At 40.6% G+C, this 1,153,433-nt stretch overlaps 10 protein-coding genes and 2 long non-coding RNA genes across 24 annotated transcripts; 7 read left to right on the top strand and 5 right to left on the bottom strand.

Moving 5' to 3' along the window:
* The first annotated feature begins 50,546 nt into the window (after window positions 1–50,546).
* On the top strand, window positions 50,547–57,957 carry ZBTB18 (zinc finger and BTB domain containing 18). 8 transcript variants are annotated; one of them, XM_061471129.1, is made up of 3 exons: window positions 50,547–50,683; window positions 52,066–52,149; window positions 54,211–57,957. In XM_061471129.1, the coding sequence occupies exons 2-3, from the start codon at window positions 52,137–52,139 to the stop codon at window positions 55,791–55,793; spliced, it is 1,596 nt and encodes a 531-aa protein (XP_061327113.1). In that variant the 5' UTR covers window positions 50,547–50,683; window positions 52,066–52,136; the 3' UTR covers window positions 55,794–57,957. The 8 variants fall into 8 exon arrangements, with proteins under 8 accessions (XP_061327113.1, XP_061327116.1, XP_061327118.1 ...); XM_061471134.1 differs by lacking the exon at window positions 52,066–52,149 and adding an exon at window positions 53,593–53,723 and having other exon boundaries at window positions 50,561–50,683; XM_061471131.1 differs by lacking the exon at window positions 50,547–50,683 and adding an exon at window positions 51,393–51,411.
* A 41,632-nt stretch (window positions 57,958–99,589) lies between these two features.
* Window positions 99,590–103,461, top strand: LOC133278675 (uncharacterized). Of its 3 annotated transcripts, none has more exons than XR_009746638.1 (2): window positions 99,590–99,995; window positions 101,924–103,461. It is a non-coding gene; the product is annotated as an uncharacterized LOC133278675 (long non-coding RNA). The 3 variants fall into 3 exon arrangements; XR_009746639.1 differs by having other exon boundaries at window positions 99,590–100,248; XR_009746637.1 differs by lacking the exon at window positions 99,590–99,995 and adding an exon at window positions 101,002–101,660.
* Window positions 103,462–167,303: 63,842 nt separating this feature from the next.
* ADSS2 (adenylosuccinate synthase 2) lies at window positions 167,304–203,561 on the bottom strand. Its single transcript, XM_061471128.1, has 13 exons — window positions 203,233–203,561; window positions 186,050–186,152; window positions 183,578–183,646; window positions 182,798–182,848; window positions 180,584–180,650; window positions 179,332–179,439; window positions 178,953–179,034; window positions 177,639–177,765; window positions 174,811–174,965; window positions 174,261–174,385; window positions 173,104–173,201; window positions 168,858–169,007; window positions 167,304–168,084 (listed from the first exon to the last, which is right to left on the bottom strand). Exons 1-13 carry the CDS (start codon window positions 203,398–203,400, stop codon window positions 168,032–168,034), a joined length of 1,356 nt encoding a protein of 451 aa, XP_061327112.1. The 5' UTR covers window positions 203,401–203,561; the 3' UTR covers window positions 167,304–168,031.
* Window positions 203,562–227,938: 24,377 nt separating this feature from the next.
* Window positions 227,939–242,897, top strand: DESI2 (desumoylating isopeptidase 2). Its single transcript, XM_061471127.1, has 5 exons — window positions 227,939–228,206; window positions 235,069–235,141; window positions 236,979–237,072; window positions 237,732–237,873; window positions 239,286–242,897. Exons 1-5 carry the CDS (start codon window positions 228,168–228,170, stop codon window positions 239,517–239,519), a joined length of 582 nt encoding a protein of 193 aa, XP_061327111.1. The 5' UTR covers window positions 227,939–228,167; the 3' UTR covers window positions 239,520–242,897.
* Window positions 242,898–260,874: 17,977 nt separating this feature from the next.
* Window positions 260,875–265,825, top strand: LOC133278412 (cytochrome c oxidase assembly protein COX20, mitochondrial). Its single transcript, XM_061471126.1, has 4 exons — window positions 260,875–261,091; window positions 263,742–263,856; window positions 264,001–264,064; window positions 264,652–265,825. The coding sequence occupies exons 1-4, from the start codon at window positions 261,059–261,061 to the stop codon at window positions 264,791–264,793; spliced, it is 354 nt and encodes a 117-aa protein (XP_061327110.1). The 5' UTR covers window positions 260,875–261,058; the 3' UTR covers window positions 264,794–265,825.
* A 10,406-nt stretch (window positions 265,826–276,231) lies between these two features.
* Window positions 276,232–289,769, bottom strand: HNRNPU (heterogeneous nuclear ribonucleoprotein U). The gene is made up of 14 exons (XM_061471125.1): window positions 288,807–289,769; window positions 287,742–287,853; window positions 287,551–287,624; window positions 285,191–285,330; window positions 283,520–283,619; window positions 282,316–282,428; window positions 281,641–281,904; window positions 281,308–281,427; window positions 280,690–280,818; window positions 280,159–280,327; window positions 279,386–279,625; window positions 278,762–278,964; window positions 277,749–277,820; window positions 276,232–277,354 (listed from the first exon to the last, which is right to left on the bottom strand). The coding sequence occupies exons 1-14, from the start codon at window positions 289,528–289,530 to the stop codon at window positions 277,301–277,303; spliced, it is 2,514 nt and encodes an 837-aa protein (XP_061327109.1). The 5' UTR covers window positions 289,531–289,769; the 3' UTR covers window positions 276,232–277,300.
* A 23,797-nt stretch (window positions 289,770–313,566) lies between these two features.
* EFCAB2 (EF-hand calcium binding domain 2) lies at window positions 313,567–351,234 on the top strand. Of its 2 annotated transcripts, XM_061471123.1 has the most exons (7): window positions 313,586–315,083; window positions 335,334–335,418; window positions 342,746–342,818; window positions 347,486–347,568; window positions 349,375–349,417; window positions 349,517–349,583; window positions 350,598–351,234. In XM_061471123.1, the coding sequence occupies exons 1-7, from the start codon at window positions 314,696–314,698 to the stop codon at window positions 350,711–350,713; spliced, it is 855 nt and encodes a 284-aa protein (XP_061327107.1). In that variant the 5' UTR covers window positions 313,586–314,695; the 3' UTR covers window positions 350,714–351,234. The 2 variants fall into 2 exon arrangements, with proteins under 2 accessions (XP_061327108.1, XP_061327107.1); XM_061471124.1 differs by lacking the exon at window positions 349,375–349,417 and having other exon boundaries at window positions 313,567–315,083; window positions 350,598–350,669.
* Window positions 351,235–372,807: 21,573 nt separating this feature from the next.
* Window positions 372,808–662,109, top strand: KIF26B (kinesin family member 26B). Its single transcript, XM_061471121.1, has 15 exons — window positions 372,808–373,108; window positions 373,355–373,756; window positions 466,012–466,545; window positions 493,350–493,516; window positions 556,201–556,384; window positions 599,278–599,484; window positions 600,883–600,976; window positions 603,843–604,105; window positions 606,981–607,164; window positions 611,760–611,919; window positions 639,039–639,201; window positions 640,328–643,757; window positions 656,937–657,139; window positions 658,524–658,674; window positions 660,245–662,109. Exons 1-15 carry the CDS (start codon window positions 373,046–373,048, stop codon window positions 660,391–660,393), a joined length of 6,354 nt encoding a protein of 2,117 aa, XP_061327105.1. The 5' UTR covers window positions 372,808–373,045; the 3' UTR covers window positions 660,394–662,109.
* On the bottom strand, window positions 620,009–667,194 carry LOC133278409 (uncharacterized). The gene is made up of 4 exons (XR_009746547.1): window positions 667,073–667,194; window positions 639,054–639,174; window positions 630,642–630,817; window positions 620,009–620,763 (listed from the first exon to the last, which is right to left on the bottom strand). It is a non-coding gene; the product is annotated as an uncharacterized LOC133278409 (long non-coding RNA).
* Window positions 667,195–680,695: 13,501 nt separating this feature from the next.
* SMYD3 (SET and MYND domain containing 3) lies at window positions 680,696–1,084,369 on the bottom strand. 3 transcript variants are annotated; one of them, XM_061471118.1, is made up of 12 exons: window positions 1,084,159–1,084,362; window positions 1,041,219–1,041,282; window positions 1,034,092–1,034,199; window positions 1,032,950–1,033,007; window positions 1,029,441–1,029,577; window positions 768,948–769,015; window positions 766,415–766,517; window positions 757,618–757,728; window positions 732,180–732,267; window positions 728,937–729,111; window positions 687,967–688,075; window positions 680,696–681,290 (listed from the first exon to the last, which is right to left on the bottom strand). In XM_061471118.1, exons 1-12 carry the CDS (start codon window positions 1,084,320–1,084,322, stop codon window positions 681,189–681,191), a joined length of 1,287 nt encoding a protein of 428 aa, XP_061327102.1. In that variant the 5' UTR covers window positions 1,084,323–1,084,362; the 3' UTR covers window positions 680,696–681,188. The 3 variants fall into 3 exon arrangements, with proteins under 3 accessions (XP_061327102.1, XP_061327103.1, XP_061327104.1); XM_061471119.1 differs by lacking the exon at window positions 687,967–688,075 and having other exon boundaries at window positions 1,084,159–1,084,369; XM_061471120.1 differs by lacking the exons at window positions 1,029,441–1,029,577; window positions 1,032,950–1,033,007; window positions 1,034,092–1,034,199; window positions 1,041,219–1,041,282; window positions 1,084,159–1,084,362 and adding an exon at window positions 886,609–886,731.
* A 6,845-nt stretch (window positions 1,084,370–1,091,214) lies between these two features.
* Window positions 1,091,215–1,101,186, bottom strand: TFB2M (transcription factor B2, mitochondrial). The gene is made up of 8 exons (XM_061471116.1): window positions 1,100,748–1,101,186; window positions 1,099,695–1,099,783; window positions 1,098,688–1,098,841; window positions 1,098,145–1,098,293; window positions 1,096,907–1,096,996; window positions 1,094,781–1,094,843; window positions 1,093,845–1,093,996; window positions 1,091,215–1,092,191 (listed from the first exon to the last, which is right to left on the bottom strand). Exons 1-8 carry the CDS (start codon window positions 1,101,070–1,101,072, stop codon window positions 1,092,005–1,092,007), a joined length of 1,209 nt encoding a protein of 402 aa, XP_061327100.1. The 5' UTR covers window positions 1,101,073–1,101,186; the 3' UTR covers window positions 1,091,215–1,092,004.
* Window positions 1,101,187–1,116,788: 15,602 nt separating this feature from the next.
* Window positions 1,116,789–1,152,991, top strand: CNST (consortin, connexin sorting protein). The gene is made up of 10 exons (XM_061471117.1): window positions 1,116,789–1,117,222; window positions 1,123,265–1,123,470; window positions 1,127,955–1,127,985; window positions 1,130,494–1,130,580; window positions 1,131,036–1,131,150; window positions 1,133,611–1,133,632; window positions 1,133,805–1,133,901; window positions 1,138,701–1,139,572; window positions 1,147,119–1,147,254; window positions 1,148,845–1,152,991. Exons 1-10 carry the CDS (start codon window positions 1,116,838–1,116,840, stop codon window positions 1,149,048–1,149,050), a joined length of 2,157 nt encoding a protein of 718 aa, XP_061327101.1. The 5' UTR covers window positions 1,116,789–1,116,837; the 3' UTR covers window positions 1,149,051–1,152,991.
* Window positions 1,152,992–1,153,433: the final 442 nt, after the last annotated feature.

Genomic DNA, 1,153,433 nt, shown 5'->3' with positions numbered 1-1,153,433 from the left:
CATCCAAAATACTGGCTGTGTTTACACTGTAACTGAAGCACTGTGACTAAGGACCCTCTTGAAGGTAAGGGCACCCCAATGGCAAGCACCTGGCACTGCTGTGGACTGGACTGAAGGCCCTCTGAACCCAGTTCAGCCTCTGGCAGATCTCATCTGCCTTCCAGGTCAGCTGGTGGAGCATGATTACACCCCAGGAAGCACCACAGAGCAAGGTGGGATTCTCAAGGTTTTCCTCAGTATAAGATGGGGACAGCCTGGTAGGTGCTAGGCATTTCAGTTCTGCAGGTGGCCCAGCTTGCCTCCAGGGAACAGCACAGAAACCAGACACAGGAGAGTCTAGTCTGCCTGCCTGCAAAGATTCTTCAAATCACTGATAATAAGCAAAATGATCAATACCAAGTTAAAGAAATTGCTGCACTTCCCAAAAAGCCTATTGTTTCCAAGGATGTCATTGTGATAGTAATTTTCCTCTAGCAGAGCTATGCAAAGGCAGATTATATTTGTTTGGCATCTGCTAAATTTCTAGCAAATTGAGTCTGAACTTGGAGCTACTAAAAGAAGGGTTTGCACCATTACCCCTTCCTCTGCACCTGTGCTACAATAACATCTCCTGCTACAGCCAACAAGGCCCTTGAAACAGAGAGGTCAGCAGAAGTAAAGGCAGAAAATGTTATGTTGTCTCCACTGCAACAAGAGAGGTGGGAGCAGTATTTCTGCAAAGGAAAGTCAAATGATAAGCTAGCAATCCAGTTTATAAATACTAAAATGGTACCTGTGATCATGTCTTTTAATGCCATTTCCCTATGGAGAAATGAGGAACTCTCTCCAGTTCACTGACATAGTCGGTCCTATGAAACTTCCTTTCTTATGTCCCCTTCATGATTCTTCCATGTTCTCTTTACCTTCTCATCAGATGACAAGCTGTGAGCTTTCCTGGTCAAACCCTGAGCCTCTAAAGATGCAAGACTTCTGCCAGCATTTCTCCATACCTCACTCTCTTTCTTGCCATCCCTGCCCACTCAGGCTTTGTTTTTCTTAAAGATTGATTAGATATCGCTCCTGATGTGAACTTTTTGAACAATATGGAGTACCATCTAGTGGTCCCTATGGGGGAGAAGAAGCAGCATTCAACACAAATTACAGGATATTTCCTATGGTAGAGAATAGTCTAATTTACGTTAAGCTTCCAAGAGGATCATGATTATTGGTAAATGACAACATTTTTGAAATTTCATAGGAAACAGCATAGTGTATGTCAAGCAACATTTCAAGGAAACTCCTACTTTTAAAACCCAGGTGACACAACTGGGATTCCAAACACAGTCACTGCAATTATTTTCCTTTATTTGTTGTTCAAGTTACAAGTTTTATTGAAGCTGGTGCTTGCACATTAAAATCCTTTTTAAAAAAGTGGAAATCTGAAGAACAAGGTATAATATTTTAAATGCATATGACAAAAATAGAACAAATTTGATGTATTTTTCAAAAACTGGCATCTTAAATATAACCATAAATATGCACTTCTGACCCAATCTTTCTTCCATTTCAGAAAATATCATCCTTATATAATATGAACAGCATGAGTCCTATGTACCATGACTACCCCACTAATAAAGTGATCAAGGACTTTAAACTCCATTTGACTTGCGCTGGTCTTCTGCATGGGGATAGCTTTCTCTTGACATTACGTAATTACATACAGCTTCAGCGTTTCAGCCTTCAGAAATGTCTTTGGTGATGAATAGTTTTGATGTCAGAATCTTTCTTGATCTTCCATGAGCTTTTTATCACAAAGCCAACGTTTAATTCAGGAGATAAAGTCTCTTCTCCAGAACTGTACAAAAGCATGTATTTGAATGGATTAAGGAATTAAATAACTCTCTCTGGTTATGCCTTTATTAGGCAAACACACCTTTGATTCTCTTCTTACTTGAAGAGGACCCAACACTAGCACTGAATGTGTGATGCCATATACCTTACTTTATTTAAGTGAAGAACTCAAACTTATTCCATATTTGCACCCTTAGAGATGCTGCCCATCCCCACAGTTAAAATACTTTGAAGAAGTGATTTGGATGTGGCTACAAATTTGTGCTTTAAATGTTGACAGGCCTCTCCTCTCACCTCCACACTTGTTCTTCTATTATCAATCACCTTCTCTCACAGTTTGACGCTGGGGGTTATGAAGGGCAAAACACAACAATCAGCATAACTCAAGCTGCACAGGAGGTTCTAATGACCCACTTAGCGCTGGCAGGCATTATACTGAACCAAATGTGAGTAAAAAGCAACAGGGTGAAAACAAACACAGGCATTTTTATGATTTATTATTTTCATGATTTTTATTCATCATTCTGGCCTATGATATACCTTTTAAAATAACGGCCTTTTAGAAGAGCATTTTCTAAACCACCTTTTCTTTCTATTTCATCCTGCAGTGAATATACTTCTGTTTTTACGTGACCTATCAGGATGATAAAATTCAAGAGTAGCTGGTTTATCATCATGATTTAATTGTGAAGTCAAACCGAAAACAAAGGATGAGAGTCCTTAGTTTCACACAAAACAACTGTAGTGCTTTGCAAAGAAGAGGGATAATCAGGCAAAGCACATTAATAATCTCCCAAAGGCAGTAAAAGCTTTGTCACCAATTTGTAAAGGTACAGAAAATACTTGACCCTGAATTCAATATACCTGTGACCATGCTCCGCTGATCTCTAAATAGTAAAAACCTGCAGCTATGACACTACAAAGAGATCTGTTGGTTTTACACTTACTTATTGTTTTTCATTTCAGTTTATAGGAGCTTCAAGGGTTGAAAGTATAGAAAAATAAATAAATGCACATGAATTTAAGCAGACACCTCGTGCAAAAATTGAGTTATGCTCATAAATTGAGTTATGCCAGTATCTAAAACATAAAATAAATTGGATGTCCAAAGGGAGCTCATGGGTCTTGGGAGGGACTGTACCATGCACAGCTTAGAAAATCCAAGCCCTAATAAGTATATATTAAACTCTAATGAGCTATTGGATTGGCATTTATTGAGTACTGAGAAAGATAAATACGAACAGATTTGTCTGAGTTCTTGTTTAAGACAAATTATAATTATCCACAGTGAAAAACTTTAAAATAGTTTTTAAAGCTTCCCCAAATTGAAAATAACAAAATCTAAAATCAGAGAATAAAGCATCTGGGAAAGCATACTTTGAGGTGGTCATTATCTGTAAATGAATGTATATATACATGAACAAATAAATAGGACATGCACAGATAAAAAAACAACAGAAAAGAAATAAAATAAAGCATATATAAGTTTAATTTTATTGTTTTGTGTAGTTTGAACTGGAAGTCATAATGACTGTAGGCAAAATGAACAAAAAATCACGTTATATACTTTCTAGTCCTTGAAATCGAAGACACCGTATCTGAGAATGCTGTAAGTTTACAGAGACATGTGAAGAGCACAGGGAAACTTTCACTTGACTTGTTTCTACTCTGAGAAATTTCACTTTATTTACATGCAAAGGAATGACAAAATAAATATTATCAGTAACAGTTTTAATGAAATGCATCTTATTTAGGTAACATTAATGCATTAACAATCTCTCTAAATATTGGCAAAAGCAGTGAAATTAAATGAAAACAGTTAGAAGGATTTTTCTCTTCACCGTGACCTGACATAAGACAATTAGGGAAGGAAGATAAACTTTTTATTAGAAATACAGAGCAGATGCTTGTAGAGTGTGAACCTTCTTGCACTGTCTTTTTAGTTTTTTTGTTTTTCATTGCTTTATTAGACTACCAATAAAGTAAGAATGGAATAAATCTGCTTGATTTCAACCAGACATTATCTTTCCTTGTCAACCTCCGCCATGGTGTCCAATGAGTGTGGCTTTGAAGTATTCTTCCAGCATAAAAAACTTTTCAGGGCTAAAAGTGCATTTTGAAACACGTAAGAAACCAGTGGAAGCTACAAGTTGACTACTGGAGGAATGAGAGATCCAACCAGTATTTGTGAGTTTACCACCTCAAAGAAATGGGAGATTCAGTCAGGATTACTGAAGCCCAAGTGGCTGTGTACAAAACACAGGCAACGCTGCCTGACCCGTGGCCTGAAAGAGGGAGGGCACATTGCTCAAGGCTCCACTTCTTTCCAGTGACCTTCTAACAACAGTTCTGTTCTGAAATCATTTCTATCTCTTGCAATTTCGCGCTTTAGCTGTATTTGACACAAAATGCCAAGTACCGTGACTGAGATTTACTCATGCTTGCAAACATTGCTTTTATTTGCATTGACCAAATCCCCTTGGGCATCTCTTATTTTGTCTGTAACAGGACAAAGTACAGTCATAAATATTCATGCTGCTGAAAGGTATTCCAAGATGGAAAGAGTAGTACATAAGACCCCAAACAGCCCCATCCATGTTTTCCAATTGCCTTTGGTTGTGCCATCTCTCACATTGAAAAGATAATTCAATCTTTTGCTCCTTGGTTCCTGCTTAATGAGACTGCCAACAGGAGCATGCCAGTGATGGTGATTTGCTTTAACATGTGGACACTTGTCCAATGGAAATGCCATGAAATCACCAGCACATTTTACATAAGCCACTGAACAGTCATCAGCGAGTAGGAAAAGGATGCTGCGACATGATCAGTAAATAAGTAGGTGAAATTCTGTCTTGTCTGTAGAGATGTTGGAAGTGAAATCTGCTGCACAGCTTGCGGGTTTATATGAACAGTTTGCTAATTAGAGTTGTATAAAATGACAATTTTTCAAGAAAATTTCCACCCTTCATAGCAGCCCAGTGTGAAATCTGATATTTTTTGAAAACCCAACAAATGAGCTATTCTCGTATTTTTTAAAAAGTTTCTACAGGCAATCCAATACCACTGCTGAATGCTGCAAATTTTCAGTACCACCTAAATGGGTTTTTTTGCTGCATAGATATTCGCTGGGTTTTGGCACCCTTCAGCTGCTTTCCTCCTCTTTCCCCTGCCTATTTCTGTTGCCCACCAGGATAATAAGAAAAGTGTCAGGAGAGCTCACATAAACTCACTGTCATTTTTAAAGCTGCAAGTAATGACATTCGTTAAATGAATGCAATAAAAACTAAATATAACAAATTGGGTTCATTCTTTTCAAAAGCCTGCAAGAAAAGAATCCTTTCCAGGCACACCCATTGGGCTTTTCATGTGCAGAGTTTCCTGTGGAAATTCCTTTTTTAAGGAATTCTTATGGAGGATTTTAAAGAAGATCCTTCTGTCTTTGTTACCATCACCCAGATGAAACCAGAAAGATGCAAAAAAGCTGAGAAAGAACAGGAGCTGTATAAAATTCTTCAATTGAATCTCAGTTCCGATTGCATTCCTTTTCCATCGCTCTGTTGAGCTCTGCTGAGAATTTCCCTGTGGAGGCAACCAGAGTAGGACAGTCTCTTGATGAAGCATCCCTCTTCATAGGCAGAGCTGCCAAGAGTGGATGAGGACCATTTTTGACCTTTGGCCAGATCCAAGATCAGGCCAGCCAGAGAAGCTAATTGGGATGAAGTACACTGCTTTTGCCAGTGTGCAAACCCTCCCTCTAAGTGAATCTGGATAACCTCTCTGTTGAAAGAATGGAAAAGAAAATATTTTTAATTTTTTAATTCTTCATAATTTCAATTCTTTTATTTATTTATAAAATGCTATTGAAAAAGAAAAAAAGGAAAAAGATATCTGAATATGATTTATGCCCAGTGAACTCAAGACCTGGACTTTAATGGGCTCTGGCTTGTGCTGCCTACAAACACAGTAGTAAAGAGACAATCATCTGGGGGTGTGTGAAAGTGTGCACATTCATGTTAGTGTTATTGGTAGCAGCGGCAAGGAGCAAAGGGAGTATTTTTAAATAGCTAGTACTCCACAATGCCAGGTTTTAAGATACAGACCTCTCAGCCTACAAGCCATACAAGCTAACCTCAAGCTAAACTGGGAGCTGTTCTGTATTTCTAGTCTTGTTTGGGGGTTTTGGTTTGTTGTTTTTTTTTTGGTGGGGGGAGAGTTTGTTTGGTGGGTTTTGGTTTTGGTGATTTTCTTTGTTGTTGTTGGTTTTTGGGGGAGGGTTGTTTTGTTGCGGGTTTTTTTGGTTTTGTTTTCTTTTAATAAATAAAAGTGACCTACATTTGCCAGCTAGGTGTCAAACAGAGTTATCAAAAGGTCAGCTGTGCTGCCTGGGACAAAAAGAGGGAGATCCATTTAATTCAAGAAGTCTTGAAAAGGGAAGAAGCAATGGCATTAGGGAAAAAAGAGTGTAAGTCTCTTCAGGACACAACTGAAAGCTGATAATATCCTTCAGGGCTCGCTACAGTTCCTTCTCTTAAAAGAAAGGCTCGTTCTCCATCTCCCTGGCCTCCAAAACTTCTTTCTTTTTAAAGTGAAACATGGAAAGAACCCTGTATGTGACCCATCATCGAGGGCAGCGTGAAACAGTGGGGGTAACAAGCCCTTCTTCATGTCCCTGCCATTAGGAAACAGGTCAAAGGGGCTAGTGAAGATGCCACCCGAGACACCCAGTGGGATGGTGCTGCTGGCAAGAAGGACTACCTGTGCTGCTGAAGCCAACAGTGGGAACCAGTAAGGAGATAATCACCTCCTGCCACCACACAGCAACCATCACCAAACACAGCCAGTGCCACAGAGCAAACCCAGGACCTGCAATAAACACTGAAAGGCCAGTGGAAGGCCAACGGAGCAGGAGAGAGAAGTTACTTCACCTTCTGGGCTGTGAGATAATCTCCTGGATGGCTGCAGAAAGCAGAAAGTGTGACAGAAAGAGGCAAAAAATGCCCCAGAGTTCCTAGCTAACCTGACTTGGAGGAAAAAAGATCCTTTGTGCCTGGGACAAAATCTTTTCATCTCAGCTGTTGAGGAAGACAACCTCAGAGATGTTTCCCAAGGCCTCCTCCATAGGTCCTTCTAAGGAGGCAGGGGTGGGCTGAAGCCCATGCATTGCTTCACAGCAGTGCAGTGATGGGATAGCCTACACAGATGACCATGAAGCAGAGAAAGGATTATTTGGTTATTACTGTCAGATGGTGTTTTGCAGCAGTCAGAGTGAAACCCAGGGACACACTATTGTAAACACCATAGAAATAAATAGTTCCCATCTCGAGGCATTTGCTGTATGAGTAAAGACAACGCCTGGCAGGTGGCCGCCAACCACAATGGCAGAGCTCACAGAGCAGGGGACGAGGTGTCCTCCAGTTGCACAGTTTGGAAATCCAAGGAATTTCTGAAGTAATGAATCACAGATTTCAGCCAGAGTTTTGCCTGAGAAGCTGCAGGAGCTTTCTTAATTAGAAATCTGTCCCTCTCATTGGCTGCCAATTCAGTTACCCAAAGCAGAAGCAGAAAACCTTTCTTATTTGCTCCCACTGTTTTCTCTCCCATGGAAGAAAGGGACAGATCAGGCAGGACTACAGTTTGGAGCCCTTGCATGCAGTAACCTCCTGGAGCACAAGGAGCTTTCAAGATGAGATTCATTGTGACAGCTGCAGGACAAGACCGAAGCTGTCCACAACATCACTGGAATCCTCTCCCTCATGGGTCTCTGCTGCCAGTGGAATAGATCCCTGGCACGCACTTCTCTGGGGCACTGCTGGACCTCCAGCCTCCTTCTGTGTCTCCTGCCTTTCTCTCCATTAAATGACTCTTTCCCTTCTGCCTCAGTCCCCTTTCCAAAATTAACTGAGTCACTACTTTTTAATCTCTACCTTCCTTTGACATGGAGCTGTCAGCTCTGCTCACTTCAATAGCTCAGAGCGGCAGACTGAGTTTACGCAAAGACGTTTTCTGGCTCCCCACATGGCAGAGCTGCATCTCCCCGATGCCACACTGCTGTCTGAGGTGGGGAGGAGTAATTCTGCCATTGTGAGAGTGCGAATGGGACCGTGGTGACACATCCAACACTGCAGGCCCAGGATGCCAGGATGCCACTTATGGCTCCCAAGCTGTCCAGCGTGCTTGCACCTATATGGGGCCATAGGTGCTGACTGAGCCCAGTTCATTGCACACATCAACTCACAGGTTGGACCATGGTGTCAAGAGTTCATGCTGGAGCTATTGGATCAGAGCTGGGATCCACAGGGACCAGGTCTGGGCTTGTCCCTTATGCTGAACAAGCACCATGCAATCACGGTCGCCTGCAGACCTCAGGTCAGCACAGTACAACATCTATGTCCTACTTACATTTTATTGTGAAAGCTATTTTGAGCAGTATTAGACAGGGATGCAAACCCTGGGCTTGCTCTCTTATGCAGCAACAAACTTTATTTTGAGGTACTTAGCAGTGGCAAATTTTGACTTTCCCTACTGACCCAGAGCATCATATCCCAGAGGATGTGATGCGCACAGAAGTCCCATCACCTTCAGTGAACCCAGATGTGGCCAAGGACACAAAGTGGGACAGTCGTTTGAGTAAATGATGAATCCAAATAAATAGTGACTCATGGATTTGGCTTTCCAATATTATGTCATTACTGAAGCACAGAAAAGGCAGACCACATGTAACCCAGATCAGTACAGGTTAGACTTGCCAGTAGAAAAGCTATAGAGACCAGGTGCAGCCATAAGGTGGTTGTGCAGGGCCAGTGGCAGCACAACAGCTCCCTCTCTCCTGAGCAGGACAGTTGTAGGGAGAACAGATCTTTAGCAGAGCCCTGGTAAACATGCCCATGGTCAATACTTATCTACAGCTTTGCTTTCCTCTGTCCCTTGCAGCTTATCATACTCACTACAGCTAAACTGACATCAGATGGGTTTCTCCTGGTGAACACTGGTGGACTAGGGTATACCCTGTCAGTATACCAATGGATGGACATTTTTTACTGTAAGCATGGGGATTATTTACAGCCTGAATACCATGACCCTTACCTTTTTCTGTTCATTTCTCTGCAACTACAGCCTCTACAGGAAAAATATAATCTTGTAATGAAGACAGAACTTGTATCATTGTGCACAATTCAATAAAATCAGAATAATTTTGACCAAGCACGCGATGACAAACAAAGTTCTGTTTATGGTGAGATAGATGTAAAGCAGTTGTAGTGGTGATTTAGAATTGATTCGATCTAAGTGCATCTCAAAAAACTGTGAAATAGAATCTACCAGCTAAAACTAATGAGCACAAAACTACATTGATTTGGCCCAGGGTGGACAAATAGAACATCTGGCATATTTGGCACCGATGACACAGCTGGCATTGTTGGACCCGTTTCTGCAGAAGGTACAGATGCAGAAATGGGAGAATTGGTACAAACAGTGCAGATGGAACAGTTGGAACAGATGACAGTGGGCAGAGCTGGCGATGCTGGCACAGGTGTCATAACCTCAACAGCTGGCACAAGTTGTGACAATCCTGGGATTTCTTAGTGCAAGGCACATGTTCATTTTGGCTTTGGCTGCAGAGAGATAAGAGCATTTTATAATTAGTAAATGTGCCATTTAAAAAGGAACTTTTTTTCCCATCCTTAAGGACATCCACCTCCAACTGTTACAGCCTGGAATGTGGAGCATTTCTGCAAATTACAATTTCCCAGAGAAAGCTACAATTGATAAATACAGATTTAATATAAGGTAATTAGACATTTTTATTCTCATATAGATAATAATCATGAATAGGATTTCTTCACAAGAGGTTTGATAAAATACATGGTCAGATCTGTAGCCTGCTCATGGAGATTAAAACAAGCTTTGTCTTAAAGCCAAGGCTTGTTTACCACCAAATTGGTGGCTATATTTTCCAAAAGTCCAATGCTTCGCAATAAAACAGAGTTAGATAGAAGCCACCAGGAAGAGCAGGGTACTGGGTAAGCACTGCAGAAATGGTTAACTGTTTGGCCGAAAAATGAACCATAACTAGGGCAAGAGTGAAAAAAAACTGAGAAGCCATGATATTGCCTTTTCTTTAGCAATGTGGCTTTGTTAACTGTTACTGAAAATACCACCAGTCAGAATCTGATTTTCATCTGAGACAGCAAATACCTTGATCTCCCTCGAGTCCTTACTCCGCGAGTAGCTGTAACAAGGCAGGATCCTTTGATTCCCATGTAAGATACGCAATGAGATGAAGCTGCTTGCCAAGAATTTAAAACAGAAATTAATTCCTTGTTTTATTTCAGCTGTTAAATGCTGTGGAGAGCAGACAGGAAGTAAATCATGCTGAACTCTGGGGCCTGATCCTGCAAAACCTTATTCATGGTTGTCTTCAATAGCAGCACAAGCCCGCAATGGATGGGCTTGCAGGATTCGGCTTCCCTTTTCAGAAGACTTACACCCTGCAGAGACCTTACTTGTTGGATATATTTCTGAACGCACCTTTTATCATGCTGCTTGCACAAAACCAGTTTTCACCAACCTGATTTCACTGCACAAAGAGACCGTTAGTTGGTATTTTTAGTACATTGAATTCACAGGGAAGAGAATTAAAAAAACCCAAACCCAGAAGGACAAAACCCATGACAAACTAAGAAAAATACTGAATTGAAAAATATTTAACAGATTACAAAACCCACAAATGAGTACGTACTGGCGCGGCTGGAGAGGTTTTTAGTACTCAGCCATTTTAAGCAATTCTTTGTCCTCTGTTTAGCCATGTGCTCCCCTACCTTGTACTGTACGGTGCAAATCCACTAGTTAGTCAGCCACACTTGATATTAAGTGGTAACTACAATTTAAACCCCCATAAAACAAAAAAGGAAATAGTTTGGAGTAGAGGAAATCGAAGGTGGGTTGCTCAGCTGCAGTCACAGATATGCCACAAGGAATGGTGGTATTCAAAGCAAAATTCTAATTTCTTGACCCTCCATTTCAAGCATGGATAGGTATCAGTCCTGGTGGATTGCTACAAAACTCAGCGTGTAAACATCCATAAAATTAGGAGTAGGTCCCTTATACTGGCGTAGCTGCAATGACTTTTCCAGGCTGCCCATCTGAAGAGCCGACCCTGGGAATTTAAAACAGGTCTATTTCCTTCAAGCCAATTTCTCCTGGTTTCCTGGACATGGCCACACAGGCAGCATCACTGCCTCATCCTGGAGGGGACGAGGAGCACCCTACAGCTGATCACATAGCCATCCCTTCATCAATGTCAGCTGGCACTAGCCAGTTACTGCCATGCACTCCCGTGCATGAGCAGCGGATCCACAGCAGGAGCCAACCTGAATGCTTGACATGAGAGAAAGGGGACAAGGACTTTGCCTGGGATGCTGCCTTTCTGCTCTCTTGGCTTCTTGAGGAGAAATGAACATGTGGTTTCCTGTGTTTTGTGAGTGCTTTGCTCTCTGACTTGTATTTAATAGCTGTCTGCACACCCAGCACTTCATAACCTATGGATGCCTCATGAAAACATTCCTGTCTTGCTTCTGGCTGCAAGCTTTTATGACATGCTTTAATGCCCCTTCAAACAGTTGTTGCACATGCTGGCTCACTGCTGTCCCCCGAGAGCTACCACCGGGGTGTGATATTCCAGCTGGGGTGGCAACTGGGGGAGGGAGGCTGCCAATCCCCCTTTGTAAGCTGGCAGACACATCCTAAAGGAAATTTCTATCAACCTTGGGGTGAGCTTCCTGCTCCTGGTGTGTCCTGCAGTAAAATGCTGCCATTTGCTCAGGGAAACAAGGTAATGATGGACAACTTTTTTTTTTCCTCTGCTTTGTATATGCAGTGGATGTCCCTTCATGATACACAGCGACCTTTTACTTTTGTGTTAGGTGTTGCATTTTAATTCAGTCTTCCCAAATTTCTGACTTGAGACCACCATGTTCTAAACAGATCAAAGCCTACTCATAAAATTATCTCCTATGCACTCTTTTTATTCCACTTACACCTTCAAAATAAAGGTCACGTGGGATTTAATTACTGTTTATGATGGGTGCCGCCTCTCTGCACATAGACTGTATTTCTCCCATCCCCCCAGAAAGGAAGCCTGTCAATCATTCTCAAGATGCTGCTCAGTCATCACAGCTCAACATTTTCTCTTATCTCAACGTTCTGTGATTGAGGATCAGCTCCCCAGCAGATATGAATCATTACATCTTCTCCAAAGTCAACAGAACTCTTCTGATTGCCATATTGAGGATCTGGCCTTGTATAAAATGGCAGCAACATCTACATGAAATTGATTTTGGAAGCAGAAGTGCAATTTTTCTAATATGATTAAAGCACACGCTGTTGCAACAGCAGGTACAGGTTGGACATTGAGTTAGTAAATAATGAGTAATGGCCCTTTGTATGCACACTCACTGGCTGATCATTCCCTCCTCTACCTTATCCACACGCTGCCCACTGTGAATGGTGTGTTCTCCCAGTACCATGTAAATCTGGTTGTCTGAGTACTGGTTTAGAAGCAAGCCTAATCCACCACAGACTTCTTGTGTAACCTGGAGCAAGTCTTTTGTGTCCCTGATATTCCTGGTGTGAGAACCTGGGAAAACATCCAAATCCCCAGGTCTTGCTAGGTACCTCAACCCACTGGGACCCACCGATACCCACTCATCCTCTCATCTTTGCTGCACTTCTGCAAAACAGAAGCCCAGGTGTGGGGGGGACAGGGAGCTATGGTGTGCCCTGGCCCACCATAGGTTGACCCTGCCTGTCTCAACAGCCATGGAGACCATCTTTCCAATGTCAAAAAAAACCCACAAACAGCTTTTATTGAACCATCAAAATAGCTCCACTGGGTAACACTGTCACCTTATTACTTCTATCTCTTCCTCATACCTTTGCAATACTAACACCTGGAATAAAAGGAATAGTGTCCTCATTTACTGCCATGAAGTGCCCAGGGCCTTGGAGTCGCTGTAGTTGCAGTAAGCATAACAGTCACCAACCAATCATGATCAGAGTGGCACTAGTTTTTGCTGTCATTCTATACCTTACCTTGAATCGATTCCTATATTGATGGCATTAATCCAGCTTTCTAAATGAATTTTTAACCTGATTTCTGTTCATTGAAATGATGAGCACTCTTTCATTTAGTGGTGAAACTTCTTTGTCACTATATCAGAAGATTGTCTATTTTTCCCCACCACCACCACTATTTTATGCAGATCTTAAATTCAAATCTGGACAAGGCTGTTGCAGGCTCTGATCCAAAACTCAATTAGGTCAATGAAATTCTCTCCTTCGGCTCTGAATCAGGGTATTTTCAAGATTACCTGCTCCCCACATTATTTCCCCAGGACTGGTCAAGAGACTTAGGCTGCATGATGGGGATCTTCTTGGGGGCCTGGAGGGAGGAATGTGGCTCACTTAGTCCAACATTAATCTAGAGTATTCGGACTTCCATCCAGAGGTGCTTCTGGCTTTCTGTCTGAACAGTTTATTCCCAAATTCTGGAAGTTCCTTGCTAGCCTTGCTTTCAGAGCAGTCTTCAAGTGTGAATCAGAGAGGAAGGTCTGCCTCTTTCCTTGCCTTGGGTACTCAGTGAGGTCTATTATCAGAGCACACGCACACACAAATAACTTCCAGCAGCGAGTTGCATCACTGGAGTTAGCACTACGCAAATGCCCAGGAAACAAATGCTGATGCCTTTATACTGCGCAAATCTGACTCCAGAAATTGCCTCAAAGACTTCACTGGTGCTGTTTGCTGAGCAAAGTACTGTTCTTCTGCATGCTATCAAAATACAGCCCTAAGTGCTTTCCTGGACCAGGGCCCAATACCTGTACATTTGTCTTGGAAGATAATGTAAGTAATGATACATAGGGCTGGGTGAGAGTCATCTCATTACATTGACTGCTTTTTCTTGGCTACTGCAGATTTTCTCATGTGGCTGTGGCTAAGGGAGGACAAATGTCTCTGCAGGTTCTGTCTATGGGATTTACTGGGCTTTGCACACTCAAAAACTGCACAGTATTTTTTCCAGTCTAGACTGGACCTTCCTTTCCCATCAAATATGAAATTTCAGCATTGGGTCTGCCCAGAAGAACCACATGTCCTGGCTCTTCAGAGGTCTAGTTCTGTCATGAGACAGTACATGCAATCACTATGGGAAAGACAGCCTCATTTTTGTCTCAGTGTTGGAACATCTTTGCCATCTTAAGCCTGTGAGACCAGCCTCCACTTTCATTCTAGGTGGCCCTTTTCACTTGTAACCTGAGAACACAAACTTGTGAAGTGCAAAGCCAGGTCCAGCACTCTGTCGCTCTTTTCAGATCCAAGGCACTGTATTTCATTTCTGTTGATGAGCCTGGCAGGGTTTGCACAGCCTCACCTCCCCAGACCCCGCAGAGGAACCTCCTCCAATGGGGAAATGCACTCACTGTTACAAACAGCAGCGTAGTGCATGAGAAAAGCTGATGATGCTTGTTTTGCCTCGCTGGGATATCCTTTTCTTCACTTTCTGGTACATAGCATACCAGGATCTTGGTTGAAGCACAGTTTATTGAGATTTCTGGCATTGATACAGCTGAATTATGTTTAATTCAGCTCTACAGCCACAAACCCTCAGTGCTGCAGGGTTGCACATGCCTTCTTTTCGCTGCCTTCCAGTAAGTTTCTGTATTCTTTGGTCTTTTCATCTGCAATGCTCACTTAAAAGCAGCTGATGTTCAGCATGAAAATTATTAGAACAATCTCTTTGGGGCTACTCATCGTTGGCATTTTGGTACCTGTCCCCTCAGTAGAGTTGCGTCTTACTCGTGTTTTCATGTGTTCCTGTATTTTTAAAGCATTTTTAGTCTGAAGTGGGGTCCTGATTTCGGGCCCAGTACTTGTGCAATGCAGGTTGCACAGTTACTACTAAGAATACTAATAATACTAATTAATAACATGCTGCTGAAGGGGAAATGAGTTCCACACACACCATCAGGATTAGAAAATGGGACCTCTCGTTTTCCTGTGGCTGCGGTGATTTTGTAGCCATAACAAGCATAAAAGAGTAGGATTTCTGGAAGGGAAAACTAAGAAAAAAAATAAGTGGGGCACACAGAGAGTCTAGAATTTACCAGAAGAGTCTAGGGGGAAGCCTCGTGTGGTCTGACAGAAAATACCTGGCAATTACAATGTTTTGAGGGAGAGGGAGATGGAGGAGAAGAGGGAACGAGACAAGAAAAAGGAAAAAAAGGGAACAGAAAGGGAAAGTGAAAGGGGAAAACCAGGAAAAGCAGCTTGCTCCCAAAGAGATGTTTTACACCAGCTTTTGCAGGGTTACTCTTTGAAACCAACGAGATTGACTGATCAAGGAGACAGCTGTCCATTTCCCAGGACTGCGATCCAGAAGCTGGCAGTTTAAGAAACCAAAGGTTAAAGGGAAGCAAGCGCTTGGATAAGGAGGAGAAGGAACAGCTGTCTCCTATGTGGGAGGTGATCAGCACATAAAAATGTTCCGCGAAGGGGCACAACACCAGCACCTGGCAGGGGCAGATCAGCCTAATCCCAGCCAGCAGCTGGCCGCACGCATCGCCCCGTGCCCTGGGGAGGACCTGCTGCGGTCGGGGTGTCCCCGTGCTACTGACCACGAAATTTAAAAGGCATTTGTGGCCCTCTCAATGGGCCCATAGACTCATTTGCCCCTGCAGCCTGAAGCCCTGAGGTTTCCCTGTCTACATGAGCTATTCCTACCGTCTTTCACTGTGTGAGTAGAGATCACAGCGTTCAGCTTTGTCATACCTTTGGGTAATTATGTAAATAGAACATCTAATTCACTTCTGTCATAACCACCCACTAATCAGTATGTGTGCCAGTCTTGGAGATACAATTTGTGAGACTGGAGGACAAATGAAGGGACAAGGCTGCAGTCACTATCCAACTGTCTCATTCTTCCACACATGCCGGTTGTGCATCATTTGCTTGTGGTACAGGACATACACTTACGTCCACTGCCTTGGCAACAGTTTTGATTTGCACCACCATTGAATCTGCATGAGAAAATACATAATTATGTGGTCTGATATCTTCAGATACCTTATCAGCCAAGGTTTTAAGGTTCCGAAACACCAGGAGACAAGAATTGCACTGAAAAGGCATTTTGTCCCAATTAACACTTACCTATCATCCCTGCCTGTTTTCACAGAACAGGAGCTTTCTTCCAAGCTTCCATGTGTGATCGTATCCAGTGCTGTACCTTGACTCTGTATTCAGCAAACTTGACAAAAACCTGTGCACCAATCCCAGACTTTCATAGCAGTCTGCGCATATTACACATACACACACAATCTCCAGAGCCCTCACTGAGTTTATGTAATGCTTTCCTTCATCACACACTGAAACCACAGAGATGTCTCCTATGAGACATCTTCCCTCACGGAGGATAATGAAGATGAGATTTTGTAGGAAAAAGTAAGGGGTTTCCGTTGACCCAGCTGAAGTACCCAGGGCAGTCATCCACTAGGCAGCAACAAAAAAAAAATAACAAAGTAGTGTCTGTGCAGTTTCTGTTACTTACAATATATAGGAAAAAATATAGTCAAAACCTGATTTTTTTTCTAGATCTGGTTGAGCTTAGAGTGTAATAAGTAGCTGGAGAAAAGCTCAGCAAGTCTGATATGGCTGTTATTGAAGAAAAGCCAGTACAGAACCTCGTGATTTGTCGAGGCAATTCTGTATCCATAACCAATGCCATCATGCTGGCAGGCATGTTTTTTGTTAGGCTGTCACATCTACGTCAGTTCAGAAGTGGTGTCAGATATTGCCACAACAAATTCTCTTGTTATAAAAAATCGGGGTGCATATTTTTATAACATTAATATATAATACATAAAATGGTTGGAATTCATACCAGTTGGCACTCGGTATAAGAGTCTTGTTTTGGCTGATATATACAGCATATTGGGAGAGGAGGAAATTTGCTTTCTTTGCAAACACGATGACTTTCCACAAATCAGAATTCTTCTCCTCCTGTTGAATATTGCGGGGGCTTTTCACAATTGAGCGGAACAAATTTAGGGCTGTAAGTAATTGAGAGTTGGCTGCTTGCACACAGGAAAAAAGGAAGACAAACAAAATGTCACAGTGATTATTTTTATCGCTGCAAAGTGTGTGAAATTAATTTATGAAAGCAACATTTTTGCCCTTTTGAAAGTATACGTGCACAAGTTAGAAGTCTGGGTGGTTCTCTCCAGGCTACCAGGGAAGCAAAACATGTACTGTATATCTGCCCTTTAATCTAGCAGATCTTTATTTGAAGATCTGGCTGTGCATCATGTTTCTGTATCTGTGCTTCTGCCAAGTGCAGAACCAGATTTGGTTCTTAGATATACTGGTTCAAAGCTGGAGGAATCTCACTGGCTTCAGCATACACTGCTGAAGGAGAAGTGGGCATCCTCTCCATTTTACCCCAACCTTTTCTGTCCACAGGGATGTCCCTGCCTACGTGCAGTTTTCCTTCTTAGGTATTAATTATTTTAGTTATTATTAGGTATCATGTCTGTGGTTGGACAGATAGGAAGAAATGAGGTGACGCTCATGGGAGTTGAAGCCCATGAGCTTTACCTCTTGAGCCCCTGCCTGCTCATTCCTGGTGTAAGATGATTCACTTTACCTAGTCACTCCACTTTGATAAAGCTGTGAAAGCAGAATTGTTGCCCAGTAATATGTCAGCACATTATATTGCCAGTCATCTTGTTAAACCATCTTAGCCAAGGTCATTAGGAGGATTCAGGGATCAAACTAAGCAAAACAGCCCAAAGTAGCAGAAAGGTCAGTCTATATGAGTTTGGTCTATGTAACTGTAACGCTGGTTATCTGGGGAAGGAAGTGCTCTGAAAGCCAGTTTTTACAGCATGAAACCCAGAAACTACAGAAAACGGTGAGAAGCAAGGAAGCTGCTTGCTGGGACCACTGAGCTTCCTTCTGTCCTCCTCGGAGAATGCCCCCAGCTTCTGCCAGCTTTAAATGCTCCTTCAGGGGTTACCCTCATAATAATGTAGCCTTTTAAGGTCAAACACAAGTAGAACTGTTAGTGGAGAGATTGTAGTTTGGCTTTTTAAACGGCAGATTCTCTGTCACAGGGGAGGGTGGGAGAAGGGATTGCATTTTTTGGTGAAGCTCAAACAGTTCACCTCACAGAGAGAATGCCAGATGTGCTCCTCTGGGGAAGACAAACTAAACCACAGTGCAAAGGGTGATCCAGCATTATACCCCTCTTCTTCCTCTTTCTCCTACCCCATCTGCTCCTCAGGTTTGCTCAATTATTTTCTCTTGTCCTTAAAGTTTCCTGCAGTCACTTGTCTTTCTCTAGAGCTATTCAGGGGTTCAACCTTCCCCGACCCCTTGGCAAATCTTTTTAATTATTCCTACCCTGCCCCTAATGATATCAGTTACTCATTCACGTCACTTGTAAAAGAGTGCCCCGAACTCTGCAGAAATGCTGTTGTGTGTTTTGATGTACAGGTACAGATACTGGTGCCTCTAATGCTGTTTAGCTGGTGGGGAATCTCAACAGAAAATTTTGTAATAGGCTTGGGTATGTAAGTGCGTGTGTGTGTGTACATACATCACCTAAGGTTTAAGAAAGCAATGCCATACAAACCCAGAAGAGCAGAGAGCATTCATTGTCCATAAAATGCTATCAAGCTGAGAATGTTTAGTTGTTGTATGATGGAAAACAGCAAAGTGGGCGTTATTTTGTAAAGGACCTTGTAGCTTCCTCCTGCTTGCCCCTTTTCAGGCTTACCCTGTCACTGTGGTGTGAGCTCAGCGACAGTAAGGGAAACCTCCAATAAGAGCTACTATCCAGGCATCCTGTGCCTTCTCTGCCAGGGTGTAATGGCTTTTCCATGGTGACCCATGGATCACCATGCTGGGCTTGGCTCTAGCATGGGCAGCACTTGCACTTTGTGCGTAAGGGAAATGAGACTCAAAGATTTCACTGAAGGCTGTGAAGTTCTGGTACGGATGAACCAACTGTCCCCATGCTAAGAGCATAGTCTGTTTGAACAGTGGGGTAAGGGGCATAAGATGGACCCAAAGGCAGCATCAGCTGCAGGCAAGCAAAGGAAATGGTGATCACCAAGCTGCTAGAGAGCAGCCTTAATTACTCGCAAGATCCAGGAGCTGCAGTTGCCAGCAGTTAGAAACTCAGAGAGATGGGGATGGGGTGGGGACAGATAAGAACTGCCAATCCTGCATACTACAGATGACAAAGAAACACTGCTCTACACGGTGACCTTCAGATCCCCTCCCTCAGTCAAGCTAGAGCTTCCTCCATGAGTAACTCTACCAAGATCAATTCACTGACCAAGCTGTTATTCCAAGTGATTCAGGGGATCAGAAGCCAGGCCATTGGGAGGTCAGTATTACCATTTATTCATGCTTGTGTCAGAAAGCCTTCTTGCCCTTGATATTTTAAGAAAGCATGAGGGCAGCTTTACGGGAGTATTGTTCATCTTTCAGGGCTGCTGGTTGGAGAGCTGCTCCTGTATCAGCACTGTCACTGACTTGGTTACTTTTCCTAAGCCTTTTGCATGCTCATTCCACCACTGGTAAAGTGAAAACACCAATACTTGCCCATCTGCTCTATCAATAGCACAAGAAACAGTAAAAACATGAGAACTGTAACATAAATCCAAGTCTTCATGTGAAAGCTTTGTAAACATTAGCTATTACTCTCTAAAAAGATTACCCAAAGAAATGCAATCCAAGTGCTAACAGGGACAAATCGATCTAGGCATGGAGATTATTCAAAGTTTCCTAAGATTTTCTAAATATGGCCAAAATGGGGAGTTTTGTTACCAGTTTGCTGTCGTAACTAAGAGTCTATTGAGCAATAAAATGCAGAAAGTTCTTGCCAGGAACAACCACCAGTTACTTTGGGGAATCAGATGAGGAAGTGGGTGCCCTGGAAGCACTGCTGCATGTCATGGCGTTTGATCAAAGCAGGTTGTAACGCTTCTGCTTGATCAAATGACAGCTTCAACAGAAAGCAATCAACAAAGCAGGAGAGACAACCAGGATAGATTTCTGTATTTGTTATTTCTTTTTCATATTTGTTATTTCTTTCTTGTTTATTTTTGAAAGCAAGGGGTTGAGAAAGCCTTTAAAATAAAATGGACTTGGTGGTGTGGTTTCTGAACTGTAGTTTAGATTTTGGCTTCTTGTTTCCCAGGTAAATCAGTGAATTCTCTCTTCACCATTCCTTCAGCTAAAGGCATCTCCAAAACATACCAGGGAAAGAGATGCTCCTGAAATAAGGCAACCCATGACTAGCAACATGTTTCCAAATATAACACCCCTATCGTCTTAATTATGTTATTATGGTGGCCAATTTGGAATGCAATGGGAAAGCTTTTGGAGGTTTTCCATGCCAGATTCCCTGTCTTGAGCATAGAGTAAGCTTAGTTTGCTCATTATAACTAGGGCCCTTCCAGCCATCATGCAGCTTCCAGCCAGCATGGGTGTGATGTTGGTGTTCCGATGGGCATGACCTCATCTCACCTAACGCCACATATTTCTTCCAAGGTGAACCAACCTTCACATTTCTGGATGTGAGCAGCATGTAAACCAGTTTATGCCAATGCCATGGATCGTCTAACAACAGGGGAAATGTATCAGAAGAAATAATTATGAGTCATCTCAATAATAATTGAAGTTGAAATATTGAAAGCAGTTATATACATGTGAACCTATGTATGATTTGGGGTTGTTTGGTTTTCTGGTCGGGCTTTTTTCGCCCCATAAAAAATGCAATTTAACTTATCCTTCACAAATGAGCCTATTACACTCTTTCAGAGCCCAAACCCTGCCATCCTTACTTAGAAGACCTCTGTCTGGTTCCAAGTTTCCACCTAACCCAAGCTGCCAGTTGTTCTCCACAGGTATTTTTGTGCTCCACACAAACTGGGGTTATAACACAGAGTAATATATGGACTGATACTTTATTTTGGGTCTGGCTACCACTTTGAAGAATTAAACTATGAGGAAAAGTAAGGCCACAGACCTTAATTTTGCAAATATTGTGCACCTAAAGCCATTACTACCTCTTGGCTGCTTGCCACCACTCACGGCCTTGGGATCACCCCAAGCTGGCTCTATGAAGAGTTAGTCACATCGACTGAAACCACATTTACCACTTATTTGTGCTCACTTAATGCCTGGGGAGAAGGAGGAGTACCAGCTTTCCCATGCCATGTAGAAGAAAGGTGGAAGCAACCAGCAAGGACCTTTTGCAAGGTAAATGGGTGTCTGTGGTCTCCTCACTATTGGTAACCTCATCTTTAGTAGGCACACAGCTTCCACAAGTGGAAGGTTAGTCTCCAACTGAAAACAGTGGGGAAGATCAGGCTCTTAGTTTGATATGTTCAATTTGTCACCATGATTAAGACCTCTCTCAAAAGAATCTGAAGAGTTTTGCCCCAAGGTAATAAACTTAATAGACACACTTAAAAATGTCCACAATCACTGAAAGTACTTTTAACTGAAACAGGGGATTTTTACTGCAGAAAATAAGGATAATGTTATGAAAGCTGCTGAAGAATATATAAAATGTATGATGACGTTTGTTTGTTGGTTTTTTTTGAAGTGGTGTTTGTCTACCTACAGTTGCAGCTATGTCCTTCAGAATACACAATGTAATGCGTTGTTGCAGGAGCCCTGATACTTCAATTATTTTAGAGCAGTTATGTCAGAATGAAAGGAAAAAAAAACCTTCTCAGTGCTTTACATTTAAAAACTACTGGCATGACATGTGCTAATTCATTAAAAAAAATCTCATTCATCAAAACAATTCATTTTTTGTTTGAAGAGGCTGAATAAACAATTTCTTACAGATTTAATCCTGGCAGCCTTTCTAGCGACAAGTGGCTCCAGTTCATGTACAAGCACCACAGTGTCCTTAAGTATCGAGCACAAATTGGGTATATAAAGGACATTTAGTGATCACCTCTGCATAACTGCCCACCATTCCCACCCGCTTTTTTCTCCTCCTTTTTTCATTATTCTTCTGTTGTGGCAAATGCCATTAAAATCTTGAGTTTATCAGAACATTCTGAGAAACATCTGGGTTGGATCTTTTCTTTTCTTTCCCCTGCCAATGATGGGCTGACATGGCACCAAACGTTGTCCTGAATCAGCAGTAGACTCTGTACTTTCAAAAAAGGTCACAGAATAGTGCTGGAACAGTGAACAGCAGCTTGCAAATGTGCTTACTGTAGAGTTCACTCTTGTGAAAATAGAGGAAAACTTACAATATTTTCAGTACTTTGAAATGTATACATTTATTTTGATTATTATTTCCTTTTTCAATCACCCAGAAGCCATAAAGGCAAAATCTTCATACACTGTAGCATTAAACAGCTACACGGTTGTATGGCAAAAAAAAAAGAACATTAAAAGTAGGAGAACACCTAGTCCACTTGTCCTGAAGTAGTCAGGCAGTTGGATGAGACAATCATTGCAGGTGCTTTCCACCTGAACTACTCTAGCTCTCTTTTAAGTCACTTGGTTCATCTCTGAGCCAGGTCCACTCAATCCAAGAAGAACCGCTTCTCACACTAAGTGGCTGTTTCCATACTCTGAACTTCTGAATGGGTTCCTCAGTTCGGCACTGCTTGGCTACTCACTGCACCATCTTTCAGGACAATTTTGACTTGAAACTGCTATGAATAAATGGCAACCTCTTACACATGCAATATGTTTCTTTGCTGATATAGTCATGCTACCGTTTCAGGAACAAACATAAATTTTTCCTGGGTTTTGTGGGAGCAAGTTTTGAAGAGCAACAGCTTTGATGCAGTGGGCACCTGGGCTGTCTTCCTTTTGGTGCACTAGACGTAACCCCATTCACCCTCAAATTCCATACGCAATACCCAGTTCCATCTGCGAAAAACAGACTATTCCATGGTAACAGGGCCAACACAGGGAGAAGCAAGGAGACCTGGCCTACTTGATTAGTAGTATTCACAATGAAATGGAGCCAGCAGAGGCCAAAATAGAAAGTCAGCTTATTTAATCTAACTAGAGCCAGGAAAAAAAAACTAAATCTCTTCTTTCATATTGCAGTCTACTTTTAAGGCTTGTCCATTAACAGTGATCTTTTTTCATCTTGTCAGATATATTTTCTCAGCATGGGAAAATACAAGTGTTCTTCATACCCATCTTAATAGTCAATTTTCATCAGAAGATTCCACGTAGCAGCTTATGATAACACTGATAAATAAAAATGTAAACCTTTCAGTGTTATCCTTCACTTAATTTTCCCCTCACAGACCAGGATTCAAGGCTTTTCCAATTAGAAAAATATCAGCTTAAATATGGGTTTGCCAACAGCAGCAAAAATTAGGTTACAATTTCAAGAATTAAAATAATTTTCCTACAAACCACATGCATAAGTAAGATTTTTTCTAAACTTCCCCATATGTCCCCACTGCACATGTCCTTAAAGCTGCATCACCTTGAGCTGAGCAGCTGATGCTTGTATTAATCAGTACTTCCAACTATAATTCTCATCTTTAAGAAGAAATATCACCCATTTTAATGGGAACAGATTGAAAAAACAAGTAACAACAAAAAAGAAAACCCTTGAAAAAGCTCAGCTCTGCCCCTCCTGGGTATGCTCTAAGCTTAGATACCCTCCTCTCCTCTTCCAAGTGCACACAAGGAAAGAAAGGAGCTGGCAGTTACCAGGTGATTTACAGAAAATAAAATCAATACGTGACAGTTTCAACAGGCTTATAAAAACATTTAGTTGCGTATGTTCAAATGAAAGCCCACGCGGGGTTTTTGGGTTGGGCGGATTGGTTTTTCCATGAAAGTCATTTAAAGCTGATGGTTGGAGCCACTTTTATTCTTTAATTAAAGCTTAATGCTGGTAGAAGGCAGGGAGGACTCTGCCAGCCTGATAAAAGTAGTATGGGTGAGTCTGTCTGAAAGACACTCATCCCAGCATGCAAGCTGTGTGCACCACACAGTCTGTGCACACATTGGGTAGTTGTCACCATTACACTGCCATTAATCTCACATGGGGAAAACCCTCGGGACTGATTTTGATGTTAGTCTCCAACAGTCTTCAGACAGGAAATTAACCAGGGGAAAAAAGAACAGCAAAGTGACCAAGGCAGAAAGGGGAATGGAGGCAAGCAGTCCAAGTTCTTACACCTGGGAAGAAAAGGCATAAGCTTTAGATCGTGCTTTACAGACTCATGGCACAAAAACATATTTTCAGAGAGTACTGATGGGTGACTGGCTGCAGCACAAGAGCACAACTCTTGGGAAAAGTGAATGTTAGAAGAGAGACTTGACCAATCTGCCTCCAGACACTTCTCTTTTCATGGTCCCCAGTAGGAGGATATACACGTCACATCTTCTAGCGGATCTGCAAACAGAAGGTAAGGAAGGCTTTGGAGGATTGTTTTCATTGAGTATTAGAAGGACATTTATAATGCATTCTTCCACTTCTTCCATCAATGGAGCCCTTCCACCATTTCGGAATTAAAAATGGGTCCTGCATCCAGATGGGGTAAGTTTTGCATTCCTGTGTTTCCTCATCTCTTTTGTCTCTGCCATTTCTCCTCAGAGCAGGCTCAATTCCTTCTTATCTCTCTCATAGCCAGCTTTGCACACAACATTTCTTCTTCCACCTTGCATCTTTTTGTCCTCCTCCTCTTCTACTCTGAAGTTTCCCCTTCAACCCCAGCTTCCTTTCTGTCTCACCTCTCCTTCCCCCATCTCCCACATCCTCTGCACAGTCCCCAGCTCCTGCTGTTGCTGCAAGATCAAGTGGTGCTGGAAAACACCCTCCTCTGCCATGGGAGGAGGTGGCAGGTTTAGGAGGGCTGGTGGGCCCTGGAGGGATTTGAAGCAGTGACTCCTGCACAGCTGCCTGTGGGTGCAGAGAGACCCAGCACCATGGATCTGTACTCCCTTTGCGTTTGGAAGATTTTTGGGAGTAATAGTGGGAGGACTTAATTCCTTAGGAAACATCTGTTGCCATATAATATTGGAATAGAGCAGCAAAAAGGGAAGCTCCTCACCTCAAATTGTGTCACTTTAAAAGCTGCCACTCCCAGTTTTTGCAGCAAAACAAAGAAGGTCTTGTTGGGGTAGTGGGCACCACTTCCCCTGCAGCTGGTGCTGGAGGTGGAATAGCTTTCCTTGCCAGTTGTGGGCTACTTCACAGATGTCCTTTTGTTCCCCTTTCACACTAGCCACAATTTCCTCTTAAACTTTAATCCTCTCTCCGTTTCTAATGTATGCAAATATATGCCAAAAATCAAGTCATGGATACAAGACAGAGCAAGTTATTGGGGTGGGGGTGGGAGGGAGGGAGACGAGGAGGCAGTGGAATTTCTTTGTTAGTACAAATGTTTCCAGGATCAAAACTGTTTAGAAAAATATCTGAAAGAAAAGAGTGAAGCGCCTTTATTATCCGTGCTAACCTGGGGGAACAGCTGAATTTTCTATACTGCAGAGTTTACATGAAAAGGGCTCTCACAGCAAGGAAGAAAACCTCTGCTTGTCCTCCCCATATGCCTGGTTTCAGCCAATGTGCCCATGGAGGAGGGACTTTCCCCCTCCTGGGATTCCTCAGGATTCCCATTTTGGCTCCTCCTTGTCCCAGGCCAGTAGCATGCCTCGTGTCCCATGGCTGCTCAAGTCACACGAGCAGCTGCTTGGAGGAACTAGCTCTCTAAGGACACAGATACACATGGTCATCTCCACAAACAGATGAAGAGCATGGATAAATGCCTGAAACAGAAGTAAAAAAAAAATCCAAATATGAAAAAATCCAAAATAAGTAAAAAATCCAAAGCAAAAAAAAAAAAAAAATCTAAATAAGTAAAAAAAAAATAAATCCAAAGCAAAAACCAAGCAAACAAAGAAAGAAGCATGAATTGCTACTCAAGCGGTGGTGTGTCTGAAGGCCAGGTCAGTGATGTAGGAGCAGGTCAAGAGATGACTGGTTCCATCACCGACTGCCACTACCTTGAGTAGTTCATGTACCTCCTAACTTCCCAGAATGTAAACCAAAAATTTGGGCACTGGAAACTGTGAAGTACTTGAAGATCTATTCAGAAAAATTAGGAGATTTTTGTTTTATCAACCCTGAGGGAACTAAAAGGAAAACAATTCTGTTGGATGCCTGTAATTTCCAGCTTTCCACCTTCTGAATGGAAACAGTTTCCTAATGCCCCCAGCATCCCAGCCAAAATTGCTGCCACCCTAAGCTGGGGGCAAACCAGGTGCACTGAAAGAATTTCTGTCTCCTCATCTTTCTGCAGTGCTTAGTTTTCCTCACAAACCAGAAATCTAAGGTAACTGCTGAGATGTGAGGCTCTTGGAAAGAAACTTCCTTTCCAGTTCACACACATCTACTATGTTCTTTGTCTCCCGCTTCCCTCTGTCCTCCTCACCTTTCTCTCACCTCCTTCAGTTCCTTTGGTTGACCTCATCTCCATTTCTGCCAATACGTTCTACTGTTTTATTATCTACTAGAGTCTTCCTCTTCCCCTCAGTCCCTTAAGTCCTCCACATTTGTGAATATCACATAAAAGAAAACCCCTGTGCAACCTAAGTTGTAATTTTGAAAACCTCTGTAGTAACCTTTTGATAGAAAGGGATCTTTTGGCCCCAGAAACACTGGGTTATACTAAAGAATATGGAAGAAGAGGGGGAGGTGGAAAGCCTGGTTTAAATTGGGTTGCTCATTGGTTCAAACTGGAAAACATACATCAGAACATCTCTCTGATTCCTTTGTGCAGAATTTTGCATGGTGGAGGAGTTCTGTATGAAATGATGCACACCTATATGGAGAAACGCATGTGTCCAAACAAGAAACAATGCTGTTGTGGTCTCACTGGGTGGTAGGTGTTACCCACTCGTTTCATCACATATCTTAGACAAAAGGCACAGACATACCTTGTGGATACAAAACTAAAATGATGCTTTTAAAAAAACTACAGATACAAAATATGCTTCAGAAAATGATAACCAAGGGAAAGGGTCCAAGTCTGACAGTGAATGCCAGATCTTGGGGGAAAACTGCCAGGAATTAAAAAAATAAGACCAAGACTGTTAATCTGTTTCAAGTACATGTGTCTCTAAGTATTGATTTGCTGGTGTTTAAGACCTCTCCAATATCATACACTATGTAACTTCTGATTTTGGGTCACTCACTTGTTCTGAGTGACCTGTTTGTCAGAAAATGTTTTTGAGGTAGACCAGAGTAGTAAGACAGGCATGGTTGCTGTTTTGTGTGTTCCTAACGTCTGCACTGATGTTCTCCCAATACTTTTAGGCACTAATGGCAGTCTGAAGAATTGTAATATTACCTGGTCTTACAGAAACTATCTTCACTCTATTCAGGGAGGAAAACTATGGACCCAAGACTTCCATAAAGAAGCCTAAAAAAGAGTTTACTAAAGGCTTGATAGCTGCAAAGGTCCACCTGAGCTGCATTTGCATAAAACCACCATAAATAAAGCCAAGACCCAGCAAATAGATGTTCTGATCTTCAAACCCACTCCGGACAGACTTCAAAATCTTGAGTGAGATTTCTGGTGCTTGGTCAAAAATCTCTAGGCCTAATTCTTCTTTGGAAGACCAACTCCAGACCCCTGTCTAAAACCCAGGAAACAACTCTGAAGAAACAAAGATACATGGAGTAGATACTGATGCTATATATTCTTGAAGGGCAGATGAGTAGTTTCTAAGGTACCTGTTGCATGAAGTTTATGATCAGTTAACTGCATTCATTAGTGGTGCTCCTTAGCCATGGATCTGTTCTGCAGACCAGAGAGAGATGACTGCAGAGGGACTTATGCAGACACATAGAGCAAGGTGTAGAGTTCAAGCTATAGGCACAGTTACACATGTGTGCCTGCTGTTCTAAAACTTCTGCCACTTGACCCACGCAGAATATTTTTAAACTTTATTTTTTGGCTGATAAGTATTTCAATTTTGTTTTTTGCTGAGAGAACCTCTTTTTTTATTTTATTTTTCAGCAGGAAGGCAAATCATCTTTGAATACTGCCAAATATAACAAACATCTACAGATGGGTTGGTCTGCAGCTGGAGGCTTTAACTTTGTAGTATTTATTTGAAATATCAAAGCCAGCAGAGCAAGGCTAAAACATAGTGGGCACAATTCACAGTGTTTTGGCTCTTGAGCAAATAGCAGTTGAACTTAGAGGTTGGGTTTTTTCTTTCCTGCTGAAATGGAATTTATGCAGATGTGCTTTGCACTAAATTCATTAACAATTACATCCTGGTGCGGTTTTCACATTTTTGTAAGCGATCTGCATAAGCACTAATTAGATCTAAAACAATGTTACTGTGCAAATTACAGTGCTGATTGTTCAAGTCGCCTTACATTCTGCATCTGCTTTGCGATGATGATAACATAGGTGCATGCAGTACAAATGCCAGCTTTTTATATTTAGTGGGATGATTTATTTAAAAGATAGCATTGAACAGATAATGCTGCAGTTTAAATTTCTCAGAGCTGTTTTTAGGTAATATTGTAAAATAAAATAAATACTAATGCTAATAAGTTGCACGAACTAATTGCCATTTCATTAGTCAAGAGTGATCTTCTCTGAGGCACATCCACATTCCATTTGGCAACAAGTACCAATTGGGTATAGCTCAATGAAAGCAGCGCTTTGCAAAGATTGCATTCTCATTTGAATGAGGAAAGGAGGAGAGAGAATCTCTCAAATCTATTGCTTCAAACCATGGAAATTAAATCATTGACTCACTTATTCAACTTCAGTTACAAATAACGCGTAGTGGTGAAAGGTCACTGGGAATGTAATCTATTTTTAAGGAAACACTAGTACTTGAGTATCTTGGTTCCCACTCTGTCTTTAATGCCCCAAAGTGTGTTAAGACAGCATCAAGCTTTAAAACCACTTTAAAGACAAATTCAGTCATGGTACTGCTCTCCTTATTAATTTTAATGTGGGTTGAAAAAGTGGTATGATAGGATGGGGTCTGAGATGTCACGATGACATTCATATATGTGATGAATGATACTGGCGGCCCAAATTCACTTTCAGGAGGACTCATCCATAAAGATGTTCTTGCCTACCAACGAGTCATATCTTCACTCAGGATACTAACCAAGCACATAGACATGCTGGTGGTGTCCTGGTAAGCACGTCTCCTCCAGCCTTCCCACAGGTGGAAGTAGTGCCAAGAGATCAGTGCATGTGTGTGAATGCAAGGCCACCATACTCACACTGAGTGCCTTAATCATCATTTTCAGAGAAAGCAACTGTTCTCCCCGCATCAGCTGAAGCCTTTGGGAAGGGCAGGGTAATCTGCAAGAAATTTTCCAGTTTAGCTCCCTTACAAAAGAGGTCAGGAGGAAACTATGTTTGAGGGGAAGAAAGGGTTTCTCAGCACAGCTACTAGAGCACAAAGGATGTCTCCTCTCACTGGGCTCTCTACAGCTGTGAAGGGAAAATAGAGTAAATGGAAAGCACAAGGTCTTAGTTTTTGTGGTAAATACTGGAGGAATATCGGCAGCCCAAGAGAACCACCTGCAGGGGTTGAGACAGGAGTTAAGCTATCTTTCCCTGGGAAAGCCACATGCTAGAAGTAGCACATCTACTAAAGCCTAACGATTTTCCTGGTTCCCTATTTACTTCTGCTTAAGCATTTCTGTTCATCAATCCACTCCCGCTCTTCTTGAACAGAACAGCTTAATTTTGATCTAACGCATAGATTCATGCACATTGCATAAGGAACGATAAAGTACATGAGGACTCTTCTGCCTGGAAAAGAAGGGGAGATTACAAGAATCTAAAAAAATGAGTTGCATAAAGAGGGTGAATAGGGATGGATTCTTTATTGTGTCTTCTGACACAAGAACTACACTGTCAGATGTCACATCCAAAATACATGAAAGAAGATTCACCACCTTGACACAGGATGTGGTTTAGCTAGAGATGGTCAGGCACAGCAGGCTGAAAGTTTATGCAGGCTGAAGAAGGAACTGGAAAAATTGGCTGAAGAAAAGAAAATCCACCAAGGACAGTTAAACACCAAGACACCACCTCTGGTTCAGGTCACTGAGTTGCAGATAGCTGGAGGCTGGGGGGAGACTGTTGTGGGGGGACGTTTCACTACATGCTTCTCTTGCTCTTACAGTCTTCCCACAACATATTTTGCTCACTGCTGAGTGCAGAATATGTGACTAGATGGACACTTGATCTGACACAGCATGGCTCATGTCCTTCATACCCTCTGTTCATACCACTGAACTTGCACTACGGAACTTCAGCTACTGAACTTCAAACAATTACTGCACATAGTGACTTCTGTCTCACCTCTACAGAAGAATACTTGATGCATAAAAAGCAACAATAGCCTATTCCAAATACTTCTGTTAGATACATTGCTCAGCAGCTATCCTCTGCTATGTTTCCCTTATGGAGATGGAGAGAGGGAAGGTCCTGTCCTGGACACCAAGTTAGGCAGGGTTCTGGAGTGCAGATCTAATGAAGGGACCTCAGGGGAGCACCTCCCTCTTCATTGATCAGAAAGTCTTGGGAGCCTGTCCTTATCAAATGAAAGTTAACATTCATGAATAGCTTTCTGTTTTATAATCACATCTCTCTTAAATGCCTAAATCCTGCAGACTTTCATGAGCAGGGCTATCAACACACCTAATCTCTTTTGGTTTAAGCTCTGCAGTCACTCAGATGCAAATCTTATAAGCGGGTTTGAAATAAAAAAGGAAGTTGCAATAATATTTAAAATAAAATTAAATATAGTAGCATACTTCAACAGTAGGCACTTTTCTGCTTTTATAAATGCACATTAATCTCCCAAATTTAATTAAGCCAATCTGAGGACATGATGAAAGGGTTCTTTAGCATAAAATTCCTTGAAGTTTCTAGAAAAGAGTGAGGTATATAACTCTGAATAAGGGAATCCCACAAGATTTCTCTGTGCTGAAATTAAAGTGCAAGCGCTTACCTCAAGGATGCTATTTCCATCATCTCCAGGGTATTATTAGCTTCTGCAGCACATGCCGCTATGGGTTACACTGCATTGCCCACACAGGCCGAAAGGACAGAGAAAGAGAGAGGAGCCAAATAAGCTGTAGGAATCTGTTGAAGTAAAGGCTGGGGGCATGTGCATCGTCGTCTCTCTCCCCCCATGCACTGGAGGACATTTTTACTGTGTGGTCTCACCTCCTACCTTAAACACAAGCCAGCTATTCTTTCCTTCTTTTCACAATTTACACCAGGTCAGCTCTAGCAGAGGTGGGAGCCAGATCCTGGTTTCTCACATGGCACATTTAGCCACTTTTTCTAGCTCTGAGACTCCAGCAGCTGCTTTCCTTTAATCAAGAAGAGACTTGGGAGTCTGGTTCTCCAGAACGTTATTGATGCATTGCCAAATACTTGCGGAATCTATCACTTAATTCTCTGTCAGATTCTCTTCAGTAGCTGGCCTACATAAAATACATTAGTCGTTTCCCTAAGTAGTATTTATCTGATAAGATAACTGGAAGTTTGTGTTTTAAATCTGCATGATGACATGCGCTCTTGTCTTCTTTTTGGTTTTCCTTTTTTTAAACCCTCCTGCTTACATAATGAAATAGCATCCTTCACACAATTTTTGCCACTAACCCCATGCAAATCTATGAATTGGCTAGGTGGGGAGAACTGAAGCCGGTTGCAGTTTGGTCTTTTGTCATGTGTTTCGACTGCTGGTGTCACACTTTGACAAACCTGAAAGGTGAGAAGCAGATTCCTTCCTGCTACATGGGGCACGTTTATGCTCAGAGACTCTTGCCATTACTCCTAACTGGTGTAGGTAAAATATACTGATTTCTGGAGGATCATCCTAGCTCAGGAAATCTTCAGCATTGGGGTGCTTTCACCAGCTCCCTGGAAAAATCCAGTTATTACCATCAAGCAGCGACAGTGTGCACATATTGCGGGGTGGCAGAACTCTTGTGTCATGAATGTAATACAGAAACATTTGCCTCCAGCTCAGACACATTCTGTCAGAGCATCCTCGATGCATCTCTCCCGAGGAGTCAGATCTGACACTTGGGATGGCTGGCTGTCTACTCATCCACCCACTTCTTCTCAGGGTTTCTCCTTGCCTAGCAGGAGTGGGTACAGGGTTCACCGAGAACCCTGAAAGTAGGCTATTAAGTGACCTAGATTATTGCACGGGGGGGTTCTATTTCTGTGCTTCTCGGCCTATGTGCTTATGTTAGTTGCTTTGTCTCTAGAGCAGCCTCTACCCAGCAGGAAATCTGGTAGGGGGAGTGGAAGATGTATTAGGGAGAGCAGCAGGCTGTCTAGAGAGAGGAGAGATGATGATGGTGAATAAAAATAATGGACCTGACGAATAACTGGAATACAAAAAATGCAGTTGAAATCCTTTCTTATGTTTGTGGCTTAACATGTGTCAGTTGGCACATTAACAGTAGCATATGGGTTGCTCTGATGTGAGTTACTGCATACAGTATGTTATGTTCAGGCCTAAAATGTGTAATTCTTTTGGATTAGTGTTGGCAGATTTCAGTGTGCAGCGTACAGTAAATGTTCATAAATTTAATATATTTATAAGCTTTTCTGTGGAGCTCATTGCCGTCTGATCCGAGATCCTCCCAAGTAGCTTTGCAGAACACAGCACTGGTAACTGGAAACTCCTTTATCGAGGTAGAGGATGTCACAGCGAGTCTGCTGCAGGACTGAGGGCACAGCCCACACCATCTCCCAAGTCCTAGCCGGGTGACCTAAACCACTTGTTCTCTCTTCTTGAGGTTCCTACAGGGAAACCCCCATCTCACTGAAGAAAACATAGGTTTGCTGGTAAGCTGGTGGCAGGTAATGTAGATTTAGTGCTTTCCACCATGCCCTTCCTCTGGATGCTACAGTTTAAACCAAGCACCTTCCAGATAACTTCCTTGCAGCTCATCTCGCCATTCCTACAAAACCCAGTCAGATCACAGAGGATGCTGTCTGAGAGTGTCATTTGTTTATGGAGCACATCAACAAATAAGCAGCCTCCACACAAGCTCTGTCCTACAGGACAGGAGTCAGTGTTTCTCCAGAAGTGTCCAGGTTAGATCCTGCTTCCTGGCTCCCACCCCACTGAGGGGTGGTGAGTGGCAGGGCAAGGGTGCAATCACCTGCCCCAACCCACCCTGAAGCCGAGTAAGGCCTCAGAGAAAGAAACAGCAATGTTCCAGTATCTAATGCTTTTGAAATAAAGGCAAATAATGTACCTCTTTAAAGCTGATTTCAGTGGAATCTCTCTGCTCCTAGCTTTCCCTGATACTATTGCTAACCCCATACTTTTGGTGAAGTGGGAAAGCTCTGTCTGTGTCCATTTCCCAGAGGTCTTTGTCACATCAGCAGAAGGCTTAAGTATCATCAGGAGAACAAAATCCTTGTCAGGGAATATCTTGAAAGCATAACACTATTGCTCAGCATTGCAAAATGTTTGTTCATTTGGCTGGGGCAAGGAATATTTCCTAGAGATGTGCATAATGTTTTTTCAGTCTCTTGATAAATTGGTCAAATTGACTTCTGTGCTTGGAAAAACTATATGACTCCACATTGAACTAGCTACTAGTAGGGACTGATACAAGAAACTTTTTCGTGTTTCAATGTGTACCATTGCATCATGGTACTTCCAGCATTTTATGACAACTAGACACAAAATAAGACCCACCAGTGGAAAAAAAGGCTGGAAATAATTTTTGTTAGTAAGAAAATGCGACCTAACAATGAAAAGCAACCACACAAATCTCCATGAAAATCTAAAATCAAATGTTCTGTCCTGGCTTCAGGCCATAGTCCAGCCTCCCCACTAAGTGCTGCCTTAACGGATTTGAGCTCCCTGTGTCACATGAGAGACCTGGAAGGTTTCCCCAGCCTGCCCTGGTGCCAGGCACCTAAGTCCAGAACAGCTGGAGACTGAGGAGCATAAGCAGAGGGAAATGAATGGTAAATCTGCAGAGGCATCCCTCCACATCATCCCCACTGCAGGGGACGCCCACACACAGGGGTTGCAACTGGCACCCAGCCCCTGAGGGTGGCCCAGGTTAGGCTGGATGTTGATCTGCCCATTGGGCATCTGCCCATTTTCAGGATCCCCAGGACTAGGAGCAGGCCAACATGCAGTATCTGCAGCTGCACCTATGGAGCAAGCACAGCCCTGAGGCAGTGCGGTAAGTATATAAGACAAAAAGAAACCCAAAACAAATCAGCTTCTGAAAACTGGGGAGAAAATGCTGTGTGAGATCCATATTTTCAGTACTGATTTGAATCCTGTACATCAGACATGAAGATGTCACTGGAGAAAGTTATGCAGCTTGACAGCCTGCTTGCTTTCCCCAGTACTTTGGGGTTCTGCAGTTTGCTTATTTTTCTTTACAGTGATGAAATGCATACTCTACCATTTTTCCTTCCTGAAGCCTACTTGTACCTGTTCATCCTCAAAGCCTCACTGTGACTGCCTCAACAGCTCTAAAGACAGATTTCTCAGTTTTGGTTGTTATCTTCGCCTTTGTTTTAGGGTTTGTTGTTTTGGGGTTGGTTTGGTTTGTTGTTTTTTTTTGTTGTTGTTGTTGCTTGTTCTTTTTTTAAAGTACTGGCAATGAGATTTTAACAATGAAAACTCACGTTTTCTTGTTTGTTTTTTTTTTTTAAGAAGGAAAAAGGGTGGGTTTTTTTTGTTTGTTTTTGTTTTTTATTACTAGTAGGAAATTAAACCTACTTATCCATAACAAGACAGGCAAACATGCAGCCAATAACTGACATAAATAGTGTTGACAAGGACCAGTTTTAAGTCCACAGCCCACCAGCTAGGTCTTACTCCCCTTCAAGCATGAACCAAACTACAGTATCTCCAAGGAATTGGGTTCTGGCAGAGTGAGATGGAAGGGGAGAAGAAACATTACCCCAAAACAACCAAGTGCTACTGAAAGAATAAGGTGTTCCTGAAGAGCATGTTCTGCATAACAAGGCATAAGATGGCTTTATTAAGCAGGGAGCAAACTCCAGCTTTCCTCCTTCCTTGAAGGAAGGGAGAGGCAGGGCACAGTGAAGGTGAATGGGGAAACCAGGGAAGCATGTCTGTGGGGCAGCTCATCCTTGCCTGGATGCAGGAACGACACTGACTCCCCTGGGCTGAGGAAGCTTTTGTTCATTATTCTTTTTGCTTGCTTTGCCTAGTTTGGTTATTCCCCAGGCAAATATACCTTTCTGCCTGTTGACGTGATTTGTTCCTGCTTGGTTATCTCCTCATCCAACACCCACAGTATCCTTAGGAGTGGGTAAAAGCTGCTGGGAATGCAGGAACCAGCTCCAGCACCCTTTTGGGAGCCAAGATGCACACAGCTACCTGGAAATGGCCAGATACTGCTTTCTGATAGTTAGTCTTGCTGCTGTTCATCCCTTTGTGGATTTAAATAATGCTAGCTAGATCCTGACAGCCACCCAAAGCAGCATGGTGTATCTGCAGTGAAACTGCAAGCATAATGAGTTGGCATCTGTTCTCATTACCTAGTTTTCACCTTACCTCCAGCATGAGGCTTCACTTGCTCCCCTCTGATGGCATTTGCTAAGCTCACCTCTTCCATCACAGAATCATGGAATCATAAAATACTTTGGGTTGGAAGGGACCTTAAAGGTCATCCAGTTCCAAGGCCCCTGCAATGGGCAGGGACACCTTCCACTAGACCAGGTTGCTCAAAGCCCTGCCCAACTTAGCCTTGAACACTGCCAGGGACGGGGCAGCCACAGCTTCTCTGGGCAACCTGTTCTCACTGGATTAGAAAATGAAACCTATCCAGGCAGGGACTGAGCTCACTAGGCACAGGGCTGGCACATGCTGCCACACTGGACAGCACTAAACACCCTTGCACTGGACCCCTTTAGCTCTAGGAAGAAGCTGTGAAGACGGCACCCGAAAGCCTCTGCACATCTACAAACCCACTCTTCAAGCAGTGTTAGGTAAAAGGATGACACGCAATGCTAACAACTGCGGTCTACTCTCACATTCACCCGAGTGTGCTGGAAGGGCTCTTCTCATTTCTCGTAGTTGCATCACTTCCTCAGTCTTTCATATGAGTTCACAATGTGACATAGGAGGAAAACACTCCAGTGACACCAAATCCAGAACAGACCAGATAAACTGCTGGTGGTTCTGCAGTACACTCCAGTAACCAAACGTACATAACTGAGGCTAAACATCAAAGAGTCGATAAACCTGAGAAGAATCTACCTACAACTGCTCACAGGCTTCAAAGGCCTAATTTTGGGGGGAAATACTAAAAAGAAAAGTGGAAAACTGCTATGCATCAATCAAATTTAGGGCATAAACCTGCTAACGTTTGAAAACTATATGGGCAAGAGAAAAAGAAACTGGGAAGCTTGACTCAGCAACCTAGATTGGGCAAAACAGTCAAAATGGAATAATCAGCCACTTGCAGTAGGAAGGATGGAAAGGGATGAGAGGATTTGATACATCTTTCTGGCTCTATTTTATTACTCAAATAGTAGAAAATCAAATTAAGTTATTGCTAAAGTAGCTATTTGAATTACAATGTTCTGTTCCCATTACTTCTGGCTTTTCAGAAGTTTTCTCTCTGGACTGAAACTTGTGCTGAGCATTAAACCAAAGAAATGTGTTTGTTTGAAAACTTGAGCAAGCCCTCTTTTTTTTCAGTCAAGAGAATGGAGTAAAATGGGCACTTTTGCTGGTACATATATACACGCACCCATTCTGAAAGCAGTTGAAATGGCAAGTAAAAAGGTATTCTGATGTGCAAGCATAGCAGCATTTTCATGTGTGGGTGTGTCTACGGAGAAAAGAAAGCGCTGTGTGCCTGCTTAAAGATCCCAGGTGTCGCACCAGGTATACTTGCAGGGAATTAAAACGTTGCCAGGAGATGTGTGTGGATATATTGTGGAAGAAAGGGTAACCATTTTTATGGGATGATTTCCCATATGTAGGGGAATGGGTAGCACTGGCACAGAAGACTTGAGTGTCAGATGAGGCTCATGAAGCACATGTATGTTCAGAGGCATATGGGCACATTCACAGAGCAGAGTAAGTGTTTGTGGATGAGGATGCAAAATGTACAGTTATTGCTTATGGTATTGTGGTCTCAGGATTTTAGCCTTTAAGAACTCAGGCAGGGCTTTTCTGTCTTTGTTTTCCCCTTCCCTTAAGAGAAGGGAAGAAACTTGGGTCAATTTGTGATGAGGTAAGGGAACAGATTAAGTTTGCAGTGGGCTGTCTCTCCCCTCCTTTTCTCCTGAGTGGCATAAAAAGGAGCCTCCATATTCCTCTCCCACATGCTGTCCTGAATTTCTCTCCTTTCCTCAACACTTAACTTTTTTCTTGGAATGCCTTTACGTGCCAGATGACAGTGAGTTACTGTGCTAATTGCTTTATTCTTCAATAAGGACATTTACTATACCAAACTCCTACAATACTTATGTGTAAATTAGAATTTGGCCTTGGAACAGCCCTCTTTCAACAATTTAAAAGCTTTCTTGAATGGATAGCTTTATAGATTTAAAAGGCTTTGCCTTGGATAGATTTATTTTTCCCCTTTTCTTTCTTCTCTTCAGCATTACTGGCCTTATGTGCCCTTAGCAGCCAAGAGAAGACTAATAAGTCTCACCAAACTGCTTTTGTTTATTAATAAATGTGCATTCAGATCTATTCCACAACACAGAATTATGGAGCCCCGTGTACAAATTCCCTTCTCTAAATAACAGGGGTCTTCAAATGCATAAGCTGAAATTTTAGACTAATGTTTATCAACCTGTGAGCTATGCTGAACAGGGCTGCAGCTGCATGGTGAACACTGAGAGCCACAGGGAGTAAAAGAGGAACTCACCACTTAGTTCTTTTTGCCCAGAGAAGAAATGATAATTTTAGTTATACTTTGCTCGCTTGCAACAATAAAAACAAAACGAAGCCACAGAAGAAAACTGTCATGTTACACCCCTTCCATCTGGCCTGTGCTACACACCCACATATCCCGTCATTCTACAAATTAATCTTTCACACATTTTTTAACAAAAAAAAAGTGTTAATGTTATAGAAGAGAAAATAAGGTAAACAGAGAGCTGTGTAAAAATACATTAACATTAAAATATGGTGGCAGTTATGGATTTTCTTAATTGAATAGGAGAGTAAATATTCACATCAAATCAATGCCAATGGCATGCAAATTAAAGCTACATTAGGGCAGCCTTGATATAGGCATTACCATTTTTGACACTTCTGTGATTTAAAATAATGCGCAGACTTTGTTCGTTAATTTTTTCCTCCCTTCTTTATGTTATTTTTGAGTGGGTAATTTGCCATTACAGAGCAAAATCCTTCTCCTGTGCCCTCTTATGTTACACTACCTCGTCTTCTTCTCCTGCCACAAAGGCTTAGTGAGCACTGGCTCAGTTTCATCTAAGGTTAACACTGAAGCCCCCCATTTGTGGCAAAACAGACCTCTGTGAGCAGCTGCCTTCAGGTCATACTTGGCCCCAGCACATAGCCAAACAACCTGTTGAAAGAGTATGAGGAAAAGTGCCTGGTTCACTGCACCCGGTCCTACAGGCATCCCCCTCTCCTGTTTCGTACCTACATCTCTCCTAGGTCTTTTTTCCACCTCCCGTTCAAGAAATGCTTTAAAAAAAAAGAGAACAAAAGGGAGTGCCCCAGCACCCCAAGGAGGAGAAACCTGGCAGGGGCTCTTAGAAGCTTTATGGCTCCAGAGGTGAAAGTAGGAGGTATGAAACTCACTGCCTGGCATAGAAAAGAACTCCACTGGGTAGGAAAGTGGGACTGATGGAGCTATATGGGACAGAGAGGAAGGAGTACGCAGTCGATGTGATGCCAGCAGCTGACGCGTACAAGTTGTACCGTGGTGTGGTTTATGCAGATATTTCCTCCTGGACGACCAGAGGGAAGTTTAACCCCTACCCTGTGTGGCAGCAGCACTGTCATACGTGTTCAGCCTGTGCTCCCATAGCACTTTGTTTTCTTTGGAAGCATTTTTCAGTCCTGGCACTTTTTCAGTCCTCATCAATCACTAATGCTTCTGCATGCTGTCTCCATATTTTATGAAGATGGTCCACAATTACACCAGCATGCCCCCAAGAAGAAGCTACACGCACAGACAAGCTAATACAGCAAGAGCCAGCTCGCGCCTTGAAGTCCTCTCCTCACAGGACCAAAGAGTGGTCAGATGGCCTGAAGAAAGCAATTGTAGGAAAAAAACAAAGAGCAACACTATATCCCCAATTTCACTGTTCACCCCCTTTCATACAGACTGAGGAGGTGACTCTAGCTTCTTCTATAGTGTATATACACAGCTAAAAGCTCTAAAGCTTAACAAAGAATTGATGGAAAGAAAACTTTGCATTTTTCTAAACACAAAGTCCCAATAAAAAGGTCTGTACTGGAACTCGTGCATCTGAAACCTATACAAAGCTAAGAGCCAGCATTCAGATTTTCTTTCTGCTGTTCAATACATTTCAGGAAAATCAGGTACAAATTAACTGCAGGGTCACACTACAAGTGTTAGCTGGAGGTTGCTCATCAGGGTCTACACAAAAGGTAAGAAGGGCTCCTGGCTGCAGCAAGGACAGCAAAACTGCCACCGCTTAGCAAGTTCTAGCAAAAAAGACAGTCTGTGAACCTCTGCTTCAGAAGGCGTTATGCTAAACTGGGTGACCAGCAAGATTAGGCCACATGAGTCTGTGAGGAGCCTTTTCTGCTTTGGTCTGGTGAGCCTTGTCTCATTCACCAAGGCTGATGTGACTGGGAAGAGGGGGCATAGGGGTTGTAGAGGGCTGTGAATATACGTTTTCAGTTTCAGTGAGCACCTTGCACCAAAGCAGGGAGTTCAGAAGATGCTCTCGAGGTTTCTCCAGGCACTGAAGACTATGTTTCTATACATTAACTGATTTCTTTCCCTTTACTGCTCAATTTCCTCTAGCCTTAGCTTTATCTCAGACTCCCATTCTCCTTTTGTTTCTCCTCAGGTCTTCTTTCCACCTCCTTCCCTTGGCTTTTTCTGTTTTGTATTTTTTTTAATTCCCCACGCATTCTCAGGTGGGCAAGGGTGCTGTCTGGGGGCTTTTCTTTCTCTATTACAGAGAAATGAGGGGATTTCAGAGTTAGGAAGCCAGGATACTGAGTTGTTATAGCTGCCTGACACCTATTTACTGCCTGGGAAAAAAAAAACACCTCACAGCGCATCTCTGCTTTTCAATCTTAAGAGCTGAGATGTTAAATGCCAACTGCAAAGGCGGTTGGTTGTAATAGTTAATGTTTGTGCAACACTTCACATATCTAACCATTGTATCCGATCTTCACCACGAGAAACATGCAGAGCTGCTGCTACTGCCACCCAGACGGTCTCTGAGCGTGATGATTAATGAGCTCACAGCCCTATTTTGCTGTTGAAGTTAATGTTGCTTCCTGAGGGCAACACGCCTGATGAGAGAATTTGCAGCAGTCCATACGCTATATTGATTCAAAATGCCACTGTATGTTTTAATTAGCTTTAACCATTAAAAAGTGGAGCTGGAAATGAAAATGGCACATATGCTTCTGCAGCACGTATCTGCACCAGGAAGGTGAGCATTAGACCCAGTTATCGACCCGTATGCTGAACCGCCACTGGCGGTTAAAACCCATCTTTGTGGCAGTTAATACATTTCCATGGTTTTTCCTTTTGTTAGCTTTATGACAAATATCCACTTACATCTATTTTCAAGCCTTGAGGAATGTATTTTTTTCACCCACCCACGCTATCTTTTGAGAGTTCTAACATGCTAGAAACTTTAATTTTGCAGAGTTGTGATTTAAGAGCTAACGTGAGGGAGTGGGCTCTGTTGAGAAAGTGGTGTGCTAGGATGAAAGGCTGCACCATGACCCCTCCTTTGCACCACCAAACACTTTCTGTGAAGTCATTGATACAGTGCTCATTATTTCCTAACCTGTATTGTACTTATCTGTCAGCATCTGAATTGCAAAGGTCTGGCTGAAGCGATCTCCTGATCAGTAGCAGTCATTTTTGAGAACTCATGGAGGACAAGGTGGGTATCTTATCCTACAAAGAGGATGAAAAAAGAAATATGGGCCAGTTATCAAACTTGATTTCTCAGAAAATACATGAACAAATAACTAAACACTTCAAAACTACTAGAAGACAACAAGGAGATGGACATCAGTCCACACTGATTTATCACAAATAAAGCATGTTAAACAAATTCAGTTCCAGTCTGAGACAGGTTAAGAGGCCTTGAGAGAAGGGGAGGTAATCAAAACTGTGTCTTGCCTCCAGCCAGGCTGTTCACCTTGCCCTACCTGAGGCTCCTGTGACCAAACCAGAGAACAAGTTTAAGGCCAAACTAACCAGTGGTGGCCGAAAAGCCACATGCAAGGGATCACTACCAAAAATTCACTGCCAAACTGAAGGGCTACACTGAGTTCAGTTCTCTAGGTAGCTATTTGCTACAACTCTTTCTTTCATTGATGATACAGATAAATAGATTAGAACTACAACTGTTAAACTTTCAGATGACATCAGCTTGGAATGAACTGCAAGCACACTAGAGGAAAGATTGCAGTTCAGAATGGTCCTGGCAGAGCAGAAAATGGTCTGAAAGAGCTGGGTGCATGGCAGATAGGAGGAAAACAAGATTTTCTGCCTCAGAAGGAACTGGGTAAGTGCAGGATCCACAGCAAGGGCATGGGCAAGAAAGATGTGAACCAACTAGAAGATGAAAGACCTATAAAGGAACGTGTAGGGTTGTTTAACCTAAAGAAGACAAGGTATGATGGCTGGCCTTCAGTACACAAGCCATTAGGGTACAAAAGAAATGAACTCTTCTGCATGGCCACTCTGGGTAGGACAGGAAGTAACAAGCTTCTTACAATAACACTTGCAAAAGACACCAGGAAAAACACATGTCTGTAAAGCCTTATGGAGTTGTTGGGAAGGATTGCCTTTGTAGAGGTATCCTTCACTGGAGATTTCTGAGAACAGGACAGATCAGTGTTTCTCAGAAACAGCCCAGATACAGATGATCCTGACAGCGATCCAGGCAGGGAGATGAACTAAGTGATCTCTTGAAATTCATTCAATCTTTCTTGGTTTTAATTTCTATGTTACCCACGGGAGGTACAGAAATACTTTGTGCCTCAACTCCACCATGAAACTCCAACTTCTGTGAAACAGAAGTATCAGGGGCCAAATTAAACAAATCAATGAAAATTACTTACATTGAGCTTGGCTGTCTCAAACTGGTTAATCACTTGGGGTTTGCAACTCACACAATTTATCATCTGTGCCTGGTTTATCACCAAAAGCACATATTCGCCAATTACAGTGTGGAGAAAATCAGATATTATGGTCATGACTGAACGCTCCTAAATGCATTTAAAGCTTTACAGACTAGTTATAATGTATATTTAAAGTTCTTGAAACCAGCAAAAGATCAGATTGAGGAAGGAGAGAAAGATGGTAGAACAGTGACACTGTGCAAGTTAGTTTAAATAAAGAATCTTATCAAATCCACTGACTAGTTGTTCACATCTGTCCAAATATAACTTATGCCATATGTCCTACTATATAAGTCAGCTTGGAGGCAGGACACTTCCCTAAGCAATTCACTTCCTGAGTCTGCTCTATCTTCTGGAGAATAGAGAGGGGGGAAAAATGATACATCTCAGAAAAATCTGAGAAACAAACAAAATAACCTTCTAAAAGCCTCTGGGAAATAAAAATCTTTACCTTAACCATATGGTTAGCTGAATCTTTTGTCTTTTTTGTGTATGAGGAAGAGTAATCACAGAAATGCTGTTCTTACCATAAGCTGCCTTTGAGGAAACCAGATACCTCAGTTTTATTTCACCTTTTCAGCCTGCCAAAGTGGTAAATATTCACCTCACTAACCATCCTCCCATCATGAACCACATCTCACAGCTGCAGCCTCTCTGGTCAGACTTCCAGGTATGGCCAGTTAAGCCCTCTACCATTTACAGGTCTGCTCCCTCAGCAGCAGGCAGGGGAGGAGGACCAGCCCTGCCCAGACATGGCGCTCCCCAGTGAAATTCATCCCAATGGGAGCTTTCAGCTGGTAGTTTCGGATAAAAATATCGGCATCAAAATCCCCTTTCAGATACCAGAAGCCTCCTTATGGCTCTAAGAGTTTAATTTTCATTTAAACATCAATAAATAGAGACATAAGGGTTTAAGATGAATTATGTAAGCCCGTTAGCCATAGCCATTACACTCTGCCACAAAAATGAGCTGCTGTTCTCACTTTATTTTATGGGCTCACTGTAGTCTGTTGTTATTGTAGCTGACAAATAAAAATCAGCAAACCATGTAGATGAAAATATACTCTTTTATGCTTTCATAGTCTTAGGATAAACTGGTATGTGCAGTTTTAGAGGAGGGGTTTTTCTGCAGTCTGTAGTGTTATGCCCCTGTCCTGGAAGGCTCTAAAAGCGGAGAGCAGCAGTGGCTTCTCTGTGAAGACCCTTCTGTCAACTGCTCTCACATCTCCAGCTGCAGCACTGTCACAAGCTCACAGGCAAGGAAATACACAATAGCTTCCTGAAGGTATGAAGAAAGGGTGGATTACGGGTCCTTTCATAAAACTGGAAAGTTCCCTTGCTTCAAGAATAACAGACTTTCCACCTAACTTCTCTGCAGCCCCCCCATTCCCTGACAGGAGCACACACCCCATGATTTGCTCTGAGCCGTGTGTTTCCTGAGGGTCTGTCACCCAGCAAACGTGCCAAGACAGAAAGCCACGCGAAGTAATCGTGACAGGGAACAGCAGCTGAAGCTGAGTGGTAAAAGCATATGACTGCACAGAAATACCTGGGACAAAATGTAAACCAGTACATGGAGAGAGGGAAAAAGAAGAGCTAAGAGGGAACCAAGTCAGGAATAGGTCTTAGCCATGCAATGTAAAAAATGGGACTGCACGCATGGATTAATGCACTTTCAAGCTAATTACAGCAGAGCACAGCAACTGTATTGATAGTAGAATACTGAGAATATGAGCCCGTGGACTAACATGTAACATTTAGCCCATAACTTTTCCACCCAGAACTGAGATTCAAAGATTGTCTTCTTCACCTTTGCAATGTCTTGTCTCTTTTGTCTGTCTCGGTTTATTTTCGTAGTCACATTCACTGGTGATAACATTTTATATTTTGTGCTTCCTAGTGGGAGCTATGCTGGATGCTGACACCCACTCTTGTGCAGAGAGTTTTGCATATTTTTTTCTTCTTCCACCCGTTTTACACAAGATGGTAACATATGGCCTGGGGTGATTAAATGATTTAGTGAATGAACTGAGCAGAAAGAGCAGGCTGATTGGAAGAAGACAGCTTCTGTTTAGGCATAAATGTCTTTGTAATCTGTAATGATAGGGAAAAAATTACAGAAAAAGCATAAGAATTTAATTAGGTTTTGGTTAAATATTTCATTTTTCAGGTCTGCTTTAAATATAGTGAAATAATAGTAAAGCAGCAGCTAATACTTATTTTGTTTCTATAGCATATCCTTGTAGAAGGGGCACCCCCTAAATGTACAGAGATGCGTACACCCACACACAGCATGTAAAGAAAGAAAAATTCAGCAAATGGTTTTGTAAAACTAAGTTGGCACTTTATTCCTTCATTTCTGAGCATGGCAGAGCTTGGTGCTGGCCACCACACTGCCTGAAAAGGCTTCACATCTCCCAGCTTTCTCAGAATTACTCTGACCGCAACACCCAGTCACAACAATGGGACCTCAGCAGGACCCAGAGAAGGTTTTGTGGAAGGAAGGTCATTTGGGTATCTTCTGAGCAGTCCCACCCAATATACCTCTGCCATTGCAGGGGCTCAGGGGACAAATTAACAACCACTCTGGCTCTCTTCCTTTAGGGGCATCATGACCTGTGTCTCTTATCTTTTTGAAATCTAGGTTTTGCATTTGTAATATATGTTTAGCGATATACTTGTGTGATCTCGTGCACACAGTGTAGGACATGGTAGTCCAGGGTTGAGGGAGACCAGAATCCAGCAGGCAGGTGTTCCTAGGCTAGAAATTAGAAGCCAATTCCTCTGTATCTAAAACAAGCAATTTTTCAACAGAAAACATCTCTATTCTAATTTCAGTGACAGTGTGCACATCATTAATACTCAAACAAATCCAGCTGGATTCTGTTTCACGTCTCCACCCATGAGGCCAGTTCCATTCTTTATCATTAGGTTTTTACACAGAGCCTTGAAATTGTCTTGGGACATCACAAAGAAATTACTGATCTCAGTAACTATCCCTGTGTGAAGCAGAAAATGTAGCTTAAAGCTAGAAAAATCTCCGTTTCGGAAAAGGACAGCTGTACCCAAAGAGAGTGTATCAGTGGTGCCTGTCCTCAGCTTGCAGCATGAATGCTAGCAGCCACCTTGGTGATAAACCTTGGGTCCTGGCACTCCTTCTCCTTTATGTGATAGTATTTGAGAGGAGAGAGAAAATTTTGGCCCATGTGCTAAGAAAAGCTCTTCACTGAGCACATCCTGGTGGCTTACCCAGCATAGCTTGGGCTGATAAGAATTACTGATCCAGTCAGACTCTGGCACAATAAGATGCACATTTAGCCAATTCATGCAAAGGCTGTATTATATTATCTTGGCACTTCCTCAGCACTGGTTCCCCAGAGACAAAACTCAGTTCCATGGTGACATCAGCTGAACCTCAAGTGTGATGGCAGCTCCAGAAACTATTTATCTTTTAATTTTTCTGAAAACCAGACTTCCATTAATTAAATTTCACTGCAATTAGAAAAAAAAAATCTAAATTTTAAAAAGTAAAGAAAAAAATCAAGAGTGCCACGATCACAAGTCCTAATTTTCACATCTCTGGGATACATAACCCTGGAGGTATTTATTGCTGTACCTCCAGTCCTATGAGTCAAAGCATTCTGGGAGAGTGTTAATTTACCAAGGGGGTATCCACTTTCCATTGCCCTACCAATAAAAACAGTGTGACAGTATCTGGTCCAAAATAACCTGTTGAGCATAAACCTGGGATATTTGATGAGCACTTTCCATTGTCTATTTCTTTTTTTCTATGGAGAACAAAACAGATGGTATGTATGGTAGTCATTACAGCAGTGCTCTACAAGTTGAAGAAAATGTAGAAAATTGGGTTATAGCAGGTGTAAGAAGTATTAAAGGGCAAAGTTTCACCTGATTCCATGGCATAGCTGTGTCATGCTAACAATCTAAACCTACGGCTCTGGACCCAAATACTACACAGGCACTTCTGACCTTTGTCAGCTCTGGCTTTTATGTGGGACTGTCCTCAAGAAGAGTTTCCAAGAGCATATAGCACCATTCAAGCTCCAGAAACAAATGCACCAAACACATTTTGAGGCTTGCAGGCAAAGCTGGCTTGCTATGTATTAATCGATCTTGAGCAGCACCAACCAACACCGGGAGATTCACCACACAAACCATTTTAGAGAAGTTGCCAAGAAGACTCAACGTTCTCAGATCAGAAGTGAGCAGAGATGCTCTACCAGAGCTGCAGGCGTTCCTGTAGCACCATACTGCAACGTCAGCATTGGTTATGAGCCAAAGGCCTTCAGGCTTGCTTGTTGCCTGGAGGATATAAATGAAAGTCAGCAGGTGCAAAGGTGCAAGAAGTGCAAAATTGCATCATGTCTTTCCAAACTGTGTTTGTGCAGTAAATGAGACTCATTTCTTTCCACGCTATATAGAGAACATTTTTATTTTCTTTGGCTTATGAATGTTTAGTTCAATTTTCATGTGTGTTCTCTGCGGAACCTTGGGATGCCCCAGGTGATTTATAAATATGTGTAGAGACCAGGTGTATTGCCAGATGTTTATGTCCCTTTACAACAAGGCTTCACCATCCCTTCCAATGGAATGCTAGTCTTACGTTATTTTTTTTCTAACAGATGATCAACTGGACTACAGGGTATTTGTGAGTTTTCCCCATGAGGGATTTTTTCTTAGTTCACTTTTCTATCATCTTGTTTCTATATTTAAAATAATGCTAAGTCTTTAAACCCCTCTATGTACTCTTAAAAAAATTAGAGCTCCTTTCATATAAAAAAAAAAATATCACAGACAAATGTCAACAGCTCCAGGTTGGTTTAAATCAATGAAGTCAGACTCACTGCCAAAAAAGATTTTTAATCTTAAAGCGTTACCTACACTCACTTTTTTTCTGTTCCGCTCCATTTCCTATTTAGAAGTAGTAAAAAAAAGTTTTATTGTAATAGCTGTATAAACTGTAATTGTAGATCATTCTCTTAAATATAACTATAGTAAAAAATAACCTGTAGCTCTGAGGGCAAACCAGTCTGAAGAGGCAAAAAGAACTGAGTGATTTGGCCAAGATCATATAGTCAAATGATAGTATGGAAAAGAAAATACAACCTGATCTAAATAGCAGTCAGCCCTGTAAAGACTAGGTGAGGGGCTGTAAGATTTTTCTCAGTACATCTTACAAGGAGAAGCATATGTGCATTAGGGGGAAATAATAAGTGAACAGAACATACAAACAGTAATGCCCCATGAAATTTTATTTTAAGATTATTTTTAAATTCCAGGTCCTGTAAAAGTCTATAGGGTACTGAGAAAGCTCATTTGCTACATGTCCTCTGTAGCAAATAAATTCTCTGCATTTTTTTACATTAAGCAGCCTCGTTTTTCACAGAGTTTTGTATCATGAGAATGACTAAACTGCCTCCCTCGGTAAAGCTGCACTTGTATAAGTAAGTATTGACAAACTGAGGTCTTAGTAACCGACCCCGAGCAGTTGGTGAGATGGCTTATACTAGGAAGCATGAGGCAGGATGCAGTTTAGAGATCTAGGACAACACAGTTAATGTAATATATTACGGCACATTCACTGGCAGTTCAATATATATATAACAGCAAAAGTCATTTGTGAGTTTTAGATTAAAAAAAAAACAAACTTCAGAACTATTTTCAACAGTATTTCGTATCAAAATGCTTTCAACATTTATTTTTGCAATTGAAAGAAAAAAGCAGTTTAGCAGTTATAGGGAAGATGCTCAAGAAATGATGGGCAGCAGGGAAGAGAGTACTGATTTTTCTCAGATGAAGTGATTATTAGCACTAAGGAGACAGGAAACATGAGGAGTCAGCATCTTAGCTGCTCTGTCTTGAAGAGGACAAAACCCCATCTTGTTCCAGGTGTAATGAAATACGGAACACAATGCCAATGGGGAAAAAAAAATAAAAAAGGGAAAAATGCAACTTACAGATGGAATTGTATCAATATCAAAGAAGTACTGAAATACTTTGAGGTTAATAATTAAAAGATCCCACACCAGGTCTGTATGAACAATCAGTTCACCAAAGGATGGAGAGAAAGTCGTTTCTTTTGTATATATATATTTATATATGTATGTATGTAATGCTTGAAGCATATGGACACCTATAGCTAGATGCTAGCTGCTGTGTGATATACATAGCAGTGCTCTCAGATAAATTAGGCACAACTAGAATTCAGTATGTTTCTTTATAACGGTTTCATATTGCTGAAGGAGAATAAGTACATGCCTTCAGCTTTTATATCTACTCAATCAGTTATTAAAACATAACTGAGCTCTTTAAACTCCTGAGACTCTGCTGGTGAGCACTGTTTCCTTCAAAACACTTCTCGGTGTTGACTGTTTACCTGGAAATGAAGGGGAGATGGGGAAATACCCAACTTCTTGGATTAGTCTTTTCCTAAGGAAGACCTTAGCTCTTCAGGCCCAGCTCCCACTGCCCCACCCCGACCCATCACTAAGCCGTGGCATTCTCTAGAGGTGTTGACCTCAATCTGCCGGGGAACAACCGTGAGGTCTGGAGAGCTCTTTGTATGCACAGGTGCTGCCCTTCCCACGGCCGCCCAGGAGCGGGCAGGCCTGGGCACTTACATCCCAAAGGATGCTGGTCTCCTGGCGCTGCTCCCGGTAACCTGCCTGGCCGCTGCGGGAAGCACAAAGAAACGCAATACTAGAGGTGGAAACTCTAACCTGGGGCAGGGCAATTCATTAAGAGAAGCCAGAGCACGCTCTCATCACACTCCTGTTACAAATTCACAACTGGCCTGTGCCAACCAGGGAGAGAAGCTACAACACTAACTACGAGATTACAAAGGTGAATTTATTCACGTGCATGAGGTGCCCCAGCCAAACTGAGCGCACCCCAGGGATTTTTCTTCAGGGGTTTTATACAAAGGTATGATATGAATCACCCACCTACCTACTAATGCGCATTTCTAATTGCCCAATCATAAATGTGGCAGGGCAAAGCAACAATGGGTTTGTGTATCTTGCAACAGCAGGACCTATCAGCATTCTGGTGGCTTATCTGTTAATCCAGATGTTTCTGCTGTCAACTTCTGCAAGGTTATCAGGCATCAGCAACTTGTGCTTCTCCTAGATACGGATCCCTCAGTGAATTTTGTGAAGAGTGGCTTTATCTTAGTCCATTACTTGCTCCTCTTAGTAGGGGCAGGTGATGGATCTTAGGTCTTGAGATAACAACACAGCAATTATACGCTATTATACTGATGTTCTTGACTCCTAATGAATGCTTGGTCTCAGCTATTTAATTCACACTGCCCATCCCAAACTGCCCGAGGTAGCACAGCAATCCCAGCTGCCCGGCCGTGTGGCAGGACGGGGTTCGGCAGTTTCCCGAGGGTGGGCAGGCGGGCTGCCCCAGCCAGGCCGGGCACGCTCACACACTACTGCACCTCTCACAGCCTGTCCCGGCACAGGTGGCCCCACTACCGACATGGCCAGGCACGGGAGCAGGGGCACACCAAAGCCTTGAGGCCCCACGCCCAGAGTAGGGCAGCCAGGACAGACCGTCCAAGCCCGGCCGCTACCGCACCTGCTGCCCGCCACCCTCCGCCGTCCCACCATGCACCGCGCCAACTACCCCCCCCCCCCCCGACACCCTCCAGCAACCGGCGCGAGGCCTCAACCCTCGCGCGCCCTCGGCAGCAAAGCCCCGCCCCCTCCGGGCCCGCCCTCTCCATCCGCCCCACCCTCGGCCCCGCCCCTTCCCCGGGCTCGCCGGGGCCCCGCCCCCTTCCGCCTCGCCGCCCCCCTCTCCCCGCCGGGTCACGCCCCCTTGCCTCGCCGCGCGCTGCGATTGGCTTTCGCGGGCCGGCCTCCTCCACTCAGCGCCCGCCGCTGCCCGTCACTCATCGGCGGGGCGCCGCGCCGGTTGGCGGCGGCGGCGGCGCGGGCGGGCCGGGCTGTCAGTCAGGGAGCGGAGTCCGAAGTGGGGAGCGGGGAGGGGGTGAACATCTGTCTGCCGCAGCCCGGGCCCGGCTGTGCCGCCGCTGCCGCCGTGCGTGCGCCCGCCCGCCCGTGCTGCGTGCGCCCGGCGCCCCCGCCCGCCCGCTCTCCCCTGGGCCCCCGCCCCTCCCCCCTCCCGCCCGGCCCCGGGCTCCGCGCCGTCTCCGGCCGTCGGTGCCATGGGGAGCCGCTGAGCTCGGGGCCCGCTTCGCTCCGCCGGCTGCCCCGCTCGCTCCTCAGCTGCCGGCAGGGGGGAGGCCGGGGGGCGGCGGCAAGCGGGCGCGGGGGGCGGGCGGGGGGAGGGCGGGAGGGGGGTGAGACGCGATCCCGGAGCGGCAAGTGAGCGAAGAGGAGCCGGCGGGCGGCGGCGGGAGCGCGGGGACTTCGGGCCGCCGGGGAGTGTGAGTCCCGCAGCCCCCATCCCCACACACCCGCCGGGCCGGGGCCGGGGCCGGTGCGGCCCCGCGGGGCGGGCGGAGTTGTCGGCGGGTCCGGTGGGGGGGTGGGCGCAGCCGGGCGGGGGGGCGGGGGCAGCCCTCACCGGGTGGCGAGACCGGCCGCCCCGGCGCCGCTCCCGGTTACTTTTCTTTTGTTGCCGCTGTGACCCGGGGGCGGCTTTTCCTGCGCGCCGGGCAGCTGCTTCCTTCCCTGCGGGGCGGCCGCCGGCGCTCACTGCCACGGGCGGGGGTGGTGGCGGCGCTGCCCGGCAGGACCAGGCCACCGTGGGCGGCGGGGGCCGGCCGGCCGGCCCCGGTCCGAGGTGCCGGGCAGAGGTGGGGGTGGCCCCGGCGGAAAGTTGCCGTCGCCCTGTGGGGATGGGGGGGGGGGGGGGGGGGGGCCGGGCCCGCAGGGAACTTGCTGTGCGCCGCGGGGCCGCGCCTCCCCTCACGGCCCGGCTCGGCCTGGCCCGGCGCGTCCTGGGGGACGGCGGGCAGGTAAACCATACGGCTCGGTAGACGCGAGTGTCACCGGAGGGGCCGGGGGAGGCCGAGGGGCACGGCGAGTCCCGGGCGGCTGGCGGTGGGGGAGACGGGTCTGCCGGAACCTTCGGGGCTGGGGCCGGCGTCCCGGTGCCACTGCAGGCAAGTAAATGACAACCCGACTCCAGCCGGGGAAGAGCAATTTTGGGGTGAGCTGAAGGCGCGGAATAGAGCCCCGGGCAGGTTAGCCACCTCGCTGCTGTGGCTGAGCCGAGTTGGAGAGCTCGGTGTCACTTACGGTGTCTAAACGTAGAAACTGAAAGGACCGGCGGCGCGGCGGGGAGCTGTGGCTGGAGTACATCGGTTCGGCTAATGCCTGCTTTTGGCTGAACCCCCGGGCTCAGTAAAACCGAGCTTTTTGGGTTTCTCGGTAACCCCGTGGCTGGGGTACGCTGTCAGCGTGTAAAGCGGTCCTCCAACTTAAGGCAGAAGTGTTGCTATGCTGCAAATACAGTAGAGCCCCATATGTTTAGGATTTTCTTTTTTTTTTTTCTTTCCCTCCCTGTTAGAAAGTTTGAAAAAAAGAGACTTTGAAGTATTTTGTTTATACTAACAGAAGAGAAAAGTTCTCCTAAGAAAAAGCTGGTGGCAGGAGTGTAGAGGAGTAGCATATGGCATTAAAAGGAGCACAGCTGGAGGTAGCATTTCCATCTGAACATGATGTCAGAGCAGCTGACAGCCTGCCATCCCTCAGCCTTTTATTCTAACACACAGACAGGGAGTTAGTGTGTGCAGATCTGTGTGTGGAGAAGGTATCTCATTCCTCTCTAACATCATCTCCACTTTGCATCTGTCTCTCCTAGTCTGCTTTTTTTCCACCGATCTAACAGACCTGGAGCCAGCAAGACTCAGAGGAAAGGACTTAATCAGGTTTATGTGTACTAAAGGTAGGAGTAGCAATAGATTAGATACAGCATATTTCTGTTTTGGTGTGTTGTTTATTGAATTTCAGAAAAAAATCACATTACTTTTCTAACCAAGTACAGGGGTAATATATGAAATTGAGTATTAAATAGATGAGTGAACTTAGTCAAAAGGCTTGGACTGCAGTTGGAGAGTATCAGTTCTTGGGCACGTTGTTAGCATTAACTTTAATGTATATTGTGAGAATGTCTTGGTTTGGAAGAAGGAGAGAGCAGGTTCATTCTTCATTTCTGAGACCAAAACTGCACTGGATTTAGGGGCAAGCCTAACGAGAGTTCTGCTTTATGTTCTTGTGTTGCAGCTTTTAAATGACTTTACAGGGGTTTTAGTGAAATACACAAAAATGTGTTTTTTTTAAAAAAACAGGACTGTTCTGGCTGAAATGTGTTTGTGGGGAAGTCTTTGATTAAACTTCACGGTTAAATATCCTGCAGCTCAGAGCCATGGTAGTGTACAGCTGTAGTGCTTCTGAAAGATAGAAATCACTTATGTGTTTAGAAACTTTTGTACCCAGGAGAATGGCTTGACTGGTTTCCTCTTTTCTCTCTCGCGTGTAGCACTTGCAATCTTTTATTCCAGCATAACAATAATTATTTGAAGGAGTTTTTGTATTTGCGACTAATTTAGAACTTGTAGATTTGAGCTGCCTGAATTGGCCAGACAGCTGTAATCGCACTCCTCTATTCTTAATCTCTTTATCTGGGCAGCAGCTGCCATATGGCCACAGTCAGCTGGATCAGATGTTTATAAGCTTCCTTCTTCGTCCCTCTCTGTCCTTTCAGCCTCCTAATTTGATCACAGCTACCTTGTGAGCTGCCCTCCAATCTTTATTTTTAGCCCTCTTAAGGATTAGGATTGATGTTGGCTGTGGGGCACTTAAAGTGATTGTATTGTAAATCTTCGTGCTTTACTCTAGCAATGGTATTTTGCAGAAGATAGTAGGGGTTGTGTTGTAAGTTTTAGTACATCTTGGTTTGTGAGGGAAGAGGATTTTTCAATAATATCTACCAGCCTAGAGAGCCAGGATCTGCTTAAGGTGGTTTGGGAGACCATTGCTATCAATCACAGAAGAATAGATTAGACAGTTTTTTAGGAGATTTTACTTTCCATTTGAGTTTTGACTTCTCTGCTTCTTGTTTATTTTTTCTTTCTCATCAAGGAAGCTGAATAGAAAAATGCTTGGGTAAGGACAGTTCTTGGGATACTGATTGTAAATATGCACACAGGCTCATGTTGAATGACTTTTTTTTTTTCAAGTTTGATACTGCAGACTCTGCCCGGTGTGGGAGGGGAGGGAGATTTCTGTCCTTCTGCACAGGGAAGTGGTGCTCGCTGGCTTTCTGGATGTTAGTTTTCTTTTGTAAATTCTGCGTGTTGGCAAAACCTGTTCATGTTCTATTGTACAGTGTGGAGAAGGCTCAAAACCTGAAACTGTGCTTACTGCAAGAAGAAAACCATGCAAACTGAATTTCTAAAAACCTCAATTTTGCTGTTACTGTATACTGACACCCATAAATAATTTTTATACTTCATGAATGTTAGACCTTCAGATTTGGGTATATTGGCATTTCCTCATGCGCAATCTTTTCCTTTTGCTACAATTTGACTTTAAAAAGAAGGTTGATCTGATTTTTTTTTTTCTTTGCCCTCTGTGATCTCTCAAACTTAGTGCTAAAAAAAAAATGCAGATTTTTTTGGGGGTCTCCCTCCTAGGGATGCAGTCTGAAGGAAGTTTCCCAAAAAAAAAAACCAAACTGAACAGATTTTATGAACACCCATGATACTTTAAAAAAAAAATTACAAATGTACCTATGCGCTTATTTACCACGGAAGGGGAGTCCGAACTTCGGTGGTTGATCGGGGAAAGAGTTGCCATCATACATGCGTGTTAAATAATCTTTGTATGGTGTCAGTACCAGAATTCTGGCAATATAAAGGCGAGGTTTTTGGAGTGGAATAACTTGGATTCGTAAGTTCCATGATTCCGACCCACATTTAATTTTTAAAAATCTCATTGCTTATAGGTTATGAAGACAGTATGGAGTTTCCTGACCACAGTAGACATTTGCTACAGTGTCTGAGTGAGCAGAGACATCAGGGTTTTCTTTGTGATTGCACTGTTCTGGTAGGAGATGCCCAGTTCCGAGCACACAGAGCTGTACTGGCTTCATGCAGCATGTATTTCCACCTCTTTTACAAGGACCAGCTGGACAAAAGGGACATTGTTCATCTGAACAGCGACATTGTTACAGCCCCAGCTTTCGCTCTCCTGCTTGAATTCATGTACGAAGGAAAGCTCCAGTTCAAAGACTTGCCCATTGAAGACGTGCTAGCAGCTGCCAGTTATCTCCACATGTATGACATTGTCAAAGTCTGCAAAAAGAAGCTGAAAGAGAAAGCAACCACGGAGGCAGACAGTACAAAAAAGGAGGAAGACGCTTCAAGTTGTTCAGACAAAGTGGAGAGCCTCTCTGACGGCAGCAGCCACATGCCAGGAGACTTGCCCAGCGATGAAGACGATGGAGAAGATGAAAAATTGAACATCCTGCCTAGCAAAAGGGACTTGGCGGCGGAGCCTGGGAACATGTGGATGAGATTGCCCTCAGACTCAGCAGGCATTCCCCAGACTGGCGGAGAGGCAGAGACGCACGCAGCAGCAGCTGGAAAAACAGTAGCCAGCCCCTGCAGCTCAACAGAGTCTTTGTCCCAGAGGTCTGTCACCTCCGTGAGGGATTCAGCAGATGTTGACTGTGTGCTGGACCTGTCTGTCAAGTCCAGCCTTTCAGGAGTTGAAAACTTGAACAGTTCTTATTTCTCTTCACAGGACATGCTTAGAAGCAGCCTGGTTCAGGTGAAGGTGGAGAAAGAGGCTTCCTGTGATGAGAGTGATGTTGGCACTAATGACTATGATATGGAACATAGCACTGTGAAAGAAAGTGTGAGCACTAATAACAGGGTACAGTACGAGCCGGCCCACCTGGCTCCGATGAGGGAAGATTCGGTCTTGAGGGAGCTAGATAGAGAGGACAAGGCAAGCGATGACGAAATGATAACTCCAGAGAATGAAAGAGTCCAGGTGGAAGGCAACATGGACAGCAGCTTGCTCCCTTATGTGTCAAACATACTTAGCCCCGCTGGCCAAATTTTCATGTGTCCTCTCTGCAACAAGGTCTTTCCTAGCCCCCACATCCTGCAGATCCATTTAAGCACGCACTTTCGAGAGCAGGACGGGATCCGCAGCAAGCCTGCTACCGATGTCAATGTCCCGACCTGCTCATTGTGTGGTAAGACTTTTTCTTGCATGTACACCTTGAAACGTCATGAGAGGACTCATTCAGGTGAAAAGCCCTACACTTGCACCCAGTGTGGGAAGAGCTTCCAGTACTCCCACAACCTGAGCCGCCACGCAGTGGTTCACACGCGGGAGAAGCCTCATGCTTGTAAGTGGTGTGAACGCAGGTTCACGCAGTCCGGAGACCTTTACAGACACATTCGGAAGTTTCACTGTGAGTTGGTGAACTCATTGTCTGTCAAAAGCGAAGCACTGAGCTTACCTACTGTCAGAGACTGGACCTTAGAAGATAGCTCACAAGAACTTTGGAAATAAAATTTTTATATATATAAATAATATATATATAAATCTATATAGTTGTGGTACAGTCTAAAAGCAATCTTGTTTCCTTGAACTGAAAGTTTGGCTATTAGCTTGTTTTTTGCACTTTAAGGCAGCATGAATATTTCGCTAATTTAGCACTCCAGTAAAAATGAACTGTAGAGGTAATCCGACAAAGTCACAAATTACAGAGCATATTTTTCCCCCTTTTTGGAATAGAAGCCAGCGGATACTTTACTTCTAAGGGATCTCCAATTCAAAAAATTTGGACGTGGCTTTATTCTCCCCAAAACATTGCATTCTTTTATAAGCTCTCGATCTTTCTCCTCTTTAAAATCTGAATGTAGAAATCCTCTCCCAATTTTGTCAGTTCCTTTACATTTCTATAATTGCATGAGTCCTTTCTAGCTGTTGGAAACCTGAATGCTTTTAGACCCAAATGGAAAATTTCTGAAATGCTGGATTATCTATTTTTAAACAAGTGGTTGACTTAAAACTTATTATGGCAACTTCTGGATTTCTGACAGTTCCCACTGGAAAAAAAAAAAAAAGAAAAAAGAAAAGAAAAAAAAAACCACAAACAAACAGAAAAACAAAAAATGACAAAACAAAAAAAAAGGCAACAAAAACATAAAACAAAAACCCTGAGAGTACACTGGGATCACTGGGACTCTGTCTTACGTGAAGGTTTGCTTGGGATGAAAAAGGATATTGCAGCTTCAGCAGTGATGAACTGTGTGTTTAAAAAATGTGAATTACTGTTATTGTATACTGTAATTGATTACATGGGCCGGGGGGAGGTATCAAAGAACTTGGCAGGTTGTGTTGATGCTCTTAGTTGAGTCTTGAAAAGTAAATATTAACGCTACAGAAATGCATGATTTTCAGTATATTTTTGTCTTTGTTTGCATTGTATAACTTTAACGAGTGAGTTGAAAATTATTTAATTTCCTTAGGAAAAAACCCGACACCGTTGAAAATGCCAGTGTTACGAAGAAGAGAAATGCACTGTTTTTATTTTATCTAATTTAAATTTACTTTCCCACTGTTTTTAAGTTGAGAAGAACTTAAGCTGCGAGTCGCCGATTTAGCTGCGTTAACAAGGAAAAAAAACCCACAAAAAACCCCACAAAAATACTGAATGTTTACAACCAGGCTTCGAGATTTGCATGTGTGGTGTGCATTTACTAACCCCAGCCCCTCCTAATTGCACAGACCCCACGCCAGCTCCAGCTGAGGTGCGTCCATTTCCCCAGATGAGCATTCGTAGGATTCCTGCTGCACCGCTCCACCACAATAGGTCGTTCTTTTTCCCCCCCCCCCGCGTTGAAAAGAGGCTGTGGACTGAAAAAAAGAAAAAAATTTAAAAAAGGAAAAAAAAAGAAGAAAAAGCCCTGGGCTGAAAGGCCTGGGCAGGCCTGAGTGACAGGGGGGCCGGGGGAGGGCAGGGGAAGGACTATGCGTATCCAAGCAGCAGAGACTGCAGCCTGACGTGTGGTTTTAATGACCAACACGCAGGTCAAAAGCATTTTGCACAGTGTTTGTTTTCCTGTCTTGCACTTACAAATAAGGTCTATGGGAGTAGCATGGAAAACGTTTGCTGTTTTTCCCTTTTTTTTTTTTTCCCCTTTTTTTTCTCTGCTTTTGTTTAAAATTTGATCGCCTTAACTACTGTAAACATAGCCTATTTTTGTGCTTAAGATACTGAATGGAAAACTCCATTGTGTATTGCTGGACTGTTTTGGAAATATTTGGTCAAATGTGTGTTAATTTGGCTGTAATGGCATTTAAAACAAAACAAAAAAAAAGCTGTGAAAATGGCCTTGGAGCGTTATCTTTAGTTACTTGAATAGTTTCTAGGTTTTAAAACTACATTCTTTTCTTAAGTTAGAGAAGACAATCAGTGTCTGAGGAAAATGGACTTTCTCTTGGATTTTTTTGTGGTCCTCGTGAGTGATTGCTTTTTTCCTTTCCTTAGTTTCACATTCTTCTTTTGTTCTAAAACTTAGACTGACATCTAGCTTTGACAATCATAGTATGTTTTATTTTCCTGAGGGGGGAATAACTTATAATGCTGTTTAGTTTTGTACTATTGGTGTGTTGGTGAATTTTTAAACTGTGTGCTAACTGCAATAAATTATATGAACTGAGAAATCAATTCCCTTGTCTTTTTTCCCTCTTTTAAATTATAGTCACGGAGTATTTTTTATAATGTGTAACTTTATTACTTTTGTACAGACTTCTATTGCTAACTGTGTATGGAATATGTTTTCAGTATGCTTTTGAGCACTTTGTTGCTAACGTACATATTTACATCTCACTTAACATTTTAAAAAAAAATTAAATGCTTGTGTTTTGAAAGCATTTCTGTGTGTGCAGCTCTCGATCTTTCTGTAGAGGTATTTTTTTGTTAGTTTTTTCTTCCCCAAAGACTTTTGCAGAAGCAGTCTATTAAAATCCAGACAGTTTGCTACCATGCAAATATCTAGGCAGACACACAATTCCTTTTCTGGGCTTAATTTCACCCTAAGGATCTCTCTTGGGCTCACTCTTTTGTATTCAGTCTCTATCAGAACAGCAGAGCAGAAGGCAACAACTTAATCTGAAGCACTGGCCGCGTGCTGACTGGCCGTCAGTGTTACAGTAGGCAGTGAAAATGCCCAAAATACTGGTAATACATCAAAACTCTCTGGCCTACAGAGGGAAATTGAAATAATCCTGAGTCTGTTTGGGGATTTCTCTTATAGCCTAAACATTTCTTTAAAAAAATAAAATGAAGCTTGCCGAAACCTTTGAAAAAGACCTGGGTTAGTTGCTTGCTGGAGTATATACCCAGAATTCTTGTTTGAGGCTGCTCTATCCTAGGAACAAGCACTGCAGAGCCCAATGGGAATATGAAAGTAGAGCTAAATTAGAAGTCTGGAACAGAGACAGCAGGACTAATTTGAAAGGGAAAAAAATATCTTAATTTAAACATTTCATTACATTTGTCATCTGCTGAGGTACAGCTGAAGTTGTGCCTTGACCAAGTGAATCTCGGTACCTAATGGTATTCTGCTAATCTTCCTGCCTTTACAGTAACTTGTACTTAGCCAAAATTTTCTTTTTTACTGTTTTATTCTTTATAACAATTTTCAATCATTTGCTGTGTTTGGGGTTGGGGTTTCTTGCATTATTAGAGAGATTTTGAAAACATTTCCTTTTGTCAACTTCAGCGTCTTCCACCGTGTAGATTTCTCTTTTTGTAGCAGCAGACCTTTTCTGCAGGCTTTCATATGGTGGAATATTATGTGTAGTTAAGATGGTTTAAAGTATCGTCAAGACTGTGAAACGGCTAATACTGCAGTTCTGCAATCCGTGCAGCTGATGAGCTCTGGATGTGGCTCTAGGCAGATTCACCATTTGTTCTCCAACATTAAGATTTTCAAGGACTGTAGGTTCCCAAATGAAACTAGACTTAGAAAAAGCCCTTCTTCAGAAGGGTAACAGAAAACATAACTTAGCCATTAACAACATTAAAGGACAATTCAAAATATCCTTTATGCTTTTGGGTTTTATCTAGATGGTCTATACATGTGCAGCACATACTTGCTCATGGCTATCAAAGTGTTTCTTCAATGAAAAGATGAAGCATACTCCTGTGTGTTGCTTCTCTCCATCAAATTTAATGTACTGACATATCTAACTATATCTAGCTGTAACTTTTTTCTTTTTTTTTTTTCTTAATACAGTCCCTCGATAACAAAGCATGAGAGAACATCTTATTTGTCTTTTTTTGTGATAACAAAATCCTCACCGTTCATGTTTCCATGATGGTTGAAGGCAAATTGCGGGATTGGAAACGGTGCGCTCTAAACTCCACAGGTTCAGAAGACTTTCTCTGACCAGTCATCACGTTTTAGCTCTGAGTCCTTCTAGCCCAAGACTCACAGGAAGAATGCTAAATACATCATTCAGCATTTTTTCTAACCGCTGCCTGTCATAGCTTAATATTCTTTAATTATGAATTATTTCTCTAAACTCAAGCTTAGGGAGTTTGATCTAACAAGAGACTTTTGGATCTGGTATAGCATTATACAGACCGCCTACTTACTGAGACCTTTGTGTGCTTTAGGTGCAATTTGAAGAAGAACTTGGTAGGAGTTTAAACTTTCTGGCAAAGGAAGGGAAAGGTTCCTCATTGCTTTTCCTGCTTTCCTGCTCTCCTGAATGAGGGTAAAAGCGAATACCAAACAATCCCATATAGTTTTGCTAAGCCTAAGTGGAGCCAGCATATCCCTTCAGAACCCTCATTGCCTTGCAGGAAGCCTAAATAAAAATTGAAAATCAATTCGCAAAGGGCCAGATTCCCTTTTCCCCCTCTGTTACCGCATTCCAGCAGCCGTGTGGACTCACCTCCTCGGGAAGGACACCACCGTTTCCTCTCCCTGGCACAGCGTACCCTCTGCTTTCCTTCTGCGAATAATGGATCAAGTGAACTGTCAGTGGTGGTCTGACTTTCCCCCTCCCCTCAATTAATTCTACAATAATCAAATATTCTAACTTTTTAATGGACTTCTGATGTATAACTTCTAAAATGCGTTTTTCCAGCCTACTTCCAAAAACAAAACCCTGAGCCGCCCATTTTATTATCAATGATAGCACAGCAGTCAGTAGCTGAGGAGAACTTGGAGAGAAAAAAATTCTACCTACTGTCTTCCCTCACTTTGGAGCAATACAAATTTCCTCAGAAATAAGGTGAAATTTGTGTCAAGTCTGCAAAAATACCCCCAAATTAGAAAACAGATTCCAGAGTGTTGTCATGTAGTCTTGCATAGCAGGGTTCTCAAACTTGTACATTATTAACACTGTTTGTCCGTGTGATTTCCAAACTGAAATATTTCAAGAGAGCATGGTCTTTTATTCAAGAAACCTAATCAAAGCCTGAACATTTTTTTTACTGGGATGGTAAACTTGAATCTTAACAGAACTGTTTCATATTTTTAAAGGTAGGAAAAAGTAATGCACAAATATTCCGTGCTCTTTTAAAATAATCTAGTTCAGGAATCCTTGCTTAAATCTATCGTGCCTCACTCGTATTTTAATCATGTCATTAAGTGTGGTGAGTTTCGTAATAAAGAATATTTTCTAGATGGTAAGAGAGGAGTTTCTTTATTTGTATAAATGCTTTTAGGCAGAATGTGGAAATGTTCCCTTTTGCCGGCAAGTGAAGATAATCACAGGAAGAAGAGCCCTGCTTATTAAAACCTACAGCCAGCAGCTCCTGCTAGTGTGATAAAATTCAGCTAAACCTGTTAATAGGTCTTATAGATGAGAGATTATGTCCTTTTTAGAAAGATTATCCATTTTAGTCTCGTAGGCTAAAAAAGAAGCATTACTTTTAACCAGTTGTCAAACCAAAACGCTCTTGGTGCAAATAACACACAGCTTGCCCAGCTCTGCCAGAGCAGGAGAGGGGTAAGTCTTATGCAGTGAGACAGCTCTAACGCCCGAGGTGGTGCAGGCTTCACTGCGAGAGTGACGGCAGACGCTGCAGAGGTTTGGGGTGAAAATCATATTTGTTTGTAAAAAAAACAAACTTCAGGGATTTTTTTCAAAAAAAAGAAGAATCTGTGTTTGACTTGGAGTATTTCTCTTACATTGGAGTTTCTTGGGTGAGTTGATTTTTTTTAGGTTAGCAGACCTTGCCTAGGTTGCCTTCTTATAATCTTCAGGTTCATTTTGCTTTCTGCCTTTCATTTTTCTTTCTTTAGAAGACTGTCAGTGCTCTACTACACCATCATCTTCATGCAGAACATACACAAGTTTCATTCTTGATAACTCCTTAACATTAACTATTTGTAGCAGGGGCCACAAGTGCTCACCCTTGTGCAAAAACACTGCCCTGGCTGGGGCAAACCTGGTGCCTCTCCTGTACCATGGCTGTTATCTTGGGGCCAACTTTTCTTTGCTTTCTGAGATTTTACAGCCTACCTCTAACAAGCTTTTGCTTGGGGCTACAAGGGAGAACATGTGCATTCTAGCCTTGGAGTTGAAATTTCCATGTGATTGGGGCTTTTGGGATTGCAGGAAACAAATAAATGATTAATTGCAAAATACAGCTGGTGATTATTTTTTAGGATGTTTTACTGTGCAGCATTTTGGTATTTCTTACACTCGGTGTTGCACTTTAAAATACATATCGTGTATGAACATATGTGAGTGCATGTGAGGAAGTAGTTTAAAATAACTTGCTAATTTTTATTTAGGTGTGCATCGGAATCACAGCCTCACTTATTCCTTAAGGATCTCTAGAAGACGCGTTTAGTGTTCGTATGTAGCAGCCAACATGACGTGGTCTTGTGCAACCTATTGCTTGTGATTCCTGCAGTTATCAGCACTAATCTGAGCACCAAGAAGGAATTTTTCATGCCAGATAGGGATTTACACAGCACATCCCCAGCCATTACAACCCAGTGCATGAAACTCAGCTTTAAATTACTAAAATATTTAGAGAGCAAGTTCTACGTACATCATGACTTCCGAAAGGATTCAACTGGCAAAGCAATATGTTACTGCCTCAGTACTACGGGAGGTATATTAAAAGGCTTAACTGTCTCAAAACAGCTCTATGGCATGGTATATGCTGTATCTGGATGTAAATCTAGATAGGGATTTAAATATTTCTTTCACAGCCTTCCTGAAATACATTTTGGTTAAGTCTTATTTACAGCTATTAGGAAAATAAAAACTAGCCTCGATGCTACATTTTAGGCTTTTGTCAAATTGTCTTCAATTTTAGCATTAAAGCTACTTTTTATAAACTTTTGGATGCGTTCCCAATATACATTTTACGATTTTAAAAATGTACTTTATCTATAAATAAAACCCCTTGAAACTGATAGAGGTTTATCATACAAGATATGATTTATTTTCAACTGCATTTGCCACGTACTCACACTTAGTAAGGAAGGATTCATGTCGAGATAATTTTGGAAATTCATACCAAGATAAAATATAGTTAAAATCTTAATGAACCGTATCGTATCTTCATAGGCTATAGCTACCAGGTCTTCATTTTCCATAGCTTATTCTCTTTTTAAAGAAGTTTGACTGGCACTGTCTATCCAGAATCTGATTTCTGTTCGTAGATTTTCAGGCTTATATATATGACAGCTTGAAAACACTATAAATACCGGTATTTCATTATTTTGAGATGACTGAGTGACTTCTACAAACGATCTGTGTCATAATGAGCTGAGGCTAGCTAGGCAATTCTTACGTTTTGGAGAAAAGGAGAGTCGTACATCTCTCTATTAATTACGGGGATGTAATTTAATGAACACGTGAATGCTGGGCTCCCTGTTGACGGGCTGACCAACATACCTCTGCAAGTGCTGGATAGCTCACTGCGACTCATTTCCGGGGATTTCTCAAGACTGCTACTCTATTCTTAAAAGGCTCCCGAGACACAAGGTGAATGCAGAGTTGTGTTTGGCTCAGTTCAGTGTGATAAACATAAATGTGTTTCTTTTTTGTTAAGGATTGGGAAGTCTCACAGAGAGAATGCTTTCCAAAAACTGAGGATGAAAAATGGCATAAAGCAGTATTTCACTTAGGAAGTTTGTTATTCTTAGCCGAAATTCGCATCAAGAAACCCATGCATTTTAAAATCTCATCGAGAAGACCTTTTGAAGCCCGTAGCCAGCAGTTGAAGAATTAGAGTAGATCAAGTTTTTTTCTTTTTTCATTTTTTTTTTTCAACAAAATGGTAAGTTTATTGTGCTCTTTCATTCTCTCTAATATATAAAATGAAGTTTGCAGCTTGGAGGAAAAAAGTGGGATTCCTGCCGAGCAGAGAAAATACAGCAGAGCCATTTTCACTTTCCAGCCTGAGGGCATTGTGTCAGGGTGAGGGTATGAGGAAACACTGGGCCATCTGTAGGGCCAAGCTGGATGGTTCCCCACTCTTTGGCCAGCAGCCTTGCTGGAGGTGAGCACCTTGTGGCAAACACAACTTTCATACCCAGGGAACAGCAGGTTTGTAGGCACGCTGCTGCAAGAGGGGTTGGAAATGACTGAAGTGCTGCTTCTGGAAAGATGTTGGATAACGCGGAGTGATTCAAACAAGGCACTAAAATAACAGCAGGGAATGGAGATGGGAGCACTCGTGGCCTGCCCTGGGTCAAGGGATGTGCACGTCACAGAAGTACCCGATGATGTGAGCTGACTTTAAAGTGTTATGCTCTGAACTAACATTGTCACTGAACGGTCTGGAGCTGGCTGTTTGGATGCTGTATTGCAATGCTATTTTTAAAATGTATATAATGAATGTAAGGGTCTGATCTCTCAGCCATTCTTTGTGGAATATGAGCCTGAGGGCTTGAGGGGATGTTAACATTTGGGACCTACCTGGCGTGAGTCACTCTCAAGACAGTGAGTAGATGACTAGCACCCATCCTAATGTTAGCCTTCTATTTTAGGTTGATGCTCTTCAGATTCCGGGCTCCCCCACACAAAAGCACGACCATTTAATGTGTTGGGTTTTTTTTTAACAAGAGCCCTTATAGGTCCTACAGTCTCTCGTGGCTGAGCCAGATTCCTCTGGTCCAAAACTGCCCTTTAATTCAGGGCAGGCAAAATTTTGCTGTTGGAAATACCCAGCTCCTTTGGGTGGCTGTTGCTACTTCCAGAACAGGGTAGGAGTATGTCTGGGGCAGAAAAAAAGCTATTTACAAAGACATCAGCTCAGCATGTATTGCTAAAATTTAATATCAGTGCTCACCTTTGGAAAGGATCTTATCTCCGGTCTTATCTCCTTTTATTTAGAAGAAGGAGGAGGAGCCTGTGCTTTGGGCTGTGGTGAGGAGAGGGAACATCTGTAAATGATGGCTTTTCTTTTTTTTTTTTTTTAGGAGAGGGATAAGCACATTGTTAAAAGAATGAAGGAAATTACAGAAAAATGAGGTTTAAGGGAAAGCACATGTTGAAAGACAGAGCGCATTAATCAGGCTGTGGGACTGGGAGGTATAAAGCCTCTTTTCTACACCACTTTGATTCTTATTAAGGACAAAAAGCATTATGAGGTTTTTTCCTTTTCTTTGCTGGCTCTTAGGAAGGAAGCAATATAGCACGGCAAGGTTGTGAGCCTCACTCCTGGTGCAGCTCTGGAGGATGGAGCATTTTTCATTCATCTCAAAGTCTGCTTTTCTTTCTTTTTTTTTCTTTTTTTGAACAAAGAAAGTCTCCTCCTCATGACTTTACAGATGGCAGAACCCCAGTTTTGAAGCCCACGCTTGAAGTCTCATGATTGGGTCAGTGTGAGACCTCACCCATGAAGCAGAGGTCCCTGGCTTTCCCCTGCTCCCCTCCTGAATGAGGCAAAGAGGATGGGGAGCCCGTGGCTTGGTAAACTGATGTGGCTCTTTCAAAGCCACTGAACTCATTGAAGAAGGATGAAGAAACAAAAAAGAAGTTTAAGTGAAAGTCATGTTTATCCTGGGGCTGGATGTAAGGTTTGATATTTCAGAGTGTTTTCACCACATTTTCTGTGCTACCTCTCCAGCCCCTTTGTACACCATGTTTGATGCCTGATGTTAAGCTTGGCTCTGTGCCTTTCTGCTGTCGGCTGATCTGAGCTGCACGTGTTCTCCCAGAGATATTTGTTGGTGAGAGAAAACAATTTTCAAGTCCTCTGGAGAACACTGGAGGTGTATGGTTAAATAAAAGTTCATCCCTGGGATCTGGGCAGAAGTTAAACTAATTATGGAAGCGTTCACTCCACCACAAATCCTCCTGAGGTACTTGCTGGTCTTCAGTGGGCTCTTGCTGGAACCCCTGGTTTGCATCCATGCTATTTATATAGAAAAATAGGAAGGGGCTAATGACTTCATCTGTAGCATTTCCCGGGTTATATGGATACTCCTGTCACTGCCACACTTCGTTCCCACCCCCCAGCCCCATTTTCCCGAGGAGACCATTTTACCATCCTGGGCTCACACCACGGATGAGGCTTTCGCCCGTCGCACCGCTCGGAAGTGGGCTGTGAATTTCGGCAGTCGGCGCAGGCTGGTGCCTGTCAAGCATCTTGTTAGCACAGCATCCGCAAGACAACTACTCTGAGAAGTACAGCCGGGGGGTTGGAAATCACTGCAAACCCCCCACATGTTTTTAAACACAGCTCTTGTGTGTGGCTGGTGGTGGGGTGAGGAGAAGGAGGGAACAGAGAGGGAAGTGGAGCCTCCTAAAATTGGGGTTTGCTTTCTGTTGCAGCGCTGTGGGAAGCCTTGCTGCTGCCTGAGCCCGTAGCAGCTGTGCAGGGCAGGGGTTGTCATGGCCCAGCACAACAGAGGCTGGTGGCATCTTAATGACCCTGTCACTCTCCCACAGGCAGGGAGAGGGAAGTGCTCTCGGCCCCATGGGGTGGCAGCAGCACGGGGAGGTTCATTCGCCTTTCCCAGCCCTTTGGTGCAGGACGGGCATGCTGCAGTGCAGGTGCTGGGTGGTTTGGCCCCTGGTACCACGGGGCTTTGCTGCACCACAGCCATGTGGTATATTTCTCTGGGCCATGTGCTGCTCCTGGGCGAAGGCTCCCCCTCCACATCCAAACACCAGGTCCTAACCTACACCTCGGTTAAAGAGAAGGACACAGCAGCCTTCATCTTGTTATTTGCTTGGGTTTTGTGGCATACTTTAATATTTTGAAGCTCTTGCCTGCTGATGGTCTCAGAGCGATTTTGGGCTCCCATCGTCCATCCTCCTGCGGCCTCGGCTTAGGCACATTTGCGAGGCAACCAGCACCACAAAAACATCCGAGTGAGATCTATTTTTCCTTCTCCTTTGTTGCTTAATGGATGACTCAACTTTCTTTTGTGACTGGATAGCTTTAATTTATAGTTTTTAGGCGAGCGATCGTTCCTCTCATTATTTCGGGTTAAATATTCTTATTTGTTGATTATTTAATAGCTTGTTTGGATAAAGATGGAAAAAAAAAAAAACAGCTTGGTGCCATAGACTGAGTCCAAAAGAAATTAACTGCTCTGCTGCACATATTGGAGCAGGGAGTTTGTGGAGAATGCAGCCCCACTAATGGACTGGCAAACTGATAAAGGCTTTAAAGATTCCATATAACCCCACGCTGCCTCGTTTTATTAATTAACTCTCCTTGCTTTGTAGCAAGGTTGTCCTGGCTATGCAATAAATGAGCGAAAGGGCTGGCCACTATACGTTAGACATCATTTTACGCTTACCTTTTTGGAGAGTTAGGGTTTGCGGGGGTTTTGGGGTGGGGTTTTTATTTCCACACATCCTTCTTCTGCCGGGGTTTTTCTCTGGGTGGGAGTGGGGAACAAGTTGAGGGATTGCATCCGTGGCCCCTCGGTGGCAATGCTGTGGCCAGGGCACTGGGACGTTTGAGCTCCCGCGCCTGAGGTTGGCACATAACCCATGGGCAGAGGGGAAAACAGGGTGCTTGGGGTACCTGGGAGGCGACTGCAGTTGTTATAGCAAGGGCAGGGAAAAGAGCTGCAAAAGCCAAGGCTCCGCACCCAGTCGTGGTAAGCGATCGTTCGCAAACAATGATTGACTTCTCAGTTCTGCGTCCTGGAGAACAGGCGCTGTTTTGATGGACTGCTTTATTTAATCACTGTTTAGCTGGAGAACGGCTCCGCTAAGGCATTAAATATTTCCATGAGAAAAAGGTCATTGGGATTTAAGTTTCTAAATGATTCACTAAATATTAAAGCTGATTTTATTTTTGCTGCATTCATTTTCTAATATTGCCTCTCTATGTTTTCCTTTCTAGGACGTACAGATTATTGCAAAACCTGTCAACCAGAAAGGGGCAATAGCTGAGACAGAAATGATTGGTTTCTTTATTTCTGTAAATGTGTGTGATTTGTGGGACAAAGTTCAGCGATGTATCACACCATCCACTCTCTGTCTGGACCGATGCAGGGTTTTTTGTGGTGTTTTTTTATGGTGTGGGTTTTTTTTTTCTAAAACATTACTTCTTGGCAAACTAGATATGCAAATGCCAGAATACACTAAAACCACATTTAATTGGACCCACTTGCCAACTTCTTGAACACAGCTTGGATTATTTCACTGGAGGCTGCTTCTGTTAAAAGATGGGGGAGGAGGAAGTGGCATATTGACAGGGCTTCAGATAATTTCTTTTCCACTAGAAGTACAACGATGCCATGAGCCAAGTTTGGAAGTATTTTACTATGTTTAATAATAATTATTATTAAAGGATATTGTAAACATATGCATTTAAGTGGAACGTAATGGGAATACAATCATGTCACTGATTTAGCTTTGGATTAACTTTCAACTCTTTTTTGAGGGGTAACCAGCTCCCACAGTAACTGGAACCTGTGTGGCGCTGTGAAATGCTGCTTTAGCAAGAGGACGTGTATCCTTCTCCCTGCCTAAATGAGCTGATTAAAAATACTCATTCTTTTAGAAGATCTGTGAAATTTTCATCTCTGATTTGCAATTAATTAAATATAAACTGTATAATAGGATTAAAACTACAAGGTTTATGGAGTTCCCAGAAATTTCAAGTTTATGTGTGGATGCACATGTTATACTTCGGTATTTCAAAGAGAAATAGGAAACCTCTATAAATTATTGCCCTAATAACACTGATGCTGTGAAAAACTAATAAAAGGGGGTTGAAATCTCTTTCCAGGGCCCATTTGGTATGCTGATGGCCACCTGCAAATGTGGGTGAGCTGCAGGGCCACAATAACTGTGTTACTGGTGCTGGTGGAAGCCAGGAGCCTGGATAAGGGCAAGAGACACAAACGGTTTTGGGGGCTCAGTGCAAACTTTGCCCTGAGGTGACAGGAGCGGCCCTGGGGTGCTGCGGCCATGCTGCTGACAGCAATTTAATGGGTGCCCTTCTGGCCTCTGTGACTAATTAAGCCTGACGCACCCGGGCAAGAAAGGCGCTTTGTTTCCACCTTTACCCCTACGGGAAGGGAAGCCTCCGGCAGAGGCAGGCTGCTGCCCTGCCCGCCCTTCCCGCTGCCGTGGCTGGGCAGGGATGCTCTCAGCCTCCCTTGTGCCGAACTTCTCACGGCGACGGCACAGCTCCCGGTTCTCCCCAGCCGGTAACTTACAGTGCCGGCCGGCGGGCGGGAGCTGCGGGCGCTCCCCCTCCGGCGCGGTGCCCTGTCCCGCTGGGACGTGTGGCTGGCCCTTGGCACCGCACCAGGGCTGGATGAACAGGAGGGAGCGGGAGGCGAGACAAACAAACAAACATTTCTCCGCGCCTGCAAGTTGTCGGAGATGTCGGTCCCGGCTGCTGTTTCCCGGGGCAGCCGCAGCTTCTTTCTGCAGAGCCATCTCCCATTTAAGGGGGTTTGTGCTCCTTTTCATTCCCATTTGGGATCTGGGGCAGCAAATTGGATGTGGCGGGGTGAAGCGAGGACAGGAGCAGAGTGGTCCTCGCAGCACGGCATGCGCAGCATCAGGGGGTGACCCCCATCTATCCCCTTTAGCAAACGCTACCTCTCCAAGCAGAGCTCACTCCCGAGTATAAAATGTGGTTTTCCCATCTACGCGGGTTTGGGGAAAAAAAAAAATAACCTCACATAATGGTGGCACTGCAATTAGGGAAGAGGCGTCACTTCAGATAATGAGCATCTTTTTAAGGTACTTATGCAATCTGAAAAATCGTGGCTGGGCTGGATGTTCTTTAATCTTGCCATCCACCCAAAGCAAATCTGCAAAAGAGGGAATTTATTGTCATTAGAGGAATTCTTTCAGCTATCAGAAGAGAGAACAATTTCTTTGTCATTAGCAAAATCCCTGGCTTTCCTTCGGCACATAAACAGTTTACACGATGCGGTTTTAAAATGTGCTTTTCTGTAAGCCTTCGCAGGAGTCTGAATTGTGAACATTTCAACGTTTGGATGTAAAATCTGGGATCTCAATTTAGCCTTCTGTAAATGCAAGGATGAAGGGCAAAGCACAGATCTGGGCATGAATTTTTAAATTAAGGGTATTCAGTTTCACAGTTTTAGGATGGCACCTATATGCAGTCGACAACCAAGATGTCTGAGCAGCTCACAGTCTGGAGTTTATTCTTAAATAGTCTGTGAGGCCTGGATTGCCTATTGTCCCTCGTACATAAGGTTCGGAGATGCATTGGCCCAGGCTACACCAGCAAAACTTCTCCATGCAAACCTGGCAAGCGGTGGCAGCAAAAAAGGACTGAAATAGTTCATGTCCCTCCTCACCATACCCAGGCTAATCACAGCCTAACGGGGCTGCATTTAGAAGGGTAAAACATTCTTCCCCTGGGTTAGAGCATTACACTTGGGGTGCAGGGTTTTTAAGGATGTCCGAAAAAAAGCTGTCGCCTGCTGCATGGGCTGTGATTGTGTTTGGGTGGTGGAGTTGTGCTGGCAAGCCCTTTCTAGGGCACTCAGAGCCAAAGAGACCAAGTGACCATTCCAAGCCTTGAGGGAAGCCAGTGCCAGGAAAGAAATTGCATCATGGCCCCTTGTGCTCATGCTCAGTGTCCCAGGCACTGAACCGTCCCCTCTTTAGCCCTAACTCTGCTTAAAAACAGCAAAGGGGTGGTGTTCAAGCAGAGACTTGTACTAGAGCTCAATGATCAGACCCCAGAGAAGAAATCAAAACCTTTCAACACAATACAAATCAGTTGCCTTAACATAAAGATGAGCCTAAGCCAGTGACTGTGGCTATCTGTGGCCAGTAAAAGTGAATGCAATTTGTTTTAATTAATAGAGAAGTCTTGTTTTGAAAAGAGCAAATGTGTTTATAAGATGGCTCTGGAGGACTGGTGTGTGAGGAAGGTGGAGATACTTGGTATGAGTTGGAGGAGGGGCTAAGAGAAGTGGGAAATAAATCCACTGGTGTGTGAAATGTAAAAAGAGCCAGGTCGAGGCTCTCACGGAGATGAAATGATACCAGGGACATTTTATACTGGAGCTGCATGGAAGGCAGGATGGGTTACACTGTGCAGGAGCTGGAGGACAGGCATGCAGGAAACCTCCTGGGTTTGGATGAATTTGGTCAGATACCGATCTGAACATTAGGGTCAGGAGGAACAACCGGAGGGTGATGAATGTGCATCCTCATTGCAGGGGGCACAACCCCTCATGGTTGCCTTTAGGACTAAAGGGGGTGAGATGTGAACTTTTTCAGGAACTGCATGATAGAAAAGACCAGGAGGGCCTCCGGGACAGGCCCTTCAGCATCTGCAATGTTCAGACTGGGCCGGGGAGAGTCAGTATCGCGAGCAGGAAGGGGTCAGTGAAGCGCTGCTGCAGTCCTGCTACAATCAATGTCTGACCACTGTGCTGTGGTGCGTGTCCAGGTAAAGTCACATTCACAACAGCTTTACTTTTCTACCTGTGTGTAACGCCGAAACCCGTCAGGTCCAGCAATAGCTGTTGAGCAGCTGAGGACGCGACAGATGACTCGTTTCTTTCTGGCCCAGGCGTGCTGAGCTGCTGTAAATCTTGTGGGGCAGGAGGCGCTCTCCCCGGCCTCTCAGGAGACCTGCTGTCCCAGCAGCCCCACAGAGCGGTGACTGCGACACAACCTGTGCCCAAGGCAGGACCCAGTGAGCCTGAGCTGCAGACCCAGGCCAGCTCTGCAACACCCACGGTCCTCAGCACCGGTTGCTAATTAGGCTGCTGTGACCAGCCGAGTTGTGGAGGCAGATGTGCCAACACGGAGTCACAGATCACAGGAGGGTTCAGGTTCAAAGCGCCCTCTGGAAGTCATCTGGTCCAACCCGCTGCTCAGGCAGGGACACCTGAGCAGGCTGCTCAGGACCACGTCCAGACAGCTTTTGAGTATCTCAAATTGCAAACATTACGCAAGACAGACGTCATTCTGCTTGGCCAGCTTTCTTTCTCTACAGAGAGCTGAGTTTTTGCATGGGACCAGAAATGAGTTCCCTCCACCTGCGTTGAACCCTGAGTTAGTGGAAGTCCAGTACCAGCAGGGACCAGCTGCCCACCTTCACACCACGGTATCTCCCGCACTGCTTATGAGGGGCCGTCGATAGCTCTTCTAACACCATGAGGCAACAGCTTTGCACTGCAGACACCTAACATCTGCAGGGCTGAAGCAGTTTTGGAAACATCTGAAGACACAGCAGCTCTTAGATATGAAGGCGATATTTCAGCAGGGGCAGTGGCCAGTTTGCCTTCTTTTAAATGAGCTGTGATCCAGGGTAATGGCAAGACACCTCCAAGTTGCAAACACGGCTGGGGAATGTTATCTGCCTTTTAAAGAGCTGAACAAAGTTGCTGTTTTCAATAAAATTGAGTTTGAACCAAACGTGAAAGCTGGAGGTCAAATCTGACTTGAAAGCAACACTCGCAACCCCTGATTAAGAAAGGTGGTCAGATAACATTTGAGAAGTCAAAATCTGAGCCAGATTTTTTAAACTGCAGGCAGATTTCAAAGGCTGGGTCATTACAGAACGTGAGATTTCTGTGAATCAGCATGTTACATGGTCTGATGTATTGAGACTCAAACAAATGTTAGACATATGGGAAGACCTCTATATAATGAGAGATGTGAAAAACAGGATGACTGTTTAATTTAGAAATAGGATAAGGAAGAGGGGCACATTAGAGGTATCTAAGGCAGTGAATAGCACAGCAGAGATAAGCCTATGCTTCTGTTCATTCTGTACGAGACTGTAATTTCTATTTACTTACACATGATCGGCACTAGAAATCTTTTTCCAAGCGTGGGTAACATACCACTGGAATTCTGTGCCACAAGGTACACATCCTTGGAAGAGCATGAAAAGGTTACAGAAAGAAAAAAAAAAAAGTATGTTTTTATGGACGTTAAGCTATAAACCATGCTTTAGGAAGGAAGCCAACCAAAGGTTGGAAAGAAATATCCCCCATGGGCCAAATGTTTCCCAAACTGCCCAATATGGGATTCTTGTACCTTGCTCTCCAGGACCTGTGGCTGTCAGCAAGAGCAGAAAGGGAGGTAGGCTATTGATCTGCCCGGTGGTCTGAAAAATCATTATGCTTTTCCAGTAATAACTGCATCCCAGATGTCCTTCTGCACTGGGGAAAGAGCCGCTCGACGCTTGGCCTAAGGGGACCAGACACGCAACTCCCAGGGCCCCAGCAAACATGGAGCAACCAGTGGCTAGAACAACCCTCCTGCCCTGGAGGCTGCATTTGGAGTGGCTTGAAAAGAGACTAGGGACTGCCAAGTGTATGCTGGCACTTAAAGTGGTGGCCACCCGATGGCATTTCCCATGCCTGGTTTGGCTGGTCCGACCTCATGGTGGCACCTGCTGAGGGGCTTAGGTGGGTTTCACCCACAACCTGAAAGTTTTGGTGGGTTTTGGACAATGCTACACTAATTCTTAGCATCCTTTGAAAGGCTGGTAAGGACCAGCTCTCTCACTCACAAGTGGGAACGCATTTGGCCTCCTCCTTGCTGGATGGGAACTGTGTTAGGAGCCAGGCTGGCTCCATGAGACTGGTTTTCTGGGAGAAAAAGCAACGTGGCAAGAAACGTATGTGCCCGGACCAAATGGCAGAAAACTTATGGTAAAGCCCCTGCATATAATCTATATTCTAATTAATACTCTGCATCGTCTAATCAACAGAAATCTTCTGGCACACACAGTCCAGTTTGCAAACTACTCATCAGAGAGGCTTTTCTAGCCTCTCCACAGATCAGGGTAATTAAGCAAAGCTGCTGGAGGGGCTTCCCTCTCCAGCTCCTTGAATACTGGGAAGGAGGAACAGCGCTTGAAAAACCCAGGCAACCTCTGGCAACCTCCCTCAGCCCTGGAAGGCTCTCTGGAACAGAAAGGGGGGGAAATTGCCTTCCTTTGCTGCTGCTGTTGAGCTGGTCTCGCTCCCGTTGTCCCAGTGCCAGTGCTGAAAGCCCATCCTGCTTCCCTCGCGTCGAGCGTACTGTCCGTTCTAGAGCAGATGCAAAGGCGGCAGCAGGACCGCTCAACTTCAGAGCCTCTCCAGCAGCCTCCGAAGTAGAAGAGCACAGCTCTCCTCACAATATGCTGTGGGGGAGGAGGAAGGAAGGACTTTGGCCCTGTTTGCTTGTGCTAATTGATGGCTTCTGTTGCAGCTATTCACACTTTTAAAAAATGGTAACAAGTCTACTGATTTAGAAGCAAAGAATAAAAACCCAGCAGCCTCCCCAGTGCGCCGGGTGCAGACAAAGCTGTGTTCAAGTGGTGCAGCGAGCAGCTGGGCAGCAGGAATGACCCACCTGCAGGTGCTGAGCTCTGCACAGATGTGCTAAAATCCCCCAATATGCTGTTTTTTGCTGGGATATGCAGAGACAACATCCTCTGCAGTGGTGGGCTTGTGAGTCAGGTCTCAGCCTCAGTGCTGGCCTGATTTCTGGCTTCACCTCTGCCTCATCTTGCTCAGCTGCTCCTTTATAAAATGAGTTTTGTGTCTTCAGACTTTAGTGCTTTCTGGGTGAGCAACATCTTTCTCGATGCAGCCTTCTCCCCGTATGCTGGGTCTCTGTGCTGGCATGGACAGGAGCCTGGGAGCCATTTGGAGAATGGCTCTCCATCCCCACATTCTTTTCCTTGCAGGCAGACATTGTCTTCTCCTGCTGGGAGAGCACTGTACCTTGCTTAGCAGTTTACATGGTAAGTCTATATTGCAAGTCGGAGGTGTGATCACAACATGCCTGGGTGAAACCCTGCTTGCTTTAATTTAGCTAGCTGAGATATTAATTTTGGAGGAAGAGGCAGCAGTATGCACTTTGGAGCCTATGGTCTGGGTGGGCTTGCAGAGCCTGCGGTGTTTCAGCTTCCCTGGCATCGGTACGCAGGCAGCTAGACGGAGCGAGCTGGGATGTGTGAATAAGCAGCTCGGCAAGAGACGACGGCACTGAGTGGAGAGAGCTGGGCTCCAGCCACGCGCCAGGGATGTGGCGCGCTGAGCGGGGCGAAGCCTGGGCGTTCAGCAGAGCGCTGCCACCAGCAGCTCCCCTCCGTCGTGGGCAGCCGCTACATCCCAGGGAACTGCTACCTGCAGTAGCTATCAGGAGCTACCAGGACCCTGGCTGCCTAGGTCAGTAATGCTGCTTTAAGGAAGGCAGAGGTGGTTCTCATGAGGAATTTATCTCTGTCAGAGAGGCCTCCAGAACCCCGCTGAGGTGAGTGAGCTGCTGCCAGCTGTTAGTGGGTGCCTCTGCAGAGGCTGGGGAAAAAGACAAGCAGCGTCTTCCCACCCTACTTCCCTAGACACAGCCCTCAGCAGCATCCACACAGCGGCCTTCGCCTCTTCTCACAGCCCTCCGCACACTCCTGGTGATTCACATCTGGGTGTACTCAGCCTGGTAATTCCTTTTTCTGAGAAGGTCACCCAAAATACGTGTTTAACAGAAGCGTTCTCTATTTTTAACATAGAGAAACCTCATAAAAAGTCAGAAGACTAATGCAAAATAATAAATGAGATATTTAGTCATAGGTCTCCATCATATTCACATTATAAAAAGCTCAGAAATGATTTCTACTTGTGAGATAAGACTTAATTGTAAATCATGGGAAATGGTGAGATATATATCGCCTGGAGCGGGGTGGTAAACATATTTCTGGGTCTGGAGGGAGAAAATAAAGCAAAGTGTGTGCTGAAACCAGGGTGGGCCCTGAGCACATTTAAACCAAAGTGCATTTCAGCTCAGGCAGTGGCTGCCGTTGTCTAGAGAAGGACCACCAGCTTTCTGCTGGAGGCTCTTTCTTCTTAGCTATATTGAGGGGCACTTTTCCACCGTGATTTCATGGTACCCAAGGCTTTGTTACTGGTTTCTTCCGAGGAAGCTTCTTTTATTCCAGCTTAAGCTGTTCCTTAAGCAGCATGAGACCAGCTCACAACTTAAATGGCAAATGCACGGCAGTAACTTTCCTAGCTGCAGAAGGTGATATAGACAAATCTGTTGCTGATACCAGCAAGCACTGAGCTGAGCCCCTGTTTCTCATTTGGAGTGCATTGCTGTGTCTCCTCTGACATGTTTCTTCATAGCACTGAAAAAGAGGCACTTGGAGAAACAGCTTTTCTACTTGGAGAAAGCTTTGACTCCAGGGTTGTAAATCAAGTGCTGTAGTAAGTAATCAGCAGAACTCAAAAAGCTTACATGTTTTTCCAATGCAGAAAGAGGAAAGATCAATTTATTTAAAGTAGCAGAAACTGATTTTTCACTTGGTTAACCTGTTAGCCCACTCCTATAAGATGACACCTGGGTAGGACAAACTCTTGGATTTCTTGTGCATTTATTTTGTGGGTTTCAACCATCCAGTCAAGTCAGGACTGCTGGTGGAGTGGGCAGTGGTGGTACTGCTTGAGCTTCTCCTGCCAGCTGCCCACCCCGATACTCAGCCACCAGGGCTCAGCAGATCATGCTGTGACTATGGCTCCCCTTCCGTCTGATGGCTGGAGTGAGGAAACAGTCCACTTTAGTTGGTCCCCTGCTTACCCAGTGATTCAAACAAGGAGGAAACAGCAACAGCTTGGAAAGGGGGGAAACCCCAGCCTGGGAGAAAACAGCTCTCCTGGTGCTGAAAGCAAATAGGATGAGGAGAAGAGAAAGAAGCTGTTGGGTTGTGCCTAGCCACAGAGAGGCTCGAGAGTCTGCCTGATTGAAAGCTTTAAAGGTGATAAAAAGTAGACACTTCTCAGACCTTTTACCCTACTTTTCCAGGGTAGTTTGCTGTTCTTCACACGCTGCTTCATGCTGCAGTTTTCAGCGGGTTCACATATATAATATTTCACAACTGAAACAGTACATCATAGTTTAGGGCACGTTTAAAGCTCCATGTTTATGATACAATCCGTCTGCCTTCGAACATTTGGGAAATTTTAACACTGGAATGGCTCTAACCTAGCCATGTCCACCCGAACACCTAAGCAGTGCTGCAGAACTGCATCCCCCCTTGCCACCCTCCTGCCTCCCTTCTCCCAGGCTTACCCGGCTCCAGACAACGTTGCCTTGTGATGCACATAACTTTTTCACTAACTGGAAATAGGAATCTTGCTCTATCCATTAGTTACTGTATATGCAGTTTGTATATATAATATTTATATTTTTTCCCCAAAGTTGTGAAATATATAAAATATAATTCCTCTAGCTGAGAGCTCATCATTCCCATGACAAGGTGCAATCAATAAATTATGCACCACTTGTGGTTATTCTGCATGTCAACTCATATTTCCATGTCGCTGTCCTGACTGTTACTGAGTGTTTGTGTTGTTGTACCTTTCCACCTCCTCAGTGTTGATTTAGGAGTTATTATTCTGGGCTCATAGTAACTGCAAGAAAATCAAGTTCCAAGTGTTTCTGCCAAAAGAAGGAAATGAAATGAGCAAGTCAACAGAAAATTCCACTTGTCAAACACCATTTGCTTACGACTATGGCTTTGTTACGGAAACTTGTGTTCGGACAAGTTGCCCGAAGGAACCAACTCGGCTTTGCGGCGGGTAACCCCTGTGCCCGGCGAGGACTCTTGGTCGTGACAGCTGTGGTCCTCAAATGAGCGAACAGGAAAAAAACCAAAGCCACTTCTGACACTTACAAATTATATCTCCTGAATAATGCATGACGCATCCAGATTGGCTACAGGAGGGGGAACGGGGGGGATGCTTTTTCAATGGACAACCAGACGGATAAGGATTGTATTATAAGAAGAGTTTGACATACCAAGAAGGGAAAAAAAAAGCAGAAAAAAAGCCCAAGTACTCGCACACACTTTGAGATTGACTGTCAAATCATTTCACATCTGTACCTAAAGCAAACAGACATAATGCTAACAGCTTGCTGGAGCTCAGAAATGCCACCCACTAATCAGTCCACCTGTGGAATTCTCAGTCCATCTTGCAAGTCGTGTACCCGATTGCCAAGACGCCTGACAAGAAAATGTATATTAAAACGTTGAGTAAGACTGGAAATACAATGTGGTGTAGTATAAACAGAATGCACTCGCTGGGCAGGGAAGCAGAGATGCCTTTCAATTCCTCTTGCTGTGACCCGGTGCTGCTCGCTCCTGCCTTTGATGGTGCTGAGTGGTGGGGATGGCTCACCAACCGAAAGGCACATTCACCTCCCGTGCAAAACTGTGTTTCCCTCTGCTTTTGTGCAAAATAAAATCAATAAATACATACATAAACACCCCCAAACTCCCCAAAGCCTCCGTCCCTCTTGTCCCGCTTAATTACTTCTCTTTTTTTTTTGCACATGAGTATAATTAACAATTGCTTAAATATAAGGCGTTGGTGAGATAAGGCTCAGCAAAAAAAAAAAATTAGTGAGAAATAATCTCTCCTGCATAATGAATGCGCCCTTCGGGGTAAGACAAAGAGGTAATTCAAAGGAATGGTTTGTTGAGATGGTGCGTTGCGGGAGCACAATTCTTGCAGGCTAAATTACATCAAGGATTACAGCGCCGGATTGCCAGTCGCTATTTAACGTGCTGGCAAAATGATCATTTTGCTCTTTTCATCTCCAAAAGAAATATAAAGGAATGAAAGGAGAAAGTTTACTGGGATTGTAAGAGGAGGCAAGAAGGGCTGGGGAATGCCCCGGGGAGGATAATTATTCTGTACAAGGCACCATCAGAAGGTTACGGGGTTTGTGGTGTAGCGGGAGGTAGCGTGGCACAATTAGATGCTTTAGATACTCTTTTCTATACATCCCGAGCTTTTACATTTGCACAGTAGCCGTTTTCTGTCGTTGAGTACAAAATGCTATTTTAACATCTGTTCTTTTAAGGCTATTTACTCTGGGAAGGCAGTGTGTTTTGCCATAAATTTAGGTCATTAATTTGTATCTGTTCTTTGTTTATTTAAGAAACAGGACAAAAGGGCAGCTGCCGAAACATTTGGCTGTGCCGAGGGGTAGTGGGCTCGGCACGCTGGAGTTGTGCGCATAACCAGCTTGAGTTTGTATCCGCAGCTAGAGGACAGAACTTTATGGGAAGCCTTTGCCAAGGCATGTGGTGCTCCCCGCTCTGCAGCAGCACTGCTCTCCTCATTACCTGCTTTTGGAGGGGTGGCACGGGGGGGGGGGGACGGACATGGGACATGGATGGGGGCCACATGGTGAGGGCAAAGCAAAAACCTAGAGAGCTGCATGGGAACACTGGTGTTGCAACTGTTTTTAGGAGAGGCTTTTACTGCCTTGAGTCAAAGGGATGCAGTTGGCTACCGAAGGTAACACGCTACAAGCAAGTCTGACCTATTTAATTAGACAATTATAAACAGAAGCACAATAATACCTAGTAAATTGACTGGTAACAGCATTTTATGCTCTTAAATTGGTCATTAAGTGCTGAATAATTTCTGGGGTATTATTGATATTATGAAGCATTAAGAGAGGGTTTATTTATTCTTGTAAGCCTAATGGACTCAAACAAATGGAATGTGTTTGAAAAGGTCATTTTTTGCTTGTTGATTCTGTGGCATCTTCTAATCAGTTTAATCAGATCAAACAGAAACAACCACACATGTATCTTGAAGCACCTTCTGTTTCCAGCTTCCCATTAGAAACAAATGGGTGTATCTCTGAGAGCCCAAAATTACCAGCTAAGCATGAAAAGCCCAAGCTCACAGTTAAAGTCAAAGGCTGATGAAGAAGTGCTGGTGTGCACACTGACTTGCACACAGTTCCTGCAGGCTAGCTGGGATCCAACTGTCTGCTGCTCAGTGGGCATGGTGTTTTACTTCTCCCCTGAGCCCATGGGAACCAGGGAAGAGATACATTAAATAAGGCCCAACTCAACAGGAGAAATATCACTACAGTGTGGCACTGAGTACGTCGTTTAGGTCTGGTCTGGCTTCTGCTGCAGACAACAGTTGGTCTCATGGCAGCAGCATCAGACCCAATTTGCAGAACTGGTCCCCAAACCCAGACTCAGTATATTCTTCATTGACACTGATCTTTAGAAAAGAAAATTAAAGGCAGTACTTCTGACAGTTCAAAGTATGTCTTGTTGCCATTTGTGTTCGGTGAAGAATTTCTCTGATCTTCACTGGGTCTTTAGATGCAGTAAATCTTCAAGTGCTTCGGGTGCCCAGACACACATGGCAGCTCCCAAGGGCAGATTTTTAAACCAGTTTAGGCTTTTACTTCTTTAATCAGTGGGAAGGAGCACCTAAATGTCTTTATAAATCTGACTCTGAATCATGCACCACTGAGGAACGTAGTATTTAGCAAAATCCCAGTGTAACTATTATAAAAGGGATGAAACCAAAAGTGCCTTACAGAAGTGTTTGGAGTTAATCCAGCAGTTTGCAGCAGATCCACCATTTTAAATAAGACTGAGCAACACTTTTTCATTTGCTCATCTTAAAACCTTATTCTTAACCATGGTTTGACTACTGACCTCTTAACACCAAGGTGCTCCTGATTGCCACAAGACTCATGCCTCTTTTCTGCTCTTCCTGATCACACTACAGCCCAGCCTTTAGAAGATCTTTCTTCCCATATGCCCATAGGGCAGGTCCTTCTGGCTCCTTTAGCTACTACATCCTTTCAAGGCTCCAGCCATGTTCATTCCAGATGTGGAGGTCACTCAGGAGAGGTGCGGTGGGAGCCAAAAGGAAGCAGACTTGACTGGGGGAAGAAGCCTGGAAAGCAAGCTGGCAGCTGTGAAGAATAAGTGGTGGAGGACTCTGGTTAACAGCAAACAACAGGGGCGAGCAGCCCAGGTGAAGCCTATAGAAGCAAATAGCAGAGGAAGGGACAAGTTGGAGGGCTGAAAGCCATCGGGCTCAGGGGAGCTGATACCTTAGTTTGGTCCTTAGTGGACCTTGATGTCCACCACAGACCTTAGTGTGTGCTCCTGCCCTGCCCCAGCCACCACAACCAGGAGGGACATGAAGCTCCACGCAGGCCTGGAGCCCAAAGCAGTGACTACTCAGGTCCAGGAGCTGGGCTGCTGCTGGCACTGGCTGTGAGCGGTAGCTCGTCCAGCACAGAAATCTGCAGCAGCATGGGCTTTACAATGTGATGAAGAAACAGTGAAAATTAAATTCATCCAAGACCATTTCTGGTGTGAAAGAGGAAGAAGGAAGAGGGAGATGGGAGCTTCTGCTAGGGTTTTACACTCTAAAGCAAAGGCAGCCCATATGGGTAGTGGAAAGGTGTTCTATTGTTCCCCAGCCATTGCTGGCAGAGACTATGCAAACTCGTGTCATAAAATCAGACTCCTCAGCAGACCACTGGGCAGATCAGTCATATGAAATTGTACAGATTTCGATATATAAAAGTTTGTGGCGGAGGTGCCAGCTCTGCAGTCTTGGGATTTTGGAGGGCTTCTTACCACACACGTGCTCCAGAACAGACCATCTATGTGGGACAGCTCATTTGTATCTGTCTGGGTAATTTGATAAAACAGAGAAAGAGGCAAAACAGATCAGAGAGAGAAGAATAAATGAACAGTCCAGGGAATCAAACAAAAATTGTCCAACCTTTGTGAAATCAGGACCCTCAGGAACATGCAAGTGTTCCGTGAAAGATGTGGACAATTGTAGTCATATGTTTTAAATTTAATTTTCACAAAGAAAAATTATTTCCCTATCGAATAATGCGACATATTGCGAGCGTAAGCTATTCCGTCGCTATAATTTAAAGGGTAAAGCCTACAGCTCTTGCTCATTCCTTACTCAAGCACTCCTACTTACTTGTGGATAAAGAAGAGCTTTAGAAAGTGAATTAAATGGTGCACGGGTGAGAAGAGGACTTAGGTCCAGATCCGGGAAACAAATGGCATGTACTATGTGAGGTTTTGGCCTTGTTTTTTTTTAAAGAATAGGCTGTTCCATTTGAAACATGTCAAAAGTTCCTTGTGTCTTTCTATGCTTTCTTCAGGTACAGTGAAAACCAGCAGCTGGAATGGGAAGATGAAACGCCTGGACAAAACTGTCTAATTCTCCATTCAAAAGCAACAGGTGGTTTGCTGAAGATGGCAGAGGCAGCCCTCTGCTAGCTGGGAGCTCATTTACTGGTTATTACATTCAAGAAAGCAATGTGCTTTGCACATGTAACCTCTCTGCACTTTAACATCCCCATCTGTAAAATAGGAGCAGCAAAATGCAATACTCAACTTTCTGAAGCACTGTGGGCTCTTCAGATGAAAACGTTGTACATCTGCATGTGCACACTGAAATATACACATGTGTATGTGCAAATACACACATGAGATTTTTTCTGAATGACAACATGCATTACATTCTTCATCTTTAATACAATTGTATTTATATTCCAGTTCCTGGTTTACTCACGTCATCCCCATACAAATACTCCTTTCTGCCTAGGTCCTTTCCAACCCTAACTATTCTATGATTCTGTGTTTCTATGATTCTATATCTCACCATCTTTTCTAGATCATTTTAAATGACTGAAATGTCTGAGTAGATTATTCATTACATTCAAAAGTCATTGTCTCTTTGATTGCAAAACTTAAAAATGCCTGGTTGGAAAATGCTTTAAGGAAGAAAGATTATAGAACAGCAAGAAATACCAATTTTCTTAATTTCTGTGTCATTCTGATTACAAATCACTGTTACAGAAGAGATACACTAGCAGGAAGCAACCTGCCCTTTTTCTTTTCTGCTAACACTGAGCTTTTTCACAGGAGCATCAGGAGATTATTCTGTAGGAGCTATTTCATGTTTTCTTACCATTTTAAATTGATTTAATCATATTTGAAGAAGGGTCCCCTCCTCTATTTACATACCCAGCTCCCTCTGAAACAAGAGTAAATTTGGCTAGCTGCTTTGGGAATAGGTCATGCTCCTACGTAATTATTTTTTTTTCCCTTCAAACTAGTGTATTTTTCATCAACGACACTTCACAACAGGGAAGAACGGGTGTCAGGTTTCAGTCTCATATGTTCTGTAATTTTACATTCTGTGGCAATGCCCACGGTGCTGGAATAATTTGAAACAGAACTACAATCTTTCCAAGTTTTGTAGAATAAATGTTTAGAATTGGTAAGAGTTTTGAAATGCAAATGTCAAGATTTTTTTTCAAACAGCATGTGATTAATTCTTAAAGTACTAACAATGCTTGCCTGTGCATGGGATTAGTGATGGGGATGGAGATAAGATACCTGCAGGTAAAGGGAATGCGGGTGCAATTTTGGCCAGTGAACCTGCAGTGCTCATTATTTAAAAGCAAAGACCCAGCTCTCTGAGAGAGGGACGTTGAGTCTTGCTAGTTAAGGGATGTCCCCATGCTCCTGAGCTCCCCAGCAATATGCTTCCCAGGACCACCACTATAAACCCAGCTCTGCCTGACTCCATGGGTTGAATCCTACAGGTGGGGAGTCCACAGACACCAGCCTGGCATGGGTCTGCCCAGGAGGACAGAGACCCAGAGACCATCTTACTGCTAAATTCCAAGTCAAATGGGGTTGTTGCCAGGAGAACCACCACGGTACCACCTTCAGCCAGGGCTGTGGAAGGAAGGGGAGGCATAGGCAAGGTGAGGTCACACCTTGTTAAGAGCTGTGACTCACCCCATTGCAGATGATCTCAGTGATGGGTGAATTGCTATTTAGGGTCTTCATTCATATGAAGAGTAGAGAGGCCTCAACCTTCCCCCCTTCCTCAATTAGTAGCGCTGCTGATACCTACAAACTGCCTCACATGGTCTGGGCCAAGAGAATCCAGCATTGAACTAATGACTTTCCTACCTGGTAGACTTGAGGAGAATCACCACGTAGGCAGGGAGCTTCATAGCCCTTGCCCTGCCTGCAGTGGCCTGCAATTCACTCCCCAGCACCACCTGGATTTGCTTACCAAGACTCCATGAAAAGGAGTCCCCTGGCCCCAGCTGCCTTGTGGGTGGACAGGAAAGCAAGATAAGGACTGGTGACACACAGACTGCACACAGTAGAAAGAGGGGAGATGACATATGAAAGGCAATAAGACTTCCTGGGTATGAAACACTGGAGGAGAACCCCTGCTATCCATGTGTTGTGCGAGGTCCAACCGCAGGACTGGAAGGCCATGTTCTAACATAGAGAATACCCAGCAAGTTCAGAGCTGGAAGCCTGAGGAGCAACCAAAACTGGTGCCAGGGATCACAAGAGGCTTCAAGCTCCTTTTTAGCCAGACTGCTGCCATCAGTCTTTACAGGGTGCAAGGAGTCATGGACATGGCTTTCATGCCTGCACTCCATTTAACTTTCCTTCCTTCTCCTTCCTTTTACTACAACAAAAGAAAGTCTCTCTCCTACTGTTGTTCAAATACTCCCGCTATGGTTTTGGGAGCAGCTGCCGCTCCAAAGACTACCCTGTTACATCTTCTTGACAAGAGTCTCCAAATGCTCTCCAAACACCATTTGCTTGCGATACCCAAGTAACCTGAGCAGTTGTGCTCTTTAGAGACACTGCTGGGAAGCTTGCTCTCCTGAGAGACCACAGCAGGCTGTCAGACAAAAAGAGTGGGGAACCCGCCAGTTCCTCCACCATGCCAAAACTTCTTCCCATTCCTGTTCCCTCTCCCATCCCTCACACCTGGGGATCAGGCTTAAAACAGGGACAGGCTGGAGTTTGAAAACTTGCACCTGGCCCTCCCATTTGGGTTTGCAGAAATTTGCATATGAATTTCCACCAAGTGTTGTGGGATTTAGAATTTGTTTTAATACTAATTCTATTTTAGCCTGACAGTTTCTCCACTTGCTACGGCTGTAAGAAAAGGAAAAGTCTACGGGGGCAAGCAGAAATGTGACATTTTCTGCTTTCTTCCTAATGTTTAAATAAAAACATCCCATCATGTCAATGCAGACAGCAAGCTAGGGATAGGTCTTGCTAATCCACCCAGTTGTACTGGCTGCTCGGAGTATTGACTCTCAAGGTTGGGGCTGGAGTCCCTTCTTTGTAATCGACCTGCTACATAACACTAAGCTTGGCTCTGCCTAAACATCTCTGCTTGGAGATGATGCCAGTTAGTGCAGCTTTTAAATACAGAGATCACCATCTGTAAATATAACATTTGCCATCTGAAGACTTCAAAAAACCTTTTTATTTCTTGTGAAGAGTGTTTAGTGTAAGAATAAAGAGATATATTAAAGCTAATTTGGTATTATTATCTACAAGCACTAGCTTAAATGAATAATCTTATAAACTGCCAGCAGTTTACTTTATTGAAATCCACTGCAAATGTGCTTCAACCCATGATACCTAATACAGTATTTTTTTCCCCATGATTAAGTTGGAAATGGTAAATATCGTATTTTTAGGTCTTTCAATTTGTTATATGGGGATTTTTCTTGATTACTTTCTTGGTATTTGCAAGGGCTTTTCAGGAGTAAAGAGTCTGTCTTTCTGATTGTAAAAAGAAAACAGTTCATGTGACATGAAGCTTTGTCGAATGCATGAAAAAGCTGCCTGGATTAATTACTTTGCTTTTGCTCACATTGAAAGCAAAATCAGTGATTTCAACTGTTTCTTTAAAGTACAAAGGGGGGGGGAAGGGGTTTCAAATATAATAATGCTGTAATTCTATGACATTCTATGACTACAATGTCATAGAACAGGATTTAACCAAAACAAGGAGGTGTTCTAACTGTAACTACAGACATTACTTCAATGGAGACATTTTCAGGAGTACAGATTATTTCCACCATAATGTAAGTGCAGCATAATTTAAATTAATATAAAAGATTCTTTGGGGAGTTATATTTTTTAATTGCAATTACACAATGAATATTTGATACCTATATTTGGCATATAATGAGGATTAAAATTATATTCCCCAAACAGAGGTTTAATAACAACGTAAACTACCAAGAACTTCATTAAAGGGGCTGAGGGATTAGAAATGAGATTTAAAGGTGGCCAAGGGGAAATTCAGAAACTTCAAACACCTCTCCTAATATAAATTGCAATATTTAATATAAAACATGAAGAATTGATGCTGCCTCAGTCAAAGTGCTAAAACGCTGCCTTTGAAACCAAGCTGCCTCCAACTGAAACCCCCATAGTTAAAGATGCTGCCCTCACCTCAAGGACTGGTGTGCTAAAAGCCCAGCTCTGGTCTCTGCCCCCTGCAGCTAGGCTCCCGCCTGCAGCTTGGGAGCACACAGGAAGGAAGGATCGTGGTGGCATTGGTGCTGCCAGGCATCCCCGCCAAGGCTGGGGATTGCACTGCAGACCTTCATGGCATAAGCCTCTACAGCTTTCACTAAAGAGCATGTCTCTTGGGTTGAGAACAGGAGCAGACTTGTACTTTGCAGCGCAGCCGTACAGCAGGATGTGCAATGCTCACTGACCTGTGGGGTATTATGTTTTATCCAGTGCATTTGCATTTGCTCCTTCTCCCTGAGCCAGCTGTGAGCTGAAAGCCTGCTCTGACCCAACAGCAATGCTACCTGCCCAGGGTAGAAAGCCCAGCCACGACCTCTTCATCTCCAAAAGGGTCCTGTGTACATTAGATTGTGCAAAGGTTCAAAACACTCTCTAGGATAGGAAAGCACAACATATATTCTGCCTCACCCTATTTTACAGAGGTAGTTGTAATGCCTATGGCACCGGTGCTGAGGTTGGGGCAGGTAGCTGGATGGTCTTCATGTTTTATTCACATATTTCAGTCATTGAGTGAAGAGCCAAGGTTTTCAAAAAAGAATCCTCACACAAGGCTCCTCGGTCAGGCTTTGGGTATCTAGACAGGTACTGGAAAGCACAAAATAATTGGCAAATTCTCTTAAGGTTCAGCAGCCTCCCCAGACTCAGGCTACATATTCTTATAAATACGTCTGCACACAAAAGCCCAGTGTCAGGCGCCTTCTTCTGCCCATCTCAGGTAAAACAGACGGGGCAGCTCACCTCCTTCCAACACAAAAAGCCTTCTCTAGCACACACTGAGGACTCCTGCACAGCACCGTGAGCCCATGGCGCACACATTCCCACCTGCCTAAATCCCATCCTGCAGCAGGAGGTCCCCCTCCAGGTATTTCATGCCAGGCGCAGTCTTACAGTAAATAATTACTCCCAGACCCAAATGCAGCCAAGGTGTCTCACAGATTGCTCCCTTCTTCTCTGACAAAGGCTTTGAGGCAGCTCACATCCCTTGAACACATTTTCTACCACATAAAGAAGTCTAAATACATGCCTGCCTTTTCATGAGCAGACAGTGTTATTTCCAGCTGCAGCAGTTTGCGTCACTTGACTAAGATATATATACACATCTATACATCTATATGTATAGATGTGTGTATGCATGTGAGTACATACACATGATGTATATAGATGTATATAGACCTGTATGTCTGAGTGTGTGTGAATCTGTGTGCATTCACCTGGCATGTTCGGCAGAGGAGGCAATTCAGAGTGCGCATCCATACTAGCTTGGCAAACAGCATCATCTGGGTGCTGTCTGTAATGTTTCACATCTAGAAATGAATGATATACCTGCAAAGTGCAAAGTAGTGCCTCCTCAGCTCCAATTGCTTTTGTTTTTACTTCTTCATTAATCATCTCCCACAGATATGTGGGAGGAGATTCTGATGATGAATATGTGTTAAATAATTTGCAAGCATTCATTTTCTTGTCCTGGTTTTCCAACATAGCAAACTGGCATAAATATTGGCAAAATTTCCTTCAATCCTCCAAGGGATCCATGCCTTGCTCTCCATCCTGAGTCCTAATCTCTCTAATATGTTGTTGGGTCAGCTATCTAAGATGGAGGGCACACATCCATTCCTGACTCATTTTCATTCTCTTTCCCTTTCACTAACACTGGCTTTGACAGGAGAATTGCCCCTTCCCTCTCTGCTCATCAGATAAATCTGCATCCCCACTCTACACAGAGAGGAGAATGGATGGAGTAGCTAGATTTTTTGGACACAAAGTGGTACCTTTGCAGGTCCCTAATTCACCCTTCCAAGTCTCATAATTGCCAACAGAGGTCTTTTTTCTTTCTCATAATGTACAAAATGATCTGCCCTTTTATGATTGCCTTGAGAATATCCCACAAAGCTGACGGTGAGGGAGCAGATGCCTCATTCAATTCCAAATAGAAGGAAATCTGTTGTCTCAAATAATCCCTAAATTCAGACACTTTCAGCCAGCTATTACCAAGAGACCACATTTTAAGAGCAGATGTGTTATTAAGGCTGAGAAATGTTATGAGTACTTCGTGATCTGACAAATGAATTCAGGCTATCCAGCATTCCAACATTTGATCTTTTAATAACTCAAAAAATGAAATGGAAACCACTGGGAGGGGAGGGGGGGTTCCTTCCACAAGATACTGACCTGGAATTCTAGGGTTCGCTTACATTTTCTAGAGAATATTGCCAGTGGAGATTTGGGCACTTGCTACCTACACCAATACCGGCATTTCTTCCCTGGGACGGCTAGACCTCTGCCTTACAAGTTAATCTCATGTTTTTGCTGCCCAGTGCTGTACATCCCCCCAAGTGAAAAGGTTCATTTGGATACAGCAGCATTTAGAGGCTACTAAAAAGGCGAGTCTGGTTCTCATCTCCCTTAGGCCTGTGTGACTGCACTGCCTGCCACGAAGCACTTCTGCTTCACACATGTATAAGGGAGGTTTGACACGGGGCTGGGGTCGTGCCCAGGGGGCATGAACAGTCCGTAGGTTTGCCTCGCCAATGTTACAGCTAACTCGTGTCTCATCCGGCAGTGCATACAAATCGTTGTAACTGCCTTTAAGTGGAGGTCTGTGGAAACCACTCATTTTCTCTCCTGCCATCAAGTTCCTCCCTCCAGCTGATGCTTGAGCCGGTGTCCTCAGGGGCAAATGGAGCATAAGTGGGTAGCAGCCTAGGAGCAAGCAGCGCTCAGCCCTGCACGATGTGAACGTCAGGGAGCAAATGTGTACAAGAAGGGCAGGAAGGCACAGCAGTAGGAGGTGCTGGGGCACTGCTGTCTAGACAGCAACCAAATGAGCAGTCTGGGGGTGCAGAGGAGCCTATGTAGTTGTTTACCTAGCTGCAGCAACTTACCTTGCTCGCTACTGGTGCTGCCCATGGGACAGCTTGCTGTGGGTTGCTTGGCTCCAGGCTGTCACCAGGAGTGCTTTGTCCTACTCCCAGACACAAAAGTGAGGAAGTCTCCCTCACCACCACCCAGCTGCTGGGTTTCATGGCATTGACTTCATAGGTTCCCCCTTCCCCTCTTGTGTCATTTGAGCTTCCAGTGCTGTATAGCTCCTATCTGAGGAAACAAGTAAGCTGCGACATACTGAGCCTTCCCAGCACCCACAAACTCTCTTCTCCTATTTGTGCATCTCCAAGACAATGAAAAACTCTGCTGCTTTTGAAATTTTCTCCAACTCTGCCTGGGTCACTCTATAGAGGAGGGCAAGTACATGCCACCATTCACAGTGTGCAGACCAGGAGAACACAGCACTGAGAGGGTTAGTCATTTCTCCAAGAAAGAAGTACCAGTCAGAAGTCAGAGGCACTGTTGCATCACCTGGATTATTACACTCATGCTCCACAAAACCCCAAAATACGCAGTCCTTTCCCATCACATGTCCTGGGCTACACGCACCTCTAGATACTTGCAATGAGAAATCCTTGAAGATAATAACAGACAAATCCCTGCAAAAAAGAATTCCAGTTAGATACTGCATTGCCAGGGACCAGCCCTAGAGCAGGAAAGCTACAGATAAAGCTTTCAAAGATGCCTAAGGGACACAGGTGCTCAGACTGAAAACTCTTTGGTGCACTTCTGGGATTCCTGCTCAGCATTCCCACAGAAAATCTTTCAGGTTTTCCTCAATAACCACTTCATTGTTTGCTATTAGCTTTGACACTGGCAGATTTGGGGTTGGAGAAGGGGCCACATGACCCAAATGAAGCAGCGCTGCAATAATCCCAGGGAGACTTTAGGAGTGTCTTGCAGCACCCCCATCTCTAGTAAGCTGGATTTGCCACTACCGGCAGCAAGAACATGCTGCATTGGTCCAGGAACCAAAGCCAAATGCTGCTCAGACATGCCATCTGTAAAAAATAATGATACCCTCCTCCCCACCATTCTGGGATTTTTACTCCAGTTCGGTCATTCTGACCTTTTCTGAGTAGAGAAAGCCTCCTGCCTCTAAGGAGGTTTGCTCAAAAGCGTATTTTGACATCTTTTACTTCTGAGCAGAAAAAGAAGCAGCCTGCATAGAAACCTAGTTTTCCTCACTCAGATGTACCACATTTTAAATTCAGAAACAAAGAGATGCACATGGGTAAGTGAAAGCACATCTTGCAGAGATCATCCGAGAGCTCCTACATCTATCAGGCTACTACCATAAGCACAACTTGCCGTCCACTCCATCTGAGGGAAGAAATGAGAAATTACGAGGGTCACTGAGCACTCCGTATATCTCCAAGTGCTGCAGTTATTTAACGAGCCGGCTATTGTAGCGGTGACACCAGGAGCAGGGCTGTGCTCCTCAGTGGGCTCCACACGCTCCGCTGCCTGCGCACTGAGGTGGCTCGGCCACCACAGGGAGGACGAGTTAGCAACCCCCCCCCAAACCAAGACTGTTTCCCGACAGCCGGGGCTGGGGTGTTATCTTCATGTTTGTGATTCTTTTTCACAGGAAGATTGCAATGTGTGGGGTTTTTTTCTTTCTTTTTAAATGCACATTTAGTCTGAGCAGTAATGCAGGAGATCTGAGGTGCTAATATATGATGTGAGGAAGGACTGAAGTCTCCTGGAGGGGGGGGGTCTTTTTGGCAATGACTTGCCTCAGTGAGAGATTTGAATGAGGAATGCTACGTGCACTGAAAATCACTCACAGGACACATGAACACAGAGGTGAAAGCTTGGGGGGTGGTGGTGGGAGCTTCCCTTCTTCATGAGGGTGCTCCCCTCATGTCCCTTTTTTCCCCTTCCCTAGCGTACTTGTCCCATCTGGATTTCTCCATTTCCCTCTTTTCAGCAGCCGTGTGATGCTTCCCCAGCAAATTCTTGTGTGGGTCAGACCTGCTGGTACACATGGTGCTGCAGGAACAGGACTGGCACGTTTCCAGGTCATATCTAAAACGGATGAGGTTTAATGTGTGCATGAGAGGCTGGATTCGTGGGTAGAGGTTAGAAAAGCTATGATTTTCCAAACTGGATTCCTTACTCCTCAGGACAAGCAGTGATGCCAGGTTTTCTGCTGCAGACATAACCATCATGCCTTTGGCACAAGCAGCCCCACCAGGTTGCACCAGCTGTAAATCAGTTACTAAAATAAATAGCAGTACTAGTTAAATTAGTTATTTCTGTTCAGAAAATGAAGATGAATTAACAAAACCAGATCAAATACTGAAAAAAACTGACATTTCAAATTAAGATTTCAATTTAAGATTTTTTTAAGTCAAGATTTTGAAATGGAAAGTAAAGGTTTTTAAAAAGCAAGCAATAGACATTTAAAAAAACGAGTGAGCCCCCACATGCTAACTCCCCTATATTGTACCATAATAAAATACATCTCTGTGATCACAGATGATTCCATCAGGACTGGTACGATAGGTGCCCTTATAGCATGCATATACTCTGTTTACAACATGAAAGATCAAAATCTTTCTAATTGTTTTGGTGTTTATAAATGCTAGACTGCTTGCTCAGAATTTGTTTAAAAGGTAAAATCAGGACAGTGGTTTAATTGCAAGATAGTATATTTGACAAAGGGAAGTTGCTTTCGGTGTGGTACAGAATGCTCAGAGGTATCTGGATAGGCCTGAGAAAGGGATTTGTGGAAAGGACATGTCTAGTCAGTAGGCTTAAATTTGCTGCTCAGCATGTTCAATAGTATCACAGAATCACAAAATGCTTGCATCAGAGGAGACCTCTGGAGGTCATCTTGTCCAACCCCCACTGGCTCAAGCAGCCCAGCACAATGTCCAGACAGCTTCTGAGTATCTCTAAGGATGGAGGCTTCACCACCTCACTGTGCAACCTGTGCCAGTGCTTAAGGATCACCTCCATAGTGAAAAAGTGCTTCCTGATGTTCAGACAGAACCTCCTCAGTTCCAGTTTGTGCCCACTGGCTGTGTTCCTGTCACTGGACACCACTGAAAATAGCCTGGCTCCATCTTTTTTACACCCTCCCTTCACATTCTTGTACACATTGATGAGAACCCCCTCTGAGCCTTCTCTTCTCCCGGCTGAACTGCCCTAGCTCTTTCAGCTTTTTCTCGTAAGAGAGAGATAGGAGAGATGCTCCCAATCCTTAATCATCTTTGTGGCCATTTACTTGACTGTCTCCAATAACTCCATCTCTCTATTACACTGAGGACCTGAACACAGCACTCCAGGTGTGGCCTTACAGGCACTGAGTAGAAAGGAAGGATCACCTCTCCTGACCTCACGGCAGCACTCCTCATGATATCCTCAGCCACCTTTGCTGCAGGGGCATGCCGCTGGCTCATGTTCAACTTGGTGTTAGCCAGATACCCCAGGTCCTTTTCTGCAAAGCTACTTTCTTGCTGGTCAGCCCACGTATGACACATGTGGCATGTTGTGGAGTGCAAATCTAGGAGGCAGTTTGCTGTAATTGGAAGAGTTTTCTCAGCCGAAATGTACCATGGTATCTTGAACTGGTAGTGTCCTCAGCACTAGGTACACAGGGTCACTGCTCTCTGTAGTGATATATAGGGCATACTGCCATCAGCAGTGAGCAGAGTTAAGGTTCAGAGAGTTCTGAGGCTGAACCTTTTGAGTATAATTTGAAATATCTTAAAAACTTTGTCTTAGCTTAGAATTTCCAAACTGAATATGAAATAGACTCAACATAGGAGACTTTTTTTTTCCTTATAGTACATATCTGCATTTACAGCCCAAGTGTGTTAATTAAGCATTTGATATACAATTTTTTAGGGATTCCTTCCTCTACATTTTCTTCAAAAATCTCTTGGTAAATCTTGCCTGTGAAGGGAGAACGTCATTATTCTGAGCAAAAAAAAAAAAAAGGGAAAAAAGTCTGTTCTGTGCATAGCTTATGTGTTCAGCAGGAGTTTATTTGTGTCGGTTACGATCACAGAAGGAGTGCTGGGTGATAAATATGTCCAAGCCTTCAGTGGCTGATCTTTGTCAGTGCTGTAATGCTATATGGCACTAATGCTGTATTGTTAAAGCATCTGGATTTTCCCATGGACAGTGTTTCTTCAACTGCGAACTCCAAGTTACGCAAACCCCATGGCCACTTGTTTCCGCGTGTAGCAAGATTTGTCTACTTTAAGGTACACTTAGGGCATATATTCTCCTGAAATTTCAAATTTCAGTGTCACTACAGTACCATGAAAAGTCAGAGTGGCAGTCACTGCCAAAAGTCAGTGGGCAAGAAGGCCAGTATAAATAAGGTTTCTAACCCTTAGGGCAACAAAAAATTTAGATAAGGTATCAGAAAGAAGCATAGCCTTACTTTAAAATGTTCATGCTGTCAGGAAAGCAGGCTGTCTTGACACTATTTTTAAAAGCACAGCAAAACACCTAGGAAAAGAGTAAATCTATAAACCCCTAAACCTATGATTGTTCAGGTCAGTCATTTTAGGTTAGATGATGCCATGGGGATAGAAATTGCTCTTTTACCAGCAATCTAAGTACATTGTCATCTACAGAGAATTTACTGTCTCTCCATAATAATATCCCATTTCTAGAAATACACTTATCTCTTCAAAACAATCAGTTGCAAATTTGAATATAACCAAATTCTGTAGGGAAACATTTTAGCTATGCATATTTTCCAGCATTGTTCCCTTCTCTCTTTCTCTTCATTGCTGTTGGTGATGGGCGATTTGGTGTAAAACCATACCAGGCAGCAGGACCTTTCCGCACTTTACCGAGGTCTTCTTATTACGCTGGCTTTGCACCTTTTTTTGTGTGAAGAGGAGAACTTGCCTTCGCAGCCTTGCATGCAGAAAGGCCTGTCTACAGCAAATCAAGTTACAATTTGGAGCCACATTCTGCTTTCCATGTTTGCATAAAACTCCCACTGACATGAATAAGAGTTCTGTGTATATCATGCTGTGTAATAAATAGCATTCAAAACAGAACCTATGCAAAGCTTTCTCACTGTTTTGGGCTACCGATTTATCCTTGTATTTACAGAATATTGATGTAAGCAGATGCCCAAACTGCCTGTCATTTTTAAAATATGCAGAGATGACTGGTGCAGTGGCTACTGACTACAAAACCACCGCAAACTCTCTGCGGCTGTGGTGGTGCCGGCCCCTCTGCTCCACTCCTCCAGGCCACAGCAAAAGATGCCCTCGCACTGACTCAGCTCCATGCACACAGGCACAGTCACCCGCTTGGCAAATGATGTGCGGCTGAGCTCACCCTTGCCTTTACTGGCACATCAACGTCCTCACAGCTATGTTGTCTCTAGGTTGGGGACGGGGGAGGAGAAAGAAACACAACTCCTGATCCAGCAGGTTTTATGTGGAGGGGCTTTGTACAGCTCTGTCTGCCTGTTGAAAGGAGCAGATCGTTTCTGATCCTTCAGGCTGTGAACCAAGAGGAGAGCAGCAGCTTCCACAGGGATCAGAGACACAGCAGAGCGGTTCCCTCATCCACAACCTGTAGACTTCTGACTTCCTTATTTCTAGCATCAGAGGGAATACTTTCCTCTCCTTTTTTCCATCTACCACATCCTCTCAAAGTTTCTAGGTTTTAATAAAGCAATTGACAAATAACATCAACACTGCATAAATCAAACACTAAATATTTATGTGCCGTGTAAATCTCAGGGAATTCTGTCATCTTTTGTCTACCTGTTTCAGTGCCTCAGCGTGCTCATTACTCGTGCTAAGGGGGCTGGGGAGGAAATGAGTAACTACGCTGGTTACAACTGCAACTTTCCTCAGTGAAGGTCTAATGCAAACATAATGAGAAGTGTGTGGGGCACACCAGATTTATCTATGGAGATCGTCATCAGCAAGCACTGCACTTGGAAATGTAGGGATGTCTCTGCTCAGTATGATACCCTGTTTCCTGATTTTTTGTGAATATTATCCTTTGATTAAAGCTCTCCCCAGTGGGTTTTGCCCTGGGGCATGAGCACATTCCAGTCACTGCTCTCCCCTCCAGGAGGCCAGCATACCCTCCAGCTCATTGCTGGCACCTTCCAGTGCAGTGTCTCCCATGGGGGATGCTGGTCCTGGCCGTTCTGGTCCTGCCTGCCCTGCTGGGCAGTGGCAGGGGAGCAGAGGACAGGGCAGGACTGCTCTTCCTGGCTGTGACCCACCCCTAGAACAGAAGAACTGAGAAACATTATTCAGCCCAGCCTCAGGCAGCAGCTCATTGACTAGTGTCCTCCAACACTTGACTTCTTCCAAGCCAGCAAAATAGCTCTGTGCCTGCAGCCCATGTGTGTCTGTGTGTGTGCTTGCATGCCTGGGTGCATGCAAATAAGCTTTCCAAAAGCACCCTGTCCTTACTGAGTGTGCTTTGGAGGCGTGCCACTCCACAAATATTGGAAAAGCCCTGTGGAGCTATTTTATTTTATTTTTGAGCATTGCTAATAGATGACGACACGTTTCCACCCTTTGCAATTTTCCACAGATGATTTCTACATTATTTCGTGTTGCTTCTAAAACCATTTAATAGGAGTTCTACAGCGCTCGGCCATCTTGTGATGGAAAATAAGTGGTTCTGCTGCACTGGAGAAGCCAGAGGAGACGAGTCTCAGAAAGGTATCTGAATGCACGCTTTGTATTGAGGGAGAAAAGTCACTGAGAGAAGAGTAAAAAAATGTAGTCAGTAAAACAGAAATTAAAATTCAGTTCTCTGCCCAGGAAATGCCACTTCCAAGTCAATGAAGTCCTGGCTATACAACGTCCACAGCAAGGCACCAAGTGGTAACACCCTGCATCATGAGAGGACAGATACAGCAACACAGTTGTAATGCTGTCATTGGTGGCACTTAAATTTTAAGAGCGGGACCCTTTCAGTTAGTGCCTGCTGAGTGATAACGGGCCCGTAGGTGTCTGCACAAAACTGGTTCCCATAAAACTTTTCAATTTTTGAAATTATTCTCTTTTAGCTATCTTGGATGTGGTAATCCATTTTGGAGCCAAGGAGGCACTCCTGTGCATTTCCATGAAAATAAGTCACTGTTTGGATGTTTACTCAGAAGAGGATGAAAAATATTTAGTGATTTTTTACACCTCACTTATTGATCATACAGCAAAGAAGTCTGACATTTGTGAGGTGTGCTTGTGGAATGAAAAATAGCAAACTCCCAGTGTTCTTTTTTGGTTTGTAACTTTGATTTTGGTTTGTGAAAGTAAAAGCATGGTATCTATTTCCATTGTGTATTTTAATGTGAAGTGTTAACCTTACAAGATCTTTTAGGATGCGTGAAAATCCGGTTTAACTTGTAAACAACAGGGAAAGACAGACACATACCAAAACCGAAAGGGAATGATAATAATGTTTACAAGTGATTTGGGGTTGCTGTTCATTATAAAAACTGCCCACAGCTTTGTATTACAAGACCATGGTTTTGGCAGCTTACAGCTGTGCCAAACGTTAATGATTTGAAGTTAAGTTTACCATATTGTTCAGGTTGATTGATTGTTTTTTTTTGGTTGGGTTTGGGGTTTTTGAGTTGGGTTTTTTGTTTTTTTGTTTGGTTGCTTTTTTGTTGTTGTTTTTTTAAATTTCTGATTGATCAGCTTTAGCCTTTCCAAGAATGAGGTTTGGAAAAATATGTTGTTTTGACCAAATTTAAATGTTCTGACAACTTTTTCTTAGAATCATTGTAGCATTCCCATGCTTTGAAGCAAGGCTTGAAATCTGGCAGGGGATTGGCCTCAACTTCGGGAATATGCCTTGCACCATCTTTCTGAAAGGCCACCTAATTTGGCCAACACATGCTTTGGGGGGGGGGGGGGGGGGGGGGGGAATCTCACTTGATAGTTGCTCAGTGGAAACTCTATAGATGTTAACAGATAAAGCCCCCAAGAATGCCACTGTCATGGAGCACGCTCCATCTCATCATTAACTCCAAGAGACAATGGAGACTGAACATGTACCTGTCCCTGAAATAACAGAGCACACCCGAGGCCAGCACTGTGGGATAGAAGGCAGTGTTTCCCTGTAATAGCTACTCTAGGTAGAGTTAGAGCCAGCACTGAGAAGAGGGGCCGTATCTGTAGTCTACCTGTAAGATACTCTCAGGTTATGTTATTGCTGTGGACCTGCAAACATGTCCAAGTTCTTGTATGGGTTATTCATCAGGTTGCCACTCACCCAGCTTCCAGAGGGGTGGGCAGAAGCTCTGTCAAGGTCTCTGATGAATCAGGACTGCAGATCACAAAACCTTGAGTACTTTCTGCTCAGTCAGGGACACTCATGGTAAGGGTTGTTCAAGTTGGAGGCTTAAAATGCAGAGAAGATCACAACTGGAATAAATAGGAAAGGGATGGAAAGACTGCAGCAAGGGGCCTGTTAACACTGGAGCTAGGAGAGCAAAACCTGTTGGGATTAGCTGGACAAGTAGGCTGGGAAAGGGAGCCAGGGCAGGAAGCAACAGTAATGGAGTGAACACAGAAGAGGTTCTGTGAGCAGACAACGGGATCATCTGTGGAGCTGGGGCAGGAGGAAGCCTGGATCACAGGGGATGATCAGACTGGAGGTGGAGAATAGGACTGGGAAAAGGAAGACAAATGTGGTAAGGAAGTAGTTATAGAAGATGGCCTAGGAACAAGAAGTAAAAGTGCCAGAGTGGTGATGAAGACGAGCACCAGAACGGGACAAAAAGCTCAGGAAAGCTTGACTAGGCCTGTTGGCCAGTATGAGAAAAAAGGTATAAAACAGAGAGCAAGCTATCAAGGAGGGACGGAGTCTAGTGAGAAAGTCTAGAAGGAAAGAGAAACAGGAAGGCAAGAATAGGGAGCAGAGGGGCTGGGGCATAAATCATTTAGAGGGCAGGAAACAGAACTGGCCAAAGTATGAAGAGGAATGGGGCAGACCAACTGTGATCAGCAGAGTGCATTTCTCAATGACTTTCCTACAGCATCTGTAAAGAACTGTACTGTTATGGGGCATCCCAATGGATTTCCAATTTGGATAAATGTCTTCACAGGAGAGCACTGTAGATGAGACTCCTTTAACACAAGAGACATGGCAGCCAACATGAAGGAATTCCAGTCTGAACTTTCTTATGATGTGTGAAGATCAATGGACTGGAAGTTGGTGGCTGCTTAGGGACATTTTTTGTGACCTGACTGTACTCACTACACCAAAACCAGTATTCCCTGTGTACTACAGGGACATATACTTGACACTTGAGAAAGGCTAATACCTCAGGGTGATAAGAAGCATGAGGAAAACTGGAAGTAAAAGTTTGCAATGACACCAAGAAGGGTGTGTAAGAATACTCAAGTCATTATATGATCAACAGGTCAAGCTTTCACAATTACAAAAAGGGGCAAATTTGTCTGAGAACTTCCCCTGCATGTGAGGCAGAGAAGAGCCATCCCTTAGAGGAAAAAGTGCAAATGGAAGGGCAAGAGAGACCAAACAAGAGGCATTATATCTTATCAAGTTATAATCTCTTCCCCACCATTATTTCTGGGAAAAAAATTGTATACAAAGGAAGTCCCATGAGGCTCCAGAAGATCCTACATGATGTAAGTCAAATCATGGAAAGTATATTTGCCACAGTGGATACTAAGATTGCCTACTACAGTCTTTTGTGTAGAAGTCCTGAGCATGCAGGTGGCATCCCACGTGTGGAGCACAGAAAGCCCAGGAGCCCCACAGGTGTCACATCAAAGAACTGGACCCTTTTCATTATCCTGTGCAATCCAACATCTATAAACAGGAATAATTCCACCTTCCCATCTCCATAAGGTGTTGTGAAAACAAAGCCCAGCGGTACAACAGTGGTAAGTACACCAGAAGAGCCAGCAGGAAAGTGAATCCTCCATCTTCACATCGAGGTCTGAACAGTGTACAGTGAACAAGACACAGGGTCTTGTGCTGAGCACAGACCCAATATAAATAGCTGCTCATTAAGCAAGCACCACCTGCTCCATGAGCTGGAGGAGGCAGGGGTTCTGGGGGACAAGCAGTGCAGGATTATGCTCATGTAATTAAAGACTGCCATAATGTGCGTATGCACAGAGGGGCCAAACTGAAGCTCCACGAGCCAGCCTAGCAGTGGCCTTTTCTAGCTTCTCAGTGCTTGATTTTCCACCCTTAGTAATGAACTTCCACTGCAGTTTGTGTGTGTAACATCCTTACGTAGTCTTTGGTGAGGGACCAAAGCTGATGTGGCATTGTGGAACTAAGAGGAACCTCCTTTAATTGCCTCTGAGACATCACTGGTGTGAAGCAAGACAAAATGTGGTAGAGGAAGTAGACAAAAAGAACTACAAGACCCCTCATATTCTACAATACATCCAGGAAGTGAGGAAGTGAGAAGAAAAGGAGAAATAAGAAATGACAAATGTGATGTTTACGTGAAAAATGCAAACAACCCCCTGTTTGTCTCCCTAAGACCCCAAACTTCGTGGAAGTTTGCCTTCCGATCCTGGTTCCAGCTCTGTGACTCAAGCTTCACTCTCTAGATCTGCAGTTTATCTTCCTATTTATCTCTAAGACAATTTCTGAGTCCTATATGAGTCATCAGTGGGTTTTATATAGAAACCAAAGAAGGTTCTTCCAGTCTCTCAGTAAGATATGCCGTGCTGCCAGGGAAGCACTTTCGGTTGTTCTGACGAGCAATTGTAACTGCTCTGAATTGCCAGAAATACTGTCTGCAGAGCAAAAGGATCATCCGCCATCTAAATCCAAACGGGTTTATAATGCAATCTTTGTGTCGCCTGAATGCGCTGATCCCACCTTGCAATCACCAATATTAAGCTTGCAAACTGGCCAGATCCCAGTGGGTATAATTTTCAGGCTGGCTAACTCAGAGAGTTCGACTGATGCCACTCAGGGGCTCGGAGCCAGCGGAGGGGAGGGGGCAGCGTGTGACACACGGGAAGGGGTCTGAGTCAGGGCTCCCGAGAGCAAGGAGACCTGCCTCCTCTCTCCTTCCTGCTTCTGGAAGCCACTCCTCGCAAGCCGGGTCCTCTGCTGACAGCCACCTACCCTGCAGTTAGGTCCTGTCCTTTCTCAGCTGAGACAGGAGGGACAGGTGGCCCGTGCCGGAAGCAGTGGCTGCGGCACAGGAGCAGGGGGCGATCCTGGTCGAGAGCCCAGAGCTGCCGTGTGACAAACAGGAGGCCAGGTATTAACAGGTGGGTGAGAAGACAGGGCCTGGCTGCCTGCTTGGGGAAGCGGCCGTTTTAAAACCAAGGCAGCAAGGATCACAGGGAGAGCGTGCACGGTGGGGAGGGCATATTTCGAAGAGGAGGAGGAAGGAGCTGTTTTGGAATTGGGTGTAAAGCCATTTGTTTGGAGGGATGCCAGGGTAACAGTAGGTGCCCAGAACAAACGCGCACAGCCATTGCAGCACTCAGCGCCCGCATGCTCGTCCTTCGCAGTACCTAAGTAGGTCAGCCCATTTCTTCAACCTTTCCTCTTCCCTTTCTCACTTGCTCTCTTTGTGGGAGGTGGCGGTGGCGGTAGCAGAGGGGCTACACCCGTTTTCACTGATTTCCAACACTGTCTACGTGTGAACAAGAGAAGCGGAGAGAAGCTAAAGCTGCTTTCTTATTAACAGCTGGTGACAGTCCCTTTACACAGTGCGTGTTGCATTTCTTAGCCGAGGTAGAAAGGAATGAAAGAGGAAGGCGGTTATTTAAAGTTTAACATTACAGATGAATTACAAGGATATTCTGAGGCTCACAGTCCCCCTCAGCAACTCTGTGAGCCCCGAGGCTGGCCTCGCCACACCTTTGCAAGCAACTATTTTAGGCAAGTGTGCTCATCGGGTTCGGGAGGACGACAGCTCCAAGTAATTCTGGGATGCAGGTTTCGCACCACAGGATGCCAGCGGGATCCAGTGAAGGTTATGGACTGTCTAGCCTGAACTCCATCTGTGCCCTGAAGTTTCCTCTTGGCTGGGCACCACTGAAGGACCAGAAGCAGCCAGTAGGAAGCAGTAGGCACAGGGGCTCATGGGGAATTCAAGCCATCTGAACGTGGCACTCAGTTTTTTAAGACAACGTTTTTTAAACGCTGTGAACATATTGCACCCAATTATAATTGTATTATGTACTCCAAGCATACCTCCTCCCAGCTATGGAGGGGCAAATCCAACGTACATACAAGTGCTCTGTGTTCTCCTAGGTAGCTTCTCCCAGCCTGTGTAGCGTGATAGTATTTGTGTGCCTCCCAGTAGGGCACTGAACTGTGTGGCTAACATCTGCCACGTGCTGTTTGTTCTGTCCTCCTCTCCCAAGGAAGGAGGTGAGTGTACTGGAGCATCTTGGTTTTGTGGCACATTTGTTCAGCTTTTGCTTTCCCTGCATGCAGAGCCATGTATTTGCATTAGCGAAAGTAAGGGCACAGAAATGTGTCCTGCAATTGAAAATGCCTTTATTTCAGTAAGGGGAATTACGGGTAATTAAGTCAAATTAAAAAGGGAAGGGAGACTTGATTTTCTTTATTCTCAGCATACTCTGTTTGACAAATGGGTCTTAACCACAGATGACAGTATTAGCTTCAGCCTCTCAGACAAGGAAATCTTGGCTGCTATTCCCTCTGCCCATTTATCTACGATAAATTTAAAGACACATGTTCCCCCTTCCTAAACAAACACTCTTCAACTCTTTCATTTATCTAACAGTAGAATATGCTTGAAATCTTTTTATCTGTGTCCCCTTTCCCTTTCTTTGAATGGGCAGCCTTCTACACTATACCCTCCATGGACCTTGCCAAACACTACCAATCTCTGTACACAGCTCTGTTCTGTGGCAGTTTGGGTCTGCAAACTGAAATGTCATTTCTTGAGTCTAGAGGTAATGTCCTATGCACTGGGCGTGTGTGTTTTTTCAGCTCTTACATTTTGATATTTTTTTATCCAAGTCAACTTTTCGGACATTTTCTCACTATCAGTATAAAAACAAAACATACCCATATCACTGTTAACAATAAGTTGATTTATACTTTTTCCATGTGTGTTTTGAGGCAACCTTATTCTAAAGGGTTACAGTGAAAATTCCTTTGTTTTAAGCTGCAGTAAAATGCTCAGTTTCTTATAATCTTTGCCACTGCCTTACAGGTGCTCTGTCTCATCCTACACTTGCTGGCTTGGTGTTATGACAAAAAGGAAACACAGGTTCACAAAAGCATTACAGGAAACAAATAATGCCTTTAATCCTGGAAGTGTTTAGCCCAGCGGCAGCAAAGCTGAGACTTTCCTGACCTCCATCATAGTGCTCCAAAGAGGGTCAGGATACAGCCTGCGCTGATGGAGCCTGGATTTGGAATGCTTTGGAGATGTGCGCTGGTGAGATCTGTTCTACATCTCTGAGGTCCAGCATGGCATGTAGCATTTCTGTGCATTCAACAGCCATTAAAAGACTCAGTCCCCAAGGTTTGCAAGAATGTGAGACTGAAGTTACTTCTTTATGACTGTTCTTTCAATGTTAAAATGCTTTTAGAGGAGGAAAAATGCAGCAATAACAGGGAATAACTGAACATCAGGACAGGGAAATGCCAAGTGCACTTTATAGTTAAGCTGGGGCTGATGGAGGACTTTCAGCTGAGCCTGGCTGCAGGCATGCTGCAGGGTGGTGAGATGGGCTCCTGAAGTGGCCTCACAGCTCTGGGACAGGCCTTCATTGCTGGACAACCCCCTTGCCCTCCATGGCCTTCCAACCCGGCCTTGCACCCTGCTGTGCCCTGCTGCCCGGCAGCCTGCCTGCTGCTCCTGCTGAGGGCAAGAATCAGCACGGCTCTTCCCTGCCTCCCCCTAGACATGTTTGTCTTAAATACAACGTTTTTTCCCTTGGGCTGCCACAGATTTTCCACCCCTTCAGCCAGCCAACGGCTGGCAAGTGACATTCATTAGCGGCCATGAGGAAGGTCGTGTCTCCCAGTGCCTGGCCTTTCTGGTGAGGGAGGCAGGCAGCCGCTTTGCGTAAAATGCCAAACAACCTTCCTTGTTTTCCTTGGTTGCCAGGGTAGGAATCGACATTGTCCCCAGCGGAGCACAAGGACTCCCCGTGACATGGCGGGGACAATGGGAAGGTATGTTTTCTTGACCTGCTGCAGGAAATCCTGTGCGTCTTGCCGGGGAACACAGCATTTTCCTGCCCTGTCTGTGGCCGGGCTGCAGCTCCAGGGGCCCACAGCAGCCTGCTTGAATGTGCATGTTTTGAACCTCTCTTAAATTTTAACAGAATCAGCCCCGTTTGGTGCCCAGGCAGACTTGGGTGCTGTGAAGCTGAGGCTGGTGCACTGCAGCGGTACTGGGTGCTGGTAGGGAGGCAGCCTCATCCCTCTGGGGTTGAGGGGATGGGGCATGCCAAAAACAGCGCTGAGCTTTGCTGCTATTACCTGGTGCCAGTTGTAGGGGCGATGCTGTCTCTCCTGCCTGGAGCTGAGCCGATCGTTTCCACTCTGCATTACTGCTGCTGTTGATTAACTGGTTTTGATTTTTTTAAGGAACAATTCAGAAAGTGACGCATTACTTCTGCCTGTGGACAGAGGGAACAGCTGAAACGTGGGAGTCCAGACTACAGCTGTGTGACTACAGCTTTAAAAAAAACCAACCAAAACCACATATTTTAGTGAATAAAAACTACTGATTCCCTCTGCTGGTGTTATGGACCTTACTTACTTACCAGGGCTGTGGTGGCTGTAGTCACCACATCGTGAAAGAAAAAGTGAGACAGGTAGGAAAAGCCATGACCTCTTCACAACTGGGGGTGTTTATACCACAGCAGTCACCCTGCCTCTCCTCCTTCCTCTGCTCCACCCCTACATCTGTATTTTCTTGTCTTCTCTTGGTCATTACTTAGGGTCCTGTCATGCTAAGCAGCCTGACTGCCACAGATGATTGCATGCATCATGGGAATGGCGTCACTGCTAGATAATAAATATTCACACAGATCAGTTAATTTCAGAAGGGCTTCTGCAGCCATTTGGAAAAGCCTCATACTCTACAGACCCGTCAAATGTCAGGGAATGTGGATAATGTCTGAACAGGAAAAAATAGAACAATTTTTTTTTCCTATGGTGGCCATGCACAGAGACAATGCCATTAAGGCTGGATAACAGACCCATTAGAGAACATCATTAGCCATGACTCCTAATAACCTGTTTCCTGATAAATCTGGGGTAACATTTTCACATGTTTCTCCTTTTTTTTGCCCTAATTCCTTGCCAGGCAGCTATGAACAGGGCATGCCCATGCACTTAATGCACCCTATGTGCAAAATTCATGCTGCAAAATGGCTGCATTTGTTAGACAATTCATTTGCAAAAGCTATTGGGGGTGGCTGGAAGCCTCCTTCTACCTTTCCCCTTTTTCCCTTCAGAAAAAATGCAGGAAGAGCAACATGTTCTGGAAACATTTGTGCCGGAATCGTGTGATTCCTTGCACTTCCAGAATCACCTCCCTTACACAAGTGCCTGCGGTGAATATATGCCATTAGAGCATGAGGGACACTTCCTTGCCTACATGCTGTCTCCTGGCAGCAGTGCAACAGGGCAGCTACCACAAGCATAAGCTTATCATTAATCTGTGGATCAGGGACACATACAGACACAGGCTGCTCGAGAAGGAGCATGCATGTTAGCAGGACCTCACGTAAACAGCTCCACAAAACAGATGTGATACGCAACGTGCCACTGGACCTCAGCATGGGCAAGTTTCCTCCTGCCCCAGGTAGGGCTGGCTTCTGGTCCCATGGTCAGTGGAAAAGGAAACGTGTGTTGCATTCCTGGAAATCAGACTTTAAACCTAGCAGCTAGAGGGTGAGAGAACACAGGAATCAGGACTTCCCTCAAGCATTTCCACTGGCATGGTGTACAGGGGTACATCCTTTGACATATCAACATCTAACCATCTACTTCTCCAACTGTCCTTCCTACTGACACTGCACCCATCCCTGTACCCAGGAGATGAAGGGGCTCTGGGAAGAAATGTTTGCACAAGGAATGCACACATATGTTGGGGTAGAGTTAAAAATGCTGAAAGACTTTGTTACATGGCTTTTTGCCCTCCATCTGGTGGTTCCTTCCCTCTCTATATTTTTTCACTTGCTCTCTTTCCTCATCTGTCCTTTGTCTCCCTCTTCACTGTGTGTCTGTCTTTGTGTCCTGTCCTGCTGGCCCTTGTCCTCCCTTTCCCTTCTCAGCTCTTCTGCCTTCTTCTAAGATCTTGTAGCTTCTTCTGAGATCCCGTAGCTTCTTCCTAGTGCTTGGAAAATGAATAAAAACCCTGCAATCTCAACAGGAAAAGAAACAAAGCAGTTGCGATAAGCAACTTGCCTCCTTGGGAGCAGTCTGACCAATGAGTTATTCCCAGGGCTTTTGAAAATGACAACAGGCATCATCTGTCTTTACTATTGCTGCTGTTGTGTTCTTTGCAGCAATGCTTACCAGCCAGTGGAGAATGGGGCCCCCTTATGCTTGGTGCTGCATAAATCATTTTCTTTAGCCTGGAGAAAAAAGAGAAAAAAACAAAAAATCACTAAAGAAGGTGAATGTGTGATTCAAGGATTTACTGCTCAGATTGCTTTGGGGGTCTTTTATTCTTCACCCTTTCCTGTGTTTCTCTCCCAGGCTACCTCTCCTGCTGGCCTAGCCCTTCACACCGCCCCATCACTGTCGCTCTTATGTCTGGTGGCCCCCGTCTGATTTACCTTCCATTCATTTTGTCCCTTCTTTGTCCACCCTCATGTTTCTTTTGCTGTCACTTACTCCCTCTTCTGTGTGGCCAGAATCCTCTGATTGCCTTCTCCATTCGGCAATACTGGGTAGCTTTTCATCACCTTGCTGGTGGAATCAAGAGATGCAAAATATTCAGTGTGAGGTAGACACTGAATGGTTAAAACTTGGCAAAGTTATAGAAAACTGAAAACAGGCTCTCCTAGCAGAAAGTGTCAGGTACCACCAGCTCCAGCTAAATTAAATTCTGTCCCTGTAGTGTGTATGCACAGAGACATTTATATTCATATTTTTAACAGCCTTCTAAACTCTGCAGTTCACTGACAAACCCTTCATGAAGCTATCATTCCTTTTTTAACACCTGAACTTTAAAATGTCACATATAGCATTTAAAAGGACAGGCAAATAACCAAGGAAACATCCTAGCATGCATTTTACTTCCTCTCCTTATGGTTGATCTAAAGTCCGTGGAAATCAATGGCAGCCTTTCCATCTAGTTCAGCAGAGTTTGCATCCAGTAGGTTGGTTCCTCCTAAAATTTCAGATGAAAAAGACCCCACACAAATGTGGGTTTTTTGAGTTTCCTTTTACTCATGTATCTGGCAAGACTGATGTGCTGTCAAATGATCTTTTCAGTGCTAAATATACACCATTAACTACTAATAAAAAAAACAGGCTTTAAAAAATCATCTCTTTTTGGCATCTGTACAGAGCATTCCATTTGATCTCACAAGATGTATGGTTTGCACTAGGATTGCAGTCACAGTTTTCTTGTTAAAGCTGTCAACCGTTCCAGTGTCTATCTTTACAATGCAATTCAAACCTTGGTTAGGAAAATAGGCATTTTTGCTTGAACTATGATAGAAAGATCCTTTGCCAGCCCTTTTCTGTATCCATTCGCAGGCTACAGCTCCTGTTAAAACTGGGTTGCAGTGTGAAAACACGGGAAGGAAGAGTCTGATCCATTCTGTTTGAGGCACTTCCTCCGAGTGGCAGAGATACTGTGGACATTAAATTCTTCCTTAAACATGCAAATTTTTGGAAAAACATTTCATTAGAACCATTTACAAGGCAAGGCTTCTCTGTCTTACTTGCTAAGAGTTATAAAGGTAGCACCAGGGCAGAACATTGCCTTTTGACTCTCTTAAAACCAGCAGAGAAATTCTCCTGAACATTAGGTGGTTTGCCATAGCATTACATTGGTATCCAATTGGAATCGTCAGCAAGATTTGTTAATGGCATGGGAGAGGCGGAATCAAATTGATCATTGTTTTCTTGTGAAAACTCATCATCCTCTAAAGGCAAATGCCTGGAACATTTTTGACAAGCCAGTGTAAATCTTCAGTCAATATTGCATGAATCGACTTTAATGTAATGACATAAAGCAAAGGGAGAATACAGGTACTGCGCAAACATATGTCTTCTAATGCTTAGGCACAATGGGGAGCCCCCTTATCTGCTTCCATAATGCGCCTTATTATGCTTAAGTAATGGGTATTAGAAGCCAAGCAGTATGTTACATCTCCTCCTACATGGTACATTCCCATACTGCCTAGATACATATGAATCCTGCATGTCACATGTCATTACATTTTCTGAGACTATATCTCCATCCATGCTAAAAATACACGGAGAGAGAGAGAACTTGAGTGTAAGCAACAGATACTTCTGCACAGACCCTTGGCAATACCAAAGACTGAGAGATTTATACATGTGTTTATTATTCACCATTGTCTGAAGCATTTGTGAAGATAACCTGCCCTAGGGGTTTTCACAGCAAGCACCTGCTGGGTGCCTGCACCCATCCATTTCCAAGCTGGATACACTCAAAGCAAAGCCCTTTCCACCTGCCTTTTCATCTACATGGTGGCCTGATTTTTTTCTGAAGTGCTTAGTTACAGAGCCATTCCCATAAAAATAACTCCAGAGCTATCCATAAATACTCTCGCTCAGAAATCCCAAGCAGTGAACAAATCTGTGAAACTCGTGACCTGCTGGTGTCCCGCTCCTCTGCTATCGAAATACAGGGATCGCAGAGCCCAGAGCCTGCTCTGGGGAAGAGCCAGCTTTCAGCAGCCTCTGTTCTGCCACCTCTCTCTTCTCCTAGCAAGGGTCCCTGCTGCAGGGCCACCCACCAACAGCACTGGGCGGCCTCCAGGAGCCCATGTTGTGATTGGGATGCAAGGCAGACTTTTTGGACCAGACCCTGCTTCTCTCCCCCTGGAAAACAGGGAAATCATTAGTGGCCTAAAGCCTTGCTCTAGTGACTTTGGCGCTGGTGCTCCGGAGTTGGATTTGGTCTTAAGTACAAGAGACAGGGGAGGAGCAATGGTCCCTGGTGACATGTGTCAGGCAGGAACATGGCACATGCTTGAAGTACCCCGGGTGTCCCGGGCTTTTGCACTTCTGCGTGAACAGCCGAATGGGCAGACCCCTCCTGCTCGGCTGCAGCAGATGGAGCGGCGAGGCAGGCTGCGTGTCTGCAGGGCTGGGCAGTGGAGCTGTGCTCTCAAGCTCCAACTAATGAAGCTGATTTGATGAGCTGATTATTCTTGTGTATTAGTGCGTCGCTGACATGGTGCTCCACTCTGTACCAGACACAGAAGGAAGGGTACAACACGGGCCCCCTATCGAGCTTTCCACCTAGGTGAATGGACCAGACGATCCAGAAACACAGGTTTCTGGGTGATGATGAGGAGGAGACGGAGCCCTTCTTTGTAACAGAGCGCTGCAGCTTTCTGAGCTGGAATGTAGCGGCATTCCTAATTTAGATACTCTGGTTGAATTTTAAGTGGAAGGGAACAAAACATTTGAAAAGCTGTCCCTGTTCTCTCAGCAGGGAGACTTCGAGAATTTTCTGGGCTGGGGGAAGAAATGCTGGCACAAAACCAGCCGGAGTTTTCCCAGGTAGAGATGTGGTTCCTGGAAGCAAGCAGGGGTTTTCTAGATGGGATGGATAAAAACAAAGAGGGCTTGGTTATCAGGAGGTGATTCATGATGGGAAGGATAATGATGAATAGGTGTTATGACAACAACTGCTCTGCAGCTGTAGCTCTCTCCTCCGCCACAGACTGCCAAAAATTCACCAGCTTCCTCCTGGGACCTTCTAATAGCAGTAAACAAGACTTGACAATGTCCAACACAGAAGGTACGTGACTGTTGACCTCCTCATGGCAGGAGAAAATTGGCTAAATAACATCAAGATGTGGAATTGCAGGTACCTGTTAGGTCTCTGGGATTTTGCAGACAGCAAAACATCCCCCAGACAACTTTATTCCTGGTTCACATAAGCCATTAATTATGTTAATAATGTTTCTACCTGTGCAGTTTCTCCAATTTTAGCTCAATATTCCTCCTTCAGAATGCAGGAAAGTGCCCTCTGGGAGCACAGGAATGGCTTTCTTTACATTTTTGTTCATTTCCACTGCAAATTGAACAAGAGCAAACCCCGACAGAGTTTCTTCTCAGGCAGAGTGGCAGTTCTGCTCTTGCTGAATCATCTGTGACAATGATTAGGCAAGAACACAAGAATAAACATTCCTTGGCAGCTAGGCTTCCATCTCCCCTGCAAAGTATCAACCCCACCATTTAGAGATCAGCAGCAGAGTTTGAAAAATACTGTGCTAGGTGGCTTGTTCTGTGCTTGGCACAAAGAATAAGCTGTACCAAACAGGGCGAAGCTCAGCACAGTCCAGAGGAGGAACCAGCTAGACACTAGTGATCAGGTGCTCCAGCAGAGCTACTCTGTAGTCTCCACTATGGTATCTGGATGCGTGCAGAGTAAACAAGAGAGATTGGCTAGAGGGTCCAGTGTGAGGCTGAAAGCATACAGAACTCTCCTGGGAAGCAGGGCTGACATATGATCACGTTGCTCATAATATTGATGCATTCGTATATATCTGAATATCTTTCCAGATTCCCTTACTTCAAGTGCCTTATTCATGCAAATCCCACGCTTCACCCGATCCGGGAGGTTTGTACTCGTCAGCTCCTCAGCTCTGTCATTCCTCATTACAACAGTCACCTATGAGAATAGGTAGAGAAACAAAAGGCCAGATGCACAGCTGCACAGATGAGTGGAGCACACTGTAACAAAGGAGAGCAACTCTCTTTGGACTTAACTAACATGTGTGAACTTGCTTGGCTGTTTGTAATCCCATTTCTTGCTCCCTGTTCTCACAGCTATGCTGAATTTAAACATACAGCATTTTCCAGCCAGAATTGTCCTCTTCTTCATATGATAAGGCCTACTGAATCTGTATATTGAGGCATTAAGAAGAGTGGGGATTCAGGGATAAGGAAGGACAAAGGGGAAGGAGAAGTGAGGACTTTGAGTCAAAATCACTGAGTTCTTTTCTCAGTTCTACCAGAAATTTCTTGCACACTGTTGGCACCTGCCACTTCGGCTGCAGCATCTCTCAAATGGGGACACCAGGCAGCCCACACCATGAGGTCTTGCTGTGTGTCCTTGATGCGTGTCCTTGATGCATGTTTGTGAGTTTCTGAGATTCCACTTAGGCTAGCACCATAGGCAAGCTTTAACTAACTAGGCAGAAAATGAGGCAGAGGCTCTGAGATCTGGAAACATCAGTCTGAGGATTCATGCTTGGCAAAGAATGTCAGTACTATTGCCAAGCGTATTCTGCTGAACTTTCTGTGAGGTTACTCTTCTTGTTTCTGCACAACAGCAAACATCCTAAGAGGCATGAAAAACCACTGCCATATACCTGCACCACATTTCCACTGAAAACCAAAATACTCATTGACTAACATTCCAAAGAAGTCCTGGGATGGTGCAAGGAGTGGGAAGTTCTAGGACCAAAATCAAGGGAAAATTCCAATTTCCAACTCTATTTTCAATCGCTTCCGGAGTCATTGTAGATCCTGTGGCTTTATAGCTGGAAAGTTGTGTTGCACAGAAAGTCTGAGTTTCCCACACAGAATCTGCAAACCAGCATCTCCTTCATGGCAGAGAGTCACAGGAGACCTTTCCTTGTGCCTTGGAAAGCTGAGATGAGGAGGAGAAGCTCAGACAGGAGATGACACCAGCTGTCCAGGCACCCCTCTGCTCTGTAGTAGGATGGGATCGGTTTGGGCATGCACCTGGTTGCACAGCTTCATAGTGCACGCTTTTCTGGCTCTCTTACCTCCAGCAGCGTAAATCTGGATTACACAGATAGTCCTCCGGCTCAAGAGCTCTGCTGCCAGTCCTGAGCTATTGGCCCAGCACAGGAGCTGTATGGGGGAGCCACAGCTGCAGAGCACGTTTTCTACAGAGCCAAGGTCTCAACATACCTGTGAGCTGCTCCAGGAGCTCCTGCTCTGCTCAGCTTCCTGCCACAAACTGTGTGATCATCAGTCTCGTGGTGATTTTGGTAAGATGCTTCATGAGCCAGGGAAACTGCCTGCCTGCTCCGTGTCTGTGCTGTTGTGACCGTGTAGGGCCCCACATTTTGAAGCTGAGCAGAAAGTGATAGATAGCTCCAGAAGACGCTCTTATCTGAGGTTTTTGAAGTGTCTTCTTAAATAGCTGCTTTCCAGTCTGTCTCTCTATTGACTACATAGGTTACCTAAGCTATGTTTCTGGGAAGTGTCGCAAGTCTCCTCCCAAATCTTTGGTAAGATAAAACCAGGCCTGAATGTGCAATAACCTCCACAGCGGTAAATAAACTGTGTGTGCTGTGTCTGCCTCCTTGTTCCTTCAGCTGTGCCTTTCTGTTTGCCATGCATCTCTCTTCCCCTCATTCTCCCTCTTTAGCTCCTTTCTTTTCCCCATCTCTTTTTTTTAGGGATAAATACATAGCTCCCCGTCTTTTATGAAGTGGTTACACAACACCTAGAACAGCTCCCAGACACACCATGCTCTGGTCCATGCTGGAGACCTCTGAGTGCTCCCGCAGTGCCTTAAATCTGACCATACAGAAGCACCTGTTACCAACTGCTCGCTCTGAGTCAGCTTCCTCCACCATCGTGTGCATGCAAATTAAACATATTTTTCTGCACAGGCTATGGAGAATAACATGAGTGCTTATTTTCTCATCCATGCTGTAGCTGTCTTCTTGGTAAAACACGGAAAGTTAAAAACCATAATAAGCATGTTCACTTTAAAGGACTACTGAAGGAATAGCTAATGGGTAAACGAGGCATTTCTTGGCTGTGAAGGTGACACCTTTCCGTGACTTCCCATGATGAAAGCTTTGGGAGTGATGGGCTAGTATGGTGGCACATTAATGTGAACAGCCTCTCTCAGCTGCACATTTTGTGACAGGATCTGAAGAGTGCAGAATTAAAAATATATTCGTTATCAACTGCTTTTTGGATGAGTTTCTTAATACAATAAGACTTAAAGGCAAGCTGTAGGGTGCTGTGAAATCTACAGATATTCATGAAACAGTGAGCAAACCTAAAGGGCTGCGTTTTTTGAATGTGACTTAGCAGAGTTACAAACCAGAAAAGATCTGCATTGATATTATTGCTTTGAAGTCTTGTTGCTTACCTAAATCTTGAGTCAAACTGTTTCTGATGTGGGAGTTGGATGGAAGAAAATTCCCCTACCCCTGTTTGCACCCCCTGTGCCCTGTGCTAGAGCTGAAGTGTTAGTGAGAGTTGCCAAGAAAATGCAGGGCAGTGTTTTGGGATGGAGGGGCAGAAACTTAAGCCAGGACACCTGGGGGATGCTCTGATCCATCCCGTGCACCTCCTTGGCAGGGTGAACCCACATATCAGGAATGTACTTGTGCCTCATCTTTCCTCCTCTTCTTCATTCCTCCAAAACCCAAGTTTTGTCTTTAGGGCACAACCAAGCTCTAGAACAGTTTACTCTGACACAATAATTCTGAATATTGGGGGTTTTCCTAGGAGAAGGGAGTAAACACAATGGAGCATGAAGGAGACTACAGCTCAAGTGGGGCAGATGCTTGTGTAAGAGAAGTTTAACACTGGAGAGGTGGCTAGGAAGGGGATAGAGTAAATCATTTCCCTTCCTCAGAAAATTAAGCATATGCAAAGAGTAGCAGACAGTGACTATGGGAAAACCTGTCAGAACAAAGTAGCACTCTTCCATTCTCTCCTACCTACAGACACAACCAAGTGCACAAGAATGGGGTTAGGGCTTGTTCATTAATAGTCTGGCTGCTGTTTGTCAGAGGCAACAGTTGAAATGTCCGTGCACAATTCCTACTTTAGCATGTGCTAAAAATGACAATGGAATCCAGTTGCAATGGCCCCACTGAGAACTGTCGTTCTAAGTCACAGTCATAAAACTACTGGTGGGTGGTCTTCATCTCTGCTTGTCCTCATTATCATGTCATTGTGTTTCTGTGGCCCACTGCACCATGGCACTCCCTGCATTTTTAAAGCATTTCATTGACGGGGCAGTTTGACATTCATATTTATATGCCCTTGTTGTATTGCAGTGGTTTTTCCTATTCTTGCGATCAGAGCCTTTTGTGAAATGGTGCGAGGAAGATGTGTATTCAAATCTTGGCCCAAAGAATTGGGTATTGTCAGGAAATAAGAGAAAGTATTGAGGATTTAAACATCCTGGACCCTCTCCTGCTGCTGTGGAACATAATGGAATGTTTTTTCTTGCCAGGGACTGAAAGCAAGGCTGTGGAAGAGGTCAGATGGGCAGCACATACCTGGTTTGGGGTTCAAGAGCAAAGTTACCAGGTTACAATGTTAACAGGAGGCAGTCTGCTCCCCATCCTCCTCCACCAGGAGTGGACAACAAAGCTCCCATTGACTCCAACACCAGAAAGTCCAAGCCCCAATAATATCTCTTTTATTTCCCAATTCTTGATTAATGTGCAAGTCAAAAGCTAAGCAAAGCCTATATACAGCTCAGTGACTGGGCAAAGCTTGAGCAGTAAAAGCAAAACGTTGCTTTTATTGACCAAGTAAAAGCAAAACCTGTGGAAAATAAAAACAAGAGACAGATTACACAGTAGAAAAGGGCGAAAAAGAAAACAACCCAACAACAAATTATTGAAACCTGGAGATGTAATTCAGCTGTTTTACTTGCACTCTTGGCTAATGGCTCCTCTGCTTCAGGAGCTGGACAAGAGCAGAGGATTTGTTCCTCCTCTCATTCCTGGGGCGGGATGGCTTGGGGGCACAGACTTGGTGCATGCTGGGCTGCCTTGCTCTAGCTGGAAAGCACAGTAAAATGGGCAGGCACAGGGGGCACGTAGGGCTTCTGCCATTTTGCGGGGCCAACATGTGCATAGCTGGCTTGCTGTGTGGCAAATACCCTGGTTCTGCATACATCAGGCTGCACTACATGGCTCTTCTGACTTTCCAAGTTTTGCTTGTTCCAGGCACATAAAGGAGCAGCTGCTGCTCATGTGTGCATGCGTTGTTGCCCAGTGAGGAGTTGAGGATGTGTCTTGGCAAATGGCAAGAGCCTTAAGTTTGCAGGTAAAATGCCACAAAAGAGAAATTAGAAGATAGGCCCAACTGAAAACATAGGAAGGTGTTTGTTTAAATGCTCCACGGATGACTCTTCAAAGCTGGGCAAAGCACAGCTGGCAAATCAAACTAAAGAATGAATAAAATATATTACATGGGCTTTCTCCAAATTTTCCTTAAAACAATTACTGTGGACAAGAAGTCAAAGGTCTGTCTTCAGCCCAAAGACCAATCTACTCCAGAAGCTCTCCTTCCTGGAGTATAGATTTCAAACCTGGCCACTTTCTCAAACCATTCGTGAGAATGCCAGTTTGGTAGAAGAGCACGTAGCCCCACGAGATCATAATTCCTTTCTTAGCCCAGAGAACAGGACCATGCAAGAAGGTGTGCAGGCATCTCACATTCCTCTTCCAACATGCCTCAATCCTGATCTGTAAGCTTTCAGAGCAGAATTTGTCCCCTGTGCTCATTCAGTCCTTGGCCTCAGCTAGTAGTGCCAAAACCGAGAGTGATGAGAGCCAAGTGGGATGACAGCTTTTGTGCTGTGCTCCTTGGCCCACTAGAAACTGGACAGCGAGACAGCAATAAAGATGACTTTCTCAACCATTGTGCCTAGATCCACAGCAAACCACCAGCAGCAATAACAATCCTATTCTTTTATGCTGATATAAATGACCTGAGATGAAGAGGCGGCTCTGGACATGCAGAGTGGGCCAGTATGCATTTCTGTGGAGCATCTCTGACATCCTCTAAACTCAGGACAGGAGATCCCTGCCTAACCCTCCTCTATGAGACAGGAGCTGTGCACAACAGAGCTAGCAACAAGCAATACTATTTGTTTAAATATTATTTGCCATGGCTGTAGCTCTTCTGTTGGTGAATGACTGATGAACCAGCTGGAACTGCATTGAGCATATTTGTTAACTTTTTGGTATATTTTTGCTTTTAGCTGTCAATGGTTTAGACTCACGATTTTCTTCTTGTGCCATATTTATGAGCTGTTTGAGTTGACAGTTTCCTATTTGCCATTCACCCCTTGTAGTGTTGAGCTGATCACCTAAACCACACAGTACCCCTTCTGTTTCCCTCTGACTCAGTGAAACTTGTCAAAGAGAACAGTAAACAAGGAAATACCATGAAAACATGTAAACATTTGTGGGGTTTATATGAATAAAGATATTACAAAGAGTAACCAACCACTCCAACAATAGTATAGTCAACCCTCACTTCCCTAAGGAAATATCCAGAAAATACAGCATGGTATGAGAATTCAAATGGAATTGAAGCAAAAATTCACTAATCCTGTTTTTCAGCACTTAACCTGCTCTATTGTTTGGTCCCACAGTCTTTGGACATGTTCTAGTCTTTCCTGGAAACAACTGTAGCTTGTATTTTTAATGCTAGTGTGTGATTTCCCCATGAATTCTCTTACTACTAATGCAGGAGAGGGGAGAGGTTCACATTAAGGAGCCTAACTGGTTGTTTGGTTATTATTTTGACCTGTGAAGTGTGCTTTTACCCTCCAAAAAAAGAAATTAACTTTAGACAAGGTTCTGACCTACATGCAAAAAAAAAAGATTTGACATTTGAAACTTATTAAGCGCTTTAATTTAAAAGGCAAGTAATTTCATCATCTGCATGTAGCTTCCTCCCATGCTTGGAGCTGCACAGGTGCTCAAGGCCTTCACCAACCCAGGAGCATCACTCATTTTAAAGGTGAATCACTTCACCAAAAACAACTGTAAAAGAGAATCTGTAACAATTTTGTTGTGATTTAACTTTTTCCCCCATGTTGCTAACAAGAAAAAGAGGGGGAGGAGAAAAGTGTCAGCCATTAGAGCAATGTATTTGACACTTGATTCATTTAAGAAAGGCTGCAAGAACACAAGATTGTAAGGAAGATTGTTACAAAGGATTGAGAAAAGATGAATCTTGGAAGAGATTGCACAAGAAAGATCGTTATAAATCACGTGCAGACTGTCTACAGACCGCAGGGAAATAAGGAAAGAAACGTTTTTCCTAAATACAGAAGAGACAGGTTTAAAAAAGGAAGCAAGGGATACCAGAACACTGCTGCTTTGAATGTTGCGTTACGTTTAGTTGGATTTCATGTAACACTGTGTCACTGACGTGACTCCTTCAGTGCATACATAGGGATAAAAGTTTGTGCGCTGGTATTTTACACTGCATATAGAAAGAGAAAAATAGAAATACCCTTTTGAAAAAGCGGTGTTGTTTTTTTTCACTTTAATTTTCTTTTGTCACCTTTGGTACTGGAACTTCTGCTTGTGGATCCTCTTGTAATTAGGGGAGGGTTTGCTGTGCATCGTCCTCAGTGCCTGGCTGGCTGCTCTGCTCACTTAGAAGCACTCAGCAGGGAAACAGGGTCATGTTGGGAATCATCACGGACAGCTGTGACGCAGCATTGCCCAGGATCCAGCATTACCAAGAGGGCTCATCGTAGGTGGGGGAAGTGCCCAGGTCCCCAGTCACCATCACCTATGTTACCTTATGTACACTCTGCTAGGGAGCCAACAAGCTCATTACGCTCCCCTGCTCCCCACAGCCCCATCCCACCCACTCCTCGGGGAGGCCAGGACCTCACACCTCCCCTGGCTCAGTGGGAATGTTGCTTCCCAAAAAATTAAGCTACTTCAAAGGCACCCATCCTGTGACTGAAAGCAGCCGTTCCTGGTCCGGCCAGCGTGTGGAGGTGCACACACTGGGTCTCAGGGTCCAGAAAGGTTCCTTCCAAAATGCTAGGAGTCACATCGTGTTTTGAAGGCTTAATTTGGTAATTGGGCAGCCCCCCCGGCCATCTGTGCCGAGCAGTATCTGCACTTGCTGGCTGGGCAGCGGCACTTGGCTCCCCCCTGACAACAGCCTGACACCTCTGATTAGGGAGCACAGCCTCCCCAGCCCCTGCTCTCCCCCCCATCCTCTCCAGGGGGAGGCAGCTCCTGCCAGGGGCTGTTTGGGTGCCCAAATGTGGGCAGAAGGGTGGCCAAACCGGGTCTCACCAGCAACACCCCTAACACAGGAGGAGTTGATAGCAGGTGCTGAAGCAGGAGATGGGTACGGTGCTTCCCTGCTGCACCTTTCCAGCCCTCAAGGGTCTGCAGGTCGGGGAAGCAGGCAGGCTGTGTTCACAGCCACAGCTCCCTCCGTGGCCACTGAGTCTCTGATTTCAAAGCTTTTCCTCCAGGCCTAGGTACTGTTCTTCTAAGTGGCTCCAAAACGGTATTGAACCTCAGGGTCCAGAAACATCAGCAAGAAGTATTTTTATTGTCATGCAGATGGTTTTGGACATATGCTTGATGTTAGATTGTCACATCTTCAAATGATTCCCCCTTGAAAGAAGGGAAGGCCAGTGTGGGAATGCCTAGGTGGTCTGAAAAAACCTGTGGTGCTGTTTTGATACCAGTGGCAGCATTGCATTTCATTCTAGGAGGAATATTCATGGCTAAGCTCTAAGCCTCTTATTTATAATGGAAATACTGATAGATCCAGATCCATTTACAGATGCTATTATAATGTTTCATCCTGGGGAGGGGAAGGGGAAGGGAAACAGCCTCCTTCCCCTTTCATTTTAAATATCAGTACACTCTGATATTGGTTTCATGAAGCATTTGGATGGGTCCTTATTCACAAATGAATAAAAATGAGTAAAGTCCTCAGAATCAAAGGTAAGCCAAAACTGGCACCCATAAGCACAAGGCAACCCAGAGAGCCCATCTGCAGCCAAACCATGCAGCAGACCCAGACACAGCTTAAAGGCTGGCAACAAGACCGCCTGCAGAATCTGCCAAGGAGCCAGATGCTGTTGCTTCCCAAGCTTGGCATGAGGGTTCCTGATTGCCATCCAACAAAGAGGAAAAAGAGGAATGATATAATGTGGTGGGATAAAACACATCCCACCTCAACCTCCTTTATTGCTCATTGAAAAAAAAACGTGGAAGATACGATTGGAAATGTATCATTGTTTTCAGAAATACATACATTAGCCACAACAATGGCCTTGCCAAATGGGAAAAGTAGGAGCTATTTAAATGTATGTGCCATTTTCAAAAAAAATTAAATCTTCATATGCTGTGTTTTGGGTATGGATGTCTTTGTGTCTTTTGTTAACTGCTACAGTGATAACCACTGAAATGAATACAAGTGTGGCAAAAAAAGCTTCCAGTTTTTTACAGTAATATTTCAAAATCCCTTGTCTCGGCACAGCTGTCTAGATCAGATAGATCATGGTGATGGTTACCGAATGTAAAGAAGCCAGGTTTGTAAAACGGGGTGCAGAGGCATAGAAAAAGGAAGCTGTAAATAAAGATGGGGTCTGAGACAGACATAATGAAACAAAAAAAAATCAAGGCGTTATACAGATAAGGACTCTGCTTCTTCCATGGCTGCAGAGCTCTGTGTTGATGTTACTTGATTTCATTGGCATTGCACCTGAGGAAATTGGAGTAACACTGTGAAGGATTTAGCCCAGGCAAAATAAAAAGGAGTCTGTGCACCTGAGGATATATAAAGCCATGAGGGCACCAGCACGTTTGGCAGTGGAAAGGACAAAGGGAAATAAATAGAAAAATGTATATAAAATAATGTGCAGCAAGTAGGTAAAAGGAAGATGTAAAAAAGTGATGCAAAAGAAGAAATAAGAAAATACTGGTAGAGTTACCTGAGCAATAACAGCTGTTATTATTACTCGTATCATCATCATATCATATTTTGGAAAATGCCAGGTGCTTCCATAAATGATATTTCAGGGCAGCTCAAACATATTTGCAAATTCAAGTCAATTTTGCCAGAGACTTTCAGCTGAAAGAAATACATCAGAACATGGTAGACAAACCAGTGCTGTAATTTCCATTGCTAGCTGTTTTAGCATAGTCAAAAGCCTGTTAAAAAGGGAAGGCTTCCTATAAAAACAAGGACAAGGGATCCCCTTTTATTCAGTAGTGGTTAGAGAAGTCGCTGAGGACAGGAAGACTTGACTTCAATTAAACCTGTAGTCCTGCGTCCAGGGTGTTGTATGAACAGGGCTGTGGTGTGGCTTCACGTCTCTTCTGGTCACAGGAGAATACTGAATATTAAACCTGAGCCCTCCACATCAACAGAACTGCTCTGGCTGCTACGATACTGGCTCACAGGAGCACTTTGCTACCATTCTGCCATCCCAGCTTTTACATCCCTTAGCTTTCATTACTATTTTTATTGTAATCATTTTACTGTGATTGTTTTGGCTTAGGAAGATGTTTCATTTTCTTTACCTGAATCAAAACACTTTTAGATTTTCTTTTTTTTTTTAATTCTTGTCTGGTTTTGGTCAGTCTCACTCATTTTAATTTTTTTTATCAAATCCAATTATTCATACTTTTAATGCACACATTCAATAACCCAATTAGTTGCAGAGTCCTTGCAACATTTCCAACGGGTTAAGTTGAAAATACTTGGTGAAATAGGAGGTATGGAAATATGTTTATTGTAAAGAAAGAATACAAAATAGTGAGAAGTATATTGTAAACTGTTACATACTTAAAGATATAAGATTGCTTTTGGTGCATCTTTCTGAGTTTCGAACACATTTATATTTACAAAGCTATATGTGATATTTATATTTATCACTATAGGTGGTAAATTTATTGTATGAGTAAAATGCCCGGTGTTAGAATTCTAGTGGCAAACACATTTACTCACTGGGAACTGAAGAAATGCAATTCCATGAGAAGGTGTATCTGAAATGGTTTCTCTAACCTTTGCAAGCCACTGCGAGACGATTCCTTTTCTGGACCAGAACATTGAGGACTAGTAATAAGGAAGGCTTCAGTTTGAAAAGCTGCTCTGTGTTCTTATAGCTGACCACTCCAAAGTATGTGGCCTGAAAAGTATGTACTGTGATACACTTCAGATACGCTTTCTTCTCTGCTGGGATCAATATAACTCTCTTCTTCAGGGACAACATTGCCTACTGTGGTAAAATCATATCACATTATAGAACGAATTACAGTATTACAGAAAACACAGGTCCTAATGAGCACTGAAGACAATAAGAAGCTTTGCCCCAGATTTTCTATTCTGAAATCCTGCTTTGTTATATCCTACCTTGGCTGAACATTCACCACTTGAGATAAAATTTTCCATTACGCTTGGTTGTCTCAGGCTGATCATTACAGTTCTTGTTTTGCTAAGTTTTAGTTAAAAAAGCTCCTTCCTTAAATATGGCCCTTTGCTCATGTGAAGTGAGTTCCTACATTAATTGACTGACTTAGGACTTCTGTTCTTTCATGGAAGAATAGGGAACAAACATCATCCCTCTGTGATTTGATAACAATGTGGTGGGTGTATCATGCCACTGGCTCTGACCATGTTACAGCTTTGAAGAAAGCAGGTTGGCTCTGTCCAGCAGACATGGGCTGGAGGCAAGCACTGAAATGATCTGGACAGACCTGAGCAGACGTCACTTTGGGGTGGTGTGCCTACATCCTGCTCCCTCACCCTTGCTGCCCCTGCATGCTGCTGCTACCTGCAACCCCTGCCCCTTTCCCACTTTGGGGACGGGGATCCACCTCCCCAGGCTCCAGCCCTACACTGAAGCGTGTTGAGGCTGCCCAGTCAAACACTGGCTTTCATGACATGAGCATTTGCACTCCTCCAGGTGCCTCAATCTCTGCATGGGGCTCACAGTGACCACCCAGCTGCTGCACTGAGCATAGTCCCTGGGGGTCAGGGAACAGGTCCCTGTCTGTCTCCTACATCTCGGAAGAAGTTGCAAAGGGTGGTTGTGCAGGTCCTGAGCCCAGTCCCCAGGCCTCCCTGAGACAGTCTGCTGCTTCACCCCAGCAAGAGTTCTTGGGTGCCAGTGCAGGTCCCTACACCAAGAGCTTGCTGGCCAGTGGAGCACCTGGGGAGCTGGTGCCCACCAGAGACAGCTGTGCTGGAGAGGCTGGTGAGCCAGCAGGATGGGCAGCAAGTGGCAGGACAGCACCCGAGAGGCCCCATGCCCACTAGCAGAGGGGAAAGTAGGTTCTGAACAGCTTCCCTGGAAGCTGAACAGGAGCCAGGGCTCCAGCCAGGGTGGAATGGCCAGGGCAGGCAGGCAGACAGCCCAGCATCCCAGGAGGCTTCCTTGCCTCTCTTTGCCCATGCCTTTTGCTCCATCCAGTGGTAATGAGCCACTATGGAGCTTTGAGGAAGAGGCCGAGGGGCACAGGGTGCCTCAGACACCCTGCCTGCATGTCCTGCAGCCCCTCAAAAGGATGCCCTCGCTTGCCCCAGCTCCTCCCCAGATGCTGTGCAGCCATCACCCCGCAGAGACCAGCTGGCTCAGGACTCCAGCACCTCTCTGGCTGCAAGACACCATCACTGCCTTACAGCCCCAGCTGCTGAGGAGGCAGCAGCAGATAGGGACCCTTGTCTTTGGGTACCGGTAGTGCTTCACAGACAAACCGCTGCCTGTCTGGAGTGGGGATGGTGAGGAAGGGTTGGCTGATTTCCCCATCGCTTCTGGGAAGAGGGAGAGCAATGGGGGTTGAGGCAGGACGGCCCCTTCACTTCAGTCTGAGCCCAAGGGGAGTGTTGGCTGCTGAAGTGATCCCTCAGCCCCCAGTTTCCAGCCATACCCAAAGCAAAGGCAGCCTAAAGGGTCTCCTGACTACAGCAAGATCAGCTCCTCCTCCAAGGGCAGCATTGAGCCCCCTGTGGTTTGTTTGGGATTTTCTTTTTTACCTTTTTTTTTTTTGCTTTAGACATTCATGTCTATGTTGTCAACACGTGAACCAGAAATCCTGCCTTCTCACAATCACCTGGGTGGCGCCTGAAAGAAATGAGCATTGTCGCAGCAGCAGGGACCCGGCGGTGAGGAGCGAGAACCATCAACACCCCCTCCCCGTTCTGTCATTCTGCCCTTTCTTACCTGCGGTGTTTCGGTGCCACAGGATAAAAATAAATAAAAGCAAGTCCTTCCACTTCCTCGGAGCGGAGCTGGTATGGCAGTAGCTCACTGGATGAGAGCAGCTCAGACCTGAAACGCTTTCTTCTCTGTTGGGATCACAGCTTGAGCGTAGGCTTGTTGTGTCGGAATGGGCCTACTGTACCCAAACATCTGAGCTTTCTCCAGCTCCTAGAGGAACATTTTATACTCATTATACATGCAGCAGAATTTCAAAATATGTCCCTGGGACCAGAATGCAGGAGGAGGACATTAAAGGTTAGGAGGTAGTAGGGGAAAAGCAAAAGGAATGAGTAATCTGGAGTTGCCTGATAACCCTTCGAGGCTTAGCCAAAATTAAGAATATCGAGCTGTCGTGAAAGGAGGAGATGAGCTACTTGACGTATTGTTAACAAAGAGAGGCTTTTATTGCTTTAGGTACCTTTTAGAAGTGAAAAGCAAAGGATCAGCTCCAGCTCGCAGGTTTCAAAATGTTATGATCTAAGCGCAGAATTCATCACTGCCACTACTAAGAGATCATACATCCTGGAGTGTCATGAGCCATCCGTGATTTGTGTCATTGCAGAGGATGATAAATCACTGCTAAAGACATAACAAGCAGCATCATCTCTGCAACACAATAGATCATGATGCATCAAGATCTTTGCTAAAATATTATTTACAGTTAGCAGGGGCTTGGAACGGCAAAGCAGAAGCTGATATTAATCTTCCCTGCATTGTGCCTTTGTGCACGCTAAGGGACCTGCCCTGGGAAAAATGGGATCTGTAACATTCACTGATATAATAACCACTGGTTGTATACACTGGGGCTGAGAGGGATTAAATATATATATATGTACGCATGGATTTATGGATAAAAAGAGCGACGTCGAGAGTAAGTGAAGTCCCATTCTTCAGAGCATCGAGAACTTGGTGATTATACTGTTTAAAGCCCATCTGTAAATGCAGACATATAAAGGTCTCTGTTCCTTACAGCAACGCTAAGGTGAGAATTTAGTCATAAAGCTTAAGGGGAAAAGGGACTTAGTGGTTTTCATAAAAGGTCTGGAAAAGGCTTTTTCCAGCTCTCCCCTTATACACATGCAAAAACTTAAACAAATTAAGCTTCATTCCCAAAACTAGTTTAGGAATCACTTTAAGGGAGGTTCTAAATTAAAAACAATGCTGCTGACATAATTAATGTTTTCTGGCATCTGCCTTAAAAATAAAATTATCAGAAAAAAAACAATAATCCCAAAATTCCCCAAAACCCAAACCCAGACAACTCAAACTTCTGAAAACTGCTACCAGCTATTTTTATAGGAGAGTCTCTGGAAACAGACTGTCACTCTGTCAATCCAGACAAGTGTTTCTGAGGCACTGGGGACTGTGAGTTATTTCTCTTTCTTATGCAGGACATTGCTGATTTAGGTCACATCAACAGGACTAACAGTTCCATTTAAAGAAATGCTGAGATGGGTAGAAAGCTGGAAGGAAATCTGCATTTGCAAGCTGCTGATGACCTTTTTGACAACAAAAAGCCCATAACGCTTTACAAGAGTCTGCCCAGCTCCAGCACTGCTCTTTCAGTGCAGGAATTATCCACCTCCTGCCATCCTAAAGACAAAAGACACAAGTAAAGTGCCTTTCAGTTTTATATCAGTTACTCATCCTGTGTTCATGATGTGAAGCTGAACAGTCCCACAGACTTTGAGTTAAATCACTGCCAGAACCTCTTAGGCTCCCTCTCGCGCACCCTTTGGTGAGTGCATCTCTGATGAGGCATGTGAGCGGGGATGTGCTCCCAGGACATCTGGGCAGCAAGCCACCTACCTGTGGGCTCCAAATATTGCCATCAACTGTATTTCACTTGAACTCTTCTTTCCTGTTTAGATGATCGTCAAAACTGGGGAGGGGAATAAGGAGGAGCCATGGGCACTTTACTGGAATATACACAGGCATTCCCAGATTTCCCATCCTCCTCTTTAATTGGATATTGTCCCTCATTAATGACTCTGTCAGAGCCTGTAAAGTACTAATTGTCTGGGGTTCCTCTCTCCTGCCCTCCTCTCTCCCCTCCCAGAGATGAGTCTTTTGTTCAAGTTTAATTCCTGTTCCTCTCACTGAGATGGGCAGCCCATCCAACCTTTGTTCCACCAGAGCACTCAGAGACTGGCATCACCTCCCTAGGATGGTGTTTTAGGATAAGGGAAAGACCCAAAACCTCCTGCCTGCTCCATTATCAGTCACTAAAGCCTGGCTATGCTGATGCCCTCACCATAGTCCAGCATAGCAGTGAGCCTGTTGCCCCTTCTACACCCCCAGAGCTCCTGTTCACATCTTGGGCAGGTGGAATCCCAGAAGGAGGGTCAGAAGTCATCTAAGCCTTTCAGAAAAAGCAGACAGCCGGTGGGTATTTGCTGCATGTTGCCTCCATTTATCTTTTAAGGGGCTCATGTTCTTTCAAAGCAAAACAGCTAATCCCAGAACACCAAACAAACAAACACACAAAACTTAATTTAAGCACCTATTAATCAAGGACTGACAAGAATTGCTGAATTGTTTTGCATTGCTGACTGCCTTGGTAAGATTTTGACTGGGTTTTGGCATTTTTCTGACTGGGTACCTTGTTAGGATATTTTAGGATAAAGCATGAATGCCGGTAAGGTTTCCACTGGGGCCAGCAAATCCCCTGGCATGATTTTGGGTGTGATAGCCTGTTTTAACTTATGGCCTACTTGCTCGGGGCCAGCATGCATTCCTGCCATTGTCTCCCTGGTTGCTCTGGAGATGCTCATCCCCAACGCTCGCCTACATTAGGATACAACGCAGCCAGGAGCCATGGGGCTGTGACCCCCAGATCTGGAGGAACCCCCGCTAGGTCTGTCCATCCCCTCAGGTCTGTCCATCCCCTCAGCCCTGCCCCGACATTGCAGGCGCTCAGGGAGATGGGCAGCCTCTCTCTTAGACCTTGTCTGGGATTTCTGCCATGCCTGTGGAGCACAGCCCTTCTGTCCCAGTTGCTTTTGTGATGGGGATGCTGAAGCCCAAGCCTGGGCTGTGTGGGCAGGCAGGGGGGCTTTTGCTGGTATCTTCTGCACAGCTGAAGTGCACTACCTGTTGCCTGCTGTCCTGTGGACCTGCTAGCAGGAATCACAGCTATGCTGCCTGTGTGTACTTTTTCCCTTCCCTATAGCTCTCCTGTTACTGCAGCCACAGGCTGACTTGTTACTGCCTGTAGTCAGCACAGGGCAATACAGACCTTGGTAATACACAGAAAACACCAGTGCGCCTTTTCACCACTGCTACCCAGGGAAACCTCGCTTTCCAATAAGCATCAGATGACTTGAAGGTTATTCTTCAGGAAGATTCTCCATAGTGGAAATTACTACTTCAAAAAATATCAAACCTTTAAAAAAACCCCAAACCCCCAAAACCCCCAACACAGAATTGTAGTTCTGCTAGCCAATCTGAATGGGTTAAGGTGATGGTGAGCTATTTGTCTGAGCAGCTACAGGCTCATCGAGTGAGCCTGAAGTGGTTCAGTGTCCAGGTCATCCCAGGACAGCGACAAGGCAAAGGCAAATGACCTGGCTCCCGACTGGAGGCCACACATTTCAGGCTGGTGTGTCTGTTGGGGAGGTCCTGCCGGTGCCTCATGGCTATCCCTCCATTCCACCTCAGCCAAGGTCAGCCCTGCCTTGGCTACAGGCACAACCTGCCACAGTCCTTGGTTTCCAGACCCAGCACGGCTCCTGCCCTGGCTGCCGGCTGCCAGGTCTGTGCTCCATGCCTGGTGTCAAAATGGGTCTCATGGGTCTTCCTCCTCCCCTCCAGCCCCTGGCCATGGTGTAACACCACATCCAGAGCACTTGCAGCCCCTTGGGCTTTGTCCCATGCTTCCTGGGGTCTGTTTGCTCCCTGAAAGCTAGTTCTTAGGATGCTGATATCTGGGCTGACCATTCTGCTTTTGCCTGATTCAGATGTGGAGACAGCTTATTTTCTTGAAGACAACAGAGGGGAAGGCAGACCTTCATCTCACATACACCAACACCACCTCAGTAGCAGTTTAGGAGAGAAACAGTTACAGGGCTTTGTAGTACCTGGAGCAGGAGAGTTAGCGTTCCCTGCTCTCATCCTGAGAAATATAGGACAGCAGAGACTACGTGGTGGTGAGAAGCTCTGCTATAAGGTCTGACCCATTTTTGTCCTCTAAAAGCAATATAACATCTGCTCTCAGTATTTCTGTGTGCCATTTCAGAAATATCTCTGGAAAAGCACTGCTAATTCATGCCCTATCCACTCTCACATTGTATTATTGCAGCCTCTAGTTTATATATGCTTGGGGATGGATTTTTATATAAACTAAAACTTCCTCAGAGGGTTATCTTGGGGATAAATTCAGCAGCAGAATGGATCTATACCTGCAGTTAAATCTCAGATTGGTCCAGCTGTCCTGCAGAGCCTGCTGTGAATGAGCAGGAATAAATGTTAGTTCTCTGTGCTGAGGCATCCCTAAAAAGCAGGAGCTTTTTAGAGGCTCTTGGGACTTTGCTTCTGGAGGCAGTGAGGAGAAAGGGCTTGGAAAGACATCTCTCCACAGCTATCCAGCCAGTGAAGGCAGCAGACAAGCCAGACCTGCTGGCTTGGTGTGTTAAGGGATGGAGAGGTGATGGAGATCCCAGAGGTTGCAGCTCCCAGGTTCCCTGTGCTTTAGTGTCAGGACATGGAAATGATGAACAGAAATCCCTGTGGTTAGCCACTAACGGAGTCCCTTTATCAGTGCACAGTCTAGGGGCAGAGGGGCTTGGCTCCGTTTATCAGGGTGCCTTTCATGCTCTAGAAGACAGTAAAGTCCCTGTGGAGACAGCAAAATCCCTCTGTGCCTGAGGTCTGGGAGACCTGATGGCTCCTGGAGGTCCCAGCCACTGCTGAAACTCTTCCCCCATCCATGAGCAAGAAGGCTTTGTTCTGCAGACATTATGTGCCAATAAATATTCCTCTAATCTGAAAGCCATCAAAAATGCTGGCTCCACTTGTTTTAGAGTCCATCTTTGACCTTTACTGCTGTGAAATACATCTAGTGTTATTCCACCAGAGACTATAAAACATCTGGCCTGACTGAGCACCAAATAGCTGGAATTTTCTACCCATTTCAGTCTGTGGCATTGACCCCAAATGACAATTTATCTGCACCATTTCTGAGTCCCCTGTAACCCATGGGGCCTGAGAAGCTGGGAGCAGCATCAATCCACCAAGCAAACCCAGCCTGCATTTGGGCAAATGGAGAATAACTGATTTTGAAGGAAGAAGACTGGTCTTACATAGCAGCAGTTGTCAAGACAAGGCAATGAGAGAAGGATGTCTGCCCTTTCACACACCCTACCCACGCCCAGCATTGCTGCTGGCTGGCAAAGCAACGGGAAAAGGCAGAAGCAATGTGGTTAGCCAGGCAGGGTGACACCAGTTCCCTCCTCAGAGGCTGGGTGTTGCTGCCACCATGGCTGTGTGCCTGCGCCTCCAAACCCCTAAAGGCCTTGAGCAGCGGGGAAAAGAGACAGGTGCAGGGAAGTCCTGGTTTCGGCTGGGATAGAATCAGTTTTCTTCTAGTAGCTGGTGCAGAGCTGTGTTTTGGCTTTAGTCTGGGAACAGTGCTGACAACACACCGATGTTTTAGTTGTTGCTCAGTAGCGCTTACCCTGATCAAGGACATTCAGTCTCTCGTGCTCTGCCAGTGAGAAGAGGCACAAGAAGCCGGGAGGAAGCAGAGCCAGGACACCTGACCCAAACTAGCCAAAAGGGTATTCTGTACCATAGAACACCATGCTCAGTATAGAAACTGGGGGGAGTTACCCAGAAGGCCCAGGTCACTGCTTGGGTCAGGCTGGGTATCAGTCAGGTGTTCATCGCCATTGTTTGTTGGAGGTTTTTTAGTTTCATATTGATCTCTCTCTTTATTCTTTTCCTTTTCATTATTATTACTATTAGCAGTACATTGTACTTTGCTTTTTAATTACTGAACTGTTCTTACCTTAGCCCATGGGTTTTCATTTTTTGCTGATTCTCTTCCCCATCCCACTGGGCTGGGGGGTATTAGTGAGAGGCTCTGGTACTTAGCCACCAGCTGGGGTTAAACCACGACACAGGGCTATTGACTCCCACAGCCACATGGCCAAAAGCAGTGACTTTTGGCAGGTCTGGAAGCAGAGGTGAGAAAAGCCTCCTGCGTGTCGGCAGGTGGACTCCGCTGCTGCGGTGCTGCACTTGCTGCAGCTGCAAAACGGGCTCCACTGCCTCGGCTCAGGGTTGCCCCCAAAACCTGCAGTCTGCCAGGGTTGAGAGGTGGTGCCTAGCCCCATGCCCTGGTTTCTGACTTCGTCCCTCCTCATGTCTCTTCTCCACAGACCTGGTGCTGCTGGCTCGTGAGGATGGAGAGGACTGGACATCCTTCCCAGGTGATTTTCTTGGAGAGCAAACAACACCTGACCTTGTGTCTCCTTTGGTGGCCTGTCAGGAAGGTCAGCTGCTCAGTGGCGGTTTTGGTGATGGGAACCATAGCGGCAAGGCATCACAGTATCTTCAACCCCACATCCAACTCCTGTGTTTTCTGCTACAGATGAACAGGCAAAAGACCTCCCAGGCAGGGAGGGGGGCCCTGCTCCACCAGAATTTGGATTTTTCACTGTCAGCCAAGCAGAGGATCCAAACTCCAACAATGAGCTCCCTGCTCCAGACAGAAAACATTTATAACCTCTCCAAGCCGAGCTCTGGCAGTGCAATGCAAACTGTGAGATCCACAAGCTAATGACCTTGAAAGTATCCATTTATCTTGGCCTTTCCCCTCAGCTTGAGATGCCACAGAAAATGCGAGGCTTGCTTTCTTCTTTCCTTTTTTTTTTTACCTTTTCCCTTTTGAGCAGCAGGGATGAATATTCAGGGAATGCAGGCAACGTGGAAACTGCTCGGTTTCACCTCTCTGGTTGGAGCTCAACGCTGAGACCCCAGTGGAAGCCGAGAACCAGGGGCAATCATTCCTCCCATCCCTGGTATGTATGCCAGGATAGCAGTCTGTGGGGAGAGAACATCAGTGCTCTGCCTCCATTACCTGACTGCTCCACACTGGCAGCCTCTTCATTAATCTTCATCAATAAACATTATTTATAACCAACAAAACCCAGCCCTTTGAGCTCATTCTTCTTACCCGCTAAAGGCAGCTCATAGCTTGGTGTGATATGACAACGTGAACTATATTAAAATCTAGGCAACAGGTTAGAAATGTCCCTGGAATGAATGGAGCTTGTGCATAGTAAATAATATTCACTCAGGGAGAGCAGTGACTCCCCAGAGGGTTTTACTTTTCAGTCAGTGTCTGTTTTCTATGCATTACCACTGTATAGAAACCACTCATTGGCACAGCAGGGTGCTCCTTTACCCATGGAATATACAACTTGGGTGTAAAATAAAATCCCACTTCATTTCCTTTGGTGTTCAGTACAGACAGCTTAAAGTGAACAGGGAAGTCACACAAAGCAGCCAGCGACAGACATGGGCCGAGCTGCTATTAAGAGATATCCTTCTACTCACAAGATGTTTTCTGACTGCCGCACGTTTTATTCCTCTTACAGATGTGGTGGGACTCAACCACTTTGTCTGCAGATATCCTCCGGTGCACAGCCCGACCTGGCTGCTGCTCTGCACCTGCTCCAGCACCTGCGGGCTGGGACCTGCCGCTCACCTTTGTTCTCAGCCAGGATTGTGGGCTGTCTGCTGGGACCTGCACTTGGGCTCCAGAGAGAATTTGCTGGCTGCTGTCTTGAAGCTGTAGAAGCAAGCACCAGCTCGTGTTTCCATTTTAGGCATAGACGCAACGTACGTCTTTGCTTACTGGACACTCTGCGATGCAATCCAGCCTCAGGGATTCTTGGCTTCCCTCCGGGTTTTGATGACTTCATAAATGGTGGTGTTGCGCTGAAGGGGTCTGCAGCAGTCATCTCCTCACTCACTGCCAGTGGGATAGAGACTCATACGGAGACTTAGGGAATAGAATTTTTATTCCAGCAGATGCACCCAGCAAGGTGAGTGCTGCACTCACTGCACACCCCTAGCTGCCCACACCAAGCACCCCAAATCACTGGGTAAGGCCTCAATTCAGCCGCATACTTCAGCATCAGCTTCAAGTGAGCAATTAAGTTCGTCAGGTGTTAGGGAAGTACTTCAGGGGACTGCTTGCACAGCCAGCTCATATTTAGCTTGAATAGAGCTATTGGAGCCTGTCTGCTTTAAAAGTACCTTTATGATATGCAGGTTTAATTATTTCTTTAAAAACAAAAATCCACTCACAGAAAAGGAAATGCCAAAGCCTTTTCAAAGCTCGTTAACACAGTGAATAAGAAGCCAGAGTTGATTTACATAACAGAGATATACATACGTATGCATGTATACGTGCATGTACATTTGCATGAAAAGCATTTGCAAAGCATTCTAAAAATAGTAGACATTTCAGAGGTTTTGGGCAAGTAAATCTTTACATGCTTTTCTGTTTTATTGCTTCCTTCCAAATTAATAGTTTAAATTCAAATCCAGTCCTCCTGTCCTGTGCAGTCTGCAAACCAGCAAACCACTGGTTTCCCTACAAACATCTCTCTCTAATTGTTCCATTGCAGAAGCAGCAGAGAACACCCAGTGCCACAGGGATGAAGGTCAGTAAAGGAGAGATGTCTTTGTCTCTAATCCGGCAGTTCTCCTAAAATAAAATTTACCCCTTAATTTGGAGGGCAATTTTCCTCCGAGGAAGGTAGGAAAATGATAATTGTTCCCTGCAAAACACACACTATTTTGATATGAAAATGTTTGGAGGTTTGAGGTATCTAAGCAGAAATAGGATGAGGTTAGACACCAGCTCTTGTGAACTGTGTGCTCCAAATACTTAAAATGATGCTTAACCTAAAGCTTAAGCATACCCTCACCAACTTGGGTGGTGTGGCTCTCATACTTCACGCTAAGTGTATGCTTAACTGCTCCTCTGGGTCATTGCCCCAGTTAGCACACCAAGATCTAATTTTATTCTCAGTTACAGCTGTGTAAGACTATATTAAGCAAATCACTTTGTACCAGTAAAAAATTTAGATTAAGATTTGGCTCAGGATAGAAAGAGAGAGCTCAACACAGAAAAGGGTATCTTTTTGCTGGATGCTGCTGCCTCTGTTACATATGTTCATATAATGACAGCTCTTTGTCCTCTTAAAGCATCTCTGTTCCAACCTGTTCTCACTCAGACCAGACTTTCTAATTCCTTCTCCAGACAGTCTCTCAGCAGAAAGTGTTTGCACACCAGTAAGATAATGCAGTGCCCAAGGATCCCCCAATTTCTAAACTAAAGCCCATGAGCTAAAATCTACACAAACCCATAGGTAAAAGGCATGTCTGTGATTTAAACCTGCTCCTGTGTCCATGAGTAAACACATATGGATGTCACTGTAATCTCTATTTCTTCATCCTTCCCTTCTCCATCAAGCCATTTAGACCCTGATCCTGGTGCTTTATGGCACCAGTTAACATTACTCAGAAGTAAAGCCCACTGACTTGATTTTATCTTGGGTGTGTTCTCATGGTTTAGGGAAACACTCCTGTTAGATGAGTTACACTAAATTATCCACTTACAGCTAAACATGTGCTTTGGTGTTTTCCTGAACAAGATGATCTTAAGTATGAACTCATGATTATGTCTGGGTACCTTGTTCACCCAAGATGCAACCAGCTTGAAAGACCAGCCCTTACTGTGTTCCCCAGTACAAGCAGCTGCCTTCTGCACACTGGCTTCAAATGCTTCACATGCGGCTTGATCTGCAAAAATCAGCTAATGCTAACATGTATGGTTTGCCTGTCATTTGCACCTTTAAAAATCAGGATTAAATCCAGCAGAGATCAGTAAGGGGAAGCAAGAGGCCAGCCAGTTCACTAGTCCCAGCTTTCCTGCTTGCTGGGAGCCACAGCAGGACAGGAAGATCCCCTTGGTACAGCAAGATCATGAGGTTGGGCCAAGGGCCCCAGAAGGCTTGGGGCTGGCTTTGGCCAAGCATCCAGAAGCTGATACGTGCGATGCAGTGTCAAACAGATCCCACCGCGGCTGAGAGGAGATGAATGCACAAGTCAAAGCTGACACGTGGTTTACCCCAATCTCTAGCAGCAGCCACTCTGGTTTTTAGAAATACAATTTCGTCTGCGTACAAGGAAAGTAGGAAAAGGCAGCACGGACAGAGGCACACTTCGAGGCGAACAAAGCACAGCTCTTGTTTGAAGCACTGGCAGGAGCCCAGCATCTTTCAGGGCCAGGCACTGGGGTCATTCCTGTCTGGCTGTCCCTGCCCAGGGAGGACAAGGAGCTTTGAGTTTTATTAATTGTGGTTATTTATTCTGTTAGTGGCTTGCTTTTCTCCTTTTTTTCCCTTTCTTTGCAATTGGCGGTAGTGGCTGTGCTGTGCAATGCAAGCCAGAGGGTTTGTAGAATTACTGGTAGGACAGCGTCGATTTGGCAAGCCAAAAGTTTGAAGAAAAATTCATGCATGCAGGCTCCTAAATATGGATCTACATGGTTATTTTCAGCCAGAGTCTTGCACATCTATAGTTCTGGGTTAGAAAACAGAAGCCCCAGGTGAAACGCATTTGGAGGGTCTCTGCCATCTCGTGCAAAGGGAGACCCTCGTCACAAAATCATCTGTATGACCTACTTGCTTCTCCCCACTAAGGAATTGTCCAGGACTCATGTAACAACTTCAAACTCAGGCACATTCCTCGAGCTGTGTGAGGAAGCTTGCACATTGCCTGACCACATTATATCTGCCTCTAGGCAGTGTTATCACTCCTTCCCTTCCATATGCTTAAGCAGAATTTTTACAAAAATAAATGAAATACATATGTACATTATGCAAAGAGTGTTCTTGAGCCGTGCTATATTTGGTTTTGCATGATACGTATCCAGCGTGTAGACCATTGGCACTCGGTTTTTAACTGTTAGAGATAAGCAGAGTCACAGTAAGCTATAAAAGAGTGTAAAATATGCAGGGCCTGATTCTCCGGCTCACGGAGGCCCCTTTACATCATGCTGGCACCGTGCTGGAGTCTAAAAGCAAGCGCACATGTGACTGGAATCCACTTTCAGGCCCTTTTATACTGCCAAAAGAGCTTAAAGTTGCCTGAATTCAAATGAGACTCAGATGCTTGTAGTACAAGCCGGTAGCCGTCATTAAAAGCTTCGTTAATACTGGTGCCCCTCTGCCCCTCAGCACCAGGGCATGGGGAGCCACCAGAAGATGGGGGAGCACAGTCTGTGTGTCCATCCCTGAGTGGATGCGGTTTTCCCAGGACTGGGCACAGCGGGATGAGTCTGGTGGCAGGGATATGTGGGGACAGGCAGGGGGGGGCAGGTGGGCAGCCAGGTAGGGAGGAGTACATGGGGCTGAGCGCCCTGCTTCTCCCAGCTGGTTCCCTGCTCAACTGGGATCCGCACCGCCTGTGTCTCCCTTTTCACGGCTGGTTTTCCTCCCTACAAAGAGCTGACACAGAACAAGCTGCATGTACAAGCGCAGGTACACCCGCCCTCGGTTTTAATCATTCAGCGCCAGCCAAAGAGGGAGGGACAGGAGCGCTGTGCCACCTTCCCGCGTTCCCGATGGTGGCTGCCTCCACCGTGGCCCAGGTTGGATCCAGCCATCCTCCGTGCAGCTCTGGCTCCACGTGTCTCACCCCGGGGCCCAGACGCAGCCACTTGTGCAGCCAGGAGGGAAAACAGAGCTGCTGGCTCGTGACTGGCGCACAGATCACCAGTTCATGGCTCCCTCCTGTGAAAAGAAGTTTGCTTGCGTTTAACGTGCTGGGAGAAAGGTTTTTTTTCCCCCCTTTTTTTCCCTTTCCCAATCCCCAAAGTCACATGGCCAGACTATTTTAAACATTCCTGGCTATTCCCCCATGCACCAGCTCCTTTGGCTGGCACTGGGGTATTCTCAAAGCTCGGGTAGGAGAGTAAACTCTGCATGTATAATTTATCCATTGTAAAGGATGCAAAATCTACTGGGAACAGGAGGGGATAAGAAAGAGCGAAGACACTTGTGGATGCCAAGAATTCCAAGTGCCAGACCTTGCTAGCGCTCTTCCAAAATGGAGGGTCCTACACGGCTCCCGTGTAGCTAGAGCTGAGCCTAGCCTTGCCTGCTGTGTTGAGATTTGGCAGGCTGCAGCTCGCCATTGTTGCGAGCTCTCATCCAGGCAGCAGTGCCAAGCCTCCCCTCCGGCTGCAGCCCTTCCAGCGCCGCACGCTAATCCCCCAGTATCTGCCTCTCCCAGATCCAGCAGGGGCACCCTTTGGAGCTGGGGACAGACAGTCCTCTCCTCAGAGACCACTTCCCTGACAAGGTTCATGAAGCCCTTTTGGTTCACCATAACAAATTGAAGCTATCAACATAGCAGAAACGTTACAAATAAGCAGGGGGGAAACACGAAATTTTATTCCTGGACTAACCCAAGGGACTTTTCGAAGTGGGCAGTGATGCGAAATGGGGTTGCTGAGACAAGGGGATGGGATGGGATTCCACTGGCTCAAGCAGAGCTTCGCTCACCCTGTGCAGCAAAGCAGAGTGGCTCGGCACTGGCCCTCTCACCAGCGAAAGCGGGGGGTTGCACAGTAAAGCCAAACTTCTTTCAATGGGCTAAGAAAATTGTGGCTGTTCAGCCTGGATAAGAGAAGGCTGCATGGAGACCTCATAGCAGCCTTCCAGTATCTGAAGGGGGCCTATAGGGATGCTGGGGCGGGACTCTTCATCAGGGACTGTAGTGATAGGAGAAGGGGTAATGGGTTAAAATGGGTTAAGAAAGATCTAGGTTAGGCATAAGGACAAAATTCCTCCCTGTGAGGGTGGTGAGGCACTGGCACAGGTTGCTCAGAGAAGCTGTGGCTGCCCCATTCCTGGCAGTGTTCAAGGCCAGGCTGGAGGGGACCCTGAGCAACCAGGTCTAGTGGGAGGTGCCCCTACCCATGGCAGGGGGTTGGAACTGGGTGAGCTTTAAGGTCCTTTCCAACACTAACCATTCTGTTTCTGTGATTCTCAGGCTATTTTTAAGGTTTGCATTTTCTCCCCTATTAGCCTGCCTGAGTGGTGGAAGCTTGTAGGTCATTTGTTTTGCCCAGCTGCCCCTTGGAGTTGAGGCGAACACTGTGAGAATTGGAGCAACACCATGGATACAGCCAGTGAGGGCTGTTTGTTCCAGCATCCCCAGCAAGACTAACTCAGCAGCACTGCACCACCAAGCAGCCCCACAACACTTTAGCCCCTGTCCCTTTTGGTGGCCACCTGCATGGCCAGCACAGGAGCCAGCTGCCTCTTACCCTTGGTGGTGGCACCCTAGCCCCTCAGAGCCCTTATGCTCTTTTTTAATGCTGGGATTGAATTGGAGTTTGCAAACCATGGATTTTGCAGAAGAATGAAGCTCTGGATACTGCCCCTGTACCCTTGCTGCCATCCCAAAGAAATCCCTGGGGAAGGGTTGCAACAATGAAGATGGCCCCTGACTCCATCCAGAAGCAAAACTGGACCCGAGGCACTTGGCTGTCTGTCCTCTTCACATGGTGCCACAGACACCCGGGGACTCTGTGCCTCACACAGGTCACTGCAGGGCCTCCTGCCAGCCTCGTTGTCTTACCATGCGTCTCGGAAAGCTTTGGTCTCTGCTGAGTCGCTTCAGAGGTTGCACTTGCTGTGGGGGTCAGTATTTCTGGACTGCACACATCTGCCCTGTCCTTACTGGGGAGGCAAGGAAGAAAATGTTTCTTTATTGTCTTCTGTCACTTTGATAACCAGCAGTACGTCTATGAAACAAGCAGAGCAGTGCCTCTGATACTAAACTCTGTAGTAACTCATTCTAGTCCAGTTTCCAGCAGGACAGAAAAAGGGGCTTAGAAATTAAAAGCAAGCAAACAAACCCTTCTCCTAGAGAAAAGCAAACAAAAGCAATCTGAATGTATCAAACAGCCCTCTTGAAGGAAGGCAATCTGTATCCTTCAGGGAGGGCAAAGCGCTATCACTACACAGCCTGGCTGAACCCTTAATTGCAGGCTGTCAGGTACCATACATCTCCAAACTTTCTGACGTGCAGGGGGGTGGTGTGATGGGAATAGCTAACAAACATCACAGGCTGGGAAGAGCAATGGAAATATGATCTATGAGTGCTCAGCTCAGCACTAGAGTATTTCTGTGCAGTCAGGTTGAGATGCAGTGATGTGCGGGACATTAGCAGAGTGAGGACGTCCTGCAGGAGATACAGTGTGTTCACAGCTAAGGCAAGCTGTTTCATCAAACAGGAGCCAACCAACCAACCTTAAGTTCCTTTGTAATTTCCATTATTAGCTTGTGAGAAATCAGAAAGCTCCAACAGCCTCTTTAAAGAGAGGAGTAACCAATGAAATTACAAATGAGACCAGTCTAGAGAAACACACCTTTGCTTGATGAGTTGACGGAAGCCAACTGAGAACCTTCTTATGCAGAAAACAGATAATAAATGCCATTTTGAGAGGCTTCCCCAGGTGTTGGCTAAAGTCGAGTCTGCAGTGGGAGCTACTGAAATCTCTGTTGTAACTGGTTTTATACAATTTATACAAGCTGCACTTCAGAGAAAAAGCTGCACTGAGAGTCCCATTAATATAATGACTGATGGTAAAAACAGTGCGCACAGAGAGGGGAACCGCTCTCAAAGGGCAGCTTTAAATCGTGTGCTGCGTGATTTGGTGAGGGCAGCCTCACCTATGCGGAGCCAGCTGGCTTATGGAAATGCGTCCCACTGCAGGGGTGTGATGGGTTTTGTCCAGGCAAGATGGGGCAGGTGGGACAGACAGCCCTCCAAAGCAGGGACCCCACTGTCACCAGGGACACCCCCCCAAGCAGGCCTGCGCAACCTGGCTTGACAAAATACGCAAAGAGGGATGGGGGCAGGACTCGCTGGAAAGGGGGAAGTTTCTGCAGAAGCCCATCACAGAGGATAGGCCTGGTGACTGCAATCACAGCAGCAGCTGCAGGGAGGTCCTTGGCCAAAGCCCTTGCCACCCTCCAGGAATCTGCACTGCCCCAGAGCCCTGCAGAGCTGGAGCCAACGTGGGGCTGGAAAGCCAGGCATCCTCATCATTGTCATCTTCTCGGGATGCAAATACAGCACATGTTCATTCCCAAATGCACAAGAGGAATATTTACTGATTGCAAAGCCTTTTTGTGCAGTGTTTGACTGACAGTTTGTAATTTCCATTTAGTGACACACTGTTATTCAGATTTCCTGTGTTACTAATATGCCTTTAAAAAAAAATAATTGCTTTTAACTATAACTTTGTATAACAGTTAGCTATTATTTTTTTTATTTTAGCAATTCTATGCTGTTCCTTGCTTCTAGGCAATATTCTCTACAACCCACTTCCCCTTCTGCTAGTGTGTATGTGTCTATGTAACACGAACACTGATATTTCCAGACACATCACAATCAATGTGGAATGTCAAAGGTTGGAAAGAAACCACAAAGACCAACACTCCTGTTGGGTGTCCACGGAAGACTTCACAGCATCTCGCCCCTTACTAGTGGATTTCCAGCTCCACTTATATGTGTGTGCAAATGTACATATGTGTGCAACCCCACACATAACCCTCACAAACATTAATTTCTTTAGAAATACACTTGTGTTAGTTTTGTTCCCTTCTGAACTGGTTGGGCACAACCTCGTGAGCCTCTGAATTTAGGGATTGGGACATTTAAGAAAATACTTCTTCACAATGACATTAACATTTCTCTTGCTCTCCCAGGTCATTAAGCCCCTTCTCGCTAGTGACCAAAGCACCAAAAGTCACTAATCAGTACTGGAGTTTAACTTTTCCTTTTGCACCAAAACAGAGGACATGATCATTTTGTACCTAGGCAACCACCAACCTTTATTTCCATTAACAATTTTTCTATCATCTCTCAAGGTGGCATCTGATTCAGGACCCCTCCAGGATGGCAGCAGGAGTTAGGAAATGGTCTTTTCCAATACTGAGACCATGGCATTTATCCATGCCTCCACCATGGGCACATTAGGAGCGGACCTCCTGCAGAGGCTTTCCCCACACTGGTGGTTGTACTCAGCCATAGCCACGCAGGGTCAGTTCAGCAGTGCCTGTGGGGCTGATGGTGATCACCTGGTTTGCAAGGCAGCAGCCACCATGTCCAGCCCCAGGCCCCCCATGGCAGTGCAATCCAGCCCCATGGATCTTTTGGGGCAGGGTTTGCTGCCTTCCTTCGGCTCCCCAGCACGCTGCCTCCCTCGCTGTGCTCCAAGCAAGGAGGCAGACACCTCTCCCCTTTCATCCCTTGGCTGGGGGCAGCCGGACAGCTGGCAGGGACCGGACGGGCACCTGCGTGCCCGACGCATCCAGATGTGCCTGTGGCACACCATCCATCTGCAGCACTTCTCATGCGCTGCCGCCAGTTGCTCTCCCCGGGGCCGTCTGGGAAAGGAGCCGGGCAGGGGGAGGGAGGGAGCCACAGCAAAACACGCAAACAACTCTTTCCTCCTAATTGATTTCTTCCTGTCATTTGCTCACACCGGGGCAGGGCTCACAGCTCCGGCAGCCCCAGGATGCGCAGCCTGGTGGGGCCAGGCAGTGCTTGGACGCTCACTCCAGGGCCTGGGGCTGTGCCGCGGTGGCAGGACATCCCCGGTAGCTCCTTCCAGGTTGGCGAGGGCTTCCTGCATGGATAATATGGCCAAGGCCCTGCTGCTGGCTACCCACCGCTTTGCATGGCTCAGGCACACAGGAATTTGCTGTGTGTTTTGTTTTCCCTGCCTTGCCCTGCTTTATACCTGGGACAGGAGATGCCAAGAGCAAAACTCTCCCCGGCCTTGCAGAGACCAGGGCTGTGCTCTGGGAGGGCAGGAGGGGGAGAAGGGGACCATAGATCCTCTGAATTAATTTTGGAGTATCACCAGCTGGAAACTGAGACCTACATCACTTTCCTCATCTTCAAAGTCTCTACCCGTGATAACAGCTTAGCAGGAAATGAAACAGCATTTGAGCAGGAGTGTGCTCTTGGGGATTTGGTGGAAAAACCTTTTGTGACACAGTTGAAGGCATCACAGAACCACCTCAGCTGCTCTTCACTTGCTAACATAGCCCCAGTGGCTCCTCAGCTGCTCTGAGCATGCCATCCCAGGCCATCCAGCCCTGCTTCTGCATGACCTGCCCCACCGGATGAAAAACAAGGGGAGGGTTTGAAAGACCCGATTGAAAAAGAAACTTACAAAAAGTAAACCTAAAGAAATACCAGCCAGGAAAGGGGTTGCCCTTGGTTACCTTGGTTAGCGTGAAGCATCACATGCCCAGAGTGAGGCCCAACCTCTGGCAAAGCAGCCAACTCCCCTTGGGGAGCTGGGGGTCCCTGACCCACTGCCTGGCACACATGAGGCTCTCTCAGCATGTGGCTCCCAGGGTAGCCACTCTCTGAACATGCAACTCTCTCTTGGGCACACATCCAGGCAGCCACACCGAGCCCGCAGAGAAAGAAGAACACTCCCAGCAAAGTGCAAGATGCAAACACCTTGGTGGGAACCCAGGCAAGCAGTCACAGCACGTACTGGCAGTGTGGCCATGGCCTTGCTTAACCCCGCTTGGAGCAAGGCTGGATGGTAATTAAAGAAACGCTGGGTGCCAGTGAAGCTGGCGATGCTGCTGGTGCATCTGCATCAGTTCAGTGGCTGGAGATTTCATAAAGAAAGCCTCAGCTGCTTCCCTGCCTTTGCCACAGCAGAAGGGCTCACCCATTGCTGCCATGACCCACCATCCCATCGCCCGCCATCCACCAGGCCACAGCAAGGAGACTGCAGGCACAAGGTCCCTGGGAAGGATAGCTGGGAACAGCCAGAGCAGCACCTATGAAGCTGTTTCTCCCCTAAAGGGAAATCTCAAATGCTCAGTGGTTTTCCACAAACGTATCCATCACCCAAAACCTGCACCCTGCTTCTGCTTTTGCTTTGCAATTGAGCAGCAGGAAAGTTCCTCCTCCTTTCACCACTGCCCTGAATGGAAAGCTTCCTTCCCCCATGTTCTCTGCTGAACTTCCCAAATGACCTATACTTTTTTTCCCTTTTCTTTAAATACATGCCCCAGTGGTCTCATGTGGGTCAAACGTGAGCCCGCTGGCGCCCATGTCATCACACTCCCAGCTCAGCGCATCCTTCTCCTCATCATCATGCAGAGCGTAATTTTCACCTGTTATTGAAAATTCAATATTGGGTGCTTTTAATTCCAGAGATTTCGATTTTTCAATAAAAAAGTGAAAATGAATCTCGACGGGATTGCAGCAGAAATGTTGCAAATGAGCTGGTCACATAAGGGAGAGAGGGAAGGAAAACAGGGAGGAAGAGAAGGGCAGAGTGAAGGAGACAAATACACAGAGACATCCCTTCCAGGAAAGGGCTTAAATAATTCAGGTGAGAAATATGACCATCAGCAGAGATGCAGGATTTGGGCTGCCCTGCACAAAGCAGCAGAAAATAGTGCTGCTTGCTCACTGCCCTGTCAGTTGGCTGGACCATATCCCACTGCCACAGCATCACTGATCACGCTGTTTACTTCAGTGCTCATGCACCGACAGCTCAGTTTAGGCCACCCGTGTGTCAAGACCCCCCAGATTTTGTAGTCATTCTATAAAGTGTCTATAGGTCTGTGTCAATGTCATCCTTATTAAATCAAATGGGACTTTTCCCTCAGGGTTAATTGGATTGGTTAAAACAACAGAGAAGTGGTGTTTGAAAAAAAAAAAAAAAAATCCAAAGTTTAATGTGGACCTGTTTTCCCTATTAATTCTAATAAAATAGCTTATATTAAATATTGACTCCTTTTTGGTCTTCTGTGTAGCTGGAAATCTCACTGGATGAAGGGCTTGGTGCTTGTCCTTGTTAGCCATGAGGACATGTTACTTTTGTCTCCTAATTCTAGTGCTTTACTGGAGACCTGTCATCTGCCCATGTCAACATCTGAAGTCTCTGAGCTTTGTGTGTACAAGCAGCCATCAGATTGCACATAGCAAGGTTAAATCAAGGCTGACCATCTTTTGGCTTTCCCTATTGCAGATCCCTTTTTCTGATAGCGCTGCACAACCCCATTCCTCCTCCCAGACACCCACCCCTGCCTCCCTCCCTGCCTCCCTTCCTGCCTCCCTTCCTCCACCCATCGCTCCATGCTGTCGCTCCATGGAGTCACCTGGGCAGCGGCTCCTGCGGGTGCCTCCCCCGGGCTCACATCCAAGCTCGCTCTCTGCTGCTTGCAGATTCTTTCTGCATAACATCTCTGAGATATGGCCTTCCTTACCCATCTGTACAGCTAAAACTCTTGTCAAGACTCTCAGCATTTCACATCTCAATTACTGTAAAATCCTTCTCCTTGCTTGGCAAATGCAGCCTCAACCAGCGCTTCCTACTCCATCTCCCTGCCCAGCCACTGCCGTACCCGCCAACCACAGCTTAAAATCATTTATGCTCGAAAGGATCACACACAAACACCTCCTGTGAGTAATTTTTTTCTTGCTGGTGATCACAAAACAGCAGTAAAGGTAGAGGCTCCCACCTGGATGCGATTTTACAGATGCAGCCCTCAACATTAGAAACGGCAAGCAGGAGCCAACTTACACATCTCACCATCACACTGAGACAAAATAATGCACCTGTGGCCAGACTGGGCCATGAAGTCTCACTGCTTTTAGTTCCCCCTCACAATGCTGTTAGGGCACCGACTCTACCTCAGAAACCCCACATCCCTCGCTTGTCAGTATGAGCATGCAGCATCCCCCAGTGCTGACCTGTCTCCAGCCCGACAAGTTCATGCTTTTTGCTGAGCAGAAGTTGCACCAGCCCTGTTGCTGTAATGGTGTGTCTAATACTCACAAACCCTTTCCTGTTCCTCTGTACATGCTCATCTTCCCAGAGCGTCTTTGCTTCTTCCTTTCCCTCCTGCTGCTTCTCTCTTCCCCTTCATCTCCCCTCCACCCTCTGAGAAAGCGTGGAACTGGCTCCCACATTTTGCTCCTGTTTATTCTCAGGTCTGCGTGGCTCTTACTTTGTGTTTTCTATTAAGAAGATGACAGCAAACTAAGAGTTTAAACAAATTTGGCTTTAGGTGCTTTAATGAAAAATTAACAGGTTTAATACTGGCTTCACCATCAAAAGAACATTAATGTTTAATATTTAAACAACACGTCTTCACAATAATTCCACCACATTTCACATAGAGAACCCACAGTAAATGCCTGGGGTAAGGCAATTAAAAAAAACCAAACTGTAATGTTATTTATTATTTTAACCCTTCATTGACTGTCTTTCCCAGTTTACACAATGCTCTTTTACAACAAAACTTGAGACATTTTTTAATGACATTTTCCACTCTCCTCTCTCTGCCATCGCAAAAGGTAAGGATATTAGATTTCAGAGCATAGTCCTGGCTCCTTAAGCCTTTTCAAGGCAGAGGATATGAAAATGTTATGCAAACGAGTTGCCCTTTAAATGTATCTTTAGGTAAAAAAATAAAATGCAACAGGATCTCACTGAAGAATGATTGAGTTGACATTTCATCTTCAGCCTGTGCTGCACAGGTAGAGGTCTCAAAGAAAAGCTTCAAATGATACAGAGTGCCTCCAACATTCACAAATTGGTGACATCTCCCCACATTACTGTACTCAAGGGATTTCTCACTTTAAAATTGAACTCTGCCTTTCAGTGTGGGCACAGTATCACCCTGCCCTGGTCTGGACTTCCCATGCCCAGGGGCACCCTCCTGGGGAAGCACAAATCCTCCAGGAGTGCCAACTCTGGGGCAGATGTTGGTGGTGAGTCTTGGCCTCAGGAGGAGCTGTGAGCTTGTTCTCGCTTTGCTTTCACTCCAGCTGATGGCCAAGAGTTCTGTAGGCTCTTTATGAATAAGCTTTTGAGTACAGAGGCCTCTCCCTGATACAACACAAACAACTTGGAATAAATCCCACCTCACCAAGGAGGAAACATTGGTTACCTTGTACTGCCCAGGTCAGCTTCAGGATCCTTTTGCACATAAAATGAGAGTGATTTCTTAAACTGAGAGCATTTAATTGGAGAAAGGATTCTCACTTCAGTAGATCTCCATCCATAAAAAAGCATGATCCAGCTGGATAGTAAGAAAACAAATTATATGCACTATAATACAGAGGAAAGGAACTACAATACTTCCAGATGCGCATTATAGGAAAATAATTACATAGCAGCCCTGGTAGGAGACATCATGGTTGAAGTAGATAAATAACATAGTTCTGTTGATGTGAACCCAGAAATAAAGCAGAGGAGGAAAGCACTCAAATGTCATCAAAGTCATCAAAGAAGTTATGTGTCTGCCTTGATCGTGCTTCCATAAAGTTTCTGGGTCATCTGTCCATGCAGTTTTCCTGCTTTCAAATCTAAATTCTGTAGCACAACTATTAGACAGAAAGAGATGGACAGCTGAAACAGGATGCAGACAAGGCTCCTCAGGCCAAGATGAGAAACATCTCCTGAAGATGCTGATTAAAATGTCTCACTGCACTTTAAGCAGTAAATACACCACTAGAAAAAGCTCTGGAGTTAGCTTTCCTCAGTCTGAGTTGGAAACCCTGCATGAACTCCCCCTGGGGGAGTAGGGCTATCCTGTACACCATGAGGTCATGCGCTGGGGTGTTTTGATTCCCTGGGTATAAGATGTAATTGGGATCAAGAATGTTCTTCTAAGAACTGCTACATCCAGGCAGTCATGCAGTATGTATGCTGAAGATTAATGTTGGTTTCAATCATCAGTCTTACTGGTGCAGCTCGGAGAACCATTTGTATGGAGCCTAATAGCTTCCAGGTGTCACTCCCAAAGTCCTGATGCCCCAGCACAGCTGGAGACTTAAGGATGGCTGCCATGTACCCTCAGCTTCAGTGAGCCTGCAAGCAGTCTAACACAAAGACGATATCCTCCAGTCCTCTTCTTTGCAGCATTATTCTTTATTCAACTGCCTTTTGGGGTCTGCAGCCTTCTGGGATACCCTGAAGTTTTCCACAGGCAGGGAGTATTTTCTTGTGCTCTTCTTCCTGTCAGTTACTGTGTCCTCAGCTCCCAGTGGAACTGGTTTCTCTCCCTGCAGATGGGCTGAAGGGCCCTGGCTGGGGGCCATGTCAGCAGGATGCAAGGAAGCACCCTGCTCAGATCACAGTCAAGCAGAGAACATGCTGTCCTGTTATTATGCAGTTGTGCATGGCGCAGCACAGAGGGTCCTGCAATTCAAACTGCAGCCACAATTCAAATCGCAAGCAAAATGAAAGTATTTTTCAAGGGGAACCAGTGACATACAAACCCTGTGTGTAATATGGCTAATTCCACTTTCCTTCACTAACGTTTCCTCCCCTGGTAATCACTGCCTCATCTGGAACGTCTTCGGTGAGAGGAAAGCCTCGTCTCGGGGCCCTCAGAAGGGCAATGTGGGGACACACTGTGATGCTCAAGAAACTCGCTTCCAGGCTGAACAGCAGTTTTGTAACAGGTTCAGATCCTCACCGGTCTGTATCACATTCAGCAGCAGTGTTACAAGTGCAAGATAAAGCCTCTTAACTCAGCTTTCTCACTTGTTTCCAGAAATTTTCACTGGTGGCAAGTACTAGGAGAGGGAGATGCTGCTTCCCTGCAGGGGCAGGTGATACCTGCTAGTTTAGGACTGTTTCCATTAGCATACGGGGCCAGGAAAATGTCAAACCAGAAAGGAGAAGAGGAATGGCCTCAGATGCACTCGCTGAACTACTCCGGTAGGAAACACATTTACTTCATTCAATTGCTTGTCACAGATTTTTTGTGTTGGTGCCATACACAAATACGTACTCAGAGCCAATTTTTGCACACTCTTGCAGGCCCTTCTCCCCAGGTACAGAAACCTGGACCTGGTGTCAGTCCGCGATGTGAGTAAACAGGGTTTGATCCAAGAACTTTTTACCATGATGTAAGTTTGCAAAGAGCTTCACATGAAAGCCTACATTGTTTTGAAGTGCTAGACATTTTCCTGCTCTGAAGTTTCTAACAGGGAACTTCTGCTGGGTTTTGGATTCAGGTCTTGTCGGTTCCCTGGCTGCCAAAATGACTTTTGTGAGGCAGATAAAACTTGGAATAGATCTAGTTCAACCTTTGCAGCCAGCTCCTACGCCTATGAAGTTTCTGAAACAAAACCCAGAGTCTCTGGGGGAAAAAAAAAAAAAAAATGAAAGAAAGAAAAAACCACCTCCTGTACTCTCGATTGTCGTTCAGCTCTCACTCAGGTTTTACAGTCCCGACTCATCACGGCCCGAAAATCGGCCGGTAAATTCCCTTTCAAACCGGTCATTGCTCTGATTTCCCTTTCCCCTGCTAAGGTGCGGGCGCTGGCACGGCGTGTGCACTGCGTGCCGCTAACAAAGGAACAAAGCGGAGGGGCAGGAACCGGGAGCGATGTGCAGCCGCTCCAGCTGACCTGAGCGTTTAGCGGACCTCTCCATTCACCCAGGGGCAGGACGCTCGCGTGTGTCGCGGGGACGCCGGCTGGAAAATCACCTCGTATGAGGTGAAAAAGAAAGGGAAACAGCCCGGGGACATTCACGCCTCGGGTGTCAGCCTGCTCTGAATACCCCGCTCAGCCCCCGCTCCCCTGCCCCGGTCCCCGCTGTCCGCGCTCTGCTGCCAGCGGCGGTGTCGGCGGGGCTTGGCCCGGCCAGGCCCGGCCCGGCCCGGCCCTGCTCGGCTCGGCTCGCCGAGGGGGCCCCGGCGGGGCGGTGGCTCTGCCCCGGCCGGGGAGGGGAAGGCGGTGGCTCTGGCTCTGGCTCTGTCGAGCCGCCCCCCGGCACCCGCCCGCCTCAGCGCCCGGCGCGGCACCGCCCAACCGTGAGCGGCGGGAGACCCCTAGCGTCCGCCCGCGCGCAGCCCCGCGCCGCCGCCGGGCTCCACCTGTCGCCCGCCGCTGACACAGGGGCCGCTGGGGTGCTGGTGCCGGGCCACGGCCCGGAGCCCTGCGGTGGGGTCCCCAGGGGCAGCCGCGGGGACGGCCCTGAGCGTTGGGGCCTTTACCCTCGACAGGAAAGGACCGTGTGCGACTGTGAGCCCCCGGGGCGTCTCCTCTGCTCCCGCTGCCGCCTCCGGCACCCAGCTCTGCGCAAGCGATCGGAGCTCCCTGGGCTCTCCCTGCCCGCCGTGCAAAGGCAAGCCCTTAGCGCCTTGGCGAATCGTCATGAGGGGCCAAGGACAACGGGGATGAGCCTCTGTGTCCAACACCTTTCTCGGGGCAAGGAGAGTGTGTGGATGCCCAAGGCTGTGACACACCACGCATGTCTCTGGCGCAAGAGTGGGAGAGTCTGTGGTTGGGCGCTGCTGTCACTGTGCAAAACTTCTAACACTTAGCCAGTGTCCAAAAGCAAAAGCCATACTGGCACCTGCAGCGGGCAGCTGCTGGGAGGAGCTCTGGAGGCCTCTTGGCTTTTCCTCTGTGGTTTGATAACATCACCTGTGGCCATGGACCTCCCTGTCCCCATCCCTGAACCTGTCCCTGTCTATGTCCCCATCTCTGACCCTGCTCCCTGCCGCATCCTCCCCTCGGCCTCATCCCATGCTCACAGGGCTGCATGCAAAACAGCAGGAGAGCAAAAGCTCAAGGGGTTTCATTCAAGGAAAACCAAAAAGTGGCCTTAAAGAGCAGAAAGGCTGGGTTGGTGTAACTCTGCACAGGGACTGCAGAGGTGATGCTGCAGTAACCGTCCCGCTCCCTTTGTCTGGCACATCTCACTACACCATGCAAGCACAAGCACATCTTTTCCCAAAGCTCAGCCCAAGTCCAGGCCTCTCAGCCCATGGCATGGGATGTGCATACCGCTTCACACTGAGCCCCCACCAGTCATCAGCCACTTCCAGACCACCAGCAAGGCCAGCCTCACCCAAAAACACAGCTTTGCAAGAACAGAACGTGGCATTGTGGTTGTTTGCTCTAGAAATGAGAAGATGAAGGGAGGACATGGTAGCGAGGAAAGAAAGAGGCAATTTACCATGCCAGCTGCAAGCAGAGGAGGAAGCAGCACACACAGACAGCAGCAAGGGAGAGTGCCGTGTGGAGAGGTGCTGCTTCTTGGCTCAGCAAGCAGGCATTTGATGTGCTCGCCCTTTTCCTGGGAAAGGGCTTTTAAACACGACCTATTTGGAGGAAACATGCTCTTGGTTCCCCTGCCTTTCACACGGGTCGGCAGCAGTGGTTTGGGCACGCACTTACCTCTGGACAGCACCTGAGACGCATTTCCCTCTTGAGCGAGCAAGCAAGGAGGTTTGGTGGTTATCCTGGGGCCCCTCAAAGTCTGTGCGTTTTTGCTCTGGGAGCCTGAGCAAAGCAGCAGCCAGGCAGACCCCACAAATTGCCTGGGCAAAACCACCAGCAGAGCTGCAGAGCCAGCAGCAGCCACAGTGCCAGTGCCAGAGCCATTGCCCAGCCAGGCACTCGGCTTCCAAAGCCACCGGGCTCCACTGCAAGGCTGCTCTGAGCAGGCGCCGTCCCGCTGCCCCTCCTGCACCCCCCACAGTCCAGACCTGGCCTCTGCCACCTCCACCCAAAATCACTGCCCACAGTGACCGCCTCCTGAGCTCAGCCTGAGGGCAGTGTGTGCCCTCCAAGGAAACCCTCCCAGGCAGCTGCTGAGCACAGGGTGAAAGCACCACACCTATTTCTGGGTGTTTATGGGCTCTTTTATCTCTCTTGTCCTTCCTCATTCTCTACCTGTCTGCTGAAACACCCAACGCTTCAATAAAGCTCCTTCAGTTTCCTGCTCTTTGTCTCCTCTCGTTTGATCTCCAGGATGCAGATGCCGATGTACCAATACATGGATTACTCTGTATTTTTTTGTGTGTGAAGGAAAACTGTAAAAACTTCACCTACAATTCAAAGAGGGCTCAACTTCTTTTCCCGCTGTAGGAAGTAGTGTTTGTCTTGCCCTGCTCGTTTTTTCTTGGAAGCCTAGATGGATGACAGAGGAGTTTGTCAGACTGAGACAGAGGAGGAAAAAAGCAGGTGAAAATTGATTTGCAAGGAAGTTACTTAATCATATCTTTGTACATTTGGTTGTGCCTCGAGCTTTTGTTTTATATCTGTGTATCTTGTATATTTGGGAGATGCTTGAGAGACGCAACAGCCCTGTTGATACATCAATTAAGGACCAAGCTGACAAGAGCCAAGCTCTCTGAGGTACCTGACGTGCTCTCAGAGATGAGAATCAACATCCCTTGAAAAGGAACCTCAGAGGGAAAACAAATGTCATGACCAGGATTTCTTGTTTAGTTTTACCTAGAAAAATAAAAAATGTTTTTCCTAGCAACTGCGTGTCATGAGCAAATGAAGCAACGGTGTCTTTTTTTTCCCCAAAAACAGGCAAAGAAGAGCTGAAAAACCTAAGTACAGAGGAGGAGAAACAGAGTTGTGCATGCCAATGCCATTGCAATCTGATCAATGTCTCCACAATTACACAGAAAGATGCAGACATGCACACGTGGCCCCTCTGAGCCAAGCCCCACAGCCCTACAGGTTGTACAGAACCCTCGTGTCCATCCTGCCATGGCACCCACAGTGCTCTCAGCCTGAAAGACATCATTTTAAACACAAGGCAGCATGATGCCTTCTGCAGATTAAAGCTGCTGAAGGCTCTTTGGGGATGGGTATATGCTGGCAGTCCTGGGGCAATGTCCATCAACTCCTGCAAGGGAACTGTCAATGAGCAGGCAGGGGCATTGTGTGCAGGAGCACACTTGTGGCAAGGCCTATAGACTGTCCCCAAACCAACAGCGAAACACCTGGGAGGCCCCATCAGCTGGGCCATGGAGGAGTCACAATCGAGGAGACAGAGGTGCAGCTGGTACATGGGTACCAGGAGATGAGACAGCTGAGGGCATTGCAAGAGGATGTAACCAAGACATGATCTCAACACCAGTGCCATGACCCAAAAAGTTCGTGTGGGAGACTGCATGAATTGGAAGAAGAAAATAGGTTGCTGAAGGGCTGATCCATGCAAAGTTACCACTTCCGGTTCTACGCTTGAGCTACGAGGAGCTGCTTAGGGGAAGCATCATAAGGTAAGTACTTGCTGCCTGTCTCCTGCCCTTGGGGGCACAGGCAGGAGAGCCGCATGGACCACCCTGCTCAAGCACAGCCTCCTCCTGGCTGGGGATCACACCGCCTTCCAAACCTTGGTCAGGAGGAGAGGGGAAACTCTGCTGCTTGAGACAAACCGAGCCAGACTGCAGGGGAGATGGCAGCAGGTGAGGCTCAGTCTGCGTCGTGAGGGGATGCTGGGCTCCTCGTTAGCTCCACGTTTTCCTTCCCTCTCCCTGCTGGTGTGAGAAAACGCACACTGCATTTGTTCAGCTGCCAGGAGTATGGCAGCTCAAGCACCATCTTGTTAGCTTTGCTGTGTGTCTTTTCCCACAGCATTGCTTTAAATAATGAAGGGAGTCATGATCCACCAGCTGGATTAGACGTTATGAACTTAACTGGCTCAAATCCAATGGTGATATATTTGGTCTCATTATTTTATGCACAAATGCCACAAAACAGCACAAGATTTTTTATTTTTTTCCTAAATACTCTTTTTCTTTTAGCACTGACATTTCTCTTATTTGCATTAAGATTTGCAGTGAACAGTCTGTGCCAGACCAAAGTTGTCAGATACTTCTGCTTTTATGGGTGGTTTGTTCCAGGAAATCATGGTTGGAAATTGTATCCCCAGCCTCAGAGGTGGGACAGTGAGCATTCCCAGGGTGGGGAACATCTCGCATTCTGGGACCTGCTGTGTGAAGAAATGGGGAAAGTGGTGAATGCATCATGGTGCCATGGCCAGGGTGGTTCAGGGAAAGGGAAATCAAGATCCTCATGTGATCTGACTTTTAGCAGCCCTCTGAGCTATAGTTTCCCCAGCTGCATGGGGAAGATAGTAATATTCAGCCTGCTTTATAAAGTACTCAGAGGCTTATGAGACTTTCATCAAGCGGAGAGCTTGATGGAAGTGGTGGGAAGCTCTCTGACCTGCACCCATGCTCTTGCTGTTTCCAGTGGAGATACCCAGCAAGGTGCGTGGAGGGTGAGGGATGTGATGCAACAGGGAAGCAGCCATGCTTGATGTGGAGTGCAAGACCTTCTATCCCCTGCAGAGGGAAAATCAGCTTCCCTGTCATGTGGGAGACAGACACAGGGAAGGTTTTGCAAAGGAGGGCAGCTAACTACCTGCAAAAGCCAGATTTACCAGGGGGATCAGAGGTGTGAGGTTTGTAAAAAATGCTTTGAGCACAGAAAGATTAGAGGGGAGAAGCCTTCACTGTGGATACTTTGAGCTTGCAGCAGTACATATCCAACAGAGTTTGGCCCTTCCTGGGAAGCATGAAATTGCCTCGGACCAGGCTCAACATGTCCTGCTATTCTAGCAAAGCAAAATAAAAAATGCACAAAGAGATGGGAGCCACCTGGGTAATGCCCATCAGCTCAAAATGATGAATTCTTAGTGAGGAAAGTGCAAGAAACAAGGGTCTTGTCTGTGGTGATTTACCTAGACATCCTGGCAAGACTGTGCCATTTTACAATTCAATTCAGCCTTCAACCAACACATTCCTGATGTGCTTCTGGAACTAGTCAATGTCTGCTCTGGGTATTTCATCTAACAACCCAGAGAGAAAGGGAGATTAGAGAGGCAGAAACCTACAGCATATTGGGGAAAAAGTCTTTTTCCCTTTTGTTTTGTGTTTCATATAGTCTCGGGCCAGTATGTGCCATTGTGCTGAGTCTGCTATTGGAAGTAGTTGCTGAAAAGTCAAGACCAAGTTTGGGAGCATCTGCAAAAGACATGAACGCAATGAATCCAAAAAGCAAAATCAGGCTTTCCCCATTTTGTTCTTCATTAAGCAGAGAAAAAGAAGAGAGTGCTCCATGTATTCAGCCATTCAAATGCAATGTACTCACATACTGTCTGGGTGAGCCCAAGCATCGCTCTGCAAATATTGACAGTCTCTTCATTTAAGTAAGAGCTCTCAGAGTCTAATTTTAAGTGCTCATTTTGTGTATGCCTCAAAAAAAGTCATGCAATTAGGGGAGAAACAAGCCCGAGCGTGGCTGGTGTCTCCAAGCACCTCACCCTATGCCACAAAGCACCTACCTATGACATGGTTGCACTGTCTCTATTGTCAGAGCTAAGCATCCTCCCAAAGAGTTCAGCTCCCACATGGATGTTTTAATCTTTCAATGAATCCAGTTATTTAAAGTGAAGCTTAAAAGTGCATTTTTTTTTCTTTTCTTTTCTTTTGCTAGTATTTCAGTCTTTAGCATTTGTGGGGGCATTTTACAGCCTCATCAAAACGCCTGCAGGACTCGAGAGCTCTTCTCAAGGTGGTAAGCACCATTCCCAGGCACTTCACAGACTGAAATGACATATTTGGATCTCCTGAATTCACAGTGGAAAAGCTCCCAGCTCTGGGGCAATATGCAGTAACTATGTGATTGCCTACAGCTTAATAATATTACAGGAAAACTCAAGGTAGGAAGGAGATAAATGCCTCTTGCTTGCAATTTAGTCAGGAAACGGGATTTAGGAAGCTGGAGTGTATTTACACCCACTGCCCCTACTCACCTTGAATGTGCTCAAGAGGTGGGTGTTAGTCCTGCAAAAAGCAGTGCTGGATGTTTAACAGTCACCGGTGGCTGGGATTTTGACTCCACATCATTTGCAGGCAGTTCAATAAAAGAAAGGCTAGTGAGCTTGCTCTGCTGGGATGATCCCTAACCCCATGGCTCCCGATGTAAAGCACAGGCCATCTGTGCGTTAAGATGGCCCTCTCTCTTTTCCTGGGCTGCAGAAATGAGAAACAATAATGAGATCTTCTAGCTGAAAGGACATAGGGCCAATGCTTACTCCTTAATGCAATTACTTGAGGCAATGGGCAAAGGTTTCAGGAACATTTTAAAGCAGATAATCAATACAGAGGCTGAGTAGCCATGATGGGGTTCACAGCTAAACAGATAAGGTGTCGCATCACGTTTGACCTATTTCACAGCATAAGCATCACTTCTGCCCCAGTTGTCTCAAAAGATGACACTGGATACTGCTACCACTGTAGAACAAGAGGTAAGCATCACAGTCTTCAACTGAGGTGTTAAATGGGCTCCATCAAAGGTTAAATTAGCAATCCCCAGTGTAATTCCTTTGTAATATTTCTTTAATATTGAAAAAAAGAATGGGCCAACAGTAGTGCAGGGCAGGCTGTCAGCGGGATCCTGGCTTTCATATACTCACTGGCACACCCAGCCAGCATCAAGCTCATTTAGGTCCCTCTCTGACAGCCTCACCAGTATGGGAGAATGAGACAGCACATCCCATTCCCGCCCTCCCACTATTGCTAAATGCAGGACCCTGTCACCCTGCCAGGCTGGAGCAGGCAGGCACAACACTGCAGCAGCACAGTCATTCCAATGCACCTTGCAAAATGAGCCCATGCTACTGGAAAATCAAAGCCATGCTGATCAGCAGGTGTTTGTATGTTACAGGTCCTGCCCCAAAGAGATGTGTTGGCTCACAAGCCGCCTGTCCCACCACCTATGGGAGTTCAGCCCCCAATGCCATTACATACCAAAGGGAAGAAGTTGCTAGACTAGGAGATGCTTGCCAGTATCCTATAAAAGCATTGCACTGGAGGTATAAGGCCACTATGTTGAGGAAACAGTAGGCAATGAGGACCTGGTGCAGGTGAATCTGGGCAAAAAGGCAAAAGCAGCCTCAAAGAACACTTTTCCAGGCCGTCCCAGTTCCTGAATATCTGGCATCCCCATATGTGACTACCTGCAGTTCTGCATGGTTCACTGTATAGCACATGGCTGCTATATTGTTCTTGTTCCTGATGAGGGTATAGATCAGGGTGAAATCCAGGTGCATGCAACAATGGGACCATCCCTGACATGGCACAAAGTGTTTGTCACCACTGGGAGTCCATGTACCAGTAATTTCTTCCTTGAGAAGCCAATCTTACACTATCATTACAGGATCCCTTGCTTCAGGGCAGCAATAGAGCCTGAACCAGGATACTTAAAAATAGAGGCAGCAATTTGTATCCCTCTTTTAATGCACAGAGTCAGGTCCCTGCATGCTGGTTTGAAACATGAATGATGTGTCTTGGATCCATGTGTGGTGTTTAGAGGTCTCTGCTCCCTGTATTTCTGGCCAGGAACAAAGGCATTTTGGATATATGCCATTTCAGCTCTATATAAGATTCATAGCCAGTGGGGCTGGAAGTGCCTCGAGAGGACTTCCAGTCCATTTCAGCCCCTCACACATCAAGAATGGTGAAGATGGCAGGAAGAAGCTCCGCCTGCTTTGGGTTTGTGCAGCTCTCAGTCCCCTTTCCTGTGTGGCACCTGGCTAATACTGCACTGGAGCTCCCTTGGGTCTGTGTTTTCTGACCTGCAAGGACTGAATGTCTTTGAGACCATCACCCTCATCAAGTTGGTCAGAAAGTCTGGCAGTCATCTGGAGGGAGCTAACAGGGTGATCATCTAGGCCTTATTTCTATGTGGAACAAGGCTAAAGAAAACCCCACAGATTCAAATTTAGAGGCCTCTTTCAGCCTTAGAGGGTCATTTTGCCTGTCATCCCCAATACAGCCAGTTGGTGCTCTCGCCCTCTTGCTCACACAAGTGTACCAGACACCAAGACTCTCCAAGCACTGTCTCCCAGCACCAGAATAGCCTCAGTATTCAGACTTCCTCCCCAGCCATCATGAGTCTCCAAGGGGGACCATCATCTTATTTTACAGTTACAGACTAATTCAATCTAGTTTTCAAGTTGCTTCCCATTTCTGGGTCCCTTCCCTTTGCTGCCACAACCAGAAGGCCAGACAGGTTTCTTTGGGGTGGGAGCTGTCTTCTTGCACCCTTTGCACGTTTGCTCCTGCTTCTGCCTCGCTGATCCCCCTCCAGCACAGAGCTATTATCCTGGCATTTTTCTTTTCTGTGATAAGGGCAGCATATGTCTGGATCTGCAATTACAAGTTGTTATCTTTGTGAATCGCCAAGAAAAGAATACTCTTTGATCCAACCCATGTGTTGCTTCTCTCCGCTGGTGCCAGAGCGTATGATTTGAACAAGGCACCCAGCTTACCTCTGTAGAGGAGAGCTCTGCTCTAAGTTACACTCGTGCATCATGCACTTAGCGTCATGCAGTGCTGCTCCGCTTTCTCTCTTGAGGTGTTAAAACAGATCCAGTATCATCCTCCTCGGCATTCTTGGTACTGCAGCGCAGCCCCTCCTGCGGCAGGGGGGGCTTGTCCATGGTGTTAGGAGAGGTGGGGTAGCAACAGCTCCAGGTATGAGCGGACAGCTCCTGGCGCCCGCGCTGCGGAGCTGCAGGACTGCTGTGCCGGGGTGAGCCTCTACCAGCCGTTTTCCCACAGCCGCTGTTTGCGTCAAGCCACTTGCTCTGTTATCTTCCAGGGGAATGATTCTCTGTTTTCCCCAGCTGAAGAACGTTAATGCCATTAAAATAATAAGAGATTTAGAGCATCCCTTTGTTTATACAGTAACATGCCACAGTGACAGGCACAATATAAATAGCTCAACACGGAGATAACCAAACACTTTGGCTGATGAAAACCCCCCAGCATTTTTCCCATTCCAAATTCTTTAGAGTAATCTGATTTGACCTCCAGCACAATGCATACTCTAATGATGCCTGAATAATGACTAGGCAAGGAATTAACTCCCACGGTGAGTTAATGCACTCACTTTCACCCAGAAGACCTAGGCTCAAATCCTAAATAAATCAAATGGATTTGGTGATCTCATTCCAGTTCCTCACGGTCCTTTGTTCACACCCTGGTATTCCACAGACTAGGGGGGCCACTGCCTGCCTCCTGCAGAGAGGGGCCAGCATTTGGGTAGCAGAGATGGTGTGGGCCAGAGGGGAGGTGCATTAGCACAAACCAGCAAACCCCTCTAATCCAGGGATCTCAGCTGCTGGAAACAACATGGGTATGCTAGGGTAGAGAAGGCTTTCACAGACTGACAGCCTTAGCACACCACCTCCTGGGCATCAGTCGTTTGCTGCTGTCAAACACCTTGATGTCAAAAAACCCACCAGTTTTAACTGTGTAATAGATGCTCGAATATAAACTGCCTCAGTGTGATCAACAGCAGATTTGTCTCTCCGGGTTTATGAGTGGAGGAGCAAACATAACTCACCTAGCCTGTGGCAGGGTTGAGGGAGGTCTTCGGTACGTGACTGTGCCGACAGCGTTTTCTGTGTCCTGTGAAGCTGGCAGCGTCAGTAGGGTGGGATGAAACCCTGCACCTATCAAACAGGGAAGCTGGAGAACAAACAGACACATTCTGGTGTCTGCTACTTCCTGCATTTCTTTTGTGCTCGCTGCTAAGGACACTGGGACAGCAATGGGAACCTTTAAGTGGCATTTCCAAATCCTGTTACCAAAAGCTGGATGCCTGGCACCCATACTGGAGCCCGCAGATTACATCAGTGGAAGCTGAAATGCTTGGTGGCTATGAAAATAACATCAGTCCTGCCTAGATGCTCTGCTCTGGTTAAACAAATTGAAAAGCTGCTTTGTTTTTATCTATGTTTTTGTTTAATTCCTCCTGCTAAGACCATACCCAAAGCACAGCCAGCAAAACCACTGACAAGTCCTGTGGAAATAACTGAGTCAGGATATTCTACTATTTTACCTTTCAAATGTGGGCAGCAAAATGTAAATGTCAGTGAAACAAAGGGCATGTATCCATGCAAATGTAACTGGTATTAAAAACACCATGTGGGTAGTGCTCCATCCCAAAGAACACAGAAAAAGAAATGTACTTCAAGTTTTCCATGAAGCCTCATTCAGCACGTAAATTGACAAGGGCTGAGTGCTTTTCAAGAGATTAATATGGACAAGCTTTAACAAGTTTCAACTGTGTTTTTCCTCTCCTCACAGTGCCATTGACTGCAATCCAGAGGCCCTCAGCATGATGTGAAGATAGCTTGTGACAGCTGAGTAGCAGTGGTTGGTGAAATTCTGGTTGCACCAGCATCCATGAGAGCTTGTGCCATCATTTAAATTGCGATGGGGTGTCATCCCATCTCCCAAGTTCCTGATGTGCACATTAATAAGCCAGTCTTTTTTTTTATACTTCATGGCACTGAAATAGTTCGGGTTTCAATTACGAAACGGAGAAGCATTGCTGGTACTGAGCAGGATACCCTTCCTGTGCTGGCTTGAAAGCTTTGCTTCAGGTGTGAAACATACATGAAATAAACATATGGGTCAAGTCAATGCAGCCGATTTATGGAGCCCAAATGATCTCTATCAACTTCAACAAACGCAGTCCTTAGCCTTTGTTGCATCAATCCTATTTATTAGCAGTGGCTAAAGGTGTATGTGTGTGTGTACGTGTGTGTGATGGCTCCTTCCAAGCTGCAATTCTGCAATAAGTGCCTTCTAGTCTTAGCTCCTTATTTGTGAGCTGTACCTGGGGCACAGATGGTGTGAGCTAAGGTTAAGCAAACTTCCTGATCCCGGTGGGTAAGATGAGGCACAGAGGGATAACATGTCCAGGCAGAGCTGGTGTTGCGGAGAAGAGCTGAAAGGAGGACCAGCACCCTACCTACTAAGCACCCATGGTTCTTGCCTTACAAGAACAGGGCACCTCATGCTCTCTCCAGGTATGGAAAACCACATCCATCACATCACAGCTGTCTGCCCTAAACCAGCACAGCCAGTCACCAAGTACTGGCTGCAGGCAGGACACAGGAACAGGCAACAAATGAGGTTGATAGCCAGCAAGCCTTTGTCCCATGCCCCCAGGGGCAGGGCATCGCACCCCAGGAGTCACACATGCTGCGCTGTTTCTGCTTCCTCTGTTTACACACACAGATTTAAAGCATCTCCTCCAGTTTCTCCACAAATTGCTGCATTCAGATGAAGTGGCAGCTGCTGTAATTAAGACACAGTTAATTACATATCCTCTTAATTGCAATGATAGGATTTTGTCAATTTGGTAAATAAGAATTGTTAGGTTTCTTCCGGCAAGTGCAGCCTCAGCACAGCTCAGATGTGGCTCCCTTTGTCTCCCAGCAAACAGGGAGCTGCCTGGTGCTGGGCTGTGATGGGATGGCAGCTCTCAGGTGGTAAAGGTGCTTGCTTTTGGCTTGCTGGCAAACTTCATCTCTCTGGCTGCCTCTGTCCAAAAGCCTTTGCAGAGAGCTGTGTCTGAAGTGTGATATTTAGCATGAACTTCAATGCAAGTGCAAGCTGGGAAACTGTGGGAGAAGGGGTTAAACTGACAGTAAAGTAGCAGGCCTTCTCAATTCTTTTCTTTCTTTAAGGAGAAAAAGAGATAATGAGTTGGATTTCTTAGAATAAGGAATGAAATCTCCCACTCATCTGCTATTGGGTACAGACCACGGCCATAAGCAGGACCAGTGTGACAGCAAAGGGTCTTTCAAATTCCAGCTCTGTCCTCAGGAATGACTATAAGAAGAACAGAATAATGGAATCATAGAATGACTTCGTTTGGAAGGGACCTTCAAAGGCCATCCAGTCCAACACCCCTGCAATGAGCAGGGATGTTTTCAACTAGATCAGGCTGCCCAGAACCACATCCAAACATTGCAGGTTTATTTTATTCACTTCTGTCCAGTGTCCTCCCATACTGACTGCTGAATCTGAGCTGCTCTTTCTCTTGTAACCCACCAAATGAGCAAAGCCCAGGGCCAGCTAGGGCATGTGCCCTCTGCCACATCTTTCTGCCTCTCACCTCCTGTGCAGCCGCACTGCTTGCAGGCTGCTCTCCCAGGGACAAGCCTCCACCTGCGCCAAGATTACCGGGTTGACACAACCCAGTTGTCTGAGAGAGAAGATGGGGAGGGAGAAGGGATGCAAAACACCAGGACTGAACCCTGCCGTCATCACCTGTGTCTGGATGGGAGCTGATCTAGGCTCCCACAGAGGTGGCTGGAGCCGAGAGCAAGCAGGGTGGTCAACCTGAATAAAGCTCGTCTTTCCATCCTGCTGTGGAGGCAGTTTGGTACAGAGCTGAGCGAGAGAGAACATATGTGATACATATATGTCCTTTTTGGAACCGCTTTCCAGTGATTCAGTACACAGAGCTGTCATCCATGTTAATTAATGAATTGTGGTTGGCTGAACAAGTATGCTCAGCCTGTTCTCACACAAATTACTGGCACAAAAAACCATCTGATTAAAGATTACCTAAAATCACCTTAGACTTAACCATTAGTTATGCTTAAGTGATGATTAGCTAGAAATCAATGAAAACATTGTGTTTGCCTCCTAATTCTTTATCCAACAGGCAAACTCAATGTTTCTCCCCATGGGAAGCAGCAATCACCACCTCCAGGCTTTGGCAGGGACCTGATGCTGGTTCAGGTGAGGTTACAGGTTGTGGTTGGGCGTCATCCCTTCCCCAGGGGCACCTCTGCTGCTTCACGCACTCTTTGCTGGGCGCATCAACTTACTGAACCCACAGGCACCTCTTTGCCTATTTTTCTCTGGTTCGTTTTCTGCCTGTTTACCAAGGCAAACTAGTTTGGCACCAGGCTCAGCAACCACAAGTGAAGACCAGGATGTTTTCTTGACAGTATTAGCAAGCTGTTGCTATCAGCTCAAACAGTGACACGTCCAGACTTGCAGGAGGACTTGCATAAGCAAATGAAGAAATGTGGTCCAGAAAAAACTGCTTTGGGGCAGGTGCAGAATTGGCCAGGGGGGAAATCATAGCCTGGAAAGGGTTCATGATTGAAACAAGAAGATGTGTTCAGTGAACAGGTCCTGCTCCCATACAACTAAAATTCCTCTTTGGTGAAGTCAGTGATGGGATAGAGTGTACCTAGTAAACATGTAGGTGGTGCAAAGCTGAGAGGAACCAAAAGCACAGCAGAAAACAGGATGAGATTTCCAAACTGTTTCAACAAATTGGAGAAATTGTCTGAGAAAAACAGGCTGCAGTGCAGGAAGGCTGCGGGCAAGGTTCAACATGTAAGCAAAAGAAAATAAATACATAGAGCAAACACAAAGTGGACAGAAATATGAATCAGCAAAGCTATGCCATTGGAAAGATGGGAACTACCAAACTAGAATCCATAGCTAGATTTTTGATGCAGGTACATGTCATTCATCCCTTCCACTCAGCAATTCTCACATCAGTGAACAAACTGTGACCATTTTCAGGTCCCAGCTCCACAGCGCCAGAGAAAAAAAACTCATGCTTGGAGACTCTAACATGACCTCCAAGCAGAGCTTCAGAGAACTGATCAGCCAGAAGGCAAAACCAACTGGCACATAGCAAATACCCACAGTATTGCTGCAGAGAAAATGGGAATGATCTGTCCTCCCTATCGATAGCAAATAGATGACCAAATAGCAAGATTAAACTGCAGCAGGAGGGATCTGAGCGGATGGTAGGGAAAGCTTTCTAAGGGTGAAACACTAGTGCAGACCATTGGGCAGGCTGTGAATTCTCAAGGTAGGAGGTTAGGCAAGTGTCTGTCAGGATCACCAAAGGTAGAGACCCTTCTCCCACCCCAGGCCCCACAGACTTAAGGCCCCTCATGGTCCTTCCTGGCTCCAGAGGTCTGTATCTCAGGAGCAAGCAAAGCTCTTCTTTCTTCCCTGCCCCACCTCATCTTTCCTGAAGCCTCCCTGTCTCAGTGCCAAGATGTAGGTCATATGACAGAAGGGTGCATAAAAAAAATCCACACTCAAATTACGCCTACGTTTCTAATTCCAGAAATGTTAGAGAAAGCTTTACCTTCTGTCTACAGCAAGGAAGATGTACTGGAGAGCAAGTCCAATAAAAGATCAGAGAAAGGTCTACCCTTGAAGACCCAACCCTGGACTCCCTTCTGTGTCACATCTTTTTATGTATTTTCTCACCCTTTGACTTTCTTCATGCTTCACCACTGTTAGGAGATGCTCCTGCACTCAAGATCTTGGAAGTAACCTGAGGAGAATGCAACCTGAGGATGAGCACACTACAGTCTAATTTACTAAAGTGCTGCAGCATGCAGAATGGTGGCTCAGGTGTGCGGGGGCACATTTTCCAAGTGATTTGCTGACAGATTAGCTTTTCCCTTCCCCTTCCTAGTTCTTAAGTTTCCTTAGATCCCCATCTTCAGTACATCACCACTCCACTGATTGCGTACAGTCACCTGCAACATTGCTGGCATATTGGCTAAAACATCACTCAAAAATCCACTTTTAGGACTGACATAGGCAAGGGGCACTCCCAATACCAGCAAGGGAAGGGGAATCATTGCAAATCCAGGCATAGTGAAGTAGAGGAACTTGCTTACACCAGCTTAGCAAGAGAAAGGGGGATCAAGCAGCCAGCCCCCACAACTGTGCCTGCAGGCTTTGCCTTTCCTGACCTTCATTCCATGAATTATTTAAGTCTGTGACCTCACTGCATGAGCCAGGAAAGGTAAGCTCACATTGCCGCCTCAGTCTTTGCCCACTCTGTAAGCAGAAATACCACTTAAATAAGCTTTAGTGGTACGGGCTTCCTCAGTTTGCAAAAGCAGAACGGATTTCACCCTGAAGATAACCCTTTTTCAGTGTGTTAAGTTTGACTAGCTTCAAGAACAGGATTAGGGTATTTTTCAATGGATTACTATTATTTAAGACAAGCAGGTAGATTACAGATGGTCCTGCAATTTTAATTGTATGGCTGTAGCATTTGGATGAACTGCTTTTTCTTTGCCACAGCCTCCCTGCAGGCCCCTATACGAACTATTTAACATTCATCTTAGGCTCTCTCCTTCCTACCGGGCTTTACATCCCTTGTCTGTCAAGATGAAAGCCACTTCAGTTCACAGCATGATGAGTTTTTTTAATACATCAGGTGTCAGAAGTTTCCGAGCCTTGAGGAACTAAAGTTTTACGTGCAAAGTTACAAGAGAAAGATGTAACCTGGGCATTCAAACAGCAATTCTATAAAATACTCCTGGCTGTATCCAGGACAAAAGATAAATTCTGACATGAGGACCTGCCTCCAAAGTGTACACCAGGTAAGGAACCCAAGGTCTGGAAGAAAGCTTGTCAATTCTATGAGACACAGTTGCTATTGGCACTATCTCAGGTAGCTGGGTTGGCAACCCGAATACATGATTCCTGCTGGAGGAAGGGATATGCAATGTCCTTCATTTCCCAAAGATGACAGATGAGGAACACTTCCCAATGAAGCCACGTTAAGGGTAAACAGGAGATGAAGAATCACCCCCAAGGAAGAGCTGGGGAGAGGAGAGGAATCTCTGTTGGTGCTGCTGACTATGATGAGGACAACAGTTGTGCAGAACTGGCTGACAGGGATATGGAAATGTTGGTAAATATAACAGTGATTCTCAACAGCTCATATTGTGTGTGAGTGTTGGAGTTGTCACTTTTGTATGTTGTATAGCTACATTTTCCAAGATTGACTGAAATTATCTAAAGCATGAAAATACATTCTTTTGTAGACTGAATTGGATATGGAGTTTTTACATCTTGGATATGGAGTTTTTACATTGTGCTCTACAACTAAGTGGAAGATGCAACGGTCTTGCTTTTAGAAAAGAAAAATACCAAACTGTGGATGTGTTCAAGGAGTTTCTAATGTGGCTGTGTCATGATACTGTTCAAATCGACAGCTTGAGTAAGATCTCTGGTAAGGACCCATTTTAACATCAATCTCCTAAAGCTGCAATATTAATTCATACTCCAGTGAAGCAGCTGCCATGGAGTGGCCAAAACATAATTCATCAACTCTGATAGGCAACAAAATACAGAAAACATCTACTTTGTTTTCCAAATACTGGTGAGTCAGTGTTTTATATACTGCAGCCAAATTTCATTCCTTGGGAGCTAAAATTATTACTTAATTGTGACAAATGAAGAGACCATCAGAACACTGATGTAATGAATCAGTCTGCAAAGAAATTGTTTTGAGTCACAGAAGAGCATGCTGCCATCCTGAATTATAAAATGCCGTTTAAATCCGGTTCTTGTGTTTGCTTTTGCTCCAAGATTTGCCACTAATATTGTGCAACACATTCTAGAAACTCCCATAGCTCTGCAAAATTTAACCTTTTGTGGAACTTTTATGTGCATAGGTTGGTTCTATTCTTCCTGAGGGATCCCCAATAGGTATGTTATTCCGCAGAGAACTTTGTGATCAAGTGGAGATTAATACATTCAAGCCTGTTAGTTTAGCAGCTCCTTAACAAAATCTCTCAGACATTTACATCGTTCTTCGTATGAACTGGGCATGTCATACTCCACAAAGAAACTAAGGGAGTTTATAGATCCTGCACCAATCTTGCCACCAGGACGAGGCTCTTGAATCACACAGCACACATTATTCACACAGGTCAGTGCTCAAGACCCTTAGCATTTCAGAAGGGTACATGGAGGGGTGTGTGGAGAAGAGTAGCCAGGTTTGATTTCTTAAATAGAAATAATAGAAAAGGTGCTTTCACCTGCAGGAACTCACATTTTTTCAGAAGATGCATGATTTTGTCTTTTGTCAATGTCATTCCCTTATTCACTTGCAAACTCTGACCTGAGACAAAAATAGTTCTTCCATAACTGCCATACTGAAAAAAATTGATCTTCCACAGCTTGAGTGGGATTCCTGCTCTCTCGTCTCCTGCTTGTACCTTCACTACCTTCTATCTGCTTGCTGCATCAGCTCAGTTGTTCATCCTGGAAAGGACGTCTGTAGTTTCCATCCCAGGCAGCTGGGACAGGCCTATGAGATACATGCATCCAGAGGAGTTCCAGGGCAAGCTGTGGATTAAGCCTCTCTCTTTTTCACCTACTGTGTGCAACGCTGCAATGGCTTCTAATGATTTTTGATGATTTTGGCCTAAAAGAGGAATAACAGAGGATTCAGGCAGAGTAAACCAAAACTACATCCAGAAGTTTTTGGCCATACCAGGAGTGCTGGTGTGGCCAAAATACCTGAATGTATTGCGTATATAAGAAGCTAGAAGGGAAACTGTAAAGAAAAAGCTGGGTTCCCCCCCACCTCAAGGAAGTCTGTTGTATCGCATATCAACTTCAAAATATACTTATTTTCTAAAAAAAACCCTAAATTAAACATCATAGGCTATTTTTGCTGGGAAGTCAAGGCTCTAAAAATTCTAGCAATATTGAACTAATGCAGTTAGTTGCTTGACTGCAAGAGACACAGCTCTTATCGTGCTAATTACAAGTCAGATGGAGCCAATCGAACAATACTGAATTATTAAGGTCTTACTGTACATTCTCAGGCTGTTAATATCTGTTAGATTACCACTGCATTATACTGAGTGCTCATTTCAGCAGGAGATTAGAAGGTACGTTTATAATGCTGGCTACCCTTTGGGTGGATCATGGTATTTACATACCATATGTCAGCATGAGATTACAGAATGATTTATGCTTTCTCCCTAGACCTTTCAGCAAACTGCAACCGGCTCCAGTAAACTACAAAGCTGAAGCTCCATTTCATCCTGACTTTGACAATTCAGCTCTCAGGAATTCTGTGCCTTTTCCAAAAATAACAAAGACAACCACTAGCCACTGTCACAGTCAAACTTCTTATGAACCAGCATTTGACTTGCCATATTTCAACACAAGTAACCCATGCTGGTTTTCCTGCTGAGAGGGGTGCAGAAGATGAACTAGGGAGGTTTGCTCTGCTGTAAACACAAGTCCTAAACTGCAGAGAGAAAAGAAGCAAACAATCATCTCTTCTTCCAAAATTGAGCTGCCACCTACCCCCCAAAGCCATACCCTCTCTCCACTATCAACACTGGGGTACCCCAGTTCCCTCTGTAATATGCAGAAAACAACCAAGACATAGGAACAGGTAAACTAGTTGTAGTTGTGCAAATCATTACCCAAGAATACTCAAACACGCTCTAGGTAATGCCAGCAGTGAGCTAACAAGTACCTAGATGTATGCACAAATTGCTTCACCACTGACAAAAACTAGTGTAAGAAATTACATTTAATAGCTCTAAAGTGGCACTCAAGAACAACTGGATTTAACTCAACATTATCACTTTAAAGGTGAATGAAAGATATTTGAGTGTCTATTTATTGCAAAGTATTTTGACGATGGCATATCAAACAAGCTGTAAGCTCAGACCAGTGAAGAATGGCTTCAAACTTTTAAGTCTCTGCAAATAATGCATCACCTGTCTGTGTATGTACAGCAGCCTGCCATAAGTAGCTAAAGCTGTCATGCACCAAAAGAAATGTGTTTGATAACTACACCACTAGGTTTATTCAGGTTCACTGTTTTGGAGAAACAGCATGGGTGGGAGACAATACACCAGAATGAGCTGTCCCTTATCTTCTTTCCCAGCTACTTCACCTTTTACTTTTTCTAAACCAGCCAAACCTTTGATTATGTTTCATTAAGGGAGCTGGCTGTGACAGCAAAAGGAAACTATGATCTTCTATTTGAAAGCAGATTTCCAGGATGATGACAGATGAAAGCAGCTGTCATGCATTACATCAACATTATCTGTCTGCCACTTTATCTGAAGGTTTTGTCCATCAGCTGCATGCCAAAACCCAATTACACGTGGAAGACAAATGGAAAGGCTAAGCAGCATAAGTATCCCTCACTTCCCCTCCTACTTACTTAATAAAGGAGGCTCACTAAACCATAGGGACATAAGGGCTATTAAATGACACAGTACAGCACAAGCCTAGGAGAACCAGTCTCATAAATATTTCAGTGGCAGCAAGAATGGCGTGAGATCAAAATACCTTGTCTGTCATCAGCCTTGTCAGGTGTAACAGGTGTCTGTGCCTCCTGAAAACATCCCATTAGCAGGAGGGGACACTTGGAGAAGAATCAGTTTCAGTGTCCTATGCTGCCATCCTCTCCCCTGATATGCTACCAACATGTATTCATGTGTCCCCTTCAGAGAGGAACGGAATATATAGGAAAGGCCTGAGAAATACATGCTTATCATTGAAGTACAAAGGTTTTTCCTTTTACTACAGTTTACTACTAGTCTGTGACAGTAGTAGCAAAAGCCTTTTGCCAATGAGCACGGCAATTCCTCTGAGGCCAAAGGGCTCCTGACTAATGAAAGGTGTGTAGGGGTAGAAGAACAGTGAGTTTTGTCTAGAGGAAAAAACAAGTGCCTTCAAAGCACTTTGTCCCTGCTAAACACACAGCTGGTGGTAAGAGCATGAGGCTGTTGTTCTCTTCTTCCTCCTTGCTTCCACAGTTGAACACAGCACGGTTTCAAGAGTAGGGCATACAGTGCTTGAAACAGCCTCTGTAACTTCTCGTATTTGTCTTCTCTACAACATTCAGGTTGGTGATAACACACCCCAACCTATTTCCCTATCCATACAAATGAAATGAGGGATAGAAAAAGTAGCATTTGAGAAGGGGGGAATTTGGTAGGATATAACCATTCTATAACCATTCTTTGACACCAGGAAGTGTTTGTGCACCAGGATTCACTCCAGGAAAACTAAGGCAAAACTGGCATTCAGAGATAATACAATATGCTTTACAGGTGCCAAGTTCAACCACCTGAAATGTAAAGTGAAAAGTTCTTCACTCCAGGTCATGAGAGTGAATACACATCAACAGATCCTCGACCCCACATTATCTGGACAAGTACTGGTAGAACGGTTTCAATGTTCCAGGCCTGCACCTGAGTGGAAGGAGCAAATCAAAAACTCATTGAACTTAAAAGAAGGCAAAAGAACATAAATCACGCTTGCATGCAAGACAATTCTGGCTTGTTTCTTAACTGCACAAATAGTTCATATCACTTTAAGCTACAGCTGTATTGCTTAGAAATCCTGCTGCATCTGGGAATATGAATTCCTCAACCTAAAAACAAAAGCGGTTTGTACAATGGAGCTGCAACAGTGGAAGAATTAAAACAGGCCTTGAACTTGAAGGCATCTGCCTGGCAGAGGTGACATGCAACTACATAGCAAGCCCACATTTATTCACTCACTGTAGAAGAAAAGCATGTCCTCATTTATTTACTCACTCCCTGAGACAGCTAAGCCCCCAGTCCTTGGGTGGTAGTTTCACTGACAGCAGAAATTCCCTTGGTGCCTCCTCCTACAGCTACAGGAAGACAAGAATATTTAGTAATTATTACCTACTGTTCATATTGCAAAGTCAATTCCCTCCATCGCCTAGAAAAGAGTAATTATTTTTTCTTCTCCAATATGAGCATTGGAATTGATGTTTCACAGTTATATCCCTCCTTCTGCTTATCAGGAAATTAGGAAGATGTTTCTTCAGTTCAGCTAGGGAGAGATGGTATGGTTCTCTCCTGGACGGCAAGGCTGACAGCAAAACTAGAACCTCATCCCCTCCAGAAAAAAATGACCATGAAGGTGTTTCCTAATGCTGAGGAGAATGATCTTTACTTGCAATATTGATACGAAGGTCTCCCAAAAGTATTTGCCAATTTTCCAGCATTCTGCAATATCCTCCTCTTTTCACATATTACACCCCCTTCTAACTGCTCTGTCACATGCAAACAATTAGATTGAAAATGCTCCTTAAATATTTGGAAAGAGTTTTAAAACATTTTATCCTTTAACCCTCCTGTTCCTTCCCTGTTGATAAGCCATTTTATTTCATGTCAATTGAGAACATAAACATTGCGCTGAACACCTCAACAGCAGCAATAATCCAAATCTATTTCATTTCAGGCAACATCTGGTTATCCAAGACATTCTCTGAAAGGCCTCTTTTATGTTGCCTTAAAAGTTTATTATATTCAAATGCACAGCCGAAATCTACTAAACTAAATCCAAAACTACTGCCCCACCCTAACACAAGCTTGGTTTTAGGAAACAAATTATGTTTTATTTTAAGCAAAAAGGAAGCACATGAATACCACAGTATAGCGTGTAAAAACAAAGTCATTATCAAAAAATGTGGAAAAGGAGTATGCAATTATTGGGCTGTTGCCGAAAGAAATCGGATTCTTTGGAATATATAATAATGGTTATAAATTAATCCTAGAATATTTCTCAACACTAATAAGCCAAAATATGTCAAATGTCAAGGTGAATGCTTGTTATATTCCCTTTCCCCAAAGCAAATACATTGAATAGTTTAAATGTTATTTCTGAAGCATCTCCAATTTATAATTACGAAAGTGTCTGTGCTTTGCCAGCTCTCCAGAGAAAGATCTTCTATTGGCTACACAGAAAGGAATTTAAAAGGGCATCAAAATGTTAGACTTCTCACCAAATGTAAATATAACCTCGTTTAATTAGGGAAACAGTTTGAGATATGCGCTTGGGAAGAAGAGAAGTAACATTATAAAACATTTAACTCAAAATCAGAATGGTTCTTTAATAATTGCAAACGACCTTTTTACAATATCGGTTTTCCAACTTTCTGGGCACACTTCCTGGTAAACACTTGAGTCCTCTGCGAGTTACAAAGAGTAAGTTTTCTGTGTTACACAGCTAAAAAAACCTGGACATTCTTAACAACTTGGCATCACATCTTTTTTTAAAAAAAACAGATCACACAATAATTTAGACAGCACTTATAGCATTATAAAATCAGAACCCCCCTCTTTAATCACTCACAAGAGCAGCCATTAAGAATACAACAGCTGTAGGAATACAAATAATGAGGATGTAAAACTATCTGTGCAAAACTGCATTATTTTTACTGTCTAAAATCTCAGGGAAGTAACACCGCTGAAAGCAGAGAGAGGATAACAAAGACAAAGTCATGAAAGTAATGCCGCCTTAGATTTTCAAACAGGAATTACATTATGAAGTAGGTATTAGGTGAAGAAAAAAAATCCGATGGCACCTTGAACAACAATGACAAGTGTCCTGGAAATTGCAGCTGAACAAGAACTGATACAGGTTCATGTTAAAGTCTCTTTCAGGAGTAGCGACTGATTTGGGGATATCAACTCTAGCATTTCTTTCCATGCAAAAATCTATCTTTCCAACATCTTTGCTTTGCGGGCTACTAATGCATTTAAGAATGAGCAGTCTTTTGAGGAGTGTGCTTTCTTCCATGCATTTGAAATCTTTAAAATAGCTGGATCATTGATTCCCTGGACTTCCCTACTCCAATCCATTTAACTGCAGGAGAGAAAAGCAAACTTACAGTAAGTAATACAAAGCAAGATCGGATTGCATCTTAAAATACAAACTTATCTTCTTAAGTGCTTAAGGTTTTAAATATCATAGCCTGAAGATAAACACAGCATATACCATTAGCACATTAAGAAATTATAACTATAGCTATTGTCCTTAAAGAAAGAATGCATTCATTAGTAACTTAGAAAAGCAAGAACAGACTTGAATGTCTTGAAGCTGCCATAACAAGTAAATCAGTTTACAGATCATAGGAAAAAAAAAAGACACATAGAAACTGTCATAAAAGTAAAGATACGCATCATCTCCTAACTCCCAGCTTTGGATGTAACCACAAGATCATGTTTATTAAAAAGCATAAAGAGAAATTGTTAGTTTAGCACCTCTTAACTGTTACATACATTTAATCCAGTTAATATACCAGTGGTCCCACTGACTTTCTAACTGCAGCAGAACTAAACCCCTATTATAACCAATGTGAAAAACACTGAAGTTATTAGAATCTCAGTTGAACAAGAACTACAGTATAAGCCAAAGAAAGAATGCATATTGAAACTTTTGAAATTTTTCAATTCAACAGCAAAAGAGATAGATAAAAAGAAGTAAGCCAATAACTGTTAGTATCACCAGGTACATCAGCGTAAGCACAGCTACAAACTAATTTTCAATATTTTGTATGTTCATTAGGACGAAGTAAAAAGTAGGTTTCATGGAGCAGGAAAAAAAACCAAACCACCACCAAAACCTTTTTTACTCACCAGGAACACCCAGCTCCATTTCTATGAAGCGAACGTAGTTCTGTGCATTTACAGGCAGCTCGTCAAACGTCCTCGCATTTGATATGTCTGTATCCCATCCTGGGAGTGTCTCATACTGGACCTCTACTTTATTTAAGACTTCCTGGTTGGCTGAGAAGCAAACAGAAACAAAAACCATTATGTCCACAAAGTTCACGTTTTCTAAACACCTAACTGTAAAGCTTTTTATTCTTTTGTTATATAAAAAGGTTTACTTATAAGATAATACCACAACTGAAGGTACTGAAGTGCCCTTTTTTGTTAATGTGCGCAGAGGGGGAAAAAAAAAAATAATCCAGTTAACTGCCTGGACTTCAGACTTCCGGAATTCCAGGACCCACATTCACATGCATGTATTTTGCTCAAACCACAGTCTTTTCAGGTCAGAAAACAACTTTTCAGGAAAAGCACTTCCCCAAAATGTTGATTTACTCCCTCACGCTCTCAAACAAACACCAAAATCCAATTCCCTCTTCATAAGGGAACTTGGTGATGTGAAAGCAAACTTAGCCACAGGCTTGTGAAGTATCAGGCACTTAAAGTGTATTTTAAAATGGCATAGGAGTATGCTCTTTACTAAGCAAACATATTCATAAGATGTAATTTATACAGAGTAGACTTCTGATGCCTGCAGACCTTTTGCCCCAAAACCACACAACAAATTTTTCAACCAGTGTAGAGTCCCATATGATACATCAGTATCTCTTCCAGTTACTTCTCAGAATAGAAGCAATGAGTACATTCCATTTTGTCTTTCATACAGTAACTTGCTACAGGGCTGTCCAGCAACTCTGAATCCTGTGATGATTTCAATTACCGGAAAAGATGCACACAGTTCTGGAATTGAATCATTCCAGTAATTATCTGAACATTAATCTTGGAATGACACTAGGCAGTGAAACAGAAGCCTTAAGCCTGAAAATGGTCAAAATACATTTATAACAACAAATGGAAGGTGTCAGACATTCTTGCCTTTCTGAAAAAGACAGGGTTCTGCCCAAGGCACTGTAATTAATGTTATGTAGGCTCCATATCTCGGATCAAGTCACTCTTGCAAAGGCAGCTAATCAACCTGACCAAGGGGTTTAGGTGCAAGAGGCACAGTAGAGGTGCAAATATGAAACCATAGCTAATCCCCTGAGGAGTGTGTGTGTAGCCAACAAACTCATGCTCAGCATATTGAATATTTTGTCCTGGAGCAGTAAGAGTTCAATAGTAACAATGCTGTAAGGAGAGCCTCTATGAACTAGGCATTTTGAGTAAAGGTGAAAGAGGACTATGCTTTACTGACTTCAAAGCCTGTAACAGTGAGAAAATTCACTATTTTTGGACTAAAGTGTTCACACGTTAAGGCAAATGATCCTGCATCAATACTTTTTGCAATTAGGACAAACAGACAGGCATATTAAGGATGTTGGGCGCAGAGTCCAAGGATAAGTGTTTACTTTAATACCATCAACAACCAAGGTGGTGTCTGCTATCCAGGTGATGTCTAAAATAGAACAGCTATATTCAAAGTGCAAAACCACAAACTAATGTCTGGGCAATGCAGATGGTCTTGAATAAGACTCTAGCCTCCCTCCTTCTAAGAGCGAAAGTGACTGAACATCTGATCTCAGTCATTTTGACTTTGCAGCCTTCCTGATGAGGCTAGCTAAGAGATAGCTGAAAGCACTTAGGACTGAATGGTCTCATCTTGTCTACAATCTTCCATTACTCTGAATTAGTTCAATTCCTTGCCTCCCCAAAAGAGAGGTAGAAAAAGAAGGGACAAATTTCTTGATGTTTCAAATGATTCTCTCATTTTGCTCCATCAACTGTGACAAAAGATGATGTGAGGTAAAGATAAGCCATAAACTGCTTTCAGTGTAATAACAGATGTATTCACCATCTAGATTTCTCTCAGTTCTTCCATTAGGGGATTTATCTTTCAGGCTTTCTGGAATATTCCTCATTAACAGCTGAATTAGATAACAAAGAGAACAGATATCATTGTATCTTGCAGTCTGGTACTATAATTTCTAGAGGGAATGATGTGCTGTCATTACGTCCAACTCAAAAAGAATAGCTGAAATTTGGAATCTGCAAGAGAAAGATTCTCCGTCAATTTCCAGAAACTGAACATAAGAATAGTCATATAGGTCAGACCAAAGGTGCCTCTAGAACAGTGTCCTAGCTCTTTAATCTACAGTGGATGCTCAGAGAAAGAGCACAAGAGAGAAAAAAGCTTTCCAAACCCTGTTTCCTAAGGATCTGTGGTTTTTTTTGTCTGTCCATGGTGAGGTCAACTGATGCCTGAACTTGGACAGGAGGCATTAGCAGAACTAGACCATGGCTTTTACATTCCTTCCAAACTGATTAGCTCAGAGCTCGCAGGGACTTTTATCTTTCATAATCTCCTATGACTGAACAGAAATGGAGATATCTGCCAGCTCCCTAGCAAAAGACTGCAGCCTCAATGATGCAAACTGAAGTCAGCCGTAAATTTAACAAGACATTTTCAGTTCTTAACAAGAGATTATGAAATGCCCATAGAAATCTAAGATAAAAAAAACAAAACCAAAACCAAACAAACAAAACCACAAAAAACAAACCAAACAAAAACCCTCCCAAAATCCAACAAAAAAACCAACAAAGAAAACAAACATGGAGTTGTAACAAGATTCTGATCCCATCAGAGAGACTCAATTAAAAATCACTTAAGTCTTAATACTGGAAAATATGGCCACCTGTTTGCACCATCTTTAACAATGGACTGCCAGAGAAGGTCCTCCTGGCTTGAGAACAAGACAATCCAAAGAGCCCTCAGGTTAGATGACAAGGCTATAGATGAAGCACTTACTGAGTAATTCTCAACTGAAATGCACCATCTCCATTATGTTCAAAGGCCATCTAAAGCACACACAAATTTTCTTAATATTTTGAAAAGGGCATCAATCAGGAAATATCTGAGTCTTAAAATGGGAAAACACTCCTTGGTTTAGTGCAAGATGAGTACTAAACTTCCTGAGTCAAAGGTCATGCCATATGCATTCAAACTGTAACTGACACATTTGTCTGAAGATACTGGAGGGTAGATCAATTTCAGAACTCTCCCAAGCACATGGAGGGTTTTTTGTTAATTCCTTATGAATTTCTCTAACAGATATGTGCTATTTACAAGGACTGCTGGCAGATCACTGCTGTTCCTTTACACGTAATTACATCTTTATTTTACATAAATCCTCTTGTGAGTTGCATCCCATTACTACAGCTGATCTCCTCACCCACAATAAGTTCTCTGCTGATGATATTGTATGAAAATTTGCAACCTGTGACCAACCAACCTGAAACCCTGAGGTAACAGTTAGAATGGAAACCAGCACCCGTGCACACATTGGAAAAATCAGAAAGCCCAATCCTTGGTATGTTAGTTAATGCTCTTTTTTTTCCTGGAGTACCTCTACTATAGCAAACTGAAAATCCATGAAAACAGTGTTTGGTGACATTTGAATACTTTAACATGCAGGTACATTTTTCAGGTAAAAATGATCAGTAAAATGACCATTGTCCTCCTCAGGAGTTACAGTTTCTGTCATGCTAAGCTGAGGTATGTCAGTCCTGCATTAGAAAGTAGTCTTCCTTTCATCTAAACTAACTGCTCATTTCCTCCTCCACCCCTCTTTCCTCTTTTCTATTGCATAGGTATAACGGGTTTTTGGCTGCTTTGTAAACTATTAAAGGAAACTGAACTGTCAGATGAATAACCCAAGGAGAGAAAAACCTGGCTTTTCAACTGGATCAGATCTCTCATGTGGTTCACCACACGCTTAAAAGAAGATTTGTTCTGCTAGAAGAGGGGATGAATACAGTAGTGGGAATAAGACACGGGGACACTGGATTTAGAGTGTGAAATAAGCTTCCAAATTAGCTTGAAGGTAATGCAGGCTGTATTAAAAGAAAGAGATAAAACCATAACAGCATTTACGTTTAAGAGGCTTTATATAGCACTTTGCATCTTTTAGTAGACAAATGACAGGATTTGGTACAGGTGTCTTTTTGAGTGAGAGTACAGGTGTGGTACAGCGTGTTTCTGGTGCATCTGGGAACACATTAATGGCTTGATGCTGAAGCAACACATTCCCGCTATAACTTTTACAAGACAAATGCATTTAAGTATCAAATTACATTTCACCAAAATCTAAAATTGTTAAACAAGCAGTCTTACCAGGAAAATGAGGTATGATTTCACCATCTAGTTTGTACGCAACACCAATTTTGATTTCTGGAAATACATCCAAGATATCCAATTTGGTAAGTGCCAATCTATAAAGAAACATTACTCCAGTTAAAGAAGTTCAACAGCTTTCAACTCTCATCGCACTGTAAAAATACCAAAAGAAAAATTGTTTCCTGCACATTGCAATAAACTCCCTTTCCCTAGAAAAACAGCTTGTTTGGCATTAATCAATTTATCTGGTGTGACTTAAAAAAGGGCGAAAAAAAAATAAAAGAAGAAAACTTTAAGCAGCCTTTTTTTTTAATCTAGTCCTTAAGGAAAATGGCACAATTCAAAGAACAGCTATTCACCAATTAAAATGACTGGTCTATAGATTTAAGTGTTAGAATTTTAATTGAACAGAGTGCTGCCAAGATACTTGATGACCAGTCATTTGAGATGGTTTCATAGCATGATGCCTGTTGATGTCTGTTGCTGTCCTCTGCCAAATGTTCCTATCCTACAGTGAAGGCAGAAAATAATCAAACACTGGCTCTGTAAATACCTGGCTGCATCCTATTTTAAATAAAAAATACAAAGGACAAGAAAAACACAGAGTTAAGTAAAGAATGCATTTACAGTCTGATCTACTAGGAATTTCATACCGGTTTTGTTTCAGATATGTATTTTTCATTATAATTAAAATCTCAAATTCATATCCAAATATTCTGTTTCCAAACACATACAGCTGAAGATACTGATAGGTTCCCATCTGTCTTACTTTGAAAACAAACTAACCCCACTCCACAAAGGACATCAGGTTTTAAGGCCCTTGCAAAGTATTTGGTTTGGTGTGTGGCAGAGCCTGGGGTCACTTGAAGCTAAGTACTAAGATCTGTAGGGGCTTCTTGGATCACTTTAAGTAGGAAATAATGATGTACTACAAGTAAAAGGAAAGAAGAATTTACAGACATGAAAATGTCAAATATAGAAACATTTAATACTAGGAAAAACTAGGGACAGTTAATTTATCAAAATATCAAAACAATCAACAAATCAACACTAACAGTCTGAATGTGACTAACTAGGCTATCTACCATTTACAATAATCTGTAGCATTTCATTATTTTATGTCAAGTTACCAGCAAAGTATCAAAACAACTCACGCAGTAAATCCATTAATCATGTAGGCATATCGGAGTAACACAAGGTCCAGCCAGCCACATCTTCTCTTTCTACCAGTGGTCACACCAAACTCTTTACCTCTTGCTTGCAGCAACTCTCCAATTTCCTAACAAAGAGTAATACTACTACATGAGCTTTTTTGAAATTAATATTTGCAATACATGATGCAGGTGCACACTTACCATCTTACAATACTGTAAATTACTTTTAAAGTTCTTCCCCAATTTTTTCACAAAGTTGTCCACTGCGATGAAAACAAGAAATGCAAAATGCTACTTCTAATTCAAGAATATGCTATTTGAGCCAGTCTCTCAAAATTTGTCCCTGATCCAGCTTTCTATTCCACAAGAAGGTCTGAGAAAATGGCAATCAGATCTGGCAGTCCTGTAAACTCAGTCTAGAATCAGAAGAGTAAGACATCCAAGTACACCACCATCTACTTGCATTTAACCAGTAACACTGACTTAACAGACAGACACACCAAGTTATTTCACCCAGTTATAGGCCACAGCCAGGGCTGATAATACTCACATTATCTTGTTCTGTAGGAAAGGCACCAATTCCAACTCTTGTTGTATATGCTTTCACAACTCCATACACTTCCCCAACATTCTGTGGTGGCATGCCCAGGCCTGTACACACACCTCCAACCGTACAGTTTGATGAAGTCACAAAAGGGTATGTGCCTATTAAAACAAAACAAAACAAATTTTAAAAACTTACTAAAATACTGGTTTTAAACTCTTTTGGGGTTTTGGCTTTCGTTTGTTCGTTGGGTTTTTTTTTTAAGTATATCTAACCTGATACGGAACAGTACTTGCAGTGCACTTACCTGAACACTAAAAAAACAAAACACACAATAAATGTATTTTGCAGTCAAGAACATATTTAACCATCTCTTAGCCCTGTAGGTACACTGTCTGATCCTTCTTTATTGAAAAAGGCAGAAATACTTCCACTTATTTCAACCGATACAGAGGCCAGAAGTCGACTGCATAACTATTCTGAATAAACTGGTCAGCATATTATAAGGATCAGAAATTGTAAAGAAACGTGTAATTCTAAAAAGAACCATTTTGATTACACAATCAAGTAAAAAAAGTAGTGGTTTGGTTTTGTTTGTTTTTTTTCCCTTCTTTTATATACCTATATATTTATTTTTCTATAAATAAATAAATAGATGATTCCTGGAATATAGTCTAGTTCATTAGTAGTGAGCTTGTCACTAGAGTTCCATATTCAGAGCTCACCTAATAAGCAGCCTGCATGGCAAAGAGGAAAGAGTTAAACACCTCAAAAACCTGAGGTATACACCTTTTTAAAAGTATTTTTTCTTAAATGAAACAATAAAAAAAAAAATTTTTAAAGTAAAAGTAGGGTGGGTTTTTTTATGCCAGTCCTTGGTTGCATTGAATTGCTTCAGCCACGAAGTAACTGCATGTAAATCAGAAAGTCTACCTTATGTTCCAGACTCTTTTTTTTGTTTGTTTTCTCTTGGTATAAGAGTCAGGGATGGGTGAAGAAGGAACAGCCAAGACAAAAGGAACTAAAAGCAATACAGACAACTTTAAAATGTAAAAATTCTTCAGAGACTCTTCAGTGAGGTTTTGCTGACTAGCTTCAGGTATCTCTAGCTTATCTCAAATCTCTCAAGAGAAAAACACAGGGTTAGAGGTGATACCTAACAGCAGTTTGCAAACAGTAATTAGTCTTTATCTTTCTTAGGACACAGTAGTTGAGCTTTTCTTTACTGACAGGTAAATACAGCTAGTGAATGTCAGTAAGACAACTCTTGCCGATTTTCAGCACTCAGCCTGGTATACTGATGTCTGTCCAACCCTAATGATCCTGTGATTCTGTGTTTATCCTCACTAAGTGTTAAAAACCACAAAAGATCACACCCACCCACCACACCTACAGCCTCAGGCACACCCACATGGAGCTTCCTTACTCACTCCAGAGAAGCTGGATGGGCTGCAAGGCTGGGTGAAGGTTTACCATCTTCACTGCCAACAGGCACACATTCGTAAAAGTCACTTCAGTGCTAAGGCTTCTGTGCACCAACGCACAGGAAATAGCCTCATTCAGAATGATCAATAATCAAATTTGCCATTGTTAAATTTTTTGGCTAGGACATTTCTATTATTATCCCATGTATCTACTCCACTTGTAATTATCTGCCTAAAGAGAGCAAAATATTCTGTGTGGGTCTCACAGCACAAGCAGGAGAAAATAAGTGACCCAAACAACACTATGCATATTGTAGACATACCTGATGGGTTTCAGACTGTTTTCTATACTTATATGAAATCTAAAACTCTCACCACTTACAAAAAAACATCTTCCCCTACAGTTTTCTGCAAATATCTCACTTTTGCATCAAGCATTTCCCTGTGACAGGGAAGACTTCTTATTTTTATTTACTAAAAAAGGAGATTTCTTCCAATACTCGAAAACTTGATACTCACAGTGACTAGTTTTAAACATATATTCCTCTTAAAAGAGGACGTATTCAAACTCTGTGTTTGAAAATGCCCTATTATGAGAACTCCTATCAGTTGACAGCAGAGTGCATGCCAATGTTGTATTTGTTTGACAGTAGTCCTTACAGACTTCAATTTCAGGCTTAAGCATCTTTCCAACAACAGAATAAGGATGTGCTAACAAGGCTAGTGAAACTGCAGAAAAACATGACAAAATGCAGGAGGCCATCATACTGGCTGCTTATGAGTACACAGAGGTATAATAATTTATCTGTCCTTAGAATACAGTAACAATCCTATTAAAAAAAAACCTGCTTCTATCAAGAGGCTTCTAAATTTATCATTAAAATCACAGTATTTTAGAAAAACTACACCATTTATAACTTCAAATTTATTGGGATAATCTTTTCATTCTTGCCTCATTAGCAATCCAGATTCCTTACATCGTGAAAGTGAAAAAATGTTATATAAAGGGGTTAAAAAAAGCCTCCACAAGCTGATTCTTCAAAATTTTGTATATATACTCTGCCTCTCAAAGCTCTCAATTTTTCTTACGTGTTTTCCATAGATGTAGTATACTGTAACTGTGAGTTATTTCATATGAAACTTACAGACACTGAAGTAACAGTATACTACTTAAGAAAAGTCGCCCAATCTTTACTGTCATTCAAATAGTTAATATTGGGAGAGTCTAAAGCTTTTTGAAAGAATGAAAAATTCCCCTCTAATTATTTGCTAGTCATAGAGAGAGTACTGTTCTTCAAAAATATAAACCCCTTCTGTCATAAGAACAGCTATGCAGAAAATAATTTTTAGTGTTTCTCTTTCACAACATAAGTATATAGCAACAAGTTTCTCAATAAAGGTTACACCTACCAAAATCTATGTCCAGCAGTGCTGCATTTGCACCTTCTACTAATATCTTCTTTGGTGGTCCATGTAAAGCCTCATACATGAAATAAACACCATCCTTCACCATTGGTTTTATTTTTTCCATGAAGCCCTAAATAATATAAAACACAATTGCACAGTGTAATTTCATTATGATAAAACCAGTCAGAGTACAAGTGCTATTGCTTCCTCATAACAATGCTCTTACTCCTTTTGAAAAGAAAATGAAGAAAGGCTAAATATGCCATTACATGTGAACAGAGGAAGAATTTACACATTTATGCTCCTCCTAGGAGGAAAGAAAGAAAAAAAAAAGGGGGGGGGGGGAGGAAAAAAAAAAAGGGGGGGGGTAAAGAAAAAATAACAAAGCAAAATTAAAACTTTTGAAATGCTTTAGAAATATTCAAGCTTGAGTACAATCACAACACTGTACTGTACTTGGTATTTCATTTCCAAGCGTTTGAAATTTCTCCCCAAAAACTAGCATGTAAGGAGTGCTGGCAACCTAAAGCACACAATCGTAAAGCAGCATTAATTTGTGATGTATATATCACATACCTGTGTATATATAAATATATATATGCACAGATATGTTTGTAAGTGAAAATAGAAGGTTATCTATTGGAATTTAGGGTCAAATGCCAGAATGCCACTGAGTAGCTGTATCTAAGAAGCCAGGTAAACACTTGGTACACAGCCTTTTCCCCTGTACGAACATACGGAAGTTCTCATGCAAACAATTCACTCCACATGAAATAAAACACTTTGCATTCAGAATTTAATCAAATGCATTAGCATAAAACAAATGCTAATTGCAAAGTCCTGAACCTACAAATGCATACTATGTTTCCACCCTAACAACAAACTTCAGATATTCTTTAATGTGTATTAGGTAAACTATAATCCATTACAAACCACCCAAAACTCTAACTGTTTTTTAGGTCTACGTATTGACAAAAAAATACAACTCTAGTGCAATAGGTATTATTTAAAGTAAACCAAACTTAAGTACTAAGAACTCCCAAGCAAGTGGAAGTCAAAACCAACTCTCCCTATATGAACCTTCTACTTAAAAGTTAGTAGTATCTGTCTTGAAACCGAGTCTTGACATGCTGCATAAAACAGGGTGAAAAGTGTCTTTAAAGCAACTAGCAGACTCCTTAAAATTGATACATACCAGTTTCCCATGTTATATGTTTTAACTCCTCACACAAGCATGAATATCAGTCACCAAGAAGTTTACGTATCAAGTAACTGCACACAGTGATTGTATCATTTAACAGATAGAAGCAGGCTTACCTTGAGCTTTTTCAATTCCCCATCAATATCTATCTCTAAGGTAGGATAAATCGCCTTATACTGATTGGCTAACACTTTGAACCTGGAAGGCAAAAATGCTTCACTAAGGTTTTTTGTTTGTTTTCCTCCTCAAGCCCGCACCAACCTTAGGTTTTACTGGTTACACATCTACAACTATTTGGTGGTAAAACGATTTTCAACAATAAAATATTTTAATAAATATAAATAATTTAACAAAATTATGAATAAGATTATATTCGTATTTTAGAATAAATTTTAATCAAAAAAGTAACAGCAGTCAGGTGTAACTGCTTATCCAGGATACTACCCAGAAAACGAAAACTGTGTTTACAATTGTGCATTACAATACAGAAATTACCTCTCTGAAAAGTCATCAAAATCAGCAACAAGATCACACATTCTGAGTCCACTTCGAGCTGCTTTTGAAGAATATACTGGACCAATTCCTTTTTTGGTAGTTCCCAAACTTTCGAAAGATAACAACAGGAGTTATTTTTGATATAAAACTAAGGTGCTTTTTCTTTAAAGCTAATACATCTTTGGCATAAAATGAAATGCTGTTACACATACTGGCCAATAAACAAAACAAAACACCGTCTATTCTTCCATATATATATATATGTATATGTATATATGTATGTTCTTTCTGTTTACTCTTTAATTCCTAAAATAACAGGTAATGAGACAGCTGGTACAACTCAGTCGAGTGTGAAAATGACCCAGTGGAAAAATAACTGACAAGTTATCACTTGACAGCAACCTATGTGAAACGAGATATGCCCAAATCAGATACTCTCTTAAAGATTATTGTCAGGGATGATACCTCTTAGACGTCTCAGCGAGGAAGACTGAACTGCTTTTCATCCACACAGACAAATTTCCAACAAAGATTCAGTTTACTGGTATCTCAGAAGGTTACAGTGATACATGAGTTTCCAGCTGTAGACATGTCACACCGATAATTCTACCAGCTTTTTCCCCATCCCAAGAACTAACATACTACATGGAAATCACAAGTTAGAAACATAGGTGCTAGTTTCTAGAAGTTTCAAAACCTTCAGAAAGTCAGTAGCAGCATGTAGTAGAAAATGTGAACATTTACATGCACTTCTGACAATCACAGGATTACAGGATGGTTTTGGTTGGAAGTGACCTTAAAGATCACCCAGTTCAAATCCCCCTGCCATAGGCAGGGACTCCTTCCCCTAGACTACATTGCTCAAAGCCCTGGCCAATCTGGCTGGACAATGAAGCATCACAAGATACCAAACTGGTCATATCAGACCTTACAGTTATTTGGAGACGATAATGGGGCCCTTTAATCTTCATAACCAGAAATATATTTTTACACAAGGAAATACCTCCAGGAAACAACATATCAGGAAGCAGGAACCATTTTTACAAAGGAATTAGGAATTTCTTTGTAAGGCAAAATCCCAAGACACAACCCTTTCATTCAGGATATAATCTTTTGGTAGCCACGCTGGGGGACAGAAGGGTAATAAATGATCCCTGCTAAAACTCTATGACAAACAATAACAGAAACCCAGTGTAATAAGTCATATGTTTGTACTAAGTCATCCCATGTTTGACAAAATAAAACTACCTACTTTTTTCCTGCTTGTTCTTGCCTCTGTTGTTCTTGGATGCCATCAGCAGCTTGGTGGAAATCAAATACTAAGAAAATAAGAACAGCTTAAGTAGAAAATTCATGTGAAGGAAATTACTGTACCAGCAATGATTTCTTCAACCAACATTAGCCCTGTTTATCAATGTAGAAAACAAAAATACACACACTGCAGATGCAAATAAAAAGTTTTTTCTTCTCTTTTTCAGGTTACATTTTTTCCACAGGAAAGAGTTCTGAAGTTCTGTTTTTTTTTTAAATTGTTTATTTGGTAGAATACTTGCAGACTGTGTATACATTTCCCACAGAATAACTAAGTCATTTCAGTTTTGTAGTGGCCCCAAAGAATGTATGGACAACAGACAGAAAACATGCAGCTGAAAAAAAAACCCCAAAAAAGCAGGTTATAGTAAAAAGCATCGCACTTCTAGAATTTGAAGTGGGATCATTAAGTTCACATTCTCACTCATTCTACAGATTTCTTAATGACAACATCAATTAAAATACACTTGGAAATACAAAAGCTCCCAATAACATGTTATGTAAACAGAAGTCATCTTTACAAGCCCTAATTATTTTAAGGCATTACATATCATTAGTGACAAAGATTATGCAAAGTATGCCTTGCACCAGTTCTTTGGCTTCCATGAATGAAAAAAAAAAACCAAACCCTGTAAACAAATGACAAGACTCATGTCAAATATAAGCAGGTTGGCAGAAGCCACCTTATTTTCCTTAAGTACTATCTCCCAAAAGTTAAACAACTAGTCTACACATTACACAGGAAAGACTGAAAACTTGCAAGAAACAGACACATTTAACAAGTACTCTAGTCTCTTTAGAACAAGCATGGCATTCCATCTTTGCCTTACCAATTCATTTTTGTGTTTATTTCCACATATCCCCATAATTTAAAACACCAAATTAACCCCAGAAGCTTGACCCTATTTTTGGTTGATCTTCGTGTTACAGACTTTCACAGATACCTAACACCCATTTTAGAGAAGGCATATTTATTGAGGCAACATGTCCAAACCATTATCTAAATCGAAGCATTCTGAAAATTCACTTATGTTAAGAAGTTGAACAATTATGAGTGATAGTCAGTTACTGGCCCTTCTTACTTAGGACCTGTTTAGCTATGAAAACTTCACAGCATTGCCACTGCAATCTAACCATTGCAGAACATCCTTTCTAATAATCCAGTAATTTCCAAGTAATTCACCTACAGTGATTCTACTCCCAGGAAGGATTTTAGTAAGTTAGGAACAGTCTCTCAGCTACTTAAAACCCAGCAGTTACTCAAAACTGAAAACATATTTATTCTGAAATAATATGTCCACACACTAAGCTGTTCCAATTATTTTTTTTAAATGACAAATCCTTTTTTCCAGTGTTACAAGCTTTTAGCTGAGAAAGACCTAAAATGTTTGCAGCTTCAGAAGATGACTACCAGACCAGCAATAAGTCCATTTCCTAATACACACAGTTACCTAACTATTAAGTTACAATATCTAAAGATCTAATTTAAAGGATGAATTTATGTAATAAAGATGTCCTAAGAGTGATAAAGGAAGAGCCTCTGGAGCTCTGTGTTGGTGGTTTGGCTCCAGGCTCTAACTGTAGAGTTTTCTGGAACACAGGCTGGAACCAACACTAGTGATGAGCTCCCTGCAGGAGGGCAGCAGCTACGCTCTCCATCCCTATAGAGTCCTTCCCATAAACTCTCCTTTCTTAAGTATGTAGCAATTTACTTGGCAGGGAGCCGGTTAGTTTTGAAGTCATGCCCAGACACATGGCTTCCCAGCAGAAAAGTTGCTATAAGCAATGCTGCTGCACCAGAGAGGTAAATGAATCCTTCAGTCAACTAACTTCTGAACTGCTTCTTGACTACTCTGCATCTCTAATCATTAGTCTGGAAAGTGAACCTGCTTTCCTGACTAAGTTATGCTTATGGAATAGGATTAAACAGTCATTAGAATATAAACCCGGGAGGGTCCCAAGTGGTGAATTATTTTTCTCTAGGATCTTCAAGAAACCAAAGCAGCATATGGAGACTTAATCCAAAGAAAGTACATACCTATACAAAGAGATGGCTAAAAATTGTCATGCTTTTACTGCCAGGGAAAGGCCAGAGGAAACACAGATTAACAAAAACACAAATCAACAAAAAACCAAACCACAAACAGACACTTACCAATGTGAGCTCTGTCAGAAATTATTAGTCTCTTTTCCCAGCCTTCCAGCCCTTAGAAGACAAAATTAAATAGTTCAAATGAGTTCATTTTTGTCTTCTGATGTGTAAAGGATAAATACTTCTCATGTTTAATCTTCAGTCAATCTGTTTAAAGATTGAGCAATGACATCCCAGAGGAAAAAAAACCCAAACATTTCAGTAATTAAAACTTGGCATTAGCCTATAAAGCTGAAAGTCAGGTTTATTCTGAGAGAGAATTCTAGCTATTCTACTAGTTCCTCGATTTCAGTAATCAACTAACAGCCTGTTAGTTTTTTAGTCATCTAGACTACTGATTTACCTTACTTCTAGTAGGCTGCTGCCAAGCACAGCCATAGACATGACAGAAAGCATCTAAAAACCAAGCTCTGAATCAAGAAGTGATTACCACAGCACTTGTTTACATTAATATGAATCAAACTGTACACTAAGGTAAAGAGGTAAACCGACTATGAACAGGTGACACTGTTCATACAACACTTTAACAAGTTGTTTCACTTCTTAAATTCACTGTTTTAAGAAAAGAAAAATGTCTGCAGATAATGCATATTTAGAACATGTTCTCTTCTGAAACTGTACAGCAACTCCTTCTGTCTGTCTTCCCATAAGGGTCCCTCCACAGCAGCTGAATGGAGTTCTGGAAAAACACACTGTACGTAATCTCTGCAGAGGCATCCTCTACCTAAATCTTTTGAGGAGCCCATGAACTCTTTTAAGAGTAATATCTTAAAATTTTCTCACCTTTTCCTTTCTTTAAGTTTTTTTCAGCTTCTTCAAAGAGTCCTGGCAAATGAATTACGACACCATTTCCTGAAGAAAACCATTAACAAAATCTATCAAATCATGTTGAGCATGAAAGAAGATATTCCAAACAATTCAAAGACACTTCAGGTTCTGTATGCAGAGTATTTTATTAAACTTTCAAGACATTGCAATTTTTACTCTTAGGAATTTTAGAAGACTGATTTAACCTAAACTGTGTATTTTTAACTACCTGCATTGAATCTTTTTAATAAACTCAACAAACTTTCTGTTTAGATCAGGACAAACAGTAACAGCATTGTGGGACAGTCCAGAATGCAACTTCCTCTTCCTCGTATCTAAAATTAACGTCCCTCTTTGTACTTCATTTTAATAACCCTATTGTTTTTTTCAAAAGCTTAGCACATTTCTATCATCATTATAAACACTAGCATCCCCTCGGGCACTATTCTGCTGTAAATAGACACAGACTATTCCGTATATAGAGTTGGGGTTGTTAACAGCCTAGCAAAAATAACATAGGAAAAATCCATCTAAAAACCAAGCTTGCTTTCCTACAGCTATCACACTGCTTAGAAAAATATAGGTTATACAATTAACTAGCTTTTACAATTAAATAACTAGCATCACTGATACCAAAGAAAGAGCATTTCCATATAGTGAAACTAAACCATCTTAAACTCAAACCAAACTCAGTAGATCCAAAACTATTAGCGTAACAACATCTGGCTAAAGAATGAAGGGACCTGCCATTTGAAACTGCTGCCATACTGCGTAAAATGCTTTTATGCATGTGGAATTAAAGCCAAAATATGCAGTATTTAAGACTTCTTCTATGGACTATAAGCTTCATGGCACAGTCCTGCTCAATAGTAATAATCTATTATAATGGAACTATAATAGGGAACCTATAAATCCTTTCCCTAAGTGGAATCCTAAGCCAGATAATTTTTTTTCCAAAAGAGACTTTAAACAAGGCAGACCTAAAGGAAGCTAGAACAACAAACTTCAAAACAGACAAGACCAAGAGACAGCAAATACAGACAAGAGTATTTGTAAAAAGCTCTCTCCTGCCTACTGTACTTTTAAAAGATGGGGTCTCTCCTACTCAGCTCTGAGTTCACTAACAAAACATGGCAAATGGGCATCCTCTTTTTACTGATTAAGAGCAATAACCTATTAAAGAAACATACTACAGTAACACATCAAAAGAGACTACTACAATCATCTGCCATGCCCTCAAAGCTAGAAGTAATTCAGATGCCAACCTCCCCTTCATCAAAGGGAATATATTTACATGCCCAATAGTTCAATTTCTGTACAAGTATTAGGCAGGTCAAGTTGATCCAGAACTATCCCACTACCAAGTCACAAGAAAAGAGGCAAGTAAGAAGTTAAAGCTGACTGTAAGTATACAGTCACTACAAGGTGGACCCAAGAATTCAGCGAGGACTGTTTATTAATCAAGTAAGTAGTGACAGAGGCTCTTTAGTTGCTATGCTATTTAGCAAACTGTCAATGACCAATTACTCCCGGTACACATACAAAGCTGAGAGACAAGACTACGGGTTCAGAGCAATCAGGAAGAAGTAACAGGAAGAGCTTGGCAATAAAGTCCTGATTTGGAGAAGTACACTATGTAAGGGACAGGAGTTCTGGGTATCAGAAAAGCAGGATGAAGTGCTGATAGGTCGTAGCCTTCAGTGACCCAGAGACTCACCTGATATGCAAACAAGCACATGCATTGTTACAACATTGTGTAGACATGGTTTATATTTACCTTCATTTTTGAAGGAAATTTTGAGGGCTACACAACACTGTTAAGTACATTGGTCATACATATGTAATCCAAAAAAAAAAACCAAACCAAACCAAACCACAAAAACACATAGGATAGGAAACAGGATACCAAGAGAGGGAGGTAGGTAAGTAGGCTTGTAGACAAGACAATCTAAACCTCCTTTTCATATCACAGATCCTGACAACAGAGTACTACCACTGCCTTCAACCTTCTAATAAACTCTCCCAAAAGGACTTCTTGGTAAGAACTACATAGTGCAGTCTTTTTTTGAGCATTCATTTCACAATCTAATGGGAAAGGGAGGAAAGTTCTATGCTTCAAATAGTACTTTGAGTTACGTAGCAGGGCTGAAGATTAAAACAGAAGGGAGGAATTCTGAGAATAAAAGAAATAACTGGTGGAGAAAATAAGAGGGAATGGGAGAATAAAGATTAATACTGGGCAGGTATCTGTATACAATGATAGGCCAGGTAAAAAGAAACCTCTGTAATCTAAACTTCACAATTGAGTTAAGACAGTATTAAGATAGTAGAGCAGTTCAGGTCAATGACAATTTGAGGTAGAAAAAAAAAATCCTTATCCTGTAATTCTTCCAAGAAGAAGTCTGTAACTACAGTGCTGTCTATTGTTTTTAGAGATACCTCACTTACCAATGAATGCAGTGACTTTTGGATTGATGATGCCACTTGGCAGAAGATGAAAGTCATACTCCACAGAATCCACAACAACTGTATGTCCTGCATTATTGCCTCCCTAAGGAAAAAAAAAGATAAAAAAGGAAAAAAAGCAGTGTTGTTAATTTTTGATATTAAAGACAAATGAAAGAACATCTCAGTATAGAAATGGAATAAACTGGTTCCAGCTCCAATTCTGCAGCTTTCACTTTTGTTATTGACAAAAGATCTTTCACAGATCTCCTTCTCCCAGAAAATCAGCTCAACTTGTTTTGTCAAACTCAACAACTTCAACATCAGTATTATTTGTCATACAGACTTTGGACCTTATTTTGGTTCATAAAAAGTACAAAAGTTTGGAGTAAGATTAAAATGTTCCTAAAAATTCTCAGAAGCATAAACAGTCTAGAACAAGCAAACATTTCTAAAAGCTATCATCAGTTTTACTAGCTTCCTATTAGTTATGGAGAGTAAATATTAAAAGTCCCAGCAAAAAAAAAAAAAAAAAAAAAACCACCCCCAAACCACCAGCTATTGGGAAAGATAAGTCTAGCTGTTTGACAACATGCAGGCTTGTTATTCTGAATTTTGGGTTGGGACTTTTGCGTGTTTTTCTATGACTAATAACCAGCAAATAACCATTCTATACCTCCTCAGCAATGAGAGGTCTGTAGTAGTACAAGTCACTTATATCTGTAACATGGTGTTCAGGATTAAATCTAGAGGCAACTAAGACAACTGTGGTTTTGTAAGTCACAGAAAACCATTTACACCAAAATAACACTTAACATTTCTAGTCTTTTTCATTACCACAAAGAGAGTATTATGACAGTGTTAAACTGCAAAATACAGGAAGAAACCTGTGACCAAGTCTTAAAGAGAGTCAAGAGAGGCTTACGAAAATAAAGATTACAAAACAGTTACCAAATTTCCCCAGTTGTTTGTTGTACTTTTGTTGTACTTTTTTGTTGTTGTACTTTTACACTCTCTTGTGACCAAGTCATTTGTGTAAGACAAGGCTACAGACAAAATGATTCTGTCTGTGACAACTACAGGAACATCCTTTACAGGCACCTTGCACCAGAAATAAACAAACTGCTTCACAGATTCCTTAAAGGAAAGCCTTCTAATCTAAGCCTTCTTTCAGCACAAGGCAAACTGAAGAAAGGCATTATATGAGAAGAATTAAAAAGAAACTACATGAAATACTAATCTATGGAATTATAAATCTGAAATATTTCTAAATAACTGTAACAGGAGATCTGTTTTTAAGCAATGGACTCAACAGCTACTCACTACTTCTGCAACGCTTACAAAAGCATGAATGCAATACATAAAGCTATATATCTGACATTACAAATAAAGAATATTCCTGGATATCAAATACTTGTGCCAGTATATAAACAAACACACCACAGGTAAAAGCCTAATCTCAGTGAAGTTAGCAGTGAAAATTCTGGTAACTTCAGCTTCATTTATGTGAAGACTTACACCCAGTTCCACATCCTCCTGAAACAGAGGGAAGACTAACAAACCTTCACCCAACAAACAAATGTCGAAATCTAACAAAAGTTTTAGTAATTTAATAAATTAGTAATATAATTTGGAGCTTTTCCATGTAGTGAACAGTACTCTGAAGAAGTTGTAAGGATCGCCGGATGCAGATGGTTTTCACTGCAAATGATCTAACTTAATGACAGAATGCCAAATTTTCAATTCACAACATGGGAAACTTATTGAATGCATAAATATAGCAAGCCTTTCAAGTTTATTTTTAAAAGAAAATAATAAATGTTCAGGAATAACCTTCCTCCTCCCATCCTTTCTACTCAACAGCAGCTACTAAGGAAGATAATTTAGCGGTCTACCAACTCTACAGTCATACCTGATTAAAAAGGATGTTAACTAGCTACATTAGCACACAGATTATTTACAACTATTTTTGAAATGCAATGCTGATACTCCAGGGCTACTGCAAGTTATTCAAAGATTAGAACAACTAAGTTATACACATACATAAAATATACAAGCTTTTTTCCAGTTAGAGAAGACACTGGTTTTCTACTCAGTGTTTGAGAACCTAAACAAAACCTTTCTTGGAGAAGAAAAATAGCTATGTACTAAGGTAGTATTTACAGTCAAGTAAATCTGCTGAAAGTGGTAGTTATCTTCTTCCTCATCAGGTTCCTTCAAATTATTTCTTTCTACTAGATGGTAATATAAGTCTAGACAAATTAAACATGAGCAATGAAATGCTTTAAATGAAAATTCAATAAGTAAGTCTAAGTACAACACTGAAGTAGTAGTAATTTACAAATGGGAAGACTAGTCCAAAGTCCCCCACTGCAGCATAAATAAACTGGAGTAACCCATAAGCAACACTAAGATTAGTCAATGACTATTCAGTTTAAATCCCCTATTAACTGGATTTAATTTTCTGGTTTGCTTCTAAATTCATTTGGAAAAAATGGAAAAAAAAAAGTTCTCTAGCATCATAAATGTCAAATAAAAAGAATGAAAACTTGTCCATTGCAGAGATCAGAGATCATGATTAACACTTAATTCTTAGTCTCATAAGGTTTGTAAAGCTACCTAAAGTTCAGTGGCCATGTCTGCTTAAGTAAAGCACGTAGTATGCAGACTCGGACTCTTTAATCATGACAACATAGCTGCTGGGTTTTGGTGGTGTCAAGACTTCTCTGTTGTGCTGCTGAGTGACACCAAGGTGTGTTGGTTCCATGCTCACTAATAAATACCCCATGTCCAACAGAATAAAAAATGGCACCTTTGAAAAACTTGAACTACATGCACAGCACAGTTCATCTAGAAGCAAGCTAGTTATATATACATCTGCATGTTTACTGTGAGCAGTTACACTCCAAGTGATTTTGCTAGAGACCTACGAGGAAACTTGACATCACTTGCGAACTGTCAGTTGAACATACTTTTAGGCCACACTTAGACCTCAAACTTTCCAAATGCTTCTTTTCAGACTCAAATTTGAATCTCAGAACTTAGTTGTTTATAATATTATGATGCCTATGACATGAAAAGGTGCTGTTGATAGCAGCTGTCTGGTAGAACATTAAGACAGACCCACCCTGCTTAGGACGTCATTCTGTCAAAACGCGTAACTTTGAGAAATATTTTTAATTTCAAACCATATTTTAGGAGAGCATTAAACCAAGAGCATTTCATGAATTCAGTTTTCAAAATTCTGCTACTGATTTATAGGTAAAGTGTACCATAACCACAGAAGTGCATAGTTCGCAGTTGGGAATCCTAATACATTAAAAGAATGGTCCACACTGCACACTTAGGGTGAACTAGCAGTAAAGTGTACACATGTTGTGTGCTCTGACATTGCACAACACAGGTTCGATAAACAATTCTAATTATAGAAACCTCTATTTGGAGTTCTAGCGGTGGCAGGGTGAAGGGGTGGGCTGTTGTTGTTGTTAGGTTATAGGATGAGTTTGGTTTAGGTTTTTCTTCCTCCTCCAGAAATAGATGATAACGCCAACATTTTTGTGCTGTAGGCAACTATTGCCTCTGGGCATAATTCAAGGTATGAACTGATGAATTCACTCCTGACTACTTCAGTGCCTTCCATCCAGATTTCTCACTCCTCCTCCCTCATCACACTACACCAAAACAGAGATCAGTTAGGTCAAGGTAACACTCCTTTGAGTCAATTGTTTAAACATTATTAATGGAGAACTGTGGAATTTATTTTCACTATTAAACAAAGTTCATGCTCAAATGTATAAAGCTTTGCCAGAGGGAAATTAACATACACAAGCAATTTTGAGGCTGGCCATACTCCCCAATTAACTAAATATAGTCTACCATATAGAAACATAGAACACTTAGGGCTGGAAAGGACCTTAAGATCATCTAGTTCCAACCCCCCTGCCATAGGCAGGGACACTTCACACTAAACCATATCACCCAAGGCTCTGTCCAACCTGGCCTTGAACACCACCAGGGATGGGGCATTCTCAACTTCCCTGGGCAACCCATTCCAGTGCCTCACCACCCTCACAATAAAGAACCTCCTCCTTATATCCAATCTAAACTTCCCCTGTTTAAGTTTTAACCTGTTACCCCTTATCCTATCACTACAGTCTCTAATGAAGAGTCCCTCTCCAGCATCCCTTAGGCCCCCTTCAGATACTGGAAGGCTGCAATGAGGTCTCCACAGAGTCTTTTCTTCTCCAGAATGAACAGCCCCAACTTTCTCAGCCTATCTTCATACGGGAGGTGCTCCCTGATCATCCTCATGGCCCTCCTCTGGACTTGTTCCAACAGTTCCATGTCCTTTGCGTGTTGAGAACACCAGAACTGCACACAATACTCCAAGTGAGGTCTCACAAGAGCAGAGTAAAGGGGCAGGATCACCTCCTTCAACCTGGTGGTTATGCTTCTTCTGATGCAGCCCAGCATACGGTTGGCTTTCTGGGCTGCGAGCACACACTGAAGCCGGCTCATGTTCATTTTCTCATTGACCAACACCCCCAAGTCCTTCTCCGCAGGGCTGCTCTGAATCTCTTCTCTGCCCAACCTGTAGCTGTGCCTGGGATTGCTCGGACCCAGGAGCAGGACCTGGCACTTGTCATGGTTAAACTTCATGAGGTTGGCATCAGCCCACCTCACAAGTGTATCAAGGTCCCTCTGGATGGCATTCCTTCCCTCCAGGGTATCAACCGAACCACACAGCTTGGTGTCATCAGCAAACTTGCTGAGGGTGCACTCAATCCCACTGTCCATGTCAGCACAAAGATGTTGAACAAGACAGGTCCCAACACCGATCCCTGAGGGACACCATTCGTTACTGGTCTCCAGTCAACCTGCAGTTTGGGTACCGATCTCGGTACCCAAACTACAGGCTCTCTCCCAGTCATGTGAAAACTGAAACACCTTACCTTAGGCCAACACAGAGAGAGTGGCCAAGTTCATGGCAAGACCAAAAAATGCTTTTGCTCAGTCTGGAATACACTATTTGGATGTAACAAGAGGGTGGAGGACTTTAAAAACAAACAAAAACAAAAAAAAGAAAACAAACCCTGACACTATTTTCTTTGAGTGCTTCCTAAAAATATTTTTGTGATTTTTTTTTCACTGCTGCATTCTCCATGTTACAATATCAGCTACAGTATTGTAAACCTTTAGATCTGCCAGAACATCAGAATCAGAATTTTGAACCCGAGACTGTCTCTCTTAAAAGTAATTTAAGAAACTTTTTCATTCTCCACCCTAGACCTCCTATCTCCGACAGTTTCAACAGATATTAAGGAAAAAAAAAATTATAATTTTAAAAATAGTTATAATAATTAAAAAGCCCACCAACACTGAACCAGAACATGGTTTGGGTTGGAAGGAACCGTAAAGCTCATCCAGCGCCAATCCCCCTGCCATGGGCAGGGACACCTTCCACTAGACCAGGTTTCTCAAAGCCCCATCCAGCCTGGCCTTATCACCCTCATAGTAAATCATAATACCCTAAACATTTATCACTTAATTCTGATTTTTATCCTAACAACAACTGTGTATATAGTTGTTTATATAGTGAACTATGGTATTTTCTTAAGCGTATATTTATCACAGAGGAGACAGTGTTTTCTGTACACATAAAAACCCCTGCACACATCTTTCAAGACACACAGCAGAATTCTTACACTGCGTGAGCTTCTCATTTCAACAGACACAATCTAGAATACCACAACATTTTTTATTCCATGTCTTCTCATCCTGCAAATCACGCCAAAAGGTATCTGTTAGTTACTCGAAAATTTTCTTAACACAAAGGACACAAAGGTAGACAACAAACACAACAGAAAACCAAAGGCTGTATGCATCCCATAGCATTCCAATACTGTGAACTGGAAGCATATTGTTAGAAAGTATTAGGAAACAAAAATCAGTTTCTTATTAATATTACATCAGAGACTAAGCTTTTAATAAATATAATATGCATAATGCTTATTTTTTGCTAATTTAACACTACGATATCTCTCTAGATTAGGTTATTACAAGGCTATTTAGGTAAAAATATAAATGATCTTCTCCCTTTAGTTCTAATAAAGCACACTCAGAAGAGAGAGCACTATTAAAAACAAAACCAACCAACCACACAAACAAAAAGACAAAACTATTTTTGTTATGGGGTTTTGTTTGTTTGTTTTTCTTTATATTAGAACACAGCCTCTGGACTTGAGCTCATTTCATCACAGAAAACTGAGTGTGTGGGAAAAATGCTAAACATGCCTTGTTAGAGAATAGGACATAAACCAGACTCTCCATCTAGCAACAAAGCAGCTACCCAAAACTAAGTCCAACAGGAACCAGTAACAGCATCCCTATCAAGAGGCTAACACAGGCTTACTACTTTGGAAGTCCTAATCATACCCTGCTTAGATACAGCACCACTTTTTTGTGCATGTCTCTCAAGGAACAGCATTGCTGTTTTAGCATACTCTTAGGTTTCCAAAGTTGGATTTTCAGAAAGCATCAGTCTTCTTTGCACTGTATTTTGAGGTAGACTAAAAAAAAAAAGTTAAAAGCATTCAGTTTGTTCTGTCTCCTTTACTTGCACTGTTTTTTCTCCTCTTATCTTTCAACCCAGTATTTGGAACAGCTCTCTCTCGTCTCCCTAATGATTCTTTGGTGACCGAGATCAGCCTTTCAGCAGCCCAGAGCTTTACAAAATTACAATGTCAAATTGTCTCACTAATTGAATTTCTCCAACTTTTCAACTGTCAGGAGCATGAATTTCATAATACAAAGTAATACAAATACATTGTTGTCCTTCCTTTTGATTTTTCTTTGTAGTCAATACCTAGTCCCACTGTTGTTGCTCGAGACTTCGAGACAACACACCAAAGTTAGGGTGGTTGGTTTCACGGTTGGACTCAGTCTCCAGTTTTCAGGTTATCAGTTGCTGTCTACACCGCTGCCAGCAATGCTGGAGGAGTAACTGGCATCAGATGACGCCAAATATTTGTGCGGATAACAGGGTAAAACACGAGCTGACTCAAACTGAAAGGAGAACAAAAACCAGCTATTTTTTCCCCCTCAACAACATCAGTTCAAACAATTCATGAAATCATGAAGTCAGGCATCTTAAAAATCATTAATCATAGCCTTGATGCAAAAACCAAACCATAACACCTTCAACCATAAAAGTTTCCTGGTACTCTTTATTTTAAGAGTTGTTGGTTTGGATTTTGGGGGGGGGGGGGGGGGGGGGTGTTGTTTGGTTATTGTTTTGCTGTGGTTTGTTTTCTTTTTAAAGTCCTCTACATGTCGAGTACAAAACGGTGACAACTGGACTGGAGTGAAAACATTTCTTTCCATTTATTTGGAGACAGTGTGTGAAAGTCATAATGAATAATTACCATGAACCTATGCTGTGTGTCCCAACATGGGAAGGACATGGACCTGCTGGAGCAAGGCCATAGGGCCACGAAAATAATCAGAAGCTGGAGCACCTCCTCTCCTATGAGAACAGGCCGAGAGCTAGGCTTGTTCAGCTTGGGGAAGGCTCCGGGGAAGACTTTAGAGCAGCTTCCAGTGCCTAAAGGGGGCCTACAAGAGGGCTGGAGAGGGACCTTTTACAGGGGCAGGTAGGGAGAGGACAAGGGGGAATGGTTTTAAACTGAAAGAGGAAAGATTTCAATTAGACATTAGGAAAAAATTCTTTACTGTGAGGGTGGTGAGACACTGGCACAGGTTGCCTAAAGAAGCTGTGGCTGCCCCATCCCTGGCAGTGTTCAACACCATGCTGGACAGGGCTTGGAGCAACCTCATCTAGTGGAAGGTGTTCCTGCTCATGGCAGGGGGTTGGAACGAGATGATCTTTAAGGGCCGTACCAGTCCAAACCATTCTATGATTCCAGATATGGATTTAGTTTGGGGACTTCTTAATTTGATGCTTTGATGGATGAACAATTTAAAATCCTTTTAAGACACAGTAGCCTTTTTAACCCTTTCATGATCCTTACAGTATTAATTATACTGATATTTTGAAGTATTTTAAGTAATTAAGTGGGATAGTGAAGTAAGATCAGGCACAAGATTATTACTTATCTATAATATTTTAAGCAAAACCTGCTGTTGTAAGATGACTAAATGCCTAAGCTCTTAGAAAGGGCATTATTCCAATTTTAGTGGTGTGAAAAAGCCTATAACCCCTAATACTAGCTGGTAATCTTGAAATACCCAAGCTATGTAACATGTTGAACAGCTAAGTCTACAGGACCTGACAGGAAGGGGCATACTAATAGGGAAATTATCACACAAGTACTGTTAGAATGACAGCAATCCCGATAACAAAACCTGCTTTCTAGAAGCCTTATTCTAAAAAACATTACCTATAAAATTACCAGGTTTGAAATATCCCTTTTAGAGAGGTAAACTGCTCAAAATACTATTTTTTAAAAAGCAAACAAAACAAAAAAGGATTTTTCTTCAGCTTCCTAATGATTAGGTAGCCTAAAAATCCTTCTCAGTGTAAGCACCACACCCAAGAATCTGCATCCATATATTCAACTCAGATAGGCTGGTCAGTACTATGCACAAAACAAGATACTATTCTAAAACGTACCTATCCTGGCAAATGTGAACAGAATCAGTTACATGTACACTGAGGGGACATAAGATAGCGAAGGCAGCTGCAAGCATTGCTCATCTGGAGGCCATTTGATAAACATTCTTAGGAAACACCCTTTTGCAATAGTTTTGAATGCCTGAAAATACTAATTTCAAAGGAAAAAAGTCATTATCTGCTAGTTGACAGTTTAGTGGAAACAAGTTTGAAAATTCAATGAATCGAACAAGTGATTCCTGCTAGCCAAAACCCTCTGTGAAAGCACTGGAAGGCATTATTTACCACAAAAAAATACACTCATGCATATGACACAAAGACACCAGTTACCACAATACTGTACCATCCATGTTCCTGAGACTATCACTGGAAAATATACTGAAGACTAATCAATAGTATCAAAGAGGACTGCATTTTAAACATACTGCCTGAACAGCATTTCTAATAACACATCAATACTGATTTTAAGGTAATCATTTCAGCACTTCCCCCATCTAAGCAAAACGGCTTATTTTCTCCTGCATCCTATAGCTTTTAAATATCTTAACTGCCAGCTAAAGCATTCTGCATAAAGAACAAAACAGAACTAGCAGCAATATTAATGCAAGTACCTGACTAAAGTGTTTTGATTTTTTTTTCTTGTAGCTCTGAAGACTAAAACCATTTTTAGAAGTGTAACTCTTAGAAAGGTTTACTCTGCAGCCAAACTGGTAAACTCAAAACCATGTATGAACAACCCCAAAGCAAGACAAGTCTTCTCACTTTGAACCTTCCTGTAGCACAAGAGCTCTTTGGCTTATGTTCTGTCCCTGCAGAACAGCTTTCAAATCATGTATGAAACATGGAAAAAGAGCATTCATAACACTTAACAGCAATTTTTCTTCTGGAATTACATTGTTCTACTAGTCAAAAGCCCCAGAGGGAGCATGCATGTATTGAGCTGGTTCACTGGACAAATAAGAACCCATCTTTTTTGGAGTTACAGCAGAGACTTGATAATTTCATAAAGTTAATTTGATATAATAGTAATGACTTATGTCTGTCTTCAGAAAGTCTAATCGAGGACTACTTCACCAACCATTTTGTATCATGACTTTTACTGTCAGTATTAAAGGGAGATGCTCTTTTTAGACCAAAAGGTATTTTCTTGAATTAAAATACCACAAAGAAGTTATTGGGTAAGACTTCAGGTATACAGTCCTTAACCAGCCACCACCAAAACTCAGCTAACAGAACACTGAAGTTGAAACAACCCCTATATGGGTGGTTTTTTTGGGTTTTGCTAAATATGAAAGTACAACCAGAATGTTTCCTAAGAAGTCATTTATTTAAGAGTAACTTATTTGGCCTACCATGAATATACTTAAACAATATTAATGTTTATCAAGGACATAAAAATTATCAAAGCAGGAGTTACAAGTTCCAGTATGTTTTATACCCCTGCTTGCTAAGTTCAGAGCTGATGAGAAGCTAAGAGAAGCCAACAATTAAGGAAGCATGGAATCTCATCTTCCAAAAAGACTCTGAAAATTATATACAGCCATACTCAAATGCTTATAGAGAAATCCCAAACCAGACCCTTTTCCTATGGTGAGTTTGCTCAGAAAAGTTCCATGCTCCTGCATTTGCAGCCAAGCTCACTGATTTACCTGAAAAGCATGCAAAGGACTTGACTGCTTGTCCTTCCAGTTTAAGCAGAAGGATCTGCAGTTCTTCCATCTTCCTGGCACATGGGACCCTTCCAGGAAAAATGTACACTTAATATATCCATCGTTCTCTGGAATACCCTCATTCTTTATCTTATAGTCAACCTAGATTCAAACTTCAAGTTTTTCCCTTTTTTTTTTTAAAGGCACAGTCTAATATGAAACATTAATGTACTGAGTTGGGTAATCAGCAAAACCCAACAAGAAAGCAGAGTTGCCCATCCATAAACTGAAAGCAAAAATACTCTTCCTCATAAGAAAACAAACCAAAACAACCCATACATTTCCTGCTTCTTAAAAACTCTGTGAAGAGCATTGAAGAGCAGAAGTATATATGTGCCATGCGTGCTAGCCAAAGAAGCATACATGTAAGTAGGAGGCATATGCAGATACAAAAGTAGAACGTGCAAGAAATCACTGCAGAAACACATAAAAAAGTATGAGGCATTTGAAACTAAGATGCAGGAACAACAGAATATCTTTCTCCATTTTAAATCTATATAAGTTGAAACTACACATTTTATTTTTAGAACCTATCTTCATTAGTCAAAGGCAGACTAGACATTAATATAAGAACCAGAACAGTTAAATCTGTTTTGAATGGACTGGGACAGCAGTTCAAACCCTGATGCCTCACCTACAGCAGTACTCTCATAACTGCTAAGGTCTACAACTTGACCTAACAGGGGAGGTGCACAGGGAAAAAAAGATTCATTAAAAAAAGCAGACTGAAATTACCATGGCTCTCTATATTGGCACTCAATACAGAAGTATTTACGGCAGCTCTGAAATACTGACATATACATTTAAGAGAACTATCTACCCAAGAAGTCTGCAGTGACAATCCCTGCCTTTTCTTAGGATATGATCAAGACATCTATTTCAAAAATATGATGCCTTAGGGTAGATAGAGCAAGTAAGTCTTTCAGGTTACTTCCTTTAGAATAGAAATTAGTTGTCTAGTTTAAGGAGATGTTATCTCATGGTACACTGAGGAAGAAGGCATCTTCTCCTTTCAACTCCCCCATCAGATGTGTGTGTACATAATTTTTTCTACAGTTTACCTTTACTGCTACCACATTGCAGCATTCATTTTTAGCTCAGGGCAACCACTGTTGCTTCTGAGCTAGCTATAGAAATGACTGCCAAGCTGGGCAAGAAGCAAGTCAATGTTGCTTTGGCATCATATGGTTGTATACGTTTTCATTTAACTCTTAGATGAAAAGTCAAAAATACATCAAGAAAGCTGGATATTACAATTACTTACAAGAATCATAAGAAAGGCTCCTTGCCTCAGTCAGAGTCTGGGAATGCTGAACACACCTTTAGCAAGTTGATCAGCTTAGCAAAAAGACATACTTGAACCCCTATGATGCACCCTAACTAGATACAGCCTTGCAATGACTAGGCTATTTGCTTCTCATTTCAATACATATTGCCAAAAATCTATTTTGAACTTCAGATTGCAAACCATCCCCTTTAAAGATGTGAAAAAAAACCCCAATGTTTTGATAATTAATTCATTCTCACATCCCAGCTTTTGTGATTTCCTGCTTTCTGCACCCTCCACCTGCAATGAATTAGCAGCTAATAAACTCTACTGTATAACCTGCTCCTGGATTTCAGTATAAACAAAATCCAGCAGCTGGCAATTTTCTTCCTTTACAATCCATTCATGTTTGTTAAGATCTAAACCTAGCTCAAAAAGCCATCATGTAACACACTTAATAAGTTTCTAAAACTTTGGCTAGACTTCAGAAATTTTTGAACATGTAGTACAAGAATTGTTGCATCAGAACGAGATCAAAAGTGTGGCCTGAGGCAGAACATAACAGAATAACCACATTATGCTTTATACATTCACCTGTTTTCTCCTAATAAATAAAGGAACACATTACTTTTACTTTATCTAAAAAAAAAACAAAACACCCCAAACCATACTTCTCTGTACTGACAGAACTTCCTCTAAGGAGCTCCTAAGGAAATACAATATTCAAACAGACTTTTTAGACTGTTTTTGGCCTAATTTCACCCAGTTTGCTAAACCTCACATTGCTGCAACACACATTGGTAGGAAGGGAACAGGATTCATTATCCAGGTCCAGAATACAGACCAATCTATTCCTAAGAGATAAAAGAGATTCAGCGAGATGGGCAGATAAAGAACAAGAAAAATGCTGAAAGCACCGACTGGTCCAGCACTGCATTGCTTCAGGCCACAAAACCCCACAGATATTTGCTACATTTCACAAGAATATTTAAGAACAGATATTATAAAAAAAAAAAAAAGGGACTTTGAGAATATTTACAGAGAACATCTTACAAATGTCAGTGAGATAGTACAGTAGGAATAAAATCATATTTGAAACCTTTATAAATTGCTATAGAGTCCTGCATGTTAACCAACCAAACATAGCAAGGCTTTGTAATGAGATTGAAAGAACAGTAAGAAACCAGTAGATCTAGGCATAATTTGCTCTTCAGTGCTGTTAAGATCTGTTAATGGCACAAACTTCATGAGCTGGAAAATCAGACTTCAACTGTTCTGTTACAAAAGATCACCTGCCAATGATGCTCTAAAGCAGGTCTATGACTTACTGATGGGGCAGGCCAAAGAACTCATTTTACTGACCCCTCTTTCCTCACCAAAGCACATTATCGGCGTGCTGCCAACCACAACAAGGTCCAATAGTGCAACCAGCACTTTAAAAAGAGTGAGAGTTCTAGCTAGACACCACGTATCAAATGCCTGAGCTGCTAAAAAAGTACCAATAGCTACAGCTACTGATTCCATTATTCCTATTTCTGCATGGCCTGCAAAGGCTCTAGACTAAAACACATTTTCAAATGAGAATATTTACAAAAGAACAAAGTGAGCTTGGTGAATGCAATACAGGAAAACTCCAGTTAAAAAAAAAAAAGTGGCTATATACAGACTAGTGATATGGAGGTTATTAGGCAGCATTGGTCTGATAGGTATCAGCTCACAACGGTAACTGCTTAACCCCAAGAATCTGCACACTGAAAACTTCTCTATTTGTTACACCATAATTGGCACATATCAAGCAATCAGCAGTGATGTGACTATTCACACTGTTGCTTGAGGGGAGGAGGAGGAAAAGGGAGTACAAAGAATCCACACATAGCAATTACCATGCATTAGCAGTTCAGGAGTAGGAGTAGCATGACCCCACCGCAGGCAGGGCAGTAAGGGTAAGTCACAGGCAGACCATAATGTAATCAGTTACCATTTGGTAAGAAGCTGCAATTGTATTTTGAAGTAGCAGCACAATGTACAATAGAACTGAAGAAGCAGGAAAACAGGATTCTTTAGCATAGGAAGCAGGCTTAAAAATAATTTGAAGACTTGAAAAATCTTATTCACCCATGCAACATATACTGTAAATAAACCAGTTACCTCCAATAGTAAGAACAGGATGTGTTGATGAAATGAGTAAATGAAAACAGAATCATGTAGTGCAGACATTACATTCTGTACTGCATACACTGGTAGACTGGGTGGAGGAAGTGGTGTTAATGTAGGAGATACATGGCATATTTTGGTATTGTGTTCACTTTCATAAAGCTATCTAGAATAATTTGCTTGCATTAATTTGCCATTCCCATATCCACTAAGAAACGAAACGCTGGTAATTAAATTCCCCAATTCAGTTGTGCTCTGCAATGACAGGAAGTCCTTTAAGCAGAACTGGAAATGTTTAACTTTCCATTGCCTGTGGAATTAACAAAAATACAATGCATACTTCTAAACATGATGGGTTTGGTGGCAACTATTCCTGAATCTCAAACCCATTCTTTCTCTATTTTACTGTCTGGACTATGATTTATGTGACAGCAGGTAAACAGACTTTACTCTGTATGCCACTGAAGACCAGATGTAGGTTTAAGTCTCACAATGCATTTATTTTATCAATTGTACCATTTTACCACATACTTCCTAGAGGTAAATGAAGACCAATTCAAATTTAATAGTGGAAGAACAAGTACATACTTTGCTTGCCATGTAGACGTGTTTATATTAACTGCATCCGAACCCCCTATACAAGCGGTGTCCTTACAAAACCATCATAGTTGCCAGTGCAGCTGCATTAGCTGCTACATACATGCAGACCCTAGGTGTATTTTAATTTTTGCTTAGTTTCTTCAAACAGTTGTTTTTGAAACCATAATACTACTTGTCATAAAAGCAAATCTGTCTCCTGAAAATACCATTCCCTTGCTCTGAACACAAGACTCCTTTCAACAATCTCTAAACCTAAGATAAAACACTTTAGAGGGTGGTACTTAGAAGTAGAGCCAAAATACAACTTATTTCCTGACACACTGCTTCAGCTAATTGTACCTAAGCAAGCACCTCCTTCCAGATGCCACAGTCAGCTAGTCAAACAAGTGACTGAAGCACACTCGCTACCTAGGAGACGACCTTCCTGTGGCACAGGTTTTGGACTATATCTTCTTGCAGCGCCTTTAAAGGCACTGTAAAAGTAAGTGATAGCTCTCACTTCTGGGACAGGACCAATTTTACGCTGCACAGAACCAGGGACAGCGATACAAAAGCCACACCAGAGTGTTTTACTGCAAATACAGCTCAAGTTTCCAATATATCTTGGACCTGCTACAGCAAGTTCCCAAATCCTCCAGGAAAACGGCTATACTACTAAAGTTTTCAGAAGAACATACCAGAAATGTTTGATCTCATCCAGAAGCACTCTAGCAATTCTGTGGCATGCTGAACAGAGAGAACCATCTTACAACAAACGAAAGAATGAGAAGTTCCAATTACAGAAAGCTGGTATTAGCAAGGGGCAGACTAAGTGTGGTACAATCTTTCTTTCTGGATTTGTAGCGGTACACAAAGTTCAAGGGTCATACTCTACATCACCAGCAGTAACACAAACATCAAGAACATGCTTGCGTACATAGGAAGATGATTCAGTCTCAGTACTACTGCAAGAGAATATTCCTATTTTCCCCTCTTGTTCTGAGAAATTGTTCTTTGTGCTTACCCTGTCCAAAGATTCTCTTTTCATCAAGGTCCTCTAAGCCAAGAATATTCCATTTTATTTACTAAAACTGTAAAAACTAAATACAACAAAAAATAGTTTCCTGCCATTTTGGTGAGTTAAATCAACTTACAGAAGTGTTCAAGTGCCAGAGTCAGTGCATGGGAAGAGACCCAGCCAGCACAGCCTTCGTTTTCAACAGGAAAGGGAAGAAAGAAGGATGAAAAAACTCCCCTCAGCAGAACCAACAAGCTGTTAGAAATGTCAGAACTGGCCATGAAATTCAAGCCTGAGATAATAAAATGATTTTTCCCTTTTCATGATCCTTCACCCATCTAATTCAAAAGGAGTAACAAAGACATTAAAACTTGTGAGCACAAAAATTCACTGCCTGCCTCTCCTCTCTCTCCACCAAAACTTCTTAGTATTAAACAAACATGTTCACCTAGATGCCCTTCAAGTCTCAAGAACAAAGCTGTAAAGGACAAACTGAGTCACTGTGTTCTATAACCCTCAAAGCCAAGCAACCACGCCACAGCACATCAGATTTTACTGTTTAAAAAAGGAGAAAAAAAAAACCACAAAAACCTACAAGATATATGGGGAAAAGTAATTCATCTGTGTAAACAGCTATTTAAGAATATGTTTGTTTACTTCAAGATTAAAAATCTCTGAAGTTCAAGTTTTTGATTTGTCAGCTGCACCTGACTTGGTTTTGAAAACATCAGTTTTATGTGCAGTTCTCAGTCAAAACACAGCTTCAGCCTTTGCACTCTTAGGGAAATGGTGCACTCTCCCAAAATAATTTATTTAAGCTCAAATTTAATTTGTGCAGTCAATAAAAGCATAAAATAACAACACCTACATGAAGTCTGCATATGCTGCAGGCATTCTATGTTGCTGTATCTCTTCAAGAAAAAAACATACACAGGTTTGGTTCATTACGTTCTACAGAATTTGCTACACTACAAACTGTAAGATAAACCATCTCCTCAGCTCTGTGTTGTTTTAACGCAGGCATTTAAAAGTGCTGTGCTTGCAGGCTAGGCTCACTTTTTTTGCTCTTCTGCTGGAGTAAGGCCCCCAGAGAAGAGAAATTCTAAGAACTCTTAAGAGAAAGGCGGGATCCCACCGGCACCACAGTGACCTGGGAACAAGGCGAGCCTTTAAAAGCGAGTTTTATGTGAGCACGACTAAGTCGCTGCGGACACCCCCCTCACGTGCATCCGGTGCTAACTGCTGGTTTCGTGCGGGGCCAGCGCTGCCCCTCGGGGGGGGGGATGGCGGCGAGCACGCTCCCGGGCGGCGCGGCTTAGGCCACGCCGCCGCCAGGGAGGGCTCCCGGCCCCGCAGAACCCGCTCCCACCAGCGATGCTGCGGGAACCGCCGAACGCGGCCCCTTCGCGGCGCCCCCAAACAAAGAGCGCGGCGGCGGCGGGTCTGAGAGGGGGCGCGACCCCAGGCGTGTTCCTCCTGCGGGAGGCCAGCTCTCGGCTGCGAGGCGGGCGCCTTCCTCCTCTTCCTCCTCCCCCCCACCTCCGGCGCCGGGACGGGGACAAAGGAGGAGCGGGAGGGCTGCAGAGCCCGGCGGCGGGGCTACCGGCAGGGGCTCCTGCCCCGTTGGGGAAGGCTTCGCTGCCCCGCCACCGCCGCAGCCCGCCGCCTCACCGGGCACCGGCCGCCCTGCCCTGCGCCGAGGCGGGAGCCCGGGGGTATACGGGGACGAGAACGGGTGCCCCACGCAGAACCGCGCGGCGGGGCGGTGGGGCCGCCCGCCTCAAGGTGACATCCGCGGCCTCCCCCGCGCCCCGGTTGCCTTCTCACCTGGCACCTGCAGACGATGTCGGCGTCCTGCGCCAGCAGGTCCACCACCTTGCCTTTGCCTTCGTCGCCCCACTGGGCCCCCAGCACGACGGTCACCTTGTTGCCGGGGAGGCGCGCGGCGCACTCGCCGTTGGGGATGGCGGGCGCCGGGGCGCCATGCTCCGCCATGGCTCACGCTGCCCGCTCCGGCTCCGCTCCAGGCACATGCGGCAGCGCGCGGCGGCTCCGCTTCCCCCCCTCCTCCTCCTCCCAGCCGGGCGGGCGGTGGAGCCGCTGCCGCGTCCAGGTGCCGCCGCCTACCGGCCCCGCCAGTGCGGCCTTCCCCCCCCCGCACCTCGCAAGGGCAGACCCCTGCCTTCAGGCGCAGCCCCGCCCAGCCGCCTCCCCCGCGGGGAAACCGGAGGAGCCACAGCCGCTCCCGGCGCCTTTTTTTACTTCCTCGCCCTCCCGCGCTTCATCCAGGACTACATTACCCAGCGTGCTGCGCGGCATCCCCCGCGCAGGGTGCCGCGCGGAGCCGGGCGCGGTGCATGCTGGGGCTCGTAGTCCTCGGGGCCGCACCTGCAGTGGGACGGCTGCCTGTGGGTTGAGGAGCGGGCAGGGCAAGGCGGTGGGGAGCGGCTGTGGCTGGGTGGCGACTGCGCCTTGGGAGCGGGATGGAGGGGTGTCAAACCTGCGAAGGTGTGTTTGCAGTGCACCACAGCTCTGCATGTATGTAGTTAGTTTTGCTGACAATGGTAAGAATGTAAATTACTTTTCATAGAACCAGGGGCTGAATGCAGGAGGCCATTTTCTCCAGAGGCACTGAAACATCGCCTCAAAGCCTACTCACGAGGAAGAAAAAAATAATGGAAAAAACCCATAGCAGAGAAATGCCTTCATCATGCATACTTGAGGGCTTAGAAGTGGAACTGATGGCTCAGTGGCTGTTTTCATTCCTTCTTGCTTCACAGAATCAGCACCCCTGGGGGAAGAATTTTTTTTGCAAAGCAGCTATTAAAAAGACATAAATCCAAATGATGTAATTATTGCTAAGACAGCCATTCAGAAACCTGAGTCACTGAGCAGGCACAGTCTGCAGCTGTCTGGCAGGTTGTAGAGTTTGGTTTTGGTTGCTTATTTGCTCCTGCAGGTTTACTTTAACCAAGAATCTGAGGATCCATAAAAGTCACTGGAGCAAAGTTTAACTGTATCTTAGAGAGCTACAGGAATATATAAGAGACAGTTAAATGCAAAGTTGAGAGAACATTTTTTTTTAACAACTGAAAATACCTAAATCCTGAATATCGGTGCAGAGATGCTGTGACGGTAGTCAGTTCAGTACAAAGATGTAGAGCAACTGCAAATCACAGGAGACAATTGTGTATGTACACCTCACAGAGCAAATAGTTCCTTAAGCATCCCAGATAGTCCATAGTACTAATATTTGTGCCTGCTTGTGTTAAAAAAAAACAACCCATAGCTGTGATTTCTGTGTCACCGCAGAGACCTTCTGGGAAGTCAGTAAAAGCCACAAGTTGCTGATGAAGTCAATTCATACAGGCTTGCCAACACAAGGGCAAACTTTGTTTCAGTGCACTCGCTTCTGAGGGCGTAGATCATCCCATGACTCCCTGAACAATGGTCAGGATTAACGTTTCAGTATGTGATTTTCCATTATAGGTGATTCCCATGAAGACCTCATCATTGCCAACACAAATATTCCACTGAATCTCAAAATAAATTTGAGCCTGTCATAGTGTGATATTAGTGTAACGACACTTTCCAAAAGAGTCTTGGGCACATCCATTGTTCTGCTATTTTTATTTGGTGTGGAAGAGTTTTAAGATTTATGTTTGGGAATTTTTTCTTGGTAGGTATAGAACCAGTGAAGAAAACTAGGAACCCTGCACTTCCCAAGAACCTGTAAGTATTTAATGAAGATCAAGCTATTTAATACTTACTGATACTGCAAGATTTAGAAGTCTTATTTAATAGGTGGTATTATGGGGCCATCATTCCTCCACCCCCGTTTCTTTGCAAACTAGATGGAGGCTTTTCTTCTAATACTGTAAAAGATACTAAGTATCCTTTACTGACATGATTCACTAATTGTATTTATAGTATAGTTTTAAAACATGGTAACTCTTGACCGAAGTACAAACACAACTGGTGTCTAATGCCCCTTGTCAAAAACAGGCATTTTCTATAGTATGACTTTAGAGTAAAACTGTGCAGTAACTCCCAATTACACTTACTTTGGTTCATTTTACTATAAGCAAGAAAATCAGCATGCAGTGTTACAGTACTGGGTTTTCCCTCTAAAATGTATGTTATATGTATTAACTTCCTTTTTTTGTGTCTGCGCAAGCTGAATCTGCTCTGTGAGAGCTCAGGTGGGCATTTGGAGGCGGCAAAAGGTGGCAAGAGTTTATGTTCAAGGAAAGAAGGAATGTGACCACCGTGTCTGGCATTAGCAAGCTGGTCTATGGGATTGACTTTGTAAAACTGAACCCATGGTAGAAGCATACACTGGTAAAGTTTAGGTTGTATTGTCTTCTGAACTGTTCAGTGTTACTTACTGGGCCAGTAACATTTATCATAAATTTCACTCTAATTTGGGTACATTTAGGCTTTTCATATGACTGGATTTCTTGCCTCCCAGTAAATTGCAAAAGACTCGGGAATTTTTAACAGATAACCACTAAACAGAAGCAGTGTGAGATCTGCTTTTCTTTCAGGTGTGTTGAAGAAACATGAAATTGTTACATCTGTATGGTTCCAGTTACTCTGATGAAGTATCAAACATATTCTGATCATGTATTTAAAAAAAATACCTGACACACAAAGTAGCTTAGGGGAGAATTTTGCTACGAATTTAAATAGTTTGGAAAATCAAGGGAAATGCTGTAACAAGCAAGAACGCCAGTTGGACTATTAGCTAATGCTCAGCATGGCTGACGGGTCACCGGGTGCTATTTCTTTCTCCATTTAATACTTCTTAATTGTGTTGAAGAACTGCTGAAAAATGTTAATACTTTTCTGATACTGTTTTCCCTACTATAAGTAATTTCTGAGCTTCAGGAGAAGTATAGATTGAAATGAAAATGTCAGGGCACATGATCCATGGTATGAGTTTTCTGTTAAAATTGGTTCTGCCTGTGCCAATGGTGTAATACGCGGATATTTTACACTGAGGTCTTATCTACATTAGAACAGTGGTTGCAGAAATGTGGTCTGTCGGCCATGGTTAGCTAATCTCAGGTGTCCTACAGAACTATGTTATACAATAAAATGTTGACATTTGTCACTTCCTAATTATTTACAGCATCTTTAGAGCATTTTCCTGTTTAAATCTGATGTTAAGATGTGCAGTTGCTCACAAAAAATATTGAGTGTTGATAATGCTGTAGTCAAAAAGTCTAAGAATCACTGTGCCAGACACAGTTGATATCTGTAGCACTTCAAACTGTCCAGAATACTGTCAGCTTAGCTTAGGAGGAAGAGAAATCATTATACAGTTAGGACATACATAATTTGATTTGAAGAGTGTGCTAATGTAATTGAACCTTGCTTGCTGCTTGTTATTACTGTTTTTAAATTATTTTTTTCCAGTTAGAATTTCCCTTAATTATTTTTGTTACATTCATTAATCTTTTTATCACGATAACAATTAGTTTAAGAGCATCATAATATTTGTGTATGCTGTCACGACTGTTATATTTGCACACACAAGCAAGAGTTTTCACTTCTTTGGTTAGGTACGTCTAAAATATGAAGGAACTTCATTTATGCAGTGGGAATTTCCTGATGTATGTACCTCAGAAGATAAAAGGTGAGAACTTTAAAAATCATAAAAATCACCACAATGGCAAGATTTTGAATTCAGTGGGAGAATACTTCAGAAAATATGGGATACTTCTGAAATTTCATTAGCAGTTTACAGAAGTGCATTTTTTACATGCAAGTGTAATTGAGGTCACAGCTGATAAGACTGGAGATACACAGGAAAATAAAATGCTGTCTTTAAAAAGTTGTAAAGCTAAATCATAGGATCACAGACCCGTTTGGGTTGGAAGGGACCTTAAAGATCATCCAGTTCCAACCCACCTTCCGCTAGACCAGGTTGCTCAAAGCTCCATCTGACCTGCCCTTGAGCACTTCCAGGGATGGGGCAACCACAGCTTCTCTGGGAAACCTGTGCCAGTGCCTCACCACCCTCATAGTGAAGAAATCCTTTGCTTGGAAGTGCAATCTGTAAATTATGACTTTCCAATACCAGTATTTTATATGATAAAACAAACAAATAAAAAAAGGCGAGTTCTTCAGATCTGCATATTCCGTTCTCTAAAAGAACAGCTAATTGCTGCTTTTACAGAGCAGAAATTAAAGTTTTCTCTATGTATGATATTGTAAATTAAACACTTGCCTATAATATGTTAAATATTAAAATGGATATATATGATACAAGTTAGCTTTTATTACAGCGTTCCCCCCAGCATTTCATTGCTTCCTGTGATCCAAGCAGCAGCTTACCCTCCAAGGCAGATGTAAGTAAGGTTCCTGTTCCTTAGTGTTCCAACATATTAAGTGTGTACAAAGATACTGTGTTCAGTCTGTCTTGGCCTCTCATAGCATCAGCTATTAAAAGTTTAATGGAATGTATATGTGATAGATAGTGGGTGAATATTTTTTGCAGGACTTTATAGATTTATAAATTTCTCAGAATATGTCTCTGATTCAGGGAGAATGAAGCACTATGTAAGGGAAACAAAAAAAATCCTAATAAATGTATGAATCCTTTTTGTTGTTTTCATTCATGAAAAGAGGATGTCAAATATCTCACAATATTTGACTAAGAAAGATCTTGAATTTGCTGAAAGCTTTTCCCTTTTCCTAGGTCTGGCTTTTGTTTAAAATTGTTTCCTTATCATTATGAAAGTGTCAGCTCAAAGGAGGGGAGCACAGTAGCCCCAGTTTATATCAGCTTTATCTGCTTGAAAACAGCACCCTGAGTTCACCATCTCTTGAAAGTGCCACAAATGCTGGGGTGAGAGCTTCTGCATCAACCAGGGTTATATCTGGTTGTTAAACATAGGTTAGAATAAAGATTTTTGTCTGTAACCCATAATATGTAAGTCCTGATAGATCACAGAATCATAGAATAGTTTGGTTGGGAAGGGACCTTCAAAAGTCACCTGGTCCAACCCACTTGCAATGAGCAGGGACATCCTCAAGTAAATCAGGTTGCCCAGAACCACATCCTGCCTGGTCTTGAATATCTCCAGGGATGGCACATCCACCACCTCTCTGGGCAACCTGTGCCAGTGTTTTACCACCATCAGTGTAAAAAAATTTCTTCCTCACATCCAGCCCGAATCTCCCCTCTTTTAGTTTAAAACCATCACCCCTCATCCTATTGCAACAGGCCCTGCTAAAAATTCCTTCCCTATGTTTCTTTTAGGCCCCTTTTCCTTAACTTCTTTTGCTACTAAGCCTATCTGATGTTTTGGGACAAGATAGAATGAGACTAAACTGGTGAGTGGGTGAAGTGTGACCTTAAAGGCAGGTGATGAGGATGTGAAGGCTTCTGGAATGACCCATACCACATTCTTAGAGAGCTCAGGGGTAGGAAAATGTCCCCTGCCAGTTGTTCATCTTTAAGGGGCTTGTTTATATAGCTGTTGGAAGACGTAAGTGTCACTGATACTGCACAGTAGCTCTGTTGTTGCATGTACATGTAAGAAAAACTTGAGTCAAAAGCTTGATAAATATTTTACATACTTTTAGGCATATGTTTCTCTCACATTATCTCTCCTCTTTCCTCTCCTCTCCTTTTTCTTTTCTTAAATTTGGGCCAGTGCTCTTATAAATAATGCCCCATAAACTATAATCATTTAGTCTTAGAGATGTAGATTATCTATTGGAGTGCTCCTCAGCTTTCTAACAGTAGTTTTTATAATGACCACTGAGTGGTTTTCACTCAATGTGAATTACCAAATTCTGTAGTGTGATCAAAGCTGTAAAAAAGTATGGGACAATGTGAACAGATTTTAATCTTACACTAAATTAGAGATAAGAAACCATTGTGCAGACATTATTCATTTTCTTAAGTTCATTGGAACTCTTGGTTCTTAAATGGGTTTGTAATAATAGTGTTTCCTGCCTGTTCCACTGGAACAGCACAGATTATGTGGATATTGTCACAGATTTCCACCATGTTTACCACAAAAAAAAACCTTGGGATTTGAGTAATTAGGATTTATACATATATATATATATATATATATATATAGTAAAGAATGTAACTAGTTGTTTGGTACCTTAATTTGATCTGAAGAAGCTCACACTGAGTTCTTATTGTGATGACTAGCCAGAAAAACTATAGTATCTTTTAAAGGAATTAAGGAAGTTTGCAATATCATGTGAATTAGACAAGACTGTTATAAAGAAGTGAATAGTATTGGGTCTGTCTTCCCATGTACACCTCCCTCAAAGCCATGCAACTGTTCTGTCTGTTTATTTGTATAGTAGGCTAGTAAGCTCCTTACTTGAATTTTTTTCTGTCAACCCCAGGGTAAACTTTCTTGCATGGTTTCTGTTTTGATTAGTGTTAGTACTGCCTGAGAACATCTTCCTACATTTCACAGCTATTACTGCAGAATGGAGCACTTAATTGCCTTTTTTGTTTTGTTTTGCTGGAAGGAATGCACTGAGTACAGTTATCAAACTTAAAACATGATTGACAAGAAGCCAGAGACAGCCTTATTAGCAGCAATCTCTCATCCTAGAACAACCATGGATCAGACTTTTTTCTTCTGCTTCAGTCACAATAGTTAGAATTACTTGTATCTTTGCTTGAAAATTGTAGTCATATAGATATTTTTCAGCAAATTTGAAGAGAATGGGTAGATTTTTAACATTTTACTTGGGTGGTGATTAAAACATGCTTCTGTATTATAAAATCTGATCCTTGCTTACAGCTTCTTTTTTATGCTTAAACTGATTGAGGATTTCTTGACCTCTTCTGAAGGCAGCAGATGTTTTAGCATTGACTACATCAGAATTAACATTTCATCCAGGATGTTCAGTGGGGCTTGGCTTCATGCAATTCTATTGTATTTTTGACATCCAAGATACAGCAATTCCTCTGCCTTGCCCTCACTCTTTGGACCCTGCACCCATTCCAGCTGCAGCAAGGGTGCAGAAGACTCAAAGGCCCTAATTCTAACCCAAGCAGCACTTTGCTCTGTAATGTCATGTCATTACAGAGAGAGATATGTCTCCATTATTAGGGAGGAGAGTCTTCTCCTCATATAGGGTCTCCATTCTACGCTCTGATACAATGGACTTGCAAACTGTTCTGTTTTAATTTGGTAACTTTAAATAAGATGAAATTTTCAGAAGACTTCCTTTCTTTAAATCGTACATATTTTTAGTAAGAGAGACGCTAGGTTATAAAAAAGCCTATGAAGGATGCTTAAGAGTATGTTTTTTAATGAGAAACATCAGCAAATATGGATCTCTTTTTAAATGTTAAAATATTTATGCAGTAGAACAACCAAAAGCAGTATGTTAAAAACATTATTTTAGAGACTGTATAAATATCTCATGCAAGCAGATTGATTTAATTGTATAAAACAGTCTTATTCAATAGCAAGCTTTTCAGCAGCAATTTAAAGTAATACGTAATTTGTTTTTGTAGAATAGATCCACTCTCCATAAGTGAAAGCCAGCTAAATTTAAGTTTGCATGTGTTCCTTGGCCTTATATCTTAATTTAGCTCTCCCCCAATTTTTTTTCTCATTTTTATGGAAAACAATTTTAGACAAATTCAGGCTGATTAACGGCAGACTTTGGCAGACCAACCTATTACTCATTTATATGAATTTGTGTACTTGTTTCTGATTTTTAAAATGTGTGTGGCATACAATGAATCTGATTACATGTTCCATTGGTACAGTAAGCTGATAGAATCTTGTTTATAAAATCCCTTATTTCACAGCATCTGCCAAATTTAATATCAGTTATTTCCTACCTCACCCCCTCTTTGACTGTGAAAGAGATTTTGATCATGTGGGGAAATATAAAAACTTTAAATAATAAAGAAAGTGTCCTTGCTAACAAACTGAATTCATACGTAGTTTGCAGTCTGCTAAAAATGACTGAACTTCACAGCTGTGGAAGCAAGCCTGTATTCTCCCTGAGCAAGTTCTTCTACTCAGCCACCTCTGAGCGAGCAGCTGTATGATTACTCAGCTTGCCCTATTCTAAGGACAGAATGCAAGACTTGGCATTTTGATTTGAGTAGATGAATGGCAAACTGCAGGATGCAAACTGCAGGATGTAAACTTGCCGCAAGTCAGCTGTTTTATGGTAACTGCCTCTGTGCACATCCTTACACCATTATACTTTGTGCTAATGGTGAGTCTGCCTCACTGAATGACTATTCCCTTTGCATGTACCTTGAGATGGAAATACCAGGTGTTTGCCTTCTTCCTGACTGAAAAAGCAGTATGTCAGCCATGTGCCAGTCGTGGAGGCATACATGATGCACATTTAAATAACAGCCTTGTAACATTTCCTTTTTTGTTTCAACAACTCCTCTTCCTTTGATGCAGCAGAACCACCTGTATATAGCTCCATAGCCCAGAAGAATGGAGAGAGGCTGAAGAATTATGATGGCATCAGAGGACAAAAAAATTCTTCAGCATAAATTCTTACCCTTTTCCCTTTTATTTCTGTGAAAGGAGGTGCTGCTTCCCTCAGTTGTTGCCTGTTCTCACCAAAGAGTACAAGACTAGCTTGTAGCATATGCGTTGCCTAAATTAATATTATTACATTATCTTATATTTTGTCACAAGATAAAATGCTATCACAGTGATATAATATTAGTGTTTGTTAAAAAGAATCATCAATTTGTGTCTCTTTTTTACTTGTTAGAAGTTAATTTTGTGGATATATGATCCTGAAAGTGCAGATGCTTCCAAACTGAATCACACTGCAATTATTCCATCACAAGTATGTTGAAATGATGCCACTTAAGGAAAAAGTTAAAACAGATGTCTTCTGAAAATTTACCAATTGAAAGCAGAAATATCTTATTGGAATATACTGCCTGCATACATCTTTAATTATTTCCTTTTCCTGTCTTAGGAAAAATAAATTTGCAAGGTTTTCTCTCCTGTCAATACTGCAGCAGTAGCACAGGTATAATGAGCAAGGTGAAGCCTATTGTCTATTTCATAGAGTAATTATTAAGCTTGAGTGATTCAATCAAATTTTAGTCTTTGTGAAAGTTATATTCAGAAATTGTAACTGGCAGTAACATGTGACAGTTAAACAGAAGTCTCTTTTCAGATTTCCTCATCACCTGCATAGAAGACTGTTGGGAAAAGGTTTAAGCGAAAGCATTTAGAAGTCACGGTATGTGATAAACAGGGATGTCAATTTACTGGCTTAATTTAGAGCTAAAATGTGACGCCACATTGTACAAGCTTATCTGTGCAGGTCGATCTCCAAACTGAATGAAGATACATTTAAGAGATTATTCCACTTGGATTATTTGTAGGGATTAATATGTATAATAATTTTATTAGACATGGGTTTCTGACCTAGAGCAAATGGCAGAAAGTAATTAGTCTTTAGTACAGTATCTGACACGAGGTTTGCATGCATGCCACCACAATTTATTTCAATGTATTTTATTTTAATTTTTTAGCAGTATTTTAAGTTGCCATCATTATTTTTTTTTTTTTTAGATTTTTTTACTATCTTCAAAATAAAATTAAACAGGAGGAAAAGGTACCAATAGTCATCATACTGTGAAGACATTTTTGTTGTTAGATAATTAGATGCTATGAAAGTTATGCATGCTATGGAAAGAATGCAGCGAAAACAAGACAGAACTTGGCACTGAGTGTTGTGTATTCTGAAATGAATAGATTGATTTAATAGAATACCCTACACCTGGGTTGGAGCAATCACCAGGCACAGCCACAGGTTGGGCAGAGAAGAGATTCAGAGCAGCCCTGCAGAGAAGGACTTGGGGTGTTGGTTGATGACAAAACGAACATGAGCCGGCTTCAGTGTGTGCTCGCAGCCCAGAAAGCCAACTGTATCCTGGGCTGCATCAAAAGGAGCGTGACCAACAGGTTGAAGGAGGTGATCCTGCCCCTTTGCTCTCATGAGACCTCACTTGGGAGTATTGTGTGCAGTTCTGGTGTCCTCAACATAAAAAGGACATGGAACTGTTGGAACAAGTCCAGAGGAGGGCCATGAGGATGATCAGGGGACTGGAGCACCTCCCGTATGAAGACAGGCTGAGAAAGTTGGGGCTGTGCAGCCAGGAGAAGAGAAGACTGTGTGGAGACCTCATAGCAGCCTTCCCTTCTGAAGGGGGCCTAAGGGATGCTGTAGAGGGACTCTTCACTAGGGACTGTAGTGATAGGACAAGGGGTAATGGGTTAAAACTTAAACGGGAAGTTTAGATTGGATATAAGGAAGAAGTTCTTTATTGTGAGGGTGGTGAGGCACTGGAATAGGTTGCCCAGGGAGGTTGCGAATCCTCCATCCCTGGCAGTGTTCAAGGCCAGGCTGGACAGAGCCTTGGGTGACATGGTTTAGTGTGAAGTGTCCCTGCCCATGGCAGTGGGGTTGGAACTTGGTGATCTTAAGATCCTTTCCAACCCTAACTATTCTATGAATCTGACTGTATTGGTATGTCATTGAAAATTTATTTGATAATACCAGGTTATTCCAACTTCAGAATTAGAAAAAAAAAAAAAAAAAAAGTTGTAATAAACAGCCTTACATCAGTTGGAAAAAATATATTTAATAATAACATTTATTTTACTAAAACAGAGTTCTCAGATACTTCACAGACTGTTTTGGAGTTTGGGATAGGAACCTGTTGTTCAACCTACTTGAAAAAAAAGAAAAATACTATTCTCAGGCGCATCCAAATTTAGGATGTGGGATTTTAGGGCTTTTTTTGTTTATTTGTAGAATGCTATTTAAAATTGTTACGCTTGCAACTCTATGAACAGCTGTTGATGAGCAGGGCCATGATGAGAGCTGTTGATGGGCTCATGTCTGGGCCTCTTTTTGAGATACTTTGTGCTTTATTTTTCTTTGAAGACAACTTGTCACCTAAATGTTTAGCTGCCCTTTTTTTCATTCACCATAGTACCTAAACATACGTAGGCTTTTCTGTCAGTCCTAAAAACTCACTGCATGTAATTGTGCTACTTCATAGAGTAGAAATCAAGATCAAAAATCACCTAAAATTTTTACTTTAAGGAACGGTCTTTGAGTCTTAATTGTTAAGTTGTAGGCATCAGATCAGAGTTGACAGTTACACATGCATCCCTAATGCAGATACTCTAAGCACCAAAAGCAGAAAACGTTAGTATGCTTGGTAAGCAGCTTTAGAGAATCTTATAGAAAATAACAAATCACATTATGTAATTCTGTATGCTTATATGCTTCACTTGCCCAAGCTCAGTGTATTCTGCAGAATTATTACTGAATTCTAGTGATCCATTCATTGGTGGGTCCCTTACAGAGACCAGCCGCAGCTCTGAGGAGAAGGACCTGGGGATGCTGGGTGACAAGAAACACAACATGAGCCAGCAGTGTGCATTCGCAACCCAGAAAGGCAATCCTATACTGGGCTGCATCAAAAGGAGCATGAGCAGCAGGTCAGAGGAAGTCCTGACCCTCTACTCTGCTCTTGTGAGATCCTACCTGGAGTACTGTGTTCAGCTCTGGTGCCTCCAGCACAAGAGGGATGTGGACCTGATGGAGTGAGTCCTGAAGGCAGGCTGAGAGAGCTGGGCTTGTTCAGCCTGGAGAAGGGAAGGCCGCAGGGAGACCTTAGAGCAGCTTCCAATGCCTAAAGGGGGCCTACAAGAAATCTGGAGAGGGACTTTTTACAAGGGCAGGTAGTGACAGTATAAAGGGGAATGGCTTTGAGCTGAAAGAGGAAAGATTTAGATTAGACTTTAGGAAAAAATTCTTCACTGTGAGGGTGCTGAGGCGCTGGCGCAGGTTGCCCAGAGAAGCTGTGGTTACCCCATCCCTGGCAGTGTTCAAGGCCAGGTTGGGCAGGGCTTGAAACAACCCGGTCTAGTGGAAGGTGTCCCTGCCCATGGCAAGGGGGTTGAAACTGGATGTTTAAGGTACCTTCCAATCCCAACCATTCTATGATTCCATGATTCCTAGTAGTTCAGGATCTGTGTGAAGTGTTGTGTCAAACACCTCATCCTCATTTAAAAAAAAAAAATAATCTTTAAGAGATATTCTTTTTCACCCTTCTCTAGACTTCTAAAGCAGTACTGCACGTTTTTACTTTATGTATGTGCTGATATTTCAGGCACAATTTCAAATAGAAGTAACTAAACAGCTTCCAGTGTTTCCGCTAACTGGTTTAGGAGAACGTTCAGGTATTTGTGCAAAGTACCACATCATAGATGTTTTCTTTCATCTGATGAAGAATTCTGCATTTTCTGTGAATCAACAGTTAACTGTATACTTGATAAGCAGTAGTAGGGCAATGGAGGTAGTAATATGGTTCTAAACACATGTGACAAAATAATACCCAAAGTATTAATTCCTCTTTTAATGATTGCTTATATTACAGTCATGCTTTGACTGGGAGTTTGCATATTCTGTATAGGAAATAGATATAAACAAAGTGGTTGAAAGGTGAGGGAAAAGGGAAAGGGATCCAAGAGCCTCCTCATACTCCAACGTCTACTATCAGGTGACATTTGTAGGTCATTTTTATTGGGAACACTGTAGGATTCCAAAGGATGACTTTCTAACAAGCAACTATTTTAATTTTTTTTTTTTTTTAATAAATAAAGGGATTGTGGTAAAATTTTGGTGAGTCTGGACAGTCACAGAAAGGCAATTAGTGTCTCCAAACAAACTGGAAGATCTTCCTGCGGCAGTGCCATCCCCTTCAATTCCTATTTTTTCTGTGCTAGAGCCCCTTATGAAACCCTCCTGTATTGTTATTTCCAGTGTTTTGGACCACTAAATATTAGAACTAATATAAGGACTCTCATACTGTCAGTGCTCTACTTCTATTACCGATTACTGTATTTCAGGGCAATTACTTCTTTTCCTTTCTACTAGTATATAGTACTCACCTATTTTGCAGTGTGCCATGAAAACACAACAGGTCAACAGTGACAAAAATTCACAGTTTTTATTTTGATTGTGAGTTTGTGATAAAATAGAGCAAAGCAGTAAATAATAGTACTGTAAACATACCAGGAGTTATGTGTAGCACAGGTATCTGTTACAAGTTTTGGGATCTATAAAATTTTATCCTACATAGGCCTTCAGTGAAGCTAATCCAAATAATTAATGCCTATGTATTATACTGCAAGAAAAGAGTATGACTTTTAATGGGGTGGTAGTACTGTTTATATATAGGTTTGGTTATGCTCTCCCTTGATCATTATCTGTGCACCTTTCTATTTTATCACTAGATGGCAACATAGCAATACTCCATCTCTAAAGCTGCTCTAACCAGAGATGGGCTTTTTCTGTCTCATTTTTCACAGCAAAGCTTAAATAATTCACCCCACCCCCGAAATGGGAACATATGCATTCTGGCAGTAAATTGTTTCTTAATGCTGTGAGTTCTGGTGTTACTTTTTTCTATCTTATTAACTGCTGCTTTCGTAGGCAACTAAAGCGCAGAATAGTCAAGTAAGAGAAAATAAATTTGCTTCCCCCAAATAAGGGAACAGTCTATTGATTCATCTGAATCATCTCACATATACTCGGTTATTTTGTGGAAACCCCTTTTACTGAAGCCAGTGACACCTATGTTCACATCTACAAGAACAGAATTTGCATCATTTTTGCCGTTCCAAATATTTAATTTACTGAGGTAAGTCTGGAAGTTAATATAGTAGGTTTGGGGTGAAGCAACTTTTATCCAATAACCATATGCAAGGGTCTCTTTAGTATCCCTCTTGAGAGCACTAAGCCTATAGACTTACTCAAATTTTAGTCAGACTGGACAGGATGATTATTATTAGACAAGGTATGAAAAGTGTCCAACTCAGTTTCTCAGGAGACATATTTTCCAGTGAAATGAGAGAAAAAGAAACAAAACCAATCTTAATAGTTACCAGCTTCTTTTGCTTTTGGAACCTTGGACAGACTCAACAGTTCTGCTCAGTATTTGGTAAGTAGTCAGTGAGAGGTTCTTACACTTTTTACGTCTCCTCTGAAATTCAGCAGCAGCTTCTCAGGAAAGGCCAAACAGCTTGTACCAACAGGCATAGGTTCTGTCCTTCATCATGTTTTCTCCAGAAGCCAAAATTAGAGAGCTTATACTTCTCCCAGATCTGCTTTATACTGAGCTGAGTTTTTTTAGTTTTGAAGTTTCTGTTAGCCTGCTGTATCCCAATGTAGTGAAACAGAACTGTTTGGGCCTTGATACTTGAACAAGTTATCTTCTTCAGAGGTAATAAAATGTCACTGTTCCCCCCAAAACAGTGACCTCTCCATTAAATGGTCTGCATGTTTCCAACAACAGCACTTTTATTATCAAATTTTGAACTTTTTATAGAAATGATGGATTCAAAACTTAGAAATAAAAGTTCCCTCAGATGCTTTGACCCAGGGCCTAAATAACAATGTAAATGATTTGGCTTTAACAGATAATGGAATAATATTTTTAATAAATGGTAATCTTAAACAAGAAGCTAATATATTTTGTTTAAAAAAATTGGAGTGGAAAGCTTTCTGAAAGTGAAACAACTGAAATACTTTCAAGATGCTGATGTTCATCAGTCTATCCAGTGCAGGTAGGTTATCTATATTTCTCATTTAAGATATGGATGGTCTTCATTAAATGTCTGGGTGAATTTATTTTGGATCCACTTTTCATTGATGTAATGCTGGGAAATGACCAGACAGCAACAAGTTTATTTAAAGAAAATGTTGAAATAAGGTCTGCACACTATCCATGGCTCTCACTGCATGAGCTCATGTAGCCATGTGAAATCATTTTTAGGATCACAGCTTAAATTTGTAAATGCATGTCAGTGAAGCTCTCCTAATGACATTAGCTGAAACTGTATTCCAAACCATCTTGATTTCTTAATGTGCATCCTTACTACAAAGTGTAAGAGAAGTTACTATTTACCTAATCAGTGTGAAAGGTTTTTTTTTTAACAGAGCAGAAAATTAAATACTTGGCAGGATGGACATCTTCTGAGGTTTATCGTGGATATAATGAAACATTTAATAAAACAGTAGAACACAACTGTTATTAAGAAAAGTCTTTTTATTCATTATTCCAGCCTCAGGAAACCGTAGCAATTTCTTTGCAAGGCATTCGCTCATCTTTACTTGATTCTTAAAAGAGAATTTAACTAAGCAGGTGCCATTCCCTCTACAGACCATGGTATGCCTTTTTGACTGTTTGAGTCACCTGGTAACTGTACAGAAGTCCAATCTGAGTCCATCTCTCTGAATTTCAGAGTTTAGTCTGTAAGCCACTAGGCATAGCTTGTCAAGAGATTGCTCTTTAACTTGGGGATGTGTGTGACTGAAGTACATGTAGATGCCATGAGAAGGATACCAACTGTAAGAAAAAATAATTTGAAATAAATACAGCATAATATTCTGTAAATTTAAATTACACAAATGTGTATTCTTTCTGCTTTTCTTATTATAGACTACTTTGGGAATATATTGATAAAAATAACATTTTATTAATGCTGCAAGAACTGGCTTGAGAGAATTAGTAAAGCTTCCTGTGTGGGTAAGTGGAAATAAAAACATGGTCCTTTATTTGAATCCATCTGCTCATGTATATACGTTATTAATTGGTGGTTCCAGAATACACCACCAGACGTATCCTTTGGAAATCTAAATATTTAGCTCTATATTTAACTCTAAGAATTCTTGCTCCATTGTAAATTTTCAACACAGCATGGATTTGAACGTCTACTATCTGGACATGGGAGATGAAGTGACATGTTTGGTCTCTGATAGCTTTTGGTGAGAAGGTAGCTGTAAGTATATGTCTGGAAGTCTATAGCCCAGACCAACTACAACTAGAAAAAAATAGCACTTACAAAGTTGCTCATGGATTCTGTGTTAAAAATGAGGCAAATTTGGAGGGTTTTTTAAATTTCTTTAAAATACGTTTCTTTCCACTGTATTTTGCTATATATTTTCTTTTTCTGCTGTATTTGGGCAATATTTGAAGATAGGCCTTATGTGTATGGAGAAGGAATAGAGAAACGTTTCTTTCCACATGCTTTCACTGCTATTAAGACTTCACAGTGCAGTGTATGCTTACATAGGTCCATGCAGATTAATTTTCTACTGATACAGCTATCCTTTAGGTGTATTTTCTTAAAACTATAAATTAAAATAGCATATTAATTAACGTCAGCATTGTAAATTTGTAAACTACACAATTGTGCAGTATTAAAAAGGCAGATTTCTTAATAAACATGAACAAAATCTGGAAATCATCTACCCAAATTTAGGCATATGGAGCACACTAAGTGACAGCATTTCATCTTGTTTACCTGGCCCCTTCCGTTCTGCTGCTGCTGTGTTTCGTTTGGTTGTCTAATGATCCATACAGGTTAAAAGTGTCTCTCTCATCCTTGAACAACCTGCAAAGTTAGATGCCCACACCATAATCACAGCATGTTGTGAAGCAACTGCTGTCTTGTAGAACTTTCAGTTTTGTTGCTGTCTATAAGCTCATCCTTTCCTAAATATCTGAGAAACAAGACTCCTTTATAAAGCCCACAGATGAGGCCCAACCACTAAAATAAGCATTTTTGTGATATGAATCCATCTTTGAGCCCTTCATTTAAGCATGTTTGATTATTTCAGATTCCCTACTCTCTGCTCCCTCTCCTCAGCATGCTGTTCAGTTTCTTTTTCCATTCCAGTAATGGTGGCAGGATCCTCAAAATGTCTGTGGATATGCCATTCCACCCTTTTTTTATCTCCATCCAAATCAGTCAAAATTGATTGCTCCTTGGCAAGTTACAGAATTCATGCAGATGATTTTAGCCCAGGGTTCAAGGACAAAGGTCTTTGCGTTAATACACTGAAGTATAGAGCCATGATGATATCATCACTATGCTCTGCATCAAAGGACAAAGTAGCCTGATTAGTCTTTTGTCAGGAATGGTTGATCTTTAAAAGTCTTGAATCAAGCTTCCAATTTAACTCTAATACTCTCCTTCAAGGACTGCTGAAAGTGCTAGTGAATAAACCTTGCCATTTCAGAACCTCAGATCACAGATGGGAAATACAAACAGCTATCTTCAGCACTGTTTGCAAGGACTGATGATTTTCTGAAGTTGTTTTTTTTATGGAAAACTACAATAGGGGCAACCATTTAAGTGTTCTGTATTAGGGCTGTTAAGTCATAGAATCATAGAACGATTTGGGTTGGAAAGTACCTTAAAGATCATCCAGTTCCAAACCCCTCGGCCATGGGCAGGGACACCTTCCACTAGACCAGGTTGCTCAAAGCCCTGTCCAACCTGGCCTTGAGCAGTGCTAGGGATAGGGCAGCCACAACTAGATGCTCAGAGACAACAGTCTCCAACCGATAAGATTTCAGCTTCAGTGCTATGTCAGGTTGTCTTATACCTTTCATCTCACCTCAACACAAACCAGAGTTCTACAGAAAGTGAATTCAGATACGATGTCTGTAATTCTGCTTATTTCCATCTTCCTAATTCCAGATTCTACTGCATTTATTAATGAGTTCAATAACTAGCCAAAATCTCCCAAAATTGATCAGCCTCCCACCCAAACTTGACTTCTCTGTATTTAACAATGTGATCTGTTTGCAAATAGTAACAAATTCTTTCATCTCTTCACATTTTCTAAGCTGTATTCACTGTCTTACTTTAATTGGACTTGTTTATCTATAAAGACCCATTATCTATAAAGACCCATTTCATAGCAATCCACCCTCCCAAAGAAAAATTTATTCTAGCATTCCAAGAGAAGTGGTCCTGAAACTAACACTGAAAAATGTAGTCTGTCCTTGGATTGATGCTGTATTACTTAAGAAGTAACCAGGAGGTCTAATAAAGTCAAGCTTGTTCCTCTGGAATCAATAAGCATTTAAAAATCACTGACTGCCAGCGAAATGTAGGTATCCTTTATCCTGTCTTGGGGCAGTGGGATGGAGAAGATGAACTTCTGCAGTTTGTTAAGCCTTATTTTCCTATAACAATCTGAACTGTTTACATCCAGGATTGGAAATACAGTATTATTAACTCAAAATTTATTCTTGTACTGAGATTTCTGACATTATCAAAGAGTTCAGGAAAGTAATAGCATAACTAACAAATCTATTTTACCTTTGGAATTACTTTGAAACTACCCTAAAACTCATGCACAATGCCAGATTTTTTGTATTTTCTTTAAAAGTTCATAGCCTTAGAAGATTTGGTAACATCCTGAGAATACTGGGGAAGAGTTTTTTGTGAATAGAGTTCAGAATACCAAAATGGATGAAAAATCATAGTTGAAATAATGATTAATTCTTAAAGCATAGAATAATGAAATATCATTTACATGTTTGTGCACTGCTGAAGCATGATGACACCTTTTCATGTACCATACTTTCAAACAATACACACTTGAAATTCTTTTTTTTTAATCTGTTGGGTTTGGTTTTTTTTAAATTTGTGTTTTTAACAGGCAGGTTGTCTGTATAAAAGCAGGCTCAGCCCATTATGCTCAAAGTAAAAACTTTACACATGGGGACCACAGGTATGAAAATGTACGTTTAGAAATAGCTGGTGATAGCATGAATAAAATGTATTGTTATCTTAATTTCAATTCTTGCATTACTGATACACCTTCTGATAAACTGATACCCTACTGAGGATAGATTCAGATTTGATATTAGAAAGAAATTCTTTACTATGAGGGTGATGAGGCCCTGGCACAGGTTGCCCAGAGAAGCTGTGGCTGCCCCATCCCTGGCAGTGTTCAAGGCCAGGTTGGATGATGGGGCTTTGAGCAACCTGGTCTAGTGGAAGGTGTCCCTGCTCATGGCAGGGGGGTTGAAACTAGATGATCTTTAAGGTCCCCTCCAACTCAAACCATTCTGTGATTCTATGGTGTCCTTGGAGGGAGAGGGCATGGTGAAACATTGACAGGGTGGAATAAAGCTCATATGACAATACTGGATTGGTCTAACCATAAAATTATTTAAAAGGATGATTTTGTGCTGAAAATACATTATCAGCATTGATAGATACTATGTTGCAAGAAAGGCAAAGTTATCACTTAAAACTCAGTAAAGCAGTCTTTGTGGTCAACAGTAGGAATAATTGAAATAATTGAAACTCTTGTAATATGGAAGAGTGGAACACAAAGAAGAATGCAGCCAGAGAAGGATTACAGAACTAAGAAAATCCTCATATACAAACACCAGGAAGCTGCCAGAAGAAGAGTGGGTTCAAGCAGTGGAAGTAGAATAAGCAACAAAAACTGTGTTCATCTTTCCTAAAAAATAAAGGCAGAGAATGAATTATTTCTTGTGCACAAGGCTGGAGTACCGGGTTTGAAAGTTCTGCAAAATCTTGTCTTCGCTGTGGTGCTCAGAAAGACAGAAATTTGTCTGAAATCCTGTCAACATCAAAGCCAGAGACAATTTTGTTAGCAATGCCAGCTTGGAAGGGACTGTATTTGGATATCCTTGGCACTTAGGTCAACTTCATAGTGTTTATTTCCCATCTAAACAACACTGTTTCACAGAACCCCAAATTTGGATTTTTGCACAAAGGGGCAATAATGTCATTACAATTCAGTAAACATTTTAGTAGTCTGTCTATGGTCTTGATACTAGAAACACAGCTATAATTTAATTTAGGGTGAAATCTATTTTGTCACTGCAGTTACATCTCTCTGTTTAAAATACTTCTACCATCAGCATGTACCCCTAGTAAAAATTATGCTTTTATGCATCAATTCATATTTAAGAAGCCTGATCTATTTGTACTGTTCCTGTTGCTAGAATCTAATCTTAATCACAGATACAACTCTGGATAAAATTAAATATCTTTGTAAAATAGTTTTGAATCATCGAATCATAGATCAGCCCAGGTTGGAAGGAACCTCAAAACATCATCTGGTCCAACCTTTTGTGGAAAAGGAGCCTAGATGAGATTATCTACTGGCCTGTCCAGTTACATCTTGAAAACCTCCAAACCTCCAGCGACGGGGACTCTACCACACCCCTGGAGAGGCTGTTCCAGTTGATTGATTGTTCTCACTGTAAAACAATTCTTTCTTACTTTCAGTCCAGAATACCAGGACACTTCCATTATTATTATACCAACTTGGAGTATGTTTTTCCACTTAAATTTCTTTCATTGAACAGTTTGGGTGTGGATGATAGTGTGGTTAATACAACCTTGCTCTAACGATGGAGGAACATTCTTGTAAACAGGAGAAAGGAATCCAGAAGATCCACTGAGATGGGCAAGTTGGAAAGGCTTTCAGAACACTATTCATAAAGATCTTCATTACAAGCTCTCCTACAGACAGCAATTCTTTACTGTCTATTCAGATTAAACAGTTTTGGTCTCCCTGACAGCTCTGCTAGAGCTGACAGCTCATCTTGTGCCATTTTTTTAGTCTTACACAATTAGGTTAAAGATTAATCATTAGTGCAGATGAGAGTCAGCTCCTCACAGATGACATTTTTTCTAGTTTTCTACAAAGATAACGTGGTTTTTAGAACACACATAAAACTCTTACCCAAGATGGTTTTTATTTAGTGAAGGAAATTCTTGCATGCATTTTCTTTTTTCCCTAAAATTCATTCTTCTGCAGAAACAGCCCTTCGCATCTTATATGTTAGTGTACCTTCTCTATCTATATTATCAGGACAATATTCTGACTAACAGAGCTTACATACATGTACCAATGGTATGAATGTCCACATTTCCTGGTGGCTTACTTCTACTAGCCAACCTTACACTTGAAACCAACAAGTGTTAGGTTTCACAACCTGAAAAAAGGTGCTGGCACAGGACAGAGTTCTGGCTTTGCTTCTCCCTGTCTTTCAAATCTGCTTACTTGAACCACCAGCAGAGAGGTCAGATGGAAAACAGTGAGGACTGGTTAATGCATTGCAGTTTCTGCAGTGTTCCCTGCTTATACGAAGCCTACAGTAAAAAAAAAAACAGTTTTCAAATTTCTTCTAACCTCTTTCAAAGCTGTTAATGTTCCCTTGTATATTGATCTTTGGAGAGACGCATTGCCTCCTCTGTAAACCTCCAACAAGCCCTGCTGAAATTGCTGGGATACTCTTCTGGTAAGTGCTTGCTCCAGGGCAGTACTTACCTAAAAACACATATTTACATGCCTGAATGCTCACAAAAGTTGACTTTACTGCAGAAAAAATAACTTCAACTACAAATATATTAAAAATTTACTATGTACTTCATTTTGAGTGTTATAACTTTGGAAGGCTTTGAATAATGTTAATAATTTAATAATCCTAATCTTCTTACCAAGAACTTACATTTTTCATTAAATATGTAAGGATGGGTGGTTTTGAGCACTGGCCAATTTCATAAGATCCTTTGGTTTCGCTCTCAGTTGTGAAAATAACCTAACAGTCTTATTTGAATCTCTTTTTTTCACTCCAGCTGAAGACATTTTTGCACTTCTAACCAGAATTTTCTTATTGGCTGCCAAGTTAAGATACCTTGTAAAGCTTATCCTGTTAATGGCAATTGTTCTGTTTGTCCTAAAATAAGTTTAATAAAGGTAACATAGGTAAATAATGGTTGAACTTCTGATCATCACTTTATCTGATATTCACAAGTTTATGAAAATTTTCATAAAGATTATAAAAGCTGTAGAAATCTGGCACACAAAGAACACATGAGCATTTTCAATCATTTGTTACTGATTCATTTTGCATGATTCACATTCCATCAATTTCAGTATAGTTTGTACCAGGAAAGAAATCAGAGAAAAAAAAAAAAATCTGAAATCAACTTTGAAATTTCAGCTCCAGTGAAAACAGTCTGTTCCTACTGAACATTAAGTCAGTCTTCCTTTACAAGAGGATGGTCCATGGGCTGAAGCATTGGTGAGAGCCCTCAATTTCCTTCTGGAGGATTTGCACATCCATGTTCCATCTTAACTGTGCATGTGCCAAATGCAGGAGACACACAGGAGGTGTGTAGCAACATCTGTGTGGGGTGCTCTGCATCCCTCTGAATCTAAGGTGCCTTAGCCTTCTCTCAGTTCTCTTTTATGGCTGAAAAATGGCGGTCCTCTAATCTTGACTATTTCTGCACCTTTGAAAACTAAACATTTTCCATACAGACAAGAAACCAAGCTGCTCTGTATTTCTCCCATACAAGGACAGGAAAATGTCATGACATACAGTAAATGTAGTATAGATTGGTAAACAATGATTTTGGTTTGTGTTCTTTGAGGAAGTTTTCTGTACTACTATTAAAGGCTGAAGCAATCTGGCTTTCAGTTTTACAAAGCAGAAATCCCTGGGTTCACACATTGTAATTCTTCTGTGGTATTGGTGCCCACTACTGCTCACTCCCTTTTACCAAATTGCCAAACTGAGAATAGCGAGTATCATGGAGTATCTCCACACCATACTTTCTAACTGTCCAAACTACTCAAATAAATGCAAACTGCTGTAAAACATACTATGTAAGGCATACCTCTCTCTAGTATTCACACATGTAACATTGCTTCTGACACTTAGCCAATAACAGTCTTTCTGCTCAAAAGGATTTTCCTGTCTTTTGCAAATAACTGAATGAAAAGAGAAACTGCATCACTGAGGAGATCAGAGCTGTAGTGTTGTATTACTACTCTGTGTAGTAAGTCTAACATTTTAATGCCAAAATTCAATTTTTAAGTCAACGAAGTGACACTTTGGGTCTTTATTCTTCAGATTTACTCATATAATGTGAATTTTATCTCTCTCTCCTGTTGCTACAGGCTAGAAGTTACGTTTTCCTCTCATTTTTCTCCACAGTGGATTTGTAGACAGGCAACAAACAGGAGAGAAAGAAAACTAAACCATTCACTAGAAGTCCGTGAGTGAGTCAGCACTCCACATTTCTCTCTTCCAGTTAATGAATACTGTTAGTTGGAAATGGAGTCCTTATCTCTCCACGTAAGAGGTTTGACCCCTGCTGTTTTTAAGATGCATTCATATTTTCCTTGGTATTCCCTAATATGGAAGCAACTTCTTCTCACAACACTTTTAGTTTACTGCTTATCAGTTTGTTTCCTAGCTGCCAGCTAAAGGAGCAGATGAAGAACATGGTCCAAAGGAGTTACGGACATGCGGTCCACGGGTTTACTGTTTTGCTGGCAAAGTAAGGCATCACTGCCAACATCAAATCACAGAATCAGCTAGGTTGGAAAAGACCTCTAGGATCATCAACTGTTACCTCAGGACTGACAAGTCTACACTAAACCATGTCACTAAGGGCTAGTTTCTGACCACTTCCAGGAACAGTGATTCCATCACTTCCCTGGGAAGCCTGTTCCAATGCCTGATCACACTTTCAGTGAATAAATTTTCCTGATATCCAATCTAAACCTCCCCTCGTGCACCTTGAGGCCGTTACGTCTTGTTTCTTGGGAGACCAGGCACCTCCCTGCTCCATCCTCCTTTCAGATAGTTGTAGAGTGCTCCCACATATGGCCAAGATGAACCACAGGTTCATACCCTCAGCAGCCAACAGGAGCTTTAGCTGAGAAAGAGGGGTTAAATACCTACAGCCAGAAATGACAGTGGCAGCCAGGATCCCCTGGGGCGGTACATCCTCCTTCCAGCTGCATCTCGGTCGCCAGAACACATCCACAGCCTGCTGAGAACCACACCTTTTCCAAAGTGCTATGAAGGGGCAGTTGTCTCCAATCCGCTGGCAGAGGGAAAGCATCTTTTCTACTGCTGCTGGTGCTTTTGCCAACTGGATTTTTGCTTTGCTGTTTCTCCACAAGGTTATATATAAGGTTACCATACCACCGGGTTATACAACTAGTTTACTCTCTATGGTGTCTGCAGACTTAGGAACGCCAATGGCTTCACCAGTAACCACACATGGGCTACCTGCAGGTCCAGAACACTCAAACGCTACTTGTGTAAAGCTAGTTCTAATTCCCCTGCTTCACCGAACAGAACCATAAAATGGCGGTGCCTGCAAACCCTCCCCACACGGCCCGACCGGACCTTCTTGCCGTTGGAAACGAGCACCGTGGACGTAGGCGCGTGAAACAGGCCTGCCCGCCACAGCCCAGCACACGTGAAAGAGGCCAGGGCGCGGCCCTACCCGCTGCCGGCCGGCGCGGCACCCTCACCGGGACACTCCGGCCGCCCCACGGCTGCCGGCCTGGCCTGGCCTGGCCTGGCCTGGCGCGGCGCACGCCGGGAGCTGTAGTCTCCACCGCCCCGCTCCTCGCGGCGGCCGGGGGCGGGCTCGCGCGGCTCCATTTTGCGCCCATTGGAGGGGTGGGCAGGCCGTCCCGCGCGCCCGGCGGCGCCGACAGCGACAGGGCCGGGCAGGGCGCGCGCTACCGCCGCCGCCGCCTGCGCCTCGCCCCGGCCGCCGAGTCCGCCCCTCCTCGTCACCCCCTACTTCCTTCTCCCCTCCCTTCCCGCCGCCGGCACCGCCACCCGGGTGGGGCTCTCGCCCGGCCCCCGCCGCCAGCCGCGGGCTGAGCGCGTGTGCCGGGGGCGAGGCCCCGTCCCTCCGCGGCGGCGGCTCCATGGTGCCCGCCGCCCCCCCCCGCCTCGCAGCAACAGGCAGGACGAGGAGGAAGCGGCCTCCGGGGGTCCCCACCGCCCCGCCGCCGGCCTGAGCAGCAGCGCCGCCGCAGCGGGAGCGACCGAGCGGGCGGGGGGCGCCCGCGGGCCGCCGGCGATGGCGAACCAACTGGTGATCCTCAACGTCTACGACATGGTGAGCGTCCTGCCCGGCCCGGCCCGGCCCGCGGCAGGCAGCGCGGCCCCGCACCTGTGGCGGCTAGTGCGGGCAGGGCCCCGTGCCCTTCTGAGGGGCTGAGCGCGGCGCAGAGCGTCCCGCGGGGCGGCGGAGGAAACTTTTCCTGCCCTTCCCCTGCCTGTCCCCGCCTGAGTTGGCTCGGTCGGGGCCGAGAGAAACAACGAACCGGGAGGTGGGGGGAAGAGGGCTGTTATTTGGGAAGTCTGTCGGTTTCTGTATATGATCTGTGACCTGCAGCAAAAGTTTGCTGTGGGGCCCGGACGGGTGTTTTACTGCCGGGTAGACCCGGTCCCTGTCGGGGGGGAAGCTCTTCCCCTGCTACGGGTGGGTAGCGAAACGCGAATGACCCCGAGCTGTTTCTCCGTTATTGCTTCCAGGGCACCTCAGGGGAGAAGCCCTGCCTTTCCTGCTCCTGAAAGCCATCAGAGTGGCCGGCTGACCCTCAGGATGGTAGTTGGGGATAACTGCTATCTCTGTAGGGATAGGAGGGTTTACAGTGTTGTGTCAGTAACATGCTTTTTTTCCCCTAGACCAGAATTTTTTAACAGTTTTGGTATTGCTGCAACTTGGCAGAAATAAAGGAATTGTTCCAGCTTGATTTGCAGCCCTATGAGCTCACCTTCCCTCCCTTCTGTGACACCTACAGCAACTGTTGTATTGTCTTAGGTTCAGCTGGAAGCTGCTCAAATGCCATGGTAACAAATGAGGTATAAGTACCTGCAGAGAGCAGGAGGTGTGGGTAAGGAATATTAAGAAAATATTATCCGTTAATACCTTTCAGTCACTGGAAATTAGAACAAGTAGCACTAGTTTTCTGACCACTTTCTGAGTCTGCTGATAGGGGGACAGTAAGATTGACAGCTAGTTTCAGGTAACTGTGTTTGTGTTACTTAGCTTAGTTCGGGTAGGTTTCCTTCCATCACCATTTAAGTTGACCTTTTGATGTTTTAAAAGGGTACAGAGTGGAGTCAGTGACTGCTGTCAGAAAATGCAGCTTGTTTGCTTGGGATTACTAAGGCTCAAATGCTAGGATATTTAACAGCAACCAATAGGGAGCTATTTGGCTTGGAATTAAAATTATAGATGAGATTATATGAACTAGCCTGGTTCTTATCATTATTTTCTTTCACAACAATATTTATAGAAATCAATGTTCCTGTCAAAGGATTTCTTTTCTCTTTTTCAACTTGGGACACATTCCCTTGTCCCAAGTTCTTTCTCCAGTGAAAAGAACCTGTTACTTCTACTTTGTTTTTCCTTCACTCTAGAGAATGAGGGGAGACTGGAGATGGGAGCAGTCTGTTGACTGTTTTTTTCCTAGAAAAAAAAAAGGGATCTTTGCTCACCTGGTTGAGCTCATACATGTTGCTGATATGACAGAAAGTCATTGTGCCTTATACTAGACTTAAGGAGGGAATGGTGCTCTGTGGCACGGATATATATGACTTCTCTGGACTACAGTTCATAAATACATGTTGGAGAAGCTTCTTTGGCATGAAAAGAGGTGGGGTTACATATTTATAAATATTTGTACAGAGAAAGAAGTAGGACTTCAGTTTCAGGACTTGTAACATAAGATAGTATCTTTGAAGTTAAGGCTTTACACACTTCTGATTCACAATGATGGAAGATCCAGTGTTCTTGGGAAGACTTGTTTAGCTTGTGCAAGGTGTCTGGGCCAGTTCACAGGCAGGCTGTGAGAACTTAACAAGGGGGACTGTCCCCTGTGTAAGTGCCTGTGTGGAAGGTGATGCCATGGCCTCTCTGGGAAACTCTGTTTTCACTATAATGATAGCACTGGTGGGGTGTGACTTCAGCATGCCTTTTCTTTTTCTCTTGTGATTGCCTACTCTTTCATTCACATGGTTCTCCTTCATCTCTTGCTCCTAAGATTTCTTTGCTGCAACCTGTATCCTCCTTTCTTTTTCATCTGGGGTTGAATTGCTGGGATCAGTTTTACTCCAAATATCCTAGGAAGGCTGAGAGTTGACAGGAGGGGAGAGGGCTGAAAGAGGGCAACAGGAAGGTTGTGCTCATAAAAGCTAGTGTCATACTTTCCCTTAGGACATGTTGGGGGCTGTTGGTTTTCCTGTTGTGATCAGTGGGGCTCTGCCTACATCAAGAAGTAGCATAGTCTCTAAAGTCACCATCTGTGGAAGCAGCTTGCCTTCCAAAAGAAGCAAGCATGCACACTCATTTGCAGATGTTTGATTGCACGTAGAGATGCGGTCTTGTGCATTGGTCTGCAGTCCTGGTAGTTGCTGAAGCTGTGCATCACCACAAATGATACATAGTGTAAGCTGAGACCACTAAGCAGAATATTTCTACATCCTACTTCAGTTGTGTTTGTTGTTTTAGAATGATGTACCATTGACCATTACAGAGACAGACTTCCTTTAAACTGGAGATAAAAACTGAGGTTACCACGGTGTCTGAAAGACACTGTTGATGTACATGCTGCCTCAGACTCTTTTGCTAAACGGTGTTCTAGGTCTGTTTTAAACTAGCTTGAAGCAGGAGCTTAAACTAAAGCCTCACTTCCGTGTTGCACCGCAGTTACATTAGAGCATGTTGACAGCCTGCTGAAATTGGTTAATCAAATCAACCAGTATTGTTTGGGGGCACTAAGAGAGAAGGGAAGAGTCTTGTTATAGCCATTTTGAAGTTCCATTTATTCATCAAATCCTACCACCTATGTATTGAGGTACTAGCAGGTTTACTGTTTGTTTCTGACATTTTATGTCACTTTGAGGGAGGTTGGGGGGGGGGTGTTTGTGTTTTAGGGTATGGATTTTATGTTTTTCTTTTGGAACAAGAGACCACTGCTAGTCACCTGGTTGACAGAATCAACTCTCACTACAATTGCAACTCTCTATGAACATCTTTATTTCAACCTGAGTGCTAACTCCAGCTTCATTTCCCAGACAGCTGCTTAGGTATGCAGGGGAATACTAGGTGACCTTGCCACTGTTGAAACTCCTTACAGTAGCGCTGAGTTGGTTGGTTTGGAGCGTATACCCTTCCATTGTCCTTAGTGCTTCAAAAAGCAGAAAGCTTTGATAAAACCAACGGGCAAGGAGGCGTGCATGTGTTGTACAAGAAGGCCTTTCAAGTACTGGTAACTTTACAGAGGGAGAGAAGCTTAAGGGCATATTTACATGCTGCAGATCATGTCTTTGAAAATATGGTTATTAAAAGGGTAGGGTGAAGGCTTTAATGTATTGTGTTTTGAGAACTGGAGTACTTCATGATTTCATTTTGACTATAGACTTCTAAAAATAGCGGTTAGCTTTCTTGTGCCCAAAGTAGCATCCTATTTTTTCCCCTTGTGAAATAAGGCTATAACAATCTAAAGTATTAACATAAGTGAAAGCTCTGGAGAAAGTAAAGAAGATACTTGTGAAGCTCTGGGATCAGTGTTTCATTTCAGTGACATGACTATTGTGCTCATAGAAAAATACTTCTCTAATATTTTTGTTCTGATAGTTGTCTTAAACATGAAATCCTGTTTTGCAAGACTGACTTGCTGCAAAATATTGAGGGTATGGGATTGTGTGTCTTCTATACATTCTACTATGGAAAAAGTCATATTCAAGACTAAATGAAGGGAATCCAGTTTGTGTAATAAAATCAAAGATGTAGCTTCTGGGATTCCAGGGCTTACAGCGTGTTACTGCACCAGCAAGCTATACAGATGTCAGCTAAGTTATAATCTTTATTTTGTAAGTCATATATCTTTTTTTCAGCTGTAGCCAAATTTAGAATACTTCAAGGTGCATTTGTCCTGCATCTCTTTCTTTGGTGGGATAAGGCATTTTATTCAATCAGAAAATGTGACCAACCTACCAATAGCTCATTCAGATTAAGTAATAATTAAATATAATTACTACTCCTAAGGGGAAAGTAATTCTGCTTTATTGAAATTCTTTTATCTTCAATTAACCTATTCTGTTCTTACTGGAAATATTAAGTGAAGTGCTTGCTTTAAGCACTTCCTCCAGAGCTGCTAATGTGTTCAATTTGTCTCCAGTTCTCAGTTGTTGCAGGCTAGCAAGCCCCATGTATTGAGGTGGCTCCAGCAAGGAGGAGTGCACACTTGAAAAGCTCTGGACTTGCAGAGCACCTTGTTAGAGCAGCTTTCCGTCCTTTTGGTCTGCTTCTGTATGGATTGATGAGGGGGGGCTGGTGACCCACTTTTCAGTCTTCTCCCTACACCTTGCAGTTGGTGTTGTGGGAGAAAAGGAGCGTGAATAATTTCTGACTCTTTTTTCTGTGTGGTAACAAACTAGGCTCTATTACACAAGATAGCCCATAAGCAGTAGAAGTAACTTCCATTCAGTTTTCCAGAGAGCAGCGATAACCTCGCTTGGCATTTACAGATTCAGCATGTATGTGATGTGTAGGTTATTTGGAATTCAGAGGCCAGGCCCAGAGTTTTCTGGCCAATTCAGTGTCCAGGAAAGGATAAATTAGATCACCAGGTCCCTGTCTAGCTCAGTTCTAGATTAGGCTCATTTGGATACATGTTCTCATTAGGCAAACATACTTTCTTCCTGTGCTGACAAACTGTATGGTGAATGTGCCTACGGTTTTGACTATAAATATCAGTCTAAAACTATTTTCAAGTGGTCAGCTGGTGAGATGTGGGATAGGACTGGCTTCGGAACTGAAAGAGGTTTATGCTGAAGTAACTCTTCTGTTTTCCTGGTGGCTTTGATTCTGCTTCAAAGAGCAGAATCCGTGGTTTTTTTTTATGCTCACAAACCCATGAAGTCAGTTGGGTAATCTTAATGTTGTTCTCCTTCCTTCTCTACTTGTTTTCTCCTTGTTCTGTGTCTTTCTACACAGAGTAAATCTTAACCCAGTGTATTTCTGGATCTAGCTTCATCATGCAGGCTAGCTCTGCCCTTTTCTGGGGGCAGGAGGGAAAGAACTGCTGAGCCCTTTAAATAGACTAAGATGATAATTTAGTGTAGTCATCCATACCCCACTAGCTAACATAGTGATGCATTCACAAAGCCAGAAATTAAAGCAAAGGGTAAAGTTTAGTCTTAAGCAAAATTTATCCACAGATTTCAGTGAGCCCTAATTTCAGATAAATACAAGGAACAAAATCTGTCTTCAGCTAATTCATGTTTACAATTTCTACAGACAAGCCACCTGTGGGAAGAGAACATCAAATCCTCAGCATCTTGTTGTCCAGATTATCATTTGCGTCCTGTGCCTGCTAGCACAATTGTGAATTTTCAGCAGAAATAGTTAGAGTAAGGATGACCATAAAAGCCAAATAGATCCATGTCTTGGGCCTGAAAATTTGTTACTTTTGGCCTGACTTGCTCTTTTTGCCATTTAACTTGTCTTGATTTTCATGAATAGCTTCTCAGTCCAAAGTTTAGCGTATCATTATTATTGGGGGAAAACTAGCTTTCAGAAATGCACATTATACGCCATAATGTTTGTAATGGTCCTATAAATTATGTACTAACTCCAGTGATCCCATCTTAACCAAGTATGACACCTGTGACCTTTCCTTTTTTATCGTGAGTTGTGCTGTTTTAATAGTGACTGCGCATCAGAAAGCACTCACTATGTCAGCAGGTTGTGCAAAGAAGCTAGCTTCTTAGCTTCTTTTTTTCCTGTTTGCTAAACAAATACTCATTTGCTGGGGTACTGCCTCAGTTCCTATCCTGTCAGCTGACTTTTTGAAGTCTGCTTTGTAGAAGTTCACAGCAGTGTCCTTTGAGACCAAGTGACCTGGGAGGAAAAAAAAGTGCAACTCCTGAAGTAACTGACAAACTGAAAATTGACAAGATTTATTGTCTTTTTGAGAGGTTTTTCTTGCCAGTTCCAGGTTTCAGGACACAACTGAGGCTTTTCTTTTTTTTTTTTTTTTTCTTTTTTAGCGTTTGTTTGAGGCTCCTTTTGAAATTATGTGCCATTTCCAAATTTTTACTGCGTGGAGACGGAGATTTTGAAAGTGGTGATGTAGCCAAAGGCAGGTTTTTCCTTTAGAGACCTCTGTGAATTTTTAAGGTCTTGAGCATAATAGTTAGCTCTTGATAGGCGCTTGCTGCTGCTGCTTTCAAAAACAAAGAGAAAGCATTAAGGGAAGGGTTTTTCTTCCCTCTTTTTCTCCCTTAAAAAAAAAAAAATAATTATTGTTTCCTTTTGAAATGCAGCTATTATCTCTTGGCTACAATAGAACTGATATATTAGATCCATGCAAAAGACTTACACCTGATGTATGAAGACATACATCAGGAGCCTGGAGAGAACCTGATTTCTTGCAGTGATGACCTCCAGTTAAACGAATTAGACAAAACATACCAAGGTAATTTCAGCACATGTTGCATATCTCTGAGTGAGTCTCCTGCTCATCTGGTGGTAAGCAGAAGTGTGATCACTGCTATGAATGACAGTTGGTGTGTGTATGTTACAGTCCTATGTTCTGGTGTTACTTAAACAAACTGAAAAAAAGTGTCCCTGCACACTGACTGCATTCCTCCGAGTGGAACACTCCGCAGCCTGTAACTTGTTCACAAATTGAAAGTTGATCTGAATTTCTCCCAGGTTTCTCCTTGATTGACAGGCATTGACAGAACTGAAACACTGGAGTAGAACCTAATGGAGTTAATTCACTGTGTGCAGTTAGGGGATTTTAATGGCATGTTCTGTTCCCATTAAATGGCTTGTGCAGTTTCACTTTGTGTGGTAGGGTTTTATGCTTTTGATGTGGGGGACAAATACATCTCGCACTGCTATCAGAAAACAGTTCTGTCTTGGAAACTAAAGTCTTTTTTGTTTTCTTCCTTCTTTTTAGTATTGGATGAATGAATATACTTCTTCCCTCGGAATTGGAGTGTTCCATTCAGGCATAGAGGTGTATGGCCGAGGTACGTACAAGCAAAACATAGCTTACTCTTTGTTCTGGTAATGCTGCTATTCAGAAAAACATTTTTCAGGTAGCAGGGGAAGTCTGGCTCCTGAAACCTGTTCATCAGTTTTCTCTTAAAGTTCTCATCTCTTCTGCATCTAGAAAGACCTTGCATGTGAATAATATGGTAGTCATCTTGATTCTTATGTAGAGCTATGCAGCTATGGAAAAGTGTGTTTATTCAGCTAGGCATAGAAATCTTTATTTAGGCTTTGAAAGACTATTGTTAAAACAAATATATGCTTCATATAAGCATAGTTGAGTTGTTTCCTTGGTATTCTGCCAGCACTTAGTGCAAGGAGTTAATTTATAACTACAGAAACAATAATTTGTTGAAGGTAGGCACACAAAAGTGCATGATGCTGAAGAAAAACTGTCTGTTCCTATGGGTAGGTTGGTTTGTTTTAAAGAGACAGTTTCTTTAAGAGTCATCTTGTGCATGCTGTTCACAAAAGACACGCTTGTGATAATTACAGCAATTTTGCTAAATAGATTGTACTTTGGGGATGCAGCTTCCTGATGCATTCAGGCCACCTTGAATCCCCACTGCTCCCCCGAGGTGTTTCTTGGGGGAAGGCCCAGGTCTGAGGTGTTCAAGCCTAGCACTATGAAGATGTTCTGAGGTGATAGTTGCTGAATGTAGTCAATTTCAAGAAAAAAAATCTACTCCGGTTCTTTTTTGGGAATGTGTGTGGAGGTGAGGGGAGGCAGCAAAAGGTGTGACAAGCAGTCCAAAGACCACACTGCACAAAGTTAGCTTAAACTATAGATGTTTCAGCTACTATAATGGTCACATTGTGCCTGTGTTTGCAAGTGTTACCAGAGCAACAAATTGACAAAACACAATACTTATTGTTGAAACTCTTTTTTAATTTCTTTTAATCCAAACCAGAAAAACCTGACTCTTGATAGTGCTGTGCCTGAAATCTAGTTCTTGAGCTGTGCCAAATACATGTGCCTCCCTTCCTGTTCAGATTACAACAGCTTTCTCATATAGCAGGTCATAGCCCTGCTAAAACAATGACTTGCATTTTTCAAAGTACATCAAACTTTATTTATTAACCTGTTGTAAAAAAGATTGCCCACAAAACTGAATGCTAAGACTTGGATGATGTGTTACAAGAGTTTTGAGGAACGGAAGCATGAAGTCATGCTTAAAGCATTTTATTGCACTCTGGGTGTGGCGTGCTGTGTTATCGTATAGACACAGAAGGAAGCTAAAGCACACCATCATATTTTCATGTAGTGTAGATGCTTATGCCAGCAGATGCTACGTGCAGACTTCAGGAGCATGCACTGGTTTACTTTCTTGTTATAGTGAAGAACTTGGCACAATTGAACTCTTGCAAATCAAGAAATTAGAAGGCCACTACTCGCTGCCACTCTTACAGCTGTAGAATAGGAGCACCATCAGACCTTTGAGGATGCAGTACTTTGAATCCCGAATCTATAAACATATAAATGGACTTTTAAGAACAAGTATGTATAAAGAACATTGGTAGGATTTACAATTTAACTTGTAAATCCTCACTTATACAAGGAAAACCATATATACTTACTATAAAGTTATTCAAGTTAAACGTGTACACTGATGTAGGAAATTTCCTGTCAGTCTTCATTTAGGTTGGCTGGTAACTAACAAACCTGTTCTTTTCCAGCTCTTTGCATTTGTTACCCATGTAAGTAAGATGTCTGGTTTCTAGCTTTAGATCCTTGTGATCTTCCAGTCAGTGAGGTCTGCTGTTCTTTACTGTTGTTGTATGCCATGTTTGTTAAATCTGAGGTTTCTCTTTCAGAATTTGCCTATGGTGGTCATCCATACCCTTTTTCTGGAATATTTGAAATTTCACCAGGAAATGCTTCTGAGCTAGGAGAAACATTTAAATTTAAGTAAGAAAAAGCTATTTTCTTGCTTTTGAGAAGGCATATTAAAAAGACAACTTGTTGCATTTTTTTTTAATATAGATATGTTGAATGATACTAGAGGATTTCTTTCTGATAAATTAGTGTTTACTTAGAAATGATAGATGGACAAAGGTGATGAGACAGCATAGTGTGTACAGCAAAGAATGTTGGGTTTAGCATACCATTGCATTCCTTAAATGTGTACAAATTATGTGGATTTGTGGCTAGATTTGTTGTTCATGTATTATATAGAATAGGGTAACTTTTTCAAGGTAGTGAAATTTTTATGCAAAGAGAAATTTGAAGAGTGTTGCCTTGACCTTTCCCTGCATTACAAGCTCTTGCCTGTCCTCAGCTATCTCTTAGAAACAATATCTTTTGGAGAGGAGAGGAAAATTGCATCCAGTGTTTGTCAGAGTTAACTTGCAAAGAACTTAAGTGAGTTACAGATGGACAGTTGGCAAGGAAATAATCTGTCATGATAAAGATGAAAATGGTGTTGTAAAGGAGAATAGAAAGAACCTTTATTGTTCTGGGAGGGCAGAAAGATCTCAACACCCACACTGGGGCCATTTTTGAGTAATGTATGAACAGTAATCCATCATATCGTGGAAGCCTGATCACCTACTCTTTTTCTCTTCCAGAGAGGCTGTGGTTCTAGGCAGTACTGACTTTATGGAAGATGACATAGAAAAAATAGTAGAAGAGCTTGGAAAAGAATTCAAAGGAAATGCTTACCACCTAATGCACAAAAACTGCAATCACTTCTCTTCAGCTTTATCTGAGGTAAACAAACATGAAGGTCTATAGAAAGGTGCTTCCCAGGTAGCTGCAGTATGTCATGTCCTTCCTGTTCTTTGGAATGTTTGGCCTAGTTTCCAACTTCCTATCTCTGTTACCTTGGGGAAATGTCACTGTTTTTCAGGTTTTATCTGTGCTTATGTCCAAAGCACAAGATTTTGCTGTCAAAAATTATATATATTGTTGTCATACATTGTTTGTGTTCAAGCAGGGCTGTATTCCTAATCGAGAGACCTAGTAAATCGAGTATTAATAGGCTTTCAAAATCATTCCAGATGCTTGAGAGATAACTACTGAAGATAGAACTACATGTTATTTGTATCAGTACTTCCCCACAGAGCCATCACACTGAAAATAATGTTTAAAATTATGGCCTACTGTTAAAGAATAACAAAGGCATCAAGGTTTCACAGGCAGTGTTAATCTTCTGCTTGAACAGCTTTTGGCAAGTTACTGCTCTGCCAGCACCTGCACCCTGGTCATGTAGATACCTGAGTGATTGCACAAAGTATGTGACTGTGGAGTTGAAAGGGCTTTGCTTTTCCCCCTCAGCTTTAACTTGATCAACTCGCCAGTGTGATCGAATGCTTGATTGCTCACATGTGTAGCAACACAAGGGAAAGGCTCAGGAACAAGTAATCCAGGACAAAGAGGGAAATGGCAGTTGTGATTTTTAATGTTAGTTGGCAATCTGTGCTTGTCATAATGTGTCCTAATGTCCATTGAAGCACTCCAAGAAAGGGATGGCGATTTTTTTGCCATGGTGAACTTCCATCAAATTTAGTTGTTCCTTTTTTTTTAAAGAAAAAAAAATAGTTACTAGCACAATTAATTTATAGCATGTGTTTTGTGTAGACTGAAAATGTTACTGGCATGATTTGGTTTGTCATTCTGCTTGGAACTAGATGATCTTTTAAGGTTCCTTCCAAAGCAAACCATTCTGTGATTCTATGAAGTGCAGTGCTGGTAGAAGTAAGTAGGGTGAGGCAAAGCTGCAGTTGGCATGAAATCTGACCTGTATGGCCAGGTTTATGCCATACTCTTCAACCACACAGTCATGTTGTTTGTGTTTTACATCTCATGCTATTTGCTGTCCAAACTGACTATAAAACCAGGGATGTAATTACAAGTTTACTCTGCTGTAACTGAGCAGCACTTATGCTCCCATTAGCTATAATTCTTCTCCAGATTTGCACTGGAGTAAGTAATACCAGAAATGAATATGGAGGTAGTTAAGTAAACCATATCACTTCTCGAGTAGTGACAACACGACCATTTAATGGCTGACATATGGTAAAACCCAAGTATTTAATGCAGCCTTTGCTTTTATTTACAGTACTGCAGTTCTGTTAGTGCTGGGTCCAGGAGACAAACTAACCTTTTCCTTTTCCCCCTAGATTCTGTGTGGAAAAGAGATTCCACGATGGGTGAATCGCCTTGCCTACTTCAGCTCTTGTATACCATTTCTCCAGAGCTGTTTGCCGAAGGAGTGGCTAACTCCTGCAGCCCTCCAGTCTAGTGTTAGCCAGGAGCTACAAGATGAGCTGGAGGAAGCTGAGGATGCAGCCGCATCAGCTTCCTTGGCAAGCTCAGCATCTGGGTCTAGAACTGGACGCCACACCAAATTATAAGTCCTCCTCCAAAGTAACAAATGGTTTGAAATACTTCAGTTTAATCTCTCCAGCAATTGACTTCCTGACAGAACATGAGAGCTGACTCTAGAACACTGTTTTTATATGCAAAAAAGGCTCTCCAAACCCTATTTCAGCTCAGGATTACCTATGTAGTGAAAATAATTGCTGGGAGAAAAGGGAAGGATTTTGTGTGAAGCCACCCTTTTCATTTTCACCTGTTTGGTAGACCTGGGTTAGCTTAACATCTTGTATAAAGCAGAACTTAAATTATTTGTTTACAGTATTGTGTACTGCTGTTTACAAGTCCTGTAAGGACTCCTGGCACCACGGAAGAAGAGAGAATTTGAGTTTGATTTAACTGTTAGTATAGCTCAGAAGCAGTGGTATGATGCCCTGAATGAACTTTCCCCTTTGTTTCAAGATTTAAGGCAGGTGAACATTAAATTTCTGAGAAATGCCAGAAACTGCTGAATACTAGATATGTGAACAGGGTACTGTGCACTTGAAGTGGCTGATGTAAACAGGCAGATTCCAGGATGCAGGGAGACTGGTTTTGTCCAAGGTCTGTTACTGGAAGTATGACCTCTACATTAATGAAAGTGTGGGGTTTTGCACATACGAAGGGAGATTTCTCTCTCATTACAATGCACATTGATCCCTTTCTTTTTTTAAATTGGCCATGTAGTTGCATCTTATCTTCTATATTTACGGTCCACTTCAGCCAGGATTTAGACACATAAATATCATGTTAGAAGCGTCAGACAATTTTTCACTGTTTGCTTTACTTGATTTCAAACTTACATATTGCAGCACTTGTATTTTATTTTTTTTGTTATTGTTGTTGCATATGGTTTGGAATGGTGTAAATAAGCCCTTTATGGTTGGGGAATGGTGTTGCTTTCTGCTGCTGATTTTGCTTCATTTGAGTTTGTAAACATTCCCGTCCTTTTTTTTTGAGCTATAAATTACTGCCCAGTTGTGCGTGTCCACACAAATTATAAAGAAACCCTAATTTATTTTCCCACAGTCTCTATCTGTGGCACTAAATTTCTTGTCAGATGTAATGAAGAAAAACCTGAAAATTGCTTATGCACCTGCGTGTTTACACAGCAGAACCCACTAATCCGCACACGTAATTATATCGGAAGGTAAGAGATACTATTTTCTAAAAGACAGAAGTATGTTTGCTGGTAGATTATAATAAGAGCTAAATTATAATTAGTGATGAGAATATATAATGGAATGCCTTATTCTTGTTCACGTACCAAGAGAATTAATGGTTCTTCCAGTCATTAATGTGAATTAGTGAGGTTCTGTTGTGCACCTAAGGATACAGTAGCACAAACAGGAGGGAGGTGAGCTTGTGTATTTTGTAAGACTTGCTGCCTTAAACTAACAAAACCCAAACTGATCAGCTCACAAAGAAGTGTGCATTACTAGAGGTATAGGTGATGCTTACAAGCTTTACTTTTGATATGTTGCTGAGTTTAGGATTTCCATTAAGTGAAATACTGACTCTACAGTTTCTGCTATTTAAAAAGGAAAAAAGAGAAAAAGGTCCTCTTAGCCTTTTAGAAGGCAAGAATGCTTCATGTGATGAATGCTCCTAGCCATAGGTAGCTGGTGCCATTAACCCTACAGGAAGGTGCAGTAGGCTGTATCCTAGTAAGAATTCTCACAGTTGCCAACTCTTACTCAAGTTAAAAGCAAGTGGGAGTTTCTCTGCTAGCAGTTGGTAGGTTGAATCCTATGTCATACAGTCTTTAAATTTTCATTCTTCTTCTGTGATGCAGTGTAGGTACAGAGGGGTACTCAGTTCTGGTGAGGGGAAATCAAGGGAGTCTCCTTCTGGGAAGAGTGGGATAATAATAGATGGCTCTCCGATTGTAGTTTGGTACGTGCTTTAATAATCAATTCTACCAAGCGGGAAACGCTGAAAACTGACAAGTATACCACTAGCTGTGTTCTTAGTCTCCAGAAGCTGGACATACTGACAACTCTACCTGTTGAGTGCTTTTTTTCACTTGAACTTTGAGTTCTCCTTCCTTTTTTTTTTTCCTGTAGTGAAAATGAACATGGTGGTCTCCAGTGAACTCTCAAGCATTAACAGAACTGAATCTCACACTACTTACAGCTGAGGGAACAGGCTGCAGACAGGTTATTTTGTGTCTGCTGTACAGCTGTGGTAGTAATGTGACTAAATCTCTTGGCCAAGGCAGGTCCTTCATTTCAGCTCAGGGTTGAGGCCACTGATCTAGCAATGTACTGTAGCTTTTCCTAGGTTTTAGGAAAAATAAATAGAATTAATTTTCATTGCTACCTTTTATGTACCAAAATCAGCTTTTTAGGCTTCTGCTACATCCAGAGCGCTAGGTCACAAATCTCTACACCTTCATTAACACACGCAACTACAGCATGTACAATGCAAGAACGTGACAGATCACAGCACAGTTTTTATTTAGAAGTAAAACTAAGACTATTTTTTATAAAGCAGACTGGAAAGTTTGTAACAAAAACCTTCATTTTATTGGTAGCTGTACAGGTGAAAATACTGTCTTATGCTCCATAACGGGTTTTGCGTTCTTGGGTTGTTTTTTTTTCTTCTTGTTTCAAAACCATCCATTTGTTAATCCTGTGAGGAAACTGACCCCTGAACCCTGAAGGCTGTTGGGTGTTGTATCAAAGCAAGCAGTACCGTAGCTTCAGTCGCGTGCTGTCAACTTGGCCTCACTGGACACCTCCGAGAAGTCACCCTGCCAGTGGTTACTCCTATTTGTTAGCAATAGAGCAAGTTACCTTTCACCAGCATTACTGCCAAGCAGGGATTACTTAAGTCTACTAATGACCACACTGTGCTAGGACTAGAACACTCCAAAATGCTGTGAGAAAGCTGGACACCTGTGGAATCTTTTCCATCAAAACGGGTAGAAAAACATCAGCACTTCAGGGTTCTGCTCTGTTTACTTTCTCATTCTTGTTTGATTTTTTTGTAAGATAGTACTTTTGATACGTATTGTTTAACTCAAGGTCGTTTTATTTAAATGCCATCTTCTGTTCAGCAAGCCAAAAAATCCAATGTACTGTCCATGTGCACCAGTAACTTCAGAGTGGCTTGGTAAAAACATAGTTGCATTACTTCTAAAATTTGCAATGCAATTCTGATCACTATTGGTACATGATGATTTTCACTGTTGGAAGTTGGTTACAAGCTGAATAATCACTGATGCATTTTTTGTAAACTTGTATTCAAGTTTACTGTACTACATAGTATTTGTATAAAATTCAAAGAGTTTTGACTTTTGTTACCTGTACATGGCAACAAGTTGTCTAGCATCTTAAATCCATCAGTTTATTAAAAATACTTTTATAAAAAAAAAGACCATTGGCTGTGTATGTTGTTCCCCTGGTACCTCTTGCTTTTGTCAGTGCCACACAAGCTTATCTTTGCTTTTGAAAGATGCTTTCAAAGGACTGTAAAACTCTTCAGGGATTTTCTATAGTTAAACTACAAGTTACATTCTGACATGGGCATCAGGAGCTGCAGTTTGGTTTGAGGCATTATTAAAAGCCACTAGTTTTCAATAGGCTACATTAAAAATGTTTTCAGATTTGGTGTGATAACTACAGCAACTGGGGTATCCAAACGCCTGGGTGTGCTTGGGATGTGTTGCAGATGCTGTGTGGCATATCGTACATGTTTGCTCAACAGCCTAGTTCTGTGCTCTGGATTTGCACCAGACTCAGCAGCCATGTGGCAGGTGACTGGAGTCCGTAATGTCTGTGCCTTGCCAGTTCCTGTGAAAGTACGTAACCTATGGTAAAGTACCAATGGCAACACCAACCTCAGGTTTAGATTAGCTATTTGGAAGAAAACTCTTCATTATGAGGGTGCTGAGGCAAGGGCACGGACTGCCCAGAGAAGCTGTGGCTGCCCCATCCCTGGCAGTGTTCAAAGCCAGGCTGGATGGGGCTTTGAGCAACCCGCTATAGTGGAAGGTGTCCCTTCCAACCCAAACTAGTCTATGATTCTAAGCCACTGCTACCTGCCTGCGCATTCAGGGCACTGGTAGGTTGCAGCACTGTCCTGTGGCTGTTGGAGTCAGCCTGGGCAGGGGATATGTTTTGCTCAGTGCTGAGCCTGGCATCTCTGTGTGTGCTGCTAGTGAAGAGTGGCCAAGAAACCACGTTTTGGAGAAACTACCAAGATACAGGAGTGTTCCCTTTTCTGACTGCTGCTGGTCCCTCGTCACTAGCAGAGCTGCAAGAGAGTTGGGGGAACTTGTAAGCTATTGAAAGGAAATTTGACAGAGTTCATTAGTTAAAACTAATCATGGGAGTTCAAGATAAACTCACTTGTGGCATGCAGCGGCTAAGAGTGCCTATCTGCTTGTAGGAAGGTGTTGAAAACATAGAATACTTATACTGCATAGTTTGTTAATGGGTGAGTAGCTGAGTTTAACTGAACAGTTCTTGAAGAAAATAGAAATGTTTCAAATTAATTTTCTAACCCAGTTCAGGCATGCAGGGTTTATTTGTCATTGCAAGAGCTTCTCAATAGGCAAAGATGTTTTATGGTTAAAGGCACTTAGTCATATCACTCACCCAAAACAAATGTTTTCTTTCGCAGTGCTTCATACAATGCGATGAAAATGGCTATTGGACAGTTTCTGGCTTTCTCTGATACCTTTTGGTTAGACCTGAATCAGATCACAAAAGAACCTGCAAACTTGTCAAGGAAACAGCTTGTCAGGGAAGCCATGGCCCTGCTTTGGGGAAGCAGGTGTACTCCACCAGCAACTTGCTTCCTGCTGGGCTACAACAGGAATCCCATATTTCTCACATGTTCTGGTGAGATCACTAAAATTAGCATATCACAAACTAAACCAGGATCTAGCCATAAAGAAATGCATGATTCCTTCACTGGCACAGTTCCAGCTTGCTTTTGGGATGATAGAGGGCAATATGTATCTCCTTAGAGAGGGATGTTAACAAACACCAGACCCGCTCTCCATCCCTTTCCTGTCCATCTCTAAGCAGCAGTCCAGGACAAGCAGAGCTCTGGTCACACTGCTTTTTCTGTAGGTGTAAGACGGTGACCAGCAGTCCCGTGTCAGTGTTGGAACCCTCAAAGAGAAAGCCTGCTGCACTTGCTGGTTGCTATGCTGCTTTCAGCCCATGCAGTTGTCTAAAAGGGGACAAATCAGTGTCTGTCTTCTGAATGACACCAACAAAGGTGAAAGAGAGGAGATTCGTGTTTGCCCCACAGGCTGTTCAAACTAAGCTTGCAGCTCTCAACCCTCAAGATTTCCTTTCAGGGAGCTTTTTTTTACCTCTTTATCCCCTTTCACCTTTACACAGCCTGAAACACCCAAATACTGGACTTCAAGAAGCCACAACTGTTGCTGAAGCATTACTGCTGGGGTTCTCTGCTTGGGAGGAGCGTTAGGAAGGGGTTCAAGTTATGCTGGATGAGAAAAGCCTTTCCTGCAGCTGTGATGCCAGCCTTGCCTTCTGCCCCAGTGACTGGACTGCATGGAGGGTTCAAGCACGCCTTGTGGGGCTCAGGTCTGCTCCAGGTGCCCAATAGGGATCTTCCTTTACAGTGACATAAATGATGTGAATGGGACGCTGCCCTGCTGAGCAGCGCACAGATGGGTTTTTTGGGCTCTAGCAAACATGGCCAACCTCTAGTGCCAGGAAGGGACTGGGGGTGAGGAGGAGACCCTCTGTTCCCAATGAGTACCCAAGCAACACAGCAAATGTCGTTTCAGCTGGTTCCCTCGCATTTCTTAGGTCTGAACGGTCATTACTGTTAGCTCAAGCAAAGCCAGGGCTTTCCTCTCAGAACAAAAATAAAGGCCCGTTAAACCCACCTAATGACAATACAAATCATGTTGAACAGAAAATGGCTTCTGTTCCCTGCTCAGGCTTCTGAGGCTTGCAGGTTTTGTTCTGGTTTTCCCACTCCTAATTTGCCTGTAGGAAATGCTGCCTCCCTCCAGCCCGCCCAGTGCCTGCACACAATAGCTGCTCGTTTTTTGACTGGAAGAAATTGCTGAGCCTTTAAATAGCTGGAATTGAGTTTATTTTTCTCCTATACTCCAGTCATAGCATCCTAAAAATTAAGATTTCCAAGAGCACTGGAATTTCCCTATCTTTTTTTCCCCCAAGGGATGCTCTGCATCTTGAATTTCGTGTTAGAGTCACTAACTAATCCTGCAGCGAAGTGTCAGCTTCCAACAAATTAATTCACATGCCATTAAGCAAATAGGATTTGAGTAGTGAGGACTAGCAAGAGCTGATGGCAATGGAGCTGGCTCAAATGCAGCTGTAAAGGTCAATTAATTTTTATGTCAGAGTTGGCAAGTTTCGTAAAAGCACTGAACAAGAATCAAGGATAGTCGGGATGACCAGCTGAGCAGAGGCTGCTTGTGCCAGCTCCAGCACTTTGGAGTCGAGGGCAGAGAAACGCTTTGGGGAGTTTCCAGCTTTTGAGGATGCTCTCATCTCTGCAATTGCCTGCTTTAAGCTGCTTTGCCCTTCCAAAGCCTTATGGCTTCTGTGCCTGTTAAGAGGTTTAAAGGAAGGACATTCTCCATGGCCCAGACTATTGCCTCTGTCCCGTGGCTCGCCCCACAAACGCTCTTGAAGTGGAAAGGCCACTCACACCAGGGATGCCACACTCATCCCATGCCTCTGGAGAGTACAGATGAGCAAGGCACAGGAACCTGCAGTCATCCTGCAGACCGGCAGCCTCTAGCACCTCTCCAGGTTGCATCACCGTTCCATGATGTCCTCAGAATACAGAAACCTTTGCCCTCCCATCCGAGCAGCCCAGAAAAGCTCCTCTGGTGCTCTTTTCCCAACAGCCCCTTGCTTCGGGAACAAGAGCCGCAGGGACATGCTGTCCACAAGGTTAAATCTCTGGCACTGGGGTGCTGCACCAGACGCCAAGCGAGGGGACCTGAGCCAGCACCATGCAGCAGTGGCCACTCAGAAGAGCAGGGAGGGCTCTTGGAGACCCAGCAAGGGATTTCATGGGCTCCATTTGTGGTTCTCCCCTGCCCATAGCATCACCTGACTCTCACTTCAGAAGAAGGCCCTGACGCAGTTGTTCAGCACTAAGCGACCCTTCAGCATGAGGGGGAGTTGCCCCTCAGACCAAGGGCTAAAGCTGCTTTTAAATTTAACTGTGTTTTTAAGGAACAAACTCTACACTGGCGCCTGCAGTGTTTGAAAACACACAGCGTTGTGAGGAAAGTATGCATAACATTTGCATAAAGCAATATTCCTGTTTAAACAGAAAGCTGGCGTTCTGCTCACCTTGCCGTGGTTTTATGAGCCTTGGAACAAGAGTGAAGGTGGAAACTGCTTTTTCTGTGGTAAACTCCTGGGTGGGTATGGGAGAGCTCAGCCACCATGGGGTGCAAGGACACTCAACTCACCCATGCCTTCTGTGGGCACAGGGGTGAGGCCCAGGAGAATGCAGGCATGCCAAGGGCACATTCAGCTCTGGTAGCCAAGCAACGGAGTAGTCATGGGCAGCCAGGCCAAGACACTGGGGTGGCTGCTCTGCCATCACCCCCAGTGAGAGAGCAGAGCTCTGCTCCCTCTTCTTGCTGATCCCTTCATGGTCTGTGGCTGGAAAAGCGCTCTTTCCAGGCAGGACAGTCCCATGAGGGCACAGCATAGGCACAAATGGAGGCTCATGCTACTCATATGGCTTCACTCTTCAAAATTGTCCTCAAAAGGCACTATGGTGTGTTTGCACCTAGTGCATTTGAACAGAAGCAGGTAATATAACCTTAACCTGGCACTGCCAGCCGCCAAGCCGATGAGACTTATCCAGAGCAGATACTTCTGGTAGTCGTTAGAATTCCAAGAACATTGGAAATTAAGTGCAATACATACAGGACTAGTATTCTAAATGCACTTGTTTAACAAGTTAACGTGGAGGAGTATGCTAGGAGCAGCGGAATAAGTGAACAGAACATGTCATGTAAGTGGGTTAGGGGTCCAAAAAGGAAGGGGCATCTGTACATCCAAAGCTAACCACGAAGCCCTCCATCACTGCTGGGGCCTGGGAAGGCTGCAGCAGTGGGAGGGGAGCGAAGACAGAGGCAGGAACCCTCTGCCCTCCTCCCCTAGCTGCAGAACCACTGCCCAGAGAGGCAGGATGAGGAGGCCAGGAGCGGCACTGCTGCCAGTGGAACACACTGCGGCCTCAGGACTGATCCTGCCTGCCTCAGGCAACGAGCACTGCACATGCATGGCGAAGGGATGGAACCCCACACACCGCAGCGCTGGGGAAGGACAAGCAGGTCAGCGGCCCCGTTCCTGTGCACTGCCAGTCGGTTCTTGGTTTCCATGGAAACCAGCTGCTGCAGAAATGATGTTATGAAAACGATGCCCAAGATTAAAGCCAGCAGATTTGCTTTGCTGATGAGAGGAGAGGGGCTCGCCACTGTACTGCCCTGCCTGTGGCATGGAAACTGTAACAGAGAAGTTGCAGGTATCCCCAGGACAACCTCTCCGCCTGCCCTGTGCAGCAAAGAGCCAGGGCAGCCAGGGCACAAACCACAGGCAGGGGAGAGGAGGAGGCACTCCTGGTCCCCTTAGCTCCTTACAGGTGGGTACAGCTCACACCAGTACGAGAGGCAGTGCTGTTGCCATTTCTGAGGGCTGAAGTCTATCGTTGGCCCGCAGAAGCCAAGGCAGCAGAACCAGGCAGCAGTGTACAACGGTGTGGTGAGATCTGCAGGAGGCTGCGAGATCTGCAGGAGGCTGCGAGGACTGCTGCTGTCCTGCAGCACCTGAGTGGAGAGGGTAAAGGCAGCAATGGCAGCCTAGAGATGAGTGCAGCCACTCCGAGGCTGCCCGTCCCTCTTGCCCAAATATTGGACCTTTACTCAATGCCTACTTTTATATTTGACATGGCCATCGAGGGGCCGAAAACCAGTCTTGTATGAAGACAAAGTTTGGATAGGCCAGCTCTCATCTACGTTACTCTCAGAAATACATGCAATATTGAACAAACCAAAGTCATGCCTCACAGAGTAGCTCTGTAGCAACAAAGCAAGCCAGTCTTTGATGGAGTAACTGGCAGAAAAACATGCAAAACTTACAAAGCTTAACTCTCCCTCCATTTAATTACTCAATTAAGTCTCATTTGGAAAGAGTCCATGAAGATACTGAGGCATTTAGCCTAACAAAAGAAACGCCACAGCCAGGTTAGGTAGCAGAGGCCAGTGGCTAACGCTCAGACCTGCGGTGTGAAGACACTGGGGTGAAGCTGTGCCCACCACCACAATGGAGACTCACACCTCCTGTGAAGGCAGCAGAGCACACGTGTGGACTGTGCCCTGTGCCTGTTCAGTTTGATGCAGTGCTGGCACCTGCAGGTAATCCCGTCAGTGAAAGGACAGTCTTCCTAATGGGTAATGATCAGGCAAATCAGAGAAAACATCTGGGAACAGATGCTAGCAGGGGGAATTGATTTTTAGAATGAATTTTGATGTTTCCAGAAGTTGCATCAACATTTCACAAAAATGTAAGCACAAATACAGAAATGCTGAAGACAGCCAAATCAGACATCAAATATTTTTGTTCAAGTCCTGCAAACGACAGCTGATCATAGCAGCGGCAAACACGGTTCATTACTGAAAAGTCCCCGTGTTCCTCGGTGCAGTGAAAGCGGTAGGATCTTGGTAGCTTCTGTGAACATTTTCCTGCATCTCTGCTGTGAAACCCACTCAAATGACTATAATGGATTACCCACGAGCCCGTTTCTGGAGAGCCTCCCACAGCAAGGCTCTACAAAAGTTGAGGATGTAAAATTAGAAATCCTGGGAGCAATTCGTATTCTGTTGAGGAGTGTTTCATGTCCTTATGCAGTGTTAAAGCGCTGCGATACAGGCCTTGGGAATATAAACACTAATTACTGTAGCCATGTAACTGAAGTGGTAAGGAACTTTACAGTACAATAATAAGCAATCAGATGCTAAATTAAGAAGCAGAACATGATGGTCTATAGTCCATCAAAGGAGGAACAAAGCCCCTCAGAAGACAGATATGGTATTTTACAGAAGAAACATGTAGCTCAGAAGTCTTAACTGAGGCATTTGAAGATACACAGTGTGAACAGACACACGGTATTGCCAATGATTTGATTTTATGCGTATGCTTAGCCTATCAATAAAGTGATTAATAGCTGAAAAGGACATGACAGTCATTTCATAGATGAGGACAGCAAAAGATGACTGCATTATGTGACATATAAGGAAGTGATTAAATGTAGAGAGAGGGGAGCTGTGGCTTGGGTTCTTCAGTCTCAAGCTGCCAGACAGTCGGAGTATGATCCAGTTGCCTGCACTCTGGCCCTGGGTCCCTCTTGGTTTATCCAGCCAAACATAAGGTGCTTTTCCAGCTGATTTATCGCTGTCATGGGAGTAACAAAACTCACACATACTTGAAAGGAACTTGTTTGGCATGGACAGGATTTGCAGGATTGAGCAAAGTCTCCCATCATATAGCCTTTCCCAGATTTCCTCCTGAACCCTCCTCCCAGCTCACGTCAGAAGAAGCCCAGATGGTTTTTGAAGCCTTGCCAGGGAAGGCAGAAGCTGATGTGAGGGAATCAGCTTTCCAGCCTACTACCTTTCATCCTGGATGAGCAATTTGCCTCCAAGTACTCTGCCTCCTCTGAAACCCTCTCACCCACATGGGTGGTGTTCCCTAACAGAACAGCTCAGCCACTCTCCTGATGAGCTTCAACATGTTTAAAAGGTTAGGGCAAGAACACTCGGGAGATGGGTCCCATAGTAAATGAAAGTCCACGACAGCAATGAGAAAAGCCAGGTTTTGCACCAAACCAAGGATTTAGGGAGGAAGCTCAGTCAGAAGTTAAGCTGATGCTGAGCAGACAAGGTAGGAGCCTGGACAGAAGATGAGAGGGACTCAAGAAAACCCTAGAGGAAAGGCTACCTGCCTTGTAGAGACCCACTGAGTTAAGGGGTAGATTAGTTTTCAAAATCTCCTTTATTCTGTCTTACAATGTAGTTTAGAGAGTTCTGCTGTCATTTTTTAATTGCTTTTCTAGTCTAACAATAAAGTGGTTTGGACAGCCACGTGAAGAGAAGTGGAGAATAGCAGCATAAGGTCAGCTCACTGTGCTGGGTGACCCATCCCAGCAGGGGCAGCAATACTGGCTGCTCAGGGATGACAGCCCTTACAAACCATTTTGCCCTCACAGCCTCTAGCTGCCCCTGAGACAGCCAAACCCTCACATCAGGATATGAATGCCCATGTCTGACTCCCAGATAGTTTGGCTGGTCTTTCTTACCTTTTACTGAACACACCAATTTTTAAGCTGATTTTCAATCTAGAATTTGCTTGACCCACAGTCGCTACGGGAGTGGACACAGTGAGCTTCAAAACTGGTTCCCAGTGTTCCTTTCCAACAGCAGCACAAAAAGCACATGAAAATCACCCATCAGCCTTGTAAAGAGCATCTTGTGCAAATTGCTAACTGAAAATTGTCTGAGACACTGATAAATACACTTCGATCACACAGCTGTAACTGAACTCTATCCTAAACCACAATTACAGGGCCTTCTGATAATGTCACTGGGCATTTTCTCTGTAGCTTTCTCTTGCGACACCAAAGTGTTCTTTCAGCTCACTGATGCTGCCACACAAGCTGCTGTCCTATGGCAATAAGCCTTGAGTATCCTCAGCAACGTGAGAAGAATCGGGGGCTGGCAGATACACACCCAGAATTGCTGCAGGCACCAAGCAAATGACACATATGAAATACATGCATTCTGATGAATGATAAAACAATAGAAGCATTTCATTATATTATTTTTTAATCTGACTCATGCATTCACTTCCTCTGTCTGAGGGCAACACATAGGAGAGAACAATTTCACTTCCAACAACTGGAAGAATTTTCCCCCAGTGGGAACTTCCTTGGTCAGTAATTGCTGGCAAGCAGCCTGAGGGACTTCAAATATGTTTTTAAATAGTTTCTAAAGCAGGAAGGGACCTTCAAGAAAGGCACTGAAATTGAGGGTTTCTGAACTGGACTAAGTGTGTTACCTCCTAACCATGGAAGATCGATGACAAGATCTGTAGGATGGGCTCAGCACTGTGGGGATGGAGTGAGAATGGTATGGTGGTATCAAGAAGTCTCCATGGGATTTGGACACCTTCTCTGAACCACTTCTGTAACTCCTGTCTTATCTTTGCCTAGAGCCGTACAGTTTCCTAGTGTTTGTATTCTTGGGGGGACATGCAAGGGGAAGAGAACATGGCCCAAGGGTTGCTGATGGCCTCTCCTGACCTTGGATGAATAGCTGTCCAGAACCTTCCTGTGGAAGACAGAGGTGAAGACACCTGCATGCCTCCATGCTTTTTCTTGCAGGAGGCAAAGCTTCTGGGACAGAAGATCTCTGCCTATCAGTACCCTACTGGGGAAGGGAGCATGGGGCATGTATAGTCATGGAGCTGTCAGTGGAAAGATAGGTGATCTCTCCTGAGAGCTGAAACAGGGCAAAGAGAGAGAAAGCTTTTGATCACAGAGGGGGAGAAAGAAATTCCTTTGCTGAGAAGCAGTTCCCACCAACTCCTTTTAAAGGAGCATTTAAGCAAACCATATACCCATTCTTTCCCCTTTCCTGTCAGCTCTTCACAAAGCAGCATAAAAGAAGTCTTCCACCACTGGTTTCTACACAAGCCATCATGGCTACCTCCTTCTCAGGCTCAAGGCCAGAGAGGGCAGGTTACCCAGCGCTCTGGAGAAATGCACGATGGCTCCTCAGGGCTCTGAAGATGGCTGTCAAAGCCCTCAGCCAGGTGGTGGTACAAGGAAAGTCAAAAAGGACACAGCCAGCCAGTGAGGACGGGATGGTGGGTCACAAGCCAACCAGGAAAGTGTCTTGTTTCCTCACTGAGGTCATGCAAGACACAGCAATCATCAGCAATTCAGAGGCTGTCAGGAAGACTGACACCCTTATGCAGAGAGACAGCTGAATACATGTTCAGCTTCCACAGTGCATGTGGTAAAGCCAGAGATAAGACACAGCATAGGCAGACAGAGCATAGGCAGACATAGCTCCGATAATACAAATATCTTCCAGGAATAAGCAAAGCCATAGCAAATTCTGGGCTTGGAAGTTGAAGGGGAGATGAACAAAGAAGCCAGCAGCAGCTCCCTTGGAGAAAAGGGAACACAGCTACAATTGTTCTTTTGTAGATCTAAAACCAAAGAAAAAGACCTCACTTTTGGGGGAACCTATAGCTATCCTACTCAGACAGCTCAGGTTCCAAATACATGCAGGCAACCCCGACCAGCTTAACTCTCAACAGAAGACATAGAAGGTATGGAACCCATCCCTCCAAATCACAGCTTTCCCAGATGTTTGCTGTACTCTGATTAGGCATGTCAGCTGGATGTGAAAGCAAGCTGCACCAACAGGATAATATATTGGGACTAAAAATTAAATACATTAAATTCCATGTTCCCTTCACATGGTATTTTGTGGAAGCATTAATTTGTAACGATGACCTGAAGATGTACATATGCCAGAAGCATGCTAGAGGCAGAAAGGATTTGTACGCCGTTTTAAGCTAGTCCATACTTTCTACACCATTTCTGGACAAAATAACATCTCAGGATCCCTTCCAGCCCTATTTTTCCCGAGTTTATAGTGCTAATAAATACAGTGAGTACACTGTTATTGGGATAGGACAAGGGAAATGGTTTTAAGCTGGAAGAGGGCAAATTTAGATTAGACATTAGGAAAAAATTCTTCACTACGGTGAGGCCCTGGCACAGGTTGCCCAGAGAAGCTGTGGCTACCCCACCCCTGAAGTGTTCAAGGCCAGGCTGGATGGGGGCTTTGAGCAGCCTGATCTAGTGGAAGGTGTCTCTGCCCATGGCAGGGGCGTTGAAACTGAATGATCTTTAAGGTCCCTTTCAGACCATTCTATGATTCTATATAACAGTAACAATTTCTTATTTTTCTGGACAAGAAAGTAGGTTTTATTGTTTCATTTAATAACACTATTCTGCACTTGACTACATGATGTTCCAGCATTTGCCAAAATTCAATGTCTGTACTCTGACCTCTTCCCCCCACTCCACCCCCATCATACAAATACCCTCTATAAATTTGAAGGTAACAATTCGGGGAGCTTAGTGTTTTAGTGAAGTATCAGGGCATGTGTTAAAAAAGATTCTAGAAACTTTACAGAAACTGAGCTGTATTAATAATGACAAAAATAAGTTAGAGCAGCATTTATACAGATCTGCAGATTTTGGACAGTTTTTAGCCAACAGACCTTTACAAATGAGCTAAGATCAGTCCTTATGTCATTCTTCATAACTGTAGATAGAAATTGTGTAAGAATGCAAAATTAAATGAAAAGCAGCACCCTTGTGGAAAACATACAAAATTAGCACTTTTCTCAACTGAAGTCTGAACAATTTTGTTAATTACCTGTCTTAGCTCTGGATCCGAAATCACAGTCACTTAAAAGCCCAGTGACGGGTGACAGATTGTTCTTAGCAGACCCATCCCTAGTAACTAAGGAACTGATGGTTACTGACATTTGAATAAAATCAAAATGCTTAAATTCTACTCCTCTGAGCATGGAGAAGCTATGCATTTTTTGAAGAAAGACCTAAAAAACCAAAATGGTGGGGGTTTGGCCACTATTCCATGCTGTGACTTAAAAATAACAGTGTAATAATGCCTGAAGTTCTTAAGAGACTGGTCTTCCTCCGCAACTCAACTGAGCAGGTAATTATGTCAGTTAATAGGCAAGATTTTAAAGAGACCTCTAACACGTTCCAAATACATCTGAGACTTACCTGCAGTTAAGGAAAAAACAAAAACCCCAACCCACAGAACTTGGAACAGCATTAATTTTTTAATATTCATCACAAGCATTTGAAAAAGATGGGGGATTTAAGACAAACTGCTGTACTGCAATAATCATCTTGATCTGTGAGTTTAAAGTACCCTCACAAGAGGTAAACAAATGTAAAAAGGAAACCATAAGATATGGGAACGTATGTATCGCTCCCAAATGCGAGAATGAGGTGGGAATTGTACTACACTACTGTAAACCCAAGTTACACTCTGAAGGACCATTCCTCAAAATAAGCACTCCTCTCCCTTTACTCACATTAGAAATTGCCCCTCTCTGAAGCAGCAGCAGCTTGCCGTTTAAGCTTCCTGCAACACAGACTTCCCCAGGACTGGAAGAATAACTCACCAGCTACCTCTGGCTGGTGTTAGGCTATTTTAGCTTTAGCAGACCAGAAAAACTAATCTTAAACATTAATTACATCCAGCTCTTTGTGAATTTTAAACAGTTGATAAGTGAGGCAATTAAGCACATGTTTAGCTTCTGTTCTTTTTCCTGCAGAGGTACTGAGAAGGCACAAGTCTGACATGCTGGGAAAACAGAACTATCGGCATGGGAAAATATGGGGGAAAACACAACCACCAGTGTATATAAAGAAACCTATTTGCATAGATCAGTAGCCACTGAATAGATGCCCATGCTCACGAGGTCTGAAACTGGATTTTAGGAAGCAGCTAGCTATCTCACTGGTGAGGATAACAGTTGTCCTGGGTTCAGCAGTAGCAGTCATTTTTCTCCTTCTTAGTAGCTGGTGCAGTGCTGTGTTTTTGATTTTCGGCCTGGGAACAGCACTGATAACACCGATGCTTTCAGTTGTTGCTCAGTAATGTTTACTCTGACCAAGGACTTTCTGAGTCTCATGCTCTGCCAGGGAGGAGGGGAAGCTGGGAGGAAGCAGAGACAGGACACCTGACCCAAACTAGCCAAAGAGGTATTCCACACCACAGCACATCATGCCCACTATATAAACTGGGGGCAGTTACCCAGAAGGGTGAGATCACTGCTCAGTTTGGGCATCGGTCAGTGGGTGGTAAGGTGTTGTATTCTCTTCCCTTGTTATTTCCTTTATCATTATTATCATTGGTGGTAGCAGTGGTGGTTTGTGTTATACCTTAGTTACTGGGCTGCTCTTATCTCAACCTGTGAGAGTTACATTCTTTTGATTCTCCTACCCATGCCTCTGGGAGCAGGGGGAGGAAGGGGGGGAGTGAGCGAGCGGCTGCGTGGTTCTGGGTTGCTGGCTGGGCTTAAACCACAACACAGTGCTGGACCCTACACTAAGGGAGACTCCTGGAGGCTTCCCCATCAGCACCACTGTGTACACCGAGGGGTATGACAACTAACAGTTCAGGGCAGAAGGTGTACACAAATCCCTCTGGTCCAGCTGGGATCAATTCCCCCAGCAACCCAGAGAGCTGTCCTACTATCCAAAACCTCAGAGCACAGCTTCTGCCCCTCACCAAATTCTGCTGGATGTCCTGCATCAGGTGCTCTGTAGAGTTAATTCATAGGCATAACTGACCTTAGCCCAGCACCCGATGCTTTAGACAGGAAACTAGGATCCTCCAAAATCAAAATACGACAGAAGGTTGTAGCCCTCGGTAGCTAATCACCAACAGCCTGCAGGCCAGGTCAGTGTAGCATCAGAGAAAGAGCAACACACTGGATCTGAAAACACTAGCAACAAGATATGAAGGTATTTTTAATCTCTGATCCTTCTCAGAAAGCAGCAGAAACCACACCAGGTACAGAAATATTTACGCTCTCAGTGTGCAAGACATGAAGTCATTCCTGTCACAAATGAGAAAAAGCTTGAATTCTTGCCAGAGAATGTGGACACCACAGCAGGACACCTGAAGTGCCTGCAAATCTGGAACAGCTGTCTGGAAATAATATGTTGTGTTTGACTTTGATCTCTCAAATCTCAGCCCTGCAGACTGGCTGCTTCTTATGAAACCCTTCTAAAGCCGTAAGCTTGCTTTCCTTTGCCCCTTGCCAAAGGTGTGCTATTTTGCATAGAGGTTCCTGCCCTAGCATACTGAAACCAGCCTTTGTAGCATGACAAAAAAACATACCCTGGCTTCTCTGAAACTTTCCATATATTTTAGATAGTGACTGTCATATGAGTACACCATTTCTGCCAGGGGAACAAAACACCTTGCATCTGGCAAGGCACTAGCAGAGAGTCATGTCACCAGACAAGGTGTGGGGGGGGACAAGTCAGTGAAACCTACTCTAAAATGCGCAGTACTTGAGTACAAAATTAAAATAAAAAAAAACAACTCCCTCACCCTAGCCCCCACAAAAAAGGGAGGGAAAAATTAAAAAAAAGGAAAAAATAACAAGCTATAATGAGATCTACCTGATGCACCACATTTTTTCTCTAGTTGATACATGGCATCATTTCTGAACACCCTCTCCAGTTGTCTGATTTGAGCGTCTACTTTGATATGCTCTTCTCCATGGATGTGACTCCTCTTTCCCTGTATGCTGCTAATTATATGTCTACTTTAACGGCAGATTGCATGCAAAACACATCGTCAAAGTGGCTCCTGGCACACCCCTAGTGTTTCTGACTCTTCAGCTCAGTGATACCATTATACTACATCACTGTGTTAAAGATGAACCAGTTGTCCAGACCATAGTACATTAAAGCCGTAAGATGGTGCTTTTTCTTCTCTGGGCTTTAGCTTAATCTTGGCAAAACCACAAAAGCCACAGTGAGTAATACAGAAAGTTAATTTAGGCAGTGTTGGATATATAGGGAAAAGTGTAGGGACAGGAGAAGCACACCATGGCGCTTCCTCAGAATACCCAAGTTGCATCATCCAGGTACTGATGCTGAGGGAAATCTTATGCCTAAGAGGGTGTCTGAACATTTCATAGCCTTCAATAGATTCCAGCCCTCCTCAATGAGTTTTCTAGTTCTGTTGTGCTGTTTAAACAGCTTATTTCTAAACGGATTTCTTACTGGCAAAACCCTCTTCAGTTACGAATTCTCAGAAACCACATCCCAGAAGAAACAATTACCATACAAATATCTTATTAGTTCTAGTCTCCAGTTTTCCCTCAGGAATTAATAAAGATTAAGCCTGACACATTTATACGAAAGACGTGGAACATAAGGCTCAGAGTTCATAATAAGCCCCCTCCACACTGCTCATGACAGAAACCTCAGGACAGCTACTGTACTTTGAAAAATGAAGACACAAAATGGAAGAGGAAGTTTTAAAAGAAAGTTAGATGAACATATTAGGAATGAAACAGGCCCAAGTAAAGCAGCTCTGAAGCAAGAGAAATGTTCCCTTCCACACTCCTTTTTTTATCACCCTATGGATACTAGGTCATTACTGTTCAGATTTGTTTCAGAAATAGCACATATCTCTAATGTCTTCAGTTTCAGAAAATTAGTTCTACATCTTACAAAGTTGCAACTTAAAAACACAGACCAAAAAGTGGCAGAAATAAATACTACCACCATCTGCTTGAAGTGTATTACAGTGATCTGCAAGAAAGCTTAGCGTGTCAGGTTTTGCCACGAATACATTTAAGACATGCTTTAGAGCCCTAACAGAAGTAGTTCACATTATATATATATAAAAAAAATTGGTTAATTAAGAAAAACTCTGTTCTATTTTTAGTCAGAAGCATCCCTAAGTCACACTGCTACTAATAAGTCAGGAATTTCTAAATGTAGCTCTACATCTAACAGTATAGCTGCAATTATAACTGTTACATTTTATATAAGCCTTCTCTTTTAATATAAACTCTGCTTCCTTTTTGAATCAAATGCCTGAATAAGATAAACAGATTAAAAGATCTGGCAGAAGAAATAAAGCCATCAGAAGCCTGCCCTTGTTTCTTTGGCTTTTAGAGTACACTGAATTAACATCTCTCAAGTGCTGCAGCTGAAAAGATCGTTTGTACAGGTAGTTAGGAATAAGTCAACCTACAGAAATGATCAGCGAAGCCAACCCCGAATAAAATTGCCTTGCAGTTGAAATTTAATTTGCATTAGCATTAATGCTTGGGGAAAAAAAGATAATTATTTTTATTCAATTGCACAAACGTGGTTGCTGACTGCCTTAGCAACAGCAGCCTGCACACAGTCCTTGTGCCTCCTCCATCCTCACAAAGGTGGTTACTCAGCCATAACCTACTGCTCAGTATTTCTACAGCCATGATAATAACCATTTACCAGCACAAAACTATCAAAATACCTAACTCCTACACACTTGCATCCAGTAACATAATGTCCTCCTCCTGAAGGACACACACCCTCATGAAAACTGAGGACACAAGTGGAATAACCTGTTCCTGACTTGTGGCAGTTCTAAGTACCACTTGCTTTCACAGCTTACAAAATGCTTGTTTCTGTCTTCAGTGTGACCATGAAGACAGATCAAAAGCCCTACTGGACATCTCCAAAATTTGCTTTGAGGCATGCCTCAACTACTAGCCCAGGAACCTGTTGTCCGGCTACCTTCCAAAATACATCAGCAGCAGAGCAACTTGACCTAAATCTGCACTGCTCTCAAAAGACCAGCGTGTTTCTCAGGTCCCTACAGACCACCACAAGAGAAAGCCTGCTGTGCACTTCAGGATATCCCAGTGTCGTGTCAGCAGCCCTTCTGTTTTATGCTAAGGAAGCTCCAGCTCAAGTGACTTCACTGATCCCAAGCACTGTCAAGCAGCCCTCTCTGTACCTGGAACTCCACGAAAGGTCACAGTAATTATTTCAGAGCAACTTCTAAAAGAGGTGAAGCAAAACTGTGATCTGCAGCAATGAGTACCAAAGAAAAGAGAAAAAAATGTTACACTTACTGCCAGTGGATATTTCAGTGTGATTTGGGTATGCGGAAAAGCAATATATGACATGTAGGGAAAACCATGCACTTCTCAGCCTGTCCTTGACTATCAGACAGAAGATGCTTTATTGTGTACTGTCTTCCCCAGCACCTTCATTCTAAAACTAATCTCCTGTTTCAAAGAAAAAATTATCTCCTTCAAAATATGGCAGTAAAAGCAGTATGTTTTTCACCATTGTGGACTTCTTAATCTCAAACATATTAGCACGCTCATGGGATTTCTTACTATATCCCTCAATGTTTCTCATTGCTTAACAAAATGCAATTCCATTTTTTAAACCAACCAAGATAAAAACAGACATTTACATTTTTTTCCACGGAGAGTTTATGCCAATCATTTTGATTTTCATGTATTATAGCAAACGTCCTGTTTGCAGCACTATATACATAATAAATATTAACCTTAAACAATCTAACCTACTCACAATTACAGGCACCGTTTACTGATCTTTTAAAAACAATAGTAAATTTACTGAATGAGTGTGTTCCAGGAATTCAGAGGACTGCCTGCAAAGATGGTATAAGCAGTGGTAGACAGGGGCTGTTGGGAAGGACTGAGAGCTGTTTCAAATCCATCAGAGCTGTAAATTAGCTCGTGCAAATGTACAGTAGCACTTTTCAACTAGTGATACATTAAAATTGAACGTGTATATTGCTTCCAAAGCAAGTAATAAAACTCGAATCAGTTTAAATTTCAGTGTGAAAAGGACCATTTTATTTAGCATAGGATTAAAAACAAAACACATGAAAGAACCAACTTTAACAAGGTCTGAAGATATCTCAGTTATGTAATTTTTAAATCAAACTGTGATTATCTCTTACCTTTGTTATACTTTATTGCCAAGACACAAAGGTCCTGAACTGAGTCTGCCCAATTAATTTACTTAGCACGTAGGGACTTGTTTTCTTGCAGCCAAATGTATTTTCACAGTATCTTGCAGAACTGTTTAAACTCTATCCTCTGTTACTCAGAGGATATTACTTCTTACTCTATTATCCACCTCTTCAGCTATTACTACAGGTACAACCAAGTGATTATCTCATATATGTGCATCTGTTCCCGCACACTCAGGCCTACTGAACCCCCGTGTATTTTGTCCGGTTCACTTGTAGACGTCCCACAGGAGACCATTATCAAGGGCATTTCTTTTGAAACAGTTCTTCCTCCCCCGCCACCAGGGTACTTTCCTCCCAGTTTCACGTTATCGTTTCCTCATCTCATTCCAGCACTCCGGGTTGCTTCCTGCAAGGGACACTGAAAACAACCCCTTCCCTCTCCTCCCTCCCCGCAGCCTGCGCCGTTCGGCTACCCACACCCAAACAATGATCCATCACCTCTTCCTCCGCCCACTAGGTGCTACCCGCTGATCGCGTTTACACCTCCCAGACCTGTTACCACCCCCTTTAACACCCGCGCTCAGTCCCGGCTATGAGGCCCCGCTCCCTGCCCCTCGCTCCTCCCCGCGCCCCTCCCCTCCCGCGCATGTGCGTGCGTGCGTGCGTGCGCGCGCCCCGCGCCGTGACCCATTTCACCGAACAAAGGGTTTTGCTGGAATCTCGGCGCTGGACCTAAAATGGCGCCGGCGCTCCCGCCCCCCCCGCCCCTCCGCGGACACCATAGAGATGGGGCGGGGCGGCGCGGCTAGAGCGGCCTCCTCCGTCTGCCTGCTCTAGACGGCCGTAGTCCGCACTCGGTGGTGCGCGGCGCGGCAGGGGGGGAGGCGCTGTCAGGTCATGGCGGGCGAGGGCGACTCTGAGCCGAGGAAGGTAATGGAGGACTGCGGGGGAGGGAGGGGGCTCTGTACGGCGCCGCAGCCCTCCCCCAGCACCGGGGCGCCCACGACACACACACGGCAACCCCAGTGCCCCCGGCCCGGCTTCACGTGGGCGGCTGAGGGAGTCGTGCCCGTCTCGCCTCGACTGCGCGGCGGGGAAGTACCGGGGCGGCGGCCGAGAGGCGGCCCCGGTGGGGGCCGGGTCTGTGATCCGCACAGAGACGGGCGGTGCGTGGGGCCGTTCAGGAGGTTTAAGGTGTTGGCGCCCGCCCCGCGTAATGGCAGCCGGGCCCTGGGAGGAAGGTGAGGGTGAGGATGAGGGTGAGCTGTGCCGGCAGCCGAGAGGGAGCCCAACCCTGGGGACAGGGAAAGTTATCGCCGGCGAGTCATAAACCTCCGCTGATTTTGCCCCAGAGGAAATAATTAGGGAACAATTCCTGGAAAGCGATGGCAGTTCTGAGGCTCCATAGGGCTACATTGGTGGAGGGATGTGTGTGTCGTGTTTATTTTTCCACGGACCCCTCTCGGGGTCCCCACTGTTTGTGAGTAAAACACTTGTCATGACAGGCTTTCATAATGCCAGTAGTTAGAAATAGTTAGAGTCATAACAAGTGATTTCAAGTGTAGCAACAGGTGAAATACTATTTTAAAAGGATGCATCATGCTGCACGGATGTAGCAGGGATACCTTCTTAGCCAACAACAGCAACGTATCGGGTGACTTCTTTCACATGGGAGTACTTGAAATTGCCCATTAGGAGATTAGACCAAATCCTTTTTGTCTCACTTGTACACGGGGATTATGTGGAAACAGCTGATGGTTGTCCATGGGGAACATGGATAAAATTATTGACGGGGATTTCCATACTTGCATACAAATCCAGCTGTTATCAGGCGCTTTACCACAGTCAGATGTGTTTCACAACGGCTTGTCTCACAGAGCTGTCAGCCCTCTACAAACAGTTGGCTGTAGTACTCCATCTTCAAAATCTACTTTGTCCAAGTATAACAGCTTTACGAAAAAAGTTAAACCATTTGAAAATAGTCTTTCAAGGTGTTAGTTTATACAGTTGCACATGTAGTATTTAATGGTCTAACAATTTAAATACACTATCCCTAGCAAGTTAGTAGCAGGCAGAGGCACAGATGTTGCTACAGTGCGGCCACCTTCGCCCTGATCCATGCCATTTTGAGGCCTTGTACGTAGTTTCTCACTCTGGCTTGTGGTACCTATGTGCATTTGCAAGGATGTCTGTCAGGTGGGAAATATGAGTTAAATTCAAGTTATATTTGAGTATCATAGAATCATAGAATAGTTAGGGCTGGAAAGGGCCTTAAGATCATCTAGTTCCAACCTCCCTGCCATGGGCAGGGACACCTCACACTAAACCATGTCACCCAAGGCTTCGTCCAACCTGGCCTTGAACACTGCCAGGGATGCAGCATTCACAACCTCCCTGGGCAACCCATTCCAGTGCCTCACCACCCTAACAGGAAAGAATTTCCTCCTTATATCCAATCTAAACTTCCCCTGGTTAAGTTTTAACCCACTACCCCTTGTCCTGTCACTACAGTCCCTAATGAAGAGTCCATCCCCAGCATCCCTATAGGCCCCCTTCAGATACTGGAAGGCTGCTATGAGGTCTCCACGCAGCCTTCTCTTCTGCAGAATGAACAGCCCCAACTTTTCTCAGCCTGTCTTCATACAGGAGGTGCTCCAGTCCCCTGATCATTGTCATGGCCCTTGTCTGGACTTGTTCCAACAGTTCCATGTCCTTTTTATGTTGAGGACACCAGAACTGCACACAATACTCCAGGTGAGGTCTCACAAGAGCAGAGTAGAGGGGCAGGATCACCTCAAGATATATTTAAGAAGACTTGGAGTATGCAGAAGCTGGTGTAGGCATCTCTGAGGTGAAAAACGTATTTGTCAGTTCATGGCTCGGTTTGTGTAGTTAATGTTTGAGGATTAAATAGAAAGCTAATAGATACAAGCTAGGGTAGGTTATAGATGTGAGACTGAGTATGAAGTAGTTTTATTTTTACCAGTAGGTTCATTTGAATACATGTTGTATATAGACAAATTCCTGTGCACAGCTCCTGCATGTACATAGGATTAGGTTAAAATTTACTGGTTTATAATTGGTTTTATTCAGGGTTCAGTATAAGGTTCTCTACATGTGCCTTCTCCAGTAATGGCACTTTTTTTTTAAGCACACTTGCCTCTTCAGATATTAACATTATGTGGCATAACTAAACTGCATAATTAGTTGCAACCTTAATCTGTTTGTTGTGATGTGTTTTAGTTTTGAACAAAGATCCCGGATTCTTTAGAGTTTTCTCCTTTTTTGAGGGAATGTAAAGGAAGACTAAAAGAGTTCTTTCATAATATTCAATAGAAAGGATGGATCAGCAGGTTTGTACAAAATGATGTTGTCTAAATCAATAGTTAACTCATCCCAAACCATTCCTGGTACAGCTGTGCATGTTCATTTTTGCTGAAGTAAAGCTCTGGAAATAGAAAATCCTCAAGTGGTTGTTTTTGATTGCTAAGAAAACAAGTCGATTTTACAGTGGAGTTGGTATTAGGGGCTTGCACAAAAGTCGTGGTTTTAATTTATGTTTTGCTTTGTTTTCTTTCAGTCCTTTAAACTCCTGGGATTTCTTGATGTTCAGAGCGTCCCATGTGCACGAGAATCAGTGCTCTATGGCTCTGTGGGATCTTTAGTTGTGGGCCTTGGATATTTTTTAGCAACTAGTAAGTACTTATTCTTTCTGCGTTTTATATATTTATTTGCTAAGAAAAAATCATTCCTATTTGCTGTTAGGTTTTATTAATAATGGGAAGTAATCCCAGGGGTTTTCTCTAATTATTTTTGAGGATATTTGTCTTTTCTTCCAGGTAGAGTTAGAAGATCTTGTGACTTTGCAGTTGGTGGCTTTATTTGCACCACGTTAGGATACTGGTACGTAAAACAGTTCCTGAATTTTGACAGACCTATGTTGTCTGCTTTGTACAGTGTGATGATCCTTGTTTGACCTTCCACACTGTTTTTGAAACTCTAAAAAACTTGCCTAGCAAAGCATCCCCTCTTTCTCCCCAAAGTGTTTCTTTTTTGTGAAGGAAGGGTTCAATGCGTTTGAATTTTTATGTTAATGTGTTTTTTAGAAAAACTTGCTATTGTTTCTTGTCTGCTAAGAGATCAAACCACCCAGTTACTTCTATCTGTCTTAAGTCTTTCGGTTTTTCCTTTACCTCTGCCATCCTTCTGCCCTGATTACAAAGGTAACATACTAAATGGTAGTGAAATTAAGATCCACATTATGGAAACTAGCATTTTCCAGTGAATTTGTACATGCTGCTCCTCAGTGGCTCCATAATGCTTGCCTGAAAAAAATAGCAGTTACTCGAATATTTTCACGATGTATCATTGCACGATGAATTTTACTAGCATTATTATATGTGGTTTAAACTTTTCAGCTGGCTGAATAACTTGATACTGTCACTCATATAAAGCAGGGAATCGTGTTTTCTTTTCATCCCCTCCTCTAGGTTTTACTGCAGGTACAATCTGGCCCAGCAAAGGATCCGGCAAAGAATGCTTAAAGAAGCAGTGAGGAACAAAATCTTGTATGAAGGCAGTCATCTTGATCCAGCAAGAAAACAAACTGGCAATGAAAGAAGTGATTCATAGTCTGCTACAGAGGAACTGTGGTCTAGTAGAGCTTTGGGAGGAGGTGGTCCAAAACTGGCAGTCTTCCCTGTGAGTTTGTAGGTAAATCATGGTTGTTGTCTTAGCAAATCCAAGCAAGAAATTTATGGTGTATCTGTAAAGTCAGTGCACAAGCCTTTCTTTGTTTCGTGTGTGTGTGTGACTGTGTACGCTCTTAGGAATGACCTCCTATTAAACACTGTGGAACTGATGTGTGCTATTACAGGGTCACAGAGGATTTATGACAATGATTTGGGAGTGCTTTAACTTCCATTGTAAAGGGAATGGTTCATTTTAGCAAAGTTGTAATTACATCTCATTTAAATACAGGAAAATATTTTCATCAGCTGTTCTCTTGAGTAAATGTATCCTTCAGTGCTACTGTTAACTGTGCTGTTTGTCAAACAGGAATGCCTAAACAGTAGGTGAATGCTTCGCTTATGCAGTATGGGTGGTATCGGTAGTCTTTGTAAGATTTCAGCTGCAGAATAACCTCAGATCATTGATATATACTGTGAAGTTAAAGGATGTCCAGCTTTGTTCTGTCTGTGTGAAACTAAGCATAAAATCACACTTCAGAAGCAGTCTAAGCTATGTAAGTGATCTTTTTCCTCAGTTAAAAATCTTTCTCTTCTGTTTAAGATATTTCCTTACAAATGGTGCAGTAATAATTTACATTCTACCTAGCAGTGGTCAGCAGATTGTTTTTAAAAGGCGTGTTCTTGTGTATTTCACTGTACATATTCAGCTAAAAGAAGTAGCACTGTATAATTTCAAGGAGACCATCTTATTTGGCAATACAGTGTTAAGTCTAATTGCATATTGGTAAATAAGAGTGATGGCATAATATTCCATTCCTTGCTTGTTTCTGTCTATACCACTCTCCCAATATATATATCATATGTGTATGTGTGTATTTATTTCCACAAAATTATTTATGCTATATTATGTTAAGCAATTTTGGGTGTCCAAAAGCATTCACTGAGCAAAATTAGTCCTTTCCCTCCACCTGTACTTAGTCTGAGAGAGTTTGTGATCTGCTGTTAAGTCAGTGAGAGAAGGTTTGGGAATCCAGGTGTAAACAGCAGCATTGCTCTACTTACTTAATTTGGAATTATACTTGACAGCCCTAAACAAACATGCTATTTACACTAAGGTAATTAAACTTTTACCCTCTGTGGATTAGCCTCCTACAAAACAAACCTGTATACTGTATTTCCTTTAGTTCCCCTATTCCTCTTGTTTCTTTGGACAAAATATTAAAGATAACTTTTCTGGAGGACACTCTTTTGATAGTTTTATATAAAATGCCTCCGGAAGACTTGATACAGCTCAGTGAAACACTTCCTGTTCTCACTGCAAGATCTGAACTCAGAAGTTGCCTGGCAGCTAGCTCTAATTCAGAAGAGGAAAATGTTTCTCCCTGGTTCAGTGCTGGGGGTGTGGAGGGTGAGAGGGAAGGAAACTCCTTCCCCTAGGAGTGATAGGTGTTCATAAAGCTCTTGGAGCAGCAGTGGGAAACTGAGTGAGCCATGAACCAGGACTTAGCAAGCTTCTATTTTAATACATGGCCGAGTTCTTTCCTATCTGACCTAAGAAAAGGAACTGCAACCTAAGCAGGGGGTCTTTTGGCTGTGAGATCACAGTTCAGCGGGGGGTAGGTTAGGAAACAAAAGCATGCAGAAGAAAATTTGCTCTTTGGCAAAGAGCAGTTGTAGAGAAAGAAGGAAATGCTGTTCTGCAGTGATACGAAAGAAGTGAGCATGTGCATAATGGCATCCTTCAAAGTGCACAGCTACTGTGTACTGAGGAGAAAAAGGGAGAAGCATCATGGTATTATGTATATTAAAAAATCTGGGAAAACTGCAGCATTAAATCCTCTCCGGTGCTAATTGGTGTTGGTTTAAGCTACTGCATTTAAGACTATTAGCACAATAACAGCTTAACTACAGTATTAGCAATTCTGGCCAATAACTGAAATTCTAGATGTATTTGCATTGCATAGATAGTCCATCTGATACTTCTGCTTCACTGGGCAAAGTGTAAAGAGGGTATGCCAGATGTTAACAGGAAAATGTGGAAAGAGGAAGCACAGGCCCTCTGGCTGACACATCTGAACTTCATTATCTACTAAAACTTGAGGTGGAACTGAGCTAACCAAGAGTCAGCATTTGCTGAATGGGGTGGGGTGGGGATAAGACTGGGAAGCTGTGAGCAGGATTTGCTGGCCTGAAGGGGGGGGGGGGGGGGTTGCACTAGCAGAGGGAAGAATGCTCATGGATAAGCGTGCAGGGAAAAGTCTGGCACAATTCCTTATAGTGCTGGCTCCAGCTGCTGCTGTGCTGGCTATGGAAAGTGGATTGAAAGTGACTGATGGGTTACCAGCCCCCACTGGAAGGGGGAGAGAGGGGCAGAACTAAACCCCCACTCCCAAAGCTGTGAGTTGTCATAAATTAGAATGCATTCATAAGAAAATAAAAGTTAGAGTAACCTAATAGAAGTAATTTTAACATTTGAAAGCAATTCCCTGTTTTTTTAATTAGTGAGCCATGAGTCATTGATAGAAACACATAACGTACATCCCTGTTTTATTGTCAGATTTGGTATTGTTACCTTAAGTATTGCTGCTAATGACAGATGTGATAGTTCTTGCTTTATCAAGGTTCAAATTAAAACCTACTAAACAGTTACTAGAAAGATACGTAGTGATTTTGAAGATGTTTGGTTTTCAGCCCTCTGAGCCTGAAGGAGAGAATGAAGTGTGGCACTTTTAAGCTACTGTAAAGTTGTTAAAATCCTGTTTGTTTTACTGGCAGTTGCATTACTTGGTCACTGAGCGGTGGCTGACAAGCAGACTTAGTTTTAATCCCTGAAGTTAGTCAAATCCTCCCTTAAAGCAACCTAAAACACCACCAAAACAAACAGATGGTTTTATGACCCCATTTGCTCCTCCACACCTCACTCTCCCTGCAGGAACTATACTCTTGTGAGAAGGTGCTTGCTAGTCCCCTGCAGCAGGCTCACACAGCTCCCTGCAGTGAGCAGAGCGACTCCCCAAGCCCTTCAGGAAGGAAAGTCGCTGTCAAAGCAAGAGGCTGCCAACTCCATCAGTAGAGGCATGTCATCGGCTGGCCTCTGCTCTTCACTGCCTTGCGCTGCAGCAGTGTCATGCTTCAGCCATCAACAAGTGTGACTGACTCAAACCCCAGGAGCCTTTGAAGTTGACAGTAGAGGTAACTACAGCTGCCACCCCAAACTGGTCATTTGTATCCTTCCCCAGGCAGAGATTCTGGGGAGGTGTTGGTGCTCGCTGCGGTTTGCATGCTCCCTGGCTGTTCTCTGTGTGTCACCACACACCCCAGGTCCTCCAGTGCTGCAAGGGAAAGGTCACCTCCTGTCACTGCATCTGCTTTGGGTTTTGGGGGTATACGTTTGTTATATCTGGGGTAAGCAGCCCCACAACAACGAAGCACTGTGTGAATTTGGTTGTAATGAGCTCCCAAGTGAAAGATTTTCTCCAGCTTAGGAGACTAATTCCTGTACTTCCTTCATTCCTATGCAGGCATTCCAGCTTGAGCTCAGTGGTTACTGATTGTTTGGTTTGCTCCATTTAAAGTTTGAGATAACTACATTGTTACTGCCTTAGAAAACTGATCAGAAGAATACCTAACCAGTTTTATGGTGTGTTCAGGTGATCCTTTGATGATTTTTTGTCTTGTTTTTAATTGAAGAACCAAGAATTAATCATACGTCAGAAGCGGAGCTGAGTTCTTGTTAATGTGACGCAAGGCCTTGGAACACAAAATACTACACTAAGCAAATATGTGTGCTAAACCTTCAGCTGGGGGCAGGGGAACAGGCTGGTGAAGAAAAGGTAGAGCCTTGGATGAGATAATTTGAGGAAAACGCAGGCTTTTACCTGTGTCTGGCAGCACCCTGAGACATTTTCATGCACTCCCCTTGAGTGTGTGCGGGCTCACAGTTTGCCTGAGAGCTGCCCAGCAACAGGTCTGCCTGTTCCGCAGGAACAGGTCACGGTGCTCCTCAGTGTGCTTGTTTTAAAGATGGAGAGCAGTTCATTCTGAGAACAACATTTTAATCTTCCCTGCTTCTGCCATCTGTCATGAGCACGGCTGTGTCAGAGCCCTCCAGTGAACATGCCGGGAGCCCACTGGCAGCAGTACCTACCATGTACGGTGGGAGTGGGCAGTTACCACTGCAGGGCTGCTCTAGACTCACCACAGCCCAGTGATCTATTTCATAGAGGTAAAGCTGCTCCTCTCTGTCTTCATGCTCTGAAGAGGACACGCATGCTTTGCTTACTTTCTTAAACTCCTTGTTTATTTTGCCGAATGCTGTTATGAGCAGCAGCGGATCTGCTCTCAGCCAGCTTCTCTCCCCACACTGCAGCTCCTCGCCTCTCCTGTTGTTGGCAAACAGCTTGTGATCGGCTCCGGTGATCACGGTGTGCATTTACACATGCGACGTCTTTGCCTGCAAACCACCCAGCCCAAATTTGCCCATGGCTCCTTCTTCTGAGCAAGTTCGCAGTCAGGGTGCCCACAGCCACCACCAGCAGAACATTTAGGATATGTTACTGAAGCGATTACAGGGCAGCTAACATCCCCTTCCCTGTGAGGAAACATTCAGGCTCTGGCTGAGGTAGTAGCACCACTGCTGAGGATGAGGAGCCAATAGGTGATTTATTACTGAGCAGATACATTAACACAAATGGCTGTTGCAGGAGTCCTTCATAGAGCAAATACAGAACAAAAAATCCCAGCAGCCTGTTTCTCGAAATAGAGGGGATGATGTTCTGTTTGGGCTCCCCCAAGAAATCCGGCATTACCAGTGATTATCACATGCTGTGCTTACAGTGCTTTCATGCAACACTTAAAGCCCTTGACGGTTGAGCAGCCCTTTCTTCCTAAAGCTCACAAAGTCATGTCATCCCGTCCCCCCCAATAACTACTGCAGAGGGCTTAGTTTACCTGCTAACAGGCACAATGCTCATTCACATCCTAAAAGGCAGTCAGTGCTCACTTCTACTCACCATTTTATGTATCCCTGTCCTCATACTGGGGATGCCACACCTCAGTCCATGTGTCTCTGGTACCCGTATGGACACTCTCAAGGTCATCCAATGTACTTGCATCCCAGAAAGCCAAATGTGTCCTGGGCTGCATGAAAAGCAGCGTGGCCAGCAGGTGGAAGGAGGTGATAACCGCCCCTCTGCTCTGCTCTGATGTGACCCCACCTGCAGTACTTGTGTTCAGCTCTCGTGCCCTCAACCCAAGAGGGATGTGGACCTGTTGGAGTGAGTGCAGAGGAGGGTCATGAAGATGCTCCGAGGGCTGGACCACCCCTCTTATGAAAACAGGCTGAGAGCTGGGCTTGTTCAGCCTGGAGAAGAGAAGGCTCTGGGGAGACCTTAGAGCAGCTTCCAGTGCCTAAAGTGGCTACAAGAAATCTGGAGAGGGACTTTTGACAGTGGCAGGTAGGGACACAGAAAGGGGGAATTGCTTTGAGATGAAAGAGGGTAAAGTTACATTAGACATTAGGATGGTGAGACACTGGCACAGGTTGCCCTGAGAATCTGTGGCTGCCCCATCCCTGCAATGTTCAAGGCCAGGTTGGACGCAGCTTGGAGCACAGTGGTCTGGTGGAAGGTGTCCCTGCCTGAGGGGGGACAAATGTTAACCCTAACCACATTTGGTTCAAGCAGAGCAAAGGATGCCCCCGTGCACACACACATTACATGGACAAGTGTGCAGCCACCCTCCCCACACTTGAATTCCCAGAGGACCACCAGATTATGAGATCCCCCAAACCACAGCCCTGCATCAAACCACGTCCTCCCATGGTGGCAGGTGGCAAACCTGACAGTGCTCAGAGTTCAGTTACAGGTACCATCAGCAGCCCTGTCCAACTATTGGTGACCTCCAGTGGGATCCACGCTGAGTGGAATGCCTCAGATACAGCCACCCTTCAAGGAGGAGCCCAAGCACTCCCTCCCTTCCCCCAGCAGCCTTTGCTTCCAGCAGTGTAATTGTCACTGGGTTGTTCTGGAGCTAGAGGATGCTCGTACTTGGTGCTTGCTGGATAATACACCTTTCAGGGCAGCATCTGTAAAGCAAGATCATTCCTGAAAACTCTTTGTTCTCTGTGCTCGGACCTGCTGAAAGAAGCTGCTGGAGTCTCTCATGTGCCTTGCACGGGTGTTTCCTTGAAGGAAGAAACAAGAAAGGCCTGGCCGGCTGCCAAGCACCAGAGGCACACGGGTATCCCGGGGCTGTGCCAGCGCTGCTGCGGGAGCAGCAACCCCCTCCCGAGAACCTCCAGGGAGATGTTGGGTTTTTGGAAGCATCTCCTGGCCTCCGCCATCCCCTCCACCTCTGAGCAGACCATGGCATCTCCTCAGCACCGTGCTGGGCTGGGTGCAGCGTGCTGCCCTGCAGACCGCAGCACTGCGGCTCCTTACACAGCCTCCTCTCTCAGAGCAGCAGCTCCTACCACAGCCAGAACGGGAGCCCACCAGTGCGCTTGAGCACTGGCAGGCACTATGGTGCTTGGTGGCCCCAGCTCCATGCAGGAGATAAGATAGATAGATGATAGAGAGATAGTTCTCTTTGTAAAGAAGGGGCAAGCAATGAAGGTGAGACTGAAGGAATGTCCTAGGTCTGGAAACCAAACATGCTGTGAGATTTAATTGCTACGTTCTCTGCTGTGTAAGTGCTGAAAGAGTTCTTACTGTGCTATCACAGTGCTTTCTCCGAGGTCTCTCAAAGCAAACAGGGAGAATACACAAGATACTTAGTTTGCACAAGTAATTTACAACTCATGTTTCTTTTTGAGATGCTATTTAACAAGTTAATTGCTTATCAGTTATTATTACTACAGCATAGCTGCTTCATCCGAGAGTGTCCACTAGAGGCTGGGAAGCAGCTAGCTGAATAGTCACCCCGCTCTGAAGGATGGGATGTACAGTGGACGCCAAGTTGAACATGGGGCAGGGGACGTTCTTGCTGCAAACAAGGCAAACCACAGCCTGGGCTCCATCAGGAAGTACAGGTGCAACAAATCAAGGGATGCACTTATCCCTGGTATGTGGCATGGCTGAGGGAGCGTGTCCAACGTTGCGGTCCTGATTTGGGCCTCTCGGTCAACAGGGATGTTGAAAAACCATAGAGGCTCCAGTGGAGGGCTCCTGAGGTGTTCAGGGAGCTCAAGCACACGACCCACTGGAAAACAGCTGGAAGGACTGGACTGGATCTGAGGAGAGCAGGCTGCGGGGTCACCTAATAATGGCCTAATGTTACCTCAGGACAGTTATGAAGGTGGAGCAAACATATCTCGATAGCTCCAGCTGATGCAGCAGGGGCAACGGCCACAAACTATCTTGGGAGCTTGGGGCCAGAGAGCAGGACACACTGTGTTACAGCGAGGGCAGGGCAGCACTGGAATAGGTGCCCAGAGGGCCACTGAGGCTTTTAGGCTTCAGCTAGCCACATGCCCTGAGCGCTAGCACCAGTCCTGCTGTGAACAGGAGGGGCTGCATCTCCAGAGGGCCTCACAAACACCATTGCTGTGATTCTGAGCCCTGCTGAGAGACGGAGCGTCTGTAAAACCGCAGCAGAGGCAGCACAGCGCGGTGTGGGGATCAGGCACGCAGAACACCCCGTCTTGCTGTCAGTAATTCACACCCCCGCTGCAGCGCTCCCATGCGGGGCTGAGCACCCACAGCACCCCAGGCGCTCTGACAGCAGCGGGGAGCACGAAGCAGAGGAGACACAGTGAGCACAATGCGGAGGTGCCAGGCTCTGGGGACGTACCTCTGCTCCCTGCACACCGTGCTGCATGGGGGCTCGCCTCTGCTAGCTCACCTATTTCCAAATCCTGTTTCTCAGCACCGTGGGAGCAAACCCAAGTGTTGTTTCTTTCAGAAAAAAGCAATATTGCAGTAAATCCCTCCACTGGGGCTTGCTCATTTCCTCTCCCCCCTCTCTTGCTACCTGCTTAGTACAAAAAACAAAGGCCCTTTCATAATACAGGGTCTTCTCTTACCTAACTTGCTCAACAGCTCCACAAAGCTGAAAGTCCAGCAGGACCTGAACACAGCTGTAGCCTGCATCTAAGTCTGTTACGTGGAGACTCAAGAGGAGAATCCAGCCTTCTGTGTGTCTCTCGCTGTGTAAACAACCACTGGTATTTTAAGCATGCATTTACGTCCAGAGAGATCTTCAGTGCTATTCTGGGCCTTTTTATTTTGCAACTGTTGGAGGCATCAGCCCCGTGCCAGAGCTCGTGCTCCACCAGTGCTCCTCCCCAGCACGCATCTCCCCTCTACAGCAAACAAGTTTCTCATAGAACCAGATTTCTCCAGAGCACAGAGTGGCAGCAGCTTTAACAAAGGTGAATGGAAGATGAACGGAGGCCACATGCAGACCACAAACCACGCACTTGCATTTTTATGCCACATCAGTTGTCAGAGGTGTCCTAGCAGCCGCTTGGCCCTGGCTAAGGGAGAATTAATGCTGACAGGAACGAGTACCCTTTACAGTGCTTGCATGCTAACCAGGCAGCAGATCCCAGAATCATCAGCGTGAACTGCATCTGCTTCCAACCACTGTCATAAACAGTGTTTGAGCATGAAAAGGTTAGAGGGAAAACCCGTTCAAGCTGTCTTACCCAGTTTTGATTTCAGTAACCTCTACGACCATATTTCTCTGCAGTAACCAGAAAAGTGAACAAAAACCTTGCTCTGAAGTAACCCTTGTGTATCAGGTCACCTGTGTAATTACTAGGTTTTTTACATTTTCCTGTTTCTCTTTTGACATTGACAATTTGTTAAGCATTTAGCATCATTTGAAGTTACAGCCAAGTTTACACAGCAACTGACTCATTGCTGAATCCTCCTGCTGCTCTCAGTGCTCTAGCAGAGACAGACCGAAGCAAGAGCCACATCCAGGTTAGTTAGTGGCCAAGTCCTGATTTCAGCCCCTTCCCTGCAACAGCGAGCCTAGGAGAGGCTGGCTGCACTGGAGGAGGCAGCTCGTGCCTCCAAGCAAGGGGAAAGGCTGCACACACTGATGGTGAACCTGCTGTAACACCAAGGTGAGGCCTTCTGCTCCCCTCAACCTATGCGGGGCAGCTGTGCTGGGGCTGAGGCACTGCTCTACCTGCACCACGGCCCGTTTGTTAACATCAGTCACAAAGCTGCTGCTCTCAATTTCCGCTTTCCTCTCAGCAGCTTTTTCTGACATCCTGGTGCTCTCCCCATCCTCCACAGCACTTCTGGCTAGATGGCTCCAGCTGTACTTACTCCCACCTTACTAGCTCGTTAACTACAGTACATGCACACTTCTTCACTGTGGAGAGTCCAGCCCCCAGCAGTTGGACATCTGCAGAAGCACTGAAGTACCTCCGATCTCACTGTAACGCAGCTGGATTTCTTGTGGCTTAGCTTGTGGTTGGACTTTTAGAAAGCACTGACCTAGTTTTCCAAATGACCATGAACAAGGAAACCTCCAAATCCTAAGATTTCATCACCTATTTCTATTAAAAACATTGCTCAAGAGCAGTGTAAAGGTTTAAAAACTCAAACTAGTGGCTTGCACCACAAAGCAGTTTTCCTGTGCACTGACAGCACATGGCATGGGTAGAGCAGGGGTTGGGGTTTTATTCATTCCACCATCAGAGAAATTGGGCAGGATCTCTACAAATAATGCACTCACTCTAAACCTTCAGTAAAAGCAAGCCGTTTGTACTGCACAAAAAAGAGGAGTAAGCCCCACTAAACACAAACCCAAACCCCATGTTGTACATCACGAGTGCCCACCCCACCCCTGCCGGCAATAAAGGCACTTTTCCTCATGTCAGCAAGTCCTCATAAGCTGTGGGAAGTTACCCGACACACAGCTCAGCCCTCTCCTGTTGGTCATGTACAGCTGCGCACTCCTCACCTTGTTGTAGCCATTAACTAAGCTTGCTATCACCTCTTTAGTCACAAACTGCAAATGTATAGAAGTGTTTTTTCTAGGTAATGGCTTTTCTGTCCAAGTCATCCACACACATCACCATAAATCCCTTCCCTAGGAATGATACGAAGACACACTGATGGGGAGCTCCCTCCCAGGCAAAGATCCAGCCTCATGCAAGGGCTGGCTTCTGCTCCACCACATGAGGGATGGGGAGGCTTTCAGACTCATAAAGTTAGCACATAGTGCTGAGCTTATAAAACCCACCTCTTTCATTCAGGAGTATCTTAGTACAAACAGATACTCCTCTCCCAAGAGTGCTTCCTCTCATGTGTGGCTTTTTTCTTTTACACACCATGTAGAATTGAAAACAAAACATCCCAGACTTTTGAATTAAAATACAAGCTTTACAACCACATAGCAAGTGTATGCTCTTATATTTCAGTTAAAGACTATATAATTTTATAGAGTACCAAAATAAGCAAAGGATCAGCACTCCATACAAAGTGTTAGTTCTTGTGAGGGTAGAAGGGAGATGGACTTTTAATTACACTAAACTTCTTTTGCAAGGCTAAAGAAAATTCCATTTCAGCAAAACAGGTTTGGGTTTCAATTCCCAACATTTCTAGGTCATTAAATAGCGTTTCTTTAAAGACACTTTACATTGTTCTCACTCAAAAGTAAAGGGATGATTTAAAGCAGTATTAACAAGGAGGTGGTGCTGTTACTGTTTAATGTCAATATGCAAATGCCATCTGCTATAAAAGCTAGAAGAGCAACACAAGTGCATCTTTACTTCTGAAGACTACTAGGAACGGACTAACATTTGAGAGAGGTTTTGAGCAGGCTACACCGGCTCTGGGCCCGGGCTGCTGCTGGATCAGCCTCTGCAAGGCAAACCCCAGGTGCTGGCAGCGACACGTGTTCACACATATACCCAGAATCCAACTCAGGACGGATATGCCTCTCCCCACCTTACAGCATTAGAATGCAAGAAAGCTGCAGCCAGCACTGCCACTGCAAGTTTACAAAAGCAGAAATCTCAACAAAATAGCGTTCAAACCAAACGGAAGCTCTCTGTTCAATTCCAGGACTCCTTCCCCAGGACACATCTCCTGTCCTGCCCCCCCTGTCCCACTTCTCCCCCTGCTCCTTCCCTACGGTCTATTTTACAATAAATAGGTTAAATGGATTTACATGATGCAAGTGCAACTCAAAGACTTTTGCCCTATACATATAACCATGTTAAACTGTGAGATTATACATGTGATAGATCTCTAACAGAGCAACCACCATTTAGACTTTTAAAGAAACACAAGTATTTCAGCATGTACACAGTAATGAGTTCAAAACTGTCCAACATAATTGCTTTTGTACATTCTCTTCCTCTTTATAGCCTTAAAGGGATTTTAGACCTTGATGGCGACAATCCCAAAACAAGAGTAAAATGAATTTATTTTATTGCAAACAAACGTCTAGAGTTAAATTTCTCCACCCACTTTCTTTAAAGAGAAAAGGAATCAGCAGGCTAAGGAGATACACCCATTTGAGAATTGACATGATTAAAAATTAGATAGAAAATGGGTGACTCACAGTTTCATTAGCTTACAAAATGGTGGAGTAACTACTACAAGCACACTAGGTATACAGTATTTTGTGGGGAAAGAGTTATACAGACACACAGCTAACTTCATATAGATCCCATTAGACAACTGGATTTACAACAAGTTTTGTTTAATAAGAAATGGGCAAAGCCAGCTTCTTTTCAGAATCAAAATGCAGAACAAATGGAAAAGAAATTATGGTGTTGTACCTTCACAAGTTTGAGCCTCCACAAATAATGCAACCAAGTTTTACAACTTTAAGAGCTTCTACATACACTCCACCTTCACTACTCTGCCCCGGGCTTCCTCTTTGCCCCCAACATCTCAGAGCTCTAAGTGTTACAAAAAAGTCCTAGTTATTGCCGGAAACTTTGATCTCCCACGCCAACCCCTCCCTACCCAGCAGCTTCGTAGAGATGGTGGAGTGTAATTCAGAGCTTTACATTATCTCACGGTGTTGCGGAGGGCTAGTGAGGAGCCTCCGTGCCAATCTGGTTGCTAACATTTCTATTGTATTGTGACATGACTCACGACTGTTTCTTAGAAATTGGGGGATGGGGAAAAAGGAGAAAATTCTTTAATAAAAAGACACCAGGTACAAAGCAACGTTTTACTTTTGTTGTGGTAAAAAAAAAGTCACATTTTACAGATAAAATGTAGAACCCTGAAATACTGACACATTCTCTTATCGTGCACAATGCTGAGGTTCTCTTACGAATCACTTTAAAACTGCAATTAAAAATGTACAAAAAAAAGAAAAGAAAAAAATCAACCCACAAAGCTTCTAAAAAAGGAACCCGCAGGCACTTCCTCTTGTGGAATGTTTAAAAAGTTAGCCTACTAAAGAAAACAGTCGACTTCTTGTGAAGGTTTTGGAGAAATATGTATCAGTTCATTTATTTGGGTATTCAATAATATCCTTGGTGATAATGCTGACTCCATGGCTTCTGACCCCAGAATTGCTGCAATAAAGGGATACACAGTTAATTTTAACCTGGAATCACATAAACGCTACATTTCTTAAAGAAAAACAAAAGGTGTTTAGCATCTACTTCTCCTGGAACTCAAGCAGATTAAAGTGCTCTCAAATAGCAGCAAGTTCATGAACAACTGAAGGCAGTTAAGAGTTCACTTCACTGTAGTGATGTGAAGCCAAATACTACATGCCATTAAGACCGATAAGCCACAGCTGATATTTGATATATCAAGACCATCGAACCAGACCAAGTTTTGCGGAGAAACCTATTTATAGCAATATTACCTAGCCTTAGAAGATTTTGCATCTAATTATTTCAGACAGCGCTTTGAAACATTCAAGTTAACGATCAGTGGAAAGAGAAAGGTAAAACTACTTACACCCTGCTGCCACTGGTTGTAGCCCTGAGATTGGTTTTTGTAGCCACGATTATTTCCCCTTCCTCTGAAGTTCTGTAAGAGGACAACAGTTTTTAACTACTTCATCTACAACTCGTATTTTGCATGGGTACAAATACCAGTTGTTCTATTACCACCAGAACATTATGTACCATATAGAATCAATCTTTAAAATATGAAGTCTCAGGCCTAGGTTTAAATAAGGCAAAGTAAAAAGTCCCTGAAAAACACTACCTCACCCATCAAGCAGCTGCTCCTTAAACGTCGGGCAAGAACCTCAGAATTAATAAGCCAGCTCAAACTCACTGCCAGTAGTCTGGAAAGCTATAGCTAATCCAGTTCTGACTCACCCTATTTCCAATTGCTAAACTGCACCAGGACAACTAAAAATACAACAGCTTGCCTATTTTTAGTTAGGAAATGCTGTAGTTGCTACAAGGATGTGTTATCTGAGCAGACAAAAGGATACAGCTCACACAACTGAAAAGTTACCCCACAAAACTTCAAATGCAAGTCACAGAACAAGAAGGGGACACTGATACTAGTAGATATAATACTGCATTTCCCCCGTTCGTCACAATTACACAAACCTGAGCCCTGTTTACTACCTTGGGCTCCATCTGCTGGCTCTGCAGCAACCCAAATTATGTTTTCAAATAATTCCACTGATACCACATCAGTTAAGACCTCAGTTAGCATGTCTTACTAGTTGTGGTTGATAATAGACATGAAAACCAAACACTCTCCAGAGCTATTTCCAGGAAGTTCCCTAGGTGCTTGGTAAAGATACACCACGGCCTGAAGGCCATACAACAGTTACTACTATTGGACTGTGGGGCACAGAACCAAATGCAAGCCTTCACACATGCCCTAAAAGCCTTTCTCTTTTAACAGGAGAGAGGTACAGTTTCAACATGGATCCCCCCATTTCAGCATCAGAGCTCCTTAAGCAACACTGAGAGCTCTGGGCACATAGAAATCCCCCCAAGCATCACCTGGTTGTAGTTTCCCCTGTTGGGCATTCCACCTCTGTTATAGTTTCCTCTGTTTGAGTAGCCACCTCTGCTTGGAAAGACAGGGCCACGAGGATACGGGTAGCCAATTGCACCGCTGCTGCCACCGCCACCACCACCACCTCCACCACCTCGCTGAGGCATGTTGCCTCCCCTCCTATTGTATCCACCACGATTGCCAGGGACTGCAGGGAGAAAGTTGCTTCAATCAAGTGACTGTTAGGTCTGAAATATTTCTAACATTAAGCTTACTGGTCAAAATAACAATGGTATAGAAATAAAACATCCAAATTCAGTGCAAAAATTTCAGTGCAAAGATTTAAGTCACAAATGGCAATTTAACCATGTACTAGCCCCCCATATAGCCTGGGATACAAACACCAAACCTAACAAAAACTCAAAGCTGGGCTTCAAGCTACACGAACAGCATAATCCATGATACTGCCAACCTTCACTTTTGAAGCTGGAGAATTAACTTCGCGCTAAGACACTGAACTTACTGAAGTCAAAACCAAGGTTCCCGCCATGTAACAACTGTAATGGAAGTACTCCACCACACCCCAGGAGCGGCCTGTTTGCTTTTTACAGGCTTGTTTCTAAGCTCACCTCCTCCTCTGAAGTTGCCCCGCATGTTGAATCCTCCACGTCCTCTCTGACCCCTATTAAACTGATTTTTATTGCTTTTCTTGTTCTTCTTTGAGCCAGTGTTCTGTTTCTTTTCTGGTGGAAGAGACTTCTTACTCTCTTCTTTATATTGTTCCAAAAGCTTCTGAGCTTCTTCTTTTTGCAACTCTACATAGATTATTTCATCAAAACATTCTGCTACCTCTGGCAGTGTGAAGTTCCCTATAATTGCAAAAACACTGAGTATTCAGCATCTACATTCAGGTACAGTCAAAGCTGTAATTTAATCACCTTTCTCCCATTCTTCCTCCCTCCCCCTGCATTCCTTCAGCATAGGGACATTACAGAATTTGAGCATTTAAGAAAGGTAACAGTGACAAAAGAAATAAACAGGTCTTCATGGAGTTGCCAGTACTGTGCCAAACCTTGAGAACATTCTGCCTATATCTTTTTTTTTCTTTTATAAGCCTCCACTCAGAGTACCAGTTTCTGCCAAATATGTCACTTATATAGGGCACTTTATGCCAAGACAGCTTTGTGCATCTGCATGAAGCATATCAGCATAACTGAGTAGTGTTAAGGACTGCAGCAGAGGGAACACAATATAGTGTTGTCCTACAAGTTACAATAGTCTTCCAGTTTTGATTAAGTACAACTGTTTAAGATAAAGTGATTTTTTTTAGACTTCACGTTTACTTAATCCTTTAAACAGATACTCAGCATCCTAAAACACAGTATAGGATTATGTTCCATGCCTTTCATTTTGAGAACTGCATGCTCTGGAAGATCTTTTCCCTCCACCTCTGCCTTCTTTTGTGTTCTTTGCTTGTAGTCTTCATCTTTTGGGCAAACAACAACTGCTTTGCGCTGGAAGCCTGCAAACAGGCACATTTTTCTCCTCTGCGCAGCTGCAGACACATTTGTCTGAAAAAAATGCAGTAACTTACTACACGTAGCTGTCATTGTAAGAGTTAAGGAAGTCAACTTATGGTGTATAGACTTCACCTCTACAAGAGCTTGCAATGAAGTTTACAAATAACTGGACATAAAGATGCTGCATAATGCAAAGTTACGAGCTCATATCCACATGTTAAAACACTATTCCTCCCACATCCCATAATTCAGACAAGCATTTGTAAATAGCATCTCAACTTTGTGTCCCCTGAATGAGTAGTAAGTCAGTAAGTGAAACAACAGCTATTAACAATGTAACTTTAATCCCATTTAATTACTGCACTACAGCCTATAACAAAATTTCCTTAACCATTTTTCACGGAAGCTTCTACCTGATCCAAAATGAAATTCCGCTTCTTACGAGCTGCAATCTCAATGAACTTTCCAAGACACTGTGGAGCTCTCTGCAGCAGTGTGTTAAGTTTTCCAGTGTCTGCCATCTGCCGCTTAAAACCTGCCACCTGCAGAGAGATTTCCCAGAGTTAATTAATGTAGCCTTGAGACACGTGGATGACATTTTTCTTTGCTAAATGCTTTCTGCACGGATTCAATGACTGTTCAATTCAAAGCCACAACTACAAACTTGTAACCGGAATTCCCAAAGTCTGTAAAACACAGAGCTTTATTAATAACTCTGGGTCAATCAATACACCTAAATCCAAGGAATGCTCATAACATTACCAAATCATATCACTGTCCTCAGAACATTTAGCTTTAAAAAGAAACACTTGAACAGTCAGCAACAATTGACTTGCATAGCACCAGGAATGCTTCAGAATCCTGCTGTGCCACATATGAGCTCACAGCTCAGTGAGATAAAAGAACATCTTTAACAGTCACTAGCTAACCAATAGCTAGTTCCTAAAACTTTTTGATACAAAAGAACCCCAAAGACCCTGGATTTACAGCAAGCTTTTAAACATACCAACAACTAAAATGCGATCACTTACCATCATTTTGTCCATAATAGTGTTTGTCCCAAGAATGTTGTATTTCCCAGGATTTGCTGCTGCATGTTTGGTAACCCATGTAGTCTTGCCAGCTCCAGGCAAGCCAATCATCATCACCACCTATGATGACAAGTTCTATACTTGAGATACTAATTCAAAGGTTTCCTTTAATATGCAATGTAGACTAACAAGCCTAATGGAAACTGGGGGTGGTGGAACAGGGATACTGGAGGGGTGAGGAGAGTCAGGGGATACCAAGCACTAAAGCTCCCAGACAAAAAGGTCAGTATTGTGCTATCTCCACAACTCTGACACTATCAACAAGAAACCTACCTCACAGTCTTTCTTTTGCTCAGGTCCCTTTGGTCCTCGGACCCTATCCTCCAAGGGGACCTTCTGGATGAAGGTGTACTCTTCTGGTACAGGAAAGTAAGGTTCCTCTTTCTGGCCAAAGTTGAACTCAACTGCACAGTTATGGCAGAGAACATGTGGGAAGAGTGGCCGCCCATCGAGAACTTCCTTGCTTATTTTGAATGCAACACCAAGCTCTTGTCCATTCTTGGAATATGAGAGTTCCACTTCATCACCATCAAAATTCTGGTTTTCAGACAAAACATTAGTTTGGGTAAAATTACTCACCTTGCTCTATAAAGTCATATTTCTCATTTCACTGTACTGGCTATTCTAACTCAATGTCTGTAACACTAATACATCATAAAGGAACTACTTAATTTGTTTCTGTTAGGATGAACTGCTATCAACAATAGTCTTGTTTAAAATCTGCTGTTATGTTCACCACCACCACCCCACATTCACATCTGTCTGTGAATATGCAATCGTAACACACTGACAGCAGTCACTGTTGGCAATACCTGCTATTTCTACCTCCTCCCTATGTTAAACTTGTCTTGCTCAAAATTTTTCTGTATTTGGTTTACTGCCTCTCACAAAGTAGTCTAGAAATTCAAGGATGTTTTTCATTAAAAGAAAATGTAAGGGAAAACTTACAGCAAAACACCCAATCACATCATTTTCATCAAACTTCTCACCAAAGTCTTCAGTCTCACAGTTGCATGTCTTTATTCCTTTTAGAGAATACCCATAAGAAAATTCTTCTTCACCTGAAGAAATATAATTTAAACTTATTAAAAAAGGCATTTTCACCTAACCATTTAGAAATACAATCATTTTACAGCTACTTCAAAGTAAGCTGCTGTTCATAATGTTTTGATTAATGCCACAACAAGCTATGACCCCCAAACCAGCTTGTTCTTATATTCAAGAATATTCTCATTTGAGATAGAACAGCAGCGTTTCCCCATCCCAGTTTTAAAAGCCTTAATCCTGCTAGCTCCAGATTCATGTTGACACAAAGCGGAACTGCCAGATAAATTCATGAGCAAGTATTTTTAAACTGAAGACCTGATTATGCACCGGTATACCTGTACTGTAGTTAGTCAGAAAGGCTTTCTGACTTTAGTCTCCAGCAGCACTTACCCCTCCCATTTTAAAGGGAGTTTAGCAGACCTTCAGCCTATGCGACAGCTGAGGATGAAGCTGCAAGGAACAAGCTAACAGAAGTGTCAAACACAAGGACTCAGATGGAACTTAACAAGAAAGCTGCTGCTGCTGTCAGAACATACCAATTAACATACATTTCTTAAAAAGACATTTCTCAGCAGCAGATATTATCTATAAACATCATTTATGATCTGTTCCCACAGATCTGATCTTTCTTCCTAGCTACTTTCAGAAATAATGATTTTCCCATCCAGGTCAAAAGAACGATACTGTGGTTATCTGGGAATTTTAATTCACTGGTTCAATCTTATACTATGCCCCACCCTTAAAAGAAAAATAAATTAAGTGGAAAAGACCCCTCTTCCTATTTATGGCACTACATGGAAAAGACAAATCCTCAATATTGTCAGGTCTTTAGGAACATTTTCAACAACCCATACTTGACCACTGAAAGAATTAACTCTCAGATCTTCAATGCCTTTTCAGACCTGAATACTTAACGACTTTATCTGGTCCCAGTAATAAGCTTTCCCACACCATGTCCAGTGAATGATCCAAGTTAAGACCATTTTTCAGAACACATGGGCTATAATCACTAAGCTTTCCCCATCTGTTGAAGAAAAAAATTACTTAAAACTTCAACCACATAGGCAAGAAACAATAGAAAAAGAGTCAAATGTTTAAGCCTTACCAAGCAACATTCCACTTGCATTCAGTGACCAGCCAACTCTCACTTCATGTATGTCAATGTCTTTTGTATACAGGTGTTTAACAGGAATCTTTTCTGTAACCTATTTTTAAATTATTCATTAAAAGGTATGTAATATTTATTAGACACTACTGAGATGGAAACACAAAGGTAACATCTGTAACCTTTACACTTTGGTTAAATCGTTGCTAAGTCCGAGTAATCACCTTCTGCAAAAATAAAACATGCTTCAGTGAAATATGTGAAACCACAAGCCAGTGACTAAGTAGTTACATCTCCTGACTGATCAATGAAGATGCAAGATACCATATACCTTCTAAGCATTTAGTCATTGCAGTCCATCTCACTGGCCAAAGGCCTTGATCCTTTTGATATAGTATTAAAATCACAAACAAGATAGTGGGTTTTGGTTGTTTTTTTTTTGTTTGTTTGTTTTGTTTTAAATAATCACCATGAAGTTGGGATTAACAATAAATTACTTTGCCAATAAAATGTGGTAATGGATTAAAAATATTGCTGCATATAAACCGGGGAAACTATTACACTCTTGTGTCCCTTGCCACAGTAAGGCGACTTCCTGGGCAATTTGACAGCTTCCAAACAACATAACCAGATTCAAAAAAAACCCATCTAAAAGCACTGGAATCTGTAGGCAACCAGCTGTTTTCCAACTGCCTTTACAAACTTCACCAAACTAAAGTAACTAATAGGCATCCTACCAGTTTCCAGAACTGTGTGAGCCAGGAGACACCAAAGTGAAACTGATTTGAAAGTGAACAGGGCACTAAATACCAGCATCAATTTAATTTCATTGTCCTGAGTTACAGGTAACAAGAGACACAGGAATCACTTGATGCAAGAACATGGAGAATGGGATCACTACCCACTCCTCCTGGTAGTAGTTAAATTTGAAAGTACTAAAGAGAACAGAATAAGTATTTATATACACAGGCACATCAAATGCAAAGCAGCCTTTAACAGCGTTTTTGAGTTTTTTTTTTTACTTAACAAGCTTTGTGCCTCCTGTTACTCTTTTGTCAACAACTTGGAGAAATCTTTCTTCACGAGGCCGATTGCTCTTTTCCATTCCTACCCTTTAGGTGAACTCCTGCATTGAAAACACAAGGACCTGCCAAATACTCACATTCATTGTGTACACAAGTCAGAATTATTCAGGTTGAAAGGGACCTCTGGAGGTCACCTAGCCCCACATATCTGCTTAGAGCAGGTCAAACTCAGAGGCTGGTAGGAACAGAATAAAAGGACTGCTGGGATAATTTATATCCCTGAAGAAAAAACAAAAGAAAGAGCCAAGCCAAGCGTTCTGTAATCTTCAGAAAGCACAAGTGAACTTCTGACTAGTGAGTACCAAAACTCTGCAAGTGTTGATGCAGGAAATTCTTGCTTCAAAAGTGAGTTACACATTCTTGTGAGACTTTTTTTTTTTTTTAAATGAAGTTCTTAGAAGTAGAGGTTTTCTAAACTGAGCCATCTTTTCCCAGGAACCATTTTATAGGCTCTTAAGAGAAGGCCTTCCAAAAATCCTGTTCACCTGAATTAGTTTCAGCGAAGTCCAAAAAACTTGAAAGAATAAACAAAATCATAGCTAAGCATGCAAGAAGCAATCTCCCATGAAACACCAGTTTAACTTACCTTCATCTCAAAGCAGACTTTGCCTTTAGAAACTCCATAGGAGGCTCTCCCTCCAGCCCAAAGGAAAGCAAAGCTTTCCATGGTCAGAGAGGAAGCACTAAAACGGTCTCTTGAGATTTTAAAATGCAGGTCACAGTTATCTGTTAACATAAAGATCATTGTTTACTCTCATTACAGAATTAAGTACAGTTGTCCAACTTTATGCATTTAAGGTGATTTTCAAGACAAACTGCCAGCAACTGCTCAGCTTCTTTCAGGAAACCAACTGAACACATGCCTAGACTGAGCTGCAGGCTGAAGGTCAGCCAAAATCTTATGAAAAGCTAGCCAACAAGAATAATTTTCAAGCTGCCATCTTCACTTCTGTCACCAAATTTCCTCTATTTTTATCATCTGCTTGAAAACCTGGCTTTCACCTCACCTGTTTGAGCCTTTTTTGTCTGTTACCTATTTCCATCAATACAGAGCAAATGAACCTGCATCCTGCTCTGCATTTGCTAGATACCTTTTTTGTAAGTCTGCTTACCCCCCATGCCCAAAGCTAAGGGTGGCTGAGAGAGAAATAGGAACACAAGTATTTCCGTTTAAGTACTGAAAGTAGTACTGTCTTGGTTTACATAGTAAATCAGCAAGTCCAATTAGATTAAGTCAAAGTCAGTTAAGTCAAGTGCAGGTAGGGTAAGCATGCAGAATGTGGCAAGAGAACATACTTCACCTAAGAAACACTATTTGCACTAGAAATTCACCTATTGCCCTAAGAACTTAAGCGGAAACTTTTACAGACATCTTCAGGCTGCACACTGAATTTTGAAATTTATCTTCTAGCTACCTTCAAAAAGGCAACGCAAAATGGTAACAAGGTGCAGGATATAGCATTTGAACTTCCCAGAGTAAGGAATCCATAAAAGAAACTTCAAGCCTATTTGACAGTTACACGAAAGCAAGAATGAGCAAGCAGCGAGTTGTTCTACCCTGGTATAAAACCTGCATGCCACTCTAGCACCTTGAAATACAGCCTTCCCTGTATTACTGGTAACTCATGCATGAGAATCTTGTGCTTGCATACAGCTGTCCCCAGTTGCAACTACAGTAATAGTGATTCCAGTGTTCTTTCACTGTAATTCTGACTTTATTTATTGCAGGAAAACCAGATAAAATCATACAGAATAAACCCACCTGTGTAGGTTGCTTTTAGGACAAGTGAGAACAGAACTTGGAAGTTTAGCTTCCTTATAAGACACTGCCCTTAAGAGCACTAAACCTCTTTTATGTCTGGATCACTATGGTCCATAAAAGAGAGCACTAAATTGTTACATAATTCAGTCTTAAAGCTGTTTGATTCTGTTATCCGAGTAGCCTGCTGAAAGTTGAAACTAAACAAAAAGTAGAAACTACTCAGTTCCTGGGAAAATCAGAAGCTTTCACAGAGGTGACTACCCACCAGGTTAGCAGCTAGAAACTTGAGATTTAGTTACCAAAATGTCAAGGATGGTATATCTAGCAATTCATGTGGCTGAAATGAATACCTCCTTCCATTTCAGAACATTTCTCAGGAGAAAAAACCCACCTGAAGCCACTAACAAATATGTCAGTAAATGCCAAAATTTAAGATATCCTTCCACGGTGTTTGAAGAATCGAACAAGTTCAAGCATCACTTTTCTAATACTGCTCCAAGTCCTTATACTTACCCTTGAGAACATGTCAACTTTGCCCCAGTCATGATGCATCCCAACAATAACATTTATAATCTGCCTCAAAAGCCACAGCTTTTAAGTGCTTGTCCACTTTGATGCCCTCCTGACCAATTCTCTGCCACTCAATTTGCACAGATCACACCCCCTCTCACCCCCAAATTCCCAGGTTGCACAAATGGGTCATTTTTCAGGAGGCCTTACCTGATTTTGTTAAATTTATCAGGAGACATGAACAGAGCCTCAGCAAGTTATGTAGGAAGCTCACTTCACAAACTGTACTGTTGTAGTCACCTACACCACCGACTCTCAAAGCTTTCCGAAGTTAAAAGCTCATATACTATACAGTTAGTTTCCCAAGCTGTTTTTAGGGTGTTCTATGCTCACTCTGCATTTGGCCACCTTGGTTTCCATATTAGCGTTTTAGTTAACAGCTCTTTAAAAAAACGCATGGTATCACAGACTTAACAGGAACACAAATCTTATTCCTGCTAAAGACCCATATATCCCTCTATATTGAAAACGGGTGGAAACACCATTTCTTTTTTTTTTTTTAGTTACTTGGTAATGGAAGTTAACAGATGTATTCACATTTCAAAAAGTGCTGTTTTCAAACTAAAAGCACAACACTGCATCTTTACAGCATAAAGGAAACTGTGTTTACTCACAAGTATCAAGACAAACCACTGTGTCATCAAAATGTTCATCTTCTTCTTCAACAGGTGGTTGAGGTGACTTAGCCCTGAACAAAAAACCAATCAAAATATATTTAAGCTACACCCATTTTCACACTATTAAAACAAGCATTTCTGTTCTTCTCCTCAGTCACAAAATGCTGCCCAGCAGCATGTTTATTTACCTGCTGTACTTATTTTCCTCAATGTACTCAAAATATCCACGGCCATGGTCTTCACGTGGTCTCTTCACGCCTCTCTTTTTCTCACCAGGTTTTTGTTCTGCTTTAGCATCACCTGCAACAAAATTAACAATTTAATTACACAGAGTCATTCTTCATAATCTAAAGTAAAATGCTACATGACAGTTCCAACTTTGGAAACTGAAGAAACTATAGCACAAAAGAAACCCAATGCTACCCTAAAGAGGATTCTGCTTTGTACCAAGATAAAAACCCGCATCTCGAATTTTCTCAGAGGACCCAAAAAACTTGTCTGCTAAATCATCTCAAGCGGCCAGCACATCATGCGCCGCCGGCGCAGTGCTCGATGTTAAGATCCACACACACCGCTCCCAAGCAGCCAAGTTCAAACAATAAAACAAAAATCAGACAAAAAAAAAATCCCTCCAGCGACGCCAGGCCGGCACCTCCCAGCTCCCCCCCCCTTCACCGGGAGCAGGACATTCCGGGCCGCCCGCAAGGACACGGAGCGGCCCGCACGACTGCGCCTCCTCTCGGCAGGCCCGACGCGGGGCCGCTCGGCTGCCCGCGGGGAAGGGATTCCTCCTCCTCCCGCCTCCATTGTACCAGGCCTCCCCAGCGCCATCCCGAGCAGCGCCCAGCCCGGAAATGACGTAACGCCGCCGAGCGCTCCTCAGCACAACACAGCGCGCCCCAGCGGCCCCTCCGTCTCCCACACCACCCGCTCCACGGCCCGGCGCGGCGGCCCCTTCGCCCCCCCCCGCCCCCAGCCCCTCCCCCGCCAGCCCCGCGCAACGATCCCCCACGGGACCCCCGCCCCCCCGCAGTGAAGCACGCGGTGCTAAGCGGGGGGGGGGGGGGGGGGGGGGGCAGGCGGTGGATGCGCCGGCCACGAACGCTCTCCCGCGCGTGCCCCGGAAACGGCCAGCCCGTTGCCTGCCCCCTCCCCCCGCCGCTCCCGCGACGGGGTTTCCCGAGGGGGAGGGGGATTAACGGCCTCCTTACGACCACCCCCCCCCCCCCCCCCCCTTAACGCCGCGCACTCACCGCCGGCGGCCTGAGCCCCGGGGCGACCACCGCCGCCTTCCGCTTTCTTCTGCTGCTGCTTGGCGGGGCCCGCCGGACCGGAGGCCGCCGCCGCCGGGGGCCCCGAGGCGCCGCCAGTGCTTTTGCTGGGGGCTTCCTTGGCGGCGCCGCGCGGCTGAAGGAGCGGCGGGGGCTGCTGCTGAGGCTGCGACTGCGGCGGCTGCTGCTCCCCGTGCCCGTTGGCGTCCCCGGCCGCGGCCGCGTCCTCCTCGTCTGCGAGCTCGTCCTCCCCCTCTTGGAAACCCTGGTCGTCTCCGTTCTCATCCTCATCCTCCTCCTCTTCCTCCTCCTCGCCGCCCGCCTCCTCTTCCATGGGGCCGCCCCCGGCCCCCGCCCGCTCGCCGTTCTCCTCGCCCAGCTCCATGGCGTCGCCATCGGCGGCCTCCAGCCCTTCCTCGTCGTCGTCCTCCGCGATGGAGGCCGCGGCCTGGTCGGGGCCTCCCCCTTGGTGGAGCTGCGAGGCGCCCCCGCCGCTCTCGGCCGCCTCCTCCTCCATGCTGCCGTTGCCAGGCTCAACTGCGCCGCTGGCGGGGCCTCCCCCGCCGGCCTCCTCCTGGTCTAGCGCGGCCTGGAGCCGCTCCATGAGCTCGGCCTTGAGGCCCTTGTCGGAGAGGCGCCGCTTTTTCAGCTCCTCCTTCAGCTCCGACACCTTCAGCTTCTTCACGTTCACGGGCGAGCAGCTCATGGCGGCGGCGGCGGCTCGATCCCCGGGCGGGCGGCGCGCGGGCGGGCGGGCTGGCGGCGGGGTGGGTCGGACGGCGGCGGCTGTGGGTCGCGGCCCCGGCGGGAGGCGGTGGGTGTGTGGCGCGGCTGGTTCGTGCGGCTGCGGCAGCTGCAGAGCGGACCCGCCTGGCGCCAAATCCTTTCACCGAGCTCGCGAGGGAGACGCGCCTCGCGGGGCCGAGCACGCAGCACTGCCCGCCCCGCCCCCGCGCACGTAGTCCCTCCTTCCTCCCCCTGCCTCCTTCCCAACTCGCTACCGTAACGGCCGCCCGCGCGCGCCCCGTACCGTAAATATCCGTCGGGGCGCAGCGGCTCCGCGCGGTGGTCCTGCCGGCCTCGCCCGCTGGGTACCCGCGGCGGCAACTCCGCCGGGCCCAGGCCGACGGCACAGAGCTGCTCTCCCCGCCGGAACGCGGCGCTCCTTGCCGGCGGCTGTACCTGCGCCATGTTGGGCGGGCGGCGGCGGGAAGCACCGCGGTTTGGCCCGACACCCCGCTTCGGCAAAACGGACCGCTCGGGACTGGAAATCAGTCACCTAGTCACCGTGCCGCCCCGGCAGGCCTCCGGCTGCCCTTCTGGCATGGATTAAACTCGGAACAAGAGCCCAGCCCCGCGGAACAGCCTTCACGGCCTGTTGGCGGGTCGCAGCCTTGCGGGCAGGGCAGCGCCTTCCCTTTCTTTCCTTCCTGTCCCCTCGGTCCCGGGCGCCCGCAGCGGGCCTAGTCCGCACAGTTCACTGCATAAAGGCTTCGAAAACGAACACTGCTACTTAAAATAGTTGCCCCGGTACAACCTTGTTAACGCAGTTATGTAAGAACAAAAGTAGAGCTATATACCCATTACTTTACGGCTGCAGTGCTAGGAGGCATGCATAGACCTGATCTTTAGCTAGACCAGGGCAAGGCTAACAAAGCCACAGGGCTAACAAAGGCTTTTCAAGTGCATTTAACTCTCCATCAGGCATGAAACACTAGTCTGGAGCTCAGCACAGAGTGAGCTAACCAAAGCTGCTCTTTTTGCCTCTGCACAGCATCAGCTCAGGGCTCTCCTCAGCCACTAAGTCATACAGTGGTTGATTTTTTTTTTTTTTTTCCATTTTGGTCAAAAGTTATTTGAGAACAAATAGCAGATCTAGTTCCACTTGCACAGAAAAGCAAAACTAATCTACAAATCTGCTTCCCTAGGAAGCCTGAAAGGCTTCACTTGCAGAAAAAGAAAAGCAAGCCAAACAACTAGAAGCTCAGTATGAAGTGCCACAGAAGGGAAGGTGTGGTTGGCATACAGTTTCATTGTGTTGGTACAGGGTGCGTGGCCTTCTGAACCAGAACAAATGACGTTTACCTGCACTGAGAGGAAAGGAGGAAAGACAAAGAAGTCATCCCGTATTACCTGCACAAGGAAAAGGCTCTTTCAAGCACACACAGACACACACACAGACACTGCTCTGTCCGCAGTCAGGCTGGATGCATTTGAAGGAAGCATGACTCAGTCGGCAAGGTTAGCTCAACCCATGGCTACACAACAGCTTGTTGGAACAGAGACAGGGAGCGATCCCTCGTGTAATACGTACAGATGACAAAAAGGTTGCCAGAACCTTTCCCTTACTATAAATGCAAGCTAGTAGATTTTATCTCAGTCTAGTAGGTCAGAGTCATCTCAATAGGGAAAAGAAAGGATAAGAGTGCATCAGTGCTAGGGAGAGGTCAGTACATGACCAAGCTGCACCAATATAAATCATAGTCTGGAGAAGGGAAGACTCAGGGCAGACTTCATTACAGTCTTCCAATACCTAAAGGGGGCTACAACAGATCTAGAAGGGGACTTTTTACAAGGGCAGATAGTGATAGGACAAGGGAGAATGGTTTTAAACTGAAAGAGGGAACATTTAGATTAGACATTAGGAAGAAATTCTTTACCACAGGTGTGGTGAGACACTGGCACAGGTTGCCCAGAGAAACTGGCTGCCCCATCCCTGGCCGTATTCAAGTCCAGGTTGGATTGGGGGTATGAGCGAACCTGGTCTAATGGAAGGTGTCTCTGCACATGGCAGGAGGGTTGGAACTGAATGATCTTTAAGGTCCCTTCTAATCCAAACCATTCTGTGAATTACTTTTGCCAGTTTCTTCACAAAAGAGCTATCTTAGCTAGTCTGCTGAAATACTCTTAATGCATACTGTTCGCCAGCGTGGGAACAAAAGTAAACAGGGTTCACCTAGTTAATATTGCAGGATTACTGACTGAAGTTTATAGATAACTCTGTTAATTCAGATGTCATCTCCCTGTCCAATCTTCATGTGCTTTTTTTGAATGTAAAAAAATACTAAACAGAAAATACATCATTAAGTCTTCATGGCTGCTATTATATCTGAACCTCAGACAGAGCCCTGCATTTAGGCCTTGATCTGGCACAGGCCTCTTTACATGTTGAGCCATGTTTCTGAAACAGCTTCATTGACCTGATGTATGATAATCCCTCCCACCACTGTAAACTTTATAGATTGATAGATCCTTTCAAGCCAATTTTGAATCCCCAAGCCTTGCCTTAGACATCTGCGCACATTCCCAGTGCCTCTGTGTTAGAAAATGCCCTTGTTCAGACTCACCCTAGAACTGCAGTCATCACATGTAATCCCATCCCTAAACAATGTCATGTCTGCCTACTTCAGTAGCACACTCATACTGCTTTATACTCCTGTTACCATGGAGAAACAAAACAGCTAACAGCTTTGAGGCACATCAAGGGATTGCTTACTTACTCTAAAGCATTCCAGCCTGTATATAAAGACACAAGTACATAAACTAAGAATCATACATTTTTCTCAAATTTAATACCACCAATCTGAGATTTTGTTTTATTTTTCCTCTTCAGTTACTAAGGCTCTCTCTTTATTAAGCCACTTAGAAAGCTGAACATATTTTTTAAAGGAGATTAATTCATGCCTTAGTAGTAAGAGTACTTACTATCTAACCACACACTTTAATTGCCCTGCCAAACAAGCATAGTAGGACTGTGTTTTCAAACTACAGTTACGTTACCTATTGTTACAGGAGTGAGAAACCCCAGTTGCTTTTCAGGTGTCAGGCAATTCAACTGTGTATGAGTACATAAAAACACACATAAGTGAAACAGATGTATAACCTTAATGACTGCTTTTCAGTGTAAAAATACGTTTAAGTACATATTTCTTCCACATTTGCTTCTGGGCAAAACTAATATAGCTCCCCTGTCCTTTTTGAGTCCTATGTTTCAGAAGTTTGCCTCTAACCTATTCATACTTTGAAGAGGAAAAGTAAGTTAAGGCGATTTACTGTACTCTCAGTTCAGATAGTAGACCCTCTAACTCAGTTTTTCCTAGATTATGCAGATAGATACCAGCCATATCATAAAAATGAGTGCTTGGTAACACAATCTTCTGAAACAAGAAAGTGCTAGAGGAAAGCACTTTTATTTGCAAAACCGCTACTTGTATGATAATGATGGACATAGGAAAAACATACTTTCTGATAACCACAAGGAAAGGACTCCTGCATTAAAACTGGCTTTTCTTTGGTTAAAAAAAAAAAAAAAAAAAATTCCTTTCCATTTAAATGGAGAGTGGCATCTACCATCTACCCATACATAACAGATGCAATTCTATGCACTTTATCCATCATATAACATTTTCCTCCTGTGTTACTTTCTAACCTACAAGAAAGCTTTTCTCTTCAAACCAGTCTCCTCTCTTAAAAGCAATTTGGGATTCTCCCTCTGGGACTCGGCCCTTGAACAGATCAGTTACTGTCTTTTCCTTCACTTTCATTTGTGCTCCTTTAGGCATTACTCTCCTCATCCCTAATGTGCTTTCCTAGTTTGTCCAAATCCCTCTCCTCCTCCTGTTTGTCAAGAGCAGTGACAAAGGGGTGACAGAAAGAAGAGCAGGCTTTCAGGAGGGGACTGAATATAGCATCTTGGGGATCCCACCCCACCTGGGCTTTCAACTTTTCCATACACCTTCAATGCTGCAGGAGGACCCAGGCATTTTCCTTGTTTTGCTCTCTTACAGCCTTGTCTGTCGTGTCCTGACTGCTGTTCTCATGCTTTACCCTACATCTAACCATCACAGCATCTTCTGGTTTCTTCTGTATGTCCTTAACCCATCTACCCTCAATTAATATTGCCTTCAGAGTTCCACATTCAACACACCATTACTTTGAAAGAGAATATCATTCTTTAAATACTCAGCTGCTTTTTATGATAGTAGGCAGCATGTGGAGCAAGCCTTTTCTTTCTCCCTTTTAATCTCACCTCATGAAATCCTCATTAATCATTACTAGAACCAGTCAGAAATTTTCAGACATTTTTAAAGTGCTAATTTGTCACGAGTGAGGTTTCATGATAGAGGATCAGTTCTGATGAATTCTTAGCCCAAAGAGCCCCTATCTATACATTTCTATAGGTAGGCTCTATCAGTAGAGGCTCTGCCAGGAGGCTGGGAGTTTGTTTTAGAGAAATACCAGTGCACTTGCCCTGTGAACCTTTCTTTCTTTCCCTAGTATGCACTGCTGCTCACTATCAGAGTCAGAATGCTGAACTAGATTGCCCTTGCCTTGTACTATCTATAATCTCTCCATGATATTTTATTATCAAATGAGGTCCAATTAATCTCAGAAACAAGGTGGTCATTTGCCATATTAAGGCCTATTATTTGCACAGGAACTAGATCAGTTATGTCCTGAGGATGTTTCAGACCTAAGGATAGTTAATGCCTGATTACAACTAAGAGCATTCTAGGGACTGAAATTCAGGTTTCTGACACTGGTTGGGTTAGCCAGTTCCTCCTCAGTAGCATCTTTCTCTTGGTACACTTCTGCATCGTGTTCCCCTTTCTGCTATAGTACCCTTTGTGCCTCCAGGTGGGTTGTCAGTCAAAAGTCAGTACACAAGTCCTTTTAAGATCCTAATGCCATTTTGCTTTTCCTGTTCTGGTTGAAGACAAAGTACTTCAGGAATCCCACCAAGTAGAAGGAGGGGCTGCAAAGCTATGCTGGGTCATCACAGCTTGCCCACAACCCCTATCTGTCACCCTTTAATGGGCAAGTACCAACTGACCCCACAGCTACAAGAACCCCCTTTCCCCATTTTCAAGAAATAGCTTTTCTTGCTTAGAAGAAAAGCCAGAAAAAACCACAGGTTTCTGATAAACAGTTTCTCAATTCAGAGCATCCAGGGACTCACACAGCTTCCAAGTCTGGCCTTGGAAAAAAGACTGCGTTCTCTAAAATTAAAACAAGGAGTCATTTTGGCTTTATTTGGTCATTCAGAAGTTCACTGACCACACACTTCAAGTACTACATATGAACTATTTTTTCTTTTTTTTTTTCTTGTAACTTGCCACATTGACACACTTACTAGGGTGGTGCTGTGAACTCAGGAAAATGAGACAGACTAAACCCCTCTGAATAGCACTCAGTCTGTGACAGAGGAGGTAGCATTGTAAACCACCTTCAAAAAAATACTCTTTCTGCAAGAAGACCGTGTAAAACAACCATTTCAATTAATCTAAGGAACTATTACAAGAGCATTATCATAAGTAGATTTTAAAGCTGATTGTCAGTCTGCTATGCCTTCCTGCTCACGCATAAGAAAACATGGGGTCAATATATGTAACTAAACCCAACTGATCTCGGAAGACAGAGGTATGGATAGCAGGACAATTCACAGCTGGCTGCCAACAGATCAATTCTTGCCCTACTGAAGCTTTTCTGTTTAACTTAAAAAAAATTGCACTATGCAAGAGCCTTAAAAAACTTCAACAACACACCGAAACCCAAACACCACTGCCATGCACACTCTCACTGTCCAGATGACCACCATCTTGTGGTGTCTTTCCATCCTGTTCTGATGGTCTGCACCCCCTATAGTACACACAGTTTACTCCTGTCACCATTTTACTCTATAAGTCTTTTCAATACATCTTTCTCCTTCTCCTTGAGATGCTTTGGTCAAGAAAGGGAAGCTGCCATGCACCTTTTATGGCTCTAAAGTGCTGCCAGCTCTGAGGTCATCTCCTCTGTCCCCTCTCCTCAGTTCACAAAGAATGGCTTCTACACATTGGGAAGGCCAAAAAATAACACATAAACCCCCTAGAATTTAGAACAATATTGTATGCTTGCAAAAAGTACTACCATGGTCCAGCTGCATACCTTAAATCTGTCATGAACAAAACTGAGCAAGGAAACTTCTTTTGAATATTCAGTAATCCATTTTAGCATGCTTTCAGGATGGCCATTTTTGTAATGGGAACATTCCACAAAGCTGAAGCCCAGAGCATTCACAAACTTACATATCCCAGCAATACCATGTTTATTTTTAACTTTCTAAAGCCGTTGGCTTATTTGTTTTTAAGTTCTACAGCCTCAGAACTACATGCCGACAGAGGCAGTACCTCACACTTCTCCTCAGCACTACTTTTTACGTAGGAAACATGTCCAGAAAATTAAAAAAGGGGAAAAAATCCCCAACCCCAAAATAACTGGATTCCAGGTACTGTCCTCTGTCCAGGCAAGCCTCTGGCAATCCTACAGGGCTGCTGCCACAAAGTCCTGAGGTAGGTTCAGGAGACACGAGAACATCAGAAACCAACTTGGAAAGTGCAAAACTGCTTTTCTCCACAGTCTTTGTCTCAGATCTCTTCACTCTTACCTTTGGAAGCAGCATCCCTAAGCGTAGCTACTTTTCTGCTAGGCCCCTGAATAAGTCAGCACAGAAAAGAAAAGGAAAACCCCTCCACACAATCAATGAGAGAAGGAAACAGAGACTTTTCCTTTCTGCCTCCCATCACAAATGCATGCGGTCAGAAAACTACACAAAACTTAACTATACCCTAGCAAACCACAGCACAAGCATTAGCAGCACTAAACTGTAAGGCTGTACACTATGCCATCTTTAAAATGAGAAATACAGAAAATCAGGATAAATAAATGAGGTCAGAAGTTTAGTTAGTTGGGATATTTTTCAGGAAACTGCATTTTATCCAATAAAGTTTACCTCACTGTGGAGAATGCTTCCTGGGAAGAAAGCCATTTTGTCATAGATTGCTCTTTAACCCACTGTGCTGGAGCAAATCTGCTCAGCTTTTCCTTATTTTCAGGATGAAGAAAACCTGCACCATTTCACATGACAGATACAGCAGCAACAGAAACTTGTGGCAACACAATAAAGTAACTGCTAGTAAATTGCCACAGGTAATTTCTTAGAAAAGCATCCAAAAACTCAGTAAACCCCCCAATAACTCTCTGAAAACAATTATTTGGCAATAAGCATCAGAAGAAAAGCACTGCAACTTAACCTTGCTGTTCCACATCCGTGCTCCGAGGAGTGCACTCTTGCCAGAAGACAGGCAGCCCTTCCAGCACGTACCCCTTCCAGCAGGTACTATAAACCACAACCTGGTATCCCATAAAGTCACACTGCTTTAAAGAACAGTGCAGCGAACCCAGGGTTGGAGAGGGGTCAAAAGTTTTTTAGGGCCTTTCTGTTATAAGGCAGCTAATCCAAGAGTTAACAAGCTCCTAAACTATCCAGCCAAAAAATCTCTGATAGTGAACATAAAGCAAACCATCCTTTTAAATAACATCAGGCCAACATGTTTTGTGCAGCACCCTGAGTTATCAGTACTTGCAATCCAAGTTTCCTATGTGCCAGAGCCCCTGTGACTCTGCTGAGTTCATTACAGGGTCAGGGTCTCAGTGAGATTCTGTATTTTATGAGTTCTTTTTCATACGAAAGAAAACAGAACTGCCTGGCAGTTTCTCTATGAGATGAGCACATTTCTCCTGCCCCGTCCCTCTCCACTTACCAGGAAAGTAAGAGATCCCCAACAGCAAAAAATAAAACAAGTAAGAAGCCAGGTGAGCACAGCATGCCAGTCGTAACAAGGAACTGTTTTAACAATCCTGTTATCATACAGAGGACAGTGTTTCTGAAATAAAAGCTGGTCGCTAAGTGATGATAGTGTGCTTCTCTATCATTTAAAAACTCAAGAACTTAAAACCAAGAGCAGTGTTGAACAAAAAACAACATGCACTCGAAGCACAAATCTCACACCTTCAAAACAGAAGAATGAGATTGTCTATCTAGAGAGCTTTTTTTTTAATTGTCAGTATATTCTACATGGGAAAGGATCAGATACTGTAGTTATGGATAGCACAATCAAATACTGATGCACTGTCACACAAAAGGCAATTAAGAAAACCCCACAAAACACTTGAAAAATAAGCAATTATGTGAGGAAAATAATGTTAGAACTGATCAGCTTTAAATTAAATGATCACACAGAAAACAATGTTTTAATTGATCAGCTTTAAAGGAAATTAATACAGAGCATTCAGATGGCAAATCTTTAAATGCATGCCTAAAACCAGCTCCTTTCCTTTATCCTCTATTTCTTCCCTGAATCTGGTCTCATCACAAAAGCCTTTTTTTTTTTTTTTCTTTTTTTAAACTTCATAATAACTAACTTTAGCAATCCCCGTCCAACTTCTCAGGCTTGACAATATGCTAGTTTATACCTAATGCCATGCTTTAGCAACCAGCAGTAAGTAAGAAGTCAGTTTTAGGTCTACTGTTTATTTGAAGCGCCCTTATTATGAGGAAATATTTCTGTTAATACTTCCTTCTGTTCCTTTGCCCTTACCACTATTTTATAGCTTTCACTGTATTGTCTCCCCCATTTGCTGAGGTGAGTAGCTCGAGAGAGGACGCCTTCAACACCGTAGAGGGGGGGAGATCAGCGTCCAGGAGCCTCAACTAGGAGCGACAAAAGCCACCGAGGGAGCCTCAAGTCCTCGACAGGACCTGCCCAGGAGCCGGCAGCTCAGCTGACGGCATCAGCTGACTCACACGGGGCGGAGCCAGGAGGAGCGGCACCAGCCTTGAGTGGATAAAAACCTGCCCAGGGCACGCTAGCGACCAGGAGCGTGGTGAGGCAGTTTGCGCGGGATGGTGAGCACCCATCGTATGAACAGGGCCCGGTCCGGGAGCTCTGCTCTGGCTGCCCCGGCGGTGGCCAGCGTAGGCACCCAGACAGAGTCGATGAGAGGGGAGGCTGCAGTGCAGAGCTCGGGGTGTAGAGAGGAGAGTGCCTGCACTGGTCTGGTGAGGGGAGGGTGCGCAATGGGCAGGGCTGCACTCGGTGCTCCCTGGTGAAGGTGCTCCTGCAGCAGGTGGCTGAGCTGCGGGACGCTGTCAATAGGCTGCAAGGTGTCAGGGAAGCTGAGAGGAAGCAGGAATGCTTGCTCCAGGCCCAAACTGTGCAGGGGCCTCGAGCGTCCCCTCTAGCTCATGGAGGAAAGAAGGAGGCCGTTAACCCAGGAAGCTGGGAAACAGCAACAAAAAAATCCAACAAAAAAAGGAGGAAGAGGACAGTTAAAAGCAAGGGGCTTCCTCCTAAATCTGTTGTCCCCACCCAGAACCGCTTTGCTGTCCTGCAGGGGCTAATGAGGAAACACCCTCGCACCATGAACAACCAGCTGATGCACTGGTAAAGAAGATGTCTACTGGTGCTGCCAGGAAAAAGCAGCGGGTCATAGTAGAGGTGACTCTGAAAGGCACAGAGGCACCCATCTGTTGTCCTGACCCCGTCTCAATGGAGGTGTGTTGCCTACTAGGGGCACAGATCAGGGATGTTGCGGAGGGGCTGTCTACTCTAGTAAGTCCCACTGGCTATTACCCACTTCTAGTGATCCATGTGGGTGCTAGTGATATAGGTAGTAGTAGCCTGGAGAATAAAGAAGGACTACAGAACCCTGGGAGAGGTGGTTAGGGGCTCTGGAGCTCAGATTGTCTTTTCATCAATTCTTCAGGATAAAGCGGAGGATCTTAAAAAGGCTAGGAGGATTGGCCAGGTTAATAAATGGTTAGAAGGGTGGTGTCATAGTCAGGGGTTTGGGTATTTAGAACATGGGACTCAATTTGGGAGGCCAGGTCTAGTGGAGCCTGGTGGAGCTGCTGTGGTTTTCTTGACCAGGCTGGTAAAGAAAGTTTTAAACTAGATGTGTTGGGGGAGGGGAGCACCATTCCATCCCAACACACCCAGCCAGTTGCCAGCACCTATAATAAATGATTGGAGCGATGCAGAGATATCCCCGCTGCTCCAGCCAATGAGTCGGCTTCATTTGGAGCTTGGCTCAGATGCCTCTATACAAATGCCCATAGCATGGGGAACAAACAAGAGGAATTAGAGATGTGGGCACGTCTATGGGAGTATCACAGAAACATGGTGGAATGGCTCCTATGAGAGGAGTGTTAGAATGGAAGGCTACAGGCTCTTTAGAAAAGACAGGCCCGGCAGGTGGGGAGGGGGAGTTGCTATTTATGTCAGGGATAGGCTGGAGAGTATGGAACTCTGCCTGGGGACAGGTGAGCAGTCAACAGAGAGTTTGTGGGTCAGGGTTAAAGGGAGAACAGCTATGGGGAATATTGCTGTGGGAACCTGTTACAGATGTCCTGATCAAAAGGACTCTGTGGATGAAGCACACTATAGATAGATAAGAACAGCTTATTGCTCGCAGGCCCTTGTCCTCATGGGAGACTTCAACCACCCTGGCATCTGTTGGAGGGACGGTACGGCCTAGCACAAGCAATCCAGGGGTTCCTTGATTGTGTGGAAGACAACTTCCTTCTGCAAGTAATAGAGGAGCCGACAAGGAGAGGTGCCGTGCTTGACCTCGTGCTCACCAACAGGGAAGGGCTCGTTGGAAATGTGATGCTCCAGGGCAGCCTTGGTTGCAGCAATCATGAGATGGTCAAGTTCGAGATCCTCAGGACAGTGAGAAGAGCGTGCAGCAAGCTCACAGCCCTGGACTTCAAGAGAGCAGACTTTGGCCCCTTCAGGACCCTCCTTAGTAAGGTTCCATGGGATCTAGCCCTAGAGGGCAGGGGGCCCAAGACTGTTGGTTGATATTCAAGGATCACTTGCTACAAGCTCAGGAGTGTTGCATCCCGACTAGAAGGAAGTGCAGCAGGAGGGCAAGGAGATCTCCTTGGGTGGATAAGGAGCTGCTGAGGAAACTTCTAGGGAAAAAGAGGCTTATAAAAGGTGGAAGCAAGGACAGGCGGCCTGAGGAGAATACAGGGATGTTGTCTGGGAAGCTAGGGACCAGGTTAGGAAAACTAAGGCCCAGTTAGAATTAAACTTGGCTAGGGATGTTAAGGATAACAGGAAGGGATTCTATAGGTACATAGCAAATAAAAGACAGACTGGGGACAATGTGGGCCCTCTCCGCAAGCTATCAGAACCGGCTACTCTGGATTTGGAGAAGGCTGAGGTTCTTAAGGACTTCTTTGCCTCAGTCTTCACTGGCAAAGGCTCTGACCACACCACCCAAGTCTTGGAAGGCAGACGCAGGGACTGTGAGAATGAAGAACCTAGGCCCACTGTAGGAGAGGATCTGGTTCGAGACCATCTTAAGAACCTGAATGTGCACAAGTTCATGGGATCTGATGAAATCCATCCGCGGGTCGTGAAGGAGCTGGTGAATGAAGTTGCTAAGCCACTGGCCATCATATTTGAGAAATCATGGCAGTCAGGTGAAATTCCTAACGATTGGATAATATATAAGATAATATAAGATAATGGGAAATATAACCCCCATTTTCAAGAAGGGGAAAATGGATGACCCAGGGAATTACAGACCAGTCAGTCTCACCTCTGTGCCTGCCAAAATCTTGGAGCAGATTCTCCTGGAAGGCATGCTAAGGCACATGAAAAACAACAAGGTGCTTGGTGACAGCCAGCATGGCTTCACTAAGGGGAAATCCTGCCTGACCAATTTGGTGGCCTTCTATGGTGGGGCTACAGAACTGATGGACAGGGGTAGAACAGTTGACGTCATCTACCTGGACTTGTGCAAAGTGTTCGACACTGTCCCACATGACATCCTTGTCTCTAAATTGGAGAGACATCAATTTGATGGATGGACCACTCGGCGGATAAAGAACTGGCTGGATGGCCACACACAACAAGTTGTGGTCAATGGCTCAGTGTCCGGCTGGAGACCAGTAACGAGTGGTGTCCCTCAGGGATCGGTGTTGGGACTGCTGTTGTTCAACATCTTTGTGGGTGACATGGACAGTGGGATTGATTGTGCCCTCAGCAAGTTTGCCGATGACACCAAGCTGTGTGGTTCGGTTGATACCCTGGAGGGAAGGAATGCCATCCAGAGGAACCTTGACACACTTGTGAGGTGGGCTGATGCCAGCCTTATGAAGTTTAACCATGCCAAGTGCAAGGTCCTACACCTGGGTCAGAGCAATCCCAGGCACAGCTACAGGTTGGGCAGAGAAGTGATTCAGAGCAGCCCTGCGGAGAAGGACTTGGGGTGTTGGTCAATGAGAAAATGAACATGAGCAGGCTTCAGTGTGCGCTTGCAGCCCGGAAAGCCAACTGTATCCTGGGCTGCATCAAAAGGAGCGTGACCAGCAGGTCAAAGGAGGTGATCCTGCCCCTCTACTCTGCTCTCATGAGACCTCAGTTGGAGTATTGTGTGCAGTTCTGTTGTCCTCAACATAAAAAGGACATGGAACTGTTGGAACAAGTCCAGAGAAGAGCCACGAGGATGATCAGGGGACTGGAGCATCTCCCGTATGAAGATAGGCTGAGAAAGTTGGGGCTGTTCAGCCTGGAGAAGAGAAGGCTGGGTTGAAACCTCATAGCAGCCTTCCAGTATCTGAAGGGGTTGTGTAAGGGTGCTGAGGAGTGACTCTTCATTAGAGATTTGTCGTGACAGGACAAGGGGTAGCAGGTTAAAACAGGGGAAGTTTAGATTGGATATAAGGAGGAAGTTCTTTCCTGTTAGGGTGGTGAGGCACTGGAATAGGTTGCCCAAGGAAGTTGTGAATGGTGCATCCCTGGCAGTGTTCAAGGCCAGGTTGGACAGAGCCTTGGGTGAGATGGTTTAGTGTGAGGTGTCCCTGCCCATGGCAGGGGGGTTGGAACTAGGTGATCTTAAGGTCCTTTCCAACCCTAACTATCCTATCCTATTCATGTTTCAAATGCTTTCACACATGTGAAATACTTCATCATATTATGCAGAACTTCAGTTTGCTGGAATACTGAAATGTCTGGCTTGAACCTGACCTGCGCTGGCAGCAGATTGCAGCTTGCTGCCACCCACATAAAATGACTTTAAGATCTCTGTCTACTTCCAAATGAACAAAGGCTGCTTTGGAGAATACTACCCGAGAGAACCCCCAAACTAACAGTCTGGGAGGAAGTGAATTAACATAGATGCTGAGTCACTTTTCACTTCCATTGCTGTGAACAGGTAGCAAATCCACAGAAGTCTATTTGTGTACTCAGCAGTGAAACTTGTGCAAGTGTGAAAATACAGTTCTTTCTTTCATACCTTCCTCCTTTCCCTATGCAAACTGTTAGTGGTGTGATGGGGACCACACTGGAAACTTGCACTTGTGGACCCAGGGACAGGGCACTTCCCTTTACAAGGCAGCTAACTGAAACCCCTCAGGAGCCAAGGGCTGGCATGCATTCATCACCCACAGCTGGCAGCACCCTGGGCCCAATCTGCCTGAGAACAAACACCTGGAGGCCAAAGATAGTTCTGAGCCAAGGCTGGAAACGGCCTTCAGCCTGATGCAGAAAATGAACAAATTTGTTTGGGATGAGTGCTGTGGCCTTACAGGGAGGCTGTGGCTTGCAGGCAGAAAGAATGTGAAGAAAGAAAGAAAGGCTGTGAAGCAGCCCACCCTGTGCAGGCTGAAACAGAAGGACCAGTGGAGCAGTGAGGAGCCTGCCTGCCTGCTTGCCTGCCCGCTCGCCTGCCCAAGGGTGGGCTGTCAGCAGCTTCATGCTGGGATGCTACAGGGTGCTTTCTTGGGTGTATCCAGAAGGGGTCTGAATAAAGCAAAGCTTAAAAAACACTGAATAAGTACCCGTGGTAAATACTGTGCTCTTCCAGCGTGTGTTCTGGATTTTAAGTAGTTTTGTTGACGTTTCAAGTTTATTTGCTTCTATGGTCAAGTTTATTAAACTAATTTATTACTGCTTCTCTTGGAATCACTTCAGAGATTCTGTTAATTCTAGGGAACAACAAAAATGAGGAAACTCTTTAGAATTAAGAAAAGGAAATTCATGAAACAGTGTTTTAATTAGCAATAAAGTTGCTTGTTGCAGGGCACCAAGATCTCTTAAAGTGCTAACAGCCTGTATTTTAAAATAAAAGCATTTTAAACTGGGTAACAGTATGTTAATTTCCTCCTTCTGCCCTTTAGTTATATTTGGAATCACATTTGTAAGGATAAAGAGGAAGTATTTTCTTTCAGTACTTGTAAGTCTGATGTTTTATCTTAATTGGAAATTGCTTTTGACTGCTGTCCTTTTTTTCCCCACTCTTTCTGTGGCTGCATCTGCTGAAGCCAGGGGTGGAAGAGCGGGAGGAGTGCAATTTACACTGGTGGAGCTTAGTGCTGAGCTCACTGGTGTTACTTGTGTGAGGTAAAGCTAAGCATACTGTATCTATCTGTCTCATGATTGGGATTTAGTATGAGTATATGCCTCAAGACTGGGATTTTTCCCATTCGATCTGCTGATATTTTGGATCACTAGATCCTCCTCTCTTTCTAGTATTTTTTCAAAACTTAAAGACCCATTATATGCCATTCTGACAAATACAACTTTTTTGTCTGATTATCTATATCTAGTTTTTCTTTCATCCTTTGGTTTTTTGATGCTTCTGTTTCAAGCATTTGACTGTGTTTTCTCTCTTCTTCATTTTTTTTTTCTATTTTGAAATCATCTCATTTAGGTTTCATTCTAATTCTTCTAACACTAATACCTCATAGATCTTTTCCCAGTGCATATTAGCTGTCTTTCTCAGTAGATAACACATATGCTCTCTTTCCAGCTTCCAGATACAAGTACTTTTGTTCTTGATTTCCAAGTGACAATAGAAGTGATTAATTCCAGGCAATTATTTGTGATTATGAAGTTGACAAAAAAGATCTGTTAGAAGCTAGGTTTGTCTGTGAAACTTTCTGCTTAATATGAAATCAACTGATCTGCTGCTATTTACGAGGCTGTTGAGAGGATGGACAAAAGTATTTGGTGATGGCTGTCCTAAAAATAGAAGACATCTTCCCAACATCAGCCATTGGGTTATTGCTAATGGCAGTGGCTCTTTCATAAAACCCACACCTTATGCAGATCCAAATGCCAGGCCTGGACTTTTGAGTGATCTGTAAATTTATGGAGCTCTTCACCCCTGTCTTTGTAACTCTGATATTACTTAAGATTGTCCCTGCTAAGAAAGAGAAGGGTATTTAGTTCTTTCAAAGTCTCAAATCAGAGATTCTCCTCTGTGTTTCTCATTTCTCAAATCTATAGGGAAGCCAATAGCTCTAGGCTGATAGCTTTATGCATTCATATTTTATGGCAATGGATATAGGTTGACAAGTAATAAAAACAGAGCTCTGAAAATCAACTTCTTTCTTCTGCTATCGAATCAAAGTATCCCACAAAGACAGAAAACCTCTTTTAGTCCTTTCTGGGACTCTGTCATATTTACTGAGGTCTTCAGTCACTCTGGAAACTGGAGTTCCAAAAATATGCTGAAAATTTTGGCTGCTAGAGTTGTTTAGAAGAACAAGAGATTCTCAGACTTCTGAGATTTTAGATCAGAAGAATCGTGTATCTCCATGGCTACCAGATCAGTTTGTGAGCATCCTGGCAGATTTCTGGTAGCCATTTTGGAAGGTTTCACAGATACACTGCTTAGTGAAAAGACTACTGTAGCCATGTGGGCTTGCTGGTGAGCCCAAGGCTACATATAACTGACTATCATTCAGGAGGACATACTGCTGCACCACCTTGCTATCTCACCTTGTTAAACTTGCTGGTGTCAGGGCTAGAGATAAACACTGTGGCCCATTTAGTGTCTTGGGATGTGGCAGTTATGGGCCTGTCTACACCTCTGTAAAATATGGACTTCCAGCATGCAAATATTTCAATATGGGAAGAGGAGAAGTGATGGTGCCACTGAAGGGAAGGCTTCAAGGATGTGTGAGTTTCCATGAGCACATAAATGTTTTCAAAGGCACATAGGACACAAAAGGAGAACCTTTGAAAAGGCTCAGCACTTGGGCATGCCATCTGGCCCAGGTCCCACATGCATCCCTTCTTGCTACATGCTCTATGTTTTCTTATTCTACATTTTCTTATTTCTACAAATGAACCTCAGCTCCATCTCTTTAATACTAAATTTGAATTCTCTTCTTAACTGTGCATCTTCAACACATCTTGGATTCTCCATACTACACTTAAGAGACAAACTACTTTCAAAGGGGATGGGGATAGAGGTACATATACTATCTTAAAGATATTCTATACTAGTTTAAAGATATTCCAAAATATACAACGCTAACACTCAGCTCATAAGCAATAGATATATGATACAGTATCAGTTTTCAGGTATTGAGCTTTTGGGTGTTTGTTCTTAATCCTGTAAACAACTACAGATGGAAAATCACTTACATGTGTTAGTGTTTGAAAAATGCGGTTAAAAGACTTATCCAGGGTCACAGCTGTGGTCTGGTAACAGAGAAGCAATACTTAATAATTTCACTGGCCGATTCTGTCTAGCTGCAGTGGTTTAAGATCTTACTGTCCCAGAAGCTGCACTGCTTGAGAAGTGACAAAATAGGATGTGTGATCGCTCCCTGGGTCACAGCTTTGTTTATCATTTAAAGTATTAAATATGCTGTGCTGTGTTGTGTTGAATAGCCAGGGTGAAGTGAAAGGAGGTGGAAGGAGACATACCAGGGCATCCACACCCATTCTTACCTGATTCTTCTGTTACAGAGAGGGAGATGCCAGCTGGCAGTGAAAAGTAAGGTCACAAAGAGACAACAGCATTGCCTCAAATCACTCCAGCAAAGTTTGGTCTTCCAGATCTTGTGGTTTGGTTAAAAAAACTGCTGTTCCTCTTGGACTCTGTGTTTGGTTGAGTTAATGTAAACTGACAGTGATTATAGTTCTCATGGTGGCAATGATATATACAGCAATGCCAATAAATACTGCTGTGTCATGAAAATGTATCTAAAACAGATAAAAGGTGTGATCTGTTTTAGTGATATACTTCAATAAGCTATAATAAGAAAATGACTATCTCACACTGTCAGTGATACCACTCTTATTTACATAGCTGTCCAATTCTTCATGATAACTCATGGTACCGATGACACAGAACTGGAAAGGGGTTACCTATCTAGGGTTTACTGATCCTCAGTTTCAGATGGATTATTAAACTTGTATTTCCACTTTGTAAAATTCAGGTAGCAGCTTAAAACTTATGTATATATTATGTAGTCCATTTTTACTGTCTTGCATAATGTTAGTCCTAACTTCCTTAGACTGCAGAGGGTAATTGATGACAACTTTCCTAATGCTGCAAATCTTTACATGTGGGAGTGATCTTATACACTTATCTGTGCATGGTCAGTCTGCCTGATCACCAACTGTCTGATCAGCAACTGTGCCTTAAGCACTTTTTGCTCCCTACTTCATGCTGTGCAAGTATTTACATGGCTATTCAGCAAATGTGAATTCATCTCACAGAGAAATAACCCATTAGTACGTTGTTGCCTATTTGTTTTTACTGGGTTGTTTGTCATTTCCCTGATTTGGTTCATTGCACAGCTTCATAAATGCTCTAGTGATACAGCTCTGAATGTCCAATCTTAAGATAATTTGAATGGCTTTATCACGAAATTTAAGTGCCTCTTCCTGTTAAGTCTCCTTTATCTGCATCAATCTACAGTATCTACTAGAATTAGCTTAGCAAGTTGCGGTTTACCCCACTCCTTAGGGCTCTGCATGTGATAACTGCTTGTCTTTCTGTCCTTATTGTGTCTTGCTTCACAAACACCTCTGCCTTGCAGGTACCAACTAGCCATTTCACTTCAATAGTACAAATGAGGTAACATAATAAAGCTAAATTTGTTTGAAAATTATGGTCACTGTTGGCCTTTGAAGTCCTTTGAGGCCATGCAACTTCTGTTTCAGAGCTGAGAAAGAGATCATATGCCCAAAAGAAGTCTTTTTTTAAATTATTATTTTTGGCTCAAAAGCCCCTTCCACCCACTGATGCAGGATTGCTGAAAGTCTCAGGCTGCTGCTTGGAGACAGGTCCGTGTTTCCTCAGTCCTAGTCAGTTGTTCTTATACTGACCCTTCTTTTGTGCCAGCCCAGCTCACAACCTGGTAACCACAGCAATAAAACAAAAAGAGTAGTTTTTAGCTGAATCACTTACCGACTCGGATCCTTTCATGGCCATGCCCTGCAGAGAAGGTGATACAAAAGCAGGTGATGCCTCTGCTTGCCCTGGCACAGTGCCACTCAAAATTTGACCAATCCAAAGTGTTTGTTACCTCTCTTAGTCTGAGTTACTGGGTCTAAATGATACTGGGTCTCAGTAGACAAATGCTTCCCAATTTCTAGATTTATGACATATCTAAATAGTCATACAGGTAAAATTTACAAGGAAGGTGCGTGTGTGTGGGTGACATGACCGCAGTTTTGATGGTTTACTTTTCCCATTCCCTAGAATGAAGAATACAGCAAAATGTCAACTTTTCCTGTAAAACTGGCTAAACTTCAGCTTTTAACTGTGTAACAGTGGTATGAATATTTTATATTCATAGTCAACATGCAAAGCCTCTGAGTACAGATTAGATTTTTATTAATACAGATATCTATCTTCTGGCCAGAGAGCATCAAAGTCCTCTATTCCTCACGAGGGAATCAAACAGGAGTTCAATGTCTTTCTTATTCTAAAGGTAGAGAAAAGACTGCTGGAATGTGTCTTAGTTCTCTTCCTTCCCCCCTCCCCCCCCCCCCCCAAAGTAACAAAATATATTTTTATTTCACAGCAATTTTCATTTTACGATAGTAGGTCTTCATACAAAAGTTTACAAAACATACTCTGTACAGTATGTCTAGTTAGGTCAGAATTAACATTATTTAAATAAGGATTTAAATTTAAGCTCTGCAAAGTTAAAGCTTATTTTTAAGTAATAAAAAAATGTCACACACCTGGAAAAACAAGTTAGCTGTACAATTAGCCCTTTGAATAAAAACCCACTGAGATGTATGAAAATTGAGATGATGCTTACGCTATAACACTAGTCTCAATCCTGTGCCATTTGTGTCAGTGGAGATGAATAAATTGTGAATCAAATTAAGGTTAGTCCCACAGACCTTAACCTTATTCCCACTGAAATTCTGAAGTTAATGTGAGCAGGTAGTGGGGTCAGACTTGTAAAGTGAAATCCTGAATACATTAAGTTAATGGGACTTGTTACAGAATATGATTTCCTCCCTTACTGTCTTACTGTGGATTTAAAAGCATAATGCTACATAAATTCTCCAAACACTATCTTCACAAGTAGATGGTCTAGATTTTTTAGGGTTTTTTTGATTTTTTTTTTTTTTAATAAATAAAAACTTGCATTCTGAAGAAAACAGAAAAACCTTAAATTGATGTGTTTTCTTATATCCAGGTTCATTTTGGTTTTGGTTGTTACTAACCTAGTGAGTGGAGCAACATCTCCATGCCCAAATAATCTTGACATGTGAAAGAAAGTAATTCTACTACTCATGCACTAGATGGATTTTCCTAAGTATTAAAAAGTATTATTTTGTGCCTCATGTAAACTGATTAAGTGCCATATATGATCATTCAGATGTGCAACTTTAGTTCCTCATCTCATCCCAAAGCTAACTACTGCTGCTTTATGGCTGATGGCTTTGAAAAATGTACTTTGGGCCAGTTTACCTATTTTTACCCCTATTTACCAAGACTATATAGGCCATGCTATATACCCTTAAGTTGCATCTTATCATTTAACAAACAATGAAATTATGGCTATTTTTAAAGGCTAGCTTCATAATATTGGTAACATAAACATAATTCCAGTGTTTGTCATTCCCATTCAATTGTGATTGTCCAAATGTCAGTCTGAAACCTATGATTTTGTGTTTTTCTCTTACATCTCTATTTTTACACAGGTCCTAGACAGCTACATTATTAGAAGGCCTCCCTTAAATATTAAGCTATGATCAAAGAGTCTTTTGCTTTTTTAAGAACACCAAAAGGAGCCTTCTGGGTCATATCAAAGGTTTGTATATCTCTTTGCATATCCTAGTGAGGCCTAAAGCAGGTGCTCAGTGGAGAGCTAGGCAAATTGGTGTCTTGAACACTCCCTCTCTCAGCCTCCTACAAATGTTTTGTGATTCAAGAACTTCCTGAGCTAGGGGTGTTAGAGAGTATTTCCATGCCTTCAGTACCACTCATGGGTGTTTCTTGTTTCTTCCTAACTACATAAATTCAGTGATTTGATAGTATGTTATTTGGGAATTTTATTTTTTTTTTCATAGTATTTAAACATGTGCAAAGAACATTTTCAAAAGAAACAGGGAAAGAATGGAGTTTGCATTCAATGTTGCCAACATCACTGCTTTTGTTTCCTGCAATAGCAGTTCCACTAACGATGTCTTGTTACTGCAGAAGTCTCTCATTCCTGAATTGCAGGCTGCTAGCTGACACCTTCTAGGCTCCAGAGGAACACATGTGTCTTGGATATGGAAACCAAAGTCTCCATTGGAGAAAGCAGACTTCCTTTACCAGTATGGGGCTCTTGAAGTTGGCTCGGTGTTCAGTGGCGAGCCCCTGCTGCCTGTGGAGCATGGGGAGAAGTACTCATGGCAACCCATGTTGCTAGGCAGATGGATGATTGTGTTTTGTTCCTGCCACTGTGTTCTCAGGGATCCTGGCTTCACTTCTAGATATAATTAATGGTAATAAAGTCTGAAGGTTAAAATATGTGGATCTCTAGGGCCATTTCTGAGCCTGGGTGGGACGGGGAACAGCATCCTGGCACTTATATATAAAATCAAGAGCTTTTTTCTGCTGCAGCTCTTTAGGCATAGTCCCAGAGGCCAAGCACTGCCAGAGTGCCTTGACATTGAGGAATATTGCTGAGGGAAAGAAATGCTTCCTTTTTCCTAGTAACTCATTTGTAATGCATGTTCAGTCACTTTTCCTCAAATGCAGCTTTATTGAAGCTGGATAGGAGCAGATAAAGATCCATAGGATCATAGCTGTCTATGAGCAGCAAGAGATATTTGCCAGGGCAGTTTCAAAGCCATTCTGTGGACTGAGAAGGACTTGCAAAGCTGCTATTATAAGTGGCCTTCAAACCTATTTTTTCCCCTTTCTTTCCCTCTGAGTTTTACTTAAAGACTCAGCCAGCCAATGAGCCTTCTCCCTCTAAAAGAACATCTTGTCTTCCTGCCTTCCTTCCTATCTCTCCCTCACTTCTAATTGCATGGTCCAATTTCCTGGCTGTGCTGATTCAGATGCTTCTCAGACCCTTTACCAAGTTTCTTAATAGGGCAGAAAACTATTCACTTTTGGATTGTTTTTTTTCTACTTTAGTGACTCATACCGGGTCTCAATGAATGGCAGAGTCAGCACCAGGTAGAAAGAGCTGGATCAGAATGCACAGCCAGCAGTAGAGAAGGAAGGGCAAGACAGAAAGAGCTGGATCCTCCCTATTCAGCACTGGTGAACGCCATGTGTCTCAAGGAATCATATCCTGACATTTTATTTAAGAGATCAGATCTGGGACTTCTAGATTTATTATCTGTATTAAAGGTAAAGGAACTCCCTTGCCAATGTGTGTGCTTTTTGCTGGTGAGTGCAGGAATATTAATATTTTTCAAAAAGAAAACAAAATGATGACAGGTAAGTTAACATGGAATCTCAGCACCTGGAAGAGGTCAATAGTAGAGCAAATAATGGTGGGCATGCCTATTTTTCTGCCTCTCCCCATTCTGTTAGGCTCCTCCTCATCTGATCCAAGCTTAGGATTGAAGCTTGCATTATCAAAGAGAACATGCCAGAAGAGAAGCTGTCTTCCCTCCCACACATCAAGGAATGACGTAGCTGCTCTCAGTGTAATTTACCCAGAATCTGAAGGGAAAGATACAGCATAGGCAAGGAATGATGGAGTATTTTTCTCATTTTTATCTGGTTGCTGTGGATCATTTGAGTGAACAGATAATGTTTAGATAATACTCTGTTTTGAAGAAGCTGTTTCTGAGTCACTAGGATCAGCTGCTGAGCCCAGAGGAAGAGTAGAATGAGGATGACAAGTGCACTTGGGTCATTTGTATTATATTGGTGAAAAAGGGTACTGTGACATGGAAACACTCTGAGTGGTAGGGCTGTACCCATTTAGCTCCAGAAAAGCTGCAGGTAGACTCCCATCACAGAATCATAGCTATTAATTTACTTTCTCTGTGAAGGGCAAATGAATACACTTCTTTGTGCCTTAAGTTATGTGGTCCTCAAGGACCCACAGATGGTGTTCTATAGTGAAGGTCTTCAGCAAGAGTTCGGAGCAAAGATGTGTCCAAATGCTGCAACCCTGAAGGCATGGGGGATATTGTGTTGTAGGATGTTATTGCACCTCCTTGAACTGCTTTATCTTTTACATCACTTCTCCCATCTTAGAGCTGTTTCTTACTGCTGAACAAATTTCTGAACATATGCATGGAAAATATACAAAATGTGTGATAGGACCCTGATAGCTGAGAGGAATGTATATGATGAAATTAGGTGCAGAGTCAGGGGTATCTTACGTCTATTTCAGTGGATTCAGGCTTCGTATCAACAATGCTGGTTTCTTCCATATTTTCCCTGAGATATTTTTTGACATTTTTAAATGAAAAGTTACAAGTTTAAAAGGGTATGTTCTCTTCAAAAGAGCTCTTTAAAGATCTTTCATGCAGCAGCTGATATTTCAAGCTGTTGAATTAGTAGTTCTGGGTTTCCTTTTGTACTTATCTGTGCCAAAATGCGATTAGTTGTTTCAGCCCACTCATACCCTTGGTTTGAGATGTCTGTGCATTAAGTTAGAAGGGAAACAGAACAGTCATGTCGTTCGGGTCCAATATTTGATCTGCATTATAACTGTTAATATTTTTTTTCCTACATAGATTTTTTTCAGGGTATGTCTCCAGGAAATTTTAAAGCAGTGAATTCTAGTTCTGAAGTTCTTTCTCATTCCCTATTTTGTACTGCTTCTGCAGACAGGCAAGGCACCCAAGTCCTGTGTGTCTGGAATAGGGGGAAGAAGGAGAAACAGGTGCTGATATTTGACTGCAAGCTATTGAAAGCAAAAGGAAACTCCAAGCTGAAACAGATGATGCAAATGTAGCACTTTGATATACAGTAATGGCCTGAGTGGAATCTCAATAACACGGGTAAGACAGGGCAAAATCCTGTTTGCTGAAATTAGTATCAGCTGTAAGTCACACAAGATTCTGCACCTAGGCTAAAGGTATCAAACATAGTAAGTGCAAACATCCATAATTTGATCAATACTTTTATACATTCTGAACAATGCTCTCTCTGAGGAGCTATTGTGGCAACTCCTGAGGGCCAGAGTCAGCTGCTACAACAGGACATATACATTGTGGCGTACACAATGTGTCATAGCTGTTATGTACTTCATGATTTCCCCTTTCAGGATTGGCTTTTACACACACTGGCATTCTTGTTGAAGGAAACAAAGACAACAATTTGTCAAATAGGAAAGAGTGCTGAGGAAAGCCAATCACAAGCCCTGGTGATATTGCTGGGAATATGTTAAAGTTAGTGGCCTGAGCGGAGTTACTGTCTTACTGCTTTGCAGTGACTCACTTTAAAGGCTACTGTAAAAACACAAGAATCTCAATAAATCAGGACAACAGGCAATATTTGTATCTATTTTAAAGCTGAATGTTTTCATATTTTGGGTATGGATTTGACATGAAAACCTGAATAACTAGAACAGGATTTAGAAGCTTGTATTAGGAAATGTGTTAAACACTTTGAATTAGCGAAGCGTTTGTAGAAAAGCTGTAATGTCCTATCAGGTGATCTTGAAAATGATGTAAGAAGTCTAATGCTGGGCACAGTATTCAAGAACATGAAATTCCACAGTTGGGGTAAGCAGCATAAGAGATAAGAAAGCTTTATCTTTGCCAAAATGGTTTACTTTGCACTGTTCTTCAGTTTCAGACACACAACTGATCCACCACTATAGATCTACAAGCAGGAAAGACTGTTTTCTGTGTGGCAGGGTTGAGAGAATAAGAAGTGGGACCCCTGTAAGACTGAAAGAGCCTTTCCTTCTGCTGCATCCTCTAACTTGGGCTGCCGTGCTGTTCTTACCAAAACTTCTGTTATCAATTTAAGAGGAAACAATCTGTGCTACTTCTGTAGTCAAACATGTAATTTGAAATATTTAATATTTAATAAACTGTTAAAGTCAGAATATAACCTTTCAGAGGGATCAACTTGTTAACATAATCAGCTGTTCTCCCAGCAGAGTAAAGATGTATTCTCTTGGGTATCTTTTATAACCTCCTTACTCTGAGCCACGCTCAATAAAAATGCAGAAAGAAGTGGCTGAAAGGCAAATAGCAAATGTTAAAATTTATAAAAAGGTGACTATTCTAAAGCAAAGAAGCCCTATTTGGGTTCAATGTGGGTTGTTTTGCTTTAATTTCAGGCTTCCACTGCGCATATCATAACTTTGAGAGGTGGAGGAAGACTCATCCAAATGGGCTTTGCAAAAATTTAAGATCCAACAAGCAAGCACCTGCTGTGGTGAGGACAAGGTTTAGTTCTAAGAATTTCATAAATATTTATTTTCTATGAATATATGATTTCATTTTGCCAGAATATTAATATTTATATTTTTTTCTACTTTCACAGTTGTTTTAGAGTCAGAAGAAGCAGGCATAGCAAGTGTGTCTGCTAAAACAGCTAAATTTAAACTGCACAGTTTTATTTAATATCACTAAGACAGAATATTTTAGCTGTTTTGGCGTGATGGTATTTAGAATAAAATGTTCTTTCACTTCCTAAAGCTCAAATACATGAAAATCTCAGCAATTGCTGGGAAAACTATTTTTAAGAGAAGAGGGGTACTGTGAAGGGGCAGGATTAAGCTGCTCATTTAAGGGCCTCCACCTCATAGAATAGATGCGGGTTTTGATCACCTTTTCCATCTCTTCAGCACAATGGGGAGCGATGCCCGAAACACCAGCGTGAGGTGGTGTGGGGCCCCGTGCCGGGGACACAGACCGAGCCTGGACCTCCTCACCGGCATCCACATTTTGGGCTTCATTCACATTTTGTGGGGGGACTGTGGCCGCGGCACCCTGCCCAGTGCGGCACTGAGCCTGCACGCAGAGCCTCCAGCGGTCTGCCTCCATCCCCCTTCCCTTGCTGTGAACGCTAGCAGGCTGCGAAGGCCGCAAGGAAAGCGCTTTCAGCCCGGCCCGGCCCGGCCCGGCCCGGCAAGCAGGCCGCTGGCAGCCGGAGGGAGCAGAGGCCCCGTCAGGCCCGCGTCGCCATGGCGACGGCGCGAGGCTGCTTCCATGGCGGAGAAGGAGGGGAACGGTGAGGGTAAGGCCAGGACCGGGGCCTCCTGCCCGGCGGAATGTACGGGAGGGCAGGGGGGGCCGGGCACCGGCCGAGGGGGACCCGCCTCGCCACGGCTTCCTGCGTCTGGCGGCGGGAGAGGCGGTAGCCGACGCGGTCTGCCCTGGCCGGGGCTGGTGCCAGGATGGCACAGGGGCATTCACTGACGGACACAGTCATATACGTGCGTGTGTGCGCGCATTTATGCCTATGCATGCACACGTACCTACTTACACACGCGGATAAACACACCCCCTGAGCCCCCGATCCCGTTCAAGGTGTCCACACCGGTGTCTCCACCTCAGGCCTGCCCCCAGCTCAGAGCCAAGGGGATGCCGCCAGCCGCCTGCTGCAATGCCACCCGTGGCCAATGCCACCCGTGGGCGATGGCCATGGGAGCTGACAGCCTTACAGTTGTGCTACTGCCATGCAGGGAGCACCTGGAGTTGATGGTGGTGGGGCCCACCGCCCTGTCACACAGGAGGGTGGCTTCCAGGGCAGCTGTGTCGGCTGAACCAGCTGCTGGAGCCAGTTGGTCATCACCGCTTGCAGTCATTTGTGGATGCATCGGGCTCTCTCTGCCAGGAAAAAATAATCTGTGCTGCTGATAGCACCATGGCTTATTTTTAGAGGCAAGTGTGTTCTACTTTAGGGAGTGTTGCCAGAAACTGCACTTTACAGGCTAAAGGTAGTTTCTCTTGCAAGGGTATTCAAGTGTCATTTCAAGGAAAACATACTTTCTGTAAAACTCACAATATTGTGACTTCTAAAATCTGTCCTTTCCATAAGTAAACTCGTGTATGTTGTAATAGTTTGCAAATTCTGTACATTGTATTTGAAATACTCTAAATAATGGATGGTTTTGTATTGTTTAGGAAAAATCCCAATGTATGCCATAGAAAAGTCCTGTATAAATAGTTGCTGTAGATGGTGCTAAATTAGTAATTTGATTTTGGTAGAAGTATTTCTAGCTGCCTTCTGCAGCACGTCTTGCAGAAGTGAAGAAATAAGACTGATGTAGCTTCAGTGAGGACTGTTCTAAAGTATCATGCCTTTTGTATTGTTTTTAATTTTTGTTTAGTCTTGTGGAAGAATATTTTTTGCTATTTCCAGTTTTGCAAATGAAGCTGAGGCACAGTGCTGGCAGAGGTAGATAGAGATGGTAGGATAACAGCCTAGAAGTCTGCAGAACCATCTGAGAAGAAGGAATCTAGTATTCTGGCAGGATAACAGTAATACTGGAACATTCTGGCTCCATATATTTCGGGCACCCATATGTAAAATACTGAGATTTTGCCTCATTTTGTCAATCCACAGGCAGGAGCTCTTGGAGAAGGAAGGTCATGGGGGGTTGGTTGTTTGATTAATGGCTTTTAATGCTGTTTTTGTAGTTTCACATTGAGAATACTTTGTAAGAAATTTACTGTATTACTGGAGGCAGACTCTTTTTTTTTTTTTTTTTTTTTTTTAATTCATTTTTTTTAACATAATCTTCTAGTGGAAAATTGTGCTGTTATCCTAAATGACCTTGATCCAGAAATGCCATTCCTGGCCCTACCAGACTTCCCAATGGGTTATGGAAAGTGACATACTGGGCTTTGTTTTCCTGCCTGTAGAATGAGTACAATAAATTGTACCAAACAGACAAGGTGTCTGACTGAGCTTCTGCCACTCACAAGAATCCCGGTCTGTTATTGGCAAACCAGCTGCTTATTGCCCTATAAAGGTGTCTCATTATTACAGACAGGGCTGAGGTAAACCAACAGTCAGTGTCTCATTAAACTGCAGAAGTAATCCCATAAGAGTTAAGGCCATTACACCCATTTAGAGTTACTAGTAGACTTCTTGCAGATAGCAGTTAGAGGGTTAATGAGGATTCCCTGCTTCTGGATTCACACATTGATCATGCTTTCTTTCAGACATGTGTTCCACATAGAATCATAGAATAATTAGGGTTGGAAAGGACCTTAAGATCATCTAGTTCCAACCCCCATGCCATGGGCAGGGACACCTTACACTAAATTATATCACCCAAGGCCTCGTCCAACCCGGTCTTGAACATCTGTGCAAACTGCAACTTTTACTTTCTTATGCTTCAAACAGAATGATAACCTTAGTTGTATTGTCAAATAACTAGTCTTTAGGGTATTCCTCTCAGTTCTTTGCAGAATTTCAGTTCCACCAGCTTTCATGGTGAAAGTTTCCCTCAGGCCCTATCAGAGTTAAATGCCTGCTTAAATGTTTTTACACATGTACATGATGTACACAAGGCCAAAATCCTCTTGTACATCATGTTACTCACATGAGTATTACCCCCCTAACTTATGCAAGTCTTATGAATAAAATCTTGTATGTGCATAAGTGTTAATGGGATCACACCCATACTATCTCTAGCTTCATATTTTATGTATGAATTTATATCCCTAATTTATGCTTTCAACATTGTTTAATGTTTTTTCTTCATACCCATCTGATTACACTATAATGTTTGCTTAATCTTTCTCTTCTGTGTATTTGCTATCTTCCCTCCTATCATTCTTTCCCTTTTTCTGCTACTTAATTCAGTCTGTCTGTTCTTCCATTTGCTCTCAGATACTGTCTTTGTACTTTGACATAGCATGTCAGATTTTCTAAGTTTTAATATCTCTGATCTCAATACTAATATTACTAAAACGTGAAAGCAAAATGTCATTCTGGGAGTGCCTGAAGTAGAACTAGACAGAAGACAGGACATATTTTTATCCAGCTGGGATTTAAGAAATCACATGAAAGTACATAAAGGAAAGAACACTCAGTGTTCCTATATCATTATGTAATTGATCAGTATTAGAGTTTTTCTAAGACCATATTCTTTGTGCAAGATAGCTCACATTTAAAATGAGATTAATAAGTCATGAATCTTAATCCAAAGGGATGTATATCCTGGCATCTATCAGAAACAGGGTGGCCAGCAGGACTAGGGAAGTGATCATCCTCCTGTACTGGTGGGGCTGCACTTCAAATACTACTTTCAGTTCTGGGCCTGTCACTGTAAGAGAGATAATGAGGTGCTGGAGTGGGTCCAGAAAAGGGCAGCGAAGCTGGTGAAGGGTCTGGAGAATAAGTCTTATGAGGGACAGCTGAGGGAACTGGGATTGTTTTGTCTGGAGAAGAGAAGGCTCGGGGGAGACCTTACCACTCTCTACAACTACCTGAAAGGAGGTTGTAGTGAGGTGAAGGTCAGTCTCTTATCCCAAGTAACAAGTGCTAGAACAAGAGGTAATGGCCTCAAGCTGCACCAAGGGAGGTTTCGATTGGATATTTGAAAAAATTTCTTCGCCAAAAAGGGAGTTAGGCATTGGAATAGGCTGTCCAGGAAAGCAGTGGAATCACTATCCTTGGAAGTGTTCAAAAACCTTGTAGACGAGGCCCTTAGTGACATGGTCTAGTGGTGGTCCTGGGGTAATGATTAGACTTGAGGATCTTAAAGATCTTTTCCAACCTAGTTGATTCTGTGATTCTGTATTAAATAGTCTGAGCTCTGGTTCACCCATGTATTTCCATTTGAAACCAAGTAACTATTTCTGGATAACAGATGTCTTCCAGAAAGATTGTGGTGTGAAGACCTACAGACATGGAGAATAACCATTCTACTATGATGATTTTCTCTGGCAAATGGTTAGTAGTTGTTCTCGGTAGTTTGAGTTACAGCTGTAGTATGTAATCAGGTTTCACAGGTCTTCTTCCCCACTCACAGAACAATCACATGAAGGTTGTTAGTGGAGAGGGGAAAGAGTTTTCACCCCAAGTTTAGTGTCTTATGTAAATACAGTAACTGTTCAATCATACATATTTATCTCTCTCTAATTGCCCCAGTTTGCTGCATGGCATGCTGGTGAAATCGGAGATGTACTTGGAGCTTACATTTGGTGAGAACTAGCTACATTTCGCATTCAACTTTTACCTTCTGGCAAAGAAGAAGAGCTGCTCCTGCTTCATGTGCCCTGCTGTGTCTGGATGTAGGGTCTAATCCTTCCTTCTCCATGGCACATGGCTCCGCCTGGATTCTGTATCAGTAGAGATATTGAAAATGTGCTGCCGCTGCTCATTCTGTTTTGATGAAGTTGCACGTCCAAGCTTGGAGAGTCAAGTAGCTGCCATAAGTACTGTAGGCAGTTGTAACCATTAATTCTGCTCAGAGCTCACTTAATTAACATAAGAGTTTTAAATCTGGCACGGGAAAGTGCTTAAGCTCTTTATGACTTTGGGGAATCCCACTGAATGGGATAACATGATGCACATGACGTTTAAGCACGTGAGTACATTTAAGGGTCTTGCTGTATTGAGGATTAAAAAGTGTATTGTTGAGGGTTTTGCAAATAAGCATCAATGTTTGAAAGGTACGGAAGCTGTGGATTTCACAGTCACACTTACAATAAACCTTCAGGCTAAAGTAGTCCATCAAACAAATTATCTCTGATTTAAAAAGTGGCAGTGTTTCATTTATGGGAAATAATACAAAATTAGTATGGGTTGTTAAGAATAAGCAGCTTTCGCAAGGCTCAAGCAAGTAATATTTCAGCTCTAGAAGAAAGTCTGAATATATGAAATCACTTAGGAAATCAGTTTTATCACAGTGGAATTTACAGATGAACACTATATTTTTATATCATCTTGTGGACACTGCTGTGAGAAATTACACTAGTAGAAAAGTTTATAGCTTTTATTAGACTGTAAAGCAGTTTAACTTGCACCTTGACATCAGAGGTGTGTTTTAATATTTGTACTTATTTCAGAGTGAAGAAAAAAATAAATTATGTCCCTCTCCCATAGAGAAACACAGGCTGTAGATTGGATCCTCTTGGCTGTACTCCTGTACTTAAAGTTGATCTCAAATGGATGTAGAATAGGTAGCTGCAGATTGACAGGTTTCTTGTTCCCGTGGTTCATAAAATGGCACAACTTTTTAGTTTGGCTCTTACTCTAGCTTATTGAATAAAAAATTGCCTGGTTTGCAGGAAGTCTTTAAACTCTTTCGTCTTTTAAACAATGCCAACTAGCACATACACAGCGCTGAGAGGGAGCTTGAGAGCTCCCACAAATTATCTTTTCAACAATAGTTAATGTGTTATTAAGAATTTCCATGTCTACATACTAATTCTCAGATCTGAGGGGTTGGGTTTGTTTTTTTTCACAATTTAGGAGTACCGCTATTTTGTCTGAGCAGATACTGCTATTGGCAATGAAAGGTGGCTAAAGGCTGGGGAAGGGAAATGGTCTTTCAGGCAGCAGGGGTCTGACATGAGCCTGTTGTCAGATGTGCTCAGGGTTTATCCCTGAGCTGGGAGGTGGCTCAGGTTTATCCCTGAGGTGGGAGGTGGCTCAGGTTTATCCCTGAGGTGGGAGGTGACCATGCAGCCAGAAGTGCTGGTCACACCACTGCTCTGCCCCAGCCAAATCCTGCCGCTGCTCTTCCTGCCATGGAGGTATGGTTGAGGTGTTAACAACCATAGTTTTCACAAGCTTACCAAGTTTCATCTTAAAACCAGTCAGGATTATTGTGTTGCTGGAGTAAGGTCACAGGAGGTTCTGGACCGTTCCTGCCTATGATCAGGTTGAAAATTGGACATGAATTCTGAAATTTACCTATAAAGAGTTTGTATCCTTTTTTTTCTTTCCTGTTTGACCGTTTTCTCCTTTAGTTTAGCCTGACTTAGACAGTTACATAAATAAGTCTTACTCGTCATTGATGATAAATGTAAATTACTTAAATTTGTCAGCTGAAATGCTGTTCAGATTCAGAATATTATGCTTAGGCAAACAAAAAGAAAATTGGAGGATAGTATTCATTCATGATATATAAAGAAAGTTGTTTAGCACCGTAAGTGATACTTTCAAGACAGGCCCTTAAAAATCAAGCAGCTGCAGCAAACCCTGGTAATCCCTTGCCATTTTGTTTCACTGTAACCTTTTTCCTTTGCTTGGTCAAAGCCCTCAGCCCGGCTACTGTAGATAAATTTGCAACCAGTCTAGGAACTGTATTTTTAACCCATTTGAGATCCTGTCAGGCAAATTGAAGGGGTTGTGATATGAACAACATGTATTAAAGTTGTAGTTAAAACCCCTCATTCTCTCATTACATTGTAGGCAGTTACAGTTCTTTCAAGAGAAGGTGGTTTACAAACTGCTATATTCTAGTAGTGCTACTGTGGTGCTCTAGTTAAACCTTATAATGGTTTATGTTTAAAGTAAATTACTTCTCAGAGTGCTAATATCCACTTGATTCTTGTCCCTGCTTCCTGACCACTTGAGCAATCAGTGTGCAGAGACACTCTAGCAGGCATATTCAGTTTATGAGGCGTGTGGTGCTGCCACACATGCAATTAGGTGTACATGCACACTGTTGGTGACAAGTTTACACAGTGCCCTTTGGGGCCATCCCACCTCACTGGCAGCGAGCTGCTGCTGTGGGGCACACAGCACCCTGTGCACTATGGCATTTTGGTGGAGCTTTGGATAGTTCATATGTGTCAGGGCTGTGGGGTCAGAGTTGTCTTTTGTGACTCTGCCATCTGCTTCTGGGGCCAGCACTGTGCAGAGTCCTGGAAAAAAACAGAGACAAATGCCTTATGTGACCACACAGCATAGCAGCATGGGTTGTATTCCGTTGCAGTGTCCCAGCCTATGTATGCTCTTCCTTTTCGGCAGCGTCTTCCTCTCAGCATCACCAGGAGACCTATATATCCTTGCAGGGCAGTTTGCTGTTAGTGATGAAAGAGAATGTAAGTATGGGCTAGACATAACTTTTTCATTATATCCCAGGTGTGTCTGAGATGAAAGATATGGAACAAATTGCGACAGTGGAGATTACTGTTTTTGCCAGCTCTGAACTGCAGCTGAAGTGCTGACTGGTACAACTGCCAGAGTTGGGATTTCAGGGATGTGCAAAATGTCCTTAATGGAGATTTATGCTTGATCTTACCTCTGCCTTATGAAAAGGGAGACTGCATGCAGCCAATATTGCCTTTAAAAAAGGTGTCATAATTTTTTTACAGGTTAACAAATGTCAAGTGCTTTCATTTCACTATAGGAAGGAAAACATCATGACTTTCTTCAAGAGAAGTGTAAGATATTAATTGCATATTATCAGTGAATTACAGAAATACAGGAGGCAACCCAGATCTATGCATGGATGGGGCTTCCTTGTTTTCTTTGGGTGACTGGAGGCATATCTCCAGATCCTCTGCTCAGACGAGATGATCTTTATATCAAAAGGAAATGATTTCCCCCCATCCTTCTGCAAGTTAGTGTGACAAGGCATGCTCTCAGTGTCGGTTGTTTGCAATGGCAAGTATTTGGCAGCTTGTCTGTGGACACCAGCTAGAAGAAGGAGAGCTTTGCTGTCAGAGCTGGACCTGTGTACAGTATTAGGGTGAGTGATACTATCCAGAGCTTGCTGCTTTGGCTCATGAAGCTCCAGGCTTTTGTGAAGTCAGACTCAGCCACCATTTGTGTACCTGCAAAATGATGATGTGCTTGGCTTGCTGAAATGTAAGTCGTTATTAAGACCTGTTAGGTCCAATTTGGATACATGTTTCTTCCCAAGAGTCCTTATTGCATGCTGCTTCCAAAGGAATAATCTGCAACAGTTGTGAGGCCTGTGGAACTAAAGCAGCATGGCTGTGGGTCCTGAGAGCTGTAGTTGAACATTTCATGCTGTGACCTGATTGTTGCTCTAAAAATGTTACAGCAACTCTTAACATAAAATGTTTGACAGCTTATCAGATGAAAATGTGTATTGTTATGACCCAGGACTCAGTAGTTTTTTCTGTCCTGTAACTGCTTCATGCCAGAGTCTTGAGGACTGTCTCATCCAACCCTTCCCCCCCAAGTAGTGCAAAAAGGCAAACCAGGTTTGAGAAAAAAAAAAAAGTTTCAACACATGACCAAATATTAGGGTGGGGGGGAAAGAAATTGGCTTTTCTACAAGCACTCTGCAGCAACAAGTGCACAAAGTGTGGGCAGACAGGCTTGTGTGAAACCTGGGAAGAGGAAAACCACTATGGATGGTCAGGGTAGGTGCTGTTGTATTTTAAAAGATGCCTGGGAGGCCTGCCAAGCATTTCTGATGTAAATGACAATGACTCCAGATTCTTTCAAGTGCTAAGAGATTATCCCTGCTTTTTATCTAAGGTTTGGGCATACACGGGGCATAACCCGCACGCATTCCTTCTGTTTCCCAGTGCTATGTATTCTCCAGAGGACATAGGCAATGTGCTGTTTGTTACTGTTCACAGCATGACCCTGCACTGTTTAATACAGGGGTGACAGTGGGTTAGGATCCAAGGAATAAGGTGCTTAAGAAGGCCAGGTCAAGGCATTAGCTCTCACTATTGACTGTTTCAGAGCTCAGAGAGGCTTTGTACTCGGGGCGATAAAAATCTATAAGCCGTAGTTATAGGGAAAGGTGCAAGATGGAGCTATGAAGTTGCACAGCAATGTGTTTATCACTGGGTGCTAGCTGCAGTATTCCCAACAGCCGGGGGACAGTTGGAGATGGCAGGAGGAGCTCGGGGCTGTGGCCAGATATTGCTACATGCAGTCCTTAGAGAAGCAGCAGAACATCATCAAGTTGGAGCTGGAGAAGGGCTGAGTGCCAGGTATGTGCTTGTGCATTTCCCTGCTACCTACATCTAGTAATCCTTCAGCACAGTGTCATCCTGGCTGGTCAGAACAGAGAGCAGAAAACTTGCCTGTGCTGCTGCGTATGTGAGGAATTAACCTGCATGGCCATTTCCTAACGGAAGGGCTTCTGCCTAGTACCACCACCAAGGCAGTAGGTGACAGCCTCTGCTGAACTTTTTTCCTTGCAGATGTTAGAGGAATGCTGTAGCATGGCTTACAAATTACTCACTAGAAAATGTGTCAAAATGTCTTTCAGTTTTAACTTGAATTAGGCCAACTTGCGGTTTTCTTTTCTGACTTTTTTTTTAATGGGCATGCTGCTGGGTCCATAACACTTCATCAGCAGGAGAATCTAGTGCTGTAGCCAGGTCCTGGCCCCAGCCTGCATACTTCCATTTCCAAGGCCTGGACTAGCCCATCTCAGCTAGGTGCTGCTATGGGCAGCTGCCTGAGCTTGTGGTGAGGCAGGAATCCCTGCCAGAGTCTGTCTCACCTTAATTTGTTTGACCTGGAACATGATGCATGCTACATACCAGGTGCATGGTCATGCCAATCAGCCAGCCACCGCACCTCCATTTCTCCTCTTCGGCCTATACAGAGCAAATCACAATTTATTCTGTCCAATGACGGTAGAAAGGACTTCTTCCACATCACCCCACCAGAAAAAAATAAAAATGAAAAAATGGAACAGTTGAGCACCCATCAAACCTCAGACAGAGCTTCAGGTTTGAACTCTAGCTGAGTACAGCTAGGTAGTGTTCCTTGGTCATTTCGCAGGATTGCAGGCTTCTCTGCTGATGATCACGAAGACTGGTGCTCCAGCATATATAGATATATGTGCAGATGTAGCATATCTGCACAGAGTGTGTACAGGAAAAACATCAAGGCATATTTCGTTGAGCTTTTCCTGGGATACTTGAAGTACTGTCACTGACATGGATTGTTATGTACCTGTGCGGAATCACTCAGAAGAGGTGCCTCCAAGGGAATGGATTTTTCCTTAGCAAACCATATGACTGTAGATTCCTTCCCCAGTACATCTCGGGTTTGTGCAGACTGAACTTGCCCTCACCAACAAGCTGCTCAGGAACAATTTGAGCAGCAGGAAGGAAGGATTTTCTTGTCTGTAGGGCAGGGGAGAGACTAATCACATGCAGCACATGAAGAGAAGCGAAGATTATGATGCCAAAAGCATAAAGCTGGGAAAGGAGGTTCAGCAGAGCAAATAGGTGCTATGCTGGAGGTCCTCCAGGGGAAAGTGAGCAGAGTTGACAAGCAGTGTCAGCCACCTCTGCCTGTGTTCATTGCTGTGTAAGGAGCCCAGGCAGCTAGTAGGAAGGGCAGAGTCATATCCCTTACCACATCTTCAGCACACGCTGATGATTTTTGTCTTCAATGGCACAAAACTCACAGTCTGTTTTCCATACGCCTTCCTCACGAGCAAACTTGCCACATGTCCAGCCCTGAAGAGCACTGGAGTTGTACAAACTGTAAGAAGCACAATATGCCATTAGAAGGACTCCTAGGAACCAGTCCCACTCAGCCAATGCTAACCCTGCCCCTCTTCCCTTCACTTGCAAATTCTGCTTGGTTATAAATAGTTTGAGTAAGTTTAGTTTGGCTTGTGTTTTGTGTGTAAAGTCCTTATGCCTTTTATTTCTTTGAAACAAATTGCAATTCTCCATTCTGAGGACCTCCAGAAAGAGCTGTGTGGAACCAGGAAAATGAATGCTTTTGTTTCAGAAGCCTTGGAACAAGGAGGCTGTAAGGGTCATAGTATAGGAAGTGATGCAGAAAATATGTGTTTATTGGTCCCATTCAACATATGGACAATTCTGTGTTACAGCAAGCATCTGTTAAGGAATTTGTGGAGGGAGCAAGGGTATCCCTTGTAATTTGCCCTTCTCCATTCCCACAGGCAAATACATTATCTGCAGCAAGCCCAGGCAGTGGTTGTAGTTCCGCTGGGGCTTCATGTTGACATACTTTGCCATCTGCATCCCTTGGCTTTAAGAAACACAGTGCAGGCTCTGGACAGAGCAAGCGAACAGGATCCTGGTAAGGATGTGGGAGGCAGGTTTAACGTAGCAGCTGTTCAAGCTGTTGTGTCATTATGACTCAGAGCAGATAGGTATGAGTTATCAAGTACTGAAGATGCAGAGTGATCTCTGCGGACCAGTGTGGGGGTAGTTCGCCCAGCACAGACCAGGCAAAACAGTGGCATCTTGCAAGAGCAACCAGAAATAACAGCATTAATATGACTTCGATGGCCTTTTCCCATGAGGGAAAGAAATGTATTTTTCTGTTAATGAAACGTATTTGATCCGGAAGGGAGGGCAATAGCTAAGATTCACCATGACTCCAACACCTCTGGGGAGATAATGAGGACAAGAACTTTATGAATAGTGGATATTCCCTTTCAAATTAGTGACACTTTAATATGAACTGTGTTTTGGACGCAGTGTGAAGGATGGATTTAAACACCTTTGGATGTACTAGGTGATGAAAGGCATTGACTGTTAATGGCTTCTTTCCTAGCTTGATGTGGCCTGTTTTGTTCCACGTTATAGTGTCAGTTAGATTAAGACTTTTATGAGCAACTACAATCTTGCCTGTTTATCAAAGTAGCAGTAGTTTCTACATTTTGTTTCTGAACAGTTGAGTTAGTTTGTTAGTTGCTTCATTAGTTTTGTTAGTTTTGGTTCCCACGTGAATTAAGACATCTGAATCTGTTGTAAATTAGAATGCCATGGCATTTAAAATGCCACCTACTGAAGAATCAAAACCTAGGGTAATATCCAGGATATCTTGTTTCATCAGCAAAAGTTACTGTCAACTTCTAAGTCCATTAGTTGTCACCAGCTATCACAAACGATGTATTTTGCATATTAGTATATTGTTGCATTTTTCAACTTTGAGGCTGAAATGCACAGTTATTAAGTCATTTTTGAAAGTCTTTAATGCATTTATCATAGAATCATAGTGTAGTTAGGGTTGGAAAGGACCTTAAGGTCATCTAGTTCCAACCCCCCTGCCATGAAGAGTCCTTCGGCAGCATCCTTATGGGTCCCCTTCAGATACTGGAAGGCTGCTATGAGGTCTCCAAGCAGCCTTCTCTTCTCCAGGCTGAACAGCCCCAACTTTCTCATCTCAGCCTGTCTTCATGTGGGAAGTGCTCTAGTACCCTGATCCCTGGCAGTGTTCAAGGCCAGGTTGGACAGAGCCTTGGGTGACATGGTTTAGTGGCAGGTGTTCCTGCCCATGGCAGGGAGGTTGGAACTAGATGATCTTAAGGTCCTTTCCATCCCTAACTATTCTATGATTCTATGATCATCCTCGTGGCCCTCCTCTGGACTTGTTCCAACAGTTCCATGTCCTTTTTATGTTGAGGACACCAGAACTGCACAAAATACTCCAAGTGAGGTCTCCCAAGAGCAGAGTAGAGGGGCAGAGTCGCCTCCTTCGTCCTGCTGGTCATGCTCCTTTTGATGCAGCCCAGGATACAGTTGGCTTTCTGGGCTGCGAGTGCACACTGAAGGTGGCTCATGTTCATTTTCTCATGAACCAACACCCCCAAGTCCTTCTCCGCAAGGCTGCTCTGAATCTCTTCTCTGCTCAACCTGTGGCTGTGCCTGGGATTGCTCTGATGCAGGTGTAGGACCTTGCACTTGGCATGGTTAAACTTCATGAGGTTGGCATCAGCCCACCTCACAAGCGTGTCAAGGTCCCTCTGGATGGCATTCCTTCCCTCCAGGATATCAACCGAACCACACAGCTTGGTGTCATTGGCAAACTAGCTGAGGGTGCACTCAATCCCACTGTCCATGTCACCCACAAAGATGTTGAACAACAGCAGTCCCAACACCGATCCCTGAGGGACACCACTCGTTACTGGTCTCCAGCCGGACATTGAGCCATTGACCACAACTTGTTGTGTGTGGCCATCCAGCCAGTTCTTTATCCACCGAGTGGTCCATCCTTCAAGCATCTATCTATAGCGTGCTTCATCCACAGAGTCCTTTTGATCAGGACATCTGTAACAGGTTCCCACAGGAATGTCCCCCATAGCTGTTCTGCCTTTAACCCTGACCCACAAACTCTCTGTTGACTGCTCACCTGTCCCCAGGCAGAGTTCCATACTCTCCAGCCTATCCCTAGCATAAATAGCAACTCCCCCTCCCCGCCTGCCCAGCCTGTCTTTTCTAAAGAGCCTGTAACCTTCCATTCCAACACTCCTGTCATAGGAGCCATCCCACCATGTTTCTGTGATACTTAAATATTTATCAACTTCTAATGGAAATAACCAAAATATTTCCATTATGGTTAAATTCTATGGTTAAATTAAACTCTTTTATTTTGTATTACTAGCATAATTTTATAAAACAATCTAATTTCTATAGCCAAAGCTGGAGTCAAGGTAGTGCTTACTTTTTTACATCTCTTTATTATGTATTTTGCCCATGTTACAATTGTCTCATGTAAAGAAGACAAAGAGGAATAATTGTGTTTAGTATTTTTGTGTCAGAATTTAAAGCAGCTTTTGCAGTTAACTTTTCCACAGCCGTCGTCAAACTGACAGCCTGTATTTTATTATCAGACATAAAACTAATTAACTGTTTTTTCTAAACCCCTATTTGCTGCTGGTTGTTTTGTTCTCATGGTTGTTTGCACTATGGGCCATGGGGCTGTGCAAAGATTGTTCTCATTGCTCCTCTCTAAGAGCTCCATTCTGTGTGTCTGTTTTTAAATATAGTCCCTTTATTTTTATTCTCTATTAGTTTTCCATAAGGCAGTTAATGTGAAGGAAACAACCAGGTAATTTTTTAGCTCTCACATGTACTACCATTAGGAGAAGAGATATGACAATAGGATGACATTATGTTCTTAGGCCAAGGTTGCTCATATACATGATGATGAGTGTAGGGTTCTGGTTTTGTTGATTAACACTGATGATGTGGTCTGCTTGTTTTATCCAATTTCCACATGCTGTGTGCTGTGACAAACATAAACAATAGGGAGCAATGGTACAGCTGGTTCCCAATAACACTGAAAACCATGGAAGAACAAAGCTTTTGCTGTTCTTGAGACTTCATTTTTCTTCTTGGAGAATGCTTGAATGTGACCTCTGCAGGAACCAATTAAGTTTTGGTATTCTTTTACATGAAGCAGACTACAAGTCAGATTACCTAAGTATCATCTGTGATTACATGGGAAGCTTCTCATTCAGGAGTAAAAGCATTATCCATAGCTTGGATCTGCAAACTGGAGTAGGTACTACTGTCAGTGAAGACCTTAGCCTCGTCATTTGTTGGGAATTGGCCTATACCAAATTTCATCTTTTATCTCTTCATTTGATCTGAATGGCTAAACTCAGGTGGTAACATTTCCCACTGGTGCCGTCAATACTTTGTGTCAACTTCAGTTTGCAGTTCAGGAATGAGTTTATCTCATCTTTTGAGGAATCAAGTTTCTTTATAAACATCTTGTTTTTCTTCAAATTTTGCCTGTTTGCCTTTCCAGAATGAAGACTTTTCAATGAGCATTTTCATTATGTATCACAAACACAAAAAAACAACATTGCATATTCTGCAAGCTTACATCTTAATCATATTATTCCTTTCTTTTGTGGTGTCTAATAATATCATACATGCTATAGGAGTTGTATAGCAGAGAAGAAAATAATTCTCTTGCCTCAATATTTTTAGGGCACAGCATGCAATTACTGTCTCATCATGTTGGTCTGACTGTACATTAGGCTTCCTCTGGAATTAACAAGGTCACTAGAAAAAAATCTAATGTATGCCTTTTCTTCTACAGAGCAAAAAGGTCTTGCCAATAAGCCAAATTCAAACGGCCTCAAGACCATTCTCCCCCTGTATTTCTTTTCTTCAGCAATTTTCTTAAAATAAAATTAGTTAAATGCTGTAAAGTTTTCTTCTTTGGGGAGGGCAAGGTTTCTGAATTTTTTTTAAGTCAGTCAAGCTCCCTGCAGTTAAGATGAAGGCAGCACAAACATTTGTGGCAGAATGATCTAGGGTGTTGTATCCTTTCCTTTGGAGTTAGGGAAGAGAAGCAGTTTCACAGGATATCATCTGATACTATCACCAGGAATTCCTCTTATGACACCACACTGGCTTTGCTTTTTTGTTCTGGAAACTCCCTGTCTTGATAAAACCAATGTACTGATTTGAGAGTGTTGAAGATTTTACCTGTGCTGATAGTGCTCAGTACTGTCACTGTTTTTCAGTATCTTAACCTAGCTGATGGTCCAGTTAACACTTAAAAAACTGATTAGATCTCATTCCAGCTAACTGATAACCTCCTCAGAGTTGCAGTTGTGAAGTCTCTTACTGTTTTTTTTTCCTGCATATTTAAGCAAATATACATTGTACATTTCTTCTTAGAGCTGCAGACAGATTTTTTTTCTCCCTCCCTGTTCTTATGCCCTTATTTCCATTAGTGGTTTTGTGAAGGATTTTTGATAAGGTCAGATGAAAGAGTGGCTACAAACATCAGAGACAAATCTCTTGCTTTCTTAGTTAATCCCTTTCATCCATTTGCCCTGTGCACCTAGATTATAAACTGGGAATCATCTTTAAAGAGACCATGGTGTTCTTCAGGAACAGCACCAGTCTCCATTCTTAATGGGGACCTGTTCCTGCATCTTGACACATTTTTAAGATTTTGGCTCCATATTAAAGCTGTAAGGGCTGAAGTGCGTTTGCCTATTTCTGCTTGTTGGCCAAACATTTTACCGCTTTTTAATATTAAAAATATAATATAAATTGAAGATACAAAATATAAAATTATTATATTTTCACCATGCAGTAGGTTCAGTTTTTAAGCAGGCACCTCACACTTACTTACTTTTTTGTAACTTCTCCACCTCTGGCTGTCTCAGATATTCCCCATAGGTCAACCAACTTCTCACCTCTCTTTTTTGATTGGCATTGTATGGCAAGACAGAGATTATTAATTGTGATTTTGGAGATGATGGGAAGAGCTAGGATTTGCAAAGGCTGGTCATAAGGGCTTTATGAAAGAGTGTTGGAGCAGTGGGGGGAGGGTGGTTAAATACCGTAGCTTGGATCTGTGAGCAGAAACAGAAGGTTTGCTGAAGCTGAGTGGAGATTGCAGGGAGCTTTAATACTCACATTTTCTCATGTGGCTACCTGCACAGTCATGTCCCCTCTCGTGTCCAGTCCAGTCTTAAAAGTCTTCCTTCTTTTTTAAGTCTTTGCAACCTCTTCCCAGTTTTTGAACCCCAAGCACCAAGCTTGCTGCCTACTTTTGGCTGAAATAATGGCTAGTGGGAAAGAGAAGAGATGGTGCTGGAGTCCATAGCCACTGGTACAGTTCTGTATTTCCTGCTGATAGCCTTGCTTAGTGGCGGGGGAGATCTACAACAGAGCTGCTGATAACAACACTTCTAAATAAAACCAGAACAAGAACATATACATTACACTAAGACAACAACATACACATTACTCTCAAACTATCTGTCACTGAGTTGGGGTTACCTAGTTGCATTGCTTGTCCTTTCAGACTGACCAGTTCAGCAAGGCAGCCCCAGTGACAAAGGATTCCTGTCTCCAGAGACCTCAGGGGTTTCCTCACATCTACTTGTAACCATAATATAGTACCATGAAGAGAGGATGGAATAATTAATAAGGTGCCCACTTGCATATAGGAGTTTAAATATAAAATTGACTATATTTATTAAAATGCACCTAGATTAATGTTTATAAAGATTAATGTTTCAGGTGTGTTGATCAAGCCCGCTGGTGCTTCTACAAACCAGCCCTTCATTTTACTCTTTATATAGTGCAAAAAGAGTTTCAGAGTATCACATAGTGTAAATAGGTTCTTCTGGCTGTATTGGGACTGAATTTTTTCCTCTTAGCAGAGGACAGATGCTGCTCCCCAGCATTTTAGGTGGTTATTTAATGTTGGCCTGCCTGTTCCTTTGATACCTCTTTTTTTCTGCACATAATTTCACTTCAGTGAAAGGAAGGATTGTATTTTTGAACCATCAGAGCTACTGGCCCTGAGGAAGAAAAAAAGCAAGCTCCTACAGTTAAAAAAAAAGGTACAATCTGGCAAATCATATCAACTAGAAATCACTTTAAAAATGCTCATTCCTCAAGAGTGGCAAAGCCTCATCTATTTAATTACTCCTGTTCCCTGAAAAGACTGAAGCTGTGGTCTTTAAAGAAGAGATGTCACAACTGAGGCAGGTATGCTGCTTAAGGACTGGCTTCAAGTGGGCCTCAAAGTGCTGGGGAACTGTCTGAACAAGCTGAAGAAGAACAATTCGGTCTGCAAGACCCACCAGAATTAATCTGGGAGTCCCAGCTCCCTGGCAGTCTTACTTAACTGGCAGCGTCCAGAGCTTTATCTAGTTCATGCTAAACAAACTGGGAAAGTAGCAAGGGACAGTACAGGAAGGAAAAGTAATATTGAATACACTTTCCAGTTAATGTACCTTAGGAATGGAGTTTAAGACATTCTGTCTTCTTATTGCATATGTGGTAGGAAAATAAATGAGAACGAGAAAATGAGAAAAAAAAATGTCTCTGAAGCATTTTAGCAGCATAAAACTGGAAATACTGTATCACCCCTGCAGGATACACTTGAGGGAATAAGTAGTTGTATGTATTGGCATATTTTTTTGGCATGATAGTTTTAAATTATGATTTAAATTAATTTATTAAATTAATATTTTAAATTATTTATTCAATCTATTACAATTAATCAGATAATTTTATCTTTGATATTATGTATTGTTTATCTACTTAGTAGAATAAGTGAGTGAAATCTTTTATTCAATCAGAGTGTACATATTTCTGTCCTGAAAACTGCTAAAACGTTGCTCCATGGGGCAACATGAAACTAGTTGATCTATCCATGGAATGATTCTCCTTGTACCAAAAGATTTTAGTACATTAGAGCACCACATCTGCTGAGTTAACTGCCTGTCTGATCTCTTGATACCCTTCTTGGAGGTATAATTTTAATCCTTTATCCATTACCTACCCTAGCACCAGAATCCATCTTTTTCTCCCTCCTGAAGAGAAGTTTAGAGTGAATCATAGAAGTCTTCAGATAACTAGCTTTGCCAGCTGAAACTGCGTTGAATATCCTTGGCTTTCATTCACCAAGCAAGGATGAGAGATTTAGGCAATAGCTCATCTCCTGTTACTCATCTCACAGGGAGTCTTTGAGAGGACTACAGTATATTATGTTTTCTTTGGTGGATATGGCTCTTTATCATAACTTCCTCTCAGTTTTTGGAAGAAATATAGATTATCTAGTACTTAGATTAAACATCAGTGCAATTTCATTTCAGGACCTTTCTTTGACAGCCCTCTTGACACAGGTAAGATTAATGCATACTTTCTTCACATAAGGCAAAGATTGAAAAGGCTGGATGGCTACATAGTTCCAGTACTGGAAATCTCTCTCTGCCTCCCCTTGGTTAATTTTTATTTCTATAGAAGGCTCACCATCAAGCCAAGAATATGCAGCTATAAATATTTATTCAGCATTTCTCTGTTGCAAGACATAGTGTACAATTGAAGTGCCAGATCTCAAGAACTGAACTCCAACAGTGTACATTGGAGACTGGATCCAAGACTCTCTGAAGTCACAGAAGAAAATCACATCAAATGTAGTAGTTTGAGAGTCTTTAGGGCTTCTTACTGCAAGGAATCAGGTCCACTGAGATTTAACTGTGTTTTCTGGAATGGAATTAAATGTGGATTTTACTTCTTAGGCACATGAAAGTTAGGCATTATTGTCAAGCTATGAAAAGAATACAGCTTGTCCTATATCTGGGGACTGAACTCTTCTTCCTCAGTAAGCTCCAGTCTCCAATCCATTGTACATATACCTGCCTATGCTTCTGTCGGGGAAATAAAGTCAGAGGGAGGAATACAGGATATATTCGTAGCTCTCTTCTCTTTAAGTGTCCTCTGGAGGAGTTCAATACAAAGTTCAAACACAGGTGGAAAACAGCAGGCACCTGTACCTTTATAAGGGGATGCATCTCTCTTCTGTATGAGGAAGAGCTTCCTTATGTCCGGATGAATCCACTACTATATAGAAGTACTTGCAGTCTGTGGTGGGTTGACCTCGGCCAGCAGTCAGGCACCTACCCAATCACTCCCTGCCCTCCTCAACAGCACATGGGGAAGAAAATACAATGAAAAAGCTCATGAGTTGAGATCAAGACAGGGAGGTCACAAAGCCAATGTGTCATTTAGCTATGTTCTGTTCTGATATCTTTTGCCAGAAAAGACATTTCTGACACAAGGACAAGAGAGCAAATGGAAACAATGGTTGCATGCTGCAGCCCCTGGGATTGCCAAACTACTGTGATTGTAGAAGATGAGGTATGAATTTGTTATGCCTGTGGGAGCAAGATCCAGTGGTTTAGTGCTGCTGCTCAACATTTAACACCACATAAGCCTAAGAAGAAAATAAATAGTCTAGTAGAGGAGAGCTATGTTTTAATTATTATGTTGAAAATACAGAAGAGTGAAAATGTGAAAACAAGCATACTTGATACAAACCTCATGTTCCAGCTGTAACTCAGTTTTTCCCTGTGGCATCTCTGTAGAGACATCTGGTCTAACTCACAAAATGATGTCTCCTGAGAGTTGGTTTGCCAACCAGAATTTGGGGCTGTATTTAGCCACAGGAACCATAAGGTCAGCTCCATATCACTTTGCTTTGTATATTCTGTCTTTTGGCATCAAACATTAATAAATGGGTTAACCAGTTCATTCTTGATTTACCCTGGCATCCTTGGTTTTTTAGCTGGACCTCTTTCTCCAGAATTTAGTTCCTGGTACTTCCCTTACCCAAGAATGGTAATTTCTGGCTTTAGACAAGATATAACTGTGATAACTTGTGGTTCTTCTTGCCCCATTCTTTGAGGTATAAAAAGCAAATGCAGCAAATTACTTCTTCCCCTTTGCTGGGATTGTCTTCCTTTCCAAACTGTTACAATATATTATTTACCATGACACTTATTCACTGTGCATGTATCTTATCTGTCTCTTTGTGGTTCTCAGCTTGTCATACATTATGGTTTAGTAGACATGAGGGCACTTATGTTTCCTTGGATGCAGGAACCTGGATGAAGTGACTCAGCCCATCTCAGGGCAAGCCTGGACCCACATTTGCCTTGGTCCTTCCACTGGCATCATAGCAACCAGGAAGGGCTCACGGTTCAGAAGAAGCTGTGGCACGCTCTGGGCAGGGTCCACCCCAGGACAGTTTGGTGATCATGTAGCTGAGGCACAGCATTACCACCAGGCTAGATGTAGCTGCAGAGCCATAGCAAGGCCATATTACTAATGTATTACTAATACAATTGACAGATTTTGCATTTAGAGTGGTGTTTTGGTTTTTTTCAGAATAACATTTGCTCTTTTGAAGTACCTTTCCTGGCTGCCCCTTTATCAATTTTGGTGCTTCTGCTTTCACAGTTCCCTAATTGGAAATAAATCAGTTGCAACAGCTCAGTGAAACTTTCTTTTCCTTTTCTTATGTTTGTTTTTGCAGATGGTGCAGTAGCTGAAATTGAGAAAAAGATTATAGAAGTTTTTGAGGCATTTGACAATGAAGGCAGTAATTCTGTGGATGCCAGGTTTGTAAATATCTTCACACAGAAATGTTATAGGATCTAGTACAGAGATAAATAACTCCCAAGAACTGCATCTGCTTTACCAGAAAATGTAATTTGGCCCTGATTGGGCAAGTATGTCTTTGCTTGTTTAATAGATATTTTGCATTGTTCAGTGTTGAAGATTGAAACTGGCTTGAGAGAGGGATGCTGGGACTGGTGGAGTAAAGAGGCAAGAGGAAACTGCAGCTAGACCAGAATTCTAAGGCTACAATTATTAATAGCAAATCTCTGCCCTGAATATATTAATTCTATTAAATATAAAATATCTGGGGAGATCTTACAGCAGCCTTCCAATAACCTAAAGCTACAAGAAAGCTCCTACAAGAAAGCTGAAGAGGGATTTTTACAAGGGCAGGTAGGGATTGGACAAGGAGGAATGCCTTTAAACTGAAAGAGGGTAGATTTACATTAGATAATGGGAAAAAATTCTTTACTGTGAGGGTGGTGAGACACTGGCACAGGTGGCCCAGAAAAGCTGTGGTTGCCCCATCCCTGGCAGTGTTCAAGGCCAGGTTGGATGGGGCTTTGAGCAACCTGGTCTGCTGCGAGGTGTCCCTGCTTATGGCGGGGGGTTGGATGTTCTTTAAGGTCCCTTCCAATTGAAACCATTCTATGATTCTATGAAGACGATCAAACTTGATTGTACCAAAAGCCCATTTAGCTCAATACCCTTATCTGAACTAGTAGTTGCTTTGGGGAAGAATATAAGGAATTGAGCAAACATGCAGCATTTCTTCTTTTTTTTTTTGTACATCCACCACATTAGTTGAATGGTGCCTGAATTTTTATGGTAAATAGCAAACAATCATTCTCTATTAATCTTCTTAATGCCATTAATGATTTCATACCTGTCACATGTGTCCCCCATCACAGTAGTTTAAGGCTGAAGAGTCTGGATGTGTTTAATCTCTTAGGAGATGCTGCTCCATAGCTCTGGCCATTTATTATTATTTTTTTTTTTTGTGCTCCTTCTTGTTCAGCTTTCTCCTTTTTGAAATGGGAGACCAGAACGGAGGGAATGGAACGTACAGTTGGGAGTCAAGAGGGAGAACTGCATACATTATGCCTTTAGCATGCAATGTAATGGAAATACGTACAAAATATCTGTATGAGGAAGTAAGAAAAATTCAGTGGAAGATAAAACCATGGACTGTTAGACTGGTCAGGGCCTTACTGGCTCCAAGATACAGAACTAAAAGAAGTAAAATTTTAAAATTCCTAAATATCTTAATTCTGGTATTTTAAAAGTTTGAATATTTGACAGTGCTACTTTAATGTCATTTTAACATAAACATCCACACACATAGCAATACAGCTTTTGTTGCAAAAGATGTAAACTGCGTGTTTATGCCTCACTGAGCAGGGTCTGAAGTTGTTATAAACTGTTGTTTACTGAAGTAATTTTTTATATTTCAAATTAGTATTTTCACAAGAATATCACCAGAGCTTTTAATTATGAATCAGTTACTACAGAATTATAGAATCATAGAATAGTTAGGGTTGGAAAGGACCTTAAGATCATCAAGTTCTAACCCCCCTGCCACAGGTAGGGACACCTCACACTAAACCATCTCACCCAAGGCCTTGTCCAAACTGGTCTTGAACACTGCCAGGGATGGAGCATTCACAACCTCCCTGGGCAACCTATTCCAGTGCCTCACCACCCTAACAGGAAAGAATTTCCTCCTTACATCCAATCTAAACTTCCCCTGTTTAAGTTTTAACCCGTTACCCCTTGTCCTATAACTACAGTCCCTAATGAAGAGTCCATCCCCAGCATCCCTATAGGCCCCTACAAAGGAGTGTGAGAATTGATGGAATTATCATTAGACATTCCTCACAAAGCCAAACTGGAAAACATCTTTAAATGTTCCAAATGCCTTTTCTACATTATAAAACAAGTGAGAGAGGTACAAAATATTTCTGTGATGGTTTTAACAATGTGTGCTTACTAGTGCCTCTAAATTCAAGAAATTATGGGTACTTCATAGAAGTGAAATGATTTTTCAGTTATAGTAGATAGTGAAAATTTCAGGGTGCATCACCACACTGGGTACCATTGCTGTTCTATTGCCCTTAGGGACCTTTGGGAAGAGAGCTCACTCAAATCTCTTGGCCAATCCCCAGGGAGGTGCCTGATGCCCAGGCTGGAGCTGCCCTGCTCCTGGCATCCCCCAGCTGCCCTGCTCCTGGCTGGGCAGTGGGACAGGTTGTGGCGGCCCTCCTGGGCTTGCCACCTCCATGGGAACCCCTGACAATGCCACCCCCCTGCGCTGGGGATCGCCTCACCCTCACCACACCATGATGTACCCATTTCTTATTTGTCATTTGCATCTGCAGTCCTGACTAAATAGCAGTAAGATTTGCTACAGGTCTCGGTCTATTATATACTGGATATAGAGTTTGAGAAAATGTGACAACAATGAAATGATACAAGCAGACTTCAAAAAAAAAAGTATTTATTCAGGCAGTAGGTCCTAACATGTGAAAGGGGACATTCAGAAGTCTATTTAACACAGTAAATGCACAGTTTCACATTATTTGTTATCATAGTACAGTTACTGACAATGAACGATTTATTATCTAATTATTCCCAGGTTCATATTGGAGGGCTGAATCACAATAATGGGATTATTAATGGCTGGTTGTCTTGTATCAGAAGGTGGCAGTAGAGCACAATTCTTAACAGAACTGCAGACATACGAATATTATTGCCTGAAATATCAGATACCCGTGAAAAATATGGACAATTACACTGGCTTGACAGGCCGCCATCAGTACTGCATGATTCCTGATGCAAATACAAGTTATTATGCAATTAAGCATGAGGAAGACAGTGCTGTTTTGTGCTGCTTACAACACATCCTGAGTCAAGGGCTTTTCAAATCTTGTCATTGGAAGTGTTATACAGAGGGTGAAAACCATGACCCAAAGTTACATTACATCCTTGTTATGAAACTGGTATGAACATAAACTCATTTTGACCACACAGAAACCCAGATGCTCAACTAAGTGAGAGGAAGTGGCTGGGAAGAAAATACGATTTCCTAGCTGGATCCTTTAAACTCTGTGTTATTACCAAATGTGATGTTTTCACCACAGACGCTTCAAACAACATCCTCAGATGATGGCACACACACAGACTGCCAGAAACAGCAGAAAGCAATGCCACATTTTGCAAACTCTTCTAGGACCTGGTTTACCTTAGTCCCATGGCTAAGTCCCATTACTGAGTATTACCAAGTCCCATTGCAGAGTATGAGGTAAGGAAGGAGGGTGATAGCAGCCTTTCCATCTCTGGCAGTCTGTAAGAGCAGAAATAGTGTGGGACAGCAAGGAGGCATGATTTGTGTTGGGTGTTTCTCTGGGGGTGGCAGAGAACATTTACAGGTATCTTTTAGCTAGAAAAGATGAGGAAGTACAGGAGTGAGGGCATCAAATATACTATACCCATACTAGAAACAGGGTGCATGGATAAGGACTGTCTGACCTCATTGAGGCCAGTGGCCCAACTCTCATTCACATCCACAGGGGGCAAGGTTTCACTGAGTCATTTGAGTAGATGGCTTAATTTCATAACAACTCTATGTATGGGTGTCGTGGTTTAAACCCAGTCAGGTAATTCGTTCGCTCACTTCCCCCCCTTTCTTGCCCTCCCCCTGCTCTCGGAGGGACGGAGAGGAGAATCAAAAGAATGCAACTCCCACGGGTTGAGATAAGAACAGTTTAGTAACTAAGGTATAACACAAATCACTACTGCTACCACCAATGATAATAATGATAAAGGAAATAACAAGGGAACAGAATACAACACCTCACCACCCGCTGACCGATAACTCGCCCCCCAAGCCCGACCAAGCTCCGACCGATACCTCCTCCAACCTTGCAGTCTCACAGCCCTTCCGGCTAACTCCCAGTTACATCCTGGGCATGACGTGCTGTGGTATGGAATAGCTCTTTGGTCAGTTTGGGTCAGGTGTCCTGTCTGCTTCCTCCCAGCTTCCCCTCCTCCCTGGCAGAGCATGAGGCTCACAAAGTCCTTGGCCAAACCAAAACATCTTTATCAGCTCTGTTCTCGAGCCGAAAGTCAAAAACACTGCACTGCACCAGCTACCAAGAAGGAGAAAAAATGACTGCTACTGCTGAACCCAGGACATTATCCACCCCTTATTCCATACCATTCACGTCATGCTCAGATCCCACATTTTCAATATACCATCACTCTTATCTCAGTGCACTCTTATCTTAGTGCATGGACCAGTCCCTATAAAGCTGCTGCGTCCATCTGGTCCATGTCAGGCTCCATCTCTTGTAACAGTCTTCCAGAGCAGGAGAGACTGTGTGCAGTGTTCACACTCGTGAATAACCTGGGCAATAGTGTCCATTGTTAAGTCCACCCCTCGATCTTGAGTCCACGTCTATGTTGCATCTCTGCCCTGATGGCCTGAAGTGCCATGGGCCCACCAGGCTCAAAATAATTCACTGTCCCCTGAAGCAGTTTCTGCAGCTTGTTGCTGGGGACTCCATACAGCTGCCTTCCATCTCCGACGCTTCCAAAGCACTGGGGGGGCCCAGTGGACTAGATACTTGCCCATACTGTCCCACACACCCTGCCACTCATGACTCTCCAGCCTTGGGGAAAATCTCTTGGTCCCCCTATATTGTTGTCTAATCCCAGACAAGACCCAAACCTGACTCTGCTTAACTTTTGAGATCAGACAAAATGGTTGTGGGTAGAACACAGCCTGTGTGTGTGCCAACATGCTGATCCCCATCACAATCAGCAGGCAGGTCCCAAGGATACCCAAAGGCCATTCAAAACCTTCAGAACTCTCAAACGATGCTGCTGTGCTTGTCACTGGGGCTGATGTAGCTGCTGTGCTTCCCGGCTCTCCCACCACTGGCTTCTCTTTTCCTGAGTCCAGCTCTTCCTCCTCTGCCTTGCTGGGAAATGCTGCGTGGTCTCCTGCATCCTCCTGGGGCTCGGCGGGTGGCTGCCGGGGCATGCTCTCGGCCGTCGCGGGGCTCGGCTCCTCCGCGGGGCTCGGCTCCTCCGCGGGGCTCGGCTCCTCCGCCGCCTTCTCCCGCTGCTCGGCAGCCGCTTCCTTCTGCTCCTCAACCGCCCCGGCCTCCTCCACCGGCAGCCGTCCCCTGGCGGCCTCCGGCCCCGCTCCCGCCGCCGCTTGGTCCCCGGGGCCGCTCTCCCGGGCCGCTTCAGCAGCCGCCGGCTCCCGGGACCGCTCCCCCTCAGTTCCCCGCAGCCTCACGAAGATGGAGAGTAGGGTGAGGGCCAGGACGGTGAAGAGCAGCCGGACGGCCAGGTACAAGTCCACGGCCACGTCCGTCCCGCCCTGCTGCTGGAGCCCACCCGTATTACAAGCCATTGCCATAAAGCACAGTGAGACAAGAACCTTAGCCCAGGCCCCACACTTGATAAACACTAACACAGCAAATACCGGCTCTAAGTAAGTTACAACATTCTGAAGCTGTGAGATCAACAAGAACAACTCTGAGAGCCAATAAATCAGCATTGTGACGAATGACTATTAATCCAGTCAAATCTGTCGTTATCTCAACCCTTCAAGCCCCACGTTGGGCGCCAAAAAGAACTGTCGTGGTTTAAACCCAGTCAGGTAATTCGTTCGCTCACTTCCCCCCCTTTCTTGCCCTCCCCCTGCTCTCGGAGGGACGGAGAGGAGAATCAAAAGAATGCAACTCCCACGGGTTGAGATAAGAACAGTTTAGTAACTAAGGTATAACACAAATCACTACTGCTACCACCAATGATAATAATGATAAAGGAAATAACAAGGGAACAGAATACAACACCTCACCACCCGCTGACCGATAACTCGCCCCCCAAGCCCGACCAAGCTCCGACCGATACCTCCTCCAACCTTGCAGTCTCACAGCCCTTCCGGCTAACTCCCAGTTACATCCTGGGCATGACGTGCTGTGGTATGGAATAGCTCTTTGGTCAGTTTGGGTCAGGTGTCCTGTCTGCTTCCTCCCAGCTTCCCCTCCTCCCTGGCAGAGCATGAGGCTCACAAAGTCCTTGGCCAAACCAAAACATCTTTATCAGCTCTGTTCTCGAGCCGAAAGTCAAAAACACTGCACTGCACCAGCTACCAAGAAGGAGAAAAAATGACTGCTACTGCTGAACCCAGGACAATGGGATTGGGTTTTGTCTTGTAACTAGGTTGCTGCAGCCGGCCTTTTCCTCTCTGTAGTATATGGTAGTGCTTCTCAATGCTTTCAGTCAGAATGGGAGCTTCTTGCGATCTGTCTGAGGAGGCCAAAGACTGACCCGCATAATTTCATGTGTGTTTGGTGTGCAAGTTTAAGACCTTACCATTATAAGATGATTTTACAAAGGTCATTGCTTCTTGTACCTACCATTTTTAATAGGCAGTCTATTTTTTCCACCAAATATACTGGTGAAGATGAAGAAACCACAGAGGTTTGAATCATGGGAACCACCACCACTGTGGATACTTATTCAAATGTGCGTGCATTTCTGTGTTGTAGAATTGGTCTGAAAATCACAAGAGATATTGATACTTCCATTATTTTGTTTTCAATCATACCCTAAATTTCATTAGCACTCTTTTTTACAGCTTTTTTGTTTCTAGTCTGTGATGTTGTTAAATTTTTTTGAGGCATTGCCAGTTTGATCAGAATTTTATTTAGAGCCTCAGAACAACTGCACCAGGTTCAGCAGCAAATGCAAGCTATGAATATAATTTGCAGCATAAACAGGGTGGTGACAAACCACTGTGCTAGTGTGTTTGACTCTTTCAGAGCACAGCAGAGGCATAGCAGGGGTGCCTCCTTCCTGACCTCTTGTAATTGTTCTTTACTGCAGTTAAAATATGTATCTTTACAGCATTTAATGTAAACATATATTTTATTTGTTACCTTACATCTCAGTACGTTTCAAAGTACTTTATTAACTGCATAAATGTAGACTTTACTGAAATTAAGCTTAACAATTAGAGGACAGCAGTTGAAAAGTAACCTGCACACAGTACACTGCAATACAATGGTAAAGAGGAATTTCTGGGGAAAGTCACAAGAACAATTACATGCTTCCAAAAATCTCCAGAATATTTAATGTCTGTAAAAATAGACATTGCTTACTGAGACATCATCTACATATGTATGCTTGTGTGTGCTTGGGTGCTTTTACATGCACACCCCTATATGCAAACTCTGAATTGGTGTCTGGATTCTCCAGACACTCTTGTGTTGCAGATTTACAAACAAAGTTGTTCTTTCTTTATTTCAGGGATATTGGTGTAATTGTCAGGACACTAGGTTGCTTCCCGACTGAGGCAGAACTGAATGAACTGCTTGCAAAGGTAAATGTTTAGATATATTCTATTTTTTTTCAATCTTAAACTTGCAGAAGTCTGTCCCTTCTGCCTGGCTGTGTGGGAAACCTAAGCTTTTTTCCCAGAGGTTGGAAGTGTCATAGAAGTGGCTCAGACAGGCAGTCTCTCAGGTTGCCCTGAAGCAAGCTTTCAGGCTGATGAGGTAACAATATTAATTGGTCAAAATGAGGAGTGTTTGACACTGTGGCACTGTGACATGGTGGAGGGGCATTTGTAGCAAATGGAGGAAAAATTGGTTTTGTCTGATGAAAAAAACCCCTCAGTTGGATTAGGATATCCAAGCCCTAACCATCTCACTCTTTTAGACATGCTGTGGACACACACTGGATGATTAAATAATAAAATAAGTTCTTGATCAGGTGTTCTATAGATTAAAAAAACCTCCACAAAACACCAAATTCCAAAAATACAGTGAGGGAAGACCTGTTATTTCTTTCACTGGGTCCTGTTATTGCTATCTTGTATCTCTGCTTTCTGTCCTTCATGAGGTCTTTCCCAGTCTTGAGCTTTCTCAGTTGTAAGTAATCTTTTCTTACTTGATTACTTAAGCCTGTAATTCAGAATTCAGATATAAAACCTTTTTAGTGGTCCTCCAATTCTCCCAGTGAAACACAGGGGCAAGGAACTTCAATCACATCTCTCCACAGTCTTTCCTACACTAATTTTTGTCTCCTTACCTCATGCTTGAAATAGAAAGGATGGTGTGCTAGTGCTGTGGCAGGGTATGGTGAACAAATGAGACAAAGAAATGGGAAAAAGACTTCATATTCATTTTGCAAACTGATATGCTGCCTTAGGGAATGGAAGATGCTCGAGCTGAGAGGTGGAGGAAGGATTTTTCTCTTTTTCATGTATAGGTCAGGATACTGGGAATTGATCTCTTTTTTCTTCATGTCGCCAACAAAAATTTGGATGCTTGCAGTAGCAGTCTCTCCTTGATAGGCTTGTCTGGTCTCTTGTAGATCAGAATTTAGTGTGAGAAATCTTATGATAAGTCTTGTGAAAATGATGCAGCTGCTTCAGATGAGGAAATGCAAAGAACCATCAGAGGAGAAAGAACTTTTAATGTGATACTGCAGTCTGTCTGCTCTGGCTCTGTACTCCCAGTACCAGATTGTCCCAGCTTCTACTGACAACAAGACAAAATGGAAAGAGAAATTATGGTGCTTAAGATCAATGATATTTTTAGTGGCCCAGAGGGATTTTTGTTTGCAGCAAATGAACAGCACAAGTGACTCAAGATTCAGAATTGAGAAAAGGAAGGGGATGCTTTGACCACCTCTGCCCAGTCCAGGGAAACCAGGACAGTTGTTCAAGGCCTCCTTTCCCCTCCCAAAGAGGTTGGAATTCCTTTTGTTTTTCATTTTCTTCTTCTTCAATGTTACTGCATAACAAGTAATGCATAAGAAGGTGCAATACAATACAGGAATGAGGTGGAAGATTCTTGAGATAGAATAATGTAGCATACGTGATTGTTGATTGCAACTGTATTAAAGTACAATACTGCAAGAAGTACATTCAAGAGTACTGGTTAACCTTAAAGAGCACTGAACTGGAAATTAAATCCCACAGAAGGTTTCATGGTGCCTGTAAATGAAACTTTGGCGTAGGTTTAGTACCAGAACAACACTCTTCTTGTGAAACCCTTGATATATCATGTTAATCAAAAGTTTGTCTTAATTTCTTTAAGACACTGTTATCATTGACTATGGTAGTATAATTTTATCTTAATCTAGATAAAGTAAAAATTCTCTCTGTTGGCCAGTTGTAATCAGTTTCTCCAGTATTTTTTCTCATTGTAAGCTGTGATTAATTTCTGTTTCTCACTACTTGTGTCTCTCAGTAATCTCATCTTCCTATTAGCTTTATTGTAGCTAAACTAGCATATGTTGCCCTCAAATTATTCATATCTGCCAAATCAGCATTCATATAATTATTTTGTTTGTAAAAATTATCATATACTGTTTCCTATATTGCTTTATGCTAAATGTTATACGTAATATTATGTCTTTAGGCCTATTTATAAAGTTAAGATTAAGTGATAAGCCTGGAGATGGTGAAAGCTACTTTCAGGATTATTACAATGCCTGCAGTTTGAAATCCCAGGTTCAGTGCACTGCTGTGCCACAGATCTCCTGGACAGCTCTGGAAGATGGTTCTGTTTCTTTGTGACTGGAGTCCCAAATGTTACATGGATGATAATAGTATGGCCGTGAGAGCAGAGATATGAAACATAATGGGTGCTACGATACAGTTGTTACAGGGGCTGTAGATGTACACAAAGGAAAGAAATAGAGCAAAACTCACAGAATTTGAACAAACAAAACCTGTTGTTTTCACAGTCACTGTGAAAAGAGGAGGAATTACAGAAAAAAGAAAACATAAATGGGAAATGAAATGTAGAACAGGAGTGAGCATGAGGAAGAGTAAGATTATACATATACCTGCAAATCTGAATACTTACTGATTTAGGCAATGTTAATATATTAATATATATTTATATAATTTATAATTTATACACATATGTATCCAATGTTAGAAATAGGATTGATTTTAACAGTTCATGATATTGCTGGGCCTGTAAGACCCACTGAAACGGAAGGTGTTCGTTCCAGGTCAGAGGCAGCTGAGGTTGTTTATCACCTCCCAGGTTCATTGTCAGGAAGGACACATTTCTTTCACAGACTGGTTTCTGGAGGGAGAATAAAAATAGCACACCAATAAAAAGAGACAAATGTGGATTATATTTGTCAGTGAGGGATAACAGTTTCACAGGTATTTGCTACATCAAACTCTGAAGTGGTCATGAGAGTGAGTTCCTCTGGTATGAAAATTAGGATGAACTTCAGATGTTTGGATGAGCAGATCTAATGTTTTGTTTGGTTTTTTTTTTCTTTCCCTTAAACATCTTCTATATAACTTGCCATCTTCATGGATGTTTTGGGTCCTTGCTTTACTTTGTTCCGCTTAACACAAGACATGTCTATTTCTGATAAATAGCTACCACATTTATTTTTCTGTCTCTGTGGACTTCTAACCTAATACTAGATGAAGGACAGATGTTGCTAAAACATCCTATGTACTCATGCATCTCAGTATTTGTGACGCAGTGTATTGGCTAACTGTTACGTCACTGAAAAGAAGTTCAGTTTTGCCAGGTATTTTGTTACATCTTTTCAATCAGGCAAGCAGTAAAACAAATGATTCTGTAGCAGTAAAAGGTACCATTTGATTTAACATGAAGTGTGTAGCAGCTTCATTTCCTTGCTAAGGATCCCGTATGCTAGGCTTGCCAAACAGAGGGGAAAAAGTGTCTTTTTCAAGCCAGTTTCCACTCTAAAGCAGCAAGAGGTGGTGGCTGCCTCCTTTTCACAACCAAAACCCTTCAAGAGCACTGGAAAAGATCATGCAGCAGCAATTGCAGCTTTCCATTTAAGCAACTGCATGTATCAGCTCTGACCCAGCTCGCAAGATGAAGATTTCTTACTTTGTCTTTTCCTGGCTTGGTTAGGAGATTTCAAAAGAGTGTCTGAGTCTTCTTTCAATCTGAGCTGTGTCTTGGAGAGCCTAGTAAGGTGTTGCTGCTGCCGTGTGAGACTTCAAGATATGCATCCAGGTTCAACACAAACAGGAACAGGCTAGCTCCATTAGAGGGGTTCTTTTTGTACTAAAACTTGAACTTTTCAGGGAGAGGATGTACCCCAATGATAGGGAGCAGTTTTTACCACATTGCTCATCTCTTGTGGAAGTATGGGAATGTAGTGAGAATGCTGCTAGGAGTCCCTGATGTCTTAGGACTAAACTGTTAATTTATTCAGGAAGCAAAAGGAAGCTTTTCTTTGTATAGCTTTTTATGGGCTGCCTTATGACTGTTTCAGCCTGCCCTGGCTCAGGCTGCCTACTTCTCTGGTCCTTCCCCTGATGACTCTCTCTGGCTATGAAACATGTGGAGACAACAAATTCCATCCTTGAGGTGTACTAGACTGGGGCTATGTCCAAACTAGCACATTAAATACGCCTAGAAACATCCTTGGGTGTTGAAGCCAGCTGGCACAGAGCAGCTCATGTCTGCCCTGGTAAATGTTTTATGCAGAGAGGCTGCACAAAGCAGCTTGTTGGGGGAAAGTCCCTAAGGTCCGGGTGACTGCTGGGAGGAGTGGTAGGTGGCACAGGCCAAAATCATGCCAGGGAACGTGCTAATGGTTTGCTGTTACGGGTGGCCACGTTACACTGCTTGGGAATATTCCAGGTTCTGCCAGGCTTCACTAGCATGAATGCAGTCTGAATGCCTAAACCTCTGCCCAGTTACTCTGGGAGATAAGATCAGTTACTAGGCGTCCGGTTCCTTTGCACGAATGGTTTCTAAGCACAAGAGGGCAGTATTGAGTTGTTGAATGTGTCCCTAAGAGCAGGCCTGTGTTTTGCCTGGGATGGTATTTCTTCCTCTTATTTCTTTCTATTTGTTCACAAGTATTTCACCCAGATGCTATGGTGCCATGTGATATTAAAAACCTGATATAAATATTCAAAGTCTAACACTATAATTTTAATGAGGGAACCACCCCAATTTTCTGGTTTTCATATTAGCTTGCTAATGAGTCATATAACCTGCCATACTTAAGTTTTATTTTTAGGTAGAAGATGAAGAAGAAACAGGTGGTTACGTTCATCTGGAAAACTTTCTTCCTGTGATGACAAAAGTACTGCTCGACAGAAGGTAATGGAAAGTGGATTTTTCTGTGTCTGTAGTTCATTCCAGATTAACTGAGTTGATGCTGAATAAATATATCTACAGTAATTTTATATAACTGCAAAGAATACCGATTATTTCTGCCTTGGTATTTAAACTCAGTTTACATTAACTTGATAGATTTTGTTTCAAAATTACTTTGTTTACATGAGATTATGTTGTATGGATGATATAAATAATATCAGTTTATAGTCGTGAATTGTGATAATGTGAATCAGAATTAACTTGCTATTCAACATGTTTTGTGTGTCTCTGAAATGTTTTATATGCAAATTAAGGTCATAACCATTACTTTCTCTGAACATATGAATTAGAGTTACTGAAAAGCACAGTCTGTTACAGTGTATTTTTAATAAGTTGTATAAATCAGCTTCATATTCATGTGTCAAAGCGACTGCCAGGTACAGTTGAATGTACACAAAATAGCACTCTGAAAGACTACTGATTTGAAAATCTAGAACAAAAATGCTGTTCAGTATTCAAAGATTCATGGCAATCTTTGCATGTACACAGGAACTTGTGTTATTTCAATATTTTCCACTAAAAGCAAGATTACTTATGGGCAATTTATCTTTCTTTTTAAAGATGGCAGCCAAAGGTTTTGAGGGACTTCATCTTGTCCAATACTGAGAAGCTATTTTGCACACAGAAGGCCTTTGGTAGGCGGGCGTGTTACACATGAAATGTCTACAGGATTTCCCAAACTGTCTTGCAGCATCCAGAGGGAGTGGGGCCACCCTGGGGCTGTGTTTCAGAGTCTTTGCACCCATGCCTGGACAGAGACCAGCCGTCAGTGTTTGGTACCAGTGTGCCTTTCCAGGTTCCTGTACCTTTGCATTCTCTGACCTTCATGTCAGTTTCTGGCTCTACACTGATGTTCACCCTTTCCTAAAATGATACCTTGATGCTCTGAGCTCTCACCCTCTCCTCCACACTCCCTCCACGCAAACACACACAAAACCTTCCCCTTGTGCTTTGCCCAGGCTAGTGCAGGCTTGTCAAGACCCACTTTATCTTTTGGGGCATTATGTTCATAGTTTACTTCTCCAAGGGTACATGAGATTTGGATCACAAAAAACAAGGCCTCTTGTTAGAACATTTGATTTTTAGATAGTAAAAGAGTGAGGCGGGTCTGGACAAAGCAATCAAGCAGTTAGAACCATTCTGGCTTCAACGTCTTCTCTTTAGTATTCTTGGGGGTTGGTGAGAGTCTGCTGGGCTGTGGAAGGTCTCTGTTGCTACACAGTGCTGCCTTTCCAGCTCTGAAATCAGGCACACATATGCACGCACACACGTGCCCAGTTCTCCTGTCTCTCTGAAACTGTCAGTGACATAGCTTTTCTTTTATAGCCACCAGCCTCCTTTGCACATCATCAGCTCATTAGACTGTCAAAGTCCCACTGGGTGATCAGTTGCCTTAGCTACCAGCCTACTAGGACAAAACTTAATTTCCTTGGTTTGGCCATCTTATGTTCAGTGCATTGGCTACGTGGAATGATTCACCTGTTACTGATTCCTGCCTGCCCAAACATGCAGAGCCATTCATGTGGCTCCTTAACACAAGGGAAATTAAACAGGAGTAGAATAAAAGACATAAGAGGTAAAGATATGGACAGTTCAAAAAAAATCAAGCTGGAATCAAATGCTTGACAGAAAAACTTAGTAAATTCTCAGAGAAAATAAGTTTTCCTTTTCCTTTAGTACTAATTTTATTTTTTCAGTATAGTACAGCAGCCTGGCAAACAGTGACTTAACTTTTCTGATTCGTTTCAGCTACCGGCCTATTCCAGAAGATGTTCTTCTACATGCTTTTGAGGTCTGTAAATAAATACTCCAGTACCCAATTGCTGGAAAGAAGTTGCTGATTCTTGGTTCAAAATGATTAAACCCAAATTTCATTCTTTTTTCCTTAAAGGTTTTGGATGAGAATAAATGTGGATATATTACTAAAGAGGATCTGGTCAAATATTTGACTGAAGAAGGTAACATGACTTTTGTAATATCAGTACTTAAGTAAATAAACATTACATGTGTATATGGCACCTTGAGGTCCTCATTCTGCATGCCAAAACTTGCAGAAGTAGATACATTGTCTTCAAACAATAGTGTTGCTGTGATGAGTGGCTGCAGACTAGAACACTTCACTGGGGAATAATGCAGGAAAGGAACATTTGTCTGCCTGCTTGCAGACATTATAAGATAAAAATTATTATTAAGAGTTATAATTCAATCTTATGTGGATATTTTCTGATCCTGTGTGCATCTCTGTGCTTCCTAACAATCTGATATTTTCTGTCCTGTAAAATGGTTGGTTGGGTTTCCTGATGATTCAGGTAGTTTCAGTGCTCATTCATTCCTACATTATCTTGATCTTAATTCTAGTGCCATATGCAAACAAAGAGATTCAAAGACCAGATTTGAGTTGTATATCATGTAATCCTCAATATCCCTTGAAGAGCCTGCTTTTCTTGCATGTCTGATTCATGCGTGCCTGCCTGTCTCAGGTACAAAATGACGTGCAGCCTTTCTGCAAGACCTATCCTCAGATGGGAACCTTGTTCTCAAAGAGGGATGAAGTAGGCATCAGCAGCTTTAAAGCTTCCAAAAAGAGAAAAACCAAAGCCTTTCACAATGTAAATGCAAGTGCAAGGATAGCCAAATGAGAGAAAATCATTCTATTGTACACATTAGAAGAATTAATTCTGCCAAAAATGGTTGGTTCAACATCTCTGGGGCAGAGCAGAATAGGACATTTTTGAGTCTGTGAACTAAAAGGAGATCAAAAAACCCAGGCCCTCTGTCTCCTTTCCCTTAGACCAGCTTGCTTGGTGTGCAGGACTCACATTTGCAAAAACGAAGGAATTGGAACCTTCGTGTTACACCTTTTCTCCTCTGTGTGAGGACCAAAAGGGGATCCTTTCAAGGAAAAAGTGGGATGACTTGCCAGTCCTTAAAAGAATAATGAAGACAAAGTGTTATTCTCTGCTGTCTTTCAGGTGAGCCCTTTACTGAGGAAGAAATGGAGAACATGCTCTCTGTTGCTCTAGATCCAGAAACAAACACTGTTCGCTACAGAAACTACATTTCAAAGCTGGTAGTAGATGAAACTTAAGATCTTGCCGTTTAGTGATTGGGATGCCTTTTGGTAACAGCAGTGTACACTGGCAGTTAGTTGAAAGGAGTATTTCAAAGTGTAACAAAGCTCAATTTGTAACTGTGCTTATAATTCAAATAAAATCTGTGTGTAGCTATATTTCCTTAGGTTCTATATACATGTTGAAATATAGTCACACCTGGAAAAAGAGCTCTTGACAGAAATACTGTGTAAGGTCTGGAAAAGAAATCATGGAATTTGGTTTGAAAATAACAGGAAAAATAATGTTAATGGAGTCAAGAAATTACTTTACAATTGCTTCTGAAAACCTAATGGAAAAATGAGACCTTGAAAGTGGGTAATAAGTAGGTAAGTGAGTACCTTAAGATGACTAAAATTGTGAAGGCATGCTACTAAGATAAAGCTTTTATATTTATATGTAATCCTTGTTTATGCTTAACTAATAAAACACGGTAGGCTACTCCTTTTGAAATATAATAGATCAAATAAGCTTTCTACAATTTCTGGGTATAGTCAAATATTTGTGTTTGGTTAACCATAGGCAATTAAACTGGACCAGTCAGTTCTATTTTATGCGACTCATCCATTGGCACATGGTATTTTGCTTCCATTTTAAACACGCAGGTAGCACTCAAGCCATTGCCCTAGTCAAATTTACAAAGAAATCCTCAAGAACATTTCTGTTACTATAGGTAATATACAGTTCCTCTTTCATAACCAGTTTGAAAGTCAGGAGCTTAAGCTGTTTAAAACTCTGTACTGTTGCCTTGAGATCATGGGACTGGAATTTGGTTTTCATAAACTCATAAAGCACTATTTTTTGAAAGATGTTAGTGTAGAATACATGTCTCAACTATCCTGCTAGAAGACCACCACAGACCTCACTGCTCTTCTCAATTCTAGCTGTTGTCCTTTCATATGACTTCAAGGTCTTTCCTCTCAAGTTCTTGCCTTGTACATGGTCTTCTAACAAGTAACCAATGGTTGCCCTCAGCTGATGAGGTCTCATTTAGTAGGAGAAGAATCTGTGGTCTGGTCCCCAAGGACACCATCTTGCACTTTGTGCTCCCCCCCTTCCACGCCATTTCTATTTTTTTACTCTCTAATCAAGTTTGTTTTCCTCCTGTACATTGTTCACTCCTCTGCCTCAACTATATACCCCAACTCTGTGTCATCAACAGACTTCATCATCTGAGCAAATCTGGGGAAGATTGATACACAGAGGCATTAAACGCCTTACCCCCTGTCATACTCTTCTAGTGGTAGAGTTGAGAACAGAGCAGAGTGCTCCTCACGTCAGGTCTCTTGCTCTACCCATTTTTTCACTTGAGGTGGAAGCTTAGAGGAGCTGTTTCCATACAGAGCTGCAAGGGAGCTGGGATGCCTCACAAAGAAGAGATTATCACTATCTAAATGTGATGATGGAAGCATTCTGAAAGAGATAATTTTTTAATTCTTGTTTTACTTCTTTAACCCAAGCTGTCTTTCACTGCTATTTTCCTGAAACAATAAGGCAACAAAGGGTTGATGCAGGTAAACATTTGCCTATTTGTAAGCTGTATTTCCATCTGGGAACCACAGTTGCACTGATCCTAAGACTCTGCAGTGCACTCTAGCTAACACATTTAGTGTGTATTTCATTTCTTTGTCAGTAAGAATGAAAAACAAAGGTAATCATTAGTGTTATAATGTGTGGAGATATAGGTTTTTGAAGATTAAAACAAGAGCAACAAAGGGCCATTAAGAAAACATATTTTTTATTAGCCTTCTTTAGTCTCTCTTTGAAAGCTGAAATTATTTTCCCTAGATGAATCTTTCTCCCATTTGATATGCAGTGTGTTGTACTGGATTTCTAACACAGCTGGCATGTATACAACTTTAATTCATATTCTGCAGTCTCAGAGCCACTGTCAGCCTCATCATGGATGTCAGCAGGAAGATGTTTATTTCAGGAAATCGTTTCATAGCTCACGGTGCTCCAGAGAGACCAAAATTTGTTTCTAGTGGTGCTACTCCCAGAGACTGCCTCAGCTGTTGGTGTACCAAATTAGGATGGCCATGTACAACACAGTTACAATTCATAGTGTAGATACCATCTTAACATATATACTTTAATGATCTCTATATAATTTTGTATTCTGCAGTCCTCAAATGCAAGGGAAGAGGGTACTCTGGCAAGTAAAAAGTGTGATTGTGTCTGAATTTATCACACAGCACCTCCTTCAGACCCATTTTCTTATACCTGTCCCGAAGAAAAATACATACAAATAGGACAGATAAAAGCAAATTGCAGTCTTCACTTTGGGCATAAGTAACCAAATTCCATTTCCTAGAAGGTTTCCAAATTTGGGTGAAGGAAGTGTGAGGAACAAATCTCAGACTCTGTAGGATTCTAAAAGCTGAGTGCTCCCTGCCAGCTAGGATCACGTAGTGGTGATCTGATGGGCTTGTGAAGGAGCTCCCCATGGGTCACCCCAGAAGCACTGAGCAGTGCCACACACAGCTGTCCCCTTGTCCTCCATGACTTGCCAGCCTATGCTGTGCTCACCCATATCTCCCCATGACTGTGGCTGGCTGCTTAAGGGGGACTTTTTGAAGCTCCCTGGCACTGGCTCTTTAAGTGCCTTGTCTCTGTGCTCTCTTGGGCCCATACCTTAGGGGAAAGGGCAAGAAAAGAGACTTGGGGAGCAGCTTTGCTATAACCAAATGCTCCTCTTTGTTTCTAAATTTGAAAGGAAAAACACATTACTATGTCCTCATCTTTGAGGTGGACAAATTGAACTACTGAGTGGTCTTGTGATGTCTCTTCCTGCATGCCTCTCCTTGCTGTTTTGCCTCTTCCCTCAAGATCAGGAACCAAGATAACAGAGTGGATTGCATGGAGAAGCCTCTAGGGAGTAACCAGCCTAGCACCTGGACTAAATCCACACAGGGGAGCAGAGCCAAGACTTTGAAGAAACTGGGAAAGTCAGAGGGTTTTTGACCCAGTTGAGGGAGGGAGATGGAAGGGAACTCATTACCCAGATGCAAAAAAAGAAAAAAAAACCCAGAAGAAATCAAAGAAACGCTGGAAACCATCTACAAATACAACTGAATCAGCAGGCTGTTTACGTCACTGCTGCAACTTGTAGGCTGGACAAGACTTTACTTGTCTAGAACTTTAAGTTCAGCTGTGTCAGGGCATATCTGGCATAAAGTGGAGACCTTCTCAGTCTTACTGATACAACGGAGAAGTTCTTCCAGTTGCTGAACTTGTGTTTGGGAGTCCCATTGCTCACATTCCAGATCATACATCGCTTTTTATGTTTCCCTTACCAGCTTTGGAGTCGCTACTTTAAAACACTTTGCTGTCTGCTAGTGACAGTTCTGTATATATTCACACCTGAAGGCTTCAATGTTTTCACATTGTACTGCATGCCAACATGGCATTTACAGTCCTTTTAGACTCTCCAATGCTGAGGGCAGAAACAGAAGTTGCAGAACATCCTCCACCAAGACACTAAAGGGCCAGCATCAGACCTGGGACTCCAGGAAAGGAGCCAGGCTTTTCACCTATGCCCCTCCACCCATGTTTCACATGCAAAATATTCAGCCTGTTACCTCTGTTCAGGCAACAAGAATTTGCAATGTATTTTCAGTCTATCTTTTCTCTTGGTTCTTTTATACCTTGTTTCATTAATCCAGTTGCATGATAACCTGTTCAAAAAATGCAAGAGGGTTTTGCTCTCCCCCACTCTGTCGATGCCATGAGCTGAGCTGCTTGCTCTGACAGCTGCCCATATCAGGGTACCATTTATGACTGGATTTAGACTTGCTGCCACTGAAACCAGCACTGACAAACTGCTCATCACAGGTAACAGGGAGAACCAAGGCCATATGATAGCCACTGTTAGAAAGCCACAACAGCTGTGCTTGCTGGAGACACTGAGAGGTCAGTGTAGGACATCAAAAGTGTTATGGAGAAACTGATCAGATTAAGTTCTCCTGATGGGTGCTTCAGCTCAAAAATATTGAATATACCTATGACAAAATAATTTTACTCTTTTTAAAAGGACTTGTGATACAGAATTTCATCTAAGTGAAGAACAGTCTGTTATCTTAAACATATGCAATACTGAGATTCTTGTTTTACTTTAGGCTGGAAAAATATGCCAGGAACAGTCAAAATCCACACAAAGTAACAAACAGCAAAAGGTAGCAGAAATAGAAACAGGTGTGTGCAGCACTGGTCAAATTCATAGTTCTTTAAATCAGTTAACAGCTCATTTACATCGGAATTTCTAACCAGTTAGATGCAAGCCTAAAGAAGCATTTGATCACTGCAATTGGTAATAAAATTCGATTAAATTTATCAGGCAACTGCCAAAATATGAAAATTTGCAGATATAATAAAGTAGCTTTATCTGAACTTGATCAGGACAGACAAAAGTAAGTCATTCTATTGGTTAAAAAAACCCCTACATTCAATTTTTACCAAACAAAATTTCACATGAAAAGTATTGTGTGATGCCAAAGTTTCTGGAGTAGAAATCAGGTGATTTGAAAAGTCAAAGACCCCATTGTTTTGCAAATAAATGAAAATACAGGGGGGAAAGTGGCTGGGGATGCTGGAGTTCAGCCAAGGCTGGGATGGGAATCTATAATTTTTTAAGTCCTGTAATGTCCTCTTATCACTATGTAAAGGGGGAGCATAATCTTGACAGTAAGGCACCAGGCTGGGAGGCAGGTTTCATTCTAGACTTTGTGAGAGGTAATGGGTCAGTCACATAATCTCTTCCTAGCTGAACTTCCCATCTGTAAAGTCAGAGTAATTGTAAGGAATAGGAGAGAGGGAATATCTGTCTTGCCTACCCAGACTGTCGACTTTTTGTATTGCTAACTCTGATGTTTGCACAGTGTCTGGTACTGTGATGTTCTGATCAAAATCATTGCCTACAGACCTCAGCCTTAAAGTCTTTTGTTCCAGACTGTACATTGAGGTCGCAACTTCTGAACAGGTCAGTCTACAGCAAGTACGTTTGTCTTTCATTGAACACACTTTTGTTTCATACTGTTTCATGCCATGATAGTTTTGATTGTAAAACTAGCTATTAAAACATCTGGTCTTATTGTTGGAAGGTTTCTTTTGGGCAGGTCAGTACTAGGCATGGGAGCTATGGTGATTTAGAAGCTAAATAAAGATGTAGGTTGAAACAAAACAGATTCTCCTGTTTAACCCATTTTGAATCCCTGGGGCTACTATTTGGCTTAGTATAGTTCTGAAAGCCAAGAAAATGTTAGTCATTATACACAAAAGATTGATCACAGCATTTATATCCTGAGGCTCAAATCCTGAAGTCCTTATTCAGACAGAACTCCCATTGACTTCAAAGGGAATTCTGTCTGCAGGAGAGCTTCAGAAATAGTGATGTACTGGCTCACAAGGCACTGTAAAAACCTTTTAGCCTCATTACATAAAGCCTCATCTGTGGAAGATCTAACAAAGATGTACAACCAGTGTGCAAGTTGTGTCATTGAAATGACCAAAACCGTAAAACCATGGGAGTAGGTAGTTAAGTCTTGTCTACAGTTCCACAAGAATGCAGTATTCAGCAAGATTCAGCAGACAGAACTTTTCCATATTGTTCAGAGTACAAAAGGTAAAATCTAGGGATACTACTGCATGCAGGCTTGAATTTACTTTTCCTGTGTTATCCTGGAAACACTACAGCCTTAAAATGTTGCTTCTGTGATTTCGTATACTAAACCAATAACTTTTATCCTAGACTCTAACTATTCCTTTTAGAAACCCTTTTAGAACAGGCTTGCCCGTTGCAAATATCTGCCTAAATGATAGCATAAAAGGACGCAGTTTGGAATGTTTCATGTAGACAAAAGCCTTTGAATATTTGCTGTCAACAGCAGTCTCTTTCCTGCCAAGGTGACAGCATCCTTCAGTGCAGAACAGGTCCTAAGCTTTGCTTTACAGTATGCAGCTATGTCTTCCCCTAGACACCAGCCTAGTGAGTAACCAGAATGGAGTTCTCAGGTTTTCTAGGGGTGTGATTTTGGAGCAGATAATTTAATGCAAGAATTTCAAGCTATTTGAGGTCTTCCACATGTTCATGTTATGCAAGTTTTATGCATTACACTAGTTTAGGTTTTATGATGGAATACTAAGGATGTGCTATGGTCCACGTGGAAACTAGTAGCAAAGACCAAAATTTAGCTTCATTTTAATTTACAGTAACACAACCAAGAAAAACTCAGTAGTTCATCTTTAAGGACAACTTTATTGAAATATGTATTTGCATGGTGAAATTGTGCTTAATATTGCAGAAACAAAGCTAAAATATCCCCAGCCTTCATATGGTGCTATGCTGTTGCCTTGAGAAGCAATGCCATTCTTCAGAGCTCCCCCAGGCACAGAGATGCATTTAAATTCAACTCAAATTTGATGGAAAACTGAGAACCTGCCTCTAGTTCTTTGGGCTTCATCAAAGTTGTAGAGATAGTTTGTTAAGTTAAATATGTTTTACCATTAACTGTTGCGATCAGTAGGAGAGAACTTTCTGAAGAAGTATAACTGGGAATGGGAAACCAACTCTCAAGTACAGGGTCCTTGACTCAACCAATTCCATGCAAGCAAGCAAGAAAGCAAGCGAAAGGAAGGAAGGAATGATGTCACGCCAAAGTACCTATCCTGAAAACATCTGTAAAACTGCACTGGAAACAGAGATAAAAGGAACTGTTGAAAGCATGTAAATATTGGTTTTATACTGATGTGAAGTTCTTCCTGTAAATTTTCTATGGCAATGTGCTGTTGGGCTTTTGAGAAGATGTTCTCATTGAAGTCTTGTGGCTCCATAGTGTACTGTGGCTATGAAGAAAGGGGGCATGTGGAAATGTGTCCTTTGGATTTTCTCACATACAGGACTGAAACTTTTTATTTTTTCCATCTTCCAAATCACACAGGGATGCAATGTCTTTTGGCAATAATACAAGATGTGCTTGTTGGTGAGATCTCTGCTTTCCTCTTTAAAAGGGTACCACCTGCCCAGCATAACACAATGGAGTAGTTGGGGTAGGGGATCTTTCCCAGGAACTTACTCTTGAAACAGATAAATGAACACCAGGAACAGTAGCAGACACTGCAAAGCTTAAAAAAAAACTCTAAAAAAAGGTAAGAGATAAACCTCTTCATATGGACTTTTCTAATTGCCATGGGCACGTTCTGTCTGGCAGGGATGGTTTAGCAATACCCACTGAGAGGATGAGCTTGGGCAGGCAGAGAGGAATAATGATAACTCTTCTTTCGGGCAGGATGGCAGAATTTTAACTTGGGATTCTCACAAGCTCCATAAGCTCCCTCTTAACATTTGTATTTCAGAACCTGACTGCTTGATATTGGGGGGTAAGGACCATTTCAATGTTCTGAGAATGGTCTACACCCACAGACATTAGTCCCTCACTGTGGAATAACAGCCACTTTGTAAGCCATGCTAGCTAGCCCTACATAGACAGAAATCACTGCTCCCATAGGAGGCAATGCCAGCTATACAGTGCAGAGAAAGACTGTTCTGTTTTGTCAGGGTAATATAGAAATTGAACATCATTGCTCACTCCTTGCCCATTCTCAGGGGGGAAGCAAAGGCTCTATAGTGACACACAGCCACAAGGGGAACTGATGAATGATAAACTGCAGACGTCTGGTACAAAAACAGAATTAGAAAAAATGACCTATAAGTAGATGTGTTGGACCCATACACCTTTTACACATGAAGATCACACCCAGGATAGCTAATGTCAATCATGCTTGGTACTATTCCATGCTTCCAAAAAGGCAAGCTCAGGAAAAACATTTAAACTCAGAGAACAAATTTTCTATATACAAATCAAGATCCAATTCAGTGACCAGAACTTGTTGAATAGGGTCTGTACAAAATGGAAAGAACCAACACCTGCATTCAAAGACTGAGACACACAGAGAAACAGTAATTGCCTGGGCTAATATGACAACTTCAAGAGATCAATAACCATGGAAACCTCAGTAGAAAGAATGTATCTTCAAGGAAATTCAGAAGAGAGAAAAAGAAATGGTAAGTGGAGAACCCTTCAGAGGCAAAAGTACATTTATTCGCATCTCCAGAGATGCTTATGGTACAAACAGTTTTTATATTTAAACAAAAGTATGTTCTCACTGCCATCTATGAGGAACTGGTGCAAAGGTTTTGTAATCTCTCTTTTATAGAGTTGTCACATTTCTGCGTTTATAAAGGTGTTGGTTTTAGAAGCTTTTGATCAAACTCACTCTGATTCCATTTAAACAAGAAGTAGGAAATAATCTGCCTTCCTCACTTCTGGCAATAGCTTCAAAAATAATAAAATCGATCTAAAAGTAAGTAGCTTTGGCGGACTATGGCATGCCTTTCTGACCTGTATTTAATGTGTGTTGTACTGTCCTCTGTTGGAAGACAAATTCTGCTTAACGCTGCTCAAATACGTTTCTTGATTCTGTAATCAGTGTGTTCTATGAGGTACACCATCAGAAACTACAGATAAATCATGGTGGGAAAAAGACAAGAGCCTTCTCTCACACACACAGAAAGCTTGCCTGGCCTTTCAAACAGCTGGCTGAGAACCAGATCTTGGCATCAGCTAATGAATGTATCTCAAGGAGCAAGAGAAGAAACAATGCATTCATCACTGCTAAAATTTAACTTTGTAATTTACCTTCTGGCAATGAAAATTCATAACAAGGATAATAAAAATGGCAACAGAGAAACATTCTTCCCCTTTCTCTGTTGGAACTACCTGCTGTTTTTCCAGCACTCATGTGCACCCAGCTGAGACCAGCAAGTTCATTTGCCTTTTGTTATGATCTGAACCAGATATAAACCATAAGGTAAAACTCGCATTAAATTTTTGCTCTGCTGATGAAATCTTTAAGAGTTACAATATTTGTTTAAGAACAACAGATAAGATTCTGTTTACAGGACATTTTTCAGCTGGTTGGTGGATTAAATAAATTTGTTCAGAAATGGCCATCTTTCAGTCCCTGGTGATCCATGAGCATTCCTCTGAACAGCAGCACTTACAGACCATTGCTGTTCCCCATCTGGGGAGAAAGCCCTACTCTGTCCCCCTTTCAGCCCCACTACAGCTGCCCCACCAGACTCCCATGGTCTCTCAGCAGTCCGCAGCTTTCATACTGCCCCTGCACTGGCAATAGAAACATGAACTATATCAAAGCAATGACATTAATGGTAGGCCAAGTTGTAGAAAGTCACTTCTCTCACTCAGGATTGTAAAAATAAGATAAACTCTCCACATTCATTACTACCTTCACGTTACAAAAAACATAGAATCACAGAGTACTTAGGGTTGAAAAGGACCTTAAGATCATCAAGTTCCAATCCCCCTGCATGGGCAGGGACACCTCACACTAAACCATATCATCCAAGGCCTCGTCCAACATCATTAACATAACATCATTAGCCTAATACAACACTCCAGAAGGGACCAGCTTGGCTGTCCATGAAGTGTCCCTCTCACAGAGACGGTACAGTGTTTTTATCATCCTTGAACCTCTCACTGAGGGGATGTACCTTATACAAATGTACAGATTTTTATGTTCCCATCATAGACTGTTTTCATACAAATCTAAAGTCAACTGGTTTCATCCCCATATAGTGGCCTACTTGGCAACTGTGTTGAGAAGAAATTGGTCTCTTTGAAAACTCTGTATAACTACATGTGGAGACTACAATTTCTACAAGTAAGTACTCTCTGGCCCATTAATATCTGTACTGTCAAAGGCAGAATAAAGCTGTTGCTGAAGGGATCTGTGTATTATGGAATAGAGGAAGAGTACCTATTCAGTTGTTGTATCTCTAACCAACATCAATGTGCCCAAATTACAAATTACAAGAACAGCAAGTTGTTTAGCTTGAGCCTAATCTAATGGGTTGTTGTAAAGTCTGTGCCTCGCTAGAGCAGTTTACTGGAGACAAAAGCTGTACCAGAGGGAAACTAGAGGAACATGGTTAACCTACCCAATTTCATGGTATTGTGTACATCTCTGTCTCTCATATTCCTCTAAAACCCACAACCCTTAGTGCTTCCTTCAAGCTCTCTGTGCCTGTCTTGGTTCCTGGAATATGCCAGACACATGCCATTAGGGAGCCAAGAGCACCAAACTGCTCTCTCATCTTCTCCTACCTGTCTTCATACTGATGCACCCAAAGGAGATCATTATTTCCTACACTGAAAGTTCAGGGTGCAAGCTGTGCCTTCTTCAGAGGTACTTGGATGGATCAAAAGTTCATATGCAAGCGCATACTCTGACTATCATCTTCCTCCTCCTAGAGAGAATTCCTCATTCTGCAGGGGTGCTGGTGGCGTCAACAGTATATTTTGGATGCCTGCTAGTTACAGAAATCTGTAGGTCAGCCATGCACTGCTGTACTCACAGATTAGAAATGGTTTCCATTTTTGTAGAACAGCCCTTCAATTACTGATTAATTTGGGCTACATGTTCACTCTCCTGCATGGTCTGTGCTTGCAAACCATGGGTCAAAGGAGGTTATTTCCTTGCAAGCAGAATTTGTTAAGACAGATTCTTAGTATTTATTCCCCTTACTGATATGTTCACGACTCTAAAATGAAGTTGGGCCTGAGAAGGCAGCCTGGGCCTTTTCTTGCAATAGATGTGATGTCAAAGTGCACCAGCAAACAAGCCTCATTAAGATGCCACATCCTGGCACCAACCCTTTGGCACATCCCATGAATAAGAAGACTGTCCTGGGTTTAGCAGTAGCAGTCAATTTTTCTCCTTCCTGGTAGCTGGTGCAGCGCTGTGTTTTGACTTTCAGCATGGGAACAGTGCTGATAACACTGATGTTTTTAGTTGTTGCTAAATAATGTTGGACTTTGTGAGGCTCATGCTCTGCCAGGGAGGAGGGGAAGCCGGGAGGAAGCAGAGACAGGACACCTGACCCAAACTGACCAAAGAGGTATTCCATACCACAGCACGGCATGCCTGGGGGGGTAACTGGGAGTTACCTGGAAGGACACGGGCTTCTGCGTTGGACTCGTTTTTTGGCAGGAGGTATTGTATTCTCTTCCCTTGTTATTTTCTCTTATCATTGTTGGTGGTAGCAGTGGTGATTTGTGTTGTACATTGGTTACTGGACTGTTCTTGTCTCAACCCATGGGAGTTGCAGTCTTTCGATTCTCCTCCCCATCCCTCTGGTAGAGGGGAAGGGGAGAGCCCCCGGGGTGGGGGGGGCAGCTTCCAGCCCAGCACCACTCACTGGGAGTGAGTGAACAAGATGTCTGTCTGGGTTTAAACCACGACAGAAGATGCAGACCCTGTTTAAAAGCCTGACTGCAGAAAGCATGCAGAAGAATTTCAGAATTAGTCTGTATGCAAGTTATCCTTATTTATCAAGACAAGAGCCTGAGTTTTAAGAACTGCTGTTATTTAGACATGTGTCTAAAGCTTGGAGAGGAATCTTGAATATACAAGATGCTGAGTGCAGTTAGGAAACTGACTTCATTTACATAATACATTAAAAAATGCCTCCTTGGCCTGTTTGCTCAAAGGACTGTGAATTGGCCATTATTCCAGACTGGTTTACAGAACCATTATTGGCAATACTGATGAGATGTGTAAAATAACTATCTGTAGATAATTTTCTAGAAAGGTTTCTTGTTTCACTTTTTAAAGTTTTAATATCTCCTTAGTAAGTCTGAAAACAACTCTAATGCCTAATTAACACCAGTTTATTTTCATTAGTATGCTATAAACAAAAAGAGCAACAGGTGTCTAGGCAGGTAGGTAGCCTTTACAGCAAATAGTTCATCTTAGGAGGAGATACATGTTTTTCTTTCAACACAGAAGATGGTAAACACAGAGTCACACAAAGAAACACACCTACAATTAGTAATTACAATTAGTAATTCTGAAGTTGCCATATGGCCCTAGCTGCCCATTCTTTTTCAGATTGACTTGAACTATAGGTAGCAATTCTTTCTTCCTAGTTTGTCAGACTCATTCAACAAAGCCTTGTCAACTCACAGGGACCCCCTACTGATTGGTTAGTGTCTGAGTAGATTCCTAAAACACTTCCTTGAAAGGTTACAACCTTCCTTTAAAGTCTAAGAAAATCTGTTCCAGTCAAGCATGTGAAGGAATGTGAATGACTGGACAAACCTGACAGACACATTACAAAAGGTAAGTCAATCAGCTATATTTATTTGTGAACCAAAGATGTTTGCTTTCCAGGTCATCCTGAGAACCACTTCCATGAGACATTGGCCTTCACAAGTGGGAACAGGGGGGCTGTCTGACAGGAGAGGCTGTATCTCCATACAGGCTTTTGGAATGCAACTTCACAGCTATAAGGCAGTTTAAACTTAGAAATGTTGGCAATACTCTTTCTGGTCCCTCTGGAGCTTTCTCCACCTTTTTAGAAAAGAAAATGTTTTCTCTGTGATAAATACATCAGATTGAAGCCCAAATAAGATGAAGATACTCTGAAGGATACAGCCTTATATACATTCCACTCTGGAGGGTCATCCTTACATCAAGTATCATCAGCACCCTGAGTCAGTGCAGCTTTTCCTAGAAAAAAAGTCAGAATTACTACAATCTTCCTTTTGTTTTAAGCAGGTCCAGCATGCTACAGAAACACTCCATTTCCCCTGAGATCTTCCACTCACTGCTACTGATTTGTTTATTTATTTATATATAAACAACCTTCAAAGAACACACCTCCCAGGCTTGCAGTATCTCCTCCACCTAGCAAAGACACTGTTGTCATAGACTAAAGTGTAAACAGTACTGGAGCAAGCACCAGGCTCTCACTGCCAACAAGAGCACAGATAAATAAAAAATCACTGGAGCCGTTGGGATACAAAAGGCATCCTGTCCTCAGGCTGCTGCCCTAGCCCACTGTGTTCCTGTTAGTGAATAATGAAGCTCCAGCTGCTCCCAGCAGTGCAGCATGGCATCTCATACACATTCACAAACACAGAGAAGGGCAGCTCCAGAGCACATATTCCAGCTCTTTTGGACCAAAGTCCTGTATCAGTTTGCAGTTTCATTGGAGAAGTAACTGTGTGAACATACTGGCACCCAAGGCTTCTCAGTAAACATTAAAAGTATTAACAAGTGCCCTCACCTAGCAATGTTCATCCCAGAATATTGGTCCGTACTTTCAGATGGGACTAGCCTCAGCTGTCACTGCATCACACAGCATTTTCATATCGAATACCTGACTGCTCTCCAGAACTCTTTGGTCACAGAGTGGCAGTATGACTCTCCTACAGCATCAGCTACTTTCTAGACTCCTAACTTGCCTGTTCTAGGAGATTTGGACCATATTCATTATTGTAAATTGATGTCATTGCATCATTGCAGATCAGATACCATGCAGTGAATACACTGGTGAGGCTAGTGCTGGTTAAAATGCTCAATAAGGCTAATTGCATGGGTGAACATTTCTTTAGTATGAACAAGGATAAGCAACCTAATTAAAATGTAGGCAATTAAAAACACTCTGAAGCCGTGTCTATGTATAGAGAGACTTCCTGGTGGGTCTGAAGAGAGGGAAACCTCTGTGAAAGAGGCAGTGAGAAGCAATGTGGGCAAACTAAGAGAGCTAACCTCCACCACCAGTGCAGTGTATTCATCTTGCTGCAGTGCAGTTATGGCTATGTACTGGTTTTGGCTGAGGTAAAGTTAATTTTTTTTTTGTAGCAGCTGGTATGAGGTTGTGTTTTGGATTTGTGCTGAAAGCAACGTTGGTAATACAGGGCTGATTTAGTTAGTGTGAGCAGTGCTTACACAGAGTTAAGGTGTTTTCTGCTCCTCACCCCCAGCACAAGGAGCTGGCAAAGGGACATAGCCAGGACAGCTGACCCCAACTGACCACAGGGATATCCCATACCAGACAACACCATGCTCAGCAGTAGAAGCTTGGGGAAGGTTGGTGGGGAGAGCTGCCCCTGAGGGACTGGCTGGGCATCGGTCGGTTGGTGGTAAGCAATTGCTTTCATTTGCATCACTTGTATCTTTCTAGTGTTTCATTTCTCTCTGCTATTTTCCTTTTCATTACAAATTACTATTACTGTTATTATTATTGTTATATTTAAATCATTAAACTGTTATCTCAACCCACAAGTTTTCTCTTTTACTCTTCCAATTCTCTTCCCACATCCAGCTGGGAGCAGGGAGAGTGAGCAGAGTAAGGGCTTACTTTCGGCTGGGGTTAAACCATGGCAGGCTGTTACATTAAATTGGCTTTGTCAAACTGATGCAGCTTGATGTCTGAACATTGCTATCAGCTTAAAGCTGGCTCTCTCCAGTTTAACATGCACCTGCTTACATGGGTACAAGCTCAGTGGGTGTAACCAGTAAAATGAGCTTTAAATCCAAAAAAATAAGCATCCAAACTTCCATTTATTATATTTGTAAAACTTTCACAGGCAGGCAAGCTCTTTCTAAAGAATAGAAGACAACGTTCTGCTGAACTTGGTAACACAGGTAATGTATTCCACTCTGCCAAACTTTGCAGCAGTAGGAAGAAATGCCCACCAATTGCTGCCAGCCCACCTCTGAAACTGTTTGTGTTGCTAGCTGCCAAGGTATGGGATTGTTTTCCCTCTGTCATGGTATTTGACAGAATAGTTATGGCTCAGAAATGAGTCACATCATTAAGGCAGCAGGCGGGGACATGCTGCTGAGCACAGCTGCCCCATGCTTTTGTTGCTTCCAGGGGCAAAGTACAGTTTGAGGGGACAGACAGAGACTTTCCTAAAACTGAGAGCATGCCTGCCCTGAAACTGTGCAGCCAACCTTTATCCAAGCCTGCCTGGGCACACAGGCAGGCTGTTGGAGTCATCTCCCACACACTGACTTCTGTGCTCAGCGATACGACTGCTCATCTGTTTAAACCTGAAAGAAGTACTCGTGCACAGCTAGCCATGCTCACCCATGGCACTGGCATCATGGTGTCCCTTCAGAAGAACAGGTATGCCTTACTCATGCCCTGCTCTGTGAGCACTCCAGAGTTATGCTGCCAAGTCTGAAGGTCCCCTGACAGGCAGACACAAAACCTGCCGTCATCTGGGTCCAGTCATGAATCCTCCTGGATTCCCCCAGTGGGTTACTTAGGTAGCCATAGCAGGAGAGCAAGAATAAGCCAGGAGAAAACTCATTGTGATGGACAAGGAAGGGCAAAGAGAGCATCTCTATACTTTTCTTAGCCACTGACCTGCATCCACGGAAGGTGTGAGGTCTAGCCATGGCTCTGCCTCCCCAGCTGATGAAGGGAGGGATATGGGGAACAAGCTGTGTCTTTCAAAGCAATGACAAACTAGAGGCACATAACAAAGGTGTGAGGGAAATGGCATGCAGATAAGACAGTCATCATCCCTCTGCAGTTGCTTCATAAAGAATATAACCAGCATGGAATGATGTACAGCAAAGAGAACAATATAACTAAAATTTTTGGAAATCTGCATGCTGTAAGGTTCATTTTTAACCCTACACTTGGTGGTAAATGTATGAAAGGTTTGAAAAGGAGCTGAAAAAGGGTTTCAGATGAAACATATACTCACGTATCTGCAATGCCTACCATTACAAAAATCTCACCCCCAGGAACATACTGGGGTGAGATGCCTGACACAGATTATCACAAACATAATTCTCCATTGTTTGAGCACTGAGTTGAATTAGTTCACCTCAGGTGAGCTGAGGGGCAGAAAAGAAATGCCTTCTGCCTTTTATATAGTGTTTCATCTCAGGCATTTACACATTCAAGACTATGACAGACTAGTGCCTGTGATGCCAGCTCTGCTGTTGATCTGTACTGCTATAAATTACTCCTGCAACAAGACAGACTGCAGCATAAAAATGTGATGATGTAAATGCTTCACTGTTTGTTTCTCAAGGCTGCCTGTTCACTTTGCTGTGTTACCTCCGCTTACCCCCCTCCGTGCCATCTGCGCTGCTTGCCTGTGTCCCGGGCTCCTAGGGTGAATCAGGCATGCACACGGGCTTTGCGCTTGCTGCCCTCCAGGAGCCATTTTGCCTGTTTTCTAACTTTGCCACATGCTGGACTATATTCCTCTTGTTAATGCTGTTATTTGTTAACACCATTCATTAATACCATCTTCTCCCTTCTTCTATCCAAAGAAGATTACTGAGAATAATTCTTTTGGAAGACACGTTTTTCCTCAGTCCCTGAGGTAGTTACGAGTCTTTGAAGAATGTTTATAAGGGCTCCTTTCCTTTAATATCTCTAGCTGGTGTCACTGCACTTGGGGAGAATGGCCAGCAGCTTGCCAGAGCCAGGTCCTAGCAGTTCTGGCTGCCACAGGATTCCTCAGCATGGCTGTGCTGGCCATGGCAGCCAGCACACACTGTCAGGTCTTCTGTCACAACCCCACAGGTGCCGCATGCTGCTGTAGCATCACCTGGGATGTGGCTCCACAAAGTCCAGCACAGCAAGAAGTCTGTGGCTTTTCTGGGTGCCCAGAGAGGCGTGCAAGGTTTCTAGAGCAGCAGCAGCTCACATCTTTCTCCTTTCAAGCCTGTGATCAGCTGTTGTTGCTCCAGTGTTTCCTTGCTCTCTTGCTGTTCTTGTATAAAATCTGCATTGCTGGGGCTTGGTGCTTTGGGACTTACAGGTACTCCACCTTTCTTCCATTTTCAGGGTTGTCTGGAATTGCAGTGAAAGCTTATTGTGCCTGAGTTTCAGAAAATGGGATTCTGTAAAATTTCAGTATTTGAATGTATGAACTTAACTGAAATTGGCTGCATGCAGACTTGTCATTGCAATGTATCCCACTGCATAAAATGACTGTAAGCTTCTCCATGCAGCCCTGCTCTGTGACTATATGTATGTGCATGACACGGCATCCTTTATTACTTACAAAACGCATATCAATATTGTATTAATAAGTAGGCATTGATTTTTACAAAGAACATAAAGATTTATGAAAGTAGGCAGTGCCGTGGGGCAGAAACTATAAAAGCAGTTTCTAGAAAATCTATGAAATACTTTACATTTGAGATACAGAAAAATCTCCCATCCAAAATAAATCCAAACAGACAGCCCTTCATGGAAACTAGATCGCTTTTGGTATTGGGCAAGGGCAAGATTCAAAGACAACTGGTTTGCTGCAGAATGCGACTCTTTGTCAAAATCTGAACACAAATGGCTTCTTTTTTTGTTGCAGTGAGTCTCAAGGAGGCTCTCAGTGGAGCAACAAAAGTACAGGCTAAACACCTGCACAACAGCCCTAGGGTGGAAGCGCTACGCTTAGCAAACAGGAGACATAGCCCTGCCAGGATGACAATAAAACTCTGCTGTTGCTTGGAGTAGGAAAAAGTGTATTTAGAGTGTACTGATGCAGATCTGCTGGTAACAGCAAGAAATAAAAGCTGTAGTATGGACCACCAGAGAGTTCCGTGTCTGTTATACCACCCAGGACCTGGGATTACAGCAGTGCATGAGAAGGACACATTTCCAGTGTCAGTCTGTTTTTATGCTCACACACAAGGTAAATCTGGGGAATGATTTAGAAATTGTTCTACAGCAAACACCTCAGAAGCCAGCTCACGTGGAGAAAATGCCCAGTCTTAATTCTCTGTGATGTCATACTCAACAAACTTCAGGAGCGAGTAGAAAAACACGCTCCAGACTGCAGAAGCACAGTATATCCCAATACTACAGAAGGAGCATTACCTACAACATCAGAAATGCAAATGTGGTTTATACAGCTGATTTCCTCCCATACTGCATGGATTCCTAAATCCTGCAGAATACCTGGGCTGTGGGCATGTGTACTTCTGCTGCTGTGTGGGCTGTACAAAAGGACAAGGGACTTAAAGTGCATGTGTTAGAACTTTGTGCAGAAATGATCCTATACTCAGCCAAGGGGGTAAGAACGAGAACTGGAGTGGTTTTAGAGAAGAAATACATCAAACTGGGAAAGTTCTGGTGATTCTGTTTGTAGCTCTTAATAATTAGCTGTTTCTACCTTTACAATTAATTCTTTTTCACTATTACTACAAACGCTTTCAATTTCCTCCCTGTCTCCCGATGGACTCCAGCTCATTAATATGCAGCTTTAAGCTAGCATTGGCGCTGTCATGCATTTCAAATCTCCCCAAGGAAGCTTTTTAAAATTGTAAGTAAGACCCGATACTGAGACTTATTAGCACCGAACCTGGAAACAAAGCTTCTGTGCAGGCAGTGATGACTCTTCAAGTTACAGTTGCTGTCACCTTTTTTATCCTGAGATTGTTGTAAATGTGAATACCTCAAAGGACTTCTTTGATGCAACCAACATTTCCAGCTCTCAGGCTGTGGTTTATGGGTAGAACTGCGCTTGTGCCAGAACTCAGGTTTGAGTGATGAAGCTGAACTTCTGGGCCAGATTTAATTGCACCCATGCTCAGATAAACTCAGGAGTCCATTGGAAGCAGTAGAGTGATAGTGCACCACCACAAACATACTGCGGTGTGATGGAGAAACTAGAAGTTTGCGTACCAGCTAAAAGAGGGGTCACAACAGTCCACAGAGGTGCAATACCTGGGTCAAGAGCAAATTCCATCCTCAGCACCTTGAGACCAGCTTTTGCTTGAACCTGCAATACTTAAGCCTCCATCTAAGGCTTTGGCTCCTGTCCCCTCACTTACAAATGTCTGAACAGCCCCTATTTTTTCAGTTGTCTGGAATTAGGAATAACAATTAGTCTGATTTCTGAACCTCTAGCATAAGGGATTTGCCAGGGCTAAGGTTAAGGCAGATTCCTGTTACTACCAGTTACAATAACAGAAGAAATGTATAAACTTGAAACGGAGAGGCAGCTGTAGAGCTGCCTGTCATTGGCGTGTCCGTGATTCTGCTAACTAATCACCTTTCCTTAGTGACACCTGGGGCAGGAGGGGCTGTGAAAGGAAACCTTATCAACTTCTACACAAGGGTACCTAAAGGGAGGGGGGAAGCTGTTCTTCCATGTTTCTTGAAGAGGAAGGGTTCTTAGCAGAGCTTCTTGCTGGAGTGATATTATATCATCCTTTACTTTGTCCACCACAAAATAGTAAGAACTGGAAAGATTTTCACACCAAAATCTTCACACTGGAGAACTCGGAATATCTCAGCTTCAAAAAAATTTCAAAATTCAATAAATCCTTTCTTGAATGACCTAAACCATCACTAAATACTGACACATGGCAGGAGGGAGAGCTGATCCAACAGCAAGAGAGTCATATCCCAGGCTTGGCAAGTGAAGTCCTGCTAGACTGCAGGTTGCAAGAGAGCCACCTGAGTGCCACCTTCTTTACAGTTCCCCAAACCTGAGGGGTGAGAAATGGATACTTGCTACTGAGATTCTTCAGGATCACATGATAATTTCACCACGTCCTGAGGTCCTGATTTCCTGACTAGAGGTGTTCTTCCTTTTCACCAGGCACGGCCCTGATTCGTCATCAGGTAAGGACTGAGAAAGCCATGGATATCCTTCTCGGGATCCTGCCTTGTGGATCGGAGCCATTTTTGTTCCCCACAGGGCTACTCCATCTGCTCCAGTGCCCCTTTGCCAGAGACCACCTCTCCCTGCCATGCTGCTGGCAGACACCCAGGCAGCCAGTGCCTCCCGAAGCCCTGGGTATGAACCCAGGTCGTGCAGGCTGCTGCTGGAGCCTCACCCAGCCTGGCAGGAGGCAGGAATGAAGGGAAGCGATGCCAGGTGAGCAGGAGCTGGCCGAGAGCACCACAGGCCCAGCTCCCCGGGGGAACATGGCATACATCAGCACAACAGCAGGATCTGATGCCCATGGGAGCAGCGGGGCAGACGAACCGTGTTGCTGTGCCCTGCCGGGAAGCAACATCTCCAGCCCTTAAGTCCCAGGAGGACTTCAGCCTTGGAAGAAGGCACACTTTGACGGCCCTCTGCAGCAGTGCCTGGAGGAGCCGGATCCCCTCCCCACGGTCGGCAGGCATGTCTCTGAAGGAGGGACTGCTCCGGCACCCTGCTAGGGACGCCGTGCCCCGCCGGGGCTGGCTGCTCTCCCGCTGCACCCGAGCGGGGCCGGGTCCCGCACCCCGCCGCACGCCCAACCAACGGGCACCAGCGGCCGCCACCGCCCAACCGGCCCCGCGGCAGGCACCGCGACCTGCCGGCAGAGGGCGCCCGCTGCCCGCCAACGCCGTGCGGCCGCGCGTCCCGCCCCGCCCCTCAGCGCCAGCGGCGCCGCTCGCCCGTCCCGGGCCCGGGGGGCTGTGGGGAGGCGATGCCGCGGGGCCCGGGGGGGCTCGGCCGGCCCGTCCCCGTGTGCGGGTTGGGAGTTCCGGGTACGCTGAGCGAGCTGCTGCCCCTTGCCCGTAGGAAGGCTATCCATCCTCTGCTGGGGCATGCCGTCGCACGCAGGGCGATGATCACTGGCGGAGCAAATGCGGTTAGGCGGGCACAGCCAGCAGCTTGGTAATTAAAGGTCTGCTGGAAAACAAAGCAAATCTGCCAGTTCGCCACCGGGATCGCTGAGCCCAGAAAACGGAGCAGTTACACACCGCGGTGTAAGCGGTGCGTGGCTGCCTCCGGAGCATGCCTGCTCTGCACTGCTGAGCGCTTGCACGGCGTGCTCCTGCACTACCTTGCCATCCCCATCGCGTCTGCCTACAGAGCAAACCACGGGAGCTCTGCGTGCGGGCTCCCCTGAAGCCCATTCACGTACAGTAGGAGCCGGGGTGCATCGCCTTTGTTTGCCTGTTGGGTCAGCTTTTTGGAGGCACCTCTATAATAAGGCACTGCTGGTGCAGCCTGGCTACCTTGGGTGGCATCGCTTGTGTTGGCTTTAGGTGGAGGCTTTCTTAGCCAGGTAAGGAGTGTCTGTTCCACTCTAAGGGTGACAACCTGGTGAAGTTAAAACACAGCAGAGTATCTTACACATCTTTACCACCGGCAGGGTATCTGTGAAAACAGAGAAACACTAGGGGATTCCTTGCTCAGTGATGCAGTGGGCTGGTTTTGTTTCCTCGCGGCTGTTACAGCCCAGGTACATTAGGAATGCTGGAAGGATGCATTTATATGGAAGTAACAATAGGAGGTTGGAAAGGTGGAAGCAAGTCCCCTGTGTGTTCTGCCCTTGCAATTGCATCAACCTATCCATGTTATGACCCTATCAGGGGATCTGGCATTTAGCTCTTTATTGCATCCGTTTCTGAGAAAATGGGCAACTTGTTTTGAGGAGGAAGATTTATTAGAGATTTGAAATAAAAAAGGATATGTAACCAGATACACATGACCCGCAAAAAGAAATCATAATTAGGGAAAGATTAATAGGGACGCAAGTCTGTAGAATTTCATTGTTAAGAGATCAATTTATTATGCCCTTGACTGCAAGTTAAATTAATACATGTAAAATTGCAACATGGAAAAGATATGCCAGTGACTATCATAAATACAGCTTGCTTTTCTTTCCTAGTTATTTAGGGAGGTCTAGGAACGCTTGTGAGTGAAATCATGTTCATTAAAGCCCTGAATAGAGGCAACTAACCAATAACTGCGGTGGAAGCAACAAGGTTCCCCCACCCTTTGCAAGAAAAGGGGGGAAATCACAGACGTCAATCAAGAAATACTGCAAAATAAGATGGACCCTCCCGGCAGGCGCGGCACCGCGCAGACCTGCGGAGGGGCTCTGGCACTCTGCTCACCGCCGGCCTTGCAGCTCCGCCGCTGACCGAGCAGCGCACGGGGCTCCTCCGCCCGGGTCTTCCCTTCCCTTTTCCCTCCCCTCCTTCCCTCCTTTACAAAACTGTCAGGCACAAATGGGCAGGAGGATATTGGCTGCAAGGGACGCGGAGGCTCCTCCCAGAGCCTGGATCCCGATATTTTTGGAGGATTTCTTTTAACTCAGTTACAAACCTTGGTGAAGGAAACAAGTTGCTGCTGTAGCGGAGGCAGACAAGCGCCTCTGCTAGGGAGAGAGCGGCTCCCGCTTTCACCTTCCCAGAGCTACCTTGGATGCTCCGCCTGGCTTACAGAGGAGACCTGTGCTGCCAGTGGGGGGAACGCTACTGCTCGGGATGCTGCTGCTTCTGCGAAAACAAGCGTTGTAAGGGAATGAGAGGAAAGACAATGAGGAAAAACCGACGGGGAGAAAATCTCAGCCCCGAGCATTTTCCAGAGAACTGACGGTGTTTTGGGGCCGAGCGATCCCGGCGGAGGGAGCTGCCTGCCCGCTCCGCAGGGGACTGCCCGGGACCGGCTATTCCCTTCGGATGCGGACTGGCAAACCTGTGGGAAATTCTCCCGCCGCGCTGCGAAGCCACCATGAATTCAGTGGCTGGAAATAAAGAGAGGATCGCGGTCACGGCACGGAGCAGAAAATACGGGGTAAGTTATGGGCGGAGGGGCGGCTCTAGCGGTGGCCGCCGTCGTGTCAGGGTTCCCGCGCCCCTAGCCCGGCGGTTACCGGTGACGCTGGCTATAGGCTCCCCCCGGCCCCGCTCAACTTCCGCGGTGCGGGGCGGCAGGGAAAGGGCGAGGCGCGGGGCCGCGGCGGGCGCGGAGCGTCCGGGCGAAACTTGTCGTCGCCGCCGGGCCTCCCTGCCTGACCCGCTGCTCCTTCTCCCGCTCCAGGTGACCGACCCCTGCTCCCCCACCAAGTCCGCCGTCCCCTTCTCCCCCGAGAGCTGGTACCGGAAGGCGTACGAAGAGTCCCGGTCTGGGAGTCGCCCGGCGCCGGAGGGAGCCGGCTCTGCCCTGGGCTCCTCCGGCACGCCGTCCCCCGGCTCCGGCACCTCCTCGCCGGGCTCCTTCACCGGCTCGCCGGGACCCGCCTCTCCCGGCATCGGCACCAGCTCCCCTGGCTCTCTGGGCGGCTCGCCGGGCTTCGGCACCGGCTCGCCGGGCTCCGGCAGCGGCGGCGGCTCCTCACCGGGCTCGGACCGCGGCGTCTGGTGCGAGCACTGCAACGCCCGCCTGGCGGAGCTGAAGAGGCAGGCACTGAAGCTCCTCATCCCCGGGCCCGTCAGCAGCAAGGTGAGCGAGGGGCCGGGGAGGAGCGGATCGCGGGGGATGGATCCCGGTGCCACCCGGGAGCGGATCCCCACAGCCGGTGAGGCTGCCGGCCAGCTAGGCTCCCCTCTGCCGGGGCCACCGCTGAGGGTTGTCAGGTTTACTTGGGTTCTCGCCTTCTTGGTCCCTTTTCCTGCTCCTTCCTTCTGCTTCATATGGAGCAGAGGGCCCCCAGCCTTTGGGGGGTTCGCTCTGTCCCGTCTCCCTCTTTCATTGCATTGACGGTGGTTTTATGTTGTTATTTCCTGCGTATTTCTTGTTCCCAGTAAGGGGCAAGCAAGGGTGGGAATGACACATGGGAATCATTAGCCTCTCCCCTTCTTGTTGTCTTTGATCCCTACAGGATGGATTTACAAAATGTCCTGAGATTTGCCATCCAACTTAGTGGTAAGGTATCTACAGTCAGATGCCTGCGACTTGTACTTCCATCGGGTGGGGCCAGGTGCAGGAGACACCCTCCTGTAGCCCCGGGTTCAGACAAGGCATTGAGATGCTGTGTGAGCCCAGTGGTCACCCAGGAAGGTTTTGGTATACCATGGCATTGAACCCAGCTCTCCAGGGTGTCATTAACACAGGGACAACTTGGTGATGTTTTTCTCTTAGAGAAGAGCTAAATTTTATTATTTATTTATTAAATAAGAGACTTGATACTTGAAGCTGATGGACCTCAAGTATTAGATTGAATAATCCCATGCCCAGAGAGCATGTAAGCATTTCTGAAGTCTGGTCTTAAGTTTTAAAGCTGACTGATCATGGATAGAGTTATAAGTCTGCTTCCTACCTCTGTTGAGGAATCTGGTACCTCCAAAGGCATACTTTGAGATTCCTTAGGTTTTTGTTTTCACTGTTTATTGTGCATATAAAGATTAAGGGTAACAGCCCTAAAAGAGTGACCAGCAGCCCTTGGCTGACCCTGTGCTATGAAAATAGTAAGCATTGGGCTCCTCCATAGCAACCCTGTGAGCACTGTATTGTGAATGGACCTACAGCTTCCAGAACGTAATACAATGCAATTTTGTTTGCCCTGTTGGGTCCAGGTACTATCAAATGATAATATTTACTCTTCCACTTCAAAGAGTTTTCATTAGTGGTTACGATAAAGAGGTATCTTGGAAAAGAGCTGGCTGAAAAAGGGTCCCTGGTATTGCCGTTGTGTTGTATTCTCCACTGTTTATTTGTGCTGTTTGAGAGGGAGTTGGTGCTCTCTTAAACAAAAGACTCACAGGCTGGTCATTACCTTGTCTCAAGAGCAGGTTTAACTGACTTTTCATGGAAAGGGAAAGGTGGAAGCACCACTATTAATAGTCAGTTTAACCATACTAATACACGGTTGGTTCCATGGAAAATGGCCCTGTACCAAATTCCTCACAATTCTCAGGCTGTGTGATTTGGCAGTGATTACCAGCTGCAGGTATAGGTGGGAAATTACTGGTACAGATATGGGAGCCATTGGAATAACCGAGACTGGGTGTGGAGGGAGGATGAAACATAACCATCAAGGCTTTGTTTTAAATACAAATTGACAGATTTTGCAGTCATGTAAAGATTTGTGCAGGCCTGTGTTACTGTAATAGTGGTAGTTGCCCTTCCTAAGGTGCTACCCTTGTGCTACTATTGGAATTTGTTCTGTTCGCATAATTTAGGCAGTGGTGTTGTACAGGTCAATCCTTATCCGTGTCAGTAGTAAGCCTTACTTCTCTGCTTTTAGCCCTCTTACCTATGTTCCTTTTTTCTTCTTGCACCTCCTTTCCAAACCTTCCAGTTCTATAGGACAGCCACTTGCACGCATTGGATAGCAATGGTTTTGTATTTAGGCGGAAGGAAGGAGGGCAACAGTGACTTTCTGCCCTATTTGCTGCTCTTAATAGTACTTGCAGGCTCAATCCTGCTGAGGTACCCCAGCTTCCTGCATACAGTTTGCTTCTGTGGATAGGTGCTACCTGGCTGTGATTATTTGCAGGAGCATCCCTTTCTCTCATCCTTTCTGGCTTATTTACAATTGTTAAGAACTTCCTGCGCTTGTGATTTCTGGCTTCAGCATATACTGTCTGGAACAGAGAGGGTTCTGTCTAGGTGATATAGGATACAAATATGGCTAGTGCCATTGAATCCTTTGGACCAGGTATGTTGTGCCAGTTTTACAAGTTTGGTTTTGCAGGCACCCATGGGGTAGCGTTATCAGTGTCTGCTGAGGGGAAGCAGGATGTTAGTGTGAGCTTTGCCAGATCATCCAGGCCCTGTGAGCTGCCTTTTGCAGGTGTGACACAATAATGCAATGGGGTCACCCTCTGAGGAGAGATGTACAGGATTTCTTGCAAGAATGTGTAACACTGTCATGTGTTGGGAAAACTTACCTTGGTTTGGGTTGAGGCTGGAGTCTACCATGCTGTGTTAATGTAACTGGAGTTTTAAGGGTCCTGTGACTGAGCTCAGTGGAAGAAGGAGCGGATCACCTTTGTAGTTCTAGGTATTTCCTCAGAAATTGCCAAACATCTTACAGCTCAAAGCTGTGGTGCCCAGTAGGACACAGCTAATCGGTGATATATGCCTTTATTAGAACAATTAAATGGAGCATTTAAAGCACATTTGTCATCTTCTAGTCAGCCAGATACAGATAATTATATGATTTTTGTTGATGCTGTTGAAGCCTAGAAATTGCATTAGCATTATAGATATAGTCTGTGGCACCTGTTTCACATTTGCGCTGGTTTTAGAAATGCATATAACCTGGGGTATTGTGTGTTGCAGAACAAGCAGAATATGGGGGTATCTGTGTTTTGACATGTATCTAGTAGCAGATATTGGAGTCTGTGGTAACCTACCCAAATGTGAGCCTACCTTGACATTTCCTCCAGTGTGCAATCATGTAAAGGTTTGTGTATACCAGCAGTGTAGTAGTATACTTAATTGCTGCATAAACAGACCAGGCTTTATGTGTGATGCTATGTACTGAAGCTTTTCATTTGGTACAGAAAAAGCCGCACTTAACCTAGAGCGAACTGCTTCTGACTGGCCCATTGTTAGTGTTGAGCTTTCAGTTTTAAATACAAGCATTCTCTCCTGCATGTCAACAGGATGGAAACTTGGGACTTTTTTTTATATATGCCTCACCTTTGTGCCTCGGAAAAGATAGTTGTGTTGCTTTATTTTATCCATTTCAAATGCCAGGTCCCCTGCCAATTACAAAAAGAAAAAAATGCTAAAAGCTTGTTTCTTTTTCTGCTCTTGTGATAGAGGTGACTTAATGATGTACAGCACTTGTGTGCATCCAAGAGGTTATGTCTTGTGAGAACTAAATCTTCCTGTAACCCCCATGTGAAGCACATTTACCAGAGATGACTAACACAGGTGATTGTTGTAGTTGCACGTTGCAGTTTGTAACAGATTATTTTAGAGCATTTGCTGACCCTTGTTTATGGGGTTTTTGTTACAGTGTCTAACAACTGTTATGTGCATGGTGATAAGGATTGTCTCAAATTACTAATATTGATTTAAAAAAAATAGCTTTTTCTTAGGCTATATTTTCAGTTCTAGCATAGAAGGTAATGGCATCACACTCCTTGTTTATCAGAATTTGTGTGAAATCTGGTTGCCTTGAGTTCAAACCTTTGCTATCCTCTGGCTTCAATAGAACACTAACCTTGCAGGCGTCTGACAAAGATCATTAAGGTTAATTGAAGAGTTGCTATATTTATGTGTATCAAATTATATTGTGTGTAAAGAATCAATTGAATGCTAATAAGAATCATCTCAAGCTGGCAATTACAGACTTGTTAGTATGGATTCCAAAAATCCTGCATATAGCCTTTAAACCATGAGGAAATTTAAATGTATAGACATGCTTGGGCATGTTGTTGTGTCAGTAAGTAAGGGTACAATTATAAATCCTAGAGATGGATAGCACTGATGTTGCTAAGTGGTTTATATTCTGGACTATCCACTAGGTAAAAAGTCTGTGCTGCTTAATATAAGAATTGGGTAAATTCTGGTTTAGAACAGTGTATCTGTGAAGAGGAAGAAAAGGGTACAGTTTTGTTTTCCTTTTTCATAAATGCTCCATCTCCTTTTTGCTTGCATATTGTTGAATTAGCTTTTCTATTTCAGAGGTGTTCAGTAGTCAAAGACTTGACTAATAATTATTAATAATGATGAAAACCCTGAAGCTGGTCTAGTGAAAAACAGGTTCCTGTTGGCTTGTAGCTACTTTAGACATTCCCAGTAGAGACAGGACAGTAATGAATCCTTCCTCAAAGCTTAGCAAGTGGCAGAATAACGGAATTTCATTTCCATCCAGGCCTTTAATTTGTGAACAAGCACAGCCAGTCTGTATGGTGACTTAATTCACTGTGCGAAAGCTCAGGCACCTAATCATTTCATCCCAACTCATTGTAATGCAGATAGGATTATTGCATTAGAAATGTGATTTTAAATGGCCTGAGGCAGTAACTTGTCAGCATTTGGAAGGATTAACTCCATTAAAGTTTAGACAACAACAACCATTCTTTTGTGTTTCATCACAGGTCACAATAGCAAACTTTTAGCCTAACTCTGTCTGTGAATCTTCTTACAATTGCATGTTTCCAGGAAACCACAAGCTGCTTCACTTGGCCAGGAATTAGAGCTGCTTACAGAGGTCTAGAGGAGAGGAACGGATATGCCTTCACCTCTGAATTAATGTAAAGCCTTTTCTAGGAGCAGCTGGAAGTCTTGCTGTCTTGCTGTTACAATCCACAGTGTCAACATGGGAAATGATATAAATATTTCTTTCAAGCTTGCAAATGTCTTTGAGGTAAGGGTGAAGAGACTGTGTATTAAAGACTGCTTTTAAGAAGCTGTCAAAACTGTTAGCTCTGCAGCTTTCTCCATGGGATCAAAAAGGCTTACTGTTACTGAGTACCCTGGAAACCAGGAATAGGCCCGAGATTAAATTTAGAGACTATGGTGTTTTTCCTATCAGAAAAAAAAAAATAAATAGTTTCAGCCCATAGAGAGAGCTGTTTGGGGGCATGGGGGGAGCAAGGAGGGGGAGGTAAGGAAGTACTGACATTTTATCTGAAGTAAATCTCTAGGGCGGAGCACAATTTATACCAAATTTTGTTCTTTCTACAGAAACTTTACATAGTCAATGTTTAGCCTGTAGCTGTGCTCTTTGTGCGGGGCTACTTACGTGACAAAGTGCCTTCAAGGTGCTTTGTACATGCCATGAATACTGCACTGGTCTCCAAAATCACCTTGTATCTTCAGATAGAATTATTATCTTCCTAGAAGTAAACATTGCAACATTTGTAGCACCCTCATATAACAATGGTAGGATTTTGTTGTGTAATTTTGGAAGGGGAGGAGGAAGAAAGGTAGTCATAGAACCATATAATGGTTTGGATTGGAAGGGACCTTAAAGCTCATCCAGTTCTAACCCCCCTGCCATGGGCAGGGACACCTTCCACCAGACCAGGTTACTCAAAGCCCCATCCAACCTGGCTGAATCCATGCTGAATTCCCCAGACTGTATTAAAAAGTCATGTTACCAGTATGGGCCATCAGCATGCAATGGGATTCATGCCTGAGTCAGCAGATTATTAGAGTGTTGTAGTGCTGTGTATGTACGGTTGAAAGACACTGCAGTTTTGCCACATCAGCAGCACACAGCCTTTGACATCATATAATTGGGGTGCTTCCAAGCGTTGAACTTGCAGCCTGCGACCTCAATAAACTTGACTGTCATGCTCTACATAATGATGTAGTAGGAACTGCAGCGTTTTGCGACATGTGGCATGCGTGTCAAAAGCACGAGAGATGTTTTAAGTTAAATTGCTAGCCTGGATCTTAGTAAAGTATCGTGCTGTAACTTCAGAGGCACGTATGTTAATAAAATGTGAGGAATACAAGCGTATGCCTTCCCCCCTGCCTCTGCATAAATAATTCCTAGTCCACATTATCTGTTGCTGAAGCTGCAAAATTCAAGAACTGTCCCTGACTGCAGAAAAGCAGATTGCACATTTACTTTGAATTGACCAAGCTATGGTATGTAACAACACCCTGAAAAAACAAAGTAGTAACCCAAGATTGGAAAGATCTAGAAGTGTCTTCCATAGCCTTTCCCATTATTGGACCAAATTTAGGTTGCACTGTGACACTGATGGAAGTTGCAACAATTAAGGTATTGTTCTTCTAGAAAGCAGTGGTAAAGTAATAACTGGAGGTAGTCTGCTGCAGTCACAGGTTGAAATGCTGCTTTTCTTTGGAAGCTTCAGCTTCTGTGTTTGAAAGACATGGCAATGTTTCATTGAGCAGTTTCTGTTAACACAGAGTGGTCATCGGAGCAAGGCTGCTTTAGATGATCATGCTGTGGCTGCATCCTTATTTGTAGGTTTACGGAACTCAAATCTTGAGGGACTTGTGTTGCCCAGTTTGTTTTCAATTACCTTCTATGCAACCGCCCTACATTACCACAGGGTTTAAAAAATAACTATGAGCATAATGAAGCTGCTGTGTTTAGGTCTCTGTCTTTGAAACCTGAAATATACAGTCAGCTTCTTGGTACCGTTGTAATATTTTGTAGCATCTCCAATCAGAATATGCATTTGCTTATGCATCTTTTCCCTCCACTCCCTTCTTCAGTCAATATTATAGCATAGCTTAGTAATGTTTTGATGTGAGTGTTTTTGAGGTTTCTTCAAGAAAAAATGCAGACCAACACAAGACACTTCATGGGGCAGGGAAACACTGACTGGACTATTCTGAGCTTGGGATAGAGGCTGTTCAAAAGATCCTGCAAGAAATAATGAAACTTTTCCTTCTTTCCTTCTGAAAGGAAAGTAACCTTGCTGGTTACTTATAAAAACAGCAAAGAATGGGGGAGGCAGAGAGGCCTGGATCTGAACCTTGTTAATTTATTGACCTACATGAAACTGGCCCTAGAGAGGGGATTCTGACTTCAGTAAAATCAGCAGGATTTCATTTAGGCTGCAGCCCTACCTATCATAACCCTCTAACAAGGGAATACATGCATGCATTTAAGGCAGCAGTCAGACATGCTGCTCAGGCTGAGCAGGGCTAAGATATACTGGCCCCTTAGGGGCTTCACAACTGCCTTTCTTTCTGCTGTACATCTGATGTCCTAAGATAGCTTCCCTGCAGTTCTCTGGTGTGAATACATGGTGATTGCTCCCTGCCTTATTTTTTATCAAAATGATAGATAGTTCAAACGCTGTCAATAACACTGCTTTCTAAACTCGGATCCTTTTGATCAGGGAGTGATCAAAATAGATGTGCTATTACAACAGCAGATGTGAGAAGCCATCTCTGAGAAAGGTACTGATGAGAGCCGCACAATGTATCCCACCTTAACCTTGGCTGTAACTAGTACGGAATGTAGGGATTACTCTTTAATTACTTTATGAAAGAGAAAGTAAAGGAAAATATGATGCCAGCTGCATAAAATAATCAGTTTTAAGAAACTGATACAGACTCATAGAATCACAGAATAGTTAGGGTTGGAAAGGACCTTTAGATCATCCAGTTCCAACCCCCCTGCCATGGGCAGGGACGCCTCACACTAAACCATGTCACCCAAGGCTCTGTCCAACCTGGCCTTGAGCGCTGCCAGGGATGGAGCATTCACAATTTCCCTGGGCAACCCATTCCATATGTTTAATTCCATATGTTTAATTTTGGCTTGAATTTATATTTAGGTTATCAGAATTCAATTTACTTTATTTGAAATAATACATTGTTTTAAGGCTGTTAAAAGCTTCTTTCCGTTCTTGCACTGGTTTACTTAAATTTTACCTTCATCTTCCACTGTGTTTACTTTTAATTGTCACTAAGACCTGCTAGTCTGCTCAATCTGTATTATTAAACCATATGGTCTATGGTTGATCTTACATTTCTGATGCCTTACAAAATATTCTGTGTTTTCCCTGAGGAAAAATAATCAGTCTGATGAAGCCCTCGACTGGTTTTCCTCTAAACCTGTATTCAGTAGTAGTCTTTGTGTTAAAAATAATAATAATAAAAAAGGATTGCCAAGGAAGTTCTGTTCCAGAGAAATGAGGGAAACTGATGGCATATTAATCTGGACTTGATTTTCAATTCATGATGAGGAAAAGACTTCCCTCTCCTCAGAAGGAAAACTGGACCCTTCTGGATTCATATAAGTAAATCCTGGGTTGGTAAAAGATTTTTTTTTTTTTATATCGCATATTTAAAATTATTGTGCCTTCCTATTAAACAAAGTGGGTCTGAATCATAGAATCAACTAAGTTGGAAACGAACTTTAAGATCATCAAGTCCAACCATTACCCCAAGACTGCTAAAAACACCACTAAGACATGTTCCTAAGGGCATTGTCTGTATGTTTTTTTTAACGTTTCCAGGGATGGTGATTCCACCACCGCCCTGGGAAGCCTGTTCCAATGCTTGACTACCTTTTTGGTGAAGAAAATTTTACGAATATCCAATCTATTGGATAATGGTATCGTTGCAGGTAGAAGGAGGTGATCCTGCCCCTCTACTCTGCTCTCATGAGACCTCACTTGGAGTATTGGGTACAGTTCTGGTGTCCTCAACATAAAAAGGACATGGAACTGTTGGAACAAATCCAGAGGAGGGCCACGAGGATGATCAGGGGACTGGAGCACCTCCCATATGAAGATAGGTTGAGAAAGCTGGGGCTGTGCAGCCTGGAGAAGAGAAGGCTGTGTGGAGACCTCATAGCAGCCTTCCAGTATCTGAAGGGGGCCTATAGGGATGCTGGAGAGCGACTCTTCATTAGGGAATGTAGTGATAGGACAAGGGGTAACAGGTTAAAATTTAAACAGGGGAAGTTTAGATTGGATATAAGGAGGAAATTCTTTCCTGTTAGGGTGGTGAGGCACTGGAATAGGTTGCCCAGGGAGGTTGTGAATGCTCCATCCCTGGCGGCGTTCAAGGCCAGGTTTGACGAGTCCTTGGGTGAGATGGTTTAGTGTGAGGTGTCCCTGCCCATGGCAGGGGGGGTTGGAACTAGATGATCTTAAGGTCCTTTCCAACCCTAACTATTCTATGATTCTATGAATCTAAACCTGGTGCAGCTTGAGGCTGTTTCTTCTTGTCGCTTCTTACTTGGGAAGAGAGACCAGTCACCTCCTCACTTCATCCTCATTTCAGGTAGGTGTAGAGAGCGATAAGGTTCCCCCTGAGCCTTCTGTTAGGACTGAGCAAGCCCTACTTCAGCCATTTGTCAAAGACTTGTGCTCCAGACTCTTCGCCAACTTCATTGCCCTTCTCTGGACCCGCTCAAGCAACTCATAATCTCTCTGTCCTGGGTCCAGCAGTAGTAGTTATTTTTCTCCTTCTTAGTAGCTGGTGCAGTGCTGTGTTTTTGACTTTCGGTGGGTTAGTGGTTATATTCTCTTCCCTTGCTATTTCCCTTATTATTATTATTATTGGTGGTAGCAGTAGTGATTTGTGTTATACCTTAGTTACTGTGCTGCTCTTATCTCAACCCGTGGGAGTTACATTCTTTTGATTCTCCTCTCCATCCCTCTGGGAGTGGAGGGGGGGACGAGGGGGAGTTAGTGAGAGAGAGAGAGTCTGCATGATTCTGAATTACCGGCTGGGCTTAAACCACGACAGTTCCTTTTGGTGCTCAGTGTGGGGCTCAAAGGGTTGAGATAATGACAGATCTGACTGGAGTGTGTCTAATTGTATTTGTGGTAAGCATTTATTGTTTCGGATTAGTAGTCACTCGTCACAATGCTGATTTATTGGCTCTCAAAGTTGTTGCTCTTGATCTCACAGTTTCAGCATGTCGTACCTTACTTACAGCTGGTATTTGCTGTTTCAGTGTTTATTGGCTGGGCGCCTTGGGCTAAGCTTCTTGTTTCACTGTACTTTATGGTAATGACTTTTAATAAAATAGACTCATTGATCATGAAACTGATCTGGCTTGTGTTCCCAGTGTGGTCACCACCTCTATACTTTGGGAGGTATAAAATAGAAGTGTATAGCAATTACACATCTTTTATCCCCCTCCTCGGGTGGTCAGCCTAGAAGGGAGGTATTCCCACACACCCCTGCAACAAGTACAGCAGCTACTCAAACTCCAACCACAGCAGACAGTGTGGCTACTCCAGCTTTGGAGTAGCACAGCAGCTACACCAGCCCCAGTGAGAAGTACAGCAGCATCATTTGAGAGTTCTGAAGGTTTTGAATGGCCTTTGGGTACCCTTGAGACCTGCCTGCTGATTGTGATGGGGATCAACATGTTGGCACACATACAGAGCGTGTTTTATCCACGACTATTTCGTCTGATCTCAGAAGTTAAGCAGAGTTGGATTTGGGTGTTGTCTAGGGTTAGATGAACATATAGGAGGACCAAGAAATTTTCCCCGAGGCTGGACAGCCATGAGTGGCAGGGTGTGTGGGACAGTATGGGCAAGTATCTAGTCCACTGGGCCCCTCCAGTGATTTGGAAGCATCAGAGATGGAAGGCAGCTGTATGGAGTCCCCAGCGACAAGTTGCAGAAACTGCTGAAGGGGACAGTGAATTATTTTGAGCCTGGTGGGCCCATGGCACCTCAGGCCATCAGAGCAGAGATGCAACGTATGGATGGACTCATGATCGAGGGGTGGACTTAGCAGTAGATACTATTGCCCAGGTTATTCAGGAGTGTGAAGCGTGCTGCAATTAAGCAAGCCGAGTGGTTAAAGCCTCTTTGGTATGGAGGACAATGGCTAAAGTACAAATATGGGGAGGCCTGGCACATTGACTACATCACACTCTCTCTCCTGCTCTGAAAGACTGTTACAAAAGATGGAGCCTGACATCATGGACCGGATGGACTCAGCAGCTTTATAGGGATTGGGCCATGCACTAAGGAATGATCTCTCTCACTCTCTGTGGATGTACATATATGAGATAAGAGTGATGGTATATTGAAAATATGGGATCTGAGCATGACGTGAATGGTATGAAATAAGGGGTGGATACTGTCCTGCATTCAGCAGTAGCAGTCATTTTTCTCCTTCTTAGTAGCTGGTGCAGTGCTGTGGTTTTGACTTTCAGCCTGGGAACAGCACTAATAACACCGATGTTTTCAGTTGCTGCTCAGTAATGTTTACTCTGACCAAGGACTTTCTTAGTCTCATGCTCTGCCAGGGAGGAGGGGAAGCCGGGAGGAAGCAGAGACAGGACACCTGACCCAAAGTAACCAAAGAGGTATTCCATACCACAGCACGCCATGTCCAGTATATAAACTGGGGGCAGTTACCCAGAAGGGCTAGATCACTGCTCGGGTCAGGCTGGGTATCGGTCGGTGGGTGGTGAGCGGTTGTATTCTCTTCCCTTGTTGTTTTCCTTCTCATTATTATCATTGGTGGTAGCAGCAGTGGTTTGTGTTATACCTTAGTTACTGGGCTGTTCTTATCTCAACCCATGGGAGTTACATTCTTTTGATTCTCCTACCCATCCCTCCGGGAGTGCGGGGGGGGAGGAAGGTAGTCGGGGGTGTGTGTGAGAGAGTGTCTGCATGGTTCTGAATTACCGGCTGGGCTTAAACCATGACACTCCCTTATAGAGAGGGCCCAGAACTGAACACAGGTGCAGCCTCACCAGTGCTGAGTATAAGGGGGTGAAAACTTCCCTAGTCCTGCTGGCCACGCTATTTCTCACACAGGCCAGGATGCTGTTGGCCTTCTTGGGCACACTGCAGGGTCATGTACAGCTGGCTGTCAGTCAGCATCCCTGGCTCCTTTTCTGTCAAGCAGCTTTCCAGTCACTGTTCCCTATGGGTTTCATGGGGTTGTTGTGGCCCAAGTGCAGGACCCAGGACATTGCCTTGTTGAATATCATACCATTGGCCACAGCCCATCAATCTAGCCTGATCCCTCTGCAGAGCCTTCCTATCATTCAGCTGATCAACACTCCCAGCCAACTTGGTATCATCTGCAAATTTACTGAGGGTGCACTCAATCCTTTCATCCCCATTGTCAATGAAGATGTTAAACAACACTGTCTCTAACACTGAGTTCTTGGGGACACCATTAGTGACCATTTACCATCACTCTTTGGGCTCTGCCGTCCAGTCAGTTTTTAACCCAGTAAAGGATACGCCTATCCAGGCCATGAGCAACCAGGTTTTTTTCAGGAGAATGCTATGGGAGACAGTGTTGAATGATTCACTAAGGTCCAAATAGACAACATCTACAGCCTTTTCCTCATCAACCACGCAGGTCACTTTGCCTTGCAAGTAGGAGAACTAAAGTTACAGGCCCTAAGGTGTCTGCTTTGTTAGTGGCAGGACAATGTTGTTGTTCAATGGTTTTGGGAATTCAGTAAGAAGAGTGTCAAAAGCCTGTCAAAAGTTATTTTATTCTAGTAAAAAAAACACTCACATTGGCTTGTAGTATGGCTCTGGGAAACATCTAAAATTTCTTGCTGGTGATATGTGTCAGAGGAACTGTGTGTGCTGAAGATAAGGTATCTGTATCCAGTGCCATATGACTGATGTAAAGCATCCATCCAGTTCTAATGTCTGTAGGAATCTTAAATTTGGAATACAGTCTAAGTGGTGTAGCTTCCAAAAGATTTTCAAGTGGAACTTGCTTTATATGTGTATGTTTCTTACAAATGTGTTTCAATCTGCAGATTTTCTGTGATCTGCTAGTAACAAACCTCTACTCTAACATGTATTTCACCATGCACCTAAATCACAAATACTTTGACATGATCGTTTATTTGCACCTGAGTATTTACAACAGCTTCTCTATGCAATGGGCTTGCACAGGAACAAAATTCTACTCACAAGAATGTTTGGGGAAAAGCAAATGAAAGGAGACTTTGACTTCCACCACAGTAAATGTTTTCTTTTTCTGAAGGAAAGGTGAAAATTCAGTAGTTTGGGGGTTTCAACTTTGGAACTGTCTGAGCAGTCTACCTCAGCAGTAGAATTAATTTTCCCCGAGTTGTGTGTGTTTTGTTCCCACTTTCTTTCTCACCCTCATAATTAACTGAAGATAAATGAGGATTCAGGACCACAACTCCTCAATTTCTGTGGACTGCTGTGTTTCTGTTGGGAATTACACATTTCTTTTATCATGGGCATGCTTGAAGATATGAAAGAAATGCCTACAGTGCTGAAGAACATTGTTGCTCTGGAGTCCTGTGCAGACTTGGCCTTTGCATGGTCTTGTCCTGGCTCCTGTAAGAGTCAGTTAGGCAAAATCCTGTCTTACCAATGGCAAACTTGGACTTGATTATGCTGAAGCTGTTCAGGAGAGTGAGCTTCTGCCTTCTAACCAATAACCTGAATGATTGTATGCTACTGTTTCAATGGGACAGTTTTATTTTTCTCTACCTCTTAGCTAAATGAACCTCTGACCTGCTAAGTGCCAAATGCTGAAAGAATTGCTCGTTTACTCCATCCGCCTGATGGACTCCAGCAGAAAGCTTAGTGAGCAATAGGGCAGTGTGGTTGTAAGCAGGCACCGAACAGCAAGAATGTAAGTCATTACTCTTATTTTGTCTATTAGTTTCACTGCTTGTTTAATAGTGCTGGACAAAGAAAAACATTAATATCCTATTCAGCAGCCAAATGCACCAAATTGGGAGTTATGACTTGTGTGTTTTCCTCTTTTCTAATGGTATCATTAAAATTTAACAAGTCCTCTAAATCATGTTATTATTCCCAGTGTTAATATTGCTGAAATTGCTGGCAGTGTTCCCATAGGAAGAGTTAACAGTGGCTGAGGTTGTGTGGCTGGCATTTGTTGCTCAGGGGGAGGTGCTGGGACTGGAGAAGCCCTGGTACCAGGAATGCACAATGAAGTCTTTGGTAGCAAGGGGGCATTTGCGGTTTGCACTCTTTTCTGTTCTTTCCTATTCATCTCTCCTTTTTCCTTTCTTAGCTCTCCCCACTCCTTTTTTCTACCCACTAGTCCTAAAGGTGTCATTTCAGCTCATACCTGTTAGATTTCTAATAGAAATTCCTGACAATAAGCCTGTATACATGTGTACCTAGCAGGAAGGCATACAAGTGTGCTAGTCAGTGTGAGTGTCAGATTTAAGAGATTGTTAGAGCATAGATGGCTTTTACTGGAGGTCGAGAAGGCTAACAAAGTGGGAGATGCAATTAAAATGGTATTTGTTAGAAAGGAATAGCTAGCTGTCTGGACAGAGTGAATGTGGGGAAATGATGGGTAGCTGGAAGGCCATTAGTGATGGATTTGTAAGCAGCTCTGCAGCAAGGGTGGTAAGCCTAAATCCGGAGCTGCTGTTTTAGCATGTCTAATAAGACTTCCGTTTCTTCCTGTGTGTCAAACCCATTTCTGAATAACGGCTTTGACAAAAATTCTGTGGATTTCAGTTTAGATTTAGAGGTGGGAGAAACACGTTGTAGTGGGTGGCATAGGTAAATGCAGAAACTGGCTTAAGGGAGCTTTTGGGTACGCTCTCTCCCCACCACAAAAACAAGTCTCTGCAAGACTCTTACAGCAGATTGGTAAATGTGTTTTGGTGTCCAAAAAGACATAAGCTGTGAGAAAAGGAAAGGCCCACTGCAGGAAGTATAGGGTTTTGAGGGAAAGAAGACAGGCTACAGAGATGCTGAATGAAGGGTGCTTTGATTGGTCCAGGCAGCAAAGGAACAATGCTTCCATGGGAAAGATGGCTCACTGGGGAAGCAAGGAGAAACGGGTGTTAAACCTGAGTTCTTTAAAGGCTGACCTCGCTGCCCATTTCTTTAAAGCTTTAAAAAAATGATTTGGACGAAGGTTGCGTTTTGGGTATGTTGTTGCTCTTTTCAAGAAGGTATCGTTATAATTTTTCATCTCTCAGTCTCTCTCTCTCAAAACAGAAACCAGCAAGGAGCCAGAAGAGTAAAAGGCAATTAAACCAAAGTTTACTTTGCTTTGATGCACTTCAATGTTTTTCATTCTGAAGTTAGATTTTCCAAAGACTAAGGTACTGGTGCATCCTGTGATCTAAGGATGTAACTAGATTTTCTTTCTTACATCTCATTCATTTGTTTCTGTTTTGTTTACGAGTCACAAAGACCTATATGTTCTATTCTGTCAGTTTGAGACTTGGTATAAAACAGGGACTCAACCCATTGCACTGAGTTTCGTGCAGTGTAGCAAGTAAATGACCTATGTTTAGGTGCATTAGCAGTAGTTATGAATTCAGCCTGGTATCTCCTTTCCCTGTGCATGTCAGAAGGAAAAAAAAAAGTTGGTTTCCAGATTCATTTGAATTCTTATAGTATTGAGTTTAGTAATCCTGAGGTATTATTATACTGGACACTGAGGGCACACTACTATGTAGTAGTACTTGTTCCAAATATTTTAAAAGTAGAGTAGAAAATACAAGGTGAGAGGTGAGCTAAAGGCAAGAAGGCTGAATGCACTGGCACTGATGGTTCTAAATACAGCGCTTTACAGACTGAAGTACTTTAAACTGCCAGCCTCCTTTGTCAGACCTAGTTACTTAGTTCTTTCTAGCTTGGTCTGCCGCTGTCTTGCCTGTTCAGTATTCCACTTAAGTCTAACAAGAGATGAAACTTCCAAGATGCCTGCATCCTCTAGGAGTCAGCTCTAGTGATGTGAATACTTGTGTTTGCTGTTTATAAGCAATGAGCTAAACAGGGGTATAAAGAGGAGGGCAAGAAAGGGAAGGAAAGCTGTTGTGACTTCTTTTAATTTGCTGTTCTTTTTATCAGCAAAGGAAATAAATTGTTACTTTCTTACTCCAAAAGCATGCACTTTGGATAATAGAAATTCTTTCAATAAGCACACACTGCTAAGGCCCAGATAAGGAATATTTCTGTGCCTGAAATATCAAGGACCGAAGTGTGCTATGTGGGAAGCTGGTGTGGAATCATGCTGCTGAGGAAACTGTGTGTAGTAATGCGCATGGGTGACACTGATAAATGGCTCCTCTAAGCAAGCGTCTGCTGCAAATTGTCAGACTGAGACTTCCCAGGATACCCTAGACCTCTGCATGAAAGAAATCTCTGTTGTGCCATTATTTACCCACCTCCATATGAAATGAGAGGATAGGATTCATTGCTTCAGTGCAGCTTTTATATGTTTCCTCTCTTTATGTATACATACGTACATGTATGTATATGTTCCTTTTTTCTGCGCTGCTTTCTGCAGCAATGGCTGCAGACCTCCTAGTGTCCTCTTGCTAATTTAGCCATACAGCTTTGTGAAATGGGACAAAATGGCTTTCAGGGTAAAGGACAGGTCTTTTACTTCTGGAAACTCAAAATGAAATGTGTTCTCTGTATTCTGTTCTTTGGCCAGGCACATGTATAATCAAGGTAAGCAAATAAGCATGGTTTGTTTTTTGTTGTTTTAGTGAGGTTGTAGTGGCTGGGAAAGAAAAGGGAAAGGTCTTGGATTCTTTCTTTCCCTTTTTGAAGGATCATGATTACTGTCTTCAAAAGGCAGTGAGACAATGTGCAAATCTATTTTGCTCTGAAGTAGAGCCTCTCATCTTTTTCTTGTTACCACTGGACATCACTGATACATGAAAAGAATTGGACTTGCTCTTTGCCTTTCTTCAGTATGTATTTCTGTGACTTTGAGGTGATTTTCTAGAATAACTTGTCATTGAAACTGAAACTCTGGTAATTTAAACTTTAACGGAAGGGTCTCTTGACAACAGGGTAGAATTTCTGGCCAAAGAGAGCAATTTTTTCGTAGTTAATTTACACAAAAATCAAGCTGAGTTCCCTACTTTTCTTAATTCCAGCCAATACGTCAAACCTCAGGGCTCTGAGAAGTGAATTTCTGTGGGTTTAGCTGCAAGGATATAAAATGGTAGCATCCGACAGAGCAGCAGAAAGGTAACACTGTGTGCTGGGACAGAAAGGCTTATCATGTACACATAACAGCGACCAGATTACATTTAACAGGCACCTTAGCCAAAGTTTGCTTTCCGTGGAAATGTAAATAAAGTTTGAGAAGTTTGGGTGCAGCTGAGGTGACAATATATATATGTCCTGTCCCACCACCCTGCTGTGGCGTTGATGGCTGGCTGCAGCTGTCTGCCCTACCCTGCTGCTACCGCTCTCTTAAATTGTTGCTTGACTATGGGAGCCCTCAGCTTCTTGCTGTTTTAGCCTTTGCCCTCAGGCTGTTTCTGTCTGTCTGGTTGGATTTTTGTAGAAAGCTTTCTTATTTGCTTGTGAAGTGGAATGGGACTTTCCTGACAGAAGTTTCCATAGGAAAAGACCTCTTTTAATCACTCAGTGGGAGAGGACAGATGCTCTCAGAAGTAGAGTCAAGTGGTTTGTGACACTAAGATGCTCACGGAAGTCTCAGGATTTCACATAGTTACAAATATTAACATCAGTGTGCCCATTATTGGAGGACATGCGTAGATCTCATCTCAGTAAAAGTCTGCTTCTCCTGTTTTTACAGCTGAGAAGAGGAAATACAGAACAACTTGGTGAAATAATTAGTTGCATGAAAGGGAGTCCAGATTTCCTACATGCTTGTGCTCTTGACTAATGGGCTTTTTCCTTTCTTGCTAATGTTGGCCATCCATTCTGTGGCAGCTTGTATGCTGGCTCAGCATTGGGTCCTACAACTCTGTACAGAGAGGAAGAACAGAGTTGTGGTTTACGTTTCAAAGCTGCCAGCCTTGAAGGGATTGGAATAGGGCATTTGAATATATGTTAACTAGTTTCCCAGTTATGACAAAAAGTCTTTTAGAAAGACCTTGACTTCTGATTCTCCGATTGGTACCTGAAGCTGGCTGTCAGTTTAAGAAGAAGGAAAAAAAAAATTGCTAATGGGGTTGGGTGTTTTTTGGTGAGTTTTTGAGAGTGTTTCTTAATTCTATTTCTTTTTTTCCTCCTACCTTGGACAGTTCATATCTATGAATAATTTAATTGTCCTTGGCTGTCTGCTGTTGTGAGTGGCACGCTGCTAGGCATTCTGTATTCATTTGGTATTTGTTAATGTTTGTTTTGTATTCTGTGTGCCTCTCTGCCTTTCCTGAGATCAAATGGATGATACAAGCCTTGACAACATATAAATGCTATGAAACTGTATCTGAAAGAACAGAAAGGGGGGCTTTGTCATTTCATTAGTTAGAACATTAATTGGAATAGATTGTTTAGTGTTTTTCTTGCCAGCGGAGAAGTGAATGTTTATGTGAAAGCATGTTTCCTACGTTTTGAAAAGTTTGTCTAAAGAATGCCTAGAATTTAAAAGTAACAATCTGTACTGACTTACATAATATTCTTGAATTGTTCCCTATCTGTTTTCTATCACAGAATCACAGAATAGTTAGGGTTGGAAAGGACCTTAAGATCATCTAGTTCCAACCCCCCTGCCATGGGCAGGGACACCTCACACCAAACCATGTCAGCCAAAGCTCTGTCCAGCCTGGCCTTGAGCACTGCCAGGGATGGAGCATTCACAACTTCCTTGGGCAGCCCATTCCAGTGCCTCACCACCTTCACAGTAGAGAACTTCCTTATATCTAACCTAAACTTCCTCTGTTTAAGTTTTAACCTGCTACCCCTTGTCCTACCACTACATTCCCGAGCAATGAGCCCCTTTCCAGCATCCTTGTAGGCCCCTATAGGTACTGGAAGGCTGCTATGAGGCCTCTTCTCCAGGCTGAACAGCCTGAACTTTCTCAGCCCGTCTTCATACGGGAGGTGCTCCAGCCCCCTGAGCATCCTTGTGGCCCTCCTCTGGACTTGCTCCAACAGTTCCATGTCCTTTTGGTGTTGAGGACACCTAGACATTCCTTGTTACTGTCATTATTCACAAGGTTTAAACTGTGGAAATACCAGATTTCAGATTTTAATTCTCATCCTCTCATTGAGGAATGTGTTGCTTTAAGTGTGCTTGTCATGATGTTTGTCAAGCAAAGAAAAATGCCTTTTTTTCTGTTTGCTTTCTTTTTGATCCAAACATAAACATCATTATTAGTATTGAAAACATTTATTTAGATCCTGTCTGTAATCTTCATGTGCTTCAGGTTCAGACCCTGAAAGCAGTAGGCAGAAAGCTCACTGCTGTCTGCAGTTTTGACAGTGAATGGGAAACCAGGCCAGTGCCTTACTGCAATTCTGCAGAATGATCCCAGGGATGAGTATCACTTCCGAGAAAGCTTCATCTTTCAGAAAAAAACAAGTTAAGAACAAGAAATAACAACATTTGCTATCCACTTAATGCTTGCTTTCCTGCTGGCTGTTACATTAATACTGTCTTTTTAAGGTAAGGTTGAAATTGAGTGTTTCAGTATATGCTGCTGCTCTAAAAACCTCCATTTCTGTAGATATTTTGGCCAAGTTCCTCAAGGTTGTTTATCTTCTTGTGTTTTTTAATGTTGCCTACCAGAGTCTACTATACGTCGCTAGGCTTCATATAAAAATGTTGCATAGACCCATAGGCAGCAAAAGGTCGTCTGAAGTGCTTCTGATGCTGGATGCACCTAATGCAGAGGAATAACTTTCTATAAAGCTGACCCCCCTGTTCCTGGACAGCTGGATTGCAGGTATGTACTTGCTTTGCTTGGCCAGTGCCTGGAGAGTCCTGTCCTGTAGGTCTTGTTTCTGGATGTAAGCCAGGTGGCTGTGGGTTCTGAGGCTGGGCATCAGCACTGCAATGTCTCTTGAGGCAGGCATGTTTGGAGGCACTGTTCTCACTGTGGGCAGCACTGCATGTGCTGCCTCTTTGTCCATGGAATGGTTTGTTAGGCTGCCTTTAATTTGAACCATCTGTGGCAACCTACATGCTCTGTTAAAATTCTGTTTTTATATCAGACCTCCAGGAGCATGCTGTGAGTGAGCTGGAGACCAGCATGGGAATTAAGGTAGAAAATCTATGGGAAACATATTGCAGTGCATGTACAATTAACTGGAAAATAATTACATTAATTGTAAACTGTACATCCGGCACCAGACTCCACCTCTGTTTTTATTCTAGCAACTGTAGTGACTCCGATGAAATTATAGGGTGTAAAACGAGGGTGAAATGTATCTGTAGGTGTTCCAGCGTTTGCTAGAGCCCTCCCCTGTGCTGGGTGAAGCAGTACTGGAGTCTGTGCTTCCCTTCCTCATTGACTGTTGAAGGGTCCTGTCAGGCAGCCTGAGGCTTCTTAGAGCACCTGGAACATGGAGTTGCTAGTTGACTACAGCCCTGTGCTGTCTTTATATACTGCTGTTTCTGTTCTTGAACCAGCAAACATGCAGTACACCTCTTTCCTTTAAAAAAAAATAAAAAATCTATGCTGTTTTAACCTCCTGCCCTGTTTTCTGCTGTTTTGATAATTTTATTTCCCCTAAGTAATGACTCACCTGGATGGCAGCGCTGCTGGCTCTGTGATTATAGCAATTAACTCTAACCCTAAGGAAATGGCTTGCTGTGTTGCCTGGCAGCCAGAGGGTCTGCTGGAGCTGGTAAACCAGAATGGTTCCGACTTGACTTTTGCTTCATTTTAATATTGCTATTGATTAGCAAGGGAAACAACTTACTGTGCAGGATCTTACGTGTTTTCAGGCTGCCTAAGTTACTCCAAGTCCTGTTGACTTGTTTTCTCAGCGTTGCTACGAATTCTTTACAAGTTCTAGCAAACCGCAGAGGCTTTGGTGGTTTTGTAAACAGGGCTTCTTAAGCCTGGCTTAAAGACATTGAGAGCTACAACTCTAATCACTGTCATAACAAACTTTTTCTTCTGCATGTTAGACTTGATTTTATAGTGGTGTTTAGCAAAGTCTTGTCTTTCATTTCGTGGTAGAGAATCATGAAGACACAGCTTTACGTGAAGTTAGGGCCTTGGGAATACATTGTCTTTAGCAAGCTATCTCACACACTAACTAAAAGCAGATGTGTAAGCAAAAGTTCTGAACATGGAACAAAGTGGGAGTGAGCACTGCATGTGTAGGTATCTCAAAGAATGCCTCACTCTGCGTACCAGGTGTTACCAAAGAGCATGGTATTGCCTCATCACAGGCGATAATGTGAAAAAGCTGTCTGCATTGGGACAACATGGCTCAATTAAATCGTTATAGGGCTAACTACAGACTGCTGAATTGGCTGCATGAAACGAAAGGTAGATGGACCTATAAACAAACATGGGGCTAATAAAGCTACAATTTGGTTTTGTACCCCCCTTTTAATCATTCTTTTACCTAATGTCAGCACAGATGGAAAATTGAAACCAAGCTCCCTGATCCAATTTTGTGGAATTGGAAAGGTGCATAGTATACCAGCACTGGAGTGCTGCCAGGCTTGATGGTAGATGTTTTAGATTGGAAGGAACTTCTGGAAGTTGCCTATTTCAGCTTCCTCTTCAAAGCAGGGTGGACTTTAGTGTTAGAGTAAATTGTTCTGGGCCTTGTGCAGTGAAGTTAAGAGTATCTCCAAGTTTGGAGATCATACAGACCCTCTTGGGCCCCTGTTGCCTCGCTTATGCAGTCCTGTCCTCTTATGTGCACATTCTTGCCCTGTCTCATGTGCCAGCACTTACTTTTCTGACCTTGTGGTGAGATTGTGAGGGAGCTAACCTGGTAAAACCAACCTCTTCCCCAAACCCCTGGTACTAGCAAAAAGGGGACTCAGTGCCTGAAATGTAAATCAGACCTTGTTTTCACCTATGTTCTCCTTCAGTCTGGAGATAGTTACGTTTTCTAGAGCCAAATATCTGCACACCCAGCTGAATGATTAAGACATGAACTGCTCATCTGACATCAGAATTTTTGTAAACACAATGACTTTATGTAGCCACAGGCAGATGATTCCTTTCCCCACGCTTTATGACTGTATGATGAAAAATTCGCTTGTAACTAGAGGGGAAAAAAATCCAGCCTTTTCATATACTGCAGTCTTACACTCCTGTTAGCATTCCTTTTTTTTTGTTTTTTTTTCATTGGTGGGTAATGGAAAAATGGGCAGAGTTGCCAATTCGATCTGGAGAGTGCTTACCCCTAGAGCTGGTCTGAAGGCAGTGAATTTTGTATGGCAATGCGAGTAGGTGGACAAGTACAGAACTGACAGTAATAACAATCTAAATAGTGCTTCGTATTCTATTTATATGTGGCCCAGAGTGACCACTTGCAGTAACAAAAGCTGGATTAAACGCCATCTAATTGAAGGTCTGTAAGAAGAGGAAAGGTACTTGAAAACCATAAAGGCATCTTACAGACATACCTGTGGAAAGATGCGATTTAACCCTGCTGAGATCAGGTGTTTGTGCAGGGCTGTCCTGGTGGCTGGCTCCTTAACAGTCAACCCAGTGCAGAAGGTTTCTTCAGCTGTGCAACATGGAGACCTTCTATCTTGAGCTGTTTTTCCTAAGTGGCAAAACAGTCTACTGCAGGGCTCTTCTTGGTTCTGTATTTCTGGTCAGCACAGACAGTGAGCTGTTAAGCTTCTCTGAGACATGACTTAGGTGTTCAGTATTCTCCTTCACCCCTGGCTGGCTGTGCCTAGGAGTCTTAAAGGAATATCTACTTAATAATCAAACACTGAATCTGCATTGCAAAAGAACAAAGTCATATTTGACTGAATGCTTGCAAGTGTAACAAATTCAGCATCACTTCCTAGTCTGCAGTCACTGAATGTTTCTGCCTTATCACTTTGAGGTTCAGCAATGATGAAATCTGAAAGGTCTGGGTTGCCAACTGGAAAGTATCATTGGCTCTGTAATCTATGTTCGAAGTATGGATGGACATGTATTGTGAAAGACAAGGATTTTTTCTGAAGCACCATGAGATTTAACTCATCTGCATTTTAATTATAAGGGGGTTACTGAAAAAAACAACTTATTAGCCACAAAATGACACATCCCAGTAATACCAGTTTCTCCCCGAGTTACGAGTTTATTGTGGGATACCACTGTCCTTCTCAAAATTATATCCTGTCCACTTTACTGTGCTTCAAAACCTGATTTTGTTATAGCTGTCCAGTAGCCACAGACCTTAAAGCTGATCTTGTGGTCTTGTAGGTTAAGTTTTCTCTACTCAAATGCATGGTGTTCTACTGATGTAGGGAGTAGATAGGAAGAAAATTGGATTTCCATCTTTTTGCAGCTATTGTGCTGTTAATTCACTTTCTCTTCATTCATCTGTGGTGTTAATAAAGAGAACTAATTGCAAGTCCCCTGGCTGTGACTGCTGATCATACTTTGGGGTTTAATACAAATAGAGGGCTATTTCTACCTGTTACAAGTATTTCAACAAGTTCAAGGAATCCTAGGAGTAAACATTCCTCTATTTCTCTTGCATCATCTTTTGCCCTTTTGTTAACACCTTCTGCCCCACAAATTCTGTCTCAGTAATTTTTGCAATTATAGGTATTTTGACGAGTGTATAAACTGCCCTGAAGTTCCTTTGCAGAAGCTTCTTTTTAAAAATAAACCCATATCTCTTTAACTGTCAAATTTTAAAGAGATAGTGGGACTAATCTCAGACCTGGGTACTAGACACCAAGCAAGCATACTTTTGAATGTATGTGATTCTTAGCTTGCTCTACCCCTGTCCATTCCAAGATACAAATCCAAAAGGTCACTTATTGGAGCTTCTCTTGGGTCAAAATAGTTACTATAGGTTGGCAAGGTAGAAATGAACGTGACAATGGCTTTTCCTCTACGAGTGGAGATGGATGTGTGTGCAGTGGTAGGAGCATGATGTGGCTGAGGAATATGGGTACTAGGCATTCATTTTCTGCTTGGGCAATTCCTCTAACCAGGCTGGTTACCTGTGTTTGCTGGCAGAAGCTGTGGGAGCTTGCCAAGCATGAGTGATAGGAAGGGAAAAGGCCAGTGAAGAGGGGAGGAAAAAAAACCCAGCTCATTCTTTTTTTTTCCATTGCTGTTGGTTTCTAATGTTCTCTGAGCTGCCTACTTGTACCAATGGGAATCATACTTAACGGGAACCTTCCCATGTTCACACAGTTTCAGTTTAATTGCTCAAAGTGCATTAAGACTTTTTAAATATCTGGACTTAGTTCTAGTATTAAATACATTAATTCAGTTTTGAAAATGCACCCAAATTCCCAAGAATTAATGAATTATCCTCCAGCCTTTCATTTGTCCTGGGAGATGTATGACTAGAGATCAAAGGTATGGAGGAGTGAAATGACTTGTCACAGTCACAGGGAGCCTGATAGTTTGATTCCTGAGGACCTGTGCTTTAATGACAAAAAGCAATGTGCTACAGTGAACAGTTGCTAACCTGCCACATGGAAGCTGGAATTCACTTTCTTGCTGTAGCATAGATGAATCAGATGGCCTTGAACAAACTGTGTTACCTACAAGTTGTTTTTACCTGTGTTTCTTTGCTATGACTCCTTTTTCTTTCTACTAAGACTGTAAATTCTCATTGGGAAGAATCTGCCTTTCTTTGTGCACTGCATAGCATAAGGGATCTTGATACATTTAGTTTCAGGTGTTTTTTTAGCTGTTGCCTGTAAGTACTACCAAAATATGAAACATAAATCAATAAATATAGAAACATATTTTCTGTGTTAAATTCTTTCAGGTTTTACTTTCTTTACTGTGGATGTCCATAATGCTCTAGATTGCCATAAAGCTTTAAATTCTACATACATGTATACAAAATGACGTTCTCCAGTGTAGTTGCTGATATTTTACAAATTAAATGCTCAAACGGTAGCCTCCTCCACCCTCTGTCAGTTACCCTCCTCCTATTTTGGATTACAGAAGAACCAGGTAGATTCTCTTTTGCTAGTCCTGCTTTGTGTTTGTTTCTTTATCTTTTTTCCTTTCTCTCTCTCTCTTAGTTATTTATTTAAAATACACTGAATTTAAATGCACCAGCAAATTGAAGTTAACTGCAACTGTAATTTATGGGACTAGGACTGACTCCATCCTGCTGTATTCTTTAAAGAAAGAAGTGTATTAATGTTAAAACACATCTTTTCTCTGAAGGCTCTGTAGTTTCAAGCATCCTGGTTGCCTGTGTAATGCTTGCTGACACTCAGAACTTTGTCTTCTTATTGTAGCAGCAGAAAATGCAACCTCTGTCAGCATGAGTGGTAGGTCAAGAATTAATTTCTTGAAAAAGAATGTCAAGATCTAGCTTTTTTCCTTCTTTTGTTTTTTTTTTGTTTTACATGCAGATCTACAGGAAGGAGGTAAGATTGTGGTGCTAAGTCGCAGCATGATGAAGAGTTGGTATATAGGTGATAGAATTAAATCCCGTGTGGTGCTAAAGTTTTGTAACTATCACTATTGTCTTTTCCTCCTCAGCTATATAACAAGATGTCATGATGTCATAGTACAAGGTAGTCAACTGTAAGTAATGGACTTCAATGGAAGACATGGACTTCAATGGAGCGTTGCCCATGTAACATACTCCTACTTACTTCTGAAAGGCTGGGCTGTAGGCTAGGCTGTGGCATCAATGTGAGCCTGGTAGCAGGGTGGTGAGACAGAAGCCTAGCCGTGTGCCAGCTGCCCCAGCAGCAATGAAAAACATGTCCATTCAATTTGCTTAGTAATGTGAATGCCATGTATATGGAGACAGAGATGTTTTCCTGTAAACATGAGTTGAGATATTTTTGCTTTCAGAGAAGTTGCAGGAATATAACCACATCTATCTGGTTACTCACTGGTGTAGTTAAGTGAGCTACCCCTATGACTCTTATTCCCAGATAATTTTTTTAACTGAGAATCAGATGTCACTGAGTAAAGAGATTCTTCACTGTGAAGTGGAAAGACCATTACAGTTTTTAAAACACAGAGAAAGACAAGCTACACTATTTGTGTTAACAGCACTTTTTCATCCCAGATGCATATAAATGTTTCAAGAAGAACTTAATTTTGTATGTAGGTGAAATAGATCTGACGGAACTAGATAGTCTGTGGACACAAATGAAGCCTGGTCTCTAGTGTTTTTGTTGTGTCCACCACACCTGACTGCACAAATAGCTCTGTAGATGAAAGGGTACTGAAGGAAGCACTGAATAATCTTTTTTTTTTTCTTGGCAACGTCTAGTGTTGCTGACAGTTTTAAACACTTAAAATTATGCAAATCTTAAAGCAACAGGGCAATTCTTACCTATACCAACAAATTTGAGCAGTTGTTCTCCAGTACCTAATCACAATAATGAAAGTTAATCCGAGTTTGAAACCATTTAAGAATGACTAATAAACAGGACTAATGAGTTGGCTGTATATATTAGAAACAGTGTTTCTTTGTATATTACTTAAGAAACTTGGAAATGTCTCAATTGCCTGTTATAAGAGGTGTGGAAAACTCTCCACAGACTTGCCTGTCTCCTAGGTTGCCCAGGCTCCTGCAAATTATGTACCTTGCAGAGAAGCATTATTAATTCCAGAGGACTGGCCTGTGGCACAGTTCAAATCTGTTTATAATCTTTCAGCGCCCTGATATTGCCTACACTCCTAACAAGAAGGATCAGAGGCATGCAGAGGGGGAGAGATGGACCCACATTTCATGTGATAAGTACTTTGAAAACAGAACAGCAACTGCTTTCTGTTGAACCTCTAAAGTTTAACTCTGTCGGGTGGCACAGGAGTTTTAGAATTTTTCACAACTAAACCATCTTGAATAAGCAGATTGACCCCAACCAGCCAGTTCTTAAAAGATGGGATATGGGTTTTTTTTTTGCATCTACAGGGCATTCTGATGCACTAAGTTCTCGGTCAGATCCTTCCCCCTAAAGAAGAGTAAAGAATTTTGAGGGGGAAATGAACCCCAAAAGGTTATGAAAACATAATGTTGTATCCCAGGCTGTCAGAAGCTGGTGCATCATTGTTTATCTGCTTAGGCTGACGGGTTTACTGGTATCTTTTTGTGTGCTCTAGTAGGTTGCTATGTACTGGGACTTAATAGCGTATTTGTGCTACCAGCAAGACATTTAGCTACAGATCTATCTGAGTAGGTAGTAAGTTTGAGCAGAAGAGAAGCTAAATTAAGGACTCTTTTCTAGCTGGCAGGTCAATAATACAGCTCTACTTCTATCTCGCATGATAAGTTTTCCCAGTCGCATTGTGTTTTTCTTCAGTGCAGCAGGGAGCAGATGGATTTGAATCAGAAAGTTGGCTGATCTACTATGTAGAATGCAGCACAATATAGGTGTCTCCTAAGCTTGGTGCAGAGGATAATGCTAACTGGAGGAAAACGGGATGAGTAATTTTTTGGGTAGACTTTAGAGGGTTAGTCAGTTGCAAATGGAGAATTTTCTCTGGCTTTTTGGTGGACAGAGTACTTCCTCAATAGCAACTGAGTTTCTCCAATGCAGTGGTTCAAAGGCATCTGTATTATGGTCAGTGGGTATTATTAGTAATAATCTTTACATGTGAATTAAATCAGAAGACCTTCTGATGGAATGGTGATTTGTCATCAGCAGTCTGCACTGAGAGTCATGCACAATATTTGTTTGATGGCTGCTATTGTCTTGTGGCATTGGGAAGATCTGCTGCTGCAAAGTGACCATATTGCTTTCTACTATTGCAGAGAGTCACCAGTTGCACTTTGAATTGCACTTTGACTGTTTACCTGAAGGGTTTGGATTGTAACTGTTTTCCATGGGATAGTGGCTGTTTACCTCCTTTCTGGCCCTGAGTGAGAGACAGCAAGTGAGAAGCTTTCAGTGGCAGAATGTGTCAGGTGAAAGGCAGCACAGGATCAAGGCCTTTGCATGCCAGGACTTGACCTCATGCTGGAGTTATACATTAGAATGACATTCACACAGGGTTATTAACTTACGCCTCCTTCTTCTGAAATCTTCGTTTTGAACTGGCGTAATGGACAAAATTGGTATCTTCTTTCTCATGTGTATTCAGATTTCCACTACATGCCTCCTAACCTATAGCCATTGCTGAGCTTTCAAGCTCATCTGATTCAAATAATATGCTTCTCCTTTCATTTGTGTTTGCCATTAAAAATTGGTATTTGTTGACACCTACTCAACGTTCAAATCTGAAGTTCACTGGTGTGAGCTATGAACGCTTGCTGTCTGTCAGACACAGCAGGGCGTTAATTAAAGGGAAATGACGGACTCCTTAACAATGTTGTTCTGTTTTCAAGGCCAAGCTTAATGTTACCTAGTGTGTTACATAAGGTTGTCATGTTCATAATAGCACAGGTTAGGAGGAGAAAAAATACTGCTTACTGTAATTGATTATGAAAGTTTGAACACAATGTCATGTTCTTTCTTGCTTCATTAGTACCGGTTGAGTTGATTTTTGCTTTGGTTTACCTTTTTGTGCCTCTCAGACAGACTTCATCATGTTGACTGTTGTATTTCATTATTTGCATCTCACACTAAATGCCAGGTATCTGTGGAAAGCAGGGTCCTATTATGGTGTGAACTATGTACACAAAAGAAAGGACTGTTCTCTGCTCTTAAACAATAGCAACAACATTTAAGCTGATTAGAAAGTCTGAAGTCGCTCTGAGTATTTATTCTCTTGCTTGTGACATGGGGATACTGATTTATCCTGTTACATCAGCTGTCATATGCCTAGACAGCTTTCTGGTTTGAAAGATTGTATTTCTAATACCTCTAAATGCTGTGTGGCCCCAGAAAAGAGGTTATCAAATCAGGATATGGTGTCTCCCTGTGTTTCCAGATCATGTAAGACCTGTAGAAGGATTTTAGGACTGAGGCCATGAGATGGAGGTGTAAGTTTCAAGGACTTGCCATGGCAAATTCCAGTGCCTGTGTTTCACTGCCTGAAGTACAAGCAAAGGACCCATTACACAAGAGCCATAGAAAACTTCAGCAGTTCTATGTTTTCTACAGAAATCATCATGGGAAATGTGTTGTAAAACTCCAGTGTGCTGTGGTTAAACAGTATTGTCACTCTATCACCACAGTTGCAATAGCATAAGTGGATGTGATGATTCAAGTCAGCATGAATAATTTGACATAGTAATAAAAGAATAATTTCAAAGTTGCAAGCTGCTTATTCTGCTTCCATTGTAGAAGCAAATGAGAGAGAAAATCCTGTTATATTTCCCCAAGTTCCTGAACTTTCAATGTGTAAAGTATCGGAGGGAAAGAAAATGTTTCCTCAAACATCTTCACTCATTTTCCTCTTCTTCTAGGCAGCTGTTTTCATGACCATGTGGGAATTTTACCCTGCAAGGGTTATTCACCACCTGGATCATTATAACACTCTAACTTCTAGGATGTTTCTACCCAAAGGCAAAAGGAGGTGACTTTGGTAAATGGTCTATAATTCTAGGTCTTTGCATCTTTCACCCTGCCCTGTGCCTAGTCCTCTCCTCCGTAGACACAGGTGGAAAGAAGCTGTTGGTCTGAGGAATCAGAAGTGATGAAATACTCTCAAAGGTTGGAACCTTGCTTTCAGATTAGTTAAAAGTGTCAACACAAATCCTTGTGTTTATATTGTGACAGCCTTTTTCTGGGGATTCTTCAGTAAATAGTGTATATGGCGATAGCTCTGATCCAGCAAGTGGCTGAACTGGTCGGCTGATTCTGTGCCGGTCTGCAAAGTCAGTAACTGTTCCGGGGTGTAGGTAGGTGGTTCTCATGCTGTAAGTGCAACTGCCTGCTTGACATGCCAGCAAGTGCTTTATGGTGCCTTTCCTTGCTCCAGTGCCTGAAGCTTACACAATTAGTACAATACACTTCTCTTGTAGCAGTTCCCCTGTTCCTGCTGGCTCTGGGCTAGCTGTAATGTATAGGCTTCCCCATGAAGCACTGCGGGGCTGGTCTGTATCCACACACGTATGCCAACTTGGTACCCTGTGTATAAGGCAGCATAATGTTGTGGCATCTCTTTTGTTGTTTGGTATGTCAATAAGATGCATGGTGTATGTGATACTCACATGATGCTAATGCATAAGCCCCATCTCCTGCTTCCTACTTTTGTGTGAACCAGTGCATGGCATTTCAGCTAAATTTTTTAGTCTATGGTCATAGGAGCATGACTCTCTTCAGTCTTCTAAAATCCATGGTAGGATGACTGCATGAGGAAACTTTTGATTTGTCAATCAATTTGTCTAGACTCAGGCTCAGCTTGGTTCTTAATTCTCTGTGGTCACTTGGGCTAGAGCAAAATGAGTGCAAAAGAGTGGAAATCATTCTGTGTTTTGTTTGACACAGCTTGGTCCTAGTAAAATGTGTAACGTGCAAGGCAGCAGGGAGCACAGGATGCTCTCAACTTGAGCTGATTCTGTCATCACTGGTGTGATGTAATTATGTCAGATTTTAATATTCAGACCGGATTTATTTTTTGTGTTATTTTCTTCAAAATGCCTAGAAAACAGGGCAGATCCTGAAACAGCATTGAGCTGAGCTCAACACCTAGTCTGCTGTTCAAATAATGTCTGAAGAAATTCTCAGGCCTTCAAAATAAATTTTGCTTGGATAAGGATAGCAGCATTTAGTCTGCTGGATATAGCTATAAAAGAAATACTTTGGAGAAAAGAACACTTGAGCAGAGGATGAGAGGATGCCTTTGCCTGGGCTGTTTAAAAGACTATTTCAGATGCAATATGTTATCTGTGTTGAAAACAGCATTAAGTGTTTCATTGCTGTTATGGTGTGGGCAGTAGAAGAAAGGAATTATACAGGCTAGTAGAAGTGAGCTTTGACTGGCTTGCTGTGAATCACTAATCAGGTGTTGAGTGTAGGACCTTTCAGGACACTAAGCACTTATAAATTGTGCCTTGCATCCCTGTAAAGGTACTTGGCATGAAGAAGGCAGAAGCAAATTGTTATCAGGGCAGGCATGCATTTGAAAAGGGTTTGTTGATTTGAGAGGCAATTCCCAATCAGGCTCAACAGTGAGCTAAATTTCTAGTTCAAATGCATTGTCAGTAATACTGAACAAATGCAGTTTTCTGGATGTTTGAAAGGAGTACGCAATCAATTTGTGCATGCATCCCACTTGCAATCTTCTCTGACCAGTAGAATAGCTACCTATTATGACCATCAGTGGTTGGCTGACCCCAGCTAGAAGGTAAGCCCCCAACCACTTGCTCGAGCCCTCCATCAGGTTGGTAATGAGAACTGAAGGGCAAAAGCCAGGAGGAAACCCTCATGGGTTGAGATAAAGACAGTTTAAGTGAAGATTAAAAGGACCCCCCTCACCTCCACCCTTAAAAACAAGCGATGCAAAAGCAATCAGTCACCACCAGCAGACCAGTGCAGTCTCTAAGCAACAGCTACTTTAGAAACCCCTCTTCCTCAGTTTTACTGCTGAGCACGATGGTCTGGAACACCCCTTTGGTATGCTGGGGTCAGCTGCCTGAGGCTGTGTCCCTTCCCAACTTCTTGTCATCCCCCAGCCTGCTCACTGGGACGGCAGAGTGAGAAACGGAGAAAGCCTTGGGGCTGCACAGCAATAGCTAAAATGATGTTACCAGCACTGCTTTGGGTGCCATGTAAAACACATATAGCCTGCTGTAGAGAAAATTATCTCCACCCCAGCTCAATCCCATACACCATCTCAGTTAACAGGTTAAACAATGGATTTCAGAGAGTGGTAACCTGATGGTTCAGCTGAAGCCTATCTTGAGAAGAAAGAAAAGAACTTCAACAGTCAAGACTGTCAGCCTGTCCAGAGCAACGCACTATTAAGAACCCAGTTCTTTCTGTATGACAGAGATGAAATTATGTACCAAATGCCTAAGCAGAAGTAGAAGATGGAGAGGAAAGGATACAAGGCTGTATATGTTTTGGGGTTTGTCGTTTGGTTTTTATTTGAGGTTGCGTATGCATATAGACTGTGTATAGACCATAGACGCCTGGTTTGTACAGAAACTTAAAGCAGAAAGCACATCTCCTGTCTCTTTCAAATCTTAGTTTATGGCTTACCCTTTACATCTTCTTTATTTTAAGTCTTGTAATTCAAGTAGCTCCCATCACATTTCTAACCCTCACTGTTGAATGGCAATTGAAGAACTTGGTAGTACAGGTGAATATCTTGATCTGTCCCTCTGCTCAAGTGCCACCACTTGTGGAAAAAATAAGGAATATGCACACTTACATTTGGAGGCACAATCTATCACCAAAACTACATGAACAAGTAAAAAAAAAAACAAGGCCAAACTCCCCATTCAGTTAAACTACTTATCCCAACCTGCTTAAAGCATCTATTTTGGGTGAAGTTCTACAGCCACTCTCCCTTGAGTCTTAAGTTTGAAAAATGTCTGAATAACGAAACTAATTGCCATCCTTACTGACAACATGAACTAGCTACAGTTCCCCAGAAAAATACTGAGTGTGCCTGTGGGCTTTCTCAACATGCAAAATAATCCTAAAATGTTGTTTCCCATTACGAACATCAAATGCTATTCCTGGAGAGCTTATATGCTTTAGAATAAGCAAGAGGGCATAGGAAAGGAAGAAGAGGGTCAAATTGCCTGCAGCAAGTCTTGTGCTTTAGGTAGCGATGGACTGGCAGGTTGTCAAAACACAGACAGATGCTTCTCTACTTTATGAACAACATGACATCAGAATGAATGAAGAGTGTTCTGCTTTTCCAGCCTCCTTCCACCCCCGTTGCATTATTAGCTGCACTGCATAATTTGTGTGTGTGAAACATTTTATAAAGTCAGTATGGTGTTTGTCAAACTACCTGTCATTATCCCCCTTCTAAGGCAGTTATTCTGGCTGTTCCCTCTTTGGTCTGTTCCCATCCCCAAGGAGGTACAGCACAGCTGACTTGGATTTCAGTTTCAACTGCTGCCCCCTAAAATTGTCTCCTCCAAAAAGCATTGGTTGACTTGTGGTGGGAGCATCATTTGTAGAGGTGGAGATAAATCTATTGATAAGCCAAGACTTAGATGCATTTAGAACAGTGAGAGAATGCTAGTCATGTTTTCTTCACTTAAATGAATCTATTAATTTCATTGAGTTAATTGGGTGCTGACAGGAGAGATGAATCCTTCCCTTGATTTTGTATGTCCCTTTTAATTTTGTTGTTTATTTTTATAGCTTTATTTTGTTTCAGTTCTCTTATAGAAGTACTGTATATTTTTGTTTTTAAAAAATGTAGATTTTATGCTTTTGGTCATCCTGTTAGGCAATCCTGTTGAATGTGTTTGTGGGTTTTTTGGTGTTTTTTTAAAGTCTTTACACTTATGCTTGCAAAGACAAATTTTCATTACTGTTGAAATTTATAAGAACAGATTTTTACCTTGCAAAATTAGCAAGTGACAGTTGAGGAAAACTCCCCAGATTCTTCCGCATGTCAGGCTGACATATCTACATGGTGGGAATGGCTGGCAAAGACTGGGGGATTTTAATGTGGATAAAAAAGTTAGCTGCAGAACATCAGTTTTCAGGTAATGTTTACTCAGTGTTCTAGGATCTCACTTAAAAACTTGGGGGAATTTAGTTGCAAATATATTTCGTGCATCAATTCTCCCATAATTTATGCCTGTCATCTAAAAAGCAAAATATTTGTACTTTCTCCTGTCAGTGAAATGCAGCAGTTTTATTCAGGGTGGCCTGAAGCTGCAGTTCTGAACTAGATATGGGCAGATTGCATTGAAAACAATAAGAGACAGCAGGACACGCAAAAAATTGTAGGCAAAAATAGGTCCCAAGTAAATGCTCATCAAATTTGCCAGGCCTAGTTACCTCCATCTCTCCACTCTTATGGGTTTCAGGTGGCCTACAATGTCTCAGGCACTCAAGATACTCCTGCCAGTGATGTGGACAAGCCTCTGTGTGTGTGCCTCTGTGTGTGCCCGCGTGTGTGCAGGAGGGGAAGAAGTAGCCAGCTGCTCTCATTTGAGTTTATGCTTATTTCTGCTGTTGCTGTTTCTCCCTAGGTAGGCATAACTTCCTGGAAAAAAAAAAAAAGGATTGGAACTTCGTTTCAGCTGAGAGATTCTGACATTGCAGAGTATTAAATTCACAGAAATAATTGGGCTGTCACTAACACTGTGCCTGTAAGACAGATGTGTGCCAGCAACAGGCAACGGGGAGGTAGGATATGAGGCTGTGCATAAAGTCATGGGGAATGATGGGAGTCTTCGGGGAGGATGAAGTGACCGATGGGGTTATGCTGCATGTTGTCTGGAAGAGTGAAGCATAGAGCTAGGAGATGTGTGCGAAAACCAGTGGCTTTGGACGCTGGCTATGGGGAGAAGAGATGATGACATCGAGGTGCTATAGGGAATTTTCAGCTGCAGGTTTAATGTGCTGGATTCTGTGCAGATTGATGTGTCCCAGACTAAGCTCTGTCTGTTTGGTATAGGTAAAAATAGACAAGCATTGCTTGTGGCACAGTCTCCATAGTAATCAAAGAAACAGTGATCTTGTTGGGTAACTAGGTGTACTGGGTTGCAGGAGAGCTGATTATTACTTATGTCCCTCCAAACATGCCATTGCAGGGACTGAGGAGTTTGGGTTGGTTATTCTCTCATGCTACTGCAGTACTAGTGTTTTACTTGCCTGTTGCAGAGCAGCTTGTTGAGGTAATTCACAAATGGTGTGCAGTGCTCAATTTTATGAACCAAACTAGAAGATTAAAGTTTAGGCACAGGTGTTCTTGAGAGTAAAACCCAGCTACAGTAAAATTCTCAAGTGAAAACCAGGCCTGCAAGATGCTTTTCTAGACCTGCTAAAATCAGTTTATGACAGCAGCCCATCGCTCAGTAAGTGCTGTCTTCGGTCTTTCAAGAACGTTTACTAGTCTTCCGTACCAGCAAGTTCATCTACGAATCAACATTTCCTTTTCCTAGTGTGTGAGAGTTCTGTGTTCGTGTGGTACAGTTCCAATTCTCTCCCACAGGCAGGATGATTTCCTTGGCAATGTTGTTGAAGCATGCAGTAAGGGACTATTTTTGGCCAGTGATAAAATGACAATGATTGCACATAATTGCTGAAAACAATTTTGAATTTTATTAATGAGATACTCCAAACAACGTCTTGTAGGCTATTGTCTCAGTTAACAGCCTATTTGTAAGAGTTAAGTGTTGCGTAATTTACATTTATTTTCCCTATTTATATTGAAATGACACTTGCTGTCCATAATTAGCCATCCTCCAGATACAAGTTGTTGCGTTTTAGTTGCTCTTTCCCTTAGAAGAAATGGAAATAAACACACAATTTAGAGTTGTATTGATTAGTCTCATCCAAAGTATAAATAGAGTTTTTACTATGCGTCTGTTTCCCTACATTTTGGGAAGACTAGCTGCAGGCACCTAGAATAATTCTAATAAAGATTTAGAAAGTGCTAAGTTGTACTCCTGATCACATGGAAGTGTGGTTTTAAGTAGCATGAAATGGTGGTAGGGATCTCTCTGGTCCTGATCCAGCAAAGATTTATATATTCAGCTTTCTATATTGGTCTATCATTGGGACTATAAAGGAAAATGATGAAAGAATGTGTGGTAAGAAAATGAAGGGAACAGATCTTAGCAGAGAGGAAAATTCTAAATCATCATGTTGATTCAGGGTGTAGTTTGGCTCTACTCATGGGAGGAGCAAGCACGTGCGAGTGGCAATTACAAAGAGATGGTTGTGGGAGTCTTAGTCTGGTTGCTTTGCATACAAGGGAAAGTCAAGAACATCTCACTCTCACAGATTTGTCAAGTTATAATAGATTTAGCTGTGTGTCCTGCATATAATGAGGGGGTTCTCCCCAAACTTGTAATGACCTTACTGTTTACTTTTAAGGATGGGGCAGAGGGATAGCTGCTGCTGGTTCTACATGTATCCTCATTTCAGGTAACAGGTCTCATCAACACCCCCACCTCTCTTTTTTTTTTTTCTTTCCTTCTGTTTTCCCTGCAATGAAGGTATGGATGTGCTAACCTCGGGATGGCTTGATCCAAACTGGTGTGGAAAATGCTCTTCAGTGATAATGAAATCAGCTCAGCTGCGTGTATTCATATCATCTGGCCATGCTTTGGGAAGGAGGTTGGATCCAAAGCTTCCCGAGGTCCCTATCAGTCTGGGAGGTTCTTTGATGCTATTCTGTGATTAATGCACAGTTTACCCAGCATACTTCAGTGATGCTAAATCCAGTCTGAGGAATGGGAATTACACAATCAGCTTATATGTAATGCTTCCCTTTCTTTTGTAGCGTTACTTTAGGAAGTTTATTTTAAGTTGAAGTCATACTGTCATCTGGGATCAGAACACTAGGAAAATCGGTTCTTCTCCAGCAGGTCAATAGAGGAGGCTTTTATGTGCGTCGTTTATCCCATAAATATTTCAAAATATTATAGGTGTGAAGAAATATAGTCTACTGCAGTAAAATGGAAGGAAGATGGATATTCCACTTTTTCTTTGGCTTTGTTCAATACTCTTTGCTCCAGAATAGAAGGAACATTAAGGTAAACTTACTGTTTTGGGCTAACCTCCTGCCCAGTTGTTACAGATTTAATAGGAATGCATATGATTGAGAGATTTCTGGTTTGGTATTCCCCTTGCCATCAAATTACTTATCTACTTGGGGAGGTATTACTGCCAGTTTCCTGTAGGTGGTGTTAAGTGTTGTATAATGATTTATCTGACTGCAGGGGAGGTTGAAGAGAAATTTCAACTGAGCAATTAATTTTTCTGTTGTGAAATCCTAATGATAACAAATATCATCTATCCAGGAGTCTATCCACAGCCTTGCTTTTACCCTCTACAGGGAACCCTTTATGCTGTCAGCAGTAAACTTCTGACACAGATCTGTCTCAATTACTGAGCCTTCTTCAGATTTCTGTGTCTCTTGGTAACTGAAGTTGTGTGTATTTCAAATCATACCTAAATAGTACCATAAGGAGCAATTTATGGAATAATCCAACTATTTACTTAATCAAATAAGTTATGATATTCAAAGATTTTTTTATTATTATTTTTTTTTCCCCAGAGGAAATGCTGTGATTTTCTGATTCCCCAGCCTCTGCAGGAAGAGGCAATACTTTAGTTGCTGTGGCATTCATAAGCTGGGTAGCATAGACTGAGGAAAAAGAAATGAAGAGTTTCTTTCTCACTTTCTTAAATGAGGTGCAAATAGGATGTGTCACTGTGCAGTTCTGTTCTGGTGAACAGCTATGCAGACAGTTGAATTTCTTGCTTACCTGATGCATTACAGGAATGATTCCACAGATGCTACCTGCTGCAATTAAATAAGCAATGTACGTATCTCCCCTTTCTTTCCACTCTTTGTTTGCTGCTGCTAGGTTTGCCTTCATGCTGACTTGCTCTGGAGGAAGTGAAATATAGGATTCAGAAATGCATTGCTCAAAAATAAAGTGTTCCATGTAGTTGTTACATCTTTGAAACTGATGATGAAGTAATTGTTTGGACTTCTTTTGCTTGTGAATGTATGTGCATTTCTTGTATGTGATACCTCCCAGCAGTGACTTTAACAGTCACTTGGCCTTTCCCCTTTCCTTTAAACAGGACCTCAAGAGCAAGTAGATCTTCAATGAGCAAAAATGTAGCTCTTGTAGGGGAATAAACTGGACTGCAGCACAAAAAGCTTGCAAGTCTGACAATAAGGGTCAGTTGATCTAACTTTGAACTTATTAATTTAATCATAGTTTCCTTCAGCTTTTCCAGAAGGCTGCAGTAATCATAAAAATGAAGGATTTCTTTCAACTTTTGCAGGTAGCAACACTAGAAACACTGGGTCAGCTTTGAAGAAACAAGGCTATTAAACAGGCCTGTAATCAAACAGACCCGCAAATAGTAATCACTAGGTAAGAGATTATAGTCTTTCAGACACAGGGGATATCTAATTAATCCCTGAAGCTATAAGTGGGCTTGAACACACCTCCTGTGAAGTCTGGAAGATGACACCTTAAGTATAAAAGGCAGGAGATCAGGGGGATTAATCCTCTATTTAAAAAAACCCAACTCAACCCAAATCCCCCCAAATCCAAACACAAAACCCCCTCTAAACAAAATACAAATCATAGTATTTCTTTTTCTCCATGTTTATTATAGAATTCTGATTAATTTTTTTTTTTTTTTAGAGGTCTTTCTGTAAAGGTCTGTCTGTCAAGTTTTTGAGAGGATTGGACCCAGATGCTAACATTTCCAGCATAAATACCTGCCGATCAAACAGGCCTTGGATTATTTTTATTCATAGACATTAAAGGCTATGCATAGTAAGCACACGATTATTGGTACTTACAAGGGAAAATGGTAGTCTTGTGCACAAGGGACTGGTGTGTAAAACATGAGCCTCTGCCTTTTCATAGAAAATCTTATTTTTTCTGTTTCCACGAATAACATTCTTGGTCATCTGGTACAGTGTCTTCTTGTATTTCTCTGTGAAAGATGGAAACATCTTCTTATTTGCCAGGTGATTTCAGCTGTGCTTGTGGTGGGATATGAATGTGAGACAGATCAGAAATATGAAGGAACTTAATTCCTTTTGGGCAGTTATGCACTGTTCATTCTATGGTACCTGCCTTACTTTTTTTGTGTCTGTGCTTGTGTTTAAAACAGTTCTGTTGGTGCTCAGATTTGTAATTTTAGCCATTATCAGTGACAGTATGAATTTGGAGTAAAGTAGGGAAGTGAATAGGGGAGCTGGGGTTCAGGAGAATATATTCTCCCTAGTCTTTGTACTGTCTCACATATACACTTGTGGAAAAACAAGATTTTCTCTCAGGTAATGCTGCTGTACTGTTTGGGAGAACAATCAATGGCTTGTTTATAAATATTAGTGTGCTGATATTTCTTTTAACTTTTCAATAATTGCATGTTTTATAAACTTTAGAAAGATTGGCACTGAGTAGAAATACAGCATCTGAAAACGAAGGAACAGTCCTAGATAGAAGCCCCAACAAAGTTCACTATTCAAAAAACGAACTGGTCCCAAGAACTGGAGATGTTGTAGGATAGAATCATAGAATAGTTAGGGTTGGAAAGAACCTTAAAATCATCTAGTTCCAACCCCCCTGCCATGGGCAGGGACACCTCACACTAAACTATATCACCTAAGGACTCGTCCAACCTGGTCTTGAACGCTGCCAGGGATGGAGCATTCACAACCTCCCTGGGCAACCTATTCCAGTGCCTCACCACCCTAACAGGAAAGAATTTCCTCCTTATATCCAATCTAAACTTCTCCTGTTTAAGTTTTAACCTGTTACCCCTTGTCCTATCACTACAGTCCCTAATGAAGAGTCCCTCCACAGCATCCCTATAAGCCCCCTTCAGATACTGGAAGGCTGCTATGAGGTCTCCACACAACCTCCTCTTCTCCAGGCTGTACAGCCCCAACTTTCTCAGCCTATCTTCATACGGGAGGTGCTCCAGTCCCCTGATCATCCTCATGGCCCTTCTCCGGACTTGTTCCAACAGTTCCATGTCCTTTTTATGTTGAGGACACCAGAACTGCACACAATACTCCAGGTGAGGTCTCATGAGAGCAGAGTAGAGGGGCAGGATCACCTCCTTCGACCTGCTGGTCACACTCCTTTTGATGCAGCCCAGGATACAGTTGGCTTTCTGGGCTTTGGGCACACACTGAAGCCCGCTCATGTTCATTTTCTCAGTGACCAACACCCCAAGTCCTTCTCCGCAGGGCTGCTCTGAATCTCTTCTCTCCCAACCTGTAGCTGTGCCTGGGATTGCTCTGACCCAGGTGTAGGACCTGGCACTTGGCATGGTTAAACTTTGTAATGCTGGCATCATCCCACCTCACAAGTGTGTTGAGGTCCCTCTGGATGGCATTCCTTCCCTCCAGGGTATCAACCGAACCACACAGCTTGGTGTCATCGGCAAACTTGCTGAGGGTGCACTCAATCCCACTGTCCATGTCACCCACAAAGCTGTTGAACAACAGCAGTCCCAACACCGATCCCTGAGGAACACCACTCGTTATTGGTCTCCAGCCAGACATTGAGCCATTGACCACAACTCTTTGTGTGCGGCCATCCAGCCAGTTCTTTATCCACCGAGTGGTCCACCCATCAAATTGATGTCTCTCCAATTTAGAGACAAGGATGTCGTGTGGGACAGTGTGTGGAACACTTTGCACAAGTCCAGGTAGATGACATCAACTGCTCTACCCCTGTCCATCAGTTCTGTAGCTCTATCATAGAAGGCCACCAAATTGGTCAGGCAGGATTTCCCCTTAGTGAAGCCATGCTGGCTGTCACCAAGCCCCTTGTTGATTTTCATGTGCCTTAGCATGCCTTCCAGGAGAATCTGCTCCAAGATTTTGCCAGGCACAGAGGTGAGACTGGTTTGTAATTCCCTGGGTTATCCATTTTCCCCTTCTTGAAAATGGGGATTATATTTCCCTTTTTCCAGTTGTCGGGAACTTCATCCAACTGCCATGGTTTCTCAAATATGATGGCCAGCGGCTTAGCAACTTCATTCACCAGCAATGATGAGCAATAAGACATCTACTATGCCATCTGTCGCCTGTTGCTGCAGGTTACTATATCTGAGTAGTATCAAATAATAAAGTTTAATTTCAAAAGCTTTAGTCATGCTTTTCTTTTATATATATATCTATATTATTTCCTGTATAGTCTGTGGTTTTCCTTATTTTATAGTTTAAACTATTGAGGTTTCCCGTGTGTTTGTCCTCAGACTGCAGGTTCTGTGAAGGCTTGGGATTACTGTAATGAAATAACATGTCCCTTCCCTAAAAAAAAAAAATCATCAAGAACCTAAGTCTGAAGAAGAATTGACCGTCTGTAAATTGGTTATCCCTTTACTTATTGAAACAGTGTCCCTGTTTGTCTTATAGCCATGAGGTTGCATACATAGTATGTTTTCCTCTTTTCTCTGCTTTATTTGATGCCCCTAGGGAGACACAGGACCTTGAAAAAGAGGATTTCATTACATGAGCAGAGGAGAACCTGACCTTCAGATGTTGCACCCTCTGTAACTGGGGGAAAGGAGACAATGATTTAAGCATATATTTAATGGAAGAGAGATGTGCAAATCTTTCTTAGGGAGGCAAACCCTTTGTGCTCAGTTACCATTTTACCTGAAAGAAATTTGATGGTTTTGTCCCTGCTGTTTAATTTCAAGAGCTGATGTGGCAAAGTAATAGGAAAGAAATCTTTGAAAAGCTTTCCAGAAGCTGATGTTTCATTCTGGGCTTTTTTGTCTAGTAGCGACCGGTTTGCTAGCTTCCAGTCTTGAGCTCCTTGTGTTGCAGCAACCACCTTTTTTCCAGAACCCATTGTTTTATTCTGCCTCATCTCTTTTACAAGTTGATACGTTTCTTGAGGTACAGGAGTGCTTACAGTTGCTGGTAATGGCTCAGAAGTGAGACATTTCCAGGGTGCTAGGTGTTATCTAGACATATTTGATGCCTGAAATGAAGCTTTGTGACACCAGCTCCAAGTGGTCATTTGTCTCTGAGGTAATCCTCTTTGCCCCAGGTCACCATTGTTTATGTGAAAATGAGCACATAAAAGATGGTTTTGCAAGCATACTTGTATGAGCCCTTCAGAGTTGTTTTGATGCCAGATTCAACCACTTTACGATATTTGATCTCTAGACGTCTCTGGGGACTTGAAACCCTTATGGTTTCAAAAGTGTGACAGAACTATTTATGCCTGAGTATTTCTGTTCAGCCTGATAGCAGCCCTCTTAACATGTGTTTGGGCTCAGACAGTTAATCTGTTTATTAATCAAGGATAAATTGTTATTAACTTTCTGAAACATACATACGCAAGCTTTTATCATGAGCCATGACTCATACTTAGGTTATTGTTACCAGTGTCTGACAGAATGATTTCTAAACTTGAGCCTATCAAACACTGTGCTTTTCAGAGATGACAGCTTGACGAACAACATCAAACCAGCAGGATGATAGTGCTAGAAAGTGTTAGGCTCGCTCTTCTCTAAATACTGCAAGGCTACTGCTCAAGCACTTGTACCCCTTCTTGAATCTGAGGGCTTTCTTTTTCCATTTCCTGCATCAATCACTTTTAGTTGGAGATATAATTAAATAACTTTATCTGGAAATGGAGGAATGGTGTTGTATATTAGCCCTGTCCTTTATGGTGTCTGTAATGCTTCTCCTGGACTGATATGTTCCACCTGCATGTGTGTTCAGCTTTCATCAAGTCACTGTCAAAAATATTGCATAATACTGGACCCCGAGTAAACCCTTGTAGGACCATGCTTCATATTTTCCTAGCTTTATAGTGAATCACCAAGAACTATTAACCAGGTTGGATGGGGCTTTGAGCAACCTACTGTAGTGGAAGGTGTTCCTGCCCATGGCAGGAGGCTTGGTAGTAGATGATCTTTAAGGTCCCTTCCAATCCAAACCATTCTGTGGTTTTATGATCAAGAATGTATTTTCAGCTAGTTGGGTGCTTTTTTAGCTGTAATTTGATAGAAACCATACTTCCTTAGTCTATTAATGAAGTATCACGTGGTATAGCCGAATTACATTCAGGCAGTTAAGTTGCACATCTACGACTCTTCTGCCATCTTTAAGTCATATATTGATTTGACATTATTTGCTTTCTGTTGAATGTTGTTATTCCTTACATGATTCTAAGCCAAGTTTATTTCATATCAGCATTTTTATGGCTATCAAAGCTGTACTGACCATGCCTCATCACTTCCTTTCTACAGCTAGTAGTTTGGTTTGTCCTTCCAGGATTCTACATATCCTGCATGAATTTTTAAAAACTACTTTATTCTTTAAGTGTTCTCAGTACATCTCATTAAACCATGCCAGCCTAATTACATTCTGTATACCTACCTATATTATCTTTTGTATTTTTTTCCTATTGTACAATTCCTAGTTCTTAACTCTGATTAAAAATAATCTGACACTAAGGTAGAAGTAATTCAGTCTGTGCTATGTCTCCACATTCTCTGTTGGTTAACAAAAGTCTTTCCTACAGTAATGGATCTGTCTCTACTGCATCTTTTCACTTCTCATTATTAATTTAACTTTCTTATTGTCATTTTTATTTCCCTTGGTAGCTGTGATTCATAGTGTGCCTGTGCCTTTCTGACTTTTGTCTATTTCTACAAGTCTCTTTATACTCACTCTTATCAATGTATCTTTGTTTGCATTTTTGTACCACTCGTTTTTTGACTTTTAAGATCCTGAAAGATCTCTTGATGAAGTCTTATTGAGCTCCTGTTGTATCTTGACTTTCATCCCCGGAAGAACATTTTGCTGTTGGGCCTTTAAATGTTACCCTCCTATAGAAAGAGTAGCTTTTCATTTTTCCCTTCTGAATTGCTTCCTATGGGAACACAAACTCCCTTGCCTCTTTTTTTCCCCCTTTTCATACTCATTGTTGCAGGATCACTTCAATCTAAAATGTCTTTTATGCTTAGAGTCTGGCAACTAGAGGCATTTGTTGCAAAGGGGGTTACAAATGTGATCACTAATTTTGATATAATTGACAAACTAGGCTGACTAAAGGCTGAGGGAAACTTGAGCCCGGAAGGGCTCATGTTACTTCAAATCAGATTAAATATCTAGAAGGGGAGAAACTGTCATGCATCAGGGCACAAACGAACCCCTAAATGAATTGGTATAGAAGAGATGTATGGGCTATTACTGTGATCAGATACAGCTATTTCTGTTCTTTGCTGATAACCTGAGGGGTGGCAGATTGGTGTATGGTCTGTAAAAAGAGGGGAGAAAACACTTGCTTCTTCCCTTGTCTGTCAATATGTGTGTATTTTTGGGATAAGGATTAAGTAATCATAATAAACATCAGTGTTACTAGTGGCTGTGACAGGGAATTATGTCGTTTAGGTATGTGCGAGCTGCATACGGGATCAGATGCCAGTATCTCTAATAGTGGTGTCTTTCGAGAGGAATTTATTTCAAGAATGATGGAGTTGTTTTAAATCTGCCCTTGTACCAGTTTGTTTGACTTATAAATGAAATGTATGTAACTCTATTTAGGAAATACATATGTGTGGGGAAGATAACTAAAGATGCAGTACTTTTCACATCAGTTGGTCTCTGTTCGCAAGCGGGATTGGCTTCATGCTTGTTCATTCTTGGTTATTCATAAATACCTGTGGTGCATGAGTACTTGGAGCACAGAGAAGCTGAGACTCCACAGTTGATGCTGTATCTGTGTTTGTCAGGCGTATGGCAAATAAGGATGGCAGCCTCAGCCATAACATTGCTGTGACACTCGTTATTTTGACAAACTCTTCTGCTTAAAAGAAGTACCAACAGTGCTTCAGCTGCCTTGTTGTTGTTTTTTTGTTTTTTTTGTTTTAAGTAAAAAACCCACCCCCAAACCCAAACAACTGTTTAAATCCTGTTCCTATAATACTTGATACATAGTATATCACAGACTTCTATTGTTCTGGGATTTCTGTTTGATTTCCTTCCCAATTAACAAAACGGTTTTCCTATGTTTTTAAGGGCACTGCAGTGGATGAAGGGGCGTTATGCTTCATAAGCATTGTCTTCTCTGAGGCAGACAGACCACCCATTTTCAAAATGTTCCAGAGAACAAAAGATGTTCATACTGACAGATCGTATGTTCTTTCATTGTAACACCAAACTATTAAGTAAAACTGTCCCTCAAGGCAAAGCATTTAATTTATTTTCCTTTGAATGAGTAACTTGTTTATTAAGATGTACTAAGTGGCTAAATCCAGATCGTACTGCAGGCAAGGAAAATTGATTTATCGGAGCTGTTTGGAAATGGATGTTTTAGATTTAGTGGAATTATCTTTAATTTTAGATTAAGGAGAATATTTTGATAGGAGAAGTTGGATGAAGTACCACGTCATGCTCTAGAATATGCAATGTGTTGTTTTTAAACTATTTCACTAAAGGAGTTGTGATGGTGACTGATGAGAGATTCTGATGATGGATTCTTGCACAAGTGAGCAAGGCACATGAGCAGTATGTGCATGCCTGTTTTCATCAGAGCTCTTGTATAAAGGAAGGAGAAAACTTGCTGTTCTTACACAGGCACTGGATCTTTTGGGTAATGAAGACGGATGTGGGCATGCTGAACTCTGCTTATGTACTCTCAGTAGGGGTCATCTGGTCAACATGCACTGTCATTAGAAGACATGATGTTACTTTTCTTAGAGTGATATTAGCTGTTTTCCTGAGAGGTCAGAAGAGATGGGGGAAGGGTGAACTGAAGAAGGCAAAGAAAGGAATTCTGCATTAGGCATGGAAGTGTTTGAGGAATTATGTGCTCATGAGTGATTGTGGAGGTTGGAGGCAAAAATATCCTGTGTTTGCATTTACATCTATATGTGGGATCTTGATCTGGCAGAAGAAGGGACTTGTGCTCAGGGAGACAGTGGGCAGAATTAGCAGTAACAGTTAGATATCAGAAGAAAGTAAAAACCCAGCACCAGATGGTCTAACCTTGTGCAGTGCTACTCAGTCATCTCGTGGGGACACATGGTGCTGATTAAGCTTAGAACTGTAAATAATGATATAAATTAGCTGGCTAGTAGTAGACTGCTTATGATCCCTAGCTTTGCAAGGTTTTGTTACCTCATCTGAAAAATACAAATTTGGGCAATCATGTCTAAGCTTTTTGGAAAGGGTTTAAGTAAAGCCAGCAGTAACATTGCTGATGATTTCTCCTCCCCACTCCCAGGCCCCCCAAAGCTTCCCCTTTCTGTCTTTCCCTTCATTCTCCTCTGTTACTCACTTTTACACGTACTGTAGTTCTTGGCAAACTGGAACTGATGGTGGGTTTTCATTCCATCTGTCCTATGGACTCCTCAAGTTTGGTCTGGGCGCAGCTTTGTGACTGAGCTGTGCCACTGAGATTCAGCAGTAAAACCTCTCTGACAGGCTGTGAAGCTGAGGGAAGCCTCAGTGATGCTTAGTCTCATTTCCTCCATCTGTGAAAAGCTGGGAAAAAAGGGGTGGAATGAAGTATTACCTGTCTTGTTTTACAGGAATTACAAGCTGCCCAAGGAAGGGGTGGTCTTCAGGGGAGAACTTGAATGGTACGCAGTACACCTACCTCTCACTTTAGCTTAGTTCTTTATAAACCATGATGCAGCTGATGAGGATAGTTTGTATCCTTTGGTACTAGTAAAGTAACAAAGGAGAGATGAGATTTAAAAGTCCCTGTTTTCAAACAGCTAACACAGCCACCTCAGACCTTCTTGTCAGACCTTTCTAAAACTTGGACCAAAGTTGACACCCTAAACTGTGCTGTGTGCCCTGTGTTTGAGCCTGTTAATTCCAACCTGTGTGTGCCAGGTAACTTCCTGTGTAATTCCCCCAGACACCTGAGCAAAAAGAGATAAAGCCCAAATCATCTGTCTGACCAGGAATATTCCACAGCGATTGCATTGAATTCAGGAACACACTTAATAGTGAATACTAGTAGATTGCATCTCAGCTTCCCATTCAAGACATTTCTCTGTAGCCCACATGTATTTTATCTTTCTCATTTCTTCATTTGGGCAGGGGGGAAGGGAAGCAATAATTCACACAGCCCTCTGAATTCAAATATTTCTCTTCAGCCCCTTCAGAAGTCTTATTTCCCCAGTAGATGCAGACACAGCCATGTAGTCTAACTGCATAATAGATTGTAGTCAATTCTGCCATCTGCTGATGATCTTTTCTGGGTGCTTGCCAGCATGCTCATAATATGTGGCTAAATCCAGATCAGTTGAGGACATTAATAGGATTTGGCCTGTGTTATAGGTAAAGAGAGGCAAAATGTGGTCTAACTTTTGATAAAACAATTTTTTTTTTGTGCTACTAGAATTACTCTTCATGTTCTAAACCAGGATTCGCAGGCGAGAATTGTATGTGTTCCTGTTACAGTCTTATTAACTATGTCGAATTAATCTCTTAATTACTGCTGACTGCAAAAAACTGGGAACTGGTCAGTGTTTTGATTCAGAATGTTCTCAATTTCTAGGGAATATAGGCAGTAAGAGGGGATTTAATTTGTAAGAGAGTTAAACCTTGCCTATACTGGTATCTGGACATACTGAACTGGTTTCTACTGCAGTTTGGGTACAGCTGAAATTTCAGCAATGTGTTATTTGTGGGTTGAAAATTTGGTGAGGGACCCTTCCAGAAACAGAGGTTCTTGCAGTATTTGTGTGCTTGTGGGGGAAAAAAGAAACAACACAGCAGAAGTGTACCCAGCAGTGGATTCCTATCTGCATTCCTAATCCTTGCCTTGCCTTGGGTCCTCAGTTCTGAATTTTGAACATTCAGAATGTTTCCCGGCACCAAAACCTACCTTTTGGGCCAGTCTCCAAAGTCATTGAACCATGAAAGTGACAAAAATGAGAGATAACCTACAATGAGCCTGCATCAGGTGATTAATGGAACATGCTATAAAGATACAATACGGAGTCAATCTTTGAAGATATGCCTTGTTTTTTACTTTTTTTTTTTGTTTGTTTCTGTTAATATTTCATATACAAAAACTATTACTGCAGTTACAGTAATAAGGATGGAAGTGCTCTTGAGTCAGCTATGAGTCTTTTTTTAGGACAGGCTGGTCACTAGAGGACGGGGAAAAAGTGACTTCTGATATGTTGCGCGTTAGGCTCTACGTTAAGGGTTTTGCATTTTCATCAAGAAGAGTCAGTTGTTTAGAGCAGAAGTTCTAGCTGGGCCATGTTTCTGGTGTATCTTTTCGTACATGGTATATCTAATGCTGTGTTTTAACTCCTTGGTTGCTGAATGTGTGTAGAACATGTAAGCAAAGGAATGTACACTGGAATATGCAAAATATATGCACGCTGGGAGTAGGGTGTGAGAAGGATTTCAAAGAAATATATTTCAAATATGTATTTATTATAATAATCCATACCCAAGGAACATGCTCATTGAGGAATCTGTCTGTGAGATCTGCTTAGAAAGTGGTGTCTTTTTAGTCTTGAATTCCCATATCTCGTCTACCTTGCTGCCATGTTTTTCTTTAAAATATCACTGATGACTTCAGGTAACTCCTGCCTTTGGAGAGTTGCGGCTAACATTAAAGATGCTCCTTGGTGCTTTTTCTGTCTTTTTTACACACTTCAGTTTTCCAGCAGAGGCACCTGGGAACTCAACAACAGCGTTTCTTTCCTCTGGGTTCCTCTGCAAGTTGTACAGTGACTTGTCCTCAGTTTCTGCCAGGCATGACTTAAGTAAAGATACTGAAAGTTAGTGTAAAAGCAGAAGGAAAGCTAGAGAAAGATCTGAGTAGGCATCAGATAATGAAAATATCATTAGGAATTTTAACCTCCAATCCTGGAAGTACTTAAGTGTGTGCTTTATTTTATGCACCATGACTAACTGTAAGAAAGCAGTGGGACTTCAGAGACCCCAATGCAGTGCAAGGGCGCAACATTACATAGCTTTAACTGGCAGTATGATTTTGTTATGTTAAATAGCATCTACTTTGCAAAAATGTTCTCCAGTGTCCTGCATGACACTCTGCTGATCCCTTTGTGTTATAACCAAAATTCAAACAGGACCTGGAAGTTGAGGAAATACAAAGAAGGAGAGTGTTTCTTGCCAACTGTGGCTTTACAAATAAATGTTGTGCTTATTGCTTTCCACTTCCAGATACTTCCCCTCTTCCTCCTTCTTGAAGCAGAATGTAACCCATTTATTAACAGAAGTTCACATTCCCAGTAAAAAGACCACATATAAATTGGGGTGAGGGAAGGAAGGGAGGGGAGAAAGTGAGTGGGTATGAACCTGAAAAGGTTCTTGGGCTCTGCAGTAATTCAAGCTCTGGCTTGGATTACTGCCAGCCACTGGGGGTTAGAGTGCTGTGGGAGGAGAAAAGGCATAGGTGTACAGATTTATTTAGCAGTTAATTCAAATGGTTTGTAAGCTTCCGAATGGTGAGCAGTCAGCCCAGTAGGGGAGCTCTTCCACTGTGTCCTGATGTGCGCTTGCTATTAAGTGTTTATAACAGAATGAAAGCATGTTAGCATGTTGTGTTAAAACAGTGTGTATTTAACAAGCAGCATGCCTCCTAGCTAATCTAACAGACATCCTGTGTTTGGTTAAAGAAGTATAAGAGGTCAGCATGTTGGCTGTTTTTGTTTTGTTTTGTTTTTTCTTTTTTTTTTTTTTAATAATGTTTAAATTCTTGTTCACCTCCATACTCTTATGAAATAACTGAAAAGTTAAATCCACAAATTCAGCAGCTTTTCTTAAAACCTTAAGTGGTTCACTCACACAGGCATTGAGAAAGAGGGCATCGATACCTCGTTACCATGCCTGAATGCTAGGCAGTGTGCATAGCTTTTTATTTGAACAAACTTCTAAACATAGAATAGATTTTAAAGTGGCCTTTAAATAACTGGGAGTTGTGCCTTTTCATTATTATTTATTTATTGATGTTTTCAAGGACAAACTTTTAAATTTGACCTCTTCTGTGTCTGTATTTTTAGGTTGTGTCAGGAATATCTAGCTTACGGGCTGTCTTATTAAAGCCAGACTTTGGAATGTATGATCTGGGGTGGCAACAGGACGCGTTAACTGAAAGTACTGGATCTCAGCCAAAGGTGCTTTATTTAAAATTTTAGTTATATAGTTATGTTAGATGAATGTAAACAAAATACAATGTCTTCTAAAGTAGTCTGACCTGCAGCATCTTCCTTTCTTGACAGAGGTCTACGGCTGTCAGGATAGGTAGTGGCAAGATGTGTGTTTGGGATACAGGAGACATGCAGTGTGCTTTATGAAGTACTTCAGTGGTGAAATGAGTACATAAGGTGCTATATAATCCTATGTCCCCAAAGGTGGTTGACATACAAGTTCAGAGACAGAGTAACAGAAGAGTTCTCTGAGAACTAACAGGTACAGCACTAGATGTGAGTAGAGAGGTGGAAAGTAGTGATTGGATCTTTGTTGGTGTTTGTTTTATCCTGCTACATGTTGTGGGCTTCTTCCTGCTATACATATAAGCTATACAAACCATAGAATATTGATCAGCCCTCCATATGTCTCCTGTGCTCAGATGGGGAGTTTCAAACTATTTTTCTAGCCTTTCCTTCAGTTGGCTGCAGGTATAAAGCAAATTTTTAGCTATAAAACCACTGTTTAAGGACTGGGTAGGGGAAGGGGGCTGAGTTTCTCAGAAAAGGAAAGATCTGTTTTTGCAGAGGAGTTGCTCCAGTGCAAGCTGTACAGCTGGCAGGACTTGCATGCATTGTGAGAATGCGTGCAAGAGAAAAGAGTGGCTGATCTGATTCAAGATGCAGGCTTCTGTTTTGCTGTGGAAACTGGCTGGCAGGTCCTGAAAAAGCTAAAGTCTCTGTCCAGAGAGGGACCCTCATTTCTGGGACTGTGACTGCAGCAGAGTCTCTCTCACCTGTTGTGGGTAAGAACTGCATTTGACCCAAATCTTTGGAAAGTACTACTTCTGCTTTAGTGAATACTGTGTGGAAACTGTTTTGGCTTAGATCAGATACACCAGGGAAATGGCTTTCTTTTGCAATCCTTCATTTCGTTCTCCATGTGGTGACTGTTATGTTTCTACTAAATGCTAACTGCTGTTAATAATAGACAGGTATCAAGCCTTCCACTGGTTCCTGTACGATGTGAAGGTATGTTCAAGGCTGCCACACCAAAGCACCAACCATATAGTAAAATATTTACCTCCTTCCAGCTGTGTTTTTTTAAGAAGTATCTACCTTTTCCCTCAGAGTCTGTTTCCCTCACACTGAATTGAATGTTTCATAGAATTAAAAAAAAAAAGAGAAAATAAAAGAAAGCTGATTCAATACAGCTTTCCAAACAGTAGGTACCAAGCCCACTCCTCCTTCTTTTATCTGTATACCTGAAATACCTTCTACGAGTCCTTGGTGCCAGTCATGTCTTTGCACTCTTTAACCTCTGGAGAGGTTATTATTAAACATCTTTTCAGCAGACATGGTGACAGCTGTTAAATAAAGTACGTTTTTCTTATAGGTAAATGAATGCTTACGTGCAAGAAAGTCAGTCCAGCATTTCTGAGCCAGAAGAGTCTTAGGTGTTAATATAGCAAGAGTTGCGAAATATCCAGCCACCTCTGCAATAATTCCAGCTCAAGGCTGAACATATTGAACACTATGTATACAACAGTATTTGTGTTGTAGCTGCATGAAAGGTCTCTTTTCCTCTGTTTTAAATGGCTAAAGAATGAACACGTTAGTGACTAGAGATGAACGTTCATTTCAGTCATTTCAGGTGTGCTTGATTAGCAGGGCCTCTTTCCAGGCTTCACCTGTTTTATGTGGGATTCCCAAACTGCAGGGCTTGCAGGTTTTGCAACTGAGTTTTCAGGGGAGCAAAAGACAGCCTTCAAAGGATATGATTCTGTGGATTCACTTGCAAGAAAATACACTTTAAAATAAGCCAACATACTTCAAAAGTTACAGCTGATCTTTTGCTGTATTGAAGAACTGTCTCCTTCTTTCTTGCCTCTTTTTGTCTCTTGGCATTTTGCTGATCCAGGATATTTTACTACTCACTCTGATTTACTTTCTTTAACAACCTTTACTAAAAATCTTTCCTGGCAGTGTTTTTGGAAATAGAAATAAATGAGAAATTACTTGCAATTTGTCCACTATTTTCATGCTGAGGAACTTCAGTAGTAGTGGTAGTAGTAGTGGTAGTAGTGGTGGTAGTAGTAGGCCTTACATGGTCTGAGTTGACTAACATTTTATGTTCTGTGGCTTTTCCTGTAGTCTTCCTCCTGCTATAGAATAAATAGTAATGGCATACCCTTGGGTCCAGCAAACTAGCAAGAAGTGTTTTCCTGTGTGAATATAGACATCCGTATCTGATGCTGCTAGCAGAAGGTACTCCCATGTTTATCCCCTTGATCTGAGCTATTTGTGTAGGGCATATGTGCAATGCAACCTCCTGTTGCTGAGGCTTAGGATGAGCCTGTTGGTAGAATGGAAGCTATAAAAGTCACATAGTCACCTATGGCACATCTGTGGATAATGCCACACAAAGGATCAAAACTGGGACTAGGACCTGTGGTAACGGTTGAAACAGTGGTCCCAAAAAGTAAACGTTTGTGCCCTGAATTTTTTCTCTATTAGTAAGGAATGGAAATAGGACACGTGATAGGGTAAACTGCACACAGTAACTCCATTGTAGAGTTCCTTCTAGACTAGGTTTTACCTGAGCTTAGACTAAATATTAGCATTACCTGGGGTTTCTACTTCCTAAAGCATTCTGACATTGGCTCTGCCTTCAGAGAGAGATTGGACTCCTTCAATCAACTCCAGAACCACCATAGCACCAATTCACAGATCGAGATTGTTTTAGTTTTGATGGTGGTATTTGTTGTGGCTTTTTTTTTTTTTCCCTCAGCTTCCCTTTTTAAACTTATAGGAGAAAACCAAACTGTGCCAAACAACAACAAATAAAAGCAAACCTCAGCTGGGTTTGTTGGCCCTTTTTCTGAAGGAAACCTGGCATGCCTTCTACCTTTTAGAAATCTAGAGTGTACATGTCCTGCAGAAGTCTAGGTTATGGAGTTTTATCCTTTTATTTTTTATTTTTTTTTTTAATCTGGAAGATTTACTGTGGTTTTGTAACCTGTTTGTGCTAAATATAGAACCTAATGATCAGTTGGTCATAGATTATATAGGCAAAGATTTAGTCCCTCCTATGTTAGGAACATTGGTATTGGCTACCAAGCAGAAATACTATTTTCATGTGATGATTTTGTAAAGTAAAAAACCTGAACCAGAACAGTCTCTATCCTTAAACTATCCTCTGTTACTGGATATAACACTGTTGAGTATCAGGAACTAATTAGTATCCCAAAGACTTGCCTGCTGGCATTTGAAAAAGCAAACCACTTCCCAACAGTCATCATACATCTAGATCCCTTTTTTCTAAAGTAAATAAGATGGTTTGGGCTTTCATTAGAAGATATAGGGAAAGATCACAATCTGAGTGATAAAGGGATGGTTTTAAATGGATTTTCTTTCATTGATACAGTTCTATATGAATTTTTAAAAGGGAGAGAAGAGGAATGCTGTAAGTCAGCTGTAACTACAAGGTTGTAATTTGGTGGGAAATGCCACTGAAAGATCTTCTTCCTTACATACATATTCTGTACTTGGAACAATTCCTGAAGATAAATTTGGCTTCCTGAAGGGAAATGTAAGAGATCTGAGGGCAAATTTACAGAGCAGCCATAAAATATTTGAGCTTGTGGGGTGCTAAGTGCACTCACAGTTGCTCAGAGGTATCTGCCAGGTGGTGGCAACTGGCAAATTAAAAATGTGACTCATGGCAATCCGTAAGGTATTCATACTTAGAAAAGTTGCTGTTCATAACCTCTCAAAGAAGAGATCACAGGAAGGAAGTAAAAAAAATATGTTTAAAGTCTGATGGTTCACCTAGGTTGTACCTGTGAGTTTGATGTATATTAAAATCAGAGAGCACACTGAAGGTATGTTTACAGACAAGACAAATGCCCGCTTGCATTGAGCTTTCTGTTAGATCAGCTTAATAATCAGGTACAGTTTTGTGCTTGTCAGTACTGATGCTTCTCAGCGCAACTGCTGGGATGTGAGAAACAAGACAAAAGTTGTTTTCAAGTAAGATTTGAAATGACATTCTATTTCTTTCCATAAGATTTGAGAGTTCAGAGCATTCTTGAGTGTGGTAAAGTAAGTAGTAAAAGTAAGATACGTTGTACATAAATGTGCTGTTCTAATGCTGTACCAGTTATTGTAAGTAATAACCTGGAGCAGAGGAAGAGATAGCAAGTAGCATGGCAAGCAACATCTGACTATTCAAAAGAAGTGTATTATAGATTCATAGAATGATCTGCATTGGAAGGGGCCTTAAAGATCATCTGGGTTCAACCCCCCTGCCATGGGCATGGACACCTTCCACTAGACCAGGCTCAAAGTCCTGTCCAACCCAGCCTTGAACACTGCCAGGGATGGGGCAATCAGAGGTTCTCTGGGCAACCTCATAGTAAAGAACTTCTTCCTAATATCGATATAAATCTGCCCTCTTTCAGTTTAAAGCTGTTCCTCCTTGTCCTATCCCTACCTGCCCTCGTAAAAAGTCCCTCTCTGGCTTTCTTATAGGCCCCATATAGGTACTGGAAGGCTGCTATAAGGTCTCCCCTGAGCCTTCTCCAGGCTGTCCCAAGAGCAGAGCTAAGGGGGAGAATCACCTCCCTTGATGTTTCTTTTGATGCAGCCCAGCATAGGGTTGGCTTTCTGGGGCTGCGAGTGCACACTGATGGCTCATGTTGAACTTCTTGTCAGCTAACACCTCCATGTCCTTCTCAGGGCTGCGCTCAGTTCAGACTCTGCCCAGCCTGCATTCGTGCTTGGGATTGCCCTGACTCAGGTGCAGGACCTTGCACTTGTTGAACTTCATGAGGTTTGCACTGGCTTGCCTCTTGAACCTGTACAGGTCCCTCTGGATGGCATTCCTTCCCTCCAGCATGTTGACTGCACCACATAGTGTGGTGTCATTGGTAAACTTGCTGAGTGCACACTCAATCCCACTTTCCATGTCACTGACAAAAATGTTGAACAGGATCGGTCCCTATATTGACCTCTCAGGAACACCACTCATCACTGATCTCCCCTTGGATATCAAGCTTTGACCACAACTCTTTGAGTGTGACCATCCACCTAATTCTTTATCCACTGAGTCAAATCTATGCCACTTCAGTTTAGAGACAAGGATGCCAGTGCAGGACAGTGTTAGACATTTGAAGAAGTCAGGTAGGTGATGTCACTCTTCCCTTATCTACTAACGTTATAATCCCATCACAGAAGGCCACCAAATTTGCCAGGCACAATTTACCCTTGGTGAAGCCATGTTGGGTGTCATCAATCACCCCCTTATTGTCCATGTGTCATAGCTAGCTTCCAGGAGGATCTGCTTCATGGTTGGACTTGATGATCTTAAAGGTCTTTTCCAGTGTAGTTGATTCTGTGATCTTGCCAGTCACTGAGGTGAGGCTGACTGGCCTGTAGTTCCCTGGCTCTTCCTTTTTTCCATTTTTAAAAATGGGTGTGATGTTTCCCCCTTTTCCAGTCAGCAGGAACTCCACCACACTTCTCAAATATGATGGATAATGGCTTGCCAACTTCATCTTACAGTTCCTTCAGGATCCGTGGATGTATCTCTTCAGATCCCATGGACTTGTGCACCTTCAGATTCATTAGATGGTCTTGAACATGATGTTCTGCAGTGGCCTGTTCTTCAAGTTCCCAGTCCCTACTTTTCCCTTCTGTGAGTTGGGTGATGTGGCTGGAACACCGGGTGTTCCAAGTGTTATCCTAGACATGGTGGTCCACAACTGGCTGTTTATTTCAGTGACTCACAGTGTCCCCTGGCCTGTGTCTTCCCAGTTTCCAAACTGATTTTTGTGAGCAGAGTTCCATAGGACTGGGCTGACCAGGATGTGTGTTAAGTCCCCTGGTTGGGATGCAAGCCTGGGGGAGAGGACACTACCATGTAAATCCAGTCAAAATTATTCTTGGCAGAAGGTGCCTGTAGATGTGCTCTGTGTGCATGGTAGCAAAATTACAGGAACCTCAGCAAAGGATTCTACTGAGTTGTTTTATACTGGCTTTAGTAAATTTAACCTTGAAATTTTCTGTCTGAGAATGTAAGGCTAATTTGTAGGATTGAGAGAGGCTTCAATGACCCCTACCTTAATTCAGCTGTCAAAAAGATAAATTAACCCCTTTCCAAAATCTTTCTTATCATTCATCACTTCTGTTTTAGTCTGAGAACACAACTGTTCTCAGTTGCCTAAACCACTTTGCCTGTGTATGATAAGGAAACATTTGCTAAATCATTTTGGGAAATGAAAGCTAGAGAGAGAAGTTAATTTTGGTAACCTTTTGGTTAGTTTTACAATCAAGTGTCTTTTTTTTTTATTCCCAATATTACAAGTCACAATACACCAGTATACTTAAAAAGATACTGTAGTTTTTAATGTGAATGAAATATATATCAAACTAAATTAGATTTGCTCTTTGATATTGGCAAGCCTATATTTGCCAATAAAAGCCTAAGTCTAGTAACAGATCTAGGAGCGGAAATAACTTGTGAAGTTCTATAGCTGGTTGAATGTCCAGCACTGGTCACTACAGGCTCTTGTTGGCTAGTTGTTTGTGTCTGAAATGGGGAAAAATAATTCCATTGTATGTAACTTTTCCCACTTCCTCTGTTTCTCCCTTATTGGAATAAGCTGCATTCAGGAGCAGCTCGTGTTTAGGGGCTGAGCGCTGCTTAGGTTTCTCATGGAGCAGAAGCTGGTTTGTTGTTTTGATTTGTTTATTTGTTTATTTTGTAACTATAAGACATTTTTAGTACCGCATAAATTTACATTTTCAAATTAATTTTTAGCAGAGTATTTTGCTAGTTTAGATCTCACTGTTCCTGTGAGCTGCTTCTTAGTCTTCTTTGCATTTTAATAGTTTATATGAAAGTACAGATCTGCTTCATTGCTCCTCTGGTAAGGAGGCAAGCTGAGAGCTGCTTTGCTCTTCAGGGTAGTCTCTAGCTATTTCTGAGCTAATAGGGTAGCTGGAAGCAACAAAGTTGAAGTAACTGGAGAGTTGTACCACATTAAAACCAGTGTAAGAAGAAAATGAAGTCTCAGAAAGAGCACGTGAGTATATTTGTTTCTAACTTGAGTGGCAAGAGTGTGGTTTGGGCAAATTACTTGCTGTGATCATGCATTGCTCTTGTGTTGTATTAGAACATGAGCTCAGAAAGACGGTTTAGAAGAAAAGTGAGATTATTCAAGTTTGAAAAGAAAGGTGGTGTCAGGAAAAATAATTCTAAGAGCAGTTCAAGGAAAGAAAGTACTAAAGAATGGAAAATTACTGAATTGTAATACTGTAATTTTTTTAACCTACTGCCACAGGTTGTATTTCAGTCTTTATGCATAAATTTTAGTGTGGCACTCTTCATATCATTTCTGTAAACAGCTTTTCAGTCACCTGAGTTGATTTTATTATCATGGGATAACATTCTTAATTTGTTCTACTCACTCCCAAAATACTCCTTTTTAAAGTTCCTCTTAGCCTTGCAGGTAAAGAGCAAACTGTTTCATATCTCTTGCATGCTTCATGCTGTACTGATTTCATTGGATCTGCTTGCACAGATAAGTACTTGTCTGTTTAGGAGCTGCTGTGGGTAAGCCCAGAATATTTGGCATTTCAGACTTCCTTTGATGTACTTACTTGGATGTGAATATGAAGTCAATAAATATTCTGGATGTGATTAAAAAAGAAAAAGAAAAGAAAAGTGAGGACTTCTGCTCTTAAGTTTGAGAACATTTTAGAAAAAAACCTGAACTACTCTATTTTAGAGCATGTGAGGTGTTTTAAGAGACTAGTGGCACAGTAGATGCAAAGCTCAAACTCCTGTGTTAGAAGACAGACAGGAGACCATGTCTGTGAAAATGGGCCATCAGCAGAGCTTGCATAGGCCAAAACTTGTTCCCCGACTCCATTAGTGAAGGTCATAGGTTGTTGTTTAACTACTTTGTCCCTACCTTGTAACATGAATGAGAGAACAAATAATGTCGAGAGCTGCTGCACCAATGACTTATTTCCTTCTCCATAGCTCCAAGTGGTTGCTTTTGGGTTGTTTCTATTTTTCATTGTTTCCCTTCTTTAGTATTTGAATACATGAGCTTTTCTGTTTATAAACTCTTGAATTTGGAAAATATCCTGTCATATTTCAGAGGCCCTAACATTTATGAATAAAGGAAAAATAATTTCTTCAGGTTTAGAATAAGAAAAATATTTAGGGCTATTATTGATGGAGGCTTATCTCAGGAAATTGATACTGGAAGAGTTTTAAAGTAGACAAAATTTTTCCATAACTTGACATCATGATAAGTACAAAAGTTGCCAGCTCTTCAAAAATCAAATGGCTGATGCCATGAATACCGACTTCCATAATACCACATTTTAATTTTTAGGAATCTCTTTAAATCTTGCTGTTTATCAGTGTGTGTGTGTGCTTGAGGAGGAGGGGTGGGGATAGTGTTTAGCTGTTCTGGAGGTTTGGTACAGTGACTCTGTTACCACCTCCTGGTCATGTCACCACCTCTGCCCCATGCAAGCTCTTTAGCAAATGCGTTTCTCCTTTGCAGCCTCCCTGCTGACCTCCAGAGCTTGTTGAGATCTCTGGATGGGTGAGCAGCTACTGGTGATTCCTCCTCTGGTAAATGTATGCACTGAAGGGAATTGGCTCCAGGCAGTCTCAAGTGTCTCAGGTTGTTCAGTCTCCAGAGTGTCTCAAGACAATTGGGCATAAGTAGTCTGTTCATTGAGTCCAGCCCACACAGATAATTGAAAGGAACAAGAGAAATCAAAATAGCTGGATTTCCCTTGGGCTTCAAACTCTGAACCTGAATTTTACATCAACTCCTAAGTGTTGGTGTGTGTATCTGCATATACTGTGGGTGTCTTTGCATGTTTATAAGATTATCGAACAACAATATATATATTTGTAGGAGCAGAATTATATAAAATGGAAGACCTGGGATTTTTTTTTCCCCTATTTGTTTGCCATTAGTGTTTTTTTTTCCAAGAAAATACTGTGTTCTTGTGAAAACCTAGCCGTTTATTTTTCATATGCATATACATAATTCACTCAAGTTATTCCCTGTTCACCTCATCAGACTCGGTTCCCTCCTTCCATTTAGGAAATTCAGTGTTCCCTAAAGCCCAGATAGGGGTTATCAATCATGTTCAATATTAGGTTACTTGCAGAAGACAGTCATTACCTTTAATGTGTAATAACTGCGCCATGAAGATAATACAATAAAATCCAAGAAATGTAATTTAGAAAAGCTTCCTGCTCAAGCTTAAAGAAAAAAAAGAGTTATAATCTCATCCTTAGGGTCACAGCAAATCGTGTTTATTTTATTCCTTCTACTTTGTTTGTGCCTTTTGGGGCTTCTTGCAGAGTAATGCATCATCTGCCTGGGATAGTTCTCAGTGTGGGTCTGCTGCATTCAGCTATTTCTATCGAAACACACAAGAATACTTTTTGTTGTAGTATAGCTGCTGTGCTAGGGGCTGCTGCAGTAGAGAGAGCAACTATTGTGTTGGATTGTGATTATAATGCTCCTGCTAAAGAACTTACAATTTGAATTGCAGGGAATGGGACTATGCTGTACTTTTGACTTAGGCGTGAATGGTGCCCAAATGGAGGTACTGGAAACTTCGAAAATTAAGAAGGGTTTTTCTGTTCAAATGTGTCCCCAGGGAAGCAAATGGCTATTTTTCGGGGTGACTTCAGTGGGAAGCGAGGGTCAAGGTGTGTAGTTGCTGTTACTGGCTTTGTACCTTTTACCTTGGCTTACTGACACACTATTGTGTGCCTGACTGTGCCACTAGCAGGGAGCAACATAGTGTCAGCTTTAGAAGGTGGAAGAGTAAGGAGGAGATCAGTAGCAAAGCAGACTTCTTTATCTTGGGAAGGGCAATGTGGCCCAGTCATTTCAACCAGTCTTTTGTGAGAGATTCCCAGCTCTGACTGGAAATTCTCAAGAACAGTTTAATGCAAGTGTCAATGGCAAATCCTAGCTCTGTGGTTTTAGATGTTAACAGTGTTTCTCCACTCCTACAAATACAGCTGGAAGCTATCCTTGATGAGGGGATTATTCCTTTATTAGCTCAGCAACTTGGATTAATATGCTGACTCAGCTGCCAGAATTATTCTTCATTTGTTTACTTTATTGGCAAATGTTTACACTACTTTAAATAATTAATTTTTATTTCATTATTTCTCCCTTTTTTGGGTACCTCCTCACTAGGTTATATGCTGTTCTATTTACTGTAATCCAAATCTGAGCAACGGCAGTTTCTGCTCATTTGATAAATTCAGGTTTCCATGGGGGAGTTTTCAACGGGGATACGGCTTCCATGAACTATTCTCTATGGAATTAAGACTCTAGTCTGCAGTTATCATATGTGTCTTTGCTGTGATATATTTTGATGTTAAGCTTTTAATGGCATTCCTGTTCTCTTCTGCTGGAATACATTTCCTCCTGCTGCTGTCCGCATTTGTACCTATTTTGGTGAGCAAAGCAGCTTTGTTAGGTAAAGATGACCCTTTTGAGGAGTTATTTCTTCATTCCTTTCAGGTGCATACTTATAAGTAAGTATGCAGCCATGCAAAGTAATAAAATCAGTCAACTGAACTCAAATACCTTTAGATCAAAAATTATAACTGAGCATTTAATGGAGTTTACAGTACTGGTCCCCTGTATTGCCTCTGCTAGTAATCATCAAGGCTTGAGAGGGAAATCTAAGCAAAAACTGGAGTACTACTGGGAAAACTGGAGGATTTTTACTCCAGAGGAAAACAACAGAAAGCATGACAGCTAAGCAAGCTTCTGACCTATTCCTACGTGAAGGCAGTATTCTGTCATTTCAACTCACCTGCATGTTCAGTGCTGAAACCTGATGTTTCAGCAGGCACTATCCAGCTTCTTTAACAGTCTTACTTCAGTACAGTGCTAGGAGTTTGTAGCTTCACTGGATATTTCTTTATGTAAACAATTTGTAAGAAAACTGAAAAAATTTGGATTCTCTCTATCTTTGGGAAATGCCTCTTTTCCCCCAGAGCTCTGGAAAACAGCTATCAGTTAAAAATAGAGGCAGAGCAATATACAGAAATCTCCCCTCTTCCTTAATTGTATTTTTTTTCCACATGTGCAGCCAAAACTTGAAATGACCTTGCCCTTAACTATTGTCATGATATTGATGTTGAATTGTCTCTGGACACTGAAATAATCCAGTAAATGTGCTCTCTGCTTAGTGCAACTTGAATTTGAAAATTACATCCATAGCAGTTCTCGGAAATCCTATTTGAAATTAATAAGCATGATTGCTCATGCTGGAAATGCTTTAAAAATCATTCTGGTCAGACAGCAGAAGCTATTACAAGTGACTTTTCTAGCCAATCTTTGTTACCCAGAATGGGTCAGAATTGGTCTCTGCACATCAAATATAGTCAACACACTGTAATTATTCTGTGGAGTAAGAATCTTGACAAAGCGCTATGAAACAAATATACCCTAATATACCCTAGAAAAATGTGAACTAGACTTGTCAAATGATACCTGCTGTGAATTAGTATCTTGGCTTGGATTAAGAAAAGAAGATTACGTAGAGGCTGTTATTGAGATGAAACTTGTTGATGCAGTGTCATATTTGATCTATTAAATACTTTTTTTCCTAATACTGCAGCTTTTGCTAGTCAGCACTAGCTAGATGTTTCTTATTTTTCTAGCCTTAAAAAAAATTGCTTCTTACTGTAATAAATATTGCATAAATGAGAGTGTAAATCTACTGCCTATGTATACCTTTGTGGTGGGCTCTCTGATTTTTGCTTAACTGGAAACTGCATCAGAATAAGAGCACTAGTGTTTGGAAAGATGTTGCTGAGTGCTGAATCCTGACCCAGCACTGAGAGAGGGGAGTGTTTGTGTGTCTGAATGGACAGGTCACGATAGCTCTGTTCTGCAGCAAATTGAACAGGGCTGTGAGCAAGTCTTTCCTTTAAAGATGTTCTGATATTTGCCTTAAGTATTTGTTTATATTCACTGCTTTTACTTGTCATGAAACCAAGGCACCATAGCCTTAGTCACAAATCACTTCAGTTTGCCCTGGCTTTGCCTATGTGCAAGTCAGAGAAAAAGGTGCCATCCAGTGTGTCTTGCAGCTGTTTGATTTAACTGCTGTTTCCATGCCCCATCTTTAAGATTTCTTATATTTCATATGAAGTTGTCAAGCAGATGAGGTAGCTCATCTTTCCTAGAATAAGTCTCTCCTTAGCTGGTTGGAGATGGGTGGCTGGTACTCAGTTCCCTAACAGCCAGCCTGAATGGGAGGCAAAAAGCAAAAAAAGCAAAAAGTTGGTGGGAGATGGTGTGAAAAAGTTGAAGAGTTGGCATTCAGTGAAGCAGGCAACTTCTTGTATCCTGGTTTCTGGCTCATACCATCTTTCTGTGGATATATTGTATAACCCATGAGTTCTCCAAGTGGACTGAACATTAATCATAGACAGCAAATGATGATTAGCACTGCAATTTAGGAGTGACATCTCTTACTTCAGTACTCCTCTTTTGAGAGAGTGAAGTCCTAATGTAAGATACACTGTCAGAATATCCTTGAATTGTAGTGGTAAGTGGAGATCTTTGCTGTACTGACACCCATGTTAGCTCTGTCTTAAATTAGGGCTAGGAAAGAAGATGCATGCAACTAGTTTAGATCTTTAATCATGAAGAAGAATAATGAGATTAACTGTGCTTTGTTAAAGAATGCCAGTCTGGAGGTTTGCCATTTTGTATGTTTTTGGAGAATTTGCCCACTCTAGTTTGAAAATTAGTTTCCTGTGGTTTTAATTTCAAAAATTAAAATAGCTTGTTGCGAAAATTATTTTTAAAGCAAACCTTGTAAAACTTTCCTTAAAGGGAGATGTTTCTAATTTTCCTCAGGCTGTTTCCTTTCACTTTAAAACTACGTAGTAGTGGATAGTGTGCCTTAAGTTTATCTTTTGTGGGTTTTTACTCACTGTGTATAAACCCACAGAACAAAACTGAGACTCATGTAAACCTAGATAGCTCTTGTGTTCATGTATGTGTGTCTGTGAGGTTTTGTGGTTTCCTCTGAAATGGAAACTGGACGTGGAAGTGTATGCTCTACTCCTGTAACTTGGCAGCAGGGTGTCAGGCAGGGAGAGCCTGTGAAACTGGGAAATAAAACTCTGAAGAGAGTAGATTGAGGGCTCCTACTCTTCTTTTAATGGTGTTTGGCTTTTGTTTTGCTTTAAGAAAACTGTGCTGTGGTCTGTTTACTGTGGCCAGAACTTCAAGCAAGGAGAGTTGGAGGACTGGTAAAACATCCGCCTGGTGTCCACAACCACAGTTTGCTTGAGCTTGTGATAAAACTAAAATGACACAAATATCCTAAAAGGAATTTCCTTAAAGAGGGTGGCTTTTACTTTGGAATCTTAGTGGGACTGCAATGGATTGAGCAAAACTGGTTTAGTTACGTAGTTTAACCTTGTCTCTGCATCTTACAGCTCCTTTTAGATTTGGGTTTCTTGTGATAGCTTTGCACAATGCCAGTTAAGATTTGCGCTGGAGATAATGGAATGGAGGCATCATTAGTGTCAGGAGATGTGTGCACAACAAAATCTAAGGTAGCCAAAGAAATATTAAATTGAGCTGCTTGCCTGATTTTTATGTTGTTAGATATCTGTGGCTAGAATTCTGTCAAATATATACATACACAAAGTGGTTCTGCTAACCTGAGTTTATCTTTTTTTTTTAATGCAGGTCTATGTAATGTATTAGTTCATTGTCTTAAGATTGCAGGAGATCTTAAACATATGGAGCATACTTAGTATGACAGGGTAGTGTTAAAAAACTCTTTGGCTTTTGTTAGGTTTCAATTTGACGGTTCTTGAGCTGTGGCTCACAGCATGCTTGCTAGTGGTTAGAGAGGAGTGGTGCGGTTCTGTGGCACTGACTGACTGCAGCTGCCGTTGACATTAACAGCCACACACATCTTGTGCTTGCCTAATGTCAGTATGTGGTTCCCATCATCTCTGGGATGCTACAAAATTATGGATTGGAGAGATATAAGCGTTGTGCAGTAGGAACTGTTAGGGACTGTCTTCAGGATCCTTCCAGTAAGCCTTTTGGAAGGCTTAAATTGCTGCATTTTATGTTTCTTATGATATGAAGTTTGAAGACAAAAAAGATATTCCTGTGAGTTTCACCGCAAGATTTATTTGAGCCATTAACTGCTGTGATGAAGGTGGTCCCTGAAGTCTTCAGCACAAACTTGGTAACAGATGACTTTTTCAGGAGGGTATATTGGCTATGTTACAAGCAAATGATATATGACTTGATCAGATCAGGTTTGTCTTGGGTTTTTATTCTCTTGTAGTGGAAATGTTGCACAGTCCCTCACCTGATTATTTAATAAGGACAGATACACTGGAAGGATGTACAACACATGCAGTAGTGTGCAAGAAACATCAAAGGCTTAAATTTTTCTAATATAAATGTAGATTTTTTCATTTAAATGTATTGACACAGGAGTGTTTGACTGAGAGACAGAAAGACTTGCAATGCAGTTGATACTGCTTTTCGTAAAGCCCTGCTGTCCTGTTGGGCTGATTGATCCACTTCCAGAGAATATGACATGTAATGAGCCTGGGCCCCTTGCTCTCTGTTTCTCAGTGGTGGTTGTCTTGTACTTCTCATTGAAGGGAGAATGGGGTGTTGGAGAGGGCTCTGCTTTGGCTGTTTGTTATGTTTAAAAAATAGGACAAAATACCAATTTTGTATTCCTCTTGGAAAAGTGGTGTTTTCTTTGTTTGTGTGGCTAGTCCAAGGAAAACAGCAGGACAGTGTTTGTGAGCCAGGCAAATGAGATTTGTTCCTTGAATTTGTAACAAAAATACTTATAACTTGAGCAAAACCAATTAAAGTGTCTGATCTGCTTACAGATGCATCAGATTTTTTACTTACTTGATGAAGCAAGGCTGGGAGTAAACAGATGGAAAGTATCATGGGAACTGGAATAAATAAAGCTTGAATGAATAAAGCTTTTGGTAGGAACCAAAATATGATTTGATCTAGTAGCCTTTCTTTTCTGTTATTTGAATTCTCAGGATTGCATTCAGAGAACAAAATGAGTCTTCCTGTGGGTTATTCATCACCTGTAATTTTCCATAAGTGTTTCTCAAAGTCTCCTAGAGTAATTGTTTTTGTTTCACATATCAAAGGAAGTGACATCAAATCCTGTTATGGTGTTCTTTTCTATCAGGTTAGCTGAGTTTTCTCATTTTAGAAAAAACTTGAGGGGGGATGGTAAAAAGAATCAGCAATTATTTACATCTTCAGTATTCAAAATAAAATTGCATCTTGTTAAGATGAAATAAGAAGAGAAAGAGAAGATTAGGTGTGAAAACCATCCCACAAGTATTACGTGTATGTAAATGTGCTCCATATGAACATTGCCATTAGTAGGCTTAAGCAAAGAACCTTGCCTGTGCAATAGTTGGTAGGTCCTCACTCTAGCCCTTAAATTGTCCGTTACAGGAGAAACTCTTTTGTTTCTGTAGCCATCAGAGGGCAAACTGCTCACGCAAAACCCATGTGGCCCCTGACTACCCGGGGTCTGCTGATTTCCTTCCCTCCTTCCCTGCACACCCGTACAGTCAGAACTGACAACTGTTTGTTTTTTTATCAAACCTTTTGTGGGATAGTGCCATTGTCAGAGCAAACTTGCTGTGGGAAAGTGTTTACACAACTTTCATAGGGAAGATGTTTTCCTGAGGTGCAACATCTGAGGAAAATGGGAAGAGATCCTAGGGAATGAAATGTGTTGTCAGAATACTGGAGTAAGTATGTTCATAACAAACATAGGATCAAGTCACCTCGCCTGAGTGAGGGAGAGTGCCCGCCACCAGGCTTTGTAGAAAGTGCATTTTTAGAGCCATGTTGTGTGAGGAGATAAGTCTTTTCTTCTCCCTGAGCAAATGAGTGAGAATGTATTTCTTGGTGTTGCAGTGGTACTTTTTCTGCATAAGAGTATGATGATAGGAAACAGTATCTCTCTTATCTAAGCCTTATACAAACATGCAGACTTTTTTTTGAGGGGCAGGTGGGCACAGAAGTCAGAACTTTGTAGTGCTGGAAATGGCCTTTGCTATGGAACCTGCTGCTCTGTTCTTCTGCATTTGCCTCAAAATGCCTGTCTTGCATGGAAAACTGTTGGATAGGCTTTTTTGCTGGGTGCCTTATAGATACTGCAGAAGCTATCAGCAGGAAGGGGTGTATTGCATCAGAAGACAAATAAGGCAAGAATTTCACTGTTCACTGAACTCTTTGGTCATTGGTATCAATGTAAATTTTATCAGTACCTTGGATTTACTGTGCCCTTTTGGAAGTCCTGTTCTTAAGAGAAGCACAGCAGCCTGAATCACTTTTGTACTGTTCTTCTGACACAGCCATGAACCCAGCTTTAACTGACCAGTGAAACTGAGTTTTACTGCTTAACTGTGTTGTTGAGTAGATAATGTGCTACTAAGAGCACCTAAAATAATGTCAAACTTGTTCCTTTTCTTCTACAGCCTGTTCAGAATCAACGTTTGAGACATACTAGGTGAAGAACTGGAGGGTACATGGCAAAGGAGTATTGGACCTGTTTCCTTCAAAGCTCCTTCTTTTTCCCCCTTGCCTCTGATCACCCTACCATTTTGTGCTACAAAAAGAAGGCATTTCTTTGCGAGTTATAATTTTGTTTATCATTACTAAGATTTTCTCTTTAAATTTTAATCTGGTGAATGCATCCTAGAAGAATCAGTCTGATACCTGGTTGAGTCCTGACCTGCACATCATAAGCTGGCTGTTGCAGCTGTTCTGCACTGGGACAAAAGTAATTGCCAGATATTTATGGTTTTGAGAGAAGTCATAGGGCTGGACCAGAACATGTAAAATAGAAATGTAGGCACAATTTTAAAGGAGCTACAGTGAAAAAGTGAGAAGTATGCAGAGTGGTGGTGATGGGGATGAAATTGTACTGTAACTAGGGGAATCTTGTTGACTGTTTCCAATGATTTGACAGCTGCCTGTTGTCCCAGAGCTGGGGTGAGAGCCCCTGCCTCCTGAGGCTGAGGCATGCCTACAGGTGGCTGGGTTATGTTCTACATGCGGTAGAAATCAGATTGGGTGAATTCGGTGCCATTTGCAAAGGAAGTACCTACTTGCCACAAAGTTGATGGTAATTCAGTGCTATTTCTTAAAGTGGAAGTCTTTTGCCAGTAAAGTTTATGAGAAGAAACCTTGGAGACTGTCTTTCAGCTAAATCCTCTCCCAGCCCACATCATTTTACAGTTAATCTTTCTGTTTCAGAGGCACCATTCTGTATCCATTCTTTTCTCTACTTGTCAGTAACTGCCAGATGCTAATAAAATTTTAAGGGATGCAGATGCTGAAATAGCATCCCTTTGGTACAACTAGTGTGTTCCAGGGGCAGCCATAAATGCTATCTATAAGAGGCAGAGAGACATTTCACTCTAGCACAGATGGTTTAGTGTAGCTGGGAGAGGAAGAGGGAGAATAAACCCCACCTGAGGGCCAACAGGGGAATTGTGGGCACTGCAGCATTGCAGTTGGGATATAGGATAGGGCAACATCAGAGATGTGACCTGCCATAAATAATGCACTTAGACTTCAGGTGGGATTTACAGCTCTGTATTTGTCTTCTGGGTATATGAAGTTCAATGTAAATAGTAGCATATTGAACCGCAGGAGAAAGCGTGTTGCTTGCTCAGTTTTCATAGAAAAATAAAAAAACCCTCAAACCCACCGAACCCACCACCAAGAAGCTCATGGTTTTGGCCATGGGCCAGGCATAAGAGCCAGGCATGGAAGCAGCTTGGCACCAAGGACTGAGGGTCGTCAGTCTGACCCCAACCTGCACATCTTGAGGTTTCTTTACTATAATGTCTTTTGTACTCTGTAAGATGATTAGTGTGCTAACTTTACTAAAAAAACAACAAAGCAAAAAAAAGGAACATTAACACAGTGACTCCTTTTAACAGGATTGCGGAGCACAGGCGCTTCCTTTTCATGCCTGAAACCACTGTTTAGCCTGCTTCTGTGCCCACTCAGGGAGGATAAACTAAAGAAAGTCTAAAGGTTCCATGCACCCTTCCCAGATCTAATTACTGAGATCTGTCTTGTGACCTCCTCTGAGGTGGGAGTCTGATTGCTCTGCAGAAATTGGCTCTAAAGTCAGGTGCTAAGTCTCCACCACTGCAGAAGACAACTTAGAAACAAGTTTTTAGTAATGAATGATAAAGACCAGGCTGATGGATTTCCATTTTTATCCCCACTTCCCTCTCAGCTTTTCACCACATTTTTGTTGTCATTATTGCTACATCAAATTGGAATTTGTGAACTATTTGGCTGATGTTCAGCCCATTGGGTTAGGTACTGGTGAAGCCAAGAGGACTTACTTGAGAAGAGGTGCAATAAGAAGAGAGGCTGATGTGTCTAGCCCTATTTTTGCAATGGGAACTCTTTGTCCTCTGCTTCTTCCCTGCGCCCTCTTCCATACTTGATTTTTGGCACTTAGACACCTGTGTCTCTAAAGCTGTATGCAAAGATGGACAGCCACTCTACTTAAGTAGCAGTTCATCAGAACCCCTCTTCATAGTGCTTTTTACAATTCTGTAGATAAAGCTTCTCAATTAATTTTCAATTTTCATTTCAGAATTTCAGTTGAGCTGCAGCTGGATATATAGAGGTAGTGGTCTATTCGGCAACATTTTTCCTCATCCTCTTACATACCAGAGCCAGTTTATCTTCATTTCACTTTGCTATGTTTTATTTAGACTGCAGCCTAACCCTGCAAATCCCATAAAACAGGCTTCCATGTCTGGGAAGGTTCATTGTATTCAGCTGGAGAAGTGATGTGCCTTCTGACTTCCATCCTCTGGGTTTTTTTGGGGTAGCTGAGCCCTGCTGGGGAAGGGCCCAGGGTTGCAGGGATCATGCTGCTGCATAGTAGAAGGGAGCTCTGCAAGTAAGCAGGGGGGATATGAGACCTTGGGCTGCTGATCTGGCAGTAAAACTATCCCTTAGGAAGGTAGTGCAGGTTGCTTCTTTCTGACTTGTAGTACCTCTTCTTTATCCTTCTCAGCACCATTCAGGTTGCCCTGGTGTGACATTTGAAGAAACTTGGGGGATAACAGTTTTAACTTCCTGCCTTTTCTGACCATGCCATCTGTCCATAAAGACCTGAAGATGAGTAGAATCTTAATTCTGAATGTTAACATGGGTCACCTTCCTGCTCCTTAATGCTGCTGTTCCTGCTCTTGTGTGACAAAGATGGAACATGATAGACTTGGGTTGTAATGAGTGCAATGCTCATCTCCCTGTAGCTAAATATGCTATTGCACACAGCCAGTTTCAGTTTAATTCCTGTTCATCAGTTGTTCAGTGGTGGCCCAATATTCAGTAGTGTGTGTGGTTGTTTTTTTTTCCAGTACATTGATTCCCAGGTTATTTCCCATCCGAATATCAGCTAGGCCTGCTCTGTTTCTAAGATAGTTAAGTTAGTGTAATTTTCCCAGCTGTAGGCAGCACTGGATTGTAGGCTCTATATAAGGGTGCTTATTAAATGCCATTTTTTCCCATTTCCAAAAGTATTCCACTATGAAGTTGAATTATTGAAGAGCTGCGTATAGTCTGAGAAATGACACCCAAACTGTAAAAACAAAATATGTAAAAGATGTAGGCCACACTTAAGTAGAACAGCTTTTTTAATGCGAGGGTGTTGTGTCACTGTGAAAAGGTTAAGTGACTATTACTTTCAGTTAATATTGGCCTATATATTGGTTAATATTAGGGGATTGTTACCAGTTTAATGCTGTCTGTTTTTCAGAAGGTGTCCAGTCAGAAATGTATTAGCTGGGAGCTCCATGTGTTGATTTAAAGAATCTTAGTCCTGCAGAATGCACATGCATGTTTTCATAATGGAGGGCTGAGTGGGTCCTCAGAATTTCTTTGGGATATGGGAAGGCTAATTTGCTTTTCATCTCTGTATGGCAGGTCAATTAAAGCTGAGTTTTAATTGAAGCAGTATTAGCTTACCCAGGCAGGACCTCCAGCTGCTGCCCCATACTTAGAATAACAATGCCACTTGACTGTTTTATGTCATGTGCAGATACCAGTATCTGTATCAGATTTGCAGCAAGGGGTGACAGAGTTTCTCGATCAGAGTGGGAGCATGGAAAAATCTGCCTTGTCAGTCAGTACAAAGGAGACAGAGTAAAAGCCTAATGTCGTCCAAAATGTGTTTTGTGTATTGAGAATCTGAAACAGAATCCTGGAATTACATAATGGTTAGTGTTAACTAATTCCAACCCTCCTGCCATGGGCAGGGACACCTTCCATTAGACCAGGTTGCTCAAAGCTCCGTCCAGACTGTCTTGAGCACTGCCAGGGATGGGGCAGTCGCAGCTTCCCTGGGCAGCCTGTTCACCACCCTCACAGTGAAATATCTCCTCCTAATGTCCAGTTGAAATCTACCCTCTTTCAATTTAAAGCTATTTCCCCTTGTTCTATCCCTACTCACCCTTGTAAAAGTCCCTGTACAGCTTTCTCGTAGGCAGTTCCAAACACTAGTATTTCTCTTTTCTTTCTGTAAGCAGAGGCTGAAGTCCTGACATTTGCAAGGGCCCATCCTGTGAATGATGCTAAAGCTGAAGCAGTTTTGTTGTGCTGAAACCTCATGATAAATTGTTAATCCAGTGCTCTTGAGGACAGTAGTGAACGAGAGAGGCATTCAGTAAGATATATTGCTTTCAGGGATAAGCCTAGAGAAAATCAATCCACAGCCAGCAGAAAAGACCACTTCCACGTTGGTTGGAACTGCATTTATCCCAGAAGTTTTATCCACACTGGTCTGTAAATTGCTGTAAATTTTCAGTTTTACAGTGATGTTTTCTATACCCTAGTGTTGTTTGCCTTCCTGTTTTCTATTACTATGAGGGTTTGTGTTCTATGTGTGCATGTGGGGGGTATGTGTGTGGTGCTGTTTCTTTTTGTTTGTTTGATTTTGGTTTTTTTTTCTTCTTCTATGCTCCTATGTAACATCTGTATTACTTGGTATCATGCTTCCACATCCTAGGGAATCATCAACATTTCATTCATCAGATTTGCTGAGATTACTGTTTGTTGTGGAATTCAGAAATCTACATTTAATTTTAAGGTATTTAGTGTTTTCACAGTAATTATTTCATTTTAGTAAATTAAATGGCTTTAATGTTAATGAACAGCAAATTAAGACAGGACAAAGAACAGAAACATTCAATTTCCTGGTTGTTTAGTTTTAACAGAACAATCTTGAAGGCATCCTAGTTTAGTTGAAGACAATTGATGGTCTTCTGTAGGATGTGGATTTGGTTCCTGCACAAGCTCTCATTTTAATCTGGCTGTGCTATCTAGATGTTTCTCAGATGTAAATAAAGCTGCCACAGCCGTGGTGAGTTCATCCTCTCATGACAGAGCCTGTCCTTCTCCTGTACCTCCTGTCACTAATTACTTGGACCAGAGGAGCAGGGGTACCTGACTGTGCTTTATTTTCTAGTCTTTTACGAATGGGGGTTCAAGGTCAGTATTCATCATCTCCGGGGTGCTGCACCACTTCTGTTATTCATTTGGGTTATTCTGAACACTTCAATGGGTATATGTTTTTCTTTTTTGGCTAGCCCTCTGGTTATTTAGGAGCCAGGTAAGTGATGCTAGACATAAACCATCCTGTTGTTCTTTGATCTTTTGAGTAGTAGGTGGAGTTATACTTTAGTGCTTAAGCTGATTTAAAGTATGAGAGCTAACACATAGAAATCACATTTCTTTTGTACATAAATTAAGAGTATGTTTCCTCCTTGTGATTTGTATTTCACAGTACTGTATGATTCTTCAGAACATAAACATGTGCTTAGTGCAGTGATTTCAAGAGTCCCTCTATCTTGGTGATGTTTTTCAAAGTGAAAAAATGGTCTGAGAATTGTAAGGTAAGAGTCTGAACTGAAATAAATTGGCATAGGCTATGGAATTTATCTTGTACTAGGCTGATTCCTAAAGTTTTATCCATGCTTCTTTTAAAAGAAGAAAAAGTTACATTATTTCTTTTACACTGTATTGGTTTTTTAAGTTTTCTCCTGTAAAATTAAGTACATTTTTTCTTTCCCCTTGTATTACCTTTGAGCTTGCCTCTGCATAGAGGCCATTTAAAGTGATAGGGAGTGCCCCTGCTTCTGAGGGAGTGTAGGCAGAGCTGGTTCAGGCAAGGTCTTTGTGCTTTTTTCTCCTCGTGTTTAAGGGATTCTGGGCTGGGGTTTGAATTAGAAATTCATGCAAGTAAACCACCCGTAACAATTTTTCTGTGGAGAAAATTACTTAAAATATGTTTCAGTGTTTTAGCCATGTAACATAAAAAGTACTTGCAGTATTATGTTCATTTGGATTTAGGGTGGTTTTTATAGTGAGTGGAGAGAGGCACAGTCCTCAAAAGGTGACTTTACAAACTCAGGCACTCTCAAAAGTTACCTGTCTTTCTCCTCTAACTGTAATGTGGGCTTAGGTTGAAGTGATGTTAGAGTATCCCCTCTTTGTATATCCCCTCTGTTTATGGCTTTATGATGCTGTCCAAATGCTGTTCAGATATGAACTGAATTGAAAATTTTTGAGTCATATTGACTCTTTCAATGCCTAATATTTGTTACCTGTGCAAATACTTTCTTATACTGCTGTGTAACTGACGAACTGCTAATACTATTAGCTTTGTCTTTTTGAGGATAGATGTAGTTGTCAGTCTTTCAGTGGAGGTGAAAACTGTGGTATCAGAACTATGAATGTCACAGCATCGTTCAACTTGACTTGTGACTGTGCCCCTAAGTCCGCTAAGTGTGTGGACTGCTCTGATTTAAAGATGTGTTTCCCAGGCTCATCGCCGATTCCTTAGGTGAAAGGTGTGCTTGCACCAGCAGAAACAAGTCCTAGGTATTTGTCTTTCAGTAGCACAAATAAAAACATATCTCCAAAGTAGATGAAGTTGTCATTAAGGGATCCCTAAATGAAGGAGCTTATCACAGATTCCAGGTGAAGAAGGTTAATGCTTTCTGTGCTGAACTTTTGATGTAATGAATAAGCCTTTCAATGAAGTTCCACCTTGCTGACTGTTTTGATTTTCCTTTTCATTTATTTCAACTTCCTGCATCAATTCCATTCCAGCTCACTTGCTGTTTTCCCCTTGCCATGTTGAGTTTCTGGTCTTATATTAACAGTGTGCTTCGTAAGACACTATGAATCTTACTCCAGACAGAGAAAAGTGGATATCTCATCAGTTCATTGAGGCAGTTTGGGTGGTGCCGGGGGGGGGTGTACTCACTCCACACACCTAAGTGCTAGTTGATTTGCCAGCTGGGCAAGATCTGGCATTCAAGTGAGGTATAAATGCTTCTAGTTTTGTGTTTAGTGTGGTCTCCCTCTGTTTCCTGATGTCTGGGTTTTGGTCTCTTGTCAAGTGCAGTGCTGATCTGTATGGTAATGTGCAAAGGAAGAGCTTGCAGTGTACCTTTGCTAGTCTATAGGTTTCTGAGACACTTCTAGATCAAGGCAGAGATTTAAAACTTTTTCATTAATTTATTTCCTTTTAATTCTGAGTGCTAATGCAGTAGGAGAAATATCAGAATTTGAGGGGTATCTGTTAGCTGGTGTGTAGTGCGGGAAACGTAGCTTGGGAGGCATAGATCTGTATCTTTCAGCTTTTATATGCACCTTAAAGATTTAAGTTAGGCTTAATTTTCTTCAGATTCAAAAGTGAAATGGATATGCATAGAGAAGTGCACAATATACAAAGTCTTCAGTCTGATGTAATTTTACTATTGCAGAAGCATTTCTGCTACTGCTGAAGCATAGCTTCTTGGCAATGCAACCTGTCCTCTCTTTGCACTTAACTTCTGATGATCTACAGTGTCAAACCTGGAGTGCTCAGTCGTGGGCTTAGCATAACTTAAAGAATAAAACTCTTGAATAAATACTTATGATCCAGGACTACTCTTTCAGAGTGAAACTACAAAAAGTGGTTATTTTTAATGAAGACATAGTCCTTGTGCACCCAACCTGAGGGTGAAAAATTCATTGTAAGTCTCCCTGCAGCCTGTTCCACATACAGAGGCATTTCTTTGACTTAATTTTCTCTGAGTACCTTGTGATTTTTGTGGTTGTTGTCTGATAAATACTTGCTAAATACTTGTTATGTCAAAAGAAGCGTTCATACTCTATTTCATGTGATTCTTCATCTGGGCAAAAGATGAAAACAGTTTAATTTACAACTGAAAGATGCTTGCAAACTGCTGTGGTGAGCACAGTAGAATGTAAAACAAAATATCCAAATATCCTCCTTCATCATGTCTGCTCACTAGTGTTTGTGTTTCACTTAACACCCTTCATCTGCTAATGGTGTTGGTTTTGCATCATAGCTAAAATAACAAATTATCTGTTAAAATCTTTGTTACCTGCACAGCTGAGCTGGCAGGATGTTGGTTAGAGGCTCTGTTAGTAAAAACTGGAAGTGCCCCTGCTCCAGATTTTCAAGTTGTGGAGCTTTTCAAACTACACCCTGATTGAGAGGTTGATATTCATGAGCTGTTTTGAAGAAGTGGACACTAAGGAAACAATGAACTAACTGGATGGTATTAGTTTGCTCAGATATTTGATCAAAGTTTGCTTATGCAAGGAGAGCCCCAGGAATTTGATTTTCTGTTTGTTCCTCTTGGAAAGAGAAAATAAAATGATCTAATGACCTAATTTTTCCTAATTTAAACTTCTCAAATTTTAAGTAAGAACCTTATTTTCTCCATTTTGCAGAGAAAGTGGAAAAGGGAGTAAATTCTTAGCATGCAGTGATCTTCTAGCATTTCCTTAGTAGTAACTGTTGTGTGCTATATTCACTGATAATAGTTTGAAGTGCCATATACAAGCAATGCTATGTTTTATGGGAGTTTGTTATTTTTATTTACAAAAGGCTGGGGAAAAAAAAAAGTAAAGTTGTTCCATATTTGTGTAGTACTTACAAAATAATGGAGGAGGAAAGAAGAACTTGGGGACTTTTTCAGGGGAAAACCAGGAAGAGATGCAGTCCTGGAATTTGGTCCTAATGGAATTAGTGTGAGCAAGACCAGGCCCTCAGTATTTGAAAGGATATAGAGCCCTTTAAAGACCTAAAGACCTGCTCTTGTTGTCATACTGCAGTGCAAGTTGTTTATAGTTAGCGGCAAAAAATGGGATTCTTTCTTTCTCTTTCTTGCAAGATTTAGTTTCTTTCAGTTAGTATTTTACATTAGAAGATCCTAATGTGTTTTAAATTAGGGTAATTTGAGGTTTTGAATAGGAGCTCTCTAATAAACATAATCAAGAAAAGATGTTCTGTGGAATAAGTCTCGTAATATCTGGATTTGTTACTGTACTTTTCTTTCCTGTCTCCCCTACCCAACCAATACAAGACTAGTCTGCAGTTATTTTTAGCTTGATAGGATTTTTATTATATTTGAATTTTTGTAGCCATTTACATATTGCAGTGGTATCCTGACTTCTGGAAAGTTTCTGGTAGATGGAAACCATGGGGAGCTCAGAGGGGCAGGAATGTGTTGAGGAGAGCATGGCACCCACAGCTGTTTATCTGCATGGTGCCTCTGCTTCACTGAGAACAGAATTAAGAGAATGGTATAGCAAATATATTTTGAAAACTAAATTTTGTACTGGTGTCAAGGCTCAGTGGTTCAAGTTGGGGAGCTCCAAGCTGTGAACAGGGTGCCATGGGACTGCAGTGTGGGTACTTGGGAACCATGTTTGTTGGCCGAACTTTTCTACAGCTCACTGGGAGCTATGACACCCATTTTCTTCCCATTTTCCACACACCAGACTGCCGTGACACCACTTCACATTATCATCTTGGCAGTTTCTTATACTATTTAATTCTCTTTTCACAGACTTGTTTTAATAGGAAATGAATAGGCTTTTGCAGAAGACAAAGGGACAGAATTCTTGTAGGTTACTGGACATTATGAACCATTACAGCTAAAATAGGTCCTCCCTGTGGAAGTGCTTTACAGCCTTGTATGGCTACATGAGAAGTCACCAAATTGCAGACTACTTGCTTTACCCTAAAAAATGCCTTCAAACATCGCACACAGTGGCCTAGGCAACCTGTTTCTTGGATTTCTCTTGAGTTATATGCCAAAAGCTGCAAATGAAACATGACATCAGAATTACTTTGTAGGGATGAGACCTGAAAGGCATTTACATGCACTAAATCAAGAATAGGCTTAACACTATAGGCAGTCTCCCAAACCTGTCAGCAGGACAATGTCTGCTTCCCACCCAGGCAGAGTATTTATCATAGGGCTGCACTGCGCCAGTTTGCGCAATTGTTTGTGTTTTGGAGTATGCTGCAATGCAATTGACAGTAGACATGATCATGTGTTCTGAGCCCAATTTGTACATGTAATCTCTGTTCTGTCCCTGTAAAGGAAGCCTGAGGATTACTGGTTTTGCAGGAATAAGGGAGAATGACTTTCAGTAGTCATGGTTGCTGTGATGGGTCTTCACATTGAACTTCCAGGTGCCAGCAGAGGAAGTATACTTAAAGACAAGGAGTCTTCAGGAATCGTGTTCCAAATGGTGTTTTGAACTCTGGATGGGTTTGGCACCTTGCTCAGTTTGCTGCATTTGTTTTACTGAAGACCATCACCTGCACAGTTACGAGTTGTTCCAGAGAAATGAGAAGAAGCATTAGGAACTTCCATCTGAACATCAGAAAACACTTTCACCATGTGGGTGGCTCAGCACTGGCACAGGTTTCCAGAGAAGCTGTGGAATCTTCCACCTTGGAGGTACTTAAAATCTGTCTGGACATGGTCCTGGGAAAAACAGGTGTAGGTGGGCCTGCTCGAGCAGGGGGATTGGACAAGATGATCTTCAGAGGTCTCTTCCAACCTCAGCCATTTTGTGATTCTGTTGCTTTGCTTCCCCCAGATTCTACCAAGCACTTTTGGCGCAGCCTGAACTGGCGACTAGGGCACGGAGAGTATAGGAAGTGCCTATATTGTGTTTTCTGTTTGGAGCTGATATTGTCAGGAAGGAGTCAAAATTATTTATTCATTGAATTGCAAATTCCCTTCTTGAAGTTAAAAACATTTCTAAATGTGATTCAGAGGAATACTTTGCATTGGCTTCAAACCTTTGAGATTTAGTTTTGTATTGTCCTCTGAAAGACAACTTTGTATATTATAGAGTAGCAAAGGAGAAGTTCTACATAAATTTTTTAAATGCTAATATGAACATGAGGAAACTAGCCATGTCAGAGTTCAGGACAGAGACATTTTGGTGCTCATTTGTGTGTAAGAGTGCTGGGAACACCTTACATGTGTGGCATGGCTAATATTGCTGCCAAGAGTAAATGAGGAAGCAATTGTGTACAAAGCCGGGCTGGGAGCAGGGGCAAGAGGCTGGGTGTGGAATCAGAGATTCACAACAGTTATGAAAGATGGTGTAAAATGTTCTAGCTGTGCCGGTCCAACTCCCCCTAGGGAAAAAAAAATGACCCTAATACGCAGTAGTGTATTCTACTGTTTAATTAAAAAGAAAAAGAAAAAGACATGAGAATTCTGAATGCATACACACACATCGGACTTTGTTGCAGTTATATCTGCACTGGATACCAAGTGATGTCTCCGTAATCCTTCTTTTTCCATGCCCCTTAAGTTTTGCACAATAAATTCATGAAACGCCATAGAAGTGGATGCCAAAAAAGGTCTCTGGTGGAATTCTGTGAGCATGCCAGAAAGCATTCTATGGAGAGTAACATGGGAGAGTGAGTTAAATTACAATACTAACTGCTGGGTTTAGTTAAGAACACCAAAAGCATTTAAAACTGGGGGAGAAGGGAAAGGAGGGGGAGTTGGACTTCCCAGTAAGTTCAGACTGCCAGTCCCTATGGTAATCAGTGGAGTCCTCAATGCAGACTCTGTAAATATTAAAAAACCAAAAGATCCCAGTGTTCTAGTGTCATTTCTGGAAAAGCCTTGAAGACCCTACCTGTAGCTTGTGTAGTGTTGATAAAATACAAAATAATCTTGGGCAAAGACTATGAGCTGGAGCCACAGTTCTGGTTATTAATATCTAATTGTAAAAATGGTTGCAAAAATAGATAAAATGCTTGTAATTAAAAATATGTCAGGCAATTCAATTGTGCAGTGCAACTGTATTTCTACCTGTAAACTTAAATTACGGGTAACAAAAACCCCTCTCCACTTTAAACATACTACATGGGGCCACTGTATGCTTCCAGAATGGTCTGTTGTCATATAGGAATTGGGTTCTTATCTACAGCTCCCAGTTTGCAAGTGCAGTAATGTTTACATATGTAGTATTTTTGCTAACTTGACTAGTGCAGTATCCTAGGGTTCTTGTGCCTGTGTTACTCTGCTCATACCTGGAGATTTTGTTCTTTTTTATTAGTATTTTAATGACTTAGTGGCTGCTGCTTGTTATTTTTTCCCCTCTTTTTTTTCTTTGTCTTTTTTTCCTTCTTTTTCTTTATTCTTTCTTTCTTGTACCTCTGACAAAGCCAATATGATCTTTGAGGAGAATTTGTCTATTTTAACTTAACGTGGAATATCTAAATCTAGACCTAGTGGCAGTGAATTTCAAGAAGCCGTGTAAGGTGGCAATCTCTTTTTTGGAAGTCTGGTCTTGGATGTATTAAATTAGGTCAGTTGAACTGGGGGACTTTTCTTTGGTTGTCTTCATGCCCCATGACAATTGATCATTTCCCACTTGAGATTAGTCATATTCAGAGGTGCATGGCAAGAGACCAGTAAATGACATTTCTGTGCCAAAAGGGGGACTTGTCCTTCTGGCTGGTGGTGCTGCTGTAATAAGTGGCCTTGGCATAAACCAGCCTATACCTGATGGTGTTCAGCAAGGCAAGGAGAAACTCAGGTTCTCTGTGCAGGTCATTGACCTCAACAGTTAAGATGGGTTTCCGCTAGAGAAGTGAATTAAGGCCACAACATGAAGGCAATTGTAGGTGATTTCACTCACAGGTTCCCAGCTCTGCAACCTTCCCCCACCTTTCCTGTTGCAGCCTTCATACTTCCCTTGCTCTTCAGGAGCTCCCTAACCTCAGGTGCATTGGAAAGGGGTGGTGACAGCACTGACTTCACTCAGAACTCTTCCATACTTACCTCTGCTTGTGCTGAGTTAGACTTTGGGCCCACAGTAACACAGTGTGGCTGCTCATCAGCACACCTTCTGCAAGAATAGATAGTATGTCTTACCTTGCCATGCCTGAATGTAGACAGTGCAGCTTCTGACGAGATAGAGGTTTAAACCCCCCAGAAGGCTGCTCTGTCAAGTGCTGTTGGCCTAAAGCAGTGTAGCCTTGCTGCTGTGTAGAGAGAATGGTACAACTGCCTTAGCAGTTAGAGAGGATCTAATGAGTGAATTCTGGTGGAGCATAGTTCTGAAGGTTTACAACCACAAGATAAAACCTCATGTTTGGAAGCTTTTCTTTGCAAGGATTTTTGGTTCCCCTGCCAGGTTGCTCCTCATGGTTTATCTACTGCCATGGCACCAAGGTCCAGGTTCCACATACTGCTATGATGGGAGCTGCCTGCGAAGGACAAGCACAATGCCTCATATTGCTATGCTTTGTGAATCCAGCCTAAAGCTACAGTGACACCTTTAATCACTGCTGATCTGCTCAGACTCGTTCTGCCCTCCGACTCTCACTCTTTCTCCATCTCAGGGTGGCTCTTCTGCTACAGCATTATAAATAATGAGGTTTGGTGCTAATTTCATGACACAGTGCTCCTTAGCACATGCCCCATCTGTTTCAGAGAAGAGCAAAGTAAACTCTGAAGGAACTGTCCAGGTCTGCATGAATTGGAGTAGAGACATGTACAAGAGGTAAATAGAGACTAATGTTATATTTAAATTTATGAGACCCAGACTCTGTAAATGAAACTAAGGAATATAAGCTAATGCAGTGGTAGGAGAGCTTTCTATCTCACAATTGAAGCTGGATTTCTTTACTTTTTTTTTTCCCATCTTGGATATGTAGCTTTCAGCTATCCTGACAAAACCAAATTTAAGCTAGTACAGTAACAATTCCTTTTTTTCCCTGTTCCCTGCTCCGTTTCCCTTGAAGCATCTTTCCAGGATGGTATTGACACTATTCTTGTTTATTTGTTTTAAATCTACATCCAGATGTCAGCTTGTCTGTCAATAAATAACAAAAAGTAGATTATTTTTTTTCAGTTTGCATGAATTATGCAGGTATGTAGATTTTGTAACATGCTTACTTAATCAGTGGTTGCTGAAATTTTCACAAGGTGTTTTAAGAGGCCACTGGGTTACTCTCCTGATCATAATTGATTTTTGTCTAAGGATGTATGTCTAAGTTTTCTTAAATTGGGTTTGATTTCTGAATCTGTAGAGCTGACTTGGTAGTGGAGAACCTGGAGCCTGAGTTTACAGGAGGTTGCTCTGTAGATTAATTGCAGGAGGTGCCTGTGGGTAGAGGGAGAGCGTGGTAGCCTTATTCAGTGTATTTCAAAAGCAGTGCCATATGGCAGTGGCTACCTCTAGAAATAATAGCTTCATCCTTTCAGGTGCCATTCCTATTTCCCTATTGATTATGCTGTGACTGGGTACACAAGGAGCCCTGTATTAGACTGAAGTCATGAGCAGCGTCTTTAATCTTTACAAAGGTTGCAGATCCATTCTCCTACTTGCTGGTTAGAGAGCTTTTCAGCTGACACCGTAACCCGAGGAATGTTGTGTTTTGGTTTGAGGCTGGCTAATGTTACCAGGCTCTACTGGAAACTTTTTCTCCCCCACTCCTTCCCTTCTTTTTCTTTTTTTTCCTCCGTGCGTGGCTCACTTGGGGACTATCTGGGAAAAGATTTGTAACCTTAGCCTTCATCAGACCACACAAGTCAAGAAGCTGATCCCTTCTTGGGCTTGTCAGCAATCAGCGTATTCAGGACAGAATGTGAGCTGTGGTGAGAGTGGGGGAGGAATGTTTTTAGCCCACACTTGTAGATTGGTGTCATGGGGGGCCAGCAGCACCATGCTGTTTGCCAGTGAGGGCTCATTATGTGCCTGTCTCCTGTGGTCCCACAGCAAGGGCTTGAGGCTTCTGTTTGCAGTGAATGGATGTGGAGAGGGGACTGCTTGGCTTCCTTCATCTCCAAATGCTTTCACTGACACTTTGGTGAAAATGCTTTCCAACTGAGCTCTGTGGCATCCTCCACCTTTTGAATTGCTTGGGATATTGTGAGAGTGCAAAAGGTGGGATACAAGCTGTGGAGGCTGTGGCAGTCTGGTGTTGTATAGTGTGAGTACTTTTGAATAAACCCAGTAGTCCTAAACTGAAACGATGCCTACTTTTTGAGTTTGGGATGTTTTTTTTTAATAAGCAGCCACAACAAAAGAGATTTAGTAGCTGTACTCCAGAGCTCCCTTAATGTCATAAATCTGGCTGTAAAGATATGTATTGAAACAGCATTTACCAGCCTAGAGAAGTGCAGTGGTAAATGTTAGACCGTGTTGCTTGCTCCTGGCTGTATGTCTTCAGACGTAGCAGTGCGCTCAGGGAGCTGACCAAGGCCCACAGAATCATATTGTACCTTATATCAACTTTAGTTGGCTTCAGATCCATGAAAGTTTCTGCTATACTCACATCATCAGATGCCTGGCAGCCAAGTGACCCACCAGCCTCTGGGGCCAAGCCAGTACCTTCCCTCAGAGCAGCCTTGCATCATGCACCTGTGTGAGCCTGAATCAGTGCTGGTGTCCTAGGTGCCTTCTGGATCACCTTGCAAGAGAGCAGCCAAAAGCAGGTCCTTTGGGATCTGCAAAAGCTGCAGTGAGTGAAGTTGGAGCTCTCTTCTTCTCGCATAAAGCCACACTCAGCAGCCTGACAGCTTCTGTCCTCACCATAGCTTCATATCTTCCCCATGTGTCTTCCTGCACTCACCAGTCCCTCAAACCCTGCCTCTGTCACCTACCCTTGGCACAAAATACCCTGTGCAATCCCTGCCTCAGCAGATGCAGACAGAGTCTGCTGAATTTGAGCTGAAGCAAATGCTAAAGTGCACAGATTAGTTTATAGTTTGTGTAGAAAGTCATGCACAGACAGAGCTTAATGAAATTTAGCAGGTATGTTTGCAGCAGACGTAAGAGAAAAAGGTTGTGTGTAACAGGCTTGTCATAACACACATTCTACCACTTGAGCTGTGTTGGCACAGTTAAACAGTGCAACTGCCCCAAGGCTGGAGAAGAGCTTTGCTTGGCAAGAAAGAGTCCCATGCACTACAGTTTATCCTCATACTGTATGCGAGACAGTTGTGACAATGTAATTCTATTCTCACTGAGACTTGGCAGATTCTTGTTACTTACATCAGTTTGTTTGGGATCTTGTTTTTTCTTCTTCCTCCCCTTTGCATACCCCAAATATTTATATCGTGCTAACCAAACATAAACTGATCCTGCGACTGCATTGGAGACTTTGCTCCTGAGATTGTTCCCAGCTGGAAAGCTGAGGTGTGCTTCTGCTTCCTGCCCTGTATACTAGGTGGAATAAATGTTCTTTCATTGCTGCTCTAATGCCCTTAGATTTCTTTTTACATGGAGATTGGGAGCACTCAGCACACTCGAAGGGTAAAGGTTTTAACTTTTGTGGTGCATTTTTGTTTGTTTTCGTATGTCTGTGGTATTTTTGTACAAGCATAAGACTGATATCAATAAACTATCGTACATGAGAAACGTGCAGTATATGGGGGCAGCAGATGTGGTAAGGTTCTAGAGAGAGGAGTGTATTTACAGATGCAAATTTCATTTCCGAAGAAAAGTCTTTGATACGTTACATCTCGTTTTAGGGGTTCCAGGGATCACTGGCAATAGATACAAGTAATTTCATGCACACGAAAGAAATTAACCAAAACCATGATTAGACAATTTAATAATGAGATCATTAGCAAGCTCTAATATACAGTGTTAATGGAGACAGCTGTAAATACAAAACTGTATTGGGTTACTGTTACATCAAAGCTGAGGAGCTTTCACATGCAAACATAACCCACCCTGAGATAATATAAAACTGTTAGGATAAAATTTCAGTGGGTTGGGCTGGGATTCTTTTTTCCTCCATCCACATTGTTAATAAAACCAAAACCAAGTGATAATAAAAATAATGAATAGTGTCATGACATACAAAATGGTAAGTATGGTATCAAATAACCTGAAGCTTGGATTAGTGGGGTGGGCTTGCAACAGCTGAGGAGCAGAAGGGTCAAAGGGTATCTGCTGGGTTTGGGAGCTGTGCACCTGATAAGCCTCGTGAGCCTAAGGCAGGACTCCAAAAGGCTGTGCAATCCAGGGGAGGGAGCATGGGCATTGTATTGCTGGCAGGAAAGGAACAGGATGGTGGTGCTTTTCCCTTTCTGAGGGGAAAAAGGGGATTTCCAAGTGACTCAGTGACTGAAATGTGATTTGATCTTTTACAAGGGCAGGTAGGAACAGGACAAGGGGTTATGGCTTTAACTGAAACAGGGTAGATTTAGATATGACATTAGGAAGAAATTCTTCTATATGTGGGTGGTGAGACACTGGCACAGGCTGCCCAGAGAAGCTGTGGCTGCCCCATCCCATGGCAGTGGTAAAGGCCAGGCTGGATGGGGCTTGGAGCAACCTGCAATAGTGTAAGGTGTCCCTGCCCATGGGAGGGGGTTGGGAGTAGATGATCTTTAAGGTCCCTGTCAGCACCTGATATGTGGCTACCACTTAAAGCAGCAGCCTGCTGCAGGCCTGATATATGTCAAGGAGGGTTTTTCAGGCAGGTACTGTCAAACCTCAGTTTTTATGCAACTTCTGTCCACTTGAAACTCAGCATAAGTCTTTTGGGAAAGCAGGGTGGCACATAACTTATTGATAGGGATGTTTTGATTTTCCTTCTATGCCAGGAATTCCGTCTTTGCTCACCCCATCAGTAGATATTTTTATTTATGAAAAAAACACCCCCAACCTTTCATAGACCGTTGCCTTGATTTCTCCTCTCCCCCTCCTTCACCTCCAACCCCCAAATTAGCAACATCAGCTTCTAGTAGGTATCTCATCCTCTCCCTCTGCAGCGTCACGAGTTGCACAGTGAGTGATCTGGGGCTGTTCTCCATGGTCTTAACTAACACTCCAGCTCTCTCACTGCCCACTTGCTTGGTCCTGGGTGCATTCACATGAAGGAAATGGCTCCTAGAGAAGACATGCAGCAGCTCTGCAGATGTTGAGATGCATGTTCTTTAGTTTAGTTGGGATAAAAAGATGGTGGAAATCTCTGGTTAAAACTAGTGTGAGATGTGACTGCCACTTAGTGATAAGTGCAAGTGCTTATGCAGGTTGGAATGCTCTGCATGCACAAAGGATTGAGAATCAGTGCAGAGGATAGACTCGCTCGTATTTCCAAAATACATGTGTTTAACAGAATGGAAACACAGAGAAAAGGCAAATACATTTTGATATTTTCAAGTGCCTCTGGCTGTGAATGTGCGTGGGAGAGACTTCATTATTACTGTGAAGCAACTCTTGTCTTTGTGATACACCTTCCCAGTGGTTAGGAACAAAACTAGTTCTCTGTTTCCTAGATGGCACACAAATAAGCTCCATCTGATTTGAATAAAGTGGGCAGGATTTTACATTTACTTGCAGTTTTGATAAGATTAAGGTTTTTTTGGGTTACCTGGTGTTTTCCTATTCAAGGACATGAAAGAAAGTCAATTTAAAGTGTGAATTTCAAATGGCTTCATTAAACTGCAGTTAGACTGTTCTGGTTTTAACTGAACATAATTAGTGCTGTACTGAGGTTTGGGATGCTTGGATTCTAGTCAATCCATATCCTTGACCTTCCCAGTTCCTCTCCAGTCAGCAGGTTAAGAAGGATGGAAATTAAAATTAAAAAATAAAAAAAACAGAAAACCAAACTAAAAAACAAACCAAAAATCCAACAACAAAACAAACCCAAAGAACTACCCTTCCCCCCAAAAAACCCCACTCCAAAACCCAAACAAAGGGAAAATTGGAATGTGAAGACAAAGCTCTTTACCCACTGTAAAAGCCACCAATAACCTGTATCAATCTACTGATCCCCTCCCCCCCAAAAAACAGTGATCTTGCATGCAATTTAAAGATACTGATGTTTCTTAGAGTGGAGAGAAAGGCGTAACAGTAAGCATGCAGAAATGGTTTTGAAAAACAGGATACAGAAATAAGCTGAATAGGATAAAATGTTTTCGATTCTCTAATGCCTGTCAATTGTGGATGTGCTGAAGCCAAACAAATTTGATAAAAAATATTACAAACTGAAAAGCTCTTTTGAGAATTCTAAGTTATGAAATAAACCCCACAATAATCTGTAATGATTGTTTGACTAAAATAAAAGGGGTATGATTCTCAAGTTTGAAAAGCATTTAGAAGAGGTTTCAGCTTGCTACAAACTTCTTTATAAATCAGGAGAACAGTAAGTATATAGGTGTCACAAATTCTGTCCTGACCTTCACACTTTAGTTCCGTTCTTCAGGTATGACAGCCTTTTGAGAAATCAGTGGTTACAGTGTCAATAGTAACTCAGTGCTGGCATTCATCAAAGAACTGTAATGCTCTTCTAGCAGGGAAAGGAAGCTAAACTGTGAAAATGTGGAGGTGTGTCAGAACCATAATTGCTACTGTAGCCTGGTTACTCAAAGAGGTCCATGTGATCTGTTGATTTGATATTTATCAAAGCTTGGAAGAATGGGGAAATTGGAAAGGATCAAAGAAAACCTAATGTTATTTCAGTATTTCAGCAGGTCTGGCACATGTAATCATAGGTCCATCATCCTTCATGCTTATCGGTTTGAAAGGGCAGGTAACAGAATATGAACAATAAAGAACAATGTCTTTGTGAATGGCAGTCAGTAGCATTTTATGAAAGAAAGGTATCATCGCGCTTGCCATTATGATGAGGAGTGAGACTAAACATTTGTTTAATAAAGCTAACAGTTTGTAAGCTCTTGAAAGCATCTAATCCTTGCAACAGTTAGGTCAAACTTGTAGCCTGCCCCCAGTGGAGTGAAGAGGCAGCAGCAGCAGTTGAGTTCTGTGGGGTGACTGGAGACCTGAGCAAAAATGCATCTGTGATACATTTGTACTGCGTGCATGAAACAAGACTGCTTATAGCAATGACGCACAAAAGTACTAAGGGGCCAAGGTGAATAATCAGTTGAACACAAGCTCATAGTGTGCTCTGGTGGCTAAGCAAGCAAATGCAATCCTTCCAACATTCAGGCAGGAAAACACAAAGCGAGGAGGAGAGAATGGAGCTGCCACTTTTTCTAGCAGAAGTGACAAGGCTTCTGTGGCTCTGAATTTGTTTCTATTCTTTGCACTATAAAAAGGCTGCTGGCAAATTCTGCCTGTTCGGCAACACCTGAGTTTGTATACCATATAGCTGCAGAAGCTTCCCAACAGGTCACCCTATGCATGCTGTGGCCACAGATTCAGTCTGGCCTGCAGAGCTCTAGACAGCTGCATAGCAGAGCTCATTGGGCAAAGCTTCAATTTGCACCACTGAATGTATATTTAGATTTTCCTGCTGCTATTTCATCTCTTCTTCCCAACCCAATTAAAAATCTGGCTGATGTCTGGCTATCAAATGCTAACACAAACACCTGTGTGCCAGATGTGTACATCTGTAAGTCCATCAGTGCTGATCCATCATCAGAGCCATAAGCCAATCCATGAAGCAAGTAGAAAACACTTTTTGTTTTCCCCTTCTCTTGTCCCTCCTCCCCATTTTTAAAAATCCTATTTTTCACAGGGTTTTCTCTCTTCTGCTACCTGCTGCTGCAGGCTTGCAAGGTGAGCCTTGCTCAGACTTTCTGTCCCTTTCAGATAAGAAAACAGAGAGCCTGTACTGAAGGAGCGCATTTTTTTCTGGCTGCAGTGTGGCTGTCAGTGTGGTTTATACTGACAAATGTTAAATTACAGAAGACCAAATGTCAGTAGTATGTGCCAGCTCAAGAAAAACACCTTGAAATTAGTAACCTTGTGAGGGCTGCACCAGACAGGATTAAGATTGGATTTTTCCTTTCCCCCTCTCCCTGAAAAGAATTGGTCCCTCAGATGTCTTCTGGAGATACTGACTAGGACAGGAAGCAATCTCATGGGCTCTTTGAAAGTGAAGGCTCAAGTCAGCAGCAGAAAGCAGTGCTTTAAGTTTGAGGGACAAAAATGGTAATAGTTAAAGAGGTGGGATATGATAACTCTGCAGAGATTTTTACTGCAGTTGCTAAGACAGTGTCTTTTCACGGGCTTGCTGGAAACAGGCTAATGTAAAAAGCCTTTTTCTTATTCTGCTATGATTTCTGTCACTCCTTTTATCAGGTTCCTTACTTACAGCTCCCCATTTCAGGATTGCCTCCTCTCCCATCTCCCCAGCATGTAGTAGCAGTGCTTACACAGGACATTCCTGCTGGGGAAAGGAGTGAATTTCGGAAGGACAAGGGAAATAGGTTCTCCTTTTCTAGCAAACGTGATGAGGGAGTTCCATTTGCTCAGCTGGGGGTGGTAATAGATGCCTTAAGTGGGGAAGGCATGTTGGGTGTGAGGGAAGTCTTCTGTAGCAGAGAGGGTAAGGCAGTGTGATCTTGTCCAGAGCAGGTGTCAGTTACTATGTAGAGAGTAATAGAAAAAGGGGCCCACCCCACTTCCCCTTTGGTCTTGTTTATGTGCAACTTTGGCTTCTGCTTACCAAAACACTGCTTGTGCTAGCGGAGATACTGCCACCTTAGATAACTGATTCTTAGCAAAGTTAACTGTTTTTTATCCAAGGGTTCCCAGCTCAGTTTTGTGGTACAGTGCTACTCATTTATAGTTGTAATGTGTATTCTGTCATGCTTATTTGAGGAAAAACTCCCGTTGACTTAGTTTTATTTGAGCATACTTTTGCTTTAACAGAAGTGGTGCCATTGTAACAGTCAGGGGCTGTTTTTCAACTGATGGGGCTCTGGAATGCTGAAAACAGGAAATCTCTGAAATGTAGCCTATAAGGTGGTAGGACATGTTTAAATTAGGGTGCACAGTCACCTGGAAAATAGCCCAAGTGCCTCTGGAAAGTAAATTCACAGTATAATCTCCTTATTGGCCTGGAAACTGCACCCTCAAGAAGGAAAGGAGAACAGAAGAGATTTATTTATTTATTTCCTAAATAGAGACCAACCATGGACTAACAGGATTATATTTAGAGCAGAGATGTTTGTACAGCCATGGAAAAACATGTGTTTTTTGTAAGTGTTAAGGCTTCCCTCCTACTAATGTTTCTTAATTCTTTTACTCCCTGCTTGTGGAGAGTGAGAGTCTGGAAAACACGCTTCTTCCTGGGCAGAACTTTGATTGTTGCTCTCCCCTCCTTCTCCCCTCCCTGTATATGATGGATTACATACCAGCAGTCATTGCTGGCTGACCCTTTCAGAAACAAAAGAACTTTATGAGTCTTCTGTGAGCATCTTCACGTGAAAGCTGACCTCTGTGATTTAGTTAGTATTGACTGCTTTGTTTTTCCCTGAAGAGCAGCAAACATTATTGATGTTGAAGGACACAATTTGATAAGAAAGTCTTGAGATCTGTTGTATAGTTGAATTTTCTCTGAGGTACAGTAATGACATAGGGTTACAACATCTAACTTGTCTAGGCTATAGTTGACCAAATCAAATACGGTTATACACAAAATCTTAGAGTGTGTCCTATACTAGTGTCTGCCTGCTATACGTTTGTAAAAACTTAGTATACGTATGAGTAATTTGTACATGAATCTGTGATCAGCTGGGTTCCATGTAACATGTAAAAATGCAAATTGCTTGTCCTATTTCTTGCCTGCTGTTCTGTCCACCCATTGAGCACTGCCTCTTTTCATCATGTCTCCTTGTGAGGTTTGTGTGAATGTATGAAACAGGCTATGCTTCATGCTGAAAGTGGTTGTTTGCTTTCTCCCTTGAGGAAGATGGGCAACAAGCTGGGTAGCAAGAAGGAAAGGATTATTCTCTTTGTAGTCTCCTTTCCTAGAGATGGAGTTAAAATGTCATGAAAACTACAGCAAGGTGCAGATTTACAAAGAGAGACAAAAGAGACGAGTATGTTTCTACATTACCATATGTGATTATATAGTAGTGCTGTTCCTCCTCTGTGAGGTCAGGACTGCATTCACCCTGGTACAACTGTGTATGTCAGTGTTTCTTAACTAGCGCTTGTTCGCTGGGTACATTTTCACTAGGTAAAGCAAGAATTCCATAGCATACCTGTCTATGGTGGTCTCTAAAAAGTAGAACTTCCTTATTCTTCTGATTTTCCGATGTAGGTTTTTAGCTCAGGACCAGAGATGAGGGGTTAATTACTAACTGGTTACAGTGGAGAAGGTACACAACATAGCTGGAATTGGTGTTTACTTGAGCTTGAAAACTCAAAGGTAATATGAAAAGGCTTCTTGCACCAAAGGTCAGTATGCACTCTGCTTAGTTCACTGCTGCCTTGTACTTTGGTCTGTGTTACGACTGATCTGAAGCTTTCCGACCTCTTACCCGCCTTCATTTGTTTGTTATAAGAATAGGTGTTTATAGTAATGCTGTTTATACTAAAGATGGGTGAACCATTACAGCAATCAGAGAAACCATCATGAACCTTTGCCTTGAACTCAAACCAAACTCTTTTGTGATTTTTAAAGTTCTGTTTCAGTTTTCAGTGACACTGTACTTTGTTCTGTCACGACTGGAATTGAGTGCCAAAATATAAATGGTATTTCCAGTATCAACCTCAGATTTCACAAGCAGATCTACTCTCATGCCAGGGAGTGTGGAGTTTCTTAGACGTCACAAGTGTCACAAGTAATGAGTATAACCTTTCCAACTGTGCTGCTTAGTGCAGCACAGTTCAATGTGCTTATCCAGTGAAACTTGTCCATCACTATTTCATATGTGACAAGATACTGTTTACTGAACTAATAAGCATTCCTAGGTGAATGTGTGCAGATGATTGCTTACAGATGAAATACTGAAACAGAAAGTGCCTTGTAGCTGCATTTCCTTGCTATTCAAGCAAGTGTGTAGTGACTGTCCAGCTTTGGCCTCCTTCCTGCTAAATGTGCTGCAAATCTGTTTTCTGATTCTTCTGTGAAATTATAGTGGAGCTTCCCAGAGCAGAGTAAGAAACTAAACTCTCTTTTAGGCTCTATCAGTTTTGTTTTTAGAGCAAAATGTGACTAATGTGTTTCTGGAACCTGAGTTTCTCCAAATTTATTTGCTGTCCTGTTGGCTTTTCTCTTTTATATTCCAGACTTGGATCCATCTAGTTGAGTTCAATCGATTAGTAGGGACAATCCTGGGAATAATCAGTTCAGGCTGTGCCTGTGTCCTTTCTGCTGCTGAGGAGGAACAGTCTTCCCTCCTTCCCTCTTTCCCTCTGTCTGTTTATTGTTGTATCAGAGAATGATCTGATGTTTGTTTTAACGCTGAGATGAAGCTGAATTCACTGCTGTCCAGCACTCGTTAAAGTTGGTGTGCTACTTGAATATTTATATCATGCTGACATTTGCTTACTTTAGAGATGGCTTTATTTCCTTGGAATATTTATCATAATATCCAGGAATTTCCATGTTGAACTGCTGCTGGATCTAAATGTTGTATATAATTACCTGGGTTCAAGAGCAGTTGCCTAAGGGAAGTTAACTTTCAAAGAACATCAACTAGCTCTGTGGCACTAGCCAGCTGAAGGAGGAACTGTCAAGGATTTTTCCTGGACTGATGTGGAGCAGACTGGAAAGAAGACTCGCACCTCTCTTCAGCTATATAGGTATCCTTGTCTAGCTCATTATTGGAAGAGAGAGTCCTTTCCCGGTATACCTGGCATCATGGATAGGGTGCCTATATCTGATGTGATCTTTTGACCTACTTATGGTCTGGTATGGAAAATAAGATTTGACATCTTTTGCATCCTGTTTTTTCCCCCTGATTTCCACCAGTGCTTTTCCTGAAGGGTAAGGGGGGGAGGGTTGGTGCACAATCCAGTTCCTGCCTTCCTGACACGATTTGATTCTCTGACCCCTTTGTTGCATAGAATAGAAATGACCAGCTTGAGGCTTGATCAGATCTTAGCCTCCTTTCCCATCAGCTTATATGACTCTCTTGGGCTTGTGGGGCTAGAACCACTCTTTTGCTGCTGTGCATAAAGAGGCACCATGATTTATGAATCAATTAATCACTGCATGCTGAGGAGCTGTTCACGGTATTTAAACAGTGAAAATAAAATGCTTGAGTATATAATAAAGATGGAGCATAATGAATATGACCCTCTACCAATGAATTCTCTTCCTCCCTGTATTATATGCCCTACCCATTCTTTCCTGGCACAGCCAAACTGATAAAACCACGAAGATGAAGAAGAAAAATATAAATAAAGATTCTGATACTGTCTGTACATCTTTATGAGCAGTTGTAAGAAGACCCACCAATAAGTCTCCAAAACTTGAAGGGGGAAGGTGAAGTCTGCCCTGCCCTGCCTGGCCTGTAAACCCCCAAAAATGTGGTGTGAAATTTCCAAGAAATATTTCCATCACGTAACTCTCATTGTTTGCCCTGTGTAACAAACGCATCATTGCCATGTGTTTCTAAAACTGCATGATACTGTAAGAACTAGGCAAGTTTGGTAGTAAGCCCCTGCTATGACTGCTGTTCATGTTCAGAGCTTACTGAAGCACTTTGCAGTTTAGGCCAGTGCTCAATGACTGTAGTCAGATCAGGGTGGCATATTGCTCTGTGCAGAGCACCACTGACATTCAAGCATCAGCCCATGAGGTAAGCATATGAGGCAAGAGGTTTTAAACCTGATCACACAATTTTGCCCCACAACTATGCTTTCCAAGAAAATTATTCTTTACAAATTATTGACGCTATACATGTGCTATATTCTAAGTAAAATTAATGTTTTATTTTATATTATCAGCAGATACCTAAAATAGTCACAGAACATTTTATTAACAGGAAAGTTGTTGCTCCCTCCCCCCTTTTTTTTATGTGTGTTTTTGTTTTCCCCTGTTTGAACAGTGTATTCTTGGTAAATGAAATGCTGAAAAGCTCTTGAAAACTTTATCAAATGCCCATCTGTTTTGAATTCTGAAAAAGATTTAGGGAGAATGATGATACTTCTGTTTTTTTTTTTTTCATTTTTTTTTCTCTATAGGCAGGCATTGAAATGTTACGTTTTTGTTGCAGAGTATTTCCTGGATTTTCTGATTTCCAAAGGTTGGCACTGATGAGTAGGTGAATTTGTGAACCTTGCTACAAGCCCACTGGTTTTAGTGGAGTTGCTCTTGATCTCGCTTCTGTAACTAAGAGTATTTTCCATTCAAGCCAGAAATTAGGTGCAGTAGTGTGAAGCAGGTTAATTTGTTCTCTCTGCCATGTATTGAAGCTTGCAGTGGAATTATAATATTTGCCACTTATCAGTAAAAGAAATTTTCCTTTCCAAGACAATCTCGTTTCTCATTTTTGTTCAGCTCTGCTGCTGACATGTTGACTGTGTCTAATGGCCTTTGTTTGCATTCTAAGCTTATCTCATAAATTGGCTTTTGAAATGCATAATCAGCAATAATAATGTTTCACTGTGGTGACCATAGTTAAACATTTCTCTCCTGTCCTCCCTTCCCCTTTTCTGTTTGATTTTTAGGACCCAGGATTTTCTTCAGTGATTCACGACAAGCTCCAAGTTCCTAATACCATTCGCAAGGCATGGAATGAGAAGGATAACAGATGTGATGTTTGTGCCACACACCTGAATCAGTTGAAGCAAGAGGCCATTCAGATGGTGCTGACCTTAGAGCAAGCTGCCAACTCAGAACATTACGATGCCTCACCAGGCTCTCCCCCACCTCTCTCCAACATCCCAACATTAGTGAGTCCCCGGCACATGGGCAGCCTGCAGCCCAGGGACTGGGCATATGTGCCTGCTCCTTATGCTACATCTAATTATACAAGCTTTATTGCCAATAAACACAGTGGAAAACCCAACACTCTAGGAATTGTCAATGGGGTGGAGAAGAAAAATGGCTCTCCTGGACACCAAGCCAAGGTCAGCTTTCAGATGGCCACCAGCCCCAGCAATGGTAATGTTCTCAACTCTGTGGCTATCCAGGCTCATCAGTACCTTGATGGCACCTGGTCTTTGTCAAGAACAAATGGCGTCACTCTATATCCTTACCAAGTAAGTATTTTAAAACAACAAAATGTATTCTTTTTCTTTCCACTGAAGTTTGTAGGGGCATACCTAACGCTGCTTGCTCGTGTTGGGTAGGAGTAGAGCCATTCATATGGTTAGCATCAGAACAAAGAGTACCATAAATTCCTGTTTCCCTGATAAAGGATTGTGTTGGGGAGACGCAGATCACAACCAGCATTAATTGGAACACCTTTCATTAATTTAGCTATTAGTAACAGATGTTATTAAAACAAGCTGTTTGTAATAGGAGATAACCAATTATAGAGTATATGCAATTATTCCCTCACACAGTTCTCACTCTTGATCCTAATACTTGGTTGGAGGAACAGCTGGGAACCAACCACACTTGTTTACTCACAAGTGTAAAGTGGTATTAGTGCACCAGTGAATTCTGGGCTAGTATTCAGGAGTTACCCAGAAGGCCTTTTTGTTCATCATGTGTGCATATGATCCTATGGTCTTTGTCTGCATATAGCAGGCACTACCTTCACTAATGTGTTCTAAGTTACATACATTCTTACTGATGCTAGTCTGTGCTGGTGGCCTTCAAGAATCGGTTGAATCTGCAGGTGTTTTGATTTGTATCAGTTCTCATGGATTCGACAGGTCCGCAAGTCTCTAGAGCTTAGCAATTCTAAGGGGGTTTTCGAGTACTCAGCATGTTCTTTTCCTCCTCTTTGGCCTGCTGTTTTCTGGTATACCCCACTCATAAACACCTGTAGAACCCATCCACAGCAGCTGGTGCAGAAGAGGCTTTTTTGACAAGAAGTAGGCTTTCTGACACACTTAGCTGCAGGTGGTGGGATTTTCAGAGTGCCCAAGCACTTGTAGATTGCAACATAAGCCAATTATATCTGAGGAGTTCTCCCAGCCATCCCTGTTGGCTTCCTTAGGCACATAAATATCTTTCTAGTAAGTTATGAACAGATTGCAAGATAGATCCCTAAATTAATATTTAACATTTATGAGTATGAGTAACTGATACTGCAGCCAGAAAAAAGTGACGTTGTTCATAAGCATTAAGCTGTTGTCATGCACCAAAGAAGGCTTGGTAAAACCAGAAGTGAACTACAGTTATTTTATCTGGGAAATATGTGACTTTATAGTTCTGTGGATTTATGCTCTAATGAACCTGAACCACATTTGGGCAGGTCAGTATGCGATCATAGTTTGATCTAAGGAAAAAAAAAACTAAATAAAGAATGCACATAAAGAAAATGCAATGATTATTATTTGTATTGGTAAAAATGAGTTCAGTTTTATTGCACACACAATCTTTTAGGTTAATGTTCTATGAAAATGTGGTTTTTGTTTACTTTTTGATGATGTTCGTGGTTCTCAAATTGTTCATTTTGTCCTAAAAATACTCACTAAGGAGAATCTGATGTTCAGAACTTTCCAGATTGATTCTGTAATTTGGCTTCAGTCAGATTAAAGACTGTTGCCTACCATTTCCTCCTCTTTGATAAACTTTGAAATAGAAAAGATGACCACCTCTCTTGCAAAATAAAAAACAAAACCAAACAACAAACCAAAACTGAACCAACCAGCCAAAAAACCCCTAACAAAACCCCTAAACAAACCCAACAAGAAACAAACCAAGAACCCCAGACAAACTGAAAAAGCCCCAAAGAAACCTGGCATTGTTGGTCTGTGATGGACCGTGTTGATAGTAGTTTTACATTCTCTTCAAGATTCCACCTTCAAATGTTAAAATTCTGACTTTACTCAAGTGTCACATTTAATTATCCAGTCAAGGAACAATAATAAGTAGCTTTTGTCTTTAAACATGTTGAAAGGATTTTAGCGTTTGGTTATGTAGTATCCATATCAGACTGGGAATTAGTCAAGTAAGAAGAAAACCTTTTTGAAGTAATTTGCTTGTAATTTGAAGTAGTAGGAAGATGCAAACTTGGCTTTTTCTGCTTTTGTCTACAGAAACCAATCTCATTTGCTACACATAGAATCATAGAATACACATTTTCAGGAACATTTTAATCTCCTATACAAATAAATTTTCTGTTATACACTTAGAGTTACAAACCTCTGTTGGGGAAGAACTGTACGAAGATGAATTTGTTATCTTAATTAAAACCGTTTATTTGAAGGTGAATTAAGAAAAGAGGCACCAGCTACTTACTTGCAAATGTATATATATTAACTAAACTTTCTTCCCTTCCCTTAAGAACAGTGATTAGAAAAACCTCACTGTATATTGGCTAAGAGGAATAGAAAATAATTTCTTGGGATAAAAGACCTTGCACTTCACACAGAGAGGTACAGTACCCTTCTACATCATAATCTTGTTAAACTAATGTCCAGGGAGAAGTCAGTCTCATGGCTTTAGACTTAATGGCGCCTGTTGTAGACACCTCCCATTGTAAATTAGCTGCTGTTAGTGTAGAAAACTTGACAGAAATGGTTGAGTACCTTGAAAACTGACTGTGCTTTCTTCCTTGAAGCATCACCAAGAAAGAGAAAACATTAGTTTGAAAGTGACATTCTATGGCTCAGAATTGACACACGGCAATTTTAGGCACCAAAAAGCATTCCTACTTTTGGAAGTTCTAGGATGTTACTTCCTCCTTAGGATCTTCCCCTCCAGACTGCCTAAAATTAGAACCTTGTTAGGAGGAATAAATTACAACTTAAGTTTCAGTTCTGGTAGGAAAAAAAAAAAGAACTTAAACCAAAGTGAGTGTTGTGATATTGTAAAGCTCAGCTGCAGCAGTAGTATAGGGCAAGTCTCAATTGACATGCCACTATGCAACTACTTTTGCAAAAAGAGTAGTTGCTATCAGGAGTAAGTAAAACAAGTGTGAATTTATACATTACCAGGTTTAGTAACGTTTTGAAAGTCTGAAAAATAGAAGAAGTAATACTGTCTTCAACTGGAGATACATGTCAGCTGTAGAAGAAACTTTCTAATAATTTCATGGAGGCATTATAGGAACTCATCAACTGAGTATGCTAAGAGTAAGTCAGAGAAATAGTTTCCAAGAATTGATTAGGCAAAGTTGGTCTTACCTAGGGATTAGGAGATGGTGCAGACGACTCTGTCAGTCCCCAACAGCCCTGTTTTGTGTGATTCCATATTTAGCCACCCCTTGACTGGACAGAAAGAAAAACTAGTTCCAAAAACCTGTGATGTCCTGTATGCCTGGCTGACAAATGAACAGCCAATGCTGTTTTCTGCAAGGGGCTAAGTCAAATTTTGCTGGTAAGTGTTTCTCTTACAAAGCAGGGAATCGAAGGCAGGGAAAGGGAATTGATTGATCTTAAACAATAAACATGTTAAAATTCTTCTACTAACACTTGAATGCTGAAAATGGTCACTTGGTCAGGAGTGACCCCTTTCTATTGAATACATGTAGGAAAATACCAGCCAAAATGCAACAGAAATACATCCAGAGTCTGGAATTTGTGCTCTTTCCATCGCTAGTAGGTAGCATTTTTATACCCTGGGGATCAGACTGTGTCTTAATGCTTGTTAGGGCTTCTGCTGAGCTCATCACTCAAAGGTATTTCAGTCCTTCCCTGCTCAGAGAAAATTCATTTAAATTAGTAAGGCTTTACCTGAGAAGGGCTGTATTATTTGTGTAGCAGTTGATGTGACTTACAGGATATCAAGGTGTTAAGTACGTTTCTGTTGCTTCATGGTTATTGCATAACACCCCTATCAAAAAAGAAAACCTTTGGGCCTGGGGTACTAATGTTGGAGCAACAATCCAAATACTTTGATGAAATGATTGCTTTTCATAGTTTTTATAGAGAATGTAATACTAAATTGAATGCATAGTGCTTTTATTACTTTATTATCCAAAGCTGCTAAAGCAGCTAAACCAAAACCACTACATTAAAGAATAAGTTAGATTTATGTCCGTAGTAGTTCAGTGTGATTCCGAGTTTGCTTTCAAAGGGAAAGGAATTGAAAATAGTGACTAGATTAAGGTGGTTACACTAAAACACTTTTTCTGGACTAAAAATGCTCCATTACTTAGAAGTAGGTGTTCCTCTTTAGAATGGGCACTCTCTTTTAGCCTAAATTAACTGCATGGCTCTTGCACGTTGGTGTGCCTTTAAACCAAAAGCATGGCATTATGTGCATTGTGGTGCGAGCTGCAGAACATAAAATGGTCATATTTTCTCAGTCCTGTAGTTACTTTCCTGGATCTGTGTAAGAATCTTTAAGTAGAATATTTAAAAAGGCAAAAAACCAAAAAACCCTTTAGCAGAGTGTGTTTGGTAGATTTGAATGACAGGAAGGTAAGAAAGAACCAGAGCACTGGAAAATGCCAACTGTTTCAGGAACAATGTGGCCATGAAAGGGAAGGATGGGTAACAGAAATCATGGCTGTTGATGTGAGTGAGCACCTCCTGTTCCAGACCTTGAAGTTGTGAAGTTTGAATTTGGTAAGAAAAAGATAGTACATGTAAGGATTTGAGTAGGGGTATTGTGAGCATAATGATATTTAAGGGAAAAGTGTTCCTTTCTCCCTTGCACTTTAAAAGACCCTTTTGACCAAAAGTTTGGAAAATGAGATCTTAAACTGCTGAGACCCTCTTGGCCCCAAGTGTAATGATATCGAGCCTATTCAGAGAGTAATCAAAGGCTTTGTTTGTGTACATTTGATGAAAGCCTGCAGTATGTGCTGTTTCCTCTTTATGTATAATATGTGTTTAGAAGAACAGAGTTCCCTGGGAAAGTACCAGGTTGTTCTGGAGTATTGCAGTGATGAATGATTTGTTTGGAGTTTACTCAGGTCATAACTGTCTCATAACACATCAGTTCTTTCAGGCACAGGCTTTTAAAAAGAAACTGGTAGTGATTAGAGTTGGGCACAAGATAGAAAATACAGATACAGAGCCAGCTTCTCTGTGTGGGGTATTTCCATCCAGGATTTTTATTCCAATTTTTTTTCGAAGTCACTGCTGTCTATTTTATTTCTCTTCCACTTGTTGCTGTTTCTTTCGTTTCTTAAAGTATTCAGCAAGATAAAGATAAAATGTTAATGATTGCTACAACAGTGCCAAGGTTATTTAAGTAGCTTCTAAAGCATATAATGCAAGGTACAGAGATCAAGTTACTTGCTCCATCTGTAAACTAACAGGTGCCTTCTATGTTTATTCCACGCTTCCTAGAAGTAGACTTATTTTGCCAAAGCATCTTCACAACATGAGGAAAAGGGATGTGTACACTGTCTCTTCTAGTGCCATGTTCTTACATGACCACACGCAATTCAGTATGAGATACCTAATGCAGGAGATATTTTGCCTTTGTGCAGTTAGCTTTTGGTCCAGAATATTTTTGATGGCTTATGTTTTAATAGCAGTCACTGAATGTATGAGATCCACATTGGAGTATAATGGCTCCCTGGACATAGTAGAAAACTTTTTGTTGCTATTACTGCAAGGTCATAAACGATGATGTTGAACAAATGTGTGTAAATTCTTGTACTAACATTTTTTTTTTCATTCTGCACCATGGTCTCTAACAACAAAATAATTCCATAGTGAGACTGAAAGTGCAGAAATTTTATATCCAATGATTGTTTGACTGGGCCAAGAAACAGATTGTCAAACAAATTCATCGGCACTGAAATTATATCCCTGCTTAATTACCTCTGTTGCCCTCTTCCCCCATGCATTAGCTATCTCTGAAGTGGATTTCCTCTGACTAAAAGCCTTTTTAAACCACATCACTGATAATTAGATATGACCCAGTGTATGTGATCAGCTGACATTTTGCCATGATTGTTTGATCATTCAATTTGTATATTACAGAAGTTGGCTATTTTTATTTCATTCCTCCTGTCTACCCCCTCAGTTAACAGCCCAGTTATATACTGATTCTCTAATATCATCAAGAGGAGAAACTGGAGTCTATGTGAACTGTAGGAGGGGTTTATTTTTGCATTACTCTGGTGTGATTTGATCTCTTATGGCATTTTTATGCATGGCTTAGTGCCCTTAGAATCATTACTTTCCCCCTTCATGATACTGCGGTGACCAAGGGAAGAAAGCGGTAAAGAGTATCCCATGGACTGAAAAGAGCTAAGTAGGCTTATCCTACGAGTATGAAAACCCCATGACTCAATTGTGATGTGAGGAAGAAATCTGTAGACTATTAGAGGAGTGAGTTAATCCTGTATATTAGCAAAAGCCAGAAGATCACAATTAGTGAGGATTTGGAGTCTTGGTTTCCTCCCCTGTTCTGTAGTTTAAGGATTTTGTCCACATGTGAGACTAGTTTATTTTCTGAAATAATAGCTGAGCTGATTGCTTGCATCACTGAGCAAAAGTATAAACTGAGATGAAGGGAGGTATTTTAACAGCAGGAAAATAATGTATATGGGATGAAGAGAGGGAAAGGACAAACGGATGTATCAGCAAGAAATTGTCCCTTTGTTTCCCACACTGTAAATAAGATGGCACAGAATTAGAGAGGTAAATGGTCAGCTTCTGCTTTATTTTGTAGTTCAAGAACATAGAGTGTTAAGTTAAAAGACAGCCAATTAGGAAGTGAGAAGAGGAAATACACTTTTCATGCAATATACAGTTCTGTGGAACTTATTGCTGTGAAACAGTATTGAGGCCAGGATTTTAAGAATATTCATAGAAGAATTATGTGTTTATGTTGGCAATAAAAATAATTCTTTCTGATATTAGGATAAAAAAAAAAGGAAGAGGTAAACTTTCATACAGCATAAGGCAATTGGTGTCTTGTACCTTATGGAGCAGGCTTCCTTTAAATGCATCCAATATATGGCTAAGTATTTGAATTCCTGAAACTATCACTAAAGCTTTCCAGCACAAGTGTAACTGGTCTGACTGGAAGAAGGATACTGATGTACTTAGTCAGCTCTTAGGCTTTTTGTCCCTCTGTTCTGAAAATGGCTCTTGAGTGGCAGCTGGAGAGAGAGCCTAGATTAGAGCCTGAACCTGGTGAAGCATAAACACCAGATGACTGGTGCTGTGTTTTGGATGGAGGCCTGTGATGAACAGATTAGTGAAGAGTTCTCTTCCAACAGTTTCAACAACATTGTCAGAGTTCACTGAAAAGTTGTTCACATTTCAGATTTTTTTTGTTTTTAATTCCTTACTCAAATATGTGAAGATTCATGGCTTTGAAAAAACTCTCTTGGGTTGAATCATTCATATAAAGGGTTGGCCTTTAACACTGCATAAAGATTCAGTCCTGTGGCTGATATTTCCTCTTGTATCTGCTATTGTTCAACATCTGTTGTAAGAAGAGTGAAAATAGAAATGTACAGAACCAAGAGTATATTCATTCTAAATGAGATGAGAGGGAGGGGATGACAAAAGAATCAGAAAATGAACTTTAGGTATTTCCTTTTTGATTCCCAAGGGGTACCACTCAAGACACAAATCAATGTATTGTCTCTGTAACTGAGACATCTGTTTCTCACAATGTTTTACAGAAATGGGACATAGAATCAAGATTAGATTTAGGAATATTGTCATAAATAAATATTTTTTCTTCTTCTTGTAAAATCCTGTTCTAACCTTTGTTTTTGTTTGGAAAATATTTGAACATTTAAATATGACGAATTGTATAACTGTGCAAAAAATAAATTGACAAAGCCTTTTTCCTTGATGCTATGCTGTGCTTCAGGGAAGTAAAAAATACATAGCTAGAGGCTGATGTAACTCTGAAATGTGAGTCCACATGCTTATTATGTAAAACCAGTCTTTTAATTTCTCTGAAGTGTTTCTGAAATGGCTTCAGAAAGGGAGCATCAAATTCTCTGCTGGGACAGCTCTCTTTAATTCAGTTGATTTGAGTTACAGCAGTTGGCTTTCTGGGCTGCAAGCACACACTGCTGGCTCAAGTTTTTGTCAACCAACAACCCCAAGTCTTTCTCTCAGGGCTGCTTTCAGTCCAGCTTCTACTCAGCCTACATTTGTGCTTGGGATGGTACTGATCCAGCCACAAGTCCTTGCACTTGGCCTTATTGAACTTCATGAGGTTTGCACTGGCTCACCTCTGTCAGTGTCCTTAGGCTGATTGTCCAGCAGCTTTTGAAATGTGCTTAGCTATGTTTTATGCAGAATAAGGAAGGATTACATATGTACAGGGGTGAGAGAAAGCCCCTCCAGCTAATACAAATATTATTTTACATCTACAAACTGCTCTGAGGAGAAATTAAATTGTACTTCACCTGTCACCTAACCTCTCTAGCTGAATTCAGTACTGCTCCAAAGGTTGAAGGGGAAAGCAAGGTAATGAGCCCTCATCTTTCAAGGGATTGGTTGGTGCTCATTGTGCTTAGTGTCACTAGCAAATCTCAGCAAGAACACCTGTAGCATTTCCTTGTATGGGAGAAAAAGAGTCGCCATCACTTATGTGATTAAGGTATCTGAGGGCTTAGTTTTTAATAACTCAAGAAAGTCTCAGGTTTGACTGGTAGATGTGAATGTCAAGTGACTAAACTGCAACCAGTACAAATTAATAGTTGTATGGATGGAAGTGCAAGTGTTTCTGTTGTGACGGCTCTTTGAATCAAATATATGTATCTGTTATGCTTTAATTCAAATTGTCTGATATTTTTTTGAATTTGCGAAAGTGGCATATATATGTATTTATTAAATAGCTGGCTAAATTTATGCACAGGCTTTTGGCTAATGGCAAAGACAGAAAAAGAGTTAAAGGTTTGAACTGTGCTTGATGAAATGACTTCTGCTTCCCTAACTTCATTGTGGCTGCACTGATCTAAAATGAGTGCAGCTTTGTGCCACTAGATAATTATAAAACACACCTGTGATGTAAATTCTGCAATTTCTTTACACCTTTTACTGCATTATCTATTATTTTGCAAGAACCCAAGGCTGTTACTAAAAGTAGAGGTTAGGCCTAGTTTTGAAAAATATTTGTATTTTAAAGCATGTAAATTGATATTTTCTTTCCTGCAAGAGACAGATACCTAATAGATAGGGCTTATTACTGCTTTTCTTCTAGACAGGTTTTAGGCTCCTGGAGCTAGGCAGTATTACTGGATTCAAACACAAATCTAAGCACAGTAATCTCTCTGTTTTATTCTTGTATATTTTCTCAGTTACTTCAGCGCAATACAAGATGAAAAATTAACTCAATCATAATTAAAGAAATTATACAGAACACATCAGAAGAAAATGTGTAGTAATGAGATATCATCAGTTCTTAATTGATCAGTCTTTCTGATCCCTGACGACTTCGTGTGAAGTTCTTTGCCAATGTGCAGGAGGTAGAAATGGATGTGACACGATTCTCAATTGTGGCACACAGGCATATCATGGTAGTGATCACAGACAGGACTGACACAGAAAATGTGCTCAGAAAGTTTTGTCTGCATTTGGACCAGCTTCTATGAAACTGAAGAGTATTTTTATTTTATTTTATATTGTATTTAATATTTATTTTATTTTGTTTTTAGGTGCAGATGCTAAAAACAATTGAGTTGTTTTCAGGTGCTTTGGAGGGAAAAACCTAGTTCTTATGTCACCAGCGTTTCATTGTTCTCTACTCTAGTCAGTCATTAGAAGGGTCTTTGCCTCTGTAACCCTAAATGCCTGGAAATGCCATTTGCAGGCAGAATTTAGTAGTGATGCTGATCATTCTCTGAGGATTGTCTTGCACTTTAGAGCCTTTGTTAAAGATCCTTTTATACATTGCCAGAGACCACCTTATCGAGAGTTATTCCTACTTGTATAGAAGTAGGTGAAATGAGGACACGTGGCCTGATGACAGCTAGGTCTGTAGATCAAGGTTTCTGGGAAAGGGGCTTGAAAAAGGGGTCATGTAGGTTACGGGATTTTTCCAGGTTTAGTGATGTAGGTTTCTCTGCTTCCTTTTTCATTCACTGCTTAATTACTTTAATACTATATTGTGAGCATTTGCCTCTTCTCCCTGCTCACTCAATGCTTTGTCTTTGAAGCAGGGACAGTTGGCACTGGTGCAAGGGGCTGTTAGTTCTAGGGCCTCTAGGCATTTCTTGATATAATAAATATGAATAATAGAGCACCATATTCCTCGTATGTTTTCCAGTAAATATGGTTCCAAGTGTGGCAGTGGAAGCTTATTATGGCTTGGTTTCAAAGTGAGAGAGCAGGAAAGTATCTCTTAGGTAAAAATGCTTGACAGAACTACTGGAAAACAACTGATTGTTCTTCAGTTTCCCATTTTATCTGCTGGACAATTTTATATCATTCATGAGAAAAAAAAAAGATACTAACTATTGCTGCTATTTCATTAAATAGAAATACCTTTTTGTAATATCCATAGATGATTTCATGGAAAGTCAAAGGACCTGTCAGTAGCCACAACTTATATAGAACAAAAAAAAGATTTGTGCTTAGGTGACTAGAGAATTTGCTCCCAAGGTTTTTTAGACAGACATGGGAAAAATGAAATTCTGTGAGGAGACATATCATATAAACTCAGCTGAAAAAGGGCTGGAGCAGTATCTGTATATTTTGCGTACTTTAAAGTCCAGTCCTCTAAAAGGACCCAAATTACTTTGAGTATCAAAACTAAACCTTGGCAATACATTTGAAGGAAAGCCACTTTATTGTCCCATGGTTTATGTGTTTAGAAGCAGATTTACAGGAAAGTGGAAGGATATGCCAGAGACGGGTGCTATGCAGTTTGCGACTTGTTGAGAAAATCTTCTGTTGCACTGAGGACAAAAAGGGCTATCTTGTAATTTCATTTGTGAAAGTTAGTTTTTCTGTGACTGCCTGGAAGATTCAGTATCAGTGGATTATGAAACAGAGAAGTTGTGTTTGGAGGAACTTCGGAAACAGAAGAGACTGACTAAAAATATCTTGCTGGTTGATTTTTTTTTTCTTTTGTTTTATCTTCAGATATGGCTTGAGCTGGAATTTTTGTCAACTGCACAAAGTTCATACACTTTACCATATACAACAAGCTGCTACTGTGCTTTCTGAAAAGAAAAAACTTGAAAGCAAGGGCTTTGCTTTAGAGGGATTCACTTGAAAGCGTGCCTTTGGGAAAGAACAAGACTATAGAAGATTTAGACTGACCTCTGAAGTTTTTTAGATTTTAGCATCGTTGAAATGTGTTCTTTCAAAAAGCTTCTGAGTTCAGGATGTATCCTCCTTATTATTTACTCTGCTTTAAATCTTAATAAAAGTAGTTCCAGCAAAGACTAAAATCCTGTCATCCTTGTACAATACTCTGTATCCACATAGGTACCTTCCATAATGCTATTCTGCTGGAAGATTGGTCTTTAAAACTGTAATATTTTCCCTTGAACTTTCATAATCTTCCAATCCTGTTGGTTAGGACTGCACCCTGTGTGCATGAAATCCACTCTCTGTAGGGGACACTGTGCAGGAATGGGTATTTTGGAGTTTCAGTCCTCTGGGTTGGTCACAGGGACAATGGCTAATCTGCACCTGGTTTACATGGCTTATGTCACTGTGGCCATTGTGAGCAGAGCAACTTGGTGGTGGGAAGAATTTGGAGAATTATCCTGATTTTTTTTTTTTCTTTAATGCATAATAGCAGTACTGTGTTTCTGAATCCCGCCCCCCCTCTCCCCTCATCCTTGATCTGGTTTCCTTATTTGTTCGTCCATGTATTTATGTATATACACACACAAATACGTCTTTTTCTTCCACTTTGTTTTCTCTAGGAAAAAGTCCTATGCTGGTTTTCCAAAATAAATTGCTGATAAAGTCAGGATAGATTCTGATCTGAAATCAAATTCACTTCACTGGTGACAGAGGATCATCAAGCTTTTTCCTTTTAGTGACTTAACTTCATTCTGCTGATACTTAGAAAATGGAAGAATGAGAGTACACCAAGTTCTGAAAGCCAATGTTGCAGAAAGAGGGAGTGTTTTAGCCCCTCTTAAGAATAAACACTAAGCAGCAGTTCTAGAAGGGTTTTAGGCTTGGTTCTTTATTATTCTGCATATAAAATAGTACTCTGCTTTTTGGAGCTAGTTCATGCTCATCTTGTATTTCTAGTGTAAATTACTGTGCAGGTTGAATTAGTAAATGCCTACATTATACCTGGTGAAGAGGCATGAGACCTTTTTCTTCAGTTATGCAGATTACAACACTGCACTTCTATTGACCTGTAGTCAGTGATTCTCCTTTTGACACGTCAGAATGGAGCAGAAAAACCAGTCCATGATGGTCTATTAAACAGAATATAGACTTCCATTCTAAAATTGATTTAAAAGTAACTTCTGAAACTTTTACACTGTAGACCAGTAAACAAGTTGAAGGGGAAAAATCCAAAACATCAAAAAAATCCAAAACATCATTTGCACAATTCATGTGCAAGTAAAATTTTCTGTGGGGTGCTGAAATGAAGATAATCATGAGGTATTTATTGCAGTTCAGAATGGTGTACTAGAGTTTAGGCTTCGTTTTAGATGATGAGTCTGTTTGCAGTTGTTATATTTGGACTTCATTAAATGCATTTAATTAAATCTATTGTAAATCTGTTTTATTCCCAAGGGACTGGTTAATGTAATCTTGCTGTTTACTTATAAAAAAATATCAACCAATAGTTCCTGCACTAATTTTAATCACTGTTTATTTATAGACCCTAGTGAAGTGTGTTTTGTCAGTTTAGTTTATTGTGCACTGCTCCTTGGGGCAATGACTTTTTGTCTTTGTGTCCTGTGTAGAAGAAACTGTATATTCATTGTTGCTGGGTTAAAAAAAAAAAAAAGAGAAAAAAAAAAGAAGAAATACCTTTTGAAGGCTACTTAGGTTGACTTTTGTAAAGAAATAAATGTAGCTATAAGACTTGACTGTATAATTTCGTGCAATTTTCTTATGGTGATATTCTGTCTTAACCTTCTGGCTTTTGAGTTTCAAGATCTTTTAAGTTTTACAAGCAGTTTGTTTTGTTTTTCTCCCCTGTCTCTTATGCTGCAAACAGGAAAAGTGATCAGGATGTGTAAAATTCAAGAATTAAAAATTAGCAAATTTTAGTGGCAAAAATCAGGAAACAATAAGCCAACAGGGAGTCAGAAGTTAGGAAAACAAGAAGGTCCTTAGCTGATATATAATTTGCAAGTCTGAGATAAATGTACTATAGGGACAGGCAATAATTTAATGGAAGTGGAAGAACACACTGCATGTGTACTGTAAACAAATTTTTGCTGTGGAAGTATACACAAAGTGTACCTATGAGTAAAAAGTAAATAATTGGCAGTATGTACTGTGTGCAGTGTGTTCTGAAATTAAACACATTAGGTAGTAAGACACGTAAGACTTTGCATATGACTGTCTTTCACAGCCTTTCTCCTAGACAGGAAATGGCTGATACGAAGTCATTCAAGCTGTACGGAGTCTAGCCTTGGTTTGATCAGAGTTCTGTTTTACTGGAAAATAGTCCTTGATGTATCGAGTGGTTATTATTTGTCCACCCAAAATTCTTATGACAGGTTATACTGATGAACTCTGAAAGAATATTGTCTTTTGAGGAATGGTTGCCGTTTGTTAGTGCTGCACATTATGGATGCTCAATTGCTCCCTCTCCTGCCTTTTCAGAAGGAGCTGTAGAGCACAGCCAGACTAGAACCAATGTCCTTTCCTCTCTAATTTTCACTTTTCAGAACTGTATGTTGAACACAGAACAATATGTGCATGTCTGTAGTTTGTATCTTCCAAACTGATCACTGACTTACTTTTAATTTTTGTTTTATATCAGAGAAAAGTAAAGGAGTTATGTGTATCAGTATTGTCTAAGTTCAGTGGTGAGAAAATATTGTTCTTGATCTGACCTTATTTAGCTGGTCCCTGGAGATGGGGATTGGTATTAATTAGTTTGTAAGTGAATGTGCACTAAATTCCAGCTGAGAATAGGCAGCCAGCATGCTTAAAGTTCTCAGTGTACAAGGATTGCAAGGGGACATGTGGGAATGTGATCTTCATACTGTAAAGGTGTTACAGCAAAGACATCATGATAGTTACTGCAGACCAAAATGCAGGTTACATATACTGGGCAAAGATCATTGTGTGCATCTGAATTAAATGCTAAGTCAGCTTCAGCTAATGTAATGCTGATCTACAGCCTGGAAAACCATGCTTAGCTTGGATCTCTTCAAGACTTGCAAGTCAAAAATGCCAACTGAAACAAACAATTTTGATTGAAAACACGACAGAAATTGCAGCAAATGAGAGGAGGCTGAACATGATTAGTTTGGGAAATAACGTAGACTAGGAGTATGTGTAAGAACCAAGAATGCGTGGTGCTGTAAAAGGAAGATCCACCCCATGCAGGAGAGTGCCAAAACAAGTCTGTAGCCTGATGCTCACGAATTGACCTCCGTGCCAGTGAAAGGAGACCAGGACAGAGAGAGGCCTAGTTCTTAAGATTTACAGTATGCACCAAGAGAGCTTAATTTGATACTCATTTGAGGACGTGCTCCTCCTCTTTTTTGCTTTCATTAGCTGAGAGGGCAGTAAATCTATAGCTAACAGAAGACAACGTAGCATATCTTGGCACCTAGTCAGCCTGTTGAATTTGCCACAGGCCTCCAAGTCAGATACTTATAGCTGAGTGATTTTTATGACTGCTAATAACAGCTGTAGCTATGCAAACTAAGGTAATAAAGCAACCAAATTTATGCCTTGAGGCATTCACCTTCAAGGCCAGGAAGGAACTGTTTCTGTCTTCATACTGGTCTCATTTCAAGGCTCTTCCGGCACCTTTTGAATTCTTTTCATGTATTCCTGTTAGAAATGATGGTTGTTGCTGTCATAAAATAATTTTAAAACCTCAGCAGGACATTTTTATTATTAACATGAAAGTAAGACAGGTGTTCATGTATTGTGACAGAGATTAGAAAGACCAACCTTGTTAAATTTATAGAGAGGTCACTCCTGCTGGTGTATAGCTTCTGCAGAACTGCCTGGATTCTTTTTTTTTCCTTTTTTCTTTAGCAACTGCATACTGACTCCTCTGGAAACGAGACAATTTCATGGCAGCTCACATTAGCACTGATAACTGAAATTACCTATTGCCATGTCTCCATGTTGGTGCCATGAAAGAAGGAACACCTGCAAGGGACTATTAATAGTAGGGAAAGAAAAGGGGAAGGCAGCTACACAAAGCCAGAGGGCAATGCAATTCAGCATGACTGTTACATTATGAGGTAGTGGATTAGGCTATGGTTTGTGCAATTCACTGCAAGGGTAGAAGTTTTCAGCATGGAATTTGAGGCTAAATGTCGTTTCCCTGTGGGAGAAGGGGGACATGATATTGTTATGCTTTTTGACTTGACATGTTGGCTGGTGTCAAGATATTGCAAGTTGTTTGGATTGATGGTTTATGCTGTTGACTTCTGAAGTAAGTGTATCAACATCTCTGCCTGTGGGAATAAATTAAGTGTTTCTTAGGCAAATGTAAGTCTGAGTTCTGAGCCTTTTCCAGCTGAAATTGAGCCTCCTAAAAGCACTTTTCTTGCAACATCACTGTGTTGGTACTTCTCTTGTTTTCACTTCTACACATCTTCAGCTCATTTTTTGACCAAGTAATAGCCAATCTCCCGCATGTACATTGAGCCCCACTGAAACCTTCTGAACACATAGTGTAACTTTTGAGCAGCTCTGCATTAAACCTTGTGTAATGGCTCCTGCTCTGTCTGTCCTAGCCTAATCTAAGTTGTAGGACTCGGAGACATGACCAGCTTGATAACTTTTCAGCAAGCTTACTAATGCATGGTAACTGTGAATGCATGTTCATAGTTTACAGCAAATTCAAGATAATTTGACTTTGATTCTCTGACTTAGCTCTAGAAAAGCAATTGTAAGATAAATCATTATTACCTTGATTTGCCACAGGCTGTGTGTGTTGTTGTGACTCACCACAGCAAGTTTTTTTCTGTGCCTGAGCCCTTGTAACCTCATACAATGTCAGTTAGTCAGCATCTGGTAAGAAAATTGGCTCCTAGACAGGATTTCAAATGATGAGTTGAATGGTTCACCTGAATATGTGTGACTTCAGTGACTTTTAATTTCATTGTGAGCATTTAAGCTGATAATATTCTAAGAACTAAATTTCATGCAGAAGACTGGGTACATTGCAGTTCTGAATACGTCCTGTGGAATTGAGCCGAAAAAAAAGGAAGCTGTTTGATGATTTCTTCTTCAGAAATGAGAAAATTTGCTCTTTTTAAGATGTGAGATCTTAACTGGAATGCAGGTAATACACTGGAAGATGCGTGGTAGCATTTGTTAAACTGAACTGAAAAGGAAGGGACGCATCAGCTGAATGACTAGACACTAAGATCCGAGCACAGTGTTTCTTTTTTAAAGCTTTCTTTAACCTGCTGCCTGCAGGTTTCAGTGGGTTTTCAGAAGAGTACTTGGAGCCTCAGACCTGTCTTAAGAGATGCAAATTTAACAAAGCATTCAGATGTGCACCTTAAGTTTTATTCCACGAAGGATGGATCAGGATATACAAGACTCTCCTCAGAGTCCTCTCAGATGATGAGTTGTCAATATTTCATTGAGACAGCAAAAGAGAAAGCTGTGTAAGTGGTATTAATAATTCTTGGTGTCAGTGGTTAACTTTTATTTGATAAGTATTTAAAAAGGTACTTCTATGTGGAGATGGTTTAGGAAAGCCTATGGAAAAGTATACTACAGAACAAATCTTCAGGCTTAGGATATTTGATGAGTTGATAGAGATTTCCTACTTTCTCCCTCAAATTTCCTAGGCTTCTATGTTTTTGGTCCAAAACATGCCTGACTTCTAAATGAGCTGACACTTACCTCCAAGCACTTTTTTTTGTATTTGTGCAAAAGTTCATGTCTCTTGCAAGATTCCTCCCTTTATAGAGTAGTCTTTAGTCTGAAGACTGATAGTTTTATGACCTAACACCCAGAGAAAACAATTTGTTTTATTGTGGTATCTGTCAGCACTAATACAATTAAAGCTTTGGCAGCAGTTTATAGGAAAGTTAACATTCATCATTTTTTTTTTAATGGAGAAGCCACTGAAATGGTACTTGTTTCTAAATAGATTCAAGGCATTTGCTAGATCCTTGGGGGTCAAACCCAAGCACCTTTCCCTGAGCAGCTGGGTAAGAGACCCATCAGATGTGTACTGATCTTATCCCCCCAAAAGGTCAGATCTTGAGGAGATTTTGTGTAGAGGCTGAATTTTCATTATGCCGCATTTTGTGCAAGAATCATCGCAGGAATCTGTAATCCTGTCAGATTTTTTTTCATGCTGGAAATGAAGGTAGTTTTCTTTCCTCATCTTTTCATGGTTGAACTTGACCATATGTCTTTTAAATAAAGGCTAATGATCTGGTTCATACACCTACATGTGGAAAAACTAATGGTGGTTTTTATTGCTTACTTTCTTGGTAGCTATAGAAGGAGGTTGCTTTCTGGGTCAATAATGCCATTTAAGTTAAGCCTGCATGCTGACACACTCTGGTAGCTTCTAGAGCTGTTCTTGTCAACTGGCAAGTGAAAGGTCAGTGGCTTACAGATTGCTGTTTGTGATAGGGAAACAGCTACAGTAAGATTTGAACTTCTTATGATGGTTTGTTGCTGGCAGGTTAGTAACTGAATAGAGAAACCGAAGTTTGTTTTCATAACAAATGTATTACTTCTTCGTACAGTGAACTAGAGAGACTTGTACCTCAGCTTCAAAATGCAGGCACTTCATTTAGCTGCTGCCCTATGTGTACAGACAGAAATCAGACGTGCTCATCTTTCATAGCCTGCACACACTCGTCATTGCTGCGCCAGTTAGTTTGGCACAATTAGCCCAGCTGCTGAGGTCTAAAAATGTAGCTGATGCAACGAAGGATTACAGTGTGGTTGTTGAATCTGGATGTATGAAATCAACTTTAACTGAGTTGCACAAAAGTAAGGCCTTTTCTCTTGTAAAATGGTACTAATCTTATAGCAATAAAAAGTCATAGTAGAAAAAGATCCAATTAATTTCCAGCTGCACAGCTTTATAACATAGCAGCAAGATATACAGGCAATTTAGAGAATTCACAACTTCATAAAAGTAGGTTTAAAAAAACCCTGAAAGTTAAAGGCAGCCTCAGCTTTCACACAGATTGCCATGTTGTTGTTGTCTTCTTGATGACAAAGCAAGCAGTTTTATTGTGTTGCTGCACCGTATCTTTTTACATTGTTGAAATGCCTAGACACTCAAAATTGAGACCAGAACCTCTCTTTGCTAGCTGTTGTTCCTATTTTTCGTTTGGAGAATAAATAATGGAATATGCCAACTGGGAATCATAGAATGGTTTGGGTTGGAGTGGACCTTAAAGATCATCCAGTTACAACCCTCCTGCCATGGGCAGGGACATCTTCCACTAGACAAGGTTGCTCATGGATTATTTAGTTCACGAGGGCACTGGCAAACTAAGAAAAATGACTTCATTTCTAAGCCGAATCAAAATGAGCCTAGGTACTTCACATCTGAGTGGTGGGGGTTGCTTGGGAATGTGCATCAACTTTTATTTACTAAATTATGGCCTGTATGGGAATTTGTTGATCAAATAAATGAACCATTGTCATAGGCTTAATAGTGCAGAGTTCCTGTTTTATGGTAAAGCTTTCGTTGTTGTCAGTGCTGTTCTTACTTGGTTTTGAGGAGAGTGCACTCAAGAAGTAACTCAGGTTGTCAGGCAGTACTGTTTGCTGTATGGTTTTGGTTTTGTCTGTTTTGCTTTGCTTTTCAGTTCAAAAGCTAGGGCAAGAATGTGCACTGAGTGAATGCATGAAAGTAAGAGGGAGAATACCGGATGGCTGAAAGAATTGTGTTGTTATTTGCAATGAAAAATATAGCATAAATAAAAAAAATCAGAGTTACTCTTTTGTAAGGTAGAACTCTTAGGAGAAAGAATCAGAGGAAAATGTCTTACAGTAAAGAAATCCACCATTATTTGGATGTCTGATCAGCTGTTGGGTCAGCCTTTAAGTAGCTGATCTTAAGAGATTCAGTGATTTGTTGTAAAATATTCTATTTAATGGCATTAGCTCTTGAGAGTGAAATGGAATGAACTGTTTCATAACAGCTTTGATGGGAGGATGTGCCCACATCTGGGCAACTGGAATTTCATCTGTTCTGAGGAATGCGCTAGATCTGTGCTAAATAGCATCTTGTTTTTAGAGGGATGTGGGAGGTGCCTGCAACAGTCAAAGGTCATATTTCTTTTGGACAGCAAGAAGCTGGAGCTTGCAATTAAGCTCTAGGTGCTCTCACAATAACTAAGTAATGTTTAAGTAAAAGTAGTTTATGCTAAATACAATCTGACTTTTATTTGTGAAATACAAAGCATAATCAGCATTCTTGCCATCCCAGAGATTTGCCTGTTAAAACCCCTCACTGTTTCTAAGGTGTGCTGTTTTGTGTTTAGACACAAATGATGTGCTGTTATGGTAGCCCTTTCTGCTAGATCACTATTGCAGATTTTGTGTGCAAATTTGAATAAAGCAGGAGCAAAGCATGCCCGAGGACCCCCCCCCCCTCCCCCCCAAGTTTCAGTCCTCACAGTAAATAGTGAGTAGCCTTTGCTAGGCAGTTATTAGGTATGTATACATCCAAGAAAGAGCCTGAATGCAGCAGACATTATGCATGTCCTTTTCCAGCGTGTTCCTCATAGAACATATTCTTTTGACACGAAAGGACTATCAGGAATTGCTGTCTTGCTCTTGTTCGCACCATGTCTTTATCAGCAGTTGCACTGATCTTGAGCTATAGCAGCTTAGTATTCTGCTATGAGAGAAAAAGGTCACAAGCAAATGGCAAGATGCTATGAGACTATGCCAGTGCCCTAAGCTACAGGAACTTGCTACTGTTTAAAAATTATTTTTTCTAAAGGTGGATTTTTTCCTGAACAATTCCTTAAATGTCACCTGTGTTGTAGTGAGGGATTAGTGACTGATGCAGAGTATGTCCTTGGTACTCTGTGGTATATTAAAGAACATGGGCTTATCAAAGCCCTACTACTTTCAAGTTGCTCTCATTAAATGGTGTAATTGTTCCTTTTTGCTGTGGGATGCGTTAAAATTAATTTGGTAGTTGTGTTGACAGCACAAGATTCCTCTTTCTCTCTACCCCTTTACCCCCAACCCCCCATTTCATAGAATCATAGAATCACAATAGTTTGAGTTGGAAGGGACCTTCAAAGGTCAGTTTAATGGTGGCCAAGTAAATTTCTACCAGATTTACCTCAAAACATTTAAAGCTGTGTTTAACAACAATATCTGAAACTGACTCTTACATATTTCCCTTTCCTATTTTCACATTCTGAGCTCTCCCAACAACACTCTCAAATCATAAAAATGAAATATAGTAAATGTCAAATTATCCACATTTCCCCCCCTTTTTTTTTTGGCACTGAACACAGTGGATCCCAGCTGTCACCTTGTCCTTTGAATGCTATGATACATAAATTTATGCTGCACAAAACTGAGTGCAGAACTTCCATGTTATGCAAAAGGGATGAAGTCAGTATTTACAGAAGGGCTCAGATAATATAGCCAAATTGTGGGAAGAGGATCTACTACTTACTGATACATTAACATGCTAAGAGATGCCTTCTCTATGTGAAGTAGAGCTCCAATACTTCCTTCATTAATCCAAGAAGTCTCTTCAGCAGAGACCGCTCAGCTCCTGATCTGTTTTCTGATGGTTTCCCATAGGCAAGTTACTGTAATTCTACTGAAATTTGTAATGGCTGGGAAGTACTACAGCTTACTGAACACTTAAGATTTTTCTCTTGTCTGTATTCCACCATGCTGTCACATCAGATGTGAACTCCTATACGTCAAAGGAAGTGAATGATTTTTTTAATTTCAGCTTTCAAAACTAATTTGTAAATTAGAGTTCTTGTCTCAGCCTGTAAGAATTGCTACAAGTAGGTCAAGCCCAGGAAAACCAGGGTCTCTTAGTGCTTGGACAAGAGTTGATATTCTATACATGTGTCAGAAGGACACGTGAATAATGTACAGTGAGATGCCTCTCCTAGTGCTTGTTTCATCACTCCCATAAGCCTGAAACCAGGCTCCTTGAGCCAGACAGGATGAATAACTTTATCTTGTTATGACTGAAAGTAAACGGTGATGAGTCAAAAAGAGTTGGACAGAAGGTAAAAGATTATTATTTTAGAAGAGCCAGAACACCTTATTATGCGTAATGGAAAACTTGAAATTAAGCTGGTAGGCTTGTATTATAAGCAGGTTTATAAGTATTTATGATGTTTTTGGTGGCTAAAGCTTTGAGAAAAGTATCCTTTAAAGCTTCCTTCAGCTTACCTTTTAAAGGGGGGGTCTTCAAGAAGAACCTTTTTCTCTGCTAATGTAGAGATTTGCTGTCTAAAATAAACCAGGAAGTAATTTCATCAGTATTTACTGGGAGGAAAATTCGGAGCTGTTCTGAATCAAAAGTGGATTGCCAAAGAAGTCATTCATGAGTGTGTGTGCTTATGAAAGAGAGCTTTCTGCCTTAAGCAGCTTCTTGCTAGTGAGCTTCTCCCCTGAGATTAGGATCTCTGGACACTGAGGATTGCTTTATAGCAAATTTGAACACAGATTTGTACCTTGAATTTGGCTTCAGACATGGCTACATTTCATATATTTCTGTGTATCCAGTTCATTCATCAGTCATTGGCCAGATTTTGGGACTGCTCTTGAATGCTTCACTACATCCAGAGCAAAGGGTGTTTCACATGTTTCAGAAATGCTAACTTCCATTTGTACAGTAATTTCAATTGGGGTTCTCAGGAGCTTTAGAAACATTATTGAACCTGGTTGTAAAACACCCTTATGTAAATACAGTTAATCTCATACTGCATGATGGCAAATCTTATATGTAGAGTGACGCTTTAACTGGAAGAGAATTTTGCCTGATTCACACCTGTGGTTTAATTGCAGAGCCATCTTTTTCCTATGAAGAAAGAATTTAAATCATTACTTATCACCAGCTCTTGCTATGTACTGTCAGAAAGCAGTGAAAGAGGAGCTTAATAGATGCCTTGCTTTTATGAGACAGGATAAAAAAAGGGCCTTGGGAGGGATATCTGTCTTGTTCAGCGTGCACTTAAAGGGTTTTTATTGAGGCATGAAAGGTTGCATTTTTCCATGCTTTGTTTTTTTGTTGCTTTTCCAGGCAGTGATGAGCTGCCAACAATTCAATAAAGGAATTTCTTGAAGTATATCCTATTAACTGACCTTAAGCCTCATGTATATACTATGTGGGTACTCACAGAAGAGAAGGGAAAATGAGTTGCGGAATTGATTCTTCTTTTCCCCTTAAATCCAGGAGAGTTACTGCTCTCCTAGTAGTAGTAGTAGTGAGAGAGACAGTGACATTGAAGAGGCAGATCTACATGAACTGTATTTGCCAGGCATATGCTTTGAAGGGGAAAAAAATAAAAAAAAAAGCTCAAATTTTTTAACATTCAAAGTGTAATTTTCAGCTGTGTCACTTGAACTGGGATGGGGAAAGAGAGAAATTCTCTAAGAGCTATGGAAACCTCTGTTGTGAGTATTTTTATGCTTGATACATCCTGGTGCCATTACTCAAGTTTGTGTATGTGTAAATTTCAGCAACCGGTGTCAGAGGAGGAAGGGATAATTTAGTGCTGTGATTGGAGGACTGAGTAAATGAGATGGTAAGATTACCTCCAAAGCCCACTCTTCAGTTTGGTATAATAGTTTAAATGATTTCTATGCTCTCCAGTCTATGTGGCAAAAGAAATAAGTGTAATAGAACTTACTTGAATTCAGTAATCTCTAGATATATGAATAATCTGGACTTCTTTCTGCCCCCTACTTTATGTATATGTATTGAACTCTGAGAATAGATGAGCATTTAATAGTCAAATGTCATGGGCATACTTCTCGTGAGGTACTCAGCCTGTGAATTGACCCAGGTGAACAAATTTGTACGGTATAAACAATACTCTGATAAGTACTGGATGCAAAAAAGGTTCTCAGCCTGGCCCAGAATTTGGCATAGCACTGTCTTTGCCCTTCATCTCTGCTGGCTGCATGACCAAAGAACAATTCCATAATTAAATATAAAGTTCCAGTTTGTTGTCCTATTCTTGCTTATATATAAGATAGCACCAAAGTGACTTGAGGAACTTGTTCAAGCAAAGCCTGATGTTTTGTTTGATGTTATGAGTGCTGCAGTATCACAAGGTACTTCTGTGTGCTTTTACCTGTATAATAACATCAAGTGATGTTGCAGGCATCCCAGATAAGTGATAGCAGAATGTTTGAAATTTAGGGAAGTATTTCAGCTTTCATTGCTTCTGGAGACAAAAATCCCACATTACCAGACAAAGTAAGCAATTGCTAAAACTGGAAACCATTTCTGGATTAGTTGGTCCTGGACTGTGGCTTAAGCAAGTTCTTTTTTTGTTGTAATTTGTCTATATCTTGTGTTAGGTAAAATAAAGTGTGTTCCCATTTTGGTATCCTTATGATATGCTTTCAGCTAGGAAGCGTCCCTGCTGAGGCAAACAGTAAATCAGTGGAGCCTTAGAACAGACAGTATGTGCATTTGGAAATTTTGTTATGAGAGAGTTCACACTGAGAAACGGATTTTTGCCCAGGAGGTGTTCCAGCATGGGTAAGAAAAGCAGTCATAGTGTTTTCCTGGACCCCTAGGATCAAGAGGGTGCTTAACAAGCCCAACATACCCCATTATGAATGTCCATCCAGGGCAACTGGGAGGACCCTCCGACATGGCTGTTTACAGTGGAATGCTGCATTTCACAGATAATACATCAATATCACTGTCAACAGTAGCTTCCCGTTTTGTGCAACAAAGCAAGCTGTGTGAATGAGCAGGAGGGAGAGCTGCTGCCTCTCCAGCAGGCTCTGGTGGTCAGTACCATATGGATGTTTTGCAGCTTTCAATTTGAGCAGCTGACCATCCCTGTAATACTTGGACTGTTGTACAGGACACATGACAAAATAGCAGTACTACTGAAAAGCCTGCATTTATATAGAAACAATCCATTCTGCATCTGTTCATGGTATACGCAATTCCTAAAGTGAGAATTATTTATTTCTTTTTTTCTCTCTGTCCTATGGATAGTGTGGTACTCCACAAATACAGAATCTGTAAATATGTTTGGTTATTTCCGGTTTCTTCTTCAGCTCCTTTACATTTTATTATAAGAAAATTTGACCTAAATACAGGCTTTTTAAGATCTTCATCCCCATTTATTAAAAAGCATTAACATTCCATTTGCTGACTAAAATCTGTTTCTCTCTGACTGCATGAGGGAGAAATGGTTTATATTTATATCTTTTTAAAAGAACCTAAATCTAAAAGAATGTCTCTTTGTTGGTAAGTATTTGATTATTTTGAAGTGCTTTTATTTAAGAATTAGTTATGCAAAACCTCATGAACTCATCTAATCAGCTTTTGGGGAAGCTTGAGAGTTATACCTTTCACACAAGGCCCATAATCAGTTTGAGGCTTTTTATTGCTCTGTTCGCTCTGTGCTGTTCACATTAACAGGACTTGTGGATATGGGTGTGGGTGACCTGAAGGTTTCTGTAATCACACAAACTGTTCAGTTACTGCTTTTGTGCCCATGTCATGGTGAATGTTTTCTGGATGTCCCAAACACTGAGACATGCATATCCTTTCCTGTTTTGCAGTCAGCTGAAATGCCTCAATTCACACACACCCCCCCCCCCCCCCCCCCCCATCTTGCAGCTTTAGGGGATCCGCTGACACCAATCGAAGCGTGCTGCACTGGCTGTGGAAATTTGTATTTGGAGCTGCAAATTTTTATTTGGCAGGAGACAGGGAGGTTATAATTGCAATTGAGATTGCAGCTAAGTCAACTCATCAACTTTTAAACTGCTGTCAGGTTGCCATGAAGCAAGTAGCACTTCCTGGTTATATTGTCAGCAATAACAGTTAATGATGATCCATCCCTGATTTCAGCTATGTGAATTGGATGGGCCAAGACGAGGTTAGGTTTGTACGTGTACTCTGCTCTGAAGGGAGAGCTTTTTAACTATCTGCTTAGTGGTTCCCAGCATGGTAGATGATAAAATTCGTCTCAGGCTAATTTGAGGGGATAGGGCAGAATTGTGTTCCAGTTCATTGCAAATCTAAATAGCTCAGTTAGTAAAAGTTACAGAAAATTGGAGGAGTTACTGTTTAGTGAATTCAAGTGTATTGGATGCCCCAAGTGGACATACATACGTTAACAGAATACTGAAGAGCTAATGTCTGTTTGCCTGCATGATGGAAATTTAGGGGGTGTCCTGGCAGCTAGCCTAAATTCCTGTTTAACAGTAATATGAGATGATTTAAGTCCAGAATTTCAACTACAGTGTTCTGAAAGCACTACTCTTTCAGTCAGTAAATTAGAAGGGCTCAGCGTATGACTAACATGGTAGGGGCACTTTCAGCAGTTTTACTGGTTCCTCATGAAATAAACTGGCTAGTTTAGTGTTCCTGTTCTTGAAGTATTATAGCTGATTGACCTAAAAAATATATATGTAAAATTAGAATAAACGCTTAGATTATCTTCTTAGCCATAGTAGAATGGGTAACAGTTCTCTATAAAATAAAGATGGCTTGATAGTTGGTCTAAAAAATGCTGCCATATCACGTCTTTTCCCCTCCTACATACAAATCACAGGTCCTCAACTTTGCCTTAATAACTGAAATGTTTAACAGCTGAAGTATAGCAAGCCTAAGTGGAAAAATAACTACAGGATGATCTTGAGTACTTTCTTGGAATGCCTCACAAAGATATTCTGTTGTTAATGTGGTAACAAGGGTAGGCAGGAGAACTGAAATTGAACAGGTGAAAGACTGGTTCTTGCAAACTTTTTGCCGCAGAAAGGAAGCTATGCCTTTGACACTTGCTAGCCATTATTTGGGAGGCTTCTTTTTAGGCACATATTGCAATTCTGTGACATGCACAGGGGAAGAAAAGCTATTTGTGGTTGAAACGAGGGAAGGAAGAAAGGGAAGTTGTTAGGAATTGAATGAAGTACAGTAGGTGACATCACAGCACTGTAAGTTTATGCAGATGTAATAGTCAAGAAACTGAAAGCACAATTTTGAGGAGGTGTTTCAACAGGGCCAACCCAGCTTTCTGTAAAGTCAATAAAGATATTTCAGTTAATTTGAGGAGAGCTGTGTCAAGTCTGGTTGAACTTCACTTCTTCTCCCAGAAAATGAAAGGCTGATATGAGACTTCCTAATGTGGGGAAAAATGGACCATCGGAAGAATGTAATCATGGGGTGCTTAAAACCTTATCAGAAAGCCAACGAAGGTGAGTGGTAATGATCCCAATTTTCCAGAGAGATGATAAACAGTCGGATCACAAAGGATTCCTTCCTATGCTGCATGCTGGCTTTTCTGAAGAAAGGTCAACAAAAAGGCTTTGCTATTTTACAAAGGCAAACGGATGTATTTTTTTCTCTGAAATAAAATATAAATATCTTATACATTTCTAAGCTGTCTCTCTTGTACCCTGAGGTAAAACCGAGTAAGTATTATGGTTGACTCTTTCTTTTCCATATGAATGAAAAGCCATAGACATTAGTAACGGGATGAATTTATCCCATTAGTTTTAATGCAGGCAAGTGTAGAGCTGAGCCAAAGTACTGTAGATTAGCATGACAGAAGCAATAAACTTGTTCACAGAGCAGCAAAGATGTAGTGAATGAAGTGTCTCTCTTACTCCATATGCAACCCAGAGGCACCTCGGGATGAAGAGGGGTCAGCTAGTGAGCTCTAGATGATGATATTTTTGTCTTTTTCTGTCTTCAGATATCTCAACTTATGACAGAGACTAGTCGAGAGGGCCTGACTGAAGCCGCATTGAACCGCTACAATGCAGATAAACCTTCCTTGTACAGCTTCCCTGCTTCCCAGAGCACATATGTTGCCAGTGAAGTATCCACAGGCACCTCGGTGGCAGCATCATTTTTTGCCAGGTAAGAGAAATTTATCAGATTTTCCTTCCCTGGAAACATAATGTCTTTCAAAGGAGATGATTCTCTAGTGAAGACAGACTACAGCACACGTGTTAAAACATGGCTATAGGTCACAGACTTGCAGGAATTACTAGAATTGCCATGAAAATGTTTAATCAACCTGTATGCATTTGTCTGTAAGATGGGGATGATGCTTCTATCCTCTTCTGTAAGATCACTCTTAAATTCTTGATTTGGTTTCAAATGTGACTGCACTCACAGAATAATACCTGATTTAGTGATATTTTTAGGGGGGTGTATTCCTGAATGAGAAGGGCCTATCCAAGTAATTTCCTTAGAGAAGCAATTCATTGCAGAGCTAACTAGAGGTGGATAGTTCTGTTTGGTGGGCAACCTTCAGGTTTCTTTGCTGAATTTTACTTCCATCTAGGGAAATTTTCAAGATTTCCACTTTCAGACTGAAAAGCTGAGGTTTCTGATGTCTGTTTCTGTCCCTGTCCTGCTGTTGAATCGTAAACAGTGAGAGGCTGAGAGTGTAAACTCAGCCTCAGATCACTCTTTCTGTTGAATATTCAGCCATTGTTTCAAAAAAGTTCGATGGGATGAAGTTTCATTAAAAAAATCTTACTGTTGTCTATATTACTTTGTCAGCAAAAGTGGTTTCTGAAATGGGCATAGCAGCTAATAAGTCAAATATCTATTATCAACAAGGAAATATTTTTCTGCACTGAATTATGCTGTTTGCAGGACATAATCTTTTTAGCCCAGTTGAATCCTTACATAACTGATAAAATTGAAATTATCCTTGTCTTCTAATGCTTTTCAATAATTAGGAGATTGACTTGGGAACAGTTGTGGAAGTAATGTTATAACAAGAGAATAAACTATTTTTACAGCACTTCCAGTCCAATTTAGTGAGAGATCTGAATTTCAAAACATGGAATGAACTTTTGACTGAATGCCTGAAGCTTTTTCAGATTAAGTTCGTACCCTTGAGAGAGCCAACTATTAGTAATTCCACATGATTCTATTTTATTTTAAAGGTAACTGGAAAACTTGTAAAGGTGCTGCGCTCTCTACATCTGGAAATATTTTCTCCTATTTTTCCCTCACAGCATAAGGACTGCATATGTTCAATGAGTGTCACACAAGTGAATCTTGTAAAAGTATGAAGAGTAGGATTTTTAAAAGACCCAGTGAATATTGTTTGGGGCAGCTCTGCCATTTTTTCTTTACCAGTGTGACGTTGCAATAGCAAGTGTGAATAATGACTGTGGTCTTGATTTGCTGCAGGCAGTTCAAATTAAATTTGCTGAATGTGCTCATATGGTAATATCTAACTAGAGTGCAGATTGAGATTAGCACATATTTTAGCATGAATTGATTTAAAAAGATGGCTTAAATCATTTGTTTTTCATTGTTTCAGTGTTTTATGCTAAGGGTGATCATTTGCTCTTAGTACACTCTGCTGAAATGTAGGAAACTCATTACATTTATTAAAAATCCCTAGTGTAAATCACAGCATTTTAAGTAGAACTCTGTTAATTTCTAGCTGATGGTGTGAATTGTTAGGTATGCTTGGCCCAGCAGAGTTCTCATGTTTAGGCTGTTTATTTTTAAACTGTATATAGCAAGACAAAAATGGCTGGTTTAGTTTGGCGTATTGCATAATTAGAATAACATCACTTGCATAAGTCAGTTTTGTGTTGGACTTCAAGTTACATCATGTGCTGACAGTTCAAGCAGCAAATCCAAGTCAGTTGTGCACTGCTTGACCTTTTAACAAGAAAATCTGCAACTTTTTTTCAAAAATGTGGATTTCTCATTAATTTTTGTTTTGTCTGTTATGTGTCTATTTGCATTTTTGTAAAGTTGGGGTATGAAGTGTAAAAAACCCACGCGTGTGTACTATAAAATACAAAGTAGAAGGTAGTGGTTGTCAATTCATTAACATGGTATGCTGTTTACAGCATTCGTACAGTTATTCATGCCAGGCCTATGAATTCTGAACTTTTGTTTTATCTGATTGTATGTGGCACATGGAGTGGTGACTACCAGCTACGCCTGTTTTTTTTGAATGTGTGTCACATAATGATGTTTTAATGGTAAGCATGTAAGAAATTATTACACAGCCAGTGAAATTTGCTAATGTGAAGCTGAAGTTGGAAGTAGAAAATATTCTTTTGAAATCTTAATAATATCCTACAGTATTTCATTCTATGTTCCCTAACAAGCAAAGCAAACCTCAGATGAGGCTCAGATATAAAAGTCATCCATCACCAGGAAAACCCCCCAATTAACTAAAATGCTAGAGTATGGAGGAAATGTCAAGGCATCCACGGGAACTTGTGGTTGTAATTACTTGAAAAACATCAGTAGTGGAATACTGGGAGCTCATAATTTCTCTGTTCTTGGGCACTGCTAGTCCAGCAGTGACATTTACTTGACTAGCCTACAGCTGGCACTGAGCCATGGAGAAGTGTTTGAAGGCCACACTAGCACTTAATCTTTTGAAAAGCCAGGAGACTTCTCAGTTGTCTCAATACTCGACTGTTACATTTCACAATCTACAGCTGGCAGACTTCCAAGTCAGCTAAAAGGGACACAGCTTTTGTGAATTGTCATTTGTCAGGATATCGCTGCAAGAGAGCTCATGATATGACAGGATCCCATGGGATGGACAGTATGTGAATGTTTAAAAGGATCAAACATTGAAAACTGTCCAAAGTGCTCTGCTGGTAGGCTTATGAATATTAGATGATACAGGTATGAATAATGTATTCCTAATGGTGATTCTGACACAGAAAGTGAGTTCAATTGATTGTACTTTCAATAACAAGCACCAAATTTGCCTTTCTGTTCAGTGCTATCAATCATTTTTGTCTCGGATATCCGCCAGTCCATGCTAATTTAGCATCATCTTGCTTGTTACTGGTACACATTTGTGATAAAATGAATGCGTGTAGTGAATGGGACATAATGGTTAGGTTCTTTACACAAAAAATAATCACTTGCAGAGCATTTTAGGTTTTTCACATCAGTTAGCATTTGCCTCCAGTTTGGGTATGTCATAAGAAGCATTGCATTTTTTTTGGCCATCACAGTCTCAGGTGTACCAGCCTCTTGCCTTGTGTCCTTCTTTTGCTTATCTTTCTGAAGTCTCTGTAAAGCTGTAGCAGGCCAAGGAACATTGTACTAAACTTCTTCCCATCTGTGCCCTTCTGAATAAAACTCTGTTGTGACTGGGCTGTAGAGTTTCAACAGTATCTCAAAGGGTGGTAGCATGGCGTAGGAACTAAAACACAAAACTTGATCAGGACCTTTCTGTTGTCCTTACAATACCTAAAGGTTTTGAGGATCTTGGTACTATTCCTTGTTTGCCATGTCACAGTAAGGTTGCTTTCTTGAAGAGGAAAAGCTTTTACTGTGTCAGGAGAAAAGAGGGCTGTAAAAGCTCATTTCACTTTTGACCTCAAAAAAGGTAAAAGTTTTTGAGAAGGAGATAATTTTTAATGGCATTTTTCAAAGCTGTTTCCTGTTGTTGATCAGGAAGTGTAACAGTGTTTCTTGAACAAAAGCCCCCCTCAGTCTGAAATCAAATATAGTCATATTTGGATGAATTGAGCCTAAAGGGAATATAGATAATCTTGAAAGTAGACTGAAAAATCTGCTCTAGGGATCATTTTCCGTGTCTTTAAACAGCTTAAATGCTAAGCAGGGCCACACAATGCTACTGTTGTAAGATGTAGCAAGGCATGTTTTTCAAATGAAACACAGAAATGTCCAGATATTTTAAAAAGTTATTTTGAGACAAAATAATAGAATTATAGAAAGGTTTGAGTTGGAAAGGACCTTAAAAGTCATCAAGTTCCAACCCCCTGCCATAGGCAGGGACACCTTCCACTAGACCAGATTGCTTATAGCCCATCCAGCATGGCTTTGAACATTGCCAGGGATGGGGCAGCCGCAGCTTCTCTGGGCAACCGGTTCCAGTTGCCCACCCTCACAGTAAAAGAACTTCTTTCTAATATCTAATTTAAATCTACCCTCTTTCAGCTTAAAATCATTCCCTCTTGTCTCATCAATACCTGCCCTTGTAAAAAGCCCCTCTTCAGATTTCTTTTGGGCTTCCTTTAGGTACTGGAAGGTGTGAAATATAGGCACAATGTGATTTTGATATTGTGGACCACTGAAGTAGGAAGGTCTAATAGTGACTTAAGAGGATTGAAGGATTCCTTCAATATGATGGCCCTAGACTTTGTATTAGGAGTTTGGTTGTTCTATTTAAACTGTATGAAGCCACAAACCAGCTTAACAGCTCATGTTTGAATAAGCTGCGAAACTCAATTGGTTACACAGAATTTGACATGCAGTTCTGTTTCCTGGAACTGGAAGAAAAGCAGGCAAACAGAAAACCTTAGCTTCATGTGTAACTGACATGTAGCTTCTCGGCATGGGTTGAGCTCTAGTTACAGTTGCTTCCGTTCTTGGAAAAACCGCTGATAGCCCTGTCTAATACTCATTCCCCATCCCTGTGTGGTTTGGCAGCTGGGAGAGGAGGAGGTGAGGTAGTGCCTTACTGCCGAGGAGTATTGTGAATGTTGTGTTCAAAACACTGCTGAATGCTCCACAGATATCCCATCCACTTCTTGGAATCCTTCGAGAATCTATTTTAAAAATATGGAACATATTGCATGAACTATGAAGCTTATATGAGGACACTTTGTGGGACCCTCATGTTAAAGGCAATGTGCTGTTTTGATGACTTAGTACTCTAGAGACCCCAGAATCTCATGCCTTGCTGTTTTTCGCACACATATGGTAAACTATCATCTTATCAAATAACTTTAGATGTTTGCTGTTCTTCCTTAGAGGTGCAATATTATGTGATTTTTATTGAAACTTAATGGAAGTCGTTAATCTGCACCATCTTTCTGTTTATGGGGAAAAATTGTTGAAGATCAAAGACTTACATTCCGGGAACACGAGGGCTTTTCCGTATAGACTGTGTACTAATCATACCATTTTAAGGTCCTGGCTTGAATTTTTCAGAAATCTGGGACAAATTCACAAAAATTAACTTTTCCTAGCATTGCAGCAGAGGATTTGTTGGAACTTGTGCAGCAAGCCCAGATAAGGAAGAGAGGCAGCAGTTAGAAGAGAAGGAAATGGGTTGGACTGAGTATTCCAGGTGCTGCTGAGGCCTGAGATGCTGTCAGAAAAGAGCCTGTGAACATTGCCAGAGAGTGAAAGCTGCTTGTCCCATGCTCTGTGCCTTTCTGAAGAAAGTTCTGTTGAAGTTTCGAATGGTTTTAAACAAGTTACTCTGATGAACTTCATGCTGAAGAGTGATGGACCTAACTGCTCTTTCAAGCCCTGCAGTGGTTCCCTGGTTTAGGCACTGTTTGAGAAGTCCTTGATGTCAAAGAGTGATGACCTCAACATCCCTAAGAGAAAATTATTTTCTGAGACTTAGGTGAAAATATATTTTGGTTTCTTGCTGTCTAAACTATGCAGAACCTAACAGGATCTTCTTTCATTAGCTGAGCAAAGTAAATGTAACGGTTAAATTGTGGTCAGTCTCACAGACATTTTAAAGAACTATATGTTAACAACTCTGATTAGAATTTCTACTCTTTTCTTTCATCCTTCTTATATACTGCATAAGAAATACATAAAAAGAACTATGTTATGATAAAAGATCCATACACTGTCTTTCAATAGGGATGCTGGCAGTAAGTTTTAAAACCTCTGTAAATATTTTCCAAAAATATTTCTACCTTCAAAGCCTGTCTTGGGACTGACTAGTAGGTTAAATTTCAATCACAGTGATCTCAGTCAACTTGAAAGACCATGAAACAAATATTTAAAATTGGCACCTAGGTTTGAGCGCACAACTTCAGGGGCTGTTTTTTCATACTTGCTCCAGTTTCATCAAAAATGTGGGAGATCTGTGTTCGTAGTCACTGCTTTTCTATGCTCCCCATTGCTGTGAAAGCCTTAACAGGCCATTTCTACTTCATGTTATTGGTGTTATTTCATGTGTATAAAGTAAATGCCAATTAAAAGGGAATCTTGACTGTTCTGAAGTGAAAGAAGGTTGGCAGTTGGCACATAAAGGATACTCTTTTTCTATGGTTCAATGTAAACAAACAAAAAATGTCCTGACAGGAAAGACTGTGCAAGCTACATGCAAGAATAGCCAGTGTCTAGTAGTGGAGGCAATGATCTGATGCACAGTAAAATCATTAAGACTTAAGTGCTGCACCTGGATGAGGGAAAGCAGTGGTAAGTGAATGATCTCTAGTTTTGTATGGTAGTTCTACCTTGGCTCCCAAACAATTTCCAGTGATTCTTTTTTTTTTTTTTTCCCCCAAAGCTGACAGATTATCATAGAATCACAGAACAGTTAGGGTTGGAAAGGACCTTAAGATCATCTAGTTCCAACCCCCCTGCCATGGACAGGGACACCTCACACTAAACCATGTCACCCAAGGCTCTGTCCAACCTGGCCTTGAACACCGCCAGGGATGCAGCATTCACAACTTCCTTGGGCAACCCATTCCAGTGCCTCACTGTCCTTATTACCTGTGTCACTTTTGTTTGGATAGGTTCATGTCTTTTGATTACAGAAAAGTTTATCAACAAGATTCCAGACTAGGTCTATTTTTAACATGAAGCGTGTAGAGCATGTGTCCAAACCCATGGTCTCGGAATCTTTGGATACTTGCACACTGCCATTATTTAAACCAAAACTTAAGAAAATATATGTGCTTTTAGACCTGGGTTGGAAATCTAGTTGTGATGTTTAATTTGGTGGTGTTCTGGAAACAGAAATAATTTGTGCCTTTGTGCCAATTAGATCCACTGTATGTTGGTTTAAGATTAATCACTTTTGTTCACACCTTAAAATACAGATAATGGACCCTGATTTTTAAATAGGAATTTGAAAGTGATCCATGGTGCTACAAAATGAAATAAGCTAAAATTACCCTTAGATTATGGTAGAATTCTGTACTTGCAGGGGCATGCCGTCTGCTTAGCCTCAAAGCATGTAACTGATGAAAAGGGTGTAAATCCTCCTCATGTTCCTAGTATCAAAGTAATCCACCTCAGATGTACAGTGGCATTTACCGTAAGTTAACAAATACCGTTTTCTGGACTAAGCATGTTTTAAAAATAATTAATTAGAACAATTTAAAGTAAAACATTACTATGCAGTAGTATACTGACCATTGAACAGGGAAATTAAAATTCCAATCTACAGAAGGTATGTTGCTTTGATGTTATATCTGTATTGAAGTATGCTACACCTGCTTCTGTGCACTGCGCACAGCAAGCAGCGTTTTCTGATCTGCACTTGCCCCACATGGTAGGTTTTGTATTGGTGGTAATGGCAATCACTGGATAATATCATTATTAAAATGGTCATCAAGATTTGGAGTTTCTTGTGTAACCAGCCTTGTGAAATCTTGGTAATTTTCTAAGTAAAGCTCCACGTTCCTCCCTTTTTCTTTGGTTCTTTGGAAAGTTTTGAGACATTACGTTGTTTCTGTGTGGTGCAGTCCCCAATTCCATCTTATGAATATCTGGTTCTAAAAGGCAAAAGACACATACCATGAAGGTTTTTCTGCTTAAAAGTTTATTTTTAAATGAATATCTTTTCTCAAGTATAGTTCATTATATTAATTGTTTCTAATATATATTCCCTGAAAACCAGAATCTTAGAGTTTTTCTGATTCCTGGGTTTAGTTACAATTTGTTTCTGTAAAGGTTTGAGTGCTTTGCATCATTTTCTTTTTTACTTTAAGTACACAAGTTTGTGAACTTGTGTCTAGAATTTATTTGCCCTGTTAATTTTTATATGATCAACTATGCCAAATTTTTAGATTTAAAAAATTCATCTAGGAATACAATATGCTTATGTGTGCTTTGCCTTCCTTTTTTTTTTTCCCCCTGTCTGCTTATTTTCTCAAGTACAACTCCATGAAATTATATGGTAACTCCATTAGCGTCTAAGCAAAAACTTTCCATCTCTCTCAGGTCCTAGAATCAATAACTGATTATATGACAATGAAAAGGGCCAGAAATGCAAACACCTACTTAACCTATAAAGCATGCAATTTACATGCTCTGTAGAAGTTCTAAATGTTATGCAGCCTCTGTGGAGGCAGAAACAGGTAACCAAGAGACTTCTGTCTTCAGTTGTTAGCAATGGCATTTGTTGGATGTTTCTGAGATGATAGCTTAAATTTTGCTTTCTCTGTTTATGCCTCACTGATTGCTGCTATTACAGATAAGCTTTAGACCTGTAAATGAGTGTGCTGGCCTTTTTCATGTTGTGATTCTCATGTGTTAGATGTTGTGTACCAACAAAAGCTTTGCATTGCAGGGAAGAATATTGGATGCTGATGGTATGGCACTGAAGCACTGATTATTTTAGTGGTTTGCTAAGGAAGGAGGCAATTTTTGATGGAGCTGTATTCCTAATTCTCCTAAATGATTTCAAGCATTCAATACACAAGTACCTAGGTGTATGGAAACTGAACTCCTACTGCTCTCCATACACCATGTTAAAACAGAGGCAACTTCTATTCTACTTCTTGCCACATTTTGTGATTTGCTGCTGCTTTCAATAGATAGCAAAGGGGGAGGCTAGCTAAGGATAGATTTGGCCTTATAATTTCTAAGAGGGCTTTTGGGGTGCTAGAGTACTTGCTACATGAACCCCTTGCTCCCTGCTGATTTAGGAAAAATTAAAAAGAACTGAGGCTATTTCATCCCCTCAGCACTTCCTTTCCTTGCACCTGACATGTACATTGAGAAAAAAAAAATTGCTAGCAGCATATGCGGTAATCCCCCAGCACCTGTTACCAAAGACTCCTGGTGCTTAATCTTGCCTTTTACTCTCAGGGCAGTGGAAGTAAGAATGGTCAGCATTAATCTTCTGACTTGTAGTATAGTTGTGACTGCCAACTATAGTATAGGCAACCTCATATTGATTTACTGTTTTGCATATTTCTTGCTTCCCTTAAATCTTGACATAAGAGTTCTGATTTACAGTGTCTCTATCTTGGCTTGCAGAGCGAGAAAGATGAATTGATGTAGATGCACTGTCTGTAGCAGAAAATTGCATGCTCCACCAGTTGTTTTTTCTCTGTTTTTAACACCATCAAACTTACCTTCATGCAAACAGATCATAAATCCATAGTAACGAGACTTTTTCCTAAACACCTGGAAGTTTAGAGTGGCAAACTTTTTATTCTGATTACTGCTTTCCTGTTACAAGAAGTACTGTTACAGTGCTGTCCCAGCAGCCTCAAAATTCCAGCTGTGATTTACCCTGTCTGTAGAGTTCTCCACCACCTGCTCGAAGAGTCAGTGTTTTCTTAACCTTGAGAGCAATCTATTCAACCGCTGAATGGCTTTTTCTTACAATTACCAATGAATATAGACCATTTTAGTTTTCTTGCGCACAGAATAAAAACTACAACAAAGAAACAGATTTAAATATTGATGTATTTGTTTATTGCCAGATAATTTAACATTAGGCAGACAACTGCCAGTTGGGCTTGTATATATGCATCACTGTGATGTAGTTATTAACTATGATAAGACCACAGTACCCCTATATACAATCCGCATAGGTGGGTTGTAGCAAATAGAGAATTAGAACCTCACCTCTTTGCTCACCAGTAGATTGAACATGATGTCCATCTTACAGCTTCTGTGTGTTGGTATGTTTCAATCAAACTATTGTTTTGGTCTCTTCTAAATAACTCAAGTTCAGGATTATATGCATGAATTGCCAGCAGGACAGGGGCTCCTGAGCTTTCTAACATGCATCTTGGTTTGACACTACTTAGTTGCCTTTCAGGAGGCAGACCTTTTGAAGAATAAAAGTAGAAATGAGTGTACACATTTAGGAAATAAGTCATTACAGGAACATTGCAGCTAACAGAAACAATTTTCCTTGTGAATGCATTTCTTGAGATTTCATGACTTTGTGGTATATCTTTAGAGGTTTTCTTGTGATTGCAGAATTCTAAAGGCTTTTTAGCCAAGTGTATTTTCTGTTGTTTATTAAAGAATTGTCAGTGATTTCTTCAGTAAAGTGTTGACAGGGTCTGCCTTTTCTATTCAGCTGTCTATTTTCAAGAAATTGATAGAGACCTAATTTCTTTAAGTTCTCCATTCTATTGGTTAAAATTGGTCAATGGATTCAAATCCTTTTAGGACATAGTCTGAGAGATTCACATAGATTGTGTATTAGTCATCCTCATTTCTTTAAGTAACCAGGCTAAAAACTACTACTGATAAATAGTGAGGCAAACTTTGGTTTTATTATCTCAATAGTCATGACAGAAAGGAACCAAGCTAGTTACTCTGTAGTGAGAATTCCAGCAATAATTTCTTTGAATCTAAGAAAGAATAACAAATAAGTGAAAACTGTGGAAATCTAGGCAAAGACAGAAGAGGCAAAATAAACAGAAATTATTTCTGTTTCTTTTCTGAATAATTCTTTGTATGCAAATGCAGGGAGAAATCAGTCAGCCTTTCATTAGAAAGGAAGTAGTACAGAGAGAGTAACTGGACAGCATTGTGTCTCTTGTTCAAGCTATTTGTAAGCAAGCTAAGTTACTAACCTGTCCAGTATGGAGCACATCAACAGTGTATGAAAGTTCAAAGCCTGTTTCTCCTTTTGAGCTAATATGGTGGTATTTGGAATGATGCAGGTCTCCAGGAACAATTCAGGACATGACATGATCCAGGGCAAACAGGAAAATACCTGCCATAGGATACAATTAAAAAAAATAAATTAAAATACTGCCAATGAGTTTAGAATTATGGAAAATAGGTGTTGGTCATACTGGTTTGAAATGTTTTCCCTGAGATAATTACATGTTTAGTTAATAAAGTACAACTGATACAATGCAATCTATGTGAATTTCACTGAGCTATTTGGGTTAACACCCTGTGAATTCTTGATTAATACTTTACAGCATTGCAAAACAAATTAAGAATACATTAAATAGACTAAACTAGATGAATTATGTATTATGCTAAATGACTTTGCTCCTGTTGGGATTCTGTAGAGATACATAATTCCATAGGGCACTAACTGGAAAAATATTATTAAACCTTTCAGATGGTGTTGGGAAGGTTGTTAGTAACAGATTGCTTAGTCATCTGGGCCAACAATAGGTGTCACATCAGTGTCGAATGTACTATCATAAATCCAGTAGTAAAGAATGTAAACCGTGCTTACGGATTAGGGTCTTATGTACCGAGAAGTGCTTACTGGAGAGGATCTGTGTGTCATGTTTAATTAGCTGCATATCAGTACACAGCGGGACACTCTGGTCAAGAAGGACTAATGAAACTCTTGAATACCTTTACAAGTAAGAACGTACGAAGAGAGACTGGGAAGTTAGTGTAACTCTGCAGTAGGAATAGAGATGGCCACTGCTGGAATACTCTGTCTAGTTCTGATGTGCACAGTCAAGAAAGATGCTGAAAAAATGGAGGAGCCTTAAAGAAGAGACACTCAGATGGTTAAAAGTTTGGAAAACTGCCTTCCAACAGCTTGACTTTAGTTTATCAAACAGATTTAGAGAGCGATGTGTTGACAATGTGCAGGGAACCTCTGCAGGGAACAGAAACGTGATACTAGAGGACTCTAGTCTAGCAGACAAAAGCATGTCAAGATGTAATGGCAGGAAGCTGATCTAGACAAACTCAGAGTCATAATGAAATGTCCGTGTTTAGGAAACATGCTTGGAAAAGGGCAATGACCTGCTGAAATGAAGAAGGGTAGCAGAGTGTTCTCTTTTGGTGTCTGTTTTTTAAATTAAAATTGATATTCGAACAAAAAAGGTAGTAGTTAACCACAGTTTTTGGGGGGACTTTAAGAGATTTAATGTAGGGAAGATCCATTGCTTTTGCTATGTGGAAAGCTAAATTAGAGAGTCATAATAGTCTCACTTAACAGTGTTGTAAGACATACTCGCTTGTGTGTGAAGGTGCAGCAACGAGGAATAGCATTTCTGTTCCTCTTTCAGATGGCAATGCTGTTACAAATCTCAAGAAAAAATTGCCATGAAGAAAGCAGTAAACTATTCACTTTCTTAATTTAGCTGGGAGTGATTAACAACCAAGTCTTTTAGTCTTTCAATTGCTGTGTTTTTTTTTTTGTAGATGTACATCAGTGTTGCTTATGTGTGAGTTGTTTTTTTTTTTTTTTAAAAATTGCAGTGTCTGCAATTTTAATTTTTGCCTTTTTAGGCAACAAGATGTGTAGTTTCTCTGGGCACACATCTGCTTCAGTGATGCACAGATTTCCTGTTCTTTTGGGATTCCATCAATTTCTTGTCTGTTTCACAAAGAACATCAGTATATAGCATTTAAAAAAGGTGGCTTCGTAGAGTTGTAAGTGCTTTACTTCTTCCTTTGTCTCTCAAGTTGTGGATGTCAGTCAGCAAAGGTGATGGGTGTTCATTGCTGACACAATCAGATCAGATAAGTCATGAGTGGGAGAAGAACATCCTAATATTTTGACATATAAAATAAGTGGAGAATTTAGCAGCCAAAGCTGAAATAAAAGCCATATCGTATCTGCAGGCAAAGGCTTGGGGGCAAATGTCTATGCTTTAAAATCACTGATTTGATGAAACTAATGATGCCCCCCCCCCCCCAAAAAAAAAAAAAAGAGAAAAACAACCCCAACCCCCTCCAAAAAATCCCAGCTGTTCCACTTGATGGCTCCTAAAATCTGAATAAAGTCCTTCAAGGGTTTTTTTTTCATAGGGAGAGACTATTTTTTGTATGCGTAGTTGTGGTAGCATCTGGTTCCCATCTCTGGGAATTCAGAGAATCCACAGGCACCGACATGCTGTCTGCTGCGGAGAAGCTGTACAACACAGATAAACGCTTCAGACAAGTGCGCAGTATGTAATGTAATTGTCTGCAAGCTGGAAAGATGTCGAGGTTTGCTGGGGAGAGGCAAAATCTGAATCAGTGAAGTTTGACTAACATAAGCAATAGGAGCAGCCCTTGTATAAAATTTCCTTTGTTCATCTGTGAAGAATGGACTGATAAGATAGTAACACCTGAGTCAATAGGATTAATCAGTCAGAGAAGGTAAGTAAGGCATACCTAAGGGAAGAGGAGTTAGTGGGTTTTCACAGAGGCTATATCCTTCACAGAGGATTCAAACAGTAGGATCAGTAAACTAAGTGTCAACAAATTTGAGCAAGAAGTATAAAGGGCCTTTTATGAATAATCACATTAGATTGAGTAACTGTTGAATGGCAAAGGAACGCAGAATTTGTTTTGATTATTTCTGGCTCATCACATTTGTCATTCTAATGCCTTATCCTTTCTATAAACAGGATTTCTGCGTAAGAAGTACTTGCATTGTTATCTTATGTGAAACTGTATTACATCATGGCAAGAGTTTGTTCCCCATTATTGCCATCTGGTATCACAGAAGCAAAATCTTCAGAATGCCTTAAACGTGGGTGCAGGCATAGCACTGTTTTTTTTTTTTTTTTGCTTCCATTGTGCTCTGCACGTTATTTTTGCTTAATGAGTAGTATGATAGAACAAATAGAGAGGACATGTAAAAATTCTACTTATTTTATGGCTGGAGTTGGACTCAATCTCAGTGAGATTCAAAACTGAAATGCATTTAAATATTACTCCGTGCTTGAATGAAGCTTACTGTCATGCCAGGGCACTTAATTATGCACAAATATTTATACAGAAGAGGTGATAGCAGATATTCTTTGTGCCTCAGGGAGTCACCATTGTACTCTGTGAATATACCTGCCTTTTGTATAGCAACCTAGAGGTCAGTGCATTTCTTGAGAAAACCTGAGGACTGTATTCTAGACATCCTTGAACCTGAAAAGTCAAAAATGATATTGCCTACAACCCAAAGAATCGTCTCTAAATAATATGTGAGGGTGGAATAGGTCCTCACTCCAATAAAGCCAGCTGAGGACGCATCACCGTGCAGGGAGGAGTGTGGAAGCCACAGGGCCCCTGGAAGTGGGTGAGAAGGGACAAGACTTTCCCTAGACCCGGAGAGCAGGACAGGGCAGGTGCTGTAGCTACTGTTACCTTCCTCCAGCAGCAACATCTAAAAGAAAAGAGAGATGCCAGCCATTATGTGTTACTTTGTGACTACAACCAGGAAGAAAATTGGGTTTGTGACTCCCTTTTCCGCAGCCTAGGCCTGTGTTACAGAAGTGGGTCTAGGAAAGGCATTATTTCAGATATATCTGTCTTCAGCACTTCCTATGGGTTAGTGTATATGTTTGCAGCACGCCAGGCTGGAGTAGTTTTGAGCCAAGTGCCTCAATCTTCCTATACTCTGTGTATAAGCAGTTAGGTACCTAACCTGAGGTTTTGACTTTCTCATTAAAGCAGTTGCTAAGAAACTGCCATCCTTAAGAATGGCATGGATCTAGGCTGAAGTTTAAACTGAAATCTGAAGAGTAAGTCCAGACTAAAAGTTTTAGGTTTAATTTGTGTTAAAAATAACAAGTACATTGTGAATACAAGAACCATATATTCCTAGAATAAAACAAATTCGGAAAATGCTGAACAGACCAGGTTTCCAAGGGCATTGAGATGGGAATGATTCAAGAGCCTAGAACTGATTTCCAAAAATTATTGAAGCCCTTATGAGCTTGAGTAGCAGTGACTCTCACTGGAATCTAGGTTCCTGCACATCTAGGTAACTTCTGAAATTGTACCTGTGAAGTAATTACAACCTTTTCAGTACTTTCAGAAAGCAGACTTTAGAGCTGTGTTCTGATCCAGATTTATCTCTGGTTCGGCCATGAAGCACTATTCTTGAATTTTGAAAATTATGTTTATATTTAATTCCTAACAAATAAGTACACTCAAACCTCAAACACATTATACAATATGTAGCTCTAAGGGGCAATATCTTAAATGAAAACAGATCCTTTTATTTTTCTTCATGCCAGCAATTTGTTTATCAGTATGGCAATTGCACACAAATGTCCCAGATGTTCATGGAAAGAAAATTCCTCTTTAATTTACAGCAGAATCTGGTTTTATCCCTTGCTGACTTTGTATTTGTCAAGCACACAAATGTTTAAAGCCTTGTATTGAAATATACTACAGTAGTTTTTTGCATGTCTCTTAAAGGCTAATGTTTGTAAAATCACAGAATAATTGCTAAGTCCAGTTCCCTGCTCAAAGCAGGTCCAGTTACATCAGGTTGTTCAGGGTTGTGTCTCATGGAGCTTTGAATATCTCTGGATGGAGTTTCTACAATGTGTGAGTCCTGGTTCCAATAGCTGTCCATGCTCATGGTGGAAAAACACTTCTTTATGTATAACTTGATTTTCCCATGTTGCAATTTGTCTCTTGCCTCTCCTTCTGCCCCTGTGCATCTCCAAGAATGAATCTGACCGTATCTTCTCTAAATGCCCTCATCAGTTGTAGGCAGCCCTAAGAGCTCTCCTTCACCTGAGGGGAAGGCTAAGTAAATGCAGTTGTCTCAGCATCTCTTCATACGTTAAATGCTCCAGCCCATATCATCCTGGTTGTTCATCTCAATGGGCAAAGAGACCATTGTATTATTGGAGAGAAGATCATGGAGCTATGCCTTCAGTGAGCTACTGTTCTAGAAGTACAAACTGCTTTCATAGGAAATCTTACTATTGTTCAATTCAGCTTTTGCTGGAACTGGTCTTAGGAATCATGCTCAGAGTCTGAACTTTAAGACTGAGGTTTTAATCTGTGATGCTGACTGTATTTCCTATTGCTTTTACCTGAGCAATACATAGGAGAGACTGATTATATATTCAGTAAGAAGATGTGTGATTTCAGATTTTAGATCCAGTAATTTTTATAGCTAATGTTTTCTCTGCTGCTCTTGTAGCAAATATGGCAATACTGTAGAACACCCATGGTGCTTCATTCATATTTGCTTTGCAAAGTCTTTGGCTGGGAGTCAAACAGTACTGACAGCCCGAGCCTCTGTTTCACATACTCAGGAACTATTAAATATTGATTTTTCACGGAAAAAGACATAATCGTAGTCCGTGCCGACAGGGCTGTGGAGAGCTGCTGGAGACTGGCCGTGCTGTGGCATTGCTGGAGCAGGGACTTAGAGCCTTGGTGGCTGACATGGGGTCCTGGGCTGTGGGCAGGTAGGGTGAAATCCAGGGGAGCTGAGCAGGACCTGCAAAGCCCATGGGTGCCCTCAGGGCCCTGACAGACCTGCAGTTGTGGCTGGGTTAGGAGGAGGGCTCTGGCCTGCAGTGGGTGTGAGGCTGGAAAGAGGTTGTGAAACAACAGTGCAAGCTGTGGAAAGGTTTCTCCCCTGTGAGTTTGTTCATGTGGGCTATGGCTGGGGGAGCTGAAGCTTAGCCAAGGCCTAGGATTAGGATTAGAGGGCAAAATTCCAGAGCTCTGGTATGGGGCTGAAAAGGGGCTGCATAATCACAGAGCAGTCTGCAAACAGATTTCTCACTCAGTGATTTGCAGAGAAATTTGGCTGAGGATCTTATTAATGCAGGGGAGCAATTGCTGCATTGCCCATAAAAATCACCATGCTGTAAGCACCTGTCAGATTCTCAGAGCATGTTCCAGCCCTGCATCTGTAGCATATGAGAAACAGGCCAATAATTAGACTTGTCTGAACTGTAATTTTTGTTGGAGTTATTATATAATTCAGTTTCACAGAATCACAGAATCGTTAGGGTTGGAAGGGACCTCTGGAGATCATCCAGTCCAACCTCACTGCCAAGGCAGGGCTATCTAGACACAGGAATGCATCCAGGTGGGTTTTGAATGTCTCCAAAGAGGGAGACTCCACAACCTCTCTCAGCAGCCTGTTCCAGCGTTCTGCCACCCTCAACATAAAGCTCTTCCTCATTTTGAGGTAAAAATTGTGGTTTAGTCTATGGCCCTTGCTTTTCATCCAGTTGCTGGGCACCAGTGAAAAAGAGCCTGACACCGGTTTGTTCAGCACTCTTTATTTTCACACTAGAACGCGAATAATTTCTTTAGCTTCTTTGACTCCCACTATGGAGGGTCAGCAGAGATGAAAATAGGACTGGCATTCATCTCCATGAACCTTACTGCAGTGGCAACTAACTAGCATAGCTCTAGTTTTTTTATTGCTTCAGCTACTGGTGAAAAAGGCAATAGAAAAGAGTCAGGAAATTCAGCTCAGGCACAATTCATTTTCTGCACAAGCCACAGAAAAACAGCAGCAAGTGTTAATTATGGTTTTTAAGTTGATCGTTTGCCCTTTATGTGTCTGTTTGCAAACAGCAAATGCCCTCCCCACCCACACAGTTGGAGACACAGAGATGATACTGGCGCATGCAAATACATGCTTGTCTATAAATTGACTTCAGACTTTCCTCCTTAGTATGGGTATCAGAGGAGGAGATTGTATAACTTGCTCGGTGAGTCCCTCTTGACTAGCTGGATCTGCCTAATTTTACCCAGTTCTTTCTGACCTGACAAGCACAGGAAAATAAGAAACCTGTGAGCCCATGAAGATTTTTTTCAGCAGTGCCCCACACTGAGCTGTAATGTTATTCTGCACAATAGTGGGGATGCTCTTGTCATTTAGAATTTCTCCATGAACAGAAAAATTCTTCTTCTCTTTCTTCTGTTACTTCAAAGTTTATGTTGTAGCACTTGGTAAGTAGTGCCCGTGAGACCTGGCTGGCACCATCTCCTCTGTGGAAATGTGCAGGGAATGTTCTGATTCTCACTTCTTTCCCACCAGGGAAAACACAGCACAATTGTATTCTTCTGGCCATTATATTCCCTGTATTTTACCAAAAATCTGATAGAAGAATAAAACATGGTCAAATAAAGGAGATCTTTAAAAATCTGTGTTCCCCTATATAAGCTAGGTCTGGGGATTCAAGGGCAAAAGAGCTCTTTGGTCTCCAGTTCTTTCCAACTCCTACACTGCTGAATGGCCCATGTTAAAAATAGCTCTCCAAGCAACGTGAAGTGTTTTGTAACCTGAATCATCCAGTGATTTTGTTTACAGCATGGCAATACAACTGGTTATTTCAGCACACCTGGGAGGGGCAAGAGGTTGTACTGGGGGTTAAAATAAGAATCTTGTAGAAGAGTAGAAGGGGTGTTATCTCTGACTTCATCCTGAGTTATACTATTGCTCATACTAAAGCGTGAAATGGAGATGCCAAAACATATTATTTAATAAAAGCAACACAAACAATGGGTAGGTATTTGTATGTCTCAAAACATAAATACTACTTGGTTAAGTAAGGAAATGTAATAAAAAACCCCACTTGGTTGTTAAATTATTGATTCAAGCTGCACCAGAAAGGATGTTAGTCAGTTACCAACCTCCAGTGTAAGGTTTCATGGAGTAGCAGAGATTTGAATCCACAATACTTGATAATTTATGTGTCTGCACAGAAAGGCTGCCTTGGCTCTGTTTGCAAAAAGAATTTGTAAACCACTGTAAACAATAAAAGTTTGAGAACTGGTGCTTTCACTCACAGGTAAATTCTCATGAGCTTGTTAAAATTTATGGTTTCTAAATATGTGTAAGTTATGATTAGCAAACAAATCTCTAAATGATGGCTGGTGAGAGAGAAGAGTGAGCTGGTATGCTTATATAAACGTTCATGGAGCTTATTGAATTAGTAATTATAAGTTGTATACATGTCAAATGTTGATTTTTTTAAAATTAATCAGTCATGACAGTGTTACCCTGATTGTTGCTAAAAAAGCAGTATTTTAAATGATTCCTGTGATATGCCGAGATAGCCACCAAGTGCTCCTTAGGATCAATTTTCCTATTACCTAACACCAGAAATTAGTCTCTTCCTTCTTTCTGATTTGTTTCCTTCCCCCCCACCCCTTACTCCCCTTCTTCCCCAAATTCAGTAGGGCGCTACAGAGAGATAGCAAAGGCTGCTAAAAGGGTGGATATGACCATGTATATGGCAGTGGAGTTCTTCAAGTCAAATTGGACATGTGCTCAATATTCTAATGGAGTTTTTCTGCAGGAACATGAGCAGGGAACAGCAATGCAGGTTGTGGCCCCAATTCTTTGGGAGCATCAGTGCACTTCAGGCATTCTGCAGGCTGGCAGGGATTCCCACCCTGCCCCTTGCCTTGGTGAGGGATGCTTGCCTGTTCCTCGTGTGCTTGGGGTTTCTCACTACTGTTTTGAATCTTCCCCCAGCTCTGTCCACTCAGTAGCCATTTCTGCAAGAAGCATTCTGCTCTCCCAGGTGGGTTTGAGTTGCTTTGTCAGGACTGAACAGTGACCTTAATGGTAGATGCTGTTTGATTTTGACCTGCAGCTTTCACAATGCAATTCTATATTTTTTTTTTCAGACTTATGTATCCTTTTGAAAGCACATTGTTGCTCATGGGGATCTAGTTATATGCCGTGTAAAACAGTGCAGCATATTGAAATTAATGAAGATTAATTAATAAAGAACTAAAAGAAGGCAATATAATTAATGCCAATCAACATGAACTTATGGAAAATAGCTCTTGTCAAAATGACTTGTAATCTCATCAAAAAGAAATATCAAGTAGAGTTGATTAAATATAATTGCATCAATGTGAAATTTGGTAGTTGAGGACTCTTAAGCCTACTGGGTGTGTAAAAAGAACCAATGGATAGGAAATAAAGAAAGACCCAAAGTTGAAATAAGATCTTTACTATAAGTACAGTTAGCCATTGCAGATTGAAGACTGGTAGAAGCTCATTAGTGGCGATCTCTATGAATGTGCAATGCGGATCTGTGCATATTATGTAAGATCAGAGTGGTCATGATGCTCTTTTCAGGGTGTATAATCTCAAAATGGGAAGGCACTGAATGTAGACTGAGGGAGAGTGAGAGGATGGTGGGTGCATATTGGAAAAGCAGCAAGAAAGTTGCAACTGCGAGTCAGGGATGGGGCCAGGAGAAAGAGCTAGGCTGAGAACTGTGTTCTCTGAGGAATGGTGGAGTGATGTATTTGGTTTTTGGTGAATAAGCCTTTATGTTAAAATTTATGAAATATTCAGTTTGCAAAAATATTTTCCTAAATGTCTCTTAATTGCACAAATTCTCAGTTGTAAAATTATCAATCTTGCTCCCACTTATTTTCATGATGCACAGTCCTTGATATTTGACCATTTGACTTGCTTTTTTTTTCTGTTTGAGTGATGCTATTTGTATAGAAAGCTTCTGGTGAATATAAAGAAGGGACATAGCAGTTGCAATAAAAAATGGAAAAATAATTATCTAAACATTTTGTTACTGCCACTTTTTACTTGAATTAAATAGTACTTTCTACTGCTAATGCGCCATTTAAGTTTGTGCAAGACGTTGGTCTGAGTAAGATATGGTATTCAGGCTTCATCACTTTGAGAACACCAAGTGTTTTGCCTTAGGATAAACTCGAGTGAAATTGAGCTTGGAAGAGCTAAGGAGATTCCTTTAGGGCATAATTCCTTCCTTTCTATGCCCTTATTCTTGGTCAATTTTAGGAGCTTTTTATTTACTTCTGACTAACTTCCAACATGATGTTTTAATATCCTTAAGCATTTCAGCTGTACCAACTAACACAAATGGCATAAGTAGTCATGGAAATAATCCCTTTCTTTCACCTTCCTATCTAGTCCTTGCCTACCTGTTCTGGTGCAAAAGGGCCAGTTTTGATGAAAATAAGCCAGTCTTCACTGACTGGGAGCTACACAAACTGGAGACTGTTCTAGGGTGGCAAGAGAAATCTGAAACACAAAACCTGCAAATTAATAGACTTGCTGTGTTTTGCTTGGTGTGATTGTCTTTTACTAAAAGGGAGTGAGCTGGGTGCGCTCCCTACTATGCGCTCCATCTTAACAAGCTTGCCACCTCAGTGGCACACCACTTGGGACGGTGGGAGGATATTTCTTGTTTGTGTTGCTTTCTCCCACTGTGATAATAAATATGGCTTCTTCTTATCTGTAATATGAGCAACCTCAATCAAAGGTTCAGAGAGAAAAAAAAATTTGCCTGTCAAACAGTTTAAGTCAGTTTTGAACCTAGAAATGGTACATTTTGTTTTTAATAAATCTAATGGACCGAAGCACCTCAGAAGTATCAAGCCTATCTTTAGCAAAGCTGTCGTGCTCCTCTCATATTTCCAGATGTGGTCCCTGACTTCCCCTCCCTCTGGTCCTTGCCAGGTATCTTATTTTTGGCAGTATATGGACAGGTATTAGAGAGTGATCTAGTTACCACTGAAACCAATAAAATCTTTAACATGATGAAAGCTGGGTCACGTTCTTTGTAAGATGTCTGATAGGTGTTACATGACATTTATTACTTTTAAGGTAACAACAACAGATGTTGCTCTGCTTTGGATAAGGCAACCTCTAAACTCTACGCTTCACCTTCTTTCTGTATTAACCTACATGGAATAAGTCTTTATTTTCAGAGAAAGAAGGCTTTAACATTTCAGATAGTTTGTAAAAGAACACTCTCTGAGGCTATAGCTGATAATTAACTGGATGCCAGACACAGTAGTTTAGATAATAAAATAAGAAGAATTCTTTACTCATTACCCCATATTCCTTTTAAAATCAAATTTATTTTCTCTTTTTCTTTTTGTCATTTGGACTATAAATTGTACACAGTGTCATGGGCCACTGGACAGTAATCTGAGTGCAGCTTGCTCTGAATAAATGATGCTGAACAAGGCAAGCCTCTTTCCTTTACAGAGATAATTTTAAATTTTAATTAAATTTAATTTGACCTAAAAAAAAGGAAGAACCTAATTAAAATTATTAAGAGGTATTTCAGATGACATAATCTGTCAGTAAGAAAGACAGAAAATCAATCTGCTACAGTTTTCTGGCATCATTTATATTCAGAGCCTTTGCATTATGATCTTTATTGACAACCGAGGGGAAGGAGTTACCTAATCAGTAGTATCAAATCAATACTTTTGTGCACAAAGCAGTTCTGAACTAGTGGAGCACTTTCTCTGTTAAATAAATGTTAGCTCAGTGTTTTCTTGATGCACGCTTTTAATCGTGCATATTTAATGCTCTTGACACAATTCTCTTTACTATTCTTATGATCCTCCTAAATGTCTCTGAACCAGTGGCCATGGTAACCCTCATTCACTGTACATTAGGTTACCTCCAACACTGCCTTACTTGGGCTGGTTGTTAATGAGCATCATTTGCTGGTTCACTTGTACAAGGTCATTCTTAATTTCCTTTTGGTTTTAGTACCAACTCAGCATTGAAGAATCTCAGCCTCAGCATCCCCAGGGTGTTGTGTTTTTTTTTTTTTGTCTGGGGAAAAAGCCTAGAGTGTGTATGTATTTCAACAGAAATAGTACTTTGTCTAGCATTTTGCTGATATGTCATTGCATCAGTTTACTATTTATTCATCTTTTTATTGTTAAAATATGAAATTTTACCAATTCATGGCTCTGCACTACATGTCTGGGGCCTCCCTGTGTACATTCTAGTTCTGCAGATAAGATCTGAAAAATGCAATGGATTTTTTGCTGTGTCTGCCTGTGTATAGTAAATGCAGTGCTATTTGCACTTTAATTAAGAGCAGAAACTGATTCATGCGTCTTTGCATGTCCTGTGGTGGTGTGTATGCCATGTGAGGTCATCATAGTTTTTAGTCAGTGTTCATTGATCTTTAAAACTAAAAGCACCAAGTACAGGATGGTGAAAACTAGCTGGCTTGTGCAGCACTTTGCAGTAAAGTCACTACGTCTCTTGACAAAGGGACATGTTTCAGTGTGTATATAATGTCTGTTTCCCCACTCTGCAACTCCTGACCCCCCCCCCCCCCCAAAAAAAAAAAAAAAAAAGCTGTGAAGAACATTTCATATTTGTGAGGATGAGCAGTGTCTGGAATGAAATGTTTGAAGTAGTGGTCTGAGTTTTTAAAGAATAGGGATAAAATGGAAAAAAAAAAATAAATCAAGCATGCTGCTACTTTGTGCTGTTTTCCATCCTTAGATGGTAATGGAATACTTCCACAATGTACCATTTTTGGCACAGCAGCATATACTACCCTATTTCAGCCACCATTCAAATAATCAAAATAAACATTTTGATTCAGTGTCAAGCAATGGTTTGGAAAGAATCTCCTCTGTGTCCAGAGGGTGTTCAAAGATTAGCTTTAGATGCCTAAGGAAAACCCACAAATTTATGAAGGGCCAAGCCATAAATAATAAAAGCTGTATTTGTTTCAGGGAAATGAGTCTTTTAAAGACAGAAAGAAATCACAGAATAGTTGGGTGGAAGTACAAAGTACTGTGTTAATTTCTCTCTGTAAAGGCTGCTGTCTTAGCATTGAACAGTTGAAACTAGGGATATGTATGCAGTGCCTCTTCAGTTGTCTTACCTTATGGCTCTGTAACAGTTTCACAGGTGTACCTGTGTTCCTGGTGTTCCCATTCTCTACTTAGCAGAAGCATGTATGAGACGGAAAGGAATAAAAGCCAGTTGCTTTTATAGTATTTTCCTAATGAAGCAGACTCTGCATGACTCAGTAAGGCACTACTTATTTTTTATACCTCAGGCTACTGAGGCATGGACTTACATTAAGCACTTGTAGTTTGTGTTGGACTTTAAAATGTGAGCATGTACCTCAGTGATTTCTGAACTAGGATCTTTCAAATCAACAAAGTGTTTCTTTCAGAGGGGGAGCACCAAGTGAAAAAGTGCATCAGGCAACACTTTCACAAATTGGTGAATTTATTTTCAGGCCATCTCCAGAAGCAGATGAGAAACACAAGGTAAATGGTGTAAATTAGTGAAATGATGTCAAGCCATTCTGCTGTTTCATGTCTAAGCACATGAAGAGCTAATTTTCCCTCATAAGCTTCTTCAACTGTATTGAGTATAATCTGTTCTCCCAGCATTCACAGAAATGCCAGTATGAACTCTCTAGCTAGGTCAAGAGCAATACAATTGTATGCTTTTCTCCCACTTAGAGAAAATTGAACTGCTGGGTTAACTGGGAATATGCAGATGTGGTATTAATGATTGCAGAACCATGACTGTAATCTTTGTGGATTAGAGTAAGAAAATATGGAGGCTCAATTATGATGTACGTCATGTAAAAAAACCTTGATGAGCTGACTCAAACTTCCGTGTTGTTCACCTGTTCCCAGCTGTGACTCCATGCTGTCCTTGTGGTACACATCCACACCAGAAGCTGGTGGTTATGTAGCAAAACCCAGGCTAATAAATCTGCTGGGCTTATTAGCATGGGCTCTACAGTGGCACCACAGGAGGCAACAGGAGGGATGCAGGGGTAAAAGGATGCTGACGAATCAGCAACATGACTCTTGTGGGTTGAGAAAACATCTGTGAAGGTTTTCTGGAAAAAAAAAGAAAAGAAAAGAAAAGGTGAGAAAACCAATACCGTCATGGATATTTGCTGACATTGCGAACTTTGACACACCATTTTGTTTTTTCTTTGGCTTGGGTCACGGTCTGTTGCTATCACAGTAGGGGTGTTCAACAAGTCCTAGTGAAATAGAACTGTGTTTGTGGAAGCTGCTGTGCAGATTTGATAGGGTGTTAGGACAGAGAGGCAGAACAATCAATACGCTGAGACATACTGTTAGGCAAGAACAAAGTGAAGATAAATATATTTTTTCTCTTTGATGCAGAGCGAATCATTGTATTGGGGAGCTCAGCTCAGCTGTTAAATGACTTGCATTTTACTTCCAGGATGTCTACTTTTGACAGTGATGGTTTCAGAATAATCTCTCTAATACACTGTAAGACACTGTGGCTGTGAAGGCAGTGCTAAGCAATTGGTAATCCTCTCTGAATTGCAGTCCTACTGGGTTAGTGGTTAGCACAGAACTCTTGCTTTACATTTTTTCCTTTGTATCTATGCTTCACTGGATTTTGAGAAATGCAGCAAAGGCTTTGAAGATTCCTTTTTCACAGCACTACAAGCCTTCATTATGGATGCAAAAGGCAATGAAGTATTCAAGCAGGAAACATGTTCAGTGGATAAATGGGCAAGAGATCTGTTCAAATATATTTCTAAAGTTGTCCAGAAGAAGGATGATAATGCGATAGTACTAAGACTTTTACTGCTGTCAGACCCTATCCTACAGGGTTCTCTGTTTGACTCAGCAACCCTAAAATAGGCCAAATTAATTTTCAATTAGACTATGAGAAAATGCTGTACTGCCATATAGATTTTGCGGTACCCAGCTGTGCGAGTTTAGCATAGACAGGTTGTGTGGGCTAGGCCAGAACCTCACAGAGAAGTTGCTGAAGGTTGGGTTAGCAGTTTCAAGCACCAGAACCAAAACTATCAGATGCAATTTTTCCTATTGCAAGGGAATAGTAATTTTATTCACAGTTTATTTAAAACATAACTTAAAGACAGCAGTTTGATTTCCAAAGTCAGAGACTAAAATGAGAATGCTTGATCATTTTGTCAATTTACATGAACACGTCAATTATTAATATACATGGAAAAGAGATGTAGGCATAGAAAAATATACTTGTACACTAACTGAATTATTCCCTTCTGAGTTCTTTTTTGGTGGGAAATTATACAAGATGTAATGAAGTCTTGGAGTGGAAATCAAAGAAATGTCACCCTGTATGATTTGGTATAATGGCATTGAGAGAGCCTGAAAGTATTGTCTCAATTTATCATTTCCAAGACAAGCGCCTTGCATTTTAAATGAAGCAAGAAAGCTTTCAGAAATTTCTTTCAAACAGCTTCACTTCTGCATTTGTTATTTCATAGTATATTTGAATTCCTGGCTTTTAAAATATCCTTTTAGTTGCATTGACTCGCTGCTGGTGAATCATATTTTTCCACCTAAGAAAGGAAATTAAAAATTCCCTTCCCCATTCCCTTCTGCACTCCACCAAATAAAAACTGCTGACCAAAAATGTTGATTCTTCCTTCAGAATTCTGTCCGTTTGAGACCCATAGACTAAGGGTCAGCATGAATGCCTCTCTTTGGGTTTTTTTTTGCTTGCTCAGTATTTTTTAATGCCAGTATACCTCATATCTCATTGTGTCCTTCTTTTCACTGGTAGTTTTCCATCCTATGGTCCATTATAATAAGAATATTTTAAATTATTCATTAATTTACTTAGTTCTTCATCATTTCCCATCAGCTACTAAGGTGTAAAAAGTGAGCGTTGTTGATTGTCTTTTCTCCCTGATTCTCTCCTGCCTTCACTTGCACTGCTTCTCATGAAATCCTACTAAAAAATAAAGCTAAAATGAGTTATTTTTCTGCAGACTTTTCACTGTTCTTATGTACATTCTCATCTTAAAATGCTCCTGGGGAGAGCTGGGGTATTTGTTTCATTGATTAAAAAGTCCTGTAGGATTTGGTGGAGGGCTATCTTGTATTCATAGACTTCTTCAAGCAGCTCATGGGATTTAATAGGGTAATGCCTCTGCTATAGAATTCAGTTAATTGTATGAATAGTTTTTTGAACTCTCCTATGACCCATATGTTGTTTAGAGTAATTTCCATAGAGTTCGTTTAATTTCTTTCAAACTTCTATTGGTTTTATCCTTATTATATTTGGTGGGAATTTCCCATGGGAAGACAGTAAAAAAGCCAATGAAGTATGACTTGAAAAAAAACCCCTCTAGTTGTATACGTTCTTTGAAGAAGAAATGTAGAAGTCTGTCCTTAATTGGTAACATAATAAATTGATGTATCTGCCTGCATTATCTTAGGCTTATTCTGTATTTGGGAAAAAATGCAAAATTGCAAATGTTTTTCAAATTATTAAATCATGCTAAAAGGTTGTTGAAAAACTTTTCTTAAAAAAAGAAAGTAATGCTGTATGCACTGGTTTTTTCTACTTACTGAGCTTCAGATTTATGTCATGATATTAAATATGGCACAGTATAAACGTATGTACTTTGTAAGAAAACTTTGTATCAGAGTAAGTGAAAGGCAGGATAACAATACAGACTGTAGCACTGTATCATTAGTATCACTTATTGTTCCCTGTATGTTTCATTATAAATGTAAATATAGAGGGTACCTTGTCTGAAAGTGGTGGATTTTGTTGTCTGTGGCATTTTCCTCTGAAATTCTGAAAGCATGGCATGCAGCGTCTTATCCAGTTTGAAGCTATTACTGACTTTTAGAATTTAGTGATAGCTTTGGATTGTGGATGAAGCACAAAGGAAAGACTTACCTGGCCTATTTATCAGGACTTACTCATCCTATTATCAAGACTTATCCATCCTATTATCAAGGCCCCTCCATCCCTTGATACAAATACACTCTTTCCCTGTACAGATTGTTTATGTTGTGCCTTTGTTGCACATCGAAGTAACACATGACAAATTTACATCTCTGGAGCTGGATATGCAGTGTTTTCTGTTAAAAAATTTCATGCATGTTTATGCATTCCAGCCAGTGATATCTGTGATGCAATAGTTAGTGCTTTTTTTTTGATCGAGGATATGATAATCACATTTTAGAAACCATTAATATAAAAGTATATATATATATCTTTTTCTTTTTGGCTTTGCTTTCTAAGAGAGCTAGTCTAGGGTTGCTGTAAACTTCTTTGCATCTTGGACACTATGCAAAGCCAGCCATCCAGCCATGCACGTGAGCTGAAATAGAGGTCAATATGCACATACTGACTGGTTTGGACTTTTAAGCTCAAAGTAACTTTGTAAGTGCAGCTTTCCCATATCAGATTTAGAATTTCTAAGGCAAAACTTAAGTTGTGAGGTCCAATGACTCAAGATTCCTTCGAGCTGTGAGGGCATTCAACAGTTTTGAACATATAGAAACATATCTAGTAGAGGAAAACACATAAACTTTACCCATCTACCCTATTTTCTATATATGTTGAGACTCCAAATCCTGTGCTTCTCAATATACTTTTAATACAACACATGGGTGTTCCTTTAACATAATATGCAATCCCTTCAAGTAATAAGGTTGCACTTCATGGGCAATTGCTCTAGGAGGGAAATGAAGAAATTTACAGAACATTTAACATGATAAGACTTTACAAAATGTACTGGTGTAGGACAACATTAGATTTGTGAACATCTAACTCAGTAAAAATTCAGTAACTAATTCAGTAAAAACATAGAACTCAGTTTTGTATAGATCTGATATGCAACAACTGAGCACAGAAAGATTAATGGTTCAATTTACCCACCTTCTCTAATGGAAAAGAAGGCTTTTGTTCAATGAGGAATGCAGTGATTGCAAGGCTGCTGATACTTTAACGTGGGTCAAAACCAAAAAATGTGCCTGGTTTTCTGCTGGTTGAAGTTCTTTTGTCTTGAGCTTTCTCCTTTGACAGGAGTTTGTTTCTATCACCTACGGCTTACCCTCAGTACTGTGGTACCATTGAGGATGTGTGCCATATTGCATTACTTGCATTTTCAATCTCATTACTCTTGTGTGATTGGAGAAGCTAGAAATTAAAATGGAAATCTCAAGGGCCTCTAAAATGAGAAGTCAGGCAGAGATGCTAAGGCTATCACTGTCAGCTCTGTATGCTTAATTAGAAGTTCAGTAGCAGATTATCATATACTGTACTGGTGTCAAGGCCTTCATTAGAAATGAAACTGTGATGGAGAGGAGTGTGTGGCAAACAGAGTCTGTGAACTGTAACTAAGGCCTGTTCATCTGGGGCAACCATTGGACAGAATGAAAGGAGAGAGATGCTAGTCCTGGCACTTCACTGTGTGAATGAAATAATTAATTAAAGTTGGTACTTCTGTAAAGCTCTTGAAACGAGCCTTTAGGGGGTCTGGGGTTGGGTATTGTTTTGAAGACGGTATGCTTTTCAGTTGCTACCATTTCTTTTTTCTTTAAAACAAAGAATTTAAAGACTGGGGTCCAATGTAGAGCCAGTGCCCAAACACAGACAGTGGGATCAAGGTGAATAATGTTCTGTATGCGTACTACAGATGGGATTGGGTGATTTTCCTCACTACAGGGATGCTATGTCACTGGAGCCCTCGTTTTAAATCCCAGCTCCCCAGAACCGCCAGTACCATATTTGTTGCTGGCAGCATATTATTCCCCCCCAAACCAACATCCTGAGCTTTAATTCTGAGAATGAGGGAGTACAGTGTGTTGGGGCCTGACATGACAGAGCCTTCCCAAGCCTCGGTGAGCAAGTCATCCCAATGTGCATGCAAAGGCTTGCAGCCAGGCTGGCTCTGTTAGCTCCAATAACTACATCATTTGCATTTTCACGCTCAACTGCTGGTTTACTCCAGTGCTTTACGTCAGATAACTTGCTTAAATAATGCTAACAGAAAGGTTAGGAGCAGTCACTAAGAAAGCTGTAATGGCTTAGGTGAGCAGAGGGAAATTTGTGGTAAAGATATTTAAGTTAAAAGCAGATTTTAGTTAAAAGCATTAACCACTGGATGCAAAAAAGGTGTACTGCCAGACAGTTTTCATTGTGTTTTTTATGTCTTTTCTATATGGTACTTCTCTGGGGTATGTTAGCAACAGCAGGAGATTCCCATTTTCCTTTAGCACAGACTATTATACAGTGAAGTAATTCTGAGCAACAGGAAATGCTTTTTCAAAATAGTGAGTAGCAAGAATTTGGTGTGTGATTTGGATTTCAATTCTGCTCCCAGCACTAACACTGCTGTTCTGCTCCCAGCACTAACACTGCTGCTAACTTTAATGAGAACATTTTAATATAGACCAAAATAGAGGAGGAAGGATGTTTCATCTTCTGAATGGAGCAGTGCAGGTGGACAAAAGTCTCATGACAATGTTCTGTGAGCAGATGTTGCATAATTGTGTTAGGCAATGTGAGAAGTAATGGCCTTACTCATTCTTATTGCTACTTGTTCTCAGCCTTTCACCTGAGTAATACCGAGTAGTACTTTCTATTCTTGCTATTAAGAAATGTTGCCCCAAATAAACAAGTATGTGTTATCCATAACTGTTTGAGGATTTCCTCTAGTTATACCCAAAATAAAGTGAATTATCCTTGGAATTGTGGAGATCTGTACTTACTATTTTTTCCCCACAATTAAATTTACGCAAGCGAACTTACAAGATTCATGAAGTTCCTTCTCTCTATGCTTCTGTTCCCAGAGAAGGCTTTTCCTACAAATGTGTCAAGATTAGCTGAAACCTTTTGACTTGAAGAGAGATTTTTTTGTTCCCTTTGCTTGTACCAGCATGAGGAAGTCTGAGGAAAGCAGACAATGACTACCAAGCAGGCAAAAGCCTGTATCCAGAAGCTGTACAATATATTGCTGGTGCCTGAATAGCAGTGATTCCCATTCTTTTTGGTAGGCATCTGTGTCTTGTTCATGTAATTATAGATGTGCATCAGGCCACATGAAGAGAGGCAGCAGAGCCTTGGGGAAGAGTGTGGCCAGGAGTTAACTGAGGATACCAGAGCAATTCAGCTTCCTGCAGTCCATGCCCTGCCCTTGGCCGAAGGCCCTGCAAGGAAACAAGGGTGGCAGGAAATAATCTGTAGATGGATGAATGGTCTTCACAGTGTAGCTGCTATCTGTAGGTGCGGTCTGTGCTGACACCCTGGGGATCGTTCCTTCCACAGGCTTTCTGAACATTCTGGTTTGGTGGCAGTGGTGTGATGATGACAGTGCTGATGATGCTGGTGAAGGGAAGAGGTTTTTTTTTGCTGAACTCCTAATAGTATCAAAGGTAAGTTCAATAGAATTAATGTGAAGAGCATCTGGTCTACTACCTGTTAACATATTGAATGCCTTGAGCATACTGGCAGTGCTTTTGGTATTATTGCCAGCAGCTTGTCAAAGCTGACTTGTTTTCCTTTAGAACCCTCAGAAAAATATCAAGGAGTACCTTGTGGCTTATGTGATCATCAAACTCCCTCTCAGTAGAGACAAGCTCCTGCCCATCTCAGGGATAGTGCTGAATTAGAAAAGCTAATTGTTTACATTCTCAAGCATCTGTGAGCTCATGAAGATATATAAAGATGCTCAAGCCCCAAGAGATAGAGTAGGTAGTTGCTTCATGCTTTATAAGTATGTTCAGTGCATGCCAAGGATATCAGCTTTGGTGGCATGCCCCTTCCTTTATTAATTTATTAATTTAATTTTCTTCTTTGTTACTACATGCTGCATAATGTGTACACAGCTGGGACTGCTAGCCATTTTTCTTGGTCTTAGCCAGGAAAGCAAACTCTTTAATGAAACTTTACATTAACTTCTTCCTTTAGTCTTGGCAAATTTTTCCGTGTAATGAAAAAAGATCCCATATGTGGTGAGGAAATCATTGTCCATGAAAATGTGTTCACTGTGTTTTGTTATGGACCATATATAGATGGCTCAAAATTTTTTTTGGACACAGTTAATTTAGTGTTAAAATTATGATTTTTTTCAATCAGATACAGTATCTTAGGCAAATATTTGAGCATGTTTAAATAGCCATATAGTGCATTTTATAGTTCATGCTCACTAAAATTGGGGTTTACAATCGTGGTCTGCATTGCGGTAGATACTGCTTGTGCTTGTTGATAGTGTCATTGTGACTGATTTGGTTTTCATGCGTATTAATAAGCTACCTGGTAACATACGTATCCCATCAATGTTCTGAGAACCTGCACAGGGTTTAAAAACCTTAGAGCTGTCAGCCTTTAAAGAATGGAAGAGACCTGCAGTGAATGAATTTTTTTTTTAATCGTGTATTTAAACAGTACATGGTATTGCAACAGAAGGTGTGGGCTCATAGCAGTACTTGCAGAGTGAGTTTCTGTGGCCTGTGTTATGCAGGATTGCAGGATGATACTTTTGACTTTGATTATGAAAAATCTATAATTCAGCTTCTTCAGAAACTTACTCAACTCTTCCCTTCTTTTTTGCAGAATTTCACAAATTGGGCTTGTATTATTGCATCCCACTGTTTTCATACAAGCTTTGAAAAGGCAGATTCAAGCACAGACTGTGCTTTGAAAGGAGTGTTTGTATCCTTTTTATACATTTGGCAGTTGCCATGGTTAGTTACTGTCAGTATAACTCAGTTTACAATATAATGAGCTATTTTTTGAAAAAAAAATCATTTGCTGCAGAGCTTGGGTAGGTTCACATGAGCTTGTGCGCACGCACACACGCTAGCATATGCCAGCGTATAGCCATTTACACCCTTATGCGCTTCTGTTCCAAACATCCAGTTTTAATGATAAGTTCAGTGAACCAGCCTGTTACTTTATGCATACGTATTTTGAAAGGAATAACTTCATTGGGAAACTATCCCTGTCTTACAGCAAGAAGTACTTTATGTGGCTCATGAATGCTTCTACCAGCATTTAACATAATTCTATGTTATAGTTGATTTTCCATTACACAAAAGGGGATACGAAACACTCTGAAAACAGATGATGCAGGACTAAGGGGAGATAGCTGAGTGACCATTATGCATATCCAACTCATTCACAGTTTGGATAGCTTTATGCTGGAGCTATTAATCCAGTATGGACTTCTGTGGAGCAGACAGGAGGCCAGAGTTACTTACTCAGGCAGGGTATCCATCTGTGCTGCTCTTCATTGCAGATATAATGATTTTCAAGAACCTACAGATCCAGGAAGCATTGTCTTGGCAGCTCTTGTAGAGTCATTTCAGCTTGGTCTGGCTTCGTTTGTTAGCTCCAGGTGTCCTTCTGCGACGGGGTCCAGTAGGAGTTAATATCTTGTACTCTGCTTCAATGGCACTCATGGTCTGTGTTATGTTTAGTGAAGCACCATGGCTTGTAGCTCTGGTGAGCCTGGGGTGGTAGGGCAGAAAGTTACTCTGGGAGTCTCTGCTTTTGTGCTACTGTCAATCTCAGATGGTTAAATTGTCCTGAATTTACAAGTGGTTACTTTCTGAGTCCACAAGAGCCCATTTTGTTACTTGAGCTAAAGGAATTAGTGCATTAATTGGGTGTAAGAAGAAGGTTTTAATACTTTTTAAATTCAGCCACTGAAGAGATGTTATCTTGTACATTAAAGAAGTATAGTACATAAAGGATTGCACTTTGGACTTTTTCTAGCATGCCTTTATTTCCAGAGCAGCTAGAATAAGGCTTGTCTGAAATACAATGTGTGTAGATGTTTTCGGTGAAAATGTAAGGGTGTTTGGGTTTTTTGTTTGTTTGTTTTGTTTTGTTTTGTTTTTTAAAAGTAACCCTTCCTCTCTCTTTCTTAAAAAAAAAAAAGGAAAAAATATTTGGGTCAAAAAATTAATGCTGGAAACTCGTTGGAACTTTAGTTTCCTCATCAGAATTGTGACTTCTTCCATAATCTTTTACATAGGCAAAGTTATCTACTTGGACTAGTATTACTGGTAATACAATCCTGTGTGTACTTCCTGTGAAGGAAAGATGCCCAGTAAAAGACCCCAACCATTTACATTTCCCTAAAATAAGGTTTTGTATTAGATCGCTTCCGGAAGAATTGTTTCAGACCAGCTGTGCTTCCAAAAGACATTAAAAAATATTTAGGCCCTCCCAGGAAGAATTTCTAGGGTATTCCCTGACTGCAAAGAAAGCTGAAGGCATTGTACTAAATAGTGCACAACTGCAGGAAAGGGGTAAAGAGCCCTATTTTTAGGGGCTCTTCAGCACTTCAGCGGCTTGTAGATGTTATGTCCTTGGCAGTCCTCGACACTAAATATTCCTGGCATACACAGGCTGCTCTGAAGAGCCATCCACTCAGTGATAACTGCTGAGGATCCTATCAGTATTGTTCAGTGGAACAAAGACACAATTTGAAATTTCATTTCAGATCATTTGTCCATATGCATGTTATGGTTCATTCCACTGTATTAGTTAATTGTGGTCTAGCAATGTAATTGGAATTCTGGAAACATAAATCAGTGTCATCCTCAAAAAGAACCAGAGCAAAATGACATGTTTTATTCGTTATTCCATTTAGATGTAATGTAGTTTCAGATACTTGTAGAATTATAACATAGAAGCCTAATATGATAGCTTCTCTAAGTGGCTTGATTGGGAACTTGATAAAACTATTGAGGCAGCCAATCATTATTATTTTGGTCTGAGGCAGGAAAGATCCTCTCAGACTTATGTCTGAAGATTCCCCCAAATACTGATATTACTTCTTTACCAATAGTTTAAACACAAATCAAATAGCATTTTTAAATTTGAAAAATTAATAATAATACAAACAGCTTAAACAAATGCTTATATGTTTTGTGGTTTTTTTTCTACTCTTTCTTGTCTTATCATAGCATGTGGTTTCTGAGCTCTCAGTATCCATTGGAATAGATCCCCATGTAGTTAACATTAGAAATAGAACCTGTCAATCCTGCTTCAGATTCCAACTCATTTTAACGAAACAGATAATTATTTAAAGAGAAATATATGAGATGTGAACAAGTAGATAATGATGTACATTCCTCTGATTAGTTTCCCTAGTTCCCTTTCTACAGCACATTTGATTGTACTGTCCATCAAGGGAGATATGTGAAGAGGAATAAATGGAAATGAGAGAAGAGGGGACCTGGGAGCACTGCATGCCAAGGTGACTGAGAGAGCCAATGTCAGGGAAGTGAATTCAGTATTTTCTTTGTATGGTTTCTGTCAAACAGAGTTCTGCTTAGCGTGTAGCCGTGCTTCTGACAGCTCCCAGGTTTCTGCTCATTCTCATGCTAAATTGGTTTCTGCAGTTACAAATCCAAGAGGAAAAGTAAAGCTACTAATTGAATATAAAGGCTTTCTAACTTGGCTCACAGCTTACTCCAGGGCTGCTGAGTGTCTACTTGCAGACCATAAGTAGAAATGAGCTTTCTGTTTACAAACAGTGACTTGGCTTGGCTGAGACTGCCCATCTAAAAAAACATAAAAATAAAAATTGAAACATTAAACAGTATGTAATCTGTGGAGGCAACACTGCGATTTTACCACAAGAAGTTATGCTGCAGTCTAAACTTACTGTGCTTGCTTCATAGGCATTATTATCAAGGGAAAAGATACAGAAGTTGGGTTTAATCTTAAGAGTAGCAACGGTTTTCTGCTTCTAAGATTTACTGTCTTAAAACCCTGAGCAGTGCAGGTAGTATTTCTGGAGTTAAAACAGCTGGCTTGGAAGAATAAGATAACACTCCTGAAGTGGGAGTAAGAAGAAAAACAAAAAGAAAGAATTACTGATTTAAAAACAAGGCATCATTTTCTCTGTTTCGCATGAAGTATAAGGTTTGATTATAGGTTTTAAGACTCCCTCTTCCCTTCATTAAAGCTCCCCTGGCAGTCAGTGTCTAATGCTGAGCCTTGTGTCCTGCTCTGGGGACAGGTAACTGGTGGTGGGGGTGAGTGACTTCAGAGCAGCTGTCCCTTCCTCTGTGTCTTTTCCTACCCCTTCTAGCAGAAGCTGCTTTCTTCCTACTTCTTGGGCAAAGAGGCAGCATTCAGTGCTGAGGTTCCCTGTCCACCTGGCTGAATTCTCTCCCTGGGTGACCAGCTGGGGTCGCGCCAAATTGATGTGAACAGAAAAATGATTTTCACATGCTTACAAACTTTGTCCTTTCTATTTTCAGGCATATATTACCAAATCCTTCAAACCTTCTGTCACTCCTATCTCCCACAGACTGTTGTTTCCTTATGGGCCTTGTGACTGTAGCATGGAGAGGCACAGGCTGAGCAGTGACAGGCAATTGCCTGTGCTATTCAAGAGTCAGAGTGGTTGGTTGGCATTCTTTCACAGAAGGCCCAGGCATAATTCACAGTTCAACATAGAACAGAGCTCATATCCAGTGGCTCTGATCGGGTACAGGCACCCTGTTTTAAGGGCTGAGAGCATTTAGCTGAATGCCATACCAGCTGGTCTTGAGGCCAAAATATAATTCCTTGCTCATTTTATGCACACGTATAGGCACAGTGGTGGATTTTGGTTATCTAAGTGGCAGGTAACACTGTGAGACTTGTCCTGATGCACCTTCTGTGTGTGTTGTGGGAGAGGACTTTTGTTCTCATCCTGGCCTGATTTGGCTCTGGCTGAAGTCTCTGGTGAAGTTCCCTTTATCTTTGTTGTGGAAGCAAAGCTGAATCACAATGAAAGCTTAAAACAAAATAGTGCCCTTGTCTACCATGTTTGTTACTAGATTTATTCATTTAGTTATTTATTTCAGTCTCAAAGTGTTGTCAGGGTGTTCTTCATACACAGGATAAGCACACCAAGTGGTGGTGAACATTGATGCTCAGCAAAACACCTGAAACTTTTTTGGCTGAAAAATGCTTCATTTAAAAGTCCAGGACTGGATATTGTAAGGTTTGGTTTTAAGAAGCACTTAAAGCAGCAGATTAAAAGGGAATACAAGTATGTCTTAAGCATTTTTGAAAAAAATCTCACTACTTCAGTATTTACTGCCAGCCACTTCTTACCTCTTGTGAATCTGAAGTTGAGGGTTGTGTCTTCTTTCTGTGTGTTTATTGGGGTGCAGTGGGGTGCATATTAGGGCAATTAAAAAAAATCACTAATTACAACCAAACCTTTGGCTATGGTGAGAGAGATCATGTCTCTGGGCTCCTTGTTTCCAGCAAGAGGTGGACAAACTGGGAAGAGGACAGAGGAGACTGGTGAGAAGGACCATATCTAGAATATAGAATCTCCAAGGATACACCCAAAGAAAGGCGGCTTTTGAAAATAAGACTGAGGAGGGATTCAATAATGATCTAAAAGAGTAGAAGGGGGTATTTCCATGTTTGTGATGAGTGGGACAAATTACAGCAGGGATGTTTCAGACGGGACATTTGGAAAACTTATTATATAGTAACGATAATAGAACACTAGGATAAATGGCCTAGGAAAGTTGTGGAGTTGCCATCATAGGGAGAGTAGAGTAGGCAAGCATCTGTCAGAAATGGCATAGGTACAGCCAGCTGTGGTTGGAAAACTTGGATCTGTCAGTATGGAGAAGCGTAAAACTTTTTGAGCCAGGTTTTCACAATACAAAAGAAACAGATTCTATCTGCTGAAACTGTTTTTCATGTAAAGAAATGACTGGAATATGAAGATATAGCTGAAGGAAATTTGTTCTTAAGACTAACATTACTGCAGTTTTTATTTGGCTTTGAGGGGATTTACACTGTGGCTGTCTACAAGGAATGATTTAGATGATGCAGATAATTACAAATGGAATTTTCTGAAAACTTTTGGTAAATCTGTTCATTCACTGTGAACGGATTTTTACTATGAAAGGTTTTTCTATGTGCAAAGGGAGTTTATGATAAAAGATTTTTGTGTGAAGAAGTTTCTGCAGAGGGACTGCTGTGTTTTACTGTTTTGGGAAAGCTCTGCACAGAAAGTGTCTTCTGACTGTGGATGCAATATGCATTAGAATTGCAGGAGATAAATCATTCTAGATCAGGCAGATAATGTCAGCTCCAGCGGAGAGCAGAGTGCTCAATGAATTGCATTTAAACACATTTTCGGTGCTCCTTCATGATTTCTTTTTCACTCAGTTGCCTCTATTTGCCTCTACTGTGATTTATAATTCACATCACTGCACTTACACTTTCTCTCTTCATGTGGTGTTGTCTCCTTGCTTTTGTTCCTTTTCCATGTCCTCAGTGTAGTAGACTCTGTGTCACTGGTGTACCAGATGCCATAATATCCCCCTCTCCCTGTATTTCCTCTGAACACTGCTTGATTTCAGTGCTAGTGCCTGTAGTCCAAACCTCAATGGGACTGGACCAGGGTATGAAAATACATGTACTGATGTTTTGAAGTTATAGAGGGCTCACTTCAAAGTTCATTGGTTAGTTGTCAGGAATTGAAGTATTAATTAGGATGCATGTTCCTGTTCCTGCTTATGCAGGGTGCACTTATGAACAGGGTGCACTTATGAACAAATATTTTTGTCTAAACATTATGAATAAATATTATTGTCTAATTATGAAACTAAATATTTTACTTCTTGTGATGTGGGCATCCATTTGATTAAGGAGCCAATATGAAAGAAAAAAATGAATTTAGAGTCAGAAAAAGAAAACTGGTTTCTTGAAAGATGATTATAAAGGGCAGTAGATACTTAGAAGTGCTTCTGAAATTGAAGATATGGAGAAAACCTGCATGTGCAACTAAGAACAGAAGTGACAGCCTTGTGATTTTCTGCAAGTCTCTGGATGAGGCTGTAACAGTTGTATACTGTAGTACTAAAATAATTTGTATGTAATGAAGGATGTTGTTTCTAAACCAGCTGCTGAAATTCTCAGTCTGTGGAGAAGCTGAGCTCCTACAGGCATCAGGTTAGAGAAAGAACTGAATATAGATGCTGTCAACGTCTTTTAGAGGAGTTTACCTCTCTCCACAGACTGTATAGAAGCTAGAGATACTACTTGTTTGGACATCTAAATCAAGTTCATGTGGTTCAGCATATATATGCACCTAATTATTTTCTATGCACTTCCCCTCACTGGAGGTGACATAAATCTGAACCTACATGCAGATCTGGGAAGAGAAAAGAAAGTTACTGATTCAGTATTTGGCACTCTAATTATTCGTTGCTGCTGTCAAACTACCCTTCTAAAAGAAGCCTAAGACTTGGGCTTCTTTCTGTGTTAGACCGTGTGTGTGCTGCCTGAGGGATGCACCAGGGCTCTCCTCTATAAAGCCCTTGTCAAAACAGCACTTTTACCCTTTTAAACTCAGACAGTATAGTGAATCATGTGCATCTGGTGAATTCACTAGCAGGCCAACCAACATGCAAGCTAGACCCAGTCTGGTCATGTTGTTTTAAACCTATGCATTCCCAAATGAAAGTGTTATCAGTTTTAAAGAAAACTCTTAAATAATGTTCTCCACAGATTAGTTAGAATAGTTACCTCTAAACAGTGTCTCCACTGACTCATTGTAAGATTGCCTTCTTTTCCTTTCCATTTCTTTTGAGAATGTAAATTAGTTTAGATTATTATAATAATTTTCCTCAGATTCTGACGGTTATAAAAAGAAAGATGGGATAGGAGTATTGTTTTGCAAGTGACAAGTGGATATGTTGCACTGCCTTAGGTTGCATTTTTGCTTGTTTTCCTAATTTCCTTTGAATAGACTTTCACATTTCTCTTTCTTCTCACCTCTTTTATCTTTCAGGGGGATTGTCAGCAGAAAATTCTAAGCTAATTATTGGTGGATCATGTTCTTGCCATGGAATGCCTTTCTTGCCACAAAGCCCTTTGATAGGTTGCCTGTGGTATTTCTGTCTGACATCTTCCTAGCCCTGGATTTTTGCTATCCATGTCCTGGTCATGTTATTGAGGAGAAAGTGTAAAAAAACCTCTTTCACTGTAAGACCTTCAGGATCTGTACATGCCAGCTTTTATGTGGCTTGGCTTATGAACGCGAAATGCTGCCTGTATTGCCCTATGCAATACAAAATGTCATAGGTCTGCTATGGGCTGTGCCTTAGAACATCATGTCTGAGCAGCCAGATGGTGGTCACATGCTCTGTCATGACTTACTAGGTGTTGCTGTGCTCATGCCTGCCAAATCAGAGGTATGCTCTTATGAAGCAAAAACTGCATCAGCTAATGAAGCAAAGGCTACATCACTGCAGTAGACAGAGCCAAAGTCATGTCAAATGGCAAGAGTTCCAGGAGAACAGGATGTATGCAGGCATATCACCAACTGGTTGTGAGCTGGTGTGTTAAGCAGCAGTTGTTGCAGAACTGAAATAAGCTCTGGGTCAAGTTCACAGTTGTTTAGTTCACTGTCCTCTTTATAACAAGCAGCTTCTGAGAAAATACAAAAAATTCTGTGGAGGCCAGGCATAAACACATCTGACAGCACTACGTGCTTCATTTGATCTAGGACTCTTGAGTAAGCAGCAGTTTGTGCATCATCAGCTTGTCCAGTCAAGTGGTGAAGAGTGTCTTCCTGGCTGAGACCAGTGGCTGCACACAGTGACTGTTCGCTAACGGAAGGGAATTCTTCTGAAGGGAAGAAACACCCTGCAGAAATGAAGGAAATATTGTGCATAAGTCCTCAGCTAAGTTGAAATGATGTTTCTTCACTAGTCTGGATTTAGTACCAAGGTTTGCCATTTTAGTGAATCAGCTGTAGAGAGCATGATAAGCTGTGAACAGCACTTAACTGCCTTTCTTATTTCTTCAGGTTTAACCTTCATTATTTAATACTCTAGTTCACAACAGATTTTCAGCAAACTATCAAGAATTTTCATAGAAGTGTCGAAAAAAAGTCTTCATTTTGGAAAAAGCCTTTTTTTAAAAAGCCCGAACAAACCAACTGAACAAAAAGTAAACAACAAAGCCCAGATCCCTTTGTCAAAAGGACTTCTGCAACTCAGCCAACTGTAACAGAACAGTTGCTGGAATATATCAGTGTTATTACAGTTTGCCACCTCATGGCTGTAGACACCTCTAGTCAAATTGGAAAAAAACTTTGTTAGACCTGGAAGGTAGGACCTAAAAAAAACACCTTAGGATTTTCTTACTTTTTTTACAGAGACTAGCATATTGCCCCATCCCTGGCAGTGTTCAAGGCCAGGTTGGACGAGGCTTTGAGCAACCTGGTCTAGTGGAAGGTGTCCCTGCCTGTGGCAGGGTGTTTGGATCTAGATGAACTTTAAGGTCCCTTCCAACCCAAACCATTCTGTGATTCTGTGAAAAATAAAATGTGCATGTGTCTGAAGGCAACTCGGAGGTTACCAACACAAAACAGTGAGCACAGACACAGGATATGTTGCTAAGATTTGGACTTTGTAATATAAATGGCCAGAACAGTCAGTTTTCTACTAGAGAATGAAATGATATGGTAGCAGAAAAGAATATCTGGTTGATCTTTTGATCAGCTATTAAATAATGATGAAAATGTTGAGAATCAGTGAAAAACAAGGTCTTTCACTGGTGAAGTAGTCAAGGCTCCTCTGAACTTTATCAATCTTTCTGGCATACTCTGACATCATAGCATCTGGAAAAGGATCTGTTTACCTGTCAATTAAATTTGGATCTAGTCAATTTATCCTTAGTGCTTCATCATTTCATCCTTGTCAGAGCCTGTTATTTTAGTAGCTATGAACACCTGTAGAAGAGATAAGCTCTCATATTCTTGGCCAACGCTGCTCTGTAAGAATAGGGGTTGTTTTTCTGATAAACATTAACCACCAGGACTGCTCAGCAGATGAGTATTTATGTCTCCATCTCTTGTCTTGCCAGGCTTATGATTTGCCCTCTCTTGTTAATTACATTGCAGAGGTCTCTGCCCAAGCTTCACTTATGTAGGTGCATGCTGGGGCTGTGAGGGCAATGGGAAAGGGATATGTTCGCTCTCTCAACATATGCTGTGACCACTGAGAAGGTTTTATTCTGTGGGAGGTAAGATATTTCCCATAAAGATGTCCTCTCCAGTCCTCACCTCTATACCCACTTTTCAAGTCAGTATAATGCAATCTCTTTAGTATTTCAGAGCTTTTAGTGGTATAAGCCAAAGCCACTGATACTAGCAGTGGATCCCTATTGTTTCAGTGAAGCAGTGCTTTACTGAACACTCAGAATAAGTGTTTGTATTAAATACTAGCTGATTGTTAGGAGAATTAGTTGCAGTAGGGCACTGCTGTTATTTTGTAGAAGTCAGGTTTTTGTCTTTTTACAACCAACACTTACAGAAAGTGTGCATGGTGCTTTTCTAAAAGTAAAGCAGGGCAATAGTGAGACATAATTATGCCTGCCTTGTTATTGGAACTGAAATATACAGCACTGAAAATACTGTATGTAGAAAGAAAATTGATTCCTAAATATCAGTCTATGAATTTTCTCAAATGTATTGCCTTGAGTACAATACATTGTAAAAGTATTTAAGACGATTTTAGGTGTTTAGATGCTTAACATGCAATATCTTTAGATACTACTGAAACCATGTAGAAACCATTAAAAATTGGGACTTTTTATTGCTTCAAAAGTGAACATTGTACTAAACCTTGAAAGAGAGAACAATGAATTAAAAAAAAAACACAAAAAAACAAAGACTAGGAGAAGTGAACACAGTTCCAGATGGAGGAGAAAGCCAACTCTTAATCCTATTTGTGGGCTTTGCTCCAGTTGGGCTAGCCATGTGGGTAAGGAGAGCCGGATTTGGCACTGGGAAGCAATAATGCCAAAGAAGACATAGGGGCAGAGAGATGCAGTATGCAACAGCTAAACTGTATTCTGTGTTTCCAGAAACACTGAGATGCAGAAAGGAGAGTTCCTCTCTCCAGTGTTGTGGTGCAGTAACATGGGGAATATTGGCTGCGGTGTTGTGAGAGAGATTGAGAAATTGGGGAGTTCAGAGGAGAGGATTACGAATAATTAACGAGTCATAATAAAAAAGACTAAATATGTATAGTTTGGCTAAATGGTGACTAATGTGGCCTGAGGGATAGAACAGCCCTCGAAAATTTGAGGGATGTAGCTCCCCCAAAGAGGGAGAGAAGAATAATTATTTAGCATAAAGGATGAGTTGTAGCTATGAATAAATGGAGGAAATAAAGAAAAACATAATCTGAATATTGGGAACAATTTCCTGAATAAGAGTTCAGTTATTACCCCCTGGAATAATCATTCCAAAGAAGTGTGGGAGCCTGACTATTTCCTGCGTTAAACGCTTGGCTGGAAAAGTACCACACACACAACTGGAGCAATCTTAGTCTTGGCATGAGAGAAGAGAGGAGGTCTAGGAGTCCATCACCCCTAGGCTCTCTGAAGGAATAACATGTTCCTGGACTTGTTTTTCTTCTCTGATGTTTGGTTGTTGTTGGTTTTTCTTTTTTAATTTAATTTTATTTCTATGAGAAATCAGTTCAAATTTTGGAGTACATCGACAGATATAACTGTATAACTGCAGCTGCCCTGGGCAGGATGGAGCCCTTGTGTCATGGCAGACCAGGCCCTGGTTGCTTGGGGAGTAGCTCTGCAGAAGAGGACCTGGGGTACTTCTGGGCAGCAAGGTGGCATGGCCCCCAGTCTGCCCTGGCAGCAAGAGAGTGCAGCTGCACTGACAGGAGAGAGTTACAGGTCAAGGGCAGTGATTTCCCCTCTCACCACTCATTAGACTGTGCCTAAGCTCTGTGCCCAGCTTGGTGCCTCCCAGCACAAGAGAGATGAACAAGCTGGAGGGGACCTCAGCAGGGGCCACCATGGCCCTGGTTTGAGCAGGGGGTTAGGCTAGAGATGACCCTTCCAACCCGAATTATCCTATGATACTGTGCAGCATCAGTCTGGTTTTGCTAGAGACAGTGACGTACGTCAGACATCCTTTAGAAGTTTTTGTAAGAACAGTTTATTCTGCTTTGTTTTACAGAAAGGTATGAGATGATGTACAAGCTCAGGAAAAAGATGAATACTATTGGGTTTTCAGGGTTTGTGGCTTTTTGTTTCTTTCTTTCTTCCCCCCCTCCCCCCCCCCAAAGTACCCAGCAGTGTCACCATCATCTTGCACACCTATTACATACTCTATTACATAGAGTAATAATATCTTTTGTTTCTGTTGACTAGGTCTTCACATTTTTACTTTGAACAGAACCTGTGCTATTGTGCTACACTGATACATTTTTATTCTTTATAAGGAAGGGAGCCTGGGAGAAATTGCAAATAGCGTCAGATCCTTGAGACAGTTCTGCCTAAGCCACAATTGTTTGAGGAGTGTGCGGCTTCCCCACTTCCCTGCTTCTCCTGTAGTGACATATTCCTGACACTGCTTTCAGTTGCATTCTCTGTGTGCTGGTGATGCTACTGGCAGTGCCTTTGTTGTGAGTGGACTGCAGTTGCTTGATGTGCATGCGGTATGCGTTGTGATGCTTCAGAGAGCATCATTGAATGCCATCACTCGAGGTTCCTGAAGCTGTAGGGGAGATGGTGTGGTGTTGCTCAGAGTGTCTCTTTGCTGTTAGGAGGGCGTGCTTTGCTTGCTCTGACATTCTGCCTCTTATGCATACATACCTATGGAGGTCAATGGAGTTTAAAATGTTTCAACATCTGAATTTTATGCAGGTGTGAACAATTAATGAGTTTGCAAGGTAGTGAAAAGTGATGATACAGGATGCAGGTCTGTATGGTGTGTCATCAACCCTGAGCAGGCTTCATTGTTATTTAAATAAAGAGACATGCAACGGTGATTGTAAAATCTCAGGAGAGATTTTGCAAACACACCTAAACTGTAGTTACAGAAATTAAATTAAAAGTCTCATTGTGGCAACAACTGGGAGAAGAGTAATGAGCTGGAGTGGTGGGATAGAGATAAATGAAATGACTGTGGTGTCACAGAAAAAGAGAGAAGGGGACACAGGGAATCACTCTTCATCGCACTTCTGGCTACACCTTGTTGTCATGCCACAGTTTACTGATCCTTCTCCCCTTTCCTTCTCCTTCTTGTGCCAACATAACTTTTTATGGGTCTGTGTTGTAAATTGGATCACATGTAGGCTATAAAGGCATCTCTTCAGGGAAGTGCTTGCTCTCCCAGTATGAAAAGCCATGACCAGCAGGGCAGCAGAGGTAAATGCAGTTGATCTTGGCTGTTACATGTGAACCTTGCCTTTTGCACTGAAGTAATTAGACTTGTCCTTTCCATCAGCCATTCCAACAGTGCAGGTTAGCATGTATACAAGAGAAATCTGTGCTACAGCTATTAATGTCTGTGTGCTTTGCTATATAAATTATATTTAGCTTATTTAATTACAGGGGTAAAAATTACATTCTGTCCATGTGTGTATAGAAAAACAATGTGCATTTTAAAGGCTTAATCTCTTCAGCTCTCTGTATGGCAATTCTTGAGTTACAGGTTAAATAAAGTCCCAGTGGGTGTTTGCATCTCTTTCTGCCTCTCTTAGTTACACACATGCTATGCATCTCACTCTTTTGTAGCCATACTCACACACTGAATAGCACGGAAGAGAGAAATGGACACAGTTTCTTTCAGAAAGGTGCAGGAAGAAGTTTGTAACGTGCTATTCAAAACTGCCTATAAATGAGAAATGTACTGCTAGAGCAGGTACTGTGTGTGGTGGGAAGTTACCATGAAATTGAATCAAGATACCTTCTCAGATAGTCTGTTTGGCAGTGCTAGCATGTGCCCAGGGAATCGTGACTCTTCCTTTCCTTCTGGCTTTGCACCATCCCTGTGGATTTGGGGATCTTTATGGCTGTCTGTCTGTACCTCCATACTGTTGCAATTCCATGAGGGAAGCTGCAGCTCTAACCAGGAACATCTGAGGAAAACATTTTATTATCAGACATGAAAAAAAGTTTCTTGCATTTGATTATCTAGCCATAATGTAGTAATGATAATGATGGAATGGAAGGCAATGTAAGTAATGTGATTATAGTTATTTGGATGGCTAATTGGAGGAGCTTTATTACCTTCTTGCTTCTTTTATAACTTTCAATATGCCCATTTAAAAAAGTATAATCAAAACAATGTTTCCTTGGTTTACACATTAGTCACAATGAAAAGTTCCTAGTGTTGAGACATGCACATGTTTTTTCTTCAAGGGAAAGCTTAATATCACATGTGAGAGATGTGCCTAAATAGATCTCTCTTTCTGAATCAACATACCAAGAACTCAATGAATAAAAACCAGTAAAACATTAACTTAACCTTCAGTAGTATTCAGTTATTGTAATTTGCTCTATTTATTTATATTTTTATTAGCTTATCTAACTTCCATCATTTCCTCTTCTTTCTCCTATTTTAACAGTCATTTATAGATTAGAAGGCTTTTAGTTTTGTGTCTAATTGGGATAAAGAGTGGGACAGATTTCAAGCTCTCCATGAACCAGCCTCTATGAAGTCATATAGAAGTATGCAAAGTGACATTAACTTTCAGATTTCCTGAAAATTTGCTCCAGATGTATTATGTTCAGTTATATGTTAGTGTTTACTTTCTTTGAGGTTTGCAAAATTTCTCTGTGGCATTGCATTTTTGGATATGTACTGCTTGTAATCTATACACCTGAGCAGCCTTGGGAGAAGCAGGCCATGGCTGGCTGGGGTAAAGCTCCACAAACCTGGGTAGTACCCACACTATTCCTCCTGTAATTCCCATCAAGTTAGTAACTAAAGCTGTATGAACAACTGTTTTTTGTTTTGGCATCGGAAATGAAAGCAACAAAGTTCTGGTTTGAGTCACAACATTCTTTTCAGTCCCGATACAGACATTATTTCTCTTTCCCTGCATGCTAAAGCTTAAAAAAAATGCATGCAGGCTTTTAAAGCACTGAAATGTTTCATTCTGCTACATCCTTTAATCCTAAACACTGATTACGATCAAAGCTATTAGCCAAATTCTAACCCGCAGCCTAGAAACCTAAGAAACTGAGGACTGCATACTGCCCTGTGTTGCACGTCCATGCTAGTAGAGAGAAATGGTGGAGGGACCATGTTAGCTCTCTCAGTACCAGCAACTCTGAGCAGTCTTTAGCACTTGCAGGCTAAGCTGGGGTAGTGGCTAATGAGCCAGCTGGTATACCACAACCTCGAGGGACCCTTGGGGGCTCTGCTAAATCATACAGAGATAGCTGATGCTTCACTCATTAGCTTTTGGACAGAAAAGTGCCCCTTTGAAAAGAAGCAGCCACATGTCCCTTGCTTCCCTGAAAGTATATGTTCCTGTGCTGCAGAATTTAGACTAGTGTTAGTGGCTGGTGCCTGTACATACCACACACTGACTGTCCCCTCATCTCTGAGCTTAACATTTACAATGAAAGACCTATTTTCCCTAGCTATGGAATGATTTAGATATTATGTAGGTCTAATCTCCATGGTGCTTTCTTCCTCTAATTCAACTTGCAAGGATTTATGTAACCAACATTATTACAGACTAATTAAAACTAACAGTCTTTAAATGGTCACACATACTTCTTTATACTTCCTTTGCTTGTGGGGATGTGACAGACGGTGTTCAAGCATCTAGAATAACTGTGCTTGCTTCCTGTTATATAAGATGACTCCTTAAAATAGAAGACTGAGATTTATTTTTTTTTCCTTCCCCCGAACCAGCTCCAAAATATCACAGCACTGTCCCTGTATAAGCCAGTGTGGCTGCCCTTCTGCTTTAATCTTGGTGGAAAAGCACATGAAAATAACTTTTGGTTTTTTCATTCCACTTTGTCCTGCAGCATCAGATAGATGGGGCATGGTCACGTTCTCTATATTTATGGTCCTTTAACTACCACGTGTTCTGTTCTTGAAGTTCTTATGATAGTGAATTTACCTGCAGCGATGGCAGCCAGCCTATCTGTGCTTATGAGCCAGTTTTACTCCCAGCCAGGTGTGTTCAAGGGCTGGTGCAATTCAGTCATGCTTGAAAAACATGTGCATCTTGCTTAGTAAATAATGACAGTGTAACTGTGTCTTGCCCTCCTGACACACACTGTGGCTGGCAGCTTCATCAGCCAAGTTTCCTGAGAGCCTTCTAACAGTCATATTGACAAGCTGCATTCATGAGCTGGTTGTCTTCTAACATCAGGGCTTCCTGTAATCTCCTCCTCCAAGAGAATGAGTATATTGTGCTTGTGCTTCCTTCAGCAGCATTGCAGGGCATTCATCATGGTATAGGATAACTGGGGAAATGCCTGATACTGAAATTTGTCCAGCCCCTTAATGTCCCATTAGTCCCAGTAGGCATGCAGCACACATCACAGGAGGTGCTTAGGTCCTTGCAAACCTTAACTTGCACAGCAAATTTATCGTACATTCAGAAACAAGAGACCTAAGATTGGCCTCAGTGAGCTTCAGAGCATGATCTTACCTCCTGAGATTCATTGAATCCTCCCCTAACATTACTGGTGTGTATTTAATGTGATCTGAGTCTCCATGCAGTGTTAGAGATGTGAAATGTAACGGTGCCAAAAGGCTCTGCAGATACACTGTTTCTTCTCGTACAAAAGGCTGTCTAACTAAATGTCACCTAGTCGATGGGTCTTATTTCCATGTCTTAATTTTCAGAGGTAGGTTTCTAGAACAGAAAATAAGTCCAGGGGGGCTATAAATGCACTCTAGCCTGGGGAACAGAATGACAAATGAAAGTCTAACTTAGTGCAGTGGGCAGGAGGTAATAATAGAATAAGGACTGTAACATAACCCCCAAGTGGGCATCAGTGTGTTAGTGGTGAGCTGAGTTCATTTCATCTGCCTGCTGTGTTTCCAGTATCACTTGATTAAATGAATCAATGAGGCAGAAACCAAACAAAGTAAAAAACAGGTAACATGACATGTATGGAATATTGCTACAAGAGCACATAATGAAATAGAAGAAAAAAGGAAGTCAGTGATACTGATGACTGAAGGACAGAGATCTGTGGGCTGGTAGCTTTGCCTGCACAGTGTTGGGCTATCCTAGCTTAGGTGTGAAGCAGTGGGATGATGTTTACTCAGGCTAACAAGGCTCTGAATTGACTCCATGTCCTGTGTTCCACAGCACTGCTTTTTTTTGGTTTATGCATGCAGGGCTGGTGTGGGTGTTGATCTGTACAGGGGAAAGTCAATTGGCTGTACTGTGATGTGTGTTTGCATGTATATAAACTGGTCATTTTCTGTGGAGCGTATTTCTTCTTGCCAAAACAATTGTATCAGTACAGGCTGCTCTTGTGTAATTGCAGTTTTATCATTAGGTGGTACTTTATATTCCCCCATTCCCCATGCTGTTTGGGAATAAACCATACCAGAATAAATACCTTCACACTAAGAAGGTTATTTGCTATAACCATACTGAAATTACAGTGGGATAGCTTATGTTTAGGTAGAGACAAAGAAATATGTATTTATGTGGCATAAATTAAGGCCTGTCTGTATCATCTGCACAGTGCTTTTGCACTGTAGACACACAGGGTATATCTATTGCTTTCCCACCCAAGCACCGTATCAGGGAGAATAAAAAAACTTGTATTTAGAAAGTTAATGAAATATTTCATGTGGTGTAAAAAGGTTGTTACCAGCTACTTTAAGGTACAGCACTTCCCTCTTCTGCCCCCCAATATTTATAGCCTTCTGAGTTGTAACATTCATTTTTAAATGACTGCTTGTGTGAGGCTACTTCAGTGATGCCCACAGTTTATGGTGATGTTGCAAAGCAGCAGATTTACTAAAAATAACCTTGCTTCTGAGAGCATGAGGGGCTGTGCAGCTGTGTGACAGCAGTGCAGATGAGTCCCATGGCTGCTCTATCAGCCTCACTCTTCACTGTGAGTCCAGTGGGTCCTGTTAAAGCAAAAGGACTGGTTTTAAACGCTGCAGCTCTGTGAAAGGATGTAAAGTGTTTTGTTGAGTTTTTTTGTTATGATAAAGGAAAGTGCTGTGATATGCTGGTATCTTGAAGCAGCCTTTTAGAGAGAGCTGATTCCAATCTATGTTTGCTGGGTATTAGGACACAGAAGAATCAGGGTGGGAGGATGAAGGGGGCGTCTGCCTGAGGCTCCTCAGAGAGCACAGCACAGTTTTGTTTTGAGCCCAGGAGGCCTGAACTGATAAAGCTAGCAGCTTAAATAAGTCCCAAATGGATCAATACCGTACAAATAGAATGAAGTTTTCATTTTGATCTGAAGCTTCAACAGGAGAATGTTTTACTCTGAAGGAGCTGTAGAATTCTTTAATACAAGGAGGCGGCCTCAGATGTGCCAGGTCCATTGGGCAACTTCATTTTAACTACACTACCCATTCAATAAGGTTTCCATCCTCTCTTGTTTAAATCAGATAAAAGCATTTCAAGTGAGAGCAGAGTCTTGTGACATTGGAAATTAAATTCCCAAGATTTATTTTCTGGCTAGTCATTGTGCTAAGGGTTTTATGGTTATTTGAAATAACCAATATCCTGGATGTGGCAGGGTAATCAAATTGCAGAATGGAAAACAGGGGCTTCTTTTGCTGCAAACCCAGGGTAAGGAAGCGTTTGGATTGACTGTGCCTTGCTGCAGGTAGCTGTAGTAGGGCAAAAGGAACAAATTCTCCTGTTTGTTGTCTTCTAGTCTGGAAAGCAAAGTAGACTTATTTTTTTTCTGTATGTAGGATGTCCTCTTCCAGGTGAACAACCCTGACTGCAGGGCATCAACGTACACAATGGATTTTCAAAAACTACACTGCTATAATTCTAATATCAGCTTATGGGTTTTGGGGTCCTTCCCCAAGGCCAAACGGATTCCTTGTAGTACTCTAGTACTCTGGGCATTATAGACTCCGGGCCTTCTTCCATAAAGCCCTTATTCTGAAAAAAAATTCCTCAAAAGATGAACCAACATTATTGAGATGAACCACAATGAACAAAGTTTGACTCAAAAGCTTTATGCATGGAAATATGAGGCAACCTGAGTCTAAGCTCAATTCTGGAAGAAGATGTCATCCATCTACTTCTTGTAAGTGAGAAGAAAGAGAATGTTTCTGTTTCAAAGATCAACAGTCTCATAAATTGTGCAGAATTGGATTGATTTTTTGGAAGTAGCTGTATAAAACCATTTAAGATACCTTAACTGTAACTTCTTTGGTGGGTTTCTCAACAATATGTTGCAACATTATCTACCTTATAATGGGATGGTAAAGAAGTCTCTGATCAGTAAACAGCTTCTTTATTCATATATTTATTGTAGTAAGAAATACAATTTTTTTTTGTCTTATTCTTAGAGTGCTGTATAATGAGCCACATTGCAGCTGTTTGTTATGTAGAAGAGAGATGGTACGATCTATCTGCCGGCTGTCCTTCATCTTCCTTTCTGTGTCCATAAGGTTTTTCTGATATCATTAGGATAAAATGTATTTTATAATCATGTAGTTGTACTTTGGCAGCTAAGAATTTCTGAGGTCAAGTGTGCAGGTAAGGAAGTACTGGAAATGTTTTCCTACTCACAACAGAAAACTCTGTCCATAAGATTCCTAGCTTGACATTCTGGTTTCCTGACTATGGGATATGTATTATGAAGGAGGTAGATGAACCAGTTTCCCAGAACTTCTCATCAAAGAACTTCCCAGAAAAGTGGTTCTGCTCTGATGAAGGCAATGCAGTGGCCTGATCTCTTGTGTCAGGGAGCTGCATTACTAAGTGAGAGGTCTCTTGGAAGAGTAATTTTGTTTTTCTCTGGCATTCTCTGAGTTGTTGGTAGAGGTATTTTTTAGCTACTGAATGCTCTGCTGATGAGGACCAGGATTTTTAAAAGAATATGCTTTATAGCAAGATGCTGTAACATAGGGGATGTAACTTTTGATAGGATTGCACCAAACAGAGGTGCTGTGGGTCAGGAACCTATGGCTTGTCGGAGAGGGACGAACCAGAAGACCCAAGCCCTGAGAGAGCTGACCTGGCTTTCAGTCAGCCAGCTGTCCGGGAAGAAAAGCTTCAGGTGCAGACATGTCTGGGAAATCTTCAGGTATTTGTTGAACATGATTTGTCTTGTGAAATACAAGGAAAAGAAAATTTATCATCCTCATAGTCCTTGACTAGAGAATAGTGGAGAAAGACAATAGGAGAGCTCAGAGTTTTAGCTGAATCTCCCTGCTTGGGAAATGAGCTTTCATTCTGACTGCACAAAGTAAAACATCTGTGTCTAGCTCTTGTTAGGGCAAACAGCAATATTCTGGCCTGCAGATGATAAAAATATATCAAAACAAGGTCCAAAAAGAAAGCAGCAGATTAGTGTTCTGTGCATTTTAAGAGGGAAAAGATTTTTCTGGCTAATATTGCTGCTTCTATTTGTCTTATCTACCATGGACCCATGAGCCTCAGAGACTGGGTCCCTTTGGTGATTCTGAAGTACAGACAAGACTCTTGTGAATTCCTCTGATTTCCCACTCCCTAAAATACAGTCTTAGTTGTATTTTATCAACATTGAACATGAGTTACTGGCACTTTATTCAGATGGAACAGAGGTACAAATATAAATATTATCAACAGTTCACAAAATAAATTTCTCTGTCTTCTTTATATGTGTCAGGATGCATTCAGAGAAACACTTTTGGCATAAAATTTGGAGTTATTTTATAACTTATCTTTTAATTTCTAAAGGTATTTTAAAAAATTTGCTTTTGTGAAGAAATAAAAACACATGTGAAATATTTGCTCAATTTAGGAGTGTGCTCAACTGAGAAGTGCCCTCAGAACTGAAACCCAATTTGCTTTCACTGAAATTTGTAAAGGTAGTAAGCAAAAACCTGCAGATTAAAAGCTTCACATCTCTTATAAATTCTGCTTGTTGGTACATATCTGTACACTTTATTTCTTTCTGTCAATGTCTTACTACTTTGTGTGGTGTGTTTAATTTCATGTTGATTGTCATTTCACTCTACTGGAAATAGAAAAACAAGAGCAAAAGGTTTGTTTAAAAAAATAAAAGTAGTTCCCAACAGTATTAGTGTTTTCTGGTTTCATAATTTTTCATAATAATTCATTCTGCAGCATGATTAAAGTAGACTAAGGTCAGCTCCCAAGGGAGGTGAGGTCTGAGCCAGCAGAATGCTGAGCATTCCTGCAAGAGGCTGGGTTCATAGGACTTGCCCTGCAAATGGCAGGATATGAGGACATTTAGTGTTGTGTAGAATTGCTTCCTGAATCTTCGCTAGTTTCTCAACTTTTTCCCTAGCAAGAAATGTAGATTTAATTCAAATTAAATTACTTCATCAGCTTCTGCTGATTTAGATTATGTTCTCCCAGAAAGTAAACAAGAATCAAGAAATTTTTTTAATGGTTTTGGTTACACCCTTGCAAAAAGAAGTAGTGATTAACTTCTTCAGTTTTAAACTGTAGTTTGACATTTGCTTCAATTATATGTAAATTAATACTCTAAAAATGAAAGCTTGAATTTTGGATTGAATAAATTGCTGAGGCTGATGCTAAGTGATTTGACTGAAATTCTCTGGGAAAAAGATATTTTGAAAGAAAAAATAAATATTTTATTGCTTTCAGATTGTAGTAACACATCTTCCATAGCATCATTGAATCAGAGAGGCTGGAAAGAGCCTCAAGATGTTCCTAATCCAACCCTCTGCTCAAAGCAGGCTCAGCTTTGAAGTCAGGCAGGTTGCCCAGGACTTCATCTGTTTGAATAAATGGAGCACATAGACTGCACAACCTTGCTTGGCTGTCCTCAGGGTGGAAAAAACTTTTCCTTATGCCCTGACCAAACTTCTCTTATTGCAACATATGCCTATTAGCACTTCCATGCCTTGGTTTGAAGAGGGTGACTGTCATCTTGGTACCCTTCTCCTGGGTACTGGGGGGATGCTGGTAGGCACCTCCCAAACCACTGTCACTATTTGCGTGAATCTGCTGAGGAGACCTAGATTAAAGTACCATGTGTTTGTGAATTTCTTTGTGCTTCAGCACATACCCATGAAGGTGGGATCATAAAATGTCTTTCTTTTATCTGTTTTGCTTATAAGGTATTGGGCTGGGACTGATCCTAGCAGGGTGCAGTCTGTTGAGAAGAGGACCTCTGTTTTGAACCTTCACATGTTATATGTAATAATGGTGATAGTCTCCAGTAGTTGATAACATCTTGTCTCAAAGAATTTTCACTATCTCGTGTGGTGACTTAAATAAGCACAAGACAAGGCAGGAACTCTTAGAGGAAATATTTTTTACAATGACAGGAGATTGCTTGTCAGAGCTGGGCTTAAGTGCACTGAATTTCAGTGCATTTGCGTTGTCAGAATAGTTTACCATTTGTATGCTGGTGTTATTTTAAATATGCTGGCAGACAGAATACCGTTGACGCAAAAAGACTCTGTAAAACTTACCTGCCTTTTGGCCTCTATGTATCTGTTTAATTGTTCTGCCAACTGGAAAGTTAAACAATGACAAAATGGACTATGAATCTGTGTGCTGGCTGTTTTTCCTCCCGGTGTTATGAGAGGTTTTTGCTGAATGGGACAGAGACGAAGCACAGTAGCTTTCCACACAGTGTGTGGTCAGGCTTTAGCATCCAAGGTAATAGAATAACTGTAATCGTATAAGCTCCATAAAGCTTACAGTTAAAGAAATTGCTTCATGTGATTTTAAGGACTGTTATTAAACGGGCAGTGGTTTGTGGGCCTCTCATTACAAAGCTTTTGTTAGTCACATTTTTGAGTTGTCATAACTGTCATTACTTCTTACTCATGAGGAAAGCCAGCTAGCCAGCCTGGCTAACCAGGAGTTCTGTTCCATGATTTGACATTTGCTTAGTTCTCTCAGATATGGGGAAAATCTGTTTGCCAGCCATCCTGGTGGTACTTTGAGGAGAAGACAGTGTAACTGTACATCTATACCCCTAATACTTTCCAGACTTGAAGACTGACAGATCTGCATATGTTTCATGTTTTACTCAATAACAGTACAAATATAAAACAGTGCACATCTCTGTTCTTACTACTTAATGGCAATGCCATGGTCTAACGATCTAAATCTTACATGCAGGAAATACTTCTTAACACTAAAGCCTGAGCTGGACGGGTCTTGTTTCTGGCCTTTAATTGAAAGATACTAGTGCTCTTGACCACAGCTCTTTGTGGCAGAAATCAAGGCTACTCTGGTCTGTGATTATCAGTCTCCTGTCTGTACAGTTTTCCCATGGTACCTGAAGATGTATTGCCAAGTAACCATGGCACTAATTGGTAAATGCTTACATTTGAGTTAATTTGACTTATAGTAAATGTAGCTGGTTTTCTTCCTATATTAAACTGGTGCTAAACATCTGATTTTATTTTAGCCAAGTATAATTGTTCAGCTTGCTTCATGCATTAAGCATGCAGTGGCACCCAACTTATCCTCGGAACTTCCCAAGAATGGGATAATGCTGTGAGCACCATTATCTGTCTCCCATGACTACCATTTTTAATAAAAGCATTTCAGAGAGAGTAATAAGCTACGTTAATAATAAAAACAACCTCTACCTGCTCTTTTGACAAAACTGACTAGTGATTTGTCTTCTGTGTTCGAATGCTGCACATTTGCTTAGAGTTGGGTCCTTCTGCTGGTCACCAAAATCACTTTTTTCTCTAAAAATTCAGGCTGATTATGTGTGTCCATAGCTAATAACACAGCAGGAAATGTGCATCTGGTCATTTTTATAGTGTATGTGGTGATCTGGATCAGTAATGCCTGAAATTTAGGGCTAGTACTAAGAGGAGAAGAGAATGAGGAGAAAAAGAAACTGAAAGAAAGGAAAGAAAGCAGAAATTGTCTTTCTCTAGTTAAATGTATTAAGTAAAGATTGAATCAAGACATAGTTTGCTTGATAATGTTGAAGGATAAAGGTATGATTTCTTGTAGAAATCACAAATGTGATAGCTAACGTGATTTGTTACTTTTTTGGCCAAAATTACCCCTATAAATGAGAGCTAACTAATGATCCTGTTGTCAAAGACAGAAGGGCATCTGTCACTGAACTGGAGTTTTTAAGGAACTTTTAGGTTAGATAAAAAGGTCTATTGAAATACAGTGATACCTGGTGGAATCAAACAGTAATGACATGAGAAGTGGTTTGTTTCCTATCTTGTCATATCCTTCTCTAAAACTGGGAGTTTCACCCAAACAACAGCTATATAAAATACGAGTCCTCTGTCCTTCAGTATGTACTTGTGTAGGACTTTGAACTTCTCAATAAGCTACTGGTCTTCGAGCATATTCATCATCTTATTTTTGGTGCAGCCTAGGAGCAGCTCCGTGGCCAGTGAATTTACATGAATTTGAACTTAAGAGCAGGTCTCAGCTGTTAATTTCACTAAGATTGCCTGTGTGCAGCAAGCCTCAGATGTTATAAGACCTGCCCTCAGTAAAGTTTGAAGCCCTATTCTGACTGTGTTACAATTAAATAAGTATATACTGAGTTCCTGGACAATTACAGTGCAGTTCCAGGGGAGAGCACAGTCACCAAGACGCTGTGGCCAAAACATCCAGATTAACCACCCAAGAAGTGAAAGATTGCAGCCTGGGACAGCTTTATTGTTGCTATGAAATTGAATGCATGCATAAAAATAAAGAGAACAATAAGGGGCAAGTGTTTACTGGGCATTAGAGAGATGTTTATTATACCTTCTACACACAAGCAGAAAGCTCAAATTATCTCCAGATTTTAAAGGCATTGTAAAATAATTAAACACAAATACTCTTACTGGAACTGCAGATCCAGAAAATGTTCCTCTGAGGATTGTTATTTCATTCCTTACATGTCTTAGGCTGAAACACCAGAGCCCTGGGTTTGGCCACACAGAGAATTAGAGTGGAGAAGAGTTGTCCTGATTCTTGTTCATAGTTTGTGTGAAGGAAGGAGGGGAGTGTAGGGTGGGAAAGGACACGGCAAAGCATCTGTAAGATTTATTGCTGTTTTTGCTTTCAGTCCTGATGAGAAAAATAGTTCCATATAGAAGTAAAAGAAGAAACCCAAGAAGGTTGTTCTCACTCTGCCATGGAGCATGCTTCTGAGGTGGTACCCTCAGTTTGCAACAGATGTGGAGAGGCAACCTGACCCCTTGCAGCAGAGCATGCTTGTTAGCTTATTGGTTAAGCATCCTGTAGAGCCCCTCTGCTCTCTTTGCTTTAGAAAATGCAAAGAAAGGAATGTCACAAAGGAAGCCATGGCTCCTGGGCAGATCATTGCCCTCCAAACAGAAAGATGAGACTTTGCATGAAGTCACATTTAGTACCACAGATTTTAATGTTGGGGCTTGCCATAGTAATTCAGGCATATTAGCCATGTCAAATGATTTAGAGCACACTTTGGCACAAGCCAATTCAGGAGGTTAAAGCTGTTGGCAACCAAGCCAAAGTAAGTCTGAGAAAAGAAGCAATGGAGGGAAAGGAAGTACGCAGACAGGGTAGTGGCAGGTATGGGGACTCCCCTTTTGGTGGTCACACTCGGATCAACTTGGTTGTAATATCACCTTAGTGAATCTGTGTCACCTATGCAGGTGATTGGGAGAAATAGAATCACTTTTGGTGATGATTCGGAGAAGGTAGGTTAATTAGAAAAAGTGGCTATCTTATTTAGTGCCCTGTGTCCAGTTTGTACAGGCAATGTCTAACTGATGTAATTCAATAATTAAAGATTCTCAAGAAGAAGCAACTATTGAGTGACCCTGTGTAATGAAAATACAAGCTTGTTTTTACTCATATTAAAAAAGCCTCTATGATTGTAATTTTGCTGTATCGCCTGATTTTTTTTACTTTACAGCTACATATGAGGGCCTGTACGATATGATGACTCATTTTATACCAAACCAGAAAATACACCATGAACCCATATTTGCAAACATTTGAGTTGGAAATAATCAAAACTAATGGCAGGCTTCCAGTATATTTTTGTTTGACATTCCATCAGTCAGCTAAAATACTATGCTGGCTACATTTTACTTAGGTGGCAGTCAAGATTTTCTACTTTTTCTATAGGAAGAATTATGGCTGGGGTTTAAAAAAAAAACCCATAATCATCAATAGGGCTTTTGTTTTGAGAGTGAAGATAGGTAATGGTGTCCTTCACTTTTAGGTGCCCTGAGACCATAGGGTATAAGTTTCTTGCTGGGTAACCAACACTGCTGGTCACAAATATAGATGCATTCTATAAGCAGGAATATATCTGCACAAATATGCTTAGAGAGTTTGTTCAGGAGACTGATTTCCAGACTAAATTTCCATCTCTGTTCCAACCCAGCACTAAGATACATCATGCAACGCAGTTTTGGAAAAGTAAAGATGTTTTAATTACTAGGGAATATCATTAATCATCTTTGAGCTTGTCAAACCAGCACGTCCTCTGGTAAGCCATCCCTTGCACATATATAGAGTTCATATCTTACTCCTTGAGTGGGGCACCTTATGAAGAGTATTTGTCTTACAGAATTAAATTTATGCCTCCAAATAAAAAAGAAAAAAGGATTTTTGTTTTAATGAAAATTGCAAATATTTACAATAAAATTAGCTAGTATGTAACTATTTAGCCTCCACAGCTTGAAAGCCATTTTCTCTGTGGCAAATATGATGTGAAAGGGAGCATATTTTCAGATTTTATTTTGGCACAGAAACTAATATGCCAGCTCACTGGCTCTTATGATCTGGAATTCTGTTTCCAAGGGTCGTAAGTAGTGGATGCATCATAGCGTATTATGAAACTGCAGTAATGAATAATTATACAGGGGTATGCATCTAAAGAATTTTTTTCAGATGTCAGTGGTGAAGAGGAGAGTCAGGTACTGAAGCATGAGAATCAATGTTACTTATCGATGATCTTTGCTGACACAAGTGTGAATAATATTTTAACAATTAAATGTCTGATTTCCTTCTGAATCTAACGAACCTGCTGGCCTTACTGATCTCTGCTTTGACAGCGAGTCCTGAAGTGTTAATTTTGTCTTAGATAATGTATTGGTGAAAAAATAATTTCTTTTATCAACCTAAATAGACATCCCTTGAATTTTATTAGCAGTGTTACTTTTCTTAAGTGAGAAGCAGCAAATATGCCATGAATTGGCATAGCCAGCCTTGCTGAAGTTCAGGATCTTGTATGAATTTATGCCAGATAAGGTTCTAGTACACTCTGTTCGAGCTGGAGGCATAAGAACATTATGTATTGCAGAGAGACTTTTGTTTTCATTATTTTTTCCTTTAAATGCTGTATCACATCATTTGTTTTGTTGTTTTCTGTTTTTGTTTGTTTTGGGTTTTGTTGTTTTTTTTTTCTTCCTTCCCTCACTACTGCTTAGTAACAAGTGGATGTATGGATTTTTCCTCATTTTTTGAAGATGCTTTTTGTGAGCCGCCCAAATTAATTTAGAAACCGTGAATTTCAAGCTGTTCTTTCCCCAGTGTTTCCTTATGCAACCATTTCCCAGTACTTCTCTAAGCAAGGCATTTACAGAGCTTTCCATAATACGCTTTATCTAAAGAGTTTTATCAACTCCATTTCTGTATTGCTCATTAGGAGTATGAATAACCTTCTTAGCAGATATCTTGTTTTACCCCTAGCAGTGCCTTTGTTCTGTGTTAAAATTTGATTAACTAATCCATTTCTGTTCATTCGTCTCTCCAGACAAGTTTCCAAAGAGCATACTTTGCCCCCTCACATCTCAGAATTACCTCAAAGCTAGTTTACTTCAATTTCTTCAATGAATCCCAGGAGGATCTTCAGCTTTCATAAAGTTCATATCAGTCACCAATTGGCTTCCAGTGTAGGAGCGTTAGCTCTGCAGTGAATCCCAGCCTGCCCATGGAGAAAAAATATGTCACCATTTCTGCTTAGGTGGGAGGTAAAAAATGTTTTGACTGCCAAAGATATACCTTGTTAAACTTGTATTTAAAAAAAAACAAAAATCAGAGAATGTCCTTTCAAGAAATGACCTGTCTTTGTGATGGGTCAGGTGGACGTTCAAAGCAGTTTTCCTTTCCTGCCAGCAATCCATCAGTTTTATTTGGATTGAACTTTAATCAGCTATTGAATACCTCTCCTGCAATCTCAGATCTTGATCTTGTGATTATTTCCTCTACCACAAATCTTGTTAAGCTTTCAAAAAGTCTCCAGCTGCTTGTTTACATAGGGACTCTTGGGGAAAAATAATTCAAATCACTGAAGGTATGAATGCAAAGTATATTAGCTAACCTAGATTAAATCTGCATTATTTTGGAAGATACTTCACTAAAATTATCATAGGCAGTTCTATTGCAAATGAGTCCACACAGTGGTCTAATACAGTCTAAATTATGCACTTCAAAAATTCAGTTTGGATCAAGTTCCTTGTGTGCCTCTGTGGATACAATCCCTACCACAGGCTTACCACACACGGTGGGGAAATGGTTTGCACTGCTCTCCTGCGTAGTTCACAGCTGATATCGCTTGGCTCAAGTGGGATGTAACATAACTTGGAGTATAATCAGCTTATTGTCAATACATAAAGCTGTGCTGCCATCATTGCCGTTACCATTACTGCAGTACTCTCAAGTGGAAATCAGAATCCTATTATACTAGATATTAAACAAATGAGTTGCCTCCTGCACAAAGAGTGGAGTCTGAACAGTTGATGGCTGAGCTGGGCAGGCGGTGAGCTGCAGGGGCATCCGTTCTCCCAAGATCCAGCCTGGTGCTTTGCCTGAGAGGTCTGGTGGTTCATAGAGGCTGCATGGGAGAGCCAGGCCTCTGGCTTGACTTGAGAACTAGAGTATGAGAATTTCTAAACTACTGTGCTAGACTGCAGGGCCAAATCAGCATCAGCTGGCATGACCGGCTGTGTTCAGAGCAACGTTAGCCACCCAAGCTGAATAATTTTACTCATGCAGATGTGCTCACAAGAAACCCATGCTGTGCATGTTTGTGTTATGCACGTACACCCTACATCTGGTTAAAATATCCTTCTCTTCCCACTTAAATGCTCTGGGAATTACCTGAGGCTTATTGCCTTTTTGATCCCTTTCAAAATTCAGACAAGTCTGATAGGGCTTGTAAATGATTTTGTAGCCTGCCATGCATTGATTTTTCTCTCCTTGGAGAAAAACAGAAAACCCCATGAAGTTGTGAGAAATGGTTCAGTGCTTTTTCATACATTTTGCCAGTTGCAGGCCAAGAATATAAAGGACAATGCATGTTCTGCCATTTGAATGCAATCTCAAAGGTTGTAACTGTCAAACTGGAATATAGTTCCAAGGTTTCAAAAAGGCCAGGTACCTCCTACTATGTCTTTTTTCTTCAAGAAAATGCCAGCTTGGTGGGGTCACAAAGTGGTTAAACTATCAGCTTTGTAAAAGGAACAGCAAACGCTGGGGAAACCTTTAGTGGCAAGAGGGATAATGGCTCTCTGTCAGTTAGAAAACGGCTTTTAGAAAATGTATTTTCACCCAAGGTGAGTCAATGAGATCAAATGTATGACCAAAGTGGGTGGAGCCACTGCCTGTATTTAAGGCTGGACTACTGAGCTTGACAACAGGAATACATTTTTCAGTGTTTGGCTAAAATAGTATTTTCGGTTGTTGCACACAGTATACAGGATTTTGCTTAAAATGGTGAAGCTAAGGCATAAGAAAATCTTGATTCAGCATGGAAAACTTCATACAAGCATTAGTGATGGACAGTGTGGAAGCTGAAATCACTAAATCCTCTCAAACCATTGAAATGTTGTTAGGAAAATGAAAAATGCTTTTTGCTTTGGTTTTGACCAAACATGTTGATTATGTATTCTATGACAAAGAAAGGAGACTCTTAAAAGAGAGGGCCCAGATTATGAACTGCATTCTTTAGGCCAGAGGGAAGGGAAGGATGTGGACAAGGAGGTGGTACAGAAACAAGTTGTAATTCTTTGTTGGGTCAATTAAAATCTCCTGGTGTTTTTCTTTTATTAAAAACTAATCTGTCTGGAACTGCTTTGCACTTGCCGTAGGCCAAAAGGGTACATACTGGTGGTGCATGCAGTGTGCACATGGCCAGCTGACATATGGCATCTTCATGCCCAGCAGTAATTTGCTCATGTGTCTAGCACATCTGATACAAACACAAGGTACTTGCATACTGAAATGAGTATGTGTGTGTGTCTATATATATATATATATATATATATGTATATTTTCAATCTTTTTTTCCCCTGACTTCTTGGAGTAAAATAATGTAATTATTTTTGTAAGTTGAGTTTTGGATTATGTACACTGATAGTAGTGTAATGGAGCTAAAGCTTCTTACAGCTTAAGAGGATTTAGAATTATTGGTCTTGACGGTCATACTTCAGCAAAGTAAGGAGAGCTACTATCAGCACAGACTATTTTATACCTATCTTAAGTCACAATTTGCCAAAGCAAACAACATGCTCATGAATTGTTATATCCATTTCTCCTTTGAAGTGGTACTCCAGTGGACGTGCTCTGTTTAAAGTGCTCTTTTTTACCAAAGAGAAACCTTGGGACAGTAAGATTAATATTAACATTATCCCTGGGCAGTGCAGGATGCACAAGTGTTGGAACAAAAGAGCTGCAACAAAGGCTGAATGTGGAATTGTCTCTCAAAATACGGCATTGTGCAAAAACAGTACTGAGTGTTTCTGTTCTGGAAAAGCTTAGGGGATTTTTTAATCAAAGTCTATACAAACTTCAGCATTCTTATTTAAGAATGGCATAGTATCAAAACCCATCTCCATTGTTTTCCTTGCTCAGTGGTTAATGCAGCTGTAGGTAGGTATGGCTGTCTCCATCTCATTGCAAACAGCAGTATTTCCATTGGTCACTGGTCGGTTTTTAGACTGGCTTATGCTTTAAGAAATTATGAAAATTTAAAATAGTAAATGCAAGGTTTCTTACACCTCGGCAAATTCGCTGGAGCTTTTAATACTAATTAACAGTGTCTGCTTAGATCTAAGCACTGCAGAACTGTTCATTTTGTCATCAGACACAATTCTGTGTGAACCCTTTGGTGGTGACTGAACTTAATTTTAGAACAGAAATTGCTGTATAGCTCATTGATTTAACTGGGAGTTTTAGAGCTTTCTTGAAGGCTGAATTGTTTCAACAGATGAGATAGTGACAGAGGCCTAATTGAGAACCTACATAATGCAGACGGTAAACTTGGAGCAATTTTGTGAAATCAGTGCATTATACTAGTAATAATGAGTGAAGAACAAGAACTGTAAAACTGTTGGGATCAATAAGGTCAAAACTGAGATCCTACATAAATGGTGACCTCATAAATACCTTTGTTTATTCTTGTCTGCTTGTGTTGATGAGTTTGGGTTTGTTTTAGCTTACTCTTGTCATTTTTCCCACAGAGCTGCTCAGAAATTGAACCTGTCTTCCAAAAAGAAGAAGCACAGGCCTTCTGCATCATCTGTTCCTGAATCTCCTCTCTTCCCTACCAGCTTCAGCAGTATACTTCAGACTTCCCCACCCCCTGCACCACCATGTTTATTGAGGGCAATCAGCAAAGTGAAAGACACCCCTGGTTTGGGCAAGGTAGGCCTTGCGAGTATCACTAGAACACTTGTTTTATATGGGAGAAGATTTTATCCTTGTGAAAAACAGTAAGGGAATTGGAATACCATGTCATTTCTCAGTTGGCTTTATTGCAACTGGTCCCTGAACATGCGTACAAAGGTTTAACAACATAAGTCACTTAATGCAAGTGAACTTGTAATAAAGTTGAGGTTGACTTGAGCAAAGCCAGACCTAATCGTGCAGGAGTAATACGCTTCAGGGCCCACGGTACTCAATGCACCTGCACAGCGCTACTAGACAGTGATAATGTCCATTCTGCTAGGGTTTCTAGAGCGGCTGGTCTTTGTGGCTTTTTTAAACTGCATACCTGTTGCTTGCTGTGGCATATTCTGGGTTCCCGATCCCTTTGCTGTCCAGACTGGTGTCTTGGGTGGACTTGCTCTAATTCGCTTCTAGCTCATGTTTCTTGGCTTTCTTCCAGTAAAAGCCAGGACAAGTCTGGGCCATGTACCTGAACAAAGCCTATACTGATAATGATGAATTGTGCCTTTTTCCTTCTGTCATGTTATTTCCTCCCATTTCCACAGTCATATCCTCTTAAAATGCTGGTTATGTTCATAGTTACCATAGAAAGTGGCTGAGGTGATAGAGGAGGTGGCTATATAGTTTGCTGTTGCTTTTTTGTTTGTCTAAGTGGCTCTTCCTTTTCCGTGTCACAAATGGAGAGCCTGGCATATTGCATCTGGGAATACATACTGATTGTTGCTGAGGAGAGCAGTTTGCTTTAATCAAGGTAGTTTCTTATGCAAGCATCTGCGTACATGGCATTTTCATATTCATTGAATACTAAGCTGTGACAATGAATTTGGTGAAAATCTTTGTATTTAGAAGAAAAATTGTAATGTATGATCTAGGATGCTGAGCACAGGATGGGCTTCAGAGTTTTCATTGCTGATTTTGGATACTCATTTTCTTATATTGTGCAGTTCCAGATATTTTTTTTCAAAGAACAATGGTGCTACTTTCATGGATGGTTTAATGCCTGTTTGGAAAGGGATTCCCTCAACACAGGGCTTTCTTCTATTCCTTTGCCCTAGTAGGTGGGAAGAAATGTACAAATCTGTCATGATCATACAGAAGTTAGTAGTGGCACATGCTCTGACTTCAGTGGGAGGAGGAGTAAACTTCGACCTGTTTGTTGTAAGAAGCTGCTATGGAAAACATTTGCAATAAAAGCCATCCTCTCAGGGTTCTTACTTTTCTGTACTTTGGACAGGTTATCTCTGAATAAAAATTAAAATTCCATTGAGAAATAATGAAGGTTGTGTTCATGAAAACAAGGGACCAATTACCCTTGTTGAACTGTGTGAGCACTTTTCCTGACTATTGGTTTTCACCCTTCCCAAAAGAAGCATCTACACACACAGGGACACAAACAGTTCTGTCAAGACACTGCAAGCTTTATCTGAACCTTTCTTACTCCTCCATTAAGCGGTTTCCAGTGGATAGGGTTTGGGAGACAGTTTTACAGTATGCCCAAACAGACCTGTGATTTGCTTCTTCATTGGCATCCTGTACCAGAACAGGCTCCAGACTTACCAGCTGAAATTTTGCAGTTCAGTCAGTGAAGGAAGGTATTTCTTTTCAGTTTAGACATAGCATCCTATAGCTATCGGAGTATATGAGAAATAGCTAAGATATATTAAAAAAATGTTTTCACACGTGCTTCTCTAAAGTAGTAAACCAAATTAGGTTAATTCATAGGGTCAAAATAAAGAAAATTCTTTTTTTTTTTCTCTCCCACATTTCCATTAGCAAAAATATGTCTAACCTGCGGTTTCTGGAATTCAGTTTAAGTTTTCATCTCTTTGGTTTCTTCTAGCAGTCACCTTATAATTATGACCTGAAGCTTGTGTACTTTTTTCATCAAAGTTTCCCATCAGTTTACCTCTGTAGTGCAATTTTCATTTTAATATGTCAGAAATAGGTGTGAGGCATAATAAATAAATAACTGCGGGATAATGTAATTTATTTATCAGACTTGGAAAACTCCAAATGAGGTAATGGAATTTCCAGCTTGTTTGCTTTTAATTTTTATTGTTGTTATTTATGCATGTTCTGTTCCATTTGGTTGGCATATGTTTTGATAGGAGCATGCTAAACACTTACTTTTCTCAACATTTTGTCTCATATAGTGTTTTCTGTAAGGGTATAAATTTATAACATGTGGACCTGTGTGGAGAAATGAGGTTCAGGGAAGCTAAACGTTACTTTCAGTCACTGAGAGTTTTTTTTGATTTGTTTTTAAATAGCATTTTACCATCAACTCCAGTGTGATAAAACTGTTTAAAACACTTTGGGCTTGAGTGGGCTGGGCAATTTCTAGCATGACAGATTGTTACTGGAAAGTCTGCTTCATCAGACCTGGAAGGCTGACTGTTGCCAAGGGTTCTGGATTTCTGAGACTCCTGGGGATAGCTGCACACAAGACGAGCTTCCAGGAAGACAGGCTCTTTGCTATAGGGCTGGGAGCCCTGGCACAGATGGTGTGTGTTGCTGCCTTGATGTTAGCTTAAGAGCTCTCAGTTTGCCAAGGTAGATGGGCATCTGAGATGCTGCAGGGTAAGAAGTCAGGTACTTCAAAGCTTAGACTTTGAGGTTAAATTTCATTTCAGTTTTCTAAAATGAACTTGTCACCAAACAGTTGCCGTTTTACATTTTCACTTCTAGAAATTGCAAAGATTCTACTTCTCATTGCAAAATTGAGGACTGATTTATTTAAAATTGTAGAGTTTCTCTGCTGTCATGTACAGGCATATAACTGTTGTGAGTCAAACTAGGAAAAACTGCCTATCAACAACATATTTAAAAGTTAATTAGCAGCTCAGTTAGCATGTATATGGTGCAACTGAAGAGTGTAAACTGATGAAGAGTATTATTCAGGTTGCATGCTGCAGACCTTTACTTACAGAAAGCCTTGCAAGTCAAATGTACCAGCCTGGAATTTGGAAGAAGTGTTATTTGGAAGTTAAAGTTCAGCTTCATAGAAGGGTCATAACATCCATATGTGCTTTGGGTCTGCATTTGCTGGCAAGAGGGAACTGATCCCAGGTGATAGTGGGGTATGCCCACAGTTGCTTCTTCATAGCAGTTTTCTTTTGGTTCGAGCGACCATTGTGCCCCATAAAATGCCACATCTTGACAATCGCTTTTCCTGCTCTCTCTGCTGTCTTTGAATCACCATATTCTGAGTGGCAGATCGCTTTTGCTGGGTTTACACATGGAGAGACTGAGACTGCCCGGAATGACTGTACACGCAGTTTCCCCAAGTCCCATTATATTCTGAAAACTGTTTCTTGAAACTGTTTTGTCCTTTCTGATAATGAACCAAGAAACAAAGCAAAAGGCTTTCCATGCAGAAAAAAATAATCAGTCCATGCTTGCGCTCAGATTAACTACTGTAAAGTCATTCTAGTAAGGTGTGCTTAGATTTCCTCCCCAGTTTGCTTCCCTCCTTCTTCCTGCCCCTCTACTTCCATTTTCTGTCAAACAAAACCAAAACTAAACCAATACTTCTGATGAAAATCTGAAATGTTCTTTCTGTGAAAGACGTTGTTTTGTTAAATCCCACGTGACAGATGAAAAACAGCTTGAATGAAAAATTTTCTGACAGCCTTGATAAATAGGTTGCTTTCAGGTGGCACAGGGTTTAGGATTAATGGATTTTGTCTCTGTGCTTTCATTTATTATTTCTCTGTGTGTAGTCTTGCAAACTGTCACTGAAAGGTATTTCTTATGTTTGGGAAGAGATTTGTTTACTTTACCTTGTTTATTTTTTTTTGTGTGTGAATTGTTGTTTGTTGGTACTTGTTCAGCTCAAAATCAAATAGCAGCATTTATGCTTTAGAATTATCCCTACGCAAAAGGTTTCTACTGGGGAGAAACAAGTCATCACTGAACCTTCTTCGGGTAGTTATTTCAACCTGTTAGCAATCTGGACTGTAATTTGTTACACTGTGTTTACTTTTTATTTTTCTGTAGCAGTAGGACTCCTGTTTCCAAAGCCTAGCCCCATGTTACTAAATTATGTATAGATTCAGATAAAAAGACCCTGTTTCTGTACTAGGACACTTATGATCTCAGGGTAGGGAGGAAGACCAGACAGACGGGAAGCAAGAAGAAACAATGAGGTATTCTCGGTCATCTTGATAGCGCTGTCCTCAACCCATCAGCAGTCTAATATTAGATACCCCTTGTCAAGCTTTGGTAGGTGTCGTAGAAGAGGAGATTATTAAAATCTTTGAAGGGGGCGTAATAGGTCACACTGCAGATGCTTCTGAGGAGCCCTTTCCAAGTGTGTAGGGCAGGGTAGGAAGCAGCACAAGAGAGGCTTTTTTGAGAGTGGTAAATGAGTGAGAGATGCAGGACCAGCAAGGGCTGAGCATGGAACCTGCCTGGTCAGAGGTGCGTATGGGAGCCAAGCCACGGCCAAATGCTAGGAATGCCAGCAAAATGCCAGTAGATTAGCAGTGTGATAGACATTCCGGAGTCATACACCTTTCTTCTAAGGATTTGTGTCACATACTAAAGAAGGTTTGGTTAAAAATAGTTTTCAATGCCTGGCTGTAAGGATTTAATCTTCCATTAAAGAGTAATACTGATTGAAATAAGCCTAAAATCTACTGTTCACTTTACATTAGTCTGCAGCTTACCTTTTCCTCACATTGATTCGTATAGAACTGTATCTGGAATCATCAGAAATATTTTGACTTGGAAGTGCCACCACCAAAACAATGGAGGATTCTTAGAGGCACTCAACTGTGTCATTCATTTGACCCTTGTGAATGTCACTGGGATTGGCAGCCACTTCCCTGAGCCCCACTGAAGGTTTGCACCAAAAAGGATAGCTGGAGAGTATATTGCTTAATGAAGGAGAGCACATTTGTGTGGGGAGAAGTATGATACTCCTTGCCTCTTCGGAGGCAGGAGGACCACAGAGGCAGAATATCACTGATGATTAATGGGCAGTATCTGACAGCTTTGGCCTAAAAAAGGCAGTGGTAGTATCATTGTTAAATTTTAAAAGATAGTTTTAATGTCATACCATCCCACTTTGTATATTGATCATCTAACATGCTAATGTCCCTTTGATCCAGGTGGCTAGTCAAGACACAGTGCTTTGCAAACTTTTTGCAGACAGGGAAAGAGATTATGAAAAGAATGGACCATAAACTTGTTTAGGTTGGAAAAGATTGCCAAGTCCAGCTGTTAACTGCCAAGTCCACCACTAAAGCATGTATTATGACCAGATACTGTTAGTGCAAGGAAACACAAAATCCTGAATGCCAATGGAGAGAAGCAACCAAAGACAATTTTCCTTCTTACTTAACCAGGTCTTTTCATCTAGGACTTTAGTGTCTCATTTCTTCCTTAGTTTAAGGACATTTCTTAGTTCTACAGTACCAAAGTTTGTCCAAGTTTGTCTTCACCCTGGTTGCTCTTTCTGCCTCTGCTTCTCTACTCGTGCTATTTCTTGTTTCTGTGTACCCCTGCCGAAGAAAGCCCCACTGCCCATTAAGTTCAGGTTTCTGAGCAGGTTCAGAAAGGTCTTTTGGCAGGGACAGAAGTGTGTGCCAATGCTTTGGGTTCACAAATGGCTAGTATTTCAGCTATCCACTGTCTTAAAAATAGTTTGTCAGACTTTTCACTACTTAAGGCAACAATTTTAGCACTAACCTTGACATGTTTTAATGCAAGCTATAATAGCATAATATGTGTGCTATTATATATAAACATTCTATTTGGCTATAGTCTGTACAAATCATGATTTGAATAGTCTTTGTCAATAGATGTTTTCAATATCAGTTTCAACTCTTTGTATTGGTGGAAAGTAAAGAGACGTTCTTAGACTTATGTGATTTGTAAACATGATTTGAAGGGAATAACTTCTTGATTAAGTCCAAAAGATACAGGAAACCTCCTCTTCTACTATCAGCGTTTGCATTCTGTCTAGGTGATTGGTGGATGTGAGGGTTTTTTGGCAACACTACGGTATACATCAAGCAGGTGTTTATGAAAGCCTGTGTTAAGGTCAGCAAAAAACCAAGCACAACTTCCAAAATATGTTCTCTATTTCACTTTGCTGCCATCCGTCTTGAAGGCTTTACAGGAAGAATCAGAAGAGGTTCTCTTTCCTTTGTAAAGCAGAGGCTCTCTTTCCATCACTCAGGTGTATAGGAGAAAATGTTAACAGTTAGATGAAAAATGCGTTTTTAAATCCTTTGTCACAGAAAACAATTTCTAAGGTGAAAGCTGATTTTTCCCAAAGTTACCATGGTTACTGAAATGGGGAGAATAAAAAGAAAAAAAAGATGAGCCCTTGAGGCATTTAAAGGAGACATATGTGTTCATCTTTGTTGTCAACATGATTGTTGTCAACATGATTGTTGTACAAATTAAATAGTTAGTTCCACTTGGAATGAAATCCAGGTGGCCTTTTGCCCTCCAGATACAGTTGCTCAGAAGTGGGATTTTCCTCACCAAATGTACTGTTCGGATGTGGCGGAGAAGCTTTCATGCTCTTTGGCTTGGTTCCTGCTAGGAGGGCTTTTCTGGGAGGAGTTTTAATACCTCAACATGCATTTAAAAGAAGTGAAATTAATAGCATTTCTGCCATATAACCTAACCAGCCTCTTTAGGAGGGGAAAATTAGGTCTTGCCCATACCTGTTAATGAGCCAGTTTAAGGGCAGTGGGTCCATTTTGGCCCACCTGCAAGCTATTCAAAGCATAGGAAGTTGTTTCATAGTTCCTGGCTTGACAAGCTGTCATTCCTGCTAATGGGATTCCCAAATTCAGTTGGCAAGGAGCAGACTCCAGAGAGAGGAGCTCATGGCAAGCGGATGCTGCTGGTTGATATTTTGGGGCATCATGATAGTTCTAGTTAATCACTTCCACTTCATTTCTAAGACTCTAGTACTTTTCGAAACGTCCCCTTCTTCCCCGCCCTCTCCTCCACACCTCTCACCCCATTAATTCATTTTTTAAATCCATGAAGAAGAGGTTAATATAAATCAGGAAATTCAAGAAGAAAGAAACTGAAAATTACAAAGCTATTTCTCAGACAGTGCCGAGGAAGGAATTTAAATGCTGAATAGTTTGCAAAACCTGGGACATGGTAAATTTTCTGAGATCTCATGCAAATCGCAGGCACTGTACTTTAAGCACTCTCTGTAGACCTTGCTATATATATTTTTTTCTTTAAAACTTCCTCAAGCTTTTCTCCTCCCAGCCTCTTCCTTTTGTGTTAGACTCCTCTCAGCATGTGTCCAAGAGCAGTGCTCAGTGGTGCAGGTGGGATGGTGACACTGCAGGAGGCTCCCCTATAGCACTGCTGTAACATCATGGACTAATGATTTGGCTGAGCCTCTTGATTCAGCGCAAGGTTATTCTGCTTTCCATTATCCTAAAGGTCTGGGGTTTACCTCATTTCTCTGGTACAACATTGACTTAAATAGATAACAAGCTCAGCTGAGGAAGAGCCTAAGGTGAAATGTATTTTAATACTGAGAGTACCATTAGATAATTCCTCTTCTTATTCACTGTCTCTCCCTTTCTTGCCTTTTCCTCTAGGAATCAAACCCATTTTCGGGAATACCTCTCTGTAGACATTTATCCATTTTTTTTTTTTTGCTTTTATGAAGCACAAAAGCTTGTATCCCCATGCTCATACCGTTATCTCCCTGTCTTTTTCTTCGCTTTTCAGTGCCACCATTATTGCATTCCCTTAGGCTGTGATTCATGTTAGGCTACCTTAAGTGAACTGATTACTATCCTTCTGATCTAGGCTGGTCATATGAATTCCTCCCATGGAGGAATGGGAGAGAAGTTTTACCTGTATTAGGATGGGATGACTTGCCTACCAGATATTCCTTTCTTTTTCAGTTGATTACAGAGGCAACCTATACAGCTGTCTTAGAATGAAATATTTAGCTCAAGCAAGGTGAAATTAATCTCTTCCTGAATAGGAGCACAGTCTCTTCTTGTGTTCTGCTCTGAACCTTTAACTTTACTAGAAAACCAGCTACTGGGAGATACATTAATAACATACTTGCAGAAAGTTCTAGATACTTGCATCTCTCCTTCAGATGGAAGTCTGCATCCTCTGCTTTCCAGTCTGAGAAACATTGGAGGTTCACTACATGGCATGTAGGTCTGGTTGAGCAGACCTGCATGCAACTGAGCAGGTTGCATAAAGCAGCCCGACCTTCAAGGAAAGGACCAGGTAGGCTTTTGCACATTTGGCCTTATGCAAAACAAAGGAAAGTTGAGCTGATTTTTATCGATTTAAAGAGTGGAGATGTTCAGCTGTACTTCTGCTAGGATGAATCTGTGAAACTGATCACAATGTGCATATCTATTAGATTAGAAACTCTGGCCTTCAGATGCCCAGATGGTCATTGCTCTGCAGCATGATCTGTGAATTGCTTCCAGAGAGGACTCCTTCCCAGATGGGTAGCAGTGTGGCTTGGTGTTTGGAAAGATTTCAAATACCATTAGTTTTCCAGATATATAAAACCTTTTTCTTCTATAGCGTTGCAAAAGAGATTAGCAGTTCAAAAATCTTTCATTGGATAGTGAGATATGAAATTCTAGGTATGAAAAGCAATACTTGAATATGCCTATTTTTCTTTATAAAAGAATGTTTCTATATAGTAAAGGTAAAACCAAAGTTTTAAATCATAGACCTGTTTGATCTTAAAAAATCAGGAGGTAGGTTAATACATTTTTAAGGCCTGTGACCCTCAAAACCTCTCCTGTGACACTTAGAAGTGAGAAGTGGAGTGGATGTAACTGCGACAGTATGCATATGTATAGGTATATGTGTAATTCACGCAATACATACGGTGTGTACATTTGTATCTAGAAACACATATAGGCACATATATATGTGTATAGGTGTATTCATCTCCCCCTCTCCACAAGTACAGTGGAAATGCATAGGAAAAAGCTATATATGGAGTTCCTGAGCAAGTTATCTGAAAAAATTGGGAGGCAAACTAGCTATAGACTTGCTTTTATTTATAAAATAGCAAATTTTTTAATTTTTTTTTTTCAGAGAGAGAACTCAACATTCCCTTAAGATATTCCCAGTAACCTCTCATGAATTTTTATCAAGAATAATATTATTCTTCTTGAATAGCTCAGTCCTCTTATACATTGAAGGATCTTTTCTATCCAATGAGGTGATTGAAAATGCTGATACAAACAGCAATATTTTACATTAAATTCTCTAGGTACTTGTGAGGCTCTGTTGCACTTCTGTAGATCCCAGTTGCTCTCAACCGTATCAGTTGCTGCTGGATTTTTCCAGAATTCTCTCAATTTACTGTGTTTGTACTGAAGGAGATGCTTAGTTAGAAAAAGATACGTTGTCAAAATGCGGTGTTTCTTAAAATGCCAGCAGGAAAGTTATACAATAACGTTTAAAACATCACATACTCCATTACAGAAGCATAGACATGGGAAAACTTAAAAACTGTTGATCCTTTCTTCCCTTTCTTCCCTGCCCCCTTTTCCCACAGAAAATATGACATATGTATTTCAAACTGTATGGTGTGAATGTAATTATCTTTGCTTTAATGTTTTAGCCCCTTCTTCCCACCATTCAGTATTGCTGGAGGTTTATTCAAGTACAAATCTTGATTTGCAATAGAAATATATTCTTGACTAGCTTGACTGCAGCTTCTAGGCCCAGATTCTGGAAGCAGTGTGGCTAGAAAAGCTGCCCTCTGTTCCCCATCTGCCCCCAAGAAAATACCTTAACCACTGAGTTTTTGTCAGCTATGAGGAGCAGTGCTAAGGTATGTGCTGGCACGAGATCTGACAGAGGCACCCGGGATGCCAATTGGCCGGCCACACAGGAGGCAGCATGCACCCTGATTGATAACAGCGTGTGCAGATGTGATAAACACAAGGAGGCCCAGGCTGCTTTTGGGAAATGGAATAGCAATGCAGAGGATTCCCCCAGGGCCTCGTATTCTGTGAGCGGTGGGAATCATGAATCTCCTCAGATGGGAAGGAGTTATTCATCATAAAGACTATTACGCTGTGCAAGGCATTGCTGAAACAGAACATCACCAAGCTATTTCCTATCTTATCAGGGTGTATTAATAATGCAGCATTAATAATAGAAGTACAAATTAAAAATAACTGGATGGGCAGATAAGCAGAATTCTTGAGATTAAGGGGATCGGGAATTGCTTCAAACAGTTAATTGCAGAGCAGCACATAGCGGGAAATTTGCTGTTGCTGTTTTGCCTTTATTATTTTCTTATTCTTCATCTTATCTCTGTGAGCATTATTTCTAGGGCTTTTATATAGGCACTAATAGGCACTGTATTTCTTCAGGATTTCAGAATGTTCTTTTTTATCTCCAAAGAAATGAAATATCTTTGCTGATCCATCTAATTCAGTAGGGATTAATAATGCTGAATTAGAAGAGTATTCTGATTATTAGCCTTCCTCTACATAAACCTCTTACTGTTTTCTCCTCCCACTCCCAGCCCACAGTATAAAGGCAGACATGACATTACAAGTGTCAAATATTCACGCTTCAGGACAAATTGATGCAAACTGTTCCCTGGAGGTTTGTAAGCTCTTTCTGGATTGCAGTGGCATGAAATCACCAGCATCCTTGAGTCTCTTGAGGTGTGATAGGCAGGCTGGGCAAAAGGAAATGCAAGTATCTGGTTCTGTGGCACTGGATGACTCTGCTCCCCCGCCCCATCCTTTCTTGCACAGCCTCTGTCTTTCATTCACTGACCTGGCAGGGCACTACCTGATCTGGGGCCTCTGCATGGTTCTTTTCAACAGAATTAAAATAATGACTCAGAACTACTCTTTGGTCCCCTGCTGGGTACCAAAATGTGCCTTACTTAGGGCATGGGACTGCTGTCACTTTGATTTCAAGTCTTATTTGCTAAGCAGTTTTCAGGACACTCAAATTCTGCTCTCAGTGAAATAGGTATTGGAGCTAGCGCAATGTGCAGACATTTCACACAGCTCCATCCAAGCAACACTGGCCCACTGAGAGATAAGGCTATCAAAGGAAGCCCATTTGATTGAATGCCCAATACAGGGCAGCAGAAGGTTAGCAAAGAACTGCAGCACAACTATTACTCCACTGTTTTTCTGGAAAGCAATCTCATTTGTGAAACTAGCAATATGGGAGCTCAGTGTCGAAGATGGTAAATCATATATCATCCTGCTTTTAATGTGGTTTTAGTAGTCAAAAAAGCTTCTCCATGTAATATATTTATTACTAAGGAATTCAATATAGTGTACAGAATAGTTCATCACAGTTGGTTGCCAAAGGAAAATTCTTCTTAATTTGTCAGGTTAAAAGGGTAGAAAAAGCTGTTGCTTAAACAGTGCTTTCTTCAGTAATAAAAGAAGAAGAAAGCCCATTGGAGGGGAAGGGATAAGAGAGAACTTGGCAGGGGTATGAAACACAAAGACAGAAGAATATATTGGCTGCACACCAATCCTGAACTTTCTGTGCATGCCATCAGTATTGTAAGTGTTCAGCACAGTTTGATGGTTAACTTTTGAAATAGAGTGGTACACTGTTGGCTGGTCACTCTTAATCTTTCAGGTTGCACCTCCACTAATGTAAATGCTGTAAATTAGAGCATCAGGGATGAACACAGCTGTAGGTGAATTCACCAGCTTTTCAGTGCTTCAGCAAAGCAGTGAAAGTAGGTGAACTACACTGAGAAGTGGGCAGACTCCATTTCCCTGTGCTTACTCTTGGCAAAAGCAGTGCATGGAGCATTTTTATTTTGTGAACTGCATGACTGAAGCACTCTGAGCACATGAATTCATGTGGATGAGTCCAAGATTAAACTTTCAGTGTTCATAGGCATTTTTACAGAACCTGCCAAAAAACTATCTTTTGAGTATCCATGATACTCATTACCCATAATAACTATTAACTACTGTCATGCTATTAAGCCTATCAATCCAAATCCAGATTATTTTACTTTTGTTTCCTCCCCAGAAATTATTCACAAATGTTTTCTATTTACCTATCCATGACTCTGATGTATATCTGTCCTGGGTTCAGCAGTAGCAGTCATTTTTCTCCTTCTTAGTAGCTGGTGCAGTGCTGTGGTTTTGACTTTCAGCCTGGGAACAGCACTGATAACACCGATGTTTTCAGTTGCTGCCCAGTAATGTTTACCCATCAAGGACTTTCTGAGTCTCATGCTCTGTCAGGAGGGAGGGGAAGCCAGGAGGAAGCAGAGACAGGACACCTGACCCAAACTAGCCAGAGAGGTATTCCATGCCACAGCATGTCATGCCCAGGGTGTAGAACTGGGGGCAGCTACCTGAAAGGGCTAGATCACTGCTTGGGTCAGGCTGGGTATCGGTCGGTGGGTGGTGACTGGTTGTATTCTCTTCCCTTGTTATTTCCCTTATCATTATTATCATTGGTGGTAGCAGTAGTGATTTGTGTTATACCTTAGTTACTGGGCTGCACTTATCGCAACCTGTGGGAGTTACATTCTTTTGATTCCCCTCCCCATCTCTCCCGAAGTGGGGGGAGTGAGCAAGCGGCTGCATGGTTCTGGGCTGCTGACTGGGCTTAAACCATGATAGTATCTTACTGTCTCTAACTGCCACCAATGCCTCTTGTTTATCCCAGTTTTGAGGCTGCACCTCCATTAGTGGGGTGCTCCTCTTGCCATCACTGCACCCTCAGGTGGCCTCTCTCTTGAACCCATGATCCTTCTACCTATGCTGTTCCAGTCTGAGCCCAGGATCTTAAATATCAACATTTCTTCTCATTTAGCAAGGGTTTTTTTTGTTTGGCTTGTTTTGTTTGGTTTTTTTTTGTTTTCCTGATGTGATTTGCATATGCATCGATTTGCTTTTTTTGTTCCATCTGAAGGGAGACAAAGGGGAAAAAGGAAACTCATCAAAAACTAGAGTATAAAAATTGAAAAAGCTCTTAGGATATATCTGGGTGTCCCTTCACTAAATTCTCAGGCAATAATCACAAAATAAAATTAATGAGACAGTTCTTGTTTTAAGACATTATTGGCATCCATTGTCTCTCAGGGCTAAACTGTGGAGATTTGGTATGGGGACCAAGCAGATCTGCAAAGAGTAGTACAGAGGCTGGCTGTTAATATTTTCTTACAGAGTTCCCAGTTACTGCCTGGAGAGTGGACACACAAGGTTGTTGCCTGCCCTGAGTTTACTCTCCCCCTTCTCCCCCATGTTTTCAAGAAAGGTTTGTAAGAGCTGGAAACACCTCCTAGGTTCTAAGAGTTTTCATAGGAAGCCTTTTGCATCTCAATCGGTGGTTGTGTTTTTTTTTTTTTTGTGCTGGTGCGTGTTATACAACTATTTATATCAATATGTCTCTCCTACTAGGTAGTCCTAGAGCATATAGAAATATGGATAGAGAAGATATGTTCAAGCTAGCAAGTGAGTCTAAAATACCAGTCTCTGGACAAAGCTCCTTTTATCATTCTTCTGCTTCTGTTTAAATTGCTTCCTGATAGTCCAATTCTTCTTTTCCTATAGGTTCTTTTACTACGGTGAGATAGAAGAGTATTCACTAAATTCTCTGGCCCCCTTGGTAATCTTTTACACTACTAAGTAAACATGTCCATTGTTTAGTGCAGAATCAAATGACCTGACAAGGCAGATACAGCAAACCTGTGACAACATACTTTCTCCCTCCCTTGTTCCCAGCACCTTAATCCTACAATGCTGCTGCCCACCCATACCCCTTGATCAACTCCTTTGAGGAGTATTAGCAGTTTCCTCCTGACTGAGACAAGATGCACACAGCCTTATGTTGCAGCATGCTTACTTGTTTTGAAGTGAATGATTCAAGTCCAAATCTGTAATGGTTGTTCAAAGTCTAGCTGGTAAAGAAGCTCAAACTGTGAATAGTTAAAGGTTGGTAATTGATTTTGATACTTTCTAGAGACTGGCCTTTCATATCTCATAGCGAGCTATGTTTTAGCAAATTGTGGAAGCGCAATAACTAAGATCTGAATCAGAAGCTGAACTATTTTTCATATGAATGTTACCATCTGAAGTTAATTTCTTTAGAACTAGATATTAAAACAGGCTTCTGAACGGAAGGCAGAAGGATGTAAGGCTCTGTCAGAATGACTGAATTTGAACCAAATTCAGCTATGACTTTCACAAGCAGCAGACAAATACTGAATTAAAATGGTTGTTTCATGAACACTGTGTGTTCTTGTTGCTGGGATTGTAAGAATGGAAAGATAAATTGTACCTTACTTTAGCCTGGCTGTGTAAGCCTAGGGGGATGTTTGCAGATCTGTCCTTGAACCCACCCAGTAACACCACACAGAACAGCAGCATGTGCGGTAACTGGAGTTGAAGGATTACATAGGACGGCGATTCCCCCACAGTGGCAGGGGGCCCTGTGGCAACTGCCTTTTCCTGTGTGGAGATGTGCAGGAATTCTGTTCCTTGGATTCTCAGGGAGATGTTATGCTGGAGAAGTCAATTTTTAAAAGAGACAATGGGAGCCTGTTTGACAGTTTGTATTATATCCCAAAATGGAAGGAGAATGAAGAGATACTTTCTTAAAAGGAGATGTTTTGGACCTGATATTTTCAAAATCCAGACAGTGAAGATTCAGACTACTGGAGGGAAGGCTGTTGGTGGTCTCTCAGTGAATAGACAAATATATCAGGAAAACCAGTATGTGAATTAGCAGTCTTGACTGAGAGCCTAAGATTAAACAGGCACAGACACTAAAAAATCCTCTTGCCCTTTTGAAATGCACCTAATGAAATAGAGTTGAGGTATATTAATAAGTAAACTGATCTAGATACAGTTCATGCAGTACCTGGTCTGTTTAGAGAACAGAATTGTCAGTGTGACATATTCTGTAGTTTTTAATTAACTTAATTTTAAAATAAAATAAAATAAAATAAATAAAATAAAATAAATTTTTATTTATGCACATTGGGCAGGCTGTCCCAACAATCATGCCTTCGGTTCACATCCCAGCCTGCGCATGCAGAAGTCAAACAAAACCACCTCTGTCATGCGGTGGTGCCTTTTATTTTACACAAATCAAATAGCTGCCAGAGACCACATCAAGTTCAAGAGTACAGGGGAGGAGGATGATTATAGACTGGCAAGAAGAGCTTCATATTAAGGGAGACATTAATTTGCATTTGCTGATATTTATTTGATCTTGAAAGTAAAGACTGTTGCAACCTCACAGTACAAAAATGCTTTTGCTTGTGCTTTTTTCCCCCCATTAGGATGCCAATTTGTCTGTGCTTTACTGATCTTAAAGATAAGACAGGTAAGGAAAGAAGTGAATCTTCCTTTCAGTTCAGTCTCGAAAAAACCCCAGTGTTACTCCTAGCTCCATCTAGACATTCCTTTGTCATTATGGTTCAGATCTGGCCCCTTTGAAGAATTTCTTTTGAGTAGATGTTAAAAATGTCACAAAAGAAGGAAGGAAGGAGAAAGTAAGAATGAACTGGAAATTCTTAGACCTTGCCTGGCTCAGAACTTTGCCTTCGCAAAAAGTACACAAGGTGGTTGATAAATCGTTCTTGCAGATTAAGCAATATTTTTTATGTTGTTGTGTACTTGTGGATCTGTAAGGATTTCACTTGCAGCTAATGGGTTTTCTTTCCTTTGAATTACCAGGGAGTTCGAGCAGATGATAAAACACTAAAAACCTTAACTAATAATAGAAGGAAGTATAAGTTAATATAAATCAGATGCAGAATACAGTTCAGAGATTAAAGCAGTGTATTGTGATTATGTCGAGTTCCTTGGAAATAATTCTTCCTTTTCTTTTGACCATATGGGGCTTTTTCCTCTTTAAAAATTGTAGTTAATGAAGCTGCTGAGGTGCAGAGGGAATACAGGCTAAGCAATGGAGACTGACAGGAGTGGTATCAAAAATGTAAATGGAGGTGCATGATGACCAGTGTGCTGTGCTCACCTTCTTTCTTTTGCTGTTGCTTTCAGCTACCCCATATCATAAATACCCAATTCTTTCTTTATTATTTGTTTGTAGGGAGGTTAAAAGGATGCTTCTGATATATTTGCATTGATTCTGCTTTAAGCTACTGAATATTGTTCTCAGAGGACATTCATTGCTATATGCTTCTGATAGACAAAGAGAAATAATTTCTAACTGAGCAAGTAGGTGCTTCTGAGGATTAGCCTTTTAGAATAGTGTCTGCAGTCAGAAAGGCTAATCGTCCAAATGATAGACATGCATGGTTGACTTTCCTCTTTATGCAGCCTTGATTGAGACACGATGAGCATACTGCTGGCCTCTGCAGTGGATAATTTTGTTAGAACAATGTCCTCCGGGAAAGGCTTTTATGCAGCAAGGATGACAAGTGTGGCAAATTGCTTACAAACCCCAGACCTAGAGGCTTCTCTTTCTGAAAGCTGCCGGCCCACAGTGCAGCACTGCTACAAAGCTGGAATTCAGTATCTATCTGTTCCTGCTGCTGTAAAAAGTGTCACTTTTTTCTTAAACTCCTTGCTTATTTTCTCAGAAGGCTTGTTTTCACAGGATCAACAGGTTTGGGAGGCCCAGGGTATGTGAAAACAGAACAGAACCAAATGTTCACTGTGAGGACTGCTTGTTGTTATACCAGTAACAAAAGAAGCAATCGCCTCCTGATGAAGTGATATAGGGCACTATCTTCTTTCCTTTCCATTTCTGATATAGAAATCTTGTCTGTGGCAACTGCGTTCTCTTGCCCTTTAGTTTTTTTGCCTATTATTTCTGTTGTTAACTGACAGCAGCTGCCAAAACCATTATATCCCATTTAATTTCTTAAATACTTCATAGTAGCTGCACCACAAGTATACAGTTTGTGATGATCTGTGTGTCTTCTGACGTATTTCATGGTGACAAGGGCTCACGTTCTAATTGCTTACAGACTCCTAAGCAGAAATGGTCTCTGTAGTGAAATGAAGAGGCAGGGCATTATTACCACAATGGGTGACAGATCCGAAAGGATTTATAATCTAATTTTAGTTCATTAATGACTCTGATATTTAACTCTTTCAGCCTGCCCTTTTATTAGCTATGTCTAGTTTTCTGGATCACAGTACCACTCTTACTCTGTAGAATACAGCTCCTGACTACAGCATATTCTTTATTGCCTTGTATCTTTGCTACCAGGAATACGGTCCATCCATGTCATATTCGCTACTGCCACTTTTTCATCTTCCCACATTCATTTAGGGCTGCCTTTCATGCTGTTTCTGGTGTTTTTTGAATCTGTATTTTCTTCTTACACTGGTCTGTGTCTTCACTTCCGTCCTGCTGACCTTACTGTGTTATAAAAGGGGAGGACGATCCCTGAGCCGCATCAAGTAGATCAGGGCAGAGCTCTGTGAGAACAGCCCTGCCCATCGATACTTATTTACATCTGCTAGAGACCTAGTACCTAAAATCTGAGCAACTTGCACCTAATTCATCATGTCTTATTTCCTTTATAGATAGAAGAAGTAGACAAGTACTTGGTTTCACTCTGGTTATGTGAAAAGAGGCATGCAAAAGAACTGTAATTAGTCCAGATGCCATTACTGCGCTATCAGATGTCTGTATTAGCTGATATTTGAGATATTGCTTGCTAGAAACAGCATTTTAACAGACTTACCAGAGACAGAAGCTTCACATTCTCTTCTCACCCCCCCAGCTAATACTGCTGCTCACTGTGTGGGCCAGGGTGGGGCTACACGCTCTCCCTTACCCTCCCTTCCTGACCTCTCTCTGCTGCCTTCTCATATGGGGATCAGCTACTATTTCTCCCATAATGCTTTTAATTTCTCCTGATGCTATGAGCTTTATTGTACCTTTAGGAAGTATTTATATGTTATGAATTATATTTTACTTCTACACTGATTTCTATTTTATAAACAAGCCTTACAAAAATCTCTGCATTAGGCAGTTACATATAAATTTGATCCCCTTGTTTTGTTCACAGAGATGATAAGGTAAATGCTGAATTGCATTAATAAAAAAAAAGTGTACTGCTGTATGTAAACTGGTCCCTCATGGTATAATATGCCTCTCTTCAGCCTGTATCAACAATGTGTTGAACAAGGCATTCATTTAGAAAGGGGGAAAAATATCACCTATTCTGAAAGTTAAAGCCTGGATTTAGTACAGCGTGAAGCTTAGTGAAGCAGAAAGACACTTCTTTGTCTAAACAGTGTGCCGAGGAGAAAAAGACCAGAAACAGCCCACCTGGAATGTGGAAACTTTGGGACCATAAATGAAGAACCCTATTTTCACTTTAACAACAAGTATGTTTAAAGGCACATTCATTATTCATTAGTATGTTCACCCAGACAGCAATGAAAAGCTGAATAGGCTGTTCTGTCTTATGCACACAGTGGGACACGACAAGTTTTCATGCTTTTCTATTGAACATAACTGTAGCTGTTCTATCAGGATGCACACTAGTAATCCAGGCAAATCCTGGCCTCTTCAAGCCCACCCCTCCATCAAGAGAACTGTTGTCATGTGGAATTAAAGTACTCCTGAAATGACTTACCATGGCTGGTACATCATGTTCCTATTTGCAAGTCTCTGGAGATTATCAGCACAGTTAATTCATGTGTCATGGATGTTCTTGAAGTTAACATCACAAATCAAAGTATATTTATAATATTGGTTTAGAAGTCAAATAGCTAGAAATGTCTACATATTAAATAAAGAAAACTCTCATCATACAGTCAAAAAAGTAACACTGGATTTTCTGTCATTAAATTGACAGGATGTTATAGCTGCTGTAAATAATAGTGATTGCTAAAATGTTTTAGCCTCCCTAGTGTACAAATCAACCAAACATGGATTAACTAGTTTCCTCTGATGTGGTTTACACTAATCCAGTATCCTCTGATAACAGGAGAAGGCCTTTAATTAGAACATTTTGGTTTCTCTTCTGTGTATGCTGTGGCTTCTCAGAAAACTCTTTTAGATTTGTAGAGTTCAAAGTCAATTAAACCTTAAAAATCTATTACCTGAATGATGCCTGGGGACATCTGTGAGGGGCTTTTTGCTGGAACACTGGGGCTGGATGCATGTGCCTTGTGGCTTGGATGAGTAGTAGTTTGAACATTACCAGAAACAAGATGGACAGTTTGCTCCTTCCCCTTCTTTACACTGGACAATCTGCAGATGGGTGGTACTGTATCACATTCTCAGTCCCCTTTGGGCTTCATTTCATAAAGGAATGATGTGAGGAGCTCCGGCCAGCTCCTGACCTTCCTTGTGTGTTTGCATCATCCTTTGCTCTCAGTTGCAAGAGCTGAACAGCCGCAGGGCTGCTCTTCTGTGCTTCCTGTGGCCCTGCCAGCAGCCATTGCTTTTGCCTGAAGGTTTTTGGAGTGATGTGTGCTCCTGCAGCCTTATCTTCATTAATGACGTTCCTTTTCACAGTGATCCCATCTGGGGCTGTTCAGTGGGAACAGAGATTTTTAAGATACCCTGCACTACTTTGGGAGCCCCTTCCATTGTGGGTATTGCATGAATATTGGATTCAGCAGCTTAATGACTTTGTCATGCTGCTGCAGAGAAATACAGAAACCGGATTGCTCTCTAAGGCTGACAGGCAGACAGGCTGGCAGCACATATCTGAACTGAGTGGTTTCATGTTCATATTTTAACAAAAAACAAGATGAAAGTTATTAAAGGCTATGTAGTAGAAGGCAGGTTCTTTGTCAGTCTCTGCACTTGCACCGTTTCCTAAGTGTCAGTATGTTCTTCAACCAGTAGCAAGTTTACTTTCTGATAATGTCACCTTTGCTATCTTCTGCCCCTTTTAGTCATCAAATTTACAGCAAAATGATTAGGGCTCGGGGGAAAAGATGGGAAGAGAAAGAAGGAGAGGCTGAACAGGAGAAGCAGTAGTAAGTTACTTTGCTGGAACACAGGCAGGCTGGTGGCTGAGCAGCTTCACTGAAATTTTCTCATACCAAAGCAGAAAATGGCCCATCAACATGGATGTGTGAAATACCTCTGAGTTCTTGCTGAGGATGGGGAAATGTTTAGTGGGTAATAGCTAATATATTCTCAAGAACCTGAGAAGATGTGTCATGGTTTAAGTGCATACCGGAGGGATGGGGAGGAGAATTGAAAGAATGTAACTCCCACAGGTTGAGATAAGAACAGCCCAGTAACTAAGGTATAACACAAATCACTACTGCTACCACCAATAATAATAATGATAAGGGAAATAACAAGGAAAGAGAATACAACCGCTCACCACCCGCCGATACCCAGCTCGATCAAGCAGTGATCTAGACCTTCCAGGTAACTGCCCCCAGTTCTATACCCTGGGCATGACATGCTGTGGTATGGAATACCTCTCTGGCTAGTTTGGGTCAGGTGTCCTGTCTCTGCTTCCTCCTGGCTTCCCCTCCTCCCTGGCAGAGCATGAGACTCAGAAAGTCCTTGATCAGAGTAAACATTACTGGGCAGCAACTAAAAACATCGGTGTTATCAGCGTTGTTCCCAGGCTGAAAGTCAAAACCACAGCACTGCACCAGCTACTAGGAAGGAGAAAAATGACTGCTGCTGCTGAACCCAGGACAAGATGAATCTTTTGTAGCTTGTATCTGGGTCTGTTAGGATTTTCAGCGTGTGTGAATAGCTGAACCCTTCAAAGGTTGGTGTTCTTCCCAGAAAACCAGGCTTGCCCCTATTTAGCAATTCTGTCAACTTTCCCCACTTCAGGGGAATCAACAACTGGTCTGGTAGCACCTTAACATGGTTGCGGTACCAAAGATGTGCCAAATAGTTTTAATGGGATTTAAGATTTAAGCAATGTTTTTGGGTCTTGTGTGATGCATATGAGACTGCAGCTGAACATCATCTCAAGCTCCCCTATGGCCAAGACTGCATTTCCTAGTTTTAAAGCCTGGTGAAGCCTTCTTCCTTCCTTCTGACCTGCTGACTGATGTGCTGACTATCTGTGCCAGGAGTGCTGCGCCAAGGAGGCAGAGAGGTGCAGCTGGAGCAGTACATGTTTCATGGACTAGCTCTGGGGCTCTTGCACCACGTGAGTGGACAGGCAGCTATCCCGTGTGTACAGCAGGCTGGTATGTGACTCGGCACATGTAGTTTTGTACACTGGAAGAGAAGAATGATGAACCTAACCACACATCTGTTTTTGACTCCCTCAGCAGACATTTTACACCTTGAAGAGCTACATTACACCCATGTGGGTTTTCTCTCTACTACGTAAGCATGCACTTACAGTCCTTTTCTGTATAAACCAGTCTTCTACATCAGTTGTGAATTTGGCTCTGTTGCAGAACAGTAATGATTTGAGCAGCTGGGAATCAAAGAATGGAGGGTGAGTGAGGAGAAAAAAGGAAGTTGCATCTCTGTCTTAAGACAGACATTTTAAAAGACTTTACTGGGGAGAAAAGTATTTATTTATGTACAGCAATTTTGCAGTGTAAATAGTCATCTCAGATGAACTCAGGCTAAAAAATGACCTCTCAAAATTTTCCTTTATGTTTTTTTTTCCCCCTCCCCCTTCTTTTTTTAAAATACAGTTGGAACCTTTTGAGAAAACTGTGTTAAAAAGTGTTGAAACTCACAGCTGGGGGGAGCGAACATTGATTTTATTATTTTGTGTAGACACACACATATGTACAGACAGAAGCCAAGTCACTGAAACAATCTGTAACAAATGGATCTGATTCAGAAAAGTCTTTGTAATTAGATTAGCCTTTGGCCTGGCAAACACTTCATAAAGTTCTGTTAATACAATGTGAGGGAGCTAGTAAAATAAAAAGGAATTTATCATGGGCTGAGACTGAGGGAAAAAAAACCAACCCCACTAACCAAAAACCCACCCTGTTCTTTTTTAATTTCATGGCAATGAATCCACTGGATAATTATATTTATCAGTTGGTCACAACACGGGTGTTAAACTCAGAGTGCTCAGTCAACAACCTCCACATTTTTTAGAGTAGTATTTTAAAAGTCATCACAGCTCTCAGATGATTTTCCTCCCCTCAGGCACTGAAAAAATCATCTTTAGTGGCAGTTGTTGTTGGTTTTTATCCTTGCTCTCAGTTTGTTCAGTGTTCTTTCAGCCTTCTCTTCTAGGTCAGACTGGAAAAAACAGATGACATACAGGACCAGGTTATGGACCAGATCCAAAAGACTGGGAGAAAACAGTCTGAGCTGTGGCATAACTCATGGGTGATAGAGCTGAAGCGTTGGCAGAGCACAACAAGGGCTTACCTCTGTTTCTGTTCCTCTAAAGGCAACAGGAATTTTATCACTGGCTTCAATGGCAGTCTAATTAGGTCTCTGAAGGCTTTTTAAAAATCCCCCTTGACATCTGATGATTGTTCCCTGCAGTGTCAGTGGGAGAGTATGCATCTTCTGTCAGTGCAAAAGGTGGCTCCATGCGGAACTTCCTTTTTTTTTTTCCTCTATAAATTAATATTTTAGCACTTCTTTTATCACCGTCTAGCTGAAGAAAATGAAGCCATGTCCATGAAATACAGCATGAGTTTGCTATGAATGCAGACAAATGGCACAGTAGGTTAATGCAATAGTCTACCTCTAGACATCTAGGTTCACACCCTTGCTCAGACCTTGTGTAAAAATGGGTTTGTAGTCCCAAAAGACTCTCTAGCACACTTCGTTCGCAGTACTCCTGCATGTTTTGGCAGGTTTCCATCTCTGGCCAGAAGAAGCTTAAGATTGAAATAGCAGTAGACCTTTTCCAGGTGAGAAATGAAGACTGCTGACAGAGAACAGCAAGAAAATTTTTCAGACTGTCTATGGCAGATGAATAGAAATACCGCCAATCCTGTGCATCAGTTTTGATGCTTGTTTGGACACTTCCAGGCAGTTACAGTTCTGCACCTTTATGCTTCCCCTGTGTGCCTGAATGGTACTGTAAGGAAGGTGAGATCCTGCAAGTTCTAGGACTACTTAACACTTACTCGCTCATTAATTTAAGGAGTAATTTTGAAATTTGAGGCTACGTTGAGTAGTGCCTCGCTTTATAAAAAATATTTCCATAGATTTTATCAGGAGAGAGTAGTATTTAGCCTGATTAAGCATTGGATTCATTGATTGTCAGATGCTGAGGGCAGAGACTTTTCTCCTCAAGATACTAGAGTATCTTGCAAAGTAATTAATATTATATACCTAATGAGTCACAATAGTAAGATCCAGAGAACTGAGCTGTATAGTCATGTGTAATAAAATAAGAGGGAAGGAGGAGAAATCCTGCTCTTGAAGGCATTGAACAGAGGTGCGGAGATACAAAGATATCAAACAGATACATACAAACTCATGCATACACCTGCATGCATTTGGCAAGGATTAGGTCAGCAGTCTATAGAGTCCAGTCTCCTGATGCCTGTACCAAAGGCCAGTGCATGGTGAGTTAAAGGACATCTTAAACTAAGTTGCAAACTGTGCAGCAACACTGGCTGTGGAAAAGGAGAAGGATTCTTCCCTCACCCCTGTGGACAATTAGGTGTCACAGTGTGGTAGGATTTGATTATTTGAAGCATCCCCTTGGGACCATGACTGGAGAAAAAAAATCCTGCTAAGGTCACGCTGTCAGTCAGACACTAAGAAACAGTTATAGTGTTTATCTTAATAGCTTTATGTAGGAGTAAGTACTGCAGATTGAAGGGAAATGCTTGGTGTTATCATTATTAAAGTTACTTCCCTGCTTGAGAATTCAAAGTTGTTTGTTGTTTTTTTTTTTAAGTATTTATCATAGGATGTTAGAGCTAGAAAAGCCAGCTTCATGTTCCTGTCATTTATAAACTTTTTCCTTACTGTAGTCCCCAGTATCTCAACTGTAAAGTTCCCAGTGTATGGAGGGTAGCTGAACCTCAGCGTAAGGATGATACCTCATTTGGGGGAATGACATTACTGGCCATGCTGATGCAGAAAGCGTTTTAAGTGTCTGGTCATGAGTAGTCTTTCTTCCTTCTCTTCACCAAGAGTGTCAGCAGAGTTAACCTAATCTCATGTCTGCGTTCAAGCCCTGTGGGGGAAAATTCAGCCCTTGGGCAGTGGTTGTCTCCAGCCGCCACTTTTCTCTGTGAGCAAAAAGGTGGTGGATGAGCACCTTTGGGTGGGAACTAGATGATCTTTAAGGTACCTTCTAAACAAAATTATATTATGTGAGGTGGAGGAGACTCAAAAGCTAAGTCCAGCCCCCAGTCCCCAGCCTCAGATATGCTCCTCTCCAGAGTTTGACTATTGTTCTTAATAGTTTCCTCTGTTGTGAGAGACACAGTTTTTGGGGTTACTCTGACCTTTTCTAACTTTAGTTCATTCCTTCTACTGAAATCTTTTCCTTCCAGCCTGAAAAGATCCTGTTAATCTTCAGGAGATGAACTGACTTAAACAAGTCGAGGTCCTATGATTAGCTAATCTGTCTGAAGGATAGTCTGTGGGCCAGAATTTTGTCTTGTATATTTTGGTTTGTCTGTGCACAAATATTGACAAATATTTTTAAACCATTTTAAGTATCTACCCATCGTTTTTCTTTAGAGCAGTTCTGTGTACTCCTCTTCTACATTTTTATTGTTACGCAGGAACTATTTGCAAAGAATTTATGATACAGATTTCTACATACTTTTCTAGGTTTATACCTGAAAAAACATTCCTGCTTTTCCATTGCAGAGTCTCTGGAAGATGTAGAGTCAGGATAGTATGTGATGTATGCCTACAGAAACTTCAGAGTTTCCTACACAAAACAGTGTTGGCTTTTAGGCTGGATTTTGGGGGTACCTTTTTTTTTTTTTAACCTTTCCCTCCTCCCACTCTTAAGACAGTAACGAAGTGCAGATTAGCGCTACAAAATATTTATTGCACTACCTCAGAAAGAGAATACAATTATGTGACCAGAACTCTTTCTAGATATCAATCTGCTCAGTCTTATTTTCTTCAATTTTCTGGAGTCTAATGTAAAGGTTTTAAAAACCAAATATTTTTTCTACTTGGATTTTCTTAACTCTTTCAGTATGTGTTTAATTCATGCCCAGTTAGTAGATCTAGTTCCACTAAAGCAACAACTTCATTATCTAATGTAATTTTTTGTATTAATACCTATATTTCAGGACAGCTGCTTCCTGTCAGGTCATTCTAGCTCCCAATATTCATTTAATTGAATTATTCAGACACTGATGGAATTGATTAAAAGTTGTACTAGCAATTGAGTTAAAGATAGCAAATGTCTTTTTAATAGTTTTTTGTTTGGTTTGGGTTTTGTCCGTTTGTGGTCCTCCCATCCTCACCTCCCCAAACAAATTTGGGTTGACAATACTCATAAGGTACAGAGTGTTTAATTACAAAATTACTTACTGTTTATATAATGCATCATATGAACTACATTTCAAAGTATTTTTAAAATCAGCGAGAGGAAAGCTCGTTGTTTTACCAACACAGACTTTTAAAATTAATTCCAAATAATTTCAGTATTTCTCAGAATATTTGCTTTGCATAATTTTATTTCTATTCAAAACAAAATAATGATTTGAAATATCAAAGTTTCTGTCCTGACAAAATAGAAATTCTTAGTACTGGACCTTTAAAGATGTAGTAGAAGGTAAGTGAGAGTGTTTCTCTTCCCAAGGGAAAAAAGAAGGCATTTTGAAGAAGATGGACTGGCAATGAGTTTGGAATTTTAACTTCAGGGAAATAAATGCTGCATTGCAGAAGTTCAGCAAGACAGGCCTTTGGGGGCAACGGGAATACATTTTAATGCCTTTTGTGGATATTTGCAACAGTGAGTGTCAGTTGCCAGAACTGAGTAGATTGATCTGTATAGTGTATAGAGTCTGAGGATCCATAATGCCTTCTTTGCTTACAGTGTCTAAGATTTCCTCAGCTGATAAACTGAGGTTTGCTTCAGTCTTCAGAGGTAATTAAAGGTGATTAAAATATATCCAGATAAGAAGTTTTGGGTTCAAGTGTTTTTTTGAGGCTCATGTTAATGTAGTAGTCTAGATATAATCTGCTAGGTATTAGAAATTTCCTTTGTTAGGGCTGTAGAAAATAATGGCATCCTGAAACAGCAAATAAACCACCTTTTTCTTATGGAAATTGCTAAAGAACCAAGGTAGCTGATGCATAAAGCATATTCCAAATAACATATTCAGGAATCAGTCTACCTTGTAAAGGTGTACCTTGAAACTTTTCTGCCAGGTGAGATAGTAGGAGGGATTCTGTGTTACTCTTAGCTGGAAATTATTATAGATTAATGACATTTTATTCCTCATGCTTTTGTCCATCTATGGTCACTTGCAATATTTCAGAATACATTTCAGAGGATGGTGTAGTCTGTGGATATTTGTGCAGTAAGAGACATAGTAAATTAGATTTACTGTGCATGTCAGTGAGCTATACAGAAAAGATTTGAATCATAGACCAGAATAGTTTGGAAAGAGATATTATGATCTGTCAAGTCAATAATTCACCTTTTAGGAAAGCCCTTGGTGTGAATTTATAGGTTGGATTCATTTTACAGCTGTCGTGGTTTAGCCCCAGCTGGCACCTAAGTACTATGAAGCTGCTTGCTGACTTCCCACACATCGGGGTATGGAAGAGAATTGGAAAAAGGTAAAACCCATGGTTTGAGATAAGAATAGTTTAATAGTTGAAAAAAGGTATAATAATACTAATAATAGTAATGAAAAGAAGAGGGATAGAGAAGAAGAAAACCCAAGAAACACAAGTGATGCACAATACAATTGCTTACCACCTGCTGACGGATGCCCAGCTTATGCCCAAGCAGTGATCCATGGCTCCTGGATGACTCTCCCCAGTTTATATAATAGGCATGACATGCTGTGGTATGGAATACTCCTTTGGCTAGTTTGGGTCAAGTGTCCTGTCTCTGCTTCTTCCTGGGTTCCCATGCCCCTCCTCACTGGCAGAGCATAACTGAAAAGTGCTTGATCAGGATAAGCGCTACTTAGCAACTACTAAAATGTTGGTGTTTTATCAGCATTGTTCTCAGACTAAAGCCAAAATGCAGCACACAACAGCTACTAGGAAGAAACTGAGCTCTATCCCAGCAGAAACCCAGGACAGCAGCCTACCAGGCCATGAATCAGAGCTGTATAAGTTCCATAATGCAGTTTTATATAATCTGTGTTTTAAGTTTTGACATGATGGACTGTAATAGCTTAATTAAAATATTATCAAGAGATTTGGCACAAATTCATGATAGAATGAATTTCCTTTACTTTGGTGAGTTCATATGCAATATTCACCTTACCAAAACTTGCATTGAATATTAGCTAATGCACATTCACATTCAGTAGGGTAAGATGTGCAGCATTTAACACAAATACAGTAAGAGTGGTATAGAAAAAGTTGTGTGTGAACTATGATGTATTACCTTTTATTAGACTTTCTGTTACTGAATAATCTGAATCAAAAGCCAGATGTAAATATATCCAATGTTGAGATGCACACTGTCCAGAGTAAGGTCTTTATCCCCATTTTTTTCCTGTCTAGCAAAAATACTGCGTAACAATGAAAGATACTTGGCTGTTAAAGGGGTAAGCACAGAGGTGCATGGTTTGCAGCGCTCACAATGAGTGTTGCTGTGAGGACAGTCCTTAAAAAAATGAAGAGTTAATGTACAGCTACAGTACTGGACAACAAGCAATAAAGGCAGCTTTAGAAGTGCAATTAAAAGCCCGCATTGGTAATTTTTCACCATAATAGTTGGCATAATGCATGTGACTGTACGTGAGGTTTCCCAGACAGACAGATTTATGGTCTATTCTGTCTAAATGTGGTACTGTCAATTCCAGGAATTGTTTGGAAAGATTTTATGTACTGAAAAATGTGAGGAAAAATTAAGTTGATCCAAGTTAGGGCTTTGGCTTCACCAGTGAAAATCTGAATATTGTTGTGGTTGGCATGACTCTCATTTGGATTCTGGTCCACCTCGGCTACACGGTTTATGTGCTTTCTCATATGTCATACTGATGTATATAATCAGTCTGTACTCAAGCAGTCCTACTTACTTCAAGACATGCCTTTTTCAGTTTTGTGGTATAAAACCATCCTTCACCAGAAAGACAGGCAGTAGAGTGGTCTCCTTCCCTACCACACAGTGCTGATTTAGAATCACGTTTAGGTTTGAAGTTTGAATATTTCATCAAGCTTCATTCTGTGCTGCACATTAAAAATCACTCTGTAAGTGTTATTTGTTGTGTTATCTTCTCTCTTTTATCATTCTGATAAAATATATTTTACCTTGCTTATTTGTTCTGCTTATGTTCTAATCTACTGTGGGAAGATGCATCTTAAAAAAAATAACAACCTCAAACCTGTCCCCCTTTTATTCTTTCATTAATCTTTCTATTTTGTGATGAGTGACAAAATGTTTCAAGGCATCAAAGACCATTTTTTTCCCTGACACTAAGCTACCGTAGTGACAAGCATGGAGGATGAATTATCTTAAAATGAAAGATCCCTTTATTGCTCAAGAGAAGGCTAGTTGCTTCAATCATTTGTGAAACCTGTGCACAGACTGCTACTTTCATGGCCATTGTCTGGCATGCAATGCCACCAATGACAGCAGTGTTACCATAGAAATTTTCATAGTAGGTGAAAAAGCACCTTTAAAGAGAGATGGATTTAGAAACAGATTAATTTGTGTAATAGCTAGGATATCTCCAGTAGTGATAACAGAAATGTAGCGTCTCTGCAGGAATTGTTACCCCAGAAAAGGCACAAAGACCTTTGCTGTGAGATCTCAGTTTTGAGAATGCTGGATCTGATTGTTGACACATGGTTACATCATTGTAACCAAAATGGAAATCGTAAGATTTTAGAGGAGACGAAGCAGTCAGCAGTGTCACCCACCTCTCAGAGAGAGAGGATGGAGCTGGAGAATTGTTGCCTGCGAACCTTTCAAGGTCCTCCACTTGTTCTTAGCCACCACCAGATTGACTTTTTCTGCTTGCATCAGGAAAGAAAGAAATCAAATTATCAGTGTAGTTCAGGCTAGCTAAAGGTGAAACCTTCTTGAGTAGCTCCTAAGTGATCAATAGCTTGATCTTTAGAAAATAAGTTTACATGGCTGCTTCAGTTCCCATCCTGGTGATAGGTGCAATGGGAGAAGCTTTGCTTGGAGTCCAGGATGAGATTATTCTTAGCTGTTTAAATAATATGCCTAGAAAACTGATTACACTGGATTTAGGATTTTACATGAAAGGATCACTTTGGCACTTAAAATGAGGTTTTTTAAGCCATGCTGGACTAAAGCAAACTTCATTAAACCTCTTTTTTCATCATCTTGCTCATATTTCTCAAGGGGTCATTATGGCTCTTAAGTATTGCTACTCTGTTTATCACTGGATGTGAATTATCAGCAAAGGAGATAAGAGTTGCCCTGTGCTCTTCTGTTATATCACTTACTAAGAAATGTAAAAAAGCTTTCCAAAACAATCAAAACTACTTGCTCCTTTGATATGTGCTTTACCTAGATCAGGAAGAGGTAAAGTGCTTACCATTGTCTTGGTTTGTGATGTTTGTCCAATTGCCTTGTTAATCTGAGGCTTTGAAACCTAATACAAATGCATTTGTATTAAGCAGCTCAGCACATCTGGAGTTACAGTAAGGATTGTTTTAAAGGTGCACCTGGAAAACAAGATAAAATAATCCTGTATAACTAGAAGTTTAGGGACAAAGTGCTATTATGGCAAAGATTTACTTGAAAAACTCTGGTAATGAGCATTTCATTCATACTCACTAAGTTCTTATTTTGTGTTTTGGCCATGGAAAAAGCTAACTATACTCAATACATAAAAGATATTTGCAGGACTCAGCAAAGTTCGTTTTTATAGTTCTTGTGGACAGCAGCTGCAGGCTATCAGCCTGGATCCTTGATAAATGGTTTTGACATTTCCTGCAGACACCCCTCACAAAAAAGGCTTTTTATTTATTCTCAAATGTTGTATTCTGCATTATTGATCAGGTGCCATTTATTAAAGGCTGCTACTTGCTAGAAGAATTACACAGTCCCTAAGCTACACACAACATAATGAATTATTCTGTTGATGAACAGCAATGTTAAAAGAATTAAGGTTGCATGGTTAAGCTCTCAAAAATCAGGAAATGGCAGTTGAGGTTGAAAGCGATGAAAATTTTGCCTGAATTAAGATTGCAGAATTACAGCTGAGGGTATGTACGAAGACTACTAACAACTGCTGGATATTCATTCTAGGGCAAGCCATTAGTTACCTGGTCTATTCACAAACACTGCTGTTATTTATTGCAGCGTTTAACAAGGCAGCAAGCAGTGGATAAAATCATTAGTGGTAGGGGTCACTGGGCATATGGACACTTTCCTGGCTGTTTCTCATTGCTATAGAGTTGCATTTGTCAAGGAAGGGTTTCAGTAGCAATGTTATCCTGTATACTACAGCTGAGGGTAAAAGAAGTCAGTGGCTCCCTGGTATACAAGGCAAGTTTCATTTGTCAAAGTACTGTTTCCATATAGTTCTCACCTGGGGGCTCCTGTTTAGGTTTTTTCTGTCTTTTTTGTTTGTCTCTCTCTCTCTGATTCGATATGATTTTCTTCTGTCATTTAGCTAGCTATATTCAGTACAGAAAACACAAGAAAGCATGACAGTCCTGATATCTTGGTTCTGTGATCAGACAGACCAGGGGCACTGCTAAACGTACCATACCGTTCTCCTTGCTTACATGCCTGGATTTTTTCCCATGGAAACACAGTATGCAGTGGAGATGAGCTGCACTGTACCTGGAGTCAGATGCATGACTAGGGACCAATGCTACCAAGTACCACACAGAGATCATTTGCACCAGAAGTGTGGACATAGCTAATATGTCATTGTATTTTTCCAAGTATGGCCATCCTTTCACCACCAGAGGCTGTGTTTGCTGATCTCCAGATTTCAGGAACAATCTGCTGAGGCGCATGACTTCCTTGGATTTACTGTCCTTCAGGGGTAAGAGTCAGGCTGTAGCACCTTCAAGCTACTGAAAATCCCAACATGATGTTCACTACTGGTCAGAAAGCAGTTTCCCCTGAAAATCTGTGGCAGAACAAGCAACCAGAGACTCAGCAAGAGGTTCTGGAAGAGCAGGGAGAGGCAGCTTCATGTACTCTGTATACCCAGTGGAGACCTCTTCCCACCCCCAAAAGGAGTGACAACATCCCACAAATGGCACCATAAACATGTCTAAGCCCAATAATGTCCCCAGTACACTGTACGTTTGCTTCAGGCTACAGGGTGACTCATCTGAGTCTGTGGCTCTCTCCTGATAGTATAAGTTCCCCCCAGTTTGTGACTTGGTAGGATGCAAGTGGCACGTGAGCTATGCAGGTATTGACAAACCACAGCTTGGAGGGGATCAGTGGGATGCCAGTGCAGCCCACCACCGTGGGAGGCTCTTAGGGGAGACTGCTGGGTCCCTGTTGGAGATTGGATATTAATGGAGTTAGGTGAACCTGGAATGAGTGGGCTTTGAGCAACCTGATCTAGTGGAAGGTGTCCCTGCTTGTGGTAGGGGGTTTGGGGCAAGATGATCTTTAAGGTCCCTTTCGACTCTAACCAGTCTATGATTCTGTGATTCTATGAATCTTGAATGGCCTTGTCTTCTCTTCACTTGTCCTAGGCACAATAAATAATCCTGTTTGTTTCACAGGCATGTAGAATCAAGCCCACCATAAAAATCTGTTGCACGGATTTGTTAAGGCTCAACAAATGCATTTTTAGTTAGAGATAATATATAGCGTTACAAATGAATCTCATTAATTCTAAGTGACTGGCTTCTTGGTCTCTGTAGTTACCGGGCCTCCCTGTATGACTGCCAAAGACAGAAGCATGCAGCATCCTATTAAATAAGATACAACATGAAAGAAAAAGTACATTTAATATCAGGTTTATGTCCTTGTAAACATTATAGCCTACAGTTATGGGATAAGAGTTCAGGCAGTATGTTTAGGTAAAGCAAGCCTTTTCTGGGATCTTAGATTATTAATTTAGCCTTATGCTTTACTTCTGCAGTTGAAAAATGAGCATAATTGTAAATATATGTCTTCATTCTGTCAGAAACCTTTGCAAAGCCCTGTAGGATCTTCAGGTGAAAGGCTCACTAACAATATAAATCATATAATTGCTGAATCCAAGTTTTATAATTTCCTCTCTTAAGTTTAATTTTGTTAAATTAAAGTGGTTGTTCCTAACTACGATCAAATTCTCATCTCGTATACTTTCAGGTAAATAAGGAATTATTGCTGAATTCAGTGACCTTATTATATATTAAGTCTCACTAAAGCATCTAGCTCTAATCCTTGAGGCTTCTGCTGATTGTTTCATGCATCATATGGCACCAGAGGCTGGTTATACTTCCTTCTGGAGACTGAATTTCTCCTCTGAATACCCAAGCACTTATTAGATATCTCACTTACAGTGCCTAATGTGCTAATTGTACCTCCTTCCATTTATATAGACTCTAGCAATGTAGACCCTTGCTTTCTTTGGGATTCTTTTTCTCCCCATAAATTCACAATTTTTTTCCTAGTCAGTAGCATGAACCTTCCCTTTTATTTACCTGCTGTCATTACCAGCCGCCACTCCAAAGCTCTTCACATCTTTTTACACACTTATCTGCATTAAACTGCAATTTGTCACTTCTGGGTGGCTTAAATAATGTAAATCCTTCTTATCTGATTGAATCGCTACTTGTTATTTATGGTGCTGTGCCATACACTGTTATGTGCAGACTACGGAATCTTTTGTATGCAGTCATGGAGATCATCTTTATAAATAATGGAAAAAGCTCACAATTGTGATTTTACATCTTCTGCGCAATACCTGCATATCCTTTGTTTCTCTAGCACTGAAGAGACATCTCAAAGACATAAGTAAGGGAAACTTTGTCTTCTATCTGCATTCTTTCCGTAGAAATTCTTGTTTCCACAGACAAGAAGCGAGCCTTGTTCACTTGGGAATTCCTGTTCTCCTGAGCATGTATAATGCGAAGCCCTCGGTGCCACCCTTTCTCTAATTAGGGATGAGATGACCCACCTGCTTAAACTTACCAAGCTTCATCCTATGCAACTTTTGCACAGCTTCACAAAAAAAGAAACTTGGGCTCTTAGAGGTAATATAGCAGACATAATTATCAATGCACGTGCTTGAGGTATTGCTACTCTTGATATTGCTATTGCTTTCTATCAACACCAGTCCCCGTGGGAGCAAAGGCAGTTCTGTCAAGTGAAGCAAAGTCTTCAGTCTTTCTGCACTGGAGCAGGGTATGAGCATGGCCTATGAGAGCGAGCCAAGTGACTCACCACTGCTGCCTCTCTCCTGCCCCATGGCTGATGGCAATCCTGCGTAGGCAGCAAGAATGTCAGCAGCCTTGTCATCAGTCACAAGAGCAGAGAAATTCCTGTAGGGAGGCTTGCCTTTCTGGTGCCACAGATGCGTCTGATGGGTTTGGCTGGTCTGCCTGTAGGAGCTGTAGATGTCAAGCCAGGTTGGAGTAGAACAGAGCAACATATGGTATATCACATGACTAGGAGACCATTTCTGCAGCAGCTGAGTTCCTTGTATTTAACTTACAAATAGGAAAACATGCCTAAGCTGTGCAATATTCTGTGGCTGAGACTATGCTGTGCTTTAATCCTGGCTGGCAGCTCAGCCCCACAGAGCCACTTGTTCACTCCCTCCCAGTGAAATTTGTGAGAGAATTAGAAGAGTAAAAGTGAAAACTCATGGGCTGAGATAAAAACACTTTACTAGAAAGAGCAAAAGCTGTATGCACAAGCAAAGCAAAATAAGGAATTAATCTACCACTTCCCATCAGTAGGCATATATTTAGTTATCTCTAGGAAAGCCAGGCTCCATCATATATAATAGTTACTTGGGTAGACAAATGCCGTAACTCCAAACATTCCCTGCTTTCTCCTTCTTTCTCCAGCTTTTATTGCTGAGCATGGTGTCATCTGGTATGGGATATCCCTGTGGTCAGTTGGGGCAAGCTGTCCTGGCTATGTCCCTTCCCAGCTTCTTGTGCACTCCCAGCCTACTTGCTGGTGGGTTGGGGGTGAGGAGTAGGAAAGGCCTTGTGTGAGTGCTGCTGAGCAGTAACTAAAACATCCCTGTGTCATCAACACTGTTTTCATCACAAATCCAAACCCGTAGCACCATAGAAGCTGCTATGAAGAAAATTAACTATCCCAACTAAAACCAGCTCAGACTATAAAGTAAATTAAACAGGAGCAGGCAATGTCCTTGGGCACTGGCACTCAATCATCCATATTCCTGCATTGTTAACAAGGTCCCTGGCATGGTGTTGGACCACTAGCCTGCTCTCTTAAACAATTAAATTATCATGGGCAAGGGAACATCCTGGCAGACTACTGAATATGGCCACATCGTAGCAGAGGAAGAGAATTACAGGGAATAATACTGGCCATTTTATGCCAGGGAACAATTTTTGCATTGTTTAATTGACTAGTTAGATACTTTCTATCTGAAGACCCTTTTGAAGAAGTTGTATTCTGTAGAAAAAGGGAAGGGAGGAAATACTCTAAAAGGTCATTGAAGCGAAGCAATTTATCTGTTTGATTTTGAAAGGTAAAGAGACATGACACCATGGAAATGAGAAGAGTTTGAAATTCATGGCAGCCAACTACACTTGCTACTCACAAGGACACAGAAAAACAAATTCTTACCAAAGTGAGAGAAGCAGAGCAAATTTTGCAGCAGTGTTAGAGCCTTAAGTAAGGCATCTGCTGACTGTACTAGGAGGTGCATGCTTACGTACCTGCTGATCCACTGCAGGGAAGATTTGCCAGTTGATGCCATGTTGGTCATTTTGGGATTGTTGAAGGCTGTTTTAGTTTGTTTTGTCCTTATGAAAATGCCACCAACAGTGATATTAAAAGATAGTCTAAAAAAACCCCAACAAAAATCTGAAATTTCATCCTCATACATGAGCTGAGTTAGGTTGTTGGCCCCATCATAGATGCAGGTACACTTTTGTGGATCCATGTGTACGCATGTGGAAAGTGTCAGAAGCTGGGAAAAATCCTCCTCCTGATTGAGGCAACACACAATCTTCCCCAGCTATGGAGGTCTGAAATGCAGACTTCCATCAAAGAGATCAGAAGGAAGCAAAAAGAAAACCATGAACACACAGGGTGTCTGTCACATGTGGGGAAGCTTAGGGAAATACTGTTTCTATGATGGGATGATTCTCATGTCTGTTTGTTTAATTTATTTTTTAAAGATCAGAAGAAAGTTGCAATCCTCTGTGTTAATCTAGGAAATGCTGAAGTAGCAATGGCACAGCTGAGTGACTGGGCTGATGTACTCGCTAGTTTCAGACAGCATCTGTGCGCAGCACTGTCTTTCGACAGTACCAAACTACAGTGGCAAAACTCAGTTAACTGCTGACATAAACAAGACAATAGGTCACTGAGCCATGCACTGTGATCTGAGCGTGTTTCACACCAAATTTTACTGAATTTATTAATAAAGTTACATAATCCAATTGAAAATTGTACAATCGTGAGAAGGGCAAGTTATTTTAATAAATTATTTCCCATTGCTGCTGCAAGTGCAAATTAGTTTAACTGCTCTACAGGATGGGGTTGATGAGCCAGTAAAGTTTTAGCAATTACACAAGAAAGAAACAGATGGACAGTCCTAAAGAGGAGACTTGCAAGCCCTAACGGGGTTGCTTTTTCAGTTGTTTTCATGGCTTTTCCAAAGCAGTAGTAGCAGTAACAGCCATTTCCACAAAGAGCAAGAGTGGTGAGGTTTTCTAATTTGTGCTAAAGGGAAGCACTGAAGCCTGCAAGAGCTACCTTTATGGAAATAGAGGTGACAATGAGGCCTGTTTACACATGCTTCCGTAGCAGTTTGTACTGGCGGAATTTGCCTGAATTTGTTTTTGGTTTTTGTTTCTGGGTTTTCTGTTTGCTTGTTTGTGTTTTTCATTTTGTTTTGATTTTGTTTTTCCCCAAATGTGACCAGGAGACTTCATTAAAACAATGTCACCCATATAATTCTGTATTTGTCTCATTATGGCTCAGTCTATTTATCTTGACCTTTTAGATTTCATGTTAGCATGATCAGTTAATTGTCTCATGATCTCTAAGAAAAATCCCTTAAAAGGTTTAACGGACTGCTTCCATAGAAGGACACTATAGAAATGCCTCTGGCTTTACATCCATTATGCAAAAGCATGCATGTGCGTAAGTGTTTGGGGTGTTGTGAGTTTTCTTGTACTGTAGTTTTTGTGTCTGGCTACAGCAAACATGCATGCCTGCCACCATTATTTACACCTGTAACAGTGAGAAATTACAAAACCCACTCTTCATTAACCTCCGATAAGGCTGTTCCTGCAGCCAGTGATTGCCATTACATTGATGGAGTGCTAATACAGCTCAATGGCCCCGGCTGGCCTGTCTTGCCTGTCACTGCAGGTTCTGCCTCCCACCACTACCCAGCAAACGTCTAGCAGAAGCTGCTCAAATGATTGATGAGAAAAGCAGCTCATAAAGGCAAGCACAGCGCCTAAAGCAACAGCTGTCTAGCCCCGTCCCTGCAGTAATTAGATAAATGAACCCCAAATGAAATCTTAAAGGCAAGAGTAGAAGGAAGCAATAATATCCTCCGTGTCGATCTCTGATTGCTTGTGTTGCCTTATTCCAGACCCAGTGGTTATTCATGCTTGATATGTGTTTGACACAGCTTACCTCTCCCACCTTCCATGCTCATTTCACTGCAGGTCCTCCAGACAGAGCCCTGTGGCACAGGAGACGTGGGAGTGTCAGTGGCTGGTGCCTGTATTTTTCCTATGGCACCAGGTTTACTTTGCAGAGTGCACTGAACCTTTGCCCTTCTCCACAGAGCAAGAACATAACAAAAGGTCCATGGTAGGTCACAAATTGACTTTAGCTGAGGATAATCCTGCAATTAGCAAATTCCCTCTTCAAGAAATAGTTGATGTATATATAGGGATGCACTAGGTAAAAAAGGAAAAGGCAAAGGAACATGATTCAGGCAGCTGAAATTGTGACAGAGCTGATTAAAAGCTCTGTGCTTACTTTTACAGTACAGAAGCATAGTGATAGTACAGCAATTCCCCTGTATCTTCCCTTGATGATAATGAATGGTGCCCATGAAGGAACTCTTCAATGTCAATAATTATCATTTAGAGAGAAATTTATAAAGAAATGCATATGTATTAATCTTTTATATATATATATTCAGACAATTTATATGCTTTTAAAAAAAACTATATATAACTTAAATGCACACACATATAAAATTAATACATATGCAAAAATACAAAGAAACTCTGTTGAGGACATCAGAACAGTACAGTTTTGATTCTGCTTTCATTTGTGGCATTGCATATCGGAATAATGTTGTGGAATTCAGTGACTGTGGAGTGCATTCAAAACCAGAACAAGTCTTTGTAATCAGGAACTGAAATCCAGAGAAATAAATGGGGCTCCTTTTTGATTGAATAGTTACAAATGAAATCCTTGAACTCATGGCAGAAAACGCATTAAAAATGCTTCCAGCATGAGCAGAATGAAGTGGTGAAGTTATATCCTAGAAAAGGCACAATAATGATGCAGAGCAAGTGACCTTTTCTTTTATTCCCTCTCTCCACTCTTAAGGTAGGGTACTTCTTGCTGAGTTCAGTCAGATTTGCATGAGTGTAAAATTAGATCAAAATTAGGCCCAGGTTGTTTGTTTTACCAGCAGTGCATGTCTCGAGAGACTGCTTTCGTGTTTTCCATAGAAACAATCAGAGGTGCGGCTAAGGCTCAGCGCTGCCAAGACCTGGTCACTGGAATCCAAATAAGAATTTCTGGCAGACTGAGTGGTCCCATTAATCTCAAGTGGTATCTCTTAAATGCTTCAATTACAAGAGATTAGTGGGAAACTGTAGCATTGGAGTAAAGGAATAATGACACCTAGGAAGTGAAGCAGAAAACCTGCTTTCTTCTTTTTAAGGAGAAGTTCAATTTCCAGTTTATTTAAATATAAATTGCAAGCATAAAGTATTACAGTTCTTAAACTTCACTGTTCACTTAGTTTCAAATTAACTGCACTGTATTTCTGCCTTCCCCAGAGCAGCACTGTGATCTTCAGCCTGTCTGTTCCTTAAATTGAATTGAACTGAAGTCTTTTAAGTCCATTAAGTTCCTGTGCTATCCCCATAGCTGGCTGAGTTACTTTCTCCCATCCTTATGCTGCCTCCCCCATGCCATGGATTTGCAGGGGCCACTGCAGACTGAGTTACCCCCAGCTGTAAATTGTGTGAAGGACTGTGAAACAGCAGAGCAGGAGGCCATGGTCTCCCACCATTTCTACTGCTGTATCTTAGCTGATTTACTCTTGCCATAACCACTGTTGGGAAATGCTTTGCATGAATTCTTGGGTTTCAGTTACAAACATAATAATGTTTAATAATGGAGTGCCTATCTAATGGAACTGCCAGTCCTTTGAGGCCTGGTAATGACTGAATGTATCAGTATGCCTTGCAGTGAAGTAAGCTAGGACTCAGTCCATTGTACAGGTGGGGAGTGTGAAACAGAGATTGCATCATTAGTTCACAATTGAACTGCGTCTGAGGCACAGCCGTTAGGAGGCATCCTAGCTCCCCAGTCTTAGCCTGATTTCCAGACACAAGCCTGCCTCTCTCCTCAGAAGATACATATGGTTCAGACATGTTAAAATCTGTTTTGGTCTGCCTAGCTTATTGTACCACAGTTATGTATGCAGTTCTGAATCTCAGTATGTGTTTCTCAGGGCTGAAGTTTGCCTGTATCTTACCTGCTTGTTGGATTTTGCTATAGTCACAGGTCCCATGGCATATAGTAGGCATATATTTTGCACAGTCAGGATCTAATTGTCTTCTCAATTAATGTGATGTAAATCAGGAGTAATTTGAAAGAGTTACACTGATGTGAAACTGGCTTGGAAGAATACTCTAGGGTCTACAAATTACCAGATGAGTTCAAATAATCTATTGCAACTGCTTATGTTCACTGTCCATTACCCTCATGAGCCCATCCTTATTTTTGCTTGCATGTGATTTTTGTTAAAGAGAGTCACACAGCTTTGTATGTGCTACAGAATTTGGGCCAGAGACTGGCCAAGGAAAAGCATCTTTATGATGCTTACAGCAAAAAAAATTACTTTAGACAACCTACAATGTAGGCACCTACATCTCAGATAATAATTTAATATGCCTATGGTGGTATAGAGATAGCAAGAAACATTTGGGGAGTGAAATTCATCTTATCTGTAAGGCAAGTCTATAAAAGAGACCACATTACTTAAGTCTAGAAATGCCTGTTTCTGTCTACTGTCTACAAAGGGGTCAGACAACTGGCTTGAACGGAGACATCTCCTGCAGTCTGTTCTAAATGGAGGTGAGAGGGATTACCCATGATAAGATGTGCCAATGTGCACAGACATCTTCATGCCAGCTACAAACCAGCTTCAGGAAGAAAAGTGGTCCAGTTTTCAGGATACCCACATGTAATCAATGTGATACTCCTCTGCCCTAACACACACAAACATGTTTTTTTCCAACCTAAATGATTTTATGTTAATGTGATGCTTAGGGACGCAGTTTGATGGTAGACTTGGTGTTAGGTTAAGGGTTAGACTAAACAATCTTATAGGTCTTTTCCAACCTAAGTGATTCTATAATTCTGTGATCCATTAACTCTCCAAACAAAAATCCCCAGTGCACAGGAAATACAACGGTTCACAGCAGTAGCAGTGTTTTTCTTGAGGTATGTCTGTATTTGCCAGAACTGAGGAGCCAAATGGTCAGAAAATGTATGCTGTTGGACAACTCCTGGGACTTCTGAGTTGAGCTCTTTTTTTTATAGTGGTTCATTCAGTTTATCTGATGCTAGTAAATTTTTAAGATTTCAGTTAAATTTGTCTGTTACTCCAGGGAAAGAGAAACCTGATGCCTCAGCTTCTATCAGTAAAGCTGTTGGAAGTTAGGAGGATTTGCAGTATTCCTTCAGTGAGAAGTGACAGGTATTAATCTGATTTTGCGTGAACAGGTTTAGATTAGGACCCAAACCAGTGATATTATACTGTAACAAAACTGGTATAGCTGAAGTTAAAACTGAATGCCCATACAGTTGGAGGCCAGAAAGAACTCTTAGGCTGGATGCATATGAAGGGTTGTTAAATTTCATGCACTATCCATTCTCTAAAATCCAAAGAAACTTAGACCCAGGTTACTCAATTAACTCTCCTTTGTACACAAAGATCAGAGATCTGGAGGACATGTACTCATAGCAGCCAAAAATATACATAAACTTATAGGGAAATAGTTTTCTAAAGCAGAGCAAGTATTTTATTTAAAGTAATTGAAGAATAGCATGTATTTTGGTTTCCAGCAGATCAGTTTCATGCTCTTGACTTTGGCATCCATTTAAAAATGTGGGACATAGTAGAAAAATCCAGAGGTGTCCAAATTTGAAAATAGAAAAACAGATCAAGACTGATACTGCCCTTTGTTGTTTTGCTTCTCTAGGATACACAGTGTTGTACGCCCTCCCTTCCCTGCTAGCTTGACTAGTGCCTCCCTTCTGAGCTTCCGGGAAACTAGGGCTGCAATAACACGCAAGCCTTGCCCAGTTTATGTGGACTGACCAGGGGTGTTGGCTGCCTTTGTCCTCTGTAGAAATCAGCTCTGTGTAGGGTTGGGCTTACAAGAATGTCTTTGGCAAAAATACTGGAATTAGCTTTTATTTTATTCACAGGTTGGGTTTCATAAGCAGCTCAGCTAAGCAATCGAGAAGAGAGCCCATTCACACCCAAGCTGTATTTTTCCTCTTTCCCTCAACTAATTGTGTAAAGCTGAAATGACATGCATGTACAGATTTGTGGCCATGTCACCATCTAATGACAGCTTGGTTTCCCAGGTTAAAATACATGGAGTCAAATTGATACTTTGACTAGAAGTAGCAGTTTAGAGAAGACATCACAAAAATACCGAATAATCCCGATTAATCTCTGGTCTTCAAAATGTTGTGTCAAAAATTAATTTGCTTAGATTTTACCTCTCAAAGGAGCTGACTTTTTCCATGTGGGATAAGCTTAGGCCAGGATGAAATAACATCTACATACAAAGAGCCGCAGTCTCAATAGGACTGACAGGAATTGCAACGTTGTCTACCTTTTAGGGCTGCAACCTCTTCCCAGGGTGCATCTGCCATTACAGCAGCAGACATGCTCCCACCCTGTTCTGAGATGACCTTTAGTGGTTACCTTCATGAGAGCCATAAGTGGTTTTGGTGCAAGTGACATTAAGATAAAAGTTTTGTGAGGCTGCTGTGAAAGCCGGTGTGCTCTAGGACAAAGTGCATGCAGATATGGCTAGAGCTGGCAGAGAGGTGATTGCCCTGTGCAGCTCAGGAACTCTGGTGTCTGCAGGTGGTGAATTTATGGGGAGAACCAAAGCCAGACTGATCGTCATCAGTATTACTTTGTCGTAGTTTAAGCCCAGTCAGGCAACTCGTTCACTCAGTCCCCCCCTTCTTTCCCTCCCCCTACTCCCAGGGGGACAGAGGAGAATCAAAAAGAATGCAACTCCCACGGGCTGAGATAAGAACAGTTTAGTAACTAAGGTATAACACAAACCACTACTGCTACCACCAATAACAATGATAAAGGAAATAACAAGGGAAGAGAATACAAGACCTCAGCACCAGCCGACTGATAACTCGCCCCCCCCCAGCCTGACCAAGCACCGACCCATACCTCCTCCAACCCTGCAGTCTCCCAGCCCTTCCCGCTAACTCCCGTTACATCCTGGCCATGATGTGCTGTGGTATGGAATACCTCTTTGGTCAGTTTGGGTCAGGTGTCCTGTCTCTGCTTCCTCCTGGCTTCCCCTCCTCCCTGGCAGAGCATGAGGTTCACAAAGTCCTTGGCCAAACCAAAACATCATTGTTATCAGCTCTGTTCCCAGGCCGAAAGTCAAAACACTGCACCAGCTACCAAGAAGGAGAAAAATGACTGCTACTGCTGAACCCAGGACATACTTATATGTAAATTGCTTACCAACTGGGCTAGTGATGCAGTATTACCTCATTAAATCTGTGAAGATATATTTTTATTTTAGGAATAACATCCTATTATGTAGCCATTTAATGAGTTGTGAGTTAACATGTTTTAACAAATGTTTTATCACTTATTACATTCCAATCCCTTGACAATAATTTCAAAATGTGACTGTTAAAATAGGGCTCTTTTCACCACTCTTTTATGACACTTAAAACAGAGCACTTCGTCTTTCTGCATTTGGATTAGAATTGGAAAGGTGTAAATTACAGATCTGGCTTTTATGTGCTTTTATTGATCAGACCGCTTCGTAGAAACTACAGCAGTTCTGGTATTTTAGCAGTCTAGATTACCTTTCAGCTCCCTTAATTGGGCCCCTGGGGTAAAGTTAATTTTCAATTTATATTGAGAGTAAGACAAGGTGATGTAATACCTCATCATTTTACCTGAGTATTATCCACACTAAAACACTATGATGTACTTTGTAATTCTAAATACACGAGTTGCTTGTTGAATTAGATGGAGGTGAGTTCTGGCTTTATTCACTGTGTAGCTGAGGCCAAATTCTGCCTCCAATAGTTCCTGTGTCTTCGGTGACTTACACCGAGACAGTGGCTACAGCAAGCAAGTATGATTTAGTTGAGTGTAATTGGAAAGTTCATTCAGCGTACCAGCCTAGAGCACCCAACAGACTAACCAAATGCGATCATCTTTTTGTGTGTTTGCTAACAGGTCAAAGTCATGGTGCGCATTTCTTCCACGCTTGCCAGAGACACATCTGAGTCCAGCTCTTTCTTAAAAGTTGACCCCCGCAAGAAGCAAATCACACTGTATGACCCGTTGGCCTGTGGAGGTCAGAATGCTTTCCAGAAAAAGGGCAACCAGGTTCCACCCAAGATGTTTGCTTTTGATGCAGTTTTCCCCCAAGATGCATCACAGGTAAGCAATGTATGAACAGAATAGTTATCTACTCCCATCATCAGAATACCATTTGCCAGAGCCAAATTAGTTTCAGCTGCAACAGGAGTACTTTCAGAGCCCAGGGCTGAATTTGGTTCACCAATGTTGTCAATAATGAGATCAATTTATTTAATTGTATCTTGATAATTGTGTGCTTTATTCATTCTTTACTGTAAATAATTGCTTCTAAAATTATGTGTGCAATAAATGTGCTAAATAGTGCCTAGTAAGTAAATCTTCATTATTAACAAGTTAGTGTATATTGCAAAATTTTATTATTTGGTGTATACAACAATCTGATCAGAACTGCAATTCTCTAATGTAGTCCTCTATTAATTAAGAAATCAAGGATTATTTATACAGTGTTCTGTTGTACATTTCACAATAAGATGGGGATTTTAGTTCACAAATCTTTATTCATGTATATATAAACAGATTTCTTATTTGTGTTAGAATTCTTTGGTTTGATGAACTGTTACCCGAATGTCACAAGGAAGACAATAAAAGAGGAAAGTAATGTGGCTAAGTGTAATTAGAAAACGGTACTGTAAGGCTGTTTCTGTGCTCATAATCTAAACAGAGCTAGGACGCAGGGCCAGCATTGTCATATGGTCGTATGATTAGGTCAGTCCCTGACCTAGCTCTGGTCCAGGTATCTAGCACCTCCCAGACTAATGCAGTTCAAGGGCTGGCCTGTGAACAGTTCCTTTCTTGGCCCATTTTATTTACTGTGATAGAGATAGTCTAGAAATACCCATGAACAAGGTGAATTTACATGACTTATTGTCAAATGTAAAAGTGCGCATAAAAGTCTAAACTGCAAATTCTGATTTACTTTCACTCACTCTTGGTAAGCAGTTGATGCAGAAGCATTGTTAAACATTCACCCTCCTTGAACCTTAAATCTAAGAATTCCCAGGGTAAATTTGTGTGTTGTACTTCTTAAAATACTGCTACAGTCTTCAGGATGGAGTGTACTGCTGCAAGAAGCTAAGAATACTCATAATAATGCAGAGAAAAATGAAGAATGTCACCTAGCTAATACCAAAGAGGCTGTTTGTTCCCCTTACATTCTTTACCCACCTGCTAGTGGAATTGAACTCAGACCGTAACTGGGTAAATAATAGAGCCTGTAAAATTCCTAAGTATTTAATTGGTTTTTAACAAAAAATGTATTTTTAAAGTTATCTTAATAGGTAGTTCTAACACACCAACTACATCCCTTAACAGTATTCTGTTTAACCCCACAAAGGATGTTAATGCTTCATCAAATTAAATTATTTCTTCATTAGTATGAAATGAAATTAAATTATTTTCCTTATTATTGTTAATTTTTTTTCTTGTCTTTTTTTTTTTTTTTTCTAATACCTGTGATAGGCTGAAGTATGTGCTGGGACTGTGGCTGAGGTGATCCAGTCTGTGGTCAACGGGGCAGACGGCTGCGTGTTCTGTTTTGGCCACACCAAGCTTGGTTGGTATTGTTAAATTTCCCTACTCAAGCAGCAAAATGAATATTTTTAACTCAAGATTGCTAATATATTAGATTAGGGAAAAGAAACTTTCATTTGTCTGTGCTTAATAACTGTATTTGAGTGCGGTACACTGTGCATGACCTTGTATGACGCCATCACCTCTCACACATCTATTCACTTTGCATATTCTCTAAATGTTGGGCATCGTGGTCTTTGCAACAGAAGTCCTACACGTGGGTTGGGGCAATCCTGAGCACAGCCACAGGTTGGGCAGAGAAGAGATTCAGAGCAGCCCTGCACAGAAAGACTTAGGGGTGTTGGTTGATGAGAAAATGAACATGAGCTAGCTTCAGTGTGCACTCACAGCCCAGAAAGCCAACTGTATCCTGGGCTGCACTGAGAGGAGCATGACCAGCAGGTTGAAGGAGGTGATCCTGCCCCTCTGCTCTGCTCTTGTGAGACCTCACCTGGAGTACTGTGTGCAGTTCTGGTGTCCTCAACATAAAAAGGACATGGAACTGTTGGAACAAGTCCAGAGGAGGGCCATGAGGATGAGTGTCTCCTGTATGGAGACTGGATCATCTCCCATATGAAGATAGGCTGAGAAAGCTGGGGCTATTCAGCCTGGAGGAGAGAAGGCTGCGTGGAGACCTCATAGCAGCCTTCTAGTATCTGAAGGGGGCCTATAGGGATGCTGGGGAGGGACTCTTCATTAGGGACTGTAGTGATAGGCAAGGGGTAGTAGGTTCAAACTTAAACAGGGCAAGTTTAGGTTAGATATAAGGAAGAAGTTCTTTACTATGAGGGTGGTGAGGCACTGGAATGGGTTGCCCAAGGAAGTTGTGAATGCCCCATCCCTGGCAGTGTTCAAGGCCAGGTTTGACAAAGCCTCGGGTGACATGGTTTAGTGTGAGGTGTCCCTGCCCATGGCAGGGGGGTTGGAACTAGGTGATCTTCAGGTGATTTCCAACTGTAACTATTCTATGATTCTATGATTCTAAGTTATCTTCGAGTTGTTGCTTCATTCCATCCATTGAGTGGGATAGGAATTTTTAGCCCTCTCTTCAGTTGTTAATAGGTGGTCCAACTGTGAATTGTTACTAAATGATCCAACTGATCTACAGTTTTACAAATGTGCTTGGTATTGGAGACTGTTTGCCAAAATAACACTTTTATTAAGCTGTCTACAAGCTGTGAGTGTCCACTCAAATACTTGTTGTTTGTGATGACACTGTTCAAGTCCTCTAACTGGACACTCAAGTAGTTTGATTTATATTCTATTCCCTGATTAGACAATTCACTCATTACTAACCTATTTCTCTTCTGTCTCCAACAAATCCTATTCTAATAGTTAACTGAATGTTACTAACGGATCAAAACTTGCACTTTGCAAATGTGTTAACATCGTTTCAGGTATTCATAGAAAGACAATAAAAAGGTGAATCATCATCATTAGCACACTGTTCTTTTGAAACAGCAGGATTTCAAGAGTAATCATATATTTTGTTCTCCTTTATCTAATACTATTTTGAAAATACTGTCTCTTTAGCAAGAGGGTTTGTGTGCAATGATCTCCATTCTTTATTGTCTTAGCACATAATGTTACTGACATACACATAAGACTTAAAAGGATAAGTCAGTTTTCAAGTGATAAAGAAGATCAAGCTCTATTAGATCATGATTATCCTAAATTATAGGTGACAACAACTGGAGGGTACTGAGTGCTGCAATGCCACTGGCTTTGGCACAATGAATTGAGCAGAGCCACTGGTCCATCTAATCACACAGCTCCTCTGGGCCAGGCAGCAGTAACACTAGAATGGGCTCTTGGATATTTAACCCCCTGTGACCTGCCAAATACGATATGGCAAATGAGGTGGAAAAGAAAGCCACCAGATAACAGTGTCTCACATGTGCTACGTGTCCTTTAGAAAGCAGGTGTAGCTGAGGCTTTGCTGGAGAAGGAGTTGAGTCTCTGCAGTTTCTACTACCACCATTCCATCCATCATGAATGTACCAAGACCTTGCCACAGTGCACAGAATTATTTTATTCACTGATCTTTTTCTACGTAGATTCAACGTAAGAAATGGAACAAGGTAATGAAGCAACTAGTACTTGCCTGAAAGGATGTACACCTTTATCATTTGGCTTATAAATTCAGGAGCTTCACAAAACTTGTCTAAGAGCATTATATATAGAGACATGTAAAACAGTATAATGTAGTACTCTGTGTCTATTCACAGCAAACTTTTACAACAGAGACAAGCCTGAGCTATAATTGCAGAGTCAAATAATAGCAAATCAGTGGAAGGTTTTGACGCAGATAAAATATTTCCTCCTGTGTACCCATTTCTGCACCATTTAACCACACATGTACCTGGATTGTTTTGTTTTTGTTTTTTTTTTTCCCCTTTTCCTGGGTGAAGTGATGTCTGTATGATCCTGGGACCAGGTTTCTGTCAGTATGAGGCATAATATAGTGCTTTGAAGTAAATAGTATTCAAAGAATAGCGCACTCACAGCATCTAAACAGGGATTTTTAGAGACTGTGGCTCTCCTGCTCTGCTCAATTCCCCCACTGTTCACCCACATCTGAGGCTGCAATTTTCTGTGGTAGCGACCTGCAGCACCCTGCCTGGGGAATGGGAGATGTATGAGGTAATGATTTTTAAAAGCAGTTCAAGATTTCATCTGCATTTTCCATGTGCTATTGTGTGCCTGCCTATCTTTCTCCTTTGCTGACTGTCCTTATTGTAGTAAAGAAGTTCTTTTCATGAGGCTGTGCAGGATAAAGCCTCCTGGCAGAAAGCTGTGAAGATCCTGGGAGTGATGTTCTCTTTTCTCCATCCCCTTATTTCTGACAGGGAAGTCATACACCATGATTGGTAAGGATGATTCCATGCAAAACCTGGGCATAATCCCTTGTGCCATCTCCTGGCTCTTCAAGCTGATTAATGAACGCAAAGAGAAGACAGGAGCCCGCTTCTCAGTCCGAATTTCTGCAGTTGAAGTGTGGGGGAAAGAAGAAAATCTGAGAGACCTGTTGTCAGAAGTGGCTACAGGCAGCCTGCAAGATGGCCAGTCCCCAGGTGTCTACCTTTGTGAAGACCCCATTTGTGGCATGCAGGTGAATCCAAGGTTCATTTTACACTGAAACCAGCAATATGATTTCCACCCCCCCTCCCCTTTTTTTTTCCCCCAGCTATCGAGAAGGTTCAAATTCAAGAACTACCCAGAGCATTAAGTTTATAGACTTGAAAGTGTTTACCTTAAAACATGCAAGAACTTTATGACCTGCAGCTGCAGGGCCATCTGCTCTCCTGGCCTAAATATTTGTACCTCTGGTATAACTGATACTGAGTAGGTGCTTGTGTTTGCAATAAGATGTGAAAACATTAAGTGCAAACAAAAATTCACCTCATTCTTAAAAATATATAAAAAATGAAAGTGTGATCTCTCTTTTCTAAAACAACAAGATAAAATATTTACAGTACTGCATGAATAGCTGGAGGCCATTAATGTGGCTGTTTATCTCTTTATAAACTACATTATTTATAGCATTTGCATTAGCAACATTGTAGGAAGCATTAATCGCTACTTATTAATTGCTGCCAAGAAATAAATTCCTGAACTGGGCAAGCCAAGAACAACTCAAACTCTCCTCAGGTTTGCAGGTTTAGCAGGAATGAGTAACTGGCTCATTTATTTCCTAGGTAACCACTAGAAAGTCTCAGCAGCCCTGTTTCCCCTTGTCCCTTGGTTTGAGTGGAAGAAAGGCCTATTCATTAATTTTGCTGTCTGTGAGGGAGTAAATCTGATTTTTGTATGAGTAAATGAAGAGGGAGCAAACCACCATGATGGAGCTTGAATACATTCTTTCAAACTTAAAGGCAAAGGCTGCATCTGTCGAGAACCTGCAGAGCATTGCCTGTCTTAAGGATAGGGAATGGAGGGAGACAGGAACCGATCTACCCGGTCATGTACCCTATTTCCAGCTCCAAGAATCTAGAAATCATGATTCACATCCACAAAAGTAATGAATTGTGAGATTTGTAATAGCAAATAATAAGTTTTATGTTTTAGCTCTTCGTGGTTCAAGCCTTTTAGTCACACTTAGATCATATTTTCCATTCTTCTCCATTCTACCCAAGGACTACAAAGTTGTGTCTTGATTTTACATAACAGTTAGGGTTCTCATTCTCACTTAATTCCTGGCTTTAGTGCTTAATGAAATATTTACAGTATCACAAGAGGTCTGTTCCTCTGGTATCCAGTAACGGGTGCAGTCTAGTGAATATAAGATGGGAGGCTTGAGTCTTCACAGCTCCTGTTGCAGTGATAGACCAGTTAAGATCTGAAGTAGCAGACATATGTTACCTATGTTATGTAACTGTGCAACAACTGGGCTCTCCTTAGAGCTTAACTCTTTACTGAAGTATTTAAGCACAATAGCAATAATAAAGATCCCATTACTGTTGCTTATTTTCATATAGATACACATAGAACAGCTATGTAAAAAATGAATTATTTTAGATCAGTGGGGACAAGGTAGCTTCATGAGACATCTATGTATCTCTGCAATGTAAAATACTGATTAAATTCCAAGAATAAAGGCCTTTTTATGTGTATTTACAAGACAGCGACGTTCTGGAGTCATGTGTCCTGCACCTGAATCCTCAAAATCCTCAGATGAAGGGAAGATATTACTTTATAGCCATAGATATATGTGAAATCATCAGTGTATAACAAATGAATAATCACCATATGTCATACTGTCTGTCATTGGGCCTTTCCAAGGTCTGCATATTTTCTTGTTGCTTACATTAGTGAGATCAGCCCACAGACTGGCCTGCCTTCTGCTTCCCTTGTTAACTCCTTCCTGCCTGCCCCATTCCCTCTTTCTAGAGACACCTTAGCCTTCATCTGTGTCATCCCATTGCACGCACAGCCCTTTGTTTATCCCTCCTCAGGCTAATTAATGGTCACAAGGAGAAGACAGAACTGTCTTCTCCAAGAGAACTTCTAACAGTTCTCTTACATAGAGGGTAGCAAACCCTGAGAATGGGAGTTCCTTGTTTTTATTCCAGACAAGTCTATCCTATGGGCTGTGTGTCAGCTCTGCATACTGCCAAAACTGATGCTGTCAGATTGCAGTCACATGTCCCTTCCAGAGACAAACTAATCCTAGGTGACAGGAAACATGCATGCATTCCTTCTGTTATGGGGGGTTAATAATATCTGCCCTCCTATGCTGTCTATCACTTTGGAGAGATAAGAGCAGACTGGTGACTGGGATTGAGGTCGCAAATGTGAATGCATGTACATTACCTGCCTTGTTCCATTTTATGGATTGCCCTGGCTCATGAGGAGGTGCATAAGTTTATGTATGAAGGGACATGCTCTCCACATGCTCTGGGGCTGAACACAAAATTCAGGCTTGTTTTTTCCCAGATTTAGCTGTGGACTGCTCTCTTCAAACAGTTTCTGAAGGGTAACACATAGTCCTGTCCCTCCCACTCTTCACCAGCTGTTGAGTTTGGAATCAACATGTCTTCCACACTCTTTTCTTTCCACTTCTAACCATCAGAAAGACATGGTGATTGCCAGAGCTAGCAATGTAGGAAAAAAAAAAACAAGGTGGTAAAAATAAAATAATGAATAAGCAAAAATGATTTAAAATTCTGGAAAAGTGAAGGAACAAATTTATGCATGTGTCCTGCCCATAGGATGGTTTCAGGTTGCTGGGGCTTATGTGTAACAACTGCCACCAGAGGTACCCCAAGTGAGAAACCTCAAAAGCCTGGATTAAATTATGGTGCTCCTGGAGGACATGGTAATGCCACTGCTAGTGTCAGAAGGGTCTCATTCCATCAGACAACTCCTCCTTTCTGGTCCCATCAGAAGCCAGTGCACCCAAAGTGTGTATTGACTTCGGGAAGTTCTCTGGAAGTGTTGACTTGTGAGGGGGTTTCTAGGTGATTTCTCCCTTGTATTAACTGCAGCTTCAGAATCAGAGCGAGCTCCGTGCCCCTACGGCGGAGAAAGCTGCCTTCTTCCTCGATGCAGCCATCGCTTCACGTCACAGCAGCCAGCGGGACTGCGATGAGGAAGATCACCGCAACTCTCACATGCTCTTCACTCTGCACATCTACCAGTACCGCATGGAGAAGAGCGGCAAAGGCGGAAGTAAGCTATTCCTTTGCTCCCTTCTGCCTCCTCCAAGCCTTCCTGGAAACTGGCTTTAAACAGCCCATTAACCGATATTCTTTAGCAGAGCTCTCCATTCAGCATGGGATGGGGCCAGTCATACCAGCATGCCCAAATGCCGTTAAAGGCCACTGAGGATTATTACTGTCACTTGTCAATTTAGTTGCTGTTGTGGAGATCCTAACAGTCCTCAGCACTCTCTGGCTCCCTGTATCTGAAAAAAAAACCTGCTTTTCAAATTGGCTGTTAGTATTATCTTTACTGATAGTGTTGAGGTCATGGATTAAAACATTGTGGTAATGGGAATTCCTTGCCACTCTTAAGTTAGCTGTTCCTCTTCTGCACCTAAATAAGGCAGTGTGTGTGTAAATTGATTTTGGTAATCCATAATCTGTACCTTTTCTTGGAGATTCATAATATTTTAGTTGCTGGCCTGACTACATGTGCACAAAGGACTCTCGTGGCTCTGGGCTTTTCAGATTGGCTTGCTCCTTCTCTTTGCCATGGACGCTTTCACTGGCTTTTGTCTTTACTTCCGTCTCCCACTTGTAAATGAGGAAAAGATGCTTCCATGTCTACTTACATATTTTCAAAGGTTTTGTTTGTCTTGCACCATTTATATTTTTTATTATATTTATCTACTGTTTCAAGTGTCCCAAATTGTTTATAACTGGAGATATACAGAGGGATTTTTTTTCAGTAAGTTCCAGTGATAAAAGATTTGTATACCATCTGAAGCACCCTCACCGAAAAAGAAATTTTTCACATTAATATTCTTTTTTTTTAAATAATCATTTTTTACAGAGAAAAAAAATGTTTATTTGAAAGACACCAGAGACCTCTGGTTCTTAAGTTTGTGGGCTTAAGCAGTTCTGGAGAAGTAGCATATATTTCTGCTCCTGGCTCCTCCTAGGTTATTTGTAATAAGGAATATATTGCAAGCTGTGATGTGTAGTGGGTGAACACCACCACAGTATTAATGGCTAATGTTGGATTGCAGAAAACTTACATTGGCTATTCTTGAAAAAACAGAAAGTTTCTCTAAATGGAAATGCAGTTTGCATGTGTTTAAGTAATAACCCCAGTGGAATTGGCGAGCAGGAATCTCAATTAACTAAAGGTTTATTAATTAACCACCCTGCGGTGGAAAGGAAGACTGAATGCTCAAACAGACTTGTTCATATGAATTAAGATGGCTGAATTTGAGGGAATTATTATTAAATTTTTTTACCGCATGCAGGTACATGTACACACAGTTCTTTTCTACTATTTTCAAATGCAATTAATAAAAGGAAAACCAGAAATGTTTTCCTGTGGCTATAATGACACATTTTCAATAAAGGAAGACATGATCATGTTGGATTATAATATGACATGCTTTGCCCACTACACCTTTGTCTTAGAGTAATGCCACCTCCTGTCTTCAAGTTCCCATATCTGAGTGGTCTCACAAGCCAGACAGGGTCAGATCTCACTGATGATTGAATGAGAGGGCAGTTTCAGCTGCTCAGGAAGGGCGTCTAGTGATTATCACTGTCTCTGCTGTAATGAAGGACTTTTCTGAAAAAACTCACATGAAGATAGTAGAGGTGTACAAATTTCAGGAACAGGATTAAAAAGCTTCTAAAGGAGAAAAGATTAAAGGGCTAGGTAATGTATGATTTTGGTAAAAAATGACTGAGAATAACACACTGGTACTGTACTTACCTCCTTGTTAGAGTCATTACCAGGGATGTCATGAAGCAGGCCTCGTACCATTGAAATAAATAGCATTGTGGCAGAGCTGTCACAGCCATTTTTCAGCTGTCAGCTCTGCAAAGTCTCTGTGGCCATACACAAAAACAAGTGTGAGGATGCTCCACTTCTTTTCTCTATAGTTGCCAGGCATATTAGTGGAGAACTTGCCTAGCAAATAACTTCATTTTCAGCTTAAGCAAGTGGATCAGCCATCCTAGAAATCTATTCCTTGTAAATTAAATAAGAAGGAAAGATCCAGTGATTTCTCTTATTCTGGATTTCCTCAGCCTGTGTAATAGGACTATGTGTGGAAACAGTATGATCAAGATTTTGAAGGGTAATGATTTCTTTCATATTCTTTTGTTTCCCCAATGTCTGGTAATCTTAGTAACATAAATATTTATTTAATATAATTCAGTACAGTCAGCTGCAGTCATTTTCAGTAGCAACTCAACATATTTCTTTGTTTTTCTAAGGAAATCACTGGGGGATACTCAAAAAAAGCTAATATCAAACTTCTGAGGGTAGGAGTCTTAGAGGACTCAGGGATTCTGAAGTCTAAGAGTTTTAAGGACTTGTAGAGGGGAGGCAAAACCCCTCCATGGGCAGTTCAGAGGAGGTGAAGGTGCACCTGCCTGGATGGTTCCCCAGGGAAGCCTGACTTTCTGCAGCAAGTGAAATATGAGAAGTATCCCACCGCTTCGCACCACTGAGGGCACAGTGGTGGAACTTCCATAGAGATGTTTAATGGGTTGTCATATAATATTTGGACTGTTACAGCGTCTTGCATGTCTAGCCACCAGCATTAATCAGACATTCATTCTTCACTTCTGTTCCTTGATACTCAGTATGACTTAACCAATATCACAGTATAATTTAATACATGGAAGTCCTGTGTTGTCTAATACTTTATATAGCTGAAGAACTCACAGGATTTAAAAAATGCAGAAGTTCCTGTATTTTAACAAATGTCGACAGAGATGCTGGCTACGTTTTTGGAACATTATTCTCAAACCCCATAGCATAAATCACTTTCACAGGAAAAGTCTTCTCTTTTCATTTTTCTTCTCCTTTTTCTTCTTTTTTCCTTCCTTTTTTTTTTTTTTTTCTCTCTGCTTTGTTTTTTTTTTTCATCCTCTCATCTTTTTTTCTCTTTATTCGTGTTTCTTTTTTTTTTATGATGAAAATCTGGAGTTTTATTGTTGTTCATTTTAATTAGGTATCCCCTACAACAAACGGAATTATAGACTTATATATAACACATTCTAAGGAGAGTATTGTGACATGCAAGGCACCACATAGAAAGACTAAGCACTGAGCAGGGTTTACAAACCAAAATATCTTTCTCCTTATTTTTTCAATGTAGGTTAACATGTTTTAAGTTACCACTAATAGTTATATATACCTTTAGTAGCTGTATGTTTTCTACATTTATATGCATTTGCTTTCTATCAGCAAATCTACAAAATTACATGGCTACATATCACTTTGTCAATATGTAGAAGTTTTACAAGTGTCTTCCTCACATCTGTATGTAAATTTATTTCCTTCTACCTCCTATGGCACTTACAGGCCTGTATACCACATGGTACAACAGCTACTGAATGCAGGGTCACTGAACAAAAATGCTTGTGGTTGATAAGACATTTCCAAAGCAATTAAATGTACCCAGAGAATTCTTGCCTTAGAGCCCCATCGTGTAGTTGCTCCCATCGCCATCTTTGCTCGTGAACTGGTCTCCCACCACCGCTAATCCTTTTTTTTAACAGATGCATAAGTCGAGTGTTGTGTCAAAGTGGCTGTGAATTTACTTGCAGAGAGGTAGAACTCAGATGTGAAAGTATCTCTATTCCTGTTTAAGTTATATTTGTGTCCTCAAATAGTGCGCTTAACTTTTGAGTTAAGATCCCATAAATAAAACTGCCTTTTCCCACAGATTGCTTCTAAACTAACTTTTGAGAATAGGGAGGAGTGGTCAAAGATCAAGTGCAAAAAAAAAACCCACAAAAAAAATCCCCACCCAGCTAGGAAATTGTCATGAAAAAAAGAAGAGATTTAGAAGCACTTCCATGAAGTCTGTGTAGTCCCCATCCTGTGTTCGTAAGGAACCATAAGCATTTAAAGAGAGCAAGTGTCTGTTAATTTTGGTGTTTCAATGGTAGCATTTTTTCACTTTAAAGGTAATGTGTAGATACAGAGTAAACCAGAAAAAAACAGGGATCCACTGCCAGTTTTACAGAAACTATTTTCAGAACAGAGCAGCTTGTCCACAGTCCGTTATCCGATAACCCAATACTGATACCCCATTAGCTGATAACAATCCATTACGGTTTGCATGGCAATGCTTTTCTTAGCCCAAATGATAATGTGAATGTATATAGACTTAAAGCAAAGTTGAACATCCTACAGACGCCATAGGTTCTTCTGAAGATCCAATATTCAACATGGAAAAGATAGGCGAAGCTACCACAGGATCACTGCACACCAAGGAGGAATTTGCAGCCTGTAGTTTTCTGGACAGACGAACAGTAATGACAGAAACGGAACTAACTTGGGTACAGGCTAATGAAGGTATATTTAGGAAAAAATGGCAGTGGTGACTCTCACAGAGTTAAACCTGCAGGAGTGGGTGAATACTGAAACCCTCGGCAGTTCTTAAGCAAAAGCAACATACAGCAACAAAGGCTGACACTGCGTTAACAGGACCCCTGCAGTTTGCGAATTAAGAAAGGTTTCTGGATTGTTTCCTCTTTGGAATTTGTGGTGAGTCTTTTGCTTTCATGGGAAGGGGCTTTTGGGGGCACACGCTAACTGTTTGCTTTCTTTATCCATGTCAGTGTCTGGAGGTCGCAGCCGCTTGCACCTTATTGACCTGGGTAGCTGTGTGAAAGTGCTCAGCAAAAACCGAGAAGGAAGCTCTGGCCTGTGTCTCTCATTGTCAGCACTGGGCAATGTCATCCTCGCCCTTGTCAATGGAAGCAAACACATCCCATACAAGTAAGTGGTATTCTATGTTGCACCTAATGAGAACCCCTGGGCCTGAGGCAGTCTCAGGGTAATCAGGGAGACAGTCTGCTGGGGTTGGTGCAGCCTTCTTCAGGTACAGCAAAACCTGCCTAAGGTTCAGTGACACCTGATCTAACCTTACATCTGGTAGTTACACTGTATTTGGCATTCACTTTTCAAAGGAAGAAGCTTGCTGAAATAGGACCTTTCATGTCTTAAAGATCTTAAAGGTCAAAGTTCAGCACAGTAGGATTTTGTTTTCTGGGAGTGTTCTAAGATATTTTTAATGTTTCAAAACATTTGAGAACCAGTTTTATGTTTGCTCCACAGAGACAAATGTAGCTGCCATAAGGCAGCGCTATAGAGAAAAATACTTTGCTGTTCATTGTGCAGTGTTTAGTTTCTTGAAAAAGTGCGTCACAATGAGCATGCATGTATGTCATGAGATTCTTTATGTGATCCAAGGTTACTTCGCATTTTATTCTTGTATGGTTTGAATCTCAGTGTCAGCCTTTCATTTGTGGAAAAGAAGTATGCCCTATTTGTCACACTAGACAAGTGGCCTTTGCTACTGCAGGTAGCTTCTGGGAAATTAGAGGAATTACTCACCTAGTGGGTAGGTTTTGTACTCATTTCTCTTCATTGTTGTCTCACCCCATTTGTCATGTGTGCAGGTCTGAAAGCAAGTTTGAATTCATTACCCAACCCAGGCAGTCATACAGCCTTCCTATTGAGAAGTTTCTGATTTTGTGAACGGTATTGCTTTTCTCTAGTCTAAAGCCTAGGGAGTAGCAACTAACACCACAGGAATGGCTTACAGTAGTATCTTGTAATTAAACAGCTAATGAGTGTCACCAATCATGAAGGACATGTATATGAAATCTGGAGTTAGGAACAACAGGATTACATAAAAACCAAACCAAGTAATTTACAAAGCATATTTCAGTCAATACATTTTACTCTTTTAGTCATTTTAAAGGCTGGAAGCACCATAGTTTTCTCATGTTCGTTTACGATTGCAAGGTATTGACAAGTTTTGCTTCTTTGATTTTGTCTTCATTTGGAAAATAAAGATGAATTGAGATGGGTTATAACTTTATTTTTCTTCTAACATTTATTTTCCAAAATTATTTGGCACTCTGGGCTTAAAACATGCTCTCTAGAAATATTCCTGCAGCTCAGTCAGACTGGAATTCAGCGAACGGCCAACTAAATCTGTACATATAAACACTCATTAAATGTTTTGTAGATCATGCACTTACTCATAATGTCAAGATAGCTTAAACTCTGTACTTCAAAAGTGTACCTCAAACCAGCGTCTCCTTTTGAATTCATTCCTGTAAGAGCAGGTATTATAAATACAGAAAAGTGGTTGGTCATCTATAAATCAGAGGCAATGTATTTCTTTCTAAGGACAACTTTAAAAATGTAATTTGAAAAACATCCTGGCATATTTTGGAGCAAATTCTGTTCTCTTCTTGCCAAGAAAAGTCCAGAAAGCCTTTTTTTCCAAATGTGATCTGCTCATGAGTAATGTAAATAAGAGTTTTGGCGGCTGGGTGGATGCAAACATTTTTTGGTCAGTGATCCATCAGTACAGTTGTATATGACTCCTTGGTGGAGAAGAGAGGAAGGAGGGGTGGATGGGTGTGCTTCACTGTAGAAGAGACTGAGCATCCCATAGTCTGATGTGATATATGTTCAGCAGAAGCACCTCTTGTTTACTGCAGCGGCTAGCTGAGATAATTTCCTAGCTGAGATACTTTCCCTTTCTTTAGGGGTGTTCTCTTTCACTGTTAAAAAAAAAATTTTGTTAACTGCCCCTTTTGAGTGGGACCGAAAGAACCAAAAGAACAGAGGCATTTCCTTGTGTGACAGCACTGCACAGCGTGTGTGTGGTCTCAGGGGATTTCCACAGAGCAGCAGACAAAATGGAGCATCTTTTCCTTATCTGAGCTATCAAACAGCCATTAAGTATTTTATAGCAGCCTGTCAGTAGGCACTGCATAGCTTCCTTGGAGCCCAGATACTTACAATTTCGTAGGCATCAGGTTTTCTCACACTGTAGAAATTTAGTTCTCTAAACTCTGAGAGGCTGCCAGCTCCTAAGATCCCTTCAGCGCTGTATCCAGCTTTATCTCTGCAGGTAGCAGCTGTAGGGAAAAGCTTGTTCGGTTTCATAGCTGGTACAAGCAGATGCTACTGCATTGCTTTTAGTGGGCTGTGTGTTTATACCAGAGATGAATTTCCCTCTGCCTGCAGTCTATGAAAAACAAATGCTGCTTTTCAGCTCATAGTACCTTGGAAGCCATTAGTTTGGAATCTTTCTCCCTTGGGGACACCACCATCCACCCATTTTTTGGGAATGGTAACATGGATTGACACTAGCTTCAGCAGGAACTTGTTTACTAGAAGTTGTAAGAAAGTAACATAGACATTCTCAGTCGTCAAACAGTGCAGGATGATATGGTTTGGAGTCTTGTCCTGCATTAAAGTTAAATTCAGAAGAATGGGCAATCTTTATAATGGGCAACCACATGCAGCTAGTGAGTGACTAGGCTAAGAGTTCTCTGAGTTTGTGTCTTTCATGTATGTACTTATAATCTTTCTATTATCTCTCTCAGTGGATTCTCTCTTTGTCACTATTAATATCCAGACCTATTTTGTACCTTACTAAGCACCTCATCCTGTCATGGTATGAACCAGTGAGCTCCTCCAGCTCAGCATGTTATGTAAAATTAGAATTTTTAGTTCGACGTAAATATATTGCCAATTAATTTCACAGTTTCTTTTGCTCTTGAGTTATGAGAAAATCCCTCAAAAGACTGGGCAAGAATTATTTTCTCCACGGGAAGATCAAGTATCTTCATAAAAATTGCGAAGGGCCCTTGCAAGCCCAAAGAAGAGAAGGGAAGTCAGCTCCTTTTCTGACCAAGTTTGATGAGGCTCAGATCTGCTCCAGAAGGAGAGTTTTGCTGAGTGGCAGTAATTGTTAGTGCCTTTTTTTTTTTCCTTGTGAAGACATTTCAGCTTTACATTAGTGCTGTGTTATCTGCCTCTGATTTCCAAGATAAATGTGTTTTAAATCTTCAAATGAATACCCATTTACACAAACTCCAGATACTGGTTTGTATAGCTCACTATTCAAAAATTACTCTAGTTGCTAGGCAACAGGGGTGGTGATAATTCATAGTAATGCTGTTTTGGAAATAATCATTTTTATACATTTTAATGACTATGAGAATGTAAGAAACTGTTTAGGAAAGTGCAAGGCTGTATGAATTTCTCTTTTAGAAAATGTTGCTTGTCTTATTTAATAGGCTTTTCTCTTAATTGCTATCCCAATGTGTTAGTGTTTCTGGAAGGATCCTGTATTTTGAACTCTATGCTTAAGCTCATACAAGGAAGGAATCTAGTCCATAAAATAGATGCGTGTGAGTCAAAAGCATGAATTTTATTCTTGGCACTTCTGCTTCTCTGTCATATGGTTGCAGTTTCTCCCATATCTTGCATGCTGGTATTGTTTTTTTTTTTAATCCTGTGTGTAGAAAATAAAATGGTGTTAAGTGACTGGTGCAAGGCTGCACAAGAGGCTTAGTGGCAGAGCCACCATGTTTTAAGATCTAATCTGATGCTTAAACCATGGGCTAATCCATTCTTTCTTCATGACCTTTGGAAAAGAATTTATTTCTGTATTTATTTATTTATTCCCATTTATAAAACTGAGCTAGAAAAAAATTGAAGTAGGACTTTGTAAAGGGCATTCAGCCCTGGCAAAAAGCAGTAATAACACTTTATTGCTTGGATTCTGAGGATTCTTTTAGGTTTTCCCCCCCACTTTTTTTTTTTTTTTTTAAAGTTAAGGACTCACATAAGTGGTCCTAATGGGAATATTTTTTAAGGGTAGATTATTATTGCTTTTAAGTGAAAAGGAGAAAAGGGAAAGTGTTTTATTATAATATTGTGGTATAAAAGATGAGCCTAAAGAATATGCTCTATATTGGATATTTTCTTTAAATTGTTTGTTAATTGTTGGAGTAAAAATGAAAATTAGATTTGGATGTATCCAGTAATTCAGATTCTTCTCTTGGTTAAATGGGTGTTATCTATCTGCAGTTTCATCTGTGTATACAGATGTGTGTGAAGAGAACTGGGGTCCCAGTTGTCTTTTGTTTATACATTTTACCTTTGCATTTACTGCATGGGTTAGATTATTTTTCTCAGAAGATACATCAGTGAAAACTCTTCAGAAAGAGACAAGGAAAGCTCAGAACCAGCTCACAGTATAATTCTTGTACAATAACTGCTATTGGTACTGGAGATTTTATCCTTATTTATGACTCATACTGTCTTAGTTTTGTGGGATTCACACAGCCATTTTGCTTACTAGGCCTGAGAATTTAATGCCAGAATTGAACTATATGCCCAGTAAGCAATCTGTTCAACCATTGCCTAAAATAATTTATTTTTTTTAATTGAGCCATTTCAATCACTTTTGCTTTCCACTGCTACATCCACTAGACTTCTGTTTCTTGCTTTTGCTTCTTCTTAATGAGAACATGGTAAAAAGACCACAGAAAGCCTCATAAAAATTTGGTGCTGCCTTTGGAATCTCCTCTCTTTCTGTCTTAATTTAATATTGAATGTATTAGAAGTGGATGAAGTGGAATTTTGCTTGTTTACTTGTGGAAACGTGAGAGCAGAAGGGGAGATAAGAGTGAAAATGAGGACATGAGTGACAGCTGAAGCAGAATTCCATGACTGGGAAATGGCCCAAAATGAATGGGATAACTCCCTCTGAGAAGCAGAGAGATGTGTAGAGACAGCAATCCACAGAGAAGAACTGGGAAGCAATTGAGAAAAATAAATGAGCCAATTAAAAAAAAAAAAAAAAATAAGCCTAAGAAATATTTCTGAATGATCCAATTGTAGCAGAGTGGTCAGTAGAGATTTTTGAATGTGAAATAGTTCCTAATTAGCTATCAAAACCAGGACCTGCTCAGAAATAAAAGAGCTTTTTCATGATCTTGGCAGCTAGGTTGTATAGAACAGAGCCTTGGCTAACAGACCCTGAAGCCATTTGAGCAATGCCATGATATATACCAGCTGAGGACCTGGCCTTAGGTGCATGCTCTTTGACACTAGCCAGAGCACTTTGGCAACGTGGAAGAGCAACACAGGGGCCAGCCAGAGTGCTGAAACACTGTGGTTGTGGATATAATGAGGACTTGGAGCATCTGGCAATTACTTTCACCTTTGGGGTGACTTTCACCTTCTGTAGCTGACAGATTTATTGGGTTAAATTTCTGACAATTTTCTTCTTTATTCCAGGGAACTACATAAAATAGATGGACTCAGGGATACACAATCTGTGAATGTAAGAATGCACAGTCTGTGAATGTAGAGTAATTTAAGCTGCATCTCAGGAGCAAAACAGATTTTGCATGCTCCAGCAATCACTGTCATAGTGTTTATCAACAATGCACTTTATTGTAGGATGGTTTATACAGCTGATAGTGCAGATTTGAGCTTTATCTGCACATGTCTTACAGTGTTGTGTTTCATCATCAAGTTAATGAGAGATAGTAGACAAAATCCTCAAGAAAAGCATTGGTAGAGGTGCCATTCCTCAGCTCAGTCCTGCCAGATTGGCAGCATGATAATAATTAGAGCAGAGGTGTCTGTGAGCATGTGTAGTGGATGGAAGTGTTGCATTCACTGAGCCTGATCCACTGTTACATAGACCTCAGCTGACACAACTCCATTCTGCGCAAGTGTTCAAGTGGAAAGAATCAGGCCTCGTGAGCTAGCTCTTTTAATACTCTTTGAACCACTCCACGAATTACTGCTTTACAGACACTGTAACAAGCAAATGGTGATGTACTGCAAAGTGAAATGAGAAGGGAAGTGCTTGTGGCTTATACTCAGATTTAATAGCAATTACTAATTGCATTTAGATAGTCGTTCTTATCAGCATCAGATAGCTGCATTGTGGAAGGACACTGCTTTGGTCCTTGGCCAGCACAGACGTGACTGGTAATGAGCAAGCAATCCAATAACATACAGTAATTTCTGAAATATAATTTGAGTGGGACCCAAATAGGCCATTGTGGTGATTTCATATACAAATGAATCTGTACTTAATTCATTAAAATACCATTTTGAACCTTCAGTCAGGATATGCAGCAGTTTATTCTCACCTGTTCCACAACTGATTCAGACCCAATTGAACATTAATACATATTCTCTCATGGAAATGTGATGATAATTCATTTCATGTTAAATTGAACAATTTTCAAATAGTCATATTCTTGGAATAATTAGCTCTTGTGCTATGCAGCAGATAATCAAAAAGCATGTAGTAATATTTATTAACCTTACTTCATGGTTTTGCTTATTTCAAATTTCTTGAATAGTGGCATATGGATATGATCTGTGAAATTAACTTTCATTTTCCTAATGTTCCTTCTTTCCTTGCACAAATCCAGTGAGACTCAAGGCAAGGGAGCAGAGACATCCTACTGCAGACAGCCAAAGAAAATAGCTTTTTTTTTTTTTTAATGAGATGAACTGGCAGAATAATTACTTATCCTTAAATAATGAGAAAGAGGAATACAAACTTTAACGCATGGTAAGAGATCCCTGTTAGTGGAATAACTTCCCAAGAGCTGACGTGAATGTTTTGTTGTTAGAATGATTTAAAAACAAAGTAAACATGTAGCTAACAAATGTCAATTCACAGTTATATAATAAACAGTTACAGATTGGTTAGGGGCTAGGTTTATGCAATTTAAGTTAGCTCTTGGTTCGAATATTTGACAATTTTCAGTAGCATTATTTGCATTTTGATAACGTCTTTATCCATGTTTGGCAGGTGTTTGCACACACCATGCGGTCATACAAATAATAAACCATGTTCTAGTGTGTTAGAATCTCCTCTGCTTTTAGGAGTTTGAAAACCAGCAGTTGCCTGGATTGCTATGCTTGGATGGCATCAAAGGAATTCAGGAAGTCTCAGCAGTGTCTCCCTCAAGATTACCCTAGCAGGGATATGGGATGTCCAGTCCATTATTTCTATGCCAGATGATTTAACTCAGTTGACCACTTTTATTTCTTCATCTTTTCTTCGTTTAACCTCTCTTTCTGTTTGAATTGCAAAATCAAATTTTTCCAGTGTTTGATTCAACCCTCAGTGTAAGTCAATGGAAATCTTTTTATTGGGTTTTGGCTTAAGCCCACAGATTAGAAAACATGCTTATATCTAATTAGATGAGATAATCCTCAAATCCTTGCTAAGGGATATTGTATACTCTATTTCATGTTCAGTATTTGATGATTAACAGCTTATTTGTGGAAAGCACGTGGTTAAGTGTTACCTACTGTTGTGTTTATTTGGAGTTGGACGAGACATAATTGATGGAATTGGTGAATGTGAAAACTGGAAATGTACAATCATCTATTGACTGCTGCACATGGGTCTGTGACCATGAATTTGGAGCTCAAAAATGTTATACAGGTATTTGCCACATAAATGGGAATTTGTGACAACCAAAGTGGCACAAGCAGGACTATTTGATTTTCCACTTCAATGTACATTGAATTTTTCTTCATACTCTTTCTTTTCTTGGACTCTGTTTAATACCACCCCCCCACCCCCCCACCCCCCCCAGTGGAGAGACAGGCTCTTGAATCTTTGAAGAGAATTGTGTGGTTGTAAATGGAGAATATTTCAGCCAGTTTGTCTTATTGCTTCAACTACATAGCAGCACAGGGCCTACAAGGATGCTGGAGAGGGACTCTTCAGTATGGACTGTAGTGATAGGACAAAGGGTAACAGGTTAAAACTTAACCAGGGGAAGTTTAGATTGGATATAAGGAAGAAGTTCTTTACTGTGAGGGTGGTGAGGCACTGGAATGGGCTGTCCAAGGAAGTTGTGAATGCTGCATCCCTGGCGGTGTTCAAGGCCAGGTTGGACAGAGCCCTGGGTGACATGGTTTAGTGTGAGGTGTCCCTGCCCATGGCAGGGGGGCTGGAACTAGGTGATCTTAAGGTCCTTTCCAACCCTAACTATTCTATGATTCTAATAGCATTCAGATGGCATTGCAACTGCAAGATGTTTTTCTCCATACAAACTTTTTTTAGTGAAGTTCTTATTTTCATAACACATTTGAGAGGAAGGCAATGGAGACAATCCTCTTGTGATTTTCAGCCACCGGCTAGCTTCTGCTGGGTGATCAAAGTTTTCTGGCTGGTGGTTGCCTCCAGGCTGGTACACAATGAACAGATGTGAAGTGAATTTTTAAAAATATGCATTGACTTTTTAGAAATAAGCAGGCTGGTGAGAGCTGTCTTCTGAAATATTAAAATCCACATACTCCCCTGATGCAGAGCGAGCTTGGAAGGTGATTTTGATCTCTCAAATTTGGTTTGTTTATGAATGCCATCAGGTAACATGCTTTCTAGCAATATGTGGCAAGACTCACTAAACTTAATTTTAGACAGCAGGTTTAACTGTTTTAGCTGTATTTTGTCTCATCCCCCCCTCAGCAAAACTGCTCTACCTGCTGTATTTAAAATTATTTTCCAAGGAGTTATTTTTGAGGGGTAGTGGGGGTGACTAAATTATTAGTTTATACTCTTGGGCAGAAATAAAGCTTCACTCGTTTTGAAATTGGTGGAAAAACGTATGTCATACTGTCAGAAATAGCAACCTTTCTGCCTCCCTTGTACAGCTCCCAGTACAGCTTGTTCTGAAGAGCAGAGAGCTGGTACCAGAGTGGTGGCGATGGGAGCTGTTGCAAACCTAGGAGCTATGGAAATACTGTCTTCAGCCTCTATAAACACAACAAAAGGATAAAGTTGGGAGCTGTCACAGATGTAAAGGGATTTTGGGGCTTGGGAAAGGATGCACTGTATATTACACTTTGCACGAGTATCACATAGTTCCCATGTCACTTCTGCCAGTCCCTTCAGGTAGCTCAGGTTGCACTAGGCAGCTGTGCTGCTCAACTCAGAGACCACCAGAGAACAAACAAGGGGAGCCACTTACAAGGTGAGCTGTTAAAAGCACCTCATCATCTTTGTGCAGGGGGGACCTGCATCTCCTCGGAGCAGTCGTTTAAGGATTGAACACAGTTTTCATGTCTGCCTCCAGCTATAAACAGAGAAGCATAATCTTTTTGCACCTAAACTGCATTTCCTCTCTTCTGAAGACATTTTTCACAGGCTCTGTGTGATGTGCTTTGGAGTTACATGCCTATGCAAGAGGACAGGAATTAGATGCAATATCCAAATCTGCTACCCAGTTGGCATGTACTGCATATCAAAAACAAACAAACAAAAATGTTTCCAAAGGTATGGTGTTGGAGAAGTAGCTCCACTTTTTCAGAGAGGGTGAGAGACTATTCTAGTAGCTCTGTGTACTCGGTCAGACTATACCAGCCTCCTGAATCCTGCTCATCTCTCTCATCTGCAGACATTGACGGAGTGATGGGGGATTGTTCTTCTCATGTTAGAAGGAACTGGAAGTAACTGCTGTTGTTGTGACAGTTGACATTGATGTGAAAGAGGGACTGATGGAGGGCCAAAGCTGAATATGATTTGACCTGAAAATACACATCTGTGAAAAAGAACCAGTTGGTACCCTACCACTTTGTGCTCCAGTGAGATTTGTGAAACACACCTATTCTTTTCAGCAGAGAGCTGAGGCTGCAAGTGTGTGTGTTTTACAGAAAAAGTGAGGGTGTGCTTTGGTAACCTTTAGGATCTTTACAACATACAGGAAATAAAATAAGCCTGTTAAGCCAGTAACAGATTTTATTTTCTCTTTTTAGATGACTACTGCATTTTGGATGGCTGTATGCTCTGTGGCATTAAAATCAGTGGCTTTTGTTGTTTTTTGAGCTACTCTTGATTGCAGTTCTAAGTGGGCTCCTTTTCCTGGCATCATTTATGCGTGTATCAGGCATAAACATCAAGCAGTTTGCACAACTGGTGGAGTCCTTTGTGTCCATTTGCAGGTGCCATGTCCATTCCCCTTGTGCTCATCTCAGCACAGTGAACCCCATGATGATGAGGGTCTGGTTTGGGGCAGAGCTCTGGCTGCTGTAAATCTGAATGTGGTACCATGTCTTTTCAACAGGGGACATTTGGTAGTGGCCCATGAATAAAGAATGTTGCAGTAATATTCAACTCTAGCAGTAATATGATGGTATGTGAGAGCCATTTCATTAGCAATTACATATCTATTTTATTCACTAAACAGCTGTGTTATCTCTGTTGAAACTAACCTTGAGTTCAGAACACAAATAAGTTTCTTAATAATTTTCTGTTCGTATCCAGATAGATATAAAAGCAATAATTGTATGCCTCATGGTAAGTATTACCAGTGTGTTGCTTCATGTTAATTCATCTCCCAGAATTACAAAAATCCAAATATTTCCTACTAATATCTAATCTATAATCCATATTAAGACTAATAAATTCTGTATTCTCTGTGTATTACCCATTAATTGTACCAGTAACTGGAGCTTCATATAAGTTCCCTTATAAGACTGCATGTTTTGTAAGTTCTGGCACAACAATTCTGTTGTGCCAGAAGTCAACTAATAAAATTTATCAGCAATGTTTGTCTTAAACACAAAGGGACAGATTTAAGTATTCTATACTGACATTATAAATGATATGACGCCCATATGACCTTTCACTGCATTCCTCAATACCTGAATGCAAGAATAAATTTTTCTTGGTTAATCTCATAATATGCAATAGGAATATGTATGGTGCTTTTTCCTTCAGGCTCCTTTCTCATAGTAAAACGATATCTCTGAGCCCCATGGTCTGGCATTTAAACATTTCTGGCAGTTAAATCTGCAAACCTTTGCATATTTAAGTAGTGTGCATTCTTTTCGGAGGTCTGGAAAGATGGGCAGAGAGCAGCAAATCTTCACTTCTCTTGTGCAGGTTCCAGGAAGGGGAGACTGAGGGATTCTTGCTCCTTTTGCCCATAATAGAAAAAAACCCAAACCTCTCTACTCCTGTATTTAGGAAAAAGGTCCAGCTTCTGGCAGATCAAATGCTATGCACTTACTGTCTTAAGATCAGGGCAAGAGGAGTGTTAAGAACTCGCTCAACATACTGTGCTCTGCCATTATCCAAGTTTTGAATTGCACAAGTGTAGACCAGCAGTGGATGTGTTTGAGGGTTGATTTAGAGATATAATTGTTTTTTCAAGCTATTACTGTGCATTTTGACCATCTCTGGTTTTGACTCATTCAGAGTGGGAACCAGTAGACACAGGGCACAACATGTCTGGGTGAATCTTGTAGCCTTCGGGAAAGAAACTCCAGTGCAGTTAAATTGCAGGAAAAAACATAGCCCCTAAATGTGATCTTGTGCTTCTTCTCAAATATTTCTGTCATCGCTCTCAATCTGTTTCTATTAATTATTAAATATAGAACTTTTATATCCCATGATGTCCTTAATTTACACAAGCTTTAAAGAAAGTGGATCAGGTGCATTTTCCCACCTGTTCCTACCTACATATTACCATCTTTAACCCTTTGCACTCATAAACAAGTGGTAACATTATGAAACATCCTGTTCTTTTCCTTTTTTACCTCCAGTATATTTAGGAAGTAAATTTTATTTATCATGGAGTTGTGGCAAATTACTATGAAGCACTCATTGTCACTGGTGCAGTATCTTTAGTCCATGGTTATTCAAGAATCTGAATTCTGGCTGCAGTCTCTCAAACACTTTCTTATAATCTCAGGCAGGTGGGCAGAAGGAGCCAGGCATAACTGGAAGCCACATTTCTGATTCTGGGGCATTCTGGAGACCCAGCACCCTATGTTAAACCTTCTGGAGGCTTAACTGTAAACAAGCACCCCAGGATGCCTGCTGGGCCACCCTGCTGCCTGACATCTCCATAGGACACTGCATCATGCTGTGACCCTGTCTCTGACGTGTGCCCTCTACTAGCAGCAGTCACATCCTTGGCAGTCCCCTATGGTAGAGTTGTAGGAAACCCACGGGAAAGCATCTTGACTGCTGTCACAGTAACTTTGCTCCTAAACATTCCATGATGCTATATATTAATGTCCTTTTATGTGGTGGAGAAGGTCAAGAGATGAGTGAAGCTCTCACCCTTTTCTGTTTTCTTTTGTGTTTGTCAGGTCTGAAATGCAATGGTATGGTCTGCTGTGCTAATTGATTAAATGACATCTATCATAACATAAAGAGATCAAACAGAATTATTTTTTCTCCCATGTTACCATTTAAAACTCTCAATTTTGCTCAGATCATTAGCGTGTAATTTTCAGATGAGCTAGCCAGAAGGTCCCTAAATAAAACTTAGTAGGAAAGATTAGCTAGCAAAGCTAGACTGGTAACGAGCTGTTGGACTATGGTAATGTGCTAGGTTTATAGTTCATATCTAGCCCTAATCAGCGATAAGTGCAAGTTGTCAGCATTTGATAGCTAATTGATGTTTCTTGGAATTACACTGCAACAAAAACACTGAACTGAAGCTTTTTTTATATACCATGAGTTAAGGGTTAATTATAAATGTAGGGGTCAAATACACCTCTTAGCTATACTATATGCAACTCAGCTGTGCTGAGGGAAGATTCATGTATTGTCAAAACTTGTTTGGTCCCTTCTGCATCATTATTACTTTTTTCTTTTTAACTGGTACCATAGTGGCCTTGAAAACAAAACAAGGCCTTTAAGCCATTCACATTGTATTCAATATGTCATACATCACACATGAAAAAAATGAAACCCAAACTGCTGGTGAATATTAACAATGCAATAATGACCTGAACTCATGTAATAACCCATTTGTTATTGACTGTATTTACTCCATGTTCATTTGAGAACTGCTGTCCTCCTGCAGAATTGACATAAAATCATGACATGGATCAGAAAAATTATAAAGCAGTAATAACCTAAGTCATAGGATATGAAAGACTTACAAGCCTGGCTAACTTGACATCTGTGAGCTGAGAATTTTGTCGTTGCACAGCTATAATTAGGTGGCTCTAATCACTCTCATAATGCTAATATGGGAAGTGTCCTGTCTGTCCTCAGTAGCTGGTGGTGAGAATGACTGCTATGCACAATGCTGTACTATAAAACTGTGAAGCCTGACAAGATCCACAAGCAGGACTGGCTCTGACATACGTGCTTTAAAAGATTTTCAGGCGCCTCCTGAGAGGCAGAGGCATACCTGATCACACAATCTCATTGCTAGTCATCTGAATACATATTTTAATTGGCCATTTAATTGACCGTTTCCAAACAGGTTTAATACAGGGATAGGCCTTCCGATATCTGAGGTCTGTGCAAGACTCCTGGGACTGGGAGAGGAATGGCAGAAGCAGTCTGAGCCATGAAGTTCTGAAGCATTTACCTGCTCCATTGCCTGCTGGCTCGCCAGCCATCTGAGCCTAATGTTGGCCAGCCAGCACACACAAGCCAGCAAGGATAGAGGAAGGAGCTGCAGCTGAAAGAGATGGTTTAGGTGGGATATGGCCAAGTGAGGTCACAGGAACTATGCAGAACAGGGGACAAGCAGAAGTGTAGGAAATGCAGGAACACAGGACGTGAACCCACAGGAAACTAGTATTTGTTAATTCCTCTATTCATAGAACAACTTGTTTATTTATTCAGATCCTCTACATTTGAAATGCAATTAGATAAATGTATTTTCCTGCTGAGTAAAATTCATAGAGTCAGCAGACAAACTCCTCTTTAAATTATTTGCTCATCAGTGTGTATAGAGGAGGAGGAGGAGGGATAGAGAGAAGAGAGGAGCTTAAATGTGTTCACTGCTAGATTGTCTGAATTAAGTGATCAAGTTTTCTTACTGCATTAGCTGCGAAAGTCAACGCTGGGATGTTAAGAAAGTCCTGATACAACAAAAATCCAGTATTAACATTCAGATGTAACAGCAACAAATCCTGAAGGATTTTCAAACCCTGAGTTAAAGCTCACTTTAAAGTAAATCCAGACAACAGGTATTGCCCTCTCAGAGGGTGAGCCTTGAAATATCTTGACTGTTCCCAAGACATGGACATCTGGAACAGCTGGCTGTGCATTTAAATTCAACATGCCTTCAAAAATGGTGATATATTTGGATACAACCTTCTGGATGCAACCCTTACCCTCTGTTTTATGCAGGCATCTAATGTCTCAACTTCTGGGTGAAAGAACAGTGGTAAATTTAATCTGTGTAGACCTGAGTAAATAACTGAATTGTTGTCCCCTGAGAAATGATTCGTTAAGCTGAAGAAGACAAGGAGCTGTAATATGTACATCAGGCGGGAAGACTGATGAGACAGAAGTAGCTAGCATTGAAGTGGGAGCTATGAGAATAGAGGGAAGGCCACCAGGGAAGTTCTTCAAGGACCAGGGTTCAGAGAGATTTTATTTAGTGTATTATCAACAGCCTTGGCAGACAAAGCAGGAGCATGCTAATCATAGTACACAAAGCTGAGAGCCATCATCTGTACAAAGGAAGATCAGAACATCATACAGGAGAAGCTGTGGGACATCTAGGACTACAGTAATGAAAATGGCACTAATGCAAGGGCTTGACCTGATGAACTGCTAACAATTTCTACTGAATTCTCATCAGCTCATCAACTAGAAAGAAAGTGGGGTGTGTGTGCTGATTTAGGCATATTGGTTAATGATCACAGGTGTCCACAGCTGATGTAACAGTAAGAAGGCAATGAAATCTGAGGAGACATTGGGAGTGACAGCAGAAAAAATAGTAATGCTCTTATCCAAGGGGTTAGTGATTCTTCTCCTGGGTACAGCTCTGGTCACCCATATAGATGAAGGATGAATTCAGACTGAAAAAAGTACAAGAAAGGCTGACAAGGGGAGCAGGATAGCTTGTCATGTGAGAGAAGATGAAACGAGTTTGGCTTGCATACCCAAATTGAGTTAGGCAATAGAGAGAGCATGAAAAAGAGTGTAAGTGGTGTCTGTACATGTGGCAGGCGCATTCCCAACCACAGGGAGTGAGAGTAATGGAAACCAAAGGGCATGGGCAAATAGGTGAGTAGGTGGCTTCCAGCTTGCCACTCTGAAAAGGAGTGCAGATGCCAAGGAGAGAGTGCAAGACTAGACTGAGTACTTTGCCAAAATATTCTTGCAGCCTCAACTATTTTCAGCTGCAGGAATTCCTGAGCTTCAACAGTAGCTTTGTAAACAGAAGGGGACGTTCCAGGCACATTGTAAATGAGTCCGGTTTGCGGCTTTTTGAAGACGGTTGAAGGAGCTTTTTATGAAAAACTGGCTCAACTTCTCTTTAAAATTTTATTTGAGTGCTTCTTGGGTTTTAAACAGCTAAGCCTTTAATAGATACCCTTTTATAATTTAAAAATAAATGTACACAAACATTAGTAGCTGTATATTGCATTCTGGCACTCATAAATCTATTCTGACTACCAGTCTTGTGGAGAGGCAGCTATTACCATGGAAATACTTGAATTTACAGCTGATTTTCTGGGTATAATAGATACCTATCAAACCCTAAAGCATCATCTGGTTGCCTCAGGTAAAACTGCAAGCTATGTAACAGCTACTAAATGGCATGTTTAAAAGAGTTCCTTTCCTTTACTGTTACAGGCTATTATGAGATCTCTGAAGTACCGGAGATATAAGAACCTACTGAGGAACTTGTCTAATTAATGGTATTATAGTGGGCAAAATAAATAGACAAATCCATTAAAAGGAGAAGTGAAACTGCAGATAACATGAAAAATGCATGTGCATCATTAATATTTTAAATTGCTGCATAGATGAAGATAAATGTATTTGATACAGGCTATCTCCAAATGGTTTAAATAGCAAATGTACATACATTAAAAATCTTTATATATTGATTTGGCCAGTTTTACTTACAGTACATTGTACTTGTACGGAGACTGGGGTCCCTTGAGTTTTATTTGGAGTCTCTGTGAATAAAGTATGGAGTGTGACAGGGATAAAACAACCAAACATTCAGTTTTCTTGTGCTTATGTTTATAGATGACAAAATTCTCACTGCCTTGCAGCAGCTGGTAGATTTGGCCCTAAGCTGCCAGAAATGTCATCATAAAACTGCCTGTGATTCCACAGTTTAACTTCAATGCCATATATTTGACTTCAAAAGATACTATTTTATTCATATCTCTGAAGCACTTCTCCTGTGAAGGTCGGCTGAGAGTTGTTCAGCCTGAAGAAGAGAAGGCTCAGGTGAAACCTTACAGAAGCCTCCTGGTACCTAAAGGGGCCTACAAGAAATCTGGAGAGGGACAAGGGCATGTAGTGACAGGGCAAGGGGGAATGGCTTTAAACTGACAGAGGGGAGATTGAGATTAGATATTAGAAGGAGATTCTTTACTGTGAGAGTAGTAAGGCTCTGGAACAGGTTGCCCAGAGAAGCTGTGGCTGCCCCATCCCTGGCAGAGTTCAAGGCTGAATTGGACGGGCCTTTGAGTAACCTGGTCTAGTGGAAGGTGTCCCTGCCCATGGCAAGGGGGTTGGAACTAGATGATGTTTAAGCTGCCTTCCAACTTTAACCATTCTATGATTCTGTGATTCTCAAAAGAGAAAGTATGTGGAAATTTAGACAGCTAAGTCCATACTTAGCCACCTTATTACTGACCCAGATTTTTTGAAGGAGAGGCATGCATATTTGCTAGGATCTGTGCATATTACCTGTACATGCCAATACAGAATTCTTATGTAACATGTTTTTTTAATTCCTAGATAGTTTGGAGCTGAGCAACTGAGGCTAGCTCATCAATGGCAGATGACATAAAAAAATTCCCTGGTTTGTAGCTTACTTCACCTGCTTGATTCCCACCTTAGGTTTGCCGATCACTTGGTTCCTGCAAAGTCCATCTTCCTTGCCAGTGGATAGGGATTGCTTCTTTTAGCAGCTTTTAGCAGTTTCATTCTTCTCTGTGAAGCAGAGTTTGGAGCTCTATGTGAAGAAGAACTTTAAGAGGTAATAAATTGATTACCAGAGATGGAAGCATGCCTTGAGGCTTCTGGCTGTTTATTTTGCTTTAATGCTGCTAGTTTAATATTTTCACTGGTTTACTTTGTGTTTTGACAGCTTACAGTCAAGACCCACTTTTATATGAGTGTATATTTTTTGATCTGTTGATCTAAATGAAGAGTTCTGAGAGCATCAGCATCAACAAAATACATTTCTAACAATTTGTCTCTTAATTTTAACATCCAAAAGGGTATAAATACTGGATGGAAGTTCCTCTGTGGTTGGGAATTTCTCACATGTGTGCTTTTTCTGATGTGGCCAAGAGTGGAGTTTGAGGAGTTACAGTCTTTTATCTGTGGGAGCACAGATTGGATTTCTCTCCATCCACACAGCTATCAATTCTCACAGCATTTATAGAGACTTACTATCTTTGAGGCTTCCATATTATTTTGCAAAGTTTCTTCAAATTAGCCAACAGTCTAGAAGTTTATTGCTGGAGGTGAGGAGGCAAGCTTGTGCCCAGGTGCACAGGCAGTATGGACTCTTAAACCTAACTTTCTTTGGGAATACATCTAGTGAGTAGCATAGATGAATTGTATCATTTTCATAATATTAATGACAACCAAAATCTGCCTTCTCTTTCCCTTTTTTTTCTTTCCACATAGGAGTGTGTGTACTTTCACTACCCTCTGCTATAATGCTGTGGGCTGAAGGCTTTAGGAGGTTGGCACATAAAATCTTGTCAAAATGAGAAGTATTTTGCTGAGTGACCTTTCCAGTTTTCTGGAGATGTCATCTCTTTACGCTTGTAGCAGTGCCAAGTAGAGTGTTTTCTAAAACTGAACAGCAGTCAATTTATTTTCAGGTACCACTCCATTTGGGATTGCAATTAGGATAACTAGAGCTGCTCTCCAGCACAGGAAACTGGGAAGGTCATGCTGCCAAATTGTTGGCATCTTTATGAAGGACTGTAAACTACTGCTGTTGCTACTGCAGATCATATGAGCCTAACCAGAATGAAGTAATTATGAAATCCTCCCAAAAGATCATGAATATTCATGGATCAATTGCAAACATTTGAGTTAATTTTCATTTGAGAAAATAATCCTGGTATTTCACTCTCACTACCTGTGAATCGAGCACTGCTTGCAGGCAAAGGGCAAAGCGCTGTTGCTAGCTGCTCAGGCTCACAGGTGCCACTTGTGTGCACCGGGCAGGCTGCCTCTGTCTGAGCAGTGTGGGAATGCATGGTGCAGCAGTGAGTAGCTTTTCTGTCCCACTCCAAATTGCCGTGGTGTATTCAGTGTGGCCGCTGAAAGGGTAACCTAGCTGTGTGGGTAACGCAAGAGTCGTGCCGGTCTGGTAGGTACACGCTTGCTTGCACTGAAAGGGGAGTTAAGGTGGCCGCTTCCCTGCTTCTTTGTATGCACTGTCACTGGTGGTGGCTTTTTAGCCAATGACACTGGCAGCTGCTGAGCTGCAGGGAGCTGAGGCGGCCTTCTAAAAACCAGCCGCATTGCTTAGCCTCTTGAATGCAGAGAGGAGAGCCTTGCTTTAATCAACCTACTGCTTGACTCTGTGAAGGCGGAGGGAGCTTGGGGCAGCAGCACTGCAAGCAAAGACACTGAACAAGGGCAGTGGATCCTGCTTTTCCTGCTTATGGAGGGGTGTTGGAAATGCCCTTGCTGGGTCTCTTTGCTGTGCTCTTACCTGGTGTGAAAGTGGTTTCCAGAATATGTCCCCAACAGATTGGCAGGGGATGTTTCCTCATGCTTCTTGCTTGTGTGTTTTCTCCTATTGCTGCTCTGTGGGCATAGGCACTGGCTAGCCACACTCCACCCTTTCCCTTCCCAATGCTCCCGCTGTGTTTTCAGGGTGCAGGCAGGCTGAAGGAAATAGTGAGCAAGCTCCTAAGCTGCTCCAGTTGCTCTTCCATAGCAGATATGACTGTTGCCTACTCATATAAAGCAACCAAATGGCTTTGTAGAGATAAGTTGAGCCAAACTTGTGGTTGCTGTAATGCTTCCAAGTAAGGGAGCCAAAAAAGGAGGGGCAGGGTGGGGAGGGAAGGCTTTTTACTTCCCTCAGTGAGTGTACTTGGTAGAAGTTAGCACAGAGCCTGGCCACATGCAGAGTCCTTAAATTATTTAAAATCTGGATCGTTAATGGAAATTTTTAGCTGGTTTGACTATGGGATTTTTTTTTTTTTCCTATAAATCACCATATTTATTGCACACATCCTCTTAAGCAGTGGCATTGCTGGTTTGGGGAATCTGGCACTAAATGCAACATAAAGTTGCTGAGCCTAATTAGCTCCCTGTATTAATTGAGCTTCTGTTTTTCAGCTAGAATTTATTAGGAGCTGGCACTTTAATGAGACAGACCACTAGGATCCTTTTTCTTTTTTATTATCTTTGATTAGCTTTGTTTGCGTCGCTTTAATTCTTGCCTGTGAATGATGTTTGTCTCTGTGCTGAGAGTTGGCGTACAGATGGGAGAGAGATCATTTTGTCCATTTTTAGTGCAGTCCTCTCTCTGAAACCATTGGTCTCCAGCAGAGCTGTGCTGCCAACCACCTCCTCCCTCCCACCCCAACACTTGTACTTTCTGTGACTTTCAAGTATACCTGGATTTCTGAGCAATCGTTGAGGTAACACACTGACCTGTAAATAACAGTTTATGTCTTTAGCTTGCTATTGCCATGTACTCTTTAATACATAGGTAAAAATGAAGCTCTTATGTGACTGCTTTATTGGAAGATAATATGTAAGATATGGAAGATATTGGAAGATACTGGAAGGTATTATTATTGTGAGGTCTAGTATGGATAAGCTTGAGTTGCTGACATCATTCAGTGGGACCTCCATAGAGTGGGGCACTTCTATGTCATTTTTGGATAACAGGGTCCTCCTTGACTGTTTTGTAGACTATTTAAGTTTCATGAGCTTTGGGAGCAACTTTTATGCAAAAGCTATAACTCTTGAATGAGCCCTTTTATGGTGTGATGTTCAGTCTGTTTCAAGGAATCAGAGTAGCTGCTACTATTGAGACTCCTTCTGGCATTAATTTTTTTTCTGTCTTTGCTGAAAAGAAACAAAAGATGCTATTTTGTGCATCTGCCACATGGTCATGTGTTGTCACAAGCATAAGGCTTGTTCTGCAGTATGAGATTTGCACACAGACTCTTAAAAGATAAGAATTTTAGGGAACCCTCCCTACATTTTATAGGCATTTCGTAATACTAGAATTTAAGTATAAGTTCCTATTATCCCATAGTTGGCTGCAACAACACTTTTCTCCTGCTCTTGACTGCTGCAGTGTCACATCCTTTCCAGATGTGGATGTGATTTTGCCAGTACATGAACCTGAGCACAGTATCTCCTCAGTGCAGTCCTTTCAACTGGGTTCCCCTTCCCCTGTACAGCGAGCACAGCTTTCTGGGTTGTGTTGGTATGCTTCATACAAGATAACTAACTGCAGTGGTGGTGGAGATTTACTTAATTTTCCTTTTAAGGCTAGTCAGCTTCCACCTGGAATGAGTTCATTATTTCCCCAATGCCTCATTTCACCAGGTGAAGGATTCGCTGGGTCCAACACGTTACCCATCTTCCTTCAACTGCCTTGCTTCGTTCTGCAAACAAAGCCAGGCTTACATGGCTAAACCACCGAAGGCTTTATCACTCCACCTGGCCTCATTTTAACTGTGTCTACATGCATTGCTCCCATTTCCTCTCTCCTTCTATTGAAATTCTTAATAAAAAGGAGAGAAATAACTAAGCAAGCTAAACTGGTTGATCATGAACTCAGCTGTTACACACCTGTAACATCTGCTGTTGGATTTGTGCCTTTTAAGCTATAAGCTGCCTCTGTAGAGACTATTTCCATGCAATAAGAGCCAAAACCAAATGGAGTATTTATATGGTTCCCTTGTTATGCAAGCATTTATAACTATGAATAAAGCAGTACATCAGCACAAGGGAGAAGAGTCAAGACTTCAGGATCAAAAATAACTGCTGTAGTTACTGAGATTTTTCCTTTGACATAACTTTATAAATAATTAGATTACAAGACACCTGAGGGCATACATCATCTGATCCTGTAACAATAACACCTTGAGGGAGTTGACAACTTTCTCCTTTTGGCCAAGTGCCTAGGAAGACACTAAGGTATATGATTAATAGAGAGCACAAACACACACCCTTGCATGTCCTAAAGCTTAGTTTTAATCTCGTATCCCTTGTGGAATTTTATTATTTCTATTCCTGATGGTGCTGCTGTTGTCACAGAATAACCAAAATCCTCATAGGAGGTGGGTGAGAAGAAAGAGAAGATAAAGAAAATATTTTTTATTAAGGTGGGGGGGACCTCAAAACGAAGCATAAAATAGTATTAGCTGAATAATTGCACAGAAAAATCATTCCAAGATTTTAGCTGGATCTTCCTGTCTAGTATTCCCTCCTTTTGTGGAACAGTCATGTGTTTGTCTCTCCCATATAGAGAATGAGATGCTGGGCAATGAAAACTCCTGCAAATTTCTGAGCATAATATGTATTCTTATTGCTTCCTTTTCTATTCATGTATTCTATTTTGCAGCTGTAAACAAAAGCAGTTGCCATTTATCTCTTTCTATGTAGTTCACTTCAAACACATTGCTTGCACAGATTCTCACAAAGCTGAAGGATCTGACAGAGGAAGGCACTGCCCATGCTGTATCCCCTTACCCTGGTCTGCACCTCATATAGGCAGCATGATGCAGTCAGCCATGCCAAATTACGGCAGGGTTATGGGATTCCTCTGCTGGGTATCAGTGAGCAGCTGTGGGGGACTTGAGTGGGGAGAAGGACGTTGGAGGTCAGGCAGTGACAGTGGAGGACATTAGTGGGAGCAAGAGATGAGAAAAGAGGAGAGTAGTGCTAGGAGAACGTCTAGCAGTGATACTGGAGACTGGTGTAGCTGGTTAGACCACAGCAGGATGAAAAGGTTCAGGCAAGGAGCTAAGTGTTTAGGATGTTAGGTGTGAGGATCATATTGTGAGATTCCAAGAAAGTCGGATGAGGAAAGCCCAGGATAGGCACTGGTAGAAGACAGCAGGATTGTCTGAGAGAAGAACATGGCAAAAAAGGATGCGAGCACATGTGAGCACAGCTCTCCTATGGCATGGGAAAGGATTGTGATGCTCCTGAGTCTTACTGTTTTTCTGCAAGCAGCAAATACTAGCAAAACCTCATGGTAAATTGAGAGTCATGTCCTTCTTCTCTACTAGTCCATACCAAAGGTGGCAGTCAGCTGTTGCTGCCAACTAGCCAGCTAGTTCAGCAGCTGAGGCTTTTTAGTACATAGGAAGGTTCCAGGCTTGCTGATGTCTCATTGAAGTGTAAACACAAATCCACATGAAATACATATAATGGCATTCAGATTGTGAAATCAATCACTATAGGGGCAGGAAATGTCAAAATCAGGGTTCTCCTATCAAACTTGCTTTGGCTGTATGGGCTATATATTGTATTGTCTTTGCAGGATTTGCCCCTCTTTCACCTCCCCAGTTATTATCTTTTCAGGGTAGCTAAAGTACCTGCTTCCTGCTTTAGAGATGAATCAGGGCTGTGTACAGCAATGAGGTTGTCCATAAATTTCTTCCCTAATTTGTAGCAGAAGTTTGAAAACATATGGACAATGGGACTGAGAGCTGTGGAAGAGAATGGAGATATTCTGAGGGGAGCTCATGCTGCCTTCAGAATTGTTTCTGACAATGCTTTCCTAACGTTTTCAGGTGGCTACTAATTGTACGTTCCTGGTTTTCTGGGTACTCAGATTGAGAAACAGCTGCCTCATTTTCTCTGGAAGAGAAGTCAAAGTTAACTATACTTTGAATATAAAACACTATGTAATGCTCAGTGCTCTGAAAGATCAGTGCTTCACACCAAACACCTATGCTTAGTGAAGTCTTCAGTGCTGTAGGTATTATCAGAGGTTTATATACATTTCCTCAAAGGCCTTCATCAGATACTGCATTGATGAGTACCACAGGAAAAAAAACAAACCCACAAACCTTGGAAAAAATCTGTCATTCTGGATTCAGAGCTGAGTTTCTGTAGACCTAACAGTAGATAAAGCACAAGGCTGCACATTAAAAGGCAAGGATTAAATTACAGACTGGATAATGTCTTGTTCAGTGAACACTGTTTATCCTTGCAGTGATTGAGACGGGGATCTAGTGGTAAAGTAGTATCCAGTCATGAAATTCAAGAATTTGACTTAATGCAAGTGGGATTTATGCAATTTCCAAGGAAACATATCATGATCTTCCATGAGGGTTCACTATGAGTGTGGTGAGGCACAGATTGCCCAGAGAAGCTGTGGCTGCCCCATCCCTGGCAGTGTCCAAGGCCAGGTTAGACAGGGCTTTGAGCAAACTGTGTAGTGGAAGGTGCCCCTGCTCTTGTCAGGGGGGTTGGAGGTAGGTGATCTTTAAGGTCCCTTCCAACCCAAACCATTCTGTGATTCTATGATCTTGAATATTTTATTCTTCAATGTAAGGTTCTGTATTGTTTGAATCTGGATATGATTAATGGTTTGTGTGGAAGAAAAACACAGATATATATGAGGAGCATGAAGATGTACATTTTCCCTTCTTACTGAGCAAGTGAAAGGACTAACTTAAACAGATTCCAGTTTGCATGGTGAAGTCTCTGAAGAATAAACACAAAGAGCACTGCTCACTGCAGCACCACCACATCTCGGTTTTGTGGAGGTTTAATACCTGCTAGGGTTCCTTAGGTTAGCTATTGAGAGATTCAGAAAATAGCACTACAAGTCCTTCAGTAGCTGCTGTAATTTGAGAAGATGGAAATAAGGAGAAGGTAAGGGAGAAGCATGAAGAAGAGAGAGCTCCTCTTCATGTGGAGCGCTGCTACTCCATGGAATGAACTGGAACTTTCTGCCTAGATATCTGCACAGTTCTTCCTTTCTGGATCCTCTATACCATACCTGCTGACATACTTCCTAAAGACATCTGAGTTTAGTGTCCTGTCCCCATGCCTCCTCCCTCTGGACTTTTCCAAAGATAGAGCTTTGCATACCTTATTTTAGGATTTTACCTGTTGCTGTAGCCATGATGATCGAAGGAGTTAGGCAAGAAATTGTTTTAAAGTGAGGGTAATGTATTTTACTAGACCACGTGATGCAGTTAGAAAAATGAGGCAACTTTCAAGTACTGAAAAAGCTACAGAATTGACTGATATACAGGCTTTGGAGTCTGAAGTGTGGTATTCTGACCCCATCTTCACTGTTTTCTGTGTATATTCATGGCGGGTTATAGTAAAGTTCTGATACTATAAAAACATTTGTGGTGGGATAGAGATACATTTAAAATGAAGACAGGTATATAAAATGGGGCCATTGTGCTGCTCTGGCATACAAATTTATTGCTCTTGGAGCAGAATAGAAATGGGCCATAGTGTTCCTGAAGATCTCCCATCTTCCATAAAGACACTGGTGTATTTCACTATGCTGCTATATGAGAAATCTGTGACCTTCTGCAAGCCAGCCTTTGCTTAACACAATGAGCAACATGCACCTTGGAGCAGCAGCCCTTCTGTAAGTTTCTTCAAAACTTCCTGCGTTTTAGTTTAGTTTGCACAGCAAGCAGATCAACAAAGACCTTCCTTCTCAAAGGTCTTCCAGTGCAGACCTTCTCTTTGTAAAACCTGCTTTCACAAGAAATTCTGCTTTTGCAAATACCAGTTCATGAATCACCTAATGAAAAAATTCTGAGCCTTTCTTTTTTCAGGCAGAAATGCCATGTCAGCAATCAGAACAAAGCATCTACTTTGTGTCTCACAGTCTCTGTCAAGCAAATTTCATTGAGACATCCAAAATATTTTACTAATATTTTACTTGATGAAGATAGGGTGAGTTAAAAATTGAGCCACACATTTTTGTTATTATGTTCTCCTTGGTTTTTCTTTCCTTTAGAAGTTAGTAAGTGCTATTGTGAGAGATCAATGAACCGTGAATAAGTGACCTTGTTTTGTGACAATGTCCAGAATTGACAGAAATCTGTTTAGCAAGTTTCTTCAACTTTATTTTATTTTTCAGTGTAAAATAGTGACACAAAGGCCAGTTATTTTGTCTGGGTGCAAAGTGAAGTTGGTAGTCAAGATGCAGACTCTGCTGAATGAGCAAATTGAAATTAGAAATTAGCGTTGGCTGGGTTGATTTGCAGCTTGGTTTCAGGCTTTAATCCTAAACAAATCTGTCCTTTCATTCCTATCAATATATGTCAGAGGATCATTTGAATTATAGATAGGTATTTCCTCTGTCATTCTTCTTGCAAGTGTGTATTTCGGTACAGGGCAGATGGCAGAGATTATTTTATATTCATAATACGTATACCTCTAAGAGAACCATGCTGCAGTCTGCTGATGCTGGCTGCATGGGTTATGTATTCTCAGGAGACCAGCATGTTCAGAATGTATTCTTTTGCCCTTTCCCCTGTCATCTCATGTTTTGCTATGATAGAAACACTAGCAAATGAGAGGCTTGTTATTGATTTCTGTGCAGATGTTCATAATTTCTTTGTAACTCTGCATTGGGTGGCAATAACTGACATACAAAATTTGACATCTTGATTATTCCTTGATGGAAAGGAGGGCCACTAACCTGAGATACAGCAGCTTATTAACTCTGGATCTGTGGATTCAAAGCAGCCTTAGTTCACAAGTGAAATGAGTGAGACTGTCTCAGTATATTCTGTAGATGTTTGTTTGTGTCCCAAAGACACCAGGTTGCCTTCAATGTGATTGGAGCAGATGGAAGAAGAAATCCTGAAACAAAAAATGTTTTACTTCCAGTGTTGCTAGCCTAGCTGAAATTGCAAGTACTGGAAATGTCAAGAAATTTGTGAGCTTCTCAGGTTTATTGCTAGTTGCATCAAAATATGAATCCCAAATGCTATTGTCTACTCAATTAAAAAGAGAGGTTTGAGAAATTTTATGCTTATCTGTCAGTCCCATCCAGTGGGCATAGCTTCAGTTCCCAGCACTTGCAGCTTTATGCAGAGCTCCCAGGAGCTGGAAAGGATAAGTGGACAACTAAGGGCAAACAAGCGCCACTGGTCTTTATTAGATATTAGTACCAAAAAATCTGATCCCCAGCCACTGAAGGTATTGCTGTCATTACAACAGTGAAACAAATTTCTTCAGCAATAGGTAAATGCCAGGCTGTTGCTGTCTTTGCTTTCAGCCATATGTAACTATCATCCACAATCTCTACTAATGTAGGAAAAGTTCTCTCAAAAAGGATGCCATTTCCCTACTAACCCTCCAGTTGGCCTGTATACCTTGTAGCTAAAGCTATCTTTAAAAATTATATGGTGCATTTCTTACTACAGGATTAGTTGATCACCACAGAAGTGATATATGCATCATTGTGCTGTTAAAATTCATATTCTTAGTCCAGTCACAGACACCCCCACAGAAAAACATCAGCATTTCAAATGCTATCCTATGCTGAACAATAGAGTAAATGGCAAGAACAGAAAATTTGATTTCTGTCTCAGTGGAAGAAAAGATCTAATACGAAAGAACAATTGTGCGAGGTTTTAAGGCTTGATTGTTTTGTATTTCACTGGTACAACCGGCAAAATTAATTTCAGTGATTTAACTATTATTATTATTAAGTTACCCAGTGCCCTAGAAGGCAAGAAAAAAATCTAAGTTCTCTAATTTAATTCATTACCTCTTGTCCTTCAGAGCTGGGCCAAAGTTTGCTTGTACACTATGCACTGGAAAAGGGCAGCAGATGTTTGCTGCAGTGGCTCCTTCACAGTTAAGTCTCCAACACTGGTCTGCATTTCTGTATTGGCATCGGTAACAGTACAGAAGAACTGAGGCCAGAAGAAGACAGAAAGGGGGAACTGGGAAGAGGAAAGTTGTTTAAATTGTAGTCCAGGGTTTTTTTTTCATGCTTAGCTGCAGAAATAACAGAATGCAAACCTAAGGAGGGATACTAATTATGATGCCATTGAAAAGAGAAAAAAATCAGCATCACAGTGGTCAAAGCTAAACCTTGCTCACTTATGTAGCCTTAATTCATTTTATTTTACAGGGACAGCAAGCTCACCATGTTGCTTCGGGAGTCCTTGGGGAACATGAACTGCCGTACCACAATGATAGCTCACATTTCAGCTGCCGCAGGGAACTACGCTGAGACGCTGTCCACCATCCAGATTGCATCAAGGGTCCTCAGGATGAAGAAAAAGAAAACTAAGGTAAGACAGTGTATAACTCCCTTCTTGTAATGGTGGAGGAGGGAGGAAGAAGGACCCTGAATGATCCTGAATGATCCTTAACAGAGCAGTGTGTAACAAAATCAGTAATCGATTCCAAAGCGTGTGGGTTGTATGTATCTTGTCCTAGACAAGTAGTTTACAGCACACAACAGAGACTAGGAGGAGTAAGTGCTTCAGCTTCAGATACAGAGGAATGTGTTCAGACATCTGCTATAGCAGGTTTGTAAGCTGGCCTTATTTAATGGCATAGCTGTCAGAGAGAATTTGTTTTCAGTTATGCTTTTAGTGCTAATGAAATAATAAGGAGTGAGACTGCTGTAAAGTTAAATAAAATTTGGATTAATTAAGAATTAGATTCTCTGTGCTGCTCAGAGAGAGCTCCTACAAAATAAATGCAAAGCAGTGTGTCCATTGCCAGTACTGATGATCCTGTTATTCCCACTGCTTCTAAATATGGATGATAGATTTTCCAAGAACTGGAGTGAGGATGGGCTGTATCCACTTTCATGTTTTAGAGTTCTGGTTACTTCTGTACAGTTTATGGTGTGAATTGGGTACAATGAGTGCCTATAGATTGACAAAATCTTTTTTGTCACTGTTTCGAAGAGAGGCAAGGGAAGGGATTCAGTCTGCACACCATCACAGCAGTCTCCAGAGACCTCTGAGTGCACATTATACAATTCCGTCCACTGGTAGTATAATCAAATGGGGATTTCCTTTATTTTCTGTGCCCTGTGTAATGAGTTTTCTCTTTCCTCTTCACATAGCACACACACACACACACACACAAAATCAGCAAAGCCTTCGCCAAATATCTGATTTCTTTGGCTGGGCTCAATTAAGGGGGAGATCCAAATCCATTTGTTCAGTACATTTTTTTTCTGAAGTCTCGTGATTTTGAGTGGGACACAGATTTGGGGCATTGGGTTCTCCACTGAACACTGTTGTGTGTTTTCTGTAGGGCTGTACATAAGAAGATTCAGAGTTCTGTGCCTTACTTTAATTTCCCAGTTTAGGTGTGGCTGTGACCTTTTTGTGTATGTGCTTTGTGCAAAAAGCTGTTTGCAGTGCTGAAATGCCATGATCTCTCTCTCTCTTACTGCAGTACACTTCGAGTTCTTCTGGAGGAGAGAGCTCCTGTGAGGAGGGCAGGATGAGAAGGCCAACCCAGCTGAGGCCTTTCCATTCTAGAAACACTGTTGACCCAGACTTCCCTATTTTGCATTTATCAAGTGATCCTGATTATTCTTCCAGCAGTGAGCAGTCATGTGACACAGTGATTTACGTTGGCCCCAATGGCACTGCCCTTTCTGATAAGGAACTGACGGATAATGAGGGTCCCCCTGACTTTGTTCCTATAGTTCCTGCTCTGCAAAAGACAAAAAACGAGGGCAGGTTGGAAGAAATTAGTGAATCAGGGCCCAGCACATCTGAAAGAGACTGCCTGAAGTGCAATACCTTTGCAGAGCTCCAGGAGAGGCTGGATTGCATAGATGGCAGTGAAGAGACCGACAAATTTCCCTTTGAAGAGCTGCCTGCTCAATTTAGCTCAGACCAGAAGTCAAAGTGCTCTGTCTCAAGCCAGCTGGCAGAGCTTAGCCACTTACCAGAACCAGATAAGGAAGATTCGATGCCAGAATGTCAGTATCCTGATAGAGTAGCCAAGGAAAATATAAATGCAACACCCAGCAGAACTAAGAGAAATCACTCCCCTGTTCCTTCTGGACCTCTTACTAATGTTTCAACTCCTTCTTCTCCCAGGAGTGTAACAGGCAGCTCTAGTAAAGAGCTTAGCTCTTGTCAGTTAGCACACAGCACCAGCTTGCAGAGCAGCAGAGAAGGTCTCAACACCTGTGGATTTGTGGAAGGCAAACCTCGGCCAATGGGTTCGCCCCGGCTTGGCATTGCGAGCCTCTCAAAGACATCTGAGTACAAGCCACCAACTTCTCCTTCCCAGAGGTGCAAGGTCTATACACAGAAAGGAGTTCTGCCCAGCTCCACTCCCCCACCAGCTCCTCTGAGTAAGCATACTGGAATGACGTCTGATGAATCTTTATTGCAATCAGAAATCCGGACCCCACCTGTAGGCATGAGCCCTCAGATCATGAAGAAGTCGGTGTCCTCCAGCAATGGGGATTTTGAAGAGACCATTCTTGATGAAGATCAGCATCAAAGCATTTCTACAGAATCCAAGAAGGAGATTCTGAGCACCACCATGGTGACAGTGCAGCAGCCATTAGAGCTGAATGGCGAGGATGAGCTGGTGTTCACCCTTGTAGAAGAGCTAACCATTAGTGGGGTCCTTGACAATGGGCGCCCAACCAGTATCATCAGTTTTAATAGTGACTGCTCTGTGCAAGCTTTGGCCTCTGGATCTAGGCCAGTCAGTATTATCAGCAGCATATCTGAAGATCTTGAATGTTACTCCAGTGCAGCTCCTGTGTCTGAAGTCAGTATCACACAGTTCCTTCCACTTCCAAAGTTGGGCCTGGATGATAAACCCCAGGATGATGGCAGCAGACGTTCATCCATCAGCTCATGGTTGAGTGAAATGAGCACAGGGAGCGATGGGGAACAGTCATGCCACAGCTTCATAGCCCAGGCATGCTACGGACACGGGGAAGCAATGGCAGAACCCCCTGTCTCTGAGTTTGCGAGCACCATACAAAGTTCCAGCATGATTTGTTTAAGTGACAAACAGAAGCCTGTGACTGACAACGTGCTTATACTGTCAGAAATGGGGGAGGAAGCTTTCGGCAAAGTGCCACCCATCAAAGGCTGTAAAATATCAGCTCTAGGGAAAACTACTGTCACAATCAAAAATACTGCAAGCCTCAGCAGCTGTGAAGGCTACATCCCTATGAAGACAAACATTACTGTGTATCCATGTATTGCTGTTAATCCCTTCAAAGCGCAAGACTCTGATGCCGCTGTTCCAGCAGTAACTGCAGACTCAAAGGTTGCTCATCCCCATGACCGGAGAGAATCCAGTGCTAAGAAGGATATCAAATTTGAAGATCCTTGGTTGAAGAGAGAAGAAGATGTAAAGGACTGCTCTGGGAGCAGTGATGGGCCAAGGCCTGACACGGCCACAATTTCAGCCAAGGCTGAGCACAGCACAAAGCAGTCCTCAGTGGACAGGTTTAGCAGCAGCAGTGGGGACACCTCTATCTCCCCAGGATCTGACAGTCTCAAGAGAATTGTGGATGGGTGTGAGGTGGCAGCGTCTGGCTCAGCAACCCAAAGCCCTGTTCATTCCAGTGACAGCTTGAAGAATGGTAGCCTCCCTAGAGGGCTCCCGAAGGCAAGCAAGCTGGAGGAGCCTGACAGTCACCTCCATCCTACTGCCACTGACAGCAGTGGAGGCGGCTCTCCTGCCCTCCCCCAATTTTCTAAGGCTAGCCTTGACAGGAAAATGGCCTCTCCCAAACACTGTGTTCTCACTCGTCCCAAAGGGACCCCTCCTCTGCCACCAGTCAGAAAGTCAAGCTTGGATCAGAAGAACAGAGCCAGCCCCCAGCACAGTGCAGCCAGCAGCACCACAAGCAGTCCTTCCAGCCAGCCTGGGTCCTTCTTGGCTAGCTTCCCTGAGGAGCTGAATGCCAAACAGAAAGTCCCTGGTATTGACAGCAACTGTGGCAACAGCAGCAGCAAGCTCTTCAGTGCCAAATTGGAGCAGCTCGCCAGCAGGACCAACTCCCTTGGGAGGTCCACAGGAAGCCACTATGAGTGTTTGTCACTGGAAAGAGCAGAAAGCCTGTCCTCTGTGAGCTCTAAAATGAGCCCTGGCAAAGACACCACCATGCCTCGCACCGGGAGGAGCCTCAGCCGTAGCGTCATGTCCTCACCCACCAACTCAGGCCTCTCCCAGTCGGCAGGTGCCTCTCCAAAGGCCAGCCAGTCAAAGATCTCTGCTGTCAGCAAACTCCTGCTGGCAAGTCCTAAGGCCCGCAGCCTATCCGCCTCTGCCACCAAAACTCTCAGCTTCTCAACCAAGTCACTGCCTCAGTCCGTAGGGCAGAGCTCCAGTTTGCCTCCAAGTGGGAAGAACATGTCCTGGTCAATGCAGTCCCTCAGCAGAAACCGGGGCTCCAGCCTCGCTTCTAAATTGCCCCTTCGGGCTGTCAACGGGCGGATTTCAGAGCTGCTCCAAGGGAGTGTCAGTGCCAGAGGCTTACAGCTGCGGGGAAGCCCAGAGGCAGAGGAGCGTGGGGGCCTTCCTGGAGATGAGAAGCCGGCTGTTCACATACTGCCTTCACCTTACAGCAAGATCACCCCTCCTCGGAAGCCTCACCGCTGCAGCAGTGGCCACGGGAGTGACAACAGCAGTGTCCTGAGCGGGGAGCTGCCCCCTGCCATGGGGAAAACAGCCCTCTTCTATCACAGCGGGGGGAGCAGCGGCTATGAGAGCATGATGAGGGACAGTGAGGCGACGGGGAGTGGCTCTTCAGCACAAGACTCCATGAGTGAGAACAGCAGCTCCATGAGTGGCAGGTGCCGAAGTCTCAAAAATCCAAAGAAACGATCAAATGCAGGTAAGCTTTTAGTGGTTTGAAAGAGGGATGCAGACCAAAGCAGATAACTAGTACATGGCGGGGAGGTTAGCCCCAAAGGTGAGCTAATTCAGTACCAGCTATATCACTTAGCAAAGAAGTGAGGCCAGGGTAAGTGTCCTAGACTTTGAGTCTCTTCATTTTGCAGCGTGCACAAATCCTATGTGGTCGCATTGCCTTTGCAGTGGAGTCTCTCCCTCACCCATTTCATTTAGGTTTACTTCACATGAACAGAAGAACCTTTATCCCTAAAACTGGTTAGTATTGCCAATAGTAACCACATTCTAATGTGTTTCACCAGCACAGTATCAGTCTTGCCAAATAGCAGTATCTGTTGTGAGACCACTTCTGCTCCTTCGTGTTTTGAGTGCCCAAAAGTACAAGATACCCCACAGCTGACACCATCACAAAATTCCTTCTTCCCACCTAGAAGATGGAATAAAGTTGTGCCCATGCCCTTGATAAGTGTCATCCTGCCTCTGAGACTCTTGTTTTTTAACTTTTGAGTTGAGACTCCTTCTTTTCCTAGTAATTTATTGATAACAAATAATTTCCATTAATAATAATATATGGGAACTACTGCACTGCAGCACTTGCAAATCTGAAACGTTTGTAGTGATCATAGACGGGATCAGAAAGATTTCATCATTGTTCAGATATAATCCCCAGTAGCTTTCACACTACATCAGGACTTCAATTAAATAGCAAGAGCCTCATATCAAGAGTCTGTGCAGTTGCAACTATTACATCTTCCCACCCGAACAAGTTTCAGAAAATTGTAGGCCAGGGATGGGGAGCAGTTATCAGCTGGTGACCCCACCTCTTTTCTGGGTGCTGTTTTTCCAATCTGAAGTGTAAGTCTTGCCTAACCTACACTTGAGAAATAAAAAAAAGGATGTTGGCATTGAAACTGGTGTGCACAGACAGGTATGTGAAATATCAGTGACTGCTTATCCTACAGTAGTGCTGGCTGTCTGAAATGTGTTATTCTCATAGAGTTCCTAGCCCACCAGCCATTCCACTTGCTGGGATACTCAACTCTGGGATTTAATTGCAGTGAATGAACTGAGTAATGAGTAACTGTCCCTTTCTTTATGTTCTTGACTGTGGTAGCAGGAAGAACATTTGCAGCACAGACGTGAATACAATAGATACTGCTATTAAAACCGTATCCATAAGTGCATGGCTGATTGTACCTGTTCAGAGGATGCATCTGAAAGTGATCACTCTACATGGTGCAAACACAGACCAAGTGATGACATAGTCTTTCTTAAGTTAACTTTGCAACCTATCCCTTCAGTTTACATGGTAATTGATTTTCCTCTTTCTAAGGAGCTATTCCTCTAATAGTTCCTTTCAAATATAACTGTTAAATGGTAACTTGCAAGAAAATGGGTAGATGATTTTTATGTTGTGGAAAAGGAAGACAAAGCTGTCCACAGAGATGAGATTTGTGTGTGTGTACTGACAAATGGATTGTGTCTTGTGACAAGCTGCCCATATAATATGGACTTTTTCCATGGGACATTTTGATGCAAAAGATTATCAAGTTCTATGAAAACAGGCAGCTGTGCAGATAATCAACAGAGAAGAAATGGCAATCTAGATTTATCCTCATTAGACACTAGAGAATATCCCCCCTTCTCTAGGGGAGATACTTTAAAAAAATACTCTGGGAAAAGCTGAGATTCTTTAAACTCCAGAGCTCATCCCAAACAGTAGAAGATGATGATTTGTTTACTCTGATGCTCATAAAACTAGTTGTTTCATTTCACTTTTCTCTGCTTTGATAACACATTGAAGGTTGGACAAGGCTGGATATATGAAGGAGAAAGGCATTGTCCCTGTGTTGTAATGACAGGAGAGCTTCAGATCTGTGTTGTACTTTATACCAGGATTATATTTTGGCTCAGAATTTTAGCTTTTGATAGCCCCTGTGCAGGACTGAATCATTTTGTCAATAGCCATGCATAGGGATTTATGAAGAGAGGACGGTTTGAGGCTCAGATTTCAGGTTGCTTTTGTAGCAGTCTGGAAGACACATCTGGAGAGAAGAGGCTTTTCCATGGTCTAGCCAGCCTTGAGCCTACCTGGCTGACATTGGTTTGTTGTTCTGTGCAGGTATGCAAAGACAGTGAACGAGGAGGTGAGCAGGAACCTTTCCATAGTGGGAAACATGAGGAGTCTAAGCTTGCTGCTTTTTTGATGCTGTGTAATATCTGACCTGTCTTTTTCACCAAATACAGGGATTTTTTTGGCTGGCCAGTAGTATAAAGTCTTTATTCTGATTTCTTGTGTGGGTTACTTCCTTTCTTCTTGGTCATCAATGTTGCAGATATCCACCTGTTGATGGACTGCAGTCTCTAGAGTGTAGGAATTTCAGTGGAGGGCCTGTGTCCATGCGAAGTCCATGTCCATGGGCCAGGCTATGATGCCCCAGTGGGCTCATCATAGCCTGGCATGTTGACCTTCCACAAAGTAATTTACAAAGCTTCTGTCTTAATTCAGCCAGTCACCTGATGTGGAGACATTCTGAGTATATCATTTCTGATGCTTTACTTTTGAAAGTGATTCCCTGGATCAGCAAATAATTCCTATATTGTTTTGAATGACTTGCATTTGTGTATAAGTACAACCAGGGGGTTTATGCAAATGAAAAACAAAACAAAACAAAACCCAAAAGAAATCTTTACCACCTTCCATATTTCAAGGAGGAAACCACTGCCCAGAAATTAATAAGGCTTCACTTTCTTAGAGCCCAGCTCCTGTTTGCATTTGGTCCTGCAGCAGTGAAACCATAATTCTCTTTTGATGTGTTTGATAATAGTATAATTTTTCACATGTCAGCAGATTTATGATGGCATAAACCCAGGATTATGACTTCAATGCAGGAGGACATGAAGGAGGAGCTGAAATATAAGGGAGAATAGAGCTGTTCTCAAATGTATTTTTATTGCATAATAAACAGAAAGAATTGCAGAGTTTTGCAATCTTTTATCCTCTGTAACATCTCCTTTCTATAGGTCTGTTCTAGTGTGAATGTTCTCTCTTAAGGAACACTTTTTAGTGAAAAAGCAGACAAAGGTTCTGAGCTCCTAAAAGACAGATATTATTTTAATACATAGTGTCAAGAGCATTGGACCTTTCCTGATTTGCGGTCACAGATCCACTGTGCTGTAATGGATATGGCACTATAGATATGCTCATTTCAGGTCAGGCAACCTTGTCCACTTTATTTATGATTATTATTAACAGAAATGCTAGCTGTCAGACACAATCAACATGAATCAGCCGAAGGCCCCTCTAAGAGAAGTTATAAAGAGTCTTTAAGAGAATCACCAGCAGATCTCACAATTACTTTTGAAGTTCTGACACATTGGAGAGACATCATTTTTTTCTTGAGATTAAGATCTTGTCTTTCAATGCTCTTAAGCGTGTTATTTGTATGTGTAGGTGCTTCTGCCCTGGATGTCATACATGAAGAATCAGACCCACAGTGACAGCTTTTGAAAGATAAAGCTAGTACATATCCTTCAGTGAGTGTTAGCTTTAGGTTAAATTTTGGGTTCTGCCTGGGTACCTGTATGGTTCACAGCCAGCCAGCCCAGTACTGCAAGTACAAAATTAAAATAAAACAAAAAAAAAACCCTAAAACAAACAAAAAAAGCAAAACCAAATAATAAATGTTGCCTCTTGCATTCTGGTACCTATTGAAAAATCATGTGTTTACATCATGAAGCGCATAAGCCTTTCCCCTGAAGTTAAGCTGTCCATTTAATAAACATTCCAATTTTTCTAGCATTTAACATTGTTCCTATAATATCATGTCAGCATATATTGCCCCAAAGTGACTGCTTGTGGCAGAAACAGAGCTATTTGTCTCTGATCTATGGCTGTGCATTTCAAAGCTGTGTACATCTGCTCTTTAATCCACTTTATTCTTTATTCCAGAACCTACTTTACAGGTGGAGAAATGAAGGCAAAGAACTTTACTGGCATGCCCAGTGCCTACAGCTGAGAGCCAGATCCAGGGTTAAATTACAGGCACCTTTGACTCCTAATCAACCCCAACTGACTTGGCCATGAATCCTCCCCTGCCCTTCCTTAGCAGCAAAGAAGAGAGTTTCATTTGTTATTTTCTTTTTGAGTCATGCCTTTCCTCCCTCTCTGCCCACAAGCATTTGTTCAACTGTGTTTTTTCTGATTTCTTTGCTCATTCCACTAGCCTTTCCCCTGTAAGAAACAGTTAGCATCTCAGCCTTATTTCTGGCTCTGGCTCTAGTCTTCTCTCTCTTGGATAGGCAGTGCTGTTTTGAGCAAGTCACTGAAGTGTTAGGGCATAGTTTGCACAGTCATCACTAGCACAGTTTTATTTTTTAATTCCTCAGCAATTTCAAGTGCAGTGGCCCATTGCTGCTCCATGGAAAGGCAATGATAAGGGTGCTTTTATAATGCATACTCCTATATGTGATAAGGAAATGTATTCTGGTTAAACTCCATTTTGCCCAAGCCATATTTGTATCCCAGGAGCACAGCAGGTATGAGAGGGAGGCAGTCAGGATGGCAGATTAGGACTTGCAAGATCTACATTATATTCTCTGGTGTGCTGCTGCTTCTCTGTATCACCTTGGGCAACTTGTGCAATTTCTATGTCCTCTGGTTACCAGCTCGTAAAATTAGATAATGGTGTCGTGAAGAAAAAGTAGCAGCACGGTCCGTAGATCAGCAGTGATACCCACATGCTTTTTCCTTTTTGCTTTGTTTTTTAGCATCTTTTCCCTAGTTTAGTTTGGATGTACTGGGACATTACTTTAAAATATTTCTCAATGCAAAACATTACTAGATTATTTCAAAAGATGCAGCTTTGATGCTACCTCCAGGTTCTGCCTCCTGTAAGCTAACAGCAAACCAAGAGTCCAGGCTCTAATGAGGTTTACCCAGTACAGCCAGGTCCTGTCAGCATTCTCATGTAATGTGCACTTACTTATGCCTTGTTACTCCCCTCTCTTACAGATGTTATTCATTAGTTCCTGTCCCTTACAGTGTTTCAGAGCTGCCCATAAGGAGAGCTTCTCTGGGGACAGTAGAACAGGAGGGGCTCTTGAGAGCATTAATTATAGACTAGGCCTTTCATGGAGACTACAGAGATCTTCCTGAGTCTGTTTCCTTTCCTGTTCCCTATGGGACTAGGGATGGGTGCCAAAGAGAGTCCCTGTGCCATATGGCATAGAGTTAGACCTAAAGGCTGCAGTCTATCACTGCTTGCAGTGGTCTGCCAAGACAGACAGAAGTCTGCTGAGGAGTGTGCCTCCTTTGATTTCTCTAGTTGAGTTTTTTCAGAGCTGAGTCTGAGGCTGGAGCTTTTGTTGGTGCCGGGGCCAGTGCCAGTAGGTGAAACACTCAGGGCTGTGCTCTGTGGCCTAAGCAGGCTTGGGGAAGCAGCCAGTGTGCAGCAGTTGTAATGCACCGACCAGTGAGGACCACTGTCTGTTGACTGCGTGCACAGACCCGCTCACTGGGGCAGAGACCCAGGACTTCGGCAAGAGAGGAAGATGTGGGAAGAAGAAGACAGTCAAAGAGGTGAAGTTTAGGGGAGAAAGTCCTTACCTGTAAAGTGCTTCAAAGTTGTCTCAGTCTGGGTCTGTTCAGCCTTCCTGAACATTATCAGTGAGCATCAGAAAAAAAATCTAAGGGTTGCTCCTGAAAGTAAGGCCAAGTAGAAACAATTAAGGTTTCTAAATACTGATTTCCAGAAGTTTAAATTTGTGCCCTGAGTTGGAGTTAAGTGTCTCAGCATTTGCAGGAGCCTGCTTTTTTTCAGTCCAGGGTAGTACTGGTGTACACATGTGTATGTTTGGGCACATGCTTTAATCTTTTTTGTATGGAGAACCTATCCATCTATAGATAATTAAAGATTCCCGCTGCAGCATTTTATGGCCTTTGCAGTAAAGTTTCATGACATCTCGCAGCTCTTTCTCAGTGCTGATTTTCACCATCAAAGCAGAGCAAATTGCTACCTGATTTTAAACACTTTAATAAAAAGACAGACTATTAAGACATGACAATAATTATCCACAATTAGAGTACATTTTTCTCTCTTCCTTGTGTGCTCCGAGTTTCACTGATGAGATGGTTTTAAAAATGGAGAAGTAGAGTTTCCTGGAAAGCCCTGAAAAATCTATATTCAAACATATTCTCTCTCTAGAAGCACTTAGTCCTGCCTATGAAAGCAGCAGAAAAACCCAGAGGCTGAATCTGTGGGCTGTAAATTATGAAAGTCCATCTCCAACCAATATTGCAAAGCATCACATTTTGAAACGTGGCCAAAATCCTAATGATGGAACAAAACAACAATAAAAGAGTCTGAGCTTTCTTGTTGAATCCAAGTGAAAAGGAATTTGGTTTATGTTTAGACTGCCTAAGGCACAGTGTGGGGAACTTAAAATTGCCCTTCGTATAACAAAGCCATAGGGCATCTCCAGCATTTCTACTTTAACTTGCTTACAAGTTATGGTAGCTAATTGATACCCTGCATTATAGATTTACCATGGCAAAGGGTGTTTAGAATTGTACAGGAAAAAGCTGTGTCCATGCAGGTGACCACTTTATGCATGTGACTGCTGGCTGGACAGCCCTGGGGGGAGCAGAGGGAGGGAAAGTGTGGGCTTCAGCTCCAATTTTTTTGTTGTTCATTAAAACAACAGCATTGATTTTCCCAGGTCAAAGCCAGGCCATTTCATGCAGCAAATCTGTGTTGAAAGGGATCAGAGTAATCATTTTTTACACGCTTGACTAATGCATGCCAGCACAGAGCTTTCAGCCACATGAACATAGGAATGATTTAATAGAGGAAATGGCAGCAGGCTATTGTGCACTGTGAAGGCTCCATGTAACATGCATGACTGAGTCGCACACCATTAGGCTGGGTGTAAATAAAACCTGCAAACCTGCTCCTGACACTGCCACAGAATTAGCTCACTGGAATGCCTCCACCACTGTCCTGTTGGGAGCTAATGCTTTGGCTGCAGGACCCTTCCTTCCCCCTCCACTTCCTTCTCTAGCCTCTGCCTTTGCTGGACAAGTGACTGGTGTAGCTATTTAGTGCAGTACTGTAGTAGCAATAACTAGCTCCTTAAATAATGCCATAATGCTGACAAATAAATAATGCCATAATGCTGTTAAACCAAAATCCAGCCCAAAGTGAGGTAAATATTTAGATGAGACTCTGGTCACTTTTTGCTAGGGATCATGGGTGCTGAAACCTTGTACCCCTGTGATGTGTGCATCTTTGCTGGAGTATCTCTCAGATTATTTGTCAACCTGCCATACTGCAGGAGGGTTGCTGCTTCCTGATCTGGTTTCAGCAGTGCTCATTCACCATCTCTAAACTGCCCTGAAATGCTCCTTTTAAAGTGAGACTAATTCAGGAAGCAAGGTTAAGAAATTAACTGGGTGGGGAGAAAAAAATTAGAAGTAGGCTCTATTTCAGCATGTTCCTTATAACAGTACAGAAACGATTTACCTAATATAGGTATGGACAGCAGATTATAAACAAGGGTTGCTTTATTCCTGTGTACAATAAGCAGTGATTTCTAGCCTCAAGTGTCCTTGTACTTTCTATTGATTAACAGCTGGATTGCATATAAGTCAACTCAGAATGTGGCCTGAATTACTTTACAGTGAGATGGACTTAGAAGATTTTCTTCTCAATGGTGCCTGTCAGTGTTTCTTATTCCATGCGTTCCAATGAAACAGGGTCCTTCCTATGTAATCTGTGTTGCCAGGATGAGCAAATGGTGTTTAGGTTTTCTGGCTTGGATTCTTTCTTGTTTGGACTACTGACCTCAAGATGGGCACTCTAAATACCCAAAAATAAACTAGGAGAAAGGAGGTAAAAGTAATGGGAAGGAGTTGGTTTAGTCATGGATAATTGCCCATGAGGGCAGATCCCATTAGGAAATGGGAATGAGAGGAGAAGTCAGCATTGTGTTTTCAACTCAAACAGAGCAGGAGCCCTGTTGTCAGACAGTGAGAAGCAGCAGGAGAAACAGAGCAACTAATCTTTGCTAGTAAGCAAACAGTTTGACACTACTGTTGGGGTTGACGCTATTGCTGCTAGAAGTACAATATTTCTTGGAAATGAAGCTGCAGAAGGAATGGTGGGAGCTTAGGGTTATTGCTCGGCTTAGCCAGGATTGTTTTTTGTAATCTTCTTGAGTTTGGATGGACTGCCTAGTGAGAAAAAACAAGATGCTGAATAACAGGTTCTGTACAGAAAGGCAATTTACTTCCCATAATGTTAAGTGCAGTGGGGAATAGCTTTGGCTCCACATCCTGCCTTTGAGCACACACTATAAACTTCCAAAATTACGATGTATCAAGTTACACTTTCATTTTCTGTTTGAAACACCTTGAGATTTCTAGGACAGCAGTTGTTTTACATCCCATTGAGATGTATCCTGCTTTGAAGGGATATGTATCATTCTCCTTTTCATTCAGATTTTGCATTTACACTTTTTTGCCTTTACCTTTTTCATAGAAAAGTTGCTCAGTCAGGAATGTGTGCTTGGAAAGCAATCTAAGGGGAACACTCCAAAATATACAGTACTTAAGCAAAACAGAGTTTCTGCCCTGGTCAACACATACTTCTATGAGCACACATCCCTATGCAATTGGGACGCAGTTGGGTGACTTTTCTGAGGTCAGTGAATCTTCTTATCCTCAAAGTTACCTTTACATACCTATCTGGCTTTGTCTGTTTCTAATACCTTAAGGCTTCTCTGGGCTTATCTTTGCTGAAGTATGTTGTAGCTTCAAAGCCACTCTTCAGTCAGATCTGCTTTCACACTGCACACCTTCACTGCTGTGTTACTCCTTTTATCTCAATTATAACCTGGCCAAACCTTATCCTATAGCTCAGGGTAGAGCAACAGTTCTGTGGCAAAAGCAAATCTTGTGTGCTGTGCATTTTCAAAGCTATTTCACAGCCTGGTTATTCAAAAGCTATGCTCAAGAGAGGTTATTCTGAGTGTGGGTAAATTCAGAGCAAGTGTAAAATTTCCCTCCAAGACATTTAGGAAATGGCATGTTGGTTACATGCTGTATGGTCAAAAGTGGAAGTGTCATTCTTCTGTCCTGGGTTGAGCTTACAGGATTTCTTTCAGATCGATTTTTGTAGGTATATATTTCTTCTTTTAGTGGAGGAATGAATCTCATATGTGTGGAGGGAGGGTCAGCTGCATTTGCCAGGGTGCTGGGCAGAGAGTATGCTCCCCCAGTCCCAGTCAGTGGGGCAGAGGCAGGAAGGGACCTCCTGAGAGCTGCTCCTGCTGAGCTCCCAGCTGCCCACTGTCTTCGTAAGATGTGTGGGGAAGTAGGAGTGGTGTGCTGTGATTCCTACAAAGCATTTTATTTATTATACAGTCAAAACGTATGAGATCCTAACCCCATCAAGCACTCCCAATAAATTTGGGACTTCAAATGGGTATTTTCTATGTAAATAGGAAACTGTATTAATTTTAACAGTTTAATCATTGTGTCTGTGTGTTGATATGGATGAGTGAACTGCCAGCTGCTTTGTGACACTCACCGTGAAGTTCTGCTTTGACTATATCTCCTTACTGATCCCAACAAAGGTGAAATCAGAAAAAAACAGAGGCTATAAAGAAGAGGTCAATGGCAGGAGTCTCCTGTCGGAAGACACCGTTATTTTTTGTACCTGGCCTAATAAACAGACTGTTAATTAGTGCATGTTTAGCGTAAACTTGATCCAATTTTGCCTCACTGCAAAGGTGCAGGACTTTTGTTTCTTTTCTCTCTGTAGCACTCTAAACCTCAGGTAAATCATCCTGAGACATCATTTAAGGCTCAGATAAAAAGATGTCCCTCTTTCGCTTTCTTCTCTGCCTTGCACACAGACGTACCCACTGAGAGAAGTGCATGGGTGGCCCCTTGTGTGCCAAAGGGGCAGATGCGGTGAGTCGGCTACCTTGAGCTTCTCTGCCCTGCCACATAGCTTTGGTGTGCCAAGAGCCACAGCCTCACTTTCTTGTGATAACCCATGGGCTGCCCAGGTGTGAGCTCTGGCTAGAAAAACATAATGAGCTCATTTTAGCATGTCTCCTGCTGCTGCTGTAGTCTCTGCTGCCTCTCCACCAAGGGGTAAGCACTATTAGCTGGAGCCTCAGGTTGGAGCCGTCTTTACAGACCACAGGCTTCTGTTTCTCATTGAGCCAAATAGATATGAATAGGAACTAAATGAAAATGTTTATCACCACATTCCTGTACTTCATACCATAGTGACATCTGTTTTGCTTTGCTCCAGATAAGAGCCTGACATTGTTCTCATGGTGAATTGGAGCCATTCACCTGTATTCCCAGAGTGTCTCAGGCCTGCATTTGGCTCTGGTTGGTGATGCACTTTTTTCCAGTGGGAATGGTTTAAAAGTTACACAAGAAGGCAGTGCTAACATACAGAGTGGGGAAAAAATAAAGAGGGAAGGAAAAAAGGAAAAGAATCAAGCACCACAGAAAAAAAGCACTGCTTTAGTCATAGCTCAGCCATGCATGGGAGAGCGGGACAGGAGGAATTTCCAGTCTGCTCAGCTGCTTCCTTGAAACGCTAGAGCTAGACTGTAGACATGGCATGGAAGGGGATGTGACCATCAGTGAGGACACAAAGTAAAAAGTATTAACGTCATTTGGCTGCATTACATAGGAGGTCAGATCTGCTGCTTGTGTTGCTAGCTCTAAAAGTTGATGAGCAGCAAAGAGAGGAAAGAGATTGCTTTTACCCTCAGTCAAAATTTGAAAGACTGCCCATGGCCAAAAGCCTAAGAACTTTTCTAAAAAGTATTTAATGCCTAAATCCTTTTGAGTGGCACTAGGGATGTACTCAGTGCCCTTCACATCCAAGCAAGTGGAGGGCTTGTTTCGCAGGAGGGGCTGAGCCCATTACAGGATCTCTCCCTACAAGTAACATTTAATAGTCCACCATGCTGTTCCACTTCCTTTCAAGTATGCAGCTGCTCTCACCATTTAGTTCCCTTTCTTTAGGATCACTGACAAGTTACCCTGAACATTGCAGTTTGTTGGCGTCTTCCCAAACTCTGTCTCTCTTGTTGTCACCACTTTTTAGCTATGGCATTGGATCCGGTCTTGCTTTTGTTTTTATCAAGATCTGAGTCTTGTCTTGATCAGGCAGAACTAGAGATCAACTGAAATGCATTCCAGATAAGCAAATGCTGACCTTGACTTCCAGTGTCTGGTACCACAGGTCTAAAATAACTCCTACTTGCTTGTATTTGTAAGGCTGCATTTGTTCTGGCATGGACTTTTTTGCTGGGCTGCAGCTTGAGCAGTAAATATAACGGTGATTGATAGTTGTCACAGGATGGGCAGTCCAGATCTCAGACCTTTTGGTAAAAAAGGGCCTTGTAGAGTTCCCTGTCTATCCATCTTGGCTGTGCTCTCCTTTTCCTGCATAAAGTTATCTCAGGTGCATTCAAATAAAAGTTCTGTAGACTAGGCTTTCCAGACAATCAGCAAGAGACCATTCTCATCCATTTTAGAGCTAGCATTTACAAGTTGTTTACTGGTTACTAACTACTGGTTTCTAGCACAGATTTCTGCACTCAGAATTCAATGGGATAAGATGTAATTGTTCACAAAGTCAGCAGAAAAACAGACTTCCGTGGATGAAACTAGATAATGCTTTGTTACTTGCAAATCAAAAAACTACACAGTCGGTAGATATTTTTGGTTTGGGTTTTTTGTTTTTAGCTTTTATTGAAGCACCAAGTTGGCAGACACGTTGAAGCTATTGACATTCAAGTTTCAATAAATTTAGTGCTAGAGATTCCTCTAAATGATTTTATCTTGGGTTTACAATAAAATTTGCATGATCTTTCTGCATCCCTTCCCTGCTGACATGAGTTTTTTTCTTGCAAGAGAGTTATTTAATAGTTTCATTCAAACTTAGTGGCTCAGGCTTTTTTTTTTTTTGGGGGGGGGTGATGGTGGTTCTCCCATCTCTTCTATTCCTGCTGTCTCTTAGGGGAAACTCTGCAGGAGTTGTCAGCTACAGAGATTTCTTTTAAAGAAAACCCAACAAAACAACAACCAGCCATTGCTTTGGCTGTACTACACTAAGCAAGGGCATGGAAGCCACTGTTTTTCTCTCGTGTGTCTGTTCTGTCTCCCAACAAGCCAGATGTGCAACTTCCTTACTGCTGCTATCAGGCCACTGATATACTTTTTCTCCCTTGCTTTACCTTTAGGCCTTTGGTTGGCAACTCACATGACAGATCTTTCAGTATAGTTTAGGCTTTATCAACCATGGTACGTTTTCAGCTATTGCAGTCCTCCCATCCACTGGTGTTATAAAGGAGGGTGGGTACCATGAGTAGTGGTACTGAAGCCGACACAGTGACTAACCCTTCTGCCAGCCAGTCATTCTTACTTCTGTTTTGCACATCACCAGTGCTACAGTAAGTGCTTAAGTGGGAAGCGTTTTGGAAGAATATTCTACTGAACAGAGGCAAGACTAAATGCATCTCTGGTGGCAACCACCAAGCTTTACTTACTGCAGGCATTTTGTCCCCTAGCCAGCCTACAGTGGTGCTGTACAAAGGACTAAGTGGTGGTATATTGACACTCAACTCCAGCATAGTAAAAGAACTTGGGTATCAAGGTGCTTTTTGTGCTGTGATTGAAAAAAATTCCAAAATGATACCTCCCCTGTAGATGGTCCATGCAGAGGCTGGCTGATGCTTGTCCTTAGGCTGTAAGAGCCAGTACCAGGAAAGCATAGGAAGACCAGTTCCTACCTGCTGCTCTGGTCCTTCATTGGCATACCTATACGCACTGAGACCTGAGCAAAGGAAGGTAGGCACAAGCTCTGGAAACTTGCTTTAGGGTACGTATGCCCTCTGAGGATCAAATCCTGGAGTCAGACACCAAAGAATGTGTGATGATCTGACTCATGGTGAGTAAGTACAGCACCTGGCAGGTACAGCTCCCATGGACTAACAGGGTTTTGCTTTATTTTCTTCTGTGTGTAAGAAGGGCAAATGCATATTGTTTCTAGACATCACTGCAGATGGAGCAAAAAGGAGAGGCAATAACTGTGTTGATATGAAATGGCACTTTCTGCACTTACAGGTTCACAGAGACGGAGGCTTATTCCGGCTTTATCACTTGATACCACTTCCCCAGCAAGGAAGCCTGCCAACAGCCCTGGGGTCCGCTGGGTTGATGGGCCCCTGCGAAGTGGGCAGAGGGGGCTGGGGGAGCCCTTTGAGATCAAAGTCTATGAGATAGATGATGTGGAGAGACTGCAGCGACGACGAGGTGCGGACAGCAAGGTGAGTGCAATCCATGTAACCTGTATTCCTCCTCCTGGAGGGTGTAAGAGGAGGAAATGAGATTATGCAGTCAGAAATGTGTAGTATGGTTAATTCAACAGGCAGAAAAACATCTTACTTAAAGCAGTTATGACTCAACATATGCCTTCTTTCATAGCAGCTAATGGACATCAGTACCTTGAGTTTTTGCACCTTGCAAAATATGGTCTTGGTGGTTCCCGTGATCTAGCATATTGTCACATCTGTCTTTTAAGGCTGCAGTGGTGCCTCAAGTGCTGTGATGGTATTGTTTTCAGGATAGCTAATGTCTTCCTTCTAAGTTGTTCCTGCCAGCCTCAGGCCTCCAAATTTACAAAAAGATCAGGGAACTGTAAAGGTCTACTCTTGGGAGGGATGATTGGGAAGAGTATCTGAAGTTGGTGGAATAACACCAATTTTAGACGACTGTGGATATAGACTTTATTATTAGTTTAAGGCACTTTTTCTTTCTAGCCCCTGTTGCTTCCTAGCCCTTAACCTGTAGGTTAGGCTGTTTGTGATGCTGTTCTCTGATATTTGTATGGAGAAAAATATCACTTGTTTGGGTGGGGTTTCTATTGGACTTCACCCATACAGCGGATTTGTCTACAGAGCAGAAGGCAGAATAGTGTTGAGATCTTCACACAGACTTGGAGGAGAATAGTTTTGGTACTGGGAAGGCTCCCACACCAGTGAAGGTAGCACAGCGCTAGCTGTGGGCTCAGTTACTACATAGCTTGATGGCTGCCACCTCTCAGAAGTCATGTGGGGCGAGGCTGGGTGTCTCCAGACAGCATTGCACCCTGTGCTGTTACTGTGCCTCATATTTTTGCAGAAAATATATCTTCTTTATTAATAATTGTAAATTGCTAGAGCTTTTCATAGACTATTCCCTTCATTTAAAGATGCTTTAAATTTGAGATTGCTATCAGTTCTCTTATTTTATGAGACTACTGCTTTTCTTATGTACCAAGCACAGAGATGTATTTAGGATTTAATACAGCAAGCAATGGATTTCCTAGTCCCAAGAGCTTAGATTTTCTTGGCCAAACTTCAGGTATCAAAACCAGAAATGTTTTGCTACAGTTAATCTGTTTTCAAGATGCTGCCTGTTATTAATTATTACGGTTTATTATTAACTATCATTGCAAAGTCTCCAAAGCTCACTGAAGGAAAACATCAAAACCAAACAAGAACAATAAAAATAAAACAAATTATTAATGATGTCATGCAATGATTCGTACACTTCCAGAGTAAATGTCTCATTGTTAGTATTACTGATAGGAAGATTGTTTAACTGAATGGATCTGGGTATTTCTTTTCCTCTTCACCTATTCCTTCCCCACTCCTTTTTCCTGGTTGGCAGGAGCTGATATGTTTCAATGCCAAGCTGAAAATCCTGGAGCATCGCCAACAGAGAATTGCTGAGGTCAAGGCCAAGTATGAGTGGTTAATGAGAGAACTGGAGGTGACCAAACAGTACCTGATGCTGGATCCTAATAAATGGCTCAGTGAATGTAAGGATGTTGTTTTATTGCTTGGGGTCATAAGTGTCCTTTGGGTTGTTTAAAGTTCAGGGGAAGAGGGGGAAGACAGAAGGGGGCAGAAATGTTTGCTAAGCATGAGATGTGAGCAATGTGTTTAATGTTTGTAAGCTAAAATGGACCAACATGTGACCTAAGGGCAAGTTTTAGATTGACTGTATTTCTAGAACTAGTCCCTGTAATTCTTACTAAATTTTGACAGTAGAACTGAACAATCCTTTTTGCCTGAGAGCTGAATGTTGAAATGGAACAGCATTGAGGTGGTGAATATTGCCACTGGTAGATTAACATTTACACATTTCGGTCCATGGCTCCTGAAAATAGGATTTTTTTTTTTTTTTTTTTGGCTTCAGATCACTCAGACATATAAGGGATATTATAAATCTGCTCTTCTGCCACAAAATAACACTGTGGAGCAAACTTGTCTCTGGGCACCAGTGGACTTACATGAAAAATGAATTTGGCCCTTATTTTATAGCTATAGATGTGTAAAGTTCAGAGAGCTTAAAGGGCATTCATGTTCAAATGAAGAAGGGCCTCATCAGCTCAGAGGGGAAAAGATAAGGAGTACTGAAGTAACTGTACAATAGTTTTTAGTATTAGCAGGCAGATGAGTTCATATTAAAGAGTTACAGGAAAAACTATGATTTAAAATTTATTTAGGATAATTGCAGGTGGCAGAAGGAGGTTGGCTGGTGTGTTCTCTTTAAAGCATACTATTCTTTTGACAGCTGCTCTAAGTTAACACTAGACTGGTACATCCTGCAAAACAGCTACATTATATGTTTCAGGATGCTACTAAGGAAGAGAGGTAAAAAGGACAGATTTAAAGAGAGCAGAGAATTCGCCATACATTTCTATCCACTTACTGTGTAATGCCTTTGCTTCTGATTCCAGTGTGATAAGTGTAGAAAGCCTTATTGATGTCATAGACCTCAGGGACCAGATAAGATGGGAAGTGCTGATTCAGACAATGCATCTTGCACTCAGCTTCCATGGAAGCCACGGCCAGCTGCCGTCTGGCAGCATGTGGGCACCTACATTGGAGTGACTGATATGTATGCCTTTCCTCGCTACTCAAATGCTCTAATGAGAATCACAGGGAATAGGGAGAGGTGTGAGGAGCAAGGAGTGTGAGGTTGGTTTCTGAATTCAGCAGAAGACCTGTCCTCTATGACAGAGCACATACTTAAATCTCTTTCTGGTCAGCAGAATATGAGAGTCTGTATGTGCTCAGTAATCAACATTTGCTTAAGGGCGCAGGAGTGTGGCAAAAGACATCTGCAGTTCAGGAGGGGATGGCAGAGCGTATCACTCAAGAAAGCATCCAGTGCAATCTTAAAAGTCTTTTTCACTATCAGCAAGCCACTGTGCCATTTTAATAGCCATTAAACAGAAAAGGCAACTTTTAATAACAATGGCAAGCTGGAGAAAATGTTGTGTACAGTACTGATGGGTTTGAAGACTTAATTTAACTCTGTCTCTCCCACCAGCCAGCACTGGGGGTCATCTTTTCCTATCCCTATGTTTTTGTTTCCCACAGTTGATCTGGAGCAGGTATTTGAGCTGGATTCTCTGGAATACCTGGAGGCCCTGGAATGTGTGACTGAGCGTTTGGAAAATCGTGTCAACTTCTGCAAGGCCCATCTCATGATGATCACCTGTTTTGACATCACCTCTAGACGCCGATAAAGTATGAACCTCAAGAGAATTTCAGTGTGCATCTCTGCCATCCTCCTTTTCCCGTCTGAATAGCATCCCAAAGACAACAGAATGAGGATGAAGGTTGGAGTCAAGTCTAAACTGTGTGTATGAGAGATTTGCTATACTATACAGAAGAGTAATATTAAAAAAAATACAGGATGAGCATGGAAAAATGGCGATAAAAGGTTGTTGATTCTCTTATCCTAAAAGAGCACTTTGAAGAACCTTTAAGGACATATCTGTAAATAAGAACTGCTGGCAGAAGACGCTTCTTTCCCTGTGCTAGCTGAGGGAGGAGGAAAGGTGGTTGTGGGACTTCACTGAGAGGTTCATTAAAAGAAAACCTATCCAGAAAAACTGTTCAAGTGCCTTGCAAATCTTTATTATCCAAACATTTATGTTCATACTTTATTGTGTACAGATGGTGCTAGTCAAGAAAAGAAAAAGGAAAAAAAAAACAAACACTTTTGAAATGTATTTACAGCTTGTTTTTCTCTTGGTGTTTTCTCCTATTTCAGACTTGCTGTTTCTAAGTAACTTGTGTTTGTAGAAATATTTCCTAATCAGTACAACATATGAATAAATGTTAACTGTCTTTTCTTGTTACCAGAGTAAGGCCACTCAAAGAGAAATGCAGCTTTCCTAGATGACACAAAAAATGTTTCTAGCAGTGAGTAAAGTTTGCTTATATGTTCTTCTGTTATCTTACATGCTGGAGGACACAGTAATTTTCCCAACCTGTAGATTCTGCAGTGTGTGAGTGAGGAGAGGTGACATTACTGTGAAGTAAATATCTTTTCTATTTGATCCAACTCCCATCAATTGTTTTCTTGTTTGGTTTTTGTTTTCATGTATTTTTAGCTTCATACTGGCTAGAGTTATGAATGAGGAGGCACTTTTATCCTAACCTAGTTTCTGGTGCTAAAACTTGCTGGAAAATTACACTTTAGGCTGAGGGATCCCATGCTTATCAGTCCGAAAATGAGTGATTTATCCTATCTTTCTTTTTTGAGACCATGACTGATAAAATTTTGCTTTGCCTCTTTTTGACATACACCACTGCAAAACATGTTTTGGCAGCCTTTGGTCCCTAGCCAGTCTGTCCATAGTCACAGACGTACCTGAGAAGCGCAGGCTCTGTTCAGCTCAGTACCTCTGGGACTAAGTGGGAGTCATGTGGGAGGGGATATAGCATTTCAGGCATGTTGGCTATGGCATGTTCTTTACCAGGCCTCCAATACTGAAGCTATGGCAAAATTTACATTGATGTCAAAAGGACAAGGGTCTGCACCTCAATGCATATCCAAATATTCTACTTGTTTGCCTCTTTATTTACAAAACAGTATGTGGGAAGGAACTTCCTTTGTATTTCTTAAAGAAATGTGTGAAATCTGCATTTTAATTATTATGTATGAAATTATTTTATTGAATTAGGTTTCTTCTTCCATATTGAAATAAGCTTTTTCACAAAAATTCCTCTCTCACATACAATTGTGCTACCTTTTTTGTTGCTTGTGAGAAAATAAGAGCATCATTTAACATATACTCAACATGCACCAGTTTGCTGCTGTACTTGAATGCAACTCTTCTTTTATGTGACCATCATATTAATGCCATCTTTCTTACACTATCCTAAGCAGCAAGTCCCAGTGGGAAAATCACCCAACAAGGATACTTGTAGACTTTCTAGTGTCTAGCTGAAACCCCCCCCCCCCCCCCCCGCCTTTTTACCTTTTTTTTTAAAAAAAGATAGAAATAACATTTATATAATTTTATATTTCTTTTAATACTCTATAACTTGTAATAACAAATCTTTCTCATTCTGTTAGCTTTTTCACTGGATTTTGAAGATCTTTCTTACCTTCTATAGGATTATTTGGAAGGAAAAAATATCCTGTATGATAATTGCTTTCTAGTCCGTTCCACAGCATTTTCCTATCATGAAACTTATATTCCAAGCAAGAATTAAAGATATAGGTCTGATCTCTCTCCCCTTCTCTCTCAAGGCAAAAAAAACTTATGAAGAAAAGCACCAAATACCACAATTTATCTAGCTTTGTTTCTCATTGTAAAGATTTCACATGTGTTGGTTCTGTTGAGGCCATCTCTTCTCCACAGAGCACCATGAATTCAGTACAGCTCTGCAGAGCCATGGGAATTGCCCCTACAGGTTTGTGCTGGATGAAGACTTAATGCCTTTGGGTTATGGAGCGCGCCTCTGTCGGCTTAGTCCTGCAGAGCCCCAGGTACACGCTGTCAGGTCACCTACACACAGAAGAGAGACTTTCAAAGCCAGATCCCATCTCACTCACCTGCGTCCCCAGATAGGCCTGTACCCCTCTCACCTATGATACTAACACTGTGCAAAGCCTATCTCCAAGGCCATTTCCCAACATTCAAGGAATACCCCCACCTACCCCTAAGTTGTGCACATGAAATTAAATGTTGCCTTCTTTAAGCTTAACCATTTCTGAAAATGTTTGCTGGAAGGTGGTCATTGGGTTATTAGGGCATGTTGTCTTTCCTCTGCTGAAAACAAGCAGCCCAAAATGGACATGGTGGGCTCCCTGGGGACCTGCAGTGAGATGGTGAATGGCAAGCAGTACAGTAAAAGTAAATATACACTTGATAGAAAGTAAAATCCTAGCAAATGGTGCGTGCACAGAATGCACTGTTAACAAGAGATGCCCTCTCACATAGTCTGGGATTTATACAGAAGTGGTGATATTTCTATAAATCAACTGGACATATTTCAGAGCTATTGTAAAATATCTATTATGTGTAATATTCCTCAGCATCATTAACTCAATTATTCACTAGATTTGGCACCTCTGTAGATTAGAAAACATAGCAAAAAATACCTCTAACTAGCCATTATTTTAAACAGTAAGAGCATATGTTTGTCCTGTTCATTGTGATGGACCAAAATTGATTCCTGAAGACAAGTGGATTATGCCAAGGCTGAATTCAGCATTCTGAAAATTATGGAGTACTTGAGCAGAATCACAGTCCTTACAAATATTTTATTTCTGAGGTCTTAATTAGACTAGCCATTAACACTCCCATCATATACTAGTATTCATATCTTAAAATCCATGCTCATCTTCTCTTTTTTGACTTTCTGTTGATGCATTTCAGAATTTGCCAGTATGTTTCTAGAACCTGTGGTGGCTTAGTGCATAAAAGGGAATGAAAATATGTGGAGATTTGACATTTATGAAATATTTTCTTGTTGAAAATAGATTTGAACTTCAGATTTTATATCATTATACTTCAAATATCCAAAAGAGATAATTAAAAGCGTCAGGACCTTATTATGAAATTGATCTTAGTCTACAGTAGCCAGCATTTACAGAAGACCCACACACTTCTGCAAGTCATCCATGAAGCCTCATTCTTTAAGCAACTGCCAGTTTTTTAAAAGGGCATCAAGTTGCCCAAAATACACAAGAGCAATGTGAATGTAATGCTTAATCATTTGCATATTCAGAAATCAATCTTGTTTCCCTCGGACAGCTTTAGTAGCAAACAGCAGTGTTAACATAATGAGGTTTGAAGGTTAATTCTTTGCTTGCTCATGTAGCAGCAGATCACAGTTCTTTATTGTCGAGCTGTGTAATGAATACCACCACTGCTCTGCTCTGCATCTCCACTGCTGTGCTCATGGGCAGCTGGGGGCAGTTTGGGCCTCATTTGGAGAACTGCTTGTCTTGGCATACATGAACCTTACTTATACAAGGGACAGAAGCTGCTTTATAGCTCCAAATTCAAGGGAAACCTTAGGTTGGAGAGTTTGGCTGTTATCTGGGTTCAGGCAGAAAGCCACTGTTCACATACCCGCCGACTCCCGGTGCTGGGTCACTTCATATCCCAGAGAGTGTGAGATAGCCCTAATTACTGGTTCTGGCTCAACAGCATGCATATTTTCTAGTGCTAATCATGCCTGTATTTCATAGAATCATAGAATAATTAGGGTTGGAAAGGACCTTAAGATCATCTAGTTCCAACCCCCTGCCATGGGCAGGGACACCTTACGTTAAACCATATCACCCAAGGCTCTGTCCAACCTGGTCTTGAACACTGCCAGGGATGGAACATTCACAACCTCCCTGGGCAACCTATTCCAGTGCCTCACCACCCTAACAGGAAAGAATTTCCTCTTATATCCAATCTAAACTTCCTCTATTTAAGTTTTAACCCGTTACCCCTTGTCCTGTCACTACAGTCGCTAATGAAGAGTCCCTCCCCAGCATCCCTATAGGCCCCCTTCAGATACTGGAAGGCTGCTATGAGGTCTCCACACAGCCTTCTCTTCTCCAGGCTGAACAGCCCCAACTTCCTCAGCCTGTCTTCATACGGGAGGTGCTTCAGTCCCCTGATCATCCTCGTGGCCCTTCTCTGGACTTGTTCCAACAGTTCCATGTCCTTTTTATGTTGAGGACACCAGAACTGCACACAATACTCCAGGTGAGGTCTCCTGAGAGCAGAGTAGAGGGGCAGGATCACCTCCTTCGTCCTGCTGGTCACGCTCCTTTGGATGCAGCCCAAGATACAGTTGGCTTTCTGGGCTGCAAGCGCACACTGCTGGCTCATGTTCATTTTCTCATCGACCAACACCCCCAAGTCCTTCTCCACGGGGCTGCTCTGAATCTCTTCTCTGCCCAACCTGTAGCTGTGCCTGGGATTGCTCCGACCCAGGTGTAGGACCCTGCACTTGGCATGGTTAAACTTCATGAGGTTGGCATCAGCCCACCTCACAAGTGTGTCAAGGTCCCTCTGGATGGCATTCCTTCCCTCCAGGGTATCAACCGAACCACACAGCTTGGTGTCATCGGCAAACTTGCTGAGGGCGCACTCAATCCCACTGTCCCCATCAGCGACGAAGATGTTGAACAAGACGGTTCCCAACACCGATCCCTGAGGAACACCACTCGTTACTGGTCTCCAGCTGGACATTGAGCCACTGACCACAACTCTTTGTGTGTGGCCATCCAGCCAGTTCTTTATCCACCGAGTGGTCCTCGAATTGTTTCAGAACAATTCGTTGTCAACTCGTTCAGATCTAAGCAATCTAAAGGACTATTTCATAGAAAGGCAAGGAAGCAAAACCATATTCAGGCTCTTCTTTCTTAAGTAAGTTTTTATTGGGCCTGTTCTCATCTCACCTATGCTGGTATAACTGAGACACAATTGCATTTTCAGGAGAGTTACAGCAGAGTAAACCCAGTGAGGAAAATGGAAAAATTCTTCCCCCTGCCAATTTGCTATTTATTTACTGTGCTGCTAGTTATGTAGTTGAAGATTATGCACCTCTTAACTATTTGAGTTATATATATAAGCCCCCCCAGTGCTCTCTCACTTTTCATTAAGGGCTATGCACAGGGCTATCACTGAACATCTGCTGGCCTTGATCCAGTCTTGGAAGACTCCCACTGCCATATAACCTAACTTCTGAAACTTGCAGCTGCATAAAATAGTAACTGGTAAAAAGCAGTGGCGTGATCCTCTGACATGAAGCAAGCTAAGTGAGAGCTGCAGATAATGTACAGAAACGGATGAAAGAAAGATACACGCTGGTATTTTTTTTCTTTCATCTCTGAACATGGCCGTTAGTTACAGAGGCAGAAAGCTGGGACTGGTGCTGGGAGTAAGGCACATCAAGTCTCAAGCTTGCTCACAGGATAGACTCAGTTCATCTTGAAGTATTTTTCTGTTACTTTTTTTTTTTTGTTTATCTTGGTAATATGGTTTGTCTTAAAATAGCGACTTCTACCTGTGTCATGGAATTCAAGTTTTATGACAGCTGAAGGATGTAGACTTTTTTACAAACATCATCTTTAATGAATGTTTATGATTTTGTTGAGTCTTTTTTCTGAGCTGAAAACAATCAATCATAAAAATAAAGTGTATGTGCATGCAGACAAATGTGCATGTACACAGCCTGAGGGAAACGGTCCCCTCACACATTATTGTTGGGAGATGGCATAGCTGTTCACAAATGGCAACATCACTCTCCCTTCCTCCTCCAAGGAGAATTTATAGAACCTTTCTCTTTGCACTCACAAAGGTGACCTACACCACAGCACAGGGAAAACATACGCTTGAAACACTTTCAAAGGCTTCTTCTACCTGTCCTTTTTTCCCCCATGTTCTTCAGCCTATAAAGCCAACTGGCTGCAGTTCCCGTGTTGAGGCTGTCATTGAAACATTAAAGCTTGTAAAAGTAAATCAAGTGAACTGCTCTATATTTCACAACATCAGGAATTTAAGGCAAGGTATTTTACAACCCCAGCTGTTAAATATAACAATTTCTACATTTTATTAAATACATGTATTTTTTAAATGCAACAATTTCTACAATTTATACATGGGGCATACAGCATAGTTACATCAGTTGAAAGCCTGTACTCTTAGCTGTCTATGAGATACAGCTTTCTGCCTAGTATTAACAGCTTTAAAATTGTAAAAATTCTGCATTGCAGAAGCAAATATGATTCTCATAAACTAGAGGCTGAGTGACCCTCTGAAGCCAGTTCATATGGGAGGGATGGTTGTGCAGCATTAGGAGTGCACCAGCTCACTGCAGAGATCAAAGCATTCATATCACAAAATACTGATAGACGGCCATAGAGGTACCATTTCTTAAATCCACTGATGGGTGACATACCTTGCTTAATCCTGATGTCCTCATGGTCTTTGTTTTGTTCCTCTACAGGCTTTTGTATCAGGGACAGCCAGCAGTTTTTGGAGACACAAGGCTGGTTGTTGCAAGCTATCACAAGATTTGAAACGGGTTTCCAAATAACTATGGCAAACAAAACTGTGAATGATTTGTCAGTGCAAAGTTAATCATCTCTATCTCTTGCATTTATTGTGTGCTCATCCCAGGGTTATCTAAGTTTCCATACCTGCTCTTGGAAATAATAAACCATTTTATTATTGTCTTTATCTTTTCTTCTTTCTCCTCTTCCAGCAGGCTTTCAAAAACAAAAATCAGTTTCCCTTGAAAATATAGCACCCTTTTCCTAACCCCATTGAAATCGATACAGGTTTTGTCACTAGCTTCATAGACAGCAGGCTCGTGCTTATTTATGCAACATTCTGAAGCTCACAAAGAACGTGGTGATTCTGCAAAGACTGAAAGTGCTGAAAGTGAAATAGTAACATTCATCTATATTTCAAACCACCTTCAAAACCCTCCTGGATATGAAATAAAACACAACCCAAACCATCTTACTTTGAGTGGTCCTACTTAAGTATTGAGCAAACTTTATAATAATGGTAATAAATTGGTGCTTGAGGCAGTTTCAGCTATATTACATATTCTCTATATACTATAGATATGGATGTATTCACCCTCTATATTGTATATGTATGTGTGTATTTACGTATAGCACACATACATATATGTTTTATGTATGCATAGATGATGATACTAACTTTTCTAAGTTTTACTTTCCCTCCCATAGCTGAAACTGCTGGTTACTAACAAACATCCACATCATATTCTATGTATGAAGGATATAATTTATTTGTAAACTCAGGATGTTCTTGTTTTATAGAGTTGCTTGTATTTTATAATTTATTTACACATCATGGTTGGAAATGCTTATCTAAGTGCTATGCATTGAAGTGTATGTTTGCTAAATCCATTTCATTCTGTTTGTGGCCACGTTCTTTCTCATTATGACAGTGGTATAAAATAGGGCTAAGGAGGAGACAAACTGATGGATATAGAACTAATGCTGGTCCCACCAGAAATTCCAGAAGAGGATGTATCAGTAGTAGATATATATATATATTTTATCAACTAAATTTTATGGGGGGGGGGGGGGCTGGGGGGGGGGCTGGGGGGGGGGGGGGAAAGAACAGCATGAGGACAAGTTCAAAATGTGGAAAGTCACAGCCATGTCCAAGTTGGTCAACAAATGCATTGAGCCTTTTGCCATTAAAATTGTAAAGTTTATTGTTTGCTGGCTAAAAAATATCCTTTTTTGTGGTATCTGAGGTGTGAAACATTGTCAAAAATATGATGTCTGGAAAAAAAATCAAACTATAGTGGCATTAAATGTTTACTTTTATCTTACCAATATATCTGCCTCTTCCTCCTGACTGTTTTACTTTGGATGAAAGCATTTATGAAGTGGCAGAGAAGAAAGTGCTTTTGACCCACAAGAGGATGTGCTATTATAATAGTGAGAGTGAGCAAGATGAAACCTGAAAATAAAACAACCAAAGGGTTCTCCCAAGCAAGTATTGCTGAGAAGCAAATTCACCAGAAAACAGTAACAAACTGCAGGGTTTGATAGCAGTGACAGAAATATTAACCCAAGCATAGCACCATTAATTTCTCCCCTGCTGCTGTTCGGAAACAAAAAGAGAACAATCTCAGGACCAGAATTGGTTAGGCTTTTACATAAACTGGTTATGCGTACGTGCCTCCCCAGATTAGCAGGGATTTCTCTATCTGCATCCATAAGCAAGAGAAAAATCTGAGAGTAAATGATAAAAATGTGTATGTAGGTATAATTTTTTGTCATCTCTAGCAATTATGTCACCATGGGTGTAAACCACAATGTAAGAGAGATAAAACAAGTTCGTGGCCATTACTGAAGACATGCTTCTCTCTGAGAGGATACGGTGGCATGTTCAGCTGACCTCTGAGCTTCTGCTAAGATGTGCATAATATTTGCTTGCCTTTTGCTCACATTTGCGGTATTCCCCGCTGATAATTAAGAGAACATCTTACATGGAGAGCAAGATATGAACTAGCTCTCTGGGAAGACCTCAAATGCCCTTTGACACTTGGGTATGCCCTGATAAGGACTCTGTGCTCTTCCCATTGGAAGAAAACAACAAATCCTATTTCTTGTGGGAAGAGAAAAAAGGAAGCTATTTAAAACCTCCTTTAAGACACATCGTATGCTGGCAGGTGATTCCCTCACATTCCCAACTTTAGGAGGGACATATTAACATGCTAGGCATCTAAATATTTGGTAGGCTGTTTGGTGAGCATTTAAAACCATCCTTTCTTCTATCTATCTTGTTATTACACCAGTTCAGTGACAGAGCTAGCAGTCACAGTGCAGGTGATGCAGTCATCTATGGTGACCAGCTCTTCCAAATGAAAAAATATCAAGGTGGCTGCAGAGGCTAAGGCTGGCACTAAATGTGGTGGAGGGGAAGAGGAAGCTTCTCCTCATTTCTCCCCTCTTAGCAGCAAACCCTGTGACTCCAGTACTACCTTAGCTCTTTCTCCTGGGCTAGTGAAATTGCATGCTGGTGCTTCTCCACAGTAACTGTAAATGAAGATAAACAGCCATTCCTTTTCTCTTTGGGCTGTTCAGAATAGCTCTGATTTGCTCTAAAGAGCTAAAAGGCTTATTGCCTATTTTTGAGGTAATTTGTCTTCATTGCTGTTATCATGCAGCCACATCAGTATTAAAGAACCCAAAGTGCCTTACAGTGACAAAAACAGAGAAAAATGGGTTAGCAGAAGTCCGAGACTTTGTCTAAGGCAGAACTGATGGTGAGGAGCTCTCTTTGAGCTAAAAAAAAAAAACAACAAAAAGGAAAATCAGTTCCCTCTTGGTCAGTTCTGAAGACCTCAGTGCTACGCACCTTCACTTTGGGGAAAGACTGCCAGGAAAGGTTTTGAGCATGGAACGGGAACAGGAGCTCACACCTGGCAAAAAGGCTGCTGTCCTTACAAATCATGCTTAATATTGTTGGCACCTCTTGTGTGGCGCTAGCCATCACCAAGTCTTAACTCATCTGTAAAACCAATAACCTTCCAGGCTAAGTCAGGAGAAGGTTTAGTGTGGAAACCTGACAAGCCCAATATCCTTATGGGGTCCTGAACAAGCTCCTCAGCTACTGGAAAATCAGAAGGAGCGGAAATAGTTGCTAAAGCTGATTCCTATCCCACATCTACCTGCAAACCATTCCGGCTTCCGTGACCTCACCCTCACTTTGGCTGGCATCACTAGCTGCCTGGAAGCCACAGCGGAGGGCGGGGAGCAAGAGAATTCAGCTCCCAGTCTCCCAGATGGAAACAAAATTAATGTTTAGTTCCTTTAGAAAAAGCCCATCTTTGAGTGGATTTTACATTTTATGATATTAGTATTCTTGACAGTTGCCAATCTGGCAGTTTTGGAGGCTGACATCTGCTATTTGAACTCTGAACAATGCTATACTGGCTGTGACCACACAAACGCCCCACATTTCTCAAAAAGCACTTCAGAACCTCCATAACCAAGTGGGTAGCTTGGAGGTCCTATGTACTCTCCTTTCAGGAATAACTATGCCAAATACTGATCCAGAAAAAGCTCCAAGATGGGCAAAAGTGGTCCATCCCTAAAGGATGCTTGTCTAGGGGAAAGCCCTGCATCAATTTTCATTTACGTTTACATGTGTCTCTTCTGTGGACACTTACTGCACAGGTTTGGCACCCATTCTTTGCATCAGATTGGAGGTTTCATGCCAGTCAACTGGCAGCCAAATGTACGCAGCTGTGTGTGGCGCACATTCATATTTCCATTTCTATCTCCTAGAGAGCCAAGTGCAGCCAGACACATGGGTATGGTATGCAGGACTCAGGGCTTCCTGGGAAGGAAGTCTCACACCTCCAGTAGATCTTTGTTACTGACTTGAAAAGGTGCAGGGACTGTGCTTGTTCCTGTCTCATCTGTCCTCAACTTCATTCATTCTCTGAATGGCAAGAAACCAGGGAGATGGGAGAAAACTTGACATCTTTCTATATCTAGTTTGCCAAAAGATTAATTGCTCATTGTATAAATAAAGCAGGAGGTGAGGGAGAACACAAGCCACCCCACTCGCTGTCTGTGCTCTGCAGACTCTTCAGTGCTGGTATGGTTGGATTCTCTGTGCCATTCAGCAAACTGCCCCTTGGAGCTTGCTTGAAACAAGAGTGTCCAGCAGAGCTGAAGGAGTAGCAGTGCTTTTTACCTGCCTTGTATTTGAGTGCCTGTCCATGCATAGTGGCCCAGCTTGCTCCCATCTCTGTGTTTTAGCTGGATGCCCAGGGACACAACTACTAAGACAGTCATGACAGATGTGGGAAGATTCACAGGGTGAGCTGCCTGCTCCTAAACCATATTTGATGGAAACCTTGAGATACCTAGCAAGCAGCACCACAGGAGCCAACTTGTAAACATAATTTTCTCCTAATTTCTAATGGAAGAACAATGGAAGGCATGGAAATGATGTGACTAATGAGAAAGATAACAGTCCAGCTCCTCACTCAGCAGCTGGTGACTGCTGCTCATGCTGCTCCTAGGAGCTGGTGTAGCGGGACTCACGCCTGCTCTGAGTTTCCAGAAGCTCAAAGATCATTTCTGAAGGTTATTTGTAAAGCCATTAAGATGCTGTGAAATCAACAGGAAAGCTTCTGAACAGCCTCTAAGCCTCAGTGTTGCAGATTTCACACCCACCAGACTCCTTTCTGCTGCCAAGGCCAAAACATTGGGACCACCAACCTTGGCTTGACAATTAGCATTGCAGTGACATGAAATGGTCTGCAGAGTGGGTCAACCATAGGAGCAAACAACATGTGCATAGTAAATAAGCCCCTAAATAAATAAACCTAGCACCTAGCTTCACACCTGAAATCTCTGTTGGGGATGCAATTAGTGTGGGAGTACTGGAACACCGAAATACTTTCTAAGTGAAAATATTTGTTTGGGACTGGTTTTTCCACCCAGTAATATCACTTTGGCCCTTGTGACTCATTCTATCAAAAACTTATTTACAACCCCTCTAAATAATTACTGTCCTGCTTTTATGTCCTGCTAATTGATCACTTTCCATATGCTTGCACAAAATAAGCAGGCCCAAGAAGCGAAATCCAAGGAACAAGGGGGCTATAACAGGCATGCCAAGGGATGCTCGGCACAGCACCAACATTGTTCCTTCCACACCGTTTTCATCTGTGCCAGCCATGGACGTGGGGCCATAGGCCTCATCTACATAACCCCATTCAGATTAGGGGTAGGGTTAGGGTTCAGAAATCCACAGAGCCTTCAGCTTCATGGACAATATGGATTCAAAAGGCATATCAAGGAAAACATGGCACTGCACCTATTTTACTCTTTCCATACTTTTTCTCATCTGGGGCAGCCAATGGTGTGGGGACACAGGCCTCATCTCCATGATGTTGCTTACTTTAGGTTTAGGATTAGCATTATGGTTCAGAGTTCCACACACTACCATTTCAGAGACACTGAAATGGGGCTGCAAAAGGCATGACAAGGGGAACACAGCACTGGATGCACATTACTGCTTCCACAACTTTCTCATCTGGCCAGCCATGGATGTGGGGTTGTAGGTGTCATCTCCATGACCCCTTTCAGATCAGGTGTAGGGTTAGAGTTCAGAGATCTGCAAAGCCTTCAGCTCCAGGGTCACTGGAGGTGCAAAAGACATGTCAAGGAGAACACGGCACTGCACCAACATTACTTTTTCCATACCTTTCTCATCTGGGCCAGCCAATAGTGCTGGTGACTAAGGCCTCATCTCAAAGATGCTGCTTACATTAGGGTTAGTGTCAGAGTTAGGTTTCAGAGATCTATAAAGACTACAGCTCCAGAGACACCAGAGCTGTAAAAGGTATGTCAAGGAGAACACGGCACAGCACCAACATTAGTCCTTCCACACCTTTCTCATCTGAGTCAGCCATGGTGCTGGGGATGTGTGCCTCACCAATATGATGCCACTTAAATTATGGTTAGGGTTTAGAGATCCACAAAGCCTGCATCTCCAGGGACACTGGGGCTGCAAAAGGCATGCCAAGGGGGGCTTGGCACAGCACCAACATTACTGCTTCCACACCTTATTCACCTTGGCCACATACAGTGTTGTTGCTGTCATTTTCACCTTCATATTGGATACTGTCATTCAACTTTTGTAAGGGAACACCTGCAGAGGAATGCAGGATCCTGAGCAGAGCAGTGTCTCTTGGGATACTGCTGTGTACAAGGTGTTTTCAGAGGCAGGGAATCCCAGGAGTGTGCTGAGCTCTGCTGTGTGCCAGCAGACTGAATGAGATTGATGCATGTTATGTGCTTGGGACCAGGAGTGATGGCGCTTCTGCCCTGGGCCCACTCAGGAGTATACCTTGGGAGTATGGCAAGCTGGGTGGGTGGTAGCACATTAGTTCTTGCAGGAGGGCATGGAGGTATCTCCTGTTAGGTGAGGGCTTGCACCAAGCATCTGCACAGGCCAAGGGCATTCTCCGACCTGACCCTCCAGCAGAATAGTGGGCACTCATCAGAGAGCAAAGGCTGCGGCTCCACCTGCGGGGACTGCACCGTCCACCTCAGAGGTGGTTGATGCCTTCTCTCAGATGGGACAGCACCAGGGAGAGGCTGCAGTGTAGACCTTGGGCTGTGGGAAGAGTCCAGACCTTCCTCCTGGGCCGTGACAGGCAGCAGACCTGCCTGCAGAAGATGTGCCCATGTGGAGACCTCCTGAGTGGAGATCTCACACTCAGAGAGATGTAGTCAGAGGCTCAATGTCCAAGTGATGAGTAGAGTTCCTCAAGGGTTGATACTGGAACCTATCCCGTGTAACACCTTTGTCAGTGTCATGGACAGTGGGATTGAGTGCACGCTTAGCAAATTTGCCAATGACACCAGGCTGTGTGGCTCAGTTGATACACTGGAGGGAAGGAATGCCATCCAGAGGGACCTTGACACACTTGAGAGGTGAGACATGAACCTCGCATGAGGCCAACTTCATGAAGCTCAACAAGACCAAGTACAAAGTCCTGCAAGTTGGAGCATTCCCAAACACAAACAACAGGCTGGGTGGAGACTGGGTTGAGAGCAGCCCTGACAAGAAGGACCTGCGGGTATTTATTGATGAGAAACTCAACATCACCCAGTGTGTACTCACAGCCCAGAAAGCCAAGCATATCCTGGGCTTCATCAAAAGGAGCATGGCCAGCAGGTCAAGGGAGGAGAGTCTCCCTCTCTACTCTGCCTTCATGAGACCCCAGCTGCAGTCCTGTGTTCAGCCCTGGTGCCCCCAGCACAAGAGAGACATGGACTTTTTGGAGTGAGTTCAGAGGAGGGCCACAAAGACTATCAGAGGGCTGGAGCACCTCTCCTATGAAGACAGTCTGAGAGAGTTGGGCTTGTTCAGCCTGAGGAAGAGAAGGCGCTGGGAAGACCTTGAAACAGTTTTCCAGTACTAACGGGGACCTACAAGAAATCTGGAGAGGGACTTTTTACAAAGGCAGGTAGTGACAGGACAAGGAGGAATGGCTTTAAACTGAAGGAAGGGAAATTTCAATTAGCCATTAGTAAGGAATTCTTTACTGTGAGGGTGGTGAGACACTGGAACAGGTTGCACAGTGGATGTCGATGCTCCATTCCCGGCAGTGTTCGAGACCAGTTTGTACAGGGCTTTGAACAACCTGGTCTAGTAGAAGGCGTCCTTGTCCATAGCAGGGGGGTTGGAAATAGATGATATTTAAGGTCCCTTCAAACCCAAACCATTCTATGATTCATATTAGGGTTAGGGATCAGAAAGCCACAGAGCCTACAGCTCCAGGGACACTGGTGCCACAAGGCATGCCAGATCTTGAAGGGCTGTTCTATAGCAGAGATGATGTTGGTAGTTGATGATCTTCACCACGAGCCTGGAAGGACACATTTTGCCAAGGCTTTAGATATGAATAGCAAAATGAATAACTTTGTGGCTTGGGTGTATCACAGTCATATTCATGAATTGCATGAAGAACTTTGGGGCTGTGATGAAATGAACTTGGACAATGCCCATCTTCCTGTCTGCCAGCCATAAAGTATCCCAGATCTGGGGTCAGCTTTCCTCTGACCTTTGCAGAAAATACAAAATCAGATTTTTGTCTGTTTTTCACAAATTATGTAACAATTCCAGCTCCCCAGAGGAAACATTTGGTAAGGGTGAAAAAAAAAGTCTTTGAATTTCCTCATTACACTGACATACCATTATGTACTGGTGTGTTCAGAAATTAACTTCCCAGCTTGGGGTAGAGCACTGCCCTTATTCAGTACTCCTGTTAGCATTACAGGCAAACATCACTCTGCAGTAATGGTATTTTGATCACAGTCCTATACAGGGTATAAGCTGGGTACAAGACAATGACACTGAAGAGAATAGAAATCCAGACACTGGCAGTACCTCATTGAAGCTGTTCTCTCCAGACTGTGATGTGACTTTGAAAAGGAGACTGAGATACAACAGGGGCCCTTGCATCCAAACAGGAAAGCAGGGCTGCCCAGGAGAAGCAGAAGCAAACCCCCAGCAGTGACTGCTCCCTTTTGTGCAGTCCTCATCAACACTGCTGCTCCAGTACAGACCACTGGCTGTCCCTCACCTGTATTGGTCTCCATAATGCTAGGTATGGAGACCAGTTCCTCCCTGCAGCAATGTGATGCCTGTGACTCTCCAAACACTGCAAGAGCCTTTCCGTCCTTCACTGTGGCTCCTGCACATGCTGCTGCCAGTGGGAGGGATGGATGGCAGCTCTGTGATTTTGCAACACATCACTTTGGGGTCCCCAGCTCGGCAAGAAACAGCACAAGGAGCGTCAGACATCTTCTCTACCTGTTTCATTATGGGATGCTCAGCACCACACCTGGCACCTAATACAACAGGAAGGCAACACTAAAAAGGCTTCATTAAAAGGAACTTCATTAGAAGTAAAGAGGCAAGTACAACACAGAGCAGAGCACCGGGCCTGAGGGAGGGGAAAAGTACAGCTTTGCTAATTTTCTCATCAGACACCTTCTCTATTACCGTCTCCTGGCTCCTGCTCTGAAAGTCAAGTGGAATTGTCAAGAGGAATCACCTGTGATTTAAAGTGCAGTTCTGCTCCAAGAGCTATGTAAAAATGCCACCTTCCTATTTGGAGCTTCTGGGGACCAGAAACCAGAGCTGCTGAATTTGACAGGCAAAGGAAGAAAACAGTTCTTTTCTCCAGGCTCATCAGCTGTATTACACTAGCCCTTAGCTGAAACCGAGATGGAGGAGCAGGGTCTTAGTTCCAGGTAAGGAGACCAGCAAGTGCTGCCTGCCCAAGTCCAGGACATGGAGGGGAACTTGAAGCAAAGAAGAGGCTGTGTGCTTATCCCCTTCCTCCTATCCTGTAGGCAAGGAAATCAGAAGAGTTTGGGCTTTGTGCTGATTTAGGCATCTTTGGAGTTAAAAAGGACTCAGGAAGGATGCTTCAGCCCTTCTCTCTTGCTGTGAGCCCCATCAGAATTTAGTTAACAAGCAACTGGAGCATCTGAGACTACAGAAAAGCTTGTGTGTTTGTGTGTTTCTGTGTATGCCTGTCTCTGTAGCTACATAGAGATATATTTAAAAGAAGGTTAATTGGTCTCCTGGGTACTATAAAGAACTTGTTAGGTTCCTCTGTATGAGCAGTGACTGCATGAAGCCTAATTACTAAGCCTGAGTTACTCTTTTTGGGGGGCAGGAAGGAATCTCTAAGGTCCTTATTAAAACCTACAAAAAGTCTAAAGAATGATGGAATTAGAATTGATTTCTCCATGTGCAGTGCAAACAAAAACGTTGAACTTTCCCCATGAAATACTAATGGGGGGCCATACAGGCATAGTTTACATATTACTATTGTGGGGACAAACAGAAACCACCATGTCAAATGGCAAGAAAAGTAGACTTTCAGATAAGATGCACACTTAGATGTTCTTCTAGGGAGCATTTTACAAAACAGCCATCTCAAACGTATTTTCAGGCTGATTAACATTGTAAATCGGAAATTTTAAAGAAAAGGACTTTTGTATGGGAAACGTACATTGAAAGGAAAGAGAAAAAGAAGAAGAAAAAAAGGATTAATGTGGCTTTGGTCTGAAATATCCAAAAGCTTGGGAGTTTGTGACTGTCCTTAGATTTTGCTGAAGTGCCATGGGTGGAGACCAGAGCTTTGTCTGTGTGGAGGAGACACAACTTAGGCAGCAGCAGCTCAAAGCACTCTGCCCATGTGTGCCAACTCAGCTGCGGAGGAACTCTCAGGCAAAACCTGCAATTATAACAAGAAAACATGATGATGCCATTCCACCACATGAAACCCACAATTAGAGATGGCAGGACTGAAACAGAGACATTGCACATAGCTACGGCTCTGACACTGGTCTGAACACGTGCATGTGGGACATGATTAATGTTGGTAAATTAACATGTCAACCAGCTGCTTGTCATTCTTCACCAAAAACTAAGCTGGCCAAGTACTTCTGTAATTAGTAGTTTCTATAGCTTCTATTTTGTTTGGTGAGGGATCTTTCTGCAACACCGAGTTTGCTGCTCACAGTAGCACTTTTTTTTCTGTGAGAGAAGGCACTGACCCACACCCTGCTGATAGCAGGCATTGCTCCAGGGCTGTTTACAGATCTGCTGTTGCATGAACATGTTGAGTCACTTATCTATAGCCTCTTTTTCCTCAGCTGTGACAAAATACTTGAGTAGTGGGCAGGTTCTGTTGGCATAAACCCGTGTGTGAGAGATGGCACACACAGGCTGATGGACTCAAGGATGTCAAAGCTCTAAAAATTTGGTTCACTGCACTTTTCTCTCACTGTATTTCTTTTACTTTTTACCACCTCTGTTATGCAGTGCACTGCTCAGATAGTTCTTTCTTCCAACATCTGGTAGCATGTCTTGGGGGATATGGATACAGAGAATTAAACCATGCTTAAAGAAACAGCACAGTTTAGGGAAATAAATTATTTTTATTTAGTTATATTTTTTATGCAGATGTTTTGTTCAACTCAAAACAATTGTTCTGAGCAAAACTGTATAATCCCTCATGTTTTCTTCCTGTGTGTTGGTACTGCTTTTCTTCCAAACACATACTGTAACACAGTTCTAAATGCAATCTCACATTGTTGATCCTGGGTGAACTTAAGGGATAGTGACAAAGCAAAAGTAACTCAAAATGTATTCCTAAAACTTGAAGTGAACCCAAAGTAGTCTCTGGCCTGCTCGAAGCAAGCAGCAAGCCTGTCAGCATTACAGATAACGTTGCAGTCTGCCTCTTTCTGACTCTAGCATCTTTATCTTAGCAAGATGATACCTCCTGAAAAATTTGACAGATATTGTTTGTGAAGACCAAAACATGAAGTCTGTGCGAAGACAGTTCCACCTACTTTCAGTCTGAGCAGAAAATGTAAGATTACTTGATTTGAAATGAGGGCTTATCTTACGTTCCTTCCTCGCTGGCACACTTGCTTGATATCACACTTTCAAATGACACATTTAACTAAATCTTTTTGCAGTTACCAGCCAGTCTGCCAGATTTTTTTGCAGAAAATAGGCCGGAGTAAGAGCACTGGGCGAGAAAAATCTGTCTACAACAACCTCCCCTGCAGCATCAGCCTCCCTGCTGGTGGTGTTAGTACATGTGAACCTCCAAGGGAAACTGCTCAGAAAACTTGAGTCTTTCCTCGACCAAGCTGAAAGAAATGCGTTTTGCATCAGCAGTAATGAATATCAAGTAAGGAATTATACTCCCATACTAAGGAGTCTCCACAGACCAGCCCACAGGAGAAGTCCAGCCAGGGCAGGGCAATGCAGCGGTACCCTCAGGACCCTGAGCCAGAAACCTGAGCCATAGACCAATCTGGGGCTAATTTGGTTTCTTGCATTGTTCAGTGGGCTGCGAATCAGTTTCCTATAGCCCTGTGTGCGTGGCAGGACACTTGCTGTCCTGACACACTGCAGCCAACATAACACGCTCTTTCTCCATTTCAGACAGTTGTTGAACTGTCTTACTTGTATTATTTTCTTTAAACATCTGCTATAGACCACTGCTGGAGAGAAAATACTAACACAGGTAGATCCTTCAGCTTGGTGTCATTTGGTCTTTCTCATCTGACATCTGGTAACTGTAAGCACTTTTCCCTGCTAGTGCAATTGGAGGGTTGGTGTGTCCTTGTTTCAGAAGCCCCAGTAAACAGTACTGCATTTCATACATACATTCACAGATGTAGGAGCTCATCTATATGCACAAGAGCTGCCAAGCTGTACATGCTGCATAAACTAATGCATCACCTTTCATTCTGAAGCTCCTCCCATTGCAGATTTTAGTATTGGGTATGTAAACGTGAGATAACATACGCAAACTCTTTAAGCAAAAGCACATAAAATCTAATATACATGTGCCTCTTTAAAACCAGAAAACAGCTCTTGAAGACTGGGTACCCCTCACATTTTCTGTTTGCACATCAGCGATGCCATTACTTTGTCAGAAATCCCAATAAATGCAAAAACCTGACCTTTACCCCCAGATAATTTCCTTTTCATAATAGCAAGACCCAACCAAGCAGTGAATTTCTGTGAGGATTACTGCACTTCTTGGGTGGCTGATATGACTTGGCCTCTGGCATCAAGCCATTCTATGTACTCTAGAAATGTACTGCATTTCATAGGTTATTGCTTGCATGTTACTGCCGGGCAAGTGAATGCTCCATATGCTGGAACAAATGCAAGCACCTTGAAAGGCGATATCTTCCTGAGCATTGGCATTCATGCTAATGGCTATAAATTACGCCCAGAGTGTTCATTTTCTTTTTAAATGTGTTCTCATCTTGTAATCATTAATGGTGTCAAGTTACTGGTGTGAAAAAAGCCTGACTTTACAACAACGATGGATTAATGAAATAACAGTCATGGCTGGAGTAGTAGCGATAAATTGTTAGAGAGGAGTAACACACCTGAAGTGATACTTTCAAAGGCCTTAAATTATTTAGGTTTCAATGTTCCTCATAAATATTTGGCTTTTGTTAACATTTGTGTCTCTATTAAAAATGGAAGACAGCAGCTCCGGCAAGAATAACTCTCTCACAGATGAGCACAGGAAAATGGGGCACCCACGCTTTTCAAGACATCTTTCTCTCCCCCAGGGATGACCTCCTAATTCAGCGGTCATCTGTAGGTCTTAGAACTTGACTATCTGGGGAAGTGAAATCCAAACCCCACAGGCTTAGAAAGGTCTAGAGAGCATAACACTGAACTAACAGGTCCAAATCTCTCTTTAAAACTGGTATGAAGTAAGAAACTCTTGCAGCAGTCAAAATGGGGACAAAACAGAGTAAGCCATTTCAACTCCACATAGATACACTTTTGATTAAATTTTTTGTTGAGTCCATTTTATATATTATAATATATAATTAGTATATAATGTCATATTTATATATTATAAAAATAACATCTGAAAGTGCAAGAAGAGCGGCAGAACCCTGGCATATTTGGAGGGAAGAAAATCTCATTTAAAACACTGAGAAACTTCTTTAATATCAAAGAGCACTGGTTCAGGCTTTTGGAAACCAAACTGAAAGGCAAGGGAAAGAGAAAAAAATATTCTCTCTGCTTATAATGTGTCTGACATGAGATCCTTTATTTCAGGCATAAACTGGTATAAAAAAGTGACTGCTGATATCAATGGAATTGCATTACTTCATAACTTTGATGATGACTCTATGCATTCCCCAATATTTATTTTCAGTTAAATTAGCTGTTGTAAATTGATAATTAGGTACTGTCAATTAGATTGTTTAGTAGGAAAAAAAATCCTCTGAAAATTCCTGATATTCATCCAAACATCAAGCACACAGCAAAACTAACAAATATTAAACATTTTTGTAAAGCAAGTAGGACATAATGAAAAAAAGGGAAAATCATCAAGAAGCTTTCTAATGCAATAAAAAGCATTTGATTTCCTTTATCCTTGAATATTTTGTTTTTCAGACTAGATGCTATCTTCACTGTATCCTCATGATGGCCTCACACTGTTCCTTTATCTCCATCAAGGCTTGCATCAGGCTGTGATCTGTCCCATGGGTCACCTTCATAATATTATAGGCCTTGAGAAGAGAACAGAAAGGGACACATTAGTTATTGTGCTGACCATACAAAGGGGTTGATCCTTGCAGGATGGTAGGGATATAGGTACTGGTCCTCAAGTGGTTGGCAGTGGGGGCTTGAATGCATGGCATAGTAGGAATAAGAGTGAAGCACCCCAAAGTGCACAATGATTTGTCCCTGACAAAGAAGGAGGTACTGATACATTATTCTTAGGTGTTAAAGCCCACTAGTATGTTGCACAGATGGATGTCTGGAATAGTAAAGGAAGATATTTTGCACTGAGGCACGAAGGCCATTTTAAGATCGGTCAACTACAGCACCCAAGGTTTTGATACATTATTTAAAAGATAACTGAGAAGTCCATCATGTTAATAGCTTCGAAGTCCTGTAAATAGAAATGCATTAATGGTTAACCAATGGAATAAAGTGCCTTAACTGTATCAGGAGAAACGATGTATGGCATCAAACAAATGAGTACGTTAATAGTTACACTATAAAAGGCATGCAGGGGAACGGGTCTTTGCTACTTTTCCTGGAGATTATTTTCTCTGTGTTTGTCATTTTCTATTGCTAGGCCAATTTATGCTTGCTGATTCCCTGCCACAGATATGTCTGAAATGCTCTTTGCCTAGTTTGTGTTTAGATCATCACTTTTCATATGACATTTCTGCTTCTTCCTTCTATTAAATTCCTCCTGCAAAAAGAGAAGTACCAGATGGAAATGGATTTGGCACTTCTGAAAAAAAAACAACCAACCCAAGGGAGCTAGAAGTGTACTGGTAGGAGAAAAGACATCAGAGATTTTTCTCATTCCAAACTGAGTAATTATCAATAACAAATTGGTTTCAAGGAGTTCCTGGTCCAGTCAGCTGACAAAATTCAGCTAAATCAGCTTTGGACTGCAGAAAAAGGATCTTTTTGGAACCAAAAGTCAAGGCAGGGGCCTTACTTAAGTTGGAAAGTCAAAAATAAAAAATAAATATGTTCTTTGGTCAAACAAATGAAAGCTTCCACATTCTAGAGACTGGCAAGCATATGGAAAATCTAACACAGTTTATTTTGCTTCAAATTAGCTAATTCTTAAAAAAAAGAGGGAGGCAGCAAAAGACTGAAAGAACAAGTTGAAACGGCAGTCAAAACAAATCAGAGTGTGCATGGAGCTCTAAAAAGAGTCAAATATGTTCTGAGCTCCCACAATGCACTACTACTAAAGGATAAAACACTCAGTTAAACTAACAGAACAATGGAAATGCTTTCATCACTATTAGAAATGCCTAAAAAATTAGGAAACCTTAATTTTTGTCTATTTCTATTTTAGCAGAAATACAAAGCTGGTCGTGTTTTTTTGCAAAACGTTTACAACTGTCATAATTACACTTGCTGAAAAGATTACTTAAATTGTTCTTAGTGTTCTGCTTTTCCTAATTTAACATACTGGGGAAACGTTGTAAAGAATAGATCATAGAAGCATTTCAACATAGTGGAGTGTAAGGTATTAAGCAGTACAAGAGGGTTTGGTTTTTTTTAATAAGCAGTTGAATAACACTTGCATGGTGTAGGAATCCTTGGATGGTGCAGCGCAGGACAGTTACAGGAGGGATCCTGCGCATGTCGCAGTGCAGCAACACATAGCTGCACCCATGCTAACTAGGAAGGAGCAGGATCACCCTAGAGCAAAGTGGCAAGGTGAATCGGCCATGGATCCAGACACACTTGGTGCACAGCCTTTCTGCATGGCCTGGCTAAGAAGGCTGATGGATTTATTGTGAATGACGTATGCTAAGAGATGTGCATCTGGCTACATGTGAGTTGGAGTCCCGGGGCAGCTGACCTTGATCTTCAGCCTACCTATGGGACAGAGTTCAGGCATTTAGTGACGAACCTGGACCTGCATCACCGTGATGAACAGCCAGAGATGTCCATATGGATATACTTCTGGTAAAAGGAAAAGAAATCCTTAATATCACACCTAATTTGGGGATAATGCTACTACTGCTGACTTATCTGTCACCTGCAACATTTCCTTTCCATTTCCTTTCTTTTCTCAGGATGGCAGATAAATGCACTCAGTCTTTATCCTTTTGTTTCCTCAGGGAGAAAATCACGTCTCACACACTGCAGTAGGAGTCAAAACCAGCTGCACAGAAGTTATAATAACAATGACTTCTGTAATTCCCAATTTAAACTGGCATCAAGTTATGGAGCTGGTTTTGCAAAGTTTGGTGCAAAACTGGGGATAATTCACTTCCAAAGCAAGGAAGTGTTTTACTGGGCAGAAGCAAGAACATGCAGGCTCTCTAAACACTCCCCTGCTCTCCTAAACTGCACAGTTAACCAGCAGAGTCGAGGCTGAGCAGTCCTATGGTCTGTGTGGTCTTCCTCTCAGAAAAAAAGAGCAAAACTAACTATGAAAAACTATAGTAATAGCAAGACAGCAACACAGGCCACAATGTCATAAACCACATACTGTCTCCCAGAAGAATGTAAAACCCATTAGATTAGTGGTACGGCTGTTGTTCTATGAATGCAAATGAAATGCAGCACAGTCGTTTATGCCTGATTTGCATGGGGATGGGTGGGAATGCCCATCACCACAGCTGCAGGGAACTGTGATCAGATGCAGGACGGCTCCACTCCCATCACAAGGAAAGCAGAAAGCAAATGGCCACACACCAAAACAGCATGAAATGAAGGCTCGCATTTCAGAGGGAGTATCTGTGGTTTTCCATCTTTCTTGACTGACGGGGATACTTGTTAAAGCAGGCATAGGAAAACACAAAATATCACAGTTACTATTAACCGCAGCTGGTAAACAATTTGGCATTTGAAGCAAACACCCAGAGAAACAGGATTTCTTCAGCGTTGCTCTGAAACCTCGGAGGGATTTTACCCCAATTTCTGTGCCTTTTGCCTCCAAACCAGAGATTACAGCAAAAAGGGAGATGATATTGTACCTGTTGCAGGCCTTCCTGAGACAGGGCCATGCCCATCAGCTTGTGGGAGGGCAAAGGTGCTCCTGCGACTGTGCCAGCAAGTGCAGGGTCTGCAGGGAAACTGGCCAGTGTCACACGAGTGCACATCCTCCTGCCTGTCATCCCCTGTCCCCAACAGCCACCCCTCAATGGCTGGGCACCACTGCCCTGCTCAGGAAAGGGCAGCGGTGGGTTTGGGCAGCCATCACCACCACAGCCCAGAGGACAGAACACAGCAAGACACACTGCAGCAAGACACACTGCAGCACTCATCAGCTTGCTCTGAGGAAGCAATGCTCAGAAATTAAGTCTTCTCCTTGAATTCAAGCCTTCCCCACTGCATCCTGCCTGTCCTTCTAAGCCGAGTCCAGCTCCACACAGGTTATTGGCAACCAAACAGGTGAGCTCACAGCAACTGAAGGTGCACCGAAGGTAACATGTGACACCTAGCAAATGTTTATGCTATGTGAGTGCACTTAGGACAAATCCAGACACTTGCGAGGGGCTCCCATGAGCTCCAGAGATGCAGACCTGCCCTGAGCTCCACAGGACTGCTGCTTCCCAGTTGAGAATCTTTTCTCTTCACAAGGCAGCTTATTGCAATTTTTGTTATTGGCACTTTTTACAGTTATTCCAGGTTATTTAAATTAGGTTTGTCAGACAGCTCCAGTCTTTCACTGACAAAGGTTTTCCTGATCTATAATTCTGTTTGTCCTCCCACCATTTTATCTTTCATAAACAGATGTATATAAATTTGGAAATTGGTTGTACAATAAACCAATGGCTACCTTCAGGTTTTATTCCAGAAGTAGAGTGTTGCCTCTCTCCAACACTTCTATTTTCAAAACCTGTCACATTAGATTCTGCAGGGCCTAATATACTTCAGGGCATGATTTCTTTTTAATGGGTAACATAAAGCCCTCCACATTATTTAAGCCTTCTTTGGGGATGCAGAGCAGAGAGCTAAACCCAAGGGCACTAGGAGTAAGGATGATATGACAGTGATATGATAGTGACAGTTTATGATGGGTGGAGCAGAGAACAGGGTTACAGCTGCAGAGCTATGTATGAAGGTCTGCTGGGTTTAACAGACAGCCTCTGTGCATCTGATGCAGAGAGGCTGTCAATCCCCAGCAGCTCTGGGTCTGTGCCTGATTAAATGAGATTTATATGTGAGGTGAATTTCACTCAGATCTCAATTCCTCTGCACCTTCCACATCCTTCTCCTTAATGCCACAGTGAAATTAGTCTGACGAGGGTTCCAACAGGGTGCTATTCAGTGTCAGAGTGTATTAAGAAGAGTAATGAAACAGAGAACATAATGGAGTTTCTGCTCTGAGCATGTGGCATGCTCTGTTGACACATCTAATCACAAAGGGCCAAACTGTGTTCTCATATGACTCTAGGACATTATCTGAATTATATTAGGAATCACATCCTTTACTCACAACAAACTGGGAATTATATCTTGCTCTAATTTGTTCCAGTGTAGACAGCAATGAAGGAAATCAGTTTCCTATCTCATCCAAAGAAATGTTGTGTCCTATGCTTACAAGATGTATGGAGAAACAGGATGACAGGAAGTTTTTCATCTGTTCAGCTGTGCTCCAGAGAGTGGGAGTTCAGTTTCTCCCTGTCTCACAAATGCGGGTGAAAGGGGGAGGCTGAAATAGGCAAAACCACAACAGGATTAAATTATAAATGGTTCTGCATCTTAGCTGTAGAGCACTTACATTAGAGTCCTTGTGGACCACTAATGGCTTTCAACCACAGTTAGAGATGCACTGAGGTATGGCATAGAATAGTGAGCAGCACACGTTATTCTTCCTTTTCAGCAAAAGAGGAGATCACAGCTTCAAAAAAGTTTTCTGTGTTAGGTAGTTGCTCAGTACTCAAAGGATGATACTGCAGGAATCTGGCTTGTAATGGGCAACTTCTTCACTAAAATCATAAAAAACCCTGTCACATCTTCCACCTTCACTGATAAGCAGTATTCAGATGTCTCTAGGGGAATTCACTCCACTTTAGTTTAATGTAGTATCCTATTAAAAATGCAATTAAAAGAAAACTTGTTGATATATTGCAGCAGTATCAATGAAACTAGAAGCTCCTCTAACTGGGGTCTCATTCCACCTGCTAAAAAGGAAAGTCTGAATGTTTATACACATTATGGGGGAAATAGCAGACCAGATTACCTTGCACATGACAGACATATGACTTACTTCCAAATAATGCATGGAAAATAGAATTGATTATTCTTCCATCTTCTTTTTAATGATCAGAATTGGACATAATTTAAGTTAAATATATGAAATGAAAGTTTAAGTCATCAAGACTTAGTAAGACTGCATCATATTAAATACTAATTTATTATTTCAACAGGTGGAAATTATAAGCTATTCAGCTTGCATAATTAATCATTAGTTTAAACCAAATAGATACAGGGGTTGAAAAAGTAAGTACAAAATAGTAAGTTATGTAGACACTCATGACTGATACTAACTTTATAGGTGATCCAGGCAGGAGTAAAACCCACTTCTCCCCCTATCTCCAGTGCAGACACCCAGCCCCTTCTATCCCAAGCAGCTGCTCTAACTCTTTACCAAAAAGATTAGCTCTTCATATTGTATGGACATTAAACAAAGGGGACATACAGCCAACTTATGCACCTCTTTGAAATGCTGACTGGGACCTGCTCCTGCCTAGAAGCAACAGGCAAGTAGCTGGGCCAGGTGGCTTTCTGCAGCACCCAGCAAAAGCAATGTCAACAAAGGCTGTGTCAAGCATTGGAGGTGGGCTGAAAGATGAGAGGGGAACCACACAGAGTATGTACTGTCTTCAGGCCAAGCTGACCACAGGCCAATCAATAACATAAGGGAATAAGCTAAGACCTCTCTGGGGGGAACTGGAGGCAGCACATCTTCCAGGAGGGAGAAAAACACCTTAGCAGTGAATAAGGGCTGAAGATTTGCAGCAAGTTGAGAGCCTACGTCCTGAGGACGTGTTGCATATGGAAGGGGATTTTTCAATATATTTAAGATGATATTAACAGCAATAAAATGGCAGGACAAATAAGAGCCTGAGACAGGAGGAAATTCATATAAAAGTCAGCTCAGTTACAAGAGGGATGGCTTAAAGCTGAAATAAATGTAACTAGGAAAGCACCATCTGCAAAAACAGATCAAAGAGGAGAAAGATGATGAGTGATATAGGAACGGGAGGGATCAAGAAGCATGCCTGCTGATTTGAGTGTGGCTCACAATAAAATACAGGCATTAAAGACAAAGTTCTCCAATCTGAAATCACAGATCCTGGATAGGGAATAAGGAGGGTAGAATCTGCAGCTCTGCTCCTGTTGTAATTTCAGCGCTCCCAGATTCACTTTGCTATGGTAAGGAGAGTTTGAGGCACTAAGATATTTTTATCTCTTCAGATCTAATAGCAATTTGTCATCCAGGCACCTCTGAGCTATCAAACTGTGATTAGCAGTGACTGATACTGGAGGAAGTCAGTGCCTGAAACGCTGAGCAACAGTGACCCATCACCACACACTCAGCTGCAGCCTGGGGAAACACCACTGATGGAAAAAGCAGTGAGATACAGTCAGAGCAGAAGGCGGGGGGGGGGGGGGGGGACGGACACATGGCAGGTTTGGGGGAAGTGAGGGAAGGAGACAGAGAAAAAAACAGTTCACAACACTGACCTGCTTCAAGGTCTCCAGTGCTTGAGGAAACAGGTCTTGACTGTACTGCAGTTTGCCCACTCTCATCAGCTGGACAGCCCTCAGTGGATGGAAACCAGGATAATACAGACTGCAGAGAAAAGGATGAAAAGTGTGTCACTGTCAGCTCTCACCTTCACAGTCACTGCCTCTGCAGGGAGCTATTAGGGTGGGACTACAAAGTTATTGTGAATGTTAATAAGGTACTCAGAGAAAATTAGCTGCACTACTGAGAAGCATGAAATACTGAGGGGAATTAGCAAACTATTACTCTCCATCTCAGAGGAATGCCTTTAGCATTATCCTGTTAGAAACTAATGGGAGTGGGATTATTTAATTCACTACTGTTAGGTAATACAATAGCATTTACTGTACTTAGTGCTGCAAACAGAGATTGTTCACAATCTCAGGTCTCTGGAGAGGTACAATTTTAAGAAGAAGATTCAGCATGGAACCCAGTCATGGATCCTCCAAGATGAGAGAGGGACTGCAGGGGAAGCAGGTATGTAGGATAGAGGCCACTGTTACTGAAGGTTTGCTTGCTGCTCCCTGTTGCAGAAAGAGTTGGTGCTGCATGCCTAAGGAAACATCTCATACTTGGCTTGCGCATCTAGACAAGGTATCTGCTAGTGTGAGGATACACTCCCTTTCTTAATTTTACAGAAGCAGAGGTTTTCCATCAGTCTCATTGGAGTTAATAAAAACAGAACTATGCTTTGTTTTCTTTTTTTCTTCTAGGAAGTAGACAGAGAGCAATGCCATCATTAATTCCTTGCAAGATCTCTTGAAATTGTGGCATTCACGGTGGCCACAACACCTGGATCTCACCATCTCCCTGGACATGGAGAGCACAGCATCTCGGGAGAGCAATCCGGGGGCTGCAGAAAGCTGTGGATGTGACTTGCCTGAAACTGGCCAGTAGGAAATGTGAGGTGAAGGAGCATTTTATTTCTTCAAGTACACTAGCAATATGCTTAACTAGTGCCTAAAAAACCCACAAAATTTGTCAAAATTACAAGAAGAAGAGGCAATAAGCTTCCCAAAATCTACTCTTTGGAGAATGTATTTTATGTTTGCACCAAACCTGTGATCATCGGACTTCAGGGAAATTGCAAATGAATGGTACCACTGCAGTCAGAAAGACACTTAACTGTGCATGCGTATGGTTAAATGCATGCTAAAACATTAAACCATGTAAATTCGTACACTGTATAGGAATCTTCTGATAAGTCTGCATGCAAATTAATTAGTTCTCTTCCCCATTATTTTTCACTAATGAAAATGCAAGCACAATTAAATACAAGTAGTTGTCTAAATGGCAGTGTATCTGGCCACCCTTACAAATCACAAATGAAGATGTGTAAACATCCTGGAAATTTTTTTCACACCCAAAACCCCCTTCTCTGCTGATCCCATGCAGCTTCAGGAAGGACATACAGAAACACATGGGAAGCATGTCTGGCAGGATCTCATGAGCAACAGCTCTTAATCTGCCAAAGCCTCTCATGAAGCAAGAAACCAACTCCTCAATGAGAATAATCCACACTGAATTGCCACAAGTACCACCTGTTCAGACCCATTGTGGGTTGCAGTTCAAAAAAAGCTGGAGAGCCAGCCAACAAGAGACAACTGATAGCACTTATGTCAGTCCAAACTGACCACTCGGGAACTTCAAGGATCTGGTTAAACAAACACTAGAAATATATCAGGTTTATTTTTAGGTTTTGTTTATGGTTATTAGCAATTAAATGATGCTATCTGCTACTAATGAAATAGGGAGAACATGCGACTAAGTCAGACATTTTGGTGTGAATCAGTGAATAATAATAGAAATTGCAGCACTAACATGGCACAAATGGGAGTAGCGAGCACATGCACAACTTTGTAAAAATTGCAAAAAAAACCCCTACAATTGTGTACTTCTGCTCCACCTCTGAGTACCGAAAAGGAAGGAGTAAAAAAAATCATTCCCTCTCCTCTATGCCACTGAAATGCCAGAGCACATGGGGCAAGGATCACAGCCATGGGAGAAAGAGCCAGGAAAGCAGAGTTTTGCATGAAATGATAACTCACATTTGCAGCCCCCACTAGACTGTCTATGCTGTAACCTCATAGCTCTGATTCTTTTCCCACTGCTTCTTCACAGCCTTTTCCCATCTCCTTTGTTTCATACCTTTACCTTTCATCCTTTCAACCACCTATTTAATGTCTTGCTCTTCCTCCTGAATCACCAACTCCTTTCAAAATACCAACTTAAACAGAGAACTTGGGTCTTGCCTCACCCACAATCACCTCAGGAATGGCAGCTCACATAGACAAATCCAGGTTATGCTTAATTTAGCAATGTGGTGCCTGCGAAACTTCACACATGGCCATCAGAATTCAGAATCCGGCCTCCCATGCAAACAGGTTTCTTTCTATAGATCATACATTCACTTGCAACTGATGAAGATTTAGGAATGTAATACAAGCAAGATCAGAGAAAACGGGTTCTGATTTAGCAGTGTCAGGTACTCGGCCCAGACTACCAGCTATAAACTAAAGCAAGTGAAAATTTAAGATGAGGACACAGAAGGAGTAAGTGTGAAACAAAGAACTTTTTGCTCATAAATATTTACAAAGCTGTTTTACTGAGCTGATTTGTGTTCTGATCTTATGCATGTACATAGTTACATTTTGCAAGCCTTAAAACTGACATTTGAAACAACTGATTATTATCATATTCTGGAATAAATCTATTAAAATATTGGAACACCTTTTGTGGAAGCACATCCAATGAGTAAGTTTACCAAAGAAATACAGACAGCTTGCAGATCTTCTGGGAAATGTGTAAGTGGGAAAAATGCTTCTGGCTTCTTCCAGGCATCCCTAGGATTCAGTATTATGAAGAACTGGCATGGCAGAAAGAACTAAAAAGCAGAGGCAGGTACTTGTGAGCCAACTTATTATCCCCACACATTGCTCTGAACAAAACAAAGTGGATAAATTTAAGAATAAGGAAGACACTTACCAGCCAAGGAACTGGTACCTTAAGACTGTCAACAAAAGACTATGACAGCTATAGAGAAATACATGCTGTAAAACGTGTTACAGCTTTGGAAGAATAGGATTTCTGTCTGAAAAGGATTTTACTAGATTTACCAGGGCCTGAGGGACAGGAAGGAGAACAGTAACATACTGAAAGCTCAAATAAAGACAGTTGTGTGATGTTTCCTGGCCCTTGGCACTGATCAGTGCCCAGTAGTTCACTTGCAAAGAGGGATTAAACAGAATACAACAGCTAACAAGTAAAGCTGCACTGTAAACAAGAGGACTGGAGGAAGCTGAGAAAAATTTGTACATTTTGCATCATGTCTTTGCTTATATAAGGCAGCACAGTTTGTTGCTGTTTATGACAAACAGCAGCCATGCTGGCCTGTCCCTCCAGCCTGCCCTCCTGCCTATGGATGGCTCTTCACAGTTTGATGTCCTCTGCAAACCTCACAGAGGCCCTTCTGTTGCCTCTTTCAGGTCATAGATAAAGACGTTAAAGAGGACAAGTCCCAGCTCCACCTCCCTGCAGTACCCCACTGTTATTGGCATCCAAACAGGGAATGACCCAACAGCCATGTTCTTTCACACCCACCACCCGACCAATTTTTTACCTCTTTACCCACCTGGACTGTAACTTCCCAACTTGGATGTTAATTCCCTGGTGTTCTCAACCTTGCAAAGATAATAGTGAGCAAGCTGGCCAGCTCTCTCAATGCCTTTGCTGGAGGTGACCATTGGGTCTGGTGGGTTTGTAGGGGTCACACTCTCAGGTAATCCCTGGCTCAACTTTTATTCTGAGGTGTGACTTAGTAGGTGAACAGTGAGGCAAAGAAGGCACTGTTAAGTTTACTATTCAAAACCTCAAATGACAGCTATTTTCTAGTCTCCAGGTAGCTTGTACCAATGTTCCACTGTTCCAGGCACCAGCAGCTCCTGCTTTTCATTCACAAAACACAAGGGTACCAATTTTCACTAGGCAAAGATATGGCTCATACTCTGTAATGCAATAGCTGCTTCTAATACACCATGAAATAAATAGCTCATATCTGTAATTCAGACACAAGTTTTGCCTTGATTAACCCCAGAAGTCACTGGTCATACATATAAAGAAAAAAATACTTTTCTTCATTCTCTATATTAGCTCTGACCATCTCCAAGCAATTCCTTGTGTTCTCATGTAAAGGACAATGTAGAAAAGCAACCCTTGACAAATTGTAGCCAGTTCTTTCTATTTCTTAATACTGCGGTTCCATTAATTCCACTTAACTTATCTCCCATTACAGGGTAGGTAAATAATCAGAGCTTTTGTGTTCTCTTGTGTATTAAAGCCTAGTAGTAATAAAAGAGACTATGCAAAATCACTGCCTTTTCTGATGCCTCATATTTTAAAATAAATAGATGCCTACCATTTCTTGTAAATCAGTCTGTGGGGTTAACATTTACACTGCTGTCTTCAGCCCAATGTAATTAGAAGCAGGCAGGGTTTATAAAACCTGAAATAAGGGTTTAAAATGGAAATATTATAAGGCTTTTTTAAATGGTGGCACATAAAAAGTGATGCAATAAGAAACTGTAAATTGGTTTGCAGTACCTTTTAGTGCAAGTAAATATGACAGCATAAAAAATATAAAGCAGTTTAGAAGCCCCAGCAGCAGAGAATGAATTAAGAGGAGGGAGGCTCCTGGGCTTCAGCAAATGTGGGGAGCAGAATACAAGAGGACACCATCAGCCTCATTACAGAAATGTACTTGCTACAGTTGGTGGAAATGTTCAGCACAAATATAACACCCCATAAGTTCAGCCTTCTAAGCTCAACCTTCTCTCTTTAGCTCATTGTTGATTTCTGACCTGCTCAGCATTCAGCAAAGTTTTTCATCTAACTGCAGCCTAGGAATTTTTTTATGTTGTCCAGTTATTTGTGCTTTCACTATTCAGTGATGTGAGACTGGTCACCCAATTCACATGATATTATTTCTACTCCTTGGCTGGGATGATTGACAGCTTCTATATATGTGAATTATTAGAAACATTTTTAGGACAAATTTAAGGACATTGAGTATTTGTACGAAAAAGTAGAAACATTTGATATCTATCAACATTTCCAGGGAGGAACCAGTTATTTTATGAATAGTCAAAGAAATCCTATGCATCAGGAACATACGACAGGTAAATGAACTGTGCTCATTTAGGAGTTTTACAGATCTTAATGACACAGGTGCTGCAGCTGTTGTCTGATCCACACAGAAATTCATCTACCAATTCCTGCTCTAAAACCAGCAATTTGAGGCTGAAATACTGCTTAACAAGCAATGCTCTATTTATAGAAAATGATCTTAAGCAGCTTTATACATAATTTGCTCAATATCAGTATTTGTTAATAAGCACGAGCTCTATGCAAGAGTTTTGCCTGAAATGGAGCAAGGTTACAGGATTATTTTTGGAGGAAGTGGGAATGTGTTATTGACATTGAACTATGAAGTGACTATTTTGCATGCTAAGTATTTGAAGTCTAGTTGGAACTGTAGACTTTTTAAGGGAATATATCTATATTAACTTGTGAACAATCTTTACGGGTCCCTGAGAAAGCCTTCCAAAAGAATACTGGCCTGGCTTTCATGTTAATAATGTGCTTTTTCTTGGAATAATAATGGTGTTAACCTCTTATTCTTTCTGGCTTCTCTTTCTTTCTCTCTCTCTCTCTCTTTTCTTCTCTTAGCAAATACAGTAAGCTAGGTTTAAATAAATTCAGTATCTTACAACTACCCTTATACCTTCTCCAGCAGCCATGTCATTTTTGGAGTAGCAGACTAAATCCTTCACCTGTGGTAGGCCTGATATACTCCAGCTGCCTAAAATGTTTATAGTGCATTTTATATGTCCATCACAGTGTCTCATGGAGGCAATCAAAGCCTTAGTGAACAGTTTAATATTGGCATCACTCTTTTCTATTTTTTTTCCCCAAATCTGACCTCTCTCAGTTGGTTTTGGGGATCAGCTCCTCAGCACTAGCAGGAAGTTTTCCTGTAGGTAACTGCTAATGGACATCCCTTAAGCATTATAAAAAAGGTTTGCTAGTTATGATAAAACATTATTATTAATAGAAGATTTATGCTGGAAAATCTCTTACAAACTAAAGCAGGAAAAGTTACTTTCTGTTACTATTACCTGAAACTATTAGTTACCCCAAGAGGCTCACTTTTCTTCTGGTTTAATCGAATAACAGCAGAAAGTCAGCATCATATTCTGAGCCAGCTAGGGCCTGATATAAGTAGTGATGTGTAGACCTAACAGATCAGAGTTCACTTGAAAGTCTCCATACTCTTATAAAATATTCTGATGTACACTCTTGCAGTCTAATTTATATGTGCTCTCTATCTGTATTATTGCTGTATTAGCAAAACTCTCAGTATCCCCAGTACAGAAATTTTCACCAGCAACCACAACTCATGTACGAGCCTCATCATACTAAGCACTAAAAAGCATGGCACGAACAACCTTTGTTCTTCACAGATATAACACAGACACCCAGGGAAATGAAGTGGTTTGTCCAATGTTACAAGAGGAAATGTCTGGGAAAGCCAAGAGTTGAACCTAGATCCCACTGTAACTTTTGGATGCAGAGTTCAGTTCTTGTATCTATGCTATCTTGTCTATCTGTCTGGTTCTGCCAATCCGAATGAAAGTAAATGTAGTTTTATATGCTTAACAGCCTTCCTGTATTTTGCAAATGAAATGTAGAGACCGTAATATCAGTTTAGAAACTTTTGTGCCAGACTGTCAGTTTATTTTTCTGGGTTTATTTATTCTGTCCTCACTCAAGAAATGTCCTGTTATTTCGGTGAAAAAAATGCCTCTGGAAACAGTTCAGGATTTAGATGGATGAAATTATGGCTCAAAATATTTTTCATCGCATCTGCATCTCATACTGTTCAATTGCTATTTGTTTCAGTAATCTAACTGATGTGACCACATAAGCAATCACATTTCTTAACCGACTGAATTCTCAAGAAATTTTAGCTATCCGTCTCAGAAATTATTTCTCTCTAGCTGCTGATCATCCTGCCATATTCCTTGCGGTGATAATTTATGTCACATTAAAATGGATATTGTTCCAGATGTTGGCTCTGCCAAGATTTGAATGATAACTTCAATAAAATGACGAAGTGGTATAAACTGCAATTTTCATCTTGGCTCTTGATCTGTTCAACTCACCCTCTAAAAATGCTGACATTGTCTGAACTGTCCACTTCAAATGTTCTGTCTTCTTCTGGTATTAAGAAGTATTAAGGAAAGAAAGAGTGTTCACTCTGGAATGGAAGCAGGAAAAGATTTTGCATAGATTGTTGCTGTGTCCTGGCTGATCTTCAAAACATCTTGTAGATTTTGTTGGTTTTTTGTCATGAGCTTACCATCTTTACAGCTAAAGATGGTAGGATAGAATGTCTCTGCAGATAAGAACGTACTGTCTCAGTCCTTTCATAACCAGAAGAATAAGAAAATAAAGTCAACAGTTTAGATCAAAGGATTTATAAAAAGATTTTAAAAGCCATATACAGTATACTGGGAAAGTGCCAGAAAATAGAAGTAGTGTAGAAAAGACAGCAAAGGCAGAATGGGAAATCTAGTTAAAGAGAATACACACAGGAAGAGAAGAAAATACAAAAGGAAAATGTACACTAAAAGCATGGTAATTTGTGACAGACCTTGGTGTTACCTTCTCCTCCAGCAGTGAACCTATGACTAGCTGTTAAGAAAAATATTAAGAAAAATGTTCCACCTTCCATATCTCATATAGCTGGGAATACAACTACAAGCCTGGCTGCAGATACAACCAATGTGAGTTTTTACTCCAGTTTTCTTACAGCAGATCACAGATCTACAGGTTTGTATGATCTCTCTTCATCAACCAGAGAGTGAAAGGCAAATATATATACCACTGGATCCCTTATGCAAGTTGCATATAACTTTCTTCTAATGGATTCCCTTTGCTACAATATGAGTCCCCCCCATATCATATTCACACATGTCTAATTGGTACTATTGTCAGTAAACTTCAGAGAGGTTGTGAAAGCGTGTGTGTGTGCAGATGCAAACACAAGCTGCACAAGGAAGGATGCATATTGACATCTCCAGTGAAAATGTCTTTTCTCCACTCACCAGTATCTCAGATTACCTCAGAAGTCTGTTGTAATACAAAAAACTGATAACGTGAGAAATGACTGTGGAAGGACTTGGTGGTGGATTTACAAAAACACAGGTAGTGTGGAAAACGCTAATGAGGAAGGATCACTGTTGTATAACCTAGAAGTTATCAGATGAAACCAACAACTAACTGTCACGTTCAGAACAAATAAAAAGGTGCTCTGTCTCACTCAGACATTAGTTGAACCATCCACCCAGTACATCAAGGTGCAGCTGATTTATGATCAAAAAGCAAATGAATAACTAAGTCCAGGTTCTTATTTTCCTCTTCCATGACTATATCATTTGGCATGTTAAAAGTCAGCGATCACCAAATCTTCTTCCTTGTCTGCTATTTCCAAATTATAAGATTGCAGTTTAGAGCAAGACTATGAAAGGACTTAGATGAATCTTCCTCTCTTTTTTTTTTTTTTTGATATTTCCCCAAACCCACAACTTTCTTACCATTTCTTATAATTTTTGAGGAAATGATCAACAAGAATGACATTAACTCTGTAATACTCCATGACATTCTTCATTGAAGCTTAGTTCTACGGTATCATCTAGATTATATTATCTAAAATGCATTCTTGCACAATCTGTTTTAGCAAATCTACACTGTCTTTTTACAGCATTTTCCATTCCTTTTACTTTTTTTCTCCCATCACAATTTGCCCTAAATCTTTGAGGTGAAGCCCCCCTTCTAAAATACTGTGGTTCTCATTTGTCAATTGTTTAGTGTTTCCTCTGATGTGAGGATGCTCTTTGAGCACCACTTTTACTTTGAAAGTGCAATGTATCATATCCATAGCTAATAGTGAAGCTAAGTGAATACAGAAAGGAATTTATTCTGCATCTGATTAGAAAGATGATATCCAGTGCTATTCTTGTTCCCTGAGTAAATACGTTCCTCTTTGCACTAACTACCACAGTAGCATTGTGTTTACCAACAGAGTTTCATGTTAATAGCAATACAGAGATTATGGGAAAAAGCGAGACCAGGGATCTCTACCCCGGTCTTCACACCAGCAAGATGGTCTTTCACTGTCATCCCAAAAGCTGAGAGTTGATGCAGCTCAATGTGTACAGGCTTCTGATTTCATTGGGTAGCTGTTGAACCTAGTGATACTAATCTCACTGTCCTGCCAACATCTGGATGGCTCATCTCCCAATTTTTGAGCACACAGGTGCCTTCCAGACTCACCTCTCTTACAATCATTTTATGCTTTTACCCACATCCACTTCATTTCAAAATTTGTCAAGCCTGTGCTTTATCAGCTGCCATTTCAGTTTTTCTTGCTTCATGGATACATAGCATCAAAGACAGCAACAATAACAGCTGAATTAGCATTTACAAAATTTCATGAGATTCTTATGCATAAGGCGTTACCAGCATGTCTGAACAGGAACTCCATTGCCTGATGTCAGATATCTCATTTAGACATCTAGCTTTACTCCTTGTGTCCCAGCTTTTCCATCTTTAAGATAAGAATACTGATCTATCCATTGGAGTTCATATGTGGGCTAAATTTAATCATGTTTGTGATGAGCTTTAGGAGTTCAACAGGAATATTCTGTATAAGTTCAAGTTATTAGCGCTGATTCTAAAGAGAACTACAAATCCTTGGTAAGCTACACAGTTAAAATGTGACGGCTAAACAAGACCATCTGCCTGAACTGGAGAACACTTAACTTCCATCCAGTTGCTCCGCTGGCTAGAAAATTTCTTGCATAACCCAAAAGGCATGTAAATTGCTCCAGAGTTTTCTAGGAAATAAAACAATCTGGAAGAAAAGGGAGGGGTAAAATAACATTCTTTGGAGAAGAAAGGAGACCTGCTATGAACTTTATGAACAGCAATCATGAGCAATAATCTCTCCTAGGCTCTAAAGTGCTGCCTGAAATGCTGGCTGAATATAAAGGAGAGATTTATTTTTTTTTCATGTTACACCGCTATGCCTCTTCATGGCATGGAGAACAGTGTGCAATACTTCAAAAGAGCAAGGCATGCTTGAACTCTCTGTTTGTAATTGGAAGTAGCATGTTCACTGAGCAAGCATTTTTCAAGCAAAGCCATGTTTGCTGTACACCTTGATTGATGAGTACATATGTAGCTTGACAGAATGGGTAAGGGGTAAAAATTTTTTAAGAAAAGATTGCTCGAGGAGGAAATAGATCCATGAAATGAACATTTCAGTTCATATAAAGTAAAATAATTCTCAAGATTTCATGCTTTATGCGGTACCTCATAACAGTAGTTAGTTTAGCCTGTGAGCTATTGTCTCCAATGGATAAATCCAACATGTATGTTATAGATAGCAGAACATCTCAAGACGCTTTCCCTGATATTAATCAGTACAATGCCATCAATTTTAACACTTGATACATAGACTTCCATGGTTATTTTGCCTTTTGCTAGCAAAAAAAAACCCATGAAACAACATGTTTCTAAGAGCTATAAACCAATATGAATGTCAGAGCCCCAGAAACAAAACCAAGTTGCCAAAACGTCACTTAGAATGCATAGTACTTTGGATTAAAAGATTTTTTTTTTCATTTTTTATTCAAATACTGTTTTCTTACTACAGTACTCTCTGGGACAGAGAGCAAAGTTTTATGCCCATATTTTGGCTCAAAATTATTTGTAAACTCAATCCACCATTTTGTAATCATATGTTGCTGGCCTAAAGATTCTGAGGTTTTGCAAAATTAGACTTAGCTACAGTTATGTGACCCAGCCACTGAGAGCTTGTTTAGATGTGTGATACAGAAGGATAAAAGATAATCTTCAATAGGAATTTTGCATTGCGTTTCCTCATATGAGGTTTTGGATTGCGTTCCTAGATTAGGTCATTAGAGGTATTTGTCTTGACATGACAAGGCCAGACAAGAGATGAACATTTCAGCCAAAGTGCAATGCATTCGGTGACCTACTGAAAAAATCTCAAGCAAAAGCAGAAACAAAGAGTTCACAAGCTGAAAATACAGGGCATGATACACATATTCTCAAAGAATTAACTGGTTTTCCTGCCACTTAGTGGCTAGATAAAAAAATACATATCCTTCTGTTGGAAGGACAATGTTTTCTCCAGTCATGGAAACTCCAGCCCTTGAGAGGAGATCCATAGGAGGGTGGCCACTTCCCCAGGCCAGACCACAAGTACAGTGGCTGAATATGACACTGAAGAATTTGGCCATGAGACCACCAGAAAAAACAAACAAACCAACCCTCCCTGGAAGCTGCACAGCAAATCCTGTGGAGTTACTTGTCAGGGACCTGATCAGCCCAGCCCTTACAATGGTACTTGCTCAGGCACCAGTGAAGGCACAGACATTTTGTAGTCAACCTCTTTTCCCTAGAGGCTGCGGGCAGACATTCCATCAGCACAGTACAGTTCTGATAGGAATCCTCCAAAATTATCTGATAAATATTTACCTTGCACCCTGTTCACTGAGGGCAGTGGGCACAAAAGAAGGGCTCCGACTGCACTATCATGCCTAAAGCATATGAATAAATAGCTTGTAGCAGTCTAATATTATGAAAGAGTGAGCAACCACATTTTCCTCTCAGCCAGTTGTGTGAAGGCAATTAGCACATTGATTTATGGATGAGTGGAGGAGGGGAAATGAGCAAAAGAAACACATGTGCACTCTTTCAAATCCTATTTTTTCTATCAAATGTTAGTTGTGCCCCACTGAGCTTAAGAAAGACTCTGTAAAACTTGGCCTAAAGTTCCCAGTAGATAGTTTCTGTGCAGTGAGACAAGGTTCACAGTTCTAGCTCAGAAATAATAGCCAGCTCCAGCAAGCTGCTGTGCAAGTGCAGCAAAACTGCCAGGGTAACATATCTATGGGTCCTGGACTACTATATCATCCTGTGTCCCAGGCTGTACCCCTTTATTGGCTAAAGCACTTCAGTATAATATTTATTATTGGTTTCCCATTACACATACCAGCTATGTCTGAGGCAGAATCTCCAGTCTATCTCACAAGTCATTATTTCGAACAGTAAAAAGATATTCCAATTTCTTCCCAGACACTTGTCTCCTGTTTTCTTCTCCATTTTCCTCTTCTAGTTTTTGTATCTTTCTTTCCTAGTTTATCTGTTCTTACTGTTACATTTTCTTCTTTCACTATTCTTTATCCCACAAAGTTGCCTTTTTTCCCTCTAACCTCCTTTTGCTATCTTTTTATTCATCATTTGTATTTTTTACACTCCAGGGCCCTGTCTACCTACACATAACAAAAATGGTATGTTCTGTGAAGGCTGATCGCTCATTTGGATGGGCTACATGCAAGATACACATCTTTGAAGCAGCTGTTAGACCACTAACAGCTGTTTCAAAGTACATTCCCTATACACACTGAAAATTACATGTTAAGACATGCAGTAGTGTACTGTGCATGAAGCCTCAGGAAACTACCCATTGATCTATGATCTGTCCATTAATCTCTGCAGCCTAAAGGGCATCTTTCTAAATTGGTACAGGAGGCAGCCATGAAAAGGAATCTGTCAATACCCTTTTGCAAGGAAAACCATGTACTGAGTCTTTGCTATTAAATATGAATCCATGGCATGAGTCAGGCATCGAAATCTAAAACAGCATTTACTTGCCTCAGGCAAAAACAAAATGTCATGCTCCATCTGACTTTGCAAAGTAGCAGAATGGGACCTCACCATTTGGTTGTCTATTTGTGATTTCTCTGAAATATGGTTTAGCTACCTCTTGGCTTTCATGGCATCCATTTTGAGGATTTTTGTCTCACTTCCAGTTCGTATTTCATGCTGGACCATATGTATCTCAATAGATCATAAAAAAAAGGCCTCTGCTAGCTGACACCTCCTCTCCCAGAAAAATTGAGATCTTTCCTGGAGTCACTTTGCAGATGCACATCGTGGCACTGCAAGCTTTTTTTAATAAAAAGGACTTCATGATCTTCCTTGGAGCTGTATCTTCCCTCTTTTTTTTGCTTATGCTGGTAATTCAAATGATTTTCTTGCCCCACTTCCTCCCCTTTTTTGTAAGACTCTGTCAAAGGACCAGCAACTTTGACTCACCGGAAAGACCAGTTCTGCTAATTGCTTACTGGCTTTCTGCAGACTTTTGTGGGCAAAAACTATGACATACCTTAACACAGTCCTTGGTATTTAGGGCAGTCAGTTATTTACATTGCCCATTATCAGATGAACAGCTGATGAGAGTTGTAGTTTCATATAAGAAGGTATATGGCTCAGTTCTAGCCCTTACTTGGTGCTACCATCAACTGCTGTCTTTAGCCAAGGACAAGTCCCTACTTTGACGTTTCCGAGCAGCTTTACCATGTAGGCATTTAACCTCTCACAGGAATGTTCCAGATCCCATCCTAAAGCTGAATAACCACTACTTTGGTGTTTAGGCCATGGTTTCCCCTTCAGAAAGCACCAAGATTACAGTTCCAATTTTTTGGCATAATTTAAATTTTAAGTTCAAAGATAATAATTACACAACAAGGAAACCCAAAGTCACACATTTCTAGAAGCTATCAGACTTTTTAGCAGTACGCTTCCAGAACAGAGGTAAGAACGAAGCCAACTTCCAAACACAGACCTATTTAGCTACAACACAGAAGAAGTCCTAGATAGTTTACCCATGCAAATGATGATTTTTATATGTTGCTATAAAGTACAAATATTGCTAACTATGCAAGCAAGTTTTGCAAAATGTGTAATTTTTCAATGCTGGTTTGAGGCATGATAGAGTAGATTCTTTAAAACTGCAGACTATTAACTTCTCCATGAGGTTTGTTTATGAATAGAGATGAGCCAAGAGGGAAATTTTGCTGTGCATGGAGGTACAGTGACAGCACAAACACTACTGTGTAGTAAAAGTATTTCCACCACGACATAAGCAGATTTAAATGAGCGCATGCAGATATGCAGATTGCCTTAGCATTTGAAAATATGAGCCCAGACAGATTAAATATAACCATACCACAATTTTTTTTGATTCCCACATGATAGAGTATAGATCAAATCATTTCACACAGTATGTCATACAATATTATACAACACACAAGACATAACATTTTAAGGCAGTTTCATGTGGCGAAATACTTATACCAGAAAACAAACATTGAAAAAGGCGATCTTCCCCTCAACAGAGAAGCAATAAATGGAGAGATTACTGGGTTAGAGAGTATACAGGAATACCTTGCTTTGTCTCCAACTCTAGAGCACTTACCTCTTCTTTTTCACTCTTTTGTCAGCCTTGTCTTGTTTCAGGAACAGCCAAGCCTCTTCTGAACACTCCACCACCAAGTCTCCTTTAGTTTTTAATATAGCTTGCCCATACCCAGGGCTCCTTCACTAAACATCTTTCCTGTGTCTTTGTCTGCAAAGACTGACAAGATCACTAACCTCCATAGTCATCAGACTTGTTAATTGCATCACAAGCCTCATGTATACAGTAAGTTATCAAACCCAAGACATAACCTTGGTACACTGAACAGAACTACTTCCAACACATACTCTGTCAGTGCTTTTGTAGTGTGACTCTACAAGCAGAATTTTTTATTTTTAAAAGCAGTGAATGACCTTTTGTATCAGAAAGTGTGGCCAGCAGGACTAGGGAAGTGATCGTCCCCCTGTATTGATGCTGATGAGTGGTGCAGCGAGGCCACACCTATAACACTGTGTTCAGTTATGGGCCTCTCACTTCAAGAGAGATACTGAAGTGTTGGAGCGGGTCCAAAGAAGAGCAATGAAATTGGTGACGGTTCTGGAGCACAAGTCTTATGAGGAGTGGCTGAGGGAACTGGTGGTGTTTAGCCCAGAGAAAAGGAGGCTCAGGGAAGACCTTATTGCTCTCTACAACTACTGAAATATTCCTGGAGGTATTTAAAAGACATGTAGATGTGGCACTTAGGGACAGGGGTTTATTGGCAGACTTGGCAGTGCTAAGCTAATGGTTGGACTCAATGAGCTTAAAGGTCTTTTCCAACCTAAGTCTATGATTCTACAATTTACATGAAGAGCAGATTTCATAAATCAGAGTAGTGGATAAACTGATGCCAATTTGGGCATCTAATATCTGTAGAACAGCTTAGCCAGAGTGTCTTTTTTCACCCAGTAACCATCCCACAACATTGCTATTGATTACCTCACTGTATGTGTATTATTGTATTACATTTAATTTTAACACTTAATTTAAAACTCTATGAACTCCAGCTTATCTGTTTACCTTACAGACAAGGTCAACAATTCAACATAGAATAAAGACAATTTACACATATTTTAAAGAAAGGGTGTTTGGTCAAACCTCAGCTGTATGCTTTTCAGTGTACTTGGGACTACCCCAATGAACCCCAAGTTGACTTGATTAGAAATCATGACTGCAGTATGAAACACATTGTTTTGGATTACAATTTCAAATTTTCAGCATTTGCAATATGTGGGCAAGCACACTGATTTTCAGGAGGAGTTTGTAAATAACTAAAATTCTTGGGTACACATAGTTCCTCTTCATAATATCAGTGTCAGACAGCTTCTCTACCTACAGACTTTCAAGGTGTGAATGTAAGTTAACACTTAAGTACAGACTTAATAGTGTGAATGTAAGTTAACACTTCAGCTATGCTGTAGATACTGTCATTGAAAACTAATGTAGAGTTATTTCATATTTAGCTTGATTCATTTCCAAAGTCAATTGGACCATGCTGCATTAAGTTGAGAGAAACACAGGTATTTGAAAAGATTAATTAAAGCACTTTAAAATCTATTTGGGTTATTTATTCTGGAGGCATAACCATTGGTCAAACAAATGCTTCAATATTTCTTCAGAACATTGGTCCAAAACACATGCAAAAATAATATCTTATGAGAAATATCATGTAACTACCCTTTCTTCAGAATAAAACTTGATATTTTCTATAAGACTTGTTTGAAGTGGACTGGAAGTACTCAGAAAATTGCCTAATGTGAAAAAAAAAAGAAAATTTGCACTTTCGGATACTCGACAATATGCGACAAAGTGCAGACTCGATACAAGAATATATTTTGCATTATTAGGTTAATAAGCTGGCTGTGCTACATTTTGATCCAAAACTGGTGGTACAATAAATAGAAATTATGAAGTATTAATCAGACATGACATATTGTACTTAATGTACTAGCAGACACTAGCGATGTTCAGTTGCTATAGTAATTCTAGTCTCCACCTATGTCTTCAGAATTGTTAAGGGATATGATAAATTTTGTCCTTTACAAAATGTGTGCTTTCCCGTAATCGTGTTTAGTGGATTTTCTGCACAATGCCCATGTGTATACTGCACAGATCACACAGTATCTAATCAGATCCAAATATCTGATTTGAATTTTTATTTAATGCTGACCTTTTTGATATCCATTTAATTTGCATTTGTATCTAATATATATATCATGATCTCAAACATTCCACTCTGCTTGTGTTTAAAGAGAAGGCAGCATGAAAGCAGTTCACTAGCAAAAACAGAAGCAGATAAAAAAGGATAAAAGATTTCTAAAGCAAAGTCCAACAGTTAATTGTTGCAAGCTAAAAAACTGGGAGCAATTCCCCCATGTGTACAAGGGCCAATACAGGTCCTGTACATCAATTAGACCCACTTAAAGCATATTTTAAAGGCTTAGACAGGATTTATGTGGTGCATAAGCCTGGGGCTGTCTGTCTGTATGTGAATTTCATCTTTTATGAATACACTTGTCAAGATAGCTGAAATCTGAACATTAAGAAGGTTGTTAGCAAACCAAAATCAAAATTCACAGACATTGTCACCTGTTTTATTTGTCACTCTTCCCTTTCTCACAGCAAAACAAAGTGATTACGTGCACAAAGCAAGTGCAAGCAACTGCTTGCCACAGTACTAAATATTCTCATTTAAGCTGCCTAAAAAGGAAGATGGATGGTACTTTCTGGAGAAAAAAATTGTTTCTCTCACTTGGTGTCTTTAAAGGATGAGGTTTTAGTGGTACCCAATAAAATTCATTTCTATGTCAGGAAATGTAGGGAAGGACAAATACTGTACTAAGCTCCCAAGATACACAAGCCTGCAATTACCAGTTTTGTTCACATAATTACAAGAATTTAAATGTATGATCAAATTGCATTATATAAGAAGTTGGACTTTTATCCCTAATAACAATTATTTAGGATTCATGGATTCTTAGTAATTACAGGCTTCTCCATTTCTTTACATTTCTGCATCAGTCATCATTTCTAAGGAAGGTAGAATCATGAAAGCTGGAAACAATACTTATCTTCAGAATTCAACAGAAAAAAAAATAATATTTGAGACATGAAACATTTTGACAATTATTCACTTACATTCACTTACTTGGATCCATGCTAAATTATGAAATAAAGGAAAACCTACTGGATTAATTTTCCTCTTAATTCCTGGGGGAAAGGCACAGACACATCAGGTGGAGAATTTGCACGGAAAACACTACAGAATTCGGGCTTTGCATTCTATTGGACTTCTCCCCTATTAGATCCTAGCTATCCCTTAATGATACCAGATTTGAGAAAAGGTTTGGTTTTTTTTCTCCCCAGTTTAAGTTCTGGGCATTTTTCTCTGCATTTCCTTATGTTTTATGCCAAACTGGCAAAGTATCACCACTGCCTCATTTAAATTCCTCTTAAGAAATAACATTCTGCAGTGCCTGAAGAAAGCAGAATTTGAACCTTTTCCCACTCTAGGATCCTCTAGTAAACCTTGCCACTGTTTTTTTAGGAAACATTGTATTCTGTCTATCAGTCTGTGCTCTGAGGTCTTCCCTTTGGAAAACAGACACAATCTACACCATAAAAAATTTAATTGCACTTTAATTATCAGTCAGCTGAATAGCATGAGATATGCATGCCTTCATTTTTTTATAGCTTCTGCCACTTCCAGCAAATTGTGTGCTTCTACCAAGATAAAATAAAAAAAAATGTAAAAAATTCAAAATGAAGGTTCAAATTCGTTTGGATCAGTCATAATCCAGGAGGAACAACGAATATGGATAGCAATAATGAATATCGATACATGAACGCAGCTGTGGCGTTCACATCAGTGGCAAGGTAATGCAAAAATTTACCCCTTTGGTCGAGTTCTGCTACATATGGGCAGATCCTGCTTGACCAACCTGATCTGCTCCCGTGATAAAGTGACCCACTTGGTTGATGAGGGAAAGGCTGTGGTCGTTGTGTATTTGGATTTAAGTAAAGCTTTTGACACTGTCTCTCACATTTTTGTCCTGAAGAAATTGGTTGCTTATGGCCTGGGTATGTGTATTCTTTGCTCGATTGGAGACTGGCTGGATGGCTGAGCCCAAAGAGTGGTGGTAAATGGTATCGCATCTAATCGGCAACTGGTCACTAATGGTGTCCCTGAGGACTCAGCGTTACAGTGTTGTTTAACATCTTCATTGACAATGGGGATGAGAGGATCGAGTGCATCCTCAGTAAATTTGCAGATGATACCAAGTTGGCTGGGAGCATTGATCTCTGAACTCCGCACCGGTGAAGCCACACCTAGAATCTTGTGTTCAGTTCTGGACCTCGCACTACAAGAAAGACATTGAGGTGCTGGAGCAGGTCCAGAGAAGGGCAACAAAGTTGGTAAAGTGCCTGGAATAAGTCTTATGAGGAACGGCTGAGGGAACTGGGTTTGTTTAGTCTGGAGAAGACTCAGGGGAGACATTACCACTCTCTACAACTACCTGAAAGCAGGATGTAATGAGGTAAGGGTCAGTCTTTTCTCCCAGGTAACAAGTGACAGGACAAGAGGAAACAGCCTCAAGCTGTGCCACTTGAGGTTTATATTGGATATTAAGAAAAATTTCTTCACAGAGAGGGTGATCAGGTATTGGAACAGGCTGCCCAGAAATACGGTGTAATCGCTGTCCCTGAACATGTTCAAAAGCTGTGTAGATGAGGCCCTCAATGATATTGTTTAGTGGTAGTCTGTCAGTCCTGAGGTAACGGTTGGACTTGATGATCTTAAAGGTCTTCTTCAACCTAGCTGATTCTATGATTAAACTGATAAAAAGGTCTTGGCTGACTGACTCAAGGTTGCTTCTTTGTTTTATAAGATCAGAGCTTTACCGTTTTAAAAATATTATGTATGTTGCAATATTTACCTCATCTCCTTCTACAGAGATGTTGTAACCATTCAGGACTAGCACAGAATATTGCATATATAGAAAATGCCTTATGAATAAAATCATAGCATCATTTTGGCTGGCTGCGTAGCCAATGAAAAATGTTAGGCTGGATAAAGTGTAGTATCTAGCTGGCTTTTATACCACACTCCACATAGAGTGGCATCCGAACAGCATACAAAATGACAATATGTTGACAAATCCCCTGTAATACTTAAGTCTCACAACTGAAAACAAACTTGTGTTAAAAAGGGTTCCTATTTAGAATTATGGGGAAACAGGCAAACCAGTATGTCTCCATCTTGGCCTCAATGACTTTTTGCTCATGCTGACCTTAAGCACAGGAGATCTTCCTAAGTATAAAAGTATGGCTGAACTATTTAATTCAATACATTTTATTGTATTCAATACATACCTTTCATGACTTCGCAAGAACAGGAAACATGTAACAGAGAGAAATTACTTATCTATCCATGCTCATAGAAAAAGGATGGAAGGAAAATGTATTTGTGAAGCTTTGTGCTCCTTACCATAATAGATTTGTTTGACCACAGGACACATGCATTAGCTACAAACTTTAGTTACAAATGTAAATATTCATCTAGGGATGAGAAAATTTTATCTTTGGGAAATGTGTATCCGGCACAGTAACATGGAAATTCTTCTTCTTATTATTATTATTATTATTGTTTTCTATTTTTAAGGGAGGAGATAAATAGTGATAGGATATATATGGAGAACCACTGCTGCTCACTCTGATAAATCCTCACTGCTTTTTTGCTGGAAAGATACATCACACAGGAAAACATTTGGCTTCTAAAGATACAGTAATGTCCAAACTGAAATATCAAAATGCTCACACTTCGTTATCACATCAGGAAACAATATTAGACTGAAAGTGTAAATGAGGCAGAACCAGGTATTTTCATTAGCAAATACAAAGGAAAGTAAAGATCTTTAAATGAACACTGTATTTTCTCTATTTTCCTTATGCCATATTACTCTCTGTAGCATTGTAAATGTCCTGCTATGATGAAAGGTTATAATGAAAACCAGGAAAAAAGTACATGCTTAACTGTGTATAAAGTATCTATTAAATCACAGTTACCTGACTTGACAATTCAGTAGATAAGGAACATTCAGTGGAAGCAAGTATTTCTGAGCATGCTTATATATTTTTTAAAGCCCTCAAGTTTCTCCTGCAATTATAATCATGTAGACAGAGTACAAAATAAATTCATTATATATTTTTTTTTCTGACAGGTGTGAAATGTGGTATTCGTAATATCAGAATATTGTTTTTTAAAATAAGAACTGGGAAAGCCTTGATGTTTCAGTGGCATTTTAAAGTCTAACTAGAGGTTATAGGGAGGTTAATATTAGTCATTGCTTTTTTACTGTTGTGCTCCTTTATTCCCACAGGTTTTCCATAAGAAGCATAAATTTGCATAGGTATTACAGCATTGGAGGAAGAGATTAGAGCATGGATAGCTGAAGAACTGTTACATGAAAAGTCAGAAACATGAGCTGGTGTAGCACAAGTGTTTCTTAGAGGATTTGCATTGGAGAATAACATTCTTCCTGAGCGCTTGCCCCATTTCGCCTGTCTGGGATGACTAATCACAAAAGCACTGGTATTAAATCAGTTAGCAGAGCTGAAACCCAGCAGAAAGTGTCAAAAGTAGATTAATTTAACCTTGCAGTATTCAAAGAATGGAAACTATACCCTGGGGCACATTAGAGAAGTACATGGATGGTAATTATCTAAAAGGAGATAACCAACATGGATTTAGAGAGGCAAGAGCCTCCCTAACTAATCTACTTGACCTTTATCGTGACGCTAAAGACAAGGCTGATAATGGGCTCTGCAAATAAGAGTGTGTTTGTATTTTCAGGAGGTCATGTGGGCATACACAACAAATAGATGAAAGGGGTGAAAAGAAAATAGCTTTATAAAAAACTCTGAAAACTCATAAGAAAGCACGTACTGCAAGGGAACTCATTTAACCCTCCACTGTCCACTGAAGCACATGCACATGCAATTGCTGCAACCCAACAGCAACACTGTGTATTTGATGCATCATCCACATAGTAGGTTTGCACACTAATGTAAATAATAACCAGGGAGTGTCGTTCCATGGGAGCCGATGGTCCATTTAAATATAAGAAGAAAATTATATATAAACTACAGGGATCTCAGTATAGGTCAAAATTTGATTTAACAGACTAAGCTGCTATAGTACATAAAATCCTTTTCTACACTCAGGTTTGCTTTTTTTTCATGTCTTTTTATTTTTTTTTTTTTTCTCTTTTCTTTTTTGTTAAGACAGCAGATGAACCTGGGGAAAACAGTGCTGCAAAACAGTGAGGAAGGTAAAGCTACTCTCCAAAATAATGTCTTTCTTGAAACTGCTCTTCTAGCGTATGACACTCTGCAAATGCTTTGGGTGGGAAATGCTTGGGCCATAATCACAGTCTACCCTCTAATAACCATATCCAAAGGTCACTGGAATTAATGGGGTTTGGACAAGATCCTCATAGTTTCACTTCCATCTAACCAGGTGCCAAGGTTATCATCTTTTCATTTGCAACAGAGCAGCCAAGCTCTAGCAAGCTGATTATTTTTCTCATTCCTGCACTACCTCAGCAGTGGAGGTAGCTCCCCTTGATCTTACTCACAGAATCAACATAACTCAGGACTAATACCAGGTTTTGCAGCCTGGAAAAGAGGCTTGTTTATTGCCCTGACCTCACCCACAAGTTAAACAAGAAATTTTGAACAGCTGGATTTTTACTTTAATCGTTGCTGCTGGTGACACCACTGGATCCAGCACAAACACATCACATTACCATCTTCTTGTCTTTGTTTCAGAGTGAATTGCTTAGATGGAGTAATTTAGGTAGCTCAGAAAAGTCAGGAACCACTCAGAAAGTGTGAAATACCAGGGCTGAGAATACACAAGAGAGGTAAACAAGATCTGTAAATGAAACCACGCAGTAAGCTAGATAATATGGGTTTAAAAAAAAAACAAACACAACAAACTTCTACAGAAGATACTACAACTCATTTGTTGTCACCAAAAAAAAAAAAAAAAAAATTACAAACATTTAAAGTATTTAACCACCTAAACAGCATCTGGAAACATACTGTTTCTTTTCCTTCTGATTCAGAAGTGCGCTAGAAGCAGCACAAGATATTCTGTTCTTTGCTATGACGTGGGAAGTCCCTACATTTTAACTGAAATTATCAGGTCCCTCATTTTGTTTTACAGTTAATAACAACTTGAATTCTACTAAAGTAAATATTCGTAGCATGCATATTCTAGTCATATGTGTGGATTTGTAAAGTTAAAGCTTGGTTCCTGTAATTAAAGCCATCAGTAAGGGTTCCAAATGGCTTTGCGCTTGCATAGAAACTTGAACAAGAATTATCTTCATTTTTTAATGCCAGCACTTGGCTGGATATGCCTTAATGCTCAGCTAGCATGGAAACAAGCATTTTTAGCTGAGGAATAAAAACTGAGATTTGGGGTTTGAATGTTCACAATACAGTCACAAAGGAAAATATTCCAAATATTCTAAAATATAATTATTTGAAGAATTTCACAAAAAATAAATATGATAACACTGCAAATATGCTCATAGCTGTTCTGAAGGCAAAGGAGAAATTAATTTGGGGAAACAAAATAGCTGTTATTCATTGCTTTCTCAGCTGTAGTCATAATTTCATTTGTTCTGTTCAGACGCAATTCTAATATCAGTGACAGAAGCCTGTGACCTCTGGCTGAGTTGAGTTGTGCTGTGTAGAATGGCACATGTTCAACTGTTGGAAAATCATTAGTGGGAACTACAAAATGCAAGATGGTGATATATCCTAATGTAGCAGTTCCCAGGATGTGGTTCCTTGAGGATTGCCTTGAATACTACAAGGGTCTCCCTTCAAATCAAACATCTCAATTTTAAATGTTGGGAAAGCATACAAAGGTGAATATTATCTGCAGCAGGGCCACCATCCAAGTGGTGGAAGTGGAGATAGTATTTGTGGGAGAAACAGAGGCAGAAAGGAAAATCCTGTGCTGCTGCTTGTCATTTGTAGCTTGTCTTCTAAAAGAAAAAGGTTGGCATTTGTAAAAGAAAATGCGTGCCTGTAGCTGAGTGGGCAGGGATGGGAAGGTATCCTGAGATGGGTATGAATGTTGGGAAATAGGAAGATACTGGTTGGTGCTATATGACTTAGGGGAATAAGAGTCCAACACCAGGTAGGAAAGAGAGTAACTCCTGGAGATTTGGCAGCTGTCAAACTGCCTTTGTAAAAAATACCCAACAAGTTGATGCTCCACTGCAATCAGGCAATTGGTTAGCTGAAACTATCTAATCACTGCTAGGGTACCTAACAAACTGAGATGTTCAATTTTCATTGCTTAGTGACTCTAATAGGAGAAGCATCTTCACCATAGTTTAAACTTCCCATTTTGCCCTGCTATACCGTCTCTCAAGCTGCCTTTCACACGTGGAAGAAGCTTCACGTAAGCATCCATAAAACTACTTATTAGTTTTCAGCAAATCTCTCATTAAAACTCCTCCTTGTCATAGTTCCAGGATAATGTCTAGATTATGTGGGAACTGGTAATATCTCACTCATGCCTGCCAGTAGTCTGCCTGTCTAAGGCTGGAAAGGACTGATGTCCTGTTCATACTCTATCTTATTGTTAGCCTGTCCTTCCCTGACCTGCTGGCTTTATCTTCTAATGTGACAGCTTGGGTAAAGAATCCTTTTTTTAGCCTGATAACAAGATTTATGGAGCCATCATGTGTCTAGTAATTTCTGAATCCACTGGCCAATTTTAGCTAAATTTGGCAGTGAAGTAGAAATCTCAAAGATGTTTTCATACTGTAAAAAAAAAACCCAAGATAACAGCAGATAAAGATACCAATACTACTTTCCCCAAGGTAAAGAACACAGTGTGAGCTTGCCTCAAGATAGATATGACAGAAAGCACGCTGGAAAAAAATGTTATAAATTCTCTACTCATGGGGAACTCTGTTTTGTGCACTCTAAGCCCCATTATGCTGTGTCTCTGGTGTATTGTCTGATATGTAATAAGTAGTGCATGAACAGTGCAGCATAGCTATGATTCAGTCAATCAGCATAAAAAGTCAAAGACAAAACCTAATGGAAAAATAGCTGTCTTAGTTCTGGAGACCAGTGAACAACTTGCTTGTTGAGAGTTGGCATGGTGGTGTTTTTCTTCTAGAGCTGACATGTCACTGCCCAAAGCTTCATACATCTGCTGTCCTCGTGTTGCCACAGCTATCATGAAGGACTTGCGCGTTAACAAGCAGTGAAAGGTTACAAGAAATACAGAGTAAGGTTCAGAAATCCTGTGATTCGAGGAGTCCACAGACTGCAAGTTTCCAGTATGCTCATTACACGTCTGCAGCCAACTTTTCCGTATGCTTGTACATTTATGGATAGCACTTCAGGGAAATCTGTGGCTTACAAAAGGCAAACAGTTAAATGTAAAGAAGAAAAACATATCTCTCGAGTGACTGTTGTTAGCAAGCTGTCTTCAGGGGAAGAATAAACCAGACAACATTTTATGAAGTATGTCTATTTATTTTTTATTTTTTATTTCTGAAATAATGTAGTATTCTTGTTAGACACAGAGAGATAAATATATCTTACATAAATATAACCTGACTCTGGCCACTGGCATGATATGTATCAGCAGAATTAAGGGTCAGTGATAGGCTGGTCAAAGGGAACACACAGGCTGGTGTCAGGGATGAAACAGGGTAACGTGCAATGACACAGAAAGCAGATCATGTGCCAAATGGGAGATATTTTCAAACGAGTGAAAGAAAAATGGTGGCAGCTATTAAAATCATGGCAGTACATAAATCAGGGCTTGCTCCTTCAGACTGTGATGGGCCATCCCCAAAACTTCTACGACCAAATATACTACCAACATCAGCCAGAGGCTGGATTTATTCTCACTATTTAGACTTACACTACACAGACTTCATTCTTCTGTCACTTCAAGTTAGATAGTATCTTTACCTCTGGTTCCTCTGATCCACCAACCTCTCTTTGTTTTCTTTTAAAAAAATATTTTGAAATCAAGTCACTATACTGAAATCACTGAAAATCAAAAGCTGTGAAAGAGTACGGAAGAGGTCAAGAGTTGTGCAAGTACCAATCTTCACAAAACTGGATACACAATCTTATGATTGTTTTGGCCTCACATGACCTCCATGGAAAAGAAAGTTGAGAAATGCTAAGTACATATCAGCTTATTAAGGAGTGCCATTCAAACAAGGAGCATAATTTATTAAACTCCTACACTGCAAAGTGTGCTCTTCAAGATGAGGAAAGTAATGTAGTCAGTTTCAAAATTTCCCTTTTAATTTCAAAAGTTCCTTTTTAATTTCCCCAAACTCTCACTCAGTAGTTTTCTTCACTGATGTTAAGTTAAAGAGTGATAATTAAAAAAGACTTGGAAAAAAAACCCAAACCCAACAAACAAACCCAGCAAAACATTATCATTATCCAAAACCCTTTTGTGCAGCAGAAGAGGGTGCATTACACAGTGAAAAGCATTCTGTTGATGCCTCACAAAATCTTTGATTTCTAAATCACTGTTTTGTCTCAATTACATGATAAAATAATTTGTAATCTCCATCAGACTGTGAAAAGCAGGTATTTTCAACTATTGAGAACAAAGTAAAATTGCAAAATGTGGCTACACTAAAATTAAAGAGCAGCCAATGCTTCATTGAACTCAGGGAGAATTAGAAACATCTGTCGACATATCATAACAAAAACTCCTACAGTGAACAAAAGTCATAAGTGCAGTTCTCTTACTTTCAGAGAATTTTGCTAATTTAAAAATTAGGTACGTAAATGTGAATCTTGTCTTGAACTTATGAAAGTGCACTAGTGCATAAATAACCGAGGAAGAGAAACATGCTATGGGATCCACACACACAGGATTCAGGCATTGGATGACAAGTGTGTATGAGCATGTGTCTGTCACTGAACTTCCATGCACGTGAGAGAGGAGGACCTGTCACTGCATTGCTTCTGGATAATGAATCATCTAGCAGTAAATTATTCCAGATGACTTTTCCCAGGGATCCTCATTTTTAGATGTGACAGACATGGAGATGGAGACAAACAACAGCCACTGCAGTGAGAGTGGGGAGTACAAGGGAGAGGTCAGAAGAGCAAGTTTCCTACCCATCGTGTAAAACTTGACAGTTCTGAAGATACTGGGAACACTTCCATATGACTCATCCAGAAGCCATCTACAGCTGACTGATCTACAACCAGCACAACAGATGCAACTAGCCCTAATGAAGGCAAGAGAATTTTGCCAATTACCACAACAGTGCCAAGTATTATACCTGACGGCTTTGAATGTTTTCCAAAATATTAACCAAAGATTGTATTTACTTTGATATATAAAAGAATGCAGACTTGTCAAACCCTTTCAGCTTTGCCTAGGCAGTGTAGTAAAAACTGATGTGTATGCAGTGACCTTTTTTCCTCACATAGTGTTCAAGTAACACTGAAGTTGTAGACAGGATTCTAGATTTTCCTTGGTTTTAATTTTTTTTACCCCATTTTTACCATGGTAGCTTTTTGCTCCATACATTAAAAATAAAACAAACTAATTAAAACCAAACCAAATCAATGATTCTGTAGCACTAAAAGCAGGCAGGAAGGCTAATGTTTCCACCAATACTGCATAAATTATGCTAATCTAAAGCAGAATGAGCTGGAATATGATGGAGTATGATGCATGTAAGATGCAGATGTTGAACTTTAATGACATAATTTCTAAGAGAAAAAGGGGCCTCAGAATAAGCAATTGGCTGCTATTTACAACTCCCTTTCAACTTCTTTGTACCTTCCCACTTTCCCCTGTTGGGGTGAGAAAGCACCTAGCTTCTGCCCATAGGTGTGCCACTGTGGCGAGCAGCAGAATGACAGAGTTCAACTAGTTCTAGGAGCTACAAAACTCCTTGTTGTTCATGGTTGTTTTACACTACTATAGGAAGATAGGTGTGGAGCTTTTTCCCCCACCACCCCGACATTAAAAACTGCTTTTTGCTATGCGGACATTTTGGTGTCTATCATACATTTGGGCATGAGCTTAAATTTGTTTCTTTATAGGCACTCTATACAGGGCCTCTTATTTTCTACAAATTTGTAGGAACCTCATATGCTTGACATCTCTGTCTTTATGCAAGTTGCCAGATAGTATGAACAAGCAAAGGCACTGACAACACAATCATAGAAGCCTCATTGACACCAAAGTGTCTTTAATGTCTTAGTGGTTGCTGCAAGACCAAGCATTAACTGGAGCAATGTGTGGCATTCTTTCAGCATGTCCCTGGCTCTTGCTGTTGTGCTCTCCTGTGCTCTGGGCAGAAAGAATGTGCATGATACACTATAGCTAGGAAAAATGGTAGGGTGGGTGTCTTTTTTCATCTATACAGGTTTTGCCATACTTTGCATAGTCAAGATTCACTTAGGTTTGAAGAGGTATGACGTTTATTGAGCCTTTCAAAAGCATCTTACCAACAGCACATGCAAACTAGTTCAATAGAATATTAGATACTATACTCTTAAGTACATAAAAAATGCAGTTTTAAAGTTAACTGGAGATGCAGCACATATAATTCACAACAGGAGAATTTCCAGAGACACATTTTTAATATTATTTTTTACTCCACTAACCCCAAGCAAATTTCTCACAATCAGCTGAAACAAGATCTCTGCTACAGGTACAGGAATTCTGCGCTCACAGAAAGCAACACATTAGAAAGTCACATCCTCTTTTTAACTTTGGGAGACATATTGATCTGATTGCTTTAAAAACATGAAAAAACCTCAAGCTTCTGAAAATCTAGGCTTTCTTTTGATTCAGTTATTAAGCTGACTTAGTTCAGTATAAAACAATAGCATAAATGTCAGTATAGGCTGTCTGCAAATTCCATTCCGAGGTTCAACTTTCTGCAAATTTTGGAACACAAAAATTAATTTGTCACCACTACAATGGCATACAACTCAAAATGCATGAAGTAGTGACTGTGGTGAAGCTATGCACAAATATAAGGGTCTTCCAGATCTTGACATGAAGGTTATTATTTCTTCAGATTAGCAAGTGGTGGAGCTCAGGAAGTCACTATTAAGGATACAAATGCAATGTCTCCCTTATGTACATACCCTAGTGGCATTCAACTGGCAACTGTATCTATTATCTGCAGAGTTTTACCTTATTCTTCAACAGATCTGTAGGATGCGTAACATTTTCTATTAAATGTTACAGATTTGTACATCATTTCCATATAATACTACTTCATTTTTATAGATGCTACTGATTTATAGAAGAATTTTAAGACACTCCTGCTATGGACTTAATTTTCACTGAATTTTAATGAGACTCCAGCCCCTTATTATTTATGTTGTTGTAGAATCTTTAATTTTTATTTTATTTTTCAGTTCCTTAGGATATATCCACAATGACACTGTACTTTTTACCCATCTCATTATTTTAGGAGAAGCACACCTTTTAAGTAGAAGTCCCTTCTTGATGAATTGCTGTGCACCTATTGATATTGTGTTCCCTCCCTGTATCTATAATTACTGAAAATTCAAACATATGCGGCGTGTATTTATTTAGGTTAAAACAAGGAAGCACCCAAGAAATCTGATAGAGGCTGCACACTTTCATGAATCAGTCTGTTTTACAGGTTCCATCTGCTCTTGAGTGCTTCCCAGAGAACAAACAGCGTGTCACAACCACATATTTCCATTGCACTATCCCAAACACACTTAAACTGCTGACAGATTAATGCTTAGTTCACTTGTGGCATACATTCTTGGGTTCTTACACATGTTCTTATAAGGAAATGGAACTCACTAAGCACTTAATCACAAGTTGGGGTACTGTTATTGCATTGAATACAACACGCTAACTTTGTTTCAGGAGTAGGCTAAGGTATCTCTATATAAGCCATTGCTGTCACTAGCACTGCCAAAGACCCTGGAAATCAAATCATTTTTGTCAATCTCAGTTAAACAAAAGTAAGCAGAAATATGCCAAAGGGTAGCCCTGGGATGAGCCACATGAGGAGTGTGCAGAATTGGGCAAAAGATTGTGCTTTTTACTGGAACGGAACTTGTATGGCTTAAGCATGCATGTATTTGCTTGAAGCCATTAAAAATAGATCTTGATAAAATGACTGCAAAGACAGGGAATAATAGGCAGGTCTAAAAAATAATAGCAACAGAACTGAAGTAAAATACAGCCCAACTTGCTAAAGACATCAGCAAGCCACTTACGTGTGAATTTAACTAATGAGGAAGCAGTAACAGCAAGAGAAACTAGTGTAAGTATGTGCAAAATGTGAATATACACCATAAACATCTGGATTTGAGCCTGAGAGAATGGTAGAGTTTCATGGAGAATCCTTTACATCCTTACCTGATATAAAAGAAGTTTGATTAGTTAAGATAGCAAAGAACCTCACTTCCATTTAAATACTGGACAGAAAAAGGAAAGGATAGTATTTTAGGGTGAATATCACAGAAATTGGAAGTACATTTTCTTCCACATTTGATCTCATAAATATTTGTCTGGTTCTAATCTTTGAAATAGATTTAATAAAGAAAACTTAGTGCTTGACTCCCTAAGCAGACTGACCCCTGAGTTATAAACAATACACCATTATCACCAACTGTCAAGACCTTTTGCCACCGAAATGTATGTTGCCAAGACCAGGATCCACAAACCATCACTGCTTTCTATGGAGCTAGATTCTTTTCAGTCATCAGCAAATTTGTTGTCAGTCTTCCCTTGGTGAACTTAGCAGGGTCTGAGTAAAACCCTCTGTGAGTTTTTATTAGTGTCACTGGATGTGGTAAATGCTCTATCCCTGGGGTTTTCCAAATGCAAAGATCAGGCACAGTGACAGTCCTCACCACTGCAAACAGGAGGGGAAAAGTCATGTCCCACTACCGTATCTGGAGCTGGTTGTTCATCGATGGACACAGTTTAACACATTAGATGTGTATGAACACTGCACTTCCTTGCTCTCCTCAAGGTATTGGAATACAGCAGTACTTCTCTAGGGCAATGCTGCTCTCAGAGCAAGGCAGGGAGTTGGAGAGATGGAGTACTTAATAAAATTAGCAATTTTAGTGTAAATCAACATACTTTTGTTTGCGTCAGAGCTTAATGTCCACGTTCTGTTACAGAAAAAACTATTTTCTCTCCTCCCACTCTTTCTCTCTACTGGCACAAGAAACCTTGCACAATTTGATAGCATCTCTTGATAAATACCCAGTATTGGTAGAGCTCACCTGCACTGCAAATATGCCAGCAAGACAATACACAGATGAACTGAATCCAGACAGATAGCAACAGATAAAGCTTGAAGACGTATTCAGGATGTTATCTTACTGCAAGCATGTAAACCTGCTTTTTATCTCACAATTCTGAGATTTGAATTGGCAGAGGTAATATTTCCCAACTTGGATACACATTTTGAAATCCCTTGGAAAATATAAGGCCTTACACTGATGCTGTACTGAGGCAAATATCTAAGATAACTTACCTCTAGCTATTGTCATGAAAGCAAGCAACTAACTAGTAGGACATTCCCTTGGTCATAAGTTACTCTGTGTGATTTTTTCCTAAGATTTGAGAAGTTACACTGTATTTCATAGGATACAATGTCTGTGTTTCAGAACCTCTCAAACAGTACAATATGCATCAATTTCCCATTCTTCCCAAGCAAGATCTCTTCCCATATTCACATAAACACTTTTGAAACATGTATTTTGTGGCACTGTCTAAAGCGAAGTTCTCCATAAAATGCTGTGGTAAGTCTTGCAAATTCCCCTTTGACAAGAAAATTAATCTCCTAAATGTTTTTCCTTTTTATGACTGTATATACCAAGGCTTTTGTTCTGAAGCAATATAGGATCTAATTCCATTTCAAAGTCTGTCTAGCACACTATTGCGTGAAAAGATTTTCTTCTCTTTTCTATTTCATCAAGTAGGAAGACTGGGTTTAGGATGCTTCCACTTGTGGCTGTCACTTTTGCCAATTTTCAGATTTCTGAAATGCTGGCCAGCCTTAAAAGTACATTAAGTCCTTGGTGAACACCATTAAACATACCTGAATTAATATGGAAATGTATTCATGATGTGGCTTTAAGAAACACACTTTGATTCAAGACCTTTATCTTCTGGCAGCCCGTCAACTATCTTGTCCAAGAGCACACTGCATGGCTAGAGAAAGCTGATTTTCCTCTTAGGAAACTGCTTGCAACTGTAACAGTATCAATTTTTTTGCCTCTCTCTCTTTTATCTATTGCGATGATGGGAAGAATTTAAGAGAAAAGAAGGCTTTTCCTCACTGATTTTGGTATTTCTGGGCTTCTTGCAATTGTTCTTTGGTTTCCTATACTCTTTCCTCTCTTCCTTTACTGGCCATGTGTGCACTGCATTCCCCAGTTCTCCTCCAAGATTACTTTATTTTGTTTTCAATATACATATTTTTTAATATTCATTAGTAGAATTGCATAATTTTTGAAAGGAAATTTTTTTTTCTCTCTGATACATTTATCTTGTGCTCACTTTCGTCAGCTTACATGGCACTTTGGGTAGCCTACTTTGTGTTTCTCAGAGCTTTTTTCCTTAGTGCTACAGTCTGCCTTTTGCTAGCCTTCCAGCATTAGTAATCAGTTACGATCTTTGTTCAGAGCTCTACCCACAGTCATTTGCTTTCTGATTCTTCCTTCTTACTTCTATCTTCACAATCACATAACTAAAGGCAATTCAGGCTCTTGTGTCTTGCCTGATGATGAAATGAAAAACTGAACCTGGAAAAAAAGGATCCAGTACACTCAAGGGAAGAGAAGGGCATCTAAGAGAGGTAAGGTTCGGGGAGAGAAGCAGCACTGCATCACCTGCTTATTCATGGAACCGGATTACCTGGTGCCCAGCAGATAGTGTCTGGCATTCTGGACTAAAGCAGATAGATTTTTCTAGTAGAAAACCAGAGTGGAGATGAAAGAAGCAGCACCTTTGATGGCAGTCAAGGGCATGAATACATGCAGGAGGATTTTGCAGGTCAGCATAGTGTCACATCACACCATCAACCCTTTCACTATAAATTGCATAGTCCAACATCTAGATGTTCTAACAGAGAAGTAAGGAGGTTATTAACTGCTGACTAAATTTTTTGAAGGCCAAGAACTGTTGTATTTATAACGTAGCTCAAATAGTCTTTGTGTAGCAGTCAAAATTTTCAGCATTTCCTTGAGTAGTCCCCTAAGGCACAATTCTGCTGCTAATTATATGAGGCAGAGTGCTATCATGACGTAGCTGTGTTGTTTCTTATATCAGAATTGGATAATTCAGAACTAGTTCTGATACTTCCAAATGTTCCCTGTATAGAAGGACTGGGTTTTTTGTTTTATGGCTTTCAGGAAAACTGACTAACATACCTTGAACAGGTCAAGAGAAATCTAGCTCAGAGATTTGATATGGCGGACACATATATGAACCTATTAAAGAAGGTAGCGTTATGAACAAGCTTAGTAAACACAGGACCTGAAAATACAGATATTTCTGGTTTTCAGGGACATCAGAGTAATGCATTCCTAATAAGATCTTCCATTACATTTTAGCCCTTATACTCAATAACTAGCAAATTCAAGTGCTGGTGAGCTTGTAGTTTATCATCACACCAGTAACTGAGTGGTCTCTAGGATTTACTCACTGCAGTAATCTATCTTTTCCTCTCACCTGCATGTTCGTTTATTTCTGTTTGTTTCCTGTCAACATCAGTCTGGGAAATTTCAGCCTTACTTCAGCATCGCCTGTTTTGCTGTAGAACCTCTCTGACCTCCACTCTCTACTTTCTCTGCTGGATGGATCATCTCACTATAAATTTGGTCATTCATTGGCATGGTTCTTGTTTGACAATACTTCTAGTTCTGCATGTCCCTCTTTAAGGCACCATCTTTTCACCACTCACTCTCCCTGGCCAATCTCATTGATTTACCCTTTAAACAAACTGTGGTCTTCAATTTCTCTGTTCTCCTTACCTGCTGCTCCTTTCCTCTTCCCTCCCTTGCAACTGTATTTTTCCTTTAAGACCCTTTTCCACTTTTTCAATGGAAAAAAATATTTCTTTTCATCCTTTTCAGCCTTTATCTCTAAGGTTGCTTAGACTGTTTTCTTGTTTAAATACCACAAGTTTCCCTTTGCACCACTGTTCACATCTCCACCATTAGGAACTCTTAACTGATTTCCTCCTTAGAAGTACTGCCAAGTTTCCACTCTCTGCCTCCTCAACTCAAATTGACAATTTATTCAAACAAAGAAGTAGATATTTTCTGACTAAAATCACTCTTTCTAATTCTCCCCCCAGAGAATGCATTGTTCCTTACAACATCTCTGCTGCTATTTTCTGCACACCCTCTCTTTATTTGTCTCTTTCATCAGAGATAGTATTGTAAATTTATATTTCTTTCTTAATGATCATCCTCCCCTTTGACTCTCTCTTCACCACAAGTTCTGCCTCTAAAATAGCTTTTTCAAAGCAATATTCAGTTACTGTTAAAGGAATCCAAAACTCCATGTATGCTTCATACATATCTATTTTTAACTGTTAATTTTCCCTTGATATCACTTCCCAATCACATTTTAGCTCAGGTTCTAACCAAACCTTTGTTTAGAATCTGTAGCCATCAACTGTCCCCTTTTCTTCTTAGCAGAATTCACACAGATATTATGAATCCCCAAAAACCATTCTCAAAGTCATTCCAGCTGAATAACTATGTGGCATTTTTCTCACAGCACACAGGTCTTTGTAATATCTATTCATGCATTTATAGGTTAGTGTACGAGAGCTTTGTATTTACTTAGAACACTTTTAATACTCCTATTTTATTCATGCTTGTCCTTTAATTGGAGTGTAATAGCAAGCAGACTGATGAAAAGATCTCAGGCAAGGGCTGCATAAGTCATTGCTTTGTAAAGTGCAAATATGCATGTACCAAAGAAATAAAAAAGGATCTCTGATTACAAGAGAAAGATACCAACTATTACTGTTTAAGTAAAAAAACCCAACCAAACTGAAGCTTTCAGCTTTCAGCTATGATAGGCAGGTAGACTAAGACTGAAATCCTTATTTTAGACAAAGTACAAAAGCCCTGAATGGTCTAACATCTTAACTGAAAGTGGGGAGAAGAAAAAAAATATCTACAGATGAAGCTATCATTGACAGAGAACACAGCTCTTTCAAGAAGTGTTGTAAAACACCTTAGAAATGTGAAAGATGGACAAAACACTTGTAGTCATGTCAGAGAAAAATGAAACTCTAGGAAACTTGGTGATTTAGTTCACTAACATCACTCAGAGATCACTATCTATAAAACTCAGATTCAAATAGCTCTGGACATAAGTGAAAATGAAACTAAAACTGAAATTAGAAGCTAAAATCGAAGCTAGTAAGCACCAGTATACAAATAACAGAGCTACTAAATGAATACTGTCAAAAAAATCTTGCAGCAATGAAGCTATTTAACAAAGTTTTAGCCAACCTAAGAAATGTGGTATGTACTGAATGAGGTATTGCAAATTAAGACTGATGTTGCTGAACATCTGCTCGTGTGATAGAGTATATTGGACAACTTAGAAACATCAAAATTATGCCTGAAAAACAGCTGGCATAACCTAGAGGGAACAGTAAGAAATTTTCCCCATAGAATCATAGAGTGGTTAGGGTTGGAAAGGACCTTAAGATCATCTAGCTCCAGCTCCCCTGCCAAGGGCAGGGATGCCTCACACTAGACCCAAGGCTCTGTTCAACCTGGCCTTGAACACTGCCAAGGATGGAGCATTTACCACTTCTTTGGGCAACCTGTTCCAGTGCCTCACCACTCTCACAGTAAAGAACTTCTTCCTTATAAGCATGATGTGTGAAAATGAGGAACAAGAGCAGCACTTAGGGAAGTGTGAGATTACAGAAGTCATTGAGGATTATGCACCTCAGTGTCATTTTTGAGGATAACACCTGGTTAGGATGGAAGAATACAAGAAAAACTACTAGAAAAGAACTGAAGAACAAAAGGCACTGGTACTATGCAGATGTACGTAGCAAGCAAACAGCAAAACAGAAATTCTATTTCTTATGTGCGAAATGATTGATCAGGGCACAGTCAACTTAGGCACCAGACTTCAGACATAAAACATTTCCTTTTGTTTTTTGGAAAAGGCTGTTAGGATTGGAGAGATCTGGAGGGGTAGAAGTAAGGAGGAATAGAAGATAGGAGTGAACTGCTGAAGTGCTTTAAGGAATTCCTAAAGATATAAGGCCAGGGAAAAGCATGCTCCCTGTTTATCTATAAAACTGGTACACTGAAGCCAGAAATTATGCAAATATTTCTACAAATATCTGTGTCTTGGAAGAATTAGCCAGAGACAATGCACTCTCCAATTTATACTGAGTTTTCCTACCCAGAGAGCAAAAAAAACCCCAACAACCAACTAAAGTTTACAGTTTGCATGGTTTTGCGATGTATATTTTTGTCCTCTCAGATCTGAATAGGAGAACAAAACCGTATTTAAGTTTGGTGCTACCCACTGTTTATACCTGCTTTAGCAGTTTGTCACTATCAAGCTCTCATCCTTCTGTTGATTTACTTACGTGTAAGATGCACCAAGGCTGCTTGGAACCTCCCTGAGGTTCCAGTGAGCTGTGATGTCCCCAGCCTTGCACTTTTGTATAGACACAACCTACTCTTTTAGCAAATGTACCTATTCCTTTCCTTTCGCAGACTTCTGATGTTTACTTGGCACTACTATCTTACCACCTCTAGATAACGCATCGGTATAACCATTTATGAACCAAAAAACAATTCCTAAATTTTAATTCACACCTCTTTGTTCAGACAATGGAAAGGATAACCCAGCTATTCAGATGTTCCCGTAAACTGTATTTTTTAAAATCTCTTACAGCTCTGTAGTAAGATGATTTTTTTCTCTTTTCTTTCCACATATTTTGCTCTAAACATTAGAGGTAAATGGCCGCGGCCATTTCCTAAAACCCCAGAAAAGTGAGCAAGGTAGATTTTATTCTTTCGGTTCTGTTTTTCATTCTTCCTTTGAATTGCTTTCTCCACCTTCACATTTTTCTCTCCCTCTCAGGTGATCCCAGAGGTAAGATTTATGTTTACTACTGATGTTTTTATGATTAAGACATTGAACTTTGGCCACTGAATTACTACTATCTGTAGGTTCAGAAATGTGCCAGCCTCGCAGAAGTCCCCAAGGGGACCTCCCGCAACCAGGGTGCCGACGGGAGCTAAACCGAGACTTTAACCCTTAAGCACTAGCATCCCCCAGTGGTCCTATTTATCACTGCAGCTCACTTTTTTATTTTCTTTTAAGTTTTCTATGTACTCAGACTTTCAACCTAAAAGTAAATTCAATTCAAGTGCCTCACAACTGCCCAGTACTCAGGAATCTTCTGAATTCAGCAGAGAACTATATATATATATATATATAAAATGATAGGTAAAGGTGAGGAATTTTAATTTATTGTCAGTCATTGTATAGATCATGTACATATTTCAGAACACCTGTAAGAGCAGAATTTTCCTGTAAAACGCATTTGAAAAGGGGGGGAAATATGACCAAAAGAAAATCAGACCCTTTACTGGATCACTTTTTTGAAGAAGGAAAAACAGGTTCAGAGTCTCTTCCAAGAAAATTAGGTTCTACAGCTGTTTCTGACCTTTTTAACAAGATCATGACTTATTGAAAAGATGCTATAGCAAGTATGATTTTTTTAAATCTGCCTTTTGATTGAACTTCGCATACTTAGAAACTAAAGTCCATCATATCTACTGAATTAGAATTCTAAATCAAAAAATCCTGGCTGACATTTCATTCACACACTGAAAATTCAGCCATGTTCTCACAAAATACTCAACAGGAAGCACAACCCGGCCACTGTTCTTCAACCCAGCCCTTTGCAAAACAATCTGAAATTGTGTTGACTGGGACTGTTTTCCCTGTTCTCTAGAAGACCTTTGTCACTGGGGAAAGGTGAAGTAATAGGATATTGCAAACCTTCAATGGAAGGGATAAAGAATAGGAGTAAGAAGAGCAGACAAATGATGCATGTCTAACACAAATATGGAATGCTTACACCTACCCAGCTCCCTCCCACTCCAGAAGCAGAACAGCCACATCAGCAAAGCCCTGTTTCAGTGCTGACTTAGCAGAAGGAGAACAGAAGGATGTGCAAGTCTGCCAGGGGAAGAGACAGAACATCACTTCTGCACAACACTTCTGTACGTAATGAAAAGAAGGAATTTCCTTTCGTTAATGTTGGAGCCCTGCAGTAACTCCTACTGCTGCAGTATTGGAGATGAAGGGCTGTTAATTAAAACAGCCCATCTGAAAATCAGTGGGACTTATACATTAGCTGTAATTTCAGCAGGAGATTATGAGCAGTGCAGAACAGAAACAAACGTGTTTGTCCTCTTTATATCAGAATCTCACCAGACTTGATGTGACAGGCAGCCAGAGAGGTGACACAGCTTTACCCAGCCCCTTCTGCTTCCTAAATCCAGAAGGCTCAGTTGCAAAGCTGAGGACACCTAGTAGTGTTCTATAACATACTTCCATGCTTTGCCATCAATGTAAGCACTAACACTTGAGACAGGGAAAAACCACCCAAAAACCGACCCCAATCCCCAGAATATATGTGCCTTCTCTGCAATTTAAGGGCTAAATCCTAGGGTTCTTCCTCAGAGGTAACCTAACAGAAGCCTGCGTTACTCGGTATCCGTGAATCCAGTCCTTCAAAAGCAACAGCCCAGACTGTGAATACGCTGAGATTAGGCAAACCCATGTAACACCTCTTGCTCTGTTATTCTACAGTAAAGGTTCATGTAGAACCTTCCTCAGGCTTTGAGAGGAAGTTCATTTTTGCAAGCTGCTGTGTGCAGACTATGATGTGGGACAGCTTTCACTTAGGCAACTGTCTTAACTTTTGTTAAGGATCTTGGACAGACAAACTTACTGTGGCACTTACAAGAAAAGCTGCATAGATGCAATTTGGCTTAGGCTATTCAGTGAAAGTGCGTGCATGTTGTAGGTTTCAACAAATAATGGACAGTTACGGTTTCGCACAATAGGAGAAGACAGCTTTTCATTTTGACAGCCACCATCTATCCCTTTCTTTTGGAAGTTCCAAAAATATTTGAGAGGTCCTAAACTATGCTCCTCATAGCTTACCATCACTACCTAAAACACAGAGGTTGGTATTCAGTATGACACGTCGGTTTTATGTAGTTTAACCATCTGTCTCTGTCAGTTACATGAAGTGGACAATTCTGAAAAAGTCAGCAACCATCAGAATGAAAACATACATTATGATACAATGTGTCACACAGCACTGAAAATTAATCCTGCTGCTAAAGAAATGGAAAATGCATGATAAACACATTACCTGAAATTAAAGTTCTTTTTGACCAAATCTCCAGAGCCTTTAAAGTTGTAACAAATACGGACTGCTAGAATTCTCAGGTGATTCCCTGTGGAGAGCTGTATGAATACTTTTTCCAGAGCTCAGGAAAGGAAAATAGATAGCTATAATGGAACTGCAGGAGCAGCCAAGCAGCAGATTGATTCAACAGGAGAAATTCAGCGCATCCCAAAAGATTTCCTAGGATTTGCTCTCCTGCTGCTTAGGGCACAATTTGTTGTAACGAGAAGCTGAGGATTTTATTTCAGGTGTGTCAAAGCTTGTAGTGATGACTTGAAGGTATAAAGAAAAAGTAACAGTTGAAAACCTTTCTTAAATAATCCTTTTGGATTAACAGAGAACAAGGGCAAGCTCTTCCAGGTGCAAAAAAAAAGGTAAAATATCTCATGTAAATAGCATTCCTTAAGAGATACTAATTGAACGCACAGTTGAATCCTTTCCTTCATCTCCAGGCTCCTGCATTCAACTACAGTACACTTCAGTAAGCAAAACAGAGAAAGCTTTATTAAATTATCTGGTAAAATTGCACTTGGTCTCAATGTGATCTCTGCTTTCAGAAATGCCTGTAGAAAAATCCCAAGTTTTTGATTGTGAAGTACTGAGCTAAGTTATAAAATAATAATAATAAAAAAGAGGGTTTGTTTTTGTGGTGCTATTATTTTTTTTTTTAATTTAATAAGGGTATGTTTAAACAGGCAGACTACTCTGTTCATCTGGAGTGTGCCACACTGTAGAAGGCTGGCAGGAAGCACCTACTGCTGCAGTAGTACATAAGCCCTGTTTGAAAGGTTAAGTGGAACATGCACGATGTGAATTTCACCCTGAAGAAATGTGAGAATCTGTAGTCACTCATGCCCTCCTCTTTGAGAATTGATAGTCATTATGAATAGTGAGCCTCCTTACAACTCTGATATATCACAGCCTATGCAGATTTCTCACTAATTACTTCATAGTGAAAGCTCTGAAATGCTGTTTTGTTTCTTAAGGAAAGCTCAGAGTTTATTCAGAAATGGGCATCAGAAACAGATGAAATTTCTTCAGGCGAAATTTTGAATGCTGATGCCATCCTGGTTTGATTAGGGAAGACATGTAAAATCTGAGATGTTCATATTCACAGTAGTGCTAGCATACTTCTCACTTCTCAATATCTCACTATGTACTGGAACATCAAATCATGTAGAACCACAGAGAAGAAATAGATGTTCTAAAAAATACGTTACCAAGAATGAACATTCATGCATGAATGACATTATATCTGGACATTTAGCACCGGTTTATATTTAATTACAAACAATGCAAATGCAGAGCAGACAGTACCTACCCTTTCTCCACTAGATGACTAAAGCTTCATTACAACTCCAGGCTCCAAACAATTTCAGGACCTACCACATGAAGCAGGATCAACTAGAACATCTTTCCTTATTGATAAAAGACCATCAGACTCAGAAACTTTTCCAGCACATAGCATAGGAACAAGTACTGACCAGAAGACAACAGCAAGTGCTTCCCCCGCTTCATGGTCCAAAATATGGACCATGGGATTTTTCATTTCCAGTTAAAACTGCATTTTGCAACATTTTTTTTTTTTTTTAATTATTATTCTTTCTGTAAACTCTGTGTCTAGAGTATACAGAGATATGCATTATTATAGCCAGCTACCTATCCCTCAAGCTCTGCGTAAAACACTGATACCCTCATGGCAATGGAGTCTAAACCAGAAATCATTTGATCAGGGATGGGGCAGGATCTGAACACATGCAACAGTGAGGAGCTAATAGCCAGTTATTATTATAGCTCCTATTATCATTTTACTGCTCTCAGCCTGACTGCAGAAGCAGAATAGGAGTTCTGCCTCATTCATTAGCCTGGAAAGCAAGACAAGTTGTACAGAAAGAAATAAAACCAGTAAGAAGCATCTAGACAAAACACAATCTTTGCTTTTAATGAGAGACCCTCCTCTGCCCCATCTTTGGAAACCCATTACACTTCTTACCTGTATGGTCCCAGAGTCCTGCTGCCATAAGACAAAGCTTCTTCCCAGGATTCAAGGTTAATACAAGCATCCATGGCACAATCAAGCATTTTCAGCTGATAGATATTTGTGTCTGGAAGACGACCTGTATTGCTGCTCAAGAGCTTCTGGAATCTTGCCAGAACCTGTTCCCACTCTGTAATTAGCCATAGTTAAAGAAATATCTTTAATCAAACAAAAATACAAGTTCTAAATGTTGTTAGCAAGGAGTAAGAGCTACAGGGCATTAAGAGAAATTTTCTTTGTCTTTGAAACAGTTGTAAAAATGACTGGCTTTCTGTTTGAGGTTTTTTTTTTCCACATACAGCTGCACGTTTCATGCATGAAAAAGAAAATAACTGCAGTTCTGAAGTCTGACTACAAGTCATGATTAAGGATCTTGACCATAAAGAAACTTTTACTTCCAGTGCCACAAGAGGACTTTGTGTGCTTCGAAGAGACGAAAAATAAGCTGGGGCTTACATTCACTTTAGTTGGATATTCCTTACCACAAATCACTCATTTTCATTGCATTCTACACTGCTTTGACTTCTCTGCAGACCAGATTCTTCCCTCTGACCACACCTGAGCTGAATACCAATACTCCCAGATTTTAAATGAGCACTGGTATCTGAGACTTTATGGGAGTCCCAGAATGCAAGCTCTCTAAACACCAAAAAGATACCATACACACCAATCAGTAAGACCAAATCAAAAAAACACCACATCCCCCCACCCCTCTGACATAATAGTAAGAGAAGGAACATTGTTTGTATCACAGTCTTTTCTATACAATCAGCCCAGGGAAGTTCAGCAGTTATCTTCACAACATCACTGAAAATACTATTCACTCCCAGTCCTGCAATGGATTTAAATGTACAATGATAACGCTCTGATGAAGTAATTAGTCCTTCCTGAACATGGGAATATTTACATACTTAAATTTAAGAATGTGACCACTGTGTGGCTGGGCCAGGATTTATAGCATGGCTGTTACAAGGCTAAACTAATTATTTGTGAATTGCTCTCATGCCCTTGGATTGAAAGAACCATATAAGGGAAGGAATGTGTTATTAGAAAATTGCACCTTAACCTTTCTATCTCTGGCAAACATCCATGTATTCTTTACAACTGATTAAGGACAGACAAACAGAAGAATGAGGGATATTATTTCAACTTCATACAATTTCTGTAGAAAGTACAAAGCACTGACATTCTTGAAAGATTACCATTTTAGCTGATGCACTGTATTAGTCTGCCTGATTTTACTTCTCATTAGACTGCTTTGCTCACTCACTAGCTTTTATCGGCTGTTGGGCTACATTGCAGAACCTATTGGGATCAAATTTTCAGGTACCTAAGTTGCAAACTAGAAAACCCACTATCATCTGCAACAGGACGAAAGAGAAGGTGTCTGCCCTGCATCTAGAGAAGCAACCCTCAACCAGCTATGCTACTGTTGTGTGGCCTGAGATGCAGAGAAATACCCTTGCATTGGGTTTTAGCATGTCAATTTCTATGCTTAAACTGGAATTTAGGTCTGAGACAGTTTATTCACATATATAGTTTCAAGTTCTCTAACTGCAGATTTAGAATTAAAACACTCTAACATGCTATTGGTAGCCCAGATTTTGGAAGTCACTAACTTTCTCAACTGTAAGAAACTTTGGTTTAATTTGTAAAAAAAATTATCTTTGCAGAAACTGAAGCCTACATGCCTCAAACAGCAAGGAAAGTTCTCTATCTATTTTTGGCAAGTGGAAAAACATCAAGCTCCCTTTTCAGGTAGTGCTCACTACTGCATGCCAATTAGTATTTTGGTGCAATGGAAGGAAGGATGACACATTTCAAACAACCCATGTCTGAAAAAAGAAGCTGAATAGACAACAAGGACATATTTGTCAACCATTTCTGATTCATTTTACTACAATGTTTTTGATTAAAATGTTACATTAGTAATCTTAATTAAAGACACTAGCAAAATTCAGTAGCTGCAATTTCTCCTGCAATTAAATATAGGAACTTTATATAGCACCAGTATTCTCACTCCATACTTTCAATATAACGATTGCAACTGCATGTGGCATATCTATAATTTAACTCCCAGGTTAAAACATGGCCTCTAAAGTATAGCTGAATACCTGAAGATCTATTTCAGTACTGTCTGTCTCAATCCAGTGACTACAGAGGAATTTTAGACATACTAGAAACTATACGTAAATTAAAGTCAGATGAGACGAGTATTTCCCCTTTGCTAACAAACCTCTCTGGATTGGAAAAAGAAACCTCAGTTGTTGTGCTTTTTTAAATAATAATTATTTTTTATTGTTTTTATTTTTCTTACAATAAAAATTGTGTCCACTTGTCCAGCCTGGAATATCACCACGCAAACTTGTTTTTTATGCTGCTGAAAGGGAGTACTGGAAGATTTAATTCTCTCCAGCTCCAGAGAAAGACCAGGTTTCTGAAAATGGTAAGGAATTATTATATTGCTACAATAGGACAAATTCACAGTCAGTGAAATTTCAATGAATAGCCTAATACGAGAGAGGGATCAATATACTTACAGTCTTGTAGTAAAAATCACCTCTCTCCTGTTCATCTTTTTTTGGCTGTTTCTGTTCACTAATTTTTTAAATTGGATTTAGTATCTACATGATGGTCATTAGGCTCCAGTTCTGTTTATTAGTGCAAGATCATCTCATTCAATTTGCTTAATTATAAATTATTATATGTTATTATTATGAATTATTATAACGATGCTGTAATATTTGCAATGAACCTGACTGTGATTATATTCTTGTTATTTTCATTGCTGTGCAAAGAATGAGAACCTGGAAATGTTCACAATGGGAGTAATGAGACAAAGAATTTAACAACATTTCAGATTAAGATTTATTTCATTCAGAAGTGGATTTTATATAAAGTGATGCCTGTGATGGCAGAAGTCTAAATCTGAACCAAAATATCCCTCCTTATCCTAGATACCTACTATTCCTGCTATGAAGCAATTCCAGTCCTAGTAATCAGAAAATCTATTATTATTAATATAATTATAAATATTACACATTTGAAACCTTAAATGAATTAAAAATAGATTTTAAAATAACGTAAAAATATAAACCTTTAGGAAATAAATTTCAAGAGATGAACTGCATACTAAGGGACTCTCCAGATTGTTTTCAGAACTGAATGGCAGACTGTAGCCTGTCACTGAAAGGATACCTTCTTTTGATTTTGGATATCTCACTTTATTTACAGCATCTTTGACTTCTTTCCATGCATGTTCTTCACCGGCCAATTTCTCAGCATCCTGGTTAATCGAAACAAAAGCATTTGATGAGAAAAACAGTTAACCAAGAATACGCAGTAATGATAAAAACCAGGGTAAAACGGTTGACTGACAAAAGCTACTTGTGGGGATAGTGTCGCTGTTTTTTTTGCAAATACACAAACACACAAAAAAAACCCTAAAAAAATTTCACCTGGCATTCATACTTATGCAGCATTTGTAAGTAAATGAGATGATATCAAGAAAAATTAATAGAAACTTGGAAACATTGACTATACTAACCAGATATTAGGTTTGCAATAAGAATTACGATGAACCAGAAAAAGGTAATAGTAGTATGTGATTTTTGCCATCAAAATATAATTAGATCAAATTTTCTCAAAGACCTACTAGCTGGTACTTCACAAATCCTCAGCCACACCATAGAAAGGGTTTAGCAAATTATTTAGATTAACCGCGTGCTGAGTATAGAGACATTAAAGTGTGGGGCTGCCTTTATCCATTACAGTTATAAGCATAAGCTTACAGGAGAAGTATACTACTCAAAAAATAAATAATAATAAAAAAAAAGCTGAATTTCAGTTTTGTTTTATAACTTATTGCTGTTTCTTTCCTATTCCATCAGATTCTATAAACAGCTATATTTTCCCATTGCTTTGTCATAAAAAAGGCAAAAATTATTAATGGCTACAACAGTAAGAGGAAGTTTCCCTTTTCAATTCTCTAGCAGTGACTAACTACACCTTAGTCAACCACTTGGAACAAATTTCTTGAAGCATCTGTAGACATGGTTAAGTATCTCGAGGGTTTTCCAAAAGTATCTTAGATATTCATTTTCCATCACTATAAGCCCTTAAATATCTTTAAAAATCTGTCCTATGGATCTGCACTGAACAGTGCAGTTCATTATCTCTCCTTATAAAAGGCCCTGCTACTCACAAAAGAGTTTTGTAAGGGCAAATTCTTGCAGGAATATTTTAAACAGAGTTCTAAAAATTTAGCCTTCAGCAGGGGTGGAAGCCTGGAGTTGAACAGAAGGGGTGTGAAAACCTAACCAAGCACTTCATAATTAATAGATGCTCACTGGGCATCACAGAAGTACCTCTATTAAAAAGCCTGTAATCTGTATCTGTCTAGAACTGCATCGCTTTCTTATTCTACTCCTCCTTGTTTACCATAAATTCAGAACAGAAAATATTTACAGTGAGAATCAGCGCTCACTTTCACATTTAATTTGCAGTTTTGTCTTTCCATCTGCTCCATGAAAGCAGACCTCTGAGTATTCCTGGAATGATTAAATAAAGACTAAATCAAGATTGGTCTCAGCAGCCCCACCATTCTACAAGGGCCTTACAAGGGGGGCAGCCTGACTCCACTGCATTTTTCTCATGTTCTTCCCCTACAGTCAGTTCTCTGATCAAAAAGATTACTTGGAAATAATTTTGTACATAGCTGAATTTGCTGCCAGAAGGCATGAGGTAAACGTTAGGGCAAACAAGCTCATACCGTAGAAATTTTATCAGCACAGTTAATGTATATACCCAGCCCTCTTACAGCTTTGTGATGGACTTACAATGAATCTTAGCTTCAATGTAACCACTACCAGGTTTTAGGGGACTACATCAATCTCTGAACTCAACTGCCGACCTGTAAAAATCTGTCTCTAAAACATCTTTGTAGATCAAGCACTACTCACTGATTGATCTAAAAAATAAGTCTGACCTGTAAGACACTAATAATGATGTCCATAAAACTTCAGGTTTAATGAGCTACTGAAAAAGAAAAATTCTTTTAAGCTATCTTTTCCCACTGGCCCAAGTATAACGCTCAGTTTTTCTGTAACACACTGTAAGCCTTACAACTAAAACCTCAGAAACATGGGAACTAGGACAGATTTATAAATGAAAGAAAAAAAAACCCCACAACTATACACCAAGTTACAGAACAATGACTTAGGTAAATGCATCATTAGGGCTTACTCTGAGCACAGTGGGACTGATGGATGAATCAGGTTAAAGTGTTCATTGACATGGGATTAATCTTTCTTGTGCCGTTTTTTCAGTTGCTTTCCATTGTTTTCTAGCATTTCATTAAGAACACAAAGTGCAAGGTTGGGGTCTCCTCTAATCTTTACACTAGTGCATAGGGTTAAGTCAACACTGGATTCATACCCAGGTAGAGAATGGGGAGTGTCTGTTGGACCAACAACCTCCCAGCCCTCTCTGGATTCATGGTCTTTATCCCTTTAATAAGATACTTTAGGATGGATGGAGCTGGGCAGTATGCCCAGCTCTGGAAAGGGTTTAGTCACAGGTTTCAATGAGATGTTTTCTGTGTTCTCAAGATGTGGCATTTAGGGGATTGGCTGACATAAGAACAAGCAAAGACCTGGCTAGCTGGGCCTTTTAGACTTCTACTGTTCATCAGATTTTCATACACCAAAGAAATCCTGTTCTTTCCTAACCATTCTGGTTCAAGGCATGCAGGCTGCTTCCAAACCAGGAGGACTTGTCACAGAGAACTTCTGCCTTTCAGCCTAATAAGCTTTTTCCATGAAAGTTGTTCCTCTCTCTTGGACAATGCCTTGAAAGTCATGGCTATGTGATATAACTAAGTCAGCTTAGAATACAAAGATGCCTTGGAGTTGGAATTATGGAAATAATTGAAGTGATTAATACTTGTGCCAAACTGTTTAATTCAGTCTAATAGCATAGCAGTAACAGCTATGGGAGATTTAGCTTTCCACAGAGCAACTCCCATTCAAAGCAGCTCTTTCCAGAGCATGTTCCCAGTCAAACCTACAGGTGTGCAGAGCTGCCAAAAATAAAGGAAAACAGTTTTTTTCATCTGTAGAAAAGGAAAACCCTAGCTGAAGAAAAGAAAGAGGCTTTTTAAAAATAAGGAATAGTAACTCGTGCCTAATAAATAATTATTTCTAACATTGACACTAAATATAAAGTTTGTTTAGAACAACAAAACATTTCTATCTTGGTGTAAAAAAGAATAATTAGACTAGATAATCTAGTCACAAAAACGTATGACAACCTTGTGATGGCTGAAACTGGCATGCTTTACAATTCAGCTTTCACACATAGAGGCATGCTGGAGAAAACTGACAGCAGAAGTGTCGAAGGCTCATGGGGAAAGCAGAAAAGACAGCTGCAACACACACTTTTCCATAGCAAGAACACAACCTTGAAATACTTTTAATAACACAGGTAAAATCCATTGGAGACAGAAGCATAACTGGATGTGATAGCTGAACCCACAGTCTAGAGCACAAGGATAAACAAAATGGATCCTGTGACTTATCTTGAGCAATTATTTCAGATGGAAATAGAATAGCTCCAACAAATAACTCCAACACCCGATTTCCTCTTATTCCAAGCATGTGCAGGGGAAACATTCATCAAAATGTGAGTTAAGATGCAACAGCAACATTTCAATCCCACCTCTCCATTCTTCCAATACCATGGCAGATGCTGCTACAGTTTTCGTGATTAAAAATACCTGGGGATTTGTCATCTTAATACTGAAGCTTTCTGTAATTCTCCATAGACTACCTACCCCTGATTACTTAGACTTTTGCTTCTAATAACTCTCTTATCAGAGCAAGCACATGCCAATGTCAGTGTCATTGCCTTCTCTGCCCAAATGCACTACCACTGCCCCAGCATTGCTCATCTGAAACACACTGCACCTCCCAAAATCTCCTGAACACTGAAAAGATTGATTAAGGGCTAGTCCTCCTTTCATACTTAGGCTACAGAATAGAAATAGGACATGGATTTTCTGTCCTCTCTACAAAGTTAATCTTTCTCCTTCTCACACATGGAGGTAGAAAAGCAAGCCAGGTATTTGCCAAGGAAGAGAGCTGTGAAGCACTCCCCACATCCTTCCACAGAAGGGAGAAGTTGGGTCAGGAAATTCTGAACAATAAGAAACTCCTACACCCCTTTTTCTCCTTTCCAGCCTTCCTCCTACGAGAAAGTCAAAAAGAAACTTCGTTATGTGCCTATTACCAGTGTTACGGTATCCAGTCAGTCCCACATAGGCAGAAAGGAGAAAAGCCTTGTAGGGAGAATTGGAGAGAATAAAAAACAAGGGAACATTTTCCAGCATCTATTAGCTTCTCTTCTAAATACATAAATAGAATACAAAAGTGTAATGTAAACACGAGCAACTGTCAGTTTTACAATGGTAAAAGCCTATAAATCATAGTTTAAACAGAAATTAGGGGTTTAATATGAAATATTATTGGGCATGGTATTTTTGCAAGACAGAAAAACCATGCTAAAGAATCATATTAGTTCCTTCTGAACTCAAAATGTATGACTATATAATGATAATCCTGTAAGACAGCAGCATATAATTCTGTTCATGTTCTCTTTTTGTGGAAGCTTTAAAAATATCTTTACAAAGGAAGTTTTCTGGACTGTAATATTTTAATACTTTAAAAGCTGTGGATACCTCAAATAGCTGAACATTTCATATACATTGCTCACCGTGGCTTAAGATTTGCTTAATTTGTCTAATTTAGGTGGCAACAACAGATGTGCATCTGACAGAACAATTCTACCAACTTGATGGGTTCAGATCAAAAGAGGTTTTCTTAGGTTTTGTTTGAAGAAGGTGTCAGAAGAGCTCAGACATTTAAATTAGGGCATGACCATTTAAAACAGATCTGTAATGCATTATGCTCTGAAAGCATAAATAATGTTTTATTTCCGATTCTATTTAAAAGTGCAGCAACTACTGAATGCATGTTTCCAGTAAACTCAGTAACTCAGCGTTTTATACTTTGCAGCAAAAGGAAAGCATTAAATGTGTAGAACATATTGTGTATCTTCTGAAGCTTCACTTTCAGCAAGATTAAGAAAATGTTAAGAAAATGTGATATGGAAGTGGTTATATACTGTGGCTAAACTAAACTTGTGACTCAAGTGCTTCAGAACAACCAGGGTATGAGGGCCTGCCGGGCAATCACAGGTGCATGCAGCTACAGGCACAGCAAGAGAAAGCACACTTGAGCAGTGTCCTGAAATATCTGAGGTCACCTCTTATAAAATATTTTCAGTCTTTCTCATTTCTATAGATAGCTTGGTGCTCAACTTTGAAGTCACAGCTTTGTGATGGGACAGCAGTTTGTGGTAGAGGACTGCCTATCTTGAAGAAAAACATATACTCACTGGGAAGCACAGATTATTGTGATGCATTTTTGTATACTGGATGTATTTGTATACATATTTGTATACTGGATGAAGTTTAAAATCAGAATCAAAGACCCACCATCTCTTATCATGAGGATCGTGGTTTACAAAAGCCTGCAAATTCAGCTGAGGATTTCACTCTCGTGAGTGCACTTTGTTAAGAATTACAAGTATGTGAAATGATCAGTGAAGAGCTCTGTCGTGGTTCAAAATTTACATGTAACTTCTGAAGTTTCAAAAACTCACATTCTCTGCCCCATGAAAAACAATGCCAGCTCTATAAATGCCAGTTCAATTATCCTTTCCAACCCACATAAGGCTGTCCTCACCAGCAGCTGACCTGTCAGAGGAGAAGGCCTTGTGTTTTCTCTCATATGGCCCTGAATAGGGTGTATAGGACACATGGCAATTCCAAAACTATTCTGTCTGTGAATAAAAACAATGTCATGTTCCTTGTGAGGCTATTAGGAGTGGGTGAACTTATTTACTTTTTATTTTTTTTAATTCTGGAAGTAAAATTAGACACATTGCAGTTGGATCCCATATTGCAGCTGTGCGGTAAATTGCTCAGCATTAGGCAAGGCTGCATTACCTCACATAATTGATATCAGCTCTTCATGGATTACTGACACTGGTGTCTGGAAGTGCAAAAGAACTACAGAGGCTAGTCATATTTTAAATTGGATAGGTATTGGAAGAATTAAGTTGTTCACACCTTTCATGTTTAAGTGCTCTGCTTAGGCATTCTAACAAAGATGAAGGTTTCTGCACACCCTGCGTACAATTAGTGCAAAAACCCCAAGCACCTTAACACGGTAGTATGAATAATCTTCCCTTAGCATTACCCAACTTGCTTACATTACAATATTAACTTGGAAATTTTAAAAAGAGGCATCAAAAACAACTGTGGGAAATTTATTAAAATGAGATGCTTTTAATAAAGATAAACTTAAGATCAGCAAGTCCATTTTAAGAAGTCAGTTTAACAAAATTATATGGGACTAAGATATGTTTATCCCCAAAACATCTTAGATATAATTAAGTTTAAAAGTATAAGGTAACGGGGGAGCAAACAGACCAAAAGTTCTCAGCCTATCCAGTTGCAAGTCCAGTATCTGTTAGGCTGACAATTCTGCACACCAAAAGCAGCAATTGCATTTCTGTCAGGCTCATACTCTACTCTCATTCACTTCAATCCCACTTCAGCTATTAATTCCTCTGATTTTTTTTTTTTTTTAGGTACACATATTTTTAAACATTTTTTTCAAAGACCACTGCATCTGTATATTGTATGCTAAAGAGGCAATCTCATAAATATGTTACAGTGAAGTAAACTGACATCCCGCTTCCTACTGACTCCCGTGCTTATAGATTCAAGGGTGACATTAGCCTTCTTTGCCAGATGTTTTCCATTTCTTTTCAGTCAGCCATGCTCAGATCCATCTAACCAAATGTAGACATTTGGGTTACTCTTCTATTTGACAGAGAAAAAGAAGCATTCTTAGGGTACAATTTGTATTATCCTAAAGCAGGCTTCTAAAATACGTCAGATGAATAACAGTTGAAGTGTGTCCATGTTTCTCCATTTTATCCATAAAGGAAGTCTGGAGTAACTAGCTCAGATGCTGACATTTAGACTGTAGCTGTCTGTGATTTTTGTGAAACAAATCAAAGCTGCAGATCCCATTTTCAGATGTGGAACATGTGTTCTACCCTTACAGTGATGGTGCATTTTATTTCAATAGGTCTAATTTATCAAGCAATTCCAGTTACTCTGCATTATTTACCTATCCTTGTAAACATTTATTATTCTCTGAGTCTTTGTCATCCACAAATTTTACTGGCAATGATTTTGCAATTACTTCCAATTCATTCATGAAAATGCTGTGTACTGTAGAAACAGGGTTATTTTGGACACACTCTGAAACTATTTGGTAAGCATTATACATACCACTTATGACTATGGTGATTGAATGTTTAAATGTGTTGCCAGAACAATCTTTAGAGTGCATATATATTTAGAGTGTATATATATGTATGAATTTCTGTAGTAAAAGACACCAAAAAAGCTCAAAGCTTTCATTAGTCTCGAACATCACAGCCCAATGTACTTTTTAAAGACCAATAACGCTCATAGATCAAGTGCTATTATTAAAGCTTTTCTGATTTACTTGCACTCTTTGTGACAAAAAAACAAGCAAATAACATTACATACAGTGTTTCCTTTCTCAAAAAGCAGCATACAAGGACGCTAGGCTCCTTAGCAAGAAAGCAAGATAGTAGCTAAAGAGATCTGTCAAAATATATACAATATACAGGGCTAAGCAGCTAAACTTCACCGTACCATTTTCCCTGGACCTGGAGACTCTTCAGATGAAAGGCACATGTACTTAACACACTATGAAGTTGTTTCAGTTAAGCGTTGGTCAATCAGGCTCCTGACCAAAACATCTCCCATATTGATTCTTAAACTAGGTCCCCTAAATATTACTATTACCTTTGGTGAAAAAGAGTCATAATTACACAAGGTCTATCCTAGCTCCTTTGATTGCCTTTTCTCCATACTGTTTTACTTGTAAAATACAGCTCGGGCCCGTGGTGATGATCAGCACTTTGTAGACCCATGATCCCAATGTGTACTCCCACTGAAGACAACAGAAGTTGCTGTTTATTCCATGAGCCACAGGACTGAGTTTTGTGTCTGTGACAGTACTGCCTTTATAAATCCCCTAATTTCAGGAGTTTAGACCTGACTGCAAAATTCCCACCTAAACTATATAGGTTACAAGCTGAAATAAAAATTGATTGGACCATTGGAAGAGCAATAAGTGTCACTATTTATCAACTCAAAAAAGCCAGAGGATGAGAGGAAGACAGGAAAAGCAAAGGAAAGTACTTACAGCTTAGCATCAGAAAAATAGGGCCTTATGCCAGACCACCTGGAAGTTCTCGACACATTTGTAATTCCACTGTAGTTTCCAGCACCAGTCCAAAAACACCCTGTGGGTAATTCAGTTACCTGAGGAAGGATACTGTTCAGCCTAATCCTTATTAACCATGAGGCTGGTATTTCAGACTGTCTTAGACATTACACATTTGCTAAAGCAATCTCTTGGTCTACCTTACCAAACAGACAGCTATAAGGCAAATCTATTTTATTCCTGAATTTTGCAACCTGTTGAGACACAGAATGCCACTGTGGACATTTAGTGGCTCAAAAGAGATATGTAGGTCCAAAATCAAGGATATTTAGATATTCACAGTGCATAATCCAATCCACATTCATCACTGCATTATGTACTTAAGTTTAAATGCATACACATTTAAACTTAATATTTATGCCAATAGCTAAAGACTTCACTAAGTAGAGATGTAGCTATTTGTGGGTCGAAGTTCAATTTACGTTTCAGTGATTCTAAGAATTTGTGCCCACTGAATTATTGGTTCTAACTTCAGATATATTGACATGAAGTTACACATTTAGTTTGAACACTAATATTAAAAGCAATTTATTACCTTAATGAACGATATACCACATGATAAAATGGTAGCTATAGAAATTACATTTTTAATGCATACTGCAATTTAAAAATATTTACTGCAGCATATGTTTTCTGAATGAACGGGTATAAAATACAGGGAATTCAGGGTTTAGAAAAGCACATATAACATGGTTAAGGTCATACACAGCTGATGAACCTACCCTATACCTTAAAATATTTGACAGATCTAAATAGTTAAAGTGGCAATTCCTAAACTGCTGGTGAAAATGGACTGCCCTAACTCACTAGCATGTTGATTGAATATTCAGTGCCAATGCTCAAAACCACACTTACAAGTCTGTAGGAATTTTAAAGTCATAAATAAAAAAAGGTTGAATTAATTTTGTACAACTGCAGCTCTTAAGAGAGCACATTATCTCTATTTTCCTCCTCTAGAATTTTGCCAACAAATTTGATCGTCTCCTAGATGAATATTAGTTTCATCTTTAAAAGATAGATAGAGAGTTTCAGTCATTCCGAGACTGTCTACTTTGGAGAACTTTTATTGTCTATCCTCTAACTACCAGCAATTTAAACCAGTAGAGGTTCTTCCAGTCTTTAAGGGAAGCAGCTAGAAACACTTCATAAGGCAATTGAAACAAACAAACAAACAAAACAAACTGGTTCCAGTACCTTTCTAGTACTCTATTACTCTGATTCAATAATTACGGGCATTTTAGTCATTGTCACAAAAAAAATAGTAAAATGGCCACATCCCAGAGAACGAAAATGACATTCTCTATAATGTCATAATGTCACGGAAACTATTATAAGATGCCTGAATGTTTCTCAGGCCTTAATTTTGTGTTTGAATAACTGTCATGCAGCTGGTTCCTGTTGACTGCCACTGTTACAAGTTTCTATGTGCCTCCACCACAGCAACCAGTGGTGACCAGCCAAGTTGATTCAAAGAGAGAACCAGTAGCACAGATCACAAAACATGTACTTAAAGTTTGATATCTTGACTCACGTGCAAGCCCAAGTTTATGGGACCTGCTGGAACAACATCATTTGATGATACATTATCTATACTGGATTTCCAATTTTTCAAAAAGGTTCATGGTACTACTGACATATTTCTCTGTCTCCTGATAAGTACTCTCCACTAATCACTTAAAAACACTCATCACTTAAAAACAGAGAAACTGTTCTCCTAAAATATTTTTCTCAGTCAGATGGATGAGTGTCACCTCTCAAAAAGCATACTATCTTATCCCCTCCTTTTTAAATTTCTTTGACGGTGAAGGTTTAAGGTAGGAAAGAAGAAGCTCACTTTGCACGGATCCCCACTTTCATTAACCAAATGCAGTGTACTAGGAACTGAACTTCACGATATCTTTCTCTCCTCAGCTAAATGCCTATGAATTCAAACTACTGTATTATTAGGCAGTAACATCAAAAGCTTTCAAAGCTTTGAAAGATGACTTCTGAGCATGGGAATGATGCAAATTTCACATAAAGTTGTACACTAGAAATATTTTGAAAGTAAAAATCCAGTTGTCTAGATATTATCAAAGGAAATGAAGAAACTTTCATTTATATCCAGCACTTGTCAGCACTAAGACAAAGATTCATACCTTATGAGTTCTAAAGCAATATGATGCAGCAACATATTTTTCTGAATGATTGTGGTCAGCTAAATCTTGGGAGATATACTGTTTTACCACACTCCCCAATTCAAATCACCGCTTGCAGTGTAATCAACAGCTTTCATAGAATTTACTGAGCAACCCTGTGGAAAATAACAGGATATCCTGCAATGGGTCAATAAATCACACAGTGCTCTGCTGTAACTCACATGGCTGGAGTAAATTCAGCCTTTTCAAGCCTTCTGCCTTTTACACAACAAAAAGTTCCTATTCATGTCTAAAAATAAAGCTCACAAATGCAAAACTTACAACTACAGCTTTGGTTACCGCACTGTTGTGATATTAATTAAATTCATGGCAAGAGATTGATGTGCCATAATAGTGATTTTTAAATCCAAAGCATTCAGTCTGTAGTTTTACAGTCTCAAAAATTATTTACTTCCTTGCTATTCAGGTGAGCTAATTCTTGCTTTAATAGACCTCAGAGGATATTTGTTAAGGACTGGAATTGATATAGGCACTGAAGAGCCTTATTTTGTTTTTCTCAATCTACGGCGCTTCGTATGAATTCAGCCAAAGCCCCATATCTATCTTATGGAAGGAGATATGAAACAAAGCTGTACATAACTTTCCAAAGATCACAAAATAAATAGCAGCAAAAGACAAGTACCACCACCATGTACTGCATGTGTAATACATTGCTCACTAAAAGGTACAATACCTTTAAAATTGCTCCCATGTGGTCAATGCACGTATGCATGCATACTAGGCCATGGCAGTTAAACCTCAGGTGTAAACGGTGGGGCCAGTTCTGCGCAAGCTGTGCTTCACCTAAAAAATCCACTGCAGGCTGGAAGGGCTCACTCTCACCTGTCTGTATGAACAGGCGAGGGTCGAAACGGTAGGTGACAAGGTGCATGGGAAGCTGTCAGATCCAACCTTGCATGTGGGTGGACCAGCGCATGGGTAGTTCGAGTTAGCTCAGGAGTTGACAGTCGTGGTCCGACACTTCCTGAGTGCCTAAGCTCCCTTTTTTCCAACCAGATTTGCATATCCCACACGCCCTTGGTCATCGTGCTTGTAGAAAGCGTGGTTAAAGCCCTTCCCAAGTCTTCGGTCGTGACGCCAAGCCATCAATCAATCAATCAATATGCATACAATATTGCTTTCCCCATTAAGACTTGTTTTTACCTACTGTAGATACATGGCCAATTCACCACAAAAAAAGTAATCACAGTGAAATGGATCACAGAACACACTGTTCCTCCTGGCAAGTGGACAGGCTAAGATTTTTTAGTTTATAGAATTACCAATGGGGCAAATTACTAGATTAAAACCTGGACTACTAGATTAATTTATTTTTTTTTCCAAGCTTCTTTTAACCCATTGTTGATCCACACACTGTAAAAACATGATCTTACTTCAGGGCCCACTGTGCACAAGTCCACTTTACAAAACCACTCATTATTCCTCTTCTCTGGAATTATCAGGGAACTACAGCAACAGGTATAGCAATAAAACTAATCTTTTGTTTTACCATGCATTTGCACCTACTGCACATGTAGTACTTAATCCAGTGATTTCCAGGCATTGTATGGGCAATAACTGATCTCACAAAAAAATATACCATAAGAAAGGTGAGATTTATCAGCACAATTTTCAGCTAAGGAAAATAAAACAAAAAGAAGACAAACCACCTAACATTGTAAAGAAAGTATATAGTATACAATCAGGCTGGCATTAGAAACCAGAAATATGGAGTATGAAGACAGTATATTCAGAGTCTGAAGAGAAAGACATGGGATGCACTGATACGAAGAAGAGGCATCATAAGAACCACAACTGAAAAAAGATGTCTTTCCAGAACAAAAAAAAATTCCTCTAGACTAGTTTTGGTTGATATCTTCAAGAGAGAATGCATTTTGAAATGACAAAAGTTTTCACTGAAATTACTTGAAGATTGCAAAAAAAATTCAGTGAAGCAATAAAATTGTGTGCTATTTCAAGTTACGCACAAATTTCTGAAAAAGAGTCCTTTTCCTTCTTGTTTTCTTCCTCCATATTGGTGTGACTCAGAATCTTTGTAGACTTTACTGTTGCTCTTATTTAAACCTGGCAGTATCAGAATCACAGCTACACTGTTCTGCAGGCTTTTAGACCGCACAGAGTAAAAAGAGTACTCATCTCAAAGAGTCTACTGGGAGAGAAAACAGTGAAATGGAGGGACCAAAATATACAGCACGACAGGAAAGGCTGAAGCTGTAATCAGCCCACATACTGCCGATGTCCTGGTTTGGGCCTTTAAAAGTAAACGGTAAAATTCATTCCTTGTCAGAAAAGGATTTAGTTGACATCCACAGAACTAATGAGAAAAGGTATTTCCACTCATTTTCATCTCCTTTTCCTTTAAAATTCATAGTCCATTAGTTAAAATATATACATGGGAAGAAAAAGATCCACGCTCCTATTTCTATTTGATTTGGAGCAGGAATCTAGAAAAAAAAATATGGTGAACTGTCTGTATCCTGGACTCAATGGAACTTCACCCATTGCCTGAAGCATTGACAGAACTGTGGGGTTCCCTTACCCCATAGGGAGTGGTCCAACACCTATAATAAAATATCATTCTTGCTCTGATCATTTTGTCCAAAGTAGAAAACCTTCAACAGGAGCGATTTTTAAGCCCAGTAAAGTGAATCCTACTCAATTCAGGAAACTCTGCAGTTTAAAGTTGTGATTATATTTTTTTTTTTTTTCTGAGATGGGAACTGAATTAAAACCTATCAAATTTCAAGTAAATTACCAAATTCATGGGATTTAAAAAGACCAAACATCCTGCAGAGTAAAAGAAAGTGACTGATAAACAGATCAGGAAAAGGAACCCACATTCAAGATTCTTCCCTTAAGTACTACTGATATTAGAAACCACCTTCTTGGGCTGAAGCACACAAGGCCTTATACCAAACTCAGTGAAAGGGAATTCAGAGATCCAAGATCAGATAAAGCAACAACTGGATTCAAGATATATTTAGGAAAAAACTGTGAACTAGTCTCCCCAAAATCACTGGAGGAAAAAGCATTTGAAAAACGATTTGTCTGATCTAGTCCTATGTTTTAAATTACTGCTGTTTCTCTCAGCATATTGTATCTTCTATTTGCTTATTTTGGATTGCTAACACAGAATAAGCCTTTTCTGCTTATCATTCAGCAGAGACCAAATAGTGATTTTTATAAGAATGACACCATCTGAAAAAAAAGGAAATAACAGTAATAACTAGTTCTAACAACTGCCCAAAAGAAGCTAGATGTCCGGAAAGGGGCAACACTTCTAGCCACTACAGCCTGAAACAGTAATGACAGCAGGCTCCCTCCTCTTGGCAAAACAGTATTTCTGCTTAAAATATCTGCTAGAAGATTCACATTTCCTCTTAGATGGCTGGGTCTGAAAAGAATGAGATTCTGGTCCACTCAGATGAGCAGAAAGATAGAATCCTATGAGGCTGCCACACCCCAACACTGCCTCCAAATATGAACTTGTTGGACTAAATTGACACGTTTCCCTGTCAAGGATCGCCTGAACAAGCAAGAAGTCTGCGTAGAGTCTTGAACTCATGTCTGTTTATAAGACCAGCAATATCTTTCCTGTGACCTTTGACAACCCAAGAGAGCTTCAGCTAACTGCTGCCAAACCATGACCAAAGCACACTGAGGTGGTCCTGAAGCAACTGGGTGGCAAGTTGTCATGGAAAAATGACCACAGTCTGTTTGTCACTGCCTGTGGGACTTCCCTTTGATAGAAAAAAAAAGTACAATGTTGAAAGGTGGAAGAAACCTCTAAAGTCGTGTAAGAAATACTAGGAAGCTGAAAAGATGATGCCTTTGTTAGTGAACAAGACAGCCCAGAAATTAGAAGTGGTTGCCTTGGGGATTAGTGTCATTTTTGGCACTACTAAAAAAGAAAAGCCCTCTGTCCTTGGAAATACATCCCAAGAGACTGAAATCCTCTGAAAGGGAACAGAAGAGTGTTACATGACTGTTGGATTTCAGGAACCAATCCAGGATTTATGTCACTACCAAATATCTTGCCAGAAGGAAGGAACTGTTAATCAGCCTATGGGAATCTATTGAAAGAATCATCACTGTGTCCCAGTGGACTGCTAATTACTACCACTGGCTTTTGTAAGTACTGGTTATGTGAGCATTGGGCTAAAAGGGTAGGTCAGTGAAACATGACTGAGCTCTGGCTTGGCTTCCTTCTGTAGTTTGCTTCAAAGGCAGTAAAAAAGGTGAGGAAGTAACAGATGATTTCTAAATAAATTATTGCAAACTCTATTTTGCTAGAAAACAGATTAAACCAGCATTTTGTTAGAACAATGTCCTGATCTATTTTTTTTAACACACCTTTAGAACCTTAGTACTTAGCAAGTGCCTTATAATCATGGCTAGAGATACAGATGCTCCTACTTTATTCTTTGCTTTGATCAAGTGGGTTATTTTCAATTAGCTGTATGAACAGATTTGTTTTCAACAACAGTATTCAATCTTTGCTTACCAGACTTCATCTTTTGAATTAATTTGGAGATCTCATCTTTAAGATCAAGTGAGAACCTAAACGCCTGAAAATAAATCAACACTGGGGAAACTGGGACACAAACTTCTGGAATTAGACAATTCAGCAATTTACAAAGGCATTTCTTATCATATAAATTTTTATTTCCTGTGTCCTAAATATATGCTCCCCGAAGGAGGGTGATATTTTTGTAACAACATCAGTAGAGTGATCTTACATGAAGCACCTACATGCTAATTCAAAACAGTCAATAATAATAGTTTTCATATAAAAAGGCCTCTGTTATTTAAGCACATGTTCTTCAGCAGTACGGATATTCATATTTGGTGCCAGCAAAGGTGAAAATGTTGTGTGAATCCTATCCTTGGCCATATTCAAGAATCTCTCAAAAATGTTAGTAAGGCAAGTCAACCATCAACATAAGCCCTAGCAACAAATTTTATTAACTTATGTAAAGTACCATTTATATTTGATGAAATTCCAAGATTATAATTGTGTTGTTTCCTAGGATAGGAAAAGATTGTCAAATCTTCTAGCAGGTTTGGGAACTTTTTTAATAAAAGAGCTGGTTGTTGTACGGAAGTGCAATACAAGCCTCAGAGTTGCAGGGGACATTTTTATGTGGCTATAGATGGCCTGGCTGCTGTTCATGTGACCTAATTTTGAGAGCCCTTGAGCTGGAAACTGGACTTATGATATTCTCTACCAAAACTCAGAATGCAATATAAGTAAGTACTAGGCAAAGCTGATTAAATGAATAACATACTTACTGGCACTACATTATTCTTAACTTCGGCAACTATCAAATAATAGCCAAATATAAAAACAATTCAGATTTAAATCCATTGCTTTTGACCTTGCAATAAATAAAAGCCTTCCAAAAACCAAGCTAGACTAAAATAGTAAATCCTGGTTCCAAAGGAGAAAGACGACTCTTAACAAAGTGATTCTATAAGCGCAAATGTCCCTGAAATCCTTGGCTGAAAACGTAGAACATGAACAATAGTCTGGCTCATGACTGTGGAAAAAACTGTTCTCCATTTAAAATGTTTGTCATCAATGTAATCCCATCTTTAATTATAATTAATACAAGGGACTTTTATGTGTTGGAATGATAAAACATTGCCAAGAGTTCAGCTTTTAGGAAGGCACACATTTCTGAATTACAGTAGAGATTGATTTTCAAATGGAACAAATAATAACATATAAAGCTGTCAGAGGTACAGTGAACCGAAGACATTACAGTAGCAATAACAAATTGCTACAGTGAGGAAATATTGCATGAGTGACTTTTAGAAATATATGTTTTTTTCCCTCTTCTGGTTACTGATTTGACTTTTTTTTTCCCCCAAATTGGCCAAAGATCAATTAAGTATTGTTTAGATTTGTAGCTGGTGCCATTTAATTTGGCAGTAACTGTACTACCAAAAGGTTCACCTTAATCTTATCTCACCCCATTTGCACTGTGTTAGCCCTTGCTACTCTTCCCTTCTCAAATCAGCAGCCAGGCTGCTTGATCAGTTGCTAAAAGACATGGGCCAGCATTATACTATGACCTCTTAGAATCAAAAGGCAGCTGACATTGAGGCCCAGGTAACAAGAATTATTTGAGATCCACAGGTCCAACTAGTTGCCACTGTTTGCCTCCGTATTTTCTCATCCTTGATGACAGCTATGCACCTGGATTATTCCATGGCTGCGCTCACATTTGGAGAGGCAGATAGAAAAACTACTGTAGAGCAAACAGAGATTCATTTTAAAGTCTTTTCAACAGTGACCAGTGAGGAACATTTGTTGTCACAATATACAATACAATTGTGACTGCACAGCCATGGACCTCTCCATCTGGTCTGCACACACAAAGTGTGCATCGGTTGGTCAATGCTCAACTTCAAGAACTTCAGCAAGGTCCCTGTGGCTGGGCTGCAGCCTCTTTCAGTTGAAATACAGCCTTAGTCATAATATAGTCCCAGATCTAGATAACTATGTGTCCTGGGTTCAGCAGTAGCAGTCATGTTTTTTCCTTTGTGTTAGCTGGTGCAGTGCTGTGTTTTGACTTCTAGTTTTGAGAACAGCGTTGGTGAAGCCGATGTTTTCGGTTGTTGCTAAGTGATGTTTACCCTGACCAAGGACTCTGTGAGGCTCATGCTCTGCCAGGGAGGAGGGGAAGCTGTGAGGAAGCAGAGACGGGGCGCCTGACCCGGGCTAGCCGGGGAGGTATTCCATACCACAGCACGTCATGCCCGGGGTGGGGGGTAACTGGGAGTTACCCGGAAGGACAGGAGCTTCCGGGTGGAACTCGTTTTCTTGGCCGGTGGTATCGTATTCTCTTCCCTTGTTATTTTCCCTTATCATTGTTTTAGCTGATAGTAGCGGTGGTGATTTGTTGCTGGACTGTTCTTGTCTCAACCCGTAGGAGTTGCACTCTCTCGATCCTCCTCCCCGTTCCTCCGGGAGCGGGGAAGGGGAGAGCCCCGGTGCAGGGAGGGGGGGGGAGACGAACACGGACCTTGATTGTTGTCAGCTTGGCACCACTCACTGGGAGTGAGTGAACAAGTTACCTGACTGGGTTTAAACCACGACAGTTCTTTTTGGCGCCCAACGTGGGGCACGAGGGGTTGAGATAAGAACAGATCTGACTGGATTGATAGTCACTCGTCATAATGCTGATTTATTGGCTCTCAAGGTTTTTCCTCTTGATCTCACAGTTTCAGTATACCATATCTTACGTCCATCCGGTATTGGCTGTATTAGTGTTTTTCAAGTGTGGGGCTTGGGCTAAGGTTTTTATCCCATTGTACTTTATGGTAATGACTTGTGATACAATAGAATCATTGATCATGAAACTGATCTGGCTTATGTTCCCAGTGTGGTCACCACCTTTATACTTTGGGAGGTATATGATGGAGGTGCTTAGCAATTACACATCTTTTTTCTCCTTCTCAGGTGCTCAACCTGTGAAGGAGACATCCTTTTACCCTCCTAGTCGTCCCCCCAGACCATTTACATTTGAGAGTTTCGAATTTTTTAAATGGGGCCCTGAGCAGCAACAAGCCTTTGAGCAAATTAAACGCGAGATAGTTCATGCAGTAGCCCTTGGACCAGTCCGAACCGGACCAGATGTAAAAAATGTGCTGTACACTGCAGCTGGGGAGAACGGTCCTACCTGGAGCCTCTGGCAGAAAGCTCCAGGGGAGACTCGAGGTCGACCCCTCGGCTTTTGGAGTCGGGGATACAAAGGATCTGAGGCCAGCTATACCCCAACTGAGAAAGAGATACTGGCAGCCTATGAAGGGGTTCGAGCTGCTTCGGAAGTGATTGGCACTGAAGCACAGCTCCTCCTGGCACCCCGGCTGCCCGTGCTGGGCTGGATGTTCAAAGGCAGGGTCTCCTCTACACATCATGCAACTGATGCTACATGGAGTAAATGGGCTGCACTAATTACACAACGAACTCGAATAGGAAATCCCAGTCGTCCAGGCATTCTAGAAGTCATCATGGACTGGCCAGAGGGCAAAGATTTCGGAATGTCACCAGAGGAGGAGGTGGTGCGTGCTGAAGAGGCCCCACCATATAATAAACTGTCAGAAAGTGAAAAGCAGTATGCCTTGTTTACTGATGGCTCTTGCCGTATTGTGGGAAAGCATCGGAGATGGAAGGCAGCTGTATGGAGTCCTGGACGACAAGTTGCAGAAACTGCTGAAGGAGAGGGTGAATCGAGTCAATTTGCCGAGGTGAAAGCCATCCAGCTGGCCCTGGACATTGCTGAACGAGAAAAGTGGCCAGTACTTTATCTCTATACTGACTCATGGATGGTGGCAAATGCCCTGTGGGGGTGGTTGAAGCAATGGAAGCAGAGCAACTGGCAACGCAGAGGTAAACCCATCTGGGCTGCTGCACTGTGGAAAGATATTGCTGCCCGGGTGCAGAACCTGGTGGTGAAGGTACGTCATGTAGATGCCCATGTACCCAAGAGTCGGGCCACTGAGGAACACCAGAACAACCAACAAGTGGATAAAGCGGCTAAGATTGAAGTGGCTCAGATGGACTTAGATTGGCAACATAAAGGTGAATTATTTTTGGCCCGGTGGGCCCATGACACTTCAGGCCATCAGGGCAGAGATGCAACATATAGATGGGCCCGTGACCGAGGGGTGGACTTAACAATGGACACTATTGCCCAGGTTATTCATGAGTGTGAAACATGTGCTGCAATTAAACAAGCCAAGCGGTTAAAGCCTCTTTGGTATGGAGGACGATGGTTGAAGTATAAATATGGGGAGGCCTGGCAGATTGACTATATCACACTGCCACCAACCCGCCAAGGCAAGCGCCATGTGCTTACCATGGTGGAAGCAACCACCGGGTGGCTGGAAACATACGCTGTGCCCCATGCCACTGCCCGGAACACCATCCTGGGCCTTGAGAAACAGATTTTGTGGCGACACGGCACCCCAGAGAGAATTGAGTCAGACAATGGGACTCATTTCCGGAATAACCTTATAGATATTTGGGCCAAAGAGCATGGCATTGAGTGGGTATATCACATCCCCTACCATGCACCAGCCTCTGGGAAAATCGAACGGTACAATGGGCTGTTAAAAACTACACTGAGAGCGATGGGTGGGGGAACTTTCAAGCATTGGGATACACATTTACCAAAGGCCACCTGGTTGGTCAACACCAGAGGATCTGCCAACAGGGCCGGCCCAGCCCAGTCAGAACTTTTACATATTGTAGAGGGGGACAAAGTTCCCGTGGTGCATATGAAGAATTTGCTGGGGAAGACAGTCTGGGTTATTCCTGCTTCAGGTAAAGGCAAACCCACTCGTGGGATTGCTTTTGCTCAGGGACCTGGATATACTTGGTGGGTAATGCGGGAAGATGGGGAAGTCCGATGTATACCTCAAGGGGATTTGATTTTAGGGGAAAACAGCCAGTGAACTCAATTGTATGCTGTTGCCTGCTGTGTAATGCTTTTATAGCCCATCAACTAGATGTCTCCAGGTCACCAGCGACTGGCCCTGACTTCCCTCCAGCCATCATCCCAACAGAGAATGAACTTGGAACATCATGGACCGAATGGACTCGGCAGCATTATAGGGATTGGTCCATGCACTAAGAAAATGATTTTTTTCCTCTTGGTCTGTATGTATATGGATGTATATATGTGGGAGAGCGATGGTGTATTGAAAATGTGGGATCTGAGCACGACGTGAATGGTATGGAATAAGGGGTGGATAATGTCCTGGGTTCAGCAGTAGCAGTCATGTTTTTTCCTTTGTGTTAGCTGGTGCAGTGCTGTGTTTTGACTTCTAGTTTTGAGAACAGCGTTGGTGAAGCCGATGTTTTCGGTTGTTGCTAAGTGATGTTTACCCTGACCAAGGACTCTGTGAGGCTCATGCTCTGCCAGGGAGGAGGGGAAGCTGTGAGGAAGCAGAGACGGGGCGCCTGACCCGGGCTAGCCGGGGAGGTATTCCATACCACAGCACGTCATGCCCGGGGTGGGGGGTAACTGGGAGTTACCCGGAAGGACAGGAGCTTCCGGGTGGAACTCGTTTTCTTGGCCGGTGGTATCGTATTCTCTTCCCTTGTTATTTTCCCTTATCATTGTTTTAGCTGATAGTAGCGGTGGTGATTTGTTGCTGGACTGTTCTTGTCTCAACCCGTAGGAGTTGCACTCTCTCGATCCTCCTCCCCGTTCCTCCGGGAGCGGGGAAGGGGAGAGCCCCGGTGCAGGGAGGGGGGGGGAGACGAACACGGACCTTGATTGTTGTCAGCTTGGCACCACTCACTGGGAGTGAGTGAACAAGTTACCTGACTGGGTTTAAACCACGACACTATGCAAGTGAACTTCAGCACAAGGCAGTGGTTAGAGAAGATTCTTATGCTGTATGAAGTTGCTGTATCTAGCCAGATAGACCAAGGGACTGAATTTTGAAGTTATTGCTGGCATAAGAGTGTATTTTGCTGTTTTATATAGCTGTGACATGAAATATTTCATTAAATGAGAAATAAAGACTATTTCTTCATAGACAAGTTGCCTTTTAAACCATAGTTCACCAGAGACCTGAAATACTACAAAAAAAGCCCTAGCAGAATCATAACCTATAATGGCAAAAGAGCACTTTGCCACATTACTCATTTTTACACAAAATAAACTGTGACTGTATTATGATGTAAATATGTCCTGGGTCCGGCAGTAGCAGTCATTTTTTTCCTTCTTAGTAGCTTGTGCAGTGATGTGGTTTTGACACAGGCTTGACACACTGGGTGCATTCCTAGTGTCATCACCTCCATACTTTGGGAGGAAGCAGAGACAGGACACCTGACCTAAACTAGCCAAAGAGGTATTCCATACCACAGCATGCCATGTCCAGTATATAAACTGGGGGCAGTTACCCGGAAGGGTTAGATCACTGCTCGGGTCAGGCTGGGTACCGGTTGGCAGGTGGTGAGCGGTTGTATTCTCTTTCCTTGTTATTTCCCTTATTATTATCATTGGTGGTAGCAGCAGTGGTTTGTGTTATACCTTAGTTACTGGGCTGGTCTTATCTCAACCCACTGGAGTTACATTCTTTCGATTCTCCTCCCCATCCCTTTGGGAGCGGGGGAAGAAAGGTGGGGAGTGAGCAAGCGGCTGTGTGGTTCTGGGTTGCTGGCTGGGTTTAAACCGCGACAAACTACTATCAGAGTTTAATCATTTTTAGCACAAATAACAGCGAAGAAGCAGTGATACTGGCTGTAAGATATATCTGTCTACAGCAGCAGCCAGAGACAAACGCGTGGAGTATCAAATAAATTAATTTTACTCACAGTCTGGATCTTAGCATATTGAAACCAATGTAATTGCAACTGCACTCTGCTATCCGCGTCAGCACAAAAACATAATAATGTGATTCTTGATTTTGTGTTTATATATACTTCATGGAGCAGCACAATTCATCTCACCCAACCTTATCTGTCTAAAGAGTGGATGTTTACTTGAGGGCACTCCTTAAACCTCTTATAACCAACCCAGTTTTCTTAGATTTCTACTGCAAGACAGTATGAATGAGCTCCTTGTCTTTTCTTTGGGTACACAGAAAAGCTAAAATTTGGCTTAGATTAGATACCTAACTAAAGTTAGGAGAAATTATAGCATTTTGTAGGCTAAATCTTTTATTTGATTATGTATATAATGTCTCTGAAGGAAAACATTACCCTCTTTTTTGTTTGGGTGATTTGATTTTTTGTTTGTTTGTTTCTTGCTTTTTGTTTCGTTTTGGTGGTGTTGCTTTTTTGGTGTTGTGTGGTATCTAACCATGTGACAATAGGAACTGGATAAAGCACACAACTAAACCTGAAACCATTCCATTTCAAGGAATTATTCTCAATAAAGCAAATCCAGCACTTAATGCTAAAGGACCTTAGAAAATTTACCATCTTTATTATCCTTTGGACATCAGAATACACAGCAGAAGTACAAACTGCTGCATTTGGGGAAACTGAGCAAAACAGCTTCACCGAACACTCACAAAAATGGTCCCGATATAAAGACTGATCTAGTTTCTAGACAAAAATTTGTTCAGCTCCAATTGAAATGGTATCTTCTCACTAATTTTGAAAAATAAGGGCAGGGTTTTGGAAAACACGACGGTTGATTTTGAATAATTACCCAAGGTCACTTACAAAGTCAGTCACTGACTTGAGAACTGAAACTTGATACCACCTTCCTTCTTCACTTGGGCATGTAAGACTAAATGAACAAGGATTTAGAAAATACAGCAAGAGACATATATTTCATTGATAAGAAACCTGCAAAGTATTTTTGTGAATATGAATAAATAAGTATGTATGTAACTAAGTACTAATACATATAAAGTTTATATGCCCTTCATGGAAACTTAAATGTATACTTCCCACACGTTACTTTTAAAGGATTACAAAATATGTAGTATAAAAGCTACAATGGAAATTACTTGCCCTACGCTTTTACCATAAATTGAAGTGTGCACTTCAGGAGTGATTCCTCTGCTTTCAATGGTACACTAGTTTGTTCAGCAGCTGGCAGGCACACTCAGCAAGATTGGAATTTGAGAGTAAGAAGAAGCTACAACCTCTGTAAGTGTTTGTTAGAAAAAGGATTCCAGATTTTTTGCTGAGATGACTACAACTGAAAAAATCCTCAACACCTAAGAACTTACTTGAAGGAATAAAGCTTCTCTTAGCCAAACTGGAACGTGCATTTTTACCTGTAACAAAGACTTATGAGATAGATTGCTGTTGACTAAGCCATCATATTTGCAAACCAATGTTGTAATATAATCAGCTAACAGTAAATTCCCATATTTACTGAATCACAGTGTTGACTCTACCACCCTTGATTACCCAAAACTACTGCTGTTGCCAAAGACTTTGCCTTTTAGAATATTTCCAAGATGCCTTGGTAATTTGTCTCGGTATCTGGGATATTTCAGCAGGGATATTATTGGACAATTTTACCTACTGATGACTTTTAAGCATCTAAATCCAGCCATTCTGTAATTTTAAAAACAGTATTTCTGAAAATATTATTTCCCACTGTAGCTGAGCTGCAGTGTTACGTGACTTGCAGCTTGCAGTGACAGAGATCAGTGGAAAAACCCCCACACTGTTTCGAAGTTAGCCACGTAAACAGTTGCATTTATAAAATTTCTGTCACAGAGAACTGAAATGCAGTACTATAAGGACTACTGCAGACTATATCTAACCATCCTAGACTGAAGCTGAGAGTAAAGATGTCTTCTTCATAGACATCAATAGACCTCTCTACATTTCCTCATTGTAGAGAAGAGGAAAACAGACTCTCAGAGCACAGTCACAAAGAGCTTTCCAAACAATATCATCCCCACAGGGAATTTTGCCAATGGACAAAAAAAGATCTATGGAATATGAACTTTAACCACAATTACAAATTTCAAAGAGAAAATTAATTAACCCACATATTAGATTATTGTTTTCGTCAATATATGCACATAGAATTTCACCACAGTATTTTTTGATGTTGTATGTTGACTGTTACAGTGAAGTGTACTTCAGCCTGTGGATCTCGTTTCTTAAAATATTCCACATGCTGAATGGTCTTTACACTACTTGTCTACCCCGTCACAAACTGTTAAGCAATCTTTAAAGAATCTTTAGCCTGCTTCTTTTTCTTAATTGTCTCTGCATCCACAGGGTTGCCCTTCCCCAAAACTAATCTAAGATTTCACGGCACTTCAGTGAGCATCTTTAAAAGAAAGACAAAAGGTCTTTCTTCACTTCCCTTCATTGCCTCTGAGTAGCACTGCAGTAATCTTTATCAGGCACAGAATGCCAGCAAGTTCTGCACACAGAGAGGAATTAATTTAGCATTATGTCATAAGCCTGAAACTTTTCTGTGTTCTCTTTTTTGAACTGTTCACTGATAAAACAAAGTATACATTATGTATTCAATGAGTGTGCATTGGCTTAAACAAAACTACACACATAACTGTCCTACCCAATACAGAATTTAAACATTTTTTTTTTTTTTTAATTTTTAGCTGTACAGCAATTATTTCAGGAATCATATCATGGTCCATTTTCATCAATACCATTTTTGCCATTTCTAATCTCCTGGGAACACATTTAGCTATGGCATATGACTCACCCAAACCAGGCATTTCTGGAAATAACAAAAAGTGTACGTATAACTAGAGACAAAGTGCATAAACTGCTTTGAAGACAGCCTTGTTTTGCATATTCCATTTGATCTCTCATCGGGCTTGGGAGCCAAAATTATTCTAGCCAGGCTGTGTAAATGGGAAGCAACTTATTGTATAATTAAACCCGGCTAGGCTGAATCCTAGTAAGAAGTCACACCGAACAAAATTTTATCTACTACAACTGACCTACTACTCCAAGAATTTGCGGAAGAGAGCATAAAAACTACAACAGTCATCCAAGGGGACTCTAAGTGCTGAAAATGTCCAGTAGTTCTTGAATGCTATTGATGCGGGTGTTTGTCAGAATTCATTTAACATTATTATGAGAATAAGCATAGCCTTCCTGTAGCATCAGACAAGTGGTTTCAGTAAAAGCTCCAAGATTATTCTTTTGAACAGAAAAAAAATAAAGCCTTCCTTTCAGCTTAAAGTCGTGTTAACACTCATGTTCAGAGTTCTTGAATCTCAAAATTATCCGAATCACAACTTGGAACTCAAAGTGGTTCCTAGCTTTACAAACAATGCACGTTTTAGCAAGAAATTCTTCTTATCATGTTGTCAACATTTCCTGCTTTTCTTTCCTTCACAGCTGTCTTCATAGCAACATAAACAACATTGAGGGCAGAGGTAATTTTTTTCTCTATTCTGGTCATTCGATTAGTAGCAAAAGATAAATATGTAAAGGGGGGGAAGCTGTTGACAGGCCTTGGAAAATTCTGTTTCATTGTCAGAGAATATCTTCACTCAACCTACCTTTTCTTGATTCTGGCAGAAAAGACAGTCACATTCAAAGCAATACTGGCGCATCAGTTGCTTTTGGCGTTCACTGGTGGGCATCAGCGATTCAATATAACTGATGGTGAGCTGTGTGCAGTACATACAAAACCAGAGTTGGTATATTTTACAAAAATTCCATGTTCAGTGTATGGATAGTAAAGTAACATTTCTGGATACAACATTTTTCCAGCACAAAATAAAATTTCATCTCAACAGATGACTTCCCAGACGAAATTGACTACTTTTACAAATGGAAAAAAAAAAAAAAAGGCCAAAAATAATTTCCATGAAGAAATACTTTTTAGCATTTCCACATAAATATTTTTTGCAACATGAATGCCCCAAATTATCACTATTTCATTTTTTCATCCTAATTTGGAATAAAAAGAAAAAAGGAGAGAGAATAGCTCAGTATCTGAATTCCCTGTGCATGAAATCTTTTTCAGTCTAGCTCCAAAGCTCAATATGTATTTAGCACTGGTGTTATAGAATGTTCAGCTATCTCCAAAAATTTCAGGGAAATTTCAGGGAAGCCTCTACTTTCTGACAAATACATGTTTGAACTCTTATGTCATACCCATCCTCAGTTTGTCTATGATGTTTCCTTTGTGACCAAAGAAGCACAAAAGCACTGCAAAGTTGTTGAAACTATTGACAAGAAAAAACATTAAAACGATAAAAGAAAATGGTTACATCTGTGCCATTTTCAACTCCCCATGCTGTACAGAGTGAATTCCAATTAACTAGAGAGAAGTCTGTAGCTTATTCACTTTGATGCCTGCCAGAAGGAATTTTACAGGCCTAACTATTTGTAGAGTTCTTCTAATGTTTGAAGTGCTGCACAGGCACAAACTAATGATAAGGGAAAGAATATAACAGCATAACAGTCCAACTCAGATCAGCATTTACTATTACACGCTATTGAGTGATTACACTCAACACTCTTTGAAACACTCCAGAGAGGTCAAAGCTAAAAAAAAAAATCAGGTCACATTATTTCATCCTGAGCCTAGACACTTCAACTAACTGGGAGAATTTTCATATGGTTCTCAGTTGAGTCATGAGAGTCCACTCAAACAAATCACAGGAAAACCTAACCAATTTGTAGTAATGGCTCTGAAATCCACTGTCAAAACCTGCCTTCTGCAAATTAGTGAGCACTCTAATTAAATGAGCAATTAACAAGCAACTAAAACAATGCCTGATTTTTTTTCACTTATTACTACAGCGTAATTTGATTACATATTGAAGGACAACTGTATTAAAAGAATACTACTGAGATGGCAAGGTCAAGCATTTAAAATGATCATAAGCAGAAAGCCTGTGGAAAAACATAAATATGGTCTCATAATTGAAGATTAATAGTACAATTAATGACAGAGTCAAATTAGAGTTCCACAGATACTCAAAAATTAGAAAGTATGAGAACTTTGTTACGTTTTGCATTCTGTATAATTTTGTTCTGCTCCAGCTTGTTTGTGTCTGACCCTAGAGGGAATTAGTTTCACCATTGCTGGTTTACAGCAGAACAGTCCATACCAATCACTTACACAGGAGCTGCAGGCTTCTCTCTGAGCTTTCAGCAGTGAATGGATAGAAATAGTTTTGCCCAAGCTTGGTCTCTTCTGCCCCATGCTCTCCAATATGTCTCTCTTCTCCACCCCTGGATGTGAGCATCATTTTCCAGTCTTACTCTCCACACCTGGTTGTCTAAAACTGTTTTCCAGTCTTAGTTCTAGCATTTTAGATAGTTGCTCTTGGTACAATGTGCTGATTTCATCATCCTGCCAACCTCAGGCTCTGCCTTCTCCCTCCCCTCTGTTCCTCCTCTTACACCTTTTCATTACATTTGATCACAAACACTTCCCCAGGTGAACGGTCCTTGTTACCCTACCCTGGTTTCTAAATCATGTTCAGTGACCCCACTAACTTTGTCCTTGTTTCTTTCCCCAGCTGGTCCTACTCCGCATCCTCACTGGTATGGTATCTGTCTCCCTTCCTTCCAACAAAGCAGTTCCTAGTCAAGCTGTAGTCCTAACCTCATCCTTTAGCCATTCATATCCAAATTTCCTTCACCCATCACAAGCCCCTAATATTCATGTCTCCTTGCAATTTGCAAGTGTTTGCTGTCAAAATCATTCCACACACAGGCTTTTTCCCCTGTCTCTCATCCTCTGCATGAACACTATTGGTTCCTATTGGTTCTGACCCATGTCCCACTGGGATTTAGGTTCAGGTGTCATCCAAAAGTAAAAGAGATCTAACCAAATTCAGGCACAGAGCAAGATAGTAGGAATTTTCTGGGAAAAATCATTCATGTGAGACTAGTCTAATCTTTGTCAAAATACTTAAGACAATAGCTTAAACCCTATTGTTACTGTTGAAGCCATCAGGTTCATTAGGGTTTAGTTCTAATACTGCAAAAACAAACACATAGCCAGCATTGAACATGCTTTATTTATCTTCACCCTATAGGTGAACATAAATATCCCTTTATATTCTGTATACTTTTTTTTTTTTTTTTTTCATTTTTGGCCTTTTTTATTTTTTTTTTCTCCCATACTGCAGAAACCTTGGAAGTAGGAACAAGCTTGAAAACAGAAATTTCTTTTTCAGAGGTTACTGATAACTTGTAGGTACAAATAGTCATGCAATAACCTGCTCTGAATTACAGCATATGACTGGGCAGAAGGAGGAGAAGAGACTTCATTACTGTGATACCTCCTTTTACTGTTCTAACAACATGGGGTTTTCTCTGCTGTCAGAGGCCCAAGTCCAAATTCTCAATCTTGCCAGCAGAAATCCGTAAGTGAAAAAGTGTTAGTAGCTGGCAGACTGAGTGGGAAAATGTAATTAGAATATTTAGAAACATGACCAACTTAACAGTGACTAAGTCTGTACTAATCATTTAATCGTTTAAACATAAAAATTCTGCATTCAAGTTTCTCTCCTACACTTGTTTTAATTTTGGATCCCTTCATTTGATGCAAGGCTCATTTAACTTGTACGTATTTAGGAAATATGCCCATTTATCAAAGGTTGTCTTAATGGTATTTGCATGTGGGATGTATGGTATTAATTAAAACATTATTTCAGCTGACCAGAGCTTGCCTCTTTATCGCATTGCTCATAAAGAATGCAGTAAATCTTTTTCCTCAAACTGGAGAATCTACATTAAATAACATTTATGAAGGCAAGGAATTATTTAACAGCTGTGAGACTTACTGACTCTCAAGATTTTCTCCTTAGAAATGCAGCATTGTCTGAGCCCTGCTTCTTGCTCTGACATAGAAATTCTTTAACCATGGTTATGGTGGTTAGTTTCTCATATTCCTCATCAGCCAAATGAGGTGGGCACAATTTTTCAGTACTGCCATGCTGCAGTGGACTGAATTTATATTTTTTTTGTAACAGACTATAAACTATAGAATTTATAGACAGAGGATTCTGTAGAAATTTGAAGCAAGTTATTTTAATGCAAATGGCAGGGTAAAAAAGCAAGTCCTCTTGATTTTACAATCATGGGTCTCTGGGTTTTAGAGAGGGCTGTGTACAAATACCTGTTCCTGAGACAGGGTTATGTAAGTGAACAATCTGTGCTCTTTCTGTTTTAGCATATATGATCAAAATGCCATCTAACTCAAGGAAAAAATTGGTTTTAAAAAATATAATGTGACAAAATGTAATGTGTCAAACATGCAGAGATATAAAATTTCTCATAGAATTATAATAACTGAAATATTACATACTTTGGTTGAAATCTGTCATGAAGACAGACAATTTCTGGCAACTTGAAACTCTTATTTTTATTATGTATTAAATTTTAAAATTATGTGCTCTATAAGAATACAGTTGGTTATCTGACTTTATCTGACTTTCTGCAGAAAGATTCATAACTGAACTCCGAAGCTGATGGGAATCCATGCACCCGTTTTGGAGCAGAACTGGTTATCAGCTAATACACATCCTGTCTCTCAGCAGGACTAATCATAGAACCATAGAACAGCTAGGGTTGGAAAGGACCTTAAGATCATCCAGTTCCAACCCCCTCTGCCATGGGCAGGGACACCTCACACTAAACCATCTCACCCAAGGCTCTGTCCAACCTGGCCTTGAACACCGATTTTTTGAACTATGCAGTGAGCTAACCACAGCTATACAACTTCTGATTTGTGAAGAGGAAAAAAAAGAGCCTGCAAAACACCACCTAGAGACAGTAATTAATGAAAAGTCAACTGAAATTATAGCACAGATTTTGATGCTGTTTAAAGTGGTTACTTAAGGGTAGGGAAGTAATGAAGACCTCTTCAGAGCAGGCTGCTTGTCTTTTTGAGAAAGTAAATTAGCTGATAGACTACCTTATCACTGAAGGTGTCTTGGTGATCTCTAGATGAGTAATTTTTGCCTTCTTATAATCCTTCCCCATATCTTACCTTTCTTAGCAATACTTACATTTCATTAGGGGGGTTGGAACTAGATGATCTTAAGGTCCTTTCTGACCCTAACCATTCTATGATTCTATAATTATTGTAGAGTGCAAAAAGAGGAAATCTTTGTATATTGTCAAAGTAAAATCACCTAAAGTTAGAAAAGCTGTGATAGTCAGCACTACAACTAACATTATCTTGAGGAGGTAACAGGTGTTATAATCGGCTGCTAGAAGTAAGTTTCAGAAAATACTGTAGTCTTTTAAGTGGAGATAAACAGAATAAAATCCCCACAAAAATCTATTATTTCTTTCTTTCTGCTATTAAATTCAATTATACTAAAAAAACCAGTACAGAGTCTAGAGTGTTAGGAGACCCTTTCTAGCCACCTCAACCTCCACTCTATGCATGTGGATCAACAGTTGTTCTCAAGCTTGTCCTCCTTTTATTTCCTCTGTCCTCTCTACTGCTTCCTGTTTCATTCCCATTATGCCAGTTGCAGGACAGAAAACTCTTAAATTTATTGGTGATCTTTACCAACTGGTCAAGCACTAGAATTTGGGGTATTAGCATAGACTCACGGGACCTTACATGAATTAGAGCCAAGCAAGGATGGATAAGGAAAAACAGAAAGGTTACCATGCCTGGAGAAAGTTACCTATTACAGCTAAATTTGCACATTAAAAATTCTACATGAAATGACACTTAGAAATGTCATTTAAACAGACAAATAAGTTTTATAATGGTAGAAATGAAAGCGGATATTTTGAACATCAACTAAAGCATTCATTGGCAAAAGCCAATGGGAATGTAGTGTATTTTTGTTTAAAATGGTAACTTTCTGCCCTCAGAGAGCTTGCAATTCCATAGAAACACATTAGTATAAAACTCAAATAATATACCTAAAGATAAATCTGCTTTTTTGGCTGCCAAAGCAAAACTTAAGATCAGCAACTTCTCCATCTTGCCAGATCTCAGTATTTTATTATGATTCCTGCAATACACTTTGTTTTCTTAAAGCTTCAACTTGGAAAAGCATTTAATTATGTATGAATCCCTTTTTTCTATGCCTACAAAAAACCTGATGTTAATGCCTCATGATTTCTTAGTGCTTCAGGACTGGCAACATTTTCTGCCACAAAGGCTTAGATGGCTAAAACTTCTGCATATGACTTTAGGAGTGATTAGTTTTCCAAATGCAAAGCACCATCAAATTTAGCACTTTCATTCTGTAAGGATTCAGGCAAACACTTTCTGTCTTGGGAATCCTGATTTTCTACAGCCTGAGATATAAATTTTGGCCTTAGGATTGGAACAAATTTCAAAGCCCAAACCAAAAGTCAATTAAAAGCCACTAAATGCCACATGCCTTCCTGTCAAAAACATGCAAAGCCAACAATCATCTGCTTAAACATGAGACTAAAACTGAATTGAAAAAAATTGCATTCCAAACATAAAAACTTTGAGGTTCTCAATCTTGCATGTTTTTTACCACTGACTTGATAAATATAATTACTTTGTATAGCTTGAGCACTCTAAAGTGTGGTTGGGTATAAATGTTATTCCTGAATACATCTGCATCGCACTGCAGCAGTTATGTCCCATGTAATAATATCTCTTTTTCTGGTTTACAACCAAAATCATACTGATGCCTCCCTCTTTATATAATTACGAGGGGACCACAATGGCCAGTTACCTCAACACCCTGTGTCTCTGTTTTCCCTGTGATTATATGTGGTCAACAACTCCTTAACATGAGTAAATTGTTGTTTCTGACAGCAAGAACTACAAATGTGCAAAAATATTTCTATTTCTCACTGGCCTAGTGAACACATCATATTGCAGTGGCTGATACTTTCCTGGAAAGGGTCCAGAAGCCCTATCAAGTTTGTTCCTGTATGGATAGTAAAGCCATAGTCCTCTTCTACTAATCCAAGCTTGACTTGCTGCTTAGCTTCTCATAAATCTTAGTGCTTATTTACTTCCTTTTAATTATTACATGAGGCATCTCATTCTTTCTCAATCTAGTGTAAGTTTGAACAGGATAAGGCAAATTTTCTACTGCTTATAATTATTTCCGTGTTCTTGTTGCCTCATGACTTGAAACAATGTTCATTTTACCACCTCAGAGCACTTGATTTATTCAGAAAACCCAGTCAGATTCCTCCCTAACATGTATTTTCTCTCCCATTAGCTCAGATCATGACCTCAGTAACATAAATAAAAACTCACATTGTAACGGGTAATGTAGTTTCTTGTACATAGGTGTGTAAATTCAACACATGGCTACAAAGAAAACCGAGTTCACCCTGCTACAGGCAAGTAGTAAGGCAACGTGAAAGAAGTTGTACCAAAGCTACCATAAAGAAAACAAAAGGAAAAGCAGTAGCAGTTACGTAAGAAAAAAAGTAACTAGGTGTTGAAAAGAATATTAACTGCTGACTTTTACATAACCTCATAATTTTCATTACCTTCCTCCTCCTGTAACAGATCTAAATTAATATCACTTTGTATCTTTACTTTCTCACTTATGTCTATTTTTTCTTAGACACATCCTTATTCAAAGAAGCATGCAGCTCAGACTGACACTTTTATTTGCAGGCAAATCAAGAGGGTACCTGTTTTAACACAGTGTATATATATATGTATTTATATGTAAAATCTTAACATGCTTCTTAAGGCAAGTTTTCCTTTCAGTACCAAAACCAGAAGCAATATTCACAACAAAGACACCAGAACACAAGCTCGTCAGAAAATTCTGACTTTACTGCCTTATTGGAGGCAAAGTTTTTTAGGAAATATACCCACACAACGTGCAGTCATTTTAAAGCCTGTATTCACACACAACTGGTCCTAGCTGCCCTGTTTTATAACCTATATTTATTTCCTGATTGCCTTGCAAATGATTTGTAACCTACACCATATCTTTTTCACCACTGATTTTAAACTAGAGACTTCTATGGGTTACAGACTACTAACACTAAGTCTAAAACTGGGTTACAGCTTCATAGCCAGAGCACAGTCTGCATGGTGGTCATACCTGCAAGGAAATTCTACTTCACTGCTCACTCCAGAACCACACAGGACCACCTGAGGGTCCCTCCCAGTCCATAAAAGCTGCTTGTTAAAAAGAATTGCTTTATGATATTTATCTAGAAAAATATATCCACATACAGAAAAATAGGATAGCTTCAGAATTTAGAATTCTAATAATTAACACAAATGAAATGGGAAATTTAATGGAAAGACATTAAATTCTACTGCATTTTGAAATAAAAAACCCATCTGGGTGAATTAGGAAGCCAAGAGGAAAATGGAAGAAAGGTATCTAAAATCTGTCTTGAATAAGAATGCCAGATCAAAAGATGTCTACACTCAAGAGCTCCACAAAAGTATATTGCATCCTAAAAGACTTCTCTTAGCAAAAAAGTAAGTATGCAAAAGCATTTCTGTTGTTTTCCCACAATGTTTTGCCAAAAAAAGTATTTTCCCATTTACTTATTTTGATGCCTACTCTCTTAGAGAAAGGATACATTGAAAAAGAAAATAATAGGGAGGAAAAGAGATTGCAACTTCTAAATCTGAACACGTATGCCCTTGATCTTCCCAAAGTTTGCAGCAAAGGTGTGAACCATATTTACATTAGGTCATGATTTTGAAATGACCAACAGCTAGGACTGCATAGGTCACTAGTGCATGTAAAGTTACATATATAAACATGTCTCTGCAGCCCTTACTAATCAAATTCATTGCTGCGTTGCTGAAAAAGACATTTACTTTGAAACGCTTACCCAGACAGAAATAATTATTTTCAAACTAGTACAAATGCTGTTTAAAAAACAAAGCTAAGAATACCTTAGACCAAATCAGAAATCTTTTGAAAGGGGTATTTTGAAGTCTTTTCTAATGAAATCGGCAAGAAAATAAAACTTGTCTTGCTACTTTCACTGTCAATGAAAGGTTTACTACAACAGTATGGTTACAGCCTGACAAATGCTTATTGTTGCAATGACTTAGTGAACACTGCATTCCACCCAGAAATATCATTAAGTGTTTCCATCAGGGTAAAGACATTCAAATACAAACAAAATAAAGTGCCTAGAGGAGGAAAGGAGGAACAAGAATTTATCAAGACTGCTAGTGATTTATGAGAAGTAATGATTATGGGGCCCAGGCAGTGTGAAGAGATGATTCTATTTATCATTTTCCCCCTGATAGCTATGTGCTAGAAAGTGGCATCAATATATCATCAAAATATTAAGCTGGTGGCCCTGCAGTCTGGATTTTATTTAGGGAGATGTCATTGTTGCAGGTGTCTGTGATGGAAGGGAGGACAAGTTAATTACCTCTTCACCAATCTGGATCTCTTGGACAGAGCGAAGTAAAAGCTGGTATCCTTCAAAAACGATCACGCAGTTTGGGTTGCAGCTGTGGTTCAGTAAAGACATGCTGTGAGGGGTGGTAGAGGGGAAGAGAGAGAGAAAAAATACTTTACAGAGGAGCCTCCACTGCCCTTCCCCTTTAATAATTTCCAAGTAGCCAACATGATTACATCTGAAGTATCAAGCAATTAAGTTACGAAACAAATAAAATCCTTGGTAAATGAGCTGCTTGCGGTTAGTGGGGGAAAATTAACACTTAGAAGATTTATATTCATTGCTAATAGAAGCCATGCCTGGGTGTCTTCATGTGTTTCTGCCAGGGTGGGAGGGGACGATGGCCTGATTCAGGGGAGAGCGCAAAGCAGGCAAGCAGGGAACAAGGCAACCTGGACAGTTCAGAGCAAAAGGTTAATAACATGGGACCATGTTTTATTTCTACAGCTTCTGCTCAGTTTCATACTAAACTTATCGGTTACCCTGATTGTCAGAGGAACTGCAGCTCAAAGGGGCCAGCAATCAACCAGTATTTCCTATCCGGTAGAAAATGGAGTATACTGTGTCCCAAAACCAAAGTACTTGGTGTATAGAGTTGAAAGAAGAGATACAGCCATTGCCGCTGTTTTATGCATATTTTGGTTCAGCCTCTGTTCTTGTGGTGTGTAACAGCTGAAGCAGCACAGCTCATTGCACAGCTGCTGCCACTCCCAAGAGACACACACGCTGCTGGATCTCCTTGACACAGATATGCCCTTGCCTCTCTTTCCAAGCAGACTGTTAAGACAACATCCACTCTATGCTTTTGAGTCCCATGCTTCATTAGCTGAGAAATAACTGACTTTGCCTGGCCAACATTAGTCCCATAGGGATTGACCCATTGAAAGAAAAATTCTGGCATCATCAGGCTGAAAGAACACTTGGCTTATCCAGCTCCTGGCTGCCTTTATTTGCTTTCCTTGTCTGCCTAACTCAGCGACTCAAAATCCCAACTGTTGTTGGCAAAACAGAGGATGTTGGCAAAGGGCAGAGCCCTGTACCAGACCATGTTTATTCAGTTTTGGACTCTTAAAGGAGGTATCAACAGGAGCATGACTCTTCCGATATCTTTCTGGCCTCATAAAATCTATGTGGTTAATGTCCACATGAAGACAGTAATGTACACTGGGAGAGAGTGTCTATTTAACTTATTGCAAGATCAGTGGGCATGCTCCCAAAGCTGGTGGCAAGGTGATGCAGAGGAGGACCACAGGATTTTATCTATTTTAAAATAGTCTGGGATACTGAAGCTATCAAGCCATGCAACAATGTCCAACCTCTTGAAGAGACTAAAGCACTTTCAATCAAATTTAACCTCCAGGACACACTAGCGGTTTTGATGACAACTTCATCTGGAAGCATATGAATTCATCTGGAAGGCCATTTGCCTAGGTTTGGGAAACTACAGGTTTAAGTTCACAATTTTCCCAGCTCAGAGTGATTTTCTACAGCAAAACTTGAACCGCTCTGAACTGACTTGGGAAAGAGTCTATGGCATGCCTTGGCAATGCATTATCACAGAACATATATAGTCACTTTCTTTGCAGTCAGGATTGTTTTTTTTTTAAGCAAAAGAAAACATTTCACTAATAATATTTCTCCAAAGTAAAATTCCATTTTTTCCCAAGTATGTGAAAGGGTTTGTTTCCATTCCACTAGAAAATCAAATAACTTTTCTGTACTTTTCATAGCACTAATTCCCATGTCCTCCTAGCCACCTTTCCCTTATCTTTACAGTAATGTAGGCCTCAAGATACTAAGTGTCCTTAGTCAAATCTTACATGTGTGACATTAGTAGAAAAAGAAACAACACTGACAGGCCCACTGAGATATTGACAATATAGTTCAACTGTGTATTATGAAAAAATGAAGATGGTAAAACACAATTTTAAATTATACACAGTAATTTTTTCACATTAACAATTAGAAGTAACAAATTCTATGAAGGAGAAACCTTCAAAGGGATGTACTTCTTAAATAATACATACAAAAATAATAATATGAAATTCAAATATTAACATCGATCTCTCAAGAGGCTTAGCCTTTCACCTTACTGGTGTCTTAGTTATGGTAATTTACTAATAAATGTGTTCAATCTTCATTTTAATTGCCAGTTCAGAAGGCTCTTGGCTGCAACATATCTGCATTATAAAGCAATGCTGAATGCGTTTCCATTTACTAGTCCCTGTCACACATTTTTTATGTCAGCATTTATTCTTAGAAAAGACTTCCACCTCCATGAAAATAAAATACAAACGTGTCTTACTTGAACTGTTTTAACTCTGTAATTGGGACTATTAAGACTGTTTTCAACGTTTTTATCCTCCTTTAATTTATTCACATTTCCCAGTTTCTCACTTAGAAATGCTGCTTTGATGGCCCTTACAGCTACCTAGGAAAAAAGACAAAAAAAAACCCAAACCCTAACATAGATTTTGCCTGTGAATGAAAGTGTCCACAGTACCTGGGATACAGGCCAACACCAACATCCTGCATCTCTCCATTACTGATGGTGAAACAGTTACAGGTCACCTGTAAAAACAAGGGAAAAAATCCAGGATTACCAGAATCATTTGAAAACCCCATACTCAAGTGAAAAAAACTTTCAAAATAAATTGAAGGGGCAATTGGTAATTGGATGGGAAACATGCAAACCCAACACTGGTGCTCTTTCATTTTAGAGCAACCACATCTGGGACACACTCTCCTGTAAAACTGCAGTGAATTAAAAGCAGAAATATCAGTATCCTGCAAAAATGTGGGGTTAAACACATGCAGAGGCCCTACCTTCCTGTCCAGAGTGGGGGGAAAAACGGCACACTACCCAGAGCCTGAGGAACTCATCCTAGAGACAACCTAGCAGATGAGAGTGACTGCTGATAAAAAGAATGTCTGTTTCCATGCAGGGACACCACTGATGTCAGGCTGCCATAGCACCTTTTAATAAGTACCAGTGGAGCCCAAAGAATATGGGAAGTTTTGAAGTAAATAGCAGCCTCGACTGTGGTAACCTGATATGGATACAAATGAACACATAGACTGTGCAATAGTGTATCTTTCACACTGTGGGCATTTTGGTTCACAAATAAAAGATCCCACAAAAAAAAAAGCATGCTGAAATTGCTATTCAAGAGAAATGCAACCTTTCATCTAATCTCAAATATTCAGTTTGATAGTATTCTTCATACAAAGCTAAAGTGGTTTTAGAAAAGAGTGGAGAAGAATAGAAGTTCCTTGCAAATTGATATAATCCTACCCCAAACTATCAGACTTAAGTTTCTTGGTATTTGCCTCCAAGACAGATCAGCACTTTGTAAATGATTGCAAGTATCATTTTCACCACCATAAACAAGAACCAGGACTCAGATCCTTATGTATTTTTTACATATCTGATTTTTTTTTTTTTATCAGATGATTCTTATTTTATTTTTTAGATAACCTGTTGGTCAGTTATCAATAACGTGATAATAATATATTTTATGTAGAAAAACACTGCATGATACTTCATATAACAGAAAAGTCCCAGGTCTCTTCTGCATAATATTAGATTGTTAATCTCATTAATTCCTATTAGAACAAAAAATTACTTAGAGTAGGATTTGGCAGACATGAAAGTTGCAATTTTACCCCTAGAGTAATAATAGTCCAGAACAGTAAATGCACACCTCTACTTTAAAGAGGTACACTAAGCAATTCAATAGTATATCTAATCCTCTACATTGACAAATTATTATTTATGAGATCATTAACCTTAAGGTGAAAATGAAATCCTCTTTCAAAATTTCTCACAAATTCTGACAGCAATGTTAATTTAAATAAATGTACATGCAGACGGGTATGTGTTTTTTTAAACAGTTAGACAATACTTTGATTAGTCTGTTATTTATGTGACCCATTCAAATGTTCCTGATCAATTATCAAAATCATATATCTTTATTATTTCTTTCCTGTTGGCATTGGATATAAAGTGTCAGACAACCTCAGAGCAAAGATTAGCCCATTTAAAGTGGCAATTATCCTGGTTCTAAAAATATTGACTTGATTTTGGCATTTATTGTAAAAATAATGCCTTCCAGGTAAAAGAGAAAGGAAGTAAGCTTATGTGAACCTTAGTGATCTCCAATGGATTATGAAGTAGCAGAGGTCAAACATCTCTTAGAACTATATGAATCCCTCTTCCTTGCAAATGTCCTATTATTACCGCAAAATGTTTATATTAACAATATTTAATTTTTACTTCTGTAGTTACAGACTGTTTCACCATTTTCTATTGAAGGCATGTATTCTATTATGTAAAAAGTTTTACACACAGAAGCCACAACACTTTTACTTTTTCTTAAACATGCATTAGCTTTTTATACTGGGATATATATGAAGAAAAACGTGAGACGAAAGCATGCTCTGAGATTCAGACCCCAGATTTTCAGGTGCTCTGAGGTGTGATTAACCTCTTTGGAGACAATATTTCCCCACTTTTAAACTCAGGCATGGAAAAAAAATAAATAAAAGGGTGATACACACATAAAGTGCACTACAGATAGTAGTAAACTCTGTTATGGATGCTTTCTATCCTCAGCAAACGGAGAAATGGAGAAGGAGGAACTGATGGTAGTGGGAGGAAGATCTCATCATTTAAGGTATAAGAAATTCTAATTTAATGACAACCCTTCATGGACAGTCAGCTGCTGGTGACACGTATGAAATACAAAATCATAGCCTATCAATTGAGGACGGGTTGTTTTTTGTTTTCTTTAACATTTGTAAAAAGTCTAAAAATCTACCAAATCTTCATTTCTATTTACATAAACTTACAGGAGCTTTTAAATCTCAGTTAAAGAGTAGTCCTGCCATGGGGAGTTCTGAGAGTTCAATTCAAAAGTCCATCACAGGACTTGATGTTGCAGACCACACCTGAAAAAAAAATCCATTTTCCTAGCTTCCTAGGATTCACAGATGTAGCTGAAATAAATCTGGAGTATCTAACACTGCTGTAGGAGAGCACAGATGAGCTGCTTGCTCCTGAAGCACTCATTTATGGATCAAAACCTACTGGATCTGGAAGTTAACTAATTCCATTTCTAGGGGAAAAAAACCCAAACAAACCAACAAGAGAAAACAATGTCATTGTCATGCACCACAGTATTTCCTTTAGGTTTCATGGTCACCCTGTGTTGTCTTTTTTCTGCTTAACTGAGTCACCTTTTTCTTAAACTATAATCAGGTTCTAATTCTGTGTGACCCCAATTTTAAAATAAGAAGGAATAAATAAATCTCAGCAATCTGGCACTTCAAAAAAAAATAGGTTCTATCTTACAAAGGCATGGCCCTTGTCATCTTAACTCCTGCAGGATCATTAATCTCAGTTACTTAATTTGTGGTGTTGTTCAGGTTGTCCCTTCTGATTCTTCTAAAAACTCCTCTCTATCCAGCTGCACAGCACTAAACCTGCATATCCACATACCGAGACAGAACAGAGTACTCACAAAGGTTGTTACACCCACAGATAAGGGAAAATACACACATATTTAAAAACTTCAAAGCTGCAAAGATGAATGCCTTGCCATTTCTAACATTTCTGAAATAACACATCTCCCAGCATGAGAACCGAGGGAAAACTCTCAGGGGAGAGCCACAGACTTTTCAGACCTCCACAATGCAAAACTTACTTAGGAATATCCTAGAGCTCTTCCAGGCTTATCATCATAGCCTGACTGGCCATACAGCTCACTAACAATTTAAAGAATCAGTTCTCAGTGTTTGAGTTGGCTCCATGGCAATAAATCCTGCATGTTTATTTAAAAGCAGCAGCTATTTCAAACAACAAACTGATTGAATTAAGTAAAAAGAGTTGCTCTTTTGAGAGACTGTGCGTTTTAGAGGGGTATCCTGTACTCCTTAAGGCAACCTAAGTAGAAGACATAATCTTTTGCAGACTGGTAAACACACAGCGAGTACACCAGTTTTACTGACTGGCCATTATTCTCAGGCATACTTTAACAGCAAACAAAAAATACTGCAATCTGTTAAAATTTATTTCCTCTCTGAGTGACACATGAAAAATCTGTAAATTTACCTCATAAGGAGGTCTCTGTTCTCAAGACGTCTGGAGCTACTGTCTGAGTAATCTCTGCCTCTCCCAGATGCACAGTCTAGTGGACAGCCATGAAGATTTATTTCAGTGTTTGCATTTTACAGGATATGAAGGCTTCAGTTTGGCAACATAATGAGTTGAATTTGCTTTCAGTTCATATTACTTTATACTGTGGAGTTGCACTTGAATTAAATAAAACAGACTCAGACACGATAGCAGGCCATTCTAGATTTGGAATTTCAGACACTAAGACAATGAAAAATGTCAGTAAGGGAGTATGAGGAAGAAAAAAATCCAAACTGAATCATTATTGCCTAACACTTGCTGAACATATCAAATCACAAACACCAGGACTAATAATCAATCATTCCATCCTCAATGTGCTCCTGTACGCTCCTGCAACACAGTGAGGCAGCTCTTACAACATATGTAAGAAACCCTTTAACAATAAGGACTACCAAAAGTTATCTTACACTGATGGGTTCAACGTCATTTTTAGCTTTTACATACGATGACTCCAGATATCTCTGTTAATGGTGTGTCACAGCTGGTGTATTCTAACCAACCACCAGAAGCCATAACTAACCCTTTTTTTCCCGAATTTATGAACCCAATATAATGTAAATTAAAGATATTAAAAAGCCTTCATGGATTATTAAGTTTCTTATTCACACGAAAGCTGGCTAGGTACTCCTGGTCACTTGCAAATATTTAATAAAAGATGCAGTAACCAGTTCTCATGTTAATGGGCTTCTCAAGAGACTCAAATATTGTCCAGGAGGAAGGGATGGGCAGAAAATACTATGCAAGGGGCACGCTAATTCAAATGACCAAGGCATACCCCAGAGACCTTCTAGCACCACTACATTCCACTATAACTTTGCACTGACAGCTCTTTACCACTCAAGTATGAACAGATAGCAGGCACAGATGGTTGATAGATCTTAAATCTGCTAATTGTTTCATTTGGCACACGGAGCGCTAGAGCAACAGTTCTAAACACAGCAACAGTGCTAAACACAGCAACAGTGCTAAACTGTAAATGCACAGTATGCCATGGGAGTGACAGACCTGTGAAGCCCCTGTTTTGAGTGTATTTCAGTCAGCTGCTTGTAGCCACAGCCCATGACACCCAGGCTTCCCATGCAGTCAGAGCTTCTTGATCTGTCCGTTGGACAGGGTATTACAGAAGGAGAGAGGAGACAGGACAAGGTGGGAAGGCATCTGCTACCAGAATGGTGTGCTTGAAAGGAGTCCTGTTACAAGGCACATTTGCAGACAAGACCTTTGAGTCTTGCATACACATGCTTGCATGTTTTACTAAATCAGGAATTTTCAATCCAGTTCTGCATTGCATTGTACTTGAGACCTACCTACTGGCTTCCACAAGGACCACAAAAACAAAACCAGATGAGAGACATCAGAAGGATCAAAATAAACTAAGGAAAAGAATGATTCTTTGGTGTTTTCTTCCAGACAAAAAATCAAAACACCTTAGTATGACTTTGGGAAAGCTTTGTCTTATTTAGATTTTCAGACTAAGAAAAGGTGACTAGTACTTAACTATTTGTGACAATTGCTCAAAGCCAAATTTTGCTGCAATACCACAAAATTTGAAGAAGTTATATTCCTTTCACTCCGTGACTGAAGTCACAAATATTTTATTTTACTTCAAGAACAATTTGTCCTACTAATCTTCTGTGACAAAATACCAATGTTTTTGCTGAATTAGAGACTACCATTACTTCAGAGCTATTTACAGCAAAGATGTGCTTTCCAGCTGTTAAATCTTCATCTTATGTGCTTGGAGGTCTTTCTTCACATCAACTATCAATATTTCAGGCCTTTTTTCCTATTGTAGCATGTAAGTTTCTGTCAAGTGTGCAGAACACAAGTATCCATTGCAAAGGGCTGTCACCACCTACAAGGTAGCAGACCAGAAATTTGGCCTGACATTAACAGATGATTTAAAGTTAAGTGTGCTTCAGGCTCCCCTTTTTAGTAGTCAGTCAAGTGGTGCAATTTTGATTGGAATAGAATGAAAATAGGTCATAGCAAATTACCTCCTCTCGTCTTAACCCCAAACATACTTCTCCTATCTTTCAAATAAAAATATTTAGCCATGCAGGTAAATATATTTGATTACCAAGAATTTCAAAGCCATCATCACTAGGACAAATGTTATGTTTGCTATAGGTACTTTTTTTTTTAAGAGTATGCAAGGTGTAGTCATAAACATGAGACTTGAAAAGGTGAAGCATGAAGCATGAAAAAAATTGTACTCTTTGGGTAACATGAAACAATTTGAAGTTTTGTGGGGCTCCCAATAAAAATTTTGTGCAACCTGTCCTAACCTTTCCACAAATTTCTCCTCTGACAACAGTCAGCAAGTCTCATGTTCCCTTTGGTGAAATTCTAGCTTTTACCCAGCTCTGCAAATGTTATTATTCCTGCTTTTTGGAACAGAACTGAAATGGATCTATTTCTGGAGCAGAACTGAAGAGACAGTTGCAAAGCCACTAATGGATCACATTACAGCATGCTTGCAGCATTTGGCATTATTAATTGGAGTGAAGTAGAGGCATGACATCCTTCTTTTCATCCTCATTTTCCTGCTGGTAACTCCACTCCTGTGAAATGGGGCATAGTTATTAACTTGATGTCAAAAGCCACTGCATGTCACTCTATTGAAAACAAACTGCTGTTTATCAAATGAGATCAAACTTCATGGGCATCCAGGAGTGGTTAACTAACTTTGTATTTGTCTTGCCTACTTTGTTAGATAGCTGTTTATCTGCTTTGTAACAGTATACTAAAAAAATAAACATTGGAAAATTAGATTGAGATTCAGTTATGGTTGCTGGTATGAAAATTACATAAGCAAAAGCAAAACGTTAATGAATTACTCTTTTATAACTTCAGCTAATAATACAGGTGGAATAAATTGCTGTCTGTCAGCTCCCACTACCCAGATTATTTCCTTAGGCTAGGCAGCCTAAGTTAGGCGAGATGAAACCTAGCCTAAGTGTTTGAGGGTTTGCCGACTTTATTCTCACAGAAGAAATATAATTGTTATTCTTTCTGGAAGTGCTTGTTGAGCTAGAAATTCAAGCATATTTACCTCTTGAAGTTTATCATAAGCCTTTGGATCTGGTGTATTGGTCTTAGTGTATTTTTTCCTCTCTTTCCTCTTCCCTTTTTCACTCTTTAAATACTGCCCAACAATTTATTTTATACTGGAGGCAGAGGGAGATGAAAATATGGGGAAATGTTTTTCATACAATGTATTTAAAATAGAGGAGGAAATTTCAAAAAGAGTAGAAAAAAAAAAAAAAAGAAAAGTAACTTCCAAAATGTGATGGCGTATTTTAAAATCTTAAAAATTTAAACTAATAAAAAGCTTGATTTTGAAAAATCTTCTGAAAAGGGCAGGAAAAAAAGAAAAAAAAGTTTAGTTTAGAAATGTGGAAAGCTTTTTCGTTCTTGTTTTGAGAAAAAAAAATCTCACTATTTTTTTTTCTTTTCATAAACAGCATGAGTTTTTTTTGAACCAGCTCTAGTTTCACTTTGCCACTTAAGTTACAGCCTAAACCAGAGATGACTGGGGAGTTTTAGAATTGAGGCTAAGACTGTGTTTTTCTTAGTCTGGTGAAAAAAAGTACACAGAAGCCACTCATACCGGCATATGACACTGTAAACCTGTATGTGTCCATGACCACTGCAAAGCAATGTCAACTACAATCTGCTGCTTTGGTTTGTATTAACCAGACAAAAGTTCAGGTTCTCAAAATGTTTGCACGTCAAGGCCCAAAAGAATACTGATATCACTGACAGTTCCTTCCATTTGTCTTATGTTGTTTCCCTATAGATAAACTACTACTAGTTTTCTTTTGACAGTTCATAAAAAGGAATAAGTATTGGGGTTTTTTTTGCAAATCATTAAAAAAAAAAAACAAAAATGTACTTAAGTTATTTAGACATATTTTTCAACATATTCTTACCATACAAACTGGGTGACATTACTACTTCTAAAAACCAGTGGGCCAGACATACCCTTTTGTAAATCCATCACCATCAGTGGTCTAAACCACCTTTCTCCTAATTAAAGACCATTGGAAATTGGTAAGGCAAAAGGAAACATGCACTGGGTTCTTCCAGATTGCTTGCAGACCAAACATCTGCTGAGAGCAGGTCATTTAAATTACATGCAAAAGTATAATTTGAAAATTATATGAGCTGTTCACAAAATGCCAATGTAGAATTTAATAAATAAAATAAAGCCCTTTTCAGTCTTTTGGCATTTGCTTAACACATGCCTGTAAAACGGTTTTGAACTCACTCTTATGCCTTACTTCCACAGACAGCATAAGAACAGCATTGTTAAATATATGACTGATGATACTGTACCACAGAAGGTGTTCTGCATGAGACAGGCTATAACTGCCTGAGGCCAGTGAAAAGGAGTAGAGCACCACCTGATATTCATCAAATATATTAAGTCCAGGTGGCAATTTGAAGTTTAACAGAACAAACAGTAAAACTGAAACAAAAAGCCCACTATGTATTTAACCCTGAAACACACAGCTGATTGCCTTAATGAGAGGTCTTTGGGAGGAAAAAAGAGTAACTGTCTATTAAAGGCACTGAAGAGGTGGTTAAATCCAGACCACAGTTCTAGACCCCCTTCTGACTGAAAGGAAAATCTGATTGCACTGTGACCATGTGCACTGGCACAGAAGGGTAAATATGATCATATCAGAAAATAGCAGGGTATGACATAGCAGAAAATACAAGTCAAACTCCATTTCCTTCCCCGGACAAAATAGAACAGTATACATTTAAGGTAAAGATGTGATACACAGAAGAAATCAAAGCTAAAGGAGCAATTTTAAGGCCTGTATAATTCAAGTTGTCAGTACTCAAGGAGCTCCTGGATTTCTATAAGATGTGTGCATTCTTAGTAACTCTGGAAAATCAACTGCCCAACGGTTTTCAGCTAGCTTCTTTTTTTTTTCCCCAACATCTTTTTTTTTTTGTCTATTTCAAATATTGCTCTGATCAGGAAACAGTTGAAATAATCTAATTTTTGGAATTCCGTAACATTAGATATGTTTAGTCTCAATGCAGTACATACACTTCTAGTTACTGTGAGGCACAGCTTTCATGCTGATGCCACTCATTTTCTCATTCCCACAGTGCTAGTCTGACAGTCTTGGACAATCCTATTTGATGATAAGACACGGTAAGTCAATGATTTTAACAATACCAAAGACAATTTGCTAGCAGTATGCACTATATTTGACCATATTGGGAAATGACAGGGAGTTAAGTCAGAAAATAAAACAAAACAATCCTGCTCTACTCCTTTGGATCCACAGGGTGCATTTGGCACTCAGAATCTAAACCAAAGCATCTCAGGGCTGCATTTCCCATTGGTAGGACAGAGTGGGGGATTTTGCTCAAAAAGGCTCTGGATGCTATGACCTGTTCCATTCAGAAATGCCTGTAGTTGGTACCGAAAAACAAGAACCTCCTTTTTATATTTTGCATTTATTTTTCTTTGATTTTTGTTAAGTACTAGTAGAGAAAAGAAAAAAATAATTATTTACTCGAAAATAAGCTTATAAATTAAGCTCAACAAAGAATTCCTCGTCAATGTGATATCAGATAATAAGTTGACAAAAGAACTGTAAAATAACTATGCAGAGAGTAGCTTTTATTAGCACAGCTAGGATCACAGCTTGCAGAAAAAGTCAGGAAAAAGCCAAACTCCGATATATGCTTCCTATTTTGTAAAATCTCTTAAGGTATACAGACTGTAAATTGGTGAGAAAATGCTCAAATAATTGCATTATTTGATCTTTCATTCATTAAAAAAATAAAAAGTCTCTATCAGATATCTTGGAAATACAGAAATAAAGGAAGGTTAGACAAACACTGCGCTGAGCTCACGGTTCAAATGCTTGTGGGTAGCTAACTAAAGTTCACAGACCTGCATGTAATTGCTGTCTACAGGAAATACTTGCATTAGCAAAAGAATTTTCTCCTCACTCGTTCACCTTTGCCCTTCCACAAACTCAAATAGCAAAGAAACCTTTCTGTGAAGAGAACTTTCCCCAGCTCTATGAGATGAACTAGATTTAAGACAAAGGAACAGAATCTGACAACTTCTCAGAAAGATTATTTTAGCAAATATTAAATGATAAAGGATATACGTTTCTAAAAATAAGCTTGGAAAAAAAAATTTCCACTCCCTGTTCATTTGTTCTTGTTTAGAATCCACACTGAATTATGATTTTTTTTTAAAGTTTGTATATTTTTTTTTAATCTTGTAAATCAGAGCACAAAATTTGCACTTATATTAATGCAAACTGGCAGTTACTTCACTGTCATCAGATGAGTTACACAGAACAACAGTTAGGTAGGAAGAAGGTTCACAAGTTGAACTAGAATTAAAATTTCTGTGAGCACTGAAATTTGGTGATTTAATTCCATGTGGTTAAAATTCTGTACATATCAGACAAAACAAATCTTTGCTATTAAGCATCTGCAAACCTTGTGTTGCTCAATTCTTGACCTAAGCTATTCACCACAAAAGCCTCAACTTCCCATTAAATACTAAAATAAAAAGAAGTTTTTAAAAAATAACCAAACCACAAACCAGACAGTAGATGAGATAGCATTAAATAGCTTGACTAGTCAAACTGGGAAGCTGACCAAACATTTCAAAAATAGAGTGCAATTTTTTTCCCTCTAGCTTGAAAGACACCGAAACTTTGCCATTATAAAAAATGCCTGTGTTTTCCCAGCATTCAAATGATATTTACAAAGTGACTGCCATAACCCTGTATTGTTTCGTGTGAAAGTGACACTTTTGCCTTTCAACAAGTATCAATATTTCTTTATAGGAAAAGCTGTATCATCTTTAATCATATATGCAAGACCAGGAAAATAAATATCACTAGTATACCCTGGAAAGCTGATACATACCAATATGCTTTGATTTTATTTTCTTCATCTCACAAGCTTTAAGCCAATTCAATTGTTTTCATAACCCAGATTCAAGATTTCAGAAACCTTAAGAACAGACACAACCTCTGCATTTCAAGGTCCCAACATTAACTACAGTCTGAGAAAATTACCATGGTGCTGTGTTACAAATTTCAAGCAAGAAAGATGGCCAAGGTGGCTGTGCTGGCTTTACAAAGGTAGCTACAGATTTACAAAATACCCCTTTGATTCACAACACTCTCCTAGTGCTTTATGTTATTTTCTTCAGATATGCAGATTCACTCTCAACAAATCTTTACAGTCTTCATACTCCTTATCTTGAGCTTTTGTTTTTGTTTTTGTTTTTTTTTTGCTTTGTGCAAACCAGATCTTTACATATACCCAAGACAAGCAAACCAGTTAGATAAACAGCAACTTCAGCAAGTTACAAGGAGCAGCTGTCACTTCTATTACACCTGACAAACCCCAGCATGACAGGAAAGAACGTACTAATTTTTGGTCACAACAATGCAAGTTGGATCCTATCTCACCTCCACCCCTAATGAAAACTCTATGTTTATACCTTGAAGCAATTTCAAAAACATCACAGAAACAAAAAAAGAGCAAGACTGGATCAGAAATATGAACCACAAGGCACGAGATTTTTCAGAGCTACTGCTGCATTTCTCCTCACAGTTTGCATTTTGACACTGACTCTCCTCCTTATGTTCGTACTGGTTTTATCCAAGCATAATGCCAAAAATGTACATGTCAAAATGCATTCTTCCTTGATGAACTAAGACCTTTAAAATCCAATATTCTGGCCATGATTATTTAAGAGCACATTTTTCTTTCCTCTGGGACTTGTCTCCCAACTGCCTACGGAAACTTTACCTTTAAATTGCTGTACTTTCATGAATAGAATGAGGTAAAAATAAAAAATAATTCCTAAACCCTAGACATTTCACCCTGAGGAACCATTCATGATACAATAGGAATTTAAAACAAAAATTGTAATATCACACTAGGTAAGGTTTCATTGTTATCTGTTGTTATGAGAGTCATATGAGCACAAAGTAAACTCATGCTTTCTTTCACAAACGAATGTGGAAACAATTCTCTTTTTTATATGTTATGACAGAAAAGAGCAATTTGTTCCATTAATAGCTGTTTAAATTACAATTAAAATGTATTTTTAAAGCATTTTACATGCTGTGCTACTCTTGGCCATTCATCTTAAATTTAAATCAGCGCATTAAATGACCTTTAGGTCATCTATCAAGAAATTAAAATATCAGGATACCAAATACTTCCACATTTTTTTTTCTAATATTGAGCTCATCCTAATGAAAATGCACAACATATTAAAAGTTTGACTCAAGGAATGATCTGTTCTGTTTGACCAGTCTTTCCAGACTGAGTCCAAGTGTTTTCCCATAGACAGTAAGTCACATTACCTCCTCAGTGAAGCTGAAACAGGTACCCCTTTTCATTGGCACGGCTCTTCCTAACTACGAATGAAGTGCTTACTTCTCTTAAACATCATTGCTATTACTTTTTTTGACATTTTATACTTGCTTTGATAGCAATGCATCCAACAGTCTTGATATATCATTTAAATCAATTGTTCAGTTTGTATTAAAAACAAGTATGTGAAAATTATTCCCTTGGACAAAATATAAAATTCTAAATCTGTTTCTCCAAACTACATTGACAACCATCCAGTTACACATCCATGATTTTTAATAAAGATAGGAAGCAAGAGAAGGAAAAGTAATAAAAACTATAAAATAACTGAATTAAGAGAAATAAAATAGAAGCCAAAATTGCAGGAGATAATGTATTCAAAACACAAGTTCAAACAGACAAATTCTTCATGTTTCAAATACCAGTCAAGGCCAACAGTGTTTAATTTCCACCACCTGTTACTCAAAGGCGTTATGCAGGCTCCGCTAGAATATAAATAACGTTTTGTTTTAAAAATTAGGGATGTTACACATCTTAATTCACTCAGCAGTTCTAAGCAGCAATCCAGCTTTGACACGGAATGTGCCGGTAAGTGCCTGGCAGTGTACTCTCAAAGATGTCGGTGCAGCAGTTTTTGCCTCTTCATGCAAATATAGGGCTGAATTCAACCCCTTGAAGCTGAAACTCCACCTGCCTGTGGATCCCAAGGTCCCTGACTCTAAGCTATTCTCACCAATTCACAAAAACTGCCTCTTATTAACTAAGAAAACCTTTATCTGTGGGACAACTGAGGCTACATAAATCATACACCTTACCTTGCAAAAGTGGCTGCATAAATACTGGGGTCCATTCACTGATCTCTTCTCACCCAGTCAGCACCTAGAGATTGTATTTTCAACTGTCCTATTGTAAGAATGATTGAAAGAACGAATACTTCCTTGATACCTTCACTGTATGGTTGTCTGATGCTGCTTTACAAGTAGAGAGTTTGTCGCCTAACTTTGCACACACTAGTCAGACATTCGAAGATGGAAAAATCTTCATGCTTTGCTCTTGTGTGAGAAAGAGGTCCTGCTTATGCAAGTGCAAACAGAGAAGTTTGGTTATCAGCTGAGCTTTCTCAATTACCTCAAAAGGGTAGCTCACAGGTTACTGCTGCCATGCCTTATCTGCTTTAGTAAGTCACCCTGCAACCCACACCCCATAAATGGCTTATTCACCTACTTAAGTATTGCTATTCTAATTAGAATTAGTTGTGTCTTATTGCATCTAAAGTCTCTGAAATGTAACTACTGTAAAAAAGGGTAATTTTAACTTTAAACTTATCTTTTATTAAATAGACATGTGATTTTTATGCAGAATATGGCCACTGGGAGGATTCCCAAAGCAGAAGAGTCACAGACAACCCCAGGACCTGTGCATGAGATGGGAACATAACAGTAACAATTGTGTGGGATGGCTTTTTTGGACGTTGCTTATTGATAAATGTGTCATTGAGTAACACTGACAATATTTAATGAAATTAATGCAGAAGTCTTTTACCGAAGGAAACACGTTAAAGCGAGAAACCAAGTGAAGAATGCTCAGCCTTGATAACTAAACAATGATCTGTTTGTATGACAATACTTCCATGAGACTGGGCAACAACAGCAAAGGGCAGGTAAGCTGACCAGGCTTTAGGAGAGATGCATTAGTACTGGCATGTGGGGAGATCAAAGCAGAGATGTTTTTGTCAAAACAAAAATAGTGATTGAATGGCTACATAAAAGCCATTATTTAAAAAGCCCTATCTATCTATACAGATCTGACAAATCTGTTCCAAGACATATAAAGAGATGATTGCAAAATAAATCTCACTGATATTTACACAGACTTCACTCTGCCAGGTCTGTGTGCATGACTATGAATGTACTCGTCACTTCATGTGTTTGTCTAAAAAAAGACTCGTTATTTAACAATACAGTCTTTGGCAGAAATTTTTGCAAACCAAGTATCCATAGTAACTAACTGCACAATAATGGAATTTGGGTATTATTTGTTTCAAAATTATTCACAAACAAAAATGCTACACACTTGAATTAATAAACATCTAAGCCTGTGCATCCTGTTCATTTCCATGAGTAAAAATGTTTATCCTAATTAGAGCTGAGCAAATAATTTTTAACAAATCATTTACCCTCCAAAAGCAGTTTCTGTCTTTACTTTTGGAATCCCTGACAGTAATTATAAATCTGTCATAATTCATTCAAAATCAGCTCAAATCTTTCTTCCTTGTTGTTGCTGGTTTTGAATTCAATGAGCCAATCATGGACTAGGTAGTAAAAATTCACATTCAAATACTGAAAATGTGACAGTCACAGAGTCTGCAGACAAATTGGCTGACTTAAAAACTGAAAATATTGTACCTTATTGTGACTGCATTGCAGCATAGATGCTAAATGTAAATAACGATCCCAAAGACAAGCTGGAAGAAGCTCTGCACTAGAATAGCAGCAACTAGTGGAACAATAAATCTTGGAAAATATTAATTATTTTTTAGCCCACACAGAAATTGTCACTCAGTCCATCCTGGGAATTATTATTTTGGAGGGAAACTTTTCATTTCTTCTCCCATTATCAGATTATTATTGGAAAAACTACTTAAATGCTTTCTGAAAATGATTTGGATAAAAAAATAAATAATATTTCAAACTCAGGAAGTAAAATAATGGAGCACTTCGTCAGTAGGAAGGAATAAAAGGTAATGTTTTGGGAGATTCTTTCCTCATTGCAGCTTCTCACAGAGCTTCGCTTCTGCTTCTCACTTTGGCAATTCAGTTTTGTGGCTACAGTTTGAAACCAGAGTTCATCAGGCCTGAAATACTGTTATTTATCTGCATATCTGTAGCTTTATATATATATTTGCTCCAGGACATCAAACAATGTATAATATTAATTAGTTCAGTGTTGCAACAACCCTGTGAAGAACAGAAACGAGGAACTGAATCATAAAGAAGTTGAATGTAACACTAAGGCCATAGAGTACATCAGCAGCAGTTTGGCATAACAAAGAAATTATTTTAGCCTTTGTATCACAGAATTATAGTATCGTTTAGGTTGGAAAAGACCTTTAACATCATTAAGTCCAACTGCCCAAAAGGTTTAGAGTTAAAAAGAAAACACATTAATGTTCTTAAGAAAATAACAGAAGCACAAAATCTGCAGTTGAAATGGCATTCCTGGCTTTACACCTCCCTTTGGCACATGTTGATGGTGCCATGCTGCAGTAAATCTGAAAGCGCAGTGTTGGTCATGTTATACCAGTTTAGGGGCCATGTATTATTTCATGTCTTCCGTCTTGGCTGCATGATGCTGTGAAATCAGCTGGTAGTTCCAATATACTTCACTGGTGCATTTTCAGTCTGCATTTGCGTTTCTCCATTTATGCAGATTACTGCATGCCTGTTAACTGCCATTACAGACCAAACTCATCACAGAAAACAAAAAAGCGAGCAACACAAAGAGGAGGGAAAGAAATCCCCTCATCAGCCAAAGCACCAGAGCACTTTCAAAAGTTCAACCATGAATCAGAAAGCAAAATCCCTGAAGAACTGGGGACAGGAGCAGCCAAACTAGCACAGGGAGGCCATGCAGCCCACCTCATCCGCTTGCTGCAGGGCATTCGCCATCCCCAACGCTGCAGCCAGCCTTGGCAGCGGTGATTTTGCCTCTTGACAGTTGCTGTGCATCCGAAGGTGTGCCTGCTCTGGGGAATGGCTCCCCTGGGCCATGCTGGGTGAGGGGGGAAAGCAGTGGCAGTGGGGTGCTGCCATGTCTACACCCTCAAATGCAGGTGACTGTCAGACCAGGAGGATATCTAGGAAGGTGGGACAGGCCCTGGCTGCCCCAAGGTCCTGGGGGACCCAGAGGCCAGCCCACACAGTGCCACTTTACATTACTTGCTTTCTCCTGTGAATCAGGTCATGGCTATGAAAAGATTACTACTTAAGACATAATCACAATGGAAACATAATTATGTCAGCCTGACAGCAAATACCCTCTGTTCCTCCTCCTCCTCACCCTCCATGACTGAGGAATACTCCCAGGAAAATACTACAGAAAACAGGTTTAACAGAAAACTAGTGCATAAACAGACGTCTCCAAAACAGGTCTCAACAAAACCACAGCAATTCTGGAACAATTTAATTTAATTTTTTTTCACTCAAGAAAATGTGACAATATCTAAAAGCTGCCTTTCCCCTTCCCCTTCTCCCATGAGGAAATAGCCCTCAATAGTCAAACTTCTGATGTGACAGAAGAAAAACAACTCATCATTAACTGTGTATTTTTCAAAATTATACTCTTTGCATATTGAAAGCATGTGCAGTTTCTGGCCCCTATACAAGTTATCTATAGTGAATTTTAGGGGGAAAAGATGTATTTTTTTTGTCTGGAAAGTGAGAGAACTAAGCGTGTGCTCGCAGCCCAGAAAGCCAACTGTATCCTGGACTGCATTAAAAGGAGCATGACCAGCAGGTCAAAGGAGGTGATCCTGCCCCTCTACTCTGCTCTTGTGAGACCTCACTTGGAGTACTGTGTGCAGTTCTGGTGTCCTCAACATCAAAAGGACATGGAACTGTTGGAACAAGTCCAGAGGAGGGCCACGAGCATGATCAGGGGACTGGAGCACCTCCCATATGAAGACAGGCTGAGAAAGTTGGGGCTGTTCAGCCTGGAGAAGAGAAGGCTGCGTGGAGACCTCATGGCAGCCTTCCAGTGTCTGAAGGGGGCCTATAGGGATGCTGGAGAGGGACTCTTTGCTAGAGAACTGTAGTGATAGGACAAGGGGTAACGGGTTAAAACTTAAACAGGGGAAGTTTAGGTTGGATATAAGGAAGAAGTTCTTTCCTGTTAGGGTGGTGAGGCACTGGAATGGGTTGCCCAGGGAAGTTGTGAATGCTCCATCCCTGGCGGTGTTCAAGGCCAGGTTGGACAGAACCTTGGCTGACATGGTTTAGTGTGAGGTGTCCCTGCCCATGGCAGGGGGTTGGAACTAGATGATCTTAAGGTCCTTTCCAAGCCTAACTATTCTATGATTCTATATATAAATATATATAGGGAAACAATGCGTGTAGGTAAATTTTGTGGATAGGAAAGCATTCACTACCATTCACTTTCAGTGGATAGACAATATGAGTTGCTTTTCTTGGAGTCATTGAAAATGCACAATGAAATCTATGTTATTTGCCACTTTAGGAGGAGCACGTTGGGATAAACGGTAACTTATTTCCATGTCTTGTTTTCATAGTAGCCCCCACGTAGAGATTCTTAATTCAAACCCATAAGCAACTTCTTAAAAAACACGAGAAAAATACATGATCTACTTCAGTTTTAGATCATACACTCAATTATACATCATGTCTCAAAAATACTTTCAACTTCTGGTGCTCTGAAACCTTCACTGGTGCTTTTACAGGTATGGATACTGCTGTCAACACATGCTCTATATCCTTCTGTGAATAATGCCCAAAGTACAAGCCTTTTTCAAGAAAATAAGACAATTCTCATATAGTCACATTGCATTGTGCTGCACACAAATCACAGTCTCACTGGAAATATACGTTTTCCCTTCTAGGTGTTTTCATAAGCCTCAATAACACCACCAAGTAAAAGAAAACCACAAATACTTGCATAATTCATGCTGCTTTCAGGAACTCTCCCTCCATCTTCATACAAGACATAGTTCAAAACAAACCTGTAGAAGCCATGAGTTTAAAAGAGTGCAAGAGCATCTATATTAGCAGACTACAAGGTTCCTTCTCAAGCAAGCAAACAAGGTTTTAACAAAAGTCTAGTGGCTTGACCTAGATGGCACTGGGCATCTGACGATATGTTTTACCCAGACAATATCTCTTCTAAAGATTATAACCAAAAGCATCCATGGCTTAGACTAATCAGAGGAGAACATCCTCCATGTGAAGGAGAAAATGAGTTTGACATTGAAGACTTTAAGGATAATCTGTGAACTATTTTCAACTGCTTCTTTGTCAGAAAATGCTATATTGCAGAATTAACTATTTTACAGAAATGCGCGTCTCATACAATTGTTGCTGTGGTACTGGAGAGCACATTTAACTTGAGTGAGCAATAACCTATATGAGGTTTGGGGAATTTTCTGATTTTTTTTCCAGGATTTTGCTATTTCTAAGAAAATTTTTAGAATGAAGTCTCATTCTAAGCTGGCATAAGTCAGGCACTTGGAGCTCAACCAGCTACATCACTACAAAGTACATACAACATCACAAAGACATTATCATTAAATTACAATAAATGTTTCTAACAGTGTTGCTAAACAGATTCTGTATCATATGATTGGACTAATTTGATTTCTCAGTTGCACAAACAACCAGAAGAACCCCTGCAGTAAACATGCTTATAATGCAAACATGCTTATAATGGTTAGACCCAACTTGAGACCCAGTAGGTGCTGGCAGTACTGGGCCAGTTCCTCAGCCATGCATCTCAGGACAATTCAAGCAGGTTTCACATGGTACTGTTACAATTCATAACAGTGAAGGATCCATCAGGTAATTATGAAAATGCCAGTAGGGAGGAAATTGTTTGCTTTCTTTGTAATGCTAAATATTCTACCTAGGTCCAACTCATTTGCTGAATTTTTTGTCTGAGATTCACTCTCGTTTCTTTTTGACAGGAATCTCTGTTAAGGTTAGAATGAACTAAACATTATCACAAGGAAGAAAACGGCAATAACAACATTAATTGGTAATGACAGCATGATAGCATCCTTTCTTAATGTACAGAAGAACATTTGTCAAAATATGAATTCTCTGCTTTGAGAACATTAAAACATAAAACCAAACAACTTGCATGTGGACTTCAAGAAACCTCATCAAATTGGTCAAATAAAAATGTAGATCTACCTCAGAAGCCCTTGACCTCCAAGACAGCTTTTCAAGCCAGTTAACTTTCTGTCTTGAAGTAGAACAATTTTCTTATGCTTATCTCAGACTATGTGGGTGGATGAATGAAATCAAGCCCCTGTGAATCTTTTAGAAAGATACAACGTCTCTGTTCTCAGGCTCTAACAGCATCTCTTGGTTTTTAAAAACAACATGCCTGATGAATGATAGAGTTTTCAAAATCATTTTAAATAGTCAAAAGAATGTGCATAATTGTTTTCTAAAAATACGTCAGATACAATCTCTGTCTAGGTTTTTTAATTGCCTAGCTGGAGCCCTACATTGGCAGCACTCACTGTAGTATCTGAGCACTCCCCAACTATTAGCTGCACTCTGTAGCCTGGAAGTCTGTCTTGTCTCTAAAGCTCCCCCAACAGCCCATGTCCACTTATGGTCCTATTCTGAAAATCTGTTTCTTCTGAGGGCAACTCTGTGGCTATATAGAGCTTCACTGATACCCAAAACACTGTGTCTGTGTCAATCTATCGATGTCTTCCATTGGATAAAGGAATCTTAAATGAGTATTCTGGCTCATGCCTTGCCCTTCCTTCTAAAATGTGCCAACATTATGTGTATATAGAGTCATTTAGCAAGGAATAGCAACACCTCTGAGACTTCGAAGAAACTTCCCCTGCCCTTCTGTTGCTTCCCCATTTATTTTATTATGCTAATTCCTGAATATAAAGATGTCAACATCTAACACTCTTTACTTCAGTAAGCACAGAAAACTCAAAGTCAGTCAAGAGGATACAGAGGCCAAGAACAGAGGGTTCAATGCTTGTCCCAGAGCAACCATGCTGGCTGGTGTGCTGCCATGCACCTGCACTGGAAACATAATCTGAAGCCAGCAGCAGTCTCCAGTGCCATGTTCACATCCCTAAACAAAATTCATTTTCTGAAACATCTAACAGTCAAGTGTGTGAACTTATATTAACACTGACAGGTGAATCGGAGTTTCAGATAGCTTGTAACCAACTTCAAGCTTAATTGTAAAAAATTAAAATCACCTAGGTATTTAAAATTATAGATTGTAAAGTATGGTCAGACAATCATGTACTGCACAGTGACTTAAATTAGCATTAAACTAGCCAGTTTACCTGCCATGAAATAGAAGCATGCAACAATCAGTCACTGCATCTCAGCTCAAGGGTGGTAACTTCTTAAGACATGCTAACTTAATCATTTACAATCATCTACTCACAATTCTACTTTACATGACATTGCTTCAGCAAATAGATTATGCAGCTTTCAAATGACCTGCAGGGATATTATTGTATCAGTTAAAATATTAACAATGCAAATTAGGACAGGCCCTTGGCTACACACTCAATCATAAACCATTATTCTAGTGGTGCAGGAGGTAGAATACATAACATACAAAGACGGTTTTCAGAAACTATCGAGCATTAGTAACAATAGACAAGCTACTGCCTTCCTGAGTTTTTCTTTTTTTTTGGCCATGTCACATACTAAACCAAAAAGTTAGCAAATACAGAAAGACAGTGATAAATACTATGAGTAAGAGAAAAGACATGGTGGGGTTCGGCTAAAATGCTCACTAACTATTGCAGTAAAGGAAGAGTAAAAGGAAATCTGAACACCAATTTTCAAACCTCTGACTTGCAACATACTTCCTCTGTGGCTTTGGGCAAATCACTTACCCTCTCTGTGACCCAGAGCTCTGCATTGCATAGAAATAGTCTGATCTAATGCTACAGCTCTGTATCCCTGTTTTCCTTGTTTTCTCTTTGTACTGTGGGCATTACAATATGATTTCATCAGAATGCAACGCAACAACAAAAATTGACTGTTTGTTCTTGTTGCATACAACTTGCCCTAATGTCACACCCTGTTTTCTGCATTAAGCCTAGAGCCTAACTACCGCCAGACTTCTCGGAATGTAAAATCCTTTCATCTGACATAAACCCAAGCAAAATAAATATCCGTATTTCAAGCATATCTGAACTGTTAACCAGAATTAACTGACTTTGATTAGTGTGTTTCATATGGTTGACAGACAGATGCCAGCTTCTCACTGTACCATAAAAGTGTATTTCTGTGTGAAAAAGACATACAGAGATTTTTCCTATGATTATTTTAGATAATTCTGCCTTCTATTTTTTATTTGTAAAAACAATCACTTTCTGAAATGTTGCTTAACCGACCATGATTTCCAATTAGCCTAGGGAAGAAACCAGCAGGTTTTCTTAAATGTAACCTTACAACGGAGCAGCATCTTGAGTGACAGATAAAATTACTACCGCTTATTGTAAATGAACTATTCATCAGTGAAATATTGTTTTAACTCAATTATACTTCCATCCAAAGGAAAAAGAAAAAAAAAGTACAAACATCAAATATTAAGTGCTTAAAGGAAATCTCATTGGTTTATGGGAAGAATGGTACTAGAGAATGTTCTCTCAAAAAAGAAACTGAACACTTGCTGCAACTTTCTTCCTTGAAACCAACTAAAATGAGGAGTTCCCTTGCCCTTAATAAGATCACAGAAATGTAATCATGAAGCACTGCCATCACTGAGAAAACAGATCTCGTTTTGGTTTTGGTTTTTTTTTTTTACCGTGTGTGGTAATATGTGGGTAAGAAGTGAGGAATCTGTAGTCCTGCAAGAAATTGCTTACTAGCGCATCTCAAACATCCCCCAACTAGTTCATGTATTGAGAAGTAAATTCTGTCTTTAAGGATCCATTTCTCCTTGGTTTTTAATGCCATCAGAAGTTGGGAAGAGGATAGTAACATTTGCTATCATAGGCAGATACCCAGTACTGCCATGACTAAGGACCTCCTGTCTTTAGCATCTGGGCTATAATATCCAAAACCACCACGTGCTGGCATTAGAAGGACAAAAAATATGCTTGGTAGCTGCACAGGCTGAAAGGAGTCACAAAAACCTGTTTTTTTTGCTCATCAGCAAAGAACTAGGTAAAACCTATTGTCTGTCCTGCAACCTGTGATGCAGAAAACACTACTCCATTTTCAGCAGTAGGAAAGTGGAGAAACATGGTCCCCATGTCCAGTATGCTATCACAAGTCAGAAGCCAAAAGCATCTGACACAGAGCTCGTGACACTCAATGGAAAAACTCCCACTGATTTCAAAATGTTTTAATCCAGTGTTTTCACATACAAGCCTGAGAGCTTGTATGATTTTCAGAGATGATGATTTGCAGAAAATGAAGAAAGAGAATACATTTTCATAACATTATTTAGTCAGTTCTTTGGAAGAATAATATCTGCTTTCCAAAACAGGAATTTTCTCTTTCCCATTCCTAAGGACTTTTCTCTTTTTTTTTTAATTATAATATTTTAATAGCAATCACCTTTGTAAAAACAGATTATAATCTGTGAAATATTTGCTGTTATTAAACAGCATTTCCACTACTGCTGGTAGAAGACTTATTCTTAACAGTCATATATGCTCCAAAAATCATTGGATAAATAAAATTTTCTGGGTTAAAATAATCAGCTGTACTCTACGGCAATATTAAAATTGCCTACTAAATAAGCAAAAGAAATATTCAGTTGCTACATATTCATCATTAGCACCCTTATTGTAGATCACTTTATGCCAGTTCAGAAAGTCATTCAAAGGCATTTTTCACTACAAAAAAGCAGCACAAGGATGGTCACCGGTGTTTCCAAGACAGTGGCCTATGTTTTAACAGGTGAGATGTAAGGCTCATCACAGCCATCACTTTGTACTCACTACATTATCAACTACCAAGACTAGGACAGCCATACATCATACAGTTGCCTGCCATAATGTTGCAAGCAGAGTGGTGCCAGGTGGTGCCACCTGTTCAGCAACACAGGAAAATGTTAGTTTTAGAAATTTTCATAACAGATGAAGTTCCCACCTACCTTCCTTCATTACAGTGTTTATTTCACATTTTAGACTCTTTTTAATTGACTGTATAGCAAGACATGGCAAGACAGTCACCAAGAAAAGACAAGAAATCACAATCAATAAAGGGAAGTTAACAAACTGGAGATGAAATCATGATGATCTTCTGAATGATGCTGCAATGTTTTCTCAGTCTTGTTTTATTTGCTTTCCATTTGACTTTAAGCTAATCAGCTACTGCACTAGGACTCCCCAGGCTCATCCCTACATTAGGAATAACCTCCCCCAGCTTGCAGACTGTCCTTCACCAGTCACCTCGGCTAACTGGCTGTGGCACAAAGTACTCTGCCTCAGGGCACACTTCTATGACCACTTCATCTGTGAATAATAGCTCCTCAAAGACTAAATTGAACTTGATGGTGGCATAGGTACATTGAGAGAGATAATGTGAGGGATGAGCATTCATTTTGGGCATCAAACTGATTGGAAATTCTAAGTGCTGCAGGCACTTAAAACGGAAGTATGTACATATTTACTGAATGGTTATGAAATCAGTCTATCTGATAAAACCACCTGTTCTGGGAAAAGCCTCTCTATGTGCTTCATTCAACTCCATAGGGAAAATACAGGATGTTAATTGGATGACTCACCCATGCAAATTCTGAAGCATCAGGCACTGATCTTTAACTGCATGCTATTTTTTCTGGTGTTCTGGTTAACTGAAAATGGCCCTCAGTGCCTGAGTTTAAGGATACATAACTGCCAAATGGCTATATATTTATTAAGGAAATAAGACTGCAGGCATCAGAGATGTACAGACCATGTGGTGGGTTGACCCTGGCCAGCGATGAAGCATCCACCAAGCGATCACTCCCCACCACCACCTCAGAGGGATGAGGAAGAGAATGGGAAGAGTAAAAGCAAGAAAACTTGTGGGTTGAGATAAAGACAGTTTAATAACTGGAGGGAAAAGAAAACAGCAAGTGGTGCAATGGCAATCATTCACCACCTTGCACAAGTAAACCAGTTGTTTCAACAACTTCAACAGACTCACATTGGAGTCATTAAATGATTTGTTTCTATCTCATTATATCTAACTACACACATGTATTAAATACCTGGGTTTACATATACAGACACAGATACTTAAAATCAAAATAATCTTGTTTAATTTTTGCTTTTATAAGATGAGATTTAGCAGAGGGATATATTGACAAAATCAACCCTGGATATAATTCCACCGAAATCAGAAGAGTTATAGAAGGCAAGTTTGGCTCAGTATATTATATTAAGGTTTAAATCAAGGCAATAGATTATTACTACTTTCTTCTGTATTCATTGCACAGCATTAGCTATTTTCTTCTGTTATTACCTGTCTCTTCTGTAGAATATGAAAGACTTTCTCTTTTCCCCTCACTGTGTCTGCCTCTTATCCCACACAAAACCTTTGTTGTCTCCTATTTTTCTTTCTGGCGGGATAGAAAAATATATACAACCTTCAAAATCCAGAGGAAATTTTCTTTGCAGATTTTTCTGGTTTTGTTCTATTTTTCTGCCATTTTTCCCAACTGTTCAGGTGCCACATGATCATTTCCTACTTCAGTTGCCTCATTGACACATTTCTTCCTTTCTTCCTCAAAGCTTTCAATGATTACCTGCTTATTCTTATTTTTCAGAACTTTTACTCTGTTTGCTATGGTTAAGTTTAAGGTCTCAAATTACTTTGGGTAGGAAATAGGAGGTGAATCTGTCTCAGTCTCATCCATTCAGCAAGCAAGTATAACATTCAGCTGAGCTCTAAAAGCTTCAGATTTCATCTTTCATTCTACTCATAAAAGGCCAAAATCTCTCATGATAACATTTTTCAGTTAACATTTCACACATTAGAAAGCACCAAAATTAACAGGAGTCCAGTCAGCAATCTGTGTCAAGCTACAGTATGCACAGTATGCTCAAATTCCAATATCTTCAGATACTTCTGTCTCCCATTTAGTTGGCAATGCATGAAGGTCTGGGTGGTTCAAGCCATGTGTAGCACAGAAAGACTAACACCTGGAGTATTACAAGTGTATCAGCTAGAGTTCAGAGCTCAAACTGCAAATGCAAGTTAAAATCACTGTGCTAAAAATTCTAGCCACTCAAAACCCAGAAAGTTTAAAGGAATTGGTCACAACCTATTTTATCAAAAATCTTGCTGCTTTGGGTACCTCTCAACTGTCAGGGAAAAGATGCGAAGAGATCTGCTGACTGGATGGTCAAATTGGCAGAGGACCTTTTGGAAACGTTTTGAGGGACATGGATAAATTCCATGTATCTTTCCAAAAGATAATGTTTTAATTCACCCTTAAATCATTGGTCTTAATGAAGGAACTGGGACTGAAATGTTGCGGTGTTTCACAAAGACTGGAGTATTACACTAAGTATTCTGATTTTCTGAATAAGAAAAAAAAAACCTAACCTTAACCTCTTTTTCAGCTTTGGTAATTGCCTTAAAATTAAAACTGTAAACTTCAGTTTAAGCCTTCCAGTATGTAGCTTCATGCCACTGTATAGCACAACTCTAGCCCCCTCATTGCATTTTCTGCACATCAGAAATCTGTGCTTAATGATAAACACAGCATGAAAAGTCTGCCTGGGTTAAAGTCTGCTATATATTCATCAGAGCTCCCTTCTTTATTTCCTTTACCTTTGACATATGCAATGTCTCAAGTACTTGATATTAAAAAGTGTACATTTGACATAATATATATGCCCTCTACACTTAAAAGATAAATAGCACAGGTTTGCAGGAGAAAGTAGTATCTTTCATAAGTGATTGATATTAGAGATAAAAACAGAATAACCTTTCAATCATTTCTGCAATTATATCAGATGGTCTAACAAAAGACTACTTCAGCCTACAAGCCTCAATTCTTTTGTTTGACATTCATGGCTACACTCAGTTCCTAAACCCAGAATCTCTCATAGCACTGTACTGTAATCACAGCTCAAGACTGCATTGAGGGTCTCATATTCTTCCTCTGATATTGATACATATATATGCACAATTTATACTGAGTTGCAGAAGTAACATGCAAAAATTCTGCCCTTGCTTAGGACACACACCCAGCTTTTAATCACTTCATTATGATTTGCGTGATACTATTATAGTGTGGAAAGACCCTTCACATTTTGAATGCATTTCTGGACATTTTATGTAAGAAATGTATTTACCAACTTATGTAATCACAGATCAAATTTACTTTCAAAATGATTCCAGCATTCTGAAACATAATTTAGTTTTCTGATTTGCTAGCTTATACGTAAAGATTTTATAGACTTTATTAGGACATCTCCATAATCTTGAGATATCATTTAAGAAGTATAAAACCATCTACAATTTGTACATTACTTTCCATCTGAAAGTATTTTAAAATTCATTACAGAAGGTATTTCACATCTGTGTTGCTTGATGCTGAAATTTGTTAAATGAGGACTTACAGGAGCAGCGCATTAACTAATGCTGCACAGGCTCCCTTACCACAAAGAACTGTCACACTGCATGCCTGGCCTGGCCAAGTGAACAAACTGCCCTTGAGGGGACAGCGTTACCCTATTCTTTCCATCTCTCCATTATATTATTATTTGTAGACTTTTAATGGGTTACATCATAACCCTTCTCTTCTTCCTGAGGAGGAGTAACATGAGCCAAATTCTGCCTTTAAGAAGGAGTGACCTCACACTGCCACTTACTCCTCTTCATAAAATTATTAATTTCAATACAGGTAATTTGTATGTCTTTTCATCGGATACAGTTGGGCATTAATCTCTTTCTTGGAAATATCCACTCAGGTATAACAACACCCCCAAAGACAGTGAAAAGGAAGGCCATTTAGAAAGGCACTTTCAGTACTAAGTTACTATTTGCATTATTAATACGTAATACAGAATTTGTACTCAAAGCTCCCAGTGAACTAGAATTGATGAGTCTAGTAACATGCATATTTACAATGAGCACTTCTCATGAAGTATGTGATTTATAGAGTTGAGTAGCAATCGTGGAGATGCTGTAAACAGGAAAAAGCCAGCCAAGCTAGAAGGAATGTGCTAATTAAAGAAAACAAGTGAAAAGCAGCCAGATAAGGAGAAGGGAAAACCTGGCCCCAAACAGGAAGGAAGGAGGGAGCATCCCCCTTGCTAGATTTGCATATCATATCCCAGGGCCCAGCCACATCTAGCAGGGGAGGTAAACACTCGTCCTTCACATCTCTATTTAGTGCAGGTCCCCAGGCAGCTTTCCTATTGAAAAAGATCTAGGAAGGAAGTTGAAAAGAAGGATGGCAAAAGGAACAAAAGAGAGAGCGAGAGAGCGGAGCTCAGAGCAGAAGCTTCTCCAAGGGAAGGGCGGTTTCTCAGCAGCTCACTCTGCAGATACAATCCAAGGACAGCCAAAGTCATTCCAGCCAAAACTAAGACACAGTGACTAAGAAAGAGGGTAAGTTCAGAGGCCAAGTAGTGGCATCACTGTATTCCCTAGAGCTTAATTGCTTATGCAAGGCAAAGTTTCTAAGTAAAGCTAATGCCTTTCATCAGAACAATTGATGTCCCAAAAAGGCACAGAATTAAATCACAGGTACACCTGACCACATTCCTTCTTTTTTTTCTCCTTTGTGTCACATTTTTTCTCTTTCTGTAATTCAATACCTAAACTTCTCTCATTATTTTCTTAGACTTTTCCTAGCAATTTGAGCAACTTCCAAATAACCTTGCGGATTAGGAATTCTCTATTCCTGGGGAAATATCCATCCCGCTTAGTCTAATTGCAAGTACACTCTTATTTCCAACACCTATTTTGAGGCTGTGAAGTGTGTCTTTCCCTCAAGCTGTCAACAGCACCATAAGGAATGACAGGGACACATGGATATGGAAGAGGGATTTAATAAAAATTCATGTTCCTTCCACAAGCAATAGGTTATGGGAATATGGCTTCTACCCATACCAATATCCCTAGATAGGAGAACAGGTCTAGAGTTTGGTGGCATAGTGAAAAGTCCCCCAAAGTCCTTGGTGAACCCACTGACTTGAGTACTTTGAGTTAGTTCCTTAAATCAGATCCCACGTGGGAAGACAGACAAATCCATGAAGCAAAACAGACTGAGACTACTTGCAGTTTAGATCTGAAATAGCTCTGCTGATTTCCCTGGGTTTAAGTTGCAAGTTTACTTGGTATTCAGCTAACTGGCTTTTCTCAAACCCAGTCTGCCAATAGTGGAAATGAAGCCTAAAGGGGAAGCACTTAAAATAATTAATAATTGTGAGGCACTGGGTTTAATTTAACATGGTCTTCAACATTATCTGTGAATGAAATATTTCTCTGAGGTTTACTGGAAATGCATGAACTATGGGAAAAAAAGATATCAACAATGGAAGGAACAGACAACAGAAAGAGTATTTTAAAACTACAGAATCTTAAGGGAGTTTTTTGGTTTTGTTTTACTTTAGAAAACCTAAATCAGGGTTTTTTCTTACTTTTTACAAACTCTAAACAGACAGGAAAAATGTAAATAAATAATGCCTTTGGCTTTTTACAGCTCTATAAAGGTCTAAATTAGTGAAGGCCTTAAAAGCCAGTTCTTCAGCAAAGGGAGCAAACAAATTAAATAACCATTCTTCAATCCCTTTGTGGTATCTGTATTATTAAATGGTCTCCAAATGACATAAAAGAGAAAATTTTCAAGTGTTGAGATCAGAAGAGTTTTTGAGAGTTTTATATTAATTAGCTGATAGCTAAGACTATGTCCCATAAACTAATATTAAGTTCTTAGCCAATCTTTTCACATTTTTGTCATTAATTATTTCTATTATGCCAATGGAAAAACAAAGACACAGGCCCTAATCAGTGCTCCCAAGTGTTTATTAATGAACTCTGAGGGGACCAAACAGCCATAATTGTCTTTCGCAACTGGAAACCTTCCTTCTACAGTGGTTCTTTGTCGGCATATCCCGCCTTTGTATAGCTTAATGTTGCTTTTATCACTTCATTGCTTTTGTTACTTTTTCACATGGAAATGTTTTGATTAGATTCAGAGAATCTTTCTAAGCTTTCATAATAGCTATTTCTGCATTTACAGCAATAATACAATCCCCGTAATACCAAATTTGTAAATTTGCTCATTATTTTATCATAATACCTCTACTAACGGTTATCATCCTCTAAATAGATAGCCAGATTAGCAACAATAATGACTATTATTACCAGCAGTGAGTTGTAAAGTTTGTGCCTAAAATAGAAAACTTGACCAGAATCCCAATTTCAGTAAACAGGATGCATCATTGTGGCAACACTAAGGACATTCTTTAATGACCTTCAGCATTTCATCTGGATATTTGACAATACCACAGTGTTTCTGGAATAAGATTTTAATTTAAATGATTCCTACCAATTCTCTAAGCAAGCAAGGAGGCAGATTCCTTCTACTAGTTGCCTGACACAGCCCACTTTAGGTTCTTTCATGGTATATCTATAAAGCAATGGGATTGCAACTGCCACAGCTTCACCTAAGCAAGTCAGATTAACGTCAACAATTAATATTCAATGCAATCCCAATAGCAGCCAAAACTGTGAAACTGCCCAGCTGGCTACGTGTAGGTGAGCTTGTACAGCCGATCCTGGGGTATATGCTGTGACAGTTACGCTCTTGAGTCCACTTGGTTTACAGGTGCAACACACGTCTCAGCTAAGTGTAAATATGTTATAAAGACAACTTTATGTTATCTATGCACAGGGTGGCTGAACAACCTCACATGACAGGAGGGGCATGTCTTAAGCCAGGGCAACTCCCAGACAGAATATAAATGTGATCTGGTAAAACATTTATGCTTCTCTTTCCTGAAAAGAAGTACCTGCCTAGCATATATTGTAGCTGTCAGCTAAATATAAATGCCTGTGCAGGCCTGTCCATCACATAGGAACATTCTTTTGCTTGCATAATAGTTCCCAAATGATGTATTATGCTTGCTCTTTGTCAGATTGGGTGTGAATGAATTACATTGCTTAGACTTTGCAGCAACACAATCCTCTGCTAAGAACGCTACAAACTCAGACCTGTTTGTATCATATGTGGTGGTTTCAGTAATAAAAATGTTATCTGTAAGTTTACTGAGAAGTGATGCAGAATAGACATAGCTCAGAATTTGAAGTAGATGAAACTTAGTAGAGGAAATGAATTTCAGAGAAAATCAAGCAAGTGACCCAAAGTATCCGAGGAAAGGGCTAAAACTCCTTAGTTTCTTCCTATTAAATAATTTCCAAATAATAATTGCTAATCTGCTCCTCAGCATAATCTAGAAAATTTAGATCATACTATCCAGTTTTTAATCTTTTAATTTACATTAAAATAGAAATAAAATGAACATATTAAAAAAAACTATTTTAGTGTCTCAAGATAAAATTGTGGCTCCATTTAATTCAGTGGAAGATTTGTCATTGACTTATTGTCCTGGGTTCAGCAGTAGCAGTCATTTTTCTCCTTCTTAGTAGCTGGTGCAGTGCTGTGGTTTTGTCTTTCAGCCTGGGAACAGCGCTGATAACACCGATGTTTTCAGTTGCTGCTCAGTAATGTTTACTCTGACCAAGGACTTTCTGAGTCTCATGCTCTGCCAGGGAGGAGGGGCAGCCAGGAGGAAGCAGAGACAGGACACCTGACCCAAACTAGCCAAAGGGGTATTCCATACCACAGCACATCATGCCCTGCATGTAAAACTGGGGGCAGTTACCCGGAAGGGTTAGATCACGGCTTGGGTCAGTCAGTGGGTGGGGAGGTGTTGTATTCTCTTCCCTTGTTATTTCCCTTATCATTATTATTATTGTTGGTAGCAGCAGTGGTTTGTGTTACTGGACTGCTCTTATCTCAACCCGTGGGAGTTACATTCTTTCGATTCTCCTCCCCAATCCTCCGGGAGTGGCGGGAGGAAGTGGGGGGAGTGAGTGAACGGCTGCGCGGTACTGAGTTACTGACTGGGCTTAAACCACGATACTTATGTACTCAAAAATGTCAGCATGCATTTCTTTCACATAAAAGACTGAACTTTCAGAATAAAGGTAAAGAGACTGGCTTTGAAACTAAATTCAGGATTTCCATTACTTTAATTCCTCTCCCTCCAAAATAAAAGAGAAATCAATATCGCTTAATACAATGTTTATATTTCTGTCATCCTGTTTTAAACCTAAAGTAAATGAGGTTGTTTTAATTTTGCAAATGCTTCTTCCCTCCATAGAACTGTAGATCAAGGTTTGAAATAAGGAAAGTATAACTCTATAGGGAAACTGAAAACAATTTAAGGTATTTTTTCATCATCTCTGAACACATGGAGTTCATTGCATTGATTTATTACTATTAATTCATGATGTATGCACTCACACATTTTTTTTCTTTTTTGTCCTGTTCCTTATTATTGCATCTGTGCCAACCTCCTCCTTTTTCCAGGGAGCTCCACCTCACACCGACTCTCTAGTTAATCGACATGTGCATCAGTCCAAAATGCAAGGCAATGATGAGGACTGCAGGAAACACTTTTTGCTAGGTGCCGCTGGCTGTCATACAGCTAATGATATCTTTCTCTGCTGGATAACATTCTTTGTTTAGACAATTCATTGAGTCCACTGCCAAGAGACGTTTCTTGGGTGTGGTCTAAGGAACGAGCCATTGGAAAGAAGACAGGCATGACTTCGTTTTGCCTGCACACAATATTCCCTGGATAAACCCTCAAAATTTCCCACCTGTTCCTGGGACGAATGTATAAGGCTGAATTGAGACTAGCCCTAAAGAGAACATTGAAAAACAAGTAAAAGAGAGAACAGTTCCTTTCCCCATTCTTTTGGCCTTAATGCTTTCCCTAAGTTTTTTTGTGCAAATGCAGGTGCATCCTAGTACTGAATTTATGCATTGCAGAAACAATACTAAGCAATATGACAGAACCTAGGCAATATGACCAGAGAGGATTTCTGATCACATAAAGCAGCAGTATGATTTAATAAAGAAAAATAAATAGATACCTATAAATAAATTAAGCCCAAAACTAACATACACCAAAGTTTGAATTAAATTAGAGAATGAGTCATATAAAATAAAATACCAGGTTAGTGCTTCCAACAGCAGCTGTGCTCCAAAAAGGCCTTGCTTTTGTATTTTAATTCTCTTTCTATTTTCAAATTTATTTTACTTTTTCAATTAATTCTATTTTAGAATTTATTAATATATTCTCCTGAGCAACTGAAATTATATTACTGATAATTACTTTCAATACACATAGTAAATAATACCTGCATTCACATAAGCTTCCTTTTCCTAATGTCCACTTTTAGCCAGTTTGTCTGTTTCTGTGAAGCAAGTGCATAGCTCTACTGATTCAGTAAAACAAGGTTGATTTATACCAGCTGGGGATTTAGCCTTTCTTGTTTCCATAAAGTGAAATGGCATCTCATAGAGCTTTCCAAATTTCTTAAAAGGTATGTAACAGAAAATGTAAAATGCTCTCAGATGGTTGGACATTTCCTTAGAGTGCTGACACTTCCTTCCTGCTCATTTCACTTGTAAGACAGAAATAACTCTCTGATATCTTGACCTCTTCAGAAAGAAAAACTTTTCCATACTGAGACCTGCTAATGAGGTGAGACTGCAGGAGCAAGTTTATTGCTATGATCCTCTGAAAAATGAAAAGTATTAATAATTCCTTACCCAGAGGCCTGAGGACAAATTCTGAAACAAATACTCCCTGGTTTACATCAGAAAATCACTTTACCCATTTGATTTAATGCTACTCGACACACATCACTGTCTAGTGAAGAACTAGTATATGGTTCCTTATGTTACATCTACATATTGTGCTACCATTTATTAGGATATAAATCATCAGTCTTTATAGTATTTTTGCCTATGGTCTACGGTCCAGGTCATCTGTATGACACAGATACCTGGATAAATATAAATATATAAAACAAAAATAAAACTATAAACCAGTCAGTTTTTAACAAACTTATACAAAATCAATTTATTGCTAAGTAAGATTAGACACTGTATGGACATGCAGGTCTACAGAGTCCTGATAAGAAAATGTCAATATCTCAGGCATGTTGCCAACTATTATTATTCAAACATCATTCTTGAAACTAATTGTCTTCTTGCAAAAGAAAAATCAAATGTTTCCAGAAATGAAGCAAAGTGTACAGGGCTGCCTTGGTTGGGCAGCAGGAAGAAAATATTATTTTTTCTTATTCTGTCCATTAAAAAAGGAAACATTTATCATAAAAAGGTACTTTTAGAAGATGGAGCAAATGGTGTCATCTTCAAACCCTACCTACTGCACAGGCCTCAGCTATGACAGGTGGACAGTTCTGCCCCTTGAAATGTGATTTATGACAAATTCTGGGTTTGCCAGGCTGTTATAACATGCCACGGTGCTAATTAAATGCAAGTCAAAAGTTCTGTATAATTCATTAGCATTCTTTCTTGATTAGGAACTATGCAGCCACCTGTCATTGCTGTTATTCAAGAAAAGAAGACAAGGTAGTCATTAAAAAAGTACTGGACTGACAAGCATTTGGTAGTGGTGAAGTACAGAATAAGAACAACGAAACTGCAGATGGTTTTGTGATCAAACTACTGATGTGAACCTACAAGACTTAGAATCACAGAATCATAGAATCATAGAATAGTTAGGGTTGGAAAGAACCTTAAAATCATCTAGTTCCAAGCCCCCTGCCATGGGCAGGGAAGCCTCACACTAAACCATGTCACCTAAGGCTCTGTCCAACCTGGCCTTGAACACTGCCAGGGATGCAGCATTCACAACTTCCCTGGGCAACACATTCCAGTGCCTCACCACCCTTACGGTGAAGAACTTCCTCCTTATATCCAATCTAAACTTCCCCTGTTTAAGCTTTAACCCATTACCCCTTGTCCTACCACTACAGTCCCTAATGAAGAGTCCCTCCCCAGCATCCCTATAGGCCCCCTTCAGATTCTGGAAGGCTGCCATGAGGTCTCCACGCAGCCTTCTCTTCTCCAGGCTGAACAGCCCCAACTTTCTCAGCCTGTCTTCATACAGGAGGTGCTCCAGCCCCTTGATCATCCTCATTGGCCTCCTCTGCACTTGTTCCAACAGTTCCATGTCCTTTTTATGGTGAGGACACCAGAACTGCACACAATACTCCAGGTGAGGTCTCACGAGAGCAGAGAGGCAGGATCACCTCCTTTGACCTGCTGGTCACGCTCCTTTTGATGCAGCCCAGGATACAGTTGGCTTCTGGGCTGCAAGCGCACACTGAAGGTGGCTCATGTTCATTTTCTCATCGACCAATGCCGCAAGTCCTTCTCCACGGGGCTGCTCTGAATCTCTTCTTTGCCCTACCTGTAGCTGTGCCTGGGATTGCTCTGACCCAGGTGCAGGACCTTGCACTTGGCATGGTTAAACTTCATAAGGTTGGCATCAGCCCACCTCACAAGCATGTCAGGGTCCCTCTGGATGGCATTCCTTCCCTCCAGGGTATCAACTCAATCACACAGTTTGGTGTCATTGGCAAACTTGTTGAGGGCGCGCTCAATCCCACTGTCCATGTCAGCGGTGAAGATGTTAAACAAGACCGGTCCCAACACCGATCCCTGAGGGACACCACTCGTTACTGGTCTGCATCTGGACACTGAGCAACTGACCACAACTCTTTGTGTGCGGCCATCCAGCCAGTTCTTTATCCACCGAGTGGTCCATCCATCAAATTGATGTCTCTCCAATTTAGAGACAAGGATGTCGTGTGGGACAGTGTCGAACACTTTGCACAAGTCCAGGTAGATGACATCAACTGCTCTCTGCCGTCCATCAGTTCTGTAGCCCCATCATAAAAGGCCACCAAATTGGTCAGGCAGGATTTCCCCTTAGTGAAGCCATGCTGGCTGTCACCAAGCACCTTGATGTTTCTCATGTGCCTTAGCATGCCTTCCAGGAGAATCTGCTCCAAGATTTTTCCAGGCACAGAGGTGAGACTGACTGGTCTGTAATTCCCTGGGTCATCCATTTTCCCCTTCTTCAAAATGGGGGTTATATTTCCCTTTTTCCAGTCATTGGGAACTTCACCTGACTGCCATGATTTCTCAAATATGATGGACAGTGGCTTAGCAACTTCATTTGCCAGCTCCTTCAGGACCTGCAGATGGATCTCACCAGGACTTGTGCACATTCAGGTTTTTAAGATGGTCTCGAACCAGATCCTCTCCCACAGTGGGCCTAGGGTCTTCATTCTCACAGTCCCTGCGTCTACCTTCCAAGACTTGGGTGGTGTGGTCAGAGCATTTACCAGTGAAGACTGAGGCAAAGAAGTCCTTAAGAACCTCAGCCTTCCCCAAATCCAGGGCAGCCAGTTCTCCTGATAGCTTGCGGAGAGGGCCCACATTGTCCCCAGTCTGTCTTTTATTCTCAGTGTACCTATAGAATCCCTTCCTGTTATCCTTAACATCCCTAGCCAAGTTTAATTCTAACTGAGCCTTAGCTTTCCTAACCTGGTCCCTAGCTTCCCAGACAACATCCCTGTATTCTTCTCAGGCCGCCTGTCCTTGCTTCCACCTTTTATAAGCCTCTTTTTTCATTTGAAGTTTCCTCCTCAGCTCCTTATCCACCCAAGGGGGTCTCCTGGCCCTCCTGCTGCACTTCCTTCTAATTGCAATGTAACACTCCTGAGCTTGTAGCAGGTGATCCTTGAATATCAACAGTCTTGGGCCCCCTGCCCTCTAGGGCTATATCCCATGGCACCTTACTAAGCAGGTTCCTGAAGGGGCCAAAGTCTGCTCTCTTGAAGTCGAGGGCAGTGAGCTTGCTGCACGCTCTTCTCACTGTCCTGAGGATCGGGAACTTGACCATCTCATGATTGCTGCAACCAAGGCTGCCCCGGAGCATCACATTTCCAACCAGCCCTTCCCTGTTGGTGAGCACGAGGTCAAGCATGGCACCTCTCCTTGTCGGCTCCTCTATTACTTGCAGAAGGAAGTTGTCTTCCACACAATCGAGGAACCTCCTGGATTGCTTGTGCCAGGCTGTACCGTCATTCCAACAGATATCAGGGTGGTTGAAGTCACCCATGAGGACAAGGGCCTGTGAGCGTGAGGCTTTTCCTATCTGTCTATGGAGTGCTTCATCCACAGAATCCTCTTGATCAGGCGATCTGTAACAGATCCCCATAGTAATGTCCCCCATAGCTGTTCTCCCTTTAACCCTGACCCACAAACTCTCTGTTGACTGCTCACCTGTCCCCAGGCAGAGTTCCATACTCTCCAGCCTATCCCTAACATAAAGGGCAACTCCCCCTCCCCACCTGCCGGGCCTATCTTTTCTAAAGAGCCTGTAACCTTCCATTCCAACACTCCAGTCATAGGAGCCATCCCACCATGTTTCTGTGATACCTATTATATCATACCCTCGTATATGTGCATTCCTCTTGTTTGTTCCCCATGCTATGGGCTTTTGTATAGAGGCATCTGAGCTGAGCTCCAAATGAAGCTGGCTCATTGGCTGGAGCAGCTGAAATCTCTCTACATTGCTCCAAGCATTTATTATGGGTGCTGGCAACTGACCAGGTGTGGTGAGATGAAATGATGACCCCTCCCTCAACACATCTAGTTTAAAGCTTTCTTGACCAGCCTGGCAAGCCTCCAAAAACCAGCTCCACCAGGCTCCACTAGACCTGGCCTCCCAGATTGAGTCCCATGTTCTAGATACCCAAACCCCTGACTATGGCACCATCCTTCTAAGCATTAACTTGGCCAATCCTCCTAGCCTTTTTAAGGTCCTCCCCTTTATGATGGAGAATTGACAAAAAGACAATCTGAGCTCCAGAGCCCCTAACCACCTCTCCCAGGGCTCTGTAGTCCTTCTTTATGTTCTCTGGGCTACTGCTGTCTGTACCCCTTGCACCCACATGTATCACCAGGAGTGGGTAATAGTCCGTGGGACTTACTAGAGCAGGCAGCCTCTCTGCAACATCCCTGATCCGTGCCCCTGGTAGGCAACACACCCCCATTGAGACGGGGTCAGGCCGACAGACGAGTGCTTCTGTCCCTTTCAAAGTAGAGCCCCCTACTACTATGACCCAATGCTTTTTTCTGCAGCACCAGTAGTGATCTTTTTTACCAGTGCATCAGCTGGTTGTTCATGGTTTGAATGTGTTTCCTCGTTAGCCCCCTGCAGAACTGCAAATCAACAGATTTAGGAGGAAGCCCCTTGCTCCTTTTTTTGTTGGTTTTCTTTGTCACTATTTCCCAGCTTCCTGGGTTAACGGCCTCCTTCTTTCCTCCATGAGCTAGAGGGGACGCTCGAGGCCCCTGCACAGTTTGGGCCTGGAGCAAGCATTCCTGCTTCCTCTCAGCTTCCCTGACACCTTGCAGCCTATTGACAGCGTCCCGCAGCTCAGCCACCTGCTGCACCAGGGAGCACCGAGCGCAGCCCTGCCCATTGCGCTCCCTCCCCTCACCAGACCAGTGCAGGCACTCTCTGCACTCCGAGCCCTGCGCTGCAGCCTCCCCTCTCATCGGGGACTTACGCAAACGTCATTTCTCCATCAGATTATGTGACTTGTATCTGTTTCAGAAAATCGCTTGTTTCTGGGACACCGAGTTGTGCAGTAACCCTACAATAGTAAAATTGTTGCTGCGGCAGTTGTTGCAACTCTCACACAAATTACCTAAGAGCTACCAGAAAAAAATTAGTATTAAGGAAATCACTAACTAAATTAGTATTAAGGAAATCACTAACTAGAGTAACATATCATTTGCATATTTTACAGTTCACACCACTGGATGCAGTGCAGGCTTGCAAGGATTCAACTTCTACGTTTCTCAGTCTTAATTCTATCAAAAACGACAACCAGTCTAACTTTACTGATAATGCATCCTACTCACACCAAACATCCATTCTGAACACCAAGAAACAAAGTACCAAAATAGCTCTTTTATATAGACATCTGCATAAAGTTGATGAAGATATAATCCCTTATTTCATTCCTGTCTCAGTTCATGCTGTAGACAGGCTGCATGCGACCATTTCTCTCTTTTCCATTTGCTTACATTCAAAACTATGTATCAAATATTGAAATAAGGAATCTATATGAAGTATTACAATACTAATGTTTGTTTAAGACTGGACATTTTTCATATATAACAAGTTGCTAAAAATTATCTGTACTATCACTGACATTTCAAATACTTCACCAGGAAAAAAGACAGGTTATGAAAGTCAGACAGACCATTAGATATGCTGTGTTCTTTACACATATAAGAAACATATGTATCCCTAAAAATCTAGCTAGCTTAGCTGTAATATTTTTCCTTCAAGTAATGTAAAACTTTAAAGAGATACACACCCACTATTTACTTCCAATACTAGCTCATAAAGAGACCTTTTTTCACTGAGCTACTTATGCTTAAAATGCAAAGCATTTAAAAGGTGAATTTCTTGATAGAAAGCCAGTCAGTAACTGAGCAAAGTGAAGAGTGCAAAGCCATTTTCTAGTGTATGTTATGCTACACGTGTGGCAGACCGGTTTTCTATGCCGAATTTATACAGGCAGCCGAAAAACCATGAGAGAACCACAATCTGGAGTTCTTCTGCTTTGAAAACCAGCAAGTTTTCAAAATCCATACACATCCTTCTAAGCCTTAAGATTATTACACACCAAGTTCACAGCAATAACTTTTTTTTTCCTAAAAAAGGGGAGTACATGAAGAATAAAACTTTCACTGGTTCTTAGCTGAAACTAATAATGTCTACAGTATCTATGAGTTTACCTCAAATTCATTCCCCCTATCACCTGCATAACACTTTTATACTGTTTTTACTTGTATACATGTAATATACAAACACATACCTTTAACAGATTAATTTATCAGTTAGGATTTCAAAGTTCACAGTTGGTTTTTAATCCCTTTATAGAGGGTTGGTAAAAGAAGCTGAAAAGAATTCTACATGAGGAAAGCAAAAAGGAAATACCAGTGAACAGGCCTCCTGTTATTACAGAGGAGACCAGATAAGCTGGAGGATAGCTAGGATTGCAATTTTGCAGCATCATCCCTATGAACACAACTCTTTCGGTCTTCAAGGAACCATTTAATGACCTTCACTGGGAAGTTTAGACTGGACATTCAGAAACATTTACTTACTGAGAAAGTGGTCAAACACTGGAACAGGTTTCCTAGAGAGATGGCCTATGCCCCAAGCTTCAAAGTTTCTGAGGGATTTGGACAATGCCAATTCTTTATCTTTTGGTCAGCCTTGAATTGTCCAGGCAGTTGGACTAGATGGTCAGTGCATGCCCCTTCCAACAGAAATAGCTTATTCTACTATATTCTGTTCTATGCTATTCTATTCTATTCTCATGTGGATTCTATTCCAATTTGTCACATTTCCCCTCTAACAAGCAGTAAGAAAGCAGGGGATCTAGCTAAAGTTCTAGTTTGTTTTGTCTTGTGGGTGGTGTTTTTTTGTTTGCTTGTTTGGTTTTATTTACTTGTGCTAAAATCTTTTGATGGGGCTACAGCTGAGGAAATTCTGCCTTTATAACACTAAAAACTTCAGGCTTTACAATATGAAGCCTGGTGCAGTGGGAATCCTCTGAAGATATGTATTTACAAATAACTAAGAGTGCCAAATGAAAAGTTTCAGTGTTCTCTCTTTGATCAGCAGTTACGCAGATCACCTTCTGTTCTACCGCAATATTGATTTTTATTAATCATGAAAACCTCATGGCTTGCGGGCATGAAAGAAAAATCAATGCACTAATGTTCTTGTTGGTTTTCTACTAGCCAGCACATTTGCTTGACAGAAGAGGGCACACAGCGAAGCCCTTTGGTGAGTCTGTAGGTAAACAGATGAGAAATGTAAGAGCAAAAATGCTGGTAGTGAATGAAAAGTAAATCTTTTAACAGCTCTGACACAAAGATGTTTTGAATGCTGATTTTATTATTCCCTCACAGAATGCTGTACTTAGCATTCAGTGTATAGGAACCATATTTTTACTAGGCATTTGGTGTATTTCATGCTTATTATTCAAATGTTACAAAAAGACAGATCTCTCATACTCCCCTTACTTATTCAACACTAACAGCACACTTGATTCATACATACTTCTCCATAATAATAATAGATGCAGTACTGTTGTGTAACTTCATGACTAATGTAACAATGTGTTGACCAAATAAGACCTTCCATCACCAGACACATAACTGTGTCAGAAAAGTCAGGATACTGGATGAACTGGTACTTATGTATCACTAGAATCTGTAGCATGAAAAACAAAGCACAGATGCCAGCTGAACCATGTATGTAATATAATAAGGCTAAAAGGGAAGTATATGTTGATTTGTGCTCTGTGAGGTACTGCCGCCTTAGACTGTCCTGTCTCCTGAAATGAACAGGGCCAGTGAAATCAACAGAAATATTCCTATTTATGCTTGCAATTAATTTTCATGCAATTTTTTCTGAGTTATGGCTTACTGATCAACAAGCTTAAACCATTTCTGCCTAAAAGAAAAAAAGAAAGTGTAATTCTGTAATGAAGTGTGTAATAAGGTTATAAAAAGCTATGAAATCACTCTTAGAGTATCCAAAAATTTCCTTTGCATAAGAGAAATTTTTGGCGAAGTCAGATTACTCTTTGTAGTGCACCATGAAGGCAAAACTAGATGATGCAACTTAACGGTGGTTTTATTACACACTAGGAATTGAGTCACACAGACAGTAGCTTGTATTTGTAATAAATTAAAGCAGAACCTAATTCCTACTATCAGAAAAGAATATAGTAATAGTACACAATAGTAGCATTTCGAGGCATCATAGTATGGGTCAAGTTTCCAAAAACTAACTTCCAATATTAATGAATGCACATGAATTTCAGCTGTGAGAGAGTTTATATTTAGTTTTCAAGGTTGTCAGATTGGCTTTGAACACAATAATCCAAAGGAGGAACCAACATTAACATCACATAATGAACACCTATTTAAACCTTTTTTTGCTGTAGAACCTGCTCCACAAATAAACTTTTTTTTCAGTAGTGAATTCCTCTCTCAATTAAATTTTAAGATTTGCAAGGAAAGAAACAGATGCAATTTTCAAGTTGTCTTCTAGAAACCCAGGAAAGAACTGTTCTCTTGTGTTTGCTCTGTCTTAATGAAGCTGAAGTAACTCTCCAGAGCATACAAGCCTTAAAAATTGTGAATCTGGAGAACTGTTTTCCTTAACAGGTTGACTGATGTTCTTCCCACTGAGGTCTGCTATGAAGTCACTGACTGCAACAGTCAACCAGAAACAAAGTGTGACTGATTACCAATGATATCTGTGATTTCACATTAAATCATCCTTTCCTACTAATTTCCGTTACCTATTTATAGGCCAAACTATCTCAAAATTTTATTGGAATTCAAACAATTGGAAAAAGTTCTAAAGCAGTAATACTAATACAGTCTTTAGAGGGGAAAAATACAACAGGCAGGAGGATTTAGCGAACTAGTTGGAAATCTAGACAAGAACTTTAAGCTACTTTGCAAATTCAGAGAAGGTGGGTATGTATTTCATGGAATTCAGTAAGTGGCAAAATTTATCACCTAACATGATTTCTACTTCTGTGCATACAGAAGCCCCATTCTATGTGAGAAATCACTGTGTAAAAACAAGGCCAATGTAGTGTCATGCACCCTAAGAAAAAAATGGGGTGTTTTTATAGGAAAATGCTTTACAGAATTAAATTATCTGAATTGTATTTGAAAATATCAGTGTTTTTTTTTTTCTGGTACTTTCAATTAAATTAAAAAAAACACCAAAATTCAAAGTACTATGACATTAAAGCTTCAAAACATTTAATATCAGTGCTGGAACATATTTCCTTGAGTCCCTATGCAATACTACTTTTCAAGAAGAACTCCAATTGACTGTAAATCCTGCCATCCTCTAGCACTGGAGCCTGATGGGAGCTGTGGTTCCAGTGACTGTCACCTCGCCTTCCCCATCACCTGCAAAGTCTCTGATCAGACCCCCACTGTCTTGACAAATTCAGAAATATCCCTGTGCACCAGAACTGGGGATCAGGCAGCACAGGAGGAGTGGAGGATGAGGGAACAAAACACCGGCACACAGCTCCAACGAGCCATGAAGACACACACCAGTCTCACAGACCTCAAACCTACCTGAAATGAGACCATGCAATTCAGTGAACTGAAATGGTTTGATTTTGTTTGATTCACAACCAAGACAGAAGGTTTCCTTTCGTTTTCCATGGCAGAATGTTTACATCTGAAGGTTCTAGGAAGGAGCTGAACTTACTGCATTTGACGTCCAGAGGATACATAAGACCAAGCGTCGCAGAGTATGGAAATTCAACAGATGTGTTTTCTATCATGCAGGGCCATTTTTGCAAGAACTTCAGCTCCACTTAGCAGCAATAAATCTTCCTTCAGAACTAAATTCTATGCCTATGTAATTTGATCCAGTTCTACTGAAGTTAATAAAGCTGCAGAAATTTATAGCAGCAGATAATTCAGCCCAGAAAGAATGAACTGCTAATTAGTAAGAGCATGGGTTGGCATGACAATCTTAGCCTGCTTCAACCGTGGTATTAAGTACAGAATATCTCCATTTATCTCATTTGTTCCTGTCATAAACATATTTAGGAGAGTTCTACCTGATGCATATGAATTTCTTTCTTTAAATTACTACATCGCACATCAGAGTAATTTCAACACTTATTTCCTTTCAACAATTCAGATAATTATGTTTAAGAATTTAGAACAAGCTTATATAAAGTTGCTTTACTCTATTTATTATGTGACAGATACTGTATCACTCATGAGTAACCAGGGCCTGTCACAGTGGAAAATTTCATGAATAATATGTCATATATTATGCATGCACGTATAGTTCAGCATAGTCAAATATAACCAAACAATTAATAAAACAAATGAAGAACGCATAATTGAAGCGCTAAATCTGAGAACTCAAAACCAAATTGACTAGAAGAGAATTATTAATCTGCCAGAAAAATATCCATTGTAAAGTAATCTGAGTGCACTCAACCAAACTACAGCCTTTTTAAAAAAATAAGTATTGCTATTATAAATTGATTATACTTTTTAATAGCAATAAATCCCCATGAAATTTGTTATTGCTTACCATAGCTATAGCATTAACCTTTTGAAGCAAACTTAGCAAATTGCTAGCTAATGCTAACGACCAATTTTGAAAAGGATTACTCCTTAATTAAATTATATCATATACAGGAGCAGTCATAAGACAGAATCATTTTGATGCCAGCTGCATCTTAACGTGAACAGTCTGTATTGGAATGAACCACATTAGGAATGAAGCACATTAATCCAAAATCAGTAGTTCGTGTAATTAGGAGAAGCATGAGGACTACTTAGATGTATTTGAATGACCAGGAAAAAAACCCTTTGATTCACATTAAAAATGTTAAACCATGAACGACCCTTCCCAAGTATGTACCTATTGTCAGACTTCTGCAGTGCACTTGCTCAATAGCCTACTTACGTAATGTGATCTAACTGCCAGGATATAAGGGACTATAGGACAGTCTTATTTTCAAGAAGGACATTTGCCATTTAGTAGTCTCCCTGAGTTAGTTACTGAGTTTTTACAAAGTGCCACTAGCTTCCTTTGTTACAAAACCAACTACAGCAAAACATACCTTCAAAATCTGTCCATTCTATAAATTATGTCATGAATCATTGCAGCTATAGTATTAAATGCAAATTTCAGAGTCCAATCGACACATGCAATGTTGTTCAAATAGGCCAGTGGTGGTTTCATCTGCAGTTCAGATGGAATGAAATGAAAAGTGATAGACACAATTCCAATCTCTCTCATTCCAAAGGAACTGCTAGGCATGCTTTGGACTCCAAATGAGGCAGAACTCTACTGTGCAGAGGAACTGCCTTTTAGGGTTTCAGGTACTGAAGCTCTTAGTGAAAGTGGGTCTATTAGAAGAAGCAGGATCTCTCTAGCACCTTCAAGAACTAAGCAGCTTCTGCGACAACACAAATACAAAAGGGGGAAGGATACAGGCAGCTGTCATGCCAGTTCCAGCAACAAAAGCCACGGACCCAAGATCAAATAAATTAAACGGTCTCCAGAATCTTCTGTATACTCTACCTCATGCAAGTATGTCAGGAAGATGAGTACAGGATGTCTATGTTTATGCTTATAGCAGTGGAGTCTGCAGAAATGGGTCATAAATCAGATCTTGCGGACAGAAAAGAGAGCTGGTTAGCAAAAAGCAGTGGTTCACTGCAACATGGTGCAGCTCAGTACAGCCATTTCAGCCCACAGGAGAATCCATGGTTTGGTGACAATGGCCAGTGGTTCCCAGGCAGTCTCTTCGTCCTCAGTTCAGCTGAAGAACTGGTTTTAGAGCAGGGCAGGAGCTCACTCTCTCCTGCAAATAACCAGGTGCTTCCCTAAAGCACAAGATCTAATGTGGAGACACAAGTAGCACTTACTCCAAAGCTTTTAAGCTCATTTGAGATTGAATACAAATGACTAAGTATTTGCCATATATAAATTTGTTAAAATAAAACAAAACCCACAATAAAATCTTGTGTAATCCCCTGGTTAATCAAAACTGCTTAAGGGTATGAAGTATTACAGCTGCAACTTAAAAATCATCTTTGTTCATGTTTCTTACTTATTTCTGTACACAGTTGAGTAAAATCTCAAACCAGAGGGCTAACTATTCCCAGACACGCAGAAGTTTGGATCCAGATCTGAGCTTTGTGGTTGGCCTTGCCTCCTTGCTGGCTAGAGCCCAAGCCTCCATTACCAAGCACCCCAAACTGTGATATGGATGAGAACACGTGTGGGAAACTTTACTCTTACGCACATATAACTCTGCAGTTGTCATCGCTTCCCCCTTCAGAGTCTTGGCTGCAAATCTGAATGAAGCCCAGTGGTGCCGCAGCTCTTTGCTTCGCCTCTTTATATTTGTCTTTTTTCTCCCCACTTTGAAATATTTTTGCATACAATGCCAACTGAAAGCCTCAAAGCTGGAATGCTTACTGTCACTTAGACTATGCAAGGGAGGCAGACTTATTTGAAACATTCCTTCCCTTCCTTTTAATTTTTGCTGCTCCCACGCAATTGTTGGCAGCTTTAGATCCATATCAGAAGGAAAGCATGTAAAATGTATGCAGTTAGGCAGTAGTCTTGTATGACACTTCATGTGCACAAAATATCTGCAGCTGTGGACTGCTTCTGATCTGTGGGAGACTACATATGGCACGGAGATGAGAACACATCAAATCCCCATTATTAAATGCATGTGTCTTTAAAGCAATGCGTCTTAATTCCTGTTAAGAGACTCCAATAATAATAAGAAAAATGAATTACATTACCCCCAGCAGAAGGGAAATTATGATTTCATTTTCTCTGTTCAGGTCATACCAGCAAAGAAATGCAACAACATAAAAGACTTTTAAAGCCTATAGAAAGATGCCTTTAAAACACTAAAGCACAATTAGCATTCAAATAATATTTACAGTTTTTTCCTCTCTACAGCCAAAATCCTTGTATGGCTTCAGACTCTTGGTGGGCAGCAAGAACCAGCAGCTAAAAGCCAACACAAGGTGCATTCAGATTCCTCCATGATGTTTTTAACAGTAAGAATGAGGAGCTGGGAACAAATTAATGTTCAGGTTTTTGATCTCCAAGCACAATCAAATCCAGTTTAGCTGTCTTACTGAAAGCAAGCCTTATAAACTAAGAAGCACAATAAAGGAGAAGCCAAGGGATAATTAAGGAATTACTATATACAAGTGAGACTAGCTGATGCAAAGATTCGCTTTGGCTGCATGCTCTAAAATCTTATACTATAAATGAAGTAATAATAGGAAGTAGATACATGGAAAAGCCATTGGAAAGCAACACTTTCTTGAATTATTATTTTTCTGTTATGTGACTTGAGATAGAACTCCCTGCTGAACTTTGAAATAGATGCCTAAAAAGTACAGCGTTTTTGCCATGAATTTAGGAAACACAATGTAAGACGAGAGACTTAGGAAGGCTTATAATTCACAGGAAATACTGCATTTCAGTCAAGAAATTTCACAGCCAACATAAATTCTTAAGGTTACATAATTCAGCTAGTTTATCGAGAGCTACCATTAGTACAAATCTCCACAGTATAAAGTATTGCTACACCTCAAAAGGTATAGTCATTAGTAGAACCACATCTTGCAGTCCTTGCTTATGCAGAGACCCCTACTAGTATCTGGAGAAATTTTACAGGTACCAATATTTTAGGATGTAACAGAGAAGCTGGCAATATACTGAACAGAGGCCACTTTCTTTTTTTGGACTCTGCTTACCAGGATACCAGTGGCAAACAATGATAGGACAAGGGGTAATGGGTACAAACTGGAACACAAGAGGTTCCACTTAAACTTGAGAAGAAACTTCTTCTCAGTGAGGGTGACGGAACACTGGAACAGGCTGCCCAGGGAGGTTGTGGAGTCTCCTTCCCTGGAGACATTCAAAACCCGCCTGGACACATTCCTGTGTAACATTATCTAGGTGTTCCTGCTCCGGCAGGGGGATTGGACTAGATGATCTTTCGAGGTCCCTTCCAATCTCTAGCATACTGTGATACTGTGATACTGATACAATGAAGTCTTTATACATGGTTGGTTTATTGTCCTGCTTTGATTTTCATATTTGCAAATTTATTTGTGCAGATGTGCAAATTTTTTACATCAGGTTGTTTATCCACAGTCGTGCATAAGGTGTTTCACTGACCACTATCCTGGAGGAGCTGGCTGTGGGTGTTGTGACTTTCAAAAGACAGCTATCATGTACAAGGAATATTCAATAGGTTGTTGATCCCTACCTTAGCTGATTTTTGTGCTTCTAGTGAATATACAGATCCAACAAGACACAACATCCTGGCAGAAGTTTATATATTTGTAATTTTACTTACAGCAGGAATGAATTTTGACTATAATATTTACCAGGGAAATGAAAGAATAGCTGGTTTTAAATTATATTTCAAATACTTAACACTATATATATATTATATGCAATTGATTTAGGCAACAGTTAGTTTGAAAAGGCTGAAGATTTTTCTGGGGTATTTTTGTTTTATTTCATTCCCAGTGTAGTAAGGTCTTAAATTACAGATATGGGTATCTGACATAACATTATGCCAAGCCCAACACTTCACACTTTCATTTATATTTTTCTAGTCAGCAGATAGCCACTTACTGGGTGCAAACTCAAGCTTCTACACTGGAGTATATAACAGCTGACTTTAAAACCTTTACCTCTGGAGCGAGGTGGGCTTCACATCCTTTAGTTTCTTTCCTGCAGTACAAGTCTACCACTGAGATTTCCATTTTCTTGTCCATGTTATGAAATGTCAAGTCTTGGTGAGTTTGTATCAACAATACTGCAATTCTCCTATAAGCCTGGTGAAAACTGCAGCTGGTGATATATCAAAAAGGTTCCCCAGACAAGGAAGTCTCCAACCAATTTATAGGTGACATAATACAAGTGACTTTCCTAACACTGTCGTCAGGAATGTTTTGTCACCTGAAGCGAGGTGGCGACAGGCTTCAAAATCACATTGATCACCCCCTCCCAAAACAGTGACATTTTAATTCCTATATCCGTCTGGTGTGCAAGTGATAGGCCTGGGCAATTCATCTCTGCTTTCCTGCATTCCCAATCTGCTGTTACCAGCTGTTCTTACACTGAGAACCAACTCATGTTTGCAACTAGTCATGTAAAATACAACTTAAAAAAACATATCAGTAACAGTGAAGATGGTAATATGAAAATGTTAAATGCCAGACTGTTACTGATTTTGGTATTTTATATTTGATTAACCAGCTGGAATTCCCAAACTGAGGAAGCAGTAATTAGCATGCTGGCTACCTCAAATACACATCAATCCCTCTTAACAGGTTAGTTTAGCTATCTGTTAAGATGTAGTATAGCAATAGAAAAAACTTCACTAAGGAATTATAAAGTCAACAATAATGGCCAAATTGAAGATTTGGTTTCAGTTTCAAACTTTTCTTGGGACCTGTTTAGTCAGTCATTACATTAAAACAAACAAACCACAAAAAAAAACCAAATAACCAAAAATCTCTTATTCTTACTGGAGTTTATCGCTCCTCCAAATCTTTACTAAAACACTTTTTTTGCTCAGTAGAGTCAGCAGACTGAAAGAATTCTGCATTTGGACGTCACAATGATTTTGCCTGGGCAGTAAAGATCAAACTGCTTACATACATCTTTTAATATGAATTTCACAATCTTTAAAAAAAGCTTAAGGAAAAGGGAAATTAAAGTTTTACAAAACAAAAAGAGTAGGAAAAATTATAAAGGATTGTCTTATTTCTGATAATTTTTTGGGGCACGTTTGTATACAAAATCCATCATCATATACTCTTTTTCTCCTCTTTTGTGGAAACAATTGGGAAAAAAAAAGTGTGCTTGTAAAAGCTGCTGTACAGTAAAAGAAAATGTATGGATCACTGAAAATGGAGTTTTATAAGAAACCACATTTATATATATATATATTTATACATATACCAATTACATTAAAATAAAAGGAAGCAAAACTTGCTAAAAGCAAATTTCACAATTTATACTGTGATATATCTGTATAAAACAGGAGCTGGAACAACTCTGCAGGCTTTATAACCTTCCTATCAGTGGTTCTTAACATGCTGACTTACTTGCAATGTATGTGCACAGAAACTGCCACATCATTATCAGACGGGCAAGCAAATGCATTTCTTCTCACTTTTCTCCTATCCCTAGCTAATGTCTTATCATAACAACCTCATAAGCTATCACATCACTGACAATCTGCCTTATTTCTTACCTTCATCTCAAACGCAACCTCAAAAATTACTGTAAGGAAATAACTATGGCCAGCCTGACTGCAAGCTGAAGGCAGACAGGAAAACTGGCAAAAGTGGTATGTGCAAATGGTTGACCTTCAAAACAGCAGTCTGCAAAACATATGTGCTGCCACAAAACAATAGTAAGTAACCCTTCTTGTGCTGCCGCTACTAGATTCACACTGGGGCTAATAAATATTGACTGCAGCACTGGAGAGATGCTCCCACATCCTCATGAAGAAACCTGCTTTAATTTAATTCAGCATAATATCACTGTCTTCAAAATAGATCTGCATACTGCACAGAGGTGGCAAGACAGCAAAAGCCAAACCTGTCCAGACACCCCAGTGTGTCCCAGAGTAGGTTACCCCACCAGCTGCCTGGGACAGAGCACAGCCCCCTCCTGCAGAAACCGTCAAAGGTATAAGCACTTTCAGGTCCAACGAGCTAGACCATAGGAAATGGAGTTGACAGAATAAGTGAAATTGCTACTTCCATAAAATAAGTGCATCTTCCCTCAACCCATCCTGTCTATAGATTTTTTGGGGGAAAGGTTTTATTTCATAAATAAGGTTTAGCCAATGCCTATGAGGCATTGTTGGGCTCACGGTAACTACCTGGTGCTGAGGGATTCTTTTCCTAACATATACCTAGATATCAGACTACAGCATCTTGCACTCCCTCAGACTGAAGAAAAAACAACCTACAATTACCAAGACCAAAGAGGCTTGAGTAACCAGCACAGCTTCAGCTGCAGTCTTATTCCCTTCACCCCTAAAGGGCTAATGACTGCAGCTCAGAGTATAAAGTAGACTCAATAGAGAATGAGCTCGAAGAAAATTGTCTTCCTTCCATGCCGCTCATTAGCTCTCTCTGATGATACCTAGGCCTTGCAGCTCCCCAGAGTTATGACAGACACACTGCAGCTGCTAAGACAACCTTCTAATGAACCGGCAATCTCATTTGTAAACTCCTTCCAGCATTATAAAAAACAAAAACTATGATGGTGATTTGGCATACATCTGATATACTTCCATAAAAAAGACCATCTGCAAATACATATATTTTAAATGTTACTTTTTCCGTTACTTAATCCCTCCATGATTTGTGCTTATAGTTTGTGAAGCGCAGAAAGAGCCATTATTCATTTAAGAGCTTGAAATCCATACCAGTTTCTCATAACTAAAACCTAGACAGTACTGTACTCAAGCGAAATCTACTGCACAAAACACAATTACCCTATCAATTGACTACACATCAATAGAACAGCACATGGTTAGACAACAGTGGGGAATCCCTGTGAGAATTGGGGCAGTGCAAGCCTCTCATTTCCTGCTCCATGATGTGTAGATGAAAAGTACACCAGAAAGAATACAAAATGAATGGCAGCAATTCTGTGCACATCCTAACTTCATTTTCATGGGAATGTGGAAATCTAATGAAAGAGCAAGACCATGATTATAAGATGGAAAACAAAAAAACACTGATTGTAATGTCTTACTTAGGAGCACAATGACTTGTCCAGTTCTATAGCCCTGATATTTTCAAAGGGCTGATATTTTCAAAGCATCTGTTAGACACACACATTCACTCCCAAGTATCTTCGGGTTCACCAACATTCACAGGTAGGTGACAGATACACTGTGCCACAGTGAAAGTCACACGTAATGTGATTCTTCATGGAGACAATCTGGTGAGTACAACCCTGGTGCAAGCTGTTCCTCTCACAGGGCACTACAGTCAAATTAATAAGGCCCTCCCAGGACCAGACATGTGTCACAGCATGCTATAAGGATGCCAACCAACTTTTGTTTGTGTTTATTCCATTCCCCAAGGTCCTGGGTTCAGCAGCAGCAGTCATTTTTCTCCTTCTTAGTAGCTGGTGCAGTGCTGTGGTTTTGACTTTCAGCCTGGGAACAATGCTGATAACACCGATGTTCTTAGTTGCTGCTCAGTAATGTTTACTCTGACCAAGGACTTTGTGAGTCTCATGCTCTGTCAGGGGGAAGGGGAAGCCGGGAGGAAGCAGAGACAGGACACCTGACCCAAACTGACCAAAGAGTTATTCCATACCACAGCACATCATGTCCACTATATAAACCAGGGCAGTTACGCAGAAGGGCTAGATCACTGCTCGGGTCAGGCTGGGTATCAGTCGGTGGGTGGTGAGCGGTTGTATTCTCTTCCCTTGTTATTTCCCTTATCATTATTACTATTGGTGGTAGCAGTGGTGGTTTGTGTTATACCTTAGTTACTGAACTGTTCTCATCTCAACCTGTGGCAGTTACATTCTTTCTATTCTCCTCCCCATCCCTCCGAAAGGGGGGGGGGGGGAGATGGAAGGTGAGGGAGTGAGCAAGCAGGCTGCATGGCAGCTGAGCTTAAACCACGACACCTGAGCTCCAACTCTCATAGTGTTGCTTTGGTTTTGTTGGGTTTTTTTATCTTCTGATGAAGAAAATTATTTTAAAATGAGATATAAACCATGCTTACACACTTTATTAATTTCAACAGAGGACATATTAGAGAGATCTGAATGCTACCGGAGACTGTCAAATTAACAGAATACATTGACAAAGAGACTTTGTTCAGGGAAGGTCAGTACAGCAATAATGATGCTAAGTGATGGCAAAGCATCATTTTGCTTATGGCAAAATTTCATTTTTGCCTGTTCACAAAAATAAACGCAATTTCTGCCACCTGTTTTTTTGTCCTTGCTTGATTTGTTTGACATATTTTAAAGGGATATTATTTGCTTTCTTTTTCATGTTCTTTTCCGGCAGTTTCTAAGAATCAGTACGTTACAGTCTGTGAGACTTAGAAAATCCCCAACAGAGCTGATAGCATTACTTTGCGATTTGCAATACCAATACCATATGACTAACGCTATTGATATGGTATTTTCAAATACTACTTTTTTTTGCCAGTCTCAGTACAACCTAGTTTGGTTTTCTTTCCTGGTAACAAATGTGCATTGGACAGGACTATCTAAACTTAGTGAGCAAGAGCTCTAAAACATTGCTCAGTTTTCTCTTGTTAACTCCCAAAGCTTTGCCGTCTCACTGCTCAACTGCTATGCTATTAGTAGGCTCCCTTCTCTCCTTAACTTTTTCTATCAATACAATTCAGCAGAAATTAGTATGTTTTGAAGACTCTTTGATGAAATTAAATGGTTGATTTGGCCCAAAACTTATTTAATATCATGTCTGGTGGTGATCCACACCAAAGGAGTTACAGTAAGTTACTTTTTTACACTGCTCTGAGCTGTAGTCAGTGAGAGACTAGGAGGGAAAAGACCGGGACACTTCTATCTTCCTAGCATGCTTGAACATCTACTGTTGTTGCAAGCATCTGAGACCTGCAAGTCTGGCTCAAAGCCATCTTTCCTTCCATTTCTCTGATTCTGTGGTAAAAAAGCTCAAGTAATTCCAAAGATCTGACAGCATATCTATCATTGTAGTGTTTGCGCTCACCAATGTAGTACTTAAGTAGTCAGTGATAACAACCTCTCTACCAAAACCAATGTTTTGCTTTGGCAAACATCACTTAAGACATTTCTGTTGCAGGCTTTACACATATAAAATGAATATTTCCCTTTTACTCTGAGGAAGTAATGAAGCTTTTGGATCACAGATATTAAAACTACTCATATACTGAGATACGTCTAAGCAGAAATACAAAGGTTGCTATCCCATATTTTGGATGACCTTCTCAACCCTAAAGTGCCCATGAATATGTCATGTTGTTTGCTCCATGTCCTAAGTTATTCCCCTATAAATTCAATTAGCAAACAGAATTGCTTCACCACAAACTGACCAAAAATGTCAAGACCCATTTAGAGACAACAGCAATCATTAAACAAAACCCATTTTCAGGAAAGGTGAAGGCATTTCCAATACTCGCATGAAATTTAAAAATAGAAAACACTTCAAAGTGCTTAAACTGCAGACAAAACCCTGTTTAATTTCAAAGTAGCAGAGTTATTAATGCATCAGCTACTTCAAATACAGCGAAATCATTTCCTTTACTAAACATTGGTAGTTACATCCAAAATGAGGGGAAAAATATAAGATTTACCAAATATTAAATTTAATGTGCACAGGTTGTTCAAAGTTGTCTTAATTTGCATGAGCGAGCATAGCAAAAGTCATAACTTATCACAGTTAGTTAGGCTCAGCTTCAGAAATTGCAGTTCAGTCATGAACCTCAAACAGTCAACCCACAAGGCCACCTCTCCCTGTTTTATTCCATAATGCTGGAAAAATAAAGTATTGTTTACCTAGCTGGAAGGATTTTCTTTATTATAAAACACCACAGGAGAGTAATTTATTTAATATCATTATTTAGCATGTGCATGACCACAGATAAATAGCAAAGCACTCAAGAATTCAAGGCCTCCCCTGAAATATTTTTACAATCCTCTCAAAACCAATGAACTTTTGACTCAATACTGGGTTTTCTTTTCAATAATTATTTTTCCTAAATCTATTACCAAGCTCTGATTACCTTTACACTAAACGCAATTAAAACCCCAACACAATGCACACAGGAAAGCCATATGCCTGGTTACTGGGATCCTTATTCTCAGGCTGAGCTGGCAAGAGCTGCTCCTCCACACTGAGCTTTACCAGCTCCATACAGCAATTTAATGAAGTCCCCAAATAAAAAAGTTCAAAATTATATTTGGTTTATAGGTTTGAAAAAGTTTCCTTTGCATTTTGAGAGCTCATAGAAACACAGCACTGCATGGTTAACACTGACTGGATCCCTTTGAAAAGACATCTTCATGAGAAAATGATCACCTGGAGACAGTCAAGCCCACCCATTTTTATGTAACTATCATTTACTGTAAAAGCAAAATGAGAAATGGAACAGGTGAACCTATAAAATATTTTCAGAAGAGGAGCATAATGAAATCTAACATCAAAATATTCAAGTTTACAAAGTAAAAACTGATGCCTGCATTAAAAAAAAAATCATTACTGGGACAGAAGAAGAAACTGGGGGCTGTGTAAAGAAATTCAGGCTCAGGAGCTTGTACACACTGTGTGACAAGGGAACTAGTTTCCTGCCAAGTCTGGATTTTCATCAGGGCATGCAGATCTGCATCTGATGCAGAGAGCCAAAACAAAAGCTCAGGCTCTACAACTACTTTGAAATTGTAATGAACTACTGCCAGGTTATTGGGCGATAGTGCAACCTTGTACAAGAATGATTCTTAATGCTTCATGTTCAATACATGATGGCTATTGATCCAAGTGTTGAATGTATTTTACAGGGAATTGAAGTATTTCTGAAAAGAAACTGTCAATATTTAAGAATAAATGGAACTTTTCCAGCCTTTTTCTACCACTTTCATGTGTGCATGTATAAGGTATAATATTTAGATCAGTGTCTCCAGCGTCTGTCAAACAAAGAAATGTCAAAGTAATAATATAAGCTTTTTCCTATTAATAAAACAAGAGCTTGCTATCAACTTTCAGAAGAGGGAAGGCCTAGTCATGTTCTCCCTTCCTCTCCAAATTCACTGAACAGTGAATATTTCAAAGGGTTGAAGCTTGCTCATTCACTCTGTTTTCCCAGCTTTGCATAGTTGCTTTGAAGCAGCTCTCCTCAAAGGATCAGATACTGAGATTTCTAATCCTGTTTCAACTTTTCAGCAAGGCTTCTGAGTTCTGTTAAAGATTAGGCAATATTTTTCTGCACTGAGGCCTTCTAGGCATCCAAACAAGGAACAAGCCTCCAAACATGCTAAACAAAGGAGACATTGCTGTTGGCCACAAAACCCCTCAAAGGACATAATTTCCATTAACAAGGAAATTACAAAAAAAAAAAACCCAAAATATTTACAATGGTCCTTATCATTCCATCTGAATAAAAAAAAAACATATGTACATAACACACTTCTGCAACAGAGTGAATGAGCAACACCTGTGATTTTAGGAATTGTACTATATATGAAAAATATTCCATAAAAGGGTCAAAGTATATCATGAGATGGAAACCCAAATGTCCAGCACATTCCTTCCCTAAAATGATGTTATGTTTAGCAAAGGCTGCAAACAGCCCACTCTCAGATAGGAAGTATGGGGAGCGAATACTACCATATTAGTCCTGCAAGCAAATATTTGCTGTATATGTGTTAGGCAATTTAAAATACATGTGTACAAGAGTGTGTTTGTGTGCATGCACAGGCATGGACACAACGTGCAATAGCCCAGTGTTCTGAAGCACTACTTCTCACAGGTTCAGTGTTTCACAATTTAGCTGGGCCGACAGTGCTTGCTAGTTAAATTATTCTTTATCCATTTCTGTGAAATATCTGGTGACACACAAGATGGAAATTTTATTTCCTGAAATTAAGTAAAATGAACCATAGGTAGCTGTTTGGATTACTATCATCCACAGATGGCCAATTTCTCCTCTGAACATCACATACCCACCCCTCAACACCTACTCTAATTATGAAATTTTACAAGGGAACTGACAACTCAGGCTGCCGAGTCAATACCCACAAAGGCTCCTGCCCAGGAAGCATCAGAATAGGACTATAAAAGTAAAGATAAATGCCAAAGTAGAAAGAGATGCTGCTGACCTTTAACTGTTCCTCTGAGATGTGATGCTATATGTAATTCACAGGCACAGTGTGTTCTCATTCGTGGAGAATGTCTAACCTAACAGTAGATGCAGAGGGTACACCGTGAGCCACCCTCCCTTCATGCAGTGAAGAAAGGGGCAGAGAGGGGTCCTTTCAGCCAGAGAATTCAGAGGCGTTACCAAACTCTTCAACAGTGGAACTGCAACATGCGAAAAGGTTGCAGAAATACAAACTAATGGCATATTTCAAAGTTGAGGTACAAGCAAGTATTCTGCCACTCTCCTTTGAATACTGGTATGTACAGTCTTTCTGCAAATGGCTCCACCCAGGACCACAGTGATTACTGCCAGAGGGGCCATGGTGGTTCACAAAGCCATGATGTGAACAAAAACTGAAGCACAGGCCCTGCCAAGGACAGCATTGCTCCTAATGCACTGAAAGTGACACACAAAACTGTGACTGGTGCTCCAGGCAGCTGCCCTGCCAGCTACTCAGACATTGAGCAATGAAAAAGCCCAAGTCTTGCTTGCTGGCCTTCAGTAAAGTGGGAGATCCCAATCTCCAATTTACATTGCAAGAAATTCAGTGTAGTGGATTTTTTTTGAGGAGAATAAGGCCCACCTGACATTGCTGTTGTAGGCACCTGGAGGCAAATAGTCCTCCAAAGAGTTCTGTCCTACCAACACAGAAACACACATTGGCAGTTCTGATGCTGACAAGTTTCTCTTGATGATGCATTTTGTCTAATTTTTGAGCCTATCTGGTAAGAGCGCAGCCTTCTGCATCCCAAGGAACCTGTGGCAGACGAGCAACCCTGGAACCAAGGGTGGTTTTAATTAGGTTTATTTTTCTTTATAGATGATTCTAGGATGCCGGAGACAGGAAACGCGCAACCCCTTTTACACAAACCTATCAAGCGGCTGGGGACACCCCTCTTCATTGCTTTTTGGCTCTAGGTTTAAGTCCAATGCAAGATATTTAATTGTGATGTTTTCTTCTTCCAGGCAGGAAAGACAACTGGGTAGGTCCATTAGAAACCAAAAATTCTTTACCATAGCCCTTGATGCCAGGGGAGATTATAACCACACACTTTCTGGACCAAAGCCAGAAACTACAGTATGAGATTTAAAAAAGTAGGTGTGGAAACCCAGGACCAAAGTTATAAAGTAACAGAATAAAATAGTACAAGTCCTCAAAAGCATTAGAAAGAATCTAAAGCAAATCAAAATTAAAAAATTAAAGGGTTGTGATGCGTTTAAAAGGGGGGGGGGGGCAGGGGAAGAAACACTGTAACACAAACAATAAATGGGAGGTAACTGAAGCAGGAATGAGCTCCAGTGCTTGTTCCGTGTGAACCAGATTATGTGCTACACATAGTACAGAAGCAAATAAAATATATATATATATCTGAACAGCAGCCCTCGAATGTATGTACCCAAGGTGTGAACAGAAGAACATACATGAACCAGCTGGAGCAGTGATTCATTCACTGGAATGAAAACCATGACTTCTGAACACTTGCCATGGTAATACTGTTCTATTTCTTACTTCTCATTGCCTGTTTGCTAGCTACAGACCATGGAACTGCCAAAAAAATGTAACATCAGAAGTTTCATAGATGATGAGGTGGTTTTATAGTATTTATTGCCTGCCTATGAGACACAAGGAGATCAAAGCTAGAGTTACATATCAAAGACACAAGAAGACCTCTAACTGGGGCTTTTTTCATCAGAAAGTCACACACTGACATGTAATTAGCATGAGTAATTAATAATCCAGGCCAGGATTAGTCAAGACAATTCTAGACATACATCCCAGAGAGCTGTCCAATATCTCTTTAGAATTACTAGAGATAAATAGACTTTTCTAGATCATGACTTACCTCATTTTAAAGTTGCTGTCTGGTTTAGATTTGATGAATTTCATCCCAAGTTTTCTTTGAACTTCTGATTGCAAAGAAAGTCCAAGCAACATTTGCTTTGAAAGAAACATCTGTCTTTTAAATGTCTAAAATGACATAGGATAGATTCCACCCCTAAGGCAAGACCCATTATGGTGAGCAGGAGATGTCTATTCTAAATGTTGAGCAGAGCCATCAACATATTTGACAGCTCTTGCCATTTCCTACAATTGTTCCTAACAGCAATGATGCCTCGTGAAAGCTCATAGCTCATCCTAGTTTCTGGTAGACTTTCATGAATTTCTTTTAATCTAGAGAAGCTCAGTTGTGGAAACAAGCTCTGTAACAGTTATGCAACAGTGCCTCTGACTTTGCCCCTTGAAAAATTAGGCCCATGACAGTAATAAACTTGTGATGTTCTTTTCTTAGTCTTTTTTGTCTTTGATAGGTTTTGGGCACTGTGACACAGCTTAGACTTACACTGGCAGACTCACCACACCTTATGACAAACCCACTGTGCATACCCAATGATTTGTGGTGATAGAATTTATGATATGCATCAGGGGTAAACATTTTTCCCTTCTAATTACTTGTTGCTTATTTTCTTGTAGCAGAGATGAGTATCCCAGTATGTCCTTACTTTGGAAGCTTACCTTTTTAAAAACTGCAGTTGTACACTTTCCATTATGCACAATGGCCAGGAAGATCAGACTGAAATATCTGAAATGTTTCCTCCTGTGAAGAAACATTTGACTACATTTCTAAACAACATATTTGGACCTGAAGCCTTATTAAATTAACAGTTCTAAACTAAGTGAAGAATTTCGAACTAGTATGTCTGTAGCATGCCTACAGATATAATTTGCAGTGCCAATAATAAGAAAGCTCAGCTTCAGAATGCAAAAAAAAGCCCTATCCAAATTTTATACCAAACATTCCCCATCCTTCCTGCAAAAGTCACGTTAGTGTAGGCAACTGCATACTTGCTACAGATGTGGTACTCCCAGCATTCTCAAAATCTATCTCTGAATCTCTACTTTAAGAGCAGTTTGGGTGGACAAATAGTGCTCAATTCCAACTGACAAAAGAGTAGATCTTCTGTGACTTGAGTGTGAATATGTGACTGAAATTCTGCAGTGTCAGACCATGTACAATAATTTAGACAAGGTTTCAGAAAAGAAAAATTGGATGAAGATATGCCATGAAACACTGCTCAAAGAGTATTGATTACATACTTCTTTCTGTATATAACAAAGATTTACTGTCCCTGGAAGAGGACAACACCTTTTGACTAGATGGTGTTCAAGACTGTCTAGCTCTTCTTTTGGAATAGCTCAATGAGGAGCTCAGTTCTGAAACTGCTAATTCCTGATCTATGCAGCATGCTCCCTTTTCTGAGTTGAAGCTAAGAGAAGAGAAGATTGATTTGGATCAAATTCAGCTAATCCATTTTAAAGAGCAATAATTTATATGCCAAAATATCGTGACAGTATGAGAAAAAAATTGAGATCCTAGGTGAAAGAGGTGAAAGAACAAGTGTAATTACAAATAGCATAAGACACTGGAAGCAAAAGTTTTCTTCCAAACCCTTAACTTGCCAGAGAAAAGCATAGATTCCAAATTCAGATAGATTAGACAAGTATTTCAAATAAATATGAATAACATCTCAGCTGAGCTTGGGTAAATACAGTGCCAGGTACCTGAAGACAGCCTGGCACTTGATCCATTATAAGCCCCACTTTTCCAGTACTGAAGGTCAGAATTTAGAAGCTGTTATCTAACTTTAGTAGTGCATGCTATGGAATTATTGTGGGAGGCGGAAGGAGAGATGAGGAACAAGGGAGGGACTAGCCGGGGAATTCCACACCCATACTTTATTGTGAAAAAATGCTGTAAGAGAAGGCCCTATACAGCCTGGCTTGCCAGTTAACGTAGCAGATGGTTTTCTTTGTTTAAATAAAAAGTTTCACTGATGTTGCATTTGATCTAGAATTTAAAGAGGCTAAATATTTTCAAGTACTATGCTTTTATTCTGTGGAATGTTTTGATAAGCAAAGAGAGGAACTACTTCAAATAATTTATTCACTGTCCACTCAATTTTTTTGAAAAATAAGATCTAAAAGCATATCTGGCTGCTTATTCCTGTGCAGGAACACTCAAGTACTTGTCATCTGGCATCAGCAAGCTGAATAATGCTGAGTCCCTTCTACTTTTCATTCATTCAAAGGCTTAAGTTCAGGGATTAACCATAACATCTTTCACATATAGGCTCACGTATTCATGAATATCAAAAAAGGTTTTAAATCAGTACTTAACAAGTAATTTTATGCTGCATTTTCAAGAGTAACATGCTAGCAACTATAATAGTACAGAGACAGAAGCCACTCTATAAGCTGATTCTGAAATACTGCATACATAGTTTGGGGACTTTTTAGGAATTCTATCATTTAGGTTTGGGAAAATAAGGTCAGACAGGGTTGTAGGTCATTATTTCAAAAGAAAGGCAGGCAATTTCAATCCTCTTCATAACAAGCCATGTACCACAAAGATATTGGAAGACAAACATTTCAAATATTTGTAACAGCAAGGAGCAATACGCAATCATTTTAAAATAAGGTATTAAACAAAGATCATTTAGGTATATCGGTATTATAGATGCGTACTGGAACACTACTTATGCTCAGCTTTGAGTGTCCAAAATTGATGAGACTTGTGAGCAGCCAGGAATAGGCTTTGATCAGATGATAGAGTACAGAAGTGAAAATGAACCTTGCTATGGTCCTACTTTTTCAGGAACCAGACCCATTCGGTGTGAGTCTACTGCCCTCTATGACCTAACTCCATTCTGCTGTGTCCTGGAAAACTTTTGCAATGTCCAAGTCACCTTGCATCCCAAAGGGGTTCACACTGGCTGCAGCAAGATGTTCTGTGACACAGAGCGTATAGTTACCTTGGTTTGCCAAAGTGGGCACAGATCATCATTCAGGTCATGATTTTTTAACCTTTTCATGCACATGTTTTATGGAAGTGATAAACAGCTTACAAGCCACACGATTGTCAGTAGCCACCCTGTAATCTGATTTCTAACAGCGACAGTAGGGGCCATAGCCCTGGGTTTCAGTGACCTCTGATAATTATCAGAACTATCTAAATCTGTAAGAAATACAGATTTAAGGGATTACTTTAGCCAGTATTAAAAAAGTCAAACACCACAAGTACCAAACCATGGAAAATAGCCTAATTATTCACATTCTGGCCTCCTTTATATGACCCTTATTAAAAAAATCTGTTAAAATACTAGAAACCTTTCATTCCTAAAATTGAGAAGAGTAAATAAAGAACTAAATAGGTCCTAAATATGCAGTTGCATTTTGAAGCTTTATTCGTCTATCCTAAGTGCAAATATTATGTATCTATACCTCCAAATATTCTAAAAAATGCAATATGCATTTTATTTTTTAAGCTGTTATTCACTGTAGACAAATTCTGAATTCATCATTGCATGTGAAAACTGAGCTATTTTAAACACTTGTAAAATATTCTGAAATATTTCAATCTGTCCATTTTGCTCTTTCTCTAAGCAATTAAGGAAAGATTGGAGATCTAAACATTGTTTTCTTAGATTCATTTTTAGTAATATCAACATTTTAATTTCAATTTTTAATTTTGTCCATCCTTTATGCTCAAAACCAGAATAATTTCATTTTTACATTATGTAAATTACAATGCAAAAGTAAAAAATGAATACTTTCAACAATTAAAAAAAATACACACATTCCTATTAACATTCAGATTCCAAAGAATCTGCATATCTTAATGTAATGGGTGCTAATGGAAAGAAAAGCACACCCGATTTTGAATGAGAACTATTGGAGAGCTACAAAAACTAATCAATTATATCAAACCAAAGTGAGATAAATTAAAACTAGAAATTTGCAGACAAAATTCATACAGAAAATAAAAGGAATAAGTGCAATTATTTCTTTCGTGATGCACTGATGTGGTTGAAAAAAGTCAACGTCTGATTGGTAAGAACTTATATATACTCACCGAAAAGACACAAACAGTATACACTGGCTTCAAACACTTACGTAGCTGCAGAATTTCTGGGAACTTAAACAAAATTTGTTCCACTGGATGTAATGATGGTTTTTATATACAGCTGTCTTTGTCAGATCTAAATATATGTTGAGGTAATACATTTGAGCAAATGATCATGGGCTAAACTGAAATGTTAGCAGTCCAGCTGAACTGCTGGGCCTGTATTATGTTTTGAATTTCCCACATTGAAGCATCAAATTATTTTAAAGCTCTTCTACACTTAGGTTCTAAGTTCTTCATTTTAGTTTGAGCTGACATCAAAAATCTTATAATAAACACTCAAGTCCCATGAGAAATACCAGGAATGAGGGTGGATGCAGTATAGTAGTGGACTGAGCATTGAATCACAGCTATAAAATCTGGATTCACTTCACAGCATTACCTCTGTCCTTGGATTATCTTTGGCAAGTTTCTTCACCTTCCTGCACCTCTCTCCCTCCCTCCCCCTCATTTGCCTGGGGTATTTCCATTGTACCTTACAGGCAGAGACCACCTCACCTAATGTGTTTGGGCAGTTCTAGCACAGAGTGGCACTACTGAAAATTCAAGACCTTTAGATGCTGCTGCAGAACTAATCAGAATGTAGAAATAAAAGCTGAAAATATTTTCTGAGTGTCACATTTAAATCCTGAAGTGTCCAGGACTTGGACTACTGCTATCCAATACATCACTGTTGCAAAGACTAAAGATTATCAAAATATTTAATAAAAATATTTTTTCAACTTATTAACATGATATCTACATGGAAATCAATTTTAATATCTCTTAATATTTGCTTGATTACTGTTATTTTATGAACTGATAATAAAAATTTTTTAAGACATTTCTGCTTTAAGATTTTTTTTAAAAAATGTCAGCATCAGTGACTTTTTTGCAGACACACTTGTCTTGGTATAATATTTTAAGCAAGAAAGCAGTCCTTTCTTAAACAAGAAGCATTCTCCTTAAAGCGAGAGCTGAGATCTGCGTCTCTCATCTCATTTCCTGTCTTTCTGGTTTTTAATCAAAACGTATTAAGTCATTGCTTAAAGAGGGTATTCAGTCATGTGAATATTGTGGAACTGGGAGAATATAGATGTTTAGCAGTAGAAGAGAGGCAAGTCAGAAGTTGAATCCCACTGATCTGATCTCATTTCTTATCAGAATCAATTGATCGGATTCAAGTGATCTTCATGCAATTTCACATAAAGACCATGAACCACATGTAGTCCCCTATACATTCCCAGCAGTATGTTCTGCCTGTCCTATTATATAAAAAAATCAGATTTAGATAATACTCTTAGACACCTGAAAAAAAAAAAAAATCTCAGAAAAACCTCAAGCACGCTGTTCAGGGCTCAGTTGAAACAGCATTAACATGCTCTGAATTTGCCCGATCAAGTTTTAAGGCCAGTGAATTGCAAACATCTTCCTATACATACAGACAGACACACAGAAAGAAGAAGAGATATTTCCCTCTTTTGGTTAAACATATTTGTTATTTTTGTATTATACAATCTCCAAAGCTCTTTGAAATTATAAGTCCTTAATGTGAGCACTCCTAATTAAAACCAAGTAATTACCACTCCCAAAGTTGCAGTTAACATTTATTTCTTTAACCAATCTGAAATATTTTATCTCAAGTCAGTTTTAATGTTCCCTGTTATCCTGCCTCTGAGAGGATAGGAAAGAAATATGATGCTTATGAGGCAGATACACTTTTACCTGTTGTAGGAGACAGCCTGGAACAGCACTCCCAGGGACGACTGGCAGTGATCTTTCAGCACGTCTACCTTTCTCAAGCTCTCTTGTTTGCTAACATGATAGCTGCTCTATCACTCACCTCCTCAGCTGGACTGGGGAGAGAAAATATAATGAAAGGCTTGTGTGTTAAGATAAGGGTGAGGAGTGATGACTCACCTATTACTGTCATGGGAAGAACAGATTCCACTTGGGGAAATTAGCTTAATTATATTAGTTCAGTTATAAACACAGAATTTACAAAGTAAACTAAAATCTGAGCCTCTGGAAAAAATCTTCATGTACACATTTTTTGCTATGCAGGTGACAAGTACAAAACTTTATGGGATATGAGCAGAGTTCTGTGCTGCTGGACATTTATGTGTACATATGCTGGCAAAAATTAAGATATGCCTGAATGTGTTGACACAAATTTACACATAGAAGTGAGCTCAAAACAACGTCTGATGACATGACAACAGTGCCACTGGATATGTATTTATGACTGGAAGATGGCACTGAGAATCTTGGCCAGCTGACTGAGAGGAGAACCAAAGAGCCAGGACATTCACACCCTGAAGAGAGAATAAGGGACTCTCTCAAGTAAGACAGGGAGCAAGGCCCAAACTTTCACTTGCCTTGTGAAGGCAGAACACAAGATAGAGGAAATACAAGACAACTTGAATCCCACTTAGATCTTTAAAACAGGATGAAAGCACTGCCTGCGCCTGGCTGATCCCTCTACAAAAGGGCAATTGCCTGGTTATCCCACAGGCATTAGAGTTGGACTCTGCTTTTCCACAAAGGTGCAAGAGTCTTTTTCTTTGGTTTCTAGATGAAGTCTCCAGTTAAAAGCACAGGGACTTTCACGATTGTTTTGGATACTTCATGGCAATCCCTACATTACTTCTATATCCACTGAGGCGATACAGTGCCATGGAGATGGCAGAGAGGTGACCTGCCTCCTCTAAATGTGTTAATATCATTTAGGTGGAAAGAAGTTAAGATCTGAAAGCACAAAGGGAAAGGATTGTAGATCACTCTAAATCCTAAGTGAAAGAAAACCCCATTTCATGAATATTTATTTTCACAGAGATTTTCCTATGGCACATGGAGAGGGAATTCTCCACAATTAGGAAGAACACATAAACTTTAGCTTCCTTATTTGAAAGTATATAACATCTAATTTCCTTATTACAGTATATGATACAACTATGCTCAGAAACCAAAATAGGAAAACATACTGTCCATAAACTGTTCTTTTCAAAACATATCTTTAGCCAGAGCTTTAGCTGCTATTAAAGTTAACTTTACCATAATCTGAAATAGGATCAGAATGAGGACCACATTTATTATGTTGCATCTATTTTCAGCTTTAAAATTTTCAAAACTAAAATGTTTACTTTTAAATTGAAGAGCAGCCTGCACGGAAAATTACATTCTGGCCAACACTGCTCATCAATCAAACATTTCAGGGTTTCCCTGGACATAGAGAGCTCTCACTGCAATAACTCAGAGCTGAATATAAAATTTTACCCTGAATCAAACTGAGAACTAAATACTTGCTAGTGAAGGATTACTTTCAAATTCTTCTTTTAAGTCATTTCTCATTTCAGTCACATTTTCTCTGAGCTTTAAGAATGAATGTAGGCTGCTCAATTTCAATGAAACTGTCTGGATAAATCAACTGTATCACACGTTTTGTATAAGACCAAATATTGATCCACAAAGAGTTATTTTTTAAGGTTATTAGATACGGCAAACTGTCATGTGTTCTTTTTTGTAGCTCATTCACCTATTCCTATATAAACTAAAGTTCCATTTATGGTTTTTTATAATTTGGTCTATACTTCACCTGGAAAATGATTCAGAAGACGCACACAAAACTTACCACACATTTAGGAAATGTAAAATACAAACCTGAATGTTTAGAGTACAAATACATACATTAATTCTTACAGATAAAACAATATACTATTTTCCGAATTATATTTAACTTGTTTGTCAGAGAAACCAAAGGAAAAAATTCAAAAATTTGGGAATAACAATCCCACCACAAATTTAAGGATACCATCCTCCTAGAAACTCCAGACTCAGATGAAAACATGATCTTTAGTGTCCACCCCGATTTCAAGGAGAACTAAAAGCACACCAGACTTTTACAGGATTTGTCATCACATTGTGTACTCTGCTGTACTTTGTGAGAACTCAGTAAACTTAAAAACTTTCAGCTTACAAAGATGTGATATTAAGTGTCTGAAGTTGAAGGCATCGTCTTCATTTAAGCACATTCAAAAGGATGTAACCCAGTTTAGATTCAGGCCTTGCAGCATTTCTGAGCTGATTTATATATAATAACCAGACAGAATGCCAAGTACTAAGGAACATCAAAAGATGGTTCTAGGATGAAAATGGTTATAATAAAATCTTGTTGGACATTTGGATGGGAGTGAGCCCCTCACAGCTTTCAACACTGTCCCTCATTTTCTTCCTCTGAGAAAAATAGCTCCATCAGCAATAAGTGTTCCTTTCCATTAATCTGGGGGGAAAAGCTGCTTTTCAGAAAAAAAAAAAAACCAAAACAAAACAAAGAACTGATTCTTCATTTAAAAGGAACTGAGTCTCCTCCCCCAAAATAAACAAAATTCAATTAGGCTTGAGAAACACCATGGTCTTGAACAGAGAATCCGTGTTCATTCACTGCCAACACAAGAACAGGGAGTTTGTGAAAATCTAAGACAGAGGGGTCTTTTTCTTTAAGAACTGATGCTTTGTCAATGGTTTTAAACACCAGTGGTTTCCATAATACAGTCTGTATATTAAAATACCAGTTCAGCTTTCAAGAAAAGTTTACTGTCACAAGACTGCTCTTCCTCCCATATGTTCCAAACTTCAAAGATTTTTCAAATCTCTGGTTTGGTCCCAGTGCTATTCTATTGAGAACAGGCACAAACAGAATTTGTGGAACACAAAGGTAATGAAATTACAGGATGCCACTTTGATCTGTTTTCTTCAGTGTGCCACACAACCCAGACACAGAAATGCAAATCTGAAGATAAACAGCTCTAAAAATATTGAAGCACTGTGCATTTCAGCATTTCTTTTGTTGAGACCCAGCCTTGAGCGGGTTATGTAGAGAAACAAACACCATGAAGAGTACATCTGCTTGCAAGATACTTAACTGCCTGTGGGATAAATATTCATACAAATCAAGACTCCACTGAGTAATATAAATTAAATATATCATTTGGAAATACAATAAACCAAAACGTTTAACAAACTTAGAGGCCATTTGAGTAAGTGCAAATCAAGCAGAATACAATCTTCTAAAGTTACAAAATCTGTTGAAACTGCAGCAGTATCTGCAGACACCTGATTTCACCAGATGTGACCCAGCCTCCAAGCCACATACATTATTCTACATGTTATACAGGAAAATCAGGATACCACTAAGTAAACTTAACTGGATGAAAATACAGATGAAGGCACACATTGATGCTTACTTTTGCTGAAGCAGTTTGCAGTGACAGTCTACCCAGGTGAACTTAAACTGAAGAGCCACTTCTTCCCTTCCGTGCAACTTGCGGCTGGGAAGTGATATAGCCCTGAAATGCCAGTATGTTAACCCATCTAAAGAGAGGCACTTGGATCACTAAAAGGATCCGCAAGAAAAAGGGACAGCTACTCATCCTCCCTCATGCTATCTGGTTAGTGAGAGGGAACATCATTCACTCCCAACATTTGTCCCCTCCATGCCATGGTTTTCTCATGCCAGTACAAGATTAAACAAACTTACCAGTGATTTTATGATACACACAAAAGATGATTGAGATCGAATCACTGACACAAAATCAGTTATACTCCAAAAGTTCAAAAGTAGAAAACACTTTCACAGATCCAGAAATCTCACTGTGACTTATTGCCCTTTCAACATGGACACTGGTATTTACAGACAAATTGGCACTATTTTTTTTCAAACAATGAATGGAAATCTAAAAATCTTTTTCTTTATACCAAGACCAAGGCCAAACCAAAATTGCCTGAACTGCTTCTCAGTCACAGATCAAATCTAATATCCCTGAAGGTGATGTCAAGGGCCATCTGTCAAAGTTACCTACATTAGATAATAACTATATACAAGTAGGTAACAATAGACAGCCATTTCCTTTTTGCAGCATGTTGCCGCTGACATCAGTAGATCTACTTATGAAAGCAAGTGCAACTCACCACTAGGATGTGAGCTAGGAGAGCAGAGGGTGCATCATCCACTGTGCTTCAGAAACAGAAAGCAGTAAGATTCACCTTGCATAAAGGAAAATCACAGTTGCTGCAGAAAGAGCATAGCTGTTGTCACACCTGACTTGAAATAAGCCTAATAGGCAACTTCTCCAGTTTGTTCCTAGGACAAGACAGATATGAGGAATAAGCATATAGATGGCAAAAGCCATGTTTTTACCTTTCTTTTCAGCTCTGCTGTCACAGCACAGACTATAAACACAGTCAATAAGGTCTGGATGAGCAATGCAAAAGGAATTACATCAGCTAGGAAACTGAAAAATAAGCAGATCACACAGGAGGTCCATAGACAGCAGCAGAGATTTTACTCAACATCCAGGGAGAAAGTTTTCATCTTTGAGTTTCGCACTTTCATAGTGGCAAAAGACTGAGATCTGCAGTATGACCATCCCCTACTTTGCTGAAAACAGCTGCTGATAGCTCCAGCACCAGAAAATCTAGAGTTTTGCAGAGCTCCTTTCCTCTTTACACGTCTTGGGTACCATTAATACACATCTTGAGGATATTCTTTATTGATGAACATGTTTAACAAAATGGTTCTAAAGTTATAAATATTTTCTAGTCACCATCCGGCAAGCACTGACAAAGCACCGACACCAGCAAGGTGTGTATCTTTTCCCCACAGCAAGATTCAATGATCTTAATCTGACTACTCATACTGGAAGCATCTGCTTCAGTCTACTGAGCTTATTTAAGATATGATAGGAAGACAATTAGTGGATAGTCTCCATGCAGAAGAGATTCTTTGCTTTTTCTTCAAATTCATAACAATTCACACCAGTGGGAGCTAAAGGTAACCAAAATTAGTTATTAGAAGCTTAATTGCTACAACATGACACTGAAATACAGAAGCCCTAGCATTGCCTGATGCCTTTGAATAAAAGCCGGGTCACTTTTCAAAGATGTGTTATACCTCAGATACGTGTTCATGGGTCTAACATAGCAATTACTGTTGTGGTTTGTTGTCCAGTTCCATAAAGGATATCACTAAAGACCTTGGTTCTACTTCTGGCCATAGAGGTATTCATTTTCATCCATGGTGCTATTCATTTTGCCTTCATTTATTATACGATCAAAGTCAAGCTGCATTTTGCATCTATAGCTGGGAAAAAAATATCACTTAAGCTCTTTAGATGTTATGTCCAGATGATAAACAACTGCACTGAAATACTAATTAACTTTAAGATTTGTGTCTTATTACAACTATGTTTCAGTTTACAGTATTCATTAGGAAGATTTAACAAGATAGAACATTTAGATTGGTTTTTGCTAGCTCAGTTGTTCCTAGTTGCAAACAACCGAGGTTCATTAGAGAAAGAGTGGATGTACATGTAAATTGTGCAGTAAATTTTGGAGCTACAACTTCCTCTTTACAGACAGTATGGTTTTCATAAACACTTTGATTATTGCTCTTACACATACAAACTTTGTGATATCAAAAATTTCATGCTGAGATCTTCCAAAACTTACTGTACTTTGTCTTCCTAAAGTCTGGGACAAACCCTTCTCTCAGGATTGGCTCCCAGGTCCATTAGCTCAATGGACCTTGGATTATACTGAAATTACAAGTACTAGGATATGGCTCAATGCATTTTAAAAAGGACTGAATTAAACTCAATATCTGAGTCTTAATTCCTTGGGATGTTTTACAGTGTTCACAAACAATAGCTTCATGTAGAGACAAAACTTGAATATACTTCTGTGGGAATTTTGATTAAAGACTGTACGCACTGACGGTTCTCATTTAGCAAAGCACGTTACATCTTGGGAATATAAAACCCGGAGAATATTGTGAAAGACATATAAAGATATGTAAGGTCTTTGTTGTGTTTCAGTGTTTATAATTCCCTCTATAACTCTCAACACTGAAAAAGGTTTAGAAGTAGGTTTACCAGTCAGTGAACTTTTCAAGTCCATGTATGCTTCCTACTCAACCATTTGAAAAAAAGAAAAGGAAGAAATGAATATTAAAGATATCATACGTCTCATGTAACCCGTATAATAAACAACTGCATTACTCTTATTCAGGAAAAAGAGGTGGCTGCTTAACAACCATCAGCCTTAATTCCTGTCTTCCTCTATGTTTTTAACATGGTTTTGACTTTGCAGCAAAATATTTTTTTTTAAACAAGACTATTGCAGCAGCTAGTATAATCACTGAATAGGTGAACCAACTGATATTTTTTGGTATAAATACCACTTCTGTTTTACAAGAAAAATCTTGTTTCATTTAAAGAAAAAAAATTACTACATATATGCATAATATTCTTTCTTTCTTATAAGGCATGGTTTCCTACTGTTTTTATCCTACAGTTGTTAGGATGTGTGCAACCATCTTCAGTTAGAATGATATTTGATGTAGTTTTTCCATACATGGATATTTTAATATTTTTCTTTATAAGATCAGTTGAGCTTACACATCATCTGAAATTGCCAAATAATGCATTCCATGGTAAAACTGTTTCAGATATATACAGTGACTGCTAAGTCAACGCTTTCATCCATGTTGTGCAAAATTTTAGACAAGATAAGTAGTTCATTCTTCAGTGCAGTGCATGAAAGGAATACAATAATACTTCCATCATTATGTCCTCCTTCTGACCCCACTATATTTCCTCCTACTTTCTGACAAATCCACAGTTGGAAGAAAAGGTAGAATCAAACAGCTTGCATGACAACTTAATTCACCAGCCTAAACATACAATGAGGACTAAAAAGATACAAACTCTCTTAATTTTGAGATATTTTTTGCTAGGATATATTTACATCTAGTTTTACACTGTGAGTGGTTTTGGGGGTTCTTTCAGTTTTGTTCAGTTTGTTTGTTTTTTTTTTTTAATTTGTTTTTGTTTTGATTGTTTTTTTTTAAGAAGAGAATTACTTGTTATAATCCAATTATATTATTAATAAGCTAATAATTCAAATAAAACAAGTGACTGGAGGGATAATCATTACAAGAGAATTGTTATTTTGCCTATTTTCCACAAGCTGGGAAAAATGTGGCTTGTTTGGGAAAGAAGGGCGGGAAGTAACTACCAAAACTTTTAAAATTATTCCAGCTAGGTCACAGAGAGCATGTCCTTTTGAATAGCTCAGTTCACATGATGCAAACAGAAACCAAAGAGAACTTGCTCCTCAAAAACATTTAAAATAAACTATCAAGCATAAGTGATATTGATGGAACTGATTAATACATTCAATAAAATAACATTACAATAAACTGCCCGTAGCACTGGGGAATGTGAAATTAATAATTAACTGGCCAGAAGCGGTAATTTTTGTTTGTTTTCTGCAACTATTTCTGACATAATTGTATGATAATGGAGACTGAAATTAAGGCTTATTTTTAAGTGATAGGCCAAAATACCTTTGAAAATGCTTAGAATACTTCAAAAATACTTTATAGTCTGATTATTATTTGCAATTTCTCTTTGGTTTTACGTTGACGGTAAGATTGTGGCAAGAATTGTATAAGAGCATTTGTACAAGGGAAGGAGTGTCGAGAGCCCTTGATCCCTCTTTTTCACAGCTTTCATCTTCCAATCAGTACCTGAAAAAGAAATCTGTGCTTTCATGTTCTCCTAATATTACTTCTCTCCTCTAGAACATTTGCTGATAGCAACTCTCCCAACTCTTTAGTTTCTATAACAATTTATCGGGAAATTACTTTCTGAAATTATGCTACTTAAACAAAAAATTGCCACCTCTTCAGGGCTAGAAACCACTGGATACAGATATACAGTACTAAGCAAGCAACTGTAGAAGAAAGTTTGTGAGCAATTCAGGAGGCAAGGTATTCAACAAAACCGCAATAGAGCCATGAGAAATGTGGCAAAGTGAAAGCCTTGAGAACGAGCATGTGCTGAGGACAAACTGCACTTTATCCAAGTATTCTCCTATTCTCCAAACATTTATAGCTAGAGCTCTTCTTAGCCAAGCACCCTTTCATGCATTTATTAATTCTCAAGAGACTACTCTCAAGAATTTATGTAACCTTTCATTATCCACAATGTCCTATGGCAAGGATTTCTGCTGATTAACAATATATCATGCAGAGAACTGGCTTGATTTGCTTTGAATTCACCTCCTGTAAATGTCATCATGTATCCTTTACCAACATTCAATTGCTATAATACTCTTAGGAAGGACAGATATTGCTGAAATCTAACTTCATCCTTTTTCTGCAACTAATTTTGGCTGAATTAGACAACTAACAACAAAACAATCCAAATCAACCACTCACCCCAAGTTTGCTTCCCGCAGGATCCCTGAGGCACCATCCCCTTGTCCAGGGTTTATCTCCTTCCCCAGAACAGATACCATGAGCTCCACCAGCCATAGGCAGCCCAGCAGGCTCTTTCAGAAACACTTCTAGCAACTGTCAAGGCAGTGGCACCTTTCCTGTCACAAGCATAATCTCCATGTCAAATTCCTGCCACAATCACTATCTCTTTCTCAGAGCCAAATTTAGAGAATGAGTGTTAGGAATAATTTGCCTTGCTCTAATACAACAGCTGTACCATAAATACATAAAGGGTGGTGCCCACTTTTACTCCATTCTCGTATTGATCAAGAAGGCAAAATCTTCTCCCACTGACAGCCACTGCTTTGGCTTTTGCCAAGTTTGAATACTGTGCTTATTTAAATTTGGTACTTGCAATGTACACAGATAATTCTGGTTACATATACCTTTTACTGGGTCAGAAAATATTAGAAGCAGATGATAACAATACTCAGTGCAACTGTAAAAAACAAGCGCCCTCTGTTCTAAGGGTTTGGCTCAGATCTATCTGAAATCAAGAGAGGAGCTTTCACTGGTCTCAACAAGTACTGCACCATGCTGTGAGCTCTTGGTGATAGTGTTCAAAGTGGTAAGCTATGCATTAATGGCATGGTCCTTGCCCCAGCACACACAGCAAGGATGCTCCTGCTTGATGCAACCTGGGCACTTGGCACTAATGGGAGGGGGAGAAAGAAGGGATACATCCATAACTGCACCTCTGACATCCGAAGTGATCTAGTCCCTCAGGAGGAACTTGAGCGTGAGTTGAGCAAGTACAAACTTTAAGCAGGACTCTTCACCCTTCACAGAAATCAGCATTGCCTCAGATTTGGAGCTGGACGACAATTTTGCAATTACTGTGAGAAGAAAGCACAAGAATTGGCTCCCCACCTCTGAGTGCTACTGACAAACTTCCACAGCTACACAGCCCAAAGTAAAGAGACTTCAGTAACTACCCTCATAACTCTATAGCAGAAGCCTCTGTAATATTTGTAATGACCCCAGTAATAAAAATCATTTTAGCAGCCTTCCTCCATTCTCCAGTTGTAACCAACTCCTCATTTCTAACCAACAAAGAAGTGAGATGGACCTTAACAAAAAAGGGAAACTCACAAAGTGTTCCATTTGCATCCATCAGAAAGCAAAAGCACAGATAAGCTATGAGACCCACTAAATCAAAACCTACAATTAAAGAAGTTGTCATCTGCACTACATAATCAAGTTGTGTTTATACAGCAATTTTACCCAGTTTGTCATCTCATCAGTTTTCAGATCTTCATATATTTCAGAGAATTCATTGTGCAGCTGTGTTATGCTCTCTCTTCAATTATTTCCATTAGATATCATTAATAGGTCACATTATAAAGATCTCATTGTTTTTCTGGCTAATGACAAAATAAAAATTATTTATCTGAGCCAACATTTTAATGTTTTAAAACATTTTAATTGCATCTATAAAGATTCCAGAAATCAATTTGGAAACAGCTCTCTATGCTGCATACTGCCTTTAGGACTTTGCTAGAATTTACAAAATTGGAATTATCATTTACAGTTAAAATGAAATGTGTCATAATCCAGTCTCATTCTCTTAAAAAAACATTAAAAATACTGAGAGAAGAAAATTTTTTTTTTTCATGTAGAAGGATTTTTTCAGTTCAGTAATAATATAGATACGTATACTGTCCATTCAAAGATGGGAAAATTGATGGAAAGTAATTAGCAGCACAAATTAGCCTTTGCTATCACCCTGAAATGAAATGACTATCATAAGATGCTAATTAGCTGGCAAAGTATCAGGAAAGAGTGTCTGGCAAGGGCATTTAATAAAAAAGGACCAAGTTTTATTTATTACAATCATCCAGTTTTTAGGTGCTGAATGCCTCTGGCTACCCTACTCAAGATCGCAGTTTAAGGATGGACAGGCTGGTTTTTTTTCCTCCTCAGCTGAAGATAAGAAGGGCCAAAGGGTACATGAAATGTCAATTACATTTTTAAGTCAAATTCACACAGCTATGAGCATAATTCACAGTATAAAGTTAAAGTAGTGAAGATGCAAACCATAGAGCCCAGGCTGCGTTTTTTTCCTCCTCCTGCAGATGTGACCTATACATCAGGCTGAATTCTGGGTATCTTCTCCATGTGCTAAATTATGCAAAGTGTTGTGTTTTCTTTGAGCTTCCTGACACACCTCTAGAGAAAACAAAAAATGCTCTCCCACTGTCAGGAGCAGCGGTTCTCATTACATTTAAGCATGACCTATGTACGGCACAGCACCCCCAGTGGCAGGTGGATGTCCCGTGCTCTTCCTACCAGAAAGAGAGCAAATGCAGGCACCATTCCATGATCTTTGGAACTTTCCCAATCCTCACAGCAACTGCAGCATTCAACCCTGAAAATAGCAGCCAAGCCAGTGCAAATGAATAAGAACTGATGTGCTGTGTCTTTTATTTGAATTTGCCACAGCTGCTTTCCAGTAAATATGGTTGGTCTGGGCAAGTCTCTATGCATATTATTTCTTCAGTAATTTACTCAAATAAAATAGATAATGGGCATAAATGCTAAAAGGGGAAAGAAGATATTTGCTATACATCTGGGCCACTTCTTTTCCCTTATAATTTGCCTTATTCCCCAAACTCTGAGGATACAAATGCAGCCAGTGCAGCTGCCAGAACACAACTGAGGGGTAACGGTATCTTTTTGCAAGAGCAAAAAAGAAGAGCAAACACAGACAAGGCACTCTCAAAATCTCCTACTGACAGGAGGGGAAAAGCCACATTCTCTACAGGGTCCTTCCTTGTTTATGCCTAGGAGACTAAAAACCTCCCCTGTCACTTCTAAAATGTACTGTATCTCTCCTCCCACCCATGTGTTTTTTTCAATAAATTATATATGCTGGTAATAGAAAACACAGGGTACACAATGTGGATTCCCAAATCCTTAGAGTTAATTAGTACTTCACTGAAGGGCCATTTCAGAAAAACGGACTTTTATTACCATGACTAACCAGAGCAACGTTGTTTACAGTAAGGGTATACTGCGGATGCCTCTAGACTGTTTTTGCAATATAGAACTAAAATTGGCATCAAATGGCATGTATTGGCTTGAATCCATGCTGTTCCAGGTTGGGTACATATACACTGTTTTGTAGAAAGCAGGCCCCAGTGGATATGTGGAAAATATGTCAATATATGTGTGTTCAGCAGCCAGGGTTTCCTCTAAGAGACAAGGGGTTGGTTTTGTGCCAAGAGGAGGCCAGAAGACAACTGACACTGAACAATCAGAGAGCTGGGGCGACAGCTCAAAACTGACAGTGATCCAAAATGACTGTAAACATACCTGTGAACTGGGTGTCACACACTCACACATGTAAATCACTTGAAAAGGTTTTGGAAGGACAGCAGTAACTTAAAAAAAACTCGTAATTTAATCACTGGGTGGGCATTTACTGCTACTGTGCGGGCATGTACTGACACAGTACCCAGTGTCATGGTAAGGGAAGAGGAGAGATATGAATCCTTTTCTTTTGTCTTCATTTTGCTTACTTTCTATGCCAACGGTATTTTGTGCACACTGACTTCTGTTGTCCTCTCTCCACATGTGCTCCTGCACTTCTGTGGGTCTTTCACCCAAAGGCAGAAAAGAAAACCAACAGAAATCATTGACACAACGATATGCAGCAGGAACGTGAATGGCATCACATTAGGAAAAGCTATTACTTCTTGTTTGGTTGCTTTTAAATCAGCAACATTTCACCATGTCGCTTTTAAAATTTATTTTTCCCCTGACAAGCCTTATTTGTTGTGATTTAAATAATTTACTACTTCACCATATTTAAGGTATTTTATACCAACACAAATGTACTCTTAATCATTTTCCAATCTTTTTTCTCTCTGAATGTCTGCACTCTGTTTAAGTTCAACCAAAGAATCAGGCTAGCACTTGAAACGACTGCACTTACCAAGTAAACCAGCAAGAACCTGTTCTCACTGGACTACTGTTGAAACTGATGTTTATTTTGGCACCAGTAGTTATGGTATGTCTCTGCTAACATAAACTAGTAACTGCGATCAATAAATGGACAACAAAGTTCTCTTGCAGAAGCCATCCATCTGTTACTTGCTGTTGAGGTATTGATTAGTATTCTGCACATGTACCCGCATTACCACACAATATACATAATACAACGATGCAATTACTGAAACTAAGAGCTAAATCTTCATTTGTTTCATAGGTTGGGCAAATAAAAATAAAAGACTCATGACATTCATACCCAAGCAATATTAAAACCACTATTTTCCCATTTGAAGCCAATGAAAATACAACCACATAACACATACCTAGCAGTATCTTGAGAGCAACAAAAGGTTTCAAAAAATACGGTATTGTAATAACTCTTCTTTCAGAAAACTAATTAGACACTCTTGATGGGAGGTTCAGAATTTCAACAACAACAACAAAAAATCCTCTGCCTCAATTAATGAGATTGTTTAATGAAGAGCACTCAATTACAGTGTTATGAAAACTCTCTCATGTCCCTTTAATTGCTCTTTCCCATTCTAATTAACCTCTTGAATGCCAGTCTTTCTGGCCTGCTCGTTATTATGCATTTTAAGTATGATCCTGCTCCCCAGAACAATAGCACAGCATACAACACACATCCTCCACACCATAGTGTAAATGGCATGTCACAGCCACCTTCGCAGTACAGCCTGGTGTCTGATGAGCAATCACATGCACATGCTGCTCCATGAAGAACTAGTCTTAGTGGACCTTTTTTTTATTTAATCGAATTGTTAAATGGAAAGTGGTCCAATTCATCCTTTTAATTATTTCACAGATTGCCTAGCAATAGGAAGATCCACCACAGACTGTGCGCTTTTTGCCACAAAGAACTGAAAGTCCTCTCTTACCGACTTCTGCAACATCTTGCGCTATTGCGCTACTAAGACAATTCTCATTCCAAGCTGCTTTTCAGAGACAAGATTTTGGCTAATATTTCTGAGGAAGTAGGGTAAGTGATTCCACAGCGGGGAGACAAAATGTATTTTGAAAAGAAGCCAAAGATTTTATTTGACTTAGAATGCAACTAGTAATGTTGAAATCAATGCCAGCAAATCTAGGTCACTTACGGAATAATATTAAGAATAAAGCTTTTGTTAATCTTTGCTTTCCTCTTTCCAAGATAAACTACTGCAAGATTAAACTACTACTCCAAGACACAGTTTCTATGCAATGCAACAGAAAAATATTGAAGGCACAAAGTATATGTTCTTTTAGTTCCTAACTGAGGCAGGGCAAAGACAGCACAAAGGTAAGAAAATAATTCTGTGGGGGAAACTTGTCTAATAGCAAACAGACACTAAAACATTTGCACGATGAAGAGATTGCTATAAGCAATCCTGGTTTAACCTACATAAAATCAAGAAGAGTAAAGACTGAAAATTCAGAGATTTCGGCATAGGCAGAGGAGGCAAGTAGTCATGGAGATATAAATAATCTTGCCCTATGTTTGGTTCTTCATATGCCTTCTCTGGTTCTTGTCAAGTGCCCCTGTAGCAGGAAGATCTCTGTACTCATAAATACACTCCTGGCCATGACTTACCCTGTTTTCATTTGGAGTTCCTTGAAATCAGAGTTAAATTTCTGTAGAAGAAAGTTTGCAGACAACTATCTCCCTTGCATTATCTACCATTTGTGAGCAGCTATTTTTTCTAAGAGCGTATTAGTAGATTACAAAAACAAAGTAAAAAGGAGAGCTGCAAAACACAGTAACTTCATGAAATCTTATTAAAAATTCAATATGCTTTAAACAGAAGCTACAAAATAGGGTGAAAGCTGTAAGTCAACAAGGTACAAGCATCACACCTCAACCCCATGTGTCAGTTGTGCCTGGGAAGAACGGCTTTCCCAAATATTGCTTTTGGCCCAGCACATTTTTATTGCATTTACTGACATGATTAAATCAATAAGCCAGTTTCCTGAAACAACATCAGCCTGGCTGCTTGTTCTGTTTTGTTTTTGTTCTCTCCCAGGATGGACACTTCCTAAATGGGAAGCCTCACTGAGAGCCTCCTCATCGAGCAAGTGTGTTTTGAAAGTCAGCCTCCATCAAAAACTGTTCTTGCAGCGCTCACACCCAAATAAAAATGTCAGGAGTTTCTGCGTCCAGTGCCCACCTCCATTATCCTTTCATAAGTAAACAATTTTCAGGCCACATCTCCGACAGTCACTAATGCTTCCAAGCATGGCTGTCAGTGAAAGTGGCACTGGCCAGCAGTGACAAGCGGCACACCTGGGACAGAAACAGTGGTCTGGAAGAAGTGGTGGCTTTTTTTACATGCCCCTCCCCTGCAGGTATTTGGATGGTGTAAAGGGCAGAGCCAGGAAGAAAAAAAAGCAACAGTCCTAAGAGCAGCACAGAGGCTACAGGGAACTGGAGCCATAGAAAGATAGTACCTGTTTGAGCATATCTGCATCTTTTACACTTTAAAGGAAAAGAATGTCTCAAAGACTTGCGACTCCTAATACCAAGAGGAACTGTATATCAGAGAGCTTGGGAACCTTCAGCCATATGGTCAGTCTCTTCCAATGTTTACTAGGACACACAGCTTGAAGTAAGTTATAAAGAACAGTGCTCACTCTCCTCCCAACTTTTATTTTTTAAGTCACAAAGAATGCTATAAACAAACACAATCAAATTTAAAGTCCAGAAATGCCTTCCAAGTCTCTAGATTATACTTTACAAAAGCAGTTTTTACTTCTCCCCCAAAACAGAAACTACCAGTATATGGGCATATTGTAGGGAATAATGCAACAGACTTAAAAATGGTTTCACTGTATAGATCACACACAAACAAATTACAGCTCCTATCAGAAAGCAGGTATGTTGTGAGGGCACAGAAAATGTTTAATCTCACAGAAATCTCAGTAGAATGTATAAAATATTGCAATAGTTCTGCTATAAAAAAGTCTCATTTAAGTCCTGACCAAATCAGTATTTATGAGAACAAGTCCCTCTCTCCCACGACTCCTGGTATTTTAAACAGGTCACTATTTGCTTCTCTAAATGTATTTGGTTTTATTCATTTCACAGAATCAATGTGTATCATATATTATCAAACTAACTTCTGTGGCATATATTTAATCCTGAGTAAGACTTTATCCCCTTTAAGAAGAGAGAGCTTACGTCAATCATAGGCATAGTGACCTTAGGTATATTTAACGGGTCATTAATCTAATGTTTTTAATACTCTGAGATGCTTAATAATAGATGCAAGTTAGAGCAGATTTTTGCTTTATTTCTTCTACCATCATTAAAGAATCCAATAGAAAAACATATTTTTCTGACGCAGAAATAAACAGGCTGGCCAAAATACATTGAAAAATCTTCTGCAATTAGTACTGTGAGTAAGGCGTTTACTTGTCACAACTGTCTTTTAAGAAACTTACTGGCACTTCAGTGACATACAAACCATGACGTTCTAAACACCTAAAAGAAATATGGCTTTTGGAGCCTGTTGGTAAAGTGCAGACACTGTCTATATACTCACACATACATTCATGAATACCAAATGAAGCATATTCAGAGACGTCAGAGAAAGCTTCTACTTTATTTTTTCATGCAAAATTAGGATAAGAAAATCTGAATCTTGTCCAAAGTTTGATACTGCATATGTTTAGCTTCAATTCAAGTATAACTCCACATAAAAACAGCTCTTGACTTTAAGTTTGCAATTTTACAGCATTGCACGATTGTTTTGCTCTTAGCGGCGACGGCCAAAAGCAATGGATAAGCTGTCACACTGTACCCAGACTTTCTGGTTTCAGTTTTAAGACAGCTGTCTGCCAACTTCCAAATTATTTTGGAACAGCCCACAGAGGAATTTGAAGAAGTAAATAAGGAAAACCAGAATTCAACTGGGTGAACCGCACATAAAACCAAAGAAATGTTCATGACAAACCATTAACATAATTAGCTTCTGGTATCTCTTCTGTACTGCAGAAGTGACTGGAATCAAAAAACATTAACAACTTCCATGAAGCTGAGAGTATGTTTCTTAAAATGTAGCCAAAACCCAATCTACAGGGAAGATCATAAATTATATATGTATTTTCTTCCGGGGGTATTAGTGTTATTATGTAGCAAAAACAAAACAAAAACAAACCAACAAACCCTCCCCCCCCCCCAAAAAAAAAACGCACAAAAAAAACCCAAACAATCCAACAACAAAAATAAAAATAAAAAAAAAACCAACAAAAAACAACAAAATAACAAAACTACAGAAGCAGTCTTGGGGTAACAAACTTTCTTTCTGCACTTCTTAAATTCTAAGGACCACTCAAAAACCCTGAAATCTAAATAAATATTCCAGCTGAGCACATATGAACAGAAATCCATATACTGTCTTTCACAGTCATGAGCTTGGGTGCAGGACATGGGAAAAAATTAAGACATTTCTGTAGAACCTTACAAAATAGCCTTCAAGATTTCATATAAACCTTCCCAGTTCAAACACAAAAGCCTCCCATCAGCTGTCCCAGTGTAAAAGACTGACTGGAAGGCATGCAAACCTCGCCACTCTGGGCACTCCACCCCAGTGTGCTTCTAAGATCAGAGGGAAGTCTCGCTGAAAGCTGTTTTTCTTCATTTTTTTTCTCCAATCCTAAAAATGTCAGCAGAGCTTCTGAATGAAACATTACTTAATAAAGGAAGACTTGCTTCTTTTCAAATACTTAACAGAAATGAGACTGCAAAACACATTTAGTATCCAACCATGAACGATGAGTTCAAAGTCAAAAAACAATAGTGCATGGCATGATTAACGCTTACAAAGCCTTTAAGTTCTTCCAGACTAACAGCACTGCAGGAAAGACACTAATCTGATACAGTTATTGTAATTTCAGAAACTTATCCAAGTTCTGAAAGCAATTCACTGACATTTGAATATGAGCTGAATTACTTTGGTTTGAACTTCTACTAGCCCAGTGAAACCCCTGACTAAAGGACTGATGGTGGGACAGCCATTTCACCAGGGCACACAGGTAGCTGTGCCCTCTGCAGAAAAGGTACTAGCAAACACCACCAGTTACAACCTGTTAGCTCTCTCCTAAAATCACAAGACTCCAGTGACAGACACAGCAGAGACTCAAGCAAGGATGCTGCCGCTTCTCTCTCCTCAATACTCTTCTCTGCTCCCATAAAATGCAGTTTACATTTTGTCCAGATTCAAGCTGAGCTTCTGACCCAGTTAAAGCTCCTGTTTCCAGACAGATCAGCATTGTCTAAGTGTATCTACCACACCTCTGACGTTACTGGGATGCACCAAACCTATACCACTCGCCTCTTAAAAGATGCTGTTAATAAACGGAGATGTTTGCTTTTAAAGTGACCTGCCTCTAACTGAAGTAATTTGTTCAGATTTTCCCAAAGTAAACCAAAATATTTCAGCAAAAGTGGATGGGTTCCCATGTGAAAATTTGATTTTAATGGAATTTCCCTTTTCATTGTAAATACACTGGCAGAAGGTTCCCTATAAAACAAAAACTTCACAATGACTGGAAGTGAAAAAGCTGTCTGGATAATCCACTTTGTTAATCTAAGACACAATACTGAGAAATGGGAATTCAATTATAAAAATTAACAACACATGTAAGAAAACAACAAAAATGCTGCTTAACAAAAATTAACAAAAATGTTAATGCAAACATGTAACAAAAAAATATACATGACTAAGAGGAATAGAAACTGCTACCTCAGCAACACATGTTGCATATAATATGGAGGGCTCACTCCAGCTTGGTTCCAAAAGTCTGCTCTGTACTGGCCACACATAAGGAACGAAAGATATCAATTCTCTTAACTCACCCACAAGTAGCAGTGAAGTGGGGCAGCATCCCCAGCTCTGACGTTCCCAAGATATATCCAAAGGGCTTTTGGGGAAGTGTTTCCCTGCTCTTTCCAAGAAAAAAAAAAAAAAAACAAAACCAAACAAACCCTAACAAATAAGCAGTGGCATGGCTAGCATCCATTCAAGAGTTAGCCATCTTCAAGCCTGCAACAGAGGCACTGATATTTTGTGTAAAGCTCGTATTTTAGTACCCTGGCTGTCCTCTGGCACATCCTCTTTTTCCTTATTGTTTACTGTCTGCCGTTAATCTTGTTTAATCTTGTCATAGAAATAACAAGATTAAACTAATTAAGATTAAAGGTATTTTAGGCAAAATGTTTATTTGTTAAGGGTTGTTTTGTTTGATTTGTTTTTTTTTTTTGATAGCACTAGCTTCCAGAGGCTTTTCTTTTGGGATGTGACTTTTCTTTAAGGCACTTGTTGACAGAAACAAATGGCAAGCACACCTGCAGCCATTTCATGCAGGATGCTGGCAGACATTCTGCTGCTGATCCAGTTGAGTACAATAACTCCTAAGACTGGACGCATCTTCTGCAATACTCGCTTGTAATTTTGATCCCCTGCCAGCTTGTTTAAAAACATCCAGAGCTGATCAAACTTTTTTGTTTCTTTTTGGCTGGCTGCTTTATGAAAACTTTACAAAACTTTAATTTCAGCCTCAGGAGCCCTGCGGCCATAAATTAATTGAATAAAATTTACAAACATTACACACTGATAAAGCACTTTCAAAGCTTTTCCCTATTCAGATGACTTAGCTGCTTGGCATGACAGTTTTGCTTGACATGAGTTCAGAGCCTCTGGAAATCTTCCTAATCCCATTCTCCAGGCCTTGTGCCTATTCAGGGAACCATGTTAACCCAAATCCAGAAAATTAATAAATCTCAAATGGTTTTAAGCCTTCAGTAACATCTCTTGGTACACATCCACCTTCCTTACACTGCAGACATCATGCTGCACAGAGTAACTCTTATTTGAAAGACCTAAGTGGAAACCAATGTAGTCCCCTAAGTTATTAACATTTAATAAAATATCTTATTCAAGATTATTGTGGGTTGAAGCATAATTGTGTTTACTATAGTCATTATGAAGTCATCTGTTTATGTTTCAGTGCAAGACGTCCATGTCAGTGCGCAAATTAAACTTTTCAACAGAATCCCTGGATGACTTCTTTTATAATAAAGAGCAAAAAAAATCCCTTCTGCACATATACTAATCCATGAAACCCCTGATCCTCACCATTCTTACTAATATTTCTGATTAGAGCAGGAAGCACTACTTCTCTGAGACACATCAGACTGGTAGCAATCTAAACATGATTTCTTACATTCTGTGCCAACATGGGAGTACAAACTATATGCATTTCATTAAATACTTGACTGCATGGTAAAGGAGTTTCCTTATACCTTTTATCAGTTTAGTATTTTGAAAACAACTATTAAGCAATAATCTTTAGGCGCTATTTCTACAATAGTCTTTAGGCAGTACTCTTAAAATCAAATCCAAGCAACATTTTCAAGTTATTCTTATTAGAGTTCACAGGAGAAGCACATGGAAGTAAATACTATAAAAAAAATTATTCATTATGTGTAAGCATAAAAAAAAAATGAAGGACTATATTGTCCTATAATATACATATATATATAGGTCACTGAAGTTCCAACAGAGACGAATTAATCCAAATAACTTTATCTCACCCCAAGATTCCTTTCATTTCTATTTGTGTGGGTAATTAACTACAAATGACATGATGCTAAAATGATGTCAAAATCAAGAAATACTACTCTTTTAAAAGAAAAAAAAAGTTTTTTTAAAAGTATCAGGTGCTTAATGGAGGACGAGCTGTTTCCTGTAGTGATATACCAGAAGAAAGTTTCATAAAACCATGCATGCAGAAAAAGAACCTAACTCAAAATGAAATCCAGAAGATAAATAAAATACGGGAATGATTTCAGGCATATAGTAGATGGAGAGAATACAAAACATCGTTAATGTTTTCACAGACTAAACATTTTAACATAATCATGATCATTTTGCATCAGACCTCTAAATCTACAGATGTGATGATGTCATGAAATCCAAGAAGGATTTTTAAATATATTTCAAAAATCAGATCAGAGCTATTGAATGACACAAAGAAACATAAAAGAACAGTGTCTTTTTAGCTCATCCTATTCATAATTCAGTCAAAGACTATAATTGTCAGAGATTTCATAGGCAATACTTAAACAATCAAAACCAAAATAAATTCAGAAGCTAAAGGAAAAACATTTTCAAAGGCACAGAGTCCTTTCAGTGCCCTATTCCCAAAGCAGGAAAGCAGAATTTGGGCAGATAAATACCATTTTTGCTTTGAAAAGCTCTGCCTTCTACAACAGGGTTACAGCATTGGCGGATTAGGGAAGGGCAACTGAAGTAATCTACTTAGACTTGTGCAAGGCATTTGACACTGACCTGCACAACATCTTTATCTCTAAATTAGAGAGATGGATTTGGTGAATGGACCAGTCAATGCATAAGGAAGTGGCTGGCTGGTCACACTCAAAGAGTTGCAGTCAACGGCTCCATGCCCAGGTAGAGACCAGTGACAATTGCTGTCTCTCAGGACTTAGTATTGAGACTGATCCTGTTCAACGTCTTTGCTAGTGATGTGGACAGCGGGATCAAGCACACCATCGGCAAGTTTGCCGACAACACCAAGCTGTGTGGTGCTTCTGTGTGGATAGGCTTGAGAGGTGGGCCAGTACAAACGTTATGAAGCTCAAAAAGGCCAAGTGCAAAGTCCTGCACTTGGGTTGGGGCAATCCCAAACACAACTACAGGCTGGGCAGAGACTGGATTCAGAACAACCCTGACAAGAAAGACCTGGGGATATTGGCTGAAGAGAAGCTCAACACGATCTGGCTTCAGTGTGCACTGACAGCCCAGAAAGCCAAGTGTATGCTGGGTTGCACCAAAAGGAGCATGTCCAGCAGGTCAAAGGAGGTGATCCTGCCCCTCTACGGTTCTCTTGAGAGACCCCACCTGAAGTATTGCGTTCAGCTCTGGGGTCCCAACACAAGAGGGATGTGGACCTGCTCGAGCGAGTCCAGAGGAGGGTCACAAAGATGATCAGAGTGCTGGAGCCTGGAGCGCCTCTGTTATGAAGAAAGGCACTGAGAGTTGGGCTTGCTCAGCCTGGAAAAGAAAAGGCTCCAGGGAAAACTTACAACAGCCTTCTAGTACCTAAAGGGGGCTACAAATAATGTGGAGAGGGACTTTTTACAAGTGCAATTAGGGACAGACCAAGGAGGAATTGCTTCAAACTGAAAGAGGGGGGGATTCAGATTATACATTAGGAAGAAATTCTTTGCTATGAGGATGGTGAGGCCTTGGCACAGGCTGCCCAGAGAAGCTGTGGTTGCCCGGTCCCTGAAGGTGTTCAAGGCCAGGGTGGACAGGGCTTTGATTAACCTGGTCTAGTGGAAGGTGTCCTTGCCCATGGCACAGTGTGGAACTGGATGAGCTTTAAGGTGTTTTCCATTCTGCTGATTCTATGATTTGATGAATCCTCTATGGCCTTGAGACCAGGTATTTGAAGTGCCTCAGATTAAGTTTAGGAAGGGGGGAAAAAAACAAAATCTATAGAAACTTAGGCATCTGGTACAAAACACCCTTGGTGGGACTGACCACATGGTACCCAATGTCACTGAACAATAGATACCAATGCTGGAGCTTCTGTGTGGAATACCGCACCAATATTTCTCTTATCCCTGGTAAAATAAAGTAAGCCACGCCAAACAAGGCAAAAAGCACAAGAAAAAGATAAATGAACATGGGTCAAGTTTCAAAATACGGTATTATTTAAGTAAATTTGATGTACAAGCTCCAACTTCTTAACTGTCCCTTCTAGTCAGTATAAACAGCCTTGCTGTTTCCTGGAAAAATATTAATCATGTGACTAGTATTTAATTTATACAGTTCTAATCTTTGTCTATCATGATGCAGTCAAGTTGCTAAATCCAACACTTATTGCACTACAGAAGCTGAAATAGAAAATTATTCTTCATGATACTCGTGGGAGAAATGCTGGGAAATTTTTACCTTTAATATTATCTATTTAACATTACTGCCATTTCTAGAAACATAACTTTGGCCCTGGGCATTTTATACAAAGACTGTCTGTACTGTAGGTATGGCACTAATAGAGGCCAGGATAGCCTGTGTAACAATAATACCTAAAACCTTGGTATTAATTATATCTGAAGCACAGTGAGGATCACAAGGTTAAAAGGAAAACAAACAAGCAACCTTCATGCAAGCAGCAAAACATGTTTTTAAAAGCTAGTGATTTTGAGCTTGTTTTTAGCTTTGATCCAAACGTTTAACAAGGTTATGCTTCACTGCATACCATCTCAGTATCATCTAAAGAGCAATAACACAGGCACCCAATTTTAATTCCTTGTGCCAATATTTTGAAGTCAAGGGGGGAGCAAGATTGTAAACCACCTGAACTGAAGAGCTGGAGCTCTGTTGTCACTTCCATGTGAGTACCAAGGAAAATACTGAGGCAGGCTATAAATTTTGTGTATCATTTGCTTACAAGTCACTTAATTTATACTCATAAATCCTGCCAAACCAGCTCTTTACACCTAACATCATGGTCTGTATACCGTGTTATATTAGCTGGTTGGCAGGTTCTGCTGTTCATTTATCAACACAGTTAGGAGATAAAGGCTAAATTTCTTTCTGCTCTTCTAGTAGTGATACTGGCAAGCTGTAAGGATGCTGGAAGAAACGAGCTCCAAACCACGTAAATGCATATAGACATAAATGATATGGTCACTTCAATACACATAAACGCAAGAAAGAGTGTGGGTCTAAGAATTCATGAAGTCTGTCAGAGATGCAAAAGACCTATGCTAAGCACAATAAACTGCCGATAATGTTTGTGGGGTTTTTGAAATGAAGACTGATTTTTTAAATATAATGGTGGCACTGAATAACAATCTAACATGAAACTCAAAGCAACAGTAAAGCTCACAAAATTGGGAGATAAGTGTAATAGGCAGCAGACAGAACCCTTCATCAGAATACATTAGCTTTTAATTAAATGTGATTAAAAAAATGAAAGTAGAAAATATAAAGTGCATGGCTTTGCAGACTGTGAAAACTCTCAACCTTAATAATTGTATGTTTTCAATATACTGTTCTTATCCAAATTTTCTCAAATGTTTTATCATTACTGTTTGTTATTTACAACATATGCTTGCCTGTGTGCAAGAGAGTAGTGATTTGGAGGAACTGGCCATAGGTCACAAGCTTTGCTGGAAAAGAAGATATCCCGTCTTATTTTCTCTTAGCTTATTTTTATTCACAACATGTGCACAAACTGAAATAACTTAAAGAGGTTGCTTCAAACAGTTGCCAAACCACGCAGGGACAATTCCAACAGCAAAAAGCCCAGATGAAATCATTTTGTGCAGGTAGGTGGTCAGAAAGCACTCTTTCAGCTTGTGATCCCTCCTTCCAAGCTCAGCAAAGTGCCTTCCTGCACCATTTGCACCACCTTCACATGGCCCTGTGTCAAAGACATGTCACAGCAGGTAACTCGAAACACAGCAGTCATTTTCCTTTCTCTGTTACAGTTTAGCTCCCTTGTTCTGAGGACAGAATGCACACTATACTGATAAAATGTCACATTTAAAAATATTTCAGAAGATAATGGTACCGATTTAAAGCCATGACCTTGCTCTCCAAGTCCAGTCTTAACTGTGATAAGCCAAAAGAGTTAGAAAGATAATCATCCTGAACTGCTCTGAGGGAAGACTAAGAGGGGAGCTGGTAGGCCAAGAGCAGGCAGCTCATGTAGGTCTAGGGATGGTGCTAGAAAGTGAGCACTGATGACAGCATAACTCCTGGGTGAGAGCCTGAAGGCTCTTCAAATGATCAGAAAGCGATCCATTGACCTGATAAACATGCACAAATTTCATTTAATAATAGATATTTTTCTTTATTCAGAGAGCAATGCACTGAAATTGTTACATTTAAATGAATGCCTTTGGAGGCATTTCCCACATGAAATACAGACATAAAGTATTTCACTCACGTCTGTTTTAAAGAAGAGGTAAAATTACACTAGAACTGATGAGGTAAAAAAGGATGAAGGAAAATAAATTAGCATGGCTTGTTTTCCTATTTGGCTGAAGGAAAGAACAAATAAAAGAGAAAACAGGCAAATGTACCTAGAGTAGCATTCTAAGCCGTGAGCAGTTCCAGTCATACAATTCAATTTGTTCTCTGACCTTCAGAGGGTGAGCGCCAATTTCCTACCTTCAAGTCTGTACCTTCAGAAATTATGATGCAGGCAGCTCATACATGTTTTATTCACTATCTTTTGGCCATCTAAGCACCACAAAGAGAACTGGCCTTCAAACAGTGAAAACCAACATTCATTTCCAAGTTTAAAACAAATTATAAGTTAAATAAACACACTGACAAATTCAAATAACAAAACCAGAATTGAGATTTGTCTCTGGGAGGACCAGGGAGCAAGAGGACAGCTTGCTTATATCCACCACCGAGTGCCTTCGTCCACTCCAAAATACACTGTTTGTGAAGATAGTATGAGCAACAGCATCTAATATTCAGTTAAAAATCAAGTAAGAAAGGCAATACACTATTATATAACTGTAAATACTGTGAGAGAGATTGCATATTTAAGGATCAACTCTGCTGACAGATTATCACCTATTTAATTATTGCGGTACAGATGGAAAGACATGCAAATGTAATTAGGTAGGCTAGCCTTTAATGAATTAACAAGAAGTGCTATAGGTAGTTAGATACTCACTGCTAACAGCAACACTAGAAGCTTTTTCATTAAAAAGTTAGTTTGCCAAGACAATTTTTTTCAGGTGATGAAAAATGCATGTAGGAACCTATAACAAGTTCAGTAATGATTTCTGCTCATCTTTAGCTTTCTCTTCATGCCAGAAAAATAGTAAGCAGTGCTTATGAAGCAGCACTTCATTAGCCCCTTGAATGCAAAGGTAGCATGAAGTCATGGCTCAACACTTAGATACCAGGAAGAGGCTGAGTATAGTACTAATTGTTAACTCAAAGGGCCAGGCAAAAGGTCACAGTAAGGTTCATTAAAAAAGAAAACAGTAAAGCCCACATGTGATGGGACCACTGTCCATGTCTCAGAGTTCAGGCTGTAGCCAAACAGATGGGAATGTTACTTTTCACATAACCCAGTCATGAACTGGAATATTCACAGTGTTAAACCTAGCTTGAGGAGATAACTGATTGGACTGTAGAGGTAATGTCCAAATTCTTTGGGACTTCATGCACTCCAGGCTGACACACACATATGAGCACAGACATGTTCACTTCATAGTCCCAGAAAGGATGTCCCAGCTCCTTTCTCCTGGGCTTCTGCATAACAAAAATGTCCAGGAGAAAACTTTCTTGAAAGTAAGGGCTAGTGGCAGCTGTGTGAGAGAAACTAACCTGCTTCCATCAGACAACAGAAGTTAACAAGAACTAAGAAACCAAGGCAGCCTGTTTTACAGTTACAACCTGTATAATAACACCAGTTTCAAGCAACTCTCTTTTTTTCTTTAATTTAAATAAATAAATAAAAAAAGAAAAAAAGAAAAAAGAAGATGTTGGAATAATCAAATCATTCTACAACAATGTTATTGAAGGAAACCTGACTTTGCCTTAGCACATTAAATCAGTTACAATAAACATAACAATGATAATTCCAACACAAAATTAACACAAAAGTGGAATCTCCACAGCTGAAGATACCTCCCCTGGGTAACCTGACCTCTCTGGCCCTGCTTTGAGAGGGAAGAGGACCAGATGACCTGGTCTGCTTCTCTGATACAGAGGCCTCCTTCAATCCTGAAGTATTCTACAATTCTCTGTTTGATTCTGTCTAATGTATGTACAAATTGAATGGTTTTCACAGCAATACCAGTATAACGCACTCTGGCACATACGATACTTCTCTACGCAAAATTAAACACACAATGCTTGCATTATGATAATAGCAGAGCTAAACAGAAATATGTTCAGTGGAATAGTTTTTGTTATGAGGTTTAACGTGGTGTAGACCTCATGTGAATGACATTTTCATAAAGGTCCTTGAACTTATAAATTTTAAAATGCCTTTTCCATAACATTTTAACTTCAACATGGATAAAGAATACCAAGGTTGAATTTTGCAAGAAGAGGATGTTGCATTCTTCAATAAGACCCAGATAAAAATTACAAGCAATATTAAAAACTTTTGCTTTTTAGTACCATCAGTGGCTGCTAATACCTGCATCTTTTCCTAGCAGGAGCAATTCTAATTCTGTTAAGTGTCAAATTAAAAAACAAACTGATGCATGGAAAAAAAAAAAATCCTCTGCTATGTGAATTTGAATTAATTATAAGGGGCAAATAAGAGATTATTGATTCAGTTCCATAATACTAAGAACTTGCCACAGATCCCAATGACCCAGAGATATAAGCATAAATGCACATAATAGAATCAAATCAATAATCAGCCTCCCGGTATCCTACCAAACCTTGCCTTTTCCTCTGATGTTGTAAGTTTTTTGCTGTGAAGGTAGCTATCCATTTGCACAATACGTTACTTGCAATCTAGCTCAGCACCCTAAAAACCCATTCCACTCTCCACATAGATTGTTTTTAATTATCATTTTTAGCAGCCACCTAGTATTCACAGTACAAGTCCTGGACCTGACAAACCAGGGAAGGCATGTAATTTTTTGCTACTGCTCTGATGTAAAGGATGTCTTGGTACACAGATGCAGCCACTGCTGGATGAGTAAAGCTTTGCTATCTCAAGAGTTTCAGCAGCAACAATCAGAACCTGCAGAATGAGCACCTGAATAGCAAATATACATTAAATCTGCAATCTCTCTTAATCCCTGGGCCCTCACTGAGACAATGTAAAACATGAACTTGCACAGGGTGAGTCTGGAGGATTATAATCATCATCACACTCCCAACCTCACAGCTGCCGTGCAAAGTCTTCGGGAACAACAAATACTTCATACACAAAATCTTCTACTAAATATGGAATAACCCTGTGACCCTCATCTGACTGAAATTCATAAGGACAGTTCCATGGGTGCAGACTACTCACAGAAGAAAAGGTTGAAAGTTTGTTTCAGCTACTGGCAATTTGCAATCATTTATCTTAAAATGAATGAAGTCAAATCTTAAACCTAGTCAGTTTTCATCTCAAAGAGATAACTGGAAATACAAACCCAGTATTTCTAGTGAGTCCCAAACTTGGCTAACTTTATAGAGCAAGCGTTGAATGCTGACAGACCATTTCTGTGATTTAGTTGGAGGCAGGCAAAATAGTTCAAGGTCCATATACATTGACATTTGCCAATAACATAAATCCCTTCTTCATCTGTGCCCTAAAATTCTCCTCTTGCAAATGATTCACAAATAGTAGCAACAAACTAGTACTTTTATGTCAAGCAGAATGAACCATCCAGAAGCAGAAACTGCAGAATTTCTCTGCTCCTGCTCCCACCAACGCATGCAATGCTGTTCCCAGAAATGACCAACAAACCATGCCTGCAATAGGGCATCAGTTCAGCAATGTAAGAACATCATCAGTTAAGCCCCTGCAAAGTCTGATGAATGTAATGTTTGCTAATTGTTTGGAGTCACTCGATTACAATAATTTAAATAGTAGGAATTAAACAGTAAATGTTCTGGGGATCTGATCATTTAATTGCCATTTGTAGCTCAATATATTGATTTCTTATTTGTACAGTTTGCTAGGTGATGGATGAAGGCCACTGTGCATGCTGATGTTGTTAAGATCTAGCATACTGCAGAAGAAAAGATGGTTTGAATTTATATATCTTACTGCCTTCTTGAGGAAATTAGTTTTATCTTCTAATTTCTGAAATAAATAAAAACCCCACCTATATTATTTGTTTAATAACTACGGGGTTATCAGTAAAATCGTAATTGGAAATAAAATTTGGTCTTCAGGTAAAACAAAAGAGGGAAAAGACAGCTCTTAAAATAGTTAACAGAAAATTCCTGAACTATCTTTTTTCTACTAATGTTGTATATACATTATACGAACTACTTGTAGGTGAGGACAGATATTAAAAATACATTTTAAGACTACATCATGTCTAACAGAATTTGAAATTCCTAAGTTCTTCAGTCAAGTCATTTTACTTCCTAGTAATCCACAAATTAACTGTGGCTAAAGAAACCTCTGCTTTGAGTAATCACAAGTAGGTACAAATGAAAATTCCTAAACATAACAGAATTTCCAATAAAAAACCTGCATTACCATGAACTTATTAGCCTACCTCAAACCAAATGCCTAAATCCTAGCATTGTCAGTGAGGAAATGTGTACTGAATTTAAGAGCATCAAGGTTTGAGCCAGTATTTTTCTAGATCTAGAAATGCTGAACATAATATAAATTCTGAGACTCTGGACAACTTGAAAACAGTAGAAGTGATTAATCCAAATTAGACTTTTGGAAAACTAAAGAGAAAGAGAAAAGAGCATATCTTTGCCCTATGTTTTAATATAATTAAAACCTATAAACTACACCAAATTGAAAATGTGAACAGAAAATAAAGGCAATGATTAAACTTTCACTGCATGCAGACAGAAGCCCTTTTAATAAAGCTTTCAAAGACCAGCTGAGCTGATTCCCTCCACTAAATTTCGTTATTGTTATTTGGAAATGGTTCTGGCAAGAGCCAAATAGATGCAAGAAAATAAAGCAACAGTAAAACAAATTAAAAATAATAAAGAAATTTAATTTGATAATTAATATAGCTCCACTAAATAAAAGGTAAATAATAGTTGAAAAAAAAAATTAGTATAGTTGTGAAGGGGTTTGTAACCACATATACTAAACTTCCCACACCGATACATACCCAGTTACTATACTTATGTATTACATTATTCTTAAGTGTTCTAGGTAGCAGCAGCCACAAGCTCACCTCTCTGGCAATAAGGCAAATGTAACCTGAGCAAAGAGATTCCCAGTTTGAGCCTGGGGCAACATACTCACCTGCAGAGAATCTGAAGGGCAACTATACCTTGCAAGTTGTGTAAATTACCCCAAACACATGGGTAAACCTAAATCAGAAGACAAGTTATCTTGCCACCAGGGACACTTCACACTTGCAATGAGGACACAGGAAATTTGCCTACGTGCCTCTAAGTAAAATGCGAGGTTTCTAGCTGTTGATCAACTGGAATACTTTTCTTTTGAAGAATCATGATGTATTCCCTTGAACTATTTCTAATACTGAGCAGTAAATTATGTCCAGCAAATATGTTAGATGCCTTTAATCAACTGATGCAATTTGTATGTCTATTCTATTAATGGTGCCTCATAGCACCTCAGAAAGATAAGGAAATAAAAGGGAAGTTGTTGCCAGGAAACACAGGATTAATTCAGAGCAGCTCAGACATACATTTACATAGCATTGCTGGTTACATTAGTTCTTGCATAAGGAAAAAGATGAGGTTTAAACTGAAAATACCCTTTGGAAGAGAAATAAGAACAATGCCCCTACAAATAAGACTTTAACATATGCATGTAAAAAAAAGGGATTCATTTCCCTATAATAATTACAGTAACATACAAATGCCCCTAGCTCACATTCTATATAATAATAATAATAATTAAAAAAAACCAACAAAAAAACCAACTTCCATTTCCAAGAGAGAAATAGAAGTACTTTAAATCTCTCTTGATAAAGCAATACATAAATGCTACCTTAGAATCAAATAGAAAGATCTTTTCATTTATATAAAAAGACGCATTGTGAGCAGCCGTTATCATTAAGATTGTTTTATATTGTTCTTTTCCAAGCAGAGATCTGTGGCTAATGTGGCTGCTATGCAACAGCTGCTAATACTCGAGAGACACTTTTTACTATTCTGATCTGCAGTGCTGCACCACAGTATTGAAGAAAGCATGGTAAAAGCAGAACGCCAGCAGGCAAACACACTTGGCTGCGAAACCCCTATAAACAATCCAGTGCAGACACACATTAAGGACATTTACTTTTGAGGTTAATAAAACTTGTCTTATAGGACATTACAGTCAGTAAAGCAAATCACTACCAATGATATTAGAAACAGACAGCCTTTTGTACTTAGTAATACTTTTTACAGCTTTGCCTAGGAACAGTGATGCATGATAAAGTCCTAAGATTTTAATATACCTTGAAATGCCTTTTAATAGTCTTTATAATCAGTCCTGTGCCAGCAGGAATGGCGCAAATTGTAAAGGGCACGCAGTGTGAAGCATGTGCATTCAGAAATGTATTTTACTGTACTATATTTTGTCTTCTTTATTTTCTCAAGATTCAAAAAACTCAATAGCTGGATTCAGAATTGAAAGAAGTGTACCTGCATAATATTAGAGATTTTAATAGCTGTCCCTTAATATCCCTGTACCTTGCCTGAGCCACAAGGAGATTGGAAGGGTATGAAGTAAAGGAGGTTGTGGAAGAAATATCACAAAGAAGTACAAAGGTGCTCCAGTAATGCCACATGTAAGCCAACACAAACCTCGGAGCTGAAAGTCGTATAGACATGTGGAAGCAGAAGAGCAGAGCAGTATTTTCCATGCTTCAGATCCATCATGCTGCTAATGTGCCCCTCAAATAATCACTGAAACAAGATCTGAATCTTTAGGTCTTTAAACCTTTCCTCACAAGTCAGACTCACCAGTACCCATGGAGGCAGAGCTACCCTAAGGAAAGCCCCTTCTCTTCCACCGAGAGGCTGATCTGGGTCTCGGTGCCCAGTGTTATGTTCAAACCAACGCAGTGATGCAGCAGGTGGTAAGTGGCCAGCTCTAATGCTTCCTGGTGAGTGCGCCTTCTTTGAGGCAGCACTGGTAACTTTTGGACCAGACACTACTGCTGGGTCATCAGCAGGATGCAGAGCTTGTGCTCCCTGTCTGTATACAGCCTTAGCCTAGAAGGAGCTGGCAGGGGCTGCAGCTGCCACAGTGATTTCACAGCACTGTGACAGCAGTGCTGGCTGTGACAGGGATCACTACTGTGGCTGCAACAAGGAACCCTGAGGCTGTGACAAAGATCACTGCCGTGTCCGGCTGCAGGGACGCTGGCAGAACCCACAGTGGAGCTCAGCAACACTTGTAATCCCTAAGACAGACACATTTACCCAAAAGCTTTTCTAGCAAATCTAGAAGTCTCAGAGGATCACGTATGTCCCCTTGAGGTCTTGCAGCTAACATCAGTAAGTTGGGTTACAGCCCCATCATACTGGGACTGACAAGGTAAACGCACAACACTTCAAAAATACTAATGAAGTCAGTTATGCTGGAGAGAGAAAACAAGGGCAACAGGATCTGGGTTTTTAATTTTAGGAAGACTTGCTTCCATCAACCCAAGACGGCTCTAGGGCTACTGCCATTGACCAAGGTCACAGCAGACAAATTTTCCAGTGCTTCTTGTAGCATTTAAACTTCAAACAATTTCCATGTCCTAAAAAAGCAGTCAGTGCAGAGGCAGGTGCTTCTCAGTCACAGTGAGAGCTGTATGACACATACAGACAGAGGCTGGTAAGAAAGAATGAATCACTCCAAGGGAAATGGACTTGGTCCTGACCAGCACTATAAAGGATGACATCTGCTGCCAATCACCCCACTTGACCCGTTGTCGTGGTTTAAACCCAGTCAGGTAATTCGTTCACTCACTTCCCCCCCTTTCTTGCCCTCCCCCTGCTCTCGGAGGGACGGAGAGGAGAATCAAAAGAATGCAACTCCCACGGGTTGAGATAAGAACAGTTTAGTAACTAAGGTATAACACAAATCACTACTGCTACTACCAATGATAATAATGATAAAGGAAATAACAAGGGAAGAGAATACAACACCTCACCACCAGATGACTGATAACTCAGCCCCCAAGCCCGACCAAGCTCCAACCGATACCTCCTCCAACCCTGCAGTCTCCCAGCCCTTCCGGCTAACTCCCAGTTACATCCTGGGCATGACGTGCTGTGGTATGGAATACCTCTTTGGTCAGTTTGGGTCAGGTGTCCTGTCTCTGCTTCCTCCTGGCTTCCCCTCCTCCCTGGCAGAGCATGAGGCTCACAAAGTCCTTGGCCAAACCAAAACATCGCTATCAGCTCTGTTCCCGAGCTGAAAGTCAAAACACTGCACTACACCAGCTACCAAGAAGGGGAAAAATGACTGCTACTGCTGAACCCAGGACATTATCCACCCCTTATTCCATACCATTCACGTCATGCTCAGATCCCAAATTTTCAATATACCATCACTCTTATCTTAGTGCATGGACCAGTCCCTATAAAGCTGCTGAGTCCATCTGGTCCATGATGTCAGGCTCCACCTCTTGTAACAGTCTTCCAGAGCAGGAGAGACTGTGTGCAGTGTTCACACTTGTGAATAACCTGGGCAATAGTGTCCATTGCTAAGTCCACCCCTCGATCATGAGTCCATCTGTATGTTGCATCTCTGCTCTGATGGCCTGAAGTGCCATGGGCCCACCAGGCTTAAAATAATTCACTGTCCCCTTTAGCAGTTTCTGCAGCTTGTTGCTGGGGACTCCATACAGCTGCCTTCCATCTCCAATGCTTCCAAAGCACTGGAGGGGCCCAGTGGACTAGATACTTGCCCATACTGTCCCACATGCCCTGCCACTCATGACTGTCCAGCCTTGGAGAAAATCTTTTGGTCCCCCTATATTGTTGTCTAACCCCAGACAAGACCCAAACCTGACTCTGCTTAACTTTTGAGATCAGACAAAATGGTTGTGGGTAAAACACAGTCTGTGTGTGGGCCAACATGCTGATCCCCATCATGATCAGCAGGCAGGTCCCAAGGATACCCAAAGGCCATTCAAAACCTTCAGAACTCTCAGTTGATGCTGCTGTGCTTGTCACTGGGGCTGGTGTAGCTGCTGTGCTTGTCACTGGGGCTGGTGTAGCTGCTGTGCTTTCCGGCTCTCCCACCGCCAGCTTCTCTTTTCCTGAGTCCAGCTCTTCCTCCTCTGCCTTGCTGGGAAATGCTGCGTGGTCTCCTGCATCCTCCTGGGGCTCGGCGGGCGCCTTCCGGGAAATGCTCTCGGCCGTCGCGGGGCTGGGCTCGGCCGCGGGGCTCGGCTCCTCCGTGGGGCTCGGCTCCTCCGCCGCCTTCTCCCGCTGCTCGGCAGCCGCCTCCTTCCTCTCCTCGACCGCCCCGACCTCCTCCACCGGCAGCCGTCCCCTCGCGGCCTCCGGCCCCGCTCCCGCCGCCGCTTGGTCCCCGGGGCCGCTCTCCCGGGCCGGTTCGGCTGCCGCCGGCTGCCGGGGACGCTCCCCCTCGGCTCCCCGCAGCCTCACGAAGATGGAGAGTAGGGCGAGGGCCAGGCCGGTGAAGAGCAGCCGGACGGCCAGGTACAAGTCCACGGCCACGTCAGTCCCGCCCTGCTGCTGGAGCCCGCCCGTATTACAAGCCATTGCCATAAAGCACAGTGAGACAAGAACCTTAGCCCAGGCCCCACACTTGATAAACACTAACACAGCAAATACCGGCTCTACGTAAGTTACAACATTCTGAAGCTGTGAGATCAAGAGAAACAACTCTGAGAGCCAATAAATCGTCATTGTGACGAGTGACTATTAATCCAGTCAGATCTGTCGTTATCTCAACCCTTCGTGCCCCACGTTGGGCGCCAAAAAAGAACTGTCGTGGTTTAAACCCAGTCAGGTAATTCGTTCACTCACTTCCCCCCCTTTCTTGCCCTCCCCCTGCTCTCGGAGGGACGGAGAGGAGAATCAAAAGAATGCAACTCCCACGGGTTGAGATAAGAACAGTTTAGTAACTAAGGTATAACACAAATCACTACTGCTACTACCAATGATAATAATGATAAAGGAAATAACAAGGGAAGAGAATACAACACCTCAGCACCAGATGACTGATAACTCAGCCCCCAAGCCCGACCAAGCTCCAACCGATACCTCCTCCAACCCTGCAGTCTCCCAGCCCTTCCGGCTAACTCCCAGTTACATCCTGGGCATGACGTGCTGTGGTATGGAATACCTCTTTGGTCAGTTTGGGTCAGGTGTCCTGTCTCTGCTTCCTCCTGGCTTCCCCTCCTCCCTGGCAGAGCATGAGGCTCACAAAGTCCTTGGCCAAACCAAAACATCGCTATCAGCTCTGTTCCCGAGCTGAAAGTCAAAACACTGCACTACACCAGCTACCAAGAAGGGGAAAAATGACTGCTACTGCTGAACCCAGGACACCCGTGGAGACTAAACCAGCCCCTGGACACAAAAGTTCACTGCAAAGATTCAACTGCTTCTTCTGTATGAATGTCAGGTAAATCTGCACAGGTTTCTACAACATGGTATATATCAGCTCCTGCTCAGCACTACATCTGTAGCCCTGTTCCATAAAAAGAGACAATGGAAAGGAGTAATCTACAATCTCCAAGCTAAAGCTGTTACCTGAAGTGACCAAAAATATGCAATGTATGTAGTATGCTATTCAAACTTATGTCCTTCATCACATATACTTGAGAACACTATTGTCAGCCCATCCTCAAATAAGAGATGTTTGAGAGAGTAAAGCAAGACTTTTCCATTCTGGGGGGAATGCCAAGAATTGCCCAATGCAAAAGGAAGCCTTTTTTTTTTTCTACTTCAACACAGGGGTATATGTTTTTCTAGTGTTGCCTGTGCAACTATACAGGTGTAACTGAGGATAAAATTAAACTCATTTATGCTATGGGTTTATTTATGCTTAGTCTTGTATTCATGATAATTTGCATGTTGAACACACAAGGAAATCTAGATGAATTTAAAAGTGAAATGAACCAGATTTGTTCATTCTTCCGAAGAGGTTAAGGAAAGACCATAACCTTTAACTGAAATAAAAGTAAACTCACATTGCACAATCCACCCCTGCACAGAAGCTTTTTTTGAGCTAGGCTTACTGGACTCAGGCAGTAACACGGGTCAAACGCATGTCTTCCACATAAGACCAAAAGGCTACTTAGATGTACAGGTAGTCCCAGTGATCATGGGGCTGTCACTGGTCTCCATTGCATGAGCTCCTCCAGAGAGCCTTGAAAGTCCTCCGCTGAATTCCTGTAAACCTTCCTCTTCCCTCCAGTTCCATTAATACAATGTACAACAACCATTTTTCAGTTACAAAGAACCAGCACTTAATTTGTGAAAAGTAACCCTTTATTTCAGAATAATGGCTATAATACTGCAACTTACATCATCCAGCTCAAACTGAGAGCTAGAACCACTTGGTAATCTAGTTAATGAGTTCCTAGTTAATGGGTTCAAATAATGAGAGTTAAACAACAAAAATCTACACCAAAACAACAAATACATTAAAGCAGCTTTTCATGTTTTGCCAGGGTTTTGTTCCCTGGCTTAAATTAAAATTTGCAAATATAAAGAGTTTAATAAATGTATGTCTGGCTTGGGGCTAGCATATAAGAGAAACAATATCTCAACAAATAAATACATAAATCAAAGATACACTCCTTTGCCCCAGTACAAAATCCTACTACGCTACTTTTTAAGCTGGTACAGAAATTCAGCCAGTATCCCTTAGCTGGACTAAAACTGTCAAACAGACAATTTTGGAGTAACAACAAAATTAGAGTAATACAAACTCACACAGATATGTAGAAACTAGTTAAGATGTCTGATAAGGATTTTAGAAGACCAAATGTGATGCTGGCATTTTTCCTCTAGAACAGACTTAGAACCTAACCTGAAAATACTTTAACACACATCACATTGCTTTGTCACAAAGCACACACTTCTTGTTCAAGACCAAAATAAATTATATGTAAATCCAGACAGTAAAGTACTTGTATCAGCCAATGAAATAAAGAAACAGAAAATGTTGTGCTCAGAAGAAAAAAAAAGGATTATAAAATTACACACATTAACTTGAATATATTTACATCATGTCTGCGTAAGAAATAAAATGCCAACTTCCGTTTTACTACTGAGTCCTTCTTTCTCTATAGAAAGTAGGAGTATAATGTTATGTATAATGAAGGCTTTTCTTCCTGAAAGCATTGCTGAAAACTTTAAGAAGCTATCAAAATAAAAATAACAGAATGGGCTTTTATAGACAGACCTCCAATCAGATAGGAAGATAACTCAGCAAACTTCCAGGCTGCACTGAGCTAGGGAGAGTGGTTGACACACTGAATGTGAGGGCTTCAGTCCAGAATGACTGCAATAAATTAGAGGATTGACCAACAGAAATGTCATGACTTTCAATAGGGAAAAATGCAGAATTCTGCAACCAAAGCAGAATAACCCCATCGCAGATACAGTCTGGGAAATACCTTACCAAATGGCATCCCTTAAAAACATACCTGTGGTGTTACATCATACACCAGGCTTCAAAAGTGAGCCCTCACTATAAACAAAACTGAACTACATTAGGAGGACCATGGCAGCAGACCAAGGGAAGCTGGTGGTGAGGCAGCCCTGAGAGATCTCTGCTCAAGAGGGATGCAGAAAAAGTAGAAAAGGTCTAAGAAAGGGCCACCAAGGTGCCTAAGACACATACTCTGTAGAGAGGCTGAAGAAGCTGGGCATGGTAAGTTTGGTGAAGAGGAAACCACAGGGTGATTTAATTACAACTATGTGAAAGGCAGTTATTTGGACACTACCACCAAATGCCGTCTGGTAGTGCCAGACGGCATAACAAGGAATACAATCACACATAACTGCTTCAGAGGTTAAAGTTGGACAGCTGGAAAAATATTTTCCCTAGCAGCACTGGAATAAGTTGCCAAATAGACAGATTTTCTGTCTTTAGTCCTGTGTTGAAGCAGCCTTCTTCCAAGCAGAACCTTGAACTAGGTGACTGCTGGAGGGCCTTCAAAACAGCAATTTTATGATTCCTCAGAATGGTAAAGTTCAAAACTATCCCTCAATTAATTCTTAATCTACCATTTGATCGATCACATACTGTAAATGTTCATTTTTTTTTCTTTGTTTCTACTAGATACTTCAGTGCAATACATGTATGCACAGAACCTAACATTTCAGTACTTCGAGTGGAAGCTGTTCTTAAACACGATCATGTGTGCATCTGCCTAGGCTGGAAATCATTTTGGTTTTCTAGAAGAGATATGTTGTTATACGTTCACTGGCACTGCAAACTGAACATTAAGCACAACAGTGAAATTTGCAAAAGCACTGAAAATGCTATTGCCAGGCACCTCCTAAACCAATGTCATAATAGTCATCGTAATCTCTGTATTTGTTAAGAATGCACTGATGAATTTGTACCAAAGTGTTACATACAAAAAAAAAATGGACACATCACGTGGGAAATACAGGACACTAAACACTACTTTGTTCTATGAAATTCAAACGTTCCCATTACTTACAAAGTTTCTTTCCTGAAAGGTAGCCAGGTAATGATGAGTGTCGTATTCAGAAGACACACAAATGGCAGCCTTCATCTCTAAACCAGAGCATATGTGCCAGTTTAAGCTATTTTTATACAGACTTTGTAAAGGTGAAAGGGAGAAGCTTGGGGAAAAGAAGCAGAAAGCCCATCACTGAGTTACCTTGAGATACAATGACTTATTGAAATTCTCTCTGACTCGGAGCCAAGAAGAGGCTGGGGAATGAGTACTCATTCTGGCACTGCTGAGCCACTGGCAACTAGAACCCACTGATGGTGCCCACTCCCCAGCCCCAAGGGTGCCTGCTGCCCAGCCTTGCCCTTTCCACCCCACACAATTCCTCATGCATTTCTCTGGAGGTGGGAGTCCCACTGCCTCATTAGCCTGCTTCTGATTAACAACACGGTACAGTTTGCAGAGAAGCACAAGGTATTATTTCAAGATGCAACCCCTGGTACCTTGGACATCACGTACTACATGGGCTTACTGGAATTCTTCCAGAGGGCCACCCAGTGTGGCTAGCAAGCCTGCTGTTGGGTACGACAGTTAGAATCACGATTTCAGTTGTTCAGGAAAACGTATATGTATTGAAAGGATCAGCAAACACACTAACTTTGAGGTGAGAAATCACAAATGGAGAAATCAACCATCACTTATTTAGAAATTGTTGCAGTACAGGAAATGAAAAAAAGCAACAACAGCAACAAAACCTCACCCCATGGAGGAAAGCTGAAAGGCTGAGGATGTCCTGGCACACTTCCTGCTGCTGTAACTACATAAAGGTGCTTACTTATAAATTCAGCAAGTGTGTTGCCATCAATAAACCAAAGTTTGAATAACATGCTTTGATGCAAATGCTTTACTCAGATACTTAATTAGTGAAAGGAAAAAGCATCTTACGGCAGCAAAGAAAATCTCTGCAGCAGATCACAGGTATGCGTCTTCTGCAATATACATGTCTATCCTCTACTGACTTTCAATACTTCTCTGCCATTTTGAGTTCCTCGTACTTGATCTAACCCAAACAAACATTAGTAGGCACAAAACCAGTCCTGCCTTGAGATTAAAATAAACATCTGACTTTAAATGCAACACACATCATAAAATCTTCCTTTTTTGCTAGAATTTAAACGCAATGGTTAAATTAAATTAAATTGCTACTGTCCAGCTAAAATTGTTAATGGAAAACTACTTAAAAATGGTTTAACATTTGACTATCTAAATAACTGAAATACTGCTTCAGAGTTAGCCTTTATGCTCTTGGAGACGGCAAAAGAGCAACGGAAGGAAATGTTCATTTGATGATAGAGAAGTTTCGAGGTGTTTCATATTTAAATATGTTACAATAGAAGTTGACTGAGCTCTACAACTCAAGCTCAGCCCAAATCTACTCCCTGTGGTAACAATAAAAGTTTCTGAGAGAAAAAAAAATTAAAATGAACTGCTGATTCAGTGGGTTTAAAAGCTTTGGGAACATTCGAGGCAGATAACAATGTGAATGAAGGAAATATAAAACAGAAGAAAAGAAGTGAATTTGCTCTTTAGCCCCTTGAAAGACTTTGAAATCATTGAGCCTCACAGCAACGATCCCATCTGATGGCTGTTTTTTAAACATGGTTCATTTGCAGTATTAATAAAAATATCTCTATTTAAGTAATTAAGCATGTCAAAAGACAAGGCTTCAGGGGCATCAGATGCTCAGCATGAATCATTCTACTTTAAAATACCCAGCAAGATAGTAACTCCTAGGACTCCAACACTTGTGTTCAGATGCATTGCAGAGAAAGTGCTGGCTCTGTGGTACTTGTGCCAACTAGGGCCCCCTCAGAAAGAGAAACTTAAATACTCTGAGATAAAATGGATTAAGAGCAGCACTGAGGGCTTGGAACTAGATGACCTTTAAGGTCCCTTCCAACCATAACCATGCTATGATTCTACGAAAATGTAGGTAATGAAGAATAAAGGAAAACGTGGGGCTCCCTGCAGCACCCCAGAGAGCCCGAACGACCCAGGCAGTGGGCAGAAACACATTAAGGCATCAGTTTCCCAAAATAATCATTTCTTTGTTCATCGAACTAGAGAGGGAAGGCTTGAGTGCAGAAGGAGCAGATTAGACCGAGGCCTGATTCATTTCCTAGCCGATGCGGATGTGCTCATAACTCATTCCGCAGGGATGGAGTTGTTTCTACTGAACAGGTAGAGTGGCAAGACACAAATCCTAGAGATGCTCAGAAATAGAGAATGAAAAGAGATGCATGAAACAAGTGCTTCCTACAGATCAAATCCCAAACAGCAGCTTGTGAAGAACATGATATGTTTTGTTCTCATGTGCAATACTACGAAATCACTGTACACATTATTGCAGCAGTTTCTTCCACTGTCTTATGATCACCATGGGAATGAAAATCCATTTAGAGGGTCACAGGGAAGTGCTGAGGCTCTGAGGCTCGTACAAAGAAGCAAACCCAAACATTACTATAAATGCCTACAATACATAAACACAACTACATTTTGGAAGTTAAAGAACTGAATTAAGAATAGTATCTGGCCAGAGAAACCCGATTAAAGACAATGGAGGTGCAGTGAACAGATCTAATCAGTTCACTTCCACTTCTAAGGCTGTATTATCCTTAAAATTATAAAAAATATTTGCTATTTAAATATAAGTCACTATATTCACATTAAATATAGCTCACTTAGAATTTAACAGTCATCCTTGGGAAATGACCATAGATTATTAGGTACCGAAAAATACCTTATACAGAGTGTCACAAGTCTTTGCATTTCTTTTCTCCATCACACGTATCCTGTATATTTCATAATGAAGTAATAGCCTGGCTTTTCATGGTGTTCATTTCATACGGGTGATATATTTTTGAAATAATGACAAAATGTCTTAGCCCCTCTAGGATAGTCCTTAGATAAAAGCACATTATGAATAAAAAGTAAATTTAAAAAAAAAGGAAGAAAAAATCTTTCTAAAATAAGTTTAAAAATCAATTGCCTTCAAAAATCAAATATCTCATTTTTCAAAAGAAACATGAGTAATGGAGGGAGCTGAAATGGGGAATAGTTTTTAGTTTAAAAAAAAAAAATCTCACACTGCAGTTATCAGAAGCATGTAATATCTCAGGTTTATATTAAGACTTGAAGCAAATAATTGCAAACTACAGCATCTTGAGGGGAATTTTACATAAGAAACAAACAAGAATACCTATTGTTCCTGGGGTATTTCCAAGAGAGCAGATGAACAAACCAGGGGCAGCTGGCAAGACTGTCAGGGCAGAGTCCAGAACCAGCATCTACTGAGCTCCAAGTCAGAGTTGGGTTCTCAAGCTGTATTATGCAATTTATGCATATTTGGAAATTCAGTCAGATTTGCTGCCCAAATATGCTTAAGTTCATGTCTCTGAAAACACAAGACCTTTTTTAACCACAGAATGAGTTTGGGCAAGGACTAGCTTCAGTTAATTCCCCTGGGATTAATTATTTAATTCAGAATCTATCAGCAGATTAGTGAGTACTTCAGAATTTAAAAGCAACAAGTATAAATAAATTTATTCAGAGAAGTTAATATATGAGACTTGCAGACCCTAATTCCATAAACACAGTATCAAACCTAACCACTGAAATTAACATTAGAAATGTCTATGAGATTATTTTTGTTAAATGTAGGAGTTGGTAGAAATAATTTGAAGCTCCAACTTCTTCTTGATGTAGACTCAATAAAAAATACCTCCATACTATCATGGAAAGCCGAGACAATGCTCTTTTCCTCAAGCCAGAACAGTAGCTTCAGTGGGGTTAGAAAAACAATCAATTAAAGAAGCCTTTACATTTTCAAAAGCAGAACTGCTACAGTCATACCTTTCCATTTTTCTCAAAAGTTCCATATATTTACTTAATATTTTACTAAAGATTCTCATTCACTATCAAGTATGATTTCTCACCGAGAAATGTATTTTTGGCCAGCGTGCACATCTGAGGCATTATTTCAAAGACATTTCTGTTAAAAACATCTTGGGAAGCGTTACACAAAAATAAAACAAGTCTATTTTAAATCAAATGAAACAACTTTCAAGTTTCTAAAAAACTCACAAAATCCATTTCCTGCTTTTTAACCAGCCTAAGGAACATCATTTCTAAGTACACTTCTCAGTGACAGTCAATTTAATAGAAAATGCACCTAAACCAAAAATTAACAGCATCACGCAAACCTTCACTTGATAGTTCCATTGTCTCTCACTGGTTTTCTCTGGCCAGATAGCACTCTTCGCAGCTATAGGTCACTGGTGTCATAGCTATAGATGTGCTTGCAGTGAACCACACAGAGACGCCACCTGTGAAGCTTTAATGGGCCCCAGTACTGCAAGCTGGGCACTGGGGTTTATTTCAAACTTCTTGTTTGAAAATTAAAGTTATCTTCACCCCTTTTTATTCCCAGTGATTAGATATTGTGTAAATATCAATCACAAGAAGAACTGTGAACATTCATTCACAATTTCAAGAGTCATTCAGACTCACATTCTTATACGTAGACTAGAAGGTCAAGTATATGTATGTATACATATAGAAACATCTATGCATATTTATATATACACGTATATCCCTGGATATGTGGCAATCATCTGCACACAAATGCTGGATATGCAATGCAAATGTGAAACTGCAAATGCACATATTTTTTTCTTAATACTTGCACTGATAAAGAGAAATTAATATTAAGTACTTAAAATATTTGATACACACAGAGACAGTCTCCAGGATTAACCCCAAATTTGAACAGAAGATAATAGTCGTATCAACTTTCACAAGCAGTAGCCTCTTTCTGTCATTTTTAACATCCAAAGTGGAAGGAAAAAACCTAATCCGAGTCTGGTTTTCTATCTGTATTCTATAAGATAGTCATCTCTGGCATCAGCAGACTGAGTCTGGGCTTCACATTGATTTTCCTTTTTTCTGATGTATAAAGTGAAATTTGAAGTCCTATGCATTTCTGTTAAATAAGGTTCTGCTTTAGCTAATAGCAAACTATGACAATGGTCTGCAATGAATTGGGGAAAGGGAAAGAGCCTTAAAAAAAAATTGCCAAGAGCAGCTGTGAATTTATAACTGTCAATAAAATTGCTGAGGTTTTTATATGCGCATTAACAGCATGTTTCAGTGTAAAATGGGATTCTTAATTCTTTTCACAGAGCATTAAATCATATTTAAGATTAGAAAAAAAAATCCTTGATCAGCTACTGACGGGTCTCCTCCTTATCAAAACCACTCTGCTTCCTGTGGTAATACTTTGTAGACTTCAATAACAAGCTAATTGCAAAAGGATCTTCTCAAAGTAAAACATAAAATAATAAGGTGCAACTATACAACATATGCTGGTCACCATTTACTCAAAGAACAACTTCAGGAGGCTAATGTGTTTTCTTGTAATGCCAGTGAGATGTGTTTCCAAAGGAAGGTAAGTCACAAGTATAATATGGTGCAAGACCGAGCTTCTGGTTCCTTCAGCTGCATGGAAAAACATCGTTCATTTACTGCATACTTCAGGAAAGGCCACCTTAAATCCTGTGAAGATGCAACGATTAGCTTATGAAGTGGTTCTAACCTTCTGTTAGGACTCACTCAGGAAAACAGCAATACTTGGGCCTCCGAGAACTCCCGTGTGTTGCTGAAATGTCTCACAGTTTCCAAATCCTGATGAGGACAAAGCACCTTCTTACCCTTGCTTACATTTCATCCTAACTCTCAGAAATAATGTGGAATGTATCATGCAAAATCTGGCCCTGAGTTGATCTCATTCCTTGAGAGATTAATAAAATAAAGCAACAATCAGAGCATCTCCAATACCTTATCTGCCTCTCTTTATCTTAATTTCACTGTCAGTGCAAACTAGCTATGGCACCAGGGCATGAGTATCTAACCCACTGTTGCTAAAGAAAAGTAAATTGTTACAGGCAAAAACTCTGTCATTAGAGAAATACATTACTTGCATTTATTTTATATTATTAATGAAATATTTCTATGTAACTGTGGAACTTCCTTTTTGTAGGAGTTCAGCTGTGACCTGCAATCTGTTTATCAGAAGTCTCTAAGAGACAAGACCACGATAATTCTGTGCGCAGCCAAAACCAGCAGTATGTAAATTCAGTGGGCTAACAATACTCTGGCCTAAAGACTTCCTCTAATTTGGCATCTGGTTACACAGTAAGGCCAAATAAACAACCCCAAACAGCTCTGGCACTGGCACTTCCACCTCTGCATGACTGCAGCCACTACCAGATGAAAAGTACGAACAGATCATGTATGACACATGAGGATTAGGCTGGTGTTGGCAGGCACCAGCCACGGGCATACGATCCAGTGGCAGCAGTGCCTGACAGAGATGCTGCCCCTCAAGCTGCCCAAGGGAAACACAGGAGTCCTGGCAGGAGGGTGAAGGGAGCCTGGGCCAGCCTGGCCAAAGGGCTCGCTGGCACCTTGTCCATCCGCCACTGCCCTATGTCCATCCTGCCACTCCTGGTGTTCACAACAGCATTTGCACCCAGACCAAGGGGGTTTCTGAAACGTGACCCCCTGACACTTGCCTTGCACCACTTTCCTCCTACCGGCTTGGCACTGGCACAGAAGATGAGTAATGAAGCAGCACACGCTCATCTTCACAGCCTTTTCCAGAGAAAATGACAGCTTGAGTGATCCATTCTTATTGAACTGGTTTTTAATGAAATGCTAGTACTGTACACCACTACACAAAGAACATATGTGGTTGCAAGTGATTAATTACACTCTCAAACAACCTAATAAGAAACTCATGCTTAAAATTCTTTGTGGCAACTCTTAATTTTTTTCTCTCTAATAATCAGAGTAGCGCATCCTTCACCTCAAATTTGCCTTTTTTTTTTCTCTTCCCTCCACCTTTGTTAGCATTGTTAATGCTCATTGTTGGTTATGTGCAGCAACCAACCTTACTCATCTTTTTTAATTTATAAAAGATAAAATACATTTTAAAAGCTCTTCAATTTCATCAGAAATAAATATTTCAATCTTCACCTCTTCCCACTCCCTCAAAATGGTGGCCTTAGGAAATGCACATTATTTTATTTTCACCACATTTCCAATGAAGTTTATTACATCGACTATCCCAAGGGTCCGCCTTCCGATGTTAAAAACACTGAGCCAAAATACATGACCTTTGAGATGTGCTTGAGTAACCACCATTGAGGACTGAAAATCAGTGGTTGTCCATACCCAAAAAGTACTGAAAATTCAGACTTATGTACACTAACTTCAGAAGACTACATTCTGATACCATCCAAATAGAAATATGACTTTTTTTTTTTTTGTCCTGTCAACCTGTTTGACAAACACAGACAGCCCTATGTTTTAAATGGAACTCTACACAGAAATCAATAGAATTGCTATTTGAGAAACACTTTTGCTTTTCTGTGCTAGACTGGGAGCAAGTCTGAAACCAGAGTAATTGACCTTCTGCGTTAGCCTGATCCAAAAACACTGGTCAGCAGCAAAACTTCAATACCAGCTCCTAGCGGCTGAAGGAATATTATTCATATTGATGTAAAGTTTCATATTGATCAACTGTAACAAAACCCAATTCCATCTTTCACTTATTTTAACACACTGCAAAAGACTTCAAGGAGCATTGCAACTTGCCGTTACCGCAGAACAGAGTTATTGTGTGAAGAAATGAAGAAGTCATGCACACACCGAGATGACATTTCTGAATACTCCTTTATGGTCTGCCTTAATGCTGTTTTCCAAAGCTGACTATTTTATTTTGACCCTTATTTTACACAGATGAAAAATGATGAAAGCAGGAACAGAAAAACAAAAATAAATTTGAGGATACTAATCCATATGCCCCTAAATGTATTTATACCTTTTGCAAATGAGAGGAAAACAACCACACTCTATGAGTGCATAAGATTCTTATCCACATTATAAAACGCAACCCATTCAGGAAAAGGCAATTATTTCAGGCATTCTTTAAATTATTTTTAATTTTAGAGCAGACCCATGGATTTCTGCTTTTAGCTGCTGAAGCACAGTCATGACACCTGGCTTAGCAGACGGTTGTGTATGCACTGCAAAGCTATAGGCACCAGCTTGTCTTGTTAATTCGCACATGAGGGTGCTGCTGGTCGGAGGAGGACAGTCTGCTCAAAAACAATTATTTTGTCTTTTACCACTCCTGTTGCTGGTAGCTGCAGCCAAACCACTTGAAATACCATCTATTTGCTGCCATCTAAGACTGTACGTCAGGATAAAACTAGATAAGCACAGACACCGATGGTAAATACACTTGCCTTTGCAAGCCTGGTAGCAAGACATAAGCCTCATTTGGGGGGAAAATGAATGATGAGTTTTGCTGGTTCATCCCTTGAAACACAATTCACACGCAAAAGAGAGTGTCCTCAAGAATGAGGAGTTTAATGATGCTTTATTGCTTGAGAAAGCCACATGCCCCCAGAGAATTTGTATCAACATATGCCATGTGTAAGGCTGGTGGAGCTGGTTTTAGGCTCTAATAAGAGAGGTGGAAAAGAGAAGCTGAAAAAACACTATGACAAAAGATGCTTTTGTTACTTGTTGAGATGAATCTGAATCAAAATGTGTTCACAGTTATAATTTCTTGTAGAACTGGAAAAACTGCCAGTAGGAATAGCATGATTTTACTTTCCAGTGTCACTATAATTCTTATTCTGATCAAAAGAGGCTGGAAAAATTGCCAAGTTATTTCATTAGAAAATGCAGCTAATTTGCAGGCACGGTAATTTTCCCCTTACAAAATTGTATAATGAGCTTTAAACTCACTAAATAAAGGGTCTCTTCTCCAAATGATTATGCTTAATTTACACAGGAATTAATGGTGACTGGATCTCCTTTCAGCTTTAAAATAGCTGCATTACAAAACCAACGTCAACAGCTTTGAAAAAATATCCTGTCAATGGAGTAAAAAATACTTATCTTTACTACAGTGCATACATATAGGTGTCTTCACAAATATCTTTTACAGGATAAGCACATGACTATTAAATCAGGTATCAGAATCCAGCAAATATACAGTGCTGATCTCACAGTAAGTTACTTGCCTAGGCATTACGCTGATAGAATGCATAGAAAATCCTAAACAAACAGATAGACAGAAGCACCAAGCAGCAATACTTCCATCTTTAAAAATTGTTCTCACTGTATTCAATGACAGACCTATTTATTAGGTCTGCTTTTATTGTGTTGGGCTTTTTTTCCTGCTTAGTCTGTCTAAAACATGGAAACTTTGGTTTATAGACAAGCTTTGCCAAAGGCAGCCCAATTTCCACAGTCAAGTAGTAACTAGAAAACCCCGGCATTTCCAAAAAACATGTATTTTTGATATAGAAACTAGATATTATAAGCTATTCCCAACAGCAAGTTGTTTATGGTCTCACTAAGGCAGTAGATGTGTCACCTAAATAGATAGCATTTGTCCCTACCAAGTTATTAAATGAAATTAAAATTCCTGTTACCTAAAGCAGTTGATCCTGAGGTTGTAGAAGCAGGAGAAATGTATTTGGAAATCTTAGTTAAAAAAATAAAACAAAACAAAACCCTCCCATTCTTCCTTTGTAGTGTAGAAAGTTACCTTTTCAACATACCACAGAAGGGAGATTCATAAAATTTTAGGTCTGGAAGGCACCATTAAATCATATAGCCCATCCTCCTTTACCTTAATATAATAGGTTTACAGATAATACAGAATCAGTGACATCTGTGAAAGCAATTAACAATATCTAAGCCAAAATATTATGAGTGAGCAATAGAGACCAAGACCTTGCTCTCACAGCAGCTTGATTAATTTAAAAGAAATAAAAATAGTATTTTTAAAAGAAGTAAAAATGAATCATTGGTATATAAACCTTGGGAACCTGGCACATCCGTCATGATTGCGGCACCAGTGTTTCCTCCGATCAAAATAGGGATGAAGCAGCATTTTTAATACATTATTACCATCTACTGGACACAAGGGAGAATGCAGCTCAGAAATGAGACAGAAAATGGACATCCAGATAGCACAAAGGGCTGCCAGGTCTATCAGGACCTACATCCCCACTTTTCCCCTCCACACACCCATCCTAACACAGTTTGTCTTCCCTCTGACGTTCAGAAGATAAGCAGTCCAAAGGTGTGAAAGTGGATCTGGTAACTAATGTATAACCCAGGACAGTGCCATGAATACAGTCTGAATCTGACGTCTACCAGGAATACAGTGAATTAGAGCCTGAGGCTTCTCTGGCAAACAACAAATATGCTATCTTGTTTCCAGCAGCTTTGACAGAAGGAAACCGTTGGAACACGTTCCTGATGCAGTGACAAAGCCTTTCTGGAGATGTTTTATCACCTTTCCCTCCGCCTGGAAGTCATTTTCACACTTTGGAACCAAATGTAATGCTTAGGGAAGATGCAGGAGCACGATAAGACCAAAGAATTTGACAGTGACAATGGTTTTCTCTGAGACAGAAGTCTCTTCATCTTACAGAAATCCGTCCATATGTGGGTGGAAAAATCTGCTTCTAAAAGTAACTGCATATCTGTAAGATGTATGCATTTGACTAGATCCAACAGATTTAAGAGGAGCATATGCCTCTTGAATACAAATGTAGTAAAGCACCTGCAAAAAGGCTTTTTAAATTAGAACCAGTATTTACTGAGCTGACACAAATCACTTAAAATAAATTAGATAATAAGCACTGTCAAAGAACACAAAATGAACTTAATAATACCTACAAAATTATGAGGGACAACTTACTGACAATATTGCCACTCAATGAAATCTGGACATTACTGTAGCTCATATCAACTGTTCAAACTAGAAAGTTACATTACATGTGAAATCTGCATGACTGCACATATGTTCCAGTAGCAAGTGGATGATACTGGCCACCACTGGGAGGAGAAGGAGAAGGAGTCCATCCCCAGTCTTCCTCTTTCCCATCCTGGATCAGGAACTATGCAGGCTGAAGAGGCCACAAGAGTGGCAGCTCCCAAGTGGCTTGCTAAGCACCCCCACGCAAAGCCCATCCTAGGCCACAGAGCCACAAACTGCTGCTTGTAGGTTTATAGATACTGCTCAGACTGAGCACTGATCTGAGACTTGAGGGAGATCTGGGAACTGCTGCTCAATCTATTTGGATCTGCTGAGTGACTTCAAACAAGTAATTTCACCCTTCCACCATCTCATTTCCCCACATAGAAATGGGATATTAACAGCACCCTCCTCTGTGTAGCAGTTTGAGACTGTGATTTATAAGAGGAAATTATTACTGCTGCAGTTAAATCCTTATGAATTTCATCACATATGTGAGTAATAATGGCCCAGGAACAATTTTTTTAACCCATTGTCAGCATTACTAATTGAAAAAAACCTTGTTGTATTTTGCTGTGAGCTATGAATGTTTTTTACAGGTCACTCATCTCCTCTGCTTCGTTACCCTTGTCTTTTCCAGTAAGTTTTTCTCTCTTTCACCAGCAGCCTCCCTAACACTGCCACACTTTCTTATACATGTCATGCTATCAAGTTCATGACATCTTCCCTCAGTCTTTGGTAACACTGAACTTCATCCAGCAGTTCCATGAACTGAATCATTATGTTGTTACTCAGACACGCTCAGCTGGTATACAGAAAGGTACTGAAGCTTTGCACAGTGCCTAGAACAGGATATCATCAAAACCCACAGCAACCTTATGTCATTCTCCAAAGTATTCAGAAGACTAAGACACAATGACCCAACAGAACCAGCTGCTCTGATTTTTCTGGAGATTAATGACCACCAGTAGGAAAAGGGAGGCAGAGGTTTATTTATCAGCCATTGACCCCAAAGAGTCATTTTTGCTTTGGACTCATTCTGCAGGGTCTGTGGAAAAGGTGTAACACATCAGTACTCAGCTCTCCAGAATGTTAGAACTCACTGCAACTGAAGGAAGAGGTTCATGCATCTCTAAAGCAAGGATCCTGATGCTTCTTTCTAGATACAAACAAGAACTGGCTTTTTCAAAGGAAGAAATGCTAAATACGTACAAATACACTTAAAAACTGGACAGAAACACTCATTTCATTATTCTCAGCTTCGCACTTCTCACTAGATGGGTGAGAGTAGTACTACTACTGATCTTCCCAATCTGCAGAATGACAGATTTCTGTGGTATTTTGTCAGTACTAAGCACTACGAAAACAGTAAGATTTTATGCAGGACCTGTATTAGTATAAACCACAAAAGCAGACACAGCATCTTTGTCCAAAACAGAGCTGTTCTAACTCCATGCAGCAGTAAGCACCCAAAAGTCATATGGTAGTGCTGGCTAGGTATACGTTAGCAGATGCTACCAAGACAAATAGATACTGGTCTAAATAGCACAATTTAGTACGGAGGATCTGTCATCCCTACTGTACCTATTTCAGATTTTTCTGTTTCTTTGTTTAAACTTCAGACTAGCTCTGCTTTGGTGCCGCGTCCTGAAGCTCCCTTGCACCTGGAGTGCATTCAAGATTCCCTCAACACATCCTCCAGTTTATTTTCATCAAAATAGCGCAAAGTCCATGCACTCCAGGACTGCTGCTCAACTACAACCAGTCAAAGCAGTTTGATGGGGAAATTTATTTCAGAAGTCCTCTCCTGGTCTGAATTAAAACATAAATATAGATGCACTTGTTGAGACACTAATTTCTTGTGGTCCATTGAGTTTTGACAAATGAGCATTTCTCAATATTAACCACATGGAAGCTCATCACAGGAATAGGACTTGTCTTTTTATTGTAGCTACAAAAGACAGTGACTACCTCTTTCCATTTCCCCCCTCCCTTTCTCCCCCTTCTCCCTCCCAGGACTTTATGTGTGTGTATATATACAGATTTACATGCTGAATTATTTCCTTTCACGCAAATCTAAATGATTATCAGCCTCAGTCTAACAGTTTACCATCTCAGCAGGTGCAACTCTTCTCCAACTGGCTTATCCCCTCTTTCCAAGATCCTGTGATTTTTATTGTCAAAAAGTATGACAAATTGCACATGTTAGTTACTCATAGGCCTGGAGCACAGGGCATGGGATCCAGGTATGGCCCGCATCCCTACTCACAACCAGCCTGTGCTGCTTGGCTGAATGATGAGATGCAGGACCCTCTGGGTGCAGAGGGGAGGACCCAAGCAGTAGAAGTATGAGGGCCCAGGAAGGCCCCATGCTCGAACTGGGGCGTATACATCACATAAGTTGGTTCTAGTTTGCAAGTTGACATTTTCAGCTTCAGAGTCAAATTAGAAAATGCCTATTGCTTTGAAAGCATTACAAAGCACACATAAAAAATTAAAACTTCAAAAACTTTACAACAGGGAACAGAAATTTCTCCATAAGCTATTAGTTTGAATTTGGCCCAACAAACCATTTGATTACCACAAAAATTTAGCAGCACCTGATTGCTCAGTGACATTATCTTGGCAGTATCAACCCAGCCTGTAGAAAAGTACCCAAATCAAAGTACCAAAATCAAAGTCATGACTGCAGTTAGCATTAATTTGCACCATTGTGAAAAGGGCCTGCAGACAGGAAAAAAATGTAAAAGTCACAAAAAGAGGGACGTCTTCTCATACTCCCAGATAGAGTCTCTAAGATCTCCCTCCTGAGGCACACTGACAAAAAGTACAGAGAAATTGCTACTTGAGCTGTTCTATAAATGGTGTACACTCCTCAAACCTGATAAATGGGCACTTAAACAATATCAGATTGAGATCCTTCCACTCTTGGGAAATCGATCGATATACTTCTGCTTGATGCAAGTTTTAACATTTAATCAAGTTAAAACAGGTTTTGCTTTAAAGGATGCTAAAGGAAATAGTAAGAAACAACTAAAACAATTGTTACATTTCAGTAACTACTGAGCTATAAAATGTACAATCAATTCCTTCCATTTTTTACAAGAACAAACTCCCAAATAATTATCCTCCGGTATGAAATTGGGATTTTAAATTTCTGGATGGAAGAAATCAGTGTCTTGTCCTCTTGCTATATTAAATATCCCTTTTGCTCTCATTCCTTTTCCCAAGCTTTTTAGACAGCTTAGTGAAAGTGAGAGCACACCTTTCATACTTCCAAGGCAGCTCCTGAACTTTCACCTCACATATTCCAACAAGGCAGCTAAAAAAAAGTTTTGGGAAGAACGATAAGGCATAAATGTACCACTGAATTCATTGAGAACAGAAAGGTGCAGACACATCTCTTGGCCACTGTTTTTTATTCTTTCCTTCAATTCTTTCCTTCAGTGATTAAACCACAGGAATGAAAGAGTTATAAAACAGTGAATGTGACAGTTGCATGTTAAAATGGAGCTATGCAGAGGTGAACTGATATTTTATTATTATTTTAATAAATACGTAATCTGGCTGCTTTACTTAGAAAAGCCATGAAAGGGGGTGCACTGGATACAGTGTAATTACTTCTATTGAAACAACCTGCTTCTGGTTTTTAGTGTTATATGAGAGTAAATCCCTGCCATCTAAAGCCAACAGGAGATCTAATCTTGACTACCTGTAAAAGGAAGGTGCTATACAACTGCTGAGACAAAGGAAACAGGACCATTATTTCCACTGATATTCAGTATTTTACATATCTTGCTCTTGGAAAAACGTAAAGCCTAATTTCTGCCCAGTATTGTTTCAGAATAAAGAGTACAACAGAAAAAGAGGTACCAAAGGAAAAACAGCAAAGACAAACAATGCATGAAATTTTATGATGAAAGGACAAGTGATTGTGGCTTCTTCTTGCTGCCAGTAGGAACAAGGACACACTTTCCTCTCCCACACTGTCATGGAGTCAAGATGCCTGTCTGGGGAAGGTGCACAGCAGTGCCCATCCCAAACCACAGCCAACAGATTAACAGAGGGTGAAGTTCCTGTTAAGGCAATCTTTAATTAGTAGGCTCATCCAGATCAGGAGATAAAAAACACTTTTAGAGAGGAAAAATTTTCATTAGTTTCTTAGAAGAATTATTTTATTTTTAACAGGTTCAGCACTGAAACTCTCAGAGAAAAAAAAAGGGGGGGGGCAAAAAAATTACCTCTAGAAATACTTTTATAAACTACAGGTGTACACTTTTCTAGGAACCTTCATACATGTAAGGCATTGCCTTGGCTTAGATAATTTGCAACAAAATAAATATAGTTTAAGATACAAGAAATTTCTTACATACAGGGAAATTTTAAAACATTAATGTTATCTCAGTCTGTTGGAAAGATTGCACAAAATGTATTCAGTACTTCAAGAATAAAGGATACTCTTTTGAAAAGATGCATCACACTTTATCATGTGATATATTTTAGTCCTTTAACTATAAAACTCATTGTAATTATGGAGGCACAATGAGCATCTTTTTATAAGGATAATTCTTTCACCCGTATTTTTTCTGCTTATTATATTCAGAAGTCTCCCATGCTACTATTTCCAAAGTACTCATGGAACAGAATTTTAACTGAACAACTGTTAAGTCTCCATATTTCTACAACCTTTTCAAAAACATTGCCTCAGAAACAATATGCAGAGCTGCATGCTACAGATTTCTGAGACCTGAACATCCCAAGGTGTGTTTTTGCAGTATGATTTGCATTTATGGTACACTGTTTCTGCTGGAAGGTGAAAAATACATTAGGAAATATGTTTAATCTTAGGAAAACATATTGAAAATAAGTTAAGTAAAAAGTATTAAAAAATATGTCTGAATCAATGAGCACCAGGGTTAGGGGTTGTTGTTTTTTTTACCTCTGCTATTCAGAGGTAATCTTTTCAGCCAATAAGACTCCTAGTGCTTTCTACGGGGATAGTCAAAGCATGGTCAGCTGGTCCATCTAGATTCACTTAATTCCAGGTGCAACAGGAGGCACTAGAGCTAGGAAATCACCCCTTGAAACACTTCCCTGCAGCTGGACCATGAACTGAATCTCTGCCCAGAAAATCTTAAAGTCCTCACCCCTCACCAAACAGAACAAATGAAAACATGAACAAAAAGCATTTCACCCTTCTTACTTAACCATACCAATCCTGTAACCTGCCTTCAAAAAATTAAATTATGGGAACACAGCAATGTAGCCAACTTAGTACCAACTAACACAACAGATAAAACAGGGATGCAAGGTGATAATGGCATCTCAAAGGGCAGAAGGAACTCGGAGTTAACCTCTGCACAGATTTCCATGTCCAGATTTGGATCTAGACAGTTTTAGCAGATACATCATTTCTCTGTCAGTGTGTGTTTAAACGTGACATCACACCTACCTCACTTTTGCAAGTGCATACACAAATATGTATTGGAAAAATCTCTGGGGAGAAAATGATAGTTGACATAGAGCAATAACCCTCTGGCAAGACATTTTACAGACGATGACAGAAAGCCCGCAGCCCAAGTAAGCCTCTGGAGAAGGTACCGTAGGAAAATGAGAAAATACAGTCAAAAAAACCCCAGTTAATTAAGTCACTGGTATAATAAACACATTTGAATGACTAGACTTCAAAATAAACATAGATCAGATCACAAACTTACAGGTGTTGTAAAGGTGCAGTAAGGATGAAAGAAAAAGCCTCTGTGACTAAGGATGACTGAGTTGTATGATCAGAGAACAATATGAATGCAAAATAAAAATGCTCCAGGACAAAAAAATGGAACCTATGAAGAGAAAAAAAAGAGGAGAAAATGTTAGGGGGAAAAAAAAAAAAACCAAAACCCACAAAACACACAAAAAACTGCACGCAGTCCAGTAATAACAAAAAATCTTCTACAAAGTTAAAACTACGAGGAGGAAAACCACAGTGACTTTCCAAGAAGATCAAATGCTCAAACAGCATCTGTGTAAAATGCTGAGAGTCAGTCTTGCCACAAGAAAAATGTACCATGCACACTTAGTGAATTCCAAACGGTGCCATGCAAATCTGCAACACCTTTCACAGTATATCAACATTATAACAACTGCCTCTGAAGAGGCCAGGAAGTAAAAAAAAGGCTAAAAACAAGCAATGAAATTCTAAAGTTTGCATAAACAGCAACTAAGTACTATATTAATACTTTAAATGAATGAGATGACTGGTGTACACTAGAAAAATCAGATTTATTTTAGAACACCTGTGTACCCACAAAGGATGCTGAGCCCTGTCAGAGCCTTGACAGGTACCCAGGACACATTTTTTCACCATACTCCTTCCCCAGCTGAATAACAAAGATGATGACACTGGAATCTTTTAGGAAGCATATTGAGATCTATCTATTAGACTAAATAGATAAGAACTAAGTGTTAATAGTATTCTCATAAAGCCAAAGACAGGAAAAGCAGAAGAGTCTAAGAAATATCCTGTAGCAAAAAGAGTTAAAGGGACACCAAGGTTTACGTACTGCTTTTGGGCAAGATTTTCATTTAATTACAAATAATTTCCAAGGTTACTATAGCTAAAAAGAGCTGAGAGGAAAAAAGAAACCCTTATTTGCTCATTTTGTTTAAAATAAACATTGTTTGCTCAACTTCCTTGAAATATTGCCTTGAGTATTTATTTCTTCCTGCAACAGATGAATAATACTTTGAGGAGAAAATCCTTGTAAACCCATAACATCTTCAAAGATTCTGGGCACAGGCTACCATCTGAAACAAATTTTGTTCTACGACTAACTTCCTAGTTCGTATATTTCCTTTAAATAGGCAAACATTAAGTTTGCTTTTGCTTAGGACAAAATACACTTACCATAAATTGTTGACTAACAGGTGCTAAGTGCTACTTACCTGTAAAACAAACAAAATAAACAGGGAATTACTTAAGGGCACTATGAACTGCATAGGACAGTAGGTATTATTTAGGTGGCTTGGTGGTTAATCGTTCCTTTCTTTAAAACCAGTTAGATGGAAGAATGGAGTGAACCAAGGATTTAGTCAAAAAGAGATATGAATTACAAACTCCAGGTTGAACTGTGTGATGAGCTGTGCAAAGTTCAGTGTCAGCAAATAACATCTGAACTTCACTGTCCCAAGATGATGGTGAGACTGCTGAGACAAAGGTCTTGCACCTGTTTGCTTTGAAACTCAGAATTGCTTCTGTCTCACCTAAGATAAGCCCCTGTAACACAGGACACATTTCTTATGAGGTAGAATCTCCAGCGTGTTCCTTTTCCAGACTAACTTCACAGGAACCACAAACCAATATTATTCATATTACACACAATTTCACAACGTAAACAATTCATTAGCAAACTCCATTAAGGCATTGTACACTCCCACTAAGAGCTCAGTAAGACTATGTCTTTGCCTCATTTTTCTTTCAAAACCTCTTTCTGTCTGAAAACTATAAATGTAGCATCCATTACTATACTTGTTTCTATCAAAGGTGACAAATCTGTAGGGTCGTAAGTCATTAACGGCAGTGTCTTTAATCAAACAATAACAGAAATGCTGGTTGGAAGGAACCTCTGGACATCATCTAGTTCAACTTCCTCTATTGGGAGTGCATTCTCATAAAATTAGATAAATTTTTGAGTTTAGCCTTCTTTGAAATAGAAATCAAAAAAAGGACTTAAATAAAGGAACAACCAATGTTCCCTTGCAATATTATAGTTCCAATGCAATATTATAATTAAACAACTCTAAATATGCACTAGTCAGATACCGCATCTTTTTACAGTGGACACTATTATTGTGGTACTTAGAGATAGAAAGGATTAAGGTTAATGGAGTTAACAAATTGTTTATTTAAACCCAAAATTTGCAGATAATTGTTCTTCTTAATGTTCTTCAGCATCTTTGGCACTGATATACCAAATATGATGCTACTTACCCCTGAAATCAAAAACTGCATAGAAAGATGCCAAAAAAATGTTAATATAGCTACAGTCCACATACCTACCAAATTCACATTTTTACAACATATAAACAATGTCCAAATCCTAAATTCATAACCCACTTAGCGTTCATATTGGGGTCCTGACAGCTTCCATAGCAGACTGACAAGTAGACCATTTAGAAATATCAAGTCTTCTGTTCCACCGTGGCAATGATGTCGTTTGTTTTGAAGATTTAAAATAGAATAAGAGTTTGAACAATAAAACTTGTCAAAGCCAAAAGGTGTATTTAAGGGGAAAAATAAAATCACTTGCATGAAGATAGAAACAGCAGTACAGCCTTAAAAATGGCAAGGTGTTCCCCCGATAGCCTTGCCATTGATCATGGCAGAATTCTTGTTAAATGCATTTCATCTCAGCTCAAAATTCAGAACAGGTCTCACGCAGTCTAAATAAATCCAGAAAAGGCTCATAGGCTTATTCCCATTTTGAGCCAAGTTTGTTAATCAATCATGAAAAAAAGTATAGAACAGCAATCCTTAGATTTCTGACTATAAGCCAGTTATTTTTTCATATCTAGAATTCCCCTGGTGATGTAAGGAGATTAATGTAATATACTATTCACAATATTATGACACACTATAATTATCTCCATGGATGCCAGAAACAATTTTGACCACTGTGATAGACTGGGTACTATTCAAAAGAAAACCAGTATAGATTTTAAAAGATACGGGTACAAGTGCACTATATTTTGATCGCACTGATAGGAAGCTAAAGGCAGCCAAGGACAGCTGGGGCTGGGGAAAGGGTGATGCCAATTTAGTCTTTAAGATTGACAGCTCTGTTTGGGACAAGGAAAGATGAGCGGATGCTATTCAGCGAGGGAAAAAGCCCTGTAGAGGAAAAGAAGCGGTAGAAGTAATATATTAAAAATAAATGTGGAACTTGAGGGCACACTTAATGTAAAGCAAGCCAAATGCTTTGCTAAAAAATGCAGCCTTTGTACTCTTTTGAAATTAATACATGCTAAACATGTGGCCTTTGTACTCATTTGAGACTCTTACCGTCATCAGTTTTTCTCCCCTCAAGCTATGTCCCTCAGCAGACATTAAAATCCTTGTAAATGTTAATTAGTATTCAGGAACACGTTTTACCATGAGAAACAGAAAGTGCCCTGAGGAGCTCAGCCCTGCTGCTCTGGGGCAAACTTTGCTCCCAACACCAACCTTGGGCAAACAGCTTCCTGAGGCCTTGCATTGCCGTGGCTCCAGGGGCACAACACTACGCCAGTTCCCTCTCCTGAACGACTACATCACCAAGAAAGGTGCCAGCAAGTGCTGGTGGTGGCTCTGGGTGGCACAGGTTCACAGTTCTGCAGCCCTTGCCACAGGGAGTGATAAGCACGCTGCCGGGTCTTGAGGAAACTGGAAAAATTTGAACTCGGAAACCAGTTGGAAGGAAAAGCTGCTCAGAAAAGTTTCTTCTATGAAAGTGAACTCTGGAAACTGTAATTTCCCAGGAGACCTAACTCCAGTGTTTGCACAGGGCCATTCCTTACGTACTGTTTGGAAGTAACTCTGCCCCATGTTGCACTGTTCTAAAGAAGAACCAAGATGCTTCAGACCTTGCTTGTCTTTTTGTCTTTGTTTGTTTTCCCACAGAAACTGGCTGGCAGTTCTGCATCTTTTCCTGTTGAACACAAGCAATAAAATAGGCCTGATTTGGCATCACAACCTTCCCAGACCTGCCTTTTCACAGAACATCGTGTCCTGCTCTTCTGTCTTGCATACTGGACAAGCTCTGCTTCAAGCTGGCCACACAAACATGGCCAGGATTTGTCCTCATGGATCTCTTAATCCAAACATTTCATTTACGCAACAGTTGCTGCCTTCATACAATGACAATAAAAAAAGGTACCAACAGTGCAATCTGATGCCACCCCCATGAGGATCACTTAAATGACTTGCTTGAATCCTATCATGCACATTTCCCTCCAGGAAGCAGAAATATAATACTCTTAATGATTTATAGAGAGCTGTTGAAAAGCCTTTGCCAACCTCAGGAAATCAGCGAAAGTTATCTTTTTATTTGGTTTAGAAAGAGGAGAAAACAACACAGAGATTGTAGGTTTTCTTCTTGGTGTGCTTTTTGAAGCTTTTAATTCATTGAACGGCTAGCTCGTAATATAAACATCTGACAGCAAGTTCAAAATTCCCACTGTCTTCTACAGTAATTCCAACAGAAATCTGCAATATTTGGGCTTTACCACAAATCTCTTATTAAAACTAGCACCCTCTCCTTTGAGCCCAGAAAATATCCCATAAGCTGGCTTTTCCCACCCATGTCTCCTTTGGGCAACAAACATAAATACTTTAAGATTAAATTTTGTTGTAGTATATATTTCTGTATATGTTATTTCTGTGATAGGATATTGTATTGCTGCTTCACAAACACCCCCATATATGTTGTAACTGACGACTACATCTAAGTTTAATGCACACTAATAAAAGCTACACAGCATCCAATCTCTTTCACCAATGTTTTTTCCTATGGGCTGATGTATTTTTATCTTGGACTTCCTCAGCAGAAATGCATATGCGAAGCTCATGCCCAGTCAGCTCACAAATCATCAAAGCCCCTGGACAGGCTCACTGCACTGAGGGTTTACACATACACAGAGTAAATCTGACCTTTCTGTATGTGTCAAGTCTTGCCACATGCGCACAAAATGCAGGTACCAGGGGCTTGCCAAGTGAACTGCACACACACTGATCATCCTGTCCCCATGCTTGGGAAACAAAAGGGCATGCCAGGAGCAACCAGAATGATACCATAAGTACTGAAATGCTAGGCAACTTTCTCCTGAACACAAGGTCTACCCTGAGAAAAGAAATGGCATATTCAGCAAAAGGCTACTCCCACAGACTTCCACGTCAAAGTCAGTTTAGTTTTGTTTCTGTCTTATATATATTTTAGAACCACTTTTTCTGAAGGCTGCCCCAAGGCCTCACTGCTTTCATGTATAAAGCTTTTTCTAATTAACAGTCTTCATCTTTCCCTTCCCATTTATACTTAGTGCTAATGAACTTGCAGAGAGCAGTAAGATGCTTTTCAAAGTCTTCATTTGACTTGTCTGAACAAATCAAAACATCTTACTCCTCCCTATTCCGCACAATCAATTATTTTCATTGTACCTCTTTCATTTTGATTTCATCCATCTCTATCAGGACTTGAGCTGCATTATTAACCATCTCTGGAAGTTCCTGAGCTGATAAATTTCAAGAGTGCATTTGGGTTTTGTTTAGTTTTTGGTAGCATCTCACTAGTGGTTGGTGTTGGTGGTTCATGGTATGGCACATACCAATCAATCACAGTTCCAGACTGGTGAAAATCACTAGGACTGGTCACTCCCACTCCATAAACGTTTCTTGTTATCTGGCCCCAGCCACTGAAATACAGATTTCTCTCATTTCCTTTACTGAGATACCTGACTAGAGGATACAGAGAAGCCAGAGCCACACTCTTCTTAGAGTTGTAGAGCACTATGACAAGATGCAACAGACACAAGTTGGAAAGTGAGAATTCAAATTAGATATAAGGATTTTTGTTGCTGTTGTTACAAGGAGGCCAAATACTGAAAAGGTTTGCCCAGAGCAGTTGTAGATCTCCCACCTTGGAGATATTCAAAACTTGACTGGATACAGCCCTGAGCAACCTGATCTAATTACTTAGACCTGCCTGGAACAGGGAGTTGTACTAGAAAACCCCTCCAGAGGTCCCCAAGTTATTATAGGGGGCTTTTTATCCTAGTGACTTAATCAGCCAGTTTCTTCTGACTGATGAACTGAGGTTATCATTATACATAAGGTACTCTTTACACTTATTTTGCAAGATTTAAACCAGTATGGTAATTTCATTTTATCCTTGTCTTTTCTGACTGTGACATCAAAGCTGTGGTTTTCATCTGCTGTAGGCTTTCTGACTACTTCTTAAGGTCTGTTTTGGAGGTGGTTATTCATCCATGTAGATCTAGAGTTTTTCACCTTTATTCCCAAGGAAGACAAGAATTAATTTTTTTTCTACAGGTTTTGCACGTCTGACCTATGGAATTCTAATCTGTCCCTCTGTTCAGCTCTTGACATCATCACTACAGCTATCAGCATGAACGAAATTCCTTAAAGTTTACACTTTCAAAGCTGGAAGACAAAATATATTACAGATCTCATTTAATTTAAGTAGCATTACAAAGAGGTTCTTCCCAGACATCATTCTGGCATGCCTAAGTCCACTCTAAAAGAGAAGAATCCTCTGTTGGCAAATGGGCTATTAAGTAAAGAAACCTCTTATATATGGCAATAATTGGGTTCAACCATCATTCTCCAATATATATCCAGCAAGTAATATGACATGGCTGCTATGGATGTCATTGTGTGGCTGTGAATCACAGAGTCATATTCAAAGATTATAAAATTACATATTCATTTTGCAGTATGGCAATTGCAACGTATGAACACAGGTGCTTGCTGAGTAATAAGGAATGATGAGATTAAAAGCCAGACACCTGCACTGAATAGTGTAAATAATTGCCCTTCAGAAGCACTGAGGATCTACACCTTTAAGCTGCTAATGCTTAGCTCTATTCAGCTGTCAGGTGCACGTCTCCCCTCAACAAACTGAAGGATAGAGGCTTGAATTATTTCTTCTCAATTCACCACATCTTACCTAGTGTGGAATTCTGCAGCCCACCAACACTATAATAAAATTAACACCTACACACGCTTTTCATTTTAACCTTTCAGTCCAGGAAGCTGACCATCCCTGAAGACAAAGGTCTTGCTATGGAGTCCATAAACCCTCTGGTCTCCCAGGATGAGGCCAGTTTGGCTACAAAGGCTATCCCCTGAGTGCAGGTGGCTGTCATACAAAGATACCCCAAATAAAGATTACTTCAGCCTGTAACTGATGCTGTGGGAGTCCCAGTTAGCACTGATGGTAGCAGGCAAAACATCTGCTGGCATCTCAGCTCTCTCCAAGTACACTTTCAACAGCTGGGAGAGCTGGCCCTCATATTATGCTCTCTGCTGTAATCCTAAAATGACAAGAGCACATCAGTATTTTGACTTCATTCTAGTCTGATAATTCCACTTACTCCTGGCTCTTGCAAGTCCTGAGAGCACACTCTTCTTAATACCTGAAATACCGCTACTAGAAACCATGCTGCCAAACAGAGGTACATACATCTAACTTGAAGCAAAAGGACAGCTAGCATTTTAAAAGTAAAACAAGAACAAGGTAGGCAGTGTTTTCTTGCTGACAACGGTGTCAGACAGTGCAGCAGACATTCAATTTTGAAACACAGGTGGGTTTTTAATCCTGATAGGGTAATGAGAGCAGTAGTTCCAGATGTGGGGAAATTGACCTCCAGAAAAGAGACTTGCAATGATATAGCACATAGGACGCTAAATTATCACCAAGATGATTTGGAACCCTGCTTGAAATCCAAGCTGTTCTACCCTTTGGTGGAAACACAAATGGGAGAGGGTAGAGAAATAGGAGGAAAAAAAGTAACGGGAGAGAGCAGATGACAGGTATAGCCTTAATTGTGCATGCAAAAGGGTACAAATTACAATCCCTTGAGCACACAGAGGGCAAAGTAAGGTTCACAATGCCTCATTATATTAAGCCATATTATAAAAATGACTGTTTACATTGGTTCATTAATATTTGTACAATGCTGTGAAAATGCAAAGTGGTAAGTATCAGCATAGGCATCAGCATAGGGCCTCAACTTTGACATGTTCAGGAGTATTGTAGCAACAGAAAATACACTTTTCTTGTAATAATTATTGCTCACAAAAGGTGGTGTTTAACATACTGTCTCTCTGCATCATTTCTGACCACCAAAACTAAGTCAGAAAGTAATGTCACCAGTGGGTACTGCTATCCTGAGCACTTTATTTCTTCCAAAAGACAAAATGGGTGCAATCACCTGCAAATTAACAAATACAACCCACTAAACTAGCACATTTGGAGCTGCAAGGCCATGTAGGTACTGTGTTGTGAAAATACCTTTAGTTTGATATGGTTCAAAGCCTTACATTGCACTGACAGGTGAAAAGGAGGCTATTGCTCAGCCTTCTACTAAGTTTTTAATTCTTCCCTAACAGTAGCAGACCTGAAACCAACATGGGGTTACAGGAGGAAGTGCCAAGATCTATTGCCTAAAGTGAGTACACCAACATCTCAGAAAGTCAGCTTTGTTTGAACACCAGCTAGAGCAGTAAATGCTATAAACAGAACAAATACGGACTCTCAGCTCTGCTGGATGAAAGAGTGAAAGCAAGGGGGCTGCAAAGAAGTTTCTCCCTGAACCTCCAGGCCCTTGCAGGACAGGTCCTTTTCTCCAAATGGGCTCTTGGCTGACTGGTATCTACTCATTTCCTGGATCAAAGCAATTCTACAAAGACTTTCTTGGTGCATTTTGATATATCTCTGTCTGCCATCCCAAAAGGCTGCCTCTGTTTCTCTGCTTCTCCCGGCAGCAGGCTGGCTGCAAAGGTAATGCTCACCATGTGCACATGTCAGTTCTGCTCCACCAGCCTCTCCTCTACCATCTTCCCCAGTGCTGCTCAGGGAAAAGGCAGACTACCCTGCACCCCAAAGGCATCCACTGAAAGGGGGTTGGGGCACACTTCCCTTCTGCTTCTTCGCTACAGCCTGTTAAAGGCACATATCACCTGAAGCAGGAGGGAAACTGTTAAACTTCAAGCAGGTTAATAATGAAAACCCTTGAAGGTTGGTATTGGGACCAATCTCACTTAATACTAGTATTAATGACATTGGCACAAAAATATAAAAGCAAACAAATAAATTTCCTGAGACCTAAATGTCTAGAAGCCTTGTCAAAAGAAAGATGACTGTGGGCTCACACAGCAGGAGCTGGATTATCTGGAGGGGTAATAGAAGTGGGATGGAATTTAATAGCAGTGTGCAAGGTCGGAAGCTTTGGAACTAATAAGACTTTCTGCTATAAACTATGAGGTTGTCAGCTTGAGGAGCTATGCAGGGAGAAGCATACTTGTAGAATATGGGATGTTGTACAAATCATCAGCCATGAAAAGAGTAAACCCATCAGGTCATGTATCCTCAGAAAAGCCAAGGAAGATTATGTCCCATGTTAAAAACCCCTATGAGAGCTCCTCCTTTGAAATACTATGTATAATGACAGCCATGTTCCAGAAAGAGTCCTTTCAACCTGAACAAGCCAGGGAATAGACTTCAAGATTATCAAGATGATGTTCTGCTGAAACAAGAATAAACCACCTCACCTTTTACCCTAGCAAGACCAGGACAGGAAGGATAGTATTCCTGTCTGGTCATTTGCCAGGCAAAATAAACAGTCCAAAGAGGGCTTTAAGCTAAAGGGCACACAGGTATAAATTTCAGAAGAAAATAAGAAAAAACATGTCTAGGAACAAAGTTCTGGAAGTGCTCCCCATCAGAGTCCCACCTTAGGTAGGGTTTGGAGAGCTCATGATAAAATGAAGGTCAGGAGAGTAAACTTGATGAAAGAGGACCAGATTTACAGTAGGAAAACTACTACCTATACTGCTACATATTAGCATCAGATTGTTATCCAACACTTTCCTTTGTGTTTCTCTGAAGGAAACATCCACAAATTTTTTTTTTTTTTCAGCATTTCTGAATAGTAGTAGCAACTTTTTTCCCCTCTATTTCTTGTAAAAGTGCCAAAAGCTTTTTTTGCTTTTCATACTAACCCTGTAATGGTGCATCCCTCAAGCACCTAAGGTACACCTGACAGTAGGATGCACCCATTCTGCCTTGCTCCGGCTGCCTCCTCCCAGCTGACTTATTATTTCTGTAATTTCTAAAACAGTATGGTGCATTCCTTCAAATCTGTGCTGTCACACTTCCCTGGCCTACAAATACTACAATGTGCTATCTAGAAGAAACACATCATTTGCACTGCTCCTTCCACCTAGATGCTGTTGCAGACACATCCCTTCCTGTTAAACAAGACCATTTGCTGTAGAGCAGCACTGCCCTTAGCCTTACACCACAATAATTGCCAAAGGATCATGCCTCACAGTCAGAGAGAAAAAGCATGCAAAATACAAATCAGGCAGTTAAAAGAAAAAAAAATCAACCCTGTGAAAGACAGAATTGGCAACAGGAAAAGGAGGCTTGTCAAATTGTATAAATAAGGCAGCAGCAAGTTTTTTGAGGAAAGAATTAGAGTAAGTGAAATAAAACTAGAGTAGAACATTCCTGATCTCAAGTTCTAAAAGCACCAGACGCACAGACACGGCTCCTCAAAGCTCTACCCATGCTTGAAAGCGATTTCAGAAGCTAGAAACATCTCATCAGTGGTGCTAAGGAGTGTTTTCCTTGACAAGACCCACGCGCTACAGAAACAGAAGATGGAAAAGGACAGACAAGAGCTCAGAGCTCCAGCTTGGGGTGACTCATACAAAGAGGAGAAAAACAGTTAAATAGGCAGAAAATGAAGGCCTTCCCTCAGAGGGACATGTCCTCAGTCCCCAGATAATCAAATAGCAAAGGCATTTTGAGAGAGTGCTGTTTGCTGTTGAAAATTTTAATTTAATCAGATTAGGCTTGATAAGCATTTAAACAAAAAACAGAAGCATTCTCATTTCTTTGGACAATGCTAAAACTGAAATGTTTCTATAGCCCCTAAACTGGAATATCATAAAACGCTAATTTTGCCAGACTTTGCTTCAAATTAGAATGACAGAAAATGTCAGAATGTCCAGCTCTCATGGAGAATGGAAATTCCAGTTTCCAGTCAGCTCTCTCAGATGTCAGTGACAAAATCACATTTTAGATTGTCCCCACACCTATGTTTTATTTAGATGGGCCCACAGCATTTCTGTCTTTCACTAAGAAAATGTACACATTATGTAACTAACAGCAGTCACTGACCTTTTCTGTTCCAGCTTCCCGGGCCAGCTTTATTTTTCAGGCTGGAGACAAATGGTCCCTTCTTAAATGTTAGCTGCCACCTGCTAAGCCTTGGATGTAAATGAACAAAAAGACGCCTGCAGAACGCAACCCACAAGTAGGGTCAAGTCCCCCTGAAACAACAGCTTTTAACTAGAATTCCCTTTCCTAACACCATCAGACTTAAGCCCAGTACTCAAAGCTGTATTGATTGCATTTAAAACAAGCAAAGGTTTGATTTCTCTTGTTCCCTCTGATAAAGCAGCAAATGTCTTTTTCACCTGCCTTTTTTTAGGAGAACCACTTAAAAATTCCAACGACCTTAAACTTCAACATGGGCTCAAAAAAAAGTTCAAGAGAAACAATTTCCCCACTTCTTTAAGGTTTCCATGTTAAAATCAGTCTTTCACAATGACTACACATTACAAAACTGAGACTGTTGCCAACATGAACACTACATTTAGATCACAATATGAATTAATAAGCTTTCTTTTCACCTTCATCTCCCCCTTCTTCAACCCTTTCCCCATTCCCTCCCAAATAAATAAGCTGTGCTCCTAATACAGTGCTTGAAAGGAAGGCTGGGAAATTTAATAATAAAAAACTCTCTGAAATTAAGTTTCTGGCAGTGCTTTAAAAAAGAAAATGTTATTACTTAGTCCATTGTTTTACTGCAAAGCAAATTTCAATCCTTTGAGGACAGCATAAATATAAAGCAGATAATTTACAAACCTTTTATTTGGCAATAAGCAACCATAATATGGATTGCAAACTGAGTATTTTAAAGATCCTAGTATAGGAAGAGAAACTGTATATTGCAGAAGAAGAAAGTCTCCTTTTTTGATAGAAAACTATCAAATACTAGACTTTCAATAGGAAGCAAATTGTTGAACATGCTAATTTTCACAGGAAATAGAAAGGACCATTAAGACTGAAAGCCCAATAATAATTGCTGGAGTTCTTATCTTAATAAGCTTCCTAAGCTTAGCTCTTTTACATTTGCTGTACTGAAGATGACAAAGGGGACAATACCAAGAGTTTGCCTTAGATTATTCAAGTCCAGAACCACAAATGAATCTATGATTCTATGAAATGAGCAGCTATTTGGTGAAGCAAACCTAGACTTCTGCCTCTGCTCATGTCTTATCAAAAAGAGTTATCAAAATAGTCTTGACAACTGAGAAAACCTAAAAATGTCAATTAAAATTGTGAAAACTTAATCAGGAAAACAAAAGCAAATCTAATTATCTAATTTTCCAACAGCTACAGTGTCTTAGACTGTTTCTTACCTAGTTCTCAAAGAACAATGTGTGAAAATCAGGGTCCATTGAATTCTCTAGGAATTTTCATGTTGCATCCATTGTGTCAGGATTGCGTTATAATGCAATAAAACTGCAGAATTATTTATCAAGGGACCTACGGGCTAGATTTTCATGTCCTCTATTGTAGTAAACAGTTGTACCCTTTTGCATTATTGTAAATGTACATCATTTTGCAAGAGTCGCGCTTTATTCCTTAATGATATTAACATAGATGTCATGGGTTGCTAGTTTGTAAAATAAAAATGGGTGGAGAAATTTCAGAATTGGATTTGGAGTTCCATGTTGAAAACCCATTTGTACTTCTGCAAGTTCAGATTTGGATGCATGAAGATTTTGACATCTATACTAATGACACCTTGAAGTTCACAGGCAGGGACTGCTCATTTTTTGACTGAGAAAAGCCCGGAAGAAGTATACATATAGAAGAAAGCTGGCTCTGACATCCGTTTTGCAATTTGTATGTTGCCTATCCAACAACAGCAAAGCATTCAGATTAATTAAAGGTACAAATTCTGACCCGTTTTTCACATGCTGAGAAAATTCTGTTGGAAATGGTGTTTTAAGTGGCCAGTATTTTTAAAAGTCTGTGAATAATTTCTAAACAGCTTATTCCAAATTTAGAAGACAAAATTATGGATGTTAGTTATATAGTTACTCTTTAACCACTACTTTAAATGAAGTTAAAGGTTGAGGCTACACAAGTAAACTCTAAAATACAGATTTTAAAAAGAAGTTATATCTGCCATAATTTAGGATATAAATTCAAGCATCACTTCAGCCTTAAGTACCATATCACTTATTAGATGCAATCTTTAATGAAAAGCGATACCTGTTTTATTCTTTAACTGTAAAACTTTTAATCACATTCTGTACAAAAAGTTTAGCAATGAAATATGTATAACTAATGTTACTGAAATATTGCATACAATCTTGATTCTATGTTGATTTATCTCTCAAGTAGAGAGCTGTGAAAAATACACATAAAAGATTTTATCTGTGGAGCCGGCTCCAATAGTGATGTTAAATGAAGAAATCTACAAACACATACAGAAACTCCCTTTCTCCCAACAGGAAAAGTCAAAGATCTGCCAGATAACCCCTAAGATTTTTGAATGTAGATTTCTGATTCAGCTGCACATAATTTGCTACAACATATTGCCAGACAACTCCCTATGCTCTGAGAACTAGAGGAGGCTTAGAAAAACAACCCTCATCTCTGTAAGTGTGTAAGCATAGAATAAAAATTCTGCTGCTGCTGACTGAGGTCTCCTACATTTCCTCACAGAAGGGACAACACATGCAAGCCACTCCAGCAAAGACCACCCTCCCCTTGGACACTCACACCCCTCACTCAGATCCAGAGGGCTCTCATCCCCATCTTGCATTAAGGTGCAGTCCAGCCCAAATCCTTCATCTGTGGTGCAATAAAGCCAGTGCTGCTCATCCTTCTTCTAAGTCACCAGGCAGCTCTACCTGGGAGCTTTCATACCATACAGATGGGAGTTTTCATTACCTTTCTGGCTCCCAGATACCAACACCTCAGAGGATTATACTTCTCCTAGTTCAGGCAATAACGGTGAATTGCTGGATAGGCATAACCTTAATCCTTCAGGGTGAAAGAGAAGATTTTTAAATAGACAGTCATTTCACCCGACTGCTTTGAGATGGATGGCGCAGCCTTATGTTGTCAATTCCCTACTGATACCTACAGGGAAAAATAGCTTTTACAGCCCTTTTGCGAGAGACCCACAGTGACCACTGGAGAACAGTTGAAGTTGAACACTTCTAATTCCGCTCTGGTTCTGACTTCAGACTTCAGAAATGTTTGGGCTGCTCAGTTCAAGAGAATTAGACCTTAACCCAAAGTCTGAAACAAGTCCAAGCCCAGAGTAAAGGTAGTGAAAAAACTCCAAGGTCCTTGGATTTTAGTGTTCAAAACATCCTAAAACATCCTAGCTGTGGCACTGGCACTGATAGACAATCTTCACAAACTCTGATCTCTTCATTAGACACAATCCTACAGCGACTGAAGCTTTTCTCATCTGCATTTCAGTCAGTATTTCTTTAAAATTTTTATGCCTGTATATAAAGTGGGACTACTGCTTCAGAACTGCATCCATATTGTACACTAACATCACTAAAGACTTCTGCCCATCGAGTTTGCTTATTATTACCCTGAATTTCCTGACAATTCCCGTATTACACTATATGGCTATCTACTTGTCTTTACATATCTCTTAGCTCCTATTGTAAATGTAGGAACTTTTCTGTACTTTCTCGTAAATGATCCTCATAGATAAAAAAGAGGCAGAATCAGAAGTAAAAGTATTTTCTGTCAATACAAACAGCTTAGGTAATGGGCTTGGTCCATTTCTCCTAGATGATGGGAGATGCCCTTTCAATTTGGTTTCAGAGTGGCAGGAAGCAGACAATCAGATGATGAGACAGCATCTCCCACTATGGGCAGACTGCTTGCAATGTTTTAATTGATTTTTAAACGTAGTTTAATGATAAAGAAACTTGCTCTTCATTTTTTAAAATTATTTACTTATCTTCTAGGTGCAACCAAATTCCCCATTCATTCCAGCACTTAGAAACATTTCTTTCATGCTGTGTATTAAGACACGCACCATCACAGAGTGATGTGTACATTTTATTATTAATGTATATTTACATTTAAATGCAATGCATTTATCTCCTCCTTCCCTTCCAATAAGTAAATTTTCTTCATAATTACATGGCCATCTATATCATGGAGTATCTACACAGAAATTATTTTGTTCTCAAAATGTAAATAAGAATAATCACCTTGGTTTTCTAAAGACCTACAAACATCTTGAATCTGTTGCACAGTGAAGCATAAGCCATTGTGTGTAACCCTCTTAAATCCTTTAGAAGCTCTCAAAACTCTGATTCTTCAGATCAGTTTGCTTAAAGAAAAACCTAAACCAACCAATCAACCAAAAAGCCACATTTTTTTTAGTTCATTCTCTTTTGTACATATATCCTAAGATGACTTTCTGTCAGACAGAGACAGCTGGCAGCAAGGTTGTCTGTCTCTGTTCTGCAGATATTTGTAGTTGCCAGCTCTTTGGAACAGTCCCCAGTCTTGTCTCACAGCAAGTCAGGTTGCGTACCTGGCTGGCATCAAGCCACAGCCATCACGGCAAACTGTAAGAGAATCCGAAGAAGCAACAGATTTTCACAGAAAGAAAAAAAGAAAAAAAGAAAAAAAAACACAAACAAAAAAAAAAAGAAGAAACTGGCCTGTGACATGTAAAAAAAAATAATAAAATTAAGGTGCTCAGGATAAAAGCCTTTTCAAGCAGTTCTTTTCCCACCTCTAGATTTCAGAATGTAATTTGGTTTGGGATCATCTGTCTTTTTAGAGCAAGCATTACCAGCCTGCAGCTGAGAAAGCTGTCTAATCCCATCCTCCTGGTTACATCAAGAGAATTTATAGCAGGTCCTTGAGCTGTTACCTGAATCTAGATAAATGACTTTTACCTCGTAACTTCTTCAGGACACTCAAAACTGCACAGCACTCTGAATGAGCAAAACTAATTTTGAAGTAATGCATTTTCGAGGTGACAACTTCAACTAATCTTATTCTCTGCTGAATCCTAATTAGCTTTTACTGTGTTAACGCAGCATAGGGAGATGCAGAAATTACTATAGGCATATTGATTAATCAGCCTATTTGGCAAGAGCTGGGGTGATGAAAATGTAAGTTCTGCACTCCAGAGAGCATGCCCAGAGAGCACTGAGTTCAAAGGGAGTCTAGCACCTCCATGCCACAAAGGGAGGGACTCTGGTGCAGAAGGCAGAACCTGCCTTGCCACCACCAAGCCAAACCAATGACTCTTCAGGCTCTGCAGAGAAATGTATAGTGGGTCTCCAGCACTGGTTGCACCAGTGTATGCACAGAAACATTCAGCAGGAACAGGGAAAGAAACGCTGCACTAGAGCATCATGGATTTAATAACCCCTTTATGCATTGGTGGCAAAGCCACAATTTGAGCAGGCCTTCACCAAAATGATATTATCAAGGCAGAGGGAGGAATGATACAACCGTCAAAGGGACAGAAGTCATTCAGAAAACACAGGGAACAGGGCAGAGAGCCATGAGAACTGCAGTTCTGACAGATGATGAAGAGAGAAATCCAAGCAAAAAAAAACCCCTCAACTTCCAATCCTCATATTTGGTCATGTTTCCAACAGCAACTGCTGACACTCACTTGCAAGACAGGGGAAGGTTATTTTTAAACAAGAAACTTCCAAGACTATGCTACTGTTCCCATCCACTTCCACTATTTTGCAATGTACGAATAAGAATTACAAATCAGATTTGTTACTGGTACTCTGGATTGTTGTTTTCATGGGCTGTCAAACTGTCTGCATCTGCACCTTTACTTACTGATTCACTTGTCACCTGTCTCAAAAGAAAACAGCTTAAAAACTTTGATTTAATAGAAAGAGAAAAAGGAAACATAAAAGAACGCATTATGAAAATGCTTTATGAAGCATCTGTTATAAACCCTTTCTTTTGTTTATTGCTTAAGGGATGGCAGCAGGTGTCACACGCTCTGAAGCTGGTGAAGAATCACTTCCTTAGTGCAAAACTCATCAGCAATATCAGACTCCAAACATGAGTATGGCTTATTAGTTATTTAGTAAGTCTAGAAATCCCCGAATCTGTACTTAGTCAAAGAATGAGAATACAGGGCAGAAACATGACAAAGACACTCATTCATTTGAGAAAATGCTTAGAACTGGAGGCAGAATCTCAAAGACAAAGGTCTTTGGTACCTAATAACTGCTCTAATGTTAAAATGTTAGTTGACATGGTTCGTTAACTGGTTTTGGGTGGACTCCACTTATGTCTTTTTACTGATCTTTTCTGTCATAATATCAGGGCGAGACAGGGACACTGCTCTGTCCCCACTCTGGAGATGCTGCAGAATAAATAATTCTGGATTCTGAAAGCATCAGCTGTAACTCAGAGTGGCAGAATTGGTGTAGAAAACCACCTCAATTTGCTCCTGTAAGTATTTCACTACCTCACCGTCAGCTTTAGTCTGCAGATAGTATTGCCTTTGCTATAGGTAGTAATAGTAAATTTCAACACTTCTCAAAGATCTTTTCAGCCAGCACGTTTCCAACACAATTCTTGAAATCCTTCCCGTGCTGATGCCCATTTTCTGAGACCATGGGCCAGGCAGCATTTCTCCTAACCAGGGAGAACTAGTCAACAAATCTCCCTTTGCCCACCAGTCCCAAACAGTGGTGCACACCCACCTGGCCTTTCCCTTCTTCCCCATCTCCTCCCCTTTTACCCAACAAAAAGTTCAAACTGCACTATGAGAACTAATTTTGGCAACTGAACTTTTAAGCCATTTGTAGCACCAAAGCCAGACTATCCAGTGTGCCTCACAGAACTTCCAGAATCATTTCTTCCACATCCTCATCTAAGCCACAGACAGAAGTCTAAGACAGATTGTAGGTATTACCTTTTTTTTTACATGAATTACTACTGATGTTTAAATTGCACGGGTTCTCTCTGCCATAGCCAATGTTTTAGCTGCTGCGATTGTTTACTGGTCATGCTTTTTCAGAACATAATGCCCCTGCAGTACTTCACAAGTGGCTCTGCAGTTTCAGTGGTATTTTGCACATGCATCCTGCAAAGGCAATCACAGGCAGTGCATACAGGATGCCCAAAACAAAACTGCATCACACATAGCAAGTGAAATAGGCCAGATGCATCTCTAACGTCTAACTTCTCTAACTAGTTGCGTCTAATATGCAACTGAAGTGTCCTGTTTGTTTTTGAGTTTTTACATTGTTGTCACTATACTGTGTATCTTTACACTTCAGGGGATCAATCCTAACACCATTCTGGCTCCAGGCTCCAGAAATCTTAAAGGATTATTAAATGCTACTGTGGTAGTACCTTGCCTAAATAGAAAAGAGCACTGTTTTTTCCAGTTTTCCAGGCGATCACACTGAGGAAAAACATAATCATAGTTACCAAAAGATATAAAATGACATAAAATGGGTCATTCTTTAGTTGCAGGCTCTTTGGCATTTACAAAATTGGCCTGATAGAAAAAAGACCTTGAAAGTAATTAAGCTTACAGAGTTGCTAGCCTGGGCCTCACTGGAGAATGGTAATACACTCATTAATTCCTAACATGGCAAAATAGTCAAGGTGCAGAGCACAGTCCCAAAATCCTCTGCACCCCATTTTTATTTAAACTCTTAATGTTTATTACCTGTCTAACTTCCCAGCATTCAACACACCGCTTGCTCCAAAACCCAAAAGAGGACTGGGGCATTGCACAGCTTCACCTTAACCTGCCCTGGCTGGAAGCTGTACCAGCAGCAATCTTGCCAATGGAATTTTTTGACAAATTCCCAAAAGTCTCCAGGAAACATCCTGGGTTCGTTTCAAAGGGCAGACAGCATGTAGTCCACTTCCCAAAAGTGTTGTTGAGAAACAGCAGTTACAGTAACACCATGTTTAAGCAATAATAAAAAAAAAAAAAAAACCACAGATTTTTACAATTTTCCTTGAAAAGAAAATGAGTGAAGACAGCCATTAAAAATCAGAGAGATTTTTCTATGAGTAACAAAGCTGAGATTCCTGTTATTTGGCTATTGATTCATAACAGTTCACTTGGATATTTTCAAGCTGTCCTCTGAATCATAAGGCTAAGTTACATTCTGGCCCTAAGTCAGTCCACAGGCTAGTCTAGCTTTACTGCATAATCACAGAAAACCTATCCGAAGGGTTGACAAAAGTTTGCTTATTATCTTGGTAAAGTGCTTAAAATGGGATCAGAACATGATTTCTTCATTCATAATATTCATTAATGCTCTACCTGACCTAAAAACTCCATAGGCAAACACAGTAATGATCCTCAGAGATACCTCACAGAACTGAAGAGATGGTGCCCACTTCCTCATCAAAATACAAGATTTCTGCTGCTGCAACAAGATTCACTATGGTGCTATGACGCTTCCCATGGTGGAAACACAGGTTTCTCTGGGTTATGTTCACTCCATGTGCATTAAAACCAGTGCCCTATTTAAATATAGTGCCAGAGTAAAATCCAATTGTGAAAAAAAATAAAATGGAATGGAATAAAATCGTAAAACAAAATCTTGCAGCCAATCCTCTCCCTGCCTGTACACAGTCAGATGTGCTGACTGAGGAGCAAACCAAAGCTTTTACTTCTATCAGCAAAGCTGAAATGGATTTCTTAACCCATTACTGCTGTTTTTCTGCCACTAAGTTAAAATAACTTTTCAACTAAGTGCTGGCTGAGGCCACTTGCTGCAGTTACCCCAGAAGAGCTATTCCTGCTTGCTTTGTCCTGGCAGCATGGAAGGGACGTGGCACAGGGATATCCACATGCCACCTCCCTTCTCCTGTTGGACACACACCTGGCTGAGCTTGCTGTGTGTGCTGCAGCAGTGATGTGCTCTAATCCAGGCAGGGTTTCATCAGTAACAAGCATTCCTATTCACACACCCAATTTTGTTCTGGATAGGTCATAAATTAACTCTCTGGCAAGCACGGATAATGAGACTTTATACTGAAATTTTGGCTGGCCCTCAAAGCAACAAGCAGGTTAGAATACTGTAGAGCGCCTATTTGTGGCTTGATACACATTTTAAAGCACTTCTACATTTAAGAAAATTTGTTACCGAAACCTTTTGTTCTGAGGTACTTCACATATTAGCTTAATAGGGAATCTAAAAGGCAGAAGGCTCTCTGCTGGTTTAAATAATTCCTAAAAATTACAAGACTGCATTAGGTGCATCTGCGGCAAAATTAATGGAGCTATAGGGTTACTTGTAGTCTAAATTAAAAAAAATCCTTAATTACCCAGAGTACATTCCATGGACTGAAAGTTCAGTACGCTCAACTGCGTTAACAAAAAAATAAAATAAAATAAACCGAGTTCAAACTGACCTTGCTATTGTAGCCTTTTTGTGTTTTTTTTTAAAAACCAAAAAAGAAAGAAAAAGGCAATTAAAAGATTGTCAGTGAAATACAAAATACTACAACTGTTCATCTTATGATCAGATATTGCTTGTTAAAAATATATTCATTTAAGAGAGCAGCACTTTTTCAAATGCCAAGAATATGCATGCACAAAAGGAAAAGCTGAGTACTCTACAAATGGAATGATTCATCTCTAGTCTCAGATAGCGACAATTTCCAGATCATCCACCTTGGTCATTTCCGTGCTGTAAGAATGGCAGAGAGGAGTCCAACCTGAACTCTAAATCCACATTTTCTTCATGTGGATGCGGGAGCAAGCTCCCAGCTGCAGCTTTGCTTGTTTTCCATGAGAATTAAACTTTTAACGCTAAAAGCTATAGTTTCTCATGTGCAGAACAGCATGACATCTGTTTCCACACTCTGACCCAGGTGTTCTGGCAGACACCCTTACCTGCCTGCCATTGAGAGCTACCATGCAACTTCCACTGAAATGCCAAATAAGAATGATTCAAAATTAGCTCAATGCCATCTTTTTCTAGACTAGGACTATGTTCCCCAAAAGAGTACGTGTTCTTATTACAGGACACCGGTGCCTACAAGACTTTCCGAATGAATTATTACTAAGTTGTGATTAACATGCAAACTGCCAGAGGCATCTGAAACACCCTGTTGTCACATGATGCACAATTTCCCACAGTATTCAAAACAAAATTAAGCTCACGTTCAGGTGAGCAGCAAAGATGCTTTCTTCAAATGTGTGTTTTATTACATCTTTTTTATCATATTACTGCTTCCTAGAGTAGTTCATAACTCATTTTTCACAAAGTTTCCTGTAATAGTCTAAGCATACCCAAAGGCTCCCCTCACCCCCTCCTACCCCTTCCATTTCCCACCCCCTGCGTTTCCTGAGCATTCATCTTTCAAATGGAGACTATCACAACACCTCACCCTCCACTCTTTTGTCAGCTAAAAATCACTAACTGTTTCACCATTTCTCAGAAACCAGTGCCAATGCTCCGCCTCACATTCCTGACCTGTCTGCACTGTACAGGCAGCCCAAAATTACACAACGCCAACAATGTGCAGCTGCAAGGCTGCATGGTGTGCGTGTGTGTATGGAAGGGGGAGAAGAGGAATTATGGTAGCTTATTGCTTTTTTCACATACTTTGAAAATGAATGATCCTACTCTAAAAGATGATGTGATAATGTGAGCAAACAAGCCATATATAACTAGCTCACAAAAAAGAGACTGGATTTTCTATTAACCACCTGAACTGTTCTCCAGTGTTAGCAGAAGACCTCTGCAAGGGAGAAAATAATGTATGCTGCAACTGTGCCTCCAGCAAATAATACTGTTACATATTCCTACACAACTATATAGATTAAGATACAGCAGTCCAAAGTAGTAAGTAGAGCGTGCTGCAGTGCCACACACACAATGCCTCCCAAAGTGCATTTCTGGTACTGTGCTGGTGCCATGACTGTAAAACTGGGGCTGCTGTTCTCAGGCACTACAGAAGGCAAGCAGCAGGCAATGTTTCATCTAAAGTGACCATGCCATTTTGCCACCCAAGCCAGGGGTTAACATGGCATTCAAAAGCACAGGTTCGATTTCTGTATTGATGAAAAAAAATTAATTATAAATTGGGATTACTGTACATACTGTGCCCTCAAGGATAAAATCCATAAAAAACAGCTCAGCAAATAATCTGTCAAATTAGATTACAGAGATAAATTGTCTATAGATTATCCTCATCAGGATATATGACAGACATAAAATCTTTTTGTAGCAGAAATTCAGGTTACTAAATCCTCTAAAAAAGCCTATAATTGTTGACTGTACTAGGCTAGCTCTTGGCTGTGGCAGGCTTGAAAAACAGCAGACAACTTTCATTTCTAAAAATCTCATTGTTTTTGTAACCTCTTTTCCATTGTATCAGCATGCTGTAATATACAATAATTCCACTTAATTACTTACAGAGCCCTGGGCAACAGTTCTGAGAGGGGAGCTGCAGCAAACTCATAGGACACACCAAACAGAGTATACACAGCTACATATTCAACAGCTTCATCAGTCAAACTGTGTCACACATGCAGGGAGTATGAGAACCAAAGCAAAACTGTAGAGACCCAAGAAAGCTCATTAGAAAATTACTGTTTCTTTAAAAGATAGATCTTTCCAGCAGAACCCTCAATTGAACAGTACAGGCTATGAAACGGACAAAAGACTTCCAAAACCCAGAGAATCTACAGATATTACAAACTATTTTTCCCAGAATAAATATCCCTGTTTTCTTAATGCATGGAAATGGCAGCCACTTCAAAACATTTCAGTATGGAAATTTCAAGTATTTCAAGCAATCTTCAAAAATTTTCAGCGTATTTAATACATTACTGCCTTTATCTGTTTTCTCATGAGAAATAGGATATAAAGGGTACCGGGATACAATAGGTCCTTCAACCGATAAAGAACAATGTTCTTTAATCAGCTGTATGCAATTTGCTTAGCCTTTTATGTCTAAACATATTTTTTTTCTAGTATGAATCACATTAAAACAAAGCATTTTGTCTGACCTAGAATGAACAGCAAATTCCAATAATTCTTACTAAGTAAGAATTATTAAAGAAAAACCTTTTGTTGAATCAGACTTCCCTTTAGCATTAGGAATTTAAGTTTTCCCTGCTTATGCAGATGTTCTTTGCCTCAATTTCCATCCTAGCAGGGCAGCAGGCAGCAGCTGGTCTCCTGTCTGAAGTATGTGGCTTTGAATGCAGTCACTAGTGAATCACACACCCTAAATCTGACACAAATAGAGTCTCCAGATATAAGGAGCCATAAAGGAGATTTGATGGGCTTTAACTGTAGCCGAATGCTACAAAAGGAACATACTCTGCAATAACATGTACGTCGTATGGATCCTATTTGCTTCCCCATGATAAAGTGGCAACTTAAGCTGCAAAAATTACTGTCATCCATCTCACCCCATGCTTCACATGCTTGGGAAGTGTAAGCGAATATGTAGCTACGTGGTTTGCAACCAAAATATTTCTCCTAAGTTGAAAAAAAGAATACTTTAATGCATTTCACAAGAAACGATCAGTCAATGCATGGAGGCCTGGCATGAGTCCAGCCCATCAAAACCCATCAAATCTGCCTCACAGACACTGAAAAATCCTGACTTTCAGGCTGGAATCAGTTCCACAGTACAGAGGTCCAACACCCCTGAAGTCAAAAAACAGAATTCATTCCCTAATTCAAAATTTCCTTTATTATGTGCTACAAAGGCACCTCCTTTTTGCTACTTTTATGTGCACTGACAGTACTTGTTCGTAGCCCTCCCACCAGATCTCGCTGATCTCCCAGAGTGTTTATATAAAGCTTAATGTCTAAGGAGCACATAGGCATATGTTCTGTAATACAGATTTATAAATATATATGCACTTAGTTTAATTGAACTTAAAGAAACTCCACTCCCCCAGAAGCAGTGCATACTACAAGAAAAACTGTGTGTTCTACAAAATAGTGCTTGTGACTTTTGAAGACTGTTTCCTTTTGATCTCAAGGAATATTCTGAAATATTTCCTTGAAATAAGAGACATATTTGCATGATGTATGTTTCATTTCCTTATTGTACATTATCAGTTCCTTATACATTTCTACCACATTTCTATTTATGTGATACCTGTTTAAATCTAATAGTTCTTTCAACCATTTGTTGCTTTATCTTTAACGTTATCATCAAATTTTCATTTTCTATTTCTGGATCCTTTCTTTATATACTTTATTGCTTATCACACAGTGATATTGAAGAATTTATTGATGCTGATGTAACAATGAAAAAATAATTGATTTTAGTAAAGATACGCTTGAATCCATCAGCTGAAAATGTGGTCTGATTTTTGCTGGACATTAACTCAGCAAACCTTATACAATCCCAATCTCTGTGACTGATTGTAACACAACAATAAAACCTGCTCCTATAAATCTACAAGCAGGAACAGATTCCAGAACTTTACCCTAATAACCAAACACCACACTCTCTGAATATTGCTTTGCAAAATACAATTGGGTTACTGAGACATCATATGACTTCAAAGGTCTGGGGGACTGGCAGCGATGTCTCATTTGTCACGTGGCACAAAAATTCTAAGCTTTGCCTAGAACAACTGACAAGGCATGTCCAAACTTAAAGAAATAAAAGAAGGCTTCAAATAAGACAATTTCTCATTCTAATGGTCTGCCTGTATTAGCTCCACTTACAAAATGAAAAGTGCACAGCACAACACCTACTTTTTAATTCATTTTCTTGCATTACGTGAACAATTCCTACAGAAGTTCTCACCAAAGTTTCTCAAATATTAACCATATAAGAAGGTGTATTATTCCAATTGTACAAATGAGAATATTGAGGAAATAAGATTACACATGATCCTACGTCTCCAGAAGCCAGAGCTCGCATTGCGCACCCACAGCTGAGCAAGCTTTGGGCTCTGCCTGTGCCTGGCCAGCTCAGGGACCACGGGACAATAGCAGCCCTGCCCTGAATGGTAAGGGAAACGTTGGCTCATGTGGATGCTGCAGCCTATGACCTATGAATATTTCGGTTAAAAAATAGAAGCATCTGTTTTACCAATAGAGAAGCCACACAAGAAAGTAGCAAAAGGGAATTAACAGAGGGTAAGGAAATGATCCATTTCACATCTAAAATCTCTTTTGGTGGACATCCCAGAGAAGGGAGAAATTACAAGGAAACTGTGGAAATGTGTTAAGAGCCCAAAACGCCAGCATGAGATGAAGTGGTACTTGTAACAGCTTTTAAGAGGTTCAGGACCTGGGCACAGTACCACAAATTTGAAAATCAAATAATGCAATGAAGGAGAAATTATTTACTGCTTTTTTTCCTCTGAGGATGTAGAGACACACAAAGCAAAGCAACCTACATTACAAATAAGGCTAAATGATCTGTGAGAGGAAGGGAGGAACAGAATCAGACTTCAGTATCCTACCAGCTTATACATTGATATACACAGAAAAAACTTGGCAGACAAAGCTATCACAGTTTCCTCAGTAATGCTGAGGGACCTGACAAAGCAGCAGGAATATCACCAGGACAGGTTGCCCCTGCCAGCAAGCAGGCATAGTGATTCAGCAGAGGCTGTCAATTAAAATCTTTATATCACATTTTCTGTCATCACATCAGCAGGCCAGAACTGCTATCCAACAGCTAAGACAAAAAATAAAATAAAAATTTATTCTAAATTAACTGAGAGGTACTGCTTATAGAAGATTTATGAAATGACTTTAAACAGAAATGTTTAAAGGGGGAGGAAAAGAGAGTGAAAAGATGCTGTTCAATTAACTTGCCCACTACCTTTTTTAGTTTTGGAAATATTTACCATATACTATAATTATATGAAAACTTTTCAGTGAGCTGTTCTTGTAAGCAGATACTACATGTAACACATTTTGGGAACAATTTAGGGCAAATAACTGGTAGCAATATCTCTTCGAAGATACCAGAAAGTATCCTTCACACACTGAACGTACCAGGAAACTTGGAACTCTATACTCATCTTTCCCCCTTCGACCTCAGAGACTGTTGCCCAGCTCCCTGGGTACAGAAGCACAAGGGATATCCGCCCAAGGCCCAGTGCCTGGGAAAAGAAAAGGTAGTTCGGAAAAGCCAGACTATTCTGAAGAGGATGTCTCCCAAAGGCAGCAATACCAGCAAGATCGGGGTCAGCAATCATAGACAAGCCTCCTAAGGCTGAAGCAATGAGGAGCTCCACTCCTGGTCCCAAATTATTTGGGCAGGACTGACCCCGAATGGGCAAAGGCAATAGAAAAACATGTGTTCCCCCCAGGGATGAAAGAGAACTTTCAAAATCAGCTTTATAGAATTGAATGTGAGCTGAACAAGGCATTTTGTCCTCATAGGACTCAAGAAGGGTATGAATACTCGTTACAATCCTTGTGAGGAAGGAAAGAGAGGAGGATGGAGGTTTTAAAAACTAAACCATCGCCAAAAAGTCTCTCCTGTCTCCTTACCCCCACAGGTATACATAGCAGGAATGCAGGGTCGCAGAAGTTACAAGCTTTCTGAAGCTAGAAAATGGATGGTTTTGAACATTTACATTTAATAACTGGAGGAAAGAAATGGCGGAGTGACTGCCGGCACTCATTGCGTAGAGCTGACAAGTTGTTTTAAGTTACTTTTCACCCACACTATCAGTTGAACAGACCTGTGCCAAGACACCAGGAAAAGCTATTAGTTTAATAGCATGTTTATGCACTTCAGAGGGATAATGGAAGGTATTGCAACAGAGACTGACATTAATATGGAGAAACTCAGCAGAAAGGAAGGAAAGTCATGTGGATGGATTGAGAAAACCAAGTGAGAAGGCGAAGTTCAGGAGGAAACAGTTTTACAGTAGACAACTGCACAGATTAGCAGTTAGATCACACTCAAAATATCCAGCATTTAGAGCAACAACCAGTAAAAATATCTCAACAGAAAAAAAACAGATTCACTGAAATGTAACACTTACTGTAAACAATTAATAGCATTACTCTTTGAGGATACCCAAAAGTATCTCTGTAAACTGAAGGGGCCAAGAGACCCTGAAGTCTTTCAAATTTTTATCTTATGCTTCACATCTTTTAGATGGTTATACAACGGCAAAGTTTTGAGGCCGCATCAGTGATAAACTTGAAAGTCATAGTAGGATGGATAGAAGTGATATAGTAAAAGGAAGGAACATTCTCCATTCATTTTCTTAACTTCATCATTTTTTTTGACTGGCATATCACTCAAACATGTATTATGGATCCATATTTATTTATTTATTGAGAAGCACCTAAACTGAAATATCTTAGGTTTCAAAGAGTTTGGATTCTAAACCTAGCAGCATTTTAACAAACTAGCAGCCTTCAGTTGCAACAACTCCACCTTTTTTCAGTTACCATCCCTATCCCATTGGGGTGGGGGGAGTGGGCGAACAGCTGTCTGGTATTTAGTTGCTGGCTGGAGTTCAAACACAACAAAGGGTTATCTATGCTTTTTGTATTCAAGCAACTTCCAGTAGGACAAGAAAGCAACAGGAAGAGATGTAGAAGAATCTGTTCAGAAATTAGTAAAGTGATATGTGAATAAAGTTTGTAGAGTTCAAAGACCTGCCCTAATTACTCCTGAAAAGAAGAATCTGAAAAGCAGCCATTATTCAATTAAAAAACAAATAAAAAAATCTGTAATTTCTGAAAATTTTCTTTCTTGTATCTTTCTCTATTAATAAATGTAACAATACCAAGAAAATGAGCTGGGCGCAATGCACAATGCACACCAGGCTGAGTTCAGAAGACAAACTGAACTAAAGATATAACAAAAATCCAGACCAAATGAGATGAACTATTCAAAATTTCAGTTCTCCAACACTGACACTTCTTTAATGCTAAGTTTAAGGCTCTAGAGATAAAACAGTCTCTGACCTTACAAACACCACTCAACAAACTGCACTAAACATTAAACAGAACATTTAATAGAAATGTTAAATAGAAGCAGGAAGAAGTATGACTAGTTAGACAATAACCAGATTAACCATGGTGAAATAATGTACTGCAACAAGTTACTGGTAATTAGTTACAGAAGTGAAACAAATGTAGCTCATTTCTACTGACCCCTCATTACAGAATTACTTTCAGAAGTACATCAAAAAAACTGGTGGTACACAGCGTACAAAAAATGTAAAAAACCAACATACAAAAAAAGGATGCATAATACCTCAAATTTCTTAAGTCTTTAAACTATATTTCTGCATATTTCCAGTCTATTCAGAATTTTATTCAGCTTTTAAATAGACCTTTAACATTCAGGTCTTTGCTGGCACATATGTTTTTTAGTATGTGTCAGCACCTTTGGTATGCAAAAATCACTCTGCATTATGTTTTACCACGTATTTCACAGTTCTTTGTTCCTCTCACCACAAGCCGGGCTGTGCTTTCGAAAACTCTCTAGACACATGTGAAACATTTTGCAATCTCTTTTATGCAAAACGTTTCTCTTAAACTAGGCATCACTCTTCTCCTGACCATGCAATAAATATGACAATGTTAGGATAGACCTAGAAGTTATTTATGCCCAATGCCTTTTTTTTGGTCTTGTGAGTAAATTGTTCCTCACCTGAAAGAACATAAAGACAATTACGCTGGCTTGTGCTAAAGGCAGAAAAACAGCACGTAAAATGATAAATAGCAGAAAGAGGGTATTTAAATAGGCATGAAATGTATGCTATACACATTAAGTAAGAGCAACATGATCCCATTTTAGCAGAACCTACAGGACACTAGGACTGCAGTAGTGTGGTCTGCCCAGAGACTTAGAAACTTACATTTGCCAAACAACAAAATAATTTTCCCAAAATAATAAATTTTCAACAATACAGTGAAACAAAGAGATGGCAGTCAAGATCTTAGAAAATGCATCTCAACAGCCACAGCAGTTCTTTAAAGAAAAGGAAGATGATAAAGACTAAACACAAAGCTATGACCAAACAACGTCTGCCTTCATTAAGCTGGCATCATTTCAGTTAAACTCTACTGACTACAGTGTTTTACTATTCCAGTTTCAGTACATCATAAATGATTTCTGAATTAGTACGTTAACCACGTAACTTACAGCTGGCTTCTGCAATCAATGGGAAAATCAGACTTGCACAATGAGTATAGACTGTTTTCTTCTTCCTGATCCCCAAACTGCCTCTAAATATTTCTCGGGCTGCCCTCCTCCCAGATGTCGGTGACATATGAAGAGCAAAACCAATTTCATCACTGTGACCTGCACCTCTGTGAAATGGTCTCTGCTGGGAAAGAGACCAAAAAGGTCTGTGGTCTCCTCTGCTGAATCACAACCTTGCTTTGCATACTGAGGCAATGCTTGTCCTGACCCTCTCACAGAAGCGTATGTGTAAAATCAGCATATCCTCAATAGCGCTTTCCCAGGTCCCCAAGGCTGCACAGAGGAGAATATTATCTTAGCTGGACCACAGAGCAGAGCAGACCTGGGCACAGCAAGGCTGCAGGGAGCGGGTTCAGTGTACCCTGCAGAAAAGCACCCCCTCACAGAACTCCTTGGACTTCATGCCATGCAAACACTTCACCTGACTTTTCCCTATAATTGACGCTTTGGCTGGCCATGGATAGCTCTGGAACCTCTTCACTAATGCAGCATCTGTACGTCAGCTCCTCTTCTGCTGCTATTAACTAGGATTTCCTGGAAACATTTTTCTAGTTTTATATATATAATGTTTTGCTCCTGGAATGAATATTAGCAAGCGTAGAACAGTATTTGGTAGACAGTCTGTCAGGCCAACCTACACCACTTCTTTCAATAACGCATATAAACTCACGTAATGGGGGTGCTAAGACAATTGTAACTACAGCAGCTGTGACTGTGATGTTGTAACATAAAAGTAACTGTCATTACAGTAATTTGAAAGATACCAAGAGAGGAAAGAGGAGAGGAATGACGGGGACAGCTTTCAGGATTTCAGCATTTTCCATTTGGACTCAATGATCTTAAAGGTCTTTTCCAACCTAAACAACTCTATGATTCCATTTATTGAATGTTGGCACTGTAATGCCCTTTCTTTGAAAAAATAGCACACAGTACCATTCCCTGATGGTTTAAAGCACAGTGACTGTGAGCACAGCTCACAATTATGGCAAACTCTGAAATCTGTTAGTCAAGCAACGGAGCTGCTAATACCAAACAAAACATCAGATTTACACCTGGGAAAAGAAGTTATAATGTAAGAAATACATTTTCTTTTGTCTCATTTATAATGGTGGTGGGGGAGTAGGAGTAAACTACAGGGGATGCTGAGCATATTTACAAGACACTACAGGAGGCTTTTAGCATATTTACAAGCAGCAATGGCATAATTTTACAGTGCAGAAGTTTAAATATTGTAAAGTCTGCTCTGTCTTTAGATTCTGTGATTTAATGCATCTGTATCTACACCTCAACTTGAAACTTTCAAAATGAATAATTTCTGTAATGAAAACCCCATGCTGTACTAACTCAGCACAGTCACAGGATCTTCCTATGAATTTTCTAAAAGCAACAGGGCATTTTGGTTTGAATTTTCTTTTTATTTGATGCTTTCTTTAAAAAGGGCAGAGTAAAAAGCTTTATTAATGCCTCAAAATAATGTGGGATTTTATTTTTAGACTGGTTTTGTTTGCAACAATAAAATGTGTTGACACTAAAGATGCATTCAGCATCTCCAGACAGTTGTGTCCTGTTAAGCACCCCTAAACACTGGTGTGCTGGGCCCTTCTTCTTTTACAGGGTAAGACAAAAAAAAAAAGAAAAAAAACTAGTATATCTTCTTCAGCCACATTCATCTTATATTTTACTATTTGAAAAATAAAACCTAGGTTATGTAAATATAGATCACACCACTCAATCTTCTGTTTAAGAAATCTAAGGATCTAAGTAAGGATCATGTGTTTAATCTAAGGAGGGGACACTGAATAATGTGTGAGCGCAGTGACATACAGAATCATAGAATCACAGAATAATTAGGGTTGGAAAGGACCTTAGAATCATCGAGTTCCAACCCCCACTGCCACGGGCAGGGACACCTCACACTAAACCATGTCACTCAAGGCTCTCTCCAACCTGGCCTTGAACACTGCCAGGGATGGAGCATTCAAAACTCCCTTGGGCAACCCATTCCAGTGCCTCACCACTCTTACAGTAATGAATTTCTTCCTTATATCCAATCTAAACTTCCCCTGTTTAAGTTTTAAACCAACACTCCTTGTCCTATCACTACAGTCCCTAATGAAGAGTCCCTCCCCAGCATCCCTATAGGCCCCCTTCAGATTCTGGAAGGCTGCTATGAGGTCTCCACACAGCCTTCTCTTCTCCACAGCCCCAACTTCCTCAGCCTGTCTTCATACAGGAGGTGCTCCAGTCCCCTGATCATCCTCGTGGCCCTTCTCTGGACTTGTTCCAACAGTTCCATGTCCTTTTTATGTTGAGGACACCAGAACTGCACACAATACTCCAGGTGAGGTCTCACAAGAGCAGAGTAGAGGGGCAGGATCACCTCCTTCGACCTGCTGGTCACGCTCCTTTTGACTCAGCCCAGGATACAGTTGGCTTTCTGGGCTGCAAGCGCACACTGAAGCCCTCTCATGTTCATTTTCTCATCAACCAACACCCCAAATCCTTATCTGCAGGGCTGCTCTGAATCTCTTCTCTGCCCAACCTGTAGCTGTGTCTGAGATTGCTCTGACCCAGCTGTAGGACCTTGCACTGGGCATGGTTATTAACTTCATAAGGCTGGCATCAGCCCACCTCACAAGCGTGTCAAGGTCCCTCTGGATGGCATTCCTTCCCTCCAGGGTATCAACCGAACCACACAGCTTGGTGTCATCCGCAAACTTGCTGAGGGCGCACTCAATCCCACTGTCCATGTCAGCGACGAAGATGTTGAACAACAGCAGTCCCAACACCGATCCCTGAGGGACACCACTCGTTACTGGTCTCCAGCCGGACACCGAGCCATTGACCGCAACTCTTTGTGTGCGGCCATCCAGCCAGTTCTTTATCCACCGAGTGGTTCATCCATCAAATTGATGTCTCTCCAATTTAGAGACAAGGATGTCGTGTGGGACAGTGTGGAACACTTTGCACAAGTCCAGGTAGATGACATCAACTGCTCTACCCCTGTCCATCAGTTCTGTAGCCCCATCATAGAAGGCCACCAAATTGATCATGCAGGATTTCCCCTTAGTGAAGCCATGCTGGCTGTCACCAAGCACCTTGTTGTTTTTCATGTGCCTTAGCATGCCTTCCAGGAGAATCTCCTCCAAGATTTTGGCAGGCACAGAGGTGAGACTGGTTTGTAATTCCCTGGGTCATCCATTTTTCCCCTTCTTGAAAATGGGGGTTATATTTCCCTTTTTCCAGTCACTGGAATCTTCACCTGACTGCCATGATTTTTCAAATATGATGGCCAGCAGCTTAGCAACTTCATTTGCCAGCTCCTTCAGGACCCACGAATGGATTTCATCAGGTCCCATGAACTTGCGCATGTTCAGGTTCTTAAGATGGTCTCAAACCAGATCCTTTCCTACCGTGGGCCTAAGGTCTTCATTCTCACAGTCCCAGCCTTCCAAGACTTGGGTGGTGTGGTCAGAGCATTTGCCAGTGAATACAAGGCAAAGAAGTCCTTAAGAACCTCAGCCTTCTCCAAATCCAGGGTACCCACTTCTCCTGATAGCTTCCGGAGAGGGCCCATGTTGTCTCTAGTCTGTCTCTTATTCACAATGTACCTATAGAATCCCTTCCTGTTATCTTTCATATCCCTAGCCAAATTTAATTCTAACTGGGCCTTAGAAAGGCATCTTTCAGAGAGACTGAAGGACCAAGTCTATACTTTCCCTCATAGGAACAGCACCAACAAAAGCTACAGCAGTCAGCAGCATACACTCATTACCATAACTACAGGCTACGCTCATTTACAACCTTGATCTATGACATGTGCCTACAGCCTGTGGATAAATATCAGCTTCATTCTTCCTATCTCACTGTATTTTAACATGTTTACTTGCAACAAGATTTGCATAAGCATAAAAAGAAAAGATGAGATGGAGGACAGCTTCATCTCTACCTGGATTTAGGAATGCAACTGAGGCACTTAATACAGAAATGTGACCCAGAGCTCTCCCTGGAAAGGTACTCATGTCTCAGAAGTAATTCAGCATACCCAAAATCAGCTTCAATAAGAAAAATCAAAGACAGAATTACCAGTTGTTTGAACTTGACACTAATTAACACTAACACAATATTTTTGGTAGGCATTATTGGCTTTTACTACTTCATAACGCATTTACATTTTTTATAAAATTCTGAATCACAATCTATACATAAAATTTTCCTAATTTTTTCCATTAAGTCTAATAAAAATTCATTATACATTCATGCAACTCAGGGAAATCTACCAATTATCTATGGATGGAGGTAGACTGCAATTTACAATACTTGCAAAATACGTTCATTCAAGGTCTTGAAAACAAACAATGTAAAAAAATAAAACTGAGATTTTCTGTATTTAGGTTTCTCTCATAAAAGAGGCATCTTAGACACTGCAGAATGTAAAACCAGAAGTAGCTTTAATTTTTTAGCTTAATTATGCCTCAGCTATGAAGGAAGATGATGACAAAGAAAGGGGAATTTCAGAGGTTAGAAACACTGGAGCTTAACACAGATCCATTTACTGGTCTTCTTTGAAAACCTAACTGAACAAGACACCACTTATGACAAAACCAAGGGGCAATGCACAACGGATCGTCCTCCCACATGAACTGGAAGCAGCCTGTGTGCCTGCTCAGGACAGGCTTTTGTTAATTCCCACTTTAAATTACTCATAACAAAAGCTGTTTAAATGATGAGCCCAACTCTGCTATAACTTAATTCTGATAATGCTCATTAAATTAAGGAAGAGTCACGTCATGGCACCGTTAAGTGTAGGTGATCTAGCTGTTTGTATTTTAGATATATATATATAAACAAGAAGGGGTTTAGTATCTACTATTAAGGCACTAAATTAGATGCTTGGGTTACCTGATACCATAAAGTCAATAAAAAGAGGCAGGTATCTAACAGATGCTCTGATTTATCTGTGGAAGTCTCAATTAAAGAACCTAGGCTAACACTGTAACCTGAGATTACATGCTGTGTGGGGCTCCTGGCCTGACACACAGATGCACACACATGCACACTCCAACTGAAAATAACTGCAGCTCCAGAATAGGATTTTGCCCATACAAAATCAAGATGTTGATATTTTTTTGTCTCTGACACAATTGCAGCTGGTGGGAGCTGCACTTCTTTGTACAGGTATTTCTTTGTCACTGCTCTGCTTTCCTTTCCTCTTATGTATATGACTGAGTGTGTGCTGAGCCACAAACCTGAATAACTTAGAGCTCATGTAAACTGATCATTTCCAGTGCCTGAACTACCATCATAAATAATTTGGATTTAGACCCTGCTGCAAAGTAACAAGACTGCCAGGTATTAAGACAATAATTAATTATCTGCGTTTAAAATTAGTCACATTTTGACATAATAAATCGTAACTGGTGGAAACTGAGTCAAAGTCCATCTCTACTAAGAGGCATAATATACTGCTGTAACTATAACTGTTGGATGCAACTCAAAGTCTGAGAGTTAAGTATTCCTGAGTAGATAAATTCAGCTATCTGGATTCTTTGCTACTGTAGTATGTATCACTTGGGTACTGTCAACATTACTTGCCTTTATTGTGCATATATTTTGTACATAATGAAACCCCATATTTACAAAATGATTAAGTGATACAGAATCTTTTAAGGCCCCTTACACTATAATACGTTAATAGCATATGGTCTGACATATAATTATGCTACTCTATGATTTATTTGTATGCTATAAACGAAAAATATTTGGAAAGGTGTCATCTGAATAGTGAATAATGGGATATAAGAATCTGGCATTATTACTATTTTATTCAGGAAACCACTTGTCTCAAATATGTTGCTCCACTTTTATGGCTTTACCATTTTGTATTACTACATCTGGGCCAGTTTAGAGGCCAGTGAAAAAGGATTCATTCTGTTCTATTTCACTTTTTTTTTCTTTGCTGTATAAACCATCTGGACTCAGATTCCAGTCTTGCCATTTTTAGAGTGCAAAGTTAGATGCCTACCCTATCAATCCTCACACAGATAGGTAATTTTTACTCACAATATTGTGTTGCCTGTATTTGAAAAGATTGCACAAGATTTACTTGGACAAGTACGGTTTGCCAGCCTGAGCCTTGGGGGAGGATTTCATTACTTCAAAAATTTCACACTGTCAGGAAAACTGCCTATAGAAGACCATACACAGTCATGGGATGCACAATGCTCCTCAGTTCATCCCTTCCGAAAACAGAGAAGCTGGCAGAGGTAACGTGGTGAGTTTTCAGACTCAGTAGTACATTGAAACCAGCAAAACCTAAAGCAGCCTCCTTGCACTCCCCAGGAAGTAATTTCTCAATGCGCGCTGCAGCACTGGAGACAGTACATTTACATGCAGAATGATATAAAGAATCACATTTGCAACAAGTAAAACTTCAGTTAAAGTAATATTCTAAAATATTGTAAAATAACTTCTGAAAGTCATTCTTCTGAGGTTTTTCATGACTGTTGAAAGATAATAGCAAACTAGTAGGACATACAAAATACTTTCTAAACTTGAGGCAAAATGCCTATTGATATCTTTCCGCAAAGAATGCTACCTTTTAAGATTAATTTTAATGCAAATTATATTCAAATTTCTGTAGGAAAAATGACTGAATTCTACTAACAGTTTTCTTGTCCACAGGGAATATGTCCAAAATCTTCTTCATTTTACAGCCGGAAGACCGTATAAATAAAGAAGATAATGGAAAACGACAGACTGAATACCGAATAGGGGCATGGCACATATGTATTATTTACAAGGCAGAAGGTTTAAATATTACAAAAGTTGAAATCAGCTCCCGTATTAAAGAAAGGGATATGTGAGATAAGATACTGCATGACTCTAATACTAAGCCTATAGGACATTCCAAATTCAATTTCTGTTCAGTAAGAAACACCATAGATTGTGGTACATTAATGAGCAGTAGTCAAAAACAGCTCCTACATTTTATCCTTAATATAGTTGGAATACGGGAAAAATCCACTTAAATTAACAGGACTGAATAAAAGAGTAAAGGTTTGCAGAATCAAATTCTTTTGTTTCCAGAACCTTATTATCAAAATAGGTAACAAAAAAAAAATTACCACAGAATGAAAAATATTTTGTGAAAAGACTGTTACTGGTTTAAAGCATTTGGACCCATCATGTTGGCTTCTCAGCAGGCACTCTCAAACCCACATAAAATCTCCAGTGGGCAGGAAGGAGCTACAGTTTCTACACACAGAATCTGATTCACCTTGTTGCTACAGCACAAAAGCATTGCTTCAGCCCCTCAAAATGTTTGACCAACTCTTGTTTCTTAAAGAAGTCCCAGAGCAGAAGGGACCATCAGAGGATAAGGCAGAACATATCCTTTATTAAGCTGCTAAAAATGGGATAATGTAATATTACTGAAGGGGTAAGGGGTGCTTGGTTTCTATTATGAGGACAATGCAAAGTGCTTTCTCTACTCCTAGCAACACACCAGGAAACGCAGACAAACAACCCAAGAACACCAAGAAGGAAATACCGAAGGTCAAGTTAACACCTGCCCCCTCCAGCTTTATGAGGCAGCACAGGTCCTTCCTTCCCTCTGGCTGATGGATATGCCCTTCAAAGCACTCAGCCTACTGCCCACAGCACTGCTTCAAATTTCACCAAACTGAACATTTTCAAAGGAGACCAACACAAATCGATAGTATTTGAATAGCTAACACTGAAAGATTTACTCTCTTTTCTGTTGTGGTAATTACCACCCTTTGATATGCTTGCTTCAAGCAAGGAATACTTTTCTAAAGGTAGTGGAATAGACAAATCTCTACTTTCAAACATTGCTATTCCTAAATGGTATAAAAGACCCAACATAAAATCTATCCTGGGAAAGTGTCAGACAAGAACCTTCAATATACTACTAAAATTTGGTTCATTATTGCAAAAACTATCAGATACCAAGCACCTGGAGACATTCAAGGTCAGGCTGGATGTGGTTCTGAGCAATCCGATATAGTTTAAGACAGCCTTTGAAAGTCCCTTCCAACCCAAACTATTTTACAATTCTATGATTCTACCTCTGTTGAAAGAAAATAAGCAAGATAAAATCCATTCCAGCTTCCTAGTACTCAAAAATCCCACTTAACCTAACCGTAACATGCCTCTGCAAGACAGAATCTACAGATGGCTTCACGCTGCAGAGCTTGCTCACACTTTTACATCCACTACTACAGAATCACTCGTTTTCTGCCTCTCCATGCAATGTCCCAGCCTCATAAAGACCAGGTTTCAGAGATCAGCAAAAGCTAGAAGAGTGCAGGTGGTAATACTATATGTTATTTACTCATTGAAAAATCCCCAGATAAAACACTACTGACCATCTTCACCAGAAAGTAGAATCTCTGAGGAACCATGTCACAGTTTTTGGCAGAGTCCTGGAGAGAGTGTAGTGCAAGACAGCAGCACCAAGACAGTGGCCTCCCTCTCTTCCTCCCCAGGGCCACAGGTAAGAACAAAGATTGAAGGATTTTCCAAGTGTCTTGAAAGCAACCAGCACTGACTCTGAAGAACTTGCTTTAATGACAAAGTTCTTGAGCTAAACCTATGCAGGAGCAGGAGCCTTGATTCCGTATCAGAGCTGGGCAGCCCCCCGGGAGAGCTCAGGCTGAGCCATGCAACACTAACAGCCTCAGCTCTACATAGGTTCATCATGTACCAGATATTTTCTCTAACACACATAGCAACTTCAAACGAATTTTTGTCTTAGGGAGCAGGCTTTTCATTCTTCAATGAAGAAAAATTACTTATACTGCTGTCTCAATACAGCAGAAGCTGTAAAATAAATTGTTACTACTGGCTGGCACGATACTGTATTTAGAAATATCATTTTACAAGTTCTTACTGATTATTTTAAAACAGTGTTTCATAATGTACTCCTACCAGTGTGAGAATTACTCCTATTAAATGATTTTTCAGATGTTGGTTTTTTACTGTTCAATTTGGGGAAAATCCTGCTTGTTCAAAAGGAATTTAAAAAAAAATAAATAAATAAAACCGGTATTCCATATAATAAAAAATTACAAACAAACAAACAAGAAAAGAAACCCCACCAAAATAAGCAAGCCAACCACCAGGCAAGAGAATAAAAAAACCACAAGAGTTGGCACAGCATTATAACATTCTTTGTCACATGCATATAGGGTAATATACTGGTAGACGAGAGGCGAGAACACATATGTGTATGAAATCTACAGATGACTAGAGAGAAATAAAGGCTATTTATATTTTGTAAACATACATGTTGCATAACAGCTAGCTATTTAGATGAAAAGCCTTCTGGTCTCTTCTCAGTCCATAGGATTAAAAATATATTCTTAATTAGTAAGTAAAATCATAACAATTTTGAGGAAAATTCTGCCATGTTAATATGGAAATCTTTCATTACCTAAAGTGGAAAATTTTAAGCAGCAAATAAATGTATAACTCCTAGTCATTAATGTAGTAAGGGAAAATGCCCAAGATGCAAGGAGATGTATCCTAGTGTGCACATTATCTATTTGTTTGAAAGCTGTAAAGCATTTCATTCTTCCCTTTTAATGCATATTGCACAATGTAAATATTGCTCCTTATGAAATGGCTAGCAGTTTGCGGTTCTTGGATTTTTGTTTAATCCAAACTCTTCTGGACGCTTCTTTTCATTTCTTTTTTTTAAATCCCGTTCAATTTTGGTAAACAAGCAGCATGATACAATCCAAACATCGCAAAACTAGAAGAAATGCACCAAATCAGACCCTGTAAAGAAATCCCTATGACTACCTACTGCTGTGAGCTAACTGCCAATTCCACATGCTTGGTTCACAGATTAAAATATTTGATAAACATGCAGTGCCCACATGACTAATATACATGCTTTAACTCCTCAGCAGAATATAGCATAGTAGATGTGTTGAGTGAGATTACACAAAATAAACACTGATTTTGATTCAAATTACAAACTGTCCTGGATTTAAAAAATTACCAGTGACACAAAGGAAGTGAGCTGTGACAATATTGCTCATGTTCCTACTGTTTCTCTTCTGTTGGTTCTCTTTCTTTCTCATCGTCTCCTGCCACCACCTCATTTCATTCAATACTCGTTCAACATATTAGCAACAATGGACATAAACAAATAGCCTTTCTCTCTTAAAAAACATGGCACTGTTAACACGCACTAATGGACGATTTAGAGACACGGCATGAACAATGATTACTGACCTTCTTTTTCTCATGCAACTTGCTAATGAAAACGAGTTGTGTGCAGAAACCTTTTCTGGGGTATCAAGATCATTTATGATGATGTATGTACAGTGCATTATATTTAATTGACACTCCTAGATTTCAAGTTTGCTGCAGAACAGCTGTTTTTTCAAAGTGCTCGTTATTCCTACAGAATATCCCACACAGCATTGCAGAACCTGAAAATCTTGATTAATTGCCATATTAGACATCCTGCTTAATATGAAGTAAGGGTTGCTACTCTGGAGGAACAAAAAGGTATTCCTTAGGCTGTCAATACACATGTTTCTGCTACTAGAGCATCTTCCTAAATTAACTATCTTGTTTTCCTAGGCTTGTCATGAAAATCCTGTATCCTTTAGCCAGAGTAGGAACAATGTCAGAAATAATTACATTTGCTTCCTCAGCATCATGACACTTCATTAGAAACTCCAAGAACACCAACTGATGTCAGTAGTACAAGCTTTAATGATACCCGAGTACACTGCCAACGGTTTTATGAGAAAGAAAATAAGATCGCAGGCAAACACCTCTCCTCCTTGGGTGACTGTGTTGCTCATCAAAGGCAAAAAAACGTACGAAACCCTTGTTACCATTTCAGCTAATCAAATTTTGTGGCTTGGTGGGATGTGCGTGCACACACTGACCTCTACAATGTTATGACTTTCAGGTTACTCATTGATTTCCGGGAATCAAAACTGCAACGCAAACCAGTAATTGCTATTCAATTAGTTCTTATCATGAGCTTGCAGTCTGTGGCAGTGGTATGACATGCGGTTCTGCATAACAATTGTGAACAAGCCTTTTCTAGCCAGGTAAATGTCCTCAAAGACAAGACATGTCCCCTTTCCCAAGAACAGATGTAGTCAGCAACATGATTAATGCCTTTGCACATGGTACAAGACTGATCTTAACAGCTGTTAGCAATTTCAGACGGTATGGGCAGTCCCTTCCCACTTACGCGATACACGTGATACCAATGTAATCATGGTTTCAGTATTCACACAGAAGGAAAGCTTTTCTTTTTCTCATTATTATTATTAAATTCCATCATGACCAGATAACTGTAATGAAACTATTTGGAGCGTCTTTAAAATGCCTACCATTTACCATATGTTAATTTAATTTTTAAGAGACAGTTATACTGGGCAAGTTGCAATTCTTTGCCTACCAATATATGTCAGTAAAATTCATATTCATACAGCACTTCCAGTGGCTTCACTTAATATCAAGCCCAGTGGAGTCATTAAAAGGCTTGTCAACATAACCTACCCATGCCTTTGGCACTTGTAAATTATGAACTTAAACTCTCTGGCTAATCTCAGTGTAGAATAGAAAAATAAATTACTGCATCATTTATCACCGTTTATCATTTTCATGAGTAAATCAAGATTTTATAGTACCTCCAGCATACACTTAGCTTTATTAGAAGTCACTAATAAGTTACTCTTGACCAGTCCAAACAGACACTTGAAATACATTATAATTTCTGTTTCTAGATTTCGTTAAGTCGCCCTTAGCAGCAAGCCGGTATTCTTACTAATTCTGGAATTATTACCATTTGCTCTTAAATCAGGTGAGGATCTGCAGAGCTTGTTTGAAGTAAAGGCTCAGTCACCTTCCCCTTTGTGGAAATCTCCCAGTGCAAAGACCACGCAAACACCAGTTTGTATATGGTAAAAGTGAGAATCAATGGCTAAAGGTCTCTTGATACAGAGCAGTCTCCCCTGGGGAGTCCTTACATGATCAGCATACAGGTAGCATGCCCTAAGATTGAAAAGCTGTTGCCACTCCCCACCTACTACATTTGGAGTATCAGGGTGGGTGGGTGACATGGGGAGGGAGGGAGGGATACTGTTTTGTCTGCCTGATGTGAGCACTCATAAAGAAGGGGAAAATCACTGAACAGAGTAAAATGTCTGATGAAAAATACTGACAAAGAAAATGCCTGCCAGCCTGGGAACTATGAGCCTTGAAAACATCCTTGAAAATTACAGCTGGCCTACTTGAAGTACAGCTGGGTACCTAGAGACTGGAGACATCCTCAGATATCATTGATAGGTGTTAAACCAAGGAACTGCAACAGCAACACATCATCTGAAAAGGTGAAAAATAGCCCAGCAAAAGGGGAAAGGCGCTCTCTCCAAGACCTTCTTGAACCGTTCATTTTCCAAAACAGGTTGAATTTTGCTCAAGCTTTCTGCAAGCTCTTGGACTGTCACCTGGAATGACTGGCTGCCTGCAGACCCTGTGACCCAGACCACCTTTCATAGAATCATAGGACAGTTTGGGTTGGAAGAGACCTTTAAAGGTCATCTAGCCCACCCCCCACCCCTGCGATCAGCAGGGACATCTTCAACTAGATCAGGTTGCCCAGAGCCCCATCCAGCCTGATTTTGAGTATTTCTAGGGATGCGGCATATACCACCTCTCTGGATAACCTGTTCCAGTGCTTCACCACCCTCGTAAAATAATTCTTCCTTATGTCTAGTTTGAATCTATGCTTTTTTAGCTAAAACCATTATTCCATGTCCTGTCGCTACAGGCCCTGCTAGAAAAGTCTCTCCCCATCTTTCTTATAAGCCCTCTTTGAGTATCGAAAGGCCACAATCAGGTCTCCCAAGAGCCTTCGCTTCTCCATTCTGAACAAGCCCAACTCTCTCAGCCTGCCTTCATAGGAGAGTTGCTCCAGCCCTCTGATCATCTCTGAGGCCCTCCTCTGGACTTGCTCCAACAGGTCCACATTCTTCTTATGCTGGGAGGCCCCAGAGCTGTACTCCAGATGGTGTCTCACCAGAGGGGGGCAGAGGGAGATATCACCTTTCCTGACCTGTTAGATACACAACAGTGCTTCATTAGCACAACTGTAGTGAAAAGCACAGGACAGACCTTCTAGGTCAAACTGAAAACCTGTGCACCCAGTCTCCAAAAGGAGTCATACACAGGCACCTGGGCAAGGGTAAGAATTAGGAGCAAACACCCTCTACACTTTCAAACTCCTGAGCAGTTCTTCCTTCTCCTAAAACAATACCTTGCACATACTCCCAGGACTTTCAGCTGCCATCCCTTAGCTCCATATACAGAAAACTTCTGGGAAGATTTGTGAAAAGATGAGGAGTGCTTTCATTAGTGCTTAATGACCTCTGATGCCTCCCTGTTACATGTGTCTGAACTTGAAGAGTAAAACAAAATATTCAGTACCAAAGGCCACCTGGTTTTGACTCAAACAAAATTGAGATAACATCATGGTTGTGACTGCTAAATCATTCATTCCTGGGGGCAGGTCTTCTTAAAAGCACTATACAAGGGGCAGAATGACGATCCAACATGTAAAGTTAATTTTGGCATTTTCTGACACTTCACGGGACATCTGAATGACAGCATTCTCCTAGCAGTGCTTTGTGTACAACCTCCTGGTTTTAGAGGGGGTAGCATTTTTTGCTCAATATACTTGAAGATAACCCCTGCATTTGTCTAAACAATACAAAGAATATGTGCTGTTCACCACATCCTTAAAAACATGATGTTTGCCTTTTTTTTTTTCTTGTACACACCAGATTCCCTTCACTCTCTGAGTAAGACTTCACTCGAGGAGATCATTGCACCTTAAAAGCCTTCAGCTTTCTCTGAGTGCTCACACTTTAAATGAGCAACCAAGAGAAACACGGCTATCTGTCACCAGCCATCCTAGCCAGGATTTTCCCGCGCTCTGCAGACACTGTCAAGAAGTAAACTCATGCTTCATTTCATTTTAGGCAGCAAAATAACTCATTCCAAGCAACCAGGTTTTCAAAAATATGAGTTCTTGCTGACACTCGGTTTTGGAAAATGTGGCCTCAGTATAACACTTGTGGGAAAGCCAAGGACTTCTGCAAATCTGGTCCTAGTGAATGCCAGGGCCTGATATACAACGTGAGTTGTACAGTGGACACTTAGCATCTAAAAATTGGGCAAGCAATCTTCTCAAAGGCTAATAGTAACCAATCAAAGCAGTCATTTATCAAAATAAACAAGGAATCTAACTCAAGGTAGGCAGCTAGGATGTGCTCTGGATTTCCAGCAGTCCATTTTACACAATACTGGTTCAAATCTCTTTGCTTTTCATTTTGGTCACTGCAGCACTAAACAACTAAACAGATGGTACATGAACAGGATGCAAAATATTTGATCACATCAGGCAAGGTACAGTAATACCAAATGTTCTGGCCTGCTGACTTTGGTGGAGTTTAGACAATATTGAAAAGTGCTTGTTATTTTACTCTCTTTTTTTTTCCTCCTTTGGTCTCACCTCTACAAATGAGAAGCTAAAGCTAGGAAGTCAGACTAATATGCTATAAATGCAAGAAGCATTCCACACATTTCACCTTGCCCACATATATTAATTTAGTACTTAAAGGTTTAGTACTTAAAGACAGCAAAACAATGCAACCTGTAGAGGTGGTGCATCCACAGCCTTATTATCCTTGCTTGGTCTCTGGACAGATTTCTGTTTAGCACATTAATTCTGACCAGACTTTGGCTACAGATAATTATATAAGCTGAGCTAGGAAGTCAGACTAATATGCTATAAATGCAAGAAGCATTCCACACATTTCACCTTGCCCACATATATTAATTTAGTACTTAAAGGTTTAGTACTTAAAGACAGCAAAACAATGCAACCTGTAGAGGTGGTGCATCCACAGCCTTATTATCCTTGCTTGGTCTCTGGACAGATTTCTGTTTAGCACATTAATTCTGACCAGACTTTGGCTACAGATAATTATATAAGCTGAAGCTACCAATAAATTATCACAAGTGCTTTTCCTCAATTGAACTATGGGTTACGGGCTGGTAGGACTTTAGGGATATTCGCCTCCTTTAAAGCAAATCAAAGAACTGTAGCCCCTGAATAAGGATGGGCAATATACATACTTTGCCACCTGTAAGCATCCCTCACTTGGCAAAGAAGAGAGGCCAAGCGCAGAGAGCCCTTGAGTCAGGTTCTCCAGTCAAAAGCACATGGAAGATGATGACATACAAATAAAGAGGAGTTGGAAATACTCTCTCTCCTGCAGCAATATTAGGGTCCTGATTTTGTCTTTGTCCCAAAACCATACTTTTTTTAACTCCTAGAAGGTAAAACAAAAGTCAGAAACCACAGCATTAACATCTGATAAGAAAATTATAAAATAACAATAAGCCAAAGCTAGAAGTTAAATTAACCCAAAATTTGGGTAAAAGTTATTTCAATCTATTTTTCTTAAAAGAGCTCATGACTTCTTCATTCTTCAGGTTGACTTCAGCACGCACAGCTCACTCCTGCTTCTCTGCACGGGTTGAACTACTTCCATTTTAGATTATCAGCTAGCTACACAGGCTCTAGTTGTATTGCTTGCAAGCTCTCACAAAAACAATGATCTTAAAAAAATATTTGATAATTTCAAGTTAGTTGGGAGCTCTTTGCAATGAGTCTACACTGCACCACAAAGACATATTTAGCAAAGTTCTCAGTAAATACAGGAAAAAATATTGCAAGGCCACATGGCTGTTACTAGATAGTGCTTCGCCCTCAAGAAATCTCCAAATCATAGAATAGTCAGGGTTGGAAAGGACCTTAAGATCCTTGGTTTGGAGGCTTTTTTACAAGAACCAACAGAAGTTGCTTCTCACATTCCCCTTAGCTCAGGCTCTCCCTCATTAGCCAATAAGCCTTCATTAAGCTATCTGAATTACTTTTTAAATTAAGAGAGCGGCGCACATTCCTGCATACAAGAACAATAAGAGGCTTTTGGCAATGATCCTGCTTGAATAATTACAATATTTTGCATTTTTACACTGCCTTTCATCTCCCTGGGTCCCAGAGTGCTTCACTAAACAGAGGTCTCTGTCCACAACTGCTGCCTCTCAGCCATGTCACGCTTGCTCACAGGATATGCAAGACTGATTTCACAGGTGTTTGCCTTACACAGACAAGCAAAAATGCCACAGTTGACGGTACACTGAATTCATTTCATCAACATAAAAAACATAGGAGTCATAAATTCAAATCAGGGAAACTGCCTGATTCAATGAAAACTGGTTGAAAACGGGAAAATGTTTCCACCAGGCAAACATAGGGACCCTTAAAAGGTATACAGTACAAGCAGCTGACATAGAATCATAGAATGGTTTGGGCTGGAAAGGACTTTAAGCACATCCAGTTCCAAACCCCCTGCCATGAGCAGGGAAACCTTCCACTAGACCAGGTTTTTCCAACCTGGCTTTGAACACTTGCAAGGATGGGACATTCACAACTCCTCTGGGCAACCTGTGCCAGTGCCTCACCGCCCTCACAGTAACAAATTTCTTCCCTGTGTACATCTCCTAATATCCTCTTGAAAGCAAGAAAGGGTGAGAATGAATGCAGTACCATGCTAATGTTTAAATTGCAGGGGTAGCTCCTAAACAGCATTTTCAAAAGCATCCAAGTTACTTAAGCTGGTGTATCGCTAATAAAGAATCAAAAGCAAACCTGCTTTTTAGCAGTGATGTTCCAAGTGTTCACAGTTATGGCACTAAAAACCCTGCCACAGGTGTAGATTCTCACACTGCATGGCCTATTACAGCTGTGTTTGACCATTAAGGTGTTACTCAAAACCAAAGACCACATGTTCATTCTCCTGATCGTTGCAGGGTCTCCTCTCTCCACAAGCTGTTCACACCAAGAAGAGTACCACTATCACCATGCTGACTTTCAACGGTAAAATCCTGCTTTCAAGGGTAAAATTCCAACCACAAAAACCATGGGTAGCCTATGTCTGGGTACCACCTGTTGACAGCAGCAGTAACAAGCAAGTTCAACTACATGAACTGAAGTAAAAAGAATTCCAAATAAAACATCCCTAGCTGAGAAAGCCCCCTCGGCATGACTACACAGAACTCACACAATCCCCTGCGGGTTTTCATTTCTGACCAACAAATGCCAGTAAGACAAAGCAACCCCCACAGTCAAGATCTCATCAGGAAAACTGTGCCTGCTCCTGCACTCCCCCAGCATCCCAACAGCACACACATCACAGCCAGGCTCAGCATGGGGACATTTTCTCCAGGGCTTTTTGCTATTAAACCAAAGGGATTGTTATTTTGTTTTGTGCTAACAACTGCAAAATGCCTTTTTTTTTTCTCACCCCCACAAAGCACTGCCATCCCTTAGCCTCCAAGCCTCTCTGTGAGCTCGGAGTAGTACAATCCCCCAGGGAAACCTTTGATTTTGTCCATTGTGCTGGTCAGGTTGTGAGCATGGCTATAATGGGAGTCTTGATAGTAGTAATTTGTAACAAGCCATTTTTTATCCATTTCAAATAGAAGGGAAGGAAAAATGTCAGCAATGCTTCAGCAGCTGCTTCAGCTTCTATTAGACATCTGCTAAGTGAATGTGTACATTTCCAAAAAGGAAACAGCACTTCGGTAGCAAGGGCCATGGCCACTCAGGCCACACAGCCACCAAAAGGAGCATATGCTCCTCACACACTGCTTATAGAAACAACAGGAGTTTGAGTGTCATCACAGTTGGACTTGTTTTACCCCCAGCCAAACTTCAAAGTTTTTCTTGATTTACACCCATGAGAGATCAAAATAACCCCCACCATCTTGTAAATAAAAACACTCTGGAAAGCCTGGCCCAAAATCAAAGTCCCTGAGCCTTTTGGGGGGAGGCAATAAATCTGAACCCTTCACAGAATATTTTCCTTCAAATTAATACCAGTTTGGTTTGCATTTCTCATTCAGAAGTTTTCCTTCCAAGGAGCTACATTAAAAGAAGCATGATAAAAAGTGTGAGGATAAAAAGACAGAGGAAATTCAAATTCTGCAAGTGAAAAGCATGAAACAATTACAGAAAGAGGACTCACTTTGCTGACAGACACCTCACATCCAATGCTCAATGAGCTGACTGAGAAAGAATACAATTTGCATAGTGTTAAATTAGCAGCATAAATGTATGTTAATTATACCCAGCTGCAAGTAGCTCACTTCTTCTCATATTTAGTACAATGATGTGGCATTGTAAAATATTGACCATAAACTTCTGTTGTAAAATTCAAAGGCAAATCCAAACTTCCTCAAATTTGAACCCTGTTCTCAGCTTGGGCCCCTTATTCAGAGGGTTTCAGACAGAGCAGTTCCAGGAGTCTCTTTCTCTCTACCTTTCCCCACACTACCCCAACACCAGCCTAACTCTGTGAAGACCTGCTCACTTACTGTTTGCAATACATTGCTAGTGTCATCTTATAGACCTTCCACCACCTTTCATTAAGCTTCAGATCAAACACAAATGGCTTTAAAACTGTTTAAAGCCTAAGTTGCCCCCATCAGCCACTGACTGCAGTTAAGCACAGCAGTGCACCTAGCCTGACCACAGCTGATAGGTCCCACCATAACCAAAAAAAAAATCAACCCAAATTAAGTGGTTCTTAAAATAATTTCCCCAAAAGGAAGGGTTACTCATGACTACAGTATGGGTTATAGGATGTCTATAGATTAGGGGAACATAGAAATATATTAACTGATGAGCAGAACAGATGTTTTCTGGTTACTTGCTTCACAGGTATTTAGGAAATACTTGTTAAGTGCAGGTGAACCAGATATTTTACAATAATTTCTGGTATTCTGTTTAGGGAAAATAAAATACCTATAAATCTCTGCATTAGCAAACCCAGATCATCTGCAGAGGCATAGAACACTCCAGACTCTGCATGAAAAAAGCAAATCAAACATAAATAAAAGCAGAAGTTGAGATTCAGGCTTTAAGCCAAAAGAATATTATTTAAGTAATGGAGTCAGCAAAATCGAAGATGTAATTTTAGAGTTTGTTAAAGGCAACAAAAATTAAAATTACTTCAAGGGAATGCTTCATGGTTTTCTACCTCAAATTAAATGAAGATTTAATGCAAAATATTCAAAAGCAAGAGAAGTGAGATCTCTGCATATTTTGTGCACATAAATATGTAAGAAAGTACATATGGAAAAGAAGGGTTTTTTTGTATGCTTATCGCATGTTTATGCGCTGTCTGTTGGTACAAACACAAAACAGATTAGGAAAATCAATACTCAATTCTTTTTCTAGATTTTTATCCACTGTAGTACACAAAAGCAATTTAGGTCCTAGCTGCACTGAATCCTTACTTCAGCCTTTCTTAGGTGAGTATATTTGGCATTCCCTCTAACAAATATCAGTTAACACAGGCGGCAAATCAAGGTTGTTTTATATTTAGTATTATTTAGTGCATTCTAAAAACATAAGCAAATCACAAACTTAGCAGATAACTTTTCTTGAAAAACATATATTTAGTCTCTGATGCTAAGAAGGGCAAGAGTCAAAAAGAGCATCAGCAATTATCGACCATGACAAAACCCACCTGTATTCCAGGAGTCCATGGACTTTCTAAAAAATGGTTTCTAGAAAATGAGAAAGAGGCTGGTGACACAATAAGCTGCCTGTTCCACAGCTGTGGACAATCACTGCATGTTCCAGATGCATTCTGTATGGAGAACACCATTGCTCCTCTGGCAGTGATGTTGACTAGTTTGCAGAGTAAAGCTGCCCAAACAAGAAAAATACTGAGTTTTGTGCTGGTCTAGAGAAGAGAAATGAAAATTAATTTTAACCACAAAGCTCATCAGAAGATTCTGGTCACCTCACAAGGCAAGACAGTTTGAGCGCTTAGATTTGGCTGCTGCCAAGTATACCATCTAACTTAAAAATTTCAAGAGCTAATAACCAAACTTACACTACTAATGCTGAAGGTATTTCATCTACTGTGACAGTTCACCCTTACTCCTACTTGCATGCTTAAACAGAAATCAATTCGCATCATATAATAACACATTTTAACTTCCAAAAGTTATAAAAGCAAGCTTTAGTTTCCAGCTGTCTGCACTTCCAGGTACAGTCTGAAAGCATTTAGCAGCAAGGCCTAAGCACGGAGCAATCTGCTGCAAGACTACTGTAATACCAAGCTTAGATGTGAAATGTTCAGCCTTCTCACTGTGGCCAGCAAATACACTCTGCCAGCAGCAGATCCTGGTTAGGGAGCAACTCGCTAGTAACTATTTCCTACAATTTTCCTTTTTCTTCTCCAGTAACACTACCTGCTTAGCACAGGATTAGCAGCCTCTCAGCCACGTGTGTCACTGAAAGAAGATAATCTGGCCAGGCCTTAGGTCACTTTTTTTCTAAACGTTTTTAATTGTATTCAACAGTGTCAACTACACCAATTGTGCATGTTATAACCAAATAACCAGACATTTGCCTTTTGCCTGTATTGTGGACTCTTTGATTTATCATCCTTGTCTTGCATGAATGTATTCCTGTCTTCTGTTTTCATTATTCAGTAGGAGACGTATGAAATTCATGTATTACTGTCAGTGTTTCAGAAGCAGATAAAATTGGAGCACAACGAAAAGAAAATAAGTCACAGCTCCAGGAGAAGGAATCCCAATTGAACAGCAAGGGCAAGCACACAAATTGGCTGGTTCTGAAAATAGATAGCAAGTTGAAATACATGACTAGAAAGTCAGTGGGATCATTTCTGCCTTGAATAGAAAACAAAACCAAGTAGGTGTGCTGTAGTATCTTCCTAGTGTGTTTTCACACACAGTTTCAAATGAGAAGAAACAACAAAAGGGAGGACCTGGCATCAGAATAGTGAAAAATTAAAAAGAAGGAAGTGATACAGGGGATGCTTTACGGTCGCAGATTCAGGAGCCAGGAAAACAAACATGACAAGGTGTTTAGTACAGCATTTATAAGACATGCAGATACCTCTAAAACCAATTTGCCATGACCTTTGCCTTAAGGCACTCTGATTGCAGAATACAGTATTTATTGTTCAGGACCTTGAACAACACAAGGATGGCTCACACTGCTGAGGACTGACACCCAGTTCTAGCTGGATGCATTATTCCCACCCGTTATCAGGTTTGGCACACACAGAGCAAAATCCAAGAAAAGTTTACTTGCACTTGGAAGCAATTTTAGGTATGTCTCGTTTCACAGTAGTGCAATGGTAATGATTTTATGGGCGAAGATCTGGCCAGTATTTCTGAACTTTAAACAAAGCTTCTGAAAATTACAGCTTTTTTTTAATGTCGGAGGAACTGAATAAAAGCAATCTGGAGATGACTACAGATATTTTCAACATGAAATATCACAGACTGATAAAAATATTTTGCATTAAGAATAAGCCTAATGAAACAAAGCTAACAGTGACAAAACTTACAATTTCAAAAACATTAGTTCAGCCAAGCAAAAAATTAGCAATTTCAGGGACAGAAATATATGCACCCACTCCTGCCACATGAAATAATGTATTAGCACAGAAAATCTCCAAAATTTAAGTTCAGTATCTTCTATTATTATTCCTAAACCACAGTCCCCACTCCCTGTGCTCTATTTTGAACTGGATGATTACAGCTGCTGCCTTGGCACTTTCTCACTTCTTCAAATCCCAGAATAACATATATGCTGCTTAATAGACAAAAGACATTCCTGGTTTAGTAAAATTCTTCAGCTTCCCTCCCCATATCCATAACAAGTAGATCTTCTCTTTTAAACACAAGAGCTACAACAGTATTATTTCTGTAGTGTTTGTGGAGCTTTAAAGACACCTGTGCTCTAGAAACTGAAATGAGACCTCTAATGTATTTCATGTAAGTCCTCCAATAGCTGTCAAATGGTAATGAATTTTATGGACTGGAAAGATTAGCTTTTGTCTAATTATTATCTGATTCTCAATTGAAACAAGGTACTGAAAACAGCCAGTGTCTGCAGAATTCCTTTCCTTTTCTCGTGGCTGAAGTCACCTACACATTTCAACACACCTGAAACACCAAAGAAGAAATCACCTTAGAAATTATTGACTCTCTTTTCAAAATATCCTGACCATAATCCACATGTGCAATACTCATTATTATTAAAGTACATATATAAAGGAAGGGAGGCTATACACCTTGAGTGTTGCACTGCTCCATGAAACTGAAAAGGAAGCTACTGCCACTCATACTAAGCAACTGAAGTATGAACATTCAGTTTACATTATACCAACGCTACACTAAAGCATTCTTCAGATCTGCTGGTTTTCTTGAGGGGGCTACACTAATCACTTCATGAGGTTTTAACAGTTGGGATGATAGAAACTGAGCTCTGAGAAGTCCTCTTAGACATAATGCATTTATTCCCTTATTCCCTTATGACTGAAATATATTCAAGACCAATTTCACGTGTGTATACACACACGCACACGTATTTTTATTAATTAAAACAAAAACATACAATAATTTCTCTGTCCTACTTCAGAGGTAGCTTCCCTACTTTTCTTCTGGGGAGGAAAAAGAAAGAAATGTACAAAATAAAAGTAATGTAAGTTATCTTCATTATAGAGAACATCGCTTCTGATTAGTACAACTCTTAACCACCACCTGATGAACCGATTAATTGGAAACAAAGAAAGATATCATGTTACACAGCAGAAACTAAAAGAACTCGTGTATGGGACAAACAGCAAGTTCAAGATTGTTATTAAGAGAAACATATTGCAAGGCCTGCTTCATAAAGATTTGCGTATTTATGTTTATAGAACAACCGCAGTGTTAGTTCTGATAAAGCATAGGAACAACCTGATGGGCAAGTTACTGATGCGCACTGGTCCTTAAGGTGGGTTCTTAGTAAATTACATTTGCTGTTTGCAAAGCTGCAGCTGCACTGAAACCTCATTCCTTCTTAGCACACACATTTCTCTTCTGAGTTTATAAATGATATTATTGTGTAAACTTATTTGAAAGGTCAAATCCATTCCTCTGAAGCCGTATAAGCTTCAAAAATATCTATGTCCAGATCCAGATAGAATTTCTACTTTGAAATATCTGAATTCCCTGGCAAAGCCATTTTGTTTAGAGCTTACATCTTTATTAAAAAAATTGAAAATACACTTTTTTAAAAAGCTGTAAAACCTGGGCATGTGCGTTTTCTCTGTCTACTGGATTTCAGTCCTGAAGACTGCCCACTACCTCCACCAGTGCAGCAGATCACACCTGTTTATGGGGCTGTCCACAGCCCTAGAGCTCTGATCATATTGCTTGTCTATGTGGTAGTGAGAATATCAGTCACCTCATGTACCTTCAGCTATATTACATGGAATTACTCAAATACGAGCAAAGTTGAGAATAAAGATTGCCATACACTGATTAATTAGGAAAACAAAACCAGCATATCTGTGGCTAGAACTTTTTGGGACTTTTCCTGCCTCCACTTCTCCCCAAACACTCAGTCCTCCCATTCTCTCCCCAGCTCTAGGAATAGGTACTTCTCAAAGTAACTAAGGATGCCCCAGCTATCTCACTCCTGGGACGCCCAGCTTTCTTACCAGCAGCCACAGCTGCATGCATACTGTGGTACAGACCATAACCTCAAAACAGCAGATCCAGATTAATTTCCTTTGAAGAGAACGTTATTTTTTTATGCTGCGGGAAGAACAGCAGAGGGGAACCTCCTCTTTCCAAATTCTCTCCCCAAAGGAAAAGGCAGTTTCTCCTTCCTCTTTTTTTTTAGCAGAGGTTAAGAAACAAACAAACTAACTAACTGCTTAAAACCTCTGGGGAAAAAAAAGAAGGCAAACTGAAGACTACCACAGATCTTACTACCTTGTACTTAGTATTAACTCCAGTGACTTAACCTCACATTCTCTAAATTACAGATTTAATCACTTATATAGTTGTGAATGGGGTGGGGGTGGGATAATGAGCCCCCATCATCTTTTCCCTCTTTGCTTCACTCACCCCCCCCATGCCAGAAACCATCACAACACATGGTACAGCAAAGAGTAGCAAACCCATTTTATTTTCACCATTCCCAAGGGCAAAAGCCATCCTAAACATGTGCTTTTGCATTCATTTGGCCTTGTAAGACTGAGGAAAGCCACATTTTAATACCCTGAACATGAATTTTCAAGTGACTTATCCAAACAGACTGCTCTCTTGCTCTTTGTCTGGAATAAAATATACTTATTTTTTGATTTTAAAAGTAAATAACATAAGCATTCTTTCATTCTGGCAGTTAAGTTTAAATGACAAAAACACATGTTACACCAGTGTTTAGACAGAAGCATAGATCACATTTCTCTAGACACTCTGGTTATTTTCCTTCTAAACATCCTTTGAGTAGGAATGATGTTTCCTGTAAAAGAAATACCACAAAATCATCATATGTAGCTGGTTCAACTGTAGTACTCTGAGGACCAATATGTCTTACAAATGCTTACACAGCCCACTAAACATGCGACTAAGTCCTGGGCTCTGCTTTCAGACCTGTCACCAATTAAGCAGCTATAGCAGCGTTGCGTAGGAAAGTCTAACCTTTCTGTGCCCCATTTCCACATCTGCAGAGGGGGAATGATCATATTTTTCTTTACTGTGCACTCTGTGACCAACAGGTGAAAACATACTAATACAAGCTTATTTTCTTCAACTTGTCAAGCTTTCTCCATGCAAGCTTATTTGTATTATTCACGCCTGAAGGATGCAAGAGAAAGATACTTTTAGCCCCACGATACTAAAACTGTTCTTCTTTGCTATTTCCCTGCTGCTGCTGTACCATGTTTTGTTGACAGACCCTGGTACGGCTGGTGTTAAACAAACAGGAATGGCACCTACATCTGCTCTGAGAAAGGTTGCTTAGCAACTGCAATCAAAGGGTGTTTTACCTTCACCAATCTACTGTAAATTAATAGAAATCTCTCTATAATATTCAAACACCTTATGTTTTAGTTGCTATATAAATGTTTTCTTAATTGGAATAATAATATTATTATTTCATAGGTAACATGTTTCATTTCATGATCTGCCTCAGTCAAAATACAGAGCAGCCAGAAAAGGTCAGATTATGAAGCACAAAATGGTTCAGAGACTTGTTTGATGTAGAAATATTTTTTGACAGCTCATTGCGTTTATTTAGTATATCCTTTGCTTCTGCCATTTCAGCTGCCCCACAGGAACCTGAAACCATTAGCCTGAATTATCAATCTGAATGCAAATTTCACAAGGTAACACCAAACAGTGAAGGTTTTTATTCCTGTAGTTACTGAGATGCTTTCCCTTCAGAGAGGTTACAGGTCTATTACCTGTTTGCATATTAACAGGAACGATTTTTCAGTACAACTGACATTACAATGTTTGTTTATCATATGTGTAGTAGCTGAATACCAGAAGATGTCATGCAGAGTGCATACCAACACACAAAACAGCAATTAGCATCTGAGATACTGAACAGGCTATGCAAGCAGGGGGGGGGGGGGGGGGGGGGAGAAAATCAATCAAATGTAGAGTAAAGAAAGCTGGTAGAGCCTATTCACTAGGTTTTAGCAAGTTCTGTTTCCAACCATATTGAAAAAGGAGCAGAATTTTTGTTTCAAAACCTTTTACTGAAGATCCCAAACCAAAAAGGCTGGAACTTACTGGTGAGCATTAAAGATCCCATTCTTTCCTCATCACTAAAACAACTATCCTAGGCAGCAACAAAACGAAGGAGGAACAGGTAGAAAAATATAATTTTATTTTAAAGCTTACACATTTTGTTATTTCCTACCTCTGGCTAGACCATTATGGGAGACTGCAGTTTGCTTTTTGTTCATAACTATAAGAACATGAGGAATTTGAAGTGCTTTGCTCAGGAGAACCCTCCATACCTCCCCTTCTCCCCACATACCAATGCCCTGTGCTCCATGCAGTCCAAGATCACATGCAAGTCTAGCAAAAGCAGCTCCTAGATTTTTCTGCTAGGGTCTACTTTCACGTAAACAGCTTTTTATCCCTGGTCAGGAATTCATGCAAAACCAGCAACAATGTAGGAAGCATGATGGATTTTTGATTCTCCCAAGAACTACTGAAGGCTTGAGCTACACAGCGACTTCAGTTTAGCACTGTCTGTGCTTATACTGGTTTATCATCCTCTTAAAATATGCACTGTGTTTGTGCAGCTCCCTCAGCAGAACAACTGGGCCATATGCTAGAAGAGTAACAGCTATTAGATGTGGCCATAATTGAGAAGTACAGATCACAGAAGTCTAACATAAATTATTTAGTAATTGCACAACTCTCCAGAAAATATACTTTGAAACGACAGCTAAACTATTTAGAGCTGGGGGCCTGCGTGTGTTTGTTTAAAGGGACGCATTAAATAGCTATATTTTCAATCCAGAAAAAGTATCTGTGGTATTTGCTTGAAAAATACATTTCTTTACAGTTGACTCATTCAGCCTAGAGAGTTCTAAACTGGCAATTCTCCAGAATGGAAATCGCTCCATACTTTCAACCATTCTTCTAGGTACCTAATTCAGATCTACCACACCATTATGAATAAAGAGGAAGGAAGGGTCCAAGTGAGAGCACCACTGACCTACAAACTGGCACTTACGTTCCTTGCTGTTTTCCATTTATTTTCCAATAACTTCTATGTCTCATTTTTGAGATTTTGATTTTCACCCCACTCCACCCTTGTGCGTCATTCAAGACTACTCTACACTGAATTTGATCTACCAGTAATCACTACAGTATGCAAGATCTTTCCTGTAACATTTATATGTTGTGCATCATGCACCCATGCTGGACTTTACTGATGTCCTATCCTTTAACCAAACTGACTAATCCACCATTTAGTTTGTATCTTTCAACCAATGGATTATTCTCTTACTTCATGGGAATTTAGTTTCTTTGAGAGACTTTCCTTTCTCCACATAGTTGCTGAGACCATGAGTGAATACCACTGATTTCTGAAACACTACTTTTCTTTACAAATGCTGTGCTGGCTCTTCTTCTGTATGGCCTACAAAATCTGATAAATTACAGGCCACTTGTCCATAAATTTCACTCCTTAATACAGTTTCTATCTGCTTCGTCTGGAATATCGGTATGTGATTTACCTTGGAACTAAATTTTTATATATATATATATATTATTTTTTTTTTAACTAGCATGCCATCAGCCTCTTGAAGTTACAAGGCAACAAGGTGGTTTTAAACAAATGGTTGCACACTAAATTGTCTGGCTATTTCTTCTTGTTCCTAGTAATGAGGTCATATTAATTTTGCCTATTGGAACTATACCTTTGTCTACCAGCTGTTCAAATTGCAGCAGAATTTTCCTGTAAATGAGAATGAGTTGGAGCTACTGCCTTCTAGCATGTTTTTCAAAATGCTACAGAAAATCTTGCACAGAACAGCCCCATATGTATCTTATTTATGTAGTTCTTTGTAAAAGACATGCATAAACTCAAGCCACAGAAACTCAAAATTGGTGGGAGAGTCTTCTACTGAGATAAAAACTAGTAACAAATTAATTATGAAAAGGACACAAGGTACCACTAATATCTTAGAAAGATGCTTTTTGTTCTTTGATCTAACATAAAAGGCAAGCAGAAACACATCTATTCCACACTATCCAGCTGAAACATAATTCTACAAGTTATTAATCCCAAAAACAAGTTAGCAAATATCTTCTTCTCCCTGTAGCCAGCCCTACCAGACTCTGTCTCCTCCCCTGAGGCAGAACTGTGACTTGGAGCAAGTTCTTCAGAGGAGCAAGGAAGGAGTGAGCAGGTGATAAGGCTTCACCCCGTAAGCAGATGGGTAAGGACAGATAGATGCTGGGTTTTACTCCAAAAATAGTCAGCCACCACAGCTGGGACAGTTGGAGAGAGATCATTACATGAGACTGGTGTAGGCGTACGGCAAACTACTACACATGTGCACAGCAAGGCTTTCAGCAGTCTAGCAACACTTAGAAGCTGTACTGACTCAGAGCTGCCATCAGAACCAAAATCTAGCCCTTGTCTTTGAAAGAAATATCTTTGGAGACCTAAGTCCATTTAATGAGCACTAATTTGTTCATGAAGATGGCAGCTGAATCTCTGCTTCAATCTACATTACGTTGTATGTCACTTTTGTTGGCTTCTGGGGAAAAAAAAGGGGGAAAAATAGCAGTCTTTATTTAAAACCCAAAACCAATCCATGATGAGACTGACATGTAAGAGTTGCTGCTCATCAGTAATTGCTTCCCCCTGGGCTTGACAATGTTTACAAATGAAAGCTTTTTCTTCACATATGACTTGACCTATCATGAATTATATTGGCTGCTACCAATTGCATTCCTCCCTGCACACAGAAAAAAAAGGGTTGCTGTCTCAATTTTGTACTGTAATTAAACATTTTCCAATGGCATATTATTTATTCTTCCCCACCTGCAGCTCTCCTGGCATTTACACATCTCCAAATATTAGCAGGCAATTAAAAATTATCATTAACAATATTAATATCCTAAGAGCTTATTTGATGCGAGTGAGACACAGGTCTGAACCGCTTGCCTTCAAGCAACTGATTTATTTTCTTTTAAATCTGTGCATTATCTAGCATCTTGCAGTGTTTGTCCACAGTTAGGACTCTTAAGCGGTCCAGGAGGAGAGATGAAAAAATGAATGATGAGCCAGATGTATCACTAATCTCATTTGAGCACTATAAAACCACCAAAGAGCGAACCAAAGTATTAAAAAGCAAACAGGTATAATTTTGTTATTTTACATTTTTATTAATGGTTTGCTTTTTTTTAAGAAAAAAAATCAAGCTACAGTTTTTCATAAAAAAAAAAAAAAACCCTTCGAAGGTAAGTAGGACTTGCTGCATTAGAAGGAAAGCCAAGATCAAACAAAAGAGGAACTCCATATTTCAGACATTCAAATCTAATTGTTTGCATGATTCCTTCAAAACTTTAAGGTTTATTTTCTCACTCCTCTACACATCATGTAGAATTCACTGTGACTTTGTACCAGCTGAGAATTTGGCCAACTAAAAAAAAAATGTATTCACACAGTTCACTTTGGTGTGCTTCAGAGCTGCTCAGTAAAAACACCTTAACCGCAGACCAAACTTGCCACACTCACATGCTTGACAATTTTGTGACAGCTTGCCATTTTGCACCTTGCTCTGTATTTCACATTATGTCCCACATGAGATGGACCAAGTTAGTACCACCATCTCCCTTCTCTGCTCCCCCAAACAGCAATGTGGGTGACAGGGGCTGCCTGTCCCTTCGTCATCTCAGAAGCCAAGAATCCGGCCACACTTCTCAGTCAGGAAGGGCACCATAGCTCGGTGCCCCGGTGCGACAGAGAGCTCAGCGGGGTGTGACAAATGCAGAGGGTGAGGAGCAGATCCCAATAGGGAACAGGAAAAGCAGGCAGAACTGAGAGATCTATTCTGTTTAGTGTTTTGCCTTGATAAGTAAAAGCACGTGCTGAATGGGATTTGGGTGTGACCGGGATTTCTTTTTACAGAGATGACAACTGCAATGGTCCCCCATGATCACCCTGTGTTGCTCAGGTGCTCGTAGCCCTGGGGCAGGGTGGGCAGCACAGGAAGGCAGCAGGAGTGCCAAGTTACATGTACACCTCAACAGGAGCAGATCAAGCCACACACAAAGTTTTGCGACAGCTTCAGCTATGGATGGGGGACAAGCCAGAAGCTGTTCTTCCCAACATTCATTTGCTGATGTAACGTACCAACTTTAAAAATACACTAATACATAGATCAACAACAAACTCTTCAGAGGCTCCACAAGCAAAGCACCTGTAACCAACAGTGTTTTGCTTTATCACAGACCTTATGTGCCCAATGTACTAACGAAAACTAAACCGTATACTGCATAACGATTAGTTCACACTAACATACTCAACATTTGGTTGCTAAAGGGTTGGGGTTTTTTATCCAGTAAGTCAGATGTTTTCCCATTTTGTTAACCCATGAGAAAAAGAAATTGCCTTAGTAAAGGTAACTAACTTGGGATTGATATGCATTCAAAAGCTAAGATCTGCAAAACATCGTATTTATCACTTGACATTAATTTAAACCTAATTCTTTTAGGTTTAACGACTTGATCCAGTCCTCTGATACATGCTGGACTATAAATATGTTGAAAATAACACTTTGTGCAAAAGGCATTTTATAGGCATGCTAGAGCAGAGAAGATTTCATCAACTTCAGTTAAATGTATAAATGAAAATATGCATTTTGTGTCTAACATTTAAACTAATGTAGTTCATGTACTGCTATGTAGTTAAGACACTAATTATTGTTCTTGACAAACGGTGAATTTTCAGCAATTTAAGGCACTGAAAATATTTCTATTTATTCTCTACCCTTACCTCTGTTTTTCAGAAATAAAGCTACATACATTTATGTCTATCTTTTCCCGCAACAGAAGAAATAAATTAACACCATCAAGAAAATGGGATTTTACAGTGAGCTGGTATTTATCACACAAAACCACTATGACTTCTTGCTCAGCTGGAACCATGCACATACCCAGATGGATTATAATTTCACAAAAACAGTTTACTCTCTCAACATTTCTTGCAATTTCCCTAAAAAGCCATCTCAATAATTCCACAATCTCTGTTCCTACTCCCTATGAAGTCTCCAATATCTTTTCTATCGGCATTATTTTATTTCACTATCATGGAACAATTTTATGTAGTAATTATGCTACTGACCTACTTCCATAGAGATTTTATTATTTCATTACAATATTTATATTAAGCTCATTACAAGTCTTTTTTTTTTTATTTTCCTTAATCCTATACCTTTCATATTGTTCATTTTTCTTTAATAACCCAACTATGACCTGTAATGTTTTCTCATGGTCCTTTCTGATGGACAACGAAAAGTGAAAAATTTCCTACGCTGACACCTAGGTGATCCAAGATTTAATCAATATTAGCAAAATACTATATCTCAAGTTATTCAACACTATAAATACACCAGCTGTGAAAGGGACACTGCAGGAGAGCTGCACAAAGCCTAGAAAGACAAACACAGGGTCAGATGCCAAGCCTGGACCTGTTGGATGGTGGTGCTAAGTACCAGCCCCAAGTTGCAGTCTCTCCTGCTGCAGAGATTGGAGACAGTGGCAGCACCACTTTGCTTTCACCATGGTACATGCTGCCCATAGTATGCCAGCGGATGGAGGCTGTCCCTGGAGCAGACGCTCTCAGCTTAGACTGACTCATCTAGAGAGCAATGGGGCATGAAAGAAGTTTGTCACTCCATGGCCTGGAACCTGCAACCACCATCTCTAGGTTAGGCAGAGCAACAGTGATGACTGGCATTTGGCAGCAGGGCAGGTGCCCTCTTACCCAAGGTGTTCCTCAGCACCTTAGAAGGAGGAAGATAACCTGCCTTCCTGCACAGGTGGAGTCCCAGGACACTGGTGAATTAGAGGAACAGCAGTGTGCTTAGAAAGACACTGGGGCTTTTTCCCCTATCCATTCCATCGCCTCCTGTGTTTACCTTTCAACTGCAACAGGAAGGTGCTTGGAAAGCCAGGAAAAGCCTGTGCATCGCCAGCTGTGCTTGTCAGCAGAGGTGCAGAAATGAGCACAGGTGACTGCAGCACCCCATGCTGAGGACTCAGACACTGGACAGTGAAGCACCATTTCTGAAGCTGGAGGAGAGGCCTGGATTAGGCAATGTTCCAGAGGAAGCCAAGGGAGAAATGGTTTTCCAGTTTCCTGGGGTGCAAAGGAGCCCCACCAATGGAGGGCTGGCATGTGGCCAACGCCAGGGCACCACCCATCACTGAACCACATGGTGCCCGAGCGCCAGACCTACCATAGCACCTGAAACAGTTCTGGAAGGCAGTAACAGTGCAAGGCCAGAGATGGTTCATGCTTACCCCTATCACATGAGAAACCTGGCACCAACTGGATTCATGAATTATGAGTGAGGGGGGAACCGCATTAACCTTTCTGAACTGAAATTTCTCCTTGTAGGGATCACCCACAGAAGTCCCCATCTGAAGTTCATGAGGCAGAGAAATATGCTGACTTGTACTCTTTTAGAGATGAAATGGAACATTTGTTTCCTCACCTTACCTGTACCAAAGATACATGTATCAGAAAATAAAAACAAAACAGTTTTATAGCTAAATTAGCAGGTTCATTGCTCACAATGTTACAAGAAAGCTTTATTTGGTGTTAGGGCTTGTCAGTGACATTATATAATTCAACATCCAAGGACTTACATTATTCTCCCTTTGTTCTAAAACAAAGACTTCTCACTGATTTACTGATTTTGTTTGTACAAGTAAAAGGAAGCTCATGGACACTTTTTAGTGGTGGGACGGCACAGCTCTAGTTAGGTCATCATCTTCTGGCAAACTGCAATGTGGCTTGTTTTTTTAAAACCTGATACTTTTTGCACCTTTAACAAGTTAAAAAATGACATTGTTTACTGTGAGCATACTTTCAACATATCTCAAATAACAGCTGATCCAGTTAACGTTATTAACACAGCAATTACAGTACTGCAATGACACCTTTGCTGCTGTAGACCTCTTAAAATAATCCATTTTTTGTAATTTGCAGAGATGGTGAAACGAACCGCAATTTCTGAGAAACATCACTCTTGTTCCGGAGAGATAAGTAACGATACAAATACAGCAGATACTCTCAAAATAATTCTGCAAAATGAATGTAAGCAAATTTGATATTAAGCTCAGCTTCCTGGGGTTATAATCACTGTGAGAATGCTTACTGCTTCTAGCCAGAAAAGGAATGCCCAAGTTGCTCAGTCAAACATCTTTCCTGGTTAATGACAGAACTCGCAAGTTTGATTGGCTTTTACTATCAGGCTTGTGCAACACCTCAGATGGTTTAGCACTCACGAGGCAGTAAAGAATAAGAAAAAAATATTTTAAGAATCTACAATCTTGACACAAGCGACCAGTTACCAATGATTACTGCTCCATTGTAATCTCTACTGTCCACAACATACCTTCCTGGCCATGGAAATAAGAAAGTAAGGTAGCAACATTCAAATTAATATGCTTATTCACTATGTGCTGCTGGTGCAAAATCATGCACAGAGCCAAGGTATTTAAGCTGTCATTGGAACTGACACACTGATGAAAGGACCTGGAACGCAATGATGTTTTGAAGAGGAGCTTTTACTTTCTGCCTTACCAGAGCTCTGGTGACTCATCTGTAAGACACAGTCATGCATTTCTCCATCATTTGCTCTTTTTAACAGTTCTTTAACATAATTCTTTACCTAATGCAACAGGTTTGAAACTCAGATTTGTTATTTAGTAAAAATATGTAAATTTACAAATCAGTAAACAGGTAAAGCTACTTTTTAGTTAATAAGGTGAATTCTTTGGGACTTTTGGTTTTCTTCATGCATTTCATGCCCCATCAGGGGCAAGTTAGTGGGTTTTTTTTTTCAGTTTATCATGAATGGAGCAAAGCAAACAGGTAACATTCAGACATGCAGTTGCAGAAGAAACCTTATCAGCATATTTACAACCATCAGTAAGTTAAGAGAGTAAAGAGACCAGAAAAAGAGCATTTTTTTTTGTTATTACCTTCCCTTAATCACTGATCAGAAACAACAGTTATCAAAAAGCTGACTCTCACACAACTTTGGCAGCCCCATAGATAGCAAGCACACTTCTTCTCTCACTGTTCTTCTCAAACACTACTTTTTCTTTCCTCTCTAGCCCTGCTCCCCTTCCTCCACTCCACCCTCCCTATTCCTCCTTATATGGTTCTTTCTGACAGGAAATGTTTGATTACATCTTTCTTAGATGTTCAGTTTTCTTCAAATTCTGCGTGGACGTTCTGGCTCATGATTCTTGAATTTGCCTTTTCCTTGAATCATGAATTCAGAGATGCATGAACAGCCTTACTTGATAGACTGTGTATTACGTTACCTCTCACTTCCCTCTGTTATTTTACATGTTGTCAAATCAGACTTCACATTTTGTCACAGCAACTCCTTCTGAATGGTTATTTTTTCACTGAATGTTACACAGATGGGCAATTATTTTAAGACTTGAATACCTGCCAACGACTGTAGTGGCATAAAGCTGATCCCCAGAGCCCACACAACCACAAAGAACACCAAAAACAGAAGACAACACTGAATGTAAATTATATCAATTTTTATGGATGGCAGAGTTAGAATTTTTCACACTATTAAGAAAAAGCCTTCAATCAAGTATAAACTTCCGTATATATGAACAAGTAAAATTGCACGTTTTAAATCCCTAAAGAATAACTAGAGAGAACTAAACAACTTAAAGAATAAAGTTTTATTAATTTATGTATTTTAACATCAAAATACTACTCATGGGAGGAGTAGGGTAACCATCCTTTAAAGTCCTACATGTATTTATCTATAAAAATGAGCAAAGTATAAGCACCGCTCTTGAAAAAGAAATGACACCTGGAGAAGTGGGTCACTTGCCATGTCCTCTAGGTTGACAGCAGAAAGGCCAATGACTAATAATTCCTCTGTTAACTCTTACCCACATACAGAAATCGTGTCAAGAAATATGAAGTGTTTCACAAAAGATACCAGAAAACTGTCCATGTGCTGTGGCCACTTCCTCTTCCTAGCAAACATTGACTCTGTATGCCATCAATGTTACTGTCGCTGTAAGGGTGCAACATGGCCCCACCTACCAAACAGCCCACGGTGGACAGAGATAAAAAGAAATCACCACGTTTACATCTATGCATACCCTGGACAAATATAGCAATACACATACAAGAGCTTACCTAAGTATATAAAGTCATACAGCACCCAGCCAAGCTTGGCACTGGTAAAATCACCTGCTGTCTTCACCTCTGTCCCTCTAAAAGCCTCAAAAAGTTTTTATCAATTTTCAAAAATACATAAGCAAACCATCAGTGGCCCTGAAAAATGTACATCAAGAACTACGACTTACTGGTTTGCACAGGACGCAAAAAAAAACAAAGTGATAATAAGGATAAAACAAGACTACAATCTAAATCAGGCTTTTAACAGAAAGCATTGCCATAAAACGGTCGCATGCTTCAAGGTCCTCAGGGAGAAGTCTTTGATTTCCTGAAGAATCATTTACAGAGAGACACAAACATTTGGTTCCAAATCCATAAATAATTAAAGAAGTTACTTATTGAATGTGTGAGCTAGTCTTCTCTGAAAAAAAAATTCAGAAACCATTGCAAGCACTTTTTCAATTACATTGGCTTTCTTAAGCACAGTACAGACTTCCCTCCTCTTTTTGTATTCCTTCTCCAAATAGAGTGATGCTAAACAGTGCAAAAAGGAGCACGTGATGTACAGAGATGTACAGCAGAGCCAGAAAAGGCTGTGTGCTATTATTTGAATCACATGAAATAAATAATTTTCCTGATTTTACATTTATTTTTTCCACGTGTGATTTTCTTTCCTTTTCTCCACTTTCTTACAAATTTAGAGAATGCATGGCCTCACCTACAGTCACTCTGCTACACGTTTCCCTACAAAACCCAAATTCAGTCACATATTTCTCAGTAATAAATAAGTGTTCAAAATGGGCTGCTCAGAATAAAGAGAAATATTCTATTAAAAACTTAACTTTCATTCATTTAAAAGCTTCTGTCATTCAGGTTAAAAAATAAATAAATAGAAGGGTTGAAAGACTAAAGAGTCATCTAATGTTTTAGTTCATTATCAAGCAGGTCATGTTTGCAGAATGTCTGCTGCAGAATTTTGAGGAAATCCTGACACTGATTTCAGGCACATGAAATTGTGTGTTCATACATTCACACATGACCAGCCCTGGAGATCTGCAAAGATCCTTCTTAGCATGAGTATGCTACTAACCAGTTATGGGAAAGAAGAAAGGAATGAGAAATTGAAGAAACACACTGGAGCATGTCAGTTAGCCATTCATGAATAACATGGCCAACCGTAACAATACGCTCCACTGCTAACTTTCAAAATTTCAGTTCTATAAACTAATTAAAATAGATGCTGCTGCAGAATATCTGACTTCACAATCCACACATGGTTCTGATTCCAAAGCTATGTTTAGTAGCTGCTGCAGAAATTTCCTATTTCTAATAGGAGTGGAGTTAATTAACCTCTGGCTTTCCAGAAACATTAAGAATGTGGAATGGTCTTCTGGACTATGGTGATATGGCTACATGCTAAAACTGCTTTATTAAAGGAACTTATAACATGAAGTATCAAAAGCACTTTCGACGCTCGACATAGAGACGGACTAACTGTTCCCACTGCTCACGACTTTTTCACCCAGACACAGTCCCCAGACTTGAGTAGGGGCATTAACAGTGGTGTCAGTTCAGCCCTGCAGAACCATGAGCTGTGAAACAATTTATACAGCAGACAGCAAAAGGAACAGCAGTCAGCATAGAGATAGGTGGCATGAGACAAAGCAATGTACTACTGGGGAAATCAGACGTGATGAACTGCTAAAAAATTACATCAGGAATCAATGGGAACTCTTCTTGCACTGCTCTCATTCAAACCTTGCTCCCTAAGCAGGTTGCCAACAGGAAAGCACTGGCCTTACAACTAGGTGACTGCTAATTGCTACCTGGATGGAGAAAGATTCCCCATTATTTTAGTACTTGAAAGAGGACTGGCTTAGTAACCTCCATATAATTAGCTTCCTAACAAAAGAAAGAATTTCAGATGTAGGATGCCTGAGGAGGAGGGAGAGAGGAGGGCTCACTAATTTTTTGTGGTTCGTTTGTTCTCTTTTCTCTCTGGTGACCTCCCCCTTATTTTCCTATGCTGTAAGGGAGAAATGATTGTTAATGGCATAATGCATGTTATTATTTATTAGCAATTGTTTTTGTTACATTAACCTGTCCTACCTTGTTGACTGCCACAATTCTGTCAGAGAAACTCACTATATATAAATATATATGTATCTAAATTGCCATGGCAGCTTTCCTGCAAAAGAAAACTGCTATTACAGCTGACTGAAAAATTTCCATTAAAACGAATTTACACTACAGTGCATCTTTGAATGCACTGTGGTTTTGCTACATATTATATTGGATAATTTAAAATAACACTCGGTGTTTTCTTAAATAAAAATATTTTATTCCACAGTAATCAGTTTTTAAACAATTTACTTTGCTCACAAGTGTTCCCAATATTCATACATATCATCACTGATAGTAGACTTCCACTGGTAGCCCAGCATGACAAGATACCACAATCACTTGTTTATTTCACCTGAATATTTAGACTACACAACAGCATCAAGCATGTCATGAACTGCTACTATTTTCATGACACTAATAATCTAAAAATTACATAAATGTCAAAATTAATTTGGTATTGAAGCAGAAGTTAAGTTTTCTCAAGTTAAATCTTATTTCAAATTTGCAGTAGGTTTTGGAAATGTTTCATTTTTGCAAATGCAAAATCAATGCAAAGTGGCTTCTCCCTCTCCTCTTGTTATGCCGCTTCAGCTTCTCTCATCCACCAGAGCAGAACACACATGTCCTCAGCAGCTCATCCCATCCACTTGTCTTACAGAAAACCAAAGCACCAGGACCATAGCAACTGTTTTTTCTCTCAAGACAAGGGCCTATATAAAAGAAGCATTCTCTGCATCTACATACAGACACACAAGGCAAGTGTGAAAGTAACTTCAGTCCTCATCACTTGGGCTTCTCCAACACAACAGCAAAACTATTCTACCATGTACCCTAAATGACTAATGCTACTCAACCGTGAAAGTCCTCTCGGAGAATGCTGGAGAGGTTAAGAACACGGTTTGGTATAAACAGCTATTATCATATTTCATGGCCAATTTTTTATAAACCTTTCTGGTCTTACAGGCATTTCAGTGTTTTTCAAATCTCAGAAATCTACCAAGATGTCATTTCATAAGGCTTAAAGTATAGTCAAGGAATCATCATGCTTACTAGCACTGAAGGCAGAAAAAAAAAAAAAAAAAGTAGATTAAAAGAAATATTCATAGAAAAATAGAAAAAGGAAAAGCAAAATAAGAAGAAAAAATCTCATTTCAGATAAATATCATTATTATATTGCCAAATAGTCTGACATTTCTGAAAGAATCACAGGACAATGAAATCTGAAAGACAAAGAGAAAAATGCTGGCCTACCAATATTTTGCTGTCCTCTATCTCACCTCCCTGGATGGGGAGAAGCCTTTAGCCTACAGTGCCAAGATATGAATGGAAAAAAAGAGAGTTTCCAGCAAGCTTTGGCAGCTTTTTCCTGTATCATATATGCAAGCTCATCTACCACATAGAAGTTTTGAATTAATGACATAATATCAGTTTATAAAGGAGACAAACCCCATTTCATCTTCCATCTTTCCTGGCAAAAGCTGTCTTCTTTAATTTAAGTCCTTCATTCAGCGATCAGGGACTACATTACCATTAGCTAAGTTTCACATCGGTGCAGACAGATCAGTGATGCATATATCTCATCATCCCGCCTAGACATAGCGATATTCCTAGGAGAAGGAAAACTAACTTCAAACCTGGGCAGGTCGAGCTCATCTAGCCTTGTAAGGCCATCCATCTAAGAGAAGGGTACTCTAACCAAACCTACGACCTGAGGACTTTGCTGTTACTGTCCTAGGCAGCCAGCAGATAAACCTCAGGTGTAAAGGGTGGGCCAGTACCGTGCACGCTGTGCCTCACCTAAAAAATCCACTGCACAGGCCCGAAGAGCTTACCCAGACTTGCAAAGCCCTGTAGCGACAGACGAGGGATGAAACGGCAGGTGATAAGGTGCACTGGAAGCTGCAGATCCAGCCCTACATGCAGACAGTTCAGGATATTGGTCGCCCGAGACTGACCCAGGAGATGACAGTCTTGTTTGGAAACATCCTGAATGACCAAGCAGCCCGTTTTCCAACTGGATTTGCCTATCCCACATTGCCCTTTTAGTCATTATCACGCGTGTAGTAAGCATGGGTAAAGCACTTCCCAAATCTTTGTTTGCAAAGCCAGGCCATCAATCAATGTGTCATCTTTTACCATCATTGTCTGAAGTTCTCACCAATGCAGACTCCTTCTCCATAGCAGGTAAAAAATAAATAAATAAATTTAAAAAAAAAAAGCAAAAAGCCCTGATTTTTCTTCCCTTTTTTATCTCATCAGAAGAGAAAGTTGCTGCAAATCATAGGCTCCTGCAATGAATGAAACAGCGAAAGCAGAAAGACACTGAAAAGCTAAAGTGTATATGTGAGAGAAATAGCATTTCTTTTTCTTTCTAAAAGCATAACACGTCTTTTTAAATACTGTCTTAAAGTGGGGCTTTTAGGCTCCTTTAATTTTTTGCAAGAAAAATATTCTATGAAAATGGGATCCTATAAGCAGCAATTTTAATTTATAGAGCAGAAAACTTTAAATGCCTGTCTACATTTAAAACTGCATTAATTTAATGGCCAGTCAGCTCACTTACGCTTTGGCTATCTCTAGAGGGGAAAATGGATTCCTATTAACAATTCTTAGGCTAGGAGAAAGCTCTGAACTACACACAGGGTTTAGCAAGGCCTGCTTTCTCTGCAACAGCTACAGGTGGGAGCAATCGTCAAGTGACTTGTTCCTGCTGTTCTCTTCTGATGAAGGAACCCTTTGCATCTCCTCTGCCTTTTGCCACCCAAAATACAGCACTCGACAATAACCTCAGGAGAGACATCTAACTTTTTAATGCTTGGGGTTTTTCTCTAAACTCAAGGTCGGAATATAAGGATTGAATCCAGTAAAGGTATTTAATGGTGAAGAAGACAACATCATTCAATCCCTCTTGGTAAAAGTTAGCGAGGTACTAGGAAAAAAGAGCTAAGAAAATTCTTGAAGGCAGAGGAGAGGAGTGGGCTTTTTAAACAAAGACACTCCATGATCTTTAAAATATAATCTGAACAGAGTCCTTTAATAATACACATATTCCACATCATTGTTATCACCACTTAGTCACATGGAGGCTAAACTTTTGCGTACAGTTCTGATCAGCCCTACATAACATTGATTTTAATGGTGCTCACAATGATTACAATGTATTACAATGATTACAATGTATTACAATGTATTACAATGATTACAATTGTAATATGGAAATTAAGGGTGTAAATTTTGCCTTAAAGAAGAACTAAATATGATGATGTTGTTTCTGTAGCAAATTTGTTTGGGCATGTCTTTTTTCTCCTTTTTATCCCCTCGAAAGAATAACAATCTTTCCTTCTCATGGGTTAGAATCCAGCAAAGCTTCCCTTTAATAAAAGAGGTAGAACTATCTCCTATAAATACTATTTCTACTACATTTACATGATCTAAGGTAATGGCTATAGTAGAAAAGACAATGAAGAATAATGGATGACCTTATTTTAAGTACAGGAGGCTTTGTCTTACCAGTTATAGCCAGAGGATGCTACAAAAGAAAATAATCTCTTAAAAAAGCCTGCCCACAAAAGTAGTCAATAAACATCATGATAAGCACTTGCTAATCAATAGTGGTAAGTCAGTACAATTTAGCTAACAGATGTTTCTTCAACAACTGTTTTTGTAATACCTAACTCACTAGTATAAACATATCAGGCCAACTGTAAATAAGAAAGCTGCTTTGTTGATCAGACAGCAGCAGTATGAATAAATGGGACAGCACCATACTACCCCTAACCACTCATGCCAAAATCTGTTCTATGTTTTGCAGAAGAAAGATCTGCTGTAATGTTGGAGCATACAATTATTTCTAAAGGGTGCAAAATACAATATTGAGAAAAATCCCCTTATTTTAGAAGAATTGCACCTGCTCATTGAAACAAACCTTCCCTAACTGGGAAACAAGTTGTAGGGAAGAAAAAAAAAAACAAAAACAAAAGGTATAAAATTGAAAATTATGGTTAGTAAAGATAAAACATGAAATGTATAAACTCAAGAGATCATTATGCTGTTCAAAAATAGGTTGATTACAGGCAACCAGCTGGAGTACCTGGAAAACTAACACTCTTATCTTTTATATTATATATATATATATATATATATATATATATACACACACATATCATATTTAGCCATGATATGAATTCTTCAAGCTTTATTCAATAATTAGTGTAAATAATGAGCATATTATCTGGACAAGAACGCCCTAGGGACAGTTCTGACTACCAAAGCCTTACTTGTGGTAAGATGGGTGAGGACATGTGGAGGACCAATACTCATTAAAATCAGCTGATGTCTGACTTGCTTTTAGAGAGTGCAGAAAAACATCAGCTCCTGGAGAAAGGGGGCATGTATGTAACCACAGCTTTGACGTCTCTAACAAAGATGAAGAGAAAAAACAGGAAAGGAAAAGTTATTTACTAGACATTTGCTTTGAATAAATTGAACTAAAATGGAAACACACTCAGGCTGATCTTTTCTAAAGCATATTCAAATACTTTCACAGCAGAAACCTTATACTGTGCATTCAGACTTCAGCAACAAACTTCTTCATTAGGTATAAACTCAGGCTGCAGGAAAGAGCATTTGTCTTTGACAAATGCAGTTGTTCCTTTCTCCCATCCATTCCCACATAGTGCTGTAGGGGATCCTCGCCCCTTCATTGTGCTCATGCCACCCATCTGTTTGGACTCGCCCTGGTTTCCCCTTTCCTCAACACTCAGACATAGGCTCCTTGACTGCCAAGGCACTCTCTGGCCTATTCTCATTTCTCTCTAAATCTCTGATGTTTTTCTTCCTGGTTTGCCAATTACAATGAGGTCCTTTGTCTATTTATTAAATTTTCAAATCTGCACTTCCCTATGCATTTCAAGAAGCCGCATTTTGCTTCCTAAGGCTTTGCTATCATCATGTAACACACTGATCAGTGCGGTGTCTCACTGTACTCTCCAAAGACAGGATGGGCCACAATTGTCTTCAGCTGTACCCTTTCTCTCAGGCCTGCTTCAATTAGTATTTTTACTTCTGTATTTCTCATTTCTCATATCTTAGGTGTATTCCAAGCTTCTAAGCTTTTAAAGCCTGCTCCCTTTAAAGTATCAAATCAAACTAAAGGTCTTTGGGCCAATTGCAGGCAGGGATTTTGCTGCTGCTGATTCAAGATATTTTGTTCTGTCACAAAACCAGCAGGTTTTAATACCTGTCTAACTTCACTGCCAAAGCATAGCATACCTGTAGTTTCTCAGATACCTAGTAAGTTAGGAAGGGGGTTGGAGTGCTCAGTTTAAAAAAAAAATAATTAGTCACTTATTTTTAACATGGACATTTAGGAAAATCAAGGGTGCAGGTTCTAGGTGTGAAAGATATCATCTACTCTCCAAAAAGAAACCATGGTCCTCCTGGTACAACTAAGCCCTCAGCACTAAGAGAGCAGCCTGTCTGTGCAATACAGCTATGAGGGAAGTAGTTCTTTGACAAAAGAACATCAGCATCCCTGCCTTCAGTGGGCAAGAAACACCAATTTGCCTTCCCCCCTAAAGCCACAGCACAAAATAAACACATGAAGCCCCTTCAAATAAAATAAAGCCCCTCAAAGTACACCTGCCTCTCTGGAAAAGTTGAAAGAGCAAATCGCATTAGTGAGGGTATTAGTTGCCTGAAGCAAGATTAGTCAACTAAACTGAGAGTCACATGAGATGCTCTGCGTATCTAAACCTCAGAGGCTGGCAGACAGGACACAGAGGGCTGAAAAGATGCCAGCTACTGTGGGCCAGGTGAGGCACTCAAGACTACCTCATGTGGCAGTGGAAGCTCAGGCTCATACTGTGGCATCCGGCCCCTAAATGTTACTCAGAGCTTTCAAGTGCTGCAACAAGAGGAAATTAAGAATTTCTGAAGGAAAAGAAGGGCTCTCTGGCAAGGCTGTCATCCTTCACCTCCTATGCAGCAGGAGGGCAATGTCTGAAAGAGATCTTAACACACAGGGGTCTCTGAACTCTCTGTCTGGCTGCTCTGGCCACAAGAATTCAGGTTTGCTGGATTTCTCCAGCAGTGTAAGCAACATTTCAAATACTGACTCCACTGTACACTTGTAACAGAACTCCCGAACCATGCAAATATGAACGCTAACACAACCAAAAGTTATTTTTCCTTTTATTTCATTGCCACACACTCCTAAATGTCTCCCTAAAATTAGACACTGAGGAGCAGAGATCAGGATATGCAGTGTTTCCTGGTCCGTCTGTCCCTGCAAGAATGCATACACTGGGTGCAGTAGAGAAGGATATAGGCAATTCTTCAGATGCATGATAAATTACTCTGGAGTAACAAAGCATGGATGAAAGTAGATTCCTCCAAAATCTAAACAGGTGTGTAAAGCCACCATTTATAATATTGTAGTGATATCATTTTCCACATTTTAATACTCCTCCAGTTAACTGAGAATACTTTTATCACACAGGCAACAACTGAGGGTGTTCATGAATGCCAATTTTTAGAAAAAACATGAATTCCATCTGAAACCCAATGTATCACAAATCCCTAAAGTATTCACTGAGTTTTCACTGCCGGCAATTACATTTCTTTAAAGAGAGTTCCAAAATCATGCCTATAATTTCCTATTATAGGAGAGAAAACAAAAATCAGTTGAGCAGCATTTTTCCTTCTGTTTGTTTGTTTGTTTGTTGGGTGGGGGCTTCACAGTGCTGTTGACTGGCTTTTAGTCAATTCAGCATAAGTTTACTATGGCAACAGTTGCATCACTTCATATCACGCAGTGTTCGATATAGAAATAAAACCAGCACCTCCTCCTCTTATCCCTGCACTTTGATCTTCTTAAAGGTAGACTTAAAAGCTTCTGCTTCCCAGATTTCCATACCAGTGAGACTAAGCATATAGGATTCCTACCTGGCGGAGAATTTTCTTATTTACAATTAATCTAGCAAAATCATTTGCTTTGAAAGTTCCTTTGTGCTATGTGGTACATCCAGCAGTTAGGGGGTTAATGCATGAAATGGATCACTGAGCTGAAAATAAGAATCACTGTTGAAAAAAATGTGATACCAGGAGAATCGGGCACAACATAATACTGTAACCACCGAGAATTCTCAACAGTAAAATAAAGCCTTATACTCCCAGCATTTTCATTAGTTTTCCAGTAGTGCTGGACGCAGTGTGAATTACAATGAGCTAGAAAGCAGTAGTCGCTCTCTTTAAAGAACATGCACTGTATAGGGGGAAGTCATTTCTTCAAATCATACTGTGCTGGTTATTGGTTTGTATATGCTGGTATGCATTTTAGCACTTAAAAATTATATTTCTCTCCATTACTGAATGCTGCATACAGCCTGCAAAACAGTATGTGTTTAGCAGATCTCAAAATGAACCTCATTGTAAGGTAAATATTTGTTCAGAAGTATGCTCAGAGATATAAATCTGTAGAAAGAGCATTCTGCACCAAATCTTTCACTGGGAGGATGTTGTCTAAGTCTGGACAGGAGGCACTGTGTTTTCATTACAACTGCAGCAGATAACATTAAGAAGATGACTAAAAGCCAAAACAGGACAAAAATTCAGGCTGATATAAGCTTCTAATAGGGACTGCTGGTGTTCTGCTGGTAGTTAGCTATTCAGCATAAAAAAAAGAAAAAAAGAAAAAAATAAATAAACTGATTTGGGCAAGTAAAGCATGTATCTGATGTGGTTTAATCCCTGCTCGGCCAAATCAGCAGAGTATATCACCACCAATCGCCCTGAGAAAACAGACAAACAAGCTTACGTGTACAGAACTACTCATTTCTCCAAAACCACTACTTATATAGCTCTTTAAGAAGTGTATCATCCACATTTGAAGGAAGATTTGAGTTGATGCAGGTCTCAGCATGAACTTCCCAAAGATTCATTTGGGGAATCTATAGGCATGGGTCAAAAAAATACAAAGGCAATAGAGATATTCTCTCTGAGCATTTCCTGTGCACACATTCATTTTCATGTGTCTGATACTATCCAGAAGACGAAGCTCAGACCAACCTGTACAACCACTGCAACACCTGAGCCTCTCATTCTTAAGAAATCCAACCACCCTAGACAAAACTGTGTAGAGCCAGTCCCCAGCATATATCGCTGCTTGAGGTTGCTCATCCCCAAGGACTGGACTGTGCATTTGCCTCTGCAGACCTTTAGCAACTACTGTTGGCCCATTTCTCCAGCCTGTCAAGGTCTCTCTGAATAACAAGACAACCCTCTGATACACCAGTCATTATCTGTATTGCCTGCAAACTTGCTCTCTCCACCTTTTCCTTCCATCATGTACAGTAAAACAAGTACTAGAGATTTCCATGTGAGCAGTGCCTGTTCAGCTCTAGGACAAGGCCTTCCTGTTCAGAAACAGCACTGCACTAATTGGCTTTCCAGTTCTTCAGCCCCGAGCTAATGCCTTTGCACAAGACTATACATCTCACTGTGCCTCAGGCTTGCATGTGCAGTGCCTTGATCTGAAACATGCAAGATCTGCCATGTGAGATATACGCTACTGAGATTTTATTAACACTTTTCCTCGCTTTTCATACTCTCTCAAGTCAGCTGTACTCTAGGACAAATAGAGGCACAACATATTTTGGATTGCTATTTTCAAATTTTAGCATTACTTCCAACATTGTCTCATTATCTACCTTTTTTTGATGTACTGCCTTGTGATCAGCACAAGTGAAGGGTCTTTTTGTTTGCTTGGTTTGGTTTTTATTTTTCAGAAAAGAAGTAAACCATAGGATAGTTTTCCTGCAGTGCTTAAAGGGAAAGACTTGTCTTTAACCAGTTATGCTAATAACAGAAGACTCTAAAGATGCGATTAACAAGCATTAAAGCTTTTTTCCCTAACAAACAATTTGGTATTGTGCTCTTGAGGATCCTTTCTTCCCTTTTTCCCTGAATGTGAACAGCAAGCTGTTTAAAAAGTCAGTGAGATGAAATATTTACAGAAGAAAAATAAACACATTTCAATAGGTATTAACCAAATTTGGTGCTGTTTTCTGGTTTAGACCATGTACTTTTACATGCTAAAACTCTGTTGGATTTAAGTGGTGATGGACAGGAATGCGAGGTGTAGAACGTACCTGCACTTTCTGTTTCCACAGGGATCACTGAAGTCGTGCAGCCCCTCTGAGCAAGGCACAAGCAGGGATAGGTGAGGCAGAGAATGGGCATCATATGATCTATCATAGCTACACCTGCTACAGTTTATTCCTGTTTCAGAATAGCAAAGGACAAGACCACCACTTATACCACTGGTGGTTTCACATCACGAAATAAAGATCATCACATCATGAAATAAACATCTGATGCAGTTAAACCACTTGGTTTCTTTGGTGACATCTCTGGCGTTACAGCCAGTCCACACTACGGCCTTTTCCTCTGTTGGGCACTCCTCAATCATGGTATCCCTACTGAGGAAGCTCATGCAAATATGATAACTCTGAGATCTCCATTCTCCTTTCAAACCATTCAGAACTCACTGATGGGTTTGTAACACTCCTGGAGAAGATGGCAGCAACATGGGGAGATTAAAGGAAAAAAAAAAAAAAACAAACAAAAAAAAACAAAACAAAAAAAAAACAACAACAACAAAACCTTTGTCTTCCTAACAAATCTGGCTAAAATCAGCCAAACAACTATGGCAAAATAAGGAGAGAGGAGGCAGCCATAGATGACATGCTAATAACAGGTTCTCTTTGAGACTACAGAAATCCAAAATACATTAAGAAGCAATCCCGATGAACTGACAATTCATTATATTTTACTTCAGTTGCTCCCCACACCTGAGAGAGATCATTTTAAGACCTTAGCCTGCAAGCCTCTTCATGGAAGTAAGGCAGTGTCACAGTACCACTGAAATCCAGCACAGCAGGCCAAGCAAGGATCATTTTCCCTTGAAACACCCAAGAACTGCAGGGCAGAAACAGCAGTGTCACAACTGCCCCATTTCAAGTGCATGTTTAAGCTCAGCTACCCTGTACCAAGGCATAAAGCACAAGGGCAGAGCTACACTAAATTTTTCAGGACAGAGAATCACAGCATGGATTCGTAACTGTACCAGGTTTGCGTGTTAAGGTTTTGGTATCAGGGAAGGGGGTGTGTGCTACAGAAGTGACTCCTGTGAGAAGCTGACAGAAACGCCCTCTGTGTTAGAGCCAGTGCCAGCTGGCTCCAAGACGGACCCACCACTGACCAAGGCCAAGTCCACCAGCGATGGTGGTAGCATCTCTGGGATTACATAGTTCAGAAGCGAAGAAAGAAAACTGTGCAGGAGTAATTGCAACAGGAGAGAATGTGTGAGAGAAACAGCCCTGCTGATACCAAGGACAGTGAAGAAGGATGGGAGGAGGTGCTCCAGGAACTGGAGCCTGTGGTGCAGCCCATGCTGCAGCCCACTGTGAGGCAGGCTGCCACCCTGCATCCCATGGATGTTCACAGTGGAGCGCATATCCATCTGCAGCCTGTGGAGGCCCCATGCTGGAGTAGGGGAATGCCTGAAGCAGGAGTCAACCTGTGGTGAACTGGCCACAACCCCCATTTCCCATCCCCCTGAGCTGCTGGGGGAGTGAAGTTGAGCCTGGGAAGAAGAGAGGGGCTGGAGGAAAGAGGTTGTAATATTTGGTTTTATTTCTCATTAGCCAGCACTGATTTGACAGGTAATAAATTATTTTTTCTCCCCAAGTCAAGCCTGTTATCCCCATGAGGGCAGTCGTCAAGTTATCTCTCCCTGTGCTTATCTCAACATGTAAGCCTTTCACAATAACTTGTCTCCCCTGTCCAGCTAAGGATGGGAGTGATAGAGTGGATTTGGTGGGCACCTGGCATCCAGCCTCGGTCAGCCTGCTACAGTAACACGGGTACCAGTTGTGCAGTACGTCCCCAACAGCAACACCTCCAGACTCCAAGGCAGTCCATAGCGTTACTGGTGATCCCTAACCATCAGGAGCTAGGATCTCCATCTTTGTTCCACCTGACAGTGCAATCAGCCCACCACCTGTAAATTAATCTCAAGAGACTCTTAAGTAGAATAAAACCTATTGATTGACTTTTTGTCTTAACATCACCTATTACAGAAAAAAATAGATTAACATGTTGCATTTAGGGAACCTCGTAAAGGTCGGTCCTGTCAATTACAAAAGATGCAACTTTCGTTAGCTGCCTAATACACAGAAAACTCATTTCCAATTAAAAAACATTGCATAGGACTTCATGAGTTTCTCAACAAATGTTAGAAATCTGAAAAAAAAAGGGCAAATTAATCTGTTAAGAGTGCTGATTATGTTTTTCCAGGTGTTTACTGTGATTGGAGTACTACACATTTGCATAACTTTTGGATTTTCTAGATATTAAGAGAGAAGCAAACATAAAGAGAAGACTGTGATTTATCAAGTGGTTTTTCAGGAAGGAAGAGTAATTTTCCTTTACAAGCCATCTGTACAGTTCAACATGTAAATAATTCTCTGTTCAAGACAACAGAATCATATTTTACTTGTGGGTTTAACATACACAGCACATTCCCACCTCCATTCTGTTCCACCACCAGAGGACTCATTAAGAACTATCAATTAACACAACAGCTACACTAGCAGGCAGAATAATGAAAGGACATTCAGACCTAAAAAGGTTTTTTCCTTCCAGCAATTTTTATTTAATTTCAGGGGGGAGTGGACTGTATATTAGTATACAGTTTATGGATGTTTCTACCACAAGGCTTCGAGTAAAGACAAATTGTGATCACCTTCCTACGGCACCTTGCTAAATCTCCCGAGTCTTTATTTATTTATACACTGCAAAGTCTAGGATCACAAACAGATTAAACATGCTCCCTGCATGCATCCAGGCCGCTCTTGTTGACATTGCCCAGGAAAGCAACTGTAGATTTTATTTTCTCTTTCATCCTTTCAAACTTGAGCACAGCAGGGAAATTGTTAAATGAGTTTTCCTTCCTAAGACTAAACTACACTATTTACTGAATGTCAATCATAGAACAACTGATGGATGCTTGAGTTGTGGAGAACATACCTAAGTCTCAAACCTCCCGTTTTCTTAACACCTTGATACAAAGTGACAGAAAAAGAGAAAACCAAAAAAAAAAAGCTACTTGGGAAATAAAATTTTAGCTAAAATCAATTTATTCTTTGTACACTGCAAATATATCCTATTTTTTTTTTTTTCCAAATATAAGCGTCTGCTTTCTCCTGCAATTTCCTGGGCATGGATGTCCTCTACCAATGTGCTTGTAATGGAAGCATTTCATTTTAATGGCTTGCAACTTGGGAGTAGTTTCAACACTGCCAACCCAACATCACTGAGACACAACCGGCAGCCCAGGAGAGCACGAATCCATGAAAGAAAAAAGAAGAAAAGACAATTTTACATGCAATCCTTCTGCCTCAGATATGAATTAGGATATTGATAAAGCAGTGAGGTCACAGACTCCTCTCCATCATATTTTACTGTTACAAGGAAATTCAGTGATATGTCATTCCAGGTATGATAAATTGTCTTCTCTGGGCATCTATTTTTCACAGATAAACAACCCATGGGATTTAGGGCTTCCACCTTCTCTGAGACTGTCACACCTGCGCCCTTTTAGTATTACATAGTAGCTTAGTGTTCTCATTAGAGTCTGGACATTAATATTAATGAGACAGATTCTCACTCAAGGCATGCTAACTTACATGACTTCAATTAAATTTGAGTGCAACTTATAATGAGAATTTACTTTTATTAGTATTAATTTTTAGAGCGTTCAGCTTCTTTTTCATACCACATTATATCAGAAATAATTCAACCTTGATAAAGCCAGGAAAAGAGTAATCAGTTCCATACAACAGCAAAATCGATAATAAAAGGAGATTTCAGATTCTGTAATCCTTTTCTCTTTGAGAAGAGATGAGTTGGTTTTGGCTCAGGTAGGCAAGCCTTGAATAAGAAGATCATTTGTAAATACAGGGGCTGGGGATGCATACTACTTAAGATTATCAGAATTGCTAATTCAGACTGCCTTGTAAGCGGATTGTGATTACACAGAAAGTTATTTTTCCTGTTATCTACAGAAAGGAGATAGAATCTAGCTTTGCAGAATGGGTTTTTTGACTGTCTCACAAGGAAGGAATTATGATGCAATTCAAGATTAAAAATTTCAGTCACCTTTCAGGGATTCTCCAGTAACACAATTTGCTCTGCTGAAAAGGAAAATCCACTGCAGAGTACTAATGCATTAATGATATACTGCTATGTACAGTCATACTTTGATTGCTGAATCCAAACATGCATATCAAACTCACAGGGACATCTGAATACTGCCTTTGTAGCAAAATTAAGAGGTTCTTTTTCTTCAGAGGTTGGGGTAGTTGTTTTAGTCACAGGGTACACAAAAGCAGACTTGTACAACCACGGAGCCTAGCAGATAACCTCCAGGTAACACCCAGATTTTCTAGCCAATTTTACCTTGACAACAGAACAGCAGTCTGGAAGCCATCACATTTCAGCACAGTACAGGAAAATTAAAGGCTAGGTAAAACAAGATAAACACAAAAAATTGTCCCTGTGAGGGAACATCAGCGGAATGACCGTATCAGTGCTCTGGCTGGACACAGGGTATGTTGCCTCTTACTTAGGTGACCTGGAAAAGACCCAAAATGCAACAGATGAAACAGAGCAGTTTAGGACCTAATTAAAAAATAAATAAAAAATTACAGGGTTTAACTTTTAAACTTTTTTGCAGCTGAAAGCTGAGTTTCCGGACAACAGAATAAAATTCATGGGGCAGCTTAATTCTGCAGCTCTGCACAGATGTTTCTGAAATGCAGCAGCCCAGTGACTACTGAAAGATGTTCTAAGCTGGATTCTTCTCAAAGCCAATACATCACAGAATGCTGCCAGCCTAAAAGAGCTGGCATTTCATAGCTCCTTCACAGGCACTATCATTTAGATAGAAAAAAAAAAACAAAACAAAAACCAAAAACCAAACAACCAAACAAAAAAAGCTCACAAAATTGTCTGAGGAGGCTCTGAAAACATTTCTCTTTCTACCTGGTTGACTAAATATGCTCTTTCACATAATTACGGCTTCTAGATTTGGGAAAGACATCAGCTAACTATAATTTGCCATTTATTTATTTTTCTATAATGGCCCAAGCTCCACTTTTCCCTTCTTCAGAGACTTTTATATGTTGGAAAAAGTAGTATATGACAAGTATATTTAAAGGCCTATAGTAATTTTGTAAATAGGCTTCATTATTGCACAGAAGTGATGCGATACTGCAACTGACTTGGGAACTGCTCTGAATACAGGTTATTGCACTACTATTGTAACTATACTGGTTTGTTTTGCACTATGCCCCAGTGGAACCACAATGAAAAATTAGCTGTTTCACATTACAAATTACCTTGTTCTCAGCTACAGCAGGTAATGGCATTTCAAGGTGCACTGAGAGAATAGGAGGGGAATGAGAAAAAATAATAGGTGTTTAGCCTGCATGCCTCACAAACTCACTCTGTCTCTAGATTCCATGATAGGATCTGTAGGTGATTCAGATTTGCTCTCTTACTTTGCAAAATAATAAAACTAATTAACATCTAATGAGCAGCTTAATTTTAACATTCTGTTTCCTACATATTTTACCATATACACCAGAGAGGCACAGCAGCGAGGACAGGCTTCCCTTGGGGGATGCATGAGAGGGAAAGAGGACACAGGAGCTGGCTGCAGTAACAGATTTCGGAGAAAAGCCGTCCAAAGAGCTACCCACAGGCACATGACTGTGCCTTTCCAAGACAGACCAAGCCCAAGAGTGCAGGTGCTACGCTCCTTTCTGTAGTCTGCCTCCATCCCATGGACCAGCAGCCTAAAAGCTACCTGTAGCTGCCATTGAAGGGTAAGTAAGCTTAATCCCCTCAACTCTTCCCTTGTAACCAACTATTACGTGCCGTATATCACTTTTATTATTAACAGCAATTTTCTGTCTGCTTTACTTCAGACCATTTGAGTTTGAAAACCCCTTCAAGGGAAGAGGCCAAATATTGGGGCACAACTCCAGGCACATCCCTACCCACACACTCACCACACTCCTCTATCTTGCAAGGCAAATGAACTCAAACCTCCCAAAACCAAACTGATGAGCTTTTATCCTATGCTCATTGTGCTGAACATTCACATTCCAGCCATACTCCTTCGTTACCTCTACCTCTTTTCTTCATAAATATTCTTAGATAGGACTTGTACCTATGCTACTAAGTACTTATTCCTAGTTACATAGAGAAGTGCAAAATTAACATTAATCATCACAGCATTATTTATGCTTTTGTTTATTAATATGACTTCAGAGAGTTTAACATTCAGTCCGCACTTCTCTCACAATACACAGCAGTTCAGGAGTATTTTGTGTCCAAGACACTATGAAAATCAGGCACCATAAACATATTTGCAAAATTTTTCCCTATTAGAAAAAAAATGTTTGCAGCCATTTCTATTTCATTTTGATTCTGGCACAGAGAAAGCATTTGGCCACTTGAACATATGACAATTGCTTATTCTTCATTCTCATTTACTATTTGATTGTGATAGCTCTAGAGAAACTTGAGATATGAAATAAAAATACAATGCCTGCATGCAAGCGCAAGTTAAGTGTTTAGTCTTCCCATCACCAAGAGACAAGCATTTGCATAGTAAGGGAGTTTAAACCTAAATTCATTTCTCATTTTGACTGACTAATTCCCAGTCATAAATTGCTTCAAATAAAACCCAAAACCGTTGAGGCTAAACCACAACAAAAACAAAACCAAACAAAACCCACAAAACTCCCCCTCCCTCCTAACCAATGTGATTTTGGTATTCCAGTAAGTAAACTATATATAAACTACATATACACTCCTGTAACGTCCTCTCATTAAAACTAAGGGGCAGATGGCTATCCCTTTCCCTTGCACACTTGTCACATACCATGATTGAATTACCACATGCTAAATTTGTCCAAATTCACTAGATGTGGCCACTGCTGAGGGCTTTATTCGCTGTCTCCCACCCCCTGAAGGCAAAGCCCCATGGCTGAAGGCACACTGCACCAACACCCCTCAGCACAGGAGTGGCACAGTGAGATCACAAGCCAGAATGCACAGTGCAGTTGCGTGGGATGGGAGCAGGGGGAAGGGAAAAGAACAGTTGGGATAACAAGGACAGCCAGTGTTGTGGAACGAGCTTTGACAGGACATGAATGACGGAAAAGGTGAAACAGAACTGTACGAACAGAAAAATATTAGTAGTATCCTAAAGACGAATTAAGGGATCAAAAACTTTGCAGAAGCCTGAAAACAGAGAAAGAGAAGGGAAAGAACACACAGCTTTCAATATTTTAATGTTGCATTTACATGTGAAAAGGCAAATGGGAGAGCATAAAATGTAAGAGAGATGCAGATGTGGTGAGACAGAAGCAAAAGAGGAGAGGGAAAAACACTATAGCAGTAAGGAAAAAACAAACAAAAATAAAAACAGAAGCAGCTTCTAATGGCCACAGGTAGCAAGGTTTAGAAATTTCTTCATTCAAAGAAAATACTCAGGCACCAAAACCTCTTTGCTTTGTAAGCTGACAGTAGTTTGGCACCAATACGGTTTTAAACTACCAACTCACAAAATATGCTGCGGTATCACACAAAGTTTTCTGCCCTTGAGTTTGACTCTTAAAGACAAGCATGCTATTAGGAGCGGGCTTGGATAAGGGTCACAAACGTTTGTGGCATGCCCGTTGGCATGAAAAAAAGCACCAACAGGAGGATTTGGCAGCTTCCTTTCTGAAGCCAGTGGAAAAAAACCTTATTGTTCCAGGTTTCTAAAGCCCTGCGGCAGCTGCCTGGTCTCGCCAAGCTTCAGCCAGCACCTGGAAGGCAGGAAATACAAGTGTCTGTGAGCATGGACCTAGCACCTCTACAACCAGCAAGTCAATTAGACAAACTAGGGAAACCACCCAGTAGCTGATTTCTGCCATCCCTGCGAGTTCCTCTGCTCATAATGCGGAAAACACGCTGTGGCATCAGTGGATGTTTGTGCTCCAACACCTTGTGCACCATACGCTTGCGATGAGCAAAAAATTGTCACTATTAAAGAAAAAATATGTATTTTACTCTAAAACCTTGATAATGTGAAGAGTCATGTTCAGCGTTGTAGAAAAGTAGTTTTTGGTAGCTACCTTGGAATTAATCTTTATTGCAATAATTTTTTAATATTTTTTTAAATGTTTCCTCTCCTCCACTCTGCTTTTTCTCACAGAACTAATACAGAAAAATACAAATTAATCTTTTCATTCCATGATTCTGGCAGCTGGGTAGGAATGAAGGCACTCGGTGTGTGAAATTGGAAAAAGGAATCTGTAGGAATGGCCATGTACAAATCAGGGAAGGGAAACTCAGGGTGGGCTGCAGGCTTTGCTCCTCATCGTTAAGTAGACAATAAAGCAGCATGCTCTAAAGTTTCTGGGCTTAGTGTGTTACCATGTGCATTTCAGTAACAAATTATGCAACATGTAAAAGCAAAACTTTTAAATTAAATCTTAGTGGTAATAACAAATATAAGAAGTTTTAATTATTAAAAGCCTGGGAATTTGCAACTGCTGGAAATTCAGTCTTATGGTTTACACGTTATATTTTAAATACATATATATATATGCACTATTTAAGAAACAGACCTGACTGACTGGAAGTAAAGCTATAAGAAGACAAATAGAATTAAAAATAACTTTATAGCATTGTTTTAAAAAGTCATTGTAATCTACCCTACATTAAAACACTAAAATTTGTTTTATTAGTCATTTTTTTATTGCATAAAATCCACTGGAAATTTAATTGAAAGTATTGAGGCTCTATATCTACCTAGCTTTTATAATTTAGTAATTTCTGTAACTGACACCAAAATTCTTATTTAATTATAATCTCACTTACAGAACAACTGCATTAGGATCATTTTTTGTCCTTGGCTTTTACCCTCAGCTTCAATGACATACTAAAGTGATTTTTTCCTAGGGGGCTTGAAACATTTTGTTTTTCTTTAAATAAACAATCCACTTAAATAAAGCATCTTCTTTTAAATTTAGAAATGAAGAAATACTAGGAGGTTTTTGTTTGGTTTTTGTTTGTTTGTTTTACAGGCAAGGAAGTGTTCATGATCCTTTTTTTGATCCATCCGTACCTGTAAGTCTAAATCATATTAAAAATTAAATGTGGCTATATTATTTAGCACAGATGCTTGTCTGAAGCCATCAATTAACATTAATCTTGTTCAGCTACTATACAGAAGATCAATCCTTAAACTTCATTTCAATTTAATTTTGTAAAAGGGTAGAGCACAGGTTCACAGCAGAACTATACAAGATAGAATCACTTTTCCATAAATACAGTAACGCTAGAAATACAACTCACAGCTTAACAAAGGCTGATAAATGTCTTTTGGCATCATTGAAAACATTACGCTTTCTCCAATTCTGACTTGTATAGGCCAGCATTAATTAAGAATGATGTTAATAGAGCTTTATTAAAACATATAGGAGCTCACAAATGCACAGCAGCTGGTGCAGCATAATCTTAACTAAATATAAGCAGCAGTCCTGTAATAAAAGAGAAAGTAAAAGAGTTGCTGAACCATTTGCAATGGCAGCCTCACTTAAGGTTACAGATTGTGCAGCTTCATTGAGCAGCCTGCTCTATAATCTCACCATCATTAGAGGGCCTGAGCATCCTGGTCAGACCCCAAAGCAGACCTTACTTTCAGCATCAAGTTGGGCATAAGTTACCTTGTGATGCCATTTTATCTTTTCTAATTTATCTAAGATAAAGATTCCACTGATTTTGATGTTTGTCTTCCACAGGTAATGGCCTCAAATAAAACCTCACCAACAACCCCCTCACAGAGAAAAACTCCAAACCCTACCAAGAACAAAACACCATAAAAACTTCCAAACTTTAGAAGACTTTTCAGCTTTTCTGTATGATGTTAGTTGTCAATGAATAAATGAGATTTTCTATTACACAAGCAGCATATTTCTTTAAGCCAACACTTCTACCACAAAATGAATAGACTTCAGTAAGATGACTTGTACGTTTCTGAACAACAGACCCTGAACCTCAGTAATTGCACAGCAGCCTGGAAGGAAAAAAAATCTTCCCAAAAATAATAGACGTGAGTAACAAATAAAAATAGAATAATCTACAAAGAATTATTGGAATGCGCTGGTATGGGCACATTTTCTTTTCAAGAAAAGAGGATCCACACCAATCCATTTAAGGTGACACTCCTCTATCATGATGCTTATGCCCATGTCACTACACTGAGAAAGATAAATCTTTTCAGATGTTACAGATATACTGTACTTGGACCTTGCCACTTTTAGTAGGATATATAGCATACTGAAGTACCAATCAAATCTCTGTAATCACAAATGCTGTCAAGCAGGAGTAGATGACAAAACTACCCAAGTGTCATCCTTATACATTAGCAATGCCACTTTGTCACCAGCCTTGAACAAAGAGTCAGTGATGGAGATCTTGTTACAACACAGCAAAGAAGAAATAGACAACATATCAGTACAGGGGATTAGTGAGTATACCCTGCCAGAAAGCAAAAACAAAAAGTCTGGGGTTTATTGTCTCTCTCTCACATATTGTTCAGATACTTGGTCTAAAGAAACCAGGAGTCTCATTAGAATGACGCGCCTCCTCCACACCATAGACCCTAAGCCCAAATTTTAACATGTGAGGTAAGACCTTGTCCTGGGTTCAGCAGTAGCAGTCATGTTTCTCCTTCTTGGTAGCTGGTGCAGTGCAGTGTTTTGACTTTCGGCCTGGGAACAGCGCTGATAACAATGATGTTTTGGTTTGGTCAAGGACTTTGTGAGCCTCATGCTCTGCCAGGGAGGAGGGGAAGCCAGGAGGAAGCAGAGACAGGACACCTGACCCAAACTGACCAAAGAGGTATTCCATACCACAGCACGTCATGCCCAGGATGTAACTGGGAGTTACCCAGAAGGGCTGGGAGACTGCAGGGTTGGAGGAGGTATCGGTGGGAGCTTGGTTGGGCTTGGGGGGTGAGTTATTGGTTGGCTGGTGGTGAGGTGTTGTATTCTCTTCCCTTGTTATTTCCTTTATCATTGTTATTGGTGGTAGCAGTAGTGATCTGTGTTATACCTTAGTTACTAAACTGTTCTTATCTCAACCCGTGGGAGTTACATTCTTTTTGACTCTCCTCTCTGTCCCTCCGGGAGCAGGGGGAGGGCAAGGGGGGGTTGGGGGGGAAGTGAGTGAACAAATTGCCTGACTGGGTTTAAACCACGACAGACCTCAACGCTCTGGTATAAGTGTGCACGAAGTTGGACATCAAAGGAAAGGAAAGAAATGAAATACTGCTGCTAACTTAACTGCTCATTTTATGCAGAGACACGACACCACTGGCCAGCTGATCAATAGATTTTTGCTGCTGTTCAGAGCAATAATCTCACAGGGCTGCAGTGCTGGGAGCCTCCCCTTCAAGAAAAATCTCCTATCAGGTATAAGACACCTTCTGTTGTCTCCTTATCACCTTCTAAAGCTAAACATGACCCCCATGTCTCCTCCACCTATTTTCCAAAAGCAGAGGAATTACCATGCACAAGAGCTCTTGAATGCAGTGACCACAGGTAGTCAGCAGTCAGCCCACCACCAGGGCAAGCAGCCGTTTTCAAAACTTGGAGGGAGCCTTTGCTTCAGAACTCACAGCCGTTCCCAACTCCTACCTCCGGGTAGCAGGTGCAATTTCCCACCTCCAAGGTGGCTGTGAGCCCCCAGCCACAGTCCTCTGAGTCAGCCATCCACACAGTGCACAGGAGAGCTCTGTAACAGCCATAGTTCCTAATGCCATTCTGAGAGGGAACTCTTCCCCCCCCAGGAGCCACACAGTATAGTGACATTTTAGTATAAATAAATTAAAAGAGAGGATGATGCGACACATGATGCCTCCAAGTTCTCCTTCCATACCTGAAAGCCTTCCCTTCATTTCAAAGCCAAACTGTAATCTGGCCTGAGCTTAAACCCAAACCCCATGGTTCCTTCAACTCATTTTCTACTCTGAATAAGTAGCAGAAGTCAGAAAAAGTACCACACATGAGAAAAGGGAGACACACACAGGGAGTATGCAACCCACAGTACTCTTAGAAACTCTTTTAAGGAGATTTATTAAGAAATGCTACAACCAAACTTTTTAGTCAGCTGGTGTAGTTTCTTCAGTAGTCTAATCAACTACCATCACAGGTGGAGACGATGCATCTGGAGAGTGTTTACCTTTTAATTCTCAGCAACATTTGGCAACACTTCTAAAAACTGCTCTGTGTTTTATAGATGTCTGTGTGTTGGTACGCAGCCTGAACTTCAGGCTCCATACAGTACGGTAACAACTACCTTTACAGCAACTAGCTTTGCACAAATACTACACTGTAGCTATGGGAAATCTATCACCACCCAGGAATCTGAAAGTAAGCAATATTGATCCTTAACCAACTTAGTGGTCAACTCCTGAATGAGCAACATCCATCAGGACAGTTTTATTGACAACAAGGCAGACAGTCGCCACACCCACCATCACCTCAGAATTTGACCTAGAGATGTTATAGCAACACGATTTTCTGTGGTTTGCCAGACACTAGAGCTCAGCAGAGTATTTCATAGCATTCTTAGAGGATCATAACATTTTATAACCCTGACACTGAATATTCAGGCTATTGTTACTACAAAACAGGTAATAAATGTTAAACTATATAATTTATCAGCAACTACAATTTATTAGTCACTGTAGCTTTTAATAGTGTGTTTTGGTTAGGTGTGAAAAACTTTGTTTATCACTATGCTCTATCATAAACTTTACTTTTACTTTTCCAAGTAAGCATCCCTTTGTGACTGGCAGCTCATACAAGCTGCCATTTGAGGATATAAGGTCTTTGATGGCAATAGCATTTTAGGGACTTTTTACTCTTCTCCCTGTTCTCGGAAGTAATCTTTGGTTGTACGGCACAGAACGTTAATCATTATGAACCAGAAAATAGAGAGACTCAGGGCAAAAATAATTTAGAGGCAGAGAAATTTTGAACCAGAACACTTTCTTGAACAATTTATAGTACAGTTGCTGTAAGCAGCTTGGCAAAGACTGCCCCAGCACAGCAGGAACGAACAGAGAGAGGCAAAGGAGCAGAAAGCTTTGTGCTGGCAAAACCATTGTACCAATTAGCTACAACCACCACAGCATCCTGGGAAAAGACTGATCTAGGGCCAGTGTGTCTCATGGTAACTGTCGTGGTTTAAACCCAGTCAGGTAATTCGTTCGCTCACTCCCCCCCCTTTCTTGCCCTCCCCCTGCTCTCGGAGGGACGGAGAGGAGAATCGAAAAGAATGCAACTCCCACGGGTTGAGATAAGAACAGTTTAGTAACTAAGGTATAACACAAATCACTACTGCTACCACCAATGATAACAATGATAAAGGAAATAACAAGGGAAGAGAATACAACACCTCAGCACCAGCTGACCGATAACTCACCCCCCAAGCCCGACCAAGCTCCGACCGATACCTCCTCCAACCCTGCAGTCTCCCAGCCCTTCCGGCTAACTCCCAGTTACATCCTGGGCATGACGTGCTGTGGTATGGAATACCTCTTTGGTCAGTTTGGGTCAGGTGTCCTGTCTCTGCTTCCTCCCAGCTTCCCCTCCTCCCTGGCAGAGCATGAGGCTCACAAAGTCCTTGGCCAAACCAAAACATCTCTATCAGCTCTGTTCCCGAGCCGAAAGTCAAAACACTGCACTGCACCAGATACCAAGGAGGAGAAACATGACTGCTACTGCTGAACCCAGGACATTATCCACCCCTTATTCCATACCATTCACGTCATGCTCAGATCCCACATTTTCAATATACCATCACTCTTATCTCGGTGCACTCTTATCTGAGTGCATGGACCAGTCCCTATAAAGCTGCTGCGTCCATCTGGTCCATGTCAGGCTCCATCTCTTGTAACAGTCTTCCAGAGCAGGAGAGACTCTGTGCAGTGTTCACACTCGTGAATAACCTGGGCAATAGTGTCCATTGTTAAGTCCACCCCTCAATCATGAGTCCATCTCTATGTTGCATCTCTGCTCTGATGGCCTGAAGTGCCATGGGCCCACCAGGCTTAAAATAATTCACTGTCCCCTTAAGCAGTTTCTGCAGCTTGTTGCTGGGGACTCCATACAGCTGCCTTCCATCTCCGACGCTTCCAAAGCACTGGAGTGGCCCAGTGGACTATATACTTGCCCATACTGTCCCACACACCCTGCCACTCATGACTCTCCAGCCTTGGGGAAAATCTCTTGGTCCCCCTATATTGTTGTCTAACCCCAGACAAGACCCAAACCTGACTCTGCTTAACTTTTGAGATCAGACAAAATGGTAACAGTAACAAATGCTGCCCAGGAAACACATTGCAAGTCACTTCCGTTTACTGAAATGGCATACGCACGTGAAACAGCAAATGATGTCAAAGCAACAAATCCAATTTTTGTTTTAACATCAAAATATTGGCAAATGAAATGAATGGCAAAAAATATGAAACCAGTTTTTCAAACCAGTTTCAGAGAGCATCTATTAAACGAATACCTCCGAATCTGACACTTCTATACTATGCAAAATCACACCTCATGAGTCTATCAGAATTCTTCAAAGAAATCATCTAACTTATGACTGGATGACTGTGATTTAGCTGACAGCCTACGTGAATTTTCAAGAAAGGTTTTTAAAAAATTCTTCACTGAAATCTTTCCCTCCCAGAAGCTGAGATTTCATCAAACAGATGGAAAAACCCTCTCACAAATTATTAAGTGGTTAAAGGATACAAAATTCCAACAGAAATGGCCAGTTTTCATAATGGGGATAGGGTGTGTGGAATCTCATAGGCATCTGTGCCAAGACTGTGGAAAACGAGGTGAGCTGGCAAAGTTTGATGACATGAAATTAGTCAGGATAACCAAGTCCTAAACTGGCCATGAAGACCTATGAAATTTCTATAATGAGCCACTAGAAAATAAACTAGCAGATGAAATTTAACTTTGATAAACACAGGGTAAAACATTTATAAAAATTGTCATGACAAGGCATACATTGCAGTGGGCAGTCCAAATCATGACACCAATTGGAACAGAGATTTTCATGGTTTTGTTTAAAGTTCTCTGAAAATATCAGTTGAAAGCCAAGCATGAGCGAAAACAGCAAATTAAATGGTAGGTGCTATTAAGAACAGAACAGAGAGCAAAACAGAAAAAGGTCAATATGACAATGAATAACTGCATAAAGCACACAGTTCTCTAGCACAGCACTCAGCTGTTGTCCCACTGGTCACCCTGTTTCACAGGGAATGTAACAGAACTGGACACATTACAGAGAAGGATAATGTCATGGAAGGAAATTATGAAGTGCTGTCTATATTGAAAAAAGCTCAACAAATTCACCCTGGAAAAAGACATCTTAGATATGAGGCAAAATTATGCATGGAAGGGAGATGATTAACAAATACTCATTTTTCTCACATACAAGAAATATGGAGCAGAATACAAATATCCTGCAAAATACTGACAACAAATAAACTCCATATAATCACATTACGGACTATTTTGCTATAGGGTGCTGTAGAAAACAAAGACAGAAACAGAAAGCAAACCCAGATTCAACTCTGCTTGGAAAGACTCAAACTACAGCATACTGCAACCTGCAAAGCCACACTGGCAGCAAAATAATTTTGTATTTGTCTTGAAGTTATTTATTTCTGGTCACTGTGAGGCGAGTGGGCTTGGTGGATTTTGGCTTGACCTAGATTGCTCCTTGTTCCAATTGCCCGATCCTCACCCCAGTGAATCCCACCCTGCTGACATCCTTCTTCAGGGCACAGAAAGACAAAGCTCATCAGCTTACTTGTCCTGACCTCTACTCCTTCATCTCACCAGCGGTTTCTAAAAGGGCCCAGGGAAATCCCTGTGTAAATCACACAGGTGAACCCTAAGGAAGAACAATAAATCCCCACGCTATCCTCTGACATGTTTCATGCATCAGTTAAGCCGTTGCTCTCAGTTTCCTTTGTAATACAACTGCTATAACTACTGGCATTAACTACCACCTTTGCTGACACTTGTAGACAGGCCCTGCAATTCATGACTACAAATGGTAATCTCCATGAACAAGTTCAGAAAATTGTGCTCAGCTCTCCCCATACATCAAGAACCAGAGCAAGGAGACATGCATGTCAGCAACTTTGAATAACAGAGGATTGAGGCTCCCAATAAAAACAGTACCCATCGCATCTCACTTTCATGATTCAGTGCAGTGTAAATGACTTCAAACAGTCAAATAATTGCTTACCAACTTCTCTTTGAAAAAAGGCAAAGTAGCCATAAAATGAGGACATTTGAGAATTACACCAGCCTTACTGTAATCAATGGCACACAGATAGTACTTCCATTGCAAAACTGGTACACAAACACAAAGTAAAAATGTAAAAGAAAAGCTACAAAATACAAAGAAGAAGAAATTTCACTCGTATTTGCCTGAATTTTCTAGAGCTCATATGCGTGAGGACAGTAGATACTTCAGAGTAACAATCTACCAAAGTAAAAGCCACAGGCAAAGTGATATAAACAGATGAGGGAGTGAAGAAAGCTCTTTCTATATCTTATGGTATGCTCTGTCTTGCATGCACAACCAAGCTCTTTGCCTTCTAACAGTTTCCCTCTGCTACACTGGACAATGATGCCGTTTTCCTGATTATTCAAATTTGTAATCAAAGCATAAACTCCTGTTAAGACATCCTTTGGATTACATATCCAAACTGTCATTTATAGTGACATAATATTTCAAAACCTGAAGTCTCACAAAGAACAAAAATGAACAATTTTTAAATGATTTTGTAGTTTCATAGGGCACCAGAGAAAGCAGTAAGACAAACAGAAACCTTAAGATGAGGATAAAGTTCCCCTTATCACTTCAGCAGGAACTCTCTCAATGAATCCAACTGGAATTGGAGAACTTCTATACTTTAAGATCTTCAAAAAAGGGTCTTAAGTGATATACCAATGAAGCTTAAATCAGCCACATGAAAAAGCAATTATTTGATAACTACCCTGAAACAGCTAATACACAGTCAACAATATCACATTAGAAATAAGTGAAATATATAACCAATATAATTTCAAAATACTAGATCAATTTGACAGAGGCAGTATTAAAACAATTAATTTTTAACGCTGAATATCATTGAGACCTTTGGAGTAAATTGATAATATTTTCATCTTCTGTGTATTGCAGCATTAATGCTTTAATTTATAACTGATTCTAAAATGTACAGATTAAAGCAGTAACTCTAATATAATAGATGTTTTAAACCACACACTGTTAGTAATCCATCATTTTATCTTGATATGGCAAATAAATCTACTTACAGAAAGAGTTTCTATTTTCTCCCTTCAAAGCTATATAATTTTCAAAGCAAGACATTCACTAAATTGAGGCAGATCATCAATTTGCAAGTTTCAATAAATGTGTATCAAACAATCTAGGAAGCAATGAAAATTAGAAAAAAAAAATCAAGAAAAAATAATAAAGCTGAAGAGAAGCAATAGTTAAAAGAAAATGAGTTAGTAATGTATGAGTTGACCTTAGGAAATATAAATAAGTGAACCCTTTTCCTCTTCACAGGCTATATACATGTTTTCATCTCTGGAAACTGCAGCAGAGATTAAATCTATAAAAGAATCTAATTAACACAAACAGCAGCAATATTTTTCCACAGCTGTCACTTAAAAGAAAATTTACTGGATGTGGATACCTGCCTCCAATCTAGAAAGTTAACGGGGCAACGCTCACATAGAGCGGCAATGCATGCATAGAGCATAGAGTTGTGCTTTAAATCGCTGCAATCCTAGAATCATAGAATAGTTAGGGTTGGAAAGGATCTTAAGATCATCTAGGTCCAACCCCCCTGCCATGGGCAGGGATTATGCAGTGTCCTTAGATGCAGGCTCATCTACGATTTACAAATAGTATTTTCTGAGTGCACTAAATAATAGAAAAAGGAGGTAAAACATGCAAACAAAACTATAGAACTGGTGCCACCCATAAAATTCAGAAAAACATCCCACTTCAGGAAGCTATGTTGAGAATCTTTATCTTATTCTCTTTTTTTTTTTGTAATCTACCAGAAATACCAACACAAAGCAGGATCTTAACTGCTGCTTCATAGTTCTTCCATCCCTGCAGCTTATTCTTCATCTAAATTCACAACTGTAGTTTGGGATATCACTGTTAATTGCTTCAGAGACCACAAAATGTTGAGAAGGAGGTGATTTTGAATTGATGCACAAAATTAAGCATGGGAAACAGAGCAATTCCTCAAGTCCAAATTCATTAACTGACATTGTTTAAAGCAATTCTCTCTCTCTCTCCTCTTTTCAAAGCATTATAAATTTACCACACAACACAGTAATTTCATATGAGGAACTATAATCTTTAGGCTAAAATTTTCAGTTTTAGTTACCTACTTCATGCTTAGGATGCAGGAAGGGGGAAGCTGGCAGCTTTATTCGCTTTCATATTTTTAGCCCTTCCACACATTTCACCACTGAAACAAGCCAACAGATTTGGTGTACGGTGAATTCTGTCAGGTTTTAAATTTTGACTTGGCTTAGGTAATACTATGCCAACATGAAGGAAATGCTGGCTGGAGGAAGAGGCACAGCAGTACCTTTTCAGCTCAGATGACACACGCTTTAGATCACCCATTGTAATCATACTTACCTAGAAGAGGAAAGAAAGTGGAAATGGGTAAAGTAAAAATGGCAGTAATAGTTGCAGATGAGAAAGTTATTACAGCATGCAGGACCAGAGAATACAATGAGGCACATCACAGCACACTAAATGAACTAGTAAAGCAACAGCAAAATATACTCTATGCTGATGAATGCAACATGGGGTAACTCAAGAAAGCTGACAACACAGAGCAATGGCAGAGGGAAAAAAAATAAAAAATAAAATCTCTGCTCGTCAGCAGTTGTGGTTAAAAACCAACAGTGACGTGTAAGGAATACTACAGCAAAGCACATGGATTCAGATTTGAAGGATACCACTGAATTAGTGGATGAAAGTGGAGAGCGAAGAAAATCACTAAGTCATATGTACGAAAAACAAATTGTCACTCTTGCTTTTGAAAGGAAAACCTAAAAGCACATGACATTGTGAATGGTCTAGAAACCAGTCATGAGCTTCTCATGCTGTAAGAACAAAGGAATCCTCAGTTGAAGAGAGCACTCAAAAAGAATAAATTCAAAACAGATAAAACAAATACTCTTCCCAAATTATGTGATTAAAACTGACTTCCACCAAAAGTAAGTGAAAAGAACTTCACAGATTGCAAGGCCACAATGGATATTCAGGCATTTGTCAGTAATATCCATAGGATATCAAATTAAATTATGGGAGAGAAGTTAATCTGCATTAAATTAATAGCTTGTGAAAACAAGTCCAAATATCTATCTACTAAAACCTCATCCATTCTTCTAACAGTACAGCTAGAGTTGATTATTTTTAGAATTTGATGACTGCTGTAGATGGCCACCAGATCTAAATTAATTGGCTCTTACTATGATTTAAATAGACATCCATTTCCATGCTCCCTGCACGATCTCCTACAGCTCAGAGGTAGAAATGAAAGCAAGAGATGCCAAAAATCTTATTTCTTACTTTCAGCAGAAGTAACAGAAAATGCTTCTTAGAACTGTCTTCATAAATTTCTAAACAGCAAGGTATTTTATCTGTTCCATGCTTTCAAAGCACAAATACTTTAATAAATGTTTATTAGAGATGTCATTACAAAGATAAGTAATCACAGATAGAGCTGAAAGGTCACTGGTTCCTATTGAAAAACCACACTGCCCACCCTCACTATACAGTTTAGGAAAAGGAGCTCATTAAGTGTTTTACATTGAAGTGTCAAAGAGTATGGTTATGGACACCTACCACGGAGTACCTAACAACACATACTTTGTTCATGTGTCTAAATCCTTACACTCTCACAGCTTGAAATGGTTCAGTTAGGTCTGAGGTTTATTATTGGTGTTTTTTCTTTACTTGACATACCTCTCTACTGAATTAGCTGCAATAGAAGAGCTGAATCCAGCTATTGTACCTCATCAGCAACCAAATGCACCAGTTTGAAATTAGTTTTAAAACTATTTGCCAAGCTGAAAAAAATAATTTGGTCTGAATAAAAGCAGTACAATGTATTTCATACTGATTTAGCTCATGTCACCCATAAGCAAATCTAGACTTGTTCACGTAAGATTTTTTCACTGAACTGAACCAATGTTTAGATAAATTGAGCAAGTTCTGTGCTGTTCTTATAAAATGACTAGATGGGGAGAAGTTAGCACCTTCAGATTTGTCAGAATGACAATGACCATCTTAATGTGATAGCTCATTCCTGCTTTGAAATAATTCATAAGGGAAAAAATCCTCAATATTTTCTAGTGCTTACACTTAGAAAACCTGCAAACAGGCATAAAGCAGACAGATAAGAATGAACTAAAAAGCATTAAGTTTATTCTCTCAGTAATGTTTTAGTGTGTTCTCTTATTAACCAGAATACAGGTCATTCTTTCTAGCAATCCCTTTGATTTGTCTCTGGTCTGAAAATGCTGCTGCACAGAAAATGCTAGATCATGCATATATTCATTATTAGTTTGTATCTCTTCTTACATCTTTGTTAGTACATCTGGATAAACTATGGACCAACACAGTGGATTTCTTATGTGAATTTAGTCCAATACTGGAAAAAACTAATTTATACAATCAACATAGTGACACTGGCCTAAACCAGATTTGGCTTTGCTTTTAATTTGGTAGGAAATACAGGCAAACGCTGAAAAACACAAGGTCATATAAATTATTGTTAGTAACAAAGCAGTGCCCTATTGATTTTCTTTTGAAGACCTCCTCAGCTGCAATTTAGAGTATTCCTTCAGCACACAGAAATGTCATCTTTCTCTATAAAGCCTGTACCTTTTTCACCATCACACATCTTTTACATGCATAGAAAAAACTGAGAACACTTTGTTCTTCCCTTGCTTAGTTCCTGGCTCCTCTGGAGACCATACCTGTTCTGAAATGAAGAGTGAACTGCTCACTGGAAATTATGTCAAGCACCAAAACAATCAGTCAAGATTATTTCGAAATGCTGAAGGTCAGCAAATGTTGCTTTGTTTTAGAGAAGATGAATTTAGAAGTCAGGATGCTTTCCTAACAAAACCTGTCAGTCACAGAGCAAAACAACTACTCAAAATTCTACCTGAAGTCAGCTTTTTGTCAGCACCCATCTTCATTGCTTCTAGATGCCCTCCTATCCAATGTGTCTCTTAATTGTCTTGTCCCCTCCTCGAGTAAGTATCTTTGAAGTTTATCTGATGGGAGGGACTACGGATGTAGTTGAATGCCAGTATCCAGCACCATAGCTCTCCTCCCCACACAGGGGGTCATTTCTCAGGTATATTATCTAATTCCAGTCTTAAGGACCATTTGGCAATACCGAGCAATGTGATGGTAAATACCTTTAGGATTCTGGTCTACCAGTTTTCCTTTATCCAATTAAATATAATTTCATCTTTTCATGAGCATATACCTTCCTTGCACATCTGAGGGAAGCTCACCCTGCGTAACTTCAGTACAAAACCAAGACGAGCATTTTCTATGTACCAAGGATCTTCTTACCTCAGATCATTGCTCACTTTCTGGCTCCCTAGTAAGATGAATCCCCTGGCTATTTGCCCACATACAAATAATGAAGATTGATAAAAGAAGTTTTTTATAGCCACAAAACCCACATATTGTCACTGCTGCCTTACAGGTCCTCTGATTTACCCAAGCACAGACCAGCTCCTGCCTCAGTCATTGGAAGATATGGAAGTCAGTCCATAAGGAAATAAGGCAGCTTTCAGTTGCAAAAGTGTAAGGTTACATAGTGGTTGTTGGAGACACAGGCCTTTTGCGCTTTTATCATGCATAGTAGCATCTCTGTTTTATTCTGCAGCACTTCTTTTACCCAGCAACATAAATTTGGGCATGCTATCACTATCCTTGGTACTTTCATGCAGACATGATTCCTTTCCAAGGCTTGCACTGAAACAGAATCCTGAGAGAATTTTGCCCTCCAGAGTCCTTTGCAAATTGTTTCTCAGACCACCCACCTTAATACAGCTGATTTCAAAACAAATAGAGAAAAAAGAAGTTCCCACATACCATCTCCCATACTGTGGGGTATTTTATGCACTGGGGGCTTATCCACACTTAAAAGCAACATTTCCACTTACAGATGTAGTGGCTTCCTGCTCTTTGTTACTATATGTTGTTAGCCTCAAATTACGCAATTATCAAGTGACTGCATCACAAAACCTGCTGATTATAGCAAATTACTCCCATATCACTGAGAGTTTTGCCGATTTTGTAATGTATTATCCCCTTGAACCATTATCCACAACTTTCGGGCACCACAGTATATGCCTGATACGTTTTGTAAAGCAAAAAGCTCTGCAACAGTACACTGCTTGCAGCATCTTGGGTTATTTATCGACTGATGAGAAACTGAAGGTAATAGCAGGGGCTGGAACAGGAATTCAAGCAGCTTTGGTGCTCCTTCCCACTTCCCATCTGCAGAAAATATAGCAGTCCTCCTCCAACGCTCTAGGACACAACACTGGCAGACTGTAGCCCATTTTGGGTCTATGAATAGAAGCATAAGAGACATTTGTCCAAAAGCCATGTTGCTGGAATTTTTGAAATCAAAACCATGGTAGTTCAAGACATTCACAATGTTCTAAGTAAAGAGCTGAAATGTAAAGAATTTTTATGGGATAAACCTTACCCATATTCAAAGGGAGACTAGCAGTCAAGTAAAGAAAGGGTTTGCCCTTTGCAGAAGATAAAATGGAGAGCCACAAATACTTCTGAGCAAGCAACCCTGTTGTTAGGCAAAGATGAAGACACAGCATATGAAGACAGACCTTGAAAGGCTGGCTCCCGATACGCTTAATACAGTGCAAAAGCATAACAGAGGAAGGAACTGATGAAATACTGGGGAAAAGGGAAAGTCAATGTAATTTTTTGTTCAAGGGTTCCACTAGCAAGAAACAGTGATTTAAGACCTGTGTCCAAGACTTTTAGATCCACCCCAGGAGAATTAGGTTGGCAAGAAAAATATTCTTTTGCTGCCTGTCCAGGTGCCAATGCAGACACGCAAACACATAGAATGACATGAAGAAGGCAAAGAACTTTGAATTGTGGCAGTTCAAAAGGGACAAGTGAGAGAGGCAGCAGCTCCTAGAGGCTTTTTGAACTTAAATTTGTCAAAACACTCTCTAAATTCAGGAAGGAAAATGGGACTCAGCACCTGTAACATACTACAAACATTAGCAATCATTCAACCAGCATGTTTTCATAAGCTTGCCAAAGCTAACTTTATAATGGAAAGTCAGTCAAGAGGTGAAAAAACGACAATATAGCTTTTAAAAGCAATATGGTCTGTCTCAAAATGGTCAACATTAGTTAGCTCCATTTTGTATCAAACAAAACTTCACACAAAATCATTTAAAGGAATGTTATATTCTATGGGAAAATATTTCCCTTTAAAGTATGTAAAAAGTAGTAGTGAATAAAGCTGTATTCCGACTCATGACTCCTTCCAGAGAAACATGGCCAAGTACCTAAGGCCCTGCTATATCTTTCAGAAACATATGCACAGACAGAGGCATGTAATGTTCATATCTGAAGTCTCAAAGTTTGGGGAATCTCACACTACCTTAGATACCAGACAAAGTCAAAATCATCATGGCAAATCACTGAGAAATTATTATAGGTAAAAACTGAAGATCAGTTCTCACCCTGAATTTCTGCATAATCTAATTAGATATATTTTAGTAGAGCATAAAGTGACATCCACCTCAGTTACATAATCTGCAGAGGGTGATAGAGTGGAAATAGAAGTACAGAGAAAAGCAGGAGGATGATACAGCTTCCAAGTAAAAGGAGATTTTCAAAAAGAAGAAAAAAACCAAGGCAAATTCAAAGCTATTATATTTGCTGCTGCTACAAACACAGCAGTTTACAAACACAGTAGTTTAACATGGTGCTATTCCAGTCTTTCAATATATGATGTTATTTCAGTCCTGACTCAGCAACAAGTTTGAATTTATAAAAAAAAAAAAAAGAATACAAATTTGAACATTGTCAACGTTATGTTGCCTTCTCTGCTTTCATTAAAACACAGCCCATTGTAACCCTGAACAGTTACATCACATCAAAGATATTAAAAGTAGTATTGGACCTAATTTGGACTACAGCAACTAGGAATCAGAACAAAACAGTAGGGAAAAAGATAAAATCCGATTCCTGCTTGTTCTGTAAACATCCTGATTTTAACATTCTTATTGTTAATATCAGCTACCACTATCAACCAATATAGAACAAGTTAAGTTTAGTAACTCTGCTGAGCTCATATGTCTCGCATGATTCTTATCTTCACTCAAGGTTTTTAAAATTAATGGCGGAAAGAACCATCTACATACGACTTGTGAATCAATGATCAAATGTAAACCAAAAATCTCTACAGGTGTCACTACTGACCTAAACAAGAATGTTAAACCATTCTAAAAGATATATGCTGTCACTTACTTTTCCCTGGAATGCAAGAATCTAAAGGTGGATGCACTTCGGTAGGTATTCCATACATGCAGCATGCATTGAAGTGGCAAGGACTGCAAACAGAAACTAAGCTAGATAGCTGCAGAAAACTAAACTGCATGAAAAACATAAGCTAACAGGGACTGGCCTCATCACATACCTGTTTGGGTTTTGTTTGGGTTTTTTTACCCATTTTATCCTCCTCCTGCCTTCTGATTTTGTACATTAGACCTTACCTCAATGAATGCTGACCTTAATGAATTACTATGGCCCCTCATGACCTCAGTCAAACACTAGAAATTCAAAAGCGTACCAGCAGATTTCTTTATGGGAGAAGGAAAGTGGTAGGGCTATGAAACTTGTCAGCGGGTAGCCTCTATGCATACATCAGTACTTCTACCTCTGAAGAACCTGATGTAAAAGACTTTCGTGTCTTTGACATCAGGTACAAAATTTGCAGTTTAAATGTGATTCATCACAGAAATTAGTCTTTTGCTATCCTATATCTTAAGGTATTTTCCAACCCTAACTATTCTATGATTCTATTGTTCCTATGCTTTTTGTAATGAATATGCATGGGGTTTTTTGCTAAGTGTCATATACACCACATATTCTTTAAGGACAAAATACTGGAAATATTGTAGGAAATCAGAAAATCTTCAGAAACGGTTGGTTGTTCATTGATTTTAAGAAAAGGACTCAAACCCGAAATCCTGTAGGAATAGCAGAGATAGTTTTAGAGGATGTCTACCAAGTTACATACACAGTTTATCTGTAGCCTGATTATGAAGCTTCACATTCATTCTAGCTCTTCAAGTGTACAGTCCTGCAGTTTCAATTTCCATTGGTACTAAACTGACCCCTGCTGGCATGACCTGTAGTTGTTAAAAACATCTGCATTTTTAAAAAAGGTTTATAAGGATGGAAACAATTTTTTTAATGGCACCCAAAAGTGTGCTAATCCACCTCCTTGTACAAATCCCTGTAACCCAAGGAACTCACAAAATTAGTTTCTGAAACAACCCAGAAAGGAGCAATCAGAGTACAGAGAGGAAAAATGAAGGCAGACATAGAAGATTATCTGGCTTTTCAGCAAACTGTATCTGTGTACAACAGATAACACTTTCTCCCCAATCATAAAACCACATAAACTCTTCATAAAACAAGGTCATTAAAAAAAAATTAAAAAGTTCATATAGTCACACATTTTTGAAATTGTATTATGGGAGGCTGAAGATACTTGACTTTTGGGGGTTTAGTACAATGTTAACAGCAACGGTGGAAACCAGCATTTTCTCTTGGAAAATGAAAATTCCTCCATTAGGCTAAGTTTTCTCAGAGGATGTTTGCATAAGGATACTGTACAGTAATAAAACTCTCCCACGTGGATCACATCACAAAATTTTGTCAGAAATATTAATTCAAAGGGAAAACTGATTTTGTGCGCCTGGCCCAAGCTTCAGCATCTCATGCAAATAAAACTAATCATCAGGGAAAAAGTCATGTGAAAGTTGAAAAAACACCGACATATTTTCCTACAGGTCTTGAAGGTGCTTCTTAATAGGTCTGATTGCATTTCTCCCACATTTCTTTTTCTGCCAAGTTTCCTTTGTTGCTATTCCCTGTCTGTAAAACGGCAGCCCCTGGGAAACACAGAGAAGGCAATCCAAGCTATAACAAGGTCTCTTCTCATGCACATGTGTACACATGCAAATAAGTTAGTTTGTGCATCTTTTTAAAATGGCACCTATTTCTTTCTATAAGTCCATAATGAACATGGTCAATGTGATCCAACTTACAGTGCTCTCCACACATTTTGACACTGAAAACTTGGACAAAGAAACCGAATCCACAAAGAGCAGAACTCACAAAGCCTTGTCTCCTTGGCTTTCATTGACAACATCTCTCTGCTTCAATTATCTTCCCTCTACTAGTATATTGTGGTGGCCATTTCCTTAGTGAAAACACTAAGGGATCTCTTTCCTTCTCAATTAAATGTGCACCTTCACAAAACATGTAGTAATAGCTTTGAAACCTCCGTCCCTCTACTAAATGTGTTAAATGTGATGGTGATGAGTTGGCAATTCTAAAAGTTATTGGGGAAAGAAGAAATGATTGTCAAAGCAGTATCAACTAAGTCATATACTTCCTTAGGAAACCAAGCAAAAACTGGGTGTGAATTGAAAATAAAGACAGCAAAAGAAGGGAGAAGGAAGTAAGTTATGGAAGAGAAGAGCTAGAAAGTAATGTTGTGGGCTTTTTTTTTTCTTTAGGACAGAATAATTAGAGAGAGTGATATGGCAGCACAAAGCAACTGAAAACAGTGAAATAACAGCACTGGGGAAATAGGGCCAAAAGCCATCCCATACCCCACTTTTTCAGAGTACCTGCTTTTTCTGCATCCTGTCAAAAAGAACTCATTTAGTCATTTTACTCATACTATAATCCTATCAAACAATTAGGATTGCAAAAGTATATATGCTTGGAAAGAAAATACTGAGATCAGCAAGATGGGTGATGAAGTTTAATTTAATAGACAAGCAGCCACTTTGTGAAGTAGGCATTCACTTTGTTCTGATTTGTCCCACCAGGCTGCAGGTACATTATTAGACATATGTGCACACATCTCCCCAGGAACCTACAGGCAAGCTGTGGTACACATTCTTAAGTGTAATGTGTGCAAAGCATAATTATAGAAAGCATCAAGAATATATCTGAAACATTTGGATAGCTGGGATTGACAAAGTGTCATTTGTGGACATGAACACATTTTAGATAATGCAAAGCAAGTACTAAGTCCTGATAGCCAACAATTGCCCAGACATTTATAATACTTCCAGATACTGGATACCAGACATTACCCTGTAATGAGGTTTAAAAAGACTCTTCAGCCAGGCCTTGTATTTGCTGCTGTTATTATCTTTAAGCTATTTTAGATACGTGTGTCTAAAATATCACCCACTTTAATTTAGCATTTAAGAATATTAAGGTTGACAACAGAGAATTAATAGCCACACAAGGAATTGTTATGATGAAATCATTGGGATGATCTAAAAATCTTACCTTAAATGAGGAATTTTATTTTTTTTAAGATGGATACAAACACTATCAGGGCTGTGTATTAGTGCATAACACAGGAAAAATCATGTGTGCTTTTTAGTTGGAGGAAAAACACCTTAAAAAGGGAGAAAAATATTACTTCAGATATGGAATTAAGGTGCTCTCTATGCCCATGGCACATTTGCCCCCCCCAGTTGGCACAGGTTATGTACATCTATTTACTCCCTTGCAGTACTGAAATCAGAACAAAGCTTCAAATATAACTATTTCAAGAAAAAAACACATCCATTTTCTGGTTAAACATCTATTCCCATCCATCATTTCACAAGCTGCCTTAGCATATAAGCTTAAACACAGTTATTTAATTATTTATTGGCTTTTCCAATTGCTAACAAATTTTTGCTGGTTCTTGAAGACTGAAAGTCACTGCTGCAGATCAAAAAAGCTTTAAAGTAAATAAAAGAACAGTTTTTTAATTTACTGCATCCTACTCCTTTATGAAAGCATGATTTCAAGCTCTCATTTGCTCAAATGAGACTGTATTCAGTTTTACATCCACACAGTTCAATAATTAAGAGATTAACTCAGTTTTATACACTCAGATTATCAGTGATTAACTATACATCCTTCTTTATAAAGAGACATATTTTCTACTCCACATTTTGAAATTGGTACAACTAGACATTTGTATATCCAATATCATCTACAATTAGAACAAACACTACAGCACATCAGAATGTCCTGCAGGATTCTGTTTTTCCTGGGCAAATGCTAAAGTAATTCGACATGCAAAATTTGTTATCTGTTTTCTAAGCGTGCAGAAGTACTGAAAAGATCAGAGAGGTTCAGCTTTAGATTCCATTTTGATGAAGTTTGACACTCCCTGCAAACTGCCCCTTTAGTAGCCCGGGCTCCGTAAGAGTTCTTCCAGGGATTATATAAAGTAGCAAATGCCTTTCACGTGTACTCCAGGTTTTTTGCAATACCCCAATCCAAACTAATGGAGAATAGTAAAAAAAAAAAAAAAACAAACAAAAACCAAACCTATGAACCTCCTTAAATTGTATAATACAAGCTTGCTCCTGTCAGTTACCAGTTGTAAATTTATTCCAGCCCTGTGTAAACCTCATTTCTACAAGGTAAATATTTCATATTTCTAAGCATTCAAGTGGAACTGTATGTAGTGTGCTACAAGAAAATGAGTTTAGAACACTCTAAAGTAAACTACTATAGTTCAAGGAAAAAGCCAAAGCAGAGGGAACACATAGTGCAAAATAAAGCATTAAAAAGAAGGGGGAGAGGGGGGAAGGAGAGGGGAGGAATTAATTCTATATTAAAATCTTGAACAAGCAACGCATTAAAGACAGAGTGACCCAACATGAGAAGGGTCAGCAAGAATTCTAGCTTGCATTATTGATTTTTCAATATACTCAGCAAATACATTTCTGCCACAGCTTCTTCATCTGAACAATATGAGTAAAATCCTGAAGGAATCAATAATAGCAACAAATTAAACAAGAACATTTTAAAGATAAAAATAAAATAGCACTTCAAATAATTCCACAGTAAGAACAGAAGATTATTATCATTTGTCCCTGTTTTGTTATATTGCATCTTCTACTGATAACACAGTAATTAAAAAAAGTTAAAGACTAAATACATACATAAGAACATAGGCTGGGTGCTGACCTGAATTACCAAAACAGAAGAGTTCTGCTTATGACTTTTGATGCTATTTCAGCTAGGTAGTTGAAAAAGCAAGTCCCCTTGCCTACTCACTCAGTTGCATTAGAGCTTAAGCACCGTACTGGAATAGATAAGCCTTATTCCTCAAAAGGCTAAATAAACCTTGTTCTGAAAGCAAATGAAGCTTAGATTGCCCATACTCCAAAATTCGGAAGCCAGGACTGTCTTGGCACTGGGTCCCAGGTAATAACCATACTCAGGGAACAGCTCAGGTTCACTTCATGATAACGGTGCTGGTCACAGAGCCTCCTATTTAGCTACCTGAGAGCTTTACAGGAGTACATTCAAAGCTGCCTGCAAAACACTGAAGAGAGATGACTTTGGCATTTTGGTACAGAAAGGCTCATTTTGTTCATTATGCATCCAGTGCTTCTTATCATCCTTGTGCCCTAAGCAAGTAAAGCAGTCTTCATTATACATTTGGAAGAACACTGTTTGCAAACTGCATACCTTAATCACAGTTTCTTAATACCCAATGTCTCTTTGTCTCTACTTTTGAATACATATAAAATATAGTTATCATAAAGAATTGGTAACTGAAATTAAACCTTTTGTTCTGTAGATTGTATTTCCATGTTCAGAGCAGTGGTGCATAATGGCAGAACTTGTAGTGAAAGCCTGACTCGTGACTTGCATTTAGTCGAAAGTACTGGATGACATGTTTGGAGGCCATAAGGAGTGCAAGAGGCCCACTGCATCTGGTTTTCTTTATGATCTAGGTCTTGCTCCTTATTTATATGTGGACTTCAGCTCAATTTCAGATAAGGTAATTTAGTAAATTAAGACAAATTAATGGTTCCTCAAAAAAATGCAGCAATCTTCTTTACAGATAAGAAAGGTAGATGAATGCTGAGAAACTTGGAATACTACCACATTAAAAATATGGAAACTTTTTGCTGACAGAGTTGATAAGATAGCTTAATCAACACAAATGCCCATATGTCTAGACCACTGAGTACAATTTGCACATACAGCATGATTAATCTATCTTATTCCAAACTGAGCAGATACAAAAATATTTTTGACCAGAAACAATTTGTCTTACCCACATAAATACGCCACACTTGTCAGAAGTCAAACACAGCTACTCAACCAAATAAGGCAGCAAGATTTGGGTTTCTTACGGAAATCTACAGATTTTGTTTTACAGTAAAAGTCTGCTTTAGCTTTCTCAGAATTATAGTTCCCAGCACCGATCAGGCATAACTGCCACACCTCCTTTCAATACCAAAAACTAAGCCTCCAATAAACCACATCCAGTCAGGAGATCAGGTTTTATTGGGGTTCATTTTCTTTCCTCTCTAATAGAACAGGCTGATATGGGACTTTACAATCACTACCTGGAGGTTTGTTTAGCTTCCACAAGTACATCAGTTTGTTATTCACAAGATTATCAGCAGAAAGAATGCAGAAGAGACATTAGTGCATGCAAATTTGAGGACAACCTTTCAAAATAGTCACCTGGCACATAAATAGCTAATGTAGATTTTTTAATTGAATGTAATAGATAAATAACTGCTTTCTTTGCAGTTAAAACATCATTTCAACAGGATATCTAAACAATTTTAAGAAATCTGTAAGTCTGCTTTTCTTTTCCTTAACACCAAAAAGAATGAATTTGGTAATGGATAAAGGACAAATGTCTCAGCACTACAGATTTGAGGATGCTGAAGCTATGAGCTGTTCTCAGAGGCTCATAATTATTCCGTAACAGTCATGTTTTGGCTGAAAAGACCTATTCAGGCCTTCTTTAATTTTTTTTCTTGGCAATATCTCAAAACACTTCTACACCTTAAAGTAATGACCAAACCTGTTAGTGAGGGTTTCTGATTCACCAGAAACCAAATCTGTAAAGCTTGGGAAAAAAAAAAAAAAACAAATAAAACATTTCAGTACCAACTTGTTAGAGCTGAGGCATCTTCTAGTTTTGCTCCAAATATGCATTAGCCTCTACGTGCAATTGAAGATGTATTCACCACTTTCGGAGTAACTGGCTTTTAATGTGACCTTCCTTAATTTGCTTACCTTGTAGTTTTTGAGAACATACCACTATATTGATCAAATTAGTGCAAAAGATCCATTGCGTTTCAGTAAATTCATACTGATCATGATGATTGTTAACATCCAACCAACACTGAAAGTCCACAAGACATCATGTGTTTCAGTTTATATTCATACTACACCTCATTACTCAAGGACCCAAACCACAAAGTCTGGGTACTTAGGCTCTTGACTAAGGAATTGACTAATAGGAAACTCAACCTCCTGTTAAATTCCAAAACCCTGTAGACACAAAATTCTCCCCTTTTTCAAGAATGGAAATATATACAAGACATCCTTAGCATAATTAATGTTTTCAAAGTTGATTAAAGATATGATACAGAAACTGTAGAAAAGCAAACTGATCTCTATTACATTGTCAAAAACATTGTTTTTACCTTCTGTAATTATACTCTTCAGTTTAACAACTGTAATTATTAAGTTGTTAAGTTCTTTATACTTATTTGAAAGTTTTTAATGCCACAGAATTTCAGTGTTAACAAGATCACACTGTTATATTTTTGCTAAGAGAATTAGACAAAACATTGCCAAATAATAAAGCATCTGACAGACATAGACCTGAGACATTGTCATTCTCAGAGCACCGACAGGATGTAAATGTACAGCAGTAAACCCTGGGGTCACGGTACCCACTCTACCTGCAAAATTAAAAGATTTCGACCTTGACACCAAGGCAGGATGAAGCCACCAGCCCCAGACGGTTGGATTCCCTGGGCAGCAAAGATAAATTGTGAAGCAATCGAGAGGCACGCCAAAGAGGAGGAGGAGGAAAGGACACAAGGGATCTGAATTTATAAAGGCAGAACAAAGATGAGGCTCAAAGGAAGCACAGAGATTTATAAAACAGCCCTCCTCACAAATTTTACAAGCAAAGTTCATTTTTGCACTCAAAGATGTGTTTTTTAGCTTTAAGCTTTTCCCAGCTTCCAAACGGACTTTTTTTAAAGATTTGTAATGGCATTTCTAAACACATCAAGGCGTTTGAGTTTTTATAACTCAAACCACACTGACAGAATGCACACTATATAGCATGTAAATTGAGTAAGTGATTTGGAAAAGGATGGTCTAACACAGAAATCTATTGAGCAACCCCACCACTTCCGCATAAAAACAGCAAGGAGAATCTCTCCTGTTTTACCACCTCTACTTGCCCAGGGAAGTTGTGATGCCCAGGGAAGTTGTGAATGCTCCATCCCTGGCAGTGTTCAAGGCCAGGTTGGATGAGGACTTGGGTGGCATAGTTTAGTGTGAGGTGTCCCTGACCATGGCAGGGGGGTTGGAACTAGATGATCTTAAGGTCCTTTCCAATCCTAACTATTGTATGATTCTATTGTTAAAGCTACATCATATTTCTTCTCGGCTCTTACCACCTTCCCAGTTTCATTACTGCATCTTGCACCTTTTCTTCTTTTATGCCTTTTTTTGTCTGACCCTCAATCATAACCTGTAGTCTGAGTAGCTCTTCTTGCTACCCATTTCTTGCACTCTGTGATCTGCTTTTTCTTTTCTTTCCTTAGCCCACTTGATACTTCCCATTTCCTCTACAACAGACACTTATATTTCAACTGGTTTCTTTTTTTCCTGGGAAGCAACCTTTTCAAATACTTATACAAATCCCACATTCTTCGGCTGGCGCTCTGCTGCTGGCCTCCACTTCAGTGTGATTTCCTCTTGCTTTGCTGCCTGACCTTCAAAAAAATCTTCTTGCAGCTTAACACAAGATGAACTACAAATATTGTACCTCATACAGTCTGCTCAAAGACGATCCCAGGCTGCATCACCCTGGCAAATGTGACACTTGTGATCTTCCTTAGTACTAAAATTGCTTTGCCGCGCAAAATTCCAGTTTCCACTTATAACATAAAGCAGCCTTTCCTTTTTTTCTTCCGAACCCTCTCCTGACACAGAAGCATGGACACAAGTCTTGTGGCATGCTGAGTAAACAGACTCATTTTCAACCCCCAAGATACAGGGTGGGAAGGGAAAAAAAGAGATATGGGAAGAAAGACTGAGGAAGGTCAGCTAAAGCCCACTGTGGGCTGCTTTCTAAAAAAAGCCAAATAAATAAAATAAAATACCTGAAGAGCAAAAGCGAAGTTACCAACCTATTGTTGCAGTTATTCCCCAAATTTAATTTAGTTCACTTCTAAGCCTATGCTATAATACTTTATACTTAAGAGTTTGGCAAAATATACAGGGAGGCATCTAGTTCTGTGCCGCTGTGGACTCCTTTGAATGAGAAGTTACGCTGATATAACTAATCTGCATTTGTTTTGCATGATGATAGCCCTGAAATCAACAGCTAGCGAGTCCATGCTACTACTTCCCATTAAAGCCAAGCTCCTGACTGCTTTCTTTTTCCTATACTTGAGGGAGCTCCTCCCCTTCCTGCTTAATTAATGAAGAAAGAGGTGATCAAGTGCAATGTTACAAGGGGGCATGCAAGACGAAATGTTAACTGAACCTACAGTGGCAGAAGAAACAGAAGTAACACTGGCATCACCAAACCTGAAGCTTGCAAATGTTTCTCAACAAATGGGTCATAACTAAAGACATACATTGAATTATGCTCCATTCCTCAAAAGTTGGGAGCCTAACAACATTCCCTTCTGTAGATTCACATGCAGCCTGCACACAGGCATGTGAATACACATACACAGCCCCTCTTTAGGTACATACCTCCTCATAATTGTAAGGAAATCATTAGGCTTCTTGTTCCATTGTGTTGTATCCACCTTTGTCTTCACAATATGTTTTATATACAAGATTATGCAAATAGATGCAGATGTACCAGTTTTTGCAAGATCTTATGATGGTCTACTTTATTCACTGTGCTCACTATCGCTCCATTTCTTGTAAATGATTATATGCTGTAAATAGCAATTGATGAGTCTGCAATAGTTTAAGTTAATATATGTAACATGGAAAGAATCCATGATTTTCAATACAAAATTATTCTTGAACAGATAATAAAAGATACAAATGAGAAAACTCAGAACAACCAGACAGAGAATCCTGAAATGGAGTGATGCAGGAGAGAAATACGGGGTTTTGTTGACCTGAGAAGTTTAGAATAATTTCTTTGAGTTGAAAGAGCACACAGTACAATGTAGGGGAAGAGACTACCCAATTCTACCAGTTCACAGCCTATGAGGAATTTCACCTTAGTACAGACACTCACCTTCAATGCCAGCAACTCAGGCCGACGTTACTGTGGAGTCACACTACCAAGTTAAAGATACAGTACTAAAAAGACTCAGGAATCCAGCCTTTCATATAGTTCTGGTAACTTATTCCAAACAGTCTTGGTAACTATCAGCTAGTTTCAAGATAATTGATGCTTTTCTAAGTGATTGGGGTGCAACATTTGAGTTTGGGGAAAAAAAAAAAACAAAACAAACCACAAGAAAAAAAAAAAGCAAGAAAAAATATACAACAAATTATGTAAATGCCATCCCTAAAAAGTTACAAACTACAAACTCAGTGAGCACCAGACCACTTTTGCTAACCATTATTTCAGTATTCCTACATCTATCTATTCTAGAAGTAAAATTCATTACAGAGCAGAATACCTATATATTGAAATAAGCCATCAGAATCTAAGACTGCTCAGATCAGTTACTGGTCCAGTAACTTTATGATATATAAATTGATGTCATTCTAGCAAGGCAGAGGTTATGAACAGCAGCTTTATAAAAGGATGACCTCTGGCTATCAGACCAATACCGAACCAGTAGCATGACAGTAGATAAGGCGTTCCAGCCATGTGAAATAACAAACCTTTTCTCTCTTCTCAGCTGGAGAAGTGCAGATGAAGCTCATTAACAGTTGATATAATGAAGATTCATCAATCAAAACAATTCTCACTATCATAGACAACTTCCTTTTAAAACAGAGTTTATTATATTGTTTAGCTGGCTCTTCGCAAATGCAAGGCAGTACCATAATGCAGACATTTAGTTACGTTCTTAAAGTATCATTTTGTTTTAAAATGCATGTTTAATGCAGTAGCTTTTATGAACACTGGAAAATACCACCATTTACAATTATTGTATTTTTCCACTCTGGAAAATCCTTGAAGCAGAACTTATCAGAACAAGTCAGTGTGGAAGAAAAGTTGTTTGTATCATTATCTTTCCACTGTAAGAGGCAAAGGTTTGCATTGCCTATTTCTTATTTGCTGGCAAATTGACATTTAATATTTTGCTAATTCTTTCTCCATCAGATAAGTTTCTTGGCAAAAAAGTGATACTTTGTCATCTTTAAATGTTAAAATTTTGTTTACTTTTTGGCTTGCAAACAGTGCGGGCCCATAAAATCCAACTGTAGAGAGTTACAGAATCTCTCCAGGATTAATTATGCTTTTAATTAAATTAAAAAGATTCCTCCTTACGTGACCTCCATATCAGTCCCATATGCATGTTATCTCTTCTCAGCCTTGTCTCAGAGAACAACAGACTCCCCATTACAGAACTAGACTGTTTTCCCTTTTGTGGCATCTGCCAAGAAGCTATTTGGAATTTAATTGCTGCCCTTATTTATGAATTATAACTGCAGGAAGAGTTGTTTGTGTGACAAATATTCTATGAATTTGAATTTTTATTGCAATGGTTATTGTAGGAAAAGAAAAGAAACACAGTAGGTTTTTGTTTTGTACTCATCTTTAAAGACAAGTACAATCTGCCCTACAATTAATTTTTACATGTCCAAAATCAACTATTGCATCTGAATACTAAACACTGTACACACCTGATAAAAAATATACACAAATATCTGCTTATGCATATTATGTATGTATAGACACATGCACACAGACATTTTTAGAGAAGCTAAATATTCCTGGGAGGTATCAGGAAGCCTAGATTTAAACTGGGAGATGAGAAAGAAGGGAAGAGGGAAGGAAAGCAGTTACCCAATGGATTAAAAAAGAAGAGCAAAACTGCAGTGGCATGCAGGACTGCACACACAGCAGGTTAAAAAAGAATAAAAAAAAAAAAATAAACAAAAAATACAAACAAAAAAAGCCAAAAGCCAAAACAAGCCACCAAACAAATCAAGCCACATATATTGTTCATTAATCATCATCTACAGTAGAGGCAGGATAAAATAAACAAATCCCCAGAACTGAATTAGACATGGTCTGATTAAAACACAAACACACAGCGGAAGATAAAAGCTGTAAACAACATAATGGGGTCCCTACGTGAAAGCGTGTTTGCAATACCATTCTAGATAACAACCCTCTCACTTTTTCTTTCTGAGCAGTCACAGAAGCAGCATTAGTTTCTTATGAACCTGCCACAAAACATGGGGGACTGGAAATCAAACAACTGCACACTGATAAAACAGAAGATAGATTCCTGACAAGTAGCAATCTTTCAGACCATAGCAGTGTTTCTTAGAAGAAAACAAATGGGAACAGGTCAACTCTCTCACACACACACACACACACACCCCGGCTTTTCTTAACACAGCTTGATCCATGTTTAGTTTTGGCTTGGCACCCTTAATTTTATCATAGCCAACTGAACAGGAAGGCAGGAACTGGCATCTATCTCTTTCTAGAGACTACAGAGAACACTGTATTAATTCTCTGTAGAGGTCAGAGAGGCACTGGCGCGTGAGAAATTGTCTGCTGGAACACTGTACTAATAGTATCAAGGACAAGGAGTGCTCCTCTGTGCCAGCCATTGCATCCCTTTGCATGGAAGGGCCTCCAAGCCACAGGAAATATGCAGGTCCAGCACCACCAGCAGCACCAGTGCAAGCTTCCACATAGGTTGAATGAGAGCTGGACAGGGCAGCTTCTTCCATAGATAGCAGTAGAGAGACATGCGATACGACTCTCATTTTCAAGATTGGGTGCATACCAGTTAAAAATAAGTTTGGTAAAAGACACAGAGATTAAATCCCTCACCAGTTTTTAACCTATCCAGGCAATTTCTGTTTGTACCAGGAGTGTCAGAGTAGCAGTAAAGTCAAGCAAGTTATTAATTGCAGAATTAATAATAACTCACTGTAGAATGACTCATTGTAGAATGACTGCTCTTCACATACTTCTCAGCAGAAAATTCTGCAGATCAACATATATTAAGGGGGAGAGGGGAAGAGGCAGGAGGGGAAGGCAGAAAACCCCAACACATGAAACCCAGACAAGCCCCACCATTCAGGTAGCCGCAAGTACTGTCTCGGCTTCCGACAAGCTTGTGTGAACCGCAAAAACAACTAACAAATGATATAAATGGAACAAACAGTTACAACAAAATGATGCTTTACACACAAAAATAACCCAATAATAAATGAGTTTAAAAGAATTGATTCTAAAATGCGAAACACAAACTTAGTTTCTTGTATCCAAGATTTCTTTTTAAAATTAATTTTAAGATAGAATGAAATCTATCCTGGAAAGAAGATTTTTGGCAATATATTGAATATTTCTCATTTTAAATTCTTACGCAGGACTTTTAACAACCTTCCTCAAGAAAGCTGTCAAAGCCTAACAGCTTCCTCTACAATTTCTACAATTTTTCCTCTACAATATTCCTGTCCTACCAAGCAACTCATGTTTTAATATAATGTGCTGAACAGTTGTCTAATGGAGTGGCATTTGCTCCTTATGCCATTAATTACCTCTGCATTTTGAATGAAATAGGGCAAAATTCCATTTGCATTCTTTCTACTATGTTTACCACTCCAGCATTCAGGTATCACCTGCATTACTGAATATCAACTTGACTGAGCACCAAAAGGCCAAACATCTCCATCCTCCTCCAAACTGATTTGATCTATTCTGCAAGAAAGAGCATCTAATCAGGTGTCTTCCAGGAGGAAGACACTAACTATTCTACAACACTTTCACTGGAAAAGCATACCAGTTAGAAATGAGACTGTGATGCATACTAGAAACACTGCGACCGGACAACTCATTCTTGAGCTCAACATCCAAGGACTCTCCTGCTTACCTTCCTAGCACTAGGACGTGCTCAGGCTAGATACTGCCTGGGTACCATGCATATCACACAGATAGACAGAAAGGAAGGTAAGACTTCAGGAAATGGGATTTCACCCAGCTATGCATTACTACAGAATTACTGCCTCAAATCTTTTCATGAAGCAGTACTCAGTGCAAACTCTGGTGTAACAGACTTTCTTATTAGTCCCATTTTAAAAGCTAAGAGGAAGTCAGAAAGTCCTTGAATAAAAAAATCCTGCTTCAATTCAAAGGTCATTTCAGTACTGAAGCGCCATCTGTACATGCTGTAATTAAACTTTTTTTTTATAATTGCACATTTTAAAATTAATGTCATTGAGGAAAATAAATACACAAAAAACTGTTGAAAATACAGTTTTTAAATGCTGAGATATACTAAAAAAATTAAAGAGTTGCTTTATTGAAAAATGTAAATTATTCTTAAATTGGATTGAAAACTTTTTATTTCAGTTTCTGAAAGTTCAAAAATTTTACCATTTCTAAACTTGAGGAGCAAAGTTCAGCTTCCTGTTATGCCTCAATTAATCTGGGACTGCAGCAGCACACTGTGAAAGGGACAGACATGGATTACTGCAGAAGACCTTTAAATAAATATGTATATGGAGGGATGGAAGGAAGCCCACTACTTTTTGGCCCAAGAAAAAAAAGGACAAAAAAAACCCCCAAAACAAAACCACGAAACAAACCACATATCTGACTTTTTACAGCCATCTGGATATCTTACAGCAGTTACTGAACATACGGAGCGTAACATATAGTGTGGCAACCAAAGAAAGATGCTTGCAGTATGGAGGGGAGGGCTAGAGGAACAGACCCTTCTATTATTCATAGAAGTGATTTCCCATCCCAATGGCACTTTCTGCCTATTATCAAAAATATAACTTGCCTTTGGACAAACCTCTGATTTCTGAAAACAATGTCATAATTTAGAAAGCAATCTAAAAGCTAGGAAATTGGGAGTTTTGTTGTTTGCGCATTAACAGTAGTCGATCCTCTTCCTTCATGAGAGAGGAAGAAATTTTTTACACTGAGGGTGGTAAAATACTGGAACAGGTTGCCCAGAGAAGCAATAGATGCACCATTCAAGGCCAGGTTGGATGTGGTTTTGGGCAACCTGATCTAGTTGGGCATGTCCTTGCTCATTGCAGGCAGAGGTGGACTAGATGACCTTTCAAGGTCCCTTCCAATCCAAACCATCCCATGAAGCTTCCAGAGGCTCTCTGCTAGACTGTGATCACCATGTAAATGTCATTTGACTCTGATCAATTCTGGTACAACAATAAAAATACTTTCTTGGACGTCATTCTAATCTTATCAGAATGCAGTGGTCAGCTACTATAATGCTAGGAGAATTTCTTAAAGCAAAGTCCTAAAACTAATCAAAAGGAATCTTAACCCAAATCTGAGTTTTTTTCCATTGGTACCAAAAGAATAGTCCTTTTATTTTACAATATCTCAGGCTATAGTAAAACTTCACATTATAGCTGGAAGAGGAGCAAATAAACACATCACTTTTTAAGGTAAAGGAGGCATAAAGACAGCAGCACTAGAAAAAGTAAACATAAAAGAGTTGTTTTTCTTTCTTTCAACATCTGCCAAAGACTGAATTGCTCCAATAGCCTGCAATATAAACCTCAACAGTTTCTCATAATTTGCCTGTGAATACTTTTTCTTAGCCTCTTTATTTAGAGATTTTCCCCTCAAATCTATCTGATAAGGAAATGGCAATTCAAAAACACTACAGAAAAGAGATGACAGAAATGACTGAAATGTAATGCATACACTTTTTCCTCACATACTTGTACAGCTACAGTTTGCTGTTCACCCAAGTTTTATTTCTAGGGTAAGTACTACTATTTTTAAAATTACCTCTGTCTGCTAAGACAGAAGAGGCTTGGTCTCACTGTTAACATGCTCATGAAATTTCACCCAGAAGCAGCATTCAACCATAGCAGAGCCAAATTACTGAAGTTCTCATTACATTCAAGCTGGTGCAGAGTCATGGTTGATATATGAGTCTGTCATTCTCAGCATTGATTTGCAGAGCTCGCTGAATGTCTCTGAGTAGTACAGTCCCTTTAAAGCATTTTTCCCTTCTCTCTGCCATACATCATAACTCAAATTGTCAAATCTTATTTAAATGTCTTTGTTACATTAAAAATATTCATCAGGTTGTCATTATGCTTTAGCTATGCACCTTCTTTCCCTTTAAAAAAAATAACCAAACCATAGCAACTAAGAGATGAGTAGAAAAAACAGCTGATGCAGCATTATAAAGCTCTCATGACTGTCATAATGAAGGATGTTAAAGAAAAATATTACTGATATATTTTGCTGAACTATATTGGTTAAGCAAAGGCTTTCTTGTGTCCCATTGTAGACACTACCCATGTAAGCAGTGTGGGGATCAAGGCTGATGAATCTTTCACTAAACTCTTCATGCTCCCTAGCTCTCCTCTAAGTAGACTTACACAAAGTAATTGCATCACCTGCAGGTAAAACACACAACAAGAATAAGCCTCCTATTTCCTTTAAGATCCAGCATCTTAAAATCCACTGTTTTATTGCATATATTCATAACCACGGCATATTAAACCTAAAATCAATTTTGGCAAAAGCACAGCATATAAGTTCACAGAAGTAATTAATGACTTGGTAAAAGCTCCTCACTGACAGAAACTGCAGCACTTTAATTTTACATAAAACAAGTTGTTAGGAAGCATACTCTTCATGGGAGGTAAGGGAACTGCCCACTCAGCATGTTTACCAAACTTGTATGCGCCTGCACTACATCTCCAGTAGGTAATCAAAAACAAGTACGTCTTGTCAAAGGCCAGATGTGTTCAGCTGACAAACCGCTCTACTCAAAAAGGAAGGCAAAGCTAATGTGCTCAGTTTCTTTTGCCTATATAATACTGAAATAAAACATCAGAATAAACTATCAATACAAATTTTTGCCAGCACTGATTCCTATAGCTGGCATAGGAAGGTGCTCTAGGAATAAAGGCCTTAAACAAACACATAAATTAAAGTATAAAGCCTCCATATTTATTATTGTTTATAATCTTTCCTACACAGAACTTTGCTTACAAGCCCTTTTTTTTTTTTGTCTTGCAATTCTTGGTTACTGCCAAAGAGGAGGATGAGGAACAGAAAAAGAAATTTACCTACAGTTGTTGCCGCTCCAAAAGAAGAACTGGCTCAATGGTAACACAGAAGTATCTTATCTAAAGAATATATATTACTAATTTTAGCATGACTAATCTAAATTTAATTTCTCTTTTTAAATCAAAGTATCTGCAGTTCAAATTCTCCCTAAAGCAAATTCAGGATAGGACCAAATCCTTCCCTAAATACCTTCTTTATCAGTCCCACCTTAAATAGCCCCGTGAATATTCCTCTTAATAAACCACTATAAAGCTTAACATTTTTCCCTTTACTTTCAGTAACTCCTTTGGCTTTCTCTAGCTAAACACCACCTCAAATCCTAGTCCCTCTATAGCAAGCATCAGGTTTTTCCTACCACTTCACAATTGCTGATTAGTCTCTTTCATATAAAGGAATTATATTTAACAAGAATGAATTCTCAGCACCTGGATCACTATACTTCATTCAGAAGTATCAGTATGGTCAAATAAAGTTTTTCCAAGAAACTTTTCATAATCAGTTTCTTTTTCATAATGTAGGATTCCTCATGAATAATTTGAAAAACAGGAAGAATGTTTTATTATATGAACCAAAGGCAAATGTATGAAAACAGTTAACTTGCTGAGAGTTCACCCACAAATTGATTATAGCAGAAAGCACTGAAAACTAAATGTGCTACAACCAAATGCAACTGTAACTCTGAACCATCAAGACACAGCCACTCCTGAACTTCCAATTATGATGCCACCTTCATGCCCATGTTTTGATTTATTATATTTACAGACTCTGAGACTGCCAAATTCTAGGATTCTTTTCCTCCTCACACAGATGAGTCTTGCTTTCTCTCAACTGGTTTCAGCTGTTCCAGAGCCTGAACCATCCTTCTCCCGTCTGTCAGTTGAGCATCTACGCTTCAATACTGCAATAAAGAACATGTAACTGTGTGGTTAAATATGGCAAGAAAGGGAAACCACAAGTTTCCCCACTTTGGTTTGACTTGGTCATGGAGTCATGCTCTCAGGTACAGTTTTCCCCTACATACAAGCTTTATCACCAGAGGTGAATGCCTCCTGCTCAGTCCCCTAGCCCAGTCTTGGCTGTGTTCCTGGCTCCCCTTTACTCTCTCTTCTAGGATCTCACAGTCCCATAAGTGGGGAATGAGACATTTACACTGACTGACAGTAGAAACAGCCCCCTCCACTCACCCTCCCCTTTGGAGAATTAGGTTTCCCTATCAAAACAGCTTCACAGCTAGTTCAGTTTTAGTATTAAGGATGACAGCATCACCACACTTCTGCTCATTTTCATTTATGCCTTAGGTACCTGGGGTCCCGTCATAAAAAATTCATCAAAATACACATTCTCTTTCATAAGTCTGGCCCTACTAAAACTATGACTCAAAAACTTCAGAGTGATAAGAATTCATATGCAAAGATACTGCACAGCTGAATTCAGGTCAGCCACTCAACCTCAACAACCAGACCAAATGTTTTGTTTACACAACACAAACCCAGTACAAGGCAACACTACTGTACGGCGGGGAGAGAGAGAAAGATGCCTCTTCAGTTTCAAGTTTACCAGCAGAAAAAAGATTAAGTAGTTTTTCCACGACAGACCTCATCAATCTTTCAGCACTTCCTGATTATACAGTCACCTATGAAAAAAAAAAAACCAGACTTAAAACCAAAGCTTTGAACTGATACCACAATGATGGTAATTTGAGTATAGGCTCATCTGGAAACATACGCTGATAATTAATCCCTTGTGAGCAAAAGTTGGTTTAGTCCTATAACAAGATAATTGAAAATTGTCAATTCCACGCTGACATAATTAAACATTAGATCAGTATCCAAAGATAATATTCATTTGGTAGCTGATTGGCACTTTTTATAACATCTGCCTTCACCTGAAATCTCTTGAGATTCTTTCATTATAGTGAATGCATAAGAAATCTAATTGAAAGATGTACTTTTCAACAGAGTTTCACTTTGGATTTTGGATTTAGAAATAAGATTGTGAATGCAGACTACAATTTTCTCTCTGTTATATCAAAATCATTGATTGCATTTGCTAGAAACACAAATCAATGCAACATGTAGACATTATAATGGCCTAAAAATATTGAAGTATACTTTTATCCATAACAGGAAATAGATCAAGAATTACTTTTTTTTGTTTATTAGGAAGAATGTTAATGGCAAGGAGAACACACTCAATTGTCTACCAAGGACTGATTTCAATAGTCTATTTTTCTCTTACAAATCTTGTGATTTGGTATGACAGGCTGCATTGCATGCTTCAGAATATTCAAGTTTAATAACAACACATTTTCTGAAGCACCAACAAGAAAGAGAATACGGGAAGATAAATAACTGGAAATAAAATAGTAAGATCTGTGAAGAAGCTGGCATGGGTAAATTCCAGAGCTTCCTAAGGAGAATGGAATGAAAAAGCTAGAAGATAAGGTGGTAACAAAGGAAGACTGAAGCAACAACTGGGGGGAAAGAGTCTTATTTTGCCTTGTCCTCTCTTTATGGAGTCAAATGCAGATGAAAGATGTCTATATCCAGAGGGATCAGGTGCTAAAGATAAGGAATTTATTTCAGCAATTTAAGCAAGTTTTGAATACTTTGGAAAACACACAAAACTTTCAGCTTTAGCTTTTTTAACCAAAAACACCTCACCCATCCTGATCAAAAATACCAGTAAGGAATTCAAACACAGTGTCACAGTGGCATGTACTTGACTTTCAAATTTCCTTTTCCTACTTCAGTTATTTAATTCAGATATGCCACCCAATCAACTCGGACAGTTACAGAATTTATGTTACTGAAAACTAAAAGCTCAAAACATTTAGGTAATGTAAAATTCAAGCTGTTATATAATTGTAATTCTGTTTGCTTTACAGAAATTGTATATTCTTCTCAACTATACCACATTTTTCCTACGTGCCTTCTCATAAAATGCATTTAACATTGAACCATACATTAAGAAGGGGAAAACATTTAGATGTTACTAAGTGATGTTAACTAGTAACACACAGGAGTCCTAACAGACAGTCCTGCAATTTTATTTATGACTAAAAACATCAGATAAAACATTTGATACGACGTTTTCTGTGGTTAAATACATATTGCCTCCCTTCATAAACATATATACACAAAGGATTAAAGGAATGAAGTTGAAAATATTTAATCAGGCAATGTTTAATGAGAAATACAAACATTTTGGGGGCAGAAGTGTCTTTGGGTTTGTTTTTTTAATTTTTTTCATGGTCACATTTGTATCACTTTCAGATTTTCTAGGGAAGGGAAAAATTGTTTATACTATGGTAAAAGTTCCCAAAGGTAAATAATCTTTTCTATAAAAGTTAAGAAATGTGATTTTATCATTGTATTCACACCAAATACTTCATTTTGCCTTTTGTTTCCCCTGTTTGCAAGTGTTTGGTGAAGAGAGGTACATATACTATATATACACGCTGTATTTAGGGAAAAAAAAATCCGTCTTCTTAACAAGCACTACCTTAACAGATGTAAAGGGGTCATGATAAGGTTATAAAGCTCTTACCTCATATGCTTTATAATAAAGCATTTATATAGAATTTCCCTCAAAATTTAAATTAAAAATAATTTTTAAAAGTTAGCAATCCTGCATGGCAAGATCAAGTAAGCAGAAATGTCATGGTTTAGACAAGTTGTAAATCCATAACTGTAAGGAACATACTTCCAACAGCTACAATATTATAATTTGGTTAGTTGTTTTTTTTAATTAAATATATCCTTATTTCATTAAAGAAGTTCACAAGTTCCCTTTTTCTGACTATAAGTAGAAAACTGTTTACTTCCTCACTTGCTACAAATTAGAGTGTTGGAAGTGGTAATATAGGGTAGGAAACAGCTGGAATTACCATTTCATAAAATGTCCAAGATACCTGGGACTATACCCAATGTCTGCCAGCACTCTACATTGGCCTAAAGGAATAGTACCACTGACAAGTAAGGCTAATCCAGTATTTTCCACTATCAAGCATCAAGTCTCATCTCGATAACCTATAATCAAGAAGTGCATGAAAATGCATCAGTAAGCGTGTGATCAGCACAGTAGAACACTGTCAGAACTCAAAACGTGAAATACTTAGCCAAATCCCACAGAAAGTATGAACTGGCACATTAAGCCTTTTGGTCCTCCCTGCTCTGTCCAATTTTCTGTGACTTCTGACCCCATTTTAAGCATCCACCATTCTTCACACCCTACTCCCTAAAACATAATTTATTGGAACATTTTTTCCACCAGAAAATCTGAGGCAGGGAGGAGTTCACCTCTGTAGTTTAAGAAACAAAAAACAAAACTGTAATATGCCACTATTAAATGCACCAAATACACATTCTTAATACACATTAAACCGGTCTCATAGGGATCTGATGGACTTAAGACAGAATATCAGTACTGGGGTATTTGCAGTCACTTGCTCAGAAGGACAAGTTGAATTGACCTGCACCCATATAATGCACCAACACTTTAAAAGAAGCATTAATTAGTGACAACCATAAAAGAATTGTTCACATATAAACAGCTCCGAGGCATAATGAAGAATGTATTTGCTTTTTGGCAATTCCCATGAGCTAGCTACAGAAACATTGCAGTCCTTCCTCCTAACAGGACAGTGCAAAGATTTTATGCCACTCTTCAGTTCAGTAAAAAAGACATAATCAGTATGCTCTAAAGGGATTATTGCCAGGTACGGCTTTACTATGCTGATCTCATATGATCCTTTGTTCTGTCAGACTGCCCTGTGGAAAAACAGAGGGTTGCAATCATTTCTTCAGGCTTGATGCACGTGAACCAGACCTACATCTTTTAGTGGCGCTACTGACCCCATGCATGAATACAGCCAGAAGCTGGACCAGACGCAGCTGGCTAAGGCTGCTGAGGCACAACTGAAATACAACCAGAAAATTGTGAAAAATCAATCAGAACAGTGGGGGATCATTTCAGTGCTATTGTTTGCTAGTACACCAAAATGCAGTAAGAGTACAGAGGCTGCTCTGACGTAGAGCAATTAAGACACAGTGCTATGGCTTCTACCAAGGCAAACCTAATAGAAGCAGTGGTCAGGTGAAAACAATGCAGAGAGTATTGTCCCTGTTACTGAGCTGGTATAGCGGCTTCATAACAGGACAGAAGGAAACCTTCCTCTCCCTGGAGTGCACACAGCTGGTCTTTTAAAACAACTCATAAGTAAACATTAAGGAAAAATCCCTAAAACGTGCATGTGGCTCTTCTGGGGAAGAACTAAACTCCATTTCTTTTCATACAGAATCACAAACAACGGTTTCATTAATTCTTGAGACACCCATATTCAAGTGGATAGCCATAAGTTGCAAGAACTATTTTTTGTCTCTTCATTTCCTACAAAGGAATCTGTAAGACAACACAGTTCCAGTTACGTTCATCACTACATTTACCCAAGACTGTCACATGAGGAACAGATTACTGTAACCTAATCCAGCCAGACCGTATGAGGCCAGTTAAAAGCTGAAGCCAAGGCAGAAAACAGCTGCTTAATTTTGCTATATGCTGGCAACACAACAGAAATTCTTTATAGACTGGCCTCTAGCTATATATTGTTTTTCAGATGGCATTTACTGTTTAAAGCTCTATAGAGGTTACCATTTGTTTACCAGCAAACATCCACCTAACACTCTAGCTAAAATCACCCCTCTTTAAAGGAAAAGCATTAATGATCAGGTGTTTTCATAAAATACCCTTGCCTCTACAGTTCCTATCTCAGCAGAAGGCAGAGCCTGCTAACTTTACTAGCAGCAGATATACATTTTCTTTTCTCCTTACATGGGAGGGAATGGCCGATGCAGGGCTTATTATGGAAATTGGTTAAGCATGAGACTGTCAGGATTTTCCTTGGGATGCAATATGAGGATGTAGTGTATTTTTCAAAAGGTATCTACAATTTTTACCTGTTAGATTTTATAGAGGAATAATCTCAAACATATATTCCTCACTGATGATCTTTTCTCACTCCTAAAAATATTTCCATTTCTATCAGGTCAAAAAGCTATTTTTTAAAAATCTCCTTCATAAAATAACTGTACAGACACAGATTTATAACACACAGGATTTTTCAAGACAATTTGATTATCAGAACATCAAAAGTTTACTTATCTCCAAATATGACCTCAGCATAAATTTAGCCACAGGAAATGAGGATACTGTGTATTTTGACCCTCTTATTAAGCAGCTTTGTGATTTCCTAATAGAAAAGGCCTACATTTGCCCAACTCCATGATTTGCTATCACAATAACTGCAAAGGAAGTTACTTAAATATTTTGGAGAGTCTTAGCTGTTTTCATTTACCAGAAGCGAACAGTTGACTTCGTTCCAAATAAAACATTGTAGACAATATCTTTATCTAGTTCTGCAAGTAAATAGCAAGCTAGTCTTATCTGAACAGTTACTAAGAAATTATTTACCTGGAAAAATCTTATTATTAAAATGCTGATGTAATTTTAAAGAAGAACGTCTAGATCAAGACCATCTGTAGTATTTCTGTGACTGCAATACCCAGAGCAACACTGGTTTGCACTGTAAGACACTCCCATCATCCTGCTCTGCCCCCAAGTGCACATACCAGGGCATGAAAAAAGCTGGACACAAGTACACACACATTACTTCTGCTTTTCATCAATAAACACCATTGGCCTCTCAATAGTAATAATAACACATAACATTTTGGTAAAGAATCATCAAAAGATGATTCTTTCTCAAGAAACTATAAAGTTAAAATTTTAGCTTCAAAGTGAGTACCACAGAGCTTATGACCTCCATGTCCTTGTTAAGGAAAAGTAACAAACACTGTCAAACTCAAATAAAGACAGTAGCATGAAAGGTCTTCCAAGCATTATGAAAACACTCAGCTGTAGTAAGACGCAATACTGCAGTCATCTGTTAGCTGAAGGGAGGAAACATTATCTGCCATACCAGCTATTTTTGAGCTGGAATGCATTTTTTTTTTTAATTTAGATAACAAAAAAAAAAAAAAAAATTACTCAATATTATATTTCTTCACCAAACACGTAAAGTCATCAGAAAACCCCTATCACTAGTTTAACAAGAATTTGTTTTTCATAAGGTCATAAAATGATTCAGATTGGAAAAGACCCTTCAGATCACTGAGTCAAACTGTTAACCCAGCACTGCCAAGTCCACCGCTAAATCTGTCCCTGAAGTGCCACATCTACATGTGTTTTAAATTCCTCTTGCAATGGTGACTCCACCACAGCACTGGGAAGCCTGGTCAAATGCTTGACAACCCTTTCAGGGAAGAAATTTTTTCCTATTATCCAATCTAAGTATTTCCTGGTGCAACTTGAGGCCTTTTCCTCTCAATTCTATCACTTGTTACTTGGGAAAAGAGACCAACACTTACCTCACTATAACCTCATTTCAGGCAGTTATAGAAAGCATTGAGGTCTCCCCTGAGCCTCCTTTTCTCCAGACTAGATCAGTCAAGACTGATTTGATAAGATTTCATCTGTATCTCTACACTGTCTTTATTGAGAGTATTTTGTATTTCACAGCGACATTATTAATTTGAAAATAAAAGTGATGCGTGTTGAACATTTTAGATATTGACTGAATGTCATTTTTTGCCCAGTTTTCAAAAAAATTCAGCCCTCAAAGAGCTAGCAACCAGCATTAATATTCCTGACATTGTTTTGTCCTGTTAAATCCAGGCTGTCAGGTCAAGATGATAAAAAGATTGTGTAGCATTGAAATAAAGCAAATACAGAAAATGTGGTTTGTTGGGGTTTTTTTTTAAGGTCACATACACATGAAAAAAATAAAAAATAGGACTGTTTTTATGTAATATTCCCTTGTTTATAAATATAACAATAACTGCTAATATTTTAGACAACAGCTCTATATTCTCATCCAGAGACCAGCTTACTGTAGCAGGCATGTACGTGATTCCTATGAAAGAACAAAAGTAATTTATTGTTCCCTTTCCTTCATAAAAATCAAATGCAGACCATTTCCACTCACTGACCATAAAACCTATGTTATTTATCAGCTGCACCCTTGCTAGAAACCATTATACTTTGTTTCTGCAAAAAAAGTGCACAACTGCAGTTCCTAACACAAATTATTACAGCTATCCACTGAAATCAGCAAAGTTAAATATTTTTCACATGGTATGCTGACAGCACATTAGAATACAAAAATGACCAATGCATGTTAGAAGGATAAAGATTTACTCCAATCACTATAACGTCATCCCTCCGTTAAATATCCAACCTGTTTCATAATGTGACCTATTTAAAAGATTTTTTTAAAGCATTTGAAACGCATAAAATTTAATTTCACTCTGTCAGGAAGTTTTAATTCTTATTCCTATGAACGTGAGTTCCAATACAAGTAGGGATATCAGAATGCTCACCTTTAGTTAATTTTCCTAAAAAAAAACAGCGCCAAAGGTTAACGACTGGAGTGTTGCTCAACTTTTTCCAGCACAGAAAACTAGGAATCTTCTACAGAAATGATCTTTTAAAATAAAAAATATTTGTGAAAAGCCCCAACACTGAAAGTAAGGAGAACCGCTGGCTACTTTACTTGCAGGCATTTTTGTAGTGAGACTCAGGGGGTTTCAATCAATTCTGACTTCAAATAAAGATTAAAAAAATAAATATTATATTCAACTTTCTGCACCATAAGACACTGATGGAAGAGGTATAAAAGGGAGAGAGAATAGAGTAGCTCAAAATAGGTCTGCCAACATAGTCAAGAGATAGCATTAAGGTTATGTCTAGTAAGTAAAGCAGGATTTACATCAGGAATTGGTGGAATAAAATAACTATTTCACATCAGATCACATTGCTTTGCTCACCAATATGGAGGAAAATCATCTATCCTTCTTTTACAGGGTGTTTGAAAAGACATGATGAATTCCAGAAGTAGGCAAACAGATCATCAGGGGTTTATTTTTACAGAGCAGGATTAGTAAATCATCATTTAATGGTGGCTACATCCAAAGGTCGATGTGCAGCACAGTATCATGTTTCTGACTGGCCCACACCAGACTCCTTGTGAAAAGACATAGCAACAACACAGATATAAAGAGAACTTTACACTGCAATGTACATCCCAGTACCCACCAATATCTGCCATAGAAATTTCCTGAGCTAAAGGCTGTATTCACCTTAAAAATGGCAGCAATTTCTTCTTCAAATCAGCAGATCAGCAGTCATACCAGTCTAAGACATGACAAATCTAATGTTATCTTCTTCTCTCACACCCTACCTTTCAATATCCCAGCTTCTTACACACTACTAACAGTACAACACAACACAGCATTAGAAACACAGGATTAAATGGCTCCCATAGCTCCATCCAACTTACCAAAGACTGGTGAAGTAGATATCAGATCAGACCAGCCAGATGGTACCTCCAATGAGGGAAAATATTCCGAAATCCAAGGGCAGACCTGCCAGCCCTTGTCTGTATCTAGCTGGCATCTTGGATGCCGTGCATATACACCAAAAATAAACAAATGAAAAATTACAAAATTAAAACCTTTACTCATCCTCATGTATCCCCTCTCCTTCCATTTTCTGTCTCTTCTACTCCACATCAGAGAAAGCAAGGATCAGGATACAAGAAGGAGCTGCTATGCTTCAGCACAACCCAAACACAGCAGCTCTGCTCAACTCCACACCCAAAAGGCCAGGTGAAACAGAGCTGCTTAATGCTCTTCATGGGTTATTTGCACAAGCTGCAGTGCATCGTCACCACCTGCCCCACACCTGAAAACTTACTCAGGTGCCTGCACTCTTACCCTGAACTCAGAGCCAGACAGCAGGGCTACCCTTCACCCAACAGGAGCTGTTTAGTAGCCTGAGAAACATTTAGAACGACCCATGTCTCTACCAGAGCAAACCCAAAGTCAATCAAGCCTTTCAGCTCCAAAAGTAGCCAGCAGCAGGAGTCAAGGAAAGAATACATGAATAAGACAAGTGTTATTTTGGGCAAAACTTCATTTACACAATCTCCAAGGCTTTGCTGATTTGCTTCTTAAGGATGCTGCAAGCCAAAGGTGGTACCTTTATATAATCAATGGGGTTTTCTTCCATAGTTTAACCAATGCAAATTATTGCAGATCTAGCAGTTCCACTGTTACAGGAACACAGAAAGGAGAGAATCAGATTTTACTAGATTTATTCTGTTTCATGCCATCCAAAAAATGTATAAGTAAAATTAATTTAAAATATTCTATAGTATTTTGGAATCTTAAATGTCTTGGTCTGTTTCATATAGTAACCCAGCCAGGGAAGATCTCCCCATTCAAAACATTAAAGTGCAAAATTTGATTCCTTTTTTAAAGGACTTTGTTAAAACCATTGTCATAAGACCCAAAGCTTGTTTACTGTGAAATGCTACATAAAATGCAACTGTGACTGGAACTCCAGCTGCCTTCTCATTTATCTGGTACCTCTCCACCTGAAGCTAATTGAAGAATAGGCAAAGGCCACCTACCCCTTAGTTCTGCCTTTCTTGCTCCTTTTCCCCAAGCATGTCAAATGGTTCCTTGGTTTTCTACATTCACCTTAAGAACAGTTAGCATTTTTCCAATTGAAATAGAAAAGAAGTGTTAGAATCCCCAAAAGCACTCATTTACTAAAGGAATTGTATTATATTCTGCAACATTCAGGCTATTAGACACTTCAGAGCTTTGATGTGAACTAGTCTTACCCCTTTCAAATTGTTTAGTAACAGTACAAGAACAAATAGAGCATCCCTTAACAAATTAGTTTCTGGAGGCAGCATTTATACACCAGTCATGTTACTCAAACAAATCCAAAATTGGCCTGCAAGAAGTTGACACAGTCCCTTCTTAATAAAGACACATGAGCTTCAAAACTATTTATCAAAATGGATTGTGCTTAATCAAGTAAGAAAAAATTGCTGTCACAAACAACATCCCTTTAAAGAAGGCCAAAAAGCCCACCAGCTTTTAAGTCATGAACAGTAATCTCCTGTATTCAGATTTCTAAGAGCAACCCCAACCCTGTAATTACACAGTAGTTACAACCCATTTCCCTGACAAAGCCAAGCCCACACAGAAATACCAAGTATAATAATTTTGTATAAAAATTATTGTTTTCTAACCCTAAAACAAGCAAATTTCAGAGAAATATGGAATGCCAAAAGGTATAAAAATACGAGCAATTCAATCCTCTCTCATGTTGCACATGATCAACGTTTCCCATTTTCTAGCTCAGCTTCCACTTAAAGTCAATGATACGTTTTAAATGATACAAAAAAAAGAGACCTATTAAGTTTTATGTTACTCGTGTGACAGTGTACTTTTTAAGGGGCAGAAATATCTCCACTGTGCCCATAAAATTCCTAAGGGATTTTGATGAATCATGTCCTGTCTGGAGTTAGCTGCTAAGACTGTCTTCACGGGACGCACATGTAGCATTACCAGGATTAGTCAGACAGACCCACAAGAAAGTCATTTAAATCTAAAGAGACTTATCTTTCCTACAAGAGCAGCAATACTCAAGTTGTTTATGAAGTTTTAGGTATCACAATGGCCCTCTTTCTCTTCTGTAAAGAAGATGGTGTATTTCAGCTATTAAAAAAAAAAAACCACCCAACCCATTTAAAGTCCTTGGAAATTCTTCTCTAATAAACCCACCATTCAAAGAATATCAGTATCAATTTATCCTTTGACTCCAAACCTGTAGAATTTTCCAGAACCACTGGAAAACTATAATTGCTTTAAAAAACATTATCTCACTTTAATTGACCTAGAAATAAGTACAAAAACACTTTTTCTATCTTATTCCAACAACCTTTTCAGCTTAGACACTGCCAGTGCTTAGGTGCTGCTTTACATTCATGTGAGTTCCAGAAATCATAGAATCATAGAACAGTTAGGGTTGGAAAGGACCTTAAGATCATCTAGGTCCAGCCCCCCTGCCTTGGGCAGGGACACCTCCCACTAAACCATGTCACCCAAGGCTCTGTCCCCAAAAAGTATTCATTTATTAAAAAAAAAAACAACTGTATTTGAAGTATATTGGTGATATCCAAAAGCTATTTAGCTTGGACAGGTAAGCTATTGGCAACAACTGTTGAAGCGTAAAACGCAAGCTATCAGGCAAGGTGTTTGCCTCACATTAGAAGACATGAAATATAATTGCTTCTTTTAACTTACCAACCACTAGAAATACATTTGAACTAATTTTTCATGGATAAATTCCATTAATACAAATAACTGCATAAGCAAATTCTGTTTACAGGGTGTCTTTTAGTCCACATGATAGTTATAAATGGGGGTACCCTAGTTCAACCTTTTTAAACAGTGTATTTTTTATCCTTTATGCTTTTCTTTAAAAGTCTTCAAACTTATTTCCCAACTACTCAATCAGAGAACCACAAACCACACAAAAAATGAAATAAGTAATTTAATTTGTGCAATGATTCAACATCAGAATGAAGCAGTAAATGAGCACATTTTCTTCTGCTGCTGCTTCTTTCTCAAAAGAAGCTATCAATGAGAGGTTCTGAGGCAACAAGACACAAACACATAACATCACTGATTCAAACAGCTAATTGAGGGCAGATGTCTCAAGAGAATACCAGAGCAGCCTTCTGCATTTCCAAGTATGTCTTACTTTTCTACAGATAAAAATATCCCCATAGCTAGGAAATTCATTGCATTCTGAAAGTAAAGACGCAATTTGGTTTTGTGCAATTTGTGCATCCTTCTATATTTTAATTACAGGTTCCCTCAAGGTTTGGAAAAAAAGGAGCACAAGCAATTCTCACAGCCATATGGAAGCATCAGAGAGCAAGAGTGGTTTTGTGGGAGATACTTTTAAAGTACTTTTTATCCTAACTTCCAAAGTACACTAGCACTTCTGGAAGATGATGACTGCCTTATAACAAACACATCAATAATATTTTCAAAGTGATTTTTGAGTGCTCTAGCGTGAGAGCAAGCTTCATGACAATTAAAAACGTCTTCTCTCAGGGATTCAAAGTTCACAGGTTCACATATACTCTTCTGTATAACACATACATACAGAAGTCTTGTGTGATCTTCAAGATACCAGTTTCATTCTACCTAGAAAATTCATCCTACATAAAGTAAAAACCCTAAGCAAACTCAATTTAACTTTTTTTTTGCATAAGAACACATTCCAGTTACATATGTAAAACAGTCATCACTGAAAGCTTTTTATAGCATAAGGCTAGAGTGTAAGATTAACTAGTAACACTAGAATAATAGCAGTTCTAATTAATTCATCTCAACCTGTACCCTAACAGCATGCACAACACTCCTAGCATTAACAGTTATTCCACTGTATACACCTCTCACTGAATATACTTGCATTATGCTCAACATAATCCAAATACAACATCTCCCAGAACACAGAAGAGCTAAGGTAGATATGTGGAGGTAGATTGACTTACCACGACAGAATGGCATGTGAGAGGATGCAGCTTCTCGCAAGAAAAAAGTGTGGAAAAATCCAGTTTTCACTCCCCATTTGTCCCTAAGCAGCAATGAGTATATTCAGATCTTGTCCCTGATCCCATGGAATCACTGATGGCACTCCCACTGACTGAATCTCATCACACAAGGTTCAACGTAAGGCCACATGGAGAGAACGGATACTCAAGTCAAACAGAATGTACATGCCTGAGCACAAGAACACACAAGCCTGGTCCAGGACAGGATTGTGCCTTGGCATATGGGAATACACAGCAGGGCAAGGTCCCTGGAGCCCACATGCAGCTGGAAGTTGTGCCTTCCAATGGGATAGCCCTCCAGCTGCACAACAGCACCACCTCCTTCAGGACCCCATGCAGGAGGCATCAGTAGACTCCCTAACCATGTCTGTATCTAGGACAAGGGATATGAGAAGATGAATATTACACCATAAATGAAGTAAATTAATGAGCCTCAGTGGTGAAGCATGGAGCAGAACAGCATGCCCTGGAACATGAGGCAGTGGGTCCACACCAGGGAGGTTATATCCTGAACCCTAGCTTAGGGGGTTTGGAGACCTCCTGAAGATTCACATAGTGCATTACCGTTGCATTACCCTGTTGCTTGAATTTTGTCAAGAAAAGGCTACAAGGTCCTGAGGAGCAGAAAGTCTGTAAAGGTATAATCCAGTCTGGCAAGGCCAGTCTTCCTAGAGTAAAAGTGTTGAATGCACAGACAAGACCAGAAATTGCCGAAATTGCCCCTACATCTCAAAATTCAGAGAGAGTAAATCGATTGGAATAGCAAGCTAATCTGCAATCTGGGCCAGAATGGTAGATGAACATCACTCTGCAAAATTACCTTTCAGCTTCAAAAAACTTTCAAGTATTCTGGATATAAAACCACACTGGTTTTCTTTCCATTAGTAATAAAATCAGTGTTACTGGGAGAGGAGCAAAGCTGACTATGTAAACAAAGCCAGTTACAGCTTTTAAAAACACCAGATGAACTTTATAGAATCCCATAGTCAGATCTTTTACCGTGGGGTTTTTTGTTTGTTTTTTGTTTTGGCTTGGGTGTTTTTGGGTTTTGAGTACTCAAGCTTTACTTGGAACAATAAATAAAGCCACTGTGCCTCATTATTCTAAATTCCATCATTTACCATTACACGAATTTAATCGATGTCATTTGTTTGCATGAGCTAGAACAGCCACCTGCCCTCCCTTTCAAACATCCTCCAAATTCTCTGTGCAATTTTGATTCTGAAGAGTGGCAAGATCATTCATATACTCAGGGCTTCTCATCTGCTAAGCGATGAGAACTTTTGCTAGTAGTACTGTAAAGACAGGTAAGGTGGATGGAGAAAATTTTAGTGGTCTAAAGTAGTTTTTCATTTTTTTGCTGTAAAGAACTAAGACAATTAACATTCGTCTTGCCACTGAAATGGCAGATGTGCAACTGAAATATCTAGACACCAGGAGAAAACCTGCCAAAATGCAGCTACACACCTTTTTTCATATTACTGCATGAAAATAAATCATTAAATGAGACCCAAGGAGATTCCTAATCACTAACAATAATAATTATAGAATTATCATCAGACAATTGAGCATTAACCACTTAATCTTAGTTGAACTAAATATCAATTGCCACAGAAAGACAGAATGTGACACACTCCTCCTTCACACTTGGGAGAGCTGACAGACAACTGTGGAGTTACACAGTTTTCAGAAGACAGTACATAAATACAAATTACTATTATACGCTTGCTTGATCCAACAAGCTTGGTGCAACAAGCTTCATCATATTTCTGCCTATGCACCAGCTCTCCCCTCCACCCCAGCAATGCAAAAATGTAGTCCAGAGAAGTCCTCCTCCACACACTGACAATAAAACTCCAGTCGAGTGTGTATGAGCAAGACAAAGTGATTAAAAGCATATTGTGACATATATTCACAACTTCCCACTTCTCCTTATGTATACGGGTTAACACTAATAGAATAACTATTATAAAATATGATGAAGTACACAAATGAGTAGGAAACCCACCAGCCCACTCTCCCCTTGTCAGCTCCACTTCCTACGCTTAGAGACATTCACTTAAACTTCTACAAATATCTGTATTCCCATCCCCAAAAACTCAAGAGATGCTCTGGCAGCAAACAATGGTGCTCAAATGTCTCAAAGTTAACTGGAAAACACAAAGTTCCCCCCTAACCAGCCTTGTATTTCTCTTTCTGCACCTTTCTCATGAGAATTCACATTTCCCTCATCTAGAGCAGAAATTGCAAATTTAATTTCTTGTGAATCTACAACATTTGGATGATAGTAAAAAGTAAAAAATAGTTGCTAGAAATCATACAACTATGGACCTACTGAACTGGGTGGGTTGTTTGGTTTGTTTATATCATGGGCAGGTTTGCCATTATAATTTATATTACTTTTGTTGTTTGTGGTGCAATTCCTGATTAGCAGATAAAAACTTTCAAAGAAAGATAACTGGCAGCAACATGCTTGGACAGCAGATGTGTATATGCTTATGTATATGTTTACTGTTCTCCCAGACAGTAGGGTACTTCACAGTCAAAAATCTCTCGTGAAAATACACTGTTCACAGCTCTGGACACCCAGCTCTTTTGATTCACTCTCCCACCAGAGATGTAACAATGGACTACAGTTTCTTCCGGAATACACAAGCTACCAGACATCTCTCTTTACTTGGCAGGGTTTCTCTATATGTATACACTTTGTGTGGTTATAGAGATATACTATCTCTCTGATCTCATAGCCACACACATATTTGCTTTTGTCTTTCTGACACAACATGCATTATGATTCTTTATCTACTGCTACCACCTGCAGCAATATGGGCCACTGTGAGACATCAGGAAATCTACCAAATTTCAGCTGCTTTCAAGAAGACACAACTTACTGCAAATAAGAACCATGAACGCTGTACAAGATCCTGCTGTTACAGAGTACTGTTTGTTTCCAGGTTCTTCTATTCTTTAATTTTGTGCCATGACAAAATATTACAAGAATAGTTAAATAAATAAGATAGGAAACGTATCCATTAACATCTTCATTATGTCAAGAAGTCTTTTTAGAGAGCTGTATAAAGTTAGAGTTAACCAGGAAAAAACATTTTTCAAAATTACAGTTAACACAATTGCCTCAAATTGCTTCTATCCTTTATACCTCATAGTTCATATGTACTGAAGAGGATGGTACAAATCTTGCTGTAATTCTCAGCAGCCACTGTTAAATCATCTGAAGTACATTCTTTTTATAGGAGATGGTTAAATACACTTAGTCCTCTTTTAACTACAGGTACAAGGATATTAAGACAGCAAGCTGAATTCTTGTCTTGGTCATTCCTGCCGTCAGTCAGCTGTGGAGTCAGCCTAGTTACATTACCCAGGTAATGGTACAAATTGTGGTCCTGAGTGTCACTGCTGGAAAACTGACAGAATGGGGGCAAACTGGTGAAGCGCCACACTAAGCTTTACCGCTGAAGCTTGTTTTCAGAATTGTGTCTTTCCAGTCAAATGAACTGGAACTTGCATCAGAAATTACTACTTGACTGCCTGAAATGTCTAAAATCTTAGTTTAATGAAAAAAAGAAAAATAAACCTAGGGAAGTGAAATCTCTCATTTAAAGAGATGTTAATTTCAGATTCATGCCATTTAAAGTATCACAGGATGATGGATATTTGTCAAGTAAAAAAAAAAAAAAAAACACATAGAAACATTTTAAAAGTTGGAAGCTTAAAAACAAAGTGATTCTACACTGATAATTTCTCACTAGCAGCCAGTTTAGAGAACTTTACCTCTTACTCTATAATAAAGTCTAAAAACAAATGTGACTCTCCTAGAGATAAGACAGAACAAATACACATAGTGCAAATCGCTGTTTTAAATGCCTATTTATTAATTTGAGTACAAGCTTATTCAGTAAGGCTGAAATGACTACAGAATGAAAAACATGTCAGCATTGCTTAGTCTATATAATTTCTGCATACCAGGGGAAATTGATGTTACAGATAGCAAGCAATTTGTGCACCTCTCTCTCTTCTATCTTCCCAGGCTAGAGGCCCAAAAATGTATTTTTCACCCACAACACTGAATGAATGCTGACAAACCAGTAGGCTGACACTTCACTGTTTCTACCTAAACCAGTAGCAACACATAATCCTATCCAGTCTATTTACATGATGAGCATAGACAACTCTGATTTCAGTGATCTTGTGATCCATAGAAATATCTATCAATGAGTGGGCATCCACTCCAGTTTCCTCTGAAGGCTGAGTGAAACCTTGGCCTTGATGATAATGGAAGAAGAAAGAAGATTAATTTTGTACTCATAAGTACAGGCAAAGCACAAGGTTCATTGACAGACTGAAAAATGTTCTTGTGGAATGGGAGATGGAAGGAAGCTTTAATTCCTAAGGTTTTCTATTTTAAACTAGAAAAATACACCCAAATTTCCAAAAGTGATTATAAAAGATTTAACAGTCCACAATTACTTTAAATTCTGAAGGGAGACATGTTCAAATCCATCATCTGCAGCATCTGTGACATTAGGGACACATCCGAGAGCGCACATTCAAAAGTTAAAAAAAGCCCACAGCCAGCAAAGGATCTATAAGAAGAAATGCAACTATTGATGGCTATAGGTATGAAAAATCTAGTCAATATTTACACAACCAAGGAAAGGAGTGGATATAGAGGAGAAAAGAAACAAAAATTTAGATGAGCTCCTAAAAGAAACAGTCCTAGGTTTGACTCTGCCAGTCAGTCAACAATCAAAACTACCTGAGGACAGCACGGGAACTTCCAGGACAGGGGTGTAGGGAAACGCAAGCAAAGAAGCTATTGCAAATTGCCATGACTATCAGTCACAGAGTTGTTTCACCCTGCTCCACAGTATCTGCTGCCAGTCACTACTACAAAACAGCTGTACCCACTGCTGTGCCAAGAAACTACCCAATTTACACTCTGTCACCTTCAGGTTGCTATGGCACAAGCTGACTAATCTCAAGCCAGCTCATAGTGTACCAGTGATACAACCACTTTGTGACTGATGCTCACCCATTTAAAATGGTAATAGTGGATCAACCCATCTGCAATCCTGACCCAGTATGACTGTTGTTTCTTTCTCCATCTTATTTCCACAACAAACTTAGGCGTAGTTTGAATGAAATAGGACACACCAAAAAAATTTTAACATCACAGCTACAGTGTTAACAAATATATATATACACCCATATACTGGGGAATAGGGAGAGAACACACTTTTAAGGACTAAACTTCATGTAGGTATGTATCATTTATCTGATACCCACTGAAATGCCTACATGTGACAGAAATCGTCTCACCTTCTGTTGATAACTTCAACTGTAACAGCTAGTTATATATAGGATATCCTCACAGGTATCCTATAGGATACCTTAGACAGAGAAAGTTACCCTCATTTTCACAGAGGCTCCGAAGAAGCTGAGATAAAAGCAAATCAACAGTAACACCACAAATACACAGCTCCCCATCCTATACTCAAAGAGCATGGTATTTTTCAACAATCAATCTACTCCAACACCATTCTGGAAGGAAAACAACTTTTACCCTTTTCATCTATTAAACATGTTAAACAAGTCTCAGAGCTGATTAATAATCCTGCCACACAGAGTTCTAGCTCTCCTCAGAGCCAAAACAAACAAGCAAAACCGCTTTAAGCAACCACACTGCAGGTCATGCTAAAGACAAGGATAGAAGAGTTTGCTGCCAACAAACAAGCAGTTACCAGGCTTATCCTCCTCAATTAGAGGCTTTTAAAATTGCCGATAGAAGATATAAGTGTTTCTCATTTACTACCCAGACCTTTACTAAACATCTTCATGACCTTGTTTCATGCTGGCTTTTCCTAAACACAGAAGGTGCCTCACCCCATATATTTTTGTGCATGTACTCCAGTCACCACAAATGGTAAAGCTTTTTATCATTACTGTTTCCAGTTCACATCCATAAGGGTGCCAAAAAAGCAACTGATGTATATCACATGTCAGAGACCATTAGCTTTTTAAGCACTGTGTTTTGTGGATATGCTCTGGGCAGCATTAAGCAAGTAATGGTAATTAAGTCTCTGGCCACCTGGATACTTTTCAATTCAGCACTAAGAAAAAAAAAAGGTGAGAGCTGCAAAATAGCCTACACTGCTCTGCCATTTATTTCCCCAGACCCTCTTCTGCCTTCTTATTACTTTCAACTTCTCATGACAGAAAAAAGGTCAACTGAACAAGCATATACACTTTCCTCCACCACCACCACACCTTCCCCACCTGCACACACCCAAGGGTTTAAACAACTCTTCTAGAAAGCTTATGCTTTTCAGTCAGGGTTGAATTAACCTCCTTTAAATATGTCTTTTCTCTAACCCCTGCCCTCCAAGAACAAAGCTTTCTTTCCTATTACACACAACCAAATTATTACAAATTCTACCCAACCATTCCTTGTTTTAAAATTCTTCTACCTTATTTTCTATACCTGGTGCTTGTTACAGTATAGGCAATTTGTAAACAGATGGTGCACACAGCAACTAAATGAAGAGACCTGAACTATACCATAAGTTAAGTTTAAAGTATTGTAGTCCTATAGTTTTACTTTCACTGTACCAAGCTGAATCTTTCTAATGTCTCAGCTACTGTATCAGGAAAAAGTAAAATGCTGAAATGAAAGCATGTAAACAACAAAATCCAATATTCACATAAAACATGGTTGCTTGCTATGCTGCAAGAATCAGATAAAACTTGGTTGTTTGCTATGCTTCAAGAACCAGTGCTTAGTTTTCTTCTAATATATTTAATTTTCCCTACTTCTTTTGGTTTTATATACTGCAAAAGCAGAGGCTGAGCTTATTTTAGTCCCCTCTTGCTACATAAGACAGACCTCAGAATCAACAACAAATGCTAGCAAAGTGATCATCCATGTCCTCTGACAAATATGAAGGTCTACTAGAATTAGTTTTGTTATGCTTTTGTGGAATACACTCAGAGTACAGAAAAATTCCCCTAAATTGTTCAGGCAGTAACCGAACACAGCATTTCTGATGATCACAAGTCAGTTCTTAAAAGCTGTAAGTGTGAAGCTTTTTAAAGCTATACCCAGAGGGAACAGGAAAGAAGACGCACCGCCTCCACATGCCCACCAAACAAATCTTTTTTCAACAGAACTACTAAACCGGTAGCACTTTATATTAAAAGATAATCAACAAATCTCTCATGTAATAGACTTAATGACAGCAATGGTCAGAGAAAAAGGTACTGATATAGTTTGATGAGCAGGAACATACTCCTCCAACTCTAAAAATAAAAGAGTCAAGAAGATTGATATAAACAGAGCTGGATGTTGAGCACCTAGGCTTAACCACTGTTGCTTTAGGTATAATGATTTCTGAAAATTATAAGACTTTGGGTATTATAAGAAAAAATAACTATAAAAATGAAAAGTTTTTTGCAAAATAGTTTCCTGGGCCATGACTAAAACCAAATTTGTCAGTACCGGTCTGGTCTTCAATTTACCATAAACACAGAAGTTTGCATGAGACAGGATAGTAATGTACATTAGGTTTGAATTACATAAAGAGCAATGATGGATAAACATGCACTTGCTTTTGTCATCTCCAGAAAAAGAACTTCACAGCCTCGTAATCATAAGGAAACTAAATAAAGGCATCCAGCGTTAAATAGAACAGCAAACCTGGCATCAGAAAGCAACCTTGTCATCAGACAGCAACCTTCACCTGTATGCCTTTAACTTGCTCTTATTTTAACATACTCTTAACTTTATCCTAATATTTCCTTTTACTTTCTTGCTACAAATCACTGTAATTTCCCTGCTAACATAGATTACTAAGTTAACTAGTGAATCCTAAGAAGTGCTGCTAAAGAATATGTTGACCAGGCAGACGTATCTTATCTTCAAAGGTCTTCTCAGAAAACATAAGCTACCTGATGCCTATAAGATCGGAGAGAGCAACGTGAAGATCAAACATACTTTTTCCAGTCACATCAGTAAGTGAGACTATTTCCTTCAACTTGTACTTAAAAAAATACCCAAATAGATTACCACAATTTAGCATTCAGATTTTACAAAGGCCAGGTGACACTGCTCAATTCCCAGTTCTCTTCTGCCTATGCAGATACATACCAAAACCCCTTTAAAAAGATTTTGTTTTTTAATTGGTACTAATGCCATTTATGTTGAAAAGAAACTCTGTCAAAGCATTGAGCAAAATAAAAAGCAAGCATTGAAAACTCAGAAGAGCAAGTAAAATATATTTAAACTTTGATAGGAGGAATAAACAAAGGATTTTAAAGAGACCAGGGCATTTGGTGTCTCAAGGGATGTACCTCTGCACTTTACAGTAGCTTTCTTACTTCTTAAGAATAAAATTAATTATACCAAGAACCTAAACGGACAGTTTGTCCTTTGCTTAAAACTGTCTGTGGGTGGGTATACAGAGACTAGCACACAGCATCAAACTTGTATTCTTCTTCAATTTCAACTTCACAAACCTCAAAAAAAATTGAGGCAGAAAAACAAAAATCAGACTGACATATAAAAGATGAACATGTTTCTAATGCATATGGATACTGACTTTCTTTTTCATCCTACCCTGGACTTTACAGTCAGCGGAGTCACCCACACTTTTAGAGCCAACATGGTAGATACAGATTTCACTCAATGTCTCAAGTAGTTTCTCTAGCTCTATCTGCTATTATGAGAAGAACCATAAATGTATACAAAAAATTTCAATTTGTATCCCACGCTCATTGTCTCACAGGATTCCAGGCCACCTCCTCACACATGTAAGTAAAAGCTGAAGCATAAAAAGCAAGGACTGATTTTATCTCAAGGTTATGGAAACATCATTAAACCATAAAACCATGTTGTCAAAAATTTATCTTGACATTAGAAAATGTCTCAGTGGAGTTAAATCCTTAACACATAATTAACTGCAGATAATTCTGTTTAATACAGAGGATCAGAATTTAAGAACAGTCACAACCTCAATAAATGACGTTAAATAAACTGCAGCTTCTGAAGAGTGATCAGATAGCAAGAATGAAAAAAATCCAACTCCAGCTCAAAGAACAGTTGATGCAAAAGTAAATTGCCTAATAAGGACAGGGCAACATTGGCAAAAGGGAAGGTAGGTACTTTACCCTTCTGAAAGGGTACATCCCTTTCAGTACAGCTGGTATTTTCCACAGGTCTTATGCAAAGGTACATTGGAGTGAAATTCTGTTCCCATGGAAAAAAATGTCAAAACTTTCTTTGAATTCCAGTGGGAAGTTTCTACAAGTTTGTACTCAAGGGGACTCTGCTCATTATGTGTCACAAGTCAGTGAATAAAACTATAATTAATTTTCACAAAGACAAGAGCAGAGGCCAGCACAAAAGGAGGACTGTTTAAAAGAGCTTCTGTGGAGCTCTTTTGACCTAAATCAGGTTGGAGATTTTCCAAGAACTAACCAGCTCTGGCTACCTTACTTCAGGACTGTTGTTCTTTTTTGTCTGTCCTTCTGTCTGCTTATTTTCCTTCTTGAGGATTCAGCATCAAACAGAATAAAAAATGACCTTTGACTGGATCTTTTCATGGCATGCAATGAAAGAACTGATCCAAGAAAGTTCAGTGTTAAAATAAGCACCGACTGAACTTGAAAGGAATGTTGTAAGAGGTTGGGAAAACAAGATTACATCTTGAAGTCATGTATCTGTAGTATTTCTTTATTCTATGACCACACAGAGAAGTCATCACAGCTGGTGTTTTTTAAAATTCTTTTTTAGAGAAGAAAGTGCATACGTCTTTTATCAGGGACTTTATGGTTCCAAAGCCTTAAATTTACCTGCTGGGAATAAGCATCCCTACAGCTGAAGGTGAAAGAAAACAAAAACAAAAAATCAAAACTAACAGTAAAACTAGCAAAAAAACCAGTATTTTTCACATTGACATTCCTCTTATCTCCCAAAAAAAATATTTTATGGCAGTGGCAGAAAATGTCTGCTATTATCCCACTAGGGATGGGGGCATATTAAAATCATATCTTAATATAATGCCATACTTCATTACACACTCACAAACAACCAAACTGGGAAGGCTGTTAGCTACCACATGGAAAAATATGGAGTAAAAATAAAGTCTTCCAAAATGCACTGTGCTTGACAGAACTCCCAATGAGATATCAATTTTACTCACAAATAAAGCATATGGGTATATTTAGTCAACAGCTCCTTTCTCCCAACCAACTCACCTGTTCAATCAGATTTTTCTGCCTTCTGTCCATTCATTTTATAACTAGTTATATGAAGTACCTGTACCCATGATAGCTCTATGTCATTTACTCTCCATTTGCCTAGGGCAGACTATCACACAGGCTCACCAAAATGAGCAAAAGAAGGAAATGAGACCTACTTTAATGGTTTGAGAGCCTCTGAATTTCCAGAAGGGAAGAAAAAAATAAGGCAACAACTTAAAAACTCAGTACTTTGTGGTACATTCCACAGGAACAAATTCATAGTCAACACAAGGAATCACAAGGAATATATTGATTTAAAAATATCTTTGTGTTAGCAAAGCTGTAGTGTGACAAATGTCATTAAGAAGAGTATTCCCAGCTCTCCACTAAACACGATATGGAGCTGGGAAGTCTTGCCTTTCACTCTGTCCTGATGCACACTTGCATCACCTAGGCAAAATATATTGGATGGAAGAGGAGGCGCACAAATGTGCACAAGTTTGTGCATGTGTGTACATAAAAAAATGTGAAAAGCTTCCCTGTTTTCTTCATCAGTGCTCAAATATATTAAGGAACCATCACACTGCTCCTGTAAAGCCACCACAGCCATCTTAAGCTTCTTACTACTCAGAAGGCAACAGCATTTGTAAAGAATTTCTTACAATCTGTGACTCAGTTCAAATCGGTTAGGCAGTTCAGCCTCTCATACTACAGCTTTATCTTCAGCTGTACAAATTCTCTAAACCGAGTAAGACAGCATCCATATCTCATGTGAAATGCATCTGACAAAATTCAGGCCAAACCAGCAGGCCAACACAAGAAAGTTAAAACAGTTTGAGTGGAGACGAGGTAGTGTATAAGGCTTTTATCTGTGAGTCCTTTTGACTTAGTATATTTCAGCCAGTGTAGTTTTTCAGAGAAAAAGTTAACATCACAGCAGTCTCACCACCAATTAAAAAATCCAGAAAGATACCACAGTTGATTATATTAATTCCTATTAATTTCCATCCATAGCAAAAGATTCCACAATTGTACAAACAGAATAAAGGAAAAAAAAAAAAATCATATATTGCATTTATACTTCTTTTCTTTAAAAGAGAATCTCCTTCCATTTATATCAGAAGAAAAACATCTAAGTTTTACTTACTCATAAGAAAATGCTTATTAAAACAACTAAAACATGCATGAGTTAAGATAAAACTTACAGTATAATTTATTTATCAGTTAGAAATCAAAAAAATTAAATCAAGTTAAAACTATGAGTCTTTTCTATATGAAGTATTTCTGCTAGCATTGTTCAAATTAGGTTTTCTAAATTGAAAGCAATAAAATATGTCCAGCAAAAGTGAACAATATTTTGTTAGTAACTTAACAAACATTTTCTATATTGTGGAAATTAATTTCAAGTGCTTTACATGTAGCAGTGTCCCAAATACCAGCATATAAAACAGGATTTGAGTATATCTGCAAACATAAGATTGCACTCTGCAGAAAAAGTCTAGGCTGCAAAGTGATATTATTTGCTCTATCACAGTGGAAAACTTGGGTTGATTGACTCAATTGGTTTTGAATTTGTTTGGGCTTTAACGCAACTCCCCCACCCCATGAGCTTAAATATGATAATTCTAAAAAGGAAAAGAAAAAATATCCTCTGGCTGCTGCTTTAAGTGTTACAATTATATAAAAGCTATACTTCACTTAAATACTGACTGAACAGAAAACAAAGTTTGATTTCACCTTGTATTATATCACATTCTGGATCCATGTACTGAACTCCCACTCAAAAATAAATCAAGAACACAAGGAAAGGATATTTATGAGTTGTCAAGCAATCACATTTTAACACTTACCTTTGTGAAGATCTGAAAAAAGTCAATTGCAGGTGGCAAGTGAGATGCATCCTGGATCTCTGCTTTCAAATACAGTTGCAAGGTATGTGCAAGGTGCCTGAGGCCGTCCTTCATTTCTTCACTTAACTGTTCAATATCTTAAGGGGAAGGGGAAAAAAAAGTATACCAGATCATAAACGGAACCTTTCACCAACATTTTGAGAATGCCCAATGGCAGCCATACATTCTAGACATTTCCAGGCCCAGAATTAATCCTTACAGAGGGCAATTTTGACAGAGGGTGGACATTTGTCATTTTTTGTGACGGCTACTTATCAACACACAGAATAGTTTATCAGGTTACTACTGCCAAATCATATGAATAGAATGGTATGTTAAAGATCAAAAGCCAACAGATAAAACAGATGTGTAAGCAGATGTAAAACATTACACACAAAAATTAGTCATCTGAGTTTGTAACATTTAAAATGTGCTAGAATTTTTTTGCAGCAGTACCTTTGTCCTTTCAGCAGTGCAGATTTTCATACTGTACTCTCCATAGATGTGTCAGAAACACTTTATGATAGCAGATGAAAAGGGAAAGTAATTTGGAGACAAAGGTAGTTTCATACACAGCAGCTGATAAACTGAATGGATACAGAAGACTATTAAGCAAATATCACTTTATTAAATACTAAAGCACTATTATTCATGCTTTATGGACAGAAATTCTGAAGCAGAAAGAAGACTAGTGCCTTAGTTTCTAATGAAGTGATCATTCATGCATCAGGTCTGATAAAATGGAAAGTGAAACATGACTGCCCTAGTAAGTTCAGTGCCTGATTACCTGCTTCACATTTCTTTTTCCCGACACTTAGCACAAAATGAATAAGGCCTAAATGGAGAAGGTGAAAAGATTCAAGCATCAGTCTATAACAAAAGGGAAAGAATATTATCATATACTGTGAATCAATTTAATCTCTGCATAATGGTCAATTGTTATTTTATTTTAAACATCTACCCTTAATGGGAAGGGAAATAACCTTTTACTAAGAAAGATTTTTTCCTGTACTTTTGTATCCAAGCTTGTTATCCTCCTGGAAGGACAATTCAAGATCTGTGTTCCTCTTTGAAGCTAATTCCTAGTCACTCACTTAAAAAGAGGATGCAATTAAAGCAAATGTCACTGAGGTTTTTTTATCTTTTGTACAGAAAAGTATCGTATCTATAAGGACTCTCTTTAAGCAAAGCAGAAAACTTTTAGATGACTGCAAAACTCAAGTTTAAAAGATTTAAATAAGCCACCATAAATGTACACTTGCACTTCTTATATAATATTCTTTTGAAAATAAAGATGCTTTTTCCTTCAAATGTATTTTTCCTCCACATCATGTCATTCATCTTAAACTACCTGACACACACTGCAAAATGTATTATGGCAAAGAAAGGAAGACATGAGTTGCTTCACTATTAGCAAATAAAACACCTCGAGAATGGAGAAGAGCAATCACGTAGGCAACACGGTATAAAGGGCCACTGCATCTTAGAACAGATGCGAACAAGAATACCAAATCCAACTGGAACTTCAGACAGAATTGACAGAGTTGGGAGCAGAATGCAATTATCCATACTGGAATTTGTCCAGGACATGAGAGCTAATGATCCCTGCAAAAAGTCCCATGGGATCTTTAATGGCGAGTGATCAAGACTTAGTTTTCACAGCACATCAAGCCACCAAGGCCAAAAGCAAAGTGGAATGTAATTCATGAGTGTTTTCATTTTGAGTTTTTAAGAAACCTTTTTGATTTGTGTAAGAACCCTGGTTTGGGAGAGAAACTGCTGCTGTAAAAGGCTCTTTAGGAAAGACAGGCCAGGCAGACGGGGAGGGGGTGTAGCTATCTATGTCAATGACAGGCTGGAGGGTCTGGAACTTTGCCTGGGGAGGGGTGATGGGCCAACTGAAAGCTTGTGGCTTGGGGTCAAAGGGAGAAATGTGATGAGGGATGTTACTGTGGGGGTCTGTGAATGGACCCTGTTACTGCGGAGAACTCTGCAGATGAAGCCCTCTATAGGCAGATAGGAGCAGCCTCACGCTCGCAGGCCCTCGTCCTCATGGGGGACTTCAGCCACCCCGATACCTGTTGGAGGGACGGTACGGCCCAGCACAAGCAACCCAGGAGGTTCCTGGATTGTGTGGAAGACAACTTCCTTCTGCAAGTAATAGAGGAGCCGACAAGGAGAGGTGCCATGCTTGAACTCGTGCTCAACAACAGGGAGTTTGCCGAGAAACCTCAATATATATGGATTTATCAGCTACAGAAAAAATCTTTACCCACATTAAAGAAAACTGCTGTATAAGCAATCAGTATTTAAAGGGAAACTTTTCACTACAGTTCCTCCTGTGCCACTCTTTAGCCAGCCACTGGTACAATAGAGCACCATAAAGAATTTTCTTCCCTGGATCCCAGCAGTGCCATGAGGCATGAAAGTTTTTCATAATTCTAACTTCATTTGAAGCATCGGGAAATGCTGCTCTTAATTCAGGTACTTATGTAATTCCCCATAAACCTTTGTTACACAATTTGAGAATATCCATGGCAGAAAAGCCTGATGTTTTAAATTATTGAAGTGCATTCCTTCTATCCCTTTTAATTGTTGCCTTTTTAAGGTCTTTTGCCCTTTCAGTTTGGGACAAGGCGGCAGAATGCCAGAATGTACAGAAGTAAAACAGAATACTAGTTATTGCATTTTTTTAAGGTTTATGTGGATTTTATTTCCATCTAACTGTATCAATAGATCAAGCTGGTTTATAGCCAAAGCTCTGAATAACACTAAAAAATGTTGAGGTAATCATATTATTCACATTACTCTCTAGAAAATCCCTTTAAGCAAGATGCAAGAATGAACTGAGTATGTATTTCTTCCCTTACAAGTCTTTAACCTTTAAGCTTCTGCAAAATCTGGAAAAAAATGTTTTCTATTTCAACATTAGCTCTGCTGAGAGATTATAATGAGCATCCTTTCCTACCCAAGCAGTTCAAACTTGTGAAACCATAAAAATAACATCTGTGCAATTCTAACTTTTTTTCTCCACTGAATGTAGAAGAAATACACATATCTCCTGTAAATTTTGCATTTCTTTCCTTTTTCTGGAAGTTATTTTGAAGCTTTCTGCAATAGGACATAGCTACTAAAAAAGTAAAACTCAGTGTACAAAGATACGTATTTTTGTATATGCAAGTTAAAATACTGGCACTGGTTTGGTAAGAAAGACTGGGTAAACTAAACTCCAAACAGGTAAGACATACACTGCAAAATGAGGAAAACTATTAAAGCCAAAAAGTCAGTTGAGAGTTTTGCTTGAACAAGACACATGTTTTTTTCCCCATGGAGGTTTTAGTAGGTTTTGTCATTGATTCTGTTATTCTACAGAGCAGACCTTCAGAACACAAGCTGCAAGAAAATCGGATGGCTGTTCTGTAAAGCAGAACTTGGAAGCATTTCCCACAATATGGCTGGCAATTACTTACTTGACTGAAGATCGGAAAAAGAGTAGAGTCTCTCAGAATGGCATACTGATTGCCTAAGCTATAAAGAAAAACAGCTAATTAACACATAGCATGCTTTATCTTGAAAACTCTAGAAGATTGATTATTCCATGTGCTATGCCTGTAAGATAATAAGGTAAGGCTAACAGCATCAACATAAATCTGGTTATTCCATACTTTGCGTAAACTATCCAACCCCTCCCCCCCCCAAAAAAGGACATGCTCTACTAATATTTTATGCTTTTTGTTTTATTTAGCTTACCCTTAGCAAATTTACTTGGGCCCTTCATACTAAAATTGAAAGCCATTTATGAAGTGAGCAGTCTCAGATTTCATGCGACTATCAGTAATGCACAGGATACTACATACATATTTGCACTTTAAAAACAATCATACATACACGCTTCCCAGCAATGTATAAATTAAGATGTAAAATGGTATTTTTATCACCCCAGGCTAAAACAAATGCAGGCAGACATTTTTATCCAAGACAGACAGCATCAGGGCAGGGTCAGCTAAAAAAGCAGGCAAATCCTTTTTGATTTACAGTCTCAGAGTCATAAGCTGCTCAACCTAACAGAACATTTAGTCCATATAAACTAACCAAACCATGGGAATGTCAAACACCCAGGACTTCCAAGAGAGTTTATTAAAAGGAAAAAAAAAAAAAAAAGTAATTGAGATTAACAGAACCTAATACAGAAATCACGGCAGGACTAGCTAACAGTGCTTCTGTCCTTACCACTCAGCCAAATGAGGGTGAATGAAGTTCCCAGTGAAGTTAATGGAAAAGCACCAATAACTTCAGTAGTATCAAAGAAGAGTATCCCTCTGTGCTTTCCTTCTAGGCAGAAATAATATTAGAATGCTACCACACAGTCATAGGAAGAGAAAGTCAATATATAGGTCCCTTGAGCTTAATTATGACCATTTTAATATTTCTTGATCTTTTCAGTATTTCTGCAAATTAATCCGTAATCTTATAATGCAATATGCAGTCCAATTTTGTTCAGCAATCGCAGTAACTTCAGCTTTCTAGCTCCTAATTACATTAAAAATGTAGAGTGAAAAAAGTATTTATCTGAATCTGCTACACTGAATAAACCTAAAAGAATGTCACTTACTAGTTTAAAAACGATCCTTCCAGCAAGTCTGACAGAGTCTGGAGGAAAATTAGGCTCAGCACTCTTAAGACACCTGCATTCCTGCTTGTGGTCCAGCCAAGCTTCTTTCTATTAAGATTTTTTTAAAAAGGAATAGAAAGAAAAAAATGCATATTATTTTACATAGCATGTATCCTATTTTATATATATATATATACACACATATATTTTTAATATATATAGTTATTTTTATATATATATATATATATATATACACACACGCAAACAAATATGCTAAGCCTTGCAAGGGGCTGGACCTGGGGATCCAGAACCACAACACATCCACAGCCATTGAGGCAGGCTGGGAGGAACAGCCCCACAGCCACAAATCAGGTTCAAAGAATCAGAAAGGGGGACCCTCCTCAGGTACTGATGTCCAGTGACCCTGGCAGCCCCCAACAAAGGCAACCTTGAATGTCAACTGCCAAAGAAACAGCAGCTTTACCAGCGTAGTCTAAGATTGCAGCTATAACATGAGTGATGTGGAAAGACACAGGCTGGGTAATCCACTCAAACCAACGCATTGCACCATTCCCTCCTGTAACATAATTAATTGTGTAACTGATACTATGGACACTAAACTACTATGGAGCTACAGCAGTGCAGGTTCAGGACACAACAGTATCACCAGCCTGGTACCCCAGAATTTAATTTTACCTTTAAGAAAGCATAAAATAAACACAAAAAAAAAAAATGTATGGTCAGATTCCCAATCCAGTTTCCTGCCATATTTTTCCTTTGCCAGTTCATATCATTTTTTTTCCAAACATTCTATCTGATGCCTTTAAGACACAAAAGGAACAGGTAAAGACAGAATGAAAACTACACAGCAGCCTAGAAACCTTCTTTTTTTGTCCCATGCGTCTGCTATACAAATAATTTTCTTTAATTTTCTGCAACATGTTATAAATAGCACCATCAGCTAAGTTCAAACTGATATCACCGTTCCAACTAGCTGAACTTTTTATTAGATAAATAAATGCATTCTGATTCTCATTTCCCTGTGGCAAGAAGAGATGGAGCTGCATACTTCACAACATTGGAGAGAACTACAAAGGATGCTAAAATTTCCTCTACTATCTTAATTCCACCAACATATACAATGCTCTGAATGCCACAGAGGCCTTCAGAAGCTATCCACTTCACCAAAATGCAGCTGCTCCAAAGCAATGGTCAGCTTTTCCACAGTGCAAAAACTGTCCCCAAAGCTCCCTGAACTGATGAGGAGGCATCAATGCCCATGGCTGGGAGGACTGGGCATGATACCTTCACAGTTCAGACCGGGAATGTAACCAAAATTTGCCAAAACAGAAGATGGAACCAAAAATACCTTAGGTGCTCGTACCACCTGAACCTGAAATTTTTTTTTCATGAGCCACTTCTATTCAGTAGCAGGCAAAGACTAACACTTCCATATCAGAGAAAAGACAGGATAACAAAGTGAGGGAAAGCTGCTCGGTATTGAAATATGCTGGTTTTATTTTTTCCTCTTTCTTGTCTCCCCCAAATCAGTGTGGAAGAGAAACAAGAATGAGTCTTCAGCTTCCAACATGTTAGAAGAGACAGCCAATTTCTGATCACTGGATTTTTTTGTTTAAAAACAGTTGTAAACTTGTAAAAACAGTTACAAGCTGAAAATTCTGGTCACAATTTACAAAAACTCCAAGCCCATCTTATCAACATAGTACATATTTACACATTTTATTTTCATATTCACAGTGCATGTCTGAAGCCACCCAGATGTTTCAAACACTTAAAAAGCAAATTGAAAAAAAAATGGCACAACAGCAAATTGCTACAATGACAAGAACTCAGAATAACCAAGGGCTTCTGAAGGTGACATTTTCTCAGAGATATGCAGTGAGAAAAAATAAACAAAATCAGAAAAACAGCTTCTGTTAGGTAACTGACACACACAAAATGATAAACTGTCTAATATAAAGAAATTACATGTTCAGCAATAAAAAACAGGGAATGACAGTGATACAGGCAAGTGCACATCACACCTGTAGACTATGACATGCTAGCTATAAAGATTACAGAGGCGATCATACAATTTTTTCTTAAGCTGCATTTAAGTGGGGGAATTGTTTCAGGTAACTAGGTTTCAGCACCAGCAGTATTTTTTCTATTTCATTCAGGTTTCCCCTTCACCACCCCCACCCCCCACACCCTTGACTTAGACATAATAAATAAATTGGACCTTTTATTTCTTTCAGATACACAGGAGATTTGTGATTTCATTTTCTTTACCTGTAACTCCACAAGGGAAAAAATGACACCAAGAAGGCATTAATCCAAATACAGTTAGTGTCACATGCAGCCTGACAAATAAAAGTTAAGTATTTAGTGCTGAATAGAATTATTCTTGTCTAGAAGAAACAAGGTCATGCTTGTAAATGTCCAGGCATCATTCTGTGTAATATAATTATAATGGCATTTTTATCCCACTTAAACAAAAATTGTTCTTTGGAGTAAGCCTTAATCTGTCAGATTTTTTCCCTACTTAAATGTCGCACAGTATTTTAAAAATGCTAGAGATGACATCAAAATGATTAATAGCTTTCCCAGCCAGTAAAGCCATAATGAGATGGAATATGCAGTACTACATAGCATCATATGCCACATTTCTTTGAGATGCATTCCCACATGAGAAGTACAGTTCAAACACACGCCTTCTGCAAAAGAACACTTTACTGAAACCAATGCCAAAAAGGAATTAGTCTGCAGAAGGAGCGCTGGAATGGGGACTGCCATTCACTTTGTCCCAGCTGGCTGAGGAAAGAGGGGAAACCTCCAAATGCATTAAGGGTAATGAAATTCAGCAATATTTCATCTCACTACCAATACAACAAGGATATAAATTACAAGACAATATGAAACCATTAAGAATTGTGACCCTGGAGAAACCTACTTTTAAAGTAGGAATCTAACAATACTTAGTGGTGGGCTTATATTAGTCCCACAGTTCTCAATGAGAGGTTTTCTTAACTGCGTACCCTGGCTTCCAGTCAAGGTTTTTATACCCTATATCCACAGCATGAGTACAAATACTACAGCACAGAGGTGTAGACACCTGGTATAACCCTTCTCCCTCCCCACCAGAGAAGGTCTTCTAATTTGGCTACAGACAGAGTTTTTTTCCTCCATCAGAAATGAACACTACAAGGAGGAGACAAAGAAAGACATGAAAACAAGTGCAGGGCAGTACCCAGCCCTCATCCTCTGGGCTTCACTATGCTTAGTAACTCAAAGAATATCCGTCCTTTTTTCTCCTCCCAAATCGTTGTCTCTCATTCAAGCTCAATGTATCCCACGTGCAAATCCTCAGGTTTTACCCATGTGAAAAGGGTCAGCACCCACATGGCTTAGAATATAGTACAGCATACAGATGGCTACTGGTGGCAGACTCAGAGTATGCCCCCCCAAACCAGCACCACATAAACAACAGCACATCACTGGGTTTCACTGGACAACTCAGGCCCAGGATCATACCCTGCTGGTTCAGGGCACAGGCAAAGATCCCTCACATCTACATGCAAGGTCTTGCATACTTTTAGCTGAGCTGTTTTGACAGTGTGCATCCTTTTTTGCACAGACATTTACTACCCCTGTCTCCTAATGGTCCCTAGCCCTATGACAGATATTAAACCAATGTTTGTGAAACAAAGGTTTCCCTTGTATCCTACACAGGATCAAAAAAACGAATGCTTCCTGCAGACTAACATGCCAACAAAAAGCAGTTAAAGGCTAGAACTCCTTAAAAAGTTTCGAAGTGGGATATTTTTTTCATTGGAAAGTTTTGATTTGTTAAAAAGACAATTTCCATTTCCAAAGGAAGGTTCAAATTTTTATTGAATGTCTTTTTGCTTGGTTGTGTTGTTGGGTTTTTTTAAATGAATTTCAATGTTTAATAATGGCACATTCTCTGAATTCTGTCTAAAATTACTCTCTCATTTTTCAGGGATTACTGTCTACATCACTGGTCCCAGATCTATGGGATGCACCAAATTAATAAACATTGCCAGGGCAGATCACAGCAGAGATTATGAAGAGCAGCAGATGTGGTAACTCTATGTTTGCAGGGACATCCAGCCAACATAACACTGCTAGAAGGCAGCTCCAAGAAACAAGGCATCAACAAGCACAAAAGGGGCTACAACAGAGGAGTGTCAGAGGGGCAAAAGTCAATGAGATCCAACTGAAAAAAATGTACTGACCATAAAACTCCAGAAAACTCACAGTTTTTAAGCCAAGATAAGTGGTTTGAGTTGTACGATTCATTTAACACACATCAAAAACACAAAATTGTTCTGCAACTATGTGTAAATTGTAAATGCAACGGCACTATTAGCATTTCAAAAAGTTATCTGCATTTATAAACCAAAAACAGTCCTGTTCTACCAATACTCACTTTTTTAAATGTTCAAACCACAATTTCATTCAGTAGCATGCTGTTTACTTTGTTCAGCAACTACTTCAATTAGAAGTGCACATGATAATTACACTAAAGCTACAGAGATGGAATAGAGCACAGAACCTTTGGCTGGCCCAGGAGAGCTTTGCTCACAGCTGCTATAAAACCAGAGCTGCACAGTAGTTTATCTAGCCAAAAAAAGGATTAGAGGACAGTCCTTAAAAGCAAACAGATCTGACTGGTCTCAGTTTTATCTGAACCATCTGCCCTGTCATCAATTACAATAAATTCACTGTTTCAACTAGAGAATTAAAAATTTTTTATTATCCTCAACTGCTACCTAATATCACAGGGTATTACATAATATTAATTCAATATTAATTTATTGTTACAAACATTTCAAGGTGTTATTTAAGAGTAAATACACAGCATTTCAAGTTCAGTAACATTTAAAAGCAGTAGCCTGTCTCACTGAAATCAATGCCTACAACTGTGGATGACTTCAAGCGTATGAACCCTAGGGCTGGAAGCACAAAGTAGGTAGCCTGAAGCCATCTTGGGTATCCAGTGTGAATCCTTGAAGCACTTTCACATATTTGTTTTCCCCAAGGACGAAGCCCCATTTTCTACTGCCCTGGGTTCAGCAGTGCAGTGCAGTGGTTTTGACTTTCACCCTGGGAACAATGCTGATAACACCGATGTTTTTAGGTTTTGCTCAGTAATGTTTATTCTGACCAAGGACTTTCTGAGTCTCATGCTCTGCCAGGGAGGAGGGGAAGCTGGGAGGAGGCAGAGACAGGACACCTGACTCAAACTAGCCAAAGAGGTATTCCATACCACAGCACGTCATGCCCAGTATATAAACTGGGGGCAGTTACCCGAAAGGGTTAGATGACTGCTCGGGTCAGGCTGGGTATCGGTCGGCAAGTGGTGAGCGGTTGTATTCTCTTCCCTTGTTATTTCCCTTATCATTATTATCATTGGTGGTAGCAGTAGTGATTTGTGTTATACCTTAGTTACTGGGCTGCTCTTATCTCAACCCGTGGGAGTCACATTCTTTTGATTCTCCTCCCCATCCCTCAGGGAGCTGGGGGAGGAAGGGGCGGGGCAGGGGTGAGTGAGCAAGCGGCTGCGTGGTTCTGTGTTGCCAGCTGGGCTTAAACCATGACACCTACCTTCACTGCAACTACACCTAAGTTGGTGTAGTTGCAATGAAGGTATTGTATTGTATTACCCTTTGCAGATTTGCTTGTGCAGCTCAGTGCCAAAACAGTCTCATCCCACGTTAGAAACTTGCCAATAGAAGCTTTAGCAATGACTTTCCTGGCAGATATTTGTTTTAAACTTACCATGCAAATACTCTGAACCTTTATATTCTTCACAGTTGTATTTTCCTTCTGACCTCCCCTAATAAATCTATCTATGGCATTATTATTGATGCTACAATAAGCACCTAATGTACATTGCACAGATTTGCCATACAATGACTCAAAATGACGTATCTTCCTTTCTTGGCTGTCCATATGTTTTAATCCCCAAAAGGACAGCTTTCTGGCATGTTGAGAATGCTGCAGATTATAATAAAGCATAATTGTTTATGGAAGCACATGATATGTGAAAAGATCATTTGAATGTCAAGGACTTAACTTAAAAAGCTACATTCGTATACATTTAATACAGTATCACTGCTAGTCTGTTTTGACCATTAGTTGATTTTCTTCCTTTTTCTCTATTTAGATGAAGAAAATCAAACATAGAGAAACCCACACAGAAATCACAATGCAAAGATAAGTGGAATAAGTGAAAAATTCAAGGGTCTGTAACATGGCCCTCATGTTTCAAATCTCAGGTGCCTGATTCTCTGCTGTGTTAGACCTTAAACAGTCATTTAGCCTTGCATATCCCCACAGTACCAAGTCCTGCATACATCTGCATACATGTTTAAGTGACAATACAAGCCAAATATAAAAGCTAAAATTTTAGGTCTGAACACCTTTAGCTTTAAAAACTGATTTGTAGAGAAGAATCGGGTAACTCAGGTTGGAAGTGATCTACAGAGATCTCTAGTTGCAAAGCAGGGTCAGCTCTGAGGTCAGACCCAACTTAAGAGCTTTACTCAAGTAGGGTCTTGAAACCCTCAAAGCATGCAGATCACACAACACTGTGTCCAGCCTGTTCCAGCTCTTAGCTGTCCTCAGGGTGAAATAACTTTTCCTTATATCCCATGCAAAGCTCTTTTCTTTCTTCTTAAGCCTGTTGTCCTTCTGCCATACACCACTGTGTAAGGTCTGATTCCATCTTTTTGAAAACCTCCTCAGCCATGCAGTTTTGCCCAAGGCTTCTCTTCTCTGCACATTCTTGACACTTTTTTCCCTTAAAAGAATGGAATATATACTTTGCCATGACAAAAGCAATGCCTGAAATATAAATTTATTATTTTTACTGCAAAATTGACTTAGAGCCTTCAGTCCACAGATGACAAAGCTGAAGTATTATTCCTCCCCTTCTAACCATGCACAGCCAAAAGTAATAAAATACTCAAATAAACCAAGGCAGCATATTTGTACACTCTGTCCGTAACTACAAAATGACAATGCATGGAGACCTTGTAAATAAAATATTCAAATGCCTATTTTTCTCAGCCCTTTAAAGCTGTTATTTTTCATCTTACCTGACAAGATTTACCACAGTATTTAGCAACCTTGCACTGAGAGCATCTGTGCAGATGTTCATTCCTGTTTAGAAAAAAAAAAAAGAAAATTGGTTACAAACACAAATATACCTTCATAATTTTCCCTTTTTCAGAGCTAGCAATTTTCAAATATTCCAAGGGAAAAAAAAAATACCTGAAAAACAAGAGCAGTCTACAATGCTGTTACACAAGAAGAAAGTGTGCATGGTTATGTTCAAAGATAGATTCACAATCCTTTACTCATCTGATTCAGCAATTCTGGGGCCAGTTAGATCAACAGTCAACGTGTCAAACGTGCTTTTTTTTGTTTGTTTCACATAGTTATAACCCTGAGGAGTTTGATTTTGTAGACAGCATTATAATTAGAGCTGTGCAATACAGCCAGTTAATCTGTTATCTACCTTGAGTCTTGTCTTAAGCAAGCAGCACTTTAAGCAAGACCTTGCCGTGGACCTCCAGTTGTGACAGGAAGATCTAACTTCATAACAGAGTCTAATGCTGAACACATCAGCAGAAATTTCTCTTCTAAGAAAATACTTCTGATTGGTGGGAAGTGACACCAAAATAAAAATTCACTGGGGGGAAGGGGAGGAAGGAGAAGGAATAAAAATCCAGTGAAAGCCAGAAGGACAACTACCAGAGCTATACATCACAATCTAAAGGTTAAAAGTGCTTCCTGACTCTAGTACCATTTTCTGATGTTGTCGTAACTTACAGTTATACTAGACTAGCGAAGAAAACAGCACTGAAGTTCTGTAAATTTTTAGACACCAAGAAAATATTAAACGGAAAGCGCACGCACAAAAAATCTTACATCTCAAATACACAAATTTCATTGGGAGATAAATACGTGTCTAACACAGCCCATTTGGAACTGAAACTGCAAGTTTAAGTGATCAGATGAAGGACCTTTCTCTGCAAGATTCCTGGTGTCTGCACATCGGTAGTAGGTGTGCTCTTTCCACTCACACTCCCAACTGACACAACTAAAACACAGTGTAGTTCTCCATCTCTGCTGGCACCAAAAGAAAACTCCTCCTCTGTGATCGGTAATGTAGAGGCTGCAAACACCGAGTCTCAGCAAAACTGCTTTATGATATGACCTCTCTTTTTTCTTTCACTTATGCCACTCAGTTGCCCCCAAATTTTAATGTCTATGAGTGACTTCAGAATGGTAGAACATTCTCCAGAGGCCAGATCTAAAAAACACAGCCCACAAATTTCAATCTACAAATTCTGGATGATGAATTTATCCAACTGATTTCAGCCGTGACACCAAAACTACCAGAAGTAGGGGCAGAACACCAGAAATACTATGAAGCATCCTCTACTACAAACCAAACTCTCCTTTCCCAAAAGTCTCACAAGTGGGAAAGTTATTTTGCTGATATATCAAAGTACTGCTTCAATATATGAATTATTAAAATTAAAAAATAGGTTTTAATTAGTAAAATAACTGTTAGTAATTATTAAAATTAGATTTTTTAAAAATAACTGCTTATGCACCATCTTGGGATTCTTATAAGCATTCAGGGAGTTTCGATAGCTGCATTGGTCAAAGATTAAAGAGAAGCACTATTTACAGATAATTACAAGCAAGTAACAATCTTTTCATTTCTACCCCATAAGAATCTCTGGTTTGTTGCACAATATTTTTTTGACATTCCTACTAACTACCAGGAGAAAAATAAATTAGAAATATTTCAGATATGAGCACGTTTTGCTTGTCCCTTCTTTCACTTTTTACTTGCAAAGCCAGCCCTAGAGACTGGAGAAACTAGCAACTGTTGGATTCCTATAAGCAGAATCTAAAATCTTGTACATGCACAACAGGGTTTTTATTTTAAGGTGCAATGCTCGAGGATGAGTCAGAGTTGGAAACAAGTGTGAAATCTTCAGCTGAGGAGAGCTGCTTCATTTCCAAGGTTGAGCAACAACACTCACTTGAATTGTTCAACCTACTGCAGAATGACTGAGCAAAACCATTTTGAAAGCAGACCTTTTTTGATCCAAATGCCATTTATCAAAACACAGTAGTGAGTTATGACTTTGATAACGGAGCCCTTCCAACTTTATTCACATTCACATTAAAGTACCAAAAGGTTTCAACAGCAACAGGTAAAACACAAATTCCCAAAGCAGAGTAATTATAACTTCCTAGAGCCAGAATTTAAATGAATGAATGCCCATAGCTATTAGAGAAGTCTCTCCTACAGATTTCACACTCTTCCATCAGAAGGCTAGATCTGATAATCTTAATATACTGCTAACATACCTTGGCCCTGTCCACCTTTTAGTATTTTTCAAAGAGATGCTAGGATTTACTGAAATCAGTGGTGTCATCCAGATTATTCATTCTTCCCTTTGTAAAACAATTAGCAGACCTGTTGCCACAAAGCAGCACTCCTCCGGCACGTACCAAAGTCTCAATAAATTGCAGGATTATTTCTTTTGCCTCCTTTGTCCCTAAGGGTTAATGATGCTGCAGCAACAAATGTATACACACACACAAAAATCTAAGAACCATCACACAAAACCTGGATTTTTGCCAAACTGACACTACCAGTCAGACTGCTTGAATAAGGTGACTCCTGGCTGGCAGTGTATAATGAATTAACTACCCATTCATCTTTTGAGGTTTCTTTGAATGACAAGCAGCTGTAGAATGCTTATTACAGAGCTGAAGAGTAAAGTATAGCTACTGATTAAATTCTTACTGTTTCTTCTAATCCTCTCCTCCCTCTCAGGCTAAAAAAATCCCTTTAGATTTACAGCATCTATGAATCTTGCTACATGACATTTTAAATGTAAAACAGCATGATCTAAAACACTTCACCTGAATATAAAGAATTTAAGATTCATCTATTAATATATACAGAATTCATGTATTTTAGAACATTTTAAGAAGTGAGATTATTCCTCTGCTTCGCAATATTTTATTAATGTTATAGATTTTATTGAAACAATTTTAAGGTCACTGTCAAATACTCCTATGCATTTCTCATTACCTGCAAACATCATCTGGACATGATATTAACTTACTCACAAGTTATCTACTGCATCTTGCTTAACTCATGACTAATTTCATGAGTGAGAAAATGCACAGAATTTCACCTAATGCATTCAATAATACTTAAATCTCTGGAAAAAAAGCTGCACTAGAAAAGGAAAGAAAGATGCAGCAATTGAAAATAAATTATTAATTTTCCAATACAGCTTCAACAAGATTTTCCAAACAAGCCAAATCTCTTCTGAAAGAGCAAGCACAAGTGAGGATCTTAGCCTCATCTACATACTACTTCTTCTCATCATTACTGCCTATAAACACCATTCATAGATTAAGCTCTCTCAAAGTGTACTGAGAAGGAAAAAAATGAACATACAGATGGGTGGAGGATGTCCCAAGGGCTTGCTATAGATGGAATTCAAAGGAAAACCTATGAGTTAGGGAAAAAAACTAGTAAGACAGCTCAACTGGAAGTAGCGCACACACCCTCTCAGCAAGACAGCTTTTTTTTCTGTTGGTTTTGTTTAAATTCCTTTTTCTTAAAGGTATGAGGAGACCAGAGTGCCGTATGGAGGCACTGATGATGAGCAGTGAGGCAAAAAAGTCTACGGGAAGCTGCTCCCAAGTATGACAAGCACAGGAGACAGCCTGAAAACACTTGGCTAAAATCCTGAGAACATGCGAAGTCTGAATCACAGAGTGAAGAGGTTGGTAAGGGTTTGCCTGGACTGCCAGGTCCTATCAGAGCCACACCTGCACCCTGACAACATAAAAAACACACACCCGTTTAAAAACACAAAATACTTCTGTTTACCCTGAAAGGGCCTAATGTAATTTGAAAAAACACAACAAAATCCAACCAATACAATTAGGTTACTTAATTTATAATGGAAATGCATCTACACTTCTCTGCTGATTGCAGGCACTTGACCTTCCGCCTTACTCACAAGATTAGAACATTTGATTACCAGACTGTGCTCAACACTCCTTTCTATGCAGTTTATTCACACTTCTGCTTCTGCCACAGCTTGCAGGGGAAAAGGGCAATCTCACATGAATCCCCAACCGCATTTTTGTTGTTGATATTTTCAGTTAATAACCCAGCCCTATAGTGCATGTAACAGAAGAGTGTCTCTTTCACACGCATGTCATGTTGAACTAATTTCCTGAACAAATTCTTAGACCTTTGCAATTCAGGTGAACATGTCAAGTGCATAAAGTCTGCTCAGATTTTCTCAAGTGTGTACATTTCAGACCTGTCACAAACTGAAAGCAATCAATACCTACAATAAGCAAACATGTCATTCATTGGTTTAATAATATGCTTCTGATTCTATTAATAAAGATGTGAATAACAGCCATTTCGCATTTGGTAGATTTGAGAGCATCCATTAAATGCAATTACAACTTACTTTCCTCACATCTCTCCCAGCAGAATAACGCGGTCTAGTAACACAGCTGGTCTCAGCTGTTACCCTGATGCTGACCCACATGAGCACCAGGCACTGTGGGTGCAGGGGCATCTCCAGCATACCAAAAGCCACAGCACAGCTTGGGAGACAAGGATGAAGGGTGCTGGGGTCAGGCAGCAACAACCCCAGGGTGTATGCCTATGCAACATCCCAAACCCCTTCTAAAGCAACAAGCCTGCGCACTCAGCGAGCCATGCCTCTGGTGCCCTGGATGCTGACCTGGGGCAGAATGGTAGGCTCAGGGCTTCCCCTCTTTTCTCCTGCCAGGGCCCTGGACCCATTCTGCAATTGTGGATCAGGTGGCAGAGAAGAAACCATCCTCCATGCACCCCATGACCCATGTCCTCTGAAAAAAGCTGCCAGGTTTTTCTGCCCTGAGGTTATTCTGCACACTGCTCTCGCATTCCACTGGGACCCCCTAGGTCTGGATAAACAAGACTACAACACGTAAGAAGCCTTTGACATCTATACCACTAAAAGTGAGGCCAAAATCTCCCATATTCTACACTTGCACACTTCATTGTATTAAGTATATGGATTCATCTTTTTTAATCTAACAGCAGCACTGGGGAGAAGTAGCTTTCTGAGAGGTAGCAAAAATGACAAATTTTTGAAAGTTAAAAGACATTAACTGCAGCTAGCCATTAATGAATGACCACATTTGCTGCTGGTCTCTGTAGTTCTTGTAACACCCAACCACATATTTAACACCCTGAAACAGAAGAAAAATAAAGATGCAGAAAAAAAACCTTACTGAGAATCTGAAGAATACCTGGTCTGAAAATTGTGAAAAACATTTTCTGACAATTTATGTTGGATTTTTAGGTTTTTTCTTCTACTGGAGCTCACATGAGCCAAAATCAAGGCTGGAAAAACAATAAAAAGACATACAAGGGGAAGATTTTCATTTACTCCCATGTAGACGCTTGTCTTTGTGTTCATGCAGTGATGGTAGCATTGCTAAATTCTTTGCAGTACTTAGAAAAAGACTGGGTTTCAAAAAATTTCCATCACTCACATATGGTGCAAGATTCTTCACTGAAACTGAAGAGTTATCTAGAGCCACAAAGACATAGTTCTCCTTCAGTTAAACCAACTAAAAAAAACAACCCAACATCAATTTTCTGAAACTAAACCCACTAGATATGCAGTATTTATTCTGATACAGCCAAGAACAGAATTATACATCTTTCTAATAAGCTGACAACTCATCAAAAGCTTTAGATGCAGTGGTTTCCAATAAAATCAAGAAAAAACACCCAAAATATGGCTCTCAAACAGGCAAGAAATTTAATCTTTGAATTGTTTGAATTGTACTTCTTTGTACAATAGTTATTTCTGACCCTAACCTATGCAAGGAAATACAAGAAAATCTCCCTACTGAAAACCAAGAAGACTTCAGAAGTAATTTCAGTAGTACAAGGCCCTTTAACTGAAAATGTTGTCCAGAAGCAGCACTGAGCATCTCCCAAAACAGTACTTTTTGCTCTAGAAGACAGACTAGCTTTAGAATAAAACACCTTTTACATTTATGCATGCATATATATGTACATATACAAAATGCATATATATGCACACACACAATCAACATGCACAATGAGTAAAACAAATGCCACCACAACCAAAACCAGCAGTTGTGTAAAAGTACTGTAATTATCCTCCCAGCAAAACTCCTAGCTATCTGCCACTGAGAGCACTGAAGCAGAAACACAGCAAAAGTTGGCTCCCAAAGCACAAGGTAACTACTACAAATTTTCTCCTACAGCTACTTGCCCTGCAAAGCTTCTTTGACACACTTTCCCTCAAATCAAGGCTATCTCCAGTGTTTGCCCGCAGTGGGTATGCCAACATGCCTCTAGCAATTTCAGGCTTAAACAGATTAATTTTGGTCACACAGTATATTCATTCCACCTTGGGATTTTAATCAAAGAAGAAAGCCAAATACTAAGGAAGACTAAAGTTATATTTCACAACAGGAAAAGGTCATCTCTGCTAATTAGAAACATGTAAAACCGCTACATGCAATATTTCTAAACATTCATTTCTAGAACATGTGGTTACAATCCAATGAAGCCAAGTATAATAAAGCATCCCATCTTTCACTTTTCCCTATAAAACTGATGAATGCATTGTTCATTAATCTGCTATATGTCCAAGACTTTTTTTTTTCTTTGACCCATAAGTCAACATTCCACAGAAAGGAAGTTATTAGTCTAAAATATCATGCTGCTGCTGTAAATATTTACATCCTGCTAGTATTACCTCCTGGATCATATGGACCTATGATTTCCAGTGAAATATAAATCCCTCTGACCCTCTCAGAGAGGAGTATCTTCATCAGCTGTTTTCTTTTTAGCTCTTTTCCCTTCTTGACCATTTTTTAGGACACTAGTTTTTTAGAGGTCCTACAATGTTTGTTTACTTGCTTTTATGCTTCCAAACATGAAAAGTTAGACCCAAAAGTCCTTTCATTCCCTATGGAATACATTTGGAAAGTGCTGAACAAAAATTAAAATATTTCAGGCAACAAAGTTGGAGAGACATGGGAATAGAGCTGGGCTTAGAATATATCGTGGTGCATTTTGTCTCATAGACATAGAATTTGGTAAAGGTGTACATCAAGTTAACCCTTCAATTTCACCTGCTTAGGCCTTGTGTTCAGATCACACCTGAGTTAAGATGACTGGAACAGCATAGTCAATTCTGCCTACATATAAGCTGAAGAACTCACAAAGCTAGAAAACAGGAGTGAAACGCAGGAAAAAGTGTATTTATATCAAATAGCAGAGAGGGCTGAAGACACAGAGAAACAGATTCACACATAGACTGGTACACAGCCCAGAGAAACAGCTTATTTCCGCTTTGCTCAGGTTTAATCTGATACTGAGAGGTCTTGCAAGATATCCAAAGCATTCTTGTCATTAACTAGATGCTCATAAAATCCAGCTGAAGACTTCTGCATTAGAAGAATGTGAAAATATTCTTGACAACAGTGCCTCTATTTCCTGCCTCCAGCCGTCCAATCCAGAGGTGGGCAGCTTTCTGCTGTACTTGCTCCTCTTGGGGTACACTTTAAACTCATAGAAGTTTCCCTCAGCATTTTTGACACCAAGTCTAAGCTTCACCCCTTTGAAATGCAGGCTACTTCTGACTATACCACTATTCACTCTCCTAAATTATTCTACACAATTGTGAAACATTGAGGAAACCTGTGGGTCTGTTTTAGCAGACCTACAAACACCCGTAATAAATTTACAAATACCTGCCTAACCAGTTCTCTCTCAGTTTAGCTGGAAGGAGAGCCTTTTAAATTACCATTAGCAGATACCTTCAAACCTTATTTTAAACATGTTTTCCTTCAAATCTTCTATATTTCATCAGTTCTTTTCCTGTCATTTTCTTATCTCCAGCCTTGCAGGCATTTTAGTTTCTTGTCACTGTTCATATTTTTTCCCTAATTTTCCCTGTGTTTTAACACCTTTCCTGTTTGAGACTCTCTTTCCCCTTTCCTAGTTTATAAAGGCCTTGGTTTTTCACTCAGAGAAAGTCTCACTTTGTTCCCCATCAGCTCCAAAAGTTTTTTAGCTCCCAGTAATTTCTGGCCAAGTACAAAACAAAATATGGTTTGGAAATAGCTAAAAATAGCAGACATTTATACATAAAGCACAGTGCCAAATACCCTTACTGAATGATGATTTTTCATCTTACACTCTTTGCAGCAATTTTCATTTCATATCAGGGTGATCACATTCAAGGAACTTGATCTGAGAACATTTTACAGATTTTCTTTCTAGCAAGTGCTTAAATAAAATCTGTTGTGTCACATCTCTCCCTTCTCTCTCCGACAAATTCTGGAAGTCAATACAGAAGGGATGACTACTTCCCTTCAGCCTCCATCCTTTATGTATCCCTGAAAGGTGGATTGTGTGGGTCCCACTCTAAAGCTTAATTTTGGAGACATTCACCAATAAGGATGAAGGTATTTCATGTTAGCACTGGGACAGCAATGCTACATAGAAATTACTAAGAAAAAATGCAGAATATAAATATTTATTATTGACTTCTATATGGCAGTTAAAGCCAAATTGTTATTTTCATTCCAGCTGCTTTGCACCTTTAGTGATGGAAAGCAAGATCTTCAAGCAGGACTTAACATATAATAGCTTAAATTTAAGGTTAAGCCTTAAAGCTGCCCTAAAGTCCACTTATAATGCCAGATTAATTGAAAGAAATCTTACAATAAAAATGCAGTCAGTAAAATTTTCACATCTCAAACCGTGAACTACTTGAGCTTAAATATTTATTGGAGCCTCCATCTTCTTCTCAAAGAACTTTGTAAGAAACTCCTTCAAATGTCCCCAAACTCAGCCTCAATCACTGCAGGCAGAGTGCCGTTGGGAAAGCAGGGGCAGTGCACACTGCTGCCCAGGAAAGCAGTAAGCAGCTGGGCATCTAACAGAGCAAAGGTCCACGCTGCTGCATGGCTTGCAGAACACCACCGAAACTGCAGAAAGCAATGAGGGTATGCAAAACAATAAGCACTCCCATAGTACACATGCAGTAAAGACAGATTGCTTTCAAGGCCTCTGCTAAGTATTCCACTGTAATGAGCACTAAAACACCAATACTGAGCTGTGTGGTGGTATGTGCTCACCTCTTGCTTGCTTCCTCACCCCTTTCATTTGGTGTCAATGCCCCCACTAAAACAGGACAAGGTCCTGAACCCATTTCTTGCTCAGTATTCTAAATTTAAGACAGTTACAGCCATTGTGAAGCTGGTCAAGGTGCTGCCACTATTGATCTTTGAAAGCTTCTGAAGGACTGGAGCCTTCCCACTCCCAAAATAAAGAGCCAAGGAAAGCCATAAATCAGTTCCTCATCAGCTAATACTTACTCTCTGTACTCTGGTGACATCCGATGGCTAAAAGCGTAATACATGTTTCTTCAATTTCATAAACAGTTTACAACTTAGTAAAGAAGCAAAATGAGTCAAAAGAAATGTCTCTATACCTACAGTGACACTTACATATTTTCAGAATAAATGGTTATAATTTGAGAGCCGAGAACACGAGTGTCAATTTGCCTCAGTTCACTTCCCACCAATTCTATGTATCAATCAGTAAGCAAACCCTTTAGGCCCTTCACAGTTTCCAAATTTGTCCATTTCCAACAGAAAGGTCTGTAAAAAGAAAATGGCCTAATTCAGAAATGCATATTAGAACTCTGTCATCACTACCTTCAGAACAAGCTTTCCTGCTGAACAATTTTGACCAGGAAGGCATCTAACCCTGGGAATAACCCTGAAAATTTTAGCATCGCCGACATGCTTGAAGATATGCACATGGTTAGACATACCTGCAAATGGCAGCCCTCTCTCACAAACTAGTTCTGCTGTTATGCTGTTAGCACTGCTGCATTTCTAACTGTAGTCCATAACTTCACAAAAGATACTTATCCTAATTAAGTAAGGTTCTGAATAATTTAGTGTTTCCCAGAAACTACTTCTTATTTTAGGGAGGGAACACAGATAATCAGATAATACTTGCAAAAAAAAAAAGGAAAAAAACTAATAAATTCTTTTGGAAATTTAAAAATTGAGATGAAACATGGGCAACTTCCAGAATTCAAATAATTCTTGAACTAATTCCGTTAAATCTTAAGTTTTTAATAAAAAATCCCATGTATTTTTAAATGAAGCCTTCTCTATTCCTATCTCAGTTTATCACTACATTTATCACTGTTATTACTATAACAGTGTTGCATTAACATAAGAAACAACCAAGTGCTTTTTAAAAATCTGAAGTTATTATTTTCATTAATGGAATCTATTTCTTAAGTAATGGGAATTCCAACATACAACGTGCTTCCTCACACTTAGCTACTGGTTCTCATTTTTTTCTTCCAACAACATTCCATAGCAAATGGTGAAAGAAAGAGAAGCTGCCAAGTCATAGTACCTGTTGTAAGATGACTTTCTACCTTCTGTTGACTTGTCCCAGTCACATCACATCGGTGCACGCATTTCCATTTCAAAAATTGCCCCTCATATTGAAGAAACTTCAAAGAGGCATAGACACTGTAAGAAGGTTTGAAATAATGTGGAGAATCACAAACTGATATGGATTGGCCATGGATTTTGTACAATTATCCAGTTAAAATTGTTTTTTATGTTCCAGAAAATACTGCTTTTACATCACTATAAGTCTTCAGTTAAATCTCATTTTGTCCATGGCCAGGAAACATGGGCCTTTAATCATCATACTGTAGCTTCAGTGATGGGTCATAACTGAAATCAGATTATTTGTTTCAGTTCAACAACCATGGAATGAGACTTTGAAGAGCACAGAACAAGAAAATGAGAAATACGTTATTCTATTTGCAAAGGAAGAAAGTGGAGGTTTATTGTGATGGACAAACACTGGGAGAAAGCATGAGCTTTTGTTAATGTATGCCAGTCTTGATATGGCTTATAGGTATCAGTAGAAGTTAAGTAATCAATGGCAATGCTCAGCTTTGCAGAATAAAAGAAATGCCAGCAGCACATGCTTGAAAAACATGAGCCTCTGGTAATTTCTAAAGTCAACCATGTCCCAAATCAATGAACTGAAAATGCCTGTGAGCAATTTACCATTTTGCAGAAACTTCACTCTCATTAACATTACAAAATAAAAAGATTTTTTTAAGTGTGCGCATATACATGTATAAATTTTTATCCATACATACAGTTGCTTTGGTTTTCTTATTCCTGTTCTGAACTCTTCATTTCATATTTCCTACTTCCTCCTATGTCTCATGAAAACGTTATTAATTCATCCCCTTTTCTGAGTATCTACCACCACCCCTGCAGTAACATAATGAAACTCAAAAGAGGTCCCTCTCAGCTCAGGCACCTGCCCCCTTTGACAGCTCTGCTGGCACACACACGAGTGGCTCGTTCATGTTGAAATGCTGTTACAGTATCAGAATGATCTATATAAATCCTACATGTAGCTTATTTTGCTGCCTGAATGATGGTTTCCATTCAAACTCTATATCCAAATCAGACTGGCATTATAAATGGAGGGAGAGAAAAGTATTCTACTGTGCAGGCTTCACTCAAAAAACATTACAGGACACAAACTTTTAGTAGCTCACATTAATTCCCCACTGATGTTGCACAACTGCAGTAGATACTTAAGTTAAAGCTGATGTGAGCATTTCTTATAAAAACAACACATGCATTGCCCATAAATGAGAGATGCAAAGAAAGTATTCCTCTGCCAGCTGAAAGAACAAGCACCTTGAAGACCACAAGGCAAATACACCTGACCTCTGTCATTCTGGTTGCTTAGGCTCCGCAGGAAATACTTGCTGAAGTAGGTATTTTTTGAAGGTCTGAGCAGAAAAAGCAAAGTTGAATTGTCAGTATAAACAGTAGGAGATGCAGGTTTAGTTTTGGGTTTGGGGATTTTTGTTTGGCTTCATTTAACTAAGAGGCTGGCATCTCTGCTTAAATTGGGGTCATTCTCAAATAGTATGTGGATTCCAGCCTCTGATTAATTTTACATAAATCATTAAAACTGCTAAAAGAATCCAAATCCCACCTACAATTTAAGCTGAATGTAAGAACTACACATAAAAAGACTCCATATCCTTTCGGTGGGACTCCTCAAAACCTGAATACACCATCTGAAGAAGAGATCTGCTACTTCTCAGTGAACACAGCTAAGGGAACAATGCTCTGTCATCTACAAAAGCTACTTATACTACTAAAATACCTGTCTGAAGAAAACAAACTCTTTTTCATTTATGCTGCTGTTTGTGGAAACCACCTCTGCTAACACAAAATAAAAGTGATAAAAACATTCCAACATAGGAAGGCAAAAAATAATGACAAAAAGGTGAATAACACCTTTAACCCACCACAATGCAGCAACCTATTACCATGGCAAAATTCCATTTTGGAGAAGAGATTTCTTGACAGCCAGTTGCACCAGACCATGGAACAAAATTCCTATCAGCCAAGGAACCACTCAGATTTTTACTTCAAAATCTAACCTCGAGATGATCCATACTGTTTGGGGTTATTTAAAAGTTGTGTATTAACATAAATGCATGTGTAGTGCTACTGGTATGATGGCTTCCACACTGAACAGCTCATATATAACGTTTGTTTGTTCAGAGCTGTCAATTAGAAAAGTTATGTACTTCAGTTAAGCTGTGATCTCACATAGAAATAATTCTTGTTCTCCTCTTAAAAGCACATTGATTTTACAATCTGTTAACTAGGTATTCCAGTTGTTCTAAAACAACCTCACTCAGGGGGCTGAGTAGTATCATCCCCTCTGCTGTGCATGAATGTTACTGAACTCAGGTACATACATGCTGGTTACGTGGAAATTAACCAAAATTTGGTTATCTTCACATCAGTAACCCCAGGATATTGTAGAAATTCTTCCCAACAGACAGAAATTTCACAAAACCCGAAAAGCCCACATTTATGTTATGTGTGTGTATACGTGTGTGTGCGTATGCACCAGATGTTTCCAAACTAAGCCACTTTAAATTAGGAGAATATACGTAAAACACTGACACAGAATAATTTGCCAATTTAGGACCATATGTCTGCACTTCATATAAAGCTGTGTTTTCATCCAATTTGATAAAAAGTTCCCAGCATGATACTAGGTCATTGCACTGCTGAAGATGAAGCCTTCTGAGGGAGCAAAAAACCCAAGGCTCTGACCACAGCCTTGATTTAAAAAAAAAAAAAAAAAAAAAAAAAAAAAAAACAACTCTACAAGTTTGGGCTTTTCTTTGGGTTTTATTGGCCAAAACCAACCAACCAAGAAAACAAAACAAAAAAACCTTGACATGATAGGCCAAGAACTGGTGGATGCACACACACACAAACAAAGTCTTTGGAAATTATTTTTCTGCATTTCTCATCCTAAACTATAGGTTATGTGAACAGCAGCAGCGTCTCAGCCTGTAGGAGAAGGCAGTGAAAGAGAAATTTCTTAACCTACCTGACTGGGAAACTGCAAAGTTTGTATTTGTAATGACCTTTAAAAGCCCTGGGTGGAAAACCAGATTAGTGCATGTTTGGTATTAATCGTTCTTGTAAAACTCATGAACCCTGAAAATGTCTCTGAACATTTTAAGATAAAATATGGACTGAGCTTCCAATACTAATTTGTGTTGGCAATGATCAAGACAGAATTACAAACAGATGTTCTAGGTCTGTCTGAAAAATGAAGGGATTTGAGGATAAAAGTCTTCTGAACGATTAATGATCTTGCCAAAATAAATAAATATGCAGTCATCTGCTAAAACTAAATATATATAAACACACAGCCCCAAAACAAAGTATATATCCTATGAAAATACCAAACAGATTAATAAGCTAGGCAGTGCCAAGACAATTGTTTTAGGACACTAAAAGAATATGTTACAATTCTCTTTTAGAGTGAAAATACGATATACTTAATAGTACCATCACATATTAAACACTTGGGGGGGAAAAAAGAACCACTAAGACTTGGACTCTGTGAAATACTTAAGAATGAATGACTCTCAAAATCAGAGCCTTAGCTAAGAATAAAAACAGATAAAGATTACCAATTTATTAACACTTTTACGGGGCTTTAGAAGGTGCTTTTATATTCACAGGGACACTGAGTTTGAAAAGACAATGAGGTTTTTAAAAAATAAGAGGAAGTGCAAATATTTTAGAATTCTGGCAAGAGAAAGCAAATCCTAAATGCAGTACATCATTACATTTAATTTGTGAAGTATTAAAATAACATATTCAGTGTACCCTAAACTAATTGCAAACAGACAAATTGGCAGGATAAAGCGTCCCACCATCCCATAATGTTTTCAACATCTTATCATAAACATAAACATCTTATAATATTTAACTGGAATTCTCACAAAGACATAAACCAAAAAGTGGCTTAAGTCCATTTTTGCACTGGATTTGTGTGTTTTTCAAAAGGAGTTGCTCATTCCTGGATCTCTTCTGCTCACAATTTGTTCATTCTGTGTAATTACTAAGAAATAGAACAACTCTCATAGCTATGACTTGAAGAAACCAATTAAGTTTCTAAATATTTATTTAAGATTAAAACCATTCAAGCACTGTTTCTAAAATGACAAATATTCTATTGATGAGAGCATACTTGGGATACATAAATCAAAAACATTTACACACTAGCATTTGTGTGTAAACCCCTGGAAACCACTGCATCCCACATCCTGCCCAAAGCAGGGCTAACTTCAGAGGCTGATCAGGTACAACATGTCAGATGTTCTCCTGAAATGTAAGCACTACTGCAAATCTCACAATCATCAACTTGCTGGTCTTGTACATGTATTCATCCATCCCTCTCCGATGAGTCCAAACTATATATTTGTACTGGTGAGCAGCTACCATGAGCAGAGCCACTGATTCCTTTTGGTGACATCCAGAAGCTGACATTCAAATTGCCATCACATCATCCAGCAACAAGTATAGAGAATCAAGGGCGAGTACAGAGGAACAGAACAGATCTCTTGTTAGAGCTACTGGAAGAGGTCATTATTTAGCATCAATAAGCATAGGTCATATCTATTATCTGAAAATCCAGTTCTTTCAATCTGTCTGAAGACTCAATAAAAGAACACTGTATCAAGTATATACCAGATATTTTCACTGTCTCCTTCCACACAACAAAAGAAAAAAAGAAAAAGAAAAAAGCAAAAAGCAGCAGAAGAAAAAAGCCCTTTATGTACCCACATATTCAAGAACTTTATTGTCGGGGAGTAGCAGATAGAAAAAGTGGTAACTGGCAGCACATACAGCCCTTGTTATAAAAAAAAAAAATAAAATACAAAACTAACGAACGTATTTACTCAAAAAAATACTCTGGTATCCATATATAGCAGTGATTATGCAATTTTTTTATTATATAGACAGGAAGCTTACTACATTTGGAACAAAAACCCAAAATGCATGCAATAACCCACTGGGTACAAAACTCAAGAAATGCTAACAACAGATCCATTACCCAGCATTTAATGACTACAAAAACCCTGCTGAAAAATAAAGCAGTTCTTCATCTGCTGAAATGATTTAGCAGGTCCATCTGAAAGAGGATGGGACATCCATATATGATAACCTTGTGAGCTTGTAGCAGAGACTCCTCCATCCATCATACCAAGAGGAAAGAAAAGGTTATACAGGTTAATAGATGCAAAATATCCATGATTGAGTTCTGTATTTCATTACACACAGAGTATCTTCTGATAATCACTGAGCTGTTGGAAAGTTTGTATGAATCAATGCTTTCTTCACATTCAAGATCGAAAACTGCAAAGACAAATTATAATTATATAAATCATTGCTAGAGTACATAATGCTATGACAGTATGTGTTTACCATAACAAGCAGAGAGCAAACATAGCATTAACTATAGAGGCTCAAATGTCAGTGACAGCTCAAACACAAGATGTAACCTCAAAACTTACATTCTCACATTAAAAGGAATATTTTCTGATACAATATTTGCAATTATGCAAGACAGCTTTCTGCCCAAACTCTCATCCTCACCTCACTTTGGCAGGGGGGATAGAGGCTGGAGGACCTATGAGGAATTCTTTATTTTCCCTCCTGCAGCTGAGCTCTTACAGGTTTGATACTTCTATAGGTCAGGGTTTCCATGCACAGAGCAAACAAACCTCTACAGGTTTTAAACCAAACAGGTTTAAATGAATTTCACTCACTTCAGTGTTCTGAGTTCTTTGCAACTGGTTATCTTCCACAAACTGGAAGAGGCAATAGATCAGCATCTTGAATTCTTTAAAATTTTTAAGTACTGTGGCATTGGTGCCAATTCTGAACTCACATTAACAGTAAGGGTTCATCTTTTACTTATTTGGGCAGCAACAAAGCAGAGAATGAGACAAGAAACCAGGTAAAAATGCTAAGCAGACAGCAAGAAATGAGGCAAAGGAGACAGCAAAACCATGCAACCTTCGAAAATCCAAGCTCAAAAAAGCCTGGGGGCAGTGATTTTGGGGAAGAGCCACCGCCATCCATTGCCCACCCTGGCAGCAGACCAGCATTCACAGAGAAAGGAGACCTGAATAGCCCTGGAACAAGGGCACCTGCAGCCCTCTGCCTTTCAGCACTGTTTAGCGTGCAAATACCAGAAGAAATGCACACGGCAGCACACATGAAAGCACGCACCCTGCTCACTGAGGCCATGCTGCCTCTCTGATTTCCACAGGAGCAATTCAGTGCCCTTCTATATTTCTCTTGCTACCACTACTGCCACATAATCCTTGTATGTGCTCGAAGCTTCAGTGAGCTCAAACACCGACAATATCACCAAGCCTTGCCTGTGGCACTGGCATTTACATAGGAGGCAGCCAGAATGTACCTAGTGCTACACAGGGAATTGCTTTAAAGGAAGACAAGTGTAGCTAACCAGTGAAGGTCTGAAACTTAATGGAAGACAAACTCTAAAATAGACACTCCCAAGTGACAGTAGTAAAACAGACGCAGTCTTTTTAGGCATTTTATCTCATCTCATTTGCATGTTATCCCATGATGTACTTTAATGAAATTTGGCAAGAAAATCTTCCAGCAAAATAACAGTTGAGCTGTGTTTGCATGCCCCGCAGGAGTCACACAAAGACCAATGCTCTTACTAATGTATATAAATGACTGCCTGAAGGTTGCACAGATGCTCCGCTATGCATCTGCAGTGATGATGTGGTCATTTTGAAAAGCCCTTTCCCAATCTGTTACAGAATACCTGTTTCTAGTTTCCTGACTTGGGGAATAAGCTTCATCATCAAATGGCTTACTGATAATTGCCTCATGTTCAATCTGTTATGAATAAAATGCATGATATTCCTGCCTCAAGTTGAGGAACAGTTGCACATAAAGCAGTTGGAGAACTGACAGTAGCATTTAGGTAGATGATAAACATGGCAATTTAATGCACTTTAGAGCTTGCACTTTGGTTCTTCTACACAAGTCATGTGGCTTTTAACAACTGATAAATTTTCCCTTCCACCGTGGCTCCAACCACACTGCCTATGAGCACTAATTACGGAGTAATCAATGTTAGCCCGTACTCCTTGCTAAATGGTTTACAAAGAATGAATAATAAAAGCCTACTGCAAATGGAAACAGATTACCTTATTTTCATAGATTCTGGGTCTGTATTCAAGTATTTACTATCAAAGACAGCAAGAATTAATCCACAGTAAAATTTCTTTGCTCTCTCTAGTCAGACAAAAGAGAACTGGACATTTACTGCTTATGCATACAAGGTTGAATGCAAGAGCTGTCAAAGACAACCTTGATCTAGCGGCCAGATGACTAATGATCATAAACAATAAAAAGACAATTTAAAATTTAAGGTCACTAGGGCAGGGAATTGTTGCCCATATTGCAAAATTGTTTCTTTTGCATACAATGCTTTCCCATAGTCCAGAAGCCAAAAATGTCACCTGACACACACAAAGCTGCAACAACACAGAATGTTACAGCGAACCATAATACTGACCGTGTCTAGGCAAGTATTTAATACTTTGGTTTTTAAAGAATCTTTTTGCTTAGTCTGAAAATCACAAAAGCTGTTAAAAATATGCCAGAAGCATCAGAGAAAAATTTGGTACAGTTTTACTGGAAGAAAAAGGAAAATTTTAAATTAAAAAGCTCTTTTAAAATACAGTACTGCTGGAAAATGCTAGAGATGCTCTATGGTGTATTGTGAATATGAGAAACAGTATTTATTGTGGCAGAATTCAGTCTTATGAGTGCACTCACATTATTTAATAGTCTTTCCTGGTTTGCTTCTTGGCTTTTTTGAAGTCTTCATTATAACTCTCAGAGCTTCGTACACTCAGGAGCTTCTGAAAACAAAAATCTATCCAAAATGAAACTTTTTCAGGATATTTCATCATTTAGTTAATGATGAATAGGAGAACAAAAAAAAATGTTGTTGATGCTTTAATAATTATTGGGTCACTCAGTCTGGAAGAAGCAAAATTTTGTGAGTACAATCACTGCAAAAGGAGGAAACAGTACAAAGTATGAAACAGCATTTCAGTTGCTTCTGGTCATTTTGAAGCTGCCTATGCTATACATCCACTAAATTGTAATGTTGACTGTGAGCTGCGAGTGCCAAATGCAGATGCAATGTTACAGCGACTGGACAGCCGCTGGACATGAGAAAGGCTACTGAAAGTCAATGAAAAGGTCTAATCCCATATGCTGAATACCAGCTTTAACAGGATTTGCCCAAGTAACAGGAGGAGCATTGCTGCAACAAGTACCCCAGCCCAGGGTGATGTACTTTATCAACAGCTTGGCTGCCTTACGGACACTGACTTGCCAGGAGAGCCTGAGCACTAGCAATACCAGGGGCATTCATTGGCTTTGCTCGGTGGGGACAGTGGCTTGGACAGGCAGGGCTCCACGGGTTCAGTCTCTTCCTCATGTTCCCTGTCACTGCACTTGATAGGTGACAACTCTTGGGAGTTACTGCTAGCAGTAACTCCCTTGTGCTGTGCCCTCAGGTCTGGAAGCCTGGACCTCACATGTCATTGCGCTTTAAGAGCTACAAACCTTAATGCAAGGCCAAGAACAGATTTACAGATTTTTAAGCCTCTAAACCATACAAATTTGTTTCAAAGAGCAAACAGAAAGATTATACCATGAATGTCACACAATGTTACAGTACACCTCATCAATTTCTCAGTCTGCCACTCTTTTATCTTAAAATTGGAAGGGAGGTGAAGAAATAATGAGTCTCTTCAAACAACCCTGGTAAATACAAATACGACTTTTATTGCTTCCTGCACTGCTCATTTCAATGCTCTGTGTTACCATGTCTGCCAATACCATTTAAGCAGCACTGGGTATCAAAAAGCTTTAAGGAAAGGCTCAGACCTGGCCCTCAGGCCACAGCAAGTTGCCACAAAAGAGACTGATATGAAGGGGCACCAGACTGCATAGGCATCACGGCTCAGAGCTATGGGCATCATGGCTCAGAGCTACAGGCATCTCCCTAATGAAGGGGACAGTCATGCAGAAACAAAACAGAAACCACCATTCTGGTGCAGCAAAAGTACCACCTGCCCTTCTGTGTTCACTCAACGAATAAGCAGAAACTGGTCTCAGGCAGAAGGACTGAACTCCACCAGTGTGGTTTTGAAAGGGTGCCCAGGTTTTTATTGTGCACACAATTCAGACAACTTTCCCATCTGTCTGTCTATGCACTCAAGCACACCTCAGCATTTGCTGGCAAGGTCCTCCTCAGGGCCAGGATTCAGAAGTACTACTCCCAGGTGGGAGAGGGATGGTTCAGCTGCCTTAATTATGAAAGAGGTTGTCCTGGCAGACTATTTTTCATCTACAGAGGTTTGGTTTCGCTTTGATCATCTTTGATTATTTTTAATTGTTTTGTTGTTGCTGTTTTTTCCTGTACAGTTTCCTTCAAACGTATGTGTAGATTTGGATTTCACAGAAGCTGATGAAGAGACAACAACTGCAGGTGATAAAGCCCAAACTTCTGTCAGGAAAATAAATGTTGATGACTATCTTGTAGAGGACAGGAATGATTTGCAACTAAACTGAGCTCTGAATGCAACTAAATTAAGCACCCAGCTGCTATATAAAACCTGTCTCAGAATAATTATATTCCTACTCCAAAAAGCACAGAAAATGATTACTTGAACATACATCCAGATGCAAAAGTGACAGAAGTTACTTTATATCTTCGAGTATTTTTTAATATTCAGTATTTTAATGTATACACATACCAGAATCTCTCAAATATTTACCATCCAACCATTCTTGGCTAGAAATACTTTATATATATAAAAGCTATAAAAACAATTTAAAAGGCAATCTGTTAAAGTTTCCATTAAAAATGGTGCACAATGCCTAATTTTCCTGCCTATCTACCCATCTAAACACAAGACCGACGAGATAACATTGGCTCAAAACACAAACACTAAGTAAGACACGTTATCATCGCACTTGTAAATTTAGAGTGAATGGGTTCAACATGAGTTATACTGTAGAGTAAAAAACTATATGTTGTTTTCTATTTTTGCCATAAGGATTGTTACTACAGTAATTTTCTAGCCATGGAAATATTTTCATTTGTAAATATTAATTGCAGGCAGCTAAGGCAAACAGTCCCAAAATAAACTGGCAATCATTTTTTTAACCCTTCAAAAAAAATTCAACAGATTCAAGGTATATCCCTTCAAGGGATATAGCTGTTGCTGGAAACTTGATTTTTTTTCTCTGTTTACCAAAAATGCTTCAGTCATAGGGTAATTTTGTTCAAAAATAACACACCCACCCAGACATGAATATGCATGTTCAGTTTCTTCTCAGGGATTTTTTTGTCCTCTTTCTAGGTGCCATGTGCAGCAGCCCAGCCAACCAATTAAAGGTTTAAAATGGCCTTTGGCAAACACATGACTTTTGGGTTTTATAAAACGGTGATAATATTAAGAACAAATACATTGACTATGAACTACACCCTTGAAAGCAAAAATAAAGTCTCTGGTAATTAACACCTAATTCACTTTTTGGAAGAATTACCTGTGAACTTAAAATCACCTTGAAGCTTATAAATGTCATGTAGGATTGTTTGTACCATAAAACCTATCTAACAAGGGCAAAGTGCATGGTGACCACTGTTGAATTAATTGTTCAATCAAGAATCAGTAAGTAAAAGGCATTAGCTCTGTTATGCTCCATTGCACACCGTTACTTCTTTGATAACTGCCCCGTGGGAGTTTATGGATCCTACATGACCCCTGTCAAAACTCAATTGACTTCTTCCCTGCAAATTCTATTAGAATTGGTCCCTGCATCACTGCCCACAATAATCAAGAGCAGAGCATTTGATCTAAGAATAAGCATTTTGTTTTCGTCTAACTCAACAGAATGTAAAATAGATGAGGTTGGGATGGCTGTTTAAAAAAAAAAAAAGAAAAAAGGTCAACTGCATCCCATTCTATACCACAAATAAAAAATAAAAAGAAGACTTACATCTCATTCTCAGGAATGTTTACACTTATGGAAAACAGAAGGGCAAGATAACTCAAAGCGCAAGAGATAAGCAGACTACATCAAAACATAAAAACTTTCAATCTTCGCTAGCTGAAGTGCACTTTGGGAACTATTCGAAGCCATGCAAAGATAATCAGATTTCAAACAGTAAAATACTTTAAACACTTGAACTAGATGCAAACCCAGAAGCTCTGGAGGCATTAAGCAGCCAATATAGTACCAATCACAGGAACAGTGTACCTGCAATGCACAAGTTAGAAAAACTCCAACACAACTGACATAACTGAACTGACATTAAGAGCAGAGGCTTCCCGACTTTACGATCCCGACAGCAAAACTCCTCTGCTGGTTTGCTTTAAATGGATAAATCCCTCCAGTAAATGCATCAGCATTAGTAAATGCATTAGCATTTACTAATTTACTAATTTATGATGTTAAATTCAAACAGAATTGTAACCAGAGAGCAACCAGAGAGGAAGGTTATAGAAAAGTCCACACAGCTCATTAACAATCTTTACTGATATCATCCTGATCACTAGAAGTCAGGATGCATCCCTCAACCCGGCTTGCCTCACTGTAGCTTTATGAATTCAAAATTCGTCTCTCTAAATCAAATCAATCTAAAACTTGAAGACAGCAAAAGTTAAAAACACACACTGGTTTCCAGAAAGCCACATATTCACTGCCAGTTCTTCTTTAAGAAGAAACCTGATGGGTTTATAGCCAAAATTTGCAGTATCTATATGAACGTAAGCCCACCCACCCAAAGAATTTAACATTTAGCCTTCCCTCAGTGCACAGATGCTTAACTGCAAAAAAGATCTTGGAAATTCTGACCAGATCAGCTAGTTACCGTTCTTTGGCTACCTGCATTGAAAGTGCTGCTCTTGAAATACTTTATTGGACAACAATCTTCTCTTCCCCTGCTCTCCCTCACAATAAACAACCTGTACAGGCATTCGCAGCTCACCAGTCCAAGTTACATGCACCATCCATCACAGCAAAGCTGCAGCACACATGGTCAATTAGACAGTTGGCCAGCATACTGTGCCACCCCGCTCAAGGTAGACAACACGCATGCCTCCAGGCAAATTTCTCCACCTAATGCTTCATCTCAGCAATTTCAAATTGCGCATCCTAACAGCTCTGCATTACACAGAGGAGCTTATCACGCCCTGCGCCTGGCAGGATACGCCTTCAAATGGTAGCACTGCATTTCCTTCTGCAAACTTAATTAACAAAGCAGATGTATGTGTTCCAAAATGCAAGTCATATTCTAAGAAAAATACCTAGGAAAAAACCTCATTACAAAATCTAAATCAAAGCATAAGGGCCCTAAATTAAGGAAGGATTTAAGAAAATCCCCATGCTGGCATGAATTTCAATCTGTGTAAGATACAGTTATTGAGACCAACTGAGAGTAAGATTAGAACAGGAAAATAAGTCAAGACTTGCATATTTGGGCATTTTCAAATTGCTTTAAGTACCACAGATAGACCATTCTCAAAGAATGCCTGCAGCAGACATCTGCCATACATGGAAGACAAACAAACAAAACACCAACTTGGATTTTTATTTTAAATCTGCCTCGCAGAGAATACTTACGTGGGCTTATTAATCACACTTACAAAATAAACTGTTACCAAGCCTGTGACACACAAAATATTTAATACATATGCAAATCTTACTTTGCCCAAAATAAAATATAAGTCTCCTGAAAATAAGCTGAGACCGTATGGCAGGAAAAACTACCCAGTGTCTACATATGACTGTCATTACACCATTACATTACACTTGTCATTACAATCTTTAAAATAATATAGAGATATTTTAGACTGCCTATGAATCTTGGAATTGCATCCATTTACTTGGGAGACCTTAACACTATGATGGTAGCAGTTGTGGGATACCGAGAATGAGTCTGTCAAAATTTCTCTCTTATAGTGACTACTCTATTTTAAAGACTCTAAAGAGTGGTTACAAGTTTAAACCTCCCTTTCAAGGAAAAAAAATCCTGCTTCAGTGTAAGAACTCTAGATATTTCACCTCGATTAGAAAGTCAATCATTATGCTCTCAAACACAGGTTTTTAAGTGAAAGAAATTAAAGGAATAATCAATCTGAATAAATCTATTGCCCCGTGCTAATTACCCAGGATTAACGCACTTAACTTGAAGCAGAATTGTCTTTTTTTCCTACTATTACAAGCACAGCCTTGAAATTTTCTCCATTTGTCCTAACAGACGGCTTTTCATCACAAACCACAAACCACGAACAGTCTCAAGTCTGGTTTTTCATTAAGAGCTATATTTGAAATAACCATTGCATAGCAAAAAAAATTCTAATCTTTGGATAGCAAAGTTTGCTCTTGCAAGCTAAAGCCATCCTTTCTCTAGCAAAAAATACTCATGGGACTCCAAACCTTGTCAGCCATCACTCAATGGTATGAGGGCTACAGATACCAAACCCACTGCTAACACCATAAAGGCTGCATCATTGTGCGAATACCTGACAAACAGCTTGGGAGCTGAGTGATGAAAACCCCACAATTTAACAGTTAGAAGTGAACCTCCTAACAGCACCAAAATATTAACTGCAACTTTAAAAGGAATACTATTCTTATCATAGTACACAATTTTGGTCAGTCTACGCTATTTGAAATTTAAACTATTCTACCAAAGCTACTTTAACCTTTGTCTTCTGCTCCTCCTGGAACCAGCTCCTGGGTCGGAGCAATCCCAGGCAGAGCTACCGGTTGGGCAGAGAAGAGATTCAGAGCAGCCCTGAGGAGAAGGACTTAGGGGTGCTGGTTGATGAGCAAATGATCATGTGCCGGCTTCAGTGTGCGCTTGCAGCCCAGAAAGCCAACCTGGGCTGCATCAAGAGGAGCGTGACCAGCAGGTTGAAGGAGGTGATCCTGCCCCTTTACTCTGCTCTTGTGAGACCTCACTTGGAGTACTGTGTGCAGTTCTGGGGTCCTCAACATAAAAAGGACATGGAACTGTTGGAACAAGTCCAGAGGAGGGCCATGAGGATGATCAGGGGACTGGAGCACCTCCCGTACGAAGATAGGCTGAGGAAGTTGGAGCTGTTCAGCCTGGAGAAGAGAAGGCTGCGTGGAGACCTCATAGCAGCCTTCCAGAATCTGAAGGGGGCCTATAGGGATGCTGGGGAGGGACTCCTTATTAGGGAGTGTAGTGATAGGACAAGACATAACGGGTTAAAACTTAAACAGGGGAAGTTTAGGTTGGATATAAGGAAGAAGTTCTTTACTGTAAGAGTGGTGAGGCACTGGAATGAGCTGCCCAAGGAAGTTGTGAATGCTCCATCCCTGGCAGTGTTCAAGGCCAGGTTGGAGAGAGCCTTGGGTGACATGGTTTAGTGTGAGGTGTCCCTGCCCATGGCAGGGAGGTTGGAACTATATGATCTTAAGGTCCTTTCCAACCCTAACTATTCTATGATTCTATTCTATGATTCTCTGAAACCAATCCAGTTGCTGAGTCCAAGATGCATACCTAAGGTAATACTAACAAGCCTTAAGTTTATTTCTACCAGTTATTCTTCTTTTCAGTTTCCAAAAATGCTGAATTTTGAGCAAACTTTAAAATGCACACATATATGTATGCATTTAAAAGTCATTGTTTATGCTCAAGCATAGACTTTTAACATAAATATATAACTCAACTTTATAAGTTAACAAACTTAAACCTAATCTTTATCTTTTATTGTGTTTGCTACATAAACACAATACAAAAGAGCAATTGGAAACCATAGTCCAGCTACAGTTTCCCGCTGTGTGCAGGCACACAGTGAACAGTGCAGCTCCATCACTGAACACTTAGAGAAACAATACCCCGCTGGTTTCCTGTGATGAAGCACATTTATTCATAACAGGGACACAAGAACAAAAAAAGGAGGTCACTCCTCATGTGGTTTTGAAGAAATCAAAATTGTCTCCTCTAGTGGGACAGTGCCCATCATTCAGACCAGTAAAATCACCACATGTGATGGACTATGAATGCAGATGAACTGCAACTATATACATCTGGGAGGGCTCATTGTAATTTTTGAGAAAATGTACATATAATCTCAATTATTTGGATTGTTCTATAGGCCATGATAACCATAGCAGCATCCCAAATAATAATTCTACTAGGTTTAAAATATGAGACATATTAACTACTACCAAAAAATCATATTAAAAAATACCATAAAAATTCATAACTGACTCTTGGGGATAAAAGGATCTATGCAACATCAGCTACAGCTAAGGATTTGCAAAATAAACACAAATTAACAAAAAAACCTAGGACAGTCTGCATAGCATAAAGCCCATATCCAACATCTGACTGAAGTAAACTCTGAAGTTTATACTCTAATTAATAAACAAAGCAGGGTTTGCCTTGTTTCTTTCTTTAGTATTACCTGCACATACAGTTTAGAGATAAAATGGGATACCTTTGGGCTTTTAACCACACTGCAACTGACAGGAACAGGAGCTGAATGAGCAGAACAAAGCCATCAATCTTGCCTTTGGGCCACTAGCTGCTGCTGCCGGGCTGCAAAGCCACAGCCATGATCCATACTCTGGTTCTTTAGTTCTAGTTGCTTACAACAAGAAAGGTCTTCTTAGACTTTCCTGCAACCATTCCCTTTGTGTCATTCCTGCATTAATCTATTGCAATGTATTTTTTCACAGCATTATTACTGAAGGCCAGCCAAAACTTCCTGTCACTTCAGGGTACTGCAGTCAGGCTGCTGAGGGGAATGGGTTGGTATGCACAACCTACTTTCACTTCATTGACTGCCCTGGTTCCCAAACATTTCCAGATGCAATTACAGGCAACTGGAAATCGGTGCAGTGAGCCAAGACAGATCCGATGTTCACACTGTTCTAAAAGACAAGCAGCAGAATTAGACTCCCCCTGTCAGTTACCCAGTCTTGAAATAATATGGCACAGTGGAATGGCACACAGGTGAAGTGTACTCTGCAGTCCTGTAACTTCCAATTAAGACATGAGTGGGGTAGGGAAGGGAGGTTTGTGTATCTTTAAGGCACACTTTTAAAGAACACAGGAAGCAGAAGGACACATAGTATAGCAGGAGGTCAGTAATATATACTGCCTTTTGGGGTTTGGCTTATTGTTTGGTTGAGGTTTTTTAAACAGAATATGACTGGGGTGCCACTAGGCAGCATGTTAGAAGAGACATTCTCACAGCTCTACATGCGATAGTGTCCCACTGCTTACTAAAATCAGTCCGTTCTCCTGCTAATCAGAAAACAAGCTCACCTGCCCTCTGTGGAGGCAAATGGTGACATTGATACCCATCACATGGTGTCCTTAACTTTCAGTTCCTGAGCTCTCCCTTCTGCAGACCCCTGGCTCACAAAAAAATAATTTCCTTCAGAAGCCAGGCACATTCCCTTTTAAAAATATCTCATTTTGTTTACAAACAAGACTGCTTTTGCATTGTTTTCATCTAGTTTCTCCTACACTTACAGAATGCATTAACAGCTGAGCAGTACTCTTCCCCCTTGTAACTTACTACACATGTTCCTCACCCAAATTGTTACTGGGTTTTTGTCATGTGTTTTTGCAGCAGAATAGGATGTTTGTTACCACAGAACAGCTGAAGAATACATGATGTCACGTCATCTTTTGTTTCATGATGCAAACTAGTCCGAGGAAAATGTTGCTGCAGGACTGAAAATGGCCCTGAACTGCAAAACTAAACTCAAGTAAAAGCTCTGTCCTTATCTATGGCATACTAGCAATTCATTATAATTTTTTTCATCTGGTATGTAAGACAACCATGAAGAACATCTTTAACCAGATATGACACTGAATTGACTCTGGCAGAAGTTGAGACAGATCTTTTGTAAAGTTCAACTCCCTTAAAATTCATACACATATGAAAGAAAGCTGACAGCAGAAAGAAAAACAGCTGGCAAAGTCTTTTTTTCATCAAATCTTCCCTTCTGCAAGTGTGTGCCACATGACCAGATAACTGTTCCACTACACTCTGTATGCTTTAAATTAATTCTGAGCCAACAAAACCATTTCACAGAAAACTCTATGATTGCAGAAATGATCACATAGAGATGGATGATGTAAAACACACTCAGTTATTCATAGAAACTGCAGCTGATATAGATAGGTTTTGTGCACAGCCTGTTACAGCTGAGCATGGAAGGCAGCTATACCACACAATATTTTCTTAATAAAATACACAATCTGGATTATTTTTTTCCAGGTCACAGATACACCTGTTATTCCTTCCATATAATAACAGCATAGGTACATTTTCTATTCTGTATCATATATTCAAATGAAGCTCTGTACTGTTATGGGGTTTTTAAGCAGAATGTGCACAGCTTTTTCAGAGCCTGACTCAACCTTCATGCTCTCAGTTCTTCACAGTCATTTTGTTTCTCATTAGCAATTTCATTTCTTGGCTGACAGAGTAACATCAAATGCATCAAGCATCAACAGCCAGACCAAGCAAGTAATTATTTTAGAAATGTACAGAGCTCTAGAGTACAGCTAGTGTCAACAAAAGTCATTTTAAACACTCCAGCACTAGAAATAAAAAGACTGGTTCCCAATTTTAGACCTTTAAAACTGTGCCTCTTCTAGCCTCATAGTGGCCTATATTCATTGTTCACACTAAACCACATAATTTCCAGTAAAACAGATCTATCATTTGAAGATAACTTTGCATTTCAGTGTTGAATATGCTTCCTCATCTGCCAGAAAGATAACCACAAGCACTGAGGGTGTGTATACATCTAGGGGAGAACCTGAAGATTAAAGCCAGTGAGTGTCTGAACACAAGATCAGACACTGATCTCTTGTGGCTCATCTGGTGGCTGATCTCCCACGTAACAAGTGACAGAACAAGAGGAAACAGCCTCAAGCTGCGCCAGGGAAGGTTTAGACTGAATATTAGGAAAAATCTCTCCACCAAAAGGTTTGTCAGGCAGTGGAACAGGCTGCCGAGAGAAGTGGTAGAATCACCAGCCCTGGAAATGTTCAAAAACTGTGTAGATGAGGCCCTTAGCAACATGATTTAGTGGTGGATTTCAGTCCTGGGGTAACAGTTGGACTTGATGATATCAAAGGTCCTTTCCAACCTAGCTGATGCTGTAATTCTACAAGGAACTAACCCTGCCTTAAAAAATGAACATGATTGGACTCCCTCCTCATCTTTCTGGTTTGAAATTTCTGTTCTTTCCCAAGCTGGGTTGGGTGGTTTTGTGTAATCTTGCAGAGCTAACCTCCAGAAAAAGTCAGCCACCCAGTGCCATAAGATGGGATCGATCATGAGGAAGGAACAAAGAGATTTAAATACAACTGCATCAACTCTAAAAAACATAGCTTATCAAAACCTTCACTTGCTGTTAGAAAAAAAAAAAAAAAAAGGGAGGGGGATCTGAAGCTATAAAGAGATACCCACTTCCATTATGAAAACATCTTAATATTTGGTTATTTAATATACAAACATTCAGAAAAACAAACTAATGTCTTTGGCTATCAAGAGTTATAATATATATAACTCTCTATATGTAATGTTATACAGAATGGTCCACAAGACCAGGAAAAAAAACAAGCACACCTTCCTTGAATATGCATCATATACAAGTCAGGTTTTAAAATAAAACCTCAATTTTCTGAGCATCAAAATCCAAATCCATAGCCTAAGTTTTAACCAGAAGTAACTTCAGAAAATTAGTTGTTTAATAATCCTATGGTCCTAAAAAGTGCTGCAGGCTTACTGTTTCAGGTCTTCTGCAAATAATTGAGGAAAAATATGGGAGGGAAAAGCAAAAAGTTAAAGGAGTTAAATAAAAATGCAGTATCAAAATATATGAAGATCTACAGATTTATTCTGTTTGTGCCAGGCATGTGAAATGCACATTTCACCAATGCTACAACAGATGTTCTGAGTTCCCATGTACTCTTGAAGTATACTTTTCTAATTCACTGCAGCATTTTATGGAATAAAATAGCAAGAGTAAGCATTCATTTCCTGAAACTTGAGTTCAAATTCTGATTAGGTCACAAATGAAGTAAAACAGCTTATTCCTACATGATGATGCATCTCCTGCGCCTTACATTCAATGTCTGTTCACTTCAACTGAAGTGGATATACCTCCACACCCTCTAAGGTCAGACCTTGTATTCACAGGGAGGGAAAGAAGAGAGAGCACTCCTAGCACTCACTGAAAAATCTGTTTGCAATTGCAACATCTCCAAAATAGAGGATAACTTCAAATTTCAGGTTAGCTGAGGCATGTGGAAGGCATCAATCAAAATTACTGTTGTAGAGTACCAGCTCCTATTGTCTTGGAAACAGATAGACAACTGCACTTTGGCTGCCTAGAAAATAAAACTAAAGTATGATCACGCTGTAGTTAATTTTACTTCGGTGGTTTTCACTTGCTTTTCTTGCTGCTGGCCATTTTACAAGTAGGTAGACAGACTTCATTTGCTATTTTGCCTTTTTTTAAATAATTAAAAAAAAAACCCACCACCAAACAAATTTTCTATCTGCTAATGAGACAGGTCCCTTTACTATACGCACAATATATTAATCATATCCAATACGTGGTAACAACATACTGATGTTTGTGGAATGCTTTTCTCTTCCCAAACACAGTCCATTTGCAGTCTACATTTCTGATGTGATTAAAAATACTCCAATAGCTCAAAACTACAAATGTGAGTACCATATGTAAATATTCAGTCTTCCCAACACAAAAGGAAAAGGGTGATTTCCCAATCACTAATTCCTACAGATTAGACTCACACACACTTTTAAACTACAAGTTAAGCAAAACTGAACTGGTGGCTTCCATATAAGACAGCCAAAAAATGAGAACTGCTTAAGAGTGCTTTGGATGAATTTGCCATTCATAACCTTTAAAGTTAGTTTTTAATACATTACACACGTTTACAACATGTTGTTACCCCTACCTAAATACTGTTTCTGTGCTTGGTATCAGTCTTTTCTGTGAGCATCTTTATGGTGAAAGTGAGCATGCAATTAAAAAACCTGAGCACACTACTAAATCTTTTTAGTTCTATTAAATTTTTCACTGCTGAGTATTTCATGCAAGTTTAGGGGAAAAGACAAAAGCAATTAAAAATTTTGCTTAAGGGAAAAAAAAGAAAAAAAAGAAAAAAGGCAAACAGAATAGTGTTCATGTCTGACAGAAAAGTAATTTTTTTCCTGGATAGTTCTTGCATGAAGCTTATTCTCGAAACAAACCAAAGTGCTAATTCCAGAAACAAGACAAAGTTGTTCTAAGTCAGGTTTTCTCCAGACATACTTTTTAAGTTTACAGACTTAAAAAAAGAAAAAAAAAAAAGTCTTAGAAAACAACTTGTAAGTATCCAGACTTAAAAAAAAAAACAACAAACACAATAAGTATGCAATGATGCCCTCTATTAAGGCTTCTCTTTTTTCTTCTTTTTTTTTAAATTTCATTTCCAGTTATAAAAACATTTTTCCCCATTCTTTGCATTCTTCTTATTTTAGTCACATTAGGTTTTTGTTAACTATATTACCAGGTTTAAAAACAAAACACCAACCAAACAACAACAAAACCCACAAACCAACCTCTCCTCACATATAAAACACTTAAGTGTTGTAAAACAACCATACAGAAAAGCAAACCTTGAAATAAAGGCATGACTCCTCATACCAGCACATATTAACATAAGAACTAACTAATCAGCACACACATATCTCATGTGGTGAGATTTCTTTTGCATTTTTGGAAATTACAAATTCTAAGAGACATATGAGTTAAAAAAATAAAACCTTATTCTCTCTTTATTAGAAATTCTGATAGGAGATAATTGCAGCAGTGAGTCCTCAGAGATTTTGCTGTTCCCAGTTGTGAACTCATACCCCCAGCAGCAGTACACAAGACATACACACATCAAGGACATACTTTACTTCACAGGTATAAGCTTGGGAAAAACTAGAGGTCATTTATTTCCTCCAGTCAGAACAAATACAAAGGACTCACAGGAAGATAAAACTAAAACACCTGCTCTACTAAAAGCTACTGAAAGTTTGTGGCAAAATTGGAAGCATTTCAAACCTGAGAAAAATTTCTAATCTCATCTGCTTACAGAATGGGGCAGGATGGCAAGGGGAGGAGGAGGTTTCTGTTACAAAGAGCTGGGGTAAAGCACAGCCTGGTATGACATTACTAAAACTACAACCACTGATTAAACATTGTCTTAAGGCAAAAATTCTACACAATGAGCTTATGCATGCCTTACGGATGCAGCTAAATTATTATCTGCGATAAACTGATAACCATTTATTAACTTCTGAGCATAAGAGACAACTGGCAAGCTATTTCATGCCTCAAAGAATTTACAGCAAAAGGGAGAGAGGCAAACATACAGGTGACTCTGTATCTGGAAAATATAATGAATATTTAAAAATATTGTTACCTTCCAGCTATAAAATAGATCGACATTGAGATGTCCCAACAAAGGCCGTTTTTAAAACTGATACTGAATGCTTATGTGCTGTCGAGCAGAAAAGTAAGCATAATCTTTCCATTAATAACAAATAGCTATTAATAAAGTCCTTTTTAGTATAAATTAATCCTATAATTAAAGCCTGTATGAACATATGAGAATAAGTACCAAATACGTGCTTTACAAGCAGTCCTAACTAGAAGGGTCATAAAATACTACATGCACAGATAGTTACAGCTTATAAGACTCCATAGGGTGAGGTTAAAAAGAAGATACGAAAATTAAAAATTAGTAAGTCTACACTACAAAACTACAGCTGTTCTGAGCAGACGTATTCCAAAAGTCACAACTCCCAAGGCAATCTCTGTGGACAAGAATTTTGGGTCCATAGCTCTTTCTGAAGCACTTAGGAGTTTTGTAAATTATTTCATCTGCCTCAAAACCAATTAATAAGAGATGGAATGCAGCCAAAGAGACCAGAGTCCTACACCAGCTCCCCCACCCCCAAAAGCCAAACACCACTGTAGGCTGTGTACACAAAACACCCAACATTGATGAGAGCTACCTGTTCAAACGCAGAATGTGTCCTTTAATAATTCAATTCCAAGACTCAAGAACATGGTAAAAGGCTAGAAACAACTTTGAAATAGGATATTCAGAGATGTAGCTAATCTTGATATACATTGGAACAGCCAATGACACCTATGTGCTCTTCCACCATCGGGCAGTGTAACCAACCCGATGCCACCTTGCAAACAGCCACAGGCTCCCCAGCTCCATGTCTAGTATTGGTGTTTCTGTCCCACAGCTCTCATGGCCAAATACAAAGACACAACTCTCTACTGCCCAGCCAAAAATGCAGTTCCCTCCATGTCCATTTGCATACAAGTTCTTAGAGAGCTTTTCCATTAAGAAATACTGTTAATTTAATGCTTTTATCCTCTCCTTGAGAGGCTTTTTAACGTCAGGAAAGTAAAATCTTGTGCAGAAATTACAAATCTCTTCCCAGAGCTGTATTTTCTACTTCCCCTTCATTCTTTTCAACTCTTTACATGAGTCACACAGAGGGGGACCACAGCCTTGTAACTCTAAGGGAAAATAAGGACTGTAGGTCTCACCTTTCAAAATCTGAGATTTTTTTTATAAATACATGCAAAAATCAAAAAGTATGTCTCATAACCCTTCATACCATATATATGCCATTACATTAGTTTCCATCTGCTAAAACCTCTCTTCGATTTGGTAAGTGAATTATATCACAGTATCACCCATAAAAGACCAGTACATTAAAAAACGCAGATATTCTTTTGTTCACAACCAGCTTTTGCCAGAAATATTTAATATCCCTTCTGCTTAGAGCAGCTCTCCAGGTTATGTCTCCTGAGCCCACCTCAGGTAAACAATTTTTCACACCAGTGTTTTCTTTAGTCTGTTGCAATTCAGATTCCACTGGCCCATTTTCTGTTCTTCAATGGTAATAGTAAAGCTGCTTTTTCAACACACAAACGCATTTTTCTTCTCTTAAGGACAAGCAAGTTTCACTGGTTTTGAAACTAGAAGGAACCACCGTATGGTCTAGCACCATAATATTCTGATCTGGCAAATTGCATGGGCTATAAAAACAGGATTCTCCAGTCAGCACACAGGTGTGTCCAGTAAAACAATCCCACCCCAAATTTCCACAAGTCCTTAGAGGGGTATGAATGTTTTGCAATGTTTTACAGTGCTCAGCATGTCCACGCTCTTTACAGAGTTTCATTAAAAATCCATTTTAAGTAGCTTTGCCTTACCAGAACACACAATAAGGCACTAACCACATAAAACTATAATTCAATCAAAACTACTGCCAAAGCAAGAAAGACTATTTTAAGTCGCAGCAAAACCCACATATGAGCAATATACAAACCAAATGCATGTCTAATAAAATACAAGGTATCTATTAGAAGTGTAAAGATGAACTTGTTTCAATAACTGGATTGCTAACTAAGAGCCTTTATATCTCTCCTGCTATTATTATGACTGACCTGTCACTCTTAGTGCTCCTCAACATAATTCATGTCCTGTCTCAGACACAGAAAGGGACATTCTTAGAGTAAGAGATACTAGTCTGTGCTTATTTTGAAAAAAACAAAACAAAACAAAAACCCACCCAACCCTCCCCCCCCCAAAAAAAAACCACGCCAAAACAAAGTATTTACAAAAAAAATAACATAATTCTGTAATAGATTTTAGTAAAGATAAAATACATTTAATTGCTATGTCTGTTCTACACTTGATGCCATACATATCTTGTATGGATTATTGCATAGCTTCTCTTTGTCCTGGGGCAAAAACTTCAGATAAATCTATCATCACATGCTGAGTTTCATAGAGTATTTTAAGAAATTGCTTTCACAGCTATTCCATCTGTTGCGCCGCAGTACAACTAGTAAGACAGTTTTAATATGACAAGTGGATAAAATATGTAAATAGCTGAGGAGCCAGTCTCATTTGCTAAAACATAGACACTTATGAACCTAAATCTCTGAAGTGGCTTTCTGTGCCACTTCAACTTTTCTTTTTAATCTTTAGTCTAGTTTTGCTTCTTCAGAAATCTGGACTAAGATACTTTCAACAGCTAGAGGGCTTGCAGTCAATGCATCATAGAAATCAAAGTGAGCTACACACAGTAAAGACCCACATCAATGCTCACATAATGATCCAAATATCTGGATCCAAAGACTGAGAAAAAAAAAAAAATCTCATTTTTTTCAGAGGAAATCAAACTGTAGAGCACTTGCACAACCCTTTCTCAACCCATACAATAATCAGTAAAGATTCCTAGCACAATCATCTGCAAAGTAGTACTTGAATTTACTTTTTACATATGGACAAGTTGTATAGAAATGGAAGAGGTAAAATTTATGATATATACTTTTAGACATGGCAAGTGTTCTTCAGTACAGCACTTACCTCAGGAGGCGATGCAAGCCCTATTTCTATGATGGAAAATAGCAGCCAAGCCACAGCATGACAAAGAGCTATAGTTTTTCTAATCAGGGAAAAAGTACTACAAATCAAAACAAACCAAACAGGACAGCACTCCAGCTTGAACCCTTATTTAAGGGAAGCTCCCTTCAAGCTTTTCTTGACAAATAAACAAAACCAAGTTTCTGGCCTTTGAAAAGCATGAAATACACTGAACCAAGATTTTACACAGGAAACATACATAGTTTATTTCATGCTCAATATTTCCTGAGATGAATCTCTCTCCTCTTTGAAGGCAAATTCTTTCCCCCTATTCTACCATGATCCCTCCCACTACCAAGAATGCCACCATCACAAAAAATCGCCTTTTTTAGCTCACAAGCACACTCTCTTATCAGTTTAATAAGCCATTTGAATTAAAATGTAATAATAAGCCATATTCATTTAAATTGTAAGGAAGGGCTTATAGTTGATGAGTGGTTTTACCCCCCCCCCCTTCTTTCTCAGTGATGATCTTTTGTTCTGCACTTCTACATCACAGCTACTCCTAATCACAGCTGTCTAACAAGTCCTCAACACACTTGCTGGCTTTTTTCTTTTGAATGAAGAAACCTGATTGTGCAGGCAGCACACAAACCCTACATGAATGCCTAGACAAGCCCTCCAGAGGGAAGGAACAGTATTCCATTACACCAGGTTGCTGAAAGCCCCATTCAATCTAGCCTTAAACAATTCCAGGGATGGTGCATCCACAACTTCTCTGGGCAACCTGTTCAGTGTCTCACTACCCATAAGGTAATGCATTACTTCCTAACGTCTAATGTAAATTTACCCTTTTTCAATTCCCCCCAAGTGCTCTTTTTAAGGTTGCATTTTTAGCTACAGCAGACTAAAAGCTAGCTACTAGCAGAAGGCATAACTCTGATTGACTGACCTTGACAGCCCTTCGATGGCGACTTCAGCTCCTTTCTCACCCCAGCAGTAATTTGATTCAAGGGCACTTAAAGATTTTTATATACTGGTAAAGGATGGGTTTTGCCACTTTATCTCTCTGATATACTTTTCACACAAACTGATGTATGTTAAGTATGTCATACATCAGTTTACCTGACGTATGATACACTTATTTAGTATATCATACACCAGATAAGCAGCAACGCTGCAAATGAGAAGCAGAAGGAGCATGCAGGAAGGAGAGCAAGAACTCAGAGGAGCAGTAAGAATACCTGCCCTTTCAGCAGCTCCTAGCCAGCACATCAGGCAGGTTGTCATGCATATTCATACCTCACTTCAAAACACAAATAAGTGAGATGAAGAGGCATGCTAAAAATTGTATAAGCCTTACCTATATAACTTTGAATCATTCAAAACGGTCGTTGTAACTATTTCTGAAGAAAACTAGATTCTCCAAAGGATAACAGCATCGTCCTATACGCGATACAGTCAAAGCATATAGCACCTTTGAAGTACAGCCATGATGGAAGCAACCACTAACAATTAATGAATTCCAATGCCTATCGACAAGGTATCTTTAATAGTTCTTAAAGAATTTAAACAATAAATTCCCTAACACTGTGTAAAACTTTCAGCAACTTGCACAAGATTAAAAACGTTTTTTGGAAATATCTGAAACTAATTATGCCATTACATATTACATTAGCTAGAAGTTACCCATATTTTAATAACTTTTGTCTTCCCTTGTAGCGCTAATTTTCATTTTGCGCTTGCACAATTACACTACACCCTAAGAAAATGCATACTAAAGATAATCCAACTCAGAAACTTATTTTCATGGCTGTATCATTTACCACAAGCAAAGAACATTCATGCAGAACATATTAATATTTTAAAGCATTAATATTATGGACTGCACAATGCAGAAGACAAATATAATATCAGGTATGGACTGCAGATATAGTAAAGCCTAAATTCAGAAGAATTTACAAGATGCCTGCAACTGATACTGTCAGTCACAGCTTGCCAACAATTTTGATCTAATACCTGTCAAGCTTCAGAGCAGTATAAGCACGAAAATTGTAAACACAAAAATCACAACATGGCGAGACTGTAGAAACTAAACTTAAATTTTCATTTTCCATAAATGACAGCACAGCAATAAACACTTGACCTTGGAGAACGTATTTTTAACAATGCCTCTCCCTTTTCTATTTCTTCTGTTTTTAACAGGGGCAAATCCAAGTTGGCAGCAGAAGGCATTAGCAGCAGCCTCGAGACCGCAAGGCAGGGGAAGAAGGGAAGAAGATGGGAAAGGACCCACACCTTGCCTAAAGCAAGCCCAGAGCATCCAAGGTAGTAAGAAGGAATGGAGCAAGGACCGAAATACTGTGCAATGGGAAGGAGAGAGAAGGTTTACATCAAAGAGAACCTGAATTACATTACAAAACAGAGAGAAAGAAATAGTGAAGAAAAATACCTACCAAGGGATATTCCTAACAGCAACACAGGAAACTCCTGACCAACCTGACGGGTGCTGTGAGGAAGGCAAACCAGATCAATGGGCAGGCCAGAACAACTTATGAATGCTATTCTGAATGACAGAGGTTCCTCCTTTCTCACCTTCGATTTGACCCTGAGCAAAAGGAAAAGGAGATGGACTCCAACTTCTACTACAAGCTTTACTCCCCCAGAGAGGAATGTTCAGGGCCTTCACTTGAGGAGATACTGCAGGAAAGCACAGTCAATAGAATTCTCTTCACTCTTTCTTGCAGAAGATTTCCCTGGCAGCATAGGACAGCAGCCTGGAAGCCACTTCAACTATGACTCCAGCTGGCACAAGGACAGAAAAAAGCATTTCTATCCTGCTCTTTGTAAGGTTGCTTCAACCTTCACTGTCACAGCAAAATTAAGTCAGGGAGGGGGAGTATCTTCTTGGGAAACAGCTACTTGTTTTAGGCTATTAGTCATTCAGGTACAGAAACATTTCTGGTGGTGGTGGTGTGCAATTTCTCAGGTCTTGGGAAGCATTCTCACACATCTACGTGGAACCTGAAATTCTTAAACTTTGTATAGTTCATTCTCATGTGCAGTTTTTTTTTTTCATGTGCTTTGCCCTTACCTCACACAAAATCAGATATATCAAGAGCACAGCACCTGCAATTGCTCTGCTGATTTAGTCAGAAATGCTACATAAACTTATAACATATAATTTACAGGATTATCCTACCTGGGAAGCACAGAAACTTACCTGCTCCTTATAGACACAGTCTCCAATGTCATAAGGACCAACTTTATTTATGTGGAAAGTCTGAGAATTATTTTTTTATTGAAGTCTAAGGAGTTTTAAAAACCTTGTAATTCCAGCCTATTAATCATGAAAAATCAATAGTCTACCAAACAAACAAAAAGAAAGCACTTTTTATATAAACAAACTATAAAATGTTCCTATCATTTTATATCTAAAAATTTTAACTATAATCCATCTCAATCTTCATTTGATGAGAACTGATGGAAAGTTAACCATCAAAGAATGTATCATCAAATACTAGTTTTCCACAGTTCAGTATAAGTGTAGAACAAAATGGCTTTAAGCCCACAGGAGTAGATTTAGATTAGACATTAGGAAGAAATTCTTTACTGTGAGGTTGGTGAGGCACTGGCACAGGTTGCCCATAGAAGCTGTGGTTGCTCCACCCCTGGAACTGTTCAAGGCCAGACTGGATGGGTCTTAAAGCAACCTGGTCTAGTGGAAGGTATCCCTGCCCATGGCAGGGGGATTGAAACCAGATGACCTTTAAGGCCCTTTCCAACACAAACCATTCTATTAAAACACAAGAATACCAGGAACACCTAGAGCAACAAAACAGTATGTTTTCAAGAAGCTAGCATAGTTTTAAAGCTATGTCTATATTAATCAGCAACAGAAGTATTTTTCAGAGATAAATGAGGAGACTGGATTTTATAGTCCCATGCATTACTGGAAGTCTCATATATGTTAAACTTCTATCCACATAAAGAAAGAGCATCAGTTAGCAAACACCACCTAATCACCCAGCACAGCTGGAAGCAGCCAAATTCAGGCCCTATGCTAGCAGAGACTCTTTGACCCTTAAGGAAGAATCATAGGTTTGTTGGCGAATAATTGCACCTTCATGGAGAAATCCCCACTGCCACAGAGCCAAAATAATGAGCTCCTCTTGTCTCTTGACCTCCCAGCTTCAGTGTGAAAGAAGTACACTTGGAGGGTTGAGAGCTAGCTGTGGTCAGGCAGAGCTGCACTAGTCCAAGCCAGGGTCACAGTGCTATGAAGGATCACACAATCACACCCACCCCACTCATCACTTGCTTTCTGAATTGCACCCTGTGCTTCTCTCTACTCAAAATATTCCACACCCTGATTTTAACTTAGTGGTATTATTGTACCTTCAGAATACCATTAACCTAGATGTTCCATAATTTAACAAGGATATGGCAACCTTCATGATTATGACAATAAATTACTGTTATTATTAATAACAGCAATATAAACCAGCAGCTAATTTAAGAGTCTATGCTGAAGATACAGTACTGAATGTAAAGGTGTGTCCATTTGGCTATTATTTGTCCACTTTGGCCAAGTGAGGTAGAGCAAAGATCATATGCTTGCTGGCCTGTGTTTAGCACTTTGTAATTGCCCAACTATCTACCAAATTCTTGGTTATATTTCCCATACTGCAGTAGAGTCTGCTGCCATGGCTACCTTTCCAACAGTGCTTAGATGCTTTTCCTCTCTCTAAGGTATACTTACAAAACTTGCAGTCACAGAAAAACACATTCATACTTCCTGTTATCCCATTACCCAAGTCTGAACCTCTGATCTAACCCAAACAAATAACATGTCTTCTATTTCACAGTATGTATAGAAATGTTGTACATTACCTACCTTCAAATATTTACTTAAGTGTCTCTTCTTTAAAGGCATTTGGAAATAGGCTAGTGTTGCCTCTTTTTCCTTCTCTCTTTGTGACACAGACTCTATAAAGTTTGTTTTGTTTGCTCCCAAGCGTGAACCAGGACTTAAGTTTTCTTGCAGTGAATTCTTGTAAATACAACCCATCACACAAATGTTTTGTGAAAATCAAGCAAACACCAAAAGTGTGATTGATTTTCACCCTCATTTTGACTCCTATTCTATAGCAGACTGGGTACCCTGTTGCAGAGAACATACCATCATGCAACACAATGTCACATGTTCTCTTAAGACACTGCTTCCACAGAAACAAACACAGTCCACAAACACTCTTCTTCTTTATCAAAATTTCTATTTCAAAGCAAATCTTTACCAGGTATCCTACCTTGGGGCAGTTGTTTGGGGGGGGGGGGGTGTTAATTGCTAATGGAATATAATTCAAAACAGCTATGGTATTGTATTAGACCAGTTACAGCAGAATATTTTAGCCCCATCTTCTATAAAAAAAAAAATCATATGAACATATTCTTTAGAAAATACAGGATTACATATATACATTGTGTATATCTAAACTTTTCAGTATTTGAAAACTGCAATAATATTCACTTCAACTGAGATAAGATTAAGCAGAACTACTGCACTAGCTGAGCTTTCCTCTCTGAATCACAGCGCAAACTCTGCTCCCAACAGCCATCCCTACCCTGGCTTGGGAACCTCAGACCCTTGCTGTAAGGACTCATCCAAGATCACAGAGTAAGACAGCACCTTAGCAAGCCCGTGAACACAAATCCTGGTGATACCATGCTGCCGCTCAGCAGGCAGTCCAGAAATAAGATATTCTGCACATCATTACACATCTTCTGGCTCACCCAGCAGTTCTCATCCAGCCAAAAGCTGCATCCAACAACACTGAGAGACAAAAGTAAGTATAAAATTACACTTCACAGTACAAAGCCTCAAGCATTGATGTTATATATAAGAAAATTGTTAAAACGCTAAATCAGTGTCAAGCACAAGACCTTTTCTTGTGTGTTACTGTACTGCCATCTAAAGATCAGCGTAAAAAACAGGAACAGTAGTAGACAACATCACTTTTATCTGTAGTCCTGGAAATGAGAATAAATGGGTTTGCTGATGCCTGGCTTTGAACAAAGATCACACTGTGTATTAAATGAAAACCAGATTCCTGAAACAGTTTGATTCCCCATCCCACTTCACCATTTTTCTAGTTTGCATACATTAAGAGTGACCTATGTATCATTTGCTAATATATACGTACCATTTGCTAATTTAACAAAGTCCATTGAGTAAGAGACCACGACCTTTAACTGACTAAGAGAAAAGTCAACTTGTACATTTTTCATCTATAAACTCTGTCTAGCCACAGTACATCTTGCAATGGAAGCTGGACTGTTGGAAAATTATTTTTAACTTCCTTATGTAACTTTTTTTTATCTAACATATATCACTATTTAGCAAAAAAAGACACTTTCACATAGGCACAACTTTTCATGATACATCAGTTGGTAACACCACTATTTCTCCCAGCAAACACTGCCCTGGCTACGCTCCTGCATCCAGCACTTCAGATTCATTTTCATTCCACCTGTTGCACACAGGCTGCCTTCTGAAACCTGCAGCATCTCATACTTTGAGGTTAAAAATTAGCAGGCAGTTACCACCCTGAAGGACTCAGACGTCACAAGCAACACTTCAGATGTATTACCTAAAAATCTTTTTCGATTTGTTTTCAGTTGTTTGTGGGGTTTTTTTTTTTTGGCTGTTTTTTTTTTTTTTTTTTTTGGGGGGGGGAGTGGAGGATAGTGGTGGGTGTTGCTGTGTGGGTTTTGCTGTTTTTAATTTGAGGTTTTTTTGTATGCTGAGGTAATATGCAAGTCAGACTTTTCTCTGGGAAAATGAGGCTCACATTATCATTTATTTAAACAGAAGCGGAGATGCCCAGTGAGGAAACCAAGAGAAAAAATAAAGTTTTAACAAAACAAAGTATCAAATACTTTCAAGAAGAGTAAATAAAGGCTAGCCATATTGAATTGTCTCTGTCTTCTAGGTCTGTGTCTTAGTAATTATATATGGTTTTGCATTACCTACCAAAATGCTTCAGGTATTAATATACAGCTCTCTTACAAACAGGTCTATCATGATCTGTCTCAATCAGAAACTGGCATAAACCAGCTTTGGTTTAAACAAACACAGAGAGGTACTGTGGGTTAGTCAGCTTCCACTTGTCAGGACCTGCTGCAAGGCCGGCCGCATTCATTCCACGCATGTCTCCAAACCACGCTCTCCTTGCACTGTCTGAACTGGCGCAGGTGACAGGAAACTGAACCACCTCACGCTATTTCATGACGACTCATGCCCAGAGGCTGTCCCGTTGTCACCTCGGTGGCTGCCCATGGTACAGCATCACACTCTAGTCAGATGGGTGGCTTCTTTGGAGGGCTACAGCGCACGAGAACGTCTCCCTCACCACCACACGTGGTTCTGAGCCGGGCGGCGACTGTCGCACAGCGCTCACCACAGCTCCTCAGCTCACCCCGTCGACAGCCTTAGGCCCCCAGAAGCGACAAGCCCCTAGTAGCGTTCTGCCGCTACCAGACTGAGGAAGAGCTCCTAGGGGAGGCTGGCACCTCCGGACTGCGACGCGAGAAAGCGCCGCCGAGCCACCTCCAGCCCTACCGACTCGGACCGCCCTCCCTCCCACAGCACGCAGCTATCCTAAGCAACTTCCGCCCAACTTCCCGCGCCCGGGGAGAACTCCCCGTTGGAAAAGCGCCCTGGCTAGAAAGCGCGGCAGGGAACGGCATACCGCGCTCCTCAGCCCGGGTACCGCGCCACTCTCCAACCCGCCCCCACCCCTGAACGGCCGCATCATGGGGGAGCCTTGCCACTGCCCCGCCTCGGCGGAAGAGGCGGTGCTGGCCGGGCGGGGCCGGCGGGAGAGAGGGCTGCGCGTTCCCGCGCACGCCGGTACCTGCGGAGGCAGCGCTCGCACACGCTGCCCAGTTGCTCCTTAGTGATGACATAGGCGAAGGGGTCGGCACGATAGAGCAGCTCGCCGGGGCGCACCCGCCGCCGGGCGCGGAGGCCGCTGCCCTTGCCAGGGCTGGGGAATCGCTCCAGTACCGCCGCCTCCATCCTCCCGCCCTCGCGGCCACAGGCAGAAAGAAGAAGCGTGCGGCCGCCCCGCCCGCCGCCTTCCCCATGACGTGACGCTGCCGGCGCCATCTTAACTGCGGGCGCGGACAGGAGACGGCTGCCCTTCTCCTTGGGGGTCTGACGGAGGTTTCTGTGCTCCGGGACCTGATCTCCCGCATGCCCTGAGAGGCCGCGGGGCAGAGAGCAGCGCTTTGCTTGAAGCCGAGTTAATAATGCCCTTAACACATCCGCCTGTGATGTTAAGCAAGTATTTATTTGTTTCTAAGTGTTATAAAAACCTAGCCAATCTGTTTTAATTGATTTTTATTATAATTAATATCGAGAGACAATAAGCAAGCAGCGCTGGGTGCGCCGGGGAGTCTCCGCTCCGCCCGAGACGCACGAGGGGAACTTCTGGGGATAGTCTCTTGCGCTTTTTGGTTTCACGGGCTTCTTGGGTTTCAGCCAATCCTGTTGTCTTCTTTTCCCGGGTTTCTCCACCTGTTGTTGGGGTCTTGTCTCCGGGTGAAGAAATATTATGTCTATCACAAGTCTGACCGCCATCTTAGCCCCCATAAATTCCACTCCTTACGTGTTTATTTGTTCAGCGCACAGATTTCACAACATTCTGTAACAGGACATATCTCTAAGTTACCTACCCCCCCCCCTCCCCTTACCTTCTAAGAACATTCGTGCAATTTAAACAATGAACAAAACATTTCTTTGCACAATATTGCGGTTGACCCAGGGGAATTATTCCCTTGTTTCTTCTTCCTCCTCACTGTGGTATTGACAGGGACACTTATCATACCCTTTGCACACAGCACAATGATCACAAGGGATTCCATCTACACACAAAGTGCAATGATCACTAGGACCCCTGAGTTGCTGACAGGAATCACTCTGATGTAACTCACACAAGGGAAGTTACAAATAGGGAGTAGTTGGAGTTTTTCAGTTACTTTGTAACTTTTTGTATTGATTTGTTTGTTTTTAGAGGGAATGAGGCAATGAAAAGTATCTAACATAAATCTTGATGGTGAGATTGGAGCCCTCCTGACACCTCACTGTGGCAACCTGTGCAGCACAGCCACCCCACTCAAGCCTCAGGAGACACTTGAAGCAGGTGCCTGTCCAGTACCATTACTGCTTCAGTTCCTTATCAGCCCAGCCTCAACACTGATGCCAAAGTGGGAAATAAAAAACATGAAAATACAGTGGCATGAGAACAACTGAAGGTTGCATACCTACAGCTCCATGCAACAAAGTGAACTTCCTAGGGCCTGTACTGTGCAGAGGTGGGTGGCCCTCTTCATCCCTAGACCAGTGCCATGTCCTCCAAGGGGCTTCAGGAAACCAGAGAGCCCCTGATTAACTAAGGGCACCCCTCTGAAATGGTGATGCTCAAAGCCCACAAGAAAAGTATGGGTCTGTGTAGTTTCATTCATTTATGAGACGACACACATGGTGCAGGCTAAATATGCTGAAATGCATAGACTTAGCCTGGTTTTCCTTATTATGCCTACAGAGGGAGTTAGGGCTTGTGTTTTGGAAAGGAGCGTTGAGTAGTCCTGTCAAAGACTTGAGAGACAGGCGTAACAGTTCTGCAAAACAGCTTTTCGTTTCTAAAACATACTCAGTTTTGTTCCCTCAGTAATGATTATTTCAGTCTGCAGCTGTTTTCATCCAAGTTGCAACAGGGTAACCAGAAACGGCAATATGCATATCCAAAATACTGCTGTTGGGAAGAACCAAGGTACATCAAAACACGGGATTCCCACTGAAACATGTATTTTGACATTCACTTAAAAGCTGCACCGATGTAATTCATTATCAAAAGAACTAGCAGCAATCTGACTGGCAGTTAAATCATCATGCACACACATAGGCTTACCTTTAGTTCTCCTAACAATTTTTTAAAAGGCATTCAGTTACAGATATATTCTGAGATACTCAAGAATCATCCTTAACAGTTATTAAAACAGTAAACAACCTCTGTATTTGGCTTATATGCTTTACTCCTTCACCTATTTTGATTTTCTCTGTTTCCCTGTCTATGCTGTTTTATTGAGTTTCTAAAAAGGCATTGCCCAAAACCTGTAGCAGAAAGAAACCCAGTAATAACGGAAGATAATGTCTGTCTCTTGAGTGAATAAACTTAAGAGGTGAATGGTCAAACCATACACAAAAGGTATGAAGTTAAAAGTCTTACGCATGAACTACAAAAAGTGCACTCAGGGAAGAGCTAATATCAATATACAGTACCGGTTGATGCTTTCATTCTTTTCTCAGTTATTCAGGTCAGATTTTCTCACTCACATGTTCCACAACACAACAAAATCTCACAAAGTACAATGACTTCTTGAGGGAACAACAGTCAAATTCACACACACACAAAACCACAACCTTAGAGAGCCCAGCTACTCTAGCAAAACCCCAAGTATGAGTACCTGAAGAAAGGGGCTTTCATCAGCTTGGCATAAGTTGTACAGATAAATAAGCCATGGAAGCCTAAGAACAAGTTTTGGCTGACATTGCACTGCAACTGATACGACAACATAATTGTAATAATAGAGGCTTTTCAAGTACAGATAATCTTTTAAATGCAGCGTAGACATTTTCATTGGTGCCGTGTTGGATATTTCAACAGCTGTAAGAAAAGCCTAGAAAGCAAATTCTGTGTATCTACAGTTTATAGACTGGTCTGTCTAGGAGGGCCATTCAACAGAGTCTTTGAGCAGTGACAATCAACAGAACACCCAACTCAAATGTTTGGAAATGTCAGTCTCATTTTTCTGAAAAGAATAATGCCATTATGGCTATATATCCAAATGAGTCATCATTTAGCCCTTAACTTTATTTAGTTGAATTAATAATCCTTGTTATCAGTATGGGCTTTTCATATGACCAAGTCATCCACTGACTAGACAGGTTAGACTCTCCAACAACTATTAGAAATGCATGACACATTCTGGACAGAAGCACCTGTCAAGGCATGTAATGGAGTCACTTTTGCGGGAAATACCACTTAATTGTGGCTGATGCTCCTGAATTAGTCATACATCCTTACTGCCGGAAGATGAGACACCTTAGTGGAAGTTTAGCTCTTCTATCTCAAGACAGCGTGTTTTACAACATGAGTTTATAGAAAGAATCACAGTAATGAAATAATCAAAATTCTGCTTTTTAGTCATAAATATGCAATACCCATTCCAGCCAACACAGCATAAACACAAATTTTTCTGGAAGAAAATTATTTCTCAAAACACAAAATGTTAAATTTTGGATTAGTATAAAATCTGTATTGCTAATGGCACAGAAGAGCGATCAAATAATTAGTTGAAAGCTTGTAAGCACATACAGATCTTTTATGAACAGTTAGGAAGTTCTTTATATTGTTTCTTTGCTTTTAATGATGTGCATTAGAATTAAAAAGAAAAAAAGAGTTAAAAATTGTATCTAGAATGTAAAAAAAAGAAAACAAACAAAAATTAACAAAAAACCCCACTCCCAAATAAAAAACCCACCACCTCACTGCAAAAGCATTTTAAGCATAAACTCATAATGAATTTCACTCAAAGTTACACAGATTTTACCTATTGATTTTTTACTACAAACTTTACAAAAACTTTCTACTTTGAGTCTTCCCTGCCTCAAACACATTACTTCCTTTCAAATGGCAGAAAGAAGCTTCTGAAGTTCACCAGTGTAATTTCTTTGCTGTTTATCTATTTGATGTCTTATCAATAGTATCAAGTACATCAACTGATGAAGTCTTGCTTACATTATGAGTAATTGACTGTTACATTTGGTGTATCTTAAGTACCCCTAATTTCTCTTGGGCTTTGTATGCTTGCTTCCTGTTGTGTTCTATCAGCTGGGGATAGCCAGTGTGTCTATTTTTAGCAGTGACATGTTAAACAGCACACCCAAAGAAAGATGCAATAGCTGTTGAGCAATGATACAACACGAGTGAATAAACATCTCCCAGACTTCTTGTTCCTTCTAGAAAAGTTACGTTTCCATTTTCTCAGTGTTTGCAGAAGAAAGGTACAGCTTTGCTAATTAAAGGGTTGCAAAGCTTAGATTGAAATTTTCAGTCCACATCCCCATAGATTGCATTTAGCCTGCCAGAACAATTAATTCAACACATTTCCGAGGAAGCCTCAGGTTCTCCCTATCACACTTACATATCTTAAGATACACCACAAAATCAGTTTCTCAAGTTTTCTGTGGATATTTTTATCAACATTGTCATTACCTGCAAGGCTAAGCTGTGATTATTGAAATGTCCAATGCTGAACAAGCCTAGTAGCCAGTATATACACATTCCACCTTAACAACCCCTTGTCACATCATCTACTGTGTTAATTAGTACAAGATGACAAACCCTTCTTCTGGATCAAAAGAGAACTACTAAGTATAGAATCCAATTTGACTGATCTTCTAATTCCAAGTAGCAAAATTTCTCATTAATCGGGCATTATAAGGACCAAGGTTTTTTTGTTTGTATTTGTGTTTGCTATAATTTCACAGTCAAGTAGCAAAACCTTAGGCAATTTCCATCACAGCCATATAATTTTCTTTTACAGGCAGATGGATGGCACATTATAAGGGTCATTCAAAAAGACTTAGCACCTCTGAAGTTACAATCAATACACAAACTGTCACATACCGGTGCTTTAATATGGCATACCAAAAGCCATTTTCTTACCACTCCTCTAAGAAACAGTATTTGAAGAATGGGAACAATACTTGAGTTCTGCTTGATAGATGTATCACACGTGTTCATGTTTTAGAGATTTATGAATCAGATCATTCATGAAAGGGAAAAAAAAAAGTAGAAATTGAGGGAAAAAAAAAAAAACAGACTGGAAATAATTGAGAGGAATATGCTACACTGTGGACCTTCTGTTAAATTTGTTGTATGAACATTGTAATCTTCATCTCATCCAAGAGCACAGATTACACAGGAAAACACAGGAAGAAACAAACCTCCCCAGAAGCTTGCAGCCATATCTTATTACAAATTATATGTAATTTATATCTCATATATTAATAGTGCCATAACAGAAAACTATGCGAAAACAACTGAATTGTGCAACAATTTCAAATGTTGGTGCTAATTTCAAAATACTTTTTATTACTGTATCTCGCACAGTCACAAATTAATGCACTTTCAGAAATGGGAAACTGCTATATCCCTATGTATAAAAGTATGTAAAAGTAGTTTCTGTAAACCCTTTGGTCTCAAAGTTAGCATTAACGTTTTCTCTTCTGAGAGGTTTAGCATTTTAAACTTTGCGTGAATTTGGAGGGTTTTCTTCTCTTTGACTAGCATTTTTGATGTTTACTAAACTGTAAATACTAACCTGAATTTATATACTGTTTACCTAGTTGTGTCTTTGCACTTACATAAATCAAAGTGAAAATACGTTGGCTCAATTTTCCAACAACATATTGAAGAATATGGCAAAGGCAGTTATAAAAAGGAAAGGGACACAAGTAATACAAGGTTGCTTAAAAATCATAACAAATATATGAGAAGCTTTTATACAGAATTTAAAATTTCAGTGAAAATTTGCATTCGGCATTATCCTACAGAAGCTGTAAACCTGCATCAGTGGAAAGTACTGAGCAGATAACCTCAATTAATCAAATCCATAGACCTACCTCATTTTCATTCAACTGTATTTATTTGCAAACACCACTAATTTTCATTTTTTTCTATCTCTTCCACCAATACCATTTTTATCATGTCAGTTATTGTTCTCATTTCACATTTGTGATCAGGGCCACATATATTGCTTATACTTAAGACTTAATGGCAGTTCCCATTATTAAACCTTCTCATTTCAAGTCCCCAGTTACACAATCTTCCTTCCACTTACAGACTCCTGCTATTACCTTTGCAGTCCCTGCACTGGCTCAGTAAATCCTGTTTTCCAACAGTAAAAAAAAAAAATCACAGCTATTTCCTTTTTTTCAGTTCATGTTTGAAATGTTATCAGAACCACAGTTAAAGTTGTGGTGGTGGTGGTTCTGTATCTTATTCAGTGAATATTTCTCCTGATACATCAATGTAACACATCTTGCTGCAACAAGAGCAAGGTATTTGATTCCCAGTGCGGCGAGGAATCAGCAGCCCAAGGGACACTGCATTCTTGTAGACCAGTAGATAACAAGAGTCACCATCTACTGAGATTGAAAAAAGGTGGAATAGCTTCTGTTAATGCAAGTTACAGTCAATTTATGACCCAAGTTATCTGAAATAGGAAGAGACGTAAATAGAGAGAAAGCCTCAAATCTTCACAATGCTCTATACCAGACCACCAGCAACCCTCAGGGACAGACTGAAAGTTAAACCTCAGCCTTTCCAGTAGTTTCATCATAGCAACATTACAAGGGCTTTTCAGCAGCTTAAACAGATTATCTGCAGCCTACCTAGCAGGGTGAACTGAGGCTGCTTGAAGTCAATTTTGATTCTGCAGCAGGAACCACAAGACGAAAACAGAGATGAATGTATGTCACATCTACAGCTCACACGACACTTAAGAAATACAATTCTGTATGTGCATTGTTTTGGCCACTGCTGTTTTCCAAAGCCTGAAAATAGCTCAGCCTTTACCAAAAAGGTATTTTGTTAACTAGTGCTCTGCTAAAAAAAGTGAATTGTGGGCGCGACAGCTCTTCCCGAAGGAGACAGTATAGAACACAGAATAAGGACAGCCTGCTAGCACTATCAGACAACAGTAGAACAGTTACACAAACAGAAACTAGGAAGAGGTTGCATTGTGGAATAGTGTGGCTAAAGAGAGAATTTTAGTAACATATGGTTTTGAAGTGATTTTGTATATATATTACACATTAAACGAATACATACTGACAAAGGTTGCAGGTAAGATGATTTTATTTTTCAAAACTGTTTATACAGAACAGAATGTTCTGGTGACTTATTTTAAGTTTAAAAACAATAAAGCCTACACGCATACAGGTGTTCACATATTGTACTGTGAAGTAGATCAGGCTCCCCAGTGTTCTCAAATTTTCAAAAGAATGAACTGTTATGACTTTCTCTCCGAGAGAGATTACAATTTTAGTTAAAAAAACTAACAAATAAAACAACCAAACCCCAAACAGCTCTCAGTTGGTGTTTTACTATGCTGTCATTACCTTGTCTTCTATTAACCCACCGCTATTGATTTATTAATATTGACTTTAGACTTCAAAGTTTTTAGATCAGGAGACAACGTAACAGGTTCAGTCATTGTAAAGACCTATGTATTTGGGGAATCTCTGAAAGGGCATTAACAATCATGAAGCACTAAAGCACAACTGCACAAATAACAGTATTTGGTCTGTTTTGTTTTTCAAATGTTGTAAATATACAGCAGTGAAACAAAAAGTTCTGTTTGAATGGTACATCCAAAAGCAGCAGGCCATTAATATGCTCCTGGAAAAGATGCAGAGTTTGTTTGTTCTAGGTAGGATTGTGATCAAGCAACTGTGAATCCATTACTTTCATTCTTTGTAGAAGGGCTCCAGTTACTTGCTAAGTTTATTTTCCTGTTTGGACAGAAAATCGTGTAGGTAACAGTATTTCTGATTTTATTTAAATCATTTCTTATCAAAGTAATCTTCCAGAAGCAAACATGATCTTCCAAAAGACAGCAGCTTTAGATTTAGAAGTTTATGTTCCTTGTATTTTCAAACACTTCATCATGCCACCAGTTTTCAGTAAATATATTAGAGCTTTGCAAAGCCTCAAAAAGACGCTTATAGTCTCCTGGGTATACGTTACGTGTTTGAGCATCTTCTGGAATTTCTAATTCTCTCAATAATTGGCTACCATTGTCCAAGCTCCATGAACTGAAACAAACAAACAAAATCATAATGGAGCATTTATCTCTGTGAAAAATTAAAGAACAAGAAACAGAACCTGAAGGGTCATTTCACTCTTTTACAGCTTCTAGAAGTTAACATCTTCCGACAACGTAAGTTATTTTCAATTTCTACTGCAAATCGGAAGAAAGCTCCGATAATAAGACATATCAATACCAAAGTCCCCAGCAGACAATACCAAACTACATAAGCTCCTTATTACAGGGTGGGTGCCCTCTCTCCGCTGCCCCAATAGCGTAAGTCAGTAACAGGCATTACAGAATAAAAAGGGATATTGTACAATACCTAAGAAGTTAAAACTAAGGTCATCTTCAACATGATTCAGTATAGCACGAGTTAGTGTGACTTACACTTCCCAGGTATTTTCTTCTATAAACACATGTATGCACTGTCTCTCCACCTACATTATTGCTATGAAAACTAGACCTTTTATAAATGTGCATATACATTAGCTATTTCCCAGACAAGAAAAAGGGGTATAAATACACAGAAGATGCACATTAGAAGCCTTCAAGGTTAGGTCCACTTCCTGGCTTAAGGATCTGATAGGACAAGGGGTAATGGCTTAAAACTTAAATAGGGGAATTTTAGATTGGATATAAGGAAGAAGTTCTTTATTGTGAGGGTGGTGAGGCACTGGAATGGGTTGCCCAGGGAGGTTGTGAAGGTTGTGAATGCTCCACCCCTGGCAGTGTTCAAGGCTAGGTTGGACAGAGCCTTGGGTAACATGGTTTAGTGGCAGGTGTCCCTGCCCATGGCAGGGGGGTTGGGACCAGATGATCTTAAGGTCCTTTCCAACCCTAACTATTCTATGATTCTATGATCTGAGTGGCAATCAGGTACACCACTGAGCTTTAGGAAAGAAACCCATTATGGCTCATTGCACTTGTCTTTGCTAAATGAGTTACCGGAATTTATTAGCTTCCCCCCCCCCCCCCCCCCTTTCTGGAAATTAACTTCCATAAACTATTACCAGAAATTAGAAATATATTCATTATTTTCATTAACAAGTTCAAATCAATGCTTTCCAGACTGCAAACACTTCCTGTTTATGGGAAACAGAAATCTACTCATCATGAAGCAAAGTGAATAGCTCCAATATAATAGCAAAAAGAATAATTTAAAGAGTTGCATAATTGGTAAATAAGTCTAAAGCCTAATTTTTTAATTAGATAACAGAAAGCCATTTGAGAACATCCTCACTCCACCTTCAATAACCTCCAGCTGTTTTCATTAGTACTACTTTGATGTTTGCTATAAACTGAAACTCTCAGCTTTTAATTTCCGCACATGCAAAACTCTTCATGACTTTCTTCTTGCAGATACATGACCTCACTTCCTTTGGAGGCACAATTACTGCACTTCTACATTCTAAATACCTGTCAAGCTTCCTGTCAAACTTCAGGGTTTTTATCATCTGTGAACAGAGGCCAGGAAAAGTCCCCAGAATATGGTATTGCAAAACCACAATCTCCTATTCTACATGTAGACAGTTACTTAAAAAAAGAAAAAAAGCTGTATTTCAACTGCAAATAACTACTGCTTTGAGAACATTATCTTAATATTTTCCCATATTTCTCTGAAGAAAAAGTATAAAAACTGTAATTCTTTCTTACTTACTTTAATCTATCAATAAGTCTAGACTTAGGTTTAGCAAGACACTGTTTCACCATGAAAACAAAGATGGGTGAATTTTTGGGATTCAAACCTCCTGTAAACAGATTTTGCTGAGGAGTCAGTCGTACCAAACATAAATGGTCATTTGGCAGCCGCTGGAAAAAAAAAAACAAAAATAAAAACACAAAAAACAACATAAGTCACTGAAAAGTCTTCTTTAAGACGGGTTTGTCTTTAGCTCAGAGTTTCATCTGTGCTAGCAGTAACATTTCTTACAGTTTTAGAAGTCTTAACAAGATGATCTCATTGGAAACAGGATTTCAAATTTTGTTCTAGAATGAAGATGCTTTGACTCCCACAACCCATAAACAATAAAGGAAACAGGAAACAAAACAGACATACTATCACTTGAGTTTTAAAGATTTAAATTTCTTTGTTGAAATAGGTAACATAGGATTGATGTGAATTTTCAAGATATTATGTGGCTTACTTTCCACTCCTCAAGTTTAGCTTTCAGACTCATACTTTTCAACAATTAACTAGTGCGTGGGATCTACACTGGACATGCAAATAACCATTTTTATCAAAACCAACAGCTTACTAATTGTGCTATTATTTGCGGTAACACTTGTTTTGTTCAAGCAGGTAGCTGTGACCCTGTCGGTCATTTCTTTTGAAAAAGATTTTACCTGTTCACGTCCTTTATGCTGTTTATTCACTGTATTTTTTTCCTTCGTGACAACATACTAGTTTATTTTAGTTTCTAAGTTAATAGCAATTCTTCACCTCACTTCTGATGCATCTACATGATGTCCTTAAGTTTTAATTAGAAGAACACATCTTTAAAACATATGTGTAACTGCTGTTATATTTTAACATTCCAATTAAAGTGGTTTAGCTGCATCTCCAACAGGAGAGACATACACACAATGATCTTACCACACTTTTCGGTATCGCCAGTCCCCCATTTTTCAAATTAGTGAAGAATGATGACCACGGTTCCTATGGGAAGGAGCAGATATGTTACAGAATTGAAGTGCTTTGCTACAATAGACTACTTCAATTCAAAGGGACCTACAATGATCATCTAGTTGAACTGCCTGAGCAATTCAGAAGTTAAAGTATTTTTGTTAAGGGCATTGTCCAAGTGCCTCTTAAACACTGTCAGGCTTGGAGATCAATTGCCTCTCTAGGAAGCCTGTTCCAGTGTTTGACTACCCTCTTGGTAATGAAATGCTTCCTAACATCCAGCCTAAATTTCCCCTGGTGCAGCTTCAAATAATTTCCATGCACGCTATCACTGGATACCAGGGAGATCAGCACCTTCCTCTCCACTTCCCCTCCTCACGAAGTTGTAGAGGACAATCAGGTCACCAGCTTGTTTAATTTCATCACCTTAATCACAGCTTGATGCTTCATCTATATAGATCCCTCTGCAATGCCTCTTGTTCCTGAAGAGAGTCAACAGCACCTCCCAGTTTGCTATCATCAGCAAACTTGATAATGGTGCATTCAAATCCTGCAACCAGGTCATTGATACTGAACAGGACATTGAACTGGACTGGCCCTAGAATTGAACCCTGAGGAACAGCACTGGTGACTGGCTGCCAAAAGATGTAGCCCCATTCACTACAACCCTCTGAGCTCTGCCCTTCAGCCAGCTCTTCACCCAACACACCATGAACCTGCTCATCCCAAAGCTGGAAACTTGTCCATAAGGATGCTGTGAGGGACAGCATCAAAAATATTAGCAAAATCCAGAAAAACTACCGTTCTTCCACTAGGTGGCTGACCTTACCACAAAAGGGTATCAAATTAAACAGGACTTTCCTTTATGAACCCATGGTGACCGTGCCTCATGATTGCATCATTCTTTAAATGCCTTTCAACAGTACCCTCTATAATCTCCGTAATTTTTCCAGTTTCTGAGGTCTGTCTAACAAGTCTGGGGTTAGTCTAACAGGGTTCTGAGCCTTCCCTCACACCTTTTTTTGTAGCCTGGAATAACACTAACGAGTCTCCAGTAAGCAGGGACCTGCCCAGATTCCCAAGACCTTTGAGAAGGGTCCTGCCATTATACCTACTTTTGCCTTCAGTACTCTGGGATGTACATGTGGCTCTCAGGCCCCGTAGACTTGGGGAGATTCAGCTGATACAGCTGGTCCCTTACAATTTCAGTGTCCACAAATGGAAAATTGCTGCTCCCACACTGGGCAGCCCAAGGTCCATCAGTATTGTTAAAGACTTCTGAAGCAAAAATCACATTAAATGCCTCTGCTTTTTCTTCACCCCTATTAGTCCGATAACAATCTTCAACAAGTACCATTTTATTCTTCAACTCCTTAACATTTATCTTAATACATACCTTGTGGTATAAGGTATTTGGAAGAAACAACAAAACTTTTAATTTTATATTAGCAAAACATTTAAGCTATGAAGGTAGATTCCTAGAAAAACATTACAAAGATAAATAAATATAAAAACCATAAAGTAAGTTAAAGTAGATGGATACATGCTCATGTTGAGGTAGAGGGACAACATAAAAAACTTTTTAAAACTAAATCATAGCATGTTTGACAAGGTAAGATAGTTACTCGCTAGCAGGAGAAGCAGGCCTGCTTGGAACATAAAAGCACCAAGACTCAAAAAAGTATACTGAATGCAGCTCAGGAAGTTGAAAGCATACATGACAGCAAAATGCAGAGGACATAAAGAGCAGGCTGTGACAGGTTGGAATAGCAATCTTCCGGTATCACACAACCCTTAATAAGACAGAAAAGACTCATCTGTTTTGCAAACATCTCTTTCTTACCTACCAGCTCCTGAGAATAAATGTTTTGTAGTACAGTGACTTCTAATGAAAATACTGACATCATAGTTAATGATGCTGCTTAAACAAAACATGACTGTTTCAGGTTTTTACATCCAAATGTTTTGGACAGCTTTCCAACTAATTTAAATGTAAAATTAGCTTCCAATTAGCTCACTATAGTAAAACAATATAAACCCTTTGCTAAAAATAAGTTCATAGCATTAGACTATGTCAGCTGGTACAAAAAACTTACCATGTGCAGTAGCTGAATTTCATATCCTAATTGACAAAGCACAGTAATTGCTTGGTAAGTCCCAGCACTCCCAGGCTTTCCTGTTAATATCTAACAAAATGGTAAAAAAAGAGCATTTTTGTTGCATAAACTAAGACTGCTTCTTTAAGCAAAATCCTTATATATAAACATTTATATAATACAAGCGCTAAAAATTCAGAGTTAAGTCTAAAATCCCAAGGTAAAGTACCATTAGGCCTCAAATACATATTCTGTGCTATTTTAGTACATCTTTCAGAACATAGGGTTAGAAAACATTATGGCAGTCTAAGTATTTTTCCACAGCAATTATTTGGATAACTGAACTGTGTAGGAATTTCCAGCTTATACTTTCCGGTCCCTTTTAAGGCAGAGAAGTTTCACAGGGAAGAGAAAAGGGGATTATGTTTTGTATAAAAACCATAACATGGGCAGAGTTATCAGCTTGCACTGATAAAGCAATATTCCCAGTAAGACACACAAGCGAAGCAAGCCAATCATTAGGTGACCTCACTGAACATTAAGCAGCTTGCACAGTCATCACCTTGATCAATATTACAGATCAGACAACTCTTAGCGCAAGAAAAACGAAAATCTCATGGTTATTCTCAAACAGGGCAAAGAGAGCAGTAATTAGCAGGAAGATTTTATTTCTCGTAATAGATTTAGAGAGTCTCATTATATGATCAACTAAAAAAACCTCAAACCAACAAACCAAAAAAAAACCCAAACAAAAAGGAACCAACAATCCCCACTAAAAGAAGGTTACGATTGCTTTTATTTAGGCACACAATAAAACCAGAAAACTTAATAAAAAACACAGTGAATGCATTAAATGAATAGTCTGCCCCGTTTGCTCAAGAATCTCGCCATTAAAACCATACCATGTAAGTGGATATTTCAGTGGTGTCCAACCTGTCATTTTGCAGAAGAATATACTTAGGACTTTCAAACTTTTTCAGTAGGGTGTTAGATATAACACAAGTTGTGTAAGCACACTGGGAAGTCTTTGCTTACTTCTAGTAACTAAAGGTCTGTGGCGCTGTATGAACTTCCCAGTTTCACAGAACTGTAAGTACAGTTCTAATGGTTTGGGACACCATAAATTAAGAACACATAACCCAGAAAGCTGCTCTGCAGGAAAAGAAATTTTCTAGCAAAACCAGTAACTTCTGTGAAGCACTACTTACTCTTTACTACCTGTGAAATCTTACACATACCTTGTACTCTTTTTCACTTATAAAGATGTTGAGTTCTGCTCTTCCGTATCTGTATATGGAACTGCATTCATACAGGGCAAAAAGATGCCTCCAAAGTATGAGCCTTTCCTTGCTTTGTGGTAAGATTCCAAAAATTCTCACAGGTGTGTCTGTATAATAGTGTGTAAAAGTATCTTCAAAATTTTGCAGTATTGACTAAACAATGTCATTAATTCTAATGCGTAAGTCACAAACAATTACGAAAACAGTCTGTCAACTCATGATGTCCAAGAACAAATACAACTCAAGCTGTAGTCAAAGTTAAGGCCAGTTTGCATTAGACTAAAATAAATAATGAAGAGAAGCATATACTGGCAATTTCATATTCCCATAAGGGTCTTTTGAAGCTATCAAGAACATAATTAAAGCTGAAATGCAAGAAATAGTATCCAATAATTCAGCATATATATTAAATATATACCTTGAGTAAATTCCAAAGATTTTGCCAAATTGCCTATGCACCCATCAAATGTATTTGTAACTTGTGTGATCATATACATGTACCTGCCCTCCAAGGAACTGCTGCTACACCCACAGTTTCAAAAAGTTTCTCAGAACATACTGCAGGTGGTTTCACTGCTCCAGTCACCAAAGGATCCAGTCTGCAGAAGTCACCGTAAATTACCTTTAATTGTCCATCCAGGCTGTTCTCTAGGGCCTGAATAAAATTAGCTTCAGTTGAAGAAATCTGGATGCAGCAACCTGTCTTCCAAAACACCCAACCCAAACACCAAAAAAAATGCTCAAGCACTACCTAAAATTGTTAGTCAGCAAGAGTTAAATCTCAAAGCTGCTTCTTACAGCTGATAAAAAATTAGCTTCCTTCATTACATGGGGCATTTTGACATTTTCATGCTCTTCAACTGCAGCTTTAAAGCACTAATTTAAATTAGTAAGATGTTCTGCAATGTGTTGCAAAAAAAGGCTACACTCAACTATGCAAACCACTGTATTTCATGATTTACAAATGGAATTCTGCCTTCCATACACGTTTTAAATCAGGTGAGAGTCTTTGGTTCCGAACTTCTACATTACAGCACCGTAACACAATCCTTCTAAGTGCAACTTCTGCAGCTGTGTCTGACCACCTATGAATCCACGCAAAGCCAAAGTAACAGGACAGTGCAACACATGTAAGTGTCTTTATGTTATCAGTCAACTGTGGGACAATAGATTAAATAATACAGTGTGATAATCAGAATAACCAAGAGTATTTTTACAGATTTCTTAAAGCTACAAACATCTTGCGTAAACATACCTACAATGACTCTGACTAGTATTAGCCTCAAATATATGCATGAAACTAACAACAGGAACTTGACTCGCGACTGTGAACTTGAATTCCCACATACCCAATGTCAAACCAACTGATTACAAAATAGTTATTTCAGATGTTACAAGTAACAATGAACAGCTAAGTCCTTTTTGATCTAACAGTTATTACACAACTGTAAGTTCATTTCTTATTTTCCTTTAAATAATAATAATGTGCTACCAAATCAAAAGCGTACCTGTAAGTTTGGAAGAAAAGCTGGGTTATTTTCTAGAGCTACCACTCTGACACCTGCATTGAGCAGAGTTCGGGTCAAGACTCCAGGACCTAAGTGAGAATAAAATAAATAAATAAAGCCATTTGAAGTGCATTTTTTTCTAAGTGTTTTTCCCAACACAACACTTGGGCAACACCACCTTCAGCAGGTGATAAACTTGTGTTTATTTAAACACACTTCAAGAGTTACAGATTTGTAAACAGCATGCCAGAGATCACCCAGTGAATTACACCAAGCACAGCACTACGATTAGATGCTGAAGAACATCAGATTCAATGTTTCAAAGATTTCTACTATTTCTTCTGCCAACTGAAATATGATTTGAAACCTTACCCATACAAACCGTACCCATATTTATTCTACAAGTAAAATACTCTCTGCAGAACTGTAAAAAAGCCCCAACATTACATACCTGCAGAGGGCTAGGTGCGTGACAGCCCCAGTCTTAGGGCATGCTTTTTACTGACAAAGTTCACCTACAAAACCTAAAACACTATCCGGACAGAAATTTACATCTGCTTACTCCACAGCAAAGCTTTAATACCAGTGACTCAGGTCTCCAGACTGAGCACTCTCTCATTCCCCCAAAGCTCTGTATAAATGGACATACACGCACGCACGCACACCCACACCACCCGCCCCAGGCACAGAGCAGTGCCACGACACTCAGACGTCCTGCCGGTCGCCAACGCCCGCCCGGGAGGGTACCAAGGCGGCGGCAGGCGCAGCCCTAGCATGGATCCAGTCCTGGAGGGCCCAGGCAGCACCATTACGCAAAGGAGCCGCCGGAAGTAACGGGAGCAGCAGGGCCCCGTTCCCTCAGGACCACCACTCCTCGCGACCCTGGGACAACAGCCCAGGGGCCCGTTACCGCCGGTGGCAACCGCGGCAGCTCACACTGACCCCGCAAGGTCACCGGGACACGCCGAGCAGCGCCTCGTCCCGGCGGCCCCAGAGCGGCTCACCGCCGGAGGTCGGCGGGAAGAGCGCGACCGCAGCCTCGCGGCAGCTTACCGGACCCGCACTCGAGCAGGACAGGCTGGGAGCCGGGGCTGGCTCCGCTCTGCAGGCAGCGCTGCACCGTGCGCGCCAGCCGCGGGCAGGCGATGAAGCGGCGGACTGTGACACCGGTATGCTGCACCTCCTGCACCAGCCGTTCCGCCTCCGCCGCCTCCGGCACCCTGAGGCCCGGGCTCGGCCAGTGCCCTGCCGCCCGCCTCGCAGTCACCCAGCACGGCGGCAGCCCGCGCAGCAGCGGCCGCAGCCCTGCCGCCAGAGCCGCTGCCAGGAGGCGGCGGCAGCAGCCCGCGGCGCCCGGCGGCACCGGGCCTGCCAGCATCGCCACGCTGCCGATCCCACGCTAGCGAGCACCGGGAGGGCGATTGCCGCGGCAACGGGAGCGTCACTTCCGCCTCTCCCCGGCCTCTCTAGCGCTCTTCCGCTCTATCGTCGGAGGTCTCTTGTCCAGCCGCCCTCTCTATGGTGCCAGCCCTGCACCGCCGGGAGCTTGCGGCAGCGGCGGCGACGCGGTGTGGCGGGATCGTCCCCTCATCTCCACGCCATGCCGAACGGCGGCTCCCGGACGCCCGAGCCACGACGGGGCTGAGGTGAGCTGGCAGGGTCTGAGCCGCAGCCAGAGGAGGGGATGGAGAGATGTTTACCCTGCTGCCGCCTTCCGGAGAGTACCGGCGGGTGAGGGCCGCCGGGCGGGCGGCGGGAGGGTGCCGAGCCCCTCGTGTCGCCGGGAGACACGGTGAGGTCGGCACCTTCCCGGCGGCGGCGAAGCTCCGACGTGGGGCGAGCAAGGGAGCGAGCGCGGGAGGCAGGGGGAGGCCGGCGCGGGCGGGCTGAGCTGAGGTGAGCCGAGCCGAGCCGAGCCGAGCTCTCTGCCCGCCTCAGCCGGGATGTCAGGTGCTGGCGCTGCGGTTCCTCCACCCAGAGTGGTGCCCCGGGGCAGGCCGGGGAGGTCAGACGTGTGGCTGTGATTGGCCGCTCCGGCGCAGGAGGCTTCGGCTGGGCGGCGATGGAGCGACGTCTGCTCGGCCGGTTGGTGGAAGTCCCAGGAGCTACGTATTTAGTTTGAGGTTTGCCTGGGTGTTCATGGGCGTCTTTGATCCTTCAGCAGCTAAATAGTCACTTCGGGACTCGGTGCTTTGTATCGCCCGGCCGCCTCAGCAGGTGCAGCATCCTGCTGCAGCGCATCTCCGACATCATCTTTGTCGGCTTACTTCTGCCCCATACCGCCTTGCAGTTGCGGTTTAGGTAAACCCGGTAATTCGGTAGCAGCGACGTTGTCCTTTCAACAATCTCCTTAATGCCTTAACGAGAAATAAGTTTAGGACTGTCTTCAAAGTGTTTTCATGTTCTGCAAAACTAGAGCTCTTCCTTCAGGGATGCTGTGCTGAACCCCGTCGGTGGCAGGTAGGTAGCTGCGGTGTGAGACGGGGAGAGAGACTCTTCCCGAAGGTGTTTCCCTGCTCCCTGCCTAGCTTGTGCAGGAGGCAGGAGTGACCTGACAATCACAGAGTATACTGGTCTTCAAATTAACGGCTCAAAAATAGGCTTTCTATATGAGTTTGTACAAATAACTTAATTTCTTATATCTCTTTTCTCTGTTTGTAAAGTGAGAAAGTGATATGTGCCTACTTACTAAACAAAGTCATTTTGTTTGACGTAGCTTTATTAATCAGAACCTGGGATGGAAAACTGGGTCTTTGCTATTCTCTGTTTTGCAGATCTTAACGTGGCATGAAGAGGTGCTGGGCTGAATTTAAGAAAGATTGCAAATGTCGAGTGCAGCACTTCTTCATATCTACAATTTATTTTTAAATACTCGGATCGTTTACACTGAGTGCTGTAATAGTCTACCCCGTGTCTTAAGGGAAAAGGACAGACTGTTGTGAAGCGATACACCTCAGTCCATTTTTAAACTGGGCGTTGTTTTTAATAGCTTTTCTCCTCTCTAAGTAGTCTGATAATTCAGTAATTCGTAGGACTTTTAGAACATTGAGCAGAACTTGATTTTCGTAGACCAAGTATTTAGTAATGTCCCAGTTCAGCAGTCCTTATCAAATTTTGTTGATAGCTGTGGCCACAGAAAGGTTAGGTACAGTTGCTATATTACCATGTAGCATTCAATGTATTTTTAGGTTAATTAAAGAATTTTGGAACTTTTTGTTGGTAGTCAGCTCAGGAGTGTTGTGTTGTGTGAATGGGCTGTTGAGCCTAATTGAGATTGCTCAAAGGAGTGTTTGCTAAGTAGAGACAGAGTGCCCTGACAATTCTTCATACACTTAGAAGTGATACAGTTTTCTTCATATTTTTATTTACTTCAGCTTAGCACTTGGCTGCATTGAACCATAGATCTCTATAGGATAGATTTATGATCCTTTATTCCCTTGCTCCTTCCCTCTAGAACTGCCAGATATATACTGAATCCTGCACGCATAAAGGGCTATCTCCTTCTGACCTGGTCATTATCTTTGAGAAACTGTTGAAACCTTAGGAAAATGGTAAGTTTTGGACTTTTTTTTGTTCAGAAATTACAGTGCAGCCAACTTAATACATTTAAGTGTATCCCAAGGACATCTGAACAGTTATCGTTAAGTTAATGGCTGATTGTAGCATATATTTTCTACTTTAATCTAGTTATTGCCACATGCAAATATTTGAATTTACGGTCTTACCTCATAGAGCCTATGTCCTTGTAATTTAAGTGCATTGTTGATTGCTCTGAAATGAGTGTTTCCTCCTAATTATTATTTTTGAACTAAATCAGAGAAAGAATCAAAAGGGTTACCTGTTTGATTGGATTCCAGCCTATGCTTGAACCAGAACAGCTTAAACAGCTTATTAGTTGTATGGGACAAAAAGATAAACAAAGAGAAATTTTTCTTCTCGGTGGTTCTAAATGTCTTGTGCTTTTATTTGGTTCTATTGAAAGTTGGTGGTGTTTTTTTTTAGGTTAATATGAAAGCATTAGTATTATTTTGCTATGTATTAAGCACTTATCCCTAGTTAATACTGAGAAGCATTTCTAAGGGGGAAGATTGCAATAGTACATTAATTTTGATCTCAGTTTTTGAAACTCTTATGCCCATACTTTGCTTTATGTGCACATTCAGTAGAATTCCCATCTTGCATAAAAGAACTCCCAAGAGGTATGTAAATGGAAATTTGCAGGATCATAATTTTTCTTGTCCTGGTAGTGATATTTGTCATTAGAATGTCCTAATTGGCTCAGAATATGGAATAAGTTCATTAGTGTATAAATGCTTCAGAAACTCATTATCTTTCTATTTTATTCACCATATCCCATTTTATCATTGACCTATTGTAAAATTTATGATTCACTCTCAATATTGATATTTTTTTTTTGTTATACATGTATTGAAAACCTTACCTGTTATTAAATACTACCTCTAATGTGAATTTTTTAAAAAGCTTACAACAGAACTGATGTTCAGAAAAAGAGCTGAAAGTATCACTTCTGTGTATTAGCTTCAGCACTGTGAAAATAAAACAACCTTCTATGTGCTTGAATTGGCAGAAGCATCTCTTTGTGGAGATGCAGGATGTCACAGAATCATTGTTTTCACTAATTTTATTCAGCATACTTCAATAATCTTATAATACCTTGGAGAGTGAACAAGGAAAATAGTCGGAGTTGTAAGAGTTTTCTTCAACTTAAGTGCTCTAAGTGCTGTGCACTCAGAAAAACCATCTCTAGGCAGAACTGGATTTTAAAAATCAGTCTGAGAATTGCTTCATTCTTTTGTCCTGATCCCTTGTCATCGCTGCCCCCAACTCCAAACCCATACATGCACAAAGGAAGTGTCCCAAGAACTGAAGTAACATTTAATGCTATGCCACAATCTAGTTTGAGATCCAGTAAGTTTGTAACCTGTGGGTTTTATTGGACGTCTTCCTTCAAAGTGAAAACTGGTCTTTATAATGAAGTCAGCAATTTTGCATTTAGAGCTGCTATGCTCAACAAACCTCAACTTACTGCTTTTCTGTGTCTGATCTGTTGATGAAAAATGGCTGGACACTTTGACTTGGGGATGGTGGTGGGAGAGTTTTTTATGCTGTTTGACCAAGCTATTAGTAGTAAGGGAAAGTTCTTTGGAATCCAGCCTGCGCCATGTGACAGTGTAGCTTGCAGCCTAGTGCTGAAAACCTGATTAATACAGAATTACTGTCCATTAAAAGTGAGCAGATGACTGGAGAGTCGGTGCTCAGGTACTAATTAAGTGGAACTATTAAGTTCACCTTTGAGCTGGTTTCTGAGCACCAGGTGTATGGTCATGTTTGTTAATATGAGCTTATTTAAAAAAAAAAAAAATCAAACCACTCCTCCTTTGCTGTTTTTCTGATATAATAACATGCTGTTTAATACGAAAGGGTTGACTTTGCAGCCTTACAAATATTGCAGCAAAGTTCACAGCTGACAAAAGAGCCTTTCAGCACAAAAATACACATTTTTAATTGAGCCGGTGGCTTGAATCCTGTCCCTACCAATGCTGATAACAGTGTCCATGTCTTATTGCTGCTTAGTGTTCATTATAAGGGAAAATATTTTTGACATTTTCAGTGGAGAGGCAAAGGGTTCTGTGGTGTGAAGACTGTTTCATAAGCTGTGTATTGTGAGGCATTTTGGCAGGGGTACAAACTTTCTCACTCTGTGCTATATCTGTTCTCTGTATAAAGAGAAACTCAATCCCTAGGGCTATCAATCTGGTGTCTTACATCAGCACTAACCTTACTGCAGGTGTTATTTGTGTGCATGTAAAAAAAAAGTGGTATTAGACCTTTGTGGACAGGAGTAAAAAACATTAAAATAGGTGCGTCTTCTGTTTACTTCTCTCAGAACTTCTCTTCATTTAATTCTGACAAGTACATTCAGCTGATTCAAATTCACTCAGCCCGTGTTTGTATTAAGTCATAAGTCTTTATTTTGACAATGTCACCTTGCTCAAGAGCTTGTCATGCTAACATTTTTTTTTTAACTTTTTTACTTATTTATCTGCTTACTGTAAAAGTGTGATGTGTTTGAAAGTGTATTGCTAACTCATAAGGAAAGTGTAGGACAAAAACTGTATTGTGTCAGATATTTCTGTTGGCAAATTTTGGTGTGCTTCATGCTTGCTGTTTAGGAGCATGAACTTTTTTCTGCTGTTGTTCCAATACACCACTCTGTCTGTCCAAACTGAATTGCTAACATGTGGCCTTATAAATGTGAGCTTTGACACTGCTCTGTCCGTGGAATTCACTTATTTTTCCTGGTTTATTTTATTTGTAAAAAAAAAAAAAAAAAAAAAAACTACACTGCATGGCAAATTGAGATTACTTCAAAATAACTTCAGGATTAAAATCAAACAAACAAAACCAGCCAACCAAAAAACCCCCCAAAAAAACCTTAATCCTGGTATTTGTTTTATCTTGTAATACGAGCATGTTAGGAAGATTTTTAGGTTCACTTGATGAATATGTCATTGAAATAATATAGAAATTTGTAGTGTACATTTTGGAGGTTCTTTACTAGTGGTTAGAACTTGGAATTTTGTGTGGTTTTAGCCTCAAAGTGAGGGAAGGATGACCTAGCCACTTTAGAGACAACATTTCAGCTGGACCCACAGTACAGTTCAGGTGGTGTTGGTTCTGTTGTTACAGTGTTACAGTTGACTAATGGCAAAACAAACAAATGGGGGAGCATCTGTGCTGAAACATACAAGTTTATAAATTGTTCAGTAATACCTTGTGTCTTCATTCATGTCGTTATGCAATAAAGTGACATTCACAGTGGAGAGCATACGCATTTGATCCCAAGAAGATTTTATGAGAGCTGGCATATAAAATTACCCTTTATTCAATGTTGGTTTGATAGCTGCTTAGTTTCTTATCTGTATTTCTCTTTTTCTCATGGAAGACTATTAAAGTCTACTATCTTAGCACTAAAATATGACATCATTAGTAAAGGAGAAAAAGTAATCACTGTCTCAATAAGCTGTAAATCTCCCCGTGTTTTGGTATCATTTGAACTATCTCAGTTTGGGTGTTAAGTGAAATGAGTTTTGACCTTCGTGCAGTACTGATGCTAGCTGTTATTAGTGTTTGTAATATTTGAGATTTTCAAATGGGAAGGTGCTTTTTTAATGGAAACTGCAACTTAAGGTAGCCTTGATAAAAATTTTCAGTTTATGGGCTCAGGTATTACAAACATACATTCAAATTCTAATACAAAACATGGTAACTGTGTGCTTCAGAAAACTTCTCCAAAGTCTATTCATCAAATGTGTAAATTATTAGAGACAGCTAATGTACAGCCAGCATCTACTTAACACAGAGCAGAAATTAATTGCCTTCACTTCATGCTGGAAAGAGGAGAGTTGAAACAGCACTCAAGGCTAAACTCACTAGTGGGTTTAAGTAGTCACAGCTTCATTAACAAGTCAAGTTATAGCAGTGGTAAATTTTGTGGGGACTGTGATTCATTTAACGTAAGTCCCTTCCAGTTTATACGTGCTTGAGGTCTCAGTCATGCATTTAAGCACAAAAAACTTGATCAAATTTGAGTGTCTGTTTTGTACCTCTTTAAAGTTCTTGTGTGGTCCGTCTTGTCAAAATATCAATTTCACAGTCTTTTAAATGTATTCTTCTTTGTTACATCTCCATGAAACAAAGCAGTATTTTGTAGTTGAGAAATGCATTAAAGATGATATATCAGTTTGACAGACTTCACACAGGAGTTTCAGAGCAAAGAAAGGATTTAATCGCAGTCATATTTGTATCTGACACTGGATAATGTCAAAACTAGACCATCCTTCCCTTGTGAAATGGAAAACCAACTGATGCAACATTTTCATAAAGCTTCTGGGTTTTATAATGATGGCAATTACTGAAGCTCTAACCATCAGCTGTGTTCTTAATCAACCTTCTGGTTGAACCTGCAGTTTTGATAACAAAGGGACCACAAATATGTAATACTTGAATACAATAATTGTTTCATAAATTTTATGGATAGAGAAATCATGGCAGTCAGGTGAAGTTCCCAATGACTGGAAAAAGGGAAATATAACCCCCGTTTTCAAGAAAGGGAAAATGGATGATCCGGGGAATTACAGACCAGTCAGTCTCACCTCTGTGCCTGCCAAAATCCTGGAGCAGATTCTCCTGGAAGTCATGCTAAGGCACATGAAAATCAACAAGGGGCTTGGTGACAGCCAGCATGGCTTCACTAAGGGGAAATCCTGCCTGACCAATTTGGTGGCCTTCTATGATGGGGCTACAGAACTGGTGGACAGGGGTAGAGCAGCTGATGTCATCTACCTGGAGTTGTGTAAAGCGTTCGACACTGTCCCACACGACATCCTTGTCTCAAAATTGGAGAGACATCAATTTGATTGATGGACCACTCGGTGAATAAAGAACTGGCTGGATGGCCACACACAAAGAGTTGTGGTCAGTGGCTCAGTGTCCGGCTGGAGACCAGTAACGAGTGGTGTCCCTCAGGGATCGGTGTTGGGACCGGTCTTGTTCAACATCTTTGTTGCTGACATGGACAGTGGGATTGAGTGCGCCCTCAGCAGGTTTGCTGATGACACCAAGCTGTGTGGTTCAGTTGATACCCTGGAGGGAAGGGATGCCATCCAGAGGGACCTCAATACACTTGTGAGGTGGGCTGATGCCAACCTCATGAAGTTTAACCATGCCAAGTGCAAGGTCCTACACCTGGGTCGGAGCAATCGCAGGCACAGCTACAGGTTGGGCAGAGAAGTGATTCAGAGCAGCCCTGCGGAGAAGGACCTGGGGGTGTTGGTTGATGAGAAAATGAACATGAGCCACCTTCAGTGTGCACTCGCAGCCCAGAAAGCCAACCGTATCCTGGGCTGCATCAAGAGGAGCATGACCAGCAGGTCGAAAGAGGTGATCCTGCCCCTCTACTCTGCTCTTGTGAGACCTCACCTGGAGTATTGTGTGCAGTTCTGGTGTCCTCAACATAAAAAGGACATGGAACTGTTGGAACAAGTGCAGAGGAGGGCCACGAGGATGATCAGGGGACTGGAGCACCTCCTGTACGAAGAGAGGCTGACAAAGTTGGAGCTGTTCAGCCTGGAGAAGAGAAGGCTGCGTGGAGACCTCATGGCAGCCTTCCAGTATCTGAAGGGGGCCTATAGGGATGCTGGAGAGGGACTCTTCATTAGGGACTGTAGTGATAGGACAAGGGGTAATGGGTTAAAACTTAAACAGGGGAAGTTTAGGTTGGATATAAGAAGGAAATTCTTTCCTGTTAGGGGGGTGAGGCACTGGAATAGGTTGCCCAGGGAGGTTGTGAATGCTCCATCCCTGGCGGTGTTCAAGGCCAGGTTGGACGAGGCCTTGGGTGATATGACTTAGCGTAAGGTGTCCCTGCCCATGGCAGGGAGGTTGGAACTAGATGATCTTAAGGTCCTTTCCAACCCTAACGATTCTATGATTCTATGATTTCCATTCTGTTTATGGTTGTTTCTGGCCTTGATATGATTTAGGACCTAACTGAATAGTTCGACCATGCTAATTTTATTTGTATTGATGAGGGCTGTAAAACTTGCTTATCTCTCAGGTGTAAGTTATGGAATTCAATCTCACTATGAAATTCAACTGTCAGAAAGTCTCGAACACTCTTATCTATTCAGGTGGGCAATTTTTAGACTGTTGCCTTTTTAGACATTAGATAATTGAAGATGACCCTTGCATCTTCTTTCAAGGGACTGTATTCTGTAATTTCTGCCTTTTTATATGTGTTTCAAGTTGCTACCTGAAATCGCAAGAGATTTCAGATTGTTGTCCTTTTTTCTTAGTTACTTCTCATGAGGTAGTAGGATGTATCAGCTTTCTCAGGTCCCAGTAAAAGTAAAGATTTGGATGAAAGTGAGCTGAACTGATCAGTTCTCGTAAAAAATAGTCTATATTGATTTGCCAGACTTTTTAGTTTGATTGGTTTGGGGGTTATTGAGGGGTTTTTGTTTGTTTTAGCTTTTATTTGGGTTTTTGTTTTGTTTTTTTTCTTTTTTCTTTTTCTGTTTGTTTTTTTTTTTTTTGGGGGGGGGGGGGGAGGGATTCATAAGAAAAAAGTACCTATCCTAGAAAAGAAACATAAATTTATCTATTAGGAAGTTTTTAATAAATGTTTTTGTAATCAAACTTGTGCACATGTTCTGAACTGTAACAACAGTCTGGAAGTTGTTCAATTAGAAGGAAAATGTAAAAATCAAAAAAGGCAAATTACTTATTGTAAGTCTTAAAAGGCGATTCAACCATCTCAAGACAGGACCAGTTACTCATAGGTTATTCCTGACCAGTGTTTCTCAGGACTGTTCATAAATGTACTGCAGTGATGGGAGTTACCCATCCTCCTAAACCAGTCTGTTCTACTGCCTTTCTACCTCTATCACCTGGTGTTTTGCTGCAGACAAGAACAAAAAATGAATACTCCAAATGGTGAGGTCCCCTTTAATTCTTACACTATTCAGTGAAATGTATACTAGTGAAGCTTGAAACTCAAAACTTTCCAGACACTTGGGCAACTGATCATTGTGTATTTGAACTGCTGGAAAAGAGCTTGTGTGAAATTTTCATCAGAATTCTGTCATATGTTCCAATGAAAGATCCCGTTTGTTCCCAGGCAAACTTCTTGTAATTGACTGCTGGCTGAAACATATTTTTATAGTCATGTTAAATGTGGAAGAATAGATTATGCCTGGCAATATGTGCTTATCATTGTTTGTTAAGGCTGTAGGCATAAGCAGTATGACTAGGAAGTTTAGAAGTTGAAAATAGCATGTGGCACTTCCTCTCAAAACCTCACTATTCCTGCTGTTTACAGATGTAAAGATCATTATGCCACTGCCACTTGAGAAATGTCACTTCAATGTCAGAAAGTGCCAAACCACCAAAATATGCATGCTCAGGCATTTTCGTACATTCAGTGAAATCAGGTAAACTGTTCCTGCATCTGAATACTTCTTGGAGGACAACAGACTGAACATGTTTGAAGAGACAGACCTCCTAAACAATGTATGTGACACAAAGGCAGAGAAGACATACAAAGTTATTTTTACCCCTGGTACCTTATTTCAAAGCCAAACATAGGGCAAATGGAACAGTCAGGAGGATGTTAATGAGATTCTGTCATCACAAGGCCATCTAGTAAGGGGATTGTTTGTAAGACTATCTTGTGAAATGATAAATACTAATGAGTCCGTGTTCTAAGATAGCACAACAGCATGGTAATTTTTTTCTGCAGAGATGTCAGGTTGGAAGTATACACATAAATACTTGTATTTCCTTCTGCTTAGAAACAGCAGCATTCCAGCCATTAAGTGTTGCACATAAAACACAATGCAGAGCAGAATTCTGCTAGCTGGAAGTGGTCTGTCTTTGTAAGATGATTATAGCTAAATGAATTGCCTACATTCTTTACCTACTGTCTTGTTCCTTCTGCAGCGAATTGTGTGATGGTTAAGTATGTCTTCAACAACTAGGACATTTTTTTTTCTTGGCTGTAGTGAGGCAAGGGCACTCTGAAGCAATCTGGTGGTAATATTCCAGGTTGGTTTAGGTGCATCTTGGCTTCCACCTCAGCAGAAACAGTGAGCAGTTGCAGAGAAATTGCACTTGCACTTTCTCAAAAGAGCGTACGGGCTTTTTGTTTATTAGCTCCTGTAATAGCATAGGAGGTATTGCCCTTTTTCTTGCAAGCTAATGAAATGTAATGGTATGTTGTATGTAGTTTTAAGATAGTGCTATATAGCTACTCAGTCATCTAGTTTCCTCTTTATTGATTCATTTTGTTAGTATATGTAATCATAAAATGAAATCAATGTTCTTCCTTGTATACAGAAATTAGTGTGCAATAATAATAATTTGCAGTACATGTTTTGATTTTGTATGCCCATGATGGTTGTCACATTGTATTAATTTGTAAAAGAATACTTATCAATATTAAATGAGATACTAACATTTAAATGTAGTCTTCTAATGTATCTTTACACCAACTATCAGAAAGATCAACAGGTTTATTCTATTTAAGAAATATATGGGTTAGGTTCCTCCATTATTTAAATTTCAGTGTTTCTACAGTTTTCCTTTTTTGTTCTATTGGTAAAAGCACCAGCTCTGTAAAGATAAGGGTTTTTAAAAGTCCTGTTTCCTTTTCGCAGAATCAGGTTGAATTTCTCTTTCCTCTAGGACTTCTGAAGCTGCTTGTAGTTTAAGCAAACAAACAAGTAAAACCCTGCAACAATGAAGAAAATGAATCTTCCTTAATCCTAGATACTATCTATTTTACCTGTTCTTAAACCTGAAACTTGCTTAATTTGTCTTTTGAAAGGATGAGGATTCCACAAATCTCTACACATCTGTTTGGTTGTTCATATGACAGCCTTTTCTAAGCTGAATGACTGTTACCACAGATAGTGCTGTCCCTTTTCTCTCCAAAATTCTTGCCTCACTGTGATCTAGGTTTTCTTATTTGTGTGCATCTTGGTTTGTGTATATTGTGCACAAACAGAAATAGATGGCTGTATTGATTAATGTCTGCTAGGACATAATGAATTCTCTTGTGCCTGTAACACTTGCTGTATTATATCTCAGGAGAAAAAAAAACCTTGGACTCGCAGTCAGTTTTCTGTTTGGTATCTCTTTGAGATGCTTTTCATCAGAACAGAATGACTGGTTAATTCGTATTTCATATAGATGTCCCTCATTTATTCTAAAAGATACAGTGTGTTCTGTTTGTCTTAGTGAATTTTATGTTATGCCTTTTTGGAGCACTTATTGCTACAATTAATTTTGAATTAAATCCTCAAAAATAGTGTGTCTGCAGATTTTATATATTTATTGTGTTTTATCACTGAAGTTAATGAAAAGATTGAGTAGAGGCAACACCAGGAACCTGTCTGAAATATCTGATCAATTCAAACAGAGCAATATAGGTGATGTAATGGGGAAGCTGACTTTTGAAGAAATAAGACTTAAATCTGCGTAATTAACATAGAATAATTGAGTGGCATGAGAATGAGAGAGGGAAAACAGTGTCTTTGGAACAGGAGCTATATGAAGACAGTCAAATAAAAAATTATTTGCCATAAACTTTTTAAATGTTAGAACCTTTTTAGCCTTTAGCCAGCAGATACGATGTTATGATCTTGATCTATTCCATAAGATACTTCTGAGATCAGTAAGTTAAATACTAAGCTATATACTCAGTAAACATTTACAAGCCCCACCAGCTTTGCAGGATAGAGGAGCTGTGTTAGTATGAGGGTTTGGGGTGGGGTGTTGTTTGTTTGTGGCTTTGGTTTGTTTTTTTTTAATGCCCTCTTCAAATTTTGGCTGTGACAGGTTAGGAAGGATCCCAGTTCTAACCTTTTCTTAAGAGTACAATCCAACCAACTGTATTTGAGGTTACGTTTCCTTAGTAAGGACAGATGGAAGAAAGACACACAGAGAAATGAGCAACTGCAAAAGTTGTCGAAGTTCTATGAAGTACATGAAAGAGACCCCTGAAGAGCATGGGCTTTTTTTAAGTTGAAATTGACCTGAAAGACATTTCTATAACATACAAAGTCTCTGTCTGAAAGCAAACAAACATACAACTAATTTTTTTAATACAGACTTTGTCTTTTAGCCATTTGGCAAGTACTTTCCATCTCATGTTTGATTTGTGCTATAATCACCATGATTTATGAATTTGTGTGGCAACTGAACTGAAGCACTTTTCATTCATCACCATCTAATAAAAGTGTTAGCTTTTATTTCAATTTTGGGCAACCAGTTAAGGCAAAAAGGATGTGCCTAGGAAGAAACGTTTTTTTCTTAGCATGTCGTTTGTGTGTACAGTTCATTTCAATGACAAAACAGTAAATACAGTAAATGCATGTTAATAATCTGTTCAATATAGTTCAAATAACTAGTGATTCTAATTCCATTTTTGTTCATAAATATGGGTTTCTACTTGTGTTTTTAAACAGAGCTAAAGTTCATTCTCGCAGGATTTAGCTTCACTTTGGTACCTGCCTGTTGTGTCAGTAAACTTAAAAGGAATTGCAGGTCACAGCACTGGAAAACAGGAAGGAAAAAAAGTTTCATCTGGGGGGGTGTTGAGATAGGGGGAATCCTTTAAAAGATCAAGGCTAGCTACGACCATTCTAAATTCTTTGAACTTATGTCTTTCTGGATTTTCTTTCTGTAAGGAGTCATAAGGGTTGCAGAAAGGAATAGATTTTCAGGGCTGCTTTTATTTGGAGAAATACTGAGTTTCAAACAGCAAACTACAAAAGGTTGATCTCCGCTCTCCAGAGGGACTATCATTTTAGCCACATGTTAAAAGGAAATGAGTTAATATTTTCTATCAAAATGTTAGCTTCCTCTATAGAAAATGTCACCTGTCAAAAGCATCTTTTCCTCATTTTGCACAATCTAATAGGAAACACCTTGTTCAAATGCATTCATGCCTGTGTTTCCGTGTGTTAACTGTTGAAAGGATAAACTGTTGTCTATGGGTAGAAGCAAGAGAGTGGTGGTAGGACATAATGGTTTTTAATTCTTGCTGTTAAACCTAATTCCTCATTGGCTTTGAGCAATTTACTTCAACCTTTTTTGTTCAGTGTATAATTTAATCTATGAGCTGGGGAGGGCAGCAGTAGTTACTATTTCATATGATAGGAGGAAAAAGAAGTGAACCTTTCAAGTTTAACTTGGTGTTTGGGATTATTTCTTTTACTGCTTTAGAATAGTTACCATCAATAAATCAACATACCTATAATGTGTGGGTGTCTGAACAGAATATCTTCCAATTCTTATTCTTTCCATACTAATTAAAGTTTTGTCCTCCTTTCATATTTAACTCTGAGAGAAAAAGGCTTGATTAAGGAGCATCCTTCTAATGAACAGATGCATTCTCCAGATACGTGTCTTCTCCTGAGTTCCCTTCTTTGTCTTTCTGGTGCTCAAGGAAAGCCAATTTTCTTATTTGCTTGCCAAAGGAAACTGGCTTATGTCTCTAGTGTACAATTAATTATTCTTTTATAATAGAATTGAATATTTCAGTTGGAAGGGATGTACAATGATCATCTAGTCCAGCTGCCTGAGCAATTCAGGGTTGACCAAGTTAAAGCATGTTGTTAAGGGCATTGTCCAAATGCCTCTTAAACACTGTAAGGCCTGGGGCATCAATCGCCTCTCTAGGAAGCCTGTTCCAGTGCTTGACCACCCTCTCAATAAGACATGCTTCTAAATGTCCAGTCCAAACCTCTCCTGGAACACTTTGTATGTTACAGGATAGGCAGTAATTTTTGTTAGACTTGTATGGCTGGAAATAGTTAACAAAATCTTCAGGCTGGAAGTGAAGATGGAGTTGTTCTGGTTGGTGCTGAATTTTGCTTGTGTGTTGCTCAGCCAATGGTGGCTTGTTGCTCTCTGCGTGCTTCCCTGGAACTCCTCACTGCCTGTTTATCTAGCCTGTACTTTGTATGCTTGTCGTGAGGGTGCTATTAGAGACTGTCAAAAACCTTACCAAAGTCAAGGTGAAGAGCATGTGTTCTCTCCTCTGCTGAGCTTCACCTCTTTGTAGAAGCGTATCAAGTTGGTTAAGCACTATTTACCCATCATAAATCCACTCTGTCTACTCTTGGTGACCTTCTTGTCAATTCCATGTGTGAAAATGGTTTCCAGGATTACTTACTGTATCACCTTCTAGGGATTGAGGCGAGGCTGAGCAGCCTGTAGCTTCCTGAATCCTCCTCCTTGTCCTTCTCTAAGATAGGAGTGATGTTTTCTTTTCTCCAGCCTTTTAAAAAGGCTGTGAAGGAATAATTTTAGGAAAAATCTTTCTAGTTATCTTTAATAGAAACATGTTTCTTTATATAAAGGAAAATCTACTTACTCTCTAAGTGTTTTTTTCCATTTTTCTGCAATTTGAATTCCTCTAGCAATGAATGAAAAAATGAGACATCATCTTGCATGTTTAGCAAGTGTGCATTTCAGTTACCTCAGTTGGTAAGACTGAAGAAAGCCTGGTAAAGCCAGGATTCCTAAAAAGCCTTTTCATTAAAAAGAAAGGATTGGAAGCTGCTGTAGGAGACTTGTCTAATCTCTTCTGTAATACAGGAGTGCTTGCTGATTTTTGGCTTCACTATTTAAAGTATGTGAGTTAAATCTAATGAGATGTGCGTAATGGAGCCATATTTCATCTATATAGTTGCTAAGTTAAATCAGCAGTATTGCCATGCTTCTTAAACTAAAGATAGGAACTGATACAATAATGGTCCTGTCTAAGTACCATGTAACTCTGCTGCTAAGTTACTCTTTTTTCTTCCGAATATGCGTCTAACTGCAGCATTGATTAGAGTTGCATGTTCACAAAAAGGGAAAATTGACCCCTGCTGAGAGTAAGTGGGAGATTAGGGTGGTTTTTTTTACTAACAAACCATCTGCTTCTGTGTATCCTGAAGACATGTTGAATGTTTTCTTGAAGATAAAGTGACAATCTGAGTCAATAAACAGGTTCTACTTTCATCTGATTCTTGGAACAGAGTTAATTTATCTGCATATTTGATGTGATACCATCACTGGCAGAATTAAAAGTTGTTCTGCTTTTATTCCTCTGTGGTTTATTTTTATTTTAGTCTAGCTATGATCTTATGTGTCAAGAATGCTTTTGTTTTAGCCATGGGTTAAGGGGGGTGGCGGGGGTGGTTTCTGTTTATCTTTTTGTTTTTCTCATTACTTCAGCTGTAGCTCTATAAGCTCTGCTGTAAATATCAGCTGTGCTATTGGTCAGGTAGCTGGAACCTATTATAATTGGATAAAAATGCCAGTTTATAGATAATTTTTTGTATTTTTGCTTTAAGACTTACAATGGGATAAAGGATTACTGATTGAAAGAATTTCCCCATACTTTTAAACTGTATCACTTGGCTGATTTGATTCTTTATTGGCTGGCATTAAGTAAAAGGTTATGTATCCATTATAATACATATATTATAAGTGCTTCTTCTGGTTTTATATTTAAGGTCTAAAAATATCTGAAGAGAGATTAAGTGGTTCAACAAGTAACGCTCTAATGGATGAAAGAGAATTTCCACCAAATAATCTACAAATAGACTCAAAGGACAGTCTTCCTGCTGACTTTAGGGTGGAAAGTTTGGCATCCCATTTGGTTTCTTCAGCTGATGAAAATGAAAATCAACTTGACAATGATGGCAATGAGGTTCTGACCAGTAGTAGCATTGCTATGGGACAACAGGAGAAAGGTGAGCAGGACAGCATCAATAATAATGAGAATATAAACACTCAAGACTGTACCCCAGGCTGTAAGGAGGAGACTGAGAGGAGGTCTGTGAATGTCCATATGGACCCCCAGCTGGAGGAAAAGCCAATTGCAGAAAAACAGCCAGGTGGAAAAAGAAGTCCAAGAAGCAAAAGAAGCTCCAGTAAAAAATCTAAAGGTACTTGATAAAAATGTGTTATTGTTCTGTTTGCTTAAAATAACAATACGGCAGTTCTAATTCTGTGAACTAATAAACAAGATGTATTTTAGTTGTCATACTAATTATTTTTAAAATGTCACTAAATGTTTTGGGGTTTGGGGGTGTGTGGTTGTTGTTTGGTTTGGTTTGGTTGGTTTTTTTTTTTTCTCAGAATTGCTAATAGTTCTAAATCAGATACAACTCTAGATCCTTCTGTATTAAAACACTGGTTATGTAGCAAATGGAACATATCAAGGAAGCACGAGTGCAGGGAGCTGTGGAGTTTCAGTATGGAAATTGGGCTGACTTCCAAATCAGGATAGCCAGAATTTCAGGCAATATGGTTCTGTTAATTTGAACATAAAAATCCAGTGTCAAGATTTGAAACCTCGGTCACCAAGATTTCAAACTACCAGATAGTTTGATCTTGGCCTGTTGTGGTCAAAATTTACATTGATTTTTCAAAACTTAACAGATACTCCCAGGAAGTGCATTTTGGGTAAATGAGCTGTTCAGAAATGTGTTTCTACCAATTTTTGGTTATTTCTCCTTTAGATCTCTTAGATATGAACTGGATAAGGAAAATGTGAATGTTTATTATGTGCTCTTGAGATGCTCCTTCCCTTTTTGAATAAGTAGGATTTGTCTGCATCAACTCTATTATTATATTGGCTTTTCATCATAAAGCTTATGTCTGTAGTGCTGCAAATATATTCATTAAAATCAGTGTGTCTTTCACTGCATCGGTATCTTTTGAAAGTTACTTGGAACAACTGAATCATGCCTGGGGGTTTTTTCCCCCATCTTTTTCTTTTTTCCCCTCCACCTAAAGATTGAGAAGATGGGGAATTTGGCTACTTAAAATAGATAATTTTAAAGTACAGTTTTCTTGATAAATGGCAAGTCTTTTGTGACCTGATTTGAAAACTGATGATGACCTTACAGAATTGTAAAATAAGTAAAGAAGAGAAAAGAAGGAACCCTTGTGTTTCATATCTTGCACATCTAGACAAAATCTAGAAGAATTGTATCTTCTAGTAAAGATAATCCTGATATCTGTCATTATAGGGAGAATGAGTTCTTATTAAATGATGCAGAAAGTCATTCAGTATGTGTTTAAACTGTAGATTTAATGTTTAGAAAGAGAAGAAAATACTTATTTAAAATAAGAGATTGGCAGAAGTAATTCAGAACCAGTCATCCGTATGACAGGAATAACATAAAACAAGTTGAGGAAATGTGATACACATGTGTGGACAGAGATACCTGAAGCATGATAAGAAGAACAGAAGGAAACAGAGGAAAAGGAGAAATTTGCCCAAACACTGAAAACTAATACAAACTTCTCTTTGCATTCTCTTTCTGTTAGTAGTGGTGTTGAGAAATGCAATCAACTGATACAGAAATACCACAGATTGAGCTGTGCACAGTAGATGTCAGCTTTAAGCCAAAAGGCAGGAACATGAAATAATAGAAAAATTTATGGGAAAATCTGGAAATGTGAAATGCCATCACAGAGAACATCCTGCCTGTTAAGAGTTTTAACTCCTATGAACAAACTCTTACTACTTTGCTGATGAAGACCCTTGACTATTATAGGATGACGATCAAAATACAAAATTACATTTTATTTCCCATTGATTACAGGCTAATTTAGCTTTTTAGATGTTCTCACATGATGGTTCTCCTGTTTTCATGCAATGCAGTGACTGTGTCACAATTTTTTGATGTTACAAATCTATTTCAGTGAGAATCTTCCATTTATTTTTTAACACCATTTATTTTAAGCAATTCCTGAGTAGCCCTCTTTCTAGTCTTTATACCAACTCAGAGATAAAGGAGAGAATAATCAAACCAGAGTGGAAGACCCCTGAGTGGGTGAGTGCCACACAAGCAATCTGGAATCACAGCCTAAATACTTGTGTGGCATGTAATGGTGATTTTTTTTTATTTTTACGTATTGAAAAATCGTGGTTGAGTTACTTTGACTTATAGCTAAAGAAAGGTTTTATGAATCTTCTGTTTTCCTATAAGCAAACGTGTTAGGGTTGCTGTTAAGTGTTGCCATTCTGGAAAAGATGACATTTTACTTAGGAGGCATGTTGTTCTTATTCCTTCTTCTGCTAGTGACTAAAGCAATAAAACTGGAATATGTAAGACTACATTCTACATGTTTTTTATTTGGGACTTCACTCAGTAGAAGACTGGTGATCATTGGAGGAGTCAGTCTTCTGCTGTGGACATGCTTTTTATTTAATAAAGAACAAGTACTCACACTTCCAATGGGTTTGACATTCTTTAAGTATTTGCTTCTAAAGCATAAACAGTTGTAAGTCTGATTATTATGTTTTTGTAGATGCTTAGAATATGCTGGAGCGATAATTATTCTAGCTCCTACAATCAGTAAACCAGAATGCAAGATTAAGAATCATTGTGTCTGGTTGAAGATTCACCTAGTTCAATATCCTTCCTCAGACACTGGCCAATAAAGGATGGGTAGGTAAGATTATAAGGACAAGGCACAGAGGTAGTGATTTTTTTCATGTCTTCTCCTTGCCATCAACAATGATCCATTCAGGATTTCCCCAGATGGAAATAGATAGACTGTAAGAGCTTACAGTAAATTTGTCACCTGACTGGCAGTTGGGTTTTTGAGCCCATTTCCTTATCCTGGAGTAAGCAGCACCAAGGTTTCACCTAAGCATTGTTTGATGAAGCATCTCCTTTTAGCTGTCTTGGTGCTGCAGTAGAGTGAAATGACAGGTCTGTAGATCCCAGATCCCAAATCTCTCTCACATTCTTTTTGAATGCTAATAATAGTTTTGAAAAGACTCTTGATTATATCTGTTTAAGGAGGACACTGGTGATCAAAGAAGTGGTGTAAATTTAAATTGACAGATTTAAGCTTTGGTGATTATTCATACTTGGATTCCTTGTAATGAGTCGTATTAACTTTCATGCTATAGATTCATGTAGTGATTCATAAAGTGGCAGCTGCTTCAATGCATTTTTGTAAATGTGGACTTCAAATTATCCCTGTTCACTGAAAATAATTTCAGCTTTTACCAAACAATCAGTCCTGGCATAACTAGTAACTTAATATTGTAAAATCACAGTGTGTAATTGCTTAAGGTAGCACAGCACTGTAACTTACATTTAATAGATTTTTCCCAAGTTAAATTTGGCAACATAGGCTTTTCCTCTAAATTGTTCAACTTATTTCTTGAAGCAGCTTGAAGGTGGGGGAAGAAAGTGAAATGGTTGGGATGAATTTGGTGTTGCAACAAATGAAATATATGAATATAAATTAGTCCAATTCTATTAAAAATCAAGCAGTATTATTTAATTTAGGGTCCTGTGCTGCACTAAACAAGACTTGGAGCTTGCTCAGTTGGAGCATCTTTTCCACCAACACTCCTGTCTGAAATATCTTCTCTGGTCTTTTTTTTTCTTTTTTTTTTTATCAGTTCTTGAATGAATCACACTGAGCCAGCTTTCTGGTATTGAGTACCAAAGAATGTTTAAAAAGAGAGATTGCCATATGTTTTTGGTGCTAGAAACTAACATTACTGGTGACTTGGGCAAATTGAAATTCAATTAAAAACCAGAGGACAATATCCATCATTTTATTTTGATAGCAAATGCCTCATATGTGCACCTCTGACTTCTTAGGCAGGTGGCAAAAGCATCTTAATTTCATGTGCTTGCAGTACTGACAGAACAAAAAATAAGTATTGAAAAAAATGTCATTTTTATTCACAAGGTCTGTCAAAATTGGGTTTTTTTGCAAACATGGGGCCCCTTCTGTGAACTCTTAGGTAAATTTTGAGGAAGTTTGCGTCTCTTCATGTCTTGTGAAAAACATTGGCTCACCCAATTGGGCATAGAAGATGTCAGCTGAAACCTCTGTGAGTCTGGCAGAAACTTGAACCTAGCTCCCTGCCACATTCTACGGAGCACTCTTTGGAGAGCTGATATTCTTCTGTGCTTTTTTTCACGTTTATTTTCAGAAAGGTTTTGGTTCCATTCTAGTATGGAACCAAATATCAAGTGTAGAGTAAATATCAATGGTTTGCGAAGTGAAAAAGGTCAATCCTGGCCTCTTAAAAATATCAGAAATATATGTCTCTCCTGAAAAATATATCATCTGTACTAAGATTGAATGATTCCAGGAAAAAGTCATGTTGTGTGCTACTTTCAAGAACATGGAGGAAGATAAATAGGGATCTTAACCCATAACACTTTTATGATGAAATAGCATTACCAAGTGTTACTTTCTCAAGGAAAGTTTTTGGTTAGTGCTAAGGCACAAATGCTGTTTTGTGTTCAAAATACAAGGTAAAATTAACCCAAATGGTTATAAAGGCCTTGCTTCAGAGTCACAGGAGGAGTTTGAGGGCAGAATTTGATTCCAAGTGAGGGATAGCTCAACAATATGTAGGAATAATGTGCAGTTTATAAACTATGTGTTAGCAAAAGAGCCACAACAACATTACAATGAAGATTTTGCATGGTAATTGCTATTGAGCATGTTTCAGCCAAGGTTTGTGTTTTGTTAGGATGGGTGATTATTAACTGCTTAATAAAGTGCAGTTTGAAGGGCTTTTGTTTGTTTGTGTCTATGTCGTTCCCCACCCACCCACCGAAGAGGTTTGCAGAACATGTGGTCTCTCTTTTCTAGTTTGTGCTGAACAGAAGGCTGTATTTTTAAAAACAACCTTAATTTCATCTCTAAAAGTACTTCCTGGTTTGTATTTTGCATCCAGTTATGTCTGTTGTTGCTTTTGGCCCACAGAAAGCCCAAGTAAATAGTGGAAAAGCAGAAACATTCATTAACATTGAAAAATCAATGTTAAGTTACAGCCATATTTTGTTTGGCAGTAAGCCCTGTGGAAATAGCCACCCATGGAGATTATTAGTACTCCTGACCTGGATAGTTTACTTAATAAAGAGTTTAAAATGACCAAAAATAGAATGGTGGAGCCTTCAGTGGACCAGCTAATACCTTTCTTAAGCCCTAAATCTTCATATAGGGTTTCAGTTGCAGTGAACACAAGGGGGTCTGAAATATGCTGAGTGCCCAAGCTGCAGAAACAGTTGAAGCATGACTGTTCTTGAAAGTGCCCCCACCTGTCCTGTTTTTAAAGGATAACATGATTTTCAGCAAACGGGTGCAGCTGGGGGTGAATAACATACTCATCCTCATCATAACTTAAGTTTATAAACAAGTTTATGGTGCACATTTTGGTGGCCAAATTTCTCTAAATTTTTTTTTTTTTTTTTAATATGAGAACTTCTTAAGAAGTTCAGTCCTACGTAAATGTATCAAACTCAATACTGTTTTATTGAAAAAAAAATCATTAATTGGAGGAATAAGCTGTAGTTTTCTGGGTACTCCTAAGACTGTGTGGTAGGAAGGCATCATTTGTTGCTTTTATTCTCTGTGAGAAACTGGTCCAGTCTGTATATGGGTACTTGATGTTTCCTGCTACTACTGCCTGCTCTACACTTCTTTATCTCATTTAATATTTTGTGCTATCATATTGATGATCAGCAGTATACTACAAATACTGCATTTCTAACAAAAAAATGTGGGATTTGCCCCCAGGAATTTTTTCCTGTAGCATTTTAATACTGTTACACTTTATGTTATCCTTCAAATACCTTGCCAGCCCTCCCCCTGCATGTCTGACTTTTGTTTTGACTTCCTTAAAATTGGAGACAGGTAATGTTGGACTGCCAGGGAATGTACCATGGAGAGCCTAGTTTTCTGCCTAGCAAGAAGTTCTGGATGCTATATTCAGTTTACACATCCTTGTGTCACTGTTACCAGTGTAGATCACCACTACTGGCTCAGTTCCCTGGATTCTCAAATAAACTCCAACTAGCTATGGGATCTCCGTTTTCACCTTGCCTGGGACAGTCCTCTTGGACATTTGTGCTCCCCAGTAGAATCCTTCTCTGTCATCATCTGCTTCCTGCTATCCTGAATCCTAACTTAAGTACTTGTTCTTTTTCAAGGAGTTCCTACAGTGGGAACCACAGCAATCAAGGAGGAAAATACTCTTATTACAGATACAGATCCTGTGCATGCTGAAGGTGCTGTTGAAGCAAATGAAAACTTTCACCAGAAAGAACAAAAACACACGTTGCAGTCTCTTTTCTCTTTGCTCCGTGAAGAGGTTGAGCAGATGGATTCAAAGATACTGCCCCTGTGTCTCCATCAGGTACTTCCTATGATTCTGAGGTGTTGCACACTGTTTTTATTTGAGACCTTTATTCACTAGGAAGAAATGCTTTATTTCAGTATATGCCAGTATTCCTATCTGGACAGGGTGTTTTGATTGTATAACAGGTGATCGCAGAAAGTATCTCCTCTAAGGTCTTCTAATATATGGTAAATTATAAATTGCCTTGAAAGTATATTCTTCAATTAAAGGAAACTCTTAAAAGATGGGTTTTCCAATTCCATAAGGATGAAATACTAGCTTGGCTGAAAGATTAGGAAAATTACTCTTCATTATAACTTAAATACGGTTTGTAAGACACTGGACAGATAATATCTAACATTCTAAATCTCAAATTGTTGCTGTTACAGACTTTTCTAGCATGAATTTCATTCATGAATGCTAAGAGTCAAGGTTTCTTAGTGTATACTTCTTTTTTTTATAACATAGTTGCAACTCACTTTCCTTTAGCAAGACCAAAGGAAATACTGTGTGATTTGGAAAGCAGTCTCTTTTACTAACTGGTCAATATGGTTTTCTTTCTGGAGATTATAGTGCAAGATGAGTATGTTGATAGGACTTGATGCGATATTAATTTGTGTTTAGTTGTGTCACACTAACAGTGGACTAGAAGACATTTTGTTTGGCTGTAGTGTCTAATGTGGGCTATATAAATAGATACTATACAATGTCTGAGGTGACTTAGTTGTATTATCTTTATTGTAGAAAATTAGATGATTTTGATATTTTAAACCCCTAAACTGCGATGACACTCCTACATTCTTATTATCTTTGATATAAATAAGTGGTTATATTTGCAAAAGAAGTTTCTAAGTATTGCAAATTACAGATAATTTACATCTGACCTAGAATTTTAAATTATTTTTTTAATCTGTGTTTTAGTGAAGATGTTTGATACCATTCCTTCATTTATTTGCAACTTAGCATTAAGGTTAACCATTTATACCTGTAGTCACACCAAATTTGGTGGTTGTTCATTAGTTAGTACAAAGGTCAGTTTTGAAAAAAACACAGTTAAAGCAAAAACTTCAAAACGCTTTACAGACATTAAGGAGTGCCATCAAACATGATGGAGGTGAAATCTGTCCAGCTTTTTGTGTGAGGAAGCCAAACCCTAAGGGTAATAACCTCTTGAAAGTCGTACAGGAACTGTGACAGAACTGAGAATAGAATCTACATTTCCAGATTCAAACATGTGATGAATCACCATCTCTTTTTTCCTAAGAGATAGCAAGCATTTGAATGGAGTGTTTGAAAGAAACAGAATTTAGAAAGATCATAACACACTTTTTAATCTGAGAGAAAGGATTTAAAGATGGGATTCATGTTTTCATGTAAAGTGAGTCTATTAAAAATGTTTTTTTCCCTTTCCAGCAAATTAACCTGACATCTTCAGTCTTTTTTTCAGATCGTTAATACAGCTTGGCATTAACTTTGTTTTTTGCCAAGTCTAGCAAATACTCTTCTACTCTTCTACTTCATTTTAAAGAGCTTTTCAAATGTTCTGGAGTGTTAACAATTCATGTTGTTAGTGGAAAGCCTGTATGGAATATTTAAAGGCTGTGGGATATTAGAGGCTGTTCTAAGGGTTAACTTTTAATTGAAATAAGATACTATTTCCTGCCTTGGATGGGATTCATGTGATTTGTTTAGCATTTGTTACAGAATCTTAGAAGTACTTATATTTAAAACACAGATACAGAGCTTTAGCAGATCCTGAAATACTTAGGAGGCTACTGTGGGTAGCAGAGAAAAGGCGCAGAAATTTTTTAAGACAATAAAAGACAGTGAAATACAAAAGTTGTTAATAAAGAACCCTAGAAGTCGCTTACCAGTTCTGTTTTGGAGGTACTGAACTCAGAATGCTCTAGTGGTTAGTGATAAGGCTGAGAGCCAGGAATTCACAATTTGTAATCTAGACTCCTCTATCAAGTTGCTGTCTTTTTTGAGCAATCACGCTTAGACTTCAACGAAAGTGCCCACTTGTCAAGCCCTTCAAGCTGTGAGGCCCTAAATTGATATGCCCCAAAGATTTTGAGACTGAATGTTTGTGTGCTGTCATGGAAGTCATTGGCATATCAGCTATGAGATGTCTTAACCTGAATGTTCATTTATCAGGGTACCTACAATTATTGGGCACATTTTGCAAGCATGGCCCTTGCCACACCATGCATGGCAAATAGGAAGACTGCCAGCATTTGCTGTCCCTCAGAACTGATTTGTTAATGCTTGTAAAGGTCACCAGTGCTGTAGAGTTCTGTGAAGCAAAATAATTTTACTTCTGAAGTTTATATATTTTATTGTATTTACAAACAAATCCATCCGTATTCTTCAGTTTTCTAGGAAAGCTTCCCCAGTTTTTTAGCAAGCACAAATAAGCCGTTGTTGCAAATCTCAAAGATTATTTGTATACAGGAAGGAATTGGAAGAAAACATTTAGGTTACCACAGTGTTAACACCTTCTCCTTTGCAGGTGTCGGCTCTATCGTTTCTGTTATACTCACCACCACCAACTCGGAGTCAAAGTGAAATGCTATTTCTGATTAGAAAGACACTCATTTTCTGACTGTCTTTGGATACTTACTTTCTCTGAGTTGGTTTTATGGACTGTAGTACCATGGTGTCTTTAGCCTTTTAGTCCAAGAAATAATCCTTTATGTGAGTTGGGGCGGAGAGGTGAACCAAACAAACACCTGCCTTCCGCCCCACCGAACCCTGACCTTTACTTGATGAAGAGAAAAAGTACTTCTAACTGTCATCTTGATACTTCTTCTGGAAGTTCTACCACTTCCATGCTTTTAATTTTGGCTTTGACATAGCTGGTTGAAAGCCAAGGCATTGCTAGGAAGAGGATAGGAAAGCTATTTCTGTAGTCTGCAGTTAAAATATGTAGCTCTGATATAGCAATAACTTAGTATACTGGAACATAATTTTCTCTTACATTTCCTTGACTGTGTTCTTGGTTTATACACAGTCTTTCATTGTATAAACCCTTGGTCATCATATATTTACTGTTCCTTTTCGCAGTGATCTGTTAAAGTTAGGTATAATAAAATTACCCAGCCAGTGTGAAGTTGTTTTTAAGATGTTGCAGCTAGACATCTTGAATGCTTAGGCAGAGATCCCTTGTTCAATTCCTAGCTATTGGCTAACATAGCAGCTGCTACAGCACCATTTAATGTGAGCTTACACATTTTGTGAAGCTAGAAGTTACCAGATATTCACTTAGGTGTTCAAGCGTTTTTATGTAGCCTGTCTTAGGTTTGATTTTCCCTCTCCTTTGTAATTACTTTGGAATGATTTTTTTTCTCTATATTAAACCTCCTTAGCACTTTGAGCTTTAAATGCAGTGGCAAAAGTTTGCTTATTTCTTGTGTCAGTTCTCTGGTATTTCTTTGTTTTGACATATCTGTATTAAGATCCATCTAAGAGAACAAGTCTTGAAGAGCTGTTTTTTTATCCAGTGGTCCTCCTTGGCAGAGCTGCCTCGTTACAAATCCAATTTTAATTGTTCTGTTATAGAAATGTCAGTCTAAAGGAGGAAGAGCCACAGTTTTGTTCCATGTCATAACAATTACAGTGCAAATCAAAGAACTGCCGTCTGGCTTAACTGGATGACTTACTCTATTGTTGAAGAGCTTCAGATATCAAGATGTTAGGCTTAGTGAACTGACACGAGGTAGAGGATCCTTAAATCTTTTTAACAGCAGAGTAGCTTCAGAAAAGGAATTGGCAGAAGGCTGCTGCAGTGCTATTGTCTGCCTTCTGTGGGTGGTCTAGGAGTAATACAGAGAGAAATAAAGAACTTGAGTCTGTTTGTGTTTATCTCATGAATTTCAAATATTCATACTGTAAATTTTTCAAACTTAATGTACTTGAAATATCTGTTGTAATCATTTATAGTAAATAAGATATGAGCAGGAAGGTCACTGGTATATCTCTGATGCAGTGATAGGCAGTATTTTTAGAGTCTTTTATCCAAAGATTGTTTTTTTCTCATCAGTCAGGAAACCTCAATTTCTCTATTTTATCACAATGTTCAGGAGAACTTGGTATTGATCTCAGTTTGGTCAAACATACGGAAACAATGGTCAGTAACAGAATTCAAATTCTTCAACTCGTATCAGTAAACACAGTACTTCTAGGTAATTTTAAAACTTTCTAATACGATAATTTAAAAAGTTTCTGAAATAGTTTTTTGTTGTTGTAACAGCATAAGACCCAACTAACATTTGAGCAAATCCACTTGTGTGATAACACTTAGTATTTCTTTGTTGTTTGATATTTTTCTAAACATCTTTCCTAGAATAAGAATACGTGTATTTACTCTGAACGTTAGTATTTTATCCAAACTAAATATGAACGTGCAAAACAGATGTTTAAAACTATGATAAAAACTTCATATTACATCATTATCACCCTCACGAAAATGATAATTCTGATTTTTTTTTTTACTTTTGCAGATAGCTGAGACCTATTTTCAAGAGGAGGAATGTATCCTTTTATTTGTTGAAATTGTGACCCAATATTAAAATAATCTGGCATGATAAAACATAAAAGAGAAATGCTTTGTACTGACTCACAGGTTGTGGGTCAGGGTTAATAAGAAGTGAACAGGCATAATTTACCCATGAGTGAATATACAGTATGTTAGCAAGTCCCTCTTAATCAGGCAGCTGGAATATGAATTAAGTAATAAATCCACTTCCAAAAGCTGTACCAATACAATCATTAGTAGTTGTGCATAAACAAGGAAGTAAGAGAATATTTTCAAAGAACTTCTGTTTTTATAGGAGTAGTTCTGTTCTAAGCATTAGTAACTGGGAATATGTCCAATCTAGATAGGGTATATATTCTGTTATTTCAAATAGGGCATAGTTATAGTAAGAACAAAATTATCACAACCATTTACTAGAGTATGTACTACAAGTGTCTAGATTAGAGTAAAAGTAACAAACACACTGAGCTAAGGGAGATCAGCGACCTGAAAAAATAGCAACATGTTATTTGGTAGATAATGAGTCAAAATCATATCAAGGTATTTTGAGAAACTGTTGTAGGAAAATATGGGTAATAGCTTCTGGGAACAGCCAGTTCAATGGTCCAGTTTATTTTGATTTGTTCCCAGATAGTAAAATTAAGTTTGGTCAAGAAGTTATAACAGCTGAACTGCTGCTAAACGCTGGATTTTTTTTCAGTAGTTGCAGGAGAGATTAATTAAACCATAAAGTGAAATGAGATTTTTAGAAAAGGTGGAGTGGGTTTACTTCTGTTTGCTTTGAAGGGAGGTGACTGGACTATGAAAAGAAGAGGTGAGAGTGGCAAGCCCTTAAGGTATATGTGATTTACTGAGATTAGTCATAAATTACAGAATTTGTGCATACAGATTATTATGTAGTTTGTTACAAGCAAAATACAGCAAATAGGCAATTGTAAAGGTTAAATAACAAAGTATATGAAACCTGGAAAGGTATCCTCAAAACCTAGACAAATTCTGTTAGCCTGTAGTGCAAAACCAGAGAAGTAACTCTGGTGGTAGTATAAAAGCATATGTAAAATAAAATACCCTTCACTGTCTTGGAAGACTGTACTTCTGTCATGGTCATCTTATTTCAAAAGCATCCAACAGAGAATGCAAAATACACAGCACTAATTAAAAGCATGGAAAAATCTGTAGTAAATTATGGCTCTGCATGCGGAAATACAGTAAATTTAAAATGCATTCAGCAGTATGATAGAAAGACAGTTTCTCTTTCATAGAAGTTGCTTTAATCAAAGGGCACTATTTAAAGCTGATCAAAGGGAATATTTTTAATGCAATGTACACCTGCTGTGTGGAATTCAACACCACTATATAATACATATTTATGAAGGATCTCTCCTCTGTACTTGCAACCATCAGTTTCCTGAGGTTAACAAAGAACTTACTTGGTCATGTTGCACTGTATTAATTATCCATGACAGACATTTTCATTTATCTAGTGCAGAACTTAACTAATTCAGGGTTTATTGCTCTGATCCTTTAAGGCTATCTCTCTGATCTGTAATTCTGTTTTAATACCAGATTTCTTGAAGGCAGAGAATACTCTTTGCATTAATATTGTTGTTCATAAGCCATGGTATGTATGAGGCTAACAAGAATAACAAGTACTGGCTGTGTTTTTATAATAACTACTCCAGTGTTTTAATAAACATGAATAATGGAAATTGTTTTTTTCTGTATTACCGAGAACATCATTCACTGTACTTCTGTTCTCATTCTACTGTAGAATTAAATCCCAAATAGCTGGCAAAACACGGCTTTAAACAGAAAAACCAGCAATTCCAGTTTGATGGAACTGGAATTATCCTGAATATTTTGAAAATATGTAACTACCAGTATACGTTTGTGAATATATTGATAACCCTAAAGGAGGGGATAGAGTTCTTCATATAGGAGTAAGCAGAATCTTCAGAAAGAAAACCAGATGAACTCAAGTGTCCAACAGTGTTCTATACAATGGCTGAAAAGGGGGAGAGTGGGTATTTCTTGAAAGTTTGAGTTGGGGGAATTTTTTTAAACATTGCCTCCAGCTGGTCAGTAGAAACGAACCGTATTTTCAGGTAGTTGTGGTTATTGGCTTATAACTGTCTTTCTTGAGAGGTAAGTGCTGGTATTTGTTTTGCTTTTCAATTTCTGGTAAGAGTTGTTGGCGTAAGAACATTTTGCTTGTTTCTTTTCTAGAAAAACTTTTGTTGGGCTTAAGGCAGGTGGGAAGAGGTAACTGCTGAAGAGAACAGGATTTTCATTTTTGGAGCTTTTCTCAACTTTACTTTTTACTTGTTGTTTTCATGCCTCTATTACGTTCTTCCTTGAACAGAAATCTGGATACTAGCCATGTTTCATTCTGATCCAGTTATCTAAAATTTCAGGTACATAATGATTGCCCTTTCAAATATGCTGCTGAATATAAGTAACTCATGTGCATATATGTGTGCATTTTTCTTTAACCTTCCATTCAGATGAGAAAGCAATGAAGTTTATTCAGCTTGAACGACTGTACCATGAACAGCTGCTTGCTAATCTTTCTTCTATACAGGAGCAGTGGGGTGAGTACAAGCTAAACTGATACGGCAGAAGAAAAAGCTGATTTGGTTCGTATTTCTAAATAATGGAGTATACTTTTTGCCAGCTTAGAAATGTTACATAGCAAAAGCAGCATTTATATCGGAATTTCTCAGAGCTTGTTACAAGAAAAGTATTCCCGCTTTAGATTTCTTCTCACACATTTCATGAAAAAGGTGCAAATAGTTTGTCATTCTTTATTAATTATGACTTTAATCCAGTTGTTTGGAGCTTATTTTTGGTTTAGCATTGGTGAATCTGATGCAATGAAAATGAAGTGTCTTGTGAAAAAATATAGTGCTTTTTTCCGCAGTCTGAAATGAGACCTTAGAGCACACAGAAGAATTGTCAGTATTTCTCCATTAGTTTCATGTATATGTTAAGGAAATAATACTTTTCTAAAAGTACTTTGGTTTAAATTCATTTTGGTTTAATTTAGAAAGAAAATGGAAAACAGCAGTTCCTAGTCCAGTTACAACACTGAGGAATTCAGCTAAAGACCTGAGCGGTGAAGAGCTGGAAAAGCTTACTAGAGTTTGCTCTTCACATCAACAGTACGTATAAGACAATATTTTTACTTTTCCAGTACTTACCTTAGCATAGCTTTTGTCTCCTTGCTATTGCAGGTCTTTTAAAATAGTCAGTGTCAAAATAAAAGTTGCATCCATTGACTGCAGTGAATTTGGTTATAAAATGGTGGTTCTTTTGGATATGTAACTAAAATTTGTCCATTACCATGAATTTTCACAATGTTTTAGTACAGTTTAAAAAATGCCCAGGGACTAGATCTGGTTCCAGCATGTCATTAGTTTGGCAGGAATGGAGTTTTGAGTTTTAGTATTTTCAGTCAAAGTGAAAACTGAGTAGTGTTAATTTAGGCTATGGAACTGATGGTGGTGCTTCTGTCTGATACCTTACTGATTTAGTTGTTGTTTTTAAATTCAGTTGTCCAGCATCTTAGACTCCAGCATCTACCCTAAAGGTTTTAATTCACAAATTTCCCACATTTTAGGACATTTCCCAATGCTTTAAGTCATTCTAGTTATCTTTTCTTGATTTCCTGTGGATTACATAAATGTTATGAAGTAGTGATTCTGTAGTTCTGTAGAGTGGCAGTACTCTGAAAAGATGTGAAATCTTAGTTCATACATGCTTTACCTGATCCATCAGCTTCCTGATTCACTATATCACATTATCACAAACTTTTGGACAGTGCCTAGGGCACTCTTCTGGGTAGTAACACATATGGGATTTTACCCATCAGGAAGGAGAAGATCTGTTATTTCATGGGTGAATGTCCTACCTACCTACCTACTAGGCACTGAGTTTAAGGGACAGATGGGAAAAATGAATAAATAAATAAATATATATATACCAGGTGCCAATCAATAGAAGAAGATCAGGCAACAATAATAAGGAAACTAACCACATCCAGATGCTGTGAAAAGACCGACCTGTGATGAGGGAGATACTCCCAATCAGATGGGGAGAGATAACTTTTTCAAATATATTTGCATTGGCTTAGTCTGGATGTAGTAAAAGCCAAGATGCTCCTGTTATTCATAGAGAATATGTTTGGGGTTTTTTTATTCAGGATGGCCACAGAGAAGTTTGAGAACAACCAGGCTGATAGCCAGAGCCCAGCAGGGATTGTTTGTTTGGGTGGGAATACCTGGAAAGTGTACTTCTGCATTTCCTTAGGAGGAGGGAGCAGCCCTAGCCCTGTGGCTGGGTATTTGAACCCACAGCCTGCTGCTACTGAGAGATTGCCTGCAGGGTTCCTCAGCCTAAATTTCCTTGCACGTGACCTTGCAAGCCCACAGAAAGCTTGAGATCCAAATCTATTGTAATTTATATACTGCATCTAGCAGCACCTCCCTATTGTCACCTCGATTATCACTATTTTGAGAATAACTCTGCTTTCTCCTGATTCTTCTGTGCAGCCTCACTTCAAAATACAAAATTTCAGTTATGTAACATCATTCCTGGTTCTGAGAAACACTGCAGTTTGATAAAAATTAAGGCTTGTGTTCATTTGCCATGATTAGTTCTGTGTATTTAGTAGTATTACCCTTCCGAACTCTCTAGGCAAAAGATTATTTTTTTTCCTCAAACTTTAATCTCCATTTATTTTGTAATTAAAATTATACTTTAATTTTTAATGAATGGCATGCAGATCTCAGGAAATCTGAGCATTCTGCTTTTGTAGTTGAAAGTAATGTAACTCTTTCTGATTACTGAACATGTTTGTTCTTTAAAGATAGTTTTGAGTGTCCCTTATTTGAAGTTTAAATGGTAAATTTTAAAGGTCAGTGGGACTTCTAAACATTCTTGTTACAGAATGTTAGCATCGGTACTTTTGCCTCTTGCCTCCCCTACTTTTTTCAGTAGTTTACAGATTGCTGAACATTTTGTCTTCATCGCTGTATGAAAGGCTGAGAGGTAGACACTGCATGTTAAAACACGTTGTGCATGAATCTCTACACAGTTTGCAAAGTCCACACATTGTTAGCAATGCTGACTCACCAGTGAATCCCAGTGGAAGCTGCTGTGTCTTAAGTACCCAGAAACGTGTCCCATGTAAACAGTCTGTGGAGAGGGAAATATGTTTTGTGGGGATTTTTCCATTCTTCAGTCTCTGTTAGAATGATCATTAGTTGTAATACTAGTAGATACTGAGTCCTTACTTGATATTTTTAAGTTGGTGGAATTCTGTTTGACCGTAATGTTTTACAGGAATTTAAATCCTGTGATATTTTGCAGTAAGTTTTCTTTTGACTGCTTTCTTAATTAGGTGGAGCAGTGTTTGGGCTAATTAGTCTTCTGATGATATTCACATGTAGTACGGGTCTGTGCTTGAAAGTATGCTAGCATGCTGATGCTGTTTCAGGGTAAGAAAAGTTCTGTGCTAATAATAGAAGAAAGCAAGGATTTGTAAGATTTCAGTTATATTTGATATGAAGAATGTTGCTACTAAGTTGTTTAATTTATTCTTTTTTTCTTTGTTGCTGCAGGCCACAGGCATGCAAAACTAAGGTAAGCAGCTGTTTAATTGAATCTGCTTAGTCAAAGACTGCTATAAATAAATATTATTAGATAGAATATTTCCAGTTTAGTATAGAAACTGTTTGAAGTTTGGATGTTTCAAAAAGTCACAGTGTCCCTGTTTAATTCCAAAACTTATGGGAGATACTATCATGTTTTACAGCTACTAGATGCAGGAAATACACGGGAGAGCGGTTGTTTGCTTCAGTTAACAGAATCAAAACATTTAAAGGAAAGAGAAGCTGCTGCTTTTAAATCAGGTATTTGTGTGTGTATGTGCATGTGCATACATTTGCTTTAAATACTCCACTGTACTGACATATTCCTATAAATACTTTGAAACTATTTCATTTGAGGCTAAAGCATTTGTTGGATTCCCACAGATTCATCCATTTATGTTAATTTATTTTTTTTTCACAACTGCACAATGGACGCTGCAGCTGTAATGAGATGTTGATATTCAGAATTGTAATTTAAGTAATTTTAGCCTACATTAAAAAAGGTCTTTTACATGTGCATACATTTATAGCAGCCTACATTAACTATGAAACTGTACAGAACTAGAGATAAGGTACGTAATTTGGATGTATAAAACATAAGGGAAACAATCTGATGACAAATATTCTGAGTTGTGGCAATTCAGTATAGATAACCATTCAGCAGTAACTGTTTTAGTAACTATTGTAAATTATACGCAATATACTGATTTTGAGACACATTTTTCTTGTAGCAGCACAGAAAATTAGGAAGCTTTTTGGGGGTCTTGAAGAGAAAAATATTCTTCAGTTATTTTTTTCAGTACACACTTTTATGTCTGCTTCATTTTCTTCCTTCTGCCTTGACTGCTTTGTTTGAGTAATTTGTTAAAAGTCATTGGCTTCTTATGAAGCATTTAAAAATTAATGAATTGTTAAAATGGAGACGGGGAGCATTGGTAGGCTGCCAGGCTGTGCTTTACCTGTGTTCTCTTTTAAGCAAGAAGTTTCTGGGTTGTTTTTTTTGCCGCATTCCAGTTGCAAAATTGGCCTAAACTCTGTACCTTTCCTCAAAAGCAGCAGAATTTCTCACCAGAAAAAAAAAACAGAGGTCGGCCTAAGTGACCTGAGGAGGTCCCTTTCAACTTAGAGAATTCTAATTGGCGCGTACTAGCCAGGATGTTCAGGAGAATGAGAAACTAACACAGATACAGTGTCACAGTTCTCTACATCTGTGGATCCTCTTCATCTTCATCCTCTTAAACCCTATGCTGCCTTTTCCCTGTCTTTGTTCTAACTAAACACAAAACATTGAAAATACGAAGCAAACATGTTCTACAGCTCAGAAAGCAGATAAAAAGAAAGAACTCAATGCTTTTTTATTTTTGGGTGGTTGGAAATTCCCATTGAAAAAAAGGCACTTTGATTTTATTCTAAGTGGGAATGAGAGCTTTCTGGAGAGCAGAATCTCCGAAAATTTGAAACTGCTGAATTAAAGAGCATTTTGTGCCAATGTTTAAATACAGTAGTGCAAGCTTAATGTGGAAGGTATTAATGGTATAAATGGATTTTTTTGTGCCTCTCTCTAAATGTAACTCTTCTCAAAATGTCATCAAAATCTTTGCTTTCCTGTGAGATGCCTGTAAATTAATAAAACTGTGCCATCCAATAGAATGACACAGAGAATTTTGCAGCAGCACTGAATACTTTTTCAGTACAAAGATAGGAATAATTCAAGCCTAACTCAAATTTAAATGGTTAAAATTTGCAAAAGATGGCTTTCACAAGATCAGTGTGTTCTTGAGGAAACAATGAGTTGTCACCCTGACAGGTCTCTTCATCTGTTAAGTCAGTGCGTGGTAAATTAGCTACTGCTGCCCCTCACTGAGTCAGCGCGTTGGCAGCAGGGGGCTGAATGTTTTTGTTGCAGTTAGAAGGACAAGTTGATCCATAACTCTGAATTTGTGTACACTACTCAATGGGCTGCACAAAACATATTTGAGCTGTGGCTGAGTGATCCAGCTCAGCACTAGAAGGAGTAGGGGCATCTGGGGCTTGTTCTTGATTTTGCCTGAACCCCAGCAGAATCCTATGCTAGAATAACCATCCAGTTCCTAATGTTTGAACCTGTTCAGCATTACCCTAAATGCATGGGCCTTCTAACTGAAAACTTAGAATGCTTGTCTTCTGCTCTTTGGGGTGGGTTTTTTCCTCTACGTCATGAAAAATGAGACGTAAATGTGGAAACTTCTGCCAGAAATGTATCTGCTGATCTTCAAGAGAGCTACTTAATTCACTTTGCTGGTAGAGTTAGTCTGACACTGAGTCAGAAAAGGGAAATTCTCAAGTGATTTGAGGACTGTCCTTCATATGAATTCATACGCCCAAAATAAGAATTTATATATCAATTATGAATAAGAAGTATTAGCTTATGCAGAGAGATATATTACATTGTAGAGATTGTTGCACTGTACTAAGGTAGCACCTTCAAAGTAAAATCATAGTTGCCTTACTGATCTAAAGCAAAAATTGCTCTATTGACTTATTGCAGGCATATGGGAACATAGTTGGAGTCTCTGTAGGCAGTTGATCCTAAGATTTTACGATCTCTATTGGGGATACAGTGATCAAGATAAGAAGCTGGCTGGTCAAGATTCCTGGGACAGTAGCTGAAGTAGTCTTCTGCCCTTCTGAGCAAGAGTTGTTCTGTTACATATTTCTTTCTGGCAGATTTTCTCTTTGAGTCTACCAACAGAGAGACCTGGGCCCTTAAAGTTACGTGTGCGTATTAAAAGATGAGATTTGATACATTTTATGTCCATAAATTTCTTCAGGTTCTCACTGAAAGCCTTTAATAGTGTTAACTAAAGATAATCAAAACCATGTGATTCATGAAACTCTTTCTCATGAAATTATTAATTTAATAAAATGCTTAGCATAATTTTGCAGTGTGTACATATAGACCCGTTTCCAAGATGGGGAGAAACTGCTTATACCCTGTTTACTTTTAGATCATATGATATTTGTTTTTAAATGGAAAGAAGGACAAAGATGGAGAAGTGTGAGTTCTCCAATGATAGAATGTCATAGGTCAGTACACTCTCTGCTAGGCTGTCTTGGCTTAACAGGATAAAAAAGTGATGGCTACAGGTTACTGTGATGAGCAAACTGTCAAGTTGGAAATAACCTGGGGGGAGGAGGGGGACATTTATTAAATTACCATAAGTGCTTTTGTGCTAGAAGATTTCCAGTAGACCCTTAACTGTATCTCTGACAGTCAGACAAAAATTAATGCCATGTTGGTGGGTACATCTTCATTAACTTAGTAGGAAAAAAGTATTTGTTTTAACTTGCCTAGAGTCTATAGTGGGCATGGCTTTTCTAATGCAGGTGTTTTGAAATAGGTGTAAAGAAAATACTGAAAGCTGCTGTATGTCTGTAGTTTGATAAGGATGCTAGGAGCATTTATTACTCTCTTAGGAACAGAGTCCTGAGCTCAAGGGTCACCCTTCATGGTAAATTCCATTTAATCTTTGTTGCAGTTGGAGCTGCCAACAACGATGTCTGTTGTAATGTGGATGTATCCACTAAGGAAAAATTGACAGATGGTAACAAAATCTTGCGCCAATAATCCAGGCTGTGTTTGAACTCATGACCTGTATGTGAAGGACTCGGTATCCCATTACAAATCCCTTGAGCTGTCTACTCATCTGTGTCTAATTTTCAAAATGTCCCATCTCCTACCCATTTCCTCTTTCAGTGTGTTTTACAGAAGTTAGATTCCCTGTACTCTTTATATTTGTTGATGTTGTTCTGGGGTTGGGTTTTTTTTCTGCATTTTGAGGTGGCTGGATATTCCTTTTTTCAATTTTCAAGCCAGTCTTTTCTGTGCTACCTTGTATTTCATTATCCTTTAAAATGGGGCTAGTTTATAATTTAATAACATTGTTCAATACAATGAATGAATGCAAACATTTCTTTAAAGACTAACAAATGTGACCCTGTTTCAAATAACAAGTTCAGGAAGTTGCTCAGATTTTGGGTGAGGTTTAACCAATGATGAAGGATAAGATTGGCATAGAGATCTTTAGTCATTCTTGTGACAATGTATACAGTTAATAAGGGCATTGCTTCATCTTGTCATTCATAAGACTTTTCTGCTTTTTGCTATGACCAAAAAAATGCAAATGAGTGTTTTCTAGAAATGTTCATTTGTTGTTTGAGGTTGTTACAGTTACTGTAACAATAGTCCTGCTGTAACATAGTCTTAGCTTAATTTTTATTGACGTATGGAATGAAAGTTTCTGTCATAGCTTGCTTCAGTGTTCTAATTTTAAATGTCCCCTTTTACTCTTCATAAGCCTAAACAACTTGGGCTAACCATCTACTTCATGAGCTGATAATGCCAATAGTAGGTGATTTCACAAGCTATGTAGAATTCCCCTGGTTTCTTACTGACAATTCAGATAAGAAAAGTCAGTTTTCATTTGTATTGTAAATGCGAATACAGAAATAAGCTGCATCCAGTTGCATTTTTTAATATGTAAACTAACCTATGTATCCAAAAGTAACAACTTTTTACTCAATTTGTTGTGTAAAATAGTGGATATTTAATATAGCGTTAACCAGAGGAGCTAGTTGCCCACTTAAAAGAAACTGAATTTAAAATTCATTAAATTAGTACAATGTCAGCTTCTTTAAGCAAATACAGGTATCTCCCTGTGTGATAGATACACTAGCATCAAAATGCAATTTTCTGTTAAGTAAATTTGTCTCCAAGTCTCCATGAGATGCACTCACATAAAATATGCCATAGAAGAAAACTGGCTATTGAGAAATATACATACATATTGTGCTTGAAATATGGGAGTAACTCTTTCCAGGAGGGCACTGAATCGGGAGTCAGCTTTTCAGACTACTAATGAAACTTTTGCACTGTCTAGAGCTTAAAATACCTGCCCTTTATGGGAATGCATTTTAAAGCAGTAGGTTGCAGCATTTTCAAATCACAGTATACTCTTTCCCCTGGGCTGGTGTTTTGAATCATTTTAAAACACTGGAATTGTTTTTTCTGTTGAACTTAGGTACTGAAACTTGTCCTGGCATTCAACCAAAGAAAGAGCATCAACAGCTGAGCACTGGTTCTCCAGGTGAAAATGAAACTGAGAGACAGATGGAGGCAGCAAGTCTTCGGGTAGCTGCAGGAAAGGACCACATGGAGGAGCAGCACTGCAGTGCTGAATCAACATCAGAGCCACACACCCAGTCCACAGGGACAGTGGGCAGGCTTTCTTCGGGCTGTTTATCATCTGGGGATGCCAGTAAAGATAACAGTTTGCAGCTGAGAGAAGGACCACTCTTTAAGGATGTGGAAGAAATAGAAGTCACAGCTGAGGAGCCTGGAGTGAAACTTCCTCTTGAGCCAATGGTAGATGCTTTGTTTTTAACAGATGCTGATTATATGCCTACTGATTTAGTTGCTACCGATAAAGATGTGCAAGCTGATAGAAATCTGCTCAGATCAAAACATGCTGCTGGCTCTTCAGAAGTCACTAGTGGACAGCTTGGAAATAGTGATTTAAGGCAGCAACATGAACAGCCTGATGATGAAAAATCTTCGCAGGACAGAATTGCATCAAATGTATTCTCTGGGTCCAGTAAAGTATCTGAGACTGACAGTGCTGCCAATTCACGAGTATGCAAGGAAATACAGAGAACAGCAGGAGAGGAGGAGAAGGTAAATAATGAAGAACAAGAAGACTTATTTCTCAGATTTTTAAATGGTAACATAATAGACACTGAAGAATCATTTGCAAACTTAGAAAACCAAGAGGACTTTGATACTGTTCCAGACATTTCACCTGAACGAGCATCTTACAACTCATTGGAAGCTTTATCACTAGATGACAGCTTTTCTTCTCTTGACGAACTTGCAAGAAGGATAGAGATTGCTGAGGTAAATACTGTGGATCCTATAAAATCTTCCATGTTATCTTAATTAAAGTATTTTAGGTATTGCCAACTTCAAAATGTGTTAAATATTCCTTTAGATACAATTATTCTTTAATCTGAAAAGAAATCTTTACTTACTTAACTGTTCTAATTCAGAAAAAAGTTGGTTTGCCTCCTTAACCAGCAGTGCTCTCTTTCTAAAAATAAGATTGATTTCTACATATGAGTGTGAGCACCTTTTTTTTTTTTTATTTATTCTGACAGAGACTGTTAGGAGGTGAGCTGGCAATTCCTGTTAAATCACAATTTCATGTCTGAGATCTACATAATGCGTACGATGTAGCATGTGCTTCATTTCTATTCATAGACTAAAATTTGCTTTTCTGTGCCTGTTCTACATAGGTGACAGCTACATATGTATGTAATAAACTCTATATAGTGTGTGGGCTTCTAATTTTGCTGAGTTTAGACAGGTTTGTTGATCAGCCAAACTAAGAAAAAACTTCTCAGCCTGAACCCACCTTTCTGAAGCACTGCTGATGGCCACAGCAAAGATAAGTGCTTCATAAGCTGAATCGCTCTCTGAAAATATAGATTTATTGCTCTGGGATTTTTTGGGGGAGTGTATGATGACATCTGTGCTTTGTCTTCTGGTTTTGGTGCGTTTGCAACCATGGGACCTTAAAAGCTTTTTCTTTAAATGAAAAAATGAGATTACGCTGCAGTGATGTGATTACAGATGCTGGAGGGGGAAGACTTGTAAAAATGTATCTTCCTGTTTCATCTCAATTTTTTTTTTTTTTAATGCATTTAACAATATGATATCCCTTGGCAATAAAGTGACTGCTTTTGTATAGATCAGAAGCTAATGCACAGAGACCAAGAACCACCATGATCACTCAGGGACAGTAGCCAAGCATGGAACTAAATACTGGAGATCCATGCTGATGTTATTACGTATTTGGTAAAATCTCCAGAGTTGTAAACAGAGCATTTTCTTTTTCTCCCCACATAAATAGCTTCTTAACTCCTTTCCAAGATCATTCATCCTGTCCTGTCCCTACAACACCTTGTATTTCTGTGGGATGTCAGGAAGCATGCCACATACCAGGGCCATGTGCACAAAACTGTACTGTACACAAGCTCTTGACAACACGCAGATGTGGAAAACCACATACATGTTCAGACATGTTATCAAACTTTTGCCCTAAATCCATTGGCTTCTGTTTGCTTAGAGGATGGTCTTGAAAAAGAGCATTTTCTTGACAGTCTGTGCTAAGCTTATTTACATGTATAACAGAAGAATAATTTAAATATCATCCCTCAGGATTAGATTTCTTTTGTGCCCACTGGAAGTTCAGTGTTTTAGCAGGAGAGAACTGTTCTGCTTCATGTAGGAAAAATCCTAAATTAATCCTATAACATCTGTTTTTAAATTGCTATGTTTGTACTATTTGGATTTTAGAGAATGGGATAGGAAGCAGCATGTCAGTACTGTTAGAAAAAATATACTTGTATTGATTGGCCTGGTAACCAGTAATGATACTTTACAGGGAATCTAGTTTTATTTCTCATTTGCTGTCCTGATACTAGGACTGCCAGTACTCTGATGGCAGAGTTAAGTCTCTGGAGAGGAAAAAGTACCTTGAGTTCTTCCATAGTACTTTTTCTGGCCATACAAGGCACAATCTTGGCTGGCGCTCTGGGAGCTGTGCATGAGGGAGAAGGATTAATCTCAATACCGATTAACATTTGTGATATGCAGCATCTGGTGCTGTTTTGCAATATTTGAAATTTCTGGGTGCAGCAGCGTGAGTTAAGGGCAGCACAGCAGCTTGTGGTGTTTCATTAAACACTTGCATTTTGGTTTCCCAGTTTACCTTATCACCTATCATTACCCTAGGCATTGCTTTTCAGAAGTGGTGAGCATGAGCACCTAAAGCTTTCCTGACAGACACCAGGAACTGAGAGAGTTTGGCACCCCTGAGAAAGCAGCGCTGTTAACTTGCTTTCACTGCTATGTTGTCTAGGAAGACAGGAGGGTTCAGTGCTAAAATAAGATTCCACTGATGTTTTGATAAGCAGACTGATCTTTGCACCCAGCAGTAACACTTCTTTCTTTCTTGTACACCTGAAGGCTTCAAATTTTCATTGTTCAGGCTGTGGCCATCTAATAAGTGTTTTCGTTTCATACAGAAGTTAAAAAAACCATACCAAAACAACTTGAAACATAAATCAATTTGGCTGTGATAAAACTTGTCATGGATGGCATATTGCCACAAATAAGTTAGAAGGAAGGCAGAAGTAAAGATTATTATGAAATAACCTAGGTACAAAGATCATATGGGAGGGCAAAATTTCATTAATATTCTTCAGTGGAGATGTGATGTTGACTTCTTGAAAATGGGGAAGGGTAAATACTTGTGTATGTATTTACAGTTAGGACAAGCTTTGTTTGACCCCATATTGAGATCAAAGAATTATGTAGTTCTCTAGATCCTTTACGTCATTTGCTTTTAGTCTACCATTTACAGTAACTAATTATGAGACTGAAATTCTACAAATTCTGACTCTGGCTTTAAATAATTGCGAAGTTCAAATGGTACTTTATATATGGTGCACTCCTTTACACTGGGTGTTTCTTCTCTAGTAGAAACAGTGTAGCACAACATGCAAATGATGTAAGATCACTGTCATTTTATAGAAACTAGATTCCTACAGCTAACAAAGAGCTTTGAAGCAGTCAGCAGTTAGCAGCAACAGATATGGGAAGTGTATAACCTCTTCTTAGATATATTTGCTGTTGTTTTTGTGAGAATGAAGTGACACACAACAGAAGTCAAACAAATAGTAACCTAAATCATGTAAGTTGTATTCTGCCTACAAATTGGAAGTTCATAACATAAGCTTTTTGTCTGAGTGAACATCAGGGCAAGAAGTAAGATCTTAATGTTTTTTCCTACTTGAAAAATTATCATTTGATATTTCTTTCAGAAATGAGACTCTCTACCGCACCATAAGGTAGTAGCTTTTGGTTGGCACTGTTTTTACACAAAGACTATTTAAAAGTACTGGGTATATACTGACTAGCAGCAGATTTGATTGCAGAAATGAAGTCTTCACCTATCTGTACTAGGTCTGGAGTCAATGCCTTGGTGAGATTCCCTGTTCTCTTGTATGGCTGGGGTCTTGTACTTTTGAGTTTGCAAGAATTATGCTTCTGTATGAAATGCTTACATGGTATCTGAGCTATTTATTGCTGTAGAAAGGAGTCCTGATACTTGCATGGCAAGCGTATGAGCAGAAAAATGGTTAGAGTCAAATGCTTTGGTATGAATACTGAATCTGTTAAGTCAGTTCCTTTTCAAAGTCAAATTATTTATGCACCTAATATATTTTACTAGTGGTTTGTCTGTTGTTTATAGTTTAACCCAGGGCAGTCTTGCTTTTTGTCAGTTTGTTGTACAGTTATGGATTCTCACTTAAAAAAAATCTGGTATTGCTAGGAATGAAACTAGGCTTGAATGAAAATAGGCTTTTGCAAAGTATCTGAATAAGGAATACTGACTACAGAAGACTACACAAACAAAACTCCTTGAGTGGTTCTCTGCATTCAGACCAAAATACATCATACAGTGAACTTCTCTTCCTGAATCCCAGTTTTCAGTGCCTCCAGTTTTGGGGATTTTTACTTATTCCTGTATGCTACAAATGATTCCAATAGTCACGTCTGAACTGTTCTCTCTAGGAGTTTGAAGTACAGGACCTTATTTTCATAATTTTGTCTAATATGTTTATAAATACATACATTCACACACTGTATTTGCAAAAATGTGCATAATGTAAGAAGGTTTTGTTTTTTTTTTTAATTGGCAAATTCTGTTTGAAATACAGAAAAGACAGGAGGTTTATTTAGAGCTTATGTTTTTCTTTATTTACAGCCAGGATATTAAATTTTGCCTAAAAAACTTTAGAACTTTTCTGTGAAGCAGAATCACTTTGTATCAACAGTGGTAAAAAGAGACAAGCTAAGATATTAACAGAGTTTCAGTTAACCAACAATCATTGCTGCTTTCCTTTTTAACTGTTGCTCAAAATGCCACCACATGCCCATATGCCATTTTCAGTTCCTGTACAGTAATTATAAGGGCTCTGGTTAAAAGACTTCTGTGAAGGCCACCAGAGCCAGGTGAGTAAGCTCAGTTACAGACATGTTCCAAGAGCATCTTCTGTTAACTTTGTAACTTGGACTTAAGAAAACGTTCAGTGTTTCAACAGGGTCCTTTCTGCAGCTCCCTTTTGTAACAGCTGTGTGAGGTGTGGCCTAGTGCAAGCCTACAGTTTTCCTCCTATGGCTCAAGTCGAGCCGAGGCCTGTGGTCAGCTGTATTAACCACAGCTCCCGCGTTAACTTCCAATTTAAATAATGTAATCCGCCTTTTCAAATTCCTCTTGCCTCCTAAAGACTGGAATGGAAAACTTCAAGTCTTGCATGGCAGCTAAGCCCCTCTCCTTGGATATTTAATTAATTGGAGAGGGACCTAATGCAATCATTTCATATATTGCTTTGAAATATTTCTAAATAAAAGGTATAGTAGAAAAATACATTTTACGATTGTTCTAATTGCATGAGATTTGACTTTACCTGACAGTCTTCCTCACAGCAATAGCATTTTTGTGACAGAAAATAAGAACAATAAAATGTGGTGATGCTTGCATTAAGTATTTTTGAGCTGCAGTTGAGAATAGGGTAGAAAAGATGATGTAAATATTGCTTTATACAAAATTCCAGTTGTTTGTATTTGCACTTTTAGCACTAAAGTGTATTGTGATTAGGAGGCAATAGCAGTGTGGGTCCTTTGCAGAACAAACCAAAAATCTTAATTATGTGACTTGTGAAATTCAAAGGCAAATGAAACATTCTAGTGTGAATTATGTATCATGTAAAAGGGATATTCTTAAAAATACGGTCTATGGCTTTTGTTGGGACAGGAGAGTAACAGCAGCACACTCACTGTATTGTGAAATCAAAAGCTCCCCTCTTTTCAAGCAAAAGATGTTCAGAATAGAGAAACGGGTGCTGTGTCAATTAGTTCTTTATACATTTAGAAGTAAATCCTGAAACAGAGCCATGTAGGCTGACAGGGAAAGTCACTGAACCTCGTTTAGAGCAATACTTTCCTTTGCAAGCCTTTTACGTAACTGTAATCAGGAAAACACACGTTTCCACATAATCCTGTCAAAGACAGCCCTCTGGTTTTAAGGTTGGAGAAGACAGAGCTTGTGACAGTCATTCAAAAACTACCAGGAGCCAACAGATAAAACAAAGTGTCTCAGTTTGAAATGACTGCTGCCAGAACAGACCACCATACACTAATGTTAGGGCAGAGTGATACAACCGCCCTGCTGCCCCGCGTGACATTGCTACCATTGCAGTACAAGCCACCTGCAAACACGTGTGCCAGGCAGCAGCAAGCCTGCTGCTGGGGTGGTGCAGGAGGAGCATTGATCCTCTTTATGGAAGCAATGCCATACGCAAAAGATTAAAATAATCTACTCTTTTGAAGGACATTATTTCACCTCTGCCCTCCCAAATAAATAAATCAAATTAATACACTCCTACATGATCCCCCTTGCTTGTCACAACACGGAAGGTGTAATTGTCAGTTTTCTGGCTAGTCTGATAAATTTTCATGGCAGTTCTGCAGGGCTAACTCAACGTTACTAGTCAAAGCTCACCCCAGTGAGCTTGGCTGTTGTGATGAGACACTTGCAGGCTATTATCTCTGGTTCAGTTGTGCCAAATAGTGGTCCTCCATATGTTGATGTAAACAGCTTCTTTCCACAGTTTTACTACTTTAAGTATTTCATTGAATGGATCCATTAAATGATCCATTCAAGCTCTTGAGCAGATAATCAGAAGTGAAAGTGCATATGAAAAGGGGAAGTGTGGCAGAGATTGATTTTATCCTCTCAGTTGTGCTTGTGGGAAAAATTGTTGGACTGTAGGCACAATGACCAACTCGAGTTTTTCAGGGCAACATTATTTGTCCAGTTCAGGGCTATAAAATGCTGCCAGACTAGAGACCTGCAAGTGTAATTGCCACATTTACCAGTTAAACTGTTGCAAACACCAAATGCTGTAGTTGGTACCATGCCTGTTGGATTGTGCTCTGTGTTTCACTGTGTTCAGTGCACCATCTCTGGTTACAGCATGCATCGCTGCATTGCATAAGTTTGTAGCATGAAGCAAGTTTAGGGGAATAAGTCATGAAGTGACTTGTTTTCTCTTTTTCTACAGCTCTTACAATTGCCAAGCAAACAAGTTTTTATGCATGGTCCTCTAACTTGATTTGGTTATGGGGAATGTTAAGCAGTGTTCTGCAGCTATGGTGTTATCTGGGAAGCTGTTTATTTTCCACTTTTAGTTTATGTGAAAATTAGAGATGTTTGGGGTCATCTCCTACACAGATGAGTTGCAAACTCAGTTGCAAATGTGATGCGTTTTCTTAGCTGTAGCACAAATGTATACAGATTGCTTTTCAATTTAACCAGTGTCATTGGTGATCTACAAAGTAAGTGCTACTCGGATTTACAAAGAGATAAATAATACCTTTTTCATGTAAAGATGATCTCAAGATAAATGAGGGCATGTCTAAATATGCCTCCTATTTTAATTTGTTTGTTTCTAGCACACTGGGAACTGCTTCCTAGGAAGGTTTTTTTTCTCCTGATACTTCCCCTACTTTCATTTATCTAATAACTGGGAAATTATAGACTGCTCAGTCTGGTGTAACATTCTAGAATGGCTTAGTATATACCCTTGCAGCTAAGCCAAATGCTGTAGCAAGTGAAAGAGAAGTTACGAGTTATTGACTTGTTGACTGTATCGCTGTTTGTGCAAGCTGTTTGGGTGACCAGCCTGTGGGAAGGATTTTTGAACTGCTGCTGTATCCAGAGAGCTTATGACAACATGGAGCTGGAATCTATCCAAAGTGGTGAAGCTTTCTTTTTTTCCCTGGTGTTATCTCTTTTTGGTTTTGTGGCCTTACTGTAGCTGCTTGTTCACCCTGGGGAACCAGTTGCAGTGCTGGAAAATTAATCTCACAGTAAGTATTTGATAGCCTTTGCAGGATTTTATCTTTGGAGAGGCAACAGCAGTGTGTCATGGGGCTTCTTATTGCCCTCTAATGATAACATTTTTGACATGAACCCTCCTCACCGCTGCCCCAACCCATTTGATTTAATGTGAGCTTACTAAGGTACTGGTGCAGTGAATATAAAGTATGATCCAAAAGTAAATGTGTGTATATTTAATATTGATACCAATTAAGGGCAAGCAGTGTCAGCAGTCATCAGAATGATAATGCAGCTGTCCTGCATGTTAAGGAATTGATGTATTCAAGAAGGTGTCACAAGTGCTGCAATTTTAAGAAGAGTTTTTAAGTTCTTTTAATTGTTTAACTCATCTCCTTCTTAAAGTTATTGTTTAATAGATCCCACACTTGGATTTCTCACATCTCTTGTGCCACTGACTGTCTTTCCTAATAGATTGCCCCTGCAGAAGGATTGGTGTCTATACTAAAGAAGAGAGATGACAGGGATGGAAAAACAATTGCTCAAGTCCACCAAAGGCAAACAAAGAGAAGAGTGCGATTCCAAGAAATGGAAGACACGTTGGATCAAGGTAATTTAAAGCTGTTAATTCATGGTTGCACTCTCAGGGTGCAAATGATGTTGATCTTTTTGTTCATAAGAGCAATATGGGCTTTCTTAACCAAGTAATAAATGTAGGTAATTATTCAAAGATTATTCTATACCAGGTGCAAGACTACAGAAGGATAAAATAAGTACACTTCTGTTTTAAAGCTTGGTTGAGACTGGTGCCACAGGTTTTTTCCTTCGGCCGAATGATTTGCAAGCGACATCTAATGGATGTTCTTTCATTAATGTTCAGAGTCTAGAGGTGAGAGGTGTAGGCTTTCTCCCTAAATCTAATACATGTAGGTAAAGAGGAATGTAGAAGAAAGAAGTCTGTTGTGCTTTGTCCACAGGTAGCTTCCCAGGCTTTCTAGTAGACCATGGGATTGGAGGGTATCAGATTTTAACCTTGCTTTGTAACTAAGCGTTTACATATATTTGCTAGCTGGCACTAATTTTGGATAAACGCCTTACTGCCTTTATAATGGGCTAAACTGCCTTATAAGAAATATAATATATTAGTTTGTTATGCTTTTCTTGGAGTTTAACATCTCTATTATTCAAACCAAAGAGATGTTAAGAAAAATACTTTTGGTTACTAATGATAGTACTTTCTGTATCCCACTGTGTGTGCCAGCCACTAAATGGAGGAAAATAAAACCCATTCACATCCCAAAAGTGAGCTTACACCATATTTTTCTTGAAATTATTTTAAACAATTTAGGGTTTAAATGAAATTTCAATTAGAGTTTCTTCTCTGATTTTTTTTTTTTTTTTCTTTTCTTGCCCCAGGAATTTAATGATTCAAAGGAAAGTTGTTACTATTTTAAATCTGATTTCAAAACCACAGAAAAATACTTGAATGTTTCCTCCTTTTTTTCTTCTTTTCCCCTGTTTCTTCTTGATGTAAAGTGAAGAGAGATCAGAAATTTTCTTAAGAGCCTCCAATCTGACAGAAAATGCAGATATTATTCATGCATACAAGTTACCAAGGACAAATGAGGTTGTGAGGATGCAGCAGAATCCCTGCAACCTCTTTATTGCTCTTACTCTGGAATAAGCAATTGTGCAAAGAGTTACTGCAGAGATGTAAGCTAACCCTTCACATTAGCCTACCCTCAAGGTTTTGTCTCTGTCAATACAGTCAAAATTTGAAAGCAAATACAAATTGCTCACGGTAGTGCAGTCAGTGTCAATACGAATGAAGATTGTGTCCATTTGTTTTAGTTTCAAAGCTTTCATTTCATTCCAAGCATTTCCATGAAGGAAGGCTTTGGCTGAACAGCATTCTCAAAGTTAAGTGTATTTGCGTCAGTGTGGTGTGACCCCGCAAGCAATATCAGCAGTGACAGGTACACAGGTTGCAGAAATGAAGCTGTGTTATTATTTAGGTTTCTGAAAAGACTGGGTAGAGGAAGATACAGTTCCTAGTATGTATTATGGTCACTTTGACACAGTGAGCATTATTAAATGTGTTTACCTCCTGACCCATTAATGGTAAAACCAATCTCAGATTTTCTCACACGAATTCTTTGTACATCATCCTTTTTCACTTTTTCTTCTTTTACGTTTACAGATGAAGTAGCTGGTGGCTCCTGTATTTTGCTGATCCTGCTGTGCATAGCAACTGTTTTCCTTAGCATTGGAGGAACTGCATTGTACTGCACCTTTGGTGACATGGAATCTCCTGTGTGTACTGATTTTGCAGCCAACATGGATTTCTATTATACCCAAATATTGCAGCGTATGGAAGAATTTAAACACTGGATAGCCTTCTCATAGCTGAAATGAGCAGAGACAGCACAGTAAGAGATCACCAGTGGTTATTGGAGATGGTAGAAAAAAAAATGTGATTTCAAGTTCTCTAACACTTGCCACCTGCAGGTGATGTGTATTTGATGATGTACTTACACTTCTACTTAAAAATCAAGAAAATTATAGTTTAGCAATCAGGTGGCAAAATGTTCACATCTGTTCTTAACTGTAGCAGTGTGGTATGGGAGAATAAGAAGTTATTGTCATCACCCTTTTGAGAGTAGGCAAGTAGCTTTTCAACAACTTGAGCAAGTGAAGAAGAAAGAAGAAAATCAACTGTCTTCTGCTCTCCCATTGCCACCCATTGTGTAAGCAATCTCTGGAAGCTTAGTAAAAGACAGCTTTAATTTACAGCTGTTTGTGCAAAGGTGTTGCCTCCAGCTATCATGCAATAAGTCTGTGTTTTATGGAAACGTTGTTTTTATTCTAAGTCTTACTATTCTTCTACATTGTTTTTCTCCATTTTAATTCTCCTGGTGAGCCATGTAATTATTTGGGTGGAGTGAGAAAAGTGCAACAGCATTCACAGAGCCCTCATTTGGTGATTAGCAGACTGACCCTGTATCTTAAAGGTTATAGCGAATGAGTGGGATAAATCTGCCAGCAGACTTCACTAAATTTCCTGGAGCTTCCCTCCCAGTATTGTGGGGGCCGTTTGAGAAATGGAAGGTTAAAAATAAACCATTGGTCTCACTAAACACAGAAACAAAAGTAAGATGTTTACTAAATTATTCATGTTAAAGTGGCTTTGGCCAATTTTAAAGCACCTGGTAGCAGGTGTGGGGCTAACTGGGTTTTCTGTCCAGGTATGTCACTGACTTAGAGTAATCACTTTGTGCCTCAGTTTCTCCTCCGTAAATGGGGAATAATGATCCTTGCCTTTGTGAATTTTTATTGCAGTTAGGGCTCACGTCTGATTCATCCCAGATGAGTGCACAGGATCACCGAACTGTGTGGCTGCGGCCTCTCTCAGTGGGTGAATGCTGATGTAAAGTGGAACTTAACCAACAGAAGAGATTCAGAGGCTCACTACAGATCCGTAGCATGGTAGTAGTCCAGGGCACTCGGTCCAGCAGATAAAACACGTTTACATCTATTTGCCCTGCAGTTCTGAGACCTGTGTTGTAAAATCTGTTCTTTTTCTATCACCTATACAGATTTGAATGAGTACAAAGAGTCATTTTAAATGGGTATTACTATTACTTGGTGCTTAGTCCTTCCTAGGTGGTATGTGAGGGGAACACTGACATGACTGTGAAGGTGAGAATTAGATACCCAGGGCTTTGGCCCACACTCTGGTCAAAATATGGCAACTGTTCTTGTACAGAGCACAGTGTCCCAGCCCTGCTGAGGGCGTTGGTGTGAAACAATTCCTTTACACCTCAGGAAACAGCATTTTTGAGGGGTCCACTTCACTCCACTCTGTGATTCCTTGCTTACTAACGTGGTATGATGCAGTGTGTTCAGGTTTAGAATATTATTTTGTAAAATACTATGAAATGAAATCTTCAAGATGTGGCTCAGAATTATAACATTAAATGATCATGCTTTCTGGCATATGCGAGCAGATTGTCCCTCTTAGTGAGCTTCATTGTTCCTAACACACTGTTATACTTCACGGGTTTTTAAAGTGAAAGTTAAAATAACTTTTTTTTTTTCTAGAATAAATTGCATGTATGATTTGTCTTCTTGGTTTCGCTGCGGAGGCTTAGTTTATCTGTACCTTAGGGAGCCTCCTGTGCAGCTTTATATTAAACTAGCGAATTTTAAATACCCAAATTAGTGAAACTTTTGATTTCAGAATGAAACTTGAGAACAGTAGTTTGTATATTTTTTGTTTGTTGTCCTCAGAGTATTATAATGCTGGGCTGATCTAAAGGAGAAAGACACTTTTGTATTTTAAAGTGTTACTGGCTGGTTCAGTTTATTATTTGAAGTCTGCGTTTGTTTGTTTATTTATTTAGTTTTTCTTTTAAAGAGAATCCTATTTTTCTTTTTTTGTTATTTACTCACAGAGTAATTAAAGCATGCATTCAGTTAAAATATGTATTTATAGAGACTGTGCAGTTAGAATATATTTTGGGTTTCTGTAACTTTGCATTGAGTGTTTCAGGATATTAAGTTTATTCCTAAAAAGACAACTGTTGATATCAGCTTACATAAAAATTTTAAGCTTTTGTGCACTTCATCACCAAAAAGATCAAGAGGTATATATAGAATATTTATTCAAAAGTATATCAGATACGGAGATCAAAGATCCTCTACTTTTAGGTTCATTTCATTAAGACTATTTCAAAATAATTATTTTATTTAAAATTGTAAAGCTATTTAAAGGCAAAGTGATTTTTAATAAGCAGTTCAGTTTAAAAGCAGCGGCCCAAATCCTGGTATGTCCACTTTGTACTATATTTGCAGTGCAAAGACTCACTAGTATCATCAGAACTGCCTACAAGAAGATCATGATGAGGCTGGATGGACACCAATGTTACTTACACATACCTGATGAAGAATGAACAGCCAGGTGTCTGTGTAACTCAGCTACCTTACACTTGGGTTGTAACTTGGAGCATGTCTCCAGCTTTCCCAACTCTGCCAAGGTACTACACATGCAAAGTCTCTCAGGATTTGAGGGAGCAGAAGGTGCACATATGCACAGGCTGCCCGGCTCCTGATCTGAGCTGCTCACTCCTCAGTTGCAACCAAGTGGTTGAATCTGGACCTAATTTCTGTTGGCATTACTTTATAAAAAGCTGATGGTACTAACTCTTGCTTCATGTGACAGCGCTCTTGGATTGCTGGTGACATTGCTTCTGCCCGAGTTACCTGAGGGGTCAGGATCTTACAGTCAGGTAAATTCAAGCTAAAAGAAATAGCTGAAGCTACTTCTCTTGTCTGAGTATTTTGAGGTAAAATAATCCTGAGCAACAGCTAAGATTGTTATAAGGAGGAAGAAAACGGAGGGAAAAGGCTTCCTACGCAACCCATCCATTTTAAAGCCTTTTGCATATAGGTATTTATTCTTCATCCTTCCCTGCCACTGTCTTTAGGACTGTTCTGCTTAGCAGTAGGGGAGACACACTATGCTGGTGTACAACAATTTATAGTTGGTAGGAAAATTCAGGGAATGCTTCAGTACTTGACAGTAGTTAAAAGTAATTTCTTAAAATATGACCGGATTTCAGGCTCATACCGTACCTTCAAAGAAGTTGTGGCCACTTAATCACATGCAGCACTCTACTAGAAACCTCCAGTTTATTCTTTGAGTGTAATTATTTTGAAGAGATTCTTATGAAAATCGAGATTCAGCATATGCTGCCAAAAAGAGCTTTCTGATGACATGATTAACACCCTTACCCCAAATAGCCTGGACTACACCAAGAAAAGCACTGTGCTGTAGCATAGTCGTACTACGCTACAGGCTTGTTTTCTGAACAGTATCAGCAAGGAAGCAGGTATTCTACAGCCCAAATATGCCAGCAGAAGTTTATGATCTAGGCACAGCCCGTGTTTTAAAATTTTTCCAATGTCTCTGCTTTCATACCTGAAAAATGCATAGCTCTGGTGACAAACAGTAGGAAGTAGTCTGACGAAAAGGGAAACTCTTTTTAGGGTTTTCAAGAGTAGAGAGCAAGCTTGAAGTATCAAACAAGCAGAGTAGATTGGAAGACTAAATTCTTGTGTGATAGGGGACTGTTCCACTCAGTAACCTAAAAGGATGTTGCTCTCCTAAGAAAACACGTTTGCCTGCTGTAATGTAAAAACCAAGGCCATCTGAAAGGACTAACTGTAACAAATTCAGCTTCCTTTAACAAAAGGAGTAAATAATTGTGTTTGAAACTATCACCCAAGCTTGTAATTTAAATACTGTAGCAAAAATAATAAAAACTGTCCCAAAGAAAATACATGAACCTTTTTGGGTATTGTGATTCCTTAAACCTATAAAAATACTGAGAAATTTTCTGTGAAATTCAAGTAAATGTGCAGTACCGCCAATAAGAATTTCATGGTCAAACCCAAGCCAGAATGGAAAATGAAAGTAAAATGCAAAGGTTTGGTTCGGTTTTTGGCGTAATGCAGTTTTTCTGAGGGAGGGGTGTGGTGTGTCTTTGGTTTTTAATAAGGTCATTCAGTTAGGAGTGGACCTCAGAAAGTCATGAACTTTCAAGGCAGGGCCAACTGAGATCAGACCTAATTGCTCAGGGCTTTGTCCAGTCAGCTCTTGAAACCTTCCAAGGATGGAGACTGCACAACCTTGCTGGGCATATTCCACTGCTTGGCTGTCCTCAGGGTGAAAAAGTTATTCTTCATATCCAGTCTGAAGCTCTGGTTCAGTTTGCTGTCTCAGCCTCC

The sequence above is a fragment of the Pezoporus flaviventris genome, unplaced genomic scaffold (genome assembly GCF_033815535.1).
Source record: "Pezoporus flaviventris isolate CSIRO_AGI_PZ_B2104156 unplaced genomic scaffold, CSIRO_AGI_Pfla_v1 ptg000066l, whole genome shotgun sequence".
NCBI lineage: Eukaryota > Metazoa > Chordata > Aves > Psittaciformes > Psittacidae > Pezoporus > Pezoporus flaviventris.
The sequence above is the reverse complement of the archived record's forward strand: the minus strand, read 5'-3'. Positions and strand labels throughout refer to the sequence as shown.

Coding starts and splice junctions, on each gene's coding strand:
- ADSS2 (XM_061471128.1), bottom strand. CDS start 203,400: ATGGCGGAGCATGGCGCCCCGGCGCCCGCCATCCCCAACGGCGAGTGC. Junction 174,966..177,638: donor ACTGCTGGACATAGATTTTG/GTAGGTGTAACC, acceptor TTGTTTTAATAG/GCACATACCCTTTTGTGACT. Junction 169,008..173,103: donor AATCATACCTCATTTTCCTG/GTAAGACTGCTT, acceptor TTTGCTTCTCAG/CCAACCAGGAAGTCTTAAAT.
- DESI2 (XM_061471127.1), top strand. CDS start 228,168: ATGGCGAACCAACTGGTGATCCTCAACGTCTACGACATG. Junction 228,207..235,068: donor TCCTCAACGTCTACGACATG/GTGAGCGTCCTG, acceptor CCTTCTTTTTAG/TATTGGATGAATGAATATAC. Junction 237,874..239,285: donor TCTCTTCAGCTTTATCTGAG/GTAAACAAACAT, acceptor TTTTCCCCCTAG/ATTCTGTGTGGAAAAGAGAT.
- LOC133278412 (XM_061471126.1), top strand. CDS start 261,059: ATGGCGGGCGAGGGCGACTCTGAGCCGAGGAAG. Junction 263,857..264,000: donor TGGATATTTTTTAGCAACTA/GTAAGTACTTAT, acceptor CTTTTCTTCCAG/GTAGAGTTAGAAGATCTTGT. Junction 264,065..264,651: donor TGCACCACGTTAGGATACTG/GTACGTAAAACA, acceptor CCCCTCCTCTAG/GTTTTACTGCAGGTACAATC.
- HNRNPU (XM_061471125.1), bottom strand. CDS start 289,530: ATGAGCTGCTCGCCCGTGAACGTGAAGAAGCTGAAGGTGTCGGAGCTG. Junction 282,429..283,519: donor TGCAAGTGGAATGTTGCTTG/GTAAGGCTTAAA, acceptor ATATTTCTTCAG/GTGAAGAAGAATTTTCTTAT. Junction 281,905..282,315: donor ATGTGATTGGGTGTTTTGCT/GTAAGTTTTCCC, acceptor TCTGAAAACCAG/AATTTTGATGGTGATGAAGT.
- EFCAB2 (XM_061471123.1), top strand. CDS start 314,696: ATGGGGAGCGATGCCCGAAACACCAGCGTGAGGTGGTGTGGGGCCCCG. Junction 335,419..342,745: donor AGTAATTCTGTGGATGCCAG/GTTTGTAAATAT, acceptor TCTTTATTTCAG/GGATATTGGTGTAATTGTCA. Junction 342,819..347,485: donor TGAATGAACTGCTTGCAAAG/GTAAATGTTTAG, acceptor TTTTATTTTTAG/GTAGAAGATGAAGAAGAAAC.
- KIF26B (XM_061471121.1), top strand. CDS start 373,046: ATGAATTCAGTGGCTGGAAATAAAGAGAGGATCGCGGTCACGGCACGG. Junction 466,546..493,349: donor TCACTCTATATCCTTACCAA/GTAAGTATTTTA, acceptor TTCTGTCTTCAG/ATATCTCAACTTATGACAGA. Junction 657,140..658,523: donor GACGAGGTGCGGACAGCAAG/GTGAGTGCAATC, acceptor CCTGGTTGGCAG/GAGCTGATATGTTTCAATGC.
- SMYD3 (XM_061471118.1), bottom strand. CDS start 1,084,322: ATGGAGGCGGCGGTACTGGAGCGATTCCCCAGCCCTGGCAAGGGCAGC. Junction 1,033,008..1,034,091: donor GAAGGATCGTTTTTAAACTA/GTAAGTGACATT, acceptor TTTTCTTTATAG/CTTAGGCAATCAGTATGCCA. Junction 1,029,578..1,032,949: donor TTTTTCCGATCTTCAGTCAA/GTAAGTAATTGC, acceptor CTTCCCCTTAAG/ATATTGAACAGTTAAGTGAA.
- TFB2M (XM_061471116.1), bottom strand. CDS start 1,101,072: ATGCTGGCAGGCCCGGTGCCGCCGGGCGCCGCGGGCTGCTGCCGCCGC. Junction 1,096,997..1,098,144: donor TAAGTGAAAAAGAGTACAAG/GTATGTGTAAGA, acceptor CCATTTTGTTAG/ATATTAACAGGAAAGCCTGG. Junction 1,094,844..1,096,906: donor AAATTCAGCTACTGCACATG/GTAAGTTTTTTG, acceptor TCCTTCCCATAG/GAACCGTGGTCATCATTCTT.
- CNST (XM_061471117.1), top strand. CDS start 1,116,838: ATGGATGAAAGAGAATTTCCACCAAATAATCTACAAATAGACTCAAAG. Junction 1,131,151..1,133,610: donor GTTTGCTCTTCACATCAACA/GTACGTATAAGA, acceptor TTGTTGCTGCAG/GCCACAGGCATGCAAAACTA. Junction 1,147,255..1,148,844: donor GGAAGACACGTTGGATCAAG/GTAATTTAAAGC, acceptor TTACGTTTACAG/ATGAAGTAGCTGGTGGCTCC.